Below are 825,156 nucleotides of genomic sequence, written 5' to 3'. Positions count from 1 at the left end.
TGAGTTTATATGGACAGGTAACACTATGTACAAAAATATATTTCTTATGTACCAGATTTCAATACTAGTGTGACATGGTATGAATGTGCAGACTAACATAATTTGCTCCTTAACATCATATCTTTATTGTTGTGGGACTAATTTGGGTGACTGTCTATTTTGGCAAGTGTAAGGTAATACTGTTAGAAAGTCAGAATATGTAGGTGGTTCAAATCTGATCTGGAATTTTAATCACAGCATGTTACCTGTTTCAATTTAATCACCATCATAATTAACGTATTGGTTAATGGGTGTAGTACAGAAGATATGTTGAAATCTATTTTAACGTCTATACGGAAGGGCCATAAGGCAAAAACCGTTACGAAGATAAGTTCCATACCAACAATGTAAATATGGAGGCTGAGCATGCTGTATAATTGCCTGAATAAACCGTATTGCAATCCACTCCTTTACGTAGGAAACTGTCATCTGTTTATTTGGAATTGTTGTGTTTCATTACTGCCGTCAACAATCCGCTTTTATTATTGCGGAAAGAGCTGAGCTGTGAATCGCTTGTAGAAGAAGTGCGTCGTAGAGTAGATAATATTGTGCTGTTAAAAACGTTTTAGAGTATCACAAGTACTTATCTTATATAAGAATTGTTAAGAGATCTGTGATACTGCCCTCCACTCTCTCCATTTTAGTTTTGATTAAATTCATCTTTGCCGGTGGACATCGTGGTCTCGTACAATTGAACAAAGTTTGAGGTAAGGGATTCCTATTTATTATTATTGTTCATCAACTTTAAAGTTTTCATCTGCATTTGTGAACTCGTGTAAGAGAATTAGGCTTGTCTTCTTTTGACATAAATACGTCTATACCGAAAGGTCATTCGGCAAAAACAGCGTTAGTTACGAAGTTGTGTAAGATCCAGCGCCTGGCCATTCCTCACATAAGTGTGGAAATATGTGATTTGTACTTGAATACATAGATTCTACATGCATTCTATGCAGATTTTGAATTCTCAGTGTACCCAGCAATCAAATATTTTGAGAACTTTACCCAAACTAACCTAACCTGACCTTGATTATTTTGGTTACCATGGCTCCCACAGTTGCCTTGGCTAACATGGTGACTATATTTATTTGAGGTATCATGGTTACTTACGCGCGAGGGAAAACAATCGCAGAAAACATTTGGGGAAAAAATATTGTAGATGTAGCTTTTACGTTAAAATAGCATTGTTCGTTATTTATACAATTCTGAATTATCAACAAATGATTACTTCAGTTGGGCTATTGTACTCATACAACTTCAGTTTCAAACTCTTCTTCCCACCTCATTTCCTGTTTTCTGCTGTCGACAAATATAATAATGACCAACGCTGCCAGCGAAATGAAAACATTTCTGGCCCCGGGGTGTCCAGCATGTTGGTTTATTACTGCATATGTTTAAATAATAACCAACTGAGATTATGATTCGATTTTGAACAATTTTCCAGTGAAAATCAAATCTTTGTTCGAATTATCGTAGATCCAAATATACGGGTATTTAGCCTGTTCATACGGAAGCACAGAAAACAATCACTCTCTCTATCTTATCTTCTGTCTGTATACCTGCTATCTATGTGGTATATACTGGTGTTTGTGAAATGATGCAACCTTCTTTTTTAATTTTCCTATAATAGTTCTTGGACGTCACATCCGTACTGGTCGTACTGACGATCCGTGGTTTTTATGTATAAACTGTGGTCCCATCCATGGTTCTGTCAGTCCAGGAAAATGGCGGAAGACGTGGAAGGTGACTGCGATATTTCTGTACGAAAGCAACTAATACAATCGCAAATGGGGAAGCCAATGGTTAAAGGACAGACCTGGTAATGTTACGTTTAGCTTTTTATTACACGTCTCTTTTAGATCTTGTTTTGGTTGATATAGTATCACATTATATTATTTTCTTTGGTAACCATGATCCGTAATTTTAGTTAACCTAATTGTTGGTAATATTAAATGTCGTGAACCGCTAGTTGTGAGAGTGTTTTCTCTCATGTTTGTAGAAGTTTTTCGTTGCATTGAAATTTTGCCAGCTGTACTAGTATTTCCACCCTTTGAGGAAGTTTCCGTTGCGTTGTAGTTTTGAAATTTGGCCTAATGTACAAGTAATTTTGTCCCCTTGTTAGCAAGTTTTCTTACTAACATACAAAAAGGTATTTATACGTAACGAAACTCGTCATTGAAAAAGGCCAGACGTATGCATTATAACAAATATATATTAGAGTCTGATAAAGTAAAAGCTGTTTGGAAAATTGTAAAAGGCGAAGCAGTTAAACATATCGCTGTTGAAACAACCTTCAGTAAAGATGCATAATAATGTTATATGTTATAATGTTGTAACAGGCGTGTTCAATACATATTTCGTAATGATTGCGAAGAAATTGTACATTGGCACTAAAAGATCAACAAAAGAAGAGCCAATAAATTACCGTGCATGACTAAAGACAATCCATTAAACATTCCTAAATCTTATGCAACAGCAGTGATTTAAATTTAAAAGAAAAAAATAATTTTCATAAGAGGAAGTTTGCAGTGTTATGATGAATTAGTGGTGTTGACAAAATTACTCAGAACTTGCTCAGACTGTCTTAATGTTTCTTAAGTTATATGTGTAATCAGTCATTCGCCAAAGACATCTTTCTAAGATGACTTAAGTATTTGAAAGAAATCTTGTCTCACCATGTACAGGCCAATTTCATAACTAAAAGTAAAGTAAAGCTGTCCCATTATATGCCATGTAGGCGCTTGGGTGGGGGGAGGGGGTATAGCTCCAACTCATTCTTAACCTTGGCACTGGATGGTGGTGAGTGGTTAGCTTCATTTCATGACTGCTTTACCCCTGGGAAAGGACCCTGGTACCCATTGGATAGAAAGCTTGGTGGGCCACAGAAGTATTTGAGATGCAGAGGCTAGTGTAAAAATCTTCTGCCCCTATCAGGGATGGAACCCCGGTCATCCAGTCAGTAGTTAGTCATTATACTGACTGATGTGATTATGATGATAAAAATTATTACTGATATAGAAAATGTAAGTTGATTTAGTGGGTGTGACTTTTTAAATTTGTGCCAGGTTTATTCCTCATTCTTTACAATTTGTTATATATTAATCATCCATTTATCTGATGTTATATAGTTTGAATTTCTGAAAGTGTCATTAAGTAGACCACAAATAAGTAATTTCTGTGGTAGTGAGGTCTGGGTCATCAGATAGCAGCCTCAGAAGATTACCAAACACTTAATATTTTTGTAGCTTGTGCTTGTGGTGTTATATTGATGTGTATGACACTATCTTTGGTGGAATGTTTGAAAATTAATTTTTGTAAGAGCCATTTTCTCTAGGTGTCTCTTGAGGGTGCTGAAGTTGGATCCTTGTTTTGTGTGGTTTTGTGATAGTCTTGCTAACAATTGTGTTTAGTTATGGACTAGGAATTTGTTTTTGGCCCACATAAAATAATTGAGTTTATCTGTGTGCCTGGCAGTGAATCTTTTTGCCCTTCTTTAACGTCTTCTGATGTCCTTCATCCGTATTTATTAAAATATTTAAAAAAATCAATAGGTAAATATAATATATTAAAATCTGCTGACTGTAACTGTCATTACTTTGAATTTCTAACAGTAGTTAGCTGCAAATTTAATCTTTCTTTAGAATGTAATTATAACATGGAACAGAAGGAAACTTGTTGTAAGTTTACATACAGAAATTAAATCCATGAACATATATTGGGGACCCGGGATAGCTTAGTCAGTACAGTGACTAACTACGGGCTGGACGACTGGGGTTTGATCGCCGATGGGGGCAGAGGAATTTTCCTGTAGTATCTGCGCCTAGAACTGCTCTGGGGCCCACCTAGCCTCCGATCCAACAGGTACCGGGGTTCTTTCCTGGCAGTAAAGTACGGCCTGGGCGTGATGCTAACCACTCACCCCTATCTAGTGCTAAGGTCAAGAATGTGTAGGAGTTATACGTCCACTCCCCCAAATGACCTACATGGCGTGTAATGTGACGGTTTTGCTTTAATTTATGAACATATATTGGAACCTACTTCTAGAAAGGAAACCTAATACAAGAATTGTGATAAGTCTTTAAACTTTGCAGAAATGTAAAATATTGGGAATTGTTTTGTAAAGGATGGATTCTGTTGTCTTCAAAAGTATAATCGTGAAGTTTATGTTGTCACAGTGTCCAAGTTAACAGACAAAATTTGTCCCTTTGATTACCTAGGACAGGTAAAAGGAAACTTCTGTTCCAGGTATTGGGTATGTAAATATTTATACACTATAAATGTAATGTTTTCCTTAATTTGGATTCCAGACTACAGGTATGAGTTGCATATGTTATTAACCACATGTTGTGACTGATTGCTTGCTGTCCATTACTTAGCAACATTAATAATGTTTCTTTTCATTTTAGGTATTTGATTGACAGCAAGTGGTTCAAGAACTTCAAACATCGCGTCGGCATGGATGATGCTTCAGACGCAATTGGTAGTGTAGCTGATCCTGGACCCATTGATAACAGTTCATTGTTTAATGGTATGTATTTTCATCTTTATTATGTAATGTTTGTGCGTGAGATATATAGCATTATCTGTTGCACTGAATCACATTATTTAATTGATACATATAATTAAGATAATAGTAAACTAAAGATGAAGTTTAGATTGACTTGTTAATTTACATGGAGACAAAAGCATAGAATTTTTCAAAATCTGTCATCTGTCTCTTTGAATTAAAAATATTTCATTCCCCTGACAAGTATTCTCTACTTATGTGATTTGAAGCATTTGCGGCGACATAACTCAATAAAATCCTCTCGGGCGATCATCCATGTCTGATGGTTAAAAGACGAAACTGATGTTTCAGGGACCCACATCATCAGGGTTCTGATGATGTGACTGATCGCCCCGAGAGGATTTTATTGTGTATTCTCTACTCTCTGGTTACTGACCATCTGTTTTTTATTTTGTAATATGAATATTGCTGTCAAGTGCAATCAGTAAGTAATTATTGGAAACAAATTTTGGTTCAGCTGTCAGGAGAACAAACATTCCTGACTTTTTTAGTTCTGGGGTGCATTGTCGTGCGTATTACAGTAAAATTTTGTTATTCAGTGACTCATTGTTCTGGATAGATACCCATTGAGAACCGACTTTTGAAATGATTTCTTCTGAATGATGTTTTATAGTTATTTGTTAAGCTGTCCCACTATACGCCATGTAAGCGCTTTGGGGGAGAGGAGGTATAGCTCCTACTCATTCTTGACCTCAGCACTAGATGGGGGTGAGTGGTCAGTATCACGCCCTGACCGCACTTTACCCCCGGGAAAGGACCCTGGTACGCATTGAATAGGAGTCCGGGTGGACCCCAGAACTGATTGACGCAGAGACTAGAGGAAAAATCCTCTTCCCAAATCAGGGATCGAACCCCAGTTGTCCAGTCCGTAGCCAGTCACTATACTGACAGATACACCAGCTTATTATTTAAACATCTGTGGATCAAAAACTTGAACTGACCATCTAATTCTGGTGTTGTCTTCAGTTGAATTCGTGGATTATTAGCTCAGATCATTAATAATTTCAACAATTTTGTTTACAGATGATGGAAGTGGCACTATAAAAGAAAATTTAGTTGATGAATTGGACTACGTGTTAGTTCCAAGTGAATCATGGGACCTCTTAGTGCAGTGGTATGGTACAGTGGACAAGAACACTGCCATACCCAGGCAGGTGAGTTGTTCTGTTGCTCTATCTTGGTTACTGATGTTTGGGTTGACCTTGTGTGTACTTATTTGAACGATTCTGTCGTTTCCTGACCACTGGCCATCAACAGTCTAGCTTTTGCTGGGATCTTCCAGTTAGTCTTAGTACGACTGTAGAATCACTCTAAAAGAGCATCTTAACTGTAATATAAGAGTTGCTGGAAACTCTGTTCTTGTTTACTATGCATTATGTGTAATTATATTCTGCTCTTTGTATCTAAATATGTATGAAATGTGTTGTAATATGTAATTAATCATGACAGTTCAATATCAGGTTGAAGTCTTGCACATTCAGGAACACAACCCCTGTTTTCTTACTCGTTATATACAGTAAAACCCCTCAAGTTGGACACCCCTATATCCACCCCTTTATATTGGACACTTTTAATTGGAACTGGCGAATATCCTATAATTTTACATGTCCACAATACCCTATATCTTGGACACCGCTTTATCCTGGAACTTGAACACCCCTTTTGTTGTAAGTTGGACAGGTTTGTGCACTTTATTTCGATGCTTTTCAGGGAAACTTTTTCAGTTCCATATTTTGTTATTTTGAATTTCTGAAGTGTTTAACTATTCTTTTGCTGAAACCTTAACTGGACTTCAGTATTGCAGAAGACACAGTTTTAACTCCATCAGCACTGTTCTTGCATTTGAGTTCAGACTGCGTTAACAGAAATGGAATTTTTCTTTTTGCGATGAGGAAGCACATTTTCGTGGAACCCCAAGTGTCCAACTTAGAGAGGTTTTACCGTATTTCCCATTTTACATGTTTTCATTACATACATTGATTCACACCCATGTGTGTAATGGGAGTCACCTGTGAGCCATAAACATTACATTGATTTGTGTTCCAGCGTGTGAAAATAAGTTTTTAATTTGCTTTATCTTTTTTTTTTCAGGTTGTTGAGTTTGGGTTCTTTGTAAAGCAGTGTAGAGTTGAAGTGTATTTTCTGGAATTAAGACTTTGTAAAAATTTCAATCTTGAAACTGAAATTCTCCACAAATTTAGCAAAGGTGACACAATAGGTAAGTTTGAATTAATTTTGTAGCATCAGAGAATGTAATGAGTAGAGACAGAGATATACTTTTTATATAATTGTTGTGTGCGTGTAATATTTCATTTTTCATTAGAACATATTTAGGTTTTGAATTTATATGGCGAGACTTACTAGACCTAGGATTGATGTTTGATGCTGTCGAAAAGATCTACAAATTTAGCGTGGACTTGCAAGGACCTGTACATGGTGAATCAGAATAAATGCTTGAATAAAAATTTGTTAAGAAAGATGAGTGTTCCTAGGCCCTTCCACTGATGTAACTGAAATTTTCCACTTGCGCTTGAACTTTGACTTCACAAAAGGATTGCAAAAATAACCCTCCAATTGATCGAGCACTTTTTACAGAAACCGACAAGAATCAATTAAAATAATATTGTTTGGTTGTGAACATTCTGATTAGCATATGGGCTCACGTACTGGATATAAAACTGGCGAGAACATTTTAATGCTCACTTGACATTTGGCGAGATGGAAATAAAATATTGTGGTCAGATTTCAACTAAATTAAATATATTGGCTTTATATCTGAATGAAAATATGTTTCAAGAAGAATTTCTGCATGTGAAATTTCTTTGTGTGAATGTGAAGAATTTCTGGAAATGTATCTGATGGTCAGTCTGACTAGATTTTCATTGATGATGAACTATTTCTGTGCTTTCATTTATCTGATTTGTTGGACAACTTGTTCCATTCTTAGACCTCACAGGTTCTGATTGCTTAAAGGAAGAAAATCAGTCACATGGCAAGAATAAGGACTATGGATGGGAGAAGAACTTGATGACATTTTTAATTTTGTATAAAACTCTAAATTCAATTTTTTTAACTGTTTAAAAAACTTTGTCAGCGATGTCTTGTTAAACATTTTTATTTTTGTTGCATGTTTTTTTATTTTCATTTTCAAGACTTATTTAAAGTTAATCGCAAATTCAATAGCAAATGGGGAGGAATAAGAAAGGATTTTACAGTTTATCAGTAAATATATACTGGTACCTCATTTTTTAAAACAAAACTATTAACAGTTACCTATGTATTGGAAAGGTTGGTGTACATTTTATACTGAACTTATCAAAAAATTAAAGTAAAGCTGCATAAGTAATTAATCATACGTAGATAGTACTATATGATTTTTTGCTTATAATTTTCTCAAGTTTCAGGATTACTGAATTCCATGTTTGGTTTCTGTACTGAACTGTGGATTCTTTGTGGTAACCGTATATGTATTAATGGAGTATATAAAATTTAAGCAAGAAGAAAGTGTTTTTATTATTGTTATGTTATCAATATTTATTCACGTCACAACTGTTTTTTGATGAAAATGAAACTGAATTGTTTATATAAGGACCAGTGCAATTACTGGGTTTGTGATTTGATTGAGTGAGAAAATGCTTTGTCTGATTTTGCAGGGAATATTAAAAAGACCATGAGGAAACTGTATGAAATACCAGATGAAGTGGAAACGAGAATATGGCGTTGCCACTCTTCAACTGAAATTGATGAACTTGCTAAAGAAGAAAGTACTGCGCAAGATACTGGACTCTACCACAACCAGTTACTGGTTATAGAAACTCGTTCTGAAGATGGAAGTTGGGTCCGCCAAACCAAGAAGTATGATCCTTGAAAAGACAATGTTTAAAACTAATTTTATGTTTGTTCATTTTTCCTTCGTTTTTGTTGTTATTGTTAAATTGTAATTGTAAATGTTTCCACCTTCACATTTTCTTGGTGATTCACAAAAAATATCTGAACAATCTGTTCACTAGTTGGTGAATTGGTTGACCCAGCGTCATGGCCTCTTAAGGTCACCTGATCTAATACTAGTTGACTTCTTATGGGCATTTGAAAACAGTGTTCAAGCCACCTGTACCAAGAAATGTGAATGACCCAAAGAATAAGATTACTAAAATCATTAAAACGTCACACCTGACATGCTACTTGTGTGTGGGAAATCCATATTTATGAGTTGTACCATGTCAGAGTTGGTAGTCTCATTGACTGCTGTTGTCACTGAAGCTTTGTATGTCTAGCTATTTTACCATATTATCATCATCATCATGGGCGCTACAACCCAGGGTGGGTCTTTGCCTGCTTGAGCTTTTATGACAAGTGATTTTTACAGAGTGGGGGTGTTATCCCCATGCCCAGCCCCCAACCTGCAGGACCAGGCCTCTGTATTTATATCCCCCGGAGGCAGGGTGGTCCAGCTATACCCCCAGACACCAGGTACCCATTTTAGTCGCCTCTTACGACATTCATGGGCTATAGTGGGGCTATTATTATTCTCCGACCACCACACAGAGAACCATATTATCATGTTGTGTAATTAAATTTGTGTATCCATTGAAAGTTGTATACATGGCTTAGACTACTGATCAGTGTCTGTTGAATTTTCATGCATTGGACACTGAAAAAGCTGTACAATGACATTCTTTTATCTTCTGCAATGTTGCTGTCTTTCACCAAAGAAAAATAAACAATTTTTCAACTACAGTAAAGCTTATCCAATAGATGTAAAATATTGATTTTGGATGTGACTGTGTTAAAATAGAAGAAGACAAATATCTGCATTTGTTTACAGAATGCCTGGTACATGCCGAACTGCAACGACCGTGTCAGACAAGAGCTCTACTGCAGGCCCCAGTAGTATAATGTAAGTTACTTTTATTCTCAGAGTGGTTTTACTCCTGGGGATTGTTAGTGTGCTAGCCTAGCGTCATTGAAAAGGTCCTGGATTTGATCCCGATCATTGTCATTAGTAATATAAAAAAAGTCTGTAGAATGACGACCAATTTCCTGAAGACAGAAGTAGAGCCAAATGTCAAAACATAATGGTGGACAATGTCCAACGTAGTGTTTTTACGAGGAATAGGAGTCTTTGACACAACATGTTATATGTCTCTGACGCGTGCCTTTGAAATTGCAGGACAACACGGTTTAACCCATATGGCTACCCCAGCGAAAGTCGCTCTGCCCCAGGACTCTGTGGCCTGTGTAATCTTGGAAACACGTGCTTCATGAACAGCGTCCTACAGGTATGTGTGTTTTAGTTACACTTAATTGTAGATTCATGACTCATCAAGAAATTCCTTGCTATGTTGTGATTGATTAAAAGCAGTGTACAGGATTTTATTTTTTATGCTGTTTTATTTGGAATGATATGAGACCTGGCACATTGCATGTTGTGAGCACCTTGTGACAGAAGTTTGAGTTTATTCAGTGTGATAATGGAACATCAGATGTGCACCAGGAAAGTAGTGTAATAAGATATTTCCTTGCTGAGGAAGTTTGTAGTTTTTAAATTCACTGACGTGTACAGTGAACAAGGAGAATAAATATTTCTTGCCATCCAAAATGTTTCTACAGTTTTTGCGTTTGTGGAAAGGTCAGAAATTTGTTATTGATGATGTCATGTCTTGCCATGAATTGCTGTCACTGATGGCAAGATATTTGATATGCGAAATCTGTACCTCTAGCTATGAAAGGTCTTGAGGAAATGGATTCCCAACAACTTTAAGGTGTAAGATTTGAGGTTTTCACAGCAGTGAGTATGAAGATTTCTGTCTTCTGGGTTATTGCGCTGTGTAGTCTGGTCGATGTTTGCCAACGTTTCTGAGGTCATACTGCCTCCGTCATCAGGGCGATGAATATTCATATTCGACCAGACTACACAGCGCAACAACCCAGAAGACAGAAATCTTCAACTTTAAGGTGGCACTAAATCTGTTGATATGGGACAAATTTGTACACAGTGAGTAGATTCAGCAACATGTCCATTTCTTGTAGGGGTTTAAAAAAGCCTGTGTCCCACTGGGTCTGTTAATCTTGTACAGCAGTAGAGAAAATGTGTGCAATTGCCCTGTGGTTATATGGTGAATTAAAAGTACCAGAGATCTTGTTACAAATTCACGGAGTATAAAATGGATTAACTCCTGGAATTTGTTTGTATGATTTTTACCATGGCAGACAAACATCTTTGTGGTTGCTTCATTATTTAATTCATAGGCAGTGGTCTTCAAGTTGCTATTTTTTGTTGTATGGATTTAATTAGGATACCCCTTCATTTTCAGTGCATGAGTAACTGTCCACCAATTACTAAATATTTTCTAAATGAAGAGCACTTCAGTGAACTGAATGAAGAAAATCCTTTGGGCATGAAGGGAGAAATCGCTAAGGCATTTGGGGAGTTAATTAAGACAATGTGGTCTGGTCGACATTCATACACAATGCCGCATAACTTCAAAGTAAGTATGTAAGAAGTGCGTTTGATTTTTTATTTTCATTTTTATTATTATTGTTGTTATAGAACACTTTTGAGTAGATCGCATGTTAAAAACTCGAGGACGTTTCTTTAAAATATGTACCGTTGAAATTTACTGTTATAACAGTTGGTAAAATAAAAATTGTCATAACATGGTCACTTCATGTTTATGGTTTAGGTGTATACAAATTTGAACACATTTTTCAGAAGTCTGTTCTGTAATCATTTGATGCTTGGCATCTATCATGTTGATGGTGTGTTGTACAATTTCATGTTTGAAGCCTTATCTTTTGCATAAACATTAAAAATGGAACAGTTTAATGTTATTGCAGTAATGTACACAAAATGAAGTGGGTTACATAAAAGCTATTAGTTGAAAACTGCAATAAATATTGTAATGTCACTGTGCTTAAGAATTACATTTTGATAATGTGTGAGGAAGAATTCTTAACCTAGGGTATTACGTGAACACCATGAGAATTTCAGGTCTCGGTAATCATGACTGCCTTAGAACAATATGAATATTTTAAGTGTATCTTTTAAAGATGTTTATAATTGTATTGTTATTGAAAATCTGAAAGACTGAGTAAGATTATTTTATCTTATGTACTTTTTGACAGCTTCAGGTGGGCCGATTTGCCCCACAGTTTTCAGGCTACCAGCAGCATGATGCACAAGAACTGCTCACATTTTTGTTGGATGGTCTACATGAAGATCTTAATAGAATTAAGAAGAAGCCTTATATAGAACTTCAAGATGCTTCTGGTCGTCCTGACAAGGTATAAATTACATCACATATTATTTAGATAATCAGCTTCAAAATGGTTAAATACTGAAGCTACAGCCTTACAAGATGGTCTGCATCATGCCCTGGCTGCGCTTTACCCCCAGGAAAGGTGACTGGGTGGGCCCCAGAACCAGTCTGAATGCAGAGGCTAGAAGAAAAAGCCTCTGCCCCTGTCAGGGATCGAACCTCGTGTGTCCAGTATGTTGCCATTCACAATACTGACTGAGCTATGTCGCACAGCAGCCAAACTTTATTTCTGTAACTTCACGACGTTGTACTTCATCCAGAGTTGATTTCTTTAGACAAAGCTTGGTTTTGTATGAATGGGCACATAAACACTCAAAATAACAAGTATTGGAGTAGGAAAAAAATGAAGATCTATTTCATGATGTAAAATTTGGTGTTTGGTGCACCCTGAGTGTTGTTCATGTTACATGTAGAAGCAATTATGTGTGAGAGATGTGTAAAGCAGAGATATTGGGCCAATATACTTTACTCTGCAGTGTTATTATAGTCTTGCTATTTCAGCACCTAACCAAGTAGGAAAGGCAGTAAGCAATGCAATGTTCTTGCATAGCAGAAAAGCCATACCCTAGTATAGCCACCAAATTGCCTACCAGGTGTATCTGCTATAATAATAATAATCTGTGGCGTAACAGCCCTCTGAGAGCCATAGTCGACTAGCTGGCTGCTGGCCTCACGTTCACATGCCTAAGCAGAGGTGAACGATGATCCAACCAGATATAGGGTGACATGTGGTCAGCATGATGAACCCCCAGCCATCGCTAGTTTTCATGACCGGATTACGCTACCCATTGTAGCTCCCCAATTTCCTCACGATGCTGGGTTCGCACCGGTCCCATACACCGGTTGAAAATCTCTTGAGAAATTTCTTTCCTCGAGACTCAAACCAGCACGCATTCCATATCACTGGTCCGAAGCATGACGCCTCATCAGTATATATATTTTAAATGTGTAATGTAGACAAGATGGCTGTAATTGGCCTAAAATCACACTAGCTCTACTTAACAGGGTGTTCACACTCTTTTGAAGTTTGTTGTTAGCAAAATGTGTGTTTGACTTCTATGTGGAGACAGCTTTATGCCCCATGTATATTATTATACCTTATTAACATTTGTTGTTTTTGTATTGGTGAAGGATAAAGTGAGAAATGCGATATGCTTACACTTATTTGAACCTATGTTTGCTTTAGGACGTGGCCAAAGAAGCTTGGGACAATTACAGGAAGAGGAATGATTCTGTCATAGTCGACTTCTTCCATGGTTTATTAAAGTCTACCGTTGTGTGCCCAGACTGCAGCAAAGTATCGATCACATTTGATCCATTTTGCTACTTGTCTCTCCCTTTACCTACAAAAAGAGAACGAGCTTTAGAAGTAAGCATCCATCTCTTATTGATAGTGACTGGTATAAGAAACATTAATGAATCATTTTTTACAAGTAATATAATACTGGGAACGACCCGTTCTTCAAGTGCCTGAACACTGCGGGTCCCAACTTTTCGTTGGCTTGATCTATAGACATTTTGGTAGGACTCCTTGGTCGAGGGATCGGCCCGTCGCGAGGCCTCTACCTGTACACAGGACAGCACAACACAGAAAAACGCAGACAAACATCCATGGCTCGAGTGGGATTTGAACCCATGGTTCCAGTGACCAAGCGGCACAAGGCCCATGCCTCAGACCGCACGGCCACTGCGGACCCCTAAGTAATATAATATTCCTCCCATCTCGTATAAAAAGAAACTAACAGAAGTGTAATTTTGCCAGTTGTGCTCCTCAAAGTGAGAGACCAACATAGATTGAGGGTCTTTGAGAACAGTGTTGAGGAGGATATTTGGACCTAAGAGAGGAAGACGGATCATGGAGAAAATTGCATAATGATGAGCTTCACGGCCTGTACTCCTCACCTGATGTTATGGTGATTAAATCGAGGAGGATGAGGTGGGTGGGACATGCGGCACACATGGGGGAGGGGAGGAGTGTTTACAGGATTTTGGTTGAGAGGCCGCTGGGAAGACCTAGGCATAGGTGGGAGGATAACATTAAGATAGGCCTTGGGGAGATAGGAATCAATGGAGCGAACTGGATGCAGCTAGCTAAGGATAGAGTCCAGTGGCAGGTTTTTGTGAACACGGTGATGAACCTTCAGGTTCCATGAAGAAAGTGGGCTATTCTTTGACCAGTTGAGTATACAGTAGACTTTTTAAAGAATTCCCTGCACCATAGGGTGAGTGAATGTAATATTTGCACTTACTAATGAAGGATTGAATTATGTTTCGGTTAACATGCTGATACAATTGATTTTGAAAGTGTGTTAAATCAAGTCAGTGTAATAGAATATTGTCACTGACTAAATCACCAGAGTTACATGTCAGATGTGTTGTAGATTGGGCGAGAAAATTTTGTGATCCTCAAAGGCCTTATGTGTCTAAGATTATTGAAACTTGATTATATCATATCTGAGTCTCTTTTGTGTAATTAAATGTCATATTTATTTGTTTTATAGGTACTTTTGTTCCATTATGAAGCTACTCAGAAGCCAACCCACTACACAGTAATTGTGCCAAAAAGAAGCTTAATCAAAGACTTGGTCACAAATGTTGGGCAGTTAAGCGGCATTCAGCCTGATAATTTAATTGTAACTGAAGTAACGAGAAATCACTTCCACAAGTTCTTTTCAAGCAATGATTCTCTTGAAAAAATTGATGACAAAGATAAGATTTACATGTAAGTATACTAACATAGGTTGTCTATGTTTTTGTGTGTATGTGCTTAGATCCATTCAGAAGTAGAAGTGTTCTATGTGTCTTGTCAGTCTGTTTGATTATCCATGCCAATAGGCCAAATCAGTTTTGACGAAAGTTTGTCGCAACTCATAATAAGAAATTTAAAAAATGTGCTTTTATTTGTGGCCCGTAATTGAAAATTGTGGTAGGTCATTAATATGTGAAACAAATAATTAGTAAATGAAAATGTTGATGGTGATTGTGGCCTCATTATTTGCCTGGAGGGACTGTGGAATATCATATAAAACCTTAATCATTATGCATGTAACTTGTCCTTGAAGCCTCCCAAATAAGAACCAGAGTGCTAACAACTTGGCTGTAATAAGTAACAAAGGCTGTATTGATTTAAGATTGCAGTTTTCTACAATTTCCCAACTGTGAAAGTAATTCACATGTTCTCAGTGGTTCCAATATAACAAAATAATGTATCCATCACTTGAAGATTTCTGTCTTCTGGGTTGTTGCGCTGTGTAGTCTGGTCGATGTTAACCAACGTTTCAGAGGTCATACTGCCTCCGTCATCAGGGCGATGAATATGCCAATAGGGTGTGAGAAGTTGGATTTTATAGGCAGGGAAGTGAAAGGTGTAGCCTGCCCCGAGCCAATGGGAGCAGGTATGGGAGTGGACCAATGGTAGCACGTGGGCGAGGGTGGGAGAGGGAGAGATTGTAGAGAGAGAAAGGTGAGTGTAGTTGTATGGATAAAGGCCCTGAAAGGGGCCGAGTTAGTGGTCTGGTTGATTCTGGCGGCGCACTCTTGCTCGTTCTCGGAGTCCTCGGAGTGTGTGGATCAGAGGCTTCCAGGACCGGCTCAGGTGAAGTCCATCTTCCCTGTTAAAGTTATCAGGATGAAGTTCGATCTCGATGGCTTCCCTGATTAACCGGTCCATGTAGCCGGTTTTTGAGGAGAGGATAGCAGTGTCCTCTAGCTGTATCTTGTGCTCCAAGTTGAAGCGGTGTTCAGCAACCGCAGATTTCTCGGGCTGCCCGAGCCGGATGTGGCGTTCGTGCTCCTTGATCCTGGCCTCCACGGAACGGCCTGTCTGGCCGATGTAGACTTTTCCGCACTCGCAGGGAACTCTGTATACGCCAGGCGTCTTCAGTCCTAGGTCGTCCTTTACCGGCCGGAAAAAACTGGGAATTTTCTTTGGCGGAAGACCAACGGACTTGATGTCGTGCCTGGCCAGCAACCTCTCCCACCCTCGCCCACGTGCTACCATTGGTCCACTCCCATACCTGCTCCCATTGGCTCGGGGCAGGCTACACCTTTCACTTCCCTGCCTATAAAATCCAACTTCTCACACCCTATTGGCATATTCATCGCCCTGATGACGGAGGCAGTATGACCTCTGAAACGTTGGTTAACATCGACCAGACTACACAGCGCAACAACCCAGAAGACAGAAATCTTCATATTCACCGCTGTGAGAACCTCAAGTCTTATCCATCACTTTTATGTTCATGGAATCTCAATATTTGAGTGACACCATTAATTTTATTTTTGTAATGGATTTCATTAAAGCTATTGACCCTCATGCTGAAAATATTTGAAATAGAGTCATCCGCTCTGGAAATATACATTTTATTAAGTGAATTAACTTTTGCTCAACATACGCAAATTTAAAAAAATTGTGTAAACTAAACCATTGGTGATTGCTGTCTTCTGGGTTATTGCACTGTCTTGTCTACCAGACTACACGGCGCTACAACCCAGACGACAGCAATCTTCAGACTCACCGCTGTGAAAACCTCATCCTACATAAACCATTGGTACCGACATATAGTTTATACTTGGATCCTTTACTGCTTCATATTGGGAAATGTTACAGGTTGTACAGGTAGCTCTCGATTTACGCCAGGAGTGCGTTCCTGGATGAACCGGCGTAAATGGAATCGGCGTAAATTGAAACTCTTTTATAATGTAAATCAATGGGAAGTCAATGACATGTGTTCCCAGCACCCAAACATTGACAAGTAATATAATGGCATTAAATTTAAAGCTCTGAAATAACGTAAATAAAATAAATGAAATCTAAAAAATATGTTTATACACTTACAATCAGCAATTCGTTAGTCCCCGCGATTGACTGTGATTCTTTCATGTGACTGATGCGTACAGTCATCTCTGCTGTTATGTGATAGTTACATTCATGTAAGACGCCGACCTATAGAAAATCACGTAAAAATAACCCCGGTAACTCCGCAGAGATTAAATTAGTCCTTTGAAAGTTTAAAGCGCCAGGAATGAAATTGCATAAGAGCAAACTCGCATATGCAATAGTTTGCAGTTCACAAACAGCTTTTACTGATTCATCGATCTCATTGGAGTAAACATATGTAATTGCAGAGATGACTGTATTTATAATTTTTATTCAAAATCAGCGATGTAAGAATTACGATTTAGTATAAGAATCAGTACGAGATACATTGTAAAACGTTGTAAATAATAGTAAAATATATTTTTTTTACTTGCTGGTTTCAAAATTTGCCTTATTCTGAATCGGTGAAAATCGAGGGTTACCTGTGTGTGTGTATATATATATATATATATATATATACTTTTTTTGTGTTATATGACAACATCTTATATCTGACATATTTTACAGCTATGAGATGCCTGTTCAGAATGATACCCACGTGATTTTGCCAGTGTATCTTTGGGAATCATCCGCGAAAATAGGGTTTTCCCGAGAACAATTATTTGGTGATCCTCTGTTGATAGCAGCCCCAAGGAAAAACTGCACTTACGACGTATTATATCAGTTGGTGCTTCACAAATTGCAAAGGAACATTTGCATACCAGATGACAATAGTTCCTGGTGGAATACAAAAACCAAAAACTATTCAAATGGTGGTAAGTATTATTTACATATAATTTGGTTTGCAACTTTAATTAAATTTCCATTGACTACATCAAAAATATTCATTATGCTATCAATGACAAGTTTTGAATGGATCTGTTTAAATCAAAATATTGACATGCTAGAAGAATAGAAGAGAGACATTGTATTAACACACAAAGTTTTTCTACTTTTTTTTCTTTACATCAGATTTGACCCTAAATGAAGATTCCCCAGGAGATGAAAATGATGAAAGTTGCAGTGATAATGGCGACTGCAATGGCGAACGTGTTCCAAGACGCATATTCAGCTTTTATTTGGTGACCAGTGGTGCAGATTGTAGCCAAGATATTGTGAAGATCCATAATGATGGAAACCCACTTTCCTTCCCAAGTAAGTTACCATGTGGTTTAACTAAATAACTGTCCTACTCCATGAAATAGAATCATTCTCGAGAAATAACAGCCTTTTCCTGACTTTCAAGAAACCCAGAGGATCATTACCACATTTCTAAGAGCCTCCCATTCATCATTGTACTCAGCCTGATGAACCCAAGCCACATCCGTATTTCGTCATGATCTATTTTAATATACAGTGAAACCTCTATCCATCGTTCCCGGAACTATCGTTTTCCCGGATGCATCGTCCGTTTTGTTCGGTCCCGAATACATCCCATATAAAATAATGTTACATTTTCCCGCTTCTATCGTTCCTCGAACTATCGTTTTATCGCATCGATCGTTCAAAAATCTTAGTCCCGTCCCACAATTTTCCCGCAATGATCGTTTCTGAGAATTTAAAATGCTGGGTTTAGAGATAAATTAATACCGAAAGACGCATAATGTTTTTGGAATACACAGTAGCGGTAACCTGTTATGTCGCCCAACCAGCACATTCTTTTGGAATGAGGGTCAGCGGTGCAGGGGTGATGGTTGGAGTGAATGGCGGTGCTCATTGTCAGAAATTTTACGATTATAATTAGGGTGCACTCATATTTCGTTCCAGCGATGCCAGATGGCATGTGCAGTGTGAATTTCTTCACAAATGCTTTTACGTATTATAAGTACAAAGGCTGGCGGCACTTTTCATTCTTCTGGTTCATCTCGTTTCCAGCGGTTCAGGGTCTTCTACAGCTACGTTTCGTTGAGTTTGGCAGTAATAGTATTTCCATTCTTCCTGTTATTGTCCGCGAAGAGGGTGGGAGCGGTAAGGAAGAGGAAGACGACGAATGCGAGCCCGAAGCTTTGCCGAGTTTTGCCGAAGCATTGGCGAAAGTGAAGTCGTTCTTTTATGCGCTTAATATTAGTGAACGTGACGAAGAAAACATTTTGAACGTGGAAAGTGCTCTGTTTGGTCTAAAACGTAAAGTTTCGACAAACCAGTTGTCCATTAAAGACTTTTTTGGTAAAAAGAAGTAACTTTGAAAGAGAAACATTGTTTTTTTTAAATTTTTAATGCTTTCCCGCATCTATCGTTTTCCCGCATTCATCGTTTTTATTTCCCACCCCCGCCGAAAACGATGCATCGAGGTTTCAATGTAATCCTCTCATTTACATGTAGATTTCCTATGTGGCCTCTCACCTTCATCTTTCTAGTTTTCATTGTTCATTGTATAGTGAGGAAAGATCACCAGTATTTAAATCATTTATGTGTTTCTGACACAGCAGTAGTTATTACATGTTTAGAAATGAGGACTTTCTGAAATAATATTTCTGTGATAGGAATTTCAGTTTCATTATGTTGTCCAAACTACTTGAAGTACCAGTGTTGAACTTCTTTTTTAATGTAGAAAATTAGTAATTATTTGTGAAATTCTTGAGCTTTAGAACATATTGGACAGTCATTCGTCGCTGCAAAATGGACGCGAGAAGCCCGTGATCAGTTTTTCTTTGACAAATCATTGGAAGATACAGAGGATGACCAGTCAACAAGGAAGAATCTTCAGGCACTTAAATTAAGAGACTGCATTGAACTTTACACGACGCGAGAAAAGCTCGGAGCTGATGATGCCTGGTAAGATCACATGACCTTTAAGTGTAACTTGGAAAGAATTAATTTTTCAAATAGTATAAATTTAAAGTATGAATGAATGAAAATTAAACATGGCAACAGAAAATAGGTTATGGGTGTTTATTTGATTTATTTAAATTGTACTAGGAATGTAACTTTATATTTGCCCACCTGGTGGCTGCGCATAGCATAAAATTGACTATAATGAAACAAAAATAGTAATTAGTCCTAAGTCTTTTTTTATTAATTTTCTATATGGGTGTGATAAAGCATGACCAGAGTGACTTACTACAGCTGAAGCAGGTTTGTCGTAGGTGTCTCATATAATGAATTTTCGTACCTGAATAAATGCAATTACATGAGATCTGATTTTTAAAATTTATTTATTTATTTATTACTCCAGTTGTTCCAGTCTATCATTTAGGGAATGTAACTTTCAAAGCACAGTGAACAGGAAGACAACTATCTCAGTTGAATTTTGTATGCTTGTAATCTTCAGCATTTTCGATCATGGTTTTTGGTATATCAAGTTGCACTGTATTTCATAGGGCTATATATGAACAGCTGCATGATATATTTCACGTACTCATCTAAAATTTATGATCCTGATGATTTCTGCCTCAAAAACACTTCTTGTATCTTTAAATTGATTAAATAAGTGATAAACTTTGCAAGCTGGAGATGTACATTTAACGGTAAGAGTGAAATTTATAATAGCATATTGTGTTTACTGCTAAGGAGAAGCCATCATAATGACAGAACATAAAGTATGACTCACTGTGAAACGCCTTGCTTGCGCAAACTAAAATTTGGAGAGTTGCTGAATATTTTGCAATGAACATCATGATTATGCTGTATACTTAATGAGATGTTACATTTTAAAAGAAGTGACTTTGCTTTAATGGTTCTATATGTAATTTGTTTGGTCACCTGTGATCGTTATATATGGCGAAAAGCTTGTGTGATCTGCCATAATAAGAATTTCATTGAATTTTACCTATTGTGTGATGAGCATGTTGATCATAACTTACACACATTCATGATTGCTTTGTAAGAAAGATATCATTTCAGTAAAGAAGGCTACAAACCACATTTGTTGTAATTATTACCATTATGTCATATTATCTTGTGTTCTTTAGGAGCACCATTAGGCAGGAAACATTGTTTCGTTTCAACATTGTCATTTGTTCACTTGTGTAGGTATTGTCCTACATGCAAGAAGCATCAGCAAGCTACAAAGAAGTTTGACTTGTGGGAGTTACCTCGAATTCTGATCATCCACTTGAAGAGGTTTGTGTTCGACAGATATCGTCGAGATAAGGTTGATCGAATGGTCCAGTATCCTGTACGAGGTCTCAATATGTCAGAATATGTAATCAACAAGAGTCACCCAGAAGCTGTATATGATCTGATAGGAGTATGCAACCACTTTGGAGGATTAGGGGGAGGCCATTGTAAGTGTTTCTGATTTCGTTAATATTTTTAGAATTGAGGCAGGACAATGGCAAATTTCGTGATAGTTATGTTATGTGTATGACAGCATTACTGAATATAATATCTTTACTGACATTAACACATCATATATCATAATTTTTTCTTTCAGATACTGCATCTTGCCAGAATCATAATGATCACAAGTGGTACTTATTTGATGACAACAGTGTGTCTGAAATTAAAGAACAAGCTGTTGTGGTAAGTGTAAGAAATTTCTTCTTGAACAGTTAACATGTTCACTTCCTGGTACTCTGCCTCTGGCATACATCTCAGCTCATCTGCTTTTAGCAGTATTCTAACATTTAGCATTATTTCCCTTCTTCCCTGGCTCTTCGACCCAGTTGTGGGTTTTCACCGCCTCCTTTTTCAGAGGTTTCCTAGACTTTGAAGTGTGCATCTGTGAGTAGTGAGTGACAAGCCCGCTGCCTCTGCACAATTTCTACTGAATTCTAATTTGTCTGTTAGAGCCATCTAGTAGAGAATCAGGAGAGACAAGGGTGAGAAATCGCCGCTGAATTTTGCTTATGAAACATCTCATTCATGCTCGTAAAGTTCCTTTATATGCTGTAAATCGACAACATGGGACTGCCAGCTTTACTTCTCCAAAGGAAGTTGTGCTACAGGTTTTTATTACCCTTAAAAATCCATTGACCTTGGATGGATTTGATCCCGTGAGCCTTGTGTCCAGTGGCAAGTACGCTAACCACTAGATTTAGCGTTATTACATGAGGAAAGAATTGAATGGCAGTCTTCATAAGTTCAAGGAATTGCATAATGGCATGCACCACGCAGTGACAAGATAAAACTACCTGCCCAAAGTGCATTCTGAAAGAGATATTTTGTTTTTTCACAATGTGTTGCTGTATGATCAAAGTCAGATATGGCAGTCTGAACAAATCACCGCTAAACATCCAGACTTGTATACAGGTGCAAATGGGTTAAGATTTATAATAATTTTTCATGTTTGCATCATCAGTAAAGTCTGTAACCCCCCCCCCCCCCCCCCCCCCCCCCTCAACTACCAACTTTATTCTCACTGTTTCCAGTACTCTTCTTATCCATGTTATTTACAGGCATAAAGCATTGTTCTTTTCGAGGTTGCTTTGAATTTGTAACCATCAAACTAAATTTATAGGTCCTGTGCATTTGCAGCTGGCTGGATTTAAATTTCAGTATTTTCATGATGCTAAGGTTTAATTAAATAATACTTTGCAAGTATTACAGTGGCTTACAGAAATGTGTGAAAATAATTGTATTAATAGTAGAAGTGTCTGTCTAGTGATAAATGGTACTTCTAAGAAAACTGTGTTTAAGGGTTTCATAATGATACCAAATTTTAGACCTGCGCCTTGTCCCAAATATTTTTTAGCTACCATGTAGAGGTCATTGTTTATATTGATACTTGAATAAAACTGAACATATTATTTCCACTAATTCTAAGGGAAGAAAGTGAGCTCGGGGCGTGACGCTGACCACTCATTCCTATCTAGTGTACAATAACTGGTCTTTTATATACCACGACAGAAATGTGGCATAATTGTAAAGAACCACAAGCAAACAGTGTTTATTGCTGTATTATATATATATATATATATATATAATATATATTTTAATATAACTAATGTTTTAAGCTATGTATTTTATTTCCAGTCAAATGCAGCATACGTATTGTTTTATATGCGGCGTAACTGTTACGATGAACAGATGGAGCTCAACTAGTGATGAGCTTGGTGAGAAACACACATTTTGCCACCATCTTGTGCCTCTCGCAGCTCTGACTGAACACAAGATGCTCCTCACATCTGTGCTGTGATAATAACAAGTAAAACTGATGTGGTTACAAAAATACCCTTCCAAGGATTGTGTATGTGTGATTATCATTATATCGGAGACTCTGGAGACAGGCAATAGGTAATAAATGTAATTACAGTTGTTTAAATAATTCTGTGAGCTTGTTTGTCATACTGTACTGCGTAATTTTATCACATATGTGATGTCTGGATGATGAACTGTAATTTAATTGTGGTACATTTTGTTCTCTGTAAGTTAACATTGGGTGGATATATGTTTCAAAGTCTGGATTGCAGAAAAAAATGTACGTTATGTGTGGGGCTGTGGGAAAGTGGTGCCAGCAACAAGAATTTTGCAACTTATCTCTCAGGCCTCTCCTAATATTGTGCCTGCCGCGATGCTTCCTGTTGCCCGTCCAAGAATCGAAGATGGTGTCCATATGGCTTTGATAGTATCAGATATATCGTGTTTCCATCTCAGTATTTTTAATGCTGCTTTTTCTGTTAATGATCCCAGCCCAGTGATTGCTGACATTAAAACTTCATTTTTCATACTTTATTGCTCATGTTGAGCATGGCTAAACAAGTGGTACTTAATATGAATCACAATTATCTGTAGTATATTTCAGGGTATTGGCATAATAACGGATGTGAGAACGATGCATAGTGCTCACTGTGACATTAGTAAATGTAAATGAAATTATGTTTTTCCATGTGACACCAAATATTTTGATGCATGTAGTGCAGTATGTCATAGATATATTTATTTTTATTTAGTATTAGAATTTTTTCGTGGACTGTAATTTGCTCTATACCAAAACTTTATCAGCTGGTGAACTCTTATTTTGCTTCTCTGAATTTTTACCAGCATTCTTTAGACTTTTGGATAGATTTTTGTGGTAGCAATAAGCAGTGTCTGGGAAGTGGTGTAACAAACTGACTGCCAAGTTGTAAGAGCCTGATATTACTCAGGGAAAAAATTAAATTTACAATTTAATGCATGTATACAAATTTCAATTTTAACACACTTGTTTATGAAGTTCCAAAAATTTAATTATTTGAACTTTATTTAAACCAGGCCTTGATATGTGTGTATTTAGCAAAGTCTTACTGTTGTAGAGCTTTGTGTATATAAATTTTGCAAGGTGCTTTGCGAAGTCAGTGGGCAGAACATCTGCGTAGATTGGAAATTTGCTCTGTGCTGTATCTGGGCAGCGGTACATTTGTGAGGGGGAATTTGTTTCATAATAAGGCATGCAATATGTTTACAAATGTGCTGAAAGAAATAGAGTATTCGTCTGTTAAAGGAACAAACATGACAAAGTCTGCTGCTCATCTGTGAGATATTTTTATGCTAATGGTTTTTTATCAGACATTTTCAAATTTGAAAATTGATTTGAACTTTACACTGTGAAGTAACCTCTGCTTCTTCATAATTATAAAAACAAATAAAGTATTTGAAGTAAAGTGCAGTAAGTAGGACTATGCCAAAAGCCAATAGCAAAAATTGTATTCTGTTCTGTTGCTCCTTTCCAAACTATGAGATCAGGGTTATATAGTGAACAAGGAACACACCATCCATCTCATTTTCTGTTTCAAGGATGTTTGTACAAGGGCAGAAAAGAATTTGTTTCACATAGTAATATAGATCATCTTTTACAAATAAACATGTCAAATTTATTTCATGATTGCTGTCACTGGTGGTTTGTAGTTGTGGGATTTTAATTTTTTCTACTCTGTTGTAAGAATAACATGTTGGATATTGTCCGTTGTCTGAGTTATATTTGATTTACGTGACATTCTGTAAGTCGCCCGCACTCCCTTTTTCAGATGCTAGGTCGTCATTATACTGACAGATTCTGTAATTTTTATATTTTTACATTACTGGCTGTGGTTGGGATTGAACCTGGGCTCTATTGGATATGAGGTTAGTATGCTTCTGGGATGGCTCATAAATATAATTCCGATCACACTTGCTGTTACTTCCTATCTCTTGGTAGAGTTATGACAACCATTTGTGGGCCATCATGGTTAGCATACTAGCATATTATTAAGAAGTTTTTGAGTTTGATGCAGACCATCCCACCATTGTCAGAAATAAAAAAAAAGTTATAAAAATCTGTCATCATAATAACAACCAATTGCTGTAAGATTGGTGTAGGGACAACTCTGAAACATGTTTTTTAAACAGGCCTCAGACAATGGAGTTTCCAACATAATATTCTTATAATAAATCATGTATTTTACAGACCTTTAGATAATCATTTTCTGTACTGTATCCCAAATGTTTTATGATTTCTGCTAATGCTTTTGTGTTTTCAGGACAATCCTTTCTTTCTGTTGATCTCAGCTTTTGAATATATTACCCAGTCATATGTACTTAATATTGTTGTTGAAATACATATTTCTCACATTATCATGGACTCTGAGGCATTGAGCTCTACACAATGTGTAAGTGTTGGTATTTGTTATAGCGTTCTTTTATATTACCAGTACGCTTGGTCTGATGAAGTTCCTGTTATGACCTGTTGGTGCAGATGCTGTTAACTGTAGGTATATATCATTGGAATATACATAATGTAAATGTATGTATGTGTTTCAACTGGCAGCGGACATTAACTCCACGACATCATCATCAAGTAGGTTAGCTCAGTTGGTTAAATTACTGGTTTGTGTTTATGAGGTTCCTGGCTCTATCCTTGATTAGCCATGGCACTTTTTTTGGTGTTCCTCAGTCTTTCCAGGGGAATGTTGGAATATGACACTGCTTTCTCCCGAGTCTGTTCCATTGTGTCATATATAATCATCCCCTCATGACACTACACATTCTCTGTATTCTCCTAGCACGGATTGCATAAAATCTTTACTCAATATGAAAGTCGTGTGTCTGTTTTCGTCTTTTTTCCTTGTTTCAGTTCCAAAACAAGTTTGGTTCAATTTTGTAATGAGTGGTTTGCTTAATTTTGGTGCTTTCCAGTCAAATACAGCCCCTATGTTAACACAAAGCCCAAATTGAACTTGCCACATTTCTAAAAAGTGTGTATATCATGAAATTAAAATATAGATTTCTTAATATCTACAACAGGTATGTGCAACATACTCAGAATGCAAGCCATATTATAAAATACAAAGTTGATTGCAGGCCAGGTCATAGTTTTATTTATTATTTGCAGCTAATTTTTCATTATATTACAGTGGTTAACCATTTAAAGCTGAAGTTTACCAAAGTATTTAATGATTCAGTCTGTACTGCAAAGGAAGCATAACTCTTCACCATTAACTAACTAGATGGCTTACCGAACCTGAAGGTTCATCACCGAATTAACCAAAGCCCTTCACCGGACCCTGTCCTGGGCCAACAAAATCCAGTCTCCTTCAACTCCTATCTCCCATAGATCCCACCTGACATTATACCCAGTGCACATGTCTTGCCCCATCCATGTGTGCTACATGCCCAGCCCATCTCATTTTTCGTGACTTAATCACCCTGACAATATTGGTGGAGGAGTATAAATTTTTGAATTTGTCATTATGTAGTTTTCTCTAGACTCCGTCGTCTTCTCTCCTAGGCCCAAATATCATCCTCAACACTCTATTCTCAAACACCTGCAATGTGTGAGACCATGTTTTGCACCCATACAAAACAACAGGCAGAATTATTGTTTGTTTACACAGAGAATCATACAAAATATATAAATAAAAAATGCAGACATTGTTAAAGCAGGTGTAACATAGTTAACACTAGGCCTTAATGGATTAAACAAATTACATGCTAGTAGAACAGTTTTCAACCCATTAATGCAATATCTGACACTGCTTCGTTTTCATAGTCTATTTTCATAGCTGCCTGCTAAGATGTTGGTGTTTATCAGAATAGCCTCCCTGTAAAGGTTTATTAGGTGCAATTTTAGGTCTTCACAGTAATGGCACAACAATTCAGAAGACAGTCATCTTTGTACTCGTCACTGATATTCTGCAGATATTCTATAAATCTGTCCCATAGTTTTGATTTGGAATGTTCGATTTTTTTTTAAAATATTTGCTTACATATTTTATGTAATTCCAAACAGTGCTGTGTGCGCGTGCATTCATTCATACTTGTGTGTGAAGCAGAAAGGAATTGTTTGGGTGGAGTTAAAATTCATAGAATTCCAGAAGAAATGGGTTAAGATATTTTAATTTATTTCCTTCCGTATTCTGTAAATTCATGAAGTAAATTTGGAAAATGCCCAGCTTGTCTTTGCATCTGCTTCTAAAGTAGATGCAGATATATATAAAAGATGTTTAATGTTTTTATAAAAGTCTTGGACACTTGGTTTGAATTAGTCAATAAACTAACATCAAGATGCATAATTTGGAAGGGTTTGGAGACTTATTTTCTTCCTGAGCATGACGGGTTAATTCCCATTTGAAAGCCATATCTTGTGGGAACTTAGAAACATACATTTATCCAAGAATTTTTACTTCCTCTAGCTGTGATTTCTTAATGTATCAAACTAGACTAGTAACATAATCAAGTCCTCTGCAGATTTTCTGTTTAACACATGCATATTGGTGTGTGTCTTCTAATCAGATTAAAGCCAAACTTCACAGCCTAACAGCATTGCCCATTCACAACAGTAAAAAGCCACAATATACCAGGCAACAAAGATTTTGATGTTCAGATTTTTGCTGCCTGAGTTCTGTGGCACAATCATTATTGAGCAGAAATTTAAAACAGACATGCTCTAAAAGTCATTTTAAAAATACTAGGTTCCACATCAACATTTCTAGGTACCATCTGATCTTGCACCTGGGATTTGTCAACACCTGTTGTATTTCACTATACTTTCATAGTTTAACTGTGAGCATTAATTATTCAAGATAGGGAAACTGTTTACTACACGTGAAAGAAGCCAGTGAGCCAAGCGCTACCTGCCACTAGGACAAAATTACAGTCCTTTGCTATTTTTTGTATGTATCCATGGTCAGTGATATTTGTAGTTGTACTCTTATGATTCTGGTGCCAACTTGCCTCAAATGTGTTCAAAACTAGTTACCCCAAAATATGGTTAGAATGAATAAGTAGTAAATTAATGTGGTTGAAATTCTTATGATTGACAACGATTTAATTTGTTATCCCTTAATTACACTCTTGGTTGAGTGTCATACAAACAATAAGATATAAAATGTATTTACCTTACAAGAATATTGATAATATAAATTTAATATCTGGAGAACTGAACTGGTAAAAACGTTGGTAATGTGCGTGTACAGTTTTCCCACCATTTTTTGGCAGACAGGTGGGAGTTTACCTAGTGTTTCTCATTGAAACAAGTCAGCATATTAGATTTTAGTCACCCTAGATCTGGGTTTCGTTGAAAACCAGAATTGCTGAAGTGTGTCTAAAATTTCCACAGTGAATAGTTCTGGAGGAGTACTGATCTGTGTTAAGGTACAGTAGATGATGGTTTGTTGAATCTTAAATATTCCAATCAACTGCTTGTAACATAAAATTGAATTTGTAAAGTGATTTTTATGAGTACAAGAATAAATTGTATTTATTTCAACAGAATTTTCATAGATGAAATTAAAGGTAATTTGTTAGAAATGGGGACCTCGACTATTGTATGCAAGTCCCTGTAACATAATTTAGTTTTGTTATTTTTTCTCTCTGTCATATTTTTTGTGTTTGGCTTTTCATTTTCTAGAAATATGCAGTTTTGCCTCTCTCTCTCTCTCTTTTTTTAACCACAGCTTGACATCCTCTTTCTTTTGTACCCTATGAGCAAATTCAAAAACATTTTCCTACCTTTAAAATCAAACATTAAAACATTTCAGTTTATGTAAGTTTCATTGCAAACTCTTGCTGGTAACTAACCAATGCACTAATTCCATTTCTATTTCTTACATATAAAATACTGGCATCAACTTGTTAATACAGAAGAGTAATTCACTGATTTGTTTGTGGTTATTTAGTATATGGTTATATTAATAGCTTCAGATGATTTCCTCATTTCTATCTTGCAAGTTCTCTGTTGGTGTGACATTACAGTCTATTCAGAATTGTATTAATGCCATGTGCCCGATGTTTGTAGTATTAACAAGATTGGAGTATAAAAGAAATTATTTACTTTCCATCCAATCATTGTCACAATTATGTGATTTGTATTACAAACACCTATTTTCCTATGACGTGTTCTACATTCTTGGCTTTGGTCTATGAAGGATCTGTGGATTGTAATTCCATACCTCCAACGTCAAAATGGACATCTGTTAATTATGAATAAGGAGTGCCAGATATCGAATTCATGAAGAATACCCATAGTTTAAATATATCTTATTGAGCATTAACTTCAGTTGTCTCCATTTATTTACAAGTATTAATTACAAATAATGTGTACCTTATTGTAATATACACGATAGGGTACAAGACCTCAAAAATGACCATCAGTGAAGTTCGTTGTAGCCGTTCAAATAGGTTATTTTAGATATTGTTTAGTTTATTTTGTAATTTCCTATGTTTGTGAGGGAGTTGGGATGTTTTCGACTGTTAGAACTTCAGACCATAATGTGATTAGTTTGGTTTTTCGGACTAATAATCATTGACCATATATGGAGAAGAAAACATACACATTAGTCATTGCTTAACAATTACAGATGTTGGGTTAATTATGGTGGCAGTATTTTGGTAATGCGTACGCACATCTTTTTTTATCCTTGCTACCAAAGAGTACGATGTTTAGAAGGCAGCCGTTGTCCTGTACAATTGGTATGTTGGTATTATTTGTGGTTGGTATTAATCTGTGTTCTGTTCGTCTGTAATAGAATTTTTGTGTTGTATAGTATAAATATAATACAATACGGTGTTGTCATTGTAAATTATTATAGGTGCTGCGTTATTGTGTGTTAATGGTAAGACACTGCACGTTTCCTTTCTCCTTCGATGTATAAATATAATGTTATTGATTGTCTGCTATGAAGCTCTTGATGCACGTGGAATAAACCGTCTTGCAGAATGTGAGGGTTATTAAATTACAAGTTTGAAGAAAACATAACTAATTTGATGTTTACAGTTGTAATATGTACAAAATTAGATGTTAAGATTGTAACTTTAATTGGTGTAAATACGAGGTTTGAAAAGCACAATTCATACATTTAAGGAATACGATCAGAATTAATTTGACAAATGAACATTAATATATCTAGAAAATTATTCTGTTTCAGATATTGAACACTGAAGTAAATCTCATTTATTTATTCTGATTTACAACCAGATAACAACCGCTAATTCCAGAAGTACAACAAATTATTACATTTTTGTATGTATAATGTTTGTTTCCAACATTTTTATTAGTTGTAGTAATAAGTACACATTTAATGAAATTGGCCTGTTGATGCATATTAGAGTTAAAAGAAAAGAAACAATACAAAGACTTTTTTTCCTATGACAGATCAGAAATGTTTGCATTTTGTCAAGACCTGGGAAAGGTATTAATTTGATCCTATGTATCATAAGCATCCCTAATAAAAGTATGGGTAACATCACTCTTCTCCCAAAAGAGAAGAGTGATGTTATTATATTGCTAAGCCATAGTGCATGGATCATGAGAGTAGCAGTATGACTCAAAATTAGAAATGCCACATATTATTTCATGAGTATTTTACAGACAAGCTTTACAATACATTGGTTGTTTGTAATTTTTTTTATTTGAATCCTGGTTTAAATTTCCAATATTGATTTTTAGATGTTTTATTTGATATTTTTTTGAGAGACAGGCTACATTATCTTATTCAGTGACACTTATTTTGTTTTTCTACATAGAAAATGGCCATAGTAAGTAGAAAACGTCAGAGTACACAGGATGCAGGGCAAGAATCAAATGCTGAGATAGATAGAAAGATTTTGAAGTATGAGAAACCAAAGAAACTCAAGAAAAGAAATAGTGGGCCCATCAAAACGGTTGCCAAAATTCCAAAAGTAGCTGGTAAGTAATTTTTATGCACCTCAAGTTCTCTTGATTTGTGTTTAGATATGTCATATTTTAAAAATGAAGGTTAATGTTCACACACACACACACACACAAGACCATGTACCAACTAAGTCATTAGCAATTACACATATGGGACTGTGCCCCAGCTGTGCTACTATCATAAAACTGAATTTTATATCTTGCTTAGATAAACAATTTTATACGGTACATACATAAACCTTTTCAAAGTTGATCTATATAATTAGAAGAAAAAAAATGATAAGTACAGTATTTTGAAAAAGATGTCTTATCAGTGACAGGATTTTCATAACCAAAATAATGTATGCACAGAGCCATGGTCAAGCAAGTTGGTACAGGGCAGTGTGGTTTGTAAGAAGGGCATATGTTAAACAAGTTGTATTGGCCTGAGCTCTTCTTACCAATCACCAAATAATTTTTATTATTATTATTATTATTATTCCATCTATTCACCATTTTACTGGGTATTTATTTCTATGTACCTGAGACAAACCTTGCCCTTGAGGTACATAGTGTAGCAGCTATTTCCGAAATGCATTTTGTTTTTTAATAAGTGATACATGCATTAAACAGATTCCGCGAGAGGCATTATATATTTTACGTGAGCTTCTTTCAAATTTATTACTATTATTATTACTCTTGCTTGCTCAAGCCTTTGTAGTGAGTGGACGTGCCTTGTCAGTGCTCCATGCTGTGTGTATTTAGTGTGTGGTGCTGTTGTAAAGGAATCTGCTACCTGCAGCCTCCCGGCACAATGACTGCTAGCAGGGATACTTGTGTGGTGTGTAAGAAGGCTTTGTATGGAAAGCAAAAATATATTAGATGTTGTGGGCCATGTGCCACTCGATTTCATCTCACTTGCTTAAAAATGAGTGAGGTCGAATATTAATTTTTTTATGTCTGATTGTGTTTCCACCTACAAATGTGCAAAGTGTGTCAAGGCGCTGCAGGGTATTAGAGGTGAAAGTACACCGTCGCAGAACTTGCGTTTTTCCTCTGCCTTGTTGCTTCCTAAGATTGTAGTATCTCCTGGAAAGGAACTTATTTTGCCAGACGTTGGGGATTCTGACTCTCTCGGTGGTCAGCTGGAGATGGTGAGACTTAATGGAGTTAGCACGCATAATTTGGTGGAAAATTTAGTGGAGTCGGTTCTGAAACTGCCTTAGGATGTGCAGCAGCTGCGCAAAGATAATGCATATCTGAAGCATCATTTGAGTAGCATTACTGCCAGAGTTCCTGTACTTTCTGAGGACAGTTCTAAATCGACATGTATGTTATAATTTTTACAATCATAATTTTTTTCTGTAGAAATGTCTCTCATATTTTAGTTCTCATGTTGTGTGTCTGTGTTACAGAAAAACCTGATTGGTCCGAGTTCAAAAAGAAGAAGAAAGAATTAAAAAAGGCACGAAAGGGACACAAGTGCTCAGTTTACGATCTTATTGAGAAATCAAAGAAGTTGTGGGAGAAGGTTCGAAGAAGTGACTGTCCCACTGAAAAACAGGAAAAACTAACCTTGGAAATACACAACTTATTAAAAAACAAACTGGATAAGGTAAATGATGATTAACACTGCAACCTGTCCAGTGCTGATCACTGCTTGCCCTGTGTATTCAAACGAGTCCTGATTATTTTAACTGTGTAGTGTATGGTTGAAATCCTGTTCATTTTCTGAAAATTGTAAACTGGGTGTGTCCTTTATTATTGTTTCTCAAACTGTTCTATGGAACTCTGGGGTTACGTGAAGTATTTTCAAGGGTTCCGTGAGAAAATACTGTCTAATTCTGGATTAACTTATTTTACAATGCCTTTGCTATTACAGTAGTTGTATTGTCAAATTTTGTCTGTTTCTGCATATACACATTTCCTTTATAATTAATCGTACTCTTCATTAACGTAGTCACTTGTGATATAAATTTCACTTTATAAAAAAAGAATACAGTTAAGCCACATTGCAGCAATGAATGCAGCAAACTTGAGTAATATCAGTTGCATCTTACCTGCTCTTATAATTGTAAAAAAATAACATAAACACTGCCATAGGAGAAAAGTATTTCACATTTAAAGACCAATTTATTTCCACAGGTTGTATATTCTCATGACTTATCTCGAGTAGTTCAGTGGTTGCTGAAAATTGGTACACCTGAGTTGAGAGCGGCAATTACGCAAGAACTCACATCTCATGTACCAGCTATGCTTCAGTCTAAGTATGCTTGCTTCTGTGTGAAAAGAATGCTGAAGTATGGTTCCCATGGGTCCAGAAAATCAGTCATACAATCTCTTCACGGAAAGGTGGTGAAGCTAACACGCCATTCTGTAAGTTTTGTGTTATTTTCAGAATAAACTAAGGAAATATGTGAGGTCATTTCAATCTTACATAATGGCAGTTCCATGGGTCGAGAATTTTCTTGTCAGGTTCATTATGTCATGTAAAGAAGGCATATACGTATATTTTTTTCCTTAAATCCAGTGAAATGACATTGAAAGGTGCTGAAAACATTTTCCTAGGTAGAAGTAGATGAAATATTTATATACGCACATATTGTACTTGCCTGAAACTAGGATAAAAGATTTTATTCATTTAGGTCTCTGAAATTAAAGAATCATTTTGTACCAGTTATCTGACATGTAATTACAGTGGAACCTCTTTTAACCGACCTATTTGAGGGGAACCATTGTCAGATGAGCAAGGGGACCCCCTCCTAAATATACTCCGTTGTGGGTTGCTTTAGATTTCAAAATTGAAACCATTCCCTCCTTGGTTGACACAGGTGCTCAATTTTCTTTTATTCGCGCTGACATTTTGGAAATTTTTATATCGTTCAGTAGTGTCCTGCAAGTCGGTTCCTTGTTTACTATCTTAGTGAATGGACAGATGTGTCACGTAACTGAAGCAGCTAAGTTGTACGTTAAGCTTCTGAATTTCTTGTGGGATCAGGAATTAAAAATTCTGAGTGGTGGATCTTTTTTCCATTATGTTGGGGTTAGACTTCATATCTAGCACTTGCATGTTTATTGACCTCTGAGCCCATGAATACTGTTTTCATTTTTTTACAGCGGTTGCTGATTACTTTCAGGAGCTATTGGGAGAAGCCAAGAAGGTTAAGACCTGGTCCTAGACAGCCTTTTCCAAAAATTGTTGGAGGATTATCCCAAATTGTTATCTAGTGGGATAGGCACTACTAGGTGTGCTCACTGTGAGAGATCAAGTCCCCATTAAATCGCCTCCGTTTTGCTATGCTTTGCCTAAACAAATTTTGAAAGGTTTGATTGGTGACTGCCGTAAAGTTAATGCTAAGGTCAACTTTGATTCCTATCCTTTACCCACAATAGATTAAGCACTTCAACAATTTGCTGGTTCCATAGTATTTTCCATTTTAGATTTTAACTCTGCGTACTACCAGGTTCCCCTGTCTCATCGTAGCCGTCGGGTCACTGTGTATTGTACACCCTTTGGCCTCTACGAATTCAATAAGTTACGTATGGAGATAAGTGTCGGTTGTCAAGGGTTGAGCCAAGTGGCCGACGAGTTATTTTCAGATTTGAAGGGGCAGTGTGTCTTCAGTTTTATGGACGATTTAGTTGTCTACTCACCATTGCTGACCGACTATGAAGTGCATCCTCATGAGGTTTTTTATCGTCTTTAGCAAGCTGACTTTACCCTGAATAAAGATATGATTGCTCTCAGCACAAGTGTTTGTTGTAAGATAGAGTTATATTTATTATAAGTTGGTTTGATGTAGTTTTGAGGCAAGTATTGCTGTGGCTTTCTCAAATTACTACACAGCACAACAACCCAGAAGACAGCTGTCTTTTCTCTTCTCTTTTCACAGGTGGCATCACCTGTAGTTGAATACATGTACTCAACATGGACTAGTGCATTTGAGAAGAGTCAGTTGCGACAAGAATTCTATGGTGATATGTACAAACAGGACAAGGAGAGCAACGTGCAGAGCCTTGATGATATTGTTCAAAAGGCACCAGCAATGAAGGAAGCTGTTCTCAGTGCCGTGAAAGCCAACGTGTCACAAATTCTTGACAAGTCAGTATCGGCAACTTGTTTGATATCTAAACTTCAATGTGGCTGTCAGATACTTCCATGTCATACCTTTATTGTTCTGAAATGTGGCTTTGGATGTTGATGACTGTTTAGAACTGTATTATCAGAATTTTAAACTGGATTAATAATGAAATAGTCGCCCTCAGTGGTCTAGCAGTTAGCGTGCTTGCTATTTCTTGCAAGAATCATCGACTTGAAGTATCTTGGGATAATCAGGGAAGGGTTTATTGTTGCAAGTGATTTTTAAGGGAGAAGTATCAAGGCATTGATACCAAAATTTCACTACCTAATTGTCATTAGAATCCGGAATAAATATTCCTATGGTACAGTTTCAAAATTCTGATGTGCGTGTGACAGTCAGTGGATGTCTTAAACTATGTCTTGTAGCCTTGCTATTATTTCTGTCCACAGGAAGCTGACAAAGTCGTCTTTGCTGCACACGGTTCTCTGTGAGTACTTGAGACATTGTTTGAAAGAAGATCGTGACGAGATCCTCTTACACGTACAGAACTCTCTTCTGAACTTCACGAGTACGAGGGATGGTGTACATGTTGCCATGATGTGCATCTGGCATGCCTCAAATAAAGTATGTTACCGAACAAATGACCTCACAGTAGTATTTAGTTTTTATAGAAAAGAGTCAACTTGGTACATTACATATTACATACAAAAGTTCTTGTGTCATGGCCGTCTTTCTACTTGCAGCTTACCTGTTTCATTATTTCTTTGAGGGAATTCCTAAACATTGGGTAACTAGATTTCCTTTAAAAGAACTTAATTCTGTGGTGATTTGGTGCTACGGGACTTCATATGCCTAGTAAACTACACCGAGATATATTAGAGGAAACGTGCTTCTAGAAAAGCAGTTGTGATGCGTGGTGATAATTTTATTAAACACAGTGATGGTTATTTCACCGCAGTGAAATACACGTTCTAATATTTGCAGTAAACTTCAGTATTAAATTAACACTCGTAGAAGATGACTTGGTGTCCAGACATTTTCTGAAATAAGACAGTGTCATTTTTGGTTAAATTTTAAATCTCAGACTGTGATTGTAGATAGTTATAAAATTATAATCTCTGTATTACAGTTGCTTCTCTAATACTGAATAATTATATTAACAAAGAAAATAAAAGTTTTATTTCAGTGTTTGTTGAACATACACGTGTATTTTACCGCAGTGATACTCGATTTCCCATGGGGATATTTATGTGTTTTGTATTCCAATTTGTACTTTCAATATTAGGTTAATTAATTTCATTGTAGTGATTTCCTGATTAATGTTACTTTATTTTTTGCATGAAATTTTACGATCTTTATTGGACTGAATTTAAATTGTGTGAAAATTATTTTCTCATTCCAGCTGACTAAAAGACATTTATTTCTTGCATGTACACCTTGTGTGAAAGGTGATAGAAAGTCAATGGTTTAATTCACAGGTAAAGAAACTGATCATGAAGAATTTAAAAGGCCACGTGAAGGAAGTTGCAAAGTCTGAACATGGCCATCTGATGCTTTTAGCTCTGTTTGATACTGTGGATGACACCGTTCTTCTGAGAAAGGTATGTGTGAACTTCAGAAAGTTCGTACATAATCACGCGCACTAATTTAACATCGTCACTGCAGAGGTCACAGTAATTCATGGCATGCTAGCAGTCGATAGAAATAAATAATCGAATAGAGACAAACAACCAGAATGCTACGGTATAAGATTATTTTTGAGAAGGTCTGAGAACTGAAATAAGGCATTTTGTTTCATCTAATTAGCTTTTAAAGGAATTTACTTTCCTGTCTGTCTCATTACGTGCATCAAGTCAGAAGGATGAAAACTTCTGTTTTTTTCTGCTGCCTTTTCGTTAGATAGTAGATAAAAATTTAACGTAAAAAGATACGAGTCACTGCATAGTCAACAGTAATGTTTGACTAAAAGGATTTACATGTATTTGCCTCAGCAGAATGGATTATGAAATGGGGGATAAGTAATTAATAGACCTTTTCTCCAGCGACAAAGTAACGATGACATTTGGCATCCTTATGCACAAGGTGATGCGTCAGAAACTAATAGGACTGCAATTTATACTTTTTCGCCCCAGCATGAGACATCATTTCTCCTGGTAATAATTAACTTATTTTCAAAACTACACTTTTTGGATTTGGCTCTGGTACCGCCGATATCCATGTTTTATCATTCTTGCTTTACTGAATTTGTTTCATTAGATGCTGATGCCAGAACTTTTGGGAGATGTATGGAGTCTTGTGGATGATGAATATGGAAGGAAGGTTGTCCTGTACTTGGTGGCACATAGAGATCCCTTGTATTTTCATCCCACAGAAGTGGACATGCTCAGAAGGGGGGCTGCACTCAGCAATAGGTAACTAGTCCACATGATTCTCTGCCTCTTTATATTTCAGATGAAATTAAATGACCCTATGTTATGATTCTTTAGTTATAATTAATTGTAATTGCTTTCATAATAAGGACAATATTACGTCCATCACATTCCGAATTTCCTATTCTACCGTCAGTTTGTTATGTTACTAAGAGAAACGTAACTCAGCAAAATTGCATCTGGTTCATATGCAGGACGTAGATGGAGTATGATGTCTGGTATCCCAATTATACCTCGGGAACATTAAATATAATCTTTCTGACTTTTAAAATATTTAAATGTGTTGTTATTATCGCAGTAATCACTTTATGAAGCTTGAATGTAGTCATAATGTTTTATTGTTGTTGATGTTATTGATGATGATGATGATGATGATGATGATAATGACATAACAGAGTTTTCCTAAATTATCTTTAATCTTATAAAACTTTATCAGTCAAATTGAAGAAGTTTGAATTTTGTGGCTTCCTGCACTATGTGTCTTTGGATATAGAGTTTGCTATTAGTGCACTTCGGTATGTACCCCTTATGTAGCACAAGTTGATATTCACTTTCTGTAATCCGCATCACACATTAATGTTTGTGTTGTCATGGATGTAGTTAACGACTGCCTGTGGATTCTCATACCCCCACATTTGCACATAATGGTGATGAACTTTTCAATTCACACAGAAAGTTACTTTGTCCAAAAACAACATTTGTACAAGGAAATCATTGTCTACAGCAATACTCTACAGAATGTAACTAGCATAATCTGCATGTCTTGACCAGTTATTTGGTTACGCAGGTGCATGATTTGCATTTTTTATGTGTAAAACGTTAAATGTTTATGCCAAACTATCTTTTGCTGATGGTGGACTTCTTGGGGATGACCGAATGTCATGTCCTGCTACATATTCGGGAGGTCACGGGTTCAAATATCGGCCTGAAGACCAGCTATCTTGACCGAGGTTTTTCATGGTTTTCCTAAGTCCCTTCAGGCAAATTCCAGTATAGTACCTTAAATTACTCCATTACCACTTTATTCCACCACCGTGGTTAGTGCGCTGGCCTTGTAATCCTGGGGTCCCAGGTTCGATTCCCAGCGGTGCCCAAATTTATAACTTGTGTTGGGCAAGGCTGTGGTCTAGGCAACACGAAGTTTTCCTCCGGGGCTTCCCTGGTTTCTCCGTGGCATCCCAACACACAGAAGAAGGCAAACCACTTCTAAATCACCTGCCTAAAAAAACATATATGAACAGCCCCCAGTCCGAGAAAAGAGTGGAAGGATCCTGTTCATAATATGTCGCCAACTCCTGTAAAGGAGACGGCGTAATGAAGAAGTCTGAGTTACTGAAAAAGTGTTGTTAAATTAACAATAAATAAATATCCTTGGGCTTTTGTAGATAGGCTAACTGTACACAATCCACAGAAGGATGTTTAGTGAGCTATTTTTATATTTTGAAAACTGCAATTACTGGTGTAAATATCCTCACTGTACTAAAAGAACACTTTGTGGTGGTTCGGAGATAATATCCACTAAACAGCCAGAAATGTGTGTTCCGGTGGTTTTAATTAAAAATGTTGTCTTGCATTCAGTAAGAAGGATCAAGAAGTGAGAATGTCAGAACTGCTGGACACTGTGTCAGATCCGTTGTTGGAAGCGATTGCAAATGATGCTGGCAAATGGATCAGCAACAGTTCTATTGGAATGGTAACACTGGCAGTACTCAAGTCTGGGAAAGGTTAGAGAATGCATATACTTGCTAGTTTAAACAAATTTATTGGACAAGGTCATTACTGAAAGTGTCGCCCTCAGTGGACTAGTGGTTAGCGTGCTCGCCACAGAACCCAAGGTTCGCGGGTTGAATCCCAGCTGAAAGCAGTGGTGATAACATATCACTTTGTTTTAGACCATTCTGAATAGCAAATGCACAAACAAGTTATTTTTCATATTCAGACCTCATTATAAGTTCCATTTAAAGACATTTAAATTAAATTTGGCACATACTGTGTTTTCATATTATTTTATATCCTCAAGTGTGTATTAAGACTAGTTGCAGTGAAATTACTCTGAGGAAGTTAATGAATGAAGTGGAGATGATATCATGTACGTAATTTATATATTTCAGGTTTGGAGCTGCGGAGAGCTTTTGGCGCCTTTGCTGAATATATCAGCGATGCGACAAAAAAAATTTCTGAAGAGAAGCAGGAGTATTTTGTTGTAGAACATGCTGGAACCCATCTGATGCTGAAGAAACTTATACAACATGACAAAGAGAGATTAAAGAATGAGGAAGGTACGATGTAATATTTGGCTATACAGCTAATCAATGGACCATGATGAGCTAGACACATTGGTTTTTGTAACGTTTGCACTTTTTCAGTCACTAATTTCAACCAATTAATCTAAATAGGATTTTAGGTTCTGATGAAGGTGAGTTCAAAAGTATGGCATGTAAAAGAACCTTATGAGCATGAACGAGATGTTTCATTTCATAAGCAAAATTCAGCGGCCATTTCTCACCCAAGTTTATCGTGATTCACTACTAGATGGCTCTGGCAGTTAAATCAGGATTGAGTATAAATTGTGCAGAGGCAGTGGGCTTGTCACTCACTAATAAAATGCACACATCAAAGACGTAGAAACCTCTCACATGGGAGGAGGCCAAGACTCGATTTTGGGCTGTTGCACCACAGAAGAAGAAATGTCGCCCTGTGAGACTGTTTCTCCTTGTGGAAAATATTAAAAATTAATTATGATTGGCCTTTGAAACTCATCCACAGTCAAGACAGAAAGTATTTAATGTCATAGTTTGGTGTTCGCATGTGATGAAACACGTTTGTTCTCCAAGATCACTGAAATGTGTAATATATTTAATTATGGCCTTTTTTCCTAGGGTACAGTAATTTTACTTAAAAACTAAAAGACACTGATTGACATTTTCAGTGCAGAATGTCATAATTTGTTTTCTTTTGTTAGTGACCTTCAGTTCTGTTCTGGTGTCGAAGCTGACAGAACCCACTCTCTTGTCATGGATAGCTTACAACAGGGGCTGCTTCCTTCTAGTTGCGTACGTATTCTCAGTTGATTTATTGGTGTGATAATTATGTACATTGATACAGTGGGACAGCTTTACTCTTTATTGTGTCCATGTACTTCACTCATTCAAGGTCTGTTTTGGCCCTTTCAGAGTCACGACACATCTCTTTAGTTGAATGGTGTGCTTATTATATTAAGGTACATGAGAGGTTTCGGTGGTGGTAAAATATTTCCTGTGTCTCTCTTCTGTCGTCACACTTGGAGACTCCATATTGGCTTACCACATCTCTCATTATTCCTCAGCTCTGATTGGACCATTTACACTGTCCTTACATTCTTCTCACACTTCATTAATTTATAAATAATTATAATTTGAAATAGATTTAACATATACATATTATCTTTTTCTGGTGGTTGGTAGGCTTCCAACTTCGATAGCCGTGTGTAATAACTTTCAATTCAGAAATTGTAATGTTCGTGTTGTTCTGTTGCCAGGAATTCGTGTAACAGGTAAACTTGTTCATGCTCTCACTGGATCATTACTTCTTTGAGATATCATTAAAATATATTTAAATTTTTGCCATGATCAATATTTCTGTTGCTGAACTGAGCTTAAGACTTTGATTGCTTGATATAATAATGACGCTTTCTCTCCGATTATTATTACAGTCTGATGGAAAGTACAATCCAGTTAGTTATTGATGAAACCAGAAGAAAGCTTCAACCCTTAATTCCAGATATAAGGAAGCAGACATCAGTAGGAGCCAATATTCTGCATAAAAAGCTCACAACTTAAAAAGTAATTCAGGATTCTTTGAGAAAAAGACTTACTGTAGAAATGAAATTGTGCACAGAGCCCATTGTTATCTGGAGGTGTTTTATCTTTGTTACATATACTTAAACAACCAGTGTTATGTGGAAATTATTTTCATGTAATTACAATAAAATAACCACTCTTTTTATATTTGTTGACCCTTCCCAGACAGGTGGATAAAATTTTAACTACAATTTTAAGACTTTAATGAGGACAAGAGGTTAAATTAAATTAATTAGCTTGCTTGCAGATGAGAATTATCCACGTGAATCGCCAAAGATGTCCTTGGTTTTAGTGCACACAATTTAGGTGTGTTTTTTGTGTGAGGCATTGTGTTACAGGTTAGGCCTACTGGTGATGCAGAATTTATATTTTTAACCTTATGGACATACGTTCAGTGCATTGCAGAGTTATTTGGCTGCTAGTGCCATGGCAAGAACATTAACATAAGACTTGCGTAAATGTAGTTGAAAAGTTGGGTTTTAGTTTTGATTCTGAAGAATAATTTACGTCAGATGACGTTGACATTCATTGTACATGACTTTGACTTGTTTCAGTCCATTAAGGATAAAAAGAAACTTTCTGATCTGATGTTAAATTGTACTGCTGCATAACATGTCACTAGATCTACACTTGGCTACTTTTGACTAATATTTACATATTAACTGCAACAGTATTTTACCAAACATGGTCATAAATTCTGCATAGAGGCCGGGTATTTTCGCTGTTTTCATCATTCCAGACACATCTACCTATTTGTCAGAGATTAACTTGGAAATTTTTAACTGTGTCATATTCAAGAAGGGTTTACAAGTGTCCTCTGACAGCAGTCAAATGCTATAACAAATATCCAGAAACAATTTGATGAAGGTAGAAAAGCAAGCTGTCTGGGCATTGCTGGGTAATGGCAGTCTCACAGCCTTGCCAACTGACAAGGGTGTGACAGTGATCCTCAATATGGAGGATTACTATCATTAAGATCTTAACCCTTCTGGAGGATCGAGCATGCAAGAAACTGTATGAAGACCCCACAGACCATGCAACAGAAGACTGCTCTAATCTGGAAGTCCTCGCTCTCTGAAGATGTCAAACTGTTGTGTCCACATGGTGGTTACACTGGTGCTAGCCTTTAACAACTAGTGCGAGACAGGTCTTTTCAAAATATCTGCACAAAGGGCCACAAAATTGTGACTATAAAAGACAGTGGTAGTTCATGTTTTGAAGGAACATGATCTGGTAGCGGGAATAAATTTTTGTAATTAGTTTCTTTTGTCTATACACAATGGACACGATTGGTATCCTTACCAGTGAGGCCTGGTTTCGTGGAGTGGTAAATTCTCAGAATAGTCGGAATTGGAATAAAGAAAATTGAAGACTTATTCAAGAACTTCATCTTCGTGAAGACAAAATTGGTGTTTGGTGTGCAACAAGTGCATGTGGGATAATTGGACCTATCTTTTACAATAATAGTTAATGCTGCCAGGTACATGAACAACATCCAAAGCCCATCTTTTGCCAAACAGAATAAGAGAGGCAAGGCTCTGGTGTTTTTCAGCAGGATTCTGCAACAGCTCTTATGGCACAAGTGTTTGGAAGAATTGCAGGTCTTTGGTGATCATGTAATTACCTATGTTCTGTAGCCCCATGTTCCCCTGATTTAACACCCTTCGACCTTTATTTGTGGGGAAGTTTAAAACATATGATCTCTCACTGGAAAAACCACAAAATGACATCCACTGCAAGACATCAGCAATTTCCAGGGAAGAACTCCAGCAAGTTAACACCAACACATTCTGTGGGTACACGGAGTGCATTTGGACAGGAGGGCAGCATTTTCTGCATCTGTTGTAGCACTGGTGAGTTTTTAATACAGTTTTCAAAAGATGAAACATACAGAACTGTAATCTTATAGGTTACTTTGTATAGGCATGAAACATGACTCCCATGTTAAAGGAAGGCATAATCAAAGGTGTTTTAAGAACAAAGTGCTGGAAAAATGAAAACAAGTAATTATTTCTCTGTTCACTCCAAGTCTTATGGTTAATCCTAGTGTTTAGAGTCAAACAGACATTTCTACCAGCAGCCTCTTGCCCCCCCCCCCTTTTGCAAGAGAAAATATGGCCATACTTTGAGGTTATGTCTTTCATTTGTTTGGCAATGCATATGTTTATATTTGTGTTCCTCAATACCAGAAAATTTTGCCCTTCTCTTACTGACCAATTCCTAAATCATGTAACAGACTGCATAATATTAATTGTGAGAGCCATATGCAGTCCACTGACCCCTGATGTAAAGTATGAATTCCAGCCTGGAAAACAATTAGAAAAAAGAATGTTCTTTATACAGCTCCTCTTGTTGGATTCAAACAGCATTTATTTCTACACAAGAATTATCATACAGAGTCAAAAAAACACCATCATATCCAATACACATTTAATTTTAAATTAGAACATACAAGAACACAAACTGAGAAGGATAAGACTGATTTAGTCACTGAAAATGTAATGTTACTTCTTATTCTGACATGTAATTATATGAAAGAATGCATCAAACTAAATATGAACTGTGTTACACAAATCCTTATTCATAAAAACGGGACCACATTACAAACATGCAACTTGTATAATTTTACATACAACACAGATAATGTTTCCAAATATACTTAGCAAGTTCTCACTTCCAAGCTTTCAATATAGTGTTATTAATCTCGTACTTTTACATTTTATGTCGAGCTGCGGGAAGACAGAGAGGCTTGGTTATCGAACAATCAAATATGAAATAATTTCAAAGCCATGTGTAACACAATTTTACAAAGCAAAACTAACACTTTGAACACACATTCTTTTGTAAATAACTAAGTTCTTTCATTCACATCTACCCACAGAAAACACTTATTCTATATGGCTGAAGTATTCAAGGCTGGCAGCAGGATCAGGTTTCATGGTTTTGCTGCCTGGTCGCCAATTTGCTGGACAGACTGAAAATTGCAAATCTTCAATTACTAAATAGTTTTCAACCATTTCTTAATGTACGATGAACACTGTTTTATTAATGTCAACCACCCACAAATGTGATTTCCTTATCTATATTTATATTATTATTTGCACTGAGGTATTATACTTAATATCATTTAACCCTGAATATGTCTACACCCAGTATGGATAGCTGATACTCTCGGGTTACAAGACGCGTCAGGTGGCAGAATGGTGAATTTTTGGGTTTCATTAAAGGCCTGGGGAATTTGATAAGGTTACTTACCCTCTCCATTCACATCTGTGAACTGGAATGCTTGTACAAGACGCAAAGTCTCGTCCACAGACCGTCCAACAGGAAGATCATTCACAGTTATCTGCCTCAGATTCTGTTTCCCGTCAATAATAAACAGCCCACGAAATGGAACGCCAGTCTCCTCATTGTATACACCATACTGTCTGGCCAACTTTCCAGCCTTGTCGGCAATAAGAGGAATGTTCATCTCTCCGAGCCCCCCTTTCTTGCGTGGCGTATTCACCCAAGCAAGGTGAGAAAAGTGACTATCACAAGAAGCTGCAAGTACTTCACAGCCAATATTTTTAAACTCGGCTGCACGGTCAGAAAATGCGATTATCTCAGTAGGGCAGACAAATGTACTGAAAAAATAATGGAGATGCTGAAAAAATTAGCTAACAGACCATTATTAAACAAGTTTTATATATAATCTGCATGAGGAATGTTAGTGCTAGATTTTTATTTCCCTGTTCAGTGCACTGCAGAAACTATTGGGACTGTCAGTCCACAATAGATTCTAAAATTTTGTATAAGAGCAGACATAAAAAACATGACTTCAATACAAACTTGTTATACATTAAGAAGTTATAGAAACTCTTCTATCAAGATCATATAGTGGAAGAATAGCAACTTACAAATCAAGGGGGTAAAAGAAAAGCACGACATATTTCCCTTTGTAGTCACTAAGGGAGATATCCTTGAATTGCCCATTTACAACAGCTGTAGATGTAAACTGGGGAGCAGGTTTCTGCAAATCTGGGACAGGCATCCTGAAAACTGAAACATACAATGAGGGAGAACTGTACTATTTCGAAGGTCAAATATTTGTAACACACATTGCATTCAGGTTTTACCAAGTTTCACAATAATTCTGAGGATATTCCTACGATGCCTAATTTAACCCAAGTTACTAACATTTCTGCAGTATTTGCACAAAAGCAGGCATCAACAAGCTGAATAATAGACTTTCAGCAACAAATTCATGATTGTAAGACATCCTACAAAACAAATAACATATGCCATATAAACTACATGGAACTGATACTGGACTCTCAGCATACACAATGCACAATGTTTTTTTACTGACATGACACATCACAATACAGAAGAAAGAACGTACGAAATTAAATTGGGAAGTATGCACCCTGTCAGTACAAGCACCTAAAAATATAGTAAAGAAACAATGGATTTATAAACCGCATAATGTGACATACTAAGATGGCCAACACGCTGCTTCTCTCAAAAATAAAGTTCGAAAACGAAAAAGTGTTTTAAACTGTGTACTATACACGCTTCGTAATCTTTGTTGTACATAAACTGGTGAATCTACGAACACAAAACTCACTTTATCGTTTACTCTAACAGAACTGTCCACGTACAGTTATGGTTATGTAATAGCTCGGCAATCACTTCAGTTCGATCGTGTAGCAAAGATTAGCTCAAACACAATTTCATCACTCTACCAACGAAGTTGCTAACTCATTCGCCGGTATCAGCAAGCTTTCTTAAAATTGTAGAATTAGTAAATATATTACGTGCACTTTGTAATTGTTGCAAATATGTTTTATTTTCCTCCAATAAACCATAAAGTGGGATTGAAATGGCAATGCTTAATTTGCCGCAAATACTTTCTCTTTCATATGTATTCAAAGGCCTGGACTCACATGATAAATATATATACTTATTATTACCCACGAAACTGAATACCTGTCTACCGCAATACCAAATTCTAAAAGCTTTAAAAATAAATAAATAACTTTAGACTCACGTGCTATTGGACTCTTCCCGGTAACAACAGTAGCCTTGACACACTGACTTCTGCGATACTGTCTGTGACAATGACGTCTTAAACTAATTATTATTTGTAATAATTGTCCCTAATTTAAAAAAGAGCCTAATGTTTATGTTGAATTTCTTACTGCTCAGATGTACATTAACACACAAAATATCTTCTTATCAATTCAAATTTCTAAAAAGAAGTTCTTAAAATAAAATAAAAGTTTATTTGATTTGGCGGGAAAGATATGTCACAACACCAAGGAATATACGGTGCGAGAATCCAGAAATATCTGTGATGTTTAAACAAAGAAGTAATCGAGCAGCGTGAACGGTTTTGCAGTTGGACAAAACAGAATAACAAACCCTGCTAATTACTTGGTTTCATAAAATGTTGCTACAAAGAACAAATGAGGCGGATTATGTAACATTACTTCTGGAATTTCCGACAAGTACATCATAAGAACTGACAAAGCAGTTTTTCCTCCTTTCTCAGCGTATCTCTTCGGTAGTGAAGAATTTGTTCCAGATTTAACATTTTCAGAATTGGTTTTATTTCAACCTGCGATTTCTTCACAATCTCACACTTGTACATCAGAACTATAATTCGTTTCTTGATAATCTGAATGATATGGAATGCCGAAAACATAAATATAGCTACCATAATTGCTAATCCTGTAAGGTACTTAGCTCGGAAGGTGTTTTCCTTACAGTAATAAATATTCTACCAGACTACACGGCGCAACAACCCAGTAGACAACCATCTTTATTGTGTACGAAATCTGGCACAAAAGTACAAGGAACCTTGGATTAAACGCATAATGGCGTCTTTTTGCGTTTTGGTATTATCAGTGGTTTTCTGGTTTTTGGACCACAGATAATACCAATACACTGGTTTATGTTGCTTTTTATTCCGCGCCATTCGCAGAGGCATCTTAAGGTTGTTTCTGTACTATAATTATTGTTGACTAATTCCGATATGGGAGTTAAGGCAGGAATAATGTAAAATGTCTAAAACTATGTATTTTTATATTTCCCGTTATTAATTATGAATAAATTGTATCGTGGTTTCACAATTCAGTAGTTGGATTTATAAAAGAAGATAAACTGTGTTATGTAAGTGTGAAATCGTTTTATGAAGCGGGTTTTATCCCATGATATATGCTGGTTTATTTACTAATTTTTCAGCATATAGTTCTTTCTTTACATTAAAGTGGTCGTTGGGACAAGAATGAGTGGAGACAATTGTGTATTTGGAATTGTTTTATTTATCTTTATCGGAGATGTTTGTTAGATTACAGTTTTGTTGTGAATTTGTACATCACATAAATTTTTGAAAATCATGACTCTTTGGGTGCCTGACTTCTGTTTATTATTAATTTTATAGGTATTTATTATTAATGAAGGATATATCCATTTGAATTTTCTTAGCATTTGGAACAGTTTTCATCAGTAATTTCAGGCAAGTGAAAATGAGGCAAATAAGGGTGAGGTTAGATAGTATCAATTAGATCAATACCATTTGTATAATATTGTAAATTTGTGGAAAATGGTGTACTGTAGTCTGTCTTTGTACGCTTTTAAAGTTTATTGCAAGTACAGAACAATTATGGCGACTAAATATAATTTGCTGTTTTGGAGATTTATGTTACATTTGCTAGCTGCAATATAGACTTTTGTAACTTACCCCAGGGATCGACAGATCCGAGTCTTATGTTTGCCAAGGTGTCAAGAAATTCTGTCATAACACCCTGAATTTTTGAGTAAAACTTTGAATATAATTTTGTTTAGCTGTCAGTTGTGATATATGATTTGAAGCTTTTGCAGTGACTAAAATCCTCTTGGACAGTCAGCTGCACCAGATGGGTTACATGAAGATACCAATGTTTCAGGTATCGTCTCAGTCCTCATCATCAGAGATGGTTGCCAAAACATTGGTATCTTCGTGTAACCAATTGACATGGCTGATTGCCTGAGAAAATTTTATTCTGTTATTTGTGATCATTTGTACTACAGTAGCAAGGACCTCTAAAACGTTGGTAATCATCTACCATACTACACGGCGCAACAACCCAGAAGACAGCAATCTTCTTGTATGAATTTGAACAGTCACTATTGTCATAACTTTTTTCCATCGTAAGATCAATCCACCACTTTGAACCGTATATTCAGGCAAAATAGCTGTATAGGGCAGTGTTATTATATGTAATATGATTTGGTCCTGAGTACTGTCTTAAAATACATGCATCAAAGAATATACTGAAAGAGAAATTTATCTTGAAAACAGCCCTTTCTAAGACTAACATACTAATTCATATATTGTATAAGTAAATGGTATACTTTGAGAAACAACACTTGTAAAGTTTGTCTTTTGCAGCCAGAATCGATTACAGAACAGACAATGAACAGCAAGTCACATATTAATAAAGGAAATACCTCCTTCTGTCACACTTCTTGCCTCACCAATGCAGCACAGACAAACAGTAATTACACAACACTTTAAGGACTGTTTGAACATTAAATAATTTCTCGCTGTGGGGACGTTACTTGGCCAGCCTCTTTTCCCGATCTGTCGGCTTGTCATTTCTTTTAATGGGACTACTTGAAAAGCAAAGTGTTATAATGCGTCTAGCGGACTTAAATAATCAGTTTCTGAAGAAATTAATGCCGTATCACCGGCCATGTTATTGCATGTAATATGTTATGAATCGAGTGCATCAATTTTGGTGGATGACATCTGACAGCTATTACTTTAATAAAGTAACTTTGTTATAATTTTCCTCCATAATGGAAAACACTTGTCTTTCAATTCACATTACTTTGAGTATATTTTAATAAACTATGGTTATGGTTGACCAGTTTATCTTTAACAGTGGTGAATGAATGTTGCCACACTCTGTACATGGAAGTGAAGAATGATTGGATTATGTCAGCTGTATGCTTACATCGTTTCCAGTTTTAGATGTAGACATTTTTATGTGCTTGGTTTTTGTTGTACAGAGTGTACATCCTAATTTCCAGCTCTGATGATGAGTCATTTAGCTTTGTTTGTCAGATGTTGGCAGTGCTGCAAACTGTACACTTTGAAGGTTTTATTTTGAGAATTCTTAGATATAAATTAACAAAACTATCTCTATGTTTAATTTTAGTTGCCGAGTATGACAATCTTGTCCTGGATTTTGCTGTACAAGCTCATTGCAGCAAAGATCTATCAGTTAAGCATACGATGAGAATAAAATCTGCACGTTTGTATGTGGTCAGACATGGCTCTGATCCTGTGGTATCTTCTCTGGGGCACAGCAGTAATAAAGCATATCTCGGCTCAGACAGGTGAGACATTTTGTTATATGCCAGCTGAAGTTGTGTTCCTTTTTGCTTTATTATGGTAGTGTACTCTCATCTAACAATTCTTTTGTTTTGATATTTTATAAGAAGATATATTTTAGTGTTGTACTTGTAATATGTGGTCAGCGTGATAAAATTAAATTTTGGGTTATCCATTTACTTTCACAGTGAACTTATGTTAATGAAGAATATGGTAGAATTCCAATTAGCTGACTTAAAGGGACTGATGGATTGTTGGATAATAAAAAATACTGGATGACGTGGAAGACGAAAGAACAGTTTATAACTAAGTTTACAATATTGTTAAATTATTAAGAAAATACAATACTGCATCATATAAAAAACTTACAAAAATAGCATTTAACTTAATGTGAATTTGTAAGTGAAAGAGTTTATTTTTTAAGAAATGGTAATGGGTATTTGGATGGCAAGTCAGATAACTGAAGGTTGAATAATTGGGACTCTACTGTATAGAAGGATTCTTGGATTAAAACTCAATGTAGGTTATTATTCACATTTGGGACCTTACATATTTTTCCTTGCCACGCTACATCAAGCAAATTCTCTGGAAGGTTAGTATAGAATTGGTTTGTATTTTTCGGTTTCCATAGGAATTGAGTGTGAAGGTGAGAAGATTTTATTTCTTAATTAAGTTATTTTTGAGTAATATTTAGCAATCCAAACTGCAGTATAAAGGGTTTCTGTGAGGATATGCGTCGTCTTGAATATCTCTACCGGCTTCATGGTGTTAACTGAAGCCCACTTGCATTCTGCTTGAAGTGAGATGAAACTGTGAGATCCACCAATCCAATTCGTACTATTTTCTCTCATTATATGATTCTGCTCCACCTGGTTAAAGGTAAAGGAGACTGTGCCATCCTCACGTTAGGTCCAGTCACAGGTTTGCCGTCAAGTTTAATTCAAACGTATTGTGATATAATCAGTGATTATGAAGTGGGTTCTTAAAATGGATTATTTCACACTGTTATCAGTACAGTTGATTATTTAGTGGATTAATGTCTGATGTTTCACAATTTACAGTTCTTATTATCTGGGTAAGAATGATCTCTTCTACATTGTAATGCGTGGTTCTGTAACTAATCTCCGCTGACTTCGTCTTGCCTATCACTTAGACACCCAACTTTCGACTTACTCTGTGCCACACCATCTTGCACTTGTATATGCACCAGAGATGGTACTTCAGACTTTCAAATAATTTCCAGAATGATTATTGTGATTTGAGGTGTTTCTGAAATGGTGTTGACAGATAATGCTGTTTGTCGCTGTAGATTAGCTGGGAATCTTTCAGAATGTGTTGTATGTAGCATCACTGGTGTTACTGCAGGGTGGCACACCGTCTCAGTCTGTAAGTCCACTACAATATCTATATATGCCATTTTAAGGGACAACTGAATAAGATTGGGTGGACCATCCAGAACGCCATTAATTTTATGTTCATTCTGTTTATGTGATATGGGAATGGTGTTTATGTTTTATGGACTTATTTTAACTTTTGAGTCAGAGAATTTTGTCATGTGGTACATATTATTTGTAGGTAGCACTTTAGGTTGTGACGTTATTTTCGCAGGTGAGACAGGACAGTTGCCTCCACCTGGTTACTGTGCGCCATACAACGGAAGGATCTGCAAGCATTATTTGAATGGGACAGGTCTGGTTTGGTTCAACATTTCACACGAAAATACTGGTGGCTGGGAGAATGAACAGATCACAGCTGGGCTCTGGGCAGAGATGGTAGTGGGGTTGAAAGAGCCTTGTCGTAGTGCTGCTGAGGTATTAAAAATTCACAAATCTCATTCTGTATGTAAATTGAAAGTTTGAGATGAAATGAAACAGTTTCAAAACCCCTGTGAGTGTGGTGATGTAAATAGAGTTGTCAGTTTTTCTAAACGGTCGTATATTTACAAACTTTTAGCAGAAGAATGTGTTATGTCAGTAGGTTAATAAAACATACGTGACATAGTATTTCAGTTTTTGAAGCAGCATAATATGTGTGGCTAATTTAATTTTTGAACTGACTATATAACATATAAATAAGTGTTTGCCAAAAGGTCTCACGTGACCACCCCCGACACCTGTTAATGGGGTTGAGGTGTGTGCTTCACATCCCTATCACACCTTTGTGTGCCACCAGTTTCAGAAATATAAAAACTTGTGCCACAGACATAACAAAAATTTGGGAAACACTTGTTTATAATTATGCTTTTGACTGACTAAATGGAGAAGTCGAGAAACTAATAATCTCTTAGCTAATCTAGAATTTTAATAAGGGTTTATTCCTATGTTTCCGATACCCTGTCACTATTTGCATCTCATTATGTTTTTATGTATGTTGAGCAGAAACTTCTGTGTACTTACGCATTTCCGCAATGCCAGTTGCGAAATGGGTACCCAGTGGGGCTGCCACTGTGTGCAGAGGATTGTGTGGCTGTGCGACAGTTATTCTGTTATAATGATTGGGCACTTATCGAAGATAACAAGCAGCGTGGTATTTTTTTCAAGTCACGTGGCCACTTTCACCTACCAGACTGTGAATTGCTCCCAAGCTTCCGAGGTTCAAACCCCCCTGCCTGTTCTCACGCTAAGCTGACAGAAATGAAGATGGAGGAAGTGACATGTATGTATTTCTTCTCTGATTGTAAATACCCGAGTTTTTATTGGAGAAATTTGAATGCACTCTGCACACTACCTTTACTGGTGAACTGCGTTTTCTTTGCGGATATATGCTTTGGTTCCTTGGTTAGCTGATGATGGCAGAATATTTACTTTTGCTTATCAAAGGAACTTGTATGTAAATTAAGTTTTAATTTTTTGCAGATTCTTGCAAATTCTAATTATATATCTATCCTACACTGTCATCATGCACTTTATAAAATAACTGAACTTGAAATGAAGAATATGTTTTCAAGTCTCAGGCGTTAATACCATAAACCAGCATTTCTCAACCTATGGTATGCATACCACTGGTGGTACACAAACTAAGTACTAAAATCAAAAGATAGTATTAACATAAATAAGTTTTCCCTGAACGTGTTTGGTTAGTGGTACATTTAATGTGTTAAATTAGAATTAGTGGTACAACAGTGAAAAAAGTTGAGAATCCCTGCTGTAAACAAAAATGCACTCGCCCTTATGTGATAGTAAGGAAGTAGGTATAGAAATAAAGCAACTGGAATGTGTGTTTATCTGTGTTACAGGATGGGATCATAATGTAGTAATAGGTAACAAATTCTTTGAAAATATAACAAAAAGTTTAGGTATTTCAGATTGTCAAAAAGAAATCAAAAATACCTTTATGAACATGTTAAGAAGAGGTCAAATTTGAGAATTCTTGCTGTTGTTTATTTCAGAATATTTTATTTCCATGTCTCCAATCTGAAGAGTAAAATATAGTTTTACCCAGTGTTTTGTATGATTTCATCCAAAAGACATAAGTGTGCATGAGAAAATGTGCAGAAGTAAATATTCGGATCTGACAAAGTAAGATAATCACAGAGAAGGTTACATAATGATGAGCTATATCATTCACCAAACTATATTAAAGATGTCATTAACCGCTGAGGAGCTTCATCTGTTAATATTCCACAATAGGTTGGACGTGTAGCTCGTATGGAAGAATTGAGAAAAGCAAATATAATATTTTGTTTGGAATACCTGAAGGCAAGAGACCCCTTTTGGAAACAGGAGTAATAGGTACCGGGGTCCTTTACCTGGGATAAAGTGCAGCTGAGGTGTGATACTTACCACTCACCCCGTTTTAGTGCCGAGGCCCCCCCCCAAGCGCCTACATGGCATATACTGGGACAACTTTAGTTTTCATCTTTTTTACAAGTAATGGAATGATAGTTCTACAAAAGCGGGATATTTCTTGAATAGCTGAATAATAACTAGACAAGAAAGAGATATTATGGAGTTAATTATTAGTTAGTTGTAGTATAATACTACTGATCCTCCTCCTGCTGCTATTGCTTTTATTATGTATTACAAGCATTACTATTGCTACTGGTTTTGGGGGACGAAAGTATGTCAAAGATCGTCTTTGCGAGAAACCTGGTATGTGACTTCCTACTGCCAGAAAAATTATTTTAAAAAACATGAAAGCAGTGTTTTTAAGAAAATTGAACTCTTTTGTGCAGATGATTGCGTAAAAGGGCGAGGTCGTTTCTATCAGGGGACAGTTAACAGAACGAAACAAGGGTTACCATGTCAACATTGGAACTCCCAATTACCTCACTCGCATTACCGCCCTCCAGATGTTTTCCCTGAGGTGCAGAATGCAGAGAATTTCTGTCGTAATGCGGGTGGTGAAGAACCCTCTCCTTGGTGTTACACCATGGATCCCACAGTGCGATGGCAGCGCTGTGATATACCCATCTGTGGTAAGCGCTGTTGTAGTATTAATAGTAGATACGTGAAGTGTACTGTGTTCAAAATTTTATGTAATAAATGTGTAAAGGTGTATATGATTACTCTTGCAATGGTAGTAATGCATAATCTTAAAACCATGCATACCATGTAGCGTATTGGAATATGAAGTATGTATACAAACAAAAACTGTTTACACTTTAAAGGACACTAATGTCAAACGTGTTTTGACCTCAAGAGGTCATCAGTGGCAAAACAAATTAATTCATATAATACAAATCAAAAAAAGATTATGGTTTTTAACGGGGCATAAAGGCATGTATTTTACAAAACCATATTTATATAACACCTCACTGGTCAATGATTGCACAGGAGTTGGTGTATTAAATTGATCACTTCGCTTTTATATCCACTGGTCTGATTGCCGTTGTTGGTCTACGGTGAGTCGTGGTCAAGTAGTCTGGTAGAAGTTTACCATTGTTTCATAGGTGCTTGCTGCCTCCAACATTACCCTGATGGTCGAGTTAACACTTCTGAAACGACGGTAAACTTCTGCCAGACCGAACTGCCCAACAACCCAGAAGACAGCCATCTTCATGCTTGCCACCAAGTGAATGTCAAATCTCACGTAATAAAATCTTGTGAGATTTGAGATTCTGTACCAGTGAAAGAGCCCTGGAACATATTGAGCAGGAGGCAGGCTGTTTTCAGAGCCATTCTGGATATTGTGACAAAGAGAAAAACCTTGCTGTGGTGGGAATTTAAACTTCATGATAATACAGAATTAATATGTGATATGTTTTGATTTTTGTTAATAAATCTTCAACATTTTCTCAATATATGAATGAAAGATGCATACCTGACAGAAATTTCAATTGGAGGACCTAGTGATAATGATTGTCTCTCATTGAAAGTGATGTCGTTTGTGAAAATAGCTGAAGACCTGAAGATGGACTCATACTTCCAAAATATGTTGTCATAAAAATTTATGGCAGGACTTGAGCAAATAGGTGCAGTAGTACGCAGATTTGCACAATTTTCTCTCTCTTTAATAATCCATATAAATTTTCTCCATTGTCATGACCTTGTTAGTGGAAGTTCTGTAATCTGCCACTTGATTCGTCTCACTTCAGAAACAGATTACGTCACGTCACTGACCTAACAGGCCAGTAAAATTATTGAGATAGAGGAAATGGTTTATCTCGCAACAGTAAAGTGTTTTCTTTTCAGAAAATGTGACAGATTCAGATGAAACTGATTACATTGGAGTGAAAGACTTAACAATGGAGGCATTTTTCACTCCGAAGTTCATCCTAATCTTGTCAGCGGTAGGACTTGCTGGTCTTGTTATGATACTTCTGCTTTTCCTGCTTTGTCATCGCGTGTACAAACATCGAATGGGATATAATCCTACTGCAACACGAGAGGTTTGTCTTGAATGCCTAAACTTTTGTAGATAACATTTGTGATAGGAAGAAAGCATATTAGTTAATTATTGATCATGCGGTGCAATAGACTGTATTATGTGAGATAAATACATGTTGGACGTCATAATTTTTTTGACTCTTCTATGTAATGGCAGCTTTGATGTTTGTGAGAACTGTATGAAGGTTTTATTTTTTGTGTTCGTAAATATATGCCAATATTGTATTCATAGTCAGGCATTTTGTCTCATTTTCATTTGTATGTAACAATCTGACTGCGTTGGTTAAGACCTTGTTTTACTTTGTGCAGGAAGTAAACATTGACTTGGACAAATTACCAAGCAATATGGCTTATCACAGAACAGGAGCACAACTAAATCCAAAATTAGAGAAACTGGAGTTCCCAAGAAATGATATAATCTATATTCGCGACCTTGGTCAGGGTGCCTTCGGACGTGTTTTTCAGGTACGTTGATAGAGTTGTGATTTTTATTTTTTGTCTCCGAATGTTTTAAGTATGTTTAGATTGTGAACTGTGTGTTTTTAGGCAAAAGCTCCAGGTCTAGTCAAAGGGGAAGAATTTACTTTGGTAGCGGTGAAGATGCTGAAGGATGAGGCATCAGAAGATCTGCAGGTAGATTTTGAGAGAGAGGCTTGTTTGTTGGCAGAATTTGACCATCCTAACATTGTGAAACTCTTGGGTGTGTGTGCCATTGGTCGACCGATGTGTTTGCTTTTTGAATACATGGGTCGTGGCGACCTCAATGAGTTCTTGCGCTCTTGTTCGCCCAGCAACTATATTGTGCGCAGTTCTGAAGGGGATGGTGAAATGTTCAAAGATGTGCAACTTACTCACTTGGATCTGGTGAATGTGGCATGGCAAGTGGCTGCAGGCATGGTGTATCTCTCAGATCGTAAGTTTGTGCATCGTGATCTGGCCACCCGGAATTGTCTTATCGATGATAACATGGTGGTAAAAATTGCTGATTTTGGCTTGTCACAGAAGATCTACCTGCAAGACTATTACAAAGGAGATGACCATGATGCTATTCCTGTGCGCTGGATGCCCCTTGAAAGCATCTTGTATAACAAATATACGGTGGAATCGGACGTGTGGGCCTTTGGTGTGTGTCTGTGGGAGATATTCTCCTTTGCTTTGCAGCCATATTATGGTATGACACATGAGGAAGTTGTGAAATACATCAAAGAAGGTAATGTACTTCAGTGTCCAGAAAATACACCAAAATCATTGTATGAACTGATGAAGCTGTGCTGGAACCGTAAGCCGTCGGCCCGTCCTGGGTTCCGTGTGATCTATAGGACTTTGGAAGACATCCGAGCTGAGGTAGAACGTGCCCAAAATGTTCGTGCAGGCCCTTACACTTGTGGTGTGCATGTGTGACGTGATGTAATCATGTGTGGCTACATTATTTTTGTATAATTTTAACATATATTTACACGCAGATGTGGGATATCTCTAGTCACTTCTCATTTAGCTGATCACAATATTATTACATCTGGTTCTTATATTATCTCTTTCAGCTATCTAGCACTAGAGAGTACATTTACTGATAACGTTCATCTTATTTTTTACACATTTTACAATTAATGCAATACTGTGTTAAATTAAAGTAGAAATCTGTTGTAGCTCTCGTTTCTAGCATTGACATATCACCTGCATGTGGAAATTTGGTGAAAATGTTACAGCACGTGCTGGAATTTGGTGACAGAACAAACGCTGTATTTACCTAAACATAAGATTACTTCCAACCTAAGAAGGTAAGTTGCCATGTGAGCCATCCAAATTTGTATTACTTATCATACCATAAGTAATACAAATTATTCTATGTAAACTTTTACTTCATGAATGGAAACATTTATTACATTATGCAACACACATGAATTGTATTGATATTCTTGCCCTACCAACTTTTATGCAGTGAAATTAATTTTTCCTGCAAAGTACTAGTGGTGATATAAAGATGTTGACCCTAGAACTTATTTTTATTAGTAAATTTAATGCAACACTTTATTTTTCAGTCATCATTGTTCATCACAACTTTTGTCTAATATATTGGTTAAATAAAGTACTTAGAACAGTTTATTCATCACTTGCTTATCTTGTGGACAGAGTAATTAGTTTCATAATACTATTTGTAATGAACCTTTCTCACAGTTTTTTTTACTGTATATTTAAACTTTAAAGAAGCTCTGCTGGTATAAAATCATAAGGTAAGCAGAGACATCACATCCTGGCAATAAATTTAATAGTTTTGAGTATCAAAAATTCAAGATACTCATTTAAATGTTACTGGTAGGTCATTTATACTGTATACGTATCCTTGCATTGAACTTAAGTATATGCAAACTGAAAAATAAAGCATGCACTATAAATCAGTTTTACATTAAGCACCACTGTAGCAGGACAGTTTTGTTGAAGTCTGTGAGATGGATATTTACATGCTATGTTATTATTTATTTATTTTATTTTTCTCTCTCCTGTCCCTGTCTATTGCTTCTTTTCTTGTGTTCAGTATCTTTTACCTTCTTGCAGGACTGGTTGTCGAATCATTCAATTTCTTCAATGGTGCCATCCTCATGAACAAAAACTATTCTGAGTCCTGGTAATTATTTCATCTTTTCTGATTCTTGTTCATGGTCATCCATCTCTTATAAGATGTCACATGTCATCAGTAGTTCGATACATTATACGAGGCGCGTCCTCAAAGTAAGTTTCCCTGGGGCCGTTTACAGAAACAAAACACAATTTCATGGAAATATTTATTGCAACAGATACAGCAAGTGTCCAGCTATTTTTCAACATATTCGCCACCGGAATTGAGACATTTGTCATACCGTGGGACCAACTTTTGAATACCTGTGTCGTAGAAGTCTGCCGCCTGGGATTGGAACCACTGTGTGACAACCATCTCCGCTTCTCTGTCATTCTCAAAACGCTGACGCTGACCGGACAGGAATTTCTTGAGGTGTAGGAAAAGATGGAAATCACTGGGAGCGAGGTCCGGGCTGTAGGGTGAATGATTAAACACCTCCCAGCTGAACTCCTGCAGGAGACTTGCTGTCCGTCGAGCCGTGTGCGGCCTAGCGTTATCACTGACTGCACTTCACAGTCGGCGGGAGCTGGAATAAGAACCTCCATCTTCAACAGCTGCAACGATGCTACTGTGAGAACGCGGGAAGTACCGTTAGTGCATGTGCCATGCTACGTCATTGCTCTATCACGTACGCACAGTCGCTTCGCTCAATATAAGGTTTGCTAGCTGTGGGACGAGTGGGAAACTTACTTTGAGGACGCGCCTCGTAATAAAATCTTTTGTGATCACGTGCTTTAGTTCTGAGTAGAAGTCCAGTATTTTGGAGACTGTCTTCGTCGCCAAAGCATGATATCAAGTGTACATGCTGTTTATACAGATCCGTTGAGGCTCCGCCTTCTTCAAGAACAGTTGTCACGTAAAGGATGGAAGGATAATGGGTAGAGTCAAGAGTAAACTCATATTTGTACATCAGCTTGATGGTGCAAACGTGTTACTGCATCTGGAAAGCCAAGCTGGAATGACCCATCTGGTGTTGTTCTGACTGAATGTTGCTGAACTTTGGGCATCAGTGGAGCTGTTCGTGACGGGTTTCAGGCTCATCTTAATAGGGTAACCTATCTTCATTTTAACATGTATTCTCTGGTTTCTTTCTGTATTGTGTTCTGCTACATTGGATTTGTCTGGTTGGTGAAGGCATATGTGAGAACTATGTCCTTTGAATCTGCCTTTTGTGGTGCGTCCCATCTGTTCATCAACATACACCTTAGAACATTCACATGGAATATGGTATATGCCCAGAACATTTCATCCTTGGTCGTCATACAGCAGTTTCGACATGTTGATACTCTTCTCGGCTGGCCATAGTCTGCTGCTCTTACTGAGGTTAATAGCATGCGTGGTATTACAGCCATACCAGTTGGATCGCCTGTTTGTATCTGAGGTTGTTGTCTTCGGTGTTGTGCTCCATGGCTCTCCTTTGTCCTAGTGTCATTTGTTGGATTGTATTCCTTAACTATTTTCCTTACTAACCACAGTATAGTTTGATTCAGAACTTTGTGCAACAGTTATTACTCTGAACGTAATTGGGACACATGTTCTTAAGTCTGTAATTTGTTAACCCTAATTTATTTGCTGTAAAACTTAATGCTATATATTATCTTTGTTGAATTCAATGTTGGTTAGATATGAACACTTCTGTACTGCTTTTCAAAACCTGGAGGTGAAGTGTATAAATTTGTATATATCTGAATGAGACATTACAACTATGGAGAGTCGTGTGTTGTACAACAGTGGGCTTGGTTGGATTCATTATTTTCCACCTAAATTTACTACTTTTACATATTGTTGTTCAAAGATAGTTTTTCACAGTTGGTTGAGTTTACTAAAAAGAAAGTTTCTTTGTTTGGTACCACCTATAAGTGTGGACACTAGGTCTTACTATAAAATTTACTAATGCCTGATGTAAGCAATGAGTGTGACTAAAAGAATTTTAAAATTGGTATTAGTGTTATATCCATTTTCAGTTTTGAGTTGGGGCAGTATTTTATACATGGATTAATGATGCTTTCATTTGTGAAGTACATTTGATTCTGTAGTGTATTAAATTTGAACTAGTCGCAATTGACAAATAATGGTGTTTGAAAATGATTGTAAGAAGTATGTAATTAATCAGATTCATGTTCATCTTAAGCATAGTTTTCAAATCTTTGTTACATGTTTATACCTGACAGTATGTTTCCATGTGGGTGTGTTAATATTTCTTCAATTTTTTATTACGTACATATATGATAATAATTCATTTCTCTGGTTTAACACTTGCATTTCGAGTTTTCATACCCTGTATGAATCTGTATATTAAATCCCATTTAACCTTCAGTTGTAGAGTATTAGAGAATTATGTGTCATTGTTAAAATTGTGATTTGGTCTTGTGTAAGTGTGAATTGTAAACGATGATACAGGCTTTCTGTGAGTGATGTGTGTGCATTGATTGAATCAAGTTACCAAATGACAACTAAGAATTTTGTTGGTTTTGCATTAATATGTTTGCTACCAAAGTGTGGTATTTAATGCTTCCAGCACCATAATCCCCCATTTCAGTGAACACTCCATGTAATTCTAATATAGTAAACCTTTGATTTAACGGACCTCGATTTAACAGATTTTGGATTGAATGGGCACCGTCTGATGTCCATTAAAACTGAAGATGACTTGCTATGACGATTCTGTTTTTTTGCATTTAATTATCTCTTTACACTTTTTTAATGAACCTTGTGTCATTGTAGGTAACCAGTTAATATTACTAATATATTTAATGGTATTCCTAGTGGCATCATAAAAACAACTATGCAATTTAACTGACAGTCAGAATTACTAGACCCCACCTTCCAGTCCATAAATTTGGAATATGACATTATGGATAAACAGATGTTGGTTGAAATTTAATGTATAAATAACTAATGTGCCCCCTTTCCCCCCAATGTATTTTTTCTGTCACTATTTATTATGCATAATACTGTTTGTTTTTCATACTGCTGTGGTTTGATCAACTGTGTGTTGGCATTGTATTGAGTTCACAGTTGATCTTGTGGCTTTGTGTGTCTGTGTTATGTGCAGTCTGCTAAAGTTCAGCCATAGAAGCAAAAATATTGAAATACCAAAAGGAACAGTAGAAAATTCATATGACATGAGCTACAGGTCAGGTACATCAAAGGTGAAACAAAAGTGTCTTTGATTTTTTCAACCGGTCAGTATCTTTTGCATTGTTACATACGAAACACTAGAAAAGGAAGATGTATTCTTCTGTCTTTTTGCATTGTGCTCTCTCTCTCTCCAAAGATAAACCATTTTTTTCATCTGCATAAAAAAAGAGATTTCAGAGGTGTAGCTGGTACACATTACACCATAACCTCAATGTCTGCTGAAGTTGATGGCTTTGCAAATGATATTGGAGGTTATGAGAGGCATGTTTTATAGTAAGCAACTTAAGAACTTCATTAATAAAACAAGTAATGTTTCAGAGTCTGTAGTTTCTTTGAAATTTGGAACCAAATGAAATTAGAACACTTAGGTATGAAAATTTCACTTTTGTGAGTGCAGTAGAGTCTTAAGGGCTGCTATTTTTTCTTGTATAATTTTGTTAACACTGGTTAGGGAAAATTGTATGAAAGTGATCATGACATTTATTTTTTATTTTCCAGTAGGCAGATAAATAAAAACATTCAGAATTTCTGATTGTCCAATCAACATTTTGACCTAAAGTGGTCAGTCTTAAGTAGTATCTAGTATAAAAATCACTGCTGTAACATATCCAGTCACTTTATTGCTACCAAGAAAGGAGTTGAAACTTGTTTGAAAGGTTTCAGGCAAATAGGTGTTAAGAATATACTGATCTTTCCATAACTAAGCTTTGGAGCAGATCGACTTTCCGACTTTAACCGACAAATGCAATACTGTGTGTGTGGATTTGTATAATGTTTGTAATTTTATACTTCTGCATATAACCCTTTACTTTTGTAATTTGTGAGATTTTATTTACAAATGTTTCGGCTAAATGCACCAGAGATAGTAGTAAGCCTTTTCATGCAAATGCAAATACATAAAAATATTCATAAAAAGGCTATAATTTTAGAATTGCATTGTTTTTCTGGGTGTTTGATTTGTTGAAAGTGTTAACGGTGACCAACATTTGTCCAAACTCACATTTCAACCTGTGTTAATATTAGACGTGGTTTTGCTGAAGAAAATTGTCATACATACTTACTCCATGGAGCTGAGTCCTTCCGGAGAAGCCAACGGTCACTCACCCATTCAAGAAATTTGCAACATTTTATGGAACCTGAAGGTTCATTACCATTTTCACAAGACCCTGCTACTGGTCCCTATCCTGTTCTTTGTCATTGCAAAAATAAATGAAGGTGCACAGAATTAAGGAAAATTGATGTCATGAACAATTTGAAAGTCCTTTTTGGTTTTAATTTTACCATGCTTAACCCCAGGATATGAAAGATTTAATTTATTCTAATCTTTGATCCTGCATTAAATAAAATGTTAATTATACTGCATTTTATATTTTATTCATATGTTGGCATTAATTAAGCTTTGAATGAATATGTTGAAGGTAAAATTTTAAAATTGTTTGCTTTATTTGTAGGTGACTTGTAAAATTTGTTACGCATCTTAGTTGCCACTTGCTGCTATTTTGTAATTTTATTCAACATCTCACTCTTTTACCACATTCCTTACTTTTTGTACAGAACTGAATGAATAAATGTTACATGTATATAAATAAATTAAATTTATGTGGTGAATATATACTGTGCGCTTGACTGGGCATCAGGTGCAATTGGATGAGGAACAAGTGGTTGAATATATAAGCGAAAATGTCTGTTGTGACATTAACCTGAATCCTATGTTTAAAAAAAATTATATATATATTGTATGGACAGTCTAAAGTACAACATACAGTACATGTGTATAAAGATTTATGGTTTTCACAGCGGTGAGTCTGAAGATTGCCGTCTTCTGGGTTATTGTGCCGTGTAGTCTGGTCGATGTCCACTGCCCTGATGACGGAGGCAGCGTGACCTCTGAAACGTTGGTAGACATTACCTGACTACACAGCGCAACAACCCAGAAGACAACAATCTTCATGTATGTGAAGCTTCCAGTTTTCAGCATGGAAATAAAGCTGCACTGACATGATTGTGCTATGGTCCATAATATATATAGTAGTTGAGCTGAATATTAGATTTAAATTAAAAAGATTTGTCCTCAATCATGTTAGAAATTGGAGCGTTTTATACTATTTTTATTTATTTTATAGTTTGTTTAATGACACTTTTTCAGTAGCTTGTGTCATACACTATATTCCATACTAAGTAGGATTTGAGGTTCTCATGGCCGTGAGTACAAAGATGACTGACTGTCTTCTGGATAGTAGCACCATGTAGTCTGGTAAAAGTTGACCAACATTTCTTGCTGCCTCCATCATCAGGACAATTACTCCAATGATGGAGGCATGAAGGACCTGAAGACAGCTATCTATGGGCTCACCACTGTGAAAAGCTCAAATCCTTCTAAACTTCTACCAGACTGCACAGTGCTGCAACCCAGAAGACAACCATCTCCTATAGTGCATACTGTATAATTGAAATGGGAAGTTAAATTTAAGTGAAAGAAGAAATGGAAACATTTATTATTACGTTACAATGAATGTGATGAAAAGTATCCAGCAGTGGCATATCGTGATCATTTTTATTCTTTCTGATGTGATGATTGTGCAGTGCTCCAAGTGCTTCCTTTGGTATAGAACTTATATCTTCAACATTCAGTAATTGTTGTAATGCATAACATTAAAAGGAATCTGTCTTGTATGTTATAGGAAATGTATCATTGTAGGTTTTAATTAAGTCTGAATCGGGGGTGTGTTGCTCATTTGTTAACAGGGGGCTCACATCACCAAACTATTTCATTTTTTGTTTTGTTTTCATTTTGGCATTTGGAGGTAGGGATGGGTAAGATATATTAATACATGATTGTAGATGTGTATCAGTATTTTGATACTTGTATTATCACCTGTATAATCTGATATTCAATTCATTTCAGTTTGACAGAAGGCCAATTACAGATACAGTACAAGAAAAGAACACAATAATAAATATAGCAAAATAAATAGATTATCAAAAAATTATGAGAGTAGAGGACATTTATATACAAAGGCAACTTGCTACTGAATACATCAATATCTTTGTAATAATAATTTAATTAAATTAAGTAATTTAGAATAAAGGCAGTAATTTCTCTGTTGATAACAAAGGGCTTAGACAATTAACCTAAAATTAACAAAGGGTTCACATAAGCCTCCTGCAGCACACCCCTGTTCAGAACCAGGAAAATGAGTTTGATGTATTTAAATGGATAGCGCATGTAAAGTAATTTGCTGTACTGATGTACTAGTTTTGATTTCGGGCAGCTTTCTATATGATATACCCATGGAATTGCCAGTGTAGAGACATTAAGTTCAAGATCTGTTAAAAAAGGGGATTTTGTTACTTTTGTTTTGTTAAGTTAGCCTGGACACATGAATGCTTAGTGAATTTTGGTTACTTTTGGTTCATTCATCAAAGGTTTGGTGAATATTTTATCTACTGAGTACTTGTTCCCACTTGAAAAAGGATTGCCACCCTTTATTGATCCAGATGTTTATATCTTAAAGATTTGACTGAATATAATTTTGTTTTGTACCAAAGTATTTTTATGAAATTTGGTTTTCTAACAACTATTATTCTGACTATTTCAGTACAAGGTTGCAGGTGAGACCATACAGTCAAACAAGAAACAGTGGGTTAACTTGTAAATTAGATAGAAATATGGAGATTGTGTGAAATGTAGAAAGATTGAAATCCTAGTACCCAAAATGAATTATGGTGATAACATATGAATATGAATGTACATTTCACAATAGTTTTTACCAAAGATTTTTTAACTGAATGTGTGATATACTTGTTTGTGTCTCAGTATTTATTTGTGCAAGTGTTGTATCATGTAAGTGAAATCTGTTGGAGTAACATGGTAAGGTGGGACCAAAAGCAGTAAGTCATAAAATCAAATTATTAATTAATCCACACCTGTTTGTAGAATTGATTCTTGTGTTTCATGCATTTATATTTTCCTGTGTAGTAGCAGAATTCATCCATTTGCTGTATGCCACTGGTTTTAAATCTGTACAGTAGAATGTAAAGGTGCCGTTAGGTATCTTACAGAGGATTAGCAATTAAATATAAAGTAACTGATAATGATTTTATATTATGTACTAGATTGTTCAGTTTGAAACAGGAAATAGCTAATTTGCTTGCAGTAAAAGTAAAGTAAAGCCATCTCTTCAAATGCCAATGTTGGCACTTAGGGGAGAGGAGGTATATCTCCTACTCATTCTTAACCTTGGCATGAGAAGGGGGTGAGTGGTTAGTATCATGCCCCAGCTGTGCTTTACCCCCCAGGAAATGACCCTGGTACCCATTAGATAGGCTGGGTTGGCCCCAGAGCTGGTCTGGACACAGAGGTTAAGGGAAAAACCTCTGCCCCTATCATAGTTATTGAACAATATTTGATACAAGGCAAATTACAGATGTTGGTATGTCTTTGTAACATATTGAGACAGCAATATGACACCTTTCAAGATGGTATTGTGGTTGCAAATTTTCAAAGTTCATAATTTTAGTGTTCTTTTAAGAAGACCAAAATTAGTTTTTATCTGAAATAAACATTTATATAATCTGTGACTTTGATTCATATGTGCAGTGAGAAACTTTCAGCCAGACAAGACATTGAATCTTGAGAGTAATTATTACTAGAGTCTAAGAACATACGCCAGTAAAAGTAAAATCTTAATATACCAAATGCTAGAACATCATTAGTTTGTGGAGTTGGTTCTAATATTCATAACAGTATGACATTATGAAGACCCACTGAACCATGTGTTTTATTCTTATTGTAAGATTGTGTAAAGAGGTTGAAATTTATTCACTTTTACTGGAAATGTCAGTGTTGTTTATGATGCTTTATACTGGAGAGTATATTGTGGTCATAAATAGCTCAAGCAGATGGCAACATGTATTTTCCATTTATGTCAAAATTAGTTTTGATAAAGGTAACATAATAATCCTGTTATTGTTTGTGGATTTAAAAGTAGAATGTCTTATGACCCATTTAGTGGAAATAAGTCCAAAGGTTCAGATATACTCTTACCGAGTAGTTGGGCATAGTGAAACATTATCCTTGTCTATGTTTTCATTGCCAAAGAAAGGAAAATAAATCATATGTGACAGAATAGTTGGTTCCTTTTCTCTTTGATGTTCCATGCCAAATTTCTAACCACGTATTTTCCTGTTATAAAACTGAGTTGCCTTTTGATTTGTCATTAAATTTTGTCAGATATGTGGAGTCAATTTGTTTAATTCAGTGGCAACAAGGCTTATATGTACCATTTGCTTTAACAGTCTGTAACTCGGTGTTTTATATTAATCGGTTATGTATGATTTTTAGTGTAAACAGGGATTATTTCCTTAAACAGCATTAACCAAGTGATCTTTATAGTGGTGAGGTGTTGTGTATTCTTTGAGGTATAGACTGAATTCTTAAACTTTATTTGTACAAACTTTGGCTTCAGAGGGTCAATTTTTGTTGTGTGTTCATATGACCATCAATCTCCACAGTGTGTTGTTAAGTAATTTAACAATACTGAAAATGTTTATAATTTCTTCTTCAATAATTCAATCTTCATACAGTATTTAGAGGGCTTTTTTATTTATATATATATTTTTTGAAATATGGACTTGCCATAATTTTGTAAACATTACTGAAAAGTATGAATGTAATTAATCAGTGAAATTTGTATAGGTGTAGTCTAATAGGTTATGGAGCATAGTGAATGACGAGGATATTTAAATTCTGAAAAGATTGTGAAGAGCAAGAGTTTGGGAATTTTCGTGTTGCACTGTTTTCATCCCAGGCTGAGATATTCCACTGCCTAGTAGGATTATATTTGAAGGGTTAGTCAGATGTATGTTGGTATAAATGGAGAAGTATTTATAAGTGGCATTCATATCCAACACTGTTGTGAATACAGTAGACAGTTGTTAAATCATTTCCAATTTTTATGAGTATTTTGAAGTGTTTGTTTATTGTGGGTTATTTAATGATGTTCGTATCCTAATACGTGCAATCGCTGATATGGTTAACGGAACCCTGTTCGCGGTTCCTGGCGGGAACTGTATGACTTCGCCCAGCTCTCAGTGTAGTTGTCCGACACTGTGTTTAGTATTGAATAATGTGAGTGGATATGGTTCGATGCAGTGTTGAACATCGTATGTGAAATGCGGTTCTGCTAGATAGTGGAGACAATTTCGTCGTAATTTTCCCAGGGTCACAGTTGGAAGCATGACATACATCCGTATTCTTACCGAGGAAAAACTAGACGAAAGAAGGGCAAGGTTAGAACACACCAAATCATTGATACGCTTTCCACAAAAATCGTCAGCAGACGAAGCGGCGAATTTCAACGCGTTTAAGTGGTACAAAGAACGTGTTCAGGGACATCGTTTTCAGCACCTCTTACAACTTAGGTAAGTTGATTTTATTGTTTTAATGGACCGATACTTCACTCGTATCAGGAAAATATTGTGCTTGGTTATGGGTCAGTTCCTGTCGGTTGCTGGGATGTTACAAACGTGTAACCTTTCAGGTAGACGCACTGTACTCTACCAGTATATGCCTGGAGGAACTGAGGAAAACCAGACAGGATATCAGGTCCTTTAGCCAAGATTTGAACCCATGCCCATCAAAATGTATGTTGTTTACTCATAAGGGACTGGTTTTTGATTATGTATTGGCTTTGGACTTCATCAGAACACTGAATTATTTCAAATTGTAAATTTGCTGTATTCAAGTTCTTTGTAGCCTCATTTTTATACACAACAGGGTGACAGAGAACATGTTTTGTGTTATCAAAGAAGACTCTTGTTTTGGTATTTTTTTATGACTAACATGTGCAAGTTTTTCCATTCAGTTCTTAATTTAAATGCAACTGTGGTGAACTTTCATCAGTAGAAATTCAGAAGCTAAGTATATATGTGAAATAATTAATTTAGAGAATTTGAGGATTGTTTGTGGTGTAACAGACTTTTATACCATGCTCTATAAACATTTATTTATATTAGATTTGAGGTTGTCACAGCAGTGAAGCTGTTGATGTCTTTTGACTGCCCTAGCTTATATTTGGAATGTTTGTAGAATAACATTTTTTATTTAATGTGAAAGTGAAGGTGTTATCATGGCAACCACCTTCTGAGCCATTGATTGTGCCTTCTGATATACCATATGATGACTGTCAGAAGAATTGGACATAAAATTCTTGTCAAAAGGGTTCCAGACCAGAGATAGGGCATAGCTCTATCGATTGGGCCCAACAGAGTAGGTTTTACCTGAAGGCGGAGATAGACTCCCATATCCGATACATCATGGTTTTTATTGATTTTATTTAGTATTGGATGATGGATAATATCCAAAAAACAGTTTACTTCAACAATGCGCCATCGTCACAAATTTCAGAATTGAGCTGAATATATGGTATATAAGAACTGGAGATCATACTAAAAAACTATTACCTCTTTATATTATAAATGCACAGCATTTATTTGAAACAAATTTAAATATTTATTCATAAATTATTGTTCAAATACAAATATTTGGGGCAAAACAGTAAAAATGTTTAGTACAGAACACTTAACAATGATGCACATAAAATATGAGGGACATTGAACATAGGATCAGTCATTGTGTGCTGAGCACTTCATCTTATCAATAATAATGACAGGTAACTTTTTTTTCCACTTCCTCTTAACTGCTGTTATATTTTAGTCACATCCTTTTTTTAACACTTTTGTGCTAGAAACTTTCTGAGTTTCTTCTTTCCCATGAAAAAATGTATTTTCTGAAGTCTATCAAGGTGATCTTTCATGATCTATTCTGCAATAGTGCAGTGCAATACATGAAAATTTTTAGCACATTTTCCAGAAGTGTAACATTTGCACAACATAAAATTTCCCCACATCATGTTACACATTTATTTTACTCTTTAACTGTACAAAGTTCTGCTGTTTCATGTGACTGCTTTATTATACAGACCATAAAATATTAATTTGTTGTTTATGTTTTTGTCCATAAGACTTAGTATGAATATTATGCCATTAGGTGTCATTCCATATTTGAACATTTTAAATCCTTAACAACGTTTCTAATATTGCAAATATGTGAATTTATGAAATGGAAGCAATGCTAACTTCCTCAAATTATGGATCCTGAAGCTATGCAACCTTCATTCAGATATTTTTTGTGTAGAATGATATAAGTTCTGCATTTACTTTTCTCTTTGAAACTTTTGTATGTAATTTAGCATGGTTATAAAAAACTACAATTTTTTTGTGTGTTAAAAATTACAGTTAGCTTGATTTTGTGAATTTTTGAGGTTATGGCTAACAACATTAGATAGTGAATTACAGTACTGCCAAGTCAGCAATTGATAAAATGTTACCATTTGCATGCATATAGAAGTATTTAATGGTAGTAGGCATCCTATGAATTTCCCAAACGTGTTTAATTTTCCTCTATGGGTATGACTTTGTATCCCTTTGGAATAATGAAAACTGGCGATATGGAAAAGTAAATGAGCAGACCACAAACCAGTTATCTCGTTTCAAAGAGTAGTTTGTAGATGATAATATTCAATTATAATAAATTCTTCTCAGGCTACCAGCTGTGTAAGGTGGTTTAATGAAGAAAACACAACATTTCGAGAACCATCTTCGTCATCACCCTCAGGTATTCTCCATTAAACCACCTTACACGTCTAGTAGCCCAAGAAGAATTATTTATACTTAGTTGCCTTGAAAGCTCAGATCATACATACTATTGTTGTGAAGTTTAGTTTGCCAAAAATTGTTTTCCTACACAAGGCTCGAGCAATCACATTAGTTGCGACCTGCTTCTACAGCCGCAGCAGTGCCCTGAGGATGAGAACAGCATAGTTCTCAAAACATTGACGGTTTATTCCCCAGCTCAACTGACACGGCTGACAACCCAAAAGTCATCATATTACTAAAAACACTGTGAAAACTTTAAATTTTGACATTATTAAATCGTTTTCTTGTTCACATAAACCAAATTCCTCTTAGGTATTATCGGGCACCTGCATAATATAATTATGTAGGTTATCACTAAGAATGTTAATACATGGTATAATTAACATACAGTCTTCATGTAGACAAAGTACTTAATCTGTAGATACACTATGGAGTTCATATGACCTTGAAATATGAACTGTTATAGTCCAGGTAATGCTTTCTTTCGTGTTGTACGCACATCCATATTCTTAAAGCTTGATACATTTTCCAATGAGTGAGAATGAGTTCAGCAATCTAAACAAGCTTTGTGAGCATACAAAACTTGTTATCCTAAGTTACTACCTTGACTAACATTTTCTTGTTACAAGAGTACTGAAATGTAAGCTTCAGATTTTGCTTCTATTTTGTCTCCAATGCTAGAACATTTTTCACACTCCATAGACTGGGCCAGTTGAATATTTTGAATATTCTCTTTATGTAACTCCACTTGAATTGAGTATCTTGCTTTACTGCTAATCAGCACCACTTACAGCACTTACAGTCCTGTTTCTTCTTTGAGGATTGTCATTTTATCAAAATCACACCCTGATACTAGCAGATCTATTCATGTTGCACTGTGCAAATGTAACTGCATCGTGGACTGTTGGAAATGTCTTGAAGGAATTAGAAGTATCCAAAAAAAGGTCACACTTCTGTAATTTCTCATATACTGGATCTGGAAAAAAAAATGTGTGAAGATGTGATTGTCTGTGAATGAGTAAACACATCATTTCAAAAGTTAGTGAGCTTAAAAATTATGTAAAACTAAATGTACCCTTTCTTAACCCTTGTTAAATTGTAGAATTTGTTTGTTTAGATCGGCATGATCCAACCGGTAGCCTGCCAGATGACAAGCTGTTGCAGGAGCAAATTTAAAATAATATGTAATTTAACACATTTGAATTAATTTATATTTTAGCTTATACTAAATAAGTATTTTTAAAGATAATGAAAATTGGGTATTGATTTTAAAAAAATAGTGCCAGATCCAAGGAAAATTAATCTTGACCTCAGGTAAGAAGAAAGTTGGACCACCCTGATTTAGATGTCAACTTTTTATCCAGTCCTTTCTGACCCACTGTCTGAAATTGTTCTTGACTTTCCAATAGATACTGAAGCAAAATTCTGTTGCTTTATACACATCATAAAATCTGTATTGAGTCTGTTTCAAGTCCTGTGTAATAGTCATATTAGTGATCGTAATGTTGATTATGACATGAATTATCCTCCTTTCGCAGTGTTGAGGCTACATTTGTCTTACTAATAGAATTCATTAAGTTTCTTAGTCTGTGGAAACACTGATGTAATGAAACACCAAATTATAAAAGTAAGACTGAACATCATGGCCAACTGGTTAGCACTCTGTATTTATGTTTAAGAGGTTCTGGGTTCATATTTTGGCACAGAGACTAGCTCTCCTGACCTAGGTGTATCATTGGTCAAGTGGTTAGCACTCTCGTTTCATATTCTTTAGTTCAGATATCAAACTGGAGACTGGCTGCGCTCTCTCTGACAGTATTTTGTACTTTTTCTCACTGACAACAGGTAAACGCAGGGAATAGTACCTTTAGTTAGGTAATGGACACTTCTATCTGCATCCTTTCTGATTCATTATTTACTTATCATCTTATCATTCAAAGTTATATAAACTTAGGGTACTTGTGGAATATCGGGACACATCGCTTTAAAAATAGGTTAGGTTAGGATTGGTTAGGGTTGTTGTTATCTGTTAGTTCGTTCAGTTATTTATTGCTGTCCACACACATTAACCAAACCTAACCTAACATAACCTAACAAATCCTAACCTAACGTAACCTAACCTATTTTTAAAGCGATGTGTCCCGATAACTTAGTAATTGAAAGTGATGTTAAATAAACCAAGAATATGTAAAATGTGAGAAGTATATCGTGTCTGATTTGAAGTTTTCGCGCTGACATAACTGAATAAAATCTTCTCGGGCAATCCGCTGATCGTCTGAGAAGATTTTATTTTGTATTGTGTCTGTTACCGTGCACAAGAACTTTTCTGTTCATTCAGCATTAAAAATAGATTGATTGGTCACTTTATTCTTGGTTAATTGAACAGTGAAGATTTCTGTCTTCTGGATTGTTGTGCCGTGTATTATGGTCGATGTTAACCAATGTTTCAGAGGTCATACTGTCTCCGTTGTCAGGGCGATTATTTTGAAGCCTAGACTTTGCTAAAATGTTATGATTTCCTTTCGTCTCCTACAGTTACGAAAGTTCTTAGTCCCACTTAAATATTTCCAGTGTCACTTTGTACAGTGAGAGATACCTGAAATTCCAGCCAAGTAAATGGTGATATCTAATTTATTGAAGACTTTGTTAAGTAACTTGAGGGCAGCCACTCCTGAGGGATCAATGTAACTGAGCGCCGAGAAGTCGAGGATAATGTATTGGATCTGAAATTTCTAAACACAAAAGTACATCATAAAAGTAGCTTAAATGTAAATAAATTAAGGACAATTCAAAGAGTGAATAAAATTTTACGTGTCAAGGTAAATGGAAAAGAATTGTATCACTGGCCAGAATTTGGAATACTGTAATAACAGTAGAAAAATAGGAAACAGCTACGTAACAACGAAATGATGAACTGTTTTTAAAACGTTACAGAATTTTCTTTCATGATTTAGTTCTACGAAAAGAATGTTTTAAGATTATGAAAATTAAAAATAAAATTAATATGAACTTTGATCTTCGTTGACTTTTCTTCTGCCTTGTCAGCATTCTACAATTTTTTGAAATAATTATTAACAAAATTAACATACTCTCCAACGAAAAAAAATTGAATTGGGAAAAGCGAACATGTAATTGGGTGAGTAAGATGTAAACTTTAAGCATCACAGGAAAATTTTAATAACAAGATAGTATCATAAAGTGAAGGTTACAGCTAACTAACTAACTAACTAACTAACTAACTAGATGGCTTAGGGAACCTGAAGGTTCATCATCGAATTAACCAAAGCCGTCCACCGGTCCCTGTCCTGGGCCAGCAAAATCCAATCGCCTTCAACTCGTATCTCCCATAGAGATTGCAGGTAACATTTCTTTAACAGTTTAATAACTTCAGTATTCAAATTAGGATGATGAAAAATTTGATCTACTTCATTTTTACAAGTTTTTGAAACCAGAAGCACAGTCACTGGTCGATTATGTTTAATTGATGTACGCGTAAGGTCTTACCTCGTCAGTAAAGCTTCCATATGAAGAGACTTGAGGTTTTATGGGGGTGTTCACAGTGGGTACATGTTCTGAATCCTCGCCGTGTTCCACAAAGCTGATGTTTACAATACCTTCCTGTGCAAGGAAAACATTTTAATTAAAGTTTAATAACTAAATCTGATATATCCTTCGTGGATCGTTAGTATGAAGACTGTCACTTATGAAAAATATATTCTTTGTGATTTTTCTTGGCCATTACAGATAAAGTATGTAATACAACCACTTAATTAAAAGTCACATCCCTAAATAATCTTTGTAGTCAATATAGGGATTAGCCCTGTCGATTGGGCGCAACAGAGTAGGTTTTACCTGAAGACGGAGATAGACTCTTATCTCCGAAACGTCGGGGTTTTATTTAGTCTTGGACAATGGAAAATGTCTAGAAAACTTTGCTTCAACAACGCGTCATTGTCACAAACTTTCAGAATTGACAATACAATATTGTTGAGTAATCTGTAATCTATGTTAGTTGTCGTCTGTCCTCACCCTGGCTTCATCTGGTCTACCGTCGACCCGACTTGAGGTTCGACTCCTTCGTTCCAGTTTCTCTCTGTGTGCTAACTCCTTTTGTGGGTTTATGCCCACAAGTCGGTACAGTTCGGTCTTGAAGTGACTTCTTGTTGCAAAGTTTAGCCCACCGCAGTAATGGAAAATTTTAATTCCTATAACCTCGTGAGCCTGAAAGGAAAATGCTTTGTAAAATCCTGTCCCCACGAGTTGAGGGGAGGATTTGGGGATTATTAGAGTGAGTTGCCTACTTTGCATAAAAATAAAAATATTTTGAAGTTAGATTTTTGATGTAAGATTTGAGGTTTTCGCAGCGGTGAGTCTGAAGATTTCTGTCTTCTGGGTTGTTGCGCTGTGTAGTCTGGTCGATGTTAACCAACGTTTCAGAGGTCATACTGCCTCCATCATCAGGGCGATTCATCGCTATGGCTATAGGAATAAGGTAACTTGAGATATGTAGTCATGAAAATGGGAACGTTATATTTTACTACGAAGAAGGGAAAATGAAACGTGATTTAGGACGTGGTATTGTAGTAAGTAAGTTTGAGGCCTCGTGTAACATTTCGTAACTTTTTGGTTTTGTACGGTGGGGAGTTTTTAGCTCTCCAGTTGAACTCCCAAGATGGAGAGTTATCCCTTATCTGCTGTACATAACTAATAATAATAATCCGTGGCGTAACAGCTTATTCAAAATATTTGAAACTATCATCTATCTGGAGGCCTTCTCCTCCATTCGCAATATGAGGCTGATGACAAGGGATCTACGTAACCGCCTGATTCTCAAAGTCAAAACATTTTAATAATATTCCTTCTGATAAAAATATATTTCAGTATGGTTAATATCTGGACTTATAGATTGGCTAGGTCTGATACTGATTACCATTTAGTTATTTAAAAAATAAGAGAAATATTGTCCCTGAAAGTACGAGCAGAGTGTATTCAAAATGGAGAAATTTAATCGTCATAATATGTAAATATCAGTTGAAGAGCTCTAAATTAATAGCACAAAGAAATAAAATTTGAAAACATCAAAGCTTTAGGGAACATATAAGAGGCAGAGTCAATGAGTTGGAAGAAATAATAAAAATTAATTGTATTATTAAAATTATTTAAGAAATATGAGATCGGAGGTTTCTACAGTGATGAAAGTATTGAATCCTATGACATAAGGCAGTTTTGTTGACTGCAGAGAGATTTCTAAAGGGCCACGCATTTGTTGAAACCTAAAACTTAGTTTTCTTTATGTGATGAGGATAGTGGTAAACTATATTCTGGTCAAACTGGGTGAATTTTGTTACTAAAAATTTATTTAACTACTCTTAAACCTCATCAAGTTCAAATCTATCAATTAAATGGTAAAAGTTTGATTACTTCAATAGTAATATTGTTACGTTTCATTAGAAAACTTACCTGCGTGTACCTGGTGCAGTCCAAATAAAGATCTATGTTTGGCATTACTCCCAATAGACACGTGTAAGGTTTCATGCTTTGGACTAAGATAGAAGCGAGGGAAAGTCCAAGCCCCACTAACAAACCATAATCAATGTCCACAAGGACCACAGTGAGGAATGTGATGATCCATACCAGGCCGTCTAACTTAGACAGTCGCCAGAAGGACGGCAGATCCTTGGCTTGGAGCAGCATCCCCTTTAGAGCCACTATGATGATACTTGCTAGTATGCACTGCAACAGATCTTAATGTCTCTCATAAATTCACTCCTTGTATTTTCCTTTTACATACATACATACATCTTCATTACATTCCATGGATCCATAAGTTAGTCAGATGACAATAGGATGTAGGATAAGTCATACTATTATATAAATGTCACAAAAATACAAACAAAGGGTTCACATGAAGTAGAGATAAGTTACAAATAAATACACCCATTATATACGAGGTGCGATCGGAAAGTTTCCAGACTGCGCCTATAAAAACCCGTACACTTATCTCAGGTATTAAATTCATCCATCACCCTCGAAGTAGTTCCCCTGGGAGTGAACACAACGATCCCAGCGCCGCTGCCAAGCCTGGAAGCATCCCTGGAAATCTTTCTTTGTCAGCCTGTCAAGCACCATCTGCGATTCTGCCTGAATCTCTTCTATCGTCTCAAATCTCCTTCCCTTTAGCTGAATTTTCATCTTTGGGAAGAGGAAGAAGTCACACGGAGCTTAGAAAGGAAGTTGGGGTCGGTTCTTGCAAGATCTTTGAGCTCCTGACAAACGAGAAGTCGATTCTGCTTCTGGTCCTCAGACAGGATGCGTCGCATGTGGAGTTCTTCCTTTAGAATCAGCTGACAGGTCCCATAGCCTATCCCAACAATGTCGCACAAGTCGTTGATGGTACGACGTCGATCTTCGTGAATGGCCTGCCGAATCTTCGTAACATTTTCGGGCGTTGTGCTCGAAGATGGTCGTCCAGAACGCTCGTCATCATCGACAGAGGTTCGGCCATTTTTAAAACGTGAATGCCACACAAAAGTTTGTGCACGACCCATTGCGGACTCCCCAAATGCTTGCTTTAGCATTTCATAGGTTTCCGTAGCCGTTTTGGCGAGTCTTTGGCAAGAGATTCAGGCAGAATCGCAGATGGTGCTTGACAGGCTGACAAAGAAAGATTTCCAGGGATGCTTCCAGGCTTGGCAGCGGCGCTGGGATCGTTGTGTTCACTCCCAGGGGAACTACTTCGAGGGTGATGGATGAATTTAATACCTGAGATAAGTGTACGGGTTTTTATACGCGCAGTCTGGAAACCTTCCGATCGCACCTCGTACAATAGATAAATTACGACTTACTTGTAAACATTAGAAATTCATCGACAGAGTAAAAGGAGTGTGTAATTAAGTATCTTTTCAATGCTGGTTTAAATTGTGCCTTTTTATTTACAAGACTTGTGAGATTTGATGCTAGACTGTTGAAAATGTTGATCCCTGCATAATATGTACCCTTCTGAAAACATGAGAGGTTGGCAATTGGTCTATGAAGCTGATTTTTATTCCTTGTGTTGACAGGGTGTATAGCAGAATTAGTTTGAAAGAGTTCTTGGTTATTTACAATAAAGTTCATTAATGAGAATATGTATTCACATGGAAGAGGTAAGATTTCTAATCTCTTAAATAGACTTCTACATGAATTCCTAGGTTTTACACCAGCCAATAATCTAACAATTTTCTTTTGTAAAGTGAATATCTTTTTGATGTTTGATGAATTTCTCCAAAAAATTATTCCATATTTCATTAAAGAGTGAAAATAGGCAAAATATACTGATGGATACAACAACAAAATTTATCTTAATTCTTAGTCTGACGGCTGTAACATATTATGTAATGTGCTTAATGTTTAAAGGTAAGCTGTCTTCTGGTTTGTTGCGCTGTGTAGTCTGGTAGACGTTTGCCAACATTTCAGAGATTCTTGCTGCCTTCATCAGGGCGCTTATTGCCCTGATATTGGAAGCAGCAAGCACCTCTGAAACGTCAATAAACGTTTTCAAGACTACACAGTGCAGCAACTCAAAAGACAGCCATCTTCTTATCTGCTACTGTGTGAACGTCAGATTTCACTAAACATAAATTCTTTGGTTGTATCATTTTGCGTCATCTCACACAAAATTGAAAGAACACTATTATCCTGTCTTTAATGTGTCTAAATGTATTATATATTGATGATATTCAAATAACTTGTCTCATAGTGGCAAACATGGTATCATGGTTGAGTGGTTAGCACTCCTGCTTCATATTTGGGAGGTTTGGGGCCTGGTGTTTCACAATCACTCCAGGCAAATGCTGGATAATAATTTTGTAAATTATTCCATATCCTTTCCAATTTATTATTCGCCATCATCCTGTCATTTGATGCTCTATAGTCTGAGATACTGAAATTGCCATTAATAAACTATAAAAAATAATATCATAGTACAAGGTTAAGTTCTGTTATCAGTGGGGAGATTCCAGACTTGAGTTTGATCCATCCCACATTGCAGCCAGCTAAAAAACAGGCTACGCCTACATCTCTAACAAAATCGTTATGTCTCTCTGTCAGAAATACAAGAATTAATATCAAGTTCTTGCAGTGAAGTCTGTTCATTTATTTGTCGAAGGATTTTCAATTCTTCCTTTCTATACTGAAATCTTCTTTCAGTACACGTAAACATTAATAAAACTGTCAGACCATAAAACAATCCAGCTTCAATTTTACTGCATTGTATATTAAATGGTTCCATATGGTTAGATACGGACTGGGCGATCGGGGTTCGATCCCCGACAGGGGCAGAGACTTTTTCATATAGCCTCTATATCCAGATCGGCTCTGGGCCCCACCCAGTCTCCCGTCCAACGGGTACCGGGGTCCTTTCCCGGGGGTAAAGCACGGTCGAGGCGTGATGTTGACCACTCACCCCCCATCTAGTGCCGAGGTCAAGAATTAGTAGGAGCTATACGGGCTCTCCCCCCAAGTGCCTACATGGCGTGTAGCGGGACAGCTTTAATTTTTTATATAGTTTAAAAGTATTGGTCTAACTCAAATGTTCAGTATGCATTGTTGTTTCAAGAAGTTTTTTGTCTGTTGGTGTTGGAAATTAATTATTAGAACTAACAGAATATTAAAATGGTGCAGTACGTTTAAGTAAAAGAGCGTGTAATATAAGGTTATGTTTAAAAATAGTATTAAAATATATTAAAATTGTCCGTCAATCACAATAAAGTAATATAAGATAATTAAATGGTTAAAATATTATCCTTTGTTCCGTATCGAGTACTCGATTTACATATGGAACATTCTCGACATGTTTCGGCTTTCATAGAGCCGTCATCAGGTGTATGTTATAAACTCTTAATTCAATTACTAATTTATCAATAACCAACCTCGCTCCGATACGATGTACTTCTGATCTCTCCTCTTACAACTTCGATATTACTTCTCTGGTAAGTTTATACGTTTACTTTAATTTATTTATTTTGTTTTCTATATTCAATTTCATTAATGGTTTGAATCCTTTAATTCACAGACCAATATACGCAGCATTAACATCACTCCGACAATACGATTGTATCAATGATATATAACACAACAACAAATGTTGATACAATGTGAAAAAAACAATGAAATGATAAGAAAAAAAAATTAAAAATTAGTAATTGAATTAAGAGTTTATAACATACACCTGATGACGGCTCTATGAAAGCCGAAACATGTCGAGAATGTTCCATATGTAAATCGAGTACTCGATACGGAACAAAGGATAATATTTTAACCATTTAATTATCTTATATTACTTTATTGTGATTGACGGACAATTTTAATATATTTTAATACTATTTTTAAATAAAATCACAATATGACGCACCTACAATATCTTAAGGTTATGTTTGTAGAAAGTTAATACTTTGTCATTGTCGGTCTTCATTAACATTGTAAGAAACTATATAAAAGAAACAATAAATTGTAATTTTTTTATAGTTTTTGATTCAGTCGAGCCAACCAATTAATTTAATGTTTAAAGGATAGAATGTAGTTGAAAAATAACCATGAACGTCACTGTATTGAAGTCAAGGTTATGATGAAGATCATTGTCAGATACGTATGCTATTTAACACTGTGATGTAGTTACGGAAATTCAAAGTTGTGATAGGTCAGCAAAGTGCGTGGCCTAAAGCCACGAAAGGGCATTGCTAGTGACCCATTAGCATGTACTTTGTGCTTATAATGATACAGAAGCAACTCAAGTTAAATTTGTTTTTTTTCTTAAAATTGTTAACTTTGTAATTAATGATTTTATTTGTCATGGCTTGTCGAAAATACGATAATAATAATGGACGCTTTTATTACATTTGATCAAGCAAGTTAAATAATGAAAATGTTTGTCATATGATTTTAGTATAGCACTCGTACGTACTCGTAGCTAATGACAGTGACATTATTAATGTAATTATTTTAAGTAAGATTTGAGGTTATCATAGAAGTGGGTACAAAGATGGCTGTCTGCTAGATTGTAGCTCTGCGTAATCTGGTAGACGTTTACCAGTGTTTCAGAGTTACTTAACTGCCTCTATCGTCAGGGTGATGAATTACATGATGATGTGAAATGTTAGTAAACTTCTACCAAACTAGATGGCGCTACAATCTAGAAGACGGCCATCTTTAAAATTGTAGAAGTAGGAAAAAATCTTATAGGTTAGAGTCGTCACTAAAACAAAATTTTTGAGACATTGAGACATTTGCTTGTTGTCTTGGGATACTATTTGTAAATATATTTACCCTGGGAAGGGGTTCAAAGAACGGTCCAATCCAGAGCATCACAGCGAGGAGAATTAGACACGATATGAAGCTGGTTAGCTGGGTCTTGCCACCGACTGTCTCTTGGACAAGACTCCTCGAGAGTGATGCAGTGATGGGCATGCAGGAGAAGAAGGAACCCACAATGTTGCTGGTTCCCTGTTTACGACACAAGTTATACGTAATAATGAGGGAGAGTTGAAGTGGATGTTTTCAGGTTTCACATACGGTCAACAAGGCCTCTCTAAAGATAAGAAATTGTAAGAGTCGCTTGTTTTATGATGTACTTTCTATTTCTGGATAATTATTCTTTGAGATAGCTTAGCATTTTAAGTTAATAAAGTTTTGCAATGGAATTGAAAATACGTCTCCCTTTATGATGCAAAATACAATTCTTTCCATGCTGAAATAACTGAGATAATGCAAAGATATTTATGGTCATAAAAATACACTTGTGAAATATTCAATTCAATAATAGAATTATTATTTGCTTGTCGTAAGGCTACTGATAATAAGAATGGACCGAAATCAGTAACATATTTTGGAGGAGTCTAGTTTAAATCCCATCCAAGAGATTAACTATCCTGATTGAAATATTTTTATAGTTTTCCTTTCCAGCGAATGACATGACATTAAAGTAAATTTTTAAGTTTCGTGTTCCTCCTAATTCATCATTATTCTGTAATGTCACATTTGGTGCTATATAAACCCAGCAGTTATGAAGTTTTGGTAAATAAACAGAAGGATTAAACATTTTAGATTTAAGAAGGTAGCTGTCTTCTGGGTTGTAGCGTCGTGTAGTCAGGTCGATGTTTACCAACGTTTCAGAGGTCATACTGCCTCCGTCATCAGGGCGATGAAACGTTGGTTAACATCGACCAGACTACATGACGCTACAACCCAGAAGACAGCCATCTTCAGACTCACCGCCTCTTAATACATCAAATCCTACATGTTAGATGTAATTTGATTAATATATTGAGAGGGAGTCATATATCTGGATGACAGGGAACATTTTTTTTTAATATTATTCACAAATCAAAGAAAATATATGCATACAGTGTGCTCATTAGAGATTTTTTCTTTGAATATGCTGCCTTATATACATTAATATTAGGTCTATAACATTTATCAGGATAAATTTAATTTGAACAAATTTTAAATAATTTTTTATTTGTATTAATTTTTGAGGATTGATATTTTGAATGGATTACGTTCTGTTAATGTCACCAAAAATTCTGAGTGCGTAATTCTCGCAAATTGTCTGCCCAGGGAGGAGTTTTTAAATTAGCTGCTTGATATATCGTTGATGTCACAACAAAGTTATCTTCAGTCGTGGTGTAAGGTCACCGATATTTACAAATAAAAAAAAAAGGAATTATTTAGTGTTGCAACACTAAACTCATGAAGTACAGCAGATGTTTGATTTGACGTCAGTTTATTTTTGGATTCATACAAAAGTAATAGTTTTAAATACAGTACCTGAGCAAATAGTTCTTGGTTTGAATCCACTTCATAATTATGTTTCTGAGCAAAAATTAAAGCCATTGACATCGCAATAGTGTAAGCTACCATCGTGATGGTGAAGCTGTCTATGAAAATTTTTGGAAGCAGTGAGAATGCTGGCAGTGTCGGATATGGCAATCTGAGGACAGATAAAATTATTACAATGTGATGTCACGTGGTATGTTCTTCATTCCATTAGTCACTTGTTTATAATTAATAAATTAACCATTGGCTAGCGACAGAAAAGGCTTTAACAACAAATTTGGATATTATCATTATATGCATACTGCACTCAAATCATAATAAATGTTACTTAGTTTAAATCTACAGTATCGAGGCTTGACTTTCTGATAATATTGGGTTTGCAGTGTGCTAAGTCTATGGCCATTGATCAGTTCCGTCTTACTGTGGGCTAAAAAACACGCTTTTCCTATGAATTAATATTATTTATTTATTTTATATGACCCGTTCTTCAGTGCCCGGGTCCCAACTTTTCGTTGGTTTGATCTATAGACGTTTGGTAGGACTCCTTGGATGAAGGATCGGCCCGTCGCAAGGCCTCTACCTGTAAACATGACAGCACAACACAGAAACACGCGTTCAAACATCCATAGCTTGAGTGGGATTCGAACCCACGGTCCCAGCGACCAAGAGACACAAGGCCCACGCGGCCACTGTGACGGCATGAATTAATATGTAGAGATAAAATACCTTGTAAGACTTGAGGTTCTCACAGCGGTGAGTATGAAGATTTCTGTCTTCTGGGTTATTGCGCTGTGTAGTCTGGTCGATGTTAACCAACGTTTCAGAGGTCATACTGCCTCCGTCATCAGGGCGATATTCATCGCCCTGATGACGGAGGCAGTATGACCTCCGAAACGTTGGTTAACATCGACCAGACTACACAGCGCAATAACCCAGAAGACAGAAATCTTCATAAAATACCTTTTTGTCACTTCTATTATATTATTATCATTTGTAGGACAAATATTTAACTAAGAGAACATGAAATATGTGTCTGAAATATTTAAATGTTTGTTTATCCTTTTGAGAATGATCGGATACTGTTCTTTTACAGTTATGTTGGAAGTCGTGGCAAGACCTTACTCGAAACATTTATCTCTTGTTTTAGCTCAGAATAGCAGTTAAAATTGTTCAGTTGAGTCCATAGTCAAATGAGTTTTATCAGTTTACCAGAATTATGACAACACCCACACACAAAGTTGTTTGCTGATACCAGTACCAAAGGATCTAAGCTGTTAAGAACTTTGCTCTAAATTGGACAATCATAAAATTTGTTCTTCAAATGAAATTGTAAATATCACTTGTAACTGATTACTTACCCTGTTGGAATATCACCCACGGGTTCTATCTCATATTTATCTTGCAGATTTAAATATGTAGATATCAGTGTTCCAGTTACAACAGCGATGAGTTCTATAGGAATTGGTATGACTGATCGTTTTCTCACGAAAGGCTGCCGACATAGATGTGTTATGCATTACAGTTTTCATTTAAATATAAATTATATTTTTATACATTTTTTTGTATGAAATTAATTCTTTTAAAATTAAAGTAACATTTGAACTGTTGGAATGATAATCATGGAATTCAATATTATTTTCTTGCATTTGAAATCTGTGAAAATTTTGATGATTTCAAATCAGTATTGCTTAATAATATTGCTACTGAGAAGTCAGAAATATTCCTATACAACATAAGAATAACTTTTTTAGTTTAAAACCGGTAATTATATTCAGTTCATGGGTGACTGCTTTCCTACTGACAGGATTGCACTGAATTTTCATAGCTACCGTGATCATACACGTGTGCTGGAAGAAGGAATTTTGTCTCTCTTGTACTCACCTTCAGGAATTCATTATTAATGACCAGCAAAACAATTGTTATCGAAGACACGACTAAAACAGCTAGATTAACTTCTTCAATTTTGTTGAATATCTCAATGTAGGTCTGAAAGTAGATCATATATTCTATTAAGTGTTTGCATTTAAGGTACTTGTGGGTTATCGGGACACGTAGCTTTAAAAATAGCTTAGGTTAGGTTAGGTTAGTTGTCATTTATTGAAATAAAGTATAATAACTTTCAAGTATATGTCATTTATCCACACACATTAACCTAACCTAACCTAATCTAACCCAACCTAACCTAACCCAACCTAACCTAACCTAACCCAACCTAACATAACATAACCTAACCTAACCCAACCTAACCTAACATAACCTAACCTAACCTAACCCAACCTAACCTAACCTAACTTAACCCAACCTAACCTAACCTATTTTTAAAGCGATGTGTCCAGATAACCCACAAGTACTGAATTTAATATATACACATAAACATGTGCATTAATGCATGTTCATAGTAATTTACTACAGTTGAAATAATACTCACAAATCCTATGTTGAATGGTCCCTCATGTTTGGTAATTTTTAGCCCAAGTAAGTCTTTGACTTGAGACGTGAAAACGTGAATAGCAGCTCCTGTGGTGAAGCCGTTCACTAGGGTGTCAGACAGCAATGTACACACTATGCCCATTCGGAATACATACATCACCAGCTGCGAACGGTTAGAAAGAAACATTTTTAACTTTTGTGAACCCTGAAACCGGCTCGTATGTGCGGTTCAGCTGCGTTGGAGTTGCATGCCATAAAATGTTAAATTATATATTTAAAGTTGAAGTCTGACAATATATAAAACTGTTGTCTAAATCAGTGGTATTCAACCTTTTTTGTTCGCGTACCCCCAGATATAATTTCTCTTCAACTTTGTACCCCCAAAGTTGTTGGTGTATAGTTCAAGTTATACATCTAAAATAAATTAATTAAATTACATTACTGATTATTCAGTGTTTATCATAAAATATATATTTTTTAAATTTCATGTACCCCCTTAGATGTCTTCGCGTACCCCCAGATATAATTTCTCTTGAACTTTGTACCCCCAAAGTTGTTGGTGTATAATTCAAGTTATACATAGTATATAATCTACATCTAAAATAAATTAAATAAATTACATTACTGATTATTCGGTGTTTATCATAAAATAATATATTTTTTTTAAATTTCACGTACTCCCTAAGATGTCTTCGCGTACCCCAGGTTGAATACCACTGGTCTAAATTATAAAACTGATGTGTTTCGGAAAGAGGATCCAACTTCGAAAATGTTGTAGTTCTAGAATTTTAGAATTTGTATGGGAATTTAAATTTTAAGGTAAAGACGGTAGAGAACTGAAGAGTGAAGCAGTCACAGTAGAGGTATAGCACTAACGCCTTTCAGTATTGCCATGTCTCAGGCTCGTTATGAATATTTAAACAAGTTAGTAAATAGTGTTTCTGTAGCTAATGTAAATCACAGCATTGACGGTAACATTTTACAATTTTATACTCGAAGATTTATATCTTCTGGTTTGTTGTGCCGTGTAGTCTAGTCGATGTTAACCGACGTTTCAGAGGCCATACTGCCTCCGTCTGATGACGTCAAAGACTACACAGCGCAACAACCCAGAAGACAGAAATCTTCATACTCACCGCTGCGAAAATTATTGCAGATTAGGTGTAAGCCATTACAGTTACCTGATATATTCCAACCATGAAGGCAACAGTTGTAGCAACTTCCATGGGGCTGTAGCTAATATCTTCTGTAGATGTCACATTTACATCTGTCAATTTGGGGCTGTAAGCTGTTACTGACTTGCCCGTCATTAGGCAGACTACAGCAAATGTTCCTGCGTCATAGAAACCGTTCAATTTAATGAGTAACTTCAAATCAAGAAATAGGGCATGCATGAGAATCACGATATATGATACTGAAAGATTACTCAAACGAGTATCTCGTCGGTGACCAATTTTATTATAAAAAATTAATGTTTAATATTTGAAATTTTTTTTATAGTAGGCCTGACTGGTAGTAGTTTTAATAAATTGCCATATTGAGTCAATAAGTTTCCCTCATTCATAAAATTGTGATGCCACGGTGGTCTAGCGGTTATAACGCTGGCCTTGTAATCCTGGGGTCCCGGGTTCGATTCCCGGCGGTGCCCGAATTTATAACTTGTGTTGGACAAGGCCGTGGTCTAGGCAACATGGAGTTTTCCTCCGGGGGCTTCTCCGGTTTCTCCGTGGCATCCCAACAATTACTCCATTCACACACAAAAGAAGGCAATGGCAAACCACTTCTGGATCATCTGCCAAGAACGTATATGAACAGGTCCCAGTCCGAGAAAAGGATCGAAGGATCCTGTTCATAATATGTCCTGTAAAGGAGACCGCGCAAAGAAGATAAAATTGTGGTCTCCGAGTCAGTAAGAAAGGGCGAATGTGGCCCACATCTGAAGAGGTGACTCGACGTAGACAGAACTTACCCATGGAATTGTGACGAGATGTACCAAGCAGGGAATATGCCAGAATAGGGAAGAAAGCCATATAAATCCCAACGATGGGTGGGACAGCTCCCAGCAGTGCATATGCCATTCCTGTGAACGTTTGTAACGATTAGAAGATTAATAATTCTTTGAGAAAAGCTGAGATTTTAAACAAAATCCACGATTCTTAACACTTCGCCATTCTTACACTCGGTTATTTCTCTGAAATATTTATGCAGATTTAGGGTCCTGTATTTTTTATACTTTCTAAAACTTAGACACTAGCAGTTGAACATTACATTTATATTAAAACTTAAATAATATCATTATATAACAAATTCAGTGATTTGTGAAGGCTTTTATAAAAAAATTGTTTCCTGAGTTTTTAGGATGTTATTTTACCACGACACCTGTGAATTTTAGTAGAACTTGCAGTATCACTTGAATTAAACGTGAATTTATATTTAGTTAAAGGAGAAATATATACATATATTTATTCTTCAAGTCTATACACAAACTATATTAATATTGATGTTAAAAATTAAAATTGATATAAATATTTCGCGCTATTTATCGTTTCCTCGATGTTACAATTTGCGCTATATATATTACAACATGTTTCGATGTCTCAGCATCATCTTCAGGTTTTATTTTTAAAACTATTCAATATTTTTTAATGCACGCTTTTCAGTATTTGTAGATTGTAGGTTGTAGTTGTGGATGTTCCTTTTTTCTTCTGATTCTTTTGCATATTATGTGGTGTATTATGTTATTTGTTCATTATTTCTGTGAAATTATCAACAATATAATTAACATTATTAATATTATTTATATGTAAATGAGTTTGGATATTGTTATAAAAGTTCACTATAAACAGAAATATATGTTAATTTACTCCTTTTAATATCGAACGTAGTTCTTACCCTGTGGGATGTGCATCACAGCAACGGTGATACCAGAGATAAGATCACCAACGAAGTCATTACGCCACTTGTAATGAGGAAGCCATTGAGTTATTGGAATTAGGTTCTGTAGGAAATGGAGAAACTTCCATTCTCTGTAGCAGTTTTTAACTCGTCCCAGAACTGAAGTAAATAAATGCTCAAATATGAATTGTTCTTCGTTAAGTCCATTTCACACTGCATGATTTTACAGTGGTTTTTACCGATGTTTTCAGCTTTTATAAGCGAGAATTAATATCACCTTTACAATTTGACACTTGGTTTATTTGATGTATTTATGATTCATTTAGTGATACTATCAGTGGCTTAGACTTTATAGAATTGAAAGAGGAAATTGTTAAGGATATGGAAGGAAGGTCATTTCCTGGCATTTACGTAGAGTGACTGTGGAAAAATATAAGAGAAACTTCGGTCAGAATAGCCGGTATTTAGGCTGAAATTTGAATACGGAATCTTCAACATACGAAGTAGTAGTGCACAGTTGACAGATGTTCGTGGTTGTGTTCGTACCTTTGGTCAGAGGTCTCTTGTAATCCACAGAATGACAAATGATCCATGAGAATTCTGGTGCAAACAATTATGCAGATTTAAGATGTGATGTGATAGAATTCTTTGTCAATTGAATAATTTTTTTTTTTGGATATTATCCATCGTCTAGTAAATATAAAACGTAAAAACGACGTTTCGGAGATGGGACTCTATCTCCGTCTTCAGGTTCCTACTCAGTTGGGCCCACTAGATAGAGCTAATCCCTATCTCCGGAATTCTTTGTGTTCTTATTAATACTCTTATGAGTTAGGCCCATGTGGCCTGTTTCAATTCAGAATTTTTTTTCTAAAACTGTGAATCAGTTTTAATATTTGGCGTGACACCTTGGACAAGTGATCACCCTGTCGCAAGGCAGAACAACACAATTAGACACGGGCAAACATCCATGCCTCGAGTGGGATTTGAACCGACAGTCTCAGTGTCAAAGTGAGCAAGAACCACCCCATTTTCTGCAGTTTGACAGGTCTTTTGGAATCTTCCGAAATGAATTAGCCTTTTACCATTTCAGGCCGAATTATAACTATTTGTCAAACTGTTTTAACGTCCAGTATCTCCGCGTTTTGCACACAGAGTGATGGAGCTCGTGTGATATTCAGTGCAGACAACGATGATGTTCTCTTTGAGGTACGGATTGAATTTTTAAATCTTATTTAGACGAGCTTCGGATTAAAATTTCGCCAAAAAGTATAGCTTGAGCTTCTAACGAAACGTCGATTGAATGTATGCGTGAGATAATATGTGTTCATTTCAACCGAAGCCATTCGTAACTGCTGGATTTTCAGACGTGTCTCTGCGAGATGCGAGTAGTAAATGATTTTTATTTATTATTTATTTAGTGTTCTGTCTGACGACAGGTCCATATGAACAGGATCCTTCCATCCTTTTCTCGGACTGGGACCTGTTCATATACGTTCTTGGCAGATGATCCAGAAGTGGTTTGCCATTGCCTTCTTCTGTGTGTGAATGGAGTAATTGTTGGGATGCCACGGAGAAACCGGGGAAGCCCCCGGAGGAAAACTCCGTGTTGCCTGGACCACGGCCTTGCCCAACACAAGTTATAAATTCGGGCACCGCCGGGAATCGAACCCGAGACCCCCAGGATTACAAGGCCAGCGTTCTAACCGCTAGACCACCGTGGCACGCTAGTAAATGATATTGGAGTAAAACGATTATGAAATATGATCTGAATTAGTCGAAGTCCCTCTTGTTAAATGTGTTAGATAGGGTGTAATGAAACACAGTGTGATGAAGACGTTCGACATTGAAACAGAAACATAAGTTTAACTCTTTTAGTGTTTCTTCAGACGCAGGAAACTATAATCGAAGGTGGGAATGTGTAAAAGGGTGGGGTGGATTTACGTTGAACTCAGTCTGATACAGAGATGTGCTATCAGTTTAAGAAGGGGCTCGCATCAGCAAAGTATATTTTCTCCTCAGTATTGGCGTTTTGAAGTATGGACGGGCAAGAGGTATCGATATATGGATGTATCGACACACGGTTGAATCGACTGTATCACTTTATACTTTCTGGACCTAATGTCGTGATCGAGTGGTTAACACTCGTACTTCGGGAGCTCTCGGGTTCAAATCCCGGCTCGGAGACCGGCTATCGTGACTTTTCTTTGTGGTTTTCCACATTCTGTCCACGCAAATGGCGACAACGAAGGGCTCTGATAATAGCCGAAGTTCAACCTATTACTTCCGAGCCCCTCAGACTACATCACGTCGAATGAAATGTTGATACTGAATAATGAATGGTAAGGATGTGGAAGGAAGCGGTCGTGGCCTAATTTAAGGTACCATGTCGGAATTTACGTAGAGGGACTGAGGAAAACCACTGAAAGCCTAGTCATGATAGCCGGTCTCCGACGAAGCAGGAGCGTTAACCAAGGTTTTAGATTTTCACGGTATTGTTCATTAAACCTTTGATGATGTCATCACTTTCTATCGAATGCATGACAAAAGAGAGGCTTTTGACCAAAATGGGAATTTGCCTACGCTGACGGGGGTTTGGATTTAAATCCGGTCGCTTATTTAAAGCCACGAGACCGTTTTTTATTTGAATCAGTGTTTCTCAGACATTTCAGCCTGTGGGCACACAAAATCAAGGTCATTATCACGTTGTTAATGAATGGCTCGTCTATGTATGTATATGAATATATAATAATGAGTGACTCCATAAACTTCAATTATGTATTTATCTGCAGACAATCGCGAAGCCAAGACAGTTAGGCCACAGCTTAATGACCTATTAGTTGGGGACAGTGTGTTAGAGAAACAACGTCACGAATTTGTTTTATATGAGAAATGTCACGCATTTAATACACGCATTTTACATGCTGTGTATGTTACTTGTGAAGGTTTTATTATGAACATAGAAATTTTATATTGTTCTTCCATCGGTTACAGAGAAGAAGAAAATGTTTTTAATTTCCGTAATCAATGCCGCAGAAAAGCAACTTTACGTATGAATTACCCTCCCTCCGCCAACCCAATGGGTGGGGAGGCTTCCCATTCTCCCCTCCCATCTCCTTTTATTTCCCCTCATTTTATAGAAGGAAATGTACAGCAATTATAAACAGTTTGTACTCTTTCAGCGTTGAGTGGTAACGCACGACAGTGGTCACGTATTTCATATGGTCCTTTTATTAATAAAATCTTAGTTTCATCGGTCACATTTTCTGCCATCGTTCAGTAGCTCACATGACAAAGATTCACGCGCAGTGATTTTGTCGAGTTTCTCCTCCCACGTTCGTAATCAATCCGCAGCAACTCCTGCCATAAACTCGCCTACTACAACAGAGCGATCAAGCGGCAGAATTAGGTATTAACACTGTTAGCAGAACCACCTTCTGGCAGAGGTTTTGTATGAACATAACCTCAACATGATTACGCTTCTAGGCGTCATTTGCCTCTGGTATCTTCGACCCGAGGCCCCCGTTACATGATTTTGGAATTGGCCAATTTGAGAAGGGAACATGTTTATGCTACCGAGAAGAACATTGACGTAAATGTGTCTGTTATCTAAGCGTATCGTCAGGTAAACACAAATTATGAAACAAAAGTTTTTGTAGACGTAGGCGTGCAACTTTAAAATCGCGTCACTACTCGAAGGTGCATTGTTCCATTGTTCAGATGATATATTTGACAAAATTATTACTGTGGGATAATACAGGTAACGTGTTTACAATTTTACAATGTAATTAAAACAGAACTGTTTGAATAGTAATTACATGTTTACAATAAACTCAGCGGTGGGTTGAAATAACAGCTGGTTGCCGTTTTCAAGTGAATACCAACAAAACTTTTAAGTCAGTTATCCTTACTGTCAGCTATTTTATTAATTTTTTCTACTCTCGTTGACACAGATATGAATATCAAATGTGACCTGCCGTAATTAAAAGGTCACTGACTCCAGTTGTGATTAAATAATTTACGTCAGTTTTATTTGAGTAAATCTTTTTTAAAAAAATAAACCTATTATAGTTGTCTGCGTGTTAGCTGATTTTATCAGCTGTTCTATACCATATTAATTTTTATGTTTCCCAAATTTTTAGAGCCTTCAAGCATAGTGAATTTTTAATTTATTGTCTTTTTAATTGTGAAACGCAGAGTCAAAATATTACGATATTACGAAATTTCTATCATATAATTATGTATAATAGGCCTTTTATTGTGTATTCATTTCAATTATCTAAAGGATCTACACTCATTTGTTCATGGCTGGTTGACTCGATTTTGACTGAAGCTGTTATCATAGTATATTTTTAGGATGACTATAAACTATTCAGGCATTTCATCGTGCTTCGGGCTACCCATTCCTCTTTGCTTATAGACCTGAAGAATTTTTCTTCCGGTGTTTTCATAACGTCATAAGCGTCCTTCATAGGACCTGTTTCTGTGCATTATGAGTGTCTAATGTTTTTATGGTCCCCCGTTTTCATTCAATACGATTTATCGGCCTTGACTATGGATCATTGTCCGTGCACTTAATTAGGAACCTACTACGGCCAATTTCCATCGTCTGTCGCAACGCCATGTTTTTCTGACAGTACGAGCCTTCTCGTTTGCGCACTTCACGACTTTGGCATTGCGCAACCTTGTCGAACCTATACGCTGATAATACTGATAAAATGTATTTGAAAACAAATACTTTGCGAGTTTTTGGGCTGTGTTCATGTGAAAACGGAAATTAACCTACTGGTACCATTAAAGCGGGGGATTTTCAGAATAGTAGAACGACTGTGAGATTCTAAAAAAGACCTAACTTCATATACTTAGCTAAAAATGCCACTAAAATGTATCAAGGATAATTTCACAATAAAATTAATCTTTGTCAGCAGTCGCGTATCGTTTTCTGTACAGAAGGTCATGACATTTAACCTCAGGTTTAGCACACGTGTTCTTTAATATTGACCGTACAAGCTTATATCGGTGTAATTCCTTATTTAATTTCGGGATCTCAGACGTAATTTTCGCATGTTAACTCCACGGTCTGTATATGACACCTAATATTGTTAGGCTGGTGAAATCTGCTACGCCACGATCGGCTGGGAATGTAGCTAGGATGGAGTGAAACAAAGAATACATTCAGAATTTTACTGAAAAGATTTATTAGACAGCGGCTAATTGGAAGACCATACAGTGTCACGATGAACATTAAGTAAGTAGGGTTTGAGGATTTGAAGTGGACGGAACTAGCTAACAGCCGTGTCCAGTGGCGAGATTTTGTATTAGCGTAGTTCAAAATTCGGGTTGTTCTTTTAGAGAATTAGTTGTAGTTAGATTTTAGCCATTTTACGTGCGAAGTGAATTAGAGTCTTTATTTTATACAAAATAAACTTATTTTGAATCTGTTTACGCTGACAGACGAGCTTCGTGCCCTCTAGAACAGTGGTATTCAACCTGGGGTACGCGTACCCCAGGGGGTACGCGAAGACATCTTAGGGGGTACGTAAAATTTAAAAATATATATATATATTATTTTATGATAAACACTGAATAATCAGTAATTTAATTTATTTAATTTATTTTAGATGTAGATTATATACTATATATAACTTGAATTATACACCAACAACTTTGGGGGTACAAAATTTAAGAGAAATTATATCTGGGGGTACGCGAAGACATCTTAGGGGGTACGTGAAATTTTAAAAAAAAATTATATTATTTTATGATAAACACTGAATAATCAGTAATTTAATTTATTTAATTTATTTTAGATGTAGATTATATACTATGTATAACTTGAATTATAAACCAACAACTTTGGGGGTACAAAGTTGAAGAGAAATTATATCTGGGGGTACGCGAAGACATCTTAGGGGGTACGTGAAATTTTAAAAAAAAATTATATTATTTTATGATAAACACTGAATAATCAGTAATTTAATTCATTTTAGATGTAGATTATATACTATGTATAACTTGAATTATACACCAACAACTTTGGGGGTACAAAGTTGAAGAGAAATTATATCTGGGGGTACGCGAAGACATCTTAGGGGGTACGTGAAATTTTAAAAAAAAATTATATTATTTTATGATAAACACTGAATAATCAGTAATTTAATTCATTTTAGATGTAGATTATATACTATGTATAACTTGAATTATACACCAAAAACTTTGGGGGTACAAAGTTGAAGAGAAATTATATCTGGGGGTACGCGAACAAAAAAGGTTGAATACCACTGCTCTAGAACAACGAGTGAATTATATTAGCGTATAAATAATGTATTTCAAACAATTATGATAATATTCGTGTTCACTGCAGGCAGGAAAGAATTGGGTTTAACAGAAAATATTTAAATAAGTACCTCGTACTTCTATTTTAATTTTCGGGATTTGGGGCAGTGGTTCGCAACCGGTGTGTCGCAACAAGGGTTCATGTATGTCTCGAATTTTTATAATAAATTTTACATTTCCAAGTTGGTTATGTTGAATAGGATTGGTTTACCCGCACAAATATGCTCAAAAACTGCAGTGATTTATAAAAGAGGTTTGAATAAACGTCCACTTTTATAAAAAAAATGTCAGGGTGTTTACAGATAGTTTCATATATTGGTATAGTGTGGTCTGTATTTTTAAGACGTTGACATTTATTGAAATTAGACCACTATTCCTGTGTACAACCTTGACCGCATTGTTTTACTAGCGTTTTTTGAAGAACGTGTTTGCGGTGAGTGGAAAGTTGGTTATTTAACATCGATATTTAAGAAAGGTATTTGCTAATCCATCCGAGTGTAAGCAATTATCGATGAGAGATAAGCGATTGTAAGTGTAATCGATTATCGAGGGTGTAGAGGGGGCGAATAGGTTTTTGATGTGGTCGTTTATCACAAACATTTTTGGGCGTTCTTTACACTGCAACGGTTACTCTGGAAACATTTGTTACAGTTTTTAGTCCTTTGGAGTGAGAGTGACATTAGTCCACTTGCCAATTTTTGACAAAAGCCTTTGAACATATATACTTTGGGACATTTTGTGGATGATCAAATGTATCATATTTCTTGAAACTTTGTTTCCTCTTTTTAAAGAGCTTTAGCGTTAGAAGGAAAATTTTCGTAAATGTATTTTAAGTATCTTGTGCTTACGTTTAAAATTCGAGCAATTTCTCATCTTTTATAGAAGAAGCGACGATTTATGGTGTAGAAGTAAAGTTTGTCTCACTACACGCCATGTAGGCGCTTGGGGTGAGTGGAGGTATAGCTCCTCTCTTCTTTGACCTCGGCACTAGATGGGGGTGAGTGGTTAGAGTCACGCCCCGGCCGGCTTTACCCCCGGGAAAGGACCCCCGGTACCCATTGTAGAGGAGGCTGGGTGGGCCCCAGAGCCAGTCTGGACGCAGAGGCTAGAGGAAAAATCCTCTGCCCCCGTCGGGGATCGAACCCCGGTCGTCCAGCCCGTAGCTAGTCACTATACTGACTGAGTTATCCCGGCTCATGCGATTTCTGGTGTAGAAGATTAAATTTAGATCAGTGCCCAAAGATTTGTCTCGGGATTTGAGCCCATGATACATATCGCAATTTTAGATTTTTTTTGTAGCTGTGTGTACTGTTTAAAAGTCCGAGTCTCTTATAAGGGCGAGACGCGATGAAAGATGACTACTTGCATGTCAGAGTACCCAAAATTCTAAGCTAGACTTAGGTTATATGATAAACTTTCTCTCCTGTACGGCCTTTATATATTTCCCTCCTTTTAAGATGTGTAGGCCATATATAAATCCCCAGTTAAAGTATTATTGTCGCGATATAATTGTAATCAAACGTCGTGGTCGAGTGGTTAGCACACCAGCTTCGTGTTCGAGAGGTCTCGGGTTCAAATCTCGACCCCGGAGACCGACTAACTTGACTGAGGGTTTTCGTGGTTTTTCTCAGTCCCTCCAGGCAAATTCCGGGATAGTACCTTGCGTTAGGCCAGGACCGCTTCCTTCCATATCCTTTCATTCGACGCTGTGTAGTCTGAGTTACTGTAAAAACGTCCCTAAATAAATTTCTGCATTCATACGTTTGTGTGCCAAACAGAGGACGTTTGGTTCGCTGTTGAGACAAGGAATTAGATGCAATTTGATGTTAGATGGCGAACTCCGTGTTGTTTGCGAAATATATTTTCCCGTATAATCGATAAAAACGTAACAAAAACATTTAGATGCTACAAATACGTACGTTTAATTACATATACTATTAACATTTTTTAAATATTTACTAATAACAAAAAAAGATTTTGTATAAAATTTAATACGGTGGAGACCAACTATTTTTAAAAAAAATGATTCCAACGGATCGTAATAACGTTCTATTGTCGTAAATTTTAGGTTTTAGCTACAATTTATTTATTTTAATATGTTAAATAATGTCATTATTGTATTAATTTGAAACCTTCTAACGTTTACGACAGATTTTCTAAATTAATTTTTAATCCACTACTCGGTTTATCTGCCCCCAGATAATCGGGAGTCTACTGTATCAGATTATGTGATACTACGAAATAAACTGATTTTTATTGTTGGAACAAAGTTTAAACAACAGTATCTTAAAAATCCACCACGGTGGTCTAGTGGTTAGAACGCTGGCCTTGTAATCCTGGGGGTCTCGGGTTCGATTCCCGGCGGTGCCCGAATTTATAACTTGTGTTGGGCAAGGCCGTGGTCTAGGCAACACGGAGTTTTCCTCCGGGGGCTTCCCCGGTTTCTCCGTGGCATCCCAACAATTACTCCATTCACACACAGAAGAAGGCAATGGCAAACCACTTCTGGATCATCTGCCAAGAACGTATATGAACAGGTCCCAGTCCGAGAAAAGGATGGAAGGATCCTGTTCATATGGACCTGTCATCAGACAGAACACTAAATAATAATAAGATGAGGTGGTCTAGCGGTTAGAACGCTGGCCTTGTAATCCTGGGGTCTCGGGTTCGATTCCCGGTGGTGCCCGAATTTATAACTTGTGTTGGGCAAGGCCGTGGTCTAGGCAACACGGAGTTTTCCTCCGTGGCATCCCAACAATTACTCCACTCACACACAGAAGAAGGCAATGGCAAACAACTTCTGGATCATCTGCCAAGAACGTATATGAACAGGTCCCAGTCCGAAGGATCCTGTTCATATGGACCTGTCGTCACACAGAACACTAAATAATAATATAATAATCTTAAAAATAAAGCATGAACAACAAGTTTATGACTTCTGAAGATACATGCATATTAAAACTTAAATGTTTATTGTAAGTTTCTTGATATTTTTCGGATGTTGAACATTATTTTCAACATATTTGTTGATTGGTAGTAGATATTGTTTTTCTGTTTTATTAGATGCAACGATAAAATGGCATTGACAGTAACGTGACACTCGTTTCTAGATTAGGTTAGAAGCAGACGGTTGACCAAAGAAACTTTCCAATCTCTTAAATTATTTCTAAAATTAAGTTTCATGTGTTCAGAGAGCTATATTTTCTTACGAAAGAGACGCATACAGTTTGTAAACCAGTGAATTTGGCATAACTACGAATAATCAGAGTCTGGGACAGATACTGGATTACAAATGAGGATGGATATTTTAGATCGAAAGTTTTTTTTTTTGTCAATGAATTAATAAACGATAAATACGTGTTTTATTAAATTACACGTATGTACATAATATTCTTATCTCTCTGTGCAGCGTTGACTTTTTCATTTACATTGCTAAGAAGTCTTTATCTTTCTTTCTGAAGCATGGACATGCACTGTTTTTTAACGAGATCTCTCAGGTTCAGCAGCGAGGCGCAGAGATCTTTGATTCGATGCTAGGGACCTGCACATAGATGAACTGCGAAATGTAGTGTTCGACTCAAGATCGTAAATAAACTGAGTAGGGAATGTGGAGGGATATCTGTAGGTCAGTTGTTTGCTTTAATGTCCAAGAGAATAACAGTTTTACGTTATATAATATTTATCTATGAATATGTTATCGAGTTTGGTTTAAGGAACCAGGACACATAGCAATGAATGATATGGAGGTTCATATGTACTTGTTGTCATATATTTATTGGAAAATATGAAATGGCCAGGGCATATAGAACGAATGGGAATAAACTAATACGTTAATGAGAGGATGATATTAAAAATGCATGTTATGGAAACAGGATGGACTTTTCTGAACTCGAAAATGATCAATGCGTAAAATTGTTATTTTCGAATTTGATCATCGTTTAATTTATAAAATTATGATACTACGTTTTGGAAGCTGAATTATGCTTTCGTCTTCATGTAGAAAACATCAGGTTTCTAACATATTTCCTCCTCCCCACCGTCTTTATACTTGAAGACAGAAGCATAATTTAATTTTCAAAACGTAATTTTATAATTTAGACGATGAATAAAATCAAATTTAAAAGTTTCACATGTTATAATGCACCGTTGTTCAGAAATACCCCAGACTTCAACAATAATTAACGTTATGATTTAATAAATTAACTAATTTAATGACCAACTGAGTTTATAAATGAATCTGTCATCTAATATTTGTGTGTCAGGTCAAATGTCCATTATAATGTTTAAAAACGCGTGTAGGGGGTTTTGAATACAGGCGTCTGGCATCCGTGATCGTATTTCTTAGATTATGTCGCGTCATATTGTCAACAACTGATTCTCTGCAGAGACTTACCGGTAGACGCGGGTTTGTAGTAGCCATACGTCCTGTGGAGCTCCTCATTCTCGTAGACTGGTCTGTCGACCTTTAGAGTGCAGTTCTTGTCCATGACTCGACAGCACAGAAACTGAACCGCTCAACGGAACCCGTCGTCTTTTATATGGTTCACAAACGAGGCCTCAGTGTGAAGATTATCAGAGATCAAAGGCTGGAAACATAAAGAGGGAAAAAGTTACGTTATTGGCCATGGAAGGTTGAAATGAAAGCACAATTACAGGGGACATTCAAGATAACTTCCTTATCGGCTTCGAGTCTCTGTCCGATCATTAACGCAAAGGCGAGCATGGACCTAAGACGGAACGAAAGCGGAATGGTGAATAAGCACATTTCTTAAATACGTTTTTTTTTATTATTATTTGTACCTTCCTGGTCTTGATGTTATTTTATTGTGATTTAAAATGTTACTGTATACAAACTCAAGCAAACAAAAACAAATTCTTTGCATTTCATTTAACATTTACCTCAATTTTTTTTTAAAAATATGTCTTAATAGTCGCTTTTAAATGTATGTTTTATGTCTTATAACTATTTTAAACTGTGAACTGTGTTAATAGAAGTTTAATAAAATGTAATTAAAAGTATAATATTTGATATATACGCGCCATTTTCCGGATAATGTTTAGTAAAGTTGGATAATAAAAGGAATAATGAGATAAAAGATATGTTAGAAGGGGTGGATATCGTAAAATTTGTAAAATCTCTCAGATTGAGATGGTGTAGACTTATGGAAAGAATATTTATAAAAACGTAATGAAAGGAGCTAGGAAAAGAGATATAGATAGATGTAGTTCAAGAGGATTTTAAAATTATGGGAATAAGACATTGGCAAGTAGTTGCTAAGTATGTAATTGAAGTTGAAAGATGGTGGTGGATAGATATGACAATATGATGTCAAAATTTTGTACCTAATTGTGGCTGTAGGAATTCATATAAATCCTGTTATAAGGAATCTGAAAATTTTAACGTAATGATTTTTGAATATAAATCTTTACTATATATGGTACAACATTTGAAATTTATCTGTCACTGTTAATTTTGACGTCTTCTGGGATAAGAACCATTGCTAAAGGACGCGGAGCCCGTGGCTAATTGTTCGAATCAAAAATTATAAAAAAAATATAAAATCCAGTAAGCTGTAAGTTTAATATTTATTTACGCCAAGCTGTGTATTTAGCTAAAATTTCATTATTATCTTTTTATGTGATTACAGTCAAATTGGTATAATTTAATATGCTTTTTTTTTACAATTTTGCTTTCATCCTTTAATTTTACGTTGTATTTTATCTGCGAGGTATATGATTCTGTTGTGGTTACACTTTCTCTAACCCGTTCCAATTGTGACTTAGCAGTTAACACTTTTGCTTCGCGTTCGGGTGGACCTGTGATCTAATCTTAGTTTTGACTGAGTTACCTCGTGGTTTTCCTTATTCTCTCCAGAAAAATAGAACGTCATCATTAAGTTGATAGATACTCATATTGTTAAACAAATTTTAGATTTTATGGAACCTGAAGAATCCGTACTGTATTCACGGAAATTCTTTATTCAACCTACCTCGAATTTTTATATATTCACGCCCTATTTCACAAAAACACACTTCAGTACATGTTAAAGCATGTTACATTTTCATTATCTTGTTTGAGTCAAGTTAAAATTACAAATGTTGAAGCTCATCCTGTTACGTTAACTTTCTTAGGGTCAATAGTTTCCTCAGAATTTTATAAAATTCTGAAACTCCTTGCATAATTCTGTCTACAAAGCAATATTCTCTTCACCAGTGAAGTTGTCCATTCGAATGTGGCATTGCAGTTTAGACCTGACTAAACTTTTTATTCGATTTTGTTGTTGGATGTTGGTGCATTTCAAAATGTTTAAAATTCACCTTTCTGCTACGAGTCTACTAGAGTAAAAAAATTTTTCGACAGAAAGAAACACGTAGCCTATTTGATTTTTTTTGGCCACAAAGAAACCTAACCTAACCTAACCCACAGGGACTTTCGCAGGTCACTGCAGCTGTGAAAAAGGCACACTACATGATTAATAAGATAGTGTAATTGCGTCGTATTGTGAATATTATATCAATTATTTGTTTTAATCCGTCTGATCACAATATAATTTTTATTTAAAATTTCTTATAATTAAGATAATAAAATATCATTCATGTTCCATATCGATTGATCGATTTACATTTCGGAACACTTACACAACATGTTTCGGTTTTTATAAAACCATCATCAGGTGTAAAATATATCTAAGAACTTAAAACTCAATTATGATTTCTGTAGTTTTTTGGTGATGTTTCATTACGTTTGTTTTTCCATTTTTGGGCGAAGGTGTTGTTTTTCTTAAATGTTATTAGATGTACATATCGGCCAAAGATGTAGGAGTGAGTGTCCCGATATGTCCAGAAGTACTAGTGTCTTCGAATAGGTGTGGGTCAAAGATATTTTATTATCTTAATTATAAGAAATTTTAAATAAAAATTATATTGTGATCAGACGGATTAAAACAAATAATTGATACATGATTAATGTAATATTCCTTGGATATTGTGTGGGTACGTATTAAAAATAACACGAGTCCAAAAAAACTGTATCTTTAAACTCTGCACGTATAAAGAATTTATGTATTTTAAATTATTCTTGAGGGAAAATAAATCAAACGTAAAATTAAATAATGTGTTTGCTAATATGGTTTCTTTTTTCGTAGTTTTGTGGACTTCTGTGGTTTTGGAAATGACACCTCATGTTTTGTAACGCCAATGTTATCCTATCTACTCCTCTCTGTAGTGAGAGAGAGGCATTTAAAGTTGGCCATTGATTTTTTCCGTAACTTCTGTTTTGAATGATGATAAGACATTCAGACTTGGTTAATTCGACTTATGAATGAGTGCATTTGATTTTAATTATCTTAAATGTAATTGACGTGTATGAGTCAAATTAAGCTCTCAAAGATAAGTTCCTATGCTTAAAAATTCGGTTTAATTGATGATAAATAATATGGGATATTTTCATTATGAAACCAAGAGATTGTAGAGACGTAATACAGCTGTCAGATTAATGAATAAACTCTTCTGCTCTTAACAACGTACATGCAAAAGATTTTCCCGATTCACTAAAAATTTGTGACATTTGACTCATTATATCAACATTGTGTTAGACTCTTTTCATTATTTGAGGAACTCCAGTATAGGCGTTTCGGGAATATATCAATTTTAAATTCGCTGGCAACAAATTCTCGTTAAAAATTTACTAAGATTTTATTCTTGGACACTGTACTATATCACGATTGGATTTATTGCTGATCTATTTAACGGTGATGTTTCAACTGAATATGTTCATAACGTTGAACTGTGATGTGATTGCCAGCGATGGATTGGGAAGGATGTAACAGAAAGCGGCCGTGTTGTAATTAGTTCAAAAATTCATCACGCATTTATTTTATTTTTATCTTTGCCTCGTACTCCTTTCGTTTCTGTCCTCCTTTTCGTACTGTACTTCATTTCTTTCTCATTGATTTCTCATCTGTTTCAACTTAACAGCAGTGACAAACATCGGCCATGCTGAGTAACATTAGACGTAGTTCTGAAGGCTGCCTAATGGTAGCATCACATGTAAAATACAATGTTTTGTCAAATAGAGTCATTTCTGATAATTCATCGGCTTCGTGAACGCAACAAAACAAACGTAAAATCACAAATACGAGGAGATAAAAAAATATAAGATAGCCAGTATCTGGGTCGGGCTTCGAACCAAACTACGAAGCAGGAATGCTAACCACTTAACCGTGACATTAGGTTAGCACTTGTCAGGGATCCAATACAAGAAAAACTTCGCATGTAGGGACTAATTTTGAAAATGAAACAGCATTTTTATGAGATACATTTTTATATTATCTTAATATATCTTCTTGTTTGATTTCCGACCAAAGCTTTTATAAACTTTATGTCATACTTTGCTGATCTCACCCGTCTTAATTTAATTACCTTAGCAACACCATTCGGGAACAAACTGTGGAACTAATGTTGTGTAATCGATATGTATCGACAAAGACTCAGTTAACATGAAATGGAGTATGTTAGTGTCATACCTATTACTCGAGTTGTTGTCAGTCGTCGTTGCACAATGTCTGTTGATGTTGGACTAACTCCGTAGTTTGGATTCTACAGTCCCTGATTTGTATAATCAAGTCTCATCTCCGTGGTTTATTTAGTACCGTCAAAACGCAACGTGTCAGAAATACACTTATTTCAATGACGTAAACAAATATTTTACATGTCATCTGATTTACAATATTTAATTAATACCAAAATGAACAACATTCTAAATTCAGCTACATCTAAAAGAAAATAATTTTAATTTCAACTGATATGTTACGAAACCACCACAATACAAACCCTGTCTTCTGGGTTGTATTTTATTATTATTTAGTGTTCTGTGTGACGACAGGTCCATATGAACAGGATCCTTCCATCCTTTTCTCGGACTGGGACCTGTTCATATACGTTCTTGGCAGATGATCCAGAAGTGGTTTGCCATTGCCTTCTTCTGTGTGTGAATGGAGTTATTGTTGGGATGCCACGGAGGAAAACTCCGTGTTGCCTAGACCACGGCCTTGCCCAACACAAGTTATAAATTCGGGCACCGCCGGGAATCGAACCCGAGACCCCAGGATTACAAGGCCAGCGTTCTAACCGCTAGACCACCTCATCTTATTATTATTTAGTGTTCTGTCTGACGACAGGTCCATATGAACAGGATCCTTCCGTCCTTTTCTCGGACTGGGACCTGTTCATATACGTTCTTGGCAGATGATCCAGAAGTGGTTTGCCATTGCCTTCTTCTGTGTGTGAATGGAGTAATTGTTGGGATGCCACGGAGAAACCGGGGAAGCCCCCGGAGGAAAACTCCGTGTTGCCTAGACCACGGCCTTGCCCAACACAAGTTATAAATTCGGGCACCGCCGGGAATCGAACCCGGGACTCCAGGATTACAAGGCCAGCGCCATGTAGTCTGGAAAATATTGCCGACGTTGGAGATAAATTTAGGACAAACTCCTGTCAACGAAATTCTACAAAATTCGGTTACCTGAAGTCAAAGATAGATTTATCCTCCACATTAGAAACGGGGCCACGATTAATATAACAGCGGATCTTCACTCAAACCGTACAATTTCAACTTTACAAGCGTATGGTGCCTTAAATACTTGAAAATTTTTGCAGGAAATTAAAATAAAATTTATCTTCATCTCGACGTTTCGTTATCGAAAATGAGTAGTAACAAGTCATGATTTTCCTTGCTACAAGCCGAGCCCATCCTTTGTTCCCTATCGGTTAAGGCGACCCTAAAGTACGTCTTATTACGAACTGGCTGACAGTGGCGCAAACGCGAGGCTTAAGAAGAAGAAGAATAAGAAGACTAGGTTGAATGTAACTAACTGGGATTGACTATAGTAAGTAGCATCTTCCGTCCAATGACCACAAAACTGTACAAATAACTGTGTACAAATCTAATTATCACTACTACGTCTAAAAGTTTTAATTGCTTATTTACAATATATCAACATCCATCAGACACCGTAATCATCCGCGTTGAACTTTGCTACAAGAAAACATCTTCATTAGGCAGTGATACGCAACCGATGTTTCGCGACACACCGGTGTGTCTCGAAATTTTCACCTCATTTTATAATTATAACCGTAATGAGACAAATGATTGTTAATATTGTTTTCTGATCTGTCTCAGTTTTCAATTTGTTTATTGTGATCTGGTAGACTGAGGACAGACAAGATCTAATAAATGGAATTGGAAAACAACACAATCACTTTGCAGCAAAACATGTATATCTGCCCTTTACTGTTATTGATACTATGTATTTTTCTGCAATATATATGTACAAATATAAATAAGTATCTTTAAGTTTAAATGTTTACACATAGTTAATAGATTATGGATCAAACGGTAGGAAATATGATATTTGAAATAAATTAAAATATGATAGTTAATAGATTATTGATCAAACGGAAGGAAATATGATATTTGAAATAAATTAAAATATAATAGTTAATAGATTATTGATCAAACGGTAGGAAATATCATATTTGAAATAAATTAAAATATGATAGTTAATATATTATTGATCAAACGGAAGGAAATATGATATTTGAAATAAATTAAAATGTAATAGTTAATAGATTATTGATCAAACGGAAGGAAATATGATATTTGAAATAAATTAAAATATGATAGTTAATAGATTATTGATCAAACGGAAGGAAATATGATATTTGAAATAAATTAAAATATGATAGTTAATAGATTATTGATCAAACGGAAGGAAATATGATATTTGAAATAAATTAAAATATGATAGTTAATAGATTATTGATCAAACGGAAGGAAATATGATATTTGAAATAAATTAAAATATGATAGTTAATAGATTATTGATCAAACGGAAGGAAATATGATATTTGAAATAAATTAAAATATGATAGTTAATAGATTATTGATCAAACGGAAGGAAATATGATATTTGAAATAAATTAAAATATGATAGTTAATAGATTATGGATCAAACGGTAGGAAATATCATATTTTAATTTATTTAAAATAACGAATATATTTAAAATAAATAGACATAATAACAAAGATAGATAATTATAAACATCAAATTTAATATTTTTTCGTTGGGGTCGATTTATAAGAAGTTGCGGCCAATCAATGCCATAAACCATCTATTTCCCCCTCCCACGACATGCAAAATGGGGTTGGTGTACCGCCATGACTCTTAAACAATATTTAGTGTGCCGCAAGTGTAGAAAGGTTGAGCAACACTGTCACAAGGCAATGCAGGCATAAATTGAATCAGTTGTTCTACTCGCTAAATTTCGTTTCAAGGTCATGCCATTAGAGGTTGTGCCAATGCCGTGTTTTAAATGCGTAGACTTGTCTTCAGGAATAAAAATGTTACAGTCGTGTGGAGTGTTGAAAATGGGAATGACATTCATCACAGCGAATATAGGAATTTGGATTTTTTTTACGAAGATTGGTTTCTTTTCAAGAATAGAACCTTTGTAATTTTGATGGGACTCTTGCAAAATGACTATTTGAAGACCAAAGAAGAGATTCAAGGAGTCCCGTCATAGGGTTGGGAGGAGTCCCGTATTATGGTTGGGAGGAGTCCCATTTTAGGGTTGGGAGGAGTCCCGTATTAGGTGCTGAATGTCATTTTTAATGGATTTGAATCCTTGGGATCTTTTCAAGAAAGTTGGTCGTAACATACACGGATTTATTTAATGATTCTTATTCTAATTTTACTGTAGTTTGTTATTGTACTTATTTCCGCCACGTGCTTAATGGTGTAATTAACCTGTGATAAGCATAATGATCATATTATGTTATTTCGCTGAGTCTGCACCCGCTGTACGAGGCAGTTGGATTGTCATTTTTATGTCTGTGAACTTATTTCTTAAAGCCTTTAACAATTCCCTACTTCTGCCACACGAATCCTGCCGAGCGTCAGCCATAAATTAGACGAAGTTTTATGTACATAATTCTATCAAGCATATTATGGTAGCTTTCGTAAGATCCTCTTTTGCTTTCCCTTGTAATTCTTGCCCTCTTCCATTTCGTATTAACTAACTAACTAGATGGCCAAGGGAACCCGAATGTTCATCACCGAATTAACCAAAGCCCTCCACCGGTCCCTGTCCTGGACCAACAAAATCCAATCGTATTAATATTACTGAAATGTTTGTCTCAGTTTTTATGTTCTGATGCGGATAGTGACATGGACAAGTTAAATCGGTGCATGTATTATTTAAATATTACATTTCATTCAATTTTATTGTAATACAGGCAACTCTCGGTTTACGAACGAGTTCTGTTCCAAGACGCTGTTCGTTATGTGTATCTTGCATTCCTGAGATTTTACGATATGTATCGTATACGTTAGCAGCCATTTTAAAGCATTAAAACCATTTACTAAACATCGAATGGTCTATACAATACGTTTTATTATAATTTGTATATGCGTTATGGTTTATCGTATACGATACGTAACGTACGCCACGTGGCGTGGCATGTAAACCAACTTTTTTAATGGCTAGATTAGTTTTATTAACCAAGAACGGTTCAGTATAATAATCATATAATATAATTTTCTGATAATTATTGTAATAGATACATTTTTAAAAGTTTATTTATTTAATTTGTATCTTATATGCGTCATGTTTGTGTTTGATTAAATATATTTATTTTGTACAGTCTATACATAAACGTTTGAAGTTTATTGGTGTTGTAAAAATTATATAATATTAAAACATTTTGTTGTATAAAATATTATATTAGCGCTCATACTCATTCCAAGAAAATAATTAAACGTTAATTCCACAGATAAATATAACGTCTGACTACAATAAGCAACTTACCATGAAAATGGAAAGCTACAAACAGAACTACGGATCATTATAATATATTGCATCAAATATCTAATAGTTTTTAAAATATTTTAAATTGATAAAAACCTGAAGACGACGGTATTACCCGTCGAAACATGTCGTTTTAATAAAAGCGCTAAAAAATATAATGTAAAATCGTATTTACGATTAAGAGCGCTAATATAATATTTTATACAACAAAATGTTTTAATATTATATAATTTTTACAACACCAATAAACTTCAAACGTTTGTGTATAGACTGTACAAAATAAATATATTTATTTATTTAAATCTTACAATTATGTTCACTATACGTTCGGCATTTAGTTTTTATAAGGAACTCCATCTATTGGCGACTTTAAGAAATTTTGAGTGAATTGTGACGTTCGTTATAGCGAATGTTCGTAAATCGAGAGTTGTCTGTACTGCAATGTTGCAATAATTACAAGTGTCTAAATCTGTTTGTACGTAGGCCCGTATTATTTATTTAGTTGAGGTTTATTATGCTAATCCACATGATGGGCTAATGTATTAACCCTGTCGTCGGCCTACGCAGTCACTGGTATGATTTTAAAATTGTTGACTTTTCTTAAGTCTTCGGGTTTCTGTGTCTGTTTATTTTTTCATTATGTTTGGACTGTTATTCTAGGCAATGTCTATTACGTATGAGTTTTTGATTCCATTATTAACAAATATGACGTCAGTCTTAACTTGGTACGTTATCGTTTGTCTGTTACGACATCTCTGTCCCAATATACTTTGTAATTTTTATTTTAGAGCAAGGTATCTGGTATATATTTGTAGTCTGGTGTTCTATCTTTTAGATGTCTGAACCAAAACGTGACATTTTCTGTATCGTAAAACATAAACACACTGATCACATACTACGTACATCAAAACTAATTCCTACTGCTGGTCCCAATTCAGAGATAGTTGAATCCAGTACACACTATCATAGCAAACAGCACTTGGATTGTGGCTACAAACCATGTTTGTGAAGCCGTCAAAACCTCAAACATCACTTACTGATAGTGCCTTTAAATATGTCACGAATTGTTCGTTTTACACATTTCTCGATTTATAATACGTAATAGTTCTCTCATTTAACGCTATAGAAGTTAAATCACTTAAGTAATTCGTGGTTTTCCTCAATCTCTCAAGGCACGTACTAGGATAAAATCGTAAAGTAGTCCACGACAGCTTAGTTCAACGTCTTTTGAAATTCAGTATTTATAATAATCAAAGTTATATTACCGATGGCCTAGTGTCGTCAAATAAAACAGTCAGTAGCTGTCATTGCATTATTTCGTTTAAAATGCGGCTAGGAATTTGTCTTTTGTTCATCATAGAAATATGCATCTTGTTAAATTCAGTGAGATTAAAAGAACGAAATTCTTGGTTTATTTAAGGGGAATTCAATAAAAGTAGTTAATTTCCTCTTGTGTTAAGGCACAGATTCTAACACACGTTTCCGATTCAAAGTAGAGTTAACCCGTTCTGTCCAAGTGCCACAAGAAGTCTGCTGGGAAGTAGGAGCGTTTGAAGGAGGAGGGGTGATGACTTTACTGCTCATGCGCACTTAGCCTATCCCTACTCCAAACACATTGACCTCCAGTCGTCTGCATGCAATGCTTTGTGTATATGAATGTACACTAGGACGGACGCATGTTTTGTGAAAGATTGTGGCGTAGATGTTCATAAAAAAAAAACCCACTCCCAGAGGACTTCTCGTGGCGCGCGGACAGTACAATTGGAATTGATATATACATTTCGAGTTAATATAGATATAATTAATTTTAGTTTTTATAGTTGTTCCAGATGATAAAATGTGATAACAATACGATATTTATACACTCTTTTTTCGATTGATAATAGTTTGAACTGTTAATAGCTCCTCTGTCCATACGCTGAATACGTAAATTGTCACCACCACTCGGAGCACCCAGATGATTTATAACGTGTACATCCCGATACGTCTTTATGGAGTGGTGCTTAATTAAACTCATTGATAAATTTAACTTTATTTTAACGAGGTATTTAGTGTTGTGGAAAGTTTAATTTACGGCCAATGAGGGAATACAGGACTGTCTGCAGACATCATGTTGTTTGCTTGGGGGTCTTTTGATAACTATGATAAAGGAAAATAGTAAGTTATTTAAATTTGAAGAATTTTGCTTACGTAAGTGTATAAGATAGCGAGAATCTGTCGTCGTTTATATTTCATGGCTTGGCAAGACCTTTTATCACTAGTTCATTCGATGGCATTGTCAGTTACCGGTATGCCGTATGGAAGTGTTTCTCAGCCTGTTTGCCTCAACGCATGCCAAAATGCAAAATTTTGAGTCCGAATTAATTTATTGGCTGTGATACAGGTTGGTCGAAAAGCGACGCAGCCCATATTAAATATTTTTTGATGGTTATAATTCTGTACAATTCGGTTCGATTAATATTGCACAATTTCGCTGCTACCATACAAGAGACAACGCAGGTGACGTCATTTTTTAACCTGCTCGCGCCAGTCCGTCAGTTGTCTTTCAACAGTCGCAGTGCAAGGATGTCTTTTTCACAAGAGCAGCGAGTGAAGGCATGCAACGCTGAATGCTGTAGACCAGTGTTCTTCAACCTTTTAACACCCGCGGCCCGGCGAAAATAGGAGAAATATTTCGCGGACCGGCGTCAGCCGGAAGTGAAAACCAATGTAGATAGAATTTTATTTATTAAATCTAATGTTATAAAATTACAATTGTTGGTTAGTGCGACATCTGCTGCTGCTTCTTTGTAAGCAAATTTTATATACGTGGTTGCAGCGTTGTTTCTGAGGGACGAAGCGCTGGATTAACATCAACTCGATTTCTCTGTTTGGTTTTTATTACTGACATAGCTGGAAAAGTCTTTTCACACAAATAGGAAGTCGAAAAAACGACCAACAATTTGATAGCTTTATAACTCAGAGATGGATATTCTTTATCGAGGGATATACAAAATTGAGGCAATTTTTGCATTTTATGTCTGGACACCAGAGTGACATCAGAAGACAACTCGATCAGTTTTTCTTTCTCATGAAGATCAAGTGCGCATGATTTTATATCTTCCAAAAAGGGATTATTAATCCAGAGGTTACCTTTACGTGGATCTTCATTTTCAGGGAAATAATTATTAAAGTTTTCAGCTAACGCTCTTAAATGTTGGCTTATTATGTTGAATATGACTTTCTGGTTGATATCAGCAGCATTCAAAAATTCTCCCAAAAGTGGAAACATTTCTATGTCTTCCTCTTGTACGCGACTATCCCAAAGAGCCAGCTTCTTTTTGAACGCATCCATTTTATTTCTTAGTGTAAAAATATTCGTACAAGACCCCTGAAGAGAAATATTAAGTTCGTTCATAACGTTAAATATGTCTGGCATATACGCAAGCTTAGCCATCCATTCCTCATTAAATAAAGGCTCTACTAGGTCAGATTTTCGCTCTCGCAGAAACTGCTTTACTTCTTCCCTCAGTTCGAACGGGCGTGCAAGAACTCTTCCTCTCGATAACCATCTCACTTCTGCATGGAGTAGGAGATGCTGGTGATGTGAGTCCATACTCTCACACAGTGTCGTGAACAGCCTCGAGTTCGTAGCTCGACTACGAATTTCGTTAATGATCTTCACAGCGTCATTCATCACAGTGTTTAGTTCAGTAGAAAGCTTCTTTGCAGCTAGATGCTTCCGGTGGATCATACAGTCAGTGAACAAAACTTCTGGGTGCGCGACTTCCTTTATTTTCGCAACTACTCCTGAGCGACGACCAGTCATGCTCGCAGCACCGCCCGTACACACACCAACACATTTGCTCCAGTCTAAGCCCTGTGCTTGAAAATACTCATCAAGAGTATTAAATATCTCTGAACTAGTGGTCCGTCCATGTAAATCAAGGCAACAAAGAAGTTCTTCCCTTAAGTCTTCATCTTCACTATACCTCACGAAGCAAAGTAGGACAGCATGGTTACTCACGTCAGTTGATTCATCAAGTTGGATCGCGAAACATCTCGATTTCTTTATCCCCTCTACAACTCCCTTTTCAATATCGATGGCCATGTCAACAATTCTCCTCTGAATAGTGGTGTCCGAAAGCGGTATAGCCTCTAGTTTTTTAGTGGCTTGAGGACCCAAAATTTCTTGTACGACATCTAAGATGCAAGGCTGTACTAACTCCTCACCAATAGTAAACAGTTTTTTCGTTTTAGCTATTCGAAGAGCAACTAGGTAGGACGCTTTAAGCAGCGACTTGTCACTAATCGTCATAGTTTTCATTTGAGTTTTCTGAAGTTTCATCTGGTCACGTAATCTATTAAAAACGTCCAGTGGCTTATCAGTGAAATCTCTATGCTTCGAATGCAAATGACGAGCAAGTTTGGACGGTTTCATAGCGTCATTTGAAAGAACTTCGGAACATATTACACACAAAGGCCGTGGCGATAGTTCACTGCCAGGGGCTACAATAAAACCAAGCTTTAAATATTCCTTATCGTAATGCCTAACAAAATTTCCTTTTCTCTTTTTGGTTTGTATTGCACATTCCGAAGTATCAGGATATTTCTTTTTCTTTGTTTCTTCTAAACTTGAAGCACTTGGCATACTTTCGGCACCATCACTAATATTCTTCTGAATACTGTCCTTGCCTCTACTAAAGAAGGTTAAAAGGTTTTGCTGTTTGACTTTTTGTTTATCCATCTTGTAGGGTTTCAAATTTTACGAAAGAAATAATTTGTTTTCCGAAATTCCACAACACAATATTAAAAAACAATACGCACGAGCGTGATAAAATAAGAATTCTTGCAACGTGTTATAACCGTCCTTGGTTAGTTGTTTGCTCCAGCTAGCTCGGGTGCTCAGGGTCGTTCACGGGGATCGGATGTGTAACCGAGAGATAATGATTTACTATTAATCTAATTATACCTTTATTATGTATTTATTTCAAAACACTAGCTTATAAACGTCTTAACCTTATACAGTCAAGAAACTTTCCACGACTGTCCAGACACCCTTCACGACTACCACTGCTAGCTCACTCCCCCAAAAAGACCACATGCGAGTCCTCCCCCTACTTTCTCACTTAACACAGACGACCCTTTGTTTTTGAAGAATTTCGGCCAGCTCGCCCTTGCAGCGTTACTCCACAGGACTCTAATGTCTGGACGGTTACAGTGTCGTCGAGAGGCGGGCTGACGCAATACTCTCATTTGGCGGCCGCTCACTTCGTCTATACTCGTCGCGTGCAGCGCCCCGCTCGCCGCTCGCCTCGCAACAGTGGGAATTCCCCGAATCGTGTAGCGGTATAGTCGGGTGAAAGCAAGGTGAAAGATTTCGCGGACCGGCAATAAATTCTTGCGGACCGGCGCCGGTCCGCGGACCACCGGTTGAAGACCACTGCTGTAGACATTTCCAACATTTTATATTACATTTTTAGGACTTGTGCTAGGAATGGGTTGCCAGAGTTTTCCATAACTCTTTGTTAGCCGTTGTGAGATTTTGTTAAATTCACGTCTTGCTATTTCTTTGTAGCAGGTAATTAATATTCTATTTTGTAGGTTTTTATTGCTTATTTCTCATATGGCGCCAACTTCTTGAAATTTTCATTGATCTTCTGTGCATATTGTAATATAAAGTAACAACACGGAAACCGCAAGGAATTATCGATAACTATCTCTATGAATTATAGTTATTTGTGAGAAGATATTAGTCGCTGAAATAGTCAAGCAATATCCTGTCTTTTGTGGGATCCAAAGGTTTATTACCCTCTACTGGTCTCGATCCTGAGCCATTATGAATCTTTTTAACAATCTTCGCCTTCTTAGTCATTTTGATACTGACGTCACATCTACGACTGAGTTTTCCAGGTTCAAAATCCCTTGAAGTTTTCCAACCAGAATTTTGTATGAATTTTTCATCTCCTCATTTGTGCTACATGTCCCGTCAATCTCGTTCTCTTTGATTTGATCGTCATGATTACGTGAGTAAAAAACATGAGGTTGCTCTTTGTGCAATGCTTTCCAACCATGTTTAGCGCAATCCCTCCGAATAATCTTCCCACTACCCTATTCTCAGATACCCTCAATATATATTCTAATATTAATATGAAAATAATAAGTTTTACTTCCATACAAATCAGCAAGTTAAATCATAGTTTGTGTTTTAATCTTAGGCTTTCATATATCAGAAGAAGATACGAAATATTTTAAACGGTATGGTAATTTAATCTGCTCTTGATTTATTTGTGAACGCAATTTTGATTTTGTACAGTTTTTATATCTGAACTTTGCGAAATATTTCGAAGGACGTATTTGCCACTTTTCATGAAGTCTGGTGAGAATGTTTTAATTTAAAAAAATAATATCTTGACTGGCTAGAGTTTTTGTGGTATGAGAAGCTTTTGAAGGAATATTCTATATGATGATGTGAGTTTATAAATTATAAGACAAATTTAAGTCCTAATCTTATGATGTGGATTCTTCAAGTCTATTAAGTTCCATTTCGTTTATTTTTATAGACAATGCGCATGGTACATTTACCAAGATATTAAATAAAGAACACCTCAATGTGACAAATACCAACACGTCACTGAACAAACTTAGAACAGCGTGTATTGGAAAGCGTTTCGTCATAAAACTTTACCTTGAAAGGCATAGGAGAAATAATTGTCTCTTAACGGAGTTTCGTGTTGATTTTTCACGAGGTTAATATCAGAATCAAAGGCCAAATTAATTCACAGTTGTAATTATATATCAACTCTGTTATGTAGGCCGTCACTCACTGGAACTAGTCCTGACATAGAACTTTTTGAAATCCCCCATTTCTTTGCAATGTACTTCCTGAAACTCTCACCTACCAGCTGACTGTCTTGTTTAATGTTTCTGTCTGTCTGTCTGTCTAACATCTCATTGCTGTAAGGTCATCCCTGATTATTCCATTTTGATTCGTATTTTTAAAACATTTTCTGTTGATGTGGAACTTGGAAGTTATTACAGCCACAATGTGATATCGTTGGTTACTTGTGATTAAGTCCTAACCTCAGCCAGTTTAGTCTAATTCATATCGATAGTAATTTGTTAATCTTATTATGTGGGAAATAATATGGGCTCGTAACTTTAGGCGCAGATTGAAAGTTTATATTACGAATTTGTAATTCAGTCTTCACATTTTACATCAGCTGTAGAAATTAAAAAAAATGATTGATTTTTGGTTTCTGATTTTGTATATTGGTGTACGTGGTTTAGGAGTAACGTGTAGCTTTTAACTTCAGGTTTTTTTTACTGTTCTGTCTGACGACAGGTCCATATGAACAGGATCCTTCCATCCTTTTCTCGGACTGGGACCTGTTCATATACGTTCTTGGCAGATGATCCAGAAGTGGTTTGCCATTGCCTTCTTCTGTGTGTGAATGGAGTAATTGTTGGGATGCCACGGAGAAACCGGGGAAGCCCCCGGAGGAAAACTCCGTGTTGCCTAGACCACGGCCTTGCCCAACACAAGTTATAAATTCGGGCACCGCCGGGAATCGAACCCGAGACCCCAGGATTACAAGGCCAGCGTTCTAACCGCTAGACCACCGTGGCAGGTTAACTTCAGGGTATACGACCATAATTGACATTTTTACCGCCGTAAAAACCTCATATACGTGTATTATATTTGGACCATTTTCCAATCAAAATTACCACTTCGTATGAAAAACTTTATTTAACTCAACTTGTGTTCTTTGATAGTCGCTCAGCTAGTATATAAATTCCCTGCCTTTTATCCGAATGTTCATTACCACATTCAAAAGAGCCAGTAACCGGTCTCAATCCTGGTCCACATAAATCCAATTCACATCCATCGATCCAGTTTACGAGAGATCAAATGTTTTCAGAGTGGTCTATTATTTTCAGACATTCCATCCTAAATTCTGTAGACATTTATTGTCTCTCCCGTGAGGTAGCTTTCGTAATTCATTTTAAAATCTTTTCACTAACTCTACGCTCTCTGACAACTCACGCTACTGCTGGTGACAATATATGACGAATCTTGGTCTGAAAATCTGTGATTTGATGGACGTACGGAAGTGAATGTACAATCTGTTTGCGGTTCTGAAACACATTTGTTTCTAGCTGTTTGTGTCGAATATATTTTAAACTGTTTTAATTAAAATGTGTCCTTCCTACTTCCTTTTTACTACCGTTATGTGAAATGAGGTCGAATAAACTAACTGTAGACTATATAGTCCAATTTCATGACTCGGGGGAAAAAAAATTATCATTCGGGCATTCACTCCCGAATCCACCCGAAAAGATCCGAAGTCACTACCCATGATGACAGCAGTAAATGCGTAAGACTTATTTGTACAAGTAAGGAAATGTGCGTATGTTACTTCTACTTTCAGAGCAAACGTATTAATGAAGGGTGACGTGCGTCGAGAGGGAGGATCGAAACAAATTATAATTTCTTGTAATTCGATTTTTGTCGATGCGTCGATAACAATCGATGTTTTTGAAATGGCTACCGAAGCCCCGGACCACTCCGAATCATTCACCTGGCCGTGCCGAATCCAATTCTGTGGACTCGGCAGACGTCTAGCCAGTATTGTAACTGTTGTTGAAAATAACTTGGAAACAGGAAGACGCTCCGATAATTTATCTGGGTTTATCTGCTCAAGTATAATGCTTGAAACCTTGGATATCTAAACACGGTTATTGATTGGTAATTATCCCTGTCACGGGAAATGAATCCCTACGCATTTGCCAAATGCAGTGGGTTCTTAAACGAAAATGCAGGGATTATGTAGCGTTAAATGAGATACGATGAAGGTCGTGAACTGTGAATCTAGCAGCACAGCCCTGAGAATTGAAGGCATTGTCCTTGAAACCACGGGGAACTTTTTATACCATCACACCTTAACAAAAGTGTTTTTATAAGTTTATGTATTGCATAGTTTCTATGTCCGTCGTAATTAATGAAACAGATGTTTCTTTTCAGGCCTGTTCTATCTTGTAAACTGTAAGGAGGACATGAATTTGTTTTGTGGAGATTTATCAGACCTTAACACCTACTGCCATAATGAAGTTTTGTTTTGATTGTAAGATTATTTTCCGATTTGTTTCATAAAATAGGGAGTTTAAAAAATCGACAGATTGTGGTCTCAGTTTGATTATTAGTCGGAAGGGGGGGGCTAAGAAACCCCCCTCCCCCTTCCAAAACAACAAGGTGTTACAAAATGTTTTTTTATTTTATTAAATGCTTCTTTCGACTTAAGTTTAAATTAATTTTTGCCAATTCTTTTTGACATAGCGAGGCTGTTTTTACACGAAGAGATAAGGACTTATGTATCTATCGAAAATCACTGCAGAACGTTATATTAATAAGATAAAAAAATCTTACCTCGTTTTGACTGCTATACCGGATGAAACGTGTAACAGTTTTGTGTGTGTATCTTTGAAAATTACACACTCATCCGTGTCTGCTGAGAAGTAGGTTTGCAGCGTCTGCATAATCAGTGTTATCAACTAATTTTTGTAATTCCATGTTCAACATTTCAACACGATTTAGATACGTCGATAAATAAGCTTACTTTTCATGGTTTTTTATTTGCATAATTTTGCCTGAAAATCGCCCTTATTACAACCGTATTTTAAAATTATAGTTTCTACGTGTACTTTGTAATTTATGTAGCTAACATCACGGGAGATGCGTGATTGAGATTTATTGGAAATATCTGACTTCCACAGTTCTGTTTAATTCTGACGAGCCATTCAGAAAGGGGAAAATCTATCCGTTACGTGGATTTATATATAAACTTAAAAGTACTAAGAAATGCGAGTTTTCTGACGTATCTACGAGGCGCGTCCTCAAAGTAAGTTTCCCACTCGTCCCACAGCTAGCAAACCTTATATTGCGCGAAGCGACTGTGCGTACGTGATAGAGCAATGACGTAGCATGGCGCATGCACTAACGGCACTTTTCGCGTTCTCACATTAGCATCGTTGCAGCTGTTGAAGATGGAGGTTCTTATTCCAGCTCCCGCCGACTGTGAAGTGCGGTCAGTGATAACGCTAGGCCGCACACGGCTCGACGGACAGCAAGTCTCCTGCAGGAGTTCAGCTGGGAGGTGTTTAATCATTCACCCTACAGCCCGGACCTCGCTCCCAGTGATTTCCATCTTTTCCTACACCTCAAGAAATTCCTGTCCGGTCAGCGTCAGCGTTTTGAGAATGACAGAGAGGCGGAGATGGTTGTCACACAGTGGTTCCAATCCCAGGCGGCAGACTTCTACGACACAGGTATTCAAAAGTTGGTCCCACGGTATGACCAATGTCTCAATTCCGGTGGCGAATATGTTGAAAAATAGCTGGACACTTGCTGCATCTGTTGCAATAAATATTTCCATGAAATTGTGTTTTGTTTCTGTAAACGGCCCCAGGGAAACTTACTTTGGGGACGCGCCTCGTACGTTTATTCTCTGATAATTGTCACAGCGAAAGTGAATTAGCTTAAAATGCTTTATATTTTTCTCAAAAAATTGCCTCACTTGCATTATACAGTTTATTAATGACTGTAGGCACTGAACTGTTAAAACTTGCGAAAAAGTTTTGCGTTTGCGACACTTAGTTTACTCCTTCACCGCACCCAAGTGAAATCCCTTGCCAAATCACGTAGTGACTTCTCGTACGTTGTCTTGACGAGTTTCGCTCTCCGGCCATATTGTCTCATTGCAAATTCGCTGTCCCTGATACTCATTTAACTGAATTTTGTGTGTGGCAGTGGTAGAAACGACAATTCATGTGGAAAATAACATTCCTTGAAGAAGATGGCTGTCTTCTGGGACGTTGCGTCATGTAGACTGATAGAAATTGACTGACGCTTCGGAGGAACTTGCTGCCTCCATAATCAGAATGACAATCAGCAGACTACACGGTGCTACATCCCAGAAGATAGTTATCTTATTTCTTGTCGCCGTGAGAAATTCATATCTGTCACACCAAACGCTCATCTGTTTTAATTCGTTTTTTTTAAAGCGTGAATGCATACCACGGCGAACAGAACCCCTTCTTAGGTCTGTTGACACTCGACACATTTAACGCGTGAATGGCCGAAGAGACTCGAATGGGAGCGAAAAACCCCGAGAGGACTATCGATTCGTCGTGTCTTGCGTAGTGCGGAATGAGGGGTTGTGTCGTCGAGAAAGAACTTTTAACTCTCCAGTAGCTCCATAAGCTTCCACACGTGTTCGTTAGGCCTGACATCTTGTGATCACGTTGCAAACCACAGGGTAAGTCTCTTACGAGATATATTTAATTACGTGTGCCTGCAGGCGATGTTACAAGCGTGAATTATTGAATTATTGATTGTCAGTCATGTTGTGCCCCACCTCAGACGAGACACTTAGACGTCGTGTCACTAGGGGGCAGATGAGCGTGGCGCTAGTCTGCGACATGCTCAAGTGTCGGATCCAAAATACACGTCTGTGCTGTGGCTATTAATATATCATACGGAGGAAAGGTGGCGCGCTGTACATACCACGTGCATGCAAGGTAAAGCAGCTGATTGCTCACCAGCGCAGCGGTGTGTCAAGGACAAGTGTCCTGATAACGAATTTGAACACATTCTGATGAACATTTCACTGCTCGCTTTGAGTCAGCGATAGAGGAGATTGTGTTTAGTACAAGAGCTCGGTAGCTCAGTCAGTATAGTGACTAACCACGGTCTGTAAGATCAGGGTTAGATCCCCGACAGGGACAAAGCGCGGCCGGGGCGTGACGCTGACCACTCACCCCATCTATTGTCGAGGTTGGGAATGAGTAAGAGTTACACCGTCTTTAACCTCCTGAGCACCTTCATGGCGCATAGTGGGATAGCTTTATTTTTTTATGGCACAGTTTAAATGTCATGTTACGAGGGTCACTCCAAAAGTAATGTTTGCGTGTCCACCTTTGCCTGATGTTCTTTGTACCCAGCGGCTAACTGTGCTGGGATCGTACACATTCTGATATCGCTCGCGGATGTTTCCCACCGTCTCGTTCTCACACAGCATGTGACAGCGGCCATGTTTAACGGATGATGCACATGTGCCACTTGGGGAGAAGGTGAGGTCAGGCGATATAGAAGGCCATTGATGTTCACCTGCCTGCACGTCCAGGATGGATTTAGACACAGGTCATTTTAGATGCAGATAATTTGAAAGCAAAGCACATTTCACAGTTGTGTGAAAAACACAAATTTCTTTAATAAAATAAATCTACCAGACTTTAATGTAATCAGCATTCCGGTGACGTTCACACCTGTAAGTCAGTAGGCCCACGTTAATGACAGGTAGAATAGATCGAAATGTTTTCTTGGTCGAAGACCGAGAAAGAATCGAATTCTCATTCGACCCCATATACTCCACGCAGTGCTACCTTAAACTTTCGATACTTGATTTAAGTGGAATTTTGTCAGTAACATTTAGGAGGGATTTGGGGGGGGGGGGGGCTCTCACCCACACTTCCAGCTAATATTAGCTGCAGTTCTGTGACCTTGTGTGGCTTCGCATTGTGCAACTACAGACCGCAAGCATTTCACATCAGAGTTCTGAAAATGGAAACTGTTGAGATGTTTGTTTCAAATGCAGTATTTTTCACATGACATGCGACCGTGTTCTTCAGAAAAGGCTGTGGAACATATGTGAAGCCAGTTGCACGTTGATGACATCCCGCGTCTTGGATCGTCTGCGATGTTTAAAGAAAGCGTGTTGCTAAGCAGCGATCCTCTGCGGTTTATTGTGCGATCTATTATCGATTCTTGCAACGTAAAGTTTAAATTGAAATGATTACTACGAAATATTACGTCTCAGACTTTTTTAGCCTTCATTTTGGAAACTAATTATGTGACAATACAGCAGAACAGAAACACGTTATTAACGTTGCTGTATAAACAATGGCTTGGCATTTTATATAATTCGCCAATTGTTTTATTAATTGTTGGGATGTTTAACGACACAATTTCTACATAGGTTATGTTAACACAATTGCAGGATAATGTTAAACGGTGACAACGAATGTAATGGAAGAAGCGATGTAGACAGAATTCTTGCCTTATTGTAACGTACTATCCCATTTTTTTTTCAAAGAATAATTTAATTCTAAAGTTGCCCTCATCTTATGCTCGTGTCGCAGTCAGCTTTCGGAAACAAATTTCATCGACTTGATTTTCTTGTGAAATAGTTTCAGATAAATTATAAATTTGGCATCCGGTATCTTTGCACCTTTGAACAATTGTCAGAATGTCAAAATAACACGAAATGTTTTAGAGCGTCGTTAAATAATTCACCCAAGGATTACTGGAATTTGTGCAGTGAAAGAAACATATTAATGTGCTATGATCAGGGCAGGTTGTAAATAGATCGGGTTTCGTTCGGGTTGAAATAAAAGGAAGTTTTGCTCAGTGGGATACATGTAAGATATTTTAAGGTAAATTTCGGTCTTGTGCTAGGTTATATAAAATTTCAGCCCGTGCAGAAGACCACTAGTTGCATTCATACTCTGTCTCTCTCACGGGAAAGTGTATCGACCTTTCTTCTTCGTCGATAGTAATCGAGTTGGGCGTGTTGCACTGGAATGGTGGGTTGCGACATTACCACAATGAATTAGCGAGACACCAACTTTTCCTTCACTTGGGTGTGCATAACGCAGAATTTACTAAAAAAAACCTAAATGAACTACAGCGTCAGACCATGACATAATGGACGAAAAATGTACTTTTATTTTAATTGTTATGTTCGTTATCCCTTACTATCGATATTATCGACGACTTTCGATATCCATACAAGAGCTTACAGTTGAAGGGAATATTAAATATTTAATAAATTAAATTTTGATTATTGTGTAATATAAATAGTAAATTAGAATTTAAACTAAATTAGTTTTCAATAAAGTTCTTAGTAGGTTTTCTTAATTCGTTATCTGCCTCAGTACCTCTAATTAACAATTCAAGGATTAGTATCGTAAGCATCATGCGTGAACTTATCGATTCTTTAATCAGCGTCGATTACATTTATTTTCGATGTTCCTCTTTAACTGTTCAAACGGGTGGTGTTGAAGGTTAGAAACGATACTGTGATTAACGAGGCGTGAGCCCATTACCGGATTTGTTATATAGCTTAGGGCTTCATATATGATAGTAAGAAAAATAAAAAGACAAACATATTTTAGTTTAAAGCCCTTAAAACGCACTACATGTGTGGTTTTCTTATCACTCTTTCCATGACTTCGTGTAGATGGAGACATTATCGTGTGTTAAAGTGAGCCAATGTGTAGTTGAAAGATGAGTGATAATTCAGTTATGTATTCATGCGCTTTATAACAGCTAAATAAACCCGATTACAGCCAAGCAATAAAACGACAGTACCAGATCGAATAACATAATATAAAAATTAAATAAAATAGTAAAATATAAATAAATAATACGCAATAGAAGTAAAACAAAAAATGCTGTCAAAGTATAACTTGAAACCCACAGAATATGGACAAAGGATAAAGTTTTTAAGTACACGCAATGTTATAAATGCCAATTAGCGAAATATAATCTTTCAGTGTCCTTCCAAATTTTATTGACAGTACAAACTTATTGACCTTGAAATTTTGGTTAACCATGAACGTAGTCTCAAATTATTATAATAATGAAATAATAATCTTTATGCTGACTGTATATAGTCCTAGTGTCTGTTGAGTCAGAGCATTAAATAATAGCAAGAGGCCGATTACTATAAAGGTTAGGATTTCCTTTTCTAGCTTGAATTGGTACCGCCCTTATGAAGTCACAATTTACCCCGGTCACGTTGGTACTACCCGCATCCTGCATGCGTCATCTGATTTGCTGTCCGGTTCCAACTCGTGTAGAGAGAGAGAGAGAGAGAGAATATAGGCAGAGTTCTAGAAACTTTTCGAGTATTCGTTAGTAAACAGCCCTCGAAACGAAGAACGGAATTAATGTCAAATAATGTAGCACATTTTAGACCATTATAAATCCATCTCAGTAAAAATGCATACAAGTCGATAGGTCATCGACCAATTCGAGATTCTGGTATATACTGAACAACATAAGGTACCATTTGGACTGTAATCTGAGCCAAGTTTGTTTGAAGATACGGTAGAATCTGTTTATAACGTCTTCACAACGAAATGAAGACATGTTTTGGTTTAAAATGATGCTGTACTGTACACGTATTTCAAACCAGAAGCTGTAGACATTGAAGCCAACGTTACACCCTTTCTGAGAAGTGCATGACATAAATTTTTATTTATTTGTTATATTCTTTTTATCTTCATTTCTTGTTCCATCTCTTTTATGATCCTTTTTCTTTCCGTGAGTAGTTCGTCAAAGTACGATGCACGTATTTTTGGCAGTCAAAACTTAATTATTTTTCAAATTATACAGAGGCTCAACATTTTTTTCCATGGGAACAAAAATCAAACAGATTGTGATATTTCAGGTTCTCAAGGCGATTAATACGAAGATGTTCTGAGTTGTAGCCCCGTGTAGTATGGTTGTAATTTACCGACGTTTCAGAGGTGACGTTTTTTTCTTTTAGCTACAACGTCCCATAACATTTCCTGAACTGAGGCTTCGGTATTTCAGCAATTTAAAAAAAAAACAGGTAATCGGATTCTAAACCAATTGCTTGACACCTAAATAGTTAGCTGCTTACCTATTCATGTAGAATACGATGGACCGTTTACTACGCCAGCCGAAAACATTCGCCTCTCAGCAAACCATTTTTCTGCGTTTATATCCACTTTTAAACACGAGGAATTTATTTTAAGGATTGTTTTGAAGCATTTGTAGTTTAATCTGGAGTTCAAGTTCTTCAAAGATCATTGTTTGAAGAATTAAACAAACTGCAAAAATAGCAAGGATTCGCTGTCTGAAGAAGAAATTGACCTTAGCTGGTTCATTGACCGAAGACAAAGATCTTGGGGATAAATAAAATTGAGGTTAAATCCGCTTAATGTACACTGTGTGTTAATGTATATGTAGTTTTATTTATTTAGTGTTCTATCTGACGACAGGTCCATATGAACAGGATCCTTCATCCTTTTCTCAGACTGGGACCTGTTCATATACGTTCTTGGCAGATGATCCAGAAGTGGTTTGCCATTGCCTTCTTCTGTGTGTGAATGGAGTAATTGTTGGGATGCCACGGAGGAAAACTCCTTGTTGCCTAGACCACGGCCTTGCCCAACACAAGTTATAAATTCGGGCACCGCCGGGAATCGAACCCGGGACCCCAGGATTACAAGGCCAGCGTTCTAACCGCTAGACCACCTCATCTTATTATTATTTAGTGTTCTGTCTGACGACAGGTCCATATGAACAGGATCCTTCCATCCTTTTCTCGGACTGGGACCTGTTCATATACGTTCTTGGCAGATGATCCAGAAGTGGTTTGCCATTGCCTTCTTCTGTGTGTGAATGGAGTAATTGTTGGGATGCCACGGAGAAACCGGGGAAGCCCCCGGAGGAAAACTCCGTGTTGCCTAGACCACGGCCTTGCCCAACACAAGTTATAAATTAGGGCGCCGCCGGGAATCGAACCCGAGACCCCCAGGATTACAAGGCCAGCGTTCTAACCGCTAGACCACCGTGGCCTCTAATGTATATGTAGTACATAGAATTTTTTTATGGTAGGACAAAATCACGTCATTTATTTTAAGTCACAGTTCTTTAAGTCTCGACTTGTAGGAATATGTTTGTATCCACGTATGATTTGTAGATTCGTCAGATTGTAGAATGGTCGTCCTTTCTTGACTCCTGACAGAACTGAACGCGTGATATTGCAGTACTTAAGAACTAAGTAATTATGAGATTTTGTATAGCCAGGTAGACTTTTACAGACGTTTCAGAAATGTTTGCTGTCTGTATTATCAGTAGTCGTCGCACCTGATGATGGAGGCAGTTGGTACCTCTGAAACGTCTATCGGATTACACGGCGAAACAATCCATAAGACAGCCATCTTGAAGCTCAGTGATTGTTTATTCTTCGCCGGTTGTTTTAAAATGTCAGTGTGATAGTGTTTGGTAGTTCTGTTTTCAACAGGATGTCTCTGACATTACAGGTTTGTTGACCTAACAGTTATACAAACGTGTACATTTTGAGAAGTGTGTGGAGGCTGTTGGTAACAAGAAAGATTTGTGTAGATGTTGGTATTCTGTGTAGTAATACGGAGCGGATTTGTAGGTAGATGTCGTCTTCACTGTGTCAGATCTCGTATAAGGTTTACATGCGTCATGTTTGTGTTTTTTGATTAAAATATATAATAAAATTCAGGTCAATACACAAAACTTTATTTAGATGTTAAAATTTAAAATTTAAATGTTAAAATTTAAAATTTAAATTTGCGCTATTCATCACTATAAAGATGTTACAATAGAGCGCCTTCATTCACTTCACAACATGTTTCGATGTAAAACATCATCTTCAGGTGTTGTCTTTTAAAACTATTTTATATTATAATGCATGACGAATATATTGAAAGACATGCATTATAATATAAAATAGTTTTAAAAGACAACACCTGAAGATGATGTTTTACATCGAAACATGTTGTGAAGTGAATGAAGGCGCTCTATTGTAACATCTTTATAGTGATGAATAGCGCAAATTTAAATTTTAAATTTTAACATTTAAATTTTAAATTTTAACATCTAAATAAAGTTTTGTGTATTGACCTGAATTTTATTATATATTTTAGATCTCGTATAATTGAACTGCTTTCCGGTACGAGTTGACGTGAAAGGACCTTCTTGATATCGATATTTAAAATACGAAAAGAAAATAACCCCAGAATTCAATGCGACTTGAACGTAATATAGCGTGTCGTAGGGTCGTTGTAAGACCGTTTGACTTTTTTTTTTTTGAATAAGTCTGTTGTAAAATGTAAATTACTTCGCGTAACTGTAATCATTACCAGTCGTACCAGTTCATGAAACACGCTTGGATAATGAATAGATAAGGATTTGGAAAGAGGCACTTTGTGACTGATTCTAAGACTTCATATTATCTCAGTATTCATCTGCAGATACTGAGGAAAATCACAAAAGTTTCTGTCTGTAGCTGGGCTGAAATTTGAACCGGATATCTGATACAGCATAACTTGTTTATTTGCGTTTCTAAGAATTCTATTTATAATACTGTTATCTGTCTTATAGGGTTCGTTTTTCGGAATATCTTTAACGACTTACGGATATGTGTGTGTGTGGGTGCATATCCGTGTGAAACAAAATCCCCTTGAAAAGCTAATAGTCACTTAGGTTGTCGAAAAATTTCCCGCTATTTAAGTAATTTGAAGGTTTGTTACCGTGTTCATAAAAACCCACCACTGGCCTCTATACTGAGCCTAATGAAACCGTACAAGTTTAAAAGTTTGTATAATCGTAATTTCTGCAGTGTCGAGTTAACCCCTCGTTCAATCCCCAAGCTAGAGGACCACCCCTTGTTGACTGTCTCTGATTGCTTGTTAAGTATATTCGAGGCTGCTCTCCGTATCTGGTCGTCTCCAACTGCAATTTCAGTGGTCTAGAGCAGTGGTATTCAACCTTTTTTTGTTCGCGTACCCCCGGATGTAATTTCTCTTCAACTTTGTACCCCCAAAGTTGTTGGTGTATAATTCAAGTTATACATAGTATATAATCTACATCTAAAATAAATTAAATAAATTACATTACTAATTATTCAGTGTTTATCATAAAACAATATAATTTTTTTAAAATTTCACGTACCCCCTAAGATGTCTTCGCGTACCCCCAGATATAATTTCTCTTCAACTTTGTACCCCCAGAGTTGTTGGTGTATAATTCAAGTTACACATAGTATATAATCTACATCTAAAATAAATTAAATAAATTACATTATTAATTATTCAGTGTTTATCATAAAACAATATAATTTTTTTAAAATTTCACGTACCCCCTAAGATGTCTTCGCGTACCCCCAGATATAATTTCTCTTCAACTTTGTACCCCAAAAAAGTTGTTGGTGTATAATTCAAGTTATACATAGTATATAATCTACATCTAAAATAAATTAAATAAATTACATTACTGATTATTCAGTGTTTATCATAAAATAATATATATTTTTTTAAATTTCACGTACTCCCTAAGGTGTCTTCGCGTACCCCCGGGGGTACGCGTACCCCACGTTGAAAACCACTGATTTAGTTAAAGACATCATAAATATTCTAAAAGGACTTCGCGTAGTTACATGAGGCCCGTAGTCTAGAGGTGTTTGCTTTCTTCGCAGAATACACTGACCTCTCGAAGTCTTTCTTTACAGGTTTGATTCTAACACAAGAGATCTTTGATATCTTCCATGATCTGTGCGTTCTGTCTTTATCGAAAACGTATTCAAGTTGTCTAATGACTGTCTGTGTCCTTGTGTCCGGTCTGTCGGGTTCGATATTTGTATTGGTTAACATTCTGACGCTGAAGCAATCCGAATAATTTTGTGTGACATGTTTCACTGACGTAGATGATTGTATTTCGTTCTGTTCTGTTTTATCGCCTGTTATTACGTGTTCTTCACGCTTCATCTGGGTCGAAAAACCACTTATTGGCCTGTGCATGTCTGTAGCGTTTCTCCTAGAAACTTGGTAACAGCCATGACACGAGGTGATTATTGGAGCACATTGTTACGACACTGTGAACCAAGGTCCTTCCTGGCTCACGTTATTGGAACAATTACCTTGTATCACATTAGTAAGATGTCAAAAGGCTTCCATTTAATGAGTAATAGGTTTTAATGTTGATCTGTACGTTGTTAACTATTGTTTGTAGTTAAATTCATCACTTAACATATAATTCAAGCATCGGTAAGCGTCTTTTTTAAGTTTCCTTTGGCAGAAGTGTTCACAGTATCCCAAGTGACATTCTGGATTACGTAGGATACTTGATAGTCTCCGGTAGTAATTTTACAATTTGAAGTAAGAGTTGTTTGTGAACCATTTTTCCTTGTTCTTGAACAGACTTTCTTTTCTCCCCCTTCGGCATACATTTGCTATTTCCTTCATCGTCATGGGATACAGAAGTGTATTTTTCTCTTCTGGAAAACCGTTATCACTTCGCGAGAGTTTATGGCGTCAGCCGGTAGATGGCTCTGACAGAAAGGAACCGGAAGTTGTAGAAGGTTGTCTAATTCTGCCAGTAGATGGATGACTTTACTTACGATATAAGTGCAATATTTTTACTTCGTGGGAGTGAATGATCTTTAATTTTTAATATAGTAGAAAAAAGGCGATAACAATGGTCAATTATCAGCTGTGGTAACGAGAACGAAATCGTGAGGCTTTATCAGAATTATGTCATGTAGCAAATTTGAATGAAGCAAAGATATCCTGCAATTTCTTTTCTGTTCGTTTCTCTCAATTTTCGTCCATTAATACCTTTAATGCAGGTAAGGAGGGGGAGGTGCTGATTAGCGGAGGAGGGGAGACGGATGAGAAGCGATGGGAGCCCCTCCCCTTCGGCAGAATTGGCGAACTAAGAGATATACGGTGAATGCCCTGGTCTCCGTCTGATGACATAACCTCAAACAGGTTATCTTTGGGATGAAACTGGTTCGATACGAAAATCTGTCAGTCCTAGAGTTGTTTTATGTGCGTTGAGAAACGAACGGAGTGATTTTGGGTGCACTTTAAAAAAAGTGACGTAAAGTTGTCCCGGTTCACGCCATGTAGGCGCTTTGGGGGGGGAGGGTTGAAGAGAAATCCTCTACCCCTGTCATCAAATCTGTAGTCAGTCAGTACTGAGCTACCCCGTCTACGTAAAAAGGTAATTTATCCACTTAATTAGTGGCATATTTAATGGTTAATTTTTGTCATTAAGGTACAGAACACAGAAGGTGAAAAGTTATCTGATTCCTGAATATTTGGTTGACTCCTGGTCCAAAGAAAACGTTGGCATGTCGTTGTGGGGTTTTCCCCAGGCACTTGAAGTGGATTACGATCTCATATGTCTTACAGAGCCGCTGTAAATTTTGCGAGAAAAAGTAGAACTACTGAACAGTGCAGTTGTTGTTAATCTGTATTGTTACAGAGGCCAAGTAATGTCTGACGATGGAATGGGATGGATCCCGGGTTTGGGGGACAATAAGCCCCAATCCAGATTGTTGGGGAAGTCTTTTTTCGGTTACGTGCCAGATGCATTTTCGATGAAGACGCCTGAAATGCCTTCAGAGAAATCGTCACAAAAGGGTTCTAAAGTAAGTATATGTAGTATAGTAGGCTTAACTATAAGGAGAGTGTATTTTTTACATTCTCGTAAAATATATTGTGAATATTACCTTGAAACGTTTATATTATGTGGTCTTAATAAATGCATAGAACAACTTCACAACAGGAAATCCGTTGACTGTTTAAAAGTTTGATCTGCGAAATTATTCGTTTTGATTAAACCTGATATTGAGGGCCCACACTGATAGTTGTCGGCTGGATTTCAGTCTTGTGTCTACCAATAAATAACTCTTGCTTTGCATGAAGTATATTTTAAACTTAATCAGATTCCTCAGAGCGTCTTGTAGAAATAATTTTGGGTAACAAAATATATATACGTTATTAATAACTACAAAAGTGATTTTATACTTTTTCTAACCGGTGAATATTTAATTAAATTCAATGATAAATATTTTCTATTTTCTTCATTATTGTTACGAACATGAGAAGAAACGTATTTATCGCTGTAAAATAATCGATGTTTTGGCATTAATTGATGAGTGTTTCCGCCACAGATGTGTGATCTCCGTGCTGTTGGTATTTTATATTTATTTTATTTTTGTGGTATCAGGTTCAAAGCCCTGACAGGTGACAGGCTGTTTACAGTTTTTGCTAGTCAGACGGGGTCCTTGAATTAAATGAGATAAAGACGAAGGAATAAAAATATATTTTTATCTCTAATACTGTGTGGTGAAGGGTCTTTATTGATAAGCTGTTAGTTGCTCAACTGGTCAAGTATTACCCAGCTGTTACGATATCTGAAGGTTCATTGCCGTATTAAATAAAGATTAATGCCCTATTCAGACTTACTGAGACCCATTGTACATTTTTACGTTTTACTTTAAAAAAAATCCCATCTCGTCTTTTACCCTGAGGTTAGTTTACCAAAACTTTATATGCATTTATGTTTAACCTATGTGTGTGAAAGGCTACAAATTGTTGTCTGATAAGTTCAACACGTGAATTTTAGAATGTGATAGTTGCCGCGTTTTGCGTAAGTGTTTCAAACATTGAATCGGTACTTTTTCTAATTGTCTCACAGGAAACGTCTGCTGCTTCAAGTCCTGTTGCGTCAGTGGGTCATCGGAGGGAATTAGAAAGTCTGAGCGGGATATTCAAGGAGGACATACTGAAGGTAGGGGAAGAGTTATCAAAATGTATGGTTTCCTTCTTTACCATTAAGTTTCCTGCAAGTGAAGATGGCTGTATCTTCTGGGATGTTGCACTGCGTAGTCCGGTAGGTATTAATGGATGTTTCAAAGCAGCTGTTAGAAGGGTGATGAAGGCGGTAAAGTCTTCAGATTTCACGGTAGAAAATTCTAGAAGGGAGTCATCTTCATAGTCGCCGTTAGGACTTCAAATTTCGCTCATTCTGCACGTGTTTAGTAGACGATAAGGTCATTCTTTACCGTTTGTGGCAGGGATGTTCCTTCTCAGATATAAACCTAACCCAACCTAACTCAACCTAACCTAATCCAACCTAACCTAACTTAACCTAACCTAATCCAACCTAACCTAACTTAACCTAACCTAATCCAACCTAACTTAACCTAACCTAATCCAATCTAACCTAACTTAACCTAACCTAATCCAACCTAACTTAACCTAACCTAACTTAACCTAACCTAATCCAATCTAACTTAACCTAACCTAATCCAACCTAACTTAACCTAACCTAACCTAACCTAATCCAACCTAACCTAACCTAACTTAAACTAACCTAATCCAACCTAATCTAACCTAACCTAATCCAACCTAATCTAACCTAACCTAATCCAACCTAATCTAACCTAACCTAATCCAGCCTAACCTAACTTAACCTAATCCAATCTAACCTAACCTAACCTAAACCAACCTAACCTAACTTAACCTAACCTAATCTAACCTAACTTAACCTAACCTAATCCAACCTAACCTAACTTAACCTAACCTAAACCAACCTAACCTAACTTAACCTAACCTAATCCAACCTAACCTAACTTAACCTAACCTAATCCAACCTAACCTAACCTAACCTAACCAAGACACACCGCAGTGAAGTAACGTATATCACCAAGAGGAATAAATATTCATGCCATTTAACATTAATTGCCGTATTTTTAATTTCTTCTTGCCTAAACAGGTTTATTTTATTACATTTGATTTAACATATTTCCGATTTAAATTCACAACTTTGTGAAAACTTCCATAAAGGCAACGGTTTGTGCGATGTTACATTTTAATAATGTTCTTCTCCGTCACGAACCGAATGTCGTCGAGTGATTAGCCCTCCAGCTTCGTATTCGCAAAGTCCCGAGCTCACATCTCTGCCCGGAGACCGGCTATCCTGACTGAATTTTTCTCGTGGTTTTCATCAGCCCCTCCAGGCGAATGACGGGGGATGGTACCTTAAATTAGGCTACGACCGCTTCCTTCCACATCTTTTCCGATGAATTATTCACTGCCATCCTCCTGTCACGAGTATAATTGGTATAGTTCGTCTAATCTGATTAATATTTTTTGTTGATATATGATAATCGTATGATGTCGGTAAATGAATAAATTAAGTCTGCTTATTTATATGTTGAGTAGCTGATGGCCTGCTAATACGATAAGAGCCCCAAATATTTAGAATTTTAGTTGATCGCAGTCGGTGGGTGTCAGAAAAGGCAATAATTCCTATAACAGTTTCCTCCAGTTTTTATTATGTAGCGAAAGGAACGAGTATCTGCTTATAGTTCTTGTAAAATGCAACAGATGACAGCACATTACATGCACTGTCACATCTATAAATATCGTCTGGAATGGTGAGACAATTCTATGCAGTGTAGTCGTATTGTGATATTCGTCTCCTCGCACACCAGCTGACTAAATGTCAGTGTTTTGTTTTATTCTTATTTGTAACTTTCGCGACGGGGAGACAGAGCCTGTGTTAAGCGGAGTGCATAAATGAGCCAACGTTCATGTCTGGTTAGGTCACCAACATCATCCTCGGTCAAGATAGTCTGTCCATATTGGATACCGAATCTCAAACTCCAGATTTATTAACCTTAAGGTAGATACTTGGTTGGAATGTTTTTATTCCGTACCGGTAAAGAACAAGATTAAAAAATTTCGCTGTCAAATTTTTCTTTGCGTATGAATAAAATTATGCAAAATTAATGTTAATTTATTTTCTATAGGCTTATTGTTTTTCGGGAATATTTTTTTTTGTTGGAGGATATTTAACTAGACGGAATACTCCGTGTTAATCGCCAGTATGATTGATAAAACGTGATGTATCACGCATTTCCCAAATACGAGCTTTGAGAAAAGGGAAGAAGCCATGTTTTAAAATGGGAATTATCGATTATCGATATATCGATTACTCGCGTAACTTCATTAAAATTAAAGATGGAGTTAATAAGGGTGACTCTGAGAAATGTTTTACAAACCATGAATCACTCACGGTCTGTCCTGATTTCGAACCCGGTGTGTTTGGTTAGGTTTTTGATTTTTTTACAAGGTTAGGCCTAATGCTGTTGTATTTTTGTTTGCTATATTTTCCATCCACAAACCCCAAAATTTTTAAGTTATTTCTTACCTTAAATATCTAAGCACCAAATCACCCCATGCAGATATTGCTATATAAGTTTGAATAGGCCACGACCGCCTCTCATTCCTTTATCCATTTTATTATTCACGAGTAAACTTCCATTCTGTACTCTATAAATGCACATTGTTTAAAAGAGTGTCGTTAGATATATATTAAGAAATGTACACGATCCAAATTATATTTTGTTAGTGATACACGAGACTGGGAAATCCCCGAAAGGAAATTATCAACGAAATAAGATTAACTGGTGTCATGCATTTTTACTTCATATATTTTAACAATTATTTATTTTAATCCGTCTGATCACAATATAATTTTTATTTCAAATTTCTTATAATTAAGATAATAAAATGTCATTCATGTTCCATATCGATTGATCGATTTACATTTCGGAACATTTACACAACATGTTTCGGTTTTTATAAAACCATCATCAGGTGTAAAATATATCTAAGAACTTAAAACTCAATTGACCCACACCTATTCGAAGACACTAGTACTTCTGGACATATCGGGACACTCACTCCTACATCTTTGGCCGATATGTACATCTAATAACATTTAAGAAAAACAACACCTTCGCCCAAAAATGGAAAAACAAACGTAATGAAACATCACCAAAAAACTACAGAAATCATAATCGAGTTTTAAGTTCTTAGATATATTTTACACCTGATGATGGTTTTATAAAAACCGAAACATGTTGTGTAAGTGTTCCGAAATGTAAATCGATCAATCGATATGGAACATGAATGATATTTTATTATCTTAATTATAAGAAATTTTAAATAAAAATTATATTGTGATCAGACGGATTAAAATAAATAATTGTTATAATATTCACAATATGACGCAATTACAATATCTTCATATATTTTGTTATATTTAAGTAAATTTTATATAAATAAAAACAAGTATATTGTATATTGCATCTGTAAATAATTCTTCCTCTGTAATGTTACGCTAGAGGCCATTTCCGTGAATGACCAGAGTTTCGGGTCGTGTAACATGGTCTTCTTGTCTAGTCACTGTATTGATTGTGTGCCCCTTCCTACGAGCAGCGTACAACCGAAGCCAGAGTTTGGGCGTTGCACAAAAAAGTGGTCCTATTAGAATGAAGGACAGTATATATTTTTTGTATTTCAAAAAATAAACAATTCTATGTGGCGAAATGCACAGCTACTAAAGATTATATATTCTTTTAGTATTATTTAATCTTATTCGTACTGTTTGAATGCTTAGATTCATTATTTGTGTATTTCGTTCATGATCGAGCCTTGCAACGTAATAGAAACGTCGTTTCTGCTGTTTTCAATATTTTTCCTGTATCTTAAATACCCATTTCTTACTGGTGTATTTAAAACGTAACCTTTTACGTCAGTTTTACGTGGTTATTTTTTTTTCTGACAAAATTTATTTACGTTTGGAGTTGGACAGGATTTTAAATGTGAAAATGTATGCCTTTTAAAATGAAGCACAGTGAATATTTTCCACATTTGAATCATAAAATTATTGTGAATGAGCAGTTTTTTGCATATAAATTCTTTACTTGTTGACAGAATTATCTGACAGGTTTAACTGAGTCTGTTGTATATTTTCACTTAATAGCTAACTCAAAGGTGCAGGAAATTTAATTAACAATATTTAATAATCTCGAAATACATTCTTCTTGTGACCACCGCTGAAACATTTGAAACCAGTTCGACCTATGTTATTAGTTTAAAGCTGCGACAGTTAACTGGTGGTCCGCGGGTCTCATCCGGCCAGAGACCACTTGTAATCAGGTCCGCGAAATTATTTCTTAATTTGTTATTGCTTTATTTAACCAGATCTAAAACTTCTTGACGATGGTGAAGAGTCAATTGAATAAAAATTTTCTTGGATATTATCCATCGTCTAGTAAATATAAAACGTAAAACGACGTTTCGGAGATGGGACTCTATCTCCGTCTTCAGGTTCCTGAATGAACTTAAATAAAACAATTGAATAAAAATTTTCTTGGATATTATCCATCGTCTAGTAAATATAAAACGTAAAACGACGTTTCGGAGATGGGACTCTATCTCCGTCTTCAGGTTCCTGAATGAACTTAAATAAAACAATTGAATAAAAATTTTCTTGGATATTATCCATCGTCTAGTAAATATAAAACGTAAAACGACGTTTCGGAGATGGGACTCTATCTCCGTCTTCAGGTTCCTGAATGAACTTAAATAAAACAATTGAATAAAAATTTTCTTGGATATTATCCATCGTCTAGTAAATATAAAACGTAAAACGACGTTTCGGAGATGGGACTCTATCTCCGTCTTCAGGTTTATATTTACTAGACGATGGATAATATCCAAGAAAATTTTTATTCAATTGTTTTATTTAAGTTCATTTATCTTCTTTATTCCGAATGATTTGATAAATAAGGTATTATCTCGTCTCCTGCTTTACGTACACGTGACAAAAATACTATTGGATTTAAAAACTTACCATAAAATGTTCTTTTTCATGGTAAATGTATCAGATTCAAGTTGTTGCACGAGAAAATTTGAAAAAAAACACGTAACTTTGTAGTAATTTATGCACGTTTAATACAATGTATATTTCAGCATGAATTATGGTAATTTGTTATTTCTGAAGAAAAATATTTATTGAAGATAACGAAAAATTGACAATTATTTTTAAATACAGTGCCAGGGAGGGGGTTTATTTGCCGTTGAGTATATCGGGAGAAATATTTATCCCCCAACGAAATAAAAAAAAAGTGAAAGCTACGCCTTTCACACCCTGTCAGAGGAACAGTCCATCCGCTTTAATTGACTTTTGATTAAAGTAATTACACTAGACACAGCGTATGTATGGTTAGTAAGCTCAAAACATTACGTAATGCTTGATGTTACATAGTCATGACGCCCCAAGTGTAAAAGAAATCTGCCCCTCCCTGGAACTCTTCGAACAGATGTTCTGAGATACAGAACGTTTAATTTTTGTTGCAAAGTACTTCAGTTGTGAGATGATATTTGCGAATCTGATGTTGTAGAACTACTCCCATTTCTGTGTGGGATTTCTGGACGAGATCGCTTCCGAGTATACTTCCAGCTTCCGTCCGATAACAATAACATATTGATATTGGTACCAAGTATTAATTTATTTCTATTAGTACATATTTATTCTTTTCTTGGTAATTCTCTCGAACCAGTGTTGAAGTCTTAAGCCAGAGTTGTAAATATCAGATTCTAACATTTTCCTTACGAGCGATGTTTATTGTATGGCTGTCAGGTGGAAAATCTATAGAATTATTTCCTTATATTGTTTCTACATATTATTATTATCATCATGATAAATGTACATCTTTTTAGTCTGAGAAGTCTATGAATTGTAATGTTTAACAGGCCTGCCACTTATTTGTCCGAACACTATTACAGGGTGAGTCAGAAGTATGTTTACAAACTTCGTGTGCGTGTTCCAGAATCAAAAATAAGGTAAAATGTTCCTATGAACTTGGGGTCGCAAATGTTTCATTTTCGAAATAATAGCCAAAAATAAGTTTCCATGAATTTTACTTTAAAGCAAAATGAATCAAGCTTCCAGCAAAAATTTTTAATTAAAGTTTGTGCAAGAATTGTTGGCGACATGCTTATTGGTCCACACATGCTTCGATCGCGTCTAAGAGGACCTTCATATCGGTGGTTCTTAAGAAGACACTTGCCACGTCTCCTTGAAGACGTACCACTGAATACAATAAAACAAATGTGGTTTATGCACGACAGAGCTCCAGCAAACTTCTCCCGTCGCGTCAGATATCATCTCAATGAACAGTACCCTCAGCCCAGTAGAATGGCCACCGAGGTCACCGGACCTGACTCCATTGGACTTTTATCCGTGGGGTCACTTGAAGTCCGTCGTTTATGCAACACCCATAAACAATGACGACGACCTATGGGAACGTGTGCAGATGATTCGAGGAAACCCTGGAGTGTACGAACGAATTCGTCAGTAATGTGTACGTCGTGCTCGAGCATGTGTGGAGAATGGAGGAGAAACCTTTGAACATCTGTTGTAAAGAAACATCTCTGTCCTTATACTTGGCAATAAAGGAATACAATGAAAATTATTTTTAGCTATTATTTCGAAAATAAAACATTTGCGACCCCATGTTCATAGGAACATTTTTTCTCGTTTTTGATCCAGGAACACGCATACAAAGTTTGTAAACATACTTCTGACTCACCCTGTATATTAAATGTGTATATTGTTTAATTTATGAACTGCAGAGAATTCTCCCCTTGAACAAGATAAAACACATAGGTTAAGTTCTAAAATATGCCGACTTTTTAAAAATAAATGATTTTGACGCACTGGTACTAATATAATTACATAATATTAAGGATGCAGTGTCCGAACCAGAACCAACTCCTTACTCGTCACCACCAGAGAGACAATAGGTTCTACTCACCCTAGCTGCAAATCACCGCGGTTTCCACATCGTGGCCACCAGAGATATACAGTTTCCGCCTTCAATTATTTCCCCAAAAATCCGACGCCAGATAATAATCTCGCGCTTTATATGGAATTTCTAAGGACGCTCACGATGATGTGCGCCCTTGGAACAGCCCTGAAATTATCGCTTCTGATTGGCCAAAATTATTCTATGCCCATATATGGAAGACTGTTCCACATTCCATCTCCACATATGGGAGACACACGCATGCATTGTTCTAACATGAAGACCCTTTTTAAAGCTAATACACGCAGTTTGAGTGATCCTTGCCACTACAGGGTCATTAAAATTCCAGTTGCTATCCCAAACTTCACACCAGAGGTGGGACGACTACAGTTAAGATTAACAAGTTTAAAAAAAACGTGGGTCCCAATTAAGGCACAACAATACGCATTTCAGCCAATTACAAACTTTAGTTTCTCTGAAGAAAGTTAGGTTAGGTTTATCGAACATTTTTCGACATGTGGTAGAATTCCCTTAACGAGAGGTCGTCGCCTCACGAGGACGTTACGTCACAGAGAAAACGCTAACATAACACTCACGCCTCGAATGGGATTTGAATCGACAATCCTAGTGACCGTCTGTCTATTGCTGTAGATTGTATCATTTCCAAAAAATAAAAAAATAAAAAATAAAATACTTATACAGTATTTAATATTAATATGCTTAGTATCACAGAAAACGTTTACAAAATAAATTAATCTGTGTTGTATCCTTTGAAACACGTAGCATATTTAAATAATATTTACGAATTCAGTTCGTACCTCAAAGAAAACTGAGTTATGTACGAGGTATAGCTCATTCTCAACCTCGGCAATAGATGGGGGGTGAGTGGTTAGCGAAACACTTTACCCCCGCGAAAGGACCCCATTTGACAGGATGCTAGGTGGGCCCCAAAGCCGGTCTGAACACAGAGGCTATAAGAAAGTCCAGCTGATCAGATGTTGGTTTTTAATTTCGCTGCTGGACGTGTGATGGTCGCTCCACGTCCGTTGATTAATTCATATTTTACGTAACGATGTTTTTTTCAGTTGTTTTTTTATGTAGCGCGTAATGGTAAGGTGGAATAAAAGAATTTGGTCGGAGAATTGAACCCAGGACGTTTCGGTGCTAACCACTCGACCTCGACTATCGATGGCTGTTCAAGTTTGAATAACTGTTCACATTGTGGTGTTGTGGAAACTGGTTAGGAGAAAATTTTATTTAATTATCAAGATGATTCATTGTTACAGGTCATCATCTCTGGCGATAATTGTCAAGAGATTGTGACAGAGGAAGTAGATGCCCAACAGATCGTTCACGAGGAGGCTCTGCCTTGGGAGGTAAGTAATGTATGGTGCTGGGTCTTCAGTATAAGAAGTCCATGATTGTGGTTCTCTGTCTTGGCTTTGTGTGTCCTGCATGTCTGAGAGAAACGTCCATTGTAAGTACAGGCCTGATGATGGAGGCAGCAAGTACCTCTGAAACGTCGGTAAACTTCTACCAGACTACACGACGCAACAACACAAGACAGACATCTTCATTATTTAAAGGTAAAGTAAAGTTGTCCCACAACACGCCATATAGGCGCTTGGGGGGAGAGCCCGTATAGCTCCTACTCATTCTTAACCTCGTCACTAGATGGGGGTAAGTGGTCAGCGTCACGCCCCGGCCGCGCTTTGCCCCCTGGAAAGGACCCCGGTACTCATTGGATAGGAGGCTGGGGCTAGAGGAAAAATCCTCTGCCCCCGTCGGGGATCGAACCACAGTCGTCTAGCCCGTAGCTAGTCACTATACTGACTGCAGGTAACCAACTTTGTGGAGCAGTGTTTTCGCGAAAATAATTTTCACTGTTCTCGTCAAAAAATTCACTGTCTTCTCCTCAGCTAGTTGAATGCAGTCCATAATCTCACGTATTTCTTTAATATCCATTTTAAAACTTCCCTCCCATTTGCACTTGTATTGCCCATATCTCCATGCATGCTACATTCCCCGTCCAGCTCGTCGTTCTTGATTAATAGTTTAGTTATAAAATTCGCTTGGTTCTTTTTTTCGCGTTTTCCGGCGAAGACACAGCAGTATCAGTAATAACATTTAAATTTCATTGATTGAAATGACAGCCGACGAAGTTGTGGTCTGTAGACTCGACCGCGTACTAATCCCCGATTTTGTATTCTGATGTAAGCATCATCCATGAAGAGCACTTACATTAAGCCAGAACTGCTGAGTAATCATAAAGGAAATGAACAATGATCTTCTTCCTATTTACTACGCGACAGTTGGGGTACTGTTACAAGTGGTCCAGGATATTAAAATTCTGGGGCTTGTGTATCATCTTTAAATAGGCCACTGTATCTTTACACTTGCTTAATATCCTACAGCCAAATCGTCAGTTACTTATGCCCTTGCATACATTTATGTAGCGTTAGGCAGAGGACAGCAGCAACTAGCTACAGGCTATAAATCTTTTAGGTTATGTGTTTAAAATAAACATCTGAACAGCAGCGATTCGATGGTTGAAGTAACAGGCACTGACATCTATGGGTAGGGGCTAGAAAACTCATCGTACGATTTGATAAATGCTTCAGTCTCCGCTAGGCTAGCAAGCCAGGTAGAAGACATGTGACGTACGTTCCTAATAGAAGGTTCGTTATTTCACTGTAAACTTATTTTCCGACAATTTCTTTTGTTTATCATGCGACGTACATCACGTAATTCGCCAAGACCAAATTATTTTGCCTCTGTATAGGAGATGATGCTCCTATTTGGAAGCTTTGAAGGTGGCCATATTGATAATCGAAGCACTTGGCAGTGTGCGCAGCTAACAGTGATATTCAACAATTATCTCAGCTACGATAGGAGCACGCTATAACATACTGCCATCAGCTCCCCCCCCCCCCCCCCCATAAGTTAACTTCCGAAAATTAATATGAAAAAGGTTTTGATATTTTTACTTGATAAAGAATAGTATGATGCTGAATGAATATTGTAATTATTCTATATTTTAAACAAAATTTGTGCCAAATGAAATACACATTAGAATTTAGAATCTGCGAAGTAAACAGTAACAAATACAGAACAAGAACGAAACGGAAGATGTTATCACAAGATTTTTCACGCAACTGTCTTATGACGACTAAAGGTGCCAATCGACGAGGTAACATTTCGAAATTAAAAGTTTGGTACTAATCTACCCTAGGAAAGAAGATAATTTTTCAATGTAAGGTTCACACCTTAGGAAAAAGTTTTCGAAAATTAAGTTCGAAAATAAATGCGCCAAATAACCGTGGGAGAGTATTGTTACGAATTATTGTCGTCGCTGAAATATTTGTGTTATTGTTCTGTCTCGCTTAATTAATGGATGCTTCTTGAAACTGTCTTTTGTTCACTGTGGCAAAATGCCCTGAAATGCAGGAGGCAAAATGCTAATCGATTTGGGTATTTTTACAGGTAAAAAATATTAGTTTTTCTCAAGGGAATTTTAATGGGGATAATAACACATGCATTTGTTACAGGCCAATGTTTACATTTCCAAATTTAATATTTATATTACCAAACAGATTTCCGTCAATTTTTGCAGGCTGATTGCTTTTTTATTTTTATTTTTTTGGAATAATAGCAATGTCTTGAAGCTGAGTAGAATTTCTTAGTCTCGTAATTTTGTTAAAACTTCTTTGTTTCTGCACGCTTCCATTTTGACACACTCGAAATTAAAATAGAAAAATATATAGATTGGCGCAAGATAGGCGACAATGGAGGATCGCATCGAACCAGTCGAAAGACTGATGACAAACAAACAAACAAACAAACATTTGAGAAGCTAAGCAACTCATCACACTCTTACGTCATTACAGCTCGTGTGTATACAAGAGGGTGCAATGTGAAACAAATGTGTGTGACAGTTGAAGAGTCAATCTGGTCACGTGATAGGCAGGTGCTCTCGAAAATCACCATCCGCTTGACGGACGGGAACGTTCAATGAAAATGGTATTTACGCTATCAGAGTATAATGGTTCGTACTTTCTTTCAACAAACTTTCCTCATCTAAAGAAGCCTATCTTAATTAGTCTTTGCTTCAAAATCCAATCGCCCTTAAATACTCAACATGAATTGAAATTCTATATGACTTCGTCCATTCATCGTTGGGCAGGAGACAGATTTTTCAGTAGAATATTATTGCAATATTCTAAACCAGGGGTGGCCGGGCCGCGGGCCGCATGTGGCCCGCCTTGAACATTTTTCCGGCCCGCGAGATTCATCACACTTTTACAAAATATATTTATTTTATAATGGCCAAAGTAGTGAAAACCAATGTATTAAAAAAATACATTATTTGTGCATCCATATATTCAAAAAGTATCTGTCGAAATTATGAGAAAAAATTAACTTTGATTTTAAAATAATAATATATGACAGATATTGCCTGTTTTATTCATTATAGTATCTATGTTTACATGTAAGAATAATAGTAAACACAATAATAATAACTCATTATGTTTCAATTTTTCACTCCAAAAAAATGTCTATAGTGTATCTAAATCTAATATGGGGATATATAATTTTATATGTGGCCCGCGGAGTTATGATGCATTTCCAAAGTGGCCCGAAAGATCATTTGGGTTGGCCACCCCTGTTCTAAACAATGTAAATTGTTCGCCCTGATGATGAAGACATGGCGCAACATTCGAGAACACCGTCATCTGTTATCTTATATGGCTTCGGTTGATGTTATTAGAATACACAGGACGATTTAAATTGCCGTGTGATGCAGTTTGGTTTAATTTTGTGTAATTTGCAAAATATCGGCGACGACGTACTATGTATTCTTACGTTAGTATCATGTACTTTGATGTGGAAGGTATCTTTCCGTGTAACCTGTTTGAACTGTGCATGCGCATGGCCGCACCAGAGCCATCTCGCGACGAGAAGACGCCATTAGTTCAGTGCCGATCAGTATTCAGGTTTTGCCGGATGCGTGACAGTCTGTTGTCTGGTTGTGGTAGTGTATTTGAATTTGAATAGTCTAAAACCGTTCTTTACGTATTTTCTGTTATTCCAAGTGGATGGTAGTGAAGTTTTTGTGAGTGTATATACTTGAATGTTGACGGAATGTACATTTGAAACGAACACGCACAACAACTTGAAGAGCTGTGTTTAAACTTTATCGTTTTATATTGGTATTTCAACGTGTGAATCATGAGCACTCCTGTGAAGAAAGTACCCATTCACTTACAGGTTAGTTGATATATGGTTAAAGATGCTTATTTTTATACTACATTGTTTTGTAAACTGTGGGGCACAGCGCCCTTTAGCACAAGTGAATGATTGTATGAAATTGTAGTTAAATTTGCGACGTTAAGACTATTTTCCATATTTTTGCAGTAGGAAATTTGATGTGCGAGTGGTTTCAACAGGTCCAGTCTTGCATCGATATGTTTGTGTAGGCTTGTTAGGGTGGAGGTAACGAAGGGTGGGACAGGTGGCATTTTACCCTGTCGCCATTAACCATGTTGTACCTAAGAAAACCATACAGGGGCCTTTGTAGTTGCAAGTTAGACTCGCTGTGCACAATTTTTAAAAATATGTGTCGTGGAATTATATATTGCATACTTTTCTGGTGTAGTACGGAGTAACAGTATGGTGGTTGGATTCTATTTTAGTTCTTTTAATAAAATATTATTTAAGTGAATTTGGTTATAATAAAAGCATAGGAATGGAATTAGTTGCGTTTGTCAAGGGTAATAATAAATTAAATATGAATGTTGATTAGTCAAATGCCGTTGTGATTACAAAATGCGGAACTGCGCATTTCAGTGCAAACTACTGACCAGTTATAGCTCTCGACCGTGAAACTCCATTCAACTCATGCATTGCCTACAAAAAAGCAATGATGGGCGTGACTGGGAGATTATGTCGAGGGAACTTCATTTTATTGCGTGTTTACTGATGTGAAGATTACACTAACTGAGCCCGGTGGCACAATGGTAATTTCGAAGGCCCTCGGTTAGAAACCCAGTTACGAACCGGCTATTCTGAATTAGAGTTTTCGTAATTTTCCTCAGTACGACGTATCGTGGTATGTCATTTGACTTTTTAATCTTCTGAAGTTGATATGGCGTCTCAAGGTAACGGAATAAACATAGTAATTCCACCCGACATCGCGATTGAGCGGTGCTACGTATTCAGAAGATCCTGGATTCGAAACTCGAGCCGCACACCGGTGTCGTTACTGAGGTTTCGTGGATTTTCTCAGTTGCCCAAGCCATGCTGGGATGTGCCACAGACTGTTGCGTTCATATCCTTCACAATTTATTCAGGAATCGCCCACTCGTTCAGCGTCGCGTACTCTGTGAAATTCAATTAATAATCAATCATCTTACGAGTTATTTTATTTTGTGGTTCAACAATGACTTTAAAATTTGTATGTAGAATGTTCTCTTTCGATTGTTAGAATAGATTTCTCATTATGAATCGAGTTACCTCCAGCTCTGGGAATTTTCCATTGTTACTCGGTTCGAATTGCTATAGTTTGAACGACAGGCGGTAGGTAGCATACGGAACCCACGTCCAAAGTTGGATTCAGACTCGCCATAGACCAAATAAAGACGTAATCTGATCATAAGATTGCAGACGCTGTCTTTAATAACGACGATCACAGGTTCGGGATAGTCAGAACATGGATTTTGAATTACCTTCTCGGTGTGTTTAGAAGGTTCTACAGTGAAGTGCATGGCAGTGGGTTAGACCAAAGAATAGTCACCAAGGTTGCGTTCATTTTTGGTTATGCAAATATTTACACACACACCGAACAGTGTCTAAACAACTTCCAATTTTTCTCCCTGAAGTATGCATGAATTGTTGGTTTTTTCATTAGCATTTTTGAATATACCCACAGTTTAGCAGAATTATCGGTTGTGACGACATGAGGGGATCGGGGCAGAAAATTTGTCTCGTCTTGGCAGTTTCTGAGATTTATCTAAAATGTTGCAATTCGTCCTAACAGATTACAGATTTGTGTGACATTTTCTGTTTTATTTAAGATGCTTCAGAATGATGGTTCTTTAGATTACGTAAGATCTACAGCTGATCAAATTTTGTACATTCGCCAGATACCAGAGAAAGTGTGGGAGTACAATGGAACAGTCCATCAACTATATTTATAGACTTCAGGAAAGCCTGTGACTCAGTTAAAAGAGAAGCTGTTTACAATATTTTGCTTTCCTGTTGAGAATGGCCTGAAACAGGGAGATGCTTTATCGACGCTGCTTTTCAATTGTGCCTTAGAAGTTGCCATCAAGAAAGTTCGAAAAAATCACGGCGGTTTGGAATTGAATGGGACACATCGACTTTGGTCTGTGTCGATTAATATTAATCTGTTGGGCGATAATTTAAATACAGTAGGTTCCTGTTAACTAGACCATCGGTTAAAGAATAAATATTTTTAGCTCTTTACGTGGAACTTCGCATAATTGAGGTTTTTACAGCGGTGAGTCTGAAGATTTCTGTCTTCTGGGTTGTTGCGCTGTGTAGTCTGGTCGATGTTAACCAACGTTTCAGAGGTCCTTGCTGCCTCCATCATCAGGGCTAGGTTTATAGGGATCTGCTAGGATGATGCTACTCCGTTTATTGTCCGGTCCCTATAAACCTAGCCCTCAATATACAATCGACTTTTCAAAGAATTTTCTGCACCGTAGAGTGAGTGGGTGACTTCAGAATGGTGGAGTCTTGGATTTAAAATAAAGCGTATTACAGTATAGTTTCTTACCTTAATCTGTATGTGTATCGTGTGCTTGGAGCTTCTTTCCCCGTGGCAAAGCGACTAGGGCGTAGCTGACCTCACGCACTCGGCTACTGAGGTCAAGAATGCTTGGAACTTTGCCCCACATCCCGCCATACATGTTCAATTTGTGATGTTTAATTAAGTAGCGAGAGAGAAATGAAACTCGGAAGAAAATTGTCGTTTGTCTGCTGTTTTCCTTTTTAACATTTTGTTTGCCCGTCGGGGTCTGCCCTGCAGAGGCGGAATTGGAGTGAATTGGTACTAACCCGAGCTAGTCGATCCTTGGTATCGATTTGAGTAGTGATATCTCCACACGGCAGGAGGTTTCGAAATTGGTTTAATTTAAGTGACGTCTTTCTGTTTGCAAATTTATTATCTAATCTCGTCTTTATAATTTTTTGAATCATTTAATTTGAAATGCTTTGCCATCGTTCATGAGGTTAGACACTGGTTTCTTACCACGGATACCCGGTTTCTATCCCAGGTGACTTCAGAGAAGATTCTTGTTGTAAGGGAGTTATTCCTCTGTTAATTATTTCACCACGAATTTTGCGATAGCCATGACTTATTTATTACGTTAATTATACCCTCGGCATGATTTGCTTGGGATTCAAGACAGTTTTGTTTTTATTTCCTTTGAAACTCGATTGGCTAGTAACTATATAATTAAACTTTCAGATGTTTGTAAAATTATATTATGGTTTTGTTTTCTGTTGAATTTGTTTGTTTAAGACGAAATAAAGGTTTACTTTAACTGCCATGAAGATAAAGAACAGGTTTTTCCCTTGTCTAAGCACACGCTACTCCATAATCATACAGGGGGAATCGATGTGAAGTTCTCGATTTTAATATCGATTTTAGACGGATGCTTAAACATCAGGTCGTTTTAACTGCGGGGGTAGATAACTCATACGCTGAATGAAGAATTATTTTTAAAGAAATCGTAGTTGCTTTGGGAATAAACATTTAACCAATTTTATCGAGTGTGTATATAACGAAAATGTTATACTTTATGATCTCTTCATTGAAGTTTTTAGTTTTGTGTGAACATTTAAATGTATGCCGGTGTAAATAAATGAGGAAAATCGATATAAAAATAATTTTTAAGAGTACTAATGCGTACTTTATCCATAATCTCACGGTGATAATAGGGGTGCTTTAGATTTAGGTTTTTTTTATGTAATTTGTATTTCTATATGACTTCGAATTCTGTGTGAATGATTGTATAAAAATAGTAGTTTGGTAGCATATTTAGCTGTCGCGTGGCTCTGCTTATCGTATTATATAATTTATTACACACACACGTGCGTGCGCAATGAGAAAGAGAAATCAGTAGCAAAGAATCATTTTGTTGTTTAATGTGAAATTCGAGTACTCCCATAATTTAATACTGCAGTATTTTTTTGTTTATTTTAATTATTGTATCTTGAACTCCCGACAGCTGCGTAATGACAGCGTAGACAATTTTTTTTCCTTTATAAGAATTAAGGCCACATGTAGAATTATCTTATTCTGTTGGTATATCATTGGGTTCTGGAATTATTATTACAAGGTTTATTAGTATGAATTATGTCTACATGACGGTAAACATTCTCTTCAAAGTTTAATGTTGAGTGATTGGATTTATTAATGATGATGATCCCACGTTTCTTATGGCGATGTCCACAGATCGGTTTAAAGAAATGTACGAGTTAATTAATTTAATAATAATTTTTTGATTGAACGTGACCCGAAATATAAATTCCATGTTAAATGAAGGAATAGAAATTTAATTATAGATGATGACGATCGAAGTCTGTGAAACGTTGAGAAAATTATTTGGAGAAACCGTTGTCAGGTGTAAAATGATAAATTCCTTGTTACTTGGTCAGGTAGCGTAGGGTGGAAGGTTTGATTTTTTTTACCTGAATCTGTTTCGTTGTTGTCAGACGTAAAGACGTTTTTAGTTGCTGGTTTAGGGTCTGGGATATATTGTTTGAAAATCAAAGGAAAACCTCGTAAGTAATGACGCAGCAAAAATGTTTGTGTTCAAGGACGAATAGTAAGTGGTGAGAAATAGGCACACACATGAGGAGGTTGGAACTCTCCAAGATTTTCCTACCGGAACCAGAGTTGCCACCTGTACGTAATTGTAGTTCCGGTCGACTTTAACCTCAGAAAATGTTCCCTGGTACCCACATTTTATATAGCGTTTAATAGCTTAGAATTCGTAAGACTTGAGGTTCTCACAGCGGTGAGTATGAAGATATCCGTCTTCTGGGTTATTGCGCTGTGTAGTCTGGTCGATGTTAACCAACGTTTCAGAGGTCATACTGCCTCCGTCATCAGGGCGATGACGCCCTGATGACGGAGGCAGTATGACCTCTGAAACGTTGGTTAACATCGACCAGACTACACAGCGCAATAACCCAGAAGACGGATATCTTCAGCTTAGAATTCGTTTCTAGCATGAAAACTTTACGTAACGAGGACAGAACAAGCGCTTTAACTGTCGCAGAGCTAGGAAGTGACTTCAAACTAAAAATAATGTGGGTGATGTCAGCGTTAAACGGACTGCAAACTGTAACGAAGCAAAGAGATAAGCTTTGTGAGTGGCATTTGTTTTTTTAAGTGATTAGACGTGTATGAAGTGGGATTTGAGGTTTTCACTGCGGTGTGTCGTAAGATGGCGTTCTTCTGGGTTTTTGCGCCGTGTAACCTGGTAGAAGTTTATACTGATGTTATTCATCGCCCTGATGATGGAGGCAGTAAGGACCTCTGAAACGTCGGTAAACTTCTACAAGACTACACGACGCAAAAATCCATACCAAAAGTTATAATTGTACGGAGATAAGAGGGTTTCATTAATTCGGTAAAAGATAAGGCATCTTTGTTGCTTTAATTTTCACAAAAAATATTCCCAGATAAGTAGATGTTGTACTCGAATCAGCATTTGTAAACATTAATTAAATACAGATTTAATGTAAATTGCGTTGGTGTTATATTGATTCTTATGCAAGAAAATGTGTACGTCTGTGTTAATAATATACCTTAATCTGAGTTTGATATATTCTTGATTTAACTTACGTTTTACTCCTAAATCTATGTTTATAAGATAAGTTACTTTGCTTGAATTTATATATTTTTTTTCAGTCAGTTTTAAATCGTGTCGAAGTTTAAAGTATTTTTGTAAATGAAATTAATAACATCCATAAAAAACCTTGAATATAGCTGGTTCTAAAATGGTCAAAATGATAATGAAGCACTAAAATAAAGACTATTTTGTTATCTGCTTTACAGTTGTTTGTAGAACTTGATAAAAATAATTTGCAGATTCAATAACGCAAGATTCAATAAATATTGTACCCAAAAAGAAAATTAAAAGCTATATTTTCGTGGGGGTAAAGCTGTACGGGGCCTGACGCTGACCACTCACCCTAATCTAATGCTTAGGTTAAGAATGAGTAGGAGATATACGACCTGCACCCACTCCCCAACGCCTACATGACGTGTAGCTGGACAGATTTACTTTTACAGGATGGAATGTTCGCTTACAGGGTTATTTCCAAGACTGGTAGAATTTTCTGCGAGAGAAATAGAAAATTTATCAGCCAGATACGCCACAGAAAGAAATATTTTAATTTACGGTGTACCTGCACGTGTTTAACATTCACAAACTTCTTTCCTCTGTCAGGTTTGTGTCTGAAAATTTTTATTTTATTTTGTGGTTGCCAGAGTTTGAGTTTCCCCCCCCCTTCCCCTTCCAAAATAGTTCTGTGGGTATAATTTTGGAAGCACTGACCTAGGTGACGTCAAGAACTGTGACTTTAAATACGTGAAGTGACTCAACTTGGCCAGTGTATTATTCTGCGGTTACACTGTTAGCAACACTACAATATAGAGTATTTGTGTAACAAGAAACTAATTTTTTTAAAAAAAACTGCGTATCGTAACTCTGGAAGTCACATTAACTTCTTACGTTTTAATTCTTCCCACCAGTAGTACCAACATGACTACTAGGAATTACACTAGATGAGTTCTGTGTAAGGCCGTGTGTAGTTTTATGTGTGGTTTTAATATTCGCAGGTTTTGTTACGATTCTGTGTAGAATGTAAAATGACGTAACTATTACAAGAAATATACAGTATCTCCCCAGACTATAGGACGTAATTTTGGGATCTGTGTTTTTCCCCCCCGGAAATGTTTTTTTTTTTTGAAAGTTAGAATCGATAAACAAAGGGACAACCATTTTATTCTGTATCGTATACAATTTGCATAGACAAAGAGATAAAAATAATATATGTACTTTGGGATGTTTTGTTTTGTAGTCTAGTAGACAGTGACCGAGGTTTTAGAGGTTAATGCCTCCTTAATCAGGGTGATGTATGAATTTTTTTATGGCGTAGTAATTGGTATTCATTGTGTTTAGCCTTTGGAACTTTTTTATTTCGAATTTATTCTAACTTGAACCCTGAGGTTCACTGTGTTGACGACGAGAACTTTTATAGACCTTGTTTAGTAAGACGTCAGATTAGCATTCGTTGGAGATGATAGGCAGAAAAAGGAACACAACTCTTCTTATTTTATGAATAATATCATGTTGGCAGGTGATCTTGTTCGATTGGAAGAATGAACTAAGCAAGGAATGTGTAATTCGAGTGATCGATTAAGAAATATCGAACGAAGTGCGATATAAGCAAGGAATGTGTAATTCGAGTGATCGATTAAGAAATATCGAACGAAGTGCGATATAAGCAAGGAATGTGTAATTCGAGTGATCGATTAAGAAATATCGAACGAAGTGCGATATAAGCAAGGAATGTGTAATTCGAGTGATCGATTAAGAAATATCGAACGAAGTGCGATATAAGCAAGGAATGTGTAATTCGAGTGATCGATTAAGAAATATCGAACGAAGTGCGATATAAGCAAGGAATGTGTAATTCGAGTGATCGATTAAAATATATCGAACGGAGTGCGATATAAATTGCGGCTTTGTTCGCAGATGCGAGCTTCGTATATGTGGCGTTAAATCGTAGGGTGACTTTGGGCGATGATGGATTGGAGAGGGTCCTATGTCGGTATTTGGAGGGACTGAGTAAAAGCTCTTATGAATCGGAATAAAATGCTTGGGACCAAGAATCGAGCATAAACCTTTCCGAAAATCAATGACTCGGCCGCTTTGATCGATGAATCGAAATGGGGCTGAATAAATTATAATAACTACTCGGGTATCAAATCTAAAACTTCTTGACGATGGTGAAGAGTCAATTGAATAAAAATTTCCTTGGATATTATCCATCGTCTAGTAAATATAAAACGTAAAAACGACGTTTCGGAGATGGGACTCTATCTCCGTCTTCAGGTTCCTACACAGTTGGGCCCACTAGATAGAGCTAATTAGCTCTATCTAGTGGGACTGGTCGTTTTTACGTTTTATATTTACTAGACGATGGATAATATCCAAGGAAATTTTTATTCAATTAACTACTCGGGTGTTCGTAGATTTTCACTCTGATAATTAACCTCCAGGTTACCCATCCCCGTGAATGCTGTGATGTTAGGTATTTTGTGTGAACAGGAGATTATTTCCTGTTAATGCATTTTGCACTCAATTTACATCTTCAGTTTCGCTGACCCCGTGTGGTCTTTGTAGCTTTTATTTGAGCTCTGCTCGTGTTCGTAGTAACCCTACTGCAAAACTGAAGCTGGAGGCTTTGTGAAGGATTTTATTTCCCGCCTTTGTTCCGTATAACATTTTCCGACCCGAAGTCATGTCGACGTATCCGTGAGAATGAAACTGTTTTGTTAAGTTTTTAACCCGAAGAGGGGGGGTACGAACTGGTGGGAAAGGTGTACAGCCTCTACTGTTAAATGCAATTAAAGTAAAAGGTACTTAACTATATATATATATATATATATATATATATATATATATTTGAAAGATCCGTCATTTTTAATCTCGTTGCCTTAATTTTGATGTATTATTTTTCATTTTGTATGTTACAATGTTGAAACGCAGAGCGTTATGAATTTTAACGCTTTAGCAACGTGATGACCGTCACGGTGGTCTAGCGGTTAGAACGCTGGCCTTGTAATTCTGGGTTCTCGGGTTCGATTCCCGGCGGTGCCCGAATTTATAACTTGTGTTGGGCAAGGCCGTGGTCTAGGCAACACGGAGTTTTCCTCCGGGGGCTTCCCCGGTTTCTCCGTGGCATCCCAACAATTACTCCATTCACACACAGAAGAAGGCAATGGCAAACCACTTCTGGATCATCTGCCAAGAACGTATATGAACAGGTCCCAGTCCGAGAAAAGGATGGAAGGATCCTGTTCATATGGACCTGTCGTCAGACAGAACACTAAATAATAATAAGATGAGGTGGTCTAGCGGTTAGAACGCTGGCCTTGTAATCCTGGGTTCTCGGGTTCGATTCCCGGCGGTGCCCGAATTTATAACTTGTGTTGGGTAAGGCCGTGGTCTAGGCAACACGGAGTTTTCCTCCGGGGGCTTCTCCGGTTTCTCCGTGGCATCCCAACAATTACTCCATTCACACACAGAAGAAGGCAATGGCAAACCACTTCTGGATCATCTGCCAAGAACGTATATGAACAGGTCCCAGTCCGAGAAAAGGATGGAAGGATCCTGTTCATATGGACCTGTCGTCAGACAGAACACTAAATAAATAAATAATAGCAACGTGATAAGGAAATTAACCTGAAATGTCTTTAAGATGTAGGCTATAAAATATAATTAGTACCTGTTAAAATTGTTCATGTGTTCGTAATAAGCCTGTCAGGCTTTGTAGCAACGCGCACGTAATTAATGCCTAGAAGTCACGTAAGCTTAAAAATTCATCGCTGGTGTATAAATGGGTGTTGTAAGGTTTGAGGTGTATCGCGAATATTTATAATAAATTTGATATTGGCAAGTTATAAAGCATTTAGCATTTACCATCGATGGTTTTTGATATGTATTTATGGCCGTGCCACGTTTTCGTGAGTCATCTTGTGTTTTTTACGTTGCTTATGTTCAGAATATATGAACAAGTCACGTGTCTTTTTCGGGGAAAAAAATTTTATAATGACATATTATTACGTCGTATTCAAACCTCAGTTTACAATGATCCTGAAATTTCTCTGTTGACTTTGTTTTATCACAGATTCGTTAAACTCCCGAAAACACTTTTACTTAACAAACTCATGCAACACGCCTTTTATGGAACTAGAAGGTTCATTACCATGTTAACAAGAGCTTTGAAACCAATTCCCACCCCATACTGTTTTCGTAAGATCTATTTTAATATTATCCTCGCCCGCATTGCTTTATCCAGGCCTTTTAACAAAGATTGTATACGCTATTCTCATCTCCCCCATGCGCGCTACGTGTCCGCCAATCCCACCCCCTTTTCTTTCGATAATCCTGATAATATTTAATGAAGAGTTAAACCGTTCGTAATGTGGATTAAAATAAGTTGGGTTGTCTTTTTTCCTCTGTTATCAGTTCCAGTGTAAAGTGAAAGCATGATAACACCATCAAATGTCGCTTATCTTTTGCAGACTAACTTAGCTGCTGCTTAAATTGTCGTCAGATTTTTCCTCAAACGACAGAACTTGCCTGTAGTTTACATTACGTCAAAGAACACGAACTTTTCATGGCTTCTGACGGTCATATGATGATAAAAACGTGTTCCTGACGTAAAACTACATTCATTGACAGACGAAAGCGAGTTTTATCGCGTGAAAATTCAAATTTTAATTTTTAAACTTGGAATGGATATTTGATTAACGAAATAGTTTGGTGTCAGATTATCAGTTGTTGTAATTAAAGCCAATAGACAGTCACTATACCAAATTTTTGGGTAATGGAAACAGTTTATGGGTCTATAAAGTAAAGCTGTCCCACTATACGCCATGTAGGCGCTTGGGGGGAGAGCCCGTATAGCTCCTACTCATTCCTGACCTCGACACTAGATGGGTCTGTTCCTCAGTTAATTATCGAAACGAATTTAACGCTGGTAATTACCAACAGGAATACATTTCGTTACAGAAGAACATAGTCTACCTTTTTTTTCTCCCAGTAGATTCGCGTTTTATGATGTAATTATTAAGACTAAATAAAGAAAGAAGCCATAGATATGTTTGATTGGCGTTCTTACGTGTACTTGTTACTCGGATGCTTGATTCTCCGAAATTAAACTCAAGTCGTTAAAGATGAAAGTCCGGAAATACAAGACGGAAATTATCTTTAGGGTTCTATAATAGGGACTCTGTGTTTAACCAGTAATTATCGGCCTCTGGCTGTCGTGATGAATGGGATACACGCTTCCCCCCCACCTCCCGCGCCCCCCTTTTTTTTTTTTTTGAAGAGTTGTATCTTCTCGTTTTTTTAAGTATCTGCTTTGTTCTCAATGTAAACTTAGTTAAAAATAACTTAGTTACAAAGATGAATGAGGGCTCAGAAATTATTTATTTTATCTTAAATTACCAGTCATTGTTTACGTCTGAAATTATAACAAGTCTGTTTCCTGAATTTCTTAGGAAGTGGAATGAAATGATTGTTAAATTAAACAGGATGCGGATTAAGGGCGGACAAATACAGATGCCCCTTTGTACGGTGAAATGAAGCATTCCTTGATATGGCAGGTGTTTCGACTCGTGTCAGCCCTTCACCTGCTCGTGGAAACTTGTAGACGTACAAAGGATTATGTTGGCCAATTACGGTTCTGTTGTGTTTTAGGTTGTGACATTTTCGTAGTGTTTGTAATATCGATCAGAAATAATTACGAATGTACTTGAAGGTGGGTTGTCGTGTGCGTGGAGCCCCCGGACTTAGATGTTTCGGAATTTATATTTTGTTAATGCCACGGTGGTCTAGCGGTTAGAACGCTGGCCTTGTAATCCTGGGGTCTCGGGTTCGATTCCCGGCGGTGCCCGAATTTATAACTTGTGTTGGGCAAGGCCGTGGTCTAGGCAACACGGAGTTTTCCTCCGTGGCATCCCAACAATTACTCCATTCACACACAGAAGAAGGCAATGGCAAACCACTTCTGGATCATCTGCCAAGAACGTATACGAACAGGTCCCAGTCCGAGAAAAGGATGGAAGGATCCTGTTCATATGGACCTGTCCTCAGACAAAACACTAAATAATAATAAGATGAGGTGGTCTAGCGGTTAGAACGCTGGCCTTGTAATCCTGGGGTCTCGGGTTCGATTCCCGGCGGTGCCCGAATTTATAACTTGTGTTGGGCAAGGCCGTGGTCTAGGCAACACGGAGTTTTCCTCCGTGGCATCCCAACAATTACTCCACTCACACACAGAAGAAGGCAATGGCAAACCACTTCTGGATCATCTGCCAAGAACGTATATGAACAGGTCCCAGTCCGAGAAAAGGATGGAAGGATCCTGTTCATATGGACCTGTCGTCAGACAGAACACTAAATAAATAAAATAAATAATGTTGTTTGTATATGGCGTAATAAATGTGTTTGATCTTTCTGTTTGTGACGATAGGCTGATCGTAATACTTTGTCATCTGAAATTTGGTATTGTTATAAATTATAACGCGTATAATGTAGGATTTGAGATGAGTACGAAGATGGCTGTATTCTGGGTTATAGCACCATGTGGTCTGATTGACGTTTTACCAACGTTGTAGAGGTCCTTGATCGCCCTGATGATGGAGGTGGCAAGGACACCTCACCAGACTACACCCAGAAGACAGCCATTAAGATTTATAATGTTTTTGTTTCGGATATTTATGTGCTGAAGAATATTAACATGGTGTTGTAGAGAGCATTTGAGTTTGTGTGTGCCTACAACCTGTTACTCGTTTTAAATCTGTGTCGAAACAAAACTTGTTTTAAGATGGACGGCTGAGTTTTAAAGCAGATGTTCCTGAAGCTTAACCAAACGCCACGCCTTGCAGAAGTATGGGATTGAGTTTTTAGCTCGAGGCATTTTTTTAACCTCGGCACTAAGAATGGGGGCCCCCCGTTTGATTTTAACCCCCCCTCCCCCCCTTTCGGATTCGACTCCGGTTTTGTAAAGTCTTAGCGGCAGTTAATTGGTAGCGAATTTGTGTACGGTTTTGAGTGGCCTGGATTCGATTCCCATTGAGGTTATTTTTAATCATTTTGTCTGTAATGACTTTTAAGGTTTATTTATTTTGTAACCCTTTATTTTTTTATTTCTTATACACGAGGGTACAGTTGGATTCTCAACGTGACATGTTGGAAATAAACACTTTGCCTTTAAGGCGACTGTACGTTGTCTCTCGTGCAAAGACAATGCTACTTTTAAGGAAATGAGCGGAGTGTTTTTGAATTATTGTGACTGTCTTTTTGACGTAAATACGTCTATAAGGAAGGGTCATTCGGCGAAAAAGTGTAACAATGGTTTATCAACAAATAAACAACAATGGTTACCTAAGGAACTTCTATTTACTCGGCATTGTTGTTACCTATAAAACATTTCATTACATTACTTTACATTACATTACATTCAGCTACCACAGACCCATCTTATTATTATTTATTTAGTGTTCTGTCTGACGACAGGTCCATATGAACAGGATCCTTCCATCCTTTTCTCGGACTGGGACCTGTTCATATACGTTCTTGGCAGATGATCCAGAAGTGGTTTGCCATTGCCTTCTTCTGTGTGTGAATGGAGTAATTGTTGGGATGCCACGGAGAAACCGGGGAAGCCCCCGGAGGAAAACTCCGTGTTGCCTAGACCACGGCCTTGCCCAATGTCTTAATCAAACTTATCTCAATTGTATAAAGGAAATATTTAGAATAAAGCCAATATATAAACTTCCTTTCCGTATAGACGTATTTACGTCAAATTCTCCGGAACTTTGGTTCCACTGACAACTTTTTAACAGTTTAGTGGTTTTATTCAAAGGTCACATTGTTATTCCTGCAAATATATTTTGTCACGTGTGTCTAGACTGGTTGCAGTGTACGAACAAAGAAGAGGGAAAATTAAAACATCGCTTTGAGGACATGAAAAGTTCGTCATTGTACGGAATGATAATTACAAATGTCTCGTATCACCATAATTTTCATGAGGCAATTATACATGATAATGAAATTCAGCGTGCTGATAGTCACTATTGGGCGGACATGTTGGCCTACTATGAATGTAGTTCAGGCTAATATAAATAGCGCTTGTGGAGGGTCTGGTTAAGGGGAGACAGAGGAAGTAGCAGATGTGGTGGAATGGCAGAGCGCGAAGAAACAGCAATCCCTCCGAACTGAAGAAACACGCACACAAAACGGTGGCATGACGTATCACAATTGGGAGGAACACGAAACAGATTATGGTCAGAGGTGTAGTAATAGTTTTAGAACAGAAAAGAATTATGATTAATGATGACACTGTTGATGACAATGACTTCTGAAGTGGTTTGTTCGCGGCGTGTGCTTTGACTTCATGTTTATTGCCGATTATAGTCTTCTCACATGGAACTTACGAGGTGCGATCGGAAGGTTTCCAGACTGCGCGTATAAAAACCCGTACACTTATCTCAGGTATTAAATTCATCCATCACCCTCGAAGTAGTTCCCCTGGGAGTGAACAAAACGATCCCAGCGCCGCTGCCAAGCCTGGAAGCATCCCTGGAAATCTTTCTTTGTCAGCCTGTCAAGCACCATCTGCGATTCTGCCTGAATCTCTTCTATCGTCTCAAATCTCCTTCCCTTTAGCTGAATTTTCATCTTTGGGAAGAGGAAACCTTAGAAAGGAAGTTGGGGTCGGTTCTTGCAAGATCTTTGAGCTCCTGACAAACGAGAAATCGATTCTGCTTCTGGTCCTCAGACAGGAGCCTTGGCACACGCCATTCCGAAATCGCAGAGGGTCGGTGTAATGCACTACCAAAACACCCGTAACTAAGAAACAAATGCTAATTCGATGATGCCGGCTGGCACACTGATTCACTATGAATGTAGGCCGCACCCCCTACCGGCAGAAGCTCGTACTACATCCGGTTCGCCCTCTATTGACACAGTCTGGAAACTTTCCGATCGCACCTCGTATGTCGCCTCCATCTTTACTTCACAACACGGAAGACCATAATCGAATCGTATACAATCGATCCACTGCGAGATATAGTCGAATTCGTCTTGGCTTCTCAATGGCTTTACCACGCACTGTTCTATGAGGTGCGTAGTATCAGCTAGTTTTTGGTTGAGCGATTGGTACTTGGGTTATTTAACGATGCTTTTTCGGTGTCGTAAGTTATATTTGTGCTTTGTAACAAGGACAGAAAATCAGTACAAAGTATTTTAGACTTTAATAGTTTTTAATTACGACGGCAAACGCATTTGCTTTGGTCAAGATGACGAATGCATAAAAATTGTTGTAATAAGTACAGAAGTTTGTTATTAGCCTACCTCAGATTGTTTTATAAGTTACTTATTTTGTCTTGTGTTAACTTCAGCTACATGTTTTATTGTTCTGACAACTTAGTAAGTCAAAAATGGTAAGATAAAACGCGGTAAATATACCCTGCAAGCAGGCCGTGTTTTCTTGCCTCCGGTGTTTTCCTTGATGTTTACACTTCCCCTGTTGATAACATTTTTATTTAAATTCGTCTGGTAACAGGGAGGGTTACTTATCTTCCTTTGCCATGCTGTCCATTATTAAAACACTTCGGCAAAACACGTCATTTTTTAAGTTGTAATTAAAATATTGCACTCTAATTAACTAGCGTATTATTGGTGACAGTATCCAACAATATAAACACTATGTAAACATCTCCCACTATAAAAATTGATTTGATTTACAACTATTCCAATATGCGTACCTAAAGTGGTAAAGTTTTCGTCAACATAATGACTTCGGCCGTCTATGCATAAAAATTTCAAGTAAAATGTTTTTGACAATTGAGGTTCGTTAGCATCATTGTAGGATATTGTAAACCACGGAAATAAGGTCTGGATAACGAGTTTGGCGGTGGATTGCATCCGAAAGATGAATTTGAAGCATTCACAAATCTTTGTAAAACTGTTTACCTGATAAAATATGGTCGGAAGAGTGAGGTTATGATCCCAAAATTTGTCAGCGTTGTAATTAATACTTAGATATTGTTTGTTGTGACGTTGTAAATGTTTTGAACCCGCGTCCTCGAAGTTGACATTCGAAGCGTGAGGCACTCCATGTGATTTTGAAGCGTTGGGTTTGTCGGTTGTTGGATTTTTATGTCATACCCGCCATTTTCCCGTGGCCTTCAACACGCGACTTATGTAGTGTAAATAAACTGTTAAGTTGCTGTGATGAACTGCCCGACCTTGGACACCCGATTCTCGTTTGTTTCTTCCCCCCCCCCCCCCCCCCCCCCCATAACGCATATCCACGCCGCGTTCGTCAACTGGCAATTTTTAACATTGACCCCGGTTGAGTGGTTAACAACGGCCGCTTTGTACTGAGAATGTACCGAGTTCGGGTGGCGAGACGCATTTGTTTGTATTTGCCAGTCTCTTGTAGAAAACTCTGGGGTAATAACCTAGTCACGCTCGTGGGTTACTGTTGGTAGCCGTTCTAAAGGAATGCCTTGCTCCTCCACCGATTCTAAATAACGAATTGTTCTTTCATGAGCTATCTACCGCACTGCGCCGTGTTTTACAGTTCTGTAATGCAGTGTCACACACCTGTCCACTGCCAACGCGTCAGAGACGAAAAGGACAGAATGCAGCACAGATAATAAACTAGTCAGTCAGGTAACAGCTGAAAAGCGTTGCTCGTAGTCTGAACCGTACCAACTGTACACATTGTTACTGAAGTGTTTATACGAAACTACATTTCAACAATAATTTATTTTGTTCACAACTTCGTGCTTAAAGTATGCAATATTTAATATATTTCGTAAATTAATATCACATCCGTTTTGGTTGTTATTTATCTGAATAATATTGAGAAATGTGGGATATAGATAGTTAATGAATAAGAACTAGCTACCATTGTATGTCCTCCGGCAAAGTTATTTACAGTAAAATTTCGATAGTACTAAATCATTCTTAGATAAAACTTGGGACCTTGGTGACTGCCCCACACCGCAAAAATATCTTTGGTGAAATTACGACAAGAGACATATTCCACGAAAAGTATGAACTTATTAACTACAATTTACAAATTCGGGTTCTCGTAAAATTCTGTTCCGCAGAGAAAGATTTGACGCTTGTAAATTAAAATTGACAAAATCAAATTTGAAGTGACACTGTCACAATAGAAATTAAGTAAAGACAGCCATCTTCAAATCCTACAGATTAAATCCGTGAGTTATGTGGTGCCGGGTATCGACTAATGAACTGGTCGGACCCATCACCAGTGGGTGTGGAGAAGGCCTTCAGATATAGACAGCAGCTGCGAATATTCATGAGGTAGCCTTCCAGTCTGGAAGAAGGGGGGAGGGGCTAACAACTTCGCGCCAACCGAAGGCATCAGACTTCTTTAGCTGGCTGTTGTTAAAACGACAGTGAATCATTTGGTTCTACAAAAGTCTGGATTTTCTTTCTAAGCCTACAATGAGTGTACTGTGTTAGACTTACAAGGACGTTATTCTATGGACCTTGTAACCTTTACTATTGGGGTTTTGGGGGCATTTTAAGATAAATGCAGGCCTGCCTGTCTATAAGGATCCCCAGTCTTCCGTAAGAATAATACGGGAATAATAGTGCAGACGTAGTCTACCATATGGTCTGAGAATAACAAGGGATCTTTTTCTGCAGACCCAGCCCACCATTGTAGTGTATTCAGCTCGTGGTCACTGCACCCGGCATGAGGATTGACCTCACAGCGCCTTGTGCCTTCTAGATCTGAGATGGCGGGTGACCCCACGGACTTTCAAGTGGAACAGGAAGTGTGTTACCCCGCGTTTTAAGCACGATATCCGTTTCACTCTACGCATGCGTGCGTGTCATAATAACTTGAAGCGTTCGTTTGCTTAGCTGCTACAAGATGTCAGTCTCGGCTGTCTCCTGAGTAAAGGTTTTTCGACGTTTTCTGCAGACAGGTTTATGGGATAGTTTCTTCTAATATGCCACGACCGCTTCCACGCTCTTTTTCCAGTTCATAAATCATGCTGCCGATCAATTATACTTAACCTATGCATATTAAAAGTTTACATTGAATAAACTCGAGAATAAATAAATAACATCTTTGAAATGGAGCCTCGTTTTTTGTGTTTGTGGTAGGGACTGAGGTTTTAAATATCATTTAGGTATTGTGTGTATGTGTATTTGTCTTTCGCTGATTAAGGACATTTTTGAACAGTGATATTAGCGGGGCATGTAACGCATGGGGACATGAAAAATGCTTACAAAATTTTGGTTGGATGGTCTGAATTGAAGAAATCACTCGGATAGATAATATTAAAATGGATCTTTGGGAAATATGGTTGTAGGGTAGGCCCGCGGAGGCATTTGAAATAAGATAACGTCTTTTTACCCTTTCCCTGGCAAATTCCACCCGTTTCCTGGCAAAATATGAAAGAAAAGTTACCACGTAGTGACCCTATCATAAATCCTTATTGTTAGGTTAAGTTGTTCTTTGCAGGGATTGAAATAACTTTGTCGACGATTGCAGATGTGCAGGCCCCAGAAGCGACTTCTTTCTGATATTTTTATTGCAGATCTTACTGTGCAAAAGATCGCACCCAAGTTAAAATCAACAATTTTTTTTATATTTTGAGTTTTTGTGGCAGGAAAAGAAAATTGCTTCTCAGTGCAGTGGTTATGATATTTTTATTTATGGAGACGTACGTTACTAATTAATTTTGTAAAAATGTGCTAGGGTACTTCCCTGCCATTTCGTGTTTGTCGCAGAACGGGTTTATAGGACTCCTCGCCCTCGGATCATTCCACACCTAAATCCCGCATTTCCCACCAGCCAACCGAACCTAACCTTGAAATACGACATAAAATGAGAACTTGCCAATAGAAAGAAAGTCAGTTACTAATAATTCTTTTTATTTTTAAAACTTTTATTAAGCTCGGTTAGTGGTTAACAGTAGACGTACATTAATTACTGTTCTGTACACCATTCGCCGTTTTTAAATATTCGCCTTTTCCCCCCATTTGTATCTATTTTGCTAACGTCAGTATTTGGTTTTATACACTTGAGATTTTCAGTCGTTCTTTACGTATTAACGTGCTGTTTGTTTTACGCCAACAGCGTTCTGTATAAAAATATGCTAAAGACAGTCGTATTCGATAATTGGTAGAAAGCGTATGATTAGGGCAGTAAAATATTAAACAAAATTCTCATCTAATTTAGTGTCGGTCCTTTCTTATTTCAGATTTCAGGAAGTCGAATAGTTTATTTTATACCCCCCTCTCCCCTCCAGAAGTGTAATTGCGGTAAGAGAAGTTAATGCTTCATGTTGCTCGACACTCTTCCTTTTATATACGTGATGCAGTTTGAAAATTTGCGCAGCTGCTCCTGGTACGAAAGTCATAGACTATCTGCAATACAACTGAGCGAGTCGTTCTGTATTGATCGACTGTTCAGCTGGAGTCTGAGTCTTGGGCCGCACCCTCACTCCACTGGACACGTGGCGCCCGCCTGTCGGCAGAGGGTTGAATCACGTGCTTCATCTCAAATCTGTCTCCCTTGTATGCTCTGCCATTATCGATACAATCGAACAACATGCGATATATTTACACAGCAAAGAATCGCATTAAACCCGGCTAATTACTTCCGTATAACCTCAATAACTGGATTTAGGTTTAAACAGAAGATTATTGAAGTAGTGAAAATAAACTTTACGTTTTAGGTATGTGGGGGGTAATGTGTCGTTTGTGGTGTTATTATATACCCAGAGTAGCTTTCAACACATGGCTCCTCGGCCCATTGTGACTCGCAGCATTTTAATAATCGAAAAATCATTTGCAAAACACAACAAACACTTTATATTTCCCCAAGATTAGTTGGCAAGCATGTAATTTTTATACATTCGTAGTTTATTAACATTTTGTGCCAGAGATTCAGCTAAGCAATTTTTTTACAAGTACCAACTTAATATGGAAAAAAACATGACGTGTGGTTGTATGTCCCTTTTCACATTTGGGGTGACCCGTTAATGTTGCTGTGGGTTTCAGTGGTTTCTTTATGGTCAAAACCAAAACCTTGTAGTAAAATAGGGAATGGTAAAAATAGTAAAAATACTTTTACTTTTTTCTATTTATGTTGATGAATATAAATATAATAATGACTTTGTAGGATTTGAGGTTATCACGGTGGTGATTTTGAAAATGGCTGTGTTCTGATTTGTTGCGTCTTATAGTCTGGTAGAAGTTTACCGGCGTTTCAGAGGTCCTTGTTGCCTCCATCATCAGGGTGATGAGTGTTCATTGCAATCTTAAATAATCATGACATTATTTAAAGGTTTTTTTCCTCAAATAAGTGAAACTTATCTGCTACTATGTAAGTTATAGTCTAATCTACCGAGAAACGTTACGTAAATTGATGGAAGAACTGTTTGGATTGTGATAAAGCGTATTTGTAAACATGCGCACATGATAATTTAAATTTATTTCTCTTGTTTACAGAGTGCGCAGAACAGACTGCTAATTAAGAACGGCAAGGTTGTGAATGAGGATGGAATGGTAGATAATGATGTCTACGTAGAAGATGGTGTTGTTAAGTAAGTACATTTTTATCTTGGTTTTTCTCCAGGTACTGAGGAAATGTAAATTTGCGCCTTCTTCTGTTTTCCCGAAGGTATTTAGCGTTTCCCCTGTGTTCATTATAATTCAATTTGTTCTCTTGGCTTAATTCGGACGTTGCGAGGAGATATATAACGAGCGTGGGAGGGGTGGGGCCTTGTGACGTACGTGCACATGCACGAACACTGTGTCTTGTATTCGGTGAAAAAGTCTGATGTTGGCATTTCTTATATGCATTTTCAGAGGCAGTAAGTCGTGAGATCGGGAATTGGTCACGTACAACCTGGGTAGTTTTATTCTACAGTGTTCACTCTTCTGATCATATGAAGGAATTGTGTTGTTATCTGTTTATAATTTAAAGTAATTGGCATTATCAATCTATTTATTTACTCCCGCCGAAGTTATGTACTTGGTCAGATAATGTATCAGTGATGGATGAACGGTTTGTAGTGTTAGTGATGGTGATTGTGATAATAACACTGATAATAGGAGAATAGCAGCAGATTTAAAGTTTTGTAATTTTTTCAAAGCTTATTACACATATTTTAAAAGAATTTGTAAGTTTCTTATTCCAGTTAAAACTAGGATACATTAAAATGTAATTAGTAATACGACAAAAAAAAACAGACGAAGATTTGCAAGGGTGGGATTGGGCGTAGAGAGTTGACTGACCAAGAACAGTTGACCTCTGAACAGCGACGTATAGAACTAAAACATCAGAACTATTTAACAAATACTGATCATTCGATATATTACGATTACGAAAACTGACTTTATGATCTGTTTTTATTTTAGAGAAAGCGCTCCGAAAGGAGCGCCTTGTTCTAGTGTATTAAAATTTATTGCTTTGTGGTTGCACTGTCTAGAACTTTGCAACAGAAATTATTATCACGAACATGGAATTGTCAATTTGTGTTCTGATTTACAGGCAAGTGGGCCGAAACTTAATAATTCCTGGAGGAACAAGAGTTATAGATGCTAGAGGAAAATATGTCATCCCAGGTAATCTATAGAATATAATTTATCTGCACCAAATGCTGTTTTGCTTCCAAATTACAAAATTATGTTGTTTAACGTGGCTTGTAACCCAAGAATCTTTCATCAGTGTTCTTTCTTCATGTTTCATGGTTATAGAAGGCATGACTGTTGAATCCTAATATGGAAAGTAAGAGAAGTAGTTTATCAAGAGCTGTGTTTTTAAATAAATACACAACTATGTTATTACAATTTTCTGTGAGAACAAATTCTATTCAGATATCTGTCTTCTGGGTTATTGCGCCGTGTAGTATGGTAGACGTTTACCGACGTTTCAGAGGTCATACTTCCTCCGTCATCAGGGCGATGAACATTGACCAGACTACACAGCGCAACAACCCAGAAGACAGAAATCTTCAGACTCACCACTGTGAAAACCTCAAATCATACAAATTTTATTCAATTTTTATTCGTCTCTTCAAATAGTTGTAATGTAAATGTAAACTGCACTGTAATGCCAAGTCCACACCTGCAGATTCTGCCATAACCTAACATAATGCAACACAGGATTTCAATATTCATTTCTGGACGTGATAGTGAATGCCCGCACTTGCTTTGGTGGCATAATGTAATGTCGTTTGGTGTTCGCTGAAAAACTGACGGCAGTGTGGATTGGGTTAGGTCACCAAGTATTTTTTGGGAAGCCTGAGGGGAAGAGACCGCTGGAGAGACCTAGACGTAGATGGGAGGATAATCTCAGGCGGGATCAATGGGAGATAGGAGTTGAAGGAGACTGGATTTCGTTGGCCCAGGACAGGGTCCGGTGGAGGGCTTTGGTTAATTCGGTGATGAACCTTCGGGTTCCGTAAGCCATCTGCTTGGTTGGGTCCACTATTTGGGAAGCCTGAGGGGAAGAGACCTCTGTAGAGACCTCGACGTAGATGGGAGGATAATGTCAGGCGGGATCTATGGGAGATAGGAGTTGAAGGAGACTGGATTTTGTTTGGCCCAGGACAGGGTCCGGTGGAGGGCTTTGGTTAATTCGGTGATGAACCTTCGGGTTCCGTAAGCCATTGGTTGGTTGGGTCCACTATTTGGGAAGCCTGAGGGGAAGAGACCTCTGGGGAGACCTAGACGTAGATGGGAGGATAATCTCTGGGAGATAGGAGTTGAAGGAGACTGGGTTTTGTTGGCCCAGGACAGGGTCCGGTGGAGGGCTTTGGTTAATACGGTGATGAACGTTCAGGTTCGGTAAGCCATCTGGTTGGTTAGTTCGTGTGGATTGGGTATTCCGTGAACTTAACAGGTGCATACGGACAGAAATAATGTCCACTGTTACATCAAGGAAGAATATGCAAATGTGGACCCGACTTAATTTAGTTTTAGGTAACGCTTATTGAAGTTCACTTTTGTAACTTTTTGTTTCCCCTTGACTCATAAAAAATTTGACCTTAGATGTTTGCTGTTGATCTGTTACTCAAGTCTGTGTTGGAGATCCTCATAATTTTGTCGAATTTCTTAAATTAATTTAGAAAGCATGTTGGATAATGTGTATGAACTTGGTAAGTTTGATGATTAGCAACATTGGCTATTGTTAGTGTATTACCTTTTTAGGCACGTTTTGAATTAAAGTTTGCAAAACTTTTTCTCTTCGCTTTGCCGTGTTTTTGAACAGGTGGCATTGACCCTCACACACACATGCAGCTGGAGTTCATGGGGACGGTGTCCGCTGACGACTTCTACCAAGGGACTAAAGCAGCGCTGGCCGGAGGGACTACCATGATAAGTAAGTTGGTCCAACATTAAGAAAATTTAATGAAACCTTTTAAAGAATTAAACTGTAGCAATGTGCGAACCTGGCTGTTATAGTAGTTTTTTTTATTAAACTGGCACGAAGTTTCAATTAATTGTCTTTACTTATAACCTCGAGGCCTACAAGTTTTTTAGGCAAGGGTGAACGTGGTTATAGGCCTTAAAGAGGTTGATAATTCATGATTTAAGGCACTATTTCTCTGTATTAAGGATTCAGTTAAATTTCTTTGTAGTTGAAAAGGTTCAGGTATCAACAAAATTGCCAAAAATTGGATATTTGTTACTTTTTTTTTTTTTTGGTTGGTTTGACTTCTAATGACTGTTAAAAAATGTGGGTCTAAATATTACATTTGACGCTGCTTTCTTTATGACTCGAAGTACGATAGCTTTTAAATTATCCTTATTCACAAGCGAGGCATTTTGTTGCCTATACTGGAATTTTTAAGAAATATAATTTCCTTAAACTGTATATTTGTATTTTTTAAACCTGTTCAGTAGGGTTAATGTGAGTCATGTACTTTGAAGTAACTTAGAATAGACCGTAATCACTCTTATTGGATTACAGTTGACTTTGTTATACCGAAGAAAGGCGAATCCCTCATCGAAGCATATCGAAGCTGGAGGGAGAAAGCAGACGAGAAAGTTTGCTGCGATTATGCGTTACATGTTGCCGTTACGTGGTGGTCAGACAGAGTGAAGGAGGAGATGGAACAGCTGTGTAAAAATGATGGTGTGAACTCTTTTAAAATGTTCATGGCATACAAAGACACTTTTATGCTGCGAGACCATGAGCTCTACGGTGTGTTTGATCACTGCAAACAACTTGGGGCAATAGCTCAAGTGCATGCCGAGAACGGAGATATTATAGCGGAGGTGAGTGCCGAACCGGTCAGAACGTCTCTTCTGTTCAAGAATTTAATCTTGATTTAGATTTTATTCTTAAATACTACTCTGATTAAGGATGGTCAATACATTTTAGCTTCTGAATAATGTGGATGGGTTTTGGAATTTTGACAGTGTCACAACTATTCGAGAATCGGTTCGTTTCATTGTTTAAACATGTGTTTTCCATGATCTACTTGGTTTTTAACATATTCCTCTTTTTATGTGGAATATTTAATAGTTTGAGCACCTTCCAGAATATTTCAAGGTCATTACCCTTATCTGCATGTTTCTCGGTGTAAACAACAATTATTTCCTTGGAACTGAATCGACACACTGATCTTTGTAATGGTGAAGTATGGTGTTTTCTTTGTGGTATGGGATGAATTCCTATATGTATTATTTTGACGAACATCAGCATCAAATGTTTAAAGAATTTTCGTGTCTTTTGTTTAACCTGTAGGTTTATTTCCAAAATCTTGTCAGTAGCTTCAAGGCATGTTATTTTGGGTCATTTCTCGGTGACATAACATAGGAATTACAGTTCATTATGAGATAAAATGTCACTGAAATTACAGTATGCTGAAAAAAGTAACAAGATTGAAATATGTTTGTTGGGTTTCAGAATACAAAGAAGCTTCTGGCTAGAGGTGTAACAGGGCCAGAAGGACACGCACTGTCTCGTCCGGAAGACGTAGAGTCGGAGGCAGTTAACAGAGCATGTGTCATAGCAAATCAGGTAATAGACTCACACGCTCAGATTTGTGATTTCGTTCTGCGTGTGTGTAAGAGGTGTGCACCAGGTGTTGGTCGGAAATCCTGAGGGGAAGAGACCGCTGGGGAGACCTAGAAGTAGATGGGAGGATAATCTCAGGCAGGATCTATGGGAGATAGGAGTTGAAGGAGACAGGATTTTGTTGGTCCAGGACAGGGTCCGGTGGAGGGCTTTGGTTAATTCGGTGATGAACCTTCGGGTTCTGTAAGCCATCTGGTTGGTTGGGTCCACTATTTGGGAAGCCTGAGGGGAAGAGACCGCTGGGGAGACCTAGACGTAGATGGGAGGATAATCTCAGGCAGGATCTATGGGAGATAGGAGTTGAAGGAGACTGGATTTTGTTGGCCCAGGACAGGGTCCGGTGGAGGACTTTGGTTAATTCGGTGATGAACCTTCGGGTTCGGTAAGCCATCTAGTTAGTGTGTAATTGCAGAGTTTAATACCATCTCAAAGATTTACTGAGAACATGATCTGAAGAGACTGAAGAGAGCCCAGTCAAGGGTGGCTGTCTTTGACCTAAAGTCAAACCTGGGACCCCACAAATACAAAGCAGGAATGCTAACCACTCAGCCATGAAAATGGTATACCAGAGTTTACAGACTATGATGAATATATATGTCATCTTGTATTAAGGCTTTATTGAAAGTAAATGCATAGAAATTTGTGTAAGAGATTTAATACGTAGGGACGCTGTAAGTTGACGTCTGTTCAGTCGTTTTTGAAGTTGTAAAAGAACTTTCATTACTTAGATTCTTGCCTACATTCATTCTTCATTGTGAATTTTGATAGGCTTAAATATAAGCTGTGCAGTCTTCTGGTTACGTATGCAGCGAGATGAATTCTTTAGTTTGGGCGTGTTGACAATAGCAGCTGGTATTCGTGTTTAAAATATGTTTAAACTTTTCAACTATTTTGCAGTGATTTATGATTTTTAAGATTGTGAATTTTCAACATCTGTATCTCCGCTTTATGCTTTGATGTTGATAAGTGTAATGTGGTTATATTTGAAGCATGGACAAACTGATGTTTTGGTTTTATTGGGTTTATTTATATTTTATCTTATTTTAGTGGCTTAGTTACGGAATGAATAACGACTCGTTCTTCATCGCATTTGCACATTAGGAATGCGTCAGATTTTTATTTGATGTGGCAAATGAACTTCCACGGGATTTTTAGGGACAAACCAACCGCGTATAATCTAAAGATTTTGTGCACGTGGTGGATGGTAAAGATAAAAATGAGAGACAGTTTTCTTAGCCGGCTGATTCACGAAGCTTCCGGCTTATGTGTGGCTTTATTCGCAGGGTGGTCAACTTTATAAAAATTGGTTCATTTTGTTTTTATTATGGATTGTCACTGGTTATCACAGTGGTGCATATGAAGTTGGCTGTATTCTGGGTTGTAGCACAATGTAGTCTGGTAGATATCCACGGTTTCCGAGGTCGTTGCTGCCTCCATCATCATAGCAATTAATCCTAATATTCTGTTGTGCCTAATCTCCATATTACAGGAAAACTTTAGAAAATTTCTAGTTTTGGACTTTAACATTTTAATTTCATTGTTTTTGTTGCACAGAATCTAAAATAAGTACCCTAGAACAAACTTTGTTTCACCTATGCCAGTTTGCAGGTAGAAGGAAAACAGATGTGTATGGTGCACTATATAATCCATGAAGCAATGAGCAAAAATGTACTGTCTTGGGAAATAATGTTTGTACTTTGAACAGTAAGCTCCTTACCTGCGACCCCTCTAAACCCTCTGTTCGCGTTTTCTTTTATTTCTGACTAACGAATGCACAAATGTGCCCCGACTACTGTAATTATAATTTTTCTGCGTGTTATTGTGTAGAGATTTTTTTAGACATGGGAACCAGATTGTGATTTGACTAACGAAGTTCATTTGTCAATAATTTGATTAATTAAATGGAGTGCGGGAGCAATTAATCTAGTCACAACATGTATTTGCATGGTTTTGTCATAGGTAAGTTGCCCACTGTATGTAGTGCATGTGATGAGTAAGTCAGCAGGAGCCATGTTGGCTTCAGCCCGTAATAATGGTTACAAAGTCTATGGAGAGACGGTAGCTGCCGCACTGGGTACGGATGGAAGCAATCATAGGCATGCCTCCTGGAGACATGCTGCGGGATATGTGATGAGCCCCCCTCTGAGAGATGATCCCACGACTCCAGACGCTCTAATGGAGTTCTTGGCAAAGTGAGTAGTGCATTGTTCACTTTGAAGAGGTCGAAGTTCGTAACAAAGTAAATGCGTACAACTAAATTTATGTTGGTTTCTTATATTTGGTTTTAGTCCCAGGAATAGATATTTTAAATTAATGAAGTCTCGTACCTTGAATACACGGGCAATTCCTTTGAAGAATGCAATATTCTTATCCTTTTTTTTTTTACTTCATTTTAATTTTTTGTAAACAGATAACTGCTTAAGTTTACTCTAAAATATCAATGTTGAGTATGACTCAGTTGAAGGTGAGGTTATGTGTGACTTTTTTTGCATGATTGTGGGATTGACGTTTACCCATTAACACCGAGCTAATGCTGTCTTATTGTTTGTGAATGTGTTAAATTGCATGAATTTTAGATTGGGGTATGTTTTGAATAGCTTTTTCACTCTAATGCCTATGTATTGCTCATGAATTTGATTAAGTCATTGTACAGCGCTTCGCAGAGTAAATGGTGTTATGCAATAGTTGTTTCTATTTTACAAAATATTGAATGTGCTTATGCCTTGGTGCCGGAGTATGAAGTTCTTTAGTGATAGAAGAATTATTTGTGTAACTCGTTTTACGTGCACTCCCGCCTTGCTTACTGCAGTATCGGGCCCTTAAAATTAGGATATCAAACAGGTTACAAGGAAAATGACAATTGTATGGTGTTATGATACTGAAATGTAAAATAACACTTAGTCATTCTTCAGCGGAGACATTGCCTATCTTTTCAGTTTATAAATTTTTCAAGTTATAGCTACATATGTTTTTAGTCTTCAGACGGAAAACAAAGCATATTCCGCATTTCTGTTTTTTGTTCATGGTCAGTCTTGACAGTGACTCTTCTGGTATTATCTTTTGAAAAGTTCGCTAGGTTTAACGTTGTTGTGTTTGAAGGCTCCATGTGTATTTTACATTCAAATGTATGTGTTGGGAAACACCTTATACAAGATATGCAATATCTTTTGTTACAAATGTATGAAGTGAATCCATGTGAATTACATATTCTGCTGAGGGCTTACAGATACCAGCCATAGTTTTCTTACATTTTGCAAAAGCCAATTAATGCGCTGTTGTGATAAAGAGAATTTTATGTTTTCCATTTTATTATGGTAAAATTAAATACTGCAAAAAGCAATTGAAACCCTTCTCAACTTTTATGGCGTAAATCAAACATTTTATTTCTGTGCACTGTAGTCTGCTGCTTCGATGACTGCGTTTCAGAAAATCAGCTTTGTCGTTTGCTTATAAGTTTTGCGTGAATGAATGTATCCATTCTTGGGGTGATAAGAGTTAGGAAAAATCACACCAATGTTTTTTTATACTTTTTAGCTATGCTTAGTGCGTACCCTGCGGCAACGGTGTGTAAACTCCAGCCATTTGTAATTTTTTACTAAGTATAGGTATTTCCAGAAACTGTTTCTAGACATAATATGTCTATGTCTTGTGGTTCTGGATTACAGTAAGTTTCTGTATTGTATTACCAAATATACCACATGTTTAATGGAATTTATACCAGAAGACTCTTAATCTAATTAGCACTTTGTCACCGACTGTATACAGCTGAAATAATATACGAGGGTCGCTCATTAAGTAATGCCCCATATTTTTTTCCTCAGAATATATTTATTCAAGATGGCTGAAATTTAGTGACAATATAAATCAATGTTTCCTTTACACATACTATTTTTCCACATAGTCCCCATCAACTTGTACGGTTTTACGCCAGCGTGGAACAAGTGCATGCATGCCTTGCCGGTACCAGCTCTTGTCCTGTGCACGTAGCCATGTCCTCACTGCTTGAATTACGCTCTCGTCATCTTCAAACCTTGTTCCGCGGATAGCATCTTTGAGTGGCCCAAAGAGATGGAAGTCGGAGGGTGGATGGGGCAGCACCGTCCAACCCAATTTGGTGATTTCTTCCCGGGTTCTCAGACTTGTGTGAGGGCGTGCATTGTCGTGCAGGAGCAAAATTTCTGCTGGATGCTTGTGAGGCCGAACTCGTCGGAAACGCTTCTTGAGGGTTTCAGGGTCCTGATGTACGCGTTTGAATTGATGGTCGCACCTCTTGGCATCACATCCACAAGAATGACCCCATCACTGTCCCAAAAGACAGTCATCATGACTTTTCCGGCGGAGGGAGTTGTCTTGAATTTCTTCTTTCTCGGTGATTGAGGATGATGCCAATCCATTGACTGCCTTTTTGTCTCCCGCTCAAAGTGGTGTATCCAGGTTTCGTCACCTGTAATGATCCCTCAGCATCAAAACACTCCAACAATTCAGAAGAAATTGTTTTCCTTTGAATCCTGTGGTCTGCTGTGAGACTTTGTGGAACCCATCTTGCGCACACCTTCCAATATGCAAGAGCCCGGATAATTGCAATTACACTTCCACTGCTAACTGAAAGCTGTTGGGCCAATTGTCGAGTTGTGACGCGCCGATCCTCACGAATAATGGCATCCGCGCGGTTCAACATGTCTGGAGTGGTGGCTGTGGCAGGACGCCCAGAGCGCGGCAGATCACGGAGCTCGGTTTCTTCACTTCCTGAAGCTTTAACTCTCTTAGCCCAGCGACCAACGGTGCTCCTATCGACTGCACAGCTTCCATACACAGCACACAAACGTTTATGAATGTTCACCACCGTTTCTTTTTCAGCAACAAGGAATTCAATTACAGCTCGTTGCTTGTAACGAGAGTCGTTCACAGACGCCATTTTAACAGTTCACTACAGCTCCGCCATCGGTTGGATTCATTTGAAACTCCGTACACGAACGCGAGAAACATCAAATCTCAAGCATGTAAAAGTACACTTTTCTATCTTCATTATTGGCTGAGAAAAAAAATGTGGGGCATTACTTAATGAGCGACCCTCGTAAGTTATTATGAATGTGAGATTTGAGGTTTTCGTGGTAGTGAGGATGGTAATACCGTTTTGGGTTTCGGTACAGTGTGGACTTATTTGTTAATGCCAGCGTTTCATGGAAACATACAATCTTCGTCTTCAGCTCTGAGGTATTATCATAGTAGTATGAAATTAAAGTAATAAAAATTTAGTTGTAGCTATAATAGTAAGTAAAATTCGAGTCCCTCCGTCATATGTAAAATTTAACATTGTTAAATTTACATATTTTTTACCAAAGAGGAAGAAATGAAATATAAACTCAGTTGGCACAAATAAACAAAACAGATGAGATCAAATAAAAGAAATAAATGTTAGCTATCATATCGATTTTACTGGCAACTCTTTGGTCATTGTTTCAGAATTTCTGCAAGTTTCTATGTCATGATTTGTCTGTTTAAGGTTGTCGTATTTGAATGACAGTCTTGCCATCACAGGTGCGCCATCTTCTCACAAATGAGACCCTGGTGATCATATTAAAGCAATATAACTATTATATCTTGTCTCAAGGAAATACATTTTCAGAATGTATTAGTTTTGAGTTATAAATGTGAATAGTTTCGTAACAGTTGTAACAATGTATTTGAGTGAATTGTAAACCAGCCAAGAGATCACTCAGTTATGTAGACATCTTCTTTACCACAGCATTTATTTCTTTTAGGATGTTTGTGATTTCAGGTATCCTTAATATCTTGAGTTCATAAATTTTAATTCTGACCTTTACAATCATGTGACACTGAATGTTACAGTTGAGTGATTGGCAGTCCTGTTTCATACTTTGGAGGTTCCAGGTTCGGATCTTGGCCCACAGACTGGCTATCGTGATTGAGGATTTTCATGGTTTTCATTTATCCCCCAGGAAAATACCTGGATAGTACTTTAAGTTAAATTATAAGAAAGTGCAGTTGGTACAATATTACTTCATTATTACAATGGATATTAAATTCTTTTTTATTCGGTGACACCTTTCAACACGACCTTTTTATCTTCAGACGACAAAAATACACTTACTGTTAAAAGTGATCTTGAACTGAAATTCAAACTCCTCAGTTCAGAATCTTTCAGCTCCTTGTTTTCTTTCTAAAACGCTTACGATTAAAGTGCGCAAAAGTGTACTTTTTCTTGTTGTGTATGTAGACTTGAAATTTGATCTCGCACTCTGATTCACAGTGTTTGATTATAAGTACCAAAGGAAATGTTTGAAACTGCAAGGGAGGAGATAACAGAAGAATGGAGAAAATTACGCAAGGGCCGATTGTGTTTACTTTACATCTACTATGGAGCCGGGGTAGCTCAGTCAGTATAGTGACTGACTATAGCCTGGACGTTCGGGGTTTGATCCCCGACATGGACAGAGGATTTTTTTTCCTCTAGCCTTTGTTTCCAGACCAACTCTGGGGCCCATCTAACCTCTTGTCCAGTGGGTACCGTGGTTCTTTCCCAGGGGTAAAGCACTGCCAGGGCGTGACTCCCCTATCTAGTGCCGAGGTTGAGGATTAGTGGGAGCTATATCACCTCTCCCCCCAAATGCCTACTTGGCCTGTAGCAGAACAGGTCTTCTTCTCTCCTTTTCTTTTTCTTCATCTACTATTGCTATTTTTCTAATGATTAAAGAAAGATATTTGTAATCAGGACAGAACACACGTGGGTAAGGAAATATATACACAGTTTAGTTTGGGAAACCTCGGATGGGATTACGTGAGAGAGTGAGGTATAGTATCTGGATGTATTATATGTGGAACTTCGGTGATTTTGGTGATGGTGGTGAATGTATGTATTCCATATTAACAAGGAATTTCTTGTACAGCTGAATAATTATAAATTTCTGAATTAGGATTCAGTGCAATGAAGTTAATTACAGCTTTTATAAATAACAGCAGATGCGTATGTTACTATACTTTTTTTGTAATTTTGTCGCGATTAATAATGCTGATATACTTCTCAGGAAGGCCCACACTCTCATCTTAAACCCCTAGCGTATATTTTGAGCACATTCTAACAGCATGAGCTGAGTGTCGGTATATTGGCACATGCAGGTGGATGCTCCCCTGTATGTGCTACATGTGACGGGCAAGTCTGCAGGGGATGTGATTAAGCAGAAGCGGGGTCAGGGGCAGGTGGTGTTTGGAGAGACAATAGCAGCTTCGTTGGGAACAGATGGGACTCATCAGTGGAACAGATGCTGGCAGCATGCCGCTGCACACGTCATGAGCCCCCCTCTGCGCCCTGATTCTAATACACCCGATCATCTCTTGGATCTCCTTGCCTCGTAAGTGCTAGAACCTGGAAAACGCAAGGCAGTATGTAGATAGATTTATGTGCAGTATGAAATTTATAAACAGTTCAAATGCTCCATTCTGCATGGGATATTTTTATCAGATTTGTGTAATCGTGACTGTCTTTGTGAACTTAATAATGAAATTGAAGTTGGTTCACATGTTAATGCTATATTTGCATGATACATTTTATATTTGCATTTTGCAAAATGACGTATCTTTACTATGCCACACCAGACCAACCTCCTACGAGTATGTTATTGCCAGTGATGAAAAATAGGTTTTAATGAGCCCGTAACAAAAAAGTTACTTGATAAGATATGATGAAAAGGCATCAGTAATATTTTTCCTAAAGACCTAAATACGTTTAGGTATTGAAAATTTGTTTGCTGAGACAGTGTAGAAGTATTGAAAAGAATGCTTTAAATGCTGAATTTAGATTCTATACAAGCATGAAAAATGTGTTGTAAAAGTATTGATCTTATCAATTTTGGACTCCCTAAAACTGTGGGACTTAGTCCATTCATAATGACTGAAACATTGAGCCCATAATAGGTTTCCAAGGAGACCAAGGCTCGATTTCGGGCTGTCGCGCCATAGAAGAATATAATATATTTCCTGTATGTGGAATATTGAATCATTTGCATGCCATTGCTTCTTTATGTACAGTTAAGCAAAAGAAAAATAATAAAAGGTGAGACTGATGGTTGCAGAAAGGATGATAAGGATCGGATTGGAAAACTGATTGTATGTGTGTGTGTAATTGGGCCTCAGCAGAATTTCTACAGCTGTAGGTACCACCTCCAAAAGTTGAGTCAGGTTAGGAATTTAAAAGACATTGAGAGCAAGTCATGTAAATTTTAGTCAGTGGTTGTATATATGCATTTACGCTCCGCAAAAATATTCTTTGAATGATGAAATTCAACAAGCTTTGATGATAAAAACTTTGGCGCACACAAAGAAATTGTTGCTCAGTACGTTTGAAGCAAGGTTTTTTACAGAATCCGATTGAACCATCAAAGACCACTGGTAACTATCTGTCCCACCCGCTTTAATAATCAGTAATTCTTATAGTTTTTATTTATGGGTTTGGTATTACCCTGTAAACAGGGATTACTTCCTCAAAGAGCATTAACCTGTTGATCTTTGTAATGGAAAAGTTTTGTTTTCTTTGTGATATGGGTTAAAAATGACGTCTTTTATGGCAAACATGTAGGCAGGCTTTGATTGATTTCAGGTAACTAGTTATTACAATCAAAACATACAATGTTTCCTACCAAATGATAACATAATTTGAGCAGAGGGGCTTCCAGTTTTGTCATTACCTAAAAATGTGAACTGTATTTGATCCTTTAGTATAGCACGTTGGTGTATTTACTGATTATTTGCATGTTCAATTACTGTCACCTTCATACTCTGTATATTAGTTAATTCCAGCTTCTTACACCATTTTTTTTAAATTTATTGTAATATCTGTATTTTTCTCTGAACTACGTGCTTCGATTAGAAATAGATTATCATCGGCTTAAGCATTTGTACCCAAGTCACTCCACATCCAAGGCACAAAATTGTATCTTATGTTTAATGTCCATTGAAGGTCATATAACTGGCATGACTTTTATATTTTCTGTTTTGTTACCAAATATGTTTCATATTTGTTAAAGTTCCCAGGCAGAACCCTTACCTTCTTACATACCTCAAGAAACAAACATTTATTTGGAAATGGTTATCTTCTGGGTTGTAGAACCATGTTGTTTGGTAGTTTACCAGTGTTTCAGAGGTCCTTTGCTGCTTCCATTATCAGGGCAATAAGTACTTCTACCACACTACATGGCGCTACAACACAGATGACAGCCATCTTTGTGCTCATTGCCATGAGAACCTCAGATCCTACCCAGCATTAATATTGGTGGTCATAGTTTGTGCCATAAACACAGTCTGTCTCTTGGTAAGACTGTAGTGCCGTTGAATAATGTCCAGTTTTTTTCAGAACACTGGAAATTATCTGCATCACTTTATCTCACCGTAAACATAACATTATATACAAGTCAGAGTCTCTGTATGTTGGTTAAGAACATATTTCCGTCACTAGATGCATTCAGAGTAACCGGATCAGTAAAATTGTCGTATGATATTAACTGTGGCAAATGGATGCCATTGAAAAGTTGGAGGCTGGGAGGGAGGTGCTGTTTGACCTCTTCTGTTGTGAGTCAGAACTTCGTGTGCCTGCGTCATTGCATCATCTTTATCATTTGTTCGTGTTTGTGTTACGAATTACAAATTCAAGATTGGAAAGAAGTCTTCATGGTAGATACAGCGAAGTACACCCACAATACCCACACTTGAAAGATGTGACATTTTTGTTTCCATTCATTTTACTACTAACTTTTTACAAAAATAAATAATCTTGAATGATGATCAATAAGGGTCATCTTCCAAACTGTACAGTGTCCAAAACAAAGCGCGTTACAATAATGCATTAAAATGTAATAAAACTCAATATTCTGTCTTTATACTAAGTAATAATACCAAAGAAAATCATGGTTTAAGTCATCAGAATGCTTTTCAGATTCCTCTGATCTTCAGTTTGTAAGTTACATGCAGTGTAGAATGATTTCCATGTTGCCAAGTTTTGGTTTGCATGTATTTATTGTTTCTGTGCTGATGGTTAACATGTAATATTTCTTAACCTCTGCCTTGAACATTTAAATGCTTTCTGTGTAATATGCAATCTTTATGTACTGCATGTGGTTTACCAGTGCTATACATACTTCATGGTTCTGGGAACTTTGAGTGAGGGTTTTTGAAATTTGTTATCCTGATTCAGTAAAATCTTCTCAGTCTATTGGTCACGTCAAATGACTACACAAAGAAACCAACATTTTGGGACAGAGATGGTTCTCAAAATGTTGATTTCTTTGTGTAACCATTTGGCACGGCCGATTGCCCAAGAAGATTTAATTGAATTTAGTTTTCACAGAGCTTAAAATCATGTACTGTTATCCTATTTGTGTGTGTTGATCAAAATTATAGTTATTTTAATGAAAGACCCCCGGGTTACAAGCCGCGTCAGGTGGCTGAACGGCGACTAAACCATATCTTCTGCAGACGTTTCGAGAACTATCTCTGCTCTCATCCTCAGGGCTGCTTGATAACCGGTCCGATCCTTTGTTACGCGTTCGCTGCAGCAACGAGCCCTGAGGATGAGAGCTGAGATAGTTCTCGAATCGTTGGCAGAAGATATGGTTTAGTCGCCACGAAAATTTCATGTTCAGCTTTCATGTTTGCTTCTTATTTTGTGTGTGCACGTGCATGATGGCATACTTGGCTTTCCTAATATTTATATCACAGCAAGGAATTTTTTACATTTTAAAAACGTATTGTTTGTATCTTGCTTTGAATGAAATAGCATTATTCAAACTGTATAACTGAAAAAATAGTGAATCATAGTAAGTGATACATTTATTTTAATGTTAGTATTTATTGCAGTTCTATTATTCATTTGATATTAATACACTCTCAGTATCATATACAATTGACTTGTTATATAACATTGTTCCCTGCATGATCTAATGCTTTGGAAAACAGAACATGCCCGTAGTGAATGTTGGTACTTCCAGTTCTCTGCTATACGTTTGCAACAGTGTAAGGTAGCTTTAAGTTAAAAATATTTTTATTTTCAGCTTGCCATTTAATAAAATAATTTAGTTGCGAATGACACTATGAGATGAAGGGCTGAACATAGGTTATTTCAGATTTGTGTTTTCATGGTTTTATCAGAGACATTCTTCAAGTAACTGGGAGTGATAATTGCACATTCACCGCAAGTCAGAAGAGTCTTGGCCAGGATAATTTTTCGAAGATTCCGAACGGCGTAAACGGCGTAGAAGATCGAATGTCAGTTATCTGGGAGAAGGGTGTGCATTCAGGAAAGATGGACCCTGCACGATTTGTGGCCATCACCAGTACAAATGCTGCTAAAATATTTAACATCTACCCAAGAAAGGTTGGTATATAAACATACTTTCATACTTCAAGTCAAACTTTTAAGAGAAATGTGAATATGTTTTATGATATTAAAATATATTGTCACATGACAGATTAACCTCTTTTCTTGAAAGTAACTTGTATTTGTGCATTTTAATTTATTGTTGTTTAATTGTTTTTAGTTTATACTTCTTCGACAGTTTCAGGATAGAATTATTTCAGATCAAATTTAACTTGAAAACAAGTAATTTTTTTACGCATTTAGTAGGACCCCTTGGCCAGAGAACCTCAGCTTACACAAAATAACACAAACACTTTGTCATAACGTCATTGCATACTACAGAATTTATGCCTATTCATGTATGTAGTCATGTGGCCCAAAATCTGATTGCTTTAGACTACACAGGCATTTTGATCAGCTTCAGTTTACTCGTAATATTTAAACATTTTAATTTCCATGCTGACATGTAAGAGAAATTTCAAGGACTTGTGCTGCATTATGTAAATAGTAGTATATGTGATGTCGTACCTTGTAAACAGATACTGTTGACTCTAATAATGTGGAAGTCACCATTGCTGTGTATTTTAATGGTTGACGTAATAACGTAGTCAAAATTGTACGGTAAAGTAATATTTTTATAAGCTTAACAATTGTGTTTATTCTTTGATAGTGTTATATTGGAGCAATATGTAATTGATTAAACATTCCAGTTGAATATGTCCTGCTTATGTAAATAATTCAGGTCTCTGTAAATTCAGTCATATTATGTGTATAATATAAATATACATATGTATAAAATCCAGTTATTTTTTATAATGGCCAAGATATCAATTACTATATGAAATTATTGTCTAGACAGGATAGAATTTAGTGTATGAATTAAAATATAAATCACTGGAAAAAAATTAATTATATTAAAGTTGGCTGTAATTTCTGTTGTTTTTTAATAGAGGGTCAAGACCAGGAATTGAATATGTTAGAATAATAGGAAGATGAAAATTATGGAAATACGAATTTTGATAAGAAATTTAGGGATTAATTGCAATTATCTTGCACAAAATTATAAAACTTTCCAAGTGCTGTATTCACATGATTGGTATCATGAGTTGCCTGATTTTTTGCTGTTGCTTATGTTTTATGAATGTCAGTGTAACATGGAATCTGAAGCTTGGAAAGAGTAACTGTTATAACAGATCATAGTAAAATAGGTTGCTTTTCATTATTCCAGGGTTGTATTTCTGTGGGCTCTGATGCAGACATAGTTATCTGGGACCCAAACAAAACCCGCATCATTTCAGCCAAAACCCACCATCAAGCGGTTGACTTCAACATCTTTGAGGTGAGTGTCATTATGATATATTTCTTTAATGAGATTCAACTGAGATTTAAAAGTTTGAATTAGTTTCCTTTTTGTACAGTGTGTCCACAAAGTCCCTTCGGGGTTTTGATAAATTGTGGTGCGCAAACAAATTGAGCTAGCCACATGCGGTTTGCGGCAGATTACAGTGAAACTCTGGAAGTTTTTTACTGACCTCAATAGACCTCGATGTGGGCTTCCTTGGTAGCACGGAGAACGTCCAGACGATATTCGAGCTCTTGCCATGTTCTGTGGAGCATGTCCGCTGGAATAGCCGAGATCGCATTCCTGATATGGGTCTTCATTGTCATCAAGTCCGTTAACTGGTGTTCGGAACACATTGCTCTTGACATAACCCCACAGGAAAAAAGTTTTAATGCATTTTAAAGTAACTCTATTACTTTCAGGGTATGGAATGTCATGGCGTCCCAGAGTACGTGATTGTCAATGGCAGAGTTTGTGTGGATGAGGGTGACCTGAAAGCTGTTCAAGGACATGGAAACTTTATCCCAACACCAGTCTTCCCACCTTATGTGTACAACATGGTGAAAAATAGAGAGGAGGTATAACATATGGACATAAATTCTAATATAGCTGTGTCTCTGTTCTGTTCGATTTATACCTGATCATTGTGTTCAAATTTCTTTCATTTGGCCCTGTGAAGTGTTTGAACTGTTCATGCCATTATTATATTGTTCCAAAATTGAAAAAAGGTCTGCATGAATGTTATTTATTTTTATGAACAGGAGAAGGTATCTAACTCGGTGTCAAGAAATAACGTTGAGAATGATATTGGTGGTACGGCTGAAAGCAAGCCATCCACACCGACACCTGTTCACGAGCCAACTGTGGTGGCCTCACAGGCCCCTGAACCGCGGCTTACCACTCCCTCAAGCAAGGGCCAGAGGAACTTACAGGATTCAACCTTCTCCATCAGTGGTGAGAGCCCTAATGGATTGCATGAACAAGAATCAGGTAGACGTATGTTTATATTTCCTGCACAGAGTACCATTTCTTAATAATCTTGCGGCAAGTATGAGTGAGACATTCTTTTCCATTTTCGCCCTTGCATGAAATTTTCGTGTCGATTTCTTTATGCTTTCTCCGTTAATGTAAATGTATAACTTAATCAGTTTTCTTGTTTAAAACTTTGATGCGTTCTTTATTTTCATTTGAGTATTTAGTGAAACACGTCAAGGAATCATACAATAGTGGCTGGCTTATTCCGCATGCCTTTTCTTCTCTTAGATGTGTCTGTTGGAAAGGTCGCATGTCCCTCAAGCTCTATAGATAACTTGAGCAAGATGTTATCGCAGATTCATTTACCCTTTAGTGTTGACCTCTATATGCTGTGTAGTTGTAGCAAGGTATCTCCTACCTCGTTGGCCGTTAACAAATATACGTGCTGTCGGCCAGCCAGACGAGGTCCGGGGCCGGAGGGGAAGACTACCTAGCATATGAAATTTTACTCCCTCCCTGCCCTTTCCATCTTCCTTGCCCCTCTTACTGTTACGTAGCTCAGGTTCAGAGATATTTTGTGCCCATGTATACACTAACCCGCTGTTTCTCGCTTGTTTCCAACCTCAGTGCATATAAAACTTTTTTTTTATGTACTTCACATTTCTGTATAAGCAGGTAACAGATTTTTAGTGAGAATATAAAAATAAAATAACTCTTGGAGACTTTGTACTCGAGACTCTTGACAGGGAATCATTCTTAATTATTTTAAGCCTAGTAGTAACTATACGCACTATCCACTGTAATATTCAGTAATTCTGTGTTTTTATTTTGCTGTATGTGGATGCATTTTATGATGCTAGTGTGAGCAATTGTGTTAAAATTGTCCTTCTTTAAGTGTTGTTTCTGCGTGAAATGCTGATCAAAGATTAGGCGCATGTTTTCAGTAGATTTTTGTAGATGTTTGATGTGGTCAGGGAACACGGCACTGCTTCGAACTAGGATTGTATTAACCTTAGAGTCAAGCTGTGCTGAGAAAACCAAGGAATATTTGTTGAGTTTACAGCATTGTAGGGAAAAATTATATGTCTGTTTATTTATAAGTTATATTCTTGACATTTTCACTGAATATTAGGAATGTACAGTAAACTTCTAATTATCAGTGTGTGGATTGTACATTTGGCTAATCATCTCTGTGTATAGCTTATTTTTACACACAGAGGGGCTTGGGTTACGCTTTCTGGATCCTAAGATGGCTGAAATATGAAAGAAAACTACTATAAAGACAATAAAACAAAAGCTGTTTGAAAAATTTATAACGGAATTGGAGTCAGTTACCGAAAGGTAGGGACTTAGTGATTATATCCATGAAAGTGTTGCCAGGCTGGCCTCAGAACTGTTGCGGATTAAAACAACAAAACAGGATTGTAGTAAAAGAATTATGACGGAAGCTATATACATTGTATATCAGACATGGTCTTCCACGAGTCTGGTAATGATGGTCATGGAGGAGACGTCTTCCATATTTAGAAAATTATGATTTGTAAGGTTTCCATTTACAAAGTTTCCATATTGTAAAAAAAACAGCAAGTTCAATATTTTTTACATGGTGTATGGTAAAAGAAGCTTTGATAACAACAGTTAGGAATTGTTTTAACTGTCGCTACAGAGTGATGCATGTGAAATGGATTTAAAGCATGTGACACATTTTCAGTGGTGAGGATCACAGTGAAAATTGTACTGCCATGGGCAGGAGCCCGAACGGTTAAGAAAAATAAGCGATCATTACAAACCATTTCTCAGAATAATGCCAATCGTGTAAAAAATAAACAAAGCAAAGCAATTTGTGAAGTTCTGTGAATGCACCAAACAAATTATTTTGGATTATCTGTGTTTTTTGATCATCTGTTTATCTTCTTCCCTTAATTATTCTGGATAATTAGGAGTTTATACCATATAGCTCTCTCATCACATGTAGAAAATTAAAATCAAATCAAATATTACTAAAACCTTACATACCATGTAGTGTATTGGAATATAAAATCGTGCATACAAACGAAACTGTTTACACTTTGAAGGACACTAATTCCAAATGCTTTTCGACCTCAAGAGGTCATCATCAGTGGTAAAACAAATTAATTCATGTATACAAATCAATTGTTTTGTATTATAAGAATTAATTTGTTTTGCCACTAATGAAGACCTCTTGAGGTCAAAACGCATTTGGCATTAGTGTCCTTCATAGTGTAAACAGTTTCGTTTGTATGCATGTTTTATATTCAAATATTACTAGTGTACAAAATGCTTAACTTCATGATTAACACTCAAAAAACTAAAAAAAGAAAATTCAAGTGTTGAAAGCAAAAATATAAATGTAATCGTACCAACTTCATGGTGTTTGTCCCACATGTTAATTCACTGTCCTATATGTGGTGCTCGTGCTGGAAATATGTTTGCTTGTGACATGGGTGCATAAAATATTGAAAGTTAATGAAATCGTAATGTTGAAACAAAACAAGCCAGACAAAAATTTAGCATTGAATTTAAGAACTACATATAGTCAGACTGTTAACCAGCTGCAATCTGGCTTGAGCCTTTGAACACGCTCTTAGTCAAAAGGGAACCCAGTGAAAGCTTCCGCACTGTTGGCTCTTAGTCCCATGTTTCAGGAAGTTCTGTGGTGCTCCTTGGTAATCCTAAGTTTTTGCAGTACTTTTATTACAGAGATGTTGAGGTCGCCTGCACTTTGGTGTAGACCAAACATGTAACAAGTAAAAGGTGAAGCTTACGCGGCTACCGAAGTTGATGAAATACTCTCAGCGACAAGCCGCATCAGATGGCTGAATGGTGCTACTGCCTGCCGTCCGCCGCCAGTTCCCATCGGCGAGCGCGCTACATAGGACCAGTTTCATTTCGCAGCTGCCCTGAGGATGAGAGCAGAGATGTCTCTTGAAACGTTGGCAGAAGAAATGGTTCATTCGCCATTCAGCGACCTGACGCGGCTTGTCGTCCGAGAGTCTTTCATCAATTTAACAAATAAATTTGCAATCCCAGAATTTATGAAGATGTGTTCTGTTTGCTTTCCAGTTGAGATGGATGACACTGCCCCAAGATCATGCATCAGGGTGAAGAATCCACCTGGTGGTCAGTCATCTGGAAGTTTCTGGTGAATGTCAGTGTATCAGATGAGCTTCTGCTTGTGCGTGTGAAAATACCAAATGCCACTTAACCAGGGAAGTTATTTTTATTTTGTCAACCGTTCAGTGAATTTATTGTAATTATTTTATTTTGCCGTTGTAGGTATTATTATTATTCTCCTCTCGTTATCATAATTCCTATTATCATTATAATCTACTGTAATTGGCATTTTGTTTTCTTTGTATTTTATTATTTAATGATGAACATTTTCTTTTATGTGCAAGAAGAATTTGGGATTTAGTTGAAGTGGAAATCATTATCCATATGAGAATCAAATTGATTTGAATTTATTTTTATTTTGGCAGCATTATGAAAGTGGGACGTAACGGTCCTCCACTACATTTATGTGCGTTATGGATGTTAAGAAGGAATTTAAAGGAAACTGGCTGTTTTGTCAGTACTGAATCCTGAGACTTGGATTGCATGTTACATCTAAAGAAATTGATTGTTCTAGTAATTACTTGTACTGATGGCGTCTGACGAAAGGCTAGAATTGTCGAGAAAACGTTCCTCTTCAAAATTTTATTTGTTTTTTCCCAAGTTAGAGCTTGCCTTAATACAATAACCTTCAAAGACTATACTAGATTATCCTTTCAGACAGAAATTTTGAAGAATTAGCTTCAAAATAGCAACTTTCCCAAATTTAATGCTGTCTCTTTTTAATGTTTGGCCATGTGTAAGTCAGAACTTGGATTTAAAGCAATTATTATGTTGCTTGACTACTTTATTTCAGCATGGAAAATAAGTACTAGAGAGAAATGGTTTGTGTAGAATGAAGAGTAATATTCTGCCATTTTCAAAACGTATTGACTAGGAGATGAAACAAAGCTTTAAAATGTTTATGTTATGTTCCTGGGTCATGCTTTTATATTTAAATTTTAAACACTATGATAACTGCCGCAGTACACGAAGAGACATTTTTATTCTCTCATGAATAAATGACTTATGAACATAACTCACAAATGTTCTGTGAAGGTATTTCTAGACTTGGTAATTAACATCTTTCTAAAACAACAAATAATTTTCAAGATTACTCGAGAGTCCCCCCTTTCCTAGGCTGCTGTTGACTGTTCCAAACGCAATAGTCAGACTCATACAAGTTGTTAAAAATTTAATTTCATTGTATTAATTCATAGACGGACTGTTCAAAAGGTGAGAGCCTTATGAGAAATGTTGATAACTATTCATATTCCTCCTCCTAAGAATATAATTTATATAAAATGTAAATGTTATCATGATAAACATTAATGGATTTTCTCCATGGAATGGACACACATTTTAGGAGTTGACTCTTATTAAAGCATTGTTTTAAATATACTGATTTTCACTTATATTCACTTTGCCACTTACAAAATAATCAATATTAAGCTACAACATAACCTATTGAAGGTTCCAGGTTATATCCCCAAGTGTGGGTCAGAAGCTTTTCTGTCAAACAGTGAAAAGGTTATAAACATGTGAAAAGTTTTGTAATGACCGAGGAATTTAACAAATAGTTTAACGTCAGTATCACTAAATAATGGAAGTAAAGAAAGATAAGTGTGTTATGCTTTATAGCACAAACTCTTTTACTTGTGGTAGAAAATAAAATATTAAGTCATAAAAGTTGAGGTTAGCCAGTTCAACATCCAAACATGGCTTGGACATTTTTAAGTGTTTTAAGGGAAGTAAAAAAAATTTCATTTTTTGTAGTTACTTTTCTAATCTAATAATGTGCAGACTATTTTAACTAAAAATGTTGACTGAGGTATTTATTAATTCATCACAATTAAAAATGAACATGTGTAGATCATTGCGTGAACTGAAATTTTAAATCAGTATGCATTGAAAAGCTTCACCCACTGAATTTGTTTAAATATTCTAAATTTAAGCTTGTAATTCGTGTTCACGCCCGGTTCTCGTGTCTTCCATATGAATGCATGAACCTTTAGGTCAGTCTGCAGAAGAAAGCAACTTTTAAATTTTTGCTGCTCAGAAAAAATAATTTTATGCTTTCAAGTTGGCATCTCTTATTCTTTTATAATTTTATGAGTCATAGAAATATTGCTATATACTGAATGTTATGTGGCGATTAACTATTTGGGTATATTTGCCTGTGGATGAAAGTTTGATTTGAAGCTTTCACAGTGACGTAACTAAAAAAAAATTTCTCGGGTGATCAGCCGTGTCAGATGGTTAAACGATGAAACCGATGTTTTACTAACCATCTCTATCCCCAACACCAGGAATGTTACAATAATATATTGAAATTACAATTTGAATTCCAGTCTGCCTTTCAGAATACAGTGCTTGAGTAGTTATGTTAGCAAATCATTTCGGCTTTCAAAGCTAGAAGCTGATCTGTTTGACTCTGGAGAAGTAATTGTTACATTTTTCTGTGAATTTTTTTAATATGAATGTTGTTTATAGGAGGGTTGATATTTCTGTTCCAAAACATTTTGTGTCTTGATATGTTACAAATGCAACATTACCATGTGACCTGCTTGTGATATTTAAATGTTTTGGTCAAACAAACTTTAAGGACAGTGTTCAGAGATTCCTGAATGTGAGTGGAGGTTTATTACTCGGCACTTCGTATTCAGCTTGCTATAAAATTAAGACTAAATCTACTTCTTATGTAGCTAATTTGAAAGAAGCAAAACACTGCCTCTTTCTATACTATATTGACACAACATATGTATGCCATTATGTAGCCCCATATCCCTTTGCTATCAATGTAATGCTGTAAGTAATATTTAACTATTTATTTGTGTAGTAATAAGATGGCTGAACACATTAGTGTACTTATTGTTTCCGTATTGCAAAAATTGGGATGTGAGTTTTCCGTAAGAGCAGTGAACTCAAAATATGTCGTCATGTCTCCGTAAGAAGAAATGAGATGTGTTCTGTGTGAATAAGAGACAGATCTTCCCCACGCCTCTTTGTTCAATCTGTAAGTGTTCATGTTATCAAGCTTAAGAGTGAATTGTTTAAATGGAGTTTTCAAATTTTGTATTTACTTTGTTACAAGAAAAAGTACGGTGCTTATGAAGTTTTGATTTATTGTAGAAAATTGTGACAGTTACAAAATATGTTTAAGTTGCTTGGTTCTGTTCTCTGTATATTCATTAAAGCAGAATATTGTGAAGGTTAAATCTTGTTTCCCATTCCATATGTCTTTTTTTTGGGGGGGGGGGATAGAATGGATTGTTTGAAGTTTTTTCAGTGTTATCTTAATGGAACTATGCTATACAATGAAAAATGTATAGAAATTCGTAAATTAATGACATGGCCATTATTTAGCTGTTATAAAAAATAATTGTTCTTCTGTTGATACTACATTAGTGAGCAGTTTATCATTATTCCAGGATGTCAGTAGAACTAATGAACTTTAACTACTTCTTACATCACATGACTACACAATTTTCAACTGTTGTGCGCACAAGGACATCAAAACATATCTTAATCAGGCTATAACATAATCAGTATCACGACATCCAATCGATCAAACATGCGCTTCTGTTACAGTTCTTGAAAAGAAGGTACATTAAATCTTATATTATTATTGTACAAAAGTGTCAGTTATTTTCTTAATTGCAAGGAATGTATCTCGCAACTAACTCGGAATATTAGTTCCTTGCCTTGTCGTCTTTGACTTGAAGTGTGTTCCCGCAGCAAGTAGAAAGTCCGAATTTTCTTTTCTCCAGGGTAGAGATTCTTTGATTGATTCAATAATTTTATGCACTTAGTTTTATGAAATGACACTCTGATCACATGCTGAAGAGTTTATGTACGCACATGTTCAAGTCAGTTGAAAGTTCATGTACAAAGTACCCACTGCCAATGCGACAGGTGCTGTCAGCTTAGAATGTGAATTGAAGGAGCAAATTTCTAACTGCCCACATTTTGTTTGTGTGAAGAAAGCGTGGATAGCTTCATTAATAATGTCTTGTGATGATCGGCATGACCGTCCTGGATTTGTTGCTCTCGAATTGCAGGTAGCCATTGCAATCATTAAATGACTGCAGAAAAAAGAAAGAAAAACATTTTTTGGTTTAGTATACTCGATGTTCTACGGTCTCAGTTTTGGTTACTCTATTTCTAGGTGAGACTTAAACTATTATTATTGTATGTACTTAGGAAAATAACTCAAGTTGTTTACTCAGATATTAGATGGGGAAATACTGAAGTAATTTTTAGTTTTATTTCGTTATGCAAAACAGGATCATGCTCTGGTTTATTTTATGTATGATTCCTTCCAAATTTGTAGAAGAGTGATAGTTTCTCCCTCTGATGTAATACGTGCAAACCATCTCCTAACGATGCTTTGTTTTACTTGATTATTGATATTAGTGAGAAAATGACCCGTATCGATAGGCACTCACCTGCATCTGTTCAAATCCAGTTTTGAATGCAGCATATCAACGATGTGTCCAATTTTTGTTCCTTCTTCCACACATTTGAGAAACGATAGAACGTTCCAACATTTAGCTGTGTTTAGCAACACTGTAATAAGAAATTGAAACCTTCAACCAAACAGAAATAAACTTGGAAAATTATAAATAAATACAGACTTATTGACAAACTATTTCATTCATCTAAATTTTTTTCATTCTCAGTGCGCTCTAAAATAATTATTTGTACATTTTCATTGATGATTTACCACCACCACCACTAAATTCCGCTAAGTTTCTTACTAAATTATTTCTTATTTCCCTAAATCCTGCATCCACACTCACTTTGCACATTGCAGATTTCAGGACTTTGCTCTGTTGTCCTATAACTTCCTTTTCAAGGACATTAGTTTACATTTTTGCTTTTATGACTCTTGACGTTATTAGAACATGAATATGTTCTCGTGCGCTATACTCAGTTATAATTACCACAGGTTTTTAGGGTTATTTTTCCTTGTTCGTGATCATTCTGCAACTTTTATATCTACTTCCATTCTGTTCATTGACATTTTAAACTTCTTTGATTGGTATATTTTGACTTAATTGTACTAGAATAATATATTTTTTCATTGCATTTATTCTTTATCAAAAGGTATGAAAATAATACAATTAATTATCGTAGTGAGGTACTATAATGTGGTAGATTCTTAGTACATTGCAGATTTTTAACTGTTCGTTAACTCTACACTTTTGAGCATATGAAATTATCAAAGCATACACGCAAATATGTGAAATGGAACTTTCGACCATTTCGTGGAATTTGTTATAGGCAGTTTCTAGCAATATTGGGCTTAATCTTGAAGCTGTAGTATTTTATATTGTTTGTAGTTACTTTTTAATTTGTCAAAGTTTTCTTCACAGACAGAGCTATAAATCCCTTGGAGTCCTTGCATCCAGGCATCAAATTCGTTCCTGCCTTCCTCCGCTTTACACGACGTATCGATTATGTCTTGGGCACATGAGAGGGCATCTGCACTAGCACTGCAACATATCCCATGGAGTTTAAATAATTCATGCAAAGGCAAACATTAAACTTTCTTGATTTTAGTGCAGCTGCGTTATGTGTCAATATGTTATAAAGCCAGAATTTATTTGTTGTGATCGGAGACGGCCCCACTTCATGGTACCTGCACCTTGTCGTGGTGGTGGGGCTTGAGTACCTCGGTGATCCCAAGAGCTATGCTGGTGTCCCTAGCCAGATTGGTAGAGGGGGAGAGGTCAGACTAAGACAGGTACCCTGGTCCTCCAGGTTGGGGGTTGGTCGCAAGGCTAACAACCTTGCACTGTAAAAAGGAAGATGTTTTGAAACCTCGATCAAAGCCTCGGACAGATGGACCTAACAGAGGACCGAACGGAAGAGAAGAATTGAGGAGGCCATGAACTGAATACGGACCGGGAGCCATAGAAGAAGAAGAATGGAGACGGCACAATCATAGAATTTTTAAAAGTTGAGTTGGAAACGTACAGTATCATCTTGCAACAGTTTTATAAGCATTCTTTACACAAAATGTATTAAATGAATTCCTAATGGGAAAGTTCTATCTGCATTTGCATATTAATCTCTGTAACTACTGATTTTGAAAAAATTTGGTTCTGTGCCACACATTGGATTTAATTTGTATTCGTTTTGGGCTGGAGATTGGATCTTGGGGAAATTGGGTTGAAAGTTGTGGATTGGACTCGTCTGACTCAGGATAGGAATCTGTGTTCTCTTGTGAACATAATAATGAATCTTCTGTTTCCATAAAAGGTGTTACCCAGTCACTATACGGACTGAGTCCCACGTCTCACAGTTATAACCCTTACTTTAGATGCTTTTGAAGTCGTACATTAATTTTTATCAAAAACAGAGTCATTGTTTCAGAGATTTGAGGTTTCACTGGGGTCTTCTGAGTAGTGACTATACTTAAATATGGCATAGATAATTAAACTTTTTATGGGTATTACAGAAAAGACAAGCATTTTTACCTGCACAGATCTTTCACATCACGCTTCTCACAGTATTTGGGTGCTGTTGGGTCAAGGTGACAAGCTATGTTCGTGTATACATCACTAAAACATTTGTCAGCGAGATTTGGCAAACAGTTCGCTTGCTCATTGTATATATCTTCATAATCGTCATCTTTGTCACCACTGATGACTGGCAGTGTACCCAGTAAAATAAATTCTGAAACATTGGAAGTGCTTTTAAAAACTGGATAGAAGTACGTGGGTACAAACACCTTCGTGAGCACTTTGTTTTATTTCTTCCTGTCAAAGTAAGAGGCCGTACTGAATGACTTACTCTTATATATGTATTTGTAAAACAAAACATTACGGTATTACACTTTATCAGTTTCTGAACCTTATTACTAGATACATCATCCTAACAATAATAGGCATCAAGTAAACATGCAGCTGCTTATTATGTAATTTTTTCATCTTCAGCCCAAGAAAATGCTTGTGCTTTTTCTTATTTGAAGATCTGGGTGTTAGAAATTGGTCCAGAGGTCATTTATTAAGAGTTCTTCTTAATAATAATCATGTCATTTAATGGTACATAATCCAAACAGAATTCCCTTAGATACATACACAAAAAAACAAACATTTCTACGAGAACTGATAAAACTTTTGTATTGTACCTGACTTTAGTAGTCCCTGCAGATAAAATTTAAAGCAAAAGTATTCACTAATTTATATTATTATGTATGAAAAGGAAGATAGGATATAATGTAATACGCTATCCAATTTCTTGTGAATCCATGCTTTTGTGTAATTATTACGTCAAAAATCAAATTATTGTACTGAAATCTGATAAGAAGATTTCTGTCTTCTGGGTTATTGCGCTGTGTAGTCTGGTCGATGTTAACCAACGTTTCAGAGGTCATACTGCCTCCGTCATCAGGGCGATGAATATGCCAATAGGGTGTGAGGAGTTGGATTTTATAGGCAGGGAAGTGAAAGGTGTAGCCTGCCCCGAGCCAATGGGAGCAGGTATGGGAGTGGACCAATGGTAGCACGTGGGCGAGGGTGGGAGAGGGAGAGAAAGGTGAGTGTAGTTGTATGGATAAAGGCCCTGAAAAGGGCCGAGTTAGTGGTCTGGTTGGTTCTGGCGGCGCACTCTTGCTCGTTCTCGGAGTCCTCGGAGTGTGTGGATCAGAGGCTTCCAGGACCGGCTCAGGTGAAGTCCATCTTCCCTGTTAAAGTTATCAGGATGAAGTTCGATCTCGATGGCTTCCCTGATTAACCGGTCCATGTAGCCGGTTTTTGAGGAGAGGATAGCAGTGTCCTCTAGCTGTATCTTGTGCTCCAAGTTGAAGCGGTGTTCAGCAACCGCAGATTTCTCGGGCTGCCCGAGCCGGATGTGGCGTTCGTGCTCCTTGATCCTGGCCTCAACGGAACGGCCTGTCTGGCCGATGTAGACTTTTCCGCACTCGCAGGGAACTCTGTATACGCCAGGCGTCTTCAGTCCTAGGTCGTCCTTTACCGACCTAGGACTGAAGACGCCTGGCGTATACAGAGTTCCCTGCGAGTGCGGAAAAGTCTACATCGGCCAGACAGGCCGTTCCGTTGAGGCCAGGATCAAGGAGCACGAACGCCACATCCGGCTCGGGCAGCCCGAGAAATCTGCGGTTGCTGAACACCGCTTCAACTTGGAGCACAAGATACAGCTAGAGGACACTGCTATCCTCTCCTCAAAAACCGGCTACATGGACCGGTTAATCAGGGAAGCCATCGAGATCGAACTTCATCCTGATAACTTTAACAGGGAAGATGGACTTCACCTGAGCCGGTCCTGGAAGCCTCTGATCCACACACTCCGAGGACTCCGAGAACGAGCAAGAGTGCGCCGCCAGAACCAACCAGACCACTAACTCGGCCCTTTTCAGGGCCTTTATCCATACAACTACACTCACCTTTCTCTCCCTCTCCCACCCTCGCCCACGTGCTACCATTGGTCCACTCCCATACCTGCTCCCATTGGCTCGGGGCAGGCTACACCTTTCACTTCCCTGCCTATAAAATCCAACTCCTCACACCCTATTGGCATATTCATCGCCCTGATGACGGAGGCAGTATGACCTCTGAAACGTTGGTTAACATCGACCAGACTACACAGCGCAATAACCCAGAAGACAGAAATCTTCATATTCACCGCTGTGAGAACCTCAAGTCTTACATCTGATAAGAACTTGGCTTTTTTTGAGCCAGTAATAGGTTTCTTTCTAATTCTTTTTATTTTTTAATATCCAGCAGTACAGCACTCCCTCACCTTTCACAGGAGTTACGTTCTCCAAAACCCCGATGCGCGAATTGTGGGAAAAGTGGGGTTAGGAGATTCAAAGACACGTGAAACATGATATTTTTATCATTAATTATTAATAAACATTAAAACAATAGTGTTGTTTGTTGGGATGACGTCAGCGTTCCTGGCTGAAAACTGAGTATGTTAGAACAAGTCATTTCTAATTATTACGATAAATACAGTCAAAATATATCATGTATCTATGTTGGTACTGGTTGGTATCACGATAAGTCTTCCACGAATAAGCAAAACTGCAATGCACAAACCCGTGAACGAGGAGGGTTTGTAATTCAACTAAAGGTCACTTGACCTCACGTCGAATTGGCGAGAAATCGGTTTCGAACTGTTTTACACCACGAATCATGGGGCGCAAACACACGATAGCATGGAAAGATCCTGCCTCTCTGTTCGTTGTTTTCACCTCTAGAACTACTGAACGGATTTCCGCTAAACTTCATATTGAGGATGTACACCAAAAGTTATTGGTCAGGTTTCATTTTTATTTATATGGGTGTAATACATCAATAATCAAACACTAAAATTTGCTCACCCTACAAACATTTACTACACAATATATAAAATAGACCTGTTTAGGAGCCACGAAAACATTTCCTATATAATGCATATTCAAGGTCGTAGAACGGAGACATTTCGAACGCCTCAACTGTAAATACTTTGAAATTTTAGTGCGTGTCGCCAGATTAATTTCCGGATATCTATTACCTTTATTCTACCTTTGGGAAATTACGCTTAGTCTGTAAGTTAGCCCCTTGTTTTATGTAGATGTGAAGCACTTTTACTTAGAAGGAAATAACATACATCGAGAGAATTTGATGGAAAATGTGCTGAGATTACTTGACCTAATAGATAATTAACTTCAATACTGCAGTTTAATCTTAATCTGAAATTGATAGAGTGACCACATCGAAGACAATAAGATCTGGAGGACGAACAGGAAGGAAGAAAAAGGAAATGTTGGGTAAGTTTTTAAAAAAAAACTTTACCAAATTAGTCTGGAATGCGGAGGGAAAGAGACAGCATGGGAGACCAACGCATAAATGGAATAATATTAAAATATTTATTTCAGAAACATGGTGTGAAAATGATGAAATTAAGTTGTGGGCTATTGTTAAAATAATTAAAATTATGATTTAATAGAAGCTAGGAAGTCCTTGAACAGATGGATCTGTCTGGTTTAGGAAGTTTAAGCAGTCGGGAAAACTGGGTTCCGGAACAGGTTTATGTAAGGAGTTACGAGATTTTTATCCATATTGTAATATCAATGTGTGTACTTACGTGCGATTATAAAATGCAGAGACCGTATTATATCCATCCACTTCATGATGGGAAGAAAAAGTGAATGAGCTAGCCGAAAGCGGAAGTTTGCATCGGAGTTCTGCCACAATTTCCTGTCTTGACTGATTGTACATTATCACAGGAAAAGAATTATCTACAGACTGCAGGGGTCGTGTAATATGAGGGGAAGTAAGAGTCGATTTTCGATTAAATATATGACGGGGGTCTATTAATGAAATCGACTGCAACAAAGTAAAGATTAGGAACAGCGTAATAATTCTGGCGGCTAGTTCACTCTGTTTTTACGTCTGTATTTTAAAATTGTGAAAGTTAAATTTTGATTCTCTTATAAGTTCATAAAACGGATCGAACGAGCAAAAATGTTAAATATACAATGTTATGAAAACGATTTCAACGGTTCTCAGTTAGACTATAAAATGAATCCGTATTAACATCTTTTTTTAACGAAAGGTGGAATTTTAACACCTTCATACGTATGTGCTGTGTTACATGACAAGTAATTCCGTGAACTACACATCCAATCTTGTTTACCTTACGTGAATGTTTCTTAGACTCCTTCTGCAAGCTGATAGGATATCTATACAACCTACTTCGATTACTAGAGTCACTTAGCCTAATTTTTATTAGATACAGATACAGTCTATTAATTTAGAAGTATAAGTTCATCAACAGAGATATGTATGAGTAAACAAGAAATTTAAATTGCATGCTATTGGTGGGTAACAATATCATTTTAAGGGAAAGCCTGTTGTGTAGGTTCATTCAAATGTAGCAGGCTTCAACTTGAGTTTTTAAGTTTAGCAACTGATCGCGGTATTCAATATATTCACAGCTAACCTCCTTACCTGGAGGCCGTCCCTCCATCCGCAACCCGAGGACGCGCCATGCGGTGATACGAAGGGACCCCCGCCATACATGTAAGATGAGTGAACTGCCGCGCCATATATTAGCGAGGGCACGAACTATTGTTAAGATTAATTGAATTGCCGCGCCATATAGTGGCGAGTACATGAACTAATGTAAAGATAAATGAACAGCTGCGCCATATACAGTGTGTTCAAAAAGTCACGCAACCTTATGGAGAAACTATTTATTTCACAAAGTGCTGGAAGTGGCCGCCGTTCTGTGTTTCACACAAGTGGACACGGTTAATCATGTTCTTGAAGACCCTTTGCAATGGATCGACACAATTCTGAATGTTCGCTTGCAATTCCTGAATGCTGTGCGGATGAGTTGAGTAGGCGACATCCTTCAGGTACAACCACAAGAAAAAGTTGGGAGGGGGGTGTTACATCCGGAGATCGCGCTGGCCACAACCCCCTTGAGATCAGTCGGTCTGGAAAACACTTTTCCAGGTAAGCCATAGCGTTTCTGGCTGCATGGGCTGTGGCATTGTCCTGTTGAAGCCACGTGATCTGCTTCTTATCTGCCGATAACGTGTTGACAAATTATTGCAACATCGTAATGTACCGGTCACTGTTCACTGTGTGTTGAAAGAATGTCATGAAGATGCGACTACGTGACATGCTACACCAGACACTAAGTTTCTGTGAGTGCAGAGGCGACTCCTGCAGCTCATGTGGGTTTTTCGCGGCCCATAGTCGAGAATTCTGGGCATTGACGTACCCATCGAGAAGGAAACACGTCTCGTCGTAGCCGCATGATGGAGGATTTGTTTGGAGCAACTGTTCCGTATTTTTCTGAGAAGGCCTCCTGCGTCCTGGCATAACTGCTGGACCGGATGTACTGCGTGACAATAAATATACACTGCTGCAACGTGTACCCCATGGCTACTCAGTGTTCTTCACCACCTGGACAAAAAAAAATACATGTGTTGAACAACATGCGTTCCCCCATAAGGTTGCGTGACTTTTTGAACAAACTGTATTAGCGAGGGCATGTAGTAATGCAGATAAGTGGACTACCGCGCCATCTGTTAGGAAAAACTTGGAGAGCGAGAGAGTTAATACCTGCCTGCGGACTAAAACAATGGGGACATCTCTGCGACACACGTGCTTGTTTAATTGATGCAGTGCAACTTTGGTGTGTATAATGGTTGAGTGCTGTTTTTAGGGCTGATCCATGTTTGAGTGTGTGATATATGATACAGGAACTAAGGTGAGCTGTTCGTGACGAGTTACTTGGAGTAATATTATAAGAAAGTTTACTCATTAAGGGCTATTGATTGTAAAGAGACCTCAAGATATCATTGTGACTTATTAATACCTTTCCCATGAGGAGCAGTAGTTGTTAAAATCCTAAATCTTAAGTTTGCAGCCGGATTTTACAAGGACACTCCATTTGAATTTCAGATTGGTATATCAACAAGAAATCAACGATCTCAATCTCAGGTCAACCAACCATAACATATAGACTGTATCCTGGATCAGTGGCCATACCAAACATTGTTTTTGTTAACACTGTATTACCTGATTATTCAGGGGTGGCATACCTTGTATTTGAAGTCAACTAAACTCACCAACACAAAATATCATTTTTAAAACTCAAAATGAGTCTCCTTAAGGACCTTGCTCTCAGGATTATGGGAAATCATGTGGTAAAGAAATATTCCGAACCAATAATGACACATCAACAAGCAAGAGAGATAGGATGACAGTTGAGGGATCTAAACAAGTATGGAGTCAGACTTGCTCTAGGAAATTCCCTTCAACTTCAAAATCTGATACTCCCACCTGCTCTTCAAAAATACAATAAGAATAATACATTTGAAATAGCCCTTAGGATTCAACTGTGCATAGTCCTTGGTTGTGTTGAATCCTCATACACATCTTTCAGTTCCGCATATCATTTAATATGTGAATTCTTCCTTCATTTTCTGAGGACTGAAACAGATACATTAGAAGGTTCAGCTTTAACCGTCTTAAATGAATGCACGAACAATTTGAAACATTATCAGCTCAGTGAAATGGAGTTATATTCAATGGAAGCTCTTCAAGTTTGTTTGAGTTTAGTCCCAAACTTTAGTCTAGGAGGAATCATCAAAATTGATCCAGGAGCTGATTTAACCAATCCAGCTATCCAGCAGAACTTGCGAAGTCAGGTGAGGGAGCTCAATGCATTACCATATCAACCCTCTATTGCATTGTTCAATTTGATTGTCAAATCTTGTCTTTATTATAGCAGCTTGAAATCAGACCTTGCTAGATTAATATTCACCTTTGGGATGGGATTCGCAAGGAGTCGCAGGATGACAGAAAGGGCTTGGACAACAAGATGGACAGCTCTAGTTAATAGATATCCAGCTGAGTCGCAATTCTCATTTCTTGCTGAAGATGCTCGAAACCTGTCAGATTTAATTCAAATCCTTGCCCGTGATGGATTAGATCTTCCAAAGTTAGTTGCAGAATATTTGGGTTATGTAGAAAAATTCTTCCCTGAGGATCCCATAATGAAAAAATTGGTTGACCAAGCCGCCCATAAAGGAATGACTGTTCCAGTAGCAATTACAAAAGCATTGTCTTCTTATCCGACCTTTGGATGGATGCACTTGTTAGCTACAAATGCTGTACTTCAAAGTGAGGTCGAGTACCTGATGAAATATTTTCATCGGATCAAAGGGGATGTTTATGCGGGCATAAAATATCCTGGAATTGCCAACAATGTCAAGAACCGTGCATACCTTTGTGTCAAACTGCAAATTGAGATTGCAGGAGATGAACAACTTAAGAAATACAATGGGATTGGAGGTCTGAACAACAAAACACAAATTCCATTAAGGATTCTTCTAGATAAACTGGTAGCTGAGTATAAGAAAACCATTCTTTATGAAGAGACTCGGAGACCATCCTTAACAGTGTTAACTAAATACAAAGACCAATCTACCTCAACTAAAGCAATGAAGGAACTTCTTTCTCAGAATCTTTTGCCAAATGATACTGAAGAAGATGAAGATGAGGTTGATGCAGGAGGGATTGGAGGTGTGTTCAAAGAGCAGCCTTTATCTAGTGAAGATAGCGGAAGTGATCCTGGTGCAGGCTCCCATCACAGGAAATCAAAAAGGAAATTTTCACCTCCTCCTAAGAAAAAATCATGCAGTCCATCTCCAAGATCACAGCAATTGGAATCAAGATTTGGGACTCCTCCAAAGATGATTGAGAGAACAACAACTCATTCAACAACCTTCTCTGTGTCTGGTCTATCTACGCAATCTCAAATTCATCACGTGGGTTTAGATAGAATGAGAGTGAGTACAGCTTCAGAGTCAATTCCTCCTTTTGAACCTCAAGCTGGAGCCAGTAAATTACTCGCAGAGTTCAAACTTCTTTCTCAGTTTCTTTTGCGAAATAAGACCGAAGAAGAAGAAGATGAAGATGAGGTTGATGCAGGAGATTTTGGAGCTATGTTCAAAGAGCAGCCTCCATCTAGTGAAGATAGCGGAAGTGATCCTGGTGCAGGCTCCCACCGCAGGAAATCAAAAAGGAAATTTTCACCTCCTAAGAAAAGACCACGCAGTCCATCTCCAAGATCACAGAAATTGGAATCAAGATTTGGGACTCCTCCAAGGATGATTGAGAGAACAACTCATTCACCAACCTTCTCTGTGTCTGGTCTATCTACGCAATCTCAAATTCATCACGTGGGTTTAGATAGAATGAGAGTGAGTACAGCTTCAGAGTCAATTCCTCCTTTTGAACCTCAAGCTGGAACCAGTAAAATACTCACGGAGATTGTGGGTGATGATTACCTTAAGCAGAACCCTCATGAATTGACACACATGGGACCTCTCACTGCTCTTGAATCTCCAACAACTGCTCTTCCTCGAGAGACATGTCAGGAGACCGGTACCAAATCCTCAACTAAAGGGAAGAAATAGTCTAGTTCCTGTAATGTTGACATGTGGATTATATTGTTGGTATTTATCCAAAAATAAATTGTGTAACAGGGTATGTTTTATAGAGTTATAATGAAACTCCTCATAAGAATTAATTTTTGTAATTCAAAGAAGTCATTAAGACATTATTTCCTCATGTTGTATGTTTGTCTAGATTTAAGATTGCTTTTCTTATTCAATTATTAATATTGTTCATTTCTTGTACCAAAACCACATGACCTCAAAAATATTTTAAAAACTTTTAATGAGTTCAGTTCATTCATCAAGTGATGATCCTTTTGAAGTAGCACCTGCTATCTTTCCAATTGATGTTTTCCCTACTGAGGCATCATGCTTCGGACCGGTGATACGGAATGCACGCTGTTTCGAGTCTTGGGGAAAGAAATTTCTCATGAGATTTTCGACCAGTGTATGGGACCGGTACCAACCCAGCATCGTGAGGAAATTGGAGGAGCTACAATGAGTAGCGTAATCTGGTCAGGATTGCCAGCAATGGCTGGGGGTTCGTCGTGCTGACCACACGTCACACTATAGCTGGTTGGATGATCGTTCACCTCTGCTTAGGCATATGAACGTGAGGCCAGCTAGTCGGCTTTGGCTTACATAGGGCTGTTACGCCATGGATTTATTATTTTATTTATTTGTTTTAAATGAATTGCCGTGCCATATGTTGGGAAGGTATAAACTAATGGTCCCGCGAATGTTTTCTGACCCGTTTACCTCCTTGTGTATCCTATAACCCGGATAGAAACCTCAAAAAACTCAGAGCTAGGTGACCTGTTCCGCCCTCTATAGGCAAAGTCACGAACTACTAAGTGAACTGCGGCGCCATATATTAGCGAGAGCATGAACTAATGTAAAGATAAGTGAATTCCCGCGTCATCTGTTGGGAAGGTATAAACTAATGTGCCCGCGAATATTTTCTGACCCGTTTATCTCCTTGGTTATTCTATAACCCGGATAGAAACGTCAAAAAACCCAAGAGCTAGGTGACCTTCTCCGCCCTCTATTGGCAAAGTCACGAACTACTAAGTAAACTGCGGCGCCATATAGTAGCGAGAGCATGAACTAATGTAAAGCTAAGTGAATTGCCGCGCCATCTGTGGGAAAGGTATAAACTAATGTGCCCGCGAATATTTTCTGACCCGTTTACCTCCTTGGTTATCCTATAACCCGGATAGAAACATCAAAAAACAAGAGCTATGTGACCTCCGACCTCTATTGGCAAAGTCATGAACTACTAAGTGAACTGCGGCGCCATATATTAGCGAGAGTATGAACTAATGTAAAGCTAAGTGAATTGCCGCGCTATCTGTTGGGAAGGTATAAACTAATGTGCCCGCGAATATTTTCTGACCCGTTTACCTCCTTGGTTATCCTATAACCCGGATAGAAACATCAAAAAACTCAAGAGCTAGGTGACCTTCTCCCTCTATTGGCAAAGTCATGAACTACTAAGTGAACTGCGGCGCCATATATTAGCGAGAGCATGAACTAATGTAAAGCTAAGTGAATTGCCGCGCCATCTGTTGGGAAGATATAAACTAATGTGCCCGCGAATATTTTCTGATCCGTTTACCTCCTTGGGTATCCTATAACCCGGATAGAAACATCAAAAACTCAGAGCTAGTTGACCTGCTCCGCCCTCTATTGGCAAAGTCATGAACTAACAAGTGAACTGCGGCGCCATATATTAGCGAAGGCATGAACTAATATAAACATAAGTGAATTGCCGCGCTATCTATTGGGGAAGGTATAAACTAATGTGCCCGCGAATATTTTCTGACCCGTGTACCTCCTTGGGTATCCTATAGCCCGGATAGAAACATCAAAATCTCAGAGCTAGATGACCTGCTCCGCCCTCAATTAGCAAAATCGTGAACTAATAAGTGAACTGCTGCGCCATGTATTACCGAAATAATGAACTAATGTAAAGATAAGTGAATTGCCTTGCCATCTGTTGGAGAAGGTATAAACTAATGTGCCTGCGAATATTTTCTGACCCGTTTACCTCCTTGGGTATCATGTAACCCGGATAGACACATCGAAAACTTAAGGTAAAGACATGAACTAGGTGAACTGCCGCGCCATATATTAGAGAGGGTATGGACTAATGTATAGAAAAGGATTGCTGGGCTGCAATAATTCCGATTGCAAAGCGAATATGAATAAAATCTTATGGGTTGCGGAGCCCTGTAGTCTGGTATAAGTTTATATACTTTTCAGATGCCAATAACTAACTAACTAACTAGATGGCTTACCGAACCCGAAGGTTCATCACCGAATTAACCAAAGCCCTCCACCGGACCCTGTCCTGGGCCACCAAAATCCAGTTTCCTTCAACTCCTATCTCGGATAGATCCCGCCTGAGATTATCCTCCCATCTACGTCTAGGTCTCCCCAGCGGTCTCTTCCCTTCAGGTTTCCCAACCAGTACCCGGTGCACACCTCTTGTCCCATCCATGCGCGCTACATGTCCCGCCCATCTCACTCTTCTCGACTTAATCACCCTCACAATACTGGGGGAGCAGTACAGATTTTTAAGCTCGTCATTGTGCAGTTTTCTCCACGCCCCATCGTCTTCCCTCTTAGGCCCAAATATCCTCCTCAACACCCGATTCTCAAACACCTGCAATCTGTGTTCCTCCCTCTGAGTGAGAGACCATGTTTCGCACCCATACAAAACAACAGGCAAGATTATTGTTTTGTATACTTTAATTTTCAGGTTCTTAGAAATCAGACGGGAAGACAAAATATTTTGGACTGAGAAGTAGCAAGCATTTCCGGAATTTAGTCTCCTCCTAACTTCCTCACAAGTATCATTTTGATTTGTTATTGTTGTTCCCAAATATTTGAACTTTGTAACCCTTTCAAAGGATTTATTAGCTACCCTAAGATAATTTTGCCCGCCTGTCTTCTGATGACGAGATACTAACATGTACTTAGTTTTTTCTGAATTTACTTCCAGCCCCACTTGTCTACCAGCCTCTAGTAAAACTTCTGCGTTCCTCTTTATTGTATTTATATCGTCCCCCAATAAATTAACATCATCAGCATATGCCAATAGCTGATGTGTCCCGTTCAATTGCAAACCCTCCTGCCTACCTTGGACCTTCCTGATGGCGTATTCTAGCGCAAAGTTAAAGAGCAAGGGAGACAAAGCATCTCCTTGTTTTAGACCGTTCTTGATGAGGAATGTCTCAGATACATATTTACCTACTCGAATTTTGCTGCAGGTTTCATTTAAGCACATTTTTATTAGACCCACTAGCTTCTTTGGTATACCAAATTCAATAAGAATATTATATAGCACTTCTCTCTTCACAGAGTCATAGGCTTTTTTGAAATCTATAAATAACTGATGTACAGTCCCACCGAACTCCCATTTTTTCTCTAGTATCTGACGAATGCAAAAGATCTGATCAATCGTTGATCTGTTTCGTCTGAACCCACACTGATGATCCCCAATAGTTTCATTCGCATATGGGGTTAATCTTGCCAAAAGAATGTTGGATAGAATTTTGTATGAGGTTGATAGCAGCGATATTCCTCGGTAATTACCACACTCAGTCTTGTCCCCCTTCTTATAAATAGGAATAATTATGGATTCCTTCCATTGATGTGGCATCTCTTCCTTATCCCAAATTAACTGAATAAGCTTATGGATCCTCATATGCAACCCTTTGCCACCTGCTTTAATTAATTCGGCCGGAATCTGATCAATTCCTGGAGATTTATAACTTTTCAACTTCCCAATGGCTAGTTCCACTTCATCTAAGCTAGGTTCTGGCACCAACAGTTCAGCTGTATGCATTTTAATCTGTCTAATATCACCAGTATTATGAACATTTAAGAGCTCGCTAAAGAAATTTTTCCACCTATTCACAATTTTTATTGGATCTGCAAGCAAATTGCCACTATCATCCTTTACCAAATTAGTCTGGGGTTGATATCCTTTCTTAAAGTTATTAATGCCTCTGTACAGGTCTCTGATGTTTTTTTCCTTATTATTTGTCTCAAGTTCAGCAATTTTGCCCTTCAGGTATTCCCTTTTCTTAGTCCTAAAGGTTCTACTAGCCTCACGTCTCACGTTACATAGATTATCCGCATTTGTTTTGTTTGGGTTCTGCAACCATTGAAATTTTGTTTGCTTCCTTCGATCTATTAATTTTGAACATTCTTCATCAAACCACGGTTTATTTTGCTTTCTCCTGTAGTATCCTAGTTTCTCTTTTGCTGAAATTTTGATGCAGTTTCTGACATTTTCCCACTCCCTGTTGATGTCCACACTTTCATTATCCTCATTTGTCTCTAAAATTTGAAACCTATTCGAAATTTCAACTTGATATTGTTCCTTTGCCTCTCCCTCACTTAATTTTTTCAAATCAAATCTTTCTGTGTCAAAATTTTGTTTAGTTCGTCTACTTACTGAAAGCCGCTCCCTCACTTTTGCTACCACCAGATAATGATCAGTGTCGCAATCTGCTCCTCTGAATGATCTCACATCAATTACATTTGTCTGCCTTCTCTTATCTACTAAAACATGATCTATTTGATTGTGTGTTCTGCCATCTGGGGAAGTCCAAGTGTATTTATGAACATCACGGTGTGGAAATTTTGTACTTTTTACAATTAAATCTTTTGACGTAGCGAAGGTCACTGCTCTGACGCCATTATCATTACTAAGTGCATGGAGACTCTCGCTGCCTATTGTGGGTTTGAAGACATCCTCCCTCCCAATTTTTGCATTGAAATCTCCTAGCAGAATTTTCATGTGATACTTGCCAAATGTATCAAATACTGATTCCAATTCTTCATAAAAGCTATCCTTGATATCATCGCTTTTGTCTTCAGTTGGGGCATGAACATTAAGGACAATGATGTCGCACCAACGTCCTTCCAAAATTACGTAAGACAACCTGTCACTAACAAATTCTACTCTCTTAACTGCTGCCCTAATTCTGCTATGAACAAAAAAACCCGTCCCTAGCTGATGATTGTCATTCCCCTTTCCATAGAAAAATGTAAAATTGTCCACTGGGATCGTGCCCTCCCCCTCCCATCGCACTTCCTGCACTGCCACTAAGTCTAACTTATAATTCCCTAATTCCCTACACACTGATTTCAGTGCCCCAGCCCTATAGAGGCTCCTAATGTTCCAGGTACCAAATCTCATGTCCTTTTTCAATTGCCGTGGTCGTGCCAAAGAGTCCGTCCTGATCCGAGGCTTGGTTGATTTGTTCGTAACACATATTTTTTTTTAAAGGTGAAAGGTTGTTAGCCCTACACCCAACCCCCAACCTGGAGGACCAGGGTATCACTCTTAGTCTAGCGCATCTCCTTAGACCTGTCCGGCTTGGGTGACCCTACCATGAGCCGAAGCTCAGGCCGGCATAGCCCTAAGGGTCATTTGAGCACGCAAGCCTCCTCACCCGGCAGATTGCCTTCGACAAGGTGGTGATACCTTCGAGAAGGTCAGATGCCAATACTGTCTTTATCAAATGGGCCCTGGTGATGGAAGTTTGAACCTCTGATACGTTAGTAAGCTTCCACCAGACGGTACTACAATGTAGAAGACGGGCACATTCGTACTCACCGCCCTGAATACGTGGAATCTTAATTTGGATTCAATTCATTCGATTTATTCTTAGATAATGAAGTGATTCTATAGTTCGTTTGCACGTGTGAATTAATCGATAGTTTCATTCCTTTGGTTTAAGTTGGTTATCTATGGTCATGTATATATCTGTGTTATATTATCTGTGATCGTTCCTGTCACTAGGTTAAATAAGTATGACGAATGGAGCGGATTATGTAGGTGGTGGTAATGTGGGAAGTAGTAGACATGAATTTGATATCGTTATTGGAAGAAAGCAGGGCAGATCCAACGTTAGTGACAATAGAAGCAACTGTGGTTACCGGTCTGGAACCAGTAGCCGTGGAAGAATGCCGAGAAAAGATTAGTAAAGCAGTAAATATAGCCCTTGCACGTGGAAGGGTGTTCTTTAATGTACCCTTTCATAAAATGAATATTGTAAGTTTTAGATCTATTGTATCGTGAACAATTGATACAGAAATATCATGTTTAATTAACACATTCACCGGTAAATTTATCACAATTGGAACAGTTTTGGTAACAGTTGTTTTCGTGTTGCCTTTCAGGAATTTAAGTGTTTTACTTTAGGGTTGTAATGCAATGTAGTCTGGTAGAAGTTTACCTGGGCGCCCTGATTATGGAGCCAGTAAGGGCCACTGAAACATTGGTGAACTACCAGGCTAGACAGTGCTACAAGTACTAAATTAATGTGTGGCCAGTTCAGTATGAACAGATGCAGTATTGCAAACTTGAGTTTGGTCTTCCAAGATTTAGTCTTGAACCATGATTAGAGCTGTTCCTGAGAGTTTGTTAGCTTAATCTGGAAATTGCACCATCTTTTGGATATGCCAGTTATTTTATGGATGTTTATTATGAACATTTTACTTCCACCAGTTCTTTCACTATTTTGGAATATTGAAACCAAGTGGTTAGCACTCATGCTTTGTGGTTTGAAAGCCCAGGTTTCATATTGCAGGCAAGAGGCCAGCCATCCCAACTGAGGTGTTTTGCAGTTTTCTTTAATTCATCCAGGCAAATACTGGAATGGTACCTTAAAATATGCCACAGTTGCCTCCTTCCATGTCCTTTGCAATTCACTGTTCATTAATTTTGTCATTAAGTGCTATATACACCGAACTGTTGACAGTAATGTTTAGAAAATCACAAATAAAGAATTCACTTTTTTTGGTGTTTACTCTTTTGACCACCCTATATCATTTTCATGTGTAAAACGATGAAAATAATTTTATCTTTTGTTTTCCTTCAACTATTTTTTCCTTGAGCTGGTAAAAATATTTTCCACACATACTTGTAATGAATAAGTATGTAGAAAATTTTCATATACTTTTCTTATAACTCCTTTAAAAGTAAGAAAAATTTTAATGACAGTGATGTTTCAGAAGTAAACTTGTTATAAAATTAGAAGCACATTAAATATGTCATTGAGTTTACAATATTTGTCACACAATCATTGTAAAGGTTTAAAGATTAAATTCGTGTACTCTTTGCATCGACGTGATCCAGTAGCCATACTTCATTTCTGTAATTGATATCTCCCCGTCATTGTGGATATTTGAAAACAGAAGTGTATCTGTGCCAATGGGGATTGGTTTCAGCATGTGTTGTAACCTATGTAAGTAAACTTCACTCTGTAGTTTCTGAAATCTCATTGCTGCCGCTAACCAACTAGGAAAGATGGAAACCAATGCAGTGCCCTTACATCTGAAAGGCCATGCCCTGGCGTAGCTACCAACAAATCTCCCAGCAATTCTGAGTCTTTTGTACCATTACTCTTTACTTTGTGGAGCCGAGTCCTTCGTGAGAAGCTAACAGTCGCTCGACCACTCAAGAATTCTCAACATATGGAACCTGAAGATTCATTACCATGTTCACAAGAGCCCACCTTTGGTCTCTGTCCTGAGCCAGATGAATCCAATCCATACCACCCCATCCTATTTCTCTAAGATCCATTTTAATAATATGCTCCCACCTATGTCTAGGTCTTCCTAGTGGTCACTTTTCTTCTGGTTTGCCCACCAAAACCTTGTAAGCATTCCTCTTCTCTCCCTGCAGGCTACATGCCCTGCCCATCTCATCCTCCTTGGCGTGATGAGTCTAATTATATTTGGTGAGGAGTACAACTTATGAAGCTGATGTGTGTCTTAGTTTTTACACCCAATCTCTGTTCACTCTTGATTGTTTGAGGACAATTTTTTTCTTAGGTTGAAGAATTGCGGTCTGTTGATAACCTGTATGTTGTGATGAAAATGGTTCCCAGTCTTCACCTATCTTGCATTGATTTTGTAAGTTGTCATTATTGTTCTCACTTTCTTAGTACAGTGAATTCTATAATGAGAATAATGGTGGATATAGAAATTAATAAAAGTTGATCATAACAAAGAAAATGCATACATGGTAAAAATATATAAATTTAGCCATAACCATGTATTTGGTTTGCCAACTTCAGAAATATGTGATGAGTGGTGACAAAGTTGTTAAAAATTTATGTTGGTGTTAATGGCTACAAAATTATGGTTAATATCAGCTTGATTTCTTGCTAATATATATTGAAATTTTGATATGCTTTGAAGTCATATCTTTATATAAAAACTCTTTATACATTTCTCTATGGAAATGTTAATGTGCTTTATTTACTTAGGAAGAGGCCATATCAGCTGTTAAGAGTGCAGAGTTTGTTAGTAATAAGATGATATATTTAATACTAAGAGTTTATTGGTGTGATATTATTGTTCTGAATGTGCACTAGTTTAGGACAAATGTGATGATATAAAGGACAGTAGATTTCATGAGGAACCAGAACATACATTGATCATTTCCCTAAGTACATGAAAATTTTATTGAAAATTTCAGTGTAAACTAAAGATATTTTCAGACTGACAATTGGGAATGAGAGTTTACATGAAATTATCAATGATAATTTGATTGGAGTAGTAAACTTTGCCATATCATTATATCTTACCATCAACAAACCTTTAAAAACCATCACAAATTATGTATTTAAATGTGTTCTGTGTGTAATGTGTTTATACATATACATCTCCAGTTTTTGTATGTATTATGATGTGTATCAGTTTGTTGAATTAGGTTTAAAATAATTTGTCAAAGTAATATTAAATAATATATATGCATTTGCTCATTGCTATTGATGAAGAAAGTGATTAGTATTTATTGGGTATGGTGCTTGTGACAGGTATAAACACTATTCTTGAGATAATTGTTGTGCCATGTAGTCTGGTAGATGTCAAAGTGTTAATTACAAGTGGCCTATCAAATGAATTCCCCACGTAAGAGCTTTTGACTGACACAAGAATGAGCTGTCTATCTTAATTAGAACCAGAGTTGTGAGCATTTTAGTGATTTGACTTGGAATAACTCATTCATTGTTAAATATAGTAATCCTTTAGTTTATACATTATTAAATAATCAAGAAACATTTATATTCTGTTATCCATTCCAGGATCATGACATTAATATCTTACAAAGACAGCTGGAACATGGTGATATAAAGAAATCCCTTGCATTATGGTGCGAGAGAAATAAATTCCAGGGCATCGTGTATCCAACTGAAGATGTGTATAAGGTGGCTAAATGTGATGAACTTGAAATTAAAAGATTATCTAAAGCAATGGCTGAAACTCAAATTGGACACAAAAAATACCATACTGTTGAAATTTGTGATGAAAGTTATGAAAATGAAACATGTTCAGTAGTAACTGATAATAAAGATGAAAGATCAAGGTTTAATGTTGCTGTACTGGAAGCATACCATGAAACTGATTCAAGAAAACCAGAAGAAAAAGTACTGAAATTCCGTGTGACTTGCATTCGCAATGGAAAACACTGTTTTGGCTCCCAAGATGCAGCATACCATGTAGGGGGAAGAATTCAAGACATGTTTCATTGGATTGTTGATCTTAATTTATATGACCTTGAAATTGTGATGAACATAAGAGAAGGTAAAGTCAAGACTATACATGCATGCATGCAGGCTACATATTTTCCAAATGTTCTCATGTAATTTATAGTAGGATTTTTGAAATATATAATTTTTATTTTTGGAACTTCTGCCTGTAATTTATCCCATTAGCAATAGAATTAATCATATATTTATTTATGTCATTTCATCTCATAGAATTATAACACTGACTATTGATAATTTGGCATGAATTACATAGTTCAGTTTATCCTGAAATTTATTCCAAAGACCTTTTAAATATAAAGCAGAATGTACTGGTAATAACAAAAACTGAAGCTGGAAATAATATTACAGAGTGTTCCTGAATGATGTGTCTTTTTTTCAGAGTGACTTGGAGACGCTGAGTCAGTAAGTCTTGGCCAAATCTGGGCCTAGAAATGCTTTGTTACAGAATTACAGCTGTCTCATTCTCCAAGACTTGTAAACAAAGAAAGGCGTTATAATCTCTATATAGCGTGGTGAACTCTTACAATCAGCAGTAAGTACTTTAACATACCGTAATTGTCATGGATACAGGCATGATCACTAAGTTGGCACTACTCTCACATATGAACTTAAGCGTACCTTTTCTTCAATACAACCTCCACGTAATGTAGTGCATCATCTAGCCATTCTTCAAGTTCTTTCAAAGCCAGAATTAGATTGGATTTAGGTCTAGTAATCGTGACACCCTGGCTGTAGGGTCCTTCGGACCATGACTGATATAATGAAATCTTATAAATTACAGCATCTCATGTAAAAACACTGAAGGGGAAGCTGTACCTCCATAACAAAGCATTTCAAGACAAAATTTACTGAGATTTTTTCCTTAGGAAAGGGACTGATGTTGACTTTGCTTGTTGGTTGGAACATAAAGTTTTATCACCATCTTTATAAAAGCTTCCCATTGGACCCAAACCAGTACCAGTTTAATTCATTTCACAACTTTGCAAAAATCAGCATGAGTAATCTTGGGTAATCAGAGAATGGTTAATATATTTGACATTTGTTTGCTGTGTGAATTCGTATGTCTTATCGTTTAAAAACTTAAAATCATTTTTCCTTCCCAGATTCAATGTATTATGGGATTGCGTTGACAAAAGAATCAAAGCATCATCGAAACATAAACTTCTTTGGTCCTACAACTCTGCGAGCTACCATCTGTTACAACTTGTTACGTCTTGCCCAGCCGAAAGTTGGTGATATCATCATTGATCCTATGTGTGGTGGTGGATCCATCCCCATTGAGGTATGATGGTTGCTTGTGATGTTGCATTGAATGTTGGCGTTCTTCACGTGCACTTAGAAATGTAAATTGTATGTGTGTAGATTACTAATAAAAATGTAAGTTAGCATCATAAACATATGATGAATAGTATTATGCTAAGTGTTGTTTTGAAACTTAAATGTTGAGTTACTTTAATACCTAGTGGGTTTTTGCAATATCATGTCACATGCATGATGAGAAATATCTGTAATAATTTCTGCTTTTGTCTCACACTTAAAATTTAGAATATTTTTAGTGGATGTAAGCATTTACTACAATGCAGGTCATTGTATAATCGAAAGCATTAGCAATGTAGTTTACAGTGTTACCATCTGTTATCAAAAATTTTTGCACAGCCCCTCTTCAGTGTCATTCAAGCAGGTTTTATTTTCTCATTTCTTGCCGTTATTTAATCAAGTATCACGCCATATGACATTGTAGTGAATTTAACCTTTCGTGACAAAGAATTCAAAGTGATGACAGACCGGAAAGTTACTTTTGCCACCAGATTATAGTATAGTAGAAATTGGCCAATGTGCCAGAGGTGCTTACTGCCTCCATCATCAGGTTGAGTCACGGTGGTGGAGGTAGTAACCATTTCTGAAGCACTGGTCAATTTCTTCCAAGTCACATGGTGAAACATCCCAGAAGGCGTCCGTCTTCATATCACCATTGGTTTTGTCATTTCATACATGAAGGGGTTCATGTGTTGGATTGTCTTTTGTCCCCCCCATCTTGTTATATTGGTGTTACCAAAGTTTAGGAACACTGTTGTAATTATGATTGTATTTTAAGTGGAATATTATGTAGAATACAAAAGAATTTTAGGCCTTGTATACAATCATGTTGATGCTGGTGTTAGTTTATGTATTTTTTTTATAAAATTATTGTTTCCCATGGTTACGTAATTTGCAGTTAATTCTAAGAACAGTAATTTGCAGGTTTTGTTATGTGTATGTTAAATATTTTGTATCATTTCAGGGATCATTAGCCTTTCAAAATTCTTACTTTATCTGTGGTGATATACATGAAAAGGCTGTCAACCGTACACAGTCCAACTTAAATCATCTTAATTGTGATGTTCAGAGAAATCACGTGGATGTTTTTCACTGTGATGCTACCCGTCTTCTTCTCCAAGATTCGTCAGTGGATATTTTTATAACAGACCTGGTTAGTGGTACAAATGTAACTGTTACAGTGATGACGGTACTAGTCAGTATATTGAGTATTATACAGGGTGAGTTAGAAGTATGTTTACAAACTTCTTGTGCGTGTTCCAGGATCAAAAATAAGAAAAAATGTTCCTATGAACATGGGGTCGTGAATGTTTCATTTTTGAAATAATAGCCAAAAATAAGTTTCAATGAATTGACTTTATATCAAAGTGAATCCATCTTATCATTTGCATTTGTTATTAAACTAAGCAGTTTGTACTTTGTGTCGTGTAATTAGGTATGGTACATATTCAGAACATTTAAAGTACAGTAGTCTTCTCGGTTTTTCTGTACAACACTTTTGACGCACGCTGTTCACTGACTGTTCACTTGAACAAGTTTTGATCACAGTGTAGTTTGAAAAATGTTCAAGTGAACAGAGTGTGAAAAGCGGAAAAGTGACCTGCAGAGAAACAAAGAATTTAACACAACAAACAGGGATGCTACGCTACAGACTTACAGTAGTTTTATTGACAGATTTTACATATTTCATTAGAATTATAAATTAACGATGTTTATACTTTAAAATATTGGGTATGGGAAGACTATTCACCACTGAGTGCGTTTCTTTATCACTACTTGTATTATTAGATAATGTTTTACTAAATAAATGTAAAGTAAAACCTGACTTGAACACTTTCAGCCATTTGGGAAACGGAGTGGGACTGTGTTCGACAATCGAATACTGTATAAGAAGGTGCTTTTGGAACTCGCGAGAGTTGTGCGTTGTAAAACTGGGCGAGCCATCCTTCTAACATATGATAGAAAGAGCATGACCATGGTGAGTTGATATTAGCGTTAGGGTCGTAAATTAAAAATAAGTACTTTAAAGGAAAAAGATTTTGTTGAAACAATTCCATGAAAATATTTTATTACCAAAGGGGTTTTGAAGCAGTTAAGTTTGAATACCTCTGCTATAAGCAATCGTCTTTGTAATGTTTTATGGTGGGCTGTTGTATTGTTCCTGTACTTTAAACTGGAGAAAGAAACATCGCTCATTAAGAATTTTCTGTAATGTAATTAAATTATCCAGGGGACACTTTTAACAGCTTTATGATATATTTGTGAAAATCTGATTACTGAAATTACATATCACTGGTAGAAGCAGTAATGCATTTGTTGTAAGGTATGAACAAAGCGTAAATGGTTCATATTAATGAAGATTTTAGGTATTGGGAACATTTCCTTAGTTTCAGATTATGACATGAAAATAAATTCTTCTGACATTTATGTTTACAATTCTAGGCACTCATATTTGCTGCTGGTCTTTGGAAACTTGCAAAGAAACTGAAGATAAACATAGGTGGCTTAGAAGCGGGTGTGTATGTTTTGTGGCGTCTCAAAGCCTCTGCAGCAACATTCATGCCACGAGCTCCGAAGAAGAGACATCGCAAGCAAGTAAGAGAAAATATTGTCTTTGATAAAAAGTTGAATTTGTGCTACATAACAGTACTTTTCTTCTTCTTTATAAAAATAATGTTTTGTTTAATAGTTTAATTTTATTGTCGGTATTTTTGATGACAATACACTGAAATTATTTAGGAACTTCACAGGAAAAATATTTTTATTTGGACATCTTATTTACTCTTACGCTACTTTGTAACAAAGATAATATGGCGAAAACTGTGGCAAAGAAAACCATGGATCCTGGTAGGCTGTCAACTCTGTATAGTGTTACAATGGTGTACCAGCCATACTAACACTGCATTTGTTTCATTGTTTAACTTCTTGATGCAGTCATATACTGAACAGTGACATATACATATGGCACTGAAAAATTCTGGAATTAGTAATTGTGAATAACAAGAGTCTCGTCCTTACTCTAGTGATTGTGTGACATATTCCACAGTATTTAAATGACCCAAAGGTAAACTCTGTCGCCTTCAGTGGACTAGTGGTTAGTATGCTCACCAGTGGATCCATGGTTCGCAGATTCAAACCCGGCCGAGGTCGATGGATTTTTAAGGGTGATAGAAATCCGTAGTACAACTTCCTTTGGAGGGGAAGTAAAGCCGGTGGTCACATGTCGTAGCTTTACTGCATGTAAAAGAACCTTATGAGCATGAACGATGTGTTTCGTAAAGCAAAATTCAGCAGCCATTTCTCACCAAAGTCTCTCCTGATTCACTACTAGATGGTTCTGGCAGTTAAATCAGGATTGAGTAGAAATTGTGCAGAGGCAGTGGGCTTGTCACTCGCTACTCATAAATGCACACTTCAAAGACAGAAACATCTCACATGGGAGGAGACCAAGGCTTGATTTCGGGCTGTTGCGCCATAGAAGTAGAAGAAAGGTAAACTCTAAACTTACATAAAATGTGTACCCCCTTTTACAGATCCTTGGGCATGGACCCCTGAATGTTTTGGATGAAAAGGCAGGAGAAACATAGAAGCAAGACCATTAAATGGATACATGTTTTATGATTCCATTTTGGCTTCAGATAGCGATGGAAAAAGGAATATTGGAAAACTATCAATATGACACTGTGATCCCTGAGGGTGAAACAGATCATAGTTGTCGGACTTGGCCCAGTTCTAGGGCCCAGGGTTTTACTGGTGCCAATGATAACATTGACATTAATAACAACAATAATATTGTTACTTTTGTTGCTATGGCTTCTGAAGTAGCAGAAGATGATGCTGTCCCAAGGACAAGTATTGTTACGGCGATGGTAATTTAAATATTTCATGGAAGGTGAGTAATCACATCTCATGTAGGATTTGAGGTTTTCACGGCGGTGAGTCTGAAGATGGCTGTCTTCTGGGTTGTTGCGCTGTGTAGTCTGGTAGAAGTTTATCGACATTTCATAGGTCCTTGCTGCCTCCATCTTCATTGCCCTGATGACCAGACTACACTGCGCAACAACCCAGAAGACAGCCATCTTCAAACAGCCCAGCCTGCGAGTCCATGGAAGGTGGAGCTTACCTGATTGTCCTGAAAATGCTTATCTGCCAATAAATTACATTTTAAAATTTTATTTATGAATCATTTCTGGCAAACATTAGGGACCAAGCTAATTTCTTTCTGTACAATTTGATCCTTCTAAACCTATGTAAGTAGAACTGGAATTAAGATGGCTGCCTTCTGGGTTGCAGCGCCATGTAGTCTGATTGAAGTTCACCATTGTTTCAGAGATACTTGCTGCCTCCATCATTAGGGTGATGACTTCATGATGGAGGTGGTAAGGACCTCTGAAATGGTATACAGACCCTAATATTAACCATCCTTGTTTATTCTTCTTTTGTTATATCCAATTTGCTGCCACCTGCCTGTAAATCTCTTAAGTATGGCGTGCCCCAATAGTCACCCTCTAATGAATATATTATTGCTGCTGTAGTAAATGTAATCTTATATGTGTCATGCCTGTACATACTCCAGAATGGATTAGCGTTTATCATCCGTGTACCACACTGTAAGTTTATTCCAGGGTAACATGTGGCGCTAGCGTACCATTAAAGTAGTCCTTTATATTCAGCCATTTCTTAGCAAATATGACACTGCAGTTCTATTTACTTTTGTATAAAGTATTCCATTTTTGTTTCATCTTTGATTTCTCTTAATTATCAGTCCTGTGAAGGTTATTGATACCGAGAAATTGTCATGTCACACGGTCATGACATAGTCATACATTCAAGGTCTTGTCAAGAGTATCTGATTGTAAACCAAAATGAATATAAAAAAGTACAGAAGTACGTAACATTTCATGTTATGTTGGCGATGACGAATGAGTTGTGGATATATGGGAGGGGGGGGTGAGAAATTTATCAGAATAGAATATGTTTTTGGTTATTATGCATACCTGTCCTTTGTAATGCCATAAATTAAAATCTTGTAATATTTTTATAGTAAATCTTGATTTCCAGGTTGTTACTTAAGTTATTTTGGTAAAGGTCTCGTGTTTGTGCTGAATAAGACAGTGACCAATTACGGCCGTCAGGGGGTGATCAGCGTTGAATGCATCACGCAGAGACCAAGGTTACACGATGGACTCCAGCCGCGAAATCTCAAGGACACGAAGACCTTGACAATTTTGTAGTGATTCCCAATTTTCATTTTTTAGAAGCTAGTATATTCATTTATAACAGTAGGGTCATGAGTCTGGTTTGTTTCCACCTTTTTTCCCAACCGGTTTTATGTTATTGATCACAATGAGTTTTGTATTGTCAGATGTACCTTTTATTACAAGTTGGGTCCATTGCAGTACTCACAGATGCAATCTATATCATTTTATATTGACAGTGAGGAAATCTGAAGTACACATTATCTTGGTATAAAATTTTATGTAGAATGGATAAGTAGGACCTAAACATTACAATCACATAACACTTTTTCCGAGGGAGATATCGCGGACAGGGAGAAAGAAAATGTACACAGGACACTAAATGCGGAAATATTCCTATATTTCGAAATCCTTTGGGGAAGTGAAGTTATAGTGTAAATTCAAATCAAAATATTAAGGTCTCTTTTATGAAATGTGAAAGATATTGCCTGTCGCATCTCACTACATTTAATTAAACGTTGTACACATTGTGACTTTATTGTTCGATAAATTCTGTAATGTATGTGAAAGAGCTATGATGGATTTTCATCTATATGCTCGACTTGAGTTGCTGAGATGTCCTGCTATCTGGTGACAGCATCGTGAACTTTGAGTATGCCGACTACCGGGCCAACTACCGCTCGTAGCATCAGAATTTAATACTACCTCTGGCCGATTACAGATCACAAAATTTATAACGCAAAACTTTTGACGCGAAGGGAAGCGAAAAAGTTAAGCAAGTTGTGAGCAATATTTTATTCCTCCTTCCATAAGACTTCTCCATGTATGTTATGTTGAATTTTATAAGTAATTAACGCTTTGGAGGTCTAGTTACATGAACATTGTAGTAGTACCTGTTAATGATTTAATTTATGCTATATATTTGTTGTCAGATTCTGAAGCATGCAGAAGTGAATATTTTTGTTTGGTTATCTACTATAAAAATTTCTGATTTCATCAACCAATTTGTCGTCAAAAAATGACGTCATCAACAATCTCAACAGATATTTGTTTACTCGGCATTGTTGTGGACGTAGATAGTTGACCAACCAAGAACTGTTGGCCTCTGATCAGCGACGTAAAGAAGTAAAATATCAGATTACAGGAAGCGCTCCGAAAGGATTAGTCGTCGTCGTCGTCAAAAAATGACGTCGTCAACAATATCACCTTATATTTGTTTATACACGGCTATGTTGTGAAATAACAATGCCGAGTAAACAAATAACGCTTAGTTCCAAGCCAGTCGCATTATCACTGCTCTACAAGCAGCACAACGTCACCGAACAGCGACATAAAACTATTTAAGAAATGAAGAAAAGTGAAAGAAGACGATACCAACACCAAAAAGGTAATCTGATACTAATAATAATATTCATCCAAGTCATACTGCTCTTCAAGGGTTAAAACACTTGAATAAGACACTAAATTAACACCCCGAAGGGGGTTAGTTTAGTGTCTTACTCAAGATTTTAAAACGCAACCAACCCCCCCGAAGGGGAGTTAGTCAAGTGAGAGTTAGTTTAGTTTCTTACTCAAGGGTTAAAACACTTGAATGAGACATAAACTAACCCTTCCGAAGGGGGGTTAGTTTAGTTTCTTACACAAGGTTGGTGGCGTTTTACAAACTTGACCAACACTCTCTAGGAGCTCCGAAAGGAGCTCCTGCTCTAGTTAATTAAAGTGGTTAAAAAGGAAAACCTATCCGTAGACACGTGTGGTGCAATCCGTTTGCAATTTCTTAACAATCGTAGAAGGCTATGACTTCTGATTCATGCATATTCTTGTGAAGTGATTGATAATGATTCTGGTTAACTTGCCTTTTTAGAATGAAATTTATTTATGATAAACAAAAACACGACCTTTAAAACTAATCATATTAAATGTCTATGACCTTACTCCGAAAATGAATAATAACAAAAATTTTGGCGCCAACTCATAATTTCACTGCTTGCTGTATACCTATGTCAATCGAGCTATGCCCCACAGTTGATACCAGTGTATTTACCTATGTATGTACGGTAGCCATTTTGAATTTTATGCTTAGTGTAAAAGTGTACTGTTGATTATCTGTCACAAATGTTGATATGCAATGGTTTTCTGTAACTAAATGTGTTCGCAAAAGTAAGTGAAAGCACTATTTGTAGTCGTAATTACGTGGACTCTCATACTGACGTATAATTTATTTATTAACGTTCTTTGGTGGGATATTGGTTTATAGGGACTAGAGTATGGAAGGCATGAGCTTTGAGGAAGCTTACGATCAAAGGAGCTCAGGGCTACGAGGGTTCAAGTAACATGTTCAAGGAAATTACTTGACTTTGGAATGAATGTGAAATATGTGAGTTGCATTTCATATAATACAAGTTTAACTTGTTGATTTTATCCTTGTTTTCGTCTTTTATTAGTCTGACGAAATGTATCGTCTTTTATTAGTCTGACGAAATGTATCTTGGGTAGCAGGTTACATATTTGTAACCGCCAATACTAGAGTTGGAAAACAGCTGAATTTGCAAGTGTAGTTCAAGAAACACATATCTTACATATTTATGTTGAAGTAAAGGTGATTATGGGAAAAGCAGGCGAAGTCAGAAATTCTAGTGTATGTTTGGGTACTTAAGGTCGGACATGTATAACCCATAAGTGGATTTCGGTTCGAAACCCAAATATACCTTGAATGAGTTGTGAACAGACTTTTTCCGATAAGAAAGAGAATACTATTGAATTGTAAACACTGGTTTCTTCATACAGATCAGTTGCAAAAAGTGGACAATGAAGAATTCGGAAACGTAGTGTAATATAATTTACTTTTATACTTGATATTAATGGCACCCTTCCAGATGTATTGACTCAGATTTTGTATGTAGTATTTTGGAACTGTAACACGTAAATTTGCAGTGAAAATGAAATGCTTTAGTAATTTGAATCTAATTTACTGCCATGGACATAACCTTGAATTATTTTAATCACACTATAAAAATATGGATTAGAGACTTTTCTGTACAGCTAGTCTTTCTAATTTTTGTGGTGAAAATTATTTTCATACTACAGTAAAACCTCTCTAACTTGGACACTTGCGGTTCCACTATAATGTGTCCAACTTACGGAGGTGTCCAGGATAGAGGGAAAGGGGGAAATCATCCTTTCAAATTGTGGGGTAATGACAATGTGGTAATTGTAAAGTATTATGGAGCCCTTCCCAAAAAGGAAATTGTTGATAAGAAAAATGAAAAGGGTAAATTAAATTTTTACAAATTTTGTTTTCACTAAATTAAACTTGCATGGATGAGCTCGAAGGGACTGGCACCAATACTTTACGTTTACTGACAGTGCAATCTATTTACTTACATAGTCTAACTACTGTAGGCTTGATCGAATTAAGAATTAATGACAGTAATAATAATTTTTTGAAACCCACTCTCATGGTTGCACATTACACTCCCAGCCTCAATGAAATTTTAAATGTTCAGAATGTATTTTTTTAATTGTACTTATGGCATTAGCTCAACATATGTCACTTATTTCTTGTAAAAAAGTCTGTCACAAGACACTTTGTTTTTGCTTTTATCTTGGAGTTTTCCATCCTCTTACTAATTTTCGCCACAATCCGAATAAAGTTTCAACCATTCCTGGTTGATTATGAGCGAAACCATACCATTCCAATTTCTGTTAACTCAGTTGCAAGCACAGAACTGACAAAGTTAAAACTCCAGTGAGGGGTTTAACAAAGGAATAACTATTCACTTTCACTGCATTCCAATGATGTGTTCAATGTCTCACACCCTCAACCATAAGCTAATCCTCAGGTAGAAGACATTCATCCATAAGAAATTCAAAATAACTAAATACTAACTGAAAAAGTTTCCCTGAAAAGCATCGAAATAAAGTGCATGAACCTGTCCAACTTACAACAAAAGGGGTGTTCAAGTTCCAGGATAAAGGGGTGTCCAAGATATAGGGTATTGTGGATATGTAAAATTATAGGATATTCGCTGGTTCCAATTAAAAGTGTCCAATATGGAGGGGTGTCCAACTAGAGGGGTTTTACTGTATATTTACTTCGATTTTTTAGTGACATGGCTGTTTATAATATTGCTTTTATTTACATTGTCAGAATTAAATCATTTGTTTGGCAAAAATTATAACAGTCTGAAATATGGTATATTCATTGTGTACTAAAATAAACACATCAATATGCTTCTAATACTTTTGCCATATTTTGGTAATGTGGCATATATTGACAGTCTGAGATTTATCTCTTTCATGTGATGAGTCTCATTTTTCATATCCAAGACATCAAATGTAATTATGGACCAGATGACTTTATCCCAGTATTATATTTTATAATTTTCATTGATACTGTTTTTTCAAAAGAGGGAAGGAATTTAATTGTTACTGTTGGGCTAAAGTGGAGAAGGAAATATATCTGTTAACATCATTTGTGCCAGTCTGCTGCTATCATAGTTACAGCATAGTAACTAAGAAAGTCTCGTGGGAAAACTTGACAGCCCCTATTTTTTGTGTGCAAAATGTGATCACTACTCATGGAACATTTCATGAAACTGATTTTGCCAGAGCAGGTTATTTATAACATCTCCTTTTCCCACAAACCAATTGGAACAGAATTCCCAAGGCATTTTTTAAAAACGTAATTTTGTATCTTGTTGACATTTTCAGTACTTGAACACTGGGGAGTCCAGAACTTTTGATTAATTAGTGTTTATTACTGCAGCTGCATCACTGTATAAAAAAGATCTATTTAAATTAAAAGTTTCCTGTAGGATTTGAGGTTTTCATGGCAGTGAGTCTGAAGATGGCTGTCTTTCCAGGGACAAACTTACCAGTCTCGTACTACACACCGTGTTTGATAAAAGTAGTAGTGTGATATTTATGTTATGTGTCAAGAAGGTAAATTTATGAAATATTTAATTTTACAAAAGAGAAGTGCTCGTGTCTAACTGCTTGTTGTCCATTATACCATCTAAAACAAGGGTTTTGCTGGGCAGATAATTTTTGGAAGAAACATAATTTGTGTCTTTTATTTCAGACTTAACAAAAGAAGACACAACACCTAAATGAGCCATGTGGGGTCATGTGTCACAATGTATGTTTCATGTGTTACAATGTATGTTTCGGAACTATGACTGATGAATCAGTACTCTCTAGTCTGGTTAAATTTCGAGTGACGAAGCTGAAATTAGGTGGCTCTAACCTGAATGATATTTCAGATGAAGAAATGATGATTTCCAATTTACCATTATTATTTGCTAATGGCTACCCAACATGCTTGGAAAAGTTTACTTTGGTAAGTATTTATATGTTGGTTGTTTGCAGAGCATGCCATCATTTATTAGTACATTTCATAAGAAATAAGTATGAGTACTGGTAACTTATTCTTTTTTAAATCTGAAGGTTTGTGACAATGGTTTATCATTCCAGTGGCTGACTTTGTTATATTGTCACTCCTGATTGGCTTAAGTGCAAAGTAGAAAATGTACATTTTGATTTCTTTTGTAGTATAACATCGAGCACAGTGTAACGTATGAATGAGGATTGTGTTCTTTTATGACACCATGTTATCTTTACCACCACAGAAACCTTAGATGCTATGTAGCATGAAAAATTTGGTCTTATCCGTCTTGCTAGTAGGTACAGTTTTTGTAATAAATATTGTAAATTCTTCAGGGTATCTTCACACTGTGTTGAAGCAATAGAGATTGCCAACATTTGCCTTTTTTGAGGTTAACAGGATTGTAAAGTCATGCAGTATTGTTTATGTAGGGAGTGAATTAATTGTCGCGAAGGAAGTCATACTCCCTGAAAAAGGTTTCTGATGCATAAAGTGAAGCTTTCGCAGCAGCTGAAGTTGATGAAAGACTCTCGGGTTACGAGCCGCATCAGGTGGCTGAAGGGTGAATCGTATCTTCTGCCAGATGCTATATTCACCCTTCAGCCACCTGACGTGGCACTAATGACACTTCTGTAAGAACAGATTAGAATTTACCTTTGTGCAGTAGCTTTTCTTTTCTTAGTTTTATTCTCAGAATATAGGATTTGTTCTGATTCTCATTTCAGAAACAATTAGAAAAGTTTGTTCCGTTTATGCTACGGTGCTCATTAGGGCAAAACTGCCTGGACACATACACAGCACCAAAATGGTGGCCAAGAGATCTGCCATTTTCAGTGTTTGCCAAAAAACCAGCGGGAATGGATGATGTAAGTACTCATGGTGCTAATTATGTTTTCAGCAGGTTTGTGGAGTCGGTACTAAAACCTCCGACTCCTTCATAAAAACTCAACATATATTAATGATGGTAAACCTACAAAAATGGTAAATGGTACCACAAGAGATTTCATCACCACCATGTTAATCATCAGACTACTTTTTAGACTTATAACCTATATTTAAATATAAGTCTAATTATTATTGCAGAAATCGGTTGATTTGTTAGACAGTTTGTATTCTTAAGGTACCGGAACCAAAGTTACAAAGCATTCTTCCCAAACCATGTGGCTCAACGTGTCATTGAATCTCCCTAAGCGTGAGGCCGCCGGCAGCTCACACGGTAGCGAAAGCGTTCTTAAGATTTTATATCGAGATCGGAGTCAGTACATTTTTACCGACTCGGACACCATCTAAAACTGCTTCTGACTCCGACTCCACAGCCCTGGTTTTCACAACTGCAGTCTGAGAAAGAATGCAATTATTTCTCGCACATGCATGCACACACACATACAGTCTCAAAAATTCTTACATAATTTAATAAAAATTAATGTGCCCTGAAGTAGTTTTACATGAACTTAATCAATAATGCTAGTTACTACAGCTGATATGCCTTATCTTGATTTAGTGCTCGAATAAGATGGTCGGGGAGCCTTGACATCCTCGTAGTTAACTTGGGACTGGTACTGGAAATTTAAACGTGAAATGCAAAGATGGCGGAGACTTGAATTTGCAACTGATCCTCCATCACAAAACTTTTAAGAATTCATTAATTTTTTATGAGGGTACTGTTCAAGGTTTGCACAAGCAACGATATGAGAAACCTCATTATTTATTTTGTGGTGTTATAATTTATGTGCTTGCCACAGAAATTTTTAAGGCAAGTGTGCTCATGAGAAGACTGTAATTCAAGTTTTCTAATTGCTAGTAACACATTTAGCATGTACTGCTGAAATGTCAAGTGACCTGCCATTTTATCCCAGCACTGGATGTGAATAACGAGGTGTAGTAGTTCTTTATATCAGTTACTTCATTCTAAGTCCATGTCACACCACTATGGTCCATACATACATTATTTATTAAAATGTATGTACTTTTTGTATCGCTATACTTCCAGGTTTTAATGATGTTCCCAATTGTTTTTAATTTTCTATTGTGTATTTTTTTATCTGTACTGTTCATTGTTATCAAAGTCTCATATGAGGCAACTTCTTCATGTTTGTTGTCGGTTTTATCATCTTATTGGACCTGTTTGGTGGTGAACACTACAGTTCGTTCTTACGTTCTGTTTGTAAAGAGATAGATACAGAGTGTACACATACAAATACTGCTAGAATGTATCCGTGCATGCAGAGTTGTGGGACTTCAAAACGCTTAAATGCGGCTTTCATATGTGATTTATAAAGACATCCTTTTGAAAGTTCTTCCCTCATGCAGCATGACTTTTGTGATGAAATAATCTTCTTGTAATTAAGTTATATTTCTGAATTAGGGTGGGCTAGGAGGCTTCTGACAGATCTCCACAAAAAAGAAGTTTGTTAGTTTTGGGTCTGGTAACAAGGCCAAAGAATTGTTTCCCATTAACCGTTCAACTGTCATCAATACCGGTTTGTTTAGAAATTATTATTCTTGAAAAACACTGTTGCTGCAGTTGCGTAGATTGATATGCCGTATTCTGATCACAGTAACCTGGGCTTCTCTGGCGGCCTACTACTTAAATATTTCCTCAAAGTTGTTTTACGTGTGATTTAAAATAATCTTGCATTCTAATCTTGTAATTAGGCGAGACCAAAATATTGCTATCGAAACTCAACTGAATCCAGTGATAAATGTAATTTTAAGATGCCTTGTTTAAACTGTGTGAGCCAACATAGTACAGTCATTATAGTGACTGGCTACAGATTGGACAACTAGGGCAGAGGATTTCTCCTGTAGCATCTACATCCATACCCGTTCTGGGGCCCACCCAATCTCCTATTCAATGGGCACCGAGGGCCTTTCACTTCAGCGCAGCTGATTACTCACTCCCATCTAGTGCCAAGGTCAAGAATGAGTAGGAGCTATACCGCCTCTCTCCCCAAACGACCTACATGGCGTATTGTGGGACAGCTTTACTTCATTTAAACTGTATTAAACTTAGTTTAGGAAAAAGAATTCTCTTTTCCACATTTGACCACTGCTCAAATGCAAGATAGTCCATGCTCAGAGTGGTCAACAAACAAGTTATGCAGTCCAATGCTGACACAATTTAGGCAGAGCTACTGGTAGTGTCGCTAAATAATAAGTAATTAAGTACTAAGTTTCACATCTGACTTTTCTACTCCACTGACCAGTTGGTAAACTATGTACTTCTACTCTTGTGATTCATCTTGAAGAATTTGTTATGATGCAAGGATGTAGGTTTTAGTCAGTCACGACAGGAGTAGGCCTGTAACATTAACTTTATTATAGTGAGGAAAATTATCGGCGCCGTGAAGTCTTTGTGGTTATATTTTTGGAAAATGAAAATGGAACTAGGGCTTTTCTCGGCACCTTCGTTATAACGAGTATTTCCAAACTGCTGCCACATTTGTTCTGTAACATCTGGCACCGCACCGACTGAATTTATGCTTCCGAATCTATTTATAGGTGATGGTCTTTAACGTACCGGTAATCAACTCTCTCTGCCTTTGTGGTCAGGAGAAGAAAGTCAGCATGCCAGAATGTATTGTCCTCGTCATATATCTTTAATGGAACCGAGACGGGTCTGCGCATGCGTCGAATATAACATTTTTAATGCGCGTTCAGTATGCGCAGTAACATCAGAACAAACATTACTGCGCAGAATGTTCGCTTTTGCATGAACAATGCCGTAACACGCTTAGCCAAAATCGCCATGTCACGAAAGCTGACGCGCACAGTAGCTCTCTACAGATCGTTTGCCAGAGCGAAATGCCTTATCATTACCGCGACGTAGAACAAGCATTTCTGCATCTTCTACCGTGATCAGCATGCAAAACCTGACATCAGCAATTTTATGATTGGTGAATTTTTCTGGTGCGACGTTGCCACGTCGCGGAAGGAGAAAAATTATGCTTATGCCGATGGTTTGAGGTCGAAATGAATGTCACAACGTAGCAGGATTGGCATGTACAGCCGATTTTGGCTGATGAACGTAATGAATGGAATGCCAAGAATTATTAGTCTCAACAAGAGTGGATGTTTGTGGCGCACGTCGTGGATGCACTACATAAACTAATACGACGTCGAAAGGAATGCCAAGAATCGCAGAGTAAATGCGTATGTAGTTGAACAGCATTTACGATAATCAATCCGTGTAGAAACACTTCTGTAACGCTTTGTGTTGCGAAAGTGTCAGTTGCTTGTGGGAATCCGAACATGTGGTGTTCCGAGTCTGGTCGCTGAGGTTTAATAATCTTGCGCGCGCACCCCTTGATGGGGTTACAGTCTGAGGAGGGGGGGTACTCGAAGCCGTGGCTGACGACTGCACGTGCTTCACTGCTCCTTCAAGGCTGCTCGTCCCGAGTAGCCGCCAGGTAACGTTTGGGTGTACCATCATCGTGTTCACCCAAGGTTGTCTCTGGATCCGAAAGGCCATATGATTGATCCGGGTGGAAATCTTTTGGGGCCTTTACATGATGGCTGGGAATTTGGTGGGATTTCTTTGGTTGGGTTAGGGTAATGTTTCCTGGTATATCAGGCCCCGGTATCTGTGCTGCAGGTTATCAGAATGTCGTTTACTTATCTGACAGCATGTACTGTTTATTCAGGTTTTGTTTGGAGAGTACTTCTCGTATAGATTTTGTAAAATATTCTTTTCCATTTTGCTTGAAGTGGGTGAATCCATGGAGTTTAGATCCGTTTGCTGTCTAAAAATTGCATGAAACTTGTTTTAGTCTGATTTAAAATTGATAATACCATCATTTTCTCACATGTTCTTGATTTTTTTTGTTTTGTTTGAGGCGATCATAATTACGACTTGATACAGTGGGATGTTATATGGATTCGTAATGTTTGACATCGTGTAATTCGGTTTAAATGTTTTTAGTTGGTCACAGCGCGTTGCTCTGTATTACTTACGTGTTTTTTTTTGTTTTTTTTTACATATTTGAGGTTTAAATATTATTTTGGTAATTTTCGTTCGCCTTGGCAAAGTTTCAAGATTTATGACTCCGAATCCTCGTGTTCCGCCACGTCTCAATGCATTAGTCTAGTCATGTAAATTTCTTAATACCAAGTTGCGAGTCACTATTGAAACAACCGCATTCTTCGCCCTACACTCTGAGTAAATTGGCCAAGGTCAGGGCGCGCAGTTAACCAGTGACCTTGAAGTTTTTTTTTTAAAGATAACGCGATGGGTCACTTCACGCATTTGTTTTTTTGTTAAATCAGCTGGTACTTTGTGATCGGCATCATATATTGGAGTGTAATCCCGAGTAAAGTAATTTAGAACCAAATATGCATGTTCCTTTAATCGCGTGTTGAGTTGGTGTGTCTTCAGACTACTATTTTGTTGGAAGCGATATAATTATTCTTATGCGAATTAGTGTTGTCATCTGATCAAAACATGTTTCATCTTACGTGTTGATTTAACTGTTGGTTTTTCGGTTTTGTCCTATTTCCTCCCGTCTTTTCTGCTCTCACTTATTTTGACTGGTTTGTACGCCATCTACGTCATCACTCAGTCGCGAATCACGAACTGTGGCAAAAGGCCTACACACCAACGTCCGCGCTCGTATATTGGCATCAGCAAGAGGGAAAGTTTTGCGCAGAAGACCTCGAAATGAATGACGAAACAAAACATAGCCTGCCCATTCCACCTCACGTGACGGCCAGTTCCACCACCGGTAAGTTCGGGTCCGTACTGTTTAGCCCTGCGACATTTTCAGCGTTCACAGTAAGTAGCCTTTATTCTGTGACAAGCAGAATCTGCCCTTCGTGAATCATGTTCCCATTATGTTATACCTGACGTACCTCTAGGGATTTGCGTGCAAAGGCGAACTTGTTTAACGACGTTCACGGATACGCTCTACTTGCATTATTTCATTTCATATCTGGATAACAGTTCAAAAGTACCAGCAGAATCGCTATCAGTGTCCTAGAATTATGACGTCATATCGGTTGATGTCTGCGTCACGTTCTTTAATTCTTCATCTGAACTCGATCGGATAACATTGGCCATGTTTTCGCAGAACGTCCATCTTGAGCGTTTTGAAGTGAGGTTTTGCTTACTTTAATAATGGAATAAAGAATGTTTTTGGATATTTTCTTATCAAAGTGTAAACGTTGTATTGAGCAAGGCCATTATTGTCTTTCTTTGTGATGCAGAGGACGGGAGTGGATGTAATTGCGTCGTGATATTCACTGAAAATGACCCGAACACCATTGTTTGCGTGGTTTGGGATCAAATTAATTTTCAATCGCCTGTCATAATTATTGGTAATGGTAGCAGATAAACATGCTTTTGGGAGCACATTATATACTAGCAGGGTTTTATAGTGTTGTAGATATATCGCGTCCTAACTGAGTTGAGAGAAGTTAAAAACAAATTATCATTTCCCAGTCCTTTTGAAGCACGTGGTAAAAATTTCAGTCTTACACGCATGAGCTATATTTCTGGTACTTTCTCTTGTACACAAACACTTTCTTTCCTTCTGCGCTGTGTAAATGTTTTTCTCACCACTCATGAACAGATTCCTACTTTATAACTGAGACTTGACACACAGCTCACGAAAGTTTTCATCGTGCTATTAAGACCAGCTTCTTTTAATCTCGAAATAACGTATGTTTCTGTCGAAGGAAGTTGGTAGTAGTCTTAAACTCCCTAGCACTCACAGAAGGGTTCCACCGAACTCCAGCTACAAATGAAACATCCATAGCTGGACTGGATACATGACATAATCCAATGTCTCAGCACCTTCCAACTTGTCCACGTGTTTAGTGTTTCTTTAGCCGAGTTCTTTCTGTGGACTCTGGGATATCATGCCGTTTGCCTTCAGCACCAGTAGTTGAATAACGAGTTGGAATATATGTTGGATATATATAACAGATATTACTCAAGATGAATTTGATAAGGGTTCATTATCAGTCAAGTTGCATTGTGTTGACATTACGTAAGCTACAGTATCAGATTGATTGTACCATGCAGGCATCAGTGTAGTTCAGTGATCATTTTTTATCTCGTCATGATTAATCTGTCTTATTTTTCTTTGGCCTCCTCAATGATCTTCCACCATCTTTCTCTGTTTCGCGCCGCTACCTTCCAATTCCTGCATCTTGACATCCTTGCATCCTCGCATCCTCCTCTAGTCCATCAACCCATCGAAGCTGATTAATCCGTAACACTGGGTTATTTTTTCCGAAACTGCGGACGCGATAAACCTGCGTGATCTCGTATCTACTAATTATGTCTTGTAGTACTTTCATGTCTTCTTTTTTTTAAACTTTCAGACCCGCTGGTTTACGACGCTGAAGGGCATGGTGTGCCGATGTTACACCTACCATGGCTGTGAGTTTATGCTTCGATTTTGTACAGAATTATCCAAATGTCCCAGCTCGGCTTACGTGTTTGTTAACTCGCCGGATGGAACGACATCACTGTTCAGCAAAGATACCGGACGGCTAGTGGTTACTTTTCGGAAAGAAAACCGGGTCAGTATGCCCTTTATTTTGTGGTGTGATAGATACCTCTTTGAATTACGTTCTTTCATGCTTTAGTGAAATACATACAGGGTTTTTATATTTGTCGTGTTACTATGTTTGTGATTACTTGTTGATTGCTGTACTATTTAAGGGCACTCAAGAAATAGAACGGAACAGTTTGACACCGCTGATGCTAAAGCCTATTGCGTACTCAGCAAGGTGGTTAGCAATCTTGTTTCATATTTGGAAGGTCTTGGGATCAAATCTCAGCCCAGAAACTGGCTAATATGACAGGGTTTTGTGGCTTTCCTCAGTCTGTCTAGGCAAATACCAAGATTATACGGGCATACCTCGGAGATATTGCGGGTTCGGTTCCAGACCACCACATTAAAGCGAGTCACACAAATTTTTTGGTGTCCCAGTGCATATAAAAGTTATGTTTACACTATAATGTAGTCTGTTAAGCGTGCAATAGCATTATGTCTAAAAAAGCAATGCGAGAATTACCAAAATGTGACACACAGACACGAAGTGAGCACGTGCTGTTGGAAAAATGGCGCCGATAGACTTTCTCGACGCAGGGTTGCCACTAACCTTCAATTAGTAAAAAAAACGCAATATCTGTGAAGCGCAATAAAACGAGGTATGCCTGTACCTTTAAGCCACTACCACTTCCATCAGTATCTTTTTCCAACTTGTATTTCATAGTATACTGGCTATGGACTGGACGACCGCAGTTCGACCCTGGACAGGGCAGAGGATTTTTCCCTTACTTCTGTGTCCAGACCACCTCTGGGGATACCATCAGCCCTTCAGACTTTTTCTGATATCTGAATTGTCTTTTACATTTCAGGATTATGACAAGGAAGTGGAGAGAAACTCACATCGATGGTTGGCCCCAAAGGGTTGTTCTCAAAATGCATCCCACCTTAAGGTTCAGCCCCCAGTTTTTGACATATATCTATGTGACAGCTGCGATGGAGAATTTGATTCTTTGAAAGAAGTACAGGTAAATTGTATAAATTTGTACATGGAATTGTTCATTTTAAGTAATGTCATTCGGTTAATTAAAATGTATCTTGCTTCACTGCTTTTGTTGTGTAGCGCATATTTTACATTATCTTGCAGGATGAGTGTTCCCTGCTAGTGGCAACACTTTGCTTACTGAAGTCTTCAGATTAATCTGCCTGTGGGGGGGAGTCCCTGTTTAGGCCCCTTTGGCATTGATCGCTGAGATTTTATCAGTGCTGGGCTCAGTTGTATCTCAAAATTTCATTGTCTAATGCAGAAATTCTTTTTGTCTCATTTAATTTATGTTCAATGTTTTTGTCACTGTGGGGGTCAATTGACTGGTAGTCTCTTAATTGCCTCTTCCATTCTGTCCCATCAAACATCTGAGTTCCCAATACATTTTTATTTCTTCCTGTGTAATATTGGACCTCTTCAGTGTTTTAGGCGACACCTTCCGTTACCGTGCATTTTATGTGTGATAATGAAGTAAGTAGAGGTGTAAGACAGGGATGCTGCTTATCACCAATTCTTTTTAACCTGTAAGGGGAATGGCTTGCCAAGGAAGCTCTGGAGGGAACAGGAGACTTCAAAATTGGAGGAAGAGTGATAAGGACTGTAAAGTATGCAGACGACTTAGTAGTATTGGCGAAGGAAGAGGAGGAATTACAGAACATGATGGACAAGTTAGTGGAAACAAGTAGAGAGTATGGAATGGAAATCAACATTGAAAAATCAAAGGTAATGAGGATAGCACCGAGAGCAGAACCATTGAACGTTGTAATTGGAAACCAACAGATGGAGAATGTGGAGCATTTCAAGTACTTGGGCAGCATAATCACGACGGACGCTCTATGCACCAAGGAGGTAAAGGCAAGGATAGCCATGGCCAAGGCAGCTTTCGTCAAGAAGAGGATACTTCTCACTAGCAAGTTGGGCTTGGAGATGAAGAAGAAACTAGTGAAGTGTTACGTATGGAGCAGAGACTTGGACACTCAGGAAGAAGGAACAGAAATACCTGGAGAGTTTTGAAATGTGGTGTTGGAGAAGAATAGAGAAGATCAGGTGGACGGATCGAGTGACCAACGAAGAAGTATTGAGGAGAGTCAACGAGCAAAGAAACATTCTGCAGGCGATTACACGAAGGAAAGCTAACTGGCTGGGACATATTATGAGAAGGAATGGATTACTGAGTGATATCACCGAAGGCCAGGTTGAAGGAAAGCGAGGACTGGGAAGAAGACTGATACAGCTAACCGACGATCTTAAACAAGGAAAGAAGATGACGTTCCAGGAATTAAAGCGAGAAGCCGAGAATAGGGACAACTGGAGAGCTCTTTTTGGGCAGAGCAATGGACCTGTCGTAAGACAGAACACTTAATAATAATAATAATGAAGTAAGTTAAGATCGTCAAAAACTATCATAGTCACCAATAGTCTCGGGTCTGTCGATATATAAATTAAATCTCTCGGTTGTGAGGAAACTTGTCATTTGATTATTTATTGATTTCTACCACACGTCACTGATTTTATCATCAGGATGATTACTGGTTCCTTGTTTACTACTTTCATCCTAGCCTTTATTTCTTTCACTGTCATTAATAAGAAGAAAATGATGAGATTTCAGTCATATACCTGAACCACTTGTGATGACGTCACGTTCCAGAGTTTGTTTTATCAGAAGAATATCTTCATATTACTGAGACAAATTATCTTCTTGCACTAAACCATATTTTATACTGATGAAAGTTACAAGCAAAAATGAAATGCTGATATGAATCAGTTGTTACTGTGTTGAATCTTCATGGTTTCTATGAATTTGATGTAAGGAAGGATCCATGTTGTTGTTTAGAGACATAAATATCCTGTTTCTAGTTTCTGATAACCTTGAAGTGGTAAGTGAGGCAAGACCACCTGTCACATTCATCTGAATGATTGAGTGTAAGAAAACATTGCTGATGTTACCCATCAGCAATGTGAGGGTTAGAAATCACGACTCTCAACATGACACAGTGGTGAAGTGTTTATATTTATCAGACGTGACATTAGAGGTGTACCTTCACTTAATTTTTTGAATGTTTAAAATTATGTTTATCTCCATATTCAATTTTGCATTTCTAGTTTTGTGGTCCATCGTCTGTTACGTTTTAAAGTAATGTCTGCATTATCACCTGTTTCATTTGACGTTGTACTTGCGCACATACGCATATCAAAATCCTGTTCATTCCTTTTAAAGTAAGGAGAGTAGTTTACAAAATGAAGTTGTCAAGAGGAAAGAGTTTTATAACAAAATTTATGTTTGAGAATTTTGTCCTTCCGTAACTATTATGATAGAACTTTTTGTTTGTAACTTCTTCTTTCTCATCTCCCTTTTGCCTTTATAATGTCGGGGTTGATTGCTTCGTCCACCTCCTCCATTCCTTCCTATCCCTAGCTAAGAATTTCACCTACGTTAAACTTTTCCCCTTTGCCTGTCCTATTTCTCTAATAATATCCAAGTAGGTCTTTCTAGGTCTTCCTCTTGTTCTGGTACCCTCAACTCTAGCTTCCAAAAACTGTTTTGTCTTTCTTTCATCTGCCATTCGAACATGTCCAAACCATTTCAGTTTTTTTTTTTTTTCCAATTTTGTTTTAAGTGATTTAATTCCCACCTCTTCTCTAATTTTGGTGTTCCTTATTGTATCCCTGCGCGTTTTCCCTATTGATTTTCTGAGACATTTCATTTCCACCGCTGTAACTTTGGATGAATATTTATTTAAGTTTGGCCAGCTCTCGTTGCCATATAATTGTGTTGGTTCTATAACTAATTGGTAGAATTGTTTCTTGGTTTTCATATTCAATACTTTATTTCCAAATATTGTATTGTTTAATTGGTAATAAGCATTATTTGCCTTCTCTACCCCATTTAGGATCTCATTATCAGTTTCTCCATCTTCCGTTAGCATCCCCCCCCCCCCCCCCCCCCCAATATTCGTAGGTTAATACTTGTTCGTTTGTAACTGCGGATTGATATTGACAGAAACCCTCTAACATGAGTATATAGACGCTGCTTGTTCGATGCTGAAATACATAATTTGAAATTGGTACAAGAAGTTTAAAACACATATTAGTAATAAACCCTTTCTCCATTGATAGGAACACGAGAAAACGTGTGGCAAACGTCAGATTTCTCAAGAGGCGGCTCTTGAGGAACAGCCTCAGCAGCACAACCAGGTGAGTGGAACGCTCGATGCTGATAGAGTCAGCTCTTTCCCAACCAGAGTTCCATGAGAAATTGTGGAATAAATAAATAAAAAAATAAATGCAAATTTTGAAATACCTCAACATTTCCAAATATCCCTCAAAATATCGTGAGAATTTCTGTCCGGCTATTGGCGATACTGGTGTAATCTCTGTGCGCTACCAACTGCCTCTTTGTTTTGTTTTGGTTAGTTTGTTCTTGACAATAATTTAGCAGTAACTGAATTGCGCTCCCTGCTTTTAACTTTTTCTGGCCTGTAAACATTTTCACAGGTAGGGATTTCTCGGGATATATTATGTAACTTGAAGTGTATTAATAATAGTATATCATTGTCGCAGTATGAGTTTTGTTTTACATTCTTGCCTTATATTTGCTTTGTTGCACGAAGGTGGAACATTAATTTGTATTGTAATCTATTTTTTACAGGATTCATTTATGTACTACTTTGGTTTAAATTCAGTCAATTCTGAATATGTACCAAGAGCCATGAGCCCAATGAAAAAGATCAGTTGCAAGGGACGTTATCCTGCCGGTGTAACGTTCACGCGCTGTTGTGGCGTGCCATTCTCGTCACCTCTTGGCATTGTCATACAAAAGAAATCGCGCGTGGCTGCAAGTAATCCACAGGTTAGTTTAATATTACGGTTTTATGATTTGTTTATAGAGTCATTTAGATGCGGACGACAACTTTTCTTTTTAAACATTTGTTAGTTTACTTTTGAGTATATTTTATTTCATTAGTTTCTTGAACTTTATGTAGTGTGTCATTATGCTTTATTTCAAGTGAAGAATACCTTTGGGTGTTTTATATCCATTTGTCACATTTTTCAGCAAAGATTATGTTGTCATGTGGACTATTCTGCCATGTCGTAACTCAAGAATGGTTAAATGGATTTTCATGAAATTTTTTGGTATGGGTATTAGAGACATATTTCAGACACTTGACCAACAGAACTTGTGAAGTAGTTTAATGTGACATGTTGTCATTTTCATTCAAAAAGTAATGAACAGTTTTTTGTCTTGCTCTTCAGTCGTTGACCTGAAAACGTGTAACGCCCTACGAATATGAACGTTTGGAATATTGTCACAATTTTATATTACATGTTAGAAATGTCCAGATGTTCTGAACTTATAATCTGGTATTCCAAACAGAACACAGTGGATTGTAGACTGGTTCTGTTTTCCGTTCTCAGGTGGAAAAGTTGGGGACTATCCATTCAGTTGGGTCAGAGAAAGCTAATCGCAGTCATTGGACAATTTTAGTCGGTCGACAAACTATATAAGCCGTTAGAATCAGAATGGATCTGATTTCTAGGATACATTGTACCTGAAGGTGTTGAAAATTCAGTTTTATTTAATATGAAAGTTACACATATCCATGTTTGCCAGATAACCTCGGCTATTATCGTGCTTTGTAGGTATAAATGTATTTTTTTCACTGTCAATGTTTCTGTTTTGTTTTTTTGTTATATTACCATTTATTCCATGTAATTTAAATTGAAAACAATGCTGCAGTTTAATTTTTTACTGTTTTATGTATTACACATTTTTGGTAGAATATCGTCACAAAAACAAGCTCTTGTGAATGATAATGAAACTTTGGGTCCCATGAAAGGCAGGGAATTTCTAGATTAGATGCGTGAATGTTAGTTTGTCAAGACAGATTTTGACCGATTGATTGATTTTTGTCACAGAATTTTAATTATTCTAAAATGTTTTCAGTGGAGGAGTGAAATGAAGTTGTCATGCGATAGTGTGATGATTTATTAGAAAAATATTATTGCATGATATTACCAATTATATGATAGTACAGTTTAAATTTACTATCATTGTAGGTACTTTTAGATCGAATGGAACGCTACTGCGTTACAAAATCCCTGAGTCCAAGTTGTCGAGTTGAGGACAAAGTTCAAGAAAGTATTGAATGGCCTATCACCTGGAAACCTCCAAACCAAAAGAAAGCACAGAACACCTGGATACATCATTACTGTTTTACAGTAAAGGAGAGTCTTGAAAAGATGAATAGAAAATCATCTGGAGGTATGTACTAGAACTAAAATTTTTCAGTTAGATTATATTTATTAATTAACTGCATAATGATGAGCTTAAAAATCTGTACTCCTCCCCCAAATATTGTCAGGGTGATTAAGTTGAGAAGAATGAGATGGGCGGGGCATGTAGCGTGCATGGATGGGACAAGAGGTGTGCACCGGGTACTGGTTGGGAAGCCTGAGGGGAAGAGACTGCTGGAGAGACCTAGACGTAGATGGGAGGATAATGTCAGGCGGGATCTATGGGAGATAGGCATTAAAGGAGACTGGATTTTGTTGACCCAGGACAGGGTCCGGTGGAGGGCTTCGGTTAATTCGGTGATGATCCTTCGGGTTCAGTAAGCCATCTAGTTGGTTAGTTTCGTTATATTTATTGATATATAAGGATTAATGTATGGAATTTGAGTTTTAATGCTATTGTCATTGTGGGTAATGTCATTGTTTCTGCTGGAAATAAATATTCCAGTTAACAGTTATTAATCGAAGTATTGTGCGTATACGGTGTAGAAGAAACTCTCCAATTGGCAGAAGGAAAATTGTTCTCTGGTTACAAAAAGTGTACAGCTCAGTATGCTTGACGTGGCCAGACTTAGTCTGTCAAGTTTTGTATTTTATTTATCCAAAATAGGTAGTGTCTTTTCACCACATTTAAGGTGTAAACAAAATCATCGATCATATCCAAAATCGTGCTATGTCATTTCGGTGCAGCACTGTTGATGACTGGGTTTTAATTTGTATGATCTGTAGCTTTCGCTGCAACTGAATTCAATGAAATCTTCTCTGACACATCTGATTGCCTGTGAAAACTTCATTGTAATAATTGTTGTCATTATTTTTGGAAGGAGATGGATGATACTGGGAAATCCTTGTGTCACCATGCTTTTTTCATCTTTTTAGGTAAATTGTGTACTAATTAGAATGTCATACCTGCAGTTTGATATATAAATTGTCAGGGCCATCGTACAACATTGTCATTGAATTACGGAGCAGACTTTTGAAAGTTTGTTTTCTTTGCAGGAATGAAAACCTCACTTTTAAAATATCAGGTGGAGTAATTGCAGTCACTTATAATGGAAAAGTCTGTGTATTTCTGACTCACCCTGTATATTTATTATGTATTTCTTTGTTCTTCACAAGTTTTAGGCCCATTTCACAACTAAAATTTTTACTTGTGGCTGTTGGTTTTGCGATATTTGTCTGTCCATTTTCTGCATGTAACAACTTCAGAACTGCCGAATGGATTTTTATTAAATTTGAGATTGGCGTGTTTTCCTAAAATTTCGTTGATGCATTCCAATTTTGGCTGAAGTTAGTAATATCGAACATAAAAATGTTTATGCGCAGTAAAATCCATATACCTAGGAGAATGGCTTTTCTAACACTAATTTTATATTTTTGCTTAACCATTAGATACTAGTGGTAACTATGTAACACTGCTATATCGGTTAGTGATTTTTTATTTTCTCCACAGAGTCCATAATTTATTGATGAGTTTTATATGATTCTCAAAATAGACGGTGATTGTTTCCATAAATTGCATTAACCAATTGATCTTTGTATTAGAGATGAGTTGTATATGAACTTATTATTTAAATAATAACTAGATGTTCTTCATTGTCAATGGTTAATAGGGGCAGTGACTATGTCATTATACTTGGAGAAGAAATCACGCTGACTTTTTTTTATTTTTCAGGACTGAATAAGAGGAGTCAAAAACTTCTCTCCATGTGTCGTGATGTTAGAGTTGTTTTAGTACGGCTTACAGAGGATGACATAGCTGAACTTTCAACTAAAGTTCTGACACCAGAACTTGTACCACGAGACAGTGAAAGTACATTTCAGCTTTCAGCATTGCTTTCTAACACTATGTGTGCATATAATACATCTTCGAACATTAAGAACCATTACCCTGAGTCATTTGTGCTGTCACCACAAGCAGTGATTCCAGTTATAGATTTATGTTCTACAGATGAAGAGGATGAATGCAGCTTGGACAAAGTAGCGCATCTGTCATCTGTGCCGTTGCCGAGTGATGAAAATGACCCACTAGTTTTGGATGATGCTAAATATCTCAAACAAAAAGGAGTCAAGGTAAAACCAGTGTTCTGTGATAAGAACAGTGCTCCGAATATAGCGGTTTATCCTTTAGTTCAAACATCCTATGAAACTTGTGCTGATACGGAGATAGGTTCGTGCGTTGATGTTGGTACATTTGCTATGCGGTATTCAAGTGATCGTTCATCGAGGTTCTCAAAACCAGCTCCTCGTGGCTGGAAGATGAAAGTCCGCTTGAAAACTCCACCTTGTCAATCATCGCTCCATTGTAATTCAACAGATATTCCACCACAAAATTTGTCTAGTTCAGAAAGAATCCGTGCAAAGAATTTCAACGTGACGTCTGAAGAAACATTTGATTGTGATGTGGCTGAAGAAATCTGTACTCCATTGCGTCAACTTATTGCAGTAGATTGTCTTAAATTAAAAAATGCGCATGTTCCCCTCGTTAGAACTAGGATTGATACTCGAGGAAAGGCTCGACCGTCAGTGCCAACCAATACATCTACTTCGTTAAGTAGTTGCTCAACAGGTACTGAAAAATCCAATTCCAAATTCTCATTTCCTCACAGAAAGGAGAAATTGCAGGGTAAGGTGATCAGTACTACTATAGACTCATCTATTTCTGAGTCCAGTGTGGAGTCTATAACTGGTAGTCAGAAATCTCGCCGTTCATTAACATTTCATAAAAAGGTGTGCGGCACATCATCATCTGAAGATTCGTCGCATCGCTGTCAGACGAGTGTTCGCTTATCCTTGCATGAGGATAAGGAACAAATTGAGAACAATTTGTTTAGAACCGTTTCAAATACGTCTATACCAGTTTCCACTAGCAAGGAATGTGTATCGCTTGATGATCATTCAGTTACAACCCTTCCAGGCACAAGAGTGCTTTATCAAACAAAACTGCCCAACACTGCCCCACCTTCCCCATCACCTGTATCGGTATTAGACACTGATGGCAGTATTACAATTGATGCTTCATTGCAGTCTGACGTGACAGACTTTGTAAAAACACACAAATCAGAGTTATCAGTTCGTATAAAGAGGAAACAGTCCCAATCGCAGGACTTCGTGACTCTTTCACCTGCTACCAAGAGGGCGTGTAAACAGTCCCAGCCTGCGGAAGATAGTTACTCTCTTGTTCCTGACCCCAAGAGGCCTAATCTAAAAGTTTACAATGAAACAGTACCAGGAAAGGAATCTACAACACAAGTAAGTACAATTATAATAACTCCTTCACTAGTATCTAATTATTGTCTTGTGGTTTATTTTTGCATGCTACCATAAGTTCTAAAGCTCGTCAGTGTTTGCTTCAGGCGTAAAAGTTCAAATTCCAGAATGTTTTTGTTTCCAGACCTAGCCTAATGGCCTACAGTAGTCAGAACAGACTATACATCTATTTACAGTTCCTCATTTTTATTTTGCAAGATGAGGTGCAGTCACACACACACACACACTCATTCACTCACACTCACTCACTCACTCACTCAAAAGTGACTTTTCCTGTTGCCAAGATCGTGGAACAAACACCAATGTTTAAAAGAAGTGACATTTCATGAAATTAGTATTCATACTGTTGAAAAAAAAAACAGACGGTTTGCAGGACACTTCAGACAGTGACGTATTTGGGATGTCGGTGAAATGGAACGTAGCAGAGCCGCTCCAGAGATGTTTGGCCAGACGTAATTCGACCGTCTATATCCGCCGACTGCGTCAGGATGAGTGCAGGGAACTGAAAGAAGAGGACTCAAGGAAATGATGAGCAGAAGTGGCAGTGCGTTGCGTGGGCAATCGGTTGACGGGAAAGAAATTCGTCCCAAAGTCGGGCGTGTAGCTCTGTTTGCCAAGACTTACGGTACAATTGACTTACCAAATTAATGAGGACAATGTGAAAAATAGAAACATATTCAGTCAGGAAGAATTGCAACAGTTTGGTAGTATGAAAGCTCAAATATATTTAACTCAGAAAATGATAAGCCTTTTTTGTAATTAATGAATGTTTAAACTTCGTTGATTACCAGATTTAAATATAAATGTGCTGGGAGTAAACTTAACTTAACAGAAGCAGATGAGGTTTTAGCACTCCGTTAATTCTTTTGCTTCATGAAAGGTTGAACATTGTCTTTAAAAAATTCTGTTTGGTATATTTCCTTCGAATGTAATGCCACTGACTACAAGACATTCCAAGCTGTTTAAACAAATTGTTCAAATCCAACCCTGTTAACTGGAGGAATTTCATTATTCTAGTCAGTTCATGTTTCAGAATTTGATAACATTAGCGTGAAACAATTTTAGATGTGAACTGTTAGCGTCAAACAAGAATTTGTATTTGGATAGATTATGCAAGGGCACTTTGAACACTGTTTAAATGGAGTTTTGTGGGCTGTGTGACTTGCTTCCATATTCTTTCGGTGCTGATCTAAAAGGCTGCAGATTTGTTCTGAATTCTTATACAAATTTTTATGGTGAACAGTTTTATTGCGTGTCCTGTCATAATACCCATGTTGATTTTATTATATGCCTCAAATGGCATAACCTCCATACCACATTTTAGCCAGATCTGTTCAATAGTTTTCTAATCATACGGACAGACAGATGTGATCAGCCTTATATGCACTAATTTCATGCACGTTTTGATAAGAATGCATAATTAACCTGGCTGGGTCGAAAGTTACAAAGTGCTGTTTGAACTAAATGAGAATGTTTTGTTGGTGCTATACACCAGACCAACTGAATTTTATTTTTTGGTGTTGCTGTGTTAAGTTGCGTTGCTGAACATTTTATATATATATACCTTTCTTAAATTACTGATGATCATTCTGCACTTATTTTATTTGTTGATGCATGCATATATTGGCTGAATCAGCCATCAGTGCACAATTCTGTATTATTATAATACTGACTGGACTGCATAATAAGAGCTAAATATGAATGCAGTTAAAATTTATCTGCTAACAGGAATGGCTGTTAGTGTGTCATTTAAAGGTACATAAAACCCAACAGTTTGATGCTAATGGTCCTGATATTGATGTTTGCATACTTAATATTATTTTAATCCACTTCTTGAATTTTTGTGAAGCAAATTTGCAGTATTGCAAATATCGGTGCCTCTGATTACCGTGTGAAACACGTATATGATTGAAGTGCCAGAGATTTGAATCCCATAAGATCTCATGAAGGTGTGTATTTCAACTGTGGGATTTATGTTGAACTATGGGATCAAGTTTTTGAGTGTTGCATATAAAAATCTTTTTAAAATAACCTGGAATGTTATGTTTATTCTCTTGCTTTAGTTTTGACACAACTAGCGAAAGTGCATGAAGTGTAAGAAAGTAAGTTTTGTTCAGTTCTGATTATCATGTGTACCTTTTTTTTTGATTTTGATCAGAATTAAGAACATCCTAATTCGTAAATCATATTAAACATTAAACTGGTGCTTATTTCTTTGTAAAGGCTTCAAAGAGTTCTTTTGTGTTAATTAACACCAGCTGTTGATTGTACCAAACATCAGTTTTCCAAAGAATACCTTTCTTTGGAAAATTAATTAGTGTAGTGTTCTTGTTAGATAATTAAGTTCTATGTACCTTTACATTTGTAAGAACCTTGTGTATATTGTGCATAATAAATTTGTCTTAATGAAACAGTGAATGCATTAATTTAAATAATACAGCTGATCAGATACATCTCTTCAGATGTTTGTTTTATTGAAGTATTGTATTAATCTTTGGTCTTTATTAGTGTCATTTTAATTGTCTCTCTGGCTATGTCGTTGATTGAAATGTTCTAGTTTTATGTCATGTTCAGGGCGTATTAATATTTTAGTTGAAGTTCACAGTACTCTCATAGAGGAAAGAAGTGTTTATTTTAAATTATATTATAGTTTAGGTTTTGTGCGTTGCGATTATGTTAAGTTCTACACTTCTCCCTGCATGACTGAATGGACCTAAAGACTCTTGAATACTTAGTGGAACAAGGTGATTGAATAGATTGGGGATGTGCTTTTAAACTCCATTACTTTTAAGATTGTGCGCTTTGGCACAAATTTGCATACATTTGTTTCATCTCTTTAGTTTTACAAAAAAAATACTTAAATGAAACTGGACTGCAGTATTATTATATGATCTCTGATTTCCTGCTAGATATGTAGGATTATTCAGGAAATTAAAGCGGTAATGTGATCTCCAATTGTCCCCGCACAGTCTGTAACATGATATTCTCAAATATTTGTAAAGAGGAACGTGCTAAGCTAACATGGAATACTGTAATCAGTTGACGTGCTATAAAATGTTTGTAAGTTAACCATTTTTCATTGTAATATTTTGAGATTGCTCCAGAAGTAAAATCCCTTGTATTTAAATTTTGTTATGTATTTGTCAATATATTTAAATATGCACTTGTTAACCACTTGATAAAGATATCTGATGCAGTCATTGAATTTGATTCTGCATTGCCCCTGTATACTCTGTAGTGATCTAGAATGATTGAACATTAAGGCCTTTGACCATTGTTTGTTTATATAATTTGATTTTATTGAATTGTTGGGAAAATTATTTAAATTTTCTTATGTAATAAAAACAAAAATGTATCTGCTGTCATATCTCTGAACTTCTGAAGATTGTTATAATAAATTATACCAATTTTTTTGAATTAGATGTGGTTCTGTTTCGAACAACTCGATCAAGGGATAATTTTGTTAAGAAAAATATGTAAGTCCACTTCACACTTGTATCAGAAAAAAAAATGCTGTAATAGAACAGTCTTAGCTGAGTGCCAACCTACAGCTGCAGGAATTTTACCAACTTCAGACAATATTTGAAACAAAACGATGTGATGGTTGGAGGATGTAAATACTTTTAGAAGGGGCTTGTTAAGTGTAACATCATTTGTGTGGTATTTATACACGTGATTGAATGAATGAGGGCTGGAAAAATAACATCCCTAGTATCGCGATTGTGTAAAATTTATTCTGTAGTGTGATGATATTGTGTAATGTAGTTCATTGGAATGGTAAAATTGCCACTTGAATAGTTTTTCTTTCTTTCTGTAGTTGTCTTGTTTTTCTGATGGGTGGTTCTGTTGGAGACTTAATTGTAACTGTCATTATGTAAAAGGTAGGCCAAGGAGAGGCTGAAGATATAATTTTGAGACTGATCTGTGAAGACAAGATGAAGGAAACAACAAAGCGAGAAAGTATGGTTGTTTCATGTCTCAGAAGATTTTGATTTAGAACTTTATGATACAGCAGGAGGTTTCGTGCTGCATTATATGAATATTTGTGTCAATAACAGTTGGTGATTGTACAGTTTTTGAAGTGTTGCACATAGCAAGGTACCTTTCTAAAAACTGAATATTGTGAATATACGTGTCTTCAATATTTTGTTTGAATTTAGTGTATGTAAGAAGCTAGTCAGGCTAATTAAAATGTGTTTAAGTGAAACCTCTAGCCAGATTCATGTCAGTAAACATTTGTCTGATACATTTCCTAGACAGATTGGCCTGAAGCAGGGAGATGCTCTATTGCCGCTGCCTTTAAATTTTACCTCAGAATAAGCCTAGGAAAGTCCAAGAAAATCAGGGCAGTTTGGAATTGAATGGGACACATCAGCTTTTGGTCTATGCTGATCATATTAATTTTTCAGGCAAATACAGAAACACTAGGGCTAGTAGGGATGTTGGTCTAAAAATAAATGCAGAAAAGACAGAGTATATGATCATGTCTTGGCATCAGAATTCAGGACAAAACCAGGATATTGCGACCGAGTTATCATCATTTTTTCTTTTTATTTGGGAGGTCCCAGGTTCATGTCTCAGTCTGGAGACCAGCTACCTTGACTGAGGTTTTCGAGGTGTAAGATAAACCACAAATAAATAAAATGTGAACTTGGTTATGTCCCAGCTCCAGACATGTCAATAATACATAATTTAGTTTGTACAATTTTTAAGTTTCTGTGGTGTAATTTATGTGCATTGAATCTAAGTGTTTATTATTGGCATGGAAATATTCCCCTTTTTTGGTATAGTCACATGAATTGTTCCCCTTACCTCTGTATGACAATGTTTTGCCTCATTCTCGTGTTGAGGAAGCAATGTTGGTTTAGTAGGATTTCAGGTTCTCGCAGTCTCCAGTATGAAGATGGCTGTCTTTTGGGTTGTAGTAGTGTTTTGTTTGGTAGAGGTGTACTGATGTTTCATAGGTGCCAGGCATCTTCAGTGTTGGTGTAGTTAATACTACTCGTTAGTCATTGGTAGTATTTTATGTTTCCAGTTGTATTTTTAGCAGTTGTACCAGGATTTGATGTGAATAAGTTGTATTTGTTATGCTGTGTTGTTGAGTGCAATGAGTTTGGCTTCCCTCGCAAACAGGGTGAGGCAGACAAGTGTGAACTGCAGCCGGCATTTTGGGAGAAGGATCTATTGAAGTACTACTACACACATGTTGCATCACAAGCATCCCCTGAGGTACTGCGTGCCTGCAGCCTTCAAAGACTCGAGAATCGTGAAGGATTTGTCTTGTAGTACCATGAGTTTCGGAAGTGAATTTAGGTTTTTGTGCTGTGAAATCGCGTCTCTGAAGGAGTTCCTATTAGGTAAGTTACAAAAGTTAGACTTAACAGTCACGTGGTGCATATAAGGTCATTTTTTCGCAGTACTTCGGTGTTAATTTTGTTTCATTAGTGGGCAGTAGAGAATCCTCCACCGTGCAGAATGCCACGAATGATTGAGCCAAAGGTGTCAGAATTGTGAACAATATTTTTATTAATAATGCTTATTTACTATTCTGCAACTCTTAATGGAAGGCACAGAAAGTATAAGTTTTTAATGAGCTGTTCAGTAATATTTAGTGTTGTGTATAGCAAGCACTGTTGATGTTTGATACTTTCAATGTGTTATATGCAGCCTGATTGGAGTTTGGCTGCACTAATGCCATGAAGTATACATGATTTTGTAGTTTAGAGTGCAGCCAGTGTGATTAGAGCTTGCTTAAGTTTTTTTCAGAATTTCTTTTAAACAGTTTGATTTTTAATTGGATTTATTGGTATTCCTTCCAGTCTAATGTGTATATTAAACATTATTGTTTGTTTTGTGGACGTTTCTTGTTGAGTTTACGTTTCACCCATTTTTTAGCAGTCAGTTTGGATGTCTTCATATTTTTATTCATGTTGATATGAAAATTATTATATAAGAAAAATTTGATCATTTCAGCTACCTTCAATTTTCAGAGTTTATTTTATAGAGGGTTTACATATTTAGGTCTATTTTTGCATTATAGATTATTTTATCTTATAACTAAATTCCTTTTAAACCAAATATTGAACAAGAGTGAAAAAAACTTCTTGAACCACTACTACAATATGGATTATGCAGTCAGATGGAAGGTTGTGTTGTTCTATGTGAATTATGTACATACCAAAATTTACCATATTCCAGACTGCGTAACCACTGACAGTTTAATATAAGCTTATGCTCGACACAGAATTTTTTATGCTTTGCTTAATTTTCAGTTAAATTACAATTCAGTGTAAGTTCATTCACATGAATACTTTCCATCGTTGAGCAAGAATGTGTATTATCACAGTTTCTGGCATGGGAAATTTGAGAAGCGTTAGTATTCTGCAACCATTTTGCACTCATGGCACCCTAACTTGTTAAGACACAATGTTGCCTCTCAAAAAGGGAAAACAAAACTATACATAGACAAATAAGTGTCTATGTATGAATACTTGCCCTCCAAGAGTGCAGGCATATGAAAATTAATTGTAACACGTAAATAAAGCTATTGGTGATGAACGTGTGTGTGTGAAAATGAGAGAAAACTAATTATGGACAAAGACTTTGCTTTTTCCTAACCGTAATGTGCGAAAATGCAGTTTTTTGTAAAAATTTGCAGCACACTGGTTGTGTAACACTGGCTTAGGCTATAGAAAATTTTATGGGCTATTGGAGACTCTGGAACTGCGGCTGAATATTCAGTTCCGTGCCCCAAATTGTGTTTTAAATAATGTAAGATAATGTTTACACAACTACAAATTGTCTGTCAGAAGTTGGCCTGTTCATTTAAAAAAGACATTTGTGAGGTAAGTGTTGTATAACTTGTGTTGTTGGTACAATCGTACAGACTTTTGACAAGATACATAATAATTTACATCATATTTATATAAATTCTAGACACTGTACAGAAAATGTTGACAACACATTTCACAGTTTGTTGTAATGCAGTAAACATCGGTGTATTGTTCCAAATATGTAACTGAAGGTTGATTTTTCTGAGAAATGATTCTGACAGCAAAAGTGTGTGAATTTGGTGTCTAATTTCAATGATCTCAGCCTGCATATTTATACACAGATTGGTGTAGAAATCAGGACATTAATTAAATGCAAATTAATATGCACTTTCTTGTGATTTTTACATTTAATTTAATTACTCTTTATGTCTGCCCTTACATAATTATTCACTATGGCTGCCTTTCATTCTGATACAACTTTGTGGCTTGGGATAATGAGTGTGTCTTGACTTTATATCATTATGTATATATCTATAATTTGGTTTTAGAATATGATTGTATATATGTGCTAATAATTTCATCATCTTCACTGTTATATGTTATAGAAATTACAGAAATGTAGAAGTGCTGAGTTGACATAAATTTAAAGTTGATAGAAGATTTCATAAAACTGTTTTATCTTTTGCAGTGGGCCCTCAATAACGATGGATATGGAAATAATTAAATTGTGAATGATAGCTTAGGAAGTTGAAGTATATTGAGGGCCCACTGTATAATAAAATAAGAGCCTCCAAAGTAACTCAGTTATTTTCTTGTTACATATATAATTGTTGAAAGACTGTGTTTAGGAGCTGTATGGAAATTATACATATGGGTTGTTAGTCCTTGCAGTTTTTTGTATTTGAAGTTTATGGAGACCAATGAATATGGAAGAAGAAATCATGTTATTTTTTTGGTAATATCTATGCATTTTCCTGGAACAAATAGAGGTTATTATTTTTGGTGGAACCAAATCCTTACCGTATGAATCAAATGAGAGGCTTGTTAAATATAGTGCATTTTTACTAATGCTTATATCTGAGATATTGAAATTATGAGATATTAAGAAGAGTATTTGATCTGGGAATTTTAGTAGTAGTTATGCCATGCGTAGGAAGGTTTACATCGTGTAAGACATTTTATTGTTATAAAAGTCATTGATTCAGCAGGAAATGGATTAGCAATTTTCTTTACACTTTCTGTATTTCTTTGTGCCGAATTTACATATGCTCAATCATATTATATTATGGGCTTGCTGCAAAAAGCCTCTCTTCAGAGAAATAATGGGTTTTGTCTATTCAAAATAGCATTTTCAAGGCTTTTTTTATTGTACAAAAGTCGACAATAAAAACTGACGATTCAATGAATATTTTTGTGGATCCAACCAACCAAATTCTTTTGGACAACTTGCCTGACGGGATAACCTCCCATCAGCAGCAACAGATCCCAGTTTGAATGTTTGAGGCTCCCGCCAGGACGTAACCCTGTTAGCGATAGCAAAATTTCCGTTTTTTTTATATTAAGACCGTTTACCATTTCCAGCAATGCGCCTTGTGCACAGGAATGGTTTCACCTAGGAAGGGACGATGCTTGCGTTAGCGCAGGCCTCCGCCCTTAGTTAGCTTTTTGGTTGGTTTCAATATTTTTGTGCTTGCATTTTTTTAGTTTAGTTAGTAAAGTTGGCAACAATGAAATGACTTAACTGAGGTTTGGTAGCCAAATGTTTTGAGTTAGTAATAGATGTTATTTGCAGTATGTCATAAAATAATAAAAATAGAAAAAGGATATACAAGTTACTCCACATTAGGAACTATTTTCCTTGGCAGTCTTCTCTCACCCCAAGTGTCTACATGACGTGTAGCGGGACAGTTTGACTTTACTTTTGCCAAATCCAGACCGGTTGTACAGCATGGATTCCTGTTCACCATGTAACAGGTATGCTTTTTCATGCAAATAAATTTGCCCTTATTAAAAATTTGACCTTGTAGGTGCACATGGGAACAGGATTTTATTTTTACGTTTTCGTAATCAGGGATCAAGACCAGGGGTTCTCACCATTTTTTGCTGCTGTACCACTAATTATAATTTAACACATTAAATGTAACACTAACCAAATGCGTTCAGGGAAAACTTATATATGTTAACATTATCTTTTGATTTTGTTACTGGTACGCATACCATTGGTTGGAAACAAATATAGGGGTGCGATAATAGTTGGTTTTATTACCGACTAGGCTATTGCTATCAACTAAAACATTAATATTCTCGACAAGAAGATGGTAGTAGGATCAACGTACGATTATTGTAACTTTCAGTTGTTTACGTATGATATGTGTGCTGCAGTTGGGTGGTTGCAGTGGTTCAACATAACCTGAATTTTATTGAAATTTTATAGTTTTGCTGTACGGATATTTATATGTATGGTATGAAGTACATTTGCGAATAGAACTCAAAATGATGGGAATTCCTATTCAAGTAGCAGTTCGGGTAAGATTAGTTGCTATGTTAACTTAGATTTACATATTAAGAATTCTGATCCACAAACGTATTTAATGAATGAAGAGTATATGTAAGTGGAAAAGCACAACATTGGACGAAGAGTGTTTAAGTAAACATTCAGGCTAGTATATATGTCATTATTAATAATTCTTGTAGTTTAATTTTATTATATTCTGTTCTTCAAAGTTTTGTACACACCACACACTGAACTAGAATTTTGGCATAAGTCATTTTAATATATAAGGTTCCTTGGATTTAACATATTTACTTAAAGCCAAGAAATACCAAATACAGTATAGGTATGAAATGATAGTGTCTTCTTGATATATTTTAACAAGACAGAAAGGTGTAATCTATACCAGATTACTCATAGTTTCCGCATGCATCTTGTGCACTGTTTCTTTCTGAATGTTGACTAGCTGAGCGATTGTTGGTGTTTCAAGACTTCTGATTGGAATTAGTCAGTTATTTCTGTTGGTTTTTGTTTTTTATTTAATATTTTTCTGAATTGTATTTTTTTCAGGTGCGTCCGTTGCTGCCTACGGACAGGCTACATGACGTTGTTTGTGTTGATAGTCTTCCATATGCTAACCAGATTGTTCTGGGGAACCAGAAATGTTTCACTGTAAATTATGCATTGCCCATGGATTGTTCCCAAAGTCAACTTTTTATCACTACAGTATACCCTCTCATTTATTGCGTTCTGGAAGGTAATATAAATATCATAAAGCAAAGGTGGTATTCATTATGTTAGTTTTAGAGTTTAATATATTTTCAAGTCAACATATGTCTCGCTATTCATATTTTTATTTACAGTATTGCACATATACCCTGATAACTTGTGACTAAAAGACTTGGATAGTTTTGAGTTTTGCCTGCATAAAGATTCCAAGCAATTATGTGCTATTATATGCATTTAATTTGGCAATATTTGAGTAAAGTTGCATTCAAAATAGGCGTAAATAGTAAAATATGTTACTTATCTATATAACATAAACTAGTTGTACATAAGTTATTTGCAGTATTCTGCAAACATTTAAGAGCTTTTGTTTTATTTATATTTTGTTTTGGTAAGTTGTGAGATGACTGAATATAGTTGCAGTGATGTGACGTGAGTGGTAGAAGGATAGTGTAAATTGGAAAAGTGTACTTTTGTCTAAACACAAGTTAGGTTAGGTTCATATAATTTTCATTGGACAGGGGCAAAGTATCTTTCATAACTCTAGTTTAGATTTACAAGGGGATCCGGTTGATTATTACCCTCTAATTTGGCTCCAGTACTTTAGTATGGCAGTAACATTTTACAGCCTCCATGGTTGTTGGTGCTTGGTGATTGAATTGAAAAGAGAGAAAAAACATGCCTGCTTGGGAACAGAACACAAGTCGCCTGCTCGTAGGCTGAACTGAACTATAACAGCAAACTGAAAGAATGATTCTTCTATTGAATTTTTAAAGTAACAGTGAATAATGTATTAAAAATAAAATTGTATATTACAGAGGAACAGTGAGGTGTCGATGCCTGATATTTTGGCCAAGAAATTAGGAGGGTGCACTGTTGTATGGCAAAACTGGAGCTGGATTGGAGGGTAACAATTCACTGTACCCCCTAGTTCGACAGCATTAACTTATAGAAGTTAATTTTATAACAAAATATATGTATTATATTTAAAATATTGGTAATGATATTTGAGTTGTGTGTTAGTTATAGTGTAATGTGTTAGGGACTTTATGATTAGTGTCAAGCACAGAAGTCTCTGAGTGAAGTTTTTTTTGGTTTCTCCAGGCTCTCTAGGTAGATTTTGTCCTAAAAATAGACCATGACCAGTTCCTTTTTTCTCCTTTAGAGTTTACAATTTGCAGCTTTCCTCCCACTTAACATTATGTAATGTCTGCAGTTGAGGAATCATATTTAAATAAACTGAGATATAAACAAACCAGAAGTTTTGCAAATTTTTTTCTTCACAATTGACCTGACGTTTTCCATCCTTGTGAGTTCTTTTATAAGGGATGAAAAGAGTTGAAAGGTAAATTGCAATTTTCGATCTAATGCTGAATTAAGAGAAAGTTACTAAACTTTCTTTGAGCTAATATAGCATGGGACATACATACAAATTAATATTTTGTGGATGATTGAATGATTCTGTATCAACTGCTTTGAATATCATTAAGTTGAGAGAATCATGTTTTGATTCATGGGCAGAATTGGAAGAGGAACACGTTATAGTCTGTCTCAAGTTTGTATCCCGATGCTTACGTTTTAGGACTCGCTCATTTCTGTTGCAGGGTATGACATATCGGTGATTGCGTATGGCCAATCTCGTTCAGGGAAGACATATACCATATTTGGTCCTGGTCTGCATTGTGCTTTAAGTGAAACTGAATATGGCGTTATTCCTAGGGTAACTAGAGAAATCTTCAGTCAACTGACGGTGAGTATCATTCATGCAATTGGTAATCTGTTTGTTTGTTTGTTTTTCCACAACTTATTATTAATGAATCACCCTTAGTCGACTAGTGATTAGCGTGCTCGCTACTGGACCCAAGGTTCACTGGTTCAATCCCAGCTGAGGTCGATGGTTTTTTAAGGGTGATAAAAGTCTGTAGCACAACTTCCTTCAGAGGGGAAGTAAAGCCAGCGGTCCCATGTCGTAGATTTACGGCACGTAAAAGAACCTTACGAGCGTGATACGAGATGTTTCGTAAGCAAAATTCAGCGGCCATTTCTCACCCAAGTCTCTCCTGATTCACTACTAGATGGCTATAGCAGACAAATCAGGATTGAGTAGAAGTTGTGCAGAGGCAGTGGGCTGGTCACACACTACTCATAAATGCACACTTCAAAAGACCAGGAATCTTCGTAAGTCGGGAGGTCATGGCCCGAAAACGGGCCAAAGCACAATAGATGATGTTATTAATGAAGTGCATTTACTACTTTATTTATGCTTTAATTATTCTAACAAGACTTTTCCGTGGGGTAAATTATGTGGGATCCAAAGTATTCGTGAAAGTTTTGTGTTGTCCATTAGAGAGTACCGTTGTTTTATAAGTATTTTCCATTTATTTTTTTAGCAAACTCCTGGAAGAACATTTAAAGTAACAGTGTCATTTATTGAGATTTATGATGAAGGAATTAGAGATCTTCTGAACACAAGCCAATTTAAGAAAAAAGTAATGATTTTAGAGAATTCAGAGGTAAGTGTCACAGGGTTATGAAAGTTGACGGACTTTTCATGCCTTATACGATATAACAGTAAAATTATAGTTTTATATATTTTAATCTTCATGTTTGTGGAACAGAGGCGTGATAATAAAAGATTTAGAACCGAATGATGGAAAACAGATATTCTTCTTAACATCCTTTCTCAGAAACCCTCGTCTGTGTTCTTCCTTAATATCAGTGGCCAAATTTCACACTCATTTAAAACAATAAATATAGTACGCGTTTTGTATGTCATAATTTTAAAAGAAGATATAAAACTTAATTGTGCTTTCTTTCAAGGGTACGTCAGTTGTTGTTGGGGCTGAAGAAATTGAATGTCAAAGTGTTAGTGAAGTATTTAATTGCTTGCATATAGGAATGAGTAACAGACAAGTAGGATGGGCCACAGATCAACAGCAACCATCTCGTTCCCATTCATTATTCACGTTAACTCTTGAGCAGCAGTGGAGTGTTGGTAAGTATAAAAAAAACCATCAGCATTATTAAGCAATTTATTTAGTTGACAGCAATAATTCAATTAATGTTCAGTATGAACATTGAGCAGTATGAAATGTACGTCAGGCCCACTTGGATTTTGATCTCAGAGTGCTGTTAATACACAGCTTCCTTATATCCTGAATTTAGAGCAGTCACTGTCTTATTTCTGCATGAATTATGAATTAGCGCAACAGCCTGAAGTCGAGCCTTGGTCTCCTCCCATGTAGGAGGTTTCTCGGTCTTCGAAGTGTGCATTTATGAGTAGTGAGTGACAAGCCCACTGCCTCTCCACAATTTCTACTAAGTATTACCTCGTGAAAATTATATATTTTACTCTAAATGTGGAAGACGTCAAGGCAGTTAAGTTATGTGCTTTTACAGCTTGAAAAATCATCTGTATTTCTGTATTAATTGTATGCGACTTATTTTGCAGATAACGTTGTTTATCATACATGTTCGAAAGCTCAGTTTACTGATCTTGGTGGCTCAGAGAAAACAGTTTTAATAGAAAATGGTGGTCATTTCACATCAAAATCAGTTCAACTGGATTATGGATTGGTAGCTTTGGGGAATGTTGTTTCCGCACTAACTGAACCGCATTGGCAGCATGCGCATGTCCCCTATATGCAGTCCGTGTTAACAAGACTTCTTAAAGTGAGTAAACAAAACTATTGTGGTGTGATTGTGTTGAACTTTTGTAATCTGGTGGTATCAAACTAGATTTGTTTTCAAAAGACCCCTAAATTCATTCCCAGTTACTACCACAATACATAGAAAAAAGTTAATATCTTCATCTCCTTCTTCTATGGCTCTCTGGTCTGTATTCGGTCCATGGCCTCCTCAATTCTCCTCTTCATTCGGTCCTCTGCTAGGTCCGTCTGTCTGAGGCTTTGATTGAGGTTTCAAAACATCTTCCTTTTTAAGGTGCAAGGTTGTTAGCCTTGCGACCAACCCCAGGACCAGGGTACCTGTCTTAGTCTGACCTCTCCCCCTCGATCAATCTGGCTAGGGAGGCCCTACCAGTAGCTATGCTACCGCCAGCATAGCTTTTGGGATCACCGAGGTACTCAAGCCCCACCACCACGACAAGGTGCAGGTACCATTAAGTGGGGAAACAGTTAATATAAAAATAGTATTAAAATATATTAAAATTGTCCGTCAATCACAATAAAGTAATATAAGATAATTAAATGGTTAAAATATTATCCTTTGTTCCGTATCGAGTACTCGATTTACATATGGAACATTCTCGACATGTTTCGGCTTTCATAGAGCCGTCATCAGGTGTATGTTATAAACTCTTAATTCAATTACTAATTTTTAATTTTCTTATCATTTCTTCGTTTTTCACATTGTATCAACATTTATTGTTGTGTTATATATCATTGATGCAATCGTATTGTCGGAGTGATGTTCCATATGTAAATCGAAATTTTAATATATTTTAATACTATTTTTAAATAAAATCACAATATGACGCACCTACAATATCTTAGTTAATATAAACATCAGTAATTACCTGAATGTCGCTGTAGATGTGACATCCATTCAGGAAATGCTGTAGGTTCTTATGTATGGAAGTTTTGATAATGTTCAAATGCGGTAAATTAGTTAACCGTTTTTGACAAAAAATGTTGCGGATGTATCTAAAATTAATGAAATATACGAGTTCAAAAGAATTAATTAACTTTGCCTTGATTTTAATCCTATTGGTCCCTAATTTTTATTAATATATTTATTTATAGTTCTGTGTTTTATGGGAAAAGATGCTGGTAAAGCATATCATTACATATGACCAAGAAATCTGCTGCGATTGTACATAATGTCACTTGTATTAGACACCGAGTATCATAATCGTCATGTCATTATGTTCCATATGTGGTAAATAACTCATATATTTATCTCAACCAAATGAATTGATTTCTTGCCCATTTTTAATATTTTTAATATTCTGTAGAGTTCATTTGGCGGGAAAGCTACTACATTGGTAATCGGATGTGTATCACCAGCTTCTTTGGATTATGATGGAACACTAAACAGTTTGGGATTTGTTACTCATATACGAGGCATCACTAACACTCCAGTGATGAACAGAGCAGCAGTCAGCAATGATCTTGAACGTATTGCAGAAGTTACTTCAGAGGAACAGTATACGGATGTTCCGGATTCAGAGGAAAGGAGTACGAATGTGGATACGTTCGGGTACGTAGCTTCGTTATCGTTCTGGTGTTACCAGTGAATTGCAGCTACACATTTAGAGCAGATTTTATAATCTTCTGACAAGGTTATCCAGTTTGTGGGCTGCCAAAGATATTTATTTTACACTGTACAAAAGAGAAGAGCGTTTACCAGAATTTTAAATTTATTGTGGACAGCACACTGCCAAAGGGCTGAATTTGTCCGTGATTTCTTGTCTTCACATCCCGATTTATAAACAGTTACTTCTTACACTCATTATGCACTGTGAACATTCTTCGTAGACGTTAAAAATGCAGAAACACGCTAATCAGTTTTCAAATTAGTATGCATAAAAGCAAATTAAGGTAAAGAATTTGTGTTTCAGACTTGAATTTGCGGCGTCTCAGTGGTTGAAATTGGTTGCTAATGCAGAAGATTTGTTCAGCAAACTTGTGAGCAGTGCAGGCCTTTCTCGAGACGAGAAAGATCAGATTGAACGTTGGCTGTGTTTTAAACAAGAATGCGAAGAATGTGTTGGTAGCGATGACGCTGCAAGTTGCAGGGGTTTTGAAGGAAGAATACTAGAAAGGATAGGTATGTTGACAAATTGAATTCAACTTATTTTTAAAAGAAGATTGCCATCTTCTGGGTTGTTGCGCCGTGTAGTCTGGTAGATGTCCACCAACAATTCAGAGGTCATGCCTCTGTCATCAGTCCCACGCATCGTTATAGTTCACAGGCACAGATGACGCAACAACGGCTCACCGTAGACCAATAACGGCAATCAGGCCAGTGGACATAAAAGCTAAGTACTCCTGTGCAATTAACGACCAGGAGGTGTTATATAAATATGGTTTTGTAAAATACATGACTTTATGCCCCGTTAAAAACCATAATCTTTTTTCATTTGTATTATATGAATTAATTTGTTTTGCCACTGATGATGACCTCTTGAGGTCGAAACGCATTTGGCATTGGTGTCCTTTCAAGTGTGAACAGTTTTGTTTGTATGCATGATTTTATATTCCAATACATTACACGGTATGCAAGGTTTTAAGACGACTGATTTAAACCAATTACATTCACTAGCTGTCGCTTTAATGTGAATTGCTTGCTGGCAAATTAAGAGTGGCAAGAGAGGTTAGGTTAGGTTGAATGCAAGGGGAAAAGGGAACATTTTGCTCAGTTCGTGTGATTTAACCCTCTGTGTGGGACAATAATTAGCAACTCAGGATTATCTGATGACTGATTTAAATTTGGAAATTTAAATTTCCCGTAGAAGTACTGGAGTAATGTGTTTTCAGATGAGATTACAGAGTCAGAGGAAAAGAGTGAAACTTCCCAAGTAAGTTCCTCTCTAAAAGTGACATCAGACTGTAGCAAGAATGTGGGTGAGAAGACTAATTACGAATCTGAGACGGAAAGTGAACAGGGTTCCCAGCACCCAGATTTTTTAGAAAAATTGGATGACCTGATTAAAAAATTCAAGTATAGAACAGACGGTACAGTGAAAAACAGAAAGGATTCATATATTACAGAAGATGAGAATGAAAAGACCGGTATGTCAAAACACTGCTTGGATGACGAACAAGGTAAGATGTTAGTACTATATTAAATTTTAAAATTTTGTATGCTTCAACAGATATTTAACAATTTTGTTACATCTCTTAACAGTCTACACTTTGTATACACGTTATGTACTGCAAAAGCGTGTCACAAAAGTTCTGCGGGGAATTTACAATGATTTCTTTCTTTAATATTTCCCATCTACGTACTTTCAGAAAGACCTGCAGAAATGTGTTTTGTTTTCAGCTCTGTTCATCACTGTTAGATTTTCAGTCAAAATTAATCAAAAAGTTCAAAATTAATAAAATATTTTAACGTCTGAAACATCAGTAAATAACTTTCTTCTGTTTAATGATTTATTTCACATTTGAATCACTTTTAAATTTTTTGAAATCCACGAAGACTGCGGCTAACTGTAGGCATGTGTTTACTGATGGGAATGATGGGCTATATTTGACTTTCACGAGAAAAAGAGACCGGAGTCTTCCCGTGTTGCATAAACTGAAAAGACTTTACCAGGCAACAGATATACAATAAAAACAAGAAATATGAGAATAATAATTTAAATTATTTTATACCTAGACTAGTCTTAATAACTGCAATGTGTTAAAACTGTAAATGATGCTTTTACTACTGGGGATATTTGAGAATTTATTTAGTATGTGGTATAGGTCACGTACGTTGCAAACAAATTTGTATTATTTGACTACATAGGCCACATCCTTTATGGAAAAGCAAGGTACATTTTTATAAACTTTTATAGCATAGGTTTTAATGAAGAGATATCTGTAAAGATGATACATTAGGGTTGAAACATTGTGGGCTGCTAATGAGAAGATGTATAAATTGTTTGTTTTTCGGTAGTTTTTAGAAGTGTGTCTGTTTTTCTATCATGTTTATATGTTTTTTAGGTGATGAAATCCTCAGTATGTGTTGTCCATCAAAAGTGGCACCCTTTGTAAGTCACAAGTCGTTAGGTGGCAGAAGGAAAAGCATTCATCCTGGAGCAGATTTGCCTGATATTGCAATGGCAATGAATTATGCAAGATTAGGAGCATCTATGAAAGAGGCTGAGGTATTATTTATGTATTTGTTTGTGTATTCAGTTTATTTTTAATACAGTCTGAAGTGGTGTAGGACCATGTGGTCTAGTAGAAGTTGATTGGCATTTTAGGGTGGCCACACACGCTCTTGCTTGCCGGAAGGCTTACATCCCTGAAGGCAAACCGGAGCGTGTGTGGTGAATTTGGCCGGAAACCGAGCCTCCGATAAATCTGCAGTCGCTTGATTTCTTGCCTCGAGGCTTACTGAATGTTTACAAGTCGTAACGTGTGTGGGCAGAGACGAGGGTAAAGGCAAGGTTTGTAGCATTTAGTCATCTCAACCAGCCACCGAGAACTTCAAATCCTTGTAGTTTAACTAAGTTAAACAGTTCCAAATATGTGTCCTCATCCATTCGAAGGTAGTTATGCCAGTCCGTTGGCTTTAATCAAATTTCATTGAACAAATTTATGTGAGAATATTTTGATCCATCTAACCAACTTCTGACCCACTTGGAATGTTTCAACTTTCTTTTATTTTTCAACATTTAAGTAACAGCAAGACCGATTAAAATCGCATCGTCTTCACTGAACATGTTGTAGCATCGACTTAAGAATAAAAAGACTGAGCACAAACCTGTCACAAAGTCTGAACGTGTGTGGACTCTCAGAGGTTTGAGGCTTACCTTCCGGCTTTAACTTTGAAGGCAGGCCTTCCAGCAAGCCAGAGCGTGTGTGTGCCCACCCTTAGAGGTACATGCTGTCTCAGAAATGTCAGTAAATTTTCACTGGATTACACAGTGCTACAACTTAGAAGACAGCCATCTTCATACTCCCCAACATGAGAACCTTAAATCTCACTTGTTTTTCCTTACTAGAGCAACGCGCTTCTTTCGGAGCGCTTTCTCTGGTCTGATGTTTTAGTTCTTTACGTCGCTGTTCAGAGGCCAACTGTTCTTGGTCAGTCAACTCTCTACGTCCAACTCCACCCTTGCAAATCTTTGTCTTATAATCGATCATGAAATTTTGATTATTTTCACTAGTTTAATTCCGTCTTCATTTAAAATCTTGATTAATATATCTCTCATTACTGAATCTTTTGCTTTCTTGAAGTTAATAAATAAGTGATGTACTCCAAGTTTTTCTTCAGTATCAGATAAATGAAGAATATGTTATGCTGATTGATTACTTCATAATCTACACTGATATCTTCAAGAAAATAATTATTTTATACAAAACAGAATTGTAATAATAATAATGTTAGAAATATAATAAATGTGAATTTTCTAAATTAAGCAGGTAGTTGATATGCTTTATTACCGGTCAAAATACATAATTTGACTTGATTATTTTGTAGTCCGTAGCAGAAGAATCATGCGAGGGAGATGTTAATATTGAAAGAGAAAACGATCATGAGACAAGTGGCGGTGCGAATAATAGTGTAATCCAGGATAGTGCAAGTGAAGTGCTTCCACCTGCCTGCACTTTACCACCACCCGGGCCATACCAAGAGCTACAGATGCTTTCCGCAGGGACTGAGGCGAGACAAAGCCAGATTCGTCAGGTACTGATTGACCTGGACGGTCTTCACAAGAGACTTGAGGAGTTGCAATGCACTATACAGATCAAGGTAACATGATTCAGTTTACTCAGCAACAGCTAAGATATACTACATTTATTTATGTATAAAATGAAGCTTTCGCGGCGACTGAAGTTGATGAAAGACTCTCGGGCCATAAGCCGCGTCAGGTGGCTGAATGGCGAATAAACCATATATTCTGCCAATGTTTCGAGAGCAATCTCTGCCGTCCACTGCCATTTCCCATCGGCGAGCGCGCTACGGAGGACCAGTTTTGTTACGCAGCTGCCCTGAGGATGAGACCAGAGACCATTCAGCCACCTTACACGGCTTATAGCCCGAGAGTCTTTCATTTACATTTACTTAATCTGAACATCTTGATTCACTGAATTTAATATCATGGTATCAATATAACTTGTATTCTGAATCACCATTGGGCAGATACCTACTGCATGTTTAGCTGACTTAGCTGTCTGTAGGTCTTCGCCCTAGGTACTGCAATGATAAAGGTTCAAGGAATCTAATTCTTATTTCAATAATTTATAGGAACAATTCATTGGTGATATGATCAGAAATAGTGAAATGAGAGCATCAGCGAAACAAAAATTTCAGAGGAAGAGGAGTAAATTGGAGGAGGAATATTATAAGACGAGGACACATCTAGCACAAGCCGAGAATGCGTTATTGTTGACAGCTAAGAATTGTGATCTGAATGAAGAAAAGCTACAACACAAGAAGGAAGTTGAGAAATATAAAAATCTTGCAATACATTATGAAAAACGTCTTAAAGATATTGAGATGGTTAAACAGATAGCGGGTGACAGTGCTAGAAAGTAAGTTCAATTCTGTATCTTTGAATTTATTTATGATATTTTAACTGTATTTTGACGCAGGTTATGTGTAAAAACAGACTCACTTCACTTCATATAGTAAGTTTTGGTAATTTGGAGTACTGCTTCAGATTCGAAGGTAAAAAGCTCTAAGCATTTACAGTCTCAATCAAAACTATGTGGAGGTAAGTGGTCATCTTCATGGTCTGATATCAGGTTCTTAGGTGGCGAGTGTGAAGGTGGCTATCTTCTGTGTTGTTGTTGTCTGGTAGAAGTTTACCACTATTTTAAAGGCTTTTGCTGCCTCCGTCATCAGGGTGATTGCCCTTATCACCCTGATGATGGAGGCAGCAAGAACCTCTGAACTGTCAGTAAACTTCTACCAGACTACATGGTGCAACAACACAGACGATGGTTGTCTTCAACTTTATTGTCTGTGTGTATTCGTCCTGAAATAAACGAGGCCACAGTTCTCATTAAGAGGAGGTTGGATCTGACCTACATTTTTGGATGCGGTGAGGAAAAGAAAAATTACCGATAGTCATAGTATGATTCATAGGCACACGTATAATAATTTTTCTGCACGAACTTACTCCATGGAGCCGAGTCCTTCCTGAGAAGCCAGTAGTCACTTAGCCACTCCAGAAATTCCCAAAATTTTATGGAACTGAAAGGTTCATTACCATGTTCACAAGAATCCGCCACTGGTCCCTGTCCTGAGCCAGATGAATCCAGTTCATACCACCCCATCCTTTTTCTCTAAGATCCATTTTGTGTCCATTTTCCTTTGTTTAGGTTATTCCAAAGAAATAATTCTTCTTTACTTTTGTGTTTGAAATAATTTTAAATATGAAATTATGTTTCATATTTACATAATATTCATACTTAATGAAATGTGGGCTTCCAGCAGGTGACAAGTCCATGTTTGTGTTGTCTTATTTTACATTTAATTCTTTTTCGCAGGTAGTTATGGTGAATACATTATTTCAAAATTGTTGGTAGGTGAATTTATGACACAGACCTTCAAATTAGGTTGCTCCAGATCTGTATTAGGAGGCACCTGGTTTGAATCTGACTTTTACTCAGTTTATCCAGTCAAATTATAGGATAATATATGGCATGTTCCTGTAAGTCCATACTCTGATGGAGGAGGGGAGGTGTTAGACATTCCATATTTCTAACGATACAACATTCATGATAATTTTCCCACTTTATGTGACACAACTGAACCAGTATATAATTGAGGAACCTAAAATATGACATGGATCTTACCCAAGATATAACATAAAATTGAAAATTATGCCCAAACAATTTATAATCAGCTAATTATTCACTTAATTTGGCTTTAATTTTACTTTTCACATTGAAAGGGTTCTGGAATTGGAAAACAGCCTCAAAAATTCCAAGAAGCAAATGGAGAAACTGAATAAGCAGCTAAAGCAAGAGGAGCGGCACAAACAGTGTTTAGAACAGGAGCTTATAGAAGATCAGCGCAAAATAAAGGATCTGGAACAGAAGTATAATTTGCAGGCCACAAAGGTACAATCTCTGAAATTAAATGTATCTAAATTGCACCATGTCCTTAATTTACCATAACCTAAATAATTATTCCAGGAAAAAATACAAGTGATCACTAGGTTTTTCATTTCAGTTTGAACATCGATACCTGCTCGTTTCATTTATCTTCGTTGTCTTGTCGAACGTTGTTTACAACTGTGCTTTTTAAACACCTGCCACTAACAGTATTAAAATATTTTACCTTTATTTCTTTCTACAAGTAATTTTTACAAGAAAGAGGTGTGCACCGGGTATTGGTCGGGAAGCCTGAGGGGAAGAGACCGCTGGGAAGACCTAGACATAGATGGGAGGATAATGTCAGGTGGGATCTATGGGAGATAGGAGTTGAAAGAAACTAGATTTTGTTGGCTCAGGACAGGGTCCAGTGGAGGGCTTTGGTTAATTCGGTGATGAACCTTCGGGTTCCTTTATCACTGCCTGTATTTCAGATTTATTATTGTCATGTTATGAAGAGTTCGTCTGTTACTTTACCTGTGATTTCTTACACTATTAAGCAGTTGCTTGCTGTCACAGTTACTATAATTTACTTCAGTTTCTTTCAGTTGAATGCGAAAGATGCAGGCGAAACTTTAGATGAGGAGAGGCTACGTTGGATTCAGGAAGAAGAAAGAATCGTTAGCATGAGAGAATCATCACAAAGACTCCAGGAACAGTTGTTACAACAACAAACAATGCTGGAGAAGAGAGAGGCATTTCTGAAAGAGAAACTTTGTCTTGAAAATTTCAGGACGAGGGTAACTAAATATTCTTGATAAGTACAGTAGTGCCAATACATTTTATAGTAGCAATATGTAGCATGTTTTTGTAGCCACTCTGACTACAGTTTAGTGTTGACATCTTTGCAGACGACGTCTTAAGGTTCTGTAATCAGATGTGGTCCAACACACCTTTGCTGTTTATTTCTGTATTAATCATCCCTTGAAGAGAACGGGGTAGTATAAAAGACTTAAATATACCAAGAACAGTGATGAGAGGGAGAATAATCCTGTTAAGATCTGAATGAGATGGGCGGGGCATGGATGGGACAAGAGATGTGCACCGGGTATTTGTCGGGAAGCCTGAGGGAAAGAGACTGCTGGGGAGACCTAGACGTAGATGGGATGATAATCTCAGGCGGGATCTATGGGAAATTCTGTTCACAGAGTGCTTGTAACAGTAGTGTAAAAGTAAAGCTATCCCACGATACGCGGTGTAGCCGCTTTTGGGTGGGGGAGAGATATTGTAATAGTACTAATTGAATTTACTTGTATAATTTACAGAGTATAAGGGAAGTAAGTGCAAGAATATCTCATATAGAGCAAGTACTGAAAGAGAAATCAATTGATATGGAGAAGGTTGAGGATTTGGATGAAAAAGAAGCATTAAGGCATGAAATTCACAGCCTTCGGAAGACAAAAGAATGTCTTTCAGAAGAACGGCGTGGTCTTGATGAAAAGCTGCAGAAGGTAAATGTATTGAATTTATATGATTTGAAGCTTTTACGGCGACGTAACTCTATAAAATCTTCTAGGGCGATCAACCACGTCAAATGGTTAAACAATAAAACCGACGTTTCAGGGATCGTCCCTGTCCCCGTCATCAGGGTTCTGAACCATTTGACGCGTCTGATCGCCCGAGAAGATTTTATTGAATTATTGAATTTAATGGGTCATTTCCAGTACTGTGTGTATAAAGTGTGTAGTTACATATTTGTTATACATTTGACTTTATTTTTAGATGTGAAAAATAATATGGACTTCACTTTTAAATACAGTGGATTCTAGTTAATTGGGACACATCGGGACTAGAACACTTTGGCCCAATTAAACGACTGCCCCAATTATGCAAAGTTCCATGTAAAGAGTTAAAAATGTTTGTTATTTAAGATTAGTCCCAAATAAACGGCTGCCCCGATTAACTGATGGCCCAGTTAACCGGAATCTACTGTACATGTTTTTGCATTTTTTTCATAGTTTTGTGTTATTTTCATTTGTCTTTCTTAACTTGTGGAATTACTAAATTTGTGTAGTGGTTTAATTTTAATAATATTTTCAGGACAAAAAGCTTTCAACGGTTGAAGAGAGAAAGATGTTAGAGTGTGAAGAAGCGATTGAAGCTATTGATGCTGCAATTGAATATAAGAATGAATTAATATGTGGAAGGAAGGGGCAAGGTTTAGATAATAGTCGTGTACAGCGAGAAAAGGTAAACTAAAAGATTTAAAGCTTTATAATTACCGATACTTTGCATCATCGTATTAATTTATGTAGTTCTTAGGATGGTTTGTTACTGTGGTTTAACTGTACATCACTTATCATTTTGTTATGTTATTTCTGAAATTTAAAATATCTAATTAGCTTATTTTTTCAATATTGCAAATATTGTTATGGTTGTTACAAAATGTGAAAATTATTTATCCAAAATATATATACAAAATATCAGATAATTTATGTTGAATTGTTGTAAATGTGATTCAGGTTGAAAAGTTGATGTGGCTGGTCCATGTAGGCACTTTTCAGTGCTGTTTAAACATTTAATTTCTTTTTACTTGCTAAATAACTATTAATTTCACAAGAAGGACTGTGCCATATGGTATTTTTTAATGCCTGTCATTACAGAATAATTTTATATTGCCAAAGAATGTTTTTTGATTTATATATTGCATTTTAAATGTTATTAAATGTAATAATTATATTAATATGTGGGATGGCACATACAGGGTGAGAAGTTGCTGTTAGATCGCCTGATGAAGCTTTCACCCATGGAGATGAGAACTCTACTCTACAAATATTTCCAGAAAGTGATAGACCTCAGGGAAAATGGCAGGAAAATGGAAGTTCAACTTATGGAGTTAGACGTAAGTTCCTTCGGTACTGAAGTACGAGGACAAAGATGGTTCTCAAAACAGTGTTTTCTCCATTCAACTACCAGACATGGCTGGTAGGCCAAGAAGCTTGTACAGTTGGGAGCTTGGATAGCTCAGTCAGTATAGTGACTAGCTACAGGCTGGATGACCGAGGTTGGATCACGATGGGGACAGAGGATTTTTCCTCTAGCCTCGCATACCATTGCTGTTACTCAGATTGTAATAAAATATGTTTGTAGATATGGTTTTTCTCTTCCTCTTATTATATTTATGTTCTGTTTTAAGCATTATTTGTTTTGTTTATCAGTAAATATGTAATGGTCATGAATGAGGAAACTTTGCTCTGTGTTTAACTGTATGCCTACATTTTATGCTTTTAAAAGTTCTTCAAATCGCTACAACATATTTATATTTTGTACATCAAACATTAAAATTTCAATTTGGAAAAAGGGTTATATTGTTTCATAGTCACAGTGTGTCTTGATATTCTACATTTTGTTGCAGTTTCAGACAGAGGCTCAGAGTTGGAAGATTCGATCACTAATCAACGCTCTTCATAAGTCCCATCTGGAGGCAGAGCGGCGGATTGTCGTCCTGCAGAAAGAGCATCAGGAAAAGCTTCATATTATGTTACGTAATTTTGCCGAGGAATCAAGTGCAAGTTCAGGTGCTGAAGCTGCTAGTCGCCATCTGCTTCTCGATAGGGACGCGGAACTTGGCAAATACAGACGCGAGAACAAGAGTTTGAAAAAGAGGATTCAAGAGCTAGAAGCATTGTTTAAAACTGACGCAAGAGGTAAGGAGCATAAGTTCTTCGTTTATTAGTCGTGTGAAGACTTTGATTGTTATTAAATATGATCTGTCTTTTTTTCCAGTTCGGCGAAGAAGTAGAAGCATAAGTCCAGTCGCAATACCGCAGCAGAACTTGAAACAACTCCAAGGCTCAGGTTCTGCACCAACCACCAAAGTTACCAGACAGAAGAACAAACTTATTATTCAGCAACATAATTCTAAGAAAACGTCAAGGAGCTAGCAGAAATGTCAAGTGACTTAAGTCACGTAGCGTATTGCTCAAAGAGTAAGGAACGTTAGATAAGAAACTTTAAATTAAATTTTGTATTCACTTATTTATACCTAAGAAACTGCTGCTACACAGCTGGAAATCCAGTGACTTATAAATTTATCTACGATAAATAATTCTGTCCGGTCGGGAATTTGATTGAAACGTGATACCAAACGGTAAACTCGGAACGATAGAGCGGGACCTTAGTAATGTGGCAGTCTTGTACTCAGCCATTTCAAAGAGAAGTGCTATTTTTTTTCCGTGTCCAGTACACACCATTCAGCATGGTGTGCATTGGTGGTTAGCAGGATTCATGACCCATCAGTACATGGGTTCGATCGGGACCGCAATATTTAACGCTCCTGCCGTGACCCCCTTTTTGCGAGATGATGATGAAAGTGGAGTAATTGTTGGGATGCCACGGAGAAACCAGGGAAACACCAGAGGAAAATTTTGTGATGCCTAGACCACGGCCTTGCCCAATACAAGTTGTAAATCTGAGCACCACCGGGAGTCAAACCCAGGACTCCAGTGTTACAAGTCCAGCGTTCTAACCGCTAGACCACCATGGTGGTAAGTGCTAATCACATGCCTCCATACTGGACGTACACGCTTGACACGTGGGTACCTATTGAAGGCCTCTCGACAGCCGTTGTGTCGGCACTGTGGCAATCAACTCGCAGTTCAACACATTTTATTTAACCTCCTTTCATATGTGAATCAACAACAGAATTTCTGCGCTTTAAAGTTCGGTGGTGACTACATATACCTCCCATTTGACAATCACTAACTCATTTTTGTTTGTGGAGTGTGTTAATGTGTTTTTTATGATTCTCAGAATAAACAGCTGTTGTTTTTTTAAACAGCATTAATTAATTGACAGTTTTGTTGTAGAAGTGTCGTGTTTTCTAATACAAGGCTCTTGTGGACCACAGCCTAATATTTACTTGCACTGCACAGATGTTATTCTTATAACTAGAAACCTACACTCTCCTTCCGTATTCCCACTCATATCTTATTAATTTTATTGTCATTTACGTTTTCCTTTTTACAAATATTTCCCTATATAATTCTGCAGCGTTAGCACAATTCATAGATCTTTTATAAGCTACGTCTTCATAAACAATAAGCTGTTTTCTACCCAAAAAATTGTTCATTTGTTTCCTTATCCTGAAAAACTTGTATAGAATAAAAAAACATTTTATCCTGTACATAAAGGACATTCCCTGAAGAGGTGTGGAGTCGAGGGCAAAGCGGTCTGTATGGGGCTCATCCTGAATATTTCTAGGTGCACAAGAGATAAATAAGTTTAATATTGCTGGTATCAAGCTGTATATTTACAAAAGAATGTTCTGGGATTACAATGAAATTATGTAATAGGTAATGCTTTATGTTACATTTCATGTTTTGTAACAGTAATTTTCGTTACTTTATTTGTCGGTAAGTTATTGATATAATTTCAAGGAGAAAATTAGTCAAATTGGCAACATGATAACTATCTGAGAGTATAGTTGTATCTGGGTGGGAGAAGTTGAAAATTGATTTCTACATTGCGGCAGAGACTTTTGGATCCTGCTGTATGTACACTTTAACAATATCTTACAGCTACTTGCCAGAGAAAGTTACATTGTAAAATTACTGTTACCGATGTAACAATAATTTCTAATGTGTTCCTTTAGAAATGAAGTGGTGTGATTGGAAGGAAAACCCCAAATCTCACATGTCTAATGGGTGAGTTTTATTAGTTGTAGATTTAGACCCATTTAATTAGGGCTGTAATGTTAACATCGTAGTATGTACTGCCAATTGGAAAGACGAGTAAGAGTCGTTCGTGGTTTACTTAAAAGTGCCACCCCAGAATTCTCCTATAAGGGGTAAGGAAGACATTATGTTCCTCCCGAGATTCGAAATGGGAACCTTCCAATTATTATATTACAAATACCAACTTCATAAATTTTCAATGACGTTTGCGAGGGGAATGGTTGATTGTAAAATTCCCTCCCTCCTAAGGTCACACGTGTAAAAGACCTACGGACGTTCTGGTTCAGTTGTGTTTCATTAGTTGGTCACCCTGTAACGTATTCGTTTCCGGTCATATGTCGGAAGTTTCGCGCTGCACATGAAGATGTAATGTGATTTATGTCAGGTATGTAAGCAATAACAGAATGAAAACACTAGAATTATTGGAAGATATAACCAGGTATAAGCACATTAACAAGATGTAGCTTCATTGGCAAACGTTAATCCTAAATTGATAGGCATTTTAACGACAATAACGAAGCTTATATATCTAACAATTACGACTATTACTTTTTTATTACGGAAGAGGACGTTGTTTATGTTGGATTCCTTTGTATGCCTAATAAATAATGTGACTCAAATATAGTGGCGAGGTAGAGGGCGTAGATAGGTTAGAGTAGTATTATGGTGGAAAGGTGTAATACATGCTTGAACACAGAGATTTCACGTGCATTCTTTGACGAAGCTTCAGGTTATTTTACAGGCGAGTTTCTGTCATTAATGAACATGATGACCAACATTTTGTTTTGACAATGGAAACCACTTTAGAAGCAACGGGTCGTTTAGCAGGCGGGTTGAAAGATGGACGGGGGTCAACATGTGACACGCACAGATGTCTGGCAAGGCTCCATAGCGATTTGAGGAGAGAATTCTGCAAAGCCAGCAGGCAAATCCCCTCATATCATTGTGTTATACGCCTGTACGTTTAATGTTCTATACCTCATATTTGCATAGATATAGCCATAATTTTTGTCTTCCTTCTTTTAGTGATGTTCAGTGCTTTCAAAATAGCCTGAGAACTCAATGGGTTTCTTTGCATTTTATATTACCTTTACGAGGCACTCGGAGCCAGTAGACTGTAAGCAGTAAAGAGGGGTGGGGGGGATGCTCCGGACATGTTGAAGTACATGGATTCCCCTGAACTGGAATTATAATAAGACAAAATGTGGACTCTACACTCGAACACGTGTTATTATAAAGGAAGTCATTTATGAATTAGTTGTTTTATGTTGTGCGTTTCCAGTTTATTTACTGAACAGCAGGCTTTCAGTGTAATAGATGTTCCATTGTTGATAATTTAGTCAGTACATGGACTTTGTTGATCGTGGTTTTAAAGGCTCTTGTCTGTAATTGTTCGTGTATGTTTAAGGTAAATTTTAATTTATTATTCAATAATAACTCATTGGGTCCTCTGGCTTGCTTCAATTTACAATGATAAATCAATGAATCAGGTACAAATTTAGAAGGATTCCTTGCGCTGGATGTAGTATCGAAACTAGTGTACGAGTGATCGAAGGTCGTATGTACCTCAGATCGATCGATCGATCGAAGTCAACCGTGTTTACGCGTACTAATTATTATGCTGCCATTCGAACAATTATTTTAAGTCATATTTTTTATATAAAATGCCGCTTTCAAAATTAACAATTTTTTCTGAGCGTCATTATTTTTCGTCAATTTCATTTCATTTTATTTGTCAGTAAAGATCTTCAGTGAAGACCTGATGGGAAATTCTCGGGGTATTTTTGTGCTACGATTAGAGAGAGAAATGAACACCGAACTAGAAACAGTTAATATTTTTGAATATCGATCATTTGACAGTAGTGATTATTGTCAAAGTCTGATTAGGATAACCCAGACACTCACACATAGTTCGCCGATGCCAGGGTAAGTGGAAAAGTTACTTTTGTCATCTGTTGAATGAAAATGATTTTTAATGATATTAGGCTGACTGAAATACATACTGCAGAGTCAGTATCTCGGCCTAATTCTTCTGAGGTTGAGATTTCTGTTGAAAAGTTGAAAAATATAAATCGCCTGGTACAGATGAAATTCTAGCAGAACTTATACAAAGCTGAAAGTAATACATTACGTTCTGAGATCCATAGATTTATAATATGTATTTTCTGCTATTAATTCTAAGTATTACGTTTTTAATCATACGATAATAATTCAATTCATTTATTGAATAATATTTCACAAGTAAATGGGCTAAATAATATGCCTAAGTAATTTACTAATTCAATTTATTAATACTAAATAAAAAAACATAAAAAACTTACAAAATTAAATACCACAAAATATGGATAAAATGAAATATTCTAAATATTATAATTTCCTTGATTCCACAATAATAATTATTATTAAATAAATTGATTGAATTATACCATCACAATAGAAGGATAGAACATAATTTGAACCATCTTGTTTAACCACAAACCATTTTCACCAATCAGAGTCGTTATATTCGTCCGTCAGCTGGTCGGTTCAGTTCTGTACATGAGAGTTTAAAGTAAATATTTTAATGGAAGTAATAACAAAAATACGATTCTAAACGTCTTTGTATATAAATATTATTGAAATTATACAAGTTTCATGTGTTCAGTTTAAAGTACGATTTGGAAATTCACATATCTGTCACAAGGGTAAGTTTATCACGAAAATCTTCCGAGAACATTTACACTTTATTTTCATGCATTTTGAGCCTTCAATATTCCATTCCTCTATCTCCTAAGAAGTAAAAATTGTGGCTAAAATATTTGAAAATGATTTCGTATATGTATTACGTATGTATATATTTGAAATTCTCTTTTAACCAACTAACCGATACGACTACCAGGCTACACTGTGCAATAACACAGAAGACTTACATGCAACCGCGAGAACCAGAAATATCACTTAATTATATAAAAAATTGAAACACCGAAGTAAACATATTTAGAATTAATAATCATAAATATTAAATTTAAACTGCTACGCTGTACACGTGTGAATTCATAACTACTAATGAGCTTCATTATGAACAAGTGAGTATTGATCTATTAGATTACGCAAAATTGCTATGCGTCACTCATTTGTACGTATCTTGAGATATTTTGGGATTATCTTGATGTAAAATGTAATTTTCCCTACAAATATTTATTATTGTACAGAATGACTCATAATTTTGAGGATATGTTGTATAATAATACTGAAATAAAAAATCAAAATTGACTAAATATTGAGCTGGGAGAAGTCTTTATTTTAAAATATAATCGCTTTGATTTTACGTAGCACATGCTGAGAGGTTTTCCGTTGGAAATTTCTTGGTCGTTATTGTACTTGTATGTTGGAGGTAATCGTAATGGTTTATCATGATTCCGGATGCCGGGAGTTTACTCAGGTAGCAGAAAGAATAAAATACTTGTAATACGAGGTGATATGTACCTCGATTTTTGATATGGAATTGAAGATGTCTGCAGTAGCCTGCAAAATGAACTTGCACAAGATAGGAATGTAAGCTAATATTTCCCAACCGCTGGACATTTACTCGTCATATTGAACACCTTTTGTAAATCACTGAATTTTTATTTATTAGCTTGGTTCCTTATCAAGCAGTGAGTAAATTACGTTTTATTGATCTTTTATTTTGTGTAATTCCTGTGTTTTTAAAACGTCAAATGTCTGACTTACGAAAGACGCTATCTGGTGCAACGTTTAAGAACGGAGTTGCTCGGGAACAACAACAAATGAAAATGACGCTCATGAGGAAGTTAGGAGGAGATTAAATTCTGGAAATGCTTGCTACTTCTCGGTTCAGAATATTTTGTCTTCCCATCTGATTTCTAAGAACCAGAAAATTAAAGTATGCAAAACAATAATCTTGCCTGTTGTTTTGTATGGGTGCGAAACATGGTCTCCCACTCTGAGGGAGGAACACAGATTACAGGTGTTTGAGAATCGGGTGTTGAGGAGGATATTTGGGCCTAAGAGGGAAGATGATGGGGCATGGGGAAAACTGCATAATGATCAGCTTAAAAATCTGTACTCCTCCCCCAATATTGTCAGGGTAATTAAGTCGAGAAGAATGAGATGGGCTGTGCATGTAGCGCGCATGGATGGGGCAAGAGGTGTGCACCGGGTATTGGTTGGGAAACCTGAAGGGAAGACACCTCTGGGGAGACCTAGACGTAGATGGGAGGATAATGTCAGGCGGGATCTATGGGAAATAGGAGTTGAAGGAGACTGGATTTTGTTGGCCCAGGACAGGGTCCGGTGGAGGGCTTTGGTTAGTTCGGTGATGAACCTTCGGGTTCTGTAAGCCATCCAGTTAGTTAGTTAACGAAAAGTTGGGACCCGCAGTGCTCAGGCACTTGAAGAACGGGTTGTTCCCAGTATCCCAGTAATATACCGATTAAGGTATTGAAGGAAATTAGAAACTATTAATGTCTCACAGAGCAGGACTTACTATACTCCATTTCATCTTCAAAATTCCTCCTCTACAAAATGGTGTTGTCGTACAAATAATTTTCAACAGAAAGCCGCTTAAACACATTTCCCCGTGGTAAACCCCCGATCATTACTTTAAATTCTCACAACCTACTTCCGGCTATTCCATCAGTATTTACCTACAGTTACGTAAATAAACTTTGGATGGCACCTACATTCCTGTTCTTAAGGTTTGTAACTTAGTTTCCTTTGTGTTCGTCATAGAAGCCTTTGTGGGCGTCTGCAAACAAGACACTTATCGACTTTGGTATCTCACAATCGACTAATCGAGTAGTATTATTTCAGTTGACACATCTCAAACTCTACATTCAGTAGTATATAAGCCGGTCTTTTTCATATTTTTACCATTATTTTTACGGTCAGCTTTATAATTTTGCTATTGTTTATTAAAACGTTACTATATATAAGCATTTAAGTCTTTACCATTTACACTGAAAATGTAGACACATGAAATTCTATTATGTATCTATTTTAATAGTGGTATTTGAAGTTTATCGTATCCACAAACACACCTCATGAACACGACATGCTGAAAAATGTAGTTTTTATATAATATAACGTTTTAATAATGTTTTTATGCATTTATCTATCCTGGGCCTGTTTGAAATACGTATTATTTACTTATGGGTACATGCATTTGTATGTGGAATATACATTGAGGTTAGGTTACTGCACTAATGTGGTCTTTTATTATCGAACAATCGATTTATCTAAACGCGTATGTCAGTCATCATTTCAAACTAGAAATTGAGGTTAAGGACACGTAAAGGTGTGGTCGCATATTTTTAAATGGATCGTAATGGACCGATGTAACAGAATAGGCTGTTCCGTCATTTGATTAATGATTTCCACTTTCAACTGAAGCTGAGTCTCGCTGTAGACGCTGTTAGGTATTTCCTTGGTGCTGTGTGTTTTGAGAACCATATCGAAAAGTAATTCACTACATATGTCAATATTGAAACTATTTTTACAGAATAATAATAAAATTTTAACAGTTGTTTGATTTGTTGCGTAAACTTTCGTATCCACATCGTTTTATCGTCATTGAGTGAACAGATAACGAAGATAATTTAGTCTTCTGCTATTACGAAATAATACGTTTCCATGATTGATCCGAAAATTGTTACGTTTTTGAATTTTTTATTTTAGTGTTTCCCATATTTTATTATGTTTATTCCTACATTATTTCCATACTATTTTTTCTTACTTGCTGTAGGAACTTACTGAAATGTTATAATCGAATTTTTGGTTGTTACTGCAAATTATAATGAACATTTTTAAAAAATTTTAATGTTGGCACTGAAGTTCTGTGAAGGACTGAAATATAATTTTTGTCACGAAGCTACTTTAAACAACAACATTATTAACAAAAATCTGTAAATTATTTTCACTATTCTACGACAACTACCTGTTCAAAATCGTGATATTGAAATTAATAAAACAGATTTTAATATTCATGAATGTGTTAGTTAAAATGTTTTGTTGCTGTATTTTACTTCAGTTTTAAATTCGTACCTAGTATTGTCTATCTTTTTCGTGTATGGAATACATAAGTGAATCTGCTTGTGACCGAAAATATTGGTGGGATTTTGAAAAGGTATTATTAGGCGCGTAATTATAATTCTAATAAATTTAGGTGGTAGTGGATACGGGCATTTTTTAACTTATTAAATAATACACGACATTTATTAACTTGTTAATTTGATAAAAGTATCTTGTGATATTGCATGTATGAACCAGAACAGATTTTTCTACGACGATAAGCATCGTATCTTTGTTTTATTCATGAATATTGAATTTTTTCTGTTGCTGGTACAGAATGACCCATTTAAAACATAACCCAAATCATAACATTATCTGTGAGCTTGAGTGATATTAATATAACAAGACAAGCGAGCTGTATGCCTCGGCTGGTTGATTTATAGTTTTATGATAATGTTTGCAGTGCAGTGTCGAATGTGGAAAAAATGACAATCGATATAAAATAGAAGGAAAAAGAAATAATCAAGAATTCATCTGGACATCCTGAGGACGAGAGTCAGGATAATATTATCATTTCAAAGAATGTTTTACTTATGAAGTAAATTGTCGCTGGCGTGACTGGATTCTCTCTGCATTAGTTTATAGACGTGCATTCTGTGAGATGGTTCTGTTCGTTTGTCATTTTCGATCCTTTGTCTGTTTACGTTTTATTTCGATCGCTGCGCTAGTTACGAGACTTTTCTGCACAGCCAGCGCTACCCGTGGTAGTATTTCGAATTACATGGAAGTAATCGATACGTGAGGCGACGTGCGATTCGTTCTCTGGTTGTATGAAAAATCAATACTTCAGCGTCTGTGGTCCCTTCTTGCTTCATACAAAATCCATGTTTCCTGACTATTCGTAAGTGGTTTCTGTTATCAACTACACAGCAGTAAAATTACTAGCGGAGTACGAGCAGGTTACAAGAAAATCGATTTCTAAATGGGATAACCAAGGTATCCTATCGTCGTGTCAACTCTCATAGATGCGTACTAGAGTCGAATCCCGAAAGAGTTAACACGAGTTTCCTCAGGCTAACCAGAGAATTTCAGAGTGCAACTGTTCCTTTACATACATAACAGGATGGTACATTACATCCTGGCCGAGTGCTTAGCATCGTCTTCGTACGTAGGAAGTCGCAGGTTTAAATCTCGACCCGCACATCGGCTGTTCAGACAAATGTAGACGCCTTAAATTTGGCCACGACCACTTCCTCCGTAAGAATTATTTATTAATCCTAAAATTCGACGATGTGAATTCTGAGCTACTAACAGGGTAGTTTAATAAACAATGAATAAATTAAGTTTCCTACAGTGATCTTGTCCTATTTAACGACGCTTTTTAATTACACGGATTAGATACTTAGGACACGATTAGTAAAGAAAGGATTTATGTCCTTTGTATTTTATAGTAACATTAGGACAATTCATTTTACACTTTAATTTTTCTGTAATTCCAAATTCTTTCTTTATGCGTAATAACACCGTTCTTGATAAGAACCTTGAGATGAGTAAATATTTAACCATTTGAAACCGAAGCCTGCGTAAATAATATTTAAAAGTACAGTCCGTACCGCAAAGAAAACTCCACACTTCACCATTACATCGATCTGTTTAACACTGTTGAAAGACATACTCCCTAAAAAATTAATGAAAATACAGACTTTTTACCACAGTGTTTTAAGACCACGTCTAGCTGTTCAACCCTCTTCTTTGAGATCTATCATAATAGTGTTTTCCTTTCATTTCTCCTCGTTTCAAATGACTTGCCTTGCAAGGGATTTTTTCCACTGATGTTCTTTATTCATTTTTGTCTATCCCCAAATATTCTCGGATGTTTTGTGAATCATTAAGGAATCAGGATTCCTTGAATTGAGGCTCAGACCATCACAGATATTCCACATACTTTGGAAAATGCAAAAAAAAAAAAAAAAAAAATCCTTTCTCCGAGTGGTATTCGAACCCACGACCCAATCGTGATCGGTAAAATTTTACCCGAATCACTAAATATCTTACTTGTAGCTTTAATTAAGTATACTAATCTTAAGGTGTATTATGTATTACAGATAAAATCGATAGTCTTTATTAATAGGTCTATACATTGATCTATAGTTTGTATTGTGCATTATTCTTCATATGGCATTCCTTCTCCGAGATGACAATCAGAACTAGTAAAGTATTCTATTACATTTTTAATAAACATTTTCCAGGAGACCGTGAGATACGAAACTCAATCACAAATGACAAGCCGTTTCAACTGAACAGTGCCTTAGAGCTCTGTACATTAAATTCAGTTAAAAATCACGATGTTAGCGTTTCAAGAATAATTTTTTTGAAAATTATATTGTGATTCGAAATAAAAATTCTGCTCTTACATGTAACTTCTTCGTCCGGACAGCCATTTTATCTTCCCAAGCAACTAAATTGTACACGATGTAAGTTTATTAAAATTAAAATAATTTAGATGTGTATTCGAATTCTGGGATACGAATAAAATATATTTGTATAATAGCAAATATATGTTAATATAAAAACTCGCAAGTATGATTCATTAATTGTCTGTTGTTTGTGGTGGTGATGAATCATCATGTTCTGTAAAACTACGGATTACAAGAATGCCTGTTGACTGTTCGGGAAATCCTGTGTTAGTAACCCAGTTCCTTAGTTACGCCAGACTACGCACTTAGTAACCTTCGAATAAACCTGTTTTGTCATCTGTGTCATGATCTAATTTTTGAAAGACAAATCAACGAAAGATACGCTAAAATTTTTCGAAATTAAGAATTGCAATTAATTGTTCTTAAATACAGAATTCATCTTGCTCCCACTGAGGCATTCTGTGAGACAAAATATTTGACAGAATACAGCATTAGGGACCCATAATCACGTGATGATATTTAGATTTAACCCTGTGTTATAATAGTGCAGCATTCGTAATTATCGCTGAAATACTATCTAATAAAAATTAAAGGCATCTCTCTGAAAATGTATTACGTAGTATCTTAATTCTTAACACTAAGTTTGTAAATTATTTTACGAAGTTAATCTTTGTCGTTAAAAACATTCTTAATTAAAACACATCTCCTTACAGAAAACAGTAAAAAAGCAAAGCTGTCCCACTATACGCCATGTAGGCGTTTGGGGGGAGAGATGTATAGCTCCTACTCATTCTTAAACTCGTCACTAGATGGGGTGAGTGATTAGCATCACGCCCCGGCCGTGTTACGTTTATATTTTATAAAGATGTTTAAGCGTAATCTGTTCCTAATTTCTTCATATTATGAACCTGTGGAATTTGACATTACTTTCCGAACTGAATCTAAACCAGTTTTGTTTTAAACCATTTAAGATACTAATTATTTTATTTGTACATCACAGTTAACTGCTTTGTCTTTACAATAGACCAATTTCGACACTTATATGGGAGGATAATAACGGTTGTTAAGGAAATATTGTGATTTATGATGTGGGCTGGATAAATCAGACTGAGGACATGGTTCATAGATGGAGTTACGTGAACACGGTAATAATTCTCTGGGTTTTATAAAAGAGGCGGGAAATTTCTTTGCTAGCTGAGCGACTGTTGGGAAAACTGCGCTGTGGAGTTATAACAGTTTAGTTTGGTGCAACTGGGCAGAGTGAGACACGTGTCATCTCGGCTCAAAACGCTCCGAGACACTTTCCTTAGCGAACGCGACAGACTTGTTACGTCAGAAGGTGGAAAGAAGTGGGGAGAAAAATGCTGACAGGGAACTTTGGAAAAGGGGAAGAATGAGAGGGTGGGGGAACATGTAGGGGTTAGCGATATTAATTACGTGGTAACATCGAGTGTGGTTAGGTACTGTACAGAAACACACAATCCATGCTCTACGTCTTATCTTTGCATTTTAGAATCGAATCTCGCTTGACCTACATCGACTGTGTTTCTGTGTTGTTGTTTGTTTCCAGTACATCTACACGAATGTTACTGTTCTATTAATCTATTTTAAAGTTGGTTTTTATCGGTAATTCTCCCACTTCAGGCTTAAATCAACTTTTTAACACAATTCGGACGAAATATACCCATACACTTTAGGTTAAAGCATTTAAGACAAGTAAATAATGACATGGCGGACGCGCGAAACCAGCTTGATGGTAATAAATAACGAATTATCTCAGCAGGAATGTGAGAATTTTTGTACAGATAGGCCTTAGTATTTGCTCGGTTTTTAGAGTATCTTACCCCATACGGAATTCTGTTTGGGATATTACTGGAAATGATTCAGTTTAAACGTATTTTATTAATTTTGACGTTTGTTTTTAAATTCTACAAGAAACCCAAAACCCCACATGAAAATGCATATTTATTCATTGTAATTAATAGGAACATTGTCTGTAAGCTTTTGACACAAATATTACAAATTAACATTTAATTACATTTTTATACGTTTTAGAATTTTTTTAAAATTTATTTTCCAGAGCGTGAATCATTTGTAGATGCCGTGTTTAATATTTTTCAAGGGCGCGTGGATGGAAAGTATGTTATTTAAGACACTTTATCAACTGCATCTGTTATTGATGTCGAGAGGGGGTGATTGCATTCGGTGAATTTGAAAGGATCGAGGAGGAAGTGATCGTGGCCTATTTTAAAACTTTTTTTGGATGATCTGACGTGAGACCTCAGTTAGGATGTCTGTGTCCTGACTGAACTGACATCTCCCGAAGACTTGTTGTATCGTCATTTTATAACAGTGTTCTTTAAAGCGTCGAACCTGGCCGGGCATTATATTTATTATTTCTGGGATACAATTCATTAGTTTTTACATACGTGTTTGAATATAATAATATAATAATGATGGAGACGTGTTTTTAAGCAGAAAGAAATATCTCGACCTTGTTTTATCGTCTTTTTAGTTGCATTAGCCTAATACAGATTCCCTGCTCTAAGAATATTAACATTTTAATTTAAGTCATTGCATTCTGGATTAATTTCTTATGAGTCCTTCCTGTCGTAGGGTTACACGGCTTTAGAAAAACGGCTGGTCTTAGAACATATTCTCTCTTTTTTACGTATTTTAAATTGTGATTCCCTTTATGTATAAGATCGCACAGCAGCCTTCCTGAGACGTGTACATTTTACTTATACTCATCGTAACAATTTATTGCTTTGTGTTAAACCAACAAGTTCGAAAATTGTACTGCGTATCGCAATACACATAATTTCCTCATGAGTTTTTTGAAACGTGAATTTAAGTTTGATAGCTCCCACTTTGGAAACCTGATCACAGCCATTTTATTTATCTGCCATTTTGTTATCACTACTATTAGGATATTCAAAGGTACGATTTTGATGACGTTCAGAAAAGTACAACCCACACACCAAATTTCATCCAAATCCGTCCAGTGATTCAAGCCTTAAATTGACTGGACAGACATGACGAACTCATAATGCGTAATAAAACCTCGCTACCTCCATATTTAACAATCTCAAGGTCACGTATTAGTGCGGTAATGGCGTGTGATATGCGTGAAATGCATTTTGTGGAATTTTTTATGTCATGATAGCAGTTACGCTCTGCATAGCCTCAGTAATTGAAACAGAATAGTTGAAAGCCCAAGAAAGTTACCAGAAGAAACAAAGAGAAAAATAGGTTAGTCTGCTAGGTTATTTTAGGTTGGGTTAGGTTAGGTTTGGTTGGGTTAGGCTAGATTGGGATAGGTTAGGTTGTTAGTTGTCAAGGACAGGTCACTGTCATATCGAGGTCACTGCCAAATCACGGAGGGTTTGTTGGATAGATCCTCTAATTTTTTTGAGGTCATATTTGGTTAATTTCTTCTCATGGTTATATTTGCCGAACTGCTGGTATCTGACTTAGAATACTTATGTGTGTTATAGGTCACGTATAAGTCAAAATCATATGGAAGTCACGACAAAGTATGCCCAATACTTTGCCAGGTACACGTCTTTAAAATTTTCGAGGTCATATTTTTCACGCTTATTTCTACCAAACCGTATATACCTGGTTGATCATACTCATGTGAAAATGAGGTTACATATAGGTCAAGGTTATATGGAAGTCACGTCAATATCCTCCAAGTAGTTTCCCAAATACAGGTCATTAAATTTCTCAAGGTCATATTTTTTCACGTTTAATTCTGCCAAACCGTAAATACCTGGTTGACTATTTTCATGTCAACATGAAGCCACGTATAGGTCAAGGTCATATGTAAGTCACGTCAATATCGGTCCAATAGTTTCCCAGATACAGCTCTTTAAAATTGAAGATTTATGTCTTCTGGGTTGTTGCGCCGTGTAGTCTGGTCGATGTTTACCAACGTTTCTGAGGTCATACTGCCTCCGTCATCAGGGCGCCCTGATGACGGAGGCAGTATGACCTCCGAAACGTTGGTAAACGTCTACCAGACTACACGGCGCAACAACCCAGAAGACAGAAATCTTCTTAGTCTGCTAAAGTTTTCACTGTACTGTAAACAGAATAATGATTGAATTAGAAGACATTTTGGAACATGCTTTATAATCTTTAAATTTAATTACATGAAGAAATTTAAATTTTTTTTCTTACTGTAATAATTGACTGTATAATGGATTTTATTCTATTTCGTCGTTACGTAAAAGAATCGAGGATTAATGATATCTTGACCTCATGTCTCTTTACTGATAACAACACTTGAAACAATTATCGATTTTAATCGAAATCTGTATGAAATGTTTGTTAGAAAGGTCAGTACACTTTTTGAATTGAAAGCGAACGGTAGTAGAATTGAAAACATCTCTCTTTTTAAATGAGTAAATTATTTTAATAAATAACGTTTATATTTGAATTAATGTAGTTAGTCGTGGTAATAATAGTACGCAAGGGACTCTTTGGATATCGTTGGCTGAAAACTGGTTTAATTTCCCTCCCCTTCGGTGTCTTCTACTCTATGTGAAAGGGGAAGATTGTTTTGCAAATGATGTAGGGAGATTTCCTGCAGTTCTGTGAAGTCTGGTGGGAACCCCCTTTCTTACTGAGATTGTAGATTCTCACGGCAGTGATGTTAGTCTGGGTTATAATATCGCGTAGTCTACATTATAATTATCATTTTTTTATCACAAATTTTCTATAAATTTGTAAGTCACATCCAGAAATAGAAATAAAATTTACTTAAATATATTTATTTATAAACTTATTTCTCGGTAGTACTACGAAAATCGAAGTGTTTCAGACACGTCCGAAGAAGTTAAATAATCTCAAATAGATTAATTTCCACTGACATGAATTATATACCATCGGCCATGTCAATGCGCGTAATGGAAAATATGAATCGTGTGGATCAGTAAATGAGTGTTGATTGACATCTGGCGGGTGTTTAAGGAATAATCTTGTTATAATAATTATATTATGAATAAATCTAAATAAACTGTGGTCGACATTCGTATCTACTATAATAATTCGTGATGTGTCGTCTATCAAGAAATGACGTCATCAACAATGTTACGTTATATTTGTTTACTCGGCATTGTTGTACCAACACAACAATGCCGAGTAAACAAATGACTTGAAAAATGACTTGAGTAAGACACTAAACTAACCCCCCCCCCGAAGGGGAGGGGTTTAATTTCGTGTCTTACTCAAGATTTTAAAACACAACGAACCCCCTTCGGGGGGGGGGGGTTGGTCAAGTGTTTTAACCTCCCATTCCGGGGGGTTGGTTTAGTTTCTTACTCAAGATTTTAACCCCCCATTCGGGGGGGGTTTGGTTTCTTACTCAAGATTTTAACCCCCCATTCGGGGGGGTTTGGTTTAATTTCTTACTTAAGATTTTAACCCCCCATTCGGGGGGGGGGGTTTGGTTTAGTTCCTTACTCACGATTTTAACCCCCCATTCGGGGGGGGGGTTGGTTTAATTTCTTACTTAAGATTTTAACCCCCCATTCGGGGGGGGGGTTGGTTTAGTTTCTTACTCAAGATTTTAAACCCCCATTCGGGGGGGTTTGGTTTAGTTCCTTACTCAAGATTTTAACCCCCCATTCGGGGGGGGGGGTTGGTTTAGTTCCTTACTCAAGATTTTAACCCCCCATTCGGGGGGGGGGGGTTGGTTTAGTTTCTTACTCAAGATTTTAAACCCCCATTCGGGGGGGGGGGGTTGGTTTAGTTTCTTACTCAAGATTTTAACCCCCCATTCGGGGGGGGGTTGGTTTAGTTCCTTACTCAAGATTTTAACCCCCCATTCGGGGGGGGGTTGGTTTAGTTCCTTACTCAAGATTTTAACCCCCCATTCGGGGGGGGGGGTTGGTTTAGTTCCTTACTCAAGATTTTAACCCCCCATTCGGGGGGGGGGGGTTGGTTTAATTTCTTACTTAAGATTTTAACCCCACATTCGGGGGGGGGGGTTGGTTTAGTTTCTTACTCAAGATTTTAACCCCCCATTCGGGGTGGGGTTTAGTTTCTTACGTAAGATTTTAAAAACTTGAACAACCCCCTGAGGAACTCCGAAAGGAGCGCTCCGCCCTAGTCTTTAAAAATGATTAATTAACGCTGTTTCTCTCTGTAAATAGAAGTTTGGTTAAAAAACAGAGCACTACACGTATAGACATTTTTTCTTTTAAGTTATTATCAAAAAAATATATATTAATGGTTCGTGGGACCTACAGATATTAAGGCTGGCAGCGAATATGTTTCACTAAGCTGTCGAGTAAAGCCAAGAATCTACGGATTTGGATGGGGGACATACCATAAAACGTGAATGGTACAAAGTTTTAGATGTTAACACTTCTTGAATCGCGGACTAATTAATCATGAACATCCACCCTTATATTCGATACTCTTAACAGTTAATAAAAGTCTTTAAGAAAATAACAATTATGAATGCGATTTAGTGGAGCCTTGCCTGTTTTAGCGTAGGTGTTTAATAGTTTCTTGGATTACATTCCACTTTGTGACAAACTTTACCATTTCATTACATGAATGTAACTTGTAATGATGAGTTTTTTATCGTTTGAAAATATCTCCAAATATAAATGTAACTTTCATCTAGTGTCCTATCAAATAGTTACCTTGGGCTGTTACCCAGTGGATAAAGCAGCCACAGCGTGAAGCTGTCAAATCACCCCTATCTATTTACTACACGGAGTTCAATTACATAATCTATGTAGGCCTTATATACAGGGATCGGTGGAGGGATTTTGTTAATTCGATGACGAACCTTCGTGTCCCCTAAGCCAGTTAGTTATGTGGCCTTAGGGCGCAGTTCTTAAGAGTCTAAAAATAAAATAAAATATGACACGAACAATTTTGAATCCGGCAGTTTTAGTCAGTTTGTTTCATGATTTTCCCAAAGTGCTTCCAGTCTAATTCGGGGTTTAGTATCTTGATATAAAGCACAATCTTCTCTCGATTCCCATTCGACTGTTTTTCTACAATTTTTGGCCCCGCGATACGTAAAATTGTTAAAAAAAATTACGGCGTAACAAAGATTAATCATTTGAATATTACCATTCTAGAAATATCTTGTAGCAGATATCATGAATATCTGGTTATAACAAAAGCCTATTTCACTTTCGTTCTTTCAATGTCCCTCCTATTGCAACAGATTACATTCTTTCTTTATACATTATCATCGGATTTATTCTACAATTTAGCATTTTACATTTCACCTGTTTTTTTTTTACGGTAGCGAAATTTAGAGTTTATGACAAATGGCGTGGAACATATTTGGATCTAAGAAAAAAATATTATATTATGAATAACTTCCTAATATCTTTTCTTTAACTAATATCTTTAGTTTTAAATCAGAGGATATGAGATGGGTAAAATATATAGCATGCATTAAAACACAGAAATACATATATATATATACATGTTGGAAAACCTGTAGGAAGAGACCTCTGGGAATAGGCATTTTGGAAGGATAATATTAAAATGTTTCTTAACATAAATATGTTTTGAAATTGAGTGGATTGAAAAGGCTTTGAATAGAGTACAGTGTCGGGATTTGTGGTCATGGTAATGAAGCTAAAGGTTAATTAAAGCAGAAAATGTCTTTACCTGTTGGTTAACGGTCATAATTTGAAACTACGATCTTCGTAAATGAGGTTATAACTTTGTTAGTTCATGTTATGGCCATGTATGCGATTTCAGTCCTAATTTTCTCTTTTGTTTTAAGCCTGAGGAAAATCACACGAATTATGTTAAGATAGCCTGCAGAAGAGTAGGATTGATCACTGAAATTATGTATATACGATTATGACACATTGCAGAAACGATAATAGTGAATTCTGACCACAGAAAAAAGTGTAGATCGTCCGTGTGAAACTGTTAGCGATATAAGGCACTTTCTTCTGTGAAAATCTACGCAGTTCTGGTCGCAAGTGACGAACGCATTATAAATCAAATGTTGCCAACTTGACACTTATATATCACTTCCAGCATTGACGACTAACGTATTTTAAAGCATTAGTTGTTATTACAGTGATTAATCGTGTAGGGCTATCTCAGTATTGTTTAACAGTTTTTGAACTACTGACATATCCTGAATTAAATTTATGCTTAGTTATTTTCGGGAAATATTTAAATTTTGTTTGTTTTAAAAATTTAAAATTATTTTCTATAAAATTAACGACGTGTTATGGGAGGTATTATTTTTGGCAACACAATGTTATTTCTTTAACAAAGTTATACACTTTTAAAAACGGAATTTAAATTAGCAAACCACACACTTTAATTTATATTTTAGCTGCATATTTTGTAGTCATGGAACAGTAACTTTATTGTATTATTTTAATGATGTTGAATCCTTTATAGTTAATCTGAATTATCTGTAGTGGTCGTATTTTTAAACAATCCTGTCTAAGATAAAATTAAAATTCTCTTATATCTAATACTGATAAATTTTCATTATCTTACTTACGTATTTTCAAAATTTTAAGCGAATAAACAAATAATTATGTCTGCATTTAATTCAGTCTAAATCCCATTTCATTTTACGCACACTTTGTAACTGACTTGAAATTCGTGTTCAGGATGAGGTCATTTATGTTAAGTGTCGTCATGACAGATAAAATAATATTTAAAACAATTAAAACACAGACTTAACGTAACGTTATTTTTAAGTAGTAGTCTAATTATGGGAGATATATTTTGTTAATTATGTATTTTAAAGTGTTTGTTTACCTACTGATTGCATGATTTATTGTGTTAGGTTAGTGAGGTTAATGACGATTACACTTTATAACCATAAACTGGTTCCATATGACTATTAGCACAAAAATAATAGAAAGATAATTACCGTTGTGTAACGCCCAAGTATGAATGTAATTTTAAAAGGAATTTACTGAAAACGAAATCTGTAATGTAAAATATTTAGCATACGAAATACGTTCATTGTATTTAGTCACACACTACGAAAGAGTCACAGAATATAAACGCTAGTAGTCACCACCTAGTTACTGTCCACCATTACGTAACACGATTAACAACTGCAAAATACGTAACCACCATACACCACAAAATAATTTTCCATTTACTTTTAGGGCACAACAGTGCAACCTCTTGAAATATATCCCCATTGGAAGTCGAGGGTCCTTTCAGTCAGACGATCTTCAACGTTGTGAGGCCACATGATAATTATTATTGATTTTAAGGCATCAAAATTATCGGAATTTCGTCTGCCTTGAATCAATATCCATACCATTGCCATGTGCTTCTTCGTACATCGAAGAAAATTCTTAATAAAACAAGTGTCTGAGCTGTGACAACTTGTATCTTGCACGTATAGACGCCGAGGGTCTCTCTTGGAGTGACGTCGTAGACTCAAATTCGGCCATTGCATGTGAGGAGCCCTGCAAATGTCAGACAATAGAGGTCGAGAAGTTGTAGTGGAAAGTGAAGCCATTGCGATTGCAGCTGGTGACTGGCGTGGTGTGGTAAATACCATGAGGGCTGATATCTAGTGGGGAGAAGCAGCTGGACGGTCAAAGCAGCTGTCACCTCTGCCTAGTACTTAAAATGATGCAGGAGACGTCGTGTTTAACGTGTTAAACCGGGTGAAATTCACTTTGTGAACTACGCGGACATTACTTTGCGTTTGATGCGTTGTGACAGTGCCACATGCGCAATTGGATGCGTCGTGGAGTAGCATACAAACATGGACGTCTGGTGGTTGGTGAAAATTTTGTGTATGGGACTTTTCCGGTGGTAAAGTCTTTGACCAGGGACTCGTGTTAATGTAATAATTGTGTTTAGCGTGTGGAGTGAAGTTTAGAGATTCTGTGAGTGGCGTTTGTGTGTGAAACTTTATGCGGGAGGATGGAAAACATGGGGGAAATGGCCGAACAGCATTCGCTTAGCGAGCCATTACCAGAGACGGTCGATTCGCCAGTTACATCTACGCATGCCGGACTTAGCATGTCGCCCACGGAGCTAAGCCCCACTATTTCACGTTCCGCCTTGGCCGGGTCAGTGCCCACATCGCACGAGTCACTCACTGAGTCGGGGTCTGGAGCTGAACACGGTCACATCCAGATCAAAGAGGAGCTGCCTACCAGTGCCGAGGACTTGTCTGCAGAGGGTGCCGTGAGCGTGGCAAGCGACACCACCAAACACGAGAGCCTCTCTGTCATAGTTCAGGCACAAGACGACTCACATGACTCGGAACTGTTGAGTCCAGGGAAACTGTCGCCCACTTCAGGTATTTCTGTAAGTGTTGCTAGCATGATCGACGCTACGGATTTTCGTTCTCTGCAACCTGAACCTACGTATCAGACTCTGACCTCTGTGAACGGCAGGATGTCACCCCCAGGCTTTAGTCCCAGCTCCTCGTACGCTACCCTCACACCATTACAACCCCTTCCTCCTATCTCTACCATGTCGGACAAGTTTGCGTACGGCCATGCCAGCAACGTGTCTGGTTCCTTCACGGTCATGCAGAACAACGGATTGGGTAACATCGGTCTCGGGATGGGAGTCAACTCTCCCTACAGTTACGAGAAGCTTCAGTCCATGAGCATGTCACCGCCTCACCATTACTCGTCTCCTAACAACGGACTCAGTAGCATCGGGATTCCTCAACAACACTCGCCTCTGTCTCCTCAGAGCTCGTACAGCCAGAACGGGTTGCATTCTCCTCAGAAAAGCATGTCGCCCAACAGCTATGACTCGCCGTACACTCAACGCGACCTAGTGGGTCGAGCAACTCTAGTCGCCCCGCAGAGTCCGACACTCAGTCCCCCGTCAGCTTCGCTCCACTCGCCCCCGAACACCATCGTGACGAGTTTTGGGGGTACAGCCACCTCCCTTGCCGCCGCCAGCCTCCCTACCATCAACGGGCTGACGACCATCACCCCTCACGCCTCCGTCGTCTCGCCTCACCATTCACCACCGTCGCTCGTGGCCCAACAGATCCAGAGGGAGGCTGTGGTCGTCGCTTCACCGTCTCCTCCGAGCTATGTGCCTCAACAACAACCACAGCCGCCTCCACAGACACCGGTAGCAGTGAAGACCGTGCCCGCCTCCAGCGGGGGCGGTGGAGGCGGTGTAGGAGTGGGGGCTGGCGCGCCGGCAGGGGCGGGCGAGGTAGAAGAGATCAACACGAAAGAGTTGGCGCAGAGAATCAGCGCGGAATTAAAGAGGTACAGCATTCCGCAAGCGATCTTCGCCCAGAGAGTGCTGTGTCGCTCTCAGGGCACGCTATCAGACTTACTGCGCAACCCCAAGCCCTGGTCAAAGCTGAAATCCGGTCGAGAGACATTTCGTCGCATGTGGAAGTGGCTGCAGGAGCCGGAGTTCCAGAGGATGTCCGCTCTCAGATTAGCAGGTGAGTTGAACCGCATGGCTACCACGTGGGTAGGCGTGTCGCGTACTCCATTCAGTTGCACGTTCGAACCCGGGTCCCTCGTCCCCCCCTCTTCACGGCTTCGTATTGATCTCCTATCCCGCGTAGTCGTATAGCTTCTCTGCTCTGCTGACAGAGGGCAGGCGAAGCCAAAAATCTCGATTTCAGGCGTGCAGTATTACTATAAAATTTTCATAAAACAATAAAACTGCTTTCTAGAGGGCATGAATTGGTAATGTCTTGAGCATTACGTAATATAAGGTCTTAAAATACGGAAAACGATCACGAGAAAAGCATATTTGTGTTCACTGCAAATTAGCTGTGACGAATGAATGTTTTGCATGGTTGTCTAGTGACATTAAGCTCTAACATAAGCATTTTAACTTGTCAGAACAGAATTTCCTGTGATTTGAACACGTATTTTTTTAAGCTAGATGTGAATGTTTAATATAGGAACGTACAGTACAACAAAATCTGTAGGTTACACGTGCAAAATAATTTTACGAAGCATGACTTAGTATCTTAAATGGACAAGGAAATGTTATGTATCGTTAATTCGTCACAAACGTTTGTAGATCTTACCCGTTCTTAAAATTAACTCGCCTGAGACCGACATCTCGATTGGCAATTTAATGATTTAATTCATTGTCTTCAGTGTCATTAGGATTGTACCTAAAAATAAACTATCATTTCATGAATCATTATTTGCCCTTGATATATTATTCAGTACAAAAAAGTAGGTTTATTTAATATCCTGGTGGTATTGTGATACAAATATGGTCCCTGGGCATTGTCTTATACACATATCTGCAACGTTTCGTAGTCTGATTCCACCTCCATCTTCAGGTAAAAAAAAGAGAGACGGTTTAAGCCTGACCCATTATACAAATATAGAATTTGTTACCTGGCTTAGTATTTTAATATCAAGCGAACATATTCGCCTTATGTTAGTTTATTAAATTTCAGAACGGATATTAGACGTAGGCCATAGTAAAACGCACATTGCGAGTAGGATTTCGCTATAAGGCAATAATAACATCTTTAAGTACATTCTTTAGCGTTGAATTGACTTAAAATGTAAAGTTTAATGTTCTTTATACTTTATAATATTTAATAGTCTTTCAAATTGTGAATAAAATAATACGATGAAGCTAGATTTTTGGCTTTCGAGCCGATGTGATGTGGATTCGTAAATTTGTCGTCTTTTGTAGAATTTTTGTGGTTGTTGAAACTAGTCGTTCCTTTTAAAGTCACAAAACAAACAAAGTTTTTTATTGTAGTATCGGCGTGATATACACACAAACCACACACGTGTGTGTGTTTACATGCGTTAGGAATAAAAGATAAGATTACTTCATCGTTTTTCGTTACGCGGCTTCTGAAATTTTTGAACTGGTAACAGAAAACTGAGTCAGTGAGAAGTACCATGACCTGTTTTTAAACTTAACTGATTGCTGTCAAGACAATGATTAAAAGGAACGGGGTTACGTCTGGTGATTGTCTAATCGAATCGAAGCGATTAAGAGGTTCCAGACTCTGACTGTAAACATGAAAATTTTGCTATTAATTAAACTGTGGACACGCGGGTCTGAGGCGTGGAGCCTCGCGCGATTGGACATTGTGACCTTGAGATCGAATTCCGCTCAAGGCATGGATGTTTGTCCTAGTTTAGTCTTGCGACGGGCTGTAATCTCGTCCAAGGAGTCCTACCAAATGTCTAATATATTATTATTTAGACAGCCTATATAATATAGACCTTTATATATGGATTGTTATTCGTAAACAAGAATGCTGTAAGGGCTCAGATTATTTACAGTCGAATGTCATTGGCAGAAATTGGTCTCGGTGAACGAGTTTGGTCTTTTGCGTTTAAACAGTGAGTAATTTTAAAACTTTTTGATGATTCTGATAATTTCAGAGAGTGATAATAAGTGTTTTCTGTAGGGCATTACAGTAAAATTGTTCTAATTCGGTTGACACGATGGTCACACACAGTAAATTTTAAAATAGACGAATTAATGTATGCAAAACAGAAGATAGTTGAAATAGTAATGAAGTTCTCTTTATGCGTTCTCTGACTAATTTAATTTTGGTCTGAAATAATTGAAAGAATATATTAATACTAATTTTGTGTTAATATGCTCACTACGTTTAGACAGACTTATCAAAGATTGTAACATTTCCTTTACCATTTACGTAGAGTAAATTAAGAAAAGTACGAAATTAATTTATATATTAAGATTAAGTGTGACATTTGCATGTTGTTTTCAATATACAACAGGTATGAAGAGATTATTTTGTTAATATTATCATTTGAGAGGAAGACCGACCTTATATCGGAGACGTAATTTACATCTGTTCTCTGGTAAGAACTTTTAAACATGCTATACGATAAAGTTCTTTAATTTATTTATAAATAATTGTTTGGAATAATTTTCCTGTGAACTTATGTTAATTTTACGCGATGAAATTACTTATCCCTTATTACAGATACAGAATTTAACGTGTCTTCTTTTAAGAAACATGCCTTGAAAAATCTAATTCATACGCGTTTACACTCTACAATAAAATACTTAAACCATTTGTATTTTGTGCTTTCAAAACTTTTTTTATTATAATACGTAATAGGATTTGTTCTTATATTTATAGTGTTTTATTTATGTATAATATAAAATTTATACATTTTTTATTTTTAATCGAAGATAAAATATTCTAGAATGTGATAAAATTATATTCCAGAATTTTCTCAGTTGTTCTAATTTATCTGTTATTTTATAGTAGTTCTTTAATCGAATAATAATTAACGAATTTCAACGTAACTTTTTTACTCGAAAATATTTTCATTTAAGTTACAACAAAACATAAACGAATAGGTAAGCATCTTGCGTAACTGTGTCAAATTCCTAATTGCTACGTGTTAATGCTATTCTTTAATCATTCCGGATTAGTTTTTGGCAGTAGCAAGATACAGTGGACGAATTAATAGTGGTATTAAGTTGGTGTTTCGATGCAAGTAGCTTAACTTTCATTTAATAAGTCAAAAAGTTTTGGGGCAGTACTGGGTTTGCTTTGCATGCAAGTTGCTACCTTCCTCGCGAGAACATTTAATTATAAATTTCCTTCCTAAACTGCTCCTAGTATGGAAAAGTATAGGATATAACGTGAATTATTTATACAATAAAGTTCTGTAAATTTTCTTCAAAACATTTTTCCAAGTTCTGTAAATGTTTAATGTTACATACCTGAACATTTGTGTTGATCTTAAAATAAAAAAATGAAAACTCTGAGTGTTTGATGTAACCAATCTTAGAAGTTTGACGTGTGAATTGTCAGGCACGAATATTACTCGTAACAGCCAAATATAATTTGTTGAATCAACATTGTATCGGACTGAGCTATTTAAAAAAAATAATATACCATATTGCAGATCAGATTAGGTAATACGATATTAATACGATAATTTACATAATTTGTTTAAAATAGCAAGTATATGTTTATTACTTATGAACGCTAACACATGCTAACAAGTTTGAAATTTAATATATATTTTGAACAAAGTTGCAGTGAGTGAGGTAAGTTGTACTTTATTTTAGACATATCTGCTTCTGATTAAAATTACTCTTTTGCGACAAGGTAAGTTGTAAGAGCGGAGTTTTTCATGTTTTAATTTTATAATTTGACTTTTCTAAAGGGTAGTCAGAGCTTAGCAGTCTCACCCATTCATATTTTACAGAAATGTTTACGTTTATTTTGATATAATGTCTCTGATGTTTGTAATATATATATATATATATATATATATATATATATATTATTTGCGTAATGTTTCATTTGTATTTGAACAATATGTAAATTTAAAAGCAGACGACGTCATTTGTAACGTATTGTTAGAAACTCATATAAAAGCTTAAAAAAAATTGTTCATAGCAGATGTATTTATTTAAAGCAACAAGACACAGTCAACCTAATAGCGACTGGTTGCCGCTATAAGCGATGTTACTGTCTCGCGGGGGGGCAGATCGTAAGTCACATGTCACTTGTAGGTCTGCTCACAACTTTGATCTTTGTATTTAATAAATGTTCTAATATAAATGTTTTTTATAGAGTAGCTGAATTGTGAATACGCTATGATGCTTTTAAATATATAAGAATAGGTTAGTGAAATACTATGGGGAACATTAGAGATTTCGTGTAGCAATTAAAAGTGTGGTTTATATTTATTCAGGATACAAGTTATTTTGACGTTAAACGAATTATCGAATGTAAATGTGAATTGTGGAAAAATTGGAGTAAACGTAATTTTATATTGGAATAATTACGTCATACGTAGAACATTTATTTTACTTTTTCTGGAAATAATAGGCGATACAAGAGAGAAGTCTTCGTGGGAGTAAATTACATGAATTTGTAGAGTATTTTAAACTTTATACAGTTTTGCATAAATAGAGCTTCTATTCGCTATCGATATTTGTATTATAATAACACTATTTAAAGCAAACAATGTTTTTTTTTCTCTTCGATTTATTAATGTGAAATCGACAGATGTTTTACAATAAAACAACTGAGTTACGTTTGGCGTGGCAATAGCGTCTCGAAATACGGTGGAATCTTGCATCTCGCGCGGTGATATGTCAATTGTTTTGCGCTTTCGAGTACAAATCACTGACATTTCAGTTTTGATAATTTTCCTACCAACTTCTTCAAAATAACACTGAGATAACATCTTTAAGATATGTAATGGCCTTTTCTCTCCTGGAACGTTCTAATGTTCGAGTCTGTTACTTAAATAGAAATACAATGAAAAAATAACCCCATTTTTATGCGATAAATACCATTTAATTGGGTGACTAGGAAAGTGTTGTTACAGTCCATAATGTGGAAGAGATGGGTTTTGAGCTGTTGTACCTTTAAGTTCGAGAATATTTATATTTTGTAACGAAATGAAATTTCAGTAGAATGCATTTCTGTGGAATGAAAGTTGGGATTATTAGAACTTAAAAACAGTTTCTTGATAAATCGAATACTGAGAAATTTTAAAATTGTGATGGAATATTTAGCATTTTGTTAAATTATGGGAGGAATAAACTTTTATCTTCAAAATACTCGTGACCTTAATTAGTGACCTCAATTTTCGTGCACGTTTGTCTGTTAAAAATGAAATATTTATTAACTAGTATCTTGAATTTTTCATAATTTACTTACCAGTCATTTTAATATTAGTTTCTGAGGCCCATAAAACACACAATTGAAATCATTGATTGTTATTAACAACGGTAATTCTGAAGTTCGCGAGTTTTATTGTTTTTTTTATTGTCATACGACTCGCAATGTACGAGATGAGTTATCGACCTATCGAGAAGAAAGTATATTGTTCGACCATCCCGACACAGTAATAAAGATTCTTATAAATTATTTAATAAATCACTAAACTATTATTATCGTGTTTAAAAAGTGTTGTATTTAAAAAAATATATACGTGAATTAACGTTAAGATAAATATTGTGGTAGCTTAACACAAAGTTAACCTTAATGTCCATAAAGAGAGTGACTAAGGATCATAGGGAATAAATAAGGGAACTTAGTATACAAATAGAGGAGGGCTTTTAGGGAAATGTGGTCTTTAAACAACAGATTATAAGAGAGTGAGTAACATCGACGTTCGGCGTCGGTCCTATAGTGAGTCGTTGAGTTAATGAGAGAGCGAGTAGGTAAAAAAAATCGATTAATCTGACTATGTTCAATTAGACTCTGTTGGATTAATGTGAGTCACAGAGTTAATGAAGCTGTGAGTATGGAGATAGGCGGTTATACATCAGAGACGTAACTAACGGAGTTATTGAGTGAATATATGAGAATATCACAGAGTAACTACATACATATTAAATGATTTAACTCAAAACCTCCCAAATACGAATTAGGAGAGGAAACCACGCAATTATGACGTTAATTCTTAGGATATGTTTATGGATGTTTGAAATTTTATGAACTATGTACTAGCACAAATGAATGTTTAAATATCAAATTAGATCTACTAATAAGTCAGTTACTTTTAAGGAAAACGATAGGAAATGTGAAGTTCGACAATCAATGTAATGTTTGGTAGGTTACATAAAGTGTGTTAATATATTTTGATTACTAATCTCTGCATGTAGATTTTCGATTCGTCTTTGTTGATATAAGCATATGAACATAACATTTGCAGCTGTGTAATTTTAAGTACCCCATCAATTCGTTTTTAAGAGCCGAGTAGTCTAAGACGATAACAGGTTTAAAGTTATTTAGTATATATTTATTTTACAAAAAGAAATCTAGAAATACAAAACAAATAAATCAGTAAAAGCTTGCATTAATAAATATATATTAGTTTTAAAGATGAAAATAACAACAAAAAACCTGAGGATGATGCAATAGCATCGAAACATGTCGTAAAATAATAAGCGCTGAAATGTAACATCGAAATAACGATGAAAAGCGCTAAATTTTAATTTTAACAACAACATTTTAAAAACTAAGTTTGTGTATAGACTGAAATAATAAATAAATATATATACTGAATTTTAACACAAACATGACGCATCTAAACTATAAACTTATTTAGTTTCTAGAGGTTTCTGTCGTCTTTAAATAAATTAATCGCTATTTTAATTGGCATTTTTAGTGCATATTTTGGGTATATTCGGAATATTTACGCTTTCACAGTACTTACTTACACTACGAAACATGCAGCGACTGGGGATTTTTTTTCCCCAGGTGCATACACAATGCGGTCACTGATAAAGTGGAACGTAAGTGGCAATTCCCGGCTCGCGGCCGGAACTGCATGTCTAACCGCCAAACGCTATAAGTGAAGTATCGATCCATAAAACAATTTGTACATTATACACAATTGTAGGTAATAATATGATATTAGCAATTGTTTGATTTAATTTATATATTTTATTATAGATTATGATTGTTCTGTTCAAAAGCTTAGCAGCGCACTTGGTAAAAGTTCGCGGTACACTGGTTGGGAATAATTATCTTAGAGGATCGGGGTTTGAGCATAAGTATCTGAGACGTAATGATCATTATCACGTTTACATAACCAGTCCCAGAGTTAAGAATGGTAAGAAGATAATAGTATTTTTTTTAAATATGGACTGCGTTCGCCAGGTTTAGGATAATGTCCAGTGCAGGGATATGGTACTAATGAACTTTCGGGTTCCATAAAGGTCTGAAATTTTGACCAACTAAGCTACTATTAGCTTTTAAGGAAAGGCATCTGATGGAATAACCGAAGTTCTAATGCGTTGAAGTAATGAATTTAAAGTTTGTTATTTGTTTTAATGGTCATTATTTGTTCATCGTAATTAGACCCCGTGTCTAAGATAATGTTAAGTAAAAATAATTGATTTTGAATTTAGCATTAGGCTTAACATTTGCGAATTGACTTAAAGTTTATCTGGATAGTTTTAACACGGATGTTAACCGTTTAGCACGAATTCTCTTTGAAGTCAACATCAGTTTAAAATTGTTCTTATTTATCACGAAAAATATTTTTCGTGACATCCTGGACATTATTCAAAGTTTGTCGTGGTTTTACTCAGTCCACGCACGAAAACACTGGAATTTTATCGCATTATTCCACATCCTTTACAGTTTATTATCGCTGTGCAACCTTTGTAGTTGATAACGGGTTGTTAAATAACTAAAGAATCAATTTAAACCTCTAAAGTTCTGTGGTTTAATTTTTAATTACATGAATTGTTATTTTTGTGGAATTAACTGTACGCGTGATTGATTTTCGTTCATTGCATAGTATTAAGAGTTAAATGTTCCTGTACTTAGCGTTGTTTACCATGTTTTAAAATCGATACTCCGTAACAAATTATTAAACGTGTGATGGTAACCTTAATGTAATTAATATAGTCTTAAACGTTGTGTGTGTTGATGTGTGTTAACCTATAAACTGTGGAGAGGTGGGGAATTTTAACGATGTCAAGCTGGTAGTAAGTAACGGCCGGTAAAAAGCAGCTGTTTAGTGACCAACTGGGGCTGGGGGGTTACAAAAACCTGGTAACAAAGTCGGTTGGCAATATTTCCACGTGTATATGCGTGTGAAAGCTCACGTATTTGTTATGCATGGCTGAGCCATTAGTAGTTCATGATGGTTGTGTTTGTATTTCTCTGTGAATCATCTGATCTACACTGCGTGTGAATGGATCGTAGTTTTCGTAAACAAGACTTTGAAAATATTTCTGCGTAAATAATATTGCTTTTTCGACAGCCAGAACAGTTTGAATTTCAGAATGGGCTAGATATCAATATTGGTCTCGTGTAAGGTATGTCATCTTAGATAAAGTAGACATTTAACTGGAAATTAAAAATATAAATCCCGCCTTGTACTATTTTTAAAAACTGTTATACAATTTTCATTTAAAAAGAATACTTAATCATCACATGACACATTACGTAACCTTTATTATCAAACGAAACGTTTATTAAAGTGTTCGCGAATTGCTATAAAGTTAACACGAGTTAAATATTCTCCCGTGACAGCTTATATGTGATACAATCTTTGATTGGTAAACTCAGTAGCATGAATGGAACCTGTTCGAAAATCTACAGAAAACAGTCACTTTTTTTAAATCCTTAGACTAGTTTGACAACTCTGGTGTAGAGGGCAGACAGTTACCATCATCTAATGCGTTTAAGTATAAAATAGGAAAAGGTGTATCGTAATATTAGATACAAATTTATATAAAACCCTAGATAAGTTACAGGCTTTCTGGAATTTACAGCTGGTAACAATGTTTTATTGTAAAATTTACAAGTAGGAGTAGAAACATGGAAAAGATATAATGAGATGGTTATGTAATAAACCTTGTCTTCAAACACGTAGACTGTGAAATAATTATAATATTGAATTCATATAAAATTTATTGAAATTACAGAATAACTAAACTATAAACTATATAAAGCTGAGTTATAACGTACGAAATCAAAGGTAAAAGTTGTTTTGAATATTCGGGGAACAGTCAAGAACCTCCTCTCACACTAAAAGGTTTTGTCGACATAGGTTCATGCTAAAACCTCGTTCAGTGTTTGGAATATTATAGATTTTAATACGATATAAAGCTGATAAGATCATCCTAGGTCAGCCATGTCATAATTGTTGCAAAACAAACTCAGCGATTTGTTAGATTACAGTCAATAGTAAATTCAATGTAACACGTAAGACATCATGTTATTAAACAGCTTGTGACAGTCGTACAATAGATGAAAATTCTAGTAATTTCTCGATAAAGTTTGGTGAAGGTGTGGGCAGGAATGTGTTTTTGTCCAGGAGTTAACCTGTAATTTCGTAAGTCATGAAATGGTATGCTTATCTCTCGGCGTAGAAATTTGTTTAACTTAGATTCGTCCTATATTTATTCATATATTGATGATATGATATTCAAGATCTCCTCCTTTTCGTCACCCATTGTCACTTGTCACCTGTCGCTGATATTATTTGCGATTGTAAACTTCTTGTAGGACAAATTCTACTGATCCACGGATATGATTTAAATTCTTCGTCCCTAAATCAACTACACATCAGCGCGAAGTCTGTGCGTAGATCTATGGTCTAGTGCAGTGTTTATCAACCTATGACACGCGTACCACTGATGGTACGCGAGCCGTTGTTGAGTAGTATACGCGAAGTAAGAAAAAAAATGATATTAACATAAATAAGTTTCTCCTTGAACGCATTTGTTTAGTGGTACATTTAATGTTAAATTAGAATTTGTGGTACGAAAGCTAAAAAAGGTTGAGAACCCCTGGTCTAGCGTATTTGCGTATTTGGTAAATTTTTGATGGTCGGTATGTTTTATAGATGGAAAATTATGTAATACCTTGTACGAGGTGCGATCGGAAAGTTTCAAGACTGTGTCAATAGAGGGCGAACTGGATGTAGTACGAGCTTCTGCCTATAGGGGGTGCGGCCTACATTCATAGTGAATCAGTGTGCCAGCCGGCATCATCGAATTAGCATTTGTTTCTTAGTTACTGGCGTTTTGGTAGTGCATTACACCGACCCTCCTGCGATTTCGGAATGGCGTGTGCATCAAATTTTGCCAAAGACTCGCCAAAACGGCAACGGAAACCTATGAAATGCTAAAGCAAGCATTTGGGGAGTCCGCAATGGGTCGTGCACAAACTTTTGTGTGGCATTCACGTTTTAAAAATGGCCGAACCTCTGTCGATGATGACGAGCGTTCTGGACGACCATCTTCGAGCACAACGCCCGAAAATGTTACGAAGATTCGGCAGGCCATTCACGAAGATCGACGTCGTACCATCAACGACTTGTGCGACATTGTTGGGATAGGCTATGGGACCTGTCAGCTGCTTCTAAAGGAAGAACTCCACATGCGACGCATCCTGTCTGAGGACCAGAAGCAGAATCGACTTCTCGTTTGTCAGGAGCTCAAAGATCTTGCAAGAACCGACCCCAACTTCCTTTCTAAGCTCCGTGTGACTTCTTCCTCTTCCCAAAGATGAAAATTCAGCTAAAGGGAAGGAGATTTGAGACGATAGAAGAGATTCAGGCAGAATCGCAGATGGTGCTTGACAGGCTGACAAAGAAAGATTTCCAGGGATGCTTCCAGGCTTGGCAGCGGCGCTGGGATCGTTGCGTTCACTCCCAGGGGAACTACTTCGAGGGTGATGGATGAATTTAATACCTGAGATAAGTGTACGGGTTTTTATAGGCGCAGTCTTGAAACTTTCCGATCGCACCTCGTATAATAATTAAAAACGGTAAAAAAATTGCAACGGTGATATTCAATATCATTGTTATAATGTAAACCGAAGTCTTTGTTGCAATATTGTGCCCTAACAATGACCTCGATTTGCAGGTTTGCGATAAGGTTGGCGGAAACACAGGGGTGTTTAAGCCCGGATGTGAATGGCACAGGAAACATGTCCCGTGGGCGAAGTCCCTGGAGGAATCAAGGGGTGGGAGTTTGCCAACCCCAGGCCGTATAACCCTTAACAGCGAAATCCCACTGCCGTTTAGGCCCATCGGGCAAAGCCCGCGGAACAGAAAACGCAGAGGGCTAGAAACCCGAGTAGACAAATTCCCAGCTGGGAGCTGGCGGTGTCTAGGGGGTATATTCTCCAGATGTGGCCTTTCCTCGTGGTGGTAAAACCCCTTTGGGACATTCCTGATCTTCCCGAGGCCTGGAAGTTCTTACCTGTTATGGGAGAAGCCCAGGGGTGTCCAGGCAAGCGAAGGTGAAATCCGGGACCGAAGTTACGGGGAACCCCGAAGAGAGACAATCAGCTGGTCCCCCGTATTTTGAACCCCGAATCATTACCGTGTTTGCAAGAACCCGCTGGAAAATCCTATGCTGAGCCAGTTTAATCCAACTCATTTATAGTATTTAAACATTCGTGTGTTAGTATGTTTTTAATATTTAATAGTCGAGAATGGTTGTTTGTAACTTCGTTTGATGTGTTAAACACGTTTATTAAACTGATTACAAGAACCAAATAAATTCAGAAGAAAAGTTTGTGTTTCTAAGAGAGAATACTCGTTCGTAACATTGAAAGATTCAAATAGGTCATAGCAATGTTTATTTTATGACTGTTTTGTCGTCAATATCATTCGTTTAAGATACTTAGTATCTACATGAGGATACAGCAACGTCATATAATTAGGTAGGTAGCGAATTCTTAACTTCGTTATGAACTGTTTAGTTATCAAAGATGTTGTATCTGGGTTTCAAGCCATAGGAGACCACAAATTTTCACTGAAAACTGACGTGCACAGAATTCGATGGGTATTACACCATTCTATGTCAATGTCAAAGCGAATTTTAAAGACGTATGTTAGTATTTTCGTCAGCTGTGTTTCCCAAAGTAGGTAGACGGTTCGGTCCATTTGTCTAAGAGGGTACTACGTAATATTTAAATGATTTATTATTGCAGAATCAACTGTGGACTAGAAGAGACCACAGGGTCTAATCCTTGAAAACATACGAAGACAGGGGCAGAAACACAAATGTCATTCATTTAGAAGTTGGCTTTTAGACTGTCATATTTCCATTGTGCAAGTTACTAGCAATTTTGTAGTCATAACCAATTTCTCCCCTTCTCTTCTCAAAAACCCCCCCCCCCCCAAGGTTTGATCCTTCTAACCACCCATTTTCCTGTCCAGTGTCCTTTGTATTCAGGTCTGATGATGGATACGAGGGATGTTTTGTAAAGATACTGCAGAATACATTTTCATAATGCACTAGCTGCTCACGCCTTGTTGGAATAATTCTCATAGTTGTGTCTAGTTATGTGATAAGGTATAATTTTGGGTTGAAACGTAAAAATTAAAGCCTTTTGTCCGAATGCATACTTGCTAGAAAGTTAACCAATTACTTTCTCAGGGGTATGACGGTAAGTTTTATATTCTGGGAGGGAAATTTATCTCTGCGTCACCATATCTAAAATATTCCTGTTGTTTGATGTATTCTTACAGAACAGTTACTGGGGGGGGGGGGGGGTTACATTCCCGAGATAATATGGACGGAGCTTAAATAGAGGAATATTATTAGTTATTATTAATTTAAATATTATCGGTCATTAACAATAGCTCATCATGTATTTTTCTTGGTTTGTACCTGTGTTGAGATCCACACATTTGCATTTTTATTCGTGCGTTTAAAGTATATTTTACTACAAATGTATTCTTCTCAAAAGGTTGTCTGATACCATGTAAATGTAACAAGACGTGAAGTATGTTGAATATTGTAAAGTCCTCTTAAGTTACAAGCTGTAAGTACACTTTCTCCAGAAAGTGTACTTAAGAAGACAGTGTTTATATAAAAGAAAATGTTCGATGACGTCGATGATGGTACCTAACATTAACAGCGATGATATCGTCATAAAGTATACGAAAGGACGAAGGCAAACTAAGCGGAGGGCAGGCTATGGGTTGGAACTAGAAGAATAGAACCGGATGTGATTGTCTACTTTCCTATTACCGCAGTAATGACCAGTGTTAAAAAGTTTTAAACGTAGTCACACGTGAGTAAAAAAAGCTCATTCATAAAATATGTAGACCTTTTTTTTGTAGACATTTACAAACACGTATCTCGATTCCTGGCCAAGATGTTATGAGTGGGTATATAAAATGTAAGTCACGTAATTTTTTTTCTTCTAAATAAATCTGTAACTTAATAAAGTTACAGGCTGAATGCTGGATAGAAGTCGGTAATCTTAAATATATTTCACTTTTCTCTCGTCATTACGTCCAGATCAGCTCTGATAACTGTCCAACCATGTGATTACAGGATTTTTTCTCCTCCTAGCGAACAGCTGTTGGGGCAAAGCGTGAAGCTTACTACTTGTATTCTGCTATATACCTGGACAGATGACAGATTTAGTCAATAGGACATAGACAAATAAACCGATTTTGAACACTCATTTTGAGTTTACACACGACCGGCGAACCTTAATTATGAGGATGACAGCTGTCTTGTATTTTCCATAACAGAATAATAAATTCTGAACTAGCAAGTCTGCATTTTATGATATTCGTCCTGAAGATGTCCCTCCCAGCTCTTCAGAAAGCCGTAATTATTTTAAATATTTTTTTTCTGAATTAAGGAAACGTTAAAGGTAGTTTACCCTGTGCCAAAAGACGACGCCATGAAGATGTACAGGGATATGGGAGAAACATTTGACGTCTTAAATTTCTTGGACGTAATGAAAGTTCGTAGGAAATTTCACATTCCGGCCCGCTTTAATGACGGTGAAACATCTCGCTGTGTCCGTTGGATAAGGAGTTATGTCGGGCAAAGAAATTGTGTTGAAGAGAAAGGTCCCATCCCTGCTTTGAATAAAAGTTTGATCTTTTCTTTACTTACTGAAGTATCTCGTCTCACCAAACTGTAGTTGAGAAAGTCATATATGGAATACGATATTAATATGGAATACCTCTGTGTTGGAAAATAAGATTACACTAGAAAATTTGGCTAAATCATGCTGATGTACAGTAATGTTTGCCCAGTTCAGATTTGTTATATTTTGATTGTGGTTAACGGGGAGATTTCTCATAAAGAAGATATTTAATTGGGTAGTAGTGTCATAGAGAATGTCGTGATTCAGAAAAATTCTATTTCTTTTTATTTTTCCAAATAAGGCGTTTAACATCATTAAAATGGTGTTTTTCAGTTTAAAGTGGCTTATAATTCCACGGACAATCTTGATTTATTAAAACAGTATTCCTTATTAGGTACTTTGTTTATCTCCAATACATATTACATATTCTTTATACCACATTATAAACGTTTGACTTAGATCGTACAAACTTTCTAAAATATAACATTTTTAAAATTAAAAAGTTTTTACAAAATTACTTACTTTATACAATACATAAATAGTATTCCATGTACAACATATTTATTGTATGCGTTCAGAGGACTGTCTTGCTTTTTGAACAACGCTGTTCCAATGCATAGTGTTATATAACGTTTAATCGTAAAATGATTGCTAATGACGAAATTAAAATAATATTAAAAACAAAATTATTGTTTCATGTTCTAAGGCTCTGTTTTAGAATTTTATATGAGACATTATGGGAAAATAGGCTGATTTCCGAGTCGATATTTGAACAACGCAAGTCATGACCGACTAATTATCAGTGTTGGGAACAGAATCGCTGAAGTGGTCCTTGCTACCTCAATCATCGCCCTGATGATGGAGGCAGCAATGATCTCTGAAACTTTGGTAAACTTCTACTAGACTACACGACACAACAACCCAGAAGACAGCCATCTTCTGACTCACCAAACCTCAAATCCTAAACAAAATCGGTGTTTTCGGTTTAATATATATGGAATGAATCCAGTTTCATAAATAATAGATTGAAAACATCCTTAAATTTGAACGAAGTATCAGAAAATGGTAGGAGTAATATAAAGTCGTTCTAGGATTTTATCAAAACCTTCCTATTGCATCTTCTGCCATTACAACACACTTTATCAAATTATATTATATATTATACATTCTCTTGTTTGTTAAATTTTCATTCGTTGAAATTTACCTGAAATATTAATTAACCTGGTTTAAGTGCCTTTCCTACCCTCTAAAATTTAAAATATATGGGTTATGTATACGCTTTTTAAGGTGTAGACCGTGATTTGTATTTCTCCGTACTCCAAATTATTTATCCACTGTTTGTGATGAATGATTATACTTCTATCAATCATGTAATCCTAATTGGCACGGCTGAACGCCATGGACCGGAAACATGAAGGCTATAAAAACAAAATGTATTTCGGTTGTCTCTTTTTGGCTATATTCAAGTGTCCAAGCAAAAGGAAATAAATGTTTGAATATTATTGGAAAAAAAAAGTAGGCTTGTGTTCAATACTTCACGCTTGATATAGAACAGGATGGTTTGTAAGGATAATTCTGGAGCCTAGTATTACTAAATTGTGTGAAAGATATACAGTAAAATGGTTATTTATTAATTTATTTGGTTCTTAATGTGCCATATTTACACCACGATAGAATATTAATATAAAACAGCTAATTTAAAAATTATTTGAATATGAGATAAGAGTAAAATTTTTTTTGGGGGGAAAGTCAGTAAAATTCCCAAAATTATATTAACGAAGAAGTTAAGAGAGCAGAATGTATTCTAGAAATGCTTAATATCATTTTGTTCAGAATAAATTTTATAGTAATCTCGTATTTTGAACGTAAAAACGAAACTATTAAATATACTTTTACCTTCTGTTTTGTATTGGTGTTACATTTGTTCGAGAAAAATGGATGAAACAGAACAAAGCGTAGGTTAATAATTTGTACGCTACATTCATACAATATTATTTAGATGTTCAAATTAAGAATGTTCAGATCGGCGGGACACGTAGTTCTCGTGGAATCATTTTCTGGGGGAAAAATTGCTTATTCAGTGCAGCTCAACTTTATTGGCGTCGGAACAAGCGAGATACAACGAGATTGGTAAAAATTAGTCTGGTTTCCTGTTAAGTAAGAGATGCCTGAAGATTGCTGTCTTCTGGGTTGTTACGACGTGTAGTCTGGTAGAAGTTTATTGGTGCTTCAGAGGTCCTTGCTGCCTCCATCATCAGGGCGATGACTCATATCACCAAGAGGTGATTGTCCATCGATAACTAAGAACATAAAAGTGTAGTAAATATTTCCGAGGTAACAAGTGTATTGCGTTTTTTTACAAATTGAAGGTGTGTGGCAACCCTGCGTCGAACAAGTCTATCGGCGCCATTTTTCCAAAAGCATGTGCTCACTTCGTGTCTCTGTGTCACATTTTGGTAATTTTCGCATTGTTTTTTTAGACATAATGCTATTGCACACTTAATAGTGTAAACATAACTTTTATATGCACTGGGAAACCAAAAAATTCGTGTGACTCGCTTTATTGCGGTGGTCTGGAACCGAACCCGCAATATTTCCGAGGTATGCTTGTACATGTTTATACAGCCATATAGACCACTTTTGCAGAATGAACAGTGTTTAAAACATTGTCAGAAATTGGACGTGACAGAGTGAGAGGATCTTGAGGGGGGTTTATAATTAGTTGGTCAATATATCCCGTGATTTCTTACGAAACTCCAAGACTTACCATTGCATTCTCTGCTGAGCCTGTTTAATCCCTTCAACATATGGGTGTACTGTTTTATGCATAGAACTATAATAAATACAGAGAAAACTTGAGATATTTTGAAAAAATATTAACTTAAAGCGAATTGTTTGTTGCTGTTTTACGATAAACTGTAAATATTTATGCGTGTTAATGAGGTGTGGAAAAAATACAGTTCCAGGTTATAAAATATGTCGTGGTAGACACTGGATTCGTCTGGATGTACATTAGGTAGAATGTTCCAGCGTTCGTGTGTTTTGAAAGTGTTGCCCATAGCAACGGTGTTTTGTGTAGCGTGGCCTGTCGTGTTTGGGTTCAGCTGAACTGTTCCCCCTCCCTACCTCCTACCCCTCTATTCCCCTATCCACAACTCCACAAGCAGTTCATACACACACTTTCAAGAGTTTACATACTATTTCTGTCTTGCCTGCGAAGCCATTTCTCCCAAGTTAAAACTGAATGCTTTGGTAGACATTTTCTATGGATAATTTGCACCTTTTAACTGGCAGTCAAACAATAATAAAATATTATTACGTCTGTAATTTCGTGGTATAAATTTTTCCTCCGATGATTCTGTGAATGGTATCGTATGATGTTTATTTGTTTAATTTAATTATTTATTAAATTATTTAATGACAGTGTACCTTTACACTAATTAAAGCCTATTATACGAACATCGGATTAGGTCTTCCAATTCAAAATTATTTCTGAAATAGCAGATCTGTTTAGATATTCTGTTGGGGTTTCTTGGCTAGTGTCAAAGTTAATCGTAAGGCCTTTGCCTACACAGGGCAATAAATTATAATATCAGACATCATCTTAGAAATAATTATCGTATAGTCCCACAGTACATTACAAAAATTAACATTAAAAAAATAATTATGAAGTTACGTATTAAATAATATTTTCCAACCTTCTGTTATACCTGTTGTAGACAAAAATATTCTATCAGTTAACGAACAGCCTTCAGTTAAGATAAGACACATAAAACACCTGAGATTATTATTATATACAAATTAATATTAGTAGTATCGTTTCCGGAAATTCGTAATTCTTAATAGATATAACCCATTGAAGTCTAACCTCGTCTGAGTAATATTTAAGAATTCAATCCCTACCGCAAAGAAAACAACACTTCAACGTTACATAAATCAAATCAGTTAACGCTCTCAAGGATATAATCGATGTTTACTCTTACGTAACCGACAAATACTTTGTGGAAAAAACCACATAATTATACGTAGATTGTTGATGTAGATGGTAAATATAGTTACCACTATGATTTAGGAGGTTAAATTATATTTTTGAATAAGTGATGAGGTGGTATATTTACGAGGATAATAAATCAAGGAAATAATTGTTCTTATCCGTTTAAAAGCCTGTTAAAAATTCGACGAATTTTAATTTTTTTTGTGGTTACAGAAGTCAGTAAAGACAGAATCGTGACAGATATTTGTGGAAATGCGAAGTATGGACTCTTGTACCGAGGAAAGAGATAAGAACAGGAATAAGGGAGTTGGACAGAAGGGGAGTGAATAAAGAGTTGTTAATTGTCCGGTTTACGCTGGGATGTGAGTGTCTCTCGTACTGGGAGCAAACGTATCATTTAGAAATATCATGGCTGGATCTGATTTAATGCTATCCGACCTGCAGAGATGTCAAGTGTTGATAACACTCTTATTAATTTATATTTTACAATTTGTGTTTCTATAAGATACAATAAATAAAACATATAGTTTATGAAATGTAAATGAAATAAATAATTTAAATTACACTTTTGTGGTGTAGAAAATTTTGAAGTCCATTGTATTTACTTTCTATTTTAATTTTCTGTGTTTGTAGCAGGATAAAGGAATTGTATTGGGCCCAGTTCGGATTATGTTTAATAACTTTATATTATGAAATTTATTTTTGTATCCTTTGATTCAAGCCTGTCTGTGAAATACATGCACCAAACATTATATATTAAATCTGAAAAATGATTCGTTATACGCGCTTTCACTATACGCGTTTTCACGGTTTTATTTAAGTATCATGAAGAACCTTAAAATGTCATTAGATATATTTTAAAGCCTTCGTCAAAACTATTCAAGGCTTATCAGGTAATATGATAAAGTTGATAAGTGCTGTATCAGCTCCCGTAAATAACATCTAAAAATTCGGCACGCACCTCAAAGAAAACACAACTCTTAAGCATTACATAGCTTGTTAATGCTGTTTAAGGAAATGATCTCTGGTTGCAGTGAGAATCATACGAAACCCATAAAGGCGAAATGAAGAATTATTGATTGTAAAAGCAGGTGGGACATAATTACCACTAGACTTTAAAGCGGAAAAGTCTTGCATAGTTAATGATAACGATAATGCAAATCATGGTGGGTTGGTATTCTGATAATTCGCTGCGTAGACTTGTAGGCGGTACCATTTTACATGACGTCATAACCATGAAGATTACAATCCTAATTTGTAACACCTTGATAACATCAAATCTCATATGCTGATTCAGTTTCGATAATTTAGAATTTTTCACAAATTTATAAACATTTTTTTTTCCTACTCAGTTTGTAGCTTGTGAGTAAAATTAATTATTGACGTTAGAGTTTGGTGTGGAGATTAAATGACTGACCATACATCAGCTGTACACATGATAGCGACATCATAGTTGTGTGGAATATCTCCGTACTAACCTTTCCACAAACCATGTTTTGTGTCTTGAACAGGAAAGGAATTTTCTCACATTCGGTCCTTCTGCAGGTTAATGTAGACAAGAAGTCTTTTGTTTTGAGTTCGTTTACGAAATTATCACTTGTTAAAATAATAAACCATTATACTTCGCCGAACAGGTAACGCCATGTTTCTTTTTTTCGAAAGTTACGCGGTTCAAATTACATGTAGCTGTGTATTACAGTGCGTTTACTAATAAAGTTTAACGCATCTGTAACTTCCCGACTCCCGGCTACAACTACGTGACTCACCGCCAAACGCTACAAGGTTTTCCCGATAGGAGTAAAGTGTCTTTGCATGAAAACAATACAATCAGCTTTACTTATATTGTTGTAATGCCAGTCGGGAGGCGGTGACAATTGCGTTTAACTTTATTATTGAACTTAGGCTGCGGTTTATGTCAGCGTTTTCATCGGACTTTCCATGGGTTTATCGTTATTATTACGTATTGTAAATTTCTCATAAAAATGTGACTCATGCGGTAAAATTCCTTTCCCGAGATCGACTTTCGATTTATCGTTATTATTACGTATTGTAAATTTCTCATAAAAATGTGACTCGTGCGGTAAAATTCCTTTCCCGAGATCGACTTTCGATTCATCGTTATTATTACGTATTGTAAATTTCTCATAAAAATGTGATTCGTGCGGTAAAAATTCCTTTCCCGAGATCGACTTTCGATTTATCGTTATTATTCCGTATTGTAAATTTCTCATAAAAATGTGATTCGTGCGGTAAAAATTCCTTTCCCGAGATCGACTTTCGATTTATCGTTATTATTCCGTATTGTAAATTTCTCATAAAAATGTGACTCATGCGGTAAAATTCCTTTCCCGAGATCGACTTTCGATTCATCGTTATTATTACGTATTGTAAATTTCTCATAAAAATGTGATTCGTGCGGTAAAAATTCCTTTCCCGAGATCGACTTTCGATTTATCGTTATTATTCCGTATTGTAAATTTCTCATAAAAATGTGATTCGTGCGGTAAAAATTCCTTTCCCGAGATCGACTTTCGATTTATCGTTATTATTCCGTATTGTAAATTTCTCATAAAAATGTGACTCATGCGGTAAAATTCCTTTCCCGAGATCGACTTTCGATTTATCGTTATTATTACGTTTTGTAAATTTCTCATAAAAATGTGACTCGTGCGGTAAAATTCCTTTCCCGAGATCGACTTTCGATTTATCGTTATTATTACGTATTGTAAATTTCTCATAAAAATGTGACTCATGCGGTAAAATTCCTTTCCCGAGATCGACTTTCGATTTATCGTTATTATTACGTATTGTAAATTTCTCATAAAAATGTGTCTCATGCGGTAAAATTCCTTTCCCGAGATCGACTTTCGATTTATCGTTATTATTACGTATTGTAAATTTCTCATAAAAATGTGACTCGTGCGGTAAAATTCCTTTCCCGAGATCGACTATCGATTTATCGTTATTATTACGTATTGTAAATTTCTTATAAAAATTTGATTCATGCAGCAAAAACACCTCCTCCGAGATCGACTATCGATTGCTGTCTTACGTAATGTAGTGAATAAACTCGATATATGTATTTCCGTTTGGATTCAGTTCGTTTAAACCCTGCTAAATTTGTCTGTCTGACCGTATCAGACTATCAGAGTGTAATAATTAACTAGGACCTCAAATAAAGAGACATTGGTAGCTGTTCCTGGAATGTGTAGCGTATGTAAACGAGCAGGAATTTTAACTTTTATGTTATTCGTATATTTCGATCTCTTTTCATGTTTTATCGGGCTTAAGAGCGGAATAATATTGTTCATAAAATATAACAAACGAAAGCAAATTAATGCGAAATGTTTTGTTTATTTTGATGTGATTGAAAGTTTAAATAATATAAATGTAGTTTTATATATGGTAGAAAAGGTCTGTATTAATTTGCAGGTGAGTCTAACATAAATGATTATGTCAATTATTTTATATAATAGAACTGTTTGAATTACATTGTGAACATTTACAATGTTTAATAAGTTTTCTGAACAAGTAAGACCACTCAAAATGTAAATATAAAAAGGTGCTTTCTAGAACGAATATAAATTACTTGTTATATAAAAGTAACAAAAAATTATTATAACGAACAACATAAATAATTAGAAGCAGTATCGAGTAGTTCAATAAATGTTATTCGATCTGCACAGTTATTAACATTATGTAGTGTCATAATAAACTTTTGTCTTGAAGAAACTGTTTCCTCCCTCTTTAGAATTTATCCTTTACAAAGATGATTCTTCCAGAACTACGATAACGCAGAAGTTACGTTTATAAATGAGAGATTTTCTGATTTGGTTTTCTCTCTTTCACTGTGAGTGCTTTGTAAAGGGATAACTCCTGATCTTCTCTTGTGTCAGTGCCTTTTTTAATTTCATTCTTATAATCACCTCACACGATTTTCATCGCCTCATTTAAGTACGTTTCATAATACGTCTGTTAATATGATCACTTCAACCCTCAAATACTGCAAATTTTCGATCTGTATTATTAGCGTTTAGTTCAGTTCAGTTTGAAATTATTTTATTTTGAATCCTGTCACATATAATTTGTGGTTTTCTCACTAAGAGTCGCATTGCATAACAAATTGGTATTCAAAATACATGCAAGTTATATCTTATACAATTCTAGCACAGACCTTGCTGAATTAAAGAAAATTACTATTATAATATTAATAAAATCTAAATATTAATTATGTATATTCGAAAACGTTTTCCAAGCCCTTACTGACGTCATATTTTTTTTTACGTATTTATCGTTATATTTACAAAACACTGCATTATTCTAGATGACAGATAAACGTCATTTGTAAACAGAAAACACATTTTTAATTCTAACACCAAGATTAGATATGTGAGTTCGTCATTTCCGTTTTATAAGGTCAGCCAACGTTAAAGGTCACAAATTGGAAAATTAGAATTGGTGTAATCATCAAAACAGTTGATTCATGTGTGTAAAATGTGCACATATAACGGTTTATGTGGGAGGAGTTCGAAATTTCATCCATTGCACCTTCCAAATATCATCCTCTCCTCTGTCAGCGTAAAATAAGCATTCTGTAATTTATATTACATTCTGGTATCCTTGTTAAGGTATTGCGTATTTATGGTTTCTGACTAAATTTAGACTAGTGGATGATTAAGCCCAAATTGGTCTTCGCTTGAAGTACAGCAGAATTTATGTTTAAATGTCAAGTTCGCTTCTAAATTAGTACCACGTAAATGTCTGTAAAACATCGCGTAGTTCTTAAACCTTAGTGGGACAGGAGATCGAACCAAAGTAGGCACGTTTGTGACTGTAATCACGCTTAAAAAGTGGATAATGGCACAAAAATTCTATCCCTTAACCGTTATAATATTAAATCAGTTTCATTAAAATATAATTTCAATAGATTTTAAATGTAACATTTTTTTACGTAGAAAAGATAAACTTAAAATTTGTCGAAATGATTTGTAAAGCATAAGAAATGACTAACGAAACTGGCTTAAAAAACCCTTTACTTTCACAAAATGGTATGTTTGAGATAACATTAAAAGGTTTCATCAGTAAAATTTAAAATTTTGTTATTGGCTAATATTTAAGTCAAGACGTGTGATTTGCGAATATTTGCGATTAAATTTTATTTTTATATTATTCTTCATTGTTAACTGTTAAAATTACCTTAACATGATAATGTTCCTGTCCTCATGGTTTTAAAGTTTCAACGTTATTTTGCTCCGAGGTTTACGCACACAGACTGTAGATTAATATTGAAGAATGATAAATTCGACTGTGTCCTGTTTTAACAGCGCTACGCGTTATCCACACAGCACATCATACGAGTTACTCGCGCATGCGCAGATCACTGTTTCCGCACAGCGTGACGTAAACTAATTTCTTCACGTACCACACCAGCTGTGTGTCTATCTGTAAGTCTCCACGGCTTTGCACCCAAGAGTTCATTACGCCAGAGTAAATCAATATCTTTGTTAATTTTTTAAAATTGAGCTATTTGTTAAACACAGCACCGTGTGTCCTTGATTCTTTGGTGTTTCTTTCCTGACTGTACCTAGGCTATATTGCGTGGGTCTCCCCTTACCTTATTAGCAGAATAACATATTGTTCACGAAAGGTTTGCTACAGGAAACCGCTTACCACGTGGATCCGTTCAGAACGAATCTGTAGCACTTCACAATAAATAACTTAATTTCCTAAAGATAATCTTCATGGACGAATTTGTAAGAGATACCACATTACCCGTTCAAATCCCTTATTTAAAAAACTAATTTACATTTCTAAAACATCTGTAATTTCTTTACGATATTGGCCTGATAATATGAAGATTATTGACGTTTCAAAAGTATTTATTACCTCCATCATCAGGGCGTTTCAGAGGTGCAGTGAGCCCTTATGATGGAGGCAGCAGGCACCTCTGAAACGGTAAATTTCTACCAGACTACACGATACAGCATTCCAGAAGACAGTGAGAAACTGAAATTTCAACAACGTTTAAAATTATAGTTTTATATTCTAATATGGACAGTGCGAGAGAATGTGTGTGTGTGTGCGCACACAGACTCGAGTGTGTTGTTGTTGTAGAGAGATGACTGTATGGGCAGACCACTGTAACTGATTTAATTTGACGTGGATAAATCAGGGTTGACAATCCAAGGTCGCAACGCCGACCTACGTTACATTGGTGTCAGAAGTGGGATTGTCAACAATGGAGTCTGCACTACAGGATAATCTATAACGCACATAAACATGCCGCCAGCATCTGAAGATGGCCAGCGCCCGGATGATGGTAGTCCACCTGGACAGGTTGGCGTAGTATTCGGGTGCTGCTCTGGACGAGCAGCTTTAAGGACGGGGTAGTGTAACGTGTTGTCGTGAGAGCAGCACAACAATGCCAATAAACAGTTTAGTTGTCTGTTTATTGACATTGTTACGCATTCGGCATTGTTGTGTGTTTATATACATTGTTGCTTTTGGCATTGTTGTATTTGTTTATAGCCATTGTTGCGTTAGACATTATTGTGTCTGGCATTGTTGTGTCTGTTTAATGACATTGTTGTATTCATTTTGATTTAGTTACGCCTCTTCATCATTTCCTCCATGTACGGAGTCAGACACTTCAGACATGGAAGTAGATCTGTCATTCACGTTCCTCCGGAAGGGGTTGGAAAACAGACTGTGTTGTGAGTTGGAGTTGAGGTTGGAAAGGGAGAGTGTGAGTTGCAAGCGATATGCTGTTGCGGACATTGGTGGAGTCGAGTGAGTGGAGCCAGCGAGTGTCCAGTGGGGTGCTACGGGCCGACGCCGAGTAAGGACTGGTCGGCTACGTGAGCGAGCACCGGGTACGGGTAGAATAGGTTGGCGACGGCGACAACCTATTCTATTTTTATTGGTTCTTTATTCGCCATTATTGTGAACAACAAATTTGTAGCTACTCGGTATTGTTGTGTTGGTATACCAACGACGAGGTCAACAACTACCATACAGTCGCATTATCACTGCTCCTGAAATTGGATTTATCAACTACTTGAAGTACCAACACCAGCAAAGATGAGATTGCGTTTCACAGAAGTAGATTTCTGCAGATTGCTGGCAATTTGCTTTGCTGTTTTGACCCTGGAAAAACCCGTCTATGAGTTATCAGAGGGGCACAGGGAATGGGTAATTCTCTCCAATGGCAGCATCGTCAGCCCAGACTGACAAATATCCTTGTGGGAGAGGTTTTTCGGCCCGCACCCAGTCCTGAAAGAGCTAAGCTGTGAATCGGTTGTATAAGAAGTGCGTCGTAGACTAGATAATTTGGTGTTGGTAAAAACGTATTAGAAAATCACAGGATAATGCAACATCATTACACCCAATATCTGCCGTCATTCCTAACGCCGTCGTTTCAACGCCCGGAAGCAACCATAACCTTCCAGGAGAAAACGGTGGCCTGGATAAAAGAGATTCTCGGACAACAAAGCATGCCGGACGTACCCATCAGCTACTCCACAAATGACGTATCCTTTCTCTTGATATTGATATGCGTCATCTTTTTTGTGAAGTTTTTCTCTGCCTGGGCTCACAACGATGATCCCGAGGTGGTCGATGACCCTAGGGTAGACGATGACCCCGAGGTGGACGATGACCCTAGGGTAGACGATGACCCCGAGGTGGACGATGACCCTAGGGTAGACGATGACCCCGAGGTGGACGATGACCCTAGGGTAGACGATGATCCCGAGGTGGATGATGACCTCGAGGTGGTTGATGACCCTAGGGTAGACAATGACCCCGAGGTGGACGATGACCCTAGGGTAGACGATGACCCCGAGGTGGATGATGACCTCGAGGTGGTTGATGACCCTAGGGTAGACGATGACTCCGAGGTGGTCGATGACCGTAGGGTAGACGATGACCCCGAGGTGGTCGATAACCCTAGGGTAGACGATGACCCCGAGGTGGTCGATGACTCCGAGGTGTATGATGACCCCGAGGTGGATGACGAGCTCGAGGTGAACGATGAGTTCAAGGGAGACAAAGTGAAATGTCTCATCAAATCGCTGAAGGCCTGGATTAAACACAGACGAACAGTGAACGATATCTTGGTCAAGATGTTCTCTAAACAGCAGGAGGTAATTAATGGACAACAGGACGTCATAAAGGCTCTCGTAGAAATGCTGCAAAACACTGGCTGGAGGAACGTGAATGACAGATCTACTTCCATGTCTGAAGTGTCTGACTCCGTACATGGAGGAAATGATGAAGAGGCGTAACTAAATCAAAATGAATACAACAATGTCATTAAACAGACACAACAATGCCAGACACAATAATGTCTAACGCAACAATGGCTATAAACAAATACAACAATGCCAAAAGCAACAATGTCTATAAACATACAACAATGCCGAATGCGTAACAATGTCAATAAACAGACAACTAAACTGTTTATTGACATTGTTGTGCTGCTCTCACGACAACACGTTACACTACCCCCTCCTTAAAGCTGCTCGTCCCGAGCAGCACCCGAATAATACGCCAACCTGTCCAGGTGGACTACCATCATCCGGGCGCTGGCCATCTTCAGATGCTGGCGGCGTGTTTATGTGCGTTATAGATTATCCTGTAGTGCAGACTCCATTGTTGACAATCCCACTTCTGACACCAATGTAACGTAGGTCGGCGTTGCGACCTTGGATTGTCAACCCTGATTTATCCACGTCAAATTAAATCAGTTACAGTGGTCTGCCCATACAGTCATCTCTCTACAACACACTCGAGTCTCTGTGCACACACGCACACACATTCTCTCGCACTGTCCATCGAGTCTATCTGGTAACCGAGCTCCGCTCTTCACACTCTTCTCTTACACGTCGGCCCGTAGCACCCCACTGGACACACGCTGGCTCCTCGGCCGCCACGGTCCACGTACCCGGTGCTCGCTCACGTAGCCGACCAGTCCTTACTCGGCGTCGGCCCGTAGCACCCCACTGGACACTCGCTGGCTCCACTCACTCGACTCCACCAATGTCCGCAACAGCATATCGCTTGCAACTCACACTCTCCCTTTCCAACCTCAACTCCAACTCACAATCCCTTGTCAATCGGCTTTTATACAAATACAACAATGTCATTAAACAGACACAACAATGCCAGACACAATAATGTCTAACGCAACAATGGCTATAAACAAATACAACAATGCCAAAAGCAACAATTTCTATAAACATACAACAATGCCGAATACGTAACAATGTCAATAAACAGACAACTAAACTGTTTATTCACATTGTTGTGCTGCTCTCACGACAACACGTTACAATATAATGTATTCTTAATTTCATCCGAAATATAATTCTTGTTACTTATGCGTAATATGTATTAAATCATGTCTGTCTGTCCGTCTGCCACTCCACATGATTAAACTCGAGAACCACTGGACGGATTTTGATTAAATTTGGTGTGGTTGTAATGCCATTGGGTACTGCCCCATAATCGAACTTCTCAGTGTTCTGCAGTAGGTAACCAACATGGCGGACTAACAAACTTGTGAGGTGGAATTGACGCTAACGTAATAGGACCATACAGTGGAAGTTTAGCGAGAAGACTTTGGTACAACAGACATTTGTATGATATAAAACAGTGGTATTCAACCTGGAGTACGCGTACCCCCGGGGGTACGCGAAGACATCTTAGGGGGTACGTGAAATTTAAAAAAAATATATATTATTTTATGATAAACACTGAATAATCAGTAATGTAATTTATTTAATTTATTTTAGATGTATATTATATACTATGTATAACTTGAATTATACACCAACAACTTTGGGGGTACAAAGTTGAAGAGAAATTATATCTGGGGGTACGCGAAGACATCTTAGGGGGTACGTGAAATTTAAAAAAATATGTATTATTTTATGATAAACACTGAATAATCAGTAATGTAATTTATTTAATTTATTTTAGATGAAGATTATATACTATGTATAACTTGAATTATACACCAACAACTTTGGGGGTACAAAGTTGAAGAGAAATTATATCTGGGGAGCACGCGAACAAAAAAGGTTGAATACCACTGATATAAAATACATGTCGGTCGCATGAGAGGAGTTGTTTTGCGTTCTGGTGGCAAGATACGAACGTAGATGTTGCTATATAACGAATTAGATATGATATTCTCATCAGGCTATTCGCAGAGACTGAACACCCGAGTTCTACAGACGGAAATTTCACAACCCTGACTCCCGGTGGGAAAATGTCACCTGTACTGTGGGGGGTTATACCGATGTCCTCCCCTGTCTACCAATTCCCTTGTTTTCTATGTTAAGAGTACTCAGTGCCTTTTGTAGGCGTGCAGGGGCCGGAGGGGGAACCTCAAGGTAGGGGATGAATAATTATGGCAATAACAAAATGTAGCAACCGACTATTATATTGGACGCGCGTAAAAATGCTATAGACACGCTATACCGATACTAGGCGATGTCAGTTTGCCTTGTAAATTTTATGCAGCGTGTGCAAATATTTTAAATAATATAAATTAACAATTATTTATTTTAATCCGTCTTATCACAATATTTAAAATTTCTTATAATTAAGATAATAAAATATCATTGATGTTCCATATCGATTGATCGATTTACATTTTGGAACATCTTTTACATATTATTATCTTAATTATAAGAAATTTTAAATATTGTGATAAGACGGATTAAAATAAATAATTGTTAGAATATTCACAATATGACGCAATTACACTATCTTATAATATAAATTAATTGCAGTTGTCAAAAGTAAAAGTAAATTTATTAAAATCATCATTTGATTTGGTGTTTTATGGTTAGTAATAAAAATGTATTAAAGTTTCTGTTCGTGAAATGTTTTCAAGGCGATGAATATGAAGATTTTTTTTAAGGATGTATTCTGGTAAATTAAGTCAATGTTTCATAGGTCTTACTGTCTCAATCAGGGTTCATGGAACCTCTAAAACTGTCAGTATATACGGCCGATCATCCCAAAAGACAATAATGAATATATTAAAAGACATGCATTATAATATAAAATAGTTTTAAAAGACAACACCTGAAGATGATGTATTTACATCGAAACATGTTGTGAAGTGAATAAAAGCGCTCTATTGTAACATCCTTATAGTGATGAATGGCGCAAATTTAAAATTTTAAATTTTAACATTTAAATTTTAAATTTTAACATCTAAATAAAGTTTTGTGTATTGACCTGAATTGTATTATATATTTTAATCAAAAAACACAAACATGACGCATGTAAACCTTAAACCATTTTCGTGTTTCTGTAATTCCTATGGAACTGCGCGGCAATGGAAAAAAGATCTTCCGTGACCTTGAAACATGCAATTTGGTGACGGCTACTATAGAACCCCGTGTCGGTTTTCGGTATTGTATAAGCCGTGATTAACTCACTGTCGTGTAAAAACAGATGCACGTATTTATATATTTAAATTCATCATCTGAGTTTCATCACACAAATAACAGGTTACTATGATTTAATTCGTCGAAGAACCATGTTGTTAACGTATTAATATTTGTACCAAATTTCGTAATTCGGGTGTGTATTTGTTGATATATTAATATAATTCTACGAATCTTGAGCGTCGGTAATAATATGCTTGATTTATTTTCGAAACTATTTTAGAATATATCAAGGTCATACGTATTATCGGACTTGAAGTTTATGTTATAGTAGGTTTTTAGTTAGATGCCAGGGGAACATTTATGATTTAGGAAGTCTTTTAATGATTACTTTAGCGTGTAAGTTCTATTCAGATTATATTTCCATCTTTTACGCATTTGTCCACATAAATGTTTTGCTCGTATTAAATTTTAAAATATTTTATTTTAAAAAACTGCTGATAATGTAAGATTCAAAATAAATAATTTGCACAGGGCCCTGGGTAAGTGTTAATAATGACAGGGGTTTAAAAGGTTGGCTACATTGGCACGTTTCTCGTAGTTCGAATATATTTATTTCTTTTTTAAGAAAGTTGGTACCACATACGTTCCACTGGTTAATAAATTGTAATATTGTTTTACCGGTGGGTCTTGGCCTCAGAGAGGCTGGCGGTGACAATAAAACTCGAAGAACCCAACCTGTGTGCCCGCACGAGTGGCGAAACGACTTTACAGCGACCATTGTTTGATCGACCTTGGTGGCGATTGTACGTCACAGATCTTGACAGCAAAGTTTTTGACAGGTCGATAACTGAATTTGCAATGTGGAATCGTTTAATCAGGAAGATAATTTTAGCATTTCATTATCATGACTGGTGAGAGAAACGAAAACTCCTAAATAAACATTCTGCCTCGGGTTTTCTGACACCGTACTAATTCCGAACGACATTTGTAAATTCAGCTATCGATCTATCGATTAAACTAGACTCAGCTGTACATTACTGTCGTATTCCGGAAATAATATATTAAAATCCAAACCATGTGGCTAACCAAACGGGACTTTTATGGTTTTATTCAGATCGCTTTCTTCCAACACTGAAGTCTAACTCCTTCCTTGAACATTATTTAAAGTTTATGTTACATGGAAATGATATAAAATCTTTGAAACTGAATTATTTGAGCACAGAACGTTCCACGAACTGCGTGTTAAAATGGATGCCATATCAAGATGGCTGTCTCCTGCGTTGTTACGCCGTGTAATCTGGTAGAAGTTTATCGACGTTTTATCATCTTAATGTTAGAGACAGCAAGTACTTCTGAAACGTTTGTAAACTTTTATCAAACTATACGGTGCACTAACACAGAAGACGGCCATATTCATAATTGTATCCGAGAGAAAATTTAAATATTATATGAATATCGTAATTTGTATTATGGAGTCTTGAAACGTCTGTTTAAAGCAACTAAATATATTAACGGTTTAGAAATTGAAGCCAACAGACAGTTATGTTACTCATTCGGAAAAATAAGCAATTCATTGTCGTTTGTGTTTTAAATTAAGGTGAATGCACGAGTTCACAATTCAGTTAGGGTGGCTTTTAGGGAGGGTGAATTGTTCGTGAAACGCAACTGCGTGTGTACCCGTAACACGTGTATACGCGTAGTGCGTGCTGTACTTCTTTTGTCTGTGAATTCACTAAAGCATGACGAACTGTCTGGTATTTATTTGGGTCAGCGTATCTGACATTTCTCGTGGTTACAATCCCAGGTTCGTTGTCGGGAAAGATTATTTGTGACTATTTTAAATATTCCATGTCTATTTTATTCGAGTCTTTATTATTTATTTAGTTTCTTGAACTGCTAGCTCCAGTATCTTTGCAGAATTTGTTACTAAGCCATAGATACTCAGAGATGATAAAATATCTACCGTTAGCCACGGTGGTCTAGCGGTTAGAACGCTGGTCTTGTAATCCTGGGGTCTCGGGTTCGATTCCCTGCGGTGCCCGAATTTATAACTTGTGTTGGGCAAGGCCGTAGTCTAGGCAACACGAAGTTTTCCTCCGTGGCATCCCAACAATTACTCCATTCACACACAGAAGAAGGCAATGGCAAACCACTTCTGGATCATCTGCCAAGAACGTATATGAACAGGTCCCAGTCCGAGAAAAGGATGGAAGGATCCTGTTCATATGGACCTGTCGTCAGACAGAACACTAAATAATAATAAGATGTGGTGGTCTAGCGGTTAGAACGCTGGCCTTGTAATCCTGGGGTCTCGGGTTCGATTCCCGGCGGTGCCCGAATTTATAACTTGTGTTGGGCAAGGCCGTGGTCTAAGCAACACGGAGTTTTCCTCCGGGGGCTTCCCCGGTTTCTCCGTGGCATCCCAACAATTACTCCATTCACACACAGAAGAAGGCAATGGCAAACCACTTCTGGATCATCTGCGAAGAACGTATATGAACAGGTCCCAGTCCGAGAAAAGGATGGAAGGATCCTGTTCATATGGACCTGTCGTCAGACAGAACACTAAATTAATTACCACATACAGTACTAAAATACGTCTACGATAATTTGCTTAATATTGAGATTTTGTTTGAATATGCAGGAAATTTTTATAATAGCTTTCGAACCTGACAGATGATTGAATAAACACTAAACTTTTAATAAGAACAAAGTCGGCAGGGATTTGTGTAGGACTGTTAATGTTATAGTTTTTTATTAAATTTTAAATTAACTGCTATCACCAATAATAACAGATGTGTATTTTTGAAGTAAAAGCTTATGATTCATGGCGTACGTCTTGACTAGACCAATAATAAAAAACAATTTGTAACAGTAACCAATCAGTCGGGGCGAATAGTGATGTTATTTCTGGAATTTTTGACAATTTTACCGATTTCAAATACGTGATTAAATTTTCTTTCAATGTGATTTCGTGTCAATTTCGCGTGATTCGTATTCCTAAGAACAATTCATTTCGCCCTTACGGACACATTCAGATACGAACATGGAAAATTCTTTATGTCTTGGTAGAACTATTTTATTTTCACATACGGGCGTTTATGTGATACGAAGAAGCCATTATGTGTAAGAGTGTTTTATCTCTGCACTCATATATGTTTAGTTGCATGGATTAGATTATTTTTGAGAACCTAATATTACGGTTAAATATTCGAGAAATTCTTCTCCTTTTAAGGAACCATAGGAGTCATTATCGTGTTTACAAGAACCCAGTATCAGTACTTATCCAGGTCAGATGAATCCAATCCACACCCTCCAACCAAATTCCTCAAATAACCATTTTAGTATTATCCTCCCATCTGTCTTTAGGTCTTCTGAGTCGCCCATTCTTTGACGTAATGTTAAAAATTTTGGAAATGCATTTGAGATCTACCCAATGCGTGCTACATGAACCGCCCATAAACGCTGCTTGTTTTAATCTCCCTCATAATATTTGATGAATATTTAGGATTATGCAGCTCATTATCATACATCTGTGCTGTCACGTATTATTTTATACTTATAATTATACAAAAATTTGTAATTTGACGTACTGGTTGTTAGAAACAGTTGCTGTCAGCCATTAATGGACGCGGATTTTGTTTTTGTATATTTCATTTAAATTATTACATAAACAGAAATATGTATTTTATTGATAGTATGGTTAGTTTTGTAATTACATTGTTGTATTCTAAATACTGGACAATTATGAAATACATTTTGCCTTAAGGTACTTTTTTAATCTATTTTATTGAGACAGACATTTTTAAATTTGTGTTTAAATATTGTGTGATGTCCGTTATGGGTTTATGTCTACTTTCATTTAATGAAATTAACGACATTAAATCTTTTATAGTAGAATTTAGTATTTGAAATTGAAATATGACGATAAGATAACGAATTATACTTTTTTTTTGGAAAAATATTCTTAGCAACGATGTAATTTACATGCATATATTTTTTTCTGTAAATGACCGCGAGAGGGCGTTTACTCTTGATTTCATGATTCATCTATATGTCAAAGGCTTGCAGTAAAACCCTAGGCCTCTACCTAACGTAGTGAAATAAATGTCCCTTAGGAGTCCAAGTTCCACATCGCAGAATTTTGAACAACGTGTGAGCTTTAAATGTAAATCTTATTTATTTTTATCCATTTTTATTCGGAATCGGTTTAGAAAAAGTCAAAGAAGTTTCGATACATTGCGTTATGTTTTAAGTTTATGATAATTTCTTTAAAAATGTGTCAGTTTTAAAATTTTACGTTAATATGACGAAACTTCTAAGTTATTACGAATATACTCCGTTCTCTTTTCATCCTCTTGAGCTGGGGTTAGGTTAGGTTGTTAGGTTAGGTTAGGTTAGGTAAGGTAAGGTTAAATTAGGTTAGGTTATGTTATGTTAGGTTAGGTTATGTTATGTTAGGTTAGGTTAAATTAGGTTAGGTTAGATTAAGTTAGGTTAGGTTATGTTAGGTTAGGTTATGTTATGTTATGTTATGTTAGGTTAGGTTATGTTAGGTTATGTTAGGTTAGGTAAGGTTAAATTAGGTTAGGTTAGGTTAAGTTAGGTTAGGTTATGTTAGGTTATGTTATGTTAGGTTAGGTAAGGTTAAATTAGGTTAGGTTAGGTTACAGCTATTCTTGTTATACCTCTAGGCATAGTATTCTGTCTCGCTAGGTGTTACATGTTCATTTCAGTTGTAACAAATTCGTCAAGTACTGTAATTGTTATGTGGAAGCGATAGTTGTGTGCGTTCTATGTTTTCAAGTTCTGGCTGAAGAACAACTCAACTCTACAATTCTATTCTTCTCCCTCAATTCTGCGCCACCCGACCTGAGACCAGACTGTTCACTCCCCTCGACAGCTGACTCACGATTCATTTCGTCAGCTGTAGTTAGGGTTAGCGTGTTGCGTGTGATTGAGTCACTCACTACATTATACAATTTATTCTTCTACACCCCCTCCCAAGTGCAATTTAATGAATTTCGCCCGATGTTTTTGTATACGGTAGCATTATGTGTTACAAACAAAATAATTTTCATCATATTTACAACATCCTTAGGTTACATGAAAATTTAACTGGGTTTCGTTCAAGTGCCGTCTACGTATGACGTCACTACTTGTCACTGGCGAAGAATTACTATACTTTATATAAATTCCTGCTACATTCGTCTACCATGCTTTCTTAGTCCACATTTGTTAGTAATCTGTTAATAGTTTTGAGAAGTATTTTTGCGTTGTGTCAACATGTTGAATTCAATTGATTTTACATACTAACAGTTTCTCCGCCAAGTCTTGGTTTGTTAATTTAATATACTTTTATTTAGTACTTATTTAATCTTTAATATTTACAATTAATTGTACGTATCTCGTGCTGTCAATGTAGCATGCTTCAAGGTCACACGAAGTTCGCCGACGAATTTCATTTTAACTGTTGTAATTTTAAGAATTCTGTCTTCTGGTTTGTTGAGTCGTTTGGTCTGATAAACGTTTACCAACGTTTTAGAGGTTATGTGCACGAAAGTTTTGTGTCGATCCGAACAGACATATCGATACACGTCATTGCTGATATATCTCGATTAGTATCGAGATGTGTTTGGGTCGAAGTATATAAGGTCGAGATGCCTACAGAAGTTAGCGTTATGATACCTAACATTCCAGAGATTATAGGGAATGTTTGATGGCAAGTTTCCCTGTTTCGCCGCTTCGAATACTACCTTCTCTGTATCATAGGATACTAATATTCTGTCTCTCTCGTACTCACTCAAGCTATAGGGCGGCTTTGGTAGGGTTTTGGGGGGGTCGGGGGATGGATTCTCCCACTCTTTGTCATTCATGCTTTAGCAAAACCACATGCGGTAGGCAGATTGATTGGGTTGTCTGTACATGGTACGTAGGTATAACGGTTAGTCTACACAGCCCATTGCCCTAGGCTGGGAGGGGTGTTGGGGAGGGGGGGGGGTTCTGCTTACGCTACTGCTGCCGCTAGCGGGCGAAATCGGATAATGTACATTCTTCTTTCACTGTAAAAGCGAATGCCAAACATATTTTAGCAGGAATTACGAGTTAAAAAGTTATATTAAAACGAGAGGTAGAGGTTGGGGTGAGGAGAAGGAGGAAGGGGGTGTGTGGAACGGTAATTCTGTTAGAGTTATCTACCTGTAGAAGGTAACTCCAAGCTTCATTCCATGATTGGCAGCCAGAAATTAATTAATTTGCCTTTCAACAAAGCCGCATGGCATGGCCCGCACCAGCCTAAAATATTTTAATATCAAACACAGAGGTATATGTGATAAAATTATGTGATTATGATTCGCGTGCCTCTTCAATTTTAATTTTTCGACATATTTCTTACTTTTTTTTTTTGTATATGTTAAAGGTGGAATGTGCTTCATGAAGTTCATCGTTGGGGTGGCGGAGTACAGGTTAGGTTTGAGGGGGTCACAAGTTTTATTATCTCGAGTGAAACAAGTGAGATTATAACAGAAGCCGACTAGAGCTTTATTTGCATCACCGAAGCATTCGTGATGAAATTTAACACGAAACGACACTTGTATTTCGATTCAGAATTAACGGTTATTGTAGACGGCTGTAATGTTGGTAAACTTGTATCAGACTAAACGACTCAACAAACCAGAAGACAGCCAATCTTATTACTAACCTAAAATTTCATTAATACTTCTTTTCCGAAAGTGTAAATCACGAATTGTTATAAAGTGCATTTCTTTATATGATGGTGTTCGATTTTAAATGGAGACATTTGATAAAACATCTAATGAATATATATTTCTGAGGTTTGTTTCTGCGCAGACATACAATTCGTAGTAGTGATTGTATAAATGTTTTTTTTCAGTAAGTTACCTCCCCCGAAAACTAAATAAGATTTTAGTATTGCATTCCAACACTTTTATATCACAACCCACTGAAATACAACACAAATATCATTTGACACATTTACCATACTATATTGATAATATATAATAAACACTAATTCAGTTCAATTCAATTCATTTATTAAAGTGCTTGACAACAGCCAAAAAGGCCAATAACAGCCAAGCACTAACAACAATACAGACATTACAATACAAAAGCAAACAAACAATGAACTGAAAACATAACTGTACAATATTTATTTATTGCAAAATAACTAATAAATAAAAAACTAAATGTTATAGATAAGTAAAATAATAATTAAACTAAAAAGAGTTTAATTTTGGACAAACAACATACAAAATAAATTATTATACTAAATAAACAATAAGAAACAATGATTATTGTTTAAAAAGCTGACTGACATCAGTAAGCAAAACACGGTCTTTGTTAAAGATGTCGATGTTCCTATAGACTGCATTGGCACCAGAAACACATCTGGCAGAGGGACTGGCCTTGAAATTACGTTGTACAGTGAAGGTAGAATAGTCTCTGATAGACCTAGTGGGTATGCAGAGACTAACTGTATCAAAAACAGACGAGCAATCACAGTAAATGTAAAATTTAATTATTAAACTTTGGAACATGTTTATAGTACGTCACCACGGATATTAAACGAATGTTCCCACATGATATTAACGTTCAACTAGAAAATATTAAGAATTTTTCATCCGCAAATTATAATTAACTTACCTCATTTTGTTACGTTCAGCACAGACGTGATATTTTCGCATGTAATATTCTCATTACAAATTAATATGACTTACTATTAAGTACTGAACTCAGGAATCAATAATTGTTCACATTAAATTTTCATATAATTTTGCATTTGAAAGGCGTGATACTAGTGTAAAATCTTCTTGATTTCCTTGTTTCTTCACAGATTAAAGAAATTCGAGACAACTCTGTTATAAATTGAATAAAAATTTTCTTGGATATTATTCATCGTCTAGTAAATATAAAACGTAAAACGACGTTTCGGAGATGGGACTCTAGGTCCGGAGATAGGGATTAGCTCTATATAGTGGGCCCAACTGTGTAGGAACCTGAAGACGGAGATAGAGTCCCATCTCCGAAACGTCGTTTTACGTTTTATATTTACTAGACGATGGATAATATCCAAGAAAATTTTTATTCAATTGACTCTTCACCATCGTCAAGAACTTTTAGATCTGTTATAAATGTTTCCCTTTTGTAGGCATCCAGGAAACTACGGCGTTTGAAACGAGAAGGTATTAAAATAATGAAGAACATACAAAAATAATTTGTGCGTACTTATAACATAGCTGACATCAAGGCCACGGTGGCTCCCACACGGCGATTTAGGGAACTATCTTCGCTCGGCTAGGTTCCGCTGTTGAGGTTGATGTGACCTTGAAGGACGCTGTTTCGTGACTGCTACTATAAGACGAGGAAATGAGAACCAGAAATGTTCATTTTTCATACTTCTAGGTTTCGACGTGTTTGTGATTCTTTGCATTACGTAGCTGCCATATAACGATGAATAACCCAAGACGATTTCGAAGTGAAACACTGATTTGACTTTTACGATGCATCGCGTAATAAGTCTAGATTTTTTTTCCTGAAAATTAAAATAAAACAATTGATATTACGCACAGCTGAGCCATTAATGTCTGAGAATAGTTCTTTTTTGGTTGAGATTCATTTTGAAATTTTAAAAAAAGTGTTAATCATCATATTTTTGTTTAAATCTTGTCAGTCTAATCACAATAAAAATTCCTATTAAATATTAAAATATTACCATAATTAACATTTAAATATTTAAAAATATATTAAATGATATTCTCTATCGAAATGTTCGATTTACATTAGAATATCACTTTTTACACTTACCATAATTAACATTTAAATATTTAAAAATATATTAAATGATATTCTCTATCGAAATGTTCGATTTACATTAGAATATCACTTTTTACACTTACCATAATTAACATTTAAATATTTAAAAATATATTAAATGATATTCTCTGTCGAAATGTTCGATTTACATTAGAATATCACTTTTTACAAGTTTTAATATTTAATAGGAATTTTATTGTGATTAGACTGACAAGATTTAAACAAAAATATATATTTATCACAATATGACGCAACTTTATCATCTCATGTTAATCATCAGTTAATCGAAGTCCTGCAATCGGTAATACAACTCGTTCTGATATCCACGACCTTATTAATTATTTTGAATAATGAATAATTGCCAGATCAGTTGATGGAATTTCTGGTTGTACCTGTTTATAAGAAGAATTTTAAAATTTACTATAGAATCTAAAATGTTGTTATCCGTCTATACACAACAATTTAATTTTGTATTGTGTTTAAATTAATTAAGACGAGATGTTTCGTGTTTTAACCCATCTTAAGGTAATGATTTCCATTATTCGTATTAGTACATTGTTATTAAATACCGAAATTATTAATGTATAAAATCTTGTCAGTTATCTTATGATTGCAGTAATTATCGAAGAATATAATTTTATCAACTACACAACATTTTATCCATCATTTTTCTGTCAAAGTTAACTCCACACACAGACGAAATTATTGGAAATTGTCGGTGTGGATTTTGACATAATCGATCAACATTTATCAAATATTTTGTATTCGTCTGACACTGGACAAAAAATTGTAGTACTATGAGATTGTACACTAGCTATTTATATACCTCAAGAAATTATAATGCAGTTAAGCTGAGGATATTTTACAATATTTTCATTAAATTCGGTGTACAAAACTAGTTAGGATGATTAAAACGTGTTTAGATAAATGGAACTTATAGTAAAGTCCATATAGATGGACACTTGTGTGATCTTTCTTTCTTTACATAATGATCTGAAATGAGGGCATGTTTTATCACCACTGCTGTGCTTTGGAATATGCCATCAGGAGGGTCTTAGAAATCGAAAACGGATTGGAACAGAATGGGACACATCGGCCGCTGTTCTATGCTGATGATGTTAATTTATTTGACGAAAATATAAATATCGCAAAACTCAGAAGCTGTGTTAGATTCTAATAAGGAATTTGGTGTAGATGCAGAGGGAAAAGAAATTATATTTTCATGTCTCATCACCAGACAGCAACACATAAAGGTGGCTAATATGTCTTTTGAAAATGGGGTAAAGTCCATATATTTGGGTTCAGTAATAAATCGTGACTGGATTTACGTAGAAAATAAGAGCTTGCAGTTCAAAATATTTTTTATTCCCATCCGCTGTCTAAAAACGTAATTATTAAAATACACAAAACTATAATCTTATTTATTAGTTTGTTTTATATCAGCTGCATAACTTATAAAATGGTATCTTATATGCGTCATGTTTGTGTTTGATTAAATATATTTATTTTGTACAGTCTATACACAAACGTTTAAAGTTTATTGGTGTTGTAAAAATTATCTCTTCACCAGCTGTCAGACGCACGTTACTCTACACAACATCTCTTGGTATGTTCCTCGTGTACTATTTTTAATAGATATTTATACGATTATTTATTTATTTCCTATGTCAATTCATATTCATTCCAAGAAAATAATTAAACATTAATTCCGCAGATAAATATAACGTCTGACTACAATAAACAACTTACCATGAAAATGGAAAGCTACAAACAGAACTACGGATCATTATAATATATTGCATAAAATATCTAATAGTTTTTAAAATATTTTAAATTGATAAAAACCTGAAGACGACGGTATTACCCGTCGAAACATGTCGTTTTAATAAAAGCGCTAAAAAATATAATGTAAAATCGTATTTACGATTAAGAGCGCTAATATAATATTTTACACAATATAATGTTTTAATATTATATAATTTTTACAACACCAATAAACTTCAAACGTTTGTGTATAGACTGTACAAAATAAATATATTTATAAAATGGTATTTCTGCACATGGATTTCCACAACAATTAATATATTGTTCATTGCACGAGATTAAAGTCTCTTTTGCCAAATATTTCAACGTGACAGGAATTAATTTTTACAATTAGTTCTGTGACCTCCCAAATTCAATTCGCCCTTGGTGGCTTCTGGATCCGTCCTTGGGTGACACGTGACACATTTTCAACGCATGTGGCACGTGGAATTAAGAGATTACCCACCCTTCGTACATATTATCAAAATTCTGAGAAGTTTTGTTTTGTAAAGTCTGAAAGGCATTGCGCTCATAACTAGCAATTGTTATTACGTAACACATGGTATACCCCCAACGTCACTTGTGAGATAAAACGTTGCTCTTGGCAAAAGGCTAAGGTGGTCCATTGGTTTCACCCATTCTGGTTGCAGATTGATGTAAAATTGAGATGGACTTAGTTGTGGCTGAGAGATAGTGCAGATTCGCTTCCTTACAACCGGATAAATACGTTGGCGATGTGGAGTAGTGGTTTTAGTCAAGGGGCTTACGTATGGTTGTCTGGAGTTCCAACTCAGATCCTGTTATTCGCGTTGTGGTTTATTGTTAGTCTTCCCGATGAACAGAAATAATGAGAAACTTCTGATTATTTTAAATTCTTCGTGTCCCAGTTGTGTTTTAATAATTAAAATTATAAAATACGATACTTCTGAAGTTGATACAGTGTCGTGAGTTTAACTGTCATATTTACAAAAAAGTTGACAATCGTGTGGAACAAAAATTGTTACAAATTATGAATCGTCATCCATTTGCCGTTACAGCTGGACTAGTAAAAGAAAAATTTGAAGTTATGTACTATCGTATCTGTAGAGGTCCACAAAAAATCTAAATCCAAAGTCACATTCTTTTACAGACATAATACAGATAATTAATATCATACTCATTTATCTTCTGAGTCATTTAATTACAAAAATAAGGCAAATGTTCACAGGGAAAACGACCTTGAAGGAAATCGTAAATCAAAATATGCTTAAGGATTTCAAAATCCTGGCCCGCTATGGTATATTGATCAGTTGCTTTCATAAGGTGTGACCATAGTCGATCGATCTATCGATTGTATCAATCGATAGATCGATCGACTTCAGAAGCTTCTTCAGTGAGTCAAACTATCAATTGTTAGGTTATGTTTCCTAGACTTAATTGAGTCTGATTTGTTGTGGGCCACTCAGTAAACCTTCTGTGTCGCTTGCAAGAGTCGTTCAGGTTTGCAAACTGGAACTGCGCAGTGCGCATGTGCAAAATGTCTCCCACCGCTCAAGCATGACGGGACGTTTCGAAGATGATCCATATGTCGTATTTCTGACACTACAGCATTGTGGCGTGCGTGTATTCGCTTCCGGTTCCCAAAAATGATATGTATCTGTCAAATTTCGCTAAATAACATAATCAGGAATTAGAATGGAACATAAATTAAACATGTTGACTATAATACTTTGCAAGAAGATTATGTGGCCTTTGTTTGGTGTATTTTAGTAAGCAAGACACTCTGAATTATAAAATAAATACAACATAAAAATGTCTTTTTAACAAATTGGCTATTCCCTTCACTCCGGAACTATATCAGACTTTCAATTTTTTTTAAAAAAAAAATAATATTCTTCTGTTTATGCTGGTCTTCAGGGGTTTAACCGTGTACACTAGTAGCAAGATACCAACTTTTCGGATGGAAATATGTCCGAAACTTTGATATCAACCTATAAGTGTTCACACTCATGTAACCCATTAGACCAACATCAATATTTCACGACCGTGATAACCTGTCATTATGTTTTAATAAAACGTTCCATGCAGTAAACTGTTAATTAATGTATCGGGCATCAGAATTTCCGCCCACCAGTTAATTTATATTTATCTTAATGTTTACATTGTATATTTATAATTCTATTCTATACCACATGTCACTACGTATTTTATCGGAATGTTTATCTGCGACTGCATCTATTTTATTTCGATAAGATGTCTCTTCGATAAAATATATGCAGCTTCAATTCGTAATACACTAATAGCCACGATTCCCGAGTTATTAATTTGACAAAAATAACCTTGTAAAACTTTAAATTTGTTCTCTGTGTCTTAAATCTTCGATGTCTATATTATTTAATTAGTACTTATAAACCTAACATCTGTTATTAAAATTTATACCGGTAATTTTTCTTTTACAAAATAGCCAGTGATCTGTAATAATGTTCCTCAGTTTACTGATGGATAAATTAATTCAGGAATCTAATCGTTCGGCCGAGCTGTTGAGTAAATGCTAGCAGAATTAAACAGATGGCACTGAAGAGAACTGTCTTCTGTAATGTTGCGCTGAGTAATCTCGTAAAAACTGACCGATGTTTCGGAGTTTCTTACTGCCTCCATCATCAGGGCGATGCTTGCTGTTTTGGCTTAGGTACGCAGGTCAAGATTTTTATACGACAATTCTAGAGGCTTCCTGAACTACAGATGTACCTGGGCGTGGTCCTCATAAGATAACCCATCTACCGGTTGTTTAAGAATTCGCTGAATTTTAGAAGCGGTAGAATTTATTTTTAGTTAAAATTGTTAATTTTTTGGATCCGTTAGAGCTACACAGTAGTCTCTGTCAGTGTAATCTACCGTCGTCAGAGCCCTCTAGAATGTATCTTTAGTTAGTTCTGTCAACAAGATCTTTAATCAGTCACAAATTTCACAGGTTTTAACTAAAAGTGATTTACTTCTATAGAACGTCCACATTGGTGCATGATACATGCGTTGTAGTTCATTTTTTCACTCATTCTGTGATTTCTCAGTACTAAGTCAAATGAGTAATAAAGTTATGTGAATGCATATTACGATAAAAAACTGAAAATGATGTTATGTTAATTTATGAAATAAATTATAGTGTATTTTATTAAATACGAGTTGTATTTAAAATAAATTGTTGACAAAATAAGAGTTTTGTAAAGAAGCTACCGGCCGTAAATGTGACTCATTTGAGTAACGCAGTATATACGTGCAGGTGGTGTGGAACTGACTTCGTGTAGTCAAGTTTCAAAGTAAGATGGTGTCTGTGTTGGCTTCGTTTGTGGTGGGCAGGGAGTGAGGTTAGATGAGACATTGCAGCAAATAGTTCACTAGTCAGTTCATTCGCTGATGCTATCGTAAGTGATTGTTATTTTAAAACCCGGGACTACGAGAACCACACATTATTTGGTTACAGTTTGTCACGTTACAAATAGAGTTGTAAACAGAACATATAACTGAGACGGATTGTTTTGCAAAGAACTTAAAAAGTTGAAGAACTAAAATCAGGATCATCAGGTGATAGTGTTAATGTTTCACGTGTCGTTTTATTACTCCCTGGTGCATTTGACAACAAACCATGAGTAGCTGGAGGAGTTCATTGTCCTTCGAAAGTTGGTAGTGAATGCCAACCCAGCAAACCTAAGGTAAGCTTGTCGAAACAGTTTATTCTGTACCATTGTTATACTGATAACAAACCAAAGTATCTACATATCTTTTATTTCAAATTACTCTTTCCACTTCTTAAATATTTCATCGTGTCATTCTGTCTCTCACTTTATATTAAATTATTACTCCATAACTCTTCCGATTTTATAGGTAAATTTTGCGATTAGAGAATCAATATTTTCGCGGTATTTATTTATTAAGACACATTTGTTTATTTCTCGTGGATTATCTTCAGTATTAAAAGTTCCCCAAAAAGTTATAACAAAAATCATTTTTTCTGTTTTTTTTATATAATTGTGTTTCAATCTAATCACAGTATCGTGTTTGAAATAAAGGAATAAATTTCAGTGGGTATCGTTATAAAATAACGCGATTAAATATATATTTATGTGTGAGGCGTTTTTGTCCATGGAATAATGTTGAGTTACTTGGTATCCATATGAAACTTTGGGTCAGATGGTGGCGTATAAAGCATTGAGGGTGGAATTAGAAACTATATAGAGTATTTAGTTTAGAGGGAGAGAGTCCAGTCCTCGTTTCCGGTTGGAGGGGAGGTAGCTGTGTTGAACATGAATCATCCCACCTTGTACACAATCCTCTTGCCTCCCTGCACACACCAATTCTGCAGTTCTAACCACACCTGGTCTCAAGTGCTGCTGGCTTGTGGCTTTGTAGCCCATAGCACACACACAGTCGTAACGTTATTTCTAAAGCGAAATAAGTTAGTAACTCCATGCAAATCGGAGTCTAGTTCTTATTATTTTGACCGTTTTCAGATACGGTATTTGGGACTACTGTTTAATGCTTGTGTTATTTCATCGAACTGATTCAAGTTTAGGATTATTTTGCTTAGTGTGACACAGTTTTAATGATGTGCTGTTTCTAAAACCGTGTACGTGAATAATATAATAATACTTGAATTAATGCAGTACATCTGAAGTTCGCGAGCATCTAATTTTCCATTAAAATATCTAATTGAAAGCACGCGAATATTAAAGTTTCATATTCCTTACAATATAAAAAAATAACTAATTGTTAATAATATTAGCAGACAATTGGCGTGCTTTTTAAGGCGTGTACATCCTAGGGCTGGAACAGTTGATTTAAATCCTGGTCGGGGTATAAATCTGGTTGCCCAGTGTACGTAGAAATCTTCTGATAGGTCGAAATCCTGTCTAAGGAGTGTTGAATGTCTACAACCATTGTTTCGTAATTAAAGTTGAATTGTGAAGGCTAGGAAGTTTAATCCGTGAAAGGTAAACAAGAATATTCTGGTTAAAACTAGTCGTTTCCATATTTCTCTTACACAAGCCAATAACTTTATTTAGGGTTTCATAATTTATTATCATATCATTACCAGAATATTACATTATGAACCAGGCTTACATTTTTTAGTATAAAATTTTAACATCGCCTTGTACGTTTGTTAATTTCTATAGCGGCTTGCTATCTTCATTTGTCAGTTCCCATCGTTTCTGCAGGACGCTGCATTATCCACGGAGCATTTAAAATTCCCGCCAGTCATTTAGAAACATTTCCACTACAGAGCCACATACAAATATGACGCTAAATTGTTAATAATAGCAACAGAATTAACTTTTTATATTAAAGTAATATTATAATAAGATGTTGTGATTTTATAGTATTATATTTCTTATCATGCGATCTTAATATCTTTAAGAAATCTTACGAAACTTCTCTTAAATGTTCTCATACATTTATCAGTCAGCATAGTGAATGACTACGGACTGTACAACCGAGGTTCGATCCCCGATGGGGGCAGAGGATTTTTTTCTCTGGCCTCTGCGTCCAGACCGTCTCTGGGGCCCACTTAGCCTCATATCCAAAGGGTACCGGAGTCCTTTCCCGGGGGCAAAGCGCTTCCCGATTTGTGATGCAGACCACTCACCCCCATCTAGTGCCGAGGTTAAGAATGAGTAGGAGCTATACGGGCTCTCCCCCCAAGCGCCTATATGGCGTGTTGTGGGACAGTTTTGTATATAAAATAATTTGTGAGGATTTCTTCAAAGAATATGTCAGTTTAAAGAATTTGAAGGATTTATTCGGTTTGTTCAAATGGTCATGGGAGTTTTATATATAAGTTTTTAAATGGAAAATATTTTGCGAGTGTTCCACCGTTGTGTGAATAGGCCACGTTAATAAGCCAGTAACCCCAAATATTTGAGAAATATTATTTTACGGTGCATTAGCTGGTAATTCCATCAATAATGGTCGTCATGTGAACCTGTCTGCGGGCGAAGGGGTGAGACTTGTTTTGCTTCTTGGCGTGTAGATTATGATGCGGCTTTAATTTAATAAAGTGATGGAGTGTGAGTGTGAAGGGGGTAGTAGGAGGCGTGGTTGCAGTCATAAACGCAAACAGGGGTGTCAAGATATTTTATGGCGGGCTCTCAAAAATAATATTTAATAAACGTAGCAGTTTTCTTTGTATATATGAGAGGACCGCCACGGTGGTCTAGCGGTTAGAACGCTGGCCTTGTAATCCTGGGGGTCTCGGGTTCGATTCCCGGCGGTGCCCGGATTTATAACTTGTGTTGGGCAAGGCCGTGGTCTAGGCAACACGGAGTTTTCCTCCGTGGCATCCCAACAATTACTCCATTCACACACAGAAGAAGGCAATGGCAAACCACTTCTGGATCATCTGCCAAGAACGTATATGAACAGGTCCCAGTCCGAGAAAAGGATGGAAGGATCCTGTTCATATGGACCTGTCGTCAGACAGAACACTAAATAAATAAATAAATGATGGCCACGGTGGTCTAGCGGTTAGAACGCTGGCCTTGTAATCCTGGGGTCTCGGGTTCGATTCCCGGCGGTGCCCGAATTTATAACTTGTGTTGGGCAAGGCCGTGGTCTAGGCAACACGGAGTTTTCCTCCGTGGCATCCCAACAATTACTCCATTCACACACAGAAGAAGGCAATGGCAAACCCCTTCTGGATCATCTGCCAAGAACGTATATGAACAGGTCCCAGTCCGAGAAAAGGATGGAAGGATCCTGTTCATATGGACCTGTCGTCAGACAGAACACTAAATAAATAAATAAATAAATAAATATGAGAGGATAAGCGTAATGTAACTTATATAAATTGTTATGAATTGGTTGGAAAACTCATTTTACAGAATATAGTGGCAGGAAGTTTGTATAAATATGTGTTTCGTCATTGAACGGAATTATGTTTGAAGTTAAAAATAAATGACGTATTTCGATAATATTATTCAAATGTTTGTAATGTACGATTATTTAAAAATGGATTGATTTTGTATATTAATTTGAATATTATATTTTTGGTATGTTTATTCGTGTAATGTTCGTTAAAAGTTGCTAGGTACATAAATGTTACGAGCCGGAATAGCTCAGTCGGTATAGTGACTGATTGAATGGACGACCGTTGTTCGTACCCTGAAATGAGATCGATTCTAATGTACAAAAGTGAATATAGACAGGTATTATTGTATTTTCACTTGATTTAGCGACTGTTATCGGGCGCTGATTGGACGGAAAATAATTTCTCAGGGAAATATAAAATATCGTTTCGGAGACACGCCTTAGATTAATGTAAGAGATTGGAAAAATTTTAAATCTTACTTTGGTTAAATTTATAACCTAGTCTTTTATGCAATTACGTGAAAGAAATGTATCTGATTTAGTGTTTATGACATTCGAAAATGTTTTTAAAATATTAAATTTGTAAAAAGGGGAAAGAATTATTAATGTGAGGAGATTTAACTGATTCTTTTGGGAGTGCAATAAATATTTTCCATCTAACTTTTAAAAATAGTTGACAATTCGTAATTTCTATACGTAAGGTCACCCCTGTAGACTACTATAAAGGTATAGAAGGGTAGATGAAGGCTATTTAATGTGTTTTAGTTGTTGATCCGTGAGAAATGCTGAGTTGGGCTCAAAACAAACAAGATTCTGTAATCTTGGCTTTGATGGGCAAAATATTAAGGGGGTTGAGGTGTTATTTTTTTTTATTATTTTTTTTTTTTTTTGGGAAACGGAGTGTGAGGATCTGAAGGGGCGTACTGAAAGTTTGTTTGGGTTACAACATTCATTGATTCCTTTTGGAGTAATGGTGGGGTAAAGTGAGGGTAATCTGTTTCTACGCAACGCAGGCGAAGAAGGAAAACAAGACAAATTTAGTAGGTGTTGAGATTCAAACAAATGATGGTCGTCTAAAAGCTGGGTTTGTTGTGGGAAGAACGTTACATTTATTATAGTAGGTTTAATTTATATGTAGTTGTTGTCGCGAGCATTTAATATTATAGAAAGGATCTGGAATTCAGTAAAGTTTTAGAAAACTTTGAAATTTATTTTGGTAACTAAGGTGTAACCGCCACGGTGGTCTAGCGGTCAGAACGCTGGCCTTGTAATCCTGGGGTCTCGGGTTCGATTCCCGGCGGTGCCCGAATTTATAACTTGTGTTGGGCAAGGCCGTGGTCTAGGCAACACGGAGTTTTCCTGCGGGGGCTTCCCCGGTTTCTCCGTGGCATCCCAACAATTACTCCATTCACACACACAGAAGAAGGCAATGGCAAACCACTTCTGGATCATCTGCCAAGAACGTATATGAACAGGTCCCAGTCCGAGAAAAGGATGGAAGGATCCTGTTCATATGGACCTGTCGTCAGACAGAACACTAAATAATAATAACTAAGGTGTAATTCGTAAATGTTGGCTACAATGAACACACTAAATCTTAATGTCAACGTGATCCTGGCAGTTGTGATAGTAAAGTAAGATACGAGTTGAAGGAAAAACTTGTATAAAGTAAATTAAATTTTAAAATATCTTCCTGACGGACACAAAACTCAAAATTGACAGCCTGACCTCAAACCCCAGACACTAACACCCTTGACGCCATCATACAATCGTTTCTGTGTCTTGTTACCAGAGTTGTCACCGTCAGAACTTAATTCAAATTTGTTTTTCGTTGGCTGTTATACGAGAAGTAGATTATTTACTGATAATTGGAATATATTGAGGTAGACGAAATGAAAACATGTCTTCGTCCTGGTATTTTAAATAATTTTACTTAACGTTGAAATGTGTGTGATAACACGAACGTATTCGTAAAAATATATTTCATAAATACAGTTTTGTGATGATAGCTGTAATGTTAGGGCGATGATCACGGAGTAGTTATACATTTTCGAAAATATTTGAAAGAAATGTCTGTCCAAGTTCTGGAATCCAAGATGAAATGACTTTTGTTTCAAGGGGTCTTCCTGTGTTAATTAGAAACTTGTGTGCACTCGACGATAATTAAAACACGCCACGGGCCAACTGAAATGAAAACAGGGTACTCCCCCCCCCCCCCCCCCCACGCTCACACATTTCAGTATTCTTCTGACTTGCCTTATTGTTTTCTTTTTAGCCAAAGATCGGGTACATGTGAGGTGTGGGAGATCAGACAGTGGGTGGCTGTGAAATCTGGGAATGGGGTTCGAAATGCGCGTGTCTTTTGTTATTTGAAAAAAGGAGAAAAATGAAAAAAAATAATAAATAATAGACTGGGATCTGCATGAATCCATACATAATTACCTACCCATATACAGTAAATAGTGGTATTTAGATTATTATTCTGTGTTAGTTGCTTCACGGCGTATCAGTCATTCAACGACGTATATTTTACGAAAGGTTAATTATATTGGATACATTTAGATAATTTTACATATATTTTATTTATAAATTTGGTGCTTAAATTTAAGGCTTTATTTCTAGACAGTTTCTGACTTTTTAAGTTGTAAAGTGAATCAGAAAATGTGTCGGTTCTATTAATAGTGAAGTATACTGCCGAATGATACAGTGCAATTTTTTAGACGTGACCACTAATCTGCGCATGAGGAATTGTGAGGATAAGAGCTGTGGGAATTGAAATTCTAGGTTCACTGGGTTTGATAAGTAGTTACTCTGAAGTGGTAATCCGCACTCTCCTTTGATTCCTTACCTCTGTTACTGGATTCGTCAAAATTTACCGCGTTATGTTTATAGCGGCCACGTCCGAAAAGTTGAACTGTATGTTACTGTGTAATGTGGGCTTGCATAATGCCCCTTTCTTGTCTGTTATCGCCTTTGTCCAGCTCCAAGATCGGGGTACACAACCTAAAATAGACACCGCGTCAGAAATTTGAGATATATCTCGGAAATGGACCATGTACATATGAAATGATTTGTTTTCTATGTTTTTGAAAAGCCAACTTATATTACCTATCCTGTAGATCAAGTCCCGATCTATTCAAGAATCATAACGAATCAAAATTAAATTTTGAAGAAATTAAGGGATGGTAGTATTTATGTAATGATTCAATATAGAATCTTTTGTCTTCCTGAATTTTACTTAAAACGTAAAGATTAAAATGTATTGAATAAAAATTTCCTTGGATATTATCCATCGTCTAGTAAATATAAAACGTAAAATTGTGTAGGAACCTGAAGACGGAGATAGAGTCCCATCTCCGAAACGTCGTTTTACGTTTTATATTTACTAGACGATGGATAATATCCAAGGCAATTTTTATTCAATTGACTCTTCACCATCGTCAAGAAGTTTTAGATTTGATGTTAAAATGTATGTCAACAAAATGTAGATATTTGCCTTTTGTTTAGAATTAATGTATACTTGTTCTAAGTTTAAAAAGTTAGATACGGTGTGGGGTTTTGAAATGATATTTTGACAGGGGAAAGAAGTATCGAGGCTGGGAAAAGAATTAATTATGGCATAGTTTGCAATTTATTCTCCCTAAATTTCATCAAGGAAATCTAACCAGGTTAGGGAATCTCTGACGCGTTCGTTAAAATTTGGTCTTTGACCTCTAACCAAGGTATTTTAATACGGCACAAAATTGTTATTATTTCTTAGTTGTTTCGTCAAGTTATATTTTCTTCCTCGGGGAAAAAATATATGGCTTTTCCACCGTGATTCTTTGAACGACGGAGTCCTCGTCCGTGATGATATTACGACAATAGCAGAAGCTCCTCATTAAGGAACGAGTTGGAGATGAGAAAAGACACAATGAGCTAGCCCGAGATTAATCCTCAATTTCTTTGTTGTCTGCGGACTAGCTCCTGCACGGAAGCATAGCTGTGTTCCTCTTTTGCGAGCCTGTCGGCTGTTAATACCCGTATTTTCGTTCAGTGGCGATGGTGACATCTACCATTGTACCTTATAACCTCGTATTAATTACTGGACGCCATACATGACCACCAAATGATGCCTACTTATTAACAGGGTGATGAGTCATCACTCTGATGATGGAAGCAGAAAGCACCTCTGAAACGTGTACTTGGCGCAACTTCTCCGTAGACAGCCATCTTCATCCTTAATGCAATTCGAACGTCACAGTTGGTACTCCTGGTGAAAAATTATTCAGGGCCTTTGTTTGATTCCACTCTATACGAGGTGCGATCGGAAAGTTTCAAGACTGCGCCTATAAAAACCCGTACACTTATCTCAGGTATTAAATTCATCCATCACCCTCGAAGTAGTTCCCCTGGGAGTGAACACAACGATCCCAGCGCCGCTGCTAAGCCTGGAAGCATCCCTGGAAATCTTTCTTTGTCAGCCTGTCAAGCACCATCTGCGATTCTGCCTGAATCTCTTCTATCGTCTCAAATCTCCTTCCCTTTAGCTGAATTTTCATCTTTGGGAAGAGGAAGAAGTCACACGGAGCTTAGAAAGGAAGTTGGGGTCGGTTCTTGCAAGATCTTTGAGCTCCTGACAAACGAGAAGTCGATTCTGCTTCTGGTCCTCAGACAGGATGCGTCGCATGTGGAGTTCTTCCTTTAGAATCAGCTGACAGGTCCCATAGCCTATCCCAACAATGTCGCACAAGTCGTTGATGGTACGACGTCGATCTTCGTGAATGGCCTGCCGAATCTTCGTAACATTTTCGGGCGTTGTGCTCGAAGATGGTCGTCCAGAACGCTCGTCATCATCGACAGAGGTTCGGCCATTTTTAAAACGTGAATGCCACACAAAAGTTTGTGCACGACCCATTGCGGACTCCCCAAATGCTTGCTTTAGCATTTCATAGGTTTCCGTAGCCGTTTTGGCGAGTCTGTGGCAAGAGATTCAGGCAGAATCGCAGATGGTGCTTGACAGGCTGACAAACAAAGATTTCCAGGGATGCTTCCAGGCTTGGCAGCGGCGCTGGGATCGTTGTGTTCACTCCCAGGGGAACTACTTCGAGGGTGATGGATGAATTTAATACCTGCGATAAGTGTACGGGTTTTTATACGCGCAGTCTTGAAACCTTCCGATCGCACCTCGTATAGTTTTAAAATAAATTTCAACTTTCTTCGTCATTCGAACGACTGAGATTCGTTAGATTGTGTACGTATTTTTGGCACAACCTGTATTTGATATAGACTACGTTTTGGGTGATGGGTGTACTCCTATAGTGAGGTGATTTGTTATCGTTGTACTGACATGATTTTGTTTACGCAGGCCTAATGTCGAGAGGTCGTGTATGAAGAACGAATATGGCGTATGAGCGCAATCTAGAACAATACGTTTTCCGTAAAATTGTCTTATGCAGTCTGCATCATATTACTCCTTAAGCCACGAAACAACTGCTGGATAGTGGAAATATTTCGTTGATGACGTATTTCTGTTCGTTTTTGGATCATTAATAAGTGTTTTAGGTTAGTCATATCCCTCGTTAGACCATCGTTTCATAAAAAAATTACTAGAAGCCGTGCCCCTACACGTTTCGCTCCCAAACCCAACAGGGGGTCCAATACTTCCCTTTAATATCGTCCCATGCTCCCCTTTCGTCCTCTCCTTCCCCTAATTTAATAAATTTAGTGAAGGAAACTGAAGGCAATGAAAAGAAAAGAAATTTAAATAATAGCTAATACGTTTTGATTCCTGGAATATTTTGTGGGCGTTGGTCGCGAGGTGTCAGAACAAATTGAAACCGTACCTCGTCAGAAACAATTTTCGGTACATATTCTACTTTTTTTGTGTTTATAATTCTATTACGTACTAAAAGGCAGAGCAGTTTTATTGTTATAATTCTGTCCATATCGTAGTTGATAAAATATTTGTATTAGCTCCGGCTGGTAGATCAACTACAGTGTAGCGTGCTTTGGAATTTTAATAAACTTTCTCATTTTTAATGTTGCTGCTCTCAAAACGATAAGATAAATGTGACCTCAGGTCTGAAAATTGTTCAAAACAGACGATTTCTGGTTTACAGCGCCGTGTAGTCTGGTAGAAGTTTACCGACTTTTGTTAAGTCGTGCTTATGAGTAATTATCGTCCTGATAAAGGACATAGTAAGAACTTCTGAAACGACGGTAATTAACAAGTTACAAGGTGCGAAAACCAAGAATACAGCCATCTTTAGTTAAACTCTTAGTATATGTTTTATCCCTGCTACATGTGAGTGATTATCATTTGAGTAGATTATTATTAATATAAATTTAATGTATTTTAATAATGTTTTAATTTATTAGTCATGTATGGAAAGAGGATGCAATCTATTAAATTTTGAACATAAATAATTCGTAATTTAATAAATGACCCTGTGAGCGTCTAGGTTACAGAATTATCACGACTTGTAGGGTTTAAGTTTTTTGAAATAAATTCGCAACGTTACCTAGTTTATCCGATACGCCATTTGAAAGTAATAGGACCTGAAAGATGAAGGTTGTGGAAATTTTTTTATTATATCAGAGTAGAAGGGTTTAAAAACAGGAAGGAAAATTAAAATCTCGCTGAATATTTCTTACTCTGATTCTCATCTGTTTCAAAGTTTATATTTTTTTTCTGTCCACCTTTAACTTTTCGTTGGTCTTTTAACTACTACTTTCGACTGTTTTGGTCATTTAACCTTCAATGAGAAATGCTATGTTAAATATAATTTATGAGTTTTGAAGAATGGAAAATTAGGGGGGTGTGATGTGGTGTTGTATTCAAGAACTTTATTCGCGCCACCGAGCAAAATAATATCATCTTTAGTGTCCCGAAACGTATTAGCCAAAATGAGGTTAGTTAAACATAAAAAGGAAATGTTAACTCATTAGTGTTTCTCTGACGCGCAGTGAAGATCCGCCACTGACTGCTGTTCACAACCCTGCCAGATGCGTCATACCAACCCCACCGGAAATTATAAACCCCACGCGTGAGTGTCAAAACACTGGCCTGGTTAGGTAACGTGTAGATGCGTCTGCCTTTGCAGTGACAGTATCGATATACCATTCGATTCTCGTATCGTTTTCTTTCTTGAAGCTAGACTGAAACAGGGTGAATGGAAATCGAATTTGTAAGAAATGGGTCTAGTTGAGGTATATTGCTAATTGAATAAAAATTTTCTTGGATATTATCCATCGTCTAGTAAATATAAAACGTAAAAACGACGTTTCGGAGATGGGACTCTATCTCCGTCTTCAGGTTCCTACACAGTTGGGCCCACTAGATAGAGCTAATCCCTATCTCCGGACCTTTCTTGGATATTATCCATCGTCTAGTAAATATAAAACGTAAAACGACGTTTCGGAGACGTAAAAGAATAGATAATAGAAATCAGCCAGCCTAGTTTGGATTTATCTCCTATTTGGATATCTGTAATCTCTGAAGAAATCCAAGTTGGGCATCGAGTTTCGAGCTGATATTCATGTGTATTTATTCCCACATTTTGTGTTTTTTTATTTTTTTTGGCTTTATCGTGTTTATGAATTTTGATTTCTACATACTATTCTTTTACGTCCCACGGATGGATGGTGTGGTAATGCCTTTTTATTCTGGGACTTTCACTTTTTAATTTGTCCGGAGATAGGGATTAGCTCTATCTAGTGGGCCCAACTGTGTAGGAACCTGAAGACGGAGGTAGAGTCCCATCTCCGAAACGTCGCTTTACGTTTTATATTTACTAGACGATGGATAATATCCAAGAAAATTTTTATTCAATTGACTCTTCACCATCGTCAAGAAGTTTTAGATTTGATATATATTGCTAATAATTTGGCTGACATGACAGTAAAACTAAGAGATTCGATAATGGTCGTATGCTTTTGGACTTCAGATCACGTAGGAATGTAGATGACGAGTTTCGAGATGGGCGCGTATCGATATAAGAAGAAATATGACTTCGTATGCGCAGAGGTTTGAAAATGCGTTGTGCGCATCTGCGTGAGTCCAAAAGGATTTGAGTACTAGGACGATCATATACGCAAGATGGGGAAGGCGTGTAGCAAGCATGGGAAGGATGAGAGATCCATGCAAGATTTTAATTTCAAATGTTTAAGGATAAGACTACAAGGACCACGAAAGTGTATTTGCGAAGGAAATATTAAAATTAATATTTAAAACAGGATGCGAAGTGGTAGAATGGAGCATTATTTTAGTTTGGGTTAAAAAATTTTGTTGCGCTTTTGTGAACACGGTAATGAAAAATATAATTCCATAAAATACGGAGTAATTTATTAAACTGAGCTACTATCAGCTTATGAAAGATGGCTGATTCATGGAGTGAGTAGTGCATTTTTGACGTCGTCCCCGGGTTATTCCGGTACGACTCCCGACGAGGTCCGCCATCTTGTTGTGACGTTAGCGTTCTTCGTAACAAATTATTGTGAAGTAGGCCACGACCACATTTTTTCTACGTTCTTCCCGAATCCGTAAATTAACATCTTTTTATTTCAAGCTGACCCATGTTGTTCAGAATGGTTAAATAAATACAAAGTCTGGTTACATCAGCTATCGTCCTGAAGATGGAGGCAGCAAGCACCAGAAGATGCATCATCATTATCGTTTCTTGATGGGATTATCGAGTAATGTCCAAATAAGTGATTTATTTGTTGGTACGTCTGATATAGCCACGGTGGTCTAGCGGTTAGAACGCTGGCCTTGTAATCCTGGGGTCTCGGGTTCGATTCCCGGCGGTGCCCGAATTTATAACTTGTGTTGGGCAAGGCCGTGGTCTAGGCAACACGGAGTTTTCCTCCGGGGGCTTCCCCGGTTTCTCCGTGGCATCCCATTCACACACAGAAGAAGGCAATGGCAAACCACTTCTGGATCATCTGCCAAGAACGTATATGAACAGTTCCCAGTCCGAGAAAAGGATGGAAGGATCCTGTTCATATGGACCTGTCGTCAGACAGAACACTAAATAATAATAAGATGAGGTGGTCTAGCGGTTAGAACGCTGGCATTGTAATCCTGGGGTCTCGGGTTCGAATTTATAACTTGTGTTGGGCAAGGCCGTGGTCTAGGCAACACGGAGTTTTCCTCCGTGGCATCCCAACAATTACTCCATTCACACACAGAAGAAGGCAATGGCAAACCACTTCTGGATCATCTGCCAAGAACGTATATGAACAGGTCCCAGTCCGAGAAAAGGATGGAAGGATCCTGTTCATATGGACCTGTCGTCAGACAGAACACTAAACAAACAACACGTCTGATATATTCTGGTTTATAAGAAGTAATTTCTGTTGTAGTTAACTTGGTACCTATTCGAATGCTTAAGAATGGTAATATTTTCAGCGATACTAGTATTAATTAATCGATAGATTGAAAAAGTTGAACTTCATGGAAATACTTTTGTATTGGAATATAATTTTGGGAAATCCAGGCTAAGCGTGGATTTTTCCTTTCGCTGTAATGACAGAACTCTCCCGTATTTAGTTAAGATTAATTGGAGCTCTGTTACGTCATATAAACGATAGAGCCTGTGTGTCTTTTAACTGTAAATGTGCAATGCGAAAAATACGTAGAGCCGACCCACTATGTCCTCTCTCGGTATCTGAACTGGATTGGAAAAGTTTTTGTTGGGGGATTTTAGGTTGAGTCGATTAAATCACAATCAGATCCGAACACTCGCCTCACTTGAAACTTTTTTTTTTTTAAACCAGTTCGCTTATCCCTCGGCCTTTCAGTCCGGTTAACGCCCCCAAGCGGACAATTTTTTGACAGCTGTAGTTTTTGTTTGTAATGAACCTCAAAAAGGTGCTTGTTTGTGGAGCTGATATACGCAAATACCGTCTGTTTCATAATATTGTAACATATTTCTGACTCTGAAATGATTTTATATTTAGTTCCACATGGAATGTAACTGTGCTGAGGTATTTTTTTTTTGAAGATTTTATGTTTACCTTTGTAGTAATATCTTCAGTTGTTATATAATACCTCAGGGTAATTTGAAAATTCAGGAGGTAAATATGAATCTTTGATACAAAGTAACATTTTTTCCTTCCTTTATTTTCGTATTTTTTTAACGTTTTAATTTTTTCGTATTATTTTCTTTTCTTAAGGTAGGTTTATATCTGGATATATATGTTAGAAATTACATAAGCAATCTTATCGTCATAGATCACACAACTTTTTTCATTGTAGGAGCTATTTGTCTTGTGTTTGCATTTATATACATTAGGTGATATAATTCTGTAGTAGAGCCACGCTGGTCTAGCGGTTAGAACGCTGGCCTTGTAATCCTGGGATCTCGGGTTCGATTCCCTGCGGTGCCCGAATTTATAACTTGTGTTGGGCAAGGCCGTGGTCTAGGCAACACGGAGTTTTCCTCCGGGGGCTTCCCCGGTTTCTCCGTGGCATCCCAACAATTACTCCATTCACACACAGAAGAAGGCAATGGCAAACCACTTCTGGATCATCTGCCAAGAACGTATATGAACAGGTCCCAGTCCGAGAAAAGGATGGAAGAATTGGTATGTTTTCAATTTTGTGCACGCTAATTTTCGTTAACTGTTGAAAATAAAACGTAGGTTTTCGCAGAGAACGCATGGAGTGTACGATACAAAAATATAATACCCACTTCTGTATTGCGATTTGAAAACACGCAACGAATTTGGACATTTAAAAAGTGAAGTTCGTTCTGTTTTGGGAATAACTGGTTAAATTCAAACACCTCAAATGCGCCAGTTCTCCTATTTGTTAAGTAAATTATATAATATGCCATTATAAGAAGCATCTCATACAAAATGTATGAGCAATTATATGAGCTGTCTTTTTCGATTGTATTTGGTACATATTCTGATGTATGTATCCATATGAAATCCTACCTTTAATATGTACTATCCACATATTTGCTTACAGAAGCTGAGGTTGAGACTATACAGAATTATCGATAAGATTAACCGTGTACTTAATTAAGTTCTTAACAGGTATCTCTTAAGAACGAGTCACTTACGTTCGTTTACTAAAAAATACTTCGCCTGTAATAAGCTTAATTTCAATATCTAAATCTCTGAGACAAAGTCGTTGGTCTTTAAAGTGTGAAAAGAACGAACAAACATGGCCGAAGGCGTGTCATTTCCGGTGAATGTGCTCTGCGTGGATTAGCGTCCGCTAACTGTCCAGTTGTTCCCGCAAAGATTTGATTGGGACCGAACCCGGTCATGTCACGGCCCTACGTTAGGTTACTGTAGACAATTCGTATAGATCAAAGAACACATAAGGGCAAACAAAGTTTTATCGAACTATTTAAGCAGATGTAATCTGAAGAAGGTATTTTGTGGTTAGGCAGTTTGTGTAAGGGCTACGTAGAAAGCGAATATACTAACCAGTAAACTGTGCGGGCTTGCGTTTAGGTAGACTGCCCCGAGTAATATGCTTTGTAGTGGCATAACCTTCCTCTGCGTTGTTTTGTGTGTGTAAACATCTGAACATTCCTCCGTTAGAGTATCCATCCTCCGCGTATTCGCAACTTTACGTTACATCTCTTAACGGACTTACCACTGGATTCCAAACCTACAGTACTAAATTGAAAAATTGATGTTGGGTTTATTAAAATCAAGGGCAGGATACATTGTGGTCTAGACCAGTGGTATTCAACCTTTTTTGTTCGCGTACCCCCAGATATAATTTCTCTTCATCTTTGTACCCCCAAAGTTGTTGGTGTATAATTCAAGTTATACATAGTATATAATCTACATCTAAATTAAATTAAATAAATTACATTACTGATTATTCAGTGTTTATCATAAAATAATATATATTTTTTTAAATTTCACGTACCCCCTAAGATGTCTTCGCGTACCCCCAGATATAATTTCTCTTCAACTTTGTACCCCCAGAGTTGTTGGTGTATAATTCAAGTTATACGTAGTATATAATCTACATCTAAAATAAATTAAATAAATTACATTACTGATTATTCAGTGTTTATCATAAAATAATATATTTTTTTTAAATTTCACGTATCCCCTAAGATGTCTTCGCGTACCCCCAGATGTAATTTCTCTTCAACTTTGTACCCCCAAAGTTGTTGGTGTATAATTCAAGTTATACATAGTATATAATCTACATCTAAATTAAATTAAATAAATTACATTACTGATTATTCAGTGTTTATCATAAAATAATATATTTTTTTAAATTTCACGCAAACCCTAAGATGTCTTCGCGTACCCCCGAGGGTACGCGTACCCCAGGTGTTATATCACTGTTCTAGAGTACGCAGGCTTTGTTCAGGAACGCGAGACATTCGTAGAAAAAGCCAACAGATGTGTTTTTTTAACTCAGAATTTTTGTTGCGTTTGGTTTCTTATGCCTTTTATTACAGAAGAGTATTTTTCGTCGAGCATTAATAAGCAAAAATATAGAAATTTGTACCTTTAATGCGTTACACCGATGTAACATTTTGATACAGCTGAAAATATTGAATGTTCCTAGATTTTTGGAAGTCTTTCTTATAATAGTAAAGTGTTTTGTTTTGACATACCAGCAATTTTCTGGCTCTTTGACTGAGTAAAACAAAGATATTAGCACTCATCCCTCTTCGTCCTGTCAGCCAATATCTCCCGTGCGTATTTCTATTGTCTACTTACAGATTCCTTCAACAAGTTAGCACATTCTCGGCTAATTACATTTAAGTTTGGTCTTGTTTCTAAAACATGAGTCTAATAACCGGTTTTAAGATTTCATGGTAATTCATTTTATTGGTGGTCTTGGTGATACTGTTGTTCTGGGCTTTGGCTCCGTATAGACACGTCCGGTGATACCAAAAATTTTCGAAGGAACATACCGTCTTCATCTTGAGGTTATAACTACAAGATGCCAAAACTCAGAAAAAACAGCATCGCCAACTTCACATCAAAGCTCAATGTTTATCTTATTTTTTGATGCTAACAAAGTTTGGAAATAAATCGTGTTGTCCATCCATCATCGGATTAATGTAGACAGTAGGTGTAAGTAACATCAGGTATGATTCTGGCCAAGTACACAGGCAACTCTCAACTCTCGGTTTACGAACGAGTTCCGTTCCAAGACGTTGTTCGTTATGTGTATCTTGCATTCCTGGGCTTTTACGATACGTATCGTATACGTTAGCAGCCATTTTAAAGTATTAAAACCATTTACTAAACATCGAATGGTCTATACAATAAGTTTTATTATAATTTGTATATGCGTTATGGTTTATCGTATACGATACGTAACGTACGCCACGTGGCGTGGCACGTTAATCAACTTTTTTACTGGCTAGATTAGTTTTATTAACCAAGAACAGTTCAGTATAATAATCATGAGATGATGATGATGAAACAAAAACAACAACAAAACGTTCACCCACACAAAATCATGTTAAGCACGACGTACATATACAGAACAACTTCGAATACGATATTAAAAGATACAATAAAATCTGGAAGAAAACATCATTTGAAATCTGATAAACATCTGACTAAAAGTTGCATTTAAGAAATTATATTTAAGTTTATATAATTTTTATACACCTGAAGATGGTTCTTTTAGAACTGAAACATGTCGTGTAAAAAAGTGATGATCTAATGTAAATCGAACATTTGGATAGAGAACATCATTTAATATATTTTAAATATTTAAATGTTAATTATGGTAATATTTTAATATTTAAAGGAGTTTTATTGTGATTAGACTGACAAGATTTAAACAAATATAATAATCATATAATATAATTTTCTGATAATTATTGTAATAGATACATTTTTAAAAGTTTATTTGTTTAAATCTTACAATTATGTTCACTATACGTTCGGAATTTAGTTTTTATAAGGAACTCCATCTATTGGCGACTTTAAGAAATTTTGAATGAATTGTGACGTTCGTTATAGCAAATGTTCGTAAATCGAACGTTCGTAAACCGAGTTTTTCCTTTATATTATGCTAATGGTGACAATCCCAAATGGTCTCGTCCCTCTAAGTTTTCCAACAACCTTGTACTTGTTTTAAATGTCTCATCCGCCATTAGAGGTATTTGATCACTAATGTTTCTGATGAGACATTATGTAATTTGTCCCCGGTCTGTGTTACTTTACCTTGAGTACTTTCAACCTATGTTTCTCCTTCAAATCGAGACGAACTTCCACAAGTAAAAGTGTCACTTTAGTGTAGGTTTTTGGATATCAGACGGCAGCAGGCGAAGCGTGTTTGTGACATCGTCTTGTTTCTCAGGTGACAATTTTAGTTATACGAAGAGGCAAAGCGACTCGTCCGTCCATGCACACAACTAAAATATTTCTGTCCCGAATTATTTAATTTATTTTTTTAACTTGGATTTGAGGTACTCGCGAAATGTCTGTTATTTTAATACCAGTTAGTTTCTGTGTCCTTGCGTTCACAAAGGAAATATTTTAATATTCCCAAACCTGGGGAAAATGTTAATTTAGTTCGCCTGATATGTTTTATTGTTACGTTTAAGAGGTGATTTTTTTTCCCTATAAACCGTTTTAGATTTGTATTACAGGGTAAAGAATAAGTTGTGGAGGGAATAGGGGAAAATATGGGAGAAAGATAAAGGGAGATTAAGTCCAAAAGGGATGAAAGAAAGAAAGAAAGACGGGAGAAGAATTAAAATACGAAAGAAATCTTTTCCCTTAAAATGTCAACAGGTACCCGATATCATTAGCTGTGTTTGTATTCGGTGAAATATAGGTCTTACTGTACGTAAAACTATTAAGAGATTACTTGTCGATTTTGCATGTTAATTAGAGGCATTATCCCGTTCAGAACAAATGATCTATCATTCTGTTATTTCTAAGAATTTTTAGATGCTTTATTTTTTGGAGAAAGCCGATGTCTGTTATGCACGTTTTCATGTCAATTCTTCAAGATTACAGGATCTTCAATGCCTATGTTAAAATTTTTAAATTATAACTTGCCCACAATCAGCATTTACAACTTCAAATTCCATGTAAATTAATCGGATACTGGGTACGAAGTAAGGCCGTCTCCAGCCGTATCCTAGTATCAGTTGATCATATACAGCGTGTTCCAAAAAGATGACTACACATCTAGTCGTTTTGTCTTAATTTACTTCTAGACTAATTTCAGTACTAGCATCTAACACAACTTCTCTATTATATTTGTTTTCAGTCAATAGATTATAACAATCGATACAGACCACAAGCTGATCTGTCCTAATCGATTCTCGTCCTTTTTTCTCGAACCTTCCTGGTTGTTCGTTATAAACTAGGACGCTATTGAAAGTTTTTCACAGTTTTTTTTAATTCTATTATTTATTTTACTGGTTGCAAACAGGTTCACACGTCACTCAGTAATTCTCTTAGACCAAAGATGTTTTGCACAGCTTTTGCGTGCTTTATTCTTCGTTATAACGCTTAATTTCCGTCGTTAGAATTCGCATGAATCCGTGGAAGTGTCGGTATACATAAGTAAAACGCTTTGTACGTCATTAAACTGAATAATTCCTTACAGCGATAGGTCCTATCGTATATTTATTATTATTTATTTAGTGTTCTGTCTGACGACAGGTCCATATGAACAGGATCCTTCCATCCTTTTCTCAGACTGGGACCTGTTCATATACGTTCTTGGCAGATGATCCAGAAGTGGTTTGCCGTTGCCTTCTTCTGTGTGTGTGAATGGAGTAGTTGTTGGGATGCCACGGAGGAAAACTCCGTGTTGCCTAGACCACGGCCTTGCCCAACACAAGTTATAAATTCGGGCACCGCCGGGAATCGAACTCGAGACCCCAGGATTACAAGGCCAACGTTCTAACCGCTAGACCACCGTGGCACGGTCTTATCGTATACTGACATCAAAAATGCCTGTTACCTGATATCACGATATTTTGGGGGGGGGGGGAATTTTTGAACAGAAATAAATGAGTGATTATTCACAGAATTTTTTTTTCTATAACGTTGTGTCACTCTGAAAATCGAAAAATTCGAAATGTAGATTTGTTGATGGGGTATAAGTTTGCACCGAAAAACGTATAAGGAAACGTTTTTATTAATATTTCTATTTCAGAAAATGTAACAGACTCTTCAAATTCCTGACGAATTTACTAGAACTTGACTTTAATTTATATTCGTTAAAGTTTTTTTAAAGTGAGAATAGTTGTTGGCTTTCAGTTGAGTTTTCTATAAGACCATTCTTAAAATATTTAACGTGTTATGACTTGGTATTTACCTTGAAGACAACAGTTAAGTTCGTTCAAATTCCCACTAACGCCAATAAAGTCAAACATCCACTTTACATTCTGAAACTCATGAACATACGTATCTTTTTATTCGATGATATCTTAAATTTCTTCCGTCGAAGAATACGTATCGTTTAGCATTTCGCTACGAAGATCACAACATTAACTTAACCTAATTTACTAAGTAATTTTTTTAAAGTGTAGTTTATAAGTTTGGCGAAGAAATTCATCACGTGTTGCAAACCATAGAAGAATCTGAAGGCAGATATTCATGGTTTACTGTACACTAAAACGTCATGTCGTCTTTCCTTCCATGTTTATCTTCGTCTCTATGGTAACTAAAAATCCTCTTTTGTTGCGTAATGGTTCTGAGGCGTGGTCTGTAGTTAGGGCAGACATGTTGTTAATTTTTAATTAACACGTCTTTGAGACTTTTGTGTTCAAATCAGCTGGCTTTTGTAATGCCGTTAAGGGGTTCTTAAACGGCCAGATCTACGATAATTACATGATTTTCGTCATTTTCAAGAACAAACATGGCTGACTGGATAGTGTTTCAACCATTACTACAGAATAGAAAACAAACTTTGTTACTGTCAAATATTGACGACATTAACAAAACATTTTCTGATGCCGGGGGAATTTTTTGTATCACGCAGGTTGGTACAATTGGCATAAGAGTGTACGACAGCCTAATGACAAATTTAGGTTTGCATGCGGCCTGCGGGTTGAGAACCCCTGTTGCAACCAATAAGCTGTGAGTTGTAGTCGATTTGTATTCGGAGATTTTTATTAAAAAATTTGCTTAAAATTTAATATTAATTTAGGTTGCCGTATAGTATTCGAATAGTCATAAAAATATATGTTGGTCACACAGAACTTTGCCGGGTTACGGATTGATAACTTCTGATTATTGACGATTTCGGAATCTATCTGCGGTGAGAACACTAGCCTTGTAAGCCTGGGGTCCCGGGTTCAATTCCCGGTGGTGCTCAAATTTATAACTTGTGTTGGGCAAGGCCGTGGTCTAGGCATCACGGAGTTTTCCTCCGGGGGCTTCTTCCCCGGTTTCTCCGTGGCATCCCAACAATTACTCCATTCACACACAGAAGAAGGCAATGGCAAACCACTTTTGATCATCTCTGCCAAGAATGTATATATGTATGAGCAGGTCCCTGACAACCTGAAGAGGTTGGAAGGATCCTGTTCATAATATATGGACCTGTCGTCAGACAGAACACTACAAATAAAAAAATATACTTCCATCTTCAGGGATTTTCCCCCATAAAAACATAAATCTTGTCCTCATTGTATCATTGATAGTATTTATGGCATGTCCAATTCAGAACTTCTGATATTATGAATCCTTAATACATTTGGTGTCTTTTGAGGGGGGGGGGGGGTTCAGTGTGTTGCGTGGAGGCTGCCAACATAGGAAACCGTAACATAATAAGGACACAGGACAATGCCACGTTATTTGCCATAAGAGTTTGAGAAAAATTACGAAATCATCATTAAATACAGCTGGTCTTCGAGCCGAGATTTGAACTGGGAGTTTCGAGTACGAAGCAGGACTGCTAATCTGTTGTAAAAGTATTTGTTGTGGTTAGTGAAATCGTATCAATATTAAATCAATAACCATTTGTTAAAGACGAGTTTATAGTCTGTTTCTGCATGCATTTCGATGAGGGAATCCCCAGCACACCTTTTGCCAGACATCTCAACCGTCGGCGACAGGAAACCAGGATATAAATGGCTGAGTTGGAGTGAATCATAGTTGCTATGGAGACCTGAAAACACACGAACGAAAGTACCTACGCTAATGGAGTTCGTACAGTCGTGACAGCTCATTGTGTAGACAAAATGGCTGAGCTGACACACGCTGTTCGAGACAGCGCAGCGCGTAATATCGACTTGTATTCGAGAGATCGAATCCCGACTAGATTAATGAAAACCGCCCTTCAAATACGGAATTCGATTAAAACGCGTGAATATAAACCCCTACCATTATTTGACTTGTGCGAAAAGTTTTATTTTACGAGATGATTTAACTTTTGTGTAACCATACGTAAGAGTGTAAATATTCAGCTCGTTTGATACGAGATTTCTTACTCCCGCGTGTTTGATCTACTCTTGGCCTCACAAGAAAAATTATCCGCGGGTTATCCGCGGTCTCAGTGTGACCCTGTTACCGTGTTATATCGTGTCCTATTTTTCCCGCATTTTACTGTTTATGATTTTACTCTTGGAGAGCGTTGTGAAATCAGAATGTAAATATAAGAATGATAATGAAACAGAAAAATGTTGTAAGATCATTGCATTAGATGAGATAATAATTATTTTAGCATTTAGCCTACTTTAAAGTCTAGTTTATTATTATTTTATTATTATTTATTTGACTGCAAATGGGTTTTTACCCGGTGGCAGTGGTCCTACAATAAGACACAACAAAACATAAGACAAAAAAAACATAAGACAACAAAAACAATAAGAAACAACAGAACAACACACCACACTCAAAATAAAACAATACTGATGATATACGTTTTTATATTACACTGTTTCTTTATAAATAAATATCATTACAATATATTTATATTTTGTTAATTTACTTTGATTTCCCACGAGATTTCCCGTATCTCAATTAATTACATACATTATTAAGTTCGCTCAGCGCGGATTTACCGAAACGAGGAACGTGTCGCTCGTGTTTGCTCTTTTTTGTTGAAGGTACAATCAAACGCTTGGAATTTATTGATTTCGAGGCTTTTCGCTTTCCAGGAAGCCAATTAATCAGGTGTCCTTAAGGGAACGTTACCAATTTTATCAATTACTAATGACAGCGATTCCAATTCTAAAACGTCGGTAAACATATACCAATCTGTACAATATTTTTATTTTCCGTCTATACACAAACTTAAAATAATGTTGTTTAAAATTACTTAAAATTATAACATTCTCAGTAGATACTGCATCTTGTTACATTTTTTGTATCGACGACATGTTTCAATGTGTATCACATCATCGTCAGGTCTATCAATTTTAATATATTTTAAAAACTGTTGTACATTTTGCGTTGCGTATATTGGTTATTTTGATTTGTTTAATTTTTGTCTCTTCCTTTAAATTTGGAGGTTGTACTTGGATGTTTTATATCTCTAAAATTAATTTTCAAATCGTGATTTTGGATATTGACAAAGGAAATATAATAATTTAAACGTAATATAACGTAATAAAATGTAAATGAATCATAATAATAAGTAGTAAAAGGTAGTAAAACATACCGGGTTGTAATTGATGTGTTGTGTAACAAGATGCAGTATCTACTGAGAATGTTATAATTTTAAGTAATTTTAAACAACATTATTTTAAGTTTGTGTATAGACGGAAAATAAAATATTGTATCAGAAAAATGTTGTAAGATCATTGCATTAGATGAGATAATAATTATTTTAGCATTTAGCCTACTTTAAAGTCTAGTTTACTGATGATATACGTTTTTATATTACACAGTTTCGTTATAAATAAATATCATTACAATATATTTATATTTTGTTAATTTACTTTGATTTCCCACGAGATTTCCCGTATCTCAATTAATTACATACATTATTAAGTTCGCTCAACGCGGATTTACCGAAACGAGGAACGTGTCGCTCGTGTTTGCTCTTTTTTGTTGAAGGTACAATCAAACGCTTGGAATTTATTGATTTCGAGGCTTTTCGCTTTCCAGGAAGCCAATTAATCAGGTGTCCTTAAGGGAACGTTACCAATTTTATCAATTACTAATGACAGCGATTCCACGTCTGAAACGTCGGTAAACATATACCAATCTGTATCGCCATGTGACGAGGGAGTTATTTCGGTCAGATTTAAAAATGAAAATTATATTTTTTAGATGTGTTTGAAAGTATACGTCGTAAGGTGTAAGGTTTTAAGGCCTAATGTGGATTGTACAAAAATCTAAAATACTTTTACTTTTGAATTAGGGTGTTCTTTTGAAGTGTGAAAGAGTGAAATTTGTAATATGCCTGCACAAGTGTTAAAGGATAAATTGCAATTTTCGTGACAAACTTCAGTAACTGGAAACTGTGATATATTTAACGTCATTTCATATTTACAAACGGTTACAGTTTTATGGGTAGATTATCGTGCGTAAATGCTTCTAATGTTTGTCAACTGTTGATAAATAAAAGGTATAAATGATTCTGAACGGCTCTCATGCTGAAAGATACATATTGAAACTGACACCGAATTCATCTGATATCATGAGATTTAAAGACAAACTAAAAATAAAAACCCTTGTTCATATTTCTGACTTTGATTGACATTAATATTTGCGAATTGAAAAACGAAATAAAACCGAACTTGTGTCTCAAATGGTATTTTAGAGGGGACTGGAGCTCTCTCTCTCTCTCTCTCGCGGTGAGCGACAGTCAAGAATCGGGAACCCCACTTGAGCAGTGTTGAATTTTGATTGTGTCCATTTTATGAATTATCGAAAGGAAAATTATATTTCCAGGACACGTTCTCCTTCTAACTAACGTGTTTCAGTTTGAGAGAACAATAATTTGTTGGATTGTGGCGAATTATTTTAGTCATTTGTGATCATTCACAGACAGTATGTTGCTTTCTTGTAAACCTCCGCGATTCGCGAAGTTAGGACCTTGTATCAAAAATGAGGTTAGGGGAATACATGAAACATGGCGCTTAATCCGAGTAATTTTCGATTAACGTACTTGAAAACTTTATAATTGCTGTTTATTTGGATGCCTTCGGGGTTCTTGGCTGAAAGTTGCGAGTGTCATCGAATACAATGGCAACAATGAATTCTAATTGCGAAACGTAATCAGTAGTACACTCGGTGTGTCACGGTATCTATACGTAGCTAGTGAGACAGTTGGGCAGATGTGCGCTGTTGTGTATTACTCCGCGCGCATGCGCAGGAACGAACATGAACAGGCGAGAGGGATCTACATCGCGATGCGCAGATACGTGACATATTTTTTTTCCAGCGAATAAGGAAATTCGCAGAAGAGGCAGGGTTGCCGGATTTGGTTTATGAAAACGTTGACGTCTGCTGCATTTTATCCTGAAATTTCTAACACTGCTTCCCTACAGGTGTCGCGTGTATTTACGTGTTTCTTTCGCCACTAGATTCATGTCTACCAACCATCTTCTTTGTGATGCGGTTTTCGCTTAAAGTTTCTGTAAGTTACAGCATCAATTTACAAGTTCTTTTAAATGGATTTTTCTGTTGTTTAATAGCCGTTTCCTTATTTGAGGAAATCCTTTCTAATTAAATTATACTGTAGCTCCTACGTCTACCTTGAGTTGCTCATTTACTATTTATTCATGCCTCAAAAGAACGTTCCTACCATCGTTCATTTATGGTAATACTGTTCTCTGAAAAACAAAGCTACGTTGAGGCTGCGATGGTATTGGATTGTGGTCGGGGGTTGGGTGAAGTGGTGTGAGGGGAGAAAGGAAGTTAGTTGCTCAAGAGATGCCGCACTAACTCCCCTCTTCACAAAGATGGATTGATTTCCTGGCCCTTAAGTGGATGATGTATAGGCTGCTTACGCAAGGAGAAAAAGGTGTTTTCTTTTAATTACAAGAGTATTACATGAGAAGCTTTACAGTTTTGAACTGTTTCTTCCATAAACATGTTTCATTTGCGGATGGATACTTAAGTAGAGATGCAAAACGGTATATCCATGTATTTTAAAGTTTACTGTGTTCTGTCAGCGGTCAGCACAGTGCTGAAATCTTAGGGCACGCGACTTAATTTACCGTTTATAGCAGTCTCTAATTACAATCTGGTTTAAAAATCGGTAACCCTGAAATTTATATTTTTAGGTTACGTATGATTCGCGGTGTAAACAGCGTGAACTATTTTTTATGTATGGATTGGTGAAAAATTTTGTTTTCTTTGCGGTACGGACTGAATTATTAAATGTTATTTAGATGAAGGCCGGCTTCAAAGGATGAATTAGACGTTTGAAGACAGAAGACTTTAGAACTATACAGCCATAAAATCTAGTATTTTTGAAGGTTTTTTCGTCTTTCCACATGCAAAAGTGTTATAAGAAAGTGGTCTGGAATGTGGACAGTGAAATAACAAAGACAAATGGATATTTTGGATCCGAAAACATCACAAGATGAAAGCTAAACAAACGAAAAGAAGACCTTATTAGTATTCGTGACTGTATTAATTTATTTAATGCCTTTATTGGGATGTTTACATGAAAATGTCAACAGTAGTTTATACACATTTATTAGTCTCTCTTAATTTATAATTATATTTATAGTTTACAACAGATGTTCACGATATATGAACAGCGGATCACTATTTGTCCGTGAACTTCAGGTAGTTTGAGATGGTCCTTGGACCTCTGAAACGTCGGTACACGGCGCAATAATCAGAAGACAACCATCTTCAGGTCGTTACCGAAACTGGGATTAAAAAAAGAATTAAACGACTTTTAAAAATATTTTAACAAGTTTTATAAAAGGGTTAAGGTACTTAAATTAAGTGCAGTGACTTGTTTATTATATTTGTTAAATAATATGCAGAAATTTTGAAGTGGCCCTCCGTTGGTCTACACCTTCGGTCGGAAAGTTAGATTTCAGAAACATGGTCTTAGTACAGAGTTCTGACAGCGGTGTCCTACATACGCTGCCTATTAATATTGATTGCCAGACACACTGTACGTTATCGATTTCCTACGTAAAGCATCGTAAGAACTTTACAGGCTATTTCTACTGTTCTGATATTCCTATTCAATAGTCCTTCTTAGAGACCAATTAATTCTGAGACTTTTGACTTCAAGTTCTACCAACTTCGTTTCTAGCATCTAATAGAATTTATGTTCTTATTTGTGATATTTTTTTTATAGGATTTGAGGTTTTAAAGGCTTTTAGTATGAAGATTTCTGTCTTCTGGGTTGTTGCGCTGTGTAGTCTGGTCGATGTTAACCAACGTTTCAGAGGTCATACTGCCTCCGTCATCAGAGTATGAAGATTGCTGTCTTCTGGGTTTTTTGCGCCGTGTTGTCTGGTAGAAGTTTACCGACGTTTCAGAGTCTACACGGCGCAACAACCCAGAAGACAACCATCTTTATTTATTTGTTTAACAAATAAATTAATATCATTATCACAGAGGCGTCGTATTCGGTTAACCTTGAACCTTCCTGATGGCATATTTTAAAGCAAAGTTGAAAAGTAATTAAGATTAATATTATCCTTGTTTCATATCATCTTGAATAGGAAATGCATCCGATAAATAGATTAATGTATCACCACGGCAAATTTAAGATGCGTGGATATAAATTAAATTAATCGGTTATGATGATAAAATCGAAAAGTATATACACAGGAAAATATAATCGTAACTTATGGGCACAAATAGACTAGACTAAGTCATGAAAGTTTTTTTTTTTAAATAATAATTGCATTTCCGTATTTTCAAAGTTGGGTTATCCAAGTAGGCCATTGAATATAGGACGAGAGTGTATGGAAAAATCGATCGTAAATGGATCTGTTGCGTTACTAAATTAATGCGTATACCAACTAAAAACGAGATTAACCGAAAACTATCCACAAATTTTTTTTTATATCCTCCGTCTTGAAAGAAGTAACATCCCTTACTTCTATTTTTAAAGACATTCCTTTAAAGAAATGTGGAGTAAATTGAATATAAAAAAACCTAATTTATTCTCTCAAAGTCTTGCGTTTCCCAAGGGAATCAATCATGGAATTATATTAAAATATTTGAATTAGATTAATATACTTAGTGAGACCACGTTATTAATTGATAGATACCATCTGTCGCTTCTTTATCGAGGAGTCGATAAAAGAGTCGATAAAAGTGTGTAGCTTTTTGTGCGTGAGTATTTTCTTCCTGCTTGTCAAACGCACCCTTTTTCAGGGGTGGCCAACGTTTCGAACACTAAACCCACTTCCAAAGTGTCATCTTACGAGTATTTTAAACAAATTTCAATACAAATACTTTCAAATTTTGAATGTGTTAGGTCACAGGTAACCCTGTTAATTGGATTCTTTAATTTAATTTATCGTATTTAGGTTTCTCGTGGTTTTCTTTCTTAAGCCACGCGTATTACGTGCAAAATTTCGATTTCTATCTAATGAAGCAGCCTAAGAGAAAATCTTGTATGTTATTAACTACACGGAACATGTCTGTTTGCCATCATTATTAAGATATGTCAAAAATGGTCTCCATCCTAAGCCGGATCAAGCCAGTACGCATCCATACAAAACATCCCTGAAACCATCTTAACATCATCTTCTTCTTAACATCTCTCTCTGGTGTCCCCTCATATAAAAGATCACGTTAAGATTTAGGCAGTTACTTAGATCCATGATTCGGCTTATAGCTCCTCATTACATAATTAATTCTTGTTATGAAATAATCATAGCCACGGTGATCTAGCGGTTAGAACCCTGGCCTTGTAATTATGGGAGTCTCGGGTTCGATTCCCGGCGGTGCCTGAATTTATAACTTGTGTTGGGCAAGGCCGTGGTCTAGGCAACACGGAGTTTTCCTCCGTGGCATCCCAACAATTACTCCATTCACACACAGAAGAAGGCAATGGCAAACCACTTCTGGATCATCTGCCAAGAACGTATATGAACAGGTCCCAGTCCGAGAAAAGGATGGAAGGATCCTGTTCATATGGACCTGTCGTCAGACAGAACACTAAATAATAATAAGATGAGGTGGTCTAGCGGTTAGAACGCTGGCCTTGTAATTATGGGAGTCTCGGGTTCGATTCCCGGCGGTGCCTGAATTTATAACTTGTGTTGGGCAAGGCCGTGGTCTAGGCAACACGGAGTTTTCCTCCGGGGGCTTCCCCGGTTTCTCCGTGGCATCCCAACAATTACTCCATTCACACACAGAAGAAGGCAATGGCAAACCACTTCTGGATCATCTGCCAAGAACGTATATGAACAGGTCCCAGTCCGAGAAAAGGATGGAAGGATCCTGTTCATATGGACCAGTCGTCAGACAGAACACTAAATAATAATAAGATGAGGTGGTCTAGCGGTTAGAACGCTGGCCTTGTAATTATGGGAGTCTCGGGTTCGATTCCCGGCGGTGCCTGAATTTATAACTTGTGTTGGGCAAGGCCGTGGTCTAGGCAACACGGAGTTTTCCTCCGTGGCATCCCAACAATTACTCCATTCACACACAGAAGAAGGCAATGGCAAACCACTTCTGGATCATCTGCCAAGAACGTATATGAACAGGTCCCAGTCCGAGAAAAGGATGGAAGGATCCTGTTCATATGGACCTGTCCTCAGATAGAACACTAATAATAATAAATAAAAAATGAAATAATCGTCAATTTGTCACAGTAAGATATGGGCTATTACACTTAGTATTACTGATTATTGTAACCTATTTATTTTTGTAGCAGCGACGTTAAAATGCTCACTTATCTTTCCCTCGCGATATCCTTCATCGTCTTTGACGTAAAGGTTAGTAACGTCATCTGTTTATCGTGCTCTTATATCAGGTTTAAATGAAACAAGGAGAAAGCTGTGTTTTGTTACGAAGCGTATTTCGTGACACCATAATTATTCTTATTTGTAGTTATTCTAATTACGCACTTGTCTATAACGTTCAGTTATTTAACATTACTTTTTGTATTTTTGTTCGAATGTTTTTTGGTTTTACGTGATTTTTTTATGTAATAATGTTCCTTTCAAGTCATGAACAAAACTTGTGTGGGTGTGAGGACGCTGTGGTCAAAGGAATCGTTGAAACTGGGATTTCCCTTGCAGTTACATTTACGATGCTTGGTGTAAGCCACCTTGAAGGACATTTCGTGAAATGTTTAGTCGTTCTGGTAGGGACAGAGTTCCGTCTCCAAAAATTGATATAAAACTCGGCTTTATTCTTTAGGATTGCTACTTTGGCGATTGTGAATCCGTTTCTTAAATTTGGGATGACGAAATCTGAGAAGAATAAATTAATTTTGTTCGAAATGCAGCGGTTACAGTTTTGATTCTCGTGAAAATGACGACTGGATTATATTAATTAAATGAAAAGTGAAAGATTGGAGATAACTTTTCTGAACGTAGGGCTGTGTGACGAGGGAAATTTTTGGGTTGTTGCGTCGTGTAGCCTTGACGATGGAGGCAGCAAGGACATCTGAAATGTCGGCAAACATACCAGACTACACGGTACAACAAGCCGGAAGACAGCCATATTTATTCTTATTAGCCTAAGTAGAATATTTATGTTTCAAAGAAGTTATTTTGAAAATATGACGGAAATTGCCAAGTTTGGAGCACCCAGTGTGTGTGGTTGAATTTACCATCAATACTATGATCACTGGTATCGTTGTTGTTCCGGGTACGTAATTTTGTGACCTTAACGATATTGTAGCCGATAACATATACGCCAGTACAATCCAAAATGCCAGCAGTTATTTTATGAATTTACGTAACGGATAGCATATAATGCGGTATTTTTATTGTTAATAGATATTAAATTAATAAATTGGATCTATTTTGTCTCGCGTTATTCTTCGTTGTTTCAATTTGCCGTTCGATTTTTTTTTATTCCCGAATGCAGAGTAGGAGTTTTTAATATTAATCGTATAACACGTAAGTTGTTGCAGCTTGCCTAGCTGGTAGGGGAACCGGCTGAGTGATGGTGGGGAACTTGCAGTTGGGGGGGGGGGAGAGAAGCTAAGTGTATGTTGTGTTTGGCCGGTCACCTTAGCAACGGACACTATATGAAGCCGTCCGTAGGCGGTGGCAAAGTCAGAATGCTGAATGTTCTTTACATCGCGATAAAACGCATTATCTAAATGTGTGTTACTTCTTATTCTTATATCTGATTTTGTAAATAATCAGTTTTTAATCGCATAGGATGCCAGTGTCTTTTGATTGAAACGTAGACAAAAGGAAATTTATATATTTTTTTATATATATATATATCTTAATTGTGTCATGTTTGTGTTTTATTGATACAATATTTTTATTTTCCGTCTATACACAAACTTAAAATAATGTTGTTTAAAATTACTTAAAATTATAACATTCCTAGTAGACACTGCATCTTGTTACATTTTTTGTATCGACGACATGTTTCAATGTGTATTACATCATCATCAGGTCTATCAATTTTAATATATTTTAAAAACTGTTGTACATTTTGCGTTGCGTTTATTGATTATTTTGATTTGTTTAATTTTAAGTTTTTTGTCTCTTCCTTTAAATTATGGAGGTTGTACTTGGATGTTTTATATCTGTAAAATTAATTTTCAAGTCGTGATTTTGGATATTGACATAGGAAATATAATAATTTAAAGAGTTAATACGTAATACAACGTAATAAAATGTAAATGAATCATAATAAAATGTAGTAAAAGGTAGTAAAACATACCGGGTTGTAATTGATGTGTTGTGTGTCCGATATTAAGAGACGATAAAATTTATTTATCTTCGAATTTAGTTTTATAGAAACTGTTTTATCTTTAAAATAATTATTATATATGTTTACCGTCAAATCGCAATAAAATAGTAAGTTAAGATAATTAAAATTATTAAAATATCATCTTATGTTCCATATCGAGCATTTCGATTTACATCGGAACATTCACAACATGTTTCGGTTTATCAAACCGTCATCAGGTGTAAATTATAAACTTTTAAACTCAAATTACAATTATTTATAGTTTTTACAATTTTATACTTTTATCGAATGCTCGATATGGAACATAAGATGATATTTTAATAATTTTAATTATCTTATCTTACTATTTTATTGTGATTTGACGGCAAACAAATGTAATAATTATTTTAATTAATATCACAATATGACGCAACTATACTATCTTATTTTATCTTTCTTTTTTAAGACCTTTGGAATTGTTTCGAGATTTAATTTTTTTTTTACTGGAAATGAAAGTGTAACATAATGAACTAAAAATTAGTCTTGAACCTGTAGATTAATTACGAGTCGCTGCTTTTATGCGTAGGTCGGTGGTCAGTCTCATGATTACAGTCACATAGATTTGTCTTGCTGTAAGAAAACGTGACCTTGGGTGCGCAGGAGTTGAAAACGCGCTCTGCTCATTAGTCGGACGCTGCAGTCACGTAACAGCAGTCATGCGTCTGAGATCCTGAATCATTATTCTTTGGGGTTTCTTCAGCCAGTAGCTCAAAATACTATTACTGTGTTGCTATATTGACTTCTTACAAAAGGCCTGTCTTTCACCCAAGGAAAATGTATGATTCAGGAAAGGAAGCATGTACAGTTCATACTAAAAACATTATATCTGAGTAACAGTTCTTTGTAGCTCGCTGTATCAATTCCTGTGTCGATGCCTTTGGTTTAGAACTGCAGACTGTACAACATAAATGTAATATTTTAAATGGATTTTTAAACCTTTTTACCCCAATGACAATAAAATGTCCCAACTATTGTTTTTGTATGTATGGGATTCGTGTGTTTTACACAGTAATCAGTGCTGAGTTAGTGACGTGTTCCACTCAAGCCAAGATTACGCATCGTTATAAAACCTGCCTGTAAACATCCGTTAGCTCGCAAGGTGGCAGGCTCATCGGTACCTACCTCGCCTGCTCAGTCGGTTTACTGACAGGAAGTTGCAAAGTCGATACCAATTGACACGCGAATAAACACCCAGACAGAAGATAGGATAAATAAGACACACAATGTTATGAGTAAGAACCTAACGCGATATAGACAGAAAAGGATGCGGTATTAGAGGCGGAGAATAGTGAACAGGCAAACATCTAGCGTGTGGGTAAACAGTAGACCTGCCACCTGACGAGATTGTTTGATACTTTCGTATTGTCACACCTGTATGTATACTTGCCAGGCGGCAGAATCAGATACTGTGCTGGCAATTGCTGGCAGTGTCTACACATGTACAAAGAAGGTAAAAGTGTAAGTGTACTGCACGTTGACTGTGTTCAGTTGTACACATCTGATGCGAATATTAATTAATACAACCGCGCGTACAAGTTGTCGTTAGAAAAACGCACAATAATCTAATTTAAGGAAAACATATGTTCTTATTAGACAGTGTTACGTAACTAACCTAATTAAATTTAATTTAATAAAATTTTTCTTGGATATTATCCATCGTCTAGTAAATATGAAACGTAAAACGACGTTTCGGAGATGGGACTCTATCTCCGGAGATAGGGATTAGCTCTATCTAGTGGGCCCAACTGTGTAGGAACCTGAAGACGGAGATAGAGTCCCATCTCCGAAACGTCGTTTTACGTTTTATTTTTACTAGACGATGGATAATATCCAAGAAAATTTTTATTCAATTGACTCTTCACCATCGTCAAGAAGTTTTAGATTTGATAATTAAATTTAGTTGTTTTTTTATGAATTTGAACAAATCTTTACTCATCACCAAGTGCATTCTTTCAGGTCACAGTAAAATTGGAAACGGTAACACGAAAAATAGAGTGAAGACAGCTCAGAACTCGCGGTGTACCAAAGCGTATAATTTCGTGACGGCTGTTATGTGAAGAGGTTGATTGGGGTGGTTTGTAGCACGCACGAAAGAGATGAGAAATGCGTAAAAGTTTTGATCGGGGAACCTAAAGGGAAGACCTATGTATAGATGGGAGGATACTATTAAAATGAATCCCAAGGAATAGAAAGATAGGTTGAGAACTACTCAAAACTTGTGTAAATTTAATTAAATGATGGCGAGGAATATATAAAGACGTTGATGTGTTTTCGTTGACCGTCATACAAGGAGGAATTTCATTAAATGTGATGATAATGTTGCGTCATATTGTGATGATTATAATTGTTTTATATGTAACAGTCTAATCACAATAAAATATTTTATTAAATATTAAAATATTATTACTACAATTAACATTTAATATTTAAAATATATTAAAATGATGCTCTTTCTATCGAAATGTTCGATTTAAAATTAGAGCATCACGTTTTTAAATATTAAATGTTAATTGTAGTAATAATATTTTAATATTTTAATATTTAATAAAATATTTTATTGTGATTAGACTGTTACATATAAAACAATTCATTAAATGTTTCATAAAACTGGAGACCACGTATAGAATGTCTTGAAACAATACCTGTAACCCTCATTTCACGTGGTTCTGTGTTTTACAACCAAATTTATAACAAAGATATTTAAAAATGTAACCGTGGTTACAAGTTTTATTAAAGTGATTTAATTAATTTTTACGATATTCGATCCCTGAGATTTTGCGTTGGCGACCAGGTACTGGCGTAGACTTTACCAATTAATACATCAGTGTGCATCTGTGTGACTAATTTGCCTTAAGATGGGGCTACGTCTTTTATTTAACGTTTTCTGCAAGTAGCTTAAGTCGATGGCAGTTTTCGTTGTGTGTGTCAAAACATCAGTACTCTGGATATAACTTTGAGTGCTAACGTGGTTTGCTTATATGTGCACCAACGTCCTCTTAAACTTCTCTGGCTTCCTTCCTTCCGTTCGCACTTATTTCCTTCCATCGGATGGCTTGGGGAGAAAGAACGATGGATACCCTGTCCATTGCTAAGGTAAACACAGACCCTGGAGGGCAACTTGAGGCGTCTGTCCAGTTAAGTCGTCATCTTCACTACATCTTATACTTGATGCTGAATCGGTTGTTGCAGACGTGGGATTGGATATTGTCTGTCAGCTTAATTCACTCACGCCACGGTGGTCTAGCGGATAGAACGCTGGCCTTGTAATCCTGGGGTCTCGGGTTCGATTCCCGGCGGTGCCCGAATTTATAACTTGTGTTGGGCAAGGCCGTGGTCTAGGCAACACGGAGTTTTCCTCCGTGGCATCCCAACAATTACTCCATTCACACACAGAAGAAGGCAATGGCAAACCACTTCTGGATCATCTGCCAAGAACGTATATGAACAGGTCCCAGTCCGAGAAGAGAAAAGGATGGAAGGATCCTGTTCATATGGACCTGTCGTCAGACAAAACACTAAATAATAATAAGATGAGGTGGTCTAGCGGTTAGAACGCTGGCATTGTAATCCTGGGGTCCCGGGTTCAATTCCCGGCGGTGACCGAATTTATAACTTGTGTTGGGCAAGGCCGTGGTCTAGGCAACACGGAGTTTTCCTCCGTGGCATCCCAACAATTATTCCATTCACACACAGAAGAAGGCAATGGCAAACCACTTCTGGATCATCTGCCAAGAACGTATATGAACAGGTCCCAGTCCGAGAAAAGGATGGAAGGATCCTGTTCATATGGACCTGTCGTCAGACAGAACACTGAATAATAATAATAATAATAATAATAATAATAATACATTAACCTCTGAAGGGAACTATTATTGTCTTTGAGTAAGCTTGTAACCGATTTAAGCTTGCGTTCGGAATGAAGTTGAAGAATTGAGTCTCGTATTTTCGTCATATATTTCAGTTCGTCTCGCATGTAAGAGATTTAGTTACGATTAAAATATTTTCGTCACGTTTTGTATCGAGTTCACTGACATTTCTGAACACAGTCCAGTTTCTGTTGGAATCAGACATCAATAACGGCCTCTCTACCTGAAGACACACCCCATTTCTGCTCGCGGAGGTGACCTTGAAAATCGCCTTCCCAAACAGTTCTGTCTGCTGGGATATTCAAGGTTGTGACGATGTGTGGTCTTTCATGAAACGTGTTCTCTCCCAACATCTTCAACATTTAACTCAGAAGTCCACAGTTGATATCTTCATAATGGACCCTCTGGTTTGTAGTGTGAACTTCAATATGTTAGCTTCCTACGCCCGAGCTAACAGAGAGCGTCTCAGTTAAATACAGACATTTATGCTTTTTCTGGATTTATGGATTAGGGCCTCTAGGGTAGTAGGATTTTAGGTTCTTGTGGTGCAGTGATTAAGTAGAGTAATTAAATTTAAAATCACATTAGTGGGATACGTTGCCTCGAATTCTGTAAGGAATTTGGTATGAAACAGGTCACAGATCTAAAGTTACCAGTTACCTCACAACAAAGTAATATTACAGAAAAAGAATGTAACTTTTAGGAGTTTTAGCACAAATAATCTGTTTGTTGGTTCTTGGGGTCTACATTGCTAAATGTTGTGTTCGTTCTTCGATAAAAGACTTGTTTCTCTATTATCGGTTTTAAATACGAGTACCAGATCGATTCATTCTTTGGTAAGCGTATTTAATCTAAATACAGTAAGTTGAGGATTTCTGTCTTCTGGTTTGTTGCGCTGTGTAGTCTGGTAGAAGTTTACCGACGTTTCAGAGGTCATACTGCCTCCTTCATCAGGGCGATGAAGATTTCTGTCTTCTGGGTTGTTGCGCTGTGTAGTCTGGTCGATGTTAACCAACGTTTCAGAGGTCATACTGCCTCCATCATCAGGGCGATGAGTATGAAGATTTCTGTCTTCTGGGTTGTTGCGCTGTGTAGTCTGGTCGATGTTAACCAACGTTTCAGAGGTCATACTGCCACCGTCACCAAGGCCAAAAGATAATTTATCAATCTATGTAATGTAACGTAGATTTTGCTAATTTATAACATCACCACTGTAATTAAATAACTATTTTCTGGAGTAAATATTTAATAGTACATTCATCAGGGAAATGTCTCAAGCTTTTTCAGAATATAAATTGGTGTTACTTCGTGAGACTAAGAATCAGATAAGAAAAATACAAAATTTATTACAGTTTTTTTTTAATGTCTGCATGAAATATTCTGCAGTTGGGGGTAAGTCTGCATTTTATCTCGAAGGCACGATGACACACTCTTGCCGAGTTCCGGCCGCTGAATAAACAAAGGCTACTTCGACCCCCCCCCCCCCCCCTCTCCATGAATTTTAGATCGAACGAAGCAACTGAGCTCAGTGCATGAGATAGCACTTCAGCCTGAGCTAGGGTACACGTGGCGAGGACAGACTGAAAAGCTAAGTTGGTACCAAAAGATGCGGTTCCGTGCTAAACCCACAGCGATTCTGGTTTCAGAACGTACACGGAATTATTTTATGTTATAATGTCCACTACCTTTGCGAGATATTTGTTAGTAATCCTGTTCCGTTCCTCGGGGGACGATGCCTTTAAACGAGGACCGGTGGATGAATACAAGCTTTCGACAGATTATTCTTTTTTCCCTTTTGGTTTTCGAAGTAATTGTATTTAATCGATTTCGGTAAATCGAAATAAGACGGAAGCTTTTACATTCTTCATAATCATTAGGACTTATTCCATATTTATTTATTTAGTGTTCTGTCTGACGACAGGTCCATATGAACAGGATCCTTCCATTCTTTTCTCGGACTGGGACCTGTTCATATACGTTCTTGGCAGATGATCCAGAAGTGGTTTGCCATTGCCTTCTTCTGTGTGTGAATGGAGTAATTGTTGGGATGCCACGGAGGAAAACTCCGTGTTGCCTAGACCACGGCCTTGCCCAACACAAGTCATAAATTCGGGCACCGCCGGGAATCGAACCCGAGACCCCAGGATTACAAGGCCAGCGTTCTAACCGCTAGACCACCTCATCTTATTATTATTTAGTGTTCTGTCTGACGACAGGTCCATATGAACAGGATCCTTCCATCCTTTTCTCGGACTGGGACCTGTTCATATACGCTCTTGGCAGATGATCCAGAAGTGGTTTGCCATTGCCTTCTTCTGTGTGTGAATGGAGTAATTGTTGGGATGCCACGGAGGAAAACTCCGTGTTGCCTAGACCACGGCCTTGCCCAACACAAGTTATAAATCCGGGCACCGCCGGGAATCGAACCCGAGACCCCATGATTACAAGGTCAGCGTTCTACCCGCTATAAAGTGTGTAACACTTGACTGAGAACGCTGTTGTGTTGTGACCAATTCGTTTACCGCTAGATGGCTCGCTGCTACCGCGATGTCTTGTCAGGTTCCATGTTAAGTGTACGGTCACCAGAATTGTAGTTGGAAAGCGAGAAGGGAAATCTCTTAACGAACAAGCCTTCGAGGATATGTGAGGTTAGGTGTGCCTGATAGTTACTGCAGATCTTCGACGAATGTGGCATTTATTGGGCGTAGACTAAAGGCTAGTGACGAATGTTTGTAGATATGATTATGAACCTTAAGGCTTTATAAAATCCGGGAAATTTATTGATGGTCTGAGCGATGATTAAATGTTTTGCTTCATGGATTAGCTATTTATGAACTACGCAGTGAAAGGATGGTTGACTGGGTTGCAGCGACGTGTAGATTGGTGGTTTAATGACGTTTCAGAGGTCCTTGCTGCCTACTTCAAAAGGACCTGGTGTACTCACCACCGTGAGATACTCAGTTTCTACACTGCAGTAATAAATATGTTTAGATTTTCGACGAATGTTTGTCATTAAAATTATGCATATTCTTGGAGTTTCTTTCGTATATTAAATAAAAAAATAAACTTTAAAAACACTGTAGGCGGTCGTACATGGCAGCTGGACATTTAAATTAATTTCATATTACGTTTTATTTCAATATTGGTGTATACATATGAGATTTATCCATTTGTGATTATGTACTACTCTTACTAAATTAGGTGATGTCGGCATTGGGTTAAGAAATCTGCAAAACACATTTCGCTCTGATGATGGAGGCAGCAGTGACCTCTGAAACGTCGGTAAACTTCTACCAGACTACAAGACGCTACGACCCACGGACATCTTCGGACTTACCGCCGTGAAAACCTCATAATCCTAGTTACAAAACACATGTTGTTTATATTGAATGAACATTACTGCAGAACTGAAAGGGTTATTTTATTGAAATATCAAGTGCATTTACATCCATTTAAGGTGATAATTTTTGTGTATTTTAGCAGTCAATCGCAGCAGAGAGACGCTACCAAGTTAATTTAAAACCCGTGTTAAGTTTTGTTTGAGAGGCTGGTTCTGTACTTGTCGAAATCTCTACCCCAGATTTCGCCCGATCACAGAAATTGTGACCTATTTATTCCGGTTGATTTTGCGATATTATAACCAATCAGGAGCGAGAGTGTTATTAAATTCTTTGAGGGTGCGTGAGTACACTTCGAGGAATCTTTGACTCTCGTTGTCACAGAGAAGTATCGCATTTCCAGCACCAAATTTATCCCGCGAAGGTTTATAAGTATCAACGAATTTAGTAACTGTTTGTCACTGTTTTGACCGATTAAATTAATTAAATCTGTAAACTTGCTAGTTTTCTTTTGTTACTGATTAATGTATCTCCGGAGTTATAGCCAATTCGAATGTTAAATGCCTCTGAGGACCGAAAACATGCCAACCTGATCAAGGAAAATCATCTTTCACAGAACTAAACATTTCATCCTCAGAGTGGCATGACGATCGGTTACAATATACGACGTTTCGGAAGCGGACTTTGTTTTCGTTAACAGGTAAAATCATGCAACATTCTTAGTTGGTTCTAACATAAAGAGCTAATCTGTTCGCAGACTACAATAATTTTTAGAATATAATTTATCATCCGCAATTATATGCTGATGGTTGCAGTTTACACTGAATCCAAAAGACTAGGTTGTATAGATTTGAGGTTTTCACAGCGGTGAGTATGAAGATTTCTGTCTTCTGGGTTAATTCGCTGTCTTTTGAATAGTGTAAATAAACTAACACGTAACCCTATTCAACTAGGTCTCAAAACCGTCAAAATTTATCATCGAGTTAACGAAGCAATGAAACAGTGGGTAACTATCGCAGGATTATTTGACAAGTTACAACAGTTTGTAGCACATTTGCCCGTGGAATTCGGTTAGAGATGGAAAAAAATCTCATATTAACTGACTTGGTAGCGTGTATCTTCGGTCCATTTCACAGAACGCACACAAAAAAGATATAACGCGGGTTTTATTGGGTTTTGTCCCAAAACCGTACGAATCTCAAACAGGCCTGTAAAATTCCTAATAATAATCATCATAATAATAACATAAACACATCTGCCACGTGAAAAGAGAAGTGATGGTGTGGGTGAACCATGGAATTTATCAATTAATATGACGCTCTGTTTGAGGTTATTCATTTTAATCAAGCACAAGGGACTTACGGCACGAGGTATGCTAGACGCGCCTTGTAGTCGAACGTAACAATCGATTATCGATAGTCAGTATATGTGTGTCTATACATATATACATGTGCACATACAAAGAGCTTCAAGTATACACAAGCTTTTGTTCGAAATTTAAAAATCTTCAATATGAAATTCGTTTATTGTTTTAGGAATGTTAAAAACAGTTAATAGACTGTGTAATCTCTGGTATAAATCGCTACGGGTTTAGTCTGAAAATATTTTTGTTTCTGTAAGATGAAATACTTCAAGATTATATTTCCAGTTACGTCAGATAACCCAAGTATACATATTTTTGACAGTTGATCTCTGCTTCGTAAACGGGAGGTCTGGCCTCGAAACTTGTCCCAGAGGTCAGTTTTCCTCTGTGAGGTTTTACGTGATTATATTTAATTAATTTAGTGTGCTGTCTGACGACAGGTCCATATGAACAGGATCCTTCCATCCTTTTCTCGGACTGGGACCTGTTCATATACGTTCTTGGCAGATGATCCAGAAGTGGTTTGCCATTGCCTTCTTCTGTGTGTGAATGGAGTAATTGTTGGGATGCCACGGAGGAAAACTCCGTGTTGCCTAGACCACGGCCTTGCCCAACACAAGTTATAAATTCGGGCACCGCCGGGAATCGAATATATTATCCTTACTTAAATGTTTGTATTAGCGCCTCAAAGTAGGCCACGACATCTTACATCGTGTACCTTTCAGTTCGTCTTAAAACACCGAGCCATTCAAAGACGCACATTGTATTACATTGAAAAATATTTAATAAACAGCGTAGATATAATTGCACGACTCTCTGTATGGTACGTATGGTATATTATGTCCTGTTTGTGTAACCGTATAATTAAGAACGAAAATTTACGTCACACTGTAGGATTTCCCCTCTAATCTTACTTGCATCGATCAATTTTTTAATGATTACAGTGTTTTATCTGTTTCGTCAGCACTGAAGAACCAGGGACAAATACATTTTACAGTCTAGAAACATTCATAGTTGTTATAAGAAAAGGTTAAGATATGGTAGAAACGTATAGCAATATTGCAAATGAACAACGCATGTAATGGAAGATGGCTGCTGTATTCTGGGTTTGTTGCGTCGTGTAGTCTGGTAGAAGTCTACCAAGGTTTCAGAGGTCGTTGCTGCCTCCATCATCAGGACGATAACGCGTAGGTCAACAGCAACTTGTGGCCCGTAAGTATCTCAAGAGACGTGACTACTTCGAAGTTCCATCTTAGGTAACAAAGTTGTCTCGTGTTTAACCAAGTATCAGGTCATTCAGATGTATTGGGGAGTGGAGGGTTTGCTCACACGTTCTTAAACTTGATAATGGATGCTAATGAGTGCTTAGATTCACGCCCTGAGGTCGATTTACCACCGATGGGGTAGGATAGGCTTACAATTAATATTTAGGCTTCTCTTAAAGAAATAGTTTGTGACTGAAAATCTAATTCATCCTGTTCAAGTAGAACTCAGTGAAAGACTTTCGTTAACACTTTGTTAAAAAATTTAAATTCGTGAAATCAAGGTCTCTTAGACCAGCTGATTTAGCTGTCATCTTATTAAGGATAACTCTGTAAATTAAAATTAACTATTTGGTTTTTCCGTCAAATCACAATGTATTTAAAATAAGATAATTAAAATAATTAAAATATCATTCTGTGTTCCATATCGAATAATCGATTTACAATTGGAACGTTTACAACATGTTTCGGTTTTATTAAATCATCATCAGGTGTAAAATTATATTAATAAATTTAAAACTCAATTACAATTTTTTTTACAATTTTTTGTACATTTTTTTTTACAGAATTGTAAAAAATTGTAATTGAGTTTTAAATTTATTAATATAATTTTACACCTGATGATGGTTTAATAAAACCGAAACATGTTGTAAATGTTCCAATTGTAAATCGATTATTCGATATGGAACACAGAATGATATTTTAATTATTTTAATTATCTTATTTTAAATACATTGTGATTTGACGGAAAAACCAAATAATTAATTTTAATTTAATAAGTCACAATATGACGCAACTACACTATCTTATGAATAACTCTGTAACATTGATCTTATTAAGAAATTGAAATAATATGATTTTATCGTAAAATAACTTTTTATAGGTGAGAAGAAAATAAGAGGTCTAACTCAAAATTAAACTCTGTATATGCTATTGAGAGAAATTACAGTATAGTATTTAGCTCGGTAAAATTAACATCAAAAAGTTCTGGTGGCGAGAATCTACATGTCAGTGGCGATAAAGATTTGAGGCAGAATGCACTTCTGAAACGTCCGTAAACGTCTGTCACTGTGCACGACGGAGAAACTCGAAAAGACAGCTATCTTCATAATCTTTGGATTAATAGATCTACGCTGATTTAGGCGTGTAATGTAGAATGTTCTTGAAATTAATCCGGTGTCGATTGCAATACGAAATCGAACGATGTTAGCCTCATGTCATGTGGGCCAGCGCGTTTAGCTACAGGCTACAGTAAACATGAACACAAAATTCGAATTAACAAATTTCAGGTATTTTTTTGTTGACATTTTTAGTTGTTTTAATGATTTCCTTAGGCAACTCAAAATTCATTTTAACTTCGTCGATTAGTCATTTCTGAAGCGAACGAAAATTCGTTTCCAGTTTTGTGAAACAAATTTTCTTATGTTATAGTTTTATATGGTGTTAGATATCCAGCGATGATATTAATTAGTTATAAAAAATCGTCTTTTGTTTACGTTATAAATCGATGACCCAGAAAACACTGGTTGCACCCAGACCTACATTAATGTAGCCTGAATAAAGGCTTTTAATTTGTGATCAAAACTGAGATGGCTATCTTCTGGGTTGTAGCGTCGTGTAGTCTGGTAGAAGTTAACCAACGTTACAGAGGTTCTTGCTGCCTCCATCATCAGGGCGATGCTGAAACCCTGACAATATTTCGGGAGGAGTACAGTTTTTTAAGTTCGTCGTTATGTAATTTTCTCTGTACCCCATCGTTTTCTCTCCTGGGCACAAATATCGTCCTCAAACACCTGCAATCTGTGTTCTTCCGTCTGAGTGAGAGACCATGTTTCGCACCCATTTTTTTTTTATTTATTTAGTGTTCTGTCTGACGACAGGTCCATATGAACAGGATCCTTCCATCCTTTTCTCGGACTGGGACCTGTTCATATACGTTCTTGGCAGATGATCCAGAAGTGGTTTGCCATTGCCTTCTTCTGTGTGTGAATGGAGTAATTGTTGGGATGCCACGGAGGAAAACTCCGTGTTGCCTAGACCACGGCCTTGCCCAACACAAGTTATAAATTCGGGCACCGCCGGGAGTCGAACCCGAGACCCCAGGATTACAAGGCCAGCGTTCCAACCGCTAGACCACCTCATCTTATTATTATTTAGTGTTCTGTCTGAGGACAGGTCCATATGAACAGGATCCTTCCATCCTTTTCTCGGACTGGGACCTATTCATATACGTTCTTGGCAGATGATCCAGAAGTGGTTTGCCATTGCCTTCTTCTGTGTGTGAATGGAGTAATTGTTGGGATGCCACGGAGGAAAACTCCGTGTTGCCTAGACCACGGCCTTGCCCAACACAAGTTATAAATTCGGGCACCGCCGGGAATCAAACCCGAGACCCCAGGATTACAAGGCCAGCGTTCTAACCGCTAGACCACCTCATCTTATTATTATTTGTAGTGTTCTGTCTGACGACAGGTCCATATGAACAGGATCCTTCCATCCTTTTCTCGGACTGGGACCTGTTCATATACGTTCTTGGCAGATGATCCAGAAGTGGTTTGCCATTGCCTTCTTCTGTGTGTGAATGGAGTAATTGAAACCGGGGAAGCCCCCGGAGAAAAACTCCGTGTTGCCTAGACCACGGCCTTGCCCAACACAAGTTATAAATTCGGGCACCGCCGGGAATCGAACCCGAGACCCCAGGATTACAAGGCCAGCGTTCTAACCGCTAGACCACCGTGGCCATCATTTATTTATTTATTTAGTGTTCTGTCTGACGACAGGTCCATATGAACAGGATCCTTCCATCCTTTTCTCGGACTGGGACCTGTTCATATACGTTCTTGGCAGATGATCCAGAAGTGGTTTGCCATTGCCTTCTTCTGTGTGTGAATGGAGTAATTGAAACCGGGGAAGCCCCCGGAGAAAAACTCCGTGTTGCCTAGACCACGGCCTTGCCCAACACAAGTTATAAATTCGGGCACCGCTGGGAATCGAACCCGAGACCCCAGGATTACAAGGCCAGCGTTCTAACCGCTAGACCACCGTGGCCATCATTTATTTATTTATTTAGTGTTCTGTCTGACGACAGGTCCATATGAACAGGATCCTTCCATCCTTTTCTCGGACTGGGACCTGTTCATATACGTTCTTGGCAGATGATCCAGAAGTGGTTTGCCATTGCCTTCTTCTGTGTGTGAATGGAGTAATTGTTGGGATGCCACGGAGGAAAACTCCGTGTTGCCTAGACCACGGCCTTGCCCAACACAAGTTATAAATTCGGGCACCGCCGGGAATCGAACCCGAGACCCCAGGATTACAAGGCCAGCGTTCTAACCGCTAGACCACCGTGGCCATCATTTATTTATTTATTTAGTGTTCTGTCTGACGACAGGTCCATATGAACAGGATCCTTCCATCCTTTTCTCGGACTGGGACCTGTTCATATACGTTCTTGGCAGATGATCCAGAAGTGGTTTGCCATTGCCTTCTTCTGTGTGTGAATGGAGTAATTGAAACCGGGGAAGCCCCCGGAGAAAAACTCCGTGTTGCCTAGACCACGGCCTTGCCCAACACAAGTTATAAATTCGGGCACCGCTGGGAATCGAACCCGAGACCCCAGGATTACAAGGCCAGCGTTCTAACCGCTAGACCACCGTGGCCATCATTTATTTATTTATTTAGTGTTCTGTCTGACGACAGGTCCATATGAACAGGATCCTTCCATCCTTTTCTCGGACTGGGACCTGTTCATATACGTTCTTGGCAGATGATCCAGAAGTGGTTTGCCATTGCCTTCTTCTGTGTGTGAATGGAGTAATTGTTGGGATGCCACGGAGGAAAACTCCGTGTTGCCTAGACCACGGCCTTGCCCAACACAAGTTATAAATTCGGGCACCGCCGGGAATCGAACCCGAGACCCCAGGATTACAAGGCCAGCGTTCTAACCGCTAGACCACCGTGGCCATCATTTATTTATTTATTTAGTGTTCTGTCTGACGACAGGTCCATATGAACAGGATCCTTCCATCCTTTTCTCGGACTGGGACCTGTTCATATACGTTCTTGGCAGATGATCCAGAAGTGGTTTGCCATTGCCTTCTTCTGTGTGTGAATGGAGTAATTGAAACCGGGGAAGCCCCCGGAGAAAAACTCCGTGTTGCCTAGACCACGGCCTTGCCCAACACAAGTTATAAATTCGGGCACCGCTGGGAATCGAACCCGAGACCCCAGGATTACAAGGCCAGCGTTCTAACCGCTAGACCACCGTGGAGGTCTTCGTACCCATACGAAACAAAAAGAAAGATTATTTTGTATATTTTAATCTTACATGCAGGTGATTGGAAAACATTATGTCACGACCAATTGACACATTCAAGGGATATGAAAGTTTCTATACTAATTTTTTTTTTCCAGTTTAACGTCGTGTTATTTCTATACGTTGGAATGCAGTTAGTGGGAAGACGTCCTTTTACAAAGTCAGCAAGGATCTTTGGAAATGGGTTCTCGTCAAAGTGAAAGTGGAGGTTCAACCTAAAGTGGATTAGTTGTGGATTATCTGTAAGAGAGGGGAAATTTGGGCGGGGGGGGGGGTTGTTGAAGTCAGGTGCCCTGGAGGAGTGGCATGATGGTTGAACCTCAATCTGACACGTGCACACGTTATTTGGTACCGCCTACAACCGCCCTCAGGGTCCGCCCATACCTCTAGGCCACGCCTTTCAATTCCAATCATCAATCGTACTTCCAGGCTTGCGCAGATAAGCCTTATCGGCGAACCTGACTTATATATTTTTATGTAATGTCTTATGTACAATATAAGACATACGAGACTAGTCTATGGGGAGAAAGGTTATTATGAAATTTTTTTTTTCGAACGATTCACGAGGTACCTTAGTGTTATTTAAATAATTATCACGTGTGGATATGACGGGAAATATAATTTAACGGGCTTGGTGGAGTTAAGTGAATTGTTATTTGATTCTTATATCAGTTTTAATACGAGGTCTTGTAGAATTTTTATAACTTTCGATCAATCGATAACGGTTTATGTTCACGACTTAGAGCTATGACGTAATTTGACTACAGCGTAAAAGGGACTTTGATCGACGAAGGCTTACGATATAAAACATTTGTATTGGTAGATTATAGTTAGTGAGGTTAGATCTAAGTAAGGATTTTCTAAACAGCACGATGCAGACCAAACTGATGTTATTCCATAAATTTGTTTACTGTGACAATACATTCGTCTACCTCAAGATACAATACTAGTGATTGGGGCTAATGAACATGTATCTTTGGATTAAGTTGAGAATTGACGTTTCGACAAACATTACAGTTGCCATCTTCAGGGCGAAAATGATGTTTCGACATGTGAAAGTCTTATAAAGGGCAGATAGTAGGTGACCACCTAATTCAAATTAGGCTGAGTCTTCTTAATTATGTTCGGGGGAAACGAATTGGATAGTTTTTGGGTGACTTTTGAGATACTGTTGTGGTGTTTGTGGTTAGGGACTGATTATTCAGTGAAGGGATTTGCTTTCGTAAAGTAGAAAATTATGTCGAGAAAAATCTGGGCCTATATGCATAAATTGTTTTTAATTTCAGGTCTGATGTCCGTAATTAATGAAATGGTTATAATCTTGAGAAATTATGTATGGAAGAACGCAATAAACATAATCAAAATTTTTTTTTGGCACAGAATGGAACACAACGCGCCACGTGATTTACGCTAGATGGTAAAATTCTGCTAAATTTATCGTAACTTATTGTATGGATTTAAACGTTTATAGTAATTTAGGCGTCTTAAATTGTTCTCAGAACTTATAGACATTTGTTATTTGGCTAATATTACGATAGGACTGGTTTGTATGGAACTCCGGACTCCTGTCGTCAGACAGAACACTAAATAAATAAATAATAGTCTGAAGAAACAAAAGTAATTTTTTCTGAATTTTACTTAACTGAAGCGTAAGAGAAATAATATTTACTTTCGAAATGAGACTTTAATTACACTATTAATTACAGATTCTACGTATAGACCAGAATTTATCCACAATTTCCCCCCCAAAAAATATCCCGACAGGCCTAAGTCAAATTCAGGATTATTTTCGATAAATATATCGATATATTTCGCGAATAAATATGTAACAAAAACCTGAAATGATATTGACATCTGGGAGAAAAACCTGTCTTAGTACCATTTTGACCATAAAAAATCCGTATGGCCTGCCCTGTCAGCGAACCCTGGCCGCGGCCTTGAGAATTTTGTTATATTTAAAATATAAATGAAATATTTATTGCCTGCATCGTAAGGGAGATAATAATTGGCTCAGGATCGATTCTAAACGCGGGTTTTTGTTTAATCTGTTAGTGGTTACAACCTCCGTGTCGTGGCCTGCTGCCAGATAGTTTGTTACTTAGTCGATCGTGTAAGTTATTTAGTTTCTAAAGAATTGATTACGAAACGTCGGTAAATATCTACAACACTACACCTCGCTACAGCCCAGAAGATGGTCGTTTTCATAAACAAACTTCCAACTTCCACCTTTCCGTCACGAAACTGTATCCTTCAAGGTCATGGAAGGACCTCCCTTCCCCACCTTACTTCGCGGCCCAGCTTTCATATCGCTGCAAACTTCTGAGCTGTATTCACTCATCCGAGCAGTTCGTATGATTTTACTGTGACCTTGAAACTAAGTTTGTTGACGGAGTAACATGATAGCATTTGTTTTGCGTTCGATACAAGCAAAATCGATCGCGAAATATATCGATATATTTATCGAAAATAATCCTGAATTTGACTTAGGCCTGTCGGGATACTTTTTTTTTGGGGGGGGGGGGAAATTGTGGATAAATTCTGGTCTAAACGTAGAATCTGTAATTAATAGTGTAATTAAAGTCTCATTTCGAAAGTAAATATTATTTCTCTTACGCTTAAGTTAAGTAAAATTTAGAAAAAATTACTTTTGTTTCTTTAGACTATTATTTATTATTATTTAGTGTTCTGTCTGACGACAGGTCCATATGAACAGGATCCTTCGATCCTTTTCTCGGACTGGGACCTGTTCATATACGTTCTTGGCAGATGATCCAGAAGTTGTTTGCCATTGCCTTCTTCTGTGTGTGAATGGAGTAATTGTTGGGATGCCACGGAGGAAAACTCCGTGTTGCCTAGACCACGGCCTTGCCCAACACAAGTTATAAATTCGGGCACCGCCGGGAATCGAACCCGAGACCCCCCAGGATTACAAGGCCAGCGTTCTAACCGCTAGAAACTTAAGAATGAAATTTATTTACTCTTTTGTTGTTAATTTTTAACGTCATTTTCAGTTTCTATGCGTTTTCTTATGGTCTTGATATTCTGTGAAGAAGACCCATATTCTCAAAGCCCTTCATTGTTTCCACATATCTACGTGTGCCATCGGTTGAGCTTTCCGAGGTAAGGAAACACGAAAATATCTAGAGAATTCTTGAAAAGGGAAACTTGTATGAAATCAGTTTCTTTGATCTCACGACGCAGTGGGTAAGCAAGGAAGTACACATTAAAATTTAATTGAAGTATCGAACATTACACGAATGAAGGGTCACCAATAGCAGATATGGACGAGAGTAAAATTGTCTTCAGATACGAATGACGAGTGCACGATCTTGCTGTTGAAGATAAGAGGACCAAGTTCTTGGGACCTGGTGGATGTGACAGTTGTACTCCAGATGAACAGCAAGATATATATATATATATATATACATTTTAATAAAAAATGGAATAAGTTGTTTACAGTAATCGAAGGTTCAGTAGAAAAACGATTTAACTCAACAGTCTTAACGAGATATCTCGTGGTTTTAAACCGATTTATTTTTATCCCAAGCCGATTTGTGGGATAAATCAAAAGCAGACTGGAAGACTATCGATTTAACAATTCTGTAACTTTGTTATTCACGAAATAAAATATAAAAAAAAGTTGCAATATTAAGCCTGTAATACCAAAAAATATTTTTACGCCGTTAACTACAGTTTATCGAAAATTAAATTCGGGCTGTTTTGTAAATGTAATGATTCAAATGAGATGAAGTCTTCTAAGGCGATCATTTATACACATCTGACGCAAAATATCTCCGAGCTTCGTTAACAGTTACAAACACATACGTGGAGGGGAGGTTAAGACCGCAAGGTGATAGCAAATTTTTCTTATACAATCAGATATGAAATTATTAGGTTTAGGATTTAGAAATAGTGTGTGTGGATTAAGGCGTGTGCCTGCATTTGTTAATATTTTATAATTTCTTTGGTTTATAAAATACAATGCAGATCAATATCCCACCGGCTGTCTAATCTAAAAATGGAAAAATGTTTTGAGTTACGCTATACATGATCAGACAGACTCTTACTGTGACGTATCTAAAGCTCGAAGTTATTTTGCGTCTAGTATGCCTTCAAAAACATTAGCACAGTTTCGTGCATTTAATAAGAATTTTATTTCAGGCTCATTTGTAAACATTAACGGACCAAATGAAATGTTTTCACGAGCGATTATTCATGTCAGTATGGAGTTACAGTCCGACGTTTCAGAAGCTCACTGCCCGACATGATTTAACTGCATCCACTCAGCAAATAAAAGACGAAATGTTGATTTTGTATAAAAGCTTGTAGTCGAACCGATCCACGGTTTTAGAAACATTTCCATGTATCCCACGGCGGAGACATATCACAGGCGAGATATTATAACAGATTACATTTATGATTTGAATTATGGAGTGATTCACTTAATCGGAACAAAAAAAAACGTAATTATCACTAGAAATGTTTTTTCAAAGTACGTCGTAAACATCAGCAGTGACCTGTTATACTCTTGAGATTACAGATAACTATATTTCCGATTCTAGTGGAGCTGTGGGTTAACAAAAAACATGATATCTATTGTCTATGGGAAATGGTGCAAATGGAGTCCACCCCCCTCATACCACTTGCTATATCAGTATACTTCGTCGTTCATCTCCTAACTACTTCCCCTATTTGTGGTCTAGACCAGCGGTATTCAACCTTTTTTGTTCGCGTACCCCCAGATATAATTTCTCTTCAACTTTGTACCCCCAAAGTTGTTGGTGTATAATTCAAGTTATACGTAGTATATTATCTACATCTAAAATAAATTAAATAAATTACATTACTGATTATTCAGTGTTTATCATAAAATTGTTTTTTTTTTAAATTTCACGTACCCCCTAAGATGTCTTCACGTACCCCCAGATATAATTTCTCTTCAACTTTGTACCCCCAAAGTTGTTGGTTTATAATTCAAGTTATACGTAGTATATAATCTACATCTAAAATAAATTAAATAAATTACATTACTGATTATTCAGTGTTTATCATAAAATAATATATTTTTTTTAAATTTCACGTACCCCCTAAGATGTCTTCGCGTACCCCCAGATATAATTTCTCTTCAACTTTGTACCCCCAAAGTTGTTGGTTTATAATTCAAGTTATACATAGTATATAATCTACATCTAAAATAAATTAAATAAATTAAATTACTGATTATTCAGTGTTTATCATAAAATATATATATATTTTTTAAATTTCACGTACCCCCTAAGATGTCTTCGCGTACTCCCGGGGGTACGCGTACCCCAGGTTGTATACTACTGGTCTACCCTACTGCCCTTTATAAATAACCCGGTTGGTTCACAGCTTATGACCCACACAATTCCTCGACTTACCCCCGTCCGAACCCCACCTCGTCATAACTTGATTTATTTACTGGAACGTATGAAGAAATGGGGAACGAAAGACAAGCGGATATCGTATATCCTTGTAGCTTTACAGACTATTAACTTTTTCAGCCACTAGCAGACACAACATACGCTGACATGTTTCGAAATTGACAGCATTCTAACAGGTGTTAAAGATGGCTGTCGTCTGGGTTGTCGCGTCGTGTAGTCTGGTAGAAATTTACAGACGTTTATCAGAGGTCCTTGCTGCTTACATCATCAGGGTTGTTAAAGGCTGCTTTTCGTTGTGCGAAGTTCCTTAATGTTGGCATAAGCGTTAGATTAAATTTAATTATTTATTTGCAGATTTTGGAAGTCTGCGTAGTTTAACATCGACCCAGTTAGCCGACCAAAAACGCCAGTCTCCGATGTGCTTAAGGTTAAAGTAATTTGTGTTTCTTCGAAGATAAATTAGCCTACATCAAGTAACTCTGTTCAAATTTATACGGAGCAGTGAAAATTTTTAATACAGTATAATAAAATCAGTTAACACTTTTGGACACCCAAAATAAATTATTATAAATTAAATTATCACAAGTTACGTTCTGTGCATATTTAAACAACGTTCCGTACCCAAATGTTTTAATTTAGGAATATCAAAATATATTTTTGATTTTCTAAGGGGTCTCAACTTATAACCGATGATAAAGCACCTATATTAACCGACAGAAATTAAAATATTTGGTAAATAAATTTAAAATTTGAAGTGTAAAGTTATACATGCATTTGGAATAAAAATGTAAACGTTGAAGTTTGTAATTATAAACTGATTCTAGTCCAGATTGGCCACGGTGTTCTAGCGGTTAGAACGCTGGCCTTGTAATCCTGGGGTCTCGGGTTCGATTCCCGGCGGTGCCCGAATTTATAACTTGTGTTGGACAAGGCCGTGGTTTAGGCAACACGGAGTTTTCCTCCGGGGGCTTCCCTGGTTTCTTCGTGGCATCCCAACAATTACTCCATTCACACACAGAAGAAGGCAATGGCAAACCACTTCTGGATCATCTGCCAAGAACGTATATGAACAGGTCCCAGTCGGAGAAAAGGATGGAAGGATCCTGTTCATATGGACCTGTCGTCAGACAGAACACTAAATAAATAAAAAAATAAGTTAGTGACCCAGGTGAAATTTATAGTTATTCTTCCTTAATATAATAAAACCACAAATTAGGAGACTTGTGACGGGAAAGAAATGTTCAAATTGAGGTTAGATTAAGTTAGTGATACTTACGTCGGCATGTGATGTATTTGTGGTCACTCTGAAACTTCTGTCGAAGCGAAGTCCTCACTCCAACGCACACGAACAGTATCTCGTCAAATTTTCAAGTCGGGTTGCTGTCAAGGCCTCGTGACGTAACATTGAAAACTGTTGATATTTTTAAACCTCGCTGTCCCATTTATGCAATTCACAAAATTCTTCTTGAGACTCCTGTTTCCACGAACACTTAGGCAATTTCTTTTGACTTCACAACTGATTTACATTTAAAATCTCACAAACATCGTAACGAGTCACTTCGATATCAGATCAAATGTTTTGAAAATATAAGCTTTGTTTTTGAAATACGAGTAATTATTGTAATTTTTAAATACTACTGTTACATTTTTAAAAATGATCGCCAGATATATTAACATCGGTAATTATTTAATATTCACATTTGTGAGCATCATATTTACCACTCATGAACCAAAGCTAATATAGTGACTAGAAAAATAAATTGTAGAAAATATGGTGTCGTGTTTTTACTATGTTATTTTAAGCTTTTATAGTGGGATTCATTTTTTAATTTTCTTTAATGTCAGTGTTAAGACTTTCCGAAATTATACATTAGAAATTAGAGTAATGTAGTCTAGTAATAGTCACTTCTCTGAAATATATCTAGTTATGAGTTTCACTTGTTATGATAAATAATACTTCATGGGATATGACATAAATCAAGAGATTTTTGGAAAGAATTGAATTACGAAAGTTGACAAATTTATCAAATTATTACTGCATCTATGTGTGGAATTCAAAGTCCTACAAGATTCTATGCTAATATCTGCTGTTATATATTAAACACGGTTTTGATAACCTGCTTAATTTCGGGAAATCAATATTAACGATAATGTAAGTTAATTACAGGCAAGACAGTTCACTTATGTCTCTGAATATGATTTGAGGTTACCGTGGCGGTGAGTACGACTATGCCCGACTCATCGCCCTGATGATGGAGGCAGCAAGGGCCTCTGAAACGTCACTTTTCTACCAGACTATGCGGCCCTACAACCCAGAAGACTGCCATAATCTTATGTCAATCTGAAGTTTACTCTACTGTTTTATTAGAGTTTTAAGCTCTCCCGATTCTGAAAATCAAATCGAAACATTAAAAAAGGCAATTTTTGGGCAAATTTTGGATATCTCATGTGTTTTTACGTAAGGGTAGCCATCAACACATTAAAGAAAATGCACAGTGTATTCGGTAATATATTGACGTAAAAAGATCTGATTGCAGTTAAATTTGCTGAATCGGTTACTCTCTGTAGAAATCACTTTAAAAATTTTAAAGTAAAAAAATCACACGATTTTTCTAGAGGAATATAATGTAAAAGTAATTAATTTAAGTTATATTTGATATAAAATAACTCTTTGTGACTGAACCATGTTTGATTTATGAGATAAACCGAATTATTGGAATAAATGAATGATGTGACAGCTGATTTACGGTCTCCCGTTCACTTCTGTAGCCGAAATTCAGTCTAGCGTGAGATTTTAGGTTCTCACGGTACATCTTAAGATGGCTGTCTTCTGGGTTATAGCGCTTTGTAGTCTGGTAGAGGTTCTTGCTACGTCATCAGGGCGTTTAAGGACTTCTGAAACGTTGGTAAACTTCTATACCAGACTACAACTCGTACGCTTGAATTTTAAATCTTGAGGAGCTCTCAACTAAAAATATAGGCATTCAGTGTATTGTCTTCGTATAAAATTATACTTTAACAATTTTGTGTAATAAGGTAGTATATTTGCGTCATATTGTGAATAAGGTTAATATTTTAATATTTTCCGTCAAATCACTATTTTAATAAGATAATAAAATATTTGAAATATCATTTCACGTTCCGCATCGAATGATCGATTTACAAATTGGAACGTCTCTTACGACATGTTTCGGTTATATTTAACCGTCCTCAGGTATAAATTAGATTGGTAAATTTAAAACTCGAATTACAATCATTTACAATGTTATGCAGTTTATTGAAATGTTCTTATCAGATTACTCTTATATTTTATATGGCGTGGTTCATCTGATGTTCAATATTAGTCGGTGATGAGTTGATAGAGACATGAAGTGTCTAGCGGAAGACATCTAGAAGCATAAAATTGTAAAGGATTGTAATTCAAGTTTTAAATTTACCAATCTAATTTATACCTGAGGACGGTTAAATATAACCGAAACATGTCGTAAGAGACGTTCCAATTTGTAAATCGATCATTCGATGCGGAACGTGAAATGATATTTTAAATATTTTATATTTTATTATCTTATTAAAATTGTGATTTGACGGAAAATATTAAAATATTAATTTTGTGTAAATTTCTTTTCGAATTTGATTTATACTTGAAAAAGAAACTTTCAATGAGATGTGCAAAATGTTGACAGTAAATTTTTGATTACTGTTCAACACAAATGAATTTAATTCCCGTTAACACTGACGGGTCATTCACTAGACAAATGTTCCATCATACTGTTGGCATACAGTGATGGGTTTGAACGTGTTGAAATTTATCAGTCGGATGTTGACTTCAAATAAAAATCTGTATTTTAAAGAGAGCGTTAATAAGGTTGTGTGATGTCTCCCACGTCATTATTTACAGAAGAGTCTTTCTCTGTGACTATTTATCCTCTGGAGAGCATTTTCTCACCAAGGAGCTGTGGTAAACCAAAGTGTTTCTATACGGCGATAAGCAGCCAACATTAGTTCCTGCTTGCAACATCCTTGAATAATTAATCTAGCATAAAACTGATAGTCCTGTCTTTGTTTTCTTTTATCTCTCCTTGAAGAAAGAAGACTTCGTTTCGACAGGAGTGGAGGGTAAAATCTTCAACAGAAGAAGACGGAGAACGGTGTTGCCATCTGGTGTAACTTCTATCAACTGTCCTCGTCTTTGTAGATGTTTGCCCGCGTTCTCTCCTTCGTCATCTTTGTAGTTTATTGTCTGGTTATTCAATTTTCGTTTCATCCATCTTTTCTATTCTTCTATCTCCTCCAGTACCTTTTTCGCTGTAACGAAAAGGGATGGATGTTGAGGGCTTCATTTACGTACACTAATAAGTGTATAGCCCCTTACCTCATCGTCTCCCTATTCCAGTAGCTTCAACGTAAATGCTGAAGTAGTTCCGTAGGGAACGAAACACTTTATCTAGCGCAGTTAAAAAGCAAAGCGACGTTATCAAAATTTATACATCATTTGACTAAGCGAAAACGATCAGGTCTCTTCGTGGGTAGACAAGAGAGTGGAGGAGAGATGCCAAAACATAGCCTAACGATTAAATAATGTATTTGTGCCTTGCTCAGATATTCTCCGTCCTTCCTTCCTTCCTTCTTCGTTTGCTGGTTGGCTGGGCTTTGGCGCAGTCCGCAAAAACATAATCTGTAAACGTTGTGCCTTGCAAGCAACCCAGTTTGAAGGCCTATACCTTCTTCGTAACTCTAGAGTTGAGAAACTTTAAAGTAAGTTTTCGTATCTCGCTAAAAATTAACGTGTTCTCTCTTATACCTTAGTGTAGAACTAGGTACCGAAATGTGAAATTTGATGTTTTTGTGGCGGTGAAGGTAATATTTTTTTGAGTTTTTTTTTTTTGGGGGGGGCGCAGTGTAGACTCGTCTCCGTCTTCAGGACTGAAGATGGATATGTTTCTCCGAGAGACCCAGAGGAATATCTAACATTCGATCCCGAAATCATTTTGAAATTTTTCTGTATCGTGTTTATTTTATTTATTATTATTTAGTGTTCTGTCTGACGACAGGTCCATATGAACAGGATCCTTCCATCCTTTTCTCTTCTCGGACTGGGACCTGTTCATATACGTTCTTGGCAGATGATCCAGAAGTGGTTTGCCATTGCCTTCTTCTGTGTGTGCTGGGATGCCACGGAGAAACCGGGGAAGCCCCCGGAGGAAAACTCCGTGTTGCCTAGACCACGGCCTTGCCCAACACAAGTTATAAATTCGGGCACCGCCGGGAATCGAACCCGATACCCCGGACTAAAAGGCCAGCGTTCTAACCTCTAGACCATCGTGTTACTGCGTAAAAATATAACTGTTTGAAAATCTAACAGTCGTTAATCTAGTTAAGGAATGGTCCGCTTTCTGTTTTTGTAACAGTCCGCTTTTGGTCTTTCCTGAATGAGATTAATCTATACTTCATCACAAAGACATCTTTTTTGAAATTTATATCAGTATTATCTTCCCATTTATGCATAGGTCTCCGAAAATTTCTCTTTCCTTCAAATTCCGCGAGTAATATTTTCCATGTATTGTTCATATCAGTGCCCCGTCATATCTTTTGAATTTCTACTAATGTTATCACTGGTTTTTAGTCTTGTACTACGCACTATAACCTCCCTAGTTTGCTGTTAACATAAACTGATGTATATTACACGCAGTATTGTCGCGATCCAATTGAATTCTTTTGATTGTACTTGAAAATTTTTAACATTTAATATGCCGGGTCTCGATTAACACACCGTTTATTTTAATATCGAAGGATCACCGTTGTCTGCAAGAACGACATAAGGGAAGTGGATTTTTCTAGCGTAAAAGCAAAACCGACGAAACTTTACACGTGTATAGTATCGCAATATTCGTGTTTGTTTGCACAATTTTTTATTTAAGGTACGAGAATAAGAATAATTTTGACACGTCTGTATTCGTGTGAAAAATTTTTTTTTTACTTATAGTGAAGAACGTAAATCACAAGTGTTCGAAAAAATATTTGGAACTAAGACTGAATAACAAAATTGACAATGTAGAAATATTAAAAATGACGAGAGACTTCGTGGTTTAGACAGGTGTCCTTTTATTTTAAGGATAATAAAATTTAGGATGCTATTATGAGTTGGACTCGGATGGGTAAAGGAAATGACGAATACAAAATGTTTTGGTAGAAGAAATCTGTCGAAAACCGATGTCTTCTGAGTAGGATTTCAGGTTATCATGGCGGTGGGTACGAAAATTTCAGTATTTTGGGTTGTAACGCCGTGTAGTATGGTAGATGGAGCTCAGAAACGTCGGTAAATTTCTACCAGAACACACGACGTTGTTACCATAACCCGGTGCACACATCTTTCCCCATCCATCTCATTATTCTTGAATTAATCACCCTGACAATAATCCACCCTCTTCCAGGGTCATATGTACTAAACAAAGCGGATAAATCTCAATTTGAAAATGGTTATAAAGACATTCTTTCACACATTTGAAATGATTATCGTTTTGTTCTTTACAGGTGGTATTTTCAGAATTAATTGTATGTTTTCACACAGCGCGAATGCGAACACATACCTTGACGTTATTATAAAGAACTGTAGCTTCGCAGATTATGAGGGGAGTCTCTGTATTTTTATTCAAGACGAAGATCTCCATACAAATCTAGAATATTTATTCCAAGGCTTGGTAGAGTAAGAGAACGGACGAGAAACAATATAGGTTAATTCCCGTAGATATAAAAACTTCCAGCTGCTACATGTAAGACAAAACAAAATACAGCGAAATACAGCGAAATACATTGGGCAGAATGCATCTGTTTCATTACTCCTGCCTTCCCCTATATCCCCTACGTCTTCCCTAACTACTGGACTTACAATTTCTTGTTATAAATTTAAAATACAAGTTAGCCAAAGGAGAGCCGAGGGCGAATGAATCTTATTGTGACTCCGAGGATTAGGACATGGTCTTATATACCTAGCACGCATCCTTATTCGAAGCACTGGGTAAATTTAGGATCTTTTTAAATATATATAAAAAGTTTCTTTTGAAAAGTATAGCCTTAATATTCTAAAGCACCGCTATCAACTTCTGGCGATCACAGCGCCATGAAGAGACAGCGGGCAAAAAGGTAAAACTGCAAAGTACGAAGACATGACAGTTACACGAAGAATTTAATTTGAATACTGGAAACAAACATTGAGGTAATCAATTTATATTAATCAGTGGTTCTAATGTAGGAATAATATAAGAAATAATGTATGTAATGATAGTAGGTATTAAACTACATTACGTCATAATCCAGAAGACCACTATTAAAAGTTTTACAGCTTTAAAAATCTAAAATCTCATACTGAGAAATGGTTTAACAGAAAACCTGTATTTTGTTTTTGTTTTTTACTGTTGAACGTAACGTTCGAACATACGTTTTATCACTCAGGGAATGTTGTTTTATCCTGTAGAGTTCACAACTACAACTTTAATAATCATTATTCATTAACCTAACATCTCCAAATGTATTTAACTGTTTAAAGCCTAGTGGTAATTTAATTTACTCGGTTTAACAATCATTAACTCTGCATTAATATGTGGCTTGTTTGATTCTCAGTGTAAAAGTGATTATTTTTTTTAAACAGCTTTAAAAATTTATATTTGTAATGTAATGGCGAAGTGTTTATGTTATGGATTTAAATATTAAATATTATTTTAGAACAGTGGTATTCAACGTGGGGTACGCGAAGACATCTTATGGGGTACGTGAAATTTAAAAAAAATATTTTATGATAAACACTGAATAATCTGTAATGTAATTTATTTAATTTATTTTAGATGTAGATTATATACTATGTATAACTTGAATTATACACCAACAACTTTGGGGGTACAGAGTTGAAGAGAAATTATATCTGGGGGCACGCGAAGACATCTTAGGGGGTACGTGAAATTTAAAAAAATATATTATTTTATGATAAACACTGAATAATCAGTAATGTAATTTATTTAATTTATTTTAGATGTAGATTATATACTATGTATAACTTGAATTATACACCAACAACTTTGGGGGTACAAAGTTGAAGGGAAATTATATCTGGGGGTACGAGAACAAAAAAGGTTGAATACCACTGGACTAGACGACTTCAGCTCTTAAGGGTCAAATCTCACCAATTTCCTAATGTAACTCGTACGTCGTTGGCTTCAGATACCGTCATCGGACTCGTTTCTAAAACTTACAGGAACGTCAAAGAAATTAGAATTGAAGGACGGAGATGAAGCAGAATGTGCAGGAGATTGTAGAGTTAGCAACAATGCAAGGACGAAGGCAGCAGGGGGATGAATGTCGTTCCCTGGTGAAGGTTATCTAAGGGGTGGCTCAACTTGGGAATAAATTAACCTATTGTGGAGTCCGGAAGCTAATTTGAGAAGGACGGAAGAGCAGACTTGCTTCTTTTTATGACGGCTAATGAAGTTGGAAGAAGCTGATGACATGTATGTGTGTACGTAGGTTTTTTCTTTTTGTAGTTGGAAATAGCAATGAATAAGGATTTGATATAAACCCAAGCCATTTAACCTGATCGAGATGAGACATGGACAAACGAAAGTTAGGGAATATCTTGGTTTCAAATCTAAAACTTCTTGATGATGATGAAGAGTCAATTGAATAAAAATTTCCTTGGATATGATCCATCGTCTAGTAAATATAAAACGTAAAACGACGTTTCGGAGATGGGACTCTATCTCCGTCCTCAGGAACCTGAAGACGGAGCACTAATTCGTCTAAGCACTTCATATTAAATATATTTAAGATATTAATGTTTTAGATAATCTCCTTAACAATTAACATCGATACCATAACCATGAAAATAAATCACTGTATTGACTTAAGTTAATATTCAGGAAATGTTACTTTTTAGTGTTATTTAGGAGGAGAGTTCCTTTTAGGAAACTTGTAGTCAATTGAATAACAATTTCCTTGGATATTATCAATCGTCTAGTAAATATAAAACGTAAAACGACGTTTCGGAGATGGGACTCTATCTCCGTCTTCAGGAACCTGAAGAATGAGATTTTTATTCAATATCTTGGTTGCTGACTTAAAATGGATTGCTAACTCCGTACGAGAATTTAAATGACGGAACGTTCAAACCACGCGTGTCGGATTTGTGAACTTTAAAGTTTCAATCAGCTTGTCTAATTATTATATACGAATAAATCTTTCTTTGTCAGTGTCTTTATTATATCTGAGTCTGGGCGAAAGTCTTCGTGCTTTGTAGATTCTTTGCTATAAAAATTAACTGGAAGTTCTGTGTATGTTTACAAAGAGAAAATATGAATCTAAGGCGGCCGTGTATTGCTTGTTTGGCACTTGGTCGTGTTTGAATTTATTTATATAGCAACTGTGCTTGATGGTCGGTTGAGTTATAAAATTTAAAATGACAGACATAAAATGTATTATTTATAATTATTACATTTATAAAATGGAATATTTTAATTTTAAAGTGAAACATTTGTAAATGTTAACCCGTGAGCATTTAAAATACAGTATTTCGGTTTCGATTATTTAAATCGATATTTTGAGTTCCTACAATCGATGTTACAGTCGATGCTAAGGGATGTGTTACAGACGACGTAGCCTGTTACTTTGATTGGATAAACGTAAGTGTTTTTACCCTGAGTAACTGACTTAAATTAATGATTTATGTTCTCATAAATTAAATTGTGACAATTTTACATAGAATTCACGAATATAGACTGAGGATTTGCTGTCAGAATCTTGAAACGCGTACACATCGCTGCTAAGACTGGTTACTCAATTCTCCCTCCTCCACCAGGAATATTCAAAGCTGTGCTTTAGCCCGGCACCCTTTCTAGACCCTCTGCTGCAATCTTTCTCACCCTACATCAACTAGAATATACAGTCTGACGATGAATGAGCTTTTAATAGAAAATCAATCACTGCAAGTTCAGGGGGGTATTGTTCAATTTAGTAAATTCCCTGCATATATTTTTGTTTAACAAATGTGTTTATCTCGTAAAGTAAGTTAAACCGCGTTCATTAATTTATTTTTTCCTTCCAGTTTTAAAATTCAGGATGTAACATCTGACGCGTTGAGGTAATTGTAACACGTTGTAGTGGCTTTCAGAATGGTTTTGACTTGAAACACATAAAATACATTAGTCTTTAGCATTAGCGAGTTTGGAGTTATGTAGACATCAGGAAATTGATGTATGAGTCTTAGTTCTTATCAGATTATTGCAAATTCTTATTATTTTAATTCATGTTTGAGAGCAGTATATGAGATAACTTTTGAATAATATTTTCTACCGAAGTAATAGGCCTATTCATTGTTTGTTTCTGTGATCACGATTAGCTTAATCTCGTCTAAATAATTGTGTCAGTCAAGGTTCGTAGTTCGATCCCCGAACGGGCAAAACCTTAAGATTAAGGGTAAACCAGGCTTTAATATGTTAATCTGGTTTATGTAAACGAAGGAGGCGTGATTAGATGATTTGGTACGCCTTAATTCATCAAAAATTAATTGATTTTACTAAATGTAGCCTTGTTAAACGTATTAAATTGGAATAAAGTGGTCATAGAAAGTCGCTTGGACGTCTCCCTTCTCGACTTTCCGCCTAGAGGAATTTAGTCATTACCTGAAAGAAAACACATTACTTCTGTTACAATGATCAACTGGTTAATGCTGTTTGATGAAATAATTCCCATTTACAACGAGAATCATACAAAATGCAGTAACTGGGATTTAAAGGGTAATCCTGAGGAGAACCATCATCCAATGTTTGCTTTTGATTTTTAGTAAGTATAAACATGAATAACATTAAACTGCATCAGTGTCGATGAATTATGTTGTTTTAAATCGGATTACGCTCTCGGGCCGTTAGTATCAACAAAATGTTCTTGTAAGCAGTTGTACATTCGTCAAAGAACATTAAAATGTTCCACACCCTTTTACAAGCTGATTTTTATTATTCATATAATCTTATAAAATAAGATAGTAAAGTTGCGTCATATTGTGATATAATAATGATGGTCTAATGTAAATCGAATATTTCGATAAAGAACATCATTTAATGTTTTAAATATTTTAAAAGTTAATTAATGTAATATTTTAATATTTAATAAGAATTTATTGTGATTAGACGGACAAGATTTAAATAACTTATAAAATAATTTGTCTCCTTGTCATTACCAATCAGAGACTGAGATGATGGGTTCGAATCCCACTTGAGGAACAGATGTACGTCAGTGTCTTCGTTTTGGGGGCCTCGTGTGTGGATACAGACCTTTGATAGGCCAGTCCCTCGCTTAACGTACAAATGATTCGTAGCGCTGACAGAGAATTATCTAGAAGAGCCTAGATTTGAAGTGGCTTATAACACCCATGTTTAGTAGCAGAAGGAAATGGGCACCATTAACAAAAAAATTATATAATGATAGGAATAATTGACAAGTAATTCTGTTAGGTTTAAAACTGACTTTAATTTTCAGGACGGCTTCTTAAAAAAATAATTGCAGGGAATTTAACGTAATGTGTTTAAGTTTACAGTCTAGATCATTTCTGTGAGTGAGGCGGTTCAGATAAACACTACAATTAACTTGTATCTTATATGCGTCATGTTTGTGTTTGATTAAATATATTTATTTTTTGTACAGTCTATACACAAACGTTTGAAGTTTATTGGTGTTGTAAAAATTATATAATATTAAAACATTTTGTTGTGTAAAATATTATATTAGCGCTCTTAATCGTAAATACGATTTTACATTATATTTTTTAGCGATTTTATTAAAACGACATGTTTCGACGGGTAATACCGTCGTCTTCAGGTTTTTATCAATTTAAAATATTTTAAAAACTATTAGATATTTGATGCAATATATTATAATATATAATATATATATATATATATATAATAGCTGATTGAATTCCATACTGACAAATCTGCCCTCAACACCCCTTGAACTATATCACAAAGAATTGACTGTATCCATTAATTTTGTAGCCAACCCTCTACGTTAATTGTAAACCGATTTGGTCAAGCAAGGAGGTTGTAGTTGCAAGCCCCTAGTAATGTGTTAGAACGGCGTGGAGTACGGGGTAGGAGGGTAGTGTGGGGGTGAAACGGAGATTGGCTTAATTTATCGGTACCATTAAAACTGAACTCTCCACGAAGAACCTCTGGATCGCGCACGGGATGGGGTTTTCTTAAGGGTCTGGCGAGTGTTAATGGTGTTGGGAAGGTTCTCTGTGAAATTCTGGGCGGGAGGAGTAAAGTAAGAGGTACGAAACGTAGTTTCTGTAGTTTCCTGACCTCCTCCCACACCCTAAGAGAAGGAAGTAGTATTTTAATAATGACCAAGCTATAACGAGGAAGGTATTTCGAACACCACTCTTATCCCAAAAGCGTTCTTGCTGTTCGCAAATTGCTGGTTCTAGCGGGACACTGGAACCAAAGCTGAGGTTTCTTTTGTTTCTTGTCGTGTGTTATGAAACGTTGATATTTCAACGATGTGTGTGTATGGGAAGAAATGACGAGAATTAAGTAGGAAATAAGACAAAAATTAAGGATTAAGTCGCCAAAGGGAGACGATCAAATGTTAAGACTGTGTCGGAAGAATGTTCGAAAGGAAATACAAAATTTTCAAAAGGGAAGTTATTGATGACAACCAGTGTAATTTTGTTTCTGTGGTTAATCTTGTTCGTAGATTTTCGCGACTTCTAAGGATGACCCGCGTCCGATGTTGAAAATTATAAAAAAAAAAAAAAATATTTCGGCTACTTGCCATCTTTAGGGTGAAAGTGTATGGTTAAGCGTTTTTGGAAGCTTAAATATGGTAGGTGATAGATGAATTTGGATTTTCTGATGTTTATCGGCGGAAACAAATAATTGACTGCCTTGTCTTGTGGTTATTCGAAATGGTTCATTCTGGTTTAAGATAGTGTCTTGTGGTAAACCCTTGTAAACTCGGTAGTAAAACTTACGGGTTCAAAACAATTTTGTTCCATAGAATTGGTTTCTGACTGTCTAATATGCGAACATGACGTAATCAAATTTGTTTGGTTTAGTTACCAGTTCTAGGTTCAAATCTAGACACGGAGACCGTCTATCCTCACTGTCAACTTGAGCATTGTCATAGTACGAAGGAAAAAGGCCTTATGTCGTTTTTGCTGTACTTATTTTATCGCATAAGTTTCTTGAAACTTCTGTAAGCATACAATTTGTTTACGTGTTTTTTACTGTGTTTCATTATGTTCTTGTAATCCCATTTTTTCCCGTGGACTACTTTAAAGCAGCTTACGGACCAAACTCTGGGGACCTCTGCCTCAAAGAAATGGGCTGTGAAGCCGCTGATTGGATTCATCTGGCTGTCAGTAGAGTCTAGAGGTGAAATGTTGTGGATCTCAGGTTTCAGTTTTGGATATCAGTGAAAGTCCACAGCCAAATGCGTTTTCAAAAATATTAGATTTACTTTCATGTTCCTAGAATTGTTACGTCACGACATGCCAAGTTTTTCTTTGCCGATCCATCGTAACAAAATGTGTTCCACTAGAAAAGTGTATAGTGTGCACGTACGCGAGAGTTACGCAAGTCCCTGTGACGTATGTGGCCTGGGAAGTCACGTACTGCACTGATCAGACCTAAAATCGTCATCTTTGTTCTAGTTTGATGTAAACTTTACTTTAATTTAAAATACCGGAAGTTATAAAATAGTCGGTGATAATGAAACAAATAAATGAATAACGATCCTCCGTATATAATATAAGCGGAAAGCAATAAAGACGTGTGAGAAATATCTTTATACTTAAGATCACTGGTCTCCGCTCAGAAGCAGAGTGTTACGCATGCGCAGTACATCGCTTGCCTACAAGGTCGTCAGTGTGTGACTCACGCGTATATTATAGTAGCGAGTTACAGCCGATGGTGTTGTCAGAAGTTCCGGAGCTGATTAATACTGGGAAAGAGGAATAGAATAGTATTCCCAGTACCTGGGATCACTTTGTTTCCTTATGATGTTAAAATACAGTTTCGCAGAACTCCAGTTTTCTACCTGGTCAGACTGAAATGCACGTGGTGGATGTGATGGGATAAGAAGTGTATAAATTGAAGGGGGGAAAGGTTGAAGGGGAAGGCTCAGTTGGGCTGTATAAGTCATTTTATCATCGTCTCGTCTCCCTCAAAGTACAGGCATTTGCACACTCATTTCCTCTGAATGACTAATACTATTGTATTCAAAGATGGCCGATTACATAAGCATGACTGACATTCTATTGAACGCCACTACAGGGGAGGACGAGTTCAGAATCACGACTTCTGGCCCAGAATCTTATAATGCAGAACCACGGTAGCTCATTCACTGTACGCATTTATATATTTTCGCTTCTGCGCATTTGTTATCGTTTTTATCAGCAACGTAGGATAGGGGTTGCCAACATTATTTTGGTTGAAGCTAATTCAAAACGTTTAAAGCAGGAAGGAAACTTCGCCTATAAAATAACACTTTTTACGATTAATATATTAGTAAGCATTTTTACGTTTTTCTTCATCGTATTCTAAATATAAAAAAAACGGTGAAGCAGAAACATTGAGACGTTTGAGTTTTATTTCAGCCAATCTTATACATTTATCTTATAATATATTTAGTTGAATTGAAACATTTTTCATCCCGATTTAAAGAAATTAATGTATGGATATTTCTTACGTATATATAATTTGAGTTTCGTGTTGTAGAAAGGTAACAGGTTCATTTCCTGAAAAGAATGTGTGAATATTTTGGATGTGCTTTTGTAAAAGATATTAATTAACCATTCTGAAAATTACGTATGCTCCATTGTGATATTAATGTTATCCCTACTCTAATGTATGTAAACTATGTATTTAGCGACTTCGCGTGTTTCTACGAAAGTACGAAACATCTCATTGCCATAGATTAAAAGTTTAGTTACGTATTTATATTTTATATAATTAATACTAATTTTTAAAATTTCAGACTTTTGCCGGTTGGAGAAGAACACAATTTAGTTAGTGTCCATTTGTAGCCGAAATTCCTCTAATTAATATTTAAGAATTCAGTCCGTACCGCATAGAAAACACAGCATCTCGCCATTACAAAGATAAACTTGTAAATGCTGTTTTAGGAGGTCGTTTCTATTTACGCTGAGAATTATAAGAAATTTATAAATTCAAAATGCACAGTTACAAGGTTAAATCACGTGGTGCATGTAATTTTCATTGGGCTTTGAAGAGTTGAAACTAATTTGTGAATCGCTGATTTTTATTTACGTTACTAATTTAAAATCCAACCTCAAGTTTTTTTTATGACTTCTAGGAGAGTAGTCGTTTGCAGTAGTCGAATCTTGAACACATGTCATTTTCACTAATGATCTCTACTTAATTCTTTTCTGACAGTCGACATGCCACAGCATGAGTGACGTAACAATTCTTGGAAAATGAAAGTGAATCTACTAGTAATCGAAAACGCATTTGACTGTGGATTCTGCTGTCTAGAACTAGACCTGAGACAAATGTTTTCAGCAAGGCCATTAACAGTCGCTCACACGTCACGTAGTCCACCTAAATTTTTAACCACAGTTTGGCGTGGAATTTTTGTGGTGATTATATTTCGCGAATAGGATAAGTTTAGGAAGGAAGCGGTCGTTGTCTGTTTAAAGACACTGGAATTTAAAATGTTGATACTGAATATGCCGTATTGATGATCACACCGTGACACCAGACAGACATTAAACAGCGCACAGCAGAGAATGTTTTCTGCTATAGGTATAGATTCTTATTTTCGTTTTCTCCCATTTTGTCCTTGTCAAGTACCTCAGTCTATCATTTTCTTTTAACCTTATCCTTTGTTTCTCTTTCTGTACTTTATATTTCGTCCCCGAAGTCTTTTCAAGCTTAAAAACGTGCCTTTTTTTTCAGCTAACTTAACCCAAGTAGAAGGGAAGGGACAGGATGTGAAAGAGCTGTGATTACAGTATAATTTCCCTGCAACCAGATAATTCAGGTAATTTTGAAGTCGTTCGCGAGGAGTCATAATTTCACTACACTTTGCCTCGGCGGTCTACGTCGTAGTTAGCTGTAATGGACGGAGGGGGAAGGGGGGCTAGAAGAGAAGGATAATTACTGCAGAAGATTTAGTATACCGTGGAATGATAGGTTGAGGATGAAGGGTTGAAATGTCACTTGTATTTATCGGGGCCATGAAAACCGCTCACTCAGCATCACGATACGTTATTTATTGTCAGAGCTCAGACCAATGTGCAATCTGTTTTTGGCTTCAAGATTGTAACCGTCTTTAATGGTGACTCCTACGTTGTGTTGGGGACATTCCGCGTTTAAATCTAGACCAGATCTGATTCCTGATTGATTTATTTTGTGGTTTTACTCAGTATCTCTAGGCAAATACTGGGATGGTCACTGCCGATTCCTTCCAGATACTTTCCAATTAATTAATCTCTGTCGTCCTCTCATTCGATTTGTAAAGTTTAAGTTTAAGTTAAAATTAACTGTGATTAAATAAATATACTAGTAAATTGATGGTGTTTCAGGTGTTTGTATTAAGACGTGTCGATCTAGCAGTTTATCATCAAATTGTCATGGAATAGAATAATAGAATGTGCTTCCCACATAATTTTTTGGGGGTATTTAAACGAAGGTAATAATTACTCAGTCTGTCAAGACAATACAAGTATTTATCACTGTCCTAAAGTAGTTCATTCTAGTCCTAAACCTTGTGAGATCCATTTTAATATTATCTTCCCTATTAAGAATATTTATCGCCAGTGGCCACTTTCTTTGAGATTTTTCGTCAAGAATTTTTCATGCATTTCTCATCCCTTATGAATTTTCTAAATTTTCGGCGTAATTAATATTTATTATAATTTTCTCCTGCATTTTTCTGGTATGATGTAACATTTATTATTGAAATAATCTTACGTTTGTGGTTAATATTAATCTTTACTTTTATTTGATAATTACGAAGTGTTAATTTAACTTCTCGATTTAGTCTTTATTTTGAATTGATATGAACGTGAGTTTATTGCTAATTTTCTTACTCAAAAGTCTGTCAGAACATTTAAAAGTGTCAATAATGCACTGCGAATGTGACAGGATGATAATTATCATCTTGTCACCGATTATAATCGGTCAGGCATACGTACAACGCAACAAGTGAGCACTGGTTTACTGTATGCAATTCACTGGATCGAAACAGACTCGTGGCTGAATGGGTAGCTCTAATGCCACGGTCTCCGGTTCGATTTTCGTTTCTTGTATTTTCTTTTTGACTGAGGATTCTAATAGTCTTCCTCGTTTCATGACTGAAATTTTGAAACAGTGAAATAAATTAATTTGCGACCATCTCCTTCCTAATCCTTTACAGTTCACGCTCATAGCCATTCTTCTATTTTCCTCTAGATACGGCATACAAGTAAGAAAGTGTCGCTAATAAGTTAAGAGTAGTTAAATGGGGCAGATTTCATCTGGAGAGTCCCATGGACATTTTAATTCTGACTACAGGGTTATAATAATTATAGTACCTAACTGCATGGAGCGGAATCTGTCTTGAGTAATTAAAAGTCGATTAGTTGGTCAGAATTATTCGGGTTGCATAAGAACCATAGGATTATTATCGTGTTTACATAAGTCCGCCATAGGATCCTGTTCTAAATCAGATAAATTTAGTCTACATTTTTTATAACCTGTTTTACCTAAGATTTATTTTAATATTATACATCTGTGTACTGTCTTGTATGCATATTTCTATGGATCGCTGAAGCATAGACACATGGAATGTGCTAAGTTAGACGCGTCTCGTAAAAAGACTTAAGAGTGTTTTGACTGAGTATATTGAATTATATGTATTCGTCTGTTCGTTCTAGGTGAACCGATTTTTATGAAATTTTATACTCAGCGTCTTTACTAAAGTGTGTAACAATTTCGACAGAATTTTGGGATGTAAGTAGAAAATGTTATTATACTGTAACAGTAGCGTTAAAAATGAAAACATTTTGAGTTATTTCGGCTACATAGCTTCGTACCACGTAATCCGAAACTAGAAACCGGTTGATATGACGTCATCCCCTACTTCCTTCCCAGTGAATTATGGGATTTGACCTTGAAGGAGAATAAGAGATATTTTTGACATTTGTTTTATTTCGTTCCATTAGATACTATGCTACTTACTCAGACGAGAAACAGTTAAAACTTGTTTTTCTTACCACGGTTATGATTAATCAAAAATAAAATTAACTTTATGTCATGAAGTTAAGAAATTTTTTTTGTTATGATACTTTGATAGGCCTGTAAAAATAATTGTTTAATTTTAACCGTCTAATCACAATAAAATATTTTATTAAATATTAAAGTATTAAAATTGTAACTCGAACATTTCGATAGAAAGAGCATCATTTTAATATATTTTAAATATTTTAAATATTAAATGTTAATTGTAGTAATAATATTTTAATATTTAATATGTTATTGTGATTAGACGGTTAAAATTAAACAATTATAATCATCACAATATGACGCAACATTATCATCTCACCTGTAAAAATAATTTAAACTCACAAAACTGTAAGAATTTTAACAATTGAGGATTTTATAGAAATAATGGCGTCGTTCAAAATTTTTTTTTTTTTAGTAAATAAAAAAAAGTTTCTAGCATCTGAACCAGTCGAAATATTTTTGGTATTTTAATTTTGTTATTGCATTTAAATGTCTTGATAATTGGTAATAAAATTACAAGTATGTGTAAAGTTTTTTTTTTTATTTGAGGAATACATCAGTACAGGCAGACCAAATGTAATTTTTGCTGAAAAGATATTTTGTTGTTACGTGAGCAGGTTTTAACCTGTAAGATTTCAACGTTAACTAAAATGAACCTTTATGAAATAACGTAGTTTCTTCTGGAAATTACTCGGTTTTGAGCAATAGTTGGATGGATTAGTGTACTGCACTGGTAATCGAAATAGGAAGATGTTGCACTGTCTTGAGACGGGGTCTGGTAGACTCTCAGACAGATGCGAATATAACTTAGAAGATTAATTTCAGTGTTGAATTCATAGCGCTATGCGGAATGGTTGGGGTGAAGTGGTGGTGGTTTGAGACATCGGTCCGGTCCACTGAGCCATCGTACTCCTAATGGAAGCCTCGAGTAGCTGAGAGCTGGCTTGCTTGGGTGATGGATTGGCCCTCTCTGACACGACATCAAATTTCCATTAATTTCTGAACACCCTCGCTAATCAGGTTGGAGAAAAGCAACCAAGGTCATGAGTGTGACGAAGCAGGTCCTTTTTTTTATTGAGGACAAAAAGCCGGGTGTTAACATGAGCTTGAAACCCACTATAACCACTTTCTCAGGGGCCTTCGTCTCTGTGGAGGACGCTTATATTCCGGTCCCGTTTCGACTGGAAACATTTTTCTTCAACGCAGTAATCCGAAAAGCAAATAAAATTGTTTCAACGAAGGTATTACATTCATAGCTTCAAGGCGGTAATGTTTTCTACGAAGCTAATGGCGGTAATGTTTCATGATTGATTTATGAGGTACTACACATTTTCTTTTCTTATTTCTTATTTATTTTATTTATATATCAGTCCATCCACCCATACATCTGTCTTCTAAGCTGAACGAATATTAACTTTTCGATAATAACTGTGATCCATTGACTTATAACAATTTTACAGCTAGTATTTTTGATTTAACAGTTCAACACAAGGAGCCCGAAACAACCTTCATCAGGACGTAATATAATTGTAATATAATTTATTCAGTAAGACGATATTTTAACGGGCCACGGTCTTGACTTTCCTGTAAAGTAAATAATAGAATTGTTAAGATGGTAAAGTTGCGTCATATTGTGATATAATAAGTATATATTAAATCTTGTCTGTCTAATCACAATAAATTCTTATTAAATATTAAAATATTACAATAATTAACATTTAAAATATTTAAAATATGAAATGATGTTCTTTATCGAAATATTCGATTTACATTAGACCATCATTTTTCATGTTTCATTTTTCGTGTGAACATCATTTAATATTTTAAATATTTTAAATGTTAATTATTGTAATATTTTAATATTTAATAAGAATTTATTGTGATTAGAGGGACAAGATTTGATATATACTTAATAGAATTGTTTTTTAATCACATTAAACACTTCAGTTGGTACAGTGTCATCAATTACGGACAAATATCATTCCCCTGCTGTATGATTAAATTACCTGTTTTATTTATTCGAAATTCGTTGTTGTTGTTGTTCTTTATGTCAGAAGATCGTTCGATAATAATTACTTTTGCGTCCTACCCAATCCCTGACTGTTACAGAGCCGACCTTCGTTTTGTATCCATATTCATGGTCTGGGGGGGGGGGGGGGTTGCTGGCGACGGGGTGTGTTCAAAGCCGATTTGTTGGATGTGGGGAGACGCCATTAAGTTAGCCACTTCCTTAATTGAATGGCAGCGGTTGAACTAATGAAAGTTAACCACTACATTCCCCTGAAGTCCTTCCCCCGTCCCCCCCAAGAGAAGCAATGAACCCCTTCGTTTTAAACATGTAAACATCACAGTACCTTCGTCAAATTAAAGATTGCTTTGAAGGCAGTTGGTAGTGACACAGAAACAATTGTATGAGCAAATCTTAAGACTGTTTATTCCGTGTCTGAACGTAAAGGTAGGGTAGCCCGAGTCATCAAAGATAGAATTTAACCCTCACTGACTAATTTTGAAAAATATATATAAATTTTACTGCAAAATCTCGGGTTAAAAGTAGATCGATCTATTGGTGAGTCTGAAGATGGCTGTGTTCTGGGTTGTTACGCCGTGTAGTCGGGTAGAAGTTTACCGACGTTTCAGAGGTCCTTGCAAAAAGGAAAACTTTGGTGAACACGGTAATAAAAAATTGTTGAATATTGGGAAATTTCTTGAACATTTAGTTAATATTAGATTTAAAAAGAATGATTTTGCACCATGGGTTTACGAGTTGATATAGGGTCGTTGAATGCCCTAAAATGTACATTTAGTCCCACCTAAAATCTTAACTTTAGTCTGTAAATTGAAGTTGAAAAATAAAATTAAGAATTTTTGCTACGTAAACTGTGTAATATTAGAATTTAAATTTGTTTTGAAATATATATTTTATTTTTTATATATTTTGTTTTTATTTTAAATATACATGTCGTGAAAGAATGATGGTCTAATGTAAATCGAATATTTCGATAAAGAACATCATTTGATATATTTTAAATATTTTAAATGTTAATTATTGTAATATTTTAATATTTAATAAGAATTTATTGTGATTAGATGGACAAGATTTAAAATATATATTTATTATATCACAGTATGACGCAACTTTACCATCTTTGTTTTGAAAGAAAATTTAGAATGGTCTTAGAGGCACCATTTCCTTACGAAGTTGTTTATTTGGTATTTAAAATATTTCACGGCCTTACACATTTCAGTAACAAGACATTTTCTTAATCGCTATCCTCATTTTCTGTCAACTGCTGACAATTACGAGGGGTTAAGCATTAATTGATGTACGTCAGGATTTACCTTCTTATAGGACCAATGTTCTTTTGTAGGGCAGAATCCACGAAAATTTCCTTCAGTCTGTTATTAAAAAAATGTTTCGAAAATAGAGGTATTAAGCGTGGTATGAAATTGTTAGGAAATTTTTATTCGCGATGACGTCTAGAACGCCTACTAAATATCTCATTTTACTACATACATAAAATCATAGAATCAGTTATAGCTTTCAGAGGTGGTTACTGGCTCAGTAATCCGGGCGATGATTTTATATAATGGAGGCAGCAGGTACCTCTGAAACGTTAGTAAATTTCTACCAGACTACACGGTGCTACAACCCAGAAGACAGCCGGCTTCATATTCGACGTTGCAAGAATCTCAAATCCTATTTATAACTCAAGAACAGTATTTTTTTTTCAAAAACACGTCGGATACTGAGTTTTTAGAAAATTCCACCCCTGGACAATGTCATATTGGCAAAATAGACTGTACAAATTGTGACCCCTTAAAAGGGGTCTTACTTTTGTATTAAAACGAACATCTTTGACATTTGTTACAGGTAAGTGCTGGAACTCACCTGCCTACAACTCCCCGTGGAATATGAACACAGTGGACTTCATATACAATGAGGGTAAGATGTTTCATTCCAATTAATTAATAATTTGCGTTCTTATTACGATTTGACCATACATGAATTCAAGTATTATTCGTATGTTTTTATTATAATAATTCTAGAATAGTATTTTAATAACTTCATGGTTTGATCAGAGTATAAAGTAATGTTGCATAGAAGGAGACGTAGGTAAACATGTTTCATTACATTTATGTATATCTTCCTCTTTATAAGATAAGTTAACACTAAACCATTGAACATACTTAAAGACATATTTTGATAAGGATAGTCACTGAAATGGTTGTACCGTGAAGTGACAATTGTTGTTATAATAGCAATTAATTTAAAAGTGAATTTTATATTATTAAGTGTTTGAAAATTTATTACATTGTAATATTAACATATTATTTCAAGATATTTCAGGTCCAAGGTAAAATAGATTTAAGTTTGTTTATATAATAGTAGCTAGTGTTTCTAATTTACGTTTTAACGTAAGAAACTATAATAATATTTCACCACCAGCAATTAAGATTCATTATGTTATAATATTCTGATTCGTGTTTAGTATTTTTTTATATTCCTATTTTACTCAGTTGTCCATTTATATGTTTAGTCGTAATTAAATGATCAATTTATACATTTAATTGCAGATAATTTTGTAATGCTAATTACATAATAATTGAACAGTAATTAGTTAAATTTTAAGTGCGCTAATACGAAATTAAATCTGATCTAGGATATACACGATCAGAATATTGGAAGTTACAATAAAAATGGCTGTCAACATTATAGTAATATTTCTCGTTTTTTTTTCTTCAAGTTCATTATTATCTCATTTTGATACATCTTTATATTGTCACAATTCAAATCATCTTTTAATTACATTTAAAGTTTCGTGTTGTGCTTCGTGATATAACAGATAAAAGACACAAATTACAGAAAATCGAAATTGGTGTTGGTGAAATTGAGTTTAATGAAATTGTTTTGCATACATGCTGTAGGTGTGACGATATATGAATATTAATCATGTATCACTTCAAAAACCACATTTAATTAATAGTTCTAAATTTAATCTTGTAACTTACAATATTATAGTAAGTAAGTACTAGCTAAATTTAAAGAAAGTATATTTTGACCAATAACCCAAAACCAATTTAACGTAATGATATAATAGTGTTATATGTCTTCTAATCTTATATAATTGTATTTAATCCCATGTGTAGTGTATACATTTTCATAATGTTTTAAGGTTAGGTAGCAAGATACGAAATAATTATTTCATATGACTTCCATGTTCCATTTTTGAATAGAATTTCTTTGTTCAATTTTATCAGTCTAATCACAATAAAATATTATTATTAAATATTAAAATATTATTACAATTAACATTTTTTTAATTGTAATAATATTTTAATATTTAATAATAATATTTTATTGTGATTAGACTGATAAAATTGAACAAGTATATATTCAACACAATATGACGCAACATTATCATCTTAGAATTTCTTTATTAAATTTGTCATTATTAACTTTTCATCTGAACAAAATTATTTCACATTATGTCTTGATGTATTTTGATGTTAGTCATGATTTTAGGAGACAGCTTTCGTTGATATGAGTGTCGTAACACATTACATTGTCATTACAATCGATATTGCGTTTCAAATACTAGATTACCGTAGACAGACGCAAAATTCGACTTCAGTTCATATCGACTGAGTTTGAATTCATGTAACTTCCACGATGTCCTCTTATTGATATTTCTTATCGATGTATATATTCATTGTCTACACAGGGGCCCCGCGGTAAATGTCGAAATCCGAGTAAGTTGTGTTTTCTGCGATATTTTAACAGGGTCTGTGTTTATCAAATAGTATATTAAGTGAAATAGAAACAAATAATATAAAAAAGTTATTGAAACATATAAAGTCAAAAGCTGATGTGAATTTACAGTCGATATATTTCAAGAAAAATTTTCCAAAATATTTATTTCTATAATAGCGCGAACTAATCTGATAGGCTTGTGAGATGAGAAACTACCAGAGGCTGAAACTGAAATATCACATTTATTTACAAATACATATTTTATTTTGCGTTGCTTATACAATAATACTGTTTAGCGCATTTCTAAAGCACCGTGTAATGATGAATTATAGATAATTTTGTTTAAAGTTTAACTACTTTTTCAATACTACTGTCAGTTGCTTCAAACGAAATTGTTTGTAGTGCCAGAAAAACTTTCTTCATTCATAAATCAGTTTAATAAATACGCAAAACCTGTCGAATATATAAATTTGTGTTCTTTGAAATCGCCATAAATGTAACAAGTCTTGTCAGGTAGTAGTTTACATAATTCTTTTGGCAAATTTTATTTATTTTTACAAATTTTAATATTCTTTAATTCTGCAATTCAGTTTTAACTGCCAATTCGTTAAATTTAAAATATCATTTTTTGACATGGGTTTTAAAATTCTTTTAGGTCTGATGTACATATTTTTGTAAGTACTGTTTTAGGTAGAAATTTTAAAGTATTATATTTTTATAAATACGAATTTCGAATATAAATAATTTATGCTATGCATGGTTTCTTATGAAAACTTTACAATGCAAAACATAATATTCATTTAACCCGCTGCCTCATATTTAAAATTCCCCGAGAATTTGAAAGCAGACGAACACATTAAACAATATATAAAATTAATTGGAAAGTCTTAAGACTTATTAATTTTAAACTGCAACACGATTTAAAATTCTGGATAAATGTAGTATTAAAATTGTTTAATGTGCATGAAATAACTGGAATAACTGTGTGTCAGTATTTGCTTAAAATGTGATGGTCGTAACAAATTGGTTGTAACAGAGAACATCAGTTATGTTGAATCACACACATCGAAAAATTCCTTTACTTGAATAACTTAGCTTGCGGGTTAGCTTAGATTGCATGCAATTTAAATGTCGAAAACAGATTTTCTCGTGTATAAAGAAAGATTCGGTTACATGGTTGTATTCTGCTTTTGTATTTAGAACAGTATAACACAGAACTGTCTATTCTACACTTAAATGAATCGAATCCAAACCGAGATTAGTGTAAGACTTAATGTGAATTAGGTGATTTGGTATAATGATTCCTGCAGGTAATTTTCGAATGTCTACCATCCTCGCCTTCTACACAATGACTGCGATGTTCAACAAGCTTTATTTGCCAGATATTTGGGGAGATCTAAGATGGCTGTCTTCTTGAATGTTGCGCATTGTAGTCTGGTAGACGTTTACAGACGTTTCAGAGGTGTTTGATGACTCTATAAGGGAAATCGAACCTCTGAAACACCGTCAGACATCTACCAGACTACAAGTCGCAACATGCAACAAGACAGTCTGTCTCATGCTTACCGCTATGAGAATTTGAAATCTCGCCTATTTCGAAGGACGTTTCCCTTTGACGTAAATTTGGAGGCTAATGCTGAGGACTGATATTTGTTCACATTCCCTCTTCCTTCCTGGACGTCCAGATGGTGGGGTACTGAGACCAGCTTCTTGTAAACCATTTACACAGTCTCGCGTAATTGCCAGTATTTTAAGTTGATGAAATTTTATACTGATTTATTTATAACTATGTTAAATGTTCTTGTTATTTTTCAAATGTCGTTTTAATTTTGGTTCCCGAAGTGTCTGATTGATTGATTGATTGATTGGTCTCCAAGTAATCGCCGTTTAATTATTCAGTCTTGGAAATGTATGAAGCGATATATTTAATTGGTTACGTTCGAAACTGTATGATCTTACGTAAACAAATAAATTATTTATTTGTTCGTAATGCACGTTTTAAAGTTAACTGATAATATAATTAATTTAACATTCTTTGCTACAAGTACAATACTTTTATGCATGATATCAGTTTATTAATGAACTCATGATTTTCCTTCTATTTTACAGAAAACCGAGTTATATTTTATTTAATAAGATTATACAAAGTTGATATAATTGCGTCATATTGTGAATTAAAATTTTTATTTATTTTTACCTTATTACATTTTGTCTTCTATACTCGTTCTTTCAAGTTCAATAATAATTAAAAATATTAAAAAAAATTTAAATTATTTACGTTACAGGCCAATGTTAAACCACTATCACTTCAAAATATACCCTCACTCCAATGAATTTGTAAGTAAACATCATCAGAAGTTACACAACAACAGTAATTAAGTTTTAGTTTATAAGATTATAATTTTTAACTTTTAACTTTACTCCTGAAGATGGTTCAGTGTAACCGAAACATGTAGTAAAAAGTTGTACCAAATATTTAAATGATATTTTAATATCTTATGTATAATTTTATTTATATACAATTGTGATTAGACGGAAAAAAACACGAATAATTAATAAGATTATACAAATTAATCGTTTTCCTATGAAGTTATATCACGATTTGTTTTAATAAACGCGCGTTTATAAATAGTTCCTACAGGGTATTACTTTATATAATTTATGCATAAGACTGAATTGATAGCTCAGTGTATACCTACACTACTTCTTGAAGTATATAATGCCAATTAATCATTAAGAAAAAATATCCTGCATTAAGGCTTCTCTGGTCCAATTCGTTACAAAGAGACAGCAATTAAAATAGTGTGGTTCGACATAGTATGTGTGTTATCATAACGTGCATTGGTTTTGGGTTATTGATTTTAGGATAATTAGTCCCTTAGTGTAATATGGTTAATATAGTGAACAGTTATATTCATGGTAACTGCAGAATTCAAGTCTTTTCAACATCTGACGGCATTTAAGAATTATTTTATATCGTATACTAAAAGCACTGCCAACTTAATCTTTCATTATCCATGTTTGTTGCAGAATCTTATTAATTTTATTACATCTTTATTTATAAGTTCGATAATTACGAATGTAATATAAATAGTAGATTTTTGTCTAAAATGTCCGTATTTCTACCTACAGGTGGATATAGAAAGTCTACGTTACGTGTAACAGTTATTATTTAATGAACGGTCTCTTAGAAAAAATATATTTTTAAAAATGTATCACAGTAATTTTTGTCTCATTTTGGTTTGTTATGAAACTTTTAAAATTATGGAACTTACTTCTACCCGTCACTTTAACTGGACGAATAAGATGAATGTTTTATCGTCAACTTCTTTTGAGTATTAGTTAAAAACGCCATTGCGATACCATTGACAATAAAATTGAACGGGCTTAATTTTAATTTACGCTAGTGAAACAGATATGTACTATCGTCATTATATTTACATTTTATTGTTGATATAGTTCATTATAAATTTAATACTGGTGATATTAAAGCTTAGATATCAATTTTTATAATCTATCAACGGCGTAAAGGAATTCGTTTAGGAAACCATGGCTTATGGTCAAATCTCGATATCAGAGTTGCGCATTTGACTTTCTGACTGGAAGATTGTATATTATAAGTTATAATTTATTTACGTGTTTGGTAATATGAACATTAAATGTAGCAAAGTATATTTGTGCCCTTATTATGAATACTACAAGAACTCAAATGTGTGAGAATATAACTTGTATCTACAAGTTCGTATACGTATTTTATTAAAATTTTCCAAAATTGTGAATTTATTATTGGTGAGGATTACAAGAACAAGAAATGTCCCTTTACTTTCGATGACGTTGAATTAAAAGATATTTAGTGATACTTTTGTTGTGGGAATGTATTTTAAAACTAGGACGTTTCATTAGCCGATGACCGTATATATAAACCACATTTCTCGTCGATACACGCATTAACTTTGAAATGCGTAATGGAATATTGATATTTTTATTATAATTTTATTAAATGACTTTGTCTCTGCCCAGTGAATATTCAAGGAAGATTTGCTTTGTTTTAATTAATATACTTACTTACCTGTAGAAAAACTGGTATTAGGGTTATTGTAAAGTAGGGAATCTACTAGGCACTTATAGCTAACAGTTGATTAGACTCGCCACAACGTATCCGTAATGATTTTACCGCACTCAGACCGTGTCTTGTTATGTAATTCATGAACTTTTCGTGGTCTATCGGCGTTAACGACAGACATCAGGTGGCCAAAGAGGATAATGTATAAAGTCGTGAAGTCCGGTGACCGTGGCGGTCATTTCACGGGATCACGACGCACGATCCACTGTTTCTGAAATGTAACACCCAGGAAATCAATTTATTGTTTGTATAATAATGTGTTATATTCCTATGGGGAAAATAATAATTGGCTCATTATATATGACGCGTGAATTTTGAATCTTAAGCCTGATTTTTATCCCAAGGAGAGTATCAAACCTCGTAGGCTTTCAATTTATTGTACAATAACTTTAATACGTTTATCGCTTAGAAATCCTTAGCTGGTAACGATAAATGTTCAGAATATGTTAATGTTAAACGTGATATTTAGGATAAAATAATTATTTTTGATATTAAGGAACTGTAGTTTAAATACAACTAATTGCTCAGAGAATGTGCGGGAGTTAGTATTGGATGCGCTGTGTTCTGCCTCTACTCCAAGGTCGTCACCGCCTTTTCCAGCGGTAGGTTTGGATGTTGTTGACAAAGTAAGACGAAGCAGTTCTTGCCGTGTTGATCTAACAGGGACCATGTTCTTCTCCCTGAGTGCCTGACATGGAAGAACGTCCAATTTATCAGCTTTGCTTTTAGGTTAGGGAGCTCTGTAGTCCGCTGAAATAGCAACGTCAGGATGGGTTTTGTGGATGAAACCCAGATACGATACCATAGAATTTTGCTTTATATATTTTATTCTGATAATTCCTACACCTAAACGTGTTTCCTAAATAAATTTCACGATGTCCACTACTTCTCGAACGCTGGTAGTCATTTATATAGTTAAGACACTTCTAATCGTCTATTGAACCAAAAAATTCATTACAGTGTTCACGGGAGCCCAATTCTTGACGCTATCTTAAACAAAATAAATTAATTTAACGTTGAACTGATTCGCAAACCACAAAATTCTGTTTGGGGCTACTTCGTTGGCAGAGCTTAAACAATGCCCCCTAATTTTTTTAACATCAAGATATTGGCTATAAATTTCTTTGGAATATGAATGTTGGTAGAATGTTGATAGTTGGGGCGCCGTGACGATGCGGCAACTTCTCCGTCACGACTGCTTGGCGGGTCAGTCTGAACTAACTCTGTAGGCGTTGCCCGTGTTTGATTCTTTCTGGTTTCTCAGTACGAGGACAATGGACGGTGAAGGTCATTGATCGACTCTGCAGTTTAATGTTCCAAGAGGTTCTCTCGTATGTAGTTAAAATTTAATTGTATACTGAAGCAATACGCAAGATACTTTACTAAGTAAATCCGGTATCTTCGACATTGGAAATCGGGGTAGATTTTATTCAGCACGTATCTGTTGCTAAAGAAAATCATCTGAAGATGGTTATATTAGATCGAAACATGTAGTTCAGTGATTGAATTTATATATTTTATATATATTTACGTTTATCACACATCAGTATGCAATACCTACAACAGTAATTAAGAACTTAATTAACTTAATAATAAAATTACTTTGTCAGTTTAAGAATACTGTTTTTTCTATCCGTAAAACTTATTTAGGTCTGGTAGATATCTTTTGTTACCATTAAAATATGAAACTTTACTATGATCACGTAATTAAGCTTATGTGATCAAGACAAATTTTGAGGATTTTATTAAACAATAAATATATAATTTATTTTGGTGATTTGTTCCGTTTGAATATCTAAAAGAATGACAATATGAGAATTTTAATATTAATATAGTAAGGTACATATTTAATATCCTGTAATAATGGAGTTATTAGATATCGAATTTCTACGATTTCTTTGTGGGTGTTTTGTAAGCTTTATAATCGTCTATCTAGTGACTGACAGCAGATGCCGGGAAATTTACGCACCTGTTACGTGACAAATTATAAATAATACGTTCTGTCAGCACGTCTCAGTACTTCTGTGGAACTTCCATCTCGACTCTGTTGACTTAGACAGTCGCGTTCACATGTTTAGTTACAGAATTATTTTTGGTTCTTGATTTCGCAAATTAAGATTTTAAACTGTGAATTGTTAAAATAAATTCTTATTAATTATTTTGTTAATAAATAACTGATAAATTTTCACTAGTTATTCTGAAGTTGGAAGAATTATAATTACTCTATGTTGTGTGTTTTTGTTCAAAAGGAAACACGTGTTACCTCTAATTCCTACAAACGACGAATCAAAATGTGGCTATTTAAATATTTAAAAGAGTTTGTCTGCAGAATAGTTTGTTTCCTGTTAAGCTTCTGGAAGTAAATCATGTTTTGACTGATATTTCGAACTGTTTAATATCGCGGAAGAATCTGTTGTTAGTTCGTTTCAAGATACAATCACAAAATATGAGCGGTTCTACAAAGCCAAGCTTATAACAATCGCTTCCAGTCTAGGAACCCGACATTAATTGTTTCGCCAAGGTCGAGTCCTGTTTAAATTATTGATGGAAATTTTATTATGTTTCTTATCATCCTCTTAAGCGTAAGTTGTTTATAAATGACGCGTATAATCTATAGGAATATGCAAGATAAACTATTATAATTCCTGTCAGATTTTATAAAAGAAATTAAAACTTACGTACAATACATTTAAAAGTTACTTATTAGGGAAGATGAATATGAGTGTATTTTTTTTTTAAATATTTCAGTAGTTTTTAGCATTAAGATATTGAAGTTCCCCCTGTGAAGTATACTTACCTGCATCAAAGACTTCCAGAGATACATAAATATGTTCTTTCACGGAGGAACATGTTACATTTGAAAGACTGAACGTGGTTATAAACGTGTACATTACTTGGGAAATATGGTTAATCGTCAAATATAATTTAAGTTAGGTCATAATATTTTTTATATTAAAATTAATACGTGTTAATATTCCTTTCTATATGTTTATAAAACTTGCCAGTCGAAGACCAGTTTCTAGTTAGACTTACTCGTAATTTTAAAATGTTATATGTAACAGTATTATGACTTGGAGTCTTGGTAAAACCCAAATGTCCTTACTCCGTGCGACACCCAACTCATGACGAGAATGAGTGAGAAGGAACAAGAAATGCTTACACGGACTGACGGACTGAAGGGAATAAAAAGAACATGGCGGTCGGTATAGGAATAGGAATGCTGGGAAGAGAGAGAGAGAGAGAGGCAAGGTCCAGGTTGTAAGTTTCTCACGATGCTTTCAACGGCTACCCTTGTACGCCTTGCTTGTCGTCCTCTCTCGCAGTCTCATCCCCTTACCTCAATTCTGGCGGGGAGGGATGGAAGTAGCGGGAGCTAATCTGGACTTGTGACAGCACTCCTGCATTCTTGGTATGTCGATTGTCGTCGATTGGTTGGTGGAGAGGGAGACGAGGCTCTGGGAGCTACGACATCTCCGGAAGAAATAGACATTCTGTGCTACTGCTGTAGGCGAAAGCCCTACAACTGTCCCTCCGTGTTACTGTGTGTCCACTAATCCCTGCCTCGAGCAATAGAGATATCGCAATATATCGAGAATTGCATTAGTTTTCTCTGTGACCAGTACTGGAACATTTATATTTGTTCTGTGACTTGTAGAGTGAAGTCAGTATTGTTACAAGTGAATTCCGTATATGTTTATATTTTTTATGGAAATTTCTTGTCTTAAAATACTTATTATAAGTCTGATTATAGTATACGTATCCTTGAATATCAGATTAAAAAATACTATCACTAAAAAGAATATTGTAGTACCATCTACAGACTTAGTGTGAATGTATTCGTCAGGATTTTAAACAGTTCTTAATCCTCATAGATTTGTTGAATTCTGAAACCTATCACAGTGGCAATCAGAAATACATAAAGTATTTAAATTTTTACCCTGTAATACCATTATGAAATTATTAGACTTTTAAATAATGATTAATGTGTGCAGTTCTTTGATGATTATTGACACAAGAAAATGTTAAAGTAATTATTCTTGAGGATGGAAACGTCTTTTAGTGTAACATCTCTTTATCGTCTTAAGAAATAAGCTTTGATGGTCATGTACGTACGTTTCTATGAAGACAGTTTATAACAGAAATTCATTAAAAAGTTGATTTGTTATTATTTCTGTGGGCGCCAGTTTATGAAAACCTTTTGTATAACCAATATTTGAGCAAGCCACACGAATCATCAGGGCGATGACGGAGACAGTATGACCTCTGAAACGTTGGTAAACATCTACCATTCTACACGGCGCAACAACCCGGAAGACAGAAATCTTCAAGTATCAAAGGCTTCACTGTTGTAGAAATAAAAAAATGTTTTTATATTATGCAAAATACATTTTAGTATTGTTATTTCTCCTTTCAGACAGTCAGATGGACTTGCATTTGAAATATTAGTTTCTTTGCCGTCTGACAAACTTTAAAATTTACGTATTTAAGAACGCCTGCAGGTATTCGTAATGCTGACCCGCAATATAACAGTGCTGAAGAAGTTGCCTGCCCGTCATGGCGACGTACAAATTAGAACGATAAATGAAGTGTTAGTTGCAACATTTTTGACAATTACGGTTTTGCTAATTTTGCGTTAATGTCAACTGTGTTACAGTAAGTCACGTGGTTTGGCATTGTTGTGGAACATTGCATAGGAATTACATTCTTGAACAGGCATTGTATATTATTTAAGATGAAGTTCTTTCAACCGGTCTCATACGGACGTATCACGTATTTATTCGAATATATGTCTACTGTTTCGTCAAACTGGTAGTTGAGTCTTCAGGGCGATGATGGAGGCAGTAAGTACTTCTGAAACGTCGGTGTTTTTACGAGGAAATACGAGTTTACTCAGCGAAACATCTTTATACTAGCTACCTTGAAAATATGAAATCTCAAGAGAATAAATATTTCCAAGTTTTTAGTGTTGCAATACTTGAGACTGGTATGATGGCGGTATCTTTCTACGTGAATTTGTGAACAACGTAATGCAGTTTATATCTTAATTGCGTCATGTTTGTGTTTTATTGATACAATATTTTTATTTTCCGTCTATACACACACTTAAAATAATGTTTAAAATTATCTAAAATTATAACATTCTCAGTAGACACTGCATCATGTTACATTTTTTGTATTGGATTTTTTATCCAAGTACAACCTCCAAACCAAAAGGAAGAGAAAAAACTTAAAATTAAACAAATCAAATTAATCAATATACGCAACGCAAGATGTACAACAGTTTTTAAAATATATTAAAATTGATAGACCTGATGATGATGTAATACACATTGAAACATGTCGTCGATACAAAAAATGTAACAAGATGCAGTATCTACTGAGAATGTTATAATTTTAGATAATTTTAAACAACATTATTTTAAGTTTGTGTATAGACGGAAAATAAAAATATTGTAACGTAATGCAGATAAATGACACCTAGACAAAAGATTTATGAATAAACTCGTTCATTCAATAAATTAAAATCGCAGATTTTATTTCGTTATATTTGATGATATTCCGTTCGGATTGTTTTCTTGGAATATTTAAAAGGACGTGGTATTACTAAAATACCTAATTGCTAGAGTTAGCAGTCTTATGGAAAACCCATGTTAAAACAAGAATTCAAAAACCATGGTTCATTTTATCGGACATCGGTAGACAGTTAATCCCCTGTTGGATAAGGCTCAGGGTTTGCCTTACATGACTCGTGGAATTGAAAGTTGTAAAACTTGTACTGTAGTTTTTCTATCTGCTTGAAACAATTCTAACTGTAAGCCTCGTAATCCAAATGTGCTTTAATTGTGGTATAAATTCAGCTACTCACTGTCTTTTAAGCTGTAAGTCTATTTTCAATATTACATGAGATATAACTTTGAAATTAATCGTATTTTTAACTTTGTCCGTCATGATACGCATGTAACTGTTAGATGAATACGTAGTCTACATTATCATACGAATTCTGACTCAGGATAGATGATGGGTGGTTTTTTTCTGCGAACAACGTAATGGATCTCCATAAAATATTTACAAATTGTTCGACCCTTGTTTTCCGATAAGGGCTTTGCTTCATGAATTATCCAACGTTAATTGATAGTGGAACGTCTTATAAACTACGAATTGATGCGCATGTCAAAACCCGTACGTTATAAGTGTTATGAAAATGTAGATATATTTACTACAAATTGTATGTCCTATGTGAAATAACATCGAAATATTTTCTCCTGTCAGAAATAGCTTACACAATATTGTCGTGAAGATGGTAGTTCATACGTGAAGTAAATTATGTGAGTCTCTTTCGTTTACCAATTCATATAATGACATTTAAAACTCATAGTTTGAACAGTGACAATTGAAAGTTATTTAAAATACTTCCATAGAATTTAGCAGAAAGATCTGAGGGAAACAACGAGGAAAATCATGATAAACGTTTTTATGGTCGATAATTGAACCTCGGACTTTTGGAATTTGAAGCAAGACGGAGCTACTGAGCTGTGACAATATGTAAATCGATTAATCACCGGTTGAAACTGCTGGTAATTAGTTAAAACACAAGCAGAAGATAGAATGTTGTCAGACAAAAATGTTGATAACATCACATTCGTACGATTTAATTATCCTTCGTTTACATTAAGCGAGAACTTTAAAATATATACACATATCTCTTCAGCCGCCATAAAATAATGTGTTTCTGAATACACGGGAAAAAGTCTATTTAAACGTGGTTTAAAAGCGTGTGTCTGCATATACGTATTAACACGTACCAGTTTCTTACGTGTCGCACTGTTCCAATTTCTAATCGCCATTAATTTCTGTTTATCTACTATTCTTCTTATCCATTCTCTGGGTTTGCATCTTGTATTCCCTTTTGATTCCTCCTTTCACGTTTCTGTAATCAATTGCCTGTCATTCATTTGTTTATGTAAAATTTCGTAATTTTCTCACCAGAGACCCCACAATTCCAGCATTAAAGTCACCATTTATACATTGATGGTAATATTTTAAAATAACGCGGTTGTGTATTTCACGTTGTTTAGAGATGAGCATGGTTTAATCTTTGGATATAGAAACTCACAGAATACGCTTTTAAAAGAGTTTTAAAGTCCTCGAGAGCACGTGAGTAACCATCATACGAGGCGCGTCCTCAAAGTAAGTTTCCCTGGGGCCGTTTACAGAAACAAAACACAATTTCATGGAAATATTTATTGCAACAGATACAGCAAGTGTCCAGCTATTTTTCAACATATTTGCCACCGGAATTGAGACATTTGTCATACCGTGGGACCAACTTTTGAATACCTGTGTCGTAGAAGTCTGCCGCCTGGGATTGGAACCACTGTGTGACAACCATCTCCGCCTCTCTGTCATTCTCAAAACGCTGACGCTGACCGGACAGGAATTTCTTGAGGTGTAGGAAAAGATGGAAATCACTGGGAGCGAGGTCCGGGCTGTAGGGTGAATGATTAAACACCTCCCAGCTGAACTCCTGCAGGAGACTTGCTGTCCGTCGAGCCGTGTGCGGCCTAGCGTTATCACTGACCGCACTTCACAGTCGGCGGGAGCTGGAATAAGAACCTCCATCTTCAACAGCTGCAACGATGCTACTGTGAGAACGCGGGAAGTTCCGTTAGTGCATGCGCCATGCTACGTCATTGCTCTATCACGTACGCACAGTCGCTTCGCGCAATATAAGGTTTGCTAGCTGTGGGACGAGTGGGAAACTTACTTTGAGGACGCGCCTCGTATTTCGCAAAATTTGGCATAGCTTATTCCGTTTCGATTCCAATTTAGCTTAAGTCTCTTGTTTAGATCTTGTGTCATCGTAATATATTTTTTTATAGTCCAAGTTTTAAAACAGTGGTTATTTTTAGTTATTATTAATTTTTGGAACATATTTAAATAAATCGAGGATTCAATGAATGTGACATAGGCGGTTTCGATCAATTTTAGACTCCAATTGATAAAATTTAGAAGGCCCTGAGTTAGAAAATATTGTTACAAAATTGCCCCCCCCCCCACAAGTTTTAAGTTACAATTTTCACTCATTTAGGTTCGCATAAACATTTATGTCCTGTTACATCAACCCTCAACAGCCCAGTGGTAACTATATGTACCAACTGCGGTATTAATCACTAACTAACTAACTAACTAACAAGATGGCTTACCGAACCCGAAGGTTCATCACCGAATTAACCAAAGCCCTCCACCGGACCCTGTCCTGGGCCAACAAAATCCAGTCTCCTTCGACTTCTATCTCCCATAGATCCCGCCTGAGATTATCCTCCCATCTACGTCTAGGTCTCCCCAGAGGTCTCTTCCCCCCAGGCTTCCCAAATAGTGGACCCAACCAACCAGATGGCTTATGAAACCCGAAGGTTCATCACCGAATTAACCAAAGCCCTCCACCGGACCCTGTCCTGGGCCAACAAAATCCAGTCTCCTTCAACTCCTATCTCCCATAGATCCCGCCTGAGATTATCCTCCCATCTACTTCTAGGTCTCCCCAGCGGTCTCTTCCCTTCAGATTTCCCAACCAGTACCCGGTGCACACCTCTTGTACCATCCATGCGCGCTACATGTCCCGCCCATCTCACTCTTCTCGACTTAATCACCCTGACAATATTGGGGGAGGAGTACAGATTTTTAAGCTCGTCGTTGTGCAGTTTTCTCCACGCCCCATCGTCTTCCCTCTTAGGCCCAAATATCCTCCTCAACACCCGATTCTCAAACACCTGCAATCTGTGTTCCTCCCTCTGAGTGAGAGACCATGTTTCGCACCCATTGCCTTCGACAAGGTGGTGATACCTTCGAGAAGGATTAATCACTAAACTTGCATTTTATATTTTTGGGCCTTGTATGAGTCTCAGTGTAAAAAGTGATTATTTCCTTAAACTGCGTTAAGAAATTTATCTTTCTAATGGAGAAATACTATGTTTTATTTGAGGTACAAACCGATTTTTAAATATTATTTAGACAAGCGTCAGCTTCAAATGGTTAATACTGAACTAACTTTGTAATTTACAGTGAATGGCTTTTTCGCTTCCAGATACCTGTCATCTACAGCCGTGATTTGTATTACACGAATGTAATTATCACTTATGAACTTAACGATATTTATGAAATTTCTCTGTGAAATCCTGTCACTCAAAATAAAAGTGCTTAGTGGAAGAATTAAGCTTCAAGAGTTTAACTACAGGATTAAGATCAAAGCTAATGTCTGCTTCTTACATGATAAATCAATATAATCTTCCCTACAAGTCTCCCGTCTTACACGCATGACTTAAGTAAAGATTCAATCAAATTTAATACACACGACTTTCCGTAGTGAAGCAAATTGAATTAAGCGTAACATTAAATATTTTAATTAACTCGCATTAAGTTTCTCGTAACACGATGATATTATGAAATCTGATGAGCAAAATAAATTTAATATAAATTTTTTTCATAAAACATCTGTCTATTGCCCAGTTATTGTGGGTATAATTCTGTGTCTAAACAGTTTCATCAGTTGATATATCGTCAGTAGATAGTATCAGGTAAGAGTAATTTCACTTAAAATTATTCATTGTCAGGACTTTTTCCATCGTCTATTCTTTAAAATACCCACGTCGTTTCGGAGGCTGGAGACAGAGACAGAACCAGCCTCCGAAACGTCGTGGTTTTTTTTTAAAGATTAGACGATGGAAAAAGTCCTGACAATGAATAATTTTAAGTGCAATCTACCGTCGTCAGAATCCTTTAGAATTGAAGAGTATTTTCAGTCGAAAAATTTGTGTGTGTAACAAACGCTAATATAAACAATTAAGTTAAAATAATAATAAAAATTCTAGAGTTATTGTTATATATATATATATATATATATATATATATATATACCTTGTCGGTAAAGGCCCAAAGTTTTAGCAAATTTCATAATGTATGAGAAGGGAATTTCTAGTGTTTACGTTGTTTATGGTTATTTATATAATATATGCTTATGATAATGCAAAAGCAGGTAGCTTATTAACCGGTGTCAGGTGCATGCCGGCTTATAGTGATCAAAGGTAAAATTGAACGCCAGGGGCTTCGGATATGTACCCGGTTACATGAAGCAGGTTACCCAAAGGGAAACTTAAGAAACCACTTCCTTCTCATGTCTAAAAGAGAGCTTAAGACAATACTTAGCCTTGGGCAATATGTGAATATGTTTGTACATCACACACAATAAAAATTTGCGTCGAAGGAAATTTCTCTTGAAGAAAAATAACGCTAAACCTTAGCTGTAAACAAAATGGTAGAAGTACAATTTCGTGGCCGCTGAAGTAGAAATGTTAGACCACAAGAAACGTTAATTAACTTCTTCTAGTGACGCTGATAGTTCTTTACCTAGTCGAAAACATTACAGTGTTTTATGTTACCTAAAAGGTTCATTACCTTATCAACAACAGCCCGCAAAAGCGTTAACCAACTTGAAGAGTATATAAAGTGAGGGATATTATTAAATTATTCAGTAGGATAATAGTTGGGTTAGTCACGTGGACATATCATCTAGAAAGTAAACTATAAAACTTTTAACAAACGTGGGAGCAGATTGGTTGGAACTTCAACGTCATATTTCGGACTTAACCAGGTTCAAATCTTGATTTAGAGACCGGATATTATGACTGAGGTTCTTCGTGAGTTTTCTCAGAACCTCCAGGCAAATTCTAAGGAAGTACCTTAGATTAGACAACTATGATTCATTCCACATCTTTTGTAATTGTTACTCACGAATAATTTAGTATTTATCATGTTAATTCATGACGTAATATGAATTTTAAAAGAGCCGTTAAAAAAATTGAGAATAAATATGAAATAGAGATTTTGCAGAAATGATGGCCATGAATCCTCGTGGAAAAATCTGATACGAGGGAACAGAATTAAAATAGACAAAAATGTCAGATAATTTGGTCCTTATGATGCAGTTACATGCCTCAAGTACGAGGTGCGATCGGAAAGTTTCAAGACTGTGTCAATAGAGGGCGAACCGGATGTAGTACGAGCTTCTGCCGCTAGGGGGGTGCGGCCTACATTCATAGTGAATGAGTGTGCCAGCCGGCATCGTCGAATTAGCATTTGTTTCGTACATCCTGTGACGATGAACATTTAATACACAAAAGATGGAGTTGGTCATAAAATATATATAAAAAAATTATACTTCTGTTTTAGATTTTTTCAGCGAACTTCGATCCTATGAACCCGAAACGATGCTAGAAGAAGAAGAAGAAGACATTTCTCAATGGCAGTCCAAGTGTTAATTGTAAGTTTTGGATTTCATTCAAATAGAAATGTCTTAACAAATTACGTTTTATATATATTTTAAATTTAACACGAAGTTTGTCGTAAATGAAAGCAAAATTTGTGGATTATATAACTGAGCAGATTCCGTATTGAGACCCAGATTTGTTAGTATTTTAAATTAATAACCCCTCTACTCATATTCTTAAACTCTTAAATTCATCTGCCCCTAATATAATAGCCAATATCGGTCACGCTTGATTGTACGAGTTCTCCGTTCGTGAGACTAGAAAAAAATTTCAGTCAAGTTCTGACGGTGGCGACTCTGGCAGTAAGAAATTCAAACGAGGTTGTGGTGGCGCCTACGGTGGGGTATGGCAGAGTCTGCGTTTGGCGGGAGTTTGTAGTGAGACGGTCGGATTTCTTGTTGGTGCATTTGACAGAAATCTGGCTACAGTCGTCGTGAAGATATTTTATTATTTAATTTACTTTATAAATGTTATAATTTCAATACGATTTTCAAAGATAATGCTACAATTAATTAAATTTATGTTTATAAAGAAGGTTCATTGCCTTTATTTGTGAAGGTTTGTTTTACACTAGGTTATTCATAAAGAATTATTGTATAGCTAACAACCATTATATTTATTATTGTTTGGGTTTCAGTTTACGATGTTGGACATGACTCCTTCGTATAATCACGCAGCCCACACGTATTATCTGTCTTAAAGTTAATTAATCAATTCTCTGAAGGTCTTACCATAATACGAAGTACAATTACGAACGTGGTTTATACGAAAATGAAATGTATTCTGTAAATATTATGCTACAAGTTAATATAACAAGTATTATGAACGTTCCAAGTAAAGAAATATATTCCTGTCTTAGAATGTCGTTAATATTTGGCAATGCAGACGGTAATTAATGTGGACAAAAGAAAATTGCTCATTATTTGTTATTAGAATTAGATTCGCGTAGTGAATGTGTGAAAGGTTTCAATTCCGTTTTATTTATGTAGAGTTAATTCAGCATTAATATCAATTTAGCGATTCAGTCTTTGATCTGTGAACATAATGTGGGGTTTGTCTGATGAGCTTAAATTTTATCCTTCTAAAAAACTTTATTTATGATCACTGATATTTTTAATATATTTTTTTATGATTTCTTTAGTAATAATCCTGGCCTTCAAATTTACATTGCTATACCATTGAATTATCCCTGAAACTCGTATGTCTTGGGTCAGGTTTTTTTTTCGCTTCAAGTGAACTTATTAAAATTATTAAATTTGTAAGCAAACAGCAGAAACTGAAAAAATTCGGTACTAATTATCGAAGTACTGTACATTTAGATTTGAAGGTAGACTGACAGTTGATTTTGTTTTAAAGTTTTTCCCCTTGTATTTATCCATTTTTCTAGCTCTTTTACAACGAATATTTCCCTAGTTCTACGGATTTCTTGAAGGTTGTTGTAAGTATTTATGGATGAGAAAGTGTTCGCCACGCACGAAGTTCTCAATAATTCAGCGGTCGTTAGACAAACCAACAGTTCCATCGTTTGCAATACACAGGCGAAATTTTTCTGGAAACGTACAGTTTCTCTGCTTACGAATCATACGATATACGAGTTATGTCCAACAATAAGTCGTTTGAAGATTACTGTCTTCTTGGATGTTTCGCCATAGACGTTTACCTCCATCATCAGGTCTAACTAATTTAACTAACTAACTCCTGGTAGCAGAACCCACAGGGTCAACATCGACAACGCCAAAGCCCGCCATCGGCCACGATCCTGAGCCAACTTTATCCATTTGCCATCCTAACAGCCCACCTCCCTAAGATCCATCTTGGTTGTATCCTCTTATCTACTTCTTGGTCTATCCAGTTTGTCTTTTCCAGAATGATTCCCTACAAAAATCCTATATGCACTCCTTACCTCCCCATGCGTGTCACATGTCCAGCCCATCCGAGCCTCCTAGATTTCACTATCCTAGGTGTCCCGTACAATTTACGTAGCTCCTCGTAATGCAATATTCTAAATTCCCCGCTAATTTCATCCCTACTAGATCCAAATATCTTACTAAGCACTCTGTTTTCAAAACCTTGTTCAAAAATTCAAGGTAAGAGACCGCGTTTCACAGCCATACAAGACAACAGGCAAAATTATTGTTTTATATATCCTGATATTCTGTGTTTTTGATAGTAAACGAGATAACAGTTTTTGAATTGAATAAAAACAAAGAGTTTCTCGAAGGAATTTTACTCCTAATTTCGTTATGGACATCATCAGATCTGTAAGTCATAATGATGGAGGTTTTAAACATTTATGTAAAGTCTGTAAATTTCTACAATCTTAAATAATATTTAATAATAAACTTATGAAGGACATTTAGAACTTGGGTCGACTGGCTTAGAGAAGTCAAAAAATAATACAGAAATCAATCAGGATAATCAGTATCTGACCTGAGCTCTGAACCTGTGACCTTCAAGTAATAAGCAGGAATGCCAACTATTAAACAAGTTCGGAGGTTTTAAAAAGTAATGGTATATGAAAGCATTGTACCATGTTTCCTTTGTCTTGTGTAAGCCTGTTATTCTATTTAATATATTATATTTATATTTAATTTTCTTAAATACCTAATAACCATGATTTAAATACGGGCTGTTCAAAAAGCTGTGAAGTTAGTCTCAGTTCATGGGAATGTCCTTAGGATATATTGGAGCGTTTAATATCTTACTACTACACGTTTGAAATATTAATTTATCATGAAAAAACGTAAATGTGTTGACGAAAAACGAAGAAAAGCATATTAAACTTGGAATTGTCCAAGTATCGTATAGAGCAGGGGTGGCCAACCCGCGGCCCGCATGTGGCCCGCCTTGAACATTTTTCCGGCCCGCGAGATTCATCACACTTTTACAAAATATATTTATTTTATAATGGCCAAAGTAGTGAAAACCAATGTATTAAAAAATACATTATTTGTGCATCCATATATTCAAAAATTATCATTATGTTTCAATTTTTCACTCCAAAAAAATGTCTATAGTGTATCTAAATCTAATATGGGGATATATAATTTTATATGTGGCCCGCGGAGTTATGATGCATTTCCAAAGAGGCCCGAAAGATCATTTGGGTTGGCCACCCCTGGTATAGAGTATAATATTTTGCGTTAGAATCGCTGTTCTAATGCGGCAACTTCTCCGACACGTACGTAATTCTTGACACATATGTTCCAGGCGCTGGTGATATGTAAGAGGTTTGTTGACACAGAGTTACGGAAGAAATTGTTGAAATTATACATTTTTGTAAAGATTTATCTCTTATTTTATTTGGTATTAATTTTTTTTCGTAAGAGTGGTTGTCCAAATCGAGTGACTGGAGAAATTCAAGAATACCGTAAGTGATAAAATTATAATGCAAAGTGATTCGAAGGAATTTACTGAAATCAGAAGATTGTACGAGGCGCGTCCCAAAAGTAAGTTTCCCTGGGGCCGTTTACAGAAACAAAACACAATTTCATGGAAATATTTATTGCAACAGATACAGCAAGTGTCCAGCTATTTTTCAACATATTCGCCACCGGAATTGAGACATTGGTCATACCGTGGGACCAACTTTTGAATACCTGTGTCGTAGAAGTCTGCCGCCTGGGATTGGAACCACTGTGTGACAACCATCTCCGCCTCTCTGTCATTCTCAAAACGCTGACGCTGACCGGACAGGAATTTCTTGAGGTGTAGGAAAAGATGGAAATCACTGGGAGCGAGGTCCGGGCTGTAGGGTGAATGATTAAACACCTCCCAGCTGAACTCCTGCAGGAGACTTGCTGTCCGTCGAGCCGTGTGCGGCCTAGCGTTATCACTGACCGCACTTCACAGTCGGCGGGAGCTGGAATAAGAACCTCCATCTTCAACAGCTGCAACGATGCTACTGTGAGAACGCGGGAAGTACCGTTAGTGCATGCGCCATGCTACGTCATTGCTCTATCACGTACGCACAGTCGCTTCGCTCAATATAAGGTTTGCTAGCTGTGGGACGAGTGGGAAACTTACTTTTGGGACGCGCCTCGTATTTGGTCGTGAAACGCTCTTACAATTTTAAGGCAGCCTTGTAGCCGTGAACACTCAGTAGCGTTACTTCTAGACTGTTAGACGAAGTGAGATAAAGAAATCAATAAAGATGATAGAATTTTATTAAATGGCTGGGCGTGACGGATCGACCCAATTTCCTTTTCAACTTCATATTTATAATCTGCAAACCGAGGTCTATTAATCATCTCATGGGAGAACCTATTAGCGACTATCACAGTCGAAAGTTTGGGGTTGTTTACATTACAGGGCCTCCATTTAAATCAGCAATTCGAGATTGTTAGAACAACGCTAGAGATTTTTTTTTTTTTGGTTTAAATATGAACACTTAAGTTTATGTTTAATCTTCCTGTCTTTATGCAACACGTAAATATTTATACGTGTCTTATGTATATCAATACATTTTTCAGGGTAATTACCTTATCTTCAGGTATTGTTAATTTTTAAAGCACTATTATACTATAGAATATGGTGGTGTGGGTTGAACTTACAAAGTTTGTTACTTATTTTTAAGTTGACTTTAATTATTAACTTAAAAGGAAGCAACAGATATTGTAATTGCAGGATTAATTTTAGAGTTGTCACCATATTCAATAGTGTAATAGTGTTTTAAGAATTAACAATACCTGAAGATGGGATAATCACTCCGAAATATGTAATGATGTGTTATACAAATATATTCTTATCGCCAGAATTTTATAGAATTTATAAAAAAACTTTTTAACGAGGTAATATTTTTTATAAGTTTTCATAGGTCCTGATTCACTTTTTAACTCACAAGACTTTAGCACATGATATCTCGGGGCAGTTAAGTGTGTGTCTTAAACCTCGTACCCACATATCGTCTGAATCATGTAGAAACTAATTCTCGTTTAATACGTGTATTATCGATAGTAGTAACATTTATTCCTTGAGAAATAGCTAGAAATGTATCGACTCATTATTATTAGAGTATTAATTAGAATAAAGAATTGGAATATTAAAAAAGTTACAGTGGAACCACGGTTCCGGAGAATTTGACGTAAATACGTCTCTGTATTTAAATTATATTTACGTCTCTGTAATGTAATGTAATGAAATGTTATCTTCAATGTCATCCATCTTGTTAAGAAAGCGGATTGTTGACGGCAGTAATGTAACACAACAATGCCGAGTAAACAGAAGACGTTTCCTAGGTAACTTAACAATGCACGCAATCGGACCATTGTTGTCGGCCCATGTTTACACATTGTTGTCGATTTGTTGATAAGGATCTTACACATTACCGACGACAATGGTCCATATTTACAAATTGTTGATATTTCCTAGGTAACCATGTTACACATTTTCCTTACACTTTTTCGTAACACCTTTTTGTGGAATGACCCTTCAATATAGACGTATTTACGTCAAAAACATTAATATTATATTAAAAATATTTTCTCACATGTGAGATTTGACGGTGGCGAACACTAAGAATGCTGTTTTCTGGGTTCTTGCACCGTATAGTCTGGTAGTTTACCAAACGATTTCCTTAATGTTGGCAGCAATCACCTCTGAAACGTCGGTTAACTTCTACCAGACTATAAGGCCCAACAACACAGAAGACATGCGTCTTCATTTTAAAACGTGTTTCCCATAAATAATGAATGCAGATATTGATTTTTATAAGTCGAAGTAGAATACAACTCATTAAAACAATTTTACATTGAAGGAATTTTGTCTCTCGCATCTAGGTTTCTACGCTTTCACCTTTATCAGTGAACACAGGGGGAGGATGGGGGGTTGTGGAGGGTAAAAGTGGCGGACATGCAATGGAATGGACGTAGGGAGTGATGGAGCGTGGGAGAAATCCAAGGTCTTGTCCGCTGGCCGCCTGATAACTCACCCAACTAGACACCCACTTTCTCCAACCGGGCTCCTCCAAGTAGCAGCCGAACATCCTTAGTGAAATCTTTGTTGATATCAGCTGTTCATTACGTAACGTATGCAATATGGAATACATTTCAATTCGATAAGTAATGACAAAGGTCGATTTGTCTCGTCATAATCGCGTCTAACTTCGTGTGATCTCTAATTGGAGTGTTTTAAGTCATATAGGATAATTTATGGAAGTTTTAATAGGGATTTTTATAGTCATAGAGTTTAATCACAATAATTCTTATTAAATATTAAAATATTACAATAATTAACATTTAAAATATTAAATGATGTTCTTTATCGAAATATTCGATTTACATTAGACCATCATTTTAATGTAAATCGAATATTTCGATAAAGAACATCACTTAATATTTTAAATGTTAATTATTGTAATATTTTAATATTTAATAAGAATTTATTGTGATTAGACGGACAAGATTTAATATATACTTATTATATCACAATATGACGCAAGTTTACCATCTTAGTCATAGAGTTATTGATGATGGAATTTTCAGCGATGCATAAGTTTTACAAAAAGAATTTCACATCTTCACTACTGTATTTTATGTAAATTCTCATATTAAAGCTTATGTTTATTTATTGTTTGGTTTTAGATTACCGACAGTTTAAATGTTTTATTATATATACTACGTGTATTGAAATACGCTAAAGTATTAATCAGGACACAGAATAAATAAGAGTTTTTTCCCACTGACAGAAATATATATCGAACGTCTGTATTGTAATACTAGAATGTTTTTATTTTTGTATTACATAACACTATTTATTAATTATAGTTTATTTCATTCAAATTTATTGTCACTGACAATTCGTTTGTCTGCCTAAAGTATAAAAGCACGTAGCAACTTGGTTAATGATTCTGATTGATTTATCTCTCACCACGTGACGACCACTGCTTGGTATCCGCCATTTTGTCTAATTACAGGATTCTAGGAATGCTCGTAGTATCGTAGAACTGAAGAATTTGTTTTGGAGTAAAATAGTTTAATTATTCGTGTTTTTTCCCGTCTAATCACAATTGTATATAAATAAAATTATACATAAGATATTAAAATATCATTTACATATTTGGTACAACTTTTTACTACATGTTTCGGTTACATTGAACCATCTTCAGGTGTAAAGTTAAAAGTTAAAATTATAATCTTATAAACTAAAACTTAATTACTGTTGTTGTGTAACTTCTGATGATGTTTACTTACAAATTCATTAAAGTGAGGGTATATTTTGAAGTGATAGTGGTTTAACATTGGCCTGTAACGTAAATAATTTAAATATTTTTAATTATTACTGAACTTGAAAGAACGAGTATAGAAGACAAAATGTAATAAGGTAAAAATAAATAAAAATGGAATGTAAAATGTAAAATAGCTTAATGTGTTAAAATCTTGTATTTATGGTCTTATATAAGGTTTCGACAATTTTTTTTCTTAAATTTCGTCTAAATCGTTCTATCCTTTATCGAACTCTTTTATGGGTACCGACAGACAGACAGAGGTAAACGGACTGTCGTTTCGATGTTGATGGTCTTTCTTCAGGAATAGAAACGCGTTTAGAAAGAAGGTATATTAAATGCCGCAAACATAATATAATAATATATATATTTATTTTTCCAGTCTATACACAAACTTATTTAAAATAATGTTGTTAAAATATTATAACAGTATAAATTGTATTATGTTATATATAACATAATACAATTTATACTGTAAATGTTATAATATTTTAACAACATTATTTTAAATAAGTTTGTGTATAGACTGGAAAAATAAATATATATATATTGATTCAACACAAACATGACGCAATTAAGATACAAATAATATAATAATTGTAAAGTAATATCATTCGAAGTTTGCGGTCGATTTTGATCAAAATACGCACCATACCTTAATGAGAAGCCGTGTAAACAGTGAATTTGCCGAAATAGTAAGATACAGTATTGCAGAATGTGAAGCAAGATGTTATTATTTGTTTTATAATAAAACTCAGATATCATAAGAATTCTTGTAGCAATCAAATTAATGATTTATTTAGTAATTGATTGTCTGTTGTTTTAATTTGTTTTCTGTTAGTATCCTTTCGAGTTGGCTCAGGATCGTGGCCGGTTCTGCTACCAGGGAGTTAGTTAGTTAGCGTCTTTTCGATAGAAGTTAAGGCAAAGATTGCAGTGGACAGAAGTTATTGAGCGTAAAAGTGAAATTTCAAACCGAGATGGAATGTGTGTGAGAACATCCGAGTTTTGTGACAATATAAATACTTCCGGTGGCCTTTACGTGAAGAGTGACGTAACTGAATTGTTAGAACTCAAGTGAGTTTCTCGCTTCTTGAAGAATGATAGGTCCAAGACAGAATTCCCCTTTTTCTTTACGTCCAATAATTGAAGCTTTTCTGTAAATTCAACTTCCTCGTATAAGACGAAGGGTTTAGAGTGTCAGGATAATGTCTGAACCAAATTTGTCTACCTGTCTCACCATTTACATTCTACTCTTCAGTGATAAGATTTATTCTTACCAATACAATTTATTGGCATCTAGACCAACGTTAAATGGTAGATTAAATGAAATCGTGGGTTAGAAAAATAAGTGTCTGAGAAGGTAGGGAGAGAATGGTGTCTTCTTTTGAGAGTAAGGTGAGTTGTGAATAGATGAAGTAATTTGGTAGTTGAGTGACTGGCAGACTTAGTGTCCTACACGCCTTCTGGCTGGAGGACCGCGTGGTGGAGATTTATTGTCTCTGTTGCCAATGTGACGTAAATCAATCACGCCCCACTTCAAACAATCACACACCCCTGGTTTCGCCTCTCTTTGGCTTAGTTTCGTTTTCTTTCGTAATTAATTGTGCAGGTCTGGGCGGTACATGACAAGAATGTCTGGAGGAAGTTCGGACGAACACGATATAAGGACACTGAGAACAACTTGCTCTTAAATTGGTTATATCTGTTCAATATGTGCGTCGTTTTAGCTTTATTTTTCGACCGAGTGAATTCAGACGTTTCCACAAATGCACGTTACGAATTCAGACTGTCTTTTGGGTTGTGCGATCGTCCTGATGATGGAATCAGCAAACAACTCCGAAACATCTTTAAACGCAACAATCCAGAAGACCTCATATGACTCAAATTATTAAATACTACGTTACATGTTAAATTATGTTAACTTTTAACGCGGTTACATAAAGGATAATTGTTATATGGTAATTCAGCGATTAAATACTGAATTTTGTTGTTTATTTGACGATGATTTCAATAGCTCTGGCAATCGTAGAATGAGAGAATTATATTAAATTGGAAACGAAGCGGTAGTGGCCTAATTTAAGGTACTGAGAGAGGGACTGAGTGAAACCACGAAAACACCAGACACAATAGCTGGTCTCAGGGTCGAGATTTCAACCCGGATCATAACGTTCGGTCCCATGCTGAATATATTTCTTACAAAACAGTGTTTTATCACCGTCTTCAAAAGTGTTAAATGTATTGTTGATACTTTGTTTTAGCAAACAGCATGTTTCGGTTTCAATTTGCCATCCTCATGTTGTTGATCCTTGTATGAGTGATAAATCTTGATTTACGTAAAACATTAGTTATTGAATTATAAATTCGTTTTAATTTTGTATTTTCACGTAATAATATCAACATGCAGAATATCGCAAATATTCGCTGAAGAATGTAGCCGTTTTCAAAAATAATATGATGTCATGTTTAATATTTCTTTAGTCGCTAATAAAATATTTGTTTCTGGAAAAGATATTTTATGCCAAATAATTTTTTTCACTTCAGTTGGCAGGAACCAGGCAACATCCAGTGCTTGACGGTTGCCATAATTTAACTTTTCGTTTTATGAAATAATTTAACAAAGTCTTACACAAGCGTGGTTGTCTGTTTTATAGCTCAGAATTTCCTGTGGGGTTTAACATTTAACAGTTGAACGAACATTTTAAATAGAGGAATATATTACATCGAATTGCAGTAATTATTAGTGGTTCATTAGGATAACATCGCTCGTAATTCATTTAGAATTCCCTAAGACAGATCATACATTAACAAATTCGAAAATTTGTTTTAAAATTACTGGGTTACGCCATCTTAGAAGGTTAGAGACTCCAGTAACTAAACCCAGTGAAAAGTTTGTATTGACTGCGCCATCACTAATAGTAGCCCCCCGTCATGTCCCCCCCTCCCACTAACAAAGGGGCTTGAAAGGTGCTAATTTGCCCATCGGTCTGTCAAATATTATTGATCACCAATTAGCAGTTGAGGTCTTTGGTTTCGTCCGCGTGTTTCCTGAATAGCCTACCATTTATCAGCGGCCATTGATGGTTACCTCGCATTTCTCTCTCTAAGTACAAGTAATTATTAGACTAGTGTTCAAAATTTTGAAGTTGTAAAACAGAATGGTGCCCCTCAGAACCGTGGCTCTGACTGGCTTGTCTCCAGAAGAGCCAATTTTCGAATACCTCACACGAAAACAGACAAGTTTGTTTTCGTAAGTTTTGAACCGGTAAACCACAAAAATCATTACAGGTTCCTGGGTTCTTAAGCTGTCACATTTTGCATGTATCCGTTGGTTCGAGTGTTTACTGAAGTAAAAAAAATACTGTAATCATTAATCAATAAAAGTTCCACTATTTTATGTGTGAGAAAAGAAACATCTATTGTCTTTATTATTCAATATGAAAATTTTTATATCAGAGGAGATTTTGTGACTGAGCATAACTGGATTATTAAAGATATTGTAGGTGCGTCATATTGTGATTTTATTTAAAATAGTATTAAAATATATTAAAAATTGTCCGTCAATCACAATAAAGTAATATAAGATAATTAAATGGTTAAAATATTATCCTTTGTTCCGTATCGAGTACTCGATTTACATATGGAACATTCTCGACATGTTTCGGCTTTCATAGAGCCGTCATCAGGTGTATGTTATAAACTCTTAATTCAATTACTAATTTATCAATAACCAACCTCGCTCCGATACGATGTACTTCTGATCTCTCCTCTTACAACTTCGATATTACTTCTCTGGTAAGTTTATACGTTTACTTTAATTTATTTATTTTGTTTTCTATATTCAATTTCATTAATGGTTTTGAATCCTTTAATTCACAGACCAATATACGCAGCATTAACATTACTCCGACAATACGATTGCATCAATGATATATAACACAACAATAAATGTTGATACAATGTGAAAAACGAAGAAATGATAAGAAAATTAAAAATTAAAAATTAGTAATTGAATTAAGAGTTTATAACATACACCTGATGACGGCTCTATGAAAGCCGAAACATGTCGAGAATGTTCCATATGTAAATCGAGTACTCGATACGGAACAAAGGATAATATTTTAACCATTTAATTATCTTATATTACTTTATTGTGATTGACGGACAATTTTAATATATTTTAATACTATTTGGATTATTAAACTAAATGATTTTATCACGAGTTTTGTATTATACTCAAGATTTTGGGATATATATTCGTTTTATTGCATACAAAAAATCGTTCGTGTTTATTAGAAATTAATTGTGGAAATAAGTTTCATATATTCATAAATTATCATTAATTATTTTCGAATTATATATTTTATTAAAATTTATTAGGACACTAATTATAGGCATTATGAATCTGGGTAGCTTATCCAGCACAATATATGACTACAGTATGGATATTTGGGTTCGATCCTCGATAGGGACAAAGGATTTTAACCTCTAAGTCCAAACCACTTCTGGCTTCTACCCAGCCTCAGAGCACGGTCGGGGCGTGACACCATCTAGTGTCGAAGTCAAGAACGAGTAGGAGCTTTACCAGTCTCCCCCCACAAGTGCCTTCATGGCGTGTAGCGTGTTATATTGTACTTATAGACATTACAAGCAAAGGGAAGTTGAAACAATGTTTTTATTTTACGAAGCGAATAGGGACAAACTATTATCTTAAATATTTCAGCAGAGATTTTAGGTTTTTACGGCGGTGATAATTCAAATTATGGTCTTTGAGTTTAACTCCGTTTGGTACTCCAGTGGTAAGTAACGTTTCGGAGGAACGCATCGCCTTCATAATTAGGGTTGAAGCGAGTAAAGTTAAGGATGTGAGACGTTTATATTTGAAGAGAATGGTTGTCTTTAAACCTTTTTGAATAGATTATATAAAGACACTGGTTCTGTTTGTAGGCACTTTTACGTTGTTAAGTTGGTATTGCAGTTTGTTTAATTAATTCGATTTGTATTAGTTAAAGTCTTACTAAGAGAATTAATATTTTCTGGTATTAAATTTTTTTTTAAACGTGTTAGAAAAATATGTACATAATGTTTTGTTTTTTCTTCACGCGTGAAGGCAGTGTATTCGCAAGATTAATGTAGCCTTTTTTTGGGGGGGGGGGGATAGGAAGACTGGCAGACAACGAACATTAAATTCATGTTGAAAAGAGTTTGATTACAACAATAATGAGAGAAGTGAGAAGATGTTTGGTAGTCCTGAAGGTTGCTGGTTTATTCTGAGGGAACACGAGTCATTTTAGTACGTTCTGGGGACTCGATAATGACATTATCTGTGAAAAGCCTACTTCTTTGTTTGCTCGTCTATCTTGCCACCCCCAGTCAACCCCAAAACTTGTTCTACCCCATTCTCAGACGCTGAAGGAGACACTGGCAAACCGAATCCAAGGCAGAAAAAAAAGGCAGACCGAGATGAGATCTTGGAGGGTAACAGAGATTAATAAGATAATGCGAGCCTCCCCCCTGTCAGGTACTGAAACAGTAGCGTGGAAGTAATTAAAGGTATACTGTGTGGATGTTGCTGTGGGCTCGTCTGTCATGCCTCTTACCTATTAAATTCTCGAGGTTACAAATTCAATAAAGTCTTTGTTAGCGGAAGAACAAAAATATTTGCCAATACCTTTCGAGTCAGTAGTACCATCCTGGGCTGTTTTCATTTATCCACCCCCTCCAAACCAAGTCAACTTCTTGTCATCGTGATAGAATACCCCCAGGGCACACCAGTTTCGCCCTTAAAGTAATGTTTCAGAACTGACGTCAGAATAGAGGCAGTTGGAGACACGTGTCATCTCATCTGAATTTATGTTTGGTCATTAATATCAATGTTATCGCAATAGTCATCATCATTGCCAGGGATTAGGCACTAATGCCTGTTGCGGTTTCAAATTTATTTTTCCATCTTGTTCGTGGTCGAGCTCGATCTATTTTCCAGCTAGGTTTGTAACTGAGCGGGATAGTGAAAATAATAATATATTTTTCTCCCGTATTTTGTATTTGAATTAAGTAGTATGTAGTGTTGCCTGAGTCCTAATCAGTATGTAAGATTTGAGGTTTTCCCAGAGTATTAAGATTTCTGATTTCTGGGTTGTAGCGCTGTGTAGTCTGGTCGATGTTAACCAACGTTTCAGAGGTCATACTGCCTCCGTCATCAGGGCGATGAGTATGAAGATTTCTGTCTTCTGGGTTGTTGCGCTGTGTAGTATGGTAGATGTTAACCAACGTTTAAGAGGTCATACTGCCTCCGTCATCAGGGCGATGAGTATGAAGATTTCTGTCTTCTGGGTTGTTGCGCTGTGTAGTATGGTAGATGTTTACCAACGTTTAAGAGGTCATACTGCCTCCGTCATCAGGGCGATGAGTATGAAGATTTCTGTCTTCTGGATTGTTGCGCTGTGTAGTATGGTAGATGTTTACCAACGTTTAAGAGGTCATACTGCCTCCGTCATCAGGGCGATGAGTATGAAGATTTCTGTCTTCTGGGTTGTTGCGCTGTGTAGTATGGTAGATGTTTACCAACGTTTAAGAGGTCATACTGCCTCCGTCATCAGGGCGATGAGTATGAAGATTTCTGTCTTCTGGATTGTTGCGCTGTGTAGTATGGTAGATGTTAACCAACGTTTCAGAGGTCATACTGCCTCCGTCATCAGGGCGATGAGTATGAAGATTTCTGTCTTCTGGGTTTTTGCGCTGTGTAGTCTGGTCGATGTTTACCAACGTTTCAGAGGTCATACTGCCTCCATCATCAGGGCGATGAGTATGAAGATTTCTGTCTTCTGGGTTGTTGCGCTGTGTAGTATGGTAGATGTTAACCAACGTTTCAGAGGTCATACTGCCTCTGTCATCAGGGCGATGAGTATGAAGATTTCTGTCTTCTGGGTTGTTGCGCTGTGTAGTCTAGTCGATGTTTATCAACGTTTCAGAGGTCATACTGCCTCCGTCATCAGAGTATGAAGAGTTCTGTCTTCTGGGTTGTTGCGCTGTGTAGTATGGTAGATGTTAACCAACGTTTCAGAGGTCATACTGCCTCCGTCATCAGGGCGTTGAGTATGAAGATTTCTGTCTTCTGGGTTGTTGCGCTGTGTAGTATGGTAGATGTTAACCAACGTTTCAGAGGTCATACTGCCTCCGTCATCAGGGCGTTGAGTATGAAGATTTCTGTCTTCTGGGTTGTTGCGCTGTGTAGTATGGTAGATGTTAACCAACGTTTCAGAGGTCATACTGCCTCCGTCATCAGGGCGTTGAGTATGAAGATTTCTGTCTTCTGGATTGTTGCGCTGTGTAGTATGGTAGATGTTTACCAACGTTTAAGAGGTCATACTGCCTCCGTCATCAGGGCGTTGAGTATGAAGATTTCTGTCTTCTGGATTGTTGCGCTGTGTAGTATGGTAGATGTTTACCAACGTTTAAGAGGTCATACTGCCTCCGTCATCAGGGCGATGAGTATGAAGATTTCTGTCTTCTGGGTTGTAGCGCTGTGTAGTCTGGTCGATGTTAACCAACGTTTCAGAGGTCATACTGCCTCCGTCATCAGGGCGATGAGTATGAAGATTTCTGTCTTCTGGATTGTTGCGCTGTGTAGTATGGTAGATGTTAACCAACGTTTCAGAGGTCATACTGCCTCCGTCATCAGGGCGATGAGTATGAAGATTTCTGTCTTCTGGGTTGTTGCGCTGTGTAGTATGGTAGATGTTTACCAACGTTTAAGAGGTCATACTGCCTCCGTCATCAGGGCGATGAGTATGAAGATTTCTGTCTTCTGGATTGTTGCGCTGTGTAGTATGGTAGATGTTAACCAACGTTTCAGAGGTCATACTGCCTCCGTCATCAGGGCGATGAGTATGAAGATTTCTGTCTTCTGGGTTTTTGCGCTGTGTAGTCTGGTCGATGTTTACCAACGTTTCAGAGGTCATACTGCCTCCATCATCAGGGCGATGAGTATGAAGATTTCTGTCTTCTGGGTTGTTGCGCTGTGTAGTATGGTAGATGTTAACCAACGTTTCAGAGGTCATACTGCCTCTGTCATCAGGGCGATGAGTATGAAGATTTCTGTCTTCTGGGTTGTTGCGCTGTGTAGTCTAGTCGATGTTTATCAACGTTTCAGAGGTCATACTGCCTCCGTCATCAGAGTATGAAGAGTTCTGTCTTCTGGGTTGTTGCGCTGTGTAGTATGGTAGATGTTAACCAACGTTTCAGAGGTCATACTGCCTCCGTCATCAGGGCGTTGAGTATGAAGATTTCTGTCTTCTGGGTTGTTGCGCTGTGTAGTCTGGTCGATGTTAACCAACGTTTCAGAGGTCAGTTATTATTTAGAATTTGTTTTGATAAATGCGTGATATCTGAGCATCAGTTACTGTTTAAAATTTATGTGTTGTTAAACACGTAATATCTTAACCCCAGCCAGTGGAGTTTCAGGAAGGAGTTTGATACAGCATGACGTGATATTTGTTTCGCGATTACTTAATGTATGACTGTATTAGTTTATTTTGTTGTACGTATATTTACAGTTGCAGTAACGAGATTTATATAACTCTTAACCACTGTTTAAATAATGTGACTTGTATTGTTTAATTGGGTTAATCTGATTGAAGACACGTAACAATTTTCAATGTTAAACTTCCTTTGTTATTCTTGTAGTGTTAAACAGCTTCGAGAGTTTTTGTGGAAGGGTTTGAACATTCATAAATAGTTTAAAAGTAACAATAATTGTTTCAGACGCTGAGGGCTTAATTGTGAGGTCAGAAATTTTCATACAATTAGAATCTTACTTGTGAATTTCATGATGTACGAACGTGGAGCTTCCTGAAGAAGGAAATGATTGGGGCGAAGGAAAAATGTAAAAAGATAGGAATTGAGAACACTTAGGAATATGAGGAATAATAGGAGATGAAAATTAAAAAGTTATTTTTTATTTATAATATTTGTTATTTGTTGTCTATGAAATTGTTACTTCATGCTTGCTTCTAAAAGGCTTGAAATGTTCTAAAACTAACCAATTAAGCTGTTGACAACGGGCGCTTGGCGTGTGAGGCTGAATCTTGGATATTTTTAGTCTTTGTAGATGATTGGGATCACTATCGAGCTTTGTATATTCATAAATAATCGATTGTTACTTATGCAACCTCTTCATATAGCTATATCCGGTGGACTGTTTTGTCCATAAATATTTCCTCATTCGTCGCTAATGCATTGATCTATTATTAGGTTACGTTTGATAGGATGTTTAAAATTTCTTATAATTAAGATAATAAAATATCATTGATGTTCCATATCGATTGATCGATTTACATTTTGGAACATCCTTTACACAACATGTTTCAGTTTTTATAAAACCATCTTCAGGTGTAAAAGATTTACGAACTTAAAACTCAAATATGATTCCATTTGGTGATGTTTCATGCCATTTGTTTTTCAATTTTGGGCGAGGTGTTGTCTTTTCTTAAATTTTATCAGATGTACATATCGGTCCTAGATGTAGGAGTGATTGTTCCGATATGTCCAGAAGTACGTCTGTCATCGTATAGGTGTGGAATCATATTTGAGTTTTAAGTTCGTAAATCTTTTACACCTGAAGATGGTTTTATAAAAACTGAAACATGTTGTGTAAAGGATGTTCCAAAATGTAAATCGATCAATCGATATGGAACATCAATGATATTTTATTATCTTAATTATAAGAAATTTTAAATATTGTGATAAGACGGATTAAAATAAATAATTGTTAGAATATTCACAATATGACGCAATTACACTATCTTTTGATAGGATGTGTTGAGAGACACTTTGTGTTTTTACTTATTTCAACGTAAATTATACATACAAGCCTGTGTTTTCGTTTCGTTTCAAACTTTTACGTTCTGGAAGGTAGTATTTTAAAAAAAAAATCACATATGAAATATCAGCTCTAAAATTTATATGAATGGGGCACAAATCACAATTATTGAAATTAAATGTATAAAAATCAAATTAGGGAATCATTTATTACGAAATAGTGTTAAAGGTTACGTAAATTATTTTTGAATTACATTTTTTCGTTCTCAAATTATGTCGCAGTTCTGTGGTTGGCTGATTCTGGTTTTCTTACCGAAGTTACAATATCTAACTCACAAATATCATATCACGTTCACAGTAACATGCAATAACAGTCTATGTTCCAATTGCTTATCATTTTAGCTGATTAATCTTTATTTATTTATTTCTACTGTGCTGTTATCTCGTATATAGATATTAAAAATTAGTTTAATAAATGTCATTGTACCCCATTATGAATAGTGGACGACAAATATTACAATATGTGTATCATATCATACGTAAAACTTGATTGATGCTTCCAGCGTTTTCAGTTTAGGAATTTCTCTAGATTTGCTCTGCCTTTCTTGGCTCCCAGATGTCTTTCAAGATCTGACACAGCGATGCAGCTTTTAACTCTGAAGAACGTGAGGGGTTGAGACGAAGCACTGGAATGAATGGATGGCCCCTGCTTTTGGCACGTTCACTCAATCCCTCGTACAAAGAGCAATTTGATTGGCCTTTTATATAAAATCTGCATTATACTAACATTGCATCAAGTTGAACAGCATGTCATCCAAGAGTTTGGTGTTCGTGATTTCTGAAATGTGTTCTATAGTAACTTCGCGTCGTACGTTTGAAGTATTTACTTTGATTACGTAATATTTATACTGCGTGTTTAGGTTTTTATTGAAATCTGATGTTAAATCGTGAAATATGTCTTAAATGTTTTTAAATCAATTACACCAACAAGTTATACGTAAAAGTACTTATTATAATAGATTACAAATGTTTTATATAACAGGTAGACGTATATGGAATATAAACTTTTTAATGTAACTTAAGAAAAATACGAAAAAACCTTTAAGGTTTAAATTGCGTGTCTCATAACTTGAAATAGTCACTCACTCGACACTTTGGTTACGCGTAATGAATGTCTCGATTTTAAGTTTCATCTTTCTGTCGTAGTTTACAATTTTCTTGCCTGATCTGTGTGTGTGTGTGGGGGGGGGGGGGGCGAGATGCTGTCAAGTGTTCTTCCTGTCGAGGGATGCAAGTCGACCACGGGATTGGCCTAATTGTGTGGCGTCTGTCAGAAGACTGTTCTCGGTTGAGTCCTTATTCTACCGTCGCCCTCCGGTTCAACTTGAGTCAACCCAAATCCGCTTCTTGACACAAAGTAATCTTTTCTCTCGTTTGTCTCAACCTCTGCTTACCTTTTGCCCTGCTTCGCCTCCAACATGCCCCCCCCCCCCCCTAAATTCTAACGAAACGAGTAGTTACTTTCAATTTTTACGAATGCTTACTTGACAAGACAGTAGGGGATTTTGTAACAAGGTGTCTCCAGCGAAACAAGGGTAGGAATTGAAAAATAACTCTAAAGACGATGGAAGATGGGATGTACATCGACGATATGGAAGAATGGGTTGGGGGGGGGGGTGGAAGAGTCTGTGCTTGTTTTATATTGACTGAATAAAGCGGGAGGGGGGGTGAGGGGAGGGTTAAATCTGGCGGATCGCCACTCTGAAGAGTTCGTTTCAGCCACAGCTGTACCAACTTTATTGAAACGCATTAACCAGGCCAAGAAACGTAGGATCAATTTATATGATAATGTAGATTGTTGCAAGACGATTTATGCAACTAGATACAGAGAGGGGAAAAAGAATGTGCTTTGTGTTACTCGGATTGGTGGTGGAATTCAAACACTTTGTTTCGTCGTGACTGATCTTTCTTGGGGGTTCCGAAGAAGACACCCCTTTGTAATTATTTATACAGCCTGCTCGACATCCCACTTGTGTAACCGAGTGATTTTGTGTGTAATTTCGCGTCCTTTTATTAATTAAGTTACAGAATTAAATTCTGTGTTTACCTCCGTCTTCAGCTGTACAACGTCTGGAAGAAATTTTCAGAGACAAATCTTTGCCAAGAAACGTCTCTCCGTGTTCAACCAGTTGCGCTGCCCTGAGTTATTTTCGCAGATAACAATATCTGTAGCCCTCAGATTCACAATCATCCTCCACATGACATCAGTATGTTCGGAGTCGTTTAACCTTTTGTACGTATTAGTCAAAATCTACCATTTTTAAGTGATCTTCGCATGGGTGATTCTCGTCGTATCATCGTTAATACGTCACTTAATGGTACTGCGTCTAAAAAAGGCAAAGAACCGTTTCTGTATTGCTATCATTTAGTATAATTTTCGATAACAAAGCATCAGAAGAACTTAGTAATGAAATCAATTAGGCCAACCTGTCGTCTGTTTGAATATTTAAATTGCTTACAGGCAATATGTTTGTCTTCTCTCTTCGTTACTATCATTTGTGTTCTTCGACTGTGTTTTGTCAGGCACTTTCTAGTGTTATAATTGAAATAGGTGTTTCTTTAGCTGTGGACTGCATTCTTGTCATAATAACTCCAGTTAGCGGAGTCTTCAAGAGTCTTCAAGAAGCTAATAATCGTTTAGAAAGTTCTCGTCTTCTGTGGATCCCGAATATAATTTCTCGTGTGATTTGATCGCTTTCGGCTTCTCTAAGTTTATCATAAATCCAGGTTTAAGAGAATTTGTTTTTACTTTCAAGCTGGAATTATCCATTAGAACTATTCTTATTTATCTGCCTTTATGTCCTTATTACACACAAGCCTGTATTCTAAACACGAACAATTAATTTAATTTTTCACAAATTTTTTTATCAGAAAATTTGTGATAAATGTTGAAAGTTCAATTTATTCACGATAAAATACGCAAAACGTCTTGTGCCACATAATATCTTGGTTTAATTTTAAATGTACTAATTTAAATTAAAGTATATATTAAATCTTGTCCGTCTAATCACAATAAATTCTTATTAAATATTAAAATATTACAATAATTAACATTTAAAATATTTAAAATATCAAATGATGTTCTTTATCGAAATATTCGATTTACATTAGACCATCGAATATTTCGATAAAGAACATCATTTGATATTTTAAATATTTTAAATGTTAATTATTGTAATATTTTAATATTTAATAAGAATTTTTTGTGATTTGACGGACAAGATTTAATATATATTTATTATATCACAATATGACGCAACTTTACCATCTCATTAAATTAAAGTAATTAATTATACTATAAATTTATTTGAGAATTGTTACTCAGCGATAAACAGTTATAAAAGCCTTAAGTCTGTTGTAACGATAGTTAGGAACGTCGGACATTAGAGAAATATCCATTTCCACGTTCTTTGAAATGAGTTGGTGCTTCAAGTGACGCCATTTTGTTAGAAGCCAAAGTGACGTGTAGAACTGAAATGGACAGCGCCAAGCGATCTCCGCTCCTGCAATGCATTCTGTCTGTCTGTCATGGCAACATGACAAATCTAACAACTACCTCCATAAAAGCCCGAAGCATCTCTCTCCTTTCCCTCGATGATACGGACAGAATGGCCTAGGCAGGCAAAGGGGAGAGAAGAGAGAAATATATGGACGAGGCTTCGAGGAGTAGCGAACAAGATAGAGTCCTTCTTCCTTGCATCTGATATCTTGTTTGCCGTTGGAAACCATTCACTCACCACAAAAGAAGATAAGTATTACTCTTACAGCCCTTCTAGACATTGTTGATATATGTCTTACATTTTTGCATAAAGAGGTACATTACTGAAACGTTCTAGCCACTTGAGTGAGCTAATCCAAATGTAATCAAAACAAGACAGACAGGCAACCAAGAGGATATAGTGTAATATATTGGTAGATGCTGTGGTTGGCATTTAGGAGCTATCCCTCGCTTTCAGATTCCGCCACTATCGAAGATGGAAACTACAATTTAATGCGTGGTATCTATCAGCTGTGTCAGCCTGAGCATTGGTCTATGGGGGTAGAGAAAACCACGTAGTCTCTCAACTTGGTTAGATGGATAGGATGCAATGTGGTTATAATGTAACAGGTACATGATTTTGCAACCTGGATGTTGGATACTGGTAGACATTGCCTGTCTGTGTAAATCTCCTCACTGTCTGAACGAGAGGACAATCTGATAATATTTATCAGGAATTTTTTTTTTATAATTCCAGCGCGGTTAGAATAAAATAATAAAAAAAAAAACTTGAAAAGTTAAAAGCTAGTTGACCTGTGGTTATACCGTTCTATTTTGTCTAAATTTTGACTACCCTCTGTTTTCATTGCAGACTGCCAGATGCGTAATGTTAACGTGAGAGCAGTCAACTCGAAACGAAGGAAAACACCCTCCTCTTCGTGCTTGTGAGTCTCTTGAGTTGCCACAACTCTCTCTCTCTCTCTCTTCTCTTTCTCTCTCTCTCTCTCTCTCATAGTCTGGTTGCGCTTAGAACCCCAGCTCCTTAGCAACAGTCTTGACTTGACATGTCTTGGTGTCCAGTGGCTTTATAATTTTGCATGATCAATTCCCTTATCGTCCTCATGTGTTCTAAAAAAAAACCCATTCTTGGCGTGTTGCATCGTGGTGGACGTGTAACTCGAGATGGTTTTACTGTCGTGGAAACATGAGGTCTAATATTTACCTTGATACAATCCTCACAGGTCGGAAATGTTGACGTCCTTAACCTCCAAAGTGTGTTTGCGGTCCGAGTGAATACCAAGCTTGATATACTTACCTGCCCTCTGTCCGATCCTACCCAAACGAACGCCGATGCTGTATTGCGTGTTTCCTGAACTGTTCTTCGCTGTTGGAGCAAATTGGTGGTGGTGGGGGGGGGGGGGGGTGTTCTGAACAGGGGGATGTAGAGCTTGTTTATCGATAACCCACACTCCCTATCTGCTCCATTCTGTGCGAGTTTAGGGTTAAGGGAGGATTGGTGTAATAATTTTTTTTGACATGAATTTTGGCTGATAATGGTAATCAATCTGATTCCTGGAGGGTTTCCACGTGTTGATGTTTGTTGTTTGGCTGTGTATGGTAGTTCTACCCTATATCCCACCCACACCTATCTTTGCCCCAAACAACGTACCCAATTATAACTTGAAAACAAGAAAAGTGTTGGCGGTCCGGTACACTCAAAGCATAGTAAATTAAACATCACAGACAGCTGATGGCAGACGCCTCGAGCTGTTACTTTGTTGTTACAAGACCGACGGACGTATTCATTCATATACTTCAACGGCCTATGTATTGAACCTTTCACAGTTGTCTTGGGGCAAATAAATATTGGCAGGCAAATTATTAGTGAAAAATAGAGATATGATCGTAGAAATTCTCAAAATGAAGTGTTGGATCGCATTAACGGAATGTGATCCAAACTAATTCTACCTTTTTTTCTACTCTTCTCTGCATCTTACTCTTTAATTCTTTCTTGTTTCGCTTTTATTTTCAGTCTCTTGTTCCTACTTTGACTCACAATCTAAAAAGAGGAAGGGAGTGTATAATAGAATTGTAATTTCTAGCCTCGCGCCAAAACCTTAACAGTTTTCTAAAATAACGAATAAAGTATTAGAAAATTACAGATTTTTTTTCTGGAACTTAGACGAAAAGTAAACTTAAGAAGTCTGATATATATATCACACAGGTATGGTAAACGTTTTACAAAAGTTTTATGAATATCTATTACGTTTATTTGAATACGACAACGTTTTTGAACTTAGATTCATGTAGAAATTACGCTCGCGATATCACTTAAAATTCTCAAAAATTGAGACGTCTCTTACAAAAACGTATTACTGATATATATGTTCAGTTTTAGACACGGATTTGTCTATTTCATAAGTTTCCTACTGGCTATTAGACATGTAAACCAATTTGGTTTAAAATGACCAGTCTAAATATAACGCAGTTTATATTTTAGTACGATACATTTTAAATTTTATTAAAGTACGGCGTTAAATATCGCAATAATCTGACAGTTAAATTTATTAATTGTGTCAACCACAATGCCATTTTTATATATTACTGGATTTCAGTATTTATAATTACCAGGAATTACATCTTATGTCGGACCCTGTCACGTCGTATAATTTTAACTACAGCAGGCTTAAAGTACAGGAGATGAACATAATATACTAAGAGGTGCAAATTATTATGTGTTAAAATTATATAATATTTGTACGCTACATAATTTTTCAACATTTCATAAAAGCGAACAGCAAAAAATCATTTCTTTCTCTGTTAAAATTAAATAACAGCGAAGTGTACAATTTTCCAAAATGTTTAAATTTGACAAAGAGGATATTTTCGTATACCTAATAAATATTTAAGTTCGGGGGACAGTAAAATTAAAGTAGAATGCGTGTTGTATCGGATAACCAGAATGATTATTTGAATTAAACATATTAATTCCTATTATACAGAAGTATCTTACGGTTTTATGCGTTTAAATTAAAAGTGTTAATGTCGACTAGGGAGTGAATTATGGCATTCATGTTTAATAAGCCCATGTTTTAACAGGAAATCAGGCCAAAATATAATATACATAGATAGTAATTATAGCTAATATAAAATCAGTTATTTCAATTGGGCTTTTGTTTTCCAGCTATAAAATTGTGGTAACATATATTACGTATATTAAAAGTAATGTCTACACTTGTTATACGACTTTATTGATTGCTTTCAGAAAAACATAGTAATCTATTTCTTTTACGTTTCCTCAGATTTCGGACAATTTTCCTCTTATTTTAATTTCTCATTATTTTCAGTGAGTAAAACGCATGGAATATTTATTGGTCTCTCAATATTGTATCTTATTTTTGCGATGAAGTAGGGTCTATCAGTTGTTGTCTATTATTACAGCAATATGTAAACATATTAGTTGTGTGTGAGCTTCAGAAAAACGGATGAATCAAAATTAGGTCCCGATGTAAATAAATTATGACTGTAATATGGACAAAGTTGCGGATATATTACTAAACACTTCTTATCGGATCTTGGAGCATACTTCAGGGTTGTTACAATTTAGATTTTTATAAGAAGTCAATATAGCAGCTATAAGTTCATTTAACAATGATGATTTTTTTTAAATCGGGACCTAATTTTGCATCATTCTGTATTTTTTTTTAAATATCGGGAAATATCACTTTATGACGATACATAAAGTTTATTAAGCAAGATTTTACTCATACGTTCTAATGCCGTCGTCTTTATTTCAGGAAATATTTACCGAAACGTTTCTCGTATTAAAAGATAGAAATATAAAAATTCTGAATGCAAGGGAAATTAGTATTTTGCTGGCCCTGTTGTAAATTAAATGTAGTGTTCGTGTACTGATGATAGACCTTAGGAATCATAAATGTATGTGGTTTGTTCGTGATAAGTGGTTGGCAGTTACCTGGACCTCATGTTTAATGTGTATGTCTTGTTAGATAATGCCCTAATGTTTATGAAAAGACTTGTTTTCTGTGTTGAAGTAGTTTGATGAAAATTTCTGTTGTGTTTATTTTGTATTGCAACTGTGTGAAACGTTAGCCGATGGTCGATCTGTTTCTTCTCTTTCAGCTGCACAGATTCCACAACGAGGCAGTAAGTACTCATAATTTTTTTTTTGTATAATATTTCTTATTTTGCTTCAGAGTAAGTAGACTAATGACTACACCCCGAACAGCTTTACCACATTTGAAATTATTTCAAAACGCGTACGTTCCTGGCTGCTCATCACGATATGAAAATTTCCTTCACAAAAATTTGTTTTAAGTTTCCTGCAAGACTGATATAACCACCATAATTTAACAGAAATTTCACTTTCTTTTTTTGAGTTAAAATATATAAATGAGAACATTTCATAGGTTCTATAAACATTTTTTTATATAAATTTTTGAAATATTTTGGGAATAATATTTCAATATCTGCGAATTTACTTTAAATACATCATTCAAATTATCTGACTCCGTCTTATCTCTTAATATCCGTTTTGTATCCAACAAGAATAAAAAAAAACAACACCAGTTATATAAAAACATATCGAAAAGTAAGAACATCTATTTAAATATTTCTCGTAAGTGATACATACCCTACAAGTGACACTGTATGTCGTCTGGAATAATATTTATAAAACAGATTTAAAAGAGAGGCGCTATAAATATGAGAATCCATTTAATACTTTTATTGTCTGATGTTAGGTTATTTCACAATGATCTAGTCACACACTGGTCTTATTTGTTTAATAAGCCTCAATAAATTGTTAAAATTTTTGCATAGGAAAAAGAAAGTGGTTGCTAGTGTATTAAAGCTGTCAGAAAATATTTTCTGATATCATGAACACAAACAGTATTTTAGTTCGCTTCGTGTATGCACAAGTGTTATTAGTAGTTAATTTCTACGTTTTTGATTCAAACGCCTTAGCATCATGCATTAACGTAATTTTAAATTATTTACATTTCGCAAAGTAATAAATTGTTTCATATTTAGAGGATATAAATCCTGTAAATTTTATGTTATTTATTTGAAAATTATTCATATTTTACTGTTATTAAAAACTTGTGTGTACACTGTTTATAAATTTAAGTCAATATAAATTTGGAATTTCTCATTCAATTACTAGTTTTTACATGTAGCCCTGATGAAGGAAGATAGTAGGGCTATACAGAAGAAGATGGAGGGACTCTTATAAGATGAAGCATTAGCCTAAACTATGCACTAGCGGACAAAAACAAATATTCCTTTCTAAGAATTAATAATTAAAAGTGTTTCTCTAATGATGTTTTAATACAGCTCCAAAATGAGTTCAATAAATACTTCAGACGTAACAATGACTTGGAATCACAGTGTAATAACGACCTAAGACGCGATAATGTCCTGGGACTATAATAGTGCAACAACACCTACGTGATTTGCCTTGAATTATCAGTGTACTCCAAAGAGTATACTTTTAAAATCGTGTTAGTTATCAGGTAATTCGTAAAGCCACACATCGGACACATTTTATCTCTTAATTGACTGTAATTTGCTTCCATTCGGTTAGAAATTGATGAAGTGGAAATGATTTAAGTGTGAAAAACTTGTAACCAACCTCTTATCGGCTGCCAAATACCAAACTTTTGCTAACGTTAACGCTAGGTCCCAGAGAGCGTTCTCCCCTGTCCTCCAACTCCATTTTCCATTCGACTGCTCAAGCAAGTGAGACTGAACCTTTGTGTGAGGGAAAGCAGAGTCATCTATGAACTGTGTGCAGAGTTTCACGTGGAGACTAGATTCGTTAACTGGACAACAGCACGTAATATACGTACATCTCGTTACAAGGGATTATAGCAGAAGTGAATGTTCTTACGTAATAAATAAAATCTTTTATACTTCCTCATGTTTAGTTCAATATGAGACATTTATGTATCTCTGTCACGTTATTACGATACATAATTGATACCCTCACATTTTATTTCGTCATTCATCTCAGTGTAAAAGTACTCTATATAAAATATTACTCGTATTCTTTGAATATATTGTGGACCAACCAACCAATTAATTCATAATTCAATTGAATTCATTTATTAAAGTTTTTGCTAACAGCTAGGAGCCAATGACAGCCAAACACTGATAATACATACATATAAAAAAGCAAACAGATTAAATGTGTATATATAATTAATAATAATAATCAGTATTAGCATCATCTTACATTAAATGAAATGTTTAATTCCACCATTTAAACTTTGATTTATACGCGGATTTAAAATTAATGATGTCTTGATGACGTCCGTACAAAGATTAATGTAAATTAACCAATTGCTTCAAAGTAAATGACACTAAGTACACTGTCACAAATACAAACTTATGCCTGCCTTTTTATATTTTGGATGAAAAAAAGTCAGAAATTCGTTTCTCATTTGGGACCTTCGTTTGTGTTCGTGATAATACTGAAAGAATTTTTTAGGTAAGATTTGAGGTTCTCACTGCGTCGTGTTTGAAAATTACTAGTCTGACAAAAGTTCATTTAACGCTTTGAAGCCGAAGCTCGTCTAAATAATATTTAAGAATTCAGTCCGTACCGCGAAGTAAACACAACACTTTACCATTACTAATGTCAACTGGTTAACGCTGTTTAAGTAAATAATCCCTGTTTATACTGAGAACAATACGAAACCCGTACATACAAAACGCTGAGTTATTAACTGTGTAAAGCAGGTGGTACATATAGTTACCACTGGGTCTTAAAGGGTTAAAGGCAGTAACATAATACAGATCAATATGAAATGTGTGGGATATATCAAACTGTGAAGAATCCATGAATAAATATGGAAAATTGGGCGTTTTCAGGATTAGAAACAACAAATACATAAAAGCCATAAAACTTCGTAAAGTAATTAAAATTTGTTTCTCCATATCTAGGAAACAATGCAGTGGAACACAAGTTTTTATAACACCGCGCAATTAATTTTTAAATATTTGTGTACTGAATTAATTAAAAAAGAATCTTACTTAACCAATTCCCAAATAAGAAACTCGGGACCCTAAAAGTACTTTAACCTAACACTGAATCATCTTAGTAGACTAAATTTCATCACTAAAACTCGACAAAATTAGATCACTTAAAGCTTATAGTTTATGCCAAATTGTTGTACGACGTTTTTGTGTTCATAAATGTAAAAGTCTTTTATAAATTTTATCGTTAAAAATAATAATTGTATAACATATTCTAAGAAATGGATTCATTTTTTTTAAATTTAATATTGTAAGCTTAGTCACTGCATATAAAAATTGCAATTTGCCAGTTCTTAAGGCCTATTAAAGGCGATGTAACTTACAGAACCATCTCTCCAAAGTAAGATAATTTATAAAACGTGTTTATGTAAACAGTTCAATGATAAATTTAGCCATAAAGAAAGCAAGCTACTACCAACGCTGAAGAACCACAAAATCAAATCAACTCTGTTGATTAACCTATTGAATTACAAGTCTACAACATTCCAACGATCTGAACGTATTGCTTATTCAATATTTCCCTTTATTTTCCTTAATTATATTATCGATTAATTAATCGAACTACTAAAATTTTACATCGAGTAAAATCTCGACTTTTACCGAGTATTGATCAATAAATACATATTATTAACAGACATTTGTTTAATATCCAGCAAATACACATACTTTATTTGGTCACTGACTAAATAATACATAGATTAAATGATACCAACTTAACAGCAACATAATTGTTCAGCCTTTGTATTACATTGCTATTAAGAACAGTGGCTACGCCTTATATAATAATAGTGTTATATTAAATATTCAGAAGAATTCCGTAGTGAAAGATATTTAGTTAAGGAACCTCGCAGAAGAATATTGATTTTATTCTGTCTTTAGATATAAAACTCTCATGTCAGAAATGTTCTAGAAGCTGTCAGATTTTATCGTGTATTTTCTATCTAAGATTGAATAATTGGTTACATAATAAGACCATAGGCCTCCCAAGTATCGAATACGCATGTTTTAAGTGTATTCGTAACAAACGCGAGATCGGTAGAGTGCATAAGAATCGAATCCCGTTTTGATCCAATTTTTCCTTCAGAATAAAAGCCAGTTTTTAAACAATTTTTTTTCAAATTTTCTTATACATCTTGTCAGTCATTTCTCATAGGTGACCGCTATTTGCTAGTACTCTCCCATAGAGATATACGAAAAACATTGCTTATAACGCAAAATAAACAGACGACATGAATTATGTAATCGAATTTCGATGTTACAATCGTGTTCTAAGTAAAATTAAGATCAACTCGAATTTAAAATATCCATAGCTCCCTAACCGTTTAAAAACGTTGACGTATTATGACATTTATATCTGAGAATGATCTCAGAAATAAGATCATCGGACACTGGGTGTACGTAAACGCTAGACTCATATTTGCCTGGAGGTTGTTGAAAGGGCTGTTTTTTGTAAGAGGTAATAGAAATTCTGTTGATATTACTTATGCTGGTAAGGGAGGGTAGAGAAACCGCCATCCAGTGTCAGGGTGGGATTGAATCTAATAGGGTTGCCGACGATGCGGGTAGGATAATCATGAGGGGGTAAAATTATTCACAATTCCTAACCTGAACAAGTTAGACCTCCGAAGTGGAAACAGACTTCGTTGAGGGTATCGAGTTGCTGATTCATGTTTTGGTTGGCGGTTTTGCGAAGCATAGGATCCTTACTTTAAACCTTTGACAATTCTTGCTTCATTAACCCATATGGGTTTCATTTCAGTACAGACCTCAAGGGATGAAATCTGTGTGCGGGAGTCACAGCTTTGAATGCTGAGTTACGTTTTATATGTCTTAATATCTCGTTGTAAGGATGTCTGACTTCTTCTGCGTTTGTAAAATAGTGTTAAGGATGATTTATTTCTTATGGGTTTGGGTGCAATGCAGACTCGTAGGTGGATACCAACTTTTTGGAGAAACAGTGGTTTCCATCTTCATGAATGAAGTTGGGGACAGGAAGTTGGCATTTGCACACGTGTCTGTACTACGCCAAAGCCAAGAAGAACATTGTCCTCAAAGCACCGAAGACATAAAATCTCACACTTTGGTCTTCTTATTAAAATAAATCTATCTTCTGTATTAACTTTGACAGAGCTGATCAAATTTCAAAAGTTTCCCCGAAGGATTCCTAAATTATTTGAGGTCAAATATAGAAATATACTTGAATTTATCGAATTTTGTTGTTGATTGTAAGATAATATTCACTTGTCAGTAAATCTGGTCTAAATTTATGCATTTTTGGTGGGAATAGTTTACTTACTTTACAAAAGAAGCTTGGAATAATAATTAAAATCACGAATTTGAATATAGTTTTCGTCTTTCCCTGCCAGGGGACATACTGAAGATACTTTGTACGCGAATAACATGCGGTTATTAATAAATATATGGCTGTGAACTCGTTATTTAAACATTTTCAGATAATGATTATGAAATGTGTCCTATTGTCTATCATAGATTTCAGTCCATGAATCTTACACGTGTATTCTCCTGGAAGTTTCAACTTGAGAATTGTCATGTGTTCGAAGCCTCTAAACCTGTTTCTTTTACAGTGGTTAAGTAATACGAATTTAAATTCTTTGTCATTTTCTCTCTAACCTGACTGTACAATCCACGACTTTCATTTTTGACACATTATATGCCTATATTTTATTGTGATGAATTTAGATATGCATTTTCATAATGACAAGTATAAATTAATAGTACTTAATCTGTATAAATAATAAAGTAGCAATGAAACTGTCTTTTTTCCTTTTAAAGTTGGTGCTTTTTAAAACTATTAATTTCTTATCGGGTTCTGTATTTAGCTACTACGAAATCGTTTGCATTCCTCCAATAATTCTGTTTTTAATTAATAAAATTTCACGAAGAAATTGTTTGTGGCGAGTAACATGGCCGTGGACTGCCGGCGTTCGTCATTTGTTAAATTGCCCGTGATTTCCACGTCACCTTCCGTTGACTTCTCGTGGTATAAGCCTTGCAAAAACTTTGACACTAAACACTTTGTGTTTCTGAGTACTTTTGAAAGATTCATACTAAGAATTGATCTTGGGGTCAGAACAGGCGTACAAACCTTATTCTGTTGAACACAAAAAGAATTGTAACCGCTAAATTAAACAGCTAACATAAAATATCCCTAAGATTACACTTACATACGGGAAATATTCAGAACTGGGTTGCTACCTTGTCTAACTCAGGTATACCCCCTCTGTAACTTTATTCCATTTGTCATGTTGGGTTAATACCTTCAAATACACTGAAACAATCTCCAAATTTTAACTTAGAAGTAATTATTATCTTCCAGTCTCAGTTGGCTTTATGTAAACCATTAATTCAAAAAGTTCTTAAATACATTAAGAATCAACGTACAAAATCCATCCACCGCTTCCGTTCAAATTTTGAGCTCTGAAGTTGGTATTGAAGTTTTTGAGCACTTTATGGTTCCTGATTTTACAACACTGGCGTAACAGAATAAATCGTTAGTAGAATTGACATTCATAGAATCATACCAACATAGACGTTGAATTAAAAGTGTTAATATTAAACAAATAACACACTAGTTACAATAATAGTGAAACATTACACATTAAAATGTCATAAAAAATCAATATTTGGAATTGCTGGTCGTATATATGTACTTGACATCAAAAATTTTATCTCTTAGAGGTTTTTATTTACTTTTTTTAAAAAATATTTTTAGTTCGTGAATATTTAACAAGGTTAAAAATGAGTGGGAGCTATAACACCTCTCCCCCCCAAGTGTCTGCTTGGTGTGTAGCGAGGCAGCTTTACTTCTTAAACGCAAAAGTTTTTTCAGGCTTTCATTTAAAGTTGTATTTCCAATGGTTTTATCAAATTAAAATAAAATCTGTTTCACTTCATATGTAATAAACATTCAGTGACATGTTTAGAACAATTATACAGCTATACAGAGGCGAACAGGTATTCGTATTGGCGTAGATGAACGCGTAGGAACTTAGAAGAAGTGTCTTGCAATTCGTCTAAGGATGAGAGACGCTGTATTTCTCTCGTACACATAAAACATACATTATAACAAACGTAGTGTATTACGAATTACATGCATGATACCAGGAAAGTGGGTAGGCGGTTTTGGATTGGATTAATTTGGCTTAGGTTAGAGAGTACTGACGTGCTGTTGTAAACACGGTAATGAACATTCAAGTTCCATAAAAGGCAGAGAATTTCATAACAGCGATTCTTAATTTATGAAGAATAAATCGACTCTTTGGAATTATTTATTTAAAAACAATGCAAATATTTAAAAAGGAACATTGTTAGACATTTCCCGCTGTCTGAGATGTAGGATTATTTTACGTGTACGACGTTTCGGGACTTAACTTTATTCCAGTATTCATGTGATTGGTTGTTTTGATACTGGTACATTTAGTTTTTAGGGACCAAATCCGGGACCTTTCGAATCAATCACCTGACCGAAAAGTCGTGTTTATAAATTTTCCCTCAGACAATTTCTCAATATAATGTGTATATAACGAATCATCCATTTTCACAGACTTTTAGACAATAATTGAATGTAAGTAAGTGACTTTTAGAACTGAAGCTATAAAAGGCAATTGAACCTAATAAGCAACGTAAGATGGCCTATAGAAATAAATATTATAAAAAGACTTATGTAATTTATGTTCACAGACACACACCAGTATTTCACTGTTTTTATACGTAATTTGATGACGTCACCAAGGCATTGTGGGTATTGTTATTAAGTAAACATCCCCTGACTCAGTCTGTCTTCCACATTCGTATTGGTGGAACAATTTGGGATTTTGGGGGTGTTCAAGTCAATATCTAGCCCTCTGACGGTCGGGCTTCACAACAACCCCAACCACAGCCTTCTTATTCCGTCTCCACCACCTTTCCTTCCCTCGGAAATCACTCAGAAAGCTATTATGGAAATCACAGTGAGATATATAGAGCATAGTCTAATGGGTGCTTCCCTGGTGTCCGAGTGACGTTTGCTAGCTTTGGCGTCCCCCCACGTGTTCTGAACAGGTTGTGCCTTACATCCACTTCATATCACTATCTTTTACTTTTGATTTGTTGTACAAGATTGTAAAATGATGATCATAACGTACATTTGGTACACAAGCGAATATATCGATTCATAAAATCGATATAATGTTAAGAATTAGGAATGTCTGTATATGAAATATTAACACAGATTATTATGGTATTTAACGATGGTCTGACAGTCACTGATCGTAAATAGATCATGATCGATGGTGAAATTTCATTATAAGAGAAAGTGGGATGCTAGAGAAAATGTTAGTTGTGTTCTACCCGATCCCCACATAAACAGGTATCAGAATTGATTTTTTATTTAAAGAAATTCACCTCTCATTTGGGACAAATCACACCTTGCTTCTTTAAGATACGTTAAATGGTATCCTTCCGCCTTCGATTAGTTCCCCTAAATGACATCTCCTCTTTAGACAGTTGGAATGTAGGGACTAAATGTAATAGCCTAAGTAGATCTGTGCACACTGAAATAATTAACGCATAAAATTGTTTATAAAGTTACCTGAAGCTAACGTCGATTAATAAATCCCACACAAACCGAACTATTATCTGCGCAATTTTGTATGAAATTATATAAAATGTACAGGTGTACAGAAAATTATTTTAGAACATATTTCTTCTCGCAGAAACACTTCTAAACGATCTAAAACTTCTTGACGATGGTGAAGAGTCAATTGAATAAAAATTTTCTTGGATATTATCCATCGTCTAGTAAATATAAAACGTAAATCGACGTTTCAGAGATGGGACTCTATCTCCGTCTTCAGGTTCCTACACAGTTGGGCCCACTAGATAGAGCTAGTCCCTATGTCCGGACGATGTTTGTTGTTAAAGTGGAACGTAAATGTTACGTCCTTCTCCCGCTAGTAAGCGCTGTTACTCATAGTACGGTAATATGGTATCCCTTATTATTTATACTACGTTTATTGTACATGGAAAATGTGAGATTTAAGTTTATAATCATCTCTTAAATATGTGAAAATTGGACTTAAATGAATATGGTTTCTTTCTTGGCTGTTGCACCAAGAAGTCTTGTAGCATATACTACTGCTTGCTGAAGTGTTACGTAAGACTACATAGCGAACAGCTTTAAAAGGCAGCCATCTTAATATTCGCCACCATGAAAACCTACAACCTCACAATAAACGGTCATGACAATTATTATATCATAACATGTAGGCTACTTGTAAATCAACATAGAATCTTTCTAACGCAGTGTCATATTTAGTAAATTACTTACGTGCTTCATTCGTCCTCGTTTAATCCTTCCGGTCAGTCTAACCTAACCTTACTTTTCTCCTTCGCGTGTCCGATGCCACTGAGCCTCCCGCCCTCTCGCAGCGTAGTGTGAAACTTCGCCCACCGCCTTCCTGTTCAGTTCATAATGAACAGCTGGGGAAAAAAAATACGTATCCTAAATGTAATGGGAAAGAAGATTACTTTGTTCCCATAATTCGATTTTCGAGCGAGATTAATCGACAGACTTTGCTTATATCCAATTATTTTGAGTTAAAATCGATAGCATGTTCTGTTGTGTGTTTGCAATGCATGCACCTGTAGAAATAGCTTGCTTCATGTATTGAGACCGTTGTAAAAGTCAGCCTACATCAAAGTACATCCCAATTTCTTTATTTAATTCGAAAGTTGTTGGTAATTTTCGATACTAGCATCTCACGTTTTCAACTGTAGTATTCAGCGCCCACAATCATCGCACATTTACAGCGAGTGATTTTTGTTTCTAATTATTTATTCATTAAATTAGTCTTGAAACTGGGCGCTACTTTGAATAAACTGTGACATCTGTAGATGGACGTACGACTATGTCGGACCGACATTTTTAAAATTTATTATATATTTCACACATTCCAATGTCCCAAGCTGTTATTCTCTATCGATATATCTGTTTTTCTTCTGAAGTAAGTGTCATTTATGGAAACTGAATTACGTACATTATGCACGAAAATATTTTACATTTTTTTTTTTTGGTTTGTGTCTGTGATATATTTTAAATTGCATGAGTATTTCATATGCACGATTATGTTCCTTGTACTGATATAAATATTTGTAACTTACGTCTTAGTAACTAGATTATGTGTTTAAACTTATTAAATTATTACAGATTTGTTATAAGTGAAGTGTGGGATATCTTAAGACCCAAGGAGATTTATACACAAAACGAAATTTTAAAGCGAACTTTAATGTATTTTACAGCAAAAACTTTATGACTTCCACGTCTTGAAGACTGTAGTGGCAAATAGAATTTATTTAACGGTAATAATTACCGTTAATTTTTAAAGTAGGGCCTAAAATATAAATTATAGGCAAATGAGAATAAATAATACTTATCTATACAGTTACTAGCTACACAGAAAAATGTGTTTTAAAATTTTAATTTACTAATTAATTTTTTGTGTACAAAGATTATGTATCTCTAAGCAAAGTATATGCGAATTCCAAATTCTGAAAATTTGTTTTAACACATTTATTCAGTTAATTTTATAATTCCATTATTAATCACTAATAACAAACACCAGTTTAATAAAACTACAATGCTTAATGCATATTTTCTCAAGTGTTACATAATGCCAAAATTTGTAGGACAGAATTCAGTTAGCATATTCATTGTTCTTAATGACGTCACAGAATAGCCGACCTAACCTAACTTATGTGAAAATAGCCACCCTTAATCACAGACTTATAAAATGGGAGTATATACGTCTTACACGAACCAGAGGCTGTCATAATGTGTCTCAAATTAAACTTTATGGATCTCTTATACTAAATTTTAGTTGTTTAAAATTGGTCACTTTAATTTGAAAAAAAAATCCGATTTAAATAGTATTTTATTAAATCGGTAATTCTTACTAGCAGAAAGAGCATGGCTGAAACCAAAAATATAAATTTGCTCCTTAAAACTGTATTATCTGCTGGAGTACGATATCTTTTTCTTCTTTGACAATGAGTTTTATTAAATGCCATTTTGTTCTGTATTCGTTTCATAACTACTCCATTAATCTACATGTCACATCATCACTTTGGTATGAATCTTTGGGGTTAACTTTCGTCTCTTCTGCTAAAACGTTATATTACATATAAGAACTAATATCTTCCTGTTTTTGATGTGGACTCTAAGAAGTTTGAAGAGATTAATATGTGTAATCATCACTCCTTAGTTGGCAAGCATCACTTGCTAGTGAAAATTCTCGTAAATATCGAAATAGTGTTAAGGTTGGCTATATTTGGAACTAAGCATTATGATAGGAGGAAGAGGATATTATTCCATTAAAGCGTTTGGGAACTTAACGCCGTTAATTTTTTATCTTAAAATTCAAATTATCGATTAATTTTCAAATTGTTAATGTCAGGTGTCAATAAAACGCAACGTATTTTATTTGATATGAAAGTAATTGAATGTTTCGTGTTTTAGCTTGCAAGAGGAAAGAAGATGTACAGAACCAAGCCGACCACACGCCCACGCCCAAGAAGCCCCGATTGGTTTTCACCGACCTACAGCGCCGTACTCTACAGGCTATTTTTAAGGTGTCCAAAGTGTCAGCCATTTTGTTTTCCCGCCATTTTGTTTTCCCGCAGTCACTCATTTTGTGTAAAGACGATGATCAAAGTAACCGGGAAGTGTCCGAGAATATTCGATACAAAAATAAACAAAACATCAAGAATATCAGGAAATATATTGGTACAACACTGGAAATTTGTTTAAAGAAATTGCATAATCTCCTTAAATGACACCATGAAGGAGATTAGGTAAAACAGGTTGAGAGTTCGGTATCTCCAGCATGTTGCTGAAGAGTGTCTTCGATGAAGAATTGAATTGTTTTCTTACGATCAGAACAATTGAATAAATAGCAGAGTGTTTTATCAAGCGACGGATAATTTAGGAAATAGAAATTATATTTCGTAATTAATTTTTCGGGGTCCAGGTTTATTCAATTACATATGAAAGCACATAAACTTAATTAAATTCTCCAGAACACAATCATTAGATATTAGTTATAGATGTAAACGATATGCATTTATATAAGTACGAATATAAAATGTTTAATATAACATATCGCACCATATTTAACGGAAATAGTTACTCAGATATATTTAATGTAATTAAATATAAATTCGAGTGTTTGGATCATAAGAAATATAGGATTTTACCACAGAATTTGTCGGAGACCGAATACAATTGAATGTGACGTATCTCAGTTAATTCGATTATGGAAAAACTACGTAGGTTGTATGTTCGATGATGTGTTTTAACGAAAACTTAAATAATTTTTTTAGTGATTTTGATTACCTTCGTTTCAGAATTCAGTTAGAATGTGCAATTTTATCATAGACAGGAAACAAAACACCGATATTTTACAAATGATTTAAATAAATATACAATAATTTGTTTATTTCATGTACAGTTAAGTTGACGTCACATTTGATTTTTTACGAAACGTCATTAAAGGAAGGGGTACAATTTTTAGGTTTTCAACGTGAAACGTATTGTATGTAATAATTACCTTTTTAAAGAATATATTTGCAAGTAATGGGACAGTGATTAAATAACTCATGTTGTAAAAATTAAGAAAACATTACGAGAAAAATCATTGTTAATGACGAATTTTACATGAAGATATGGAGTAAGATTAACGGAATCATTGGCAGTTGATATCGATGTCTAGGAAGGAAAACTATGTGGAGTATTAAATTAGACTGAATAATTGGCGAGTTCACAAATGTAAGTATCGTGTTTGTAATTTGAAATATGCGGAAGGAATTCTTAATTTTTTTATGTTACGTTTATCTTTTAAATTTACTGATCTGCGGTAAGATATATGATCCGGGAATATATATTTTGCAGAATCTTCTATTATAATAATAACGAGCAATTAGTACTACGTCGTTTTCAATAGAAGTATTGTTTTCTGTTAAAATATAAATGTCAAATACACTTGATGACATAAACCGATACTTATGAAATTAATAGTTATGAAAAAGCGAATATCTGGTGACTTCATCGCTAAAAATATCCTTGAATAGGAATCGATAATTTGCGCAACTTTCTTCTCAGAAATACTAATTAATTAATATTTAATTTTTACGTCGAATATCACATACTGCTGAAACACTGTTTCATTTTTACACTTTGGAGTGTTTTCTTGACTAAAATTCTGACTAGATAAATAATTTCTTAGGTGTGTCATCCCAATATGTTCATTGAATATGCAGCTTTATTCAGATTGCGTTAAAGTGACTCAGAAATTAAACAACAAATCAGTATATACATATTTAAAAATTTCGTAACTAAAGAAAATTTTTAAGTATTAAATTAAGTTTCCACAACGTGGGAAATGGGATGCTAGTAATAACCAGGGAATATTAAAATATTATAATAAAAAGCGTTTTAAATTTCTTTGGAATTAAATCGAATAATTTTAATAAGCATTAATGAAGAGAATAAGAACTCGCTTTAAGTTGAACTATATAAATTAATTCTGCGTTAAATTAGCAACAGAAAAACATAAAACGTGACGTTTTAAAATGAGCCTTATGTATGAGAATGTATCATACACTCAACTTCAAATTGAAACTTAAACCATATTTGTGTGTTAGGAGTATAAATTTTGAAATTATAAAAGTACAGAATCGTGGATATCATCTAGAAAAATATAAGTACTAACTTTCAGGACGATTCTTATTAATCAAGTTTTCAGAAACACCAGAGCTCGAATTAGCCAGTTGTGTCTACAGCAAGCGAAAGTTTTAGCCCCAAACTCACATTACCAGCATGGAATCGAATATACGAAATTAATTTATAATAGTGAAAATGAACCTGTTTTGTCTCGAACTTCATGTAAAAAATATTAATAACACGATCGTAATATAGATTACAAAAAACACAAATAATAATTGAATAAATTGTTGGTTCCTAGTTCAACTATTGAGATATATACAAGCTGAAAACCGACATGTCATTTTATATTCTCCGTACGCAGTTCATGAATTGTGTATGTTTCCAAGGCATATGAAACATAAACATATTCTAACGAATACGATGAGGAAATTTTCCAAACATTAATGAATTTTACATTGTGTTTATCAGTCGTATATGAACACCGCGTATTTTTTTTTTTATAAAAACTAAGATAAATTCTTTTGTTCTAGCGGAATATAATTCATTATTTAATCGTGATAGACGAGACACGAACTGAAAAGCTTTATCGCAGCTGACAGTTCCTGGTATACAAGAAAGAAAGTAAACATAATTTGAAATCTAACAAATGGAATGATTGGATTTTTCCGTTTCGTTGGAAATTCTGTCCTACATCAAAACAAATAGACATGTTGACTTGCCGTAAGTTTTCCGCGCTATTAAACATTTCAATAATAAAGAAAACAAGAATTGAATAATATACCATTATTTCAATATCAGATTAATTATATTATTGCCGATAAAATACGTCCAGGTGAATTATAATTAATTTACCAACACAACTATTCGATAACTTGTTTTCGTATTAATATTCACGTACATTAGCATTCATAGTCAGTGGGAAATTAGATTATTCTTAGGAAAAGTGGGATATTTTGTTGGGTTACGTTGAATCATGTCCAGTGTTCGAGATATATTTCATAACAGGACTTAGTTCTACTCGCGTCGTCAGGTTATTTATGGATTTTTTTTTATAATTTCAGAGAGTGTCTACAAGTCGGACAAACCTGTGTCTCGTAGTTAGCATACTGTTATAGCAATCAAAACACACATAAACCGCGCCCCCACTAATCTTAAAAGCGAATACATTTCAAAATCTGTCACTGTAATTACGAAGGTCCAGCATGATATAAATTTTTCTCATTTGACTAAAAACTATTTAAGCATTATAATATGGCTTTGGATGATTTGCTTGAATATTGGGGCGAAGAAATTGTTTAGTCGTATTTTGTACATTAATGAAAAAATACTGACGTTCTTTGAACTCTAAAATTAACAATTAACGTACTTCGTTAAATTAATTAAAAGTTTTTACATTGTAAAGTTTTGCTGCTTTTGAAGAAATACGTACCATATCTTTCATCAGAATAAATTAAGTACTTAGTAACAGACCGCAACATCTAAATATTTATACTCTGAAGATGAAGGAAACATTCTTCTCTGAACCGTTTGTAACCACATGCAACACAGTACGGAGATATTATATATACAACTAGACTATGAAATTAAAGACAAGAATCATATTAACAACTTGATCCAAATAAAATTTTACCATCACGGAAATATAAAATTCAACGCTAAACTTTAACAATCGCCTCGAAGTAAAATACTGTAAACTTCAGAAGTACATTCAAGATCGAAATGAAGTATATTATTTTACTAGAAAATCTGGAATAATAAAAATTATGTTAATGTTATAAAAGTAAAAATTTTCAGAAGCGATTTAGCTGCAGAACAGAATAAGTGATTGATTTTAAATACGTTATTCCAACAAAATATATATTGTCCATAAACACGCATCGTCGGACAATTTTAACAATCATGCTTTACGAATATTGTTTTTCCCAAAAAAACTGCGTCTAGAATGTCGGAAATAATTAACAAGAAATTATTTAATTATAATATGAGGCATACTTACAGAATCACGTTAATGCGGTTCAATATTCTGCAGCTTTAAAAAAATATATTTGAATTGACAAATAAACGATCCGTATGAAATCACAACTGTGGGCATAAATTATATGGTATTCATTCCTAGAAATACTTAGCATCAAATGATAAGTCCACACTTAAACTAAGACACTTAGCACGAAGAAGTATTTAGTAAGAAAGATGTTAGTTTGTGATCAAATATAAAAACAAATTTTACGAAAACAATTTATGGAATTTATTGGTATGGATTATATATAAAGAAACTATTCTCAAAGTACCTGAAGATGTACAAAAACGTAACTTTTATTAAAAATATTGTCACGTATGATTTAATGCTTCTCAGAGAGTTAATTTAATAAGTAAGTAAATTAATCTGTGCTACGTATACGCCTTAAGAAACAATTGTAATTGTATTAAAGAATTTTTGAAGACGTTTTCAGCGTCGAGCAAACAGCCAACCGACAAATCAAATTTAAACTCTGCTAAATGTACAAGCCTCGTCGAATCCATAATTACACTGTATGAATATTCCGTTCCTAAACTGATTATAAGATTTCTGCAAGAAATATAAATGTGATCGATGCCCCTTTCGTCTTCGCCTGTTTTAATGAAAACTTCTATGAAACTTTTGTGCTCTAATGTTTATTCATAATAAAAATAAACTAGATGCGTCCTTTGTTTGCAGTGTATTTCAGTCTGAATAACTTTACTTAAAGATACAAATGACACGAACAAAGATGTTACATTATTTCTTAACCAGCGTGCAATAAAGTTACAAGATGTATCACAAGGTCAGGATAGAAATATAGTACTGAAGTTGGAATTGATAACTTCATATTTATCTTATTAGACTTTATATCGATTTATACTGTCGCTTTTAATATCAAACGATATCTCAGATTAGTAAGTTGGAAAAAGATTAATTAAAATATCTTCAAAGAAAATTACGTAAACATATACTTAGGATACGTCGAAAAAAACTAAGAATTATTAAATATGTCTGGAGAAAATTGTATGGATTATGTTATTTGAATATCAAGGACCCTTGAAAAATAATACTAATTTTTATATGTACCGTGTTTATGTGACGCTGTATCATGAGCAAATTCAAGACTACGTCTGCAGTAATATAAGTAAGGGACGTGTTATTTTATGCAAATATTCAAATCAAACAGTATTTTCAATATAATTAATTTAATGTTTAAAATATTAATAAAACGTATAGTAATATGTATGGTGCAGTATGTGTTAAATTACAACATGGATCGCGAAATTCTCTTCAGAACGTCATCTGACGACATGCGAAATGTAACAAGATTACAGCCTGTGTAACACAAGAGATATACCAAATTTTAAAACTGTGCAGTTCCGTAACAGTATTAGAAACAACTGACAGTGTTTCCGTTAAAATGCATTGGACTCTTAATCTACTAATCGTAATAGACTTTTAAAAATATTTTTTTCTATTTTTTTTTATAATCACAGTCTTGTTTATGACTGTGGATATTAATTTTATTTTTGTATGAATATTAATAAATATTACTATTTAAACGTAAGTAATGTTTGAAGAGTCCTTTGCATAAATGAGAGGATTACATTGAAGTAGAAGATGTTTTTTTCAGTGTGCATGGTTGAGAGACTAAGGCACTGTTTGGAATAATTTCCTCTCGTTACAGAGGACTCTTCAACCAGTGTCCACAAGTTGTATCCACTCCTGTCTCCTGGAGATACCGAACTCTTGTACCTGAATTCCAACGTAATGGACTCTGGGTGCTGATATTTTGATTAGCGCGTGTCCACAATTTGGGGCAAGTAACTCTCCTGGCTCCTCGGTTGCTATGATTGTTTACAATTCATAAAATAGTTGCTTACCTCCTTTATATTTCTGTACTTGGCCATGTCAGTGCCGGACACAGGTGTGTATTTAGGTGAAACTCATCAAATCTTCAGATGCCTCGTTTTTCAACACGCAATCCACATCGCATATTAATGTTATACATAAATAATCTCGCGATGGTGTATCTAAATACAACTTCGGAATGTGTCGAACTCGGACTTTTATAAAATGAAGCCGTAAAGAAGAATTCTAATTGTAAGTATAAAGATTTGTCGTTTTAGATGAGAGACGGAATGTGTAGGAAAGTTACTCATGTCAAGTGTTATGAATCATAGATATTTTTAAAAAAATTTTAAAAACACGTACTTGATATTAATTAAAACATCTTCATCGTATCTGAATCCGGCACTGAACTTGGCTGCTTTATAAATATACATGAAGGACCAAAGGAACTCAATCCACAGTTCAGATGCACCGGAAATCAGGTGAAGAGTTTGTGACGGTGTTACAGGTCAATGTAATTCATGTCCGATTTCAGTCTGGTTATACTATTCTGCATGATATCAGTTTTATGAGTCCTAAATTTTCACGATTTGTCAGATAATAATTTGATTTTTATGTAAATATATCAAGTTTCATGTTGAAGTTAGCAATGGAAAATGAATTATCTGAAGGAAAGTCACGTAAAATTATTGTTGTTTCCTGAAAGTAAACGTAATTAAACATAAATTGTATACAAACATGTAAGGCGGATAATTATAAAATGACCTTGAAGTATTCTGAACAAAAGCCAGGATCAATTTAAGCGACGATATTGGATGTGTTTAGGTGGGAAGGATGAGATAATGATAATATTTTTGTTACAGGAATAATTAACATATATTGATAGAAAAATTTATGAATTTTAGTCATACCTTATGATCAATGTTTTTTATAATAAAATGTTTTGTTACTTCGAAAATGCAAATTAACAGGACATAAATATAAAATTTAACTACTAAGTTTGCATAAATTCGTATAATTTTCTTGCTTGTCACGGAATTTACATTTACGTTTAAAACTAATTTGCAGAAATGTCCACGTGGACCTGAACACGTGTGTGTTTGTAGTCATGTTGTATCGACCAGTTGAGTTTTTTTTTATTTCAAATAAGTTCCATCCGGTTAAATACTAATCGGTTTCAAAATTGTTTCAGACAAAAGTATCATAACTTTTTACGTACATTTCTTGGAAACTGTAACATGTTTACAAATTACTGTTTAAACTGATCAGAATACGTTGATATATTTGGATGAGGTTTAAACATCGGCGAAGACTCGTATATAATATTCTTAGCGTTTTAGTATTACTTAATTTAATATATATTTGCTAATGAAGACTTATATTGTTTTCTTAGTGTCGTTACAGTGAAATATTCGTGATAGAAATGGGCTATGCATATTTTCCATAACGTTAGAAAGAAATCTGCTACCGTACCTACTTAATTTGAGGGCATGCATATATCAGATAACGATATAAATACTGTATAATAAATTAGAAATTTATTATAATTTAAGTAAAGGTACTAATAAAGAAATAATAAAAAAAAAACATGCACGTGTTTCAAAATTGTTATCCGAGAGAAATTTAAAATACAAAACAGTTAGTTTATTTACAAATACATTATATTTCAAATATTTTATTACTACGCCCACAAATAAACATAACCTTTAAAAATGAGGCACGAGTAAGGAACTTTGTGATTGGTTTCAGAATTTGTAGGCCTAAATTTTTGTATGTTGCCAGCCGCTCGGCTCAAGACGTGGGTCTTAACTGAGTAGGTTCGAATCCCTCTCCAGTCATGAATATTTGTCCGTGTTTTTCTGTGTTCTAATTCCCTATTGAAGAAGCCTTACGTCGGGCTGAGAGTTCTAAATTTCAGTACAAATTAGTAACTTCAGAAGTATATCTAAATTTAAGCAAGACATAAGGTCTTGACCTCAGAGGACCTAATAATATGAATTGGTCTTCTATTATGGTTAGGATGGTAAAATGGAGGAGGTTTGTAGATGAGTGATACGGATACGTGTCCAATAATTGGGTAAAAAAATTACTACTGTATTTTTATCAAAACGTATCTTTGAAAGATCTAGCCTCTGCGTCCAGACCGGCTCTGGGGCCCACCCAGCCTCCTCTAAAATGGGTACCGGGGTCCTTTCCCGGGGGTAAAGCCGGCCGGGGCGTGATGCTGACCACTCACCCCCATCTAGTGCCGAGGTCAAGGAAGGGAGGAGCTATACCTCCTCTCACCCCAAACGCCTACATGGCGTAGAGTGGGACAAACTTTACTTTTTATCTTTGAAAGATAGTTCTAAGGTTTGAAAAAAAAAATACCGATTTAATATCGCAGGATATGTCTGACTTCTGTGATGATGTCTTGAAGAACAACATCAGTCCAATGCTGGGGAGGACCTTTTCACTAAATAGGTTTTGTTTTCCAAAACGTCAGTTGGAAGTAATTTGTCTATAGTCTGCGTAATTTTAAAGTATTTTCCGATTTCTTTAGTTACTTCAGGCCTGTGGATACAGATATATTCCTAATTTAAGGTACATACGTATAGGAGAGCAGGTGAAGATCAAATACATAAAAACGGATCTAAAAATACACCATCTTTGACATTTCATTATTTTACATCTTATAAATAAAGTTAATTGCATTTATGCAAGGATCAGTGCGTATAAAAGTTAATAAGAATGTATAAACAATTTTTCATAAAGCAGTGATTTAGATTTAACATAATAAATTCGTCATTGGTACCACACTAATTAACATCGATATACATTCAATAAAAAAATCTCAGCGAATTACACTTATTAGAACAAATATCTGCAGCACATAATTTGTTTAGTGCTAGTTATATATAATTCGATAGAGATTAATCGATAACTTCTGCTTTATTGACAGTCATTATACAATTTATAAAGCTGTGTATTCATATTACATGTATATGGGAAACTCGATGCTTCCAGAAAATTACTGATTTCGAAATCGTTCTTCCAATTCAGTTATAGTGAGAGATATAATCTCGGAACTGTTTGTTAATAAGTCGATTCAACACAGTTACTCATATGATACAATATTCCAATGAACAAAGTCTCACGGTAGAATACGGACTGCAACCTATTATTCTCTGGAATATTATGGTCAAGTTTCGTCCAAGGCCATTTCATTTTCAATCTTATAAATGTTCAAAGAAAATTACTTCAGAATATTTGTCCTGGCCCACAAGCTTCTGGTGGAATAATGTTAAAATCGTTTGTTACTTTCGACTATGCGTGCACTTTAAATAAAGATCGACTAACATAATCGATCTAACTAGTGTGAAACAATTATATTTTTTTAAATAGTGTTTTCTCTTTCGTCTACTAACAGATGTATTATAAGAATTTTAAAAGTAGATAAACACTCTTAAAAATACGATTTATTTGTATAATATTTGCTGGTATAAATATGTGATCTTAATATCTGTAAAGAACACTACTCGGTAATTTCTAACCTAACTAATCAGTATATGCCTCTTTGCCAGACGAATTTTCATAAAAATATGTTGTTACAAATGATTTGTTTTTAAAACATTTTGTTGAATACATCGTTACAGTAACACTGACATGTATTAGGAGTTTAAATCCTGTGCAGAGTGGTCAGAATGACACTGAAATTTACAGTTTTAACCTCATTTTCGGACATGAAATACATTTTCCCACTGAGAATATCGAATCTTACATTCAAACGACGGAATATTTAAAACCGTCTACAAATTAGAATATACAGTGATTTAATTATTTTGTGTAGTTTTTTAGTCACAATTTACGTCTATGTGTTAAAAATCTCATAAATTTCAAGAACGAAAAATATAAATTTAAAACTCGAAAGAGAAGTTGGAATGAACAAAGGATATTCCCAATCATCATGTGAAGAAGGTATGTAACAAAAGATAAGTGTGCAACTTTTATGTTGTTAATTATGTTAATTTGTTATATTTGTTTGTAATATCCAAGTTAATCAAAGACAAGGATTGTGCTAAAATCAATTACAATGCAATGAAAAAGTATCATGTCAGACTGAATGTTTAAGCCATGCAAACATTCCTGTTTAAATACTCAAGGGTAATTAAATATTTAAATTTTTTTTAAATCAGGGGTTATCACAAACAAGGCTTTGTTAATGCCATCGGAAAGTAACAACAAGGCTGCTATTAAAATATTACTGTTAATAAATAATTTCGGATATCTTACTAATTATTGGGTTTCTGAGAAAAAAATATATATGTGAGCCTATTTGAAATACTAAGTTTGTACCGTTTCTAATCAATTTCCACGAAGTTTCAATTAATTGTTATCATTTATAAGTTGGTAATCCGCGAGTCGATAGCCAACAGTGAATGCGGCCCTGGATTTGTGAAATGTCGCGAAATCCTCTTTTAAAAAGGCCGCTAGTAAGCTTCTCAAAATAAAGTACAACACAGATTTTCCTTTAAACTATTTTCAGATCAATTTTTAGAGTGTTTCGAACATAATTTTCTAATTCAATATAAACCAAGTATTTGTTCTGTTTTAATTTTTTTTAGGTTTCTAAATTTAATGTTACATTACTAATTAAAAATATTTGGGGAGAGTTAAAATACTGTCAGACGTGTTGTCTAAAACGTCCGCCTTATATTTACCGATGAAATGACATTTTCATTAAAAGAAACCCAATGTTAAATATGTTTTCTAGGGTTTCTTTTACACCGTGTAATCTGGTAGAAGTTTACAGATGTTTGCTGCCACCATCATGAGGGCGATTTACTCTGATGATGGAGACAGTAGGAATCTCTGTATCATCTTTAAACTTACACCAGACAACACGGCTCGACAACCCAGAAGACAGCCATATTCAAACAGCGTGGTTGTTTTAAATTATGGCATCACTAGCGCTGTCGTGTTGGTAATTGGAAGCTTGTCAGTTTGAGGTTATAAATAAAAAGAGTAGTTAGTATCATATAAAACTGTTCTTTTCGCAGGAAACAAAAAGACCATCCAAAGAAATGCAAGTGACCATCGCGAGACAGCTGGGTTTGGAACCCACGACGGTAGGGAATTTCTTTATGAACGCGCGTCGTCGTTCGATGGACAAATGGAAAGATGAAGACCCGAATAAAACTACGGTTGTAACACATGAAACAGAAGAACACTCCCCTGGCGCTGCAAGCGTTGTGACTGGTCACGGACAAGCGCTCCCACAGCAACAGCAACAACAACAACAACAGCAACAACAACAGTCTGACGTATTGTGACACCATGCAAGCTACCCCATGCGAGAACAGCAACACCATCTGGTGTTTCTGTGAGAAAAACCTTGTCGACCGACGATAGCGCGGTGCTGGATTCCAAATCTAATTTTGGTAATTCGCTTCACATGGGGGAAGGAAAATAACACGTGTGTTGTGTTGTGGGACAGATAATATTATCAAGAACCAATGTTCATAGAAATTTTGATATTGATCGTGCAGTATGCATGGAATTAACTTAGGAGTTTCATGACGATTAGTGAGAGTCATTCACAGGCAATGTCGAGTAACTGTCAGACAAGTGGCGAAAAACCTAACCTAACTTTCTCGTACGTGAGGAACATAGCTACAATAAAACGAGTATGATATCGGATCATCCTCGGGGACATGAAGCCGGCACAAAATTATGTAAAAAAAAGTTTTAATTTATATTCGTTGGAAAGAAATCTGTGACCAGCTGTCGATTTCCATACGCTACTTTGCATAGCATACACTACTATGATGATGGAAAAGTTTTGTTTCTTGGAGGTAAAATATATATATATATATATATATATATATATATATACCATATATAAAAAAACTTAGCGATGTGAAGCACGGATAAAATCCAAGTTGTCTCTGGAGCAGATGTTTGTTTTGACAAGTAAATAAAATAACTTTGATCTCAGGGGTTTGAATGCAAATGTGTCAGCCGGTACAGAGAGGCAACCGTACAGTCTTTGCGAAGAGAAGAATAATTTTCTGTCCCTCCAGGAACCAACACTGATATTTCATTAGGGAAATTAAAACTTAGCTTGAGTGTATGTTAAACAGTGGTGGTAGCACTGGATTTAGGGATATTTTGTAATACCGGTTTTCTTGACCAATTGACCATTCCACGATCTCAGCTTGGAATCATGTTCAAATAGTAGTCTAGTCAACACAAAGAGTCTTTATTACTTATATTCTAGTCCTAATTTCTTTTGCTGTGTTCATGTTAACCAAAGTAAGTTCATTTCTTTTGAGGTTAAGTTTGTTGTGATATGTTATATTAGATCTAGTCTCAACACTGAATTCTCCGATGGAGAGTGAAACATTCCAACCAAGAGTATTATTATGTTCATACGGCTACAAGATTTGATTTGTTATTATTTTACACGACTTTTTTTTTTAAGTCTTTGCTCACTTGTGCTATGGACCGGAGCGTCATAAAGGTTTAACTAAATATCTGAGCAATAGCCAGCCTTTCTTGTGTGTTGCTGTTTGTCCTTGGTGTTTAGTGACCCTGCACACTCAATTATCTATTGTTATATATTGTACCCCAATCTCCTTTACTTAACATTCAAGGCCTCTGGAGGTCTCTTCGTTTCGTACTTACATTTGTCGCTAGATGTCTCCGAGCATCGTTGACCATTACAGATACACGTATCTGGCCAGGAGCTGTACGGTGTTGGAGGGGGAAACCGCCGAGCATTTGCGCACGCGCTGTCTTGCCCTTTCCACCTTCCCCTACACATCTTACTGCGACGTAGCTCCGGCTCGGATATATTTTGCGACAATTAATTTTTTGTATTTATTTTGTTAAATTATTGATGTACAGTAATTTATTTGTATTTATTGAGTTATGCATGGCACGTAATGCAAGGTTTGGCTGCACTATCACGAAGGTAGCAGAATATCTATTAGCAGTGTTGCTAGGCGTGTGATTGCTTTTGGATTGACCAATATCTCGTTCTTCTCATCTCCTGTGTTTTAGAGTAGCTCGATATTTTTTTTTCTAGGTTGTACATATAACTAACAGTGTCAGGTGAACGGGGCACTGATTTCATTATCTTGACAATTTCCAATGACTTGCTCTGAACGGACTACATCTCTTGCAATATTTTGAAGGACTAGATCGTGATTATTGGGTCAAGCTAGTGATTTGTCTAATAGATATGCACAGATTTTTACATTTTTATAGTGTACTTCATTTGTAGCAAAGCAACTATATTATTCTTTTCTACTTATTACCAAAGAGCTCAATGTTAAATAAAATCTGTAAAGTAAGTGTTTGATTTATGTTTTATTACGATATTTTGTTGAACTTTGTTCTACCTTGTAGGCCTAGGCACTGGTGCCATTTGGCGGACCAAAAGCTAAATCCATTCTGTTTAGCTGTTCCTTATAAAATTCAATCAAGAATTATTGAATAATGGTGTTAATTAATTTAGCGAATTACTATGTTAATGAGTGCACAAACGGTTCCTACAGTGGCAAGAACCGAATTCACTACGAGTTCTAGTCATTTGGACACTCATCGGTCGTGTTAACAATACTCGAGAAAATAACCCGAATTTTCGGTTCTTGCCATGTGCATTAAGTCTGTACTGTGCAATAATTCTATTGGGTTTTTCGTGTGAATTGTATCTTGATAACATATCATTGTGGAATTTTTTTTTTTGTATGTGTTGAGGTAAGATGGGCGAAAACTTTCTATTTTTGGGTTTCGTCAGTGAGACATTGATGTTCGTGGAACTCGGAATTCTGCCCAATGTGGAGTCTGTAGCATCTTATAGATTGCATCCGCTCTCGTAAAGTGCATATTGCATTTTTGAGTACGTTTAGTCATTAAGTGATAACATTCCTTTTAGCGACACGAAGTTATGCATTAAAATAAAAAAATATACCAGGTACAAGTGCAGACTGTGTTTTAGGAAGAGAATTTCTTCAACCTGAATGAACCTAATTATTATTAATTATTAATTATTATTATTATTATTATTGTTGCTATTACAAACTCCACTCTGAAATTTTCGGAGCAGTCATTGTGATCACACATACATTTATAAAATGTAATAAGACAAATAATAATGTTTAGCGACTTTTTTGGTGGGAGATAATCTATGCAAACTGCAGATGGTTCACTTAAATCTGATACATTAGTTATGTAAGCAGCCCTCCACCCTCATAGGTTGAACTGATAGAACGTGCACAGTATAAATGAAATTGATAATCGAATAAGGTGAATACCGTAACACAAATACAAAATAATCTCACCGTAGCCATCGACTTCCGTTACGACACGCGTAGTTCCGGAAGTCAGTGGCCAGGGTGCGTTGTGTCTGTGACCTTGAATATTTCGGAAGAAGCAAGTATGCAAGTATATCAACTTCCGCTGCCCTCAGATGAACAGAACACGATGCAATCAATAATTTTGTGTATAATATCACTTTACAGATAATAAAAAGATGGGAGTGTGGGTTGAATACTGATCACTTGCTGAAACTAGGCACTGTACCACTCTGCTGTCTGCGTCTCGCATCACACTTGTAAAATACATTTCATTGTGACAGTGAATAGAACCATAGCGTTAATGAATAGCGGCTTCTTGTGTATTCATTATTGCATTCCTCTATCCTAATCCTTTTTCTTACGTGAAATTATTATTGAATATAAAAATTTTTTGTTTAATTTCTCCGACTTCGAGATCAATATTTTGTGGTCCATTTATAAAATAATGAATACTCTAGTGTACTTATGTTTTAAATATGTTCTGTTTTAGAAAACAAAATGATTGAGCGTATGCTTATAATTTTTTTTTTAAATTGTGGCGATGACACTGTTTACAGATGTTTTCAAGAACAACTTCCTGTGTCCGTCGTCAAGTTGAGGCGAGAAGTGACTGTAAGTATTAGCACCTGATTGCTGTTCGGTAATATCGTGTTTTATTTCAAGATGGAGACATCGTAGTTATCCAAAGTATGAAATTTTATATGTAACGCAGAGGGAAGGCTATGTTTCAGAACGTGATGTAGAGAATAATATTTGGACCTAAGAGTGAAGACGTAAGAACAGGACTGAGAAAATTGGTACGTGACAAATTTTATAATTTGTAATCTTCATCAAATATTATTATCGTAATAAAAATCAAGGAGGATTGGGTTGACAGATAAAATATATGGAAGGCGTGAAACATTTATAAAAATTTTAGTCTGCTGAAGCTGTTTGGCAGAACATCACAACTTTCGACCCGAGTAATAGGTAATCACTTTCATTGTTTGTTTTATTTCTGGAATTGAAATTAATTTTTAAACAATATCTGTTTGTGCCACAGAGCCTTCATATTTATGCAGTGTTCCAATCTGCTTTATAATACCTAGTCCCACTGCACTGTTTAGAGGACATAATTTTTGATGTAAATACGTCGGCAAAACAGCGTTAGGAAAATGTGTAAGATCCATATCAACAATGTGTAAATATGGACCGACAATGGTCAGCTTTCGTGCATTGTTGATACCTAAGAAACTAATTGTTACGACATCTGTTTACTCGGCATTGTTGTGTTTCATTATTACTGTCAACAACCCACTTTCGTTATTGCGGAAAGAGCTGAGCTGTGAATCGCTTGTAGAATAAGTGCGTCGTAGACTAGAAAATATTGTTCTGTTAAAAACGTTTTAGAATATCACGAGTACTTATCTTATATAAGAATTATTAAGAAATCTGTGATACTGCCCTCCAATCTCTCCATTTTAGTTTTGATTAAATTGATAATTGCCGGTGGACATCGAGGTCTCCTACAATTGAACAAAGTTTGAGGTAAGGGATTCCTATTTATTATTATTGTTCATCAACTTTAAAGTTTTCATCTCCATTTGTGAACTCGTGTAAGAGAATTAGGCTTGTCTTCTTTTGACGTAAATACGTCTATACGGAAAGGTCATTCGGCAAAAACAGCGTTAGTTAGCGCTGAGTCATCTTTAAACGTTCATTCCTCAGGAATGCTAAGAGTAAGGGTAATGTAATGTAAAATAATCAGTAAATAAGGACCTTTAAGAATCTGTAATGTATTTTATAGTAATTATAATTAACCAATGTGTACAATTTTCGATGTATCTGGCGCGTTAAGCGCCCGCCTCTCGAAAACCGTAAGAGATGGATCTGGACATATTGCGTACGAAATACGTATTACCTCTTGAGCTTTCCATATCTGTTTTCAGATTTTACATATCACAAATGGTTTAGGTTCTACAAACATTTATTTATACAAATAAAGGCGGATAACACTTCACGCTACTACTGCGTCTGTGCAGTTACGTCATAGAAGCAGAACAAAGCAAAATGTCACGTTATATCATGAAACTTTCTAATGTTAAATATTAAATTATGCATTTATAAAATAAATCTAGGTCAAAATTAAATAAAAATCATTTATCTACCATCTCTAGAACAGGCCACTGGGCTTTGATGAGTTAATAGAAAATTATTATTTTATAACCTTACTACTGAAATTCAAAATTATTTTTTATGGTGTGGAAGAATGATGAATGGAGTTAATTTTGGACAGGATCCAGTAGAGGGGCATCCTGTTGCAGTGTTTCATAATGCCAGTAATTGTGCTCTCATTTTGATCGCAAATACATAGTACATAACCTCAAAGATCCTGCTGTGTTTACTAAGCAACAGAAAACTTTCATTAGGATTTGAGATTTTCGTGGCAGTGAGTCCGAGAGTAGCTGTCTTCTGGGGTTAATTGGTGCTACAACCCCAGAAGACAGCTATCATTAGAAAACTTTCACTCCAAAAACAGGCTGGGGTCTAGACGAAACCAAACACCAACTAAAAGGTAGCCAATTTCGTCATACCACAGAAAGCAGTGGGACAGACTACGGTTTTAATTATTAGCAAATAGTTCATAGATCTCCTAGGAAATGAAAATATTACAAAAAATATATTGTCTAAAAGTAAGTGTTATGAGTATGATTGTATCGTCTGACTGGATAGTCTTGCTTCAGACTAATTCAACAGAATTCAAATGAAGATACTGAGTTTGTAAGGTACGTATAAACATGTTTATTAAAAATGCCTTCTGTATCATATTACTTTCAGTGTTATATCTCGTCACATATATTAGCATTTTCACTAGGATATATTTTATTAACATAACACAAATAATATGATTCTGATGTGTTCATATCAATTAACACTAAGAGATTTTTTTGCAATTATTTAAATATCTAATTTGTTCAATTTTATTCTAACGTATTCTGTATGAAGTTAATGGCTTTATTTTAATAAATGTTGTTTTGGGAAAGACGAATTTAAGTTCAAGGTGTATAATGTGCATTGTAGGTTGAGACACTAACAGTTCAATTGAATTTGTGTGTTGAAGAACAAGACATAAAGATCAGTGTCTTATTGAATTTGATGTCTAAGTATATTTCTTTTCCTAATTTGTTTGCAATTACTGAATACCTGGGGACACAAACACATACTTATTTGTGTTATAAGCCTATATTTAAATCTTTATGATATAAAATATAATAATGTAAGGTAGGAGCAGTGGTGAGTCCTGATCTAGAAGTGAGGTTATGTGGGAATGCAACATTATTAAATACTCCTTCCCCCTTCCCAGCAACTACATTGCAATGCTAGGATATTTTAACAACAACAATAATAATAATAATAATTCTCTGTTTTGTTTTATATATATTTATACATTCCTCCAACTTTGGTCTCTGCCACAACATTGTATTTTCATTACTGAAGGATTAGTTTAGTATATGTTGCGGTTATGATTTGTAAAGGTTATAATTCTTTCCTTTAAGATATCCTCTGACCCATGTGTCATAAATGGTCTCTTCTTCTCAGGTTTTCCAACTAAAAAATTGTGTAAATTTCTCATCGTTCCCATGCTGTGTGTCCCACTCATATCATCTTTCTTAATTTGATATTTATAATGATATTTAGCAAATTAAAATAACATCAAATTGATATCCACTAGTTTAGCTGAGTGGTAATGTATTTGAGTTGTATGTAGTATAATTTATTGAACTTGCTATCCTAAGTGAGAAATGTTTCATTAATTTTCTCAATGTAAATACCAGAATAGTATTTAAAACAGATTAGAGTGTTTTTTTAATGTATCTGTCTCATTTCACCATTTTAGATTAACCTCATAACCTCATATTATATTAGTACCACATAACCTTTTCAGTTCATAAAGTACCATAAATAAATAACCAAAAGATCATAAGAACCATATAAATATAATGGCTGTAAAATTTATGATTTCAAAAGAAATTACTAGAAGAGAATTGAACAACTGTAACCCTCCACTATAGTGATCTAATATATTTACTGCAAAATTGAAGTTATTTTTCACATTTAATGCACCTAATATAAATTAAACATATTGTATGAATAAATGTGCAACTAGAATAGACTGTAATAGTCCATAGGCTTACCTAATGCACAGACACTCACTCTGATATTATATGTTTCAATATTAATGTCTGTTACTTGTGTTTAATAGATAATTTTTGCCAAATATTCGCCAAAGCACCCCGTTCTCAAACACCCTCAATCTGTGTTTTTCCTCCAACATAAAAGAACATCTTTTTCCATACAAAATAATAGGTTAAATTATAGTCTTGTACTTTTTAACACTTACATTTTTGTGTGTCTTCCTTTATGCTGTTTATGTTCTTCCTGAATAAATTAACATCATCAGCATAGACCAGAAACTGATTTGACCTATTCATTTCCAGTTCGTAGACCTTCCTGATGGCATAACCAAAGTTGAAATGCAATGCTGATAAAATATCTTCTTGTTTGAGTACCTCGCTCGTGGGTTAATAGGAAATGAATCACATGAATATTTACCAAAACAGACTTTCATTTAAATAAGATTCAATCAGCCAAACTAGTTTCAGTGGTATACAGAAGTTAATGAGAACGTAGTTGCTTTAAATGAAATTGAGTACAACATTCGTAACGACCCGCCATATGCTTTATTTAACATATTCATATGCAAAAAGTACTACGCCCACTGCACAGATGGCAGCATCGAGTGGTTATAGTGAGCCCTCCTATTGGTCGTACATTCATTTTTGTTCGCCTAGCTTATTTTGCTGTCTTGTCTTTTGTTTTGCTTTGTGTCTGCTGTATCAATCCGCTGTTGCAAACGAAAGCTTGGTTGTGATACAACTTAGTATTGGAATTATGAATCGTTATTGTGGAAACGTAAGATAACATTCACCACAGACAAACCATCCTGATCGACAGGATTTTTTTATAGGTGAAATCAGTTTGATGTACTAATTTTTATGCATTAGGCCTATAGCTTTCGAGATGAAACAGCATTAATAGATCACGGCTAGGCTTGCAGCTTGTCACACTGAATAGTAAATGTGTCCTCGCGGTGGCAGGTGTCTTGCTGTTCCTTTGTCAGCTTGAGAGGAAGAAAGGAAATGGGGAACTGCCTAAAAGGTTCTACAGCTGATGACATATCTCTACTCAGAGGTAGCGATGGCACAAGGGATTCGTCTTCCTCGGATCAGCTGGGTCCACCACCGCCGTACCAGGTAACAATTTTTGTGTTGTGACATTCTTCTAAAAGAGTAAACAATAATTCCGAAATTGAAAATAAGACAGTGACTCTGGAAAATAGTACTAGAGCGATAATTTTGAACAAATTGAATTGCTTGGAATTCAAGGTTATTGTGATAGTTGTCAGAATTAACCTTGAAAATGCGAGTCTCACCGTAAAAGACTAAGACACTTTGTGAAATTTGGCTTGGAAAATAATTTAGAGAAATTGATTGATTTTGCCCATATAAAGAAATAAACAACATGATAAGTTGATATCTTTAAGAGAAAGAATAGTTATAATAGCTAGTTTTGTGAAAAACAAGATATGTAATTTGCTTTACATAGCCATGTTGCTTTTCTTATTCAGAGTTAAAACACTGGGGAAGTAGTATTCGTTTGTGTAATGTTACAGAAATACTGTAAATAATTCTGTTTTACTATTCAAAACTATAATCTGCAACATTAAATGTTACCTGTGAAAGACATTTTTTTTTTGTAGTCAAGAATGATATTCTAGTACAAATTACATTTCTATGTTCCATTGTTATGTAGGAGCATTGAAGTGAATATAGGAATCTAGTATGTATAATTTATTTCTATACTGCCAGTATTTGTAACTAGTAATACCCATAAGCTGGGATGATGACCCCATGCTAAAAATTGTTGGTTGTGCAATAAAATTATATTTCATTTCAGAATGTAATGTACTTACAAAGCACTTGAACTGTTAACAATTGATATTGGTCTTCTGGGTTGTAATGTGTTGTTGTTCAAGTGAACATTGTAAGTGATTGAAGTCCTGATCAGAAGAAGATAACACATATTATTCTTTGCACAGTGATAATGTTCAGGAAATACTCATCTGTTTATGTTGCCAGTATCAACATAACCGTCTTTAGCTGTTTATGAATTGCATTTAAATCCATACTTCTCTAACAGTTTTATCAGGTGAATGACGAAGCTCCCCTCTTGTCTGTGATAGAACTGAAGTGAATTTTCTTCCTGGAAGACAGTGTTGGTTGCTGCTGATATTTTTGAGCTGCATAACTGATAAGAATTCCATTTCTTTTGTGATACACAATTATATATGTTTTCAGTACTCAGTCTTCATTTTACTCAAAGTATCTTTGATAAGAAAAATCTATTAATATGTGCATAGTGGCCGGGAAATCCGTCTTGACCACGAATCCACCGACGCTGGTATTCCCAGTTTAGACTTCTGTAATTATTGTGGCTAAAGTTTGGGGGTTCCTTACTTATTTGAAAAATATCTTCCTTCAAGTTGAGGCATTACATGTCAAATAATGTATTGTTTGTGCCACAAAAACTAAAGTATTTTATATAATTCATATAATATAATATAGAAAAGTAACACAAGAAGTGTAGATTTGTTTTTTATTATTAACTTACTAAGCATAATGGCAAAGCACATAAAAAAGTGGGAGATTCTAAACATTTACAAATTCCGTATTATACTTTATGTAGCAAAATTATCATTATGGGCACATTTGGAAATAATGGCGTAGTACGTTCATCTCAATTGGATGTTTTATGTAACTTCATCTTCCCATACCTGGTTTTCTTTGTTTTAAGCAAGGATTTTCTTTTTGTACTCCACATATCAGCTCTGGGACCCCCACCCAGTGTACTGTCTGAAGGGTTCAGGGACATATTAAAGTTGCCAGATCATAAGCTGACTACTGACCTTCATCTCAGCATACATTTTTACATGTTTCCAACTGAAAATAGTAAATATGCACCAATTGTTCTGCATGTCCAACTGTGTGTAATGTTCTGAGAATTTTGTAAAAGTAAAGTAAAGTTTGCCCCACTATACACCATGTAGGCACTTGGGGGAGTGGAGGTATAGCTCCTCTCTTCCTTGACCTCAGCACTAGATGGGGGTGAGTGGTTAGAGTCACGCCCCGGCCGGCTTTACCCCCGGGAAAGGACCCCCGGTACCCATTGTAGAGGAGGCTGGGTGGGCCCCAGAGCCTGTCTGGACGCAGAGGCTAGAGGAAAAATCCTCTGCCCCCGTCGGGGATCGAACCCCGGTCGTCCAGCCCGTAACTAGTCACTATACTGACTGAGCTATCCCGGCTCATTCTGAGAATTTTGTAATGTACTTTAATTAAATCTGATTTTGGGGGAGTTTATGAACATTGTTGACATTACACTTTTGGTTAAAATTGTACATCAATAATTGTCACCTTGCATGAAGACTTTCATATGTTTCTGCAAAAGTCATTGAACCCAGACAGCAATAATGACATTGTCAAAGGTAAAATACAGGCCAGAATAATTATACTTTGAATACGTTTCCTAATTTATTGACTCGCGTACTAAGATGTTATTCCAGAATTATATGATCCTTGTTCATAAAGGAATTGGTAGAATTTTTTTTACTTAAAAGGAAACAAAACAATGCCTCGTTTCAGGAGGCTATGCCAGTCTATTATCCGTCCCCCAATGTGAGCCGACCTGCTGCACAGCTGACGGAAGAGGAACAAGTTAAGATAGCTAAGCGGATTGGATTGATTCAGCATCTTCCCGCAGGAACATATGATGGCTGTAAGAAGAATAGGGAGTAAGTTTTTTGTTTCCCCGGATTTTTTTTGTATGCTTCTGGACGTTTGTCATCGATAAGTGATATTGTTACTTAAAAATTAAGGGTTTTATTTGCAGTTTCAACAGAGTGCAAATTTTGAGTACTGTATTACTGGCCTATAGCTATGAATTTATGATTTAAAATTAACTTTTTTAACCTCATGGACTGAAATTATTTTGATTTAAGATATTGTCCTTTGGCTGCCGAAGTTCATGGAAAATTGTTCTTATAATATTGGAGCAAACAGCGTTGATGTGTTGGTTTTGAATTCTGATTTTGAAGATCTTGGGTCCAATGACTATATTGAATATGAGCACGACTTACACTTACGATTGTTATTTTGTGAATTGGCACGCAAGAAGAAGTGAAGATTGGTCTTTTTCTGATTCTTGTCTGTGTCATGAAATAATTTTGTGATTGAAGTTGGGTACACATTATTTTAGCATTTACATATGATCGTGGCTGCTCATTTATTACAAATGGAATTTGTATATTGTAATTTAAGTATATTTTCACTTAATATACAAAGTAATTCCAGTAGATAAAAGAAAATGTGATATGTGAACCTCATGAATGAAGAGTAAGTTCCATGTCATAAACCATCGGAAACTTTTGGAGGTAAAAGATTTCATCCAACATCTACCATTAATCTTCTGAAATCAATGAAAATGTGAAATATTTTGCATCTTTATTTTTTCGCCGACATGGGAAGTGTTATTTATTTCACTTTCGTCATTCTTGACGTCATTCCTCATATTTCTAACATTTTTATTTCCAGATGTGTGATATGTATGATTGAATTCATGGTCGGCGATGCAGTACGCTATCTGCCTTGCATGCACATCTATCATGTGGAATGCATCGACGACTGGCTCATGCGAAGCTTCACGTGTCCATCGTGCATGGAGCCAGTGGATGCAGCGTTGCTGACGAGTTATGAGACCAACTAGCCTAACTCAAATTAACACAGGCCACACACGGTTGAGAGGGCGGCTATGTGGCATGAGTGGTGTTGGTGGTGGCAGTGGTGGTGGTGGCGACACCAGTGTTGTCATCCAACAGAACCTAGAATGACCAAAGTGGAGGTGAATCTGGAACCATAGCTCCAGTCTCCAAATTTACGCGACTGTGATGGTAAAAAATAAATCTGTGTGATAATTGAAGAAAGGAATTTTAAGCAGGGTACACGAGATCTGATGTTACATTGTATCCAGATTTGCCGAAGGAGACGCCGTTCGTTACATGTGACACGATAAAAAGTATATGCCAATGTAGAGAATAGGCATTTTATTTTCGTATCATCTGCAAAGTGCTTAGACTTAAAAGAATGTTGTGATAATTTATGCTAGTTATACTTAAATGTAATATGTAAAAATATGAACTTGCATCAATAAGAAAACAGCAGTAGGAACCCAAGGATACTAAAACAGTCTCTTGGTGCTTATAGACCTTTTATTATTTAGCGAACGTATCTGAACGTATTGTCCACTGAGGTCTGCAACTGATTAAGACTCTCATTCTTGTACTGTGAGTTACTTAATTACACACGTTTAAGAAATTGTTTCCTCGAGCGTTGTACATGTTGACTGGCAAGTTGGGTTCTTAAATTTGAATCTGCCGCATGGACACGCGTGTTTTCTTGCGACAGACACGTTTTAATATGACGTTAACAGAAACGTACGTCTTGGTGTGATGCAATACTTGTTCGATATGAAAATTTTTGGCTTTTGACAGTTTATTTTAATTTAATGCAGAAACTTTTATATGTGACATTCATTGTCTTTATGTGCAATCCTTATTCTGTGTGAGTAAAGTTTATGTGTTTTATTATTAGATTGCTTATATTTCAGGAAATGGTGTTTGAATGCACTACTCAGTCTAGAGACCTCATACGTGAACGAGGAATTGATTTCTATAGCAATATTTCTAGTCCTTTGATTATGCTGAATCTGTAGCTTTGATACTATGTGGATTGAGGTGGCATTTAGAGAGTACGCACTTCCTGTAATTGTTGTTTGCAATTGTACAGATCAAGTGGCTTGGATTTTTATGAGACTATTTCATTTCTAGTGATGTTACATTTTCATTTCCTGAAATGGTACCCGTGTCAGAAATTGCAAATTATTTATAGGAAAATAAATTATATTTTATGGAAAGGATTGTTCTGAAGCCTCAGACGTGCAGACCTTTAATTTTAATGTATAATGCGAAGAAGATTATATATTTTCTCATTTTCTTTTTGTTTTTGGTTTCTTCTTTATTCTAACAGTGATTTTGTCCTGAATTATGTGTATGTGTCGACAGCATCTTATCTGAAACTTAGTTCGCCCATGACAGTATTTATAAATTGATACTGACTGAGTTGCGTTATGTTTTAATGATGGAGAATAATTCAGTTTTAGTTCTGATTCATGCTCGTCACACCTTGTAGATAGATTATATATAAGATTTCTAAATGCTACCTCTCGACTGAAGATGAAGTTTTGAACTGTTATGATCTTTGAATTCTGTAATTAAATGTGCATGAAAACAGGCGAGTAATGTACAGTCAAGTAAATAACCTATGTGGTTAGATGGTAATTTTGTTAGTTTACTTGTACTGGATAATTGGAGACTGTTTTTCTAATTTAAGCTGCAGAGATACAATTTTGATTGATGTTTTGTTATAATGACCATTTTAAAATGAGTGAAATTACAAAATATTAGTTTGTTCATTTTAACAATTACTTATATTTGAGTAATGTTAATACTTTATTAATCATCACGCCAGGATGAAATTAACTATAACTGTGACATGTTTTTTTTCTTCTAAAAAAGCAAAGACAAAAATATTTTTTTTTATTAGGAAATGTGGTCCCACGCCGTAGTCGCGCGGTCTGAGGCATCATGCTTCGGACCGGTGATACGGAATGCGAGCCGGTTCGAGTCTCGGGGTAGAAATTTCTCATGAGATTTTCAACCAGTGTATGCGACCGGTGCCAACCCAGCATCGTGAGGAACTTAGGGAGCTACAATGGGTAGTGTAATCCGGTCAAGAAAGCTAGCAATGGCTGGGGGTTCATCATGCTGACCACACGTCATCCTATATCTGGTTGGATGATCGTTCACCTCTGCTTAGGCATGTGAACGTGAGGCCAGCGGCCAGCTAATCGGCTTTGGCTCTCAGAGGGCTGTTACGCCACGGACTATTATTTATTATTATTAGGAAATGTGATGTGGGTTATACGCTTCAACCATCCCAGACTGTACTAAACTTAATTGTCTGCATGTTTCTGCCTCTTAGACCATGTTTTCCAAAACCAGGATTAGAATATCAGTCACTATTCATAACGTATTTGTTCTTACAGAATTTTCCACTCACCTTCATTTATTACGGGCAGTTAATGTGATTCATTGCTTTGTGCTCATTGGTTTATTTGTTTGTCTTTCCAGTTTGGAAAAAAAGAAACAAAGAAAACACTCTTATTCATTCTGTGATTCTAGACGTGGAAAGGCAAATGTGTTAAAACTTTGAAGAGGTCACTTTGTTAGGTTTTCTCAAACCAATATAATGCAGGTATCGGACAGTATGATTTTGAAGTAACTTATTTGCCGTAGTTCGGAGAATACACAGATTTTGAGAAAATTACAATAGAAGACATCTTTCAATGAATGCACACGTTGCACTTTCGTAATTATTGAAGAGATTTTTGTGAACTGTGCATTTTATATGTAGGATTTGATGTTTCTGTACAGCTCGGTGGTACGTACAAGATGTTCGGACCAATTCTGTGAGGAATAAATAGTATATTTATTAGCGGTCAGCATTCCAAAAGTTATGTAACTGATATTGTTATAAATTTGCCATTATGCATTTGTACTGTGGAGTGTGCCTTACTGCGCTTTATAAAATAAGATGCAGTTTTAGATCTGCGCACCGTAAATGAAGAACAGTTAGCTGAGTCATGGACAAAGAATCAGCCATCACATTAAGATACTGAATAGGTTACTTTTATGAGCTACGTCGTTAAATTTTCTTGCCTTTGATTCAGAATGTAATAATGATTCTGTTTTGGACTAACTTTTACTCATGTAAGTATACTTTCTAAATTGTAAGCCATGTGTTCTTTTATGAGAATACTATGATGATGTCGTCTGTCATCTGAGGTAATATGATAAACACATTTTAGGAGCTGACCATACGCTCCAAACGTCAAGCGATTGGTTGTCATGAAACTGGCAGATTTATTGCCACTTTTTTGTTTTTATATTAGTGGTGACAGGATTGAACTCGGGGGGGGGGGGGGGGGGGGGCTTTTGAATAGCTTACTAGCCTCCTACTGAAAAGGTTTTCGGTTCAGTCTTAACCATTACCACTAATGTCAAAATAAAAAGGTGATAAAATTGGTCAGTATAATGACAGCCATTTACGTGATGCTAGTAGAGCCAAATTCTTAAAAAGTATAGATGGAATGTATGTTTGACTATGGACAGTGTCCCACATAATATTCTTATGATGAATCAACATTGTCACAAACCTTTAAAGATTTGTTTGTTTGTAACTCTTGAGCGCTGGGTTTTGAATTCTTCAAAAAATTGTATCTGGGTGTCACTTGTTAGAATTTGTACTTTTGTGGCATAACAGCGAACCGCGTATGTCCTAACACTTCAGTGCATCTTAATAATGTCCGCTTGTGTAATATCCGAGTGGATGGAATTATCAACATTAAGGCGGCCTCTTTCAGTAATAAATGTGTGGGTTGATCCTTCAATTTAAGCTTTTTAATTCAGAAATGTAATAAACTGCAAAAAATTAAAATATCTCAAAGTTGCCTTAAGATGAAAAACTCACTGTTTGTCTCATGTGATTGAAGTTTGGAATTTTAATTTACTAATTAAAGAGATATATGCATTTAACACTTACATATATATGATACAGGTATTTTGTAGTAAGACGCTATCTTGAATCTGTTGTCACTAGTCTGTTGTTTTGAGAAACCATAAAAAAGTGACATTTCCTCTAGTGGTTATGTAAATAAGATATTTTTAATTAAATCTTGACATATTATTTTGAAATACACAATATTTCTTATCTTGTTATAATTTTTATTCTTTTTCTAAACATTAAAAGTTTTGCTGAGCAATAATCGTCAAGTGTTGGGAGCTTGTATTTTATTGATCATGTTTTGTCGTGTCCTTACACGTTTTGTAACACTATAATAGTGCAGTAATTTTTTGTGTGTGTGTTTTGTATGAAAGTTTTATCATTATGTTATAGGTGTGTTAAATAAGTTGTAACACTAAAAATGAAATGAATATGTGTAGCAATCTTATTGTGACGGAAAATGTAACGATAAACTGAAACCCATTTCTAAGCTTTTAATATTCCATAACTAAATTTTGCACTTTCCTTAATCAATTTTAAATGAATTGTTACTTCATTTGTATGTTAATTTGTCACATAATCCACTAAACCCATGCTTCGTTGGACAAATACATTAAGTTCTTGAACAACGTAGAACGTTTTTCATCATGCAACGTATACCAAACAATTATGAGGGTTATTGTGTGGAGAATTAAATTATTTCGTCACAGAGGGTGGTGTCTCATCTTCTGTCCGTTATATGCATGGTACCAAATTAAAGTAATTTAAGATAATCTACTTATGATATATTTCTTGTAAGATTTGAGATTTTCACAGCGGTGAGTATGAAGATTTCTGTCTTCTGGGTTGTTGCGCTGTGTAGTCTGGTCGATGTTTACCAACGTTTCAGAGGCCCTGATGACGGAGGCAGTATGACCTCTGAAACGTTGGTAAACATCGACCAGACTACACAGCGCAACAACCCAGAAGACAGATATCTTGATATATTTCTTCCTTATTCAAGACATAATAAGAGATTTGGAATTCATTAATGGAAATCATGTTAGGGTGATTATTCAGTGAAATGGAGGTACTAGCTTTTTGGATACATTGTATTATTGTGAACAATTGAATTTATTTGCTAAATGTCTTTCTTAAAGTAAGAGATACAAATTAATTTTTGTACTAGATAGAATGGGAAGAGAAAATAAGTACTCTCGGACTAAGATCCCATAGGTGCGTGTTGGGACGATAATACCAGGTGTTAACAGTCGTACTCGGAAATTATGCAGTGGAGGAAGATAGTAAAATGAAGTTTTTTCTGAGCCTGCTACCTGAAAATGTGGTCGATACACAATACGTAGTCTACCCGTGGGCATTTCTTGATTAGGATGCAGTAATCTGAAATGTTGTAGACACATTACATCAAATATTTATTTTAATAATGTGATGTATAGAAGAACCTAATTCTACACTGATCACAATATACATTCCAGAAATGTTTTTGCAGAAATCTTGGTAAGAAATTGAGTCCATCAGAAATAAGCTATATTTTTGCATATCTTTGCAGTCGGTGATAACAGTATCCTTATTTGTTATGGCTGAGTGTGAGGTAATTCAAAATTTTTGATTGGATACCTCTCCTGTCTTTACTGTGGTATTTTGTTATAGGTGTATGCACCAATTTTATTTTCAGTAATAAAGGAAGAAGTGAATTTGTCATTACTTCAGGCAGTTTGTTTAAAGTTCACAAATTTGAGACTGGTTATTCTTTTGCTTTTGTCAACTTTGGAATGGGACACATTCAGTTTCTTTTTACCCTGATATTGAATTACATGATTTAAATCTGTTAGACTTCTCTGCTAAATTTTAAACAGTACGGTGACACTTTTATGGCAGAATTTGATGACGTCCATGATTATTTTGATTCATGTGGGGGGGGGGGGGGGGGGGGGGGGGGTTGGTCATGCAACCCAATCAGGCATCTTGAAATGTATGAATATATTACCATGCCCTTTGGTATTGTAAACCTTAATGTCTTTTTTCGTTCCAGCTGCAAGAGAAACTTGTTCATTCTTTGATCACCCATTCTTGAACAGCAGCATAGTCTGAGAAAACAATAAAATGGTATGATCTCTGATCTCTAACATGACTGAAATAGACTTTATTTGACCTATGTAGTATTTAAACAACATTCAGTCCTGGAACTTATGATAGTTCTATACCCTAAATGTTTAGGGGCAATGTAACTTTGTTAAAGATGTATATTACAACACTCTAAATTGTTGAACATCTCCATCCATAACACTACATAATTTTTCACATGATAGGTATTCTTTCCATAACGGTTAAATAATGTCCATAATAGTTTAATTGTGAAAGCATGTTGCAGATTGTACTATTCCAGAAGTTCCTGTGGGAGTCCATAAGAACAGTAAGTAGCAAATAGTTTTCAAGTTCAGTATACTAATATTACTATATTGCATCTTATACGCAGTCCACCTGGTCGTGTGTTTCCATTTTTTGAGTTTGTTGCGAAACCGGCATTAAGGGAAGACCCACTTCGAACGTGAATAGTTGAATATTCATCTTTATGACAGCAACTGCATTGTTTGCTGAGATGTTGGGTAAATTAAAACATTCGAAATTTAAATTTGTGTTTAGTATTTATCCATGTATTACTTACATTGTATTTGTTAGCCTTGGTGAGGATTTCATGGACTTTTAGAAACTGTTTCTGGCATGATAAGAACAAAGTATCCTCATACAGTTACTTTGTCATAACATCTTGCATTCAATAAACTTCAGAGTAGACTTGTTAATAAAATATGTTTCCTAATAAATATAGAAAATCTGACACCAAACACAAATGTAATATCTTTGTGTACTATTTAAAACCGAATTTGTTCGTAACAAAAATTAACCTTGGGATGACAAACGTGCCTTAACCAATCAAATGGACTTTCGTGAAAGTATTCATATATAGTGATGCATATGGAAAACACTGTATTCATTTCTGTCATATTTCATCAGTGATCATTGTATGAGTAAAAGCAAGTTATCTGTAAATGTCAGTAAACTATATAGACACAGAGAAAATCAGTGGAACTGTTTCTTTACTTTGTCCACAGATGACTCCTCTATACGTATTTACACAGTTCCTGCACATCAGTAGGATCCTGTAATTTCGGCCGGTTTACTGTGTAGTGTGATAGGTTTTATATGCAAATCAATTGTGGCGTTGTTTAAATTTTGGCTTTTTCGAGTTCTTTCTTCGAATTCTTAAGGCACAAAAAAAAAACAAAGAAGAGATTTGCATTATCTAATAGGTGTGGAGCTTGATAATATTGTTTTCCTTTGGAGAGGTTTGTGTATTAGCTAGACTCCGCTATAAGAAGTTTCATGTCTGATCATTACAGACGAGTGTTTTTGTTATTGTTCTTCATAAAATTTAAGATATTTATGAAGAACGCAATAACAGAAACATCTGTGCCAATAGTAAGTGAGAGGTTTTGCTTGAAGAGTGTGGTATCATAGTGACTTCGCTGCATTCTTTCTCGCTCTGGATAACCTTGGGTCATGTGTAAAACAGATAAACGTAGTGAAAGAATACATGCCAAATTGATAAGAAGTGTAGAATTGTGGTGGAAAGGATGACTTCACGAAGTACGTATTATAATGTCCAATAACTCATTATGTTATCATAATCGAGCAGTTCTTTATGCAGAACCATCCATTTGGACTATATAGTAGTTGTCTTTGTAAAATACATACATGTCTTGCTATGTTTTAAGTGAAGTGATTTTGTGAAAAATACAGTGAACATGGGTCCAATTAAAGGTTAAGACGTCATTACAGTTTGAAAGTAAGGTAAAGACATACCAGAAATAAGGTTTTTAATGAAGAATTTTTTTCTCAATGTTAAATAAGTAGTGTTTAATAATGAAACATATTACAAATTTCACAATAGGTTGCCACCAGTATACAGAATATTGCAGTGTACGTCACAGCAATGAACCATGCACAGATGTGAAGTTATTATGATTTTTTTTTACTAAAGCCTGTTATTTCTGGTACATCTTTATCTTTAAAAATTTCATACCTCTTAACATTTACAATTTTCTCCCAAAATTACTTGATTAATGTATATATGAAGTTTGCAGACTTATGAATCACTTTGTATATTGTATATCAATGTAGCCTGAGCAAATTGAGGTGCAGTTGGCGATTGCACATTTCGGAACAAATTGTTTAATAACTGGTGCTTGCTTTTGTATTGGATTCTGATATATAGAATCTTGATAATTCTCTGTAGTGGTACATACTGTGGAGAGTTCCACATTTCAAAGGTACTGGTAAAATGGAATAACAATTGATATGTAGACTATCCTGAACACTGCATAGACATAGAAAGTCCTTTTACATTGTTCAGCGTCTCAGATTGATTTTGTTGTAGAGGCCTGAGCATTATATTGTTAAAGTGCATAGATATGACATAATCAAAACAATGTTTTAATGATAACATGAACTGTTCTGATTTTGTTTCATTTTGATCACTGACTAATTTCATGGAACAGAGTCCCTGTTGAGAAGGTAGTAGTACACCCAGCTAGTCAAAAATTTCCCTGATATTTATCAAATTTAGAGGCTTTTTACTGTGGTCACAAGAGCCTGCCATCGGTCCCTATCCTGACCCATATGAATCCAATCCACAATCCACAACCCCCAAACCCTGTTTTCCTGCCTATGCCTAAGTCTTAAAAGTATTGTCATCCTTTGAGGCTTTCCAACTAAGATTTTGTGCACATTTATCATCTCTCCTGTAACTGTCTCAACCAAAGTTTGTAACACAGTTCAATAGGCTTTTCTATAGGCAGTTGTTTCAGTTTATTTTGGAAATAGAAGTGTCATATTCATGCTTATTATTATACAGAAATTGTCGAACAAAATATAAGAAGGCTGTCATCTATAAATACGCCAGCTGACGATGTATTGAAGTTTAACTTCTGCCCCTTATAAGTCCCTATATTGTGAAGTGATCTGTTATTTTCTTTCTTTAGCATTCCGCCTTGCTCTGATCCAGCTTGCTGTTGGTGAAGATAAATTAGAAAATGTTAAGCAAGCTTTAAGATTCATTAAGAAGGCTAAGGAGAATGGATCACACGTGATTGCTCTACCAGAGTGTTTTAATTCACCATATGGAACAAGTTAGTATTGACTGCAGCTACAGCTTCTATACTATGATCAATACAGTTAGTAAAATTATTTGTGAAGGGGAAAATCTCCAGTTTATTTATAGTTTTCCATGTGGCAAACTGGATGTTCAAGTTCTACAAGGGTAGCGTGACAAGATGCTGGTATGCATGCATGCATGCTACACCAACATCTACATGTTTTGTGACAGTACCATGATTTATATTATAATGTGGGCCATATAGCGTAGTTAATGTTTTAGGGTTTGGACTCTTGGATAGGAGAAGCAATAAACAAATACTTAATTTTGGTTGGGAAATCTCTTCAAAAGGGACCGGTTAACGAAGTGAAAGAGACAGAGGTGAAAGGATAATATTAATATGTATGAAAGGAAATAATATTTAAAATAATGTTTTGACTCGACTGGCTGAAGTTAAGGTCCATTGGTAGGATGTAGTTTTAGTGGCACTAATTTTCAGGTTGTAATGCCATAGAGTTAATTAGTTAATAATTTAAAATTAATTTATTTACAGACCTACTTAATTTCTTTTTTGTTTGTGCCACGTGTTAAATTCCTGTAAATAACTTACCAATTGATAATAATCCCTTTATTTAATCTTAATTTTTTTTGGATATGATATGTTATTAACTTGTTACATGATATTAACAATTGTTTAATAATCAAATTATGTTAATGCTGATCATTATTATAACATTATTATTAACATTGCAGAATTTTTCCCAAAGTATGCGGAGCAAATACCATCAGGACAAACAAGCATTGCTTTGTCTGAGGCAGCTGAGGAAAACCAGGTATACCTTGTTGCTGGCTCAATCCCCGAGAAAGATGGTGAAAAGTTGTATAACACCTGTACCATCTGGAATCCATCAGGGGAACTTGTCACCAAACATCAAAAAGTAAGTTTTAGACGTAAAGCTGTCCCACTACATGCCATATAGGCATTAGAGTAGCTGAGTCATTTTGTCCTTACGCTTCTCTGTTCGATGGCGTGATTCTCGTCACGGTAGAACAACGTCGTTTCATGAGATTTGCGGTCTTCGTGTAGCAAGGACTAGGAGTTTGTATATAAGGACTCTGCTCCAAGGAAATACTTGTTGAAATGTGTAGCAACAATTTTATGCTAAAAATATAGAAGGTATCGTATTTGCAGTATTCAAGACTTTCGCGGCGAGTACAATCTTCTCGGGCAAATACGGTAACCAGGTGCCGATTGCCTGAGAAGATTTTATTGATTGTATTCACAGTTTATTTTGGAAGTTAAAATAGTCGCTTTAACCACAGGTAGAAAGTGTTTACAAATGTGTTGTACTTTATTAGGACAAGTGAAAAAAAAATGTTTATTTTTGGAAGTGAATGCGTACGTTAACAATGTACTGTTGCAGGTTCATTTGTTTGATATCGATATCCCTGGTGGTATCCGTTTCAAAGAGTCAGAGACTTTGACTGCTGGGAAAAAATTGACGATCTTCAACACCGATATTTGTAAAATTGGAATTGGAATTTGTTACGACTTGAGATTCGATGAGATGGCTCGACTTTATAGGAAGGAAGGTAAAAGTGCCTATGTGTAAAATTCTTGTGAACCGTAAACTTATTTTTATTGGTGTGACTTCTAAGTAAATTAAAGGAAAATAGTCCTGCTACACGACATGTATGCGTTTGGGGGGAGAGGAGGTATAGCTCCTACTCGTTCTTGACCTCGGCACTAGACGGGGGTGAGTGGTCAGCATCACGCCCCGGCCGTGCTTTACCCCCAGGAAAGGACCCGGTACCCATTGGATAGGAGGATGGGTGGGTCTCGGAGCCGGTCTGGCCCCAGAGGCTAGAGGAAAAATCCTCTGCCCCCGTCGGGGATCGAACCCTGGTCGTCCAGTCCGTAGCTAGTCACTATACCGACTGAGCTATCCCGGCTCATCTCTTAACAAAGATGGGATAGAAAAAAAAGAGAAGTAAAATGGAATTAAACAATTTAAAATTTTCTGATCCACCCTCATACATTTGCTGCAAATTTTGGAGTCTCACAAAACTGTTGCATGTAGTAAAACCTCCACCTCTGTGATTTGTATGATTGCTGTGTTGGTAAACAGCACTAACAGAACTATAAGTGTGTTAGGTAATTAAATTTTTGAAATTGTGGTTGCCTGTAGTGGCTGCATATGAAAATTTGCCAGTTCAGATTTGTTACAGAGTGGCAGACATATTGACACCCACATGGACGTCATGCCACTGAAACGTCCTCGTCTGTTATTTTCATTTAAAATAATGACTATGCTAAAATATGACACTGAAGTGATATTTTCTTCTTAGTAAGTTCTGTGTAATATTTTGAGGTAAAAGTTGTAATTGTTTGAATAATTTTTTACTTATGTTTTTAAGGATGTGATCTCCTGTTGTATCCGGGAGCATTCAACATGACGACAGGTCCGTTGCATTGGGAATTGCTACAGCGGGCCAGAGCAGTAGACAACCAGGTTTTTGTTGCGTCTGTGGCTCCTGCACAAGATAAGAATGCTGATTATGTGTCTTGGGGGCATTCACAAGTGGTCGATCCGTGGGGAAAAGTTATCGCAAAGACAGAATTTGATGAGGCGATAGTATATGCTGATATTGGTAAGTAATTGAAGGGTATATAACACCCTCGGTGGACTAGTGGGTAGGGCACTTGCCACCGGACCAAAGTTTCGTGGGTTCAATCCCGGCTGAGGCCGATGAATTTTTAAGGGTGATAAAAATCCATAGCACGACTACCTTCGGAGAAGTAAAGTCGGCGGTCCCGTGTCGTAGATTTACGGCATGAAAAAGAACCTTACAAGATGTTTCGTAAGCAAAATTCAGCGGCCATTTCTCACCCAAGTCTCTCCTGATTTACTACTAGATGGCTCTGGCAGTCAAATCAGGATTGAGTAGAAATTGTGCAGAGGCAGTGAGCTTGCCACTCGCTACTCATAAATGTACGCTTCAAAGACCGAGAAACCTCCGAAAAAGGATACGGTGAAAACCCACGAACGGGTTGTAAAGCCAAGAAACAACAACAACAACAACAATTGAAGAGTATAGTTTGGAAATTGCGTATTCCGTTCAACAAAGTTTGGAAAAATGGATTTTTCTTTAAGCAGAATTTTAAAAAAAATTAATAAGAATTAACTTTTAGCTGAAAAGCATAATACAGATGGGGGAAAGATTTGGAACTGTTTGCTTAAATTTGTAAATTTGCGTGAATGTTTAATTTTAACTACTTATAGGTTTAATGTATTGTCATAAAATAAATACACACACGATCTCTGATATTCAGCTTTCCAGTTGTTACTTCTTTAGTAATAATGGGCTGGGAATAAAATATATTTTCCGAAATTAACTTGGGTTAATATTTATTTGCAAAAATCATCAACGTGAGATGTCAGAGATGCCAGTGCATAACAGAATTCAGTCTTTAAAATTAAATTAATTTTTCAAAAATATTTATGAGAAGAAATACAAATTTGAAGATGCTGTTTCATATGCGGTCAATGTATTTCGTTCAGCCGACACTGGTCTTCGTTTTGTAAAACTTCAGATTTTGTGATCAAATCACAGTCATCTGTTTTAATGACATTTCTGCTGTTGTTTCTGTTTCAGACTTGAAAGTTGTCGACGACGTGAGACAACAGATTCCGGTATTTGGTCAGAGAAGAACTGACTTATATGATACAGTTCGCAGGGATTAAAGGTATTTTTATGCAGTCTGTTTTTTTGGTGTTCATCAGGGCGATGACTTGTCTCCCTGACGATAGTCTACACGGCGCTACGACCGCCATGAGAACCTGATATCCTACTGTGGTGGTGCGAAGGTCAAGTGTCGGAATTAAAACATGTTAACTCTGGATATTTGTCATGAAATTTATATATTGCCTAGGAACACATAAATTGTTACGTCGGGCTTATGGTCGTTTGACATGATTTTTGCCGTCATTATTCACAGTGATATGCAACAGTGTCATATGAACCAATTATTTTCATTATAGTACAAGCTCGTTTAGTCTACGCCTTTATTACGTCGAGCGTGATCGATGTCATTTGTCGGCTGACAATAAAAAATCTTGCGATGGTAATTATGAAAATGAAGCGATGTGTATAAATCTGATTTTAACCTATGGAAACTTAGATTATTAAAGAATGGAAATATTTTTATCAGGATTTAAGGATTCTTATGAATACTGAAAAAATCTCGCAGTGTCTCCGGCAACACGTTTTATTTCTGATATTTAACTTTCTGTCTATTGATGTTTATTTTCTTTTCGTTTCTTGTGATACTACTTCAGAAATAACTTACATTCCTCAAACACCAAAAGTAGCTTCAGAATATTTTTTTTTCTTTTCAGTTTTCTGCGTAAAGTAATATTTGTGATCATCCCGTCACATTGGCGTGAACCGCCAGGTGTTTTTTTGAGACTTGTCGACGCCTTTCGTCTCTTGCCAGAAATCTGCAATCAAACATCTTATTGTTTGAAAACGTCGTCTTTAGATAATTTTACACTAGACCCGCAACGTGAGATTTCAGTACTCGCTTTCCGAGGTCTTTAAGTTGTGTGTCGCAGAAAAAAAATTGTCTTCAAAAATCTTGTAGCCTCTATCATCAGGGCAAGGACCTCTAAAACGTCGGTAAACTTCTACTGGACTATGCGGCGTTGAGACTCAGAACACAGCCATTTTCTGTTTATATGTTGTTTTTTTAAGGATGCCCATCCTATAATGGCGTTGAAGGACAGTGTGAATAACGAAGAATGAATTGGTAAGTATTTGTAAGGAAATGGTCGTGGCCTAAAATCAAGAAATGTATCAGTTATTATAGCTGGTCTCCGTGGCCGAGTTTTGAACCTAGACCTCCCGAATACAAAGCAGGAGAATAATGTTGTGTGAAGTGTACGAACCATGAAGCTAATCTCTCCCTAGATGTATTTTTCTCTTTCTTAAATCCTCATGCTACCCTTAGGAGTTCATTCTCAAATATCCTGTAAGTTCTTTTGTTAGCGTGAGTGGCAGAGTTTCACATTCATGGAAAATCAGAGGTTAAATTATAGTTTTTATAGCTGCTTTAGGTTTTAGACGGAACAGCGTCATTTAAATGATCTGCTAATTAATATATAATGCGTCGTAGGGATTTGCGTTCATAAACGAGGTACATTATGTTGTGTATTTACTGTCACGTGACTGTCGCTATTAGGTTTTTATTTGTGTGAAATATAGCTTATTCTTCATATTTACTTATGTGATAGAAATTGTCAAGAAGTCTTCGTGAAATGTTTAAATGTATCCGATATTTATTTTCAGTACTGTTAAATCTACACAGAGAAATTGTATAATTGATGCCGATAAACGAGAGTGAAACCGAGTAATGGTATAAATCACTCTAGAATTTCTTTCACTGTGGTTACAGAAAGAGTTTTACAATTGGTTTACCTTTGCGTCAGTTTTGCAGAATACCAACTAATCCAGGTTTTTTTATTGGCTGAAATTACGTAATAAAACAAAAGAATGGAGTTTTTGTTTTGAAACATACCGCCATTTTGCTTAGCTGTAGTTTGTCGATATTTATACAAGTGCTATATCTGAAACAATTTAGAAGTATTCGATAGTCGAAAATCTCTATTATTATCGTATTTTACTTTTGTGTTGTCCGTAAATTGAACTGTTCCTTCAATTTTTTTATTTGTGTTACTTGCCGTAGGTTTTGTAACAATTTCAGTTTACTACAGGTGTATTGGAATATGCTGCATCTATCCCTAATGCTTTCATATGTACTTCCTAACCTCAAAAATGCCATAGGCAAGAACACGAACTGTTTTATGTACTCAGTGTGGTCGACATTAGTTTGACCTCCGGCATGATAATTCCAGTAATTTTAGAGGTACATGAAGTAAATCGAAGACCAACATATTTAATGTGCGTCTGAATAAACACGAAATTGCGTCATTTCATACTTAAGTGTTACTTTAAGCAGGACGACCAATGGACTACAGAAATTGAGTTTCACATTGTGCTTGGAATTAAATGGAATGCTAAAAATGTTTTTAAAGAGTGAACGATCCTACACTCCTTGTAATTTGTGAATTTTCCACTGACACCAGTGTAATGGATTGTTACTGTCCAGAGGTAAGCCATTTCGATTATTTTCTTTCGTGTGTTCATATTTGAGGACGCTGAATAGGGATAATTTACTTATTTCAATGTTTACGTACTAATCAGAATATTTGAGTGAGGTTAAGTTTGTATAGACATAGACTTTTTATGTTTTCTTTAAACGAAATTCATAAATGAACGCATAATGGGAACGTGTTTGCTTGTTCTTCCGTATGTAAAAGTTCCAAAATTACTGAAAGATTTCAGATTAAATCTTACATGAAGATTTCTGTCTTCTGGGTTGTTGCGCTGTGTAGTCTGGTCGATGTTAACCAACGTTTCAGAGGTCATACTGCCTCCGTTATCAGGGCGATGAATAATCTTACATTTTTCGTGTTATGCCCATTTGTTTGGCTTGAAATCTGCAACCACTGCTATTTAGCGTGCTACATTTTCATTAATAGTTTTGAACGTTCTTTTTCAAACCATTTATGCTATTTTAACTAGTAATGAATTTTTTTTTATATTTTCCCAAATCTTCCGATGTCCACATTATCATCAAAGTTTTCTAAACATGGGAACTTTGTTAAGATTTTGACCCAATAGTGTACCTGCATATCAAAACTTTTTTATGCTTAATTTATTTACAGATATTCTGTCTCTACGTTTTACAGTGACAACATAGTGAAGTGTCGAAGATAAGTTCTGTCATTTTTCATCAGTTACGTGATTAGTCTGCCTTTTTATCAGTAGAAATCAAATTATAGTTATGAATCTTACCTTGCGGGAACACTGCTATTGACAAATAGATTTTTTGTCGTTGACAGGAATCGAAGGTTTGCCACACGAGTAAGTTTTTCGAAGTAAAAATAAAAATTAAACATTTGAAATACACTCTTCACTTGTTTACATCACTTTACAACAGCACTTCCGTAAGTTAGTGTAATAAAAGTCCTGAAGTGAAGAGATATCTTAATAAGACATTCGTGAACAGATAGATAAATTTACGCTTTTAACCTTTATTGGTGGTAAATTATTCCATAAACCATATATTTTATTATACTCGGAATCTCAGAAGAATGATGGAAAAATAAAATAATTTTTTGATTGATGGTAAATTGCTGTTTGAAATGGCGTAGTTCACTAACGTTTATTAACGAATTGATGTTTGTCGTCTGGTATAGATGGTTCCGCCAGCTTGAGGCAACTGCCTTTTCAAAAGATTCTTCGAAATCATTAAGTGTTCAGCGCCACATGGTCTCAACGTCTAAACAGAGTGACTTTTCTCGTCTCTTAGAACATTATCTCTCTCACTAGGGAGATGTTACAACCCCCTTGATTGGTTATCAGTTCCGTCGACTGAAGAAAATACTTAGTTTGACTTGAGATTTCTCTGAATGCTTAAGTCCTTAACAGATACATAGAGTACGATAAGACACCTGTATTTGGTTAATATACCTGTCGCCAACACATTAAACCATTAAGTAAAGTAAAGTTTGTCCCACTACACGCCATGTAGGCGTTTGGGGGGAGTGGAGGTATAGCTCCTCTCTTCCTTGACCTCGGCACTAGATGGGGGTGGGTGGTCAGCATCACGCCCCGGCTGGCTTTACCCCCGGGTACCCATTGTAGAGGAGGCTGGGTGGGCCCCAGAGCCTGTCTGGACGCAGAGGCTAGAGGAAAAATCCTCTATCCCCATCGGGGATCGAACCCCGGTTGTCCAGCCCGTAGCTAGTCACTATACTAACTGAGCTATCCCGACTCATCATTAAACCATTAAATTCAGTAAATGATACGTCGTATCATTTACTGAAGTAACCTGTTTAAACCGAAAACTTTTGGTTTCGAAGCAAACTACAGTTAGTGATTGTACAGCGTTCCCTTAAACACAGCTTGGTTCTTCGTCGTCTGGGAAACCGACTCCTAACAGTTCCCTAGGGAACAGAAAACTAATACCGAGCTCATGTAAGTTATAATATTCTTAATGAATAATGGAGAATGTTTGATTACAGCTCTTTCATTGACCTTATCAAAGTAAATAAATTAATATCAAAATGTCTGAATGACGTATTACGTGTTCTGTGTACGATATATGTCACTTTATTCGATTATTCCAAGCAATTTCTGGAATTGTATCTTACAGAAGTCTTGTCACAAAATCACGCCTACCTACACATCTGATACATTTAGCATTATTATCTAAGGGAAATATTCTGTTCACAGGGATGTTTTGTGTTGCCAGTATTCAAATATGGCAGCCGGAGTGTCTGATAGTTTGGAAATGAGTCGACTTGCAGGATTCTGGGGAGGTGGGAGGAATTATAAAGGATTTAAAGTTTGAATAAAACAAGGTTTGTCTCGCTGAACTTTACGCATTTTAAGGCTACAGTTAAATCTGACATTTTGAAAATGATCTTATTCGATTTTGACGAAAATGGGTTAAGAACAGTTAGGTATTCTACGCTAATAGATAAATTTTTATGTATAATTCTACGCTTTGCAGCAGAGCTCGATCATTTCAGCTGGCAATTAAAACGCCCTCGTCATTATGGGCTGGGGGTTATATGATCCTGGATTAGGGTAGTCGGGTGTAATATTTGGACGTATTTCCATATGCTCATGTTCTTTTATGGGTTAATTGTAGAGGAGGAGGACCATAATAAGGGAAAATAAATATAATAATGTTTATCGCAAATGGACAAGGCGCAATGTATTCTCTGTACGGTGAACGGAATATTAAATGCTATATACATATTGTGTTATTGTCTTTATGGATATTGTATTAATACTGTTTGTGTGGCTGTTATTGGTAAGCCTGCTATTATCATTATTATTAACATGGTATTCATTTCTGATCTGAAACCAGAGGTCTGACATGACATTTTTAAAATCACTTTTTAGTAATTTCTGAACACAAATAACTTAGAGTTTATTATTATTATTATTATTATAAATCTTGTATATTTTAATGTCTTGCAGTCAATAGTAAGGACATGGTTGCTTCGGGAGTTTATGAGGTGACAGCGATACTAGCCCCACTGAAATTGTCATGACAATAAACTTTCAAAATGATCAACCAATCAACCATCTGTTGTTACATGATGATTCTTGAATTTTTTTATCGTGTAAACATCCCCCGCAAGTTGGCGTTATCCTGAGTCAGCTGAATCAATTACAAATTGTCGAAATAATTTTTCTCTGAAATCCGTCGTAATAGATCCATCTGCTTCTAGGTCTTCCAAGTGGATATCTACCTTGACGTTTTCAAACTAAAATTTTATGTGTTTATAGTTTATTATACAGGGCATGCTCATACCACGTTATTTTAAATAATTCTGTTAATAACATAATAAAGGCAACTCTCGGTTTACGAACATTTGCTATAACGAACGTCTCAATTCTTTCAAAATTTCTTAAAGTCGCCAATAGATGGAGTTTCTTATAAAATGAAATGCCAAACACGTAGTGAACATAATTGTAAGATTTATATAAATAAACTTTTAAAAATATTTTTTTTTACAATTATTATCAGATAATTATTATATGATAATTAGTACATGGTTTTAATGCTTTAAAATGGCTGCTAACGTATACGATACGTATCGTAAAAGCTCAGAAATGCAAGATACACATAACGAACAGCGTCTTGGAACGGAACTCGTTCGTAAACCGAGAGTTTCCTGTAATATTAGACTACAGCCGGGCATTACGTGGTCTAACTCCATGACTGATAGTTGATGATCTTGATGATTAGTATTTACGTGCGTAATACAAAAAAAATAACTAGTTTTCTGCTGATTCTGTTACGTCTTCTTTCTTAGGTCCAAATATTCTCCAGAGTACTTTGTTCTCAAATACTACGAGTCAACGCATGTGTTTAGGCTAGGTTTAGGTTTTTCTGCAGATGAAAGGTACAGCTTAGCTATGCGAGTTATTGTCGAACCGATCGAGTTGAAGCGGGTAGGGGTAAAATGTCCCTGAGATATGCAATGTCTTTGGTTGGCCCTTGTACTTTCTTGTCAGTTGTTATCAGGTGAAGATTGTAGTGGTTTGTGTGAGCAATAGAACACGCCAACTTGTAACTGGTAAGAAATTAATGTTTATTACGTGTTTATATATTAGTAATGGCCGTATTATTATGGATGAGGGAATAGTCTGTGATGACATGAGTTTGAATAGACTTTAAATTATTTTAAATAGTATTACTTATAAGTTGTTGTCATGAATAGTATAGCTTCGTCACAAAAACATTCTTATATTTATTTTTGTCAAGTGAAATGCAGTATCAGTATTGTTTATCCAGACATTATCAGTTAATACTGACGTTCTTACATTAGAGTCTGTTAACCTGAAGTTGTAATGTAGTAAAATCCAATATTGAAAATTCACGAATCAACAGCGAACTTTCAGTCCGTAATTCCATTTAGTAAAATTGTATTGTCTACGTTTATTTATATCCTAACGTATATACAATGCTCGATAGTGAAATTGTCCAATTAGATACCACCTAGCTACTGTTTATATTCAGAGGAAAGGCAAATATTCTACAGAAATTCATAAAACAACGCAATTAGTGAGAGAAAAATTTCCCAGAGTGAAATTATTTACGTAGAAGTTAGAAGGCCAAGTTTCTTAATTGACTGTGATTTCTATACGGAATAATTTGTCTTATTGATAGCAGATTAATTGAAAATGAATGGAAGATATATGGAAGGAAGAGTTTGTGACATTCAAGACGATATCCACGTATTTTTCCTGGAAGAATTAAGGAAAGTAATTAAAAACTGGACTTAGGTCCGAGATTTGAAATGTTTTGTTTACTGAAGTTCATCAAGAACGGTCTAAAACAAGGAGATGCTTTGTCTCCCTTGATTTTTGACTTTGCGCTAGAATATGCTATCAGGAAGGTCCAAGATAGGCAGGAGGGTTTGCAGTTGAATGGTACACATCAGCTATTGGCATATGCTGATGATGTTAATTTATTTTGGGTACGATATGAATACAATAAAGAGGAACGCAGAAGTTTTACTAGAGGCTGGTAGACAAGTGGGGCTGGAAGTAAATTCAGAAAAAACTAAGTACATGTTAGTATCTCGTCATCAGAAGACAGGCGGGCAAAATTATCTTAGGGTGGCTAATAAGTCATTTGAAAGGGTTACAGAGTTCAAATATTTGGGAACAACAATAACAAATCAAAATGACACTCATGAGGAAGTTAGGAGGAGATTAAATTTTGGAAATGCTTGCTACTTCTCAGTTCAAAATATTTTGTCTTCCCGTCTGATTTCTAAGAACCTGAAAATTAAAGTATACAAAACAATAATTCTGCCTGTTGTTTTGTATGGGTGCGAAACATGGTCTCCCACTCTGAGGGAGGAACACAGATTACAGGTGTTTGAGAATCGGGTGTTGAGGAGGATATTTGGGCCTAAGAGGGAAGACGATGGGGCGTGGAGAAAACTGCACAATGACGAGCTTAAAAATCTGTAAATCCCCCAGTATTGTGAGGGTGATTAAGTCGAGAAGAACGAGATGGGCGGGACATGTAGCGCGCATGGATGGGACAAGAGGTGTGCACCAGGTGTTGGTCGGGAAGCCTGAGGGGAAGAGACCGCTGGGGAGACCTAGACGTAGATGGGAGGATAATCTCAGGCGGGATCTATGGGAGATAGGAGTTGAAGGAAACTGGATTTTGTTGGCCCAGGACAGGGTCCGGTGGAGGGCTTTGGTTAATTCGGTGATGAACCTTCGGGTTCGGTAAGCCATCTTGTTAGTTAGTTAATTTTGTTTACTGAAGTAAGGTGATTAATTATAGTAAGTCTGAAAGGATTTGGAAGGAGTTGAGCTTGGTGTGTTTGAAAACTTCAACTTGTATTGTGTTGAATAATAGCCATTCGTTCTTACTTCGAACCGGATGTAAACAAAACCAAATGCACCGCAAGGAATTCTGTTGGTTCCACGCCGTGGAACACTAAAGCGAGCCAAGAAATAGTCCCATTTTAAGACACATTTTACTTATGAAGGATACGTAAGACACACGAAAAAATAAATAACATTGACATAACAAAACGGCTTCCAAATACATGTCAACAATACATCTTACAGTTGCACACAACAGTGATATGTGACTCAGTTTAATTGCGTAACATAAACACGCACACAGAACACTTGCGCAGAGAGATGCGCAGTGGATTAACCTTCACACAACGTAAAGTGATTCAGCCGATAGACATCGCATTGTGAGGGGAGATCTGGCAAAATACGTTCCGACACGTCATAAACCGTTGTTGACAAGATGACGACCTCTCTCGGTATGACTATTAGACAGAATAACGTAAGTTTATACCCTTTTTTAATTTGCATAACAGCCCATACTTTGTATGGTCAAAGAGGTTAGAGATATACAAGATTACAGCTTAGATCTGGCTGTAAGTCTCATGACGTGATCTGCCGTTGTCCACCAATCACAGCAAATTATTGCGCTAAGACGTCACAATACCCGGAAGAGAATTATAGAATATAGTACGTAAATCAAAAACATTACCTTCATAGGAACTGAGATAGCGAACTGCAAAGTACCTCAGCTAGAAAATAATGTTTGTAGTGTGGACATTACGTGCTGTACGGGCGTCTAACGCACAGATTTGCCCCGACTACTAGGTCGTATTTTGTTTATAACCGGTTTGAAATAAGTTTGGAAAATACAGGAGTGTACTGCATCTAACGATATTAAGAAATAAATCCTAAATTTGTGCGTTTCGTAACAAGGAATTACCGAACAAGACAACAATAAACCAACTGCTGAAATTAATATTTCCTTTTTAACGGGGTTCATGTGTAGTTGTAAGGGGTAGAGTTTTAAATGTAACAGTTAACAAACATTACGTCCTAATTGTGTTTATTTTTACGCTGTCTGCAAACTATGCGATTATTAATAATTATTTTCGCGGGGATATTTTAGTAATATAAATTGAAATGTCATTCTCACATACGCCACACAGACATCGTTTGTTCTCCTACGCACGTGTGAAAGTAAGATATTTTCTTGCGAAAAAAAACGGTATTGGCTTTCTAGGAAACAGAGAAGTTCGAAACGGACTTCTACGCGAAATGGTCTTCCTACACGCGCTAGCCACGCGGAAATATGTCAGCTGTCCCACGTAAAGCCGAGACAGGAGACTTCACAAAATGCTAACAGGCTGTTCAGGTCAGTGGAGAGCCACTTCCAAGAACAAGAAATTGAAAATAATTTTAGGCGAATTGCTGGTCATTTGAATTCTTTAGGTGTGTGGACTTTAAAATTATAAGTTTTATAGATTGTTTCGTCGTGCAGTCTCATCACCCTGATGATGGAGGCAGCAAGGACTTCTGAAACGTCTAAACTTCTACCAGACTACGCGGTACAGTATAAAGTTCCAGGCTTATATTCCTCAGGGTACAATATAAATAAGGAAACTTAAGTTTGTTGTCTTAATCATTACATGCCATGGTCCATACGCTACCAGTCTTTCCTGTGACAACAAACTCGTGTTTTGGGGTCATGTTAAAAAATGCGTAGTGTATGTGGACCCTTAGATTAGAACGTTGAAGAATTTTACCCGAATTATATCTGCCATAAAACTGAAAAAAGATGGTTCAAGACAGGATTAATTTTTGAAGTGTTAATATCGTAATGAAAATTCGTAATTTATTGACGAACTTAACAACTATCAGCTTCTAAAGGAGAAAGCTTGAAGTGGGCAGGACACTCAGAACACATTGGGTAAAATTAATTATCATATAGTTTTAATAGTAAGAAATTCAAAGGTAAGTTTTTACAGTGAGAAATTTGCCAACCGGGAGCATTTTATTGAAATTTGGTATATGAAGACGTGGACAGTATTGCATTGGTTTAGGTTAAAATGTTCTGCTTCTGTAAAAGCATTAGTCAGATCTTTGTTTACATAACATGGAGAAATACTTAATAATCTCTGTAGCTCTCTTTCTGTCAAGGAATACGAGCACAAATTATTTTAACATATTAAAAATCTGACTGAAGTTGCATTTAAGAAATTATATTTAAGTTTTGATAATTTTATACACCTGAAGATGGTTCGTTTAGAACTGAAACATGTCGTGTAAAAAGTAAAAAGTGATGTTCTAATGTAAATCGAACATATCGATAGAGAACATCATTTTAATATATTTTAAATATTTAAATGTTAATTATAGTAATATTTTAATATTTAATAGGAATTTTATTGTGATGAGACTGACAAGATTTAAACAAATATATATTAAAGTAAAATTATAACTGTTAAATTCCACTTTCTTAAAAAAAAATCATTAACTATTTATTCTGAATTTATGGATTTGGTTTGAATATCACGATAAACACGAATTATTTCCTTGATTTTTCTAACGGTGAAGTGTAGTGTTTACTTCGCGGTACGGACTGAATTCTTAAATATTATTCGAAAGATCTGAAGTAGTTATTTTATTTTCTTGGTGACTTCGTTGGTATTTTGTTTGAGGCATTGATTTTATGTAGTGTCTGAACAAAAATTTTCTTCTATTCGGTATAAATACTTCCATCAGATTGCACTCATTATACATCTACAAAAAGTAAAAGCCTAATATCTTGGTTACGCCTACAAAATTATCAGTACATATGACTAATGCTGCAAGCTACTTATTACTCTTTAAGTAATTTGAACGCTGCAAACTCTATTTAGCTTTTGTTTTTGATTAATATTCTGTTGGTGTTGTTTAACATTTGTGTGACAACTGACACGTGAGAAATACCGCAGAAGGCGGGTTAATTGCTTTATCAATAAAGCTTTCTGAGTTCAGAAAATAGATTGCAGTAGTCTCAAATAGGCCAGTAAAAAAAGATACAGATCAATTGGAAATAGTTTGCTATGTACCTTCTCTTTGATTATGTTTAGAAAAGTCAAACAACAACAAAAAATTTCAGTGAAATTGGTCATATCTGAAAGGAAGTAATAAATTAGAATGTCAAATTAATAATATTTTTCTTTGTGTTTTACGTGTTAAAATACATGCAAGAAAACCATTTGTTTATATGTTTCTAGGGACATAAACGCTCGGATTGAACGTTTGTCTCCTCCCCAACACCTCGACCAAATAGCAGTGACATTATCAAGCTGTTTTATGCGTTAAACAAACTATCAAAATGGGAATTATTTCTGTAAGTAAAAAGTAAAGCGTCCCACTAACGCCATTCAGGCGTTTGGGGGGAGAGAGGGTATAGCTCCTACTCATTCTTGACCTCGGCAACAGATGGGGTCAGTGGTCAGCGTCACGCCCTGGCCGGCTTTACCCCCGGGAAAGGACCCCGGTACCCCACGACCGGGGTTCGATCCGCGACGAGGGCAGAGGATGGGTCATTTAAGTTGCTGCGTAGAAAATAATTTAACGCGATTAGACTATAGTACAAGACTTTACATGCTTTACATTTTTAAAATAAATTACCGTATTTGTTTAAATAAACTGAGTGTGGAAAGCAAATCTAAACGCGGTGGTACGAGTATTAAAATTGAGTGACATTTGTACGAGGCGTAATCTTGCCTCAACTTCCGTTCTTCGTAAGCTCCAATTCTTGTTATTGATCGTTTTGATATAGACACGTCTTCCTGTATCATCTTCTTCTCCAGTCTACAAAGCGCTTTGGTACGTGTATATATCACAGCGGTGAGTCTGAAGATGGCTGTCTTCTGGGTTGTTGCGATGTGTGGTCTGGTACAAGTTTACCGACGTTTCAAAGGTCCTTGCTGCCTCCATCATCAAGTTGATGGGTCTTATTCAGACATCTTCATTAAAGAAATGGTTGTTTCTGGGTTGTTGCGATGTGTAGTCTGGTACAAGTTTACCGACGTTTCAGAGGTCCTTGTTGCCTCCATCATCAGGGCAATGAGTCCTACTCAGACATCTTCATTAAAGAGATGGCTGTCTTCTGGGTTGTTTCGCCGTGTAGACTGGTACGAGTTTACCGACGTTTCAGAGGTCCTTGTTGCCTCCATCATCAGGGCGATGAGTCTTACTCAGACATCTTCATTAAAGAGATGGTTGTCTCCTGGGTTGTTTCGCCGAGTAGACTGGTACGAGTTTACCGACGTTTCAGAGGTCCTTGTTGCCTCCATCATCAGGGCGATGTGTCTTACTCAGACATCTTCATTAAAGAGATGGTTGTCTCCTGGGTTGTTTCGCCGAGTAGACTGGTACGAGTTTACCGACGTTTCAGAGGTCCTTGTTGCCTCCATCATCAGGGCGATGTGTCTTACTCAGACATCTTCATTAAAGAGATGGTTGTCTCCTGGGTTGTTTCGCCGAGTAGACTGGTACGAGTTTACCGACGTTTCAGAGGTCCTTGTTGCCTCCATCATCAGGGCGATGTGTCTTACTCAGACATCTTCATTAAAGAGACGGTTGTCTTCTGGGTTGTTTCGCCGAGTAGACTGGTACGAGTTTACCGACGTTTCAGAGGTCCTTGTTGCCTCCATCATCAGGGCGATGAGTCTTACTCAGACATCTTCATTAAAGAGACGGTTGTCTTCTGGGTTGTTTCGCCGAGTAGACTGGTACGAGTTTACCGACGTTTCAGAGGTCCTTGTTGCCTCCATCATCAGGGCGATGAGTCTTACTCAGGCATCTTCATTAAAGAGATGGCTGTCTTCTGGGTTGTTTCGCCGTGTAGACTGGTACGAGTTTACCGACGTTTCAGAGGTCCTTGTTGCCTCCATCATCAGGGCGATGAGTCTTACTCAGACATCTTCATTAAAGAGATGGTTGTTTCTGGGTTGTTGCGATGTGTAGTCTGAAGACAGCCATCTTCCACTTTGGTATAGGTGGAGATGCTATAGTTTTTCTTGGTTATATTAAATTTACTGTAGATTTCACAAATATATCTTCTTATTTGCCCTGTTTTGTTAAATTTAAAGAAAGGTTTTGATGTAGATTATGAAAATTATGTTATTAATTTAACCTGAAGTGGAAAGACCGTTTGGTAACCCTTAGCCTGTATGAGAATTTAAATAGGATGTGAAAATGTGGATTGGAATAATCTGGCTCAGGTTACGGTCCATTGAAGAGCTTGTGTATAAACACAGTAACAATTTTTCTTGAGGAACCACTAGAGTCTCACAAAGGTCTCTTATCCGTAGAGTTAATCCCGACAAACATTTTTTTTAAAAAAAAAACTATGTTTCTTGAATTAAGATGATTGCGGGCAGTAAGTTGGGTTTAATTATTTTGGATATAATTTTAAAATATTTATTTATAAATTATCTTAAAGTTTAACTGCAACCAATTTATCCCGTTACGCACTGAAACAAAATAAAAATATTTTGTAATGCAAAGAACTTAATCGATATATCGCTACTCGAGATGGCAGACCGAATTTGGTTTCGAGTCAACTTATAGTTTAGCCACGAGAACATTTAATTGCTATAATTACTGTAAACTTTCAACAAATATTCTTAACAAAATGAATGTGTTGATTTTTTTTTTAAAATACGATAGGTGTATTCTATAAAGCAAGGGATCGACGAACGATTAAAACATCTCCATTCGGTCCTGTTTATCACATCTTTTTAGATAAAAAATTATTAACGCCTACTCACTTACTCCCGTAGAACTAAATTCCCCTTGTTATTAAACCCAATTCCCCAGGCCTTGTGCTCGCAACCCTTACATCCCTTACGATGAGAAATTTAACCACGGCTTAGAGGGTAGGGGATTCAAGTAGCGTGAAGGGTTGAAGAAGTGTTCCAGAAAGGGGAGGTGGCAGTACGTTAAACCAAAGGGTGTACAAACGTGACTTAATTTTGTTTTTAGACATTTAAAGTTCTAATTAATTATTCGGTTATTGTCCGTCTAATCACAATTCATATATAAAATTTACAATTAAGATAATTAAAATATCATTTGATGTTCCTCATCGAACAATCGATTTACATTTGGAACATATATTTGCAACATGTTTCGGTTCCTATACGAACCATCTTCAGGTGTAAAAGTTAAAATTATAAACTTAAAATCTAATTACAATTTCTGATATGCGACTTTTTGGTGATGTTCGCTTCCAGATTCATTATCTTAATTGTAAATTTTATATATGAATTGTGATTAGACGGACAAAAACCGAATAATTAATTAAATATTAGTTTCACAATATGACGCAACTATATCACCTTATTTAAAGTTCTTATAATTTCTTAAATCTATTTTGAGCGAGAAAGTCTCAATTGTAATACGACAAGATATGGGTCCTACCAAATGGTTGCAGTGGGCCCTTTCCCCGGGGTAAAGTGTTGTCGGGGCGTAAGACCACTCACCCCCCATCTGGTGTTGACGTCAAAATAATAATAATTTTATTATATAATGTTACAGCAATACCAACTGATAGAAATGTAATTAAGAAGGAAGCTGAGATCTGAAATATAAGGACCTTTTCATTGAAATACATCGAATATGGAAAATAAAAGCAAAAGTTATTCAAATAATTATAGGATCAACTAGGACCGTCTCCAAGTCACTCAACAAATATTTGGCTTACGGCTACATTTTGTAACGCTGGTTGTTTATTAACAATCGAATTAATCCATTCTGATCTTAAAACACAAGTGAAGTTTTTAACCTTTATTCATGTTTTATCTTATACTTTATTTGTACAAATTTCATGCCTTGTGTGTTAACGTTATTTATTTGATTTTAAATAAGTTAACTGTTTGTGTTTCTCCCTTTGTATCACATCTTTTATGATTTATGCATTGACGATAATATTCTCTGGCGTCAGAACTAGTATTCTTTGGGATTCATTCAACTTTATATAAATATTATAAAAATTGGTTGACAGATACAAAATAATATCTGTTGTTGAAAATCCTAATTGCATCTGTTCCATTTCTTCTTAAAATCTATAATCGATATCTTCATAACCACATGGAACACAACATAAACTCAGCATAAAAAACATTGTAACCAAGTTAATCCATCATAATTATACGTAAGAATGGCTTATTTTAAGGTTATTCGGAAATGATTATTTTAGAAATCGATAAAGGAAGTGTTTGAACGGGTATGAACACAATATGAGATCCAAGTATTCTTCGCACTGCGTTCTGTATTGGCTAATTTCATTTATGACGTCGGATTCACGCTTTGTACAACCCTTTGACAACCGTTCAATAGGCAAGCATTATAAAGTTCATGGTGGATGAAAACCATCCTGTTTTTTTTTATTTGACTCCGGGTTAACCCAGCGAATCAAATTTCAATTGATTTCACGTCTGTATGTGTACAACTACTCACTTTGTCTCCAGCGTTTGAGCTACACTCCAGTGGTGATAGGCAGACATGACTGCTATTTTAAATCAACCACTTGTTGAGCGCTGTAAAATGGATTTAGGAGTCCCTCTCTAACACCCTTCCCGGAAGGAAAGTAATTAATTTCGAAACCACAATTGACTCTCTGCCCATTCACAGGGTCATACAAACGACATCTATTTCCATAAGGAAAAACGTAGAGAGTTTGGAAGAGTAGAAACATTGAAATTACACAGATTAAATTCTCCTTTTCATGAAGAGGGAAGGGTATTCGATGCTGATCAAATACACGCATAAGCCTTTATGAAACGGGGTTCAGAAAGTCCTTAAACAACAATAATTTTAAAGAATGTCCCAAAAACACACCTTATAATACGAAATATTAACCTTCTTAACGGTATCCGCCTTATTATTTGAACTAGAAACTCGTTAACAAGTTGTGTTCTATTGATTACTGTTAATTATTTTATATATATATATATATATATATATATATATATATAGCGGTTAGAACGCTGGCCTTGTAATCCTGGGGTATCGGGTTCGATTCCCGGCGGTGCCCGAATTTTTAGACCGCCACGGTGGTCTAGCGGTTAGAACGCTGGCCTTGTAATCCTGGGGTCTCGGGTTCGATTCCCGGCGGTGCCCGAATTTATAACTTGTGTTGGGCAAGGCCGTGGTCTACGCAACACGGAGTTTTCCTCCGGGGGCTTCCCCGGTTTCTCCGTGGCCTCCCAACAATTACTCCCTTCACACACAGAAGAAGGCAATGGCAAACCACTTCTGGATCATCTGCCAAGAACGTATATGAACAGGTCCCAGTCCGAGAAAAGGATGGAAGGATCTTGTTCATATGGACCTGTCGTCAGACATAACACTAAATAATAATAAGATGAGGTGGTCTAGCGGTTAGAACGCTGGCCTTGTAATCCTGGGGTCTCGGGTTCGATTCCCGGCGGGTCCCGAATTTATAACTTGTGTTGGGCAAGGCCGTGGTCTAGGCAACACGGAGTTTTTCTCCGTGGCATCCCAACAATTACTTCGTTCACACACAGAAGAAGGCAATGGCAAACCACTTCTGGATCATCTGCCAAGAACGTATATGAACAGGTCCCAGTCCGAGAAAAGGATGGAAGGATCCTGTTCATATGGACCTGTCGTCAGACAGAACACTAAATAATAATAATACACAACGGAATGTAACGCCTAAAATTAACTGAGGATATTTATTATTTAGATAAATGACTGTCAATTTTTGAAGAAGAATTTTACTCCAAGGGGTTGTTAGGTGTAACTACAAACGTTATTCTGCTTTTGACTACGAAATATGAACTTAAATTTTTTATCGAATTTGGGTAATGATAAACTTTGTTTTAAATATATTTTAAATATAAAATAAAAGTGTATATATACAGGGGGTCCCAAACAGGATGTATACAGAACATCAATCACGAATCTGACGGTGGCCATTTTGAATTTCTATACTAGATTCGTTAATTAACTAAATGCCAGTGATGACGTAAGTAATGGTTTAGTTTATTAAAATATGTATACGTGTTTTTTGTGATATATGTATATGCAAGAAACACCTTGAATAATTTTTTTTGGATATTATCCATCGTCTAGTAAATATAAAACGTAAAAAACGACGTTTCCCTAATCCCTATCTCCGGAGATAGGGATTAGCTCTATCTAGTGGGCCCAACTGAGTAGGAACCTGAAGACGGAGATAGAGTCCCATCTCCGAAACGTCGTTTTTTACGTTTTATATTTACTAGACGATGGATAATATCCAAGTAAATTTTATTCAATTGACTCTTCACCATCGTCAAGAAGTTTTAGATTTGATAAAGAAACACCTTGATATATTAATTTATATGTACGAGGCGCGTCCTCAAAGTAAGTTTCCCTGGGGCCGTTTACAGAAACAAAACACAATTTCATGGAAATATTTATTGCAACAGATACAGCAAGTGTCCAGCTATTTTTCAACATATTCGCCACCGGAATTGAGACATTTGTCATACCGTGGGACCAACTTTTGAATACCTGTGTCGTAGAAGTCTGCCGCCTGGGATTGGAACCACTGTGTGACAACCATCTCCGCCTCTCTGTCATTCTCAAAACGCTGACGCTGACCGGACAGGAATTTCTTGAGGTGTAGGAAAAGATGGAAATCACTGGGAGCGAGGTCCGGGCTGTAGGGTGAATGATTAAACACCTCCCAGCTGAACTCCTGCAGGAGACTTGCTGTCCGTCGAGCCGTGTGCGGCCTAGCGTTATCACTGACCGCACTTCACAGTCGGCGGGAGCTGGAATAAAAACCTCCATCTTCAACAGCTGCAACGATGCTACTGTGAGAACGCGGGAAGTACCGTTAGTGCATGCGCCATGCTACGTCATTGCTCTATCACGTACGCACAGTCGCTTCGCGCAATATAAGGTTTGCTAGCTGTGGGACGAGTGGGAAACTTACTTTGTGGACGCGCCTCGTAAAATGTGATATTTATTTTTTAGTTTTATATCGAAAAGGTGTTTGAAATGTAATTAAACTTTGAGGATTGTATTCCATAATTAATCGAAGTAAAACATTGCAGTGTGAACGGAATGAAGTTTCGGATAAGAACTGATGTGAATATTATTGTTTGACATCTGACATTTCGCTAAATTACAAGATGAATTCTCTACTAACTCATATGAAATAAGTCATGTAATGGAAGTATCTGGTTTATTGGATTCTCTGAAGAAGGAGGTAGACACCGCTTTCAAAACAATATGATGAAAGACTTGCTGGTACGGAAGACAAAGAGGTTGACTCTGGAAGATGGTAGTTTGCAAAAGGGCAAAGTAATCTTTGAGATGATGCACTAACATGCCTCTCTAGAATCGCCCTTTCCTTCAAATAAACTTGGTTGTACCTCTATGAAGAAAACACATCCTGACCTTTAATACCAATAGACTCATTCTTCTGAGAATCTAAGAGAAAAAACTTTGTTACCAACAAATACGCTGAATCAGTTGTCAGTTTTGCGACGCAACTTTAAGACAGTTTTATTCAATTTCTTAACCTATGGATAGCTGAAAACATGTTTAAGTAAATCAATACTTTTACGTCCTGTACTTACATTATACTTGTAATCCTGGGGTCCCGGGTTCGATTCTCGGCGGTGTCCGAATTTATAACTTGTGTTGGGCAAGGCCGTGGTCTAGGCAACACGGAGTTTTCCTCCGGGGGCTTCCCCGGTTTCTCCGTGGCATCCCGACAATTACTCCATTCACACACAGAAGAAGGCAATGGCAAACCACTTCTGGATCATCTGCCAAGAACGTATATGAACAGGTCCCAGTCCGAGAAAAGGATGGAAGGATCCTGTTCATATGGACCCGTCGTCAGACAGAACACTAAATAAAATAAAAATTTACATTAAACAATTCTGATACATAAACTTACGTACCCCGTATGCTTAAATTTTTGTTGAATATTTCGGGCAAATTAGTCGAACAGGTTAGTTTATATTTTCCCCATAGACTGAAGAAACGCTATCACCACCAATTTTGATGATCTATCACCCCCACATCCCAAACTACGGGTTTTCTAAAATCAGAACACGGAAAAAGTCCACACGGAATGAGATAAGTGAAATATACGTGAGATCTGAGGTTTTTACAGCTGAGAGAATAATCATTATCTGGGGTTTGGCATCGTGTAGACGTTGGTATCTACGTACGAGTCTACACGGCGCTAAAACTCTGAAAAATATCATATTTAAAGTAAATTTAACTCATTTAGACAGAACCTAAACTCATGCAAAGGCGATGATGTTGTGACTCAACCCCGTTAAAACCTAATTCTCAACGTCTTCATCTATCTTAATGTTATCCTCCCTTGTCTGTCTTCAAAACGACCGTCTTTGTAAGGTTATGTATAAATTCCTTATCTGCAACATCCTAGCTACATATCCACCTAATCGTATTAGATTTATTAATGGTAGATTCGAAATTCCGTAGATTAAATAAGCTTTTTGGTCTCCTGGGTTTATCGATACCAAGCTTTCAACCAACATCGATATTTTTACCGCTATAATAATTTAAAATCTCTTACATCCTTTTTTTACTTGGGATCTAACGAACTTTGTATTCCTACGCGTAGTTTCCTATCATATTATGCAGCCAGCTGTACATCATACCGGATATTGGCAAAAGGTTTGCGCATTCTTTGTTTAGTCGCATTTCAATCTTGAAGCGATAAAATACGAGAAGCGGTCCTGCGTACATTACAATTCATTGCCTAGAAATCAATGACATAGCAACATCTTTCTAGAAGCCAACATAAGACTGCGAAGACAAAGTTTATGTTCGTGTGATATCATTAAATAGAATGGCTCAGTTTCTATGGAAGTGACGTATTCCTTCTGGCTAAGCGGGAATTATGATAAAGTGTCGATGGGAACAAATAATTTTGGTAAGCAGACGGAGGTAATCATTTCATTGCGATTGGTACAGTCGTCTCCAAAATCTAATGACTTATACAGTATGACGTGTCTTTCTCATCTGGTTTCGTGTTCTTTTTAAGTTCAGTACATTTTATCTCCCCATACCCTAACTAGATGGCTCCAGTTGACAATTTGTTTCTAATTATGAGTCAAGCGAGCGACATGGAACTCCAGAAGATATTGTCTTCTTACGCGACGAATCCGCTTTAGATGCCATCTACCTGCGTAAATCTGAACTCAGTCAGTCCTACTAAAAACTTTCCTTCTTACAGCAATTCATTTGGTAAAATTTCCTCAAACCGGATAGACCAAGAGTTAACAACAGACAGTGACGATGTTTTATCAAACATCAATTTTGTTCTGTTTTCAAAATTGTATCTGATATTCATACTCTGGCGAGAATGAAAACTTTTACCAGTATTTCTTTAGGGAAAGATTCAAATAAGTAGAAAGAGAATTAAATATATACGACAGTAATCATTTTACGAACATCTGCCACGTAAGTGACTACAGAATTTAGGACTTTGAACTCTTTACAGTGAAAAGTTAAAGCCTGGATTAACACTGAAGAAACTAGCAACATACAACAGACACAAGCGAAGTTGATCTTAACCAACAAAGTTTGCTATGACTTTTAATCAGCTGGGTGGTGTTCGACTTTAGTTTGTGAACCAAAAATATTTATCCCATATATATTTTCTGAAATAGGAGTTTAAGGAGACTGGATTTTGTTGGAACAGGACAGGGACCGGTGGAGGGCTTTGGTTAATTCGGTGATGAACCTTCGGGTTCGGTAAGCCATCTGGTTGGTTGGGTCCACTATTTGGGAAGCCTGAGGGGAAGAGACCTCTGGGGAGACCTAGACGTAGATGGGAGGATAATGTCAGGCGGGATCTATGGGAGATAGGAGTTGAAGGAGACTGGATTTTGTTGGCCCAGGACAGGGTCCGGTGGAGGGCTTTGGTTAGTTCGGTGATGAACCTTCGGGTTCCATAAGCCATCTAGTTAGTTATCTAGTTTATAAATCCCGATCAGTTTAAGAAAATGTAAATTACAGTAATAACACGCACTGTCGATGCATCGATGGCTTTGTTCGCAGTGCCTGTTCAGTTTAATTGATTTTTTAAATCGCTTGTTTAATTTCGTAAAAGTATAAACTCTCATTGTCGCCCTCACAAGTAAAACTCTGTAACTATTCAAAATTGAAGTAATAAGATTCCCATCCTAGTATTTAAAATTCGTAACTGGACTCTTGGAAAACCATTTAATTTTCTTTAAAATTCTTCGATATATTTTTTTTGGTTAACATAAATATTGTTTTTCTAAAAAAAAAGTGATTCTGTAAACTTTCTAAAATGTTACGTACTTTGCTCAGGCCGTTCTGAATTTTTCAGACTGATATATATCGATCGTTAACGACATTTCTCTATTTAAATCGATTATGGTATGACTACATATAAAAGTTATCTGAAAGCATAGCAAAAATGAAAGGGAATCATGAGTGTTGGTTTTGTTACGATAAATCCTTGTGTAGATCTGAATGTGTGTTTATTATCAGTATAATAATCGTCACAGCATTTCACTTTGTTCCAATAGACGTTTCATTCTGACAAAGCAAAGTCATTAGACATCCAATTGGGTGTTACGAGGTGCGATCGGAAAGTTTCAAGACTGTGTCAATAGAGGGCGAACCGGATGTAGTACGAGCTTCTGCCACTAGGGGGTGCGGCCTACATTCATAGTGAATCAGTGTGCCAGCCGGCATCATCGAATTAGCATTTGTTTCTTAGTTACGGGCGTTTTGGTAGTGCATTACACCGACCCTCCTGCGATTTCGGAATGGCGTGTGCATCAAATTTTGCCAAAGACTCGCCAAAACGGCTACGGAAACCTATGAAATGCTAAAGCAAGCATTTGGGGAGTCCGCAATGGGTCGTGCACAAACTTTTGTGTGGCATTCACGTTTTAAAAATGGCCGAACCTCTGTCGATGATGACGAGCGTTCTGGACGACCATCTTCAAGCACAACGCCCGAAAATGTTACGAGGATTCGGCAGGCCATTCACGAAGATCGACGTCGTACCATCAACGACTTGTGCGACATTGTTGGGATAGGCTATGGGACCTGTCAGCTGATTCTAAAGGAAGAACTCCACATGCGACGCATCCTGTCTGAGGACCAGAAGCAGAATCGACTTCTCGTTTGTCAGGAGCTCAAAGATCTTGCAAGAACCGACCCCAACCTCCTTTCTAAGGTTTCCTCTTCCCAAAGATGAAAATTCAGCTAAAGGGAAGGAGATTTGAGACGATAGAAGAGATTCAGGTAGAATCGCAGATGGTGCTTGACAGGCTGACAAAGAAAGATTTCCAGGGATGCTTTCAGGCTTGTCAGCGGCGCTGGGATCGTTGTGTTCACTCCCAGGGGAATTACTTCGAGGGTGATGGATAAATTTAATACCTGAGATAAGTGTACGGGTTTTTATAGGCGCAGTCTAGAAACTTTCCGATCGCACCTCGTATGTCAAAATAACCTTTAATATCTAGTAGCTATATATATTTTTTTACGTGGTTTTACATTGTCCATTATCATTACTTCAATTAGATTTCCTGCGGTGATCTACAAAAAGAAAAAGAAATGTTCTCTACTTTGCCATGATTAATGTGTGTAGTTTAACTACCTTTTTGTTTCCATGTAAATAGGCTTCGACAAACATTTTACGAAAACTCTGTGAAGAATAACAATGCTGTGTTGTCCAGTTCACCATTTTAATGCATTCTGTGAACGGTATTTTATGATCGATCAGAATTTCTCGTGCCGATAATTAAACTTAAACTCGACGTTTGTTGATTTTAACTCTTGCGTTATGTTCCCCACATCGTGCAACAGCTGTTTTTTTTTTGCACAAAACATTGATGATAATAACTATTTATCTAGTTATTAAATTTAAACTCGTGGCTACCCTTCTATTGTACCTGTAAGGTATTTGTCATTTAAAATGAAACCAAAGTACAGTCACTGTACAAAAATAAAACCATAAGCAAGTCAGATCTAATAAACTCTTCAAACCTAACCTAACTTTCGAGCCAATGTTATCCTTGTTTCTAGGACGCTGTTTAAGTCAGTTTCGGAAAATCTGTGTAGATTTCAACATGATGTATAAATGATCAGAATGTGTGTTTATTTTCGATTATTATATAGCGATGAAATCATTTGCTGATGTGAAACATTTAGGAGTGTATATCCAGGCAAGGATGTACTGAATAAGACACTAGACCGAGTTTTAACAAGATTTTGGGGCACAAACAGAGGTTTTTCTGAAAAATTCTCATCAAGAGATAAAACAATTAACATTTGCATTGGTTTTATTACGTTAGAGTTTAGTTTTAAATCGTAATTTCCTTAACGGCTTATGTAGTTGAGCAGGATTTGAAAGGTGTACTGTTTGGCGTACATCAAAATTCAAAACTTGTTCTCCACGCCACAGAAAATGCAACATTAGTAACAAATTCATGAGGTAGTATAGCTGCATCATGTGATATTAATTAAAATAATTATTATATTTGTTTACCGTCAAATCACAATAAAATAGTAAGATAAAATAATTAAAATGATTAAAATATCATCTTATGTTCCATATCGAGCATTCGATGTAAATCGAATGCTCGATATGGAACAAATATAATAATTATTTTAATTAGTAACAAAGTAACATCTCAGGAGACTTTCTTGTAATCTCCGCACTGAGATCCTGATATCTTATAAGTCAAGTCAGTACGTTGATAATTATCAATGCTATTATAATAGCACGGTCATTTCCTGTTCCAGCTTTTCTAGTTCGCCGTCATTCTACCAGTCGGCGCTGTATAACTTTTTTTCTGATACGTTTAAATACGGTGGTAAATAAACCACAAATCGTCCTTATGATTTATGGATCGATAACAGAACAGCAACCAAAATGTCCCACATAGCATAAAACAAGAAATAGTCATTACTAGTACAACCACTAGCATGTTTTATTGAAAATATAAAAAAAATTGAGGTTATGTTATGTTAAAATCGAAAAGATATTATAATTGTGTGTGTTGATAAACAGGAAGGTATATTTTGTGAGAAATATAACTGACTTTCAGTTGAATACACAACGGAAATTGTAACAGTAATCGATTTGCTTTGTGAGAAATGTATTTGAAATATATCACAGATTACGTACCAGTCCAGAGGTAACGAAACATTTTGCTATTTGTAAATTAACAATTTTTAGCTAAAGAATAATGAATGATCTAATATAATTTATATTATCCCGAAAGAAACGTGACGTTTTTTAGGTTAATTTGCTGCAAAATGCAAAGGTTCTTATAACTATTTTTCCAGTCACGTAGAAGACGTAGCAACTGGACACTCTGGGGTAGGCTTTCCCAGAATTTATTCCCAGATAAACGAATTATTAAATCCCTTAAAACTTTCAGGCTTTACAGAGTCACGTATGTAGAGATTTATAAAATTACAGAATTTTTATGAATACACATGGAAATTTACAGAAACAAACGAAATTTATCACATTTGTACTGAAAAAAAAAATGTAGTACATGAAAACTTTAACGATATGAAATGCGCCTTTAATATAATGGTCTTTACTTTGAACTTATTCTAAAAAGGTGTCAAAGATTTAAAAATTATTCATTGAGATAATAAATATTTATAACTGCTTTATATTACGCGATACTTTACAGGTCTAATATTATATGTTTACCTTATTCGGTCATATACAATTTTCTGATGGTAGGGAACAACACCATTACCCCTCGGCTATGGGCAGGCCGTCTCAGTTACTGCGCGTGCGCAGAATCTGTCGTTAATATCGCTGTTAGAGACTGAATTGCCTGATGGTGTTTTCCTTATTAAATACAAAGATGCCGACACGTTTAAAGGACTCAGTTGAAAAACGTCGATAAATATAAACAATTGACCAATCGGCCAAGTAATGCAATAGCTAAAATAAATACAGCCTTTTGTATGAAACGCGAATTGGTGATGAATCATTTAAAGTCCATTAAAATTACGAGTCTATGTTTGAACGTTAAAAATTTATGGGCCTGGTTTTATTATTTACTATATAATACTCTTGATTACTGGATACTAAATACATGAAATAATATTAAAAAGAGAAATTTTCATTATCGGATATAAGTTGAGAGCATAATTAGTTTAATTTTTGGTCAATAACGCATAAAACATGTAACATTTAGTCCACCACAACAGTCAAATAGGAAACTATTAATGTTTTTTCCCATTATTGATGTCTGGCTTGGAATTTATACGAGATATAAATTACAAAGCAATATATACTAATACAAATAGTCTAAATTATTTCCGGATTCTTCCTACATCTCTGTTTATTGATACGATTTCGTATTAGTTATTGACACATTTTCCGTTATTAAGAAATTGTATTTCATATATGAAAGTAGTTAAAATCCGGCAAAGTTCACATTCCTAAAAGAAAAGTTATCAGTCAATGTTTGTTGTCATTCTATAAAATCACTCATTGAATCCAAAGACAATGAGAAGTTACTAGAATTTATGCTGTGGATTCTGTAAATTTTGTATCATGAATGTTTCGAGGCGGTGAAAAAATTACTTTAGTTATGCTACGTGCCAGCAGTAATTGGCCTTTGTTGTCGAAGTTTTTCAGTATTAAAATTTCTCCCACTAGTCTAAGGAAAGAGAGACATCTGTTTTTCACTAGAATAAACTAGACGCATGTTAAGAAGCATGCGCAATACTTGTATAAAAATAGTGTGTGACTTTGTTCTACATTTTATATTTATTCCTCTGTCGTAAATTAGAGCCGTTTCCTGTTCTTTTGAAAGGTTACATTCTCTTTCCTTCTTGATTGTTATCAAGGACAAACCCCAAAACACAACGCAGACTTTAGGTTCACTTTTCCTTGCAGCGTAAGGTGATGGGTGGTGGGAGGTTAACTTGCAGTGAAATAACCATACAATGGTAACAAGACACAGTAAATATGTGTCAAGAAAAGAAACAAACTTCAAAAAGAAAACCGTAAACTTATGCAGTACACTGATACTACATAGCGAATTTAAAAAATAAACAAGCATTTCAAACATTCATGTTACAGTAAATTCTTACGTATAAGTCGATAGATTAACTGTGAAAGCTTCTTTTCAATTGTCACCCGAAATTAATTGCTTTCCCGTACGCCAGGGGCGCTTGTAGTGAAAATGGCTTCTTCACAGGAAAGGGCATGTCGAGTTACTCAGTTTGTGAAAACATTCAGTGACAAGTGTGCAATGTTAGTTTCATAAACATTGCCGTAAGGTAGTTTGCACCTGGTGTAAGCAGTTTGGGAACAAAGGTTGTGTGTATAAAGAGAAGAGTTCAGGTCGTCTACGCGTCTCTGATGTTACAGAATAATATTTAAGGTAAGCCGTTCAGTGCATCCCGCGAAACTTAGTTTACAGAGGTAGCAGTGAGTTGAACTTGCCTGTTGTAGCAGTCAGACATGTTTTACCGAATCGGTTTGTTTTGAAAGTCTCACAGTTTAAATTAGTGAAAACTGAAGATGTTTGGTTTACTAATAATAGTTTGTTTCTATGGCATTTAACGATACGGATCGAATTACCAGGCCTGTGATTATTGGTTGAGGCAGTAACGATTTTATGTTGAATGTATTTTGTCGAAATTTGGCATAGTAATACTGTATTTAATTTGCTAGTATTTACTTATTACGAAACAGAAAAATGCAGTTATAATATTTACAAATTTGCTTTGTACAAGTATTTATTGAGTCTGTAATCCCAGTTTTTGTGCACTTTATAATTATTTTACTTAACATACTCCATAACGCGAGCTTAGTTACTTGATCTCCAAGGTCATGCATCTTGTACGGTCCCTGCTTGCTGCCTGCATGTTTTGAGATACAATTACAGACGTACGTGATTCTAACAGACGGCGTGCAGTTCTCGGACGAGTCTGCGTCCGGTAAACTTGTCAAGGGGTGCGGGGAAACTTGGTTTGTGAGCGCTGCTGTTTCAGTAGAGTCTACTGCAAATTCCCAGACGGAGAAAGCATGATTTTCATTGACCTAAAGAGGGTTTTGTGGAGGGTTAATTTTATATTTGCTTTATTCGTTTGCTTTTAGAGATAAAATAGACTAAGAAATATCCTGAAGGCCTTAAATTCTGTCGTATTTATTTGGATCCTTCACGTAATCTTCCTACTAAGATTAAGCCGAGATATTTTATTTGGTTTACAAAAGGGATGCTTTATCCGTTCAATGTAAGATGAGCTTAGACTGGTCTTTGTCTGCAGGAGAAGTAGATGTCTCGAATCTTATCTTCATTGATTCTTTGTGCCATTACTCACAGCTCCACGGACCGAGTTCGAGCAAAACATAACCTTTCCGTCCGTTGGAATTTGTACATGTTTAATCAGCAAAGAGGGCTAGATGAACATCTGTTGTTTGCGGGTATCTTTTATATAAAATGTATGTAAGTTTAGTGCCAGGATGGAATTTTCTGACACCTGTACTTTTAATATATCGACGCAAACACGTCGGTTTTTAACTTTATACCTTAAAATCTGGATTTTACCAGATATACGTAAATGTAAATATTGATAATCACGGACAGAGATTTCCGTTGACGCTAGTGATGTATGGAGCCACTTCCGCCCCTTAACAGTCGATCAAGTCTCCCTACCTACCTTGTAGTGCGTTCGTATAATATTGGTTACCAATACCCAATACCTCAGAAACTGCTAGCAACTCTTTGAGACGACAAGGGAATTTCCCTCACTTTTGATTGTTCGTAGACTAAGGTAATCCATTCTTTGTAATGCTTGATTGACGTATTGTGGTAAGACGCTGTGTAGTTACATTTTAGAGAGTATTTTATTATGTTAATTAAAATTATTTTTCTACAAATTATAATCGAATTCAGCGATTATGTTACGATCAGCCATTTTCATGTCAGTCTATTTAGCCATCTTGTCGTATTGTTTAATGAATGGAACGAATGTGATATCGTAATGTCAGAGTGCCTATTTCCGTGTGTGTGTCTTTAAACAATTCCAATAGGTTATATATCAGTGGACCAATTTTAATTAAATTTGGCATGAACATTATTTTATTGAGCGTTTAGAAGTTTGCGAGGTTATTAGCACACGTAATATAGGAACATGAAATTGTATGTGGTAACATATTGGAATTGTTATTAAGATATTTTCTTGGTATTATAGAATGGCTTCTGCGTAAAATATAATATTCGCCGAAACTTAGGTTCAACATTCGACGTGGCTGATCCCAGAAAACTAAATTCGTGCATCGAACTCTATACACAAAAAACTAAGGACATATTTTTCGCATAATTTATGTTAGTAGGCCTGCAGATTCGACTTTATTGAGTTGGGTGGTTGTTTTGAGAAGCCTTATGTATAGCAGGTTCCTTAAAACTGTAACTATTACTGTAAGGATTTTGTTCTTAACGGAATGCCTTGGGAGTGTTCAGACTAGGCTCTGTTGCTAGTACTAATACCAAGATCACACCAGGAAATTTATCCTTACGAAAACAGATTTGCTTGTATAGATGTCTTAGAGTTGAACCCAGAAGTGTTGAGATCGCTTTGACTGAAGGCTTCTGCAATTTTTTGGGATGGAGGAGGGAATCATATGTGCTGGACGCCTTCATAATTTGGGTCAGAATCATTCTTCCTCGTTTGCCGTGGTTGACTTCAGATAGCCCTTGGTAGACCCAAGTGCCTTCTAAGTTTCCACATCACCTGACCGAATAATCGGACCTCTGAGTGTATGCTGTGACGTGGTCGGTAGAAAACAAATGAATCCTCAGATGTTGGTATTTTTTTTTTCTAAGGGCATGTGGACTTGTGAGTTAGTTACGAAACAGCACACCGGTCCCGACGGAGAGACCACGCCCAATCTTTGAGCTGTCTTTGTTCCCACGTGGTTGTCGTGAACCGTTCAAGTCAGCCGTTTATCAAGGACGATACCTAGTGGGCTAACCTTGGCTATTAGGATGCGACTCGCAGACTTAGCAAATATCATAGCGTTTCTCTTAAACGTTGATGACAATCCACCAGTCCCGTAGTGCGTTTTGAAGTCTATCGAGATTAGTAATCGAATAACTGACGAGAATCGATTGTCTACTGGACGTGGGTACGAGACCGAAGTCCGCGTAATGTGCTAGCTTATAAATCAGATTTGAAATGGAATATTTACTACAGTTTCAACAAATTGTAATTCCAAACACACGTATCAGGTGTAGGTATGCCGTTCGTGTTGAGTTTATTGGGAGAAAAGTTGAAGCCAGGGTTTGTTTAAACTTTATCCGTCTTCGCGGTTGAAATCGTAGGGGTATTTTGTTATTTTAGTAACTTCTTTGATTATGCAGGGGTTGTAGGGATGATGATGGATGTAATTCCTGTTTTGTCGAAGTCAATGCTGTGTGTAACTGATGCAGAATTCTGGGTTAACGCTGTTGAGGCAACAGTCGATTTTGGGGTCCGCAGTCCTTGGTGGGTGATGAGCTGGGGACCATTTTGTTGAGTTTGGTTTGTCTTGCTTTGAGTGCCCTGTTGATACCGCTGAGAGGAGCTGTTGGATCGTGAAACGAGCGTTAAGTTATAGTAGGATTTGAGATGGCTGTTTTTTGGTTTGTAGAGTTGTTTAGGTGATGGAGGCAGCAAGGACTCTGAAACGTCGGCGAACTTCTACCACACCACACTGCACGGCGCTACAACCCAGAAGACAGACATTTTCAATAATTTATAACAGTTGTTATTAATCTCTTATATTTCCCGTTTCCTTCTGTTATTTGAAGAACTGACAGTATTATGGGCACTTTTCTGGAAGTAGTGAGTTTTAACTTAACTATTATAAATTTTAACTTCGTAAACTTCAAACTTATGTCGAATATAAACAATTTATATTTTTAATATTTTATTTCATTCTTTTGCCTTTACTTCGTCATTTTCTTTCATATTTTATACTTAATCTGTTCTTTATATAAATTTTCGTCATTTTTCTTATTAATTTTGTTGTACACTGATAGCTATTTGCAGAAAATAATTGACCACAGATGAGAGAAGATATATTTATGTCCTTCAAATAAATAAATAAATACGTAATAGCTGTAAGATAAACCTGCTTATCTTGGACGCGGCCGCATTCAACTATATTCAGGCGTGCAATGTAATATTTATCATGAAATAAATATATGTCTCTTGTGAATGAAGTTACATACAATTAATGTTAATTTTATGGACGCTATAAAATCGAAATCCAGCTCTGAACATGTTCAAACCAGAATTCCGTGCTATATTTGACTAAATACCTCCAAATTATCGTTACGAAACAAGGTTAAATATGTACTGCTAATTTTTTTTATAAGAAATTGCATATTCGATCGTTATAATTAGAAAATGGCAGAATATTATATTTCATTTTATTTATTTTTATTTAGTGTTCTGTCTAATGACAGGTCCATATGAACAGGATCCTTCCATCCTTTTCTCGGACTGGGACCTGTTCATATACGTTCTTGGCAGATGATCCAGAAGTGGTTTGCCATTGCCTTCTTCTGTGTGTGAATGGAGTAATTGTTGGGATGCCACGGAGAAACCGGGGAAGCCCTCGGAGGAAAACTCCGTGTTGCCTAGACCACGGCCTTGCCCAACACAAGTTATAAATTCGGGCACCGCTGGGAATCGAACCCGAGACCCCAGGATTACAAGGCCAGCGTAATCCTGGGGTCTCGGGTTCGATTTCCAACTGATTCATCATCGACAGTTTTATTCTATGTGTTATGTTTTGTTTTTATATACCCGTATTCTTATAGAGCAATGATTTATCTTTAGATACGTATTTATGGTCATGTATAGTTTTGTAGTTTCTTTCGTGAGATAGAATTTTGTGGTTTGCCTTCATATTCCTTTGACAAATTAGGATTTTGCCGCGTGTGAAAAAACTACTCTAGACTTTAAGTCACTCTTCGATAGACTTAATTTACATTTATATTTTGAGGCCATACTCTTGAGGAGATGATGGATATCTGAAAACATATTTAAATAAATAAATAATTGATTATTATCTTGGGTAAATATAAGAGTATTTCTAAATGCAGATTAATATAAACTTATAATTTAAAAGGGAAAATGAAAATCTTGGATTGCGACATGTCTTAACCACTCTCTTCCATGTGGTTTATATATGTACCATAAAAAGGGACGAAAGCTTTGGCCGTCACTTAATGCCATATTCGCGTGACGCACTGGGAGAAGGTTTTTATTTCTCGCGAGCGGTCATTAGGAACTGCCTCAGTCATCAAAATTGTCCTCCGATAACGTGTAAAGCGAATGTCCATTAGCCGTTTATGTCGAAAAAACGAAGGAAAACAAAGAACAACATGGAAACGCTTACGATATTTTTGGATTGTGATTCTAACAATTTTAAAGTCGTATAAATAATATGCCTCGTATTTTAAGACGATTTGAATGAGACCACAAGAAAATTAAGAAATTTATAAATTGAATTAGGAAGTTATATTAATTAATATCGAGATTTTTGTGGGTTATTGTAAAAATAAGTATGAAAGTTTTGAAATCGTCGTGGAAAACATGAAAAATATTTAAGTTTAAGGTTTAAATGCGTCATTTTTGTGTTTTATAATCAAAATATATAATATACTTCAGGTCTATACACAAACTTTATTTACAGATGTTAAAATTTAAAATTTAAAATTTGCGCTATTCATCGTTACAACGATGTTACAATACTGCGCCTTCATTTACTACATGTTTCGATGCGAAGCATCATTTTCAGGTTTTTCCTTTAAAACTACTTTATATTACAATGCAAGTCTTTCAATTTATTCATCCGTTTTGTACATTATTATAGTATGTGTTCTGTTGATCTTCTTTTTTTATGTATCTTATGTTTGTTTTTCATTGTTCTGTGAATAAAATTAATAAACATAGGAGTTATTTATTTATATGTAAATAAGTTTGGAATATTGTTCTATATTTGTAAAAGTAAGAACGTAGATACACCGTACATCACGATTCATGGTATGTTATTGTGTTCTTACTTTTACAAATATAGAACAATATTCCAAACTTATTTACATATAAATAAATAACTCCTATGTTTATTAATTTTATTCACAGAACAATGAAAAACAAACATAAGATACATAAAAAAAGAAGATCAACAGAACACATACTATAATAATGTACAAAACGGATGAATAAATTGAAAGACTTGCATTGTAATATAAAGTAGTTTTAAAGGAAAAACCTGAAGATGATGCTTCGCATCGAAACATGTAGTAAATGAAGGCGCAGTATTGTAACATCGTTGTAACGATGAATAGCTCAAATTTTAAATTTTAACATCTGTAAATAAAGTTTGTGTATAGACCTGAAGTATATTATATATTTTGATGAAAAATATGTTGGAAAGACACCAAAATACGTGTATTTGTTGATGACGGTGTAGTGGATATCAGACAATAGATTTTGAGGTTATGATCTGGATGTGCCGTGGTTAGTTTTAATATTTAATAAAAGCAAGGAATTACTCAAGAAGTTTAATAATTGTTAACTTTTAAAGAATGTAATTGTACAATATTCTAGATATATAGGAACTTTTGAAAACCTTCTAAAATATTGACGTTTAACTAAAAGTAAATTGAGACGGTTGATGTCTGTGACGTTGCTAGCGTCTGTAGTCTGTTAAAACATTGGCCGACGTTTCAGATGAATTTAACTGCCTCCATTATTAAAGGCGGTAAGTCGAATTTTAAATGAAATTTCATATAGAATATATGTATTAAATCTATTAACGTGGTATAACAAATACATGTGTTTTATTCGCATTGTCTGAAGTCTATATGTTAGCTGACGTATTACGCCGAAACCACGATTCAGAGAAATCTGGCGAAGATTATAAATTATGAAGCTCTTATGAAGTTCTGAGTTCTCTGTTTCTTCGTAATTCTTAGCTCATTATATTGTAATCAGTACGATATTCTTAAACTTTGTAATTTTGGATAAATTCCATACGTACACAAGAATATATTATAAATTATATTTGTTTTTTTTTAATTTATAGTTTAAACTTTTCTTACCTCTTAATCATATGACACCTCTTCATCTTAAGACACAGTGTAATAAAATTAAAAGTAATTTCAAAATGTCACGTGATATATTAAACAAATTAAATTTATCAGACGTTTAATTTGACAAATTTGATTCGTACGTCCCAAGCTGTTGATAGCTTTTGATGTCTAGTGACAATATACGTCGTGTCTCCAAGCAATTATTTCTACGATCCATAATAGTAGCTAATATACATCTTAACTCATAAACGATACATGACTGATAGACCTTATTTTCAACAAAACACTGTCACTGAACAATTACTTATGACAAGCATTTGTTTTTGTAATGTATTACATTATTGCATTCTTACCAACATAAATTTGTTGGATCATGCATGCATTTCTATTTACACTTCGTGTATGTGCGTTTGTGTGGGCGGAATATATTATGAAGTAAAATATCTGTCATATATAATTAGTGGTATCGAAATACATGGGATCAGTAAGCATTAGCTTGAATTATATAAACTTTCAGTTGAATATTTATTTAACTGCTTTGTATTTTGTTCTGTTGGTGCGAATTACATTTTATATTTACCGATAGATTCAGACGGTATATGATATAATAATATGGTGTAGGTACTGTACTTGGAAACCCAATCTTAATCTAGGTTATGTATACATCACCTGAGAATTGAAATTAAAGTCACGAATAAGGAAAGATTTGGTGAATAGAAAATTGGGCAGACGTTCGTTATTTTTATTATAAACTAGAGCAAAGCGCTCCTTTCGGAGCGCATTATCTAATCTGATATTTTAATTCTTTACCTCGCTGTTCTTGGTAAGTCAACTTTCTACGTCCAACTCCACCCTTGCAAATGTTCGTCTGCTTTTTTTCCCTTCTGTTCTTCTTAAATAAGTTTTTCTACGTTTATAAATGTAAGTCTTACTTAGCTTTCCTTCTTTTGTTAATATTTTCCCTTAGCTTTTTTTTTAATTGTTAGATAGGTCTGATGTTTAAGTTTTTACGTCGCTATTTAAAGGCCAAATGTTATTGGTCAGTCAACTTTCTACGATATATTATTCGATAAAGACGTAAAATACTATGAGAAATAACGGAAGGGAATTTTTGAAGGCAATATACCAACACAACAAAAGATAGTAAACAAATGACGTAACATTTTTTATTCTATGATTTTTTTCGAATAATAAGAGTGTTACACTTTTACATTTATCGAAAAATTTTCTAGATTTTGTAATGTGATTATCGTCGAAGATAAGCCATTCATCGTTATAACGTCGTCACGCCTTAAAATATCCGTCGTTTCCAGTACCGTTAATGTCCACAAATTCGACCGCACTTTGCAATTTCCAATGTTTTCCATACATTAATTGGTTGTTTTGTCTCATTCTCATTATTTGAAATGTGCGTACTCCATTTATAGTCAATCTATTTATTTCCAAAATCATGTACTTTTGACGGTCACCAACAACAATATCTGTCGTTCCACGTACGTAGTGTTGTTGACATTCCGTACACGTTCCGTTCACATCTGTTTTGGTTTGATACTCCGATAAGTCTCTGAAGTTTGTCACGTTCGTTTGTGGTAAATTCATTACCAATATTTGGTTTCTATAACGTTATTGAAGTTGATGACCATTTCTACATGTTTTTGTATTCACCGTCTGATAGTCAAACACGTTTTGCATTTAAGTTGGTAATTCCTCGAAAATGTTGTAGATCGTTTCGGACACACTTTGAAAACCACTTCTCAAATGTTCTTTCAGTTTTTGTCGTATTGAAATGACATTATGTAATTTGTATCTCAATTGCGTCATGTTTGTGTTGATTCGAATACACATATTTATTTTGGCCGTCTATACACAAACTTATTAAAATGAGTTGTTAAAATATTATAACATTCACAATATAAATATAAAATATATTATATATATTAAATATGTTATGTTTTGGTCCTCTTTTTATCGTATTACGATATTACATTCCATTTTGGCACCTTCATATTAGAAACGACATGTTTCGATGTACTAAGACATCATCTTCAGGTTATCAATTCTATTAATTTTATAAACTATTATATACTAAGTTGCGTTGCATTTATTGATTTTATGCGTTTGTGAATCCATCCATCTTCATGATTGAACGCAACTTAGTATATAATAGTTTATAAAATTAATAGAATTGATAACCTGAAGATGATGTCTTAGTACATCGAAACATGTCGTTTCTAATATGAAGGTGCCAAAATGGAATGTAATATCGTAATACGATAAAAAGAGCACCAAAACATAACATATTTAATATATATAATATATTTTATATTTATATTGTGAATGTTATAATATTTTAACAACTCATTTTAATAAGTTTGTGTATAGACGGCCAAAATAAATATGTATATTCGACATTATGTAAGTTTTGAGGATGACTGTGTCCGTTTGCAATCTCAGAGATCAATTGTGCACCATAGTTGTCGCCGTCGTATTGATTTAATATAATTTCTTTTAGACTTTCAACGAACGTAGTAGCTGAATGCAACATGTTTAGTGAGGAAATCAAAAAGCAGTCTGATCCATTGGCATTCTCGAGTTTCAAATGTTCGACAGTTGGTACAAATTCACGTGTAATCGTCGTGTGTTCTTTTTTCCCCTTCAACTGTTTCACTTTTAATTTCGTCAAGATTCATTTCAAGTTGTCGCTTTCCTTCTTTTATTTTAAAGTCTTGTGTTCTCCTGTCACCCATACTCTGTTCGTTCAATATTTATCTATAGACAACGTTTTTAATGAGATTCGGTTTCTTATTCTGGGATTCCCCGGATTGAATGTATTTTGAGACCATTTCGTGGTTTTATTCAGTCTATCAAGTAAAATGCTGTGATAGTACTAGAATAGATAAAGTCTGCTTCCGTTTGCGTGATTTAAAATTTGATATTAAAACCATGCTGTTCTGCGATGTGTAGGCTTAATCCCTGTATTCATTTACGGAATGTCTCTCGAATACGTATGTTTTCAGAGTAGAAGAAATCGGTACTAAAGGAAGTTCTAGAAACATATCTCACTTTTACTGTCATGAAAACATGGCAACATTGATACAAGTTTTACTGTTGATAATATAAAAAGTCTAGCCCCGTAAGGCTCGTCGTAGGTAAAAATACTTAAGAATCGAAATGTATGATTTGCATAAACTTTCCCTCTTTATATTTTTCGTATTTTGTAGAACAATTTAGTTTTCCTTTGGCTCTAAATTTACGGAACACACTGCATTATTTGAAGGTTAGAACGCTGGCCATGTAATCTTTGGGAGTCCCGGGTTCGATTCCCGGCTGTGCCCGAATTTATAACTTGTGTTGGGCAAGGCCGTGGTCTAGGCAACACGGAGTTTTCCTCCGGGGGCTTCCCCGGTTTCTCCGTGGCATCCCAACAATTACTCCATTCACACACAGAAGAAGGCAATGGCAAACCACTTCTGGATCGTCTGCCAAGAACGTATATGAACAGGTCCCAGTCCGAGAAAAGGATGGAAGGATCCTGTTCATATGGGCCTGTCGTCAGACAGAAAAAATAAAATAAAAATAATAATAATAATAATATGTTAACGCAAAAGTGTGCCTTCTGTTTGTGGCTCGTTATACAAAGGGAATTTTTATCAGTGGAGAGACAATCAGTCGAAATTGATCATATTTTTTGGAAGAGTAACGTTTTCTCAGTAGAATGTAAGCACTAGACTGTTATGTCAGAAACGGACAGGGTCAGACAGGTAACTCAGTAGATTATAACTGATTAATTGTTTTAGAGACATACCGAGACATAAAGGAAGGCTGATTTAAAAATGAATAGGAAATTAAAAATGGCGAGAGAAATTAAAACTTTATTTGTTTCTAAAACCGAGCGCAGTCCATTATTGTAATTTAAATAACTATTTACGTGCTCTGAACTGAGATTGCAAATAATCGACTTTATTCTCGATGTTCGATAACTATATCGGAGAGATGTCGTTGACTGCCATGTGTGTTGATTTCTCGTGTCTATTTTATATTGGCTGAATATGTTTTATAATGATGTAATTTAACTATATTTACGGCCTTATGAAAAAATATGCAAGGCGATATTATAAGTTTTACTAACCCTGTTTTAAATTATTCTTGTGTTTTTTTAAATTACATGACGTAATGATTTGCCAGTTACGATATCAGATTCTGAGCAAATAAGTTACATATTTGATCTTACACCTGACTGCTCTTGGAGTAGAGGTATTTTAGTACAAAGAAGTTGCACGCATGGCTGTAGCAGATAAACCAATCAGTCAACCAAGTATCGACTTCTGTCCGATGTGGTTATCGATCATCAAGAAACGAAGTCGACTTCTGAATTATCAGCAGCTTGGAGGGATTGATTTATTTCATCATGTACAGTGTACGTCGTCGAATTTTATTGGTACATTCTGAAGCTTTATAATTCTTTTCCTTTCATTGACATTTTATATTTATCAGCCATGTATTGTTTTGGATTTTATCCTGAAACTAATTGTATTATCCACTTAACTATTTAGGGTTACCTGTATGTATCGTCGTAGTATTTCAGAAGGTTAATTTAGTATACATATTCCTGTCACTGAGACTTAGTTACCTGCTTTTATCCTCACATATTAAATTAATTATTCGGTTTTGTCCGTCTAATCACAATTATATTTAAAATTTAAAACTTACAAATAAGATAATTAAGATATCATTTTATGTTCCACATTGAATAATCGATTTACATTTGGAACATTTTTACAACATGTTTCGGTTTCATCGAACCATCTTCAGGTGTAAAATTATATCAACAAACTTAAAACTTAATTAGAATTTCTGTTGTGTAGCTTTTTGGAGATGTTCATATCCAGATCATTACATACATTCGCTCCAATATGTGAAAATAATCTGGACATGAACATCTCCAAAAAGCTACACAACAGAAATTGTAATTAAATTTTAAGTTTGTTGTTATAATTTTACACCTGAAGATGGTTCGATGAAACCGAAACATGTAAAAATGTTCCAAATGTAAATCGATTATTCGATGTGGAACATAAAATGATATCTGAATTATCTTATTTGTAAATTTTAAATTTTAAATATAATTGTGATTAGACGGACGAAACCGAATAATTAATTTAATATTTGATTCACAATATGACGCAATTATACTATCTCACATATTAAATTTATTTTTATATAACGAGCCAAAAAATATTGGCACGTTCCTTGTGTCCTTAACTGACCTCCGATCATATTATCAAAACAATGACCTTGAAAACCGTTGTTGCATTTATTATTTAAAGTAGAAGTGATAAAGTCCACATTTTCTTTGTGTCGTGTTTATCAACGAAGTAAATATTGACTTTTCCGTCAGTGTTTTGAAGAACATCTCTGGAATTTTCACTGTACCCCGATGAGTACACCTATGCGATATTGTTTTATTGATGTTTAATGAAATTTAACACTGTAATTTGCAGCGAGTGTAAGTTAAAATTAACGATTTGAAGACGACGCTCGTATAGTTAAGAACTTAGTCCGTACCGCAACGAAAACACAACACTTCAATATTATAAATATTAACTAGTTAACGCTGTTTAAGGAAATATTCGCTGTTTACAGTGAGAATTATGTGAAACTAATAAATATAAGATTTAAATGTTGTTGATTGTTGGAACAGATGAGGTTTAAAGTTTGATGAGACGATTTCTTGAAGCTTCACGTTTCTCACAGCCTGTCCTACCAGAATTTCGTTATAGCCAACGAACAAATTGTATGATGACTCTCACTGTACGTGCAATAGAATCAATGTTTTTCTTTGTAGACCACCGCTATTCACAATTGTATGCAAATTTCTGTTACTGAGTGCTTTAAAAGAACACAATGGTCTTGACAATTGGACGTATAATTTATTCTAATATTTTGAATATTGACAACAGAACGAAGTGTGTCCGCCATTTTGAATGGAAGTGTTTAAAAAGGAAACCATACACGAGATAAGATACTTTCTTATTTGAAGCTTCTTATACATACGAGGTGCGATCGGAAAGTTTCAAGACTGCGCCTATAAAAACCCGTACACTTATCTCAGGTATTAAATTCATCCATCACCCTCGAAGTAGTTCCCCTGGGAGTGAACACAACGATCCCAGCGCCGCTGCCAAGCCTGGAAGCATCCCTGGAAATCTTTCTTTGTCAGCCTGTCAAGCACCATCTGCGATTCTGCCTGAATCTCTTCTATCGTCTCAAATCTCCTTCCCTTTAGCTGAATTTTTATCTTTGGGAAGAGGAAGAAGTCACACGGAGCTTAGAAAGGAAGTTGGGGTCGGTTCTTGCAAGATCTTTGAGCTCCTGACAAACGAGAAGTCAAGTCGATTCTGCTTCTGGTCCTCAGACAGGATGCGTCGCATGTGGAGTTCTTCCTTTAGAATCAGCTGACAGGTCCCATAGCCTATCCCAACAATGTCCTACAAGTTGTTGATGGTACGACGTCGATCTTCGTGAATGGCCTGCCGATTCTTCGTAACATTTTCGGGCGTTGTGCTCGAAGATGGTCGTCCAGAACGCTCGTCATCATCGACAGAGGTTCGGCCATTTTTAAAACGTGAATGCCACACAAACGTTTGTGCACGACCCATTGCGGACTCCCCAAATGCTTGCTTTAGCATTTCATAGGTTTCCGTAGCCGTTTTGGCGAGTCTTTGGCAAAATTTGATGCACACGCCATTCCGAAATCGCAGGAGGGTCGGTGTAATGCACTACCAAAACGCCCGTAACTAAGAAACAAATGCTAATTCGATGATGCCGGCTGGCACACTGATTCACTATGAATGTAGGCTGCACCCCCTAGCGGCAGAAGCTCGTACTACATCCGGTTCGCCCTCTATTGACACAGTCTTGAAACTTTCCGATCGCACCTCGTATGTATAGAAGCCGTATGTATCTTCAATTTCTCTCTTTTCGCTTTATGACTGGGACATTCTTTAAGATCTCTCGGCATGTAACCTTAATGATCTCAACATGACATTCCTCGTGATATTCGATGTACCCATTTATTATGTCTGGAATAAAAGAAAATGTTGTACGCCACATCGCAATAATTCCTAGATTGTGAATTTCTTTCTTAATAAATACTGTGTCTATGTTATCTCTAAATAAGGTGTACCCGGAGAATATTACGTATAGGTTCATGGAATATGTTTTAGATCTTAATATGAAAAGATTTCTCTGTTTGGGTCTGCTGTAGAGAAATGTCTATACGAAAAATTCTTGTATCATCGACAACATTATTCACCACTTGATTTTTATAATTCCTGGAGATATGTGGACAAATACTGATTTTATTTCTGAAATTCTGTGGGCTTTAGGAAAAGTATCACTAACAAATTCTTGATTATATTACGCTGATATTTAAATAACACAATAGATGTATTGGTTGTTTATCGATGTTGGAGTTTTATTCAAAATAATAAACCTAACAATTGAAGACACATTTTATAACAACAGATTACTCGTGTGCAGACCTGTATCAGTTTGTTGTCGTCGTCTTCTTTAACACATGTTTTAAGCTAAAAATGTATATTTTAATATTTGAGAATTATCAGCATATTTTTGCCCTTGGTTGTTACTATATTCATAATCAATACAAAGAATCTTAAAACTTTGCTTACCGTGTAGTGTATAATAATAGTTTTTCCTGATAACTGGATTATCAGCTTGTGAAATAAAATGGAAGTTCAATTCTGAATTAATTTTCTGTGAACACGCCTAGCGAGAAACGCCTGTAGTATGCTGGTGACTGTACCGTTTTGCAGCGGTGCAGGAGAAGTTGCCTATCTATCAAGGAAGAAGCCCTGCTCTCTTAGCCATTTTCATAATAGTTGTTGGTCTTTAGCGTAACATTAAAAGACTTTACCTCGAATTTTACAACTGACTAAATTTCGTGTAAGTGTTGTGGTGGTACTGGCTAAGAATTTATATTACTCTTTTATTAATTTTGGTGCCCCTACAGAGCTATTTGACGTCATATGTAGATATCCAGTTCACTTATGACATTTATAAATTATTTTCTTAACATATATTACTATTCTATGAGAGCAAATTATGAAGCCGTGCGCTGTCCGCAAGCCATGAGAAGTCCGTTGTGAGATAACCTCTTTACGCATGCGCGCTCTGACTGTTCCTAATCCAAACGCATTGTATCCCAAGGTGGTCTAGCGGTCAGAACACTAGCCTTGTAAGCCTGGGGTCCCGGGTTCAATTCCCGGTGGTGCTCAAATTTATAACTTGTGTTGGGCAAGGCCGTGGTCTAGGCATCACGGAGTTTTCCTCCGGGGGCTTCCCCGGTTTCTCTGTGGCATCCCAACAATTACTCCACTCACACACAGAAGAAGGCAATGGCAAACCACTTCTGATCATTTCTGCCAAGAATGTATATATGTATGAGCAGGTCCCTGACAACCTGAAGAGTTTGGAAGGATCCTGTTCATAATATATGGACCTGTTGTCAGACAGAACACTACAAATAAAAAATAAAAATGCAGTGCATTACAAAAAGAATAATGTTTTAGCAGACGCATGTTCTGTGAAAGTACAGCGTAACCGTTTATACCCACTCGCAGCGGACATTTTGTGGCGCGCGGAGAATAACCTATTCTATTTCCTTGCCAGGTTATGACCGTTGTTAGTATCATTACGACAAGACAAATCTTTTATCTTCGCCAAAACCTTCAAAGAGGTTCTGGGGCTCACCTGGCGTCCTACTCAATGGGTCCTGGGTTCTTTTCTAGATTAAAATTATCTGGCCATGAAGACAACTAGTTAAATGCATATGATCCTGAAGTGAAGAATGTGTAGAGCTATAACTTCATTTATACATGTCTGCTTACCCTGAAGATTAGCAAATGGGATAATTTACCTTTATTTTTCGCTTTTGACTCTTTAACTACAAATATTCGCCTCGACAGTATTTTTTTAAAGACACTCGATATCTCTGCTGCTTCAAGTTTCACACCATTTAGACCAAAAGAAACAAAGAATTTCGATCGATTTTTAACATTTTAGGATTAGATGACTGCTGTTATCTAAAATATGACGCATTTTAAAATTTAATTCTCACAAATTTGTATTTGTTTATCTTGTTGCCGAATAGATTACATTAAACGGTACCCACTTTAAAGGAATTATAAAAAATTAAGGAATTTTATTCTTGTGATGATTTTGTATACAAGTTATAACTGAATTTGAAGACGTCTCTTCTTTGTATTGTAATCGAGGAATAGTATAATTCTCATAGAGACATTTTATGTTATCCGTGTACGTAATATAGACTAAGACACGTTGGCTTGTTTGCAGTATGCATATTGGAACGTGAGGCGATGTGGGAATTTTCAGGAGATGTATCTTCTTTGAAAAACCTTTTTATATTTCACAGTTCGTCCTCTCTCCAGTTATAGGAAATTGTATAAAAATTGATTAATTTAATTTTTAAATTAAACAGATATAAGAATAATCTTCCAGTAAGTGGGCGTACAGAAATTTGTTCATGTTTCTAAAGCATTGTTTTTATATCACCAAAAGAGTTTATACTAAAGAAAATGAAAGAATTTCTCGTAATAACTTACGATTATCGAAATTAATTATTAATAATTCCTTAAAAAATTTTGTTTTATAAGACCGAGGCTTTAAGAACTATAATAATTACAGAATTAAGTGAAATTTTTGTGCAGATTTGTGCAGATAGTGCCATGTTTTTAATTTATATCTACTACTGATATTTTTGTAGTAGTATTTTCAGTTGATGTTTTACTAAAATGTGTTAATTTCTTGCGTGCTACGTTTCCCGTCAATCTCATTCTCCTGTCAATAGTATTCTTCTATTTGAACATTTCATATCCTGTTATTATAATCTGTTTAGTTGGAGAAGGCAACGGTTTATTTTCTGACAAGTTTTAACGCAGAAGGCTTCCTAACCCTCAAACCATCGGTCTAAGAAAACTTGCTAAAGACCAAACTTTCAGACATCCAATTCAATTCCGCTGACACCAATTTCTCAGAAAATTTTTACTGAAGTTTGAGTTGGGTTAGAGGTGAAGTGAAAGAAATAAAGGAAACTAGGAACCTTGGGCTCTGTTCCTCCTTCCCCCACCCCAAACACAAACCTAGAAGCGAAGGGCAACATGGAGCCGAAATATGACGTATAGAAAAAGTGCAAGAACGCACTATTTTCAATTTATGGGAAATCGAATCGAATGAACCAGAAGCGATCCACGGACAAAGAAGAATATTATACAACATGTTTAAAGTTTACACATCTTGGAGTCTTTGAATTTCTGTATTAAATTAAGCATCGCTGTAACGAAGTCTTGTATGCTATGTTCCTCGTAAAGTTCATCCTCATATTCTTCAGTAAGCTCTCCAAATACAAAATGGTTACATATTCTGTTCATTCATACATTTGTCTATTCACAGGAAGGATTTGAGGTTTTCACGGCCGCGAGTCTGAAGATGGCTGTCTTCTGGGTTGTAGCTTAGTGTAGTCTGGTAGAATTTTAACAACGTTTGGAAGATTCTTGCTGATGAGTACTTATCGCCCTGATGATGGACGCAGCGAGGACATCTGAAACGTCGGTAAACTTCTTGTTTTTATTTGTAGTGTTCTGTCTGACGACAGGTCCATATGAACAGGATCCTTCCATCCTTTTCTCGGACTGGGACCTGTTCATATACGTTCTTGGCAGATGATCCAGAAGTGGTTTGCCATTGCCTTCTTCTGTGTGTGAATGGAGTAATTGTTGGGATGCCACGGAGGAAAACTCCGTGTTGCCTAGACCACGGCCTTGCCCAACACAAGTTATAAATTCGGGTACCACCGGGAATTGAACCCGGGACCCCAGGATTACAAGGCCAGCGTTCTAACCGCTAGACCACCTCATCTTATTATTATTTAGTGTTCTGTCTGACGACAGGTCCATATGAACAGGATCCTTCCATCCTTTTCTCGGACTGGGACCTGTTCATATACGTTCTTGGCAGATGATCCAGAAGTGGTTTGCCATTGCCTTCTTCTGTGTGTGAATGGAGTAATTGTTGGAATGCCACGGAGGAAAACTCCGTGTTGCCTAGACCACGGCCTTGCCCAACACAAGTTATAAATTCGGGCACCGCCGGGAATCGAACCCGAGACCCCAGGATTACAAGGCCAGCGTTCTAACCGCTAGACCACCTCATCTTATTATTATTTGTAGTGTTCTGTCTGACGACAGGTCCATATGAACAGGATCCTTCCATCCTTTTCTCGGACTGGGACCTGTTCATATACGTTCTTGGCAGATGATCCAGAAGTGGTTTGCCATTGCCTTCTTCTGTGTGTGAATGGAGTAATTGTTGGGATGCCACGGAGGAAAACTCCGTGTTGCCTAGACCACGGCCTTGCCCAACACAAGTTATAAATTCGGGCACCGCCGGGAATCGAACCCGAGACCCCAGGATTACAAGGCCAGCGTTCTAACCGCTAGACCACCTCATCTTATTATTATTTAGTGTTCTGTCTGACGACAGGTCCATATGAACAGGATCCTTCCATCCTTTTCTCGGATTGGGACCTGTTCATATACGTTCTTGGCAGATGATCCAGAAGTGGTTTGCCATTGCCTTCTTCTGTGTGTGAATGGAGTAATTGTTGGGATGCCACGGAGGAAAACTCCGTGTTGCCTAGACCACGGCCTTGCCCAACACAAGTTATAAATTCGGGCACCGCCGGGAATCGAACCCGAGACCCCAGGATTACAAGGTCAGCGTTCTAACCGCTAGACCACCTCATCTTATTATTATTTAGTGTTCTGTCTGACGACAGGTCCATATGAACAGGATCCTTCCATCCTTTTCTCGGACTGGGACCTGTTCATATACGTTCTTGGCAGATGATCCAGAAGTGGTTTGCCATTGCCTTCTTCTGTGTGTGAATGGAGTAATTGTTGGGATGCCACGGAGAAACCGGGGAAGCCCCCTGAGAAAAACTCCGTGTTGTCTAGATCACGGCCTTGCCCAACACAAGTTATAAATTCGGGCACCGCCGGGAATCGAACCCGAGACCCCAGGATTACAAGGCCAGCGTTCTAACCGCTAGACCACCGTGGCACGGTAAACTTCTGCACTAACTAAAATATAAAAAATCTTATTCTCCTCTGTAACACAACTGCAGAAAATCGCGGTTGATTGGATATGTCTGCTGCCTTGTTTTCAGAGGATCCCAAGTTCAAATCTCGGTCCGGAGACGCGCTATCCCAAGATTTTTTCATGGTTTTCCTCAGTCCGGCCATAAATTAGGCAGCGAGCGATTGCTTTCAGATCATTTCAAATTCAATGTTCACTATCAACCTTTCGTTCAACGTTTTCTAGTCTGAGATATTGAAAGTGACTTTAAGTGAACTATAAATAAATATAATGCGACGATTTTGTGATATTTTTAACACTACATCAAGCTCATTTCCGGTACAGAAGCTCACTAAAAACATAAACGTGTGTGTGTCTAATGCGGATGACCTTTTGATTATTTGCGGATAAAAGAAAACGTTGCAACCGGATATAATTTGTGTCAATTCTTCCGCTAAGTCTCACTGCGTAGGCTATTAATGTTCTGCAGGGAAGTGTTCAACTAAGTGGCGTTTTATTGAATGAGTTATTTCATCATAAATAAATGAGAACGAGAGAAAATGTTGAAAATGTATGTGACTCGTCATAGGTTATATAATATTTTGTAGAATTAATATAGTTTTCAGGTTAATGCAATTTATGACATTATTAATGAGTATTATTTATAATCAGAATTATCTTAGGATGGCTAATAAATCCTTTGAAATGACACTCATGAGGAAGTTAGGAGGAGATTAAATTCTGGAAATGCTTGCTACTTCTCGGTTCAGAATATATTGTCTTCCCGTCTGATTTCTAAGAACCTGAAAATTAAAGTATGCAAAACAATAATCTTGCCTGTTGTTTTGTATGGGTGCGAAACATGGTCTCTCACTCTGAGGGAGGAACACAGATTGCAGGTGTTTGAGAATCGGGTGTTGAGGAGGATATTTGGGCCTAAGAGGGAAGATGATGGGGCATGGAGAAAACTGCATAATGATGAGCTTAAAAATCTGTACTCCTCCCCCAATATTGTCAGGGTGATTAAGTCGAGAAGAATGAGATTGGCGGGGCAGGTAGCGCGCATGGATGGGACAAGAGGTGTACACCGGGTATTGGTTGGGAAACCTGAAGGGAAGAGACCGCTGGGGAGACCTAGACATAGATGGGAGGATAATCTCAGGCGGGATCTATGGGAGATAGGAGTTGAAGGAAACTGGATTTTGTTGGCCAAGGACAGGGTCCGGTGGAGGGCTTTGGTTAATTCGGTGATAAACTTTCGGGTTCAGTAAGCCATCTAGTTAGTTAGTTATTATTTACAATATATCACTTAGATATTGTTACCTTTGTAAAATAGCGGAAATTTAAAAGATTAATTTCATGCTCTACGGAGTAGCAGAATTATTAATCCCATGGAGAATAATAGTTTTATGAGAAGTCAGTAATCGTTAAAATGATCAAGAATATCTCGCATTTTATGAAAACATATGGTTCATTACCATGTTCACAAGAGCCTACCACTGGTATCATTATTTATTCAATATTAAAATTAGAGTAAATTTACTTATGCTTACTTTTTGACGAAACACCCATCATTTACTGATAATCTGCTTATTAAATTTTTACAGTTACTGTGAAGTAGATATTTATAATTAAATTATTACACGTAGCATCTTCGTGAATATCAAACTACAGAAGCCAACGTTTTATACGCGTTTCGGCTGTGGGATGTCTGTTTAATTCTGATGATTTAAGATATTTTAACGGCTGTTAAATGTGGCTGATTTAAAGTCGGAGCATTACTTGCAGTATTAAAATCATAAATAAATTTTAGTCACGATATTTAATAGTCATGTGGCGGCCTCAGAATGTACTGGATGTAGTTACAAATTTTATAATTTGGTTTATTTTTTAGTATCCATTAATTAGTTAATGCATTGTGAAAGTTTGATTAAACGAGTTTTTAATTTGTGGATCTTTAACGTATGGGGCAATATGATGAAATGTTACTGAAAGGAGCAATATAATGAAATTTTTATTAAAGAAACAGGCTAAATTACCATGGGATTGGACCCAGAAAGATTTTCCAAGTAATAGGTCTAGATAATACTGAAATATAATGTCTGTATCAAATAAATGTTTTTGAATTTATTTTACTTGGCGTAATGTAAGTAAAATTACTGGACATAACACCGGAATCTCACAAATTAAGCCAAGATCTCGTAACTATGAAAACTTTTTCTTCGTACTTCTTCTTGTATTTTCGTTACTGTATCCAAAAAGTGAACTGATAGTTGGCTACGTCGTATATTTCCTCAATTCCTCCCATCGAAATCCTTAGCTCCTCTCCGTTCTTGTATCGTATATGAAACCCTTGAAATGAACGTTCTTGAGAGGAAATTTATATCCATTTAAAAAGGAAAGAAGAAAAATGGCTGTGAATTTATGGGCATTTAACGTTTGGACTTGGTGTTAATTAATATTGAGCTTTTATCGCTGAGTTAACGGCCGCAGTCCGTAATGAAAGTGTGACAAGTTTTGTGGCGTCGGACTCGACTCTTACATGACATTTCAATTTGATACCACAGCGTGGAGCCGATCTCAAACCTCGCTGATTGCTTTGAAACTGCCTCCAAGACGCGACGCCCACCCCCCTTCGAACGCCCCTAAACTGATCCATGAACATATACAGTATCTAAGTAACCAATGGAGTGGTTGCTTATTTTTGTACTTGTAAAGTGTTATTTAAGTTTATATTTGGTTACTATACGGTAAACATTCAGAAAACGTTTCCGTAGTTACAATATATATATATATATACACGAGGTACGATCGGAAAGTTTCAAGACTGTGTCAATAGAGGGCGAACCGGATGTAGTACGAGCTTCTGCCGCTAGGGGGTGCGGCCTACATTCATAGTGAATTAGTGTGCCAGCCGGCATCATCGAATTAGCATTTGTTTCTTAGTTACGGGCGTTTTGGTAGTGCATTACACCGACCCTCCTGCGATTTCGGAATGGCGTGTGCATCAAATTTTGCCAAAGACTCCCCAAAACGGCTACGGAAACCTATGAAATGCTAAAGCAAGCATTTGGGGAGTCCGCAATGGGTCGTGCATAAACTTTTGTGTGGCACTCACGTTTTAAAAATGGCCGAACCTCTGTCGATGATGACGAGCGTTCTGGACGACCATCTTCGAGCACAACGCCCGAAAATGTTACGAAGATTCGGCAGGCCATTCACGAAGATCGACGTCGTACCATCAACGACTTGTGCGACATTGTTGGGATAGGCTATGGGACCTGTCAGCTTATTCTAAAGGAAGAACTCCACATGCGACGCCAAGGCTCCTGTCTGAGGACCAGAAGCAGAATCGACTTCTCGTTTGTCAGGAGCTCAAAGATCTTGCAAGAACCGACCCCAACTTCCTTTCTAAGCTCCGTGTGACTTCTTCCTCTTCCCAAAGATGAAAATTCAGCTAAAGGGAAGGAGATTTTGAGACGATAGAAGAGATTCAGGCAGAATCGCAGATGGTGCTTGACAGGCTGACAAAGAAAGATTTCTAGGGATGCTTCCAGGCTTGGCAGCGGCGCTGGGATCGTTGCGTTCACTCCCAGGGGAACTACTTCGAGGGTGATGGATGAATTTAATACCTGAGATACGTGTACGGGTTTTTATACGCGCAGTCTAGAAACTTTCCGATCGCACCTCGTATATTCCGATGTAGTGATACCTGTGGAAGTCATATTTTGATAAATTCATTCGACAAATATTATGATATTTGTAGAACGAAGACAAGCAGAAATATTCCTGTGTCCAAGGATGGTGTACAAAAATATTTATGCAATATTATTTCAGTATGTCTTCTTATAATACACGTGACCATTACTACCGAAGTAATAACTCATATTTAAAACTGTGTTAAAATATGGCAATGTTATTTTTAAATGACCTGGAACAGGATGGAAATAAAAATGAACGCCTTCAAATTTGTAATTATCAACTTTGGTTGTTCTCGTAGTTGGTACAATGGATTAATTTCTGATATGAACTGGCAGACAGTTTGCTTGTGTCGCTGACAGGTCATTTCTCTAAACTCTGCTACCAACATAACTATCCATCTTAGTAATGATTCTAACTGTTTCCATTCTTCGCAAAATCGCTTTCTTTCAAGACTAAAGTTTAATACAGGAATGCATACATAATTTTAGTAGAAATTCAAGAAATTAATGTAGTTTATTTTCGCACAGATCTCGATGTTTAGTGCGTAAAACTTGAAGTTATATAATAATCAAAAAGCTGTATGTGTCTGACTAAAACAAATTGCATATGAATATTACGAAATTGCGCTATTTCCACAGGCTAAATTATTTTATTTACTGACGAAACCTTGCATTATGATGTCTTACAGATCATGCTCATAAGGATTACTTATTTATATAGTCTTGAAAACAATACGGTGTGTGAATAAAGTATCTACTTACAATATTTAAGTCCTGTTAAAGATTTTTTTATTAGTTTCAAGTAGAAGATGGTTGTCTTCTGGGTTGTTGCACCGTGTAGGGCAAAACCATGATGATGGAGGCAGCAAGTACCACCGAAACGTCGGTAAACTTCTATCAAACTACACGGCGCAACAACCCAGAAGACAGCTATCTTCATAACCGCTGCCCCGAGAACTTGAAATTTCAGTTTAAGTAGAATTATAGGGAACATTTAGAAATATATTTAAAAAGCATTTATAATTTCTTGCAGGGAAGGAATTTATTGTTGTAAGAAGCGATACTGGTCTATGTTACACGTTAAACTTGAATTATACCACGAAAATTATCAGTCAGGTACAGGCTATAAATGATAATAAATATTACCGACGTGCTAATCCACTCCGACTAAAAATGTTTGATTTCGATAGATTCTTTTCTCTGTAACTGTATTTACATTTGTGATGTGAAGTATCAGAAAAGAATCACTGTCTTTGAAGATGGTGAAAAGAGAGTCTTATAAGGTCGAAGGATCGTCTGATCTACCCTTTTCTAGCGTTTGATGGATACTAAATATGTCATTTCTACAGCTTCAAATCACCCTGCTAAGAACCCCAGTGGAGAGCGGATAAAAAAGGTTGTGCTGGTACAGACTGCTGGCCTAAACTCTCTCTGTTATGGAAGCAGAGTTATTGCAACCTCATAATTTCGCACTAGATTTATGGATGTGACATCCGTCTACAATGACCAGTCAGGATGTTTTAAGGTCAAAGGGTATACCCCCATTTCGGTGTCAGTCACCCACACACTGACTCATACATATCACTTGCTACTCTCTGGTCAACTACAAAAGCGATATATATATTTATTACCTTAGTTCCTTAGTGGTAGGAAGAAGTTTATATTTTTACAAATATTCCCATGACATCACAAAAATTTCTTAAATTAACCGTGAAACATGACGAGATTTCTGTTGTATCTAAAGTCGAAGTACGAGGTGCGATCGGAAAGTTTCAAGACTTTGTCAATAGAGGGCGAACCGGATGTAGTACGAGCTTCTGCCGCTAGGAGGTGCGGCCTACATTCATAGTGAATCAGTGTGCCAGCCGGCATCATCGAATTAGCATTTGTTTCTTAGTTACGGGCGTTTTGGTAGTGCATTACACCGACCCTCCTGCGATTTCGGAATGGCGTGTGCATCAAATTTTGCCAAAGACTCGCCAAAACGGCTACGGAAACCTATGAAATGCTAAAGCAAGCATTTGGGGACTCCGCAATGGGTCGTGCACAAACTTTTGTGTGGCATTCACGTTTTAAAAATGGCCGAACCTCTGTCGATGATGACGAGCGTTCTGGACGACCATCTTCGAGCACAACGCCCGAAAATGTTACGAAGATTCGGCAGGCCATTCACGAAGATCGACGTCGTACCATCAACGACTTGTGCGACATTGTTGGGATAGGCTATGGGACCTGTCAACTGATTCTAAAGGAAGAACTCCACATGCGACGCATCATGACAACGCGCCAGCGCACACCGCCCTCAAAGTTCGGCAGTTTTTGGCCTCAAACACCATGGCCGTCATCCCGCACCCTCCTTATTCGCCGTGTGACTTCTTCCTCTTCCCAAAGATGAAAATTCAGCTAAAGGGAAGGAGATTTGAGACGATAGAAGAGATTCAGGCAGAATCGCAGATGGTGCTTGACAGGCTGACAAAGAAAGATTTCCAGGGATGCTTCCAGGCTTGGCAGCGGCGCTGGGATCGTTGTGTTCACTCCCAGGGGAACTATTTCGAGGGTGATGGATGAATTTAATACCTCAGATAAGTGTACGGGTTTTTATAGGCGCAGTCTAGAAACTTTCCGATCGCACCTCGTATATGTGTATGGTTTTATTAAAAACATTAAATTATCTACGTTTTGTGCATAACACCGAATTTCAGGCCTGTATCTTAAATGTCGTAACCGTATGGTTAGTATTCCAACTTCATATGAGATAGAACTTGAAATCGAATCTCGGGCACGTACACCGGCTGTTCTGACCGATGTTTTCCCTGGTTTTACTCAGTTACTGCATAAAAGATGGGATGTCACCTTAAAATATACTTCCCTCATTACAGCTACTTCATTTTAGTTCATATTTTGAAATGATTATATCGTTCGACGCTCTATAGCCTATGAACGTGAATCAGCGTCGTTAAATAATTAATTAATGAAGGTGTAAAACGTTTTAGGCCACGAATTCTTTTTAGGTTATGTCTTAGTAGAATTACTTTGTTATTGTAGGGACCCACCTGATAATTTCTGACATTAAAGTTATTTGAATAGTTTATAATTAACCTAGAAACAGACTCTAATAACAGGTTCAGTCAAATCGATTCAAATAACGATGGGAAATAAACAGAATTGATTTTCCTGATAGTTGAAGTAAAGATAGTTAGCATGACAACTATACATTTTTATATGGTAGAAGGTTTATCAGATTGTAATATTTGATATTATTTGTGTTTCACAGTTAAAACAAGAATTTTACATACTTATTACAGTGGTATATAATAACTTGGGATCATAAAATCAATACAGTAAATGTTAGTGAACGCATCTAACACGCGAATACTACGTATGGGTTTACTTTACAAAAAGCTGACTCATATAATACTGGCGTAAAATATGTAATCATAAAATGTGTTACACTATGATGTTTTGTGAATAGGTAGTAGTGTATCGTTGTCTGCTTGTTGCCCAATTCTTAGCTAGTTGAACTTTATTAATTAAAAAAATAAAGAATGCTTTTACTCTTGAGAGAATTATATTTTCTGTGAAAACGTATCACGTAATAACGAAAAGACATACAAGTATATAACGAAAATTCTGTTATTACAGTACAAGGGAGGAAATATATGTAAGATTTTTCTTTAGAGAGTGCTACAGATAAGAGTTTGATGGAACTATCTGTAAATCCTGTGAAATTAAAAAATTAAATAAAATTATGTCAGTATAGTAAAAATATGTTACCTGAAATGTCATATGATCTCGTATCAAATATACAGTCTTACTTCCGACAGTAGGAATTTTAACAAAACATCTTAAAATTATATTCACGTCTTCTAAAATCATATAAACTTTACATTAAATAAATAATTTATTTCTGATATGAATCTAGGAGATAGAGATATCTGTACATATTAACAACGGCATTAAACACAGGTAAGGGGCTAGCTTCACGCCCCGGCCACATTGCTCCTGAGGAAATACTGTCGGATATGTCGAAAAGGAAGTGGGCTCTGTTATAACTGGTTATTTCTCATCATTGGTTATATTTAATTTTTTTATAAACACGAATTAAATTCTTATACGAATATTGCAGCATCCAGGCACGTATAAATGATGATAAATATTTATATAATTAGTGACTATCTGTTTAGCAACCTGAAGATGATAATGTGCTAGTCGAAACTTGTGTCGTAAAAAAACTACACAAAGAGAAATGGAATTAAAATGAAATTGTGTAGACAGAACTAAGATTAAACATATGAACTGTCTTGTTACATTTTCCGTGTAGTTCTTCTGATTCTCAGGATTTGATTGTCTTGCGCTACAATTGTTTTTGAAGCTAAACTTATTACATAAAATTTCGAAATGACGAATTGGATCGTGTGTAGGACAAGCTCGTGTTCAAACCTACTGAATGCAAGTTCCAATACCATTGTGATTTGATATCAGTGGAATGAAAGGACATTTACAAAGAAAAGTGTGTCTTGGTATCTGGCATTGCTTTCGGACACACGTCAGCGAGTTTAATAAAGACGACCCTACAAAAGATTTATATGGAATGTGACGGAATTTATTGTAACAGTAAGAAAATTGCAATTTATGTGACTAATATTTGGTCACATCAATCACTTTATCTGTGCTTTTCCTTCACACATGAACTACGTTATCGGAATACGGTGGATTTCTTTGTATTTAAAGCTGTTTACTCAACTGGATATGTCCAGTAGCGTCAAATGATGGCATGTACTTATGGTAAGTACACGGGCCGAGTGTTGAAACCGGCCTTGAATGCGATGTAAAATCTCGTATTACGCATGCGCGTGACGTCATCCTCAGGCTTCGTATTACGCATGCGCGTGACGTCATTCTCAGGCTTCGTATTACACATGCGCGTGACGTCATCCTCGGGCTTCGTATTACGCATGCGCGTGACGTCACTCTCAGTCCATTTGTAACGGTTTATAAACGTAATATTTTTTTCGAAATAAAAAATTACGGTGACAAGATTAAATTTTTCGGGCACCACGCACTATTTTATGCATTAGTGTCTGTACTGTGCTGTACTGAGATACTTTACTGGGATGCCATACCATAGAGAATCATAACAGTTAACACAAAAGAGAATAATACTGGAAATTTCCTATTACCTGTTCGTGAGCCACAGTCTGTATATGGATTTATGGAATCCCCGGTGGATGTTTTATCATTACTATGTTTTTCATATTTTAGTTACCTTCAAATCGGCGTGACATGAATTTGAAGCCATCGGCAATGTGTTTCTTGGCTTTTATACACATCTCAAATAACAAAGACACCTAAAGCCCTCTTTCTGTCGTTCTTTTACGATAACTTTAAAGGCTTCAGATAAATCCAATCAGCACAAATCCATTTAGTTCATCAAACACTTTTGAACTGAAAACTTTTATGGGGTTGTAACTAATGTCATTACTGTCAGATGTATAGCAGATTCTGATTTGTGATTCAGCATTTTTTTCTTGTTAGCTTTCGTGAATTTTAGAAGTTAGCTTCCTTTTTGTGTCTTTGCAGTGTAAACTAATATGATTTGTTTTCCTCTCTTACAGTTCACTTTGAGAACAAATAGTTAAAATACAGGGCTTTATCCCTGACTTCTGTTTACGTTAAGTCAAGTTAAAAATTGGCATTTTTCTGAATAGTATTTTATTTTTTTAACTTGAAGAGTATATTTGTTGTCCACTTGAAAATTAATACTAGCTGTATTTATCCATGAAATTGAGCTTATTTTAATGACATTGTCTGCTAGCTTTCAGACAGTTTTCATTAGAAGTCATTTTTAATTTTATAAAACTTTGGTTGTTAATATCCACAGTAATTTTCGTGATATGAGCAACGGATGTGATTTCACGAAATAAAGCAACTTTAACGTTGTAGGGTTTAACGTCTACAATATTTTTGTTTCATTACATTTTATTACTATTCTTAGCCCCAACGCTTAGATATTAAAATATAGGCCTATAATTCTGTGAGTTGTATTTTGGTTTTGCTGTCATTTGGAGGTATCTAAGTATTTGTATCGATATTTCAGTATTTGATTCGACTTTTAATGAACATCATATTACTCATAAGATGGTAAAGTTGCGTCATATTGTGATATAATAATTATATATTAAATTTTGTCCGTCTAATCACAATAATTCTTATTAAATATTAAAATACTACAATACTTAACATTTAAAATATTTAAAATATTAAATGATGTTCTTAATCGAAATATATAAATATACACCTGAGGATGGTTCTTTTAGGAACTGAAACATGTCGTGAAACATGAAAAATGATGGTCTAATGTAAATCGAATATTTCGATAAAGAACATCATTTAATATTTTAAATGTTAATTATTGTAATATTTTAATATTTAATAAGAATTATTGTGATTAGACGGACAAAATTTAATATATAATCATATTACTCGATAATTTGATACCAGTTTCTACGCATACTGGACAATGAGCAAACCACCTCATTTTGGGATTGGTTCAAAGGTTTTCGGTATTTAAATATTTTATTTGATAGTAGTTTTAGATTTCTAAATTATTATGAGTGATGGTATGTTAACAGTACCTTACTGTGACAAATGTTTAAAAATAGCAAGTGTTAATAAACAAATATAATTTATGACATGAATATATCGCGTTTGGATTATTTCCTTCATTTTACTGCTTTCAACAAATCAATTTTATATGCAGTAGTCTTCGTGATAAGTGTTAAGACTTTCAGAGTGAGAAAGAAAAATGATGTATGACTTCATGATGGCTACTGTACTGTTTTTATAGAAGCAAATGACCATTTGGTCACACCTAAATCCAGTGAACAACACAAGCAGATCAACAGATAAGGGTCACTAGGCCGGAGGTTTACAAATTTTACTTTTTTACTATATGAGTCATATTTCCTCCCCTTCATGACCACTAAAATCGACTGAATTTCTCATACTTAATTTCCATATGCTAACGGAAATTTTCCTGAGCGTTTACTAGCGAGATTATAATAACAAGTAAAAAAAACAAACATAATTTCCATATCGATTTTCTGCAGTTTATACTAGTTTTCTATAGCTGACTCCATACGTAGTAATTAGAACGCTAATAACTATCGTTGAACAGGGTCTTGATAGCGATATTTCAGTTCGACACGTGATGTGTGCATTAAAATCAAAACGAAATAACGAACGGACATGCCGAGTTTCTGAAGACTTAGAAATCTAAACACAAAGTAAATTTAATGTATTGTAGAGAAAATGTTATGACTTTCTGTGCGTGTTATTACGTGTTACGTGTCCATCACTATGGCTAATGGAAACTCTTAGGTCAATGCCGAGGTTTTAAAAATTACTGGCTTATATTTCGTGCTAGATCCGGGAGGGTAAAATGGAGTTTACAATGTAGACGGACGGATTTCGATTACCAGTTGGTGTACAATATTCTTTTTCGCCCCGCGTTTAATTTGGCTCTGGGGCTCATTAAAACTTTCCATACAGTGCATATACGAGGTGCGATCGGAAAGTTTCAAGACTGCGCCTATAAAAACCCGTACACTTATCTCAGGTATTAAATTCATCCATCACCCTCGAAGTAGTTCCCCTGGGAGTGAACACAACGATCCCAGCGCCGCTGCCAAGCCTGGAAGCATCCCTGGAGATCTTTCTTTGTCAGCCTGTCAAGCACCATCTGCGATTCTGCCTGAATCTCTTCTATCGTCTCAAATCTCCTTCCCTTTAGCTGAAGTTTCATCTTTGGGAAGAGGAAGAAGTCACACGAAGCTTAGAAAGGAAGTTGGGGTCGGTTCTTGCAAGATCTTTGAGCTCCTGACAAACGAGAAGTCGATTCTGCTTCTGGTCCTCAGACAGGATGCGTCGCATGTGGAGTTCTTCCTTTAGAATCAGCTGACAGGTCCCATAGCCTATCCCAACAATGTCGCACAAGTCGTTGATGGTACGACGTCGATCTTCGTGAATGGCCTGCCGAATCTTCGTAACATTTTCGGGCGTTGTGCTCGAAGATGGTCGTCCAGAACGCTCGTCATCATCGACAGAGGTTCGGCCATTTTTAAAACGTGAATGCCACACAAAAGTTTGTGCACGACCCATTGCGGACTCCCCAAATGCTTGCTTTAGCATTTCATAGGTTTCCGTAGCCGTTTTGGCGAGTCTTTGGCAAAATTTGATGCACACGCCATTCCGAAATCGCAGGAGGGTCGGTGTAATGCACTACCAAAACGCCCGTAACTAAGAAAGAAATGCTAATTCGATTATGCCGGCTAGCACACTGATTCACTATGAATGTGGGCCGCACCCCCTAGCGGCAGAAGCTTGTACTACATCCGGTTCGCCCTCTATTGACACAGTCTTGAAACTTTCCGATCGCACCTCGTAAGATGGTTTCTCCTGAAGGTATCAGCTTGAAGCTGACATCCATTAGAAGCCAAGGTTTATAACGCATGACAATTAATTTAGTTGGTTATAAGAAAGTTACTTATAGGGTAAACATAGCTTTTTATTTCGTATTTTTAAAGCGACTTTCCGTTATTTATGTAGTAATAAACAAAATACTTTGTTGATTATGGAAAATATTGCAAAAATTTATTCACTCTGTTGGGTTTTACGACAACAAATAAATATGGGGACTTATATTCTTGCTGACACTTAAATGTTTTATATGATATGAACGACATTTAGTAGTTTATATTTCAGAAATAGTTACGACTTTTGGTTAATATTTAGGTGTGTAACATCAGTAAAAGAAAACACTTGCTACCATCTTCTGGCATTTTAAGGTGATCATTTATAAATTCTTTTAAACTTAATTTATGAATTGCAATGGGATATAAAACCTAAGAACGACTTAATGAAATTTTCAGTCTAGAAAGAGTTTTTTTTCTGTTTGGAATATTTATTTTCGTGGTTTGCACACAAAATAAAAGAGAAGAATTTTATAGGTTCTGACGTAAGTTAGCATCATCACCGAACTTAAGCACTTAGATCTCTGTCTTATTCTTGCCATATTTTATAATGTAAAATTTGAAGTTGGCTATCTGCGAGGGAGTGACCCGTTGTGAGATGTGACAGTTGTACTAAGAGTAGAGAATAAATACATTTCACTTTAAAGAGACCTTTTAAATGAGTGGTTTCCTTTTCAGACGTACGTAGTTTGATAATAAAATAATTATGTACAGAAAAGAAATATGATAACTTAGTTTGTGAAGGAAAATATTGAAGAAGCTTTTATCGATTATGTTTCATTCGGTATCGATATTGCGTATGCATGTAATTTTCTGTTTTTATTAGAATGTCAGATAGTGTTTTGTTTAGGCCGAATTTTTATTTTAACTCGTGTTAATGGAATTAGTTTAAAAATCTGCTAATATTCTACATTAAATTAATGAATGAATTTTCCATTTTAATCTGTAATACCTGTGCATAGTTTGTTGAACGGTGAAAGGGGATATTTGAAGATGCTGGCCACTTATTTATAAAATTAAATTTAATTACCTGTCTGTGTGTCCGTCTGTCTCCTCTCATTGTGCGGAGTTATCGAATCACAGACTTTACAAATCCTCTGTTGACACGGGACAATATGTTTGTCCTCGTCAATGACAAAGCTCGTAATTATATCCTGTCTATGTCTACCCACGTCTTCCCTCAAAGGTTGTTTTATAAGATTACATTTTTTTGGGGCCTCAGAATCTCTCACGTGGCAGGTCGTCGTGGTTTAGTGGTTAGCATTCTTCCTTCGTATTGAAGAAGTCTACTTTTCGATTATTGGTTTAGACTTTGACAGGTTTATTATTGTTTTTCTCAGTACCTCCAGCGTCTTGATACTTTATCTCCTTTACTTGGTCACCGTGTTTTCAAAAATTCGCGATGTGTTCTATTTTTATGGTGGGAGACAGAACTTCAAATTTATGTTAGATTTTGATCTATACGGTAAATAAATATTATAAAATTCTCTCATGTGGTCAGCCGGGTAAATTCTGTGGTTTAAAAGATAAATTTAGTAGACTTTCTCAGTCTCCATTATCGGATGTCCCCGAAACGTCGATTTAGCAATCTAGAAAAATAACTAAGTAACCTAAATGACTTTAGCGAAGTACTTTTTCTTAAATTTAAGATTTTGATTTTATTTGGTTCTTTCATAACAATTTGTGGATTATGCATTATAATTAAAGTATTATCTAGTCCTTTATAAGAAAATTTCGCGCCCCGCTATGGGTCGAGAGTCTCGCTTTGAGAAACTTTGTAATAAGCGACATATTACTCTGTAATTGTTGGACATGTAGAACGCAAGACATAAAGTTTTACCGAGAATGTTAATGTAGCGATTAGGCACTAGGTTTGTCTTGCTTGTGATTTGCAGAGCTGTCCTGAAAGTTGTTTTACTTATATCAAATCTAAAACTTCTTGACGATGGTGAAGATAGGGATTAGCTCTATCTAGTGGGCCCAACTGTGTAGGAACCTGAAGACGGAGATAGAGTCCCATCTCCGAAACGTCGTTTTACGTTTTATATTTACTAGACGATGGATAATTTCCAAGTAAATTTTTATTCAATTGTTTTACTTAGTTTTACTCAGTATTTTTTTAGATGAATATCAGGATACGCGGCTGTATATGAGAATAGGCCACAACAGGTTTTACCCTACCTCCTTCCTACTCAAATTACGTGTCATTTCCATGTCTCTGCGTTGTTCGGACTTCTTGGATGTCTCAACAACCTGAAGACAGAAGCAGAATGCAGTTACAGAATCGTACATTTGACGATTTAGACAACGGACGAAATCCGAAAGACGTTTTACAGAAAAGTATTTCGTATCGTAAACTAAAGCAGTAATTATATACAGTCAGAAAAAAACATTGTCTTCTGTGGTATTTGTTTTAAACAACTTTGAATTCGGCCCATGTTATTTGATAAGTAACCCCACTTTAAAATATATTTTATGTAAAATTGAGGGTGTTCTGTTTACTGCGAGGCTGGAGTATACGAACCGGACTGTGTGTTAGTAATATGACGAATGTTGGGTTCCTTCCCTACAATTCTGTATGATCAAAGGGCGGGAAAGGGAGGTTAGGAGGGTGATATAATGAATGTACTTCCTTTCTAGAGGGACGAGGGCGGTTGTGGTCACGCAGAACCGAATTTTGTTGCGTGTATAAGGGTGGTTTTCACTTCTAGTAAATTCCCCACCACACTTTCAGCCCCTCATCAATTTCACAGATGCCAGATGGCACTGTTTCTAAAATATAAAATGAAAATATTATTTACTTATTTCAAGAGACAACATTGCGTAATTCAGCGATTGACAAAATTGCTTGATTTCCGTAGAAATAATATTGTTGGCTCCAAATAATATACTCGCTTTAGTTACCCAATGATTGGACGTATATAACCTCACATAAACACGTGGTCAGACGTGGATAAATTTTTTCAGTTATTAATGAAGGCATCCAAGGCTGTACGTGTCTATAAAAGGTCACACATTTCTGAAAGTGAGTGTCTTAGGAAAAGTGGATTCGATATTTGACCCAGGGATATTATTAATATAAATATAGGATATGTATTTTTGGATCTAACATTTATTACACATGGTTTTGAAACCAGGATAAAGTGAATATTTTCACGAAATTCTGAATGATGTTACTATTATACTATTTAACAGTCTGTATACTGACTGAGCTATCCCGGCTTATTTTTTACGTATGATATATAATAAATTTAAGTTAAAATCGGGATTACTAAATTATTCTACTTTGTCCATTGTCTGTTTTTTATTAAATTTAAGTTACATTCAAGAATTAACAATGTCTACTTACATGATATAATATAATATGAAGTAGAGTTTAAAAAATGGAACCAAATGTTGGTTCTGTTGAAGGCCAAGTCAGGCAGAGATTTTAAGTTAATTGGGTACATTTAAGATATTTTATTGTAATGTTAAGTTTTTTGTTAATTAAGTGTAGATAGTTGAATTACATTGTACCTTTCTATGTGCCCGCCCTCGTAAAAGTGTTCAGCAACCCTGGTCTAAACTAAGATGCTATGCAAATCAGAATAATAGCAATACGTATAGAAAATCTACAACATATTGTAAACGTCATTCAGTACTGTACATATTTTTCGAAGTTCTTATTACACATTACGATTTAACGAAACACAGAAACATGTGTGAAAGTTTCTATTTTCATCTCATCCCGTTTACACAATAGGAAAATAATTGTATCGTTACAGCGGAATGCAATCAGTTATAAAATTATATATATATATATATATATGGTCTAGCGGTTAGAACGCTGGCTTTGTAATCCTGGGGTCTCGGGTTCGATTCCCGGCGGTGCCCAAATTTATAACTTGTGTTGGGCAAGGCCGTGGTCTAGACAACACGAAGTTTTCCTCCGGGGGCTTCTTCCCCGGTTTGTCCGTGGCATCCCAACAATTACTCCATTCACACACAGAAGAAGGCAATGGCAAACCACTTCTGGATCATCTGCCAAGAACGTATATGAACAGGTCCCAGTCCGAGAAAAGGATGGAAGGATCCTGTTCATATGGACCTGTCGTCAGACAGAACACTACAAATAATAATAAGATGAGGTGGTCTGGCGGTTAGAACGCTGGCCTTGTAATCCTGGGGTCTCGGGTTCGATTCCCGGCGGTGCCCGAATTTATAACTTGTGTTGGGCAAGGCCGTGGTCTAGGCAACACGGAGTTTTCCTCCGTGGCATCCCAACAATTACTCCATTCACACACAGAAGAAGGCAATGGCAAACCACTTCTGGATCATCTGCCAAGAACGTATATGAACAGGTCCCAGTCCGAGAAAAGGATGGAAGGATCCTGTTCATATGGACCCGTCGTCAGACAGAACACTAAATAAAAAAAAATCAACGTTGATCTTTTGCAAAAATGTAGCTCTAAGATTTGTCAAAATTATATTCGCTTAAAGAATTCTTGGAGAGTCTACGTTATTTTATGAAAAATGTCAATCAAGATATAATTGTGCAAATATCATATATATAAAATACCCAACGCAGAATTTTAATAAATTTTTTTGAATATTCAAGTATGTAATGTCCATCTCAAGACGTTCACTGTATCTTATTCACAGTAAAATTCATATACAGCCATCAATTTATATACGACTTCTGAGCATGAAGACACTTTTATTCACCGACAAAAGACAGGCGAAGAACTGCAACTGATATGGTTGTTGACACTAACAGTGTTATCCAAAATTCTGAGAACGGAAATAAATTATATTGAACTCAGTTGGTTTTCACTAGCAAATTTCGCTTCTTGGACAGAATAATAACAGAAAGCAATAATGTATTTTTTTCATATATAACACATTTGCAGGTGTCCATAAACTGTTGAAGATAAATCATATCTCTATTCACAAATAAAAGCAGAAGAGATACAAATGTTAAAAGAAATTAAATTGAATTTAGGCTATACTTGAACTATTGTGGAAACGTCGGTCCATGTTACAGTTGATAACAATTAAAAAAATCCTAACTTAACATCTATGTATTATTTGAATCTTTGTTATTTTACGATAATTAAAAAGAATTGGTTGTAACTCCTGCTTAATATTCTAGATACTCCGGTTTTGAATTTTGGATACAGTCAGATCATCACGATTTCAACTTAATTCCATTCACATTACCTATTTAAAAATGACCAAAGACAGACTTACTTTACTTTATTCCCGATTAAACACTGAACTCGTCTCCCTCGGTGGTCTAGTGTTAGCATTCTTGACACTGGACCCAAGGGTTGCGGGTTCAAACCCGGCCAAGGTCGATGCATTTCTAAAATCCTTCGGTGGTCCCATGTCGTAGATTTACGGCATGTAAAAGAACCTTACGAGCATGATACGAGATGTTTCGTAAGCAAAATTCAGCGGCCATTTCTCACCGATGTCTTTGGTAGAGGCCTTCCGATGGGCTTATAACTCGTCCAAGACGTCAGTACCAAATGTCTAAAAATAGATCAGAAACCTCTGAAAGGAGACCTCTATGATCCACGTAGGAAGTAAAATGGTATAAGAAGAACGTTTGACCTCCACCCTAACATTGAACGCCTTAAAACTTTTTCTGTATAAATAGGACGTGGAATCTTTTGAATTATATGATATCTCTGATCTAAGCTTGGCGTACATGGATATTAAAATAACTTATTATGAATTTGTTGTCCTTCCTTCTTCAGGAGCTGTTGGGGGAGGGGGGGTAGTCACGTGATGTTATGTTTAAACAATTGAACATCACTGTTACTTATTAGTTTCTGTTTTGGGAGATCCTCGGGTTTGGTTCTCACCACTAAGGCCTGCAATTGTCATTTTTCTCACATCTCTCCCTTAATAGTTATCTTACCTTTTGTCACTCTGTGATAAATAAAATAAAACATTTATCTTGATTTTACGATAAAGTTGTTTTTTAAACTCCCTATTTTTAACGAAGTCATTTCCCCCTCCTGCCTTCTTCACTGGCATTATTTAGGATAATTGACCGTATGTCGGTCTGTACGTACAAGTCATTTATAATTTTTAAACCACTTGTTGATTTCATTGTTAAATTCGGAGCCTGTAATTCACTTACTGTATTTCTCGTTACTCACATGAACCAGAATAAAATGCCATGCGATATTCACCCTTTTACATGGGGAAAATTGGAAGGGAAGGGTTGAACCTCATTGTAGGGGGCTCCCCTATCTTCTGGAGCCAGCAGTAATCTATCCCCACAAGTTACAAAGAATTGGCTTTGTGTGCGATGAGGAAATTTGGAAGGCTGATGGTTGAGGGGAATTATATTAATCTTTACTTGAAACGTGAAGGGTTCATATTCGAAAGCCCAACTGAGACCTTACAATTCTCTTATTTTCTTAATTCAGGGTAAGACTTAAATACGCGTGTAATTTCTTTCGTCCAAATCCTTACTAGTTACTCTAATTGAAATTCTACACTCAGGATGCAATAATATACAAAATTATAAGCAGTAAATAATACAAACTACACTCAAATCGAATTTATGATAAATTCGAGATAAATCTTGTAATTTTTATGGATATATTTATGTGAAATATCGAATATTTACATCAAATTCAAGCAAATTTAGAAATTTATGACAAAAGTTTTGTTTACAAAACTCAAACACTTTGAAAAAGATCTATTGTTCATATTGAGTTGATCTTTATAGAGATAATACATTATACTTGTATTATGAAGTACGTGATTCGAATCTCGGTTAGGTTGTCGACTATACCCGTAATAGATCAAGAAAACCAAATATTAAATCTAAATTTAATCTCAATTCATCGTCGTGTTAGAATTTAAATCTACGAAGAATAACATGAAAGCTTAAAACAGCATTAAGAATCTATTATTTACGAGCGGGTCTCGAATCTTAGACTCTTACATGAGGCGGCCATGTGACAGACCTTGCTTCCTATAATCGTGTGGTATAGGTCAGGGACATGCTGACAGTGTGGAGGGTTAGGTGGCAGGCGACTCGTTTAGACTTCTCTCCAGATCAATAAAGGTCAGTTGCCTTTCTGCACACTTCCAGGTTAAGGCAGTGTCGGTGTGAATAACACCAACTTTCCAGTTTGTCATCTGGTTAAAAAAGAAGTACTTACATCCACAGCTGCATATTAAAACATTCACGTTCTTTAGCCTTTATTTTAGACATCCTATATATTAAATCTTGTCCGTCTAATCACAATAAATTCTTATTAAATATTAAAATATTACAATAATTAACATTTAAAATATTTAAAATATTAAATGATGTTCTTTATCGAAATATTCGATTTACATTAGACCATCGAATATTTCGATAAAGAACATCATTTGATATTTTAAATATTTTAAATGTTAATTATTGTAATATTTTAATATTTAATAAGAATTTATTGTGATTAGACGGACAAGATTTAATATATATTTGTTATATCACAATATGACGCAACTTTACCATCTCTTTAGACATCCTGTTGCACAGCAACAACATCAATACCAAATGACAGAAATGTAATTCATTCTACCAAAAATGTTTATGCATTTATCGTCTTCCACTTTCTACCTGCAATCACTGCTTTCTAATTTCCTTTAATTGGTTATCAAAATATTTGCTGAAGACTAAAAATTATGCACATCATCATAAAGCTGTTTTTTCCACTATCCTGTCACTTTATCCCTCTTAGCTTAAAATATATCCTCTGAAACGTCGGTAAACTTCTACCAGATTACACGGGGCTACAGCCCAGAAGGCAGCCATATTTATATTCGACGCCGTCAGAAACTGGAATCCTAACTCTTTATTGTTATCATTCCATCTGACGAGTATCTCTTCGTCTGTGTAGATATGATAATCAGGAATCCCAGTTGCAAGCTTTTGAAGTTGTTTTGAAAGCTGGGAAGGATTAACTATAATCCGATTTTCTCTTAGAATAGGCTTTGCTGCGTGTCCTGTATCCTCAACTTAAGCCCCCAGCTGCTGACGACGTTATCAAAATACGAATGTCAATGACCTTGAATATTATGAATCCATTTTAGCGTATTTAAAATATTCTTGGACTACATTCAACGATAATTTTATCACAAGAATCATTAGAAGTTCATCATAAAACAATAGAAAAGAATTGTCAGACAGTAACATTTCGAGGTATCAATAATTAATAGTCGAACAATTATTTTGAGTTAGTGTGAAATTGATATCTACTAGAATTATTCTTGAACGTATAACTCGTATACGACTCATCATCCTGATGATGGAGACAGGAAGGAAGTTTGAAACATATTTAAACTTCTACCACAGTACGTAGCGATATAACACAGCAGGCGACAAACTTTCATAAAATCACGAGTTCTGTTGCACGCCACTTGGTATTATTAATGTCTTACACGGATAAGGGACACACGAATTGGATATCAGCACAACGTGGTCGTTAAACAAAAGTTTATATTTTATAAAATGAGGCCCTATTTGGAGCTGTTTAAAAATAAAATATTTACGATGGCCGATTTTGCAATCGATTTTAAAAATATTAATATTTATTAACAAAGAAAAAGTTTAAGAAACTATTAAATATACATATATCGTAAGAATTCTGGCGCCTTAATACAATATTTGAATTTTTACTTTTGTAAATTGCAGGAGGATTCCCCACGATGGAGTTCCCCGATGAGGATTCCCAACCCATTCACTCGCTCAAATGTGCTTGTACGTCTTCATAAAATTAATTGTTATTGTTGTCTGATAAAAGACAAAATTGAAATGTACTGACAAATTTTAAAGAAACTTAACTTTTTCAAAATTTATGGAAATCCATTTAGGTATTATCCGGTTACTTCTACAGGTGAACGGACAAAACAATTTTAACAGGCACCTCATAGAGATGCAAAGTCGCCAGAAAGTAAAATTGAATATTTAAAAATATTTTAATTATTCTTAAAATACGTACACAGAGCAGAGTCATACAAACTTCATGCTATTGACATCTTGGCCCCTTAGTAGGACAAACTTGGATATTTCCAAGAACTATAAAACTTTTCTTTTATTACATTACTTTGGGGCTGCATGTTTCGACCCCTCTGCGTGTGACAGAATTTGATTCTTGTATTAACGTAGAACGTTAGCAGAATACAAGGAAAAATAGTTATTGAAAATGACCTACTGTTGTGATGATGTTCTTAATCTTCTTATAGCTGTTATGTTGTTGACTTTTGAAACTCTGAATTGTCATCTTCAAAGTTTTTCCACAGTTTATTTATATATTCTTCCTCCTCAGCATCTGCCATTTTATCGTATTTTTCAGCTTCACTGTCAGTTTCAATGAATATGTTAACGACAAAGGTAAAAGACAGAATGTGAAATATAATTCTTTTAAATTCATCATATATATACTTACCCACATAATTTTGTTGCATTTATGAAGAAAATATTTTAAATTTTTCACAGATATATAAAATAAATTTATTAATTTTCGACATAGTTTATTGATACAAGGGGTTCTCCTGTTTGCGAAAGAATATATGTCCTGGAGAATGGCTAGGTTGTTGGTACACATTCACTGGTAGGATAACAGGAATATTTAAATAAATAGACTGTATATAAATACTACAAGATTTATTTTGTATATTTCAAATAATCTGTTACAATGCTGATTGAAATTTCTGTGGTTAAAACAAAGTATAAAACCGTATTAAATATTGTAATAAGATATTTTGGCTGTATTTATTACAGCAGCGTTTGGATTCATTAATTTGAAATTATTCCTGGTTTTAAGTATAAAATCTGCTTTTTAATTTAATATGCACAATATTAAGTAAATATCAAGCAGGATTTTCATAGTACACTCTATAACTTATAAACATATACATACAATATTGTATACATGGCAAAGACAACATAAACACTCTCTTCTTACATAAATATTATATTATATTATATGAAAAAGTGTAAAAATTGTATTATAACTGCACCTGCCGCAGAAATTTTGATTTTCGTTACTGCAAATACTTCCGAACTAACATCTTTCAAGTTCTCTCGAATCAAGCAAGCAATCACACCAGAATTTAATAAAAGTTTAACCATATTTCTATAAGGACCATGCTCATGACCTTGGCACTTCAGGTAATTTATAATATAGATAGGTCATGAGTACGTTTGTTACACTTTGCAGTTCTTCAAACTAAGATTAACAGGCATATAGTCACTCTGAACATTGTCAAAATTAGTTTGCCACTCACAGTGGGTTCATTTTTTCTCTAATGTAATTGAAATGCATTTATTTAAGCAACCCACCCAATACTTTACATGTTGCCTCTGCTATGTCAGTAAGGAACTTTAAAGCATTCTGAAGAATGTTATACAACAGCTTAATGACTGTTTTTACTGAGTAACTTTGCAAGACACTACTCTCCACAGAATTTAAATATATTTATATACAAGGGAAATTCAGTAAGAAAGGACAGTGTTGGTATATTTCCGTTTGCATGATTGGCAAAACTGCTGAGGCCTGTTTTATATAGTAGCTCAAGGTCAGACTTTGACATGATATGCGTGCGTTCCATTTGTAGTAAATTTGTGTCAAGTGAGCGTGGAGTAATAACGTTGGTTGCTAGACTAGAGGGTTTTTTTTCACCAAGGACGAACGACATTAATGCATTTCTGAAATAGTTACACCACAGTTTTTAAAAATCACTGTATGTTTTGTTCGTTTGTGGATGTAGATAGACGTCCTTAAATGTTCGCGTCAGTAATACTGGTTTGGCTGCTTTTAAACAATTAGATCCAATCGTACACAAATCGTTGTGCCAAAACGTTCTGTCAATAATTGGCAGTCAGTTTTCGATAGATTCATATTTAGTGTTGCTTGTCCTTAGTTCAAAACTCTATTGGAACAGTAATCTTTAAGTCATGCACACTCAGCCCAGACGGACTATAACTGAACCACACTCGCAGAATGTTACCGTCTTATCTTGAGCTGCAGAATGGCCAAGCCTCAACAGTGTTACCAATCGTAAAAATAATATACTCTAATATTTCCCTTACACTTTCACTGACCTTCATGTTACAAAATAGAACGCCAAGCATTAGGAGTCTGGCAGAACTGTGTGTTACATTCATTGGAGTTCTGTGTGACCTCTGTTCATGGGTTTACAAACAGAAAATACGTTTATTTAACAGAGAGATTAATGGTAATTACATAGGATGTTTGTGCATTCGCACATGTAATTAATGTACATTGTTTTGACATTTTATTTGACCTTATTCATAAGGCGTATGCAATTTCTAGTTATTAGAGGTGGGTTGCAATAAACCTCTTCCTTATATTTGCAATAACACATTTCATTCACGTGAGTAATTCAGGAACTAGATTCAGAATCACAGTACTTTAAACATGGAACGGTTGATTATATATTATTAAGATTTGATGAGATATGGAAATTAGGAAATTCTTAAAATAACAGACTGCGTTTTTAGATTGAATTCCTTAAGAGATGTGATTTGTGTACAATGTTTCTTCAAAGAATTTTTTTTTTTTTAGAAAACTTATTTCTACCATACCTAGACACAATATTCGCTATTATAATGAGTACCGAATTAGTGAATAATTTTGTGTAAATATATTCTAATACGTTTACTCTGTTACAAATAGTGCATATGATCAGGACCTCTGTTTCAGGTAGAAAGTTGAGACGTTAGATTAGAATTTCATCTATTTACTTAGTTTATGTCAAATGAAACATTTATAAAATTCCCATTTAAGATTGTTCAATATTGGATTTTTTTCTACAAGCAATCTGAAATATATAATGAAAAAAAATTTCATGAATCTGTAAGCGATTAAATACAGATTATTTACTGAAAGTTGTACAGTTCATAATAAACTGAATGAAAAATTTGTATCCGATAACCTAAACCATTTTCAGAAATTAACACCGAACGATTATTAATTATAATGACAATATTGTGTACGAGTTTATAAAATAAAGTTTAATTTTATATATCGTTGGGAACATAAAGGCATGTCAGAAATTCTAGTCATATTTGGGAAAGTCATGAAATGATTACTATTAATCATGTCATTGAGTATTAGGATTCTTAATAAACATCACACCATAACAAAAGCATCTATTCTAAAAACCAGTCAACACAATATACCATCAATAATCAGACAAACCCATTTAAACACATATTTTAATTATTAAAAAGTATCTTAATTTGGAGATTTTTCTATCATGTCTTTTTATGGTGAACCATTCTTAAACATATTTTCCACAGTAATTAACAATACATATCATTACACAATTTAAATTACAAATAAATCAGAAAGTTTTGTTCTCACGTCAAATTTACACCGATTGTTGACAAATGAGCACAGAAAATAACATGGATACTTTGACAAACCCAGTAAAACACAAAGAATAAATAAATTATTTTAAACGAAACCACTTTGACCATATCTCTTCCTTGATTCCACAGTGGTAATTGGATAGTCTCAGACTGTCTTCAAAATAGAATCTCCTTGCATATTTTACATTTGAAACAGTTCGCAGAAATTAAAAGTAAATTATCGTCATTGTTTTCGGTATATTGTAAAATGACAACATAAATACATTACAGAAATTTTGTTTATTTCTGAAATCTGTACAGTATTTACAACTATTAAATGGCTTTTCACATCATTCTACTTAACTGACGCGTACTCCGTCAACATGACATAAACTTGAGGAACAAATTATGAAGAAATGTGTCTATATAACTAAGCACAGCTCAATAAAATATTAATTCACCACACAATGTTGGTTACAATATGATTTTGATTTTTCTCTCATGTATACTTATCTTAATGAAATAGGGACTTCTTAGAAAACAGAAGTTAAATGCAATCGACAAATCAAACACCTTATACACGTAAGCAAGTTTTAGTATAGTTCTTACTCAGCTGTATAATAACATTAGCAAATTGTGTTGAATATAAGAATAAAATCTATTGTGCAAAATTCACAAACAACAAGTCTTAATTTTTGTTTTTGTCTAAAGGTAATTTATTATAGTTAATATTTACCTTTCAACAAAATTTGTCACAAATTTGATCGTCAGCTGTTGTCAATACTGAAAGCATTCATCTCTCAATTATTATATTAAAGATAAATCTCAACAACAATATAAGCATTTCAGTTCAGACTTCAGCCAAACGATTTTATGACATTCTTTCCTACCAGCAAGAGAACTTGAGATGTTGTTGAAGCTTCGCATTACATTTCGGAAATTATAAATCCCCTTTTTAATACTATAACACTAATCCTAATAAATTTACTTAAAACATGCTAATGTTCCAAGTCTGCTGCATTCATACAATTTAAAACTTTGTTACCATTAAAATTAAATTTAAATAAAATTTATGAAATTTAAATCAATTTTAATTCCATGGAATTCTAAAATTTAGTTGTTTGCACTATTTTGCCGGAAATGTTACTAAAGCACTGATTGGTTTTTATCTTCTTAGATTATCAGACCAGTGTCACTGATATTAAATATAAATCCAAGTGTCTTTACAATTTTGGCACAAATTGTATGTGATGTTTTAAACTTTTCGTAGAAACAATTTTGGTTGATCAATGAACAGGATGATTTAATATCGTTATATGTAATATAAGACATTGTTTTAATTGTCATAAAATAATTCCTCAGGAAACATTGTTAAATGAGTTCTGTATTCAACTCATTGAAATATATTATTCTATTTTATTATCTTCCATAGAACGGAAATATACTGTTGTTAGAGCAGCGTATTTCGAAATATGTTCGTTATAGACAGACTTTTGACCTTTATTTATGTAGTTAAAGTACTTAATTAAATACAATTATCTATAACACCAAGTTCTTCAATAGTAAGTTAATGGATCCACCAAGGAATGTATTACAACACAACGTTAAATTAATTAAATTATCAGAAGAATATAGATAACGGATATCAGTTTAAATAAATATTTTATTAATATTTATACAATACATAGAGTCCTGAGGTGGTTTGAAAACAAAGTTTTTACCTTTAGGAGTTATCGCTGTGCGATAAAACAAAATACCAGTTATATTTATTTATATTTAGTAGGAACGCTTGTGGACTTGACACACTAGATATTCTATTCTAATTTTAACACACAAGTATGAGAGATCAGTTGATAAATCAAAAGCAATTGTTACTGTTTATGAGCAGTATTTACTAAAAATATTTAATGTAGTTATCATAATATACGTGAAAATGTTAATAATCATAATTATTATTTCGAAATATATTTGTAGTATTGTCACCAAAAAAATTTAACTTTGCCTTTGTTTATTTTTAAATGATGTACCAACTGATCTCATCATTCGATTTAATTATAATATATTTCCGAAAGAAATTTAAAACTCAAACCCACCATTGTACTGTATGACGTAGTCATGGCATTTGGGTCTCTAATGGCTACCAAGATTTCACCTCCAAATGAGCTCAGTTTGATTTAAGGTTCTAGTCAAGTAGTTAAAATACAAAATTTGGTATTACATTGTCCAATTATTGAGGGATTCGAGTCGTCCATTTCCAATAAAACACTTTAATAATAACAAATAAGTTGTCCGTCAATATTATTTTTAAATGTATTTGATTTTGATACATGTTTTTACATAAGTTTCTTCTTAACGAGTAAACTTCTGGCAATAGAACATTCAAATTTTCCAAAATGTTTATGTCTCATCGCTTTATATCCTGTGTAATATGTTTGTTACCATTAGAGGTGAGTTTTGTAGACTAGTGAGTATAATAAAGAGATTAAATATGATATTAAGCTATATATTTTTCACGTAGATATTAATGACAATATAACGGAAGGATTTTTGTAATTAATGAGGAACTGATGTTCCAAGTCTCGAATTATTGTAATGTGAGATAAAACCATTCTTAATTAATTAATATTTATGTATGTGCAAATAAATTATTGTATTCGGATAAATACAAGAGAAACACAAATACAAAATTTTCATTGCGAATACAATGTGTTTGTTCACTATTTATGAACCAATTTGATGTTAGCTTCAGTTTCGATATAGTGAAAGTTTTGAGTTTATACTTGGTTCAAAACTCTACTTAAATTACAGAGGGAATATACCATATTTTGTTATTAAAATGAGTAATTACTTCTGGTACAGTGGATAGCAATGCTTGTTACGAATTTAAAAAAAAACATTTGCTTGGTCGTTGTCTTTAGTGATAGGTCTAATAGCTTTGAACGTGTTTTATGTTTGACGCTCATGAATATTAGAAGGTTCACCAAGTCTGACGAAATATTAAATTTTTTTAAGTTTAAATTTTTATATTTTTTGTGTTTAACCACAGTACTTCGTATATCAATTCTGCTTTAATAGATTTTTTCGGGGTCTCATTAACGAAATCTTTCACAGTTTTGAATATTTTTATAACTTCTTACCATATAACGTGTCTTTTAATGTTATATCCCAAATATCACTGTCAGACCACATTAGAGCCTGTCACAGGTTTATAACCTTCTAACGTACAGTTTTTAAGTTTTGAAAGTTTTTTGATGAAACTACGTAAACCAAAAATTATTTTTTTTGGGGGGGGGGCGATCAAGAAAGAACTTTCCAGCATCTGAACCAATGTAAATTTTCTTTAATTTGTATTCTGTTTCGATGCGTTTGCATGTGTTGTAACATAGAGATACTTTTGTATTTATGTAAATAATTTACTTTAACATATATAAATACAAATAAGCAAACAGAAATTGACATAATTTGGTTTTGTTTGAAAAACACAGGTGTAAAAGCATGAAACACCGAACTTCAACACTAATTTTCTTTTAGACCCATGTGAATTTTACCGAAATTATATTACACACTGTGAATGTAGGGATTAATAAATTTCAACAAAAATTATAGTAAATGTCAATGGCCTGTGTAATCCCCTGGCCCAAATCGCGACAGAAAAGTGATTATTAAGTAATGGTACTATTTCTTTTGGATGCGCACCAGAGTGGCATATGTGCACTGATCTCTGACCAGCCGTTTAGTGGGCGGAACGTGATTGATTGAACCTACTCTTTGTTTACATCAGGATCGTTCTTGTCTGAGTCAGAGTATAAAAATGACCCATTTTGGACTAATGTCGTTTTCCGCTTGTCCTAAATCTCACTGTCACATCCTTTTGATATATATCGACCTATTCTATTTCTATCACGTGTCGAAATATTAACTGTTAAATTGGATTATACACAAATGTAAATATCTTTAGACGCTGACTCAAACCAACCATCTGTTTTAACACATAGACTTAGGGATACTTTTGTGAATAATCTGACCAACATTTGGCAAGATGGTATTTATAAGTTAGTAATTAAAATGATTTCTCAGTGAATACTTCAGCTAAAGATTTTTTTAAATCTCGTTGTTAAACATTTTAAGTTGGCATTGATGTTCTCACGGTTGTGTGTACGGAGATGGGTGTCTTCTGCGTTAAGCGCTGTGTGGTCTGGTATACGTTTACCGACGTTTCAGAGGTCCAAGCTGATTTTATCATCAGGGTGATCGCCTGACATCTGAAACGTCGGTAAATGTCTACCAGACTGCATGGCGCTACAACCCAGAAAACGGATATATTAATTTTTTTTTCAGATATAATGCAACGCTTTATGAAACGTCTTTTTCAACCATTGATGTCTCTTTTATTTTGGATTAAATAGATTGACTCGTGTAAATTTAAATTCGTATTGCCAGTAGAACTCAGAGAGTCGATGTTTTCTCAGAATTTGGACACTCAGATTATTTAATACTGCACCGATTAACCGAGACATGGGGATGATTTTAAAATCAGAATTTTAATTACACATGCCCAGATAGGCCTGTGAGTAAAACGAATATGAACACACGTCATCTGGAAAAGAAATCTTGGCACAATCTGTATTTGCTTTGTAGTCCATTACCAAATCCTCCTTAGCTTTTCATTAGAACCCCTGAGTTACATTCAACAGTGAAACAGTAGGGTACAAAATACTTACACTGGAATCATTACAAAAAATACTCCTCATCCAACATCTTTGTATGTGTTTCTGATGTTATAATAGAATAATATATAATCTAAGTATTTCTATTGGAATTTCATGGAGTGTGAAATTTACATTGTCTTTCTAGCATGTTTATACATCGTATGTTTTTTTTAGCGAAATAAACTAAATTATCGCAAAGAAATATTATATTTATGTTAGAAGAAAAATTACCAGACACTACTAGAATATTTATTCTTTACACAAATACATACAGTTCAATGAGTTTAGCTTCCTTCTGAAATACATGATAGAATAATCAGAAATTTCACGTAGGTTAGGTTAGTCTTCTGTATTTCCTGATATTCAAGATTTATATATTAAAATAGAATTGAATTATAGAATAAATCCGAAATAAACATACTTATTTTCTGTCATCGTTTATACCGTTTATGAACGTTTGATTCTTTGAAATGTTTACCGCAACTACGTGACGATCTCTACAAAATATTCATTACCACTCTAGTGCGTTGCAAGGTTGGAACAAAACACATAACACGTAGCCAAATGTTCAAAGTGCATCTTCATACCTTATCCAAGATGTGTTCTGTATAACCATATGATTTTACATAACACGACAATGGAACAATGAAAAACGAAATACACTAATTTATTAGTCTATTAAAAAGTGTAAGATGTTGTTGCAACAGAACATATTTTTTTATATATTAAGTATATATTAAATCTTGTCCGTCTAATCACAATAATTCATATTAAATATTAAAATATTACAATAATTAACATTTAAAATATTAAATTATGATCTTTATCGAAATATTCGATTTACATTAGACCATCATTTTTCATGTTTCACGACATGTTTCATGTAAATGTTAATTATTGTAATATTTTAATATTTAATAAGAATTATTGAGATTAGACGGACAAGATTTAATATATACTTATTATATCACAATATGACGCAACTTTACCATCATATTTTTTATGTTCTGTAAATATTCCTGAGGAAATAATTTTGAATTTAAAATGAGATATGGTTACTCGCGAGGTATCGTTACAAATGACAAAATATTTCTAAATAACTTGCGTCTTGTCATAGTAAATATAAGTCCTGTACTATGCATATGGCCGTGAGAAAAAAAATCATATCTTGAACCTGTATGCTTCAAAATTATAGTCTTTACTGGTGTAAATATTGTCGTTTAACCCACAAAACAGAAGACAACTCCTTCCAGAATTATTTTTAACAACATATATTGTCCCTTTGATTTTACGTCTGCCCCAAATTCAAATCTCAGCCGGCCATCGGCTGATATTATAAATAAGTTTCTTGATTGTCTTCAGTCCCTACAGGTAAATAATGAGGTAGTGTCCTGAAATAGACCACGACCGCTTTAGCCATATTTTAAATTCGTAATTCATAGTTATTCCACCGTCAGACGTGATATAACATACGAAGATTAAGTATAAATAATTATAACCAGAATCAACATCTGCCTGCCACGTAATTAATTCATGATCCCGCAACGTATTAACAGATTACAAAATTTTAAATGAATATAACGTTCCATGATGAAAGAACACAACAGAATCAGAACAAACACATTTACCATTGAATTTTAAAGCAAATTTTTCCGTTATTTAACAAAACATCATACCTTGCAGATGTATGGAAAAGTGGAAGTATAAATCCACATATTCTTAACCTTGATAATAAATGTGGACAGTGGATAGTCTTATGCTTCAACACAACTTTGGATGCGTTAAGAATCAGACACGAAAACTCCCATTATGCATAGAACGTCTTAAGAAACTTGACTTTACTTCTGATTTACTGGTCCTTAATGATTTATAACAAGCTTTTGTTAATCAGCAAAACCTTTTCTGACTTCAGAATCATTATTTAGCTTCTGATATTCGTACGAAGGTAACTATACATAAAAGAGACCACGTACGATCTAAACTTTACCAATTGGTATATTTAGGTTACGTGAATCGAACCCAATCATAAATCAATAGGTTATATCAATAATATAATAATCGTAATCTGTAACTGCATTATGAATTGAAACCTATTATTCGGACACGCAACTGAAACAATGAAAAATGTAATTTTTCTTTAAACTGTTCATACTTTGCTTTCATATCATGCAAACTGACTGGGTGTTTCCGTCAACTAAATAGGATGTCTATACTTGAATTATTTTAAAATCTGAATATTTGTTTCACGAGTTATCTAAGAGACGATGTATTAACTGCGTGGGTAATATAGTGGTAAGTGAAGTGTTGGTATTGCAGAATTAGTGGGACTTTGGCCGAATTTTAAGATACTATTCCATCATACTGAAGTCAAAAAAAGACACGTTAATTTCCATATCAGATACTAAACTGAAAAATCAGAATACAGAACAAATGTGTCAGAAACTGTAGGACGAAATTCTGTAAATATTACTGTAAAGTTCTAATTGTATTGATATTGGTGATCAGTTTTGATAATTTCCTCTGTAAATCATGTTACTTTTAATTTCACTGTCATTTATGGTACAAATAGTTTATTTAACATTTGAAGTTGGTTCACCTTGTTCTACTGCCTTTGCACCACAGTTTCGGAAATATTCTGTCTTGTTTTTATTTTTTATATTACTAGAGCGCTTTCTCTAGAAAAACGCGAAATTATCGAGAAAGAACGATCGATAATTTCGCGTTTCTCGTCTATCGGTTTCTGTTGATATTTAATACTTCGTTTATCAATATAAGTCTTCCTTCGTTTTTCTTTATTTGTTAAATAGTTCTGATGTTTTAGTTCTTTATTTCGCTGTTCAGAGGCCAGCTGTTCTTGGTCAGTCAACTTTCTACGTCCAACTCCACCCTTGCCAATCTTCGTGAAACGTAAGGATGGATATTGTACTTAGATTCTAACGTTTTGACTGAAAAACTGATGATAAGCTACTCCCTTTGTGTGAAAAACATGGACAGTGTATGTGTTATTTGATATATAACTGATATACAAAGCCACGAATATATAACTTACACTGGACTGTCGACTGTATAAATCAATAAATGTGTATTCAAAGTTAAAACCATCACGCGTAGTGGCGTGATGTAAGGTTTAAATTATTCTTTCTTTATACATGTTTACATATGTGACTACAGGTTTAACGACTGTATATTGACCGGCTAAGTCTTTCTATATTTTAATCCTTTACACTCAACAGTGCAGAGACAGTTTCAGATAGTAACAAATATTATCTTGTAAAATATTCTTCTGGTAAAAATTCCACGTACTTTTAAGATTAGTCGTAACTTGATTATAATGATTTTATCTTTTCTTATATCAAAATGGAGAACACGATTTATTGTTCAATATCTTCGTAATGATACATGCAGTTTGAAATATTGAAATACATCAAGTTCCACCATGATTTTGACATCAATTTCTTGTTTTGTTTTTTACATTAGAGAATGTTTTTGAGAAATAACAAATGTCATCAGACGTGTTTTAAGTAAATATATGATATTTTGATTTTTTTTAAAAAAAATGTCATGTTGTATATCCTAAGTTAAATATTCAACGACATTTTTGGCCAATTCTTGACAACCCAGTTTAAATTTTGTGAGTTTATTTGAATGTGTTTACTCTAGATACTGGTTCACTGCAACAAATATTTTAAAAAAAATTAAGACAAATGTTAATTATGTCCTCAGAAAACCGCGGTCCTTCGTAATTAATGTTGCCTCACTAGCAAAATATATGGGCTTGATTGAAAGACTTAAAATTTTCCTATATATGTAAGAGGAAGTGGATTGTTGAAACTTGTCTGAAATGTCAAGGTGATAATTTATTGGTTCTTAAATTATGCCAACACAAGACGTATTGTCTACGAACTTAAGTAAGATTTAAAAGTATTATTTTTTTAATTCCGTAAGATTTAAACATCTTTAAAACTCAATCCGAATTTATGATTCGGATGATAAAAGACGCGAATTACTTTATGTCAGGATAATTATCCGACTTTATATAAATCAATGCCTTCTCGTAAATTGTTTGACGTAACTAACTCGAAACTTTGTCATGTTTTGATTCGTAGGGGGGATTTCCACGCGTATCCATGAGAGATATCGACATGAAATATAAATTGTTCGTGTAAAAGTAAGTCGGATATCACGCGAATACAGTGAAATCGATTTGAACGATAAACAATGGTCTGTGTAACCTACATTTAATTCTGTAAGGTAATATAATTGAAAGGATAGACGCAACTATTTGGATGTGCGATCAAAGTTGACGTCATCAATATACCTGGACCATCGATGATGAATTAGTGTAAATTTATATTACGAATTATAAATATGATAGGTGATATATTGTATTTTTTTCGAAATATAACTTGCTAATATATAATTTATTATAGAATTTGCGGGACATCAGAAAATTTGTGGGGGCACATCAGTGTTCCACGACAAACCTGTTGATGAACATTGATGTAAAACGTCACACCTTAGGGTTTATTATAAAAATGTACGTTTAACGCTCAAAAGATATCAGCGAGACGTATACTGAGAACAACATGAGAATATTATTGTATTTTGGGTTTCGTAAGGGTGATATTCGTCGGAATTATTTTTCAGTGATACGAGACAAATGTTATTTTTGTCCCATTTGCAACAAGCCGTTCTTATAGCTTATAATATAAAGGTATTGGTTTTAATTTCGTAGCAACCTCTAGGCTAATTGGAAACTTTCCAGGAATTATTAGAAGAAATACATTAATATTTGTACATGCAATATATGCCATGCTATGCTAATATAAAAGCATCTTTTTCAATAGTTGATTTTTTGTGTTATTTTGCGGACAAGTTCAGACTTTATAAAATGTGAACAACATACATTATTCTAATTTTATTTTTAATAATATTCTGTTACTTATTTATATGTTATGTGGAGATCAAGCGAATATTAATTTTTATTAATTTAAATGTTAATGTTTCTCATTTAGCTTAAAGAATATATTATTATAATCTGAAATAAACTCGAAAAATATAGTGGGACAAATTTACTTTTAACTGAAACCAGTCTTAAATTTTGTTGACTTCTTTCATTAAACACTTTCAAAGATGTTACTTTGAATATCACACATTCTGCTCGTAAAAAAATCGAAAATAATCCGGTGTTCAGGATTTAATAATTTTATTTGTTGAGTTATCTTGACTGTTCGTATTACTGCAAGTTTTCAAGACCTCATATGAGATATTCTATCTGTCAGTTTGACAGTCAATAACTTGTAACCAGTATCTTAAAAATATTGGCATCTACATTTCCACCAGCTGTATAAATTAACATTTTCTTAAATATGGCTCTCTGGTTATTGCGCCACGTGGTCTAGTAGATATTCACCTTGATGATGGAGGCAGTAAGTACCTCCGAAACATCAGTAAAGATCTACCAGACTACAAGACGCAACATCCCAGAAGACAGCCATCTTCTGCCATGAGGACCTCAAACTTTATTTGCATTTTTTAATTCATATGCCTCAAATATTCTTACGGATAAACTTAGTATAACTATCACGAAGTATAATTTAAAAAAATATAATATCCGGGGATAAAATATAAAATTAAAATAACCCGCGGTTTATTTAATTACTCTAACAAAGAGTCTGAAAAATTCTAAATCAAAATGTTTCCTATTTCTAGGTTAGTCTTTTGTTTATCAGCACTTTTTTAAAAATCCTGCGGGTTCTCTTTTATGGAACGCATTGGCTAGTTTGAACACACTTTAAATGACAGTTCGCTGTTCTACCACCACAGGGCGTATCCTACAACGTATCAAAATGCAGAAGCATCGATTGAGTGATACAAGCATTATAAAGAAAATAAAAATAAAAATCATTTAATTGATAAAAGTCATGAAAGTGTGCGTCAGTACCATGATATATAACATATATTATTTATAGGAAACTATAAAAACTCAGCGCCTCTAAGTCTCATTAAATTACACAATATCTAGCGGACATGAAATGAAAATAATATATCACGAATGCACTTAAACACTGGCAGTTAATAAATACACAAAATTACCTATTACGATTTGTAAGGTATTTTAACCCTGATGAGCTAGGTTTCTACACAATCCAGAGTAATGAGAGATTACAGAATTACACTTTAGTATCAGAGTTTAGGGCCCAGATCTAACAGGAAATTTATGGCTGTCTTCTGGGTTGTAATGCCGTGCAGTCAGGTAGAAGTTTACCGACGTTTCAGAGGTCCTTGCTGCCTCCATCATCACATCACCTCTGAAACGTCGGTAAACTTCTACTTCGGACTTACCGCCGTGGAAACTTCAAATCGTAGGATTTTCAATTAATGTTTTAAATTCGCACTTTTAATTAAAGTATGGTAAAATATTGTTTAACTGGTTTAACTGTTTTGCTGGTGAATGGAAACCTTAATATTATGAACCTACTTTATAGACTATAATTATTTAATAAATGTCTCATTATTTATTTAAATTTTATCATAAAGCCTAGTCGTCTTAAATCCCAAATAAATTAATTTAATACTTTTTATTATTAATTTTTTGCAACGTCCTCGGTTCCGTACTTTAGTGACACATGTTATTAAAATTTAAAATGAAATATCCTTTGGAATAGCGCAAATTGTAACAAAGATCGTACAAAACTCAAAAAAAAAAATTAGAGATTTCGTCTTATCCAACACGGAATTTAATTTGCTTTGCATGAATTTGTTAAATTCGTTTTGTGAGGGCTTATTCGACTGTTTTAAAATTCTATCATGCTATTTGCCTGAAATCAATAATAATAAAGACCACTACAAAATACTGAAATTATCTGGCCTGAAATTCGATTGACGAATCTCACCATCGCTAGACCATACACAATAACACCACTACAATTGTATAACAATAGCGAATATCAGAGTTTCTGCCTCAAAATGAAATAAATTAACATTAGAAAGCATTCCATTGAATTTACGAACACGTGCCATCCCGAGATTATTTTGTATTTCCAGAATCTTTTATAAATTAAACCGTTTTAGGGCTACACAACTGTCACATGGATTTCCAAATAAATGTAGAACTGAAAAACACTTCTGAAAGGGTAAGTCTGAGGGTGGAAAGAAACATGATTGTGTGGAGTTGTTACGTGTTCCTTTTGTATACGTCGTCCTATCAGAATAACTCAACGGTTGTGTCATATTGCGAATGCAATGTATAAGGGAGAATGTATTCGCTTGTCATTTCATTTATCCCTTTTATCCCAAATCCCAGCAACCTCCCTAACCTGTTTATCTCTTGCCTCAACCCTTACTCTTTGTACTATGCAGCTGCACTATCGTCGACACACGAGTTTTCCCAAAATTCGGTAAATTAGAAATCTGTAAGCCAAGAGCTGAGTATTCATCTGTGATGAAGGCTGTGTGTGTAATCAACCAACGTTCGGGTACAGCAACCCTTAAATCGTAGAGCAGTAACAGAAATAACACATTCTCCCTCCCCTATTTGACAATCGTATATTACCTACACATCACCTCGGGGTCTGGCTACTCGTAAAATAGTAGAAAATGTACATTTTGAAAATTACGGTTTGTTCCATTTTGATCTGTAGGGGAAGCCTTAGGCAGATGATAAAATGTAAATAATAGTGTGCATGGGATATATATGGGCCCTAATATCGACGGTAAATAAATTTAATTTGAATTTTTAAAATTAAATTCGTTTAACAAATTACATACTATTAATAATTCACGTGGTTTGTTATATTTTATTTATTTAATATAAGTAAGGTGTGTGAGAAGAATTATATGTTAAAAATTTTGTGGATGATATTAAAATGTATTTATATAGACTGTCAATTATAATGAGTAACATATAAAATTAGGACTTAAGTTAAGCACAAAGTATAGTGCTTATGTCAAGATCCGCCGAATATAAAATAAAATGAATTAATTATTAGCGTTGTATCAAATGTAGAGATATATATTTGAATTATCGATATCTGAGGGTGATAATGGTGAGTCATGATGTATCTGCGAGCAAGTCATGGTCTAATTAATTTAGTAATTAATTAAGTAATTTCAGTAAATTTTCGCCTGAAATTACTGGGTTGTTATACGACACTTTTTAACTGCGTGGATTATGTAGCATCAAATTGGGTACTGATACAATTTGTCATGAATGAGTACGTATTGCTTTGAGAGGAAAGTTTACCCTTGGAGTGAGTGTCAAGAATGATAAAAATATCAGAAAACTTCGCTGTAATCCGGTCGAAATTTGATCAAAGTACCTCCGGAACACAATATAAGGAACATGTGATTACTTGAGAAAGGTTTGAACGGGACACTCCCGAATATAATGCAGGCGTATTACCGCTCAACTAACCTAGTGTGTGTGATTATAGTGAGTCTAATATTTTAAGGTATCTTGGGACCATGTATTTATGAAATTAAAGTTGGTAGTAATTATTTTTGTTGTGTTTTGAGACTAGGCGATATTTGATATATATATATATATATATATATATATATATATATATATATATAAACTGGCAATCTCACAGAATATTTAAATGTTAAGATTTTTATATTTTATACTTTACCACATTATTTCTTAAAATATTGTGAAAGTTTACTCTGGTTTTGTAAACTATTACGTATTTTTTTCTATTTTATTGAGATTTAATATTCAACGGTTTGTAATATCGACGATCTGATGATTAATTAATATTACATTCGATATGTATTCGATGTAGAAGATTTTGTATTTATTTAATATGTCATGTTTATTAACAACCAGTAATTTTAAATATTGTTTAATATCTCACTGACATCTTATATTAAAAGTATATCTGCCTATTTAATAGTTCACAAAATGCGTTGGTTTCAGTGAGATGAATATAAAATGTGTTATGTAATTTCAATCTTTTGTTTTGGTTATATATATATTTAAGTTTTACATATCATTATTTATCAGCTTTCTTTTCGCCGTCTTTCTTATATACTAAGCTTTTTTACATATTAATCTCGGGGGTTTTCGTGTCTCTTGTGGTACGTGTTTATCGTTGTATAAAATGTTTCTTATTTATCGGAATTTTCTGTGGACGCTAATGCGTGTTATAAAAAGATACATATATTTATGTATACAAGGAACAGCACGAGGTAAGGCGAATAATATGAACATGGCGTTGTATATGCATGCACACTTTCATACACATGCACACGAAAACACAGAACTATATAATGATGGGCTACATTAGTCTATTTTACCTTTGGTACCAAAATTATATTTTAATGCGATAGAGCCTGGAAAATATTGATACACCCTGGGACTATAGTTACTTTAAATTATGATATAACGTTTTACATTCGCGAATTGTGCAGTTCGAATTTTGCACAAACTTCGTGTTGCGGAGTCGAACGTGAGAAAATGACTCAGGAAGTCAATTAAATTATACGCATTTTATAAAATCCTAAGGTTTATAACCATTTCATATACTCAGTATCTTGATCCAGATGAATCCAGTCCACACTGTCATATCTTCCTGTTTCATTTTAATATTATACTTTTGTCCTCACCTTAGTCTCTCAAAAAACCCGTCAAGTTTTCTGATTAGAATTTTGTATGAATTTATAATATCTCTCACGCGTGTCTATCATCCTCTTAGATTTCAGAACTTTATTCATTACGCGGTTTTATTCAGACTTCTTTTAACTTATTTGCTCTAAGATTCAAGCAGGCTCTGAGTAAAAGCACAGTGTCCTTTAGTACCACCCAGTACTTTAAATCTGATATTTTCCTTAACGTGGGGAAACCATATTTCAAATCAGTACAAAACAAGAGATAAAAACACAATGTTAAGTACTCAAAACTTAAAGGGAAAATTTGACAATTACTTTGTGTTTAATAATTATCTGTGGTACTTTTAAAATTAATCGTGGTTAAGACAGTGTTATAGAGACGTTATATATCAGTGGTATTCAAACTTTTTTGTTCGCGTACCCCCAGATATAATTTCTCTTCAACTTTGTACCCCCAAAGTTGTTTGTGTATAATTCAAGTTATATATCTAAAATAAATTAATTAAATTACAGTACTGATTATTCAGTGTTTATCATAAAATAATATATATATATTTTTTTTAAATTTCACGTATCCCCTAAGATGTCTTCGCGTACCCCCAGATATAATTTCTCTTAAACTTTGTACCCCCAAAGTTGTTGGTGTATAATCAAGTTATACATAGTATATAATCTACATCTAAAATAAATTAAATAAATTACAGTACTGATTATTCAGTGTTTATCATAAAATAATATATATATTTTTTTTAAATTTCACGTACCCCCTAAGATGTCTTCGCGTACCCCCAAATATAATTTCTCTTAAACTTTGTACCCCCAAAGTTGTTGGTGTATAATCAAGTTATACATAGTATATAATCTACATCTAAAATAAATTAAATAAATTACATTACTGATTATTCAGTGTTTATCATAAAATAATATATATATATTTTTAATTTCACGTACCCCCTAAGATGTCTTCGCGTACCCCAGGTTGAATACCACTGTTATATATAACAAGACCCTTGGTTGATACTTAACCAAGCGTATCAATTGGTCAGGTCGAATGGACACGTGATGGTGATTATGACTTACGTGTGAAGACGCAATGTGACAGATATTCTGTTCTTGTCTCACGTGAATGAGGAAAGGAAAATTCTAAGCTTTTTCACGGTATCTGAAGTCGTTTTATTGGCATAAAACGTACTGAATGCGAAGTATGAGTGTTAATAAATAAACCTTAACTATTAGATCCAATCAGCTGGTCAATAAACTAGTCGATTATTTTAAGTATATGAACACTAATTAATTTTCTATTAATGTAAGAGCAATCGAACAGATTTCTGAAATTTTATAGTTTGAATGTTCGATAAATAATAATCAATATTTAAATATATGGTTTACACATGAAATATACATATTTTTTTCCATATTGATTCTAACGTTTCTTTAAATCTTTAAAACGTTGTAGTAACTGTAAGTACCATCTGCATTAACAGTAATTAACGATGCGTTTTTAAACACAGACAGACATCAGTGGCTGCTAAGCGGTTCTGGTTTCAAATTGTTTCAATATACTTCATATTTTGCTGTAATTTCTTAGTTTAACGACGTTTTATGCACTACGTATTTCGACTGACAATAAATGGAAAGGTATTTGTAAATTATTGATGTTTTGTCAGCAAAATTCAGCGGTCATTTCTCACCCAAGTTTCTCCTGATTCACTACTAGATGGCTCTAGCAGACAAAATCAGGATTGAGTGTAAATTGTGCGGATGCAGTGGGCTTGTCACTCACTACTCACAAAATGCACACTTCGAAGACTAAGGAACCACCGAAAAGAGGCGACCAAGACAAACAGGAAAAATATTGTGAATAATTAATTGACTGCTGCTAAGATTATCTTTTCCAGGAGGTTGTTATAAAAATTGCAATGAAAAGTGTTATGTTAAAGGATGGAGTTTTCTTGAATAGACGAGCAAATTATAAATTCTTCAACGATTATAATCCCTGAATTTAATTATTAATTTTACAATAATAAAATTCAGTACTGTTGGAAGTTATAATTAAAATAGATCACTAAATACTAGGCCCCTGTGACTAAGCACCACGCATTTTCGAACATGGTAACAGGCGACGATAAACTATCAGTTGTTCAATATGGCAACGCGAAGACTTCTTCGCGTAGACCTCAGAGAAATACAGACAATTGTTTGTACATTTACAGTAATTTCCACTATGATCGAACTTTTTGTGGTAAGGTGTAAAGTGAAATTAAAACTATCTATTCAAAGTAAACCACGATTAGTTTCATAGAATTATATCATCTACATTATCCTACAATTCTGATATTCAGACTGTAAATGTAGAATTTTAATTTCTGACGATAATTAAACATGTTAAATCCTTACGTTTTCGAGATTTTCTGCATAAATGTAGACTGATTTGTTACGAAAGATGTTCTTCATCCAAGAAGAAGTATTTGTAGAACCTATACAGTTGACAGAACGCCCTTATAATACACAAGAGAGAAGAATTGTTTACCTACTCACTGGTTTATCCATCCTCACAACGTTCCTACTTTCTACACCGCAGATAAATACAGCAGTGGTCATGGGTCTCAGCAAAAGTGCCATTACTCCGTTTTTAATATTTAAAACACCTAACTGCATCCATACTCAACTGAACATATGTAAACTTCATATAGATTAAATCATCAAACAAATATGTTGAAAAGTTGACTAATTAGTGCTTCTGAAAGTGTTACTAGATTTTCGTTTAATTAGGGGATGATACAGGTCGTCGGGTGTTGGTGGTTAATAAAAGCTTCATGTTGTATAGAACAAACTCGGACATCTAATGAGCCGAGTGCATCCCTACAGGGATGAAAAGAATGCCATTCGCGATAACGCATGTAGTGTATTAAAGTGGAGATGTCATTTAAACGGAATTCGGAATGGATCTAGGCAAATACTTCTGTTAGTTTAGAGCTATTTAAAATTTTAAGCATCTCATTAAACTATGGAAGTCTTAAATAAAGACGTATTCTGTCGTACATAAATTATGCCATAATTTATATTTTAACAAAAGTTTTAAGCAAATTCGTTGTCTGAATTCCAAAACTTTTTCTTTGTATTATTCGACTGTTATGATTTTAAGTGTTGGTTATGCTTTCCGGTGTCTGTACACGATTCACCAGTGATTTATCGTGAAACTTAAAATCGATTATAATTATAGATTAATGATTATTAATATGTATTCCTTTTCCTAATACATCAAGTCTTCATAATGTTTGTAATAGATGAACTTCAATTTTTCAACAGAGGAGTAATTTCGTGCTACCAAGCAATTGTGCTTTATATCGATATAGAATTATATCCTTCGATATTTCTTATCGATTTGTCGATATCGACGAGATTTTTTAATGAAATTATAAATGCACTTTTTTAATAATCCTCGATTCTACTAAAATTATTGTTCTCAATTATAAACATAGATTATGAACAGAGTCTGTCTTGAGACTTTAAAACTCACTCACGATATTTTCTGTCATTCACGGGGCCCGAAGGTTCATTAGTGTCTTCGCAAGATCTCGCCACTGGTTTTTATCCTGCGCTGACTCATGATTGTTAATGAAGGATTTTAGAAAGTAATTGGATATTAAATGGGAAAATAGAACAAATATGAGAAGTTTCATAAAATCCAAAGCTAAATTATTTTTGTATAATTCAAAATACATAAAATAGTTTTCCGTGAACAGATACTAGATAAGATATCAGTTTAAGAAAGCTGGTCTCTTTTTATTTTGATATCCCACTACTTGTATTCTTGGTGCAGTATAGAAACAGATCAATCCTTAGCGTATCGAGGGTATGTGGGGGTCAATAGACCTACTATATCCCCCTTCAGTCAGGCAGCCAACCTCTTCACCCTCCAGTCAGTAGGGGATGAAACCACCCCCACAGTTCCTCCTACCCATCCAGAACTTCCGAACTGACTCATCTGATGTCGCATTTACTATTTTTCAAGTCTTTGCAGACTAGAAATGTATGTGGGGAAAACCATGAAACATTTGTATTTAACACATCTCTGCCCAATGCAGATTCCAGTGTAACAATTCGTGAGATTCAGTTGTTTGTTTGTGAGCTTATAGCATCGTTGAAGATAGCTGTCCTATCTTTTGTTGTTCCGTAATCTGGAAGTAGTTTACCTACGATTTATATGTGCTTGCTGCCTCCATCTTCAGGGCATCTAATTCATCTTCATGTTTTGTTTCGGTCTGACACGCAGAATAAATTTTTATATTTGAGATGTTCAAATATTTAGTTTAATTCGATTATGCTTAATAATTAAAGTAATAGCTGGAGGTATTCATTAAAATATTCGTCGTGACATCATTACCCTAAAATAATAATTAAAATAATTCGAGATTTAATTTAGTTAAACTTTATTTATGAGTTTTAGAAACAAATTTTAATTCAATTCTGTTTTCAAGTTAAATTATTTATACACGAACATTTTACACCTAGAAAGTGGACACACTGTGTCTTCTATGAGTGCAAATTAAAGACTGGAGTCCGTCATATTAGGTTATTTGTACTTTGTGGTTCCTGTAAGAATTCGTGACTCAAATTCACTAAGAATTTCTAATGGTATAAAAACAATATCAGTTACTAATTTCGCATAAACATTCTCGCTATTTCTCAGCGTTAATTTAGGTTTAGTGTCACAGTTACTTAATTATACACTTTGTTTATTTGTTTCAATGAAAATATTTGTATTTCACAGAGTTAATTGTCTTTGCTAGAATTTCGCACTCAGACGGAAATAGTGTTTGTGTTTTTAATTACGAAAGTATCTAGAAAAAGAATTTAGTATTCAAGAGTATTTCATAAATAATCTGTAAGTCGTGTTTGAAACAAAATCCCTCAGTAACAACATACATTTTTGTAAAAGGTTAACCTACATTTTTACATAGACCTTACAAACTATTTAATTCAACATAAAATGAACCACAGCTGCTTGAAGTTTAATAGTAACTTTTTAAAAACTTTTTGGATTCATTCGTCAGAGCGTAATGTATTTTCAGAATAATGAATATATTTTAAATTATCATTATTACGATCACAGCAGATGTTACGCTGATTGATACATGAGGTTACAGATTTTACTTTTAATTTTCATATTTTCGTGTTAGATATTTTACGTCACTACATTATTTTTTTTTATAATTTTTATTAAAAAGTTAAATGCATCGTTTTATTAAAAGTTTAGACAGTTTCATATAGGCATCTTTATTTGTAATTTATGTGAACGATTAATACACTAAAAGTTATCACGATGTGTCGGGATAAAATGTGTAATAGTAACTTTTTACAAACTTTTTGGATTCATTCGTGAGAGCGTAATGTATTTTCAGAATAATGAATATATTTTAAATTATCATTATTAGGATCACAGCAGATGTTATGCTGATTGATACATGAGGTTACAGATTTTAATTTTAATTTTCATATTTTCGTGTTAGATATTTTACGTCACTACATTATTTTTTTTTTATAATTTTTATTAAAAAGTTAAATGCATCGTTTTATTAAAAGTTTAGACAGTTTCATATAGGCATCTTTATTTGTAATTTATGTGAACGATTAATACACTAAAAGTTATCACGATGTGTTGGGATAAAATGTGTAATAGTAACTTTTTACAAACTTTTTAGATTCATTTGTGAGAGCGTAATGTATTTTCAGAATAATGAATATATTTTAAATTATCATTATTAGGATCACAGCAGATGTTATGCTGATTGATACATGAGGTTACAGATTTTACTTTTAATTTTCATATTTTCGTGTTAGATATTTTACGTCACTACATTATTTTTTTTATAATTTTTATTAAAAAGTTAAATGCATCGTTTTATTAAAAGTTTAGACAGTTTAATATAGGCATCTTTATTTGTAATTTATGTGAACGATTAATACACTAAAAGTTATCACGATGTGTTGGGATAAAATGTGTAATGAAAAGTTTCCGATTAGAATATGTTCAGAATATGTTGGTCACATTCGTAAGAACAAGTTTTGCAATCAGGGGTATGCGATTGGGTGGGGTTGACACTAGCGCCCAGTCTAGGCTGAGGGCGCGTGCCGAAGCTGTTGCTAGGTTACCTGCGTGCGTGCTTGTGACTCTATGTGACAGCAAACTCGGGGGAAGACATAAAAGGAGACACTTGAAGGACCCATTCTCTGTCTATAGCCAGAGATAAAAAGAAATAACTCAGTACCTTAGAAAGTTATCTGTTCTTGAATTATAAACAAAATTACGTACGATATAAATTCCATAACAGTATATATTATTGTATTTTGGAGATTTATCCTAGCGTTTTCTTGTTTGAAGTTGAAAATTTATCACCTTTGTTTTAAAATTATGAATATTTTGCCTTAGGAATTTCGATTCGAATATCGACTATTTTGACTGAGTTTCTTTGTGGTTTTTCTCAGTTCATTCAGGATAGCAAATTAAAATTTACATGCTTTCAAAGTTATTATTGACAATCAAAATTACAGTAGAAGTTGTATAACCTAAGCAGTTAAAAGATTTATTTAAAATAATCGAGGAATCATTTCATCATCTAAATCATCTAGCTTGGTTTTTAGTTGTTGAATTTTTCTTAAGATTCGGTAATGTCGGGTGTTAGTTCGTAATGAAATGTGTGTTTACTTACTTTTTTATACAAAAAATATTTCTCTGAACCCATAACGAAAGAAAGTTTGGGTAAATAGAATCAGGGTGACGTAACTGGAAAGGAAAAGTTTCATAACATACATAGGCAATCTTTACACTCAAGTAAAGATAAAATTTCTCAAAAATAGATTACTGAATGAAAATATACTTTAAAATATTTATCTTACTACGATTTGTATGTTTTGTCGGAACATTTTACCTTAGCTCGTAAGAACCTTGAAGTTTATTTTGACAAAGCAGTGTTACTCTGATTCTATAAGAAACCGCAAATTAATATTTTATTTATTTATATTTTATTTAACGAAGCTTTCAATAACATGGAATGAGAGGATTATAGTGAATAAAGTTATTAACACGGAATTTACATGGAGGGACTGAATTAAACCACGTAAAACCTCAGGCCGCCTAGCCGCGGTCGCGGAGTAGAGACTTAAGCCTGATTTTTTATTACTGAGTATAATTAAGGGGTCTACTTAAGAATGTCATTAAAATACCAAGAGAGGTTCGTAACTTTAAGTTTTCCTATTATATAAATGACGTTCTGATGATAGTTTAATGACTTTTTTACTATATTCACAAGTTTCTCATCCTGAAATACTAAATTTTGCTTGATAATTAAAAATGTTGTATTCTTACGTGAAATATTTTCCCATGTTTTGCCGAAACTTGTTAAAAAAATAAAATAACACACACCCATCCGCGACATTACGTAAATCTGTATTAGTATTTTGAAGTGAAATTTACACACAAATAATATTTAAATATCTGTGTCACTGATCACAATGGTTACACAGTGAATGAAGTATTTCACGTCTAAGAGGGTATTAAAGAATCTGCAGAGATTATATAGGTATCACTGCGTTTAGTTTAAGTACCACTTTTCATAATTTATTGTTGTCAAAGCAGAATTTTGTACCACTGGAATCAGCGATGTATTAAAAAAAATTCTGGAGTGGTTCATATTTTTTAAACCGGAAAAAATATTAAAATGGGCCACAACTCAAATACGAAACGTCTAAGTACCCATATTTACAAAGACCTTTGTAACTGTTTTATGCTCACGGTCTTGAGGTGGTAAAGCTAAACTGTTGTGTATTTTCAGAAACATTCTGTGTAAGAATTGATGTTAAGCTTCCTACTACATTAGCCGAGGATCAAACTCTACACCATTGACTATCGAATCTACATTATGTTACAGAGAAATTTGTTCAGTGGCATGCGAAATCGACTAATATGGTTGAAATATTATCGTTTTTAACGACGTTGTATAATAAACAGATATTAGGTATATTTTGTGTTTATAATAATAGGATGACGATCAAAGTATGAAGAAATATATGAAAATGACAAGTTTGAGCAATGAAAGTCCATTACATGGGCTCTTAGATGTGAAGACATTAACATGTTACTCTATTATAATTCTTCTGTAATCTTACTAAGACTCATTAACAGAATCAAGTAACAGGTAAACTTTAATAATCGATTGATTAACTTGTCACCTGAAAGATACATTATTACAGTTTTCTTTTGTGTATAAACGTAACATAAACGAAAATACAAAAATTGAAGTCAAATACCAATAATTTTGACACGTTACAATTATATTCTCTATTATTTAATTATTTAAGTTTGCGGAAAATAAATTTAAAAGGAGCCTCGTATTACAACGAAGTATGTAGCTCAACATTTTCCATGCTAGTTTTTTATAGAAGTCATTTTTTATATTGTTTTAATGGAAATTTAGGTTACAATTCGTACTGATTAATTATTAATCTATCTAATGTATTTATTTCAAATGATAGTGTTATGTGGTGTCGACTGGTGGTAGATTTGTGAACTTCCAATTGTAATAAACGTGGAAAGAAAGAGGTTATGTTGCGTTTGAAGACAAAACGTAGATTTTACTTGGAGTGACTGAGGAAAAATACGGAAAACATATTTTTAGGCAATAGCTAAGCAGCTGCCTGAAAGGGCTGTGACAAATTACGAAAAATGTCATAAAACTTTAAATAAATAAATAAAATTTAGTCTGTATTGAAATGGTAAATTATATTTGGTAATGAATACAACGACTTATGGAGTCATTAAAGGATTCTCGGTTAAGAAAAAGTTAAAATAAAATACCTCGTGTTTTTTACTGTAGGCCTACATCGCTTATTTAAAATAAATACAACCAAATATTTACATTTGTATTCGTTGGCAGATTACGAAACGTAGAATAATACATGTAAGCGCGGAGTGATCCTAGCTCGTTTTAACGCTTGTCTGGTGTTTCTCACAGTCAAACGTCAAGGTGTGGATAGCGGGGGATTCTACTCGTGACATTGGGACTCTCGCTGACAGACCTTGATGCAAAATACAAGTCTCTGTAATTGTCAGTTTGCAAAGTCGCGTCGGACGTCATGCATGGGTGGCGTGCTGGTGTTGGCGGGGGCGGAAGGAGAATTTCAAACAGTATGAAACAGCTGAGTAAATGACAACTCTGAATGGCGGAATCCAGACCATTTTTTATTTGCCTTGAAAGAAGAAATACACACACACACATCGCGAGGACAGGCTTCATGGTTTCTGTTATTTAGAATTGGTTTTGCGTCAGTTTTTACTTTTTATGTCGAATGTGTTAAAGTCGTAACTGCCCCTCAATCGAGTTCACCCTACAAAGATTCGCCAAACCCCCCCCCCCCCAACTCTTGTGTCCAGAACTGCTCCCCTCATCGTACGACAATATTTGCATGCAGTCCTAGGAATAGAATCCCCTTGGGGGGGGGGGGGGTTAAGCATATCTTTTGTTACCTCACAAACTAATCTCCTGGAAAGGGCCTCTTTTACTACAAAAGATGCATAAATTTTCATTTTGTCGAAAATTTTCATTTTCCAAAAATCCTTAACAACAATAGCTCCCTATCGCTTTTGTATAAAGTGAGGTGGGGGGAAAAAAGGGGGGGGTCTTATTCTCCCTTTACGACAGATGTTTTACACAAAAATTGGGAAAAATCGAAATGCACAATGGGATTGAAAAAAAGGGGTCGTATAACATTGAATGAACAATAACCGTGAAAGGATATGAATTATTTCGATTTCTCCCAATTTCCATACTAATGTACCCGGAGGGGTTCGGACGGCGCGTGAGCTAGAATTATAGAGGGCGGGTGTTTTTCAGACAAGTTGCAAGGTATATACGAAGCAGCGACCACACTGCCGCCCCCCCCCCCCACACACACACACATAACTTTCGCCGATATTTTCTGCACAGTCGATCTGAAAATATAAAAAATCGATTCCTCCCATAAATTAAACATTTTTAAAATCTTTATGTATATAATATTAAATTGCCTGAACGTCTCATAACCTACTGATTTAATTTTATTTTTGTTTATATATTTTACTCGGTAAAATTGTAATAAAATATGTTGACTTTTATTGGGCGTTTAAATCTGGTCTGAAAAATAAAGTAAGTACATATTCATAAATTTACTGCTGGGCTGTCGATGAACACTACAAGAAATGTTTGAATATCGAATAATTTCCCGTTATGGCTACATTTCTTGGTCACCCCGTTCGGCCGATTTGTCGGCCTGATATTTATTTCTATGGGGCTACTTGAAAAGCGAAGTTTTTTCATACAAGTCTGACATACTTAAATAATCTTAAACAAATATTTTTTTTAATAAATTAATACCATATCATCGGCCATGTTGATGAGCGTGGTGGAAAGTGTTATGAATCGGGTTCATCACTGTTGATAGACGATGTTTGACGAATATTATTTTTAAGAAGTAAATTTATTTTAATGGCTCTCAGTAAACGCTACCAATTCTATGAAGACTAGAGCTTTTTGGATTGATATAACAAGAGTTAATTTCGATCGACATATTTTACTATTAAAACCTAATACGAAATTGTAAGAATCCTGTCAAATGGTTTCACAGATTAATTATACTTACGACAGTCACATGGTTATTCTGTCCTTATCTGTTCTTTTATATAGTTTATGTAAACAATCTCATAATAAACAGATTTATTTCGCAAAGAAACCAATTAATACCAACTACTAGAAAGAAAACTTAAGTAAAGTGAAAAGTTTCCTTTTTACCCCGAACGACTCCCTGACTGATAGGATTCATTTTGATAGTCATAATAATTTGTGGTTGTATATACGTATATAAACATGCACTCTCATTATTACCCGGTGTAATATGGCTTATACAAACTTTCATCGCAGCTAGAAATGCTTTCAAATATTGAGCTCTGTAATAACAGATTCATATAGCTATTGAACCAGTGGGAATTCAAGAATCATAAAATATTCAAGTTGATGATGACATTTGGTCAGATGCATTTCTTTAGTCGTCGTGAAATGAGCGTTGGCATTTGACGACATGGAAATATCGTGTGTGGCTCTAAACCATTATTTTAAGCAATCACATGATAAGGTTGAAGGGTGTATATAACATGGAATTGTTTGTGGATGTACGAATAATATTCGAGATATATACACTGGGGCTGAAACTAGAAGTACGTACTGTTACAAAATATGGCTTGCGTAAAGACTGAATATTTTAGCGCATGCGTACTGCCGTCTAACTGACGTCAAACGCACTTCTAGTTATACTGAGTATAGTGTTTATATTATTAGTAAGGTAAAAGAGATATACGTACATAATTTTGATGACCGAATCTATTGGAAAAAGATAACTTGAAATCTTCGGGTTCTAATAGACCTACTAAAATTATGTGTAAATATAAAAAATATATATATACATATATAAAATATATATTATTATATATAATATATATACATATATATAATATATATGTGATAAATATAAAATTAAGTAACTTGAAACATAAATCAGTTCGCTTAGCGACAATGCCAGTGTATCATAATGATAAAAATTTATTGGTTGTTATGCACCGATTTTTATGACTGGGAGTTTTGAATTTGGAAGTTTCAGGTTATATTTAATGTACTGTCCCGATATCCATGAATTTTAATGGAGAAACTAAAAAAAGAAAAAATACTAAGAATATCTCAGACCTCCTGGCCAAAAATTGTGCTCGGCATTTAACCTCGTACGAAAAAAAATTCCAACTGTTCAAACATAGTCGTCCCTCAAGTGCAGTAACCTCTTTGGTAATTTACGTTACCTTCAGTTCAGCTGTTATCTGAAACTCAATTAGAATCCGGTTATATTTTGAAAGCAAGTCTCATTATTTGACTTTATATTCGTGTTTATAATATTAACATATTTACCGGCTTCTTAGTGTCACCGAGCTCAAATAGCTGAAATTTGCAAAATAATAAATTTAAGTTTTAATTACATTCGTATTCGTGTAATATAAAATTAAAAATATTTTAATTATGTTTCGATATTTGGACAAAGAAAATTAAAATATGGTACTTATATTAAACACGTAGCAATATCTCCAAGTGACTACTTCAAAATTCGGACAACATTATTATACAATCATGTCTGTGGAAACAAATGTATATAATTCTTTTAATGCCAAGCGTTCATTTCGGCAGCCATGTTAGTGACGAGGTTACTACAGAAGTAGATGGATAAGACTCAAGTCAGGAATACCAGAAAGATGATGGATGTCGTACTTGGTAAAATCTACATTTGCCCTGATAATATCTCAGCGAAGGAGGCACTTTATATGCCAAAGAAAGACATATGTAAAGTTACAGAAGGTTGGAGGTATTATCATTGTGATATATTTCGACACTTGATGCCCGAAAGTCATTCAACATTAATATTTTAGCAAGTAAACAGTTTCCTATGAATGGTACTGAAAACAGAGAAACAATGCAAGTCACTTAATAACAGGCCACATAATTAAAAGTTAATAAACGTTTTATATCGCATTATTTTAGGTTGAGTGAATTTTTACTTTCTTCTGGAATCAAATTACTCTTTTACAATATCATTTTTCAGCTGTTATTATTCCATACACTGGTATTACAGTGGGTGGTTAATTCATTATAGTCCTACTAATGTTATGTCAGGCATTATCAATAGTCTAACTTATACAGCAGGATCGTAAAGTTACGTAACCCATATCAAAATAATTATTGTAGGTTATAACTCAGTACAATTCGATTCGATTAATATCGCACAATATCGCTGTGAGTATACGAGTTCCCATGCAGGTGACGTCATGTTGTAAACCCACTCGCACTGGTCCGTCAGTTGTCTTTAAACAGTCGAACTGCTAGGATGTCTTTTTCACAGATGCAACGAGTGTTTATTGTCGAACATAACCTCACTCACATCTCGTTCTTACTTGACTTGCCAGAATGAGTTTAAGGAAACATTTCCCGATTCTCTTGCGTCAAACAAATAGACAGTATCTCGTCTGGTGAAGCGTTTACGAGTCACTGGAACCACTTCATCGAGTTGCATCAGACTTGAAAAGAGTGAACGCATGCAACGTTGAACGCGATGTAGTTTTCCAACATTTTCGTTAAAAAATTTTTTTATGTAAATGTAATTTATTGCTTGACAAATAGAACATTTATCAGGTTCATTGTGTATATAAATACACAATGAACAATATATAACAGAATACTGGCATAGGAAAAATAATGTCATATGATTTTATTATAATTCAGCAGTGCCAATATGGTTGTCAATAATTTTGATATTGTACTCTGTGTAATATTTGTAGTTAAAATATAGAGAATTAATATATATATATATATATATATATATATACGTCTCAAAAATGTACCAGCCAATAGTATGGAATTAAATCTGAGATGAAATGGAGATTATTCGAGATTTACAAATAATCGAATGAAAATTTTATTTATTTTCAAAAAATTTCCTGGCAAATTGTGTAGAATCTATTCAAGTTTATTCGCATGTTATTTCGAATTATCGATTATTTTCCAAGTTATGTACGTTCATAAGACGTGAATTATGTTTATCTTGTATTATTTTATCTGACACGTGAATAATAACGATTTTCGAGGGGTGGATACCATTTTGTTGATCTGTAGATGGTTTTTATGATCTAAACCATTAACTTCCGAATAAATTATTGCTAGTATTGTGGCAATGAAGTTAAATTTGGGGAAACGAGAACAGCTAAGGGAGTTTCGGACAAATGCAAATAATAACAGAGAATTGGCAACAGCCCTGCAATATACCTCGTTTTACTCCTGGGTATTTCTACCCCAGCGAGTCCTATTATAACCTCAGATAACGAGCGTCCAGCTATTTCCAAACGACCACTCTCCGTTACCCTTGGGTTCTGGTCGAAATAAAATTGGAATAACAGAAAAAGGACAAATGTTACAAATGACAAATTTTTATAACAACAGTTATTTCAAAATTATTGTAAATGTAAGATTGGGTAATTGACCCGTGTCATACACATGACAACGTAAAACAGAACAAGTTAGGAAATGTACTATACCCAAACAATTCACGCGCGATCGCCAATTTCGATAAGTTAATAATATTGCAGGAGTCGAGGTTCTTACGTTGGTGAATACGAACACGTATGGCCCTGATGATGCACGTCTGAAAAGTTTGTAAACTTCTGCCAGACTGCACGGCGCTACTACCCACAAGACTGCCATCTCATAATATTTTAATCATTCCAGCCTTTGAATATTTCCTATTATTTTAAGGTATCCAAAATTTTGTTTCTTTTTCATTTTGGTTCGTCCTTGCTATGCTTGAAAATTATGAAAATAACTTCGATTAGAAGGAATCTTCACGGAGGATTCCCAGTCATGTTTGTGTGGCTGGCTTGAGGTAACCAAGACAATAGTAACTGAGGTAACTTAAATATTCTGGGGATTCCCCATCCAGTCACATTAGCGTACAGAAACACACATGTCAATGTAGTTTAGTAGTCGAAAACACCTCAGTATCAAATTTCGTGAAAATCGGTTTTGCTGTTTTCGAGTTGTTACATGCAGGCAAACGGAACGAAGCTGATAGGTGCATTTTTTGAAAATTGCGAACACTACTAAAATTTTGGGCTTACAATAATGTCATGAGTAGTTCTAGTGTTCAAGAAGTCAGTAGTGTGACATTATGGTCGGCTTTTTTGTGATTGAAACTGTACAAAGATATTAGTTGTTTGTTAATATTCTGTACATTTCAATTCTTACACATATCAGGCGATGGTAGGCAGGTTGAATGTTAAATGCGACGAATCTGTCATTTTATATGTAAAGTAGAGATTTTCTTAATTAAGTTAGTAATAAAATATTCTACTTTACGAAATTCGGACATGATTTTATTTCCACTTAATCGTAATACTCAATAAACTGTGTTTGTATGCAAAATAAAATCTTTACCATAATATCAGCCCCCGTCATTGGTCAAGTCTGACAAAAATAAATAAAATGTTTCAGTTATTTTATATATTTGGCTTTCACGTGTCTGCCACGTGCAATATTAAGTAGTAACTAACGTTTTGACAGACATTATAGTTTTCATTTTCAGGGTGGATTTGTAGTGTGGACTACAACTCCCCATTACACACCCATCCTGAAGATGGCAACTGCAATGTTTGTCGAAACTCTAGTAAATATTCAGTATTTCACGCGGCTCAACATGATAGCCGAAGTTATAAGTTTAAATTGAATTATTGTAGTTTTCCTAATTAATTTCCAGAAAAATATTTGTCTATTAACGAATGTACATGTACAGAGTATTCACTCTGAGAAAAATAATGGTTTTATGTAAGTATTTTTGCAATCAAACACAGCAATGGGGCTAATATATTGAAATGAGGAGCTTAGCGAAGCGTTCACAATCACATGGAGCGTGCGTGGTGTGGGAGATATACGCCAATACAAAGTCCGAGCAATTTAACATAATTTCGTGAACACGACAGAATTTGAATGAAACACATTTACTTGTGTATGCACATTCCCAGCAAATAATGGCTCTTATTCTGCGAGTGGTTCGTCATTTATGCAAGAAATCAGGAGGGTGGTGAGTGGATTCAGGCGCACGACTAAACCATAAAGAAATTGCGATGACGACACCAAAGCCCCTTCACATCCACATTAGCTTTGAGATGACGCTTACTACCATCAGATTGGCTTGAGTTCAATTCCCCCTGAAAAACACGCTTGTAGAAGTGACAGAAACCGAATGCAACCCGAGTTTCAGTTGTAGGACTCGTGGAGAGAAATCATTCCTCAGAATGTAATAGTCGCTTAGATAATAAAATTTTTCTCCTTCTAGGAAACAGGGGATTTATTATCCTGTTCTAAGGAGTCCGATGCTGTTCGGATTAACTCGCATTTCAACAATTCAAAGCCGAAGCTAATCTAAGTAATATAGCTAACGTAACCTTACCTAACACAACCCAACCTAACCTAACCTATCCCAACCCAACCCAACCTAACCTAACCTAATCCAACCTAACCTAACTTAACCTAACCTAATCCAACCTAACCTAACCTAATCTAACCTAACCTAACTTAACCTAACCTAATCCAACCTAACCTAACCTAACCTAACTTAACCTAACCTAACCCAACCTAACCTAACCTAACCCAACTTTACGTAACCCAACCTAACCTAACCCAACTTTACCTAACCCAACCTAACCTAACCTAACCTAATCCAACTTTACCTAACCCAACCCAACCTAACCTTACCTAACCCAACCCAACCTGACCTAACCTAACCTAACCCAACCTAACCTAACCTAACCTAACCTAACCCAACTTTACCTAACCCAACCCAACCTAACCCAACTTTACCTAACCCAACCCAACCTGACCTGACCTAACCTAACCTAACCTAACCCAACCTAACCTAACACAACCTACCTATAAACGTTTTCTATCACAAAGGAAACAACACGTCTCCATTAAAAAGAGCAATTGATTATTTACACTGAGAACCATAACGACTGGACAGTGATTGGGATTATCTCATCTTAATGGACCCTACAGAATAGGTGCCCCCTTCAGCATACCTCAAGACGAGGACAGATCCAGTCCTCGAAATGTTATGTGTTTTATGACGTCAGATAAATCGAATGATCAAATTCGTTCCGTAATAAATTCTTCTTGAGCTACCAGCCATTTTCTCCCTCGTCGTGACGAAGAGGGATAATATCGTTGTCGAAACATTGGTATTTTCTTCATTAAGACACCTTAAACGACTGGTAGTCCGAGAAGAATTAATTATACTTAATCGCCACGAAAGCTTCAGATCATACAAATTCGTTCCATGTTAAGTAAAACTCAAGACATTTGGTTAGCTGTGTTCTTCATCCAAATTGTCTTAAGATAATTCATTTATATTATTCCAGAGATAATAAGGAGAGTTGAATGACTAAACTAATGCTCCGTTAAGTTATTAAGACTTAGCTTACTAATTGAAATGATACATTGAGATTAAGTCTTAGGCGTGTCTGTGTACCTTTTCGGATTATGTAGTCGCATTACGATATTTTCATTTGGTTGCGTTTTCACTCACTAGGTCAGCTGTAAACAGTAACTTAAGTCAAGAGGGGTGGAATGATGAATGTTAAGATGGCTTATTTATCAAGAAGGCGGAATTGATTGTGATTTATGTGTTAAATTTCTCAAATGACACTTAAATGATTCTGAATTGCACGAGAACCAGACCCCGACGAAAGATTCGTGCAATTTCCTTGTCAATATGCCAACTCTACAGCACGTCTTTTGCATCAAACTTACGTCAAGAAATGTAACTGAACATCCGGTAGTTGTGAGTGATGAAATTCTGACCTTCAGTTAAATTACGTAAGGTTTGCAAAGAAAAATATATATGACGTTTCATTTCTACGGAATAAAAGTCGATCTTGAAAATCGATACTGTAACACCGACGCACAGAACTTTGGTAAATGGAACACAGCAGAGGTTTGGTAAGTCTAAAATTTCGCTTTTATATCAAACTGTCAACAGCTAGGCAATGTTCGTCACTGTAAGATGGCGGACATTGGTCATCTTTGTCTTGCCTATGTGGACCTGGTAGGATGTAGGGACTTTGTAAGGGGTTGCAAGGGGGTGTTGGGTATGTTCTTATCGATTGTGAGTGGTGGTAGTGGCAGTCAAGTTATGAGGGTTGAGGGAGGTTCACGAGGAGGGTGGCGAGCAGCAAAAGCAGGGAAGATTCTTGAGGGGGTGAAAGAGAGAGAGGGAGAGAGGGAGAGAGGGAGAGAGGGAGACTGGACTGGACTCGATTCTACTCGGACTTGAGAAAAGAGGTGATGGCGATGTATAACGGAAGCTGTGTGGTCCATGGAGGATTAGGAGTGGCACGATCAAATTGTACCCTTGTTATGAAGCGTGTCTTTAATAATAGATATTGAAATATCGTAAATCAAAACGAATTAAAACGTATTATTTGGAAATAATTATAGATTTTTTTTTCGAATCTTACATTGAATGTTGTGTTATTGACAGAATAGAATCTCATTGCGTTTTATAACCTCGATAAAGAACACTTGTGTCCTTGTCAGTTTCAGAACACTGAATAACAGTTACGTGGATTGTAAGGGAGCTGGGATTGGTTTAAATGGTGTAATCGATTAGGGAATCGATTGTGGGATGTAGGAAGTCAGAATCGATTCCTTAAAATTAAGAGATTGTCACTACAGGTTTTTAAATTGTGTAGTACGAAAACCAAGCTTCTGTGCTAGATGGTCCTTTGAAAAGGTTATTGACCTCTCTAACGAAATGACAAAGTGAATTATGAATGTTCTGAAAAAAGCAACCATAATTTTTAAACTTTGATTCTAGTTTTGGGTCTGATTTTCTCGGAAAAAAAGACGATGATTAAACTTTTTCTGGATATTTCAAGAAACTTTGAGACTTTACTTATAAAATCGATAAAACCCTTTAAAATCTAAACTAATCTAAGTATTAAAAAAATTCGGTTCGTACCGCGAAGAAAACACACAACTTCACCATTACAAAGATCGACTTCTTAATGCTGTTTAAAGAAATAATAATTATTTTTTTCTGAAAAATGTACGAAACCCCTAAATACAAACTTCAGATTTACTGATTTTTTTAAGTACGTGATATATGTACTTAAAATGGATTTAATGGGTTAATCAACGTGAAAGAGTTTTTTCTTCGTGAACACCTTGCGTCATGCTAAGTGAGTACTGAGGTTGGTGTAACACAGTCATGTGGATCCGAGGTTATGAATTCATTAATATTCCCTACGCGTACACATTCAGTGTGATCAAACAACGACGCAAAGCCATTTTAGATTTCTGTCAGTAATTAAAATGTACAGCTGCAACTCAGTTCTGTAGATTGTTCGACGTGTTTATATATCGATAATCTAGGTTCAGATATCTGTTTTTTAATAAACTACGCCTGTTAGGAATTTTAATTATTTTAATTTAATATTTATAATGATATTTATTGACCAATTTAGTTATTGATCGGACACCAGTAGAATCTCCCAAGTATTTTGAAGAAATTGAAGAATTGAAGATTTTATAGTTTTTTATATATGAAGTTATTCACGTTTTTAGGTGACAGAAAAACTGTCACTATCAGTACAGCTCATATGTCTTGGATACTTTATCTACTTGGAGGTACGCCCAGTATAATGTATTAGATCTTAATATTTACTTAATGCAATAGATGTGGAAAAATTTCGTTAAATATGCAGTATATAAAATGTTACGATTTGTTTGGAGCTCATGTTGGCAACCATTAATAATTTTAAATTAGATCGTCGGCATAATGCATCCTATGGCGTATTTAATCGGTAACATATCAGCTAAAGTTTGTTTCATTATTTTTTATTTGGAAATTATTTTATTTCCGTCTTTTATCTTCAAATGTCAGGTCTGGGCAGCTGAATTTGCTAGATAATTCTACCCAACGTCTTCGCTGTGTGATGGTTGGCATTTCTGTTTCTTTCCCTAGAATTCTTCATATCTAATCTCAGTGCGGGTGTCTCTTGACTTAAGTCAACAGAGCGTATTTGAATAAACCAAGGAAGGAAGTCATTCAAAACTTTCTTGAGAGTAAAGTTTTTGGTATTCACATCCGTAACTGTGTCTAGACCGACATCTTTTTTTCAAAATCTCAATACGCCTACTAAAATATTTCTTCCAAAGTTAGAGTCTAAAGTAAGAACAGATTTGACAGTGTAAACTTCCACTTTAAATGACAGCTGGATTATATTTTAGATATATTTCGGTAAATACGTACTAGATTATAAACGTTTCCACGAGAAACGGTAAGAATTTGACAAGACGAACGTTGTATTCCATATGACGCCACTACATACGTACCACCATTCAGAAAAAAAATGTAACTAAAACATTGATAAAAGGAAAGCAAGACCACCTTTTAAATAGGCCCATATAAGTGAGACCAGTGATGGAAACTCGAAGATCTGGTATCTGAAAAAATGATTATCTAATATCTTAGCTTGATATTACAAGGCAATCATTACCAACAAAATATAAATATCATGTACCTAATGGTAGATTCCTCGGCCGAACAGTTTAAAGCACAAATTCATTTAAATTATATGTAAGAATTCAGTTAATGTCTTAACACAACGGAAGCTGGATATACGTTTTTCGACAGAAGTCCATACGGGCTCATTTACAATAATAAATTTAAAATACTGTACGAACAGCGTGTAGGCCTATAGTTTTGTATATTAAGTTCTAAAGTCTGACGAATTTTACGTGACGCCTTCGTACTAAATGCTAACAAATAAAAAATAAGTATAATATCTGATATTACTTTAATTAAACGCTGCACGTAATTAGAGATATTAATATTCCGTTGGTCACTATTTAAGATGAAAATGAATTTCTGTCTTAGACGAATATAAACAACTATCATAGTTGTCATACTTTTAGAACATTATGTTTTAGGTACTTTTGTTATTGATACTATAAATTAAACAGGTAATAACTAAATGATTTTGTATATAACGGTGAGGGATGAATTTTACTTCTGAAGTCAACTGAACGATTATCTAAATTCTTGTAATTTTGAAGTGTTATAGTCTCAAAAGTTTGAAAATTATGTTTATAATAATATGAGATGTATCTGTTTTCAATATTCCATATTTACACTTGGCGTATTAGTTCACTGTCATTTTCAATAAAATTTGATTTCAGGATACGAAACGAAAGAGAAGTGAAGGTCGTTTGAAGGCGGCGTAAAGAAAGGAGTTGATAGAAAATGGTGGAAACCTTCATAGCAGAAAAGGGTGAGTATTTATATGTACAACTGTCTTTAAAACCTTTCTATCACTTCAGTAGTATTAGTTTGATTTCTTAGTGTGTTGTATTTTAATGAGTTCCTTGCTACAAAAATCTTAGAATGTGGAGGTAAACACGTGCCTTTCAAAATATAAGTCTTTGTTTACGTTTAGCACAGTTACCAATTTAATTTATTAAGTATTCCATGTTTTTTGCCTCTTTTCGTTAAATTAATATTGTGGGAAAATTATTATCAATACAGAATATTCGTCTTCAAAGCTTTTGCCTGATATATTTGTCAGAATTTGATTGACTGATTTTTCTTATTCGAACAACTGATTCAAAATTTTATACCAAAAAAACAAAATGGTAGGTGTACCTCATATTTTACTTTCTACTTTACTCTCTGCACGGGCAATGTGCTATTACAAATTTATTAACTTCTTACATATTAAAATGTAATGAAAGGATTTCACTACGAGCACGTTAATGATGACAAAGCAAAAATATATTATATATAAATATATTAAAATAATCCCCCATTTTTTCAGTTTCTACGTATTTGATACTTTCCAATTTGTAAATCCATTATTAGACATTTAAATGCTAGTATTTCGATGTTAAAATAATGTTTTACAATTAATAAACTTATTTTAAGCATTGGAAAATACATTTATAAAAACAATGTTGTCATTTATACGTCAGGCTGTAGGTCTCATTACTTATTTTCAAGATTATTTTTAAATATATAGGGACTAGAATACTTTGACCCAATTAAGCGAAGTTCCACGTAAAGAGTTTAAAATGTTTGTTCTTTAAGATTTGTCCCAAATAAACGGCTGCCCCAATTAACCGGAATCTACTGTACTCAGATTGTCGAAGTAAGTACGTATTCTCCAAAAGACATCTTATATATAACGCAATATCCTTAGGCAGTTATCAGCTGGATAACAGGGGATTGATTTCCGGTTGAGACGTAATTCTTCTGTTTGCCATTACGTCTAGACTGATTCTGATGGGTTATAAAGTGTCATAAGTTAATAGAGCTAAGTCTACTCCATGTTTCTCACATTTTTATTTATTGTTCAAGCTTTACATCTGGCTCGTAGGATGATTTTAACTGAGAAGTTTGTGAATGGTTTCGAAGTAGAACCAGCGAGGTCAGTGGCTTCAATGCGGTCTCTAGAACGACGTAGATGCTGGGTGAATTGCGTGGTTCAGACTGCAGATCTCAATGTTTATAGATTAAATGACGATGCACTCGGAAATGTTTAAATCTGTTGGATGTTAATTGTAACTTGAACACGAGGTCTGCATGATATGAAATGTAATTTTTATTTGTTACACGTTGTGTCAAGATATCAATCTTGAAATTGTATTCTTTGGTGAAATTTTAGATATAATTTATTTTCTGAGGATTCTAGTTTAGAAGTATTAATTTTCGTGTTTAGAATTAGGCTTCAAATTCTTTGTTATGGCTTAATGATACGTAGTGGAATGTGTTACGTCATCGGAGCTTACCGTTGTTAGTGGGGAAAGGCTGTTCTTGTAAGGTACAATTATCTTATCCAGTTTTAAATTTGAAGAATTTGAAAATGAAGAGACAATTTTTTTGATTAGATCAGGCGTGGATATTATTTTAAAGATTTCCTTCTTTTAGCTCTCACATCGATGAATCACTTGTCTTTGTCGAAAACGTTACTTTTTGGATAAGAAATTGATCGTAGGTAACTTCGCCTCCTCTGTTACAGAGACTTGTCTTCTCAAGACCGCCATTACTAGAGTGAACCCCGCGTTATATTACTGTATTGAGTATTTTGCAAGTCGATAGTCGATTTTGAGTTTTTGTTCGGTTTTTACATTGACTTCAGATGAATTTGGTTGTTCAACAGACGATAGTTGAACTCGATCAGTACCTGGCAACAGGTATATTACCTCCATTCCCTCTATACGCCGTTATTACGTGATGATTAGGCTCTGGGATAACTTCAGTTTGATACTTTTTTAATAATACTGATTCTGCCACAGTTATTTATTAGAAATATTGAAATTTATAGCAAAATAAAAGCTTTACACTTTATTTAACGTCGTTGTATCAGGTGATAAGTCTAAATGATCGTAATCAGGTTAGTGGAACAAATGGTAATCCAATGCCCTAATGGTAATATAGATGGTGGCATATATACACGGATTAATTAATTCTGTGCTGTAGCTAAATAGTGACTCATCATCTCCCGATTATAAAGCAGAAATCTGTATTACCTACAGGTCATAAGTTGCACTGTTTGTCTGCTTGTTCGATAGGGGATGTCACAAACAAAGAATCGAAGTCTTTTCCTGCCAGATAGATGGTGAATTGCATGTCTCTATATTTTGGAGTCTGAAAAGGATTTATCTACAAACGAAGATTTTATTTTATATCAAATGAATAGAAATAAGATTCTATCATGTTATTTATAAAGAAAGAGACTTTAGATTTCTGCTCAATTTTAAATAGGACCATCACAGTCTTACATTTAACGGTTCGCATATCCTCTGAGAGGTTTTTATTATATTTCTTCCATGGTAAGATTTTATATTACAAAATTATCGAATTAGAAGATGGCTGTCTTCTGGGTTATTCTGTTAAGTAGTCTGGCCTAGCTACTTATACGTACTGATTTTCACATCGACTAAGTATTCCTATCCTAATTGTATTTGTTGTGCGTGCGGTGTTATCGGGATTCGTGTCAAACCAGTTTTGGAAATACTGCTACAGTTATCACTAACAACAGTGAAAATGTAATAGCCTAAGGTTCTTGAAGGACGAGTCTCTATTGCACACACTCAAATTGACTGTCTGAGGATTGGGTGACCTGGTATTTACCACCGCGACGTTCAGACCACTTTCGTGGCCCACCTGGACTTCTAGTGGGATTAATAGACCCATATTCCTTGGGGCAAACCGATAGGAATATAAAGATGACAGCGCATTTAAATACATTGCCGAGGTTAAAAATATATCCATTTTTCGATACGTCTTCATGAAGTTGTGCTCAGTTATGGCAATAGTTTTATTTTTGATTTTCTTTAAAATATTTAAAGACGTGACTATTTTCAAACGGTTCTGTAATACTTTATTATAAACTGTATCAATAATTTTCTTTCTTCATTAGTATTTGTCCAGCATGTGCAGAGTCTACGTTTTTATCTCTCTTGGAGGATTGATCTGTTTTTTTTTTTTTGGACAATGATAGGACTCCTTGGATGAGTGATCAGCCTGACGCAAGGCCTCTACCTATACAAACACAGACTCGAACCCACGGTCGCGCGTGGTCACTGCGCCGGCTAAACTGTTTCAATAAATTAAATTTTTGAAAGGAAATTCTAATGTTTTAAGTTATTATAGCGTCTGATTAAGGATTTTGATTGTTAATACGAGGATTTTGTTATATATTTCATCTTAAATTTAGAATGTTCCAGTCCTATCATAACCTCCTTGTCCCAGCGGAATGGGTTGGGTTCTTGAAGGGTGGATAGTGGCGGAGGAAGAAGGGGCAGTTGGTATTGAAGGGGAAGGAGAGAAGAAAAAGATGAAATGAAAGAGAAATGGAGAAAGTGGTGGCTTCAAAACAAGAAGAACATGACAGACAAAGATCTTCTCTTCGGAAGGCCGTCCAGTTTGGCCAGCTAACGTGCATATATGGCTTGATCAGACGGCATTCGTAGTCCAGGCAGACATGAAATGAGAAGCTGTACAAATGTCCATAGTAGCCTAAGTCACTCATTCTTCTTCGAAATTGATATTACATCCTGGCAACCTGAAACGCGCGCTTCCGTATGACTTCGATCAATGATGACGTCATTGTGAGCACAGCGCTTGCCGATAATACAGTAATCTACTTAAACCGAGCACTAATTCGTCTATTTAAGATATTAATGTTTTAGATAATCTCCTTAACAAGTTAATTAACATCGATACCATAACCATGAAAATAAATCGCTGTATTGACTTAAGTTAATATTTAGGAAATGTTACTTTTTAGTATTATTTAGGAGCAGAGTTCCTTTTAGGAAACTTGTAGTCAATTGAATAAAAATTTACTTGGATTTTATCTATCGTCTAGTAAATATAAAACGTAAAACGACGTTTCGGAGATAGGGAATAGCTCTATCTAGTGGGCCCAACTGTGTAGGAACCTGAAGACGGAGATAGAGTCCCATCTCCGAAACGTCGTTTTACGTTTTGTATTTACTAGACGATGGATAATATCCAAGTAAATTTCTATTCAATTGACTCTTCACTATCGTCAAGAAGTTTTAGATTTGATAAACTGGTAGTCGCTTAGCTTCTTAAGAATTTTTATGACACTCGAAGTTTAATTTTCGTTAGATTTTCCTACTACAATTTCTATATGTAGGCCTGTGCAAATTTTATCTGCCCCATACGTGTTACCTATCGTATAATCCATGACTTGATAAACCTATTGTGGTTAATAACACAAATATGATGTTAATTACGTGATTTTATCCAACCTCCCGTGACTTCCTCCGACTGAAGGAAAATTAAACATTACGAATAAAATGTATCCGAGCTTAATAGACATGTCTTTTACAAAAGAAGGTATTATTCGAATTACGAATTTAAAATCGAGTCTTGTGGTATGAGAAACGTGACATGAACTGATTTACAAAAAATCAAATCTGATTTTCAGAGGGAAATTGTGAATGTGTCTCGCATTTCTTAATGTAAACCTCTTGTTATATCAATTTATCATTTCCTTACATCAGAAACATTCTTGACTCTGGATACCAAATTTACTAGAAAAATGTTCTTTCTCCTTCTGCGGGGTTACAAACTGGATTCCAAGATCATTTGTCTGTCGTGTCAACATTGACAATATCAGTACAAGAAAAACGATTCACGACATTAGCTTTGAAAATCTAAGCTTACTCTTTTTATGTGTAATTTTTAGGTTTTTTAACTTCAACGTAGCCCTGCTTAAATAGTTTCGAAGCCAATGAATTTTTTGTCTTTAGAAAATTGAGAAGTGATTTAGTCTTATTTTACAGATAATTATCGATTAAAATAAAAGTATTGTAATGTTACATTCAAATTACATATAAATGCAATTTTATATTAGATCGATCGTCTTTCTAAATTACAACGTTCTTTAATTTTTAATATTGCAATTTAAACCAGGTAAGACGTTTTGTAGTATTTTAACTTGATATCTATATAACGTATTTGAACGCTGAAACTAAAATGATGGAATATATTTAAATCGTATAGACGTACACATTAGAAGATGTTCGACACATTTTCATATCGAGAATCTATATTTTATTAGAATTATATTCTAGTCCCAATTCTGAACGAAATGCTAGTCTAATTATTAAGAATTGAATGTATATTATTTATATATAATCCAAGTACTTATCCGAATTCAGTACAGTAGACTATTGCTATGAAATTATCTAAATATTACAGTTGTTTCCATAAAACGTGCTATATATTTAGGTTCATAAAATTTTTAATCGATAAGATAGCTTAATATCGATATGAGCCCATAGATACGCTATGTGTATTCACGTCATCTAACGAATCGAGAAATTTATATTAATGTCAGTGAATTTACGTATTGCATTTAAAGTCTTGTACAGAAAACCCCTATATCCTGGACACCCCTTTATATTGGACACTTTTAATTGGAACCGGCGAATATCCTATAATTTTACATGTCCACAATACCTTATATCTTGGACACCCCTTTATCCTGGAACTTGAACACCTCTTTTGTTGTAAGTTGGACAGGTTCATGCACTTAACTTCGATGCTTTTGAGGGAAAGTTTTTCAGTTGCATATTTTGTTATTTTGAATTTCTGACTGATGAATGCCTCCTCTCTAGAGGATTGTCTTATGGACGTTGAACCCAGCATTGGAATGCATTGCAAGTGTTTAACCATTCTTTTGCTGAACCCTTAACTGGACTACACTATTGCAGAAGACACAATTTTAACTCCGCTTGCATTTGAGTTCAGACTGTGTTAACAAAAATGGAATTTTTGTTTTTGCGACGGGGAGGCGAAAATTAGTGGAATTAACTTTAGAAAATGTTATTGAGGCTGGGGGTGTAATGGGCAATGCATGGGAGTGGGCTTCAAAAGATTATTATTAATACTATTGTCATTAATTCTTAATTCAAGTAAGCCTACAGTAGTTAGTGTATGTAAGTAAATAGACCACAATCTGATTTTTATCTTTCTCTGTATCTTGGACACCTCTGTAAGTTGGACACATTTTCGTGGAACCACAAGTGTCCAACTTAGAGAGGTTTTACTGTACTAAATATTATCTGATCTTGAAGTGGTCGGAGGAAAATATAGTATTGATCTGCTTTGGGAGAACGTAATTTAACACATAAGCTGAAACAGAGTCAGAGTTTTATACTGATCTTATCGAAGAAATCTTAGAAATAAGTCATTTACATAAGTGATCCAATATCTTTGAAGAGATTTTTGTTAAAAGTATACTGATATTTTAAGCCAAATGCAGGGATTATTTATGTACGATCTTAAATTTTTTTTTGGCAGATTTCTTCTACTGTTTATTTAATTATGATATATTTAAGGAAATTGTGAACATTTAAAATTGTATATTATCGTATGGCAAGATAAATAATGAATAAATGATTTGAAATAATGTAGAAGGAAGCAGCCGTGGCCTAATTTAAATACCTATCATGGAATTTACCTGGAAAGACTTAGGGAAGCCGCTTAAAAAAGTTAGTCGGATAAACCTGTCGCTTGGCAGAGATTTGAACACGTTATGTCTCAAATACAGTGCAGGAATATTTATCATCCTACCTCGACGTTTGGTGTGACCAATTAATGAAGAGTATTACAACAAATTGTGTATTAAAAATATATTAAAATTAGCCGTCAATCACAATACAATATAATTAAAAGATTAAAATATCATTTTACGTTCCCTATCGAGTACTCGATTTACATGTGGAACATACACGACATGTTTCGGCTATATATAGCCATCATCAGGTGTTATGTATATAAACTTTTCACTGAATTACTGATATTTTACTGATTTTTAATGTTTTTTAGTTTTCATTTTTCTTATGATGTTCTTATCCTTGTCAGTAATTCAGTGAAAAGTTTATATACATAACACCTGATGATGGCTATATATAGCCGAAACATGTCGTGTATGTTCCACATGTAAATCGAGTACTCGATAGGGAACGTAAAATGATATTTTAATCTTTTAATTATATTGTATTGTGATTGACGGCTAATTTTAATATATTTTTAATACTATTTAAATAAATCACAATATGACGCATCTACAATATCTAACAAATTGTGTTTAAATCCGAGTAAATTATTCAATCTGACTCACATAATACTCTCTGAAGCAATATTTTGTGTTCTTTACAACATAATATTATGAGATTAAAATGGCTGTCTTGTGGGTTATCGTACCTTGTAGTCTAGTAAAAGCTTACTGACGTCTCATAGGCGATTGCTTGATGATAGAGGCATCTCTGAAACGTCCGTAAACTTATACCACGGTGCTACAAATTACAGAATTGGCCAGAAGCAAACAGCATACAGATGTAAACATGTCATCATTGGTCTTCTGATTCTTAACGCCGCGTAGAATTTCAGTTAGATATCGACGTTTCGGAAGAACACTGCCTCCATTTAAAGGGATGAAATTGAGACAATGTTTTCTTCTGAAACGTCGGTATCCATCTATAAGTTGACACGTGGTTACAACCAAGAATATCAACACGGACATTTGCCGTGAGAACTTTAAATTTTACATGCAAACAGATTTAATTTGCCTGTTTTTTATGAGAGAATTGAGTAAGGCATTATTTTTCTGTTAGACTAAATGTTTCAAATAAAAGTCTTTATGTACTCTACTGTAAACTAGAATGCAATAATGGTTTACATTATAGAGGATAATGCATGACTATGGAAGAAACTGCTTGGATGTTGATAATTTCAAAGGCACACATAAGATCAGCAATATTGTACTTTAATTGTGAGGAACTTTAATTTCATTTTAGATTTTACTAATTGGCTCGGATGTGGCTGTCATATATCTATAGTCGTTTTACCACAGTGTAATATTACGCACATGCTAGAAAGACAATGTACTTTCAACTCCATTACATCTAACTTAAAATACGAAGCAGAAATATTTTCTGCCTGGAATGTTCCTCTCGATAATTCGACGATTTGCACTTAAGTCAGCTGGGTCCAAGTGGCACCAGATGGCATTTGCGGACGTGCAAAGATATTTATCTACACAAATATCATACTAATCTAACACACTCACCAAGACTTTTTCATTATCCATATAATAATAAATAGATCCATTGGAATAGGAATTTAGTAAACTTATCTAATATAAATAATACACATTAATCGTTTCTGTTTATACAAGTCTCTAAATATTAAATTCTTCCCTGAATGTATTCTGAGCCGAAGTTTAGGAGCAGGGGAAGGCCCCAAAAACAACATTGGCCATAACAACCAGTACCCCCTGTCCGCTTCGACTCAATATTTTGATTGACAATGAGGTATGATATTAGAATATATAATATAACATGTTTAAAACGAGGGTAGGAGAATGTAACGCTACTGACTGTAAAATATTTCTCCTCTAGTTTAGGGATGCCAGTTCCGATAGATTGGAACTGACGAAAACAATGTTTGTCATTCTGTCGGTCACTTTGAAATCAAGTCTGTCGGTACAGCCGTCTCACAGGGTAATTGTTCGCGAAGATGTCTGTCGAACATTGATTGTACTTCTGTCTCTGAAACCCTGAGTTTGTTTTAAGGACAGCTTGGAAGTCATTTTAGGATAAATATATATATGACATGAAATAAGATAGGAATCCACGAACACTGCTGTTTTTTGTCATCCAAGTCAGGAAATTTTCAGATTTTTTTTTTTTTTTTGAGCAAGCTAGGCGATGATACAGTGGGGTTCCCAGTCTATGAGAGATCAATAGGAACTTTGAAAACATCACCTCATATTTTATTTTGCAACAATAGTGTGTCCTTCGATAAACTGGGAACCTAAAACGGACTTGACTCAGTCTTTTAAAAATGTTCTTTTTGATGATGTATGGTATTCTGTGAAATATACCAATTCATCAAACAAAGGGGAAAAAAAACACAATAATACACATACAGACACTTTGGAAACTAAATCACAGGTGTAGCTTTCTCCGCCATTTTGATAGGCTTTAACGCAAAGTACAATTTATATTTTGTGATTTCCTCGAATGCTAAGCTGGCGTTAGTGTAAAGGAGACTGTTAAGGGCTCGGATAATTTCTCTTTGACAGGGAGAAATACGAGTGAAGGAACAAACTTCCGGTCCAGTTGGAGTTGTTCAGAACTTCGCGATCCATTGGGTTCTTCCAGAAGAAACGGTTGCATGATGAATTGATCCAAAAAAGGCGTTTGATTTTGAGGTACGGCGTAAGAAGCTGGGACCTGAGACGTTCTAACTGCCTCTTGTAACTTTTTCTTTACTTCATCCGTGGCAAAGTCTTTTAATTCTAATAACTCCTCTGTTTCTGGTTCTTGCCGTGTTTCGAACTGATTGATTTCAGACGTGTGATCTTTTCTGATATGCTTCTTCACAATTACCATATGTAGTGATGAGAATCCGCAACAAGTGCATTTATATAAACCATTTGGAGTTACCTTGATAGCAGTTGTCTCAACGGAACTGGAAGGTACTGTTTCGAGGTTGTCGGTTGAATTCGAAATGTGCCTGTTTTGTATATGCGCCAAGCAATTTTCTCGAGATCTGAAACGTTGAAAACACTTCGAACACCTAAACTTGTATCTCCCCCCACCAGTATTGCTAGTATCTTCTTCGATAACTTCACATTCGGACTTGTCTTCTGTCTTTGTACGTTCTACGTTTTCGTCATTCTTTGGAGACTGTTGTTGAACAAATTTAATTTGTTCTCGTAAGTTCCCAATTTGGGGTTGATAAGAGGCTAGTGGAGATGGGCCAGGGAAAGGATTTAACACGCCTGAGAACTGATGAGTCAAGACGTGATGTTGGAATACGTCGGCCTGGAGGAATCTCTGAAGACACACGGGACACTGAAAAGGTTTTGCTGGGTCAGGCAGCTGTTGTGTTGGCAGTCCTGTATGGGATCTCTCATGGATAAACAGAAAAGCTAGAACGGGTGTCGTAAATGGACAGTAGGAACAATTATAGCTTTTTAATGACGAATCTCCGGTACCAAAAAGACTTGCTAAAACGTGATGTCCACCTGTTTCGACTGTTCCTTCCATAGGCATCATGGCGGACGGTCGTGATGATCGATGATGATCTTGAGTACTCCAACTGTTTGGTATCTTCAAAGTGGGACTGTAAGTGGGCCCTGGAGGGACAGATGAATGATTTATTATCCCAGAGCTACTTATTGTCTGTAACTGATGTTTTTCTTGTTGGGAAATTAATTGATATTGATTTTCCAAATCTTTCCATTTCTGTATTCCATTCTCACCGTGATCGCTTAAGAGATGTGCCTTAAGCCACTTTGTACTTCGAAAGCGGCGATCGCATATTGAACAAACTTCAGTGAAGTGACTGAAATATCGGTGATTCAGATCACTCAATTCGGATGGTTTCAAAGCCTGATCAGGTTCTAATTGATATTGCACGTTGGGTCCATTGGTATTGTCCCTTGAGGTGTGGTTCATGGACATGTCTTCAACAATCCCATGGAGTTTTTGTTTGTGAACCCGGAGAAAATACTTGCTACATAGTTCCTTGTTGCAGATGTCACATATTACGCCACCGATTTGTGCCCCGTTTTCTATCTCAATGCCATGCATTCTTTGCATGTGAGTCTTCATGAAGTATTTATTGCACAGTCCCTTGTTACAGATTTTACAATAACTGCTCGTTGGTGTCATAGAAATTTGTTTGTCTGATCCCACAATATTTACAGGTGGAATATGAGTCTCTTGTGGGGACTTACTGTCTAACTCCTCCTTAATCAAGCTGTTAATCATCGTATTCGATGTAGTTGCTCCCGTAGAAACAGGACAGTTGTTATGAAATTCTTCGACGTGTTGTTTAAGTTGATAATGGGTAAAGAAGTCTTTCTTACACGAAAAGCAATACGTCTGTGTGTCTATTAGAGGAGGTATGTCAGTTTGTTCCAATGATGGATTTTTTTGTTTTTCATCGATATTTTGAGTCTCCATTAAAATTCCGTGTTCCGTCATCATATGTGCTGTAAGGCAATAATGATTTTCAGATACTTTGCTGCAAATTTTACAAGTGGTCATTTTACTTACATTGAGATTATTCAATTGTAATATCATGGTTTGAAGTTTTTGAAGATCTTCACTAATGGTGTCTTTTCCATCATTACTGTTACCGACATTATTATTATTGAAAGATACAGTTTCACACGTAGATTCAACTGTCTTTTTAGACAAGTTTTCGTCACTGCAATTAGCTTTTACGTCATCCTGAACTTTTTCATCGAGCTCGGTTAAATCTGTTTGTATGCCTCTCCTCTCGAGTTCGGAAACGTGCAAATATGCTCGATGTACCTGCATCAGATAGAAACTTTGAAACCGCCGTCCACAGATATCACATTCTGGATCATCGCTGTCAGAGAAATCATTTCGTATTTTCTCACCTGAATCTGAACTATTGGTACTTTGCTCACCTACAATTAAATTCAATGGACTCGTCTGATTGTGACTCCATGGAGTACTGCTGGTACCCACGGCCTTGCCGTCACCGTCTGAAATATATATTCCGTGTCTTTTCATCTTATGCGTCCTTAAGAAATATTTATTACAATATTCCTTGCAACATATCTCACAGAACGCATCGGCATTAATGACACCTAACTTTCGTAACTTGTCTGAAGGTGATAACGCGATATCTTTGGAATTTTGTTGAGATGGAATCGGAGAATTCTTGATGGATTTTATTGAGGTATTTTCGATACATTCTCCAACGGAACGCCCATCCTCTGATTCTTGTTCAGATTCTTCTTTTACCTTTGATGTTTCTGCAGATTCGTCTGTGATGGAGTTTGCTGGACTGCGTTTTATTTCCAAGTCCACACGAAGTTCTTGTACCTCAGAAATGTCGTTGGAAACTGCCTCTACGACGATGGACCCGGTATCTGAACCGGCAGATGCACTACCCCGTTCCTCTATATCTAACTTTCTAATGCTGTCTGGTAGATTCAAGAACGTTGCATTTCCTGACGGTGTTAGTGTTTCGTCATCAATCCCATGAATTTTTGCTTTGTGGCGTCTAAGAAAATATTTGTTGCAGAATTTCTTTTGACAAATATCACAAAATGCTTTCGTCTGTCCGTTTCCAGATATCTGGTTCATGATCACAGATTCGGATATTTTTGGAGTAGCTGTAAGGGTTTTGAGGTTTGGTGTCACTGGCGTGGGTGGTGTAATTCGTGAAATATTTAAATTACTCTGAATCAATGGAGTTTGGTATTGGGTTGCAGGAATTACGGCACTACCAATTGTCGTTATAGGACCATCGACGTATATGCCATGTTTATTTGCTTTGTGGGTCTTCAGAAAATATTTGTTGCAAAATTCTTTATTACAAAGTTCGCAAAACGCATCTGGATTAAATATGCGTATTTGAATTGTATTGGGAGTTTGGCCTTGGGGTTTGGTGACTGAGGAAGTTGAGTTAAGCCCTGAATTTTGTGAGATGATTGGTAAAATCAGATGTGGCGCCAATGGCATGTAACCAGGTACAGATATTTTATTATCAACAAAGGTTCCAAAATTTCCAGAATCTGAAGTCTGTGGTAATGCTACTGGTGGTTTGGTCCCATACATTATATCATTAGATTTATTTCGGAACTCAGACATTAGAGAACCCATTACGAAATCTGTAGGTGAAGTCGAATTTGTGGTTGGTAAATGGGAAAGGTTTAGTGGTATTTCTGCCTTCCCGCTTAGTAAATTATCGAAGCCTACCGTGTGTTGTAACTTACTTTGAAAATATCCGTCCTCAGTGTGAAACTTGAGATGTTCACTGGAGTGTAAAATCTCTGGACAGTAAAGGCATTGTGAAGAATTATGATTGTGTATCTCAACCAGATCCGAGTCATTTTCGGACGTGTGATTCAGTTGTAGTTTCGTATCCTTATGGGTTGAATTTGATGTCACTTCACTGTGAATCTTACCTTCACTGCTGGCTTCAACTTCGTCTTCACTGGGTGGTTCTGTGAGCGAAAAGAGACGAACTGGTTTCGATTGTTTCCGTCTTTTCTTGGCCTGTGATTGGTCGGGTTCTGTCGGACTGTCCTGAAATGGACGCTTACAGCTTGGAGTTTCGGTGACGTTGTCCAGCGCTTTGTCCTCGTAATGGTGGTGTTCTGGTTCGTCACTGGAATTGGATGAATCTTCACAGTAGCTGTACACCGTGTCTTTGATTCCATTTCCCGTTGCAGCAGCAGTTAAGTCAACAACGGCGGAAGTCATCTTGTCGTGTGTGGTGTTATCGTCTTGAAGGTTATACACTACTGTTGGTCTTCATGCATAATGTTGGTTACAGCCCTGTAACAAGCATCAATATTAGAAAAGCCAATGTTGAATTTGCTTATTTATTTATCAGTTATATGATACTTGTAAGACTTGAGGTTCTCACAGCGGTGAATATGAAGATTTCTGTCTTCTGGGTTATTGCGCTGTGTAGTCTGGTCGATGTTAACCAACGTTTCAGAGGTCATACTGCCTCCGTCATCAGGGCGATGAATCGCCCTGATGACGGAGGCAGTATGACCTCTGAAACGTTGGTTAACATCGACCAGACTACACAGCGCAATAACCCAGAAGACAGAAATCTTTATATGATACTTTTTTAACAACTGGATCTAGGGGTTAGAATATCGCTGTAAGTATCAATGTAAAGTTCATGGGATTAAATTGACTTTAGCCTACGTCACTAGCTTCAGGGATGGAATGAAAGCAAAAGAATGTAGAACCAAAGATATTTAAAGAAACAAACAAATAGATCGAGCTAAATATTACTGTCTCTGGGATATATTTCTTACTGTAGGACAGTACCTGATCCTTATTTGAAACCCCTCTTAAATCTCTTAAGGGTACTCGTCTCGAATAATATATTTCTGAGATTTTATTTAGAAATTTATTTTCTCCTAGCTTTCAGCTTTCGTCTCCGTCTGCTCCGGCTTCATCAGACCCTAAATAATATTCGAAATTGTTAAATAAATCTCTAATTTTATTTATACCTATAATGATGACATCGTATTTCTGAAATGTTTATCATTTCCTAAAGTTTTTTTTTTTTACAGAAGGTTGGAGACAATTACACAATTAGGAACTCTGTAATTTGTACTCTTCGAAACTATTATTAGTGTTATCAGATCAATGAGGATGAGACGTAGACAGAAAAAATAAATTCACATTCAGTAACATCATTTCGTTATGATCCATTTTAATATTATCCTTCCATCTGCCTCAATTTTTCCGTGTCGTCTCTTCCCTTCAGGCTTTCCAACAAAAATCCTACCGTGTTGTGGATTTGCATATGGAGGTACGCCGTTCGAATCTTGTTAAGGTTGATAAACGATAATAATAATAATAAAGTGAAGATATTCGACAGCTTTCTTTCTCACTGAGATGAGTAGGAAGATGGCTGCCTTATAGGTTGTAGCGCCGTGTAGTCTGATAGAAGTTTACCGACGTTTCAGAGGTCATTGCTGCCTCCGTCATATGGGTGATAAGTAAAGTGAATGAATGAGTTTACAGTCGCCCTAATTATGGAGGCAGCAAGGATCTCTGAGACGTCGGTAAACGTCTATGAGACTACACGGCGCTACAACACAGAAGACAAACTATTTTTATCGAGTATTTCATAAATACCTCCAGGAAATCGAGAATGTTTAAAAATATATTTGTATAACGAATCAGCCATTCACACAAGCCGTTGGAGAATATTTTATCTTAGTCTTAGAAGGAAATGTGACAACATTTAGCTTTTATTAGTCAGAAATTAATTTATTGTTTCGGATTCCACCTTCCAGGTCTTGTTAACTTCCGATTTAATCTGATTACTGCCCTGAAAGTCGCCAATAACAGGCCGAGTGTAGTCGACTTAAAATATACCAATCGACCATAGATGATCGTCTTCATCTAGGCTCCGATAATACAGCGATAATACGTGTGACTCGTATGTAGACGGTAAGTGTTTCGAATCCCGTCATAAAACAGCAATCCTGACTGATAATCCAGGAAAATGTATTAGGAGCTCTGAGTAACCTTTGTAGTTCATGCATCGTCATTATATTTTCCATGCGATAAATGGTTTAATTAACGAGTCAACAAATTCATTATTTTTTTTTTAATTACATGATCGAAATCTTTATAACATTTCCCTCAGTATTTTGTTAGTAATTTGAGAGCGAATTTATACAGAAATGCAGTATTAAACTCCATCTTTACAAATCAGTAGTAAATTGAACATATTTTGATATATTTTAAGTATAATCATGAAACAAAACTTTACAATTTGTAATCTTAACTAAAATTTATTTATTATTGAATTAATAAGAATGAAGCACGTATGATTGTGAGAAATTTCATTTTTCCATTTTAATATTATTATGTTATCTATACCTAGGTCTTCCGTGTTGTCCTTTCTCTTTAAATTTACGAGTTATAATTTTATATTCATATATCATCTACTAAGTGTCTAGCCATTCTTATTCATCCAGATTTATACAATAGTTCATCTTGATTATAATATAACGTAAATTTAAGTATTTGCCATACATATCAACTAACTCATATTATGTAGTACAAACGCTAGTCCACTAAGAATCGTATTTTCATGAAAATATAAAAATCTGTAATGATAAAATTAGTTACAGAGCTTTAATATTTATGAAATATAAAATATTAATCAGTTTAAGGTTTACATGCGTCATGTTTGTGTTTTTGATTAAAATATATAATAAAATTCAGGTCAATACACAAAACTTTATTTGGATGTTAAAATTTAAAATTTAAATGTTAAAATTTTAAATTTTAAATTTTAACATTTAAATTTTAAATTTTAACATCCAAATAAAGTTTTGTGTATTGACCTGAATTTTATTATATATTTTAATATTAATCAGGCTTACTTAATTGCCTGAGTGTGAAGTAAAATAGGTTTTTTATTTGGAATTTATGTATTGATTTAATTTGTTACGAGTTATACTGAATAAAAACGTGTTTTTCTTCAGCAAATGTGTGCAAATGCTATTTAAGTGTTCAGAATGAAGTACATCTGCAGTCCTCTGCCATAATTTCCTGTTTACAGTGCAAAATTATTTATCATCCACATAACACTCGTGGAAAAATTATGACACGTGAATATAAATAAACAGAATGAATTATTGATACGTAAACAGTACCGACCTGCTTTTAGTACAGTAATTTCCAAACACACAACATGATAATATGTACCTATGTTTTACTGGGTTTGTCAGTTGAAGGTGAGGTGTTAAGATAAAACAACAGTATAACTAATGCGATAGACACAATACAAATATGAGGGAACATTAATTAAAACAGGTTTATTTCTCGTGGAACGCACAAGATTTTATTGTGTGTACTATACCAGCTTCATCTGGATTCGAAGTTATATCTGATTGGCTTAAATACTGAGTGAATTTTTACTCAAATCTAAAACTTCTTGACGATGGTGAAGAGTCAATTGAATAAAAATTTACTTGGATATTATCCATCGTCTAGTAATAAAACGTAAAAAACGTAAAACGACGTTTCGGAGATGGGGCTCTATCTCCGTCTTCAGGTTCCTACACAGTTGGACCCACTAGATAGAGCTAATCCCTATCTCCGGACCTTTCTTGGATATTATCCATCGTCTAGTAAATATAAAACGTAAAACGACGTTTCGGAGATGGGACTCTATCTCCGTCTTCAGATTCCTACACAGTTGGGCCCACTAGATAGAGCTAATCCCTATCTCCGGACCTTTCTTGGATATTATCCATCGTCTAGTAAATATAAAACGTAAAACGACGTTTCGGAGATGGGGCTCTATCTCCGTCTTCAGGTTCCTACACATTTGGGCCCACTAGATAGAGCTAATCCCTATCTCCGGAGATAGGGATTAGATCTATCTAGTGGGCCCAACTGTGTAGGAACCTGAAGACGGAGATAGAGCCCCATCTCCGAAACGTCGTTTTACGTTTTTTACGTTTTATTACTAGACGATGGATAATATCCAAGTAAATTTTTATTCAATTGAATTTTTACTCAGTCCTATAATTTATCATTCATGAAAATCCATTACATTTTCTGTGTAGTATTTATATCGAAGTTTATACGTTTATGCTCCCTACTATCTTGAAACATTTAAAAGTCGTGAATATTGTTTTATGGTAGCATTTAGTAGTCTACAGGAGGAATATTATATTTTGAAATTTCTAATATTATCGACAGGTCATTTGTAATGAAAGTTTAAAAACTAAAATGGACAGGTAATATATGAATCTATGTAAAGAAATTAAAATCCCTGCCAAAATTTGAGTATATTAACGTGGAACTTAAATAAATCAAATGGGAGGTGTGGAGTGGATTCAGATGGCTAAGTATAAGACCCTGGACGGGCTTACATTAACGTGATAATGAACCTTCTGGTTTAATAAAAGCGGGTGAATTTGACTAACTGGATCGTTAGTTTCAGGGGAAGGTCTGAGCAAAAGAGTTGATATTTCAAAAGGATATTTTCCTTAAATTTTGCATGTAAATTTCATATGAACTTTTATATAGACAGATTATTTTTTTTGAGTAATTAAATAATTTTTACAAATAATAAATAATTTTAAATATATGATGAACTCATAGCTTTGGATACAACGACGGTATTGTTTTTCCTTGAACTTAATTTCGTATTTTAACGGAGAATTCTTTGCAATTCTGGATATGTCCTGGATGTACTCGAAACTAATACAAACGGAGCTACTTACACTATGTTCAAGAATGTAGGGTCATGTGTTTAGTTTACAGATAGGCGTCCGCTGTATTTATCAATTTGTAAATGGGATGGAGGAATAAATATAGGGACGGAAATAATTATAATATTTATTATTATACACAATCGATATTTAAGTAAAAATAATTAAAATACTCGTCGAAAAATTCATTTTGAATTTTGAACATTTATAATTCAGTCATTTTAACTATATATATAATATTATATATAATATTATATTATAATAATATATATATTATAATATTATATATAATAAAAAAGTTCAAAAAGCAAAATACAAAGTAATTATAAAAATTATATAAACGAAATAATTAATACGATCAACATTGAATTCCACAACAGTAGTTTCAATACAGGAATTTATCTTATCTCCATAAATATCCGAATATAATATGGAATATAAACTATCAAATGACGTGAATAAGCACCTCTTAATCTCATACACTCATTTGACAGCAGTAGCTACATTGCATGTCAAGCTTTAACGGTCCACTAAATAAAGAACGATTTTTATATTAAACCATTTTCGTCATCTGTTGTCGTTATTGAAGAATGGCACAGAATTATATAACGAAAAATAAAAATACTAATATGTACTTTTATTTTGTTATCGCATATTATATTTAACCTAACATGACGTCTGTTTATATGAAAATTTGTGCGACCACTGGTCCTAGGAATTTATTCAACTTTCGTGCAGTTGGGTTTATGGGAGCAGTGGACTGTAACAAAGTTATGAATGATTTGGATTGATACCTTCTGGAAAAATACTGCTATTAAATTATTACTTTTGTCTAAAAACATTTTGAACGTTGGAAGAAGAAGAAGAAGAAGCAGAAATTAAACTAAGGTTGTGTATACACGGACCGCTCCGTGGCGACATCGAGCAATCGACACGGGTGTCGACAGCAGTAGTCATTGCAGCCGCCAGTCGTCGCCACCGTTCTCGAATAGGATTATCAGTTTCAAGATGGATTGTTTTTTATAAAGCAATGATTATGGCATGAGCAATTCGTAAGACTTAAAAACGTACCTTGGTACAGTACTTTTATTTTCCGTCGTTACACAAGCTTATTGTTAAAATCATATAAAATTTTCACATAAAATTGTTACATTTTAAAATTGACGACATGTTTCGATATACAATTCTATCATCGTCAGGTCTATCAAAATTAAAATTAAAATCTGGTGTATCTGTTGCTCTGCTTATATTGCTTATGTTTTATCCGTTTTTATTACATCTCCAGGCTTCTTTCATTTAATTTTGGAGACGCGTCTGGGTGCCTATATCTGCAAAATCAATTTTAATTTTCATATCGTGATTCTGGCTACCGACATAGGAAATGGAATAATATTACTCTAATTTTATATTATTTTAAGGAATTACTCAAATATATCGTAATACAAGCAAAAGAAATACAATCACAAAATATAAAGTATTATAACATACCGGGTTGTGTGTGAGGTGCGTGTCCGTTGTTATTGAATGTAATGTATTGAATGTAAGATATAAGCTGTACCTTGGTAATTGAATGAGACCTGATTCTAAATATAAATTAACGTGAAGTAAATTATTGTATGTAGAATGTAACCAAATAAGCACAGAACGTGATGAACATTCTCACAAAGTTAGGTTACCAGCAGTGTGTTTAGAGAATCTCTTTCTGTATTATTAAATAGCTGTATTCCACAGTTCTGGTTGAGATTCAGTGTCAGAAATTAAATCTTAGGTATTTACTGATTTTATATTGACGAGTTTCCGATGGATTCTAAGTGAGAATTGAAAAGTGTCTCGTATGGGCGTGTTCATTTAAAACAATGGTCTCTGCTACACATTATACTACATCCCGTGTCGCTGGCTTCGACGATACCAGACGAACACATGCAGTTATTTAATTCAACGGTCCGCCTCAAGATGTCACGCCGATTGAAACACGTATACCAACCTTAGGTATCGGTGTATATAATAATAAATGCTGTCAGACGCAATTAAGTGGACCTTACTCTACTTAATTTTGAAAACATTGAACATGGACTGATTACGGTTTATTATTATGTATCATAGTATCAGAACTTGTTTTGGATATAGCACGGGAGTGATTAGACTTACTTTGCATGACCTAAAGTAATTAGAATGAGAAACTAACACTCGATTAATGATCCAACATATTTGTACTGAGTTCTTTACTCTTATTATCAAATGCTCTAATTAGACGTGTTATACATATATATATATTATAAGTACTTCAGTGTTACAAATGCTTGCTGCTAGACTAGGCATTATAAACTTTAGGATCCCGTTTGATTGATTCTTCTTTGTTTATTTAACTTCGTTTTTACGTACTTTTGTAACACAGCTTCGAGACGTAAAATGGGAAAGAAATTGTCGTGTATTTTCTCCAGGTAACTCCAGGTATACTAACCCTGAAATTTCGTGAAGCCATTGAGTAAAACGACAAAGACTTTAGGTTAATCTGATAATTTGTTGTAACGGGATAAATGTTATTGTCCTAAGGGAATAATAAAAATTAGACCACCCTGATGTAAGGTATGAGAATGTTTACGAATGTCGATGATAGAATTAAGAGACGAAACCAAAGTGATATTTTCATGTGCCATAGATACCAATTTCCACATTTAAAATTGTTTGGCCCGGTTAGGACTTACATCGTATTCTTTACAGATACAAAGTTGGCAAAACTGTCCATTTGAACGCTATTTATTATCCAATCGGTTAAGTTGGTATTAATTATAATTGTATGTTGAATCATTTGAGATTGTCTCCTGGGAGAATTTGTAACGCAAAAACAGAAAATCCCTCTAAAATTTAAAGAAAAACTGCTTTTCGCAAGATTTAAAACCTGATTCTGTTTCATAATCTTGATATTGTTATTTCCATCTGAACATTAACTTTCGTTCTCAGAAAATATATCGAGTCCTGGGGTTGGCATCTCCACAGTGCTAACTGAAACTGTTTTAAAATTCTGTTTCATTCTGTTGAATATTTATAAGAATCATCCATCATCAGGACCATGAGCCCTGATAATGGAAGGAGAAAGGAGGATTTCTGAAATGTTGGTAAAATTCTGTCAGACTACGCTGCATTACAACTCAGAAGACACAAATCTTTATAACGAGTGAATTATATTATTTTTTGTGAAAACTGGAAAAAATTCTTTTAATACTATATCGTACACTATTATATATTTTTCTATTATGTAAATAATTTTCTTCACATATGTTTATAGCATTATTTGTATTTTAAATTTCTAAATTATTAAAAAAAAATTCCCAACTCATTTTTATCTGTTTTCCTTCCCTTGTACACTTCTTGAACACTGGTCCTTTATGGGATTACCACTTCAATAAGACATGCCTTTTTATTTATCGTTATTAAAATTAGAAACAGTTTGTATAAAGATCTGCTTACGTTTCATGCTGCAGAAGTGGCTGTGTGGGGGATTCCCCACGTATGACAATCTTCATGTAAAGTACCCATCGTTATTGTACGATCTAAATTTAAACTAGAATATAATGAGATATTTTACCAAAATTTCTCATTATCATAATTCATGGCAATCTTTTCAAGAATTCTCAATATATTACACGCTTACAGACGAAGTTATTTTAATATATGATTTGTAGGTCTGTAAACGCGCCTGAAATCATAATGTAACCAAACAAGTTACAATATGGTGGCATTTTAGTTTAATGAAATAGTCGTCTGCTTACAAATGAGGGCTAAACTGAGATGTAGAGGTTTGTTCTTAAAATGATTTGTGAGTTCACTTATAATATCCTAGTATTCTGGTTCACAAAACAATATATATGTTTCAAATTCGTTAATGCTTATTAGCTACTGTCACCCCAAATAGTTTTTATCGCTTCTAATGGCACGTAATAGCACATTGAGAACAGTGTTTTATTATATCTTCTAATTTGCAGGCTCGGTTCTATAGTTGTATAAACCAAACAGTGCATTCCAAGTAGAAAGTACTGTCATTTGCTAGGAGTATTATGTTTTATATCGGACCAGTCACATACGAAATTAATAAAGGTTTTGATAAACACTGATAGTCGGATTTCATGCGTCATAACATTAATCATAAGTAGTTGATTCCTATTTCGTGTTCCTAACGGAATTTTGTTTGACACGCCTCTAGAATTACTATTCAAACTGCCATAGCGTCAGGCTCCAATGTTGACATCGAATAGCACTAAATGTAAATACGTCACTTCCTGTTGTTATAAGAACGTCTTTAATGCTTGGACTGTAATGGGTACATTGCAACTAATGATGCTGATTTATCAATTAATATGGATCGTGTAAGCAAATGGTATATGGGACAGGTTATTCACTGTTCAATGAAATCGTTAATGAACCCTATACCATAATTTGGTATTTATTAAAAAAGGTACAAGTTATCACAAGGGACGTATACAGTCAGATGAGTTGATAGTTACTGAAAAAATTGTAGTTCGTGTCTCTAAGAGTGTCATTTATCTTATGGATATTGAGAGATATACAACACTATTTTATGTACCTACAGATTTGATAAATAAATTTAATATTTTCCTTTGTGTCTAACGGGAAAACTATTATTTGCCTGACGATTAAGGAAAACACTGGACCACTCTGGTATAGTTTACTAAAATATAAAATTTCGCCTCTCCTAAATCAGAATTTAATACACTCGTTACTACTTACGACATTTATAATTTTAGTAACGGTATTGCTATTCTGTGGAAAAAAACAGTGGCTATTGTGGGCATAAATGTAACTCCATCTGCATTGGATCAACGCAGATCGATTCTAAAACTATTTAACAACGCTATATCAACTGGAAAGGTTATTTATTCGGCATCCTGAACAGATAATCATGCAACGTTCGTTGGGAGGTATTTTGAAAGAGGTGGTAGTGGCTTCTCGCTGAATAATGAATTAGCCTGTAGGTACTGAGTAAAACCGCTAAAATGTCTGCCAAGTTAGCCAGTCCTCCTACTTAACACTTCCGTTCCAACTTTTTATTAGAAAGACTTTATTTTCTTCGTCCATTGTAATAAAAATGAAGTCTTTACTGAGCTTTAAATGAACATTTTATGGTATCTGGAGATAGCGGGATATGTTTATTTTACTGAATTGATGCATCAAAGAAACGCAATGAATGAGGACTGTTTTCAAACCGATATAACTCGTTCATATCGTGTTAATGCGCGCCATAAAAGATCTTAAATCTCTGGTTCATGAAGCCTCCGAATTTTTTTTTTTAAAAATAAAATTATGCTAATAGATGTTTTTTTAAATTTCGATTATATTGGTTTAATTTTATGTCTGAATTGATTACTTGTACATGTAAATTATCTGCTAACACCCAACTGTTCCATTCATATTTGAACATAATTCCTATAAACGTCTACCATCGACAGCTGTCAAAGTCAACATAAGATATGTAACCAATATATATGATATTACGTAAATCTTTAATCAAAATATTACCGTTTGGCTAGTGAAGAGAAACTTTTATATATTGACGCCAAAATAAATGCAACTTTGAGTTAACTCATTGCTTTCCTGTGATAAAATCTGAGCATCATTTCTCATCGTCTAACTCACCTGTTTGTAAAGAAGAAGTAGAAATTATAATTTGGAAACTGCAATATGATCTTCCACATATTGGACAAATATTAACCATACCGGTTCACTGATTGAAATGGTATTTATTCGATTAAGCGGAAAATACATAGACTTTGTGTGCTTATAACCTCACGTTTTCAACATACAACTTAAACTAAGTGATAGCGAACTTAAACTTTTCCAGAAATGATACATTCATTTCAGAAGTACACAAAATTCTCGGTTTTGAATAAGGGATAACGTTTAGGAGATGTACAGATGAAAGTTTACGACCACTCCTTGGATTTATAAAATTCGATCACAAAAGGAATATATATGTAAGGGAACAATTGAATGTTCAAGACACAGTGGAAGTCTCAAGTGATGTTTTAGAAAATTGAAAAAAAACTAAGAAACAATGCACAGAAATAGATTACCAATGTCAGTACTAGAAATTCCACTGAAAAATATAGAGGTAGTCGGATTCACACCGGAAGATAGTTGCTAGAACAGGATTTGTGCTCCAAAACTCAAAGTAATCAAAGAATATGAAGTTCAGAGGCAAATTAAGGTGTTGGATCCACAGAAATGTTTCATCACAAAAGCGACCATAGATGTTAATCTCTCAGAAAAATAATTCAAAGTGGATTAAATACATTGGTCATTAATTTATAAACTTTTATATTACTCAGGTCCTTTAAAATGGTTACTTAGATGGCATTTTAGCTTCTCAAGGCTGCAAATATTCTGGGTTCTGATGATGGAAGAAATAATCACCTCTGAAACATCGGTAAACATCTACCAGACTACACGGCGGAAAACCCAGAAGACAGCCATCTTCCTTTTAATTAGGTGGTTAACGAAGTGTTATAACTAGGCAGGAACGCATAGTAACTTATTTTGAAACACAGCACTGACCCAGGTACCCTGAAGATACGATCTCATGAACCTCTCGTACGCTGTACGCCCGTCGGACAAAGTGAGTCTTTAGGAACACCTATAATCTGTCACGTGTTCAAATGACCACCTGTTCGCTTCTGCAGTAAAGGAAACCTATTGCGCCTTGCTATGTAGGCAATACAACAAACTCAAGTTCAATTTAATTTGTATACATCGCAGGACAAGACGTGAAAGTGCAGAGGGTTTTGTCAGTCTGCCTATCTTTGGCTAAGTATTATGGTGCACAAAAGGGTTATTGTTTTGAATATAGTTAGATAATATTTGACTGCAGTATTTGAATAAACCCTGTACCATATGATGTGACATTCGACTTTATTCTACATCAAGGCATAATCTTTTAATATTTCTTCGAAATTTGCCTTCATTAAATGAACTTTTAAATATCATATTTCTTTCTATGTAGTCTTTAGTTTTGAAGTTTTACAAAAATGTTATATTATTATGATTATGATATCAAAGCATTAATGGCGGTTCGATATATGGTTTGCATTACCACTATATAACTGAGTAATAATTAATTTAATAATGTAATTGTAAATATAATTATTTAATGTAGTCCCAAAATATTATTGGCGAGGTAGGGTTTGAACTCGTAACCGACATCAAAATACACAGATCATGATATTCTATTTTAATATAAAGCCTTAATTGGCATGTGTAGTCCTGATAAGCGGCCGACAGCAATTGACTCAATGTTTTCGTGATATTATTCTAATTTAGTCAGGTAATTGAATTATAACAATATCAGACTAATAAGTTAACGTACGTAATAAAGATATAATGTTAGCCTTTCCAAGAACCAGCTATGCTAAGTAGGTTACGAAACTTCCTATCCAACAAAATACAAATTTCCTAAGCACTAGACACGTGGACACGTGTTCATCTGAGTGTCTCAACGGCGAAGGTAACTACATGTTGGTCTACAATTATGTCATTATTTGTGAAACCCAAATTACACAGGCTACCCCAAATATATATATATATATATATATATATATATATATATATACACACACATATTCACTGAAAGGAATGAAGACATTTCAATAAACTAAACCATTATATACGTCAGCATTGGCACTTTGTGAATTAGCGAATCCAGATTATAAGTGTTCAAAATGAACATCGTTAGCTTCGTGGCGCAGTTGACAGCGACAAACAAGTGTCTGAGAAGCGACCACCAAATTTGATATTCTGTATACATCCTTTTTTAAACAGTCTTTAAGATTGTAAATACTTGGAAGGGGCGATACATACAATATATTAGTTGAATATTTTGTATCCCTCCGTAATAGTTAATTAACGTAATGAAAGTTTAAAGAAATGTTTATAGATAGTCAATAACATGCTTACTTTCATGATATATAAATTTTTGTTATATTATTTGTAAAATCTGTGTGAAGTACATCTTTAAAGAAATTTAAAACAAAAGAAGGTACTAAGATTAAATAATTTGATTGTTTAAAGTCTTTCTTGAGGCGTTAGTAGTAGCCAATCTAGTCAAAATATCCCTGTCTTTTATGAAATCGAAACTTCATTGCTGTATTAACAAGTGTCCGCCAAATCTGGGTCAGATTAATTCAGTCCACAACCTCAAACCCTATTTCGTTAAGGTCCATTTGAATATTATCTTACTTCTACACTTAGCACCCCTCCAAAAAAAAATTTTCTTTAGGTTTACGAACCAAAATTTTATAATATATAGGCTGTTATATTCCTTGATTTTTGGTTTTTTTGGGATCTTGTTCACCGTCTGATGTTATTGAACACACAACGCTTTGAGGATTGTATCTGTCCTCGTCTTCAGGTATGCTGAAGGGGGCACCTACTCTGTGGAGTCCGTTATAATGAGCTAATCTCAATGTATAGCTCATTGAAAGCACATACATATAAACATGAAGGTACCGAGTTGATTTAATAGGAGTACAAGTAGACTGATTGAAACCCAACAGATCTTTACTAAAGGATGGATAGAATATGTTTGAACACAGGTCATAACGTTTTCATAATTGAAGCAGTTATTGAATTAAACGCATAAAAGTACCAATTACACATTAGTTTTAAATTATGTCTATGCATATATAAATTACGTACATTTATATTTTAAATGGGGATCACTTTAATAAACTTTACACATTTCTAATGATTTATTAAGCATATTATATAATAAATATTTTTATTAACAGTCATGCCCTAAAAAGTTTTTATTGATGGTGAAAACATTAATTATTATCTGTGACACGAATAAAATATTTTCCTTTGAAGAGAATCGATCCAGGATGTCGATTATGGACATGAATATCACTATGAATCGAGCTACATCTCTTCTTGATCGACTGGTGAATTCAATATATTTTAAGATGGCTGTCTTCTGGGTTATAGCGCCGTCTGGTAGACTACATCGCCCTGATGATGGAGGCAGCAAGGACCTATGAAACGCTAATAAACTTGTACCAGAATACACGGCGCTATAACCTAGAAGACAACCATCTTCGGACTTACCACCATGAAAAAATCAAATCCTACTCAACATATTTTGCTTGTGTCAAGTTGAGATAAAGCCTGAATATTATCGATTAAAGTGAATAAGCATATTATTTTAAATTATCTATTCTGCCAAGTTAGTTTGATAAGAGTGCGAAAGAGCGAGTCTGTAATCTTTGTTTCCACATTTTACAGCGCCGATAAAACAACTTTACTGCAGGCATATGGTTCAATGTTTTGACAACTGTCCACATTTCACAGAAACCATGTGTGACCTAACCTCTCACTGAAATGTAGTGGAAAGTATTTTCTGTGTCTTATTCCATCATAGTCCTAGCAAAATAAATATATTTTTTTTCTCCTCAGCACTTTGCGTCGGAAAATCTCATTCTGTCTTTTTTTACTCGGGGCGAGATACCAAATTTCATAACCATACAAAACAATATATAACTAACTAACTAGATGGCTTACCGAACCCGAAGGTTCATCACCGAATTAACCAAAGCCCTCCACCGGACCCTGTCCAGGGCCAACAGAATCCAGTCTCCTTCAACTCCTATCTCCCATAGATCCCGCCTGAGATTATCCTCCCATCTACGTCTAGGTCTCCCCAGCAGTCTCTTCCCCTCAGGCTTCCCAAATAGTAAACCCAACCAACTAGATGGCTTACCGAACCCGAAGGTTCATCACCGAATTAACCAAAGCCCTCCACCGGACCCTGTCCAGGGCCAACAGAATCCAGTCTCCTTCAACTCCTATCTCCCATAGATCCCGCCTGAGATTATCCTCCCATCTACGTCTAGGTCTCCCCAGCAGTCTCTTCCCCTCAGGCTTCCCAAATAGTAAACCCAACCAACTAGATGGCTTACCGAACCCGAAGGTTCATCACCGAATTAAGCAAAGCCCTCCACCAGACCCTGTCCTGGGCCAACAAAATCCAGTTTCCTTCAACTCCTATCTCCCATAGATCCCGCCTGAGATTATCCTCCCATCTACGTCTAGGTCTCCCCAGCGGTCTCTTCCCTTCAGGTTTCCCAACCAGTAGCCGGTGCACAACTCTTGTCCCATCCATGCGCGCTAAATGACCAGCCCATCTCATTCTTCTCGTCTTAATCACCCTGACAATATTGGGGGAGGAGTACAGATTTTTAAGCTCGTCATTGTGCAGTTTTCTCCACGCCCCATCGTCTTCCCTCTTAGGCCCAAATATCCTCCTCAACACCCGATTCTCAAGCACCTGCAATCTGTGTTCCTCCCTCTGAGTGAGAGACCATGTTTCGCACCCATACAAAACAACAGGCAAGATTATTGTTCTGTAAACTTTAATTTTCAGGTTTACAAAACAATATATAATATTGATAATGATAATATGAATTTTGACGCAGTGTGGACTCACCGGTAAATGTCAGTGTCCCAGAGGAACCATCTACAACAACATCAGTATTAAATAAACTTTTTAATTAAACGCCCCATATTTCGTGTTAACAATTTTTTTTAATGTTATCCTTTAGTTTTGTATTCCGTCTTTTTATCGTCACTTGTTCTCACTTGCACGTAAATGCAGCAAGTTATAATAAAACTGGATTAAGTTGTCAGTTTTTACGCAATATTAATTTCTTGCTGTTATTTTAAAAGAATTATTCGATCTGGAATAGTAACCACAAACAAGCAACAGCGCCCTCACTACTGTGACGTCAACCGAAAATCACACCACTCACTTGAGAAACCCATATGCTGCATAAATAATAGATACTGAATGACGAATAAAAATGAAAGGTTATGGAGGGAGGAGTATAATATTCTGCATTAAATTTTGAAATAATACGAACGTTCCATAGACTTTATAATTTAACCCAAACTGCATTGTTTTATACAAAATTCCATCAAAAGATACTTTCCAGACTTAAAACAGTGTGATAAATGTACATTTTACATAAATTTGTGTACTATTTTAAAAAAATTGAACTTCTTTGATTACATGTAAAAAAAAATTTGATATTTTGCGACCCTTTCGTAGTACTTAAGTTTTTCAAATGTTTTGTAAACAAATAATTACACGCATTTCAAATCTTCCGCTTATTTATGAACACCCTGTATAATGAAGCCACTTATCGTGAAAGATAAAGAAATCGAAGGCAAGGGTGTAAAGTCAAAAGAACAATTCTTTCGTCTCTGAGTAAAAAAGGAAAAGGAAAAGAATTGAAAGTAGATTTTTAGGATTTTGAAATGGCAATCTTTTGGCGAAAAGCTGGTTTACGTTACCCGATTCTCTCTAACAAAGCTCTCAAGCTCCTAATCTTGTTTGACACTCAGTGCGTGTCTCTGTGAGACTGTTTACTTTTTCAGCAGTGGGCAACATTAAAACGGAGACAAGGAATAACTTGATCTTAGTCATGACTTGAAATGTGCATTAGCTCTTACCCTTAGACCAGGCATGCAGAGGTACTATAAGCCTTCACACTTCAAAATCCATATGAAAAATCTTGTTAATGATGTGTTATCATTTTATGAATAAAAACCTGATATATAATCAGTTTAAAATAAAATGAGTTTTCAATTTTTTTTCAAGAAATGTATTAGAAATCTGTTTGTTTTTAATGTATTTTATATAGATTATTTGTGTGGGTTCTAAACTTGGTTTTATCGCATTTAGGAAAGATAGTCTTAGATGGAAAGATAATATTAGTATGGTTAGAAATATATGACGCGAAAAGGTTTATGGATTGAACTGGCTCAGAACAACACTTCTGTGAGAATAATAATAATGCTACCTTTAGATTTCCACAAAATTCGGGAGATTTATTTACCAGTTAATAACTGTCATTATCACAGAAAAACCTGATTTACGACTTCATCTGATTAGTTTATATATACGCGGCCATTTTCAGATAATTTCCTCTGCAAGAAATTAAAATGAAGCCGTGGTTTATTAAAATTTACAAAAATCTTACACCCACGTTTATCTGTTTAATATATGATATTCTATATTCAAAAATCTGTTTATTCATAAGAAGGTCATTTGAAAGTGTTGTGTACTCCATATATTCTGTCAGTATTTGAAGCTGATTGTCAGATTCAACGTCTGACTGTGCTTGGCTTCAGCGCTGAAATTCTGATATAACAAATGTAAGAAATGTTTAACTACGTTTTTCAAAACAATGTCGATAGTTTGTGGACATTTAGCATCCAGCTGTGTTCTCACATCTATCTGCGGTACGTTTTTAATTTATTTAAAACTTTTACTGATTTCGTTTAAATTTATTAAGGTTTGCCATAATAAATTTTTTATTAAATATGGATCTCTCTACCCTGAATGTAAATTAGAATCAAAGTATAATTTGTTATTAACTGTATTATTATATATACAGGAGACTGGAAATCTGATTTCGACGAAACGCTGTACTAATGTAACAGATATTTCACCTCGCTCACATTTCTTAAAACAATAAATTATTTTATATAAGAATTTATAATAAGATTAAAAATAATTAAATACTGGTCTAAAGCTCCTTATTTAATATTAGCCATGATAATAGCAGACGTAGAGACCAGTCTCTGACGAAAAACCTTATATATTTTCCTGTTTCCGTTTTAGAAATGTCACGCAAACGTAACTTAAATATTTCGTCCACAGTTTTTATCTAACTGTTAATTACATATACAAGAATAAATACCCGTTGTCATTCTATAAAGAATGCCTCACTTACAGCTTATAAAATTCATCTAATAATGATATGTACCAAAATAACTTGTTGCCATCATGAAACCAGGATGAATCATACATATCTGATCTGATTGACTGTGTATGCAAACTTGCGTAAGTAATTTAGCTAATTGCGTTACTCTTAAAGAAATATTTAGTACTCCAGAATTATGTTTAATCGAATGACCATCCAAAATCAGGCCTATTGTAATCCAAATTTCGAACTTAAATCACTGAATATGAATTTTTAAAGAGGTAATAAGTCAAAATGTATTTTGTGGTAAAAAGAATGATTGATTTCTGCTGAAAACTTGAAGGCAGTTTTAACCTAAAATACTGCCAATAATAATGCTAGACTTTCTTTTAGTATTTACGTAATAAAAATGATATTAGTTTTATAATTAGTGATTTATAAGAATGATTTTGAAGTAAATATTTTGGAAGAACTTTATAGATTAATATAAATACAGCGATCCTCAAGTCTATTAATGGTTATTGAATTATTTTCATTTAATATAGTAGACAATGAAGCACACGTAGATTAGCAAATGTATGTTGAAGTTCGTATTTCAGTTTTTAGTTTACAAGTTTGATTTTCCTTTCATCGAGTGTCGCATATGTACTAAAATGTTATTAAAGTTAAATAATGTGAAATCAAATGAACTTTATATTAACATATATTTCTACAAGTCAATATTGCTTTACTAAGAAGATGCTTAGTTTTGTCAATTGTTTTACAGTAATTTTGGAAATATTTTGTATTTATTTATAATAAAATTTGTAGCTACTAAATAATAAACTTTCACTGTGATATTAAACATACGAATTTGTGCAATAATACGAACAAAAAATCTTACTTATTGTCCAACTTCTTTGTGTGAGTAGTAATAAGTTAATTAACGATACAAATTCTGTTACTTTTAAACACGTTGAAAAAATGCATGATAATTAATTAATATTTTATAAATATTGTGTAATGATTATAAAGTGACGATATTTAACGCTGAGGGACTCACCATATTAATCCTGTTTATGCCGTTGGTCCATGAGGCTGATTAACTGCACCTGTTTTTTTTATCTCGGTAGATGATTCGTCGGATGCCAGTTGTAACTTTTATAATCACGTTTCCTTTCAAATCGAATAAAAATACGGTACGGTGTTTGTCCCTATATACAGCGTCAAAAGTTTCAAATACAATCTATAATGTTTCACGCGTGTCGCCTTTGCGGCATCGAAATAGTCCAACAGTACACATCAGAGTACAGTGTCATACGCCGACAGCTCTGCCTACTTCATACAGAGAATGGCAAGCTAGTGTCACTACGGTCAGGATCCATCTCTCCCCTCACCAACCACCACTCGATCCACACACACACACACACACGTACATACAAACAGCAGAGGCGCACCCGATCGGAGAATGCACAAACCAAATTATCGATTGATATGTGAGGTTATGGCAAAATGGGGATGATGGTTAGAGGGGTTCTTAGGGGGGGAGAAGGATGTGCAAACACGAGATGAAATTCAATTTTAGTACATCTGCCTTACCAACAGTCGTGTGTTTCCAGCTTTCCTAGCCAGGCTCTAATTTTATATATATATATATATATATATATATATATATATATATGTACGTTTCCCTAAACCGAAGGGGGAGTTATAAATTATAACTGCTGATTAAAACTCGAATAGAAATGTAATAAGACCGGATTATTTTTTTATCACAAAGCGACAGGAATTTGTAAGTTTAATGTGTTAAACGAGAATATTACAAACTAATTTAATCTTAAAATTTAATAAATTTATTTGTAATTTAAATGGCAGTTACAGCGTCACGCTTTGGTAAGTGATAATACGTCGTGGTTTACGGATTCGATATCAAGACATTTGAGGTTAAGAAAGGAGAAATATGTTTGGTTTAAACTATTGGATACCCGGATGAAACATATACTACTTAAAAGGAACGCAGAAGAAAATACAAAACAATGAAATAACAGAACAAGTGAATGAATTAAAGCGTAACAAAATAAAACGTGGGAAAAAAAAAGAATAACGCCAATGTGAGAGTAGGTTCAGATCTTTTGATTCTCTGAGACAGAAGTGGAAAGAAACACGGTAGAATGTAAGTGGCGAAAAGGGAGAATAGCCCGTAGTAGCTAAGCGGACGAGAGAGGCGAGCAGAGAGGAAGAAGCATGTGACGAAATGAAGGAAAGACAATAACACACACACACAGACGGTTAAAGGCTACAAAAAAAAAAAAAAAGAATTGGCAGTTCTGTTGTCAGACTGACACAAGCGAAATGAACACAAAACGACGGGCAGATACGCGGCCCATACAAATGCCGGAGATAACAGATCGGCGGATGCACAGACAGGTGAGAATCGCATGTATACGAAGAATATACAAATGGACATGAAGACCGATACACAGCCCATATGAACCACGAACGGACATGATGATAAAGAGATAGCCAAATACAACACAGCCATTTACGAGGAGTTGATAGTCACTAAGCTAGCCAAGAAAATTCTCTTTTGCGGTACCTTAAGTTTCGTCGGCGTGTTCACAAGAGCGCGCCACTTGCTACTATCCTAGGCCAAACGAATGCGGCCCACAACTTCGCATTTAAATTCTGTGTGATCCTTTGTTTTATTATTGTTGTAGTCTCTTTGATACAAGAAATTTTTATTTATCGTATATTTAATTATCATAAAATTCTTTGGACAACGAATTATGAATCCCAGTCTTTATTATTTTCACCTTGTTATATTTAAATATACTCGTTAGATTCCTGTACTCTAACACCATTAGTCTACAATGTTGTTCACTTGATGACAGCAAATTTTCACACCCATAGAAAGTAACGTAAAATTATAGTTATATTTTAATCTTAACATCCCTAGAGGAAAGTGTGCAAAAAAAAGAATGTTTCTGAACTCAGTGGTAAATAGCTCACTGCAGACAGTCTGGATACACAGACAGGTGGATTTTCCATTTATTTATTTATTTTTATATTTGTACACGTACATACGACGACCGCTAAAGATGGCGACTGACTTTTAACATTTGCCTGTAATGTAACGTGTTACAAATCGAGCATTACACAAGTGAAGACAGCGAACGGAGCCGCTCACGCTCGCGGGCGCTCCATCGTGTTGTCGGTTATTTCGCGAATCCGTTTGAGTGTTACATTACAAGTCAGTCAGTCAGTCGAGCGGCGTCGTAACGAGCATTCACGAGTTCTTTAGATAACAGTAGCGTATTAAATGAAACAAAGATAACACAACCTCCACGTCCGACATATTGAATGAAATGAATGGAGCACACATGAGCACAGTCGAGCCGAGCGTTCAAAACGAGCATTCGATGCGCCACACCAGTTGTGGTGTAATGTAACATGCTCGCCGCGAATGTTACATTACGAGTAAATGTTAGTCAGTAGAGAAATAGATGCATTCTATTCCACTCACAGACGATCGGAAAGGCAGGCAGAGGACTGCAGAACTACAAATTGCAAGAGAAATTGTATATTAATATATTTTCTGACTTTCTCCTCGACTTAATAATTTCTATGCTTTGTGTTTCCATTTCCTGTATGTTTTATTTACCATATTGAGTATATTCGGAAAATAAATTTATTAATTTGTTTGCATCTTTCTACCACAAATAAAGTTAAATTCCCCTTACTTCGTTATTGAAATTTAACCTGTCAGTTACTGTCAGATTAAATTGATTGTTTTAAGCGAAAATTTAGAACCGGGATAATTCGAAATTATTTTATGTTCAAGGGCATTTTGATAAATACAGTAAGCACATATAAAACTAATATAAATTAAATATAATAGGGAAGTAGCTGTGATTGCAATTTACCTAAAATTATATAGGCCTAGCAGAGAAACTCAGATAAAGTCTTTCTAGGCGTAAGAACATTAAAATAAATATCAATGAAAAAAAAATAATTATGTTACGTCGAGAAAGGAATATCTCGTATACAGATCTTAATGAAATATGTATATTAAATATATAATTTGCTTAATATGAGGTTTAATTTATTTAAACATATACATATTTAAATATGTTTTTATGTATTGTTTCTGGAGCTATGATACCTGATCTGTTCCGTCATTCTTGCTACCTATGTGCTATGTAATGACGTTTTCAGTCCAATCCATGTTTTAAGTTACTATACCAGCAATTGTTTGGAATGAAATAGGAAAATTACGAGAAATCTGTTGGGAGAGGCTGAGACTCGAGCCTAAAAGTAAAAAAAACATGACACTCATAATTAAGTCACTGGGTTCGATACGACTTTTTTTTTATATTTATCGATAATAACTAAATGAAACTCTTGGAAACAGATTGACGTCATCATTTTCATCATCATAAATCTTTGAAGATATCGGACGAATATTTTGAACACCTAGGGATTTTATTCCATATTTGTCACACCTGTTGAAGCTTATATTACTGACAATAAGATCTCCAAATGTAAACTATAATATTACGTATTTATTCTGGTAAATATTGTAATTACCGTATATAAATTTGTATCGCAATTATTCTACTGTTGAATGCTACCTTTATTTTCATGAAGTGATTAATTTGACAGTAGCAGTTGAGAGAAAAACACTAACCTCAAAAAATTTATAATTATCCTAGGATAAACACAGATAAATTAAGATAGTGTAATTGCGTCATATTGTGAATAGTCTAACAATTATTTATTTTCATCCGTCTTATCACAATATTTAAAATTTCTTATAATTAAGATAATAAAATATTATTGATGTTCCATATCGATTGATCGATTTACACTTTGGAACATCCTTTACACAACATGTTTCAGTTTTTATAAAACCATCTTCAGGTGTATAAGATTTTCGAACTTAAAACTCAAATATTATTCCATTTGGTGATGTGATGGCATAAAACATCACCAAATGGAATAATATTTGAGTTTTAAGTTCGAAAATCTTATACACCTGAAGATGGTTTTATAAAAACTGAAACATGTTGTGTAAAGGATGTTCCAAAGTGTAAATCGATCAATCGATATGGAACATCAATAATATTTTATTATCTTAATTATAAGAAATTTTAAATATTGTGATAAGACGGATGAAAATAAATAATTGATTGACAGATAAATTAGTTGACACGCGTGTTTTCTAATATAACCAGCCGTCTACCTGATACGTCTTACAGAGGAGTTTGAGGCGTTTGCCGACAGATTGCAGTTAATCCTCATTTTGAAACAACAGCATTATGAATGGCTTTATTAGTTTATTAACTATGAATTAAAACATCCTGATCGTTACCTTTTATTTATTATTAATGATTAATGTACCTTATGTATTAACGAGATATTGGTTCATACGTTATTTAATGTACTATATCAACTGCAGACGTTAAAAAGTGTGAGGACAAGTTTTAAAACAATATAACCTCATACAGTGTATATTATAGGTACATTTAAATTTTATATATCAAGCACAACATGAATAAAGACATTTTATAGTTTTAAGCTAAGGTAATTTGAAACACATAAGTGAATTTTATTATTGAATATTGAAACTTATTGCGGTAAAAATATCGAAATGAGAAAAAAATATTAAGTGGTTTTCAGAAAAAGGCCAATGTTTTCGAAATAATTTTCTAGAGCATTAACAGAAATTGACTTGCAATTTCATAATGGCAGTTACAGTATGCATGTTACAATGTTTTGTGGTTATGTTTACCAGTGGATAATTCTCCGATCATAAAATCACAAAAATTCTAGGTGTATTTTTCTCGTGGATATTAGCAGAAATATTATCTTGGCATTGTTACAATAACTACATAAATCACGTAAATCCTCAGATGTCATAACTGTGTTAGGTAGTATTCGAATTGTTTGAACCACCGAATACAAATCAAATGTATTTGCCTCAGAGCCAAAGAGATAGAGAAACGAGTATATTCAATGCCGGATAAAGATAAGCGTTAGTAGCTGGCACAGTATCTTCAAAATCAATGTCAGTTTGATATTGACATATTGGTTAAGTATATACTTTCAATATGGTGTTAGCACCTATTTTTATTTTGATATTATGAACATTACGTCCCTCTTCTTCCTGTTTTTGTACTAACAAACACATTCATATCAAACAGAATAAGCAAACTCACACGTCAGCGCGAATAGAGATCTAAATAAATCTATTGGATCTCAACTCCACATTATGGAAGCAAGTAGTTTGCATGTTAAGCAAATAATAGTTCTAGATCTACCTGGTAGATGGCACTGAAGTATTTGCAGCTGAGATATATGCTAGCACACACGTACAAACACAGCGATTTTTTAATTTAAAAATATTATTAAACATATATTACTTAGGCTGTTGTTAATTTTACGTTTATTTCATATTTGAAATTTTTACTGATATGAGGTTATATCAGATCTAAAACTTCTTGACGATGGTGAAGAGTCAATTGAATAAAAATTTACTTGGATATTATCCATCGTCTAGTAAATATAAAACGTAAAACGACGTTTCGGAGATGGGACTCTATCTATCTCCGGAGATAGGGATTAGCTCTATCTAGTGGGCCCAACTGTGTAGGAACCTGAAGACGGAGATAGAGTCCCATCTCCGAAACGTCGTTTTACGTTTTATATTTACTAGGCGATGGATAATATCCAAGAATTTTTTTACTGATATGAGGTTATGTTCTTCTGGGTTTTGACGCCGTGTAGACTCGTCAATTACCAGCCGTAGCATAATTATATTTAATACTTTGTCATTTCATAACATACGAAGAATCAGAATATGCTAATAGAGTTTTAATTTCAATTGCAGCTTTAAACCGGTAACTACATCTGCATAGCCCACTTTATTAAAACAGGTAAGCTTCTTAAGGCACGGTCCATTATATGGTAAAATGTGTATACAAATTAGCAGTCATATTTGTTAGTTTCGAACCACCTGAAGATGACCAGCTGAGATCGAAACATGTAGTGTATTATTTACAAAAATTGAGTAGATGGACTGTAAACCTAATGCTAACAGTTTTTCAACAATCGTGTTCTATGCCAAAAGATTAGTTTTAATTTAAAACGGAATTGGGATTTGTAAATAGAAAAATTAATAAAAAAGATATTTTAAATCGACTGTGACACCACAACGTTTCTTTCTCACACCTCTCGTACTTTCGTATACAGTAGTTCCTGTTATTACCGCCAGGGGTTTCGTCGATGTTTCCGGGTAACAGACATATCTTGACAAAACTCAATCAATTCAATAATGCTTAAATTCCGTGTAGTGCTTACATTTATATTTAGCACTCATTAAAGCTTATTTCTGCAGTAAATAAACATCACAAGCAACAAAGAAATTAAAACAAAAATAATATTTTCGGAATCCTTACTCCTGAGTACAAATGAAGCCTGTAACAGGATATCACAGATTGTGCACTAATTAACTTCACCGTATCAACCCTTTGTTTATATAAAACTAGAGCAAGGCGCTCCTTTCGGAGCGCCTCGGGGGGCTTGGTCAAATTTGTAAAACGCAACCAAACTTGTGTAAGAAACTAAACTACCCCCCCCCCCCGAATGGAGGGTTAAAACATTTTACCAACCCCCTTCGGGGGGGGGGGGGTTGGTTGCGTTTTAAAATCTTTAGTAATACACTAAAGTAACCTCCCCTTCGGGGGGGGTTAGTTTAGTGTCTCATTCAAGTGTTTTAACCCTTGAGTAAGAAACTAAACTACCCCCCCAATGGGGGTTAAAACACTTGACCGACGAGGGGGTTGGTCAAATGTTTAAAAAACAAACAGTTCTTGGTCAGTCAACTTTCTACGTACAGCCCCACCCCTGCAAATCTTCGTCTTAAAATCGATCATAATAGTTTTCGTAATCGTAATATATCGAATGAGTATCAGTTTACCTTGTTGGTGTTGGTACTTCAAATACTTGATAACGTCTTCTTTCACTTTCCTGATGTTTTAGGCCAACTGTCAGTTAATTTTCAATAATGCGATGTGCTCTCTTCTGTAGCAGTGATAATGCGACTGGCTTCATAGTTTTTGATCTCTTTGTTTTGAATCGTTATATTTGTTTACTCGGCATTGTTGTGTTCCACAACAATGCCGTGTAAACAAATATATGTTGACATTGTTGATGACGTCATTTTTTGACGACAAATTAATTGGCGACAACGAGGAATCACAAATTTTCATAGTAGAGAAGATATAAGAAGATATCAATATAATATTGGTCTAGAGTAAACAATTTAACTACTGCATATGAATCGCCTTAAAGTAAGGCTATTTTGGAACATGTCCGGTATTGGTGAATTTGTCTGTTACGCAGTAACGTTATGCAAATCGTGACATATTTATATAAACATTGTCTGGACCTACACAAAATAACATATGACACAGGTTATACCTTATTCTATACGCGCAAACTAGGACAAAGTCCTTTCTGGTTTCGGAATGCTGATTATCAGAAAGTAAAATGGACTATATGAATTTCGTAAATGAATTTTAGCCGATGTTTATGGTTACAAACATATGAATTAAAATGAAAAGATTTTTGCGCTGAGATTTCACCTTTGCAGAGAATCTCCTGTCTACCAGACGAGTTACGTGATAAAATATTGAAGGGTGGAAACATAGATGTGGCGCTATCTCTTGAATGAATTTATTACTAACTTGAGACCGAGCGCAGTGGCTCAGTCATCTTTTATATGAGAACAGCAGCAGCTACCCCCTTTCTACTGTTGAAGAGCATTTGTCATTGTCCTTGATTATAGGTACCCTTAAAAAAATACAGATGCTGTCTTCAACAAAAATTACAAATTCGAAAAGTCTCGCTGCATTTACTTTTTATCAAACCTAATTCCGTAACTTTAATTTTACCAAGGTCTATTTAATTTTACTTGCAAATTATAAAAAGCTACGCCCACATATTAAAATAATATTACGTATTGTGGTCCATCAGATTATAAACATAAATAGATGGCAGTTTGAATAAAATCACAAAGTCAGAACAGAATTGAAGTGTGGAAAACACAATGTATAGCCCTATCACTGTTCAAGGTTTTTAACAGGACGTACATAATTTATCTACAAATCTAAGAACTTCTACGGCAATCGAAATGGATACTCCGTTTACACAAAGTGGTCTAAAATAATTTGAAGAGTTTCTCAATGGTAGTATTGCGTCATGCTTGTGCCCTGGATAACACTCTAGGCTCTTCTTGGACAGAAGGTGTGAAAATGACCTTGAAATTAATGCTACTTTGCAAACACGATAGAACTAAAGTGTATCTCACCGTCTTCATAAATAATAATAACCTTCATCCATTTCATTCTCAACGGCGTGTCAGATTTTGTGCTGTACTGCGGATCAATAAAGTTCTCACACGCTAACGTTGACTTGAGAACTCTCTCTCCACAGCATCTTTATTCCCGCTAAATTTCACAACAATAAATTAATATTAAGTTTATAGAATAATAACTAAATATACATAAATAGGTGCATTTAGGGAAAAGAACACAAAACTGTGACTGAAGAGTTGTTTATTGCAAAATAATAAACAAATTGCTAGAGAAGTACAAAAGTAATTGTTTTCAGATAAGAGAAACGATAACATACAATGATAGATTTGAACTGGAATATATTTAGAATATGGTGAATTAGAAATTCTAAATGAAATGTGGATTGGACATAAAAATTAAAGATGTAAAAATTTAGATATCTGTCATGTGTGAAGTATAAATTAATAACTAGTACTTACAGTTCTGTGGGCCGTCATGGTTCCGCCTATTGTATGATCACTGTAACAGTGACTTAATCCACTCGTACCCGTGCCCATTGCAGATTCACGCAATCGCCAACAGATGGCTGCTGTAAACAAACAAGATGGCAGCGGTCTAGAAGATAGAATTGTAGTGCGTAGTGATATTAATTTAATTCTTGTGTGTTAAATTCGTCATATTCAGTATTCGTAGACCCATTGTGCTCCTAATTTGTGTATGAAAACTCACAGTAAGTAATGACAGTACGAAAAGCCTTTACCATATCACAGGTTCCGTTTTGTTGATGATAGCTTACGAGCATAAAAGACACATTATACATAAGGCCAATGGTTTATTGTGTGCATTTTTCCTTGTGAAATTGCTACATTTACTACATTTAATTGACTGAGGATAGTTTGAGTGGTCAGGTTTTGTTGTTGACAGTTATGATGTTTAATGGTTAATTTATTATAAATGATGAGCTGCCAACCATTGTGGAATCTGTCAGTTCTTTGTAGTCAAAGTTTGTCTAAATAACATTTAAAGAATAAGTTTACTCTAAAAGAAAAGACAATACACTTCTATTGCAAAAATCAAGTTGTTAGTGTTAAAGAAATAAACACTGTTTATTCTTAGAATCATATGGAACCCATTTGTATATTATACACACAAAATACAGTGTTATAAGGTTGTTAAAGCAGGTGATGTGTATGGTTGCCACTGGGCTGTAAAATGTTGAAGACAAGATTGAGGACATGGCTGTTGTTAGAGAATGTAACAAACAAACTGGACCAAGACTCAACATACAGTGTTGACGATGGGCCTTGTCCTCCTCTCATGAGGGAGGTTACTTGATGTATTTTAGGCATTTGGTAGGACTTCTTGAATGAGTAATCAGCATGACACAATGCGTCTGCCTTTACAGGACAGCACAACACAGAGGGTCATGGACGAACGTCCATTCCTTGACTGGTATTTGAACTCATGGTCCCAGTGTCCAAGCGAACAAGCCCTATGCCTCGTGGTGACTGTGACTGGCGTATAATGATACTTCTCCATTAAAGAAAGAGCATTATGACCAAGGTTCATGAAATTTATGTGCCTTCCAGAAATTTTTAATTTATTGGAATCAAATATAATGTAATTTGCTTTAAGTTAGTTAAAAATGACCATAACAGAATTTGATTTTAAGGTCACTGTAAAAGTCTCTATCTTTTATCTAATAGTGTTGGTGCTGCTGTCACGTAACACAAAAGATTCTTGCCGTTTTCATGTTAGAATTTACAATTCACAAATTAGAATTTTATTACTGTTTGTAGGAACAGTTATAATATTCCACCACATTAAATTTTGTGTTTATTCACGAATTATTAATAATAATTTAGAATATCGCTGTGTTATTACTTTCAGTTAAATTTACCTCAACAGAAGTTATGAATATTTGAAATATCTCTTATCATGCAGATTCTGTTTTGATATCAGACATGCAGAATGTAGCATTTGGTTCGAGATATATTGACCGTAAAACTGTTTTCCTACTGACTTTGTTTCGTGTATCATATTTAGATAACTGCTGTAGTCTGCTCTTACAATTGCACCGCAAGTTTTTGTAAATTTGTGGTCTGCGCTAAGAGCAACATTATATGGGTTCATCTGCGGGGATAAAGCCATTTCGAGTATGATGGTGCTATTTGAGTTGAACCCTATAGAAATAATATGTTATATATGTATAGCTTGTATTCTACATTGTAATTGACAAGTTGTGTTTTAAGTACATAAGATGCGTCATCATTCTCATTGGAAATCGGTAACTTGTTATGTAAGATTCCATTTTGCTTTGTCTTGGCATCTCAGTAATCTTTCTCCACCAGAAGACTGAAGAGTTGTTGTTATAATAAAACATGTAATCTGTTCAAAATACCCTGGGAGAGCCCGTCAAAAATGTTGTGCTAGCCATTCTTCTAGTGCAATAGGCCCTCGATATACTGCCAAACGGAAAACATTTTCTTTTAAATAGCCTGCTGAAAGCTGTCCATGACAGTGGCTGAATCATTATACCAATCACTTGCACTGACTTTTCAGAATTTCAGGGGTACTCCGGTTTTCGTTACTGGTCACACAGAACGCGATAGGTTCCATAACCTATAAAAAATTAGAAGGCGGGGAATGTTACGGAAAACTGTAAAAGGTGAAGAAATTTTTTTTTTCAAGGCCTGGATGAGTGTTTGCTTGCATTGACTAAAATAGTTATGGGGACGTGGGTTAAAGTTGAACTGAAGGCAAGGGAAGTTCAGAAATCGTTCAGTGGATGACCGAGCCCAAGGTCACCCATGTATTTGATGACCGTATAACCAATATTATGTTGAGGATCGCCCATTATCTGATGTACCTGCTTTTGTTATAGGCGTACGCGACATTTCTGTTCTAGGTTGTTTCCCTCGAAGTGATTGGATGATAACTGACTGGTTAGGCATATTTGTCGTTTTAAGGTTATTTCTGTCTTTGTATCAGAGTGATTAAGAGCATTTTCTGTTAAAAAAATATAGACGAATATTCAGATATTAATTGCTGGTAGTAGACGGTCATTACAGAATTACCCAATACGTTTTTACTTAACAACAATTATATGTTGTTCTAGAAGAAACATTACGTTGACGACGTGTATCTAGTGAAGACATTGAAATGTTTAATCCTGTATGTGATGCAATAAACGTAACAGTTGTTAATTTATGAATTACCAGATGTACATTCTGATTTACTTCATAGCCGTATTATGTAAATTAACTTGTAGATCTCATGTATAAGCCAAAGCTGTTGAAATTGTCTTTGGACGGCTACAGAGTGTCTTCGTCAGTTCATAATAATCAACTATGATCTCTTCAGAAATTTTGCTCAAGTAAATAAAAAATATATATTTGTCGAAGTCTGAAGATTTGTTGGCGATGGTGCGTTATAATATGTAAGATTATTATTTTGGACTTTGTCCCATCGTCTAAATTATAAAAACTAGAATGTTTTGGAAGATGAATTCTGATTATGCTAGATTGGTCCAGGTCTAAGGCTTACCCAACAAAATAATACGTACACGTTCGGAATCAGTAAAAGTGAATTACTGTTTCAATTAATTTCGTACACTAGCGTTGGTTTTAGAATCTTGTGCTTTTAACGTCTTTTTTTAAAAAAAATCCAATTCGTTGAAGAGAGAATGCAGAAGAAAAGGAACCAACTATGACTACAATTTATGAAAAATTAATTCGGCAACCATAATATTTCTGAATATTACATTTATTTGTGGGCTTAGAAAGACAAAGTACACACTTTAGCAGAAAATCGTTAAATAAGGTATGACGTCATGAACTGGATTCATGTGGCAGGAGATAAGGGATTGTTAGCTTCTCAAGACGAATTCTCATCCGATCGAAGGAGTTAGTTGACTTGATGGTTGGTATTTATTTCATATTTAAAGCATAATTGTAACTATCACACTTCAACAATCAGCAACTTTTTATTTTTTATTTATGATTATTACTGTGAACAAGATAATTTCCTTAAATCGCGATAACTATTTTATATTTATAAAGGTAAAATGTGGTGTTTTCTTTTCGGTACGGACTGGATTCTTCAGTATCATGTAAACGAGTTTCGGCTTTGGTTGTGAAAAAAAATTATGTGCGTAGTAATGCTGGTACATTATAATTACAAAACAGTGTCTCACTTGTGGGTCCATTGTCATTCTGTTTGGATTTCACAGATGCTTTGTTTGAGTTCCGTTTGGATGGTTTATTTATTTTGGTTTTAAATTGTAATTCTGATACCAGCACATGTAATATAATTGACTCACGCATGCTGTGTTATATTGAAGCAGGTGGCGAGACACCTGTGCTATCACGTCATTTCTCGTCTGCTTGGGATAAAACACACAATCTGCTCTTATAATTTCATTTTATATTTTCCAACATGTTCCGTTTCTTTATCGATAGTCGAATCGTTTCTAAACTTCGAGCCATTATTAGAGATACTATAGACTTCAGCTCGTAACAGACTGGCGTTTTATATGAATTTGTCTTCCCAAAATACGTACTGGTATTTTTAATGGTTTCAGAGATTTTGAAATTATTTTCGTAACGGAAATTTGTTGTACGGAGTATTACGACTTTTATCCAGTAATATTTTATACCAACGTCATCACATAGAACAGACATGTCGTCAGTATTTGGAAGTGGGTTAGATTGAAAAAAAGTAATTACCACTTTACATATATTTGTTTGATCCGATAGTTTTGTGTGATACATATTGAGTATATCGAGAGAGAGAGAGAAAATATACAGCAGATGCAGCCTATAATAAAAAACATTTATCTTGTATTAGTCTATTCATACAAATTGCAGTTTTCGATATAATAATTGTTAGATACTAACTTGGACTCTTACTAATATACGTATAGGTAACGTACATATTCGTGATATTAGCATTGCGGTTTGCTTTGAATAATATTTTCATGGTCTGTAGCCACGGTGGTCTAGCGGTTAGAACGCTGGGCTTGTAATCCTGGGGTCTCGGGTTCGATTCCCAGCGGTGCCCGAATTTATAACTTGTGTTGGGCAAGGCCGTGGTCTAGGCAACACGGAGTTTTCCTCCGTGGCATCCCAACAATTACTCCATTCACACACAGAAGAAGGCAATGGCAAACCACTTCTGGATCATCTGCCAAGAACGTATATGAACAGGTCCCAGTCCGAGAAAAGGATGGAAGGATCCTGTTCATATGGACCTGTCGTCAGACAGAACACTAAGTAATAATAATAAATGATCTCATGGACGTAATAGTCTGCTAAAACGTCATTTCCTTGCGTAAGACAAAAATTCAAAGTGTTAGATTCCTGAAACATGTATTAACGTATACCAGGAGTGTTAACATTAATGCAAATTGTAACAAGGGATGACACTTGTGGGATGTGGGGAGCGGAAGTTATCAGCTGCCGTCAAACCTTCCCTATATCCACTGCCAGCTGTCGTTAGCATCCATTTTATTTGTCCAGTTAACAAAACACTGTAACGTTAATTTTTCTGTTCTGTTAATGGCATTCGAATCGTGATCCAGTACCGTTTTGTTTGATTTTCATGTCATCTTGAGGTGTCTAAAAGTATTTTGATTAAATAAACAATTACATCCTATGTTTATTCTTGCCATCTGGTACATCTATTAGTTTTTTAGCCAACGTGTGAAGTATAAACACGAGCCAGGGTAGCTCAGTCAGTATAGTGACTGGACGGCCGGGGTTCGATCCCCGATGGGGGCAGATGATTTTTTTTTTTCCCTCTAGCCTCTGTGTCCAGACCGGCTCTGGGGCCCACCCAGCCTCCTATCCAATGGGTACCGGGATCCTTTCCCGGGGGTAAAGCCGGCCGGGTTGTGATGCTGACCACTCACCCTCATCTAGTGCCGAGGTCAAGAATGAGTAGGAGCTATACAGTCTCTCCCCCCAAGCGCCTACGTGGCGTGTAGCGGGACAAACTTTAACAAAAACTAAACGACATACATGTATAATACATTTGTTTGTCTGTTTACTTTTGAATTGCCGAGATGGTTTATTTGTGGTTTAAAATACGTATTATTTTCTCTGTGCTGACGTTAGATTTATCCGACACATAACATTAGGCCTTACAAGGTGATGAGTATTACTTAATGGTAAATTCTTCCGCGTTACCTGGAGAGGAGAGAAATTATTCCCGAATTTTAAGGTATTTACAGATGACTTTCGTTATACGCGGGGGAGGGGTTGATTTCCCGCGAATCGTCACGTATATCGAAAACGAAAAAAAAAAAAAAATGAAATGTTAAACGTATAAAGTGATATACCGTGTGAGGTCTCAATTTGTAGCCCCCCCGAAGTCAAAATGGTGGGGTGAATCAGTGATCCTGTGCGCGGCAGCGTTTACCGTGGATGCGGATTGGGTATTGATTATCCTCAAGATACTAAAATTAACCCTCGGTTATGTGGAAACGTGGATAGTGAAAGCGCGTATAACGAGAGACCTTTATGTTGAATGAACGTCTACTTTAATGTGTTGTTTAGGTTTAAAATGCTTGAAAGTGTTAACGTAAATTAAAGTATAATAAATTACGTTCCGTTTTCTTTGTTATCAGATTCTGGGATAGTTTCCTAATTACGCAAAGTAATCTATTATAAATTAATTAGTATAACCCGTCAAAACTGACGGGATTGAACTGTTTTTTATGTTGGATAGTAATGGAGTTTATCTCAGCGTTTTCTTTTTTTGAAAATCGTATTGAAAGTACAAAATGTTATAAAATTTTTACAAAGCAAATTGATCGTGAAAACATCTTTACTGCTTCTGAAACTAGATTTCTGTCGAACACTGACACAAAACCGACCACCTGACTCCAGGCCCCACCATAGACGCCACCGTAGCCTCGTTTACGTTTCTGACCACCAGAGTTGCCACCGTCAGAACGTGATTACAATTACTTCCGCATTCCGCGAAAGGCGCTCTTTTGCAGTCAAGCGTAGCGGATATTGGCTATTATGCATTTTATTTTATGTGTTTAAGTCAGTGTGCCTTTGTTACTTGTCGATTTAGCGACAGATTTTTTTATGATTTTAGTGACAGACGTGTTTACTTTTTTTACATAGCTATGACGTCTGGTGCTGTTCGCAAACACAAGGACAAGAAAGATAAAAAAACGCACGAAAAGAAACAAAAAAAGAAGAGGAAAGTGAACAGGTCCTTTCGTGAGGAGGTAAAAATCAATATTTTTAAAAGTATTCTGCTTCCATTGCCCATCGAGCTCATGATTAACGTAATATGATATTTTGTTAGGTTAGGTTTCATTTAGTTTTGATGATTCGTGTCTTGGTGTCCACTTTTGGCTTCTGAATTCCGTTTGTATGACTTTTACAAGAGAATGCCTCGAACTGTCTCACGGAAAGATGGTATCTGTAACAGTTTTATCCAATGCAGATTATATTATCTGTATGAAAATAAATGCAAAAAAGTTATTTATAAGTGGCTGGAGGCACGATTCGTATGCATTATGTTAATGTGCGTGCTACGTATCCTACCAATCTCGTCCTCTTTGATTTGATCAGCTGAAGGATACAGAATGTGGTTTACAGCTTCATATCTTGGTCTAGAAACTACTTTTTATCTCATTATTTATGTTTTCCTAGTAGTAACGTAAGATAGTGTAATTGCGTCATATTGTGAATATTCTAACAATTATTTATTTTAATCCGTCTTATCACAATATTTAAAATTTCTTATAATTAAGATAATAAAATATCATTGATGTTCCATATCGATTGATCGATTTACATTTTGGAACATCCTTTACACAACATGTCATCGTATAGGTGTGGGTCAATACTGACCCACACCTGTACGATGACAGTCGTACTTCTGGACATATCGGAACAATCACTCCTACATCTAGGACCGATATGTACATCTGATAAAATTTAAGAAAAACAACACCTCGCCCAAAATTGAAAAACAAATGGCATGAAACATCACCAAATGGAATCATATTTGAGTTTTAAGTTCGTAAATCTTTTACACCTGAAGATGGTTTTATAAAAACTGAAACATGTTGTGTAAAGGCTGTTCCAAAATGTAAATCGATCAATCGATATGGAACATCAATGATATTTTATTATCTTAATTATAAGAAATTTTAAATATTGTGATAAGACGGATTAAAATAAATAATTGTTAGTAGTAACGTAGCATAAATTGAATCTACGAAACAGTGAATTTGTTTCGTAAAATATTGATTTGATTTTGTATATTTTTCTTCGTTGTCTAATATAGTATTTTAAACTTTGTTCTTACTGTAGGAGGATGGAATTAATTATGCGGAAGACAGTGGTGAAGGAAGCGTGAATCTGTGTGAAGAATTACATCCAATTGGTTTTTATATTAATGACAGGGAAGAGATGATTAATCAGATGTTTTCAGTTATCAAAGGTGATAAACTCAGAGCGATGCTTCCTCCTATCCTAAAGGTACATGAACACCAGTAAGATTTGTAGAATGAGAAATGTCCATAAAATGAAGATCACAGTCTAATTTAACTGAACTTTGTGTACAGTTGACTGTGACCTTGAAATCTAGAAAATGTAGTAGTAGGCGTACATTGAAACTTATTTTTGTAGCTATTATTTCGAAAATGAAACATTTGTGACCCCACGTTCATAGGAACATTTTTTGTTTATCCTGGAACACGTACTCGAAGTTTGTAAACATAATTCTGACTCACCCTGTATAACTGAAGTTAATTGAAGGTAGAGGAAAGCTACGTATGGTCACTCAAGGAAAGTATGAATGATTGAATTACGACACATCTCGTTTAGAAAATTTTATGAGCTTGATATTTGTTACGTAGTGTATATTGCCCTATATCTCTTCTAGGATTCAACAATTGATGAATTAAAATCCCATTGTTTGGATGAATTACTTGGAATGTCATCTAAACGTATTCACAGTGTTTTAGAAGGTAAGTAAGTCCAAAAGGTGCAATTGTATTGATGTGTTCTGATCCGAAGGAAATATTTTCCTAATTTATGATTTTGAAAGACAGATCCGGTAGATATTACAGGCTTGTGGATTGTGAATTCAGTAAACTTTTTTAATACTGTATTCCAGGACGAGAATTAGAAACTTCGTCTGACTCTGATGATGCAAGTTCCAAACCAGAAAATGGTAAGTTTGACATTACATCTATAAATTTGTCTGAAAACTGTTTTTAATTATTATTTTGATGCTTTTGAAGAGAACAGTAAAAATATAATATCCAGTTTTTCGAGTTCTGACGGTGGTGAGTCTGAAGATGGCTGTCTTCTGGGTTGTAGTGCCATGTTGTTTCATAGAAGTTTACCAATATGTATAATAAAGCCACTGTTTTTGAGATGTGAACTGCGTCATTTTTCTCTCGAGAAAATAATATAGACGTCGTCCACTTGTCACTAACATTTTATAGCTGATCTATGTCTTAAGGGGATTGGCGAACACCTATCACATCTTTCTTGGCGGAACTATTTTTCAAAACACGAAAGAATACTGACAAATGAATAACGAAGTGAGGTTAGGTTTGATACCCTTGAGTTTTCGATCTAAATGGGATTATTAGGCGACACTAGTACATTACATGTATATATAACATTGAACGCACGGGTAGACACATTCCTCTTGAGTTTTGAACGACGCACCATATGCCAATCGGGACTTTTAACAAATATCCCTGACTGAAGACATAGTTACCCTGACTTACATTTAACAAGTGTTAAGAGAATGCACGCTTACAAGATCTATACGCCATGTTTACGTTAAAAACTACAAACTCCCCAAAGCTATTTGGTATTAAAGATATATAAGACTACATCATATGAAATATTTACGTCGTTAAGTTGTACATAGTTTCTTTGATGTCTTAATCCATCTTGTGCATCTTTAATTAAAATGGCTTTCTTAATTGCAAGTTTTATAATTGTAATTCGACAGACATGGACATGATAGACCATAAGGGTTTTCTTAATTTCTCGCGTCCTGTAAAGAACGCCTACGTATAATGGTGATACTGGTGTAAGTAATGCTCGTATTAAGATTAGCAGTTACGAATATCCATATTGGCCTTTTTTATCGCCAAGATTGTTCGATTGCAAACTTATACAAGGTTTTATTTTTAAAAATACATTAGGAAATGAATTAATAACGTAACAATACGTGTTCGTTGGTCAGAATTTGACCTTTGATCGTTTTGAATTCTTGCTTTTGGGTGATGGTTTTGTGACGATTCCCCAGTGTGATTGCGCGGTTTGCTGGGAATCCCTGAAGTAAAATTACCCGGCGGTTGATTCCCCGGACGAGGATTCCCCACCCAATCATTTCCGCACTCTAAACGCATGCAAGTCTTCATGTAAAGTGCCCATTATTGTTTTCCGATTTTAAATTGTAACGTGCCGTAAAATTTTAATGGTGTTTTTTAGTACCAAGTTACGTGGAAATCCATGCAGATGTTCTTGAATTGTTTCCTGCGCAAAGACGGATAGGGCGATTTTAACTGGCATGAAGGTTGCGAAGACGCCTAAAAAGACCTTTAGTTGCAAGAGGATAGCATAGGATATCCATCTCGCCTTATTAGGCTACTGACATTTGCCTTGTTATTTCTCCAGCTCCAGCACAGTTTCCTTTTACGTGAATCTGTGTGACGTGATTTATAGATTCTGACAGATTCCCCACATCGCTGTTATTTCTAAAACGTTATTACTCCATTTGTGTTACACTTTCCTGGACTCTTTCTACATTGTACCTGCTGGCACTTCATTGAACACATTGCATTATAAATTACGTAATGGCGTGGATTAGTTCAGTGTTTCTCCGCCAGTGTATCGTGGTGTTGATCTTCGTAATACGTAATTGAAATAATTTTTACATATTTATTTACAAAGTATGGCCGAATGTTGCAGCTAGATTGCTTCATGTTCAGAAGATAACGGGTTCAAATCTGGGCCCAGAAACCAACTGTCCTGACTTTTTCTATGATTTTCCTCATCCAAGCTAATACCGGAATAGTACCTTAAATCAGGGCATGAGCGTTTCCTTCCATAGTTTATTATTCTGTGATCAGTCTATAATTTTACTTTCAGAGATACTTAGTGTCATTTAATAATAACATAGAATTTACGAAAACTGTTTTGTCTTCTCGTTTGTTAAATTATTGCTACCATCGTAACCTTGCCAATGTTAATAGCAGCTGATTACGTAAAATATAGAATTCGGTAGGGGAGCATGATTCATTTTGTTGCATCCTGGGTTGACTGTCGATAAAATGGAGTGTTCCAACATGGCACTTTGGATAAAACGGAATGTCAGATAATTGAGACTTCACTGCGAATGGTCTGTGTCGTATTTGTTTGAGAATCAAAAATTGTTTTGTATATTACATCTGTTTTCTATAAGAAATAATATTCTTTCATATTCACTGGGTTTAATTTAAATAATAAGACTTACTTCTTTTTCTTTCTCCAGAAAATACCTTGGGAACATCACCTATGGGCAGTAAAGACCAGTGGTATGTAATTCATGAAGAACTGAAAATGTTCACTTACAATCTCTCTTTAAAATTTATACATATCGCATGAAACAACAATGAACTTTATAGGACATAACTTCACGTGTAACGTAGGTAAATTTGTAACGGCAACTATTCCTGGGCTACAATTGTGGTTAGTATACTGGCCGAGTATTGAAAGGTCTTGGATTTGACCGTAAGTGTTGCCCTTGGTATTAAAAGTATGAATTAATTATTTTATTAATTAGGGGTGAGCAAACAATCGAAGCACAGACACCATCACTGATATATTGTGCGTTACCTTCTGTATTTAGCCCTGAGATAGTCAAAGTGCAGAATTTTTTCGCAGTCAGGTCTGATGATAGTCACTTGGTTTCGTGAAATGAGATCCTTTGTGGCGAAATATAACTTCAGCTAAGATTTCACAGTCGCAAGGAATACGTGACACTTCTACTTCTTTGTTATGACGTCACCAGTTGGGCTGTGTCAGCATAATGTCGGAGGCTTGGATGCATCGAGACACCCCAGGTATGATAAAAAATCTTGTTAGCCGCATCCTATATGCTTCGCTAAAGTCAAGTGTTGACAGTGTTGGCTTAGACCACATTTCTTATATGACTCCCCAAGTAAAAGTCCGTCGGATTGAGGTCCGGTGGTCGCGGCACAGGAGCCTTGGGACCATGACGGATCATCCTTCTGGGTAAATGCGTACCCGACTCCTGTACGATTAAACTGAAGTGTGCTGGAGCACCATCATACAAAAACCACATCCGTTTTTGTGCGCACAAAGGAATGTCCTCCAGCAGTTGAGGTAAATGTTTATGGAGAAATTGAAGGCACAGAAAACCATGAAGTTTTTCTGGTAAGATGGGTGGACCAATGATTTGTCCTGTGGTTACGGCCCACAAATTTAACAGCCTCGTGTATCATGATGACTGGACCAGTCTTGTAGCATAATGTGCTCTTAAATTTGTATCCTTTGTAACTTTTTATAGAAGCATTTCATAACCTGTGTTATGATAAATTTGCGTCATATTGTGATAAATATATATTTGTTTAAATCTTGTCAGTCAAATCACAATAAAATTCCAGACGGACGTAACTCCTCCACAACTTCATTTCTGGATGATACAAAAACAACAAAAAAACGTTCACCCACACAAAATCATGTTAAGCACGACGTACATACAGAACAACTTCGAATACGATATTAAAAAATACAATAAAATCTGTAAGAAAACATCATTTGTAATCTGATAAGCATCTGACTAAAAGTTGCATTTAAGAAATTATATTTAAGTTTATATAATTTTATACACCTGAAGATGGTTCTTTTAGAACTGAAACATGTCGTGTAAAAAGTGATGATCTAATGTAGATCGAACATTTCGATAGAGAACATCATTTTAAATATTTAAATGTTAATTTTAGTAATATTTTAATATTTAATAGGAATTTTATTGTGATTTGACTGACAAGATTTAAACAAATAACCTGTCTTAATTCAACGTTTTGACTCTTTCTGGTACCCTGAACCTCCTTTGTCATTTATGTTATGTAATTTACAAACATCCGTGTGTCATATTTATCAAAGACCCATAATTAGTATGAAAAATTTGAAATTCGTACAATATTTTGTTCATGGAAGATTTAGCTGGATGTCAAAATAATCTTGGGGAAGTAGGTTCTTGTGAATGGATTGACTGAACTGACTTAAGATGCAACAACGGCGCATTTAATTTACCATACTTTTGGTTTCCGTATTACCAGCGACTGCCGGAGTAAGTTCGTACAAAAATATGGTAAAGTGTGCCATGCCAGGGAACTTTGCATCAAAAGTGTGCAGTCAGGTTCAGATTCCAGATATTTTTTTATATATGGGGAAAGAGTCACTAGTATCCATGAGACAGGAGGTCAGTTACATCCCAGAACCAGTCTGAATGTGACAACGAAAAGAAAAATCCCTTATGCTAGGAATTAACTCTGGCTAATCAGGCTATAGCATATCACCTTACTGACCGTTCTAACCTTACTGGGTCACATGTCTATGTGTTAATGGGTTGACAAGTGAGGAATCCTGCTATACAAACAAGTTCCAAGACTGGAGAATTAGTGTTGATTACTTATATAATGATTTAAAACTTCCTTTTTCATTAATTCCAAATTTGCTTTCTTAAAGAATATTTTATATTTGTAATTTTAACGTTATATATGGTATCACGTTTTGTTATTCTGCAGGTCAAGTGATGACATGAGGACTAGAACACAGGATCAAGATTTAGAAGAGTTGGACAAGGAGGACATAAACAGTGATGAGAGAAATGGGCTGCTGAATGGACCAGTACCTGATATCGACACCCTAGAGATTGGAATCACAAGAAAGGAAATGGGAGAACTATTTAATTGTATGAATTACAGCAAAATATATAAAACACCCAGACACACATATACACGTACGCGGAGTGTCCAGAAACTTACGCGAAAAATTTTAGAGGTCTCGACTAAAAGTAAAGCAAAAATACCCTATTTTGAAGTGCCATTTGACATTTCTGTTTTAAAGTAAAATGTTTTTTGTTCTGATAAATCTGGCAGTACACAAAACTGGACTGTCAGTACCAGCAATGTATGTTTCTGTTGTAGCATAGAGGTGAAGTATTTGTTTTAGAAGGGGGTAACTTGTGTTCAATCCCCACACACACTCTTTTTTTCTTCATTCGCATTTGTCCCGCATTTGCAGGGTCTGCGTTTTTACCTCTCTTGGAGGTTTTATGATTGATCTATTTTTTGGACATTCGTAGAACTCCTTGCATGAGTGATCAGCCCTATCTGCAAGGCTTCTACCGATACAAACACAGAAAGATGCGGACAAACATCCATGCCTTGAGTGGGACTCGAACCCACAGTCGCGGCGGCCAGGCGCACGAGGTTCGTGCCTCAGACCGTGTGGCCACTGCACCAGCAATCCCCACACACACACACACACACACTGCTTTATTTTAATTTTATTAATATGAGATGAGTGTTCACTGTCCATTTAAAAATACAGAAGCGTATTATACTTGTCGCCCTGGGTGGAATAGTGGTTAGCATGCTCGCCACTGGACCCAAGGTTCGCGGGTTGAAACCCAGCTGAGGTCGATGGATTTTTAAGAGTGATAAAAATCCATAGCACAACTTCCTTCAGAGGTGAAATAAAGCTGGCATTCCCACGTCATCTTCAATCCCTAGATGATATATGTTTCTTCATTTCAGATATCCCATCTACCAAGCACTCTGAGAGAAAGAGGACTTCGTCAACATGTGAAGCAGAGTCTACTGTTTCTGTTGTGAAGAGAAACAAGAGGAAAAGCAACAGTCAAAAGAAAGCAAAAGAATCTGAAAAGCAAATTAAAGTTACAAGAAAGAATATTGCAGAAACTGATGAAGCTAACTCACCTCCAAAAAGTGGAAATATCAATGAAGCAGACATGACAGAGAGAACAGATGAAAGTAAGGGAAAGACGTTGCTGGAAATTCTAGAACTTGAAATGAGGGCTCGTGCGATACGAGCTCTGCTGAAACAGCAAATTTGCGCAGGGGATGGTGAAGATGTAGATCACTGTGATGAGTGGTCAGAGACCCCTCCATCAGAACTAACGAAAAGTCGTAGCTTATATACAGTGAAAGATGCTGCTAGCATTTATAATCATGAGTCCAATAATAATAATTTAACAGGATCTGATAACTTTGACAACAGCCCTAAATCTCACAGGCAGAAGCTTAAACGTAGAGGAATGGAAAATATACCTATGAATCAGTGTACTGTTGTTAACACAGAACAAAAAAATAACCAGTCTCTGTCTCTAGTCATCAGTGCTTTACCCCAGCTACCGTCAATTCAGAACGTTGAATTATGTACCCTCACAAGAACTGACTCCACAGTTGATCCAGATGTACACCAAGTAACAAGTGAAAATATCTCACAAAGCAGTTTGTACAGCAATATTAAAATTGAAGTCTGTCATGGCGGCGAAACACGAGACATGGGCGACGTAAAACAAGTCCCCCTTTTGGAATCAAATGGCAAAGAGCAGGAATCGGATGTACACGTGCCACATTGCAAAGAAATTTATGAAACTGTCAACACAGTAGTTACACTTGATGAAGCAGGCAGGGAAGATGGGGAGCTCACAAATGATGATAAATCTTCTGAGGGTGTTATAGAAGTTCATTCAGAGAGGGCGTGTAATGATATAATTATTTTAGATGATAGCGATGATGATGAATTACAAGAGTTGTTTGACAACAGGAAACTTCAAAAGACTTCGCTTCAAGAAACAGATGGTTCACAGAAAGTATCGCTTGGAAACTTATCAGAACAGGGTAACTGCAGTTACAATAGTACAGAAGTCAGCGAAACTTTAAATAATGTATCAAAGGAGTACAGTGTTAAACCTCATAAATCATCTGTTTCTTGTGATAATTCTGGTTCTACACCTGAAAATTCAGCACAAAATGAAAGTAAAGAATTTTCATCTAGTTGTATCGAAATTGAAATTAATGAAGATTACAGATCAGAAAACCAGAACAAAAGAAATGAAAATACAAATTGTTCCTGGGCAGCACGGTGGCTTCAAAGTAAAGACGTACAGAAAGTGGTATCTACAAGTAAAATGTGCGCCAAAGTGCGCAAGAGAATGAAGTCAGCGCAGAAAGTGAAGAGAGTGAGGTCTCAAACAACTGACCCTGAAGAAGATTGCAAATCTTCTGTTGTTGTAGTTGGGAGTGTTAATGAATATAACATGCTAGATAAGCCAAAGTGTTGCGATAGTGAAACTTGAGAAGCCACTATTATGTTATCAGAACAATATGGCGGTGCCCTCGGCCTCAATCGGTAATGCTCTGTTGGTCTACCTATACCTCATAATTCCCTTTAAATGTCAATGACTCTGTACTTAGTAGAGGATTTACTTTACTTTGTAATGTCATTCTTTGTTTTGAAATTATTAAACTTGAATAATAGCTCGTATTAACCTGTAACATTAAGGGTTTACCTCTCATATATGGGGAAATTGTCTCACATGAATGTTAATTGTACCAGCCTTAAAAATTGTGTGATTTTTAATCATATTTTTATTATTTTTAGTTCTTTTGATTGCTGACTGAAGCTCTGCCATTTAGACAGAACTAAAAGCTGTAAGGATACCGGTGCATGTGTACTAACTTATGAAAAAGTAAGCACAAGGTTCATCAATCACGCATTTATATATCTACCGTTGTTTATAATTGTATTTATTAGTATTATTTGCTATTTTTTATCATTGATAACTTTTCCTGATATTAAGCCACAAATGGATAAACCCTTCAAGCCGTTGCAGGTCTCGTAAGTATGCCTATTCATTAAGCACATATATTTCAGCTAAATCCTGAACCTGTAGCAGTTGTCAAATGTAAATATCATGTATAATGTGTACCATTGAAATGGCATCACTTGGAAGAAAAATCTCTTGAAATGTTAAGTATTAAATTAAGATGAAAACACACAGTAAACTGCTGTACTATGGCATGAGATTTCAGGTTATCACAATAATTGTATGAAGATGAGTTTTGGGTTTTGCTAGACTACATAGTACAACCGCCAAGAAAAGTCATCTTTATACTGAACTATAGCATTCAGAAGAATTTATTATATGGGACTTCCTTTTATACATTATGGTTTGTGTAAGTATATATTACTTTATGTCTTCTGGGAAGCCACAGTAAGCTTTGTTGTAGAGGAATATTTACCACATTCATACTAGAAAAGGGAATATTTTTTAATCATTCACAGTCTGAGGATCTGTGTCATCTTTACAATGTCAGTAATCCAAGGGAAAACAGTTCTATTGTCATAATGAACTGATATACTGAGAGAAAGAAATTTAAATATAATTATACCATGACAAGTAATGCTGCCTGTCAGCCCTTGCTTTTCCTGCACAATCAACTACGACGAAAAAGTACTGAAAAGTTGTCGAGGTGTTAACCACATAACCATATTATTCATATGTCGGCACTTTCGTACAAGGAATCGATTTCTTGGACATGCCTACTGTTTATGTATGAATTCAACATAACATTTGTACACTTTGTGTGAAACTATTGTATTAGGAGAAAACTTATAAATATTTTGAGTTATATTTGTATGGTTTGTGTTTTTACTCTACGTCCTGTTGTCATTCTAAGTTTTGGATCCATGGAATTAAAATCAGTATGTATGTTCAAGTATACAAAGTAAATCAGTGAGGTGGTGTAATACTCCTGGTGATATGACAAACAAAGGTATATCCACAAAGTCACAAGTAATCAAATCCTTCATACTGGTTGTAAAACTGGGATATATGTCTCGTTCACCATTTTGTACTATTTTTGCTGCTATCACTAAGTCTTCAACTGCTGTGATTTCCTCATTTGCTTTTTCTTTTCCTTTTAGAGTTCTTTCGTGAGATATTAGAAGGATTCATAGTAATTTATGACAATTGTTTGAAATCTTCTGTGCCAACTTTTAGGTAAGTTGTTGGATCTGGCCTCTTCATAAGAAACAGCTTCAACATTCAGGTGGATATTTTGAAAATACTTTACTTCTAACTTGTGCTGATCTTCCTCTTGCTAGCGTAACGTCTAGCACTGATTACATATGGGTTCTTTTAAGCTGATGGATTTATTAAACAATTAATAGTTTTCTCTTAAATGTACTTGAAGTAAGTGAATAATAACTGTGTCAGGACACTACCTATGTACCAGTTAGCTCACATTAGTTTCACCGACGCAACTTATATATTTATTATGCCTACAAGCGATTTCACCACCCTATTCCCCTACCAAGGGTCATTTCATGTATTCTGTTTCACACATATTATGTCGGCACAAAGCTGCATCCTTGTATTTTATGTGGGGCAAAACTGAATGCTTGCATTTACTCATCGGACAAAATTGAATCCTTCAATTGTATTTACACGCCTAAAATCTTTTCCGTGTAACGTGTGTTTGTGTGTGTATGTATGTATGTATATGTATATATATATATATATATATATATATATATATATATATATATAATTTATTTGTTTAGATGGTGATATTCTACATGTTTACACGAACTTCGAAAGACAACGCGAAATTATGATACAAGGTTGTATTCTGTGAGTTCATTTTTCATACCAGTAAGTTAGTGTTTTAGTTGGAGATTCGGTTTTTCATTTCGTTACGTTGGTTTTAGTATAGCATTTACATTTGTATCACGTTAGGTAAATGTACGTTAATCAGCACTTTGGTTAGGATTGTAGTATGGTAGATCAATACAAGGTCATACTATTAGAAAATGAATTTAGGGTGGTTAAATGGCATGTATGTAAAAATACAGTGGGTGAAATGCCGTTGAAACCATTTTTATAGAAAATAATGAAAACGGAAAATATATCGTATGTAAAATTTTTCAGTAAATTTGTATAATATTAACTTCGCGTTTTGTACTGTTGTATTTCCCTCATATCTGACGACCCCTATACTGTTCTTGCAATGCACATTTTATTTTGCATGGAACAGCTAAACGGTATCTATCAGCTTCCGATCTGTAATTGAAGCTACCAAAAGATTTGTGAACGATCAACAGGAAACCAAGGATTATTATACTTCCTTTATGGTTGAAACTACCTCTGACAGTTCTCATGTTGTTTCTGTGATTCTAGAGCGTAGCATGTAGAGTTGGTGGTCACCAAAAGAAAATATGTACTGACATGGCGGCTCCCATACTAAAGTGGAAGCGAGTGACAAATCCAACTGGACCTCAACCAAGACCTCGACATGGGCATCGTGCTGTTGCAATCAAAGATTTGATGGTTGTATTTGGTGGCGGAAATGAAGGCATAGTTGATGAACTTCATGTATATAATACAGGTAATTCGACTTTTTTGTTTAGCAATATTAGGCTTCTAAGATGGCGACATCTGTTGTCACTGTATATAATTGTGGAAAACATTGTCATTACATATAGTACACCGTAATGGGATTATTCGTGGTTGTTAAATTGTATTACAATAATTTTGGACTTACTCAAACAATACGTCCAAGTAAATTATCAGCCAGTTTAATATTCTTGATTTGGCGGTTTATTGGCGTTATCCAATATGGCAGCCTCCAAGTACGAAACATGATCTATGCTATGTTAGGTTACTTTGTTGTATTTGTATGGTATTTGGTTATGTCTTTAACGTTTTTCATAACACAGCTTGAAAGCTGCAAAGTACAAAGGGTTTTAATTAAATTCCGTATTAGATGATATGGCTGAGCATGATATTCGTTTATTTGTGTGTGCAATTTCGACGCTTTGACATTCATTTGGTTCGTATACATCCGATGTCTGAGCCGCCATTACTATGCCTAGCCGTTCTCTCCAATACACATGTGTTGATGTAAACACAAGTATGATGCTTTGATCCCATGTTAATGAATAGTTTCGAATGTTGGGTTTTTTATATTAAATTGCATGTTTTAATGACATTTCCATACACCATTAGTTTGTTTTATAAGATATCTTTAAAATAGTGTCAAGGATATGTCTTGTTTTCTTGTAGATTGTGATTATCGAGCGAATCTTTGCCGGTTATAACCTTACGCAAATGTTCATTTTTCAGAAGCTTCTGGCTATTTTTGTCCCGAGTCAGTGAAATTATATGAGATTTATGTCAGGAAGTAAAGAACTTAGCCCAGAATTATGGGTTTTAGCATTTGGTTTGTAAAAAATTCTTGTGCATTTCAGTGCGTACTTCAGCAGTAATTTATATTACCAATTTCTTTTTATTTGATAAACTATTCACTTCTATATACAAAGCTGATAGCTTTATTTTTGTGAGAAATTGATGAGAAGAAATGCACATTATGCAGAGTACTGGTTTTTATAATCTGTTGCTTGAGGTTAGTATTCCTTGCTGTAACGTATGACAGAACCCATTTTTCCGACGTGTAGATATATCACTGTTGTCTGTAACACAAGTGGCAGATGCCATTTACTTCGAGATTATGGTAGTTGCTCTTTTAGTAGATCCTTTGATGAAAACTGGGTAGCATGTCACAGCTCATTATTCAGTTCATTTGTAGGTTATGGCTTCATTGGAATAAAATTCCAACCATGTATCCTACTTTTGTAGGCTTTTATTTACCAGTTTCTCAAAAGCAACTGCAAATGTCAGCAGTAGTTTGTTTTTCAGCCTCTCAATTAGGAAAGGCTCTCTTGCCATAGTATATGCTATCCAGGACATCATGAACCTTGATAGACAAGATTCCCTTTTAAGTTAATTGCCTTCACATTCTTAAGTATCTAATTTACCATGAAGTGTTGCCATCAGTTTGGATATATTTGTAAGCTAGTTACGTCCCTTGGTATGTTGGTTATTATGTGATCCAATGCACTGATGTGGTTTAGTTCCGTCACAAGCTTTGCTCTGTTCAACATGTCAAAACATGTCCTTAGAAGTCCATGAATACTGCGAAGAATTTTTCTCCTGGTAGCCTCAGAGCTTGCTGCTGCATCATTTAGCTGATTGGAGTGTCAATTTGCCACTTCTGAGGCAAAATTACGTATCTGACATATGGCCCTTTGTTAGAACAATAAGTCATCTTTTTGCAAACAGTCTGATGAATACATTGAAAAGGGTACATTCTAGACTCTGTATTTGTAAGTCTAGGTCGCCATGCTCCCCCGCCCAATTTTTTAAATTCATTTCAGTTATTATTAGTGTGCTGCATTTGCAACCAAATGGCTAATTACAGATACAGCACAAGAGAAGAACGCAAGAACACAATAATAAATACAGAAAGGTATAAAGAAAGAGATTATCAAAAAATTACATGAGTGTAGAGGACAGGCAACTTGCTACTGAATACGTCAACATCTTTGTAATGATAGTTTAAATAAATGAAGTCATTAGATTAGAATGAGAAGAAAATATACATAACTACTCATTCTTGACCTTGGCACTAGATGGGGGTGAGTGGTCAGCATCACGCCTTGGCTGCACTTTACCCCCGGGAAAGGACCACGGTACCCTTTGGATAGGAGGCTGGGTGGGCCTCAGAGCCAGTCTGGGCACAGAATCTAGAGGAAAAATTCTGTGCCCCCATCGGGGATTGAACTCTGGTCATCCAGTCTGTAGGCAGTCACTATACTGACTGAGCTATGCTGGCTAGATCTGGTTTGTTTTGTCTGATGCCTCCGCCGTTTGAAGTATGTCCAGTATCCTGTACAATGTGTTCATACCCGGCAGGTTGCAAGTGATCAAAGCTTTTCAGCTGAGTCTTGGTCATGGATGAAATGGTGAAATGTTATTTTGATTAGTAATAATGTCTGATAAAAATCCACATTCAGTTCAGGAAACATGTTTCCAGCATCACATCACAGTTACAAGTTTCTACTTCAACTCACAGGGGCCTCCTACTTATGTGTTTTAATTGAAAAATTACATCAGCTGCTGAAGGCGGTACCATCGCCAACAAAAAATCATGTGGTTTATGCATGTTGACGCTTCTGCTTATTTTCCTTGTGACACAAAGCGTTTTATTTGGACTCTGATTACCTAGATCGATGCATAGGACGAAGCAGACCAGTTATGTGGCCTTTGCATTTGTTTGGTCTCACCTGCTGCTATCTGAAGGGCATAGTTCACAAAAAAAAAAGTCTGAGTGAAGAATGCACTTTGGCATTTTGATACAAGCAGTTGCAAAGACTGTACAGCACATGCCTGGAATTTTTCAGCATGCCAGGGTTCTTGGCATCATAGAGTCATGAATTTAAACTAATGATGTGCATATTCATTAGCTGTTGTAAATATTAAGGTGCTGTTATGTTGAAATCTAATAAATAAGTGGATTTCTAAAAAATATTACTTGTCTTGTGATTTCTTATTGCTTCCTATTGTCACTGACACAATAGTTAGTGACTGTTGCTAAAAGTGGTTGTGACCATATGTTTATAGGACCTTTCTAGCTTTATTTTACGAGTATAACGCAGTACCTATGTTTATTGTATGTAATTATGAATCATCCTGTCTATACACACTTCCCATTCTTAGAGCTTTGTCTCGTTATTGGACAGTGGACCAATAGGTGAACATTTCACAGCAACATGTTCGCTTATTCGACTTTGGGCCACAGTCAGTGTTGATCTTTTTGTGCGTGTGTGTGTGCTGGTAACTGGGTTACAGGATTGACAGAGAATCCCATGTCTCTGTTGAAGTTGTCGAGATGTGCACAGCCTCTTTCACTAAGAAATTCATGAATCCTGTAGCTTGAGTCAGTTCTGTGGTATCCTTGAAGGGATATGATGTCCTGATTCAGTGCTCCTTTCGGCCATCATTATTTTGTATGAAAATATATTCCACATACAGGTTTAATTTGTTGTAATTGAAAACATTTGCGAACAAACTACTCATTTGAATACACCTAGATTGGTTCAGAGGTAAATGGAAGAATACAGTCCTGTATACTTTTCACAACATTGTTGATAAGAAGTTATAAATGTACATGATTTTACATTATTATAAGTCTGTTTTGTAATTTTTCCACTTTCACTCATATTGTGAATTTAAGATTCAGCGTGAAGTAATTTTATATACTCTCGTTTCATTATAACAGCAACGAATCAGTGGTTTGTTCCGGCAACAAAAGGAGATATCCCGCCTGGATGTGCGGCATATGGTTTTGTGGTCGACGGTACCAGGATCCTTGTGTTTGGTGGAATGGTGGAGTATGGCAAATATTCAAATGAATTGTATGAATTACAAGTAAGTATATTGGATTTATTAAAATTAATTTTCTGAAATAAATAAATTGCATGAACTTTGCACATTTTTTGGGGGGGGGGGGCAAAAAGTTTTCAAAGGAGTTTATGTTCACAGTAAAATATACAGATTTTATTCTACACCAGAAAGTTATGGTTTTAGCATATAACCTAATATACATTCAACGTAGGAGATTGTTGCCAAACAAAGTTAATTGTGAATTTGAATTATGTGCCAGTTTTCTTGCAATGAATCTTAACTCCGTTATACGAGCCAGTTCAACTCACTGTTACTTTCTGTCACAGGCAAGCCGCTGGGAGTGGAAGCGACTGAAACCCCGGCCCCCTAAACATGGCTCACCACCGTGCCCGCGCCTTGGACATAGTTTTACGTTAATAGGAAACAGGGTTTATCTGTTTGGTGGTTTGGCAAATGACAGCGAAGATCCAAAAAATAACATTCCCAGGTAAATCAATTTCCATTCTTCATAATAATTGTTTATAATACCATTTTTTTATTTTAAGACACTTTTTTAACATTTTAAAATTTCTGAAGTCTAGGTGCGTCTTAAATTTGTTGGTGTCTAAGAACTGATGTTGAAAAGTTATATTGTATGTGCAAGGAAAATCTTCTGTGTCTATAACACTAGTCATGGGACAATAAACATGAAGACAGCAACAAAGAAGATTCTGAAAGTATTTATATTAATACAAATAAATTTTATGTTTGATTATTAACAATTCCTATTGTAATATATGTATTTCTTTCTTGAAAATTTGTTACTAAATGAAGGGTCCGACTTACAATTGTTGGTGTCTTAAAATCGAGGAACTGCAGTATTCGAAGATGACTCGTGGTTTCATGGTGGTTCCATATGTTATAGTATATACCAGACACAGAAGTTGATTTGTTAATTCGTCAAAAGGTTTTTGCAGATTTGTAATCTAACTCTTCAAGAGTTCAATACTTGATTTAATGCACAAGAGAGGCAGTCCACTGTTTTCTCATTGCAGGTATTTGTTATAAAAGAGAAGGCAAAGATTCATGGTTCCTATTTCAGAATTAATTGCACTTCCAGTGTCTTATTTAAAGGCCCTGTATTCAAATCTGACTGTAGACAAATTGTTTTATTTGCAAGAAACAGAGACTAGATTTGTTTTTGTTTGGTAAAGTATACGAGTTACACAAAATTTGAATTGTATGTTAGTCTTTTGAAAGGGCTGTTTTCAAGTCATGGCATCCTTAATGTTCAGAAGGGGATCTCGTCCAGTATAACCCTCCAGTTCAGCTCTGGTTCTGCAGTTTGCTATTGGAACCTCCTCTGACTTCTCAGCCAGAATATTAAGTGTTAACATTCGACTGTTTAATTTTAATTCAGAATTTTATTTTTCACTTCGTTGTTGGTTCATAAGTCTCGTAAAAGTAGGTGCATGGACATGGTCTGTGATAGTTCTGTAGTGTTTGCTTATCATGCGGATGGTTAGGATTTGATACCCCAAGAGGCGATGATGTGTTGTTTTTTGACAGTAATACATTAATTTTTCTATGAGAAGATTGTTAATGTAAAATTGCTGCTTTACTAAAACCAAGAATTGTTATAGGTACTTGAATGACCTATATATACTTGAATTACGAGGTAACAATTCTACTGCATGGGAGTTACCACAGACATATGGTACGTCACCTCCACCAAGAGAGTCACATACTGGTGTCGCATACACTGACAAAACAACTGGAAAGTCCCGATTAGTGATATACGGTGGTATGAGTGGTTGTCGACTGGGAGACCTCTGGCTTCTTGATTGCGGTGAGTCTTGAAATGTTTTAGTGTATATTGGTTCATAAGTTTGTTTTGTCATGTTAGCTTTGCAGTGACCCAGAACACTGATTAAAATGGACTTATATGTAAAGTAAAGCTGTCCCACTATACGCCATGCAGGCACTAGGGGGGGAGAGATGTATAGCTCCAACTCATTTTTGGCCTCGGCACTAGATGGGGGTGAGTGGTGAGCATCACGCTCCGACTGCGCTTTACCTCCAGGAAAGAACCCTGATACCTATTGGATAGGAGGCTGGGTGGGCCCCAGAACCAGTCTGAACGCAGAGGCTAGAGGAAAAATCCTCTATCACTGTCAGGGATTGAACCCCGTTCGTCCAGTCCGTGCCCAGTCACTATACTGACTGAGCTACGCCGGCTCCCAAAAATAGACTTAAATATAGCCAAAATGGAAGTATTGATTCATGTCATTACATTTTTAATAGTTCTGAACAGGAGAACAGTACAAAGTAACACAATGCACATGAGAGTATGTGCCTGGTAAGTCTGCTAAGTATTTTTAAGATCTTGCCTAAACCTTTAAAGCCCCATGGTAACTATATGCCCTACCTGCTTTGAGAGTCATTAACTTTTTATTTTGTATTTATGGGTTTCATATTAGTCTTACTAAAAACAGGATTATTTCATGGAAAAGTTGATATTTTTAATGGTGAAGAGTTTTGTTTTCAATGTAGAGACCAAATTCTTAAAAATTACTTTGACAAGTGTGAGCCTTATAGAGTTAAAAGATAGTTTTTAAGTTTTTGAATGTAGAACCAAGTCCAAAAAGAAAGGGGTAGAAAGTAATAAGTTGAGACCCAGAATATACTTTGACAGTTCTTGATGTTGTAAGGTTATATTAAAAGCTTTTCAGGTGCTGTATGTGGTATGAAAATTGACATGCTGTCTTATTAATTTCAAAGAATCTTTTTAAATAGTACTTACAATGATATACTGCATGTTACCGAGTTTCTGATCTTGTCCACCATCTAGTATTCTAAAGAATGAAAGGTTTCAGAAATTGTTCATATCCAAAGCGCTGTGTTATATTCGGAATACTAGTCAGTGGACAAAGTCCAGAAACTAAGTAGCATTACTAATTTATATTTGTTATTCATATGCAGTATCTAAATGAGCAGTTCTGTGTTATTTTTCAGATACAATGTCTTGGAACAAGCCTGCTGTAAATGGTTCCCCTCCGTTGCCTAGGTCTCTTCATAGCGCGACTCTGATTGGCTGTCGAATGTTTGTTTTTGGTGGCTGGGTGCCTCTTTTTATGGATGATGTCAAAGTGGCAACACATGAAAAGGAATGGAAGTGTACCAACACACTTGCATGTCTTAATCTTGGTAAGTTTTTTCGCTGTGTGTGTATGATTATTTGCTCTGTTAATTTGTTTAATGTTGATTTAAACATACTTTTGAATCTTAATGTATAACTTTTGTTCTAATACAGTATTGTTTAATTTCATATCAGTAGGATTATCTTATATATTTACAGTATTAAAATGCTAGGACGTTAACATCTGTCGGCCAGTTTCTCGATTTTGACAAAAATTTGTTGAGCTACGTCACAGTTTGGGTCATTACTAAATGCTATGAAATTAATCTCAGAGCCTCTCAAGTGAATGCCTAATGATTGCTAGTTGTAAAAATAAACTTACAGCCTGAACGAATTAATAATAAAACCCCAGTTACAACAGTTGCTGGAAATGCTCTCTGTTCAGCGTGCATTTTTGGGACACTCATAAAAACTTTACATTCATTAGTTGATGGAAAATACTTCCCTTCTAGTATTTTCCTTTAGTTCTTCAACTGGTTCAGGGCTTGTTCTGTGAATTTTTTGCTTTACAATTTCGTTTAAATGAAAGCCACGTGGGTAGAGGTTCTGGGAGCATCCTGCCCACAACTGGTACTAATTAATTATTCAGTTACAAATATTTAGCCTGTTATTAGAATTATGTACATAATCCTTAGATTCAATATGCACCATGATATTTAAAGCAAACATTTTGAAAAAATGTATGTTTACTGCTAGCTGGTATAATGTCTTTATTTATATGTTACAGAGAATAATTCTTTCATCTTATTGTAATTTGTTATTACCAGTAACGTTTGTGTTAAGCTTAGTTTTATGCGTACCAGTACATCTTTATGTAACAACTATTACAGAAACATTAACATGGGAACAATTAAGTATAGACACATTCGAAGAAAATACTCCGAGAGCTCGTGCTGGTCATTGTTCTGTTGGAATACATACCAGACTGTATGTGTGGTCTGGCAGAGACGGATATCGCAAAGCCTGGAATAATCAGGTACGTCATTACTTTCGGTAGGTTGAATAAATACCGCAATAGAAATTATAAAGTTTTGAAAGTGGAAGAATATGAGTACTCTTGTTATATTTTTAGAGCATCATTTAATGTTTAGTTCCAGGATTACTTTGTTTATACATGGTAATAAACATGTATTAATGTTATGATAGGGTAGATCAGGTTTCATTCAGACTTGAATAAAAGGAAGGCAGGTGTGAGTAACATATTTGAAGATAAACTTGGGGGCTCTGGCCAAATGGTCCTTGGATTGGGTAAAAGTTAAGAATTTTGGCCTGTGCAGACCACTGTTCAGGGATCCACCCAGCCTTGTATGGAATAAGTACCATGATTTCTTCTGTGAGGGCTAAGACCCTGGCCACACGACCGTACAAAGTACGTCCGTTGCAACGGACGTAGGTGAGGACACCACACGAGCACAGTGTGATGCGTCAGTTGCCTCAATGTAGCCGGAAGAAGCCGTTGCGTTCTATGGTCTTACCCCTTCATAATTCTATGTCGGACATCACGATGTGCGTTACAACGGACGTACTTTGTACGGTTGTGTGGCCCCAGCCTAAAATGTTAATCACTCACATTTATCTAATGCCAAGTATGAGAATTTGTGGGGTTGTGCCACCTCTGCTCCTCCATATGTCTGCATGGCATCGTACTTAGTTAAGGTATTTCTTTCTTGATTCATTGATAAAATCATCAAATGAACAGTGTGTTAAATACCATGTTTTTAACAAAGGTAACTTGAGAAAATATATGATATTGTATGAACATAATTTGATTGTAGTGTTGTGTACATTAATATGCCATTGTTTTTCATTCAGTAAATAACTTTTGGAGACATATTTTAACAAGATTTTATTGTACTTTTGATATGGATATGATTATTTATGGAACTAGGCCATGCTATTTTCTGTATGCTGTTGCTACTTGTAGGTAATTTTGTCATGCATTATTTAAAATGTAATGTTTTAGGTTTGCTGCAAAGACTTGTGGTTTTTGGAAGTTGAGAGGCCACCGACACCTGGACGTGTCCAATTAGTACGAGCATCAACACACTCCCTAGAGGTTTGCTGGGGTGGTTCACCTACTGCCGAATCTTACCTGCTTCAAGTTCAAAAATATGACATGCCTCCAAGTACAGCCATGACCACTTTGCCAGGAGTTTCATTACCAACACCCGCAGGGTCCGCAGCAACAGCCGCCTTGTCATCCTCAGCTCCCACCAAAACTAGTTGTTCTACTCCATATTCCATAGCTTCAAGTTTACCTACCAGTACCATTGCAAGTTTAAATTCAGCTAACAGTCAACAGTCCTTAACAAGTACTAGCTCATCTGGAACCCCTACTTCAACTGTACTGACACCAATTCTTACAATAGGCTCTCCGCAAACAACATCTGCGTCTCTGGGTGTGAGCAGTATACCCATTTCTTCATTATCAACTCTGTCATCAACAACCTCATCAAGAACGTTATCGACGGTGATGTCGACTCCTCCACGTATAGTAACTTCGGCCACTTCCAATATGCCTGTCATCACACCTGTTGCATCTCCATATAGAGGTAAGTTAACTTCTGCATCGCCTTCTACCTTGTCGCCATACCATGCTGCGTTGCCATACCTCAGTTTATTCGATCTGCGTTTACGTGCATGCTTGTGTGCACATGTACTTCTTCCACTTTATGCATAAAACTCAGTATTTTATTTATCTGCGAATTGTAGTTAATTCAGATTTTATTTGGAATTTAAGTAGGGCATGTGAAAGTGCACTCATGTTTAGTGATATCTGATTTTCTTTAACAAATTACTGAAGACTGGGCATTGATGTTACTCATCACTGGTGCAAACTTAGTGTAGCAACCATCTTTATACCATATTCAGTTGGACTACAACTGAATCATAGTTGCACTGCCTGACTGACCTCAGTGGTGTTGCCGTTCCTTTTTCAATTCCTGTCATATATGTAGGCCAGATGGGTTTCACCATTGAGATGAAACGTAAAGAACATGCATGGTACTTATGCCTGTACCAACCACACAAGTTGGTGGTAACTGAGCACAGTAATGATGAAAACCACCGCATCAACTTCAAGGTCACCGTGGCATTAACTGGAACAATGGGTTACATGAATGGAATAGTGAAATAGACCATGGAGATCAGGGTGCGTCCCAAAAACTTTAATAGGGATATGGGATTTAATCTGAATCAATTCTGGAACACAGTCATCATCATACTGTGATGGTGGCAGAGACAGGCTGAAAATATCAGTGTTGTGATGTTTAAACTACCCTGGTCCTCCAGGTTGGGGGTTTGTCTCAAAGCTAACAACCTTGCACTGTAAAAAGGAAGATGTTTTGAAACCTCAATCAAAGCCTCGGACAGACTGACCTAACAGAGGACCGAATGGAAGAGGAGAATTGAGGAGGCCATGGACCGAATACGGACCGGAGAGCCATAGAAGAAGAAGAAGAGAAGGGGCATGGCAACATAAATTCTGTTTCTTCCTGACCATTCTTGTTTATCCTTGTATCAAGTACTTTGTCTTATTTCATAAAATTCTTTTAATAATTAACTTTCTTTCAGGTGCAAGCAATTTGGTTCGAGTCAGAGCACCATTGTCTACCCCGTCTGGGTTGCGCATCTTGGCACCAGGCACCGTGACCAATACCATAGGAGGTACCATTACAAGTGCATTGATGACTCCATCAATAACACCCACTATACTTTCTCAAACACATACACAATCCAGCCTATCACAAGCACAGCTACAGACGTCAATAGCGTCACCTGTCCGTGGCACATCCCCCCAGACACCAACTCAAGTACAGATGCAGCTGCACACCCAGGCACAGTCCCAGTCACAGGCTCAAACCCAGGCTGCCGGACAAATGTCTGGAATACAGGCATTGGCTGCAGCAGCGGCAGCTACCCAGAAGATGAGTACTGGTATGTCCCTGTTTGTAACACTAATCGTGCTTATTACTCTGAATTTTAATATAACCAGTCCGTGAAAGATTCTCGGGTTACAAGCCGCATCAGGTGGCCGAACGGTGAATAAACCATAACTTATGCCAACGTTTCGAGAACAATCTCCGCTCTCATCCTCAGGGCTGCTGGGTAACAAATCTGTTCCTTTGTTGCGCTTTCGCTGATGCGAAACTTTCGTGTTATTGTATGAACAATATCTTTGTGGTATAAACCACGTGACATTAAATACCTTAAATATAAAAAATTCTGATAAGAGGAAGACAATATTTGATCTTCATAAGTTGTAAATGTAGGTTTCACAGAAAAAGGTATTTTACTTATTGCTGCTTTATTGACGCGAATATGCCAGTATGTGGAAAAATATTTATGAATATTGGTAAAACCAATATTGAATTTTCATATAATGTGTACTTTATTGTGCATTGTGATGTTTGCAGTGGGTAGTGGACAGACAGTACGCTTAGCGACTCCCACAACGACTGTATTGAAGGCAGCCACCCCTCCACAAGGAGGCAAACAACAAATCATTCTTCAAAAACCTGCCGGTGGCCCAGGAGGCACGGGACAACCTCAGATTGTCACTCTCGTGAAAACCAGCCAGGGAATGACAGTAGCAACAGTAAGTATAATTGAATGAGACCTTAGGTAAACTTCTATCAGACTACATGGTGTTACAACCCAGAAGACTGCCATCTTCATAGAGTGTGAAGTCTGAAACACATAATAAAAGAGAAATTCTTCCATAATCCATTTTTCACTGTGTAACAGTGACAGTACTAGAAAAACACCGGAATAAATAGCAAAGTATGGATGGAGCTTAATGTCACAGGTGTATTTTGGTACGTAGATAAACTGTTTAAATTTTGTAATGTCTGTGTTTCAGGTTCCAAAAGTCAGCTTAATTCAGGGGAAAGCAGGAACAGGACAGCTGACTACAATCCAGGGTGCAAATACCAAAACGATACCGCAAGGAGCAACCATCGTCAAACTTCTCAGTGCAAACCCAGGTGCAGGTGTGTAAGTACCAGCGCTAGAAATAGAAATGTAGTCCTGATATATATGTAAATTTTTAAAGAAAAACTGCAGAAGTTTTATGCAGTAATTTGTAGATATCTCCCAGAAAACATTTAAATACCGTATTTATTTTACACTGCATCTGTACAGACATTGTGCGATAACCAAGAATCTGACATTAAATTTTAAGTCTCTTACATAAATATTGTGGTAACCTGTAATAATCTTTGATTGATTTAAAAAGGCATGGTGGTAACAAGTAGAGTAATTTGTTTAAATTCATTTTTTTGTACTGAGCTGAAATATGAAATTCCAGTGAATTCAAAATCTGTATACAGAGAAGTATCAGTAGATGCCAACATCTAGTTAAGTTTCAACTTCCAAGTACTTCACATTATCCATCAAACATCACACATAAATAAATATTCATTCTCAAATAATTTAAATTTATATTAATGGAAGTGTAAATTTCACAAATATAAATAATGTTAAATTTTTATACCATATAGTACAAAGAACTACAGATGCAGTTGGCTTACAAACTCATTGGCATTCAAAGCGTTTCTACTCTTAAAGTAGACAAGGTGAATGTGTGACTCCCACATGTCAGATGCCATTAAATATAAGACGCGGCCCAATTTTTTGAAATTTGAAAATTTGTGTCTTAAATTCTAGGAAATCTAGTACAGTAAGGCCCCGCTTTTCGGTGCTCCGCTTTACAGCAATCCGCTAATACGGCGCTCAACAGCTGAGTCAGAGAAGTGCGTCTGGCGCCATTTTCTTGTTGCTGATTCAGTCTGTTTACAGCTTTTGTGCGCTCCGTGTCTCTCTGTATTTCTGACAATTTTTTAAAGTTATTACAAACTGTATATTTATGTAATATTTTTGTGTTACTGCAGTGTAATTACAATGGCGTCTAAGGGTAGTAGCGATAAAAAGAGGATTCGTAAGCCTCTTACTTTAAATGCCAAGTTAGATAAGATTAAACTTCGTGAACAAGGTATGTCTATGGCCGAGATAGGACGTAAGCTAGGCCTAGCTCGCCAAACTGTTAGTGCCATCGTGAACACTAAGGAGAAAGTGTTAAATGAAATTAAATGTGCCACACCAATGAACTGTAAAGTCATAAGAAAGAGAGATAGCCTTATTGCCGACACAGAAAAACTTTTAGTTGTGTGGATTGAAGATCAAACCAGCCACAATGTGTGTACTACTGATATTCATTTAACTTTCATATCATTTTCTTAGGCCTAGCGCTATTGTGCACTTACTATATGATAGTGTAAACATCTTATTAGGCTTTGATATGCATTTGCAAGTGAAAAAAGGCAAAAATCCGCTTTTTGGCGATTTTCGCTTTACGGCGGGGGTCTGGTCCCTAACCTGCCGTATAAGCGGTGCCCTACTGTAATATTAAACCTGTTGAAATCTTAACAATCTTCTTTATCTTGTAGCAGTGTGCCACTAGTTAGTACATTTACTGTGGTGGCTTCAACCTTTGTTTCAGTTTGTTTGTTTCACTCTTCACTGAAATTTCTTTCAGTTAGAACGCTTTTACTGATACAATTTCAGATTTATACCACAGACTGTTAATTTATCGCGTTCTTCAATAGAATTTTATTTAATATTATGCATTTCGTACTTCTTTGACGGTTGTATGAATTGTGTAATATTGCCCTGTATGTGACATTTCATACTCATAAGTGAAGTTCATTAAAGTGGAGCAGAGTAAAAAATCATGTAGGGCACGTTTAAGAAAGCAGAAGTAGAAACAGACGTTGCATAACATGACTTTTCATGTTGTTTTTGTCCTGTTATTGTCTAAATAGCAAAATGTATTTTAATTTATATTGCACTTGTTGGGAAACCTGAAGGGAAGAGACCTCTGGGGAGACCTAGACGTAGGTGGGAGGATAATCTCAGGCGGGATCTATGGGAGATAGGAGTTGAAGGAAACTGGATTTTGTTGGCCCAGGACAGGGTCCGGTGGAGGGCTTTGGTTAATTCGGTGATGAACCTTCGGGTTCGGTAAGCCATCTAGTTAGTTAGTTAGTTAGTTAGTTGCACTTCTTAAAAATTTAATAACATCGTAAGTTTGGAGTCATACGTGGACAAAAATATTGATCAGTATATCACACTAATGCATGACTGAGTCTCTACTGCATATTTGTTGCTTCTTACATGTAAATGAGAGGGAAAGCGGTGACAAGTCATACACATGTGCTTCTGTGTTGGGCTTAGTTTCTGTTGTTGTTATTTTGGCTATAGTTAAAACAACTTGGGGTAAGTATTTGTTTTAAGGGATGCATTTTGTTGTGTGCATAATTTTATGTGCCTTTGCTTCTTATAGGCATATTCTACTCACATTCAATATTTTATGGTAATTGTCTCACATGATTATATAGGAAGTGTATATAGCATAAAATATTAATCTTATTAGACAGTTTCATTGCTAGTCTTCAAGCAACATATATATATATATATATATATATATATATATATATAGGATTCTGTAAGGAATCTGAAGTTGTGAATGAACGGGAGAATCTTCGGTGATGTACATCCACTCATTCGAAAGCTAACTCTTCCCCGATGTCTATACAAATAAATGTTTTGCAATCTAAGTTGTGAAAGCTGCAAAATTACACGAATTAATTGGAAATGGGATCTATCAAGGCTTTTCTTTCATTTAATTTTGAGACGGTGTTTATAAGTTCTGGAATATAAGCTGTGTTTGCATTGCCTAAACGTGCGTGAGGTAAATCAACATTTAATACAACAGACTTCTGAATCGCTTCTTGACTGTATTATGCGTTCTCAACCTTTTAAGATACGCAGCGACACTCGCCCAAAGGTTTAAACATACCAAAGCAGACCAGACTAGACCTCACCAGCCTGGCTATTAGGAACTTGGATAACAGACTTGAATGTCAGTGATCTAATTGCATAAGTCATAAGCAGACACAACAAGACTTATCTTGCTTTGTCCAGAGCAGAACATGTCAATGTGCCATTTTTTGCCAGTCAGGATGAGCATCATAACAGGAAATGTCTGGTTTTGACACTGAACACTTTAGTGAGTCAGTGTGGGAGAAATCGTTTGTGAATGACTAAAAGATAAGAAGCGTAGAAGCAGTGACACTGTCCAGAAGGCATTGGAAGATAATTGGAAGGAGATGAGATCTGAAGGTAATTATTAAAATACTATTATTGATAACATAAATTCAACACAGTATAAATTTACAGTAATAATAGTGTGGGATATTGAATATTTTATTTATAACATAACTTAGTTATTATGGTGATGATATGTAATGTATGCATATAAATTCTGCCACTTAATTGCCTCAACAGGGGAAGTGGAATAGTCTGTAAATTTCTAACATCAAGAGCATGAGTGATTGGCATAATTGCTGCATTACATGTCAGAAGTCTGAAAGAAAGGTGGCTGTGAATAAGTAATTGTGATTCTGTTTGAAAAATGTGTTCATCAAACATAAAGAACATTTTCAGTTTTTTCGCATTTTATATAGAAAATTATCTGCATTTGTACAGTATTCTGCAACTAGAACATCACTGTTTATAAATTTTTTTTATCTAATTAATTTAAGGTTATGTCTTTAACCATAAATGAAATTAACTTACAGCACAATATTTTAAAGAAATGGACTAGTACTATGTTAAATACGTTTAGAACTGCACATAGTTTAGCTTTCAAAAAAACAGTAACAGATATTAACCTTTTGTGTCTACATTTTCAGAGTGTTTGCCAAGAAAAATGGGTAAACCTAAGGAATGGTTTCCACAGGAAATGAAAGAGCGCAAGTCAAGTCAATGGTACCAAACCAAAATTGACCAAAATGGGCATTCTTTACATTGTCATTTCTGGATGTGCACCTCAATGTAGACAGTAAGTGAATGATTATGTGTGACCACAGACACTAATAATAGTTAGGCTGCTGATATTAATTGCCTGACTGTGTGACTTTCAGGTCCAATGACAAGATTTTTCATCTGAACCCTATTGAAGACAACAGCCAAGATGGTATTATCTCTTCTGTTGAAACTTTTTATTCAGGAGAAAGAACAGGGGGAAACAAATGGACATGGATGCAGAATTCTTAAATGAACTGAGATTGTTAAGAGAAGGCAGCTCCAAATTTTATGATTATTCTTTGCATAGTCTTCTACTGATGAAATTATCCCCTCAAGCAAATATGTTTTCCAACACTGCAGAAGCTAGTGAAAAACTGTTCCCAGTAGCTTCTTCTACAGTACTTTTTCTGTATAGCTCCATTTCCCATGATACAAGTCCTTACCACGTTTCCATTAAGCTGTATGTATATCTACTCTTTACTTGAATCATTTTTATCAATGTTTGGATGTCTGGATATCAGTGTCAGCTGTGCCATAAAAGTTTCGGTTTGGAAAGTTGCAGTACATGGACTGCTAACTTCATTAAGAAGACTAAGCAAAAAATAATTTAAAAAATATTAGAATAAGAATTAAACTTTTATGTAAAAGGGCTATAAACATATCAGTATTTTTATATATTGCCTTATGCAGAAACTGTGAAATAAAATGGTGGATTTTGCTATGAGAACAAGTTGTTTTAATGCTTCATTTTAAGTAATGGTAAGATACAGCAAATTATTTTCAGGGATATTTTTACTATTTGTATTTTGTTTCACAGCTGATTTACAAATTAAACTTGTCAACTGTTTGAAGGATTCAAAACCTATGTTAAAATAATTAGTGAATTTCCTCTGTTATGTGAAAGCACCAATTTCAGGTCTTCGTTTATGGAATGAATCCAACAAAGGCATCTGTTTTGTTATTGCTGCCATCACTATGATTATTGCAAATAGTGAAATCGAATACACATCCATGCTGGCAGAATTCTGGCACCAGACTTGACTGTTTATATTGAATCATTTTAACTGTTTTTGACTACAGTTTCATTCTGCCTGTTACTGGTGTGGTCTGGTCAGGCTGGTTTGATGTGTTCACACCATTAGCGACTTACTGTTTTAAGTGATTGAAATTTGTTAAAGATGCTAGGAAATCAGGTTCACATATTTAATACTATTAAATTTGTTGATTGGTTATTCTTATTAATTATTCACTTGCAGTTGTAATAATATTTAACTTGGAGGCTGTTATTGCCCTTTCTTCATGTAGAGTGTTATAGTAATAATGGAAAATGTACACTCTATGCAACAGAAATCAAGCGCTTGAAATTTTCTGAGTCCCAAACCAGAAATGATGTAAGCATATAGATAGTGTCATGATTTCAGTGAATTGTAATTTTGTGTTTGTTCATATGTGACTTTTCTGTACCTTACATTAATTAAAGAAACCCACTGATACACTCTGTTGGCAGAATGCAGAGTTACTGATTATTAAAACAGGTGGTATGTATAGTTACCATTGGGCTTTAAACGGTTAACAGTAACTATATTATTTATTCATTATTGCCCGTGTTGGTAGCATATTCCCGTTCGCCAGGCTTTGGGTGGTTTCTGTTTGGTGAGGTGTTGGCAACTGCGCATGAGCGGGGCTATGTGGTGGGGGCTAGTTTGTGTTTGGCTGTGGTATAAAGTGGTTGGAATGGCGTGTTATCGTGAACGTTAATACTCAATTTCGTATCGTGGCTGATTGCAATCGTGCCAGAGATACACACGATTTGTATGTTTTCATTCGTGTAGCTTCTTAATATTACATTTTTGATAACAACTCTGACTAGTTTTACTGCTTGCTCAAAATAGTCGATACTCGACTGTCTTGCTCTGTGTACAATATCCGACATGGTAGTCTCCGGTTTTGTCCCATAAGGCAGCAGAGCATTCCAGTTATGCATTTTGTATAAAAACATAATTGTATATGTATGAGTAAACCCAAATTGAAATTAACTGTGAAATAAAATTGGCATTTTTAACTGTTTTGTCACAAGTTCAGTCACGTTGGTATGATGACACCTCAAGCCAAGCTATTGAAGGTTCAGACACGGCATCATTAGTCGCGCGGGAATACATGGTCTGGAAAACCAATATTTCTTTGTGTTTCAATTGCAATACAGAATGTTCTTGTATTAAAATAGTAATTTCAGTTTCTGATTCTTATACTGATACAAAGACGTGCCAGACTTTCTTTTAAACGTGTTGTTTTTCAACTGCAGATCTTAAGTGCTACCTGGAGGTAAAAATAATGAAGGTTGTGTGTATGTCTGTCACATTAAAAATATAATTGGTTATCTGCGAAGTGTGGCAATACAAAATTTGCGTGAATCCGAATCGAATGAAATCTACGTACCCGTGTTCGTGTCGACCGGTATTTTTTGATTCGATAGTTTTGTGCATGTTCTGTTTCACTGGTGCTAAACAAGTCGTTAGTTTTTTGTAATTTCCTCGTGGACTTTACATGTTTTTAAGTACATCCGCCTGAGAAGCGACACTAAGATTAAGGTAAGAATTTTGTGCGGTAGTGTTTAATGTACAGCAGTGCACAATTGGTTAAAATGGTTTTGAGACATCCAAGAAGTGGGGATCCAATTATTGAATTGTATCTTCATAGTCTGTATTCCGTTTTAGGTAAATCATGTAATGTATATTATAGTTTGATATTTGGCAAAATTACACTTCTGTATATTTTAGTCTACAGTTTCTTTGTTATGGGATGCGAGGACAAAAGATTTTTGACTCGCTGATAGCAAGCATTCCCTGAATTTAATCTGCTCTTGATTTCATCATGAATTTTATTAGAAATAAGTAATGTATTTCTGCTGTGGCATGCTCTACATGTTTTGCATAGGCCTGTTAAGGATCTATTGTATGGAATGTAAATAAATAGAATGGGTGTCAAAGTGGCCATTGGCTAATCTTTTGTACTTCCCATTCTTATAATCTTTCAGTAGCCCTGTGCCTATTACAAAGCACAATATTATACTTGGTGATTTCTCATGATAATCGCCCATTTTAAGGAAATGTCTACCCAAATGGCAAAATTCTGAAAAGGTATTTGCTAAAGAATTTTTGTTGGTCTCCATAATGATGTCCTTGTAGGTCCCTGGTCTCACAGAGTCCCTCGGTCCCTAAAGAGGGGTGTTCTCTCTTATTAGGGTATAGCCTTTAGACCTGGGCCATGGTTAGGACCTCCCAGGTCTTGGGCTATGTCACATTACCCAGTTTCCTATGTCCCCTGTTCTGCCTTGGCTGTCCCTGGCTTTTAAGCTTTCTTATGACTTTCCAGTCACTTGGTCTGTGCAGGTGACATCTGTTTACCTTTAGGTTATGTATTGTAAATAACCTTCATATATGGGTCTGCTGGAACTACCATCTACATCACCATGGGTCATGTGTTTGCAAATGTGAATTGATACAGGATGTATGACCAGATTTATTTCATTAAAAGGATAAACTTTACAAATTTTGTAACTTTTTGTGTTCACCATTAGGTGGAGCTACAGCAAAGGTACTAACAACCATGAAGACTATGCCAACAAACATGGTGACTGTAAGCAAAGCACCAGGAGCTGGGGGTAAACAAACTATAGTGATCACAAAACCAGGTCCAGGAATGACAAGTGGCATGCCAGGGACAGCTGGCATGAGTGTCGGAATGCCAGGACGCCCTGCTGGCGGGCCACAAATCATTGTGGTAACCACAGCTTCTGGCCTAAGGACTGTTCAGGCTGTGAGCAGTGCACAGACTGCAATCGGTGAGTTAAAATCTGGTTACACTTAAAATTATTCACTATCTGGACTTTTTCCATCATCCATGTTTAAAAGAAGAAACCGGTACGTTTCAGAAACTGGCTCTATCTGATGGACGCAACTGAGTAGGTACCTCTCGCCTGAAGATGGAAACAGAGCCAATAATTTTAAGTGTAATCCACCATCGTCAGAACCAGGGCTGTGGGAGTCGGTACTAAAACCTCCGACTTCTTCATAAAAGCTCGATATGTATTAATAATTGTAAACCTACTAAAATGGTAAATGGTACCACAAGAGATTTCATCACCACCACATGGATCATCAGACTACTTTTCAGACTTATAGCCTATATTTAAATATACATCTAATGGTTATTGCAGAAATTGGTTGATTTGTAGACAGTTTGTATTCTTTAGGTAGAAGAGCCAAAGTTACAAAGCATTATTCCCGCACCATGTGGCTCAACGCGTCATTGAATCTCCCTAAGTGTGAGGCCGCCGGCAGCTCACACGGTAGCGAAAGCGTTCTTAAGATTTTATATTGAGGTGAGAGTCAGTAAATTTTTACTGACAACCCCTAAAATTGCTTCCGACTCCACAGCCCTGGTCAGAACCGTTTAGAATGAAAACCTGGTTATTTTGACTCGTTTTCCTCTGAATAAATTATTATCTTGCCTGTAATATTTTATTCGTAGAAAACACACTCATTCTGGGACGCGTGTTGTAAGGATTGTCACAGTAAAAGATACTGAAGAAGGCACTGCTTTTTAATTGCAGGTGCTACAACATCCACTGTAAATGCAGTTCCGCTATCTGCAGCAAGTCATATCACTGGACCTGGAGGTGTAAAAATGATTGTAGTGTCATCCGGGGCAGTGGCTGGAGGTAATACGGGCAAACCTATTACTATCACAGTTCCAGGCCAACAAGGCGGACCACCGAAAACTGTCACCATTGCGGCAAAACCAGCAGGCCAGACGCTGTTAAATGCAGGAACAGGCCAGATAGTAACCATGCCAGCATCTGGCCTACAGCAGGTAACCCAACACCCACCCGCCTCCCAGTCCCAACCTGAACCCGAAAGTCCGAGCAACATGGATATTTTGAACCCGTCGAACCTGAACTGAGTTGTGTGTATTTGTTTTCTTCTATGTACCAATTTAACATTTTATAATTTGCAGTTTGAAACGTATGTAAGTTCTTAAAATGGCGTCAAAACAGATTCAAATATTTATTGCTCAGCCGTATGCAAGCGAGCATTTACTGTAGTGTACGCCATTGTACAGACAGTGGAAATAGAAAAAGATGGTTATTAAAAACTGTTTTGCAGAGCGTTGTATTTTAAAAATTTACACATTAGAACTCTGTTAAACATTGGAAACTGATTACGACATTGTCTTGATTTCTACAGGGTCGTAACATTTTCCTTATGCAGTTTTATTGGTGATCATATTTTTTGACTGGCACTTGAATTTTGGTGTGAGAACCCACGTATTTTTTGAGATGGTCGTAACCTCGAATATGTGAGGCGGTTAAAAGGACGAGTTAGTACAAAGCATCTTATTTTAGAACACAGTATTTCGCTAGTTTTGTTTGTGGAAAGTACACATTTCTTATGTAATATGTTATGAAATTTTACTCCCCTCGTTAGGTTTGTTTTCCTTCACCAATTCTTGAAGATTGTTTCTATTTTCAGTTTCTGAAAGTAAGAGAATGGGTAAATTTATTTGAAAAGTGTTCAGTGTGAAAAGTCTGTGTCAGCTACTTTCTCCTAAATTATGGATTGTAAGTGTAACACATTGTAATTTGTACTCGTCGTTTTCTGCTGTACTTGCAACATTGTTATGCAGAGAATTTTGTAGTTGTAGCTAAAAGATTCTTTTTTTCTAAATATTTTTTCAGTAATACCATGAATAGTAGGAATGAAATTCACCAATACATTTCATTATTTAGAAAGGTTATAGAAGAATTACAGATTGCCAGAATTGGTTCTGGCAATGTTCCCTTTATTCATATTCCAGTTTGGGTGATTTTTTTTCTGCCATGTTGAAGTACGAGAATTTATCCCCAAATGCCCAGAATCTTAATATTAATCACTGATAACAGAATTCAGTTGGAGAAAGTAAGTTTTGTACCACATTTGAAAGAAAATCAGCTTCCATCTTTGTGATTTAGTCCTTTGAACTGTATGGCGTAACAACCCAGAAGATTATAATCTTGACTTGCAAGGAATTTGTTGTTTGGAATTTAAATATTTTCTTGATATCGAATGACCGGATTCAGGATAAACTGGAACTTCATCAAGACACTGTTCTTTGTCGCAACCAGTATTGACGTTAAAGTGGGGATTGTGCTAAATACAGATACTGCCATTGAGTTGCCTGACCTTACCCCTCCAGATTACTGGGGTGGGGGGGGGGGCACATGAGGAGCTTCATGTATGAATCAGGTCACAATAAGAGCACCAGTACTTCGTCATAGAGTCGCAAGCAGGAAACTTTGAACAAGTACTGTGATAAAGTTGATAATAAATTACACCTGTTGCAGATCGAGTGCATACCCAAAAAACTTCATTCGTAAAATTTCAAACAGGAAAATCGCCACAGAAGAAAAACAATCCACTGCGTATATTGAAACATTCTTTACAGAACAGTGATAATGTATGTAGGGCCTATATATCCATTGATAATGTGACCCTGCAATATTATCTTATCCACATTTATATTCACGCCACACTCAGAAATAAAAGGAACTACTGCTCACTCTTTACTGTTTGCAGGCCATCCATCTACCATAACCTCTCTTCAAATTTGCGCTCATTTACATCATCACTAGATGTAGTTAGAGTTGTTCCAGATTTGGAATTGTTTTTTCGGTATTTACCCATCCATCACTAGTGCCACTATAATCATTAATTTGCATAGATCTTTGTCATCTAGCTTAGCGCCCTTCCTTATAGCCGCCATTTTTTCAACAAGTTCTGCACGCGTGGAGTTACAAGCTAGACGACATTAGAAATAAATGTTTGCTGTCTGATGGAGAAAATATCAGATGGATAAGCAGTTGCGTCATAATGCATCATGCCCATTGCAAACAACGTACCAAACAATGCATGGCTCAGTTGAGAGGTTTAAGTAATGTATTATTTTGAACTGATCTTTGTACTCATATTTAATTAAGGATGTGCCTCTAATGTTTTTACGCTTCTTGTTGAAATTGTCGTAGAAATAGTAGTGCCCGCAAAAATATTAATATTCTAAATTGATTACAGTGATATGTAAGCCTTCATTCTACACAGCGTTGTATATAATGTAATTCAAGATGATGTATGTCAGCCCTTTTAACAGTCATCTTCACCCTCATATTTATTACCGCTTTACAGCATATTTCAACGAAACCATTAAGAAAGACTTTAAACTACAGTTGTGTAAAAATAGCATATTAATTAGCACAAAAGTACTTGTACTTACAAATCATGTGTGAATTATATAATTGTACAGCAGGTCCCTTGTTTTATGTTAATTGTAGTTTTCTTAATTTTTAAAATTGTTTTTAAAAACTGTGCCCTCCATTTCTTATACTCGTAAGACTTAACAGAGTTTTCAGTTTTGTGTACAGGGGTTCCCGCACCCCAAATCAACTTCTCATATGCGGGTTATTAATCAACCCGATGACGAAGGAACTTTTGCGTTATGAAATAGTTGAAATACAATAGATCACTTAAAAGTACAAGAGTTTGAGAAATGTAGCTTACCATTCCCTTCATGCCGCAAGTCCCTGCGATTTGACCGTTAGTAAAAACAAACCTGTCGGGAATCATTTATATATCCTAAAACTAGATAATTGGTGAATTGTAGGTTATTTAACAATACTGATCATTTAATTGTTCATGCAGTTTTGCATTTTTGTTTACAGTGCTTGGTATAATGACAGTCTTTTTTTTCCATTGCCTGTTACGAGAGTGGGACTGCATATAGGCCTATATGTTATTTTAATGTTTATAACAAATTAGTAATTTTGTATATGTTATTTTTAACAATTTTAAAGCCATTTAAAATACCCATTCCAGCTTAAAAATTATCTCATATATTATCAGAAATTGGTTCTGAAGTTTTGTGTACCTTGGAATGTAAGCAGTCGTTAGATATGTTGCAAGGTGCACACGCTTTGTCACTGTTTTACTCGGCTCTTTTATTATATTAATCATCAATAATTGTTTTAAACAAAAGTTGTGTTGTCTTCTTGTAAAAAGTGTCTGCTATATTTTATGTAATTCTCTCATGATGAATGTGTTGTGTACAGTTTTGAAGGATAATGCATCATTGTGTTTCTGAGTAGTTTTTTTGGAGTCACGTTTTCCTTTCTTCTGCGCTGGTTGCAACAGAATGTCCTTTTACATTGTACTTGTGCCCATTAGGCATGAAAACTGGATAGAGATTTTGTGTATAACAAGCCTGTATTACCAGGAACCAACTCATAAGAGTGGTATAAGGATACAGGGGAAAATTCTGTATTGTTTGTATCAAATTAATGTAATATCTTGAAATTAAGGTCGCTACCTACAAATTGAAGACGTCATCCAAACGTTCTATTTCTGTTACATATACCAATCACCATGAATTTTAAGTGGTTTCATTTTGATGATGTGTGAATACAACAGTAATGATGAGTGTCACGGCTCCAATAGTCGCCTATAACAATTGTTATTTACTACATTTTGGTTGAATTCTGTCAGGGGTGATGAAGTTAATATAGAAAAAAGTAATTGTCAATTCAGCTCTCCAATGAATTGATTGTGTAATAGGTTATTATAAGGCATTTAGCGTGGATATGTTTTAGGTTTTAAAAATTAGTAACAGTTTTGTAAATTACGTTTTGAGAAATTAATCATTGAATTCCTATTGTTTTATTTGTAGTAGTTTCATAGTTAGCACAGAGTGATGTGTGAATTTACACAATGTTTGAGAACTGGCAGATTTTAATGGTGTTTGATACATAAAACATATTTCTTATGTATGTCATTTTAAAAAGTGTTGTCAAAGGCTGAGGAATTGTGGTCTAAAAGTAGATACTTGATAAAGATAATAGAGAATGATTTGGAGCGTTCAATACATATAGAGCGAGTGTGTTATTTTATAGTTGTATGTGCATTTTACATTTGTATGAAGATCTTGGACGTATTCTTTGTCTGGGTACAGGATGTGTTACGATGACATACTCGACAGAATTTAATCATACGGCGACGTGTAGATCCTGTAAGTTTGTTCATCGTGGCAGTTAAAAGTTTGGACTTTGTGCATTATTTTGGTTTGAGTGAAGAGTAATTATCCACATTGTTGTATATGCACATTTATGGTTCACTTGCTTTTGTATGAGTTTCAGAAGCTTCTCTGTTCAGAAATGTTAATACTGTTGGAATGTGTTTTTTTTTATATATTTATATATATAATTTTAGTTCGGTACATTCATATTGTCCCCAAATTAACAACCTAACATGCTAACAATTAAAATTTGTAAGATTTTTCTAAGGAGAACATTTGTACATGGTTTGTCATGAAATGAGTGAGTGTGTGTGTGTGTGTGCACACGTGCTTGTTACTGGGGGGGGGGCAGTTTTATTACAGTACTCAATCTGATTGTTTTTTGAGTGTTCAGACCAGTCTCGGTTTTCGTACGTTATTGATGGTATTACAAGTGCTTATGAGTTGTCTTCTCAGATTTGAACCACTCCCCTTTATATATATATATATATTTCAAGGTCATTATATAAATTCTGTGTCGAGTTATACAAAATAAAGGTCCTATAATTTTGAATGTTGAAATTGGCTGAATTTTACCATCTTCCATTACCTTGAGTCAGATGTGATTAATTTCTGAGCTGCCAGTGTTTGTCATTTTTGTTACTTTCTGGTTAAAGTTGGTAGAAACTTCATGGTATGCTGACATTTTATAACAATTTTGATGCCTTACATCACATAAATCTTTCAACTGTAAGCGAGTTACTGAATGAAGGTGGCAATATGTTCGTTAATTCCTCGTTTAACAGAGTTCTATTGTATGAGCCAAATTGGTATTTCTGTTTGACAAAGTTACTTTTTCAGAACATGTTTACATTAAGAACTGCAAGTTTTGCAACTGTACAAGCTGCATAAGGTAAGGAGACAGATTCTGTGAATAAACCTGAATTAAATTTAATAAATTATTGTATTTACAATGACTTACAGTGTTAAACATTCTTGTCCTCAGGTTTTTGTGGTCAGAGTCGGCTTGACACACAATATGGCTAGCCCCTGAAAGCCAGAGTTATATAAATGTGAAACATGTCTGTCATACAGAGGTCTGTGGTTATTAATGTACCAAGACTAGCAGTTGGGCCAGGGGTTCTCTTCTCAAACTTTTCTGGATCTGGGGCCACATTAATTTTGTCATATTAGAATGCAAGGTTGTAAATGAGGACAGTCTATTGAAAGACTTGCAGTTTATTAAAATTTCTGACTTATGCCTACTGTTGTGTGTGGCTTCACATATTTCTAAGGATTTTTTTTAAACGGTCATTCATTACCCAGATACGGCACAGTTTTTGCTTGAGTAATCGTTCTTATCAAATTTTGCATATATACTTCCAGATGTGAAGAAGTTTCTCACACTGATGGGTACTGCCAAATACTGATGACATTAACAGGAGGTGTTTTATTATATCAGATAACCTTTTCATCATACAGTTTGACAGTGCACTTGAATTTACGCAGGCTGTGCAAAACATTGGCGTGTCACTGGTTGAGAACCCCTGAATTAGGCCTTAAAAATTATAAATGCTTTTACTGATAAGTATAATTATTTTGTTCAGGATTGATTTGCTTAATTGCATTTTCCAGTTATAAAGATAAAGGAGAAACGTGAAGTATATGTAGATGAATATAGTAAAATGCAGTGCAAATTTTCTGTACTTTGCAATTAGTCGTTTGTTTCTTATACAGTGTTGTCTTTTTTAATGTTGTTCATTTCTCCGCTACTGGGATGTATTCATTAATGCCATATAAAATTTTTTTGTCTGATTTTGTTATCAACAGGCATTATTAGGGAGGTTTAAGTATCTGTAATAAGCTTGCTTTTGTAACATATTTTCATGATGATCTTAGTTTCAGAACATTTTCATGGTGGTATTTGAAAGCATTTCTCCTGTAAATAATTTTGAATGCTGAAATTAGCAATTTGTAATTGCCATATTAGGAAGAACATGTTTTATTCTTGTCAAGAATGGAAGGGATCTAATGCAGTGTTGGTTTATAGGAAAGAAAGAATCAGGTTGAAGATTCATAGACAAAAGTGAAATAAATCTCTTGAGTTTATAGTATCTGAATTTTCTTTCATAAGCCCCATTTCTTATGCCTGTGTTTGTGGTATATAGTAATGTAATTATGTTTGGAATAACAAAGAAACTTGTTCGCTTTATTAGAATTAATATATGGGATGTAGAGTAGAGTTTGTATGAGTAAACAAACTACTATCTGATCCATTTTGAATTTATGGTGGACTAGAAAGAAGAAATCTTCATTCCAATATTTTCAGTGTTCCTGTGTTATATATTCAATCAAGATCATCAGAAACTGCTGAAGTTGAATGGTCCAAATCATGTTTTATGTTGGTGATATTTCATAAGGAAAGAGTACAAATATCATGAATACCAATGCAAAAATATGTCAGCCTCCCAGGAAATTCAAGAATGTTACCTTAAATAAAGCCGTAGTCATTTACTTTTATATCCTTTCATTTTGCAGTATAAAATGTGAGCTACTGACAGCATTATTAAGTGAACCTTAAATAAGTAAAGAAGGGATTTAGGTTAGGTTTAAGGGAAGAATTCACAAAAGTACTTCATCATTTTAGGGGCGTGATGCCGACTACTCACCCTTATCTAGTGCCGAGGTCAAGAAAGAGAGGAGCTATACCTCCACTCACCCCAAGCGCCTTTACGGCACGTAGCGGGACAAACTTTACTTCGTCATTTTATGGTCCCTTGCTTTAATAAGTCGTGTGTTGCTCCATACTAATGATAATACTTGGACATTAGAAAGATTAAGTAATCAGGAAGTAGATGATATTATATAATGAGGAATTTTGTGATTTATATGAGTTGCTGATTATTCTTCAGATAGTGGAATGAAGGATGTTACAGTGAGCTAAGAAGTGGCAAAAAGGTGTACAGAATTTTGGTGGTAAGCTGTCATTTGGATAATCAGTAAGGTGATAGGAAGATAATATTAACACATTTGTAAAAACAAATGTTTTTTATGTTGGGGAAGTGGGTATAAGCGGCTCTATATTGTGCCCAGTGTAGGCTCTTCATGTCTGCAGGGTTTAACTGTCAGCTTCTGGTGCTACAGGGTTGTGCTCAGCTGATTGCTTCAGATACGATGAACCATGATGAGAATTACCTAAATGATCTGGTTTCCCTTGTTTTAACTAATTTTGGTTTTGGCTTCTTTGAATATAGTTGAAAAGTTTTTAGCCTACATTTGAAGTTGTCTCCAGGTCTTTGATTAGTCCTTGTAGCTAGTCTGTAAGTGAAGAATATTAAATAAAGTAAAGCCTTCCCACTACACCCCATGTAGCTCGTTTGGGGGAAGAGGACCTTGGCAGTAGATGGGGGTGAGTGGTCAGCATCACGCCCCAACTGCACTTTACCCCTGGGAAAGGACCCCAGTAGTACCCATTGCATAGAAGGCTAGGTGGGCCCCACTGCCAGTCTGGACACAGGCTAGAGGAAAAATCCTCTGCCCATGTCGGGGATCGAACCCCAGTCCAGCTCGTAGCTAGTCACTATACTGACTGAGCTATCCCAGTTCCCAAGTGAAGAATGTTGCCCATTATAATTTCTTGTAGCCTGTTTGTTGCTCTAGAAGATATTGCAGATTGTAGTTTGTAAATTGTAATGAGTCAGGGCGCCCTGATGATGGAGGCAGTATGATCTCTGAAACAGTGGACATCTACCGGACTACGCAGTGCAACAACCCAGAAGACAGTAATCTTCAGACTTACCGCCGTGAAAACCTCAAATCCTACATACTTGTGCACTCTGCAGCCAAATGATCGAATAGCAAGATTTTAATTTCTGTAATTGGTTTCTTTAACCAGTGGAGGTATTTAAAAACTAAAATCTTTCAAACTTATCCATATACAAAGATTGTAGAGAAATCATTCATCTTGCAGGGTCCGCAAAATAAGTATAGCATACAAGCCATAATCTGTGTAGGTTTAAGGAATGTTTCAGTCTAATGCAAAATATTCTCAGCATCTCCTGTGTAGGTAAGTGAACTTAAGTCTGATGTTGCTACAGTTGACTGAGTAGGAAAAATGACCAATGCTGTTGACAAGTCATGGTTAGGTCATTTCCCCACCATAGCTGCCAGAAAATCTCTCTAGCTTTGTATTTGATAATGTCTGCTATGCTATTCTCATGTGCAATATTTGATAACTGGGTACTGGGAATGACCCATTCTTCAAGTGCCTGAGCACTGCGGGCCCCAACTTTTCGTTGGCTTGCTGTATGGACATTCAGTAGGACTCCTTGGACGAGGGATCGGCCTGTCACAAGGTCTCTACCTGTACACAGGGCAGCACAACACAGTAAAACGCGGACAAGCATCCATGGCTTGAGTGGGATTCGAACCCACGGTCCCAGCGACCAAGCGGCACAAGGCCCACACCTCAGACCGCGCGGCCACTGCGGAACCCAATGTTTGATAACTCGAAAGGCAATAAGGGACCTAAAATTAATTGATCCTAATATGAATTTCTTTTGATAATTGTTCTAAAATTGTGCACATGACAAATGGCGTTATGATTTACCAAAATGTAAGCTTTCCTTTCACACCATACATTTGATTATAATTTGCATGTACAAATAATGTCAATTCAAGTATCTTCATGTATGTGAGAGGAACAGCTCTGGTTTCTTAATAGTACTGTAGCAGGAACTAACTCACGTGTTCCTAGAAGTGGTGCATCTGGTTGATTTAGTATCAAGATTTGGAACGCGGGTAGCTCAGACATCATTCTTTACTTTTTCCTCTTATGTGTGTGAAAGAGAATTGGATGGCAATGCATGTCTTAAAAAATTTATTGAACTCTGAAAATTGTTTTCAGGATTTGTTAGGACTTTTAAATATCATACGTAATCTTAAAATTAGCCAATAAAAATTACCATTTTTATGGTTGAAGCACTTACTGATGTTGCTTACATCTTTAAAGTGTCTGAATGTGTCTTATATTACATATTGAACTCTACCTTCGTTTTTTTATACAATATAGATTACTTTTGCACTGATTTATCTGATTTTTGAAACAGTGCAACAGAACTGCTCGTGTTACATTGTATGGCACTTTCTCCATAGCTGAGGTTATTGTACTGTATTTGGCTAGTAGATCGCTGTTAATGAAAACAGGCTGAAAGGATACATTAGTATTCAGATTATGAAATCATTTAAAACTTTAAAAAGTAAAGCTATCCCACTATGTACCATTTATGTGCTCGTGGGGGAGAAGAATAGCTCCTACTCATTCTCAACCTTGGCGCTAGATGAGAGAGAGTGGTCAGCTTCACGGCCCAGTCGCTCTTTACCCCCGGGAAATGGACCCACCAATACCCGTTGGATAGGAGTTTGGCTGCGGAGGCTAGAAGGAAACCTGTTCCTCTTTCAGGGATTGAACCCCATTGTTTGGCCTGTAATCAGTCACTGTACTGAGTTACTTCAGAGACACTGTTTCTATGTGTTTGTAACTAATTCTGCTTAATGATAACATTTTATGAATTAGCATATAGCGGGATTTGACAGAACAAGCATTGCAGTGTAACAAAACTAAGACAGGTCCAATATATTTTAATGTTAAGGGCTTGAAATCTCCAAATGTGGTGAAGAGTAGCCTCCACATATAAGTTTACTGGTTTATTAAGTAGGATTTGAGGTTCTCATGGCAACAAGTATGAAGATGGCTTCTGGTAGTTTACCGACTCTTTACAGGTACCTTCAGCGGTGAGAACCTGAAATCTTGTATACATCTTCATCTTTCTCCTTTACACAAAAGTTCATTCAGATTTGGGTTAATGAGTTTAAATGTAAGAATACTTTATTCATGGCATTGAAAACATTGGCATTACCTACAGTAGCAGTTTACCTTACTGTTTTGAAAGTATTCTTGAAAACTGAAAATGTATAATCATATGGGAATTTATGTTGGATGTACTGAACAATATGCAGTTTGAATTATAGTTGCAAATGTTCTTGAGTTTTGGTGCACGTGCATTTTAAAGGTTATATACTTCAAGAATTTTTAAGGCAGTACAATTTGAATATGATACAGAGGTTTTAGAATTAAAATTACATTCTTCATCGTAAATTTTCTGTAGGACATTATTGTAAGAACCATTAGTTTTATCTACAAGTTAAATTCTGTTGAGAGAATTTTTCTCATAGCTGGTAGACAATATGAATAATGTGCTGTTTAGATGTTTATGTTATGAATGATATATTAAGTCTGCAAACAAACTGTTGTGTGCAATTAAACAGTTAGGATAGTAGTGAACAGTAAACATGTTTGTATGTAAGGAAACCCATTTTTTACTATAGGTCTTTGTTGTGTTTGTGTTTATGCACATTCCGTTCAAACTTTATAAACTGAATCTGTGTGAGGAAGAAAAATATTAGTTTCAGAATTTGTTTTTTCTTCAAATGGGTAAGAGAGAGGTAAAAGTGAGAGACTGTCTTGGAATCACTACAGACAGCAATTTATGTAGAGAAGCAAGTGTAAAAACATGCAGAATTTTTAATTTTGTGTATAAAGCTACTGAACTGTACCATGCAAGGGAAATATCATCATTTGTTACATTTGTAAATTGTATGATATATTGAATACATGTGAAGTTGAAAGTTATAATACAGTTATTAACATCTGCCTTAGATATTTAAGACCTTGGATTGCTCTGTCTCCATTTTGTAATTAGTTTTAAAACTCCCATCTCTGAATTGTGTAGCGTCTGTGTTTGTAGTATTCTTTTTTTTATAACTTAAATTTCATATAATTTGTATTTATCTTCAGTTATTTCTGCATTTCTATTTATTATCTTCTGAGTGTTATTGTGGATAATTTGAATATTATACTTACATGTTGGGGGTTACCGAACTTTTACATAGTCCAATCTGGAGGATCAGACCAGAATACATGTAACCAGGGGTCAGTTTAGAAATGTTTGTGGCTGCCACAGCAGACTCTTGGCATATGATGTTCACAATAGATATTAGATCTAGGCATTACGTGGTTATATTTCTTTTAGATGAAAATGTAATTCATGCTCTGTATTCTTAGTCATGTAGTATTTATTTATACATGACAATCATCGTTCTTATTTTTTTATGCTCCCATTTCCCATGATTCATATTGCCACTGCCTTTTTTCATGAAACTTCTCTTAACAGTTTATGCCTCTCAGTTTCTTCAAAAGTGTACTAAGTTACATGGTGCTACATTCTAGACAACAGCCATCTTGTTATTCATTGCTGTTATAACCTCAAATCTCACATATTACAGAAATTCATTTTAACACTTCACAAATTAATAAATCTTTTCCAGGTGATGTAAGCTGATAAACTGTGAAAAAAAAGGCCCCCTTGCCATTTCCTGTCACCTCAAGTGCCCAAAAACCAATTAAATTATTCCCTCAATGAAAATTGCTCTCTGTACTAAAACAGGTTGTATTTGGAGAGTAAAAATTAGACAACATTAAAAACAACTGACAAAAATATTTATATTTAAATGTGTTCTAAACCATATTTACAAAAACTTGACTCTTTTTCAAAATAGAGAAGTTACTTTATAGGCTGATAAGCTATCCAAACTTGCTTTGAAAGGGTAAAACCTTTTTTAATTGCAAATTTTTATAAGTTATGTTGAAGACAATTGATTTTAATGGCACAGTAAGATGGTAGTTGGCACATTGAACACACAACAAAAGTACCATGAACATAAATTTCCATTTGAGTGGTTTCAATTAAGTTCATGGTTAATTGGTCTTATTCTGCAGTTTAAAGTGCAGCATTTTAGCTATAATTTGTTTTTGTAGCATCTAAGCTGGTGTTTCTTTATCCCTTATATAAGAATGGGTACTTTTTAATACTACATAAAGTGTGTTGTTTTGTGCCCATTGTGTCATTTCACTAGACATATTGCATGTTCCACTGTATTGTTTATATGCTGATATGTAAGTTTTGGATAAGGTAAATATATTGAATGTGTTAATACATACCTTGGCAGATAAAACTCTTTATTTATGTTATTGTTCTGCTAAGTGGTGACCAACAATTTACTTTACTAGAGCAGAGCGCTCCTTTCGGAGCTCCTCGGGGGGATTGGTCAAGTTTGTAAAACGCAACCAACTAAACTAAACTAACCCCTCCCCCTAATGGAGGGTTAAAACACTTGTGTTTTAAAATCTTAAGTAACACACTAAACTATCCCCGCTGTCTCTATCTGATATTTTACTTCTTTACGTCGCTGATCAGAGGCCAACAGTTCTTGGTCAGTCAACTATCTACGTCCAGCCCCACCCTTGCAAATCTTCGTCTTAAAATCGATCATAATAGTTTTCGTAATCGTAATATATCGAGTATATATGAGCAGTATTATTAGTATCACTTTACCTTGTTGCAGTTGGATTTGGTACATCAAATAGTTGATAACTGGGTTGGTAGTGAAGCGTTATTTGTTTACTCGGCATTGTTGTGTTGTACTCGGCATTGTTGTGTTCCACAACAATTCCGAGTAAACAAATATCTATTGACATTGTTGATGACGTCATTTCTTGAAGACAACGACTAATCACAAATTTTTATAGTAGATATGTTAAGGACTACTTTCATGTGAATGTGCGCACATATAGTGGTTCCTTTTTATGTGTGTACAGTTCAGTCCATATTAAAATATTTATTTATGGCTAAAATTCAGTGCTATTCAATTGGATTAATGAACACACAATATTTCTGTGACTACAAGAGCTCGCGCGCGTCACATCGTTTTCCAAATTGTTATTTATCTTTCAGTACTCAAAGTACAAGGAAGAGATGAGTGTTCATTGTCGCACAATACCTGTCATCTTATTCTTATGTAACTAGCCAGAATGAGTTTACAGATACATTTCCCAATTCTCCTATGCCAAACAAATTGACAGTATCTCATTTGGTGACCATTTTCATGACAGGAAGTGTGCAGGACAGAAACCAATCCAGTCAATCTTCAATGTTAAGTGATCATACAGTGCACAGTGGACATTTACAACACTTAATATAACATTCTTTTGTTTCCTGATGTCAATGTATTCCCCCCCACTCACGAAATGTCATGTTTTTTTATGAATGTTCTAATGAAATTAAATATTTAACATTGATAATACAGCATTAAAAGAAATGAAGCAAAATAAAATTACCATTATAAGTGCATGATTCTGACTGGTGGTTCTTCATCACGCCAATGGAAGAATAATCAACAACTTCAGACTTCACTACTGTAGTCTAAGGATGAACTGCTTTGGTTATAACATTGAATGTTTGGCGTCATTTCATGTAGAATTTGTTGAGAATATTGATGTAATTGTGTAATAATGATGTGTTTCCTGTGGTCTCTTGTTAACAGCTACAGAAAAATTCATCAACAATGGGAGTTCAGAAAAGAGTACATCTTATTTCCAATATGGCAAGTTCTTTTAGGACAGACCCTAAGAGCATTGGTCTGAAAGTGACACAACAGAAACAGCCAACAACAACTGTGGGCAAGTACAGCTTCAAAAACCATTACTTCACTTATCGAAGAATGCGAACTCTGTGTACAGAAAACTTTCGTACCATGAATTTTCTGGTGACATGCCGATGATAAAGTAATGGACATGGAAATGTCTGACGTTGATTTTGAAGGCTTTCAGATAGGAAAATATTTGGAAAATATATAATTTTCCTTATATTTAATTATATTATAATTAAATATAAGGAAAATGTTTTCTAAAATCTGAACTTTGAAGCTTTAGTTATAAATCAAAATATAGCAGTGTGTGCATTTATAGACAACATTGTCTAGATTTAATTTTATGAAGGATCTTTATTAATTTTCAGCATCAACAACAGATGGACCAGCAACGACAGATGCTGCGCTTGCTGCGTTGGCAGCAGAGGCTGGTCTGATTGACCCAGAATCTCCTCACGAAGCTTCAGTGCTTGTAGGAAATGATATTTTTAATGCTGAAATAAATGGTCATGCAGAAGATACAGAAAAAGGTGTTGAAGCCTCTGGAAATCCAGGAGATGATGTTGGAGGAACATCTGAAAACAATCAAGGCGGAGATCAGGGTAGCAGTCAGGGAACAGCAGGCAACCCGCCTGAGAACCCTGGCAGCATTGACAATCCTGGAAGTTCGGAAGAAAATGGAAATACTGGAGGAAATGCTGGTAATTCAGGAGGTGACCCTCCACATCCTGGTGGTTATGGGGATTTTCCAGATCCTGAATATATAGGACAACAGAATGATGATGAGGATGAAGAGGAGGAAGAGGAAATAACACAAATGGAGGACGAACATGCTGAAGATGCAACTGAAAATATAACCCAAAATTTGTTGGACATTCCTCTTCCATTTTCTGAGAATCCAGTGCCTCCTGTTGTTCAGTTGGCTCAAAATCCAATTGATGATGAGGTCGAAGATCTGAAGAGTCCAGCTAACGCCGTTCAATCTGCTGGAGTTCAGTCAAGTACACATGGGGATTTCAGTCAAGCTGTTCAGGTGCTTGGTTCATCTGGGGACTTGAATCCAGATCCGGTCAAAGATACTGCCGAACCTCCCGCAACTGCAGAAGATGCACCACAAGAAACAGAACCAGATTTTGAAGATGATGTACATGAAAATGTTCTTTCTAATAATTCAGAAAATCCTGGGGGGAATGTAGATGGCAGCGTTGCGACTGAAAGCGGCAGTGGGATGGATGTTTCTAACACTCTCAGTCCTCGTATAGAGAATGGAGTTAACGCTGTTGGTAACAACAGTGACCCCAAAGATGAAGGAAATGTGGAAAGCAAGGATAGTGGTAATCAGGTGCAAAGCGGACTACAACTTGCTACTGGAAATGGCGCTGAAGAAGGGTTACAAGTAAATCCGTCCCAGAGTCAGGGAGAAACTCCAATTGCCAGCAATGAACAATCCCAGGTAAATTCTGAAAAAGGAAAGGAGTCGTCTGAGAATAGTAAAAGAAGTGAGCAGCCTTTGCTTACTGCAACCCAGCGGGAGGAAGAAAAGTCAGACGTTACCCAAGTCAAAACTGAGCAGCTGGATGACATAGATTCAGACTCTGATGCACTTGCTACGCTGGCTACGGCAGCCCTGGGATGTGACCAGGCCCCCACAAATGGCGTGAAGTCAGAATTACAGGTAAGTAAATACCATTTGTATAAACATAAATTAGTTTTCTTTTAAAATAAATGAAATTGAATTATTAAGATGGCATTTTGAATTTGAAATGCAACCACAATTACTACACACAGACCCCTTCGTGCACCAAACGACAAACCCAATGGCAGTATCGGATTTCTGCGGCCATATCCAGTTGTTGCAGCTGACTAACTTCAGCTGTTTTTTCGCTTGTCAGATTCAAGCCCTTCATGTGTCGTGAAATTTGCCTTGGTCTCTTATTCCATACCTCTTTGTCAAGATACACACTGCTATATGCATTCAGAGAAGCAGCAGATTATTTCAGCAGGGAGACCATGACTTAAGTGCCAGTTTATGAGAGTGTTACAGTGTATAATAAGCAACTATTAGGAATACAGATTCAATCCTGATTGCAAGAAAGTACTTTTAAAAGTTCCAGATTTGTTATTTTTCAAAGCTCGCTCTATTTCATAGTCAATTTATTTTCATAATTACAATTTTTTTACAATGTGATATTTCACATAGCATGAGATTATTTAGAATTTATATTAAAAGCTATTTTCATGAATAACTTTTAGTATTTGAAGTCTGTAATTTTTTGACAGGACTTGAAAGTAAAGCAAGAATCTGGACATACTCCCATGGTTGAAACTGTAAAGAAGAAAGAAGTACCATTATGGCATGATGTAGGTGTGATCAAAGGCACGTCATGCACTGTTACCATGTTCTATGTACACCCAGATAATAAGGATGATATCAATCAAGAGTGTGATCAAGATACAATCACTGCTGATAATCTTCCTGACTATTCCCTCTTGGCAAAGATTCAGCTAGAACCAGGAACAGCATATAAATTTAGAGTTGCTGCTCTCAATTCCTGTGGTCAGGGCCCCTGGAGTGAGGTAAGATGAAAATGATATTGCTGTTTAGTTTGTATATTCTTCAAAACTTGTAGCATCTTTTATCCTAAAAGAGTCAGTTCAAAAACCGTGAGAACGAGGGGTATGTAACATGAAAATATATCTAAGAAAAACAGGTTGTTAAACCGAACTGGTGAAATTTCAGGTACAGTGGTAAACTTTCGTATTAATTATGAGCCTTCTGAAGTTGCGGCTAATATTAACAGTTTTTATTTCAAACATGGTGTAGGGCAGTATAATAAAATGTACCAACTATTAACGGTTAAGAATTACTTTGAATTGGTCGCCACATATTTTTTAGGTCTCGGCTTTCAAGACTTGCCTACCTGGTTACCCAGGTGCCCCTTCAGCTATCAAGATCTCAAAGTCCATCGAAGGAGCCCATTTATCGTGGGAGCCACCACCAAGCACAACAGGAGAGATATTTGAGTATTCCGTGTATCTTGCTGTGCGCAGTGCCACTTCCCAGGCACAGGTCAGTATGTAATGGATGATTCAATATGTTAAAAGGGTACTTCTGATATTTCAGGTTCTCGTGGTGGTAAGTATGAAGATGACTATCTTCTGTGTTGTTGCACCATGTAGTGTAATAGAATTTTTATCAACATTTCAGAAGTGCAGTAGTGACTCATTGCCCTGCGTTGTGAGTCACCCCAGTGATAGAGGCATCAAGCACCTCTGAAATGTCAGTAAACTTCTACCAGACTGTGCGTCTCAACAATCTAGAAGGCGGCCATCTTCATAAAGGCTATTTATTTCATGCTTGGCCCCACTGGCAAATTTTATGGAATATGATACAATAATTCAAAAGAGATTTTTCATTATAATGATTTCACATTTATGATGATAACTTTCTGTGATCACAATCGCAATTCCATAAAATATATTTGTCAGTTTAATTAATATATTATTCTATTTATTGCAGTTTGTATTCTTCCTACTAGTAAAGCTATTGTCTGTTTGCTGGTTCTGTGTGTTCTGTTCACATTCATGAATGCATGGATAATCAGTAAATTTTTTGTGATGAAAATTATTATTCATCTAAATATTTTAGTGAAAAAGTTTTAAATTTTATCCATTTTGTTTATATATTGTTAGGGTGATACAAAAACAGTTTCTACCACACCAAACCAGCTGGCTTTTGTCCGCGTATACTGTGGTCCAACTAATCAGTGCACTGTGCCAAACTCATCCCTCTCAGCAGCTCATATTGATGTCACAACAAAGCCTGCAATCATATTCAGAATTGCAGCTCGTAATGAAAAAGGCTATGGTCCTGCTACCCAAGTAAGGTGGCTACAGGGTAAGTATATGAGGTACATTTGCATGGATGTGAATTATCTGTAATATTTATAATTTGAAAGACTGGAATAAGTTTAATATACGAGGTGAAGGTTTTGCGGTGACTGAAGTTGATAAAAAATTCTCGTGCCAGTGAACAAAAGATATCTTACGCCAACGTTTTGAGAACAATCTCTGTTCTCATCCTCGAGGCTGCTGGGTAACCAGTCTGTTCCTTTGTCGCATGCTAGCTGATGGGAACTCTCGAAAAGTCGGCAGAGGATATGGTTTGTTTACCGTTCAGCCACCTCACGTGGCTCGTAGCCTGAGAATTTTTCTCAAGTATAATATACATTAGCAACATTCAGGACAGTATCGTACATAATTTTTATTGCTACTTAGCATTTTTTTAGTCACTAAGACCTTGTTATCTTGAATTGATGAATTGTATGTGCATTTCACAGACCCCTCTACTCAAGTCAAGGTGCCAGCGGGTATGAAACGCCCAGGCGCTGATAGCAAACCGATGTCTCCTGTCAAAAGAATGAAAGGTGAAGATTCTTGAAGTGGTTAAGTGATTTAAGAAGTATAATAGTATTTCTTTTTCATGAAGAAGTTGTTTGTTCTGCTTATGACATAAATCATGTCCAGGACAGCCAGTTTTTACTCAAGAGTGTAAAGTTGCATATTGACAGACAGCTTGGTAATGTTGATACCTACAAGAATCAGTATGTTTATTTCGTGAATTAAGGCTGGTTCAGTTTTAAATTATAAACATTTAACATTGTTTATGTCTAGACTTATTTCTCGGAAAAGAATTTTCTTTTAGTTAATTTCCTTTGCTTTATCTCAGCTTAGTATTTTTCCCAACAGAGTTTATGTAAGTCATATTAACATTCAAATGTAATTAACTAGTTAATAAATTGTATTTTATTGTAGAATATCAGGGGTGGAATGAACATCATTTAGCCTCTAAACAGAGTTGCTCATTTCACTTAACATTTATTTGTACTCACTTGCTGTTTAGTGAAATATAATCAATAAATTGAATACCCGCTTTATTGTGTATGGAAGTATGAGTTCTTTATTTCTTTCTCAGTCATGTGTATGGTATAAATTTATAGAAAACAGTGTATATGTTGTAAGATTTTAGGTTTTCACATCAATGAATCTGAAGATGGCTGTTTTCTGGATTTTTGTGCCATGTAGTCTGGTAGAAGTTTACCGACTTATCGGAGGTCCTTGCTGCCTCCATCATCAGGGCCCTGATGATGGAAGCAGCAAGGTCCTTTGAAACGTCGGTAAACTTCTACCAGACCACATGGCACAACAATCCAGAAGACAGCCATCTTTAGTGTATATGTTGTGACTTACAGTATATGGATTTGCAAAGAGAAGTAGTTTAGGTTAATAAAATTGATCCAGTAGTGAGTTGTTTCTTTGTCATTTAGTTAAAATCTAGTAATGAATAAAAATGAAATATGGTGATGGTTGCCTTACTGATATTTTGTTTTTTGTGTTGATTATGTCAGGGCTGTCATTGAAGGAGATATTGCCTAGCTTCAACAATTTACTGAATTTTCTTTCTTCAATTTCATTGTGAAATACTTATATCTGACAAAAGATAACTAGACAAAATTTGAGAAATGATTTTAACAGCATTATTGGAGGTTATGATCACCTTCAAACTATTGCCCTTTTGACTATATTAATATATCACATTCTGTCATGCCTGGAAATTATTTCCTGGAAGTCCTTTTCAATTTCCTTGTAGTGAGATTCAGAATGGTATTCGTTCAATGAAATTTTTAATTTTGGAAACATATCCAACTCATGTGGATAAATATCTAATGGGTATTTGTCAGCTGTTCGCTGTACTGGATGCTTAGTCAATGGTTTTGGTGTTGGCCAATTTGGGATTTGTCTGTCATATTCTTGGACGACTGCTGCCACATTTCATCACAGATTCCATAAAATTGATATCCACATAACCTTCATTAGCATACATTTGTATTATGAAAATATCAGCAGTTCATCACATGACATGTCACAGCCTTGCTGTAGGTATGTGTCCAGTGAATGTGTACCGAGCTGTCTGCTTATTGTTAGCTTTGTACATGTATAAATCCTTGCTTTAACAATTTCATGTCTGTAACTCCTTGAATATTCACAATAGTAAAATTACTACTGTTTATTTCTGATTTGTAATAATCTGCCCTGAATTAGTTTTACGTTATTGAACACCCTGAATATCCTTAGCCAAAGGAATCTAGTCCATAGTCTCCCACCCTGTTTCTTTAAGATCCATTCTAATGTTATCCTCTCATTTAAGCGAAAGTTTTCCATTTAATCGCAGGCACTCCATTCAAAATGTCATATGCATTTCTCATCTCCATCACATGCTACATGCCCTGACCAACGTATCCTTCTTGATTTGATCATCTTAAAAATATGTGGTGAAGAGTACAAATTATTAAGTTTTTCAATATACAAGGGTATATTAAAACCCTTCTTAATTGCAGAAGTGTTTAAACACAGAAATAACATACATGTGAAAATTAATTCCATGATACATCATTCTTGTTTTCATTTCTAAATGTATTTTGTTACGAATTAACAAAATGGTTGCATAATGGTATACATTTAATAACATTTTAATTTTGATTGATAACCAAATTTCCCTTCCATCAATTATGGCTCATCCCCAACACCTGCTTAGAGACTCCCTATTGGCCTTTTCTTTTCATGCTTTGGCCCTCATTGTCCCACTCTCTCAACCTTTCTTTCCTCTCATCTGTTTTTCAGTCCCACTTCCCAGCATCACCTCTTAAGCCCTGAAGATGATGTGCTTGTAAAAGATGTTGGCATCTACCAACGGGTATATACAACACCAAAACACAGAAGAATTGTCAGGCGGAAAATTGTTTTGGCGGCCTTTCAAAATTTCCATTGCCCAAACGTGGATTGAATGAAAATACGCGAGGACAGTGACATTGGGACTGAGCATGGGTTTCTGTACTTGATCCAGGCAAGAGCACCCATATTGTCCATTACAGAGCTGGTTAAAAGCTATTGAGCATTTAAAATCTAGGTTTACTTGTAGCAAATTAATTATCAATATTTGTGTTACTGAATTACCAAATGTAGTGCTCCATGAAGCTACAAAAATTGGTAATATGAGTCTGATCAGTCTGATAAATGACGTAGCTAGGGGTACTGGGTTCTAGAGGACACATGCGACCATATTCTATTCCCCCCTTTATTGGGAGTTGCAAAATCGTACCTCTTTAAGCATCTACCAGAGTGGTTTCACGACTTGTGACATCTGTTATGAATAATTGGAATGAATTGTGTGTCGGTAGCAAAGTTAATTCTCCAAAAGGTACGAAGATGTCGCTGAGATCACATTGCTTGTTTTACTATTAATCATTCTGGACGGTGCATGTTATTTCAATCCTGTTCCCTGTATTTCTACCCGATCTTGGTAATAAACTGTTGTTCTACCATAGATTAATACAGAACATTGTTTGTCATCTGAGTATTACAGCTTCGATAGCTATTGCTAGAGTCTGTAAGGTAGTATAGACAGTGAGTGGCTAGCATTTCGAGGGTTGGAAGTCGAAGAAGTAAGGAAACGCAAATGAGGTGACACTGATGGTAAGTGAATGAAGTTCCTGAAGTAGATTTGAGGAAAGACTGGATGGTTCTGAATTACAACAGCAAGGTTAATGCCAAGTTCTTTTCACAGTCCGTACTCCACGTATATAATACCCTACGGACAAGAATAAAGCCGGTAGATGTTTTAAGTTTTCTAATAATTTGGTGCATGTTGGAGAAAGGTGGGAATCATCTAATTGATTAAGTCTTACGAATTTTGACGAATGGAACAAATTAATGTAGAATACTATTTTTTTTAGCCCGTATGTTATAAATGCGATGGCAACAAGTTCACCACTGTCTCACAACACTGCAATGGCATGCAGCCCGGATGTAAACAGGAGTCTGAAGGAGGCTTTGTATGAGACGTTAAATGGAATTCTATCCCCTCATCATGACATTAGGATTGCAGCAGAAGAGAGAATTCAAGCTTTGGAAGTCACAGAAGGTATATTTCTTAATTTTTTGTGCATATGTTTGAAGTATATGTTTACTAATTTGTAAACACAAAATGTGAATTACTTGTTTTGGTTTCATCCCATAGAGGAAATATTAATAAGCATTTTTCAGTCAAACCAAGGTAGTTTACTAGAACACTGAATAGTGTATTCTCTTGCAAATTCGCAAAGACAGTTTGATGAAAGTAATAAATGTTACATAATTAGTCAAATATTTGTGAGGTTATTTATTTTGTTTTGCTTATAAAGGACAGTGTGTATGGTATACCAGCTATTTGTAGACTTCAAGAACACCTATGATTCAGCTGAGCAGGAAGTATTTGTGAAATGGAAGGATGTTAAGTCATCAAATGAAAGTTTTATGTTATAAATATTTATGCCTATGTGACAATTTCTTTACTGCCATATTTCTCCTGGATGGTACTCAGTTTTGCTGCTGTTTCTCTAGGTAGTTTGGTTATGTTTCATATATTTTTGTTTTTGTTTTTAAGTATTTCATGCACTTATTTTTTGGTCTTCACAGGTTTCTGAAATTTTCAAAAGCTGTCAAGAATAAAATTTGACAGTTTTAAAATGAAAAGAATTTACCGATTTCTTTATTAATTATTTTTCAGACTTTGGCATTCACCTTACTGAGTTTACTCTTGATCCTGACGGTCCATTGCCTGTGCGGCAACTAGCATCTGTTCTTTTAAAGCAGTACGTTGAAACCCATTGGTGCAGTTACTCAGAAAAATTTAGACCTCCGGAAACAACAGAGCATGCGAAAGTCACCATTAAAGAGCTTCTTCCCCATGGATTGAAGGAATCTATTAGTAAGGTACAAAGAAATTCCAATACTGAAACCTTTTTTCCAAAACTTGTTAATAAGGAAACAATGCCTTTGGGTTATGGCTTAGTGATATATTCAGAATGAAGTAATTTGCGTGTATTACTTTTGTGGAGCTTAAATACTTGAACACTATTTTATCCATGTGTTAATTAGGGTTTCGTCTTTGTACCTATTTTTTTGTTTCATTTTTCTTCATTGAATTTTTATTTAAATTTTTTTAAGGTGAGATCGTCGGTAGCATATGCAATTTCTGCGGTTGCACATTGGGATTGGCCAGAAAACTGGCCAGATCTATTTGATATCTTGGTTAATTACCTATCCAATGGAAATGAGTGGGCAGTACATGGAGCAATGCGAGTTCTCACAGAGTTTTCTCGCGATCTGACCGACACGCAACTTCCTCATGTTGCTCCTGTCATCTTATCAGAAATGTATCGTATATTTGAAGATGAACAGGTGAGATATATGCTACAATTACATCAAATATATTTTAGTTTTCCAGTGTGAACATTTTTATGTGTTAAGTTTGTTATTTTATTGGTATTCATGTATACTCTACACAACAAAAATCAAGCACAAACAGTTCTATAAGTCTGAAACTGGAAGTGATGTAAGCACACGGCTGGCGTAATTCAGAATTCCATTTATTCATGATCTTGCCTTTGTCTTTATGTGGCCTTTTTCTATTTTACATTAATTGCCAAATGTCTATTGAGCAAAGGTACCAATATATCTACCAAATTTGAAGAAAAACAATTAATTTGAATGTGTATGACTAGGTTCCATGACAAAACAAAGGTGAAGAGAATATTTTGCTTGCCTGTCTGTAGTTATTCGTGGACAAATGAACCAGTACGAGTCCTGATGTAAAGGTTCTGTGTTTTAATCTATTAAGGCTCCCGAATTCCTGAGTGTAAGTCACCTATCTCATGTCAGCACTAGACAAGAATGGACCGCCACGGTGGTCTAGCGGTTAGAACGCTGGCCTTGTAATCCTGGGGTCCCGGGTTCGATTCCCGGCGGTGCCCGAATTTATAACTTGTGTTGGGCAAGGCCGTGGTCTAGGCAACACGGAGTTTTCCTCCAGGGGCTTCCCCGGTTTGTCCGTGGCATCCCAACAATTACTCCATTCACACACAGAAGAAGGCAATGGCAAACCACTTCTGGATCATCTGCCAAGAACGTATATGAACAGGTCCCAGTCCGAGAAAAGGATGGAAGGATCCTGTTCATAATATGTCGCCAAGCTCCTGTAAAGGAGACAGCGTAATAAAGAAGAAGACAAGAATGAAGAAAGAAATGTCCAAGCTTCGTATGTCAGTTATAGTAGATTTATTAGTGATGCAAACTTTCAAATGTAAACAAATTGGTAAATGTTTGAATAGTACTGTAAAGAACATGTCACAGCCACTTGCTTGAATATCTTTTGTGATTAATATCATTCTTAATTATCCTGTCATTTTTTATTTAATGTTGCTTAAACTTAAACAGTTGACATCATTGAACCATCAAGGAAAAACAAATGGTTGATTGTGTTTGGAGAATTGGGGAGGAATAGAAAATTGAAATAATTAGAGGTGTTCTGTTTAAATAGTTCTTACTGTATGTTATATTTAAATTACATATAAATATTTATCTTCCGTTTTTGTCAGAAATACAGTGTTCGTGTCAGGGGACGAGCCGTGGAAATCTTTACCACGTGTGCTTTCTTGATTTCCGCGATGTCCGATTACAACAAAGGAGTAACAAGAACGTTGCTGAATCCAGTTCTGCCTTCATTTTCTGAGAGATTCGTTCATGGGCTGCAGGTTCCTAATGGATTTCTCAGTGATTCATGTTTAAAAACAGATATTATAAAAGGTAAATATATAAAATTACTATGATTTTAATTTACTTAATACGGGCAACTCTCGGTTTACGAACGAGTTCCGTTCCAAGACGTTGTTTGTTATGTGTTTCTTGCATTCCTGAGCTTTTATGATACGTATCGTATACGTTAGCAGCCATTTCAAGGCATTAAAACCATGTACTAATTATCATATAATAATTTTCTGATAATTATTGTAAAAATACATTTTTTAAAAGTTTATTTATTTAAATCTTACAATTATGTTCACTATACGTTTGGCATTTCGTTTTATAAGGAACTCCATTGGCGACGTTAAGAAATTTTGATTGAATTGTGACGTTCGTTATAGCGAGTGTTCGTAAATCGGGCATTCGTAAACCGAGAGTTGCCTGTATGCCTTTTCTTCCTCTGTATGTGTTGATTTCTTGAGTAAACATGTTTATATATAAGCAAAATGTTTCAGCCCTGACACTTCTAGTTCAGCGAGTACCAAAGCAGATGGCTCCGTGGCTCCCGCAGATACTGCCTCCTGTTTGGCAGACCCTCACGCAAAGTGCAGATATTTATCTGAAGACTGTTGTGAATGGAACTGAGGAAGTGGATGAAGTTGTAGACTCTGATGGTGAGCTGAGTAAAATAAAATAAATCCATGGAATGGAGTCCTTATTTGACACAGCTGGTAGACCAAGAAGATTTTATTAATATCATAAATCAGGGTGGTCCAACTTTTTTCCTTGCTTGGGCCAGAATAGTTTTCCTCTTTGACCAAAGGGCCAAGAGACCCCTACTGTCACTATTTTTGCATTGTCGTTATCTCTAATGATACTTATTTAGAAATGAGAAATTCCCATTGCATGTGCTGAAATATACATTTTATTTAAATGCGCAGAAACTATTATAGAGTTGTTTATTATTTTAAATTTGCTCCTGCAACAGCTTGTATCTCTCTGGAAAACTTGCACAAATTATTTGAACTCCGCTAATTTAACAGCTTGTATCTGACGCAATAAAAATTTGTACTAGCAGAATGTGCATCTTATGCTTTTAAAGTCAATGGCTTTAGTGAGAGAACTGAGCATATTCTTTTACCAGTGATGGAATATAAACTTATATTTTTGTTGTTGCTAAACGAAGGGTTGATCGTAACACACCATCGGATGACGCGTACTGACTTGTGGCATTTGTACGTAAAGCAGCAGATGAGATGAGAATCGCAGTTATTTTTTCATATCCTGAAGAGTAAAGAAAATAAATGGGTTTCTAATAACTATTAACAAATACTTTCACGGGCCCGATTACAAGTGGTTGCGGGCTGGCCCACGGGCCGCCAGTTTTACCACCCTGGCATAAATCCTACTTTATCTAAGGTCACTGATAATGGTCTTGACATTATAATGATCATTCCTAATAGTGTTGCTTTTTAAGTTTATATATATCTCTCTGTTTTCAAGGCAACTGGAAACTAGTACACATGCTAGATTTTTACAGATTTGGTGATCATAGTTGAAACAGTGAATATTTTTTTGATGGGCTGCCAAAATGATTATGTGCATTTAAATTTATTTTTAGTTCCTGAGGGTGAATATGGGCTATGAGGTATCCTAATTTGACTGTATGTTTACAGGTGAGGTTCTTGGATTTGAAAATTTGGTGTTCAGCATATTTGAGTTTGTTCACGCATTGGTTGACTGTCACAAGTTCTCCAAAACAGTTGAATCTGCACTGACAGACTTACTGTATTACCTAATTCTTTTCATGCAAATAACGGAGGAACAGGTGAGTAATTTCTTCATTCTTGTGTGGTCGGTCATCTGACAAGTAAGCCTCTCCAATTATGCCTGTGTTCACATACCTTCTCTTCTTCAGTTTCTTCCCACGTTTTTCTTTTCATGTCATGACCTTAACCTCTTGTTCCTGTGTTGTACTCAGTCACTTTCTCGGGTATTTCTTTTCACTTTTATGTTCAGAATTATTTTGGGAGGATTTTTATTCGTTCATTTGTAAAATATGTCCATACCATGGCAGGTAGTATCGAAACATTGGCAGATGATATGGTTTACAAAGTTATTACAAACTGTATATTTATGTAATATTTTTGTGTTACTACAGTGTAATTACAATGGCGTCTAAGGGTAGTAGCGATAAAAAGAGGATTCGTAAGCCTCTTACTTTAAATGCCAAGTTAGATAAGATTAAACTTCGTGAACAAGGCATGTCTATGGCCGAGATAGGACGTAAGCTAGGCCTAGCTCGCCAAACTGTTAGTGCCATCGTGAACGCTAATGAATGAAATTAAATGTGCCACACCAATGAACTGTAAAGTCATAAGAAAGAGAGATAGCCTTATTGCCGACACAGAAAAACTTTTAGTTGTGTGGATTGAAGATCAAACCAGCCACAATGTGTGTACTACTGATATTCATTTAACTTTCATATCATTTTCTTAGGCCTAGCGCTATTGTGCACTTACTATATGATAGTGTAAACATCTTATTAGGCTTTGATATGCATTTGCAAGTGAAAAAAGGCAAAGATCCGCTTTTTGGCGATTTTCGCTTTACGGCGGGGGTCTGGTCCCTAACCTGCCGTATAAGCGGTGCCCTACTGTATTCACCATTCAGTCACCTGACGCGGCTTGTAACCCGAGAGTCTTTCTTTAATGTAACCTTCTTAATGGTTATAGTTGTTATTCATTCAACAAATATGATCTTTTTTAAACGTGTGGACAACATATATTGATTTTAGTGGAGATATAAAATGCTTTAAATAAAATCCTTATTTATGACATGCATTTTTATTTTAAAAAAATTTGGAAAATGTTGGTGTGGCATTTGAGAAAATATTGTATGTCTTCTTACTTGTACAAAATATGGGGCTTATTTTGTGCCGTGTACATAACACAGCAGCGTAATTTCACTTTGCATGAACTACACTATTTTGAACTTTACATTTATAGTTTGACATATTTAAACTTCAGGTACGTTTGTGGACTGCAAACCCTAATCAGTTTGTTGAAGATGAAGATGAGGACACATTTGCATATTCAGTAAGGTTATCAGCTCAAGAATTATTATTGGTAAGCTTCTTTCCTTTCATACTTACTCATTCTTTGTGTTAATGAAATCTTATTCAAAAATAATTCAAATTGGTAAAATACCTTTTTATTGCTGTGCATTTTGTGTTATGTCATTTTTTGTGAATTATTATGAATGTAATTGCAAGAACAGCAGTTTTTTAGAAGGCTGTGGCATATTAATCCATATAAATCTTCTTTGGAATTTTATTGAAAAAGTTGTGACAAATTGGTCTCACTAGGACTCAATGTTCATTTCTTCAGAATGACCTTGAAACCTGTTGCACTTACAAATGGGCAGAATCACTCGTTTATGAAAACGTATTTCACAGTTTTTTTGTTTTTTTGTGAAATTTGTATCTTCCTTTTTAATGTGTAATATACATATTTATATATTTTATGTTTTATTACAGACCATATCTCATATTTTTAAATTTCACATACATATACAGAGCAGCATGAATTACACAAGAATTTACATGTATTAGGTCTTTCAGAAGATTTAGAAATGCAGTCTGATATTTTTAGTCCCATTATATATATGTTATAGTGAAACATGTAGTAATTCTGATATTAGTAAACATTTGCCTATTGTTATATCATATTGAGAATGGTCTGAAACAAGGATATGCCTTTTTCCCATAGTTGTCTGTGTTTTACATGTGTACGTTAGTCATGGTTTAATATTTTTCTAGACACTGTGCACAGAGTTTGAAGATGGCAGTTGCTCTGCCCTGTGCCAGGCTGCAACAAAACACGTTCAAGAAGCAGATTCTCAGCGGAACTCAAATGATGGGAACTGGTGGAAAATTCATGAAGCATGCATGTTTGCATTTGGTTCAGTAAAGGGCGTGGTTATGGAGAAGCTAGAAGCTGGTGAAGTAGTCTTTGATTTGACTGGTTTTCTTCAGAATGTCGTCGTTGCAGATATGAATTCTACCGGTTAGTGGTATTGCAGCTGTGTTGATCTGCTTGTTATCCAGGAAATATTTACTTAAATTGGCTACTGTTCGGTTAATTTGAATTCCAAAGTACTGTTTCTATAATTGTAAGACTTTTTCAACTGTAAGGCACAGCCTTAATTTAGTAATAGGTTTTGAGGAAAAGAGATGCTATATCAAATTGTAAATGCCATCAAATGTAAGATGCACCAAGAATTCAGAATAACATAAAATAGTTATAGCCACAACATGATATTTCAATACAACCTGATTTGCTTTGTTAATAGCTAGAATTTTTACAACAGTAGTTATTTTCTGTTATCATTGTAACAGAATTTTATTTTGCAGATGTCACATCTTCTTCTTCTGGGTTGTGATGCCATGTGGATTTGTAGGTTGATTACAGAGTTTGAAAGGAACTTAACTACCTCCAAACATTTATATCGATCCACAAAGTCCACACAGCATTACAACCAAGAAGAGCAATTTCAGCATCTTCACTGTTGTGAGGATTTCAAATCTCTGATGCATTTTGTACTTATATAATCTGTGTTTTTAATGTAACATTGCTGAATATTTTATGTTATTCCCTTTTCACTGATATTTTGGCCCTTTCAGAAACCCTGGAAATGTGGATGGAAAATTTAATTCTTGAGGTCTCTGCACATTCTTATCATAGTTAATGATCCCCATGTGCAGAGAGGTAGCCAATAGAATAGTACAAATATTTACATGTGCATGAACTGTAACATTAATTTTAGTAAATTCAGTGAGTAATTCTTTTATGGTAATGCGAGTAATTTTTTCAGGTCCACCGTTCTTACTCGGTCGTTGTCTGTGGGTGGGAAGTCAATATACGCAGTTCATGTCTCCACCGATGATAGAACAGTTCCTCCAAGCAACTGCAACAGGTCTGCAGCCAACTCAACTGCCAAATATAAGAATATCAGCCATTCGGTAAGCAAAATTTATGATTTGGAAGTAACTCTGATAACCTTTAAGAGCATTGACTGATTTATATTACATTTGCTGTGGTATGCATGGCATTTTGAATGAGAACAAAGTTCCGTGGAAATATATTTGTGTTTTAGGAGGAGGAAGTAAAAGGAGGATGAATAAAATTAGACGGAAGCATTTCATAGTTGAGAGGATTAGATATATGGGACATGTAACACGATTGGGAGAAATTTGAAATCTGTAAATAATTTGGTTGAGAAACCAAAGGAAAGAGATTGCGTGGAGACCAAGGTATAGATAGATGAATGATATACCTTTCATTTCCATAAAAGCGTAGAAAAATTTATCATGTACATAACTAGCAACTTCTCATGAAAGATCTTGCTGCGTCTAGTAATATGGCGGATACTAATGTCTATGGGAGGGAAGCAGTATACATGTACTTTGTCAGTTATTTAAGTTTATAAATTTACACTGCTTAGAATATACACAAGTTTTATTTACATCAAAGTTGACAGAAATCTTTGGAATGTATGACAGAACGCAGATTCATGTTTATAAGGGTGAAGACTTCTAAAAGAAGGGGGGGGGGGGGGGGGGTGGAAATGGCTAAAATCATGACCTTGAGAGAAAAGGGAAAGTCATGTATGCAGTTCTCAGTTGCTCCCTCTTCTGACCTTGGTCCACAGATCTGAAAGTTTTCATAGCATAGATATAAAAGTTTCATAAAATACTGACAACCCGAAGAATGGTACCTAAATGTAAGAGGGTTAGTGAAATATTCTGACATTGTACTGCTGCAGTATATTAAGTAAAATTTCATTGTCGCTATTTTCAAAAATCTTATGCGGGATTATTTTTTTTTAAATAACTGTGAATTCCAATTTTAAAAGTGAACAATCTTATTTATTTTCCTTTTGGTTTCTGACGTGTATAATATATTTTAACAGTATCAGTACACTTAATATACCAGTATTTATTCCTCTTCTGTGTTTGTTTTATGTGTCAGTTTCAAAGGAATGAGTCAATGTATTATGTGTCTTTCAACAAACAAATTTATTTGTTAATGTACTCGTTTGTTCCATATTGTAATTATTTATAAATACCTTTAGCCAGCCACTAACAGACGTCAGTTACAGTTGTGTATGAAGTCAATAAAATGAGTGTGTATTGTCTCCAGGGCAGTTTGGGGCTTCTGTGAACATTTGAAGAATTCAAACAACACAGGAATGCTTGTCTCACTCCTTCCCTCAATGATGGATAATCTTCTTGGAATGGCTTCTCAGTATTCATGTGAAGTCCTCAGTCTTGTCATGGATACGCTCGCACTTGTTTTATCAGTAAGTTTTTAATTATCATATTCTCCTCCTAGTTTAATACTGATACAGTTTTGAAAATTTACAACACATTTTCTTACAGAACATTTGTTAACACTATAAGATTTTTTTGTTTACGAGTGTTCAATATGGTTACCACTGGTTATGCAACATACATTCAAACAATATTAAAAATTATCGCCATAGTTCTGATAGATGCTAGTCATATTATACACTTGTAAAAACATTTTATGTGTTATATAGTGATCCTTTTAACGTTTAACAAACTTAAAGTTAAGCCATTTCATGGTAACTTGGTGAATTGCATATGATTTTACATTTGTTTTCCTCCATTTTTGCAATATAATTTCTCTTTAGGTGGAAAAATTTGCTTGTCACAGACACGTGTTTTCATGAGGTTTCGCCAGCACTTTATTTTATTATGACAAGTTATTTTTCAGGTATCGTAAATGCTGTACTAATCAACTTTATTATAACTGTTAAATCAGAATAAGTATCTGATTCTGGTAATTTTGACAAGTTTTGGAACAGTAATTATGTTATTAGACTGGCTGATGAATTCTGGAAGTGTCCTGTAGAAATAGAAACATGCTAGAGGCTGTGGCGGGGATTTAGATTGTGACACTATTTTCTTGTTGGTGATCACCATTCTTTCTTAACTACGACCTGCCATCATATATCATGAAGGTGGAGACAATAAATTCATCCAGGGCTGTGGAGTCAGTACACAAAACCTCTGACTACGGCTCCTCAATTTTTAATTCCCTGACCCCGACTCCTTCATTAAAGCTCAATATGTAACTTATAACCTATATTTAAATATACGTCTAATGGTTATTGCAGAAATCGGTTGATTTGTAGACAGTTTGTATTCTTAAGGTACCAGAGCCAAAGTTACAAAGCATTTTACCCACACCATGTGGCTCAACATGTCATTGAATCTCCCTAAACGTGAGGCCACCGGCGGCTCACACATTAGCGAAAGTATTATAATAATATTTTCTTAAGATTTTATTTCAAGGTCGGCATCAGTACATTTTTACTGATTCTGACTCCACAGCCCTGGATTCATCCAAAATATTTGCAGCCACTGACAAGTCTACGTGGTATCAGAACCCAAAGGACTACAATCTGAAATCTCACCACCATGGAAATTTCAGATCTCATCCAATTATGTATTGGGTTGATGATATGAAAATTATGTGTTGCAGCGTAATTATTCGAAGGGATAAAAGTTTAAATCTGGAGCTCACATAATTATGTTATGCTTTTGTTGTAGCAGAATTATAGTTTTTTAATCTAAACTGTAATTTCAACGTGGTTTTTTTTTCCCCATTCTTTTTGTCAATAGTGGTTAATATTTTTATTTGGTTGAACCAGATTGATAGAAACTTCACAGCTTCTTGTGAGTCCAAAGTGACTTCCCTTGCAATAGCAGTCTTCCTCAAATTTAATTCTGGTGAGTTTCCATTTGCTTTACAATCCAATCGTCTTATTTTTCTAGGGTAAATGTTTGGTTAACTCTAGTGCTGTAACTATCAATGTTCTGTTATCATATCATGTCTTCATCAGACTGTAATTATTGACATTTATTTTTTGCTTGTTGTGTTCAAAGTACCAACAGTTGGCCCTTGGGTCCTTTTTGTTAACAGCCAAGTACTTTGATTACATTCTGTTCAGGCTGATCATTTACTTTTCGTTTATACTTTTGTAGCCTTCCTTCTAATGCTTGTATATCACCTCTTTCCTTCTGTTAATGTTTTGAAGAAAAATTCTCCAAATTTCTTTCCTGATTCCTTTTTCCTGTAATTAGCTTTACGCTACAGAGTATCTTTCTTTCGTAGACATGTTTATATTTATCTGTTTATATGTAATATTTTTGTTTAAATAATTTAATAATTGATTTTGAACATATTGTACTATAAACCTACATGTTAATATTACATTTGAAGAGTTAAGGTTTTTCTTTACTTCAATTTCAGTGGTTTACCACAGTCATTTCGATGTTAATTTTGCTTTTTCATCATTAAAAGTTCTGTCACATGGGAACCAAAGATCAGTCAAAACTATGTTTTGAATTTTGTTAAAATTCACTACTTTCAGTTCTGGGATTGATTGAAGTTATATATGAATTTGGTTGTGTAATGAAATAAAGAAAATCTTTTTCACCAAATAAGAGGCCATATAAGAGTTTATATGCGGAGGGAACACAGTGATTTTTTTGCAAATTTCAAAAATTCCTATTTTGTAATTGATCTGTTTGGGCCTTTGCTACTGTGTTGTCCCTTAATTGTGATATAATAAGTGGCCAGTTCTTTCTCATCTAACATAATTTACATTTCCAATCAGTGACTTAAATTTTAACTAGGGTTTTATTAACTTATATTTGAATGTTACTTCTATAACATTTCAGATCCTGTTATCATCACTTTAGTTCAGAATGTGTTCAAGGAATTGTCTCAGAACCCTGAGTGTTTGTCTCCACTACAGCATCGCTTAGTGCCAACACTCGTTAGCATTTTAAATGCTCCTGTGGATAAAATTCCATCAGGTATTTAGAAAGAACTCAATAACTATAGTATAGTAGTGAGCAGTGCACGGACCCAGCGCTACAAATTTGTCAAATAGAGACTTGATCATTTGTGTCATAATATTTATATATTCAGTTTGGATCTGTGCTACAAAAATGGTAATTTTCAGGCTTGCAGGCTGTAGCATTAGATGTCCTCCAGACGCTTGTTCGTTATTCAGAGCCGCCACTGAGTGATTTGCTCATGAATACGGCTTTCCCAGCTGCCCTTCAGTGTATTCTGAGGACAAATGATAATTCGACAATGCAGGTATAGACAAGGCTTGCACACACTTTTATCAATATTTTAGTTTCCACAATAGCAGTTGCACTTGTACAGAAAGCAAAGGGCAAGACTGGAGTAATTCATTTCCAGATACGTTTCCATTCATACTGGCAGATTAAGAAAAAAAATATATATTTTATTATTTTGATATCAGGGTAGATTTTGGAGTTTTTATTTTTCAAAAAACTTTCTACTAAAATTTTCTCCAGTGAAGTATGTATGAACTTTCTTTCAGAGTGGAGGGGAATGTTTACGTACCTATATCTCTATTGCTCCTGAACAAGTATGCAACCATCAAGACAGTGAAGGACACACAGGCTTATGGTATAGTCTTCAGGTAGCGGCGCTTCTGTTGAATCCTTCGTCTTCAGAATATACCGCAACATTTGTTGGTCGTCTCATCGTTACGCTTATAACCAAGGCAGGAAATATCTTGGGTGAAAATTTGGATATACTTTTGAAGGCTGTACTCAGTAAAATGCAAAGAGCTGAAACTTTAAGTGTAATACAGGTAAGCACTAAACAAATACCACAAATTGTGTTGCATAAACTTTGTCATATCTGTTATTGTAAAAATATTTTCATTTGAATTCTCCTCTAATTGCTTGAATTTATATTGAAGTGATATGAGTTCTGCTTACAGAGCCTTGTTATGGTGTATGCTCATCTGATACATACTCAGCTTGATGCTGTTCTGAACTTCTTGTCCACCGTTCCTGGTCCTACTGGCCAGTCAGCACTTCAATTCGTCCTTACCGAGTGGTGTTCACGTCAGCACCTTTTCTACGGAGCATATGAAGCGAAAGTCAGGTAGAAAGAACTCGTTATATGCTACGAAGTTTAATGAAATTTTCTCGGGTGATCAGCCGCGTCAGATGGTTAAACACTGAAACGTCGGTTTCATCGTTTAACCGTCTGACGAGGCTGATCACCCGAGAAAATTTTATTGAGTTATGTCACAGCGAAAGCTTCATATCATATTGTATGAAGTTTGATTGTACGTGTGTATCAAACATGGTCGAGTAACATGTTATTATTGTCTGTCTTTACATAACATCACTTATGTCTTTGTATTTAGTGAATGAGTGTTTCATGTCTGTTCATATAAGGAGGGTTCTGATTTCAATCAGTTCAGGGATTAGCTTTCCTGACTGAGGATTTCTGTGGTTTTCTTCAGTCCCAATGGGTATATGCTGTGACAGTATCTTACCTGTTTCTCTGTTGATTTTTTTTCTTTCGAGAGTGTGATCGAAGAATATTTATTTATTTATTATTTTTTATTTTATGTTTGGAATGTACGCAGAAAAATGAAATTATTGGTATGTGTTTTGATGAAAAATATTTAATTGTACTATACAAAATGCTGTTTGTATAATTATAATAATTGTTATCCCACGTTATCTCAGGACAGAAGAAAAATATGTTACTCAAAATTAACTCGGGTTAATATTGTTTTGCAAAAATCAACCCGAAATATCTCAAAATAACTGGGAAGCAGTTAAAGTATGCCATGATCGCTTCCTTTCACATTCTTTCCAACTCAACATTCAGAGTGAAACTACTGTTTGATGCTATATAACCTGCACAGTTAAAGTGTTAGAAAATAACCCAAAAATCGATCAAGTGTATATACGGACTGAACCATGGGAATTATGATCCCAAAAATCGGTCAAGTTTACTGAACCATGGGAATTATGATCCCAAAAATCGATCAAGTTTACTGAACCATGGGAATTATGATTCCAGGACTCTGTATTTTGTATGCACTGAAATTTGTAAAAAAATTTATTAAAATATTTAGTAATACAATACCTTCTCTTCCATTGATATGTAGAAAAGTAGTTTTGAGAGTTAAAATTTGAACTGTATGCAGACATCAACACAGAACATACACAGATTAAATCTTTGGCTTCGAACAGCTATACTTGTTTTACACGGCTTTTGTTAGACTGTCGATGCAAATACTGGGCTTGCATCTGTAGATGAACAAGTTTTCTCTTTTCCACAGATAAAATTGGATCTAAAATTTTATGAAAGAAACCAAAAATATTTTAAGTTACTCACTTGTTATGTTTACTTTCTGGTGGTTGTAAATGATTTGTTTACATTCGAGTTTTGTCTGTATTTTTTGTAACCTAAACATAGTTTGTCTTACTTACAGTACTGTGGCACTGTGTAAATTGTTGGAGCATGGGATTGCATCTAACGACAGTCGACTGAATAACATAACTGTAAAAGGAGATGAAGTATTTGTAACAGATGTTATTCGAACCCGTTCTCAGACTCAGAATCAGTCACCGCAGTGGACAAATATCCCTCTTCTGGTGAAAATTTATAAGTTATTGGTGAATGAACTGAGCAATCAGATGGAAGCAGACATGGCACGTGACGAGGAGGAGGAAGAGGTTAGTGAGAAGTTTTAGTTGCATATGGCTTGCCACCAAAATACCGCAAGAACAGTGTTCATTCAATGTTTTAGTGGCAAACCATGTTTTTAGGCATGTGATGTGCCGTTGCCCTTTTGATAAGACAGTTTTCTTGTCTTTGCAGACAGATGAGGAATGGGAAGAAGATGAACTTGGTAAAGGAGAACAAGGGGTTTCTGTGTCACAAATTCTTGGAGAATCAGGTTACAAAGGTTGGTAGTTTCCATTTAAAACTTTTTTGTCTGATTGTTAAATGTTGAATTGTTACGAATTTGCAGTCGTAGTAATGTTATTAATGCGCATAATGAAGTTCAATATACACGATGCGCAGCAAAAGCAATGAAATATATAAAAAATATTTGTCAGCAGTAAGATTGTGAAAAATATATCATATTTATGTGAATGTAAGCCCCCCCCAAAAAAAATTGTCTTGAATATATTTTAAAGTTTGTTAGAAGTTTAGGCAATTATGATTCCTTGAATAAAAATCACAGCCCACTGTTGCTGTTTGTCCAGCAATTTACATTGTTACTTACAATGGAGCAGAAAAATTTCAAAAGCAAAAGAAAAAATAATTAATTTGGTAATAATATGACATGGCGAAAGTAATGAAGGAGCGTTACATTAATTACTGGTAATACACTGAAGATTTCTGTCTTTAGAGTTGTTACGCTGTGTAGTCTGGTAGATATCCACCAACATTTCAGAGGTCAACGCTGCCTTCAGGGCGTTGCATATAATATTTTTAGCAACTTAGGATGCAGTATTTAATTTGAATTGTCATATAGGACTGAATGTAACATGTCCTGAGATCTTATTTGACACTACTGAAACATCTATTGACAGTGGAGGAAGCAGGAGATGATGAGGATCCAGACGCTTTGCAGGACCCGGTGTATCACCTAAATATCCAGCAATACTTGACTGAATTCTTGCAGTCCTTCAGTCAGCAGCCATATTTCCACGCCTTTCTTCAACATCTTAATAAACAAGAGGAGCGAGTTTTAGCATCAATTGGTGTAGCTACATGTAAAGTGTAATATGTATTAAATCAGGGATAAATAAGAAAATAAGAACTGATAAACAGAAGTCTATAGTCGTAAGAACCTACTGAATTCCATAATAAAATGTAGGATATGATATCTACATATTGTGTGTTAGTTTTATTTTATAATAATCTTCTGTTAATTGTGTATTAATATTATCTTTAATATAACACCAAAGTAAGGGTCATGTGCATAGTGATAAATACTGGCTTGCAAGTTTCTTAATGGGTTATTATAAATGTTGGAGTTAAAATAACAAATCAGGGTAGTAAATTGTTATATACAGGTTGATCAAAAGTCACGAGGCCCATTCTTGACATATCCTATAACTAATTAGATGGCTTACCGAACCCGAAGGTTCATCACCGAATTAACCAAAGCCCTCCACCGGACCCTGTCCTGGGCCAACAAAATCCAGTCTCCTTCAACTCCTATCTCCCATAGATCCCGCCTGAGATTATTCTGCCTTCTACGTCTAGGTCTCCCCAGTGGTCTCTTCCCCTCGGGCTTCCCGACCAATACCCGATGCACACCTTTTGTCCCATCCAAGCACGCTACATACCCCGCCCATCTCATTCTTTTCGACCTAATCACCCTGACAATATTGGGGGAGGAGTACAGATTTTTAAGCTCATCATTATGCAGTTTTCTCCATGCCCCATTGTTTATATCCTATATTTATCAAAAAATAAATTACGTTGAAATCGGAAAACAAAAAGCAGTGTTATGTAAAGTGCTGGAATGTCCACCATGTTCTTTGATACATACATTCATGTTTTTCCTCGTGTTTGATGCAATTGGTGAAGAGTTCCTGTGTAATGGGAAGTGGTTTACCAGATGAGATATTGTCGATTTGTTTGACTTGGGAAAATTTGGAAATGTATCCCTAAACTCTTTCTTATGAGTGAGGTGCCAGGTAGTTTTTGACAATGAACATTCGGTAAACTTATGAAAAATACATCCTTACACTTCGACTGTTTGAAGACAATTGACAGACTGGCACAAGCAGGTTACAACATGAAATGACCTGTGTGGGCTGTTGAAGAGTCATAGCGATGTTGTGTTTTTATTAATTCGGTTGAATTGTATTGAATTGCGACCATCAATTAATATTCTAATATGGGTTGCGTGATTTTTGATTACCTTGTACAATAAAAGTTGGATATTAGGAGAACTTGCATTATCCTGAACAAAGCCATTAAGCAGTAAAATATCATACATGATGAGTCGTAGAGCTGAGAGCCAATGTTTTTGCAAATGGGTTTAGAAAGTGTGCTGTCAGCAACGATATCAAACCTGTTCATCTTTAAGATATTACTTTCTGAAAAGAATGTTAAGCTGATTAATAATAAAGAATTTGATTAATTATTTCAAAGTAAATTAAATACTTACAGTTTAGATCTTCAAACAATTATTTATTTTCATCCGTCTTATCACAATATTTAAAATTTCTTATAATTAAGATAATAAAATATCATTGATGTTCCATATCGATTGATCGATTTACATTTTGGAACATCCTTTACACACAAAATGTAAATCGATCAATCGATATGGAACATCAATGATATTTTATTATCTTAATTATAAGAAATTTTAAATATTGTGATAAGACGGATGAAAATAAATAATTGTTAGAATATTCACAATATGACGCAATTACACTATCTTAGATCTTCAAATACATTTGCTACAGACATGGGCATGGTATATTAAACTGTATTTTGGGTAATAGAGCACTTCTATTTTGTAAGAAATTTCAGAGGAGTGGTTAGTGTCACTCCCCGGGAAAGACCCCAGTACCCATTGGATAGGAGGCTGGGTGAGCCCCAGGACTGGTCTGGACACAGGCTAGAGGAAAAATCCTTTGCCCCCGTCAGGGATCGAACCCCTGCCGTCCGGTCCGTACTGACTGAGCTACGCTGGCTCCTGCTTGTATGAATATTTTTCTGTATATGTAGCAGTATTGTGTTTGTTCCTGTTCTGCTCTGTTGTATAGTACAATTAATTATATTTACCATCTGAACATGTATTCACTTTTTGTTCTGATGAACACTGTGTCATTTATCTCTACTGATCATATTACATGATTTGTATGTAAATATGTTAATTTTTTATACTTCTGTTTTCCTTTAGAAATCACAAGTTCTGTACATTATTGACCTAAATTTTATAAATAATCCAAATATATGTTTGTTGCTTTGAGAAAATAGCTGAGGATTCAAGTGAAATCTGTTAGCTGTTATCTAATTGTTAACATGTAACTACCTACATATGTATCACACATTATAATTGCACTGCAAGCATAAAGTATTTCGTAATATCATTCTTCCCACAGTTATTCAGGCTGTTAGATTGATAACAATCCATATATGATTCATATGGCATTAAAATGTGATTATATTTTCAGATAAGCATTTATCTCGTGTTGGTCGAAAACACTCACAGGAATTCACAGGGGAATGACTTTTTCATATCTTCATTGCTTATCTCCTTTAACAATCATTCTTATCATTGACTCGACCATAATCAGACTTAGGCCACAACAAATGACAGAAGGAAAATTAATGTAATGTGTCTGCCTTCTGAGTTGTTGCGCCATATAGCTTGGTAGAAGTTTATCAATGTGTCATTGGTCCTTGATGCCTCCATCATCATTGCCCTGATCTTCGGTTGAAGTGTTGTATTTACTTCTACCAGATGCAAGCAGTGTAGGTGATAGGTATAAAGTGACATGTTTAGTATAATTTAAGGGTAATTTTGAGTGTGTATTATTCTACAGTACTAAAGTCCTAACCATAACAGCAATCTAACCTAATATAACTTGACCCAATAGACTCTCGTAACTTGACTTTTTGTGCGAAACTCGCGGTAATGAATTTTCATGTAATATAACAAAACCTCAGAAAATAAGAAAAGCCCAAACTACAGCACTAATTTAACCAAATGGAAAGTAAATGCACAGAATGTAAGTTTGTGTTGATTTTCCTTCTACTTTCAAAGCTCCTGCAGAGATACAAAACATTATGATTCAGTTAGATTACATATTGACATACTTTACGGGGGACGGCTTTTGAGCATGAATGTAAAAAAACAAGGTTTAATTTTGGTGCATGTGAACATGCTGATAGACTGCAAGAATTCCGTTTTACTACATAGAAAATGTAAGGATAGGTTGTCGTCTCCCCTCCTTCCCCATCCGTCGAGCCATATTAAATTCACACAAAACCGATTGCAAGGATGCAGTTTTGTTCAACGTAAAATGCAAGAATACAGTTTTATCCTATGCAACGTTGGCAAAACGGAATAGACGAAATTGTATTATGGAAAGGGAATAAATAAAACAGAAGTGGTGTAGATAAAACTGATGTTGGGGCAATTATACATAGTACTCAAAGTGCATGTAGGTAAAATCGACACTACAATTTATATATTTCATTAGGTTTCTTGCGGCCGATCTCACTGAATTCGCCTCGTCATGACTTTCCATGTCCAAATATTTTGCTCTTTCCCGTTTCTTACAATAGCAAAGATTTTCAAAAAGTGCAGTGAGTTTTTTTACATATCCAAAAGATTATTTTCAGGGTGATAGGTTGTAATCCCAATATAGGTAGTCAGTCATGTTTATGCTCCTTGTATTTCGATGAGCACCTCTTTGGCTGCCAGTTTCCTTTTGACTACCCTCTATTGCTTAAGGACGTATATTTTCAAGAAACAATGTTTTAATTATTACAGTTATTAAATATATGACAGATAAATCACATCCCGACCACATAAATTTAATTCTCCTTGGTATGTACATTCAAAAATGCATTCGGTTAATGGAAGTGTGTCACTGAAGGCCATTTAAGAAACTAATCTGTGCCAAGACGATTGCCTATCCGTGCAGAAAATAAATACAACCGTTGGCTTTTGGACCACAAAAAAAGGAAGTAAATGAAAAGAAAGGCGAAAATAGCCGAAACGTTTGAGAAATTATTGACTGTAATAGTGATTATGTAAAGGTGTTTTGTAATATGCTATGATGTGATAAATTATTTGACTACTTAGTTCTTTACAAGCGAGAATGTTTGAATATTATGAAGGAATAGTGCTTCAGAACTTGATGCCAGTGTAGTTCTTATATTGCCACCACAGGTGTCGCAACAATTTTAGACGTTGAATTGAAACTTCTAAAATGGCAGAGGGTTGGACCCAAAATGTGCGATGCCGGTAAGAACATTAAGACCTGTGTCGTTATTGCTGCCTTTCCTATGATGATTTGTAGCATTTCGTTCAAAGAAACTGTTAGGTTTACTGTATCTTGGTTTGGCGGAAAGTAAAAGACGAAAGTTGATGCTGCTGCCTATAACATCCTGACCAATGGGTTTGCCATGTTCAGTGAAATGAATAAGCATTCATATTTCGAAAAGTGATTTCCGATCTTTATTCAGTACAGAGTAAGTGATTCGTTATGCAGGTGCATTAGTTATTATTTTCATATTATTGCAGTATCGTAGAGCAATGAGCTGATAAGATAGTATGCAGTGTTTGGCGGTTTTAAATTTTAGGTTACCTGTGAAGGCCAACAAAGATAAACATCATTTAAGAACAACGTTGAATTGCCTGAATGTGACTGTTTAGTATATTGAACAAGTTTTGACGAATAAAAGAGATGTACATTATTGCTCACTTTGGTAGAAGATAGTGGAGTTCAATTTACATGATCCTATAAAGTCCAAGTTATCTGCACAGTACTTAAAGAAATAAGAAAAAGTTCTTAGTCACAGACCCCCTTGAATTTAAATAAAATTCGTTGAACATGTAAACTTTGTGGATGTAAGTGGAAGTGCTAAATTTTATCTGTCTACTCGGAGAATTTTCATAACAGGCATTCAAAACTAGAACAGTTACAAGCAATGTACAGAGATAGATGGGCAGCAGGTATGAAAACAAACAGCCCTTACCTTACTAATGCTGAATTTGTAATGTTTAGTTTGTCTTTGTCTGAAGAAAGAATATCGAGTTTTATTTCTTGAAATTTATATGTGGCCTTTTCTCTTTCATTTTGTACATGAAAGCAGAATTGAGTATAGAAATAATATCTTAATGTCTGTTGTAGAGTGAGACTAGATTTATATCTTTTACCACTGCAGCCTCAGTTGGGTCTGTTGGTTCCTTGAGAAAGGATTTTATTGCTGAGTACAATCTTTGTATTCTTCTAGAAGTACAATGTTAAAATGATGGCAAAACTCAATATGATAAACACATGACAGGTTTTAAACCAGATTCCTCCTGTAAGCACATAATTATTTTATTTCACTGACCTTGAATGTACTGTAGCATCTTTGTTTTGTACATTTATGTAATTGTTAATATAAGTAGGAATCAGGCCAAAGTGAATGTAAAATATTAATAATCTAAAAGTGATGTAAGTTATTCATTGTCTCTGTAGCCTTGTGGCAAATATGTAGGGTATCAAACTTCATAATCACAAAGCTGTATCTAACAGTATTTTAGTCTGACTTGTATTTATTTATAGTTTATTTGACAATGCTATTTCAATAGCTCAGACTATATATATATATATATATATACACACAGCGTCAAATGAGAGGATGATAGTGAATATTAGATTAGAAAGGATATGGAAGGAAGTGGTCATGGCCTAACTTAAGGTACTATCCTGGCATTTGCCTGGAGTGACTGAGGAAAATAAAAGTTAGGATAGCTGATCTTTGGTCCGGGACCTTCCATATATGAAGCAGGAGTCTGACTTGTTGATGGGTAGTTATTGATAACCACACATGTAGTGCTTTATTGCTACTCTCCTGTGTGTTTGAATGGATTCGTGCTTAATTAAACATTTGGGATAACTTTACCAATGTATGTTTTATGTCAAAAAAATCTTCTCGGGCAATTAGCCGTGTCAGCTCGTTACTAGTCAGTAGTTACTATGGTAACCAGTTGACGTGGCTGATTGCCTGAGGAGATCTTATTGATTGTACTAGCCGCGAAAGTTTCAAATCCTATATGTTTTATGTATTTTGTGTGTGAAAATTTTATATTCGTAGTAAAACATAAAATTGTTAGACTAGTTATGTATTTGCCTAGTGAACATACTTGATCCAAAATTATGGATGTAGATTGGTGGTCCTGTTAGAAGAGGTTTTTGGATATATAATTGAATTCCTAAGTTAATCATTACCTTCACCAGGTACTACGCAAATGGAATGTGTCGCGAGGGAGAAGCTTGTCGTTATCTACATCAGGAACACGCCGGATCATCCTTGGGTACATCTTTAAGGACTGATCTTTCTGAGATACGTTGCCGTTTTTATCAGCGTGGTTCATGCGTGTATGGATCCCGTTGTCGCTTTGTGCATGCCGGTGAGGTCTCTGCTTCAAGTACAAACAATGTTAGTCAGAACACCAGCATGGCATCGTCGTCTACCACTCTGAAAAACTCACCCACTCATATCAACAAAAATGGGCAAGGAGCTAGGTACAGGTATATAACTTTCCATTTGATTTCAACCTTTAGAGCGTAAAAGGAGATTTCTGTCTGCAATTGCATATAACCATCCTGGAACCAAATAAATGCTGCATTATTTTATTTGTTGTCATATTCACAGATGAAAATTAATTTGAAACGTCTAAGATTTTGCTTTGGAATGATTGCATCATGTCTCAATGGCACTTTACGTCTAATAAAATATTTTAAAGCAAAAAGGGCACTGACATTCTCATACACGATTAAATATATTTTTCGAAAATAGCAAATAGTACATTTCACGTATTTTAGATATTAATATCAGTTTTTCATCTAGTGATTTTCTGATGACGTTAGTATTTGTTTTTATGCCTCGGTTTTTGTAGACAGGTTCTTAGAAATCCCACTTATTTTGTTGTTAGTTTAATTGGTATTTAATGATCAATGATCTAAGTACCATAACAATATAAAGTGGCGTGTGTTAGTCACAGAATTCCTAATTGTATAATATCACTTCAGCCTTCTTAGATCCATATTTTTTCCTGAGAATTTTGTTCTTTCTTAAAAATAAGAGACTCTTTCATACTCATACAAAACACCTGGCAAAATTATTGTTTTATATGTACTGATTCTAATCATATTCGAAAATAAGTGGGATAATAACAGTTTCGAGACAGAAAAGACATTTTCAGACTGAATAATAAGAATTTCCAGAGGTTATTCTGTTATCGTGAGAATTATTTTTGTTTGTCAGTGTTGTTCCTAGATATTTAAATGATTTATTACATGTAGTGATATAGTTCTGTTATGAATTTGTTGTGAATTTTGGTTTTGTTTTATTTTCGTGTATTTAGCTTTATTTATACAGGAAAATGCATCTTCATTGGAACCTGCATGAAGTGGAAATGTATCTTTGATGTAAAATATTTGCAATCTCAAGAATGTTGCTTAAAGAATGATCTAAAATCACTTGTAATAAGTGGAAACCAATGCAGGTTAGAAGGAAAGAACTAGCTCATGATGGAAAATGATCAGTTTTGATGTCCATATTTTGTTTTTGCACAGTTTTGTTGATAGCTGTACTTTTAGTATTTTATTCAGGCATGACAGATCTGTGCCATAGTCAACCCCAGAGTCATTTATAGCCATTAATTAGCAGATTTAAATTCTCTCGGAGGTAACGATAGTCCAGACATTTTTGCTTGTCCCAGTGTACGTATTACATTGTGACTTGCATAAATTAGGCTACTTTTTGATGAATGTTGGCCCTTTAATGCATCTAAATGACCATTAAGGATATAATCTCTTTGTACATAGAGAATCATGCAAAATGTAAATAAAAATACAGACTTATTGATTGTTAAAGCAGGTGGGACAGGGGTTAATGAAGTTTGTAAATGTGTAGGGGTTAATCTTTTGGCATTGTTTTTAGCTTTCCAGACAGGCAAAAATTACACAGATTTGGGCCTGGGGATCTTGGAAACTGTTATTTATAATTTATGATTAATTTAACAAGCTTGTCTTGCGGCATGTATATATAAGTGTTAGCTTGTTCTGCTAGTTTTTATTACAATTAATAGTAATGCAGCTACACTTATCTTTCGTAGCTCAGCAGTAGAATTTTTTGCTTGTATGTGAGGGCAGCCATATTGAACCTTAGCTAGTGCTGATATTTCTGACTGAAATCTGTGACTTTCCTCAGTCACTCTAGGCAAATATGAGGGCAGTATCTTATTCAAATAATATCATGATCCACTATCTTTCATTTTCTTACAACATTGACATGGTAATGCAGTTCACATCACTTTAAGCTGCTGTTATAACATGCACGTTGCCCGCAGACCTTCGTCGACTAACATCAGTATATTGAGATCTAAAACGTGAATCCTTCCTTCCTCTTTAGCACTACGGCCCTTGGCTTCTCTTGAGATCGATGTCCAATCTTCCCTATCCTGTGCTTTTCTTCTCCAGCCTCTTACACCCATCTGTTTAAGACCGGACTCCACGTCTTCGATCCACCGGAGTTTCGGTCTTCCTTTCTTTAATTTGCTAGGAGGTTTACTATTGATGATCATCTTACATCCTCTATCATCACTCATTCGGAGTATATGTCAAAGCCATTCTATCCTTCTTGACTTTATTACAGCTACAATATCTGAGCTTTTGAACAGCTTCTCGAGCTCGATATTCATCCTAATTCTCCATAGGCCAATTATAGTAGTGTACAACCGCACTTTAAGGTTTTGGTGGATATACCTTTTCCTGAGAACTTGGCCTAGAGCATAGTAGCATTTGTTACCCGCAGTGATTCTTGCTTTTATTTCTGTGAGTATGTCATTACAGCTTGTGATCAAGGAGCCTAGATATTTGAAAGACTCCACCCTTTCAAATTCCCTCCCAGCAATCTCTGCAACCCGAGGTTCATTGGTTCCGCTCGTCTTGTTCAGCATGTACTTGCTTTTGGTGTTGTTAATCTCTGGGCGTACTTTCTTGGCTGCAGTAATTATCTCTTCCATTGGTTCTATGAGGTACTTCATGCTTCTTCCCAGCGCCACCAAATCATCTGCGTATGCGAGTATCTGACAGGTTCTATTAAAGATGTGTCCTCCAGGGTTTGTTTTGATTGCTCTAATGATCTTTTCTAGACAAATGTTAAATAGCTGTGTAGACAGAGGGCCACCCTGTCGTAAGCCGGCCACTGTTTCAAAGCTGTCAGAGACCCTACCTTGTATTTTCACCTTATTGCAAGTATTTGTCAGGGTCATTTTCACCAATCTTACTAACTTCGCAGGAAATCCAAATTCTCTCATTATTTCTATTAGTTGATTTCTATCTATTCTATCGTAGGCCTGTTTGAAGTCGATATATAGTTTGAAACGTGAATCAGTAGAAATAAATAATAAATATGTTCATTAGGTACTTGTGGGTTATCGGGACACATCACTTTAAAAGTAGGTTAGGTTAGGTTAGGTTAGGTTAATGTGTGTGGATAAATGACATATACTTGAAAGTTATTATATTTTATTTCAATAAATGACAACTAACCTAACCTAACCTAACCTATTTTTAAAGCGATGTGTCTCGATAACCCACAAGTACCGTTCATTAATATCTATGTCAAAAGTTAGTTTACTTTGTTTGCCTATCGTTTTATTTACATTTCTCTTGATAGTCAGAAAACGTCAGTTTTGAAGAAACAAGGAATCAGTTCTGACAGTGGGATTTGGGAAGACTCAGATGAGAATTGGGTAAATGCACCAGAATTTGTCCCTGCAGGAAAAGATAACATTCTAAAAACAGCAGAACATGGTGAGTAGAATTCTAATTAGTCAGTCTTAATTAACCTTTGAAGTATTCAGTTTAAATAGCCATTGTACCACTTGCTTGACAGATTTAATTCTGGGTATTTAAAATTGAAAGATGTATTTAAGAAAATGCTGTATATATATTTTATAACCACTGACTCTAAAATTATAAATTAAGGAGTATCCACATGGAGAAATTTAATATAGAAAAAGTGTTTACTTTCCAAAAAGAAAATATATCCATTCAAAGAAATGGTATAATTTCTTTCTGAAAGTAAAATATGTATTATTCTTATTACATGAGAAGCAAAAAACATGAATTTGTACATCAAAGAGGATATCAGGTAGGCTGTAAAGGATTTTTAAGTTGTTTTATGTGGTAATCCTTAAAAATATGACTGCACACTTATGCTCGCACACCTGAACAGAGTTTGTGTAAAGCCTCGGAAGGGTGGCTTTGACGGTGGAATTTTGTGAGAATTTATTGAGGACAATTTCAGTTATGTGCATACGTACCGACAGAGAAACACTGTTGTCAGTATCAACAAACAGAAAGTACATGGTAGGTTTTCACAGCAGTGAGTCTGAAGATGGCTGTCTTCTGGGTTGTGCTGTGAAGTCTGGTGGAAGCTTACTGACGTTTCAGAGGTCCTTCCTGCCTCCATCATCAGGGTAATGAGTAGGCCGAGCAGCTTTTTCATTGCCCTGATGATGGAAACGGCAAGGACCCCTTAAACGTCAGTAAACTTCTACCACACTTGATGGCATAACCCAGAAGAAAGCCATTTTCAACTAAAGTACATGTTTATTTCAGTGAGGAGACAATTTGTAGTTGTATTAGTTGTAAGCTTTGTGCAACAAAAATGCTTAAAATATTCTGTGTGGCTGGCATTGTAATTGTGACAATTCTTAATTTTCTTGCTTTTATTTATATATGGCTTTTCTGTGCCTTCCAATAATTACAATTATTTGTGCGAATTTGTATCGAGCAAAGACACCGACATGTATGCCCGATTCTAAGGAAAAACATCAAATTTCAGTTCACACAACAAATTACAATAAATAACTTTTTCCCTTTGGCGCATTATTTGTTTCATGTCATTAATTATTGTTCTGACATGTTTTTGTAAGTGGTGTGTTGTGTGTTTGTAGTGCATCTTAAGTCTTATGCTGAAGTATTGAATCCAGTGGCTGGCAAAAGGGTTTCATCACCTCAACCAAATTTATCCTCATCAAGTAATAAGAAAAAGCTTTGCCCCTTTAAAGAGGCGGGGGAGTGCAAATTCGGTAGCCAGTGTGTATATGTACATGGCGATACGTGCGATCTTTGTGGTCATGCCTCATTACATCCGCAAGACAAAGAGCAGCGAAAGAAACACATCAATGTGAGTAGTTGCTTTGCTATATGGTAATGACATCCTTATTTTGCAGGTTATATCATAGTGTGTTATTAGATTTAACATTCCATCTTGTATATTTCCAAATGGCATGGTGTGTCCTCATGTTCTTGATGGAGAAGGCCCCAAGGTATAGAGATAGCTGCAAATTATGGAATAAGCAGTTGCAGACAGTGAGCAAGGGGTCGTCCTCTATCTACAGGGTTGAACAGGGTGTTTACGACTTGTTACTGTTAAAAAAACAGCATGTTACAAAATGTTACACAGGGCCTCGGATTCGGATGGATTCTTTAGAAAGGCGTCAGCAATAGGAAATTGATGAAGCTTTTGCGGCGACCGAAGTTGATGAAATACTCTCGGGCTTCAAGCCGCTTCAGGTAGCTGAACGGTGAACAAACCAAATCTTCTGCCGTTTCGAGAATCATCTCTGTTTTCATCGTCAGGGTTGCTGGGTAACCATTCTGTTCCTTTGTTGTGTGCTAGTTGATGTACAGTATGTTGATTCTGATTGCCAGACTTTGATGTAGTACTTGAGAGCTATTGGATTTGGTGTTTCAGGAGTGCATCAAACAACATGAACAAGCAATGGAGTTGTCCTTCGCAGTGGCACGATCCAAAGACAAAACATGTGGGGTTTGCTTTGAAGTGGTGATGGAGAAATCTCCGCGTGAGCAGCGTTTTGGCATTTTGCCAAATTGCAACCACTGCTTTTGTCTCACTTGTATTCGAAAATGGCGACAGGCGAAACAATTTGAGAACAAAATAATCAGGTTTGGCATTTTAATATCTGCTGTTCTTGTTTATTTTTTATTGTAGTTTTACACAAATATCGTGTAAACATTAATTCTATAAATTGGCTATCAGAGCGTGATACAATAAAACTTACATTTTTCAATTTCTGAAACGATGAATTAGTTACCATGTAATGAGCATAATTTCAACATTGATGTGTGAATGCATTACGGTTGGTGGTATTATTATGGTGTGTAATTTGTTACGTGGGTCTGCTGCATGCATTGTACCGGGTCTCCAATTTATGAGGTTACGGTCGTGCTTACATTGCGTTATCGGCCGGTGCTGTTGACGTAGGCGGGACTTGTACGCGTGAGTCACGGGAGAGTTAGTTTCGGTGCCGCTAGTAACAGCGAACTACGAATATTTCTCGTCACTAATACATGTTATTACATTAACTGTTTTTACCTTAAATCACAAAAGATGTTCAAAGTGACTTCCTTGTGCTTGCAGGCAAGTTTCACATCTCGTTAACATGTTTCGAAATACTCGACGAAGCTCTTCTTGGGAAATTGCCGAATAGTTTCTTTTTGTGATTTAAGGTAAAAACAATTAATGTAATAACATGTATTAGTGACGAGAAATATTTGTAGTTCGCTGTTACTAGCGGCACCGAAACTGACTCGCTCGTGACTCACGCGTACAAGTCCCGCCTACGTCAACAGCACCGGCCGATAACGCAATGTAAGCACGACCGTAACCTCATAAATTGGAGACCCGGTAGTTGTTCTGTTTTATTTGCACATTTGATAAAGCATGGTGGTAACACAAGGGAAAAAAATCCTTAAATGAAACACTGCACGATAATTACAGACATGTGGGATGTCTTGATTTCTTGGTGAAACAACTCGGATTATTTGCTATCAACAGCGAATATGATGGTCTAAAAATGTCATGTCATTGAAAAAGAGCAAATTAATGTGGAAATATTGGATTACCAAATACATTTCCATTCATAGTGTGTGACAAATAGTTTTAACTTTCGTCATGATACTGTACGTTTCTAGTTTCTGGGAATTTTTTGTTGTAAAATGTTCATACAGTGATTAATATACCTACAATATTTGCTGAGCGTTCCAATAATGAGTCGAGGTGAAGGACGGTAATAAGCTTATGTTCAGAGTCCGAAGGTTTCTGGTCATGATGTATACAAAATGTAAAATTGTTCTTCTCGACTTTGTCCATCTAAGTTATAAAACAGTGTGTCAGAAGGTGGATTCTGTGTCTGTCTTCAGGTGGAAAAGTTAGGGAAGAGGACAGAAGGCCTATGTGATGGGCTGTCTGTACCCCCAGGTCTGACGCTAGCTCAACCAGGGGTCCCAAGCTCTTGGCTCACATTTCCTATCTGAAAACGGTAGCAGAATTCAGCTTCCGGAACACTGTAGTTTTATAATTTAGATGGAGAAAGTCCAAAAGAACAAATTTGCATTTTACTAAAATTATGATTTTGCATTTTATGCATTTTAGACTCTTGTGCACTTTACACCTTTTCTGCGCTAGTCCCCAGTAGAGTATAAATATGGTGTAAATATATCGACAAAATCTTCATATAGATGTTAATTCCAGGGCATGTCCAGAGTGTCGAGTGACTTCAGATTTTGTTTGCCCCAGCATGTATTGGGTTGACACAAAGGAGGAGAAAGAGAAATTGATCAAGGACTACAAAGGTGCTCTCAGGTAAATATATTGGTTTTGTAGTGGTGTCGTCAGAATCCTTGCATAAATGATAGAGCCATTTAGGTACGTTGACAAGGGTTCAGGTTTCAAACTGTTTCTGGAAGAAAATTCTTAGGAAGAAAATGTGACAGTTTTTTTGAGTTTTGACATCAGAACTGTTTCTTCTGCAGTTTGTGTGGCATTACTTTGCACATTTGAAGTAAAGTACTAGGCATGACATAGGTGGTATCCTGCCTAGCTTTCATAATGGTAATTTACGGTATAGAAAATAATGATCCCTCCCATTCATTGCCATATATTAACAGTGACTAGGTTGCATTGGCTGTCACCGTCGGTGGACGAGTGGTTACTGTGCTTGCCTCTTGTCCCAAGGTTCGTGGGTTAAGACCTGGCCGAGGTCGATGGATTTTTAAGGGTGATAAGAATCCGTAGCACAACTTACGACTCTTTGGAGGGGAAGTAAATCTGGCATTCCTATGTTGTAGATTTATGGGATGTTTAAGAACCTTACGAGCATGAATGAGATGTTTCATAAACAAAATTCAGCGGTCATATCTCACCCAAGTCCACTGATTCACTACTAGATGGCTCTGGCAGTCAACTCTGGGTTGAGTAGATATTGTGCGGAGGCAGTGGGCTTTTCACTCACTATACACAAAAGCACACTTTGAAGACGTAAGACACCTTCAAAAGGAGGTAGCCAAGACCCACAGGAAGAAGAAAAAGTTTGCACTGACTGTGGCAATATGAAATTTGAAGATTTTGCATGCCTAATATGTTATGCATTCTCTGAACTGAGAGGTTAAAGATTTTTCTCATACATACATAACTATGAGTACTAACAGTTGGCCAATTATTTGTCCCTGTTTACATAAGCCTTTTGGGGGACTTGGAATTTTCCCAGAATGACTTTTGGTGTACAGCTAAAAACCCACCGCTACTGTCAGTCCTGCCGATTATTTTAATTGTTTTTAAGGAATACATGGATACATGTGGAATTTGTGTGGCTTTTATGCATGTTTCAAGTCCTTCAGAAAGTACTTTTCTAGATATTTTTCTTTTATAGTTCCCACTTTGGCCACCAGATCAGGGCATCTCAATATTGACCTCATGACTTTCCTCATCTGTCTTATTGTTATCACCATATATGGGGTTATGGGGTATTCAAAAGTACAATTTTAAGGTTGCGCAGAATAGCCCAACCTACACATAAAACTTCATCCAGATGTGTCGATTCAAGTTGAATCGACTGGACAAATGGATGGACGGACAGACAGACAAAGGAACACGACCAGACAATAATGCATTCTCCCATGTACTTTGTGTAAGGAACACATAATAAATATGGTAGTGACTTGTACAGTGAAACCTCGATGTATCGTTTTTGACGGGAGAGAAATAACAATGAATACGGGAAAACGACAGTTGCGGGAAAGCAGTTCGGTTAACGGTAGAATGGAGAAAATGTAACATGGGAATTGTCAGGGACCGAACAAAACAGACGATGCATCAGGAAAAACTATAGTTCGGGGAGCGATGGATTGAGGTTTCACTGTAGTTTGGATGCTTATTCTGTTAGAATGGCAGTTGATAAGAAGTTTGCATTGTTCTTTACAGTGTGAAGGACTGCAAATATTTCAAGTCAGGGCGAGGGAAGTGCCCCTTTGGAAACAAGTGCTTTTATTTGCATGCTTACCCTGATGGAACAAAGGCAGATGTGGGGCCACCAGTTCGTCAGCGACGGCACAGCGCTGATATTGATGTTCTGCAGGTGAGTTCTCTTTGTTGCAGGCCGAGGAACTTAACTGTAAGAATTGCTGACTTAACAAGAACCATGATTTGTGTGAGCGTTTGTGTGCTCGCTCATGAAAATGGAACATTTCATTTCAGTTGCAGTAAATTTGGAATATATAAACTTGACAGTTTTCTGGTAGAAATTGACCCAACTTTTTAGAGGTACTTACTGACATCTTTGAAGATATAGTCTGAAATTTACTATTAAAGCAGGAAATTATGGGAAAAGTTTTAAGTAACTTTGGTGGCCCTTGGCTAGTCTAAAAAATATGGAGATTTGCACAATAGTTCTACACTCTTGTTATGCATCCAAAACTCTTTTTGATTTTGAAATATAATCGCAGAGAAGGCTTATGAGTAATTTCCATTAGCATGAAAAGTCCAAGCAAAGTGTAAACATCCTGAGCTGTTGGTTTCCGAGAATGAACTATCTTCCTTCACACGAACATTTCTTGGAACAAATGGTGACTGAGACTTAGCCTGGACTTGAACAGAAGCATTCACTTGTTAAGAAGTTGTAAAATATGTTTGTAACGGAAGCACGAGCAAAGGCATATATTATCAGTAGTATTCCTGTATATTTGATTACTTTTATCAATCATACAATTTTGAAAATCCTTTCTTGTTTCACGTCAAAATGTTGTTTTGTATGGCGTAAACGCAAACAAATATCAGTCGTGAAAAGGTACACCGTCAAAGGTAATTTATTCCATTCGTTGACGACATGTCAAATTGCTTTCATTGGTGATTAAAACTGCTGGAAAAATTTGTCATGCCCCGACTCAATCTATAATGTTACTGTGGAAGTATTATATGCGTTATTTCTTTTTAATTTCAGCAAGTAATTCTCTGGGACTTTTTGGATGAAAGGGAAAACCGCTGGCTCTATGGCATTGACGAACTTGATGATCTAGTGGCCTTCTTCTCTGATTCAGATGATTCAGATTGGTCAGATTATGAACTGTTCTTTGACTAAGTCCCATCTGACCGAACAGCTGTCGAGGACCTCAAAATCTCCTTTACCAACTGCCAACTGTGAAGGGATAGGATTGAAATTTGTAATATAGACTCATTATAGAAGTACTTGTACTTTGGCAAGGTAAGGAGCCCGCAGAATTATTTGAATTAAATCCATCAAAAATAGTGTATGTACCATTATAATGAATTGGAAAAAAAAATGTGTTGTTTGTTCTTTGTAGGTAGAAATTCTTGTGCTGGGTAATACTGAATGCCTCATGTTAAATAATTTTACTTCAAAGTTTAATATGGGGAGGGGCAACGAGCCCCACTATTAATAGCTTGCTTTAAATGTATGTTAAATAACCGGTGAATGTTTCACTTCGTACCGAGTGCTTTTTTCTTAGAAGCAGATAGGCCAGCCGAAATTTGATTTCAATTTGGAAGCACTCATATTTGCCACTATTAAAGGGGGAACTAACACCCGTCATTGGTAAAACCAATGAATTTTATTTGAAACGTGGTAGAATAATATAAGTAAAAATTGAATTAAGATTTTATTTTTTGTATGTATGTTGGTTTTTTTTAATGAGTTACGGATAAACTTCGCCCCTCTCCATATGTTACCTGTTTGAATTTTGCACTTATTGAATTTACATATTTTTGAATAAGTTCAGAATTGCTTGTGTACATTTGAAGATAAGTGAACAAATGTAAATTTCCTGTATGGCTTTTATTTACATTATGTTTTTCTGTGGATGAAATCATTTATTCTCAGTACTGTATGAATTTAGAGATTCAAATTGCACCAGTTGTTTAAGCATGTGCAGTTTTAAGAAATATGTAATTGAGTAGCATATGAGAATTATTGATAGCTTATATTACTAAAAGTCAGTGGGAAATTATTGACCCTTTATAAGTAGAAATTGTTCTAATTTGAGGGGTTGGTTAGAGGGAAAATTTTTGATTCAGATATAATATGCACAGTGGAACTTTACTGGAGGAAAGTACAATAATTCAGGGCTATTCAGAGGCCCCAGTCATGAGCTTAGTTCAGGCGTTTCTTGGAAACGGGGATTTTAAGAGCAGTTATTTTAATACCCATTACCAGTATGTATAAAACAACACACTTAACAAATAAATGAAATGATTAGTATTAACATTTATTATTTCACATTAGTACTTACAGAGAAATGTGAATTCATTACATGGTATGCAACAGATATAGTGCGTTGTGTTTAGTGGGCAGTGCTTGGAAGATGAATTTGATCACTTAATGGTAAAAATTGCACATATTCACTGCACAAGGCAGATGTACAAACAGAATTGTATTTGGGCCAGGAGAGAAGCATGAACAATTTCTTGCATGGATGAACATGATCTGGGAAGAAGACGGTTGTCGTGTGGATTGCACCGTGCGGTCTGGCAGAAGTTTACTGTTTCAGAAGCGCTTGCTATCTCTGAAGTGACTGTTAACTTCTGCCAGACTACGTGGTGCAACAACCCAGAAGACGGCCATCTTCAGACTCATCGCCGTGAAAACTTCTTACTAATACAGGAAATTGCCACAGGGATCAGTAGTCTACATATATAAAATTTAGACCAAATAATTTTTTAAATGTAATGTGGCTTTGAAGACTAATCTTTGAAACATGTTCCTACAGTATACTATAATTACCCAGTTTGGAGATGCACCTTTTTCATTGTATGCAAACTTGAGCATTTCTTTCTAGCACAGTTTCTTAGAATTTCTTTGTCACGCGAGTAGTGCTGGCACTAGCGCAAGGACTGATTTTGGTCGTGTGAGATGGACCCATCCGAAGCGCGCGCTAGAGGGGTGTCAGCTTCAGTTGGTTTGTAGCTCTAGCTGTGTTAGTTCGGTGCGTCACCGCAGCTGAGGCTGTGCGACCCCCACTACTACTGAGCTCCCCTTTCTCGGCTTACACATCGCGCATTTAGGTGCCACGACTACTCGCGCGACCCTTTGCTATTTTCCATTGAAGTTCGTGGCCAAGACGTTTTTGGGGAATTCTCTCGACAAAATGAGGGGAGTTTCTCCCTATTTATTTTGTCTCATAATGTTGTTTGCAGAGTTTTTAGGTATGAAACTTTGCACCTTTAGCCTTAAATTTAACTATGAAAATTCCATTAACTATCATATCATTCCACATAAAAGATCCTTTAGATGTGTTTAATAATATATTATATATTTGGCAAAATTTCAAGGCTGTCACAAATTAATACATACATATATTTCATCGTTGAGTAACAAAAAGAAGATAAAAATTTACAGAAGACTTTTCGTTCTTAAGCCGGCCATTCACGATCGCTCCATTCGTCCAAATGGCGCGGTGTCGCTCCAAAATTGTACTGTGAATGCGGAAACTCAAGTCCATTGGCGTGGCGCGGTGGGTTCGTCTGGATATTCTGTCGAGCCATAATCCATCCGATCGCTCCATCACTCCATCGCGCCATCGTATCGTGAGTGGCGGAAACGTGGTCCATTCTCATGGCAGTCTGCCACGAGTCAAGTCGAAAGTTGCATAATGTCGGGGCGTGATTTCGTTATTGATGTTATTGATAAATATAGAGAGTTGCCATGTATTTTACAAATAAGTTAAAATATATTATGAGACATGTTTCGCCTCTTAAGTGGCATCATCAGTCATGTGATTCACGAACTAATTGAAACTAATTAAATGTAAAAAAATAATTACATTTAGAAACTAATTAAATTTTAACAAATATAGTAATAATCCTGACCTTACCTTAAGGTTTCCTTTCAAACACTGCAGTATTGTCCTGCAAGTCTCGGGGATAATTACTCCTAAACGTTGTGGAGAAGTAGCTGTCACATACTTCAGTTCTTCATAGTTCATGCCTGAAGCCAAAAATCTCAAAGTCGCTGACAATCTTTCATGAGGACTGATGCATTGTCTCATATTCGTGTCCTGTTTTTGTATCACAGGCGTGACTAGCCCCAATAAGCGGAAATAAGCACACTCATCCATTCGTAAATAGTTTCTCCAGTCTGACAGCTCCAAACTCAGTTCACTAATTAAATTGACGTGACTTAAATTGCTTCTGTTTAAGAGCCATTGCTTTGACCACTTTCGTTTTGGTTTCCTCCTTTTAATATACAGGCATACTGCCGTAGCTAGTAACAATTCTTCGTCCATCGCAAACACCACGCACTTCACAGAGTGACAACAAACCGCGACTGGCGTGACGCGACCGTGAATGTAGTACCTCTTTGGACGTCATCCATTCGGATGTCATCCATCTGGAGCGATCGTGAATGGCCGGCTTTACTTCCAAAATGATATCATGTCTAGTAGCATTTTTATAATTATAGCTCAGATTGAAATTATATTATTAGCTGGGGTAGCTTAGTCATTGTAGTGACTGACTATGGACTGATGCTCGATCCCCGACGGGAAGAGGATTTTTCCTGTAGTCTCTGCATCCAAACCAGCTCTGGGGCCCATCCAGCCTCCTATCCAATGAGTACCAGGGTCCTTTCACGGGGAATAAAGCGCAGACAGGGCGTGACGATCAATCACCCCCCCCATCTAGTGCTGAGGTCAAGAATGAGTAGGAGCTATATCGCCTCTTCCCCCCCAAGTGCCTACATGGCGTGTAGCAGGATAGCTTCTCTTTTATCCATCTTAAATTTTAAAACAAAAATACTGGCTTTATACAAGTATCTAATGTGTTGTTAGGTCTTCATATGTCATTGCCGTATCGTACTAAGTCACAGAAGCAATGACGTAGACATTTAATTCTATCTAGGTAATGGCATGCTGGTATTTAGTTTTCCGCCCTTTGCTTCTGTCGTGTGAAAACATTGGGTTTAGAAGTGGTTTGGTCTATGATCTGATATTGGAACCGCCAGCAACACAGCAATCAAATTGTGTAAATAACAAGTTACTTTTATTGTAAATTATTTGTCAGTAGAGCAAATTCTTTGTTCTTTTTCACAAATTTGTCACAGTTTTCCTATTCTAGACATGAGAAATCGGGAAGGAACTGTAAGAAAATTTTTACAATTTTCGTAATTGTTATTCCTTTGTCGGAATAGTTCTTTTCTCAGGAAGCATGATAAAATGAAGTTGTGAAATACTTATTGTATTTTAAAAAGAGTTAATAACTGCTGTAAAATTTGGCAAGTTCTCTCAAAAAATTAAAAATAAATGGAAAGGAAAATAATGTACATTATATAAGAAAAGTGACTGGCTGATAAACACGGACAGGCAACAGATGTGGTTAAATCTTTAGCTACTCAGATTGTTGGCCATAGTGAATATTGAATTATCATGCCAGTTTTTGTAACTAGAATGCAATGAAATTAAAAAGTACAAATGGTGTATTAATTTACGCTTAAAACTGTACAGAGCCGGAATGTTTTATAATGTTTATAAGTATTAACACCAGAATAAGTATTGGGAGAGGGTGATGTGCTGTGTTTACACCACAGAAGTTACATTTTTATATTCCGAAATGCTTTTAAAGTAAAAGTTTTTAACATTGAAGATTGTAACGGTGTGGTAATGGATCTGATTATGTAACGATCCAGATAGAAGTTTTTATTTTAGACACAAGGTATTAACTTATATGTAGTGAGTGAAAAGGGTGCATCTTATGATCAGATGTTTGTATGAGGATAGTAGTTGAAGAATTGATAAACCATTTTTTTTTTTTTTTGGCAGTAATGTTAAAAGTGCATAGTTTAATAAATATAACAAGTATCAGTGTGCATTCAGTATGATAAAGCATAACATATAGAACAGTGTTGAACCTTTATTTAAATTACACATTTGAGCAATTAAAATATGTAAGATTTAAAACTTTCGTGGTGCATGAGTGTCATAAAATCCTCTTGGGCGATCAGAAATGGATTGTGGTCTTTTGGTTTGTGATGCCGCGTAATTTTGTAGGTTGTTACCACTGTTCTTCCTGAACATTATTTACAATTTGGCATTAAAACCCTTAAAACCATTTGTAATATTTCATAAGATTATCGGTTAGTATAAAGTGAAGATTTCGCGGCGACTGAAGTTATTCACCATTCAGCCACCTGACGCAGCTTGTAACCCTAGAGTATTTTATCGATATCTGTTAGTCTTTGAAGTTCTGATGGTTTGGTATTCTCATTCTTGCCCATGCACTTCATATCGTGTTTCAATATTCTGTTCACTTGTCTTAATGATTCATATTTTTTTCAAATTTAGTGAGTTTTTGCTGTTTCATTTTAGTTAAAAAATCTTTAATAGTTTATTTTGAAGACATTACATTGGAAGTGGGATCTTCGATGTAATCATAGGTATCTCAGTGAATCTGTTTTACTGCGTTCAATATTATGAGTGTTAGATTTCCAGTCATTTCAGTTGGAATCTTTTGACTATTACTTTAGTATGTTCAGAAAATGTTTTGCTTTGTTGTACGGAAGTAACTTAGAATCAAATTACATGCTTTTTGTGGCAGCTATATGCTTGTCTCAAGCATATTTCTGTTATTTTTTCCCCATGAAATTTGATTTTAATATACGTGCTGGATAATAGGATAATTGGAAAAGATGTGATACACGCTAGGATTACCAGTTATATTTACAGTTGATATTAGTACATTTTTGAAACTAACGTGTTTTAATCCTCAACTGGTAGGGTGGGATCAGAATGATCCCAGTGAAATAAACTTAATAAATGTAACCTTTATAATGCACAGTACATATTCTAACTTAGAATTTTACCGAAAAGCCTTATTATTATTATCGTCATTATTGATGCAAATCACCAAGATCTAAGCCTTACTATATGCTGTGTTTTTACTGAAAACCTGTTTATTGGGATGTGTTCCTTACCACAGTATATACATGGGCATTCACCATAGTGTATTTTTTTTTTCATATGCCAAAATGATTATTTTTATGTCTGTTCAGCTTTTTGGGCATGTACAATTTTAAGTGACACTACCTCTGAAGTCTTATATCAATTCATCAACTGTTAGCTGTTCAGATGGAATGTAGTTTGCCTGACAGTTTAAAAATGAACTTATAAAAAATCTCAAACACTGCTGCGAGATTATTGCTTTCTTATTTCCCTGTCTTCAAATCTTAGGTGTATCGCTACGACATTAGCCCCATCAGAGTAAATGTTGACTTTAAGATATCCCTGTTTGTACCATCGCATGGCTTCGGCCACACCCCTGCCGCGTACTAAGTACGCGTTCCTGCACAATCTGTGTGTCGTTTGAAGGATAATACTTTGTAGCTCCATGTAGCCCGTGGTGATGAGTTATTATGTCTGAAGCCTTGAATAATAAGGCATGTACTCCACTTTGATCAACCACTTCCATACTGTATTCTTCCTCCTTGTTCACTCTGAATGACTAATTATTCTTTAGTGTTCTTTCCATGTTCAGTGCTCATTTCCCTCTACACACATTACAAGGGCTTCTTCATTACTGTATCTACTCGTGACATACGAGGAAATTAATGTAAATGGAACAACTGTTTTATAAATATTTCAGAAAAAACAAAGAACGAAATGTCACATTCCTGAAAAATGTACCCTTACAGTAGGCTGGGGTCAGTATGACCTTGAAATGAAACAAAAGTTATCAACAGACAGAACAATGACTGTACATTAATTTCGACCAATGTTCTGGAAGTCACTGATGATAAAGTAGAGAAAGTAGGTGACAAATGGAAGCATTAACTACTTTATTGTACTACTTTGAAAATAGTAGAGTGGGTAATTATGACCCCACCCTACCAGTTGAGGGTTGGTATGAGATGTGATACAAATAATATAGGAATAGTTTTCATTCAAGTATCAAACCCCATAAAACAATTGTTTGTGGTGGCACGTCGTGGTTTAATAATACTCCTGAATTTAAAACTGGCACCCGCATTCGGTGTCTCACGTGTCTGGCATTTAACTGGGCATTTGTAATATGATACAGAAACTGTAATTACATTTATTAATCTTCGTCAGTTACGGCAGTACGTAATTCTATTGCCGTTTGTAAAAATAGAACCTACAATGTAGTAAGAAAAACTTGTCTGCCTTTGATTTTGATTTAATGCTGATAAAATGAAAATTTTATATGTTAATTTATAATACTATTTTGTTGAAAATGTTTATGTAGTAAAATGCTGGTACGTTGTCACTGGCCGGGATCATTAGAAATGCTCAGTTTCTCGTAGTCTTACGCTGTACAGTAAATCATTATTCTTAGACATGTGATATCCCTTTTCTCGTCCTGCCTCTCTTGCAAATCTTGAACATTGGTGGTTGATTTGACAAGGAATGTCCTGTTGTGATGAATAATATTTTATTATCCCTTTTAGTTTTACTAGAAGCTGGCGTAGCTCAGTCGGTGTAGTGATCGGCTACGGAATGGATGACGGGTTTGATCCCCGATGGGGCAGCGGATTTTTCCTCTAGCCTCTGTGTCCAGACTGGTTCTGAGGTCCACCCAGCCACCTATCCAATGGGTACCAGGGTCCCTTTCTGGGGGTGAAGTGCGAATGGGGCGTGACGCTGACCACTAACCCCCGTCTAGGTCAAGAATGAATAGGAGCTATACAGCCTCTCCCCCCAGTGCCTATATGGCTTATAGTGGGACAGCTTTTACTTTACTCTATTATAAACAAAGAATGTTTGAAACGAAACAGTAAAAGTGTAAAAGAGAAAGATGAGACAGTGAAGTTTGTATGTGTTGAATCATATGGTTTCTGTGAGAGTCTGAAATGCTGGTAGCTTTTATGTAACACAGACCCATACAGTTTGAAGCAAGATATGTAAGATTTTACACCTCTTTTCATGTAGTGGTTTTGATTTTATTGTTAACGGTTTCTTCCCGACTTCATAACCAAAACAAAAGTGAAAATTATGCCATGTCATTCTATGAGATTCCACGTTGCTTCTTATATATTTACGTCTTTTACTGTTACTAGTGTGTCAGAAGTTCTAAATTGTTACTACAGACATGAAAAGCCATTTTCAGTGTAATTCTGTTTGTGCAGTGTGATTGTCTCTTGTTTGCTTGCAGGCGGATTCTCACAGAGCTGGCCTCTTGCCTGATATTTATGTTTAAAGATGGCTTTTTACAGACAGCTAAGAACAAACTTGTCATGGTGTTGAATGCTCCATTTACTGCTTTCATATTGTCCACTGCAATGGTTTTGTTTCATTTTTCTTAAGCAAAATAATTTCTCTTCTCAGAAGCCATTACAGTAGTAACTTATGGAGGATTATATTCATATACAAATGAAGAATGGTAGCACTTATATAGATATTATACCAGTCATTCCACTGTAAATGTCAGGCATGAACACGTGCATTTTACCATTTTCTTCGGAAAACCTTGTTTTTCCATTATACTTGTCTGGTATTGAAGGGTACATATAGTCGTTAACCAGTCATGCATGGAGTTTGTGCAACTATTATAAGTCAGTTATGTACACCCCGTGTATTCTCATGCCACTCAGTAATGAAGGCCTCTTTGAATGTAGTAAACCCATCGGTTGTGTTTACTAGTCGAGTATGTGTGTCGCTATAAAACAATCAGGTACAGATGTTCCTAAATTAGCATTATACTATTCTGATGTGGAGGCGTGTGTATAACTTTTCAGTTATGTACAGAGGCTTTGTATTAGCCATTATTCCAGTAAATTATAAATGTCGAAATAGCCAATAACCAGTAACACAGAGAGGCGTCTTAAGATCCATTACAGCAGTCGTACATGGAGGCGTCCTTTTGTGGGTGTCTATATGCCTTTTATGCTTTTCATATGGAGGCACCTATGAAACCATTATGCGTCAGATATGGAGTTCACTATATAACCCAGCCCGGGCCACGCGAGGCCAAGACATGATGAGCCGAGCTCATAACCACCCAGATATTCTCCATCCCATGCCTACACCAGCAAATTTCCTACACGGACCATGCCCATCCTATTCTGAGGCCAAACAGTTACCAGGAAAGCCCATTACAACCACATGCACAATACGTGTCCAGCGCAGTCTATACCCAGTCCATGACCAGGATAAAAACATACTGATTCTGATCATGATACTCATGCCATGCAGATGCCAAACATTCCCTGCCCTGCACAGACCCAGCCAATATCTAACCCATGACAAGCCCAGCTCGGTTACCCTGTGAAGGCAATGCCAGGAGAGCCCTGCAGAGCTGAGCCCTTTCCCATAAGAGCCAGCCCACAAACTTTTAAGCGTATTGAAAGCCCAACAGCCAAGCCCATGTCCATCATAACACGTGCAGATCACAACCAATGTTAGTCCCATTTCCAGCCAAGCACATTCCTTTCTCAGCCAATGCTGGGAGACAGACACCGAGTCCGGCAGATAGCATGTGAGGAAGTGAATGTGTCTTGCAGACAGGTGTGGCAGAAGCCGTGCCTTGCAGAGGCAGGGTGTGGCAGAGACTGAATCTAGCACACCTGGTGTGACGGACCGAGTTGAGAAGAGTTCTGTTCTGGTGAGGATCAGATGGGGAGAATTTCGAAGAGACCGTGTGAGGCACAGACCACGTTCGTCAGAGTCCGGTTCTGCCATGCATCCGATGGGGAGATTTTTTAAAGAAATTTTGAGAAATATGAAAATTTTCAAAAAATCAAAATATGCTAGAAATTATCCAAAAAGTGCACAAAACAAATTTTTTTTGAAAAATTTCAATTTCTTAAATATTTTCTAATTCAAAATTTTTTGGTTTTGTGCGCTTTTTTGACAATTTCCAGCATTTTTTGATATTCCGAAAATTTTGAAAAATTTCAACATTTTTTCAAAGCCCCCCAAGAGATGACTGGCATACTCGATGAATACTTCAACCTGTCTCACGGACACGGCCTTCTGCCTCACTCGGTTGATTCCTGCCTCGGTGTTTGCATCATGTGCAGAGACCGTGTCATACAGAGACCGGTTAGTGCAGAGATCGCATCAGGCACAGACCGCGTACGTGAGAGACAGTACATATGAGAGTCCGACAGAGACCGCTTCTGCCATGCATCCGTTGGGGATATTTTTGAAAGAAATTTTGAAAATTCTCAAAAAATCAAAAATGCTACAAATTGTCCAAAAAGCGCATAAATTTTTTTTTGAAAAATTTCACTTTAAAAATTTTCCCTCATATCAAAAATCTTTGGTTTTGTTCGCGTTTTAGACAATTTCCAGCATTTTTTGATTTTTCGAAAATTTTAAAAAAGTTCAAAAATTTTCAAAGTTCCCCAAGAGATGACTGCCATACTCGGTGAATACCTCAACCTGTCTGTCGGACTCGGCCTTCTACCTCACTCGGTTGATGCCTGCTTCGGTGTTTGCATGAACCGGCCTCTGCAAGTCTCGGTCTCTAACTGACGGTGTCTGCCGGTCTCGATCGCTGACACAGGCGTTCTCTGTCGGTAACTGTCTCCGCCTTAATAGGTGTTGCTGCACACGTTATGTGCAGAGACCGGTTAGTGCAGAGATCGCATCAGGCACAGGCAAGGCAAGGCCATGCTAGGCCAGGGAAGGCAAGGTAAGGGCAGGCAAGGCAGGGCCAGGCAAACAAGGTAAGGCCAGGAAAGGAAAGGGAATTCTAGGCCAGGCACGGCCACGCCAGACAAGGAAAGGCAAGACAAAGACAGGCCAGGTAACACCAGGCCAGCGCAGGCAATTCCAGGCAAGACAAGGTAAGGCCAGGCATGGCAAGGTATTGTCAGGCAAGGAAAGTCCAGGCAAGGCAAAGCCAGGCGAGGCTAGGCAAGGCCAGGCCAGAAAAGACCAGTCCAGGCAAGACCAGTCCCGGTAAGGAAACGCAAGGCAAGGAAAGTTCAGGTAAGGCCAGGCACGGCCAATTAAAGACAGACAAGGCCAGGCAAGGGAAGGCATGGGCTGGCAAGTCAAGGCCCGACAAGCCCAGGCAAGGCAAGGACAGGAAAGGAAAATCAAAGCATGGCCAGGCCAGGCAATGGAAGGCATGTAAAGGCCAGGCCAGTCAAAGGTAGGCAAGGGAAGGCAAGGCATGGTAAGGCAAGGACAGAGAATGCGATTTAAGGCCAGGCAAGGCAAGACCAAGCAAGATCAGGCATGGCCAATCAAGGCCAGGAAATGCCGGCACAGCCAAACAAGGCCGGACAAAAGAAAGCAAGGCCAGACAAGGCACGCAAGGCCAGGTAAGGCGAGGTAAAGCGATGCAAGTCGAGGAAATTGGTGGCAAGACCAGGCAAAGCAAGGAAAGGCCAGGAAGGGCGAGGCAAGGCCAGAGAAGGTAGGGCCTCGCCTTACATCGCATGGCCTCGCCTTACCTCGCATTGCATCGTTTTGCCTCTCTTTGACTCGCCTTGCCTGGGCTTGCTCGCCTTAACTCGCCTTCCCTTGTCAGGCTTCTCCTGGCCTCGCCATGCGTCGCCCTTCTTCGCCATGAATCGACCTGCCTCGCCTCTCCTGGACTGGCCTCACCGTGCCTCGCCTATCCCCCCCGCCTGGCCTCACCTTGCCTCGCCTTGACTCGCCTTGCCTTTCCTTGCTTCACCTGGATTGTCATCGCCTTGCCTCGCCTTGCTACGCGTCGCCTTGCCTCACCTGGATTGTCATCGCCTTGCCTCGACTTGCTCGTCTAGCCTCGCCTTGCATTGCCTGGTTTCGCCTAGCCTCGCTTGGCCTCGCCTGGCCCCACCTGGATTCGCCTTGCCTTGCCCTGCTTCGCCTTGCCTCGCCATTCCGGGCTTTGCTCGCCTTGCGTTGCCTGGCTTCGCCTGGCCTCACCTTGCCTCGCCTTGCTACGCGTCGCCTTGCCTGGCCTTGCCTCACCTGGATTGTCATCGCCTTGCTCGTCTTGCCTCGCCTAGCCTCGCTTGGCCTCGCCAGACCTCACCTGGCCTCGCCCTGCTTCACCCTGCTTCGCCTTGCCTCGCCATTCTTGGCCTTGCTCGCCTTGCCTCGCCCTGTTTCGCCTTGCCTCGCCATTACTGGCTTTGCTTGCCTCGGCTCGCCTTGCGTTGCCTGGCCTCGCCCGGCCTCACCTTGCCTCGCCTTGCTTCGCGTCGCCTTGCCTGGACTTGCCTCACCTGCATTGTCATGGTTTTGCTCGCCTTGCCTCGCCTTCCCTTGCCTGGCCTCGCCCTTCCTCGCCCTGTCTCGCCATTCCTCGCCTGGCCTCGTCATGCCTCGAATAGCCTTGCCTTGCCTGGACTTGCCTCGCCTGGATTGACCTCGCCTTGCTCGCACTGCCTCGCCATACCTCGCCTGGCCTCGCCCGGCCTCACCTTGCCTCGCCTTGCCTCGCCTTGCTTCGCGTCGCCTTGCCTGGACTTGCCTCACCTGCATTGTCATGGTTTTGCTCGTCTTGCCACGCCTTGCCTTGCCTGGCTTCGCCTAGCCTCGTTTGGCCTCACCTTGCCTCGCCTTGCTACGCGTCGCCTTACCTCACCTGGATTGTCATCGCCTGGCCGCGCCTTGACTCGCCTTGCTTCGCCTAGCCTCACCTCACCTCGCCATGCCTGGCCTCGCCTTGCCTCGCCTTGAATCGCCTTACCTCGACTGCCTCGCCTTGCCTCACCTGGATTGTCATGGCTTTGCTAGCCTAGCCTCGCCTTCCCTTGCCTGGTTTCGCCTGGCCTTATCTGGCATCACCTGGCTTCGCCCTTCCTCGCCATGCCTCGCCCTGTCACGCCTTTCCTGGCATAGCCTCGCCTTTCCTAGCCTGGCCTCGCCGTGCCTCTCCTTTCCTTGCCGTGCCTCTCCTTTCCTCGCATTGTTCGCCTTGCCTCGCTTATCTCGCCTTGCCTTGCCTCGTCTTGCATCGCCTGGCTTCGCCTTGCTACGCGTCGCCTTGCCTCACCTGGATTGTCATCGCCTTGCTCGCTTTGCATCACCTGGCCTCGCTTTACCTCGCTATGCCTCGCCATGTCTCGCCTTGCCTCGCCATGTCTCGCCTTGCCTCGCCTTGCCTCGCCTGACTTCGCCTTGCCTTGCCTGACCTCGCCCTTCCTCGCCTTCCTACGCGTCACCTTGCCTGGCCTTGCAGCACCTGGGTTGTCATCGCCTTACCTCGCTTGCTCGCCTGGCCTCGCCTTGCCTCGACATGTTTCGTCATGCCTCGAATAGCCTCGCCTTGTCTGGGCTTGCCTCGCCTGGATTGACCTCGCCTTGCTCGCACTGCCTCGCCTTACATCGCATGGCTTCGCCTGGCCTCGCCACGACTTCCATGGCCTTGCCTCGCCTAAATGAAATTTCGCCTGACCTCGCCTTGCTTCGCATTGCCTAGTCTTCAATCGCCTAGCCTCATCTTGATTCGAGTCGCCTTGACTTAACTTGCCTGTAATTGCCTGGCTTACCTGGCCTTGCCTTACCTGGATTGTCATCGCCTTGCCTTGCCTTGCCTGGCTTCGCCTGGCCTCGCCTTACCTCGCCTTGCCACGCCCTGGCTCGCAATGCATCGCCTTGCCTAGCCTTGCATCTCCTTGCCTCGCTTTGCCAAGCCTTACCTGTCCTCGCCTTGAATCGCCTTGCCTCGCCTTGCTCGGCGTGCGTCGCCTTGCATCGCCTGGCATCACCTGGCCTCACCTGGCCTCGCCTTGCCTCACCTCGCCATGCCTGGCCTTGCCTCGCCTGGATTGGCCTCTCCTTGCTCGTCTTACCTCGCATGGCTTTGCCTGGCTTCGCCTGACCTCGCCTTGCCTCACTTTGACTCGCCTTCCCTTGCCAGGATTCTCCGGACCTCGCCGGGTCTCCCCTGGTTTCGCCTTGCGTCGCCATTCATCGCCATGACTCGCCCTGCCTCGTCTCTCCTGGCCAGGCCTCGCCGTACCTCACCTACCATCGCCTGGCCTCGCCTAGCCCCGCCTCACCTCAATTGTCATTCCCTTGCCTCGCATTGTTCGTCTTGCCACGCCTTGCCCTGCCTGGCTTCGCCTAACCTCGCTTGGCCTCAACCTGACTCGCCAATCCTGGCCTTGCTCGCCTTGCTATGCCTAGCTTCGCCTGGCCTCGCCTGGCCTCACCTTGCCTCGCCTTGCTACGCGTCGCCATACCTCACTTGGATTGTCATCGCCTTGCCTTGCCTCGCCTAGCCTCAGATTTCATCGCCTTGCTTGACCTCAACAAGCCTCGCCTTGCCTCAGCTTGCCTCAACTGGATTCTAATGGCTTTGCTCGCCTTGCCTCGCTTTTCCTTGCCTGGCTTCCCCTGGCCTCGCCTGGTCTCACCTAGCCTCATATGGCCTCGACCTTTCTCGTTCTCTCTCGCCGTTCCTTGCCTACCCTCACCTTTCCTGGCCTCGACGTGCCTCGCCTTGCCTCGCCTAATTCACCTTGCCTTGAATCGCCGTGCATCGCCTTCCCTCACACTGTCTCGCCATGCTTTGCCGTACCTGGCCTTGCATCGACTTGAATCGCCTTGCCTTGGGACAAGTGACTACTCAAGACTTGGGACAAGAGACTTCTCAAGACTTGGAACAAGTGACTTCTCAAGACTTGGGACAAGTGACTTTTCAAGACTTGGGACAAGTGACTTCACAAGACTTGGGACAAGTGACTTCTCAAGACTTAGGACATATTCTTCTCAAGACTTGGGACAAGTGACTTCTCAAAACTTGGGACATGTGACTTTTCAAGACTTGGGACAAGTGACTTCTGAAGACTTGGGACAAGTGACTTCTCATGACTTGGGACAAGTAACTTCTCAAGACTTGGGACAAGTGACTTCTCATGATTTGGAACAAGTGAATTCTCAAAACTTGGGACAAGTGACTTCTCAAGTCTTGGGACAAGTGACTTCTCAAGACTTGGGACAAGTGACTTCTCAAGACTTGTTACAATTGACTTCTCAAGACTTGGGACACGTGACTTCTCAAGACTTGGGACAAATGACTTCTCAAGACTTGGGACAAGTAACTTCTCAAGACTTGGGACAAGTGACTTCTCAAGACTTGGGACATGTGACTTCTCAAGACTTGGGACAATGACTTCTCAAGACTTGGGACAAGTGACTTCTCAAGACTTGGGACAAGTGACTTCTCAAGACTTGGTACAAGTGACTTCTCAAGACTTGGGACAATTGACTTCTCAAGACTTGGGACAAGTGACTTCTCAAGACTTGGGACAAGTGACTTCTCAAGACTTGGGACAATTGACTTCTCAAGACTTGGGACAAGTGACTTCTCAAGACTTGGGACAAGTGACTTCTCAAGACTTGGGACACATGACTTCTCAAGACTTGGGACAAGTGACTTCTCAAGACTTGGGACAATTGACTTCTCAAGACTTTGGACAAGTGACTTCTCAAGACTTGGGACATGTGAATTCTCAAGACTTGGGACACGAGACTTCTCAAGACTTGGGACAAGTGACATCTCAAGACTTAGGACAAGTGACTTCTCAAGACTTGGGACAAGTGAACTCTCAAGACTTGGGACAAGTGACTTCTCAAGACATGGGACAAATGACTTCTCAAGACTTGGGACAATTGACTTCTGAAGACTTAGGTCAAGTGACTTCTCAAGAAGTTCTTGTCCCAAGTCTTGAGAAGTCCTTGTCCCAAGACTTGAGAAGTCACTCGACCCAAGTCTTGAGAAGTCACTTGTTCCAAGTCTTGAGAAGTCACTTGTCCCAAGTCTTGAGAAGTTCTTGTCCCAAGTCTTCAAATGTTCTTGTCCCAAGTGTTGAGAAGTTCGTGTCCCAAGTCTTGAGAAGTCACTTGTCCCAAGTCTTGAGAAGTTCTTGTCCCAAGTCTTGAGAAGTCACTTGTCCCAAGTCTTGAGAAGTCATCCGACCCAAGTCTTCAGAAGTCACTTGTCAAAAGTCTTGAGAAGTTCTTGTCCCAAGTCTTGAGAAGTTCTTGTCCCAAGTATTGAGAAGTCACTCGTCACAAGTCTTGAGAAGTCAATCTTCCCAAGTCTTGAGAAGTTCTTGTCCCAAGTCTTGAGAAGTCACTTGTCCCAAGTCTTCAGAAGTTACTTGTCCCAAGTCTTGAGAAGTCTCTTGTCCCAAGTATTGAGAAGTTCTTGCCCCAAGTCTTGAGAAGTCACTTGTCCCAAGTCTTGAGAAGTCACTTGTCCCAAGTCTTGAGATGTTCTTGTCCCAAGTATTGATAAGATCGTGTCCCAAGACTTGAGAAGTCACTTGTCCCAAGTCTTGAAAAGTTCTTGACCCAAGTCTTGAGAAGTCACTTGTCCCAAGTCTTGAACAGTCACTTGTCCCAAGTCTTGAGGAGTCAATCGTCCCAAGTCTTGAGAAGTCACTGGTCCCAAGTCTTGAGAAGTTCTTGTCCCAAGTCTTGAGAAGTTCTTGTCCCAAGTCTTGAGAAATTCTTGTCCCAAGTCTTGAGAAGTCACTTGTCCCAAGTCTTGAGAAGTTCTTGTCCCAAGTCTTGAGAAGTCACTCGACCCAAGTCTTGAGAAGTCACTTGTTCCAAGTCTTGAGAAGTCACTTGTCCCAAGTCTTGAGTAGTTCTTGTCCCAAGTCTTGAAATGTTCTTGTCCCAAGTGTTGAGAAGTTCGTGTCCCAAGTCTTGAGAAGTCAGTCACTTGTCCCAAGTCTTGAGAAGTCACTCGAACCCAAGTCTTCAGAAGATCTTGTCCCAAGTCTTGAGAAGTTCTTTTCCCAAGTCTTGAGAAGTTCTTGTCCCAAGTCTTGAGAAGTCACTTGTTCCGAGTCTTGAGAAGTCACTCGTCCCAAGTCTTGAGAAGTTCTTGTCTCAAGTCTTGAAAAGTTCTTGTCCCAAGTGTTGAGAAGTTCGTGTCCCAAGTCTTGAGAAGTCACTTGTCCCAAGTCTTGAGAAGTTCTTGTCCCAAGTCTTGAGAAGTCACTTGTCCCAAGTCTTGAGAAGTCTCTTGTCCCAAGTCTTGAGAAGTTCTTGTCCCAAGTCTTGAGAAGTCACTTGTCCCAAGTCTTGAGAAGTCACTTGTCCCAAGTCTTGAGAAGTTCTTGTCCCAAGTCTTGAGAAGTCACATGTCCTAAGTTTTGATTCTCAAGACTTGGGACAAGAACTTCTCAAGACTTGGGAAAAGAACTTCTCAAGACTTGTACAAGAACTTCTCACGACTTGCGACAAGTAACATCTCAAGACTTGGGACAAGGACTTCTCAAGACTTGGGACAAGTGACTTCTCAAGACTTGGGAGTCTAGTTCTGATAGGAATGGGACAGGTCAAATTTAGAAGAAAAAAATTTCAAATTTTTCGAAAAATCAAAAAACGCTGCAAACCTTCTGAAATGCGCACAAAAACAAAAATTTTCGGAAAATTCGGAAAAAGTTAAAAGTTGAAGATTTTCAAAAATTCTTAGTTTTGTGCGCTTTTTGGACGATTTGCCACGTTTTTCGATTTTTCGAAATTTTTCGAAATAATTGAAATTTATCAAAGGCATTAAATGGCGTGAAACGCGAAGAAAACTAAGAAATTTCGAAATTTTCGAAAAAAAATTGAATTCAGCAAAGACGGGTGAGGCACAGCCCTAAACAAGCAGAAAAGACTTGGGACAAGAACTTCTCAAGACTTGGGACAAGTTATTTCACAAGACTTGGGACAAGAACTTCTCAAGACTTGGGACGAGTGAGTTCTCAACACTTGGGACGAGTGACATCTGAAGACTTGGGACAAGAACTTCTTAAGACTTGGGACAAGAAATTCTCAAGACTTGTACAAGAACTTCTCAAGACTTGGGACTAGTGACACCTCAAGACTTGTTACAAGGACTTCTCAAGACTTGGGACACGAACTTCTCAACACTTGGTACAATAACATTTCAAGACTTGGGACAAGAACTACTCAAGACTTGGGACAAGTGACTTCTCAAGACTTGGAACAAGTGACTTCTCAAGACTTGGGTCGAGAGACTTCTCAAGACTTGGGACAAGAATTTCTCAAGTCTTGGGACAAGAACTTCTCAAGACTTTTGACAAGAACTTCTCAAAACTTGGGACGAGTGACTTCTAAAGACTTGGGACGAGTGACTTCTCAAGACTTGGGACAAGAACTTCACAAGAGTTGGGACAAGTGACTTCTCAAGACTTGGGACAAGAACTTCTTAAGACTTGGGACAAGTAACTTCTCAAGACTTGGGACAAGAACTTCTCAAGACTTGGGACGATTGACTTCTCAAGACTTGGGACGAGTGACTTCTCAAGACTTGGAAAAAGAAATTCTCAAGACTTGGGACAAGAACTTCTGAAGACTTGAGACGAGTGACTTCTCAAGTCTTGGGACGAGTGACTTCTCAAGACTTGGGACAAGAACTTCTCAAGACTTGGGACAAGTGACTAATCAAAACTTAGGACATGTGACTTCTCAAGACTTGGGACAAGAACTTCTCAAGACTTGGGACAAGTGACTTCTCAAGACTTGGGACAAGTGACTTCTCAAGACTTGGGACAAGAACTTCTCAATACTTGGGACAAGAGACTTCTCAAGACTTGGGACAAGTGACTTCTCAAGATTGGGACAAGAACATCTCAAGACTTGGGACAAGTGACCTCTCAAGACTTGGGACACGAACTTCTCAACACTTGGGACAAGAACATTTCAAGACTTGGAACAAGAACTTCTCAAGACTTGGGACGAGTGACTTCTCAAGACTCGGAACAAGTGACTTTTCAAGACTTGGGAAAAGAACTTCTCAAGACTTGGGAAAAGAACTTCTCAAGACTTGGGACAAGAACTTCTGAAGACTTGGGACGAGTGACTTCTCAAGACTTGGGACAAGAACTTCTCAAGACTTGTACAAGATCTTCTCAAGACTTGGGACGAGTGACATCTCAAGACTTGGGACAAGGACTTCTCAAGACTTGGGAGTCTAGTTCTGATAGGAATGGGATAGGTCAAATTTAGAAGAAAATTTTTTCAAATTTTTCGAAAAATCAAAAAACGCTGCAAACCTTCTGAAATGCGCACAAAACCAAAAATTTTCGTAAAATTCGCAAAAAATTAAAAGTTCAAAATTTTCAAAAAATCTTAGTTTTGTGCGCTTTTTGGACGATTTGCCAAGTTTTTCGATTTTTCAAAATTTTTCGAAATTTCAAATAATTTAAAAACGTCATTAAATGGCGTGAAACGCGAAGAAAACTAAGAAAATTCGAAATTTTCGAAAAAAATATGAATTCAGCAAAGACGGGTGAGGCACAGCCCTAAACAAGCAGAAAAGACTTGGGACAAGAACTTCTCAAGACTTGGGATAAGTTACTTCTCAAGACCTGGGACAAGAACTTCTCAAGACTTGGGACAAGTGACTTATCAAGACTTGGGACAAGAATTTCTCAAGTCTTGGGACAAGAACTTATCAAGACTTGGGACAAGAACTTCTCAAGACTTGGGATGAGTGACTTCTCAAGACTTGGGACGAGTGACTTCTCAAGACTTGGGACAAGAACTTCTCAAGAGTTGGGACAAGTGACTTCTCAAGACTTGGGACAAGAACTTTTCAAGACTTGGGACAAGTGACTTCTCAAGACTTGGGACACGATCTTATCAATACTTGGGACAAGAACATCTCAAGACTTGGGACAAGTGACTTCTCAAGTCTTGGGACAAGTGACTTCTCAAGACTTGAGGCAAGAACTTCTCAATACTTGTGACAAGAGACTTCTCAAGACTTGGGACAAGTGACTTCTCAAGACTTGGGACAAGAACTTCTCAAGACTTGGGACAAGTGACTTCTCAAGTCTTGGGACAAGTACTTCTCAAGACTTGGGACGAGTGACTTCTCAAGACTTGGGACGAGTGACTTCTCAAGACTTGGGACAAGAACTTCTCAAGACTTGGGACAAGTGACTTCTCAAGACTTGGGACAAGAACTTCTCAATACTTGGGACAAGAGACTTCTCAAGACTTGGGACAAGTGACTTCTGAAGACTTTGGACAAGAACATCTCAAGACTTGGGACAAGTGACTTCTCAAGACTTTGGACAAGAACTTCTGAAGACTTGGGATGAGTGACTTCTCAAGACTTGGGACAAGTGACTTCTCAAGACTTGTACAAGATCTTCTCAAGACTTGGGACGAGTGACATCTCAAGACTTGGGACAAGGACTTCTCAAGACTTGGGACAAGTGACTTCTCAAGACTTGGGAGTCTAGTTCTAATAGGAATGGGACAGGTCAAATTTAGAAGAAAATTTTTTCAAATTTTTCGAAAAATCAAAAAACGCTGCAAACCTTCTGAAATGCGCACGAAACCAAAAATTTTCGGAAAATTCGCAAAAAATTAAAAGTTCAAAATTTTCAAAAATTCTTAGTTTTGTGCGCTTTTTGGACGATTTGCCCTAAACAAGAAGAAAAGACTTGGGACAAGAACTTCTCAAGACTTGGGACAAGTTATTTCTCAAGACTTGGGAGAAGAACTTCTCAAGACTTGGGACGAGTGAGTTCTCAAGACTTGGGACGTGTGACATCTCAAGACTTGGGACAAGAACTTCTCAAGACTTGGGGCAAGAACTTCTCAAGACTTGTACAAGAACTTCTCAAGACTTGGGACTAGTGACACCTCAAGACTTGTGACAAGGACTTCTCAAGACTTGGGACACGAACTTCTCAACACTTGGTACAAGAACATTTCAAGACTTGGGACAAGAACTACTCAAGACTTGGGACAAGTGACTTCTCAAGATTTGGAACAAGTTACTTCTCAAGATTTGGGTCGAGTGACTTCTCAAGACTTGGGGCAAGAATTTCTCAAGTCTTGGGACAAGAACTTCTCAAGACTTGGGACAAGAACTTCTCAAAACTTGGGCCGAGTGACTTCTCAAGACTTGGGACGAGTGACTTCTCAAGACTTGGGACTAGAACTTCACAAGAGTTGGGACAAGTGACTTCTCAAGACTTGGGACAAGAACTTTTCAAGACTTGGGACAAGTGATTTCTAAGACTTGGGACACGATCTTATCAATACTTGGGAAAAGAACATCTCAAGACTTGGGACAAGTGACTTCTCAAGACTTGGGACAAGTGACTTCTCAAGACTTGAGGCAAGAACTTCTCAATACTTGTGACAAGAGAATTCTCAAGTCTTGGGACAAGTGACTTCTCAAGACTTGGGACAAGAACTTCTCAAGACTTGGGACAAGTGACTTCTCAAGACTAGGGACAAGTACTTCTCAAGACTTGGGACGAGTGACTTCTCTAGACTTGGGACGAGTGACTTCTCAAGACTTGGGACAAGAGACTTCTCAAGACTTGGGACAAGAGACTTCTCAAGACTTGGGACAAGAACTTTTCAAGACTTGGGACAAGTGACTTCTCAAGACTTGGGACACGATCTTATCAATACTTGGGACAAGAACATCTCAAGACTTGGGACAAGAACTTCTCAAGACTTGGGACAAGAGACTTCTCAAGACTTGGGACAAGTACTTCTCAAGACTTGGGACGAGTGACTTCTCAAGACTTGGGACAAGAACTTTTCAAGACTTGGGACAAGAGACTTCTCAAGACTTGGGACAAGTGACTTCTCAAGACTTGGAACAAGTGACTTCTCAAGACTTGGGTCGAGTGACTTCTCAAGACTTGGGACAAGAGACTTCTCAAGACTTGGGACAAGAACTTCTCAAGACTTGGGACAAGAGACTTCTCAAGACTTGGGACAAGAACTTTTCAAGACTTGGGACAAGTGACTTCTCAAGACTTGGGACACGATCTTATCAATACTTGGGACAAGAACATCTCAAGACTTGGGACAAGAACTTCTCAAGACTTGGGACAAGAGACTTCTCAAGACTTGGGACAAGTACTTCTCAAGACTTGGGACGAGTGACTTCTCAAGACTTGGGACAAGAACTTTTCAAGACTTGAAACAAGAGACTTCTCAAGACTTGGGACAAGTGACTTCTCAAGACTTGGAACAAGTGACTTCTCAAGACTTGGGTCGAGTGACTTCTCAAGACTTGGGACAAGAGACTTCTCAAGACTTGGGACAAGAACTTCTCAAGACTTGGGACAAGAACTTCTCAAGACTTGGGACGATTGACTTCTCAAGACTTGGGACGAGTGACTTCTCAAGACTTGGAAAAAGAATTTCTCAAGACTTGGGAGAAGAACTTCTGAAGACTTGAGACGAGTGACTACTCAAGTCTTGGGACGAGTGACTTCTCAAGACTTGGGACAAGTGACTTCTCAAGACTTGGGACACGATCTTATCAGTACTTGGGACAAGAACATCTCAAGACTTGGGACAAGTGACTTCTCAAGACTTGGGACAAGTGACTTCTCAAGACTTGAGGCAAGAACTTCTCAATACTTGTGACAAGAGAATTCTCAAGTCTTGGGACGAGTGACTTCTCAAGACTTGGGAAAAGAACTTCTCAAGACTTGGGACAAGTGACTTCTCAAGACTTGGGACAAGTGACTTCTCAAGACTTGGAACAAGTGACTTCTCAAGACTTGGGTCGAGTGACTTCTCAAGACTTGGGACAAGAACTTCTCAAGACTTGGGACAAGTGACTTCTCAAGACTTGGGACAAGAACTTCTCAAGACTTGGGACAAGAACTTCTCAAGACTTGTACAAGATCTTCTCAAGACTTGGGACGAGTGACATCTCAAGACTTGGGACAAGGACTTCTCAAGACTTGGGAATCTAGTTCTGATAGGAATGGGACAGGTCAAATTTAGAAGAAAATTTTTTCAAATTTTCGAAAAAAATTTGAATTCAGCAAAGACGGGTGAGGCACAGTTCTAAACAAGCAGAAAAGACTTGGGACAAGAACTTCTCAAGACTTGGGATAAGTTACTTCTCAAGACTTGGGACAAGAACTTCTCAAGACTTGAGGCAAGAACTTCTCAATACTTGTGACAAGAGAATTCTCAAGTCTTGGGACAAGTGACTTCTCAAGACTTGGGACAAGAACTTCTCAAGACTTGGGACAAGTGACTTCTCAAGACTTGGGACAAGAACTTTTCAAGACTAGGGACAAGTACTTCTCAAGACTTGGGACGAGTGACTTCTCTAGACTTGGGACGAGTGACTTCTCAAGACTTGGGACAAGAGACTTCTCAAGACTTGGGACAAGAGACTTCTCAAGACTTGGGACAAGAACTTTTCAAGACTTGGGACAAGTGACTTCTCAAGACTTGGGACACGATCTTATCAATACTTGGGACAAGAACATCTCAAGACTTGGGACAAGAACTTCTCAAGACTTGGGACAAGAGACTTCTCAAGACTTGGGACAAGTACTTCTCAAGACTTGTGACAAGAATTTCTCAAGTCTTGGGACAAGAACTTCTCAAGACTTGGGACAAGAACTTCTCAAGACTTGGGACGAGTGACTTCTCAAGACTTGGGACGAGTGACTTCTCAAGACTTGGGACAAGAACTTCTCAAGAGTTGGGACAAGTGACTTCTCAAGACTAGGGACAAGAACTTTTCAAGACTTGGGACAAGTCACTTCTCAAGACTTGGGACACGATCTTATCAATACTTGGGAAAAGAACATCTCAAGACTTGGGACAAGTGACTTCTCAAGACTTGGGACAAGTGACTTCTCAAGACTTGAGGCAAGAACTTCTCAATACTTGTGACAAGACACTTCTCAAGACTTGGGACAAGTGACTTCTCAAGACTTGGAACAAGAACTTCTCAAGACTTGGGACAAGTACTTCTCAAGACTTGGGACGAGTGACTTCTCAAGACTTGGGACGAGTGACTTCTCAAGACTTGGGACAAGAACTTCTCAAGACTTGGGACAAGTGACTTCTCAAACTTGGGACATGTGAATTTTCAAGACTTGGGACAAGAACTTCTCAAGACTTGGGACAAGAACTTCTCAAGACTTGGGACGATTGACTTCTCAAGACTTGGGACGAGTGACTTCTCAAGACTTGCGACAAGAACTTCTGAAGACTTGGGACGAGTGACTTCTCAAGACTTGGGACAAGTGACTTCTCAAGACTTGGGACAAGAACTTCTCAAGACTTGGGACAAGAACTTCTCAAGACTTGTACAAGATCTTCTCAAGACTTGGGACGAGTGACATCTCAAGACTTGGGACAAGGACTTCTCAAGACTTGGGAGTCTAGTTCTGATAGGAATGGGACAGGTCAAATTTAGAAGAAATTTTTTTCAAATTTTTCGAAAAATCAAAAAACGCTGCAAAACTTATGAAATGCGCACAAAACCAAAATTTTTCGTAAAATTCGCAAAAAATTAAAAGTTCAAAATTTTCAAAAAATCTTAGTTTTGTGCGCTTTTTGGACGATTTGCCCCGTTTTTCGATTTTTCAAAATTTTTCGAAATTTCAAATAATTTAAAAACGGCATTAAATGGCGTGAAACGCGAAGAAAACTAAGAAATTTCGAAATTTTCGAAAAAAATTTGAATTCAGCAAAGACGGGTGAGGCACAGTTCTAAACAAGCAGAAAAGACTTAGGACAAGAACTTCTCAAGACTTGGGATAAATTACTTCTCAAGACTTGGGACAAGAACTTCTCAAGACTTGGGACGAGTGACTTCTCAAGACTTGGGACGAGTGACATTCAAGACTTGGGACAAGAACTTCTCAAGACTTGGGACAAGTGACTTCTCAAGACTTGGGACAAGAAATTCTCAAAACTTGGGACAAGAAATTCTCAAGACTTGTACAAGAACTTCTCAAGACTTGGGACGAGGGACATCTCAAGACTTGTGACAAGGACTTCTCAAGACTTGGGACAAGTGACTTCTCAAGACTTGGGACACGAACTTCTCAACACTTGGTACAAGAACATTTCAAGACTTGGGACAAGAACTACTCAAGACTTGGGACAAGTGACTTCTCAAGACTTGGGTCGAGTGACTTCTCAAGACTTGGGACAAGAACTTCTCAAGACTTGGGACAAGTGACTTCTCAAGACTTGTGACAAGAATTTCTCAAGTCTTGGGACAAGAACTTCTCAAGACTTGGGACAAGAACTTCTCAAGACTTGGGACGAGTGACTTCTCAAGACTTGGGACAAGAACTTCTCAAGAGTTGGGACAAGTGACTTCTCAAGACTAGGGACAAGAACTTTTCAAGACTTGGGACAAGTCACTTCTCAAGACTTGGGACACGATCTTATCAATACTTGGGACAAGAACATCTCAAGACTTGGGACAAGAACTTCTCAAGACTTGGGACAAGTGACTTCTCAAGACTTGGGACAAGTACTTCTCAAGACTTGGGACGAGTGACTTCTCAAGACTTGGGACGAGTAACTTCTCAAGACTTGGGACAAGAACTTCTAAAGACTTCGGACAAGTGACTTCTCAAAACTTGGGACATGTGACTTTTCAAGACTTGGGACAAGAACTTCTCAAGACTTGGGACAAGAACTTCTCAAGACTTGGGACGATTGACTTCTCAAGACTTGGGACGAGTGACTTCTCAAGACTTGGAAAAAGAAATTCTCAAGACTTGGGACAAGAACTTCTGAAGACTTGAGACGAGTGACTACTCAAGTCTTGGGACGAGTGACTTCTCAAGACTTGGGACAAGAACTTCTCAAGACTTGGGACAAGAACTTCTCAAGACTTGGGACGATTGACTTCTCAAGACTTGGGACGAGTGACTTCTCAAGACTTGGAAAAAGAATTTCTCAAGACTTGGGAGAAGAACTTCTGAAGACTTGAGACGAGTGACTACTGAAGTCTTGGGACGAGTGACTTCTCAAGACTTGGGACAAGTGACTTCTCAAGACTTGGGACACGATCTTATCAGTACTTGGGACAAGAACATCTCAAGACTTGGGACAAGTGACTTCTCAAGACTTGGGACAAGTGACTTCTCAAGACTTGAGGCAAGAACTTCTCAATACTTGTGACAAGAGAATTCTCAAGTCTTGGGACAAGTGACGTCTCAAGACTTGGGACAAGAACATCTCAAGCCTTGGGACAAGTGACTTCTCAAGACTAGGTAGAAGTACTTCTCAAGACTTGCGACGAGTGACTTCTCAAGACTTGGGACAAGAACTTCTCAAGACTTGGGACAAGAGACTTCTCAAGACTTGGGACAAGAACTTTTCAAGACTTGGGACAAGTGACTTCTCAAGACTTGGGACACGATCTTAACAATACTTGGGACAAGAACATCTCAAGACTTGGGACAAGTGACTTCTCAAGACTTGAGACAAGTGACTTCTCAAGACTTGAGGCAAGAACTTCTCAGTACTTGTGACAAGAGACTTCTCAAGACTTGGGACAAGTGACTTCTCAAGACTTGGGACAAGAACTTCTCAAGACTTGGGACAAGTGACTTCTCAAGACTTGGGACAAGAACTTCTCAAGACTTGGGACGAGTGACTTCTCAAGACTTGAGACGAGTGACTTCTCAAGACTTGGGACATGTGACTTTTCAAGACTTGGGACAAGTGACTTCTCAAGACTTGGGACAAGTGACTTCTCAAGACTTGGACAAGATCTTCTCAAGGCTTGGGACGAGTGAATTCTCAAGACTTGGGTCGAGTGATTTCTCAAGACTTTGGACGAGTGACTTCTCAAGACTTGGGACAAGAACTTCTCAAGACTTGGGACAAGAACTTCTCAAGACTTGGGACAAGTAACTTCTCAAGACTTGGGACAAGTGACTTCTCAAGACTTGGGACAAGTACTTCTCAAGACTTGGGAAGAGTGACTTCTCAAGACTTGGGACAAGTGACTTCTCAAGACTTGGGAAAAGAACTTCTCAAGACTTGGGACAAGTGACTTCTCAAAACTTGGGACATGTGACTTTTCAAGACTTGGGACAAGAACTTTTCAAGACTTGGGACAAGTGACTTCTCAAGACTTGGACAAGATCTTCTCAAGGCTTGGGACAAGTGAATTCTCAAGACTTGGGTCGAGTGATTTCTCAAGACTTGGGACGAGTGACTTCTCAAGACTTGGGACAAGAACTTCTCAAGACTTGGGACAAGAACTTCTCAAGATTTGGGACAAGTAACTTCTCAAGACTTGGGACAAGAACTTCTCAAGACTTGGGACGATTGACTTCTCAAGACTTGGGACGAGTGACTTCTCAAGACTTGGAAAAAGAAATTCTCAAGACTTGGGACAAGAAGTTCTGAAGACTTGAGACGAGTGACTTCTCAAGTCTTGGGACGAGTGACTTCTCAAGACTTGGGACAAGAACTTCTCAAGACTTGGGACAAGTGACTAATCAAAACTTAGGACATGTGACTTCTCAAGACTTGGGACAAGAACTTCTCAAGACTTGGGACAAGTGATTTCTCAAGACTTGGGACAAGTGACTTCTCAAGACTTGGGACAAGAACTTCTCAATACTTGGGACAAGAGACTTCTCAAGACTTGGGACTAGTGACTTCTCAAGACTTGGGACAAGAACATCTCAAGACTTGGGACAAGTGACTTCTCAAGACTTGGGACACGAACTTCTCAACACTTGGGACAAGAACATTTCAAGACTTGGAACAAGAACTTCTTAAGACTTGGGACGAGTGACTTCTCAAGACTCGGAACAAGTGACTTTTCAAGACTTGGGACAAGAACTTCTCAAGACTTGGGAAAAGAACTTCTCTAGACTTGGGACAAGAACTTCTGAAGACTTGGGACGAGTGACTTCTCAAGACTTGGGACAAGTGACTTCTCAAGACTTGGGACAAGAACTTCTCAAGACTTGTACAAGATCTTCTCAAGAGTTGGGACGAGTGACATCTCAAGACTTGGGACAAGGACTTCTCAAGACTTGGGAGTCTAGTTCTGATAGGAATGGGACAGGTCAAATTTAGAAGAAAATTTTTTCAAATTTTTCGAAAAATCATAAAACGCTGCAAACCTTCTGAAATGCGCAAAAAACCAAAATTTTTCGTAAAATTCGCAAAAAATTAAAAGTTCAAAATTTTCAAAAAATCTTAGTTTTGTACGCTTTTTGGACGATTTGCCACGTTTTTCGATTTTTCAAAATTTTCGAAATTTCAAATAATTTAAAAACGGCATTAAATGGCGTGAAACGCGAAGAAAACTAAGAAATTTCGAAATTTTCGAAAAAAATTTGAATTCAGCTAAGACGGGTGAGGCAAAGTTCTAAACAAGCAGAAGACTTGGGACTAGAACTTCTCAAGACTTGGGATAAGTTACTTCTCAAGACTTGGGACGAGTGACTTCTCAAGACTTGGGACGAGTGACATTCAAGACTTGGGACAAGAACTTCTCAAGACTTGGGACAAGTGACTTCTCAAGACTTGGGACAAGAAATTCTCAAAACTTGGTACAAGAACATTTGAAGACTTGGGACAAGAACTACTCAAGACTTGGGACAAGTGACTTCTCAAGACTTGGAACAAGTGACTTCTCAAGAATTGGGTCGAGTGACTTCTCAAGACTTGGGACAAGAACTTCTCAAGACTTGGGACAAGTGACTTCTCAAGACTTGTGACAAGAATTTCTCAAGTCTTGGGACAAGAACTTCTCAAGACTTGGGACAAGAACTTCTCAAGACTTGGGACGAGTGACTTCTCAAGACTTGGGACGAGTGACTTCTCAAGACTTGGGACAAGAACTTCTCAAGAGTTGGGACAAGTGACTTCTCAAGACTAGGGTCAAGAACATTTCAAGACTTGGGACAAGTCACTTCTCAAGACTTGGGACACGATCTTATCAATACTTGGGACAAGAACATCTCAAGACTTGGGACAAGTGACTTCTCAAGACTTGGGACAAGTGACTTCTCAAGACTTGAGGCAAGAACTTCTCAATACTTGTGACAAGACACTTCTCAAGACTTGGGACAAGTGACTTCTCAAGACTTGGGACAAGAACTTCTCAAGACTTGGGACAAGTGACTTCTGAAGACTTGGGACAAGTACTTCTCAAGACTTGGGACGAGTGACTTCTCAAGACTTGGGACGAGTGACTTATCAAGACTTGGGACAAGAACTTCTCAAGACTTGGGACAAGTGACTTCTCAAAACTTGGGACATGTGACTTTTCAAGACTTGGGACAAGAACTTCTCAAGACTTGGGACAAGAACTTCTCAAGACTTGGGACGATTGACTTCTCAAGACTTGGGACGAGTGACTTCTCAAGACTTGGAAAAAGAAATTCTCAAGACTTGGGACAAGAACTTCTGAAGACTTGAGACGAGTGACTACTCAAGTCTTGGGACGAGTGACTTCTCAAGATTTGGGACAAGAACTTCTCAAGACTTGGGACAAGTGACTAATCAAAACTTAGGACATGTGACTTCTCAAGACTTGGGACAAGAACTTCTCAAGACTTGGGACAAGTGACTTCTCAAGACTTGGGACAAGTGACTTCTCAAGACTTGGGACAAGAACTTCTCAATACTTGGGACAAGAGACTTCTCAAGACTTGGGACAAGTGACTTCTCAAGACTTGGGACAAGAACATCTCAAGACTTGGGACAAGTGACTTCTCAAGACTTGGGACACGAACTTCTCAACACTTAGGACAAGAACATTTCAAGACTTGGAACAAGAACTTCTCAAGACTTGGGACGAGTGACTTCTCAAGATTCGGAACAAGTGACTTTTCAAGACTTGGGACAAGAACTTCTCAGGACTTGGGAAAAGAACTTCTCAAGACTTGGGACAAGAACTTCTGAAGACTTGGGACGAGTGACTTCTCAAGACTTGGGACAAGTGAAATCTCAAGACTTGGGACAAGAACTTCTCAAGACTTGGGACAAGAACTTCTCAAGACTTGTACAAGATCTTCTCAAGACTTGGGACGAGTGACATCTCAAGACTTGGGAGAAGGACTTCTCAAGCCTTGGGACAAGTGACTTCTCAAGAATTGGGAGTCTAGTTCTGATAGGAATGGGACAGGTCAAATTTAGAGGAAAATTTTTTCAAATTTTTCGAAAAATCAAAAAACGCTGCAAACCTTCTGAAATGCGCACAAAAGCAAAAATTTTCGGAAAATTCGGAAAAAATTAAAAGTTCAAAATTTTCAAAAATTCTTAGTTTTGTGCGCTTTTTGGACGATTTGCCACGTTTTTCGATTTTTCGAAATTTTTCGAAAAAATTGAATTTTCAAAAATTTTCGAAATTTTAAAAAAATAAAAAACGGCTGGAAATGGCTCGAAACGCGAAGAAAACTAAGAATTTTCGGAAAAAAATTGAATTTAGCAAAGACGGGTGAGGCACAGCCCTAAACAGAGAAGACTTGGGACAAGAACTTCTCAAGACTTGGGACAAGTGACTTCACAAGACTTGGGACGAGTGACTTCTCAAGACTTGGGACGAGTACCTTCTCAAGACTTGGGACAAGAACTTCTCAAGTCTTGGGACAAGTGACTTCTCAAAACTTGGGACATGTGACTTCTCAAGACTTGGGACAAGAACTTTTCAAGACTTGGGACAAGTGACTTCTCAAGACTTGGGACACGAACTTCTCAATACTTGGGACAAGAACATCTCAAGACTTGGGACAAGTGACTTCTCAAGATTTGGGACAAGTGACTTCTCAAGACTTGGGGCAAGAACTTCTCAATACTTGGGACAAGAGACTTCTCAAGACTTGGGACAAGTGACTTCTCAAGACTTGGGACAAGAACTTCTCAAGACTTGGGACGAGTGACTTCTCAAGACTTGGGACGAGTGACTTCTCAAGACTTGGAACGAGTGACTTCTCAAGACATGGGACAAGAACTTCTCAAGACTTGGGACAAGAACTTCTCAAGACTTGGGACACGAACTTCTCAAGACTTGGGACAAGCGACTTCTCAAGACTTGGGACAAGAACTACTCAAGACTTGGGACGAGTGACTTCTCAAGACTTGGGACAAGTGACTTCTCAAGACTTGGGACAAGTGACTTCTCAAGACTTGAGGCAAGAACTTCTCAATACTTGTGACAAGACACTTCTCAAGACTTGGGACAAGTGACTTCTCAAGACTTGGGACAAGAACTTCTCAAGACTTGGGACAAGTGACTTCTCAAGACTTGGGACAAGTACTTCTCAAGACTTGGGACGAGTGACTTCTCAAGACTTGGGACGAGTGACTTCTCAAGACTTGGGACAAGAACTTCTCAAGACTTGGGACAAGTGACTTCTCAAAACTTGGGACATGTGACTTTTCAAGACTTGGGACAAGAACTTCTCAAGACTTGGGACAAGAACTTCTCAAGACTTGGGACGATTGACTTCTCAAGACTTGGGACGAGTGACTTCTCAAGACTTGGGACAAGAACTTCTGAAGACTTGGGACGAGTGACTTCTCAAGACTTGGGACAAGAACTTCTCAAGACTTGGGACAAGAACTTCTCAAGACTTGTACAAGATCTTCTCAAGACTTGGGACGAGTGACATCTCAAGACTTGGGACAAGGACTTCTCAAGACTTGGGAGTCTAGTTCTGATAGGATTGGGACAGGTCAAATTTAGAAGAAAATTTTTTCAAATTTTTCGAAAAATCAAAAAACGCTGCAAAACTTCTGAAATGCGCACAAAACCAAAATTTTTCTTAAAATTCGCAAAAAATTAAAAGTTCAAAATTTTCAAAAAATCTTAGTTTTGTGCGCTTTTTGGACGATTTGCCCCGTTTTTCGATTTTTCAAAATTTTTCGAAATTTCAAATAATTTAAAAACGGCATTAAATGGCGTGAAACGCGAAGAAAACTAAGAAATTTCGAAATTTTCGAAAAAAATTTGAATTCAGCAAAGACGGGTGAGGCACAGTTCTAAACAAGCAGAAAAGACTTGGGACAAGAACTTCTCAAGACTTGGGATAAGTTACTTCTCAAGACCTGGGACAAGAACTTCTCAAGACTTGGGACGAGTGACTTCTCAAGACTTGGGACGAGTGACATTCAAGACTTGGGACAAGAACTTCTCAAGACTTGGGACAAGTGACTTCTCAAGACTTGGGACAAGAAATTCTCAAAACTTGGGACAAGAAATTCTCAAGACTTGTACAAGAACTTCTCAAGACTTGGGACGAGGGACATCTCAAGACTTGTGACAAGGACTTCTCAAGACTTGGGACAAGTGACTTCTCAAGACTTGGGACACGAACTTCTCAACACTTGGTACAAGAACATTTCAAGACTTGGGACAAGAACTACTCAAGACTTGGGACAAGTGACTTCTCAAGACTTGGGTCGAGTGACTTCTCAAGACTTGGGACAAGAACTTCTCAAGACTTGGGACAAGTGACTTCTCAAGACTTGTGACAAGAATTTCTCAAGTCTTGGGACAAGAACTTCTCAAGACTTGGGACAAGAACTTCTCAAGACTTGGGACGAGTGACTTCTCAAGACTTGGGACAAGAACTTCTCAAGAGTTGGGACAAGTGAATTCTCAAGACTAGGGACAAGAACTTTTCAAGACTTGGGACAAGTCACTTCTCAAGACTTAGGACACGATCTTATCAATACTTGGGACAAGAACATCTCAAGACTTGGGACAAGAACTTCTCAAGACTTGGGACAAGTGACTTCTCAAGACTTGGGACAAGTACTTCTCAAGACTTGGGACGAGTGACTTCTCAAGACTTGGGACGAGTGACTTCTCAAGACTTGGGACAAGAACTTCTCAAGACTTGGGACAAGTGACTTCTCAAAACTTGGGACATGTGACTTTCCAATACTTGGGACAAGAACTTCTCAAGACTTGGGACAAGAACTTCTCAAGACTTGGGACGATTGACTTCTCAAGACTTGGGACGAGTGACTTCTCAAGACTTGGAAAAAGAAATTCTCAAGACTTGGGACAAGAAATTCTGAAGACTTGAGACGAGTGACTACTCAAGTCTTGGGACGAGTGACTTCTCAAGACTTGGGACAAGAACTTCTCAAGACTTGGGACGATTGACTTCTCAAGACTTGGGACGAGTGACTTCTCAAGACTTGGAAAAAGAAATTCTCAAGACTTGGGACAAGAACTTCTGAAGACTTGAGACGAGTGACTACTCAAGTCTTGGGACGAGTGACTTCTCAAGACTTGGGACAAGTGACTTCTCAAGACTTGGGACACGATCTTATCAGTACTTGGGACAAGAATATCTCAAGACTTGGGACAAGTGACTTCTCAAGACTTGGGACAAGTGACTTCTCAAGACTTGAGGCAAGAACTTCTCAATACTTGTGACAAGAGAATTCTCAAGTCTTGGGACAAGTGACGTCTCAAGACTTGGGACAAGAACATCTAAAGCCTAGGGACAAGTGACTTCTCAAGACTAGGGAGAAGTACTTCTCAAGACTTGCGACGAGTGACTTCTCAAGACTTGGGACAAGAACTTCTCAAGACTTGGGACAAGAAACTTCTCAAGACTTGGGACAAGAACTTTTCAAGACTTGGGACAAGTGACTTCTCAAGACTTGGGACACGATCTTATCAATACTTGGGACAAGAACATCTCAAGACTTGGGACAAGTGACTTCTCAAGACTTGAGACAAGTGACTTCTCAAGACATGAGGCAAGAACTTCTCAATACTTGTGACAAGAGACTTCTCAAGACTTGGGACAAGTGACTTCTCAAGACTTGGGACAAGAACTTCTCAAGACTTGGGACAAGTGACTTCTCAAGACTTGGGACAAGTACTTCTCAAGACTTGGGACGAGTGACTTCTCAAGACTTGGGACGAGTGACTTCTCAAGACTTGGGACATGTGACTTTTCAAGACTTGGGACAAGAACTTTTCAAGACTTGGGACAAGTGACTTCTCAAGACTAAGGACAAGTGAATTCTCAAGACTTGGGACAAGTGACTTCTCAAGACTTGGACAAGATCTTCTCAAGGCTTGGGACGAGTGAATTCTCAAGACTTGGGTCGAGTGATTTCTCAAGACTTTGGACGAGTGACTTCTCAAGACTTGGGACAAGAACTTCTCAAGACTTGGGACAAGAACTTCTCAAGACTTGGGACAAGTAACTTCTCAAGACTTGGGACAAGTGACTTCTCAAGACTTGCGACAAGTACTTCTCAAGACTTGGGACGAGTTACTTCTCAAGACTTGGGACGAGTGACTTCTCAAGACTTGGGAAAAGAACTTCTCAAGACTTGGGACAAGTGACTTCTCAAAACTTGGGACATGTGACTTTTCAAGACTTGGGACAAGAACTTTTCAAGACTTGGGACAAGTGACTTCTCAAGACTTGGGACAAGTGACTTCTCAAGACTTGGACAAGATCTTCTCAAGGCTTGGGACGAGTGAATTCTCAAGACTTGGGTCGAGTGATTTCTCAAGACTTGGGACGAGTGACTTCTCAAGACTTGGGACAAGAACTTCTCAAGACTTGGGACAAGAACTTCTCAAGACTTGGGACAAGTAACTTCTCAAGACTTGGGACAAGAACTTCTCAAGACTTGGGACGATTGACTTCTCAAGACTTGGGACGAGTGACTTCTCAAGACTTGGAAAAAGAAATTCTCAAGACTTGGGACAAGAACTTCTGAAGACTTGAGACGAGTGACTTCTCAAGTCTTGGGACGAGTGACTTCTCAAGACTTGGGACAAGAACTTCTCAAGACTTGGGACAAGTGACTTCTCAAGACTTGGGACAAGTGACTTCTCAAGACTTGGGGCAAGAACTTCTCAATACTTGGGACAAGAGACTTCTCAAGACTTGGGACAAGTGACTTCTCAAGACTTGGGACAAGAACTTCTCAAGACTTGGGACGAGTGACTTCTCAAGACTTGGGACGAGTGACTTTTCAAGACTTGGAACGAGTGACTTCTCAAGACATGGGACAAGAACTTCTCAAGACTTGGGACAAGACCTTCTCAAGACTTGGGACACGAACTTCTCAAGACTTGGGACAAGCGACTTCTCAAGACTTGGGACAAGAACTACTCAAGACTTGGGACGAGTGACTTCTCAAGACTTGGGACAAGTGACTTCTCAAGACTTGGGACAAGTGACTTCTCAAGACTTGAGGCAAGAACTTCTCAATACTTGTGACAAGACACTTCTCAAGACTTGGGACAAGTGACTTCTCAAGACTTGGGACAAGAACTTCTCAAGACTTGGGACAAGAGACTTCTCAAGACTTGGGACAAGTACTTCTCAAGACTTGGGACGAGTGACTTCTCAAGACTTGGGACGAGTGACTTCTCAAGACTTGGGACAAGAACTTCTCAAGACTTGGGACAAGTGACTTCTCAAAACTTGGGACATGTGACTTTTCAAGACTTGGGACAAGAACTTCTCAAGACTTGGGACAAGAACTTCTCAAGACTTGGGACGATTGACTTCTCAAGACTTGGGACGAGTGACTTCTCAAGACTTGGGACAAGAACTTCTGAAGACTTGGGACGAGTGACTTCTCAAGACTTGGGACAAGAACTTCTCAAGACTTGGGACAAGAACTTCTCAAGACTTGTACAAGATCTTCTCAAGACTTGGGACGAGTGACATCTCAAGACTTGGGACAAGGACTTCTCAAGACTTGGGAGTCTAGTTCTGATAGGATTGGGACAGGTCAAATTTAGAAGAAAATTTTTTCAAATTTTTCGAAAAATCAAAAAACGCTGCAAAACTTCTGAAATGCGCACAAAACCAAAATTTTTTTTAAAATTCGCAAAAAATTAAAAGTTCAAAATTTTCAAAAAATCTTAGTTTTGTGCGCTTTTTGGACGATTTGCCCCGTTTTTCGATTTTTCAAAATTTTTCGAAATTTCAAATAATTTAAAAACGGCATTAAATGGCGTGAAACGCGAAGAAAACTAAGAAATTTCGAAATTTTCGAAAAAAATTTGAATTCAGCAAAGACGGGTGAGGCACAGTTCTAAACAAGCAGAAAAGACTTGGGACAAGAACTTCTCAAGACTTGGGATAAGTTACTTCTCAAGACTTGGGACAAGAACTTCTCAAGACTTGGGACGAGTGACTTCTCAAGACTTGGGACGAGTGACATTCAAGACTTGGGACAAGAACTTCTCAAGACTTGGGACAAGTGACTTCTCAAGGCTTGGGACACGAACTTCTCAACACTTGGTACAAGAACATTTCAAGACTTGGGACAAGGACTTCTCAAGACTTGGGACAAGTGACTTCTCAAGACTTGGGACACGAACTTCTCAACACTTGGTACAAGAACATTTCAAGACTTGGGACAAGAACTACTCAAGACTTGGGACAAGTGACTTCTCAAGACTTGGGTCGAGTGACTTCTCAAGACTTGGGACAAGAACTTCTCAAGACTTGGGACAAGTGACTTCTCAAGACTTGTGACAAGAATTTCTCAAGTCTTGGGACAAGAACTTCTCAAGACTTGGGACAAGAACTTCTCAAGACTTGGGACGAGTGACTTCTCAAGACTTGGGACAAGAACTTCTCAAGAGTTGGGACAAGTGACTTCTCAAGACTAGGGACAAGAACTTTTCAAGACTTGGGACAAGTCACTTCTCAAGACTTGGGACACGATCTTATCAATACTTGGGACAAGAACATCTCAAGACTTGGGACAAGAACTTCTCAAGACTTGGGACAAGTGACTTCTCAAGACTTGGGACAAGTACTTCTCAAGACTTGGGACGAGTGACTTCTCAAGACTTGGGACGAGTGACTTCTCAAGACTTGGGACAAGAACTTCTCAAGACTTGGGACAAGTGACTTCTCAAAACTTGGGACATGTGACTTTCCAATACTTGGGACAAGAACTTCTCAAGACTTGGGACAAGAACTTCTCAAGACTTGGGACGATTGACTTCTCAAGACTTGGGACGAGTGACTTCTCAAGACTTGGAAAAAGAAATTCTCAAGACTTGGGACAAGAACTTCTGAAGACTTGAGACGAGTGACTACTCAAGTCTTGGGACGAGTGACTTCTCAAGACTTGGGACAAGAACTTCTCAAGACTTGGGACGATTGACTTCTCAAGACTTGGGACGAGTGACTTCTCAAGACTTGGAAAAAGAAATTCTCAAGACTTGGGACAAGAACTTCTGAAGACTTGAGACGAGTGACTACTCAAGTCTTGGGACGAGTGACTTCTCAAGACTTGGGACAAGTGACTTCTCAAGACTTGGGACACGATCTTATCAGTACTTGGGACAAGAACATCTCAAGACTTGGGACAAGTGACTTCTCAAGACTTGGGACAAGTGACTTCTCAAGACTTGAGGCAAGAACTTCTCAATACTTGTGACAAGAGAATTCTCAAGTCTTGGGACAAGTGACGTCTCAAGACTTGGGACAAGAACATCTAAAGCCTAGGGACAAGTGACTTCTCAAGACTAGGGAGAAGTACTTCTCAAGACTTGCGACGAGTGACTTCTCAAGACTTGGGACAAGAACTTCTCAAGACTTGGGACAAGAAACTTCTCAAGACTTGGGACAAGAACTTTTCAAGACTTGGGACAAGTGACTTCTCAAGACTTGGGACACGATCTTATCAATACTTGGGACAAGAACATCTCAAGACTTGGGACAAGTGACTTCTCAAGACTTGAGACAAGTGACTTCTCAAGACATGAGGCAAGAACTTCTCAATACTTGTGACAAGAGACTTCTCAAGACTTGGGACAAGTGACTTCTCAAGACTTGGGACAAGAACTTCTCAAGACTTGGGACAAGTGACTTCTCAAGACTTGGGACAAGTACTTCTCAAGACTTGGGACGAGTGACTTCTCAAGACTTGGGACGAGTGACTTCTCAAGACTTGGGACATGTGACTTTACAAGACTTGGGACAAGAACTTTTCAAGACTTGGGACAAGTGACTTCTCAAGACTAAGGACAAGTGACTTCTCAAGACTTGGGACAAGTGACTTCTCAAGACTTGGACAAGATCTTCTCAAGGCTTGGGACGAGTGAATTCTCAAGACTTGGGTCGAGTGATTTCTCAAGACTTTGGACGAGTGACTTCTCAAGACTTGGGACAAGAACTTCTCAAGACTTGGGACAAGAACTTCTCAAGACTTGGGACAAGTAACTTCTCAAGACTTGGGACAAGTGACTTCTCAAGACTTGCGACAAGTACTTCTCAAGACTTGGGACGAGTTACTTCTCAAGACTTGGGACGAGTGACTTCTCAAGACTTGGGAAAAGAACTTCTCAAGACTTGGGACAAGTGACTTCTCAAAACTTGGGACATGTGACTTTTCAAGACTTGGGACAAGAACTTTTCAAGACTTGGGACAAGTGACTTCTCAAGACTTGGGACAAGTGACTTCTCAAGACTTGGACAAGATCTTCTCAAGGCTTGGGACGAGTGAATTCTCAAGACTTGGGTCGAGTGATTTCTCAAGACTTGGGACGAGTGACTTCTCAAGACTTGGGACAAGAACTTCTCAAGACTTGGGACAAGAACTTCTCAAGACTTGGGACAAGTAACTTCTCAAGACTTGGGACAAGAACTTCTCAAGACTTGGGACGATTGACTTCTCAAGACTTGGGACGAGTGACTTCTCAAGACTTGGAAAAAGAAATTCTCAAGACTTGGGACAAGAACTTCTGAAGACTTGAGACGAGTGACTTCTCAAGTCTTGGGACGAGTGACTTCTCAAGACTTGGGACAAGAACTTCTCAAGACTTGGGACAAGTGACTAATCAAAACTTAGGACATGTGACTTCTCAAGACTTGGGACAAGAACTTCACAAGACTTGGGACAAGTGACTTCTCAAGACTTGGGACAAGTGACTTCTCAAGACTTGGGACAAGAACTTCTCAATACTTGGGACAAGAGACTTCTCAAGACTTGGGACTAGTGACTTCTCAAGACTTGGGACAAGAACATCTCAAGACTTGGGACAAGTGACTTCTCAAGACTTGGGACACGAACTTCTCAACACTTGGGACAAGAACTTCTCAAGACTTGTACAAGATCTTCTCAAGACTTGGGACGAGTGACATCTCAAGACTTGGGACAAGGACTTCTCAAGACTTGGGAGTCTAGTTCTGATAGGATTGGGACAGGTCAAATTTAGAAGAAAATTTTTTCAAATTTATCGAAAAATCAAAAAACGCTGCAAAACTTCTGAAATGCGCACAAAACCAAAATTTTTCTTAAAATTCGCAAAAAATTAAAAGTTCAAAATTTTCAAAAAATCTTAGTTTTGTGCGCTTTTTGGACGATTTGCCCCGTTTTTCGATTTTTCAAAATTTTTCGAAATTTCAAATAATTTAAAAACGGCATTAAATGGCGTGAAACGCGAAGAAATCTAAGAAATTTCGAAATTTTCGAAAAAAATTTGAATTCAGCAAAGACGGGTGAGGCACAGTTCTAAACAAGCAGAAAAGACTTGGGACAAGAACTTCTCAAGACTTGGGATAAGTTACTTCTCAAGACTTGGGACAAGAACTTCTCAAGACTTGGGACGAGTGACTTCTCAAGACTTGGGACGAGTGACATTCAAGACTTGGGACAAGAACTTCTCAAGACTTGGGACAAGTGACTTCTCAAGACTTGGGACAAGAAATTCTCAAAACTTGGGACAAGAAATTCTCAAGACTTGTACAAGAACTTCTCAAGACTTGGGACGAGGGACATCTCAAGACTAGTGACAAGGACTTCTCAAGACTTGGGACAAGTGACTTCTCAAGACTTGGGAAACGAACTTCTCAACACTTGGTACAAGAACATTTCAAGACTTGGGACAAGAACTACTCAAGACTTGGGACAAGTGACTTCTCAAGACTTGGGTCGAGTGACTTCTCAAGACTTGGGACAAGAACTTCTCAAGACTTGGGACAAGTGACTTCTCAAGACTTGTGACAAGAATTTCTCAAGTCTTGGGACAAGAACTTCTCAAGACTTGGGACAAGAACTTCTCAAGACTTGGGACGAGTGACTTCTCAAGACTTGGGACAAGAACATCTCAAGAGTTGGGACAAGTGACTTCTCAAGACTAGGGACAAGAACTTCTCAAGACTTGGGACAAGTGACTTCTCAAGACTTGGGACAAGTACTTCTCAAGACTTGGGACGAGTGACTTCTCAAGACTTGGGACGAGTGACTTCTCAAGACTTGGGACAAGAACTTCTCAAGACTTGGGACAAGTGACTTGTCAAAACTTGGGACATGTGACTTTCCAATACTTGGGACAAGAACGTCTCAAGACTTGGGACAAGAACTTCTCAAGACTTGGGACGATTGACTTCTCAAGACTTGGGACGAGTGACTTCTCAAGACTTGGAAAAAGAAATTCTCAAGACTTGGGACAAGAACTTCTGAAGACTTGAGACGAGTGACTACTCAAGTCTTGGGACGAGTGACTTCTCAAGACTTGGGACAAGAACTTCTCAAGACTTGGGACAAGAACTTCTCAAGACTTGGGACGATTGACTTCTCAAGACTTGGGACGAGTGACTTCTCAAGACTTGGAAAAAGAAATTCTCAAGACTTGGGACAAGAACTTCTGAAGACTTGAGACGAGTGACTACTCAAGTCTTGGGACGAGTGACTTCTCAAGACTTGGGACAAGTGACTTCTCAAGACTTGGGACACGATCTTATCAGTACTTGGGACAAGAACATCTCAAGACTTGGGACAAGTGACTTCTCAAGACTTGGGACAAGTGACTTCTCAAGACTTGAGGCAAGAACTTCTCAATACTTGTGACAAGAGAATTCTCAAGTCTTGGGACAAGTGACGTCTCAAGACTTGGGACAAGAACATCTAAAGCCTAGGGACAAGTGACTTCTCAAGACTAGGGAGAAGTACTTCTCAAGACTTGCGACGAGTGACTTCTCAAGACTTTTGACAAGAACTTCTCAAGACTTGGGACAAGAAACTTCTCAAGACTTGGGACAAGAACTTTTCAAGACTTGGGACAAGTGACTTCTCAAGACTTGGGACACGATCTTATCAATACTTGGGACAAGAACATCTCAAGACTTGGGACAAGTGACTTCTCAAGACTTGAGACAAGTGACTTCTCAAGACATGAGGCAAGAACTTCTCAATACTTGTGACAAGAGACTTCTCAAGACTTGGGACAAGTGACTTCTCAAGACTTGGGACAAGAACTTCTCAAGACTTGGGACAAGTGACTTCTCAAGGCTTGGGACAAGTACTTCTCAAGACTTGGGACGAGTGACTTCTCAAGACTTGGGACGAGTGACTTCTCAAGACTTGGGACATGTGACTTTTCAAGACTTGGGACAAGAACTTTTCAAGACTTGGGACAAACGACTTCTCAAGACTAAGGACAAGTGACTTCTCAAGACTTGGGACAAGTGACTTCTCAAGACTTGGACAAGATCTTCTCAAGGCTTGGGACGAGTGAATTCTCAAGACTTGGGTCGAGTGATTTCTCAAGACTTTGGACGAGTGACTTCTCAAGACTTGGGACAAGAACTTCTCAAGACTTGGGACAAGAACTTCTCAAGACTTGGGACAAGTAACTTCTCAAGACTTGGGACAAGTGACTACTCAAGACTTGGGACAAGTACTTCTCAAGACTTGGGACGAGTTACTTCTCAAGACTTGGGACGAGTGACTTCTCAAGACTTGGGAAAAGAACTTCTCAAGACTTGGGACAAGTGACTTCTCAAAACTTGGGACATGTGACTTTTCAAGACTTGGGACAAGAACTTTTCAAGACTTGGGACAAGTGACTTCTCAAGACTTGGGACAAGTGACTTCTCAAGACTTGGACAAGATCTTCTCAAGGCTTGGGACGAGTGAATTCTCAAGACTTGGGTCGAGTGATTTCTCAAGACTTGGGACGAGTGACTTCTCAAGACTTGGGACAAGAACTTCTCAAGACTTGGGACAAGAACTTCTCAAGACTTGGGACAAGTAACTTCTCAAGACTTGGGACAAGAACTTCTCAAGACTTGGGACGATTGACTTCTCAAGACTTGGGACGAGTGACTTCTCAAGACTTGGAAAAAGAAATTCTCAAGACTTGGGACAAGAACTTCTGAAGACTTGAGACGAGTGACTTCTCAAGTCTTGGGACGAGTGACTTCTCAAGACTTGGGACAAGAACTTCTCAAGACTTGGGACAAGTGACTAATCAAAACTTAGGACATGTGACTTCTCAAGACTTGGGACAAGAACTTCTCAAGACTTGGGACAAGTGACTTCTCAAGACTTGGGACAAGTGACTTCTCAAGACTTGGGACAAGAACTTCTCAATACATGGGACAAGAGACTTCTCAAGACTTGGGACTAGTGACTTCTCAAGACTTGGGACAAGAACATCTCAAGACTTGGGACAAGTGACTTCTCAAGACTTGGGACACGAACTTCTCAACACTTGGGACAAGAACATTTCAAGACTTGGAACAAGAACTTCTTTAGACTTGGGACGAGTGACTTCTCAAGACTCGGAACAAGTGACTTTTCAAGACTTGGGACAAGAACTTCTCAAGACTTGGGAAAAGAACTTCTCAAGACTTGGGACAAGAACTTCTGAAGACTTGGGACGAGTGACTTCTCAAGACTTGGGACAAGTGACTTCTCAAGACTTGGGACAAGAACTTCTCAAGACTTGGGACAAGAACTTCTCAAGACTTGTACAAGATCTTCTCAAGACTTGGGACGAGTGACATCTCAAGACTTGGGACAAGGACTTCTCAAGACTTGGGAGTCTAGTTCTGATAGGAATGGGACAGGTCAAATTTAGAAGAAAATTTTTTCAAATTTTTCGAAAAATCATAAAACGCTGCAAACCTTCTGAAATGCGCACAAAACCAAAATTTTTCGTAAAATTCGCAAAAAATTAAAAGTTCAAAATTTTCAAAAAATCTTAGTTTTGTGCGCTTTTTGGACGATTTGCCACGTTTTTCGATTTTTCAAAATTTTCGAAATTTCAAATAATTTAAAAACGGCATTAAATGGCGTGAAACGCGAAGAAAACTAAGAAATTTCGAAATTTTCGAAAAAAATTTGAATTCAGCAAAGACGGGTGAGGCACAGTTCTAAACAAGCAGAAAAGACTTGGGACTAGAACTTCTCAAGACTTGGGATAAGTTACTTCTCAAGACTTGGGACGAGTGACTTCTCAAGACTTGGGACGAGTGACATTCAAGACTTGGGACAAGAACTTCTCAAGACTTGGGACAAGTGACTTCTCAAGACTTGGGACAAGAAATTCTCAAAACTTGGGACAAGAAATTCTCAAGACTTGTACAAGAACTTCTCAAGACTTGGGACGAGTGACATCTCAAGACTTGTGACAAGGACTTCTCAAGACTTTGGACAAGTGACTTCTCAAGACTTGGGACACGAACTTCTCAACACTTGGTACAAGAACATTTCAAGACTTGGGACAAGAACTACTCAAGACTTGGGACAAGTGACTTCTCAAGACTTGGAACAAGTGACTTCTCAAGAATTGGGTCGAGTGACTTCTCAAGACTTGGGACAAGAACTTCTCAAGACTTGGGACAAGTGACTTCTCAAGACTTGTGACAAGAATTTCTCAAGTCTTGGGACAAGAACTTCTCAAGACTTGGGACAAGAACTTCTCAAGACTTGGAACGAGTGACTTCTCAAGACTTGGGGCGAGTGACTTCTCAAGACTTGGGAAAAGAACTTCTCAAGAGTTGGGACAAGTGACTTCTCAAGACTAGGGACAAGAACTTTTCAAGACTTGGGACAAGTCACTTCTCAAGACTTGGGACACGATCTTATCAATACTTGGGACAAGAACATCTCAAGACTTGGGACAAGTGACTTCTCAAGACTTGAGGCAAGAACTTCTCAATACTTGTGACAAGACACTTCTCAAGACTTGGGACAAGTGACTTCTCAAGACTTGGGACAAGAACTTCTCAAGACTTGGGACAAGTGACTTCTCAAGACTTGGGACAAGTACTTCTCAAGACTTGGGACGAGTGACTTCTCAAGACTTGGGACGAGTGACTTCTCAAGACTTGGGACAAGAACTTCTCAAGACTTGGGACAAGTGACTTCTCAAAACTTGGGACATGTGACTTTTCAAGACTTGGGACAAGAACTTCTCAAGACTTGGGACGATTGACTTCTCAAGACTTGGGACGAGTGACTTCTCAAGACTTGGAAAAAGAAATTCTCAAGACTTGGGACAAGAACTTCTGAAGACTTGAGACGAGTGACTACCTAAGTCTTGGGACGAGTGACTTCTCAAGACTTGGGACAAGAACTTCTCAAGACTTGGGACAAGTGACTTCTCAAGACTTGGGACAAGTGACTTCTCAAGACTTGGGACAAGAACTTCTCAATACTTGGGACAAGAGACTTCTCAAGACTTGGGACAAGTGACTTCTCAAGACTTGGGACAAGAACATCTCAAGACTTGGGACAAGTGACTTCTCAAGGCTTGGGACACGAACTTCTCAACACTTGGGACAAGAACATTTCAAGACTTGGAACAAGAACTTCTCAAGACTTTGGACGAGTGACATCTCAAGACTTGGGACAAGGACTTCTCAAGACTTGGGAGTCTAGTTCTGATAGGAATGGGACAGGTTAAATTTAGAAGAAAATTTTTTCAAATTTTTCGAAAAATCATAAAACGCTGCAAACCTTCTGAAATGCGCACAAAACCAAAATTTTTCGTAAAATTCGCAAAAAATTAAAAGTTCAAAATTTTCAAAAAATCTTAGTTTTGTGCGCTTTTTGGACGATTTGCCACGTTTTTCGATTTTTCAAAATTTTCGAAATTTCAAATAATTTAAAAACGGCATTAAATGGCGTGAAACGCGAAGAAAACTAAGAAATTTCGAAATTTTCGAAAAAAATTTGAATTCAGCAAAGACGGGTGAGGCACAGTTCTAAACAAGCAGAAAAGACTTGGGACTAGAACTTCTCAAGACTTGAGATAAGTTACTTCTCAAGACTTGGGACGAGTGACTTCTCAAGACTTGGGACGAGTGACATTCAAGACTTGGGACAAGAACTTCTCAAGACTTGGGACAAGTGACTTCTCAAGACTTGGGACAAGAAATTCTCAAAACTTGGGACAAGAAATTCTCAAGACTTGTACAAGAACTTCTCAAGACTTGGGACGAGTGACATCTCAAGACTTGTGACAAGGACTTCTCAAGACTTTGGACAAGTGACTTCTCAAGACTTGGGACACGAACTTCTCAACACTTGGTACAAGAACATTTCAAGACTTGGGACAAGAACTACTCAAGACTTGGGACAAGTGACTTCTCAAGACTTGGAACAAGTGACTTCTCAAGAATTGGGTCGAGTGACTTCTCAAGACTTGGGACAAGAACTTCTCAAGACTTGGGACAAGTGACTTCTCAAGACTTGTGACAAGAATTTCTCAAGTCTTGGGACAAGAACTTCTCAAGACTTGGGACAAGAACTTCTCAAGACTTGGGACGAGTGACTTCTCAAGACTTGGGGCGAGTGACTTCTCAAGACTTGGGAAAAGAACTTCTCAAGAGTTGGGACAAGTGACTTCTCAAGACTAGGGACAAGAACTTTTCAAGACTTGGGACAAGTCACTTCTCAAGACTTGGGACACGATCTTATCAATACTTGGGACAAGAACATCTCAAGACTTGGGACAAGTGACTTCTCAAGACTTGAGGCAAGAACTTCTCAATACTTGTGACAAGACACTTCTCAAGACTTGGGACAAGTGACTTCTCAAGACTTGGGACAAGAACTTCTCAAGACTTGGGACAAGTGACTTCTCAAGACTTGGGACAAGTACTTCTCAAGACTTGGGACGAGTGACTTCTCAAGACTTGGGACGAGTGACTTCTCAAGACTTGGGACAAGAACTTCTCAAGACTTGGGACAAGTGACTTCTCAAAACTTGGGACATGTGACTTTTCAAGACTTGGGACAAGAACTTCTCAAGACTTGGGACGATTGACTTCTCAAGACTTGGGACGAGTGACTTCTCAAGACTTGGAAAAAGAAATTCTCAAGACTTGGGACAAGAACTTCTGAAGACTTGAGACGAGTGACTACTCAAGTCTTGGGACGAGTGACTTCTCAAGACTTGGGACAAGAACTTCTCAAGACTTGGGACAAGTGACTTCTCAAGACTTGGGACAAGTGACTTCTCAAGACTTGGGACAAGAACTTCTCAATACTTGGGACAAGAGACTTCTCAAGACTTGGGACAAGTGACTTCTCAAGACTTGGGACAAGAACATCTCAAGACTTGGGACAAGTGACTTCTCAAGGCTTGGGACACGAACTTCTCAACACTTGGGACAAGAACATTTCAAGACTTGGAACAAGAACTTCTCAAGACTTTGGACGAGTGACTTCTCAAGACTCGGAACAAGTGACTTTTCAAGACTTGGGACAAGAACTTCTCAGGACTTGGGAAAAGAACTTCTCAAGACTTGGGACAAGAACTTCTGAAGACTTGGGACGAGTGACTTCTCAAGACTTGGGACAAGTGACTTCTCAAGACTTGGGACAAGAACTTCTCAAGACTTGTACAAGATCTTCTCAAGACTTGGGACGAGTGACATCTCAAGACTTGGGAGAAGGACTTCTCAAGACTTGGGACAAGTGACTTCTCAAGACTTGGGACGAGTGACTTCTCAAGACTTGGGACGAGTACCTTCTCAAGACTTGGGACAAGAACTTCTCAAGACTTGGGACAAGTGACTTCTCAAAACTTGGGACATGTGACTTCTCAAGACTTGGGACAAGAACTTTTCAAGACTTGGGACAAGTGACTTCACAAGACTTGGGACGAGTGACTTCTCAAGACTTGGGACGAGTACCTTCTCAAGACTTGGGACAAGAACTTCTCAAGACTTGGGACAAGTGACTTCTCAAAACTTGGGACATGTGACTTCTCAAGACTTGGGACAAGAACTTTTCAAGACTTGGGACAAGTGACTTCTCAAGACTTGGGACACGAACACTTCAATACTTGGGACAAGAACATCTCAAGACTTGGGACAAGTGACTTCTCAAGACTTGGGACAAGTGACTTCTCAAGACTTGGGGCAAGAACTTCTCAATACTTGGGACAAGAGACTTCTCAAGACTTGGGACAAGTGACTTCTCAAGACTTGGGACAAGAACTTCTCAAGACTTGGGACGAGTGACTTCTCAAGACTTGGGACGAGTGACTTCTCAAGACTTGGAACGAGTGACTTCTCAAGACATGGGACAAGAACTTCTCAAGACTTGGGACAAGAACTTCTCAAGACTTGGGACACGAACTTCTCAAGACTTGGGACAAGTGACTTCTCAAGACTTGGGACAAGAACTACTCAAGACTTGGGACGAGTGACTTCTCAAGACTTGGGACAAATGACTTCTCAAGACTTGGGACAAGTGACTTCTCAAGACTTGGGACAAGTGACTTTTCAGAGACATGGGAAAATTGACTTCTCAAGACTTGAGACAAGTGATTTCTCAAGACTTGGGACAAGTGATTTCTAAAGACTTGGGACAAGTGACTTCTCAAGACTTGGGACAAGTGACTTCTCAAGATTTTGGACAATGACTTCTCAAGACTTGGGACAAGTGACTACTCAAGGCTTGGGACAAGTCACTTTTCAAGACTTGGGACAAATGACTTCTCAAGACTTGGGACAAGTGACTTCTCAAGAGTTGGGACAAGTGACTTCTCAAAACTTGAGACACTTGACTTTTCAAGACTTTTGACAAGTGACTTCTCAAGACTTGGGACAAGTGACTTCTCAAGACTTGGGACAAGTGACTCCTCAAGACTTGGGACAAGTAACTTCTCAAGTCTTGGGACAAGTGACTTCTCAAGACTTGGGACAAGGGACTACTCAAGACTTGGGACAAATGGCTTCTCAAGACTTGGGACAAGTGACTTCTCAAGACATGGGACAAGTGACTTCTCAAGACTTGGGACAAGTGACTTCTCAAGACTTGGGACAAGTGTCTTCTCAAGACTTGGTGCAAGGCAAGGCGAGGCGAAGCCAGATGATGCAAATCGAAGCCAGGAGAGGGAAGGCCAGACAAGGCTAATCAAGGACAGGCAACCCCAGACATTCAGGCAAGGCGACATAAGGCGCGTCAAGGTATGGCGAGGCAGGGCCAGGCAAGACCATACAAGTCCAGGCAAGGTATGCAAGACCAGGAAAGTCCAGTCAAGCCTAGGCAAGGCCAGTCAAGACGGGGCACGGCCAATCAAGGCGAGGTAAATCTAGGTATGGCCAGGCAATGCGAGACAAAGCGATGCAAGATCAGGCAAGGCTTGGCGTGGCCAGGCAAGTTCAGGCACGGCGACGTAAGGCGATTTAAGGCTAGGCAAGGCCAGCAAGCTCAGGCAAGGCCTGGAAAGGCGGGGCAGAGCGAGGCACGACCAGGCATGGCCAATCAAGGCCAGGCAAGGCTAGGCAAAGCAGGCAAGGCCAGGCAGAGCAGGCAAGGGAGGTAAGGAAAGGAAAAGTGAGGCAATGGGAGGAAGGGAGGGAAGGCGAAGCAAGGCGAGGGAAGGGGAGGCAAGGCCAGGCAATGCCAAGCAAGGCAGTTAAGGCAGGCAAGGCCAGGCAAGCCGAAGCAAGGCCAGGCAAAATGAGTTAAAGCGAGGCAAGGAGGGGCAAAGCGGGGCAGCGCCAGAGAAGGCCAGTCATGGCAAATCAAGTCTCGGCAAGGCAAGGCCAGACAAGGCCACGCAATTCACACAAGCCCAGGCAAGGCCATCCAAGGCTAGGCACGCAAGGCCAGTAGAGAAGAGGCAAGGCCAGGCAAGGCATGGCCACGCATGTCAAGGCAACCTAGGCAAAGCCAGGCCAGGCAAGGCAAGGACAGGCCAGGCAAGGCTGGCAGTCAAGGCAGACACGCAAGGCAGGTAGGCATGAAGGAAAGGCAAGGCCAGGCGAGGCGAGGGCAGGCTATTCAAAGTAAGGCCAAGGCATTCAAGGCCAGACAAGACAAGTCCAGGCTAGGCAGAGCAAGGCCTGGCCAGGCAAGCGCAGGCCAAGCAAGTTACGGCCATTCAAGTCAAGACAACCTAGGCAAAGCCAGGCCAGGCAAGGCTGGCAGTGAAGGCAGACACGCAGGCAAGGCATGCAGGGCAGGTAGGAAAGGCAAGTCAAGGCCAGACAAGGCCAGGAAAGGCAAGGGCAGGCAGGCAAGTCACGCAGGTAGGCAAGGCAGGCAGGCAAGCAACGCAGGCAAGGTAACGCAACATGGCAAGGCCAGGCAAGCCAAGGCTAGGTCAGGTAATGCCAGGTGAGGCAAGGCAAGGACAGGCAAGGCAAGGAAAGGCAAGGGCAGGCAGGCAGACAAGGCAGGCAGGCAAGCAAGGCAGGTAGACAGGCAAAGCAGGAAGGCAAGTCAGGCAGGCAAAGCAAGGCAAGGCAATTCAAGAATGGCAGACAAGTCCAGGGCAGGCAGGGCATGGCAGCTAGGGTAGGGCAGGGCGGGGATGGCAGGGCAGGTAGGTAGGTAAGACACCGAGGGCACTGCGTGACTCGTTCCCTGCCACAATCGATGTCTGCTTGACCCAGTCTCTGCCACACGGTATCTGCAGGATAGTCTGCCTCACTCCACCTCTGCCTCACTCGGTCTCTTCAGGAGCCGAGCTTTGCAGCGACGGTCCATCAGAGACAGGATGTTGTAGAGGCTGTGTGCGGCAGACACCGCGTCCGTTAGCGAGAGCGTACGATAAAGACCGGTTGCGGAACGAAACGGTTGGAGTTGAATATAAAAAAATTCAAATTTTTGAAAATTTTTACAAAACCGACATATGCTGGAAATTGTCTAAAAAGCGTACAAAACAAAAAAATTGAAAAATTCGAACTTCCAAATTTTTTAATTTTTTTCGAAAATAATTGGTTTTGTGCGCGTTTCAGACAATTTCCAGCATTTTTTGATTTTTCGAAAAATTTCAACATACTTTCAAAGCTCCCCACGAGATGACTGCCATACTCGGTGAATACCTCAGCCTGTCGGACTAGGCCTTCTACCTCATTCGGTTGATGCCTGCCTCGGTGTTTGCATCAAGCGGCCTCTGCAAGACTCGGTCTCTAACTGACGGTCTTGATCGTTGACACTCGTTCTCTGTCGGTCCCTGTCTCCGCCTTAATAGGTGTCTGCTGCACACGTTATTGTGCAGAGACGACACGTCAGGGACCGTGTCATTAACAGACCAGTTAGTGCAGAGATCGCATCAGGCACAGACCGCGTTTGTCAGAGACAGTATATATGACAGTCCAACAGAGACCGGTTCTGCCATGCATCCGTTGGGGAAATTTTTGAAAGAAATTTTGAAAAATTCGAAAATACTCAAAAAATCAAAAAATGCTTAAAATTGTCCAAAAAACGCACAAAACAAAAACGTTTTGTAAATTTCACTTTTAAAATCTTTTCTCACCTACATGGCATATAGTGGGACATCTTTACTTCACTGATTCAGGGAATCGCTTAAATGATACTTTGCAACTTTACTGAATTTATTAATAGTATGCACTACAGTTCACATTGCAGAATGTTTGCTTCTCTATGGATAAGGAGATAAAACTTTCAAAACCATTCCAAAATGTTTGAACAAATACTGTATATGTTTCAAATATATTTTGTGGAGGGAAAAAAAAAACAACTTTAACATTCTGTAACCATGCACCAGAGTTAAAATTAAAAGCATAACATTTTAAATTAAATATTATACAACAATTTTATTGCAATAATACAAATTAATATTTAGTTACTTAACAACAGAACAAATCTTAGACAGCCGAGTAGTCAGTAGTAGATAATGGTTTTCCGAGTTATAGTGCCATGAAGTATTATGGTTGTATGTTGTACTGATAACTACCTTACTTGACTTTTTCTATGTTAAAATCATCATAAAAACCTCAAATCCTATAATCAAACATAAATATCTTTGTACGTATCAAATGATGATGTTTAAAGTGATACTTGGGGTGTTGAATGTGGAATAACCCTCTGTGCCAGTACGCAAACATTCTCTGGTGATGTCTCCTCGGTAACATATTCAATCAGTCTGCACTTGTAGCCATGGCTCTCAAGATACATTTGCCGTCCATAATTAAATATGGCTTTACTTTTCCTTCCAATTATCTTTCTTTCGTCATCAGTTGGAATTAAGTGGGTAGGTCTACAATAGATACAGTTAAAGTTGTAAGTACACTAAAATATCCATACAGTAAAATACTACGGAGGATGAGTCTCGTCTTGAAATGTGTCGTAAAGAAGTCCATAAGTCAATAAATTTTTAAGCAGTCCAGGTTCAGTTTTACGACTCTCCCTTTCGTTAAGAATACAAAATCCGTTATGAAGATGGCTGTCTTCTGGGTTGTTGCACCATGTAGTCTGTTCTACCAGACTACACGGCGCTACAACCCAGAAGACAGCCATCTTCAGACTTACCGCAATGAAATCGTCAAATCCTACACAGTAAAATAATAAATTAACAAGTGAACATTCTTTCTTTTTCTTACTGTGTTATCTTCTTACCTTTGTACGTGGCCATGACTACCATATTCTTCAGGGATCGACATTTCTCTACTGTATGCAGGCCCACAAGTCGCCCAACTTGTTATTCCACTCATTACATCAAAATCATCAGCTGTGAAACCCTGAGCCTGAAAATCAAGGGAAAGAATATATGCTCCATAAGATATAAATACATACAGTTTAAACACCATACAAATCTGAAGACAGGCATGTCAAAGGACTGTCACTAGTATTTGTAACCATCGCCTATTTAACCACTTCCCTGATTAATTTTTTCCCCAAAAACATTATCTAAGAAATCATATTCTTTATTTCAGAATATACCCACTGAAATGAAATTATAGACATGTGTTTTGATGCAAAAATTTAATAGTACTATACAAAATATTTCCATAATTATAATAATTATTATCCCAAGTTATCTTGCTTCTGTTCTCGTAAGAACCAACATCAATTTCCATTGTTTGAAAAAATAAAATAATTTACAATCACAGTACACAAATATCACTGCAGCTAGGAGGGGACATGCTACAGAAGCATAAATGTCTTCCTATTTGCATGCGATCTAGCATAAAAATATATACACACGTAACTTAAAAATGTACAGCAGAATGTAATTTACTGACACCTAGAAATTCATATACATATTTTCATCATGACCTGAATAAAGAAAAAATATGAAGCAGAATTAACTTAGGTTAATATTCTTTTTGTAAAACACAAAACTCAAGATATCTCAGAAAATAGGTTAAAAATTACTATCCTGTCCTGGTAACTACAAATATTTTGAAAATATTCCATTGGGACAGATGGGACGGAAATCTGATTAAATTATGATTGAGAGTCAGATATTCTGCTTTACACCAACATGCTTTATTATTAATCATTTCCACAATAATCATAGTTCCATTAATGATAATCATAACGAACATACCAACATGAAATCTTTGCCAGTATATGAGTTCCAGTCACAGCGATGATGACAACACAGTGCCATGAGAATTCCATCAGCGGTAACACTTCTCCCCTCTTCCACTTCGTTACAATTAACCACGCACCGTAATGCAAGGTCTGAAAGTGAAATATACATCACTACTGCTATGCCAACAAATGGCAAAAACTGCAGAGTATCAGTTTAAAAACCCTAAGAAATAAAGTGATGCGGTAATCAAAAGAAGTCGAATGGTAATGAATGTCTGTCGGTGGATTAACAATCAATCTGACCCTGAGGTTACAATCGGTTCTCCTAGGTTTTCTCATGTCATACTGAATGACTTCTTCTTCTATGGGTCTCCGGTCCGTATTCGGTCCATGGCCTCCTCATTTCTCCTCTTCCATTCGGTCCTCTTCTAGGTCCGTCTGTCCGAGGCTTTGATTGAGGTTTCGAAACATCTTCCTTTTTACGGTGCAAGGTCGTTAGCCTTGCGAACAACCCCCAACCTGGAGGACCAGGGTACGTGTCTTAGTCTGACCTCTCCCCCTCGACCAATCTGGCTAGGGAGGCCCTACCAGTAGCTCTTGGGGTCACTGAGGTACTCAAGCCCCACCACCACGACAAGGTGCAGGTACCATTAAGTGGGGCATACTGAATGAGTGTCAGCATAATTATAATTCCAGCCAGTAATGTTCGCAAAATAGAGACGCATCGCCAGGAAGAGATGTATGGAGTAGCAGGTTAAGTCATGGAGAACTAAAACAAAATGCTATAAATATGTGAACTGGTGTAATATAATATAAATAACCAGATTGCACCGTAAATTGTTATTCCCATTTATAAACAAAGGGGTAGAAGATAAAAATACCAAGCCTTCTCCACACTTACCATATATAAAGAATTAACTGAAGTGATGTTAAGTGTATAGATGGTGACCTTGGCTGATATTTATAAAAGAGTTTAAGTGACTACATTGTGCATTTCAGGAATAGGAAAGACAGAAATAATTCAATCAAATGATACAACAATATAAATGAACAAAACATGGAACAAGATTTGTAATTCCAACTCACGGGCTGATAAAGCAGTGAGAATTTATGTTCTGCTTGTGTAGTCATACTTCACCTGTAGCTGATCCACAAAGATGTTTCCCAAGGGACACTATCCTCTTGTATTGGTGTAAAATTGGAATAAATTCTAGACAAAGGTCTGATATGTCTGCGCGAATACGTTTGCAAAGTGTCGAAGAATCTTTGAGTTTGTTATCAAATTTGTGGCGCTGACTGGCACGATCAATCAGAAGCAACAAGCAGCTATTGTCTTCCTGCATCGTCTTTGCGATATAATAACTAAGCTGGCCTGAAAGGAAGCATGTTGGCATAAGATTAAAATCTGGAACACTAGATTGATTGGTTCAGATTAAATGAGCTGAACGGAAAACAGAAAAGAACACTTAGAGATTCTTGGCTTTTGGTAAAGAATAACAGACACACGTCTCCAAAGACAGTTTTAAAATAAAAACAACCAAATTTACAACCTAAACATATATATCCAGGTGACTGCTATTTCTACATACATACCCCTTCCAGCACCAAATTCAATAAACACAGTATTTTGATGAAGCAGACCAGATTTTTCAGCATGTCCCAATAATGAGGAGTTTTGGAGCAAATGCTTCATTTTATTTGGTCCATAACTGGAATTTTTCAACTCCTCCGATAATACCACATGATGTAAGATCTCCCTTTCAATTGGAGGTACACGGTCTGTAATAAATTATATATAGTATGGTATATGAAACAAAACAATTATACGACAAATGACTATTAGAAATATTTGATGATCAGAGAAATAAACACGATTAAATGTTACCTTAACAAGAAATTTGCTATTGCCTTAAAATAACGCTGGTGAAAAGAGGATCATTCAGATTTGATTGGGTTTGCCTGGAATAGACTAAGAGATAACGTCAGCCACACATTCACACTTCAACACACTCCACATACTCCCCCTTGAGGTCAATGTCTGTGCCGGAAGTCTGACACAGAGTGTTTTAAAAGTTATGTAAATAATTTCCTAAAACTGTGGAATTTAAACTTGGCCAATTTTCATATAAAAATAGTCTCCTCCAGACCCCAGTGTTTTCACATTTATTTCTAATTTCAACTAACCACATGGAGCAGAGTTATGAAATCGATAGTTATTCGACTAGTCAAGATATTAGTTGCCTTGCATGGAACCTAATTTGTCATCAGTAGCTGAAGATTTATTCCTTTTCAACTTTCCTATAACAATTTTAACCCCAAAAATTTAGGCTCAGTTGTATGTATTTAAACTTGATTAATATTAACCTCCTGTACTGAATTAATTTTACAAACTGAATCTGCAATTAGATTATTGTTCTCATCTTTTACAACATTAATTCTACGAAGGCAGTTGTTAAATTCATTAATACCTCTATAAAAATCTCCAATATTTTACGTATTTACTTTCAGAAATATGAAAACAAACTCTGCTCTCTACATGGAAAGTAGAATGGGAGGGGGGGTTAGACCTCTTATTTATTTTGATACATATGGTTTTCATCTACATAACATTAGATGGCCATCTCACACTCCACTTATTAAAAAACCCAGTGTTACGAAAACTTTAGCAAGAAATTAAAGAATACAGGATTATCCTAAGAGCTTAAGTATCCACATTATAACTATAAAGTGGTCAAAATATATGCAATGTCATTCTTACGCCACTCACTTTCTTAAGCCCGTTTTAAATGCTAAGAAGAAAAAACATGGAGAAGAACGTTATACAAGTAACTTTGCGATATAGATAAGTTATACAACATTACTGACTTACTATTATACACAAATTCAATTTTTTGAATGAGCAGTGCCAACTCATCTGCGCTTAAGTCAGCAAGTTTCCGACAGTTTCGACCGATGTCCTGATCACCGCAGTTGATCCCAGGAATGATGAAGGGAGGATTTTCTTTTGGTCTTGAATTGCAGACAGCCATATGCTTCTGAAGTTTGTTCACATAGCAGGAACTGTACAGAAATACGATTACGTAGATTACTGTCTTCTGGGTTGTTGCGCCGTGTAGTGTGGTAGAAGTTTATAGACGTTTCAGAGGTCATGCTGCCTCAGTCATCAGGCCCTGGTGATGGAGGCAGCATGACCTCTGAAACGTCTATAAACTTCTACCACACTACACGGCGTAACAACCCAGAAGACAGCAATCTTCAGACTCACCGCTGTGAAAACCTCAAATCTTACATGATTATGTACATTATTGGAAATTTCAGTTTTTATTAATTAGTTTCTTATAGTATAGTATTAAATGATTTTATTATGTAAAACCACTCAGCTGGTTCAAAAACTGTTTAATGTTACACCAAGAAAGACATAATTTATGTATATAATTAATACTAAAGATTAACTGACAAGTCATATAATGCGTATTACTGCTACCAGGGCACATTTACTGATGGTTAAAACCCAGGCAGCAAAGATTCTTTTCTTAAATGTTTATACAAAACTGCTTAATGCACATAACAATTTCATGATTCATAGGTCAGTTATTTCACTATGTGCTGCAAGCAGAGCACATGATAATGTCTTCAGAGATTTCGGTAAGCTCTGTAGTATTTTTTAACACTTATAAACAGTTGGCCGAATGTTTGGATTAAGGAGAAGAAGACTGGAAGAAGATAACATAAAACCCATAACTTCAATTTAAAGTCTTTAGTAACTGTGATCATGACCCTTTGACTACAGCAATAATGACCACTGAAGAAATAAGCAGCTGTTGACAAAGAAGACAAAATTGCAGAGACTGAAGAAGCTGATTATTTCAAGAAATAATACAACTGTTATGTAAGAATCCATTTTCTTGTTACGGTTGTACTTTGTTTGTTGTAACACACAAACATATCATGCAAATATTACATACTTCAAATGTTTTAATAAAAAATGAGGCATTTTCTTTCATCCATTTAAGGTTTTCTTGATTAAAGGTAATCTAACATGGACATTTCACTGTAAAGTGTTCTTTCAGATATATTTAATCTATTATACAAGAAACATAATAATGTTAATGGGTCCCTTGTCATCGATTGATGCATCCTCAGCATACAAAGATATATATACTTATATGGTGACCATGTTAAGCTTTTTTTTTATTCAGTGTTCTGTCTGACGACAGGTCCATATGAACAGGATCCTTCCGTCCTTTTCTCGGACTGGGACCTGTTCATATACGTTCTTGGCAGATGATCCAGAAGTGGTTTGCCATTGCCTTCTTCTGTGTGTGAATGGAGTAATTGTTGGGATGCCCCCGGAGGAAAACTCCGTGTTGCCTAGACCACGGCCTTGCCCAACACAAGTTATAAATTCGGGCACCGCCGGGAATCGAACCCGAGACCCCAGGATTACAAGGCCAGCGTTCTAACCGCTAGACCACCGTGGCTCATTGTTAAGCTTTAAAGAAGGAAAATCATAAATATTTAAAAACTGTACTTTTGCTTTTCAAAACCGCAGTCCGGATACAATACATTGATTCATGATATATGTATGAGAAGGCAATACAAAATAAAGTATACTGTTCATATTAATGATACTTACTGTTTATTGTCATAAGGACACTCCACTCGCGTGTGCTTAATTTCTTTTGACTGCAAACAGGAAGGAAAATCACAAATTTCAGGAATAAAAAAACTTAATAAACACAAAAATATCTTCATAATACTCTGCTAAAATCACTATATTTCAGTCGCTACAATAATAAAAAATAAATTGAAGAACTGTTTTTAAAAAAAACACGGTACTTGTGGGTTATTGGGACACATCGCTTTAAAAATAGTTTAGGTTACGTTAAGTTAGGTTAATGTGTGTGGATAAATGACATATACTTGAAAGTTATTATATTTTATTTCAATAAATGACAACTAACCTAACCTAACCTAACCTAACCTATTTTTAAAGCGATGTGTCTCGATAACCCACAAGTACCAAAAACACACTTTCACAAATTGGTAAAAACAAATCAGAGGTCCTTGCTGCTTCCATCATCAGGGTGACGTGTAAGTTGTGCACATGGAGATGGTTAAAGTTATAGGAGACACTCTAACCACAAGGACCTCTGAAATGTTGGTAACATTCTACAAGACTACACGTTGCAACAACTCAGAAGACTGCCATTTTCATAATTAACAGTGTTTGAGAGTATAGGGAGTTGTACAAAGGCGTTAAATTAAAAAAAAAATTACATGTGCACAAATATATATTACAAAGACAAAATATCCTGACTATTGAACAGCGTCAATGTCCAAGTTTCTCTCCCATACGTTGGCATCATCTACTGCATTTCGATACAAGCACCATTCACAGCTGAGCAGCCATCGAGGTGATACTCGACCTCCTACCACGTTGTTGAACATAGCACCTGTCACTGCTGTAATTGCCCATGCCAAGCAAAGTCACAGTATCTGAATATCTAAAATTTTCTCTTGAAAGGTGATGTTCTTTATGTTCCCATACAGAAAAAAACCCAGTGGTGTTAGGTTCGGTGACCTTGGAGAAGGCTATGCTGGGTCATAGTTTCCTCCAATTTTTTTGTTCAGAAAGCTTTATCTAAAAGCTTATGGATGATGTTTCTGATATGTGCTGGTGCACCATCCTCTAAAAACCTTGCATCATTAGGCACTTGTGGGAAAGTGTACCAACATGCCCAGGTATGAATGACTTGTCATAGTAAATTCTAGAAAAAAACAAAAGGAATAGCAAGGTCCATTCAGGCAAAAATTGGTCTGATGCAGTTGTTATTCGAAATGGTCAGAAAAAGATGCTTTTTCTCCAATGCTTTGTAACTTGCTTTAGATGTCATTAGCAAGGTCTAAAAAAACAAAAAAAAGCATGATTGGAAGTGAATCAGATACATCTGTTTCTGGTCCATACTGATGATTTATTGGACAAAAACATAAATATCATAAAAATACAATTTCTTTTATATGCTTTTATATGTTATATGCTAGCAAGAAAGTGGTCTAAATGTATAAAACTAGGTATGGTATATGTGTGTGTGTGTACGCTTATCAGGCCAAAATTCTAACATAAGGGTTGCTAATAAATCATCAAAAATGTGACAAAGTTCAAACATCTGGGAAAGATAGTAATAAATCAAAACTGCATTCCAGAAAAAATTAAGAGCATAAAAAAATTACGAAGATAGAATTGTTTCTGGATTACCATAATTGCCTACACAAAATATTTCTAACGTATGTAAATGCTGAAGCTTCACGCCAAGAACTTAACTCGAATATTAGTATTTTAACTTACATTATCATTACTATCGGTACTGCTGTCAAAAACCATGTGTTGACCACAAAACTTTTCACCTTCTTTAACGGTCATTTTACACAACCTGTTTTTCCTTTTTACATGATACTGACACTGCATTTCTTTGACTTCCAGCGTATGGTAAATAAACCCTATAACGTATTCCCACCAAAACTACTTAACATTAACACCATAAAAATCTCTGTACACCAACGAGCGACCTAGCAATAAGTGAATGTTTTGGTTATACACATTGCGTTATTGTGCTGCCATCTTTCCTGGGTATATAAATACCAAGACTTTGACGGCGGTAGCTCAGTCGTCATTATGCTTACTGTAGAACCTCCAAAACATTGAAAGATAAGCCAGAAGGCAAATACGATGTTTTAGACATTTATATTACTTTAATTCGGAAATAAATTATTTTTTTAAAAATCTGAGGCACGGCTATTAAAAATGGGAAATGATTCTGTTCGTTTTTTCATTGTACTCTATGAAACTCCTAGAAAGAGATGTACAGGTGGTACATATCTGAGGTGTATAAAAAGAATTACATAAAAAAATTGTTTGAGTTTTGGTTAATGTACACACACTGCATGTTTCCAAAGCTGAATAAATATGACATTACAAGGCTATCTATTTTTTCTCTTGAATATCAAATTTTGTAGTAACTGCACAACTGTACATAGGAAGGGGGATTGAGGTTAGCTCTTTCTAACACACCCAACTGAGTAGGTGTAACTCTCCTCCTTTTCAACTTAAGGATGAAGCAGATACAGCTTCCGAAACGTAGCATTCTCTTTAAAACACAGATGATGGACATAGTCCAAGAATTTAGTTATCCCAATTGTAACACACCAATGTCAGTAATCTTTAAAATTGACTGTATTAAAGGTTACTTCTTCTTCTTCTTTTATGGCTCTCTGGTCCATATTCGGTCCATGGCCTCCTCAATTCTCCTCTTCCATTCGGTCCTATACTCTGTTGCTTTCTGTTAGGTCCGTCTGTCCGAGGTAAAGGTTACTTACACAAGTTATTTTGAATAACTGTTCCTACAGGAAATAAATGTTTTGACATAACAATATATAAACTGTATCTGAATTATGACTTAAGCGTTTCATTACCATGTGTCCTTGGCAAAGAACAAGAGAAGTACAACAAAAATTTGTTGTTTGGGGTGTTATCAGACTATGCATATACTCCTGCCCTCATATTTACCATACAAATATTAATTTAATTTCTCATACTGTGTAGCTGTAACTGACAATAAACATTTAACCATCCAGCTAACGTAACAAAAGGTAGCTGGTCAGAATGCAATGGAAGATTTCAATTAAATTTTTCCCCAAGGGCCTCATCATCCTCCACACACAAATACATCAATGCAACAGTTGAAGGAAGAATAATAGGCAGATAAAAATCCATTGAACTTCCCCCAAGGTCACAAAGGATATCACACCCATGGATTTATTTTCCTCTATGGCTTCAGAAAGGTATGAATGTTGAGGTGGACCGAAGACAGTATGTCAGTTGAAATTAAATAAAACTAAGATTTTTAAGATAAAAATTTAACAAATAATACAAATGGCTACATTTCTTCAAGATGGTTAGTGATTTTTGCATTACATGCATTGTATAACTTGGATAAAGCGATCAGTAGATGCTTCAAATTCAGAGTCTCATGTTGAACTCTTGAACCCATTTAAGCCCTTCCTCTGTGTTTCCTGCTGGCTTGTATTCCAGTCCAATCCAGCCGTCATAACCCAACTTCTCTAGCAGAGAAAAGACGTACCGGTAGTCAATTTCTCCGCTTGTATTCGGTTCATTACGATCTGGCACTTGTGCTATTTGGATGTGACCTAAAAAAATATAATTTTAAGAAATGGTAAAAAAAAAAGATGCTACACAACTGTCAGTGTTATGTTCAGTAGCATACTATTATATTTAACACAATATTACTAAAGAGACCATTAGACTCTAACCAGAAATATTAAATATTTGTTTTATTTAATTCCTGACATGTTTCAGCCTACCACAACCATCATCAGGGGAACATGGATATCTTGAAACTTGAAGATTTAAAGGACTTGACAAGAATGAAATACAATGGCGTTCCTGTGCAGACACATGTGCGCTGTGATTGTGAATAACTTAATGTTTACATACAATGAAAAGTGATCGTACGGTAACTCAGGTAATAATTATATAAACAACATTTTGAACAGTACAATTAAATGTTTTGCATCAGAGCAAATACTAGTAATTTAATTTAATTTTTGTGGGTATATTTCAAACATAAAATAAAAATATAACTTATTGATTAATATTGAAAAAAATAATCGGGGAAGTGGTTAATGAAAAGTAACAAAAGTAAAGCTGTCCCACTATATGCCACGCAGGTGCTTGGGGGGAGCAGAGGTATAGCTCCTACTCATTCTCAACCTTGGCACTAGATGGGGAGAGTGGTTGGCGTCATGCCCGGCCTTGCTTTATCTCCAGGAAAGGACCCTGGTACACATTGCATAGGAGGTCGGGTGGGCCCCAGAGCCAGCTTCGACGCAGAGGCTAGAGGAAATATCCTTTGACCCCATTGGAGACCCAACCCTGGTAGTCCAGTCTGTTAGCCAGTCACTATACTGATCGAGCTACCCCGACTCATAGTGGTTAATGAATGTAATTAAAATGTTAGTAAACAAAAATAAAATATTTGTACTTTTAACATACAAAGATAAGTAAATTTTGCAATAAAACAAGAAACAATTTTTCACTTTTTATACCAGACATTGAATTTAACTCATATATAAATCCTCTCTAAATACAGCCTTGGATCGTAATATGCTATAAGAATTGCTCACTCACTCACCAACATATGGCAGCAGCTCCTTGATGTTGTGAGTCAGATTTCCATGCAACTGCTGCAGATGAAATATGTCCAACATGAGCTTCAAGTTCGAACTGTTAACTTTCTTCACCACCTCAAGACCTGGGGAAAATTGGAAAGAGACACAAGATGAATGAATAAATTCAACATGTTTAGGTTTTCAACACACAGTTCATTTTCTTGGGTTATTTAATGATAATTCATTAAATTTATAGGTTATGTAGCTCAGAATGACAAAATAACTGTATATGAAATTGAAAATACAATCATGGGTTATTTTAAGCTATTAAGGTATTGGTGAGACTAAATTTAAGGCACAGTAGCAGCATGACTTCTACTGATAACTTTATATAAGCCTGAGGAAGATGTTGATCACGTAGTTATCCTGGAGCTAGTCAGGTTAAGAAAAATTATAGAAAATTTATGAAAGAAACTGATCTCCAAAGAAAATTATACAAACATGTTCTAATATCAGAAATTTTTAATCATATTTATTTATTTATTTGATATTAACTTCTACAGTCATAAAGACAGTAAACATAACCTACATATTTGTAGTGTCTTCAGGTTGTCTTTCGTGCACAAATCAAAATATGTAAAATTTCTAAAGTAAAACACATAATGAATACAACTAAATATTAAACTTGTTGAAAAATGAAGTGGCTGTTACTCCAAACCGAAATTCTTTTAAGTTTGGAAATTTAATGTATCCAAATGGCAGTCTTGTTAACTCTGGAAGTGGTACAGTGCAATGCAGATTACTTCAAACTTTGTGCTGACATAAACTTATTAATGTCCTTCATTCTTTAAAAGTAATAACACAAAATATATATTATTACTTTTTCAATATTAGAATTCACAACATGAGATACAATGAAACTTTATTTGGGTATTAAAAGATAGCAACAATGTGACACTAAAAATTTTAAGGCTACACTTACTAAATAAATTAAAGTTAACATTTACTAAATCAGATCTCAAATATATTTGCTGCTTACAACCTTATGCTGGTTAATACAGACTTTGTTGTTATGAAGTATGAATTTATAAATATCTTTTAACTTCAATCATGATCATCAGGTATGGGCATCCAAAAATCTTGAAATATTAACTTAAAAAAATAGACAAATAAAACTCTCCCGTTATACACCATGTACGCATTTGGGGTGAGAGGCGTTATAGCTCCTACTCATTCTTAATCTCGTCATTGGATAGGGGTTGGTGGTCAGTGTCAAGCCCCTACCAGCCACAGTTCCTATTGGACAGGAGGCTGAGTGGGTCCAGAACTGGTCTGGACACAGAGGCTAGAGGAAAAAATCCTCTGTCTCTGTCAGGGATCAAATCCCAGTCATCCAGTCAGTAGTCAAGTCACTATACTGACTGAGTTACCCATTTAAACTAGACAGCAACTAAAATTAAGTAGGATTTGAAGTTCTTACGGTAGTAAGTAAAGAGATTGTTGAAAGACTCTCGGGTTACACCGCGTCAGGTGGCTGAACGGTGAATAAACCATATCCTCCACCATTCAGCCACCTGACGCGGCTTGTAGCCCGAGAGTCTGCCATCAACTTCGGTCGCCGTGAAAGCTTCACTTTATAAATAAGTAAAAAGATGGCTGTATTCTGGACTGTAGCATTGTGTAGTCTCGTAGAAGTTCATCCATGTTTCAGACGTCGCTGCTGCTCGTCATTAGGGCTAAAATGTTTGGATAATATTAAAAATTATTCAATAAAGTTCTTTCACCCCTGTTAATTTCATTGAATATTTCAATACCTTTATAAAAACTGTTCATGTAATAATTTGGAACTGAGTAAGGGTTGATGGGCTCTATTAGACCAAGAATATTTTCCTTTTCAAACAGTGATGCCGCATGTTTTATGTTCTTTTCATATGTTTTCACATTTTCTTCATCCACTTTCTCGACAGCACCGGACATTACATGGATGCTGAAAAATTAAAGCAAATAAAAATTGTATGTAATAATGTCAACACTTTTTGTCTGCACTTCCCCTGGAGTTATTACATAAAGCATGAAAACACTGAAAGCTCACAAAAATCACTGCGAACCATACCACCATGCTATGCTACCTTATTAAACATTTAAAGCCCAATGGTAACTATATGTACCAGATGCTTCAACAATTATTAACTCTTTGTTTTGTACTTACAGGTTTCATATCATTCTCATTGTAAAAAACAATTATTTCGTTGATTAGCATTAACAAGTTAATCTTTGTAATGGTAAAGTGTTGTGTTTTCTTTGAGGTAAGGACTGAATTAACAAATACTATTTTGATAAGCTTTGGGCTTCAAAGGGTTGAAACTGAATAAAACATGCAAAATTCTACACTGTGCTTTGAAATACCTTTCAATATCACTGTTCTACTGCAGTTAATTGCATCAACATTACGAAATTCAATGTGTAGGGATGTATTAAACATGCAAATTATCATCTGCTGCCCAATATTTCTAATGCATCACTAGGCTGGATATCTGTCCTTTAATGGTATTTATTATTTGCTAAAAGTTAATGCCTGTTATTAACGCACTGTTAATTTTCAGACCCTGTTAAATAATGACCACAGTTAATGTTTTTTAATCACATATAATACATACCTTGAACATTTTAAAGCCTTTGCATATTTTATTGCTAGGTTAACGCTATCATTGAATTTCTGTTCAGCTCCAGGAATTGCTGCAAATCCCAGCTCACCTTTGGTAACATCACCTGAAAATGTTTTACTGTAAATTACTGTCATAACTATGTAAACAAATTTTATGTTTCTATTCTATTCTTGCATCTTGCTAATTTATAAATAATTGCAGGATATTTAATCATGTAGTATTTATTTATTTATTTATTCATCTGTGCCGCATATAACAATACTGCCAATAGCTTAGTTTATAGTACCAAAAGACAGTATGACTGAAGAATTACTTCGAAATTATATAGAGGGAAATGTATGTGAACTAATTTAAGATGCTATTCCAGAATTTGTCTGGGAGCGATTAAAAAAATACAATGAAGATACCAGAATACCCACAATCTGGGTCTGAATCCAGGTCCTCCAAAATATGAAGCAGGAGTGCATTCCACTAAATCCCAGTATGGTGTTGTTTATCATTTGGGTTATTTAATACTTAAAAATATTGTGATGAATGAAGAATGGAAGTAATCAAGGTGTGAAACAAAAGAAAAGAAGATGAGTACTTATGAAATCTGCTCCATTGACATTTACAAAAAAGAATTTCCAAATGCTATGTCTGATTGGTGGGGTGCTTTATATGCTACCCACATGATTAAAGACATGTTACAGAACCTGTGTCAAATTTTGGGGAGACCAATCTTCCTAACATTTACGCCCGTTCACAGCAAATCACCTTACAAACATTATGAGGTTAGGTTACAGCTATATGCTTACCTACAAAAACATTTATTAGGATTTGTTCAACATTTGCCTTCTTCTGAGCAGCAACAACTTCGTCGACTGTATGTACATACGGAAATGCACATTCCACAGCACGAAAACCTACATCTCTCGCCAGCTGATATCGTTCCAGAAGAGATGCTGTCTCTTGGAACATAAATGATAAGTTGGCACAAAATTTAAGTGGCATTATAAACTCTTGTCTTCACACTGCTGTGTTAAGCAAAAAGATGAATCTCGTACAGTCACTGACATAAATGCTCCTGCAAACAAATTTACAGCTTATGGTTGTTTCGTAATGCCTCGATTAACTTTCAACTGCTATACTATAGTGATGGAATTCAAAAAAACATGTATTTATCTTATCTTACCATTGTACATGCATTAAGCATCAATCATTTTCTTATTTACTTTACATGGCTAACGATTAAACGCCAAACGTCGCCAGTTATGTCACCTGTATGTACAAAACATAGATAACCTACATGAATGTTGAATACAAGTAGTACTTGCTTTACTTGTAAGATGGCAGGAACATTTACTTCTTCTAATATCCTGGGCTCTCTTAAATTCCCTACGAAAATAGTGTAATTTCAGGTGTGTAACCTTTGAGTTCCTACTTTATATACATTGCGCAAACAATTCTTATGTTTACAGTTCTCGCAGTTTTCCTCAGCTCTCTTCCGCAAATACTAGAAAAATCGAACTGGGCTATAATCGGCAAGCTAATGGAAAACAAATTGGTTAAAATACTTTTCTTTGTCATCATTTGAACTTTTTAATTATTATACGTGCACACACATTGTGCAACACAGACCTCTGTATAACACGAAACCCACTTTGATGCTTGCTAGCTTTGATGTATGCATGGTTGCCTAACAATTATCAGCAATGACATTACATGGCAAGACATTCTATTTTACAAGTGCTGCTACCGTCGGGCAGCTTTCAAAGTACTTCTTTAATGGGTGAAGGAAACGAATTATTTTCATACTACGATTTGGAACAAATGAAGCAAAGTATAGTATAACTGGATGTTGGGCGATTCCGTATAATGAGTACTGCAGTTGGTCACTGTCACCATGAGCAGAACCTACGTGAACCAATCTTCTGCGTCACACATTTCAGTCGTATGTCTGATCGATCTGTATACTAATAAATATATCTTTCTTCTTCAGCTGAAAACTTTTGTCATTTTTAGAGGTTATGGAATCTGAGACAACTACAAAATTTATTTCCACGAAATTCTTTACAGATTCAATTTCATTTGTTTTAAGGTTTGTACGGGTGGTTATTTATAGACCTTTGTCAAAGTTGCACGACTGTTTAATAGATGTAGGGTCCACCGCTTTTAACAACATTTATACTCTCCCTGTTAGCTAAATCATTCGCTACCTGAATTCGTGGGATGGTAGCACTGCAATGTACCGGAAATGATATCTCATATATTATTGATAGACGTCCATACTATGAAAACAATGACACTTCAAAATTCTACGAGAATTGGGATTCCAAAGTAACATAATCCATGACCCGTGCTGTTATAATATACTTCATTATACTGAAGTTGATTGTTAAGTGGCGACTGTCGAATTTTGTTATTTGTCACTGTTAAGCCAACGTACTTTAACATTTACACGTTTTAAAAAGTACGTTGTTAAGCTACGTAACGGTCATCCATCTAATCAAGGCATATCTGTTTAAATTCTTTCGCCGATGACACATTACAATTTCTCACGTGTTCCTGTTTATTATAGTTCGACCATTTACATAAAAAGACCTACATGGAATTATTTATTGCAGAGATATTTTCGAAATGATGGACTGGTAGACGTGGGACAACCAACTTGATAAAAAAAATTGTTACATTTTTAGAATATTATGTTAATCCGATGTATGTTTTGATTACATACGCACAAATGACTACGAGATGGAAGTAGAAACCATTACTGGAAGGTGCAGTAAGAGAGATAATTATTTCCAGTTGGAGGAAGTTTTACGTTTTTGTTTAAAGTGTAGTATTTAGAAGCTCCATAGAAGCTCATTCGCCATACCCCGACAACAACAACGGCAGAATCCATGTCACGAAATAATTCTCAGCGACTGAGGTATAAAAACAGACGAAATGGATCGAGTTATTGGAATGTGGCTAGAATTTAATTCTGAAGAGGCAGTGAATATATTCGTAAAAAAATCAAAATAATTTAGTAACGCCAAGATGGAATGTATTTTAACTATTCTATAGAACGAAATTTTATTAAACTTTTGTTTAATTAATTATTCTTGTCCGTCTAATCACAATTTAAAATTTAAAATTTAAGATAATTAAAATATCATGTGATGTTCCTTATCGAAAATATTATATTCGATTTACGCACATATGTAAAACAACTTAAAATATATAAAAATGGAATCTGGAAGTGAACATCACTATTAACTGATAAATAACTATAAAAAAAGTTGCATATAAGAAATTACGATTAAATTTTAAGTTTATATAATTTTAATTTGTATACACCTGAAGATGGTTCATTTAAGAACCGAAACATGTCGTAGGAAAAAGATGTTCTAAATGTAAATCGAATGTTTTCGATAAGGAACATCATATGATATTTTAATTATCTTAATTTTAAATTTTAAATTGTGATTAGACGGACAAGAATAATTAATTAAATATATTTTCACAATATGACGCAACTATATCATCTTATAAACTTTTGTTGTAATAATACACCATTTTTGATTATAAAAAAAATGTTATATACCAATTTCGTTCGGCTACAAAAACATTTATGCTTGCTGTATCTGTTAAATATTAATGAATCATCTACCTTATTACGTTAAATAGGCGAAGACATACAGAAAAGCTTACTTTTAGCTTTTAAGTCGAACAAATATACCTCGTATTTATAGTTAATTTTTGAAGGAACACTGTTTTAGTCCTCTTATTAACTTATAATTCAGAATATTGTGTATGGATATTTCAAGCTGGCGTTTAGTGTAAAATATCTGTGGGAATGTAAGAGATCGGTGGGAGTTGATTGGGCGCACAGAAGAATTGGATAAAATCCAAAGCGAACTGAGTGCGTGGTTCAAGAAAGGGGGTGACGAAATGAAGTTAAGAAGTAAAGTGAGAAGACAATAAATTTAGAAAGTGTAAGAGGCTGATAATACAGAAGGAAGTAAGATTAAAGTATAAGGACCATCCTCTGGAGAGTCACGCAGATTAGGAGCGAAGCATTGGAAATAAATGGCAAAGTGAGACAGAAAGGCAAAATATCTTTCAATTTCCCCATCTTCCAAGTTAGCCTAGATTAGTCTTATCCTCTCACACACATATTTACCATGACGATGGAAATTTAAATTTTAGCCGAAACGTTAAAACACAATCGACAAACGACACGTTTTACCCTTGAAAACAGAAATGTCTGGAACATGTAAGAAAAATTAACACTAATAGTAGTATAATCGTGCCACGGTGGTCTAGCGGTTATAACGCTGGCCTTGTAATCCTGGGGTCTCGGGTTCGATTCCCGGCGGTGCCCGAATTTATAACTTGTGTTGGGCAAGGCCGTGGTCTAGGCAACACGGAGTTTTCCTCCGTGGCATCCCAACAATTACTCCATTCACACACAGAAGAAGGCAATGGCAAACCACTTCTGGATCATCTGCCAAGAACGTATATGAACAGGTCCCAGTCCGAGAAAAGGATGGAAGGATCCTGTTCATATGGACCTGTCGTCACACAGAACACTAAATAATAATAAGATGAGGTGGTCTAGCGGTTAGAACGCTGGCCTTGTAATCCTGGGGTCTCGGGTTCGATTCCCGGCGGTGCCCGAATTTATAACTTGTGTTGGGCAAGGCCGTGGTCTAGGCAACACGGAGTTTTCCTCCGTGGCATCCCAACAATTACTCCATTCACACACAGAAGAAGGCAATGGCAAACCACTTCTGGATCATCTGCCAAGAACGCATATGAACAGGTCCCAGTCCGAGAAAAGGATGGAAGGATCCTGTTCATATGGACCTGTCGTCAGACAGAACACTAAATAATAATAAGATGAGGTGGTCTAGCGGTTAGAACGCTGGCCTTGTAATCCTGGGGGTCTCGGGTTCGATTCCCGGCGGTGCCCGAATTTATAACTTGTGTTGGAACTTGTGTTGGGCAAGGCCGTGGTCTAGGCAACACGGAGTTTTCCTCCGTGGCATCCCAACAATTACTCCATTCACACACAGAAGAAGGCAATGGCAAACCACTTCTGGATCATCTGCCAAGAACGTATATGAACAGGTCCCAGTCCGAGAAAAGGATGGAAGAATCCTGTTCATATGGACCTGTCGTCAGACAGAACACTAAAAATAAATAAAAAATAAAATTAGTAGTATAATCGAATAAAGGCTGGTAAGATTGGCAAGTCATGTAGCACGCACGTAAGTGGTGATATATCGTACTACATTTTATGATAAGACCTTAAGGAAAAAGATAAGTTGGAAGACGTAAATTTAGATGGGAGAATAGTACAAAACATTCCACGATTAGTCATGTTACCTTCTATAAAATAAATTTTAAGAAATAATATGCTAACACATGGATGTGATTTTACATGGTTCAGTATCGTTTACAGTGACAGGATTTCGTACACACGTTATTGAAACTTCAGTCTCTATAGAGCGAGAGAATTTTTTTTACTAGCTTATCGAGAATTATTTTCCTTCCCCGAGTAGGTTATAATGTATTATTTATTATTATTTAGTGTTCTGTCTAACGACAGGTCCATATGAACAGGATCCTTCCATCCTTTTCTCGGACTGGGACCTGTTCATATACGTTCTTGGCAGATGATCCAGAAGTGGTTTGCCATTGCCTTCTTCTGTGTGTGAACGAAGTAATTGTTGGGATGCCACGGAGGTAAACTCCGTGTTGCCTAGACCACGGCCTTGCCCAACACAAGTTATAAATTCTGGCACCGCCGGGAATCGAACCCGGTATGGTATCAAAATAATATCTACATGACTAACAATAAACGAAATCGAATCTGAAATACATGACATCTTATTCTAGGTCTACACTTGATCTGTTCTGGTACAGAAATACACAGAGTGAAAGTTTTACGAAACAACCACACAAAATCTGTCTTAAAAGTTTAAGAAATAAATAAATAAACTATATTAATAATATTTGAGCCATTTGTCTAGTTAGATGTAAAATGCAAGATGTCGTAAATATTGGATATTCGAGACTGTCGCATATCTGAGATACGGCGATAGGACAGAGCAAAAGTGTAATAATAACTCTGAGAAAAATCTTTATTACTCACAGGAAGACCAATTCCAAGCCAACTTCACGCACCATAAGATTTTACATTGACTGAAACTGACATTACTCCGAGGTTAGAGTCACGGTCAAAGCCCTAGAGCTGTGGTACTGTCGCGGTAAGAGTTAGCTTCTACATATAATCTTTGGTTTATCTTCCATCTTTATTACGATAGATTAAAATTCCAGATGACGCGTGTTAGCTTTGCAACTATCGGTACTTTATGGATCAAAGGTGTCCTTTGTCTCAGGTATTCTAAACCGACTCAACAAAGAAGCTTTTAAGCGACAAATTACATAGAGATTTTAACAAAAATAAATATACCATTACAACAAGAATATTACAACGTCACTATCGATTTTAAAGAAAAGATGTAGGCACTGTTCACTCGAAAGAAATCCCTGAACATTAAACAACCCACACTGCGATGATAAGCCAGTTATGAATTAGAATATCATGGTTTCTGCATTGTTTACATAAATTATTTTACATTAAATGCCGTAGGGAACATACGTTAGAATGACGTAATCAAAAGATTCGAGAATTACCCATCAGCCCTGCTGATAAAGACAGAGACAGGCTGACGTATTTATTAGAGTCGTGTTTACACGACAAACAGAGCTCTTAAGCGTTTTTTGAAAAACTTACGTGTAAGAACACTGCATGTAACACACGAAGTTATCGTGTATATAACAAAGGCAAATGGCTATATCATACCATCGAGGCTACAGCCAGAGTTGTTATTTCATCGTAATGTAACAAGAATTATCATGTACATTGAAAGGCAGGTTAGATTATTTTAGTCACAGTTATTATTATTTATTTAGTGTTCTGTCTGACGACAGGTCCATATGAACAGGATCCTTTCATCCTTTTCTCGGACTGGGACCTGTTCATATACGTTCTTGGCAGATGATCCAGAAGTGGTTTGCCATTGCCTTCTTCTGTGTGTGAATGGAGTAATTGTTGGGATGCCACGGAGAAAAACTCCGTGTTGCCTAGACCACGGCCTTGCCCAACACAAGTTATAACTTCGGGCACCGCCGGTAATCGAACCCGAGACCCCAGGATTACAAGGCCAGAGTTCTAACCGCTAGACCACCTCATCTTATTATTTATTTAGTGTTCTGTCTGACGACAGGTCCATATGAACAGGATCCTTCCATCCTTTTCTCTTCTAGGACTGGGACCTGTTCATATACGTTCTTGGCAGATGATCCAGAAGTGGTTTGCCATTGCCTTCTTCTGTGTGTGAATGGAGTAATTGTTGGGATGCCACGGAGGAAAACTCCGTGTTGCCTAGACCACGGCCTTGCCCAACACAAGTTATAACTTCGGGCACCGCCGGGAATCGAACCCGAGACCCCAGGATTACAAGGCCAGAGTTCTAACCGCTAGACCACCTCATCTTATTATTATTTAGTGTTCTGTCTGACGACAGGTCCATATGAACAGGATCCTTCCATCCTTTTCTCGGACTGGGACCTGTTCATATACGTTCTTGGCAGATGATCCAGAAGTGGTTTGCCATTGCCTTCTTCTGTGTGTGAATGGAGTAATTGTTGGGATGCCACGGAGGAAAACTCCGTGTTGCCTAGACAACGGCCTTGCCCAACACAAGTTATAAATTGTGTTTTAAGATAAAATAGAATAATCCCTAGATCGATGGGTTTTTGGACATTGTCTATCGTCTGGTGTCATAAAACACACAAAGTTTTGAGTATTGGATCTGTCCTCGTCTTCAGGTATGCCGAAAGGGGCACTTATTCTGTGTGGTCCATTAAAATGAGCTAATCCAAATCACTGTACAGTGATTTGGATTACTATACTTGAAGACGAAGCAGATACATTTCTCGAAATATTATGTATGTTTTAACATGAAACAATACACAAGATCTAAAAACCCAACAATCATCAGAATCTTTTAAAATCGATTATAATTCATCCTTATAAGTCAGCGTCATACTTAAGAACGCGTGTTATGTACTTAAATCTTTCGTTACATGTAAATGAAAAATAACATTTGGGGCATGGACTATATATTATTTCTTGTATTAAACTGAACCTTATGAGTCATGCCAGAGAATCACAGTCGTTATTTCCCATGTATAACCAGGACATGTAACTCGACGGATGTTAAATTAGTATGGATGTGATGAAGCTATATTTAGCTCGCTCCAAGCCTTACTCATTAACGGGTTGTACTGATGAACCACATAGCTGTATGCCCATGTATTTCCTTGAATACCATGTGTTCTCATCACCGCCAACATAATATGATGTAACTAGTATAGTAATTTTATCATGGATATAAAAATACTGTTAAATTATAACTATATATACATATAAGAGGTGAATTTCAAGTACGCTTTTGAACGCGATTAACATATTTTAGATGAACTCGAACATATATTGTGTTATTATATTACGAGGTGCGATCGGAAAGTTTCAAGACTGCGCGTATAAAAACCCGTACACTTATCTCAGGTATTAAATTCATCCATCACCCTCGAAGTAATTCCCCTGGGAGTGAACACAACGATCCCATCGCCGCTGCCAAGCCTGGAAGTATCCCTGGAAATCTTTCTTTGTCAGCCTGTCAAGCACCATCTGCGATTCTGCCTGAATCTCTTCTATCGTCTCAAATCTCCTTCCCTTTAGCTGAATTTTCATCTTTGGGAAGAGGAAGAAGTCACACGGAGCTTAGAAAGGAAGTTGGGGTCGGTTCTTGCAAGATCTTTGAGCTCCTGACAAACGAGAAGTCAAGTCGATTCTGCTTCTGGTCCTCAGACAGGATGCGTCGCATGTGGAGTTCTTCCTTTAGAATCAGCTGACAGGTCCCATAGCCTATCCCAACAATGTCGCACAAGTCGTTGATGGTACGACGTCGATCTTCGTAACATTTTCGGGCGTTGTGCTCGAAGATGGTCGTCCAGAACGCTCGTCATCATCGACAGAGGTTCGGCCATTTTTAAAACGTGAATGCCACACAAAAGTTTGTGCACGACCCATTGCGGACTCCCCAAATGCTTGCTTTAGCATTTCACAGGTTTCCGTAGCTGTTTTGGCGAGTCTTTGGCAAGAGATTCAGGCAGAATCGCAGATGGTGCTTGACAGGCTGACAAAGAAAGATTTCCAGGGATGCTTCCAGGCTTGGCAGCGGCGCTGGGATCGTTGTGTTCACTCCCAGGGGAACTACTTCGAGGGTGATGGATGAATTTAATACTTGAGATAAGTGTACGGGTTTTTATACGCGCAGTCTGGAAACCTTCCGATCGCACCTCGTATATTCCTTAACTTTGTGTTGGTAACTTCAGCACAAAGTGGAGGGATATTTTTCATCATCATATTCGTAACAAGATGGCGAAAGAAACATCAAAATAGTTAAATTTTAGGATGTGTTTATATTTTTTCGTAACCACGATTCGTATTTTTCTCTATTAAAATCTTTACTTGATAAATTCATTGTTTCCCTCAAACATAACAGCTAAAGACTGGGAAGTACGGGGAAGCATTACATCATTCCCAGTCATAGTTGAATTATTAAATGAAGTAGCATAGAAAACTCTATGTTTAATTCCAAGATCTGAAGAATCCATAGAGGTAAGGTTGTTGGTAGTCGTCCTTAACCAAAAAAAAAACCTTTCTGGACATCCTTTCCCTCGGGAAGCTAACAGGCGTTGAGCCTGTCAATAAATACAGCGCCCTTTCATAAAACCTAAAAGTTTAATACCGTGTCCTTATCTTGGGACAGATAAATCAAACACCATCTAAACCGACTTCACAAAAATCCATTTTAATATTATCATTTAATATATATCTAGGTTTAACGAGTGATTTCTTCAACTCAAGTTTTCCGTCTAAAAATTTTACAAGCATTTTACATTTCTACCATGGCCGTTACATTCCAAGCCCATCTGATTTTTTCTCGATATGGTAATTTTAATGACATTTTGTAGACAGTACAACTTATGGGAAAATCTATTTCTAGCCATGCCATTTCCTCCCAAATATTTTATATTAATTATTATTGTTCCGGCGGTGCCCGAATTTATAACTTGTGTTGGGCAAGGCCGTGGTCTAGGCAACACGGAGTTTTCCTCCGGGGACTTCCCTGGTTTCTCCGTGGCATCCCAACAATTACTCCATTCACACACAGAAGAAGGCAATGGCAAACCACTTCTGGATCATCTGCCAAGAACGTATATGAACAGGTCCCAGTCCGAGAAAAGGATGGAAGGATCCTGTTCATATGGACCTGTCGTCAGACAGAACACTAAATAATAATAATAACTGTGGAGTAAAACTTATGTGTAATTGACATACTGTCGTACCCCCAGGCATAAGAACATCATTTCTCAATTTTCCGTCGAGGTAAACACATCGACTGCAGCGCCAATATGGCGAAAAGAAGAAGGATACACGAAAAAGCTTTGCTGGTGAAACGTCATCTAACAGGCTACTGTAGTTAATTAAAACTAATAACAAAATAATAATATAAGATGACAGATCTATCATGTCACACACAAACTGATGTTACGTATTCAAAATGGCGACGGAGTATTGAAATGCGAATGTGGCGCTATTTCGTCAACACACAAAAGTTACCACGAGTAATAAACAAACAGATGAATAAAGAAAGGCGAGCGTATTGAAGATATCGGGAGGATTACAAATGAAAGAAGATTTCAAAGCCCCTTTTGTATCTTTATATCAGAAAGTGATTTCACCTACCTCGACGACTCATCTGGGCCATTGAGTCATCCAGTCAGTAAGCCATAGGGATTTTGAACCAGCATTAGGATGAGATGCAACCACTAGAGTCGAAGCTCACGTTCCATAGATTTTTAGAGATTTACTATGATTTACGTCTTTCAGTGCTATCTAGCTACTTTAAGTTTACCGTCACAGAAACGTTTCTATCTCGTTCTGCCTTTTCCAACATTCTTTTCCTTGTCGTCTCTCCTTTACGCTTTCTCCAACATTTTTTGAAATCTTTAGATTGAAAGACGTTCTGTTTCTTTTGAGTTCCTAAGTTTACGTCCGTCTCTTTCAAAGTGTCAAATCCTCTTTCTGCTAGATTCTGTGTGTATTCACATCAAATGTAGCATTTCGTATATACCATACGCCCTATTTCTCTCGAGTATTTATTACTAAGAATAGTAAGGACAAGACAGAACTGCTTTCAAATACTTTAGTTACATTAAAAAATAAAATAAATGATAATAATTACCTTCTACTAAATGAAAACTTGAGCATTATTATATATAAATATTATTTTATTTGCTGTTTTGTATGGCTGTAAAACCTAGTCTCACACATTAAGGAAAGAACACATATCAAGGATGCTACAGAGCATAATTTTTTAATCTAAGGGGGTTAAAATCGTATAAGTGTGGCGAGAAATCAAAAAAAAAATCTCCTAGAAAATAATTAGGGTGATAAAATTAATCGGAGTTGGGTGGGGCATGTATCACGCATGTGAGAAAGCACAAATGTTTACGTAATTTTTGGTTGAAAAACCTGAGTGAAGAATCTCTCGTAATACCTAGGGATAATATTAAAATGGTTCATAGAAAAAATGGGGATTGAGGATGTAAATTAGATTTATATGACTCAGTGTAGAGACAGATAACAGTGAAAGAAACATTGGAGTTATTTAAATGGCGAAGAATTTCTTGACCACTTGAAAATAAAGAAAGAGCTTCACGAATCGTTAAATAAATTTCTTTGCTTTAAGGCTTCAGTGAACTGAATAAAATCGAGACCATCTCTCCATTCCTTCGAGTTGTATAAACCTCTGCAGAATTACTTCAGCCAACGGATGAATGGATGGAATCCAGGCAACGGTTAAAATGTAGAAGGCACTTTGGGTAGAGTCTGGTCACTTTTGGGTAGAACAGGCTGCTACTTTATCCACATGGCAATAGCCAAGAAACAGCTGACTGTATAACACAACATCTCACATATGTAAAACCATTTTACTTTTACATCTGTGTAAAATGCAACTTTGAATCTACCATAACATTTTTAAATTTAATAATTTTATTGTGATTTTAAATCATTTGAATATTGCACTAGTCTGAAGTATTATATCTTAATACAGGGTGTAAGAATGAAATATATACAATTATTCTGTAACATTGCTCATGAAGAAAAAAATATACTAAAATAAAAAATAAAAGCATATGATCAAGTTTTTGTGACCTACATTTTAAAGAGATTCTATAAGGGTACCACGAATAGTCCATGATTGTATTGTGTTTAAGTTTACGCGTTATTAAGCAAATCGATAATTATTATATCTGCTACATTTTTTATTTTCCGAACAAGTTCTGGCAAAGTGTTAACCATCAGTGGCATGCACACAGAATCCTTGATGTACCTCCGAAAGACAAAATGAAGGAGAGTGAGGTCAGGTGAATGCGGTGGCCAAGTGATAGGCCACCCCTACCAATCCATTTATCCCGGAACTTGCTATTTATAAAGTCCGTCATTATTTTTAGGGAATACGGAGGCACCATATTATCCGGACTTCTTTTAAAATACACATGATAAATCCCTATACCTTAATCCTGGGGTCTCGGGTTCGATTCCCGGCGGTGCCCGAATTTATAACTTGTGTTGGGCAAGGCCGTGGTCTAGGCAACATGGAGGTTTCCTCCGGGGGCTTCCCCGGTTTCTCCGTGGCATCCCAACAATTACTCCATTCACACACAGAAGAAGGCAATGGCAAACCACTTCTGGATCATCTGCCAAGAACGTATATGAACAGGTCCCAGTCCGAGAAAAGGATGGAAGGATCCTGTTCATATGGACCTGTCGTCAGACAGAACACTAAATAATAATAAGATGAGGTGGTCTAGCGGTTAGAACGCTGGCCTTGTAATCCTGGGGGTCTCGGGTTCGATTCCCGGCGGTGCCCGAATTTATAACTTGTGTTGGGCAAGGCCGTGGTCTAGGCAACACGGAGTTTTCCTCCGTGGCATCCCAACAATTACTCCATTCACACACAGAAGAAGGCAATGGCAAACCACTTCTGGATCATCTGCCAAGAACGTATATGAACAGGTCCCAGTCCGAGAAAAGGATGGAAGGATTCTGTTCATATGGACCTGTCGTCAGACAGAACACTACAAATATAAAAAATAACCTTAGGCACCATTTTAATAACTGCGATTGGAGCGCTTCAGGTGGGAAAACTTTGAAATTTAAATAGCACAATTTATAAACCTGAACATGCAACCTAATCAAACACGTATAGTTTTCATTGTTCTGCATTTAAAGTCATTAGCAATGTTACAGTAAAATATTATATAATTAATATGTAAACTCTGAATAAACTGAGAAGGTAAAACTCAGTGTCGAAAAGAGGGCGTTAGGACTTTGAGACTTCTGATGTAAACTGTTCTTTGGTACATGTTTTGTAACCAAGTTCAGAGACTAGAAATGACTGTCATGTTGTAGCTTTATTTACTAACATAAATATCCTGTGATCTTACTCAACAGAGCGAGAGTTCGGGCTTCAATTATCGCTTGATTAAAAATTAAGTCACTCAACCAGAAAGAATATTCCGCTGGACTTTTCCTGAGTCTGTCACAATTTCCGTTTTCAGTCAACATTGGGGCAAAAAGTACATCTGAAACATCTGTAAACTTCTGTCAGACTACACGACGCGATATCCCATACGACATTGAATTTCAAGTTTATTCTAATTAAGATAAGATTTCTTAGAACAATATTGTGTTACATTCTAAATGCTGACGTTGGTATAGAAGCGAACGGGGTTAATATTACACACGTGTTTCGAAAATTGGGCAAAGTTAAACTATTTGTGAACGATGACAAAGAAACGAAAATAACATTCACAATGGAATTACCAACAGGTTTAATTCTAAGGAAGTTTGCTACTATTCAGTTCAGAATATTTTATCTTCCCGTCCAATAACTATTAATAAAATAGGAAAAAATCTCATGATTTTCCTCGTTATTTTGTATGGATATGAATATTAGTCTCTTACAATTTAAAATGATCGTTTTATGAAGTTTCCTAACGATTGTACATTGTGATGTGTAAAATTATTTTGTTGGTTGTTTGTCCGTCGTCTAAATTACAAACAAAATTCTTCTGACATCAGGTAAAAAATAAAGACAAAGGAAATCCTAAATGATATTAAATTTAGTCGGAGGATGATGTCGAAAATGAGTGCTTGTAAAGAGGATCCCAAAAAAGATGTACACTTTATACGTTAGCATTGTGTAAAAATCTTCTTGGGACACTGTATTTGTGACTACGAGGAGGGAGGTAGGATAATTCTGGAATTAAATCCATAATTATGATCTTAATAATGTCCTTTCTTCAGAAAATATTATTAGGACAATCATGTAGCACGCCTTGAAATTTAAGGTTCCACCAAAATGATGGATTATATAATGTGAACAACATTGTTCCTTTCCAACTCTACTGACTCTTATCTTATTTTAGTTGTGAACAATTGTAAATGCATCTCCAGTTCGCCCTCAAACTATCTGAGTTATTGTTTGTGGTTGGCAAGACTTCGTGTTTGCAGAAGAAACCAGTCTGTTCAAAATGCTAATTCAAAAGCTGAGCAATAAGAATGAAATTTCCCCTTTGTTGATGGGACCGTTACATGACATGACAATGGAACGAGAATTCCAAAGTCAAACATGAGTGACTTCACGTTAAACAATTATTTAAATTACAATGTTTTCTCTCTACGAATTTCGACTCGTGGAGATGAATCAAGGCAAGATCAGACACAAACCTCCAGTGACATGTACTTGAAATATATCGAGCTGTGCTAGTAATGTCTGTTTCACGTGAAAAATTGTTTTTCGTCAGAGATATCAAACACTCGGAAATACTGTTTTAGCGATAATGATCGATACTGATTTTCGAGAGGTATTCAATTGAAATATGAACTAGATTACAGACTATCTCGCCTGAAGTTTTTCTCTCTTTCTCCAGACTAGCATCTTAAAACTGGCTTTAACAGAATCATCTTAGATATGTTAATGTTTAATACAAAACCGCATTATTATTCTCGTACGTAACATACCGAGCACATTTAGCAATTATATTAATTTGGAAAACGCATGAATGGAATCTGATTACGTGTTAGTAATACCGAAATATTTAATTATTTACATCCAAATGTTGACATAAAACTAGTAACTTATGAGAAGGCATAATAAATAGTTATGTTTCAGGCCAATTAACAGGTTAGAATTTATTTAACCGAACAGAGATTAAGTCTAGTCGCTTGCGAGAAGAATTGCGGACGCTAGTTTCACCACTCGCAGTAGCGAGCGCTAGTTTACAGAAAGATACAAATGGCGCTGTTTCAATATGCTTCCTCACTCCCTACTACAACTGCTTCCTTTAATATAATTTCCAATTGATCATTCACATCCATTATTTCATCTGTCATACGACGCTAAATAATCTGTGACGTAAAAATATCTATTAGAGAAAGGAGTAAACAATAGTTTTCATTTGTTTCTATACAAACTATCGAATGATGAATACTATCGATGGAAACTATCGATAGTATGCCACGTCTGTTTGCGTCTACTTCTCGCATTGCAAGTGTTACATGCTTACAAATCGATGTTGCGAGTGTTGGTTAGGAAGATATGCTGCAGTGTGCTGAAATTTTGCCAAATAAGCTCAGTATTTATTTGTAAGACACAGAAACTTCTAGACTAGATTTGTGCTATACTTGGGAATCGAAGTATATCCAGTCATACATACACAGACAAAGCAATTTGAGATCAGATATTTTCATGGTGATGACTATTCACATTGTTGACAGATATTTATACGCAAAATATTTTTATTTTGAGTTCTGATGCCTTGTTATGTAGATCGATTGGAAAACATTTATGATATATCGATAAAATATTATTTTTTAATCTTTAGTATGCACTATGAAGGCAGCATGTTTCTTCAAAACACCAAAAGTATTTTCCGATATTACACGATGACATAACCAAAAATAAAACAAACAAAAATGATGAAAGCCGATTAAATTGTAGGTGATAGAAGATTAACATTAAGATTATTAATACGTTACCGGGGAACAGACGCATGTATACGCAATTAATTTATTTATTTATGGAGTATGTAATACCAATAAAAACAGAAATTTATAATCAGTTCTCATAAAATATATATAAAAATCACAGGAACAATAAATCTGATATATATCCAGAAGGTACTCGGTTCAAATCTCTGCCGAGGACAAGTTTGTCGGAGAAGTTTCATGATTTTCTCAGTATCTCCCTCACAATGTTTTAAATTACATAGAGACTCATCCCGTACGATAAGCTATAACGAATAATAAACGCAAAATAATATATATATATATATATATATATATATATATATATATATAGCCATTTTATACCGCCACGGTGGTCTAGCGGTTAGAACGCTGGCCTTGTAATCCTGGGGTCTCGGGTTCGATTCCCGGCGGTGCCCGAATTTATAACTTGTGTTGGGCAAGGCCGTGGTCTAGGCAACACGGAGTTTTCCTCCGTGGCATCCCAACAATTACTCCATTCACACACAGAAGAAGGCAATGGCAAACCACTTCTGGATCATCTGCCAAGAACGTATATGAACAGGTCCCAGTCCGAGAAAAGGATGGAAGGATCCTGTTCATATGGACCTGTCGTCAGACAGAACACTAAATAAATATAAATAAATAGCCATTTTGCTAAACAGGAAACTTGAATAAATGTAACATTGTATTCCTTTTCGAGTCTCTTTGGAAGAAATGAACTTCGTAGGTGAGAAATTGAGAACGAAGTAAGTGTATGGAATATCATAAAAGGCTGGGAGAAGTGTGTTTGTGGGAAGAATACAGAAAAGCATACACAGGCAGCTGAAAGCTGAATCAAGGTGGGCGTGGTTAGGGGACTCTACAGGATTAACTATTCAGACAACGCTTCGTAGTTCTGTTTGTCACGTTCCTTTGATTTGCAAAGTTGCCAGCCAACGCTTCACATGTAGGTACAACATTCACTAAAATCTATTAAATGCTCAGAAGGAAAGAGAAATTTTATCTTTATAAAAATAGAAAGTGTTAGAAAGGACGATTCATTTTTCATGGGTTTGAAGTGCCTTGGTATATCAAACATGATTCGAAACATTCTCCCATATAAAACAAATTAATAACTACTGCATTTATGACGAAAGCAGACCTCCGTATAGCCTGGTAGACGTTTACGGACGTTTCAGAGGTGACAGTTTCACGAGAATATACGACGCAACAACACAGAATACAAATTTTCAAAATATTTTTATGTAACTCAAATCTAAAACTTCTTGACGATGGTGAAGAGTCAATTGAATAAAAATTTTCTTGGATATTATCCATCGTCTAGTAAATATAAAACGTAAAAACGACGTTTCGGAGAGGGGACTCTATCTCCGTCTTCAGGTTCCTACTCAGTTGGGCCCACTAGATAGAGCTAATCCCTATCTCCGGACCTCTTGGATATTATCCATCGTCTAGTAAATATAAAACGTAAAACGACGTTTCGGAGATGGGACTCTATCTCCGTCTTCAGGTTCCTACACAGTTGGGCCAACTAGATAGAGCTAATCCCTATCTCCGGACCTTTCTTGGATATTATCCATCGTCTAGTAAATATAAAACGTAAAAACGACGTTTCGGAGAGGGGACTCTATCGTCCTGAGATTGGGATTAGCTCTATCTAGTGGGCCAAACTGTGTAGGAACCTGAAGACGGAGATAGAGTCCCATCTCCGAAACGTCGATTTACGTTTTATATTTAATAGACGATGGATAATATCCAAGAAAATTTTTATTCAATTTTTATGTAACTGTTCTGTACTTTGCCTGTTTAACATCTGAAAATAATGAACGGGTTTGATCTAATTTGTTATTGGTTAAATTTGTCAGGAGGTGTAATGTTAATGTTATCGGTTCAGTACAAAGCTTATATTATATGATGGTCAAATTCGACGATGTGAGCAACTTAAAAAATGGTTTTATTATAATAAACTATTTCGTGATATCAAGTACAAATTGAAAAAAGAAATTCAATTTAATATTTTTCAACAAAACGCTGTAAAAATATTTCATATCTCAGTTGACTTATTGGCGTTTCATAGGATTTACAAAAATAATTTTGTATCTACAACGAATTGTGATATATTTTAATGAGGTAAGACATTTGGGTAGAAAATAGTTATAAACTATTTTATTCCATTTCAGATCCCACTTCTGTTCTTTGTTTTATCCTCTACGCAAAACTGTACTTGCAACTCTGTAAACATGGCTAAAGTTTACCTTCGGATTTAATCAGATAAGTACACTAGATTTCGAAAGTCAAATGTGCTCATCGACGTAATTAAGAAATTAATAATTAAATCCATAAAATGTGATCTCATTTCGTATAATAAATTCCAACCCCGAGAATCAAAATGCGTAGATAGATCTTGTTATATATTTCAGGGTAATAAAATATTTATTTACGCACAACATGAGAACTGTAAGGACATTTACCATGTTTGTGTGTGGGCTACAGATACTTTCATACTTGTCAAGTAAAATATAATCAATTTTATTTGATTAAAAAAACATTACAAAATTGTAAACACATTAGCCGTAAGTCCTGAGGTTATGTTGTCTCTTTACGTTGATCTGATAAAAGGTTTTCATAATTGACCATTATATCATGCTGTTCACATAGCCTAGCTGTTATTGACAACTGGCTAACAAATACCACAATAACTTTCGGTCATAACTTTCCGTCGTTTGAGAATTGACTTTGCTATGGGCACCGATTTGTCTTAGCTGTCAGAAACTGAGTTCGTCTGTACAAAATATAAGAGTCTACTCATAAAAGACCTCACTTACCTTCAGTATACAGTTATTCACTTTTTAGTGGTACATGGATTCTTGTATGACTCAATATTTCGTAAAGGAAAAGGTATATGAAGATCACTGATCCCATTCTGACGAACACTTATACACAAGAATTAAGAAGCATATGTACATTTAATGTTATATAATTTAGTGATTCATTTTCTGAACACATTATCTGCTATGAACTTCCAAATTACAAATTTTTATCTATCTATTAGTAAAACTGTCACCGAATTTATAGGTCTACTTGCTAACACTAATGATTTTCATAAAATAAATGTTTTAGATAAATCTTTAATGTCATCACGAAAAATATCCCATTTATAATGATTAAAAAGTTACTAATACTATATCAAAATGCAAATAAATAAATAAATAAATATTAGTGGGTTGGCCATATAATATTTATTTCTGTATTCCATAAAAATATATTTAAATATCTTGAGAAAAATAGATAAAAATAATTAAAAAATTTAAATCAAAAGCGTTGTGGAAGATATTCGATAAAATTGAGTTACCTTTCCAGGAAGTTCTAAAACGAGAATCGAAAGTTGTTATCTCGAAACAGCATAGAAATGTCTCGAAACAATAACCGAACTTCTAACTGACCGATTACTCACTTGAATAGTCAACAAGTACTCAGCTCCATGTCTAGAAACATTCGCTATTGCATCGGAATAAAATAGTCCTTGGCAGTTACCACAAAATTTATCTGCAGAATTCTATTAAGAGCTAGTTCATTCCAGATCACTAAATCTAAGAAACAGATTTATTTTTTGTCAAGAAACTGACATCACACTTACATAACCAAGAAATTTCCCGAACTTTTATAAAACCTGATATTTTCATGATCGCTTTCAGTCTTTAAAAGTATTGGTGGACTTTAAATCTTTTACAATAAGAAACCAAATTTGCTTCCCACTTTCTCATATGTTAATAAAATAAGAAAGGAAATAAATAAACATATAAAATATAATTTTATGGCCTCCAAAGCCTTTATAGAAATGACGATTAAAAAGATGTAACTGAATACTCAACATTACAGACGATCTACGAACTAACCTTTCGTGGTCAACCGAAGTACACAAGCTAAAACGATACTTACGAATCAACAGAAATAAATTGCGTATTACAAAGAAACAGTCCAGTATCGATAGCGAATACTGAGCCAGAAGTCGAAACGGAGTGTAACAATCGACTGGGTCTCCTCGCCGGTGGGAAGAAGGTAGCCACACGGCCGACAGAGTCTTCTGTAGTTAGAGAAATCTGTAATCGATACCAACCGCTAGTCTAGAACGAAAATCACAATGGAGCCAGATTTGTTCGTTGAAATATGTATTAAAGTGAAATTACTCGGGTATCAGATATTTCTCTGGATTTGTATTCTGAAACTCGTAGCATTCAAACCAGCAGTTATCCTGCCTCTGTAACAATAATTCTGAAGCTTTAATTAGGAATATGATACTGACAGGCTGATTCATTTCGTGTATCGGAATCCCTTTTGAGGCATTACTAGCCTCTGTGCAAGACAAGAAATTTCAGGGCCTGTATGGAAAAGCAAGTTCTTCATCGTGTTAACCACTGCCTGACATCAGCTCATTTTAGAAAAATCCTAATATATTTTAAAATTTATTTCTTGTTTTTTAACGAAGCCGTGAATACCTCAAATTACTTGAAGATTTCTGTCTTCTGGGTTGTTGCGCTGTGTAGTCTGGTAGATGTTAACCAACGTTTCAGAGGTCATACTGCCTCCGTCATCAGGGCGATGATGACGGAGGCAGTATGACCTCTGAAACGTTGGTTAACATCGACCAGACTACACAGCGCAACAACCCATAAGACAGAAATCTTCATACTCTGATGACGGAGGCAGTATGACCTCTGAAACGTTGGTTAACATCGACCAGACTACACAGCGCAACAACCCAGAAGACAGAAATCTTCTTACTCATCGCCCTGATGACGGAGGCAGTATGACCTCTGAAACGTTGGTTAACATCGACCAGACTACACAGCGCAACAACCCATAAGACAGAAATCTTCATACTCTGATGACGGAGGCAGTATGACCTCTGAAACGTTGGTTAACATCGACCAGACTACACAGCGCAACAACCCAGAAGACAGAAATCTTCATACTCTGATGACGGAGGCAGTATGACCTCTGAAACGTTGGTTAACATCGACCAGACTACACAGCGCAACAACCCAGAAGACAGAAATCTTCATACTCTGATGACGGAGGCAGTATGACCTCTGAAACGTTGGTTAACATCGACCAGACTACACAGCGCAACAACCCAGAAGACAGAAATCTTCATACTCTGATGACGGAGGCAGTATGACCTCTGAAACGTTGGTTAACATCGACCAGACTACACAGCGCAACAACCCAGAAGACAGAAATCTTCATACTCTGATGACGGAGGCAGTATGACCTCTGAAACGTTGGTTAACATCGACCAGACTACACAGCGCAACAAGCCATAAGACAGAAATCTTCATACTCATCGCTGTGAGAACCTCAAGTCTTAAATTACTTATTTCGAGTGATAAGAATAATGAATATATCGATCCAAACACAACTGTGGCCTAATTTTTTGTTACTATCCATGCAACTGCCTGGAGGGACTTGGGAAAACTACGAAAATTCTGTCGTTATAGCGGGTCTCCGATATGAACCCGAGATTTATTGAATTTGAAACACTACGTAGCCGTTTCCTTCCGGTTTATTTTTAAATTTATTGTTTAGAAATCCTCAAAAACCTCTGTGTTACCCTCATGTCACTAACACTGTAACATTGAGACAGATCTGTTTTCGTCAAATATTGTAATTGTTGCGATAGGATAATAATTTGTTTGTGGAACTGGGTCTCCGTCGCCCAGTCGCTCTGCAGTGCGTCCACTGACAAAGTTCAACGCAATTTTTACTTCCCGTCTCTCGGTAGGAACTGTTAGAAAAAAGTTTATTTGATCTTATGATTTCTAGACCAATACTTGTCCATTATCGGGAAAACCTCGCGGCCTCTGGCAGTTAGTAACGTAGTTCCAGCCGGTAGTCATAAATTCACAGTTACGTTCAACTTTATCAGTGAACGCAATGTATAAATGAATTTATTTATTTAGTGTTCTGTCTAACGACAGGTCCATATGAACAGGATTCTTCCATCCTTTTCTCGGACTGGGACCTGTTCATATACGTTCTTGGCAGATGATCCAGAAGTGGTTTGCCATTGCCTTCTTCTGTGTGTGAATGGAGTAATTGTTGGGATGCCACGGAGGAAAACTCCGTGTTGCCTAGACCACGGCCTTGCCCAACACAAGTTAAAAATTCGGGCACCGCCGGGAATCGAACCCGAGACCCCAAAATTACAAGGCCAGCGTTCTAACCGCTAGACCACCGTGGCGGTGTATAAATGAATACAAAGCAGAAATGAAATTTTACCGACAGGAAAATTCAAATTCGGCAGATAAAATTCTGTCCTAATGCCATTTTGTAGACAATAAATCCTACATGGACTAACCTGGACTCGAACCTAAGCCTTCGCGGTGAGAAGTCTGTGGAAAAGCTATGTCACCGGAGTCGAATAACACTTCTCAATGACATCCACAGACATGTCCTTCCACGCTCACAACCGTCAGACAAAGAGGATTATTTTCTGTGAATGAAAGTGTAACATGAAACTGAATATCTGTCCCTGTTTTTGGCAGACTTTGTTTCCATGGCTTCCCTGCACGTGACTTGAGATGGCCCCTGGAGAAATGCAGTCGTGTGAGGGAAATACTGCTAAGAGACAAGCTAAACAAGATGTTGGTGACACTGACAGTCTCTTGTGGGTGCTACGTGGTAACCACAAATAAGATTTCTTCTTTATTACGGGTAAAAATATGTTATGACAGCGAGATCCTGGTTTGTTATCCTTGTTAAATAAGCTAGGATCACTAGAAACAACGTACGGGAAACAAACGGGCAAACAAAAACAAAAAAACTTCATATTGACTTACTTCATACATGAGGAGAGTAGAAAACAAAGGATCAACTGTCTGAAGCAGCGTGTATTTGCGTCGCCATCTGTTCATGATCTTTATAAATTTTTTAAAACACATTTTTTTCTCATTGTCAACGTTTGTTGAAGATATGATTGCTTAATCTTTGCCACACAAAGCAAAAATAACGCTCTGAGGTCCACCCAGCCTCGTGTCCAATGGGTACCGGAGTCCTCTTCCGGATTAAAAGAATTTAAAATCTTGCCTAAAACAATACTCAATGTCTTATGAAGCACAAGATCATCTCCAGTTTGTTGTCAGTACTTATATAAATCGATATTAAAATGATCATTAAAAAATTGTAGTGGTAAAATTTAAGGTTCTGACGGTTTACGCCGTAGGGATTTCAAAATCACTACTGTTTATCCCGGCCTGAATAAAACATTGTAAATTTTATGGCAGCCGCGCTATAACCTAACAGACCTACAAGTTAATCGCTGATAATTAAAAAAAAAACCCTTCTTACTTAATCGTAATAATATGCTGATACATTTATACTCTCGTTATCTTAATACGTGGCCGCTGTAAACTCGATTTGGACAAGTTCAATATCAGATTTAAGAAATTTTTATGGGCGTGTGAGTTAGTTCAGGTACAGCGCAGATACATAACTAACCGAATGCGCATAAAATTTCAACTCCCACTACTCTTCTCCTCATTTCCCCTCACGTGCTGCGCAGCAGCCATGACTAAAAAATCGGACTGTAAAAAAAAAGATGTAAACGTAATTTTCTTTTGAACTAAACAGAACATTTAGAATAAAAGTGTTACAGTTAACAAATAAATAAAGAGTGAACTGAAATAATGGCTGGCAATTACAGACGAACATAAACGACGTCAAAGCCCAGTAGAACAATGAATAATAACTTTAGGTCAAAGAGATGCTGGATTGTTTGTTTTCTAAGTAGTGATGTTATATAATCTTATAGGAGGTTTCAAGGCATCGGAAGAACATATTCCATTTGAAGTCTTGGATCAGAAATTAAGCCTCTATCTTAGGACCTAAAATATGATAATGTGTTGTTTGACCAGAGCTGTCAAATGCCTCGTGGGGAGGTGATTTATGAGTGTGAAGCATTGTGAATAATGACCAGCAGTGGAAGACCGAAGAATTTAAAAATATTAACTGTTCATTTCGTCCATTAGGAATCTGACTTAAAATAATCCTAGATCTAAATCGGTTCACAGAACTGTTAAACTAGCTTTTAGTTAAATATGAAGCAGTTTTGAGGGAGTGACTTGGCAATGCTTATGTGGGACACAGTCTACAAATTATCGTTAAGTAATTAACATTCAAAAGAATGTCAAATTCTGTAAGGAACAAAATGAATTGAAGCTTTTATTTCTAGAGTGCTTTTGTCTGTATGAATAGTTAAGAAACTGAGAACAATGCTTTGAATGAAAGGAGAAAAGCGGTTCTGTGTTCAAAAGGCTGGCGCATCGTTAGCCTAAAAGCGTAGCTACTTCACAGTGGAAAGAAATTTTTAAAATGTATTTAGACTTCAAGTCTTAACCCACTGGGATGTTTGTAGTGCGATTAAATTCGAGTCTGAGAGATTCTATAGAGGAGCTTTGTTATTTCCTATTGATCAGACTCCCACTGTAACAAAATTCTCATCTCTTACTGAACTTCCTCGCTACAGGCTACTCAAATCGTAGATTAATATCGATTATATTTTAGTTATCGACGTACTATTTGATCCAGTTTACGAAGAATAGTAAAAAGATTATCGCATAAAAATTTAGATGCATTTCAAAAGTGCATAGACTCTAATATAAGACAGTAATTTGGTGAGACTCCTATCTTAACACGAAATCAGTTTTAAATCTACTATTAAAATCTACATTAAAATAGTTCAGATTATTTTATGAGTTTTCGTCTGATGTGTTAAACTTTAGGATCAGCGAGGAGACGGTTATGGTCTAGTTCAATATCCTATTACAAATTTTGTCTACACAAAGTAAAGATAAATAAATATGACGTATGTAAAACTTAAGAAAACCTATAATTCGAATTATATTCGAACAAGGAACTTAATGGAAGTTTAACGTTACTCCTCATTGCAGTTTAACCTGATTTAAATAAGTCTGTTTCATGATTTCTACAGAGCAGTCGTAAAAGTTTATTCGTTTACTTTTAAAAAAAAGAGTCGAACTAAAACAGTACATTCACGAGTTAGCTGTAAATTAAAAATTTTGACAATTTTTTTTTGCATACAAATATACGCGCACACCAATGTTTAATTGAGATACTAATCTCTAAACGAAAATAATTTCTCTCTGTTATGAGCATGTATATATTCATGAGAGAAATATAACAAAGAATTCTTTGCAACGATAATAAAGTGTGAAACAACTAATATCGACTTCTTTCTACAGAATCTAAACTGAGGTAGAAATAATCGAAAAGGACGTATGACATGGAATCGATACGCATCTGAAAGCAAAAGTCGATTGTTATGTTCGAGACAGAAATGCTAGGAATTCTTAGTTCCTATTGAGTTTCATGTTCTTGTGAAATTAATTATTATTATTATTATTATTTGTCTGTGCCTAAACACACGGTAAATTCGTAAATCCATAAGCCGATATTGAAGGGTTTATATCCTTCCATTCCGGTGTGGAAGTATCCAATCGGACATTCCTGTGGATAAGTAGTTTGAAAAGCGAACGCTAGAGTCGCTGCTAGCCTCGCTTTCCTCTTCAGATAATCTTTTGAAGGTACATTTACTCACGGCTGCCAACCTCCTTTGGCATGTTTCAACTACCGTATTGCGTTTCTACGTAAGACTTCATACCAATATTCCCATTTGCTGAACTCTAGGCTCTTTGAAAGAGCAAATTTAATTTAACATTTGCAAAAGTTAGTTGAAGAACAGTAAACAATTTTAATTCTTTACAATTATTTTTATGTAATATATTAACTTTAATAATTCTAGTCCCAAAAGGGCCCAGGATATTATTAATTACGTAGTTCTGATAAACGTCGAGAACCACGTATTTAATCGGGATTAGAACACAAAAGAAGTTTTAAATTTTTCGATTGTTTTTATTTATTTGTGGCTTTTAATAACTGTCATACCCAAAACATCATAACTTCATTCCTATGTTTAAGATGAAATTTAAATTAATAAACTTATTTCGCCTATGGTCTATACAGAACCTTATCAAGCTAAAATGAGTCCGATTATGCCTGTCTTCTGGGTTGTAGCGCGGTGTAATCTGGTATAAGGTTACCATGATGAAACATCGCCCTGATTATGGAGGCAGCAAGGACCTCTAAAACGTAGGCAAGCTTCTACCACGGAATCTTGAGTCCCTACGTGGACGTTTGTATTTTGTTACCAACTATGAAAAATATCTTAGGAAAAATCCTGTCTCCTTTTAATGGGTCACACGGGACCCTGCCCCTGAGAAAAATCTTCCCCAAGAGCGAAATTGACCACTAAGCAACATCTAGTGCTGAGATTAAGAATTTAATGTTCTTTACACATAATCTCGCTACTTTGCTAGGTAGAAGAATGACACAAAAATCTTCAGTGTGAGTAGAAACTTTGGGGTTTTCTCTACTCGTGGTTTATTGCGTTTTCAGTACATTTAATGGGGAATCTCTTCAATATCTGGCGGTTTGAAAAGTTTTTACTCTAGGATAAATGTTTTCGTGTAGTTACCTGAATTTAAAAAGACACGTTTCCTTTTGATTCTCACCTTTTCAGTTTAGTTGTAGCAGTTTTAAACTCCTCTTAACAGCGTCTAATATGTTTTATGCTATTTCTTGAGTTTAAATACATAATCCTTTGTAATGTTTTACTTATAGGCCTTATATTTCCACGTGTTTCTATATGTGGTGATTTATCCCATAACTATAAGGACATAAGTCCCTTTTCCTTTTTCGATTTGTCTTAAATGGATATCAAGTTAAAGACGTCATTTATGACTCATCTATTCTTCTTCGCTGTATTTGTTGCTGTATTTCTATGTCTGATTTGCAAATGTTTCGACTGTTCTAACAAATGTTTTGTATAATTTTAAATAATTGCTACTTCATTTTTATATATTATCTGTAAATGATTTTCCCAGCTTACACAAATTATATTTTTGTAACACATCCTATGTTTCGTATTTACATATAATAAATCTGTTTATAGAATCAAATTATTCTGTTAATTGTATTTAATTAATTAATTATGTGTCTAATATAGACATGTATAAGAAATAAGCATATATAAAATTTAAATAAAATAAAAGTTATAAACATCGCAGAAACATGGCGTTGTATTGAATTGATTTTAAAACACGTGTGCTGGTAGAAATATCTGTCCTAACTTGTATATACAGACAAATTCATAAAAAGTAAACGTATACCTGAAAGCAAATAGATTGCTTTCGACAATTTAAATAATATATCATTTCCCATTGTTATTTACTGTTTATTACGTAGTTTGATACAAAAATGTATCTTTCTGTGTGGGCGTTATGGACTCTCTTATTAGAAAGCTGCACTCTTATGGAAGATATTGCTTCAAAGACCAAAAAGTGTGACAAACCCACAATGGATTCTTTCTATAAAATCCAGCTTCGTACCAAGGACAAACGTATAAAACACTAAGGATAAAGAAATCCCATCCCCATAGCCACGAAAAAGATGAAAGCCAGAGATCATTTCAGGAGGAAAGCAATTTAAAAGCAATTTGAAATATGTTGGAATGTCTTGTGCAGTTTTTGGAATGGGCCAGACTTACTGATAGCTTTTTATGAACGATGGAACTTTCTAATGGAATTTCTGTTACCTTATGTGGCAGGAGATGCTCAGGAGTGAGAACCATGGTAAAATTTTAAATCGTTTTTCTCGTGTGACTGAAATCTAATGTCCTGTTTCTGACACAAAAATTGCATCGTGATTAACAACTTTAAACAGCGCGCTCATAAATAATATATATTCAAAATTATCTCGACGTTACCAAGCAAAGGTTTTAAATATATTTTGTTGGTACCAATTGTTAACATCTACAGCGAATATGTGGTATTTTTTTTAGCACTGAGTAAAATTCTTTGTTTTAATTCATTATGCTCTTATTAAAAATTTATAATTAATTAATTGTTGCGAAAATCGGTACATAACCTCAACATTCAATCAATAAATTAATGTATTTCCTTTTTCTGGGTTATAGCCTAGCAAGTAACTGAAATGTTTAACGCGTACCAAAATTTTGTAAAATAGATTGTTTCAAGGGCTTCTGGGATATGTGTGGGTTTCATATTATGGTTCCATGTGGAATAAGTCTATAAAATAATCATTTTATTTCAATTATTCCACGTAATTTAACTATATATTATATTTCTTATCAACATATGTTTGAAGCACATTGTGGTTGTTTTAAATTAAACCGTCTGCCTCCTTTTTATGGAAAATATATAAATATTAAACATTTATTCACCATTCTACGTCCAACCTTAATGGCTTACAAGTTAAATTTCTTCCAAATATAAAAGCAAGCCACCCTGTAATTGTTGTAATTCAACAATAATTCTACTTTTCGCGGGAATACGCGTTAAATGAAAAAAAAAATCATGAACGTTTTTTATGTATCATGTGGAAAATTTTGTCTCTTCAAACATTTTTCTCGACTTTTGTTAGACAGTCGAGTAAAACGAACATTTCTGCTGTCTTTTTAAAAAAATTCTTGCCAACTTACGTTTTAGAAGATAAAATTCTTTTACACTCAGTTGTGATCACAGACACTATGACAAATTATATACATTTTCTGTAAAAAACTGACGAAAAGAGGTCCTTTATTCCTCGTCCTCTCTAACGTCGATGTACCTTGTACAGGGTTCGAATGTCCGAAAATTTATCTTGAGAATTGAATCAATGTCATTTTATTTTATTTTTGTCTTTCTAGTTCAGTAACTAATGATGCTTTATATGTGAAATGAGTTGGAGATCTTAAATGCATCTTACGTGGCATAAATACAATGGCTGACACCATACTGACATGCTTTTAAGGACCAGGATATAGAACAACACTAACACGATCACAATTTTTTTACATGTTATAAGTTCAAAACCGTCGTAATTTTAAATAAGTCGAATATAAGATGGTAAAGTTGCGTCATATTGTGATATAATATGATTATATATTAAATTTTGTCTGTCTAATCACAATAAATTCTTATTAAATATTAAAATATTACAATAATTAACATTTAAAATGTTTAAAATATTAAATGATGTTCTGTATCGAAAAAGAACATCGTTTAATATCTGGTAAAAATCTGATAAAAATGTACGCTGGCATAATGTATGAAAATTGTACTTGAATTATTTATCGTTTTGAAGCTTTATATAATTATATACACCTGAGGATGGTTCTTTTAGGAACTGAAACATGTCGTGAAACATGAAAAATGATGGTCTAATGTAAATCGAATATTTCGATAAAGAAAATCATTTAATATTTTAAATATTTTAAATGTTAATTATTGTAATATTTTAATATTTAATAAGAATTTATTGTGATTAAACGGACAAGATTTAATATATAAGTCGAATACAGTTAAATATTCGTAAAAATCCACCTTTAGACTCTTAAAATTTCTCAATTTCTTCATCTCTAATCGTATGACTAGGCGTATGTTATTGATTATAGTTCTTAAAGCTTGTTTAATCCCACATTATATTTTTACTTACTGAACATTGTCGGTCTGTCACGTCTTGAAGGCGACTTTTAGCAGCTCTAATTTTTAGACACTAGGCCAGGTTTCTTTAAAGGCACTGGCTTCGTGGAGCTGCTTAGTTGGAATGCTTTGAGATTCAGTCTGTCTGGACAAGCTGTGCTACTATGTACTTCGGTTATATACCACGGCTTCCTGTTTATTCGTGCATGCTACCAAGAATAATGCCTCGTCTGTCTTAGAGCTGTCTAAGAACGCATTTAAGATAAACTTTTCAGTTACCAATGAAACGTGTGATCACTTATATGACGAAAGAATATTAAAACATTGGTTTTAGAATCTTCGTCTAAAATATCGAGTGAATGTTTACAAATTTAAAAGATAATATGTGATGTAACTTTTTTCCATATTTTGATTTTAAATTAAAATAAGTTAAAGACTTCATAATCCTGAATTTTGACCACATGTAATCCAATTTATTTCTCTAAATAAAAAAAAGTACCAGCCTTATACTTCAATGTATGTGACTACAGAGCATGAAATTTAAAGATAAATTGACAACTGGAACGGTTAGTTACTGTTGAATTTGAACGGGTAGCCTATATTAGGAACGTTAAATTTGGAGCTAAAATTGAATAATGCAGTTGTGTAATGTGACAATACATCACTTAGAGGCAAAATAAACCCCTCTTTTGTAGAAATGAAGGCAGAGCGCCGTATGTGAGCACATCGAGACATATCGATTACATAAGTCTTGCTGACTATTCAATTTATCTTATAAAGAATTAGACCTTCACATCTATACAAAACAAATTAAGGTAATACAAATATACGAGACATGTTCAAATGAAATCCGTTGAGGATTGTCTCCGGCGACTTAGTACTTTTCAAGGGCAAAGATTGCTGTCTTCTGGATTATTGTGCTGTACAGTCTGGTAAAAGTTTACCGACGTTTCAGATATGCCTGCATCAGACCGATGATAGCCATCTTCATACTTTCCGACCTGAGAACTTCAAAAACTAACATCATCCAACAGAGAGTAGTTCAGCTAGTCAAAAAAATCCCCAGAATTTGATTTTATAACCCTATTACAGTAACAATCACCAAATTGCATGATCCAACATTATAGGAAAATCGTACGTCATAACACGAACACCAGAGTTTGTGCGACTGAAGACAGAACGAAACTCGCACCGTAGCAAAGCTGTAATGGTAACTTATAGGGGTGAAGGAGTTCTTACGTGGCCTTGAAGCATGTCTGACTATTTTTCAGTCTTTACACATGTTGACTGAAGTCACGTGATTTTTATAGTTTGAAACTAAATTTGTCTACTTAAGATAACTGACAATCTTTTATTTATACTTAAATATAATCAAGGAACGGACATCTTCCCAGTCTTAAAGGATATCGACTTTAAAGTACAGTCAGGGACACAGATGCGTCATTTTGACTGATATCCAAAAATTTATCACATCTAAATTCAAACCAGTTTTTCTGATTTCTTTCTACGCGTGGATACAGATATAAGATGATTACATTAAATCAAAATGACAATAATTATTCTTCCATCGTGACCAATTCATCATTATATCTCATTTGACGTTAAATAACCTATGCAGTTGATGCATGTCCAACCAACAGCGCTTGTAACTTTATTTAGTGTTGGGCAGAGAACTCGCTTTTAACTGCAGACAAAGGAGTCGATGTTTGGTTTGGAGGCTTATACAGTTATAAATGCAAATGTTAATAATACATAAACCCGAAAGCAGAGCTGCCCCTGGGGGCTGCAACACGTCCTACGCCGTACCGCATATGGATTATTAATGTCTTGGCGACTATAAATGGACTCCCATAGCGGCCGATATCATGGAGGAGAACCAGTGTATTGTTTCATAGTTATTTAAAAACGCATACAAAATTTTATTTTAAAAACCTGAAAGCAACAGATAATTTAGGAGTTTTATGTAGAAATTGATGACTAATATTAATACAGATTATAAAAAAGTAGGATTTTTAGTTTGGTCTGCATAAAACTGACTCCGGATAGAGTCCAGTATCCGACCTTTTATAACGAGGTTCTGACCCTTAGTGTTCCACAGACATTTTACTACGAGGTGAACTGTCATCTCTTTAAGGACTCAACAGCATGGAGTGAATTATCATAAATCCCTACAGGCCAGTTAACCTATAACATATTTAAAGAGACGATATCTCCTTTAATTTAATGTATTTATCGTTTGTAATCATGATTTTCTTCAATTATATGAACCGTGCGTTAGAATATTAACTTATGAAGGGCACATTAAACATCAATACGAATTTAAAGTCTCTGGGCCGAGATTTGAAGCCGGGACCTACCAAATGCGATGCAGGAGTGTTTACTACTCGCTAAAAAAAATATAAAGAAAATAAAGAATATAACAATTAATTCCATGAAACAGAGTCCTTCTCGAGAAATTGATAGTAATTTATTTGGCGATTAAATTCTGTACTTTTCATAGAAACGAAAGTTCAATTTCTTTATCATAACAGCTCGTCACTGGACCCTATCACGAGACAAATAACCTACATTTTTACACAATATTTATTTTAATATTATCCTCTCATCTACGTCTAGATCTCGCAATTTCCTATTTGTATGATTTTCCAAACTCATCATCTTTGACCTTTACTATAATGACATTTGGCGAAGGGTAAGTAATGCCAACATTAAACATTAAAATTTACCTATTTTTCATCGTTCACATTTTAAAACCTGTTATCAATTTATGAAGTTTCGCGTGGTTCAAGTATAGTGATTTCACACGAAATACTTTATAACTTATGTAATTATATAACAGTAATTATAATGCAGGTATTTGCTGTATAATGAACTATTTCTCGCTCCAGAAACACCGACTACATGAAGCTAATGGGATGGCGGCGATTCGTATTAGATTGTGTGATACTGCTTTTTGTGATACCCTTGAAATTTAATTAAACCAAATATTCAGGGTATAAATGGAATAGGGAGCATGTTTCTGTTAACCCGTAAGAAATGTTTGGCTTGATGATGAGGAATATTTTCGTTTGCAAAGGCCACGTGGTGTTGTAATGTCAGCTAAACAAATGACAAACGGCGATTAGAGCATTTAATTCGAATGGGTTAATTACAAATGAATACGTTACTGTCAAATGCGAAATTTTGATATTTCACACGATACGTAGGTATTTTATATGATAATAACTTAACGGTTTAGTTAAAATATAAAGTTATTTAAAGTAAAACGTACGTAAAGATATTAAATCTTGTGTCGTAAATAATTATAAATTATAATTATTATTATAATTATAAATAAATATTATACATCGTAAAATATGTTGATATAAGAAGTTCTTAATGCTCTAGTGTGATTGAAGAATATCTTATGGGCCCTTCTATGTCTCTCTGTCTGTCTGTAGCAGCGTTTTAAATAGGAGACAGGAAACTGCAAATATT

General features: G+C 36.3%; 21 protein-coding genes and 3 long non-coding RNA genes across 66 annotated transcripts; 15 read left to right on the top strand and 9 right to left on the bottom strand.

The window, feature by feature from the left end:
• Positions 1-541: 541 nt before the first annotated feature.
• On the top strand, positions 542-25,252 carry LOC110839312 (ubiquitin carboxyl-terminal hydrolase 15). Of its 2 annotated transcripts, none has more exons than XM_087354402.1 (18): positions 542-746; positions 1,667-1,855; positions 4,443-4,564; positions 5,627-5,757; positions 6,695-6,821; positions 8,257-8,458; positions 9,429-9,500; positions 9,774-9,882; positions 10,918-11,091; positions 11,729-11,887; positions 13,109-13,291; positions 14,424-14,644; positions 17,309-17,556; positions 17,753-17,935; positions 19,363-19,555; positions 20,753-21,006; positions 21,156-21,244; positions 22,697-25,252. In XM_087354402.1, exons 2-18 carry the CDS (start codon positions 1,716-1,718, stop codon positions 22,763-22,765), a joined length of 2,676 nt encoding a protein of 891 aa, XP_087210528.1. In that variant the 5' UTR covers positions 542-746; positions 1,667-1,715; the 3' UTR covers positions 22,766-25,252. The 2 variants fall into 2 exon arrangements, with proteins under 2 accessions (XP_087210528.1, XP_087210529.1); XM_087354403.1 differs by having other exon boundaries at positions 544-746; positions 19,369-19,555.
• A 4,195-nt stretch (positions 25,253-29,447) lies between these two features.
• peng (Pumilio and CPL domain-containing protein penguin) lies at positions 29,448-41,264 on the top strand. Of its 4 annotated transcripts, none has more exons than XM_022083422.2 (13): positions 29,448-29,587; positions 30,043-30,137; positions 30,641-30,803; positions 32,183-32,382; positions 32,913-33,143; positions 34,661-34,869; positions 35,299-35,473; positions 36,328-36,450; positions 37,106-37,260; positions 38,857-39,002; positions 39,390-39,557; positions 40,241-40,331; positions 40,970-41,264. In XM_022083422.2, the coding sequence occupies exons 3-13, from the start codon at positions 30,644-30,646 to the stop codon at positions 41,094-41,096; spliced, it is 1,785 nt and encodes a 594-aa protein (XP_021939114.1). In that variant the 5' UTR covers positions 29,448-29,587; positions 30,043-30,137; positions 30,641-30,643; the 3' UTR covers positions 41,097-41,264. The 4 variants fall into 4 exon arrangements, with proteins under 4 accessions (XP_021939114.1, XP_021939112.1, XP_087210530.1 ...); XM_022083420.2 differs by lacking the exon at positions 29,448-29,587 and adding an exon at positions 29,592-29,730; XM_022083421.2 differs by lacking the exon at positions 29,448-29,587 and adding an exon at positions 29,722-29,835.
• Positions 41,265-43,464: 2,200 nt separating this feature from the next.
• LOC110839321 (peroxiredoxin 2) lies at positions 43,465-46,305 on the bottom strand. 3 transcript variants are annotated; one of them, XM_022083424.2, is made up of 4 exons: positions 46,150-46,305; positions 45,017-45,158; positions 44,373-44,743; positions 43,465-44,091 (listed from the first exon to the last, which is right to left on the bottom strand). In XM_022083424.2, exons 2-4 carry the CDS (start codon positions 45,148-45,150, stop codon positions 44,006-44,008), a joined length of 591 nt encoding a protein of 196 aa, XP_021939116.2. In that variant the 5' UTR covers positions 45,151-45,158; positions 46,150-46,305; the 3' UTR covers positions 43,465-44,005. The 3 variants fall into 3 exon arrangements, with proteins under 3 accessions (XP_021939116.2, XP_021939117.2, XP_021939118.2); XM_022083425.2 differs by lacking the exon at positions 46,150-46,305 and adding an exon at positions 45,727-45,882; XM_022083426.2 differs by lacking the exon at positions 46,150-46,305 and adding an exon at positions 45,596-45,736.
• Positions 46,306-47,049: 744 nt separating this feature from the next.
• Positions 47,050-66,196, top strand: Nrk (Neurospecific receptor kinase). The gene is made up of 8 exons (XM_022083427.2): positions 47,050-47,273; positions 49,307-49,487; positions 51,091-51,293; positions 51,861-52,137; positions 53,657-53,899; positions 55,116-55,312; positions 55,620-55,775; positions 55,857-66,196. Exons 2-8 carry the CDS (start codon positions 49,409-49,411, stop codon positions 56,709-56,711), a joined length of 2,010 nt encoding a protein of 669 aa, XP_021939119.2. The 5' UTR covers positions 47,050-47,273; positions 49,307-49,408; the 3' UTR covers positions 56,712-66,196.
• A 768-nt stretch (positions 66,197-66,964) lies between these two features.
• On the top strand, positions 66,965-185,340 carry CRMP (Collapsin Response Mediator Protein). 5 transcript variants are annotated; one of them, XM_087354483.1, is made up of 15 exons: positions 66,965-67,488; positions 127,214-127,379; positions 128,432-128,524; positions 136,688-136,777; positions 160,748-160,842; positions 161,793-161,866; positions 163,515-163,625; positions 164,217-164,524; positions 165,159-165,272; positions 172,467-172,699; positions 176,487-176,712; positions 177,923-178,033; positions 178,459-178,614; positions 178,798-179,026; positions 182,096-185,340. In XM_087354483.1, exons 1-15 carry the CDS (start codon positions 67,304-67,306, stop codon positions 182,176-182,178), a joined length of 2,274 nt encoding a protein of 757 aa, XP_087210609.1. In that variant the 5' UTR covers positions 66,965-67,303; the 3' UTR covers positions 182,179-185,340. The 5 variants fall into 5 exon arrangements, with proteins under 5 accessions (XP_087210609.1, XP_087210610.1, XP_087210608.1 ...); XM_087354484.1 differs by lacking the exon at positions 172,467-172,699 and adding an exon at positions 167,289-167,521 and having other exon boundaries at positions 66,971-67,488; positions 178,798-178,990; XM_087354482.1 differs by lacking the exon at positions 172,467-172,699 and adding an exon at positions 167,289-167,521 and having other exon boundaries at positions 66,974-67,488.
• Positions 68,555-97,787, bottom strand: Prestin (solute carrier family 26 member prestin). The gene is made up of 14 exons (XM_087354486.1): positions 97,649-97,787; positions 86,917-87,078; positions 85,994-86,104; positions 85,206-85,357; positions 84,023-84,187; positions 83,476-83,580; positions 82,953-83,086; positions 81,586-81,748; positions 80,086-80,262; positions 75,244-75,516; positions 73,813-74,004; positions 73,288-73,401; positions 72,380-72,515; positions 68,555-70,759 (listed from the first exon to the last, which is right to left on the bottom strand). The coding sequence occupies exons 1-14, from the start codon at positions 97,740-97,742 to the stop codon at positions 70,623-70,625; spliced, it is 2,115 nt and encodes a 704-aa protein (XP_087210612.1). The 5' UTR covers positions 97,743-97,787; the 3' UTR covers positions 68,555-70,622.
• Positions 185,231-192,355, bottom strand: LOC110831124 (uncharacterized). The gene is made up of 5 exons (XM_022066757.2): positions 192,221-192,355; positions 188,608-188,806; positions 187,472-187,620; positions 186,571-186,691; positions 185,231-186,207 (listed from the first exon to the last, which is right to left on the bottom strand). The coding sequence occupies exons 1-5, from the start codon at positions 192,264-192,266 to the stop codon at positions 185,988-185,990; spliced, it is 735 nt and encodes a 244-aa protein (XP_021922449.2). The 5' UTR covers positions 192,267-192,355; the 3' UTR covers positions 185,231-185,987.
• A 1,793-nt stretch (positions 192,356-194,148) lies between these two features.
• On the top strand, positions 194,149-197,338 carry LOC110831122 (uncharacterized). The gene is made up of 2 exons (XM_087354487.1): positions 194,149-194,359; positions 194,554-197,338. The coding sequence occupies exon 2, from the start codon at positions 195,168-195,170 to the stop codon at positions 197,073-197,075; it is 1,908 nt and encodes a 635-aa protein (XP_087210613.1). The 5' UTR covers positions 194,149-194,359; positions 194,554-195,167; the 3' UTR covers positions 197,076-197,338.
• A 5,453-nt stretch (positions 197,339-202,791) lies between these two features.
• Positions 202,792-212,124, top strand: LOC110831134 (tRNA (guanine(6)-N(2))-methyltransferase THUMP3). Its single transcript, XM_022066783.2, has 8 exons — positions 202,792-203,127; positions 204,912-204,992; positions 206,168-206,666; positions 207,736-207,914; positions 208,914-209,102; positions 209,790-209,927; positions 210,392-210,544; positions 211,483-212,124. The coding sequence occupies exons 1-8, from the start codon at positions 202,921-202,923 to the stop codon at positions 211,534-211,536; spliced, it is 1,500 nt and encodes a 499-aa protein (XP_021922475.2). The 5' UTR covers positions 202,792-202,920; the 3' UTR covers positions 211,537-212,124.
• Positions 212,125-215,185: 3,061 nt separating this feature from the next.
• ova (ovaries absent) lies at positions 215,186-243,351 on the top strand. Of its 11 annotated transcripts, none has more exons than XM_022066770.2 (11): positions 215,193-215,307; positions 215,405-215,524; positions 218,231-218,488; positions 219,259-219,399; positions 225,857-226,057; positions 226,902-227,057; positions 230,192-230,269; positions 230,724-230,924; positions 232,133-232,337; positions 234,042-234,439; positions 240,770-243,351. In XM_022066770.2, exons 3-11 carry the CDS (start codon positions 218,276-218,278, stop codon positions 240,920-240,922), a joined length of 1,746 nt encoding a protein of 581 aa, XP_021922462.1. In that variant the 5' UTR covers positions 215,193-215,307; positions 215,405-215,524; positions 218,231-218,275; the 3' UTR covers positions 240,923-243,351. The 11 variants fall into 11 exon arrangements, with proteins under 11 accessions (XP_021922454.2, XP_021922462.1, XP_021922455.2 ...); XM_022066763.2 differs by having other exon boundaries at positions 234,042-235,618; XM_022066761.2 differs by lacking the exon at positions 240,770-243,351 and adding an exon at positions 236,010-238,047 and having other exon boundaries at positions 234,042-235,618.
• A 1,009-nt stretch (positions 243,352-244,360) lies between these two features.
• cos (kinesin-like protein costa) lies at positions 244,361-262,275 on the top strand. 2 transcript variants are annotated; one of them, XM_022066760.2, is made up of 19 exons: positions 244,361-244,383; positions 245,471-245,657; positions 247,231-247,376; positions 248,017-248,139; positions 248,447-248,621; positions 249,078-249,298; positions 250,602-250,846; positions 251,208-251,416; positions 252,127-252,414; positions 253,300-253,463; positions 254,786-255,058; positions 255,554-255,840; positions 257,208-257,376; positions 257,958-258,149; positions 258,675-258,860; positions 259,450-259,599; positions 260,114-260,251; positions 260,765-261,056; positions 261,136-262,275. In XM_022066760.2, exons 2-19 carry the CDS (start codon positions 245,591-245,593, stop codon positions 261,291-261,293), a joined length of 3,483 nt encoding a protein of 1,160 aa, XP_021922452.1. In that variant the 5' UTR covers positions 244,361-244,383; positions 245,471-245,590; the 3' UTR covers positions 261,294-262,275. The 2 variants fall into 2 exon arrangements, with proteins under 2 accessions (XP_021922452.1, XP_021922451.1); XM_022066759.2 differs by lacking the exon at positions 244,361-244,383 and adding an exon at positions 244,765-244,935.
• A 1,117-nt stretch (positions 262,276-263,392) lies between these two features.
• On the top strand, positions 263,393-467,319 carry onecut (homeobox protein onecut). Of its 5 annotated transcripts, none has more exons than XM_022066776.2 (6): positions 263,393-263,469; positions 280,645-282,926; positions 399,136-399,207; positions 441,186-441,209; positions 452,617-452,729; positions 463,711-467,319. In XM_022066776.2, exons 2-6 carry the CDS (start codon positions 281,420-281,422, stop codon positions 463,981-463,983), a joined length of 1,989 nt encoding a protein of 662 aa, XP_021922468.1. In that variant the 5' UTR covers positions 263,393-263,469; positions 280,645-281,419; the 3' UTR covers positions 463,984-467,319. The 5 variants fall into 5 exon arrangements, with proteins under 5 accessions (XP_021922468.1, XP_021922470.1, XP_021922469.1 ...); XM_022066778.2 differs by lacking the exon at positions 399,136-399,207 and adding an exon at positions 437,914-437,986 and having other exon boundaries at positions 463,711-463,848; XM_022066777.2 differs by lacking the exon at positions 399,136-399,207.
• On the bottom strand, positions 298,878-308,387 carry LOC110831131 (uncharacterized). Its single transcript, XR_002543484.2, has 2 exons — positions 305,995-308,387; positions 298,878-299,104 (listed from the first exon to the last, which is right to left on the bottom strand). It is a non-coding gene; the product is annotated as an uncharacterized LOC110831131 (long non-coding RNA).
• A 1,018-nt stretch (positions 467,320-468,337) lies between the features above and the next one.
• Rnf11 (Ring finger protein 11) lies at positions 468,338-480,269 on the top strand. Of its 3 annotated transcripts, none has more exons than XM_022066802.2 (4): positions 468,338-468,540; positions 472,152-472,307; positions 474,753-474,901; positions 475,701-480,269. In XM_022066802.2, exons 2-4 carry the CDS (start codon positions 472,194-472,196, stop codon positions 475,870-475,872), a joined length of 435 nt encoding a protein of 144 aa, XP_021922494.1. In that variant the 5' UTR covers positions 468,338-468,540; positions 472,152-472,193; the 3' UTR covers positions 475,873-480,269. The 3 variants fall into 3 exon arrangements, with proteins under 3 accessions (XP_021922494.1, XP_021922493.1, XP_021922492.1); XM_022066801.2 differs by lacking the exon at positions 468,338-468,540 and adding an exon at positions 469,626-469,778; XM_022066800.2 differs by lacking the exon at positions 468,338-468,540 and adding an exon at positions 471,854-472,021.
• Positions 480,270-480,707: 438 nt separating this feature from the next.
• On the bottom strand, positions 480,708-482,801 carry LOC110831138 (uncharacterized). The gene is made up of 3 exons (XR_002543485.2): positions 482,452-482,801; positions 481,774-481,873; positions 480,708-481,166 (listed from the first exon to the last, which is right to left on the bottom strand). It is a non-coding gene; the product is annotated as an uncharacterized LOC110831138 (long non-coding RNA).
• A 341-nt stretch (positions 482,802-483,142) lies between these two features.
• Positions 483,143-489,081, top strand: LOC110831137 (omega-amidase NIT2). Of its 2 annotated transcripts, none has more exons than XM_022066799.2 (6): positions 483,143-483,431; positions 484,826-484,972; positions 485,692-485,876; positions 486,363-486,531; positions 487,357-487,590; positions 488,596-489,081. In XM_022066799.2, exons 1-6 carry the CDS (start codon positions 483,419-483,421, stop codon positions 488,682-488,684), a joined length of 837 nt encoding a protein of 278 aa, XP_021922491.2. In that variant the 5' UTR covers positions 483,143-483,418; the 3' UTR covers positions 488,685-489,081. The 2 variants fall into 2 exon arrangements, with proteins under 2 accessions (XP_021922491.2, XP_021922490.2); XM_022066798.2 differs by lacking the exon at positions 483,143-483,431 and adding an exon at positions 483,451-483,605.
• Positions 489,082-489,304: 223 nt separating this feature from the next.
• LOC110831136 (uncharacterized) lies at positions 489,305-651,965 on the top strand. 8 transcript variants are annotated; one of them, XM_022066792.2, is made up of 9 exons: positions 489,305-491,109; positions 594,003-594,094; positions 641,372-641,478; positions 642,575-642,742; positions 643,149-643,233; positions 643,383-643,439; positions 645,765-645,807; positions 648,046-648,212; positions 649,060-651,965. In XM_022066792.2, exons 2-9 carry the CDS (start codon positions 594,067-594,069, stop codon positions 650,625-650,627), a joined length of 2,223 nt encoding a protein of 740 aa, XP_021922484.1. In that variant the 5' UTR covers positions 489,305-491,109; positions 594,003-594,066; the 3' UTR covers positions 650,628-651,965. The 8 variants fall into 8 exon arrangements, with proteins under 8 accessions (XP_021922484.1, XP_021922481.1, XP_021922483.1 ...); XM_022066789.2 differs by lacking the exon at positions 489,305-491,109 and adding an exon at positions 495,065-495,161; XM_022066791.2 differs by lacking the exon at positions 489,305-491,109 and adding an exon at positions 497,293-497,410.
• On the bottom strand, positions 602,083-633,012 carry LOC110831135 (uncharacterized). 3 transcript variants are annotated; one of them, XR_015536664.1, is made up of 3 exons: positions 632,858-633,012; positions 629,042-629,187; positions 627,702-628,436 (listed from the first exon to the last, which is right to left on the bottom strand). XR_015536664.1 is itself a non-coding variant. In XM_022066785.2 (2 exons), exon 2 carries the CDS (start codon positions 607,617-607,619, stop codon positions 603,390-603,392), a length of 4,230 nt encoding a protein of 1,409 aa, XP_021922477.2. In that variant the 5' UTR covers positions 607,620-607,694; positions 632,858-633,012; the 3' UTR covers positions 602,083-603,389. The 3 variants fall into 3 exon arrangements, 2 of the variants coding, with proteins under 2 accessions (XP_021922477.2, XP_021922476.2); XM_022066785.2 differs by lacking the exons at positions 627,702-628,436; positions 629,042-629,187 and adding an exon at positions 602,083-607,694; XM_022066784.2 differs by lacking the exons at positions 627,702-628,436; positions 629,042-629,187; positions 632,858-633,012 and adding exons at positions 602,083-607,694; positions 625,943-626,326.
• LOC147872869 (uncharacterized) lies at positions 613,359-613,842 on the bottom strand. Its single transcript, XR_015536653.1, has 2 exons — positions 613,616-613,842; positions 613,359-613,455 (listed from the first exon to the last, which is right to left on the bottom strand). It is a non-coding gene; the product is annotated as an uncharacterized LOC147872869 (long non-coding RNA).
• A 1,544-nt stretch (positions 651,966-653,509) lies between the features above and the next one.
• Positions 653,510-694,315, top strand: Hcf (Host cell factor). The gene is made up of 18 exons (XM_022066745.2): positions 653,510-653,721; positions 657,454-657,602; positions 657,905-658,065; positions 659,201-659,406; positions 660,573-660,764; positions 661,587-661,732; positions 662,720-663,308; positions 664,330-664,692; positions 665,172-665,353; positions 665,618-665,747; positions 673,202-673,465; positions 674,237-674,496; positions 688,141-688,276; positions 688,614-689,920; positions 690,526-690,822; positions 691,142-691,315; positions 691,939-692,143; positions 692,586-694,315. Exons 1-18 carry the CDS (start codon positions 653,562-653,564, stop codon positions 692,684-692,686), a joined length of 5,022 nt encoding a protein of 1,673 aa, XP_021922437.1. The 5' UTR covers positions 653,510-653,561; the 3' UTR covers positions 692,687-694,315.
• Positions 694,316-695,528: 1,213 nt separating this feature from the next.
• Positions 695,529-713,878, top strand: Ipo9 (Importin 9). 2 transcript variants are annotated; one of them, XM_022066782.2, is made up of 19 exons: positions 695,529-695,778; positions 696,039-696,226; positions 696,851-697,056; positions 697,291-697,524; positions 698,721-698,928; positions 699,381-699,539; positions 700,542-700,693; positions 701,895-701,993; positions 702,686-702,932; positions 703,741-703,888; positions 705,069-705,228; positions 706,606-706,684; positions 707,639-707,776; positions 707,926-708,065; positions 708,316-708,591; positions 708,724-708,890; positions 710,242-710,485; positions 710,631-710,718; positions 711,353-713,878. In XM_022066782.2, the coding sequence occupies exons 2-19, from the start codon at positions 696,058-696,060 to the stop codon at positions 711,544-711,546; spliced, it is 3,108 nt and encodes a 1,035-aa protein (XP_021922474.1). In that variant the 5' UTR covers positions 695,529-695,778; positions 696,039-696,057; the 3' UTR covers positions 711,547-713,878. The 2 variants fall into 2 exon arrangements, with proteins under 2 accessions (XP_021922474.1, XP_087210570.1); XM_087354444.1 differs by having other exon boundaries at positions 695,587-695,605.
• A 1,567-nt stretch (positions 713,879-715,445) lies between these two features.
• Positions 715,446-734,017, top strand: LOC110831129 (putative E3 ubiquitin-protein ligase makorin-1). Of its 4 annotated transcripts, none has more exons than XM_022066772.2 (8): positions 715,448-715,764; positions 717,749-718,036; positions 721,197-721,333; positions 722,482-722,714; positions 723,285-723,496; positions 725,085-725,195; positions 726,813-726,966; positions 727,828-734,017. In XM_022066772.2, exons 1-8 carry the CDS (start codon positions 715,730-715,732, stop codon positions 727,963-727,965), a joined length of 1,308 nt encoding a protein of 435 aa, XP_021922464.1. In that variant the 5' UTR covers positions 715,448-715,729; the 3' UTR covers positions 727,966-734,017. The 4 variants fall into 4 exon arrangements, with proteins under 4 accessions (XP_021922467.1, XP_021922464.1, XP_021922463.1 ...); XM_022066771.2 differs by having other exon boundaries at positions 715,449-715,764; positions 717,749-718,042; XM_022066773.2 differs by lacking the exon at positions 715,448-715,764 and adding an exon at positions 715,825-715,991 and having other exon boundaries at positions 717,749-718,042.
• A 44,295-nt stretch (positions 734,018-778,312) lies between these two features.
• Positions 778,313-787,820, bottom strand: LOC110831270 (tRNA:m(4)X modification enzyme TRM13 homolog). The gene is made up of 8 exons (XM_087354207.1): positions 786,405-787,820; positions 784,692-784,741; positions 782,925-783,115; positions 781,649-781,834; positions 781,194-781,427; positions 780,069-780,205; positions 779,135-779,262; positions 778,313-778,775 (listed from the first exon to the last, which is right to left on the bottom strand). The coding sequence occupies exons 1-8, from the start codon at positions 786,522-786,524 to the stop codon at positions 778,565-778,567; spliced, it is 1,257 nt and encodes a 418-aa protein (XP_087210333.1). The 5' UTR covers positions 786,525-787,820; the 3' UTR covers positions 778,313-778,564.
• A 136-nt stretch (positions 787,821-787,956) lies between these two features.
• Positions 787,957-793,212, bottom strand: Gip (hydroxypyruvate isomerase-like protein Gip). Of its 2 annotated transcripts, none has more exons than XM_022067087.2 (6): positions 793,085-793,212; positions 792,708-792,976; positions 791,902-792,013; positions 791,059-791,231; positions 789,268-789,387; positions 787,957-788,263 (listed from the first exon to the last, which is right to left on the bottom strand). In XM_022067087.2, the coding sequence occupies exons 2-6, from the start codon at positions 792,901-792,903 to the stop codon at positions 788,076-788,078; spliced, it is 789 nt and encodes a 262-aa protein (XP_021922779.2). In that variant the 5' UTR covers positions 792,904-792,976; positions 793,085-793,212; the 3' UTR covers positions 787,957-788,075. The 2 variants fall into 2 exon arrangements, with proteins under 2 accessions (XP_021922779.2, XP_021922780.2); XM_022067088.2 differs by having other exon boundaries at positions 792,708-792,860; positions 793,085-793,199.
• Positions 793,213-825,156: the final 31,944 nt, after the last annotated feature.

This window comes from Zootermopsis nevadensis, unplaced genomic scaffold (assembly GCF_977971745.1).
Source record: "Zootermopsis nevadensis isolate Lab colony 2312 unplaced genomic scaffold, Znev_1.0 Znev_ptg000023l, whole genome shotgun sequence".
Lineage (NCBI taxonomy): Eukaryota > Metazoa > Arthropoda > Insecta > Blattodea > Termopsidae > Zootermopsis > Zootermopsis nevadensis.
Note: the sequence above shows the minus strand (reverse complement) of the source record. Positions and strands in the feature narration are given on the sequence as shown.

Excerpts from the sequence above, each read along its gene's own strand:
- onecut (XM_022066776.2), top strand. The coding sequence starts at position 281,420 with ATGGAAAACATGGGGGAAATGGCCGAACAGCATTCGCTTAGCGAGCCA. Across the intron at positions 399,208-441,185 it reads GGACTTCATATACAATGAGG|CTGCACAGATTCCACAACGA; the intron begins GTAAGATGTTTC and ends CTTCTCTTTCAG. Across the intron at positions 452,730-463,710 it reads CTCTACAGGCTATTTTTAAG|GAAACAAAAAGACCATCCAA; the intron begins GTGTCCAAAGTG and ends TTCTTTTCGCAG.
- Ipo9 (XM_022066782.2), top strand. The coding sequence starts at position 696,058 with ATGGCAACAAGTTCACCACTGTCTCACAACACTGCAATGGCATGCAGC. Across the intron at positions 703,889-705,068 it reads ATAAGAATATCAGCCATTCG|GGCAGTTTGGGGCTTCTGTG; the intron begins GTAAGCAAAATT and ends TATTGTCTCCAG. Across the intron at positions 708,066-708,315 it reads ATGATAATTCGACAATGCAG|AGTGGAGGGGAATGTTTACG; the intron begins GTATAGACAAGG and ends ACTTTCTTTCAG.
- Nrk (XM_022083427.2), top strand. The coding sequence starts at position 49,409 with ATGTGGTCAGACATGGCTCTGATCCTGTGGTATCTTCTCTGGGGCACA. Across the intron at positions 53,900-55,115 it reads CTGTGATATACCCATCTGTG|AAAATGTGACAGATTCAGAT; the intron begins GTAAGCGCTGTT and ends TTTTCTTTTCAG. Across the intron at positions 55,313-55,619 it reads ATCCTACTGCAACACGAGAG|GAAGTAAACATTGACTTGGA; the intron begins GTTTGTCTTGAA and ends TACTTTGTGCAG.
- CRMP (XM_087354483.1), top strand. The coding sequence starts at position 67,304 with ATGACATACATCCGTATTCTTACCGAGGAAAAACTAGACGAAAGAAGG. Across the intron at positions 128,525-136,687 it reads TCAAGGAGGACATACTGAAG|GTCATCATCTCTGGCGATAA; the intron begins GTAGGGGAAGAG and ends TCATTGTTACAG. Across the intron at positions 164,525-165,158 it reads ACGGAGATATTATAGCGGAG|AATACAAAGAAGCTTCTGGC; the intron begins GTGAGTGCCGAA and ends GTTGGGTTTCAG.
- LOC110831129 (XM_022066771.2), top strand. The coding sequence starts at position 715,730 with ATGGCAGAGGGTTGGACCCAAAATGTGCGATGCCG. Across the intron at positions 721,334-722,481 it reads TCTAAAAACAGCAGAACATG|TGCATCTTAAGTCTTATGCT; the intron begins GTGAGTAGAATT and ends GTGTGTTTGTAG. Across the intron at positions 722,715-723,284 it reads AGCGAAAGAAACACATCAAT|GAGTGCATCAAACAACATGA; the intron begins GTGAGTAGTTGC and ends TTGGTGTTTCAG.
- LOC110831135 (XM_022066785.2), bottom strand. The coding sequence starts at position 607,619 with ATGACTTCCGCCGTTGTTGACTTAACTGCTGCTGCAACGGGAAATGGA.
- Prestin (XM_087354486.1), bottom strand. The coding sequence starts at position 97,742 with ATGGACAAGAACTGCACTCTAAAGGTCGACAGACCAGTCTACGAGAAT. Across the intron at positions 85,358-85,993 it reads ATCTCGTCACAATTCCATGG|GAACATTTGCTGTAGTCTGC; the intron begins GTAAGTTCTGTC and ends TCTATGACGCAG. Across the intron at positions 70,760-72,379 it reads TTACTTGGCTGGAATTTCAG|ATCCAGTATATGAGAAATTA; the intron begins GTATCTCTCACT and ends TTTTTTTTCCAG.
- LOC110831270 (XM_087354207.1), bottom strand. The coding sequence starts at position 786,524 with ATGCAGTGTCAGTATCATGTAAAAAGGAAAAACAGGTTGTGTAAAATG. Across the intron at positions 779,263-780,068 it reads CTGGCAAAGATTTCATGTTG|GCTCAGGGTTTCACAGCTGA; the intron begins GTATGTTCGTTA and ends CTTGATTTTCAG. Across the intron at positions 778,776-779,134 it reads AGTCATGGCCACGTACAAAG|ACCTACCCACTTAATTCCAA; the intron begins GTAAGAAGATAA and ends TATCTATTGTAG.
- cos (XM_022066759.2), top strand. The coding sequence starts at position 244,903 with ATGATGGGAATTCCTATTCAAGTAGCAGTTCGG. Across the intron at positions 249,299-250,601 it reads TGTTAACAAGACTTCTTAAA|AGTTCATTTGGCGGGAAAGC; the intron begins GTGAGTAAACAA and ends AATATTCTGTAG. Across the intron at positions 258,861-259,449 it reads TTGATGAAAAGCTGCAGAAG|GACAAAAAGCTTTCAACGGT; the intron begins GTAAATGTATTG and ends TAATATTTTCAG.
- LOC110831137 (XM_022066798.2), top strand. Across the intron at positions 484,973-485,691 it reads TAATTCACCATATGGAACAA|AATTTTTCCCAAAGTATGCG; the intron begins GTTAGTATTGAC and ends TTAACATTGCAG. Across the intron at positions 486,532-487,356 it reads TCGACTTTATAGGAAGGAAG|GATGTGATCTCCTGTTGTAT; the intron begins GTAAAAGTGCCT and ends TATGTTTTTAAG.
- LOC110839321 (XM_022083424.2), bottom strand. The coding sequence starts at position 45,150 with ATGCCTGTCCCAGATTTGCAGAAACCTGCTCCCCAGTTTACATCTACA. Across the intron at positions 44,744-45,016 it reads TTCTTTTACCCCCTTGATTT|TACATTTGTCTGCCCTACTG; the intron begins GTAAGTTGCTAT and ends TTATTTTTTCAG. Across the intron at positions 44,092-44,372 it reads CACAGATGTGAATGGAGAGG|TCTGTCCAGCAAATTGGCGA; the intron begins GTAAGTAACCTT and ends TGCAATTTTCAG.
- LOC110831134 (XM_022066783.2), top strand. The coding sequence starts at position 202,921 with ATGTGGGAAGTAGTAGACATGAATTTGATATCGTTATTGGAAGAAAGC. Across the intron at positions 207,915-208,913 it reads GTGGATCCATCCCCATTGAG|GGATCATTAGCCTTTCAAAA; the intron begins GTATGATGGTTG and ends GTATCATTTCAG. Across the intron at positions 210,545-211,482 it reads AGAAGAGACATCGCAAGCAA|ATCCTTGGGCATGGACCCCT; the intron begins GTAAGAGAAAAT and ends CCCCTTTTACAG.
- Rnf11 (XM_022066802.2), top strand. The coding sequence starts at position 472,194 with ATGGGGAACTGCCTAAAAGGTTCTACAGCTGATGACATATCTCTACTC. Across the intron at positions 472,308-474,752 it reads GTCCACCACCGCCGTACCAG|GAGGCTATGCCAGTCTATTA; the intron begins GTAACAATTTTT and ends GCCTCGTTTCAG. Across the intron at positions 474,902-475,700 it reads GGCTGTAAGAAGAATAGGGA|ATGTGTGATATGTATGATTG; the intron begins GTAAGTTTTTTG and ends TTTTATTTCCAG.
- peng (XM_087354404.1), top strand. Across the intron at positions 36,451-37,105 it reads ACACCGTTCTTCTGAGAAAG|ATGCTGATGCCAGAACTTTT; the intron begins GTATGTGTGAAC and ends TTGTTTCATTAG. Across the intron at positions 37,261-38,856 it reads GGGGCTGCACTCAGCAATAG|TAAGAAGGATCAAGAAGTGA; the intron begins GTAACTAGTCCA and ends TCTTGCATTCAG.
- LOC110831122 (XM_087354487.1), top strand. The coding sequence starts at position 195,168 with ATGGAGTTATATTCAATGGAAGCTCTTCAAGTTTGTTTGAGTTTAGTC.
- Gip (XM_022067087.2), bottom strand. The coding sequence starts at position 792,903 with ATGCCACTTAAATTTTGTGCCAACTTATCATTTATGTTCCAAGAGACA. Across the intron at positions 792,014-792,707 it reads CCTAATAAATGTTTTTGTAG|GTGATGTTACCAAAGGTGAG; the intron begins GTAAGCATATAG and ends AAACATTTTCAG. Across the intron at positions 788,264-789,267 it reads GGAGCTGCTGCCATATGTTG|GTCACATCCAAATAGCACAA; the intron begins GTGAGTGAGTGA and ends ATATTTTTTTAG.
- ova (XM_022066762.2), top strand. The coding sequence starts at position 218,276 with ATGTGTCACAATGTATGTTTCATGTGTTACAATGTATGTTTCGGAACT. Across the intron at positions 226,058-226,901 it reads CTTTTCGGAAAGAAAACCGG|GATTATGACAAGGAAGTGGA; the intron begins GTCAGTATGCCC and ends TTTACATTTCAG. Across the intron at positions 227,058-230,191 it reads ATTCTTTGAAAGAAGTACAG|GAACACGAGAAAACGTGTGG; the intron begins GTAAATTGTATA and ends CTCCATTGATAG.
- LOC110839312 (XM_087354402.1), top strand. The coding sequence starts at position 1,716 with ATGTATAAACTGTGGTCCCATCCATGGTTCTGTCAGTCCAGGAAAATG. Across the intron at positions 9,501-9,773 it reads GCAGGCCCCAGTAGTATAAT|GACAACACGGTTTAACCCAT; the intron begins GTAAGTTACTTT and ends TTGAAATTGCAG. Across the intron at positions 21,007-21,155 it reads AGGATTAGGGGGAGGCCATT|ATACTGCATCTTGCCAGAAT; the intron begins GTAAGTGTTTCT and ends TTTTTCTTTCAG.
- Hcf (XM_022066745.2), top strand. The coding sequence starts at position 653,562 with ATGGCGGCTCCCATACTAAAGTGGAAGCGAGTGACAAATCCAACTGGA. Across the intron at positions 663,309-664,329 it reads TGTTGCATCTCCATATAGAG|GTGCAAGCAATTTGGTTCGA; the intron begins GTAAGTTAACTT and ends ACTTTCTTTCAG. Across the intron at positions 673,466-674,236 it reads CAGTGCACAGACTGCAATCG|GTGCTACAACATCCACTGTA; the intron begins GTGAGTTAAAAT and ends TTTTAATTGCAG.
- LOC110831136 (XM_022066792.2), top strand. The coding sequence starts at position 594,067 with ATGGTGGAAACCTTCATAGCAGAAAAGG. Across the intron at positions 594,095-641,371 it reads AACCTTCATAGCAGAAAAGG|CTATGACGTCTGGTGCTGTT; the intron begins GTGAGTATTTAT and ends TTTTTTACATAG. Across the intron at positions 642,743-643,148 it reads TGCTTCCTCCTATCCTAAAG|GATTCAACAATTGATGAATT; the intron begins GTACATGAACAC and ends TATCTCTTCTAG.
- LOC110831124 (XM_022066757.2), bottom strand. The coding sequence starts at position 192,266 with ATGAAGTGGATGGATATAATACGGTCTCTGCATTTTATAATCGCAC. Across the intron at positions 188,807-192,220 it reads TCTGCATTTTATAATCGCAC|AATTTATTTTACTGGGTACA; the intron begins GTAAGTACACAC and ends CCAATGTTTCAG. Across the intron at positions 186,208-186,570 it reads CTGGATTTGAACAGATGCAG|TCATTTAATGATTGCAATGG; the intron begins GTGAGTGCCTAT and ends TTTTTTCTGCAG.